This window comes from Ambystoma mexicanum, chromosome 7q (genome assembly GCF_040938575.1).
Source record: "Ambystoma mexicanum isolate Mex_15411 chromosome 7q, UKY_AmexF1_1, whole genome shotgun sequence".
NCBI classification, from domain to species: domain Eukaryota; kingdom Metazoa; phylum Chordata; class Amphibia; order Caudata; family Ambystomatidae; genus Ambystoma; species Ambystoma mexicanum.
Genome location: NC_090941.1, coordinates 983,566,475 through 984,690,273, shown reverse-complemented (window position 1 = coordinate 984,690,273; position 1,123,799 = coordinate 983,566,475). Strand labels below are relative to the sequence as shown.

General features: G+C 45.4%; 1 protein-coding gene across 5 annotated transcripts; it reads right to left on the bottom strand.

The window, feature by feature from the left end:
* Nucleotides 1-383,500: 383,500 nt before the first annotated feature.
* Nucleotides 383,501-897,842, bottom strand: P2RY6 (pyrimidinergic receptor P2Y6). 5 transcript variants are annotated; one of them, XM_069640103.1, is made up of 4 exons: nucleotides 897,318-897,806; nucleotides 808,173-808,306; nucleotides 585,493-585,580; nucleotides 383,501-387,036 (listed from the first exon to the last, which is right to left on the bottom strand). In XM_069640103.1, exon 4 carries the CDS (start codon nucleotides 386,979-386,981, stop codon nucleotides 385,974-385,976), a length of 1,008 nt encoding a protein of 335 aa, XP_069496204.1. In that variant the 5' UTR covers nucleotides 386,982-387,036; nucleotides 585,493-585,580; nucleotides 808,173-808,306; nucleotides 897,318-897,806; the 3' UTR covers nucleotides 383,501-385,973. The 5 variants fall into 5 exon arrangements, 4 of the variants coding, with proteins under 4 accessions (XP_069496204.1, XP_069496205.1, XP_069496208.1 ...); XM_069640104.1 differs by lacking the exon at nucleotides 808,173-808,306; XM_069640107.1 differs by lacking the exons at nucleotides 808,173-808,306; nucleotides 897,318-897,806 and adding an exon at nucleotides 800,348-800,504.
* Between the last annotated feature and the right edge of the window lie 225,957 nt (nucleotides 897,843-1,123,799).

Here is a 1,123,799-nt window from a genome sequence, read left to right as displayed (position 1 = left end):
CTTATTAACCACCCCCAAAACGCGAGTAACAAGCCAAGAGCAATTTAAAGGAAACAGATGTATTACACGATGCATTTTTCTGAGACTGAGCTAAAATGTTGGTAGTATTGTAATCTGGAGCTACACCCCGAAATAAACTACAGGGGATGAGGCATTGGAGAACACCGCCTTTATTTCCCCTCTGTCTTTTCAAAAGTGAAAGTAGACAACATGATCCCTCCCTCTCCTGTGAGTGACGTGATTCTTTCTCCTGCTCCTAATCCCTCCACTACCGATGACTATGACGATTGAGGTCACATCCGTCCCACGCCTTAATGGCAAGCATTGCCAATGCCAACAGTTTGGACTTTTGTGTAGACATGGCAAAGGCACTTGCCAGGACTTGCTGTAGTGGAACTACCTGGTCATGGCTGGTAGCAGGTGCAACATGGTGCGAGTAGCTGGGCATCTAGTAGCACTGCCTGGCAAATGCACACAACATATGCACAGGCCAAAACTGTTGGCTTCGCCAATGCTTGTTTTAACAGGACTTCAGTGAAGGACACACATAGTACTTATACATGGAGTGGCTAGAGGCAGACCCGGTCGAGGTATTTTTATTAAACCAGTAGCCGGTTTATAACTCCAATTAAGTAATTATTTATTTATTTATTTATTCATTTATTTATATTGAATGTGATTTAGTATAAAAATGTACACATAATAGAAATGTAATAACAGCATTACGTCATGATCACGTATAAAATCTTTAAAATGCAATTCATCATAAAGATGCATTTCCCTTCACCTAATTAAGATGTATCTTTCCCATGTCAATTATAAGAGCTAGTATTGCTGTCACGTCCATGTGTCAAAAACATGATAAGAATCATAAACATCAAAGTCATGATCTCTCAGAAGATCGCTTTGAAAAAACACTGTCAGGTACTTTCAGTGCACAGCTTGATGGTAAGACTTGAATAAAGTGATTTTAGAGAGTTTCCATGAGGCTGTGTTTTGGGCGGGGAGGGGCAGGAACTGGGTGGGAATGGTCATGGGAATTAGCATGGCAATGGGCAGTCAATGGGTGGGAAATAGACAAACAACACCTACACGCATAGTGTCCCTCCTCGCATGCCATTTCTCCCTATCTGTACTCTAATGCAATACTTTCAGCTTATAGGGGGGGCAAGGGCGCCACATAATTGGTCAAACTAAAAAACGACCATTATTCTACTCCTCAATCCATTTTACTGGTCGTCTAATCTCGTGAGCTGCTCCAGCATATCAATAACCCATATCTTTGTACACAATCTGATAGTCACCTAAGCATTTGCTGCAGATACCTGGTCCTTGCCATCCCCTGACTTGTCCCCCAGCCCCCTCGATGTCTTTCAGCTGGGATACGGATGGTAAGCAGAGGCTGTAGGCCTTTTCATCTGTATTACACTATATGAGATCTTTTAGCCAGCTATCTATAGTTGGGACTGATTCTCTACCCCAATGTATTGCAACCATATGTTTGGCTATCACCGAGGCAATACTTCAGAACTGTAATTCTTTTTACATTTCTTTTTGGGCTGGCTAGTTCACACCTTCCACATGAATAGGATATAAACAATGTTAAAATTACAATCACATTCATCCAAATGACATCAACAAATAAATAATTATTTCATCAATTTCCCTACAATAAAATAAACATCTACAAATCATCAGTATTTAAAATCAACCAATTCTAATTTTACTAAAATAGTATAAGTGCCATAGTTAGTTAGACGTTGCTCCGCCTATACAAACTGCGCCAAAGTTCATCATCATTTAATAATGCACCAAGGTTCACCGTACCCAATACACATTCAGATCTTAGTTAGGCAGGTTAATGGGGGACAGCCTATCACAATGTGCTTTATAGTTTCCACGAATTGAGAAAGCTCACAAAAGCGACAACACTGTCAACAAGCTGGCAAACCGGTCCTTATGGCCAAGATTTCTTTAGTAAGTATTAGGTTTAGCCTACATCTCAAAAAGGGCTCCTATAACGCATGTGTGGAAAGACATATAGATATTTTGAAAGTGTGCTGAAAGGTTTCTTTTCGTTCAGCATAGAATTATACAATTTATATTTTTACCTACCATCACAGGTTTTACACCATTCAAATTCATATAATTTTATTTTTACACTCCAAAGCCTCAGGCTTCAAATTTAACATTTCTAATGTGAAATAGATCTTACTTTACCCATCTGTTGTTTGAAATCATAGTAAAGGATATTGATTGAAGATGCCTTAATTTGTTTAAATCGACACAGGACTTTCCAGGTATATTATGATATGCTGCAAGCCCAGATATTTGATTGCTTGTACCACCTCGCGACGCTTGGTTCCCGATTTCCAAGTGAAACCGTATCTTCTCTTCTTTCCAGAGAATCTAATCAATGAATTAACTGTAGTTTAATTGTACATTTTATAGAAAATATGTTATTTTATTTTATTTGGTATTGATATAGCGTCTACTGCCATTGTTATGGCTTCGAAGCACCGTGGGCGGAAAGCCCTTCGGAAGACCGCAGTCTGTGCAACCATGGAAATAAAAGAGCATTACATTGCATGCAAATAGTAATTAGAATTAGATGACTATTACACTACTAGTAGAAATTACTAGTTTAAAACATTATAAATATCATGCAGAACATTGTATTCAGGCGCTGTTATGTCATTGACCATGTGACAGCTGGATTGTATGTTTTGTGTGACTCAGCTTTAGTCTATCGGTTGCAGTGCAAGAGAGGGACTGGATATTATAAATAGTCTATCAACCCCTAGGGCAACTGTCTACAGTTGAGAGGGCTCTGCTATACTTTACATGCAGAACACATGCACACTGAATAACATGTAGTCAAGGTAAAACAACCGGCAACCCTGCACTCCCACCAATGGCTTCTTGCATACAGGTCCCATTTCACTAGCTCACACTGCCCCTGTGTTCTCTATGTCATGCTCGCTCTCTCTTTCTTTTCTCTCTGTCACTCTCTCAATGTTGTACACTGGGCCTCATTACAAGTTTGGTGGTATTTCAGCAGTAAACAGATTTACCGTTACCACCACTTGGTCCTTCAGAATTATTGCTGGATTACAAGTGGCTGCAGACAGTGTTAGTCCCCATTTAATGGAGTTCATAAGACTCCATAGGGATTTTGGTGGAATTACTGAGTTTGGATACTCCAGTCAATTACCATAAGCAACAGCTAAGGGTTATGGGAGGCTTGAACCCTTGGTTCAGAGAAAGGTCTACCTGAAATGTGGGGCTATATTCACCCATTTTGCTGTGCTTAGCATGCTGGTTGTAGGCTGAGAGATACCTCAAAGCTCCTTCTAGCATGCTCAGGAGCTATCCTCAGTGGCCTGCTGGGGATTCTGCCCGTTAGGGTCGGGTCCGTCTCGGGCAGTACAATAAAAGCATTTGTCAGGCATTGGTCGGGCAGGGACTTTGAATCCCTGGTAATTTCACCCAGGGGTCTATTTTGCTGTCTTACTCACGCCATAAACTCTTCTCAGACAGACCGCAGTGAAAATCCCCCCTCCACCGCCACCAACAGACACAAACTCACCAGGTTGTGATATGGCCATATCCCTAACAACTACCATTGTGGCACAAGTGGAATCTCTAAAACTGTTATATCCATTACCCTGTTACAAACATGAACGCACATTTCCTGTATCTTTGGGCAGCTCCATGATAAATGTAGGCAGTCCACTGGGGTTACACCTCACTTTTGAAATTTGTCTGTAGATTAGGTAGGTCGGAGTGCAGTGTATTAGGAGTATCCTATATCGGTTGCAAACCCCTGTAGTGTTTTAATGTATGTGGATAATTCAGTGACATTTCTTTTCTTTTGATCACAGGCTATGTTCTATTCTTCTTAAGAGAGGGTAGTATTCAATTATGTTTCATATCTGGCCCTAGCTATTGATATCAGATGTGTTCCCAATATCATACCTTTGACATATGCTCTGGAGATTAATTGTTTAGATGTAGGGAGAGAAATGATGTATTCAAATATCTTGCAAACAGGATGTTCAGACTGAAAATCTGGAAAAAAACTGTGTTAAAACTTGTTGTGGTTGAAAACATAGTAAAATCCCCAAGGAATTGATCACCCTTTCTCATGTAGATGATTTAGAGTCATAAAAATGCCACCTTCATAGAGCCCTCATAATGTTTTTACATTATTCTGCAGAAAATGTATATGAAATTGTTTCTCAAAGTTTATTTGGAGACCAGCCCTATTCTCTAAGGGTAATTTAGGTGAATAGACAATCAGATAAGTCTGCACCCTATCTTTCATTTGTATCGCAAACCAAGTTGTTAGACAAGACTGTAGTTCCTGGTATTATTTTACTCTCCCCACTTGACAAAGTTTGTAGAGACATTGGAGCTCTGGAGGCCTTTTGCTGAAAATTCTAGATGCTAACACACTGCAAATTGTGCCTGTGCTACATTATAGTATACTCACAATTACAGCACGGGAGCATACAGTGGTATCCAGTGCAACATATTGTTGCTACTAGGGTCAGATCGTTTTACAAGTCATTGTGTAGGGTGCTTAAAATAAGTATCAAGTGGTATATCAAGTGGTATAACTGCAAGGATTGGGAAAACATATAGCAATTTGGGAGCAAGTACCATCTTTATCAATTACATTCTTCCCTAAATGGATTTTTGCAATTGTGTCTCTTTGTTAACTGTTTTTTTTTCTAAACTCTCTAGTCTATATATATATAAAATGCTCAGGTATGTTTCCGTACTCAGCTGAAGCAATTTAACAGTATTAGATTGCCCTCTGCTCTCCAAATGGCAAAGTGCACCTCTCTGTGCCATTACAATTCAACAACAGCTATCATTTTAACAAACCGAATGAGCACGGTTCTACATGATCACCTTCACCTTTCACTATCACAAACACTCGGAATAATTTCAAGTTACTTCTTTCCAGCCCCACATCTATTCACACAGGGGACGGCGCTTCCAGTGCCAATGAAAAATTAATTACCCGCTCAACGTTTCAGTCTCTAGAGAGCGAAATGCTGTAGGACGAATGTCTCCTCACAAGCTAAAACTGAAAGTAGGTGCAGTAATTATGCTATGACACAATCTTATGCCATCACGGGTACTCCACAATGGAACACGGTTGACAATTACGTGCCTACAAAGACACATCATAGAGGCATGTGTAATTGAAGCAACTTAGATATTGTTCTTATACAACACATACCTCTGATTCCATCTGATACAAATATGCCTTTCAAATTCCAAAGAAGACAGTTACCTATAGGTTTAGCCTTTTTAATGACCCTTAATTAGTCACAGGGACCTACGCCCCCTTCCTGGAAGTGATTGGTGGTAATTCCAATATTTAAGAAGGGGGACAGACGAGACCCTATGGATTACCAACCAATATTGACCTTTAACATATGCTAAAATGCTCTATGCTACTCCGGGAATGGCTAGTTTTATATAATGTTCCAAGAATAATCTGTCAGTATGGAAAACAATTTCAATTTCTAAGTATTTTATAGTCTCTGGCTATAATCTGAACCCCAGGTCTTAACTACATCTACTCGTGCAATTGGTATGAGGAAGTACTTCAGACTTATTCTACATAATTGTTAAAGCTGCCAATGCACCATAATTATTCATATCTGTTTCAGAATGTTTGCGATATAACAAGAGACTGTCTACATAGAGAGGTACAATCTAATATATAAAGCTGTATGTATGTGTGTGTGTATGTTTGTTCGGCTATACACATCCACACAGTTGAACCCACATCTACCAAATTTTGCATGGATTCCTCTTTTGTCTGGGCCAAGATCATAGTCTATGTTTGGATGCAAAAATATTATTTGCAAAAAAGATTTTGGATGTGTGTGTGTATTTTTGTCCGGCTATACAATTCAACACCGTTGAACTCACTGCTACCAAATTTTGCATGGATTCCACATTTGTCTGGGGCATTTGTAGTCTATGTTTGGATGCAAAAAATTCACACCGTAGACACCGTCATTTACTGATGCTCACCCCGATTCACTACAGTAGGTACTAGAAGCAGGCAACATTTGGAAAAGAGACTGAAGCTAAATGTTCGATGTGTTGGTTATTCCTTTGAAATGTATTACTACTGTATACAGTTCTAAAGTGTAATTTAAAAAAAAAGGTGCACGCCACTCCAAATATGGGTAATGGCAAAGTTACAGTTTACTTAAGGTCATTCACGAGAAGAGAGCACAATCAATCAATCTTTCTTGGACATTTTCTCAAATGTGCTGAAGCCATTGAGGGACTGAAACATGCAGCACAAAAAACTAATATCACTTGGAAAAGCTCCATCTGATGCAAAGCGAAAATCAATATCAAGAGCTTCTGAAACACGACAAACAGCGGCACGACTTGCCGACCAGAGGACAAGAGCAACTTTCTCCAGGACAAATGAGATACCATAGCAAACTGAAGCAAGACTTGCTGACATGAGGACAAGAGCAACATCCTCCAGGGCACATGAGACACCACTCAATCAGGACACGGGCAACGCCAGGTACCCAAGCTAGCATTGCACAGAAATAAAATGTGTCCACCTAACAGTAGACACCTTATCAAAAACCCACCCCTTATAATAAGTATATTTAGATGTTCTCCTTGAACGTATCACAATCCCCCGTAGGTTTTTTCTTATTTGCCACGTAGTATGACATCACTTATGACGAATATATAGTATAAAGATGTGATTTTTTTAAAAATGTGGCTAGAGACTCAAGCGAACGTCCGTTGATGTCCGTTGCAACTCCCTGTTTTAAACAATTGATAATAAAACAGCAATCTTCCTGAGTTGGTTTGATTATTTGATGACAGAGTTATTCTGCATCCCATCCACTGCATGCGTGCTATCGAAAGGGCTCTAAGCTCATTGGTATAATTTAAATTTGTTAAGAACACTTCATGTTACTAATTTCATTAGGATGTTTTGTACTGAAGAAGAACTGAGAGTTCAAAACATGTGTTGGCTAATGAATATATATAATTGAAAGAAGGATTTATATTGTGCTGCAGAAACAAAATAAAACAATCAATTGAAATGTAATTTGGTATGTTCTCTTTTTATTTATGGATGGAGTGCATGATACAATATTGTATTTCAAGTACATCTGAATCCCTTATTTGCATGTTTCTGCCTTAGAGGACAGGCTAGTGGTTCAAATGTTAAGGTGAACAATAACCGGGAAAGAAGACACCCCTGTCTCACGCAACTCCTCAGTGTGAACAGAAAAAAACAGTAGCACCATTGGTGATCACTATTGCTATTGGGAAGGTGTAGTGTAATTCAATCATCTTAGCACATCATGAACCTAAACCTGATCTCCAGAGGATGTCAAAAATGCAAGGCCACTCAAGCGAATCAAAATTACTTAGCAAGTTATGCTGGAATCTCTGGATTAATGACATGCATCGGTGTAAATAGACGATGTACATTGACCTGAGTGGCTCTACCTGGTTTGAAGCTGGATTGATCCGATATTGTAAGGAATAACATATGGTGATGCGAGCAAGAAGCCCAAAGTTTTGCGGTACTTTATTGTCTTTGTTAATCAATATCACCTTTCAGGAAGAATAATCTTGGGGGACATATTAGGCTTAAACTAGACAGTGATTAATGCTGTTCTAGTGGTCTCGGGGAAAGAACCATATGTCATTTAAAGCTCTTTCACTGTTATGGGCATAACAGGTCAATGCCATGTCGGAATAGAAACAATATTATGCCTCCTATTGTAACAATTGTATGTGTATTGGCCTACGCCAAGTTGTCTAAACATCATGTGCGAACAAACTCCACGGCAAGGTCTTGACCTTAGAGAAACCAATGTAAGTCGCCATCTTGGATTGAGCCGCCATTTTAGGTTCTCTTTTTATGTAGAAGTCACCCTGAACATCAAAATGGAGGCCAATGACATTCTGAGTAAGATTCTGGCCGTTGTGACCTCCGTACAACTGAATAATTAATATGCCTGCAGTCCACTTGTCGGGGTCGCGAACAGAGACCTTGTCCTACTGTTGACCTATATGTAAATGTACTACTTATATCAACGAAACTAATCGAAATGCATATATTAAAGGATTGACCTGGCAAGGAACCCTAAAACCAGAATTAAATATTTCGCAGAATGGTTAACCCGCAAGAGGGTTGGCCAAGGGCTGGAAAAATTGTATAAAAGGCCTGGGTATTCCAATATGCGATCTCTCACTAACACATCGAACCCTCGTTGAAGTTCGTTATGTTATACTGAGAGCCGAATAGCTATCCGTTTGTCAATTGACTTGGTAACTGTTGTAGCTTTAAATAAAGCACTTGTATGTTTCTTTGTAACCTGTGTTGGTGTGTTTCTTTTTGGGCTTCCCGGCCTCATATTACTTTCCTGTTTTCACAGTTGGCGCCCGAATAGGGTCCCTCAAGATTGATGCCGGATCCTTGAAGGATTGACGCAGACTATCGAACCGGGATCGGACGGTGTGATACTGCAGGCCCGACCGAACGAGACGCGATACCTCGGCAGCGCTGCACGATCCGATCCTTGGACGATAGTCTTGTGGTCTGACACGGCATCTTGATGAGGGTCCATTTTTGAGGCAGGCAGATTTGTCGAAACCACCAAACACAAGGTAAAATTTGTTAGGTAAGTTTTTTGGTAAACCGTACGGTCCTCCTTAGGTTTGGTCAGGTGTAGTCATGACCCGACTCTTAATTTAACCCTGACAATTTGAATTTGGCGTATTGTATCTGCAGACACAATTATTGACCAGGTAACACCAATTTTTTGTGAAATGCCTGGGAAATTGTCTAGCTGCTTTAGGGCTCTGTTCCGCAGCGATCGACAATCTTTGGAATTTAGCCACCCGGCACCACAGGAGGGGTCGCTGGCGTGTACTATGTACTGTAAGCATGGCATTGGAAGTATAGTATTTAATGATATTTGGCACAGACAAACCAGACATGCCTCCGAATTTCAGTGGCCAATCAATGGTAGTTTCGAGATCCCCCGTATTGAATACCTAGAATCGGTCTTGCTAAAGAAGAAGGCCAGACCTGCAGCATTTGATGTTTTGCAGAATTGGAAAAAAGAAGCGTTGCAGCAGCTTAAAAGTAGGGATAAACATGCACGCCGTCATAAAACGAATGCCGAAAAGGCGTGGTTATATGATAAGGAAAAACATTCAGAGTCAGTCAAGAATATGGATAGGGCTTTCTCACTCGGTATCCAGAAAATCTATCCCTCTAAAGATTTTCATGTTTCCGAAGAATTTATTGATAAATTGTTAAACGAACGCAGGCCTGGTGCCTCTGCGCCACCTCCGTATGATCCTCTCCCTGGTGCTCTGCCCATTCTTGCTGTTATTCCTGCTGTTATTCCTGCTGTTAGTCCTGTTCCCTCTGTACAACCTATTGTTCCTATTCCTCTAGTTGTTGTTCCTCCACCTATTCTACCACCCCTTCCTCTTGCGCTGATAGTCGCACCTCCATTGAATTTGCCCGCACCTCCGCTCCAGAGTGGTTCTGTACTGACTGAAGTTGATCAGGGTGCGGGGTCAAAGATTGTTACTCGAAATACTGTCTCTGCAGAAAAGAAACGGGAATTATTTGCATGGGCTAAGCATTGTATGGAGAGAGGTGATCAAGCTGACGTTTTCTCCACATTATCAAATATGGTAATTTTCCAGAGAAAAATGTTTTTATTGAAGGTTTGGGGACTCATTTATGTGTAATGTTGGGTAGATTACATAATACGGATCTACCACAAGGGTTGAGGGATCTAAATACTTTAGCGCTTTCGAGGGACACTGAGGAGAAAGTACATGGTCATGTTGAGAGGTTATTTGAGTATAGGAGGGACTTAGAAAGATTACGGGATGAGGATGGTGAAGACGACAGTATGTATGTACAGAAACGATTCCTTCCGTGTCGTAAATCGGCATCTGAGGAAGTACGAATTTGTACCAAAGATGCGATTCGATGGATCTCGGATTCATCGATACCGCCGGATGAAGTATATGACACGTATAGTCAGTATACAGTAGAAATGCAGAGGAAGGTGATTCAGGTAATGATACAGTACATGCAGGATGAATGTGTAAGGAAGAAGGTTAGTTGTCCCATAGAGTTATTGGGTATTTGTAGGAGGGCTTTTTCGCCAGACACTTCTTCGGCTACCTTGGCGCTCGACCTGGCTCTGTTACTTAGTAAGCGATCAGAATTACCTATATCTCAGTTGCCAATGAGAGAGGTTCCTCCGACATTTGTCCCAAAGGTTGAGATTCCCGCTAACGTTGGGACAGGTGCACCCGCTGTGGACATCCCTGCACATTATGTATCGCAATTTGTTCACGTTCTGTTTTCGCGACAGGAAGTGAACACTATTAGACAATCAATTCCCGATATTAGGAAATATCCGACAGGATTCTACAAAGAGATAGAGTCCGTTTTACAATCTTCTGTGTTCACCCTAAGTGATATTGACTTGCTATTCCCTGTACTCCTGCCCGTAGATTTATGGAAGCAGGTTCGAACAATAAACGATGTGCCAGGGTTGGGAGATACGTGGGCTAACATAACTAGGTTTGATGGGGAAAGACCAGCTGGCGAGAAACCACCTCAGGTAATACTCACTTTGCCTGATAGAATTGTCGCAAAATTGAAAACCATAATTCCTGAGAAAAGAATTATTTGGGACAAGCTTACGACCTGTGTTCAAGGAAAAACTGAAGGTGCCACCAAATTCTTTAATAGATTCGAACAGGTATTCTCTGACTTCAGTGGACAGGACTTGGGCACAGAGTCTGGGAAAAGGTTGTTTGTGGACACATTTGTACGTGGATTGCTGCCCGACATCCAGTCACAGATTATGTCCTCTGAGAGCGCTTGGCAGGCGAAATCCCAATCTGAAGTTTTGCACATGGCTCAGTATTATGAGAACCGTGTTAATAATGAAAAAGAGAGAATAGAGAAGAGGAAAGGAGATTTGAAGACTAAAGTATTGTTACAGCAAATTGTTAGAAATCCCAGAGGAGGTAATTCACAGACCAGAGGTCAGTATGTTCCGAAAGGGAACTTTCCCTTGGGTCCTGTGAATATTAATCAATGTGCCTATTGCCGCCAGGAAGGTCATTGGCATGCACAGTGCCCCGTCCTTTGACAGAGGTCAAACAACACATTTGGGAGTATGGGTAGACGACCTAGAGGTCGCCCCGGAGTGGGGGGCCCTGATAGAGGTCAGTTCTCGCAAGATCCTCAGCAACCTTTTTCACGGGATAATCAGACTTCGAGTGTGGACACGAGAAACATATTTGATCACCCTTCTGCTGCCTACCTTTCTGAAGAGCTTCCTTCCGACGACATTTTATTTCGTTAGGATTGCCCGAAACAGGGTTTTGAACCTTCACCTATTCCCGTTAGTCAAAAAAGTCCCTACGTTGAATTGTTAGTGGGGAATAGGAAACATCAGTTTTTGATAGACACTGGAGCACAGAAGTGCTCCATTGATCATTCTCGGGTTCCAAACATTCCACTGTCAGGGCAAACTAATGTTTCTGTAGGGTTTTCTGGTATACCAGTTGCTTGTCCGGTTTCTTCGCCGGTGCCTGTTTCTTTGGGTCCCTTCACGGACCACTGTCCATTACTCTTGACTTCAAACTGTGGAGAGAATTTGCTGGGGTTAAATCTGTTGAAGAAACTAAATGCAGTAATTCATTGTTCCTCTGACGGAGTGCGACTGACAGTTTCACCACAGCAACTTCCCAGTTCCCAGTTTTTGACTCGACCACTGCCTCCTGAGTTTAGCGTTGTCCCGGAATGTTTGTGGGCGGTTGACGACAATGATGTCGGGGTACTACAGGTTGAACCCGTTAAAATAATTTTGAAACATGGAGTTAAACTACCACGCATTCCGCAATATAAAATATCAGTTGAGGGCGAGCGTGCTTTGAAGTGCATTGTCTCCGATTTTGTGCATCGAGGAGTGATTGAAGAGATTGCAGGTAGTTTATGTAACAGCCCGATTTTACCCGTGTATAAGAAAGGCGACAATGCAATCCCATTCCGTTTCATAATTGATCTACGCGCTATTAATAAAGTTGTCGCCCCACAATTTCCAATTGTGCCTGATGTGACAACGATACCAACAATGATCCCTGCTACAGCTACTCACTTTAGTGTTGTGGATCTGAAGAATGCTTTCTTCAGTATTCCTATACACAAGGATAGTAGATATTTGTTCGCGTTCACCTTGGGGGGACGTTCGTTCACATTTACTCGTGCACCTCAAGGTTATACTGAAAGTCCGAGCATTTATAGTAGGGCTTTGAAAGAGCAGCTTGACACCCTTGAATTGCCATCTACTTGTACACTGCTTCAGTATGTCGATGACTTGCTTTTAGCTGCAGATTTTGAAAGTGCTTGTAAAGAAGGCTTGCTTATTCATTTGGCTGAACATGGTCATAAAGCTTCGCTTAAGAAATTTCAATATTGTTGTCAGGAGGTCGCCTATTTAGGCTATCTCCTGTCAAAGGAGGGGAGAAGATTGACACCTGAAAGAATAAAACACATTTCTGGCATGTCTGCTCCAAATACACAGAAGGCAGTCAGAGCCTTAATAGGTATGGCTTCTTACTTTAGGCTGTGGATCCCGAACTTCTCACTAGTGATAAAACTGATGTTGGCCTTGAGGAAGAAGGGCATTTCTTTGCCGCTGCCATGGAAGTCGGAACATCAATGATCATTTGAGCTTCTCAAAGCCGCGTTATGCTCTGCACCGGTTCTGGGTACTCCAAATTACAATAAGGCCTTTGTGTTGTTTGTGCATGAATGTGATGGATGTGCTTTGGCTGTGTTAACACAGGAACACGGAGGGAAGAATAGACCGTGCGGCTACTACTCTTCCGCCCTTGATCCTGTCGCATGCGCTTTGCCAAGATGTTTGCGAGCTGTCGCTGCTGCTGCCGCGTCTGTAAGACAGAGTGAGGGAATGGTCCTAGGCCATGATTTAATCCTGATGGTACCTCACTCTGTAGATGTCCTATTGAATAAAACCCAAACACAGAACCTCACCTCTGCATGGCTGACGAGGTATGAATTAACTTTGTTTGCCCCTCACATTCAAATTAAGAGGTGTTGTGTTCTTAATCCGGCTGAACTTCTACCTTTCCCGCAAAACACTGTTTGCGGTGACGAAGAATCACATAACTGCCTGTATACAACTGAACAGGAAACGAAGGGCAGGATAGACCTTATAGATACTCCTTTGGGCAATGCGGAAGGGGAGCTGTTCTGTGATGGCCCCTGCTTCAAACTCCCGGATGGTACATTTACAGCTGCCTATGCCGTTACTACATTGAGTACGGTTGTTGAAACTAAGAGAATTCCGCATAACTCCGCGCAGGCCGCAGAGATTATATCGTTGACCAGAGCTTGTGAACTCTCCAAAGGGCATACAGTAAACATATATACTGATAGCCAGTATGCCTTTGGGGTGGCTCACAACTTTGGGAGGCTCTGGTCGGAAAGAGGGTTCCTAACCTCACATGGGACCAAGATTCAGCATGGCCCCCTGATAGTGCAATTGCTCTCGGCACTCGCGCTCCCTAGTCAGTTAGCGATCATGAAATGTGCAGCGCATCGTAAGGTCATAGATGATGTGGGAAAAGGGAACGCTTTTGCTGACCAGATAGCCAGGCAAATGGCCACAGACCTTAGCGCAGACATGTATGCTCTAAGAGAAATAAAAGATGCCTACGTAATTAATGAGGGTATTGGGTCTGTACGAGATATCCAAGCTGATGCCACGATAGGAGAGTCTAAGAAGTGGGCTGAAGGGATGGGGAAACTAGATGAAGATGGGTGTTGGGTGGATACATCTGAAGGGAAATGGTTGCTCCCTGATTCATATGTGCTGGCGATGGTTACGATGGCACACGGTCCTACGCATGTGTGTGCTCAGCAGATCACGAAAATGTTAGAACAAGTCTGGGTAAATGATCGCGCAGCACCATGTCCAAAATTGCATGATATGCTTACAGCGCAATGTGGGGAAGGGGACAGTAACTCCAAGGGGTAGTTTTGGGCCTCCTTTTGTTCCCTTCGAGGTCATCCACTTTAATTTTATTGAGATGGAACGGTGTAACAATCTAAAATATGTCCTTGTGATCATTTGTGCTTTTAGTATATGGGTTGAGGCTTTCCCTGTTAAGGATGCTACTGCCATGACCACTGCGAAGACTATGGTAAAGGAATTCTTTCCACGATTTGGGCTGCCAAGAGTAATTTGGTCGGACAACGGTCCCCATTTTGTTGCAGCAGTAATTTTGCAGATATGCACAGCGTTACACATTGAAAAGCGATTTCACTCTGCTAGACATCCTCAAAGTGCTGGGTTGGTAAAGAGACATAACGGTATCCTAAAGAATAAGCTTGCTAAAACATGCGCCGGCACCAAACTGAAATGGCCGGACGCCTTACCTATTGTATTGTTAGCCATGCATGCCACACCTCAAACTAAGACTGGGCTCTCTCCATTTGAGGTAGTGATGGGGAGACCTGCTAATATTTGGGGTCTTCCGAAGCCTAAAGCACTCAGGGAGGTTGAAAATGTATTGCTTGTAGACTACTTTAACCAGTTGACTAAAAATCTGTATCTCATTTATCATCAGGTTCAATCAGCTTTACCTGTACGGTTTACGGGCCCAGGACACAATATTGAGCCTGGAAGTTGGGTCCTGGTGAAGGCCTACGAAAGGTCTTCCTGCCTCGCGCCTCGCTGGCGGGGACCCTACCAGGTGCTGTTGGTCACCCAGACAGCAGTGCGGGTGGCTGGAAAGAAGCATTGGATCCACACGAAGCATGTCAAGAAACTTCCTCACCCGACGCCACACGTTACAGAAGAAGCAGAACCCCTCGCTGATGCTACAATCTCAGATCCTGGAGTAGCAAATAGCGCTGTGAGTGTGTCAGAGAATCTCTCTGAGCCCGTGGAGCTTAGGGAACAGTCCATTTTGTCTCCACACTCTTTGGAAAGGTCACTTCCGGAAAACGTTGTTTCAAGTTCTGCGACTTCCGTCGCCTCTGATACGTTGCTTCCCTCAGGAAGTGACGTTACCTTATTTCCGGATCAAACAGTACCGGGAATCACCAGGTACGACCTTCGACGAAGAAAATAGAACTATGGCACGGGTTTTTTCTGTGCATCTGGAGAAGAAAAAGAGTCATTGAGAGTTTTGTTCTTGCAAGGAAAGTTTTTGAAAGAAAGGGGATTCTGCTGGCTAGGGTTGGGGAAGGACTAAGAAGTCGAGCGACCGTAGTGTCGCCAGCAACGAACATTGGGGTCGTCGACTGAGAAACTACGATGCCTGCCACCTCCACCGCTGCTGCTCGCATTGGACTTGTAAATAAGGGGGTGACCAACTCGGACAATGAACAATGTGCCTGGGCCCTGAAAACGTATTGCTGTGTTGTGATAATAGTAATTGGAATTTGTATAGTTACTGCCATGGGACTCTGGTACTTGGAAGAAATGTATCCTCTAGAGCCTCTTCTGCCAATTGAAATTGTACCTACTGCTTGACTCCCTCTGTACACCTTGATACTTTGTCACCTAGGGACTCCCAGCATAGACGAAAGTATCATAATAACACTTTAATGATATTAATGAATTCAACGCATGCCATTTTTAATAAGAGTAATTGCTGGATTTGCACCCATTTACCGCAACATGGGAACAAGGGGCTAGGATGGTATATTCACCCTTTACCTTTAACGACTGCTTGCTATGCCTCTCTTAGAGCACTATTCTTTGGCCGTTGGAATGACAGCATCTCAGGGAACTTTGATAGCACTAATTTAAATAATTTTGAGAAACGTGAATTGACTCCCCTGGGATGCTCGCTTTTTGCAAATAAAAGTAAGCCTAATGTTGCTTCTATTAGGCCATCTGATAAACTGTCTCTTCCTTTCCAAACTCTAATTTCCTTTAAAATGGCTCCGATAGGCAATAAGGATGCTGTGCTTCCTTCCTACTCCATTAACCATAGCCCCGATTCAGTCCCCTTCTGTGTACAAAGAAATGGCACTCGGTCAATCAGAGATTTTGAAGGTTGTGTGAACATTGTAAATTTGACCGGAGAGAACAGGCCTCTGTATGTAGGGGGGCCTGTCTATTCCGTTTGCGGTAGTACAGCATTTCCCTGGTTGCCCAAGGATTGGCAGGGAACCTGTTATTTAGCAATCCTGTTACCTGAGTTATTCATAGCTAGCACATTGGAAGTTTCTAAGGCTCGCCCACGGCGGGACGAAAATGGAGATACCCCAGGGCAAATATTGGGAGATATAACAAAATCAGTTGTGCCATTTTGGGGACAGATAGCAAATTCTGAAAATATTAGGGGGCTAGCAAGAGTACTGGAGAGAACCATCAACCGGACCACGGATATACTCTACAATATGACACTGGAACAGAAAGCAATAAGATTGGTAGCGCTCCAAAACCGGATGGCATTAGATGTCATTCTGGCAGAAAGTGGTGGAGTATGTAAATTAGTGGGGTCCGCTTGTTGTGTTTTCGTACCAGATTCCTCACTAACAATTTTCAAAGCAATACAGCACTTGCACGTCCTTAGTTCAGAAGTGCATGTTCCTGTGGGAGATTGGAGTATTAGTGCTTGGTTCTGGGATTCTCTACGATCCTGGGGTTGGAAGGTGCTTTCTGTCATACTGGTTATTTTAGGAATCCTGCTATTCCCTTGTTGCTGTATCCAATGTCTACCGAGTATATGTGCAATGCTAGGGGGATGTTGCGCTCAGGCAGTGAGCACGATAGGGCACAAAATGTATGCCCCAGATACAGCATCTAAAGAGTTTGTGTTGCAAGAGGTTCTGGTGAACGACCTAATGGCTATAGATATTACAGATAGCGATTCAGGATGTATGGACGACAATGCATGGAGTTATTTACAAAGACATTAGAAATGGTATTAGCACTTGACATAGGCCAAAAGGAGGGTTTGTCGGAATAGAAACAATATTATGCCTCCTATTGTAACAATTGTATGTGTATTGGCCTACGCCAAGTTGTCTAAACATCATGTGGGAACAAACTCCACGGCAAGGTCTTGACCTTAGAGAAACCAATGTAAGTCGCCATCTTGGATTGAGCCGCCATTTTAGGTTCTCTTGTTATGTAGAAGTCACCCTGAACATCAAAATGGAGGCCAAATGACATTCTGAGTAAGATTCTGGCCGTTGTGACCTCCGTACAACTGAATAATTAATATGCCTGCAGGCCACTTGTCGGGGTCGCGAACAGAGACCTTGTCCTACCGTTGACCTATATGTAAATGTACTACTTATAGCAGTGAAACTAATCGAAATCCATATATTAAAGGATTGACCTGGCAAGGAACCCTAAAACCAGAATTAAATATTTTGCAGAATGGTTAACCCGCAAGAGAGTTGGCCAAGGGCTGGACAAATTGTATAAAAGGCCCGGGTATTCCAATATGCGGTCTCTCACTAACACATCGAACCCTCGTAGAAGTTCGTTATGTTATACTGAGAGCCGAATAGCTATCCGTTTGTCAATTGACTTGGTAACTGTTGTAGCTTTAAATAAAGCACTTGTATGTTTCTTTGTAACCTGTGTTGGTGTGTTTCTTTTTGGGCTTCCCGGCCTCATATTACTTTCCTGTTTTCACAGCCATTGCATCCTCTGCAGCCTATCATTCTAAACTGATCGGTGCAGTTAGGCCATTTCTCTCCCAACAGAAGGCATCACCATCGCTAGGGCCATCATTGGCTCTAGGTTGGACTACTGCAATGCCCTCCTTGTTGGGTCCTCCCAAAAGAATCTGGCTAAACTCCAGATAGCTCAGAATAATGCCTTAAGGGCCGCAACAGGCATCTCACACAGGGATCACATTTCTGGGGTCAGGAGACAGGTGCACTGGCTACCCGTTAAGGAAAGGATTGTCTTCAAAACACTTGCCCTTACACATAAATGTCTTCATGGCTTGGCAGCCCTGTACCTAGCACAAAGGATCACCAAACAGACCGCATCCAGACTCTCTAAGTCTGCATATGCTAATCGTATTACTGTTTCTCACACACGCAGAGTGCGTGCTGGAGGTTCCAGTTTCCCAACCATGGCCGCGACCTTCTGGAACACCCTCCCTGCTCAGATCAAGATGATCGACTCTCATGCAGCCTTCCGCAAGGCCATAAAAACTAGGCTGTTTGTCTGAAAGGCCCGTCCCATCACGCTATTTATGATATGTGTAACCATCCATTCGCCCTGCTACTGTATTATGAATGGGCCTGTCACACTATGCTATGCAATGTATATGTTACCATTCATTTGCCCATCCACGGTATTATGCAATGTAACCTCTGAGCATGTAACCGACCCAACTGTAACCAAGCACACTGTATTAAGCACCTGTCCATGGGCCACTTCCTGTAACCCTCAAGCAAGCTCTCGTAAATATCCTTATAGCGCCTCGATTCCTGTGGGCTGTAGTGCGCGCTACAAATCCAAAATAAATAAATGAATATATTCTCCCAGTTCTTGTTGCAACTATCCCAATAGAATATTGCCCAGAAATTGTAGTCTATTCTCATCACGACTGGGAAACTTAGAGGTGTACACATGCTTATAATGAGTCACAAATTATGTATTCATTTTTTTCCCTATGATATGCCTATTACCCTCACCATCTTCCAATGTCCATACAATAGCAGTATCCCTCTCTTGTTTGATAACCCATGCAAGCAGCCCCCCTAGCCTATTATGTTTTGTTTGTTTGTTTAGTTTATTTGTAGAGCGCTCCGGACCCGTGGGTAGAAGGGCGCTTAAGAACACGGTTACAGGCAAAAGATATGCATTTACATTTACAAGTACATCAATTTACAAAAAATTTACATAGTACAACAATTTACATATAGTGTAGGTATGGTTGCGGCTGTTAGATATTCGGGATGATGGTGGATGCTACTCTTTGTTCAGTAACCAGCCAATAACAAGTTTCCTAAAGATCGGGAAGGACTCAGTGGTTTTAATTTTAAGTGGTAAGGTGTTCCAGAGTTGGGAGGCTAGTACAGTGAAACTCACGCCTCCTGCTCTTTTTAAGGCATATCTGGGCACTAGCAGGCATAGGGAGTTGGATGATCTAGTGGTTTTGGATGTGGATTTTAGAGTAAGTTTGTTGGAGAGGTATGGTGGGGCTAGGTTGTTTAAGGCCTTGTAGGTGAGGCAGATAGTTTTGAGGTCAATTCTTTGCTGTATGGAGAGCCATTTGCACGCTTTCCTGGTTGTGGAAATGTGCTCGCGCCTTGGGATGTTGAGTGCTGCGCGTAGAGCATTGTTCTGGAGAACCTGGAGTTTGTTAGTTACAGATTGGTTGGCTCCTAGGTACAGGCGGTTGCAATAGTCTAGTTTGGATTGAATGAGTGCTCTGGCCAGAGTGAGGCAGCTGTCGGGGGATAGGAAGGGTCTGCTTGCCCTGATTAGCTTACCCGTATAGGCAGTGGCTGAAGCGGTTGAATTGAGTTGTTTGGAGAGGTTGGAGTTGGCATCAAGGTCCAATTTGTCGAATAGGGGCTTCCTAAATATATTATACAAGGTGGGGGATACACAGGAGCCTTGTGGGACTCTGCAGGTGATGGGGTGGGGTCAGCAGCAGCTGTAGTGGAGAAGACTCGCATGGTTCTATTCGCCAGGAAGGATTGTATCCATGCGGAGGCAGAGGAGGAGAAGTGCGCTGCGATGGAGAGGTGGTTGCATAAGATTTCGTGGTCGACTAAGTCGAAGGCCGCTGAGAGGTCTAAGAGAAGGAGGATGGCTGCATTTCCTTGGTCTTTGATTTCATCAATTTGGCTTTTGAGGTCAACCAGGGCAGTTTCAGTTCCGTGTTGAGTTCTGAAGCCAGATTGCCGAATACCTAGCAGTTGGTTGGATTCCAGGTACTCCTGAATCTGGATGTAGGCGACTCTGTCCACGATTTTTAACAGAAAAGGGACAGTAGTGATGGGTCTATAATTTGTTGGTATGGCTGGGTCCAGGGATTGTTTTTTTTAGGAGAGGGAGCACCCAGGATTGTTTTAGGTTGTTGGGGACAGAATTGCTGGCAAATGAGAGGTTAATTAACTTAGTGATGAAGGGGGAGAGGTCTCTGGCAGCGTCTTTTATTATTTGGGCAGGGCAGCTGTCGCCTTTGCAATTAGAGGGTTTTAGGGAAGTGATGATTTTTTCGACTTCTAGGATGGTCACTTTCGTAAAGGTGAAGCCTAAATTGGCTTTGTTGGGTGTTGGTGGGTTTAAGCTAGGGTTGGCGGTTTTGTTGCTGGGGAGTTGTTGACATTTGTTCTCGATTTTGGTCTGGAGTCCTGTGATTTTATTGTTGAGGGCATTCTGGATGCTGGTGCACCAGGGTTTATCTTTTGAGCAGTTGTCTGGAGGGGGATTGGGGTTTTCTAGCTCCTTTCGAATTTTAAATAATTCTTTGGTGGAAGAACCTGCCTGGTCAATCCTGGCGTTATAGGTATCTTTTTTGGTGCAAATTATCTCACTTTTGTATAGCGCAGAGATGTTTTTAAGATTGGATTTGTTTTCAGGAGATGGGTAAGTTTTCCATAAAAGTTCTAGTTTGGCTTTCTTTTTCCTGAGTAGTTTGAGTTCTGGAGTGTACCACAAATTGAGGTGGTTTATTGGTTTACTTTTACGTAGTTTCAAAGGGGCAATGGTATCAATGGCGGTAGCCATGGAGTTGTTGAAGGAGTCGACTAGTAGGTTAAGGTCAGCATTGTCCGGTAGAGCGTTGAGGGTGGGTAGGACCAGAGGTAGTAGGGCTTCGGCCGTGATGTTGCGCTTGTTTCTGGTTGGGCAGGCTGGTGCCAAGGGGCGTTTCTTGCGCGTGGCCTGGTTGGTATGAATTTCGAGTGGGATAAGGTAGTGATCTGTCCATGTAAGAGGTTGGGGGTCCTTGCAGGTGGTGTTGCAGTTAAGAGTTGCTACCCAGTCGAGAATTCTGCCTTCTGCCTACCTTATCCATCATGCCTGCCTGGGGTCTCATGCTCCAGGTATTTGACTTCTCTATCCACTGTTTCCTTAAAGCATTTCCGCTTGTCCATAATTTCACCCATTAGGGATCTATTTTGCAGTTGTTGCATATGGTGTTTCTGTGTGCCTTAAATCGATTTTGAACTTTCCAAATTCATCTGCAATACTCCTAAATGCACCAATCTCATGACGGACGCAATACCCCCTAACAAAAGACTTGAATGCTTCCCAGAATTTCCTTTAATCCTCCAGTGTTCCCACGTTTGTTTCAAAGAATAACCCCTTTATCGCCCGCAAATCCTTTTTCTTGTATACAGAATCTCACACTTCTTTATGCTTAAAGTGTCATCAGAATGATTTAGGGGAGAGTGTACTACCAAACCACTGGTGAATGATTGGATAGTGTTCTGGGTTTTACCTTGATAGGCATTGGTTAACACTGCTATAGAGATAATTATATAAGTGATGCATTATAGCGCATCACATTGTGTACTGATGAATGCAGTATATATTCTCTGGCACCAGGATACAAGTTGTGCCAGACATCTCTAAGGGAAACCATTTGCACAATTTGTTAGACAGAACATAGAGTTAACCGCTGAGTGGTCATGGATCCGTCTCACTGCAGGTCCATAGTGAGCAGGGTTCAAAATTGAGGGCGGCTGGATGCTAATTAGCTCCTGCGTGTGTACCCTGTTAGAGCCTGGTTAGCCTGACTGCTACCAGGAACTCCTCTTGACTCCCAAGACAAACTGAAGCCAAACAAACATTGTATGTGACACTAACTCTGTGCGTTTGGTACAATCTACAGATAAGCATTAGGATACATCTACATGGCACTCAAAGCATAAGGGGCCATATTAAAATAGCCACATGTAATTTTTCATTTTATGTGGGAGTTAAATTTGCAGACCGCTATGTACAAGCTCCTTGTCCCACCATGGTAGCTCCTGGTCACTGGTTAATGGTGAAAAGGAGCTATTTTTAGCTACCGCTTTCCCTATCTTAATTTCGAGCAATTCATGTTCCAATATTATCCCCAAATAAGCGCATAGTCAAGATATTGGTACATCTCTCAAGCTTCCCTGTAAAACATCTATGAGTTATCCAAATTGTGAGCATGTCTGCTATATTGGTAGGTTTAAATCCTACATCTCTCCAGAGACCCGGGCTATTTTCATGTTCTGCCATATATAACTGAATTCCAGTGATTTATACATCACCATTGACACCCCTCTAGAGAATATGAAGAATAAGGATTATGCTCAATGCAGCAAGGTGTGATTTTGTAGTTCTGGTTCAACTGCCTGTTGATGGCCGATCCAAAAAAAGGCTGCCTTGGAGCAGCCTCCAACGGGCAGCTTTACATCAAGGGAGATGAACCCTGCTTGGAGCTGCTCCCCCACGCACCCCATCCTTAGCAAACACACTTCCTGCCCCCATGATCACCTGCTCTTGGCCTGGCAGGATTTTCTTTCCACTGTGTGGTTTTACCGACGAGCTCTTCTTCGGGACGCACCCTCTCCCCCACCCTTAGCTGCCACAAACATTGTGCTCCCCCAGAGACAGACACAGGCAAACACACACACGCATTCTCACACACACACACACACACGCGGACACACACAAACACGCGGACACACGCACGCGCGCGCGTACACACTTACTTGCGGGAATGCCCTCTGCCAGGCTGCTATGCGGAGACGGGCAGCTCTGATTAGCAGAGGGCACGGAAAGGGCCTGTCAGCCCGTGTGCGCACTTGTGTGTGTCATGGCGCTCCAGAATGGCTTTCAGGGGAAATGTCCTTGAAGCAGTCTTTCTACGTTCTAGACTAGAGAATGGGCGAGAGTGCTTTTGAAATTGGTATTTATTGCGTGCAATCAACAGACCGCGGCAAAAGACTATTCCAATCATGACTACGTGTCTCCTGTAACATTATGATGTTTTCCTTCTGTCTTCTGGAGTATTCTGCAATCTGCCTGACTGTTCGTGAGTCCTTAGCTCCTTTAATAGCAAACAATGATGACTTCACGTTGACAAAAGAATATTAACTTCTGAGTAGCAACCATCCATGGTCTCATTACCTCCCCCACCCCCCGATAGTATCACTCTAGTGCCCTACCTAACGCCATAGCATAACCTGCGTGCTTCAAGCATCACCTTCTGTTATTATTCAGAGTGTCCTCCTTGAGACAGCAGAATTTTGTAAACAATTCTGATGGCACTATTGGGAGCACTGCAAGATAAAAGGCCAAATGTTTGTCATTTTCATGGCGCAGTACAAATTGTGCAGGGTTAAGGCTGCCTTTTGCCCTACACCTTTGCACTCCTCCGTGCAATTGAATAAACGTTGCCAGGCAGCATTTACTTTTAATTAATTGTCCTCAGTGCCTGCCTTGCTCGCATTGCAGGCAGCGTGTGCAAGTAAAATGAAACGCTACCCAACATGCTTGCATGTCGGGCAGCATTTAATTTCACATGTGATTACTGCTTGCCATGCGCGCACAGTAAGCAGCATTCACAGTTACAAGTAAATGCTGACCAATATGCGAGCATGTTGGGCAGCATTTAATTGTAATTGTACACGCAGCCTACCATGCAAGCAAACATGGCAGGTAACCTGTACAATGGATCCCTAAGAGAGTGTTTGAAGACGCTCTTACCAGCTATATACAAGTGGCTGAATAGTGGTCCGGTAGCCTGAATTGTGGGTTCCAAGATTTCGGAGCGTTTTGCGCGAATGTCTGAACCATCTAGACAGCGAAACGATAACCATCGGAGTTTTTGAAGTATGGATGAAATAAGTAGGCGTCTTGTTACCACCATAAAGTGGTGTGGTGTGGGCAATCCTTGGATGCCCTATCGTAATTGACTTTCAGTCCGACTCTAAAGGAGTATGAATGTATCTACACATTAAAAAGAATACCAAACACAGGAAACAGCTTGTGGAGTGGTTGTTACGTTGTGGAGACCAGCAGACCCACCCGTCAATCATTTTAGAAGTTGCGGCTTAGCCCTTGAAGATGTCCCAATAAGTATGTGAGAGGAATGAAACATGTCGGGCAGTTTATATAAAAACTTATTTTGGTCTAGTATAGAAGTGGATTCGGGCCTACTTGTGTTTTGATGATTTTTTGTGCATTATTGTAAATGTATTTCTATCTATTGGAAATGGTTGCAATATATGTCTTTAGGTGTAGTGAGGTTTTTGTGATGTGACATTTTCTGTAACCTCTGTTTTCTATATGAATTTTATAATTAAAAAACAATGAATTTGCTTTACCATGTTAACTAGTAGGGGCTGGGATGGAAGTCATTGGGCCTCATTGCAAGTTTGGCGGCAGCCTTGCCGGTAAAACCGGCAGGCTGCCGCCAAACTTGTGAATTTTACCGGCACCCGGGAATGGGCAATTACTGGGTTATTACGGCCACGCCGGACCCAGTAAATTGCCCATTACCTCCACGTCCACTCTTCCTCGTCCCAGTACTTACCTCATGAGGCCCCTGCCTCAGGCACAGGACCTTCTTTTATTTCTATGATTCCTATAACTCCTCCCCCACACCCACGTTACTCAGTTTAATTTTTCCTGCCTCTGGCAGGTTAGACTTGTTTTTCCCGGCGCTGGGCGCTGGAGAGCGATGTTTGCTGGCCCCCTGGTGGGGCTGTGTGGTGGGGCCTTTGGCTCCCTCAGGTGCGGTGATACTCCTGGGTTCCCTGTGGGGCTCGGGACCCGTTAGAGTGGGTTACCTCGCCTGGCTTCGGGAGGGCTATGGCCAGTTCAGGGCATTACGGCCTGGGTCCTGGTGAACGGGCCCGGGTGCAGGTAAGGAGAGGGGACTCTGGGATGGTGCAGGAGTCTGCTGGCTCCTCTATGGGGTCTCTGGAGTGGAGCAGGCATCTGGTGGCTCCTCTGTCAGGCATAAGCCATTGTGGGCATGTTTTCTCCTAACGCTGTTCTGCTCTTCACGTCCTGGTGAGCGGCTTTACACGTGTTGGTCTCTCTCTACATTGCTCCTAAGGCAGGGCTCCGCCTCTGGTGCTGTGAGTGGGGTTGCCATAGGGATTTCTGTATTGTTCCTATTGGTTGGTTTGCTTTTCCCTGGGATATAACGGCTGGTTGGCGTTTAGTTTGCATGAAGAGGACTGGGCATTTCTTTTGGTCTCCAGCGTTCTGAGAACACTATGGGTAAACATTCCTCGAAGAGCAGGCATCTGGTCCTGTGTTCTTCATCGTCGTCTTCCTCTTCTCCTGAGGTTTCCAGAAAGAGAAAGAAGAAGGCTAAGCATTTTCCCTGTCCAGGCAGGAGTTGAAGAGGCTGCTTAAAAATCATGGAAGGAGGTGTGCTCATGCACATGGACACAAGCGCAGGTGTCTGGCTTCCTTATCTTCTTCGTCTTCTGGCACTGAGTCTTCCTCCTCTTCTTGTTCCTCTTCGGCTGATGCGGAAGGGAATTACCTGGACAGAGAGCGAGTGGAGGAGGTGCTTGCTCAAGTTGGGGAATGCATGGTGCTTTCAGAACCTCTGGTGCCGGTAGAGGGTGCCGACCCTTCTATTTGCCAGTATAGGCATACCCCTAGGTTGGGATTGCCATTGGTGTCTGATATCCGGGACAAAATCCTTCGGGAATGGCATGACCCAGAGAAGATTGCAATGTCCCGCTTTATGTCCAAACTTTACCCACTGAGGGGTGAGACTTTGCTGTCTGATCTGGTTGAAGTAGAAGGTATCCCCGCCAGCCTGGTGGGTCGCTCCTCAATGTCGGCCGAGGAGGCGGCTGTCCAGGATCCGGTGGACCGCAGGGTTAATTCCAGCCTTAAGAAAGTTCATGCAGGGGCGCATCTGGCCCTTAGGGCGAATGTTTATGGTTCCTACGCGGCTGAAACAGTGCTTAATGGTTTCAAGAAATTGAAGAAGGCCGTCGATGGAGGTTCTGATTGTGCCCCTTTGCTATTGGACATGCAGAGACAGGTTGAACTTTTGTCAGATCTGGCTTTTGATGGAGTGCGTGGTTCAGCCATGGCCATGGGGGCTGGCGTGTCTGCCCGGAGACATGTGCACCCGAGGGACTGGAAAACTGATTGATCTCATAAGGCTGCTGCCCTGATACTTCCTTTCAATGGGTCCAGACGCTTTGGGGATTCTCTTGAAGATAAGGTGCACATAGTTTTTAGGGCGGACAAACATTCTGACAAACTTTGATGCAAGCCTCGTTTGACGACCATGAAGTCTTCCTTTAGTGCTAGTGCAGTGACTGGCAGGTCTTTCCCTGGCTCCTCGTCACAATCTTTTCAGAGAGCAAGGGGGGGTCGGGGTCCTCCACACTCTTCACATCCTGGGCTGGCACCTAAGTCCTGACGGTTTGGTCATGCCGGTTGGCGGGCGGCTCTGGCAGTTTTTTCCGGTATGGGAGAGGTGGTGTTCCAACTCCTGGGTTCTGGACACGGTTCGGAGAGGTTATCAGGTGCATTTCCTGTATCCTCCAGTCCAGAATTGCATGGTTCGGACTGTGGTTCCCAGGTCACGGATCAAGAGGTTGGCCATGGACACATTCAGGGTTTCTACTCACGGCCGTTCCTGATCCCCAAACCTTTGGGGAAGTTTCGCCTGATTGTGGACCTCAAAGCCCTGAACTGCTTTGTCTAGAAGGAACACTTAAAAATGGAAACTTTACAGAACATTCTTCCAATGTTATTCAAGGGGGATTGGATGGCATCTCTGGATCTCCAGGATGCTTATTACCACATGGCTCTCCGTCCCTGGCTCATGAAGTTCTTCTGCTTTACGGTGGGATCCCGGCATTTTCATTTCAGAGTGCTCCCGTTCGGACTGCGATCGGCCCCCAGAGTTCGCCAAGCTGGTGGCTCCCCTGGTGGCGCATTTACATCTGCGGGGCATTCAGATTTTTCCCTACCTGGACGATTGGTTGATCAAAGCATCCTTCCGGCAGACTGTCATGTCCCATATCCGATTGGTCTGCCAGGCATTGCAGGACTGGGGTTTCCTGGTGAACTGACAGAAGTCGCACTTGGAACCTTCTCAGGATCTAGTTTTCGTTGGAGCACATACCGGCAAGTTGATCAGGGCCGTAGACCCTTATTATCACCCACCAGCTGCCTCACATTGGTGAGAGCTCTCCTACAATCCAAACTGGATTATTGCAACAGCCTATACCTAGGTGCCAATAAAGCCATTATAAATAAATTGCAGATTATGCAAAACAATGCGCTTAGAGCGGCTTTAAACATCTCCAGAAGAGAGTACTTATCAGTAACTAGAAAGCAACACAAGTGGCTCTCTACACATGAAAAATGTGACCTAAAACCTATCTGCCTCACTCACAAGGCACTCAACCAGCAAGCCCCTCCTTATTTCACAGACAAACTCACATGAAAATTGCCTCTGTGGAACTGATCCTGTCGGCCCAGATCTTTGAGGAGATCTGTGTCAGGTTCAGGACCCCTGTTCTGGACCTGTTTACACCTCCGGCCTCTGTGAAAGTTCCCCTCTTCTGCTCTCATTTTCAGGCCGAGGGTGCTTGGGGGGTGGACGTCCTCTCTGTGCAGTGGCTTTGGGGTCTCCTTTATGCTTTTCCACCTATTCCCCTTCTGCCCTGGGTGGTTCAGTGCATCAAAGTGTCCAGGGTCACTGTGTTGTTGGCTCCGTTCTGGCCCCGCCGGAGTTGGTTCCCCTCTCTGTTGGAGCTTCAGTCCCAGGAACCTTGGATGGCTCCGAAGTGGCCTTGTCCCCTTCAAGGGGATCTGTGGTTGGGAGTCCTCCGGATGCAATGGGCAGTGTGGCTAAAGCGCGGGCTAGGCTGATATCTCAGGGGTTCTCTGGTCCTGTGGTAGAGTCCATAATGAATGCTCTTCGGCCCTCTACTCTGGAGGCTTACGGTAGGCATTGGAGCCATTTCCGGGACTGATGTGGGAGGTCTGGGATTCCTCCCCTAAATTCTGGCCTCCCCGCTATCCTTCAATTCCTCCGGGACGGGTTTGAAAAGGGTGTGGCAGGTTCCATGCTTCAATCTCAGTGGGCCTCCATTAAATTCCTTTGGCTAGGCCTGCCCCTTTCCGCCACTCCGATGGTCTTCTGATTACTTTTAGGTCGGCTGGTGCTGGGCATAAGGCATCAGTGGTTTCCATTAGCCGGTGGATCTGTGTTGTGGTCTCCATGGCCTATGTGGCCTCTGGCCTGCTTGTGCCTGCGCACGGTCAGGGGCGGTCCACCAGAGGTTTGGCGGCTTCCTGGGCCAATGCACGGGTGGCTTTTCTGCAGGAGATTTGTAGGGCTGCCACCTGGGCTGATCAAAGTACTTTCATCAAACACTATAGGTTGAATGTCTCCCACTCGGCGGTTGGTTCCTTCGGGGTTGGAGTTTTGTCTGTGGGGATGTGAATTTGTAGTTATTAAAGGTGTGTGTTTTTGCTGCACTGTTTTTGGCTGTGTCTAATTGGGACCTTTTTCTCCGTTGCTGCTTTGGTGTACCTCATGAGGTAAGTACTGGGATGAGGAAGAGTGGATGTGGAGGTAATGCTTTGATTACTTAACAGTAATCTTCATTACTCCTAGTCCTACTCTTCCTTGTCACAGTACTGATGACTCTCCTCACCCTCCCTGCGGGGAAGGTCCCATGATACTGCTTGGTAATATGAAACTGAGTAACGTGGGTGTGGGGGAGGAGTTATAGGAATAACAGAAATAAAAGAAGGTCCTGTGCCAGAGACAGGGGCCTCATGAGGTAAGTACTGTGATGAGGAAGAGTAGGGGTAGGAGTAATGAAGATTACTGGTAAGTAATCAGAGCATTCTTGGGCAGCGATAGAAAATGCTCCCCATTCCCATTGAGCCCCAATAGGGCTCAATGGGAATGGGGAGGCCGGATACACTGTCACTATTCAGAATGGTGCCGGTGCATCTGACATGCTCTGCTCGCGGGTGCAGGTCCGCCCGCCAGGTCAGACCTGGCAGGCAAAAAGGCACTCACTAGCAGAACTCGTAGTTTGTCGGTCCGGTAACTACAGTACCGACAAGCTTACCGGTACCATAGTTACCGAACCGGCAAACTTGTAATGTGGCCCATTAGCATTTATTGCTTGCAAATGAAGTTTTTTCTTTCTTTGTCATATACTCATTATATTGTTATCTAGACAGTAGAGAGGAAGGTTCTGCAGCTTTTTTAGGCCATGTGCAAACCTGGGTTTTTGACCTGTTTATACATGATCCCTAAGGGATCCGTCTTCTTTATGCTGGTGCATAAATAAGGTGGACTCCATAGGGATCACCACTATTTGTGTTGGCATGAAAATCCATGCCAGCGCAAATGCTGGAGCATTTGATTGGCAGAGAGGAAGGAAGTTGCGTTCCGCCCCTCCTCTCTACTGTACAAATGATTGAATATGTGGTTGGCGTGAATGGAATGAGTTAAAGCCTTACTCAATGCTTTTACACCTTTCATTCACGTTATGCCGCATATGAACATAAGGGTCCGTAAAAATGTACGATTATTCATCTGTTCTGATTTTGAGATTGGCCGGAAACATCTTAGCATATTTTAAATTTGTATGACGGGGATTCTGTTTGACTCGTGGAAAAGATTTGTGTGCATCCTGCACTGGAGGACAGATATCTGGGAACAAGGAGAGGGTGGAGTTAATACATCTTAGCATGTCTTTATGTCTCACAGCAGCAAATAAAGCATTGCAGCCGGCGTAATGTAATAGCCTAATAACAATTGGTCGAGCTGGAATGCCCAGGGGGGGGTTTATTAGCCAAAGATCTATGTGCCCATTCCGCCATAGGCTGCTGTGATACCGATGGATTTTCAAGAACATTTAGAAGAAGTCCACAAGTGTCTCCATTTTGGCAATTATTTGTGTTGACTCTGGAAACCCAATTGAAGCAAGGTTTGACCCTTTTTGATCTTCCTACTAAATCTTCATTCTTGGACACCACCTTTTTCATTCTGCCTTAAGCTTTGTCAGGTTTTCGTCAAGTCGTGTCGAGTGATCGCCGCCGCTGGTGAGTCCCTTTTCTGCTTTTGTCTCTCAGTCAGACATTTTTTCCAGTGGGACTGAAGAAAAATCCACTTTTTGTTTTAATGAGTCAGTCAATGTACTGACCCATAACATCAATATGGGATTTGAGTACCTGCCGAACCTTCTCTACATCTCGTGTGTGCAAGGAACAGGGTGGTGCTATAACTCCTGCTGGGAGGTCAATGTTTCATTGTTGTCTACTTTGTATATTTGTATTTGCATTTGTATTTATTTTTTATATAGCTTTATTTATTTGTTTATTTATTTTTATTTTATTTTTTTATTTAGTTGATTATATTTGTTTTATAAATCCATCAATTTTCTCTTGCTTTCTATAGTTTCCCATATTTTGTGGACCCTAACAGAGCAGTCACACTGCAAAGGAATGTCCTAATACTAGCATGCGAGATGTCTCTCACTCTGCAAGCAAAATTCAACCAGTAAGTCCTTTAACAGGCCCCCACTAATACCATCTTACCCTCAAATTGATCGTTCTCAAATCAGTTGCTATTGTACCAGCGGGCTTTACGTGTGTTTCTACGAAAAATCAGTTAGCATCGGTAAGGATTCAGGGTGACAGGGTTTTCCAACTCCGGGCCTCGAAGGCCGTAATCCTGAGGAGTTTTTAAGATACCCCTCATTAATGATCATGAGGGAAAATGTGCATACATTTAGAATCATTGCATGAAAATGTATTTCATGAATATTAACAAGGGGTATCCTGAAAACCTGGCATGGATCCGGCATTCGAGACCTGGAGTTGGACAATCTATATGGCTATTGACTGCACCTTCACTGCATGCCTTTGAGCACAGTCTTAGGAATGCATCTGAAAACGTTTATGCATGACTATGCCTTCCCATAGGCCCCACGAGCATGTGGCTCCACCTGTGCACAGCAAAGTCCTCTTCAACATCACAACTACCACCAAACTCCAGGGGCCACGGCAGGTCGGCTTGCTCCTCCACAGCCAGACGACACATGCATTCACTCACACTGCAGGAATCAAAATGGAGATTGGATTAGCTGGAGCTGAAAGCGGCTTCTAGGTATCCAGCATGAACACGCGACCAAGAGCGACCACAGCGGGACACAACGCTAGTATGTAGTGTTCAGCAAATCTAACTTTCAAATAAGATGCAAAATATCCTTTTTTCCATTATTTATGATCCCTTATGCTTTAAATGTTTCATCGATGTTTCCTAATGGTTGTCTAAGTGTGTTTGTTCTGCATTGGAATAGGGAGCCAAAAGTAACTGCTGGTTAATGTTGGTGTCAAGCTACCCAGGCTCTTCTAGGCTACAAGCAGGAGCTAAATAGCTCCCAGCTCCCTACATTTCTCACCCTGCACTGGTGCGTGCATCCTCCATCTCTGTGGATCACAACAAACTTAGGTGGGAAGGCTGTCCACAGACAGGAGAGAGCCTACATTTATTTGGTGGTCTTTTTACTCCGCCTGAGTCTCCACCGCACAGAGTCCACCACGCTGTCCCCAGCGCTGTGCTCCCATCCATCTGTGAGAATATGCACAGTCTCAGAGATCCTCTGAACTCAGGGGGGCCTTCTTCCATCAAACTCCTTTTGAGCTATGGGACAGATCAGCATTAAATTATCCAAACAAGATATCTGGCCCGGCTCCAAAAACTGGAATATTTTGTGCAAATCTGTGCTACGGTTCAAAAGAAATAAAGGTTAAAAAAAAGTTGCATAGCCCAAACTGCTGGATGAATTTTTGCCAAATTAGAAACTAGTTGGGCACACAGCATTCAAAGAAAATCCTTTGTTGGTTTGGCATGTAACTGCCCAGTAATTGTTTTTCAATTTTGCAGCGAGCAGGGTGCCCCTGTACCCCAAAAGTTAGTCATATCCAGTGGTCGAAGTGAGCGGGAGCGGTCGGGAGCGGTGCTCCTCTACTTTTTTAAATCACGTTTTACAGCTCGTATACTTTTATTTTAAAAAGAAACCGTTCCGGAATTGTTTCGTTTTAAAATAAAAGTGTAGGAAGACTTTACAGCTTGCACTTACAGTGCACTGCACTGAACATTCCCTTGAACAGGAGGTGCAAGTGTTTTGGGGTTTGTAGTGTGTGTGGGAGAGGGCGTGCCAATGGGGTTTGTGGGGAGTGGGTGCAGGCCAGCAGGGAACATAGTTCCACTACTTCTTTTCGTACACTTTGACCACTGGTCATATCTCCCATGATGCATTGCAGGACCCAATCATTTTCATTTCTGAAAATCCACCATTATGCAGCTGAATATTCAGATCTAGATTAATTTTTTGGAAACTGCTCTGAAATGATATACAGGGTGTGACGAGAAGGGTAGTTTTCATGTTGATGAGTTTATCGGTAGGGTAGAGAAGAAGATTTGAGAAGTTTAGGGTCTGGCGATAGTATAGATTTCATTTTTTCCCCCCAAGGGTTTTTCCGAGATCTCGATCTTAATCTCTTTTTGTTTCAAGTGGGAAAAGAGTAAATACTTTGCAAATATAATATATTTAGATGTGGCAATCACAGTAACTAGCTAGTTAGGAGAAGAAGAGCATTTTAAGTTAATTTAGGAAGCAATCTCTGTTTTTATTATAATTCTTTTTACAGGGATTGCTTCCTAAATTCACCTAAAATGTGTGGGAGGGGGCAATAGAATGCTATTACTGTTTGGGGGCGTTGGCTTTGCTTTAAAAGCTTTTATTCGGATCATGACTTTAAATACAAAGTGTGTCACAGATGGTCGAGTAGTGCCGATGGAAGTGGTAGCCTTTGTTATGTTTGGAAAATCTTTTCATTTGACTTAACAGTGAATGCATGTTGCAGTGAAGATCTCTCCAAAATCCCTCCTCCCCCTACCCCAATAGTAAGTCGTTGCATACCCCACCTCCCTCTTCCTTGTCTCAGTACCCAAATAGCAATCCGATGGAAATCCTCACCTCCTTCTTCCTAGTCCATGTACCCTGTTTCTAATCCTACCTTTACCGCCACCTCCCTCTTCATTGTTCCAGTACCCTAATAGTAATCCACAGCATTACTCACACCTCCCTCTTCCTCATCCCAGTATTCAATTAGTAATCCTACCTTTACGGTCACTGCCTTCTTCTGTGTCCCAGTATCCCTACCCAGTATCCCTACAGTAATCCATGTTATTACCCCCACATCCCTCTTCCTCGTTCCAGTACCGCAATAATGATCCATGCCATTGCTCCCACATCCCTCGTCCTTGTCACAGTACCCCAATAGTAATATTAGTCATTACCCACACATCCCTTTTCCTCATCCCAGTACCATAACAATGATCCATTCCATTGCTCCCACATCCCTCTGCCTTGTTGCAGTACCCCAATATTAATCCATGGCATTACCCACTTTCCCCTTCTCATCCCAGTAGCCTAATAGGGATCCATGTCATTACCCACATATCCCTCTTCCTCTTCGCAGTACCGCAATAATAATCCATGCCATTGCTCCCACATCCCTCTTCCTTGTCACAGTATCCCAATATTATTCTCTTACATTACCCCCACATTCCTCTTCCTTGTCACAATACCCCAATATTATTCTGTTCAATAACCCACACCTCCCTCTTCCTTGTACCAGTACCACATTAGCAATCTTATCTTTACCACCACGTTCCCCTGCCTTATCCCAGTACCCTATTAGCAATCCATTACATTACCCCCACTTGCCTCTTTCTCATCCAATTAATCCATTACTCCCACCTCTCTCTTCATCATCCCAGTACCGCATAGTAATCGATGTAATTACCCCCACATCCCTCTTCCTCGTCCCAGTACCCCAATAGTAATCCATTTTATTACCTTCCACATCCCTCTTCCTCTCCCTGTACCCCAATAGCAATAAATATTATTATACGCTGTGACAAATCGAGGGAATTTGACTCTTCTCCCCAGGGGGTAGCCTCCCCCTTTGAGGCTATTGAGGTGAACCCAACCTGCAAGACCCTCTTTAGGGGTCCAGCAAGTGATACATCACTGGGAGAGACTCCCCCATAGGGGGACAAGGACTCCCATTCCGCCAAAGAACTCCCTAAGCCTTTCCCCGTTATAGCATACATGGGATTATCTGATAGGCAAAGCACAACCACTTTCAAACATTGCCTGAATATGATAATAAAGTATGTCCTTTTCATCAAGAGAAAGGCTATGTCACTTTAAGAAAAAGCCTACAGTTAAATGCAACGAGGAGATTGAAGAGAGAGGACATGCCACGTGAGGGGGAACGAGAGGAACGCATATGCCAGCAGGGGAGGCCCCCCTTTAGCATAAGATCTGACGGAGGCAGAGCCGTGGAACCCGCAAAGTGCAGATCGACTCTGAACGTGAGAGACAGATGCTGGAAAACCAGCATGTGCAGGCGGAGAGAAGTTGAGAGAAGGAAAACCCAGGTATGGTGGTGGCGTGACCACAGAGACGGCTTATAGTCATAAAATCGAAAACAAAAAAGTCAAAAGTCAAAAAATCAAAAAAAAAATGTCGAAAAAAAAGTCACATTTCTTTTTTATTATGTTTTTTATTCGAAATGGGGGGTTTCCCCCAAACCCCCTTTTTTAAATTTTTGTGTAGCTTTTTTTTTACCTTTTTTTTTTACATGCGAGAGCCAAAAAAGAAATATAAATAAAAAAATAAATCATTCGACTTTTTTTTCGGCATTATGTTTTCGATTTTTTTTTGACTTTCGACATTTTATTTTCGATTTTATGACTGCACACCCACGGAGACTCCATGGTGTGCAGGCTGCCTGATCAACAATGAAAATACCACCCAGTTGACAGTGCAGCAACCTGTTCCGGTGGCAAAAGGAATACTGAGACATCAAGCAAAATGAGAAAAGGACACCGGGGAGAGCGAGCAGGCAAAGAAATGGAAAGAGGAGACTGGTCCTGACCAACTGCAGGCCCCTGAGACGTTCCCCCGTAAGGATAGAGGTAATGGGTAGTTCAGGTGGACCGGGAGGCCACAGAGGACTCGTTATGGATGGAAAGAAACTTGTCCCAGTGAGGTTGACAACACACTGAATATAAAATTGATGACCTTGAACTATAATAATCTGAGTAGGAGAAACCCAATTACACCAGAGAATAAGTACATTAACTCTGGGGTAACACTACCAGTGGAAGAGAGAAAGTACCACTAAGTGAAGGGGTTGTACCTTACTTTCTTCTGTTCATTACAGTGTCAAGAGCTCTTGTGATGACGTGTGAGACTGTGGTGTTCCTGAACGCTCTGCTGCAACGGGTAAGTGTAGAATGTGGCAGGCCCCACATTTTAGGGTTCTGTTTTTGTACATGAGTGCAGGCCAGGGGCTGTTTGCATCTTAATGGATTGGGATTCCATGAACTGTGTAGCACCCAGTGGATAGGGGAGTACGGAGCAAGTAACGATTCAGGCTGGGCGGCAGGAGGTCCATTGCTGTGCCCGGAATGGCACACAAAGATGTAGGCAGAACTGCAATTGTCAGTCCAGCAGTTGGAGGAGCTTTTATGCTGGATGTGCACACAATGACATATGAGGAGGTAGGCAGAACTGTAATTGTCATTCTAGCAGTTGAAGGAACATTTATGCTGGACAAGCATCGGAGCGCATTACGGGAGGTATTCTTGTGCCGTTATGGCTTGGAGTTGTAAAACGTATGTTTTTTTTTCTGTGGAGTTCCAATGTTATGGTAGAACTGATTTCATCACGGGGGGGACTAGGCACGGAATGTTCTTGAGGTGATGTGAGGCCGGTTGGAATGGTGATATGTGCGCGTGCATTGGATGCATGTCGTGGCCTCTGTGTAGGTTATTTAAAACAACAAAAGATATTTTTAAGCATTGCCCTATTGCTTAGGGATATGTTTTTAACAATGGTTGGTAACAATGTTCTCTCCACATGGACAATAAACTTTTGCAGACGTTAGAGATAGGGCATGGATTTGTTAAATGCTGAGTAAAGGCCTACATTTTCTCTTTTTAAAAAAACCTTTTTTTACTTACAAAACGAAAAAAATATAAATAAATAAATAAAAAAGCATTCAACCCTTTTTTTTCGATCCTTTTGGATTCCAAAAAAAGGTCATTTGATCCTTTTATCGTTCGATACTTTGACTGGACACCCTCAATGTCTACATTTTGCATGTTGAGCTGGCGGAGATACTAATATGTCTGGTGTAAACAAATGCAATGCAAGCAGGAATGTTTTTGCAGAAGATGTGTTGGACACCTAGGTGATGTTTGGGGCATTTTTGTGCAGGAGAGGTGCGGGGTACCTATTACCACCAGCTGAAGAGGTGTTGGACACCTAGGTGGTGTAAGAGCTTTATGAAGAAGAGGTGTTAGATACCTAGGTGGAGTGTATGGTCGGTATTTGGAGCAGAGGTGTTGGGAGTCAGGAGAGTTGTTGGATACCTAGTTATTGGCTTATTGTGGTGTGGGATACCATGTTGGTTACTGGTTCGTGGAAGAGGTGTTGGACACCTTGGTGCTGTTTTTTTTGTGGAGATGGACACCATGTTTGCTAAGTGGTGGGGACGACACTGGTTGTGTCGCAGTGGAATTGGACTTCGCACAGTGGATGTGTGTTGTGTTGGTTGCCTGGAAGGTATTTTGGGGTTCTATACTGTAAAAGGAGATGTGTGGCTGATTCATGTGCGTGAGATTCATGTTTGTACTTCTGCGGTGCCTAGAGGGTGCCCACTCAGAGTAGTTACTTGGCAGTAAGCCTTAAAATAGTTCTAGTTGGAGTCTAAGGTGGTTTTAGGGTGCAGTGCCGAGTGGAGTTTACTCTTAGTGTACATGGTGGAAATTGAATGGAAGGTTGTGAGGAATGTACAATGTTGATGCTGCTTTATTTGTTTGTATGTCTCTTTTGGGTATGTTCATTTCACATAAGGGGAGATGTGTTGTGCCTTACGTTCTTCCCTATCTACTCTGCTCAGTATGCGCGTGATGTCATGCGTGCCTGGAAGTAGAATGCTGTGTGAGTGTTCTCTGCCAAGTGTTCCTTGAATGACAGCTGATGAGAGGCGGGCTTAGAGAGAGGGTGTCCTGGGGATGTGTCCTAATGCACCTGAGTCCTGTAACCTGTGCCCTTATCTACTTCAAGCTTCCACAGTGATATGCTCAATTCTCTAGTTAACATCTGCGCCTGAATGCAGTGTTCTGCCTGGTGCGCATAAGAAATGACACAAGTTCAAATTCAAATTCTTATCTGCACTGTAACCTAGTAAAAAAGGTTCCTTTTGCACATGGGATTCCGAGTGATCTATGAACCAAGCTACCTTTCACCAGAAAGCAAGAGAAGCTTAGGAGATAAAAGGTACACAGGCGATACCACAGCTCAGAAGGAGGGAACATTAGTTATCATGAAGAGCTGCTGCATCTGAGAGAGTATAACTTAAACAAATACCTGAGGCACAAAATCCTAGATTAAAGGAGCAAAGAAAGTTCAAGAAAGGACTTGTGGAGGGCAGTCCACAAATATTGGGGAAAAAGCCAAAACCCTTGTGAGAGAGTTAAACAGAGTTGGTACAGAAGGTGACCGGAGACCAGCTGAAAATTGGATATTGAGAGGAACGCTATAAAGAAGAGAGGTGCACCATCAGGAGAAGGGAGTCATTCGCCTGCCATTGGTTTGATAGTTTAGTGGTAGGGCCAGTTAGGGTTGGAGTTTTGTACAGTAGACTTTTTCATTTAGTGATTTCCTTACGACTGACAAGCACCTTAGTTATTCATATAGGTAAAGAACACCCCATAGTATTAGGGAAAGACAGGCCCCATTCCTATTATTTAATAAACACATATTCGAAATGTCAACACAGTGTGCGCGCCCTTTGTCTGACCCGCCACACCACACATCCCTCTTCCTCGTCCCAGTATTGTATTGTATTCATTATTTATATAGTGCTCATATAGTGCCCTTTCCCCATTTGTATGGCCTCATTGCACTTTGTGGTTGGAACGGCCTTGGGGACCGAAGTCCATGTGTGGGAGATTCTAAGAATTCATTTTTAAGATGCGTGTGTGCATTTTGCCAAGTTAGTACTTAGGAGCAATCCGGAGGTCAGGCACATGGGCGGGTGCTGTTGGTGGATTAGGATACAGTGCTGGAAACTAGATGTGTGCCCAGCTATACTGAAACCTTTGAGCGTAAGGCCCTTTGGATAGGGTGCATGCAATTGATGGGGATGCAGAATAACTCTGACACCAAATAATCGAACCAACGCAGGAAGATGGCAAAGTTTACTGTTTAAATATCGATTGTCTAAAACATGGAGTTACAATGGACATCAACAGACGTTCAATCGAGCTCTCAGTGAAATGATCATAAAAACATATTTATATAATAAAAATTTGTCAGAGGTGACGTCATACTATGTGGCAAATGAGAAAAGCCTACGAGGGGTTGTGATAGGCTCATGGGGAACATCTAAGTATACTTTCTATAAGGGGTTGGATTGTGATTGGATATCTACTGTCAGGTGGGTAATTTATGCCTAACTCTAAAACATTTAATCTTCAACACTAATAAGTACACAGTATATTATTGGCTCTCAAACTATAAAGCCCTTCATTATACTGCCCTCTATAATTGGTTGCCATGCTCGTGCCATGTCTGGAACATTCGGTTCACTTAGCAGCACGTAAGCTCAAACCCAGGTGCCAGGAGTGGACGTGAATTAACCTCCCCACCCAATTAGCCTAACGTCTCTCATCACCCTGCCACGAAGATTGTCTTTGAACTTGGCCTTGCAGAGTTTTCTTCTCTCTGGGAATATATGGAAGTGTGAGCATGCACTATCGTTCTTCTAGGACTACATGCTCAACTCTACTTCCATCCTAGGCTCACGTGACAGGCGACCTCGATTTGGTCCATTTTGCAGCATTTAAATTTCTTAAATGAATAAAACTTGGCATGCTTGGTGTTCTTTCTTTGCAACTTAACAAGGGATGATTCAGCTTCTCATGTTCACCGTCTTTGAGAATAGATAACTGACCTTGACTGCTTTCAGCTTTGACATCAGACCAAACAGCCTCGCCATTCATTTTCACGATCTCAGCTTTATTCTTGCTGCAACACAGTTCTTGGCCTTTCCTCTCCATTGGTCCGGGCTTACTAAATTCATGACACTGATGTCCAGTTTCTATACAATGGCAGCTCCGCCTGCAGTCTATTTACTACCTATAGCCAGCTTCTATGATCACTTAGTCTACTTGCGTTACAGAATCTGTCAGTTATTGAACGGCTTGCATTTTCTGCAGTGCGTCACACACATGCAATCCTCTTTTTGCATATGAAGGTTTACTTGATTCTTAACTTCGTCATCAGTTTCTATAAGGTACATGCATTCTCTTCAGCCAATATTCTGAGGGCATCACGCTCATCTTTTGTGATGTCACCAGCTCCTCTTTTGCTCTTTTTCACATTCCGTCAGGGAGTTCCTCCCTCAGATTGTCATCTCTTCTGGGATACATTTGATAGGGCTTTCTCATAGGGTACCTTCTTTAGAATATTCGCCGGGATATGGTCACAACTGCTGGTGTCAAGCATGGCATAATCTCAGACTTCCAACATACAGGAGGTCGGGGCAGGACTTCTTGCAGAGGCATTCAGCTGCTTCTCTGCACCTTTTCGTAAGGCGTTGCTGTATACTAATTGCAGAGGTGTTGAGGTACGTCGGGGGTTTCAGTGTGGATGGCTATTCGAACTGCTACCCCGGAAATGTATAGCCATAGCCGCATTCTATAGTGCATGGGTGGGGGTCGTGCCTGTGACCTGTGTCCACAGAACGTGTTGCAAGGTATACATACCTTAAACTCGGATAGAGTTTGTCTTCGATGTCTGTTTCTAGGTCCAACGCGACTGACTGATCTCGAAAGTTGTGGTCTCCCTAGACTGAGTCTGAGCAGTGGGAGAGGAGCTTGGAGGGATAGAGGTGTGATGTCCGGCCATCTGGAGGTGAGGGGCGAATGTATCACTTTGTGCTGCTGCGAATGCTGCAGGCATCTGTGGAGATAGAATCATATAGATTTGAAATAGCATGGTAGCGGCAAAGACATCTAAAAGGGGCACCCAACAGAAAATGCAGTCACACCTAGATTTGTGATACCTGGATTGAGGGAGGAACATCTAAAAGGGGGGCACAGCAGAAAATGCAGCAACACCTAGATTTGGGATACCTGGATAGAGGGAGAAATGCCTAAAGTGGGGGTACAACAGTAAATGTAGAATCACAGTAAATGCAGAAACACAGCGATTTGAGACACCTGGATGGAGGGAGAAACGGCTAAAATGGGGCACAACAGTAAATGTAGAAACATCTAGGTTTGAGAGACCTGGATGGAGGGATCTGTTAGAGTAGATCTCTCCTTTTTGTGTGAAATCTGCTCCACCTGTGAACCCCCAGCACCTTTTGCTGGACTACTGTATTTTTGTCTAGTTCTCTTGAGTGAGTGGGAACCTTTTTCCACACTCACCCACTCTGTTACTCTGGTTTTTGGCACCCCTTTTATCTCTTTTTGGTATTTCGTATTGGAGTTAGCTTTACTCCAACTTTTCTGGCATCTACATTTTACTAAAGCTGCACACATCACTTTCTGTGCAGTGTTGCTGGGAGCTTCTAGAGCTTCCACTTCAGTATCTTTTATTTTCCCTTGGTTAATTCTCAGTTACCAAGGCATGGGGATACTTTTTATCCTACCTATATTTTCTTTTGCAAGATCAGCACACCCCACCTTATGTGGAGTGCTCAGCTGATCCATTGTATCCCCTTTCTAGGCTCTACAGTATATTTTTGGTTACTGTGACAAGGTCTCTATTCAGGCTTGTGGCAGTGTACCTTTTTGCACAAACGTTTGTGGACATTTGTCAAAGGCTGTCTTTACACGTGGCGTAAGGGACACAAGGAACACCATTTACCCAGAATAGTGGCTGTACTTTTCTAAGCCGTGAACAAGATGACTTGTCCTTTCTGATGTCTTTTTCTACCTTTCAGGGTAAGGGTGGATCCTCTGGCCCCTTTGTCTTCACAGGGCTTTACAAGGAAAGCCTGCAAAGGGTCTTCTAAGTGACTGGTTGGACAGGAATTGGTGAACGTGACTGAAACTTCCCCGATTCTTTTTCTTTGTCTTGCAGTGTGGCTGACCGAAACCCATTCAGACTGGGATGCTAGGTGTCCCCATTGGACAACCACCCCCCCCCAAGTTTGAATGGTGCCTGGGTCATGATTGGTAGATTCAGCCGGTGTTTCTGGATAAATTCTGAGGTCCTGGAGCTGAAACTCAGAGTTGAACAATGGAACAGAAGAGCCCAAAGAAGGACGCCACCAGCAACCTAAAGCGACCGCCAGAGCCTGCTGACTAACCGATGCTGCCCCGACCTCAACTTCTAAGTGACAGGGAAGATCCAAACACAACTTCCTCCCTTGGACTGGTGGGCCTAATCAGTCCCAAGACAAACTACAATTTGTGCCATCCCTGGAACAGCTACGTCCCCCATCGCCTGCAATTCACCAATACAGAGGACTTGTGCTGCAATGCTCTATAGCATTGCCTGAAGTGCTGTTTCACCTGGAACATTGTGAGCATCCTTCTAAGCCTGCAGTAGCTCAAGCCAGCTCCCCAAAGTCGCCTCACCAGAGACCCTTATTGAGAAAAGGAGAAGTATCCTGCTGCAACAGGCATCCTTCATCGAAGCTTGAAAAAGGCACGAACAAGCCAGAACCGCGAAAAAATCCTTTGCTGGACATCCGTCTGCATGAGAGCCATCACCAGATGCATTGAGGTCCTTTTCTCCTGTTGCCAAGACCGAGAAACCAGTGGACGGGGCCTGCTGTTACCTCACCGCTGGAACCATCCTGCAGAAAACCGTGTTCTTCACTTGAAGGTACTGTCCTACTCCTGGTAAACGTGCCTGGAGTATGCTTGTTTGATCCAATGATCCTAGGGGGTTTTAGCCTGTATCCTGCTCCCTTCCAGGTCTCCATAGAGTTACATTGGGGTGGACAACCCATTGTACTGTAATCCTGCCTTAGGACATTGTTCCTGGGGAATCGCTTCAAGGAAACCTCTTTACTTCGTTTAAGTATTTATTTATTTTTGCATTTATTTCAGCACACATAGCCCCGAGGCAACTAGGCACTAGTTACAGAAAGTGCATAGTACAGTTCATAAAGTGCAGGAAAAACCTATGGATTACAGAGTAATGGTGGGTTTTAGAAGCACGCTATGTCAAGCCTCGCCTCATGTTACGTGGGGCAACTACAGGCATGCAATCAAACTTATGGGACAAAATAGGTGTGAGAACACAGACGGACAAAGCCTCACTTCATGTTACGGGGGCTACTACAGGCATGCAATCAAACATTTGAGACAAAATAAGTGAGAGAATACAGACTGGAAAAGTGTCACCTCATGTAAAAAGGGGGCTGCTACAAGCGTGCAATCAAGCATATGAGACAAAATAGGTGAGAGAATACAGACTGGCAAAATCTTACCTCATGGTGCGAGGGCCTACTACAAGCGTGCAATCAAGCATATGCGACAATGTAAGTGTGTATTCATAGTCTAGGCAGGTGTTGCTTCAAGCTGAGGGAGGTGGAGTAGATGTTGTAAATGCAGGTTAACATATAGCATAGGCCAAAGACCAGCACAAGGAAGGTAATCTGACTGTGGTGTAGATAGAGATCGGGGTTAAGTTCTCAGGTGTGACAATATAAAATTGCAAGCCCGCCTACTGGGTCCAAGTTGATACAGCTAGGAAAGGGGACAGTGGGTCCGTGGACCGTTCTACACAACCGGAAGAGCCTCACCCTGAGAGGAAGGGAACTACATCAGTAGCAACGGCTGTGACGGTATGGTCCAGGGAAGTCAAGTGAGTACAGGAAAGACAGAAGTGAAGTGCTTACTGTGCGGTACAGTGGAGTGGCAGACACGGAACAGTTCCCGATAAGAGGTGGATGGTGTGGGGGAGAGTCAGATAGTTAGACCAGTAGGCAAATGACAGGCGAGTCGGAGGTAAGATCCTCCTTACCTTGCTTCATCGAGGTAGGAACGGCAAACAGTGTTGCATTAGAGAGCAATCTCATGTAGATGCATGGTGAATTGACAATGAAAATGGGGTATAGCAATGAGGGTTTGTGCCGAGGCATTGCACGTGCCCAGACAGGGGTTTGGTGAGACTTTTGAAGGGAGCACTTTGAGGGGGCTGGCTTCGCTTGCTGGCTCCCTGGGCAGGAAGCAGTTATTCAAGGCCACAGTCAATCTGCTGTCTGCTGAGGTGGGCTTTTCAGAAGGGAGGGCCTCTGGAGTGTTGCTGAAAATGTGACAGCCATCATAGAATGAACAGACTGCTCGGTAAATGTAATGTAGAGCCCAGCAAGGGCTTACCTGCAGCAGCAGCAACGTGGTCATGATCTTCATTTGTGCGTAGATGTTGTTGCACGGGCCCAGACATGAGTTTGGTGAGACCCTTGAAGGGGGCCCTTTGAGCGTTGTGAAACCTACCTTTTAATTACCTGCAAAGACAAGGAGAGATCCTGTTGGATTCTTCCATTCTGAACCTTTAACTATGTTTACCAGCCTTTCCTGCCCAACCCCTGGTCACTTGTGGCCCAGTGTCACCTCTGAACATTGTGAGACTCTCATGTGATAGGCTTGGAAGACATTTGGAACAAAGTTACGAAAACTTACAAGAGTTTGGAAAAGTTTACATATATGTTTCAGATGGTTTACTCTGTGATTTGTTTACTGAAAAAGCTATTCTAGTGTGACTACAACTGTGATTTATTCTGCAAAGAATATTGCACATGTTTTACTGTGGCAATAAGCCACGAGACGGCAGGCCAATACCGCCCCAGGTAATGCCCCTGGGGCCTTAACGAAGCCCCGGGGGCATTACCGTGGGCGGTATTGGCCCACCGTCGAGGGGCTTATTGCCATTAGTCCCCCGGCCCATTAGACCGGGGTACTAATTGCTTTTTTTTCTAATCCGAAACACGGAACAGAAAAAAAAAAGTCATAAAAAATGGCCGCTGGGAAAGGGAAAACATATTCCGTTTTCCCTTTCCACGGCAACCATTGGGAGCGGGCGCGATGGGAACACTGTTCCCAGAACGTCCGCTCCCGAGAAAATAAGAAAAAAGAAGGTAAGTGGGGTTGGGAGGGAGGGGAGGAGATAGTTTGCAGGGGAGGGGGGTGGAGGAAAAAAATAACTTACCTGAGTCCCCGGCGGGGGACGAAGACAGCCTCCAGCCATGGGGAGGCTCGGAGCGGGGATTGCCCCGTTTTGAGCCTCCTCATTGGCTAAGGGGCGGCCACGCTCCCCGCCTGGAACCAAAGGCATGTACAGCGTGTAAGGGATTCCCGGCCGGGTAATGCCCCGGCGAGGGCCAATCGGAATGCATGTTGCATTCTGGTTGACCCTTGCTGGGTAGTAATGTGTTATAGTTCTTACTTGACTTGAAAGTTACAACAGTAACTTTTTTGTATATAACTTCTGAGTGTATCAGTGTTTTCTTGGACTAAGTGTATGCTCTGAGTTGTTTGTACCTTACTATAGCCCTCCTCCTTCCTTATACTAACCCTGGCTGTTCACCATTCTATCAACCCCTTGTGTGGTTCAGGCTAAACGTAAGTAGTGTAATCCTGTTCACTCAAGGTGGGCTTTCCTAAGTGCTGTCTCAGCCAGTACATTTGTAAAACCCCCTAACAGTAGCCATGTGCAGTAAATACAAAAATGCATGAGAAAAATATCACAAATTCAGTGAACAATCACACAGCTGGCACCAGCTTGCCTTAGGTACTTTGTCAAAATAACCAAAAGGCCATTAGGTAAAAACGTGACAAGGATAAAGTATCCTAACTGCACTTCACTGTGATGTGTGCTATTGCAAAAATACAAGAATTCCAAAAGACAGACAAAGGGCCTCACTACAAGTTTGACTGTCTGGTAACAACGGTGCTGGTAAGCTACCAGCACCGTTGTTACCGGACCAGCAAACTACGGGTTCTGCGAGTGGGTCATGAATGGTGCCGGTGCATCCGTCCTCCTCATTCCCATTGAGTCCTATGGGACTCAAATGGGAATGGGGAGTAATTTTTAGAGGCACCCGGCAATGGGGAATTATCGGGACCGCCAGGGCTGTAATGGGCCGGTAATTCCCCATTACTGGGTGCCGGTAAACAAATGACTCCGACGGCAGCCATGCTTTTTACCAGCACAGCTACCACCAGGGTCATAATAAGGCCAAAAATGTCTCTCAGTACTGGCAGTCTTAGGGGCTAGTCCGTTTCCACATAAGAATGAACAAATCGGGCAAGGAAGTAAAGCAAAAGGTTTCACTGACTTTCAAAAGTCAGGATAAGGTTAAAAAATATGCAAAAGATTGGAGGTTGCATAGGAATCTAAATAGCGAAAAGCGCAAAAAGAAAATCTTTCCTAACACTTTCCAACTCCTCTTCTTTTTCCCTCCACCACCTCTCCACTTCAGATCACTGAAATCCTGCAAACTGTCTAACTGCTAATTGTGGCTAATGCCTGATATTCCATTACTCCTCCTGTCTGGCACTTTGTGCATGACACAGTCAGATTGTTTTAAGAAAAATGTATTTGTCTATTGCTGCAAACACCTTTAACCAATAGGTTACTTCTGCATATAAAAAATATGATCTAAAAAAGATACAAAACCACACATGTTCTGTGTTTGCACTGCAATATCCCACATGCTTACAACTTCACTTTTATCACATGGATGAATTACCTAGAGCTGGAATGCACTGATATTTAGCACAAAAGAAACACATGTGCATAGTTCCCATCATCTGACAGGCACTTGTTGAAGCTACGTGGTGCACTCAGTGGCACACGTTAAGTGAAAAATGGAGCACACTTATACAATCTCAAAGCTATCTGGAGTGGTGACAATGAAATACCCTCCTGGGCAGAGATTCTCACAGGCATTGCAGAGCATCAGGTCAGCCTGGTCGCAAGTCTCAAAGGAATAGTGATACACACACAGACAACTGCAGATGTCAAAGCGCATTTTCCGATTGCTGTATTTGTCAGCCAGGAGCTGTACAACAATAATGATCCATGTAACCCAATAGTGGTCGATGTTGTTACCCATACATCCCTGTAATCATCCCAGTACCCCTATAGTAATACATTTCATTACCCCCACATCCCTCGTCCTCGTCCCAGTACCCCAATAGTTATCCACGTCATTACCCGCACATCCCTTTTCCTCGTCCCAGTATCCCAATATTAATCCATGTCATTATCCCCCACATCCCTCTTCCTCATTTTCTTTCTGCTTGCATGTTGGGTGATGCCTTAATGCTTGGATCCCCCTCTTCTTGGCACAGATCCCTAGAAAGTTCCTCAATGAAATCAGGACCTCCGATAGCTATGTTTTCAAGGGCATGTGGCTCAAAATAATAAGCAAAAGTTCAAAGTTCCTTTCTGTTTGCATGTAATCCACGAGTGGTGGTTGCTCACCCGTTGGATCTCCCTCGTTTGGGTTCAGACCCCTTTGCTATTCAGAAATCTTCAGGGAATAACTGTTCACCCCTTGTATCTCCCTTGTTTGAGCTCAGACCATTCTGGCATTCACAAATCTTAGGGTGATGACGTTTCACCCCTTGGATCTCCTCAGGCTCAGAACCCTCTCGGCTGTTCACCTTCTTCGTTCGAGTGCACTATGGCGTTCTTCACAAGTCTTTATATCTTTTTGTACAGTTCACTGTGGACATCTCTCATTCGGGTACACTCTTGACAACACACTGTATTTCGAGACTTTAGACTTCGCCCCTCTTTACCGCATCCCTCATTCGGATTCATTCTTCCCAATCTAGCCTTTTCCATTCAACTCTTACGATGCAGGATTCACTTCCCTTGGCTTCACAATCATCTGTCGGTCAAAGACTTTCGACTGTACAGAGTATTTTACAAGACCCCTGTATGACCACTTTGACCCCTCTTCTCGCCTTTCCCAGGGCCTTCTGGTTACGGTAGTTTCAATACTTGGGTAATTGCCCAGAGTTTCCTGAGTAAGCACCCCCTCGGTGTCGGAATCCTCTGTTGCTGGTTTTTTCTCCTTTTACAACAATTGTTCTTTTTGCTTTCTTATCGACTCTCCCCTCGACTTACCGGCTGTGATAAACTGCTTGGCTTTCTTACTCCTCGGAGTCAAGGTTGGTACCACGGAGACAAGTATCTATCCACGGCTTGGTTATCAGTGGAGGTGGCTCTTGTGTACCATAGACATCTGCTGCAACACACTCTGGCTATTGTACGTGGTCTTACAATTCCTTCTGCAGAGGTCTCAAAGGCCTTGGTCGGAAAGGGCAAGGTCGCTTCTCTCCTTGTCACTGTCTCAGTATGCGCCGTCTTTCTCCTCCTCTTTAAATGCCCTGCTGATTTTGGTGTCAATTGCCTGACCCTTGGTTTGGGACATGTCAGGTAAACAGTTTTATTAGTCTGTTGTCTGTTATGGTGTGGAAAAATGTTTGTGTCGGAAAAGGGGGTTTTATGGAACAAATGGGAATGACCAGGATTATTGTCGGAAAATAAACGGGGGGATTGTGATTGATCCAAATAGACTGGGAGTGTGAGAAAACATAATCAGAGGGATGTGGAGAAGAATGACTGGGAGCTTTCAGATAGGAAACAGAAACACAAGGATTATTGGAGTGTTGTTTTTGAATGTTACAGGGTTTGGGTTCCTGGGGCATTTGCTGGATATGGAAGGATCATTAGATTGGGGAATAATGGAAAAAGGAGGATTCTCTGAGTTGGGGTGTTTGACATTTGTAATCCTAGTGTCTTGGCTATACACAGAGGGGTCATTGTATCTCTGCCAGAAGGATTCACTGGGAGGAAGGGAGCTAGATGTCATATAGCCTATAAAAGCGTCAGAAGTCTTGTTTTCCTCTCCCTCTTCTTCTGTATAATACTGCACCTCAACTGTGGTCTTTCCTTGAGCACAACCTCAGAGTCCCCTCTTCAGGTGACTCTCTCTCTTCCATCCAGCTCTGGGCTTGGAGTCTGAGAGCATTGGCCCTTCTCAAGCCACCTGAATAAGGGATTCTCTGGGCTGGCTAGGGAGAATACCCTTAGGTTTCTCCCACTGGGCAGAATCCCAGAAAAAGTATTGCATGATTTACTACAATCATTTGGACTTGTAGAAATGTTAGAAATTACTGGATTAAGACATTCATCTTTAATCTCCTGAAAGTGTTCATAACATCTTGCACTGAGAGATATTACTATACTTATGCACACAATGAAACAATAAAATATTTGTGTGTTTACAATGGATACAATGGAACAAAACAGTAATCTGTGATTTTCATGAAGGAGCAAATGGGATAACACTGATAAACATAGATTCTGAACATTGGAACCCCCCCCCCCCCGAGAGAAAGAAAAATAACCCTCTAAAATAGGAAACCCTAGTAATAATCCAAAATGGGTCCAAAAAGAGAGCAATATATTCCTTATACTTCTTGTTGTTATCAATTCGACTGTCTCTCCATCCACCATTGAGTGAGTAAATGGGTCTGTCAGTCCCTCCCTTAGTGAGTGTGTGTGTAGAATCTTATATAAAACAGTTACCACATCTTTGTGAGGTGTTTATACTTTCCCCAATCTAATTGGTCAATGTATTTAATAGGCTTTTGTTCCAAAAGTCACATCACAGTGGACATTCACATATGTAGTCATTGAGCATAATAATCAAGAGGGCAGTCTGATGGGAGCAACTTCTAAACCCAGTTTCCCTCTCATTTAATGTGATGTAATTGCAGGGATTTCTTGTATTAAATATTGCCACATTCCAAATGTGTAAGTTTCACACGTATGACAGCTTTGCTAATTTGCTCACCAGAGTCCTCTCTCTAAAGCGAATCAAGCACTGCAATTCTCATAATAATAGCATGACTGTGTACTGAATTATAGAATTTTCTATTTAACTCACTTTCACAATTATATTCATATTCTTTTCTCATCTCAAAGTGACAAGCTTGTCCCTGCGGATGCTATGACAGATGAAACACTAGCATGCGCCAATTCTTTGCGAAAAAATGCAGATGCTCCATATTCGCATACTGAAAATGACTTGACACAAATTCTGTTTTTCTACCACCTAATCAAGCATTTCTAGCTGAACATAGCAAAAGAAAAATGTACTTTCTATGAGTTTCTGTTCAAGAATTTTGGGTGAAATAGTGAATCCCAATATAAAAAAAGAATACATTTTTTCAAATCAAAATATTAAATAGCATCTGCGTTTATCCAACTGCAGATGCTATTTAATCTTTTGCATTGGAAAAATGCATATGGAGTCTTCAACTCTTTAGTTGTTAGTTCAGAGCTAATATTTATGACCCAGAGCCCTGACATTGAAAAAGTCTTTGAAGTTCAAAGTCATTAGTTACCTTTGTTTTTCCAGGTATGTTCCTTTTCTGCCTTCATTAGGGCCTGGAGGATTGAAAGATCAGATTAGGCACCACAAATCTGCTGAACCCCCATTAGTTCATAATCCCAAACCCATACACAGATGCAACCCATAAAAACGCGGCTTAAGATTTATATCAGGTTCATCCTCTGTGTGACTAAGTTGCAGGCCAGTTGTTATTTTCATGGCTGAGCCTACACCATTTCATCTCGGTGAGACAGTATGGGATCTGTTTTCACCTCTCATTCTGAGGGAGGTGGCATGGGCAGAATACCTATGTCAAAGCTCAAACCTATAGATGATGCTTGATTCAGGTTTCTTTTTCCCCATTGCCACTTTTAAAGTACATTGTTCTGTGCCCTGTACTGATTGCCATAGACTTTTATTTAAGATCAAAATAAAGAAAGAATCTACTCCTCAACTAAAAGTGCTAATGGATCTGTCAGGATGTTGTTGCAACTAAAATGAGTCCACTGTCCTGTGTCATACGTCACTATCTCTGTCCCTTACACTTATAACTAAACTAAAGTTTTACCAATTTTCTTGGTCCAAGAGAATGACTCCCTCCTACTGGACTGGATGGTACAATTATGTTTCTAAGTCTCTCACCAGGGGGAATCCCTTCCCCTGCAAAGCAAAGGATTGCTGGTTTTGCATCAACCAGTTTGTTATTTCTTCCCTCCAGGGGGAATAACTCCTTTCCTCTGGATAACTGGTTTGATCCCCCTTGTAAACTCAATTACCAGGGGAAGGACTGATGTCTGTCTCTCAGTGTTTTCCCCACACTAAGCCTTCCCCTGGCCTTCCTTGGCATTGCTCTCACACTCTCTTGGCTTTTGCTTTCACAGTTCACAACACCAGGGGAAATGACTCTCTTGCCCTGGACTTTCTTGGTGTTAGTCTTACAGTTCACAACACCAGAGGGAATGACTCAATGCTCCATGTCTTTCTCAGGCTTTTTATCACAGTTCACAATGCCACGTGGAATGTCTCCCTTCCCCTGGTCTCAAATACACACTTGTTGGTGCAGATCCGAGACCCGGGTTTCTTTAGGGATTCATCTGGGCAGACCTGGTTCACTCGCCTGCCAGGTACTGCGATGAAGAAAATGGCTATTGAGGATCTCTTCCTCAGGTTGCAGGTCCTCAATCCTGTTTTCTACTCTGTATTTTGTTCCTGATATACCTGATTCACTCTCCTGCCAGGTGCTATCATATAGCCAATTGCTTAAGATATTGCACTTGGGTATATCTGATTCCCAGACCCTCGGTTTGAGGTTTCTTTTGCCCCTTTTCTCGTTCTCCTCCATTGGTCGTATGCTTCTCCAACATCTTGTTTGGCTTCTCGGTTCTTGCACTGCTTCTCGCATTCTTACGCTGCTTCCGTGTTGTCTGCAGCAGCTCTGCAGTGCTTTTCTCTGGGCGGGTTGCACATCTTGCCACACCCACACGGTCTGGTTACTACTTCCACCCAGACCTCCACTCTTCCAGTTCCTTGGTCTGCCCAGACACGGCAGACCGGATAGGGATGTCTTGGCTTCTTTGCACCGGTCCCGGTCAGTAGCAGCCTCTCTCTTCCACGCTAGACGCCCTCCAGACTGGCAGATTCTTCTGGGACGGTCTGACACAAAGGCAATTCCTTCTTCCATCTTCATGTTGAATAAGTGATGACAGCTTGAATGCTCATTTAAGTCCTCAGACGGACTCTTCACTGTTCTGCACCTATTCCTCGTCTCAGTACCTGTTAAGGAGATCTTCATTAGGTCATCCCTACTCTTCCTCATTTCAGTAACTGTAGAATATACAGTCTCACATATATACATGGAAGTGTGTGGTATGGCAGTGAGGGATGAGAAGGTGGGCCTCAGGGACTGAGCGGAGGTAAAGAAAGTGGCTGGAGGGTGAGGGGTGTTGTACCGCGTTCCCCTGAGGTGTCCTCCCTGATACCCAGAGCACCACCTACTGTTGAGCACCACCACCAGAGAGACTATCAGGCAGCGGCCTCATGGGAAGGGGCTCCCAGTCGAGGAGAAGTGACAACATGTAATGATTCGTCACAGCCCTTAGATGTTACATTTTCATTGTTATATATTCCAATGAATGCATTTTATCCATTTTGATAATTGGAGGAAACTTTCTGATTTTTGTACATCTTCATCTTAGGCCTAGCCAATTATAGTTTTATTTTACTGACTGCAAAACATTGCACATGTTTTTTCACGTGTGCTTTCCAAACGCTGTGTGCTGGCCCCAGCTAACGTGTTGTTTTCAAATGACGCCTTGCTCTGCATCTTTTCCCATGATGTACACTTCCCTGCAAACCCACCCTCTTGCTCTGACCCCTTGCGGCAGCAAAAGGGGGAGGACAAGGGAGTTGATCCAAATGTTTTTTTTCATTTCAGGTTCATCTTGGATTCGTTTGTTATGGTGCCTTCACCTTCCGCTCGAGGAACGACAGTAGTCTTCTTTTCCAACTGGATCTTCTCCACTCTCTGTTGTTTTCTTTTCCTTGTTGGGATTCCTTTTCCTGGTCCACAGGTCCTAGAAAGAATTCTTCATTAGTTGTCTACAGAGAGTGGTAGAAATGCTGATTTAGTGATACATAGGGACACATATTTTTATGAACACAATACCTCTCATCATGGAATGTTTATATGACTTATTAATGAATACTAATGTTTTAAACCATTCGTTCTCTCACACTCTAAGTTGATTACTTACCTATTACTAGTGTCAGATGGCTCCTCACTCAATCATTCTGAAAGCAGGTCGAGGATGATAGCTTTTCAATTGATTAATATGGACACATTTTTCCTCAATCAGATCTCTCTTTGGAATTCTGATCTTAGAGGTGGTCGGAGAAATGTTATAGATAATTGCAAAATCCCATCACCGAGCAGGTAAAAGCTGCTTCTCCTTGGCTTGGCGTCTCTGAAAATGATATAGATATTTTGTATTTGTATTTATTTCATTTATAGTGCACACCTTTCCCCGGGGCATCTGGGCACATGTTTTGCAGGCAGTTACAGGTTACGGCAATAGATACATAATTACAGGTTCTAGCAAAAGATACATTTTAAAAATTTTAAACATATTTACAAGCAAAACACATAACATAGCGAAGAGGCGAGTGGCCTGAGTATACAGAATGAGGAGTCTATAGACATTGCCAGCCAGTTCGTAGGTGGAGGAATGGCAACAGTGTGGCTTATGGCAAGAGGGCTGGGGCCTCCAGTTCACGAAGCCACAGTTTGGTTTTCGTTTTAAAGGAGTGGATGTGAGGGACATTTCTGAGAACATTGGGTAGGGTGTTCCAAAGCTTAGCTGTAAGGAATGGGAAGCTCGAGCCTCTGGCTGTCTGCAGCTTGAAACTAGGAATAGTCAGTGTTTGAACCTGAGCAGATCTCAGTGGTCTGATTGCTGTGTGTTGTGTAAAGCATGTGGATAAGTAGGCAGGGGCTGCATTGGTCTGGGCCTTGTGAGTTAGAACAAGTGCTTTGAGGGAAATGCGCTGAGTGACGGGAAGCCAATGCAGGTTGCGTCTGGCGTTAGAGATGTGAGAATGCCTGGGTATGTTGAGGGCTGCCCTTATGGCATTTTTCTGGGTGACCTGGATTTTATCAAGGTTACTTTGACTGGTCCCAAGGTAGAGGGCATTGCAATAGTCGATTTTGGACATGATGAGGGTTCTGGCGAGGATCAGGCAGTTGCCCGAAGTCAGGAAGGGGCGGCACGCTGTGATCAGTTTGCCGATAATAAAGGATTTGTATTTGAGGTCAAGTTTAGTGAGTTTGGCGTGAAAACCTAGGATGAGTAACTCCGTTTTTTCAACATTGAGGCAGAGCCCATGATGTGCCATCCAGGCCTGGATAATTGTGTAAACTGCATTGAGTGCTTTGGCATCGGTTACATAGTCGCCCGTGATAGGGATGAGTATCTGGGTGTCGTCCGCATAATTGGTGTATGAGACACCCAGATAGTCAAGTATGTCGAAGAGCGGTTTAGTAAACACGTTGTAAAGTGTGGGAGATACACAAGATCCTTGTGGGACTCTGCACGGGATGTGTGCTGGATCAGTGTGGCTAAGGAAGAGAAGACCCTCATGGTTCTTTCGCCAGGAAAGAGCTGATCCAGGATGTGGCTGCGTCGGAGAAGAGAGCAGCAATCTTGAGATGGTGGCAGAGGATTTGGTGATCCACCAGATCGAAGGCAGCCGAAAGATCAAGGAGGAGCAGGAGCGCCTGTTTGCCCTTGTCTTTCAGGTCCTCGATTTGGGTTTTCAAATCAATTAAGGCTGTCTCGGTGCCGTGTCTGGGACGGAAACTGGATTGTCTAAGCCCTAATAGATTATTGGTTTCGAGGTAGTCCTGGGTTTGAAGATATGCTGCACGGTCCAACATTTTGAGAAGGTATGGCACCGTGGTAATGGGCCTGTACTTGGCGGTGTTGCTGGGATCAAGATTTGTTTTTTTGATCAAAGGGATGACCCAGGCATCCTTGAAGTTGTCAGGTACAGTGCCCGATTTGAAAGAGGAATTAATGAATGATGTAATGAATGGGGCAAGATCATGTGCGGCTTCCTGTATGACCGGTGCCGGGCAGGCGTCACCTTGGCAATTGGAAGGCTTAAGCTTCATGATAATATTTTCAACTTCCTTAACGGTAAGGGGTGTGAAGCTAAAAGGTTTGAAGGAGTGAGTTGGTGAGGGGGTTTTGTAGGATGGGGGTTACCTGTTGCATCAGAGAGGTGGCTTTTTTTAGTATTCATTTTGGCTTGGAGCAGGGCAATTTTGTCTAGTAGTGCCTTTTAAATGTTGGAGCACCACTCAGTGTCTTGGGTGCATGTAACAAGCGGGCAACAGGAGACTCTAGTTCCTTGAGGATCTTGAAGAGTTCCTTGGTATTTGATTGGGCTTGTATGATCCTTTTGTTGTACACTTCCTTTTTGGCCGCTAGGATGGCATCTTTGTAGGTAAGGGAGCGGCTAAGGTGAGGTTATTTTTATTAACTAGGGACGGTAAGCTTTTCCAAAGAGCTTCAGCTTTTCTTTTAACTTTACGTAGGTCGCGTAAGAGAGGGGTTAACCAGGAGTTGAGGTGGTTGCAAGGTTTTTGTTTGCGCAGTTTGAGAGGAGCAATGGTGTTGAGAGCTTTTAGCATAGCACGGTTGTAGATATCAACTAGAACTGTGGGATCCGCACAGGTGGAGGACGCCATGTTGAGTAGAGGGAGGATAAGTGGGAGTAATTTCTCAGCCGTAATATCCTTCTTGTTGCGTGTGTAAGTGGGGGGTGCAAGGTTAGGTTTATCTGAAGGTGGACTAGAGTTAATAGAGAATAGTATTTTGTGGTGATCAGACCAGGCGCATGGAGACACAGAGGTTACGTTAAGCGCACAATTCGTGCATGCAACCCAGTCAAGAGTGCGACCCTTGATGTGGGTAGGCTCACTAATATGTTTGGTGAGGCCAAAGTCGGCCAGAACACTCGCTAAGTCAATGGCTTTGGCATCATTTGGGTCTAGGTAACCTAAATTGAGGTCGCCCAGTATGATGATTTGCGAGTTGGGCTTGGTACTCCTAGCAAGGATAGATGAGATGTCCTCTACGAATAAAGAGGTAGGGCCAGTTGGCCTGTAGATGAGATGTACTGTGGCAGTGTGATTAGGTGATATTGGCAGTTTGATGGAGAGTAGTTGACAGGTCTGAGGTTAAGCGAGCTCTTAAATATGAAGGCTAATCCTCCCCCCTTCTTTTGATTGGTGTCCCTGTCACACCTGATAATGGAGTACTTGTCAGGAATGGCCTGGGTCAAGGCAGGGCCAGAGGCCGCATGCAACCAAGTTTCCGTAATAGCGAGAAAGTCAAAGTTTTCTGTGACAATGAGGTCTGCAATATCTAGGGCATGTGCGAGGACGGAACGTGCGTTGATGAGCACCCCTTTGAGCTTGGGCACTCCGTCGCCCAGCAACGCTCTCCTCATTTGATTCGCCGACATTGATTACTTTTCCTGCATGTTACCGCCGGAAGGCGTGAGCCGGCTCCACTTTCAAGGCACCATATTAAGGCACGTAGCCTGGCCTGTGTCTGTCCAGTGATTCCAGTGCCCAGGGCCAGAAACCCTGGCTGATTCAACCGCACCACCAAGTATCCAGTAAGCTGTCCAGTAATAACCTTCCCACCTTTGACACTCCACCTGACTCCTTGTACCCTTTTGAGACCCTTTTCGGCGATCTTGGTCGGCCAATTACTCCTTTTACCCGAACACTGCCCGTGACCTCATAGATGACGGACAACGCGCTTAAACATTGTCTGCACCAGCCACGGCACACACCCTCAGGATTGTCATTACTTGCTGCTTGGAATCCACCGTTGTAAATATTGTAACACCATTGAATGCTTCCTTAAAAGCCCTGCCTTCCACTGTTCACCTTGCCCGCACTCTCACGTCAACACCTGCGTGTACCCATTGATTGCATGTATATGTACCTCAACACGAGACTGTACTGAAGGGGTCATTTTGATAGTTGCATCTGACCTATGTGCAATCCTCCATCTGATTGCCGCCATTTGTTAGTGCTTTACCCATTTGCAGCTCGTCTCATTACCGCCACTGGAATGTTGCATCTAACCTATGTGTAATCCTCCATCTGATTGCCGCCATTTATTAGTGCTTTACCCATGTGCAGCTCATTTCATTACCGCCATTGGATTGTTGCATCTAACCTATGTGTAATCCTCCATCTGATTGCCGCCATTTGGTAGTGCTTTATCCATGTGCAGTTCATTTAATTACCGCCATTGGATTGTTGCATCTAACCTATTTGTGATCCTCCATCTGATTGCCGTCATTTGTTAGTGCTTTACCACATGTGCAGCTCATTTCATTGCAGCCATTTGATAGTTGCACCTGTAATTGTAGTACATCCTGCATAGCCTATGTACTGTGCCTCTTTAGGCTTCCCTTTTTTAATAGGCTCCATTTGTTAGTACTTTACCCTTGTGTAGCCCACCATTTCATTACCGCCATTTGATTGTTGCACCTGTAATTGTGTGCATCCTGCATAGCCTATGCACCGGGCCTTTTTAGGCTGCCCTTTCTTGCCTATAGTGGCACCTTCCATGCCATACTATCATGTATCTTACTGCACTCACCTGGTCACCATACTGATCCCTGATTAGGTTGATTGCTCCTAGTCTAGGACTGCTTCTAGTCTATTCCCACTTCACTCCACCACAGACTTAGCCTCTAAAATGCATTATACTTCCGGTAGCTACCCTCACTACTCCTCCTCATGTGTTTGTACATTAAAGCACGCACACCTGTCTATTCTATTCTCCGCCACCTACTTACTACTCACCATTCAGGCCCTAACCTGGTTTCCGCTCCTCCAGATCACTGACCGGCACCACGTCTCACCCTCTCCCACAACTTGCACAACATCACCACATGATCTATCTCTCGCCTTCCTCATGACAGGCCCCAATCCTTATCTAAACATGCCGGCTCTGTGGTTACTTCACTTTGCCACCAAACCTACCCCTAATCAACCATGCCCCACCCTCATTAGAAACTCCAGGCTCGCCTCGCGCCTGCGCCACCAGCCACCCTGCCATTCTACTACATTCAACAACATAGCTACGCCAGACAGACACTATACTGTGCCCACTGCTTCAAGCTCCCGCTCGTCTCTATCTCAGGCACACGCCACTGCTGCTAGTCCCCCACTGCCGCATTGCACCATACCTACATCACCAAACCTATCTAGTCAACCTTGCATCACCACAGTTAGAAACCAAAGATTAGCCTCCAGATGCCATCATTGGTCCTACCACCTGTACAACCCCACTATTGACAGAATTTCCAAGGCTAGCAATAACAAAACCCCTGCCCTTCCAGCACCTAAAATTGACACTGCCCTTCTTGAATGACCCACGCGGTCATGAGCCGTGTAAAAGCAGAAAATGCACAACTAAAGCATTGGAAACAAAGATTGCTTTTAGTCTGGGTGCACGTACCCGGAAGCCTCTGCCTCTTTGAGGCAGGACTCCAGTCATTTCAATGGACGGTGTAGCGTAGTAATCAGCTGGGCCTCGTCGGCTCGATCAGCTGAGTTGCGGCATGCAGGGGATGGGCTCCTGCCCATCCGACGATCAGCTGCACACTCGGGAATAAACCTGTTCACCTACCTCATTCTCCGTTTTTGTTGTTTTGAGGTCATAGTACGTCCTCGTTCCTTCAGCAGATTTCGCCAGATTGTGCTGTGCATATTCAAAAGCATGCTGTAGGAGCTTCCTCAAGTGCTCAAAGCATTCTTAATGTATTAATTAAAATGAAGACATATTGGCAGCAGAAGAAGGGGTAGATCGAATGGGCATCAGGACGAGCAGCAAATGGATGTCCGAAATTGGTCCAGAATCAACCACAAACTTCATGAAGATACTCACAATTGTTTTGTTGAATCTCTCCACACCCCCTCCTGATCCTAGTCGGTAGGTGGTGTGGAGTTTTTTTTTCACATCTAAAAAGTCCCAAATCCTTATCAGCACCTTTGGGTGGCATGCGAACGATAATCAAGGTATGATAAAAAATAAAAAAACATTTTGTCGTATCTTCAGGGCGGGGCTTGGTGAGCGCATGAGCGCAGGCATCAGTTGAGCCTTCGAGACGGGGAGTTGCAGAAGGACGGTCTGCGCAGCACACCTGTGGTATTGATTGAGAGCTGGAGAGGCTGAAGTTACGTTTTGTGACTTTGAGAACTATTTGTTATTTGGTAATACTGTCACGATACACAACCAAATAGGGAAGAGCGGTCGACACTCTCCCCCGAACCACAGAAGCCGAATGAAGTCGACCCTCCCACCGTGGTTGGCACAGGTGCCTGGTATAGTGAACAGGACACCACGTGGCAGCCAGTGGGGAAAGAGGGTTAGGAAGAGGTTGTGGACAGGGTGGGGGATATAGGGAAACCGGGAAAAGGTTGAAGGAAACCCTAGTGTGGATAGGTTGAGGGAAGCAACAGGAAAAAACGCTACACTACTAACTCTGCATAGTTCCTGAACATGACATACTTGTAGCTTCCTTGAGAACACCACAGCACATCTTAATACATGTACCACAATGCACATTGACATAAAACACTACCTAAAGCAAGCAGGATAGAACATACACTGGAGAAACTTACTCTCCTCATGAAGGACAGAACACATGGCCCAACTTGGGCTAGGACATAGCAATAGTGATCAACAAGATATGACATGAAAACACATGTGCACAATAGTACTGACTTCGAGTACTTGGTTCCTTATACCAGGCATACCAGGACGTAGTCCCTAACAATGTTCATATACAATGCAGCTGTAATTCAGACTCAGTACCAGACCAGTGGAGTACATGGCCGCCCCCTCCGCCGCCTCCCAACCTTTCAATAACCAAATGTTTGTGGTACAAAGAACTCAAAAACGTGGAGAAATCCTCATGAGGCACTTATCTGAAGTTCGGGAGGCTCGGAAGCCGTCCAAGACGCTGGATGAAACAGCACTTCACAGCGCCAGCCTTGCTTGCAACTCGAACCGCCTGGTCACCGCCCGCCGCCGTCTCCGTGGAAATTCACTCCGACATGGAGCTCCGCACACACCCACAATAAGCCACACCTGCCGTACGCCGTGTGGTCTTAATAAACCGTTCCTAATCAAACTCAGCTGGCCACACACGCGCAAAGCTGTGAACTACCAGTTTCCACAAGTTCTCATGGGATTTGTAGTATTTGCCCTATTTGTTCAGTTTCTGGCGTCTCTTCAGTCCCGAACAACCCCTAATCCTGACAAATACGTTGAAAGAAAGTGAATATATTTGGTAAAGGTGCAAGTGTCGAAATCCGGATTTGGGGTCAAGTAAGTATTGACATAATTAACTCAAGTAAAGCAAAATTATGAGGGACACACCCCTACAACACATGTATATATATTCCTTCCACGCTATAAGGACAAGATCTGTAAATGTAATGCGGTTCGGACATATGGCACAGAGGGTAAATTGCCAAAGCCGTGGCCAAAAGAGGGAAGTTTCTCTAAATGTGTGCAGTAACAATTACACGTGTATAAACACAAGGCTTACAAGGGGAAGAAGGTGAGCAAATAAATGGACATATTTGAATTATGGAAGATTTTTTAGGAGGACTAAGGGAACCTGGCATGACAACACTGGCTGCTGAGATAGCGAGAGGCGGAGTGCGAATTTCCCTCAGCCCCTCCTCCTCCTCCTCATCGTCATCATCCTCCTCCTGAAACCGAAAGCAAAGAAGCAGCAGCGGGGACCCAGGGATTATACCCAGTGAGGAAATTAAGAGAAGCGGCCAGTTATAACAATCCCATATTTGCACCTCTAGCATATAGCAAATGGGAGGGGTAAGATGACACTGAACAGGTGACTAAGAGAGCGCAGAGCGCAGCGAGCGAAAGCAAGGAGCATAGTGAGATTCAGGCAAGGTTGAAAGAAAATGACTTGAGGAAAGGGGCCTTGAGGGACAGCAGCCCATAGTCCCGAATGAATGGGTAGGCGGGCAGATATTGCTTAAATCAGATGGGAAGATAGCAGGAGGGAGGGGAGGCACAAACAGGAAGTTGGGGGTAACAAAGACACAGATGAAGCGAGAGAATGGGCAGCGATAAGGGAAGAGTTAGAAAGATGGGAAAGGGAAGAGAGGGAAGAGAATGAAAGGATGCGTAGAGAGTAACAGCAAGTCAAAGAAAGAGAGTGAGAGAGCTGGAAGCAAGTAGGCAGAGAGAGCTTGAGAACATAGCAAAGAGAAAAGCAGAAGAAGAGAGGTAAAGGCAAATGCAAATAAAGAAGGACAAGAGAAAGTGTGAGGTAGAGCGACTCCTTAGGGAGCGGAGATGCAGAGATGAGGACAGGCACACTTTAAGGGAAGTCCAAGTAAAGATGGGTTTAGCACGTTTCAGCAACGATGAGGAAAGGGAGACTATAATGAACTCATGGTGGCAAAAGTAAAGACAGACACTAGTGATCAAAGTTCAAGGGTGTTTATTGAACTTTATAATGGGTGAGCAAAACACCTAAACTAAACCTAAAGCTAAGATGGGAGCAAGCTACGACCATCAAATAATAATAAGGTAGTCCTAGTAGTGTCTTGTCAAATAAAAAAGGGCCTATACTAAAATAATCTATTGCCAATTCTTACTACTAAGTTACAAAAAACAGTGTGGGATAATGTTCACCAGAAAAGAAAGAAGTGTTCACAAAAAGATAAGTCAGTTTGGTATGACTGGGTCTCCCTGCCCCACGGTTTTAGCATGGGACAAGGCGGAACTTCTGAGCACAGCACACTCCTGGGCCTCGCCAGCACAAGGCTCACAATTTCAGTTCAACGAGACCAGAACCTTCAGGGGTCATAGACTCTTCTCTGCAAAGTCTCTTGCCTTAGAGGGCCTGATGAATCAAAACAACAAACAAAAGTTTCTTCGGTAACCTTGTACCCTTGGGTGATTGCTCTTCTCCCCAAGGACCTCCATCCTCCAGGCTCGGATCCTCTTTGCAAAATGGGCCTCCCTCCATCGGGTTCACTACAGCCTCTCACATATAGCTCGGAACCTTCAGGAGCTTTAATGTCCGTTCAAGCATACAACTCTGTGGACAACCCTCAAACGGGTTCACTTGGGTCGCCACACTGTTCCTGGGTGTATTATTCTAAAGCCCTCCTCCTTAACAACAAATAAACCAAAGGTATCTTGGGCAATTGCTCTTCGCCCCTTGGATCTCCCTCCGCCGGGCTCAGATCCTTTTTGCAATTTGGGCCTCCCTCCGTCAGGTTCACTAAGGCCTTTCAAATGCAGCTTGCAATAGTCAAGGGTCATAATGTCCTTTTTTTAAAGAACTTCCCACTGCGGACAACCCTCGACCGGGCTCACGCTTGTCTACACAATCTACACAATCTACACAATCTTCACGGCTGTATTACTTTTACCCCAGGCGGGTCCCTCACTAGTTAAAAGCAATGTCATCAACGCACTGACGTGGATTCACTGTCAAAGACGGCTTTGCCGTGAGTGCGAGCGCACTGCCTCCTTTAAGCCATAGTGCATTTTCTATATAGTCCAAAAACATCTGGACTCGTTATGCCAACACATCTCTGAGGTCCAAATCAAATTATTGTGTGCTTTTCAAAGAAATAATAACAGCTATTGCCAAGCTCGATGTAAATGTTGCTCTGTGTTAGTCATAGGGTCATTCTCCACATAAGAAATCTCATGAAAAGATGACTAAGCTGTGAACACTGGTGCACTGGCTACCAGAGGCCATAACTAAGGCTCATACTGTTGAACACACCATAGGAGGATCTGTTCAATCTGTAACCCCCAGTGTGGGAATAATTCCTGCATTACCAAGAATTCTAACTGAAAGATTAAAGATGAAAAACAATGGGTCACCCTTCATACTATCCCTATAGTACTCACAACAAGTATTTTTTGCAGAAAAATGAGATATCAAAGCAGTTAGCACACATAAAAACACATATTAAAGTTTGAGGAAGGATGGGAGGAAGGATAGCTCAGGGGCAACGCGTTTGTCTTGGAAGCAAGCCATCGCAGCGCAACACAGGTTCGAATCTTGATCCCCCGCTTAGAAACCCCTCATTGGTATTAAGCACATTATAAAAGAACTATTATAATTATACTGATATTGTCATAACCATCCCTTCATGGAAATAATCCCATGTGTGATTGTATTTCTATGTATCGCTCAAATGTGGAACATAGAATACATGACTCTGGGCAAGCTCAACAGTAAAGTGGTCCTACCTGGACTTAAATCTCCTAGTCTAGTAAATTGGCCATACATATGACTATGGGTGGTATTGTCACGATTTATTAGGCAGTCTCTCTCAACTCAGGGAATACTTCCCCCCCCCAAACGAGGTGGCATTTGGATTAATCTACTTGAAGGGTAGGCCTTGGTTCTGGGGCATCCAGGAAAATATCAGGGCTCCTCTGAGGACAGCACAGAAAGGCTTCGGTCAAGGGTAGTCACCAGCACACAGGCATCCTCTGGCTCCTCAAATGGCAAGCCCAGCTAGCTTCTACATTTCCCAATCTCCGTCTCCCATGCAATGTTTACGTTCTTGGTAGCTCTCTCCCTGTCTCTCTGCTAGTTGTTCCTAGCAAGAATCCAGAAGTAGACTACCTCCATCAAAAGAGTGGAAAAGTCAAGGCAAAAAGTCAAAAAGTCCAAGGAAGTTTACTCAGATCAAAAACTTAGCTCTTATAGGGCCAGTGACACTCCATTATTATCATAATTCCCACGCTACGGATTAGCCAGCTCCCTCCCTCCCCAAAACGCCCACTGCCTGCTGATAGGACAAGGAGTTGGGAGGTGTGGATGATGGAGGCTGAGGGAGGAGAAAGATTCATCATCCCAAAATGACAAGTAGGTTTAACTTTTTCCAGTGTCCTTAAAACGTACAACATGGCAACTACCTTACCCTTTCAGATAACTGCAGCCACATATATATATATTTGAGTTCCACATTTTATAGTGAGTCGTTAAATACTAATCATATCTTGGCAAGCCCTTCCTGGGAGGAGCTACCGTTTTTATCGATTTACTCCTGAGCCAAAATAGTCACACATCTGACCCCTCAAGTTTCAAACCTTATTTCCATACCCTGTCATCACACCAACTTTCAATTCCCTCAGAATAATGAGAAGGCCGGAACCATAATTGTCTTCATAACTCAACTTGTATACATCACATAAGATTCATATTTTCATTGTACCAGCGGGCTTCTTATCCACTTTAATTGAGTCCAGGATATGCTCACTGGGACACACAATTATCTTATAATTAAAGTAAAGGTGGCCCAATGTTAATCATATGGCAAGGCATCACATGTGCCCCTCAGCTACACAATAGCCCCAACCTTTTTTCAGTAGGGCCTGTTTCGTACATAATGTTTGAAGATTTGTGGCTCTGAAGCCATTTCTTGAGGTCGAGTCAGCCCTGAAAATGTCATTTCCGTTGGCCACTAATGCACAATTAAAGGGGAAAGGGGAGACCAGACCTTAAAGATCATTTTTGCTGGCTGCGTTTTCTGCAACTCCCACAATTTTGATTTAATTATCTGTTATTTCTTTGTATTTTTAACTGAACCAGGCCTGCTTTCACTGGGGGCGCAGGCCACATGTGTTGAGTTCAAAGTTTCAAATGCACAGACCTTTCAGTTCAGTGGGGAAAACACCGGCTGCATCCATACTTCAGAAAATACAGCTGTAAATCAGCAAGATGTGCCTACATGTAACATTATATCTGTGCATGTTGTTTATAATTCAATCTTTCTTTACATACGGTTTGGACAGATATAAATTCACTTTTGGTAATATTCACACATAGGCCAGAGTTACATAACACATTATTGTTCACTTCTCCAACAAGTTAGCTTTTCCATTTAAATGTCAGTTTATTTGTCAAAAATAAGTGTCTTTCTCCGAAATATTGTCACTTGGCTTCACTTTTTAAATGTAAGGCACAAATCCTCCTTGGTATTTTCCACATGCCTGGCATTTCAATGTATCTTTTCACATGTGTCCTGTTGCTGTTTTGAATCTGTCAAAAAGTGCCTTTTCCCAGTTCATACGATGTCAGCATCTGCAGCACCACATGTCTTTTCCCAATCATTGGGCATATCCAGCAGTTTTAAGCTCTCACGTAGATTCCCTTTTACTTGCACGCTTGTCCATTTTAGTATAATTGCACTAGCTCATTTCTTTTAATTTCACTAAGCCTTATGTCAGAAATCACTGCTTTGTACTGGCTTTTATATTTCTTTTTTTGAAACTTTCTTTATTGGGTTTCAATTAACAAACAATCAACAGTTCCCACGTTTGACCCCTTATAACCACCTCCCTGCCCCACCCCCTCACACGACTCGCATTATAACAGGTAATTGAGAAACATTCCTCAGGCCCAGGCTACATGATAAGTCTGCTAGTTCCGTACTACATCACTTGCAGGCAGATTTTCTCTCCGGGAAGAACCTATGAAGTTTAAGGGGGAGTAGTAGACTTGATGTATACATTTATAATAAATCAGTCTGTATCGACAATTTAGAGAAAGGGGATGGGTTTGCATACAGACGAGTTTCCATTGACCCTCACTCAGAGGGCCATCTAGAGAGCCCTCCCAAACATTTTGATATGCTTGTCTCTTCGCCCCTCTCCCACTTCTAATCAGTTTATAAATGGTCGAGACCAATTTTTCGGTGGATAGAGGCTTGAACACATATTCTTGAGCCGGATGAGGGACTGGGGCCCGCAGAGAGCCGGGCTATTTGGTCCTCAGTACCCCCCTGAGCCTATAATAATGGAGCAAAGTCACAGCATTGTGGACTCCCCTGGATTGCAGTTCTTCCCATGCACAAACCGACCGTCCCATACCAGCTCTCCCAGTGTCTGTACCCCAGTGTTTGGAAGTGTTCTCTGAAGGATATTTTGTGTGGGAGTGGGATCCTGACAATATTGTATATCGGTAAGTCAGGGAGGTGGAAGGGGACGGCTCTAGTAGTTGGTTTACTCGCTCCCATACTTTGCACATCACAGCTATAGGCTGAATCTTGCCCCTTGGGACTCTACCTCTATTGCCCCAGATCATACCCTTCAGGTCATTTGGGCCTGCGATTGCTTTAGCCAATAGGGAGTGTGGGGAGTCAGGGCCTTGGGGATTCCATCCCGCTATATATTGAACTTGAGCTACCAGGTAGTATAAGTGTACATTGGGGAATTCCAGGCCACCATGTTCGTATGGGCCTGCAAGAGTGTTGTATGCTATCCTGGGCTGTCTACCAGCCCACACCAGTTTTATCATCAATTTCATAATGCGGGTCCATTATTTGGCGGGGGGCCATATTGGGACATTATTAAAGATGAATAGTAATTTAGGCAGTATAACCATTTTAGCAAGGGCAATACGGGCTGCTTGGGAAACAGGGAGCAATATCCAGGACTCTACCTTCTGTTCTAAGGCCTCTAGCACTTTAATATATTTATTCTTATATAACTCATCCACTTTTGTGGAGACCATAATACCCAGGTAGCGTAGCCCTTGGGGGCACCAGCAGAAGTCAACGCCCACATCCGTATGTTGCACTCCGAGGGTCAAGGGGAGTACTTCATATTTGTTCCAGTTAATTCAGAGTCTGGATAGTTCACCAAATCTGATAACTTCTTGAGTCATGGGGGTTAAGTTCTGCCTGGGGTGTTTAACATAAAGAAGGATATCGTCAGCCTACAAGGATATGGTAGTAATGTATGAGTGTACATGAATCACTCGATGTGCATGCAGTTCCTGGATGTGTCAGGTTAAGGGCTCCAAAGCTGGGGAAAATATGATCAAGGAGCAGGGGCAGCCCTGGCGGGTGCTGCACGTAGGGTAGATGTGCTCGGAGATCATGCCATTCTTGTATATTGCTGCTCTGGGGGCTGTATACAATAATCGAACCCAGCGAATATATGTTAGGCCGAACCTGAATAGCCAAAGTACCTCGAAGAGAAAGGGCCACTCGACAGAGTCAAAGGCCTTCTCGGCGTCGAGGGCTGCTATCACCATCGGCACCTCCGGGTTCACATTATGAATTAAGGTCAATAGCCTCTCAGGTTATTCTGGGTGGAATGGCCGGGGATGAAACCAGCCTGATCTTTAAGGACCAGTGCTGACATATGCGGGAGTAGGCGATCTGTTAGTATCTTGGCCAAAATTTTGTTGTCTGCATTGATCAGCGATAATGGCCTGTATGACAATAACTTTTAGGGGTCCTTTCCGGGCTTTAGGAGTACAGTCACTAACGCCCACCTGGTCGACTCCGGGAGGGTTCCTCCTGACATTACTCCCTCATACATACATAGGAGGTGAGGGATCAGCAAGTCCACATACGCCTTGTAGAACTCTGCTGTTATTCCGTCCATCCTGGGGGCCTTGCCACTGGGGAAGGTTTTTATTGCTTTGCAGATCTCTTCCTCAGTTATCTGGGCGTTTAGAGAGCCACCATGGTCCTGGTCTAGTCAACTCAATGCTATTTCATCTAGGTATTGTGTCAGTACATTGTGTCCGGAGTTGGGTCGAGATGCATATAACCGGGTGTAATACTCCGAAATCCGTTATTGATCACTTGTAGGTCCTTCATAAGGACCCCATTCTGGTCTACGACTTCAGCTATGGCAGTGGTATGTTGTTCCTGTCTAATGGCCCAATCCAGAGTTCTACTTGGGCGGTCTCCCTCCCCATATCTTGCTGCTAGTATCGGGTCGCCCAGAAACCTCTCCTCCCTGGATGCCAGCTGAAGGAGCTCTTCTCTATGTGCATTCAGATTTGGGTGAAACTTGGGGGTAACTAAGGTACCCTGATTGTTCTCCAGTTCCCGAATAGTGTCTTCCGGTACCCCCATGGACCTGCGTAGGCTTTCAGTACCCCCCTTTTGAGATGCAGCACCCCCTGATATATACTTTGAAGGCTTCCCATATCGTGCCTTGGTTGGGTATTGACCCTTCGTTTGCCTGACAGTAGGTCCATATGTCTTGGTTTATTTCATCACGGAATGCCACGTCCTCAAGGGCTGTGGCTTTGAACCGCCATCTGAGCTGTCCAGGGGGTTCATGAGGTCCGAGATACGGACCAGTACAGGTGAGTGGTCAGAGACGGTCCTGGGGAGAATGATGGCTTCTACCAGTTTCCTGACAGTGGGGGTGGAGGCCATAATATAATCAATACTGGATGAGATATCGTGTACCCCGGAGAAGAAAGTATATTCTCTAACATCCGGGTGCTCGCCTCGCCACACGTCGTGAAGGTTGTGATATGCAGAGACAGTGGCCCATGCCCCGGCTGCTTGTGGCAGGGTCTGTTGTGAGGTCAAGGATCTGTACAGTTCAAGCGTTAGGGCCAGGTCAAATTCGCCTACCCATATAATCTTGGAGCCGAGAACCTATGAATATGTTTGTCGCATTTGCGAAAAAAACTCTGGGGAGTCAGCGTTGGGAGCGCATATGTTTATAACTAAGAACCTTTTGCCGGATAGCTCCCCCGCTAGGATTATGTACAATCGCTCCTCATCTTTAATCTGCTTGTGTAATCTGTATTGCAGGGTGCTGTGCATGTAGGTAGCAATCCCTCTGGAGTGTGAGGAGTAGGATGAGTCATATCGAGGGGCGCCTCGAGACAAGTGTGTCTCTTGTAGAAATAATATATTTACTCTGTGGTTTTTACTATAGTTTGCAATCAGATGGGATTTTTTCTGGTTGGTAAATCCCCTCGAGTTCCAAGATATTATTGAGAGAACCCACCTCCATCTTCCCCCCTACTGTGGTTGTAGTCAGGTTACTAGTGGTGTGGTGTTGGTTGGTGTCATGGTTTGGGTAGTGTGCACAAGTATTGTGATGTCAGTTCTGGCCTAGCCGGCTAGCCTTTTGTGGTTCGTGTGAGTCATTAACCTAATTCTAATACCCCAAAAAACAATTGCCCTTGGACCTAACAACCAGAGCCATGTCTTCCCCCCTCCCTGTGCCCACCCACGCCAGAAACAATAATCTACCGGCGCCCGGTCCCTCTCCCCACCCCTAACTTCCCTCATGAATACAATGTAACAACTGTGCAGTGTCTGTGGGTAGTGGAGCACTATGGGCGGCTAGTATGCTCCCAATGACTAAGGCAACTTTTTGTTGTCACTGGGCCCCATCCCTGGTCCCCGGAGCCATCACTGTACCTTAGTCGGGGCATGTAGCATCAATCGTTTTCGTATTATGATCGTTCAAGGGTGATGTGGAGAGCGGATTAGGGGAGCCCCCAGGATCCGGGATGTTCGTAGCAAAGCGCTCTGCATCTTACGGAGAGGTGAAGAACACAGTATTACCATTGTGTTGAACACATAGTTTAGCTGGGTATAGCATTGCGTATTGAATACCCTTTCTACACAGGGTGATCTTGGCAGTTTGAAACATTTTACGCTGGTCCTGCCCCGTAGGGTTGCAGTCTGGAAACAAATGGATAGTGGAGGATTCCCATCAAAGTTCCCCCTTCTCTTTGGCGGAGGATGATGTTGTGGTCCCTGTAGCTGAAGATCTTGGCTATGATCGGGCATTTAGGGATGCCTGGAGGTGGCTTTGCAGTTGGCGATCGGTGTGCCCGTTCCACCATAAACATTGAGGTAAGTCCGGGATTGCCTAAGATTTCCACCAGTAAAGACTCTGTGAACTTTTCCATATTGTCGATTGGGGTTGATTCCGGAACGCAAAAGATCGAATGTTGTTCCGTCTGGATCACCCCTCCAAGTCCTCGTTTTTGGCAATTACTTTTTTAACGGCTTGTTGTAGTTCAGCCATTTCTCGTTACAGGGTGGTCACTTTGTCTTCGCCATCCCCAATCCGTTGCTCAGCCTCCGACATGCATCCGCATAATTTGTCGATTTGTATAGCTGATATGTCTACCTTGCATGTCAGGGCATCAATCTTTGCCTTAAGATTGTCTGTGCGGCTCTTCAGCGCCAGCAGCATTTGGTTCAGGGCCACAACATCTATCTGGCATGGAAGTTGGCTTGGGACCGGAGATGGCGACTAATGGGGCTGGTCGGATCTTGCAAATTGGTCCATCCTGGCCTGTTTCTTGGGCTTAACCATAATAGAGCTGTCTGCAGTGTGACCTGTCTCAGCGGTGTCGCCGATCAAGCCAGGGGACTCCCAGTACAGCAGTATTGTTCTATGGCAATGCGGTGTGTTTCACCGGTCGTTTACTCTTCTGCTATGGGTCCAGGTCTGTTTTTATTTTCTGTTTGTCCATTGCTGTACGATTGCCCAGCGTATCGCTTTCCCCGGTCGTGTTTACTTTGAAGCTTCTGTGTCTCGTCACCCGTCGCAGGTTCGCAATCAGCCAACAATGTCTGCCTGTTGTAGCGAGATTATTCTGCTAGTTGCATAATCTGAACTGGACAGGGGCTAGACCCTTACCCCCTGCATTGTTGCATAGCGCCATCCTCCTCGTTTTCTCTCTGGATGATATACGGTTTCAGTATGGTGATGGGATAGGATGTGGGATCCCCCGATCCGGATGTGGCCAGCAGCCTACCTGCCGGCCAGCTGGGGCGTCCCCATTGCTTATGATTCCTCAGTTGCTACTTCACCTGTTACAATATCCCATTTGGGGGAGTCGTATAGCAGTTCCAAAGGGGGGCGCAATGAGGATCGTCCCTTCTGGGTATGTCGCAGTCCCACACGCACTTAGTCCGCCGTCTCACAAGGAGGCAGCCTCACCGGATCAATTTTACATTGTCCTTTGATTCCGTCAGGGCTCGTTCCAATTGGTGGGGAGATCCGGGGAGCAGTGATTAATTTGCAGGGGTCACTAGGATCTGGTCGCCTCGTTATCTGGCGCTTCTTCCAGCCTGTATGATATAGCGCAGATGGAGCAGTTGTGTACAACCAGGGTGTAGCATCAAAAGGGATCACCCCTCTCACTTTTAGTACCAGGCTGGGTATCTCAACTTGTCCCGGGGTATCATGGATTATAAGCAGGTGTTACCCACCTGGTATATAGGGTTGACCACGTCTCTGCCTGTCGCTGTAATGTGATACCTCTCCCATCTGACCCCGGCTCTGGGGTATTTAACGGTCGTGGCTCCCTTTAAAGCACGGCGGGCAGTGCGGCAGGTTGTTTTAGGGGCCAGTGGCCCAGGACTTGTATGCCTCTGCTCAGGCGGTTCACGGCAATCGGTGCAACTAGCTATGTGCGGGAATGCTCGGGCACTAGTTGCAGAGTGGATGTGCCCAGAGGTTATGACCTCATAGTAGGAGGGTGTTTGACTGCACTTGATCAATACAATGCAGTCCACAGCGGGGGGAAGCAGGGAGGGTGCCCAGACACTGATAGGATACTCCGTTCCCCAAGGTTCTCTGTGTCCACGATCCGTGGGGTGCCAACTGCTTAGCGTGGAGCACCTAGTTTGGGCACTTTTGCTGGTGTGGCTTTGGGTGGGGCACAGGAGGGGGCTCCGCTCATGTTCCCACCATAGGAGAACGTTGTCGGGACCCCGGGGAGACCGCGTGTCTTTAGGTGCAGCTTAGAGGGCCCGGGTTTGGCAGGGTTCCGTAACCAAACCATCTGCTGCACTAGCGGGGCACTCTCCTCCACTGGGCGCTCTCTGGCCGTCGCCTACTTCGGTGTGTTTGGTGGGTATATTTCCTCCACTGGCTGTGTTGGGATGTGTACAGTCTAACCTCAGGTTCTGGTGATGTAAGGGTAGTACGTTGCTGTTCCGTCGGTGTCCGCTTCACTGTGCGGAGGGCTCCCTGCAAGCCAGCACGAAATCCAAACGTAGTGTGGTTGTGTTCTGTGTTACAGTGCTTTGAGATGGCTTGCCGCAGCGGGAAGACAATGAATTGTCACATACTCTTGCTGGGTGGATGATTTGTTCCGCATAGACCACGGGGGCTACATGTTGTGTTGCGCCCACAGCTAGGACTCGCTCCGGTGTACAGAGCGCCTTGTGTGAAGCATGCAGAGTGAATCTGCTCTGGATGAGGCCCGAGTACTTCTGCCCGTGTTCAGTGCCGCGGTGCGGCCGCCGGGGCTCCAACGGGGGTAGTAGTGCCTCACGGAGCAGCCCAGAGGCGTTGCTTCTTAGGTCTCTGATTTTTCCATGGGGATCAGGCTTCCGCTGGAGTCGGCAGCAGACAATGTGGGGCTCAGCTGTAAATAACAGCGTGCACCCAAGGGCGGCGGGTTCATCCATCCCCGTCACGTCTTCAAGGGCTGCGATGAGGCCGTGTTGGGGCAGTGCTCTGAACTGCTCACCGGGTGCTCTGTTGGGGGTTTAAAAGACTCGTTCGATGCTCCAGGTTTTCACACTTGTGTATACAGGCTCCTGGTGGTGAACAGGGCTGCCGAACGCAGGATTTTCTTGTAGGATTACAGTGCCGTCACCTGAGCCTTTCAGGCAGTGCCCATTTTACAAGCTGCACAACAGCGCCCCCTGGCTTTTATATTTCAATAGGACTCCACATTAGCTAGTTTCACTCTCACAATAGGGGCCTAGCATGGCCTCTCCATTTCAGTCACTCTGGGCTATATTTTCACCCCACAGGCCCCCTCCTCTTGGGTCTTTGACTCAGATGACCCATAGAATAGAGCAAGGGAGAGCGGGTTTTTTATTTTATCTTTGTTTTGGCTCATTCCATTAATTTCCTCATTGGAGAACATCAGCTCTTTTCCTGTCCTGAGGAAGTGGTGTCTTGTCTGCAATCCACGCTTTTTTGATTTTGGGGTTTGGTCCTCGGACCCCTCCCTTTTTGGAACCTCCTACCCCCAGGCTGTGATTGTAAGGAGTTTTTGAGTCTGCAGAGAGTAAAAGAGATGTTAGGTATATTATGAAGTACTTCTTTCCCTGGTAAATAGGAATACAACTTAAAACACAAAACAACACCACATACAAATTGACATTTATTTATCTTACACATCTTATTTTTTTTCATCCTGATTTGTATACATTCTTTGTGAGTATACATTCCTTTACTCCCTGTAAATGTGCAATATTCTTCATCCGGGTTTCCATCCTTTCCTTTCAGTCTTCAGATGCTTTCTGGGCTGTACCCTCACTGGGCTCTTCAATCAGTTGTAAAGTCTGTCTGGGGTGACAGCTCTTCAACTGATTGATATGAACCCATTTCTCTTCCATTTGTTCACTTTTAGGGATGCAGAACTTATAGGCGACAGGTGAGATTTTATCGACAATTTCAAAGGCACTGTGCCAGGAGGGGAGGAACTTCCGCTCTTTGGTCCGGTTCATTTGGAAATTGTACAGGTAGACCCTGTCTCCTACTTTGTAATCCTTCTTGGTAGTTTTTAAGTCATAGTGGGCTTAAGTTCCTACTGCCGACTTTTCTAAATTGCGCAGAGCATAAGCAAAAGTATGCTGATGGTGTTTCTGTAAATTTTTTATGAACTCATGGGTAGTGGACGAGTTGATCAGGGTCTGCTCTTGAGTTCTCTAAAGTAGATACTGAGGTAGCACCATTTTTCGTCCAGTCATGAGCTCAAATGGAAACATTTTGGTTGCAGAAGACAGCATGGACCTAATGGCCATTGGGACAAGCAGTAATCGGATGACCCAATTTGGTCTGGAGTCCACTACGAAATTCTTCAAGATGCTCACAATTGTTTCATTTTACCTCTCAACTCCCCCACCCGAGGCTGGGTGGTAGGCAATGTGGAGTTTTCCTTTTTATCCCAGGTATCTTCCACATCTTGGTCATCTCCTCACTGGTAAAATGACTTTGTCGGTCTGAATCAATCCTTTGGGAAAGGCCAAAAAGAGAGAAGATGTGGTTGATCATTATTGTGGTAGTCGTCTACACCTTACAATTCAGGGCCGGAAGACATTCTACCCACTTAATAGCATTTTATGGTCAACATGTACCTGTTTCTTCTAGAGGAGCGAATCACTGGTCCAATGAAATCGACTTGCAAATCCAAACAAGTAGGTGTCATGCCCCTTTTCTGTAGGGGAGCTCTGTGTGAGAGAGATCTTTACTGAAACTGAGCACACACATGACACCCATTTATGTAGATGTTGTGTTCCTAGCCCATGTGGGGCGCAAGATTTCAAATGTTGTATTGAACCCCCTATGACCACACACAGCAGTGGCCGCGTCATAGGCGTGAATTAACATCAGGCTTTGGAATGAGATAGGTAGCACCCACTGGTCACATCCAGATATGGATCTCCGTACCAAAAAACATTTTGGAAAACTTCTTCAACACCCGAAGATCCTCCTTCCCCGTATAATCAGTTTTTGTCAGAGGAAAATTCACGGGGTCTTCAATAAGGTGATAAAATGTAGCAATGATTAGGTCCTCTTTTTGTGCAGTAATCAAATCTGCATCTGGGGTTTCTTTACTCCACTGGGTAGTTGAGAGTTAATTATTGGCATGGGTTTGGGATCTGGTGACAGCAGTGACCTGGATTTTCCCCAATGGGGATTTGGTTTCTATGAGATCTTAGTGAATGGTTGATGGTTTTGGCCAACTGGTATGCCAAGTCATTTCCAGTTTTGTCTGGTCCCTCCATTTTGGAGTGACCTCTGATCTTTTCCAATAGATGGCCATCTCATTAGAGGTTACCAGATTATCAATTGATTTAATTAATTTCCCATGCTTTAGCAGGTTTTTGTTTGGACACAGCATGCATGCCTCGATTTTTTCCAGTTAATTAGGTGTTCCATGAACCCATTACTGACATATTCAGAGTCAGTAATTATGAACAATTGTTTGAATTGGTGGTGTGCTGCAGTGAAGATGGCTGGATGTACCGCCATCAACTCTGCCACCTGCCTACTTCGAGGACCTATTTTCTACAAAGCACAGGCTTCCGGGGCATCATTCACCTAGGCATTCCCAATGCCAGCCACTAGTTCTTTTTCCCTGTGATTGTCAACATGGTAGGAGCACCCATCCACATAAACTGTGGGTATCCCCTGGCACGTGTCTTCCTCATAGACTTTTTGCGGGGAAATAAGGTGTGCCTCCATATTGTCATTGGTCCTTAAACTTTCCTCCTCGAGGCAGTTTTCCTGAGCACAGTCATGCAAGTCAGTCAATCCTTGCTCTAGAGGACTCTTCTTGTTTTGGCCATATCTGACCTCCACAGGAAAGACTTGCATGGACAGAATACAGGAAGTAATTCTGGAATTACTCACATTCCCTGTTCAGAGTCCTTCACTTTGGCGATATTGCAAAGGTTGGTGAGGAGTCTCAACAATGATCTGCTCCCGGTGGATGAATGGGCAGTAATTCTTCAATGCCCATACCGTTGCCAGGAGTACCTTTTCACAATCGTTGAATTTTTCCTCCCCAGAGGACAAAGTTTTGCGCACGTACAACATTACATTGTTGACCTGTAGTGCTTTTGGAACAATACCGCTGTTAAGCAAGTATCTAACAGTATCTAATAGCGCTGTCTCCAAGAAGAATTCTGGATTCCTTATGGGGCAAGGCAGACAAGGGGCTTGGGAAAGGATTCTCTTTAGTTGTTTTACTGCATCAGATTGTTCCAGACGCCACTCCCACTTTACCAAAGCCTTTAATAAAAGGACCAAGAGCCGAGTGACCTCTGCGTACAAGAGTAGTAGGGTCTTTCAATTTCAATAATGCTTCCACCTTTTTCACCTCGGACTGAGACACTCAGGGGTGATTTCGTGCCCTAAGAAGTTCACACGGGTCTCAGACCACTGTGCCTTTCGAAAGGACAGTTTTGCTCTGGCTTTCTGCAAATGGGTCAGAATGTAGCGTGTTTCTGCTATATGTTCCTCCACAGTTGAGCTCTTGATTAAGACATCATCTACTTAGGACAGGTTTCCCCTTCGCCCAAATCAGGATTACTTTATGTAGGAAGATGTTACATTGCATTGGCAGGGTTTATGTATCCAAAGGGGGTTCAGGGCCACATGTATGGCTGCCCCCCAAAGGTAAAGGCAAGCTTATACTGGTCTTCCCTACTCACGGTTACTGTCCAGTAACCATTGGTCACGTCAGTGTCGGTATCCAACTTTGGGCCAGTCCATGATTGATGTAGGGAAGGGGCCATATTGACATTTGGACCCTAACTCCCTTAGATGTGCACACATTCTCCATTGGCCATTGGGTGTGAGTATCCCAGTAACAGGTTGTTAAAGGTGCTGTGCCCCTCTGCAAGGAAGAACATGGCATTATATCCTATTCTGTGGGGACATACCCACTCAGAGTCCACAGCCACATGTATTAGTTCACTGTACCTTTCACAAAGGAGGACTATCCATCTACATATCAGTATTTGTCCCGCCCACTAGATCAGTCCAGCACAGAATTGCTAAACTATCGTCCTTTGAACAAGAGTACCAACAGCAACCCCCGACATTTGTTTCGGCCAAGTCGGGCTTCATCAGTGAGGTGTCCACGTCTGGATGACCCTAGGCAACTTAGGGTGACCAACCCCAAGTTCCTTTTACATTCAGAAAGAGGTCAGGGTGCCCATCTGCAAGAAAGAACATGGCATGGTAACCTTTTCTGTGGGAATATACCCTCTCAGAATCCACAGCCACATGTTTTAGCTCACTGTACCTTTCACAAAGGAGGAATACCCATTTGCATATCAGTCTTTGTCCCACCCAAATGAGCAATCAAGCACCAAAATGCTAGGCAATCTTCCTTTGAACAAGAGTACCAACAGCAACCCCAGACACGTGTCTCAGCCTAGTCGGGCCTTATAATATGTCTGTGAATATTTCACAGAAGTTGTAAAATGGTTATAAGCAACCAATAGAAAAGGAATGTTTCAAATCGCTTTATATGGCAGACATATGTTTGTATGTATATATGTTTGTATGTATGTATGTATGTGAGCTTAAGGCCCTTGGAACGTGCATCTGTTAATGGATGGGATTACACAAAAATAATTTGGCGGAGGATGCCAGATCGTCCGAAACTCTGAAGTCAAACTAATTTGGATGTGGAACCATCCAGACTGCTACCACGTGAGCTTAAGGCCCTTGGCACATGACTCTGTTAATGGATGGGATTACACCAGAATAATTCTGAGTCGAAATAACCAGACAAAGTCATGAAGATGGCAAATTACTGTTTTATTAACAATGATCTAAAACAGGGAGGTTACAATGAACATCAATAGACGTGCGCTCAGTCTCGCAATGATTTCCACAAAAAATACACTTGATTGGGTAAGGGAAACATCAAGATATACAATCATATAGGAGCTAGGCTTGTTATTGGATGTCCTTTATCAGGTGGACACCTTATGCCTACCTATTCAAACATGTAATTTAAGAAAAAATAGTTACACTGTGTTTCATTGGTCTTCTAAGCTATAAGGTCCTTTATTATATGGACTAATACAATTGATTGGCACACTTGTGCCATGTCTAGAACATTTGGTTCATTTAGCAGCACATAAGCCAAGAACCAGGTGCATGGTGATAGGACATGAAGCTACCTTACCACCCAATTAGCCCAACATCTCTCATCACCCATGCCTTCTGCCATGAAATTGTCTTTGTACTTGGCCTTGCAGAGTATTCTCATCCTGGTAATACACAGGAGTAAGGGCACTCGCTATCGTGTCTGGAACTCCAAGTTTGAACTCTATTTCTATCCTTGGCTCACATGACAAGAGACCACGATTTGGTCCGTTATGCAGCTTTTAAATGCTTTAAATGAATTAAAACTTGGCATCCTTTGTGTTCTTTCTTGCACTTTAACGTGAGAGGAATTGTCATCCGCACACTGGTTCTTCTTCAGCGTAGATAGCTGACCTCGATTTCTAGGACCTGTTTTGTTGCCTGGATCCATTTACTCCATCACATCAGAGGAGCAGGAGCTCCCCCGACCTGGTGTTTGACCAGGATCCGCCCCTGCAGGAGCAGCGGGCACCCTGCATGAAGACAACCTTACCAATGGCAGAATTAAGGTAACCGCTGAAATTGTAGCGCTTCCCTCCAAAAATCCCCTTCTTAATTATCTTGTCTGCAATATATGTGGAATCTCTATCACTGAAGGACGACTAGGCTGCCATGCAGTCTGATTACAGCTGAAACGCTGTTGCCGCTTCACTAATGCCATTGAGACACACAAGGCTCCTTAAACGTTCCAAAATGGCCACCCGCTTTCTGATGCCCGACTTCAGTGCCTGACCAGGCCCCAGCAATCTCCACTGAGCCCCGATAGGCTGCCCTGCCAATTTACCTTCCCATTGGCTGCCGGCAGGCGAAGCCGGCCCACCTCACTCAAGGCCCACAGCACCTGTTTTGTTGACAATGCTTTAATAATGTCTAAGGTGGACTATTGCAACACACTATATGCAGGTACTAACAAAACCATCATAAACAAAATGCAAATATTGCAGAACAATGCTCTTAGAGCAGCCTTGGACATACCCCATAGAGAGCATATATCTGATATCAGGAAAGACCACCACTGGTGAAAAATTAGTGACAGAATTCTCCTCAAGACGGTATCTCTCACCTATGAAGGACTGAACAATACTGCGCCTCCATATGTTTCCGCTACATTGACCAGAAAATCCTCCAGTCACCACAACAGAGCCTCTAACCACCTCTTACTAGAAACTCCCAGATTTAGAAACACTAAAGCGGGTGGAGTTAGCTTCCCTGTCAGAGCTGCTCGCGCATGGAATGCACTTCCCACTGCATTGAGAGCTGATCAGCCCTACTCTAGATTGAGATGCAACGTGAAAAGCTGGCTCTGGACCAATGACGCCCATTAAACTGTTCCCCCGCACTTGATCTTGGATTTCTGTTTGTAACTATCATGATTCTCCTAAACTTGCTCTTCAGACATCTCTCCTCTTTCTTTGTGATGTGATGTACCCATATCTCATATATATGTACTGCAAATATTGTAATTATCATGTACTGTAACTAATGTATGTAACCAAGCTTAAATATGCTTGTTTCCACTGTGCCCAGGTTTGGAGCGCATTATCAAATAATAAACTAAACTAAACTAGGATCTTAACTTCGGGCTAGACAACATCACCACGCAGCTTTACCAACCCATTACTCTACTGCGACGCAGCTTTTCATTCCTGCTTCATGGTTACTGGCTTGTTTATATCATGATACCAATGTCCAGTTTCTATACAATGGCGGCTTTGCCTGCATTGTATTCACTACTCATAGCTAGCCTATACGATGACTTGATCTACCTTGCATTTCAGCGACTGTACATTCATTGAACCTCTGTTTTCTGCAGCACCTTGTTAACATGTAATCTTCTTCTTTTCCACTTTGATAGTCTACTCGATTCTTTACTTCGTCATTTGTCCTCTAGGATCCATACATCATCTTCATTCAGTATCTCGGGAAGTTGTGCACACTTTCTTATGACATCATAAGTTCATTTTATTTGCTCTTTTTCATATTCCTTCAGGGAGTTCCTCCTGTACGTTGTCATCAACTCGAGGGTACATTCGATAGGGTTGTCTCAATGGATATCTCCTTCGAAATACTGGTGCAGTATTGGTACGATAGCTGGTGTCAGGCAAGGCACAGTCTCATGTCTCCAATACAAAGGGGTTAGGGGGCGGGGTCTCCTGCAGATGTATACATCTGCTCCTCTACATTTGTATTGGATGTATAAAGAGTAAGGCTAGATGGGAATCAACAGAGGGCTGTACATGGGACAATGCACCCATGGAGTTACAAGTAAGGAACAGAGGTGACAGTGAAGCTGGGATGGGTGAAGGGAGCAGGAGAGGGTGTGATTTCCAGAGGAGGAGCAGTAGGGATTAGTGGAGCAATAGATGATTAGCAACGTTCTTTGAAGGGTAGAGCCCTCAGGTCCTCCTGAAATGTAGGATGGATGGGGTCAGTCTTACCTGCATTGGTCACTTGTTCCAGAGACAGGGTGGTGTCTAGCAGGAAACACGCTGCATCCATATTTTCCCCTTTTGCAATTCTTTCTTTCCAGTCTTGCATGTGGCTTCTGGTAGAGCACTCCCCTCCGGTAATGGTAAGTTTCTTGGCCGTAACCTTATTTATATCTGCCTATTAAATAGTCAGACAGTATTTAACCTGCTCAATTTAAGTCTCTAGTTTGGGATCATATTATTAACAGGCCTTGAAATTGTCACAGAGCTGAGCACACAAGCAGGCTTATGGAAATCAAGACAAATCAGACTGTGACCACTACCAGCGTAAAGCACTGCACTTATCTGTAGGGACCCAGATCTGTCTTGGAGTGCTTCCTGAAAAAAGAAAAACAGACCCTTATTTACATTTCCTCACAGATAACATCTACTCATGCACCTGCACAAATATGTACGTAATGGACAAGAGACATGGTGAGCCTGATACCATTCAAGACGATGGCATGAATCTAGCAATGCCTCTAACTGAAATGGATCCATTTGGCTGGCAGCTCATCATTCAATATCTCCCCTGAGCTGGCCCTATATAGGTAAAGTACCATTTATACACAGCAAAGTACATACGTCACCCCATGCCAGTATTTTTCGCAACCGACAAACCTGTTGTAGCTAACTATTGGGGGGTGTGGTAAATTGCATGTCTGTATTTTTTTATTTTAATTTGAATTGGTTATTTGTAACGGGTTTATTACCCAGAGGCTTCTAAGCGCGGACCCGGGGATCAAACCTGTGTTGCTCTGTGTTGTCTTGCTTCAAAGGCGAGCGCGTTGCCCCTGAGCTATCCTCCTGATGTCTGAAATGTTTACATGGTGTACCTATTGCATTTCACAATACGGCTACATGTACATTTTCTACCCACTGATTGACACAAAATGTTTAATAACATACAGTACGTTTGACACGGAGAGCCTGGACAATGATTTTAAGCAAAGAATTGATGAACAAACATATATTCTGCATTTCTATTGTAAACGTAAGGCCTGTAACTATAGTTGTAAAGAAAGCACAGACCATTATTAAAATTATGCAGAGTAGAGTTGACATGTTGCTACTTTCTGGAAGCTAGTGACCAGTGGGAGACTGTTCCACTACTTTTTTTTTCTGTTTACCATTCCTCTATTTCTTACAACCATATTCACCTTTCTATATATAGTAATTGTCCATTCATGTCCCTGCGCAAGTGGAAAGTTGTAATAGGAGCCTTAGTTACTAATCACTTAGACTATTGCAATGCCCCGGCCGCAACACCTTGTTACATGTTGGTCTATGCTTCTGCCTACTCTCTCCCTTGCCGAGACCACAGTTCCACTATTTTTTTTCTGTACAGTTCTACCACTGCCAGTGACAATTTAGGAGCAGAAGTGAATAGTGTGACAAGGCAGCTAAGAGGGATTCACAAAAGAGGCTGATGCAAGGGTAGGTTTCAGTAACAGAAGAGGGTTTATTTTGGTCACTACCATAACAAAGGAATTGCAAAATAATATAATTGTTAGAAAACATGAAGAATTTCTCTTACAACAGTTCCAGCAACGGAGTCCATCCACCCCTGCTTGAGAGTCCGGTTCATATCCCTGATCTTACTCATGAGTCTTCAGGAGTGCCAGGTTCCCAAATCATTATTGGTTGAGTATGAATGTATGCGTTTGGCGGCCTTTCAGCTCCCATCTTGGACAAGAAGGCAGGTCTACTCCGGGGGGCAAGACCCGGGCAAGCCCCAGGACTGATCTACTCTCCCAGTTGACTACCTGCCTGCTGTAGGGTCCTGTTCCCACTGCCACCTCCTTGCTAACCCCACTACATGAGCTCCCTGGACCTCAGTGAAATTGCACCATCCCATGACCTCTATTTTCTGCTCTGCACCAACCTGGTCCACTGGAACCTCCCTGCACCCACCTGTTCTACTGCCCATCCCATGGTGCATCAGTGGTATCTCCTGCTCTAGTTCTTTTCACTCCATCACTAATGTTAAAGTCTTCCATCTCTTTCCTCCTCAGGATAGTGGGTCTACTGATAGTATTTTTCCTCCATCTAGATGGCATCAATTCTCCTCCAACCTCTTCCTAATTGTCTCTCCTCTTATGATAGTCCACCTCCTCCTCTCCACAATAACTCTCCTCCGCCTGCTGGCAACTCTCACTTCATCCAGCCTCCTCCCAACTCCCTCTCCTCCTTTGATGGTCCGCCTCCTCCACTCCCCAACAACTATCCTCACACCAATGACACTTCTCTCTTCCTCCAAACACCTCTAGACTTTCTCTCTAACCCCACCTCACTCCCTCTGCTCTCCTCACTTTACTCCTGTCCCCCCACCACTCCCTACTAAACTCCTCCCTCAAACTCCTACTTAGCTACCCATCCCGTCAGAGTGATCTAGATGATTTTTATAGTGTTATCATTTCATTGGGTAGTGTTTTCATGATATTGAGTACACTTTTGCACTAAGAGTTGTGTTTTTTGTGATGGGGCCCTGGGTTGTGGGTCGTGTGGCCTGATGGGGGCTGGCCAGAGGTTAATTGAAAAACTGCTGCCATCTTGGATTACGGAAGGCCCATAGGCAGCAATGAAGTCTCCCTCTCATCCCCGGAAGTGCTGGCTGCTGTACTTTCCCTCTTTACTGTGGGACCCTCTGCTCTGTTAATCTTAAATTACAGTTAGGAAATCCTCCTGTAAGCGTAGGATTTGGCCTGTTACATTTAAGCTGCCTTCATTGTAGGCCATTTGCAAGTTTTTAATCCCTGCAGTACTGAGAGAATTGGGTTTGTTTTTCTCAGGCTCGCACAATCCATTCAGATCACTTCCTCATTGTTCGAGCAGGGCTTCTGCGGTCTGCAGCAATATGAGTCACAATGGGAAATATGTCCTGCTGCTTTCGTGCCAAAGAGAAAATGTATTTCCTCACTCATTGGGGATTTTGAAATCTTGGATCAGTTCTCCCTTAAAGAGAGAAGCTTTCTTTCCTTCACTAGATGTGTGGATATGGGTAGGGAGCTTAAATGGCTCTGTAGGTGTGTTCACCTACTGGGAGAGAGCCCCTCCCTGTGTCTGTCACTGGCAGGGTCAGGTAAGGATCCCTGTGGCTACCCCCTATGCGGTCTTGCATGTTATCACAAGCAGTAGGGTTATGACTGCCTCTGTGACTATCCCTTTGGAGGGCCTGCATATAGGTAGGGAGCCTTCCCGTGCTGTCTTCTGCTTTAAGATGGGAACCAATGAGAGGGTTCTGGGCATCCCCATCATGTCTCCTCCAGGCCCAAAATCCACAAGCATGGTTGACGCTTGGCCACGCTGACAACCCTACTGCGGGTTCTGAAGGCCAGGTAGAGGGCTGTGTTACAAAATATATACTCACAAACTTCATTTCTATAGCTTTGTAAACATGTGCATATGTTCCTGCCTGATTTACCCTCGGAGACGAGCCAGCAGCGGCCTGCTTCTATCTTGTGTCTATATGTTTGGTTCATGCCCTTTTCATTTATTTATTTATTTATTTATTTATTTATTGATTTAGAATTGAGGACAGACAAAATGATATTTGCTATCAAAAGATTTATTAGAGACCTTGCACAAATTGTAGCTAAAATAACAAATTGTGGTTGGTGTGTTCGGAGGTAAACTCAGCTCTTGGGGAAAGTATAATAACAGTAGTCCTCATTAGCAAGTCGGCGGTGCAGGAGAAAAAGTGGCAGTAATTCCATTGCTGCCACTTTTCCTGCACCGACAAATAATATTTTTGCCTGCAGTATAAACACATGGTAAATCCGCAGATTTTTATATGAAAGGTGGAGGAAAATCGCCCGTTTACCTCCAAAAATCAGCGGATTTACTGCACAGTAAATTTTCCAAAAATCCCCAACCAGTCCGATGGACTCCAAAAATGTGGAATTACCACCACTCCACAGGACCAAGTGGTGGTATTTATTTATTTTTTATTGCTTATACATTTTAAATGGTTTTCAAACAAACCTATAAAATATGGCAGAACACAAAACACAACTTAAGCCAATCCATCCCCACACTTCTCACTCATTACGCCTCCACCCAGGCTTTGCGATTAATGTTTCCTTTGCTCTATAATGAGTCCAATTTCAGCAGACATTCGATCTCAGATAGCAGAAACATTAGAGGAATTAGCAATTTCATGTCCGTGCCATTAAACATTTTCTGCCACCATTCGTCAGCACACAGAGAAGGATGTTTTAAGATCCAAGGTCCCAAATGAATTGTTCTCACAGACCGAAGTTTACAGCAAACCAACACCAGATGTTTAAGGGTCTCCTTTTCCTTTGCACAAAATCTACAAGTTGCATTTAGGTTTGCGTTACTCGACCATACACAAAGACGCTCTTTTCTCTTGAAGGCATTCAAGCGAAAAAGCATGAACAATCTCCTTGCGTTCAAGTCCGGAAACAATTCAACATATCGTTGAAGATTATTAAAACCCCTGGCTTCTGCCGTGTGTCGACCATCATCTTGGTTGCAGCTCTCTGTGAGCTAGTCAGTTTCCAGTCAGCCAGCCAGATTTTTATCTTAGCTGCGTTTGGGTTTTCATGTAGCGTTTCCAACTTGATGTCGAACTCTACCAGAAAACTTTAACCTCGTCTAATCCACATCGACGTGATGTCGTTTCTGTTCGATAAAGCACTGTGGAGAATTTCAAATTATGGAATTTGCTCTAAGGGTCTTGTTTTCCGAAATAAGGACAGCAGATTCCAACAAATTCTGGCGTGTATAGATATCAATGTTAACTCATATCTTATGCAAGCCGTTTACATGCCTTTTGGTAGACCCAATACTTTCAACCAATAGATGTTTTCAAAAGTGGACCATAGGGCATGTGGACAACCCAACGTGTTTTCAGCTCCATATGTCAAAACCGGGATTACCTTTTGTTGGTAAAAATTCAACACCGGTTTTAAAGAGAACTTTCTGAATTTTTTATTCAAAGAAAACACTTGGCTGGCAAGTTGTCTACACTTTCTCTTGGTCTTTATGATCCATGGGCCATCGTGTATGCTTGCGATTATCAGCATGCCCAAGTATTTTACACTGCTTGATATGCACAATGGTTCCTGCCGCAACTTCCAAGGCTACTTTTCTTGCCAGAGTCACCTCTTGCTATTTTAAGATTTTTAAAGAGCAGGATCTCACATTTGTTTGTACTGTTCTTCAAGTGGTTCAAGTTCACGTACTCTTTGACGGCGTCAAGCTTTCTCTGCAGACCGATAGGTGTTACATCCAGCAGGATCAAGTCGTCTGCATATAGTAGCCAACTAAGATGTGAATTGTGTAACTTAGGAGGCAAAGATTTCACCGCATCTATCACAGCACCAATGTCTGATATGAATAGACTGAATATAGCCACAGCCAAGGGGCAGCCTTGTTTCACTCCCTTAAAGGTTTTGATCTCTGCAGACAAAATACCAGACTGATCTAGACGAATTCTGATCGAGGTCTCTGTATGTAACTCTCTAATCACTGCCATCAATCCGTCCAGGCAACCCCAAGCTCGCAATTCTTTCCATAGAATCTCGCGGTCAATGGTATCAAAGGCATTCGAAAAGTCAATAAATGCAAGGTAAACTTTCTTGTTTGTTCGCAGAGCCTCCATTTTGACCAAGTTCAGAAGCAAGCATCCTATGTTTTTTAACAAAGCCCACTTGTCTCACATCTACGCGGTTAGATTTTATAGCCCACTCAACCAATTCATGTTGTAACAAGGTTGTCTATATTTTACCAAGTACATCCAGTAATGCTAATGGGCGGTAGTTTTTGGTGCATGCTCTATTATCTTTTTTGAAAATAGGAGCGATTACCGCCGATTTCCAGGACTTCAGCGTCTGACATTGCACATTTATCCTTTTGAATAATGCCAAACACACTTCGGCCCAGATTTCTGGATGTTGTTTGATCGTAAAGTTTGTGAGCCCGTCCGGGTCGGGGTCTCTGGAACTTTTTGCCTTTCTTGTTACCCTTGAGATGTCTTCTTTTGAAAAGGTTAGAGCCCATGTCGTGTTATTTGCTTCAGGTGATACTTTCGTGACTTTGTTTTTCTTATATAAGTCCGCAAAATGTGAGATCCACTCAGCCTCAGTCACCAATCAAGTTTGCAAAGCCCTTTGTGGTGCCTGTGTGTTGTTAATGAGACGCCAAAAGTCTCTAGTGTTTTTATTTCTTAGGCTCTCCAGCATCTGTTCAGTATTGTTTCACAGCATTAGATGTTTATGCGCTTTTAACCAATTTTTACATTTTTGTTTTGCCGCACAATTTCTGCGTTTTCTTACTTGTATATCTAATTCTTGATTCTTGCAAGACTCACATCTCATCTGGCGCTTTTGTCTCAAAACTTCCAGATCAAAGCAATGTTTCCTTCAAAGTTCAGGTGTCTAAGTCCTATGTTTTTTTATTTGAATTGTGTTAACAGAAATCCGTATTCCACTGACGAACTCCCCATACAAAATTGTTTTGAGAACTGAGAGACTTCAGATTCATCCAACCTCAGTCTTACTCTATTAGCTTCTACTGTAACTTTGTGGGACCAATTTGCACTTGATTGAATCTCTGAGGTTGAAAGCTCCATTTGTAACATATCATGATAGCTGTTGCTCATTTGAGTAACCTTCAAAGATTTCACTCTCGGGTGAAGGGCGTCTGATATGAACATGTAGTCAAAAGTTGACGTATGTTCGGCTCAACGCCATGTTGTTGCTGGTGGTATATCACAGAGGGTGCATCCATTTAACATCTGTATGTTTCATGCGTCCATTTCCTCACGCCATTCGTTTGCTAATTTCATTTTCTCAGGGTGCGAATTCTTAAAATAATCAATATTCAGGTCTCCACAGATAATTATGCTTGCCCGGTTTACCGTTTCTAGCAGGTCGTCTAATATTGACGATACTTGATCAACGTACAGGTAATTTCCTGCTCTTTTGTGTTTCCAGTAGAGATTTACTAATGTTACTTGGTCAGTGAAATTTTTCAATAGATCAGGCTTTCCTATCACAGACACTTGGATAAAGGGCGAGTGGTTTATAATATTTATAATGCGGTAACCAGAAGTTCGCTTGACTAGAGTTATTAGACCAGCCATGCGCCGCCCCTTATCTGTCTTTATGGCTGGATTAAATGCAAGCTCAAACTCTGCCACAACCGGTACCTGACAAATCCAAGTTTCTTGTAGACATACAATCTGTAGCCCTTCCAGCCAATTTGAGTTAAACAAATTTGTGAAGCCCCTTCGTATTCCAGGAGGCAACTAGACACACATGCACATTTTTCTCCTTCTGGCATTACGTTAGGCTTTTACTATTCAAAGACTTTGCCAGCCATTGCCACTCGATATTTTGCTCTCTTTTGTTAAGGCTTTTATCAGCTTTTCCATTTGTGACGTCAACACCATTGGACCCTTTTATGGTTATTCTGATTTTATCCTTTGAGTTATCTTTTGGCTCAGGATCAACTCCAACAAACTTGACTTTGTGAGTCGCTTCTCCAGTTTTCTATTCGACTTTTGATCGTGTCTTTCTAGGTTGTTAGTTTCTGTACTGAATTTATGGACTGTCCAAGGCAATTCATGTAACTGAAGACATCTGTGGGTCCTTAATCGTTGTCATCATGGTGGCACTTTCAACGTTCTCATCGAGTCTCGCTGTAAGCGCTACCTCGTCGAGTTTATATACATCAAAACCCAATGACAACAGGGCGTCAGTTGCTTCTAAAATGGTTGCTGCAATTATGTTTGATACTAAGTACAACACCACTTTGTCGTCCCGCCCTTCATCAGGAAACTCTACAATTTTTATGTCATTTGAGTTTATTGCACATAGGCCTGGAACATGATGAAATAGTTTTATCACGTTACATCGATTTAGAATCAGCCTATCACTGAAATCCACTCGCTCTATCGCGATCTTATACACAGGATACCTTTCGTCACTTCTTCTTGATTCATTCCCTTTGAGCATAACAGAGCCATTGCTTGTTGGTTTCTTTAGTAATCTCTCCTTTTTAATTTTTACTCGATTTTCTTTTGTTGAGACCTGTAGTGGTTTGTGACCACCGTCTTCAGCAGAGAGTGCAATATTCGCTGAATTGTGGTTTGTCTTCAGAATGCTAGTAGATTGCATTAGCATTAGCATTTCTCTCTTTTCTCGTGTAGCGTGACAAACACTGGACTTGGGGGAGCCAGATTCTTTAGCGACAGGTCGTCAGGCCTTGCAATGATAACACACGTTCTTCTAACATTGGGTTTAACCACAAAACCCACTGAGCCTGCAGCACTTTGGCACATGCTCTTCTTTGCCTCAACTAGAGCCTGACCAATTAAACCCTCATGTAACTCATTTGTCTTGCCGTCACCATGAGACTCAGGAGTGTTCTGATTGTCAGTTTTATTATTTGGCCCAGTTAGTATGGCGGATCCTTCGAGCTCAACGCTTTCTGCATCATCGTAAGTTGACATGTTTAGGGGATCGACATGGAATATCGTGTAAGAGATTGTCAATACACAGCACCTCACCCTCTTGTGATTTATTTAACAGATCTTCTTTGCTTTTCTGATTTTTAGCATTCTGCAAGTTTGAACGCAAAGTCATGTTGTCATCCTTCGCCAACACATGTACCACTTTTATGTTGCGCAAACATTTTCTTGCCCCTGTTAATTGTGTATTTTTTCTCCCTGGCAGGTTATTGGATTTCTTGAGTGGGGGCTCGACTCGTTGTTTTGCTTTTACGCCTTTCTTGGGAATATGAGTGCCACCGTTGAAAATTGCGACGACCCCCGCTGAATTGACTGGGGGATCAAGTGCTAGTTTGTCTTCGCTACAATTGTCCAAGCCATGATTTTGATTGCGTGAAGACCTGGCTGCTTGTTCATTTAAGTGTGCCAGGTTGTCTTGACTTGTTCAAAAGTTGTGTTAAAAGAAATCTCAGCAATGTTATAAGTTGGTGAGTTATCAGGTACAGTTCCATCATTACAGGTGATTGGCTGGTGTTCTTCAGTTGACTTCCTCATTTCTACAGTACGCACAGAGCCGTCTACCAAGGTCGCAATGCTCAGCTCCTGCAAATTGTTACCCAGATTGATACTTTGAGCAGCCATGTTTGTGCCTGAGCTATTTCTTTTAGCTTCCTCAGCACAAATGTTATTAGCTGCAATGTTGACCCTTGCATTGTGACTCACAGTTGAGACATTTGTTGACACTCTTCTGTCAGTTGATTGTTGGATTTGTACATTCATTCTTGCCTCTGTCTTTTCCTGTTTGAATAAAGCCAAGGCCTCTTTGGCTACTTCCGCGAACAATTTTTTTATCTATAGTATCGTTTCGCTTCTGTTCACTTAAAAGTTTGAGTGATGACTGTATCCTTTCAATCCCTTCATCTTGTTTGTTGTTAGACCGGCCAAATAGCACTTCTAAATGTAAGAGTTTGGAATTCATGAATGCCACAAAGGTCGTCAAGTCCTTAGTGTTTTCATTTATGTTCTCATATAATTTTGTAAAAGGCACGAGTGAAATAGCCATTGAGGAAATTAAGACAGATTGCAACTCATTTATAGGCACATGATCGCAAACAACCGGACACAAACCTGTGCCAGTATTTTGTTCTTTAATTATACGAGCGCTCCTTACGGTGTCAGCCTTAACCCTCCTGTTTTTGGGGAAGGGACGTTCCATGAATGATGAGTCTGAGGTTGAAATGTCATCCAAATCTGAATCATCACTGGTATGCTGTTGCAGCCTTTTTTTTTATCAGTTGACAAGTTTGCTTCTGAACTCCTTTTATCGCTTGTTCTTTTTTGAGAATTTGGCAGAGTGCAGGAGACATCTTGCGCTGAGTCACCTTTGCAGGTCCCTTCTGCCATTCCCATTTGTTTATATTTCACACTCGCCCAAATGTCCTCATTTGTGTCCAGTAGTTGTTTGTTGTTTCTCTTTAGGTTCCCTTTTTCCTGGGTCTCGACTTCTGCAGTAATCTCTTGCAGATGCTTTGTAGCATGTGCTTCGTTGATCTGAACCATGTTTTGCAGTACTTTATTCACCACTTCTAGTGAATTTCTCCTGTCAAATCTCACGCCTTTCGTCATTGAAGTCCCAGGTGACCTACTGCTGCCTGGTGCGGCCGCAGGCTAGCTAGTCAAATAGGGAACATCCACTGCGGCCTTAGCAACTGGCAACCGTGCGCCGAAGACATCATTGTTTACCTCTGTATCAGTAAATGTGTTTATCACATAAGCCACGGGACTAAGTCTGGGTATGATTGGTGTTTTAGATTGGCTGCCACCAGTTTTAACAACCCCCACCTGGCAGATGGACTCCGAATTGCTTCCTAACAAGTTGTCATCAATTAGGTTGTTTTGAGAGTCAGACTGAGTGAAGTCGTTATCAGGAGCAACTGACCACTCCACTCGATCTATACCAAGTTCAGTTTGTGATGCTTCTGGGTGCAGCTCCACGGCGTGCTTCAACCTTCCCATGTCAGTATTCGTGTCCTTATTGCTTAAACCGTTACTAGTGTAGGTCGAGATGCCTGCACGCCACGCCAAAACGAACAAGGAAGGAGGCTGCGTTCGACCAACCCCACCAACAGTGCAGGGGGCAAAAGGAGCACAAGCAGTGCCACCTGACAACCTCAGGAGGGTCTCTGCTAGCATCCATGCACTGTGTGTCTCTAACAATGTCTCTCTAGACGCAGAAATTGGGACTGGCTTCCGGCCCCGACTACATTGTTCAGAGTCAGAGCCCAGGCGCCCGGTGGCCACATCATTGTTATCAATAGTATCTGAAGTGAGTGCAGCCTCAGCTAGCTTTGAGGTCATCGGCAACGGCGAAGTAACAACATTCCCCACTGCACCAGCAGTTACTTTGTTTAAGGGTGATGAACTGCATGGTGCGATCAGAATCCATATTTTGACTCAGACACGCAAGAGAAGTAACAACTTACTTGAGTCTGTCGGGACCGCTGTCCAGCCACTGGATCTTCATTTAGTATGTCGCGCTTTCTCTGTACTCCCGTCTTTAGAGGAACAGTAGTAGCGAGCTCCCGCTCATGTAGAACGCCGGGCATCTTTCGCAGGTTCTGCGTTAAGCAGGTGTGTAGCGTGCAGAGTGGTGGATAGAAGTGACAGTTTTGTCGTGTACGTCCACTCGCCACAGCCAAACAGTGCAGCCTCACCCTTTCTACTCAGGACTTATGCAGCAAGGGCGTTGGAGGCGGTCTTTTATGCACAGCTGACCGGCACACGGCACACGACACTCTGGTACAATTCCTTTAAAGTGACAGTCTCCTTCAATGCTATGGCAATCTCTGCTCCTCTCAGCGCTCACTCGCCAGAGCCAAACAGTGCAGCCTCGCCCTTGCTTCTCAGGGCTTACGCCGCAAGTGCATTGGAGGTGGTCTTTTAGGCACAGCTGACCAGCAAACGGCACTCTGGTACAGTTCCTTAAAGTGACAGTCTCCTTCAATGCTACAGCAATCTCCGCTCCTCTCAGCGCTCGCTCGCCACAGCCAAATAGTGCAGCCTCGCCCTTTCTCCCCAGGGCTTGCGCTGCAAGGGCATTGGAGGCGGTCTTTTATGCACAGCTGACTGGCACACAGCACTCTGGTACAGTTCCTTAAAGTGACAGTCTCCTTCAATGCTACAGCAATCTCCGCTCCTCTCAGCACTTGCTCGCCACAGCCAAACACTGCAGCCTCACCCTTTCTCCTCAGGGCTTACGCCGCAAGGGAGTTGGAGGCGGTCTTTTATGCACAGCTCACCGGCACACAGAACTCTGTTACAGTTCCTTAAAGTGATAGTCTCCTTCAATGCTACGGCAATCTCTGCTCCTCTCAGCGCTCACTCGCCACAGTCAAACAGTGCAGCCTCGCCCTTTCTCCTCAGGGCTTATGCCGCAAGGGCGTTGGAGGCGGTCTTTTATGCACAGCTGACCAGCACACAGCAAGTTGGTACAGTTCCTTAAAGTGACAGTCTCCTTCAATGCTACATCAATCTCCGCTCCTCTCAGCGCTCGCTCGCCACAGCCAAACAGTGTAGCCTCGCCCTTTCGCCTCAGGGCTTAGTGGTGGTATTTCAACAGATTTACTGCCAAACTCGTAATGAGACCCAGTGTCTCTCAGGAGAGTGCAAAAAGTGCTTAACCAAAAAAACTCTCTGTTTTCGTTAAGTTGGTGACGTTGTCTTTCCCTGCAGCTTAATACCTCAAGAAGCACCCTCACAGACTTAGGTTTAAGCGGTTACCATAAACTCCTTACTGCTTTCTCCGGGACCCCTACCAGCAAACTCACAGTCTGAGCTTCATGGGGATTCTGCACTCATCTTCCTTCTTCCTCTGGGTACCTCCCAGTGCCTAATGATTATTTTGGCCTTGCCCAGGCTCAAAGCCACAGGAAGACTAGGGACCACCATACACTGGTGCTCTTGCAGCTACCCTCCTTCAAGGCTTTGGGTCCCTCCTTTCCAATCCCCAATGCCTCTGCTTCTTGCCATCTTGCCTCAAGTCCATACCCAAGCATCTTTTCCATATTGTCTCTGGCTCCTGGCGTACCTTCTTCAACTCTGCCCGATTCTCGATCCTCCACCCACCATCTCAATCAAAAGTAAACCTCCTCTCCCTTAATGCTAATACTCTCCTTTGTCTCATCAGTCTCTTCCTCCATCACCATTACTTCTTTGATGTAACTCTACTTCTCTTCTTCACTTCTCTCTATCACCACCTCCACTCCCTTCTGGCTCTAGCTCTGCCTATCGCACTAATTCTTCTACCAACTTATTTTCCCTTTCCAATTTCTCCCTCTCCTTCTAACTGCACCTCTTCTCACTGTTTGTCTGCTCATCGCCAAGCAACTCTTCCTCCTCTCTGCATTCTCCTGCTGAGTCTTTCCTTTCAGAGACATCTGAGTTCCCCTCTTCCCAGCCATGTGGACCCATTTGATCCCAGCCCTCTGTGTCACTGTCTTTCCTGTATTCTGGGATAGTCTAGCCGCAGCTGTCTTAGCCCTTCTCTTTCCTCCAGCTCTTTATATTCTCCTTACCCCACTTCCTGGGACTCTTTCTGCCCCTCATCCATGGTCTTTCTCTTGTCAGGCTGTTGAGTCTCTCCTTTGCCAATATCCTGTAATTACTTTTACCCCTTTCTCCTGTGTCTACTTTCCCCAATGCACTGTATTTCTTCCCCATCCTCCAATGTCTTCCTTACCCCATCCCTCCTGGCCCAGCCTCTTAGGGCCCCTCTCTGGCCTGCTGTCCCCCGATGCAGCTCCAGGTACTCCTGATTATCTCTCCAGCTCTCCCCAAATGACCTAATCTGGACTCCCACAGCCTTCTCTCACAGTCCCTTTTATACAGTACTGGAACCACCTTCCAGCCGCTCTCTGGCGCAAAGAAACTCAGGCCTGTGTCTTTAAATAGCAAGGGTAGCGGTTGGATGATGGGACTGACCTCTGTGGATGGCTTGCAGTCCTGACGTGGGACTTGAGGTTGGCTAGTCCATTCCCTTCTGTGCTTCTCTCTCTGATGGTCACGTCCTGGCCCTGCCATGAGGGGGGACTTCCTTAACTTATCTGGTCTTAACTGGTTGAGCAATGTGCAGTGATTGGCTGGCTGTCACTGAAATATCCCATCATAGTTCATGTGTCAATCTTTCTCGTGATAGGTTTATAGGTGATTTCTTTACTTGGGCAAGGGAAGCTGAGCCTGAAGGCACAGCTGTCTCAGTGGGACCACTGCTCCTTAAAAAGCTACGAGCAACTAAGGGGGCAATGTGACATGCCCATGTTCGCCAAGTGTGACATGGTGTGGGTAGCCATGGGATCCTCCTCATGCCAACGCCCGGGAGTAGCGTCATATGACTTGTGGTGGCACCTGTCCCCGTTGGTAACCCCATAATTGACCAGCAAGTTCAGGCAGCTGACTTCTTCACAGGAGCAGGGGTGAACACAGTCACATTGTGGTGCAACCACAAAAAAGGTGGGTGGAAACAACAACTACAACATCAATGACTCTCACAGCGTTGCAGCCTTCCGGTCAGATCAGTGCAAGGGGGCTGTGAAATAGGTAAATACAAAGGGCACATATTGGAAACCAGAATAACAAGGTACTGTGAGATACAGCAGAGTCCCATTAGTGCAATGGAAAAGGACCAAGATGCAGCAGGAAAACACAGTAAAATAGATAGGGCCCACGTGGTATCTGGTCATTTCATCTAAAGCATTACAATCGAATGCCATTCCATCCACAAAATTACCATCGAAAAAATATGCATCGAATGCATGTTTTTTCAAGGTAAAGGGGCTAGTGTTATTTATAATGGGGTTTAAAGGGTAAAAAACAGGGGGTTGGGGGATGACCCCCATTTAAAAAAAAGGAAAACACATGCATTCGATGGTAATTTATTTGATGATTTTTTTTAGATGGAATGGTCATTCAATGGTAAAAATCCGATGGAATGACCATAAACCGGGCCACGGGCATGCCTGGGCCACAGTGCAGGAAGTACCAGTAGCAATTCCACGTACGAGGTTTGGGGTGGGGTGCAAACAGCTAAACTGAGCCCCAAAGTAGCAACACAGTGCAACTCTCACTTCCTCCAACCTCCTCCCAACACAGAAAGGGGCGACTTCCTAGTTCTAGTTCTATTTCATTGACTTACAGTGTGAAGATCCACAGGTAAGGGGCTCCTGGGCTATAAGGAGAATCATGCAGCAAACTGCTAAAAAAGCAAGAGGGAGATACAAGATAACAACCAAAAGCTTAAAGGAAAAACCAGAATTCAAGTTAATGTTGAAAAGTATTTTGGGGGGGTTGGGAGGGACAGATGTGAAGCTCAGTAGGCAGAGAGTTCCATAGGGAAAGAGCTATGACAGAATGTGAAGGCCACCTCTGTCTAGTAAACATATCTTGGGACCCCCCAGGTGATCCCATTTAACCGAGGGTAGATTACTTAACAGGTGGTAGAGAAATATCCTCTTAAGATCTAAGGAGCAGAGCCGACAAGACAGTGGAAGTCGCTGCAGAGAATTTTGAATTTCACCCACTGCGTTGGTGGAGAGATGGCAATGTAAGAAGAACGTCTTTAGCCAAAAACGAGGTGGGAGGCCGAATTCTGGATACTCTGAAGATTTGCTCCTCTAAGAAATTACACGTTGTTGATGCTGTCTCTTCATCAGCTTTCCAAGATAGGTGCCACATACCCTGCCACAGTACAGGACTTGAAGGGTCCACTCTCTGCCCCAGGAGGATGGCTGCACAATGTGGCACTTCTGTGGCCTGGGACTCTCTGCACATATGTAGTGCCGCCTGCCAGGCGGGTGGGCAAAGAATATCAACCTTGGCTGTACCTGGGCTCATTGAATGGTGCATCCAGAGGAGAGGATATGTCAGCCAGAGGTCAAAGTGGGTAGGAACTAAAGGTTACGAGCAACGAGCCACTGGTACATGCCACTATGCTATCTTGGAGGTGTTGATTTCACTCGGTTTATTTGACGAGAGTGATATTCCCAAGGCGCCAAAAAGCTCAGCTCAGCAACGATCTGTCTGTGAATTGCTGTAGGGCAGGGGATGTTGCAGTTAATGGAGGCGGGTGTCTCTATAGTCCTGGGTAAGAGGAGCAAATGGGTTGGTGAATGGTAAAGGGAGACTGCATGCCGTGTGGGCAATGGTGGTCAGTTAAAAGCATTTTCTTTTCTTCATCCTTGATAGTACAATTGTAGAGCATAGCATTGTGGAGTGGAGTAAAGGAAGGGCTCAGGTACATGGCTTGAATTGGGTGGGTGAGGGAGAGTATGGGGTGTTGAGAGGGGTCCGGTGCAGAGGGAACATTGTTCCCTTACTTTTCTTTTATACTGCAATACAACCCGGAGTCTCTCCCGACATTTACGGAGATTAAGACCCAGAAGGAGGAGAGGCAGCTACAGCTATTTTGGACGTTCAGGCAGCCATGCTGACGCTGCCTCACATATCAGGACCTAGTGTAAATATATTTTACATAAAGTGTACTGTTTAGAGTTTCAACATTATTTAAGGGTTATTTTTCTATTTTGAATGCAGCTGCTTAGAAGGGTATCGTTGTAAAAGTTGGAATAGTTAGGTGTTAATATTTTAATCATTTTTTAACCTCTTTTTATAATACAAACCTCAGAAACTGCTGGTGTGCCAGAGAGGCTCTGTCCCTTGATCCCATGAGCAAAGCTGAAGCCTGTATATGTACCATATTGCTACTAGCAAATATAAAAGGATTGTTGAGGAAAGAAACACAGATTTCAGTTGTTTTTGATCCCACAGGTTTAAATCTAAGAATGTAATTTACTTATGTCATCTGATGCAACAAGTTTGTTTTCTGCTGGATTTTAAGTCAAGAAACTTATCCTGGTTGGGCTTGCCAGAAGTTGAAAAACAGGTTTTTCCACCAAAGGGGACGGCCTTCCTCTCAGCAGATACTCACTGGCATATGATAATTTTGGGGTCGGACAGACTTTTATCTGCAGCAAGAGACTGAACAATGGCAGATCCTCCAGGCCAGGAAATGGATGTATGAAGAGGTTGTAAATTTGGCTTGCAGAAGGTTCCCAAAGGTGGGGGCTGCTCTTTGAGCTCCAGGGAGAGACAAAAGGCGGACCATTTGCTGCTAAGAACATATAATGAACAATTTTTAGAGACTCATAACTTCTTATCAGGAATGGTGAAAAATATAAAAAGGGCAGATTCGTTAGTCTCGTTTTTGGCGCTACATTTCAAGATGTGATGGAGCTGTGTAGCATATTTGGAACAGGAATGGCAACATATGTGGTTTTATGGGAACTGTATTTGTGCTAGAATTGTTAAACTTTGCACACACATTCCTATGGTAAACACACATAATTGTAGAAATTTGGAGAAAATTTGGAAAATGTTTTCATGGTGAAATGTACAAAATGCTGCAGAAAGGCGAAACAAGATCTCACAGCAGCGGGATTTTGATGAACTGATACTCCATAAAATACGGAATCCTTGGGTGTAATTTGCATAGAGGTTACAAATGTAGAAATATGTATTTAGGACAAAGTTCGATTTTGTTACTAGTGGCTAGGGGAGGTTTCTAAGGATTGTAAAAACCATACCATAAATTTGACATCATCTGTCCTTGAACCAATCACTCAGATGCAAGGTGGAGATGAGGCTCTTATCCAATCCCAGTTCACAGGGGCAGGCTTAGTTAAGCCGGCCCATGCACCCATTTTTGTGATGTCATTTGAAAGGATAAATAGAGACAGCTGACAAAACATAGGGACTCACTCTTCTGATTCTAGCGAAGCACTCTGGTCCAGCATTCAACATCCAGCATTTAACATCCTTCCAGATCCAGATGCCAAGGACCAGGCCAAGCAATAGCTGAACCATTTTCAGCAAGGCCTCAATCCTCAAACTTATCTTCACAACCCAGTGTAGCACCAGTCCCGCACCTGATGTGCTGTCTTTCCTTGATAGACCCAATCCATTGACCAGAACCGTGACTGTCTAAATCCCAGTGGATTGTGAGTATTAATAGGACGCTAGAGAACTATTGGATACCTTGCATTAGCTTGTTCCTCTCTAATTTCTAAAAGTATCCTACTTTCACAACCATTAACAGTGTCAAAATCTTTAGTGCTATTTTATTCTGTCTAGTCGCTAAAGCACCATTTGCATAGTCATCTCTATTTGTGTAACTCTGATCCATAAATCCCACTTTGAGTCTTTGGACTGGTGCCACCGGGGAAGGTGATGGGGATCTGTTACTGAAGTCATGAATCAGTCTCAGAGATTACTTTGTCCCGACTTGGTTGCCTAGCCTGAATGCTCTAGCCTTGAGTAAAAGCATAAGCCATTTTTCTGATGCTAAACTGAAGTCCTTGTCCAAATTTGTGTCTTTATTTTCGAAAAACACCTCTCACTACAAACTCCATAACTCCCTCGGTTTTTAAGATAGAAGCAAAATTACAACTTCCACTTGTACCTAACATCCTCAGCTACATTCACAACTCATACTCGCAGTGCGAAACAGTGCTGTTGACCCGTTACATCAAATATTGTATAATTAAAAGTTTGCCATGAATTTACCGTTAGCAAAAGTTTTACACGTGTGAATAGCTTTAAATTATTTTCTGCTTTGACTTAGAGATTCCAATTGTTTTCTTTTGATTAAATCATTGCTTTTGCTTGCCTGCAGCTGTTCAAAGCTGTTGAAATCACTTACGTCTGTATTCAAGCTTCACATATTCTGTAACTGTTGCACCGTGATATCCCAAGGTCTGGAGCGCATTATAAATGATTAAACAAACAAACAAACATTAAACATCTACGAACAATAAACCATGTATATTGATTCTGATAGCTAGATATCAGCCCCCCATTTAAACAACACTCCCCCTAACATTAAAATGATGTCGCCTTTGTACCATATATTTTGATTCGGACAGCCTCATGATTTGAATGTAGGGATATAATGGCTGTGACATCAGTCACCCCATTTGGGTCTGTGAGGCACCAGGAACGAGACACGGACACGGAGGACCCATAGTGATTGGCATAAACTTTTATTAAATAATAAAGGGGGTTGTAAAATGCCTCTGTGTCCCTAATTTAGGAGGTATTTCCATACCTCAACCTGAGCTAAGGGTCTGTCCTGTATGAAGACGTCCAAAGCAAAAATATCCTGTGTGCGAAATCCTATCCTAGACCTCTCATTCTGAAAGTAGCTGTAAGCTGTTAAGGATATTGTCTTTGGCTTGGAAAGTGCCCAAATGTTCAAGTTCAACAAAAGGTAGAAATTCAGCAAATGCTTCAAATGGATAATGTTCACAGTTCCAGGGAATGATTTCCTTCCACAGGGTTCTCTTCACCAAAACAAAAGTTCAAAATGAACACCAAGTTCTTTGTAGCCCAAGAGGATGACACCCTCCTCTTGGTGTTGCAACCCACTCCAGGGGAAATGACTCCCTTCCCCAGGTCCTTTACAAATTCACTGCAATTCAGAATTCCAAGGGCATGAATCTTTCTTGGGATTTGCTTTTCAAAATGCCACAAATACAATTAAAAATCCTAAGGGCATGAGTCTTCCTTGGGATTCTCTTTTCAAGATACCTCAAATTGGGTGCAGAACTCTCAAAACACCTGCTATACTCCCCTGCCAGGTTCTCTCCTTTACACAATTTGGGTGTGGGTCCCAGACTTGAAAAACACCTGGTATACTCTCCTGTCAGGTTTTCTCATATAGTTCCTTTATTTTCAAGATCTGAGGGCATATGATTCTTCCTCAAGTTCCTCTTATCACTGGTGTATTTTTATCTCCCAAATACTCAAGGTAAAGTTGGCTATGCACATGCTCAGTTCCCAATACACAAACATTGTAAGAGAATTATATATATATATATATATATATAATATATATATATATATATATACATATATATATATATATATATATATATATATATATATATATCATAGGGTCACAGTCATCTCCCTATAGTTAAGGTGATACCTGTAGCCATGGGAAATCTGAAAAAGTTGGCATGCTCCTCCCCAGCCCAGATATTTTGGGAATGGTTCCTTAAAAAATGAAAACGTTATTAAGTATGCAAAAGAAATACTGTTTTTGGGCTTCTTACATTCATTTTCCCCATAGAGAAAAAGTCAAATGTTGCGAAAGATGAAGCGCACGAACTGTTGGGTGTATTTGGACCAAATGAGAAACAACTTGGGCCCATATCATTGACTCGATTTCTGGGACCGGTTTGGGGTAAATGCATCCAGAACTTTTCAGAATATTTGAAAGGGAAGTGGGTGCACCCAAAAAAATAGCTAAATCTTCCATGGTGCTTTGCAGCTGAGAGGTTTTTCAGAAATGAAAATATGTCATTTTTACCCAAAATGCTATTGCAAATAATTTTTTACTTGCTGGATGGATCTGGATGGCATTTACCAAATGAAAAGTTTGTCTAGGCCGCCCCCCCACACAAACCGGAAACCTTGGGAACAATATGTTAAAACGTGAAAAAGACATTGAGAAAACAAAAAACACATTTTGTTTTCAACCTACTCCCATAGAGAAAAAGTGCAGTTTTTCAACAGCTGTAGCGCAAAAACCACTAGGTTTGGACCCAATAAGAAACAACTTCGGCACAAATCATTTGCTTAATTACCTGGACTGGTTTGTGGTAAATCCATCCAGTAGTCTTTAAAATAGTCAACAGAGAAGGAGGTGCCTCCTGCTCCTTTAAACCTGTATACCCGCCTTGGTGCTTTGCAGCAGAGATGCTGAGAAAGGTTAATAACATTTGACTTGTTGGATGGATTTGGATAACATGTCCCGAGTAGAATGTTCGTCAAGGGGCTCCCCAAATAGGAAGCTTTGGGAACAATATTTTAAAAAATGAAAAAGTTATTAAGAAAATAAAACATGTTTTACAGTCTGCTCTCATTCAATTTCCCACAGAGGAAAAGTGCAGTTTTTTAACTGCTTTAGCACAGAAAACATTGGGCAGATTTGGATATTTAGGTCAAATAAGAAACAACTTAGGCGCAAAGCATTGACCTAATTTCCTTGACTGGTTTGAGGTAAATCATCCAGTAGTTTTTAAAATATTCGACAGAGAAAGGAAGGCGCTACTGCTTCTTAAAACTTTATATATATCAGCCTTGTTGCTTTGCAGCAGAGAGGCTTTTCAGAAATGAAATCTGCCATTTTGTTTTGCTCGCTGCAAGCGATTCCTGCGACAATACTGGGAGAAGGCGAAAATGAATGAACTCAAAATGCCATTTGGAGGTGGAAAAAGGATGCCATCAGGCTTTGGAATCAAGCTTAGAGAGTCTAATAACCTTTTCAACTTCAGAAAGAGACACAAATCTCTTCTGTTCATGTAGTCACTCCTAGGGGAACACTGGTTGTTTTGAACTACACCGCTTAGATTGTCTGGCCATAGGCACTATAGAAATAGCAATAGCAATCACATCAAGCTAGAGGTTGGGAGTGGGAAAGAAGACACCATGTGAAGTTGGGTATTTGGAGGTGGGTTGGGGAGACAGTTATGGGTAGAAAATGTTCGGTTTAACTGGGGAAGACCATGGGAATTTCACAAGATTGCAGTGGCAATGCTGCAGGACGTGCTCAGAAAGCTGCAAAATTGTTTTGCCTCACACAAAGCGATGAGTGATCGGGGGTAATCGGGGAGGGTTAGGGAAGGAAAAGGCAATTTAGTGGAGTGAGGGGATATGGAAAAAGAAGGAGACACATATTGAGTGCCTGTGAGAACGTGGAAGACTTAATTCCAGGCATTTTCTCCTGTTATCACAGGAATCAGTGAATCGCCACTCTACAGCAGAAATTTCTGTTATTGGAAAGGATTACTGTGAAATTATCGTAGGAATAAGGAGTTGGAAAAAATGGGTTAACATGTGCAGTGCCTACATCTACTGGGCAGGGGGCAATGGGTGCTTGGTAATGGTGTGATATGGACAGTGGCCATGGCTATCTGGCCCGAAAGATAGCTATTGGTGCAACATGTACAGAAGCTACGGCCAAAGCCCATAGCTAGTACATTGGCCATTGGCCATGGCTAATGGGCCCAAAAGAAAATATTTGGTGCACCATGTACAGTGGCCAATGTTGGAAAGGACAGAGGGTCTTCCCACCTCCCAGGTGATACTGAACAAGAACTAGATGCTAATAGAGCACATCCAGGGAGTATGGGGGAGCACATATATGGGTGTGCACAATCACCTTAATGCATGCATTATAAGCTATATGGTAGTGAATGCCATTTTAGCAGCCATCTTTGAAGTTAGGCGCCAGCACAGCGAACAGTATTTCGTGCATTAGTATTAGGCCCCTTGCATGCGCGTGAATGCCACCCCCATCCTGGCCAGGTATGAGAGATTTACAATCTCCCCCATTTTTCAGGAAAGTTACAGGCCCTCGCACCTTGGGAAGAATGTGGCCTGTAAGGTCATGAGAAGGGAGCCGAGCACCTCTTTGGCGCTACATTTCAAGATGTGATGGAGCTGTGTAGCATATTTGGAACAGGAATGGCAACATATGTGGTTTTATGGGAACTGTATTTATGCTAGAATTGTTAAACTTTGCACACACATTCCTATGGTAAACACACATAATTGTAGAAATTTGGAGAAAATTTGGAAAATGTTTTCATGGTGAAATGTACAAAATGCTGCAGAAAGGCGAAACAAGATCTCACAGCAGCGGGATTTTGATGAACTGATACTCCATAAAATATGGAATCCTTGGGTGTAATTTGCATAGAGGTTACAAATGTAGAAATATGTATTTAGGACAAAGTTCGATTTTGTTACTAGTGGCTAGGGGAGGTTTCTAAGGATTGTAAAAACCATACCATAAATTTGACATCATCTGTCCTTGAACCAATCACTCAGATGCAAGGTGGAGATGAGGCTCTTATCCAATCCCAGTTCACAGGGGCAGGCTTAGTTAAGCCGGCCCATGCACCCATTTTTGTGATGTCATTTGAAAGGATAAATAGAGACAGCTGACAAAACATAGGGACTCACTCTTCTGATTCTAGCGAAGCACTCTGGTCCAGCATTCAACATCCAGCATTTAACATCCTTCCAGATCCAGATGCCAAGGACCAGGCCAAGCAATAGCTGAACCATTTTCAGCAAGGCCTCAATCCTCAAACTTATCTTCACAACCCAGTGTAGCGCTGTGGTGTGGAGAGCATCCTGAAACTAGTATCCTGAAACTATCTGGCTTGCTACCATAAATGCTTGCTTGATGAAATGCAATCCCACTGAATTGAAATATCCAGAAACAAGAAGGGCAGATCCTGTGCAGTTCCGATAACCGGCCTAGCTGATCCAGTCCCGCACCTGATGTGCTGTCTTTCCTTGATAGACCCAATCCATTGACCAGAACCGTGACTGTCTAAATCCCAGTGGATTGTGAGTATTAATAGGACGCTAGAGAACTATTGGATACCTTGCATTAGCTTGTTCCTCTCTAATTTCTAAAAGTATCCTACTTTCACAACCATTAACAGTGTCAAAATCTTTAGTGCTATTTTATTCTGTCTAGTCGCTAAAGCACCATTTGCATAGTCATCTCTATTTGTGTAACTCTGATCCATAAATCCCACTTTGAGTCTTTGGACTGGTGCCACCGGGGAAGGTGATGGGGATCTGTTACTGAAGTCATGAATCAGTCTCAGAGATTACTTTGTCCCGACTTGGTTGCCTAGCCTGAATGCTCTAGCCTTGAGTAAAAGCATAAGCCATTTTTCTGATGCTAAACTGAAGTCCTTGTCCAAATTTGTGTCTTTATTTTCGAAAAACACCTCTCACTACAAACTCCATAACTCCCTCGGTTTTTAAGATAGAAGCAAAATTACAACTTCCACTTGTACCTAACATCCTCAGCTACATTCACAACTCATACTCGCAGTGCGAAACAGTGCTGTTGACCCGTTACATCAAATATTGTATAATTAAAAGTTTGCCATGAATTTACCGTTAGCAAAAGTTTTACACGTGTGAATAGCTTTAAATTATTTTCTGCTTTGACTTAGAGATTCCAATTGTTTTCTTTTGATTAAATCATTGCTTTTGCTTGCCTGCAGCTGTTCAAAGCTGTTGAAATCACTTACGTCTGTATTCAAGCTTCACATATTCTGTAACTGTTGCACCGTGATATCCCAAGGTCTGGAGCGCATTATAAATGATTAAACAAACAAACAAACATTAAACATCTAGGAACAATAAACCATGTATATTTATTCTGATAGCTAGATATCAGCCCCCCATTTAAACAACACTCCCCCTAACATTAAAATGATGTCGCCTTTGTACCATATATTTTGATTCGGACAGCCTCATGATTTGAATGTAGGGATATAATGGCTGTGACATCAGTCACCCCATTTGGGTCTGTGAGGCACCAGGAACGAGACACGGACACGGAGGACCCATAGTGATTGGTATAAACTTTTATTAAATAATAAAGGGGGTTGTAAAATGCCTCTGTGTCCCTAATTTAGGAGGTATTTCCATACCTCAACCTGAGCTAAGGGTCTGTCCTGTATGAAGACGTCCAAAGCAAAAATATCCTGTGTGCGAAATCCTATCCTAGACCTCTCATTCTGAAAGTAGCTGTAAGCTGTTAAGGATATTGTCTTTGGCTTGGAAAGTGCCCAAATGTTCAAGTTCAACAAAAGGTAGAAATTCAGCAAATGCTTCAAATGGATAATGTTCACAGTTCCAGGGAATGATTTCCTTCCACAGGGTTCTCTTCACCAAAACAAAAGTTCAAAATGAACACCAAGTTCTTTGTAGCCCAAGAGGATGACACCCTCCTCTTGGTGTTGCAACCCACTCCAGGGGAAATGACTCCCTTCCCCAGGTCCTTTACAAATTCACTGCAATTCAGAATTCCAAGGGCATGAATCTTTCTTGGGATTTGCTTTTCAAAATGCCACAAATACAATTAAAAATCCTAAGGGCATGAGTCTTCCTTGGGATTCTCTTTTCAAGATACCTCAAATTGGGTGCAGAACTCTCAAAACACCTGCTATACTCCCCTGCCAGGTTCTCTCCTTTACACAATTTGGGTGTGGGTCCCAGACTTGAAAAACACCTGGTATACTCTCCTGTCAGGTTTTCTCATATAGTTCCTTTATTTTCAAGATCTGAGGGCATATGATTCTTCCTCAAGTTCCTCTTATCACTGGTGTATTTTTATCTCCCAAATACTCAAGGTAAAGTTGGCTATGCACATGCTCAGTTCCCAATACACAAACATTGTAAGAGAATTATATATATATATATATATATATAATATATATATATATATATATACATATATATATATATATATATATATATATATATATATCATAGGGTCACAGTCATCTCCCTATAGTTAAGGTGATACCTGTAGCCATGGGAAATCTGAAAAAGTTGGCATGCTCCTCCCCAGCCCAGATATTTTGGGAATGGTTCCTTAAAAAATGAAAACGTTATTAAGTATGCAAAAGAAATACTGTTTTTGGGCTTCTTACATTCATTTTCCCCATAGAGAAAAAGTCAAATGTTGCGAAAGATGAAGCGCACGAACTGTTGGGTGTATTTGGACCAAATGAGAAACAACTTGGGCCCATATCATTGACTCGATTTCTGGGACCGGTTTGGGGTAAATGCATCCAGCACTTTTCAGAATATTTGAAAGGGAAGTGGTGCACCCAAAAAAATAGCTAAATCTTCCATGGTGCTTTGTAGCTGAGAGGTTTTTCAGAAATGAAAATATGTCATTTTTACCCAAAATGCTATTGCAAATAACTTTTTACTTGCTGGATGGATCTGGATGGCATTTACCAAATGAAAAGTTTGTCTAGGCCGCCCCCCCACACAAACCGGAAACCTTGGGAACAATATGTTAAAACGTGAAAAAGACATTGAGAAAACAAAAAACACATTTTGTTTTCAACCTACTCCCATAGAGAAAAAGTGCAGTTTTTCAACAGCTGTAGCGCAAAAACCACTAGGTTTGGACCCAATAAGAAACAACTTCGGCACAAATCATTTGCTTAATTACCTGGACTGGTTTGTGGTAAATCCATCCAGTAGTCTTTAAAATAGTCAACAGAGAAGGAGGTGCCTCCTGCTCCTTTAAACCTGTATACCCGCCTTGGTGCTTTGCAGCAGAGATGCTGAGAAAGGTTAATAACATTTGACTTGTTGGATGGATTTGGATAACATGTCCCGAGTAGAATGTTCGTCAAGGGGCTCCCCAAATAGGAAGCTTTGGGAACAATATTTTAAAAAATGAAAAAGTTATTAAGAAAATAAAACATGTTTTACAGTCTGCTCTCATTCAATTTCCCACAGAGGAAAAGTGCAGTTTTTTAACTGCTTTAGCACAAAAAACATTGGGTAGATTTGGAGATTTAGTTCAAATAAGAAACAACTTAGGCGCAAAGCATTGACCTAATTTCCTTGAGTGGTTTGAGGTAAATCATCCAGTAGTTTTTAAAATATTCGACAGAGAAATGAAGGCGCTACTGCTTCTTAAAACTTTATATATATCAGCCTTGTTGCTTTACAGCAGAGAGGCTTTTCAGAAATGAAATCTGCCATTTTGTTTTGCTCGCTGCAAGCGATTCCTGCGACAATACTGGGAGAAGGCGAAAATGAATGAACTCAAAATGCCATTTGGAGGTGGAAAAAGGATGCCATCAGGCTTTGGAATCAAGCTTAGAGAGTCTAATAACCTTTTCAACTTCAGAAAGAGACACAAATCTCTTCTGTTCATGTAGTCACTCCTAGGGGAACACTGGTTGTTTTGAACTACACCGCTTAGATTGTCTGGCCATAGGCACTATAGAATTAGCAATAGCCAAGCTAGAGGTTGGGAGTGGGAAAGAAGACACCATGTGAAGTTGGGTATTTGGAGGTGGGTTGGGGAGACAGTTATGGGTAGAAAATGTTCGGTTTAACTGGGGAAGACCATGGGAATTTCACAAGATTGCAGTGGCAATGCTGCAGGACGTGCTCAGAAAGCTGCAAAATTGTTTTGCCTCACACAAAGCGATGAGTGATAGGGGGTAATCGGGGAGGGTTAGGGAAGGAAAAGGCAATTTAGTGGAGTGAGGGGATATGGAAAAAGAAGGAGACACATATTGAGTGCCTGTGAGAACGTGGAAGACTTAATTCCAGGCATTTTCTCCTGTCATCACAGGAATCAGTGTATCTCCACTCTACAGCAGAAATCTCTGTTATTGGAAAGGATTACTGTGAAATTATCGTAGGAATAAGGAGTTGGAAAAAATGGGTTAACATGTGCAGTGCCTACATCTACTGGGCAGGGGGCAATGGGTGCTTGGTAATGGTGTGATATGGACAGTGGCCATGGCTATCTGGCCCGAAAGATAGCTATTGGTGCAACATGTACAGAAGCTACGGCCAAAGCCCATAGCTAGTACATTGGCCATTGGCCATGGCTAATGGGCCCAAAAGAAAATATTTGGTGCACCATGTACAGTGGCCAATGTTGGAAAGGACAGAGGGTCTTCCCACCTCCCAGGTGATACTGAACAAGAACTAGATGCTAATAGAGCACATCCAGGGAGTATGGGGGAGCACATATATGGGTGTGCACAATCACCTTAATGCATGCATTATAAGCTATATGGTAGTGAATGCCATTTTAGCAGCCATCTTTGAAGTTAGGCCCCAGCACAGCGAACAGTATTTCGTGCATTAGTATTAGGCCCCTTGCATGCGCGTGAATGCCACACCCACCCTGGCCAGGTATGAGAGATTTACAATCTCCCCCATTTTTCAGGAAAGTTACAGGCCCTCGCACCTTGGGAAGAATGTGGCCTGTAAGGTCATGAGAAGGGAGCCGAGCACCTCTTGGCAGTACCATCCCGCGGAACAGAGATCAAGGCCCTCCTGCCCCCAACAATCCCTACACAAGAAATACAGCTTTGCCATGCTCTCATCCTATGACCCCCGCATGTCATGACACCATCCAAACCAAGACCACCGATCATAAAACTTGTATACCCCTCGATCAATCACTAGGATCGGAAGGGAAGGCTATTGCGCCTTCAGGAATGGGCCACGTGATTTGTGCAGCGAGGTGCAGGGTTGCATCAGAATTATAGCCGGAAACTAAGGTGGTGGACCTGGGGGTTGCTGATCTGTCTGGGAGCGAGTGAAGTGTGGATGAGTTAGTGTGTACTCGGTGCTCCCCGGAGCCCATCTCTGCATCAGCTTGGTGCAGTGTTACCAGCAGAGGAATAGCATTGTGTGCTAGAGTAGCTAATTAATTGTTAGGTCAGCTCACCATGGATGACGAGCGCAACAGCACCCACATGAACAAAGATGGACAGATGAAGATGGACCAATGGCCTGGCATCCCATATGCAGAAGGCCCTAGAGCTATAGGCCTCTGCCAATCCGTATTGTAGAATTGTACCATATATTTGACGTCACTTGTGAAGCTGTTTGTGCTTATAATGTACCACCCATGCCAACGGACCTCAGAGCGTTCCATTGCAACAGAGTGGTTTGCTGGTGCATTGTTATTTGTGTAGAAATAAATGCTTGTTATCCTTGCAAGAGTGTCTTGAGCCTTTTTCCCTAGTGGGTTGTCTTTTTTCTGGTGTGAACTTGCAGCGGTGTGTCTTCACCACAGCCAAATGCCATAGCTAGTGGCCCCTGATAAAACTATATTTTAACGAATCCCTTGGAATTCTGTGAAAAGACATTAGTTAAGAGTGAGTTAAGGTGTTCAGATTTAACGGAACAAAACCCCTAAAATTCAGCACTCGCATTTCTTGCAAGTTCACTTTAACTATGCGTCCCTTGTTGCACAGCATATGACAACAATGATGACAGCACTAATTACATCACACTTGACATCACTGATGACATACGGATGGTGTGACTAATGACATCATACAAGACATCACTGATGAGATTAATAATTACAACATATATGACATTGATTATATAAGTTGGAATATCTTTGTTTACCTCTTTTGATACATATTTTATTTTATTACACTTCATAATAATAACAAAATAACATGGAACAATGGACTGGTACAGAGGTATCATATGATTACGTGTGGAACATTAATTTGTAGTACTTATAAACTTATACAATTTAAATAAAAATATGTAACATTCACAAATGGTTTCAATTTAATATATTAATAGGCAATGACAATGGTTTTGCAGGGAAAGTACTTGATTCAGGTAATCTATTTCAATTATTTCAAGCATAACATATGTAGCAGTAAGAAAAATAAGAATAGATAGTTTAGACATGTTCAAAGTAAATGTTAAATGTTAAAGGTACTTATACCGCAAACCATCACCAACAGAGTTGGTCCCCAGGCGCTCTGGCAGATCTGCATACAGAAAAGGCAGGATGGGTTAGTAAGTTGAAGAGGGAGTAGGATAGTGAGAGGGGTGGTCTTCTGTTGGCAGCTTCAGCTCGGTATACACCGCGTGCTGAGCTATGGTGCAAGTCTCGGATCGATGTCAGTCCTTGTGTGCTGTCAGTGCGGTGTGGTGTGGTGAAGTGCATGTGGTTTGCGGTGCGAGAGGTGGTTGTGTGAAGTCTTGAGTGAGTTAAGTATGCAGAAAGTTTGAGCTTTTTGGTTAGTTGGTTAAATGATTTGCAACTAATCTTCACAGTATGCCTAAATGCCTTGCTTTCGGGAATCCTTCATGGGTGGGAAAGGTCCTAGTCCCTCTGTTTCAGCATACAATTGACAACTGTGTATACCATGCCTAGATCTGAGTGCCCTGCAAAGTCGTGAAGAGGTCTGGACTTCACAATAAGCAACGTCTCACCGTACGGCATGCAAAGACGGAGGCTTTCCCCAGATATGAGAGTTTTGCACAGTTGGAGAAAGGTCCGGATCCACCGTAGGTGGGCCTCAATATACAACGGACAGAGATGGGGGCAGCATCCATATGCAACGCAGTCCAGCAGCCACAACTCCATCCCAGTGTGGCATCCGATAACATTCACCACTCTAACCAATGCTGCATAAGAATTATGAAAATAGTAAATGTACACATTTAAATTTAAAATTCTCCTTATTGTACTAACATTACACAACCACATTATTTTCGAAATTACATGCTTATAAACTAATAATCACGTATAATAGAAAGTATGAGCCTGTGTGGATTGCAATAGTAAAGAATCTATAATTCAAGTTTCATTAATATTCAAAAGAAACCAGATACTACATAATTACTTTTATAGAGATGAAATTAAGTTTAGAAAGTTAATATTTAATTATAGACATGGCATTTGTAGTATTAATATTTTTAGTCATTTAAAAAAATATATATGATTTTGTTATTCCAATAAAACAGATTACCTTCCAAAGTACATAATACCTATATACTACTCTTCATTCTAATAATCTCTGTATGCACTTACAATTGTGCACTTTAAACTACATTTAAAGAAACACGTGCAGAATGCAATGTACTATGTAAGTATTAAATATGTACATATATCTTATGCAACATATTTCTAAAAGTAATTAATCAAACCAGTGATGTCATTAGTGATGCCATCAGTGATGCCATCAATGATGTCGCCAGTGATGTAATGTGTGAAGTAATTAGTGACCATGTAAAGTGGGCCCCAAAGAAACTATTGGTGCAATATGATGTACATTGGCCAAGGCCGAAGCCCAATGCTAGTGGTTGCTAAAGAAAACTATTCTTGTAACATGTACAGTGGCCAAGACCGACGGCCGAGGTCACTGGTCATGATCGAAGGCCAAGGCTAGTGGCCCCCAAAGAAACCTAATGGTGCAATGTGTACAGTGGCAATGGCTGAAGGCCATGGATAGTGGGCCCCAGAAAAACCTATTGGTGCAACATGTGCAGTCACCACAGCTGAAAACCATTGCCAGTGGCCCCAAAGAAAACTATTGGTGTAACATGTACAGTGGCCAAGACTGATGGCCGTGGCCACTGGTCATGGCCAAAGGCCACAGCTAATGGGCCCCAAAGAAAGCTATTGGTGCAATATGGACAGTGGCCAAGGCCAAAGGCTGTGGCCAATGGTCATGGCCAAAGGCTATGGCTAGTGGGCCCCAAAGAAACCTATTGATGCAACATGTACAGTGGACACGGCTGAAGGTCGTGGCTAGTGGGCCCAAAAGGAAACTATTGATGCAATGTGTACAGTGGCCTAGGCCGATGGACGTCACCACTGGACATGGCCAAAACCCATGGCTAATAGACCCCAAAGTAAATTATTGGTGCAACATGTGCAGTGGCCACAGCCGAAGGCCATAACTAGTTTGTCACAAATATACTTCTTGGTGCAACATGTAAAGCGAACATGGACATAGGCTATAGGCCATGGCCACTTGTCGTGAAGGAAGGCCATGGCTAGTGGGCCCTAAAGAAACCTATTGGTGCAACATGTACAGTGGCCAAGCCTGAAGACCATGGCTAGTGGTGCCCAAAGAAACTATAGTATAACAGAACCCTTGAAATTCAGTGAAAAAACTTTAGTGAGTGTTAAGTTGATCCGATTTAATGTGAAAAATACATAGCAACAAAACCTTTGAAATTCACTGAAAAACCTTTTAGTTTGAAAACAGTTAAGATGAACAATACATTGCAACAAACCCTTTCATATTCAGTGAAAAAACCTAAAGAGACGTTAAGGGGAAGATTTAATGCAACAAAACCCTTGAAATTCGGCATACATTTCAGGCAAAACCTATGGATGCGTAGAGTCTGACAACCATTATGATATTTGAGTCTAGGAAACCTATTAGAGCAATATGTAGAGTGGCCACAGCCAAAGGCCATGACTAATGGGACTGGAAGAAAGCTATTAGGGCAAGATGTAATGGGGCCACGGTGGAAGGACGTGGTCAATGGTCATGATCGAAGGCCATGGCTAGTGAGTAAGAAAGAAAGGTAGTGTTTTAAAAGATACAGTGGGCATGGCCGAAAACCCTGGCTAGTGCCCCCGAAAGACATGTAGAGTGGACCCGTGCTAGATAGTGGGTCCAAAAGAAACATACTGTGGAACACGTACAGTGGACACGGCCAAAGGCCATGGCTAGTGGTCTGCAAAATAACTACGGTATAATAAACCCTGGAAATTCATTGAAAATACCTTAGTTTAAGGTGCTGTTAAGTTTTGTAGATTTAACGCAACAAAACCCTTGAAATTCAGCAGAAATGGGAAGTCATGGCCAGCTAAGCTGCAAAGCCCATGAGAACATGCATATTATAAGAGAAAGGATTCACAATGACATACAAAATGGCATTATGGGGGACACATCATTATGGGGGACATCAATGGGAGCGTTCCGAGTTAATCTGGCCATGACTTCTCACATCCGATGAATTTCAAGGGTTTTGTTGAGATAAATCTGCACAAATTAACTGCACCTCAACAAAGGTTTTTTTCAGTGAAAAAAATAAAATATATATGTATGATGCCGATTTATTTATTCTTCATGCACGTTTCTCTCTGAGCCAATGTCCTCGTCCTGTGGCCAGATTGGGACTTTAGTAAGGAGAGTTCTGGGACTTTCTCTCTACTAGCCTATATCCCAGGTTTGAGTCACAACCAGATTCTTTAGCTCACCATCTTTCACAGAAGAGAAATGTCCACTACATATTAGCCTTTGTCCTGCCCAAGGGCAGTCCAGTACTGAAATGCGAAGCAATTCTCTTCTGAACAAGAATACCGACAGCAACTCCTGCACGTGTTTCAGCCTGTTTGGGCCTCGTCAGTGAGGTGGAGCTGTGCCTCTCTAAGAACAGTGAGCAAGGGTTCCACGTCTGGAATACCCTAGTAACTTAGGGTCAAAACCCAAAGCTACTTAGTATGCATAAGTAAGGGGGGTTCTGGGAGTTTCTCCTTACCGGTGCTGGACAGCTCTGGATCAGGACAAAGACTAATATGTAGTGAAAAGTTCTCTACTGTGAAAGGATGGTGAGCTAAAGACTGCGGTTGAGACCCGGGATATAGGCCGGTAGAGAGACACTCCCAGGAACCCCCTTGTTTGTGCATATTAAGTATCTTTGGGTTTTCACCCTGAATTACTAGGGTAATCTAGACGTGCTCACTGCTCTTAGAGAGGCACAGCTCCAGCCTCACTGACCAGGCCGAAACATGTGTCTGGGATTGCTCTTGGTACTCTTGTTCCGAAGAGAATTGCTTGCCATTTTGGTGCTGGACTGCTCCTGGGCAGGACAAATACTGATATGTAGTGCAAAGTTCTCTTCTGTGAAAGGATGCTAAGCTAAAGACTCTGGTTGAGACTCTAACCTGGGGTGCAGGCCGGAAGAGAGACACTCCCAGGACCCCCCCCTCCATTTGTTTGTGCAGATTGGGACTTTTCCAGAATCTTGTTACTTTGTCTTTGAAAAACCTGTAGACAGGAGAATTCCTCGTGCCTTTGTGACCTAACAATAGACTTACATGTTTGTGTCACATAGGTCCCTTACTCCCAGAACTCTAAACATGGAAGTATTTTCAGTTGCAAAAAACCTGGAATGACTTTTAAATGTGTAGGCTTGGAATTGTATGGCTTCCGCCACCGAAAAGTGAACTGATGCCTGAGTACAGCTCAAAGAATATGTTTTCCCCATCCTCTATCGACATCGAGGTAAGCTTTGTGTTTTTTCTTATTTCTAGCTGATGTAAGCTATTCCTATGTCTTGCCTCCTTCTTGTGTAGTGTAAGAGTCTCCTTGCTTATCCACCCCTATGAAATACCATGGTGGATGCACAATGCAGTGAAACCAAGCTATGCATGTGGCAAGCGTTTATACATCTATGGCTCGGGGATGCAGACTACGCTTTTATACAAGGAACTCAGGTCATCAAACCTTGTTAGCAAAGAAGGATCATGTGAGCCCACACCTGTTGGGATGTGAAGCAAATTAGAAAGGAACTATTCGGAAGTGGACACAATGCCTCCACAACCAATCTAAAGACATTGGGCCTCATTAAGAGTTTGCTGGTGTGGTAAAAAGGTGGTGGTAACTCCGTTGCTGACACTTTTTTGCGGTAACGGAAAAATCATTTTCATTGAACCACCAAATTCCTAGTGTGGCACTGAAGTGGAGGATTTACCTCCTGCATGATACTGGAGGTAAATTCTCCACTTTAAAGCCAAAAATTGGGCGAATTACCATGGCAGAATTACCGCTCGCAGTAATTCCACCAAACACCCCCATGGAGTTCTATGGACTCCAAAAATGTGGACTAACAAACACCTCCTTATCACCACTTGTAATCCCATGGTAAACCAATGGGATAAAGTGGCAGTAACAGTAATTGATTTTTTGGATGGTAATTCAGCGGAATTACCGCCAAACTCCAAATGGGGGCCAGTGGGCCTTGTTTTTTTAAAGTTTTTTTAAATATGTTAATTCATTTTACATTATAACAATACCAAACAGCACAATAATGTATATGATCATATTGCAGTCTCTATTCCAAATATTCCCCCATAAACTTCCCAACTCCCCCCTGAACCCACCTGTGCCTAGTGTCTTTAGCCAAGTAGTATGTCCTAATTCTTGCCTTTGTTAGTAGTGGTAAACTGGCAGTAATGGAAATACCACAATTTTTACTATTTTAACCACTACACCATCCACAACCCAACACACACAGATGCCAGTTTCCCCTGGTTTTGGACCTATCCTATCCCTCTACCCTCACTATCCAAAGCAGTCCTCTTTCTTGCAGATTTATCACCAAAACAAGTCATGGGACCTCATTACAACTCCGGCGGTAGCCATGCCGGCAAAACCGGCAGTTGCATTTTTACTGGCACCCACGAATGGGCAAAAAACGAATCATGCCGAGTTCGGTGGACACGGTAATTGCCCTTTTGCAGGTGCCGGCAATAAGGGACTCCCCATTTGACCCCATAGGGCTGAATGGGAATGGGATGTCAGAATGGTGCCTGTGCATCTGACGTGCTGTGCTCGCGGGTGCCGCTCTGCCTCCAGGTCAGACCTGGCACCCGCGAGCACAGCTCGTAGTATGGCAGTCCGGGAACTACGGTACCGGCATGCTTACCGGTACCGTAGTTCCCGGACCGCCAGGATCGTAATGAGGCCCATGGTCAGGGCCGTCATGAGGTGGGTTACAGGGGGGGCAGACAGCCCTGGGCCTTGCGCTTGCTGGGGGCCTCGTGGCCCCCTCTCCTAAGTGGAAGGCAGCACAGTCTCCCGTGTCCTTTATTCACACGGGGGACTGTTCTGCCCCTGCAATGATTTTGCTGTTTCTTGTGAAGCCGTTTGGCTCTGCAACAAACAGCAAAATAATAGGAGACAGCAGTGCTCAGAAGTGGGCTCTGCTGCCTCCCGTCATTCTGCTGAAAACGTGGACATGCTGAATGACAAGAGAGGACTCCTCTCCTGTCAATCAGTGTGTTCATGTTGTCAGCGTGATCACACTGACTGATGGGAAAGGACTCCTCTCCTGTCAGTGAGTGTGTTCATGTTGTCATCGTGATCACGCTGACTGACGGGAGAGGAGTTCTCTCTTGTCAGTCAGTGTGTTCACGTTGCTCAGCGTGACCACGCTGACTGATGGGAGAGGACTCCTCTCCTGTCAGTCAGTGTGTTCATGTTGTCGGCGTGACCACGCTGACTGATGGGAGAGGAGTTCTCTCGTCAGTCAGTGTGTCATGTTGCTCAGCATGACCACGCTGACTGACAGGAGAGGAGTTCTCTCTTGTCAGTCAGTGTGTTCACGTTGCTCAGCGTGACCACGCTGACTGATGAGAGAGGAGTTCTCTCTTGTCAGTGTGTTCACGTTGCTCCGCGTGACCACGCTGACTGATGGGAGAGGAGTTCTCTCTTGTCAGTCAGTGTGTTCACGTTGTCGGCGTGACCACGCTGACTGATGGGAGAGGAGTTCTCTCGTCAGTCAGTGTGTCATGTTGCTCAGCATGACCACGCTGACTGACAGGAGAGGGCTCCTCTCCTGTCAGTCAGTGTGTTCACGTTGCTCAGCGTGACCACACTGACTGATGGGAGAGGAGTTCTCTATTGTCAGTCAGTGACTGATGGGAGAGGACTCCTCTCCAGTCAGCCAGTGTGTTCATGTTGTCAGTGTGATCATGCTGACTGATGGGAGAGGAGTTCTCTCTTGTCAGGCAGCATGTCTACGTGTCGGCTGTGTGGATGCTTTTTAAGGATGCATGGAGGTAAGGTAAGTGTTTTTTATTTTAAATTAAAAGTGTATATGTGCATTTAAATCAGTATGTATAGGTGTATGTATGAATGCATGCGTGCATGTTGGTGTTTGTGTCAATGCTGTGTTTTTTTTTATGTATACATGCATGTATGGAGTTGTGTAACTGGTGGATGAATGCATGGGTGAAAGTGCTTTTTGTGAGTGTGTGTTCAGCACCACCCCTAAATGTAGCCGCCCTGGGGCCACTTCATTAAGGGGTGGGTTCATGGCATCAGAGGTGCACATAGGCTAAAATGTAAGCGGGAAAGGGGACTAACACTTCAAATGTTGGGAGAGGCGCTAACGTCAGAGGGGCAAACTTCCTTGTATGGGGGCACCTAACATCTTTCCACATTTCCAATGAGACTATTCTGGTGAAGCTTCAATGTTACAAGCAGCTACCTCTTGCCTTCATTTCTGAAACGTCACACTAAGGACTGCTGTGAGAATGAGATATCTCATGTCACCACTTCCCTTCTAATCACTCCCCTAGCATGCAAGTGCTAACCCCACATCACGATTTCAATTACCTAAAAATGTATGGAAATGAATGCAGATGCTAACAGTGAAATGACTTCTCATGGCCATGCTAATCCCTATGGCAATTCTCACCCAGTTCCTGCCTCCCCCCCAAAATGCCTTCTCACTGGAACTCGAGCTAGCTTTAAACAGTGTTTCCTCAAAGGAGTCTTCTGAGAATTCATGACTTCATTTGAGTTGTAAGCACGTAACTGGTGTAATAAAAATGTCTTAATCAGGTCTGCCTTTGGCCACTCAATTTAAAAACACCCTGCGTGTCTTTCACTGAAGTTCTTTTAAAAATAAGCATTGGCAAAGCCAGCAGTTTTGGCTTGTGTATAAGTATTAGGCATTTACCAGACACTGCTATTAGCTGCTCAGGTACTCAAACCATTTTGCACTGGCACTATCAATGGCAGAAGTGACTTTCCCATGCCTACACGACTGCCCAAACTGTTAGCATTGCCAGTGCTCTTTTTGCTTTACCCTTGATGCACAGGACTATGCATCAAGGTTAAAGCAAACATACTACTTGGCTAAATTGGCCCACATTGAATGTAGCCCAATCTAGCCAGTAATAACACTTATGGTATACTTTCTGTGGCATGGCATTTTACGGGCTCGGAGTCCGTACATGGTAATAATGGCATATATTGATGCAGCCTGCATGGACATAATTAGAACAACCAGCATGAATATATTTTTATACTAGCATATCTTGCGTGGAAAGGCGGCATGAAATGTATTGGAAAATGTTTCTATGCACAATTTGTGATTTGCAACTATTGGGAATTTCCATGTGCTTCCATACAAAACCAATTGCAAACTGTATGGATTTCTACCCAATTTTGCAAAGAAAGTGCTGTAAAATGCATACTTTTAACCCAATGTTTCAAACATTTTCTTGGGAATGAGAACCCCCCTCAAGCAACCCTTGTTTGGTTTGGGCTCCCTCACTGTGCTCTGTTGATCCTGCCTAATTGGCACAAACATTTAAGCCTCTTAAGTTCAGAAATGTACCAGCCTCCACTGTACATCATTTGTCACTGTGTATGATGTGTGTTTTAATGCGCACACAGGGGCAGGGTGCTCCTTAATGATATGATATGGCATTTATAACGTGCTTGTACACAAGTGTTTCTAGGCGCGACAAGGCAGGAGGGAGAAACAAAAGAGTAGGACAAAACACAGATCTTACTAGGCCTTGTGTCATTCAGATCGCGCAAGAGCAGGGAAGGGGGGAGTGGAGAAGTGCCGAGGGTGGGGTAGGATGCAGAAGTGCAGGAACAAAGGAGAACCAAGAGTGCAGCCAACGGGTGGCAAGTGTGCGTACTCATAAGTGCAGCCAACGGGTGGAGAATAAGAGCAAGAGCATGGACTGTGGGGTTACAGATACAGACCACAAGTGCAGGGGAGCCAAGAGGCAGTGCGGGATTGCAACAGGACATGCAGGAACCTGGGCCCGAATTCAGAGCTTGACCAAGTGACCAGTGCATGGATCAGGCAGGTGATCAGCAAGGGAGCGGAAGAGAGAAAGCCAAATCAAAGAGATAGGTCTTGAGTTGCTTCCGGAACCAGAGATGGTTCTCCTCAAGTTTCAGCGAGGCAGGGATGATGTTTCCAGAGGGAGGCCTGAGCCGAAGAAAGAGATCTGCACTCAACTCTTTGCTTGGAAAGGTGACTGACGCTCAGAGAATTGGAGGTGGTGCAGTGGAGAGCTCATGCCATCCTATATATATTTATTCATATGATAAAAAAGTTAGTCTGGCATGAACCTTTCTTCAGTAGAGAAATCTAACTTTGCTGTAGTTGATTTGGAGTTGTATTAATAAACCATATTTGGGATCGTGCACACAAAATCAAGGGTAGATTTCTCGAGTCTCCTGTTTGCGGATGTGCCGCCGCTGGCTGAGTGCAAAAAATTGTAAGGGGGCCTCACCAAATGTTTTGCTCCGGGCCTCACCACATCTTCTGACAGCCCTGCCCATGGTAACTGTAAACAGGTTTGACGGAATTACCACAGGTAATTCCGCCAAACTCGTAATGAGGCTCAACCGATCTTTTCTTTTTTTTAATTTTGCACACTCTGAGGTTGAGCATACGTGTGATTAAAGCATACTTGCGACATTAAGCTCCATGTCAAAGTGCAATTTTGTGTGCGTTTCTTTGAGCCAAAAAAATAATAATTCCTGGAAAGAAAATGTTATTAATCTTGATATTCATGTTACCTCCAGCAAAGTTTATGTAAACAGCACATAATATACAGAACGAGCTTGTCAGTTTCACTTCACAGAGAATGTTCCTACAATTTGTAATATTACCTCAATCATTTTCACTGCACTCCCCCTCTTTCCAAAACCTAATCTCCCAACGTTGCCCTCCCCCAGGCCTCCAGGCCTCCGAAAGAGCACAGACCATATTACCATTTGAAAGCTCCATCTTCATAGATACCAGCACGGGACAGCCCGCCATTCTGATGAAAACCAAGTCAACAAGAAGACTGACAGCCACAAATAGCAGAGAACTCGGGCAGGCCAAAGCAAACAGATCGGAAGGACACACTGGGCACGATTCACCAACATCTGCAATGGAGCAGATCAGGACCTTTCTGTTAGCATCTCTTGTTTCTGGGACATACCTTAGACACGATTCACAAAACTTAAAACGTGAGCAAATTTGGGGAACTTTGAGACGCGCAAGTGAAAATATGATTCAGAAGAATTTGCTGCAGGGCACTTCTTAGCCGACTCCATTGTTAAGTTTGTGAAGCCGCTGTACGGTTGCGGGTGCATCTCCTGATTTGCTGCAATTCCATTCTTTGGGAATCAGGCCGCGTGCACAGATGATGATCCTAACAATGGGCGCAGTTCACAAAGACCATCACTTGTGAGCGCAAAGTGCGACAGGCGCAAGAAGTGTCTGCGATCACCCGCAACTTTTGTGGATGCTCGGCGAGTCACAAAGCGTGGCACATGTATCATGCACGATTTGCTTACACCCCGCTTTGCACCCACAAATATACCAGATACACTTCTTTGTACTTATTTTATTGTTGAAGCAGGCACTGGAACAGGAAAGTAATCTGTAGAGGTAAAAAGTGAAAACAAATCTTCTACCCTTTGACTTAGTGTGAAACTTTGAGGAAGGGGGGGCTACTTTCGTAGAAAATGTTAAAGGAAGAAAGCCTAATCCAGTGGATTTGTACTTGTGCCAAATCTGATTTATACTAGGTAACAAGGGGAACACTGCTACAAAAGAGTGCGTATTTGTGTATGTGAATCAGGTTAATCCATGTTCATGTGTGGTCGCTGTGCGGTCGCTGTTGTGTTAATGAAGTAAATTACTTTGCGGTAATTTACTTTGTTACAACTACTTCCAATTACTTTGAATTCGAGCTCTAAGAGCAGAACCATCATTCACTCAATTCAGGGCTATGCTATAAATTGGCTCCTTTCTCAGGAGACAGTTAACCTATAATCTATTCCTGACTGTATATAACGCTACTGTATCATTTCTGTGTTTACTGTGATCTGCCAATGTAACCTTGTACAAATGTAGCCAAAGTAATGCGCCCAGATACCCGAGGGTTAGGTGCGCTATACAAATCAACAATACAATACAATTTTGTACATGTATTTGAGCGTTAAGGGACACAAAGGGGATTGGAGAAACTCCCCATAAACCCCCATATAAAAATGGATGTAATTGCAATGAAGTAAATTACCGTAGAGTCATTTACTACTTAGGTAGAATCAGATGTGTAGGCGTGGCCCTCTTTTAAATGGTCCTATGAAACAAGGCGTTACAAAAAGCAACTACATCAAACCCAATCATAAAACTGTTCATTTGTTTGATCAGGCTGGTTCTCGTGGTTTGGGTCCCTGCAAGGTTTTTATTTTCTCCCAGGGCTAGGTGGCAGGCTGCTCCTCTGCTTTTTAGTACTCCCGGGCAACTCTTCTAGCTAGTCTTTTCCCACTGAGAGGGGTCAGGCTGCCCATCACTTTTGTGGTCAGTTTGTTTCTCCTTGTGAGAGAGGGTATGCCCAGACGTGGGTCCCTTGCTCGCTGCGCCACAGGGAACCAGGCTGCACCTCACTGAGGAGGTCCAACAAGGCCGAAACATGTCTGGGGTTGCTTGGTTTTCTGTGCAGAGGGGACCTGGCCTAGCAGTTTGGGCTGGGCTGCTACCTTCGGTGGCGGCAGCTGCTGACTGATTTCACATGGCTGGTCCCCTTTTGCAATGGCACAGATGGGCTAAAAAACATTGGTGTGGAAGGTTGCCCAGAGCAATTGCCAGTGGTTTAGATTCATTCAAAACCTTCCACCCATCACTTTTGTGGTCAGTTTGCCCCCCTGACCTTGTCATCTGCCTGGGTAAATTCCCAGGCCATTAGTCTGGCTGGTCTTCCAGCTAACCAGCACGTTGGTGGTCTGTCGCTTCGCTGTGATCGTCACTACAGCGTGTCCTTCTACCTTCGTCTTAGACCAGGATTCAGCGTTCCCCTCCTCACCTACACTTCGGCCACTGCTCGACACTATTTGTCTTTGCTATTTTTGCTTCTCCTTGAATCAGAGGTTTTTGCAGTTCATTTTGGCCACAATATCCTTTGGTCGTATTCTCTACCCTTCTTCCCCAGGGTTTGATTTCACCATCCTCTTCTCAGGGCCCATTCACTGTCTCCAATTCTCCCTCGTAATTCTTTTTCCAGCCCTTACACATGCACGGTCTTCCCTTTACCTTTTCCTTTACTCCTTTCCCTCTCGGCCAGGTTTTGTCTTTCGCCTGAGGATTGCTGTAATTGAATACCTTTTCTGCAGCTTCTTTGCCTCTTTTTCTCCTTTCTTCCTCGTTTTGGTCTTGTGGTGCTCCTCTCTGTTGGGATTGGAAGTGTCCCTTCGTTGCCCTCTTCTTTTACTCCCCAATGTGACTGGCTTCTCTTTTTCCCCTTGCTGTGGGAATTTCCTCCTTTCCTTTCTCCCCTTTGGCTTTCTCTTTCCTCCCCCTCTGGAAGCTTGTCTTGCACTTCAATGTCCGGTATAACCACTGGTGTCTATCATCTCCTCAGCCTTCTCAACAGGTGGCCAACCTCTTTGCACCTCTTTTTTCTTTCGGCCCAGCCTATCACCACTCCATCCCTTTCATTTTCACCACATCACCACTTTTCAGTGGGTCTTCTTTCTTTTCTCAACTTCTTTCCTCTTTCCTTGTCAGTGATTTTTCTTCTCTTTTCTTTCTTTTCAATTGGTTATTATTTCTTTTATTTCCATCCTCCACTCTTTTGTTGCTTAGCGCTTTTCCGTATCCTTGTGGGGCATACAAGGCACTCCTGCTGCCTTTCCATTCCCTTACCAGATCTTAGCTCTGTCTTGGGTCCCTGCTTTCCCCTGCCATTTGCTGCTGTTTACCAGGTATGCTACAGCTGTCTTCTTGGCTCTCCTTCCTCTCCCTCTTGTTCATTCAAAGCAGCCTTCGGCCCAAACAACTGACCAAACCTGTCTCTGGATCTTTCTTCCCACTTCTCCCATATTTCTCTGTAAGGTTCTGCTTGGTCATCGCATTCTTCGGGTCAATTTTTGGCTTTCCTGCCTCATCTCCGGGTCCCTTTTCACTCCTGCCATTATCCGTCTCTTCTAGGGTTCTGCTCTTCCACTCCTTCAACCCTCACCTTCTGGATTTCCTACTAGCACTAGTTCTTAGACAAACCCATTTAATCGTGTACAGGTGGCTAGATGGAGCCACATCCTTCACCCCAAACGGGCCCATGCCAAGCCAGCATCACAGGATTGGCTACTCCGTCCCAGTTCTCCCTGTCTATATGAACTGGGTGATTACATTGTCCTCCTCCTCAAGCAGCTCGTCCATCAGAACCACCCCATTGGAGTCAGGTGGGTCTGCTCGGGTGACTTAGGTTAGGCTTCTCCCCTGAAAAGGATTTTAGGCGGACATAGGGGGCCATGCTTGGATGGTGTGGCAATGGCCTTGTCTAACAAGTCTTTGAAAGCATCTGCCATGAAGGAAGAGATCAGTCTGGCGCCTCTAATCTCTGGTGTAGAACATGTGCTTGGGCACTAGCCCAGGTGGACTGGAGTGCTTACTGGCTCAGCCAAGATGGCACCTACAGTGGGCACTGCTGGATAACAGGGCAAGGCAGGGCTTGGGCTAGGAATAGGTTGTATGGATTGTAGGCTAGCCTGTAACCCCATCCATGTGTTTAATGCCCAAAGAGGATAGGACACTATTGTGTCTCAACCGTGGATGTTACGGCACAATGGGAATCATTACGACCTTGGCGGTAAGGGGTTAAAGGCACCGGTAATGGTGCCGGAGCGGTCAACCCCTTACTGCCCCATTACTGCCCCATTACGAGTCTGTTCGCGGGACCCGCAAAGGGCACCTGGTAAAACCAGGTGCCCTCAGCGGGTCTCGCTATCAGACCAGGGAGCTAACAACGGGCCCGTTATTAACTATCTGGGGCAGTATTGGTTTCTACTGATTGGGGTATTACTAAAGCAAAACAACCCGAGTCTGGTAATGCCCTGGGTGGTTTAACATAATCCCTGGGGCATTACCAGACTGGTATTGCCCACCCTTCAAAGATTTTGTTACTATTAGTACCCCGGCACGTTGTACTTGGGTATTAATAGCATTTTTTCACGAGTTGGGAAACGGCGAGGAAACTGTTACGCAACTCGAGAAAAAATGTAAAATCAAAATGCCCCCCGTGGATCAGGGAGAAGGGACAACACAGAGTCCCTTCTCCCTTTTCATGGCGGCCATGAAAAAGATATTTCAAAAAATTAAACAATGAAAATGGCCGCCATGGAACAGCGCAACGGAACTATATGTAGTCCCTTCTCCCTTTCCATGGCGGCCAGTTGGAGAAAGCGAAGGAACTTCCAGGGAGACGATGCAGGAACGGGAGCAGGTAAGTCTTTGTCGGGTTGGTAATGACCCAGCGAGTTCCTATAAGATCGATTGTTACAATCTGATTGTCCCTCATCGGGTACTTATGGCTCCTATGATCTTGGGTTGGGCAATATTATTCAATAGTATCTTGGAAAATATGGTTCATTATTGTCTGGGCCCACAATGCTACCATCTGTCACAAAACTGCATGCAACCGCTGGCACAATACTGTTCTTGATGAATATTGTCGATTTCTATCAGATGGATATGTCTGTGGCACTACTGCTGCTCTTCTACTACCGGGGGCATTACTTTTTACTTCAACCTGGGCATTACTGTTAACTAATATCTGGGGCATGACTGCAGACTAGCATTGCTGGTACCACTTTGGTTCAGACGCTGGATGGGTCTCACGCGTTGGGAGCCTTTGCTGCTCTATTCTCCATGACCACGGCTTCTCTGGTCTCCCAGCTTCCTCACATGCCCCGGTCTCTCGCCTTCCTGCATGCCAGCTACAATGAACACTCTCCGAGCCCAAGCAACGGCTTGGGAGAGTGCAATTTTTCCTGCTCCTTCCACTACTACACCAACCCCTTCTACACACCTGAATCTCATCTTCATGTTTAAAAGTCCCACTCAGGTGACTTATATTACAACAACTAGACCACAGGTTTCTTTAAATGGCATTTTCAATCCTCATTGAATCCTGAGTCTTCTTCCTCGTCCCAGTACTACACGCATTATGGATCCTGAAGTCCAGAAATGGCTTAAATCTTTTATGCACATGTATTTCTTTGTAATTGTCGAATTAGATGTTATCAGATGTATAAAATGTTCCAGGGCCAATGTGAGACTTAACATTAGGTTAGAAACGTCCATCTAAAACATAATTTATAAGTTCTTAAAGGACATCACATTAGTTTTAGGAACTCCCAAAGTGTATAACCTATTATGTCTAAATGACTTTCACAGATGGCTCTTTGGGTTTCCTTGTGGGAGGGACTTGTACAATAACAACAGGCCATCAGATATTCGAGGATCATTGAACATTCATCCTCACAAGAAGACGAATACTGCCACTTCCTCCTGGTAGCCGTCTCCTCCCACGTGATCCTCCCGCTGATACCACCCCCAGGGTTAGGATCGGGCAGTGGCGGCCTTCCCCGGGCCACATGGCAGGAGATCTTAGGCTGGGGTTGTAGTGATGATTCTGCATGATTCATCACACTCTGCAGTGTAAGTTCCTTTGCCATCTTAGACCCAGTGGTTGGGTGATTGGAGGCTTGTGCTTATGTAATGTGAAATATCATCCCTAATGCACCCATGCAAAATAGGATCAGTAAAACTGAAAAGTGATGTGATACAGTGTGAAATGTGCACCTGCCCTAATTCAGCACTAAACAAACTAACCCAAAAATAATGATATCCAGTAATTTTACCCAAAAGAATTCAGAGTGGTAAGTTTTACCGAAGTAAAAAATAAAGAAAAAATACTAAACATTTTAAATAAATATATATATGGTTGTGGGGTATGGGGTCAAAATGGGTGGGCATGGGGTTGACAGGGTAGGAAAACGGGGGAGCCTACGGGGGAACCCCCCAAATAAAGAAAATAAAAAATGTGGTATTCTTTCGGTATTTTTTACCTTGGTAAAGCTTACCACTCTGAATTTTACTTTGTTAAAATCACATATAACCAAAATTACACCAACTAAAATAGAAGATTTCTGTAGCGCAGAGGAATGCCCTGACCTATTATTTCAGGGCAGTACAGAGGACAGGGATTAGTCCGTGGGAGTATTCCTATCCCATACAGAAGAGGACCCTGCTTCAGTGGTGATGATGTCAGAAGGGCTTAAGCAAGACGGGAGCAAAGTGATGGGTGACAATGGCCAAATGAGCGTGGGAGAGGGAAGAAGAATGGTTTCTACCTCAAACTCCAGGACAAGAGCAACACTTGATGCTGCTACTACACACGCCCCCCAGCTCTTCTTTACCCACAGGCCCTTATCAAATGGAAACCAACCACACCTTAGGCATTGCATTTTCAATTTTCTGTTACTTTAAATCTCAAACCATTTCCCTTTGTTAGGTCAACATTTACATCTCATTATTATTACATTTATATCATAATAATGTATATGAGCGGGAGCGGCAGAACGCTGGTGCAGCATTGTGGCCGAGAGAGGAAGGCCGAAGCTGCACAGCATCGTGACCGAGAGCTGATGAACACCGTAATTCCCCCAAATTTGCTTGTACAGTACATCTAAAAGCTATCGCATATTTGGTTGTTATTTTACTGTGCAGTATTTCAGTGTATTGGAGCGGAGTGTGGTTGGCAGTGGAGGCACAAGCATTTGAAACTTGCTAAAGTGTCTTTTCAGTTCAGTTTCTTTCCCTGTGAGGAGGAGTTTCAAAGCAGCCTGCAATGTACAAAACCACCACCTAAGCGCGGGGCGCGGCGCAGGGTGTGGAAGCTGAGTGTGGAAGCCGGGCTTGGTCAGCAGTGGAGGCACAAGGATTTACAACTTGCTACAGTGTCTTTTCAGTTTCGTTCCCTGTGAAGAGGAGTTTCAAAGGAGCCTGCAATCTAGAAATCCACCGCCTAAGCGTGCAGCGGGGCGCAGACTGTGGAAGCCGAGTGTGATCGTCAGTGGAGGCACAAGGATTTGCAACTTGCTACAGTGTCTTTTCAGTTTATTTCCCTGTGAGGAGGAGGTTCAAAGCAGCTTGCAATCTACAAAACCACCACCTAAGCGCAGCGCAGAGTGTGGGAACTGAGTGTGGTCGGCAGTGGAGGCACTAGCATGTGCAACTTACTACAGTGTCTTTTCAGTTTCTTTCTCTGTGAGGATATTGATATTTTATTTGTATCGCTCTCATACACAAGTTTTTCAGAGTGTGACAAGGCAATGGAGGGGAACAAGGGAGAACAAAAACGATATTACTAGGCCCAGTGACATTGAGATTGCGCAAGTACATGGGAGAGGGAAAGGGCAATAGTGCATCGAAGGGTGGAGAAGTGGAAAGTGCTGAGCAAAGAAAAACAGATAAATAATAAATAAATATATAATAAAAAGCAACAAACAGTGGTAGTGCAGCCAGCAAGTGGCAAGTGCTGGGTTTAAGGCAACAGACAGGGTGTTCCTGGTAAGTGCAGAAAAGGGGAGGGGGGGCTGTATGGTTACAGATACTGACCCCAGTGCAAGAGATTGCCAGGCGTCAGTGCGGATGGGTGGCAGGGTGAGCAGGTACATGGGCCCGGAAGTCAGAGGGTAGGGCAGGTGCACAGCGCAGAGAGAGAGCAGGTCAGCAGGGGAGCGGAAGGACGAAGGCAGAAACAAAGAGGAAGGTCTTGAGGTTCTTCCGGAGATGTTTCTCCTCAAGTTTCAGAGTGGCAGCGAGGCTGTTTCAGAGGGAGGCCCCAGCCAAAGACAGGGATCTACCCCCAGCTTGTCTCTTTGAAAAACGACTGACCCTTAGGGAGTGAGAGGCAGAGGAGGAGTTTCAGAGCAGCTTGCAATCTACAAAACCACCATCTGAGTGTTGCTGAGAGAGGGGTGCAATGAAAAATCGTCTAACAGTGGCCTTTCTCCCGCGAGACATAATACTCCTGCTCTGCCCCAGAAATAGCATAGAGTCAGTTTAGGAGCGGAAATGCCTAAGGTTTATTACATTCGGAGTGGTGCATTAATGTACGATCTGAATGCCCCCGAGTCGGATCATATATTTGAGCACGGGGGAAGGTCTTACCGATCCGGATGGAATGGTAGGCAAGGCACGCTTGACCGCGGTAATACCAGCCCAGGTGTACATCATGGATACACCCGATTGCGAGTCTTCCTCAGACACTATCATTCGGTCTCCCCGTCATACACCACTGAGCAACGCAATTGTATTCAAGGCATCGTTACTGGGTGTCCTTGAATATACATTGACAACGACTAACATCCAGAAAGAAAAAATACTGCTTTAAAGTGAGGAAGTACTGGATATCGGGGGACATTAACTTATTAGAGCACGCTGTGGATATCTCGGTTTTGCAAAATGCATCAAGGTACGGGGTCCCCTTGATAATACACCTCTGGGTGTCACTAGGTGTATGCAAAATACCCCATCTCACCCAACCTAAGAAATTGCTCATGTTCCAGGGTTCCCGCGGCACAAGTCCAGAAGTCCCTGCAGGAAGTATGTTCATAATTTACTATATAGCACTTTTGCCATAGCAGTGTTCTTAGAACATTTTTACATACAGTTACTATTACCCAACTGATGTCAGTACACATTTATCAATATCGTGAGAATGAAGGGCTGAGATGGCTTTGCTAGGATTCGATCCTGCAACCTGCAGATCGCAGATATCTCTCACACACACACCCCTCAGCAGCACGCGCTCAACACGCTGAGCTATCTTACCGGCTAGTAATATGACTAGAGTTCACCTGACCTTTCCTGGCATTCAAAACAAGGAAGATAACTAATTGATGAGGTAAAGTTTATCGTGTCCTGTAGGAATCAGCATATATATATATATATATATATAAATGGTCTTTCATCGTCTAAACTGTTCAAAATGAGAATGGACAGTGAACAACACCTGTATTTATGATTGGGTTGAAATATCTATAAAGATTAATGCAATAGTGATAAAAAGCTACGATATCACTGAAAAATTAGAAAAGAGTTTTTGCCAATTTGGACACTATGGGAACATATGTGTGACTGAGAGAGAAACGTGTGCATGAGTTATATTCGGGCTGTGAGTTGATGAATACTGTCAATGGTTATTAGAAATTGGTTAAATGAATTATGAGAATTGTTTTAAACAGAGATTTTTTGTACTATATCAAATAAAAAATATTTTTAGAATACAATTAAAGAGATTTTCTTGTCATCCTGTACACTCTGGTTCAAAAACCCTTCATATATGTTGCTTAAATAGGGGATAGAACAGGGAACAGTGCTTTAAAATCATGTTTTGTTTCCCTTTTGCTTGGTACATTGACATTTTTCACTTGTGCATTCATGACTTCCTTCACTGTCCGTATTCTTCCCCTGAACGCCGTCTTGATCACCATTTTTTGTATACCCCTCACTGACCAGATTCTTTTCCGGTGCTAGTACCTATTTACCAATCCTTGGACGGGCCTGCATTTGCATTAATCATGTGCAGTGTGGCCGAAGGTCAGTGCCTTAACATGCCAGTAAGGCAGACAGGAAGGGGAGCCTAAAGTTTTGGCGCAGAGTCTTGAACGTTTGTCTGGTTGATGCTCCTGTCTTTTCTGCTTGTTGTCTGAGAAAAGTAAGTGAATCTGTGGAAATCCGACTGCCCGGCAAACCAACAATTAAGAATGTGAAAACTCACACAAGCAGCATTTGCTGCGCTCTTGAGAGTAGTGATGCTGGTAAAGATCTGAGACCACCACTGCCTCTGACGGAGCAGGTAACAGGTACTCAAAAGCAGTGTAGGAAATGGGCCGGAACAAGATGGAGCAGAGCTGCAGCAAAGTGTGTCTTGCCGGAGCGCTGGCTGATCTCTGTGCTGTTCCGAGGTCTAGGGGCTTGCCCAGGAAACTCCCATATCTCCTCCCAAGCCGCGCTCTGACGCACGAGCAACGTGTGCTTGCCACAGGAGACTGCACGCAGAAACAGCCAAAGCCTCACAAACTGTTCAGAGGCTCTCCAAATTGGGATATATGTCCTGCAATTTACAGCATATTTTTGTTAGGGTGAGTATTGTGACCAATGAAAAGAGCAGAATTCACCTTCCATTACTCGCACACAAAGGTTTCCTACTCAATCACTATCACAGTCGTGTTTCACATTTAGAACCGTGAGCATTCTTATGCTCCCAAAATGCTCTTTGGTTTTATGCAAGTTTGCCAGGCTTGGGTTCCATCAAGACAAGTGACCTGGCTGTGAAGTGGTCACGTTCCGGCCGCGTGCTGGAACGGCTGTGCCACTTAATAAAAGACACACACACTCAATGCTGGGTCGTAGGCACTAACCCCGTTTTGGCAGCCAGTGCTCTTCTTTACTCCCCCACGTCATGACGCGCTCCGTTATGACGCCTCCTCTACACCACTTCCCTCCCCAACTTGCATTAAAAAAACCACAATAATCACTTGCACAGTGAAACACATAACACAATTGGAAGGACATTCAGCTCACTATTCGTTGATAGATGCCATGCAGGACAAAACCCTTTGAATCAACAAAAAAAGGGCCACGCTGTAGTGGCGTTGGTCTGCCCATGGGGAAACTTAACAGTCTGGGGCACGTGTATATTATTATATCAAAACAAGAAGGTGCTGTTACGTAGAGGATTGGTCACTTAGGTTAAATTATTCAGACAAAGATTCCTAGTCCAATCCGTTTTTCAAAGAGATTATGTATACATTCAATCACAAGGAAAACAACACCATATCAGCCGCAAGTGTGAAAAAAAGGTAACATATTATTTTGGACAACAAATAATGTTAAGGTGTTCAATATGACAAACTAACAATCACAAAGAAAAAATGGAAAACAGCAGATGAGGCCCAGCTCGTAGAAGCACATTAAATTGTAATGCCATCTACATCAACATATGCATATTCTTGATCATGTGTATAAAATATATACAATTAACACAAATAAGAATGAGTAAAAGAGCCATTCATTGAAAAAAGCCTAATTACAAAAATACTTGGACATAGTTAACACAAAACACAGTGAATCAAAAACCGGCTCAAGTTGACCGTTAAGTGGAAGAAAAAAAAACACACACATAGCCTGTGATATATACACGTTAGGTCTATTTGCCTTCCGATTAATGAAAAAGCTGTCTCAAAACCAGACACTGTTATTGGTTCAAGAAACTGGTTTAAGATGAAGGAAGGAAATAGATCCTTCTTAGTGTCCCAGGGTAAAAAAAAATGTGTCTTATCTGGGATCGGGTCTGTCAATGCAGAAGGGGGAGCCAGGAAGAAACCAGAGAGCGTTCCTTCAGTTGATGGACCTGTTGTGATTCAGGGTCCAAGCTTGTGATGCAGTCTGTAGAAGACCTTCAATCCCCTCTTATAAGTGCGTTTTCGGCGGTGTAAACATATAAGTTACATTTTTGTAAGAGAAAGATCCGCCTTCGTCATGGCAGTGGGTAACAGGACCCTGTGTTTCAAGAAGGAAAAAGGAAAAGGAAAGACAGTGATGAGAAGATATTTTTTTTTTTGTTTAAAAACAATTTATTAAATTCCACACAGAACACATAGATCAGCAAATTAACAATGTCTCACATTAATCAAAATAGAACAAAATCAACACTGTAACATAAGCATTATAAAGAGTTCATACCAACAAATGACCAATTCAATATTCTAAAGACAACACAAACACAAGTGACAGCAAATGATACCACAAACGTGTAGGGAATGTAAAATTACTCAGTTTAATAAATACATCTACATTTTCATTTCTTTGACAACTCCAAACGATATGTTTGTTCCCATCCCTAGCGAAATTCTAACTCCAGGAAAGAAGTATCACTGGGGGAAAAGACGGTTCTAGTTATAAGCCCCCTTCTGTGGACTGCACATGGATCCCAAGTTAAACGGCCTAGATGCTACCCTCATGGTGGTAGCAACGGAGATGCTCATTGTGAAAGGGTGCAAAGAAACAGGGGGGATATTATCTCACCTAAAAACGTTGAGGTCAGAACACGAGGCCTTAGAAACATGTCTCTGACTTCGGTCGAGGTCTGTGAATGCTGTAGGTTGGAGAGGCCATTAGTGTCTGGCATCCATAAGCAATAGGTCAAGTGCGGTGCACCTGTAAGTAAACAAAAGGGAGAAAGGAAAAGGGGCGGGAAACAAAATATTGTTCAATCGGGTGCATGAAGCTGCATGTGCACTCATGCTCATGCACCCCCCCTATGCTGTGCGTATAAATCTAGGAGCACTGTAGTAAATGATGTGCTTGTATGAAAAAGTACCTGTTTTTCAAAAAAAGGTGGGTTACAGCTGTTCGCAGTCTGGTAAGGCGCGTAGCTGTGTCGCCTCTTAGGGAACAAATCTCGTCGTAGGCGGGACTGGGAAAGCATGGAGAAAAAAAACAGTCTCCTATGTGGAAGTCTGTCCGGAATGAAAGAAGCCCTTTTTCAACCAGTGGGGGGGGGGGGGTCATCTGGGACGGAGAGACATATGTCAACGCCGTTAGTGAGACATACCCCTCTACTTGAAATGCTGCTGCACACAAATGAAGCCATAGATCAAAGAAGTATGTGTGCGCGCGAGCGGCGGAGGGGGGGGCACATACCTGGAGGTTTGAGAATTGCTCCCGGAGCCTGAGTGCTGCCGAACGCCGGTGTTCCAAAGAATGCGGAAGAAAACAAGGAGTTGCCATAGATACAGAGGCCCGATGCCTGGGCACGTCTCCTCTTTGTGCCATGCTCCCCCAGACCATTTGCAAGACTGTTGTGTCCATGGCGGGCGCATTGGCAGGGTGGGTGTTCTCCCACGTGGGCACCCTTACGCTTTGACTGCTGCAATGTTGGCCGTTGGCTGGTTCATGTCAATCGGCAGTTGGCTCATGGCTGCTTCCATAGCCGTCACTTGGGAGCCCGTTCTTTCTCTCTGACGTCCCATCTCCAGAATTCAGATTTCTGCAAAGGATGGCAAACCCTGGGCTCCTTCCTGCGCCTTAATTGCTTTCAGTGGCTACTGCCCCCCCCCCCCCCCATGTGTTAGTGGGCAGGGGTCTTGCTGGGGGTCTACACAGCATACGCGTGTTCCTTTTCCACAAATATAATGCTTCCGTAGGACCCACCTTCAGGTTAATTATGTTCTATGCACTGGTCAGGGTGTGCGTTGTGGTATATATATTGGGTGCTACCCTTTCCCCTTCACACGCTCACCTGTTGATACTGGCAGTGTCTTGCTGCGCTGCCTCCTGTGATCTCACTGTTCCCCTCCAGGGGCATATCGCAGTGCCGAGCACCTTTCTGACGTGGTGCGCCTGAGGGGAAGTGCTGCCGGTATTATTATGAGCCTTATTCCTGCCCCGGAGACAACATGTGGTGCCCAACGGGGTAAGCACTTTACTGCGCAGGATGCAAAGCGAGCGCGCTCGGCAGGGCAGCAAGGAGCAGGGCGGGAGCCTGCAGCTCGATGTACGATTCACCAACGCTCGGGCCGCAGCTCCGTTCTTGTAGAGACGGGGAGCCCTTGCTGGGTGCTGTGCGCAAGTGAAGGCAGGCGTTGGTATGGACCCACCTTGTCATCAGTGGGAAGTGGTCACGACTGCCAGGCCGTGTGCTGGACCGGCCGTGCAACTTAATAAAAGACACACACACACTCGATGCAGGGATGTCATTTCACCAAAATGCCAGGGGTAGTGGAAGTGACATCACACGACTCTTGGCCTCTGATGACCTCACAGGAAGTGATGTCATTTGACCCCACCCTGCAGTGACATCATGGGAAGTAATGGAACACAACCTTTCACCCATTAACAAAACAGGAAGTGGCATCACATAGCATTTTTCCTAAGTACACTACGATAAATATGGTTACGATATCACTGTAATGTGCTGTACATTTCATACTCGAATGAATCACCATATGTATCTTTAATGTCAGTGTGTATAGGTCCATGTTTCCAAATTACTTTGAATGTAAGCAGACATCCAAGGCCAAACGATAACGATTGATTGATATTTTATTTCTATCGCGCTCGTACACAAGTGTTTCAGAGCGCCACAAGGCAAGGGAGGGGAACAGGGGAGAACAAAACAGAGATCTTACTAGGCCCAGTGACATTGAGTGCATGGGAGAGGGGGAGGGGAAAAGTGCATGGAATGAGGAAGAAGTGGAAAGTGCGAAGCAGAGGAGAAACGGATAAATAACAATAAATAAATGATAAAGGCAACAAACAGTTTTAGTGCAGCCAGTAATTTGCAAGTGCTAGGTTTAAGGCAGCAGACAGGGTAGGTCTGATAAGTGCAGGAAGAAGGCTGTGCGGAAGGGTGACAAGGTGAGAAGGTACCTGGGCCCGGAGGACAGAGGGTGGCCAGTTGCACGGTGCCAAGAGAGAACAGATCAGCTGGGGCTATTTTGTGCTATTTTATAGCACTTTCGCTTAAGCACTTTATATTGAACAAATATGCATACAATATCACCCAAACTATGTTGGAACACATTTATAGACCCCAGAAGAACGAAATGCTGAGTTGGCCTTGCGGGAATTCGAACCTGCACATCACACACACATATCGCAGCAGCAAGCTCTCAACCCACTGAGCTATGTTACCAGCTATAGCTATCTTATCGGCTATAGTAAAATTAGCAATTACATGTCTGAATGTTCTCAAAGTCAGAAAGCAAATTACACTCTGTAGTGGATACCAATAAACTGGTACAGCAGGCCAGTTCATCTGCAGGTCTGGTGCAAAGTTGGCCACATGTCAAGTATGCATGGATCTACTTTTCAGGCTTCAGAGGTTGGAAAAATACATACCATTGGGAGGGTTCATAACCGTGAATTAAAGAATTTAGAGTAGCGCAGGGAAAGCAGCGCACTCACACGGCATCTCGTCCTCTGGGCACTCGTTACCTCGTACATGCAAACATCCTGAACAGCATGGCATGGAGATAGGAAAGATAGACACATGACAACAAAGCATTAATTGTGGCACAATGAAATGAAGGGCCACTTATTGTGCTATGGTCAAACATTTCCACACTGTACACAAGCTTTTAGGCACAAGGATTGTCTTGTGATGATCGTAATAGAGACAACAGCAGAAATAAACATTTTATAACTGCAACTTGCAAAAGGCAAAATACATATCGTTTTTGTCTGCATTGTGAATTTGAGGTTTCAAGAATAGACTAAATCAGACTAAGGGCCTCATTCCGAGTCGGGCGTTAGGGGATACCGAGCACCGGTAAGGAGACCGGTGCCGGTAATCCCCTACTGCCTGATTCCGAGGTCCCCTAACGGGACCCGTAATGGACGTTTGGTCAGACCAAACGTACCTTACGGGTCCCGTTAGGGGACCAGGGCGCAAATAACGGGCTTGCCATTAGCGAGGCTGTTATTTGCGCCCTCCCCATTCCCATTGAGCCCTATAGGGGCTCAATGGGAATGGGGAATGGTTTGGTCAATGGGGACTTACTGGTCCCTCCAGGGTCAGAATGGACCGGTAAGTCCCCATTGTACCAAACCGGAGTTGGTACTGGTATGGGAGGCAGCCATGGAGCTAATTACTCCATGGCTACCACCATACTCGGAATGACCCCCTAAAACAGTGACTCGCCCCTTGAAGTGTGCCTAAAATTAACCTTTAATGAGTCTAGCAATCATTATATAGAATTCCAGAAAGACTATTTTTTATTCCTGTTCATTCTTATTTAGGGTCACTGCTCAAAGTGTTAGACTTGTGGAACCCCTTGTATTTTTAAGAGGCCTGAACAAGAAAGACAGCCACTCCAGAAAAAAAGAGCCACAAGGAATTGGTCACAGCCCAGGAGCTTCCATTAAAAGCCCATTTAGGTGGGCAGTGCTCTCCTTTTATTTACTCCCCCAAGTCATGTCGTGCTCCGTCATGATGTTTCCTCCATCTTTTCTCTACACTACACTGGCCTGGGGCAGCACCCCCAGTCCCCCTCCTCACCCGAGCTCTGTCCCCAAGGAGTAGAGGGAGTGATACTACTACACAAAGCTGTAACGGACCCTTTTATCGCCTTGAGCGAGACATCCTGTGATTTTACCCAATGAGCTCAAAACACTTCTGCAACCCCCAGTGAAGCTCCAATGACCTGGGTCCTCTGACTGCCTGGAGCTGGAGGCAGGGAGCACGGCTTTGCCTGGCTGCCACTTTTCAGTTTTCTCTTAATTGGGTACCTCCAATCTAAAGGAGAGTAACTGTACTCAAGCATAACGCACGTGGGAAAATGGAAACCTTTTAAACAATTTGTGCTCGCTCTCGCTTCTCTCGCTAGCAACCTTCAGTGTCGGATACCTCCATGCCTCCTTTCAGCTCACCCTTCATGAAGCAGAAGCTCTGGGTGCCCTCTTAACATCATTAGGGCGCCAGGAAACACCGGCATGGGCGTTATATGGCCATGAAACAGGAGCTCCCCTGCTCGGACTTCCTGCCACCCCCTTTCCCCGGTTTATGGTCATAATACCGAATCTAAAAATCTCGAAAAAATAAATCTCGAAACAAAAAGGCCGAAAAAAAAGGTCGAATTTTTTTTTATGACGTTTTTATTCGAAATGGGGCGGTTCCCCCCGAACCCCCCTTTTTTTTTTAACCATTTTTTTTTTAATCCCGGACCCCAAAATAAATACATAATTTAAAAAAAAAAAATCGACTTTTTTTTTCCAGTCTTTTTTTTTCGACCTTATTGTTATTCGAGATTATTTTTTCGAGATTTTAACTGACCACCCCTTTCCCCTTCTCACCTATTATTTTTATATGGCACTCTCACTCCCTATGATTGATAACCTTCTATCACAAAAACTGGAAATAGCTCAGCTGCAGCCCAATTTAAGAGATCTTTCACCTATAGACTGGGGCAAGTTCTTTGTAAAAGTACTCATTGTTTTCTTACCGGACCCATTATAAACAACCATAAACAAATACAATAAACAGGTTTGTGGTTTGCTTTCACTACTTTTGTAAGTCTGGATGCATTTTGATCACCTGTTTTTTGTAAGGCCCTGCCACTAATATGTTCGCCATATGACTCATGTTCTTAATCCTCCTCTAGCAGTGAATCATCAAAGGATTTGCTGATTTTCCATCACACGAATTCCATGCACTTTTAGGTGAGTTTATCCCCTACTGTAAACACATGTTGTCCTAAAAAGTTGTGGGAATTTTTTCAATCATACATGGTTGACCCTGGGTAGGCTTTTTTTGGTCTTTCAGAATGTGTTAATTTGCTTAATGTTCAAACAAGCTGATTCACGGTGTATTTGGTAATCAGACACATTCTCTCTCTCTCTCTCTCTCTCTCTCTCTCTCTTTCTCCTTCTCTCTCTGTTGTTGTGTTTGTGATTGAACACATGCTTCATTTTTAAACCTAGATAGCTAGGATTGTTAGCCTAGAGGTTAATGTACCTCATTTACTCAGACGTACAAGTAGTGCATATTTTACGCAATTATTATAGTGCCTAAACTTGAGCTCACTACCGACCGCACACTTTGTTTTCATAATGAATTGTGATCAGGATGGAGTTTGCCAGAGGCTACCAGTCAGCTGCGTCCTCTACAATGCCCTGATTTCTTACCAGTAATCTTCATTGCTCCTCGTCCTGTTCTTCCTCGTCCCAGTACTTCAATTACTCCACGAGGAATCCCCATCTTCCCGACAAACGTATCCCACCAAAAATCCCAAGTTTGATGTGTAACAGAAGTACAAGGACGTGAAAGAGGGACGTGGCGGTATTGCTGGGCAACATGTGATCTGCTAAGGGCGTTGTGATGGCAAACCTCTTGAGACCCATTTAGTGGTATTGTCAGGCTGCATTACATTCTGTGTGTTTGGTGTATTCCATGGAGGCTGTATGAACATCCTACCGCCTCCAGCGTGCTGCACCCTAACTTCCCCCTGGGCAGCTTTTCTGGACGTTCCTCTGCCAGCGCTTAGCTTTTATAATGTCCAGGGTGTCCTTTAACCATTTATGCCCAGGGGCTCTGGCTGGTCAACAGCCACACTTCAGGTGCCTATTCTGTGCCTCTTTTTATTCTCTCCCTGGGTGGTGGGATGGTATCTGTTGGAGGACAGTGGCCCCCTCCCCTTTCTCTTTCAAACTGTTTCTTCCTCCTGCACTCTCCCCACCCCCCCCGCAGCAGTCTCATCTCTCCTCTCTCACACACACAGGTACCTGACAGTTCTCTTTATTCTTGATCTGGGTCCTCACCAAACAGTCGCCAATTGTGGCTACCAGTATCTCCGCCCAGCTTCCCTACATCATCTTTCACGACATCAACAGATGACAATCATTGTTGCCTGTTATGGCCCAATGCTGTCATTACGTATCATTGTTCTGCATTTTGCAATGTTCATATAAAGCACAGGCTCTGGCTGTAACCCACTGAATTTCCAATGCCCTGTGCTCTCTGAGTGTATGGAGGGTGTAGGGCTTTGCCTTTGCCTGAGATAGAGGCCTCTTGCAACACTGTTGTAACCCCAGTGAAGCATCAATGCCCTGGACCATCTTAGTGCCTGCTGAGTGCCTGGAGGTATATATAAAATTGTTTTTTTATAACACGCTTAATAACGAAGAGATTTCTAAGCGCAGACCCAAGATTTCAACCTGTGTTGCACTGCATTGTCTTGCTTTCAAGAACAAAATGTTGCCACTGAGCTATACTGCTGTGCTGCAGCACCTTGAAGCATTTTCTGCTCTAGATGGAATTACCATGCAAAATACTTCGGACCCAATAACCGGACAGACTCAAAGGAGTTGGTAAAATACTGCTTTAATCTCAAGAAGTAAAGCAGGGCGAATCTAGACTCATCAACTCGACTCATGCAGGATCACACTGCCTTATCATTCATTTTTAGCTTATATAAAACTAGATGCATCATCTATGATGTCATCCTACATGGAAAACAGCAAAAACCTATCGAGTCGTGGGATTGGATTAGGGGATCATCTCTATCCATAGAAAATGTGCATGTTAGCCTCTCATTTGTGGTTTCTTATCTGTGAGACACACCCTGAGCTATTTCTAAATACGTGGTGTACGGCACTCGTCATAGCAGAAAATGTAGCAACAGAATAATACTTTGCAACATTGTATGTAAAAGTGCATGGCAGGCTATTCTAATTGGTTGGCAACCCAAATCCAACCTTGGACATTCATCTTGCTAGAAGCACGCAGTGGCGCCGCCAGGAATCAAATTTAGGAGGGGCACAGAGGGGGCCAAAGACAAAAGTAGGGCGGCACAGACAAAAGTAGTGGGAGAACATGGTCACTGCTCGTCTTAGGTGGGGGGGCACAAGGGGGCGCACAGGGTTTCACAGGGGGGCCCTGGGCCCCCCAAGGACCCCTCCTAGCGACGCCACTGGAAGCACGTACATAGAAATGAAACCCAGGTAGTTGGATCTACGTCAGTTCTTTCTTTGTTTCCCAATTAGGCCATCCTCTTTCATCGGTAGGCCTCATGCCAGTGTCTTCTATTTGAAGGTTGGCCTTGCTAGTCTGTACAGCTTCAGGACATCTGAGGGAGTGTAGGTACACCGCTATCTTAGCTTCAGGCCTAATGAATAGCCCTTGTCCAAATCAACAGTGTTTTTATCCTTATTTGATTCCATTTTTGCTGGGTGCAGTACTTCTTTTGTCCTTTAGAGCCTTCCTCACTCTATCCCATATTGATTTTGTGCCTTTTAACCACCCAATATTTGGCATCAGTGAATGTTTGTGTTCTTCCTAATCTTTAGAAAATATGTCCTTGCATATTGTCTGCTCGCAACCTCCCTTTGTGATTTTCTTCATCTCTCGAAATAGCATCCTTGGTTCAAAGGCAATGTACTCTCCGATTTTGCAAGAAAAACAGCTTCTTTATCATTTTTCCATATTAAACCCTGTGCTCGTATTTTGAGGTAACTGGGTTGATTTGCATGAGCCGTTGTCCATCTTGTTCTGATGTTATTCCTAAACGTTGAATATATACCTCTTATAAGCAAGCTTCTATGCATTCTTTCTCTCTTGTATTTACAGTTTTTGACCAAGGGGTCACTTAATTCTTCTTTGTATTTGTAACTACTGCATAATAAGGTATATGGTTCTATCACTACTTCAGTTACATCATCATTCTTAAGTATTGTCATATTTCAGCAAAGGGTCATATATCTTCTGTCAGACATTCTTTTGTTGTTATAAGACTTTGTATAATGTATATTTATATCACGCATCATTTTATTAATGGCGGCTTTTCAACAACTCAGCAAGGAACATCCCTCTTGGTAAGTTTTTCTATTGTTTCCACGTGAGGGTATCTTCTGAATGGCTGCCTGAGTGCATATCTTTTTTCATACAGTCGACGTGCTAGGGACATGTCACATAAACCTGTACATGGGTTCCCAATTCTAGCTCCTCGTCTGTTACTCTAATAGGGTGGTGGCGAGTGGGTGTTGGCTAGGGAGAATGCCTTCACTTGCTCCTCTACCTTACCCGTGCCAGGTAGTAAGGCTTCACCTGATGTAGTGCTGTCACACCAGTGAAGCTCACGTGCCCTGGACCCTCTGAGTGCCTAGAGGAAACAAGACTTTGCCTGATGTAGTGGCCTAGTAAACCGCCAATGCCCTGGGCCCTGTGAGTGGCTGGAGGGAGCAAGGATTTGCCTGACCTAGCAGCCTCTTAAGAAACTTCTGTAACCTCAATGAAGCCTGCATGCCCTGGGCCCTCTGAGTGGCTGGAGGGAGCAAGGATTTGCCTGACCTAGCAGCCTCTTAAGAAACTTCTGTAACCCCAGTGAAGCCTGCATGCCCTGGGCCCTCTGAGTGGCTGGAGGGTGCAAGGCTATGTCTGACCTAGCAACCTCTTCGGAAACTTCTGTAACCTCAGTGAAGCCCGCATGCCCTGGGCTCTCTGAGTGGCTGGATGGAACAACACTGCTGAAAACCCAGTGAAGTGGAATTTCCTTAGGCCAGGGGTCTGCATCTGTGTCTCTCCAGATGTTTTGGACGACAACTCCCATAATAACCCACCATTGACTATGCTGAGAAGGCATAATGGGAGTTGTACACCAAAATAAATCGAGAATCAAAGGTTGAAGACCCCAGCCCTGGGCCCTCTGAGTGCCTGGGGGGAGTAAGGCTTTGCCTTATGTAGCAGCCTCTTGCAACACTGCTGTAATCCCAATGAAGCACCACTGCCCAGGGCCCCCTGTGTGCCTGGAGGGAGCAAGGCTTCACCTGATGTAGTGGCCTCTTACAACACTGCTGTAATCCCACTGAAGCATCAATGCCTGGGGCTCCTGAGTGCCTGAAGGGACTAAGGCTTCACCTGATGTAGTGGCCTCTTACAACACTGCTGTAATCCCACTGAAGCCCCCATGCAATGGGCCCCCTGAGTGCCTGGAGGGAGTAAGGCTTCATCTGATGTAGTGACCTCTTACAACACTGCTGTAATCCCACTGAAGCACCAATGCTTGGGGCCCCTGAGTGCCTGGAGGGAGTATGGTTTAACCTGATGTAGTGGCCTCTTACAACACTGCTGTAATCCCACTGAAGCACCAATGTCAGGGGCCCCTAGGTGACTGGAAGGAGTAAGGCTTCACCTAATGTAGTGACCTCTTACAACACTGCTGTAATCCCATTGAAGCACCAATGCTTGGAGCCCTCTGAGTGCCTGGAGGAAGTAAGGCTTTGCCTAATGAAGCCCCCTCTCACCCTTCCTTCGCTCACTGTGCAGGTTGTGCGCACCATGCTTCCTAAGGCTGTAAGAAATTAGTGGTTCTTCCCTTCTCCCCATTGCCTATAGTGTGATGCACACGCTATACCTCCCCTTGTCCTTCTGTTCCTTCCTTCCTATCTGCCCATATCGCCATAGCTACCAATTGTAACAGGGTGCAAAGTGTGTAGGCCAAAAGCAAAAGTTTAGAGGTACCTAAACTCTGTGTATTCCTACTATGGGTAAAAGCAAAACAGTGGTGTCCCCCTGTTCTGGTAGACCACTTAGGAAACAAGCAAAGGCAAAGCCATTAGGGCTGGCTTTCTAAGTGTAGAGGAAGACACTATTGCCCTGTCAGGGACTTTACAGAAAAGATTTTACCCTCAACATTTACAAAGCCATCCCTACTGGTTTTGCCTATGCGTGATTGTCCTTCTTTGTTATCCCATTCTCCGCCATTTCTCTGTTTTTCACTTTGGCTTACCACTGTCAAGGGGTGGCTCGGCCAGGGGTGTTGCTAGGTGTGAAAAGATCTGGGGCTCCGATAATGTCGGGACCCCAGCTAGCTATCCTTTTGGTTGTAGCCCAGAGCTTCTATCCGGGGTTGCAACCAAAAGACCCAGGGCTATAGCCTCCCCAGTGCTCCCTAGCGACCCCTCTGGGACTGGCCCATAGGGAACTCTGGAGATTCCCTGCTAGGCCTCTGCACCCTGGCCACTTTTGTGGTAATCCATGTTATTTCCAAATATTGTCATAGGAAAAGGGTTGCACTTGTTGAAACTGTGTAATATGGGGCCTCTTTTGGTCCCCAGTCTACCCATGCCCTTGTCCCATTATCCCTAACGACACCTTCTTTTCCTAATACCCCCATTACTGCTCCTTGCATGGCCTGCTATGTGTTTTTCGACTAGCCATTATTGTCCTTTTCTATTTTGTTTTTTAGGCACCATTAGGCATAGAGGTAAGTATACATAATATCAGGGGTGGACTGGCCTATAGGGAACTCTGGAGATTTCCTGGTGGGCCTCTGCACCCTGGGCCTCTTTTCTGTGGTATTTCCAAATTTTCTCATAGGAAAAGCATTGGGCTTGCTGAAAATGTGTCATTTGGGGCCACTTTGAACTTTATTTCCAGGGCCTCTTTTGGTCCCCAGTAATTATTTCCAGGGCCTCTTTTAGTTCCCAGTCCAGCCCTGCATAATATCAGTATCCCAGTCTCTGCTGATGCCACCTGCTCCGAAGCCCCAGAGCTCTTCACTGAATGCATTATGATCATGTTTAATGTTACCCACCATGCCCTCGTCTGCCCTGGCATTCCGACCCGCCATTTTGAAATGGGATGTATGGTTTACACTTGACACACATTGCTTCACACTGCCAAAGAATACTGCACAAAAAGTAAATACTGAACGAAAAGAATACACAGGCTGGAAGACAAGTAACATTAAAAGCGGGTCTGTTTACAGTCTACACACAATCAAAGGAACATGGCCCCTTCTTGGCTGACCTTGATGGATCTTCGAATTTACTTTATTGAGTCTGTCTCCTTGAAGGGTCCTTGGGAGATACACAAATCGAGAGAAAGTCACTGGAGCGTGCCTTGTGTTGGAGCGATGCGAGAGGGCCTGGGGTGGAGGACCCCCTCCCCAGTCAAAGCAGATTGGACACGAGCACGCGGAAATCACTCCACAGACAGGGAGTGAAACACTTGTCCTACCAGGATGATGCATGGGACTGTGCTCACAGAGGGCCGCCTATCTAGAAAAGGACCCTGGGTCCGGAGGCATGATCCAGGTTAAAGCACTGAGCTCCCACTGTTGTCATTCCACCTATCAACAGAGGTCGGGCTACTGTGCCACCAAGAGCAGAAAGCGAGTAAACCCTTTTTTCTTTTAGCTATTAAGTGGTGCTAAAGCGCCACCTATCGGCTGAAGCCGTTGCATTAGAGTACAGCTAGGGAGAAAGGGCATGTGACGAGGGACACAACGCTGGTAGGTGTTGTTTGGTTACTTACCCACCCATTGGTTTGTGTAAAAGCATTAGGCATTTGCCAGGCACTGTTCTTATATGCCCAGGTACTCGTGCCATTTTGCTGCTGCTTCCATTGATTGCCAGTTAATACCACTGTGGCAATGTCTGGCACGGCATTTCCTATGCTACATAAAAACCAAACCTGTTGATATTCACAATGCTTGTTAATAGGGTGTCAGGCATTTCCCTCGCTTATCCCCCCCCCCAAGGTATTTTGGACCGAATGTTTTCCCAAATGTATTGGTTAGAACCTCCAGGGCCAGATTCACCAACCACCTCAAATATCAGTGTTGTATGAAGTTCTATTTCCGACGAATTATAGTGTAACTTACACAAAGAAAGAGAATTCTCCAAGACCAGCACTCGGTGCAGGAGTAACATACACTGGGCGCAACTTTCTGTGTATAATTTCTTTTTCCTGTTTGAAAAGTACGTAATTTCACATTTCTTTAATTGATGTTGTGATTCAACACATTACTGAAGGTGACATCTACTGGCAAAGAGACATTTGGTGAGGGAGGTCAACTCAGAGAGCCCTAGCAGAGCCCTGGCTCAAGGGCATTATTTGGAGTCCGCCAGGGGTGAGCCCTGGCCCACTGAAAGCCCTGAGCACATAGCTCTACAGTGGTAGGATAACAATCACATTACTTTTTGTTCAGAGGGTGACAAACGTAACAAATCAAAGGCATTCTGTGAACAGCTCCAATCAATTGGATATCTCCGTAAACACCCAGGACCCATGCACAGAAATGGCCTTGTGACTTTTGCTCTGTACCTGTGAGTCCCCTTCGAATAATTAAATGCTGCTATATTAGCATAATGTATTCAACACTATAAGTTGCACAGCAGTGCCTACACTAAGGCTACCCAGGCCTAACACGTCTGCACCTTGCACGCAATGCAGTGTACACGATGGCTTTTGCTATGCTTGCTCTAAAATCATGAGCCTACTATTAATTGCGGAGATACACATTGATGTCCTCACCAATCGCTGTGGCTTCAAAGTGCAACCAACCAGATGCTAATTTACACACAGCACTGAACATAGATGTGTCATGGAGAATGTGCAACTCGAACACATGTGTCAGTGTGTTACTGATTGCCCCCATCTCCTTTATCCGGGCCTGAGAATTCGTGGCTATGGATACATATCATGGAAGTCCTAGGTGGCACCCTGTTCTGTTCTCTGGATCTGCCCATTGCTGTGCACGCAGTAGAGCACACATGAAGATGTGAAAGTCATGAATTGAACCTGCAAAATTGGCAAACACATTTGTAACCAGACCCCTACCATCACATACCAGCTGAGTATTGAAGGAGTGCCAGGGGTGTCCATTGTACTACCCATGGTCCATCTCTTGTGGTTTTCAGATGGCTGTGTGTGTGCAGTTCACCACACCCAGCACCCAGGGAAACCTTCCATAGAAGTCCTGTGCAACATGTCACATTTCAGCCACAGATTGTGGCATGGAAACGTACAAGGGAGCATTTGAGGCGATACATCATATGGTCTGGTATACACACCGGACTGTGAAATGGCAGCTGCATAGCCAACAGCCTGCTGAATAACCCAGTGCCAAGAAAAGAGGGCTGCCAGCAATGGTAGAGGTGTCCTTGCAGCATGTCCTTGTAGCATGTGATCGACCAGCAGTGAGATCTAGGTCAGTCTTCTAACCTGCAGCGTGTCTACATTATTTAATTATATAAAATTGTAATTGTTTTTTATAATACGCTTAATAGTGAAGAGGTTTCTAAGCATGGACCCGGGATTCAACCCTGTGTTGTTCTGCGTCGTCGTGCTTCCAAGACAAGCGCATTGTCACTGAGCTATAATACCTTTGCGTGGGGGAAGGCATCCCAAGCTGTGCGTAACAGTGGTGGAATTTGCTCTGTCAGTATTGCCTGTTCTGCAGGGGCACTGCCAACACTGCATCCAGCTGCATCTTATCTAATTGCAAAAGCGCTGACTCACACAGGTGCATGTGGTAGGGTTGTTGTGGCCTCCTTTTATGTGGTCAGGATGTTGTGCCAGCAGGTCTGATAAGAGCATTTTAAATGCAGCTTTGTGGGTGTAAGCATCGCCCTGCAAATGTGGCAATTTGAGTCAGCATTTGTACGGCACTGATTTCAGGTAAAAGTGTCTTTGGGTGCTGATGAGGTATATACTAATGGAGATCTCTGCACAGAGACTGGCAAAGTGTCAGGTTAAGATATCTGTCAAAACATAAGTCAAGTGAAAATATGTAGTAATTATTAATATACATTATAGGAGTCGTTTTCTAATATGAAATGTCTTATCTTATGTTAATGATAATGATGTGTTATTTATATAGCGCCTTAATCCAGGGACAAGAATCCTTTGGATGTTATCTTATCTATACTTGTAAAGTACATCGTTCGCCCGAGGGCATCATGGCGCTACAATTGTAGAGGAGAGAGCCATCCAGGGGGAATCAAGAGTACTAAAAAAGATAGGTTTTGAGAGTCCAATGGAAATATCAAAGCAAAAACTTGTATTCATGTTACCACGTTTCGAGAGTGTCTCCTCTCTTCATCAGGGGAGTTTTCTTTCGTTATCTCTACAAATAATTTAAAAACTTTGTAAGTTGGAATAATGATCCCAATTTCTGATGTATTAATATTGTTGTCTTGATCATTTGATACTGATATCATAGTAAATACTTTCAATGTTGTAGTGCGTTCTGCAAGGACCAGTTAATCTCGCTTTTTACATGGTGACTTTTTTTAATGCCCTATTGATCAAAAACAGTTTTTAGTGACTAGACTGCTTCTAATGTACTCATATTTCAAATAATACTGGTCATTTTGTGTTATTGTCTCACCTGCCTGTAACTCAGGCATTGGTCTCCTAGTCCCATATACTTGTGTCTAACTGTTTCCTGTGGTTCTGTAAAAAAAGGAGAACTCATAAACCTAATCTTGTACAACAACTGTTTTAGATATGAGGGCAAATTCTACCTGGGCATTTCTTGGACCTCAATGGGCTCTTCGGTAGCCCATACTTACGCTAAGATTTTCATGTTTCACTTCGAAAAATTGCATGTACTGCACAAGGAACCTTTGTGTTCAAAGATATTATTCTGGAGAAGATATATATCGATTATGTTATTGCCATTTGGAGAGGAACACGCCTTGAACGCCTATGTTTTTTTGAATACATCAATCAATGTCACTAACACATTAAATTTACAATTAAAAATGGTGAATTCAATTGGCATTTCTTTGACGAATGGATCACGTACACAGAAGGAACATTGACGACAAGCATCCATAGAAAACCCACGGATCTTAACAATACACTTCACTATAAGAGTTTTCATCCGAAACATCTAAAAGAAAGTCTGCCCTACAGGCAATTTCTTAGGCTTAAACAAATAGTTTTAACTACAGAGGCACTACAAAGAGAATATGACCTGATGACAAAAAGAATCCAGGAGTGGGGTAACCCATTATAGATCTTGAATACAGCAGTAGCCAGAACGGAGGCACACCAAAAACAGGACTTATGGAAACCTAATCCAAAAGAAGAGACTAACAAATTGATACACACACTGAAATACTCTGCTCAAAGTTACCAAGTAGCAAAGACGATGAAATAAATTTGGAATTTGATTAGAATGGACCCCATTCTGAACAAACTATTCCCGGACCCACTCAAGATGGCCTATAAAAGAGTGGAAGGAACATCAGAGATTCTTTGATTAAAGCAGAAAGACCAAACAAACCAACTCAGACACTCTTGCATAAGCTTAAAGCAGGGACTTGTCCCTGCTTGAACTACCAACATTGCCCCAATATCCTCAAAGGGGACCGCATCAGGCATCCCAATTCGTGTACAAATATTCTGCTTAAAGATTTTACAACATGCGATAGAAAGAAATGTTATTTATGCCCTTAAATGTCCCTGGGTAAATACTACATGGGCTGCCCCCGGAGAAAGACATCTACCCCCACTCTTTGCTTGGAGAATCATCTGATCTGCAGAGATTTGGAGCTAGAGGACCAGAGGACTCTAGCAGTGAGGTATTTAGGGAGAGAGTTGGGCATAACGAGATCCCTGGCCCCAGAACGTCTTGTGGATGTTGCAGAGGGTCTTGAATTTGATCCTTGCAACCACCAGGAGACAGTGGAGAGATTTTAGTGCTGGAGAGATGCGGCCCCTGGGCTTGAGGCCAAGGATAAGTCTTGCAGTCCTATTCTGGATCAGTTTAACAGGGTGGAGAGAGGAAAGAGGAAGGTTAAGGAAGGGGCCATTGCAATAATCCAGCCTGGAGAAAACCAGAGCTCTGGGGCCATCGGTTTCTGGGGGAAGGGGACAATGCCTCTGAGGAGGTCAAGCTGAAAGTGGGCCTTCTTAGCAAGGCCAGCGATGTGGGGTGAGAAGGAGAAAGTCCAAGATGACACCCAGGTTTATTGCCTCACAGAGAGAGTAGGAGGGATGGAGGGGGCCGGAGTCCCAATGAGAAGGATGTCAGTCTTACTGGCAGTAAGACAGAGATCATTACTAGCACACCACGCCTGGATAGCAGTCAGACAGACAGTGAGAGAGGAAGGAGAGGAGGAAGAGGAGGAAAGCTTGACTGAAAGCTGTGTGTCGTGAGCGTGGAAATGAGGAGAGAAGGTGGAGATCAGAGGGGCGAGAGAGGCAAGGTAAATATTGAAAAGTCACAGCAAGAGCCCTGAAGGACTCTGCAAGTAGAGAGTGAGAGTGAGATAGAGGACAGAAAAGGGCCCAGTTGTACTTGGGCGGGCCGATTAGAGTGGAAAGAGGTCAATGCTGCATCATAACCAGTCCATTGCCTGGCCCGTAATGCCCAGAGTATCATGGAGCCGATTTATGATGGTGAGGTGATTGACCATGTCAAAGGCAGAAGACAGATCAAGGAGGATGAAAACAGAAGGAAAGTTGGAGCCGAGGTTTGAAACCAAGTCATCGCGGGTGTTTAGAAGAGCAGTTTCCATGCCTCTGGCTGCTCTGAAGCCAGGTTGGTGGTCATGGAGGCAGGCAACAGGTACAGTGTGCTGGTCGTGGAGACAACCAACAGATACAGTGGGATGGACTGGTTGGGGGATGACCAACTTCTCCAAGAGTTTGCCCAAAAAGGGAGTAGTGGAGATAGGGCAGTAGTTAGTCAGGCAGGAAGGGTCCGCAGATGGATTTGTAAGGAGGGGGTGCACAAGGGAGTGATTGAGGGGTGATTGGAAGGAGCCAGTGCAAAAGAGTGGTTACAGAATTCAGCCAAGGAGGGAGCAAGAGAGTCAATATTGTTCTGATAGTTCTAGAGCAGGGAGGCACCTGTTTGGTGGAGACTTTCATAGAGCAGACTGTCTTGGTGACCTCATCAGGTGATACAGGTGAGAAGGAGGAAAGTAGGGAAGAGGGCTAAAGGGGGGCCAAGGTAGGCCTGTGTGCAGAGGTAGGAGGGAAGGGAGTAGAGGAGAGAGAGGACAGGATGTCCTGAGTTTTGATAGTGAAATGGGAGGCCAATGCTGTGCAGGGGCCTGGGAAGGAAGAGAAGAGGTTGAGACTGCAGTAGGATTTGCAAGTTCCTTACAGATTTTGAAAAGTTCGGCCGTGTTGTTAGTGGCCCCAGAGATGCGGGCTTGTATATGGGCCTGCTTCTTGGAGTGGATGGAAAGACTGTATTGTCCTTGGAGTAGACGACAGGCCAGTTTGTCAGAGGATGTGCTGGAAGCCAGCCACTTCCGTTCCGCAGCTTTGCACTGGCTGTAAATGTTTAGGGTGGTACTTCAAAAAGAGCATATAGCCAGTGATTACAGGTCCAACGCATAGTCAACCATGAAGATGCATGCAGACAGGAATTCAGTAGGAATTCCCTAGGATGACTAGGATGACTAACAGATTTTCGGAGAGAGATTATTCCGACGAAGAATAAGAGGCAGCAAAAACAAAGTGGAATCAATATAATTAATTAACAGCAAGAAAGAAGACACCACATCCGCACCAATGTTCTTTGTAAGTAAATATTGCACCCAATCACCGAACACCAAAAAAAGCATATTCAAACATTAGAATATGTTGCGACAACAAACTTCACATCTTTTTAAGGATAAACCAATGTTTGCATTCCAAAGAAGTAGTCATCAACTGTTCTAGGAAGCACTATGAGTTTGAAGTAACTGTGATCTTTATGGGTAATAGCAGTGTTCTAAAATAGACTCATGGGCTTGAACAGTGAGGGGTGACACGTATCATCACCAGCTTCCATGAATGACGTTTGCGTCTCAACAGATCACAGCACTAGACTACCCATGCCTGAAGTCCACTGGACACATTTCCCCTTCAGAGCATATAGGAGTGCCCTTGTATTTTCATACATTTGTAGATTTGTGCGATTGATATCTTACATGTGTTCAGCATTAAACATGTCACCTATTCTTGACCTGTGCAATATATCACATAAGGCACTGCACTAACACTAACAGATTCCTTATAGTCTTCATGTATTTCAGACTGTATTTTAATGGCATGAGTCCTTATTGTATATCTCGACAAGAACAACATGTTGAAGCGTGTCTGTATTGTAACATGATGGCACCTGGAACGGTCACCTTGATTACTACTATGACAAAATTATAGCATGCTTGCCAACATTCTGTGACCAAAAAGATGTAGTATTTTTCAAGTTTCAAAAATAATAATTCCCATAAAAATGACATCACAGGAAAATACAAAACATACATTGTTGGCACCATTGAAGCATTCCAAAATACACCCCCCGTCCCAGACCGAGTACGGACATCTGAATCAACGTGATGACATCATCGCGTTCCGATGACCTCACACGTTTGACTCACTTTTTCACCCGCACGTCTTTTTGTAAATACCAGAACGTTTTAGCAAGGCGGTCGCTCGCCATTGAAGTAAAGGCTGATCCTCTATAGGCTACATTTTTTTTTACTGCTGCTTCCCATACCACCAGTCTCTGTTCTGAGGTTTTATGAGTAAGATCTCACTAACCTGCCAATCTCGGGCATTAATATAAGTCCTTACCTTACCGACTCAATTTTGGTATATCAGTTATTTGTTATTGTCTGGCCTTTTAAATCTCTAGCTCAATTTTTTTAATCTGGCTTCTGATTGTTCTTATATCAGAGTCAGAGCCATCTGTAGCAGTGGCTTGTTGAAGCTGAAGAGGCTAAAGAAAGTCCTGCCCTTCATTCCCGCTGGGTTTCATGCACAAATTGTTGCAGTGGTTACAGGGGGACCAGATTTAATAAGTAAAAAACGGGGACAGGGCAACTAACATAAAAGTCGGACTAACGCTTCAAAGTGACTGTCAAGGCACTACACTTGAGTACAGTTTGGGGGAAAAGGGGGTTTAATTGTTACTGTTCAAATAAACACATATTATAAACAATTTATCAGCAACGAACACTATCTAAGTTGTAAAATGCAGCATTTCTTCTGTGTGAGATTGTGCACTCCTGCCTGCCAGCTATAAAGCCCGACTACCAAAAACCGGGGCCACTGCAACTTCCAATGGAAACATAATCTTGAGAAAGGGGGACAGAGCACCAAATTGCGCTTGCTACCGGTTGTGTCACCCGTCCACTTCAAATCCTTTTGCCTTATCCATCGGGCCCAGAAGGGTCAGGGTTGCAAAGCTCTCCAGGAGAAACTCAAACCATCCTGTCCTTGTAGGTACGTACGATCGGCCTCTTTTACCCAGCTGGTAGTTCCGCGTTATCGCTGGGAACGCTGCGGGGGGTGGGCATTTTCTGTGGCAGGGACAAAGCTGGGGAATTCCTTGCTCGTAGCACTTCATCAGATTCAGTATTTTACCAAATGTAGGCAACATTTGAATAGCTATCAGTTTAATTGAATGCTGTTGGTCTCTCCCAAGTTTCTTTTTCTTCAGCGCACCGATGCCCTAATTGAATTTTGCGCCTTATAAGAACCTGATTGATTGATACCAGCTGAATGGCATGGGAGTTATATGACACTAGAATTAGACAATTGTCTTGTTGTTTGACTTTTCTATAAATAGATTTTTAATCACTGGTGACATTAGTGCCCGGAGAGACAGGTACACCCCATTGGCAAGAAAAATGTATGCTAAGCTGTAACCTTAGTAGAACATGATTGTAAAAATGTATATCTTCTTGCATTATCTCTAAAGCTAGCCCTGATGGTGGACTTCAAGTCTGAAATGCATCGGCCACGGATTCTGCAGCTTCAGTACTAAGGATGCTGCAACATGCACAATTTAAGAGTGTCACTAAGAACATTCAAAGAAATGATTGCAGGATTTTCTTAGAAGGTTGATTGTGAATGCAGTAGTCTTTCCTACAGAGGGTGGTTTCAAGATCTAGCGATACATATAATCAGTTTAGCCTTACAGTTTCATTAGCCAGAAAGAGTGCATTTTCGGGTCACTAGTAGACCGCATATACCATTGACATTTTATTGAATTTGTTTTCAGAAGTGTTGCCCACTCTCATTTTGTATTAAACTTCAAAAATAACCCTTCCATAATGGTGAAAATGGTTGCAAAATAGTGGATCTCTTAAATATAAAAGTAGTGGTACTCCATTCCCCATAGCTCCTGCTCACTTCGACCACTGGCTATAGCAGAAACAAAGTTAATGTGAGACAGCCATGCTTTGGTAGTTTTGGTGTGTTGTGCATAACAGTTATTTACCAAATCATGCTAGTTAGAATCACATTTGAAACAGTTTTAATCTCACTCGCTAGTTTAAGACCTCATGGATTGCAGCGATTTCTGCAGTCGGTGCATTAGCCTTCTGAGCCATTTCAGTACTATAAAAGACAATCATTAAAATCATTGTGCTAGATTGTAATCCAGAATTAATCTGTTGTGTTAGAGGTATTTGTGTACATATATATATGTTCTTTTTATTGTGTTTCAGCCAAAATTCCATTCAGCTTTCCACAAAAGTACAAAAGGATGAAAATATACAATAAATAACAATTCCATTTCCGTATTTACATTTAAACAGATTACATAAACAAATCTATTAATGGTAGTACAGAAATGAAAAACGGAACAATCAAAATTAGAATTTGAGCAGAGCGAGAAGTGCACTTTTTTAATTCTTTTCATTTTTGGAGCACTACGTTGTGCATTCATGATTTTACTTCTGCAGTCAAAAGGCTTTCATGATTTGAACGTAAGCGATCCCAAAAATCTTGTGTCTCTAGCCACCCCTCCTTATCCAGAAATCTCTTGTACTTAGTCACCCTCTGCATGAAAGTACCTGGACAATCTATCAGGATATGTCTTAGTGGCTCAGCGTGCCCGAGATCACGCCGTTGGCATTTATTCTCACTACACATATCTTTGCATCTAGAATAAAGGATTTCCCTCGTTGGTAATAGATTAAGCCTAAGTCTCAGAAAGTCCTTACCTCTAGCATTTCGAAAATGGGTTAGGTAGCCAGGGAGAAAGCCCTGTGGCTTGTCATATGCTAAAGAGGAATTGGACAGTTTTTTTGAACTCGTATTATCAATCGTTTTTATCCAGTCTTTTCTTTGTAAGTGCTTTTTTACGAGAATAGGATTATTAATGATGTCACTACATTCACTTTCAGAAAAGGTCAGAATTTCTGAGGCGTAATTCGCCAGACCGGATAGGAAGGGGTTATAATTTTTTGCTTGTTCTTTTTTCAGATCTTCCTACAATGTATTAGCTTGTGGTTCCCAGATTAATAAAAAAAACGACAGTATTCTCCACTCAATATGTGAGCGGAAAGATAACAAACCCAATTCGTATCTCAGGGTAGAGACAGGGCGGGACTGGGGTAGGAATAGGACATTTTTCCACAGTAAGTCCTCAAGCCTGTCCCAATTTATTGTGTTGATTGCAGGATTAACATCTATTCCATAGGTCAGGATTGGAATCGCTTTACTGAAATAGTATTTCATCATAGGTGAGAGCGAGAATTTACAGTACTTGGGAGTTCTGTTTTTTCATTTGGCTCCCTAGTTGAGAAAGCTTACCCTCCATGATACCCTCTACATATCCCTTAGAAGGAAAGGATAGGATATTAAATCCAAGTGTACTACTTCCTTTACAATTTCTACCGCTTGACCAGACATTCTCCAGATACAATTCAGCTCCTTTGTCAATGTTTAAAGATGACGATTTTAGATTTTGAAGGATTGATCCTTAAGTTGTTAATTGTGGCAAACTGTCCCAAGGCATCTAGGAGGCGCTGGAGCCCTACGGGGGTGTAGTCCAGTAGCACAATGTCATCAGCGTAGGCTACCCAATTTAGTATTTCCAGACCAATGACGGGACTAGCACGTCCCTGCCCCTGCATATCTCTGGCTAAGTCTGCCAAATAAAAATTAAAGAGACAAGGGGCTACCACGCAGCCCTGTCTCACTCCCTTGAAAGTTGGAATTTTGGGCCGATAAATTACCTCTAGTATCCAATCTTATTCTCAGAAAAGATTTCCTGTGAAGTTCTATGATTATAGCCAGCAGAGGTTCAGGGATCTCCCATTGTCTCAACTCCTGCCATCACCGACTGCGATTGACTGTGTCGAAGGCATGTGAGAGATCAACCCAGGCTGCGAAAAGCCTTGGGCCTCCCTTCTGGAATGATTTTGGACAATGTTGTGCTTAGAATCGGACCATTCACGGTGGTAGATAGGCCTCTACTGAACCCTATTTGACTCTTTGTGAGGATTTCCTGTTTCTTTATCCAGCTTTCCAGGTCCCTCGGCACCAATTCTGCGAATATTTTGCTATCTGCATCGAGGAGGGAGATCGGACGATAGTTTAACGGATCTTCCCGATCGCCTTTATTATAGATCGGTATCACAATGGCTTCTCTCCAGGAATCCGGCATGGTTCCTGCGCTGATTATCTCGCAAAACAGGTTGTATAGAATCATGGACCAGAGAGGAATGTCAGATTTAAAGATTTGATTTGTTAGTCCAATGGGCCCTGATGCTCTCGATCCTGACGACCTCTTTATTGCGTCCTTTGCTAGATCTAAAGTGAGATTTAAGTCCCATTTACAATTATCCAGTACCAAAGCCGGCAAGTCCTCTGATGGTCTGTATAGAGCCGTGAAGTGCTTCACCCAGACCTGCTCCTCTATGACGTTACTAGTGCGTTAGCTTGCCTTTCCTCTTTCCCATTTACTATAGCCCAGAAATTTCGAGTGTTATGTTTTCCCAGTGCCCTCAACATCTGTTTGCCGTCGTTCGCTAGAAGAATATGCCTCTGTGATTTCGACCAGTGCCTCTATTTAAGGCGGAGTCTGTTTTGTTCAATGTTTCAATCTTCTAAGCTTAGATGTTTCCACTTAAGCCAACAAAGTTCTTTCCTTAATTCTCTTTTTTTTTATTAAGGTTTCTTCATTGAAACTGTGCTCACCCGCTAGTTTAAGACCTCATGGATTGCAGCGATTTCTGCAGTCGGTGCATTAGGCTTCTCAGCCATTGCAGTACTATAAAAGAAAATCATTGTGCTATGTTTTATTTCATAATTAATCTGTTGTGTAGGCAGAGGTCGAAGTGGGTGGGAGCAGTTGTGTGCTCCCATACTTTTTATTTTTAAGTTTCACTGTTGCTGTACTTTTATTTTAAAAAGAAACCGTTCTGGAATGGTTTTGTTTTCAAATAAAAGTGTAGGAAGAAATTGAAGCGTGCACTTCAGTGCAACGTACTGAGCATTCCTATAAATAGCAGGTGTGTTTGGGGGTTTGAATTGTGTGTCGGAGGGGGCGTGGCAATGGGGATTGAGGGGAGGGGGGGCAAGCCAGCAGGGAACATAGTTCCACTACTTCTTTTCGTACACTTCGACAACTGTGTGTAGGAGGTATTTGTGTATTTATATTTCTAATAGTTAATGCACCTGCAGCAGGGCTAATCGACCCACAGAGAGAGAATAAGAACTGAAGATGACCTGTGTGTGCGTTTCATTGTTCTATCTACAGAGTCACGTGGATGTGTCGTTTAACGTTGATTGCAGGAGAAAGTTCAAATATGCACCTCTTACTCGCGAGCCCAGCGCTGCAGATGAAAACTAGAGAAAGCCGGGGCCCAGGGAATCTATTTTCCATATAAAAGGTAATAGGAAACATGCTGATTTCTGGCCACGCGCCCGGAAGTTCCACGAACGTGTCTGTATACAATCACCCTGGGCGAAGCGTGACTCCTGGATCGCAGAATGTAAACAAACTGGCTGGAGAAGCAGCAAGGCAGTCAAGCGAAAAATGAACACACTTCCTGTTTCAATATGTTTAATGTAAAAGTTGGCTCGCGCCTGGGCCAGGTCATTATTGTCTGCGCCTGGGGTTTTTATTGTCTGCGCTATCAAGACATAACAACAACGAATAAGAACTTTGCTTCATTGAGTTGTTGGTCATTAAGGAGTTGTGCAGCTATTATTCCTCTACACAACACTATGCAAGGACCTGGAACATAAGCCGATGAACTGGGCTCTTAGCTTGGTTTCAATTGATAGTGTCAGGAGGAATGAAAACAAGCATTGGCAAAGCCAACAGCTTTGGGTTTTGTGTAGGCAGTGGGCAGGCATTTGCCATGCACTGCCATCATGGTACTAGATAGCCATGAGATGAGAACAGCTGGAAAGGGTGTGATTACCTTGGCGTACAAAAGCAGTGCCTATACACAAGCCAAAACTATTGGCTTTGTCAGTGCTTGTTTTAAAATGACATCAGTGTAAGGAAAACATATAAATCAAGTTGCTGAAGGAACACCAGGCTAGGACATTTTTATTACACCAGTAGCGTATGTACAGCTGTAATTAGGCAATTAACTCTCAGACGGCTCCTAAGAAATAACACTGGTCGGCCAAAGTTTGATGTTACTTTTTGTTAGAGCTGGCTCAAAGAGCTCCTAGGAGGATGTGTTTTCGGTGAAGAGGGGAAGGTATTGTGTTGGAGTGGCCATAGGGTTTAGCATAGCCATGAAAAGTAGCTCACTCTATTTAATATCTATAATTTGAATGCAGTCTCACCAACACCCAAATGTGTGTTGATGCACTGTAGAATGAGAGCAGCAAAAAACAAAGTTCAACATTTAAATCGACGATATAAGGTATGCGCATATTCAGGGAGAAACCACCTTGAAGAGCATTGTGGTTCATTTGTCAAATATCCTAAATTCCACTGGAGGGGACACTTGCACACTTCCACATAAGCACAAAAGCCCCTTCTGTGCAATTTTGGTCATTTCAAAACAGAGTGGAAATGCAAATAGCGAAACACAGGCACATTTCCCTTCACTCTGCAGCTTGCTTCTGTTTTGCAAAAAGTGACTCCTGCAATTCCAGGTGGTAATTGCAGGACGATTCAATAGGATTCTATAGCATTACAACATCTTGTAAACCTCACGCACGTGATAATGCTGGCAGGTTGGCAAGGCAGATCAGTGAGGCTAGTGGACGTTGAATTCTCCTCCTCCTTAACTATCCTGCACGGATATCCACCAATATGCTCCGTCGTAACTATCTAGCATGGATATCCATCATTAGTACCCGGCACGCGCGGCACAACGGGAATACAGCGCAGTGATTGGCTCATTTGCGAGCCATACCACACGGTATTCCCTTTTACGCCGTGCGTGCCGGCTATTCTGTTCCCGGCGAGGGGCGTGGCAGCCCCTCAGCCAATGAGGAGGCTCGAAACGGGGCAATCTTAACTATCCATCATGTATATCCACCAATATGCTCCGCCTTAACTATCCAGCATGCATATCCACCAATATCCCCTGAACCATTACTACACATTTCTTGCCACATATTACTCATTTTGGGGTTGTATGTCAAACAGCCTAGAACAATTTGAAGGTTTGTTTGGATTTTAATTCAGGCAAAGTGTATTTAGCCATTAAGGTAAGATGAAACATTATTGGGCAGAATAGACGGGTTGATGAAATGAAGCAGTATCATTCAGCTCATTAACAGATCCAATGGGTTTGTAAATAATGATGAAAAGATCCCTGGAGACCTTTGTAGGACATAAGGACCAACTCAAACCTGACTCACCGCAGGGAGAGAAGATATAATATGTTTGAAGGGAGAACATCTATTCAGCAGCCCGGCACCTTGTAGCACGTCTCATGGCAGAACTAAGAAAGCATGACCGTTTCACTCCCATTCTCAAGTAGCTGCTTTGAGTACCTCTGAGCAGGCATCATGCTCAAGAAAGCCTGCAATCTGGCTGAGAAATGTACCACCTCTGGAGACCAATGCACCACCAGAAGACATCACATCCCCAAACTGCAAGCAAAGAACTGCAAGAGGCAAAGAAACAAAGAAAGCTGGCATTTCCAGCTACTCAACGTATCTCTGAAAGAAGTTACCAATGTAGGCAAGATTGTCCCTCTGCATCCTACACTTCAGGAAGGACCAGAATACCCCAATCTCCAAAGAGCGTCTCTCCAATTCCTGAGCGTTCAGCTCAAGCCTATTTCTTTTCTCCTGCCCTGGAGCTTCCCCCACTCCCAGCAGCCTCTATCCATCCCAGCCTCCACCTTTACTCTTTGTACTCTATCTGTTACCCCGTGGGAGTGTCCCCTTTATACTGCACGCTGTTGTTCCTCAGTTAGGTGAACACGTCATAAGTCCTATATATACTCATGGGGCTGCACACTAGGTTCTATGTGATTTCGTCAGATTCAATTTCGTCAAATATTTTTTTCTTTTACTCCATTTGGCTGCAGTTATATGTGGGGGACGGACCCCAGCAGGCCCATCCCCAACTTCCCCTCACTTTAATTATTACCTTGACCCACCACCCCACATATATTTGCGGCCAAATTCTGCTTAAAAAATTAGACAAATTCAAATTGGAATTTGACAAATTCTACTGCAATGAAACCTCCCTATCCCGCACATTGCCCCGCCACGGGATCCAATTCAAACATGTAGGAAATCATGCATAGAGGCTGTTCTGATAGTCTATTCCACCTCCAGCCAGAGAGAAGCACTCTGAATCCCCTCAACAATCATAGATAGTACATGAACACATACATGCTACAGGCCTGGGTTGTCCACCTCCAGGTCTAGAGGGCCGGATCCATGACGGATTTTCAGGATAGCCCTCATTAATATTCATGAGATGCATTTGCATACAACTATTCTAAATTTATGTACAGTTTTCCTCATGAATACTAATGAGGGATATCCTGAAAACCCATCATGCTTTGAGCCCTGAGGACCAGGGTTGGGCAACCCTGCTCTAGGGTTTCAATCAGGACTGTTGCTAGGCCAAGGTGCAGTAAGTCCAGCACTCAATCATGAGCTCTCTCCTACAAGCAGCAAAGGTCTCCCCTGTGTCACGGGGTGTTGCACAAGGTAGAAGGAGGTGGGGCAGGTCCAAATTTGAGTCCGCCTAGGGCAGCAAATATTCGTGCAACTGCCCTGCGTTTATGTTAAGGTGATGGTCAAAGAACAATCCTGGTTTCTGGACCTTTGTCACAGGGGCCCTTTAATTAAATTCCAGAAGACATCCACCCTGTCCCAATCTACCTCTTGACTTGGTGCCCATTACCATCGCCTCAGTCTTATGTGACCCAGTCCTAGCCACCTGTATGAGAGCACGTGCATGTCATAGAAAGCTTTGTGGGCATGGTACTTTTTTCCTGGTATGTGGATGGATGCTTAATGATACCAGTAGCATGCGTATGGCATATTGTGTAATTGTCTATGTTTTCTGAATCCTTGTCACATCAAGGTGATTTATAACAGCAAATTTTGACTGAAAAGACAGTGGGTTCGTTGCATCCATTATGCTGCTTGTTATCTAAATTCATGGCATGTCTAGGTGGTTTAGAATAGCCCATTCTTCCTGGATAAACATCGTTTTTTAAAGATCTGCGATAATTGTAGCTATTAACCTCCTGCTGGTGTAATAAAAGTTCTTAACTATGAACATCAGCCATTGATTTCTAAGCAACAAAGTATCACAATAGACAGCACTGAATTAAACAGCTTGGTTTGTCTCACTTCTTTTTGCCTACCATGGCCATGAGAAAGGCTGTCCGACATGCACCTATGCCCACTTGCTTTATGTTCTTAATAATAAATGGTTGTGACCAGAGACGCCAGTCGACAGAGTCGTACCTGAATAAATAACCGCTAAACGGATACAATCGCGCACACGGGACAAGTAGAACCTCGTCTGTCTAAATGCTCGCCTCTGCAGGCATGAATCGAAAGTCTAAGACAGGATTTTTTTTCTTTTTTCCTTATTGAACACATACAGCAGGCAGCATCCATAGTCCTAAAGACTTATACAAATAGGACCCAACAAGTTGAGAAATTAATCAAAAGTCTCTAATGAAATGAAAACAAGATGATCTTTAAGGTCAAGTAACAAGACCAATCAAGGGTTCAGATAAAGTCAATAAGTCTGAAGGCTACTGCTCAGGTCAATACTTTATATAATCTGGGGTGCCAAGAAAAGCAACACACTCACGGGGTTGGTGTGAAATACTGCCATGATGCAAATAAATCTCCTGTCCTGAAGAAGGCCCAGAAAATCGCAGGCGATAGGCCTTAGGGATAACGCCCATATATCTTAAAGGGCCGAAACATATGTCTCACTACCCATAAATCCATATCTAAGTGCCTTTTCTGTTTAGAGGCTATACCATTAACAAAAAACCTCACACTATTGTCATCTTTTTCGACTGCGTTTATGTTTATGTCAACTATTAGTGAAACATTTTGCTGAAGAAAGCAATATTTTGTGCTCTCCTGTCCATCAGTAATATTGAACAGGACTATGTAAACAGCACACGTCATTTACTAACCCATCACGAAAATGTTTTGTGGCAAAAGTGAACAGTATCCAGTATATGTTTTTGTTGTCTGATGTCACAACTTTTTTCATTTTTTTCATTGATATATGAATTGTTTTTAACACTATTTGACTTTCAATAAAATTATTTTGGAATGCAGAAATGTGTTTGGGCAAAGCACAATGTGGAAAATAAAAAAAAAACACATATTGTAGGTAAATGTTGGTGCGCTATAATTGCGTAGACCTAATAGAGGGGTAACCAGCTAACTATTTTGCTATACTTAAAAATATAAATAGAAATGCCAGCACCCCCCCCCCCTAAAATTGTAAAGCACTCCGTTGCTTCCCAAAGCTAGGTCTGCGCTCAATAAATATCCTAATGATAATAATAATAGCACCATATTATCTAGCTTACAGAGATCTAGCAGAAACCTGTTCCACATTCTGTCCCCCAAATGTAAGTTCTAATCTCGTATATTAGGTATATATAAGTAGACTACATGAACGCGTTACTCCATCCCATGCCTACTTGGCACACATTTATGTCACTCCTCTATACTGTACCTGATGTCATACATTGTTTTTCCCTAGTCTCCTCCCCCCGCTGCCCTGTTCAGTTGCTGCATTATAACATTTCAAATAATATAAAAATAAATACAATTTAAAAAATGGTTTTAAAAATTAGTAGGTAGTACTGAAAGGAAGTTGCAGTGCACACCTGAAGAAGAGATTGATTTCCCTGAAACATGTTATGCACTTGAAAGCCTAGGCACTGACTACTGGCATCATATTTGAAGAATAGCTGAAATTGACTAGACACATTTGCAATATACGTGAACGACGAGCACACACTTTCTTTTCAATTCACCAGTACGGTATATGGCAGTGCATGGAATAGAAGTATCCACCTGAGTCAGTTTACATAGCCCCATCTTTTTTTCTTGATAAATACCCTTTACATTGAGGGTGAGGAACCACACCACACTGAGCTGAAGGAAGGAGTGCACAGTCAAATTAATAGTATGGGTCTGCCACCTTTGACTCTAAAGATGTTTTGGACTACACCTTGCATGAACTTTAGTCAACATAGTCAATGGTTTGGAATCATGGGAGTCACAGCCAAAAACACCTAGCAAGCTACAGGTTGCAGACCACAGGAGCATAGAATATAGAAGGGCCGTGTGAACATAACAAGGATAGTGAATGCATCTCCGTGTTTCAGAAATAATGGCATACTGAAAGTAGCGGACAATGAAGGATGTAAACACATCATGGTAATGCAAGGCATGAAATTAGGCACATCAGTATTGATGGACCTCTACTGGGCCTCTGGTAACAGAGCCCATAGGCAACTCCCGACAATTAGGGGGAGGGGTACATGCTCACTAGCAGTGTTCCATGCACCAGCACTGGTGGTGCCCCAAAGCGATGTGGTGCAAATAGGAAACTACCCTATGCTAAATAGTGACTAGAAAGAGAAAAGATATGAAAGACTAAATCATACAAAAAGAGAGAAATATTTCTCTAAGGAATCTAATGACACACTAGATGCTATCCCACCTGAACACAGGCTGTTTAGCAAGGCATCTATGTTCTTTTCATGGCTTCTGTCGCTGGCATGCAAACGACAGTATATGCCAAATGGTTGCAGATACCTAGATGGGAGTTACTGCAGGGCATAAATGCCACTGAAAAAGGGATCAATGCGATTAAAGAAGAGCTGAGAGCTAAAAGATATTTGACTCTCCAAAACAGGTATGTCCTTGAAGTGCTTGCTGCCATGGAAGGAGGCATATGTGCAAAGATCGTCTCAAGTAGCTGTACATTTACACCAACACACGATGAGCAGAATGGGAGCTTGATGGAAGCAATATCTTCCCTGCAAAACCTGCACACAAAGATGGTCCGGGAAACTGCAGCAGAAGATGTGTACTGGTTTGAGGCACTGTTCTCATGGGTGCCTGCATGGTTAGGTAACACATTTAAAATAATAATAGCAGTGTCTTGCGAATAATACTGGCACAGTGCAGAAAAATGGGGAAAAGGTTTTAAAGAAGCAGATAATGACAGTAATATTGGGCAATGACAATGTTGTACACGTCCACTCTCAGCAGATGAAACAGCTCAGATTAATGTCATCAGAAGATCTTTTGGACCCCCTGGTAGCAGGCGCAACCCCCCTTTCGACCCTGATAATTGCACACAACACTTGCACAATTGTGAAGGGAATGGGACCTGTAGCTTAATGACGTGTGGACAAGAGGAGTACTTAGACAATGAGGTAGCTTGAGGAGTGTGTGTACAGTATGGGTACCTAAGCATGGGTATGACAGAATGAATGAGAATAGAGTTGTGTTCAATAAATTGATCAGAGGGGGTCGTGTGATGGTGCAAATGAGAGTTGCACTGGGTCTGAAGCAAAAAACCTTTCTGGTGAGACTGTCACCAGACCGGATGACCGGGTCTGGCAGAGCCTCACCTGTTGCCGCGCACTAACGAAAGTAAAAGCTGAGAAACGTTCAGTAAAACATTAATGGTCATGCAGCAGCCATGAAGAATAGAATAGGTTGTGTGACACAAGTAGAGTGAAAAGTAGTGTGCATTCATAAAAGCAAATGGGTAGCACAGCGGCAATGTGCTGATCTTGGAAGCAAGACTGTGCAAAGCAACAGAGGTTTGAATCCCGGATCCGCGCTTAGAAATCAAACTCGAGCATTAAGCGCATTATAAAAAAAAACAATAAAATACATTTTAAAGAAATAAGTAGGGAAAGGTAGCAGAATACCCAGATAGGGTTACTCAAGTAGGATAGAGATGGGCTTTGCAGGTAGAGGTAGCAGCATACACAAGCAGGGAATAATGACTTGTGGCATGCAAAACACAAAGAACACTAAAATGGCAGAGAAAGAGCAGAAGTACTGCAACTACTCAAACCAACCCCTGCAAGGTCACAATTCTGAAATATGCAGTTTAACACAAAAGTTCCAGGCCTCACAATGTTCAGACGGCAGCAAAAGCACCAAGATCAGTGTGCAAAAGGGAGTTCTGCCTTAGAGTTGAAACCACACCTGATAATGTTTCCCAGGGCACAGTGTGCAATTATTAAGTTAATTAGTTTCTATTGGTAGCAGCGAGAAAGCAGACTTATCTTTACATGCCGAAAAGGTCTGGCAGCCCCTCTACCAAGAGTGAACACGGCCAAATAACCTGGTCTATGGGAAGGTGCCGACTCGGAAGTGTGTACAACTACCTTTTAGCTCACAGAGGTGAAATAACCATTTGCATATCAGTCTGGTCCCACTCACTTGGGCAGTCCAGCACTGAAATGCTAGGCAAATACTAGGCAGGTTCAAGTCGTGCTGCTGTTGTTGTGTTTCAGAAGTTCTTGATATTGATTTTTGCTTTGCATCAGATGGAGTTTCTCCAAGTGGTGTTTGTTATTTGTGCGGCATGTTTCAGTCACTTAATGGCTTCAGCACATTGAGAAAGATTGATTGATTGTGCTCTCTTCTCATGAATGAACTTCAGTAAACTCTAACCTTTTCATTTCCCATATTTGGAGAGGTGTGATAAAAAGTAAAATAAAAATTCTTTTTTTAAATTCCCTTTAAAACTGCTTTAAAGGATAGTTCCGGGACTTTTTTTTATTGTCCCTACGGGTCGGCCATGTGTTTGTAAGCATAAATCGGTAGATCGTAGGAAACTTTCCTATGGACCTTACCCGACTTTTCGCCCATTATCGCACTCGAAATCAGCCTCCATTTTGTGATAATCCTATCATTCCGCCGCATCGACCTGGCTCACCTGCCTTTGCGGCACTAAATCAAATCCCCCGCCCCTGAGCCTGACATCAGCAGACGCGTACTGCCCATTTCAAGCACGTCTCGTGTCAACAATCGCTGCGCCTCAGCTATTGACGTGTTGCCATGGAAATGGCAGGACGCCTCTTTCCCCAATAAGTATAAACAGACCGTTTCACAACACACAGCAGCAGATTTTCGATTCCATTCCTCTCTCTGTGTTACTTTGAGTATTCTGTGACTCGTTTCAGTGCTCTGGTCAGCTACCTTCGCCGCTTGTAGCCCGTGTGAACACCTGTACCATCTCTGTAAATTATTTTACTATCTTTACCGCACAATGGCCACAATAATGCCGTATATGTACGAGCCCGAGTACACCGAGGAAGAACTACTGGAAAGTCAAGCACGCGAAAACGATGGGGATTCGGACGGCAGTTGGGAGGACCAGTCAACGGATGAAGAGCCTGGACCATGTCGCATGGACGGCGTCTCCACCTGGTGCACGTGCAATCGGTGCGAGCTAATGCCAACTGAGGAGGAGAACTGCTGCTGCCGTGAAAATTCCGGGTGCTTGGCCTACATTTCGGAAAGCGAGCAAAGTCTGCAGGAAGGCGAGCAAAGTCCGCAATGCATCACCGAGCTGCCAGAGTTCAGGGAAGCCTGCCTCTCACGGACCGTGTTGAGGATGATGATGGTGCTTATGCACGAACTTCGCGGCACTGTTCGTCCGCGTAATCCGAGTAACGAGTAAGTATACTCTGTTTGTGATGTCAGTGATGCCACCACTATTTCATGGTCGTCTCCCACATATAAAATTACATTTACATATCATTCGAACGCATGTAAATTTGTTCCATATAGTGCATTTTCTAGATATAATTTTTTTCTAAGAAAAATGACATGTGTTACCTGAATCGACATTGATAAGAAAGTTTGGTCAGTTTAATACAGTTTGCATCTTTTTTTTTCACAGGTGGTACAGGCTGGTGGCCTATCGTTGCTTCACTTGGTGGCTTCACGGGAGGCTCGGACACCGCGTTCGGAGAGTAATACCTGCCTGTGCGGTACTTGCCATTAGACAACATTTCCCCAGTGACAGTGGACAATACCGCGGATTTTCCCTCGATGTGCTGCAACCTCAACTTTACAATGTGTAATGTTTATTATTTATGTTTAATTAAAATCTAAAATAAAGCCCAACATATATTTTAACAATGGTTGTTTTGATTTTTTAAATGAATCTAGTGTATATTCTCCTGGGAGGGTGAGGTATTTATAAACTCACCCCCCTGCATTCCATGTAGTAGATCCTGCAGCCATCCTCTTACATTCAGTTAGATGGCCTCTCCTTGGTGAGGCCCTGCGGCAAACGGGTCTTGTCTGCACGACCACCGCCCCGATCCACCCCCCGCCCTATCAAAGGCAGTTCGCACCGGGGTACTTGTGCTGGCAAGTGGAGCTGTCAGGGAGCGATAAAGGCCAAGAGGTGCCAAAGACCATGTACACTTCAAAGTGGTCTATAGAGCATGGGTTGTTGTTCCCATGTCTACCTCCAGACCCCGTGTCTCCTGCCAAGCATCCCCCCTCACGCTGGACGGCCCCCTGCAATCCACATAAGTGTGTCTCCATTCACGAGTCTTCCTGTGTCTTGTCTGCACGACCACCGCCTCGATCCACCCCCCCGCCCTATCAAAGGCAGTTCGCACCGGGGTACTTGTGCTGGCAAGTGGAGCTGTCAGGGAGCGATAAAGGCCAAGAGGTGCCAAAGACCATGTACACTTCAAAGTGGTCTATAGAGCATGGGTTGTTGTTCCCATGTCTACCTCCAGACCCCGTGTCTCCTGCCAAGCATCCCCCCTCACGCTGGACGGCCCCCTGCAATCCACATAAGTGTGTCTCCATTCACGAGTCTTCCTGTGTCTTGTCTGCACGACCACCGCCCCGATCCACCCCCCGCCCTATCAAAGGCAGTTCGCACCGGGGTACTTGTGCTGGCAAGTGGAGCTGTCAGGGAGCGATAAAGGCCAAGAGGTGCCAAAGACCATGTACACTTCAAAGTGGTCTATAGAGCATGGGTTGTTGTTCCCATGTCTACCTCCAGACCCCGTGTCTCCTGCCAAGCATCCCCCCTCATGCTGGACGGCCCCCTGCAATCCACATAAGTGTGTCTCCATTCACGAGTCTTCCTGTGTCTTGTCTGCACGACCACCGCCCCGATCCACCCCCCCGCCCTATCAAAGGCAGTTCGCACCGGGGTACTTGTGCTGGCAAGTGGAGCTGTCAGGGAGCGATAAAGGCCAAGAGGTGCCAAAGACCATGTACACTTCAAAGTGGTCTATAGAGCATGGGTTGTTGTTCCCATGTCTACCTCCAGACCCCGTGTCTCCTGCCAAGCATCCCCCCTCACGCTGGACGGCCCCCTGCAGACCGCATAATGCCACGACATATACACGTCATTCATTCACAAACACACCCCTGTTTCGAATTCTTTATAACCCACTTCATATTTCTAATGAGAACTTCTTTGCGCTTTGCTAGTCAACCCGTGAAGGTGCTGGTTATCTGCTCTTCGTCTCTGTGAACTTCCGTGACCACTTTGAGCAAACTCGTCAGTTTGCAACCTGTGAACTGCTCCCTGTTCTACGACAAGAAACTACTCTGATCCCTGCATCTAACTGTTTGTTCGTCAAGGTAAGTCCATGTACCATAATCATTTTGCGTCCAATTTTTTAATTTATATCTATTTGCTAGTAGTCATCGAATTGCATCCATGTTTTCTTTTCGTTCACGACAGTACATGCAAGGAACTAGTCACATGTTCTGAGTTTAGTCAAATTACTTTTTCTATTTTTTGAAAGTTATTGAAATACTTATCCGCATGTGAATAACATGTATAGTTCCAAGAACCAAAACGGACCTTGCATTGAACCTTTTATGTGTCATTTAATGTTTTAACACATTGGTATTCATAGAGAATTGTTGATCTTTACTTTTCAGAACTTTCCATAATGCCTGCCTGTTCCATTGGCGGTTGCCCTTCGAAGACCCATAACAAATCTGAAGGTACTATAATGCATGTTTTCCCTAAGACAATAGATCAGATAAGAGAATGGGTCCGATATTGCGGATATCCAGCCTCTGAGATAGAAAGTAGAGTCCTAGAAGTCTTTGCGGACAAGAGGGGTGATCGATACCGCATCTGCAGCAGGCACTTTAGCCCAGACATGTACTCCACATCATTGCTAATAAGGACGAAAACACCGCGAGCGAGGCGAAAATTGCTCTCAACCGCTATTCCCACTCTATTCGTCCACATCCCTCCACTGGTGAGTCAAGTTTACGTATTTATCTCTCGGCATTGCGGTAGTGTGTAGCATTAGCTAACAATAATTTCCCCATTTATGTATCCACTCAATATGAAGGCTGAAGATTCTCCATCCGTGTCGTTATTGCAGTCATCAGCCACTTCAAGCGCCTATCGGGTAATCTTACTTAGCTATTCTGACACTGACTTGTTTTAGGCATGTAAATCAATAGTTTTAATTGATCGTGTAATTATTTTACCTAATGGTACACCACAGTAATCGTCCTCTAGTCTTTGTTTTCAGTTATAATTATTGTTATCCAAAATAATGCAAGTACTGTCTTTCAGGGAGATGCTGAGGAGTCCAACGCATTGACGACAACCGTAGATGTCACTCAGATGCTCGAGGTACGTTTCCGGACAGTTCCATCGATGGAGATCATCAGATCTTGCATTCTTGTAGCGTGATTGTTACACACAATGTTTCTTTCGTTTTTAGCCATTGGTATGTCCTTCTGTCGTCGCCCTCCTATGTGTCTTCTTTTTTCAATATTGTGTTCATTACTAATGAAAGTCCTATGTTTCAGGGAGTCGATGGAGCATTAGTCCAAGAGGAAGGGGGAGCGTGCAGTTACGGGTCGGCGCAACAGCTTGCAGAAGTGTGCACCGCAGTTACAGCGTCCCTTGATGTTCTTATGCATTTCGAGGTATGGATACTGACAGATCAATCATGCGAGATCAAATGACGTGATTACATCCGCTATACTTCCTTCTTTATTAACGCAAGTACTATGTTTCAGGGAGCTGACGGAGCTTCTTCAACAAGAACATCACCCCTAGTAGTTGATGCAGATCTCTGGGTGGTGACACTTCCAACGATGGAGCAAATCGAATCATATTTGGATATCCATTATTTATTTTAGACAACTGATCATTTGTGCAGGTCTATTTAGATGAGCCGTTGACGCCTGCAGAAAGTTTATGTTCTTTTAAACAAAATAGAAAACCATACTAATGCAATTACTGTGTTTCAGGGAGTTGCTGAAGCGTCATCTTCAATAATATCATCAATGGAAGTCTATGCGGAGCCCGAGGTATGGATCTTGACAGTTCAATCTAACTAGATCAACAATGCGTGAACTATTGTCGTTTGAATGTTCTACACAATGCGTTCATTCGTGTTTTGCTATTGAGATGTACGTATGGGTATTGGTCCCCAAGTACATTTTGTGTTTTCAATATTATTATACATACTAATGAAAGTTCTATGTTTCAGCGAGTCGATGGAGCCTCAGTGAGTGATGGATGTGCTTATCATGAAAGTATAGTCGTTGCAGCGCGAGAGGAAGTGGAGACATGCACACACGAGTCGGAGCAACAGCGTCCAGATGTTGAAGTTCGAGGAAAGAAAGTTTCAAAGAAAAGAAAGCAAAAGAAGGTTAGTGTCCTGTTCACTATATTATGTTGTCTTTCACTGTCAATAGTTCAATACTGTAAGTTGTGTTTAAACTGAACATCCCTTTTCTAATCTGTCCTCTAGTTGCGAGTGGGTGTAAGAACTAGATCTACACAGACAGTGAAGCGAACGAGAGATGTTGCTTGTCAAACCTTTTGGCAGGGACTTGAGACTGGAGATGCATCGTGCCAATGGGAAGAATATGAAGTGATTGACAACGGAGCTATACCACCACCAGCCATTGATAGTGAATGTCCTCCTGGTAGTTTGGATGCAGTCGTAGATCAATTCACAGAATCCACACCCGCAAAAAATAAGAGCACGCGAAAGTTGAAGACATTGTTTTTTTCTCCCATCTCCGGACAAGGAACAGATGTTGCAATGGAAGAGAATGAAGTGGACGACAATGAAACACCATCAATATCACTCAGCATAGCGGAAGACGATATCAGAGATTGTACCTTTCATGCGAGTGACATGTCCTCAACGTTACAGGCCGAACCAGCTGGGATGCAGAGTGACAGTATAAGGAAAGAGGCCAAATTCATTGTATTCGATAGCTGTTTGATGGATATTATTATGATGATGAAATGTGGGCATTGGGTTGGTGGGGAAGTATGTGGGGAGCCATTGATTAATGTGACTCGTGCAATTCGAGGCACTAACCTTAAAATACATGCCACCTGTACACAATATCATCCGTTCGCATGGTCTGCACAACCCATGCTGGGGCAACTGCCAGCAGGCAATCTACTTTGTGCAGCGGCCGCACTTTTTAGTGGTTCAAGTTTTAAAAAGTTACAGTATTTCTTTCAGTTTGTGGGAATCCATTTCATTGCGAAAAGTCAGTTCTACAAATACCAAACCGATTATCTATTTCCAGCCATCAGCGAAGCTTGGAGAATGGAAAAAATGTCAATGGAAAGTACATTCGCGGGCAAACGCTTCAGGCTAGCCGGTGATGGACAATGCGACAGTCCAGGATTTTCAGCCAAGTACTGCACCTACCACTTTCAGGACATGGAAAGTAAGAAAATTGTGAGTTCGGTGGTCGTGCAGGTGTCACAAAGTACATCCTCAGTGGCCATGGAGAAAGTTGGCTTTGTAGCATCATTGCAAGAACTACAATCGCGGGGAATGGTGATCGACCTGATAGCCACGGACAGACACGTTTCAATTGCCAAGACAATGAGAGAACAGTACAAAAATATAAATCACCAATTTGACGTTTGGCATCTTGCAAAATCAATCAATAAAAAATTGTCGACTGCAGGAAAAAAAAAAGATATGCAAGGTATTTCACAGTGGTCCAAGTCAATCAGCAACCATCTTTGGTGGAGCTCAAAAACATGTGAAGGGTCGTTGGAAATTCTACTGGAAAAATGGCGGTCAGTAATGTTGCACTGTAGCAACGTACATCGATGGTCGACAAATGAGCATTTCCACAAATGTGAACATGGCCATTTGTCCACAGAGGAGGCACGGAAGAAGAAGTGGTTGATTCCTTCATCACCCACTCACAAGGCCATTGAAAAGATTGTATTTGATAAAACTATAACAAGAGATTTGAGGGGACTCACGGAATTCTGCCACACAGGAGATTTGGAGGTGTTCCACAATATGTGCCTAAAGTACAGGCCCAAAAGATTGCATTTTGGCATGGAAGGCATGATAAATCGGACTCTTCTAGCGGTCTTGGCACATAACCATAATGTTGGCCGTCAACAAAGTAGGACGACCGGAACTTTAGGGACGCTTCGCTACAATAAGGCCTTCACTAAAAGAAGTAAACAATGGGTGATCAAACCAGTGTTTGAGGATATGCAATATGAGTTTATTGAGAGACTTATCGTAGATGTCCTCGATAGGCACATACATGGAGTGGTGAACGAACCTATGCAGGGGACAACTGCATTGCCACCCAACATTGCCTCTGTTCCATGTCCACCTAAAGCAGAGCTCATTGAGAAATACACATCACGGTTTAAATGATTGTAATTCGATTGTCTGTTCTCTCGAGTCTCCTCATGTTGCAGGCCCATTGCAATTAAACCAAACAGTAATATAAATCATTTTTACAAAAATTATAGAATGTTTCCGTATTACAAACACATGGCCGACCCATAGGGACAATAAAAAAAAAGGCACGCAGACAAGATGCCCTTACACTAACTGGAGCTAACTAGAAATGTGTGCTCGCTCAAAGTGAAGGTCAGCTGCTTTGATGTTTTGCTCGGGTGGCGGAAAGGCCCACGACCCAATATAAGGTTCTATTGTGATTTGACCTTGACAGGCCGGGACCATCCTGAAAGACTAAGAAAAGATAATGAATAAAATTTCAGAAACGAAACGATGAGCCACGTTCATTAGAAGAAGTAACGTCGGCAAAGAAGGAGTGGTGTTTCGGGTCTGCCCTACACAGAGACACAATGGAAAATGCAAATATAATGTAAGTAACTTTTGATGAGTTTATACTGCAATTTCATTACTATACAGTGGCTTTAAAGACGGGTTCAGTTGTACTTGTTCGTTCTATGTGGCATAGTGTTTTCTACCGCGCACTATCTGGAGGAGAATCATCTTCTTTTACTGAAGCACCTCAAAACCTTCCTCTTTGCTTCTGCTTTCTCTCTCCCTCTCCCCTGCTACAACTGGTCCACTGTCTGCGACCTCGGTCCTGGGCCCTTCCACTCTCCACCTGCACTGCCTCCCTGTCAACCCCTGCACTGGGGGACTGTCTCAGTATCCTACAGCCCCCCCTTCCCAGCACTTGTTCTGCACTTACCTTGCACTTGCCACCAGCTGGCCCTATTTATTTATTATTTTATGCTACTTACCTTGTACTCCACTCCCCCCCCTCCATGCCTCGCCACGCCTTTAAACACTTGTGTACACCCAGTAGCGCTGTCCTCGCTATGAAATGAATAATTTTAATAAGGATCTGATGGTGAGACTAATTTCATTTTTTATGTTTTTAGGTACATCATTCACTACTGTCTGTGTCACGAGTACCAGACACCGGCGGACGGTTCTACAGCCGCCAGTTGCTTCTCCGCGTGAACAACGTTACCACCCTGACCATTTTATGGGACGATCGCCAAGTACAAGTATGCCCTTACGCGGTACTAACGGTTAGATGCAACATACCTACCGTTGTGGTGGCCTAGTGCCTCGTTGTTGGAACAGCCATGCGATTATCAGTGCGACAGAAGAGCTTATTTTTATCGTAAACCAACACCCTGTGTACTGCACACGAACATCGCTTCCCTCAAGACGAACTAATTTGGATCGAGAGCAAAGAAAAATGCAAATCGCTGAATATTCTCTAAACATTTGATGTCCAATAAACGTACTTTGCCAAATGTACAATCTTGCCGTTTGCTTTTAAACCACGGTTTCACATTCCGAATTGTGGTGCTGTATTGTGAGATGCTCTAAGACCCTGTGTACAGCAAAGGACCATCGCGTTCCTCAATACGAACTTTTTGGAACATGAGCAAATAAAAATGCAAATCGCTGAATATTCTCTAAACATTTGATGTCCAATAAACGTACTTTGCCAAATGTACAATCTTGCCGTTTGCTTTTAAACCACGGTTTCACATTCCGAATTGTGGTGCTGTATTGTGAGATGCTCTAAGACCCTGTGTACAGCAAAGGACCATCGCGTTCCTCAATACAAACTTTTTGGAACATGAGCAAATAAAAATGCAAATCGCTGAATATTCTCTAAACATTTGATGTCAAATAAATGTACTTTACCACATTTACAATCTTGCGGTTTGATTTCAAAGTACAGTTTCATATTCCGAATTGTGGTGCGCTGTATTGTGAGCTGATCTGTGTTGATTTCCGGGGTCTGTGTGGAGTCGCGTAGAAGACGCCTGGGCGCGTTTGCCTACGCAGCACAGTCACGTCACGGATAGAGGCGGGGAATATGAATGTTTTGATAAAGTCTGTTTCAGGGGCGGGGGATTTGATTTAGTGCCGCAAAGGCAGGTGAGCCAGGTCGATGCGGCGGAATGATAGGATTATCACAAAATGGAGGCTGATTTCGAGTGCGATAATGGGCGAAAAGTCGGGTAAGGTCCATAGGAAAGTTTCCTACGATCTACCGATTTATGCTTACAAACACATGGCCGACCCGTAGGGACAATAAAAAAAAAGTCCCGGAACTATCCTTTAATAAACAGTTTCGAAATGTATACAGTAGCAATACATTTTAACGGAAAAACCAACACATCGAACATTTTGCTTCAGACACTTTTACAAATGTTGCCTCCTTTTGGCACCTACTGTAGTTAATCGGGGTGAGCATTAGTAAATGAGGGCATCTACACAGTAGACTTTTTGCATCCAAGCATAGCCTCCAATCCTGCCCCAGGCAAATGAGGAATGCATTCAAATTTTGGTAGCAGTGGGTTCAACAGTGTGGATTTGTTTAGCCTGTCAAACATACACACATACATACATACATTCAGCTTTATAAATAAAAAAGATGTGCGTGAGTCACAGAACAGGGGCATAGAGGGGTTGTCATTAACATGAGGATGTGATAATTCTGCACAAGTATGAACTAAAGAGACATGTAAAAGCCTGCAAGGAAAAGTGAGACAAAGTTCCAAAAACAACAACCCAGTAAAGTGCCCCTCTGCTGCAAAGTCGATTATTGGACTGTGTACACTCATTTTCTTCCGCTTCTAACAGTAGACTATTTCATGGGCCATCACAATGAACTTTTGAGCAGGAGAAAAGCATAACAGACTATTGCACACATTGCATCAGCAGTCGAGTGAGCAGCGGAAAACTGTAAGGGACTGTGGCACACACTCCTTTCCATAGTTGAGATTGATGCATGCATTGAGTTCTGAGAAACCATCGGGCTCACTACTGACCAGATAGTTGATGTCTATGTTCTTGACACATGTCAACTGGTAATGATGACAATCCGCTGTAATTCCATCTTGGCAAGCAGTTAGTGTGGTAATTTCTGCTTATTTAATTGGTCATGCAACCCCTAACCTCCCCTTGGCTGGTTTCCATTGTAAATGGGTGTTTAGCATGGCTAGGGCTATTGTCTCAGATGACAGGAGATGGCTCATGGATGCACACGGGAAAGGGCTTACTTTCATAAAAATGAACAAGCCTCTTATCTCTGAATACTACGGCAGGAGGCCACACCGGAACCAGTACAACAAAACACCAACAACAAAATAATCAGATGAAGTAAATCGGAGTTCCTTAAGTGAAAGTTTACTTTTTCCTTCCTTTAAAATGTATCTCCTCCACAAGGTAAAAATTAGTTATGTTTAGTTTCTCCTTGCTTTATTGTTTAGTTAAAGTTGAGTTTTCCTTAAGTTGAAGTTCACTTACGTTTAGATTGTCCACCTAATTCATGGTTCCATCTTTATTTAGCCGAGTTAAAGGTGACATTGAACCCAGTAAAATGTTTGCCTCAATTAATGGCCAGCCCCCACCAAGACTTCTGTGGTAAAATTCACCACAAAACTCCAGGATTCATCCCAACCCAAATATGCTATGTCCCTGGTGGTTCTGCTTTAACCTATTTCACTTTACCTAGCACTAGTGCCCAACTGCAAGTTTCTTTATTCAGCCAAGTTAACACCAAAATTAAACTAGATGCAGGTTCGGCCTTAATCAAGGGTCAGCCCCCCACCAAGAATCTTGTGATCAACTTCACTGCAAAATTCCAGGGCTCAGCCCAACCCCTTCTATATTCCTAGTTGCTCTGTCTCAGTCTATTTGGCCTTGCCTAACAGTGGCACCCAATTCCAGGCTTTTTCATTCAGCCTGGTTAACTGATATTGTATTGATGCTGCCATTTTTCTGGACTCCGCCACTTTTTTCTGGACTCTGCGAAATACCTGGGGGTATCTCACATAGCCAACCTCAAGAAATCCTTATTCAGGTGGCCAACGAGGGGCTGATCCGCTCAGATCCCAACTCTAGGGGTGAAAGAGCAAGAAAGACTCACCAGGATTGGGAAGCCCAGGGTTGTAATGGGGGAACAACCCAAAGGAGATGCGGTATGGTACCGGAGAGGACGGAGAGGAGGGTGAGTTCCCTGACACCTTCATTGGCTCTATTGCATCCGTCTCCATTCCTCCCATTAGATCTCTCCTGTCTCAACCGCAAGTCCATTCTATATCTAAATACCATAGAAGTACGAACCCCAGTAGACCCATAAACCCACATCTCCAAGAAACACTGCTTTCCCACCTTCTACCCGAATACTCCCAACCATTCTTCTTCCCATCCCTCTGATTGTTATTTTCCATACTCCCAACCTGCTCAAATAAAACAGTACCGTTCCCACAATCCCCCCTGTTGATCTCACGATCCTAGCTATTCAAGTTTGCCTCACAAACCCTCCTACTAATTTCAAAACCCCTCTAATATGAGGGTTGTAATCCCATATAGCACTGTTTCCCCATTTTACCCCATAGAACAATCTAATAATCCACCCCACCTTTCCGACCTGAACACCTTTTTGCCCCATTAAAGACAACAGACGCATAGAGCCGTTTACCTGACATGTCCCGACACAAGAGTCGGACAGAGTCAGGCAATTAACCAGAATCACACACACCTCACGTCCCTGTCCCTTCCACACAGGGATAAAGGGTGGAGCACAAGAGTGCATGACGAGCAAGGCAGACCGCACAACGTGAAGGCTAATTCAGCTCAGCAGTTCAAGAGAAGGCACAAGACGGCGAATACGGTGACAAGGAGGGATGTGACCTTGTCCTTTCCGGTCCAGGCCAGTGAAACCTCTGTAAATGGAAACATAAAACCACGAACAAAGGCCAACATGCGTTGCAGATGATGTCTACTGTATGCAAGAACCTCCTCCGCTGATAACCAAGCCTGGGAGAGACGCTTGTCTCAGTGGTACCAACCTTGACTCAAAAGCCAAGCGGTTTGTCACAGCCAGTGAGTCAAGGGGAGTGTCGATAAGAAACCAAAGTGTGTTAAACGAAATTAGCCAAAGGCTAATTAGAACTTTTAAAGATACGATTGAGAAATAAGGGGGAAAGCCAGCAACAGAGGAGACCGGCACCATGTGCGTGCTCAAGCAGGAAATTCTGAGCGATTAACCGATGGTAGAAGGACTACCATAACTAGAAGAGCATAGGAAGAGGCGAAGATAGGTCAAAGTGGTCATACAGGGGTCTTGTCAAACCCTTTGTCCCGTCGAAAGTCTTTGACAAACAAATGATTGAGAAAATTAGGGAATCCTGCATGATGAGCATTAATGCATGAACTGTATTCCGTAAAGATTGGCAAGAGTGAACCCAGTAGAGGGATGCTGATGAAAAGGGGCAAAGTATAAAGTCCTGGGAAACACTGTGTTGACAAAAATAAACCCTGCAGAGGAATGTCCACTAGAATTGTAAGAAAAGGCATTGAGACTGCTGAAAGATAAAAAGCTGAACTGTCTTTGTGCAAAGCCATAGTGAACCCGGAAGAGGGAGGCTGAGAACCGAGACAAATATTGAAAGGGGTCTTCACCCAGAAGAGGGGGAACCAGGGGTGATGAATCCTCACCTCAAGTGCAAAAAACAAGAAGTGTTGCAGGACAAGGGGAAGGGAAGTGTCCCCCTTGTCATTTGCGATCTAAGCCTGGCTGAGGGAGATCCAGGGGTTGAAAGTTATCACCGAAAGGTCACTGAAAAGGGAACTGTCTTGTGCATTTGTTGAATACGATAGTGTGAAGGGTCTGCGCCCAGAAGAGGGGGACCCAGGGGTTAAGCCATCACCCAAAGTCTACGTGAAGCAGAACTTATTGTTTGTTTGTTGAGTACACCAGGCCTCGAAGCAAAGAGCCTTTTATTGAAAGGAGATTTTATCCTCGAAGAACCTGATAGCTGGAACAGAACTGTCAACTCGTGCTGAGAAAGCTTGAACGTGTGGTGTGCTCCAAAGCCCCACCTTGTCCCGTGCTAAAAACGCGGGGAAGGGAGACCTCAAGGCAATCACATGCTGACTTATTATTTGAACACTATTTCCTTTATTTTGATACCCTATCCCACACTCTTTCAGTATTTAGTTGTAAGGAATTGGCAATCTTTTTTTTTTTAGCATAGGCACTTTTATTTGGACACAAAGCCACTAGGGCTGCCTTATTTTTCATTTGATGGTCGACGCTTGCTGCCATCTTAGATTTAGGTTTAGCTTAGGTGTTTTTCCACCCTGCATTAATTGTTCAATTAACACCCTTGCACCGTGATCACTTGTGTGTCTTTACGGTTGCCACCATGAGTTCCTTACAACTCTCAGTGCAATGTGTCTCCTCTTTTCTACCTTCTTGCATGAAACCTGCAAAAGAATTCAGTGGGAATGGAGCATGTGCCTCAACATGGCATCCTTTCTTGCTCTATTGTCCATCTCTCCCAACTTACAGATGTGCTGCAATACATGCTGTATATGTCTGCACGTCTCATCGTTCTCCTACCCTGCCCAAAAAGCACCACACCTGAATTCCATCAACAGGAGGCCACACTGCTAGTGGTTGTAAAGTCATGCCATTGCTTGTTGATTGTGCCACTAGGTCAGGCTGTACTGGGCTAGACACTGAAGGTTGGGAGGTCATTTGTGTGGGCTGAGAGCCAGGGAGAATGGGGTCCCTTTTTGCATGACTGCCAACAGGATACAGTGTCATTGAACACTCCTTTGTCACTGCCTGAGGGGTGTGCTGCACTGGTTGGGTCTGTGCAATGTGATGTGATATGATTGTTCATTAAGGAGGTGTCCAAGGCGCCGGCCCTTGGGACACCCCAATGTCTTCTTGCAGAGGTTACAGGTTGCAGTGCCTGCCTCCCCTTGACAATCACTTCGAAGAACGAACGCACCGATGATCAGATGTCATGAGTGGGGATGACTTCTGACCCACCCTCGACCTCTTAAGGGAAATCTGAGCTTGATTTGCCCCCTTCTCCAGAACTGCCAAATGAGCAGCAACTTCAGTCTCCTTCTCCTGAGCCTACTGCTGGGGGACTGCCTCTCACTCTGGGGCTCTTCAGTCTTCTGCAGCACCACCACCACCTCCTCCTGCTCTCCCTTCGGCCCACCCATTCCGTGCACCACTGTGGCTACCGTTCCCTGCTTCTGCTGGGTTGCAGCCACTGTTGTTTCGACCACAGCCAATTTCACCTTCCCCTCAACTACTGTCTCCATTTTATGAGGAACCAGGAATGAGATGCGGACACAAAGGACTCATGGTATTGGTTATATACTTTTATTTAATAATAAAGGGTTTGGAAAATGCCTCACTGACCCTAATATAGGAGGCTTTTCCCTACCTCAACCAAAACTAAGAGTCTGTCCTGTGCCAAGATGTCCAAAGCAAAAATGTCCTGTTTCTGAAATCCTATACCAGCCCTCGCATTCTAAAACAAACTCTAAGGTGTTAAGGGTATTGCCTCTGGTTTGAAAAGTGCACAAACATTCAAGTCCAACAAAAAAGTATAATCCAACACAAGTTCCAAATGGATAATGTTCACAGTTCCTGGGAATGGCTCCCTTCCCCAGGTTTCTCTCCACCAAAACAGAAGTTCCAAAGAATAACCAAGTTCTTTAAATCCTAAGAGGAATGACTCCCTTCCTCAGGTCTTTTCCACATTCAATGTAATTCAAAATCTTAAAGCATGAATCTTCCTTGGGATTCTTCTTTCAAAACAACAGAACTCACAACACATCTGGTTTACTCCCATGCTAGGTTCTCTGTTATAGTTCTTTCACACTGCTTGACTGCCTGGTATACTCTCCTGGGCATTCCGAGACAATCTCAGAAAAATAATGCTGAATGCGCGTTTACTGCACATTTACAAAAATACTGAAAGTGATTTTACTGAAAAAGGGGAGCGGGGATGCAGGAGTGTCCCCCGCCCCCCATGTTGAGTAAAATGGGATTGGAGGTTGCAGCGGTATCCCCAGCTTGCATTAAAATACATGGATGGTGGGGGACAATAAAGTTCCCAAAAAACAAGAAAAGCACCCTGCAGCGCCAGTTCTGACCCACGTTGGGAAGAGGCAAATGACATTGCAGGGGGAGGGAGTAGTCACGGCATGGGAAAGAACTGTGATGTGGAAAGTAAGTAGGGATAAAGGGCCAGTGGATAAGGGGGTTGCAAGAAAAGGTGATTCATTTTCAATTCGAGATTTTCATCATCAAAATGTCATGCTGCGCAGTGATCGCATAGATCCTTCTCCTGCCAGGGCCTTTTATGCAATTCGCTTCACACACTTGGCTTTGAATGGTATACTCTCCTATCAGGACTTTCAATTCAAACACATGGTGCACCTGATATACTCTCTTCTCAGGACTTCTACATGCAGTTTATTTACACAGTGTGTGTCTGCATGCATATCTCTCTCTCTCTCTCTCTCTCTCTACCTCTCTCTACCTCTCTCTCCCTCTCTCTACCTCTCTCTCCCTCTCTCTACCTCTGTCTCTCCCTCTGTCCCTCTGTCCCTCTGTCCCTCTCTCCCTCTCTCCCTCTTTCCCTCTCTCTTTCTCTTCCTCTCTTCCTCTCTCCCTCCCTCCCTCCTCCCCCCTGTGGAGCTTTTAAATGTCCACTCACCACTCGATCTCTTCCCACGACTAGACCACATGTTATGCTTTTCAGTGGTTGTAATCCTCACTGCTCAGATACTCCTCCTCATCCCAGTATCCCTTTTGGGGTTTGTGGGTGGATATTTATATTCACAAAAGGAGGTTCGATATTACAGTATGTTATACAATTTGGGGGTGGTGATGGGTACGTTTTTTATTTTTTAAACAGTTGGATCATGGAAAATTACAGCAAATGAAATAAACACAGAAAACCTGTACAGCATGTCTAATGTCAAATGCCTAGACCAGGTTTGAGGGTCCTCCCCCCCTTTACCTCCCGCATCAAATACCCACGCCAGAATGACGAATCCCATTAGGAGATTCCAGTCTGCAAATAAAGTCTAGCCAATCTATGCTTAAATGTTAAGGCCGGATAGCTCTGTAAGGGGGGCCCATATGTTCAGGAATTGGTGAAGGCTGCCTTCCTTTGCAGCTGTGACCTTTTCTGCCACCAGAACGTCCCACACTTCAATCCACCATAAAGAGAGAGATGGACCCTCTTGGGATTTCCAGTTGAGTGCAATCGTGATACGCGCCGCCAGCAATAATTGAGTAATTAGTTTCGGCAGCTCCCCAACTTTCAGATATACCCCTTCACAGGGGGCCTCCAAAAGTAATGTTTCAGGACACAACAGAAGCCTGATGCCAGTGATGGATTAGATGACAGTGACAATGGCATCTCAGAAGGCGTGATTAAGTGGACAGTCCCACCACATGTGAAAGTATGAGCCTTAAGCCCTGCATTGTCACCAACCATTGGGAGCATCTGAAGACTGAAAATGATGAAGTTGGGTGGTGGAGTAATATCACCGAAATAGGAGTTTTAAAGCACATTCATTGTTGGTCACACTGTGAGAGACGGGCCTCAACGACCGGTGGGGGGTGTCTGTACTTCCGCTCCCTATATGGTGGAGGAGAGGCACAGGAGACCCCAGCCAAGATTCTCTATTCGGTAGCAATGGTCGAGCAATCAAGGCCTAGCTTCTCAGGAGGTGATGCAGGCTGGTTCCTAAGTACAGTGTATCCCCAAGCCCCCACAAAGGAATATCCACACTCTGTATTGGTTAGGAACACAGTCTTTATATAATCAAAAGTTAAGGTTATGTACATTCATCATGATAACTCACTTTGTACTCCGGCAAAATCTACAATGACAAATATTTACAATCCTAAAGTGGTACCACCCTAGATCACATTGAAGTGCATGAACAATACTGTACAATGTCACACAGACCAATAGAGTGAAACCAGCAATAGAGAGAGGAGAGAAAACAAGATGGTTGAGCAATAGGCAGAATACTGGCCCCTACCACTGGGCACAGTTCTGTGTGGAGATCCCCCCACCTGGGTAACCTGTAAAGAAAGATATAGCACCAGCCCAGTCCATATATTGCTCTGTAAGTCTTATTCTCTCCTATAATGTTTTTACCCCCCCAATGTACCTGGTGGAGTCAAGCTCCTCGAAGAGGCGTCGACAAACGTCGAGGGACTCGCTGTTCGGCGACGGGGAATCGACGGCCCTTCTTGAATGCCTTCCCTTTCAAGCGGGAGGCACGGGGCGTCGAACGTCCGTCGACGAACGAGGTAGAACGATGTCGAAGAGGCGTCAGCTTCGTCCGAGCGGTGCTCGTCGGCGTCGGGGCGTCGGCGTCCTGCAAGGCGGAGGTGTGCGGGGCACTTCGATGACAATAGTTCTGGACCGCAAAGATTGTAGAGACGGGAGCCCGGCAAGGGCGTCGAGTCGTCCGAGTCTTTGAGGTCGTCGGGTGGCGGGAAACCCACCGGCAGGTTTCTCCTCGGCGCGTTGGTCGTCCTCGACTTTCTCCGGCAGGATAAGAGGTCGATGAAGCGGTCGAGAGAGTCCTTCGATTGAATGTTCTTAGGCAAAGGAGCGGACGGCTCCGGTCGTCGGCGGCACGGCGTCAAGTGGTTCCCACGGCTGGGCAACACAACTTCGACGGGCCTCCAGCGGTTCCACAAACCTGCGAACCCTGGTCGACGGCAATGGACTTCGACGGCGTCGATGTCCAGGTGCTTCACTTCGATCTCCTTGGCGGTCCCGTCTCGGGTCGACAGCCTTTCGAGGGTTTGTCTTCCAGGGCGCTTCGGCGAAGATGGAGCGGTGCTCGATGGTCCCTCGGAGCACGGGAAGAGGGCGCCTTACCAGGTCCTCTCTCGGGTCAGCCCTCGACGAATTCGTCAGCCTTCGGATCGGTCGAAGCAAATGCCACAGCAAGTCTTCTTCTTCCAGCTGGACGTCGAGGATCAGCAGTTCCAGTTACTCGTAGAGTGGAGACTCAGCTCCCTGGCTGCTTTAAGAGCACAATGGTCGCTTCTCAACCAATGGTCCCTTCTGAACACTTTGGTCGCTTTTGAGCCAATGGTCCCTTCTGAACACTTTTCCAGTGGTGAGAGGTCCCCAGATATACTATCCTCTCTCTCATCCACGCTGCTGGCACACACTCAGCAGCCAATCATACTGCAGGGCATTCATGCAGTCAGTCAGCCAATCAGGTACACAGTGCATTCAGGCCACACTCCTCCCTTCCAGACACTCACAACAAGAAATGTGGATTGGGACAAGTACCCAGCCATTCAACACTACACACTGCATTCAGGTCAGTTTCGGGCAGGGCTGTCTCAGTCTTTGTCTCTCATGCCAGAAACCAGACAACCACAACAAGAAGTGTATATTGGTCACACACTCCATTCACCCAGGTCCCACCCACAGGAGGTACCCACAACATACAGTCACTGGGAAGGCTCCAGTCAGTCTAGCTGGGCCTTCACAACAATACCATACATGGAACTTCCACCCAACAGCCAGTCAGGGGGAAGGGACAGAGACAGGGCTTCCCAGGACTTTGGGAAAACAAGATAACAGACAATAGAAAGCAAGAGACCACAGGGGCCATCTTGTTTTCTATTAGGAATCAACAGATCCCAATGGCAGGGCCTGGGTATCCCAAAATGGAGGACACTCGGAGCACCTGTCAATTTCAGCATGGAGCTGCCACCAGCCCATACCCTGCTCTGGGGCCACCCACAGGTGCCCAAAAACATACACTAGGGGCACAGGGTTGTACCCCTACCCATGGGTGCCATAAGGGTATCCCATGGGTCTGTTCACCAAACCAAAAGAGAGAGCTGCACTGCCAGGAGTCCCACATGGACTCCGGGGCAGAAAACATAACAGAACCCACGGTAAAAACAGAAAAAGGACAAGGATTCAGAGGCCCTGTCCCTCAGATGCATTTCCAGCATCACAGTCGCCCCCCCCAGACTGAGGTGGTGGGTGTCTAATCTCCCACGGGATAGACACCCTCATCCAGACGGTCAACATACCTTCTGGAAAGGCCATCTGCGTTATCGTGACTCTTCCCTGGTCTGTGCTCTATGGTGAAGTCTAGCCCTTGCAGGCTAATGGACCACCTGAGCAATTTCGGGTTCTCACCCTTCATCTGCATAAGCCACTTCAGGGGCTTATGATCTGTTTGGACCTTGAAGGTAGACCCCGTAAGGTAGGGCCTAAAACGCCTAAGGCTCCAAACTATACTAAAACACTCCTTTTCAACAGTAGCCCACCTAAGTTCTCTACCCTTGAGTTGTCTACTGATGAATATGATAGGGTGTTCTCTCCCTTTGTCATCTAACTGGGACAAGACAGCTCCAATTCCGGTGTCGCAGGCATCCGTCTGGACGATAAAGGGTCGGCTGTAGTCAGGCGCACTCAACACAGGTGCCCTACACAGACTTTCTTTCAAGCCATCAAAGGCCCTCTGACAGTCTTCGGTCCAATTAACCTTCCTAGGCTGCTTGGGTGACGTTAGAGCTGTAAGAGGTGCAGCTATGGTCCCATAGTCTGCCATGAAATTGCGATAGTACCCGGTGAGACCCAAAAAGGCCCTCACCTGGGTTTGAGTAGTGGGAGTCTCCCAGTTCTGTACATCCTGTACTTTACTGGAGAGAGGTTGGATTTGACCCCTTCCTACCTCATGACCAAGATAGGTAACTTTCCCCTGAGCTATCTGGCACTTGGTAGGCTTGATAGTGAGGTTAGCCCTTTTCAAGGCCTGCAACACCCTATCCAGATGTGTCAAATGCTCTTCCCAGGTGGAACTGTAGACGGCAATGTCGTCTAAGTAAGCCACACAAAAGGCTTCCAGCCCACTGAGCGCATGATTGACCAACAAAGGTGGCAGGGGCATTCTTCAACCCAAAAGGCATGACCCTAAACTGGTAGAGTCCCTCAGGTGTTGAGAAGGCCGTCTTTTCCTTGGCATGGTCCGTCAGAGCTATTTGCCAATAGCCTGAAGTGAGGTCAAAGGTGCTCACAAACTTGGCAGCACCTATGGTGTCCATGAGCTCATCAGCCCTGGGCAATGGGTGTGCGTCAGTCTTGGTGACGGCATTGACTCCTCGGTAGTCCACACAGAACCTCCAATCCTTGGTACCCGCCTGGGAACTTGCCTTGGGGACAAGGACCACTGGAATGGACCAGGGACTGGTTGAGGGTTCAATAACACCCAGATCCAACATCTTGGCGACCTCAGCCTGGATGTGGTTCTTGACGGTATCTGACATACGGTAGCACCTGCTTTTGACAGGTACACTGTCACCAGTGTCAATTTCGTGCTTACACCACGGTGTAAGGCCTGGCTTCAGTGAAAACAGAGAGGCATACTGTTGGAGCAAAGCCCTACAGGCCCTCTGTTGCTCTGTTGTCAAATCTGGAGAGAGATGTACTCCCTCCACTGAGCCATCCTGAGGGTTGCTATGCAGCAAATCAGGAAGGGGCTCACTCTCATCCTCTTCTTGCCCAGAAGCTAGCAAGAGACATGAGACTTCCGCTCGCCTGTGGAAAGGCTTGAGCCTGTTGACATGGAATAGCTGAGGAGCTACCCCAGGGGCTCCCATGTCAACCAGATAGTTGACTTCGCCCATCTTGGAGATGATCTTGAAGGGTCCAGTCCACTTGTCTGCCAAAGCCCTAGGCTTGGTAGGCTCCATCACAAGGATTTCCTGTCCCGGAGTCCAATCCACTTGCGAGGCTTTAAGGTCATGCCAGTACTTATTCAATTCCTGGCTGGCCTTGAGATTTGCTGTTGCCTGACCCATCATCTGTGTCATCCTCCGTATGAGGCCTAACACATAGTCCCCCACTTGCTTGGTGGGACCCGGAGGGGTGGCTTCCAAGCCTTCTCTGATCAAGGCGAGGGGCCCCCTTACGGGATGTCCAAAGAGTAACTCAAAGGGGCTGAAACCAACACCCTCTTGAGGTACCTCCCTGTAAGCAAACAGCAGGCATGGCAGGAGGAGATCCCATTTCCTCCTTAGGGGTTCTTCCAAAGCCCCTAGCATGCCCTTGAGAGTTTTATTAAATCTCTCCACCAGACCATTGGTCTGGGGGTGGTAAGAGGTGGAGAACTTGTAGGTTACCCCGCACTCTTTCCACATGGCTTTCATGTAACTCGACATGAAGTTGGATCCTCTGTCAGAGACAACCTCCTTGTGGAATCCAACACGGGTGAAAATGCCCAGGAGAGCCCGGGCAACCACCTTGGCCGTAACCGTCCGAAGGGGTATCGCCTCAGGGTACCTGGTGGCATGATCTACCAAGACCAGGATGAACCGATGTCCACCTGAAGTGGGAGGGTCAAGGGGACCGACGATGTCGATGCCCACCCTCTCAAATGGGGTGCCAACCACTGGCAACGGCTACAGTGGGGCAATGACACTGCCTCCAGTCTTGCCAGACAACTGACAAGTTGCGCAGGTCCTGCAGTGGGACTCCACCTCTACTCCCATCCGTGGCCAGTAGAAATGGGCAGAGAGCCTCTGCTTAGTCTTCTTGGTCCCAAGATGACCAGCCAAGGGCACCTCATGCGCCAACTGCAGTAGGAAGGGCATGTAAACCTGGGGTACCAGCAACCTCTTGCGGGCACCAGGTTCAGGCTTAGTGGGCTCACTAACAAGGAGCTCACCCTCCCAATAAATCCGGAAATTCCTAGGCACCTCTCCTTGTGCCTGGGCCAGGGCCTGTTTCCTCAGTCCCTCGAGAGAGTGGCACTCTCTCTGTCCCTTACAGAAGTCTGCCCGGGAGGGTCCCCCTTCAGCTAACAAGCATTGAAGGTCGGGATGATCCTCCGGGTTGAGAACCTCTCCCACAGGAGAGTCTTCTGCCTCTTCTCCCAAAGGAGTTGAGTTGGGGTTTTCCACTGGACCCAGCCCGTCCGGAGCATGGATCCCAATGGGTGCAGCAGGAAGAGAAGGTGCTCCCTCCACAGAGGTGGCCTTCTTGGTCTTCCTCCTTCGTGCCTTAGGCCTCGCCTTTGGCTCGGGTACCTGACCCACAGCCAGACCCGGTGTCACCTGTGATCTAGTGACGGCAGCAGCAGTCATGGGAAGACCATCCGAGATCAACCCCAACTCTACTAGATCGTTTCCTAACAAAATGTTAGCAGGGACATTGTCCTGAACCAGGACAGGAAGCTTCGCTGTCTTGTCGCCAATCATGAGTGTGACTAAGGCTACAGGTGATAATTTGGGAGGCCCACCAGCTAACCTGGTGGTTTGCAGAGGAGCACCTTCATAGTCCTCTGGCCTGAGCAGGGTCCTGTCCACCACTGTCATGCTTGCCCCAGTGTCTCTCAAACCAGTAGAAGGCTGGCCATTCAAGAGGACACTTCTCAAAAATCTACGGGTGTTCTGTGGGATAGTCGCCAGTACTTCCGCGAACTGGTCCCATGCCCCAAGGGACACTAAGGAAATCTCCACCGGAGCACCAAATGTGATTCTGGCAGAGGAGGGGAGGACAGTGGCCTCCACCTCAGACACAGGGTAAGGGTAGGTCAGGCTGACAGCCTGTACTCCAAGTGCCTTACCTTTACACTTGGGGTCACCCCTTTTGTGATCCAGAGCCCCACAGTCCCAACAAGCGCCAGGAGTGCGGGGTACGGTACTGGAACCACTGGGAGCCTGCTTTGCAGCAGGTGAACCACTACTCTTATTCCCACCCCCAGATGACTTATCCCCACTAGATTTTTGGGTCTTAGGAGAGGAAGGTTTTGGTTTACCCGACTGTGACTGCTTGGGGGACTCCTCAGCTTTCTGAGAGGCCCCCTTCTCTTTATCCTTGTCCTTCCCACTGGAGTCCTTAGGGGACACCCGGTGGGAGACCCACTTGTCAGCCAACCTAGCCAGCTTAAAGGGGTCCAAAATGTTCTGGTCAGCCACATACTGACGCAGCTGTGGTGAACAGGCTTCAGAGAAATGCTCAAAAAACAAGAGGTGGGACAATTCAACAAAAGTCTTAACCTTGTATCCATCGATCCACCCCATCATGTTCATGTGCGCAGCACTCACCCAGTCAACCCAAGACATATTCTCCTTTTTCTTAAAATCCCTGAACCTTCTAAGGTATTGGGTAGGTGTCTTGCCGAACTTGGCAATCAAAGCAGACTTCATACACTCGTACTGACCCCTTTCTTCCACACTCAGCTTCAGAATACAGTGATACCCGGTTTGAGGCACTCTGCTTAACAAACACTTCGCCCAATCTCTTTTATCCACATCATGAATCTCACAAGCCATTTCAAACGCTTCAATCCATTGGAGGATATCCGAACCCTCCACAAATACACCAACCAAATCTTTCTTAAACTTGGTGGCTGGGGACCTGACACTCTCACTGGATCTAGCTGAAGTCTCCACTCTAGCTTTCTCTAGCTGGATCCTCTGACATTCAGTGTCCTGGCTCTTGAGTTCAAGGTCCTTATTTTTGAGTTCAAGATCCCTATTCTTGAGCTCCACTTGTTGAGCCAATTCCTCTTTCTTAAGCTCAGCATCTATTTCCAACTTGCGGTATTCAAAGGCCAATTTCATCCTTAATAACTCAAGTTCTAAGGAATTGCTGGAGTTTGGAACAGAGGCAGCAGGAATGGCGGCATTCCCAGAAACAGATTCAGCTGAAACCCCAGGGGCAGAGTCCTCATTGGTTGCATTCCCCCCCTCATCAAGAGTTTCACTATCAGTCTGGTAGTCCACCAGGGCAGCTATCAGCTCAGCCCTAGACTTATCCACAAAGTCTAACTCCCTAGCTTCACAAGCACTCTGGAGAGCCTCCAAGCTCATCCGAGTTAATTTGCCATTCGCAATAGACTCCATTGTTTGTAATGCAGTTACCTTGTACACAACTAAACCTTAATTCAATAAAGGGCAAATATCCTTTGTAAGTGGCACGGTTATACACTGATTCTTAAAACCATAAGCATCCCACCGCTTGACACCAGTGTGAGAGACGGGCCTCAACGACCGGTGGGGGGTGTCTGTACTTCCGCTCCCTATATGGTGGAGGAGAGGCACAGAGACCCCAGCCAAGATTCTCTATTCGGTAGCAATGGTCGAGCAATCAAGGCCTAGCTTCTCAGGAGGTGATGCAGGCTGGTTCTTAAGTACAGCGTATCCCCAAGCCCCCACAAAGGAATATCCACACTCTGTATTGGTTAGGAACACAGTCTTTATATAATCAAAAGTTAAGGTTATGTACATTCATCATGATAACTCACTTTGTACTCCGGCAAAATCTACAATGACAAATATTTACAATCCTAAAGTGGTACCACCCTACATCTCATTGAAGTGCATGAACAATACTGTACAATGTCACACAGACCAATAGAGTGAAACCAGCAATAGAGAGAGGAGAGAAAACAAGATGGTTGAGCAATAGGCAGAATACTGGCCCCTACCACTGGGCACAGTTCTGTATGGAGATCCCCCCACCTGGGCAACCTGTAAAGAAAGATATAGCACCAGCCCAGTCCATATATTGCTCTGTAAGTCTTATTCTCTCCTATAATGTTTTTACCCCCCCAATGTACCTGGTGGAGTCGAGCTCCTCGAAGAGGCGTCGACAAACGTCGAGGGACTCGCTGTTCGGCGACGGGGAATCGACGGCCCTTCTTGAATGCCTTCCCTTTCAAGCGGGAGGCACGGGGCGTCGAACGTCCGTCGACGAACGAGGTAGAACGATGTCGAAGAGGCGGCAGCTTGGTCCGAGCGGTGCTCGTCGGCGTCGGGGCGTCGGCGTCCTGCAAGGCGGAGGTGTGCGGGGCACTTCGATGACAATAGTTCTGGACCGCAAAGATTGTAGAGACGGGAGCCCGGCAAGGGCGTCGAGTCGTCTGAGTCTTTGAGGTCGTCGGGTGGGGGGAAACCCACCGGCAGGTTTCTCCTCGGCGCGTTGGTCGTCCTCGACTTTCTCCGGCAGGATAAGAGGTCGACGAAGCGGTCGAGAGAGTCCTTCGATTGAATGTTCTTAGGCAAAGGAGCGGACGGCTCCGGTTGTCGGCGGCACGGCGTCAAGTGGTTCCCACGGCTGGGCAACACAACTTCGACGGGCCTCCAGCGGTTCCACAAACCTGCGAACCCTGGTCGACGGCAATGGACTTCGACGGCGTCGATGTCCGGGTGCTTCACTTCGATCTCCTCGGCGGTCCCGTCTCGGGTCACAGCCTTTCGAGGGTCTGTCTTCCAGGGCGCTTCGGCGAAGATGGAGCGGTGCTCGATGGTCCCTCGGAGCACGGGAAGAGGGCGCCTTACCAGGTCCTCTCTCGGGTCAGCCCTCGACGAATTCGTCAGCCTTCGGATCGGTCGAAGCAAATGCCACAGCAAGTCTTCTTCTTCCAGCTGGACGTCGAGGATCAGCAGTTCCAGTTACTCGTAGAGTGGAGACTCAGCTCCCTGGCTGCTTTAGGAGCACAATGGTCGCTTCTCAACCAATGGTCCCTTCTGAACACTTTGGTCGCTTTTGAGCCAATGGTCCCTTCTGAACACTTTTCCAGTGGTGAGAGGTCCCCAGATATACTATCCTCTCTCTCATCCACGCTGCTGGCACACACTCAGCAGCCAATCATACTGCAGGGCATTCATGCAGTCAGTCAGCCAATCAGGTACACAGTGCATTCAGGCCACACTCCTCCGTTCCAGACACTCACAACAAGAAATGTGGATTGGGACAAGTACCCAGCCATTCAACACTACACACTGCATTCAGGTCAGTTTCGGGCAGGGCTGTCTCAGTCTTTGTCTCTCATGCCAGAAACCAGACAACCACAACAAGAAGTGTATATTGGTCACACACTCCATTCACCCAGGTCCCACCCACAGGAGGTACCCACAACATACAGTCACTGGGAAGGCTCCAGTCAGTCTAGCTGGGCCTTCACAACAATACCATACATGGAACTTCCACCCAACAGCCAGTCAGGGGGAAGGGACAGAGACAGGGCTTCCCAGGACTTTGGGAAAACAAGATAACAGGCAATAGAAAGCAAGAGACCACAGGGGCCATCTTGTTTTCTATTAGGAATCAACAGATCCCAATGGCAGGGCCTGGGTATCCCAAAATGGAGGACACTCGGAGCACCTGTCAATTTCAGCACGGAGCTGCCACCAGCCCATACCCTGCTCTGGGGCCACCCACAGGTGCCCAAAAACATACACTAGGGGCACAGGGTTGTACCCCTACCCATGGGTGCCATAAGGGTATCCCATGGGTCTGTTCACCAAACCAAAAGAGAGAGCTGCACTGCCAGGAGTCCCACATGGACTCCGGGGCAGAAAACATAACAGAACACACGGTAAAAACAGAAAAAGGACAAGGATTCAGAGGCCCTGTCCCTCAGATGCATTTCCAGCATCACACACACATCTGGAGGAAAAGTGGTCTAAATGTCTAACCATACTTGATCATCCAGTGGGTGGCCTTAGTCTGTCTCTGAATGGCTCATGTAAGATGGGCGCACACTTAGCACATCGTCTCTCAAGAGTTTATAAAGTTTGGAAACCCCTGCAGGCCCCGGTTACTCCAAGACAGTTAGTTCTATTGGGCTCAAGGCTTGTGTTGCATTCCGTCTTGTCTCTGGATGTTTGATCCAGTGTCGAAGCTGAGCATATGAAAACCTATCCGACTCCAAGAGTTGGAATGTCACTTTACAGTCTTCGAATGAGCATGGGCGATTCCCCTCGAACAGGTCAGCCAAAGACCACCCCAACTCCAATTTCTGAATGCTTCTGGATGCAAACCTGGGGAGAAGGCATGGTTATGAATAACCAGGGAGAGAGGACCTAGGCCTCTGGGAGTCTTTTACTGTTTCAGGGCCCCATCCCATAACTTCAAGGTGACTTTCATCGAGGAGAGCAAATTCTGCCAACATTTTCGTAGCAAATGGGAAACATAAGGCAGGAAATGGAGGGAAAGCAGGAGTTTAGACTGTTCAATCACGGCCCATTTTGGAAGAGGGAGAGGGGGCATCCATGTCAGGAGGTGTGAAAATTGGGAGGCTTCCACATATTATGCAGGTTTGGAACCCTCAACCCACTTAATCGTCATCATCACCCTCCCAGGGATCCTAAACCTTTTGCCTCACCAAATAAATTTCAAAATCCTACGCTAAAGACAGTCTAATGAGTTTTTCAGGATTTCCACCAGTAGAGACGAGCGCATATGGTGTAAATTAATTTTAGCTGCCGTAACACGGCCCATCAAGGAAATCTCCTGATTCTCCCACTTTTCCAAATCCATTTCTAGCATCTTAAAGAGGGGGGGAATTAGCCGCAAATAACCCTTTAGGTGAGGCCGTGATCCCAATCCCCAGATATTCAATGGATGTGGTATCCCACCGGATTGGACAGAGAGATTGAGAAGAGTTAATGTCCTGTTGAGATAGACCTGCCCCCAATGCCACTGATTTCCCATAATGTATTTCCAATCCTGCTGCTTGGCCAAAGGACCGAAGTTCTTGAAGGGCCGTCTGAAGAGATGGTTGAATGTTAGTTATCGAGAGTAACACATTGTCTGCGTAAAGAGAGACCTTGTGTGGAGAGCCACGAATCATGACCCGTTGAATTGTTGAATTACTGTCTGTGTGCCGAGCCAGAGTCTCCATAATCAGAGCAAACAAGAGGGGGCAAAGGGTGCATTCCTGCCACGTCGCACACGGGAGAGGAATTGGGGATGTTTGATCCCAGTTTACCCGGAGCAATGTATTCTGGGAGATGTAGTTAGCTGACACCATTTTGCAAAAATAGGGCCCAAAATGAAACTCTTCCAGGGTCGAATGCATAAAGGTCCAATCCACCTTATCAAATGCCTTAGTGGGATCTAAAGCTAGGAGGACCAATTTACCTTGGTTCATAGTAGTAGTCTCTATCAAATTCAGCGCTCGCCTGATGTTATCACCAGTTTTCCTCCCCAGGACGAACCCTGTCTGATCCGAGTCGATCAAAGCTGGAAGAAGCAGAGCCAGACGATTAGCCCTATATGAGGCACATTCCTTAGGATCTTTCCCAGGCTTCAGAAGCAAAACTGTGGTCGAAGTTTACATAGAGGGGTTAATAGTACCCGAGTCTCTAAAAGAGTTAAAGAGGGCCATTAGAGGGGGCAAAAACTGGCCTCTAAAATGTTTATAAAATGTAACTGAAAACCCATCGGGCCTGGAGCTCTCGCCATTCAAGGATTTAATGATCGCATCCACCTCTTCCAGCTGGATCGGGGCTCCCAAGGCTGCTATGTCTACCCTGGTAAGGTGTGGTGACCGGGCCGCTGCTGTCATTGTTTTCAACAAATGAACCCTAGCTAGCTGCATTTTTCCTTGTTCACCATATTGTACCACCCCCTGCTGATCCTTAAGGCCTATGATGGTGTTGCATTTTTTAGCTTGGTCTAATTTCCTCACCAAGAGACAGTTGGCTTTGTTATTTTTGGCATAGTAGGCTTGTTTTGTCAATAGCAGGGACTGGGCCGTCTCCTCAGCATAAAGCGCCTCCAGCTTTTTTCGGGCAATTCGGAGAGCTAAGTGAAGTTTAGGGGATCAACCCTGCTTAAATCTACCTTCAATCTCAGAAATGTCTTGTTCTAACTGGATTCAGGTCTACTATTTCTGTTTATGATAGGCCGCTGTGTGAGCTATTAAGACCCCCCTAATTATTGCCTTCATGGCATCCCATGTTGTAGCCAGGGACGTGAGATCTGTGGGGTTTTCCCGGAAGTAGTCCTGTATCACATTTTCTACCCTATCGCTTAGGGCCAGATCATTTAAAATTGGGTCATATAATCGCCATTGAGGACTGAAGGGGGGCACGGTGCCAAATCCTAACCTTAAGGAGGACCAGGGCATGATCAGATAGAATCCCCGGAGCAATAGAGACCCTATCAATGATTGGCATAATTGGGGAGATACCAAGATTAGGGGCCTCATTACATGGAAGGCGGTAATGGTTAACGGCCACCGTTAATGGTAACGGTGACCGTTAACCATTACCGACTTACTACGAGGTCCCTTAGCGGTTTGGTGCTTTAACGCCTGCTTTTTGCAGGCATTAAAAACCAACCCGCTAAGGGACCTCAGAGCTAATTACGGCACCGCAAAATTGCGGTGCCGTAATTAGCGCCTTCCCCATTCCCATAGAGCCCTATGGGGCAGAAATGGGAATGGGGAAGGGCAATGGCGGAAGGGGGATTTACCGCCCCACCAACCTTGGAATGGGGCGGTAAATCCCCTTTCCGCCAAGGCGGTGCCGGTATTTTACCAGCATGAGCCATGGCGCTAATAGCGCCATGGCTCACCGCCTTCCGTGTAATGAGGCCCTAGGTCTTTACGTGACGAAGACCGGTGGACATGGGAAAAGAAAGTAAAGTTTTGCTCCTCTGGATGCAACACTCTCCAAGAGTCCACCAACCCCAGGGATTTAAAAAAATGGAGGGTACTCAAGGCATTTTTAAAAACCTTAGTTTAGGGGTCATGTGTTTTGTCCTTGATGGGGTCCGGGACCCAGTTAAAGTCACCCCTAAGTATAATCTGGCCCTCCAAAAAGGGGAGGAACGTGGCCTCTAGTTCTTCAAAGAATCAGATCTGTCCTTAGTTGGGAGCATAAATGGAGAGTAGGGAGTACAACTTCCCCAACATATCCTTTACTGCTATATATCGGCCTCCTGGGTCTCGTATAATGTTCAGGTCCTCAAATCGATATCTTTCGCCAGCAGGATCGCCGTTCCCCCCCGCTTTAGTGCCACCAGAGGTTTGCAATTGTTTAGGGAAGTCTCTGCTCCGCAAGTGAGTATAGTCCGCAGGAAGAAGATAAGTCTTTTGCAGTAAGATTACTGATCCTTCTAGATCCTTCCGCCTATGCATGATAGACTTTCGTTTCTCTGGGGAGTTCAAGCCTTTCACGTTCAGTGACACAAAGCCCAAGTTCTGATGAAATAATGAGGAGTCACTTGTGATATCTTCACCATAGTCGGACAGGGGGTGTGGGTTAGATGGCATTCAGTCACCATCCTGAATCAAAGCTTGTACGCAACCATTTTCCAACCAGGGTTGCAACTGAACAAATCGATTGAAACAAAAATTGAACCATACCCAAAAAGCTCAAAACAAAAGGGCAAATCGCTCCAACGATCCTCAGGTGATCTGTCACTTGAGGTTGGGCAAGTGTCTCATGTTGCCCGTTGCCAATGCAAATTGACATGGCGCATCTAAAATATTAGGAACACGTTCGTCTCTCGTGTTGGGAAGCTTCCTGAGAGTGGAGGCCTTTGTTCTAGTCAGCAGCAGGAGTTTTACTGTGCTGCTACTTTTATGGACCTTCGACCAAGCGGACTGCTGCATTTTTGGTTTGTTGCTCTCACCATCTTCCGGGGTTTCAGGCAAAGAGCCCTCCTCTCTATCCGGTGGAGCAGAACTCAGAATTCCTTCTGCATCTTCCAAGCAACAGATGGTACGAAGAGACCCTTTAAGCCTAAACTGTAAAGCAGTAGGGAACAGCCCACAATATTTTATGTTCCGATCCCATAAAAATAGAATTACTGGCCACAGAATTCTTTGTATTTGTATTGTGGTAGCAGCATGGTCTTGAAAAATCTGTAGAGGGGACCCTTGGAACATTAGTTAATCTCAGATGCGGGCCACTGCCATAATTTCTTCCTTAGTTGTGCAGAAATTGACCCTCGTGATGAGATCGGGGATGGCATCTGCGAGTGCGCACTCTATGGGTGCGATCAAGTAGGAACATAGATTTGTCGAGATGCAGCAATAGGGTGTGAAAAGAATCACTCACATATTCCCCCATAACTTGGTCCGAGACCAATGAATGCACTCCACGAATCCGCAGGTTGTTCCTACAGGCCTGGTTTTCAATATCCTCCTGCTCATGCTCTAGCAGGTCACTTCTCCTTTCTAAGCTCTGAGTCTTTTGCTGCGTGTCCGTCAGTGTGGTTAAATGCTCCAGGATCTGGTCCTCTGTCTCCCCCACTCTTTGTTCCACCTCCACAACTCTCTGATCTAACCACTCCAGTTTGGTGGATATCTCGGACATACAAATCCGGAACTCAGATTTGATATCTAGCATGAAGGCTTGAATATGTTTTTCGTTGGCTAGCTGGTCAGTAAGATGCTCGCGGGAATGAGATGGAGATTTCCCTGGGTCTACTTTCTTCCCTTTGTCCGGATGTACTAGCATCGTGGAGATGTCTGTGTTCTTTTGCGATTTGATTGCTTGGACATTGTAGCTCCCACCACAAAAACAGGGGGAGGGTTCCCCGCCTGGCAGATGTCAAATCCAAATTAACATGTGCAGGCCACAATAGATTACAACCAGCCAGCTATCACCCAGGAGAGCTCTCAGATTAGCAGACTGTAGGGTCTAGCGATATAATGGCAGAGGCTGAATGTGGAACCCCGGGAAGAATGCCCCCAGCAGGGGAATATGCATTGGTCAGCAGCTCCCCCTAGGTCTTCCCCAGTATGAAGGCAGTAGAATCCACTGTTGGTGGTATAGGGGGAGGGTGTGGGTATGAAGAAGTCCTTACTTCAACTCAACAACCTTAGCCCAAGGAGCACTTTCAACAGCAGCGAGCTTCGCAGCAATCAGGTTTCCCCCATCTCGGACCAAGGCCAAGTCCAGCAGACTGTAGGGTCTACCAATATAATGGAAGAGGCGGAAAGTGGAACCCCAGGAAGAATGCCACCAGCAGGGGAATATGTGTTTGTCAGAAGATCCCCTAGGTCTTCCCCAGTATAAAGGCAGCAGAATCTGCTGTTGGTGGTATGGGGGAGGGCGTGGGGGAAGAACAAAGTCCTTAATTCAACTCAGCAACTGTTGCCCAAGGAGCACTTTCAACAGCTGCGAGCTTTGCAGCAATCTGGTTTCCCCCATCTCAGGCCCAAGGCAGTGTGTGAGCTCTGCTATTCCAGCTGGTCAGTCGGGCAGAGGGCGAGCCGGCACTTGGTCCGGGCGCCGTCTGCTTTCCCCGATGCTGTCAGGGATGGCACTCTAATAAGAGTGGCACAAGACACCCAGAAGAGTTTGGGTGCTGAAATAAAGTGGACAGATAGGAACACACACAGCGGAAAGGAAAGGGAGTGAAGAGTAGGGAAGAGTAGCAAGGGAAAAGGTACAGAGTGAATACCCTCTTGGGGTGTATGCAGAATAGGAAAAGAGTATTCCACGAACCTTGGAAATACTCTAGCCTTCTGCACAGTTTGCTATAACAGAGTCCCACGCTGTTTGCTCATAACTTGGAACAGCAGCTATGGGTGTCTGTGATATAGAAACGAGACAAGGGAAGGGGCAGAGGTTGACTGATGGGAACCAGCAGACAAGCTCTGTACAAAGGGTCTACAAACAGTACAAGAGAAGATACAACAGACAAATCCAGGAAAGGAGATGATAGCAAACTAGCAGAAGGATAGGAAGGGAAAGTCGAGTAACAGGATATGATAACAGAGGACAGAAAGGTAGGTGGAGAGCTCAGAGGAGCAGGAAGGCAATGAGTAAGCCCACAAGAGTGGGACGGTAAGGTAGAAATATCAGAGGAAAAGGGCTTAGGGCAACAGAGTAAAGCAGACTGCACGGCAAGGATCCCAGAAGGGCCGGGCAGTAAGGAGTGAACCCTGAGGGGCAGGGCCGCCGAATGTAGAAGGTTGCAGAGGGCTGTAGAGGGCTGCTAGGCCGTGGACGCAGCGGGGAAAAAGGTAGGGGGTAGGCAGCGGAGCGTGATAAGCTGCAAGTAGGAAGCCCAGAGGACAAGGGCTGTTGGCAGCCGGAGAAAGGTAGGCTGTAGAGCAGGGAGCCCAGAGGACAGGGGCTACGGCAGCCGGAGTGAGGAAGGCTGCAGAGCAGGGAGCCCAGAGGACAAGGGCAAAGGCAGCCGGAGAGAGGCAGGCTGCAGAGCAGGGAGCCCAGAGGACAAGGGCAAAGGCAGCCGGAGAGAGGCAGGCTGCAGAGCAGAGAGCCCTGAGGACAAGGGCTAAGGCAGCCGGTGTGAGATAGGCTGCAAAGCAGGGAGCCCAGAGGACAAGGGCAAAGGCAGCCGGAGAGAGGCAGGCTGCAGAGCAGGGAGCCCGGAGGACAAGGGCTAAGGCTGGAAAGCAGCAGAGCGTGATACGCTGCAATGTGGAGAGCCCGGCAGGGCAAGGGCGGAGACTGGAAGGCAGCAGAGCGTGATCCGCTGCAATGTGGAGAGCCCAGAGGAGCAGGGCTGAGAGGCAGGGAGCCTGGAAGGCTATGACTGGAGGCAGCAGGGTGGAGCAAGCAACAAGGCAGGGAGCCCAAAAGGCTAGGGCTGTAGGCAGCAGGGTGTAACAAGCTGCAAGGCAGGGTCCAAGCAGGAGTGAGGGTAAACAGCATACAAGGATCCGAAGACACTCGCGAAAGGTGGAGGAAGGACTCTCAATGCAAGAGGCTGAGCCACTGCAGACAGCAGCCTTATATACTGCCTAGCCCAGCACAGAGGCAGGCCAATTGGTTTCACCTGGCGAATCACACCTGCAGGCAATCGGCCACCTCCCTTTCTGTTCCTGGGCTGGTGGAAGCAGGACCAGACTCTAAGGCTTCTGGGGGGTGTAGTTCCATAGAAATCCAATAGGAACGGCCAGGAAACAATGCTTGCGGCCAGGTGCATTATGGTATGCGTAGTTAGTTGACAATAATCATTAAGTAGCAAAGTCCAAATGGAGCAAAAATGGATGTGCCCATGGCGCAGGCATGACAGTATGCCCCTCTCCAGGCCCCTCTCCAGGCTCCCTGAAGACCGACCTGTAGGAAGAGTGTCTGTTCCACAGTACAAGAGTCTTACTCCAAAAAGACACATCATGAGGCACCAGAAACGAGTTGTAAGGTGAGAGACTTGAATGACGGAGCCGGTACCAATGTTCTGAACCTTGGATGTAGAATTCAGAAAGGATGAAGTCTTTGGAACACAGACCCCAACTGTGTGTGCATGAAGAGAGGAACTGCGAAAAACTGCTGCAGGCTCCAAGATAGATTTTTCCTTGATGGGCAACAGTATGATGCTGGAAAGTGGAGCCATAGGTACAGCAGAGTTGGTATCTTTAGGAAGGTTTTCCAAGACATCCGAAGTAGTAATGACAACATTAGGGTTTGCCATAGAGAGTTCAGAGGATACAGCAACGGTGAGATCTTGGATGGCTGTAGGGGGTATCGAGGCTGTAACAACTAGGTGTGAGGGAGCCATGAGAGAGCCAGCGGGCTGGAAAACACCTGAGACTGGTAGAGTAAAGTCTGGCAGTCTTAGTGCTATAGATATACCAGCAGGAGCAACTGGAGTAGTAGTTTCAGGATTCATAATAGCTATAGCGACCTCAAGATCTGTAGTAGGGACTTCAGGAGTCTCAAAAGTGTCCGGGGGTTTAGGAACCACAGCAGTAGGCAGATCATGAATAGCAGTTGGAAGTTCGAGTGCTATAGCAGCTACAGACAAATCAGGTGTTGCAACTACTGGTAGATCGGGTACCACAACCACTGGCGATTCAGGGGGTATCGAAGAAACAGAAGATGTTAATTGCTCGAGAGTGATGTCTGATAGCACAGCCACACTTTGGCAAGCCCCGCTTGTCACTTCCGCATGCTCGGTGTGAACTGTGCCAGTCTCTTCAGCTGCTATTGTCATTGCAGAGGAGGTTGTAGGTGTGGGTACTGGATGATAGGCAAGGGTGAGGGCAGAATCATCCTTTGACTCAGAAGGATTTTCAATCAGTGGACCACCCTTGTCTTGCGGTGTAATGACTGTGTGCGTGATATGACCCACCGGAGGAGTTAATTCTTTTCTATCAGTACAACAACCTGAGCTTCTGCGGCTGGAAGGTGAAAGAGCTGTGTCAATCTCTAGAAGGGATACATATGATATATTTAGGTCTTCCATCTGCTTGGTAAATGTCTGTATACTTTTCTGTATGGCAACTCCAGGCCTTATCATGTCGATCTCTAAAGATAAGATGTCAGGTGTTGGACATAGTGTCAAAAGGTCTGGTGACTTGTGTTCCTTCATAAGATTCTTGTGATACAAATAAACAAAGTCATCATAAAGGTCTTCGGTCTTTCTTTTAAGTCGTAGGAGTTGTTTGTGTAGCAGGTAAGTATCATTAGTTTGATCTACAGCTTCAGAAGCGGGTGTGGCAGAAAATGTGGTTGTAGCAATGGGAAGACTGACCTTAGGGTTATTGTGGTTACTAGATACTGTGGAAGTATTAAGACAACCGATGGTTAGTATAGGTCTTTTGTACCCGGAACCAGATGCACAAACCTCAGGATAATAACTGCCTTGTCCTGTCGAATAAGGTTTTCCAGCATTCTGGGGAGCTTGCCAAGCTGATCTTGCGCATATTACACTGGCAACAGCGTATTCTGGTTTAGATTCTCTCACAATGAGTGATATGTCCTTAGCTGTTGCGGTGTTAGAAGGCTTGTCAGAAGACGCAGGAGAGTTTTCCACTGTTTGGTCTAATAAGATCTGTAAGAATTCATTTTCTTGCTGTAGCTCTGCAACAGATAAGGACTGCGGATCATAGTCGCAAATGTCATAATAATTGTACATGGAAGAAGGGTCAGCTAACCAGTGGGTATAGTACCGTGCTTGTAAATCTTTGTTTTCTAAGGCGAGACTGTCCTTTAGACTAAGTTTCTTGTTTGCTGTCCTTAGGGAAACCATAGGTTTATGCAAAGGTTTCTTAACTCGAAAGGGAAGCATCTTTGGTCTGTGTGTGCCCTTCCGGCCAATGGAATAAGACATTTTTGGCTCTTGCATTCTGTCAGGGATGGCACTCTAATAAGAGTGGCACAAGACACCCAGAAGAGTTTGGGTGCTGAAATAAAGTGGACAGATAGGAACACACACAGCGGAAAGGAAAGGGAGTGAAGAGTAGGGAAGAGTAGCAAGGGAAAAGGTACAGAGTGAATACCCTCTTGGGGTGTATGCAGAATAGGAAAAGAGTATTCCACGAACCTTGGAAATACTCTAGCCTTCTGCACAGTTTGCTATAACAGAGTCCCACGCTGTTTGCTCATAACTTGGAACAGCAGCTATGGGTGTCTGTGATATAGAAACGAGACAAGGGAAGGGGCAGAGGTTGACTGATGGGAACCAGCAGACAAGCTCTGTACAAAGGGTCTACAAACAGTACAAGAGAAGATACAACAGACAAATCCAGGAAAGGAGATGATAGCAAACTAGCAGAAGGATAGGAAGGGAAAGTCGAGTAACAGGATATGATAACAGAGGACAGAAAGGTAGGTGGAGAGCTCAGAGGAGCAGGAAGGCAATGAGTAAGCCCACAAGAGTGGGACGGTAAGGTAGAAATATCAGAGGAAAAGGGCTTAGGGCAACAGAGTAAAGCAGACTGCACGGCAAGGATCCCAGAAGGGCCGGGCAGTAAGGAGTGAACCCTGAGGGGCAGGGCCGCCGAATGTAGAAGGTTGCAGAGGGCTGTAGAGGGCTGCTAGGCCGTGGACGCAGCGGGGAAAAAGGTAGGGGGTAGGCAGCGGAGCGTGATAAGCTGCAAGTAGGAAGCCCAGAGGACAAGGGCTGTTGGCAGCCGGAGAAAGGTAGGCTGTAGAGCAGGGAGCCCAGAGGACAGGGGCTACGGCAGCCGGAGTGAGGAAGGCTGCAGAGCAGGGAGCCCAGAGGACAAGGGCAAAGGCAGCCGGAGAGAGGCAGGCTGCAGAGCAGGGAGCCCAGAGGACAAGGGCAAAGGCAGCCGGAGAGAGGCAGGCTGCAGAGCAGAGAGCCCTGAGGACAAGGGCTAAGGCAGCCGGTGTGAGATAGGCTGCAAAGCAGGGAGCCCAGAGGACAAGGGCAAAGGCAGCCGGAGAGAGGCAGGCTGCAGAGCAGGGAGCCCGGAGGACAAGGGCTAAGGCTGGAAAGCAGCAGAGCGTGATACGCTGCAATGTGGAGAGCCCGGCAGGGCAAGGGCGGAGACTGGAAGGCAGCAGAGCGTGATCCGCTGCAATGTGGAGAGCCCAGAGGAGCAGGGCTGAGAGGCAGGGAGCCTGGAAGGCTATGACTGGAGGCAGCAGGGTGGAGCAAGCAGCAAGGCAGGGAGCCCAAAAGGCTAGGGCTGTAGGCAGCAGGGTGTAACAAGCTGCAAGGCAGGGTCCAAGCAGGAGTGAGGGTAAACAGCATACAAGGATCCGAAGACACTCGCGAAAGGTGGAGGAAGGACTCTCAATGCAAGAGGCTGGGCCACTGCAGACAGCAGCCTTATATACTGCCTAGCCCAGCACAGAGGCAGGCCAATTGGTTTCACCTGGCGAATCACACCTGCAGGCAATCGGCCACCTCCCTTTCTGTTCCTGGGCTGGTGGAAGCAGGACCAGACTCTAAGGCTTCTGGGGGGTGTAGTTCCATAGAAATCCAATAGGAACGGCCAGGAAACAATGCTTGCGGCCAGGTGCATTATGGTATGCGTAGTTAGTTGACAATAATCATTAAGTAGCAAAGTCCAAATGGAGCAAAAATGGATGTGCCCATGGCGCAGGCATGACAGATGCAGAGCACAGCCCCTTATAGTCCCGCCGAGGTGAGGCCCCTACCGGGGGAGGGAAGGGAGCCTGAGGTAGAGAAGAGAGGAGCGGGCTTACTGCTCACTGAGGTCCTCACCCCATCGCCTGTGGAGCAGGCTCCAAATGCTGTTTTATGTGGCCAGTTGCAGCAGCAGGATGCCGCGGCTAGCCGGAGCACATCGGTGCATTTTTTGGATCACTTTTCACCGTGGCCCAGGCCCCTGCGCCGCTCCGGCACCCACACCCCACTCGCTGCGACTGAGGTATCAGAGTTGCTCCTGCCGTCCCTCAGGCTCTCCCCTGCATCATTCTGGCCAGAGGAGTGAGATTGCGGGTGAGAAGCACCACAGGATTGATGTCAATACGGGTTGTAGGTGGAAGCCATCAGCAGAGCGTCCTCATCGACGGTGCCGCTGGCCACGCCGTGATGGGTAATTTTTATTGTTGGATATATAAGAGGGAAGGTACCATGTCTCACCCGATGATGTTGTGTTATCCCCCTGAGAGTCACCTCCCTCCATATAGTCCTCCCTCACATAGCCACACCCAGGGCCAGGATCAGGTAGTGACTGCCATCCCCTGGCCACATGCGGAGAGGCTACCTCTGGGTAAGGAGTGATGACATCATCAGATTCATCACACACCCTTCCCCTAATGTTGCTGGACTCTTTGTCCTTCAGGATAAAGTGGCATAGGAGAGCTAATTACCCTGGGTCCTCACTCTTTTTTTTCTATCGGGAAAATAAAGAAAGGTCAAGAGACCAGCACATTATCCTGCTGAATTCTCCCTCTATATAGGAAGATGGGACTCTTGTGGCTCCATAACCAATGTTTTGGTCATAGTCGCGGAACCACACTTTTGGGCTCTTATTTTATCCCTATTTGGGCCACCTGCCAGACCCAGGGCTCGAACTGGGGTATGCTACTCCCATTAACTATCTCGGCTAGTAGGTGGGGGATTACTGCCATCATAAACCGCAGTTCTTTTCCTAAAATGGTTAAGAGGACTTGGGTATAGGGGTGTCTTTTGATATGACCATGGACACAACCTAGCCTTTCTCTTCCTATCCTCCTCCATCCCCAGGGAAGCAGTTCTGATCTTACGGTACACCCCTTACTCCCACTTACTCTAAGTGGGCCCAGGCAGCCTTTCTTTCTAGGATGACTGGAACCTTATAGGTCCTGTTTTTTCCTGTGTACAAGAATATAGCAGTAGATTTATTTTTATTTTTCTTCCCCTTCTCTGACGCTTTCCAGATTTTTCTTTCTCAAAAGCTATTATTTCTTCAGACTGGGCATATATGATGTTCGCATAGAAAAAAAACTGTGTTTCGTTTCTCCAGTTCTCCCTTTTGTTTGATTTTCTGCTCTGATGGTGTGCTGGAGCTCCTAAGTATATTGGAGTGTCAATGTTCTGCGGGGTGTCCAAGACCTCTACAGGAGTAACACTCATGGTCTAAGGTAGGAACTGGGGTTATAATGGATGGTATATCTCCCTTTTCACCCCCTATCACTATAGCTTCTGAACCTGGTCCACTACCTTTAGTCTATCAGGTGTCTCTGATCCCTGTAACTCATTGAGGAATGTTCCTGGGGTGGATAGCTTGCACCCTTCCTGTTCTAAAGGACTATAACCCAAGGGGAATCCACATTCTTCCCACAAGGAATATGGTTCATCTCCATCTTCTCCTCCTACTATGAGGGTGTCCGTGTATGTTTCCCCATCGCTGAACCTTGCGCTGTCTCTAATTCAAAGGAACTAGGAGAGGATTTTAATAGGGCAAATGTTTCTCTCTTCTCATCCTGTACCAATGGGTGGTTATGTGAGATTCTAGACTGGGGTATTTTGAGGCCCCTTTTTTGGGGAGAGCAGATAACTCTAATAGGTTTTAAGGTGAACATGATCTCTCTGAAATGGGATTATTGCCCCAGGAGGACGGTAGGATGACTGCGTCATCGTAAATCTCACAGTCTTCTGTCTTTAACATGCAGGAGATTTCCTGAGAGTTGGGGAGTCTGGAAGGTTGTTATTTTCCCTCACTGTATTGCGTAAAGGTTTTCGAGTAAAAGGCATGGCTGACAAAGTATGGATTAGGCTTCTGTTGTTTTCTCCGGTAGTAATTAGAATAAGGGTGTCCTTTCTGTGAGGAGTAGACTGGGGTTTCACCAGGGCCTTATCTTGGGATGATGACAGAGGGACTGTTATCTCAGGTACATCACCATTTTCCAATTTTTAATGGGAGGGGAAACTCGACTGACTTTGGGGTATTTGGAGACCTCGCCCTTTCCCATGATAGTTTTGGCATGGAGTAATCGTACCTAGAGTCCAAATGTAAGTCTGTGTCACGCTTTGACTTACAAAAAATAAATCTTGGTCCCACCTCGCATTGGGTTGTTTCACTGGATTCCTATATCTCATTTTCTAGAGTTTGGCCAGAACAAAGGCTTCAATACAGTTCCATAAACCAAGAGTCTTAGCAGCTCACCCCTCTTAATTGGTATCAGACTGTACAAAACATATAAGAGGGCAATTTTACCTCCTCTACTCTGGCTAGGAGAGGCAGCACTCTTATTCTTCCCTTCCACCTATTTTCACCTGGGGGCATGAGATAAATAACTTAGTTGGTAGGGATCTCTACCCTAAGTTCTAGGGAGACAATAATTGTGTCCCTACTGGGAATGTTGTACTCGTGGGTGAAAGAAAAGATTATAAATAGTATGCTCCACATTTTCCCTAGTGGGCAAAAATGGCTTGTGAGGTTGGGGGGAAATCTGACTCCTACTCTTTGGCCCAGATGGTGAGTGGGCTCTTGCGATCTCTCTAAAGGACCCAGCCCACTATAAAAAAATATGATCAGTGCAGACCCTTTTCTGGATTTATGAATTGTGGGGCTTGGATTAGTCATGGTGCATTTGAACATTCTTGGGGTCCCCCAGTTTGTATCAGCAGAGCCGGATTCCCCTGCTGACACCATATTTGAGGACCCAGGAATGAGACGCGGACACAGAGGCCTCATGGTATTGGTTATAGACTTCTATTAAATAATGAAGTGGTTGGAAAATGCCTCGCTGTCCCTAATCTAGGAGGTATTTCCCTACCTGAACCAAAACTAAGGGTATGTCCTGTGTCAAGATGTCCAAAGCAAAAATGTCCTGTGTCTGAAATTCGATCCCATCCCTCGCATTCTAAAACAAACACTAAGTTATTACGAGTATTGTCTCTGGTTTGAAAAGTGCACAATTGTTCAAGTTCAACAAAAAGGTATAATCCAACACAAGTTCCAAATGGATAATGTTTGCAGTTCCTGGGAATGGCTCCCTTCCTCAGGTTTCTCTCCATCAAAACAAAAGTTCCAAAGAATAACCAAATTCTTTAAAGCCTAAGAGAATGACGCACTCAAGGGGAAAAACTCTCTTCCCCAAGTCTTTTCCAGAATCAAACTCATGTTAAGTCCGGATAGCTCTGTAAGGGGGCCCATATGTTCAGGAATTAGTGAAGTCTGCCTTCCTTTGCAGCTGTGACCTTTTCTGCCACCAGAACGTCCCACACTTCAATCCACCACAAAGAGAGAGATGGACCCTCTTGGGATTTCCAGTGGAGTGCATTGTGATAGGCGCCGCCAGCAATCATTGAGTAATTAGTTTCGGCAGCTCCCCAGCTTTCAGATATACCGCTTCACAGGGGGCCCCCAAAAGTAATGTTTCAGGACACAACAGAAGCCTGATGCCAGTGATGGATTAGATGACAGTGATAATGGCATCTCAGAAGGCGTGAATAAGTGGACAGTCCCACCACATGTGAAAGTATGGGCCTTAAGCCCTGCATTGTCACCAACCATTGGGAGCATCTGAAGACTGAAAATGATGAAGTTGGGTGGCAGAGTAATACTAACGAAATAGGAGTTTTAAAGCACATTCATTGTTGGTCACACATCTGGAGGAAGAGTGGTCTAAATGTCTAACCATACTTGATCATCCAGTGGGTGGCCTAAGTCTGTCTCTGAACGGCTCATGTAAGATGGGCGCACACCTAGCATATCGTCTCTCAAGAGTTTATAAAGTTTGCAAACCCCCGCAGGCCCCGGTCACTCCAAGACAGTTAGCTCTATTGGGCTCAAGGCTTGTGTTGCATTCCGTCTTGTCTCTGGATGTGTGTTCCAGTGTCGAAGCTGAGCATATGAAAACCTATCCGACTCCAAGAGTTGGAATGTCACTTTACAGTCTTCGAATGAGCATGGGCGATTCCCCTCGAACAGGTGAGCCAACGACCACCCCAACTCCAATTTCTGAATGCTTCTGGATGCAAACCTGGGGAGAAGGCAGGGTTATGAATAACCAGGGAGAGAGGACCTAGGCATCTGGGAGTCTTTTACTGTTTCAGGGCCCCATCCCATAACTTCAAGGTGACTTTCATCGAGGAGAGCAAATTCTGCCAACATTTTCGTAGCGAATGGGAAACATAAGGCAGGAAACAGTGGGAAAGCAGGAGTTTAGACTGTTCAATCACAGCCCATTTTGCAAGAGGGAGAGGGGGCATCCATGTCAGGAGGTGTGAAAATTGGGAGGCTTCCACATATTATGCACGTTTGGAACCCTCAACCCACTTAATCGTCATCATCACCCTCCCAGGGATCCTAGACCTTTTGCCTCACCAAATAAATTTCAAAATCCTACGCTAAAGACAGTCTAATGAGTTTTTCAGGATTTCCACCGGTAGAGACGAGCGCATATAAAGAAAGCAGTGGTGTAAATTAATTATAACTGCCGTAACACGTCCCATCAAGGAAATCTCCTGATTCTCCCACTTTTCCAAATCCATTTCTAGCATCTTAAAGAGGGGGGAATTAGCCGCAAATAACCCTTTAGGTGAGGCTGTGATTCCCAATCCCCAGATATTCAATGGATATGGTATCCCACCGGATTGGACAGAGAGATTGAGAAGAGTTAATGTCCTGTTGAGATAGACCTGCCCCTAATGCCACTGATTTCCCATAATTTATTTCCAATCCTGCTGCTTGGCCAAAGGACCGAAGTTCTTGAAGGGCCGTCTGAAGAGAGGGTTGAATGTTAGTTATCGAGAGTAACACATCGTCTGCGTAAAGAGAGACCTTGTGTGGAGAGCCACGAATCATGACCCGTTGAATTGCTGAATTACTGTCTATGTGCCGAGCCAGAGTCTCCATAATCAGAGCAAACAAGAGGGGGCAAAGGGTGCATTCCTGCCGCGTCGCACACGGGAGAGGAATTGGGGATGTTTGATCCCAGTTTACCCGGAGCAATGTATTCGGGGAGATGTAGTTCGCTGACACCATTTTGCAAAAATAGGGCCCAAAATGAAACTCTTCCAGGGTCGAATGCATAGAGGTCCAATCCACCTTATCAAATGCCTTAGTGGGATCTAAAGATAGGAGGACCAATTTACCTTGGTTCATAGTAGTAGTCTCTATCAAATTCAGCGCTCGCCTGATGTTATCACCAGTTTTCCTCCCCAGGACGAACCCTGTCTGATCCGAGTCGATCAAAGCTGGAAGAAGCAGAGCCAGACGATTAGCCCTATATGAGGCACATTCCTTAGGATCTTTCCCAGGCTTCAGAAGCAAAACTGTGGTCGAAGTTTACATAGAGGGGTTAATAGTACCCAAGTCTCTAAAAGAGTTAAAGAGGGCCATTAGAGGGGGCAAAAACTGGCCTCTAAAATGTTTATAAAATGTAACTGAAAACCCATCGGGCCTGGAGCTCTCGCCATTCAAGGATTTAATGATCGCATCCACCTCTTCCAGCTGGATCGGGGCTCCCAAGGCTGCTATGTCTACCCTGGTAAGGTGTGGCGACCGGGCCGCTGCTGTCATTGTTTTCAACAAATGAACCCTAGCTAGCTGCATTTTTCCTTGTTCACCATATTGTACCACCCCCTGCTGATCCTTAAGGCCTATGATGGTGTTGCATTTTTTAGCTTGGTCTAATTTCCTCACCAAGAGACAGTTGGCTTTGTTATTTTTGGCATAGTAGGCTTGTTTTGTCAATAGCAGGGACTGGGCCGTCTCCTCAGCATAAAGCGCCTCCAGCTTTTTTCGGGCAATTCGGAGAGCTAAGTGAAGTTTAGGGGATCAACCCTGCTTAAATCTACCTTCAATCTCAGAAATGTCTTGTTCTAACTGGATTCAGGTCTACTATTTCTGTTTATGATAGGCCGCTGTGTGAGCTATTAAGACCCCCCTAATTATTGCCTTCATGGCATCCCATGTTGTAGCCAGGGACGTGAGCAATAGAGAACCTATCAATGAATGGCATAAGTTGGGGAGATACCAAGATTAGGGGCCTCATTACACGGATGGCTGTAAGGGTTTACCGGTACCGGTATTTTACCGGTACCGGTAAATCCTTATCGCCTTACTACGAGGTCCCTTTGCGGGTTGGGGAATTTAACGCCTGCTTTTTGCAGGCGTTAAAAACCAACCCGCAAAGGGACCAGGGAGCTAATTACGGTACCGCAGTTTGCGGTACCGTAATTAGCCCCTTCCCCATTCCCATAGAGCCCTATGGGGCAAAAATGGGAATGGGGAAGGGCAATGCTGGAAGGGGGAATTACCGCCCCGCCAACCTTGGCATAGGGCAGTAATTCCCCTTTCCACCAAGGCGGTGCCGGTATTTTACCGGCATGAACCATAGCGCTTATAGCGCCATGGTTCACCGCCATCCTTGTAATGAGGCCCTAGGTCTTTACGTGACGAAGACCGGTGGACATGGGAAAAGAAAGTAAAGTTTTGCTCCTCTGGATGCAACACTCTCCAAGAGTCCACCAACCCCAGGGATTTAAAAAAATGGAGGGTACTCAAGGCATTTTTAAAAACCTTAGTTTAGGGGTCATGTGTTTTGTCCTTGATGGGGTCCGGGACCCAGTTAAAGTCACCCCTAAGTATAATCTGGCCCTCCAAAAAGGGGAGGAACGTGGCCTCTAGTTCTTCAAAGAATCAGATCTGTCCTTAGTTGGGAGCATAAATGGAGAGTAGGGAGTACAACTTCCCCAACATATCCTTTACTGCTATATATCGGCCACCTGGGTCTTGTATAATGTTCAGGTCCTCACATTGGATATCTTTCGCCAGCAGGATCGCCGTTCCCCCCGCTTTAGTGCCACCAGAGGTTTGCAATTGTTTAGGGAAGTCTCTACTCCGCAAGTGAGTATAGTCCGCAGGAAGAAGATAAAGTCTTTTGCAGTAAGATTACTGATCCTTCTAGATCCTTCCGCCTATGCATGATAGACTTTCGTTTCTCTGGGGAGTTCAAGCCTTTCACGTTCAGTGACACAAAGCCCAAGTTCTGATGAAATAATGAGGAGTCACTTGTGATATCTTCACCATAGTCGGACAGGGGGTGTGGGTTAGATGGCATTCAGTCACCATGCTGAATCAAAGCTTGTACGCGACCATTTTCCAACCAGGGTTGCAACTGAACAAATCGATTGAAACAAAAATTGAACCATACCAAAAAAGCTCAAAACAAAAGGGCAAATCGCTCCAATGATCCTCAGGTGATTTGTCACTTGAGGTTGGGCAAGTATCTCATGTTGCTCGTTGCCAATGCAAATTGACATGGCGCATCTAAAATATTAGGAACACGTTCGTCTCTCGTGTTGGGAAGCTTCCTGAGAGTGGAGGCCTTTGTTCTAGTCAGCAGCAGGAGTTTTGCTGTGCTGCTACTTTTATGGATCTTCGACCAAGCGGACTGCTGCATTTTTGGTTTGTTGCTCTCACCATCTTCCGGGGTTTCAGGCAAGGAGCCCTCCTCTCTATCCGGTGGAGCAGAACTCAGAATTCCTTCTGCATCTTGCAAGCAAGAGATGGTACGAAGAGACCCTTTAAACCGAAACTGTAAGCGGTAGGAAACAGTCCACAATATTTTATGTTCCAATCCCATAAAAATAGAATTACTGGCCACAGAATTCTTCGTATTTGTATTGTGGTAGTAGCATGGTCTTGAAAAATCTGTAGAGGGGACCCTTGGAACATTAGTTAATCTCAGATGCGGCCCACTGCCATAATTTCTTCCTTAGTTGTGCAGAAATTGACCCTCGTGATGAGATCGGGGATGGCATCTGCGTGTGCGCACTCTATGGGTGCGATCAAGTAGGAACAAAGATTTGTCGAGATGCAGCAATAGGGTGTGAAAAGAATCACTCACATATTCCCCCATAGCTTGGTCCGAGACCAATGAATGCACTCCACAAATGCGCAGGTTGTTCCTACAGGCCTGGTTTTCAATATCCTCCTGCTCATGCTCTACTAGGTCACTTCTCCTTTCTAAGCTCTGAGTCTTTTGCTGCATGTCCGTCAGTGTGGTTAAATGCTCCAGGACCTAGTCCTCTGTCTCCCCCACTCTTTGTTCCACCTCCACAACTCTCTGATCTAACCACTCCAGTTTGGTGGATATCTCGGACATACAAATCCGGAACTCAGATTTGATATCCAGCATGAAGGCTTGAATATGTTTTTCGTTGGCTAGCTGGTCAGTAAGATGCTCGCGGGACTGAGATGGAGATTTCCCTGGGTCTACTTTCTTCCCTTTGTCGGAGGTACTAGCATCGTGGAGATGTCTGTGCTCTTTTGCGATTTGAGTGCTTGGACATTGTAGCTCCCACCACAAAAACAGGGGGAGGGTTCCCCGCCTGGCAGATGTCAAATCCAAATTAACGTGTGCAGGCCACAATAGATTACAACCAGCCAGCTATCACCCAAGAGAGCTCTCAGATTAGCAGACTGTAGGGTCTAGCGATATAATGGCAGAGGCTGAATGTGGAACCCCGGGAAGAATGCCCCCAGCAGGGGAATATGCGTTTGTCAGCAGCTCCCCCTAGGTCTTCCCCAGTATGAAGGCAGTGGAATCCACTCTTGGTGGTATGGGGGGAGGGTGTGGGTAGAGGAATGAAGAAGTCCTTACTTCAACTCAACAACCTTAGCCCAAGGAGCACTTCAACAGCAGCAAGCTTCGTAGCAATCAGGTTTCCCCCATCTCGGACCAAGGCAAAGTCTAGCAGACTGTAGGGTCTACCAATATAATGGCAGAGGGGGAAAGTGGAACACCAGGAAGAATGCCACCAGCAGGGGATTATGTGTTTGTCAGCAGCTCCCCCTAGGTCTTCCCCAGTATAAAGGCAGCAGAATCCACTGTTGGTGGTATCGGGGAGGGCGTGGGGGAAGAACAAAGTCCTTAATTCAACTCTGCAACTGTTGCCCAAGGAGCACTTTCAATGGCTGCGAGCTTCGCAGCAATCAGGTTTCCCCCATCTCAGGCCCAAGGCAGTGTGTGAGCACTGCTATTCCAGCTGGTCAGTCGGGCAAAGGACAAGCCAGCACTTGGTCCAGGCGCCGTCTGCTTTCCCCGATGCAGAGCACAGCCCCTTATAGTCCCGCAGAGGTGAGGCCTCTACGGGGGGAGGGAAAGGAGCCTGAGGCAGAGAAGAGAGGAGCAGGTTTACTGCTCACCGAGGTCCTAACCCCATCGCCTTTGGAGCAGGCTCCAAATTCTGTTTTATGTGGCCAGTTGCAGCTGCAGGATGCCGCGGCTAGCCGGGGAGCATCGGTGCATTTTTTGGATCACTTTTCACCATGGCCCAGGCCCCTGCGCCGCTCCGGCGCCCACACTCCACTCTCTGCGACTGCAGTATCACCGTTGCTCCAGCGGTCCCTCAGGCTCTACACTGCATCATTCTGGCCGGAGGAGTGAGATCGGGGGGGGAGAAGCACCACAGGATCGATGTCAATACGGGCTGTAGGTGGGAGCCATCATCAGAGCGTCCTCATCGACGGTGCCGCTGGCCATGCCGCGATGGGTAATTTTTATTGTTGGATATATAAGAGGGAACGTACCATGTCTCACCCGATGATGTTGTGTCATCCCCCTGAGGGTCACCTCCCTCCATATAGTCCTCCCTCACACAGCCACACCCATGGCCAGGATCAGGTAGTGACTGGCATCCCCTGGCCACATGCGGAGAGGCTACCCCTGGGTAAGGAGTGATGACATCATCAGATTCATCACACACCCTTCCCCTAATGTTGCTGGACTCTTTGTCCTTCAGGGTAAAGTGGCATAGGAGAGCTAATTTCCCTGGGTCCTCACTCTTTTTTTTCTATTGGGAAAATAATGAAAGGTCAAGAGACCAGCACATTATCCTTCTGAATTCTCCCTCTATATAGGAAGATGGGACTCTCGTGGCTCCATAACCAATGTTTTGGTCATAGTGGCGGAACCACACTTTTGGGCTCTTATTTTATCCCTATTTGGGCCACCTGCCAGACCCACTGCTCAAACTGGGGTATGCTACTCCCATTAACTATCTCGGCTGGTAGGTGGGGGATTACTTCCATCATAAACCGCAGTTCTTTTCCTAAAAGGGTTAAGTGGACTTTGGTATAGGGGTGTTTTTTCGATATGACCATGGACACAACCTAGCCTTTCTCTTCCTATCCTCCTCCATCCCCAGGGAAGCAGTTCTAATCTTACGGTACACCCCTTACTCCCACTTACTCTAAGTGGGCCCAGGCAGCCTTTCCTTCTAGGATGACTGGAACCTTATAGATCCTGTTTTTTCCTGTGTACAAGAATATAGCAGTAGATTTATTTTTATTTTTCTTCCCCTTCTCTGACGCTTTCCAGATTTTTCTTTCTGAAAAGCTATTATTTCTCCAGACTGGGCATATATGATGTTCGCATAGAAAAACAACTGTGTTTCGTTTCTCCAGTTCTCCCTTTTGTTTGATATTCTACTCTGATGGTGTGCTGGAGCTCCTAAGTATATTGGAGGGTCAATGTTCTGTTGGGTGTCCAAGACCTCTACAGGAGTAACACTCATGGTCTAAGGTAGGAACTGGGGTTATAATGGATGGTAGATCTCCCTTTTCACCCCCTATCACTATAGCTTCTGAACCTGGTCCACTACCTTTAGTCTATCAGGTGTCTCTGATCCCTATAACTCATTGAGGAATGTTCCTGGGGTGGATAGTTTTGGCATGGATTAATCATACCTAGAGTCCAAATGTAAGTCTGTGTCACGCTTTGACTTACAAAAAATAAATCTTGGTCCCACCTCGCATTGGGTTGTTTCACTGGATTCCTATATCTCATTTTCTAGAGTTTGGCGAGAACAAAGGCTTCAATACAGTTCCATAAACCAAGAGTCTTAGCAGCTCACCCCTCTTAATTGGTATCAGACTGTACAAAACATATAAGAGGGCAATTTTACCTCCTCTACTCTGGCTAGGAGAGGCAGCACTCTTATTCTTCCCTTCCACCTATTTTCACCCGGGGGCATGAGATAAATAACTTAGTTGGTAGGGATCTCTACCCTAAGTTCTAGGGAGATGATAATTGTGTCCCTACTGGGAATGTTGTACTCGTGGGTGAAAGAAAAGATTATAAATATTATGTTCCACATTTTTCCTAGTGGGCAAAAATGGCTTGTGAGGTTGGGGGGAAATCTGACTCCTACTCTTTGGCCCAGATGGTGAGTGGGCTCTTGCGATCTCTCTATAGGACCCAGCCCACTAGAAGAAAATATGATCAGTGCAGACCCTTTTCTGGGTTTATGAATTGTGGGGCTGGAATAAGTCATGGTGCATTTGAAAATTCTTTGGGTCCCCCAGTTTGTATCAGCAGAGCCGGATTCCCCTGCTGACACCATATTTGAGGACCCAGGAATGAGAAGCGGACACAGAGGCCTCATGGTATTGGTTATAGACTTCTATTAAATAATGAAGTGGTTGGAAAATGCCTCTCTGTCCCTAATCTAGGAGGTATTTACCTACCTGAACCAAAACTAAGGGTATGTCCTGTGTCAAGATGTCCAAAGCAAAAATGTCCTGTGTCTGAATTTTGATCCCATCCCTCGCATTCTAAAACAAACACTAAGTTATTACGAGTATTGTCTCTGGTTTGAAAAGTGCACAATTGTTCAAGTTCAACAAAAAGGTATAATCCAACACAGGTTCCAAATGGATAATGTTTGCAGTTCCTGGGAATGGCTCCCTTCCTCAGGTTTCTCTCCATCAAAACAAAAGTTCCAAAGAATAAGCAAATTCTTTAAAGCCTAAGAGAATGACGCACTCAAGGGGGAAAAACTCTCTTCCCCAAGTCTTTTCCACAATCAATGTAATTCAAAATCCTAAGGGCGTGAATCATCCTTGGGATTCTTCTTTCAAAACAACACAACTTGATTGTGGGTCCCAGACTCGCATAACACCTGGTATACTCCCCTACAAGGTTCACTGTTACTCTTTTATCACACCACTTGGCTTTGCCTTTTGTACTCTCCTGCGAAGCGCTTTTTTGCAATTTGCTTCACACACTCGGCTTTGCACGGTATACTCTTCTGTCAGGCTCCTTCATGCAGTTCATTTCACACACTTGGCTTTGCCTGGTAAACTCTCCTGTCAGAACTTTCAATTAAAACTCATCGTGCACATGATATACTCTCTTCTCAGGACTTATAACATGCACTTTCTTTACAAAGTGTGTGTCTGGTTCTCTTTACATGTTTATTTGCCTTGATACACAAAACATCTGATATATTCTCCAGGTCTTAACATACAATGTTCCTTTGGTTCACCCTTCTTGGTCATCACCAGGTTCATACTGTGGGTCCAGGGCCCAATTCCCACTGTCTATGGCCTCCAATACTCTGCCTGACAGTGCTTTAGTGTCCTCACCCTTTTACTGGGCTCACTGGTTCTTTTCCTACACTCTCTATGTATTACGAACTCCGTATCAGGTGCTTCTCACAGCTCTTTCTGTCCTTGCAGGCACCTCTGGCAAGCGTCGGTCCTCACTCTGCATCGCAGTTCCCTCGGCTGTCAGCAAGTACCACTTGCTCCCACTTGCTCCCTCCTGCTTCACAAAAAGAGCCACTGTGGAGCTCATGGGCTGCTTTCTTGCTCTGTTTTCTAGCTCTGTCCTCAGTGCTGCTGCTGGTCACCACACTCGCTGCCTCTTCCTCTGTTTCTCAGCATTCTGCTAGTCACAATACCAGCGCAGTTATCCTCCAGCTTGTCTGCCTTCCCCGACGATGTCTCCTGCAGCCTTTTCTGGTCAGGCAGTAGTTTTCCTGTGTTCCGTTCTCTGATCACACCAGAGGTAACTGATCTCTCCCGAGGGTCTCTCTGACTGCAGTCTCTCTCTCTCTACCAGTATTGAGAGACAGATGAGCATGTCATCTATTGTTTCTGCCCCCTCCTGCGGCCCAATACAGCGCAGGTGAGAAGCGTTACTCACTAAGATACCCGGACCGTCCATATCCCAGGCAGGTACAACAGAAAATGAACACACTGTGAGCTGAAGTTGACACGAGTAAAACCAAGTTAACGTTTCAACATTACTTGTGCATGCATTAGAAACAAAGCAAATATGCACTCACCATGAAGAATCCACAGGCTAGGGCAAATATGCATTGATACGGGAAGAATACTAACATGTCATCCATAAAACATGAAGAATACTAACATAAGCAGTGCATAAGCTGAATCCAACATGAACGGCACACGTATATAACTCACTAACATAGAAACGCAGCAGTAATGGGCAGCAATCTTTTCCGAAATGGAAGTCGCAGCATGATTCTAAGTTAATGAAAGACCTGAAGACTTCACAAGAACTCAAAATGTTGGATTTACGGAAATACAAATCCATGCAAAGGCAGTAGCTGGTAAACAGAGCAAAGATTACTGAGAAATTAAGGCAGTCCAAATGTCTCAGCGAGAGCACGAGATAACAATTCTTAAGATGCAAGCCAAATATTCTTAAGATTAATTAGAAGACCAACCAGCCTTTATAGGCCAGGTGCACAAGTATTAAAAGCCTGAAGACTCCATGGAGAATGGATCAAGAGTGTCCCCTGTGTTAAAAGGAACCATAACACTCACACTAATAATAGCTAAAATCCCAATAAATGCAGGGTGAAATAATTCCAAACGCGGTCTTATTACACGTGACCCTTAATTGAAGAACACTGTCTATTCATTAGCAACAAACACAGAAAGGATACCTGCCTCACTTCTCGCGCATATCCCGAGACACGAGACGCTGTACTAGGCCAACTACAAAGAGCTCACCCTGGCTCATGGCCTAGGTACAAGGGATTTTATCTTCTTTAATTGAAAGGAAAGCAGTCCGTGGACCTCTCTCCCCTTATTCCCGTCTGACTCATGTCTTGTGACCTGTCAGTTGTTCAAGGTTGGTCAGTAGAAAGCCAACCAATCGAAACCTCCAATGTTAAACTGCCCAGTATGCATTAGACTAACCAATAATATATTGTAGAAGCAATGTCTTTTATTGCTATTTAGAGGTGCTCTAAGGAGGAGCCATCAGCTTGTTGTTACCCAATCAGAAGATGAACCCTTACAGAATGTGTATGTAGTTGTCCCTATTAATCAATCCCTTCAGTGTGATGCTAATTATGATGAAGAATCGACTTAAAAGTGACTGTTTTTTATAAGAATGCTGAGAGTATCGAGATGTCTATGCGTGTATGCTGTCCCCGCTTTTTTGGATGTTAATAAAGCTGGGATTCACCTTTCATTTTGTCTATTTTCATTATTGAGTCCTGTTTCTCTACCTCTTTATCCTCTGGGTAATTTTGGGGTTTTACGAGGCTGCCTTTACACTATAGCCAGCTGTGGTGCTTTTAAAGGTCCCACTACCACTCAATCTCGTCAAACGACTAGACCGCATGGTGTTGTTTTTTGGTGGTTTTAATCCTCAGTGCTCTGATACTCCTCCTCGTCCCAGTACTCCAATTGGGGTTGGTAGGTGGATGTTTACTATTCACAAAAGGAGGTTCAATATTACAATATGTTATACAATTTGGAGACGGGTCATTTTTATTATTAGATATATAAGAGGGAACATGCCATATCTCACCTGATGATGTTGTGTCGTCCCCCGGAGAGTCACCTCCCCCATGTGGTCCTCCCTTGCATAGCCAACCCTAGGGTCAGGATCAGGTAGCGACTGCCATCCCCTGGCCACATAAGGAGAGGCTCCCTCCAGGAAAGGAGTTATGACATCATCAGATTCATCACATTCTCCTCACACTTCACATTCCCTTCTGTTTGTTGCTGACTACCTCCTCTGATGCAGACGTTGAGGAGTAGCCCAGCTTCTCCTCTTATCCCCCAGCCCTCCTCCACACAATCCCTCTGCAGGAAATGACATGTTGCAGTGCTTGGCAAAAGTGTCCATATGCAATGGAAACCCCTGCTCAAAGACAAGCAAATGTATGAATGCACAATTCACACAAATAGAAACGGTTGTCACAAAACCAATACACGAAGGATAAGGAAGGTGACGGGGCACAGTGAGACTTATTGGTTATATCCAAAACAAACACAGAAAATTAAAGATGTTAGGATTTGGTTTTGCATCTTTAACAGTGACACAAAGGGGTGAGGGGAAAGGAAATAGAAAAAGTTCAATATGATTTTTTTGGGCTTTTACAAATTTTACATAAGGGAACATGGGTAAAAAAGGGAATTTGAGAGAACACACACACACACACACATGCGCGCTCGTGCGAGATCAAACCAGGATCAGGAAATACCAAATAACTGCAAACAACTCACAAACGCCAATAAAATTACTCCAGAACTCTCCGGACGTCACCAAAAGCATTCCAAAACTCTTCCAAAAGGCCACCAAATTTTGTATCTGCTCCGTACCCCTCTCTCCAGAGCCAAACAAAAGCCAACAAAGTAAATTGGACTGCAGCAGGACCTAAAATCTTTTCTAGATGGCTCAAGTCCTCTGATTACCTGGTCGAACTTCTTTTACAATGCCGAAGCACCAGACTAGTCCACAGGTCTCTAAGGTCAAGATATGTAAGAAATGCTGCGTGGGAAACTTACTCATAAAAGCTCAAGCTTATCACGGGCCAGATTTTGGGAAGTAGGAGCACCCTTACTTTCTTTGCAACTGGGGCTTTCTTCCTCCCACTTGTATGCGGGTCACGAATGCAAGTCTTGAGGCTTCTTGGGTCCTGATATGAGCAGCAGACATGTTTTCGGATTGAGAGACTCTGTTGGCTAGTTGTGAGTCAGATTCAATCTAACCTTAACTTTGTAAAGTTGACAGATGTTTATGAATTGGAACCCGACTTCCTAGAGTCGTGGGGTGTTTTTTGATAGGGTTAAGAGGTTAAAGGGAAGTATGGGAGTTTTTGAAGTACATTGGGCCTCATTATGAGCATGGAGGTGCAGTAGAAAAGGGGTAGTAATCAAATTTCACCACATTTACTGCAATGCCATTTTTCAAGGATTGAGGGGAGTGTCTCCACAAAAGGAGGATTTACTGTGGGCAGGGTAAGTCCAACAGAACACCAAAATGTCCACTAAAACTGCCAACCTTGCATATGCAATGTGGCTGATTTTCCACCACAGTTAATGGCGGTAAAAGCAAATGATTATGGCGATATTTCCTCTATGTTTGCCATCATCATTCTGCCACTTTGGTTGCGCATGGATTTGCACTCACAGCAAGAAGGCTTGTACAGGACAACCTCTGGGGGCTGCCAGGCTTCATAGATGGCAAGTGGCCCCATGCCTCGTGTGACGACCAGTACGCGCAGTGGGTTCTGAAGTTAATTTGTGCTTCAATGAAAGTATGCCCCTAGAAGCCCCAGCATGAATGTTGGCACTCCAGGCTGGGCTTCCTGCATGATCCCGGCAACTTGGAAGCTTTTGGGTTGGAAAGAATGGTCAAGTTTTAAAGCTTCATTTTCATGGTTAGTCTATTTGTTTGTGATCACAATTATGACCCACAGCCATCAGCCTAGAGTCAGAAGACCTCTCATCTGGGTGAGCCAGGATTAGGACCTGCTTGGAGCACCCGTTAATATGGGTGAGACCCGGTTACAGCCCAGGTTCCAAACTGTCCAATTTAACCACTATGGGTAGGACCAAGCCTGATTTGCATATGTTCTTTCCCCTTTTGTAATGGCTTGGCAGGCGAAGAAGGATGGTTTGGAGGGTTACCCAGAGCAATGCCAGAGGTTAAGACTAATTCTAAGCCGTCCAGCCATCCCCTCTTTTGTTTTGCAAGTTAACCACCGCTGCACTCCTGTTGAGAGCACCAAATGTCTAACACTTCCTGTTCTTCACTTTCTGCTCCCCCAATGAAACCAATTTAGCATTATAATTTTAAACACAGAGATTGAATTTCCAGATGTGTGCACCACCAAAAAGGAGAAACGTGATTGCTTCTTTCATTCCTTTGAAGGGGAATGCCCGCAAGCAGCAGCCCTGGCTGTGAGCCATCCAAAGTTGCTGAGGTGGCTACGCACGCAAACGCCAGGCGCACAAACCTCCCCAGCTCGCCCTGCGCGGAGCAAGTCTGCTTTTTATTTCCAGCCATGGGTCCGAACTGATGAATGCGCGTGAGCCTGGCACTGCTGGGAGCGAGCTTAACGAATAGCCATGTCCGATGGATTTCCTGATTACTCATAACTCGAGGCTGTCTTTAGAGCTCACAACGAGACCCAGATGTCTTTAGAAGTGTGGCCTGAGTAAGATTACACGACACACCTGCTCATGACTGCACGCTTGTGCTATGCCGGAGATTAGTGATTTTTCCAGCTCATGGTAAACATTTGCCAGAAAGAGCAGGAACCACAAACCTCATTCCCTTTTCACTTAAATCCAATTTAAAAAGAATCTTACGACATATAAAAAGCGATAATTGCAACTTTATGTCGTACAGAGGTACTCTGGTGTGTTGTGTATTTAACAAATAAACAAAGTAGGACAGACATGGCATAGGGCTGGATAACGCGTTGCAGTGGGACGGTTGTGAAAGACCTGGGCTTGATTAAATAAGAAAACAAAACATGCACTCTGTGCATGCACGGCTAAATGCACGTAAGCAAATACCTTGCCAAGTATAGTTTTATCTGCAACTTGCCAAATTTTTCCCAGTACTGTAGTCCTGTTCCAGATCAAAAGCACCAGTGTTACTTTGTTGTTTGATTACTGCTTGCTGCTAAACTAGAACCTTTAAAATTGATTTGCTGCTTCACATCAGTTCCTGAATCAGTTTTACCTTAGCTCCTACCTTGATTTCTATCTGTTTGATCTACTGCGCTTAACCTTGCGTGCCCTAACCATGTGGAAGTGACTCCTTTTGCTCCTTCTTGCTTTAAAATGGGGCTCCTAAATACCTGCTCTTTAGTCAAACACGCAGAGGAGGTTTTTGACCTAATGAGCAAATTTGATATTTTATGCTTCACTGAAAGTTAGCTCTCTGATGTAACCAGTCATGCCGCTGCCTCAGCCCTTCTCGATGGTTATCAGATCTTTTGAAATGACCGGCACTCCTGTCGGGGCAGCGGCACTGCAGTGATTATAAGAGACTCCTTGGCATCGCATATTTGTAACGCCTCACCTATTGGTAACTACCAATATAATCTGAACAAAATTGCCATCGACTCTAACACCACCATCTGTCTTATCACCATATATCGTCCACCTGTAAAAATGCGAAGAACAGTTGTTTATGCTTCTTGGTGACTTTATTAAACCCACAAGCTATGTCATCTTCCTAGGTGACTTTTATTAGTGGGCATATATTGCCCAGGACTCTGAAGCTACCAATCCCATGCTCTCATTACAGGTCTATGGCCTACATCAAGAAATGAAATTGCCCCCCACTCTTAAAGATGGACATACTCTGGATTGGGTACTATCTCATTGCTTATTTTTGACTAATTTGGAAATTATGACCTGACCTTGGTCTGATCACTGTCATATTTCCTTTTCACTGAATCGTACGTCTAAAATTGTTAGGTGGAACTCCAACCCTTGTGTCAAACACACATTTAGGAATATTCACATAATTTCCCTCACTGCGTTCAGTGAACTTTGCCAACCTATGCTGACAAACCTGCTACCTTCATGCTGTACCACTACCCTAGTAACCAATACAAAGACATTGGGCCTCATTACAAGTTTGCTGGTCTGGTAACAATATTGGCGGTAAACTACCAGCACTGTTGATACTGGACCGGCAAACTACGAGTTCTGATCGTGGGTGCCCTTCCGCCCGCCCGGTCTGACCTGGCGGGCGGAACGGCACCCGCAAGCAGACCTCGACGGATACACCGGCACCATTCATGAATGGTGCCGGTGCATCGGCCTCCCCATTCCCATTGAGTCCAATGGGACTCAAATGGGAATGGGGATTAATAATTACTGGTACACAGCAATGGGGATTTACCGGGTCCGCCGGGGCTAGAATGCCCCGGTAAGTCCCCATTGCCGGGTGCCGGTAAATTCATGACTCTGGCGGACTCATAATGAGGCCCTTTTGTCTCCTCTGTCACAGACACTCTTGCCCCCCCTCAACTAAAATTGTCAATGACGGAAACACTGGGCCAATCTTGGTTCTGTGACAAAGTCCTTGACCTAAGGAAAAGGGAACAGGCCTGGCGGAAGAACCCTTCTGAGGCTAATCTTATTGTATCGCAAAGTCGCCACTCACTACAAAACCGCTATCCTGTTTGCTAAACATGATCACATCACTAATGCCATGTCATCTTAAAAAATAACTCTGCCATTTTAAATGATTTTGAGGGCAAAGCTAACTCCTATTCTGCCATCACTAAAAGTAATCAGTGGTGTCTTGATATTCAATAAGGCCTTAATGCCAAAATCAATCTTCATTGCAAAAAAATTGCCTCGCTACATGCTAAACTATTCAATCCTCATAGGTCCATCACTAGTGAGGCCCTTGTACCTAACCTATCTGACACCTGTATCCCTGTGTTCAATTTTAAAGAGATCTCGGAATCTGAGCTATTCAATATTGTCTAACACCTTAAGCCATCCCCCTGCCCTGACGACATGTTTTCCTCCTGCTAAGATTAAGGACGTTTTCAATTGTTTAGCCCCTCTGGTCACTAGACTGGTTAATTCTTCGTTTACCAATTCTACTATGCCTGCTTCTCTCAAGGATGTCTGGATCTCCCTGATTCTAAAAAAGGCTACTTTTGATCCTGCCTTTGCGGACAGCTATCGCCCTATTACTAATGTTACCTTTTTGTTAAATATTTTGGACAAAGTCGCATACAGTCAACTACAGCAACACATTGAAAATAATAATCTACTGAGCTCATTACAGTCCGGTTTTCACGCATCACATGACACTGAATCGACATGAGTTATACACACTTCGCTGATGATACTCAGTTGGTGATGAAACTGGCTGGCAATTATGAGTTGGACCTCATTAAAATTACTTCTATCTATGCTACCATTGAGGACTGGGTAAACAAAAATCCTCTTACCGTTAATAGCAATAAAACTGAGATCATGCTTGTTGGTACTCCGTCTTGCCAAACTGGATTCCAGATATTTGACCTTTAACATCTCCTGAACTACAATTCAGACCTGACCCTGGGTCAAGACCCTTGGCGTTTATTTAGATGCCAATCTCAACATGAACAAACATGTCAGCCAGCTGAAGGCCTCCTGCGCCTATACAACATGCCTTATAAGACAAATCAGACCTTTCTTATCTACCATCAACACTGCAGCCCGTGTTGTGACCTGGTCAACTCCAGCCTTGACTATAGCATCTGCCTCTCGGCTGGTACATCGTGGTCCAATCTAGTTTCCATACAGGTGGTTCAGAATAATGCTGTTCATGCAGTAAGTGGTATCTCCAGAAGGAGTCATGTCACTGAAGCCCGTAACTCCCTACAGTGGCTTCCTGTTAAGCACTGCATTGCCTATAAGGTACTTTCCCTCACTCATAACTTACCTTACAGACAATGCCCCATCTTACTTTAAAGAAAGGATTAAGGTTTCTCAGTCATCTCGCGTTCTACGATCCAACAACTCCAATAACCTTATGCAACCTCGTTACAAGTTTGCCCGCTTTTGCGGAACTAGCTTTGACTCTGTTGCGCCACATTTCTGGAACTCTCTCTCTGTTATTCTGCGCTCCTGCCCTGAGCTTTCTTCCTTTAAGAAATCTCTTAAAACATTTATTTGTAATTCTTATGACTAGTGCCTATCAACCCCTGCATCTCCCTTTGCTTCTCTCTACTGAGTTCTCTTACTAGCTGTTCACTGGGGTCTATGGGCGAGTTGGGCCTTATAAGAAATAATTAACATTAACATTAGGAGTAGAGGTCTGGTGTGAATTTGACGATGGTGGGGCGCAGGCCTTCGGGAATGACACACTTTGTGGTCTGAAGATCCTGTGGGTGGTAAGAGTGGTAAAAATGGTGCAGCGCCCTTCAGACATTACATCTTTGGGCAGCACCAGGTGCCGGGCTGGTGCTTGCACAAAGGCCTTGGTGACCACTGTGGTAGCTCAGGTAATTGCTCTGTGGACTGCAATGCTTGACATGCTAAGAGGCTAGACTATATCCAGTGATGCTTCCAGGTAAACAGGCAACACAGCAGCTTGATGAACTTCCAGATCCCCCGTCACCTGGAGACTATTCCACTGTAGCTAGGGGAGGGTGCGGCTGAGTGCAAAGTAAGCCTGCTAAACATTGGAGTCCCAAATTAGCTCATACCCTCTTCCCGGCGCACGTGGATACAGAATAGGCTTTTTGAATTTTCATAAAGCATCTGTCGATCCTCCTGAGTGTGGGGTCTGTCAGCAGTGAGCAGGGTCTCATCATGAATGCAGATCCACCACAGGTAGGGTGTGTGCCTCTGCCGAACTTCAGCAAATTCCCCAGTCCAAATGAAAGACCTTTTTTAAGCATTGACTAAGTAGGCAAACTGTTTACAGAATGCCTAATTTAAACATTTACTATAGCCATATAGACCGAGGGAGGGGTCATTATTCTGGGATAATCACCTGCCACTGCATACGTTGGAGAAGGGTCATTATCCCAAGCAACCCTCAACTCTCACTGTGCCGTCAAACATGCTTCTGATATCTGTCTCCTTCTCGAAGACTTTGACCTTGATGCTCTCGCCCTCACCAAGACTTGGTTCACTGCCAGCTCTGTCATTGCATTTGGCATACTTCTACCTGAGCATTACAAGATCCTCTCCAAGCCCAGGCCTAACCGGTCTGGAGGAGGAGTGGCCTTGATGTTCCCTAACTGGATCCTTGTCGCTATCATTCCCAATCAGTCCTACTGCTTGGAATTCCACGTCTGCATGCTCAGCGCCTCTCCAACCCATTCACTGACTCTTGCCACCATCTACAAGACCCATGGTCCGGTTGCCCTCTTCCTCTCTGAGTGGTCTGACTTCACCTCTTCCCTTCTTGCCTCTACCTCCAAACCTCTCCTTCTCAGTGACTTCAATATTCACCTGGACTCTTCTGAGGTGGTCCCTTGACTCTTCTGCAACCTCTGCAACGTTCTTTCCTTCACCATTCATTCTTCAGTCACTCGCACTCTGCCAGACATACCTTGGATGCCCTCATCTCCTCTGACATTACTATCTCCAACCTTCTCTCTACGCCTTTCTCCTGGTCTGACCATTCCCACTTGTCTTCTCATCTGGATCTCTTAGGTCCCCCTGCCAAGCCTCTGCCTGCACTGCCTGTCTCCTTCTCTGGCATTAGATCGATGAAGAGAGTGTCAATTGCTGCCTTTGCTGCCACCTCCTTTCCCCCTCCCACTCCTGCCACGGATGCCCACACTGACTCTTCCCTTGCAAATCTTCAACTTTCCATCACCAACACCCTGGTTATCCTTGTCCCCGTCATGAGGATCTTAATGAAACCTGGCTCCAGGTGTAACACCTGGTATGATTCCGACCTAACCTCTCTGAAACGCAAGTGTAGAGTGGCTGAGCAGAAGTGGCGGGCATCAGACGCACCCTCTGACAAACTGGCTTGTAGTCTGCTCCAAAGGCAATACAGACTCTCCATTCACTCGAAGAAGAGGGCTCACATCCAAGCCTGTATATCCGGGGCCACTAAGAACTCTGGCGAACTGTTTAAAATCTGCAAGGAACTCGCCAATCCTTCTGCAGTCTCCACATCTCCCCTACCATCCCTGACCCGTTGTACCTCTCTGGACGCCCTCTTCCTTTCCAAAACCCAGGACTTTCTGTCCTCACTCTCCTCTACCCTACTCCCTCCTCCCTCCCTAGCTGTCATGCCTACCTTGACTCCCCTATCCCCTTCCCTACTTCTCTCCTCCTTCTCTCCTATAGCACCAGTTGAGGTCTCTAGAATAGTCCTCGCTATGAAAGTCTCCTCCAAACAGGTGCTCCCTGGCTCCTCTAGAACTACCAAGGACAACATTACCCCCTTGCGCCTTCCCTGGCTGATTTCTGTAGTCACTCCTTTGCCACCGGCTCCTTCCCTCAACCCCGTGTGCATCCTCTCCTTAAAAAGCCCTCTTCTGACCGCTCCTGCCTTGCTAACTATAACCCTATCTTCATTACTGCCTTCCTGGGCAAATTCCTGGAGAAGCTTGCCATCTCCATGACCACCAGTCTGCGTCAGAGTTGCCAGAGACATGGAAACTGCTCTAATGAACACCCGTGACGACTTGCTCTCCAATCATGACTCTAACTCTATCTTATCTTCCTGGATCTTTCCTCCGCCTTCGACATGGTCAATCATACTACCATGATAAATCGGCTCTGTGACACCGTTGGCATCGCAGGCCTGGCACTGTTATGGTTGACCGCCTTCTTCTCCAAACAATCGACCCAGGCCCTTTTCTTTCCCCTATTGCACTGTCCACTTGCGGCGTCCCTCAAGGCTCTATCCTCTCACTGTTGCTCTACAACATCTACCTTGCTACCTTGGCCCACTTGATCCCTTCTTTCTCTCCTCACTTCCAGTGTTATGCAGATGACACATAGCTCTCCTTCAAGCTTCCCTCCCCTTGCTCCTCATCCTCCTCTCTCATCCCCGACTGTCTGACTGCCATTCAGTCATTGTGCGCTGCCAATGATCTCTGCCTTAATGCCAGTTAGACTGAGATCCCATCTTGCCTCCCTTTGGCTGCCCTCTATGGGTCCCCTCCCCTCACCCTCTTGTGAGGCAAAAAACCTTGGTGTCATATTTAATTCCTCTCTCGCCTTCTTTCCTCACATCGCAGACCTTGCCAAGAAGGCCCACTATCGGGTGCACCTCCTCAGAGGTATTCTCCCTTTCCCCACCTTCCCCCAGAACACAATTGGGGTCATTACGACCCAGGCGGTAAGTACACCAACTTTACCACCATGTAAACTATGGTGGATGGCGGATTTACCGCCCCATTCCAAGGTGAGTGGGGCGGTAAATCCCCATTTCCCATTTACCCTTCCCCGTTCCCATTTTTGCCCCATAGGGCATAATGGGAGTGGGGAAGCCGCTAATTACGGCACTGTAAATTACGGTGCCGTAATTAGCACCAAGGTGGTTTAGCGCCATGGATTTTAACGCCTGCTGAAAGCAGCCGTTAAAATTGGAATCAGGCGTTAAGGGTTAACGACGGCGTTAACCCTTAACGCCTGAGTTGTAATGAGGCCCAATGTCTTCAGAGCTCTGGTCCTCTCTAGGCTTGACTACTGTAACAGCCTCTTCCTTCATCCTCCCTTCGTCCCCTTGAACTAATCTAGAATAGGACTGCATGATGTATTCTTGGCCTCAAGCCCAGGGACTGCATCTCTCTAGCCCTAATTTCTCTCCACTGGCTCCCAGTGGCTTCTAGGATCAAATTCAAGATCCTCTGTATCATTCACAAGGCTTTCTGGGGCCCTGCTTCATCCAACTCTCTCTCCGTAAATACCTCCCTGCTAGTGCCCTTTGGTCTGCTAGTTCCAACTCTGCGAATCAGATGCTTCTCTAAGCGAAGAGTGGGGGGTAGATGTCTCTCCTCCGCAGGAGCCTCCCTCTTGAATGGTCTCCCTGCCCCTCTCAGGCTTGAACCGATCTCCTTAACTCCAGAAGCTCCTCAAGACTCACCTTTTCTCCTCCTCCTTCACTCTCTCCCTCCCCTGCTAACACCTTCTTCTGCCTCAGTAACTGGCTGCCTGGCTCCCTCTAAGTACTACAGGGCCCCAGGCCCCCACCCAGTCCACCCCCCCTTCCGCTCACTTACCTGCATTCCCTGGCACTTGCCCTCTGGCCTCCAATTGTACTTTGGCCTGACACCCTTTTCACTTTTCACCTTAGCACTTTGTTTTTGTGCAGACTGGCACTTCCCCCGCCACTCTTGCACTTCTTGTTATGCATTTGCACAATCCGAATGTCACAAGGCCTAGTAGGACCGTTATTGTATCTTGCTCCCCCCCACCTTTTTTGTCTTGTGGGGTCTTGATACACCACTTGTTGTATAGGCGCCTTACAAATAGCCGATAAATTAAATAAAGATAATTAGCCCTCCCGGGGTTTATAAGGCTATTAGGATATTGTGATGGTAGCAATGCATGCTTTGATGTTTTGGTGGTAAAGTAAAATAGCATTGGCAATGCTAACAGTTTGGGCTTTTGTGTAGGCATGGGAAATACATTTGGCAGGCACTGCTGTAGTGGTATCAATTGGCCATCAATGTTAGTAGCTGCAAAACGGTGAGAGTACCAGGGCATATAATAGAAGTGCCTGTTAAATGCCTAATACTTATACAGAAGCCAAAACTGTCGGCTTTGCCAATGCTTGTTTTTAACAGGAGTTCAGTGAAGGACACGCATAAAGTTTATAAATTGAGTGGCTGAAGGCAGACCTGGTTAAGACATTTCTGTCACACCAGTAGAGTGTTTACATCTCCAATTAAGTCATTACCTTTCAGAAGACCTTTTGAAAAAACACTGGCAGGTACTTTGAGCACAACGTTTGATGGTAAGGATTGCTAACGTTTCTCAAAGAGATCCCAGGAGGATGTGTTTTGAGCCGAGATGGACAGGAAGTGGGTGGGAATGGCCATAGGATTAGCATAGCCACAGGCAGTCAATGGACGGGATTATGATCAAACAAAACTTACATGCGTTGTGTCCCTCCTCAACTGCATTTCTCCCTAGATGTACTCTAATGCATTCGTTGTGGCTTATAGGTGGTGCTAAAGCACCACCTAATAACCAAAATGAAACATTTTGCATCGAAAGTGATTTATTTATTTATTTATTAATTTGTATTACGCCAGTAGCTCGCAAACTTCGGGGCGCAGAGACAAGAACACAGTGAGAAAGGTGTTAGAACATAAAGGCACAAGACAGTAGACGACGGGTGGACAGGCAGTGAGTCAGAATATGACTTTTAGTTGATGATGTGGGTTTTCAATAATTTGCGAAAACGCAAGTAGTTTGTTTCCATTCTTAAATGAGCAGGGAGATTGTTCCAGAGGCCAGCCACTGTAACAGGGAAGGACTTTCCTGCTTCATTTTTGTGCTTGTGGGTGGCCACTGCAATCATGACTTGATCGGCCGATTTCAGCTTTCTGTTGGGCACATATAGTGTGAGTTTGGATGTAAGGTATGCTGGGGCTTTTCCATCGATGCATCTGTGCACTAATGTCAAAGACTTAAATTGGACTCTTTCTTCAACTTTTAACCAGTGTAGTTCTTTCCTTGCTTCACTAATATGCTGGGTTCTAGTTTTCTGTTTGATGATTCTTACTGCACTGTTTTGTATAACTTGGTAGCTATGAAGGCATTGTGGATTGGATCCTAAAATGAGGGCGTTGCCGTAGTCAAGGTGCGACAAAATGGTAGCTCTTGCAATGGTAGCACAATTATCCTCTGATAAATATAGTCTAATGGCTTTCAGCAGTCTCAAATGGTATGAACATGTTTATTTATATATTGGGTTTGGGCTTCAGACCCGAGTGATGCGTCCAGCATCATGCCAAGGGTTTGACCTTACCCAGGACTTGAATTTGGGTGTCCTTTATCACGAAAGCCATATAGGATGCATGGATCTTCGTTCTGGCTGAGTGTGATCCAAAGACCATTAACTCTTTTTTTTGTTGCCATTAAGGCACATCCAATTCGTGCCCATCCACTGTTCTACAGCTCATTGTCTTTCTGGTAGTCTCCGCTTAGTTCAGTCACCAGCTGAGTATCATCAGCATAGTTGGTAAAAAATGTGTTTATGTTGTCCAGAACTGTGCAAAGATATCTCAGGTACAGATTGAATAGGAGAGGGGACATACTAGCTCCCTGTGTCACCCCGCAGGTGATTTCTTTTTCTAGGGAGAACATGTCTCCCCAGTGGACGCTGGACGTCCTATTTTGAAGAAAGGACATTATCCATCCTGTAGCTGCATCAGAGCAGTTTGCCGTTTTCTTCAGGGCTGTCTTCAGTAAGTTATGGTCTAGCAGATCGAACGCAGCGCTTAGATCCAGAAGAATGAGAAGAATGAGAAGGCCGGCTTTCCCCTTATCTATGATCTTAAGCATTTTGGTCTGCAGGTCTAACATAGTGGTCTCTGTGCTATGGACGGGGTGGAAACCCGATTGTTGGTAGTGTAGGGAGTCCAAAGCTTCTACATGGGCTTATCCATGATTTTAAGAATGAAATTACAATTGGAAATGGGTCTTAGGTTGTTAGGGTCCCTTTGATCCAGGTTCGGTTTCTTAACCAATGGTGTTACAGTGAACCGTTTTATGCTTTCGGGCACTGTTTGGTCTCTGAAAGAGGAATGTATCACTTTTGTCAAAACTGGTGCGATGGTGCTGATTACAGTAAATAGATAGAATGAGTGCGTAAATTTAAATATGGTTTTGTTTTGGAGTATTTAAAGAGCAAGATTGTCTTAATAATTTAAGCAATTTAGTTGCAAAGTTAGTAAAACTGGATCATTCATTCGCTGTCATGTAATGGTAACGGTTTCTTTATTTGAAAGTGAAAGCATTTTCCCAAAGTTTAGCTTTGTCTTTGGTGTGTTCAGTAGGATTCTGCAGCAAACAAAAAGGTACTGTTGAACAAGGAAGTGTCTTATTGAAAGAAACATTGCCTGAAAATTGTATTGTTGTTTCCTTGTATGCTTTTGAAGACACAGGGCCTCATCACAACCTCGGCGGTAGCCATGCCGCTATTGGCGGCCTGGCTGCCGCCGAAATCGCGTCCGGGTCCCGGTCCTCAGAATGAGGAATAACCGGGCCATTCCGAGTTCGGAAGGCCCGGTAATTCCTCCCTCCAAGGACCCGGACCCGGTCCTTCCCCATTCCCATTTCAGCCCCTAGAGGGTTGAATGGGAATGGGAGAGGGAGCAAACAATGGGCCATTACGAGTTGGCCCGTTGTTTGCTCCCTCTTTCCCTCGCGGGACCTGGTAAGCATGCCTGGTTTGACCAGGCGTTGCTTCCTGGGTCCCGTGAGGGGACCTTGTAATGAGGCGGTACAGGGTAAACGGCGCCGGCACCTTTTACGGCACCATTTACCCCATACCGCCAGGGTCGTAATGAGGCCCACAGTGTTCAGAATGCAGTCAATACCAGTAGTTATTGACTGCATTCTAAACATTCTGATTGGCTGAGAGGAGGTCAATATCAATCGCCATGCACTAATAAGCCTTACATTGGCATGTGTAGGGAATGACATATTTAAATTTGATAATGTGCGAATGCTGATTTGAAAATGTCAAGCAAATCTTCATAGCTGCTTTTTTAGAAAGTGCTATGTAAATAAACATTAAGACCATATGCTTTTTGAAATTAATAACAGATTTTTAAGCTGTTCAATTAATGCTAATCAATAAACAGTCAGTGAACAGTTTATAAACAGGTTATTCAATGCTTAAAGAATATTTGAGCAGCTCATTGGAGAGAGGTGCATATCATTGCTTGGAAACGGATGATAAGGGTATGCTACATGCTGAACAAGCATTTCTCTTTGCCTAGGGCCATCTCCCCTTGCACAGTACACACTATGTTAGTATGCTAAGGCTTTTGAATAATGCTGCACAGTTCATTCACATGTAAAACATTGCAAAAAGTGAAATGTGCTTGAGGGTATGATATGATAAATCATTTATAACCTGCCTGTACACAAGTGTTTTTAAGCCCGACAAGACAAGGAAGGGGAGACAAAGGGAGGACAAGCAAATTATCTTACTATGCCTTGTGTCATTCAGAAGGGAGAAGAGAAGTTCCAGGGGGACGGAGAGGGTAGAGTGCAATAGGAAAGCTCAAGTAAGTGCTGCTGGGGTGGACAGCACAAGTAATTGCAAGGAGGCAGGGGACTGTAGGGTTGAAGATACAGTCTTTAAGTACATAGGAGGCCCGGAGGCAATGCAAAGGGCTATTGGTTGTGAAGGAGCCTGGTGCCTGTTAAGGTTCAGAGAGTGACACAGGTAACCAGTTAGCACAGCAGATAGGTACATCAGCTGGGGAGAGAGAGAGAGAGAGAGAGAGAAACCAGAAGCGAAAAGGAAGGTCTTGAGTTGCTTCCGGAACCTTAGGTGGTCCTGCTCAAGTTTGAGGGAGGCAGAGAGGCTATTCCAGAGGGAGGCCGCAGCCAAGGACAAAGACTTACCCCCCACTCTCTACCTGGAGAAGCGTCTGACCCGTAGAGAGTTGGAGGTGGATGAGTGGAGGGCTCGAGAAGGAAACGGCTTAGGAAGAGAGAGTTGGATATAGTGTGGTCCTCGGCCCCAGAATGCCTTGTGGACAATACAGAGGGTCTTGAACTTGATCCTTGCAGCCACCGGGAGCCAGTGGAGAGATTTCAGGGTTGGAGAAAAACAATCCCTGGGCTTGAGGCCAAGGACACATCCTGCAGTCCTTTTCTGCATTAGTTGCAAAGGGCAAAAAGTAGAGGCTGGTAGATTTAGAAAGAGGCTCTTGCAGTAGTCCAACGTATAGAGAACCAGGGCTCTAGAGACAGTGAGCTTCTGGGCGAAAGTGAGAAAAGGAAGAATAACTCTGAGGAGGTGAAGCTGGTAGGGGGACTTCTAAGAGATGTCCGTGATGTGAGGAGAGAAGGAGAGGGTGGAGTCAAAGATGACACCATGGTTTTTTTGCCTAGCAAAAAGGTGCAGGTAGAGGGCCCATGGAGGGCGGCCAGAGTGATAGAGGGAAAGCGAGAGCAGGGGTCCCATTGAGAAGGTTCGCAGTCTTACTGGCATTAAGTCAGAGATCGTTGGAGGCACACCATTCCTGAATTGTGGCTAGACAGTCAGGAATGAGCTAGAGAGGAGAGGAGGCTGAGGAGAGTCTGAAGGAGAGCTGAGTGTCATCTGCATAACACTGAAAGTTAGGAGAGAAGGTAAAGATGAGGTGGGCCAGAGGTGCCAAGTAAAGGTTGAAGGGCCAGGGTGAGAGGTTAGAACCCTGGGGAGCACCAAATGGACCTGCAAGGGTCGATCGGAGAGGAAGGAGGTCAACCAGGATAGGACTTGACCCGTAATGCCCAGGTTGTCACTGAGACGATTGATCGGGATGGCATGGTTGACCATGTTGAAAGCAGAGGATAGATCAAGGATGATGAGGACAGAAGGAAGGCTAGAGTCGAGATTCAAGAGAAAGTCTTCACAGGTATTCAGGAGAGAGCATGTTCCGTGCTTCTGGCTGCTCTAAAGCCGGACTGGCGGTCATGGAGACAACCTACAGATTCAGTATGGAGAGCAAGCTGGGAGATGGCTAGCTTTTCCAGGAGTTTGCCCAGGAAAGGAATAATAGAGATCGGGCGATAGTTTATCAGAGAGCAAGGATCGGCAGAGGGCTTCTTAAGGAGGGGGTGCACAAGGGAGCACTTTAGGGGGAGTGGAAAGTTCTAGTGGCAAAAGAGTGATTGCAGAAATCTGCCAAGGCTGGAGCGAGGGTATCGATGCGGTCCTTGATAGTTCTGGAGGAGCAGGGGAGCACCTGCTTGGATGAGACTTTCATAGATCGGACTTGTCTTGAAACATTGTCGGGAGAGAACACGAGGACAGAGGAGAAAGAATGAGGAGAGACAGCTGGAGATGGGCTGAGTGAGACAGAGGAAGAGGAGAGAAAAGACAGGATATTCTGAGTTTTAGCGGTGACATGAGAAGCCAGTGCTGTGCTAAGGGCCTGAGAGGGAACAGGAGAGGTGGAGACTGCAGCAGGATTGGCCAGCTCATTGCAGATTTTAAGAGTTTGGCTGTATTGTTAGAGGCTGCAAATATGCAAGCTTGGATGTACACTCTCTTCTTGGACATGACACAGAGTCTGTATTGCCTTTGGAGGCGGCGCCAGGCAGTTCATCAGAGTATGCGCCTGATGCCCTCCTCTTCCACTCAGCCACCCTCCATGTGTGTTTAAAGGTGGCTAGGTCAGAGTCATACCAAGAGGTGCACTTGGATGTGGGCTTCAAACGGATCCTCATGACAGGGGCAGGAGTGTGTGCCAGCCGCAGGCATAGGAGGAGAGAAAGTATCGACGAAAGCCACCACTGACGCATGCTTCATTGGCCGGATGATCGAGAAGGTGGGTGGCAGCGCTGGGGTCAGCTATAACTGGGGGACTAAGAGCGACAGGTGGGAGGAAAGAAGAAAGTGGTCCATCCAAGCCAGAGGAGTGGTGAGAGGGTTTGAGAGGGGGATTTCTGAAGACATGAGAACATCCAGGGTGTGCCCAGCGGATTATGTCGGGCCAGGGGGTAGAATAGAAAGAGAGAGAGAGAGTCGCAGAGCTTGCAAAAGAGGCCTGGGGAGGGGTTAGAAGCATCCAGGTAGGTTTTGAGGTCTCTGAGGAAGAGAAGTTGAGAGGTAGAGCAAGGAGAGAGGAGGAGAGGTCAGCCCACTCAGAGAAGAAGAGGGCGACCTGGCCGGTGGCCTGTAGATGTTGGCCACAGTAAGAGAGAGGCCAGTAGGCATAGAGAGCCTGCAGACCAGGCATTCAAAGGAGGAGTAGGCCTGCGTAGGAATGGCACAAGCAAGGACCCACTCCAGGAATATCAAGGTTACTCAACCTTCTGGATGGTTGGTTCTGGGAGGCGAATGTCAAAACTCACGACAGAGTTGGCCGTGAACCATGTCTCGTGAAACCGAGCACATCCAGATCAAGTTCTTCGAGGAGTTGGCAGATGGAGGAGTGTTTGACAGCAGAGCGAGAGTTAAGAGTAACGACATGGGGCAGATTGACACATTTTGAAAGGCTTCCATGGAGGGGTACAGGCATGAGGTATGTGCTGCGGAGGTGGGTGAGGGGCCCGCAAGTGGGCAGAGGAGGAAGAAGGAGATGGCAGAGTAGTCAGAAGGATGAGGAGGATGGCAGAGAGGTAACAGAGGAAAGAGGCGGCAGAGCAGCCAGAGAAGATGAGGAGGGTGCCAGAGAGGTGGCAGAAGATGGAGGTGATGGAGGATCCAGATAGGTGTAGGTAGGAGTAGCGGGAGAAGGAAGGACGTTGATAAGATGCGGGAAACATCTATCTAAAAGGAGGAGATCGGGCTGAGGGCCCTGAACCAAGACGGTGCCATTCAGATAGTCATTAATGATGGTCTTGGAGCAGTGAAAGGGGGCCAAGAGGACCTCCGACCAAGAGCCACCATTAATGGGAGAGGAGGAAAAAGGGGAGAGAACAGAGACCTCGAGAGGGAACGACAAAGAGGATGTTGGTAAGGGTTTGTCTGGAGGAAGCACTGGTGTAGGTATCAGCGATAGGGAGGCCTGGGTTGGAGACCAGGGTGTCCCTTTTGAACTTCTTCCTACCAGACTTAGTGAGAGGGATAAGATAGGAGATAGAGTGGCAGTTAGATGAGATAGGGGAGACAGAGAATACCATAGAGCGGTGTGTGGAGGAGCAGGAAGAGAAGGAAGCCCAAGCAGGAGGGTCGGGGTCACACAATAGGGGCACACAAAGGGGGAGATCACAAGAGGAGGATGGGTACAGTAAATGCAGAATACAGTTTCAACAGTAATCACATTTAGAGGCGACCTAAAGAGAGGGAGAGGGAGACAGTTCAGTAATACAATAGAAACCACTGGACAGGGAACAAGAGAAGTGAGAGGAGAAATACAAACAATACAATACAAAATATGCAATACAATAGTGACCCCTGGGGGATCTAGAGTAGTAAGAAGAGAAATGCACCCAATGCAACAAAAAATATACAACACAATAGCAACAACTGGGGGGACCTGGACAGGTAGGAGGAGAAGAGAGAAGTGGAGCCTGGGGTGACAGGGGAACAGCGCACGTGAGTCGGCGGAAAGGGGAAGGATGCGCAAGGGCAGGAGAAGTGGAGCCTAAATTGCAAGGGGAACAGCACATGTGGAGTCAGGCGGAAAGGGGAAAGACGCGCATATCACAGAGAAGAGGAGCCTAAGTTGCTAGGGGAACAGCACACGTGGAGTCAGGCGGAAGCGGACGGATGCACAAGGCCGGGAGAAGTGGAGCTTGAGTTGCGAGGGGAACGGCGCACGTGGAGTCGGCGGAAAGATGTGCAAGGTCAGGGAGTTTCCTGGAGCGCAGTAGTGGCTACTCTCCCTACCAGCACCTTCTTACCTTTTGAATGCAGATGGACGGCAATTTCATCAAGCACTCGCGCGCTCGCGCGCTCGCACGCTCGGACTCAGCGCCGCTAGCCCTTTGTCGCCAAACACCTGCATCGCACAACACCACGGCCTCGTCATGCGAGGGCTTGAAGCCTCAAGCGTTAATATAGAGGAAGAAGGCAAAATACTACGAGTGGTGGGCAGGTATAATATACAGCACAGACGTACAAAAAGGAAGGACAGAAACCACGGTATCCATCCTTTCATAGATCAGATGTTTATTAAATAAAAGTCTCTCTGTGGTGTCAGAGAGGGCTGTGTCAAGAAGTTTGGGGTGCCAACAGATTGCCGAACAGGAACTCAAAAATGTCTGATTAAATGCATCACAACAGAGCTAAGGCAATTTCATCTGCCCAACATTTCCGCCACTAGTCCTTTCGATGTATACTATGTGGGAGAATTGGCTTGGTTTTGCGAGACTTCGCCTCCGAGATTGTGGGGTGATGAGTGTGACTGATCGCTATGTTGTATTGCGTCTTCTAACTTGTGATAGGTCATAGACATCTATGGGCTCCAGTCAATATAGTCTCTCTCTTGCCACATACTTTCCCCATAAAGGCCCTCACCCCTTCCAATTTACCCTGCCAAGATCAGCTACAATGGAGGGAGAGTCTCCGTTATTGCTGGCTGTGAGGTGACTTGTTTTGGTGAGTAAAGCCCTGGAGCCTGCTTATTCTTATTTATTTCCAATGCTCCTCCTTGCTGTGTGCCAAGGACCTCTGCATCACTTTACCAGAGCAGCCTTAGGAGCCATGGACTAAAGAAGAGGCTCTTAATCAGCAAGTTTAGGAAAAAGAAGCTTAGTTTTCAGTCTATCAGCTTTGGTGGAGCCATTCTGAGTTACAACTACTTCTGTGAATTAAACCTAAAGAACATCTCTAAAAAATTTAAGAAGAGGCTCTGGGCTTACCTTTTAACTAGTTTACCCTACTACCTGATGGGGGTTGGCCATTTTTATTCTGACCTCGGATAGGTGTTGTGATGGCCTTCACATCTTGTATTTGTTGGAATTTCAATAGCGCTTTTGCCAAAACGCTTTGCATGCAAAGTAACGGTACAAAACAAAAGTATGATGGCAGTACAATATTACAAGTCATGGTCTTAAGGACCAGTTAGACAGGATAGAAGATGAGCTTTGAGACTAGTTTGTTAAATATCGGAGGTAGAGGATGAGCAGATGGAGAGACAGAGAGAATTCCAGTGATGAGGCAAGTGAGGAAAACGAGAGGACGACCAAGGAGGTTTCGGCACAAGACGAAAAGTTGACTCTGAGCAAAGAGTGATCATGCAGATCTCTCAGATAACAAAATAGACATCACCTTTTTTTTAATGTGTTTTTTTAAATATGGTTCTTTAAATATTGTTTATGTTGATGCTTTGTGAATTATTAAGTGTTATTAAATGTAGCTTTTATGTATTGTTTCTAGATCTGAAGATCTATTACTGGGGAAAGGAATTGATTTTCTTGATCATATTGCTTTTTCCTGAAAATGGCCCAATACTCATACTAAGTGACAGCCCTTGAGAGGGAGCAGTACACAGAAAGAAGGGCCGAAACATATGTCGACCTATTAGTGAACTTATAATGTTGTTTCCCCTACTCTCTATTACATAACCAAATGATTGTTGTGGTATCCAAGTAAGACAAAACAAGCAACCCCATTTGAAAAATGAAAATGTTTGTATGCAAGTGATAAATGTCAATTAACTACCAAATGATGAGAAGTGTTTTACATGTTTTAAAAAAAGGAAAATAAAGAAAATTGTTTGATACAAAAATGTTGTTGTTATAGAGCAATGTTAAAGGTGACCATAGGTGATTTGATCTACCAACTAATGTAGTAGTTCTCGATCTTCCTGCCAGTTGTACCAAAGGGACTCCAAGAGAGGGATAGTCGATCTGTCATTTTTTGGGTTTCTCTGAGCAATGAGGACAAGAGGGGGAGTGGAGGGAGACTAGCAGGGAAAGATAAGAAGGGGCAAGACCATATAGGCGTTTAAAAACGCTGGAAAGACAATGGAACAGGAGACGTGGCTCGAATGGTAAAATAGAGGCAGAAAGTAGTATAGAAGAGATCGATGCACGAGGGGGAAGGCAGGAGAAGAGATGAATAGCAGAGTTATAGATAAAGCAAAGGGGAGTGAGTCAGTACGCAGTAGGCCAATCAAGAGAGCAGAACAGAAATCATGCCTATAGAAGGTGGTTAAAGCAGAAATAAGGATTTTAGAAGCATGAAAAAATAGAAAGGGATGAGCACGGCAGAGATTGAAAAGAAGGAAATTGGGGTGCTGTTGTCCGTGCATGAAGATGGCTGCCTGAACGAGCCACTCTGCAGCCTATTGTCCCACACTGCAGAATGTATATCCTTATCTGGCACGTTTTGGAATTTGAATGGCCGCCGCGACATTCTGAACTTTGTGGCTCAGCGTTGGCCAGTTTTGGAGGCTATCGATACAGTTTGACCCTGGTTAGTGGACTCGTCCTGTCCTATGGAGTACTGAAGCCCCTGCTCTCCTGCCCGACTGTCTTGAGGACCTACAGAGTTACTGCTGCTAACTGTCTGCCCACACGAGAGAGAACTGCCGGCTGCTTTAACCACCAGCGGCCCCCACGGAGACAGTAATCCCACCCCAGCTGGAGACCGTCATCTAGTTCTATCCTTATTGAGGTTGTGAAGACTGCATGGTGCGGCCTTGTAAACCCCAGGCCCCTGCGGGTTGCTGTGCTGCCTCTCCTCTGCTACGCACTGTACCTGTGGTATATCCTGCCTCGGCAGCAGACCTCCTCCTGGACATCCCTATTTTGCCACGACCCTACGATCCGTGCTATGAGAGCCGCGGGACACGCGGCCGGAGCCTGCAGGTCCTGTTGGGACCAATCTACCCTACACCTGCAATTGGGTTGCTGTGGGGTGTGGGTGGTGCCGGAGGAGCTTGACTGACCCTGAGCGATCCCTACACCAGTGGGGTCAGGCCTCCGTTCCTTGCCGACGTTCCTCTGCAGCACTGGGTCCACGGCTGCTGCGCTACCAGCCTGCCTCCGATCCTGCTCCTGGGCGCGCTGCGCCACTGGCTAGTGTTTGAACCTCTTCATTGTGGTGCCCCACACACTTCGACTCTGGTTATTCTGATGGGCCTGTGTATGCCACATCTGGCGGGCCTGAACCCCCTGGGTGTATCCTGAATCCAGGGCTTGCTGTGGATGGCTCTGGGACTGTGGCCAATCACCCGGATACGTGCCTCCTCTCATGCTGATACCATCCTGGGTGTTGTACAGGTGACCTCCTTGCGCTGAGGTGAATGGCCGTGAACCACACTTGTCACCAACAGCCCGGACCACCACATCACTTCAGCTGTTTGTGCATCTTGGGAACATTGGAATTGCGCATCATAGTCCTGCTGCGGGGCTCCTTCTGGACTCCAGGTTGGTGTGTTGTGTGCCTCCCTGCATTGCTTTCCCCGGCTTGCTCAGTACCCGACTAGCCCCCTCTCATTCATGCCAGCTGAGCCTCAGCTGCATCGCCTGGTCCTATAATACATGCAGAGTGTCTCCTTTGGGCTCTGGGCTCCTGAGTGGTCCTGTACTTGACTTCTCCTCTACCCATACAGATTTATAAACCTTGTAACCTCTCTACTGCGTTGTCCTGCTGTTCTCTTGAAGTGATAACTCTATGGAATCCTGCTGCTAGCTCTATGTTTCTTCGGTCGTCTGTCCTGGTGTATGTCAGAGGTGGTGCTGAGAATTGGCACCCTCTGCCCCCTGATCCCTCACTCTCCTTCTGGTAATACCATCCCTGGTGTACTTCACTTAACACTCTCTTCCTCATCTGGTGGGAGGTTCCGCCATGACTAAGGGAGGAGGTAAGAGGCAGTGCTCTATGAACATGTTTGCCAAGGCCACACCCAGCGACCCAGCGGACCCCGGTGGGGCAGTGTCGGCCCCACCCTCCATGGGCGATGGAGAGCCCTCCGAGATGCAGAAGATGATGGACTTCATGCGGGAAGGATTCACAACTCTCAACACCAAATTGGAGGATATGAGCTGCACAATCAGTTCCATAAAGGCCCACATGGAGGAAATCAATGCCTGTGTCACTGAGGTCGAGTCCAGAGTTGGTGTGTCCAAGGATGATATCACCTCTCTGTGTTCTGACCTAACCGTGCTTACTAAGCAGGTGCGGGAGATTGGGAGGAAGAATGATGACTTGGGATCCAGGTCTAGGCGCAATAACATACCTATTATAGGGATCCCCGAAGACAACAAAACTGGCTCCATGGAGGACTTTGTGGAGCGCACTCTTCTTTCCTTACTGGAGGGTCCTAAATTGTCGCCTCAGGTTGCAGTGGAGTGGGCCTATCGCACTCAGATGATGAACCCTAAACCCAGGGGCCCCCGCCCTATTATCGCCAGAGTGTTAAATTATCGTGATAGAGATGCACTGCTGCGGGCCACCAGGGCCAAGGGGGAGCTACTTCTCGGATCAAATAAAATTAATCTATATCCTGACTTCTCTGTGGCAGTACAACAAGAACGCAAATCCTTCCTGGCGGTGAACAGGAGGCTCCAGGACCTGGGGGTCTGCTAATCCATTATGTTTTCTGCCAGACTCCATGTTGAACACTCCGATAAGGTCTTTTTCTTCACAATCCCAAAGGAGGCGATGAAGTTTATTAACCAACATTTTCCTGGGTGACACTGCTTGTTCTATTGTCTGTTTCCTTCAGGTTCCCTTATCTAGTTTGGAGGCTCTGCTCATTACGATGGTCTCATATTGTTCCTCAGTGGCCTCCAGTTACATGTACATTGTTGCATTGTTGCATAATTCTTCTATCTATGTGCCTAATCACTTGTTATATTGCTCTCCATTGTGGTGTGTGAGGGGCTGCAAGGCGGTATCAGCCCCCCATGCTAAGTTGCAAAGGTTTGGGTATTGTTGTGGGGTTTTCACCCTCCTGGTTGGGTGGGAGGTGGGCGTGGGAGGTGATAACGGGGGTACTTGGTTATAGAAAAAGCTTGCAGTGGTTGGCAGTGCTCTTTGACATAGGCAACATGGTTCAATGTCCTTATGTGATGCAGTACAGCAGCTCACTCATGGGCTGCACCATTTCTGTTAACTCTGGGTTGGATGGCGGTTGACAGTTTGAAATGTATGAGCTAGAATGTTAGAGGGCTGGGCGGCTACCCCAAGATGCACAGGCTGCAGCTATACGTAGAGCAGCAAAAAGCCAAGGTCATTTTCTTACAGGAAATACACTTGCAGGCTGTTGGATGTGAAAGGTTTGCTAGGGGCTGTGGCCCGCAGCGCTATTATAGTCAATACTCCACTCAGATTAGAGGGGTGATGACGCTGATCCACAAGTCGTTACTATATAGTCCTAAGAACACTCATATAGATCCCTTGCTGCGATATGTGCTTCTACACAGTGTACTGGTGGGCTTGGAGTTGGTTCTACTTAACATATACGGGCACAACATAGACGATCCAGAATTTTACAAGCAGGTAATGGATATACTTGGTCGATATCCCCTGATTCCGATCCTTTGGGCAGGCAATTTTAACACTGTCCTGGACTTGCAATTGGACAGGTCTGGGAGCAGAGCCTGCCTCCTATTGCTGCATGCACTGTCCTTGATGGACAACCCAAACTTGGCTGGGTAATTGCCTAGAAACTTCTAAATCCTCAGTCCCGAGGTTATACCTTCTATTCTTCTGTACATGATTCGCATTCCAGAAGTGACCTGTGGCTAGTAACAGGGAAACTAATTAATCATGTATCTAGTGTCGACATACTCCCTAGGACATATTCAGACCATTCCCCGATCATCTTGACTCTAACCTGTGACGAACGGCAGACTCACAGGCGACCCTGCAGGCTCAAACCACAAGCAATGTTAGATCCAGTATTCAGGTCGGAACTGGGGGAATGTGTCAAGGACTACTTTGATATCAATGTGGGTACGGTGGGTTCCTTAGCTGTTCTTTGGGATGCGTTCAAGGCATACATTCGGGGTATGGCTCTAGATTAAGAATCCAGCATCCTCAGGGCGATACGTAGAGACCTCTGGTGGTGGGAGGACACTCTTAGGCAGTAAGAGGGAATATATGCCCGAACCCTATGACCGTGACACTGGGCTCAATCAGGAAGGCTCTCGAGGGGTTCAGGGAGGCTGCTGAGAGGAAGCTAAAGTTCCTGGATAGCACTATAGCCGCTAGGGAATATGGGGAGGGCGAACGGCCGTGCAGACTGTTGGCCAGGTTGGCACGCCAGGACTCCCGGGGGCGGCATATTCCTTTTGTTGAGGACCCTAGTGGGTCAATGATCCATACAGAGAGCGACGTAAATAAGGTGTTCCGCTCATTTTATGCTTCACTGCATACCAACTGTGACAAGGCCTCGGAGGCCACAATAAATACATTCCTATATGGGATACCACTGTCAGTACTATCTGATGAAACTCGGGATACCCTTGGCCGCCCTATGGAATCGGGGAGATTTCTCGTGCCATTGACGCACTTCCTTCCAATAAGGTCCCTGACCCAGATGGTCTTACTATCGACTTCTATAAGAGTTATAAATCCCTCCTTGCCCCTGCCTGATTGTCCTTTGCGATGAGTCGTGCAACAGAGGGTACTTCCTAAGCCTGGTATGCCCGACACACAATGTGGTCCATATCGCCCCCTGTCCCTGATTAATTGTGACATGAAGATTTTGCTAAGGTGCTCCACCTTGCTCCACCTTGCCACAGATATGTTACATCTAATCCACTCAGACCAATCCAGCGTTGTCCCTGGCCACTCAACATTCGATGATTATTCAATGTCCTGTCCCAGATGGCACCTGAGGCCCTGGCCGTGGCCGCTGTGCTTTATGTTCAGAAGGCCTTAAATTCTGACTCTTAGCGCTTCCTCTGGGCGGCTTCGGAGAGGTGCAACATTGGTGCTGCTTCGTTTGCTGGATTTGGCTGTTATATTCCAACCCCATTGCCAGCGTATGTACTAATGGCCGCCTTTCTCAGCCATTTGACATCTGCAGGGGACCAGGCAGGGATGCCCCTTCTCTCCACTTATTTTTGCCATAGTTATGGAACAATTGGCCGATTTGCTAAGGCAGAAACATGCACACAGGGGGGTGCGGCTGTCTGGACCGCCTGAGATTGTTTCTCTTTATGCAGACGATGCATTGCTTTTCATCAGAGACCCCGAACGGAACCTTGAGCCGGTTCTGAGGGATGTCACCCGCTTCGGCTTGTTATCTGGCCTTAAGGTTAATTGGGCTAAATCTGAGCTCTTTCCTTTGACTGACTCGACTCGAAACCCATACAGTCCCTGCTGACTGTATGGGTTTTGCTGTTCTGAAATAAAGTATCTCAGAGTATACGATTGCTAGGCGCCAGGACACACTATATGAGCAGAACTTTGGGACCCATTTGCATTGGCTCAGGCCTAAACTGCGCTCTTGGACTACGCTTCCCATCACCCTATTTGGCAAGGTGGCTCTTCTTAAAATGGTTGCGTTGCCCCAACTATTATACCACCTCCTGAATGTCCCCCTCTGGCCGGGGGCAGCGCTATTTGCAGAGCTTAATAGCATTATAAATAGCTTCTCATGGCACTCTGGCACAGTGAGTTTAAAGTGGTCCACTCTTGCTTGATCTCATCGTCAAGGTGGCCTTGCGGCTGCAGACTTCGAGATATATTGGCTTGCGGCACGAGCTCATTATGCAGCTTATTGGTCTGCTAATGGTCCGCCACCCCCCCATGTGAAGATTGAGCACCTCACCTCCAGGCCCAGAGAACTCTGCTCGTTGTTCCTCCCGCCCCTGTGGAGGGACACGGGAGTGCCTAGTCCAGCAGCCACTACAGCTCTAGCTTGGGACAAAATATGGAAGTGGACGGGGGCTCCCCGTCCATTTCACAGGGACCTGCCAATGTGGAACTACATCCTGGGTTCCCCACGATAAGTAAGGCTGCGGTGGCCAAATGGGTTGCTGCTGGCTACTCTTCCTTCAGAGACATGTACGCACAGAGGACATGTGCGAACTGGCCTGACATTCATGGGAATCTGTATGGGCTGTCCACCGGATGACTACAATATGCTGGGTTACGAGGAGCTGTTAGAGATGCATGGCCTGGTTTTCCCACACAGCCCCCCCAGACAAACCGCTAGTTACACTGGTGACTGGGTCAACAGTACTTGTTGGAGCTGTTTCCATGATGTATAGGCAGCTCCAAGACCGAAATAGTAAGCTCCTGACCAGGCTCTGTGAGACTTGGGGTAGGGATCTGGGCACCGATATATCTGAAGAAAGGTGGGAGGTCGTGCCCATGAAGTGTCCCTGGATGCAAGATATCACCTAATTCAATTTAAGGTATTACATAGGTTTCATTAAACCCCTGCCAGACTCCACACCATGTCCCGGGATTACTCCCCCTGCTGCCCAAGGTGCCATACTGACGAGGCAGGTTATTTTCACATGGTCTGGACTTGCTCTAAAATTTCAGATTATTGGGGGGGGGGTCTATACGGCTGTGCCTGTGATGCTTGATCGAACTATCGCTCCTGAACTGTGAACTGTTTACTACATGAGTTCCTTACGCTCTGTGGGTGGGGGGTGCAGTCTGGCTAGTCGCTGTATGCTACTTGCTATACAACACATTTTTCTCCTGTGGCTCCGACCAGCTGTCCCCACCTCGGAGCAATGGCTTCGGGATGTCACCTGGGCATCAGACACTGAGGAGGGTTGGATCTCCTTGCAGCCCTCCGGCTGCGTGCCTGGGGATATATGGCCTCCCTTTCATGCATATTTGCAATTGTTATCAGATACTAGATATGTGCACTCAGTTTATCCTGGGTCTTCGGGCCCCTTGAACTCCTCAATGATTGCTGGGATCAGTCTGTACCCTCCGGACTGAGACTGCATCTAACCACGACCACCTCAAGGTGTTATGTTTCTAATACTACTACTGTATTTTTTTGTATCAGTATGCTTTTTTTCTCTGTTATGATTGTTCCCTGTTTTCTTGTCAAGCAATAATAAATAAAGGTTTTAAAAAAAAGATAAGAAGGAAACAACAATTGCATGCGGTAAGAGAAATTTGAGAGGAGGAGGAGAGTGAAGAGTTGACTTGAACACCACGATTATGAGCAGAAGAAGAGAAAGAGCGATGAAATGTTGGAAAGGAGAGAGAAGAGAGAGAATGAAAAGGGGGAGGGAAAGAGGGGGAAAGAAGGATACCTCCATTAGATGGAGTAAGGTGGAGGAAATGAGACGACATCCAGTATTGGATGGAAGAAAGACAAGCTGAGACTTGGGAATGAACGGTATCAGTGAACTCAGAAAAGGAAAAGAAAACTTGAGAGTTATCAGCGTAAGAAAGGTACAGGAAAGATTGACAGATGAAATAACTGAGGAAAGAGAGGGATAAGCAGAGGGCGCTGATAACTGAGCCTCGGGGAACCCCATATAGAAGGGGTCCTGGAGCGAAAGGCGGGCAGCTAAGGACACTGAGTAGGAATGACCAGAGAGATAGGATTTCAACCAGGAGAGAACAGAGCGGGAAATGCCCAGGGAAGAAAGAGAGGAGAGTACAGTAGGGTGATCAACACGGTGGAAGGTCGAAGATAGATTGAGAAGAACACGAATAGAAGAAGTGAATGTGAGATGTGTAAGAGGGCTGTCTCAAAGTAGTGCACTAGTCGGAAGCGTGACTGAAGTGGGGGAGAAGCAAATAGGATGATACCTAGGAGTAGACTTCCTCCCTTCCTCTCTGGTATGCTACATTGACTCCGGCACTCGTCCTGCACTTACAACCTTCTACTGGATCACATTGCTGGCCACCTTTAGGGAAGTGCAGTTATCCTAGTGTTGAATGCTCTACTCTAAAGCTTCAATGTTATTGAGATGCTACAAACTCCCCTTTGATACATGAGGGGACCATGAATAACTGACTGATATTACATTATTAATCGGGTTGGTTTGTGGCAGTGGTTACTTTAGTCTCCAAGACATGATTTTGGGATTCAAAAATAGCTTTTTTAGTGAAGTCCCAAGGACTGATTCCGGGGGTCTAATCTGTATCGGCTTCTGACCTACTTCATCTAGTTTTCCAGACACAGACTATTACATTTGAGCAGTTCGGGAAACAGTCCCAATTGAAAATATATGAGTTCATGTTCCATTCAAGGGTTTCTGTTCGTATATTTGCCCTGTATGCATCTTTTGGTGCTTTTTCCATAATGTCTTCCAAGGTCCTCCTGCTTCCAAGGTCATTGTAAAATAACTTCAAAGAAAGATGCCCAGTCATTTACAGCAATTTTCTTTTCTTTTCAGGCCTGTTCGGTTCCCAAGCTTTGGGCCACACATCTACAGAAAATTTTGGAATCACTCTTTATTGCTGATTCTTCAAGCAAAGTTCAGCATGAGTACACTGAGACCTGATCCATTTAGATGATTCTTTCTTAATATAAGATCATTTGGAGTCAGGGCATGGTTGGTGGAATACAGGCTGACAAGTTGCCCAGCAAGGTACATGGTCCATGTGGTGTGTTTCACCACAATGAGGTGTATTACTGCCTGACAGTGTCTCATGTAATGTTCCAATGCTTACAATGCTTTGTTTGCGGATAGGATACGAGATAGATGCAAGGGACGATTCGTAACAGGAAACCCGCCTCCATTAGGAAATTATAAAAGAGCCAGCCAGTGTTGCCAAGGAACACTGCCAATCTGCTAATATTTACAAGACTGAATGTTTTCCAAACAGGACAGTATCCTATCCGCAAACCAAGCATTGTAAGAATTGGAACATTACATGAGACCATTAGGGTTAACTCAAGATACCACTCAACTCAACTCAAGATACCAGCATTGCCTTGACAAAGACCAAGTGTCGAAACACGTGTTGGCTGAAGTGTTTTATCAAGCATGCAAGGTTAAACTTTTCCTTGCGTTGACTAAACATGTGATCAATTTATTTACAATTTTGTAAGGCTAAAAATAGAACCAAGCTGCCATTTCTCCATAAATACTATACTTCCAGCACTAGATCAACAGCAACAATACCAGATGTTCTACAGTGGGCAGAACAATGAATGACTGCATGTAATATGTGTAAAGTGAGAAAAACAATGGGCCTCATTATAAGTTTGCCGGTCGGGCAGTAACAGCACCGGTCAACTACCAGTGCCATTACTACCTGATCAGAAAACTGTGAGTTGTGCTCGCGGGTGCCTTTCTGCCTGCTAGGTGTGACATGGTGGTCAGAGCGGCACCCACGAGCACAACTCGACGGATGCACCGGCACTATTTGTGAATGTTGCCGGTGCATCCAACCTCCCCATTCCCTCTCACAGGGAATGTCATAGTGATTGTGTGAAGTGTTCAATTTGAAAGTGTCTATTAAATGTACCAAAACATATTTTTTCTAATGTGATTGTTAATTATGCAAATTATGTGAATTTGCATTTTGTCGCACAAAAACAGAGCATGCCAGAGATCCACATGTCTGGATCCACTTAGCCTTTGCAGTGAGGAGCCTGTTACTTTTAGATGGGAATAAAATGTGTATAAAAATGTAGTGCGTTAAATGGAAAAACCTGTAAGTCATTAACCAATTATGCTATCATGATGAACATTCTGTTGTTTGATTTGTGCCAGAGAGAGAAATCTGAGTCAATTAATAAAGTGGTCATATTTGTGGAATTTACTATTTCAGAATATTACAATGGGAAGGAAACTGGGTGTGGAAGTTAGTCCTATCAGACTGCCCCCTTCAGTTATATGCCCAATGACCACAAAGGGGTATATTTACTGTGATGTCACTGTTGGGACACGGTCCAATCACACACATTGACCAATTAGAAATTATACACACCTCAAAAAGGTGGGGTTTCTGGTCTGTAAATGATTCAACACACAGTCACTAGTTGACTCGCTCACTCACTGATGCAGAGGAAGAAGAATTGATTGCAGTAGGAAGAAGAAATAGATTGATCTCCTTTTGGACCCATTTTGGATTATGATATAATATGATATGATGTGACATTTATTGCCATAGCCCTGTAAGTGAGGCCTAGTATGAGATAAAGTTCCAGGCCTTTTTTTACAGGGAGAGACAGCAGACATACTGTGGACGAAAACTGATGCTCACCTGTTCCTAGAGGGAAGAATTAAGCCAGTCTATAAGAGGGTTCCAACCTGTTTGTGAGACAGACAAAAATTCATATGTGAGTATAATGTAAAGGGAATAGAATCCTGAGGGGAACGATTCTATAAAGGCACTTAGATTCAATTGGGTAAGTACTGAGGGTTGGGCGTATATAAATTGACTGTGCATCCTGGGAAATAAGTAAATATTTCATAAACATACGTGCTTCTGAATTATAGATTTGATTAAGTAGATCCTATGGTGTTCATACGGGGAGATCCCTTCATTCCTATTCTGTGCAATGTATAAGTAGGACATCTCAGTGTGTGCAAACCTAGGCAAGTAAATTAATTGAAGTCACTTCCTGGATATGCCATCAAGCAGAATACTTTTATTAAGGTTATTAATACTGGTTTTAGGAGGATAGCTCAGGGGCAACGCACTTGCCTTGGAAGCAAGAGGACGTGGAGCAACACAGTTTGAATCTCAGGTCTGCGCTTAGAAACCTCTGGGTATTAAGCGCATTATAAATAACCAATTATACCAATAATATTATACCATTAATGCTGAGTTGCTCAAGATTGAAGGGAGAGGGTAATTATTCGCTGCCCATGTTTCTAGTATTTAAGTTGCCCATTGAAAGGGAGGGAGGTACACTTTTACACTGTAATTGAATAGAATCAATAATGAAGGGAATCTAGCCTACATACATGTTGAACCTACATTTTCCGTTCTACGGGCCATTTACATACAGAAAGGCCCAGTAGTTTGTTGTAATTGAGGTTTACAGAATGCTGGTGAAATTCTGGCATGTCTATTGAGTAAGGGGTGGTATCTATTTGCAATAAAGGAAACATAGAGAGAATGGGATAGGTAGGGATGTTTTGTTCAAACAAAATCCTGCCCCTACAAGCCCTGCAGGTCACTTGGTTCTCAATCTCTGAAAACTATTCAGCCTCCTAGGGCCAGACTTGCTCGGGTCGGTGGTCGTAGCAAAAGTCTTGAATTCTCTTCCTCGCTTCCTCGCTACATGCTACATGCCATTGAGGCTCACTTGCGATTTCACCAGGCCCTGAAAACTTTTCTCTTCTAGCACTCTTGGACCCCTTGGTTGGCTTTTACCTCTGCAGCTGTTAGCGCCATAATGCCTCTGGGCGAACGCTGTGCTTTATAAGTTTGGATGAGATAAGATAAGTGTAAGTTTTATCTTGGCCCCTCATGCATTGTGATCAATGCTGCATGAGTTCTGCCGAGGGTAAACAAAACAAATGTGGTGATGTGTGTGTTACAAAAGTCTTAACTTCTATGACTGTAGCGTTGACCACTGAGTTGTACAGTGTATCGGATGTTTTACATCTTTGGCTTTTCATGGACGCATAACTTATTTAATTATTTTTATTTGGTTAATGGATATACCTTCTGTGCAACCATATGTGTTTCCTGTCTCGAAACAGGAGGGAGTCTGTAAGGAGTCAATTCTGTTAAATTGGGGGTCCCACATTCATAAAAATTACTTTATTTAATAAAGAAACATTGTGTGCACATGGTTTGGGTTGGGTGGAAAGCACCCCTAAATGAGATGTCATCCAATTAAAACATCCTGCAGGGAGGAATAGTTGAAGGAAAAAAACAGATTTCAAATATTCATTTTTTTGAGGATTAATTAAGCAAAGTACCCTACAAAAATGTTCTAAATGCTGATTGAAAATGTATATCCTATTTTCAATTGGAACTCTTGTTTATTTGTTTAAAAGTACTGAATCCCATCCTGAGGTATGGATTCCCCTTAAGGTATTTGATTATCTTAGAAATAGTTGCCAGTCTAAAGCTGGAATCCTGTTTACCCACAGTGCTGGACTCCCCAAGGAGGCTGATAGATATAACTATTTCATTAATGGGGACCCCATGTCAGTTTTCCTGGCCTTTGAAAAGCAGGCTGTCCTCTTTACTTTACTTTACTTTATTATATTTCTATAGTGCAGCCTTGGACCCTTAGGCATTAGGGCGCGTAACAAGAAACACAGAGGGGGGAATAAGGTGAGGTCAGAGTACAAAACTAGTCAGATGGGAGGGAGGGAGGGATGGAGGGGACGTGTCCAATCAAGTTACATAAACAGCCACATTTTCAGCTTTTTTCTGAAAGGATTAAGGGAGGAAAGACGGCGTAGCTCGGAAGGGAGCTCAGAGGTCCGGCCCTGGTAAGAGGATATAAGATGTGGGAGGGAATTCCGAAATAGGCACTGTTGATGAAGACTGGGAAGATGGTCACTCAATTGATTGTAGAAATTACAGTAGACAAGGCTGGGCCAATCCCAAGCTTTCGTAAAATGGTGGGTTACTGAGTTACCGAAGCAGGAATTTGCATAGTAGGATAAGCACTTAACTCTGCGAGCCAAAGTGGGTTTAATTTGTGAAAGGCTAGCTAATAAGACTTCCTAAGCAAGAAAAATACCTACAGAAAACCATCTCAGTATTTTGTGCTTCCTGGATGATGCCGGCAGGGCAAATCCCATTGAAGCTTTAAACCAGATGCTCCTGAAGGCACATCTCTGCACGCTCACACGAAAAACATACAACCAACTAGGGCTAAAGTCCCAAGTACCTGCTTGAAAGGATAACAAGTATTTATTTCTACAAAATAGAAGTGCATTAGCAAAGATCTCTGCTGCTGCCGAACGTTCTGCCAAATTGGGACTGTGCAGCCAGCTAAAAGGATGCCTGTCATCATTGGTGTCGTCAATACATACAGTAAAATCCTGTTCGACTGGTTGGAGAGACCCTATATATGTGCAGCCCACTCAATAGGGGATGCTAGGCCATTAGTCCCAGCCTTGTTGTCCATCTCCATCCACGTGGGTGCTGCTTGGCTCGTTATCTGCGATAATACAGGGCCTAACAAGCAATTACTTATTTCAAAAAATCAATGCTACTCTATCACTGTAATGCTGTACCTGGCAGAACTCAGAGATGGGCCCAGGGGGAGAGCCAAGGTCATACCAACTTGCATACCTCACTCATTCCCGAATGCACCAGCAGCCTCCCAAGGTCTTCCATCCTCGCTTTGAGCTATAATATCATCCCTCCCTGACACTTTGCAGCACAAATCAAGTGACCCAAGCGTGAAGGCAAGATAGCCTTGCTTTCTGATCTTTGTGATTGATCGAGGGTCTAACAGTTTTATGGTCGGTAGTCTGGGCCTGACTGGTATCATGGTATGTGGGGGTCTTGGGATCAAAGCATAGGAGCGCTGGAACTCTAATGCATGGGGTGTTGGGCTGAGGGGCCATACTATCTATATCGTGGATGGTAACTGCCGAGAGGCATTCTGTTCCCTTCTCATGGCCTTGCAGAGAACCTTCATTCTGGAGCACAAAGGTCTACAGTCTCTGGGACAGTGGCAGGCTTGTAACTCGCCGAAGTTCACTCATGGTGGGGGTTATGCCTGTTTTGGCAATGCAGATCTACTAATTCCACATTTGGTCCTTTTTGTCGCGCTTGGGCCTACCTTCCAAAAAAGGGCTGCCAACAACTAAAATGGCATTACAATCGGCCCTACTACATAGCTCCTAATGCATGCACTATGCGATCATACATTCTCGAGTGTGTACAACCCCTCCCCCTTGATGTGCAGTTTACAGTTTGTTTCTCATTCAGAATCGCTTAGGGGGGTGGCAAGACCCTCTCTCCTTCCCAACAATCCCCAATTTATTAAAGTGATGCAGGGGCAGCAATTGGTGCAGAACAATTTTTTGGCACAAGTGACGAGATGCCCCAACATCGGCCTGTATATCTCATCCCTCAGTGCTCAGAAATCCTTGAACGTTGCATCTTAAATATGATGTTCTCCTACTTGGGCAATAGGAGCATCTAGGACCCTCATCAATCTGCATTTTGTGGCTGATATTCTACTAAAACAACCCTCACCTGCTTCTCTAACTGTCTGACATCTGTTCACCACTATAAAATGTCCTATATCTTAATCCTAATGGATCTATCAGCCACCTTTAATATGCTGGATCACTCCACCCTTCTCTCTCCCCTCACTGACCTTGGAATCCTGGAAATGGACATTGAACGGGTTTCCTCCTACCTTTCCTATTGTTCTTCCTCCATCTTCCAATTCCCCTCCCTGTTGACATCCCAGAAGGCCCAGTGCTTGTTCCCTTACACTTCACCCTCTACACATTCTCCCACGACAAACTAATCGACTCCTTTGGGTTCTCGTCTCTCTTCTTTGCAGATGACACACACATCTTCTTCTCCTTTCTTATCTTTATTCCTGACCATGCTGCCTGCTTATCTGCCTGTCTCTCTGTGATCCACCACTGGATGGCACTTCAATGTCTGATGCTTAACTCCTCCAAGACTGATGTAATGTACCTTCCTACCTCCATTGCCCCTCTTTTCACCCCTCACCCGTCTAATTTTCTCCTGACTGTCATGTATCAGGAGCCCTCAGGAGAAGGAACTCAGATGACTAACCCACTGTCACCCCATGAACTTCTTCGAGTCAGGCCCATACTCCAAAAGCAGGGTTACTCAAAGGAAGCCCTTGGAAGTCATGGAAACAAAACAAGTAATAGAAGGATTCTAGTTTCTTTAAATTGTCCCCGAAAGGAGAAATCATTCTCTTACATAAGTATGAATATATGGTCTGGTGACATCTAAAGCTAGTTTCTAGAGGTACCCAACTAGGAGAGGATAAAATGCTCAGCGCCCTCCCCCCCCTGGCAACCACCTACATTCCGCCAGGCTCCTCGTGATGTACAGGGAGGTGGAAGGCAAGGAAATAACATCACTTTGGGTGAGGAAAACCCTGCTTCAAACACACAAGATACCATGGTGTACCACCACCTTGAGATAATCAGACCATGGATGTCAACAAGCAGAGGAAGCACAATCCTTAATGAAGATAGCAATGGACACACCCACCAACTGGAAATACCCATGATGGGGGTGATGCATGCTCATAGTAAGTACAGGCATGAGGAAGCATGAGGTGCAGAGAGGGAACAGCACTGAACAGGGAAGACTAGCAGTATCACCCGTGTGCACATCTGAAAGGGGATAAGGAAGTGTAGGAAGTGATATAATGGCAAAAGGAGGAAAGCTTCCAGGGGAGTGAGGAACCAATGTAAGAGAACCCAAGCAAAATCAGTGGGAAATCTTTAGATAGCAAGGGAAAGAAAGACAGATAACACAGAGACAACCAAATGGTCAGTCTCTCAAAGGCTTTACATGCAGAACATGGTCCAAAAGGAAGAATCAGGCTTAGCAAGAAGGAAAGAACAGTCAGCTCATCAAAGCGATAGCATGAAGTTGGCATGCATAATTCCTACCACTGTTTCTGTGTTTAGACTCTCGGTCAATCTAGACCAGGGTGGAGGTCTAAGGCACTTCCTAGTCCTGGTTGTACATGCCGGTGGGCATCCAAGTGGAGTAATATTATTTGCAATGTAGCACCACCCTCATATGTTTCCATTTCGGCTTTATCTTCCAGGATCCCATCAACCCAATCTTCCTCTTTTCCCATATTCTAGTTCCCAGATCCTGACACTGACTTACCTCCCCCCGCCCCTAAGGCATGCAGGCTTGGGGTCCCATTTATAGTGATGTTAACCTCCACCACTTCATTACTTCTACCTCAGCTGCAGCCAGGATTAACTTCCTCAATAGTTAGACAATTCACGCCATCTTCACCCACGAATCTATCAACATCCCCATTGAGACCCTGGGCTAAACTGGACTCCTTCTTGGCCTTCCCTTCTACTCTTCTTCAAGTGTGTCACTCCGACCATCTACAAGATTCCTGCTCTTCTCCCACCTCCAAATAATGCCTCCATGCCGGGTGGATTTCCATGTAAAATTGGTTTCACTTTACATTTCTAGTACTTGTTTTCATATCCCTACTTGCGCTTGTTTCTCCCTTCTTAACTTACACTATCACCCTCTATAATTAAAAAAGATTAAAAATTAAAATTAAAAGACATAAGAACCTTTACGATTACCAGATCCACGAGAAGTAAATGCTGCTGAAGGCGGATATAAATAAAATTAAAAAAGACTTACATATCCAAAATCCAGTAAAACTACTAGTTATTAGAATTTTATGCACAAAATATAAAAACTGGCTCAGGGCACATAAGAACTTTATACAAAATGCTAACTGGAGAATGATCCTGTCCCTATGTCGAACCCATGATTCAAAAAGAAATTGGTATTTATATAGACAGTATTTCACTGAGGAAGCTGATTCTGATGTTAATATTATTTCCTTAGCCACATGGACGAAGTATATCACCAATCTTTACTTCATAAAAAATCTGCCTGATGTCATGCAGGAACTAGGGTCAGCTGAAGAGGACAGGATCTTTCCCTTCGGACTAAATAATATTTTAGATATTATAAGCAATATGAAAGCGTCAAGGGCTCGGGGTCCGGATAAACTAGCAAACATTGTCATTAAAGGAAACCCATTGAAATGGGCAAAACTACTGTTAGAGCTCTAGACACAAATTTGGAAAAGTGGAAAAATCCCACAGAGTTGGTGAAAAGCAATATTAATTCCTATTTACAAAAAAGGAGATTGAAGTTGTCCAAATAATTATCGATTACTGGCTATGGCCGAATCTAGTTGTAAGATTTCTTGCTCACTCCTACTCCGTTTTATTAACACATGGATTAACGATAACAGGCTTATCTCTCCTTTTCAAACAGGTTTCAGAGAGGGTTTCAGTACCCTTGATAACATGGTAGCTCTTAACTGTATTATTGGGGAGACGCCGAAAAATAAGGACTCTAGGCTCTATGTATGTTTCGTAGACTTTTCTAGAGCCTTTGATTGCGTTATACGTGACAAGCTATGGAGTAAGTTAGCAAACTGGAAGATGAACCCGCTGGTATTGCATCTCCTGAGAGATATGTATAGAGATACAACCGTTACCATTTGCCTTAATAAAGAATCACTAGATCACTACCCATATTAACTAATTTGGGCCTTAAACAAGGATGTGCCACCTCTCCTGTGCTATATAAATTGTATGTAGTGGATATGGGGGAAAGATTTGTTAACTCAAAAAATGTCCCACCTAAGATTGGTGACACATTAGTTGGCTGTCTTATGCAGACGATACTGTGTTGATGGATAAGACCCCGGTTGGCCTACAGAGGTCATTAGATGAACTACAATGGTACGCTGCAGAAAACAACCTGAATATTAATGCTGGGAAAACTAAAGTTATGATTTTTGGGGGAGGAAATGGGAAGAGTAATAAGCAAAAGTTCCAATGGAAAATTGATCTACAAGTGATTGAAATAGTGGCAGTATACCCATTTTTAGATATGCCAATGTGCGAAAATCTGTCTCTCAAACATCATTATGAGATGATCGAAAATAAAGTTTCCAGAAAATGGAATGTGATTAGGGCATATATAGCATCTAAGGGAGGACATACAGTGGAAGGCCGGTTGGAAATTTATAAGAGTTGTTTAGTCCCTGGCGCTCTGTATACTTTGGAATAACTAACATCTAGATTGTTGGTGGACTTGGGAAAATTTTAAGGGAAATTATGGAGACCTGAATTGAGATTGCCCAGATCTACCAGATGTGAACTAGGACTTACTTCACTCACCACATTATGGAAAACAAATTGTTGCAAGTTGTACATTAATATTTTAGTTCAGAATCATGGTGACGATAGCCTGCTGAAACTGGTTGGAAACTGCATGTTCAAGAAAGATAATAAAAATTCTTTCTTGAAAGACTTATTGAATACCTCGCACAGCTTTCTAAAAGAAATACATTTAAAATGACCCCTTGAATTTGCTGAAATAGGATATCTACTTAAAACTCTTAAAAGAAAAGCTATTCAGTAGGACATGAGAAAAAATTTAGAATCACTTGGAAATAAGAAACGATTTATAGAATACTGCTTACAAAGAATAGAAGTCTCCAAATCCTGCAGCTACCTTATAAAGGTAGCCAATGGAGAGCTGTCTAGGTTTATTATGCTTTTGAGATTTAAACTGTTGTCCTGCTATGAGTATGTGGGAGGCTGCATAGGAATTCCCAGAGAGAAAAGAGTTTGGAGATTGTGTCACAAAGAGGTGGAAATGATTAGGCACTTACTAACGAATGATGACAAATTATCTGAGTCATAGTACAGAGCTATAATGACTTGACAAGCGACATGAAGGTGACCGCAACAGATCCATTTTGGTCAAGTATCTACATGGCAACCCCTCTTATGTATGTGAGTGCTGCTTACTATATATGGAAACAGCTTGTGAAAAAGTGGGTGGAAGCACCAGGAATATTAGAGCAAAGAATTCCTTGCATTAAATAAATGGATGGTATTATAAACTGATTATTATTTGAGATAAGCCTGTTTAGTTCAGTCGCATCGGATATGGAAATAATTCTTTCAGGGAAAACATGTGTTAAAAGTTTATTTATAAATTGTGAGATATTTTGTGATATTTTATATTTTCTACTCTATATTAGATAAATGATGAATATGAGAATAATGGTTTTAATGTAATCTTAATGTGAATTTGTAATTGGAATTTTGTGGAGTTTTGAAATTTAATATTTGTGTTTGTAATTGAAATGGAAATTGTACTGAAACTGAAATTATATTGAGATTTTCTATTCCTTCTGTAATTAATTGCTATGCAAATTGACATGTTTCTGTTGAGCTAATTTGGAATTGTGTATAAGACTGATTTATTTTACTTTTGATGCATTTTGTATAAGCTTCATTTTAAATATGTGATGAATTTGTATAAGTGTAAAAGGTTTTAATTACCAATAACACTATGAATAAATAAAATAAAAAAAGATACCCCTTCTAGCCACTCATTGCCCCACCACTTGAAACCCACCCTCTTCATGTCATAGATACCTCTTCTAGACACTCATTGCCCCCACCACTGGAACTCCCAGCCTCTTCATGTCATAGACACCTCTTTGGCCACTCATCCCCCCACCAATGGAACTTCCACCCTCTACATGTCATAGACACCACATCCAGCCACTCATTGCCCCACCACTGGAACCCACAGCCTCTTAATGTCATAGACACCCCTTTGGCCACTCATTCCCCCCCACCACTGGTACTTCCACCCTCTGCATATCATAGACACCTCTTCAAGCCACTCATTGCCCCACCACAGGAACTCCCAGCCTCTTCACGTCATAGACACCTCTTTGGCCACTCATCCCCCCACCACTGGAACTTCCACCCTCTGCATGTCATAGACACCTCTTCTAAACACTGATTGCACCCACCATTGGAACTCCCAGCCTCTTCATGTCATAGACACCCCCTTGGCCACTCATCCCCCCACCACTGGAACTTCCACCCTCTGCATGTCATAGACACCTCTTCTAAACACTGATTGCACCCACCACTGGAACTCCCAGCCTCTTCATGTCATAGACACCTCTTTGGCCACTCATCCCCCCACCATTGGAACATCCACCCTCTGCATGCCATAGACACCTCTTCCAGCCACTCATTGCCCCCACCACTGGAAACCCACCCTCTTCATGTCATTGATACCTCTTCTAAACACTAATTGCCCCCACCACTGGAACTCCCAGCCTCTTCATGTCATGGACACCTCCTTGGCCACTCATTCCCCCACCACTGGAACTCCCACCCTCTGCATGTCATAGACACCTCTTCCAGCCACTCATTGCCCCCACCACTGGAAACCCACCCTCTTCATGTCATTGATACCTCTTCTAAACACTAATTGCCCCCACCACTGGAACTCCGAGCCTCTTCATGTCATGGACACCTCCTTGGCCACTCATTCCCCCACCACTGGAACTCCCACCCTCTGCATGTCATAGACACCTCTTCTAGCCACTCATGCCCCCACCACTGGCACTCCAGCCTCTTCATGTCATAGACACCTCTTTGGCCACTCATTTCCCTCCACCACTGGAACTCCCATCCTCTGCATGTCAGAGATACCTCTTCTAAACACTCATTGCCCTCACCACTGGAATTCCCAGCCTGTTCATGTCATAGACACCTCTTTGGCCACTCATCCCCCCACCACTGGAACTCCCAGCCTCTTCATGTCATAGGCACCTCTTTGGCCACTCATTCCCCCCCCCCCCGCATCCCACCACCACTGGAACTTCCAGCAGCTTCATGTGAAGAATACCCATTCTAGCCACTCATTTAAATCTGACTGAAGCTCAACCTTCTAAACCTGGAGGGTGCACCCTCCGCTTACTCCCATATTTCTCCTCATCGCTGATTGGGGAGTAATAGATCAGGGGCAACATGTTTGTCTTGGAAGTAAGATAACACAGTGCAACAAAGATTCTAACCCCGATCCGTACTTAGAAACCACTTGTTGGTATACAGTGAACTATAAAAGAGCAATTATAATTACCTTCCGACCTAACTCCACTCTACATTGTTCCTTCTATGTGTTCATTCCCCACAGGCCAATGTAATATGTCTGTTGTACTGGAATATTAATAAAAAACACAATATTATGAGACAGAGTTCCGTGCTTCAAACGAAGTTCCCTTTTATTGCATTTCAGCCTAGAGGATTTGCTTTACCATGTGGTTAACAGAAATGACTCAAGGTAGTCAAAGATAGAAGAGCAGCGCTTATATACAGAAAAAAGAGGGCTGGTTAGTAATTCATTACAATGGAGTGCACATAGACAGAAGCAACTTTACAATGGTTTATGATCAGTAAAGACTTACAGAACAATGGTAGGTACACTTTTCCATTTACATGTCCTTGCCAGGAAGGACCTCCCTTGAAATAGTAACTAAACCAAACACAGGTGAGCACACACAACCTGGACCTTAAGTCAACTTTCCCCAACCCATAAACATTAACCTGATCCTCTATACAAAATGGATGTCAGCATTAGAACAGACACTAGACAAAAATCAAAATGGCACCCATTTAACCAAGATGGCTGATGGCCACTAAGATACATTGTCACAAACAGAAATGTTGTCGCCTTATTTCAGATTTCTCCCTTGTTTGTCCTGGCTTCTGTTCCATATACCACTTGATAACTGCCTCTCCCACATATGCACGTTGCCTGTCTCAGGATTGCCTCATTGACTATTGTTGTCTTTTGTACGTGTTTCTGGTGGAAGCATGCTCTACACTCAAGAAGTAAAAATGCAAGAAATAAATACAAGCTTTGCAGATCACCAGAGATTTAAAATGTGTGCCTGACTATGGAAAAATTTAGTAAAACGTGGATACGTGTAGGCTTACTTCCCGATCTGAACTCAAGAGGTGGACCTGTTTAATGTTGGGGATGCTTGGCACTAACAGTCCTTTTGACCATCATGGTTGGTGGGTGTTTTTGGTGCAATTACTATAAAGCTTAAATAATTGTAGTTCTGGGTGTTAAGATTGGGTAAGTAACTTTTCCTCTCATCCGAATCTGTACTTTTCCCCATATTGCGTGTTATTGTTTGTTTAACGTTTTATATTTGTCCACCTGATGGGGATGCTTTTTTTCCTCCTCAAAGGTCACACAATGGTTGAGATCCTGATCCCATTTGCAGTAGTAAGATGGCAGACCTGTGCAAATGTACTTCAGTGAGTGGAGCCCCCAGGCCTGAAGCCTCCTGGCCCTGTACCGAGGATTCTGAGGCAGGGCCTGGCACAGACTGGACTGCAGTCCTGACTGCATGGAAAGGAGCGTGCACTAGGACCCAGCTAATGGGCTCAGGACAGTCTGGATAAGGTGGCCCAAGGCATGGAGCAGACATGCTGCCCTGTCACATTCCGGCACTTTTTGGAACTAGCCTGTATACTAGCCTACCAGGAGACATGTATTTGATACTTTTCATGTGTCAGTACAGTGGGACTGCGATAGCTCTATCGCGACAAACGTTAAATTGTGATTACCAATGCTGTTCCTCTTATAATAGGCATGTACTATTGATAGAGTAGTGAGTGTGGTCTTAACTAAATGACTAATACAGTACAGGGCTCTGGCCACCATAGTGGGTGAATACGGTGGTGGGACGTGGCATCCGCTCAAACATTATATTTAATGCCTGATATATATCCTTGGCTGTCATGGTTGTATAGGGCGATTGCAAGGGGGTGGGTATCGCAGAGTGTCAAAGATATTAAGCTGTGCGGAGAGGTGAATTGTTTGGTTTTCTAGGTCAGTCAACATTAGGGAATTCTTGGGAAAAGATTTATCGGGGGTAAGGACCTTTAGCAGTCATCCACATGTCAGTATTGTGGATGCCAGAGAAGGTATTAGGCCATGGGGTTTCTAGTAATACCAGCATGAGTTCCCTTCAAATGTTCACCATAGGCTTATCTGGGTGGCCCTATTGCATATTTGTTTGTTTTTTTTGGGCATGTTCTGACCTTTTAGGTGAATGTCTGTGAGCTTTGTTTTTGAGGCAGTAGAAAGGGGAGTGTAGGCGGTCAAAGTGGGCCTGCAGATGATTTCTTTTCAATGGTTTGAGGTTTCTTGCATCAATTTTCTACATTAAATGTATGTAGTGTGTACTGCTTATAAGTAGTTGGGTTTATTAGGACCTCTTTCTTGTCAAAACACTAGAAAGGATCACAGCTACACAACTCAAGTCGCAGTGTGAAACCCACAAGCTGACAGAAGGACTGAAACTTGACACCATTGTATGAGAGAAGGCAATCCTTGGCTCCCTGGGCAAGAGCCAAATGGTGGCTTTAAGAATTTTCAACGACCTTTGATACTGTCAAACACTCCCAACACGTTCATAGACTCCATACCACATTTGGCCTCAATGACCTTGCTCTCAGAAGGTGGAGATTTTCTGGGTAGGTTTGATATGCCCTGCAGTTTTCCCATTGCATTTCAATTGGTCACATGGTCTCACAGTTTGGATTAAGCTGCAAGTTGCAGGTTGCAAGGCTGGAGATTCAAAGGTGGGTTTGACTAGGACATCTGAGGTCTGAGCCATTCTAAAACAGGTTTGAGGGCCTTCAAAATGCCCTGTTTGCTTCCTGCTTCCTTTGGGGTTATGTTTGGCCGTCAAGTAAGGAGTCAATAGTACAGGTTCAGCAATTGGTGCCCGTGGCAGCATTTTGGCTTTCGGTGAGTACGGAAGAGTTTAGGAGTGTTTTGGAGGGCTTTGTTCGTTGCTAGTGGTGTTTTTCCTGTTTCTTGATCCCAGTTTTAACCACTTTTCTCTGTTTGTGTATGTTCCTTTGGCTCATTCTCTAGTTTCCCTTCTAAGATTTATTCTTTTTTTATTTTTATTCTAGCACTGATTCTTTCCTGTGTCTGTAGAGCATACTTTGTGTGGCTTCCTGTGTTTTCAATCTCTGTCTCTATTTTCCCACTTATCGAGAACACTTTGCCAGCATTTGAGTTTTGTGAGAATCCCTTTATTTGTCGCTGTCGCTTATTTTACGTTTTGTACATTGAAACCTTAGGCAAGTTAGGCACCTTAAGCACATTCGTGTTTTGCTCATTAGGACGTTGGGCAACATGTTCTTTTATTTGGAGGCAGTGGTGCTGGGGGAGAAGTTGCAGTGCTGCACTACTCTTTAACCTGTGTGTCAGAGGGGCGACGACTCTCAAGGGGGAGTGGTAGGGAGAGGTTGTGACTTAAACTGAGATTGGGTGATCCTCTCCCACCTGCTTCCTCCTCTAGTTGCTTGTAGACCACATGCTGCAAATGGCCTGCCGAACCACCCCCATGGTTCTCTCACTACTCCCTTGTATCTCTTCGTCGCGCACCATGTCCCTCCTGGCGGCTTGTAAAGTGCTCTCTTGCTACCCGAAGATAGGACCACGCTCTATAAATTCCCAATAATAATGATAGTAATAATAAAAGCGGGATGTGGGGAGACAGTGGTTGAGGGGGGAAACAGTGGTAGAGGAGGGAGAGATGGAGCATAAGGATGGGGAGATAGGGCATGAAGAGGATGTGACAATCAATGTGGAGGAGCTTGTGGTAGATGCATGAGCCACCTGACGAATACCTGCAGAAGGTGAGTGAGACCCACGTGTACTATATGGGCTTCTCCAGAACAAAATACCTGCTGCTGCAGGTGACAAAATGCCCAACAGATACATTCTTCCCCGGACCCTTGCCCATCCCCTACCCCGTTTGCGTCCTGCAGTAGATTCAGTCATGATAATTTAATTCACCTTTCCTGTCAATAAATGCATCTGGGTTTCCCAGTGCTTTGGCATTCTCCTAGACCAAGTAAATGCAGATGAGGTACTGAGTGCTTTGGTCTTCCTCTACACATGGCAAATGCATATGGGATTCTAATGCTTTGGCTTCTCCTCCACCTATAAATGGACTTCGGCTTCTCATTGCTTTGGTCTTCTCAGGTGCATGCAAAATGTATATGGGCATCTGATTGCTTTGGCTTTCTCCCATCCGTAGTAAGTGCATATGTGGTTACCAGTGTGTTGCCTTTTCTTCTGCCTACAACATTCACATAGGGTTCTTTGTGCCTGGGCCTTCTTCTCCAAATACAAAATGAATTTCAGATTCTCTGTGCTTTGGCGACCTCCGCCTACAAAACACATGTGGGGTTCACTGCCTTGACCTTCTACTCTGACTTGCTCCCTAGATTGTAATGCTGTCTATTAGCAGGCATAATCTGCTGGAGTGCCACCGGAATTCAGAGGTAAAGATGGTTTGCCTCACCTCCAGCATCCATCTACTCGCTCACCTGTCCTTCCACTGCCTTTCCACTCTCTCTATTTCCTTCAGCCTCACTCAACTCGTCTTGACTCCTCAGTTTCCTTCCCTCTTCGGCACGCTTACCTCCATCTGGCTCAGGACCCCACTCCAATTACTGGTTATATCTAGGTTTGGACTCGTTTCTGACCCAATGCGGGCTTGGTGAATTCTACCCAGCCAACCAAACAATGACCTGCGCTGCAAACCTCCTGCTCCCTTTCTAATGTATTTTATTCCTCAAATCACACCTTGACTTGGCCATTGGCAGGTGCTGAGTGCAACAATGACTTTTTCAGCAATCTGTACTGTCCGGGTAACATGGCATTCAAGCATGGCATTATTGCCAATTTACATTTTTATCTTGCAATTAGGCAACTTTGCCTCCCGTCTCATGGTGAGGGAGGCTGGCCCTGTCTTGCCTTACTTGGGCCTTGCCCTGAGTATTGTGATTCTTTATTCTAATCCCATGGTGTTCTTTTCCGACTGTGAATATGCCTCTGAGTATTGCGATCATTGTGAAACATGCCTTCTGACCCCTTTTCTTGTTCCCTAGCGCAGCGGTCTGCAACCTTTGGCTCTCCAGATGTATTGGACTACAACTCCCATCAGACCTAGGCATCATGTGAGTCAATGTTTAAGACACTTGGGCAGCTTCGCGTTACAGACCCGGTCCTAGCACTTTAACCCAGTCCTCCCTTCCCCACGCATAAAAGCAGTTTGTACTGTAATGTTGCATGCCATAAAACATTCAAACAAACAACTAAATATATACAGAAATTAACAATGTGTTGCCTTTAGTCTTAGCTGGCTTTCATATTTACATCTAAGTCTTTAAGGTCTTGTATTGAGGAACCAGATGCCTCAGTATCCTGCCTTGGAAAGGGTTACTATCGTTGTTGTGAGAGGTCGAGGGATAATGTCCTGCTTTAGCGTCACCAACTTTCATTTGCACTCAGTAACCCTTTTTTTAATTTAGGGCTAACTTTCTCATAGGCCTCATATAATCACTTTTCCAATTTTTCTTTGAAGGGCAATGTCGTTCTGACACGCTGGGCAGTGTGCACGAATACCTTACAAGTATGTAGCAGCGGCGCTTCTACATTTCTGCTCCGTCTGCGGCCCAAGCCCAGAGGCGTAGCCAGCATTTTCTAACAAGTGGGGCCTGAAGCTAATGTAGTTGAGCACACCGCAGTGACATTAACGTCTGTAAATGCCCACTCAGCAGCGCCAGCTCAGGCCCTACCCTGTCTACGCCAAGCTTCGGTCTGCTCTGCGATATATATCGTGTCCCATTATCCCATTACGCATGGGCTGGTGGCAAAAAGAGGTGGGGGGTCGTGGCTAAAAGGAATTGTTGTAAAACAAAATGTTGACGCCCTTTCCTGGACCTAGTCACCTGTCTCCGCCCATCACGTGAGACCTTTGAGGCACTGTTGGGATTCTGGAGGTTAGTAAGGTACACAGTTGCTTGGACACCGTGGCCAGCCATCGTTCCTCAAAGCCTACACAGATAGCGGGGCACACGACTGGTTGAACAAGGCTGCTTGTGTACTATTCATTTAGTGAAGCGTTCTGCTTCTTAGCTTTCCTTTTCATTTGAAGGTAATTTAGGTATTGCGTTTATGCTTTTCCATTCTTTGGGGTGTCTTCTGGCGGTCACATCCTTGAAGGGCACTGTGCACTAGGTATTTCCTGGCAACTACTTTCTGTTTTTTTTAAAGGTAGATATTGTTTTGTTTGGAATGGATATGTTTATCAATCATGATGGCAGCCAATGCCCCTACACCATTGGATTGGATTATCAGCTTGACCTCTTCCATAAGCATTTGTTTGTTTGTATCTGCCTTACTGATGGTTGTTAGTTTGTGTCATTACCAGCTGATTCTTTAAAGACCTCCCGTTTATCTATTTTTTGTGTAGCTGTTCCTCTCATTCTTTTTGTTAACATGTTCTTCTAATGTCATAAGTTCCTTGGTTGTCTGTCTCTCTCTCTCTTGCTGTTGCCTCATCCGCCATTTTCTTTCTTGTTGGTCATTTGCTGCTGCGGCTCATCTGAGGTGATATTCATTTCATTGCAAAGTGATTGGACTTCATAATTTGATGCAGATTTCAAGCATCTGCTACAGGGTGATTGATACTCTCACTCAATCACTGCTCTTCCGTTGTAATTTATGTCAATTTCATTTTGCCTAATTTGACGAATCCAAAGAATGTGTCACTTATTTCCAAGCGGGAGCCATACCCTTTGGGACTAGGAAGGAGAGCCCGCTATGCAACCTGATCCCTAGGGACCATCCCAAGTGGGATCCCACTGCGGGTGACCCCCTCCCGGGCACAATAAATGCTCAATGAAGGACAACACCTTCCCTTCAAGTATGACATGTCCATTGGGTATATGGGAAGTGAACAATGCAATTATGTACACGGGCCCTTTAATGTGGAAGGCTTGGATTCTGAACTGTACTTTCCTTCCCCATCTTGTTGTAACCAGCACCAGTCCAGTTTATTCTTCCATTCCAGGGAGGAACTTAAAGATCAACATACAAGCAGTGAAGCAGAGAGCAACAGCCAGAGAGCAAGTAATGCAGGCTTGTGGAGTGGGGCAGAGGAGGATCCGAGTATGCAACAGATGCCATGGTGGGTGGAACCAGCAGAAAGCATGGAGAACGCTGCTGCTTCGACCAAGGCAGAACCTCGATTCAGCGAGGGGTCGCTCTGGTAGGAACCACCACCACCCCTGAAAGAGAGAGATACCAGAGTCCTGCAGCGAGACTGTTTGGAGCAGTGACATCGAAGGGGCCAGTGGAGCCCCAGAAGGGCCAACCGAGAGCATACCCCACTAAGGGGTGTACGAAGTCAAAGAAACAAAGGGGTCAAAGGAGTACGTAGCCTGAGAAGGGACAACCGAGAGCATACCCCAGGAAGGGGTGAACAAAACTGAGCAAGCCCAGGGGACAGCAGAGCCCGTAAACTGAGAAGGGCTGACCAAGAGCATATTGCACTAAGGGGTGAAGGACAGCAAACAAACAGAGGGTCCAGAGAAGCCCAAAAACCTGCAAGGGGCTTACCGAGAGCAAACCCTGGGACGGGGCAACCGAAACAGCCAAACCAAGGGGCTAGAGAAGCATGCATTCTGCAAGGGACAAACCCTAAGCCTACTTAGGATGGGGTGAACAAAACAGCAGCAGAAGGGCCGTAGAAGCCCATAGCCTGCGAGGGCCAAACCGAGATCATAGCCGTGGATGTGCTGACCAAAACCAAACAGCCAACCAGGCCAGAACTGCCCAGTGCCCACTTGGGGCTAAGAACAGGATAAACGCATGGGAAGATGAATATGAAGAAATAGGGAACCAGATTGCGGAAGCCTACTATCTATCCAGAAACATCAGGTGTGATAGGCCAGGAAGGCCCTGGAACGAACACTGTTGGACTAGGAGGGAACAGACACTTGCAGCGATACAACCCGATGGATGCGTGAGGACATTGTTTTTTAACACCACAGGAACTATGACACACATATTTTAACTTGAGACATTCTTTGATTTTGCGACTCAAACCTCTTTTGAACTCTGGGGGTGAATGTCAGAAACCAGCCACCACTACTTTCTGGTGTGAGGCCATTCCTAATAAAGCCACTGCTTCTTTCAGGGCTGACTTGTTGTTACTTTTTTAGCATATGGACCTCATCATAGAAGCAGGAACTGGAACAGGTTTTCTTTATTTTCTTTAATAAAATAGTGTTGAATTATGGCTCTGTGTCCGCCTCTACTGTCAGACCTACCTCACCACCTTCTTAACACTTCCATGCAGGAGCTATTGTGTATGTTTATTTGGTTGTGAAACCTTACTTTTGTGCTCTCTTGATTTAACTGATCACAAATTGGTGGTTCCGGCATACCTATATATTAGCTATACTTCTATGTATTAGTCAGTGGGAGCAGCGGTGTCACTAAGATTGTCCGCCATTGTCTGAATGATTTCCTGAATAGTGACACTCTTCTGCTATCAAGAATACATGTGACAGGCATCTGTGGCATCATTATTCAATTAGTGCCATAGTAACTTTTAGGACATATACATTTGCTGATCATAACTGAATCACACAATTTCTGATGAATGAGTGTGCATTGCAGCACACCATTCTCTCAGCTTCTAGGCACTGTGGAGATCAGAGTTGGATCAATATTATATTACAACAGGCACTATGGAGAGTTTTATATTTTCCATTTGAATGTATTATGGCACTATCTTTTTACTATTTCATTGATTCATGATGTGAGGAGAACAGCATGGTTGGGTATTTATTCTCCTAATTGTGTTTGACCCTTTTACATTCCAAGCATCTAGCTTGATATTGGCCAGCTTGAAGGATAACATACATAGCAAAGAGTCGTTATCATTCAAAATAAAAATCTCAGTCTTGATGCTATCGATTACATTGGCCTTCTGGGGTGAAGGCTTGCAATTTGGTTCAGTTATTGTGGCAGCCTCTCACTTCTTTCGATGATAGTACAGACAGGATTAAGCTTTAAGTCTTTAAACAAATCTAAGACTTTTTATTGGTAAGAGAATTCTCTGAAGATACACCGTCAACATCTTCCATTACAATTACCACCTAATTGTGTTGACTTTAGTAGGAATTTTGTTTAGCACGGCGTGCTTAATAAATGAGTGTCTATCTTTAATATTATGGACAGGTATATGCAGGCCTGGGTGTAGGATGGTATCTGTTTACAATAAATGAGTGTGTTCCATTGTTCATTAACATTTGCCAGGGCTTCTCAGAAGGCTACAAATCAAGCTCATGGCATCAAGAGGCTGCTTCTCCTTCTCCCACTCACGGTAAGGAGAGGAGAACCATCTTCGGTTCCAGAAGCCCCTCAAGACGTTCCTCTTAGCCTTCCCTTTCCCTCTCCCCTGCTAATCTGTCTGCTTTGGCGCCAGGTACCTGGTTACCCTCTGATTTCGGGCCAAAATCCCTGCCCTCCCAGCCACACACAGTGCATTCTGGCAACCCCTGCACTTGGGTCTGTATCTGCAACCCTACATTCCCTCTACCTGCACTTATCAGACACCCGTTGACTACACCTTATTTTTGCACATACCACCTGCTGGTTGCACTACCTGTAGGTCTATCACATGTTCAGCACTTTCCCCCTTCCCTCTCGCCTGCACTTGAACGTTCTCAATGTTACTGGGCCTAGTAAGATGGTTGTTTTGTCCTCCCGTGTTTCCCATCCCTTGCCCCGTCGCGCTCTGAAACACTTGTGTATGGGCGCAATACAAATAAAATATATCATAAGGTGAAGCCGGCAGATTTGGATTCCGCTACCATTGTTTCCCTTGATGAGGACGCTGATGCTACAAGATTAATTACAGAAAGTATACATTCAGTTATCTTCATACTGAAAGCTGAATTCCCTAATCTCAATGTGCACTTCAATGATTCTAAATTAAAGTTACTGATTGTAGAAACGATATTGAAGGATTAAAGCCTTTCAATCTTCCAGAAGAAAAATTAGTCGAAGTTTGAGGAGCCTTTGTTGAAATATTTTACATCATCTGCTAAAATTGAAAGTCTTCTCAGAATTTTAAGTAGATAAACCACATAGAATCCAACACCGTTTCAAGTAATGTTTGCACCACTGAGACACAATCACCTGACTCAAAAAAGGAGGTCACTTAAAGATTTTGCAAAATGTGTGGTAGGTGGTGCCAACATTTTTATTCATCAAGACTTTGCAAAAGAGGTTGTTGCCAAATATTAAAAGAAACCTCTAAGTTTAAGAGCTAAAATGAAGGACAGTGATTTGAAATAACGCTTGTACGATCCTATAGCCATGAGAAACTGTGTCAGGAAAGCTTGGAGATTATGTCCTGTTCCTGACTTGCTTCTACAATTCTTTGATGTCAGACTTCCAGAGGCTACGTGTCTTCCAACTTCAGATTGAATTATTGACACTGCTTATTAAGATACAGCAAAGTTCATATTTTAACATAGCCTTGTTGGTATGCCGACTACCATGTTAATTAAACAATGTGATATCTAGCATAGCTTTTGTCTTTACAGTATTTTCTATGCTAACGCTGGAGGTTGTTTCCTTGGCCATGCTGGCTCAGTGTGTGTCACTCGGATAATGTTAATCCATTTGGGGTATTATTTTATGTTGAATGTTTTTGAGTTTATATCTGTCATGACTTCATTACTTGCTAATATGGATGGTGCCACTATAAGTCATTTTGTGATTGTACTTTCTATACTTTTGTCTGAAACATTCATAGACTTGAGGTTTTACAATGATCTCTAATAATATGAAGTTACTATCTATGCATTTTAATTGCATAAACAGAGGACATATTTTAAATATATTATAAAATAAAATCTTGGAAATGTTTTCCATCACATAACACATGCAGACAAAAAATATATTTGGAGAATGAAAAACAATGTTATTACTAAACATGTCTTTTCACCATCAGTTGGTAGAAAAGATGGCAAAGCCATTCATTTTAAAAATCTGTTGAATATAAGCAATATTTGATACCTGGGACACATATATGCATGCTCAAATATTTTATCTTCTTGGTTTATTATCACTTCCCATTACCGTATCCTTTTTTAAACAAATATATACATTATTGTCAACTTTTCTATGGAATAATAAACCTTCGATATCAGTTTTGAACCAGTTAAAAAATTCAAGAAATATTGATGGCTTGTAGTATTGGATTTCAGATTTTATCATCTAGCTTTTTTTTTATCAGACAAGGAATGGCACCAAATTTGTGATTTTCCCTAACCGCTGATTAGGTCACATATTGAGAAACACATGTTTACCTTATAATCCCAGTGATATATTATCTGCCCATTTATTTCCCAGATAAACACATTCTCTGTATTTAAAGAGTTGTTCAAAATGTTGCTAGAATTTGATCAACTCATTTTTGGGAAATATCTCTTTTTCTGCTGATACCAAATATTAAAATTAAAAGTAGATTCAAAATATTGATTTCATGTTACATTTTAACAATGAAGGATATATTTTACTTTTATTAATTCTTTTTAGCTGTTGATATGCAATGTAATGTAATTTAAAGGAGTCTTATATAGGTGCTTATTGTGGTGACAGGTAGTCAGTCTTCCATTTTTATCATGGCTCTCGCCATTGCGTTTCACTTTCCGTTTTCCCTTCGCATCATTTATGTGTCGGAGGGATCTCCCGCGAGGAAGCTAGTGGTGAGACGGCACTGAGAGCAGTCCTGCTTGCCTTATTGTTATTTCTAAAACTATTTTAAAGTTGAAATAACTCTGCATTTACAAAGTGAATTTGGGTTAATTTACTGTGTGTGGGGAATTTATTGAACTTGTGGGGTGATTCTATCAGGCTAGTTCTTCAGTCTGTTTTATATTTATTGTGGTGACAGGTAGTCTGTCTACCATTTTACCAGGGCATGCTTCTTTGCACGTCACTCCCTGCTTTCCTTTCGCAGCATTTATGTGCCGGAGGGACAGCGCGTGCAGTGGATGGGTGCAGCAGACACATCAGCAGCATGCCGAAGGCGTGCTTGACTGTATGTGTCCTGGGCACGGCCCGTATGTCCCAAAATCTTCACAAGGATGGATGAATTACCTACTCCAGAAATGTTCTTTGTAACCTGGGTACTGCTTCACTGTAGTGGCTTGCGGATTGGAAGAAAGACTTACCACCCCTGATACCAACTCCCGTTCATGGTAGGTCGCCTTTAGTCTGACTCTTATGCAACTCGACTCTTCAACCCCAGAAACTGCATCATGCTATACCCGCACCATTTGACATTTTTAGGGATTTATTTGTTTATTTATATATTTATTTTTTTCTTGTTAGGCGCTTATACAATAAGAATATACTGTTTCAAAGTGCCCACGAGGCAGGGAGAGTACATTACAACACAATATTAAGAGCTAAGGGGAAAAGGAAGAGGGACAAATCTGCTAGGCCTTGTGAGTATTCAGAACGTGCAAGTGCAGAAAGGAAGAGGGAAGAGGGGGTAAGTGCCGGGGAGTTCGAGCTTGTGGGAGAGCCATGGAGGAAGTGCTATGATGATAGTTGATAGAGACTCAGATTATCCAGGTGGTTGAGTGGCTTTTGTGTTCAAACGCAATCTTGAATGCACAGTTGTCTCAGCCGCTCACACCATAAAAATTGAATCCTTACTGGTCTCTCTTATTCTCCCACTATGACTGTCTATGTTTTTTTAATCATCTACTGACCACCATCCTATGGTTCTTCTCTCTCAGTAGCTTTTGCAGATTTTGTAGCTAACTTGCAGGTGAAATATCCTTGCTTATTTATTGTAGGAGATTTCAATCTTTGGAGGGATGATCCCACTCACATTTTAGCAGCTAATCTGCTTAGTACCATGCCCAACCTTCAGTTAGAGCAATTTTCCTCTGGCTCTACTCACCTACAAGGACATACTCTGGACATTGTTTTTGATGAGACCAGAAGCATGAGGACGCACTCTGTTATTCCAGTGGAGTGGTCCAACCACCATATTGTTCTGTTCACCTGTCTCATTCCTACGGTTTATACTAGCTATAAGCCTTTGCTTTATTTATTTTGTGCATGGAACCGTGTGCAGTCTAGTACTCTGGCAGCCTTTATCTGTGCTCATTACAATCAAACGCTATCTGCATTTGGTGCAGACCCTCTTTTTGCCTTGCAGGAGACCTTTAGCATGGCTGTTAACGAGTGGCGCTGGAAAAATTACCAAAGAAACTTGTTTGATGATCGACTCTGTGGTTCACTTCCCATTTGAGTACTCTTAAATTGCAGCATAAGCAGACAGAGCATCAGTGGTGTCAGTGGCAGCTAGAATGTATTTACAAGCTATCCCTTTTACCTATCATAAGAGGCTATCAAGGAAGCACTACTTTTCAACTCACATTCTATCAGCAAAAATCAGTTCAGAGAGAGAGCTCTTTGCAGTACTCATGAATTGTCGACACAAGCATCTGTGGTGTTAACCATTTCAGCATCCCAGGCCTTATGTGATGCTCTTTCTGATTCTTTTACTGATAAAATAGTAAACATTCAAGGAAATATTTCTGGAATTACACAGAATCCACCTTGTTCTCCTAACATTTCAGGAACCATGTCTAACAAGGTGAAGGTGCAATATTTGACCTTCCATCCGGTTAATGAAAACCAAATTCCAAAAATCACTGCACAACAAGTCCTCCCATATTGACCCTATACCCTTAGAAAAGATCCAGGAGTTAGGTGCTGATATTGTTCCAATGCTGACTGCTGCTCTGAACCACTCCCTGGCACACAAGTCCATCCTTTCAGATTAGAAGAGTGCTATAGTTTCCCCTGTTTTGTAGAAGCCGACACTGGATCCAAAACCTCTGACGTTTTTAGGCCAATTTCCCTTCTTAATGTTTTTAATGAAGGCACTGAAGGCGGTTATTATGCCCAGCTTTGAGATTTTCAATCCAGTGAGGGTTCCGTCCCGGAATGGATACAGAATCTGTGCTTGTCTCCGTTATCAATGACCTAACTATGGTCGTGGATCAGGGAGGAGTAGGTCTGCTCATTTTGTTCAACTTATCCGCAACATTCGACACAATTGTCCACCTTATTTTGTGTCACCACCTGGAAGAAATTGGCATTGGCTGTCCAGATCTTGGGAGGTTTCAATCATTCCTTACCAATTGGACACAGATATTTTCTTTCCCCCTTTTTCCTTATGCTCATTCTTCTCGTAACTGTGGGGTTCCTCAGGATTCAGCTATCTCTCCATTACTTTTTAACATTTATGTTTTGCCACTTGCTATGTGAAAACACATTTGCTAAATTGCAATTCTATTGGCCTAAGTACAATCGCATTGCACTACAGTAGCGCTGCCATTTTGTTCCAGCATCTTGCCTTAGTTGCCATTTTGACTGTTCTTCCCTGTTCCACTCATTTTGCTCTTTTCACTCTGAATGCGGTAACACAGACCGCTGCATGACCTTCAACACACCTAGACAGGAATGCATATTCTGCTGAGCGTGTTGTTTGTCTAATGTTGTAGAACCTTGAATTCTCCCTGAAACACCACTAATCAGTGAAGTCGGTGCCATCCTGTCCCGGTAGTATTCTCCCCCATTTGGCTGTTAATTATAATAATGTGCTGTTGATCGTGCCTTGGTAAAGAAAATTGTATTATTCAAGCTATAGAACACAAACTGACCTTAGGCTCTAGGAGCAACACAGATAAGCTGTGTAAAGAATGTTATCTTGTACCAAAGAACACAATATGCCCCAAACACGCATTTGCCATGTTCCCAGACAGTAAACTGTCTGAAGGAAGACAGCAAGGTATGCAGTAACAACCGCATGGTAATGCCATCTATGTGTATAGGTCACAAACCCTAGCAGGCCCCTTTACGTGAGGGGGCTGAACAAAACCATTGTATGCAATTCTGGAAAAATGTATATAATAACCGATTGTCACTTGCTCTCTTTCTCTCCCCTCACGGTGTCCGTTTGTACACATCGCGGGGTGCTGAGATCTAGGGTGCATCCTGTAAAATAAATGATTGTTACTTTAACCTCGTGACTGGCATAGTTCAATTATTTGGTGGTAAGCTTCTTGTTTTGGTCTTTCAGATGGTGCCCGAATAGGGACCCTCCCATTGATGTCACATTGGTTCTGCGAAGACAGGGCTGTCAGACCGAGATTAGGAAGTAACGGGGCCCCTGGAAATGAACTCGCAGTCCTGCTACACCTGATCTCTAGGCGACGTGCAGCGTTTAGAGGTCATCACGACAAGGGTTCCAGAATCGAGGCTTGTTTATTTGGGGAAATCGCCAGCCACGATGATTGACCGTGAAACTTGTTTGGAATCAGGTGAGTCGTATTAAAGACCATAAATGTCCTGATGTTTTGTTCATTGTATTTGTGCACAAATATTTTGGCCAGGTAAGACGTAATGATTTATGAATATGCCTGGTAGATTGTCCTGCTTTGCGATGTTTTGTTGCCGAGGGAAATGTACTTGAAATATGGTCTAGGAGATATTGTATTCAATACCATTTGGCATTGACAAACCAGACATGCACCAGAACTTCCGTGGCCAGACTTGGATTGTTTTGAATAGGATATAATAGAATATTTGGAATCTGCATTGTTGCGCAAGAAAGCGAGACCTGCTGCGTTCAATGCCGTTAGAGATTGGAAAAAGGAAGCTATGCAGCACCTTAAACGTAGAGAGAAGCATGCGTGTAGACATATGACTAATGCCGAAAAATCCTCAATGTATGATCAGCAGAAGCAAACTGAAGGTTTTAGGAGTGTGGAGAGGGCTTTCCAACTAGGTGTGCAAAATATATACCCATCTAAAGATTTGTATGCATCAGACGAGTTAATAAATAAGCTGTTAAACGAGCGGAGAACTGACTTAGGTACTGACCCAACTGCACTGCCCCCTTATATGCCTCCTCCTGCCCTTATGCCTCCGCCGACACCAGCTCCCTTGCCAACACTAGCAGCTGCCATTTCTGTTGCGCCGACTGCATCGACAGTGACATTTGCTCTGCTACCTAGTGCGCAGGAATTGTTTACACTTTCATTACCGACTAGTTTCGCCCCATTGCATGATGTGGTGGATTCTGATTCCAGGATAGTGACTCTCAGTACAATAACTATGGAGAGATAGAAGGAACTGCGTGAATGGGTTGAGACATATATGGAGGGAGGTGGTGAAGCGGCTGCTTTAAGCGCAATGTTCGACCATGGTGTTATTCCAGAACAAAGGTATTGATAGAAGAAATGGGGATGTATCTTGCTAATATATGGGGTGATTTGACAGACATGGCTCTTCCACAGGGGTTGCACGATTTAAATGTCCTTTCTCGTACAAGAGATAGTGTGACAAAAATACGCGAGCATGTTGCGAAAAGCAACAGACGTCATATGTACAGAAGCTATTTTTGCCTGCATTGAAACATATTAGTGAGGAAATGCGTATTTGAACGAGAGGTTCCCTTAGATGGATTTCAGATGCTTTGATTCGCCTATTGAAGTGCATGACACATTCAGTCAGTATACGCCGGCTATGTAAAGGAAAGTGTTACAGGTGATGATTGAGTATTTACAAGATGAATGCATGAAGAGAAACTTGTGTTGTCCAGCTGATATGATGGTCATTTATAAGAGAGCATTTTCACCTGATACGGCATTGACCTCTTTGTCTCTGGATTTGGCTTTGTTACTTAACAAACGCTCAGAGTTGCCCACTGTACAGTTGCCAATGAGGGAAGTTCCTCCCACTCTTGTCCCGAAAGTAGAGATTCCCGCTGTAGGACAGGTACCAGCCTCCACTATTGCAGCACATTATATCTCACAATTTGTTCATGTCCCGTTTTCTAGACAAGAAGTGAATACCATCAAGCAATTGATTCTAGATATCAGGAAGAATCCCACAGGGTTCTACAAGGAAACAGAATCAGTTTTGAATTTGTTGTTTTTCACCTTGGGTGACATCGACTTATTGTTCCCCATGATCCTCCATGCAGACTTGTGGAAGCAGATAAGGACAACAGATGATCATGCAGGGATGGCCGATACTTGGGATGCTTTAGCACAAGTTGATGGGGCTAGGAACGTGGGTGAGAAACCTCCACAGGTTATACTGATGTTGCCAAATAACATAGTAGCTAAACTAAAAACATTGGTACCGGAGAAGAGAATTATTTGGGATAAGCTGTAAGCATTCATGCAAGGGTAAACCGAGGGTGCGACTGAATATTTTAACAGATTTGAAAAAGTGTTTTCGGACTTTAGTGGGTAAGATTTGAGTACGGAACCAGGAAAGAGGTTGTTCATTGATAAGTTTGTAAGAGGATTGTTTCCTGACATTCAATCACAGATTATGAGATCTGAGAGTGCATGGCAAGCGAAATCGCATTCTGAAGTGTTGCATATGGCTCAGTATTATTAAAAAGAAAGAGTAGAAGAAAGGAAAGGTGATTTGAAAACCAGGGTATTATTGCAACAGATTGCGAGAGGCCAAAGAGGTGGGAACATGCAGTCCAGGGGACAATTCACGCCACAGATGGGTGCACGGCATGGTCCTGTACATATGAATCAATGTGCCTACTGTAGACAGGAAGGCATTGGAGAGCACAGTGTCTGTCTCTCCAGCCAAGATCGAATGGTACATATGGTACGATGAGTAGACGATCAAGGGGCCATCCGGGTATGATGGGTGGTCCTGGTAGAAATCAATTCACACACAATCAACAGGCACAGACACAGGAGGGTAGCAGGAATATTCGAGGAGCACAGCAACCCAATATGGAGAATGGGAATGTTTTTGACAATCCATCTAATGTTTATATCTCTTAGGACTTTAAATCAGATGATGTACTGTTCCGCTATGACAGCCCGAAGCAGTTGCTGGAACCAATACCTATTCCTGTTGATCAAAAAGGGCCCTACGTTGAAATGAAAGTGGGGAACAGGGAGCATACCTTTCTGGTAGATACAGGAGCACAGAAGTGCTCGATTGACCATCATCAGGTTCCAGAGTTACCACTGTCAAGGCAGAGTAACGTTTCTGTAGGGTTCTCTGGTACGCCAGTGGTTTGTCCGGTCTCCCGGACCGTACTAATTGATGACTGATTCCTGTCCATTTTTGTTAAAGATGAATTGTGGTGAAAATTTACTGGGGTTAAATTTACTAAAAAAGTAATGCATGCTGTGATTTATTGTTCTCCGGATGGAGTGTATTTGATGATCTCGCCTCATTGAAATACCGCTTCACAATTTCTGTCTATGCTGTTGCCAGAGGAGTTGAGTAAAGTTCCTGCATGTTTGTGGGAGGTAAATGACAATGATGTGGGGATCTTGAAGGTAGAGCCGGTTAAGATTGTTTTGAAGTCTGGTATTGCGCTGCCACGTATTCCGCAATACAAGATCTCCGCTGAGGGAGAACGTGCTTTGAAGAGCATTGTTTCGGATTTCATACACGAGGTGTGATTGAGGAGATTCCGGGAAGTGTGTGTAACAGCCTGATCTTGCCCATGTACAAGAAAGGGGATAATGCATTGCCTTTTTGTTTTATTATTGATTTGCGTGCAATAACCGAAATCGTAGCACCACAGTTCCCGATCGTGACCGATGTCACCACAATTTTGACTATGATCCTGGCTACAGCGACGCATTTTAGCGTTATTGATTTGAAGAATGCCTTCTTTAGCATTCCTGTACACGTTGACAGCAGATATTTGTTTGTGTTCTGCTTAGGGGGACGCTCTTTCACATTTACACACATCCCACAAGGATACACAGAGAGTATGAATATTTACAGCAGGACATTGAAAGAACAGCTTGACATGCTTGAGTTGCCTTCTAATTGTACATTATTGCAATATATTGATGACCTCCTTGTTTCAGCCGACTTTGAGGATGCCTGCAAGGAGGGTACGGTGGCATTGCTTATTCATTTAGTGACCCAGGGACACAAGGCTTCATTAAAGAAATGTCAGTATTCTCGACAGGAAGTCGCCTATTTGGGCTATCTCCTGTCGAAGTAGGACATGCGTCTGACCCCTGAACGTGTGCAAAGCATCTCTGATATGTCTGTTCAAAATCTGCAGAAAGAGGTCAGGGCTTTAAATGGCATGGCTTCATATTGTAGACAATGGATTCCGAATGTTTCACTTTTGATTAAACCCATGTTGGCATTGACAAAGAAGGATGTTCCTTTGCCTTTGCCATGGGACATGGGTTGCCAGAAAGCTTTTGATTTGCTCAAGACTGTGCTGTGTTCAGAGCCAGTATTAGGCACACCAAATTATGAAAAGAGTTTTGTGTTGTATGTGCATGAGAGAGAGGGGTGTGCTTTGGCTGTATTGACACAGGTACATGGGGGAAAAAGCAGACCGTGTGGTTACTTTTCCTCCATGTTAGACCCTGTCGCATGCGCTTTGCCGAAATGTTTGAGAGCTGCTGCATCGGTGAACCTCTTTAACCGTGATGGTGCCCCACTCTGTAGATGTTCTACTTAATAGAACACAGACTCAGCATATTGCATCTGCTCGACTAACAAGGTACGTACTAATTCTATTTGCTCCATATATCCAAATTAAAAGATGCTGCTCTTTGAATCGGGCTGAACTTTTTCTGTCTCCACAAGAGGTAGACCGCACTAATGACATGTCACATGATTGTCTATATGTTACGGACCAGGAGACGAAGGGTAGAATTGATCTGAGTGACACGATTAAAATCTCCATATTGGGAATTATTATGTGATGGTTCCTGCTTCAAATGACCTAATGGCACTTCTACTGCTACATATCTAATCACTACACTGAACACTATTGTCGAGAGCAAAAGAGTACCGTATAACTCCACCCAGGCTGCGGAAATCATTGCATTAACCAGAACTTATGAGATTTCGGAAGGGCTTAGTGTAAACATCTATTTTATGGGCTGAGCGGGGATTCCTAACCTCACATGGTACAAAGATCCAACATGTAGCATTAATAGTCCAATTGTTATCGGCACTTACGCTTCCAACAGAACTAGCAATAATGAAGTGCGCCGCACACCAGAAGGTGACGGATTACGTAGGGAAAGGAAATGCTTTTGCTGACAAAATTTCCAAACAGACTGCAACTGATCCACATGTAGGCATGTATGTGCTAGACTCAGCTAGGTGGGTTACTGATACGTGTATGATGGAGGAAGGAGTTAGCAGCGTGAAAGAGTTTCAGGCTGAAGCCACTCCGGAGGAAATCAAACAATGGGGTGAGGGTCCTGCAAGCTTAAATGAGGAGGGTTGTTGGGTGGACAATGAGAAACAGAGATGGATGCTGCCCAATGTTTATGTTAACACTATTGTGACCATTGCTCATGGGCCAGCACATATAGGTGCAAGAAAGATTTGTCAACATTTAGATCCAGTGTGGCATAATACCAATATACCACATTGGGAACTCCAACACCAAAGGGAAGATTTGGTCAACCTTCCTTGCCATTTGAAGTAATTCATTTTGCCTTCATAGAGATGGAACGTTGTCAGAACTATAAATACGCTCTGGTAATAATCTGTGCATTTAGTAAATGAGTTGAGGATTTCCCTCTAAATGATAATACAGCAATATCGACAGCCAAAACCTTGCTGAGGGAATATTTTCCTAGGATCAGCCTGCCGAGAGTAATTTGGTCTGACAATGGATCGCACTTCATCGCTAAAGTCATACTGCAGATATGTGGCCACTCAGACTGCTGTACGAGTGAGAGGAAAATGGCACTGGATCCATGCGACGCATGTGAAATGTGTTCCTCTGCCTTTTCCCTATGACAAATGGAATAGGAAAGAAAGCGATGATCCAGATGTTCATTGGTACAAGTTCTGACTGGCACCAAGACTACTACGAAACAGCTTCCTGAGCCCGTGTGGCCTGGGGAGACAGTTTTGACTTCTTCCTCATCTTCTTCAGCTGGTTTGGCCTCTCCAGAGAGCAATGACATTCTGTTCATTGATCATTCTGTACCTGGAGCATTAAGGTACAACCTTCTTCCACGATATCGGATCTAGCTTAGGGATTGACATTATGTTTTGTAATAGAATAGGAAAGTGCAAAGTATATCTGCACCCACAAGAAACCAACACTGAGCCATTCCCTCGCCATTTCCTTCTCAATGAAACAAGAGGCAGGGAGCGGCAAAGAAACCTTCAAGCAAGATTGGCCACGTGGTCAGGTGCCACCCACGGATGAACTTATAAAGCCTAGCAGTGAGGATTTTTAACGGACGCTGTAAGCACTATGCCCATGTTTGAGGGCGTTCGTACTAACATTGACAATGAAGGTCCTGTACATAGAGGGCCATGGTCCCCAAGGGACAAATGGAAAATAATTTTGGTGATAACCTGTGTTATTATCACTTTAATCCCTGTACTATGGTATCTGTAGAGTTTGTATCCACTGGACACACTGTTGCCAACTATGAATGTATCCACTATGTCTCCATTACATGTGCACCCATACACTCTTCGTCCATTAGATCTCAGTCATAGAAAAGGATATCATAATAATACCCTTATAATGATCATGAATGCTACACATGCCATTTTGAATAAAACCAATTGCAGGGTCTGCTCACACCTGCCACAGCACGGGGACAAGGGGTTGGGCTGGTATATTCATCCTCTTCCCCTGACCACTGCCTGCTATGCATCACTCAGGGGATTGTTTTTTGGTTGGCCGTTGGAACAACAGCGTCACTGGGAACTTAGATGGTACAAATCTTAACGAATTTGAAAGATTGGCACTATTGCCCCTAGGGTGTTCAGTATTTTTAAACAGGAGCATACTCAATACCGCCGCTACTAGACCTTCTGATAGACTCTCCCAGCCCTACCAGTCAATGATCACTTTTTCAATGATCACTTTAAAAATGGCCCCCGTAGGAAATAAGGAGGCCATACTCTGTCATACACCATCAATCATGGTCCAAAACATCGCCAGATGTGGTTCTGGCCACCTCAAATTAAAAACATTGAGAAGGGTGATCCAGTTTATCACAACCCACCTCAGTAGTATAGTGCTTCTGCAACCATTTCAGGGCCGCTGGATTATTGCAATTCCACTCTACTGGCTCAGACAAAATTCTTGATCAAGCGCCTGCAAGTGTTGCAGAACTCTGCTGTGCGCCTGGCAGTGGACCTGCCCAGCTTTGCCCATGAATCCTCAGTGCTATGGAGCCTACATTGGCTCCTAAGAGAGGCACAGATTACCTTTAAATCTTTTTGTATTGATCACAGAGCTATCACTGAACTGGCACATTTATCTGCATGACAAACTGTTCAAGTATGTTCCATCGAGACAGCTTTGTTCTGCTAATAAGCTGCTGTTATCTATACCCCATTTTCTCACTGTGGGGGGAGGGCCTTTTCCATGGCTTCTCCTACCCAGTGGAATTCTTTACTGTATTCTTTGGTTATATCTCTGACCATCTTGCATTCACAACAGCAGTCAAGACGTTTCTTTTCCTGTAGGTGGGTGATAGCCCTTTATGTTTTTTCCCCAGGGAGTTCCTGAATTGTGCCTCTCACCGTCTATCCTCCATAGCACGAAGATACCCTCGGGTCTAAGCCTTGCTCTCTAAATTCCAAATTCGTTCATTCATAGAGCCAATAATGTTGGCCTCACTGCGCATGGCTATGTGAGAAAGAAAGGCAGGGTGTGTTAGTCATACAGTGAAGAAGGAAGATGCAGAAACCTGTGGTCTTGATGGTTGCAGGCAGGACGTACCTGTTATCTGTGTGCCGATATGACAATCTCTATGTTGTTTATGGTTGGTACAGACCAGGCATGTTAGCCGTTTGGGTAGCCAACACATTGTGAAGTACAGCAATGTACAGAATGTTTGTTGATAGAAGATGGAAACGGTCAGTCTATTAAGTGCACTAGACCTAGCCGGTAGCCTGAAAGAGTGTTGGTATAGTAAGGATGCAAGATTTTAGTAGTGAGGAGTTAGTCAAGGGATTAGAGAAGGAGAGGAGTGGGGGGGGAGGTAGGGGTTTGCTTCCCATCTCTTAGTTGTAGATTTCACTGGGATAGGTGCGGACCAGTGTTGCGCAACTAAGTACGCATCAATCAAATTGGTTTCCTACAGATGGTAGTGTGAAGGGTTTCACAATTACTTATTGTAAAGTAGCTTTTGTTTCTGGTTTCTATTATCTTTCATTTCTTTGAAAGTGGTTGGTCGAAAAGCCAAGTCTTGAGCTGTTTCCTAAAGGTCAGGTGGTTTACTTCCAGGCGGAGAGGTTTGGTTAAGGTATTTCACAATTTCATGGCCTGAACTGAATAAGAGGATTCTCCTTGCTGTTTCTTATTGGGGACTAGTATTAGTGCATCATTTGATGGATGTAAGTGTTCTGGAGGGATCAAAGTGTTGAAACTTACTTCTGAAGGAGGAAGGGCTGCCTCTGTGCCATGAACAATGGACAATGTACAAGGTTTTGAAATGAAACCTTTTTTTGATGGGTAGCCAGTGGAGAATATGCAATGCCGGTGTGATATGTTCAAATTGCTTCATTCTGAGAAGTAGTCTTGCCTCTGCATTTTGAACTCTTTGAAATTTCCTCATTAAGTAGTCTGGTTGTCCAAGGCAGAGACTGTTGGCAAAGTCTAGTTTGGATAGTGTTAGAGAAATTATGGCCATAGCCTTGGGGATGAATGCTAAGTAGAGTAATTTCCAGCGCAGCGTGCGCAGCTAGGGGAATCAGTTTGTGATGATGGCTTTGACCTGTGGATCAAGAGTGAGGGTGTTGTCCATTGTAGTTCCAAGATTCCTTACTATGGTCCATGGGAATGGGCAAGTGTCCATCTCGTCAGCCCAAGGGATTGTGATGGAGTTACAACCTGTTGGACCAACCTGTTGGACTGCAGAACATCAATTCTGTCTTGCTAGAGTTGAGTGTTAGTCTGTTTGTCAAAAACATTGTAAAAATCTGGGGCAATATTTCCAGTGATACACAGGAATCCCCTTATCTCCGGAATTTGACAGAAACAATGTCTATCAAAGTGAAAGATCAATTTTTGATATTTTACTTGGCTACACAAGACAAAGTTCGGACAATTATTGTGCAACTTAGGTTCCCTTCCCCTCTTGATCCTATTCCTTTGAAAAAGATTAAGGAACTGTGTGTTGATATTGTTCCAACACTGACGGCAGCCCTGAACCATTCCCTGGCCATCAGGGTCATACCCCTTAATTTGAAGCATGCCATAATTTCTCCCATCTTCAAGAAGCCTACATTGGACCCAGAGGTGCTTGCCAACTCTAGGCCCATCTCTCTTCTTTTTTGATGAAGACCCTGGAAGAAGTCGTTGTGCCTCAGCTCTGTAACTTCCTAGAAGGCTCCAGCATTCTGGATGCTTTCCAGTCAGGGTTTCATCCCAGAATGGGAAAAGAGTCAGTGCTTGTTTCTCCCATAGATGATCTTGCAATAATGGTGTACCAAGGTGGGGTGGGCCTGCTTATCTTGTTAGACCTGTCTGCTGCATTCAACACTATTAATCATCTTATTTTGTGTCGATGACTGGAAGAAATTGGTGGTATAACGCTTGGGTGGTTTGGATCTTTTTCCCCGATCAGTCTCAGGTCCCCCCCCCATTTACTTCTGCTTCATCTACTCTTACTGGTGGGGTTCGCTTGGGCTCGGCTATTTTCCCTCTGCTCTTCAATGTCTATATGTCTATGTCCTGCACCTTGCCAGACTATTTCACTCCCTCAGGTGCCTTTACCACGCTTATGCGGATGACGTACAACCCATACTGTGGATTGATCGCGAACATGACTCTGTGGCATCTCACCTTAGGATCTGTCTATCCGAAGTAGGCCATTGGATGAATGCCAACTGGCTTAAACCTAATGCAGAAAAGACTGAGGCCATGGTGGTGGGTCATTCTCCAGACATACATACTTTGTGGAAGTCTAACTTTTGCCCTCTCCTGTTTCTCTGGTCAAGAACCTAGGAATTAAGATTGTTATGCCCCTTTCTGCTAATCCTTAAGTGGATGCCAGATGTGCCCCCTGTCACCTTAAACTGAGAGCACTTTGAAGGGTGATCCAGTTCATCCCCACATACTTATAGGGTGTTGTGGTGTCTGCTACCATTTGGGGACACTGGATTACTGTAACTCCACGCTCTTTGCCCAGCCTAAATCTCTGATCCAGCACCTGCAGGTGCTGCAGAATTCTGCTGCACGATAGGCAGGGCGTCTCCCCAAGTTTGCTCATATCTCTTTTACGCTTTGGAGTCTCCAATGGCTCCCTGTAGAGTTACAGGCTCTTTTTAAATCCGTGTGCGTTGTTCATAGAGCCTTTTACGGAACAGGACTCCTATACCTACTCAACAAACTGATCAAATATGTACCATCCAAGCAGTTTCGCTCAAGTTTTGCTCTTAACTTTTCCTCGTTTTGCTTGGACCACTGTTGGGGGAAGGGCCTTCTCAGTGGCGACTCCTACCAGATGGAATTCTCTACCTTATTCTCTGCGTACCCTCACAGATCATCTTGCGTTTATGAAAGCTCCGAAGATGTTCTTATTCCAGTAGATGAGAGTTCCAACTTCTTTTCATCTCTCACTGTTGGCTGTCTCTAGCGCCAAGATACCCTTGGGTCTAAATTGCGCTTTACAAGTTCCCATTCATTCATTCATTCGTTCATTCATTTGCTGTCATCTACATGTCCACCTCTGCAAAGCAGTTTGTAATGTCTGGAGCATTTGGGGGTGGATGAATGTGCTTAAACTTGGCCATGAACTTAACAGTGATGTATTATTGAATTATATACATCTTAAGAGAGATATTGGGCCTCATTCCGAGTTTGGGCATAGTCATGGTGCTATTTGCGCCATGACTGCCTCCAATAAGGGGTCCGGCAATGGTGTTGTTCAATGGGCACTTACCGGTGTAGTCCGACCCTGGAGGGACCAGTAAGTCCCCATTGAACAAACCATTCCCCATTCCCATTTGAGCCCAAAAAGGGCTCAATGGGAATGGGGAGGGCCCTAATAACGTGCGCGTGAATGGCAAGCCCGTTATTAGCACCCTGGTCCCTTAGCAGGACCCGTAAGGGACGTGTGGTCAGACCACACGTTCCTTACGGTTCCCTCCAAGGTACCTTGAAATAGGGCGTTAGGGTATTACCGGCACCGGTCTCCTTACCAGTGCCCGGTATCCCTTACCGCCCTACTCGTAATGACCCCCATTATATTTTTTGAACAAGAGGTATATATCCCACCCAATTTCTCCCAAATTAAAATGTACTCTATGGCGATAAGTTCCTTTTAGTCACATTGCATTTCAAATGTATAGAATATCCCACGAAAAATCTTTTTTTAACCACTTCACTCTTTACAACTCTAGGAGAAATAGTTGATGGGACATATGTGTCTACTGTTAATGCAATTAAGATTTGGAACAATAAACATTTATTGTTTTGGCATACTGCATTGTCTCATGCTAATTTATCCTTATTGCATAGGATGTTGGCCTCGTGCCAACCTGCATTCTATGGAATGCACTGTCCCTGCCATATGTTGGCATTGGAAGAAGAATAAAGGAAAGCTGCTACATGTGAGTCCTTTACTGTCGTGTCATCCGTGAATTTTGGATTGAATTGTTGAAGATTGTTACTAAGTCTATACCTATTGTGGCTATTTATTTTTTTATGGAATGTAGCCATTTTTAAATCTGCAACTGCTAAAGGTCATCTTTCCTATGCTCAGGAAACTAGTATGTAATGTATGAATGCCTGTTGCTATCAAGTTCTGATTGGAAGCCAGTTTATCTACTCGCTGTTCATACATGGTGGGACTGGATGCATTTTACTAACCTACATTGAAAAGCAGTGAAGCCATATAGACTGAATGCTGATTTGGAACCTCTAGATAATTATATATCAAAATAATCCCCGTTTTTTTTTTTACCTTTTCAGCTTTAATTGTTTTCACTGTACTTAATATATTTTTCATATGTTGTCATTTATAATTTTAATCACACATATGTGTTAACATATTTTATTATAAGCTATTCTGCTAAAGTATTGTATACTTTCATTAGCAAACAATTGTTATTTATTATAATAACAACTATGACCTATGTAATTTTGATAATTTATTTTTTGTGTCATGACAGGATTTGGTCAGAGTTTCTTATGTTATCCTTCTCATTTTGATTTGTATTGTGATTCTACTTTATTCTGTTAGAATGTGTGTTTTTTCTCGTTTAATCCCCTTCTCATTTGTTTGTTGGCCTTTCTCTTCTCCTACATCGTAAAATGTTCTATACATAAGTACATATTTTTTATTTTCTTGGTTTGTGGTTTTTTAATAACTATAATAAAGATATGGTTTGGAAAGAAAAAGATCACAATGATCCTATATCTACCTAGTATACAAATACCTAAACATCTGCACTGTCCTCCCCTTACCATCACTTGAAGCTGTCAAATAGTAGAAAATCCAGAGCTAGGAGTTGTTTTGTCTTATTAGGTCTGACAAATAGAGGTTAATGGTTAACTTTGGGGCATGACTATGACAAGTGTTATTTTGTGTAGGCATTACTCTAGTTGTCTTACAGCTCACCTTACATTAACACTTTTAAAAATGAAAATGGGCTCTTCTAATTCCAATTTAGGAAACCAGAATATGTTTGCACTTTGCTTTTTCAAAGGTCATTGTTCTTATTTATAAATATAGATGGTTCTAGCATTTGTTAAGCCTCTACCAATTTAAATGGGCTAATTTTAAACATAGGGAATCAGCCTCTTTGCTTTGCCTTCACAGCACAGTGCTCTATTCTTAAGTTTAAATGATTGATATGATATGATATGATAGTTTATTTATATAGCGCCTATACACAATGTGTTTCAAAGCGCTTCGAAGCAAGGAAGGGAACAAGGGAAAATACAACGACATTCTTACAGGCCATGAACAGTAAGGATGTGAAATTAACTATCATACTCGGCCTGACGACATTTCAGATAGTGCAAGAGCTAAGACATAGATAAGGAAGGGAGGGGGAGAGTGGGAAGGAAATGGAAACAGACAGGCGACTACCGTACTAGGCCTGACGACATTTCTGGTAGAGCCGGAGGAGAACAAAAGGTGAGGGAGAGGGGTGCAGAAAGGGAGGGGAGGAACAAAACAAGTGACTATCGTACTGGGCCTGACAACGTTTCAGATAGTGCTGGAGGGAGGGGGGCAACAGTAAGGGGATAGGGGAGCGACAGACGAGGTTGTTATCATAGTAGGTCCAGGGACAATTCTGATAGAGTAACTGCATAGAAGAAAGTAAGGGGAGGAGGGGAGGAGATGGGAAAAGGGAGAAGGGAGGGGAGGGGAGGAGATAACAGAGAGTAAGCAGTCAAAAATAGTGGAGAAGCAAGAGAGGAGAGCGAATACAATTGCAGAAGTCAGTAGTAACACATAATGTTGCAAGCCAGGATACAATATGAAGATGGAACAGCATGATTCAGGGCCACCATGAGTACAAGATGCAAAGGAGGTCCAGCATGAGAGTTGAGAAAGGGTGACGCACCGTGAATCAATGAAGTCCATAAAAGTAAAATCCAGCATTGGCCACAAGACGGTGATTGCTTTATTTTGGGCTAATTTCAAACATAGGAAATCTGAATCTTTGTAATACAAAATAGAAGCTAAAACGATTCCAATTGGGCTTCACGTGACTTAGGGCATTTGTAGATGAGACAGGAGTTCACCTTGGAGTGGCTAGCGCAGTCATCGCCAATGATGTCATCCTCTGCATCTCAGCTGCTCTTCAAAAGGACCTCTTTGCCTGCACGAGCATCGTGGAATTCATCGTAGTTTCCGTTTGCATCCTTATCAGGGTGTACTTTGTGACTTAAATATTTTAAATAGCTATACTATCTTATCAGGGTGGATGTGTTTTGGACTCTTTCTAGTCCTTATCATGATTTATGTTTGGATTCAAAGCTTATTTATTCTGAACAGTATTTATTTAAAACAAATTGCAAATCTGCATTAGTTTTATTTGTGATATGCTATCATTGTGTACAGGTTGAATCCTTGGTTTAAAATATCTCTCCTTAATTGCCGTTTATGCATTTTTATTCTAAAATTCTTACGTTCATGCAAATCAACCTCATGGCTTTTGCCTTTCTCGCTTTATTAAAATCTTCGATCTTACTGCTTGAAGCCTGTACAGTGTTGTTTACATAAAACTGTGAGTTTGTTTGTAGTTACGCTGTGTCCTTCAATTCTCTGAGCCGGGATGAGATACCAAATGAATGCTAGATGCCCCATTTTCCAGAGTACCGGCTTTATATTTGCATGTATATTTCTCTTACCACTAAGGACTATGAAAAGTGCTAATTATATTAACCCTATGTTTCCCAATGGGCCTTATGTATCCAATGAGTCTTGCTAAATCATTCATTCATGAACATGTGTACAAGATCACACATAAATGCTTTATTCAGTCACCACCCAGACACTTGCTCTACCACTTTGCTTTGTCAAAGGCAGTATGTTGGGGTATGAATGGCTTGTCATCATCACAAGAATAGACTCATTCAGACAACCTTAAGGCTGAATAACGTGGACAAAAGAGGAGAAAGATGCATGCGTGTTGCAATTGCTACTTGATCACAGGTGGAAATGGGGAGCTGGTGTTGCTTGTTGGCTCATTATGTGTAGTCACTGCAATCAGCAATTGCAGAAATTATAACATGGCTTTGTATATGCTTGCTACTAGCTAAGAGGTGGCTGACAAGTACACTTAAATACTTCTGCTGGACTTATAAATTATATATTCTTTAAAAGTATGAATCCCAAAATCCAATAGAGTGCCCTGATGTTCCTTGTGCACATAGTAGAGACTCTTAATATTTCTGGAAGTTACTGGATCGAAAAACCATGAAGTAACATCAAGATCTGATAAACCTCCCCTGACCAATCTAAGGAATCTTCGCTGACCTTAAATGACTTGATACCTCAGATACGATGGCTCTGTAGAACTTTGCTTGAAGTTTTGTTGAGACAAAGCCTGAGTGAACTTGTTTAGCCAACAACCCGAATCAATGGCAATTTGGGGAAACGCAAATATTTCTGAAATTTCATCGGGGTTCAGGCTAAGTAGTTTAGGCTATTTCACCATCAAACTTGATAAATAATAATAACTATTATTGGGGTATTTATTGAGCAGGGACCTAGCTTCGAGAGCAGTATCAGAGGTCATTCAGACCCAACCTCAACAGCTGGAACCAGGTGCGACCGACCATTCAGAAGAAACTATGACATAGAAATGTCATATGCAGGAAATTCTTCTACCTCTAGCTCATAACCATTAACCATCTCTGAACCCACATGGTCTTTGTGCTTGTGGAACACCAGAGGAAATTTGCATCTCTTCAGTAACCCCTCACACGTATTTGACAACCACCAAATAATCATATGTTTACAAGAAACGTGGCTCAGTGCAACACCCGCCTGTGAGAGATTTCTCACTTTCTTGAATCCAGCAATAATAAAAAAACCAAGGGAGACCGGCATCTGGCCTTCTTACTCTGATCAAGATCAATCCTCACTGGACTGTATTAAGCACTGAAAATATCAACCCTTGGATACAAATCACAACAATAATGACCACAGGAATACATATAACGACTCAAACGAATCAACCTCCCAAAAGAGATGGAAATGTAATCGCAATACTGAACCTTTACTGGAACCCAGTGGCCATCGCGAATGAAACTTTCATTGATGGGGTATTCTTATCAATAGACATACTCGCCACCAACTATCAGTCAATTTAAGTCATAATCTGCAAAGATCTAAATATCCACATATACGATCAAGAAGGCATCCCCTTAAAACAGAAGAAACTATCTACACAAGTCAGAAGATGGATGAAAGAAATTACCACTCGCAATCTCATCCTACTCGACCACGCAACTGACAAGTCAAACCAATTAATTCTAACATGGTCCAGAGGCAATTCGAGCGCGATAATTGACTACATATTCAAGTCAGAACACCTACATGGTTTAGTATCAAAAGTACAAATGGTGCTCTCTGACAAAAGTGATCACAATCAACTGATCATACATGGCTGCGGCTTACCACGACAACCCAAACCCTTTCCACAATGTGCTGTCGAACTGACCAGTACATCAACAACATTATGCATTTCACAACAAGCGATATCTATACTAACAACTGCCTTTCAGAATGCTACTCTGAAAGCCGAAAACAAACTTAACTATCAATGGATATTATTACCCTTCCAACAACTGGGCCAGCCTCGATCGCTGAAACACCATCAGCATGCACTTAACCAAGAAACAATGGAAAGGAAAAAACTGCTAGTGAAATCACTTCGTCAACTGAACAAAAACAAAACCGAAGAGAACATGGCAACAGCAAAACAACTTAAACAAAAATACTCGAACTGGAAAAAATCCCATAAGAAAATCCAACAACAACTAGATGCGGAGCTCATCCTGCAGACCTACAAGTCCCACAATATGAGAGAGTTATGGAATCTACTCAACAACAACTCTCAGAATCAACTTAAATTAACAGCCAACGTCTCTCAAGAAACCTGGACCCTTCACTTCTCAAACATTTACAAAGCCCGACCAACACAAGAACCGGCAGAACTACTCCTAATAAAACAAAATGGCAAGTAAACGCACACTACGACGACTTCCTTCTGATGATCAAAAATCTTAACGCCTCAAGGGCACCAGGACCAGATGGCACTTCCAACGCCATCATTAAAGAAGATCTCCCCGCATGGGCGAAGCCAATTTGCAAACTCATAACCTTGATCAATGACCTCAACCAAATTCCAAACTCATGGAGGACTGCCACTATTGTTCCAATACACAAGCAAGGAGCACGGGACAACCCAGCGAATTTTCGCCCAATCGCCCTCTTCGCTCCTCTTGGGAAATTATTTGCGTCTATCCTTCTAAAACAACTAACTACCTGGGCAATAGAGACTGGCAGATTCTGTGCCAGACAAACTGGCTTTACTAAGAACGTCGGAACCAACATCAACCTCATATTGAGAAACCTAATCAAATATGAGGCCATCAAAAATCCCACCACCGTACATACCGCCTTCATAGATCTACACTTGGCTTTTGACGCCATATCCAGAGATAAACTTTGGTCAAAATTGAAAACATGGAAATGCCCAACAAACATTTTGGAGCCAATCAAACTCCTATACTCCAAAACATCGATCAAGATCAGACTATCGAAAGAAGGCGCAACCACAAATTCCATCATCACAGAAAACGGCCTAAAACAAGGATGCCCACTTGCCGCAACCTTATACAACCTCTTCACTGCCGACATTGAAAAGCACATAATGAGCAACCAGGCGAATCCACCAAAGATAAATTCCATCCCAGTTCCGATTATGTTATATGCCGATGATATCATCCTCCTTGATAAAACCGCATCAGGACTGCAAACGGCGTTGACATCACTGAGCAGATACATGACCACAAATGAACTCGCCATTAACACCGCAAAAACCAAGACAATGGGCCTCATTACGAGTCACCCGGTATGGAAATAACAGTGGCGGTAAACCCGCCGCCACCGTTGTTTCCATACCAGGTGATCTCGAGTCCTGCAGGCGGAGGTTTCATTCCAGCCAGGTCTGACCTGGCGGGTTTAACACCACCCGCCTGCAGGTGGACGTGGAAACACCAGCACCATCATGAGATGGTGCCGGTGTTTCCACTTCTTCATTCCCATTGAGTCCTATGGACTCAATGGGAATGGGGATTTACCGAATTCCGCCTCCAGGAATCACGGAGGCGGAATGGTAATACGAGTCAGGCGGTAACCTGGCGGAATTTCAGGCACGGTTACCGCCAGACTCGTAATGAGGCCAAATGACGCTAGCCAAGATTCCATTCAAGAAACATAAACAAGCCACATTCATCCTCGATGGGATCCAACTAGAATATGTTACTATTTTCAAATACCTTGGTGTTCAGATAAACCAGTCCAAATCAGAAGAACAATGGCTAGACAAAATTGAACAGAAATCTCAATCACTAGCACGACAAGGCTGTCTGATACACCACAAATATGGAAGATTTTGTTTCAAGCCAATCATAGCATACTACAGGCAAAAATATATCCCTATTGTAATTTATGGCACAGAAGCTATGCTCAACGCAAAGTCAATAAATTGGATGAAGTACGAGGCAATCTTCTGGCGCAAAATTCTACATCTACCACAGTCATTCCCGATGCCAAGAATAAGATATGAGATGGCAACTCAATCACTCACCTCTATTGTACTGTGGAAGCAACTGGACATTTTTCGTAAAATGCTCACTGACAAGAAAACACCAGCTATACAAATCCTGAGGCACCACCCAAACACCTTTAGCAACACAGTCCTCCAACAATGGAAACAGAACCTCCAACAAGAGATGGCCAATGAGGACATATCAGAAGAACTCTTAACGTTGCGCCCTCAACATGCCAACATTAAACTCTTACGCAACAACTGGATAAAAACCACACAAATCAAAAACACTTACCAACAGAACCTCCACTGTACGTCAGACATACGAAAAATGCACAAGCTACCCAAATACCTAGTGATGTTCCCAGACCTGTCTATCAGAACAACCTTCCTCAGAATACGTCTGACCACGCTACCTACAAGAACAAATCTAGCCACTGCTAGACAGATACCCTTCAAGGACCAACATTGCCAATTTTGCAATGTCCAAACAACACCTGAAACTTTATTCCACCTTGTAATGGAATGCCCGCTGCTTGCTCCTCAACCAAAACAATTTGGTGCCTTCTTTGAGCTCTCAGTGCAGCAAATGGACACAGAGAAAATATGGTGTGCCTTCCTTAGTGGTCAAAACAACAAATACACCTACACAATAACCTTATTTCTTCTAACCATCTTGGAACTTAACAAAAGAATTGACTGAGACTTTTTAGCTTTAATCTCTCTCTCAAGCATTCTTTTGCATAATGAAAAAGTTTATAAATAAACTACATTTATATATTTTAAAAAAAGAAGCAATGGAACAATTTGTAATCACGGGGGAACAACATGATGAGTGCAGCAGAGAAACAAGGGAATGGGGATCTAAGAACAGGAAAGGGGGAAGGTGGGCAATGTGTCAGCAAGGGATCTGCAAGCAACCAGGGGAGGAAACAGTGGTGATCAGATCATCCAGTCTCAGGAAGCGTGGAGAGTCAAGGGCGTTTGGACTTAGGTGGTCGGAAGGAGCCATCCCTTGAAGAGGGGGGGGGTCTGTACAAGTCAAAGAGTGAGTAGGATGTTAATGGGGTCTTCTGGATCTTTCCTTCCTGCACCGGCAGAGTTCAGGCCCGCACAAGTCCTTACTTCTGGTGGATCGTAGGCCTCTAAAGATGCTGGGTTTCTCAGTGAGGTAGCTTGGCGACTTTAGAGTGACAGCCTTGTAGATGATGCAGCAGGATTTGAAGATGATACCGGCTTGAAGCGAGAGCCAGTGTAGTTTGGTTAGGGCCAGGGTGATGTGGTCAAATTCACTGAGTTCTTTGATGAGTCGTGCTGCAGCATGCAGGACACATCTCAGAGGTGCCACGGTAGTCACCGGAAGGGCTTCCAAGAAGACATTGCCATCATCCTGTTGGGGAAGGACCAAGGCTTGGACAGCAGATCTGAAGTTTTTTTCTGTGATGAAGGCCTTGATTTTCCACAGGAGAGAACGTTGGTACCAAGCTGTTTGTGTCTTCCTTGCTATGTGCTGTTTGAAGAAGAGGTGTCCCAAGGAATCTGGCACAGGTGGCCAGCTGCGGAGTGAAGTCCTCGAGGTGCATAGCATAGAGCCAGGTCTGGATGCCAGGGTCTTTGGTGTTGTTGGTCAGGACTAGGAGTTCAGTCTTTGTGGAGTGGAGCTTCAGGTAAGCACTTGACATCTATAACTGGATCAATGAGATGCATGCCTTGAGTCAGTGGATGTCTTGAGGTAGAGCTGCATATCATTTATGTATAGTTGGATATGAATGTTGTCTGGAGCGAGAAGGGTTCCAAGTTGTTCCATGTAAAGATGGGCAAAGTTGGTGTTGGTGATCTGGAGGAATCCATTTGTACAAACTGGTGACAATTAGCAATGTATGATTTGAACCAGCTGAGGATGATCTCGCTGATCCTCATGTGGAGAAGTAGTTTGTCGGTGAGTGTCTGGTGATCTACTGTGTCAAGTGCTGCTGAGAGGTCAAGGAGAACCCGAAGCAAGGATGGCCATCATCGAGGATTTTAAAGGTATCTTTGATACCGTTGATGGTAGCCATTTCTGTGCTGCATCTGGGCCTGAAACCAGATTGGTAGGAGTGAAGGAGGTGGTTGGCTTATATGTGTTGGAGGAGTTTTGTGGCTACTGCTTTCTCAATGATCTTACCTAGGAAGGGAAGATGGGTGATTGAATGGTACTTGCTGAGGTTGTAAGGGTTCAGTGTTGGTTTCTTGAGAAGCGGGAGGATTTGTGCAGTCTTGAGGTTCGAGGGGAACGTGCATTGAGTTAGGGACGTGTGGATGAATGCCAGGGAAGGGAGGAGTGCTTCAGTAGGTAGGCCCTTGAGTAAGTTGGCAGGGAGGATGCTGTCCATGTACGATGTGGCCTTGGGAGATGCTAGGCTGACCGTAATATCTTCCATAGTGAGTGTCTTGAAAATTGTCCAGGAAGTTGTGGTTTTGCGAGATGGGATGTGTAGTTTACTATTAATACAATATAGGTGACACTCAGATATTCCCTGATACAGGTCTATTGCAAAACCTTACTGACTCCACTGTCCAAGGAAAAGACAATATGCAGTATTTATAATTGAGGAGATCAGCACTCATGTATTTTTAAAGAATGGTGATAATGGGCCTCATTAAGAGTATGGAGGCAGCCATGGAGCAATTAGCTCCATGGCTGCCTCCATACCGGGCTCAATTACCGGGTTCCTGCAATGGGGACTTACCGGGTTACTCTGACATATGAGGACCCGGTAAATCCTCCTTGCAGAAACCCATCCCCATTAAATGTTGGCCTTGTTGTGTGTAAAGTGTTTGTTTAATGCTGTCTGTTAACTGTGCAAATTGTGGTTAGAGAGTGTCCTTGTTCTCTTACCTGGATATAGGGTTCAAATTATTTAAAAAAGCAAACAAGCAATGCAAAAACTCTTTTTATGATATTGTATTACATTTTCTAGTGTATAGTTTATACAGAACATATTGTTTTGCGCTTGTTTGTGAGAAAGAACATATTATCACCATTCTTTAAAAATACATGAGATGTGTAGTGTACAGTCAGCTGTAGCATTGGTGTGTTTGTGCTTTGGCGGCTCATGCTGATCTTGTTGATGAAGAAAGGTGGTGAATTCTTTCAATGGAGTGTGGTACGGGAAGGTGGACAGAGGATTTATGCAGTGCTTGATGCCTTTGAAGAGGGCTCTGCTTTCATTGTTGGCCTTGCCTATGGTGTTTTGGTAGGAGTTGGCCGTGGATATGGTGATCAGTCGTCTGCATGTAGCAAAGAGTTCCTTGAGAAGGGTGATTTTAGATGCACTGCAGGTTTTCACAAAGTCTTTTCTTGTTTTAGTATGGTTCATTTGCTGAGGTTGAGTTCTTGAGTGTACCAGGGTGCAGATGATTTAGGCTTGAGGGTTTGTTGTTTCATTGGGGCATGGCAGTTGCTGTTCATTGCGAGGGAGGGTGTGGAGTTGTTAGGGAAGAGAGTCATAGTCCTGGTTCATCAGAGGTAGATCAGCCCACGTAAAGTGGAGTTTGGTGAGGTTGTCTGTGAGAGCCTCCACTGGGAAGTTCTTGAATGATCTGAAGGCTTGTTTGCTGGGTTTCTGGTGGGTTTGCTTGACTGGTGTGACTAGTGTCAAAGGGGATTGCTAGATGGTCTGACCAGTCCAGCAGTACTGGCGAGCTGTGATGGAAGGTGGGCAGGGGGATGATGGTGTGGTTGAGTATATTACCTTGCCTGTTAATTGGGTCTTTCATGTGCTTTGTGAGGGTCAGAGTGTTGAGTAGGTAGTGGAGCTCTGTCTGCATTGATTTGGTTGCTGGGTTGCCAGGTATGTTGAAGTCACCAAGGAAATACTTCTTGACATGTGTGAGAAGACATGGTGGTGACCAAGTCAGAAAAGAATCCTATGAAGGAGGTGTTAGGGGTGGGTGGTCTATAGATTAGGTGAAAATTAACTGTGTTGGGGAGAGTGGGAAGTGGTATGAAAGGTTTTCAAAATGGTAAATGGTGGTGACGTCCAGCTGGCTGCATTGCCAGGATGCCCTGTGAATGATGGCGGGGCCTCCGCTGATCTTGTTTGGACAGTCTAGATGTTGACGGTGAGCAACATGGCTGGCGATGAGTAATGATCATAGGGATGAGCCGTTAGGAGAGACGGGTGAAACAAATATTCAAGGGAGCTTACCCAATGCTAGAGTAGCAGGGGTTGTGGTCCTGGTCCTCCCGGTCCGAATAGGTGAGGGGTTTAAGTGGGCTTTGGTTAGCCACTGCCCAGCCCTGGCAGTTTCAAAATATTGCCCTTGAGACAGGACTCTCCAACCTGAATTTTACAACCAGATCTCTTCTGCAGTAATGTAAATACAAAGCTGAATGCCAATACCCCTCCTAGATGTCACTACCAATCCTGTTTTTAATTACAATATCAGTTAGACATTTTGAATGAGGTTGTTTTCAAACAGGTTTGATTATTGAAGCACATTATATTAAAGTATTGCCATTACAATGACTTCTATTAGTGCAGAAGAATCACAGATTTCTTTCAAAGGATGTATGGGATTGCATGGTGCAGTGACGTATTTTGATATTCATTTCTATTTTATCAATTTATATGTTTATTTTATTCAACATTTTAAGCACCTTTATTAAACTTAATATACATTTTAAAGTAGAATTTACTCCCTTTCATTGCACGTATGAAAACTCAATTGGGTCTGTTAGGTCACTCTTAATTACATAGGCCCCACCTCTTTCAAAAGCTTTGGGATTTAAGGGTGCGTTAGACCTCTTTTAGGCCTCATGGCATGCTAGAACCCCCCTCAATTTCATATCCCACTTAAAGCTCTGGAATAGGTCTAAACAAGAATTACACTTTTCTTCGTCTGCCCTTCACTTCGGACGAGAGAGATCTAAGAGTTAAGAAAGTAAAAGTAGGAGCCAGGCTAACCAGGTGTGTAGGGCTCACGTCATGTGACCAAAATCCACTTTCACCTGCTCATCAACTGTAAAGTAAAAGATGTTGCTTGAAGGTGCAAAAAGTGTTGGTGGGGGGGAGCAGCTGAATGGCAGGGCCTGGTCATGTCACCAGCAGCCTCCTCAGTTCTGTCTGCCTGTAGCTGGCCTGGAGTCGATAAGTAGCTGTCTGGAAGGTACCAAAACTGGTGGTGCGCGTAACAAGTGAGTGGCAGGGCGGTCCACGTGACCAGCGCCCTCCTCAATACTGTCTGCCTAGAGCTGGCCTGGCACAGATGCTCTTATAGCAGCTGGAGAGGAGGTACAAAACTGAAATTGGAATAAGCTTACGAGGGATAGACAAGAAAAATAGGTTCTAAGTGATCTGACCGGTGGCAGATCTTGCCACAGCTGGATCGTTCGCATGAGAAAGGTGTGAACTACCAAATGTTTGCACCTTTCCCATGCAAACTCACGTATATACTATGGGGGCTGCAGGGGTGACCCTTGCAATCCCCGATCCCTATACTGTGAAGTATAGTGAGCGGGGTGTTACAGGGGACACCCCCGCAGCCCGTTTTTTTGTTTTTTTCTTATTGTATTTTTTCTGGGTGTGCTGCGGGGGTGTCCCCCGCAACACCCTGCTCACTATACCACAGTTTTTTTTACTTACCTACAATGTTACCACCAAAAGTTCAAACTTTTGGTGTTCGAACCTTTGGTGGTAGCAGTTTTAGAACTTTTGCTCATTGCGACCATTTATAGTCGTGCAAAAAGTACAATTCCGAAAAATAGGATTTAGGCGAGGGATAGATAGGACCGGCAGCACTGACACTGCAACAGCAGCCTTGGAATTTTCTTTCTGTTTTTCAGGGGCAGGTTGCAATAGAGAAATCCTCATGCACTACAATTTAAACGTGAGGGGGACTTGGGAAGAGAGAAGATGCCATGCGTCAATGTGGGCCGGGGCCCCACTCCTCTACTCATTGATGCAGCGGGTGGTAATGTTATAATAGCAAAAACGGGAGGGTCTTTTTTGGCCAGATAATTCAATGGTGGAGACACAGCAATGCAGTGGCGTAACACAAGATGTGAGGGACCCCCTGCGAGCCATGCTGAGGGGGGCCTGCCAACTCAGCAACAAATCAAGGGTCGCGCCACACTCTGGGCCGGCCTAGATTATCACACTTGCGCAATACGCACAAACGTGCTGCTGAACGGATATGCCGCACACTGCACTAGGAGAATGATATAAATATGTGTTTTAATATAACATACAGCACACTGTCTGAGAAAAATTGGATAAAAAGCCAGAGCGTTTGCAATTGTTTTGTAGGGTAACACCAATCCAATAGATGCAAGTCACCAACAGTGCACAGGAACATTAATGCTTTGCTATTAAAAATGCAATGCCACAATAAAAACATGCCCAACTGGCTGCACAATGTAGACCAGTGTAGACATGTAATAACAATATAATAAAGCTTGCCAGGCCACATTTAGACATTTCTAGACTGGTTGCACCAAAATGGTAGTCAAAGCAATAACACTCATCAAGTATAGAACACACATTCAAGCATGTGTCTATGTGGCCTCTAACAACACGGTCAAACTCTTTAAAATCTGAAAAGATCTGGTCAATCCTGTTGCGGTCTTGCCCTCTGTATGGCTCTGTCATCTCACTTCTACGCTAAAACTCAGGACATCCTATCCTCCATCTCCTCTTCCTCTCCCTCTTCTTCTCTCAGCCCCCCTTTGGCCATCTCTACCTCTCTGTCATGATGCCTACCTCTAAGGAGCCAGGCCGGGCCCAGCAACCCCAGAGGCAGACATCATTTTCCCCAGGGAAGTCTCAGCGGGCCCAAGTCGGGGCCCTTTGGACTCAGTCCTGGCGCCTTAGGCGCCAGGCTCATAGCGGACCCCAGTCCTGTCGCCTTAAGCACCAGGCTCATAGAAGAGGATATGTGTTTAAGTGCTTGGGTGCACACTTACCTGATGCAGACCATGCTGCTTCATCCAGGCCCTCTTGAGGCCTGAATGGGACTACTTTACCTGTGGGACTACTTCACCACCTGGGTGTGGTCGGGGAAGGATACATACCTGATTGGTGGAAGGATACATACCAGGAACATCTTCCAAGGCTATTTAAACCACACCCGATCAGCCACACGTGCTTCGCGTTGTTCTGCACCTAGCAGCTGGACGCTCACTGTGTCAGCTCCTGCATCCTGACTTCAGCCACGCCTGCCAGCAACCTGGAACACCTGCAAGGGGAGAAAGGAAGAGAATAGGAGAAGAAAAGCCCTTACCTGCTAAATCTGCATCCCGGAGTCATTTCTCCAACGGCCCTGAAAAGGAAGACATCATTTTAAAGGCATTTCGTTTCGATCGCTGCAGCGCTGCATTTTACTCCCCTTTGCAAGGCGCTTCCATCTTCAGCAGCGATCTTCCGGATTCAGCTACGCCCCGGCGCCTAGAGGAAAAAAGACAAGAACAAAGGTGAGAGGGAGAAAAGGAATAAGGAAAGCTCAGTTTCATTTTAAGTCTTACCTGTTGGATTATTCCCACTGCATTTCGGGTCCTGCCGCTTCCTGGCATCTCCGGACCCCGGCCCCTATGGGGAAAAAAGACAAAGACATTGAATGAGTGAATGCAAAGACATTACCTGAGCGCTCATCCAGAACTGTTTCACTTCGGGTCGGCGCCATATCTCCGGCATTCCGAACCCCGGCCCCTAAGGGGAAAAAGACATAAGCATTAGCGCTTGCTGCAATTAGACAACAAACATTATTATTAAGCTTGAACTTTTGAACAGAACTTTTACAGCGCCTTACCTGAACAGTCAAGCTTACCTGAACTCCCATCAATCCTCAATCCAGTGAAGTAACTGGGTTTCAACGCGCCCCTGCATCAGAAGCAGGATGGAGAGCTCATCCTTCCAAACCCTAAGGTGAGGCTTCACGGGAAATCGTGGAGGAGGTATCGTGGAGGGTTGGAAGGGAGTGGGAGGCTTGAGCATTGTTCCACAGTTGGTAATACTCCCTTTTCACGCACAGGAGGGTATCCAACGAGCCAGGGAAGCCAGAATAGAGGGGCCCTTCCTGTCCATCTTCAGAGTTCTGCGCCTTCGACGCCGCGCCTCCGTGGGAACCAGGTGAGCGTTACACTCTCTTCCTCCTTTCTTCTCTTTCTCTCTGACAACACCTGACGAGGTTTCTAGACAAGTCCGATCTATGAAAGTGTCATCCAAACAGATGTTCTCCTGCTCCACCAGAACCATCAAGAACAATATTGACACCCTCGCTCCAGCCTTGACCGATTTCTGTAATCATTCTTTTCCCCTCTCCCGTTAAGCACTCTCTTATGCACCCACCCCTCAAGAAGCGTTCTGCCGATCCTGCCTGCTCGGAAAACTATCGCCCAATCTCCATCACCCCTTTCTTGGGCAAACTTTTGGAAAAGCTGGCCATCTCCCAGCTTACTCTCCACACAGAATCCGTTGGTTGTCTCCATGACCATCAGTCTGGCTTCAGAGCTGCCAGAGACACGGAAACTGCTGTCCTGAACACCTGTGAAGTTCTGCTCTCTAACCTTGGTTCCAGCATTCCTTCTGTCCTCATCCTCCTTGATCTTTCCTGTGCTTTCGACACGGTCAACCATGTCATCCTGTTTAATCCTGATCAATCGACTCCATGAGAACCTGGGCATCACTGATCAGGCCCTTGAGTGGCTGACCTCCTTCCTCTTGGACTGCCCCTCCCAGGTCCAACTTGGTCCCTTTCTCCCCGCTCCATCCTCTCACTCTGGTTTTTCAACCTCTATGTGGCCCCTTTGACCCACCTGATCTCTACATTCTCCTCTAACTTTCAGTGTAATGCGGATGACACTCTGCTTTCCTTCAGGCTCCCCTCACACTCCTATCATCTCTCGCTCATTCCCGACTGTCTATCCGCAATTCAGGATTGGTGTGCCTCCAACGATCACTGCCTTAATGTCAGTAAGATGGAGATCCTTCCCATTTGGGCTCCTGCCCCTGCTTTCCCTCTCTCACTCTGGCCGCCTTCCTGTGAGGCAAACAACACTGGTGTCATCTTTGACTCCACTCTCTATTTCTCTCCTCACATCTCAGATGTTGCCAAGAAGTCCCACTACCAGCTGCTCCTCCTCAAAGGAACTCTTCCCTTTCTAACTTTCCCCCAGAAGCTCACTGTCTGCAGAGCCCTGGTTCTCTCTAGGCTGGACTACTGCAACAGCCTATTTCGCAATCTGCCTTCCTCTACTATCCACCCCCTGCAACTAATCCATAACAGGACTGTGAGACTTATCCTTGGCCTCAAGAAACAGGGATTGTATCTCTCCGGCCCTGAAATCTCTCTACTGGCTCCCAGTTGCTGCAAGTATCAAGTTCAAGACCCTTTGCATTGTCCACAAGGCTTTCTGGGCCTGGGGCCCGCACTACATCCAACGCTCTCTTCCAAAATATCTTCCTTCTCGAGCCCTTCGCTCAGCTACCTACAACTCTCTAAGGGTTTGACGCTTCACCAGGAAGAGAGTGGGGGTAGATTTCTCTCCTCTGCAGGTGCCTCCCTCTGTAATAGCCCCCCTGCCCCTCTCAAGCTTTAGCGGACCACCTGAAGTTCTGGAAGCAGCTCAAAACTTTCCTCTTCCTCCTCTCTCTCCCTCCCCTGCTGACCTACCTGTCTGCTGTACCGACTGGTTGCTTGGCTACCCTCAGAGTCTCACTGAGTCGAGACTCTTTCTTGATTAGTCACCCTTGCACTGCCTCTGGTCCTACCATGCACTTAGGGGATGTAACTGTAACCTTACAGTCCCTTGTTCTTCTTGCACTACCCAGAGCTGTGCTGCCCTGACAGCACTTACTCAGAGCATTGCTGCCCTATTTTGCCCCTCCCCTCTCCCTTGCACTTCCCCCCTCCTTTTCCCCTTGCGCTTCTGGTTCTCGCACAATCTGAATGACACAAGGCCTAGTAAGATCGTTTGTCTTGTCCTCCCTCTATCTTCCATCCCTTGTCTTGTCGCGCTTAGAAACACTTGTGTGCAGGTGCGTCATAAATGACTTATATCATATCATTTGATCACAGATGCCCAGAAAAATATACAATGCCGCAGTAAGAAACGGTTAGACTGGCAGCACCCAAATGGCAGTCTAGCCATGTAATTCACTTAGCAGGACTGCTTTATCATAAATGCCCCATTAAAAAAAAGGTCATACCAAACTGAGGAATGCCTAGACTGGCTGCACCAAAATGTCTCTCCTGCCACGAATACCACATATCATGCCTGCTTAGCCTGGAAATGTACAGCCATTATAATTTGTCGTACAATCCTGCCCACCTCACACATCCCCTCTCCCTCCCACCCCAACCTCCAAAATCAGCTCCTTGGCCCAGAATTACCTCCACGTCCCTCTTCCTTGACCCAGATCTTACGGTTGAGGCTCCTTGCCGCATAGGTAAGTACTGGGATGAGGAAGAGTGGGACTAGCAGTAATGAAGATTACAGTTAGCTAAATCAAGCATTACCTCCAGTTACCTCTACCTCATCACAGTACTTGTGTATGAGGCAGATTGCCTTATACACAAGTACTGTCTCATGCACACTGGGACGATGAAGAATAGGGCTAGGAGTAATGAAGATTTCCAATAAGTAATCCAGGCATTAAACACAATTATTGGTGCAACACCATTGAGTTGACTGGGATTCAGCACTCCCCCATCCCCCTGAAATGTTGGGCTATGTTGACTAGACCTGGCTGACCTTCAGAGCAGTTGCCAGACAGAAAAGGACACAGATGTAAACGGCACCTGGGTTTCTCTGTTAACAAGAACCCACCAATTACTAACATAAAGGAATTCACTGTTAGTACCTGCATTCAAATACCACATTTTTTAGGCAATTGAAATCGTGATGTGGGTTTAATACTTGCATGCCAAGTGAAGTGATTGGAAGGGTAGAGAGGGAACAGGAGACCAAACATTCTCACAGCAGTCCATAAGTGGGTGCTTTAAACCTTAAAGGAGTGAGTTAACTGCTTGTGACATTGAAGCTGCACTGGAATAGTCTCATAAAAATGCATAAAGAAATTAGATGACCCAAACAAATAAGTTTGCTCCTGCCCCACCGCCCATGAAGTTGGCACCCCTCCCAACGTTTGAAGGGTTAGCCCCCGAAATGTAGGTTTTGTTGCGCCCCTGAATGCAAGCACACACACCATTCACCATATACACACACGTACACCCAGCCATCCATACATTTAAGTGTGCATTCTTTCACCATACTGACACACCAAGGCAGCCATCCATACATTTAAGTTTGCACCCTTTCACCATACAGCACACCCAGGGAGCCACCCATACATTTAAGTGTGCACCCTTTCACCATACACTCGCACAGGCAGCCACCTATACATTTAAGTGTGCACCCTTTCAACATACACTCACACATGCACACATCATGGGGTTGAGGGGAGCCCTAACACTTAAAAAAGAAATTGGGCCTCATTACAACTATGCTGGACTGTAAACAACGGTGCTGGTAAGCTCACCGGCACTGTTGTTTCCGGGCCGGCATATTACAGCTCTGCGGGCGGTTGCTGTCCTGCCCAGCAGGTCAGACCTGCCTGGCAGAAAGGCACCCACACGCATAGTTTTCCCATTCCCATAGAGCCCTAGAGGACTTTATGGAAATGGGGATTTACCATTTGCCAAGACCTGAATTTCCAGACCGCTGGGGTTGTAATCCCCCGGTGTTACCGGGACGTTGGGCACCGGTAAATCATTACCGGTCTGGCGGCAACCTGCTGGTAGCAATGGCACGGTTTCCGCCAAACCCGTAATGAGGCCCATCGTTTCTTTTTGAAGTCACTCTGACTTCATAAAGAAATTATTTCTGTTACAGAAATAATTTCTTTATAAATGCAAAGTGAATTCAAAAAGAAAAAAAAAATGTGGCCCAAAAAAATGTTTCTTTTTTTTTTTTTACAAGTGGGGGCCCGTCCCAGGACATGTTCTGGTGGGGGCCCCCGCACGGCAGGGGCTGCGGGGCCCCTGTTACGCCAGTGAAGCTATGTCGACGTAAGCATGCCCACATGCAGAACTTGTGCATGGGCAGAAATGCCACCAGGATTCCAACGACCCAGAAGGAACAGCATTGCGGGTGGCCGGTACACGGACCTTTGAATGGTAAGTATGTGGCTGGGAGGGTGAGCGAAAAAGAACAGGAAGACGCAGTGGTTTGGGGTGGGTTTAGAGAAAGGGTTGTGGACAGAAAAGAAGGAATCACGCTAAAAAGGGAAATAAGCAACCCACCTGCATCCCCTAGCATTAACTATGAGGGCTCGCTGCTACGCGTCTTGCCTGCTCCCAAAGGCGTTGCTAGGGGGCACCCCAGGGGGGATATAGCCCTGGGTCTTTTGGCCCCGGATAGAAGTTCAGCAGCTACAATCAAAAGGCTAGGTAGCCCCGATCCCGACAGTCGCTACATTAGCGTAGCCCTGGATCTTTTCCAGACCTAGCAAAACCCCTGCCTGCAACCCGTTCCTTCTTCTTTTTGTTAGTCTTTTTTGGCGCGCCTTGCATCACGCATGTCAATGTGCGCCCTCTGTCGGTTGAGTCCTTTATTGCAATCTGTCATTGTTTTCCTGTATTTTTTAATCTTCTGCGTCCCTTGGTAACTTTTTTAAGTCCCAGTTCCGTCAGTGATTGCATTACTACCTTGCTTTGCAGTCTATATGGACCACATTCAGGAAGGTATTGGGGTACCATTTCCTCCTTAAACTATGGCCCTTCCCCACCCTCATGGCATCTGATTTATTTCTCTATTCTGTTGAGTCCTGCGTGGCCTGTTCATAATCTCTTGACGACGAAAGCCTTCTTTCTGTGCAGCTTTCCATTACACCCGGCCCTGTCTGAAAGCACAGGCTGTATTCTTTAAAAATGTCTCTGCTAAGTGGTAAAGCTTGTATCCATCATTACTCTTTGCGTCCCCGCCTTTGCTGCTTAATCTTCCTGTTCATGACCTTCACTCCAGTGGCTGGCTCAAGCCTTTCCTTACTGCATTTATCAGTCCATTGACTGTCGCTGCCGCCATTTTGTATTGACTGTAATGCACTCAGTAGAATCAGAATGTATTATGTTTTTCTTTTTATTTCAAATGTTTTAATGTCAAGAATATTGCCAACATTTCTGATGTATAAATGAATGAATCATGCAAAATACATGCCATTTAACATATGTTTATTAGAGGTACATAAAAGAACTTCCTGTCCCTCCCCCCTTCGTCTCCCCCAGCCTGTGCTGAGTCATAAGGGGCGGGACAGACAGAAAGTTAGACAGACAACTCCAGACTACATACAGGCATATATGTATATATTGTTTTACTCTGGCAGTAGCGAGAGAAAGCACAGCCCAAGAAAACACATGGCAGTTCATATGCTTTGAAGCTGTTTTGTCTTTTTGAAAAGCACTTACAAGGTTCCAAAACTGGAAATTGAAAAACGACCATAAGTTACTAGAATACATGGTGAGTGTTTGTGGCATTGATGTAAGTTAACAATGGGTAACACAATCTTGCTTTCTTCTCCTTTGGGGTTTGGAGCCATGGAGGGCGTCTGAAGTGGAAGAGTTGGATAGCAGCCAGTGAACATTCTGCAGGCATGTTTGATGGAACACGGATCTTTAGTCTCCTTCCTTTTCTGTTCCCTTAGTTATGCTGCCTATGCCTCACCCCAAATACATGTTATTTCATGACGGCGTGGGAAACCCTTTCCCCGCATTTCTACTGCCCTGTTTAAAACTCTGTATATAGGTTCATTTGAACATTTAGAGGCCCAGTCCAGACTATTCTGCCTAAACCCTAAAGTGAAACAAATACGAAGATTTTGTTTACAGATAAGCGCTTTACGATTCAAACAACTAATTTGTCAAGTATACAATGTAATTGCCTGCTTTTTATACGAGGACATGTCCTGATGCTCCGAATTGGTCCACTAGATGGTAGTGTTTCACTAGTTATTGTTGGCCATTCAGCTGATGCCACTCATAAAAGTAACGTTCCTGCGCAGAGACTTATCCGCGCCAGGATATTACTGTGTGCTTAAATGTATTATTTTCGTGGTATAAAAAGCAGGCGGCTAAATTGTAAAATCTTGAAAAAACAGTTGTCTGCATTGCCAGTGCTATCCCGGAGCGGACAACCCCCTGCGCCCGAAACGGCCGGCGCCAAATCGCCTGCGCCGGCATGTCCTCCTTCGCTAGTGCAAGGTTCTTTCTAAGCCAGGCAGGTTTCAATGTCTCAGTGTTTAATCTGTAGCAGTCAAAGATTTAGTTGCCATACGCTTCTCCAAACTTATGGGGGCCATCCTTCACCCAAAAACAGGGATGCAAGATGCTGGCAAACTGCTAATTTACAACTACAGTAAAGTAAAGTTTGCAAATGACCACAGTTCGTGTGACAACTTCAGAAAGTGGAGTCTTTTTAGCCAAACTCACTTCGATTACCTGGACATGTATACTTTCTTGATAGAGACCAAGTCGACTAACCAGTGATAACTGCCCCGCATGAGGTAACGGCGACTAAATTCAATGTCATTGGATCCACCGGATTCCCCCACTCCAGATGCTGTGCACACTTCAGAGCAGCAGCAGCAGCAGCAGCAGCAGCAGCAGCAGAGCAGCAGCAGCAGCAGCAGAGCAGCAGCAGCAGCAGCAGCAGCAGCAGAGCAGCAGCAGCAGCAGCAGCAGCAGCCTGACCCAGGAGGGATGTCTGCGTGGCTCCCAGGGCTGCCGTTTCAGGTCATCCGCAAAGAGTCCACCAAGATACTCGAATATGCGTACGTTCGAAAGCTCCACAGTTTACTTCGGATATACACAGCCATAAAAACATACAACATAAAGCACATGTCCAGGCATCTCAAATCTAGGTGCTCTAATTACTGCCTGACAGTCTCTGAACCCTAGGCCTTTCTCCCCTTACCCATATTGGAATGTGAAACCTAGGTCTCTCTCCTAATATACCGCACTCTCAAATCTAGGTGTGCTACCCATATCTGCCTACTGTATTTGTCTATATGCCTAGTATGCGTCTCGGGAGGATAGCTCAGGGGCAACGTGCTCACCTTGGAAGCAAGACGACATGGAGCAACACAGGTTCGATCCCTGGTTCCACGCTTAGAAACCTCTGGGTATTAAGCACGTTATAAATGACCTATCATATCAAGTCATATCATATATTGCGAAACCTAATGTATTGTGAAATTTAGCCCATATCTGCCTATTATAATGTGTTACCTACTGTATTGTGAAACCTAGGTCTGTATCCCACTATACAGGACTCCCAGCTCTAGGTGCGTTTCCCCGTACCCAAATTGTACTGTGAAACCTAGGCCCCTCTCCCAAAAAATAGGACTCTCAGGTCTAGGTGTGTTCCCCATATCTGCCTACTATACTGTGAAACCTACTGTATGGTGAAACCTAAGCCATAGCTCCATATCTGCCTATTACATCTGCCTTGTCCGCACTGGATAAAGATCGCTGCAGGCGAACAACATTGAAGCCTACGGTACGTATACATTACACCACATCTGTGGACACAGGCTGCAGGCACGGCCAAACATCCATGCACCATAGGATGTAGCTGTGGCTGTGCTCATAAGGTCTAGTAGCGTATATAGCCGTTCAAACTGAAACACCTGACGTACCTCAACACCTCTGCCACTAGCATACAGCGATCCAGCCTAAGTCTTAGACCGGCGATAAATGGACACATGCATCACCTAATCGAAAACTCTTAGAACCTCCAGCACATTGACTATGGTCACCAAGGGCATTCCAACTACAAAGCGCATTGAGGCCATACAAATGGGGAAGGAGCGCTATATAAATAACCAAATACAATACATGTAAACATTACACAAGCATACAGTTGTGTGGTGTAATAAACCATAACTAGCAACAGTGGTAAAGGACATTGGGTGCCGAAGTCCAAACCACCTGCGTAGTTAATTAGTGAACTTCAGCAATCTGGTCCTACATGAATCAGACTTTGCCACATTTGCCGTAAAACAGTATAACTGTGATTGGTTGCGTAAAGTCAATAAAAAGATGACAGCTTCTTCAAAATGTGACCGCATGCCCCACCCAACAACAGAAACTAGCTAGCACTTCCTTACAGCCATGTACAAAAGACGCAATGTCTTCAACCATCCCTTGTGTTGTAAAACAAGTGTGCATGTGGCATCTGGCTTCCCCCTGTGCATCTGCTCCTCAGTGAGTGTGATGTCAGAGTGTGTGTGATGTCATGATGGCACGTGTCTCCCGGAGAGTGCTGCCCAGTTTCCTGAAGATCAGTCACCCGGGTGGTGAACACCGGTGGGTTAATGTGCACAGTTCATCGTCCATGAACTGTAGTCACACCTATTAAAGGAACTTACCTGAGACTTCCTGAGGATGCGCATACGACAGTTTATTTGCGCATGTTGCCTTTTACATTTACTTTGTTTTGATCTCAGTCGAATGATTTCTTTCCTGTACAAGTGCTCAGGGATCAGGTTCCTATATTTGAGAGGCCCTCCCACTTCCGCTATTTCAATGTTCCCACTTCCGGTATTTCCATGTTCCCACTTCCGGTATTTCCATGTACCTCTTTCCGAAAGCCCTGTGACCTGCCTCACACTGTCAGGCTTCCCACAGCCCAGGGCAAAGCAGTTGATCTTAAACTCGGCTTTGCAGCTGCTGGGATGCTGCTGGAAAGCTTTTTTTCTTTATTAATTTGTATTTGGTAAATTCAAACCTTTACAAAAGACATAAAGCCAATAACAAACCGAAAACCACATAAAATACAGAGAAAAAAATCAACGACAACTGTTTCATAACACAGATAAAAGAAGGAAATACCACCATAATAAAAGAAAGCTCGCCAGAGAACAAAAAAAAAAAACGTTTTACATTTAAAAAATAACAATTCTTTGATCTGGCGGTACAACCAATCAAACTATTCTCTAAAATCAAAGCTCTGTAGTCCAGAGTTTCCAAAAAAAAAGGAATCATAGAGCAAACTGGTATTAAAAGGCTTAGTGATAACAAAATATGACATGTCCCAATACTTCTGATAGGATCCTTCCAGCCTATATGTACAAAGATTTAATGAACCCAGCTAAGGCCAGCCAGCCCTTCACAAATGTTGTAATTGTGAAGGCAATGTTTCCATATTAAGTCTTCATCGTGGAGATAAGGACACATTACCAGTTGCTTTAGGAAATTAGTTTGAAGGCCCTGTAAGGAGGTGCATTCAAGGACCAGGTGCCTAAGAGTTTCCAATTTACCCCGGCAGAACCTACAGGAGGCATTCTCCGGAGCGATAAGGGACCTCTTGAGTTGGATTTCTCTAGTGGGGAGCAGGTTCCATCTTACCCTCAGGAGAATACCTCAATAGAATCTATTAGGGAATTGTATCAGAATCCTAGATAAAGTACCTCATCTTCTATGCTCATGTGTCAGATGACTCATTGATGGGTAAGAGTGGAATTGATCGGTGTTCACTGCCCAATCAAAGTCAAATAGAGCCCGCTCACTGGGTTGTTAGTTAAGGTTTCTACAGTCATCCCAATGTCAGCCAGGATTAAGTCTGCTCGTAGTCTTAGGGCCTTTAGAACCTGAGAATTATCAATATTTCGCCACATTAGCTGGTAAAGAGAGTCAGGTGTGGGTGAAATAATTTTAGAATAAAGAACCAGTAGAGCCCATTTACCCGAGCCCATAATGAGACTAGTCCAAACTCAAAACGAATAGCTGTAATTGGCACTGCGTTCGGGACTCCCAGGATGTGCCTCCAGATTTTCCCCTCAATTTTGTTCAACACATTACAGAGGTTCTCAGATCTTAACTCTAGTCCATAAATCATCTTAGGGACTATGTTTGCTTCATAGAACATCCTCAATGGTTTCAAAGAAAATCTACCAAACTTGTGATCAATTCGGAAAACCTGGGACTGCAGAATATTTGCCTGATGTAACAAGATATCATTCTCAAATTTAATTCATCTAGAGGCAAAGACCTGGAAGCCCAGGTACCGGATCGATTCAACCAGCCTCAGTGGCATAGCTCCTACTGAACACACAAAACCTTTAGTTGAACCTTTCTTTTTTTTTTTAAATGCAAGGATCTTTGTTTTCGTCAGATTGATAACTAGCCCATTGTCATTAGCAAAAGTTTTGAATTTCTTCAGCGATCTTTGTAGCCCTATCTTAGTGCAGTCAAAGATCAAAATATCGTCTACATAGATTAGGCAAACAATTTTCTCCTTGCCAATTTTTTGTTGCAACTAGGCCCTCAATAGCCAGGAATATAGTTACTTCCAAGAAATACTGATTGAAGAGCCAGGGTGCTAAAACACAGCCTTGTCTCACCCCCCGGAAAGAACATATTATTCTCGATAGATCCCCTTTCTGATTCAATCGGACCTGAATACCACAGTCTTCATAGACCCCCGCAATTAGTCTTAGCAGCCCCTCTGGCAACCCCCACTTAATTTGGCCCAAAGCCTTCCTCGATCGATGGAGTCGAATGCGGCAGTTAAATCAATTGATGCCATAAACATGCAACCCCTCGGTAGATTCCAGGCCTCCTCTTGAATACATTTCAGGGCCAATCCATTGATGTTAGTTGAGTGACTCTTTCTAAAACCAGTCTGGAATTGGTTTAGCGGGTGGTGGATAGATGACCTTTTTTCCAAGTGTGAGAGCAGGAATGCCAAGAGGATTTTACAGTCAGCATCGATCAGTGAGATTGGACGATAGTTGCTAGGATCTGTCCTGCCCCCACACTTGAAAATCGGGATCACGTGTGCCATATTCCATGAAGTAGGAGTAGTTCCCGTGCAGATGATGTCCTTAAATTCCAAAAACAGGAGATTGGATCAGAGGTTACGGTCACTCTTAAAGGGGACATTAGGCCATTAGGGCCGGGAGCCTGGGAATACTTTGATCTGGTTATTAGACCATGGATAATGGCCAGATCTAAATAAGGGTCCCAGCTGTCGTTTTTCTTAGCTGAGGGTACAGTTAGGATATCACTAGTTGACATAGGGGGCCCAAATATATCTTCAAAGAACTTGACCCACGCACATTCAGAAATGCAGTTGAGCTGGGATACGGCGTAGTTAGGTTCTTGGCCATTCACAAGGTACCAAAACGCACTCACATCAGCTTTCATCAGTATACCAAGCATCAATTCTGCATCCTGTTTTAAAACGATGTGCTTGCAGGATTTACAACGGTTCATGTAAGCCTGTATCACCTTTCTAATTAGGTCATTACATATAGCTTGCTCAGGGTGGTTGATCCTTATCATACGGATCTCTCTCCTCATATATTTTTTTTCCTCAGCAGTTACTGAGCTGAAGACCTGAGTATGTCTAATCATTGATTTACATCTGCTCCCCTGGGCAGCCCCAATATCATGGACTATACCCTCCACAAAGTTTTGGAACTCTGTAGAGTTAAAACATCCCATCTTCCATTCATAGGAGGACTGGTCAAGGCCACTCCTTACCATTGAATTGAGCTGGAGTATATTCTGATTAGACCACTTGACTGCATTCCCAGCCACTTTACATGTTACAAAGGGCTGGGTCATGGAGACCCCAGTGGTTTGAAAGCAGTTAAATGAGGCCATCAGAATAGACTTCACCTCAAAGGAGTGACAGTGATTCATAAGGAAGGAATCTACAAAGATATAGTCTATCATAGAGCTGCTGGGGCCTCTATGCCATGTATTCCAATCCACTGTGGCGTTTTGGTTGGAATTGATTCCCACAAGAGGATGGAGACCCCACCCCTACAGCCCCAATCTCCATTTGCTGCCACATGATCTTTTTGCTGACACCCCCTTAATTATGTCATCCCCATTCCATAGGGGTTCATGTTGGTCTCAGTCGGCATTAAGATCACCAAGCACCCTCATTCTTCCATTAAGATTTCTCTTACGGGTACAATACACTTATGCCAATAAATGTTGATAGGAGAAGCTTACTCCTATTGTTACCAGTACATAGTTCAATTCCCAGGGCCCCGAATGGCACATTTTCAATGATAGCTCCCGTCAACCCCCAAGAATTATCAATGGCTATCAGCAGTCCCCCCCGACGGTCTAGGTCCTTGTTTCCCAGGTTGAGTGAAAATAGTGAAACCATCTAGAATAGGGGCAGAGATAAGTCAAGTCTCCTGTAGGCACACACAGTTGGCTGATCTTAGTTCTTTAACGCAATCCTGATCAGAGAAGAGGTGAGAATTACCTCGGGAATTCCAAGATTTAACCAAAAAATGTTTGTCTTCCCTCATGTTTATTGCACCCAGGAACTGATCATGGGACCGATTTCTGCCACAGAGAGGAGATTATCGTTGCCTAATGCACATCATTCATTACTCCCGTGCCCCCCCCTATTCTGTAGACCTGGTTTACCCGGGGAGGCAAAGGTAAAATTTTCCACTTGGTGACCAATAGACTTCTTCTCCTCTTCCACCCTATGAATATCAATGCCCATCTCCAAAAAAGCCTCCCTCTGAGTTAGGATGAGTTCCCCCACCAGTGGAGATGTCAGATCGATGATACTCACACACATTTGGCTCTTCACTGGGAATGAGACTCTTTGGATATCCTTAGATACCACCAAGGCAAGTAGAGCTATTTCAGCAAAGATGGTCAAAATATTGGCCCGATTCAGACAGATGTTGATAGTTGTGTCCATAGTGCTATTAAGTTGGATTCGGTAAGGGATGCCTTTCTTCCCTCCATTAGAGGGCTCTCTGTTCATGAGAAGATTGACCACATTACCCAATTTTACCTTTTGTGGCAGAGGCTCATATTTAAGGGGAAGATAGAGTCGTTGTAGAATATCCCTTACCCCAGCCGAAATTTGGGGGTGTGTACTAATGTCCGGGATATCAACCTCAGGCTGCAAGAACCTTGATTTATCGCCCCCACAACCCATACTCAGTTTGTGACCCTCACCCAGTACCCCGGCCGTATCGGGTAAGAATGGTTCCTTCTCAGTCTCCTTACACAGAGGAGGGCCAGCTAAGGTTTTGCTCCTTTGGTTGGACTGTATCTCGCCTGAGGTAGAAGCCCTCCGACAGGGTCCCCAAACTAACTCAATTTGTTCAGTGATTCCCCGAGGGGGGTATTGTTCCCACCTTGCAGAGGTAGAAATTAAGATGGGAATTAAAGGTGGAGGCAATACAGTCAGGTTTTTAAGAGCAGAGGCTTTAGGAGCCACCTTTGTTGTAGTACCTTCACATGGGGCCTCACCAGAATCAGGAGCCTTCAGAACCTCAGAAGCCCCAAATCTGTTGACCTCCCCAGCAGCCCCTCCATCAGGGCGACTTTCCCATCTAAAATCTGTTTGATTCATAGAATCCACTTTCTTTGCTACTAATGGAGAGGCCAGGGTTGGAGAGTCGTTTTCCACCACGGAAGACAGTCCAGGTCGAAATAGAGAAGTATGAGCAGCTCTTATAGATAAGAGCTGATTTTTACGAAAACTCTGCTTACCTCTTGCCTGTCTCCCCTTTGGCACATTCATTCTTTTATTATATTGGTGTTTTGCCTTTGGTATTTCAATAGTCACAACATCCTTTTCACATGATTCCTCAAGGGTGGAATATGGCATTAGAGTGACCCACCATCGCAGGGAATACTAGAGCACTGTATGGCAGATTCTGGACCAAATGCCCATCCGGGGGTGAATTAATAGGGGATTCAATTATAATAGTGTCATCTGAGATTTCGACAATAGTCGATTGAGGAGCACCAAGGGGGTTCGGCATACAGATCACCTGCTCGACTCCATGCAGTAAGTGGTCATGAGGTCGTGGGTTTCTGATTTCCATGCCACCCATCCCCACAAGCCCCACTGCAACCCTACCCAGGAAAACCTCTGCTCTCAATTCCTCTAATTTAAACATAATCTCAGAAAGGATCACATTAGTTGACTTCAGTTCGGCCCACACATTATCGTACAAAGAAACAAAAGAGCTCAAAAAAACATTTAAGGCCGATACTGTGGGATGTGTCAAACAAATCCATTCATCAACTTCCCTCAGGGTGTGATGGAGCGTCGATGAATCAAGTGACCCCTCCTGCCCCCCCACTGGTGGTATTTGTGGATGGTTAAATTGATCAGAGTCGGGAGATATTCCAGAGAGAATCTCCACCAGGGGGGTTGGGGAGTCCAGTATCGCAGCCTCCTCATCGTAGCCAGTTACGGGCCGAAGCAAAAAAAGGTGAGTCAGACTTTAGATTTGCCTCAGCTTGTTCCGCCACCTCAATAATGCTAATATCTGTGAGGTCCTTCATGCCGGAAAAGTTAGGCTGAGACAACATGGCTGAATGATCTAGCATAGCTTTGCATTTAATTGCCGGCTGAGCTTTGAGTTCAGTGCTAGTGGTGATAGATTTAGGAAAATAGTTGGCCATGACACGTTGGCCGGATATAGGCATTGGACTTGATGTACACCATGTGATGAGGCATTGCTGAACGACATATGCTGCGAGGACTCATTCATCCGCAGGGAGGGAGCCAAAGGATGGAAAATATTGCATTGACCAGCTAGTAAATTCGTCCCCAAATCCTGGTTATTCAAGCTAGGCGGTGTCACATGGATAGTGACTCAGGGGGTAGTCTGATTAGATGTAGATACATGCAGGCATTGTTTGGTCGGAGCAGTTGAAAGTGATCGCCCCAGCCTAAGCTCCAACTCGCACATTTCAGTTACCACCGTGGCACTCGAGTCTGGGTCACCCCCACTGCGTAAGCCAGAACGCATGATATATGCGGATAGCTGTTGTTTTCAACAAATAGTCAATCCCTAGGTCAAAGGGGAGTGCCAATAGAAGTGGCAAACCCCCACAGTCCCCGGGAACACCCAAACAGGATCCACTGGATAGTTCGAGATTTGGCAGCTAAACTGGTGGCAGAGCGGTAGCCAAATAGATACTAGATGAGTCTCAAGGTATAGGGCCAACAAACAGCACAGATAGATCAGAGCCAGTGGTAATACAAGAAGCGTGGTTCAAAGGACCAAGTCCTGCAGTCACCACAGCTTCAGGGCCACCATGCACAGCGGCTATGTGAGATGCGGCCGCCAAATGACTCAATAAGTTATAGGCAAGCACTGAAGAGAGGCCATGCTAAGCCAGCAGTAAATCCCGAAACAGCTCAGCCAGTATTGTTTTACTGCATTCAGGCTCTCAGGCAAAGTACAGACAAATACTGCTTCAGATGCCGCTCGGTTGGTAAGTGCTTAAAGTTTCGTAGAAACAGTTCCACACGGGGATAGGGCCAGCCAAGTAGACAAACAGGCTCACAGGATAACAGGGCAACTTACCCCTTCAGGGAAGGCCGTCGCGTGCAGTCTGATCCACCGGTGTCACTGGAGGTCACTGGCGCCTAATATTTAATTTAATTCACAGCTCTTCAGCCCAGATGGAGGATAGTAGACTACCATCAGCATCCAGCGCACAGCACATCCAAACAGTAGTCTGAACACGCCCTTAGCTAGCGCAGGCTTCATGCCGCAAGGGCGTCTATGCTGTGGTTGAATCCCCTTCACTTCCTGGGTGGGTGGAACTACGCGGGCCGTAGCTCTTAAGGCAACAGTGCCTTATTTCCTTTGAAGTTTGAAGTTCCTTTGAAGTTCCGTATCAACAATAGCAACAGTAGCAGGTCCAAAAAAAAAACATGCTCCACTCGTGCTTCGAGTAAACACACAGAAGGCTCTTAGCAGGAAGCACAGAAGACAGCAGGTAAGGACAACAGCACAGCCAAACAGTAGTCTGATCGCACCCTTAGCTAGCGCGCTACCGCTTTGTGAATCAAGGGCTTCATTCACAGAGCGTTTTCGAACGGGATTGCGCCATTATATAACGCTTCTGTGAATCAGGCCCCAAGTCTCCTTTCCTTATTTGCACAGGGCCTTCTTCCACAAGGTGTGAAGGCCCTGCTGACCTCCAGACTGTTATTTTATTGTACCCATGCAATTGCACCCCTTAAGAGCAACTTATCCGAAATCTAGTTGACACGAGTCTGTCTGTGTTCAATGACGCTGGTCGTGGAGCTCATTGTAATGTTTTTACTTGTACCTGCGTATATTTCATGTGAGGAGTAACAGAAAGCTCCTCTCCTTAGGTGTGCGGTACAACACGCAAGTGGCATGCGCCTTACACCCCAAACACATCAGATGGTATTGGCTGGAATCAATCATTAGTCCAAGACCTCTTGTGTAGTTTGTTGTCATGTATGCAGAGTACATAGGAAGTGATTATGTGTACACATCAAACAACAGGGGTACTCTGCTCAAACACACCCTTATTTCACAGCCCTATCATTTGGAAAGGTTCTGGTCCAACCCTCTGACCAACAAAACCTAATAATATTAATCAATCATTTGTGTGTTTTTTAGGGTTTACGCCGGTAGCTTGCTGTGTGAAAACAGAAAAAGAATATCGAGGCTGAGTACCCCAAAAGGAAATACACCGAACACGAGTTACAAAGGAACATACAAAGTATTTTATTTTATACTGAACCCAGTTACAAAAAACAGAGCAAAATCAGATAGCTATCGGCCCTCAGTACAACGCAACGAACTCCAGCCTGGTTCAGTGTGTTCAGTGAGAGACGCTGTACATTAGAATGCATTCGCTTTTTATAAATTTAGTGGGCGCAATGTCCAGCCCCACTTCGGGTTAATATTTCTTTTAATACATCACCGATCAAGGGTTCGTGCCAAGTCTCAAATAACCGCATATAATTGGTTTGCCTTTAATACATGTATCAACAAGCGGATGCAATAAATGTGTATTCTAAAGTTTTCCATGCAGGCCTTCTTAAACATCAATACAATGTAGTTAAACAGATGTTCTTCGTTCAGTATTTGAATACATTGTCTCAACATATGCTCATGGATTAGTTTTCATTGTACGAGTAATCCTTCTAGACATAGGTCAATGAAGGACAAGGTCTCAGTTCATGACCTCAACAAGTGGCCTGCAGGCAAATTACACATTAGCTATGTACAGAGGTCAAGACGGCCATGTTGTATTCTGGAATGACATCGTCCACCATTTTAGCTCACAGGGTGACTTTTACACAACAAATCCTAAAATGGCGGTTTGACCTAAAATGGCGGCTTACATGGATTTAAGGTTAAGACCTTGCAACACAGATTTCTTTCGCAAGCGACTTTTGAGCAGCTTGGTGTAGGCCAATATTAAATATATTTATTACAATAGGAGGCACAGTATACTTTCTATTTGGACAGCTGCGTCTAAGCACTGTAATAAATGACGTTATCACAATTTACACACTCCTGGCTTGATTCATGGATTTTTTTGGATGTTCAAAGTGACTTTGCACTGCAAAAATACACTTTGCATAGTTCCATGAATCAGGGTTTGTGTCTTCACTTTGAACCGGGCCCTAAGTGTCACAGTCTCAGAAGGTGGAAAGGCTGAGTTGCGCCATTAGCGGTGGATTTCAAATTTGTGAAGTGCAGCTGTCCGAATTCCAAGGTGAACGCTTAACCCATGACCTCGTCAACTGGACATGTAGATGTTCCCTGGTGCATCGGTATCCCCGAGGCAAGGAATAAGGGTGAGACCCTCCAACTGCTGTCATTAGTTCATAACAAATCAAAAACAAGTGGAAACAAAGGAAAACATGTGCAAAAACATCTGGGAGCCCCTCTGCCGAAAACAAACATGGCCAAATGACATGTTCTACGGGAAGATGCCCACTCGCGAGGGTTTACAAACACGGTATAGCTCATTGTACCTTTCAGAGAGGAAAAATATCTATTTGCATAGCAGTCTGGTCCCACCCACCTAGGCAGTACAGCACCGAAATGCTAGGTAATTCTCTACTGAACAAGATTACCAACAGCTGCCCCAGACACATGTTTCGGCGCAGTCGGGCATCCTCAGTGAGGTGAAGCTGTACCTGTCTAAGCACAGTGAGCAATGGGTCCACGTCTGGATTATCCCGGGTAATTTAGTGTCAAACCCCAAGTTCCTAAAAATACACAAAACGGCCTGGAAGCCCCTCTACTGAGAGCAAACAATGGCAAATAACCTGTTCTATGGGAAGGTGCCCACACAGGAGGGTCTCCAACCACGTTTTAGCTCACTGTACCTTTCAGAGAGGGTAAATATCAATTTGCATATCAGTCTCGTCCCACCCACTTAGGCAGTACAGCACGGAAATGCTAGGCACATCTCCACTGAAAAAGAATACCAACAAGGGGTGTTGCTAGGTCTGGAAAAGATTTGGGGCTATGCTAATGTTGGAACTGTCGGGACTCAGGGCTCGCTAGCCTTTTGGTTGTAGCCCCTGAGCTTCTATCCGGGGCTACAACCGAAAGATAGCTCTACCCCTCACCCCCAGCAATGCCTCTGGTACCAATTGCAACCAAAGACATGAGTTAATCCTAGTTGGGAATTTGTGAAATTTTGGGGTTCACCCTAAATAACCCAGGGTAATCCAAACATTGAGCCCTTGCTCACAGTGCCTTACAGAGGCTTGGCTTCACCTCACTGATGGGGCCTAACAAAGTTGAAACACATGTTCAGAGGAGAATTGCCAGGCATTTCGGTGCTTGACTGCCCTTGTGGGTGGAACCAGACTGATATTCAAATGAATATTTCTCCTCCGTGAATGGTGCAGTGAGCTAAAATGTGGTTCTAGAACCTCCTGAGTGGAGAAATTCCATAGAACAGGGTATTCTTTTTGCCTGTTCCAATTTGGGCGCAACTAACTTTGCCTTGCCTGGAGAGTTTAAAATCATTGCACAGTGCATGAGTGCATCTGTGGAAAAGTGCATTGGTAAAGTGGTCTGCAGTTTGGGTCCCCAGTTGTAGATCGGAGTCAACATTATCTGGGTGCTTGGAAGATCTTGTATTGCTTTTTTTTTGCCTATTGGAACCTGTGTCCAACTAACTTTGCTTTGAATCGAGTGATTAAAATCATTGCACACCACGTGGGCGCGTGTGGAAAAGTGCGTTGGTAAAGTGTGCTGCAATTTGGCAGTTTGGCGATGTGGCGCTTTCCTAATTAGAAAACTTGGAAATGATCCCCAACTGCGAAACGGACTCTCTGATCAACAACAATGCATAATTTGGCACCGTCTGAGCTAAGTGGCTTCCTAAGCAAACAGGAACTGATTATTTTGAATTGTGTGTAGAATTTGGAGCTCTCTCCGAAATACTTTGAAATTGATATTCGATTTCTAGAGCTTACGTTCGGATGATAGGCAAGTGTAAATACCTGCTGCACAGACACTCGATGCCCATGGGTGGAGACTTTAGGAAGAGATGGCTCTGAATTTCAGTCAAGGCTCTGAATTTTAACCAAGGGTCAGCATTTCAACAAAGTTGAAAACTGATCCTACTTTTCAGCAAGGGTGTGAGACTCAGGTGAGACACTGGACTGAATTTGGTGTGCGTCCGTATTGTGGGTACATTTCAAACATAAATTATATGTATGGTAAAAAGGGGGGGTTGAATTCGCTATCATAAAAGCTGGTATTTTCATTCAAACACTAAACCACTGTTCACTCTGAACTGAGTTCCAATGAACTATAAACTAACAATGTACTTACTAACATATCACAATTACTAATATATTTCCGCACACTAATGTTAAAGGCAACTCAGTTCGTAGTCCTGTGATGCAAAATACTGATGACAAGCCAGCTTATTTCAAAAGACAATAAAAGATGCAGAATAAAAGTTGCTTTGCAGGGAGGAATGCAAGTTGGGCATGTAGAGCCTGTTTCACTCAAAGTGAGCTTATTATCTAAAATGTTTGGCACAGGAAAATAGCACTAAGAAATGTAAAAATGTGCATCCGTTGCTTTCCTGAATCCTGGCAACTGACTGGGATGCTGGCTTTGCTGTACGGGGGCATCCCCAATCAAACATTATTCTTAGGGAGTTTCTAGTAAAATCGGGGAGCGAGGTGTATGAATGATTTTTGCCAGGATATTTCCCAGGCAATTGCAGACTGAGTAATTTTGAGTTTCATTAACACATGTGGCTAGTTATCTCATGTGTTTTTCACTGTTAAGTAGCAAGCTGTAAATATAACCGAAGGTAGTGAGCTACACAGAATATGTTCTATCTTTCAAGGTCTGTGATAACCATGTTTATAAGTGCAACACTAGAAGTGTATTTCCAGCTTATTTTATCACAGGAAAAGCAACTGCAGATACGTTGTATTTGTGAATGTTTCATTTTCATTTTTGAATCACAGAAAATGTTATGGGAGAACGCTGTGCATTGCATGTCATGTTTTGATTTAGCATGATTCTAATCTTCTATAAAGAACTAAAGAGAAAGATGAATTAACCTCATAGTACTTATTAGGTGTTCAGGTTTCTTGGGTTGGCATACAGGTTGATGCAGAACAGGTTATAACCTCACTTTACTGCAGGCAGTAATTTTTATCACATGTGGTAAAATACTAAACAAAACTGGTCACTGTGCATTGGGCTCTTGGCAGGGGCTACATCTATGAAATGTCAGTTTTCAGATTACCTGGTAAGTGTGTTCTGAGATACAGCCAAAAGGGCATACCGTGGTATTGTAAATGAAATACCACAGGAAAATGAATTTATGAGTTAGAGCATAGCAGGTCCGATTTTGACTTACTGTCTATGTGTAATAAACTGCAACACCGTATTAGGTATGTGGGGGCTTTATTTTACGGCCCCCGGAGGCTGAGGCAGTCAAGGAGGGAATGGCCGTTGTGTTCCGTGGTGGAACGAGGAAACAAAACATTCTCCGTTCTGGGTGGAACGGATTGCAAGGGAACATAGACATATATAACATCTCCTTACCTATGGGAAAAAAAAGAAAACGGGTAAGAGGGAATGGGGGGCAGGGGGGAAGAGAGCAGGGTGGGCGGGGTGAACAGTTGCTGATCAATAATAAACAAAATCATTCCTGAAATTCCAGATGATGGTGCGATTCCTTCTCGACAGACTTCTGGCGGAGGATTCCTCATCGTTGGGACGGTGTTCGCTGTGCCAGTTTGTACCAATGTGTGAGTCTGTGGAAGTGCTGGGTCTGTAGGTGTCGGTGGTCGTTCTCTTCACATCTTCTCTTGACCGGGTACCAATGTGGTTGTTTTTAGAAGTGCTCAGTCTGTAGTTGTCATTCGTTATTTTCACGAGATCGTCGTGGGACCATCTCTTTCCATCCTCTAAAGTGACGGACTTTCCGTGGCAGCGTGTGACTTTTTGTGGGGATCTAAATTTCGATTCACCCTTGAGTATCTTCTTGGGTTCTCTGACAGAAACCCAGTCACCTTCCTGTAGTGTCAATTGTCTTGTTCCATTCTTCTGGTCATAGTAATTTTTGTACTTCTTTTGTTTCTCTTTTATATTTCTATGGATTTGTTCCATGTCCACCCTCCGTTCTGTGTTTATTCTTGCTTCGCCAGTATCTAAGAAAATCCATGCTGGTCTCAATTGGTTGGTTGCTATTCTTCCACGCATCAAGGTGAAGGGTTCTGAGTTGGTGGTAGAATGCGGCGTTGTTCTATATGCGAGCAGGGCCTCCTTGAGGGTTTCTCTCCATGGCATACTGTGGTTAGCTGGATGACACTTTTTCTTAGTCTGTTCATTCTTTCCACCAATCCGTTGGACATTGGGTGGTAGAGTGATGTGGTGATGTGGTTGATGGATTTCTTTGCAAGGAACTCACGAAATTCCAACGAGGTGAACTGGGACCCGTTGTCTGACACTATGTCTCTGGGGTCACTTTCCCTGTTGAATATTTCTGTTAGGAAGTCAATGATTTTTTTCGTGGTTGCGCTGGTTTCTACCACACCCCATTCGGTCCATTTGGAAGTGTAGTCCACGGTTACGATGATGAATATTTTTTCTGCTTCCAGATTTTCAAAAGGGCCCATGATGTCTATGGCTAGCTTTGACCATACGTGTTTGGGGGTTTCTACCGGCTGAAGTGGTGTTTTTCTTAAGATTTTCGATTTGTCACTGGAAGCGCAGGCACTGCAGTTTTTTACTGTTTCTTCCGCTTCTTTCCACATGTTGGGCCACCAGTAGTTGCTCCTTACCCTGTTCTTTCTCAGACTCCTTCCTAGGTGTCCTTCATGGGCTAGTTCAAGTAGTTTTTTTCTGAGTGCCACAGCTGGAATTATTCTGCTACCTCTCAAGATATGATTGTCGTTAATGGATATTTCATCTTTGAATGGAGTGAAATTTGCCAACTCTTGTCCGACATCTTCCCAGTCATTCATTACGGCTCTTCTGATTTCTTGCTGCTCCGTGTCAGCTTTGGTGATGCGTGTCCACTCATCGGAGGGAATAGTAGAATGAATGGTGGCTATGATGTCTTCGTCTTGAACTTCATTTTCAATGTCTGGTTTGTCTTGAATGGTGGTTAGTCTGGAGAGACAATCTGCTACTTGGTTTAGTGAGCCCGGATTGTAGAGAACCTGAAGATTATATTGCATCACATCCAGGAACCAGGGTCTTATTCTAGGGGATATTAGGTGTGGCGTTTTGGACTGTAGGATGTTGACAAGGGGTTTGTGATCAGTCTTTAATAGAATGGGTTGACCCCAAATTAGATATCTGAAGTTTTGTAGAGCCCACTTGACAGCCAAGGCTTCTCTCTCAATGGTGGAATAATTCAACTCAGCATCCCTGAGTACTCTCGATGCAAATGCGATGGTCACGATGTTGCCCTTCTGTTGTTGTTGTAGTACTGCACCAAGGCCGATCTTACTGGCATCCGCTAACACTATTGTCCTAGCCTTGTAATCAAACATGCTTACGGCTGGAGCTTGATTGATGTCAGACTTGAGGCTCTCGAACTCGTTTTTGCAACCTATGGACCATTGAAATCTGCTACTTTTCTTCAGGAGTTTCCTCATGTTTTCTGTCTTATTGGCCTAGTTACTCACAGATTTGGAGTAGTACTCCATCATTCCTAAAAAACCTTTCAACTGGTCTTTGTTGGTGGGTTCAGCCAAACTCAATATTGTGTCCAGTAGTTTTTTCTTGGGACGGATGCCTCTGGCATCGATGGAGTGGCCAAGATAGGAGACTTGATTGCACTTTATGTTGCATTTCTCTAATTTGAGGGTGAGTCCACTTCTTTGGATTATCCGTAGCACGCCCAGAAGTTTGGCATCGTGATCTTCCTCGGTTCTGGCTGATATAAGAATATCGTCTTGGAAGCATCGTACTCCATCAAGACCTCCAAAGAGATGTGACATGAGTCTCTGGAACACTGCCGCGGCCGAAGCAAGCCCGAACGGCATTCTGTTGAACATGTAAGCTCCCAAGGGTGTGACAAAAGAAGTGAGGGCCTTCAAATTGTCATCTAAGGCAATTTGGTGGTATGCCGATGAGAGATCTAAAGTGCTAAAAAAACTTGCCGGTTCCATGGTTGAAAGAAGTTCTGTTATATTGGGAAGTGGATGTCTATCGATCCATATGTTTTTGTTTAGGTCTCTTAGGTCAACGCACATGCATATGGAATTGTCAGGTTTCTTTACAAGGACGATGGGGGCAAGCCATTCAGAACTCTCTATGGGTTGTATAATGTTCTCATTGCATAGACGTGTGAGTTCGTCCTTGACTGCCGCCTTGGTCCCAAAGGGCACACCACGCACTCGATGGACCACAGGAACAGTATCTCTTTTCAATATTATTCTGTGCTGGAAGCCCTTGAGCAATCCGATCTTATCACAGAACACCTTGGGAAATTGTTCAGCCAAGTTAGCTTTGATGTTGGTATCATTTTTGAGCACACTCAGTATGGGGATATCTTCTCCAGGATGGATTCTCACTTGGAGGGCCGCCTGTTCTTCCCATCCTACTACAGAGGACCCGTTCTTGGCTACAAACAACTTGCAGTATGTTTGTCTGTCCCGAAATTTGAGCTTGACCCAGGTGTATCCCATGATGTCAAGGGGTGTTTTTCCATACCCAGTGGCTCTTACTGAGGAGCTCCGTAAGTCATGGATTTTGCCAGAAAGTACCTTTACAAAGGTTTCAACGTCCACCATGGTATATGGGGATCCGGTGCCTACCATCACTCTCAAGGGTATGTCATTGACGTACATGTTAACCCATGGACCATATGCCTCTTGGAAGGAAGTGACTTTGAGAATCTGTACCTGTGGGTGTGTCTGATTGACATATAGCATACTGTCTGACATTTGCTCATAGTCCACTGTTTTCACGGACCCATATCTGTTGATGGGTCGTCTGCTGCTGTTGCCAGGTCCACGTGGTCTCCCACGGGTTTTTCGGCAGAATTTAGCAAAGTGGCCAAACTGGCCACACTTATAGCACTCAACATTATTGGCCAGGCATATCCTCCCGGCAACATGGCGTTTATACCATCCGCACTTCTGACAACTCGTGGGGTCTTGATTATCGTAAACTGATGTTCTCCCCCTTCTAGAACTTCTCCTGGTACTTTGGGGGGCATTTTCTATAGCCGCTACTAATGCCCCATCTTGGTCGTAGTCGGAACTGCCTTCCACATACTTCACTTCCACTCTAGCGCCCTCCTTCAGAACCTGCCTCTCTTTCATACAACGGTCCCCGAATTCCATGCTCCTCACTATCTCAGTGGCTTGGTCCAGCGAGGGATTCTTTGTTTGCCATAGTTTTTGCTGTATGCGAGGGTCTGCTACATTGAGGACAAGCTGGTCTCTTAAGTACTCGTCACTGACACCTGTGAATTCGCACGTGGACATGAGTACTCTGAGGGAGGCTAAATATGCGTCGACAGGGTCACCTTTTGTTTGTTTCCGAGAAAAGAATTTGTATCTTTCTAGCACTACGTTTATCTTGCTGCCGAAGTGCTTGGTGAGCTTTGTTAATGCAGTGTCAAACTTTCGGGTGCCACCTCCACTTGTGCTGTCTGGCTCAGGGAGCGCCCTGAATATCCTGAGGCCCTCGGTTCCTAAGCAGTTCAGAAGGGTCGCTTCCTTAAGGTCGTCGCTAAATTTACTTCCGCCAATGGCCCTGAGGTATATTTGGAAGCTGTCCAGCCATTGCGCCCAGGGGCAGGTTGGAGTTCCAGGGCAAGGAAGAAATTTGGTGGGGTGCGGTATGTTCTGCATGGTTGAGGAGGATGAGGCTGGTCAAATTCCTGGACAGGCTGATAGTGGCGTATGCACTGGGACCGTGGATGGTTGGCACAACTTGTAATCTCAAAGTTTTCTTTTTTTTTTTGTGTTGAGCTGAGGGGAGCTTGTGTCGTTGAGTTCACTGCTTTTTGAAGTTTAGGGGGCGTTGAGGTGCGTGGCCTTGTTGTGGTCGCCGGGAACGGCTTATGTGCTTTTTCAAAAACAAAATAAAATGTTTTTTTAAAAAAATTTTTTTTTTGTCCAGAGTTCTCTGCCTCTTGCACCTGTGTGGGCGCTGTGTGACGCGGCCTTGAGGCGGCGGCTGAAAACAACTGATGTTTCAGCGTTGTTTTGTTCGGCGGCTGAAAACAGCTGATGTTTCAGAGTTGTTTTGTTCTTTGCCCCCTGCGACCTGCGGGGGCGCTGTGGTGCGCGGCCTTGTGGTGGTCGCTGGGGACAGCTGATGGGATACAGCTGTGATCGAATAACGAAGGCTGGCCCAGACAAAATGGCCGCACGCAGGGCACGTTACGAGGTCCTTTCCTCGAACGGCCGTTGGATAGTGCTCAAAAAATGCACTACAACGCTGGTGGCACACAATGATTTATAAAATAGTAAATATGAAATGGTACCTCTTTATATCGATCTGGTACCTGGTGTCTGCCGGGTGGCCTGTCGGACGGCCCTCTCTCCACAGATGGCAAGACTGGGGGGGCGGTAGAGACGGCGGCAAGAGGGGAAAAAAGGCCGCCGGGCCGTCGCTGTCGCCGGAGGAAGGATGTAGCACCGGAAGTGGAGCTCCGGGGGCCGGGTGTCAGGGGAAGAGGAACCTCGTCGCCAATTGTAATAAACTGCGACACCGTATTAGGTATGTGGGAGATTTATTTTACGGCCCCCGGAGGCTGGGGCAGTCAAGGAGGGAATGGCCGTTGCGTTCCGTGGTGGAACGAGGAAACAAAACATTCTCCGTTCTGGGTGGAACTGATTGCAAGGGAACATAGACATATTTAACACTATGGTCCCGGTATAAGAACAATATCAGGCAGCCTTGTGTATTTGGGGCTCACCACTATAGCATGAAATACCCCCTACAAACACAAATACTGCAAAATACCTCCAACAAGATAAAGGAGTTGGGCACAGAGGGGCCGCAGAAGCAGGCATTCAGACCCAATCAACTGGGGGCTGCGCCTATTAAAAATAGATATAGGGGAAAAAAAGACTGGGACACATTTAAAAATCTGGAGACTTTGAACATGACCCCAGTAGCAGGTCAAAAGATTACAGACTGTTTCCCCCCATCTGGATCCAGTACGAAAATACGACCATAAGCCATGCTGTGCTCTGGTTATCTCGGAACACTCAAATATTAATGATCAGAGTATACTTGAAGCAACTGAAGGGATTGCCTGTTTAGCCCCCATTTCCGATACTATTGAAGTGGTGGGTGCAATTGAAAACAGTATGGATGGGTCTGAAAATCATCCACATTAGAAATTTCATTCAGGGACCCCCTCAATGTTAACGCAATTGCTTTCCTCCAATTGCGATGATCAATTTTTCCAGGGAAGTAAGAGGGACAGTACCCCTCTTTATCATACCGTGAGAGACGCAGATGAAAGAATCAAACTGACAGCCCCTACCATATCTGCATTAAACTCAGTCCTGAGTGCATTTGTGCAGCTATATGACATATACGGGATGAGGTCAGAGCACACACACCAGTACTCACTGAGATTAATCTGAAAGTGGAGCTATTGGAGAATACTATTGGGGAATACTATGCAACCAGTGCTACCTAATACATTGCCTGTTGTTACACAGGCATTGTCTACAACGTTTGATAAAAGAACAGCAGCTAAAGGACATAGCGATGAGGTGGAATGTGTCAGTGGAGTAGACGTGATCAATAAGAATAAGGCCAATATGGTGGCACACTGTCCAGTTATAGAAAAATCGACTAACACTACTAATCAAGGTCAAGTGTCCAAAAGTAAGAAAAACTTCTAAAGCAAAAAAACACCTAAAAACAAACAACATTCTTGACCATTCCTCTGTTCCTTGCATACCTCGGAGGCAGCAGCCGCAGAAAAAGCCCTAATTAAAGTGGTGGAGTCTGGTATTAATGAAGGACAAACTAATGTATCTTCTTCCTTGCAGAAGTCTATGGCTGGGAGTAATGGTACTTATATGAAAAATGTATTAATCTTAGCGGGGCCAAATTCAAGACCGATTGGCATCTTAAGTTGAAATCAAGGGACTCAGATCAGTACTCCATTGAATGAGAATGGAAGGCACCAGTAAAAGTTGGCTGAAAACCTATGTGGAATGCACCTAGCATTACCTATAGTAGCCAATACAAACTAAAAACTGATGCCTCAATGCAATGTGAAGGGCTACACTCTGCCAGTGCAACTACCAGTCCTGTACCTTTTGGCAATAAGGATACAAATACCCTAAGAATGGACAAAAAGAGTTTAGACCTGGATCGTTTCATCTTTCTATAATTCGGTGTCTGGTTTCTACTAAGCAACAAGCAGATTCTGCACTGCCATCTTGTTCTGGTCTGGCACCTCAATCTAAGAGGCATGCGAGTTTAAAGTGTGGAGGAGAGTGTGGTGCTTGGAAGAGAAGCTTAGATAGTGAGGTGGAAAGTGATTCTTGCCCCAGGGCTGATGGTCGTGCAGTCTCAGTCAGAATTAATAGGATTTGCCAGACTTCAGCCTATCCTCTAGTCTATATGATGGAAAGTGGTTTACCTTCCATTGACAGATGTGGTCAAGGTCCTCCTCAATATGACGAGGTCTGTAGAAGTAGTTGGCAAACCTTGGCTCCATCGTTGACTAATGTGGAGGATGTACAGTCGCGATTTAATGGGGGCCGCGGGGCATGTGATCAATGCTCACACTAAATTATCAACTCATCATTTCTTATTTTGGAATTTGTGTTGGGCACATGCATAATAAACTACTCTTCAATTGTTCTAATATCTTGGTACTGTTCAGCGAACTTCCACGACTCAGATTGATCTTGACAAAGGATATAAAGGTTTAATGAACCAAGAACTGACATTGATGCCATAAAGGTACCCTTGTGGCTGTGTAGGCTATGTTACTGGAAGAAGCGGAGTCCCTGAGAACTATGGGTTATGACCTGAGGCCCAGTACTGTGAATTCGGGACGCCTCTTCCCCGAATGAAGAGATCTGCTGCTAATAATGGAATTGTCAACCATTTTTCATTGGGGGATGACTTAAAAAGGTCATGTTTGACAGGGGATAAAAACAGGAAGGTTTGTTTCCATAATCTTCAGAGGCAGGTCCCTAGAATGATAGAAGACAGATCCTAGCCAGCAGCCGCATTGTCCACAAATAATGACGTGACTGTAGGAGGCAGACACTGGGCCTCATTACGAGTCCGGCAGTAGCCGTGCCCGAAAAACCGGCAGGCTGCCGCCTGACCCGAAATACCATTCCGCCTCCGTGATTGCTGGAATCACCGGGGCATTACAACCCCAGTGACCTGGTAATTCTGGAGGGGAATTCCATAAATCCCCATTCCCATGGTGTCCAATAGGACTCCATGGGGATGGGGACAATGGAAACACTGGTTCCGTCTATGACGAAGCCAGTGTTTCCATTTCTGCCTGCAGGCAGGGGGCGTTACTCCTGCCAGGTCAGACCTGGCAGGAGTGACACCTCCAGCCTGCAGAACTCGGAATCAGCCGGTCAGGAAACAACGGTGGCGGCGGATTTACCGCCACCGTTGTTTCCGGACCAGCAGGGTCGTAATGAGGCCCACGTGCATGTCAGTGCCAGTGCAACTAAAAGTGATCCAATGACTTTCTTATCATGGAAGGTGCAGGGTTTTGATAAATTAATATGGGATAACAGGTTGACCTTTCAAATGAGTACTTATTCTCTTATAGTATTGCAGTAAACATGTGCTTTAAACCAAATTGTGTGGAACAGGTACCATATTTTCCAACAACCTGCCTCCAACCTAAATCGTGTTAGGCCTTCTGGTGACCTGATTATAGCGGTGGATAGCAGGTTGGGGAAGGAGGGTAAATGTGTTAAAGGATGTAATGATTTCATTTATTGATTGGAAATTAATTTGCAATTGCCTCTTAATTAATGTATATTGGCACCCACTCTTTCTGTGGTACAGGATTTCTGTGTCTCAATCCAAAGTATTTGGGAGAATTTCAAGATTGGTGCCGCTGAGGGGGAGGCCATACCAGCAGGGGACTGGAATTCTGTGTGCATTTTCCAGAGAAATATAGGGAACTTCCTCAAAGGTGGGGATCAGAGTATTTAAAGAGACAGAAAGAGAATGGTAGGCATTGGTGCGACTTATGTAATGATTAGGGCCTCTGGATGTTAAATGGTCATGTGGTGGAAGATATGCCTAGTAGGCCCACATAGCATAGAAATGATAACATCTCTTGGATTGACCATGTTTATTGCTCTCAGAATCTCTTCCATAAATGTGAACAATTTGTAATTGCGGAGAGTGATGATAGTGATCGTAGCATGCTGATTGCCTCTATTAGATGGAATGTCACTGCACCCGTAATTACCGTTTGTAGAAATCTAGAGGTGGTTTGGAAAAAAACACAAGTAATATGGAGCCCTTCAGTCTTGTATCAATTTAATATTGAGACGAAAAGGTTTTGGTATACAACTAGACTCTCAAACAAATTGATAATATTCTCTTTGAGTTCTTTTCTCACTTTTAAAACTCAGATTTACAGTCCCTCTTCTCAACCGTATCAAGTAGATGTTCTGGTCCAAGATCGGAAAAAAAGTTGACTAAAGTATTAGGGCCATCCAAGAAAGTTTGGTTACCCCAGATGTGAGCAAGAAATCAAACTGTAATATTAAAATTGGATTAAGGCCCATCGAAATGTATTGCTACATCATCAGAGAGAACTTATCCTGGAAGAAGTTTTTAGGAATAATATGGCCTGTGCAATAGGGTGTTCAGAATCATGGCAGAGATGTGGGCCTTGATTCTTTTCTTACTTCAAAAAATATTTTAGATACTAGAATAATTCCAGAAACTTGAAGGACTTTGATTATAGTTCTGATTTTAAAGAATGGGATCGTACATGCTAAGGCAGCTATCAACCCATTGTCCTCCGGGATACCGATAGGAAGATTTTCTCTGCATTACTTTTGAAGGACATTGAAGCATGGATGATAAGGACCAAAGGTCTGTCCAGATTCCAAACGGGGTTCAGGAGGGGTACGGGGACAGAGGACAATGGGCTTGTGATCAATGCATTAATTGTGATGGCAGGGGAGACTGAGGCTGACCCATCATATGTAGCATGTGTAGATCTGACACAGGCCTTTGACATGGTTGATAGGTCTCGGCTCTGGAATAAATTAAGCAAGTGGAATTTTCCTGAGCATCTTTTTACAATCGTTATACATTTACATTCTGATAACAGACTTGGAGTCAGATAAGACATGAAAGGTTTGGTTTCCAAAGCAATTCCTACTGCGCAGGGTTTAAGACAGGGGTGAGTTTTGGCCCCTATCGTTTTCATTTCTACATATCCGAACTGGGTGATTATTAAGAACCCATTGCTTTACATGCCCTAAGATCGCTACTGATCGAATCTCCTTGCCCAGCCATGCTGATGACGTGCTTCTATTGGACCGAACCCAGGTGGACTGCAGTGTCTTTTAACTTGTTTTTATAAATATACTTATTTGAATAACTTAAGAGTTAATTCATAGCAGACCAGCGTGATGTGCTTTAGTGTGCTCATAGTAAGACCCCTCTTCCCCCCCAGTACATCTGAAAACTGGTCGAGTGTGCCTTGATGGTTGTCCAGAATATAAAATATCTGGGTTTTACTTTGTTGCTACCCTCTCACCGTGTAGTTTGGCGAGATAAATTAATGGAAAGGGGATCTAAATGTGGATCACAGATGCTTCTGATTGCATGTAAATATTGTCAATTTCCACTGATGTTATATTATGTTGTCTTATACCGTGCAACATTACCACTGGGGCGGTCTCAAAGCGCTGCCGTGGCTCTCCAAGAAAGAGGGCAGGGTGGGTTAATGAGGTAGAATGATAGGATAGGTTCAGACCAGGAGAAACTGGCATCTGTGTGTGTTGGCTTGCATGTGAGTTGGTTGTGTGCACTGGCTTGTTGTATCTGTAAGGGCCAGACTCAATGCCTTGGTTGTTTGTTCAGTACTAATGTTATGTTGGGTGTGTGTTTGTGTGTTTCATGTGCGGTTTGGCTGGTAGTTTAATCATGTGCACTGGCTTATATCATGTGCACTGGCTTGTATCATCAGTAAGGGAAGCTCTGCGCCGTGGCTGCTTGTTGTATGCAGGACAGTGTCATGGTTGGTGTGTGTTTCCGTGTGTTGCACGTGTAGTATGACTGGTGTGTGTGGTTGTATGCACTGTCTTGTGTCTGTAAGGATACAGTCCAGTGTCTGGGATTGCTTGTTGTGTGCTGACGTTATTTATGTTTGGTGTGTGCTTGTGTAGCCCATAGGAGTGTATAGTACTAGTGAAGTATGTTGGAGAGGAGCAGGAGCAGGGTGTCTAGTACCTTGGTTACTCACAACATTCTTCTGAGCACGTCCTCACAGCTCTTCCAGCTGCAACTCAATGATAACCTCCACGTTTTCCGGCAGCGGTACACCTGCCGCCCCCGGCACCCTTCTGAGCTTTGAGCACTAGCTACTCCCACATGTTCCAACGCAGTGCATACTCCCATTAGTCCCTATTTGCGCAGCAAGAATTATGATTCCACTTTTAAAATTGTATACATTGAAAGTTCTTGCTGCTATTTTATATGGTCTCGAAATTAGCTCATTTTCTGAGGAATATATTTATGGAAAACTGCAAGGAAGAGTTTGGCGCAAAGCCTTGAATGTGCCCAATGGTGTATCTATTATATTTATGAGATATGAGATGGGGTGGACATCAATATATTCAGTTGTTAGCTGGACAGATGTTTCCCTATATATAAAACAATATTATGGGGCTTGAATCCACCTTGTATCAAGTCCTTTGATGACAATTCAAGAAGAGTAATCCGGGATGCCCGACTAAATCCAATTGTGTCTTAACATATTAGTGAAAATTGATGCAAGTGAGAAATCCCTGATAGTAAACCCAGCAGGCGTGAACATGAAAATGTGTAATCAGGACTGGATTCAAACATGTGATAAACAGGGTACTAATAAGCTGTTTGAGGGCATGGGTCTAGAAAATAAATGTCTTGGGATTGTGGCATCGTATATACCCTCGTGCCCGGATCAGCGAATATTAATTTTTCCTGAGGCTGAAGCTCAATTTATAACATACTTGGGAGATACTCCGGAGATATTATATGTTGGGGGTCTCAGCGTAGACAATAATTGTAGATTCTGACATGTGGCAATAGAGACATTGAAAGATAGTTGTATTGCCTGCTCTGTAGTCCAGCCTCAGAGAGAACAATTCTTTATAAAGTTTGTACATGGTGCCACCTTTTTAAATGAACCGCCTTTTTGGCACATGGTTTTTAATGGCCATTCGACAGCTCTTTTATTTGCTACTGTCTCCTTTTTTAAACTTTGAAATTGATTGAGGAATTTCAACGGAATATTGTTTTGTTTATTCTTCTGGATTTTTAGCCAGTTATTCCCTTTATGGAAATGCATTCTGATGATTTGTATATTGTTCTTTCTTTTATGTTGTGCATTACTTGTATAGGTTTTTTGTAAGTAAAACAATACAATAACATAAAATAAAAATTCAACTTCACTGCTTAAATGAGTGCACAATTTGGCACCACGCAGCAATGTACCAGATTGATGTAAATACATTATTCTGCTGCCTTCGGGATATGGTCATTCCCAAGTCTGGATTGGTTCTAATGAATGAGAGGAAACTGTCATCCTGGCGAGAGCAATGGAGATAAACCTGTTCCATATATTAGCTGGCTTGCACCACAGTAAGATCACAACGCTATGTTTTGATATGTGTCTTTAAGGTCCCATGTTAGTGCTTAGTGGATGTTACACTTTGCACAGTAACGGGGTGCATACATAGGTGTCTGCGCTAAAGTGGATTATTGACGTGGAGGGTACCTGGACCTGTCTAATGAGGATTAAGTTCCATAGCAAGTCCATGAGGTAAATATTGTGGATTTGACTTTTAAAGTCTAATTTGTCAGTGAGCTCTTTGGCATGTGCTGGAACTGATTGTACTTTTTGTTTAACGCTTCAATCAGCATTCCATGGTCTGTGCTTGGTGGACTTTACACCTTGCACACTAGAGGTATGCATACAGCTCTATAGGTCTGGTGAATACTCCAGCTACCGTGGCACGGACTCTAGGTGTTTTAGTTGCATTGACAGCGTGAAAGCACAGTTATCATCCTTCCTCCAAGTCTGTTTATGAGGGATTACATCCATAATCAGCAGGATTAGCACCTACATGTAAATTGGGTAAGCATTTTTTTCTATCAGGCTTTGGTTTCGTGAAAGCAGACTTAGACCATTTCACTTAAACTGATTACCTCTAATATTCTTTGTAGAGTACACTTTGATCCAATTGAACGCGAGCCACTTTTGAACAGGCACAATTCATAGAACTCTCCCTGGTGGGTGTCTTTGTACACCTTGAATTTATAACCTTTGTGCTGTCTTAACATTCTGCTAAACAGATTCTCCATATCGTGTTGAGCACGTCCTTTTTACAGGTACATTACAGGGATGGATAATTTCATTGTTTCACTTTTAGTTTTACTTCTTGGAGTCACACCATATGTAAACCAGGCCATACGAGGTAGGAAGAGACAGAACACTAAAGTAACAACTAGATACTTGTATAGCTCCGTGATTTCTCTGAAGTTTGTCTATTGATACTACTTGCATTGATTTCTTTAAGTGCATTCAATTTATGTTGAAACATGGGTTGATGGATTTTCTTGTACATGTGTGATTACAGATTACTTTGCTCCTGAAGAAGGGGTGTTTCCCCGAAACGCGTAGAGCTTGAAATTTCATCTCATCACAAGAACATTGTTCCTTTTCTTTTTTTCATGATGGCCGCATTTAAAGTCTGTTATTATATGTTTACATTCAATTGTTAACCAGAAGTTACTGGATGCATTTATTCTTTGTTGTATTGCTCAAATTTGATTACATATTTGTGAAAGTCCAAATAGTGTATTGACTGATTTTTTTATCAGCTTGAATGGTGTGCAGGGGACGGGAGTGTCTTTAGAATTAGACACTTTTTTCTTTGTTCATGTATTGCACAAGCTCCGTGTCAGGGCTTGTATTCTTCCCCAGCACCCGGATTATATATAAGAGTTTGAAATAGCACACTGTAGTACCATTAGATTAGGTGTGCTCCTATTGAACGACATTGTGTTTGCAATTTGACACTTGCCAACTTTGTGCACACAAGGGTTTCAGGGTTTCAGCCACTGATGGGCTGGCATCCAGGAGAATGTAGGGGAGGTGTCAGGACAGTTGCGAAGGCTTTGGAGTTTACATTTCATTTTGTTGCAACAGGCAATTGAGATAATGGGCCTCATTACACGGTAGGCGGAGAACCATGGCGCAATTAGCGCCATGGTTCATGTCGGTAGAATACCGGCAACGCCTTGGTGGAAAGGGGAATTACCGCCCCATTCCAAGGTTGGAGGGGCGGTAGTTCCCCCTTCCATCATTGCCCTTCCCCATTCCCATTTTTGCCCCATAGGGCATAATGGGAATGGGGAAGGCGCTAATTACGGCACTGCAAATTGCGGTACTGTAATTAGCTCCCTGGGTCCCTTTGCGGGTTGTTTTTTTTCGGCTGCAAAAAGCAGGCGTTAAAATCCCCAACCCGCATAGGGACCTCTTAGTAAGGCGGTAATGATTTACCGGTAACTGTAAAATACCGGTACCGGTAAACCCTTACCGCCTACCGTGTAATGAGGCCCAATGTCCTTGCCGCCCTGCAAATTAGCAAGAGAAAGAACAAGCCCTGCATTGTGCATGTCCTTCATCTCGCGGTTACACATTTTATCAGCAAGTATGAGCCTGCCAAGGAAGTCGTCACTGTGGCCCAGCATATCAGCTAAGAAACCAAGGGCAGTATTCAAATATTTACTTTTACATTTATAATCAGATAATATAAACAATCATGAGTTCAAATGCATTTTTGATGGGCATCACAGTTTAATCCATTAGTTCGAGGTTAGAAATGTATACAAATGTGATTTATATTGAGATTACTTCAATTACAATTAATCTTAGTTTGGGTCAAAATTGAGAGTTGCCAAGAAGAAAATGAATGTAACAAGGGAATGCATAAATACAAACGATTCATAGACAATATCTAAAAATTAATCTCCAAGAAAACAATCAAATGAATGTTGGTAATCATATTTGTACCATCTTTCATTTAACACAGAATTCATCCACGTGTGATGTCCTGCAATATTTAACTTTCAATGTGTTCCACGAAAACCCTACATCAAGAAAATAGGCGCCTCCCTTCTTTAGGTGTGTACTAAAATTGTATAGTAATGAATTACTCTAAGGTCTAGTATTGAATGTCCCACAAATCGACATTTAGAGAAAAAAATATTTAAAATGCTAACCGGTTTACAAACGGTGCAATTATACGGTGTACAAACTGTTATAGGGCGCTCCATTCGGCTTATAGTATCCAGACATGCTCGCACAGGCAACAGCCTTCAAATCTGAACAGATATTCAACCCCAACCACACAGCCTTTTCTTTCACACTACATTCCAAGATCTAGATACTTTTCTTGCCTTGAGGAGGAACCTTAAGGTTTGAAACACGTGTGGGCTGACCACTTTCTAGACTATCAGTCTACCTTTTTGCATATTAAAAAACATTATCTCAGACACTGCATCTAGTGTGTAAATTCTTGTAATCACAAAACTCTATGAAAACAAATCGCAGCAAGGTAACCAGGACTTTCTACCTTCTCATTATGAAAGGTGTTGGGTTCACCTTTCCACACCTGTGACCTTGCATGGAATAATTAGTGACAACCAGAAAACAAATAGAGCTCAGCACAGGAGTGTTATATCCTAGAGCCCATTGTTTCCTCATCTACAAACTGTTATAAAAATCAATTTGCCAAGGGCAAAGTCACAGAGGGCCTGATTCACAGAGTGTTTTCCTATCGGATTGCGCCATTAAAAAACGTTTCTGTGAATCAGGTCCATAATGTTTGGTAACATCAACAGCCTTGGATGGCCAAGCACTTACAAGATTGTTTTCTAAAACAAAAACAAAAACAAAAGGTGTTATCAAAATCAAAACTTAATGTCAATGATTAAATAATCCAGTCAAGTGGCCAATTTTAATCATATCTCCATGTAGGCAAAAACGTGTATGTCAGCTCCAGAGATCTGATTAAATAAATCATAGGGGTTTTCTCGTTGGAGAAAAATTAATTGTTTACTTTGATGCAATTATTTGTTACAGTCATTTTCAAGTTCTTCTTGCGAAATATGAATTTTGACATGAATTATAATTAACTAGAATTGATGGATGTGATCTCATTATAAATCACCTTGCACTGTCTTTCCTTATCACCCATTTCACAAACACACACACTACAGACCCACTGATTCTCAGAAGTCAATTCCTCACCTGATACAAAGCACTTCTCCACAATCCAGTGCTTCCTCCTTCCTACTGCTGGTCTCTTGGTTGCCATCTACCGGCTTCTCTGACCCTCACCCGATTCACCCACATTTCATGTTTCTTTCCCTAACTTATATATCCCTCTCTTTGCGATGGTGGGTCAACTGTCCCTCCCCAATCCACTGTCTTTCTTTCCCTCCAAGGCTGTGTATGTGCGAGAAAAGTTTTAAAGTGGGTTTTAGCCCCACCCACTTTCTCTGCACAGGCTTGTAATCCGGCATTGCTGAAATATGGAGTCCAATATTTTACGGCTGCATCATCGAGGACCCTGTGGTTAAGTCTGAGGACGCTCCCCTTTCTAAGTCCATGGTGGTCTTTGGATATCTGTAAGCAAATACTCGGACCCAATATAGGCTAAATCTTGTTGCCTCCAAGAAGGAGTTTTATAATATCAAAATCTCCAATACGCAAAATACCACCAAAGAACACTTTAGTCTTCTGCGCACCCTTGAGAAAGGCCATTTTATATCCACCAACCCCCCCTGACTCGCTCATGTGGTGCAATTAACTTATGTCATTTTTCAACAATAAAATAGCTACGATTAGAGCCAACATGTCAGCTAAACTATCCTCTAGATGGGAATCAGATGACCCCTCTCATCATTCAGGACCCTCATTAGGGCTACGGATAAAATCATTCCACAGTTTACATCATTTTCTCAGGTTTCCACAGAAGAAGTTCTTAAAATTACTCAGGAGCTCAAAGCCACTAACTGTGCAAACGATGTTTGCCATGATAAAGTCATAAAGGACGGTGCCCCTTACTTCGTGCAAGCCATTACTGCAATAGTCAATGAGACCTTTTCTACTGGCACTAAACCTGACTCTTTGAAGACGACCTGCATTCCTCCTATCATAAAAAGGGCTTCATTGGATCCTTTTGACCCTTGTAATGATCAGCCTATCATCAAAGTCAGCTTCCTCCTCAAAGGTTTGGCCAATATTGCACACCTAGAGTTTCAGCGCTGTTATTTCACATAATTTACTGGGCACTGACCAGTCAGGTTTTCCACCAGCTCACATTACAGAAACATTTGGACATTCAGTGGGGTGGGATATTTGATATTCAGGATGAGGGCAAAGCTGGTCTATAGATGTACCTGGACCTCTACACTGCGTTTGATGGGCTTGATCATGACATTCTTTTGTCATGCCTTACATAGGATCTCAACATTGACCACCTTACTGCTAGTTGATCAGCTCCTTTTTGCGATGAAAGTCCGCCTCAGTGTTGCTGGGCCAGCATTCATCCCATTCTCACCCGATCAAACAGGGAGTCCCTCAGGGAGCGTGCATGTCCCCTCTTCTTTTCAATTTTTATATAAACCCCTTCACGATCTTTTGATCAACAATGAGGACTGATTTTACAAACTACGCTGATGATACTTAGCTGTTGTTTATGCAATCTGGTGACCTTGTCAGAGACACTTATCATATCAATAACATCTTTAACGTCATTAGCTCATGGATGAGTGATAATTGTCTCTGTCTAAATGACCAAAAGACTGAGCTACTCTTATTGGCTGCCCCTAATACCATCAAGAAACTCTGACATGTTTATTAATTTAGGTCTATAAACACACATTCAATTCCTATACTGAGGAAAGCTAAATCCTTGGGTATTCATCTCAACACAGAGATAAATATGGGTGCCCAAGTCTCAGCCACAGTTAGCCCTGGCCACTATTATCTACACTTGCTTCCCAAAATAGGACCTTTCATCTCTGATCCTAATGCTGCTGCAATAGATAGGGCACTCATATGGGCCAAACTTGATTATGGCAATGCATTGCTTGCTGGAGCACCGGCATATGAGATCGCAAGGTTTCAAGTTATAAAAATGGCTGCCACTCGGATTGTGGCTAATATTCTCAGATCTCACATCACCCCTACGCTGAAAAATATGCACTGGCTTCCAGTTGCCCAGAGAATAAAATTTACAACCATGAATATCTCCCACAAATGCATGTATGGTGATACTCCACTAAATCTAAAGGCCCAATTGCGATGTCTCGAACCGCTTCACTCTCTTCGCTCTAGCACACAACCATTTTTAACTTGTAAGCACTATAGGCGTAGTCGTGCTGGTGGTAGACCACTTCAGACAATAGCTTCAGATTGGTGGAATACACAACCACGCAGAGCGCGCTCAGACTTTAATTTTATTTCTTCCAAGAAACAGTTGAAAACACATCTTTTCACAGATCACTTCACATAAAGGGCCTGATTCACAGAGCGTTTTCCAATGGAATTACGACATTATAAAACGCTTCTGTGAATCAGGCCTGATGTTTGTGTTCCCACATTGGCTTGATTTTTTGATGCCCGGCCTGTACTTCCTTGTTGGTTCTAGATGAGTTTTCAATGTCTTGTCCTTGTTGAATGTTGAACACGCTTTGACGCCCACGCGCTCAAGCGCTGCATAAATACAAAATAAATAAATAAAATAAAAACAGGCGATCTCTCCCGGTCCTGTTTGATTGGCAGCCTCTCAGGGCTGCTGCGCGGCTGCACTCAGGTTCTGTGAGGCTGCTGTATGTCTCAGCGTGGTTGGAGCTGGCTTTCCTCTTTCTCTTGCTGACCACCACAGTCATTGGGTCTCTGCAGCGCGGTCGTCTCTGTCTTGCAGGAAGCCATTTCTGAACTTTGCTCTTCGGTTTACGGTGTTTCACCGGCTACTCTTCTCTTTCCTTGACCTCTTAGGCTGAAATGGAAAAGAAAGGTGCGCTTACCTACTAAGAGGCAAGGCTGGAGATATGATTCTGCATAGAAACAAATGGGTACAAGGGCAGAAGGGAGAGGAATTGGGTCCCTCCCTGCTGCCACTGTCCACCTCAGGGGTGGGACTGGCTTTGGCAACAACCCTGGTCGGGCTCCCATCAAGATTCGAGAGGGGTCCCTGCCCACCTCTTTTTTTTTTTTTACCAATTATTGGCTTTGCCACACAGTACAGATATGCTACCAGCTGGAGTACCAAAGGTAAACGTGATCCATTGCCAATGTTGGCCATGAAAGAGTTATGGCTCTGTGACACAATTATCTAGTTGTACAAACACCAGGATCGGAAAACTGCAAGGCCCTTGCCCGCTTAAGTACAATTTATGAACAAGATAAAAGTCAAGTTCTGCCCCTTTATTAGCAAACACCACAGGATGGGTGCTGGAAGCACTAAGCCCAGTCAGAATAGACAACTAGTGGAAATGGATATAACGTAAACCTGAATAGGAACCGGTGCTCCAGACAAGATTTTGAGGTGGGAGAATTTTACTACCTAGTTTTAAACTTTGAGAGTACATGTGATTTCAAGAGAGTAAAAATGTGTTTTCTCCTTTGCAAGAGAGTCAAATGTATGTGACATCGAGCCGACGTGTGCAAAAACTGTCTGGAAATCATTACTATGCGGCCGCTTTCTGCATTGTCACAGAATATATCTTTCGTTATTTATCTAAGGTCTGGCCATTTGATATCTCCTGTATATATTTAAATGTGGAAAACACAAAAACCTAGCCAATTACATAGTAAAAGCATGAATTCTATTGTGTGTTTTGATTTCCATTGCAGACTTGTCTTTTAATGTTTAATGAAGGTCCTCATTTCCTGGAGCTATTTCTACCTAATGGAATGCCAATGTTATGATACAACATTGCAGAGAGGGAAGAACTCCATGCTACATCCTAAACCTAATTTTATGGTCAAATTGTTATCTATATAGTGCTTTTGGCAAAGCGCTGTACATAGAACATATGTATCGCAATTATCATGAAGCGAAGTTGGTACTCTTTTATCGACCTCAAAAGGATGAAAGGCTGAGTTGGCCTGGTCGGGATTCAAACCTGCAACCTACAGATCACACACAGATCACTGCAATGAGCGCTCAACTAACTGAGCTATCTAATTGGCTAACGTCCTTCAGAGGTCGGTAAACTGACTATCGACTGAGGTATAGTAATCACAGTGCCTGGATGTTGGACACACCATGCATGAAGCGCTACATAAAGTTAAATGCCGATCTGGACTGTCACAGGGACAGGTTTTGCTGAGTTTCTATTTCAATTACAAATGTAACTTTCATTTGGTTTTGAACAGGGCCTGCACCTCTTGGAGAGTCAGGTTTTGGATGTTTTAATTGTAGTCTTGAAGATTTGAGAGGCTATAACACCTATGATTCATGTAATGACAATCATTCACCCTTGAGCAACAACTTTACGGCCACTGACCATTTATAGTAATGATGCAAGTTTAAATGGATGTAAATTAGACTGTGCATACTCAGTTTACACACTGGGCCTGATCACGACTTTGGCGGTATTAGCCCTACCGCCGAACTCCCCGGTGCTAATAGCAAAGGATCACGAGTTCGTCGGTAATGTAATTCCCTATTCCCCATTGAGCCCATTCAGGAATGCCAAGAACTGGGGGGAAATTCGCGGAAGTCCTGATTTGTCGGACCCTTAAATCCGGCGGTAATAGCGCGACCGCCGATTTAAGGGTTACCGCCAAAGTCGTGATGAGGCCCACTGTTTTTATAATTGGGGTGTACATTCAATTATAAGTAAAAATGATCTGACTCCACATGATTATGCACACAGCACAGGAACTCTGAAAAATACAATTGTGCAATACGGCTCTCTCTGGAAAAAAGCATAATTTGTTACAAAAGATTCATTCACAATTGCAACTTAGTTTTCCATCTTATTAATTATACAATCCTAAAATAATAGGAAAATAAATATGCATACTGATTCCTTTTGCTCCTTGAGCATGTACACACAACACAGCAGAAGCTTAACGGAAAGAAGCTATTCCTTTTATCACAGTGTACGGTTTCTTTTTTGAACAGCTTCAGAGAAAATAATTCTGTTTCAGAGGGTTTTCACCATGGCTTGCAATTACATGCATGTAGGTAAAATTCAAAAGAAGCGTTCTGGTTTCTGTCAAGTAACCGGACCTTTGCACTGCCCTCTGCTCTAAACCTGTGCATAAATGTACACAGGAAAATAATAAAGCTGTCGTATTTACAAGATTTGCATGCATAAAAAGGCCGGGTACGCACCTTATCTGGTGGCTTGGTAGGAACCACTGTTCTGTTTAGGAATCTGTGGTCTAATAGACCGTCTTCAGGATTAAGCACCGTTTCACTTCTTGGACGAACACCGACAGTTTCAGGGTTATATACCCAGCCCAATCGTCTTCTCAGGCCCAATTTAGCAGATGAGGGGACTGCCATGCAAGGACATATGTGAGTGGATAGAGATGTGCCAGACATACAAGCAGACACTGTGCTGACACCATGCAATATGACCCTTGAAATGGGTAAGCAATGCATGCTTTACCTTCAGGGCACCTTGATACACCTCTTACATGTCTCACCTGGATGCCGCTCTTCCCTGGGTTCAGGAAAAGCTGCAGGTGCTGTTGCCCAGTATGAGAGGAGAGTAGGAAGGCTGGTGATCATTAAAACAACGGGGTTAGCCCCAAATCCCCTAGACAGAAAGGAAGACGTGTTCTAACAGCAAACATAAAACACTACACAAGCATTATCTGTTGGTGGTGTGAAAAAGATGCTATTATCTCAACACCAGACATTTAGAGTGCTCAGCTACCACATTTAAGGGGTGTTGACATATAAAGGCCCAATCCAGAGCATCCTGTCCTAGCTCATGAATAAAAACATGTAAATGTCTAGGTAGAGGACTGCAGGTTCCTGAAGCCAATGTGCCTCTCCCCTGTGGTGCGATATATGATCCCTTTTGCTTATGCCTAGGGCTGATCTCATTGCTTTGTTCTGGAGTAGCTGCATTTTGTTGATGTTTATTTTTAGGTGCCTAGAAGGAGTATGTTACAGTGGTACATACCATAACACAACACAAATGCCATAACACATAATGCACATGAAGCCACAGAGCACAACACACAATGAACATAACACATTACGTTGTTAACACAACACAGTGTGCAGGATACAACCCAATGCCTGCACCTGGAAATAACACACGTATCATGACACAAAACACACAAATTACAAAATAGACAGACAAAAACACATAATGCTCATGACACACAAACTCCAGATCCCACAGTGGAAATATCACACAATACAGGTTCATAACATACAATGCACATACAACAACACAGAGTGTACTTATCCCACAATGTGCGTACCATAGTACAACTAAACACACGCAACACAATGCATACTGCACATACCATCACACACAATGCTCAGATTACACGTCACAACAGAAACCCACACAGTCCCGTGATAGTTACTCACACACACATCACATAGTGCACACTCCCACACAACATGATACAGTTCCACAGAGGGACGCCCTTGAACAGTACAATCACCATCACTCCCACCACATTCGCATTACAGTCATCAACCCCCCCACATTCATTCCAGCATGAATACCAATATCACTACATTCACATTGCAATCAGCAGTGCCACATTCACATTATAGCTCCTACCACTACCACTTCACAGTCACCACTACCCCTACTCACATCACATAGACTACACTCACATTACAATCAGCACTGCCACATTCACATTATAGCGCCCACCACTACCACTTCACAGTCACCACTACCCCTACTCACATCACATACACTACACTCACATTACAATCAGCACTGACACATTCACATTATAGCTCCTACCACTATCATTTTAAAATCAAAGCCACCACATGTGCACTACTGTTCACGTACTGCTACCTCAAAAAACATTTTCATCGCCACCATTACAAATGTATACACATTCATATTGCCAGCAGGTTGCTCGCACATTTCTCTTGCCCCACCCTGCGTACAGAGCCAAGCAGAGCCATGTCTGAGCTCTGCCATCAGCAGCAATCCGGGCCCACTACCCCATCACCTGTGCAAGGCACGGCCTCGGGCACCAGAGGCATTCCACGGCTGTTTTCCCATAGCCTCGCTGCATTCACAACACCTGCAAAGGGGTTACACCTGATGACATCCCGAGGGCATTGGCTGGTGAGCTCACCAAGACATCTCATGGTGCCACTTCTGCTGTGGCTTCCTTTTTGTTTTTGTGAATGCCTGAACAGATGAAAATGGATTCGCCACACCAAATTAAAGCCAGGTGGAGGACCAAGAGTCATGCCAGTACTGGGACCCATACAATGCACTGAAACACGGCCTTTGTGTGGGAGATCGGTAGCATAGAAATCAAGCTACACTTTTGTGCTGTGTCATTTGTTTTTGCCTTGTTATGTTATCAAATATCCTGCCATTCACAACTCTTTCAATGTCTGACTTAATTCTGTGACTAACTCACAACACATGCCCTCTAACTGACACCCAATTGACTTTACGCTCAAACTTACCGCCCCCCTCTTGGCACTCAACTCCATCCATCAAAAACCCTAACCTGATCTTCTCCTTGCCCTTCACACTCGTCCCGGGAGGATAGCTCAAGCGGCAACGTGCTCGCCTTGGTAATAAGAGAACATGAAGCATCACAGGGTCGATCCCGGGGTCATCGCTTAGAAACCTTTGGGTATTAAGTGCATTATAAATACGCAACTAAGACATTTTCCTGTAACAGCGCCTCGATGCCCCCAGGATGTGGGAGCGCTTTAAAATAAAAAAAAAGCAAAGCACAATACTGAAGGATCAGTACAGACTGCTAAATGGGATATCATATTGTGCCTCCTTTATTGTATATATTGGCCTAAGCCCAGTCGCTCTGCAAAGAAATCCGTGCTGCAAAGTTCCCATCTTAAATCGACTTAGCCACCATTTTAGGTCCATCTGCCATTTTTATTTCTACTCCAAAGTAATTCTGTGTTCTAAAATGGTGGACAGTGTTTCCTGCTTGTAACTGAGCCGTCCTGACCTTTGTATGGAAGTTAATGTTCAAACTGTCCGTTGGCCGAATGTTTGGGTCGAGTAAAGAGACCTTGTCCCATGTCTGACTTATAGACAGAGGATTATCTGCGCCAACAAGTCAGATCCGCGGACATACATCAACTACAATGCTGTCTAAATACTGAACGTGGACACTTGCTGAACTACATTGTATAGGACATTTGTTAAGGCTTAATGTTAAATCCGAGAATACACTGTTGCCATTGTGACTTGTTTTCGTACAAACTGAAGATGATCCACATGCATATAGTTGGCAAACTAGAAGTGAACCCTAGACCGAGTATCATTAACCGGTAGAGGGGCTGGACATTATGATTGGAAATGTATAAAATGCACAACTGTTTAGACGTCCAGTACCTCTCACTTCTCACACCGAAAGGGCTGGTATTTGCTGTACTGAGGGCCAGATAGCTATCTGATACTTTGTTTCCTTGTAAATTGTACAGTTATAGAATAAAGATCTGTGAATCTGCACAAGCCCGTGTTTGGTGTATTTCCTGTTGGGGTACTCAGCCTCGATATTTCCTTTTGCTTTTGCAGATGGCGCCCGAATAGGGACCCTCAAGATTGATGCCATCTCGTTGAAGGTTGACGCGGCTATCGGACCGGGATCGGACGGTGTAAAAGGGGGCCCCTTTCTTGGATGAGACGCGACACCTCAGCAGCGCTGCACAACCCAATACCTGGACAGTGAGCCTGCGGTCCGAGACGGCATCTTGACGAGGGTCCATATATATCGAGGCGGGCATATTTGCCGAAATCACCAACCACGTGGGACCTTTGTTAGTACTTTGAAACCTAATCGGACCTCCTTAGGATTTGATCAGGTGAGTCGTGACCCGATTCTTAAGTATCCTGATAATTTGTTTTGGCGTATTACACTCGCGAGTGCAATTATTGACCAGGGAACACCAGTATTCTGATATGCCTGGGAAATTGTCTGCCGGCTTCAGCGCGTTATTCTGCAGTGACAGACAATATTTGGAATTTGGCCGACCGGCGCCAACGGAGGGGTCGCCGGCATGTACTATGTACTGTATGCATGGCATTGATAGTATAGTATTTAATGATATTTGGCACAGACAAACTAGACATGCTTCCGAACTTCAGTGGCCAATCAATGGTAGTTTTGAAATCCCTCATATTGAATACTTAGAATCTATATTATTAAAGGAAAAGGCTAGACCTGCAGCATTTGATGTATTACACAATTGGAAGAAAGAAGCTATGCAGCAACTTAAGAGTAGAGAAAAACATGCGCGCCGTTATATGACGAACGCCGAAAAAGCGTTGTTATATGACCAGAATAAACAGTCTGAGTCAGTTAGGAATATGGATAGGGCTTTTCACTTGGTATCCAGAAAATGTACCCTTCTAAAGACTTTCATGTATCTGATGAGCTGATTGACAAACTTTTGAATGAACGAAGGCCAGGTGCCACTGCGCCACCTCCGTATGTTCCTCTTCCTGCTGTTATTCCTCCTCCTGTAGCTCCTCCTGCTCCTCCTATTGCTCCTGTTAATGTTCCTCTTCCTCCAGCTGTTGTTCCTCCTCTTGTTGTCGCTCCTCCACCTGCTTCTCCACCTTTGCCTGCTGTTACGAGTCTGGTGGGTTTGCCTGCTGCACCAGTGGTAAGCACCTCTGTTTCCGAATGTACAAAATGCACCTACTCTCCCTCTTCCAAGTGGTTCTACACCACTTGTAGTTGATCGGGGAGCGGGATCGAGGGTTGTAACTCATAATACTGTGTCTTCAGAGAGAAAGCATGGATTGACTGCATGGGCTAGACATTGCATGGAGAGGGGTGAACAAGCTGATGTTTTTGCCACACTCTATAATTTAGACAATTTTCCTGAGAAAAACTTTTTTATTGAAGGATTAGGAATTCATTTATGTATAATGTGGAACAGGCTAAATGATATAGATCTCCCACAAGGGTTATGGGATCTGAATACTTTAGCATTTTCCAGAGATACTGCAGAGAAAGTACATGAGCATGTCGAGAGGGTTTTTGAGTATAGAAGGGAGTTGGAAAGGTTACGGAATGAAGATGTAGATGGTGATAGTTTGGACGCTATGTTAGTACAGAAACGGTTCTTTCCTTGTCGTAAGTCGATAAATGAGGAAACACAAATGTGTACAAAAGATGCGATTAGGTGGATTTCAGACACTTCGATAACTCCCGTTGAAGTATATGACACGTATAGTCAGTATACACCAGAAATGCAGAGGAAAGTGATGCAGGTAATGGTAGAGTACCTGCAGGATGATTGTATAAAAAGAAAGATTTGTTGTCCTGCAGAATTACTGAATATTTATAAGAGGGCTTTTTTATTTGACACTTCTTCAGCTGCTTTAGTGCTCGATCTAGCTCTGTTGCTTAGTAAGCGTTCGGAGTTGCCTACTTCTCAGTTGCCTATGAGAGAGGTTCCTCCGACATTTGTCCCAAGAGTTGAGATTCCAGCTAATGCGGGAACAGGTGCAGCTGCCTATGACATCCCTGCACATTATGTGTCGCAGTTCGTTCACGTCCCGGTTTCGAGTCAGGAAGTGAACACCATTAAACAATCTATTCCCGATATTAGGAAGAATCCGACAGGGTTCTACAAAGAAATAGTCAGTTTTGCAATCATTAGTGTTTACCTTAAGTGATATTGATCTGTTGTTTCCTGTACTCCTGCCTGTTGACTTGTGGAAGCAGATTAGGACTGTGGATGATGTACCAGGGTTAGGAGATTCATGGGATAATATGATTATGGAATCGTGGTTGGCTCTAGATCTGGAAAAACCTTTGCTGAGCTCTGTTGGTTACCAAGTTTAATAGTATAGTTCAATTGTTGCAAGATCACAGGAGCTGTAGGGGTTTAGCCAGTACCCCAATTGTTTAAGTAAAAGGAAAGAGTTGTCCCCTGGTTATCTTGCTTTAGGTAGTTCAAAGAATGGTTCTGACACAATGGTCATTGCAATACAGTTCTCACTTTTATTTGTACTGGTGCTTGGTTGTTTTATCATTCAGTTGGTTATGCATTCGGTACATATTAGGGATAAATGTGCCCCTGGCTGACAAGCCGGTACCTATTACTTTGGGTCCATTTACGGACTACTATCCATTCCTCTTGGCTACGAATTGCAGAGAGAATTTGTTGGGGGTTGAATCTGTTGAAGGAATTAAATGAGGTAATTCATTGTTCTTCTGATGGAGTGCGTTTGACGATTTCACCACAGCAACTTTCGGTCTCTCAATTCTTAACCAGACCTTTGCCGCCGGAATTCAATGATGTTCTGGAGTGTTTGTGGGCAATTGATGACAATGATGTCGGTGTTTTGCAAATTGAGCCTGTTAAGAATATTTTGAAACATGGAGTGAAGTTGCCACGTATTCCCCAGTATAAGATCTCGGTCGATGGTGAGCAAGCTTTGAAATGCATAGTCTCCAATTTTGTGCATTGAGGGGTAATTGAGTAAATTGCAGGTAGTTTTTGCAATAGTCCGATTTTGCCTGTGTATGAAAAAGGTGATAATGCAATTCCCTTCCGTTTCATTATTGATTTACGTGCCATCAATACGATCGTTGCTCCACAATTTCCCATTGTGCCTGATGTGGCAACGATGTTATACATGATTCCGGCTTCAGCTACTCACTTTAGTGTTGTGGATCGAAAGAACACCTTCTTTAGTATTACTATACAAAAAGACAGTAGATACTTGTTTGCGTTCACCTTAGGGGGACACTTGTTTACCTTTACCTGTGCACTGCAAGGTTACACGGAAAGTCCAAGCATCTAGAGTAGGGCTTTGAAAAAGCAGCTCGACACACTCAAGTTGCCCACTACTTGTACACTGCTTCAGTATGTCGACAATCTACTGTTAGCTGCTGACTCAGAGAGCGCTTGTAAGGAGGACACCGTGTTTTTTTGCCTATCCATCTAGCACAACATGGACATAAATCTTCACTTAAAAAATGTCAGTATTGTCGACAGGAGGTTGCCTATTTAAGCTATCTCCCGTCAAAGGAGGGAAGAAGGTTGACGCCTGAACGGATAAAAATAATTTCTAGCATGTCTGTCCCAAATACACAGAAGGAAGTTAGAGCCTTGATAGAAACGGCTTCTTACTGTAGGCAGTGGATCCCGAACTTCTCCTTAGTGATTAAACCAATGTTGGCTTTGACGAAGAAGGGTATTTCTTCGCCATTGCCGTGGAACTTGGAATACCAGCGAGCATTTGATCTGCTCAAGACTGCATTGTGCTCGGCACCAATTTTGGGCACACCAAACTATGAAAAGGCCTTTGTATTATATGTGCATGAATGTGATGGATGTGCTTTGGCTGTATTAACGCAGGAACACGGAGGGAAGAATAGGCCGTGCGGCTAGTTTTCTTCTGCCATTGATCCTGTTGCCTGCGCTTTGCCAAGATGTTTGAGAGCTGTCGCTGCTCCTGCTGCGTCCGTAAGACAGATCGAGGGAATGGTCCTAGGCCATGCTTTAACCCTGATGGTACCTCACTCCGTAGATGTTCTATTAAACAGAACACAAACGCAACACCTCACTTCTGCACGATTAACGAGATACGAATTGATCTTGTTTGCCCCGCATATCCAAATAAAGAGGTGTTGTGTCCTTAATCCAGCTGAACTTTTACCTTTCCCTCAAGGTACTGCTTGCAGTGACGAAGAGTCACATGACTGCCTTTATATTAGAGAGCAAGAGACAAAAGGCAGAATCGATCTAAAATATACTCCTTTGAATAACCCACAAGGGGAGCTGTTTTGTGATGGCTCCTGCTTAAAACTCCCGGATGGTACATCCACAGCTGCTTATGCAATCACCACATTGAGCACGGTCGTGGAGACCAAAAGAATCACGCATAACTCTGCGCAGGCCGCAGAGATTATAGCATTGACCCGAGCTTGTGAACTTTCCGAAAGGCTTACCGTAAATATATATATACTGACAGTCAGTATGCCTTTGGAGTGGTTCACAACTTTGGCAGACTTTGGGCAGAACAAGGTTTCTTGACCTCACATGGCACTAAAATCCAGCATGGCTCCTTGATAGTACGGTTACTCCCAGCGCTTACACTCCCTACTCAGCTAGCAATCATGAAATGCGCAGCACATCAGAAGATTATGGATAATGTAGGAAAAGGGAATGCTTTCGCTGACCAGATAGCCAAACAGACTGCCACTGATTTCTCTTCAGAAATGTATACTTCAAGGGAAGCCACAAATGCCTGTACTTTGGATGAGGGTATTGAATCTGTAAAAAAACATTCAGGCTGATGCCACGTTAGAGGAATCTAAAAAATGGGCTGAGGGTTTGTCAAAATTGGATGATGATGGGTGCTGGGTGGACAAAGTAGAAGGGAAATGGTTACTGCCTGACGCGTATATTACAGTGATGGTTGTTATGGCTTCTAGTCCCACCCACATCTGTCCACAAAATGTGTGGGTAAATGATGAAATCCCTAAGGTAGCCGAGCGCTTTGTCCAAGGGTGTATGATTTGTTTGCAGCATAATGTGGGAAAGGGCACATCGACTCCTAGGGATAATCCACCTTCTGTCCTCTTTGAGGTCATCCACTTTGATTTCATTGAAATGGAGCCTTGTAATAACTATAAATATGTACTAGTTGTTATCTGCGACTTTAGCAAATGGGTTGAAGCTTTTCCCATCAAAGATGCCACAGCAATGACCACAGCGAAGACTATGCTGAAGGAATATTTTCCTAGATTTGGTCTGCCAAGAGTCATCTGGTCAGACAATGGTCCACATTTTATCGCTGCTGTAATTCTGAAGATATGCGTGGGATTACAGATCGGTAAACGGTTCCATTCGGCTAGACACGCACAGAGTGATGGATTAGTAGAAAGGCACAACTGCATCATCAAGAACAAGCTCGCTAAAACGTGTGCTGGCACCAAACTGAAATGGCCAGACACCTTACCGATCGTGTTATTATCTATGAGGGTGATCCCTCAAACTAAGACTGGGCTCTCTCCATTTCAGGTGGTCATGGGTAGGCCAGCTAACATTTGGAACCTACCGAAGCCCCGCTCTCTGCGCGAGGTTGAAAATGTACTTCTTTCTGACTATTGTAGACAGTTGACAAAAAATCTGTATTTGATTTATCACCAGGTGCGAGAGGTTCTACCTGTTAAATTTGAGGGCCCAGGTCACAGCATACGTCCGGGGGATTGGGTCCTGGCCAAGTCGTTTGAATGATCTTCTTGTCTCGCACCTCATTGGCGGGGCCCCCATCAAGTCCTCCTGGTCACGCAGACCGCTGTGCGAGTGGAAGACAAGAGGCATTGGATCCACGCGTCTCACATCAAGAGGATTCCTTACCCTTTGCCACACGCTACAGAAGACACAGAACCCCTCATCAATACCGTAACCAATGATCACGAAGCATCAGACAGCATTGCGAGGGCGTCGTAGACTCTCCCTCAGCCCGTGGGGCCTGGGGAAACAGCCACTTCATCTCCATACTCTCCAATAGTTCCGTCTTCAGAATTTGTTCTGAATCTTGTGTCCAATCTTGCTTTGAATTCGCCGCTTCCATCAGGAAGTGATGACACATTGTTCACAGATCACTCAGTACCAGGAGTCACAAGGTACGATCTGTGTCCGAGGAAATAGACTTACTGCACGGTTCGGCTGTGCCATCAAGGAAAATCATCAAAGGGCTTGTCTCTTTGGCCCGATCTTTTTGTACATAAGGGGATTCTGTTGGCTAGGGTTTGTGAAAGGACTGAGAAGACGCTCGATCAGGAGATCGCCAGCAAACTGACTGTGGTGTAATCGTTTGAAGAAACAATGCCTGCAACGGCTCCCACTCGTACGGAACAGATAAAAAACTGTGTGACCGGCCGTGAAAATGAACAATCGAATGCATGACCCCCGAAAACGTATTGTTGTCTTGTGATAATGTAAACAGGTTTTACAATACTCATTGCCTTAGGATTTTGGTATCTGGAAGAAGTACATCCGCTTGAAAATGTGTTACCCACTGAAGATGTACCCACTGTTTCTACGCCTTTTGTGCATCTGCACACTCTATCTCCTAGAGACTCTCAGCACAGACAGAGTTACCATAACAATACTCTATTACTCATTATGAATGCTACACATGCCATTTTCAATAAGTCTAATTGTTGGTTCTGTTCACATTTACTGCAACACAGGGATAAATGGCTGGGTTGGTATATTCACCCTTTGCCTTATACAACTGCCTGCTATGCTTCTCTAAGGGCACTATTCTTTGGCCGATGGAACAATAGCATCTCAGGGAACTTTGATGGAACTAACTTGAACGATTTTGAGAAACGTGTTCTAACGCCCCTGGGATGCTCACACTTTGCGAATAGGAGCAAGCCTAACATTGCTTCTATTAGGCCTTCTGATAGACTGTCCCGTACAATCTCTGATCTCTTTCAAGATGGCTCCTATAGGCAATAGGGATGCCACGCCACCTTCTAAAAACTGTCAACCACAGCCCTGATTCAGTTTCTTTCTGCATACAGAGGAATGGTACTCAGTAAATGGGTGATTTCAAGGGTTGCGCCAACGTTGCAAATTCGACTAGTGAGGACAGACCTTTGTATGTAGGCGAACCTGTCTACTTTCTTTGCGGTAATGTAGAATTTCCATGATTACCCAGGGATTGGCAGGGAACCTGTTATTTAGGGATTCTGTTACCCGGGGTATTCATTGCTAGCACTATAGAAATTTCAAAGGCTTGTCCACGGCGGGACGAGAATGGCGATACTTCAGCACAAGTTCTGGGTGATGTAGCTAAATCCTTTGTGACATTTTGAGGGCAAATACTGAACTCGAAAGATATCAGCAGACTAGCGAGAGTACTGGAGAGGACCATCAACCGGACCACTGACATGCTCTATAATATGACTTTAGAACAAAAAGCAATAAGGTTAGTGGCACTTCAGAACCGGATGGCATTAGATGTCATCCTGGCTGAGCGTGGTGGGGTATGTACATTAGTGGGGTCCGCTTGCTGTGTTTTCGTGCCAGATTCCTCCCCAACTATCTTTAGGGCGATTCAAAATCTGAATATTTGTAGTTCAGAAGTGCATGTTCCCGACGGAAACTGGGATCTTAGCGCTTGGTTCTGGGACCTCCTGCAATCTTGGGGATGGAAGCTACTTTTGGTCTTGCTGATCATTTTAGGTATTCTGTTGTTCTTTTGCTGTTGTATACAATGTCTTCCTGGTATGTGTTTGATGCTAGGAGGATGTTGTGCACAAGCGATGGGTACATTAGGAAACAAGGTATACGCCCCAGAGAAAATATCTAATGAATTTGTGCTTAAGGAAATCTCAGTATCTGACCTTATGGCAATCGATATCTCTGATAGTGATTCAGGATGTATGGACATTGAGACGTGGAGTTACTCGTAAAGTGACTAGAAGTAGTTTAGCGCTTGGCTTAGGCCAAAAAAGGGTTTGTTAAACGGGATATTGCCTCTTTTAATGTATATATTGGCCTAAGCCCTGTCGCTCTGTGAAGAAATCTGTGTTGCAAAGTTCTGATCTTAGATCGGTTTAGCCGCCATTTTAGGTCCATCCGCCATTTTGATTTCTACTCCAAAGTAATTCTGTGTTCTAAAATGGTGGACAGTGTTTCCCGCTTGTAACTGAGCCGTCCTGACCTTTGTATGGAAGTTAATGTTCAAACTGTCCATTGGCTGAATGTTTGGGTTGAGTAAAGAGACCTTGTCCCATGCCTGACTTATAGACAGAGGATTATCTGCACCAACAAGTCCGATCTGCGGACATACATCAACTACAATGCTGTTTAAATACTGAACGTGGACACTTGCTGAACTACATTGTATAGGACATTTGTTAAGGCTTAATGTTAAATCTGAGAATACACTGTTGCCATTGTGACTTGTTTTCGTACAAACTGAAGATGATCCACATCCATATAGTTGGACAAACTAGAAGTGAACTCGGCATGAACCCTAGACCGAGTATCATTAACCTGTAGAGGGGCTGGATATTATGATTGGAAATGTATAACATGCACAACTGTTTAAACGTCCAGTACCTCTCACTTCTCACACCGAAAGGGCTGGTATTCGCTGTGATGTACTGAGGGCCAGATAGTGTCAGGGTTCCATTGTATGCCCCGTCGGATAATCAGAGGAGGAGTTCACGTAATAACAAACTGTCTACTAAACCCAGGGGATCTAACGTTTTTGGGTCCAAATTTGGAGGGTCTGCTATGACTCAGACCCTTTCTCCTTTGTTTCTTGCACGCCCTTTTGCAGAATGCTACGGGTTACCCTGGAAACGCTGGCTGCCATGGTATTCGCATAGATGCTCAGGTCTACGGCGCGGTCCCGTGCGTAAGGTCAGGTGACCTGTATTTAAGCCACCCTTCTGCGCACGGCATCGCTTCTGAAGTTGTCTAATTTCATAAACTCCTTACCTCGTATCTTGTTTTCTTGACTTCTTGTATCTCCGGCCCGCCTTTTTACTTGTATTCCTTCCTCCTTGTCATTGCTACCAAGTCTTACCTGCTTATACTCGACCCGGAATGGCAACGGACTGCACTTGTCTGAATCCTCAAGTCTTACCTGCTCTTACCAGACCTGTAACGGCCACAGACTGCACTTGTCTAAATCCTCAAGTCTTACCTACTCATACTCGACCTGGAACGGCCACGGACTGCATTTGTCTAAACCCTCAAGTCTTACCTGCTCATACTCGACCCGGAACGTCCACGGATTACAACCTCTTCATCCCACAAGTCTAACCTGTGTCAAATCTTCTTTCTGGAACTATTACAACCTCTTCATCCCACAAGTCTAACCTGTGTCAAATCTTCTTTCTGGAACTATCAAAAGACTTTTTGGACATTCAGGGTTACCGCGCACCGGCGCAAGGACCAAAGGACATTGGCGCATCGGCACAGGATTTAAAGAACAGCAGCGCAACGGCACCAGGATCAATTAACCTTTTAGGCGCCCTCGTGCCGGCAGGTATAGGAAAACCAAAAACATTGTGTTTCCCAGACTGCCAACTCATTTCCCACATTTCTGCAGCGACCATCCAGGGCACTCATTTGGTAAGCACACGACTATTAGTTGTTCCTTCCTTGTTATTCTTGTACTCCTGGTAATAGTTCCTTTTTGCTTTCAGGGTACTCATTGATCTCACTTGTAACATTCGGTCCCAGTCTGATTTTCTTGTTTGTGAATATCAGTTCAGTATCGTGCTTTGGATTTCCCATTGCATTTAGCTTCATGTTAATGCCTGATTAATTTTCTTGCAGCCAGCTGTTGAAGTACCAGGGTGTACCTTATTTCGGGCAGTACTCACCTCAAACTGTCCTTATGTACACTTGAGGGGTATATTGTCGGAAAGCCTATATTGCATCACAACCTGTCAAGCCACCACTACTATCTTGCGCTCCTGGATCCTGACATATTCAGAAGCCTATACAAATGGATGAGGCCGTTGATCATTTGGCGGCTCTATCCAAAGTGGTGGAAGACCTTAGGGCTGACATGACAGCCGCTCATGATGCTACCCAACCTTGTATTAACAAATTACATGCTGGGCTGCAGTCAGGGACTGGAGCAACGAGTCCAGGAGTGAGTTCAACTCCAGGAAGAGCTCAGTCAGGAAACGAGTCAAGTCCAGTCTATATGACTACATAGTTTCCTCTAGCCCCACCAGAAAGGTTCTTATGGGACCCTAAGACCTTTCGAACATTCATTAATCAGTGTTGTTTACATTTCTTGTGTAGACCTGCATCTTTTCCGGATGCAACTACTAAGACAGCGTTTGTTCTGTCTAACCTTGGGGGTACTGCTGCAGTGTGGGCCAATCCCCTGCTGGAACAGAGTAGCCCATTACTTTACGATTGTGAAGCCCTTATTACGGCTATGGCCCGTGTGTTTGATACCAGATACAAGTCACAGGCAATGGATTTGGAATTGCTTTCTCTTCAACAGAAAGACAAATCCTTGTTGGTGTATTTGGCAAAATGTATCCAGTCGGTTGCTGAAACTGATTGGCCCGATGAAAAGCAAGCTGCACTGTTTTACAAGGGTCTTTCGGAGGGCTTAAAGGATGTTTTGGCAACAGTACTGGTGTTACAAATCGATGCCCATGCCAGGAGGAACGTAAAGGAGAACAAAGATCCAGCCTAACTGTTCCTATGCCAGCGACTCCTGTTTCAACCTCAGAATCGATGCAAATTGGTGCAATTCGAGGTCCGCTTACTCCCTCAGGAAGGGAGCTTCGAAGGCTCAATCATTTATGCTTCTATTGTGGTTCATCAGGTAATTTCCTGAAACTTTGTCCTAAGAAACCTAAGAAGGCGGGAAACAGCAAAGCCCGACAATAGAAGGGGTCCCTTTGTCGAGTCAAGCTGTCATGGACCCCAGATCCTCGGTTCCTTTCTCGGTGTTGGCTACTTTGTCTTGTACTCCTGAGAAAACCTGGTCTGTTGAACCTATGATTGATTCAGGTGCAACTGGAACTATGTGGATACACAATTTGTACGTGACCATTCCATTCCTCTACTTCCCAAGAAAACAACAGAATTAGTGAATGCAGTAGATGGTACCTCACTGATTTCTGGGCTGGTGACAGAACAAACCATCAACCTTGTCTTATAGATTGGTGACAGTCATTCGGAGAACATTCAGTTCGATGTCGTTTCAGCTCCTCAACTTAAACTGATTTTGGGGTTACCATGGCTAGTTAAACACAACCCTTCCATTGATTGGAGGTCACGTGCGGTCAAGTTTACCTCAGACCAATGTCAGGAGTTTTGGCACACAGATGTGGTGGAGTCAGGAAGCCCTGGTGCTAGACTCCTAGATTCAGCCTTAATTATTGGGGCAGTTACCACAATGCTTCTTCCACAAGAATATGATTCTTTTAAGGACATGTTTGATAAGAAGGATGCGTAAAAACTACCTCCACATTGCCCTTATGACTGTCCAATAGAATTAATGGCTGATGCCCGTATTCCTTCTGGAAGAATCTATTCGCTTACACAAAAGGAGGATGTGAAACTAAAAGAGTATTTAGATCAAGCACTGCGGACGCGGTTCATCCGCCCCTCCAGGTCTCCAGCAGCATCACCGCTTTTCTTTGTACCTAAGAAAGAGGGAGACTTACACCCATGCATTGATTATAGAGAATTGAATGCTGCGACTGTACAGAATCAGTATCTGCTTCCCTTAATATCTGTTCTGTTGGATCAACTAAGTTCTTCCAAGTATTTTACCAAGCCTGATCTAAGGGGGGCATATAATCTAGTGAGAATCAGAGAAGGCGACGAATGGAAGACAGCTTTCAAAACCAAGTATGGGCTGTTCGAGTACCTGGTTATGCCATTCAGCCTTTGTAATGCCCCAGCCACCTTCCAGTATTTCATCAACGATGTCTTCAAGGATTTACTGGATCGGTTCATGGTTGTTTATCTTGATGACATTCTCATTTATTCTTCTACCTATAAGGAACATGTCAAACATGTATCCAATGTTTTACAGAGATTGCATGAAAACAACCTGTATGCTAAATTGGAAAAGTGTGTCTTTCATGTTGACCAGGTGGAATTCTTAGGCTACGATATTACCAGTGAGGGGGTGAAGATGAGCAAGAATAAAGTAAAAGCCATCTTGGACTGGCCTGTCCCAAAGGATGTTAAGTCCCTTCAGTCTTTTCTAGGGTTTGCAAACTTCTACAGGCGGTTCATACACTTTTTTCAGCCATCGCAGCACCCTTGACTGCATTAACCAGTGCTAAGAAACACTTTGTATGGTCTGATCAAGCCCAAACAGCCTTGGAAACACTAAAGTCCATGTTCACCTCTGCCCCAGTCCTACAACACCCAGATCAAAAGCGCCTGTTTATTGTTGAGGCTGATGCCTCGGATTTGGTTGTAGGAGTGGTGCTGTCCCAAAGATATGAAGACACCGGTCTTGTACTTCCTGTGGCATACCATTCCACAAGGCTCACTAAGTACGAGATGAACTATACAATCACAGAACATGAACTCTTGGCTATACGCGATGTGTTCCTGGTATGGAGACATCATCTATTGGGTACTATTACTCCCGTACAAGTCTTCACTGATAATCGTAATCTTCTTGCTCTTAAGTCTGTACGGTGTACCACCGCTCGCCATGCAAGGTGGCATGAGTTCTTTTCCATGTATAATTTCCAGATCACGTATCGTCCTGGCAAGATGCATTCTAAGGCTGATGCATTATCAAGATTGAATGAAGGCGATCTGACGCCTCACCAGGAAAGCACTGTGTTACAACCATCGTTTGTCATTTGTTCTTGTACCATCGACTCATCCCTGAAGGGTATGATTACATCCTGGATGGAGACGATCCCTCCTGAACCTCATGATCCTGACATACATATCGTCAATTCCATGCCTTACGTACAAGTACGGTTGAATCTCCCTACCTCAGAAACACGTATCTTGGCCCTGCAATGGTATCATGATGCCTTGATGGGCGCACATCCAGGGAGACACAAAACGCTCAAATTGTTAAAACGTTGGGCGTTCTGGCCTTCTATGGTTAATGATGTTTCGGATTACATCAAGAAATGCTCAGTTTGTGCTCAGTGCAAAGGTACTGTGTCTAAACCTATGTGTTTAATTCAGCCTATCCCTGTTCCTAAAAAAACCCTGGCTGATGATCTCTATGGATTTTGTGGTGAAACTACCTCATGTTCAAGGTTATGATACCATATGGGTGGTGGTTCACTACTTTTCCAAGATGCCTTGTTTGTACCATACCAGGGTATACCTACTGCTCCGGTTCTAGCAGATATGTTCTTGCACAATGTGTTCCGTCGTTTTGGACTCCCTGAGATCATCAGTACCGATCGTGGCTCACAGTTTACCTCCCGTTTCTGGTGCCACCTGGTTACTGCAGTGGGCATTGATGCTTGCTACTCTACGGCTTATCATCCTGAAACGGATGGGCAAACCGAAAGAGCTAATGCCATTATGGAACAATTGTTACGTTGTTTGATTACCCAGCATCAGGAATCATGGTTAAAGGTGCTGGGGGCGGCAGAATTTGCATACAACCACTCAGTACATTCGTCTACTGGTACTTCTCCGTTCTTTGCCCTTTACGGTCTCCATCCTAAGTCATTTCCTGAGGATCTAATACCTACCACTGAAAATCCGGCAGCCCAGGCTTGCATTTGTGATTTCATCTCAATAGGGAAATGGTTTTGATCATTTAAAGCCTGCTCAACAGCAAGCCAAACTTTACGCCGACAAACACCGGAGGCCGGCGCCTGATTATCAAACTGGAATGTTGGTCTGGTTATCCTCCAAGAACCTCCATTTGCCTGGTCGTACATGTTTGGTGCCTCGTTTCATGGGACCTTTTCCTATTAAGGAAGTGATCCATCCTTTGATGGTCTGTTTAGATCTACCTTCCCAATGGAAGATCCATCCGGTATTTCATGTATCTCTGCTAAAGCCATGTCCTGCAAGTACCCATCTCCCCTGTCATCCAGCTCCGGTGAAAGGAGTAAATGAGTTGGGGGTTAAGGCCATTCTGGATACTAAGTTGGTGCAGGGAGTTCGTCATTTCCTTATTGACTGGGAGGGTTATGGTCCGGAGAAGCGTACCTGGGAACTTGAGTCTAATGTTCATGCTCCTCGTCTCTTATCTGACTTCATGGCTGCCCGCTCCGGGGATGCATCTTTGGGTGAGGAAACTGTCAGGGTTCCACTGTATGCCCCGTCGGATAATCAGAGGAGGAGTTCATGTAATAACAAACTGTCTACTGAACCCAGGGGAACTAACGTTTTTGGGTCCAAATTGAGAGGGTCTGCTATGACTATGGGTTACCCTGGATACACTGGCGGCCATGGTATTCGCGTAGACGCTCAGGTCTACGACGCCGTCCCGTGCGTAAGGTCAGGTGACCTGTATTTAAGCCGCCAGGATCAATTAACTTTTTAGGCATCCTCGTGCCGGCGGGTATAGGAAAACCAAAGACATTGTGTTTCCTGGACTGCCAACTCATTTCCCACATTTCTGCAGCGACCATCCAGGACACTCATTTTGTAAGCACAAGACTATTACTTGTTCCTTCCTTGTACTCTTGGTAATAGTTCCTTTTTGCTTTCAGGGTACTCATTGATCTCACTTGGAACATTCGGTCCCAGTCTGATTTTCTTGTTTGTGAGCATCAGTTCAGTATCTTGCTTTGGAGTTCCCATTGCATTTAGCGTCATGTTAATGGCTGATTAATTTTCTTGCAGCCAGCTGTTGAAGTACCAGGGTGTACGTTATTTCGGGCAGTACTCACCTCAAACTGTCCTTATTTACACTTGAGGGGTATATTGTCAGAAAGCCTAAATTGCATCATGATGTGTCAAGCCACCACTACTATCTTTCGCTCGTGGATCCTGACAGATAGCTATCTGATACTTTGTTTCTTTGTAAACTGTACAGTTATAGAATAAAGATCTGTGAATCTTTATAAGCCCGTGTTTGGTGTATTCCCTTTTGGTGTACTCAGCCTCGATATTTCCTTTTGCTTTTACCAGACTACCGATGCTTACACCTGGGATGCAGGATTGGATGATAGCATCAAATGCCTACCAGAATCTTACTACTCGATCACCAGGGTACATCACCCTGCAGTTTCCTCACATCAGCCTCTCATTACTCAATTTACAATCCCCCCAATCCCCTTTCACGGTTGCTATATCACACCTTGCCTCACTTACCATACCTTACCTGATTACTGGCACCTATACCTACATTGGCGCCAGACTCAAAGAGGTTGGAACAGGCGCGGGTATCTGCCATGGAGAAGAGCGTGGCTAGGAGCAAACCACTGAGTCGGCACAGCCATGACACCCTCATGCGCCACCTTCGGGGACTTCGGTGGAACTGCAGTCATGTGCAGTTGAGCGCATGCAACAATCAGTGACTCTTGCTCTAGATGGGACCTGAAATCCCATATGAGCTGAAAACAAGGAGAGCATATTGTGTCTCAATACCTTCTGCTTACTCAGAGCCCTAATGCTATGTTTTTCCTACTTCTTGCTTCTGCTTTTTGCTTTTCCTCACTGGTTCGTTGACCCCCTGTTAGGAGCTGATAACACCCCAAAGGACAGTGTTTACTTCAATGACCTGGGTTGTGACTGGCTTCTTACATTCTACCTGTTGCTTGAAATGACATCACAGAGGATCCACAAACATGTCAAAGTGTCACGAATGTGCCACTGGAGTACCAATTGGCACCCATTGTTCACTACTTTGGACTCATTACCATAATCCTCCCCGGACAATACCTATTAATAATTTTGTATTTCCTTTCGGTTTGCAAGACTTTGGTACTTCCTTTTTGAATTTGACAAACTACATCTCCCATAATGTGCCATGTGACAGTTCTCATTCCCTGGCTATTCATATCCAGCAGTCTTAGAACTACAATCCTCAGAAGCCTTAGAGATCATTGTTGCTTTCACTTTCCCAGGACCAGAGCTTCAAATGTGGTGCCTCAGGTGCTGCTAATGAACACGATTCAGCACAGGGCAGGTCAGAATTTAATAACCTGTTCTTGTTCCAGTGCCCTGTGCTCCCTGACCTGCAGGCCTTCTACTCTGCCTTCACTTCCCTGTCTTCTGCCCTGCACCATCCTGCACCTTCCTGCACTTCAGCCCTTCTGGCAGTCTGCTGTTACCTGTCTGCAGCTATTTGCTCTCTACCACCAATTATCTTGTTCCCTGCCTACAGTTCCTTGTTCTGTGCCCATAGACCGTGTTACCTGGCTTTACCTTCCTAGATTCTAGTCCTGAGTTTCCTTGTTATCTGTCTGCATTCCTGCCCCTGTTATGCCAGTCCATAGTTACAGTTCCTTGTTATCATTCTGCAGTTCAGTGCTTGCTATCCTACTCCTGAGTGTTCTTGTGTCATGATGCCCGCTCCCGGGGAGCCGGTTCAAGCCCGGCGTCCCCAAAAGCGGACATCCAGTCCCCAAGGAAGGACCCAGCAACCCCATATAGGGGCCTTTTGGACAGTGTCCTGGCGCCCGTGGCGCCAGGCTCATAAAAGACATCAGTCCTGGCGCCAGGCTCATTATGGGAATGCTTGGGTGCACTTACCTGATGCAGACCATGCTGCAGGATCCCGACCTCCTTGAGGCCTGAAAGGAACTACTTTACCTGTGGGACTATTTTACCATCCGGGCGTGGTCGGGGAAGGATACATACCTGGAACTTCTTCCAAGGCTATTTAAACCCCACCCGAACAGCCACACGTGCTTCGCGTTGTTCTGCATCTAGCAGCTGGACGCTCACCGTGTCTGCTCCTGCATCCTGACTTCTGCCACGCTTGCCAGCATCCTGGATCACCTGCAAAGGAAGAGAAGAAGAGAACAGAAGAAGGAAAAGTCCTTACCTGCTAAATTCCGCATCCCGGAGACATCTCGCCAACAATCCTGAAAAGGAAGACTTTAATTTAAAAGCTCATCGCGTCGATCGCTGCAGCACCGCATTCCACTCACCTTTACAGGGCGCCTCCATGTTCAGCAGCGATCATCCGGATTTGCAGTCACGCCCCAGCGCCTAGGGAGAAAAAGACCAGAACAAAAGGTGAGAGAGAAGAGAATAAGGAAAGCTAAATCTCCATGTTAAGACTTACCTGTTGATTCATTCCCTCTTCATTTCGGGTCCGCGCTGCATCCTGGCATTTCCGGACCCCGGCCCCTAAGGGGAAAAAGAGACATCAGCGTTAATGAGCGAATGAAAAGACATTACCAAAAAACGCTCATTAAAGACTTACCTGATTTCTACAAGGATTTCACCTCTCATCTCGGGTCGGTGCCTGTTCCCCGGCATTCCGTACCCCGGCCCCTATGGGGAAAAAGACACTTGCATTAGTACATTAATGCATGGACACAAGGGGAACAGTGAAGTAACTGGATACCGACGAGCCCCTGCATCAGAAGCAGGATGGAGAGCTCGTCCTTCCAGACCCTAAGGTGAGACGCTACGAGAAATCACAGAAGGGTTTCAAGAAGGGTGAGAGGGGAAAGTGGGAGGCCGATTGCATTACCCTGCAGACAGTTAATCCCCTATTTTCGCCTACAGAAGGATACTTCTGCGAGCCAGACAAGCCAGATTTGGGGGCCTGGTCCAGTCCGTCTTCCGAACCATGCGCATCACCTTAGAAGAGGTCACAGCAGCGCGAACCAGGCCAGTGCCTCCGTGGGAGTCAGGTGAGGGTAACAGAACGCGAAGCCTTCCTACAAATTCCCACCCAGGCGCTATGGAAAGTTCTGAGACTGATCAGTTGGCCCAATTACTGGGGGAATTACGGGCCGAAGTACATGCTGCTTGTCAAGAGACTAATGCCCTCAGGAGGGAATTAATAATATCAAAGGAAAGAACTGATGACCTGGCCAGACAGCTTTTGCAAGGTCAAGCTGGGCAAACTACTCTACCCGGTTCCGGAGGGAACCCCGCTCCTGTGGTTTCCAGTAACCCTGTGCAGATTAATCTACCTGGAAACATGCCGCTGGCCCCACCCGAACGCTTTGCTGGGGACCCCAAACGATTCGCCGTATTCATGAATCAGTGTCGTTTGCACTTCCTATGCAGACCTGGGGCCTTCCCTAATGATCAGACCAAGGTAGCCTTTGTATTGTCATATCTCAGCGGCTGCGCTGCCGATTGGTCAGTTCCACTGGTTACTCAAGATGACCCGATTCTCCGTGATTTTCAAAAGTTTCAAGAAAGCATGGAAAGGTTATTTGCTCGACACTCTCAGGGGCAGGCTCTGGATGACGAACTTCTATCCCTGCGACAGGGCAATCAGGACCTCCTATCCTATATTGCAACCTTTAATAGACTAATTGTGGAAACGGGATGGCCAGAGGATAAAAGAGTCACGTTGTTTTATCGAGGCCTTCGCAGAGAACTTAAAGATGTCTTGGCCCAAGTTGTAAATCCGCCCCAAGAATGCACAGAGTATATAGACTTAGTGGTCCAATTGGATCACAGACTTCAAAACAGAAAGGCAGATTGGTCCAGGTTTGAGACCCGGGTGTTGGTCAAGACCCATGCTAATCCCAAGGGAGTTACTGTCTCTGAGCCTATGCAATTTGGAGGGGTTAAAGGACCCTTAACTCAAAAGGAACGTGAAAGGAGGCGGCAGTTAAAATTATGTCTTTATTGTGGGAATTCTGGACACTTTCTACGAGATTGCCCGGCAAAACCGCCCCGAAAGGCGGTAGGAGGCGCTGATAAAAACCATGAAGACTCTGTTTCGGGAAACGACTCCGCCCGACAAGTGTAGGGGTCCGCTTGCCAAGCTTGAAAACTAACTCTCAGACCTCGCATTTCATTGTGCCAATGGTTCTCGTAGATCCAGAACAGCCTAAGCGGTTGCATGCAATAAAGGCATACATCGATAGTGGGGCTATTGGAAACTATGTGGATCGTGAATTGGTCTCTAGGATTAACCTCCCTCTCCGTCCTAAAACCAGCAAAGATGTCATCACTACAGTCGATGGAACTGAAATTGCCTCTGGACCGGTAATACATTCCACTACTGAGGTGACTCTTATTGGTCCCGACGGCCATCGGGAGGGTGTTGTGTTTGATGTAATCAAGGCTCCACAGTTTCAGGTTATTCTTGGAATCCCTTGGTTAGAGACACATAATCCTTGAATTGATTGGCGAGCTAAGAGAATAACCTTCCCGGATTGTACACAAACCTGCTACCCAGAAAACCTGAAGATTAATCTAGCATCTGTAACCTCTGCCTCCATGCAACTACCTCCGGAATACCAAGACTTTCAGGACGTCTTCCAAAAGGAACAGGCCAACACGTTACCTCCTCACAGATCGTACGATTGCCAAATCGATCTGGTACCCGGTGCACAACCCCCTTGTAGCAGGATTTATGCCCTTACCGAACCTGAGAATCTGCATTTGAGACAATATTTGGATCAATACCTAGCTAATGGTTTTATTCGCCCGTCAAAGTCCCCGGCATCCTCGGCTTTGTTCTTCGTGCCCAAAAAAGAAGGCAACCTTAGAACTTGTATCGATTACCGCGCATTGAACCAGATAACGGTTAAAAACCGTTATCCTCTGCCTCTGATCCCTGAACTCCTTGACCAGGTGAAGGACGCTTGCATATACACCAAGTTAGATCTCCGGGGGGCTTATCATCTGGTACGAGTTAAAGAAGGCGACGAATGGAAAACTGCCTTCCGTACTAAATACGGATTATTCGAGTACCAGGTGATGCCTTTCGGATTGTGTAACGCGCCGGCTGCCTTCCAATACTTTATGAATGATGTCCTTCGGGAACTCATCGATGTTTGTGTTGTCGTATATATATCGATGACATTCTGGTGTACTCCTCTTCGGAATCTGATCACAGAAAACACATCAGAGCAGTACTTGAAAAACTGCGCCAACACAAACTATTTGCTAAATTGGAGAAATGTGTTTTCCATACCACAGAAGTCGAGTTTCTAGGTTTCATCCTGACCCCCAAAGGAGTCCGAATGGACTCAAGAAAAGTGGATGCCGTCCTCAAATGGCCATCACCTAGCTCTGTAAAAGGGGTTCAAAGCATGCTCGGCTTTGCCAATTTCTATCGCAGGTTTATCCCGGAATTTTCACGCGTGGTACAACCCATTACTGCACTCTTGAGGAAAAATAAACGTTTTGAATGGTCTGAAGAAGCCGAGCAGGCCTTTCAGGATTTAAAAGCTAAGTTTACCTCTGCACCTATATTGAAACACCCGCGTCCAGATCTCCCTTATGTCGTCGAGACTGACGCATCCAGCCTAGCCATGGGAGCATCCAGCCTAGCCATGGGAGCTGTCCTGTCCCAAAAGAGATCCCGAAACCAACCAACTGCATCCCGTAGCATTTTGGTCCAGAACATTCTCGGCACCCGAGGTTAATTATGCAATCACGGACAAAGAACTGTTAGCTATTAAGTCCGCTTTTAAAGCCTGGCGGCATTATCTGCTTGGCGCTCGATATACCATCACAGTGATCACCGGAATTTACAGTATTTGAAAACCGCCAAGGCTCAGTCATCTCGGCAGCTCCGATGGGCTTTGTTTTTCGCTGAATTTGATTTCGTGATTACCTATCGACCTGGCTTTAAGAATGGCAAAGCAGACACCTTATCCCGAATTGGAATGGGAGAATATGATACAAACTCAGAACCAGTACCAATAATTCCCGAACAGAGAATTCTAGGCATGACTTCGTTACAGACGCTTGAAGACATTCAAGCCAGAGTGAAACAACTCCTGGACCCTACAACCTTACAGGAATGGATACAAAAGGGATCAGACTTTACCATAGATAATGGTTTACCTTATTTCCAAGGACGCTTATTCCTGCCACATAAGGAATTACACGAACTAGTTATTTCCGGTTATCATGATACATTAATAGAAGGACACCCCGGTATTGCGAAGACAGAGGAAAAGGTGAAACAACAATTTTGGTGGCCCTCTTGGCGAAAAGATGTTAAATCTTTTGTGATGTCCTGTGGTGTTTGTGCCCAAAATAAAAGTCAAAAGAAAAGACCAGCCGGTCTCCTTCAACCTCTAGACATACCACCAGCACCCTGGCACACCCTATCAATGGATTTTATTACGGACCTGCCTCCTTGTTCGGGGTACAATACTATTCTGGTAATTGTGGATTTGTTTTCCAAAATGGCCCACTTTATTCCTTTGAAAGGTTTACCTTCAGCTTCTGTCCTAGCCAAAGAATTCCTCGAAAATATTGTTCGGCTACATGGATTCCCATCTATACTAATCTCTGACCGGGGCAGCCAATTCATTTCCCACTTCTGGTGCAAATGTTGTCAAATGGCGCAGATCGACGTAAGATTATCGACCAGTCACCACCCTCAGACCGATGGTCAGACCGAGAGGACAAATCAGACCCTTGAACAGTACTTACGGTGTATGTTACAGCAATCTGAAAGCAACTGGAAAGACATTCTTTGGATAGCCGAATACGCATATAATAATTCGGTACACTCTGGAACTGGCCACAGTCCTTTTCATACTTTGTTTGGGCATCACCCTCGAACCTCAAACCTTGACTCACCTCAGAACCTCGGAATGCCTGCAGTAGAACATCTGCATTCTACAATTACCCAAGCCTTCAAAGAGGCAACTACGCATTTACAACAAGCCAAGAGAAAATACAAGGAGAATGCTGATCTACATCGGAGTGAAGCACCTCTGTATCAGATTGGGGATCAAATGTGGTTAGCTACCAGACATTTACCAATCAAAGGGCCTCGAACTTTTAACCCAAAATATCTGGGACCTTATTCTATTACGGCAATAATTAACCCAGTGGCTGTTAAACTTGATTTACCAGCTAGTATGCGAATTCACCCTGTTTTTCATGTGTCACTTCTGAAACCATTGGTACCCGGAACCCGACTACTCAAACCTCCAGGACCTATTCTAATAGATGGGGAGCCCGAACTCGAAGTGAAGAACATTTTAGACTCAAAAATGTTTAGGTCAAAACTGTTCTACCTAATTGATTGGAAGGGGTACGGACCTCAGGAGAGGTCGTGGGAACCCAGCGACCATGTGCATGCACCTCCATTAGTCAGGAAATTCCACTGACTCTTCCCAGACAAACCAAAACCCCCGGAGGGAACAACCTTGGGAGGGGCCTTGGGGGGGGAGTGCTGTCATGATGCCCACTCCCGGGGAGCCGGTTCAAGCCCGGCGTCCCCGAAAGCGGACATCCAGTCCCCAAGGAAGGACCCAGCAACCCCATATAGGGGCCCTTTGGACAGTGTCCTGGCGCTTATGGCGCCAGGCTCATAAAAGACATCAGTCCTGGTGCCAGGCTCATTATGGGAATGCTTGGGTGCACTTACCTGATGCAGACCATGCTGCAGGATCCCGGCCTCCTTGAAGCCTGAAAGGAACTACTTTACCTGTGGGACTATTTTACCATCCGGGCGTGGTCGGGGAAGGATACATACCTGATTGGAGGAAGGATACATACCTGGAACTTCTTCCAAGGCTATTTAAAACCCACCCGAACAGCCACACGTGCTTCGCGTTGTTCTGCATCTAGCAGCTGGACGCTCACCGTGTCTGCTCCTGCATCCTGACTTCTGCCACGCTTGCCAGCATCCTGGATCATCTGCAAAGGAAGAGAAGAAGAGAACAGAAGAAGGAAAAGTCCTTACCCGCTAAAACCGCATCCCGGAGACATCTCGCCGACAATCCTGAAAAGGAAGACTTTAATTTAAAAGCTCATCGCGTCGATCGCTGCAGCGCCGCATTCCACTCACCTTTACAGGGCGCCTACATGTTCAGCAGCGATCATCCAGATTCGCAGTCACGCCCCAGCGCCTAGGAAGAAAAAGACCAGAACAAAAGGTGAGAGAGAGAAGGGAATAAGGAAAGCTAAATCTCCATGTTAAGACTTACCTGTTGATTCATTCCCTCTTCATTTCGGGTCTGCGCCGCATCCTGGCATTTCCGTACCCCGGCCCCTATGGGGAAAAAGACACTAGCATTAGTACATTAATGCATGGACACAAGGGGAACCTCTTATCAAAAATACTTACCTAGAAGCCAAGCAAGTTTGGTTCTCACCAATCCGAAAATCCAGTGAAGTAACTGGATACCGACGCGCCCCTGCATCAGAAGCAGGATGGAGAGCTCGTCCTTCCAGACCCTAAGGTGAGACGCTACGAGAAATCACAGAAGGGTTTCGAGGAGGGTGAGAGGGGAAAGTGGGAGGCCGATTGCATTACCCCGCAGACAGTTAATCCCCTATTATCGCCTACAGAAGGATACTTCTGCGAGCCAGACAAGCCAGATTTGGGGGCCCGGTCCAGTCCGTCTTCCGAACCCTGCGCATCACCTTAGAAGAGGTCACAGCAGCGCGAACCAGGCCAGCACCTCCATGGGAGTCAGGTGAGCGTAACATCTTGTTCCAGGTATACAGGTAGTACAGTCTGCTGTTCCTTCATTTCGGTCCTTCATTTAGTCTTCGGTTCCAGTCTCCTGGACCCTTGCACTTAGATTCTTGTCTTGCTTTTCTCCTCTCAGCTATGTGGGCACATCTCTGTTCTCAAGCCCCTGACACAAAGGACACAACTCTCAGGTAGCGTTGGCAGGCCACCTTGACTATAAGACAATTTCAAGAACATAAGTGACCAATTTGACCTATACCATAACATACAGGCTGGATTTTGGAAATGCCACAAGCTTCCCACCCCCCAGCAAGAACGCCCACTGACACACACCAACACACTATTTCTAGGAAATCGGATTGTCCTTCATGCTGACACCACACAGATACACACAAACACACAGACACACCGTTGCCTGAACCAACAAAGTCTGATAGGTGAACAGGAGGGGACTAAAGGCTTTGAATCCCCTGTCAGGACCACCTCCACACAAACCTGAACTAAGGATGATTGGGAGAGCTGTTATTTGTTTGACCTCTTGCCAGGACTTTCTGAGACATACACAAGGTCTACGGCCCCTATTTGGCTCTACAGATTACTCACCATGCAGTCCACCACGCAGTTCTTCACCACAGAAAAAAGGAAGGACCTGGGAAGCCACACTGGTTACGGAACCCCTACTACCAATCATTAAAACCCTCTTACCTGTAGGGGGTTTTGTCATAGGGCTATTACCTAACTTGGGTGATATTTTATCTTTGTGGTAAATTGGTGGTCATTTAGTATGGTGGTGTAACAGTGGTGAGCATATTCATAGTACAGCACTATATGATGAGACAAATGCTCCCCCTTTTGTATTTGTATTCTGTTTTAGGGTTGACTAAGTACAATTTACTGAACCTTACACATTTAGCAGGAACAAAATATTACCATATGTTGTGCTGATGACTTATATATGACATCAGCCTACCGTGTTGAATGGTTCTGTTCAGCTCCCAGCATGCATAGCTGAACACACTCACACACAGGTTTCCAGCTAGCTTTTTTTATGGCTCTCTAATTTTATTTTTTTATCCTTCCACTGGCAGTAAATATTTTACCACTGTGGTATATGCTCTAAGGCACTTCCTAATTACCTTCCCACATCTAGAGAATAATTACCAGAGACACAATGAAACAATCCCACCACTTTTGTTTTCTTTATGCAATTATTTTCTTTATGCATTTATCATTTTAAAATAGATGCTGCAATACATTTGTTACACAATCAACACCTTTGTAGAAAATACATAAACCAGCTCATATAAACCAGCTCATATACAGTGAGAACATACTATTTTTTTCTTACCAAAACTTGGAGCATGATGAGATTACAAAACATGCTTTCTAAGAGAAGAGACACCAACATGCATGGCACAAGCTTTTTTTCATTTTCCGTTAAATCAGTGTGCGAAAGAAAACAAAACAATGATTCAATTGAAACTAATGATCTATTTCTGCTATCTGACCGCAAAGATAATTCTCTCTCTCTGTACTCTCCTCAATGTACAGCTACTCTCCCTAAACTGTGAAACTACTGTGCTTTTATCAGGAAAATCCCTCTGTCTCTGTCATGGGTTACCAGCAGAGGAGTGTTACAAACTCTGCACTCCTTTTCGTGCCGCCGAAGATCGGAGTCCTAGAAGCATCCAAGGCTGGGTCAGCTCTGTGCTTCCCTCTGCCCTTTCTCTAGAAAGCCAGCATCAAGACAAACCCACTCTGTTTTCTGCTCCCTGTATTTATGCCTGATGCCTGTCATTCAAAACTAAACCTGCCTTCTTTCTGATGTTTTCCCATCACCTCAGCAACTTCTAGAATTCTGAGCTCTCTGCCCAATCAACCACGAGAGCATATGTATCAACGTATTTCCTGCAAGAACCATGAACTCTATGAATATAAAAGACAGCCCATCAATTTCTGCAGCACGTTTACTTCCACAAAATGAAACAGCAGAATGTTCCATATGTGCTCACTTGCATTTCAATGTTAACAGGAGGACTAATCATTGAATGGGATATTATTTATTAGGGACGGTCAGTTAATTAATCTAAGTTTGTTTCATCAATGCAAGAATACACACAGATGGTGAATTCAACTCTAACATGAATTATTTTTACATGTGCTCAGTGCATCTTAAATCTGCTTTATTTTGCATCCATTTTGCTGACACCTTTGAAAGCCTAGTTCCATGTCTCCATAAACCAAATGTATTATTTTTAACATGCACTTGTACTTCATAATTCCCTGTCTTTTTGCATTCATCAATAAAAACCACACTGAAAGTAATGTCATGTAATCACTGCCATAGGATCTTACATTCCCTCCCTTTCCGACAGCTGTGACCGATCGTGACATCATAGCGGGAGGAATAGTAATCAATCAATTTCTCTGGAAGAACGCAACATTCTCCACCCTCCTTTTCCATAAACAACATAAACAAATTGAAAGCATTAACACAGTAATAGAATAAAATATGTGTATCTTCCACTTAAGTGCCCATATTTGAACGTCCATACGTAAAGTAAAAGAAAAATAAATAAAATAAAATGTGGTCATTAGTCCACATATGCATGTCCACATGTAACAAGATAAAATAAAATGTACACTCCTGACTGAAGTGTCCACATTTAAATGTCCATATGTAACCAAAAGAATATCAGCCATGCATTCTTGACTGAAGTGTTAATATTTGGATGTCCATACGTAAATGGAAAGAACAAGAAATAAAATGAAATGTGTACTCCAAACTGAAGTCCACATCTGATTAATGAAGAAATGGAAAGTCCATATAAAATAAACACACATGCATGCATTCCATGGAATAAGCAGTCTTTCCCATGGAATATAATATCAGTATGTATGTACAACATTTTTTTTTTAAATAAACAACATCTTTTGTCCACAGCCCAACTCCATTTTTGTGGAACACAGCACCGTAATCAATAAATGGAAATTGAACAAAAGTGAAGATGAACAAAACAAAATGAAGATTATATAATTTCAGTTCCTGCTATCCGGAATACACAGGAACATGCCTCTGGGATGTTCTGGCAATCAGTCTCTGTGCAACTACTTCACGCATTGTTGTCAACAGTAGAACTCCTTCATTCCGGCACTTCATAGAACCTCCTCCACAGATGTCATCTTTTTGGCATCTCGGGTTCTTTATCTTCATCCCTTTCTTCGGTCCGGGGGCTTTCCCGGAGCCTCCTCCCATGCCACCCTCCAAGGGTGCAGCGCGCCAAGGATCCGGCCCTGCTGGGGTAATTAGTCATCTCTAGAGTGAATAGAAAAGAAAGCGATTAAATACCTTGTATTGAATCATTTTCTATCCCTCCTCTGCTACAAGGCCTGAAAATAAAATTGGAATTATGATTAAAATACAGTGGCTCCCTGCATTTGCCATACTGGAACACCTGAAATCAAATTTATTGTTATACAAAATAAAACAATATTTCACACCATGCACACAAAATAATTTTTAAAAACACACCCCTCCATAATATTTCAAAGGTTTTTAACATCCTTTACCATTTCCCATTAATTGCTTGAAATCCATACAAAAAAAAACAACTACACAATATTAGGATACCTCATAACCACAAATTGCTCTATCACCATTTCACCTTCCTTCTTGATAATTTTATACACTACAGTGGATACTTTGTCTATAATTTGAAACAGCACTTGCCATGCGGTGGGAAATTTAGGGGTTTTATATTTGTTTTTCCCAAAGTGATATTTTTACACCTGATCACCTATCTTGTATTCTTTTACAGATGTCTTTCTATCATAATAGGTCTTTGCACTTTCAGCAGCTCTCTCCAGATTCCGCCGTACAAATGAAAATGCATGTTGCAACTGCTTCCTCAATTCCTCCACATATTTGTGAACTGTGGAGGCACTCACAAGTGTTTGCTCGTGTGTCCTGTACAATAAGTGTTGTGGCAGTACCATTTTTCTTCCTGTCAATATCTCATGAGGGCTGATGCCTGTTGCTTTAGCGGGAATCGATCTAATGGCCATTAATACTAAGGACAACCGAAGATCCCAACTGGAGCCTGCCGCAGCTACACATTTCTTGAGTATATCTACTATAGATCTATTGCATCTCTCAACCGCCCCCCTGATGAAGATGGTCTATAATATATGTGCAGTTTCCTCTTTACACCCAATATCTGCCACGCCTTGCTCATAAAGGAAGGCACTAGTGAAATGACTCCCCCCGGGCTGATTCTTTCCTTTGGGGTAAACCAAACCTTGAAAATATGTGATTCACCAACAATGTGGCTGCTGTTTGTACACTGCAATCCGGTGTGGGAATACATTCCACCCATTTGACCATCAGACATACCACAGTCAATAAATATTTATTGCCCCTAGCTGATCTTTTTACAAGCCCAACATAGTCGATTTGCAAATTTGACCATGGAAGGGTCAACTCTCTTTTCATTAATGGAGCCCTAGGCATAGGTGACGGGCTGAAATTGTGCACATACCAGACACCCTCTGGTGTACAGTTCAACATCTTGGGACATACGTGGCAAGTATGCATAGTCTTTCAGTATCTCGAAAGTTTTTGTGTGAACCCCTGTGTCCTGAAGTTATTGCGTCATGAGCATGTTTGTAACATCAATCCTACCACCAATTGTATTTGACCTGTTACAGACTCCCCAATCATCTAACCAACTTGTAGTCTAATTCTCTTTTTGCACTTAAACAGTACCCTCAGTTCTTCTTTTCCTTTGCAATCATTTTCAGACAGAGGATTTTGTTCTGCATCTACCAAATGATTATAAAATAGGGCTAACACTGGGTGTTCTTTTTGCGCTTTAATTAAATCCTCATATGGGGTATCATAACTCCATTGCATTACAGGCTGTTTGATTTCTTTTGGAGATTTGGAGCGTGTGATCGCATCTACCTGTATTTCACCAAGTAAGTGTTCAATGGGAAATAACTCTCCCATGACTGCACCAATATTGGCCAATTGATCTGCTTTGTCATTTCCCTCCTTGCCCTCCGCTGGTGCTTTTAAATGGCCCCATATTTTCCTCTGGTGTATTATTAAATCATTTTCTGACACTAATTTGTCTAAAGATTGGATAATTTTCCCATGTTTAAGTTTTTTTTGATGTTATATGTGAGCATACCTTTCGCCTTCCAGCTAGGCAAATACTCCACGAAACTGTTTTGCGCATAATCAGTATCAGTCACTAAAACTATCTCTTTGAATGCATTTTTAATGGCAGTAGCAATCACTTTATAAATGGCAGCCAGCTCTGCTATTTGGCTACTTGTAGCTCCAATTCTCAGGCTCGCTCTTGGAATACTGTCACATTTGAACCAAATATTTCCTATTCCTGCCACAAGTTGTTTTTCTTCATTTTTTTCCACATGATATGCGCATCCATTCACATACACTGTTGCTAAATATTTGCAAACCTCTTCATTAAAAGCTTTGCGTGGAGATTGTTCACATTCATTCAAATTGGGTTCCATTTCTGTTTCATCAGATGTACATTCATCCTGCAGATCCGCTATCCCTTGAGCAACTGGACTCCTTTTATTCTGTCCCTACCTTACCTCTACAGGGAATCCTTGTACTGCCGATGTCCAGGAAGTAATTCTGGACTGTGCCAAATTACCAGATCTAATTCTTTTACTTTGCAAAAACTGCAAGGGTTGGTGATTTGTTTCAATAATTACTTTTTCTCCCTGAATGATGGGACAGAAATGCTGCAACACCGACACAGTGGTCAGAAAAGGCTTTTCATATTCAATAAGTTTAGTTTCAACCTGAGATAAACCTTGCTCGCATAGGCGATAGTTTTGTGATTTAGATCATACCTCTGAGATAATACAGCTGACATACACTGATTTGTGAATCCTATTTCCTCAGAGAAATCCTGGTTTTAATGGGATAGGCCAAACATGGCGCCTTCATGAGGCATTCTTTAAATTTAGCTACTGCTTCAGATTGCTATTTTTCCCCATTTCCATGGTACACTCTGCTTCAGTAATTTAGTTAAGGGTTGAGTAATATCGGCGTAATTCTCAATAAACCTCCTGTTATAGCCTGACATCCCTAGTAAACTTTTCAATCCTTTTAGGTTAGTAGGATTTTTCAGTTTCTGTATTGCTTCCACCTTTTTCTTTTGTGGATTTAAGCCATGCTCAGTCACTTCATGGCCTAAGAAATTCACTTTCTTTTTGCACCATTCTGCTTTCTGTAAAGATACTTTGGCTCCCACCTTCTGTAAATGGCCAAGCACATGTCTAATCTCATTAAAGTGACTCTTCAGATTTTCAATTTGAATTAGAACTTCATCCACGTAAACTATTGTTCCCCTTTCTGCTGCTTCCGGGAGCGCTTTTCAAAAAAATATTCTGAATTCACTCCCACTATTGACATACCCAAATGGTGTTCTGGACCATGTGAATTGAGTTTTATCAAACGAATATGCGAACAAATTTTGTATGCCTTCAGCCAGTGGCTCGCAGTAGTACCCAACTGTAAGATCTAACGTGGTAAACACTTTTGAGCCATGAACCTGTGCGAGACCTTGATCAATAAATGGGAGTGGCCACCTTGAAACAGGCAGCCTTTTATTTAACGCTTCCAAGTCTGCACACAAACGCCATTGACAATTTGGTTTCAACACACCCAAAATGGGAGTGTTTGAGGTACTATGAATTCCTATGGATTCTAAATGTTTAATTATCTCAGCTAATGACTCCAAACATGCCAATGGCAACCGATATTGGAGCACAAATACCGGATCTCTACCATAACCCTCTGGTAATGTTCCAACATGCAAATTGGTTAGGCCACAATCATAAGCATCCTTGGCAAAAACTTCTTTAAATTCCATGAACATCTTCTGAACTCATTCCTATCCTCTTCATTAGTACAGGAATCTGCAGTCTGAACCTGTTCCTCTACCATTTTTGAAAACTCTGGAAAATCCTCCAATGGAGGAACCCCCGTGCTCTCCTCTAACCGTGTGGCTGTATCTCTCTGTAGAGTTGCCATCTTTAAATATTTTGGAATATCACTCTCCATTTCAATGTGCTGTTTTTCTGTTTCATTTTCATTTAAATCAAATAATATAAAATTCTCTTTGTAACAGCGCACGACTCACTGGAATCATAAGGATACACAGACTGAATTTTGAATATCCATTTAGGTTGAGAATCCAGAGACTCTGGCAACTCACCCTGTACATTCACATATTTCTCAGGGATGTTCGCAATCACTGTATTACTGAAATCTGCAATATAATGTGATTTTTGTATTGCCTTCCCTAATGCTGAACTCTCTTCTAAATAAATATTCTGACATCCTTTATTCTCTACCATAATTTTGATGGGCCCATCCCCAATCTCCACCAGTGGTGTATATTCACACTCTATACCTTGCTGCCTCATGGATTCATTTATGCACACAAATGCATCAGCATCCTTCATCTCCTGTCCATTTCTGTGTTTTAGTGTTATATTGACTTGTCTGGTGAATGCTGGAATGATAACATAATTCTTCACCTATAGCTCAATTGCAAATGGCACCAATTGCACACAATGATAAGCCTGTCTCTTGTCTTCATAATCAGGTGCAGGTCCCCCTAACCTGGACCACACATTTTGATTAAGGAAGTCCAACACCATACACATTCTGTGCAGAATGTCATTTCCCAAATAAAAATCATTGTGTCCCACTCACTATCCACAAATTGTGACAGACAGTTTTTGGGCCAATGATAATCTTTAGCATGCATCTTCCTACAACTCTGTTCCCTGAGTGCGGCTCATCTAACCCGAAAACGTGTTGATTTTTAATTCTTAATTTTGGGATTTCCTCCCTTTCCATTATTCGCGTATTTTTTCATTAATGAATCCATGGCTGCCCATCTCCCATGTGTATATCAGAAAGTGTTGTAATAGGCTTTTCTGTGGTTACCTCAGGGTCAACATTCTGTTTGCACTTATCTTCTTTTAAGTAAAAGCGCAATGTATTTTCATCTATTTCTGTTTGAGACTTATTAGGATCCAAATAAGTCTCAGAGGATTGCTTCTCTTTTTCACTTTGCATTTCACTCTTACACATCAAGATGACAGTGGCACTAGACACACAGCCATTTTGAAGATACACATCCACTACATCATCTGATTTAGCCACAGTATGGCATTCTCCCATATATCTAGGGCTAATGTAACTTTCTCTATTGCTCGGATCATGTGACTGGAACATGGGTGTTTGCAATGACATTCTCTGTGGCGCGCCTCTTTGATCAGATGTCATATTATTCCCGACCTGGGTTTGGGCTGATTCAAGTTGCATTTTTGCAGATCTTATTTCCATTACCGTTGCTGTGGAGTCTTTAGATTTTGCTTCTTTAACTCTAACACCTTCTTCACTGTGACAATATGCGACCTCATATAGTTTAGTTCCTTGTTCTACAATCCACTCTAGCAATTTCTCACGATCAAATTCGCGAATTAAATGTGATATAATGGGCCTCACTACGAGGTGGGCGGAATGGGTTTAACGGCGCCGGTAAACCCATTCCACTCTATTAGGAGGTTCCCTTGAGGGACCTGCTCTGAATGTCTGGTCAGACCAGACGTCCTTTGCATGTCCCGCAAGGGGACCAGGGAGCTAATAACGGGCCCGTTATTAGCTCCCTCCCTATTCCCATTGAGCCCTATGGGGGCTCAAATGGAAATGGGGATTGGTTTTTTGAATGAGGAATTACCGGGTCCTCCAAGGTTGGAATGGCCCGGTAATTCCTCATTCAAGAAACCCAGACCCGGACCAGAGTTTGGAGGCGTAATGAGGCCCAATGTCTTTTTGTAAACCATAAAAATAGGCAGTTTTAAACTCAGCTGAGTTAGGACTGAAAGATACATCAAAGCTGGAGAGTGCTCTTTTAATTCTTGGAGAAACTGGAGAGGTGACATATTTGGCTTCGCTGTCATGTTATACGCTGCCTTTTTTGCATCCTGCAACGACTGGCATGGTGAGAAGTGATGTTTAACCTCTTTTTCAAATTCTGCCCCTGACATATTTTGTTGCTCATTTAGGCCCCTTATAATGCAAGCGGTAGCAGAGTCAAGAGTTGGGTGAAAATATGGTCTATACTGTTCCCTAGGTATTTGAAGATCTTTAAATATACCATGCACTGTTTCCAATTGATCCTCTATGCAACAATCGCCTCCCTTTTTGAACATTTTAATCAAAGTTTTGATTGATTTCATTATTATGATAGGACTACTTGCTGCTATATTTTGAGTTGCATTATTCTGTTGTTCATTCCTTTTCTCAGGTGTATAGGACTGATGGCAACCACCAGTGGTTGAGTCAAATCCCCCAATGCGTTACAACCAGGCCTAGCCACCAGTATAGCCACTGGTACATTGTTCCCACATGCAAAAGTGGGGCTAACCTCAATCCCATTGAATGTGGTACCTTGTTGCTTTTCCTGAGATTTGAAGTTACATATTTGCTGCTCCAAATCTTTGCACTTTTTATGTAGTCGGTCTGCTTCCTGACAAAGGTAAGAATTCTCATCACCCATCTTATTAATCACATCCTGCATTTCACATATTTGCATTTTGCACTGATTAAATTCCCTGTCCTTTTTGTAATTTTCCCGTAACATTCTGGCCATTTCTTGTTCAATATTCTGAAATTCACTTTCCATTTCCATGTTATCCTTTTGGAACATTTGCATCTCCAAAATTGTGTCCTCTTTATCTTGTCTGATGGCACTTACCACCCCTTTTAGTTGTTTCAGCTCCTGCTCATTCTCCTCAAACTGTTTCCTTCTCTGAGACAGCTGCATTTCTAATTCACTGCATTTGGATTGCATTTCTTTATGGCATGACTAATTCCGATTTTAGATTTTTCTTCTGCTCATCTGCATCATCCAAATCGATCTGTAATCCAGCATCATTTTCCTGCAGTCTTAAAGACCGATTTAAAAGAAACCAGGTCTTGGCACAAAGCCTTATTAAGCAGTCTTTTTCAGCATTTTTGTCTGCAGCTCTTAACAATCTCAAGAGGCAGACTTGGATTATGCGGCCTTCTTCAAACATATTATTTAATGGTTCTTTCTGCACTTCTCCACAAATGCGGTCACGCCAAAGGACAGCATTGTCTAATGACCACACCCCATGCGCAAATAACTTTGCCTCCAGGTATTTCACCAGTTCAGAAATTGTGGCCTCTATTTGGGACTTATTGGTACAGTGCTACACTACTTTCACAGAATTAGTTCCCTTTAAATGCACCAATGGCCGTGTGGAACACACTTGCCATGCCCAGTAACTGCTTTACAGTCTGTTCCCATAGGGCCAATGCACCAAATAATGTAGCGGGTTTTGTCATAGGGCTATTACATAACTTGGGTGATATTTTATCTCCTTGGTAAATTGGGGGTAAATTGGTGGTAATTTAGTATGGTGGTATAACAGTGGTGAGCATATTTATAGTACTGCACTATATGATGAGACAAACTCTCCCTCTTTTGAATTAGTATTCTGTTTTAGGGTTGACTGTAAGTACAATTTACTGAACCTTAAACATTTAGCAGGAACAAAATATTACCATATGTTGTGCTGATGACTTATAAACTACATCAGCCTACCCTGTTGAAAGGTTCTGTTCAGCTACCAGCATGCATAGCTGAACACACACAGGTTCCCAGCTAGCTTGCTTTTATGGTTCTCTAATTTTTTTTACCCTAACACTGCAGTAAATATTTTACCACTGTGGTATATGCTCTAAGGCGCTTAGATCTACTGTCTTTGCATCCATTTTGCTGACACCTTTGAAAGCCTAGTTCCCTGTCCCCATAAACCCAATGTATTATTTTCAACCTGCACTTGTACTACAGAATTTGCTGTCTCTTTTTGCATTCATCTATTCTAACCCCACTAAAAGTAATGTCATGTAATCACTGCCATATCATCATACATACCACACTCAAACACCCTATCCTAATTATATGAGGGATTGAGAGAGGGTCCTAGAGGAATCACATCAGATCCCACAGACATGAATTGCACAGGCACAGTCGCATCACCCCAACACAACAGATCCAGACTGGTGTGAGACAGAGAGGACCCCCTAGAGATTCAGACCACCCTGCAGGACTGCCTCCTCAAAAGTCCACACTGGAAGGTGGTAGGACACCCCTGCAAAGATTATCCTCCCTGCTACATCTCATATGCAGACCATGACTTTCTATTCCAGTTCAGCAATCCCACACAAAGGCCATCTGCACCTCACGTTTGTGAACATGGCAGTGATGCACTGCACAAGAATCCACACTCAGACTTAAGTACACGAGTCTTATATTTATTCACTTAGATGTAAAACAACTGTACAGTAATATATTATCCTCTTCATAAAACATATATCTACATGAAAACATCGATTAAACAACTCCAAACAGCTAATGCACAACGTGTGTCAGAGAGAAGCATGGAGATGTGAATGGGTGATGTATATGGACTGGCCTCTAAATGAGGTACACCCCCTTTTTGAGTAACTCCCAATTGTGTGGCACTCAGCCTTACCTTACCAGCTGCAAAATACCCCACAAACAAGTTGAGAAATTCCGAAATGTGTTGGAGGTTTCTGTGCAAACCAGCAGAGTGCTACTTCCGGTGTTCACAGTTTAATATCTTGGGCGCATGCAAACATTCGAAGCAAAAGTGCAAATAAAAAAATAATTGGATATCCTTCAGTTGTGCACCTTTCCATCTTATCGTCATCAAGTAAGTTCAGTGATGTGGTCAAATATCTCAAGGGATGAGTTTTAGGAGAACCTGCCTAAAATATGCCAAACATTGTTCAGCCGATTTAGGCCCAAGCAGTGGTATGAAGGTAGGAGCAGTATTGGCCCCTTGCAAAATAATAAGGTGAAACCATCTCTAAAATTGAGGGTGATGAAAAAGCGACTTCGGGAAGTAAGAGATGTATCTTCTATAAATGCTTAACTTCTACTGAAAAATTGGTCTAGGCCAGGGGTTGCATATCAGCAATATTAAACACTCAATAATAAATGAAATGGGTAACTAAAGGCAGATTTGCCTAACCCCCTACTGGGGCAGTGGAGTAGCTTCTCTGAAAATGTTGAGGGAGACATGACATCTGAAGAAAAGGTGCCCCAGCCAAATGAATGGGGACAAAATGGTGTGCCATAAAAGTTGGGGGGACAAACACCGCTGTCTGCCCCCTTAAAATTGGGGTGACATTGGTAAAATGGGCAAAAGTGGATCAAGCTGCAACATTTTACATGTGTGACTGCCAAATACTGGATACCCCATTGCATTTGCTTTTCTTTTGCCTGATCTACAGCAACCTTATGAACCTTTATTTTGGTCCCAGCCATGAAAAAGTTTAATTTTAGACAGTGCAGGTTAAACCTGAATTTGATTTTGGAAGTGCCTGTTCCAAATTTGACTAGGGGAAAAACTCTTTGAGGAACCAGTTTTTTTTTCCGAATGGAATATTTAGCATTTTTTATGAGATTTTGAATACAATATTAATTAATTGTGATTGTTATTGTGAAGTTTGGTGTTTAAAAAAAATAAAATAATACACTTTCATAGATTGATTGATTTATCTACAGTAGAAGAAGGGGAGGGTCAGAATGAGAAAGGCGCAGAGGAAGCCATGGAGCTGGCAGCGTGCCACAGACGAGCGATTCAACTTTTTGCTGTCCAGTGACTAGGCAGGGTCTGCAACCTTTGGCTCTCCAGATGTTTTCGACTACAACTCTCATCAGCCCTAGCCAGCATAGTCATCGATGAGGTGGGTCCTGCTGCATTTTGAACAAGCTGAAGTTTAAATGAAAAGTGGGATAGCGGGTGTCTAGCACAAGAAGTGAGGGTCTATTGTCTAGGAATATGGACATGAAGGCATGCCCACAAACAGATGGTAGCTGCGAGAATAGAAAAAAGCTAACACAAAGAACTAATGACAGGACATTGACATATAGTACAGGTGAGGGGGAATAACAGATTGCCAGCGAATGTGGAAAAATACCATGAAAAGGGGGAAGCCGGGGTTGATATGGAGAAATCAGCACAAGTCAATTGAAAGTGGAACAACTACTCTGCTGATATGGAGAAATCAGCACAAGCTAGGGACGTCATTTAGGGGTCGCCAGAGGTCGCAAGTGCGACCTCTGAGGTCTCGCCTGCGACCTCTACAAAAAAAACAAAAAAATCTAAGTATTTATTTTTTATTTTTCTGTAATGCAAGCTCCTGGGATGTGGCCAGCACCAGGTGGCTCTTTACTTCTGGAGTGGCTGGTGTTCTAGGTCAGGCTCCTTAAAAAAATAAGAACAGAACAGGAGTGCCACAAGTCTAAAACTTTCAGCACTGACCCTAAATAATAAAGAATAGGAATACCAAATAATGTGTCTTTCTGGAATTTTATACAATAATTGCTAGACTCAGTAAAGGTTTATTTCAGGCACACTTCAGGGGGTGAGTCACTGATTTAGTCTGTTCTTAAACGCCTCAACTCAGCCTTTCATCCTTCAGAGGTCGATAAATGAGTACCAACACAGGTTGGGTGATATTGGGTGTATATTTTTTCTATATAAAGCGCTTAAGCGTAAGTGCTATGTAATAACACATCATTATCATTTGGTCATGGACGTATGCTTGCATTCACAGTAATTTGGTAATATGGGCCTATACACACTGATCTTAACGATACATATGGCGATCCATTCTTGTATGAAATGTACATCACATTACAGTGATATCGTAAGCATAGTTTTCGTAGTGTACAATGCTATGTGATGCCACTTCCTGTTTTGTCAATGGGTGAAAGGTCGTATTCCATCACTTTCCGCAATATCACTTCGGGGTGGGGTCAAATGGCATCACTTCCTGTGATGTCATCAGGGGGTCAAGGGTTGTATGATGTCACTTCCGCTACCCCTGGCATTTTGGTGAAATGACGTCCCCGGCACAAGCCAATAGAAACTGGAACAACTACTCTGCATGCCCCCATAGCATTATACTGTGAATGTAGCCGGTCACAGGGGCTCAGTGGCCTGGCTTCATCGCAGCATGCTGGGGTGGAAAACAAGGGAGGTCGGTGAAGTCGACATCTAAATGACTGCGCACTCCCATTGACAGAACAAGGAGCCGAATAATGGAATATTTTGGCATAGAAATGCTAAATTCTGGCACAATAGTTGTACATATTGGTAGAGTAATAGCACATACAGGCACAAAAATGGTATTTCCGGCAATGGTTCCGTCACAGCAGTGGTATATATTTTAACCTGGTGTGGGTCCAGTCAGTGGCTATTCTGGCACAACACTGATATATTTTGGCAGATTTGATGGTATATTGTAGCTTGGTGGTGGCTTAATGATGTGATTTTATGACACAGTGGTGGCACATTCTGGCACACGTTTGGCACATATGATGGTATGTTTTGTCCTGTCTCTGGTAAAGAAATGAGTTACTCAAGCAAAGCAGTGGTGTATTCTGGCACAATATGTGCAACAAGACAAGTATATTTTAGTCTGATACTGGCACAGTCTTGGGATATTCTGGCACAATCTTGGTGTATTGTGGCTCAGGGCTGGCATGCATGATGGTATATTTGAGCTTGATAATGGAACAACAGACTATTCTGGCGCTATAATTACATATTCCGGCACAGCTCTGGCAAATGTAGCAGTTTATTTTCACCTGATCTAGGTAGAATGATGGGTTATTATGGCACAATAGTGCTATATTATGGCACCGGTATGGTACGCATGGCATATTTAAGACTGGTGCAGTCATGGGATGGTCTGAAACACAGTGATATATTTTGAAAGGTCTCTGGTACAATGATGGGATAATTACAATAGCCTCACATTCAAAAGAATCCTGAGAAGGACTTAATTCAAACAAACGGGTAATTTAGGATTGCGCCACATTTTGTCCAATAAGGTTGGAGCGGAGGCAACCTCACTGCACTACCCTGCCCGTGCGCCCTATCTTGCCACCCTACCCTGAACCAATGCATCTCAGGGGCCCATTGCTTCTGCTGCGTTGCATACATTTCTAGCACCATCTTGGGTTCCTTCATTATGGCATCAAAGTGCCACCAATGTCCCAAACATACATGGCCTCAGGTGGCACTAAAGCGCTATCTTTCAGCCACACTAAGGCTTGCACTAAGATACCAGGCCTCCAGCACTACACCAAGAGGTCACCTAAGAGCCAAAACTATGCAGGCTCTCAGGGTGGGACTAAAATGTCACCTCTGAGCCCGAGCACAAAATTACTTGATCACCTTCTTAGGGGTTAACATATATATATATATATATATATATATATATATATATATATATATATAAATATATATATATATATAATTATATAGCTTACACAAACAGTTAATCTGACTGATGTGTCATAAGTACTTTGAAAATGGGCCTAATTGCAAGTTCGGTTTTGTGGGAAAAAAGTGGACGTAATTCCGTTACCTCCATTTTTCCCACATCGTCAAATTCAAAGTTTTGGCAGAAATACCACTGGTGGAATGACCAGCCTCATTACGAGTTAGGCAGTAAGTGGTAAAATTGGCAGTAGCCGAGTTACTGCCAACTTTACCACTATGCCAAATTATGAGTTTTGGTTTGGAGTAGAGGATTTACCTCCAGCAAAACCCTAGAGGTAAATCTTCCCACTCAACACTGAAAAATCGGCAGAATCAGTGGAATTCCCGCAGTGGTAATTCCGCAATTACACCGCCACCACCACTTGTAGTCAGGTGGAAATTCTGCATGACCAAGTGCTAGTAACGATAATCCCTTAGGGCTAATGTCTGGAGGGTTTACCTTTGATTTTCCGCCTAATTCATGAGGGCCTATGAGTGGTAATTCAGCAGATTTTTGGAGGAAAAATGGAGGATGCTCCGCCAGCAGTAATTCCACCAAAAATCCCCAATGGTGTCCTGTGGACTCCAGAAAATGGGGAATTACACCGCCTACCACCACTTGTAATCCTGTGGTAAATCCACAGGATCAAGTGGTGGTGACTGTAAATCCATGTGGTAGTATCTCCGAGGATTTACCGCCAAAATACCTCCAAGCTCGTAAAGAGGCTCATCTATACAGGCCTCATTCCAAGGCTGCCAGTATCCTAGCGGTAGAGCCATCACAGTACGAGTAATCCAATGCAGAAACTGGCTGCCAAGAAACTTAGAAATGACCTTAGATGATGGCAAAGCAAGGCAGTGATTGACTTGAAGTTGGGAGCCCATAAATGAAGTGCAGCAAAGGCGCCACTGGCAGTTTTCCAGGCAACAGATTTCCTGTTTCATTGGTCAAGCACAATGTGGTAACTTCTATGTAGATAACCAGGGTGGAGCACATAGTACTAATAGCTTGACATAACAGAATAATAGACCCCTACGTCACTGACCTCTCCTGCATTATGGGGTGGGACTAGGTCGTCCAACTTGAGGCCTCGAGGGCCTGATCCAGGTCGCAATTTCAGGATACCCTTCATTAATATTTATGAGATACATTTGCATACAATGATTCTAAATGTATGCACATTTTTGTCTCTCGTATATTCATGAGGGATATCTTGAAAACCCATCAGGCTTCCGGCCCTCGAGGCCTGAAGTTGGACAACGCTAAATGGATTTTAAACAGAGTTTTCTATGAATAGGGCCTGCATTCCATACAGAGCTTTCTATGCAATGGGCCTGCATTCCATGCAGAGCTTTCTATGCAATGGGCCTGCATTCCATAAAGAGCTTTCTATGCAATGGGCCTGCATTCCGTGCAGAGCTTTCTATGCAATGGGCCTGCATTCCATGCAGAGCTTTCTATGTAATGGGCCTGCATTCCATGTAGAGCTTTCTATGTAATGGGCCTGCATTCCATACAGAGATTTCTATGTAATGGGGCTTCATTTCATACATAGCTTTCTATGTAATGGGCCTGTATTCCATGCAGAGCTTTCTATGCAATGGGCCTGCATTCCATGCAGAGCTTTCTATGCAATGGGCCTGCATTCCATGCAGAGCTTTCTATGCAATGGGCCTGCATTCCATGCAGAGCTTTCTATGCAATGGGCCTGCATTCCATGCAGAGCTTTCTATGCAATGGGCCTGCATTCCATACAGAGATTTCTATGTAATGGGCCTGCATTCCATGCAGGGCTTTCTATGTAATGGGCCTGCATTCCATGCAGGGCTTTCTATTTAATGGCCCACAGTGGGTCTGGCACCACGAAAGCACAAGTGGGTCCTGTGGGACAGATAACTGTGTGAGATATATGCATAGATGATACACTGAAGAACCCTGGGAGGACGTACATGGACTAACTGGCGGATAATATGCTCCTTTGTCAGGGGGCGGTAGGATTTATACAGATCATTGGAGGTCTGCCCTTGTCACCGGTCACGCTCATCATACTGACCACCAATTATTAAGTTCAACAGGTATACTACGCACATGTTAACCCCATGATAGACCCTGGGGTCTACAGACATGTGAGATGGGGTAGGGCCATTGCTTCTGGAGTAAAATGTATACAATAGCGGTTGATGAAACCGCTTTTTGATGGGTACATGGTGGGTTAAGTGCATATTGGCCCAGTAGAGAGGGCCATCACAAATTGAACAAACTTTCACATATTAACACTACACAGAAACAGAGCACGGTTGTTGGTAGAATGAGCACACACACTTACAAAACAAACAGAAGCCAGGGTTGGAGCAGCTGCAAAGCACATTTTTGATTACTTAATAAAACGATACAACACAATATAAGGCACGTGTTAGCAATTCTTCATGAAGACCACTTGAATCCAGTGGCAGCTGCAGTAAGATGTGCTGTGCCATCAGATGATGACACTTTGCAATGTGTATCATTCACACCGTAGCCACAAATGGTTATGGGTGAGAGTCAACGACACAAGCCCGAAGAGAGCAGAGTCTTGGTTTCCACCTCTTTTCTGGACCATGTTTACTGCTAGATAAATGGACAACATTATATTCCTAATAGGACTAGGCGTCACCTGCTCTCCATTGAAAATCAATTACAGTGCCTCCCAGTAATAATGCCTTCATTACATTTTATAATTCAGTTTTGTACATACAGTTATGTTATGTTGATTTATACCGCACACCGCTACCACCCAGGGGCTGTCTCCAGGCGCTCAGTTAGAGGAGCCCACATCACATTTCTTGCAATAGGACATCTCTTCTGTAATGTACGATTGTTAAAGAAATAAACAAGAAGGTGCCATGACATCAGCCTACCATTCCCAAAAATAAGGCTCTCAGGCTGTGTGTATAACCAGTATTTCACTCTATGTCCTCAGCTGGGATCCAGACAGCTTCTCGGACGCTGCTCAGACTTATAGGATATGATATGGTGTGGCAATTATAACACACCTGTACACAAGTGTTTCTAGGTGCAACAAGACGAGGAGGGGGAAACAAGAGAGGATAAAATAACAATCTTACTGGGCCTTGTGTCATTCAGATGGCGCAAGTGTGGGGAAGAGGGAATGGGAGAAGTGCCAGGGGGAAGTAAAGTTAACTTACAAGTGCAGCCAGTGGGCGACTCATAAGTGCAGAGAGAAGGGACTGTAGGGTTGCAGATACAGACCCTTAAGTGCTGGGGAGCCTGGAGGCAGTGCAAGGGCAACTGGACATGCAGGAGCCTGGACCCGAGTTCAGAGGATGACCGGGTGACCATGTGACCAGTGCGCGGAGCAGTCGGGTGCATCAGCAGGGGAGAGGAAGAGAGAAAGCGGAAGCAAAAAAGAAAGGTCTTGAGTTGCTTCCGGAACTAGAGGTGGATCTGCTCAAGTTTGAAAGAGGCAGGGAGGCTGTTCCAGAGGGAGACACCAGCTGAGGAGATAGATCTGCCCCCAACTCTCTGCTTGGAGAAGACCCTCAGAGTTTGAGGTGGATGAGTTAAAGTGGTGATGACAGTCATGGTTGGGGGTAGGCTCCCATATCTCCACTGGTTGTCATAAGTAATGCAAAGAACCATACCAATGCCCCGAGCAGGTGGGTAATGGAACTCTATTTGTTATTGCCCATTGTCCACAGTGTTTATTTTAGGTGAAACAATGTAAATTAAAATAACACCTAATTTTGCGAACTGTAAATAAAGGATTGAATAGAATTGCAGTTTTAAAAAGGTGCAGTTAAATCCAGCCCCAGCAGCAGTCTCTTACATTCATCTCTACTGCAAAGGCTGGTTAGAACCTAGTCTCCCGGTGGCCTCAGAAAGGGGGCAGTGGGCAGGAAATCACAGAGAGGGCTTTGACATGGGTGTTCAAGCAGGAAGTGTATGTCTGGATGTAAACAAAGCCAGGAAACAGGGTTATACTCCGAGATCCCCAAGGAATCTCCTCACTTCAGAGGCTTTAGTAAGGGTAAAAGAGAGATGCCTTTAATACTGTTTTGTTTCATACCACCTCATATGTTCCTCAAACATTTTCCGTTATCTAAAAAAAGTCTAAATATTTTGAAATCAACAATTAAAACACACAATATAAATGGCAATTGTGCAAGAGAAGAAAGGGCTCCACTGAAGTTGCAGGGTAAGGCTAATGAATAGAGAAAGGGACGAAAGGGCTTTAACAAGCTTGTGATTCCCTAAATAAATAATTTATTAATAAAGGTGAACAGTTCCAAAGATTACTCAATAGACCTATCTGTTCTTCAGCACTATTAATTCACAGTGTTAATAGTGAAATCAAGTGCTTTTACCAAACTTCCTCGGTAGAGCCAGTGCTAGGCAGTTTGGACTACCTCATGTGAGGATCCATTTTGGTGCCCTCCTAGGGTTGATAAATTAGTGGCCCCTGGTGACTTGCTGCTGATGGACTCTTGGGCCGCAGTCTTGAATTTCCTTATGGTACAACTGACCCCGAGTGTGAGGTTTCTCAAGCAGCAGACTATGCATTTTTGCTTTGTTCTTTTTTGCATATTAATAAACACAACAATATCTGATTACGCCCCATGCTACCACAATAGAAAATCACAGTCACAGAGGTCACCATAGCAGAATTTATCTTCAGATAGCTTGTCCAAATCATCACAAGTTATTCCACATCCTTCCCCGATGAAGTCAACAGGTAAAACCTCCTGTGAACTTTGTTTGGTGATGATAAAAGCACAGATTACTATGTCACTGCTGTGCAACTAGATCCATATTTTTCACATCTGAGTAAGCAGAAAACACATTTATTTGTAGCAAGGTATCCACATAATGTGAATTTCCCTAAATGACTTTCCTTATGGCATATGGACCAAGAGATTGAGAATCAATGTAACAACTATATTGCAGTCTCATGGTGCACTCTCAGCAGAACAGACTGATTTCTCATTTAGGAATGAGCCTGTGATCGGTGTAGATCAGGGGGATACTTCATTTTCTGCTTCAGTTGGGTGTTGGCGCACCATGATGGCTCATGTACATTAATGTCATTGCATTAGTACCATTTAGATGATGGCACACTTAATCCAATGGTTCCACCAACAGCTATGGTCTAATATCTGGCACAAGCCTTCACGTCTCATTCCTTGGCACCGTCACTGTTTTTTGGACACAGTGCTCCCTTTGAAATTTGGTGCTCATACGCTCCAAGATATTTCTGGTGCTCTGTCTGAACTTCTGCTGTGTGAAATAAAAAAGAATGGGGTCGATGACACTGTTCATGCTGGCAAATGGCCGGGTACACTTGTACACAATAGCAAATGTCTGTAGGACCAAGCACGGCACACCGTTCAGCGAGCGCACGATCAGGTAGATTGTCTTTGTTAGGTGGAATGGGAAGAAGCTGATGGCAAACACGATCACCACAATGATGATCATGCGGATGGCCTTGTCTTTCTTCTTGCGCACGGCCGGTCCTATCATTTCGTCCTTCTGGCACAAGATCTTGGTCATACTGCAGTAACACACCAGTATGACAACGAATGGGATTAGGAATCCTGTGATAGTTAGTGTGATCCCATAGGGGAAATAGCGGGTGGAGCTATCTGGTGGGCTTAGGTCGTAACAAACAGTGCGGTTTCGCTGAATGCCAGTAGATGCGAACACAAACGTGGGCAGACACTGTGCAATCACAATGAACCACACTACACCACACACAATCCAGGTGAATTTCTTGCCCCTCTTCTTATGCCAGGTGGATAAAGGATGGCAGATTCCCAGGTAACGCTGGAAACTCATGCAGGTCAGGAACATGATGCTACCATGCAGGTTGCTGTAGAACTGGAATCGGACAAACTTACAGGTGAAGTCCCCAAAAGGCCAGTAGTCGTGGTTAGAGTAGTTGTAGATGAGGAGAGGAAGAGAGCAGACATACAGGAGATCCGCCGTGGCAAGGTTCAGCATGTAGATTGTTGTGCGCGTCAACACTTTCCGAGATAGCCAGATTTGAAGTATGACGGTCAGGTTAAGGGAAAGGCCAATGACGAAGACGATCGAGTAGACAAGAGGTAGCAGGATCTGCTTGAAGTCTTCATTGAACGTGCAGTTCTTCCCCACAGCAGAATTGTTGACGTTCTCCATAATTTAGCACAGGAGTGCAATCAAGGGATTACCAACTGCATTGCTACGTCAGGACCTGAGGATGGAAATGAAAAACAGTTCAGTAGTGTACAGGACGCAGTGCTTCAAACAATGAGCAAGTGAACATTGTCTCCAGGTACGGTGGCCTTCAAGAGTGTGAAGATGGACATAAAATGTAGGGCAGTCTATGACTTTTTTCTGACCACAACCTAGTGTAGCTGCGACAATGGCCATTAGCACATGCATTAGTTTTCACATTTTAGAGCCTGTTTTAGCCTTCGATAATGGGCCACAAATAAGTCAGTCTATCCTGGATTTCAAAGTGAGAATTAAATCTAAGGAATTCTGGGTATTTCTGCTCAAAACAATGAGTGTTCTAGAGGTTATATTAGTCTTAGCTGATGGGTCAGAAATTATAAATCTATCCTTGATGCCAAAATGGAAATCAAATCTTGCGTGTTCTGATAGGTTCCGTGTGTCAGAGCCAGTGTCAGTGTCAGAAGGTGAGTCAAAAATACATCAGTCTGTTGTGAAATTCAAGGAGGATAAGAAACGTAATGCTTAGTGTTCGTTGTTGTGCACCAAGGTCTGTTTCAGTGTTAACAAAAAACATTCACACATCTGCTGATCCATTTTGGATTTCAAGGGACTGGAAAGCGGATGCCTTTAATGAACCTTTGCACACCACAGTCAGTGCTTTTTGTCAGTGAAGCGGATCACAATTAGTCATGGCAGGACATGGTTTGCAAAACACAAACTCCTGGAACTTCCACAGGCTTCAGTAGGAAGAACTTTCTGGGGTTTTCCAGAGGTTCAAGATAGGATGTTCTACAGGGTTCAACCTCATATCTTTATAAAAAAATAGAGGTGAATAGAAATCCAGACAAGTCAGTGGTTGGTGATCGAAAAGGAAGGAGCGGAACTGGCCAGTTATGGAATGGAATTGTAACTAGGGTTTGTTTAGGATTAGTAATAGTGTAGGTTAGAGTAGACCTAAATTGATAAAAAGGGCCTAGACAGAGTTTGGAGATTGAGGTAGACATTTGGGGGGAGTTGGAGGTCACATGATTTGTGGGTGGGGGGCGGTACACCAAAGCAGTGTGAGTAAAAGCAGTGTTACTTGCACATTTGTACGAGTAGAATACCTAGGCACAGTGCACCTCCCATGCATTTAGAAGTTGGAGAAGAAGGCCAAAACACCAAGAACCCTGTGTGCATTTTGCAGGCAAAGGAGAAAGCAGTGTTAAGTGCATTTACATTTTGTAGGTGGAGGAGAATGCTAAATCTCTGATCAGCGACATGCACTTTTTAGGAAGAGGAGAAGGTCAAAGCATTGAGAACCCAACATGCATTTTGTAAGTGAGGAGAATGCTAAAGCACTGAGAATCCATGTGCATATAGTAAGCACAGGAGAAGGCCACACCATGGACAACACCATGTGTATTATGTAGGCATGGCAGAAGGACACACTGTAGGCATTACTGAAAGAGAAATATTCAAATATCGTCTGAATGCTTGCTGCCATCTAACTACCTCTTTATTGATCAAATAGCATAACATGGTAATCATGCTACAAAAGACAGTCAGAGAACTTCATTCAGTTGAAAATGACATTTCCCACAGTGTAGATCCTATTCCCACTTTTATCCATATTCGTTATGTTCTTCTTATTATTGTTGGTCAGGATAGTGTTTCACAATATGTGCTTCCAAAAACAAGAATAAATGCAGAAACAGAACCATGGTACCATGAAGCCTCAAATATGAAACCAGCCGAGAGCCATCAATCACATAAGGCAGAATAAACAGATGCACACCTTAGCCATGTAACTTAGAGTGTGACCAGATTGCATAGAAACTACCCAACGGTTTACAGACAGAGTGTGTAATTTTTCCATCGTCAACAGATTCCATATTCTCGTCAGCCACAAAAGTTTGGTAGGTGTTTTAGGCTTCCGCCACAATGAGGAAATGCCCCATATTTCTGCTAAAGGAAGCTTAGAGATCAGTGCATTGTCCAATATTTGTTCTTCACTTTTTGCTTGGGTAATATACCCTTACAATATCCTGGGAGGCTCCAACTAGTGATCTCATCTTCACTAGATCGAATCTCCAGCCAGGTCAAAGATCATGAAGCAATCCCAGTGGGATTGGTGACATGTCCCCCTCTTTGTGCCCAATCGCCAACACAAGTTTGATTGCTGTGGATATTTATTTATTTATTTATTTATTTATTGCATTTGTTACTCGCCCAAACCCTTAGGTACCACGGCGATGTTACAGACAGCTTAGTTAAAACATTTCTTGGAAATTGCCAGTCGGGCGCAGTGCATGTGAATACAAAATAATCATACATGAAAACTTTAAATGCAGGGCTTAAATACAGTGATATTTCCTGAAGCATGGAAGAGGCTTTTAGTCTTGGTTAAATAGCCACGTTTTCAGAGATTTCTTGAAGCCTGCGAACGTTTGCTCATTTTTGATGGGGAGGGGAAGAGTGTTCCAATATGTGGGTGCGAGATATTGGAAACTACTGCCTCCTGCCTTGGTAGTCTTGTATCGGGGGATGGCTAGGAGTAGTTGACTGTTAGATCTGAGGGTTCTCTTTGATACTTTTTTGGTGATGGCGTGGTTGAGGTAGATGGGGACACATGAGTGGATGCATTTGTATGTGACGCACAGGGCTTTGAATGTGACCCTGGCTTTGATGGGGAGCCAGTGATGGTTTCTTCTAATATTTGAGATATGATCTGACTTCCTTATTCCAAGGGCCGCCCGAAGGGCTTTATTCTGAATAAGCTGTAGTTTGTTTAGATTGGCTTTTGAGGTGCCCAGGTAGAGTACGTTGCAGTAGTCGAGTCTGGATAAGATTAAAGCTCTTGCCAGCGTGATACAGTTAGTGGGTGTCAAAAATTGGCGACTGAGAGCAATAAGTTTAGCGGTGTAGGAAGTAGAGGAGGAAAGGGCGTTAATGTGCTTGGTCATGGTGAGGTTGGCATCAAGGTAGACACCTAGTGTTTTGACTTGTTTGAGTACTGATATGTTTGTGCCATCAATGTTGATGGATGAGTAATCAGGGTGTAAGGCTTCTATTTTGGATTGGGAGCCCACAATGAGAACCTCAGTCTTCTCATCATTGAGGCAGAGGCTGTTTAGTGCCATCCAATTTTGGATTATGGCATATATTTTATTGATAGTGTCGGTGTCTTCAGTGTAATCTCCCGATAAAGGGATGAGGATCTGGGTGTCATCTGCAAAGTTGGTGTAGATGACACCCATGTCGTCTAGCGCTGAGAAGAGGAGTTTAGTGTATGCATTGTATAATGTTGGTGAGAGACAGGACCCTTGGGGGACACCAATGGGTACTATGATTGGGTTGGCGGCTTCTTTACCTATGGCGACCCTGGAGGTGCGGTCAGCAAGAAAAGATTTGATCCAGGTAGTAGCTTCGGTGGAGAAGTTAAAGTCTTTCGCTAGTGTGGCACACAGTTTATTATGGTCTACTAAATCAAACGCTGCGGAGAGATCGAGTAGGAGGAGGATGCAGAGTTTTCCTGAGTCTCTGATGGTATCCATCTGGATTTTTAAGTCAAGGAGCGCCGTTTCTGTGCTATGGTTGGGGCGGAAACCTGATTGCCTCGTGCCAAGGAGGTGGTTTTGTTCGAGGTGAGTTTGGACTTGGTTGTATGCTAGTTTGTCCAATATTTTGAGGAGAAATGGGACAGTTGTTATTGGCCTGTAATTAGTGGGCACCGTAGGGTCTAGGGTAGGTTTTTTCAGGAGAGGGGTGACCCAGGCTTCTTTGATGCTAGCTGGTACTAGGTTGGCATTGAAGGAAGCGTTCACGAAGTTGGTGATAATAGGGGTGAGGGTGTGGGCACAGGATTTGACTACTGATGCGGGGACAGAATCGCCTCTGCAATTGGAGGCTTTGAGTTTGGCGATGGTGTCAAACACTACGTTTTGGGATACTGGTGTGAACTGGAATGGGGAGCTGGTGAATTCCTGGTGTGGTCGATTTAGATTAAGGAGGGCAGGTTTATCGGCTAGTGATTGTTTTTTAGATGTGATTTTTATTTGGAGTAGTTCAATTTTGGCTGTTAGTGCGTCTTGAATAGTGGTGCACCATTCCTTGCTGGGGATGGTTGGGTTTATGGCTGGGGTGGGGTTTTCCAATTCTTTTAAAATGGCAAATAATTCCTTGGTGTCTGAGGTGGCATTGTTGATCCTATTGTTGTACGCATTAGATTTATAAGTAATAGTAGCTGTTTTATAGGTTTTGTTTATTTCTTGGTAGGCTTTTTCTGCCTCTGCAGTAGGATGCTTTCTGTAGGTATGTTCACGCGCGCGTTTGGTTCTTCTGAGGGCGATAAGATCCTCATTGAACCAGAAGCTAGATCGCTTGTCTGAGCGTTTTGCCTTGGTGGTGAGCGGTGCTATGGCATTAATGGTTTCAGTGAGGCAGTTGTGATATATGTCAGCTAGGAGACAGGGGTTGTCACTAGTGATCGAGGTGGAATCTAGGATTTTTGAAAGAGGAGGCGTGAGGTTTTCTGGCGTGAGTTTGCGGGCGTTTCTAGTTTCATAGGTAATCATGGTTTTAGGTTTATTTTGTATGGGTTCGGAGGGATTGATAGTAAATACAATATTATGGTGATCGGACCAAGTGAGAGGGGAGATGGCGTCAATGATTATGGGTGTATTAAGGGAGAGGATCCAGTCAAGGGTCCTGCCTTTGATATGTGTGGGTGCATTAACTAGTTGGCTGAAACCCATGTCCTTCAGGGCGGAATGAAGTGATTCTGCTTTGGCATCTTGGCTATCATTGAAACCTAGGTTGAGGTCACCCAGGATGATGTATTTCGAGCTAGGTTTTATTAGTGGAGCTAATAGCAACGGAATTTCAGTCTCTGGGTGGTTGTTAGGGCTAGGTGCTCTATAAATTACTATTAAGTTAATAGTAGTTTTAGCATTTATGGGAAATTTTACGAGTAGTGTTTCATACCCTTCTATACTTTCGATGGGACATGATCTAAGCTGTAATTTAGTCTTGGCTATAATAGCGACACCTCCTCCTTGTGAGTGGGTCCTATCTGTTCTAAATATGGTGTAGTCGGGTGGGATTGCCAGAGTTAGTAGGGGACCTGATGCTTGATGGAGCCAGGACTCTGTGATTACTAGTATGTCGAGCTGTGATTCCATAATGAGGTCGTGCACTTCTATAGCATGTGCCCCTAAGGAGCGGGCATTGATGAGCGCTCCTTTGAAGGAGGATTGCATATTCATTAGGTGCAGAGCTCGATACCACCTACAGAGAAGCTTATATTGGGGGTGTAGGCCATGGGCTGATATTGTGGTCTTGTGAAAGCCCATCCAAATGACCATCGATGTGTAATCATCAAATTCTTTGGACAAGTCTTTATGCCAGGCCATCATATGCTTGTGCAGCCGGTTTCCAGCTAGTATTTATTTTCAAAAAAGGTTTAGCATTGTAGAGCCTCCTGGTCTAATTCCATGATGTGTAGTCCAATGGCTAATCTGACAGTATTACATCCTATCTTTTTTGATAACCCTGTAGCGAGTCTTATATTTCTCCATTTTGAAAAATGGCCCCTAATTGGTTACTCCCACCCCATTTCCATCTTTGAAATATGCTACCGTATGCTCCACGTGTATAGGATAGGATTGCTAAGGATAGGTGTAGAAGGGGATGGAAATGACATAGGCGCTTGCTTTGCAACCATCTCATCCCAATCAGACAACATGGACCTGGCGATGGGGTTAGTCTAGAGACATTTAGATCTTTATTGTATCTTCAACCAGTGGTGTTCCCAAATGTGCGATCCCACTAGCATCTATTCCATGAGCATCCAGTGCTTGGATGACGTGGGCACATCTAGACAGAAAGCCAGAAAGCACCCAAAGCTGGTTCGCTTTAAAAGTAGCTTGCTTCCTCCAGACACCCCAACCCACCTCTCTTCATTGGCCTAACAAGAAACATCCTGCTAATGCGGGGTTTCTTGACCTTCCAAATTAAATTAGAGAATTCTTTCTGCCTGGATACCAAATCACAGTTAAACATAATTATTGGGAGGGTTTGGAAAAGATCTAACAATCTGAACAAGACATTAATTTTCAAGAGGGCAATCATCTCAACCCAAAACTTTGCTACCCTCTTCCACCTATTCAAATCCCGACGTATTTGCTACATAACACATTGAAAATTGGGTCAGTATATTCCTGATATGTAGCTCGTTAAATATACTCCCATATTCTGTAGGGACTTATTGGCCCATTAGGAGGGCCACTTTCATCATTGTAATCTCTTAGTATGAAAGTATCAGGTGAAGTAGCTCTGCTTTAACGATATTAACTTTGAATCCGGATACTTTAGCAAATCTTTCTTTGGCAGTGATAACTGCTGATAGCAACTTTTTGAACCTACACAACTTCAAAAACATCTCATCTGCAAACATGCAGATATTGTGTTCCTCACTGCCCCATTTAATTCCTTGAATATTAAGCTCAACTCTAACGTGTATCGCCCAGGGCTCCACTATCAGAGGAAACAGGAGTGAAGAGTGGCCATCCCTGATTAATTCCTCTATATAGTGAAACTAAGTGCAAGAACGCCCTATTGACCCCAACTGAGCTCCTAATCACTGTGATCAGGTTTTCTCCAAAACCATGTTTAGAAGCACCTTGCTCATACATGTCCAATCTACCCTGTCAAAGTCATGTTATGCATCCTATGCGACAAGCACCAATCTGATTTCAGATCGCCCCCACTTTGTCAATTATGTTTAAGACCCGTCTGGTGTTATCTTCTGCATTCCTCCATGGGGTACATCCAGTTTGATATGGTACCACCAGTTCTGCCAGAACTGTGGCAATCAGAGTAGCTAGGACCCTTGTATATATTTTAGCATCAGGATTCATTAAAGCTATAGGTCAGGAAGAAGAGAAGAACACTGGGCTGTTGCCTGATCTTCGTATGATCGTAATGTGTTAGTCTTATATAGTAGCTGTCATTCTACCTGTCTCGCCAAACAGTTGAAAAGAAGGGAAGATGGTGGATCAGAGAGGGGATACATCTATTATGAAAAGGAGTTTGAAATTGGTGAGGTCCTGGGCTTTAATTAGTTTAAGTGATTCATTATACAGCTTTTAGCACCTCCTCTTTCAAGATTGGGCCAGCCAATAGGACATTTCCAAAATGGAGGAGGTAAAATCTTCACTCAGATACTGCTCCTGAGCCTCCTATCTAGACCTTCGACTGTACAAAGCTGAATATAACCTTGCAAATTAGCCCCTTTGCCCCCTCTGACACCATCAGCAACCCTTCCTCTCACTTAATTTTTGTAATAAATGTCCTTTTATTCCTAGCTTGCGATTGCTTAGCCAATACTTTTCTGCACCTAGACCCCTGTTAAAAAAAGAACACTCTCCACCTTTTGATTGAGAGGGAGTTTAATTGAGGTTGAACTTCAACTTTATTTCAGTGGAAGAGATTGGGTCGCTTTAAACGTGGCCCCCACATTTACTGAGTGGTTTCCTAATCAAACATTAAGGTGTTCTAGCAACAGCTATAACTTAATCTCTTATGTGATTTGTAATAGACATTCTGCCTGTCATTTCCTAACAGAACACTAGGATTCAAGTGGCAAAGTTCATCATATTGTCATTCACATGGCTGGCTTGGCAATACTCTTGAGAAGAGACCTTAAATTTACAGTTGAGGAATTAACTATTCCCTCGGCTCCGATTTTGGTTCCTATGGTTTTGTCCTTGGTGGCAGAGGGAGTAGAGAGCTGGCTGCGTTGAGCTGCTGCCAGAGGTAGGGAGCATTGCACGGCTGCTTTTATAGCTATGTAGCCACTTAAATACTAGGTCTGCCCTCTACTGGGTCTCGGACTATGGTGTTGGAACGCTGACAGCAAGGGATGTTGGAGAGTTGCTTTCATGTATTCGAGGCCCGACCTCTGCAGACATGATGCGGGCCACGTGGCTCTGGAGGGATGCTCACTCTGTGGTTGTGCTCGCTTTGGTTCTGATCACATATGTTGGTATTAGAAAGATTAACAAGTATGTGGCAAGTATTTTGTTAATAAGGCATAGTGTGAGAAAGGGGTGCTGCATAACAGCATGCTGGCACAAGGGGGGTTGGAACTGGGGCCCTCCCAACTGCTGCCACCCTCCTCAGGGGGAAGGACTAGCTCTGGATTGCTCCCGGATAGGTCTCCCCGTACTCAATATTGTGGGTAATTTCCCATGCACTGCTACTTAAGGGCACCTTTAATTCATTGATTTATTATTTTGAAAAAGAAATATGATTAAAACCACCTGTTCCTAGTCCCAGATTGTGGGCTGGGATGGTTGTGGTGGGGGTCTTAGACCAGGGACAGTTCTCTATAGTCAAAGAACCAATTCTACATGTAAATATGCATTTCTTAGACACTTTTCATTACATCCTTAGTTACATTTCAGTACAAAACCACTGGGAACTGCACATACAATGTGTAGGTAAAGGATAATACCAAAACATGAGAAACCCGTGTGTCTTTTGTAGGTGGGGGAGAATGTCAAAGCACTGAGAACCCTGTGTGAAGCTTGTAGGCAGAGGAGAAGGTCAAAACACTGAAAAACAGGCATGCAGTTTGTTGCTGCAGTAGAAGCCCAAAGCAGTGAAAGGCACCGTTATTACAAGATGGAAATGTCTAAAGCAGCAATTAGCCCACTTAGATTTTGTAGGCAGAGAAGGCATATACAATCAAAACACCCATGCATTTTGTAGGTAGAGGAGAATGTCAAAGCACTGAGAACCCCAGGTGCATTTAGAAGGTCATGGAGAAAGCCGAAACACTGAGAACACTATGTGCATTTAATATGCATAGGAGAAGATCAAAGCACTGAGAACCTCATATGCATTTACTAGCTGGAAGAGAAGGCCAACAAACTGAACTCCACATGCTGTTTGTAGGCTAAAGAGAAGGTCAAGGCAAAGAGAACCCCAAGTGCAATGAGTAGGTCGAGGGGAAGGCCAAATCACAGAGAACCTCAAAATACATTTTGTAGGTGGAGGGAAAGGCCAATGCACTGAGAACCCCTTGTTTATTTAGTAAATGGAGGAGAAGGCCAAAGTACTCAGAATCCTGCATCCATTTAGTAGGTGGAAGATATGGCCAACACACTGAGAACCTTAGCAGACATTTTATAGGCTGGAGAAAAGGCCAAAGCACTGAGAGCCCCACATGCATTCAACAGGAGGAGGCCGAAGCACTGAGAGCCCCACATGCATTCAACAGGAGGAGGCCAAAGCACTGAGAACCCCACATGCATTCAACAGGAGGAGCAAAAGGCAAAAGCAGTATTAGGAACACTAATTTACTGGGCAGAGGAAAGGCCAACAAATTAGGAATATCACATGCATTTAGTAGGTGGTGAATAGTAAAGCAGAGTTAGGGAGTCTGCTTTGAAGGGCGGCATGGGTGATTAAAGTTAGCATGTCCGAATCTGCTACAGTGACAATGTGTGTTGGGAGGTGGTAGGAACGTATTTGTTCGGTGGCTTTCATCAACAGCTGTATTCGTTGGCAATTACCAGCCCATGGGCATGTGTGTCGGCCACAATAATCAGTGAGTAGCCACAGATGGTTAACCATTTAGAAGGGTCAGCACCCAGAACAGGGGGACCCAGGGGTAAACCCATCACCCAGCGAACATTGGAACCAGAATTAATTTGTTTGTTAAATGAACTTTACTGCCTTACCGCTAATGGCACCGGACTGAGTAGCGGTAATGCTATTTGCATTGGCGGTATCCCGGTGAAATTACCGCTGGGATACCGCCAACCTCGCGATGAGGCCCACAGTGTTGTTGATCCTTAGGAGATTGAAGCCGCACTGTCGATAATTGGGAGATATTAGCCAAAGTGCTGTTGATACATTCAAACCACAGTGTTGTTGATACTTGGGAGATTCAAGCGAAAGTGCTGTTGATACTTGGGTGATTCAAGCCACAGTGTTGTTGATACTTGGGTGATTCAAGCCACAGTGTTGTTGATACTTGGGTGATTCAAGCCACAGTGTAGTTGATACTTGGGTGATTCAAGCCACAGTGATGTTGATACTTGGGTGATTCAAGACACAGTGCTGTTGATAGTTTAGAGATTCAACCCTCAGTGTTTTTCATACTTGAGAGATTCAAGCCACAGTGTAGTTGATACTTGGGTGATTCAAGCCACAGTGCTGTTGATACTTGGGTGATTCAAGCCACAGTGATGTTGATACTTGGGTGATTCAAGACACAGTGCTGTTGATAGTTGGGAGATTCAAGCCACAGTGTTGTTAATACTTGGGTGATTCAAGCCACAGTGCTGTTGATAGTTGGGAGATTCAAGCCACAGTGTTGTTGATACAATGTTTCAACATTGACCTTCAATGCAAGGAAACACATTCAGAGTTCGAGTAGAACTATGTGCTTCCCTTATTATAAATCCCAGGCTTGAAACATTGTGACAGCAGAATCATGGCCAGAATCTGACAGGTAAACACAGCGAGGGATTGACTGTAAAATGCCTGTCCACTGGGGCAAATTCTATCTTTAGGGTTTGAGACAAATTACGAACTTTATTAAAGTCTGCTGCTGTTATCACATTACTGACCTTTTAAATGTTCACTACCAATTAATATTCCTTACCTAATGTTTGCCGGAGTCTAGATCAGAAGAAGCAAGCAACCTCATGTAGGTAAGAAGGACCTCAACTATCTTAAACCTGTTTTCAATACTTGAGAGAGATTTTGTAATTTTAGCCATTTCTTTTATTCATGATTATCATAATATTTAGTTTTGGTGTTTGGGTGGTGCATTTGCGCCATCTGTAAACCAAAACTATTGCATTGGAGTACAGATAGGGAGAACTGGTATATCAGGTGAGAGACAAAGCTTGTAGGTGTTTGGGCGTTTGCCCTCCCGCAGCATGAGAACTGAGGTGATCACAATGTGTGCGAGGATCCAGGGGGTCAAGGAGTGGATGGTTCAGGGACCGCCTCTTCCTCCTTTGGCCTTTGCAGCACGACACCCAGACAAGTCTGTCTTTCCTTAAGAAAAACAGCCTCTGGGGGGGTCATGCACAGACGGTGCCTGCCATTCGTGCAGAGGCCGCAACCAAGCAGCAGGCACAAGTGCATGCTTGCATTCATGCTAGGTTTTGTGCTTTATAAACACTTGCTTTTATTGTTCATCATTTGAATGATGATTGCCATCCACTGAATTTTTGTGGTTGCATAGACTTCTTCTCTGCCTCATGACTTCTAAAAAACCTCAAACGCTATTTACCTTGTGAAGTATAAAGTCCCGCTGGTTTAACGAGTGCTGCTTGCTTTTGACTACACTTCCCAGCAGCCCTGGGTATTTATTTCCTGATCTGGGCGCGTGCAAGCCGGTTTACGCTTGAACTACGCCCAAAATTTGCAAATCCTATGGTACAATCTCCTCTTTTGATCTGATAGGCACGAGTGCATGCACGCTAGGTTTCATGACTTAAAAACACTTGTTTTTATTGTTTATCATTTGAAGAATGATTTTCACCTACTGTGTTTTTGTGGTTGGATAGACTTGTTCTCTGGCTCGTGACTTCTAAAAAATCTCAAACGCTACTTACTTCGTGTTGTCTAAAGCACTGCTACTTTCAGGAGTGCTCTTTACTTTGGACTGCACTTCCCAGTGCTGATTATTTATTTCCCGATCAAGGCATGTCTGCGCTCGCGCGTCCATCCCGGTTTGCGCCAGTTTGCGTAAGGATCATTGGGTCGCAGGCTTCCCTCCCCATTGTAAGGTTTGTCCAACTTCTGTTCAGTTGCTGTACTCTGTTACCGTAATTTTGTCGAACAACTGATACGCCCCGTGTTTCACATTTCACGCCGCTGTGTGGCCCTTTGAACGCAGCGCTCCCCCGGCTGTATGTTCTGCAGGGAAATGGACCTGTGTGTTGAGTTACTGACTTCACCCAAAAGAGCATTTTCTCTTTCCCTCAAAGCAGGGCTGGTTGAGACCCCCACAGACTCCAGATATTGACAGCCCTTCAGCTGATGTTAGGGGCAGTTGCACACTGCTTTCCCAAAGCCAGATTCGGCTGAAGGGGACTCCATGCTCCACCTTAACGACGAGTCCTCCATAGAAAGGTGAGGTCCTCAAACGTGACAATGTCTCCCCTTTGTTGCCCGAGATCCTCACCCTTCAAGCTAATGTCAGGGATTGCTCCCACCCTCTGACTCAAAGCCCGATCCCCCCCACAATCTTACTCTGAGGAATTCTGAATTAGCTACCTTGCGGTTTGGTCTAGTGAACACCCACTCCCTTGTAAAGCATGCGGTTGAACTTCATGATTACATCACCGACTGCAACTTCGATCTCTTCACAGTCAGCGAAACATGGCTTTACGATGCAGCCGCCCATGCCGTCACCCTGACTACCCCAGAGGTCTACAACCTACTTAGGACTGACTGGGTTGGTGGTAAGGGGATTGGTCCCTGTTCTTTAAAAACACACTTATGTTCACATCTCCAAGACACCACCCATTGATAATTGTGAGATTCTTCTTGCCAAACCTGGCCTTGACTGTCATACATCTATAAGTCTCCTGTTCCTGTATAGGCTCCCATCTAAAATGTCAAATTTTGAGGAGCGACTACTAGCTTTCTGCAATGAGCTAGTAAAAGCCTCAGGCCATCTCATAAACATGGGTGACTTTAAACTCTGGGCTTGTACCGACCAAGATTCTGACGCCTTATCCCTTACTCCCTCCCTCCCTCCAAGTGTTAGCCCTCAACCAACATGTGATGACTGCCACTCATCAGGGCGGTAATATCCTTGATTGGATTTTGACATTCGAAACCAAAATCTCCTCACCAATGGTCCATACTTGCCCATGGTCCGACCATCTTACAATCTCTTTTGATTTAAAGTCACCTATTTGCTTGTCCTACACACCCAAGCTGCCTAAAAGAACTAAGCTAGTCTGTAATCTCAGGAATATAACTCCTGACACCTTGACAGATACCATTAATTACCCCCCCCTACATTGACAAGTTGTTTCCCCTTGTGGATACTGACTATCTCGTAGCCTCTTTCCAAAAGGCAATTGGGAAGGCGGTAGGCACGCTAGCCCCGCTACGGGAAAACCCCATTAAAAGATAAAACAGAAGAAACATCGTGTTCTATACAGAAATCATTAAAGCTAGAAGACACAAACGAGCTAGTGAAAGGATGTGACATAACACTTGTTCCAATACTCTGTCAAAATACAAGGAATCGGTATTCCAATATAAGCAATTTATTCTGACAGCCAAACAGCCAGCTATAATGATAGAATCTGTCAAGCCAAGTTCAGCTCAAGGGAGCTTTTTACCATCGTTCGAGAGGTGGAAGGAAAGGATACGAGATCCATAATTACCAAAAGTGACTCCTGGTGCCAAGCAATCCAGGATTAACAGATAAAAAAGGTGTCAGGCCATCAGCAGTTCATCAAAGCATGCCAACTGACCCCAGAGTGTCTTCTTGCCCCACAAGCTAAACCACCCACCCAACAGCTGAAAGACCAGCCTCTGTTTTATCTCCCTGTGATCTCCCAGAGCGAGGCTCAGATGGTCTTAGCCAACGTGAAGCCAACCTCATTTCTGGGTGACATCTGTCCAGCCTCTGATCAGAGAGTCTATCTCACTAACATCATGGATCACTACGATAATAAATGTCTTCTGCAGAATCTCACGTTCCAGCTACATTGAAGGACACTCGGATCAGTCCACTCTTAAAAAAGTACAAGCTCGACCATGCAACTGCCTAACTATAGGCCCATTACTATTGTCCCCTTTCTTCTCAAGATCTTGGAAAAAATTGCCTATTTGGCAGTTGCAAGAGTTCTTAGAAACACACCACTTTTTGGGTTCTCTGCAATCAGGTTTTTGTTTCAGGCACAGAATAGAGACGGCACTGCTCAATCTTAATTCCAACATATTGAGTATAATCGATGGCGGGTGAGTCACACTTTTAATGCTCCTCGACCTGTCCACTGCATTTGATCTCATGGAATACTTTTGATCATCAAAAGGTTGATCGAGTTTGGCCACTTTTCTGAAAGTGCTGCCTTCTGGATGGAGTCCTTTCTCTCCTCCCATGTGACCAGGGTTGACGTCAAAGGTTTCCAAGCCTCCCCTGTCCATCAGACCTGCGGTGTCCCACAGGGAGCATGTCTCTCCCCAATTCTATGGACATTATAGGTGTTTGATATGCAAACTAGGTGGACGACACCCAGGTTTTGATAGAACTCTCAGGAGACCATATCAAGGATACCGAGATGGTCATTGAAATCTTTGCCACAATCCAAGCCTAAATGATAACAAATTCACTGGCACTGAATCACAATAAGACACAGCTGCTGATTCTCAGCCCGGGTCCTAGGCTAAAGAAGCTGGACACCTCTTACAACTGCTTCTGTGTTGCTTTCTGTGTTGCTGGCTGTCCAATTCAAGTAGCTCCCCATTTTAAAACCGTGGGCGTATTTTTTGACCATCAGCTCACTTTGACAAACACACTGCACATCTGCGATCCTCTAGTGCCAACCTGAACTCTCTTCTCAGGCAAATTTGCCCACATCCTTCTGCAGGGAATAGAGCTGTGATTGCCTCTGCACCAGTTAACTCCAATCTAGACTATTGTAACAGCCTCTTGTCTGGTATGTCTGCTGCTAACCTCAACAAACTATAGACTTCCCAGAATGGTGCTGTTGGGGCAGTTTGTGGGCTAAGCAAGTTTCATCACATCTACGAGTTGCGATGAGACCTACACTGGCATCCAGAGAAGAACAGGATACTCTACAAATCGCTAACCATAACCCACAAATGCCTTAATGGTGCCGCAGCTAAATACCTAGCAGCTCGCATTGTAAAGGCACCGGTCAAGAGTCCTGCATTCCATCAATACTCACCTCTTATCCCTCCCACGCTACAAACTCCAGCAATATGGGGGCTCCAGCTTCGACTTCTGGGCCTCTCAGTCATGAAATTAACTCCCTCTGACCTTAAGATCTATTCCACGCCTGGCCCATTTGAAAAAAGTGTTAGAAATGAACCTCTTTGACAAAGGAGTAGACTAGCCCCTCATATGAGTACGACTATGAGCATCCTTCCTGGGTGGCCGGACTTCCTTACCCTTGATTTATGTGTGTCCTTGTTTTGTCCTGACATTTGTGCATGCAGCGCGATATAAGGTGATATAAGAAATAAAGTAAAGGACAGTTGACTGGCCATGACCATGCTAATCCTATGGCCATTCCCACCTACTTCCTGCCCTTCCCCACCCAAAAAACATCCTCCTGGGATACCTTTCAGCTAACTTTATCAACACTTACCATCAAACATTGTGCTCAAAGTGCCTGCCACTATTTCTCCAAAGCAGTATTCTGAGAGATAATTACTTAATTGGAGCGGTAATGTGCTACTGGTGAAATAAAAATGTCTTAATCAGGTTTACCTTCAGCCACTCGATTTATAAGCACTATGGCCTTCATTAAAAGTGAGCCGGTCCGGCGGTCTCACTCCGTGTTTGCTGCTAGGGGCTGTGACCTACCGGCAAATAAATCACTGAAGCACGGGCACTGCTAGCAACAGTGCCAGTGCTTCAGTGTTCCCATTACCGGGATATCGGGTGGCAGAAACGGTAAGCCAAGGTTGCCAGTAACCGGCAACCTCGTAATGAGGCACTATGTGAGTCATTCACTGAAGTCCTGTTAAAAACAAGCATTCTCAAATCCAACAGTTTTGGCTTGTGTATAAATATTAAGCATTTGCCAGGCACTGCAATTATATGTCCAGATCCTCGCGCCATTTTATAGCTGCTGCCATCAATGGCCAGTGGATACCACTATGACAGTGTCTGGCAAATGCATTTCCCATGCCTGCATAAAACCAAAAACTGTTGGCATTGCCAATGCTTGTTAGTTTTGCAGCAATGTCCTTCTGTGTTTTTTGCTGCACATCTCTAATGGTACATGTTTGGACATTTCGTGAGCTTGTTTTATTTCGGGCCGTGGTTCCTTCAATTATGTTTGCCTGCAAAATGACAAGGTGTCAGATTAATTTTGGGTGGATTTACAGTGTCATGGACATTTATGCTCTCTATAATTATGGAAGCAGACACATCCGAAAGGACTTTGAATGTCAAAGAAATCCTGAATTTAAGGTCGCAGAGATAGGACTGACATTTGTAATGGTGACATTTACCGTAGCCGGCATTCAAGGCGAGGTCAGACAACACCAAGAGCAAGCAAGCAGAGACGTTTTGATGGGAGGGCAAAAGGGGCACTTGCCTAGGGCCCCCACCTTGGAGGGGGCACCACAAGTCTGACTGATCTACAGAAGTAAGATTACATTGTTCACCAGACTTAAATAGCACGTGTCAAGATATTGTATGGCATGTTGCCGAGGTTCTAAGCCCATTGCCGGTCTGTTTTGACAAGTACATTCTGCCTTGATCAATTCTGCATGTTATGCCTTCTGTGTTCACTGTGGTATACATAATTTGTGTGTTCCTAACGGCATAACTCTGTGGCATTCTTTCCTTACTGTGGGACATATGTTTATCATGTGCAAAAGCTAAAGTTGAAATGCATATTGATAAATTGAATGGCACACTCATTTAGAAATTAGCTCAGTGTGTCAAGCACTCATTGCAGAGATGTGTTCAAATGGAAGATTAGAATAGCACATTCCAGCAAAGCTGGCTGAGCATTTCCTATATTTGAAGTTATAAATCTACCTGCATATGTACTTTGTTTTATAGCACAACAGGTGCTATTATCAGCAATGTACCTGCACCAGATAGGGGTTGCTATAAAAATGAACATTTCATCTGAATGGTGAAAGTCTAGACATTGGTTTGTTCAGATGGGTGTTGTAAAACCTAGGCAATCACCTCCAACGATGAGAATAACTGTTAGTCCAATAGGTGAAGAAGTATCCAAATTCAAGACAGTGGAACAAAAGCATGCATGCTTCTATCCTTGCTTTGTCGGCAGACGAAACAGTAATCCTGGTCAAATCATCTAATATCTTTTAGGTTTTATGTGAGGTTTGCCTTCTTGCAGGCAGCGGTATGGTTCTTTCTTCCCATGTAGGCCTTTTGACTGCAAGGGGTGGTAAACTGAAGAGAACAGATTAGATGTTGCAGGGCTTGGGCAAGCATATTTTAAGGTCTGCTCGCTTGACACACAAAAAACGGGTTGCTGTTTTGTAAAAGTCAAAGGTTTTTATGCACGTTTATAAATGACAATGTCACAAGCCATTGTTTTGGAAGTATTTAAAGGGATGGTCTAGTAAACATTTTTATTTAATAAATAGGCCACATAAAAAAGAAAATACTAGCATCCTCCATTTTAAAACTTCCTATGTAAAAATTTGAGCTATTCAAGCTCAAAATTCGAAAAAGCAAGCACAGGGGCGCAGCCATTTTGTGAAATGGAGGCCCTCCTGTGTTGGCTTTTGCTTTTGCGGCACTAATGAAGGAAAAGCCAGCCAGCTGTAGTAAACAAAGTCTACCGCTGGGTGGCTTTCCCTTCATTAGTGCCGGGACTCGGAGGACGCGGACCGGAGACCAGAGCAGGAAAGCTGCAGCTGAATCTCGGTAAGTGCTATTTATTTTTTTTACAAAAAATAAGCACTAGCTGCGGTTTTTTTTCTAAGTTTTCCGGGCTGGAGGAGCTCGGAAAACTTAGAAATAAAACCGCAGCTTTAAAAACGTATTTATGTTTGCGGTCGCTTTTGAAGCGACCGCAAACATAAATACAACACAACCGCGTGTGTTTCTGCCTGCTGTGGCTATCACTTTGGGTCTCCGATGCTCCCAGGGGAGCACCGGAGACCCAAAGTGAAAGCCACAGCAGGCAGAAACACACGCGGTTATGTTTACATGCCGCGTAGTGTTTCTACCTGCAGCTGATTTCCCATTTGGGGCTCTCGGGCTCCCCATGGGGAGCCCGAGAGCCCCAAATGGGAAAGCAGATTCAGGCAGACACAACGCGGTTGTTTTCCGCAATGCCGCGTTGTGTCTGCCTGAATCTGTGTCTGCCTGAATCTGCTTTACCATTTGGGGCTCTCGGGCTCCCCGTGGGGAGCCCGAGAGCCCCAAATGGGGGAGCCCGAGAGCCCCAAATGGTAAAGCACATTCAGGCAGACACAACGCGGTTGTGTTGGAAAACGCTGCGGTTTTTCTTATCAAGTTTCTCAGACTCCTCCGAGCCGGAGGAGCCTGAGAAACTTGGAAAGAAAAACCGCCGCGTTTTCCACACAATAACGTTGTATTTATGTTTGCGGTCGCTTCAAAAGCGACCGCAAACATAAATACGTTTTTAAAGCTGCGGTTTTATTTCTAAGTTTTCCGGGCTCTTCCAGCCCGGAAAACTTAGAAAAAAAACCGCAGCTAGTGCTTATTTTTTGTAAAAAAAATAAATAGCACTTACCGAGATTCAGCTGCAGCTTTCCTGCTCTGGTCTCCGGTCCGCGTCCTCAGAGTCCCGGCACTAATGAAGGGAAAGCCACCCAGCGGTAGACTTTGTTTACTACAGCTGGCTGGCTTTTCCTTCATTAGTGCCGCAAAAGCAAAAGCCAGCACAGGAGGGCCTCCATTTCACAAAATGGCTGCGCCCCTGTGCTTGCTTTTTCGAATTTTGAGCTTGAATAGCTCAAAATTTTACATAGGAAGTTTTAAAACGGAGGATGCTAGTATTTTTTTTTTATGTGGCCTATCTATTTTTTAAATAAACATTTTTACTAGACCATCCCTTTAAAGCTTTAAAATACAAAAGAAAAAAACAGATTTAATGGATTAGATAAATCACACCCATTGGTATGCTGGTATTTATATACTTACCTTGATGATGGAGAGAATGAAGCTAGAATCATTCCCATTTTGTGTAATACCCTTCTATAATATTTTGTTTTTATGAATGGTCATGTTTGGTAAAGTGATTTGTGTACTTTCCAAGTCAGTTTAGTTCATGAAAAGAACCTGAAAAGAAAGTGTTCAAGTGCAGAAATTGCAGAAACAAATCCACTCCTTAACCAATGTGGGATCTTGGACATCTCATTTAATCTTGTATTGCCTAACCTCTCAAAATTGCCAGCCCCTAAACCTTTCACAATTGTCAGCCCTTCAGAGTGATTTCCTTCGCATGGTATGATCTGCATAAAAGCCTCACTCATAGGTTCACTGGCTATAATGTTGCTTCCACTATAATAGTGAGCATTATTATATTGACACCACAGCACTTGTTCCTTTGATCTCTAATGCCAACACTATTTGAAAACCATATTCCAATTCTTATCTCAGTCTGTCTGGATACAGACACCTTCCTGGTAGCTTATCTGCATCCACTATCCATGCAATGGTATGTGTATATTTCTCCTTCCTTCCAATTGGTCTCCTCTCTCCATGCTTGAGCACTTTTGCATTCTGTGAGGCAGCCAATGTGAGTTCTCTTTCTATTTGGGGTTACATGTACATTTTACATATGGTCCTGCATTAATACTACAGGCTGCATACCTCCCTGGATGCTATTGATAACAGGTATCCTGTATCTATACTAAAACTGAAGTATCCACTTCATAGACTGCTAATGTTGACCTTCAAATGCTACTAGTTCATTATTCTGATTAGAGCAAGAATGAAGAGGATAAGGGGACTTAAAGGGAGTAAACATGCTTATTTTGAATGCTGCAAGACAGCATATCAACCTATAGGTTGTGATCAGGATGAGGGGATGGGTGGTGCGACCAGATATTCTTGATCACTTAATTCCTTTGGTTTGGTGGAGGGGGCCCCAAAGATGTCCGTGCCCAGTGCCACAAAAATGGTTAAGATGATAGTGCGAGCAAGTGTCTCAAAATCCTGCGTTTGTCATACGAGAAGAGCTCAAGTGCCTCTCAGCACACAACTCAAAGTGAGCTCTTGGATACAAGATATTTTGTGAAGTGGTAAACAAGAAATCAGTAATTACAAGCAGGGATGGGCTAGGAACCAAAGGAGGCCCTGGAAATCATTTTCAAAGTGGCCCTATGTTACACATTTTCAGCAAGCCCAACCGTTTTCCTATGAGAACATTTGGAAATAATGTAGGTTACCACACAAAAGAGGCAGAGGCCTACTGGGAAAGCTCCAGAGTTCCTTATAGGTCAGTCCAGCCCTGATTAAAAGACCACAACATGGATATAGGCAAAGTAAGCAGGAACGCGATTGGTTCTTATCGAGTGACTGCATTGGCTACGTGTTGGCCCTTTGCGTGTGATGTGTGCAGTGCGCACTAGATGTCACTGCCCTTTCCTGCTTCCTGACATTCCATTTACCTTTTTCCCCTTTTCTTCTACTAGCGGAAGGAAGAACAGAAGGTGGGAAGGTGGCATTCTGATAGCTTGAGTTTCTGGACTGTGGTTTTTAGGCAGTGACTATGAATGGGATTTTAGTATTCGAGTTTTATGATGCAGGTAGAAAGGTGAGTAACAGAAAAGGGGGTGACAGGAAGCACAACCGGTTTAGGAGCAGGTATATTATGTTTGTTCTAAATTTGTGCCGGTGTTTGCCGGTGTTCAGCCCCGGCACTTAATTTATAGATGGGGCGGAGCACCGGCACTCCTGAAGTTTGCACCACATGACCTCCGCAGTATACACAGATCGGAAAGCTTTGCTGTCTGCCTGTGTCCTGCCGACGCCCACCCATGCCCCCCTCTTCCACCCCCTACCCCTGTTATTGGAATCTGCAAATGGATTTTTGAGGGAAAGAGGGTCGGCAGAGCTGCTTGCAGGGACTTTGCTGGCAGTGTTGCCCTCTTGACCCGGATGAGCTCTGACAACTTCCTCCCCCCTTCACTATTAGTTCTCTGCAGGTTGACAGCTAAACAAATCTTCTGGATGTCTGTAGAATCAGCTTCTGAAACGGATTAGAACGGGCCCTGGGGCAGAACCAGCCCCAAGATCTGGAGGGGGTGCATCACCCCAGCTTCAGCAGGTGGAACAACCATGTCAGGTGGACAGGGGAGCACTGTAAGCACAGTAAGGGGAGATAAGTGCAGTGCTGATACAGACATGCGAGGGGTGGACCTATATCTCACTGATATTACAGTTTTGGAGCCTGAAATGATAACAGAAACAAAATTCTACACGTTTACATATGGTGTCACTGGCAGTGGTGTGCTTCAAGAACATCGGTTCAAAGGTAGATAAAGTGCTTTGCATAGGTCGTTTTATAATACCTTTTTGTAAACATATTCCATGTGACCACGTGTGCTATGTTGCGGTCAATAGGAACAGGCCAGTTAATGTGCAACTCTTGTCTACATGTCAATCCTCCATGGCTCATCACTCAATGATGTAACTGATATAACTTAGCAGTCTGCGAGCACACATTGGACAGTATAATGATGGGGGGCAGAGAGTGGCAGAGGACCCCTGTGCATGACGGGAGCACGACAGAGGCCCCTGCTGTGGATATTTTATGTGAGTGAGCAGGCACTGCCAAGCCCAATATTGTGAATGTCATGTGTGGTAGTCTGGGAGCACGACAATGATGTGGTGAGTTTGCAGAACACCTGGCTGCATGAAGGGAGGACTGTAGAGGCCCATGCTGTGACTATTCTATGTGATGAGCAGGCACTAACAAGGCCCATACTGTGACTGTTATATGTGGTGGTCCGGGAGCACGATATGATATAGGGTGTTGGTGTAACGCTGTGTGCCATTTGTTATGCATCAGCATTGTTTTTATGATGATGAAAGCTTGAACTGTTAAACCCCATGCTGTGCCGTTTCGACATGCAGAGTGAATGTATTTTGTATTTGTATTTTGTTTATTTATATTGCGCAACCTGCCCAAGGGCATCACGGCGCATGTTTGGCAATGTAGTTACAAGTAAGTGTTACATAGGAGGATGCAAGTTACATATATATATATATATATATATATATATATATATTCATAAATTTACACTTAGAATGGAACATGAGGCAGAACAATACACACAGTGTCCGAGCGGCTAGCCGATACAGTATATACAGTGAGTAGCCGGATAGCAAGTAGGAGCAGCAAGAGTTACATAGAGGAGGCCACAATGTACTGGTCAGCCACATTCTGTGGCTGTTAAATTAGAGGGAAAGGTGCACTCTGGAGGCCCATACTATGCCTGTCCTATACGAGCGAGCTTGCACTGCCACGGCTCACACCACTGTGTCTGTTCTATGTGAGTAGAGCATGAACTGCAAAGGCCCAAGCTGTATGCGTGCTACGTGAGGGGAACAGGCACTACCAAGGCCCATACTGTGACAACTATATTTGGGGTGAGAATTGACTGCAGAGGCCCATACTGTGCCCGCTTTCCTTGTGGGGAGTTTGCACTAGATAGGGACACGCTACGCCAGTTGTGCATAGGGGCTCTTGCACTACTGAGGCATTCCTATGGCTTGTTCTTTGTGAGTGGCATTTGAACTGCCCAGGCCACTGTTATTAATATTGTTTGTGAGCCACTCTTGCACTGCTAAGGACCATGCAGTACCTATTCATTATGATGGAATGGAAGCTTACACTGATTCAGCTCATGCTTTCCAGGTCTGCGTTGAGGGAAGGTAACCTTCCTACCTCCAACACTACGGCAGGAAGAGAATTACTTATGCTTCAGAAAACTTCTGAAAACTCATCTTTTCCAGTGAAAAGCTTGCATCTTCCATGCATGCCGACCAAAGAATGAAACACTCTTGCACAATGGATTAACCTGGACCTTTCCCCGCACCCTGATGCCCGCGGGCTACCGGCGCGTTATAAACCTCGATACAATACAATACAAAATACAACCTTGCACCAGTGCAGCCAGAGAGCCTATTTCTGTTTGAAGAAAGGTTTCAGTGCCAAGGCCGACTTCTGTGCGAGAGAAACCTTCAGTCCATGATGACTTGTTTATGAGGGAACATTCACTTCTTTTGCCCATGTTGATCAGCTCTATTTGGACAAACCTACACTGCTGTGGCCTATTCTGTTACAACACAGAACAGACAATGAACCCTTGTCCATTCTGTGTTGTAATGTGATTGGGCATTGGAAGGCACCCGGCAGCTCATTCCTGGATTCCTTTGTGGTCAAATAAAGAAAATAAAACCATGGCCTATTTATTCTGTACCTTATCTGTTTGAAGAAATACCATTCTACTGAGGCCTATTGTGACGTACTCTGTCAGGGAAGTTGTGCTGTTAATGTTGTCCTGTTCTGTGTTTGTGTGTGTGTGGAAAACTGAAATGCTGTAGTAGTTGCTCTGCATATGCAATGCTAACATTATTGTGGCATTCTGTATCCTCTACTAACATCACCCCAGCTTCAGCAGGTGGAACAACCATGTCAGGTGGACAGGGGAGCACTGTAAGCACAGTAAGGGGAGATAAGTGCAGTGCTGATACAGACATGCGAGGGGTGGACCTATATCTCACTGATATTGCTCTAGAGTCTAACAATATGTGGTACAAGCACATGACCAACGTAGGTAAAGTAACCACTGTGGAGAGCTGCTTTATCTGCTCACTAATTCCCTATGCCATGACTGAAATACCAGCAGCAAGAGCACAATGCCTTATGTACCAATCCCTGGTTACAACCCAAGGAAGATTCCAAGGGAAAACAGCGACATCGAGATGGATGTCTCAGGCAACGTTCCCCTAGGAGGACAGTTATGTAAAGACTCTGGACATGATGAACAATTACTGGCAATTAGATCAGCCAATACAATACGTAACTGATGGCCAACAGAAAGGAGAGACAAAAACAATAACATTGAAAGAATTACCCTGCCCGAAGAGCGGGTGGTCAAGGAAATAGGAGGCGAACCAGGATTTTGGGAAAAACCACAGATGCTTGTGTATGACCAGGCATACACAGAAAGATGGAAAGCAGGAGTAGTAGGAAGTAAAGCACACACCCTAGTACAAGCACCAGTGAACACAGTATAAGGAGTAAACAACAAGTGCCTGAAAGAATGGGATGTGAGCACAAAGTTGCTCAACTGTGTAGACAATGAAGCTGGACCGGTGCCCATTAAACCACTGAAGAAACTAGCATTATGTTACCAGATTGAAGGTGCAGTTAGGGTTGGAGATACCACAGAGTGTAGGTGCGCAGAGAAGCACTCTGCAATGAAAGTTGGCACAGCAGTGTTAATTGACCACTATTGGGCATGTGGGTCCAAGGCATACGAGAAGCTGCCACCCAACTGGGGAGGAGTTTGCTTGTTGGTGCACATCAATATGCCATCACTGGTAGTGCCACAGAAGGATGTGAAGATAGACGGCTTTCCTAAAATGGATACGAAGAGAAAGAAGAGATTGATAGAAGAAAATGGAAGAAAGAACCGGTTTGTAGAAGTGTGTAGAGTGAAAAGAGAAACTATTCCTCATCAGAATCAGAAGCATCACTAGCCGATGTACCACATGAGCATCGGTTGTTCAGCAGGACAGAGATGTTTTCGCGTCAGTAGTTCCAGCTGTCCGGACATATACAAATGCAAAATGGTTGCAGATAACCAGGTGGGAGCTGATGCAGATGATAAACTCTACAGTAAATGGCTTCAATAGAATAAAAGAAGAGCTCCCAGCAGTAGGGTCCATGACACTCCAGAACAGATATGTTCTACACCTCCTCACAGCACTGGAAGGAGGAGTTTGCACCAAAATGGGGGGTTCATGTTGTACGTTCGTACTGCAAATAATGGAGAGAATGGCACACTGACAGAAGCAGTGACCAGACTATCAAAGACGCACACCAAGATGGAGGAAGAAGTCAAAGGGACAGGAAAAGGCCAACGTTGGTTTTCATACATATGGCCCTGGATGCCATCACAGTTAGCAGATGGACTGATGGTATTACTAGGAGCCCAAATACTAGTATTAGTAGGACTATGTGTGATTAAGATCTGCATTACGCAATGTCAGAAAACTACTGAGAAGACAATAGGGATGAAAGTGTTAGTGGATGTGAACATGGAAGAAGAAAAGGACAAAATAGTAGAAGAAAGAAATAACCTAAGAGCCAGGATAAAGGAGTGTCTACTGTTCCCACCTGAGATGATTACATTCAACAATCCATTCAACAGTAACAGATACTGGGAGAAATGGGTATGGTGCAACCCAGAAGGGGACTGTAGCTGTATGACGTGGAGTTTCGATGACCATGCCAATTACTATGGACATCTTGGAGGAGTAATGAAGATATAGCTACCAAAAGCCAGAGTGGCAATGTGTGGAGGTTTGGTTGGCATGTCGAACAAAGGGACGACTGAAGAGATGGTCCCAGTAATGCACCCCGCATGCCCATGAACATGACGACCCGAAGAATCAAGAACGCACAAAGTCACTCACTATTCGGAAAGCCCCCAGGAGCACCAGTGATTGAGATTATGCAGAAAGGTATTCTCTCAGACAGTCATTTAAACCTTATCCAGTTAATGTCTTTATGGATAGAGGTGCTTCAACAGTAGTCATAGACCAAAATACCTCGATGGATGACATTGACTAAATGCCAAGAAACCACTGTGCTGATGTTATTGGTGACACTATGACATAGCCACGTTAGTCATGAAGCACACTTACAACCATGCACAATGACACACAAACACACTCATGTACACAAAGAACATGCTTACACAGTCCTCTAGATAGAGGACATGTACATATATCTACTGTCAAAAGCTTTATTATTTTTCTCATTAGCCAAATGTAGAAACGCTGAATGCACGGCAACAAAGCAATGCGGAGCAAGCTTGCAGATGCTTATGGCAACTAACCCTATGGAACTGCAAGATCACATAAGGAGCCTGGCGGGACCACATACAGCTAACCTATAGGAATTACAGCTGTGCAGAAATCATAGTATACGTATAACAAAGATCACATAAGGCCTCAAACTACAGCATGACAAGAGAAAAGCAGACCCCAGCTGCACAGAACAGGAAGGCCAGCGCTCACAGCTAAGGTCAGAGACAAACAGCGCATTCCAAACCTAAAAAGACATGGGGCCACCAGCAGAAAAACGGAATAAACCCACATAATTGCAGACCAGAAGAGCTTGATTTCATGGTCCTCAACCACGGATGCAGCCAAGCCAGACAAAGGATATTCACCCCCAGTGGGAAGACTAACAGTTCTCAGCAACACAGACGTGAAGTGAAACAGGAACAAGTTAACAACATTGCAACATGATGATTAACGTAATAGATCGTTTCTTGGTAAAGGGGCAGGCTAGCCAGCAGACAAAAAAGGGCCAATTGAGTAAGATCTATATGGGCAATACATTCTGCATCAAAAAGGGTTCACAAGGGTTTGGGAATGGTGGTTCTGGAGATTGTTGAATGCCCTGTATGATCCCCATTGGTTTTTGTAATAAATGGCAGGTCTAACTGCTTTGGCTGAGCCCTCCGTTTGTTCTGGGGGCAGGGTTGTTGGGCCCTTGGAGCTGAATGGGTGAGCTCGTAGTAACCCCCAGACCTCTGGCATAACAGACCTCACCAATAGTGCTTTATATAGAAGGATCGTAGTGGTGAATGACAGAACACTGGGGATACAGGAATGGGTTCCAATAGTATTGCTGGGATTAGATGGACAGAATACTGAGAGCACACTTAGAATGCCATGGTGAGGGGGGGAAAAGTTCAGGGGAAACATGCTCGTCTTGGAAGCAAGACAATCTGGAGCAACAAAGTTTCGATCCCGGGTCCACACTTGGAAACCTCTGGGTGTTAAGCGTGTTATAAATAACCCATTGCAATTACATTACAGGCTGAGGGAGGACAGCTGGATCCAGTCTTGATTAATTTGTCGATGGAACAAGGACGTTCTTCATTTGCAACATTCGAATCCAGATGACTTTTCTTCAGAGCATATCATGAGCATTTCAAAATGTTGGCTTATTTGCGTTCACCATATACCTAGAGCAAATTACCTATTTGAGCACTTTAAAAGGAGGCGTTGACCCCAACACATTGTAAGTCACATTATAGAACAAATACGAGTGGTAAAATGCCACACCGTTGGGATTAGCGATCTGGTGGCAATAGTTTTGGTGGTATTGTAGTAACATGTTAACATAAACGAGGCAGTGGAACATTGTTTTCTAGGAGGTACATAAATACCACAAGGGTTAATTACCATGAGTAGTAGAAATACAGACAGACATATATTTAAATGGTTGGGGCTGGCCTGCGACCAATAGCACAAACTACTTTGCCATCCTCACATGTGCGTTTACTGTTCACACAAGACGCATTTGTCATACGGCAGCCGATATGTATGGATGCAACTTAAATTTTAAGACCAGCTAAAACCAGGTATTATTTCGGGGGCAGTAAATACAGCGAATGCTTGGGTGCATTTTCTTCTATTATGTGAATTATTGGGGATAATCCAATTTTGCTGCCTATAATTGTACCAAAGGTGTTAATTGTGCGTAGTAGTACTTAACCGCTGGCAGAGTGGATTGTACCACGGTTGTAATATTCTTACCACCCTTTCGGTTATTATGCCCTTCGTGTTTATTTTTGGGAGAAGGTCTTCGACTTATTGAAATTGCTATACTTTTATTAAAAGGTCCTTTCCAGTGTCCACAATTCCCTTCAATACAGGGAATCCCTTCTTACAAGGGGCCATTTTAAGGGATGAGAAATGCCCACTCACTCACCCCTTAACCCAGGTAATGCATAAAAGGATAGGATTTTACTCTTGCGTACGTTAAAGGAATATACACCAATCATATTTACCTCTATTGTACACTATCCATTTCTTATCAACCAGTACACACACACTAGTATAGTTGGAATACATACCGACAGCAAAATCAGTGTAAGACTGAACTGGGTGGATTTTCAGGAAGAACACCGACAGTAGTGCTAATTACCTCCAGCAGCATTCCTGATGAAAAATCCATCCATGCATTCCTCAGCCTGAAGTCTTCCTCCTCTGCTAAAGGTCAATACATGGGCCCACGCAATACATTAGAGGACATGGCCCCCATTACAAGTTTGCCAGTCCGGAAACAACGGTGCTGGCAAACTACGAGTCTGCGGGTGGGTGCGGTTCCGCCCGCCAGTGTCAGACCTGCCGGCTGGAATGACACACGCCCGCAGACTTTCACGGAAGCACCGGAAATGGTGCCGGTGCTTCCGTGATCACCATTCCTGGACTCAAATGGGAATTGGGATTAACATTTACCCGCACCAACTACGTGGAATGCCAGGGTTGTAATCAGGCGGTGGTAAATCCCGGACCCATAATGAGGGCCACAATACAAACACACAATCATGCATTAATAGAATCCTCTCGACACATGGTGGGTCATTTGGAGTAAAGTAGTCTGGAATAAAGGGCAGTAAAATGGCCAGTACTACCAGCTCCGTCATTCTTTCCAGACCGGGTAACTCCGAGTCTGCTAGTAGGGGTAGTGAACTACCAGCAGGTCCGACCTTCCGGGAGTTCACACCCCTAACAGCATAGTAATCACTGAAACACCGGCACCGTTAACATCTTACCACCCTTGGAGGCACGCAGACATTTCTCGGTAACACTGGGCGGCGGGTTACCAGTAGACTCGTAATGGGGTCCATGGTTTTGTAAAACGTTCCACATTTGAAGGGGAGAGGAGTGCACCTTCTGGGTCATGTGGTTACAGAGATAGTGGGGTACGGTAGATGGCTGTAATAATGAAAGCGACTAGCCTCAGGACATCTTAATTGGCCCATCACGAACCCATATTCCCTGGAGAGCAAGCTCATTGTATGCATAGAACAATAGTGAAATGAATCGCTTTCAAAGACACCTGAACGAGAACAATGAAAAATAAATAAAGTGTTACCCAATGCCATCCAACATCTGACACTTAGCAAACTTTGTAGCCTATAAAGCAAACTTTGCTAGATCTTCAGCCAGGCGAGATCAGGATACTGGGTCATTTTTCAAATACACCAGAAAGAAGATAAGGAAGTGACTTAAACCCTGGATGAGACATTTATTTTTTAGAATTTGGCTTTTTAAAGAATAATGTGTTAAAAAAAAACTTCCATATCTCAAAATGTTTCACAGTAACATTGAAAACGTCAAGAACATCAGAAAATAAAGCAATCGAGGCCTGAGGCCAGGTCAGAAAAAACACAAATCCTGTACTTCATGAACCTAAGAGAGCTCACAGTACATTGGTCAATAGAATTACAAGATATCTGAAAACTGGCAAGATGCTTCTCCATACCTTCTGCACCGGACTGGACGGAGACCCACACTGGATGGATTTTTCTGAGGGAGTGAATGCATAATGTTTTCTTAGAGAGGCTGTGGTTTGAGCCAGACACTCCGCATGCGTCTGCTCTTACGGCACAGAGGATGGTCCAGCTGGATCCCAAGCTCCGGTCTAAACAGCATCACAAACAGTATTACGCAAAAATCCAGACGTCGCAACAGACGCAGCGGACAGGACGGGCCAGCCAATGGAGCTGGCTCTTTAGAAAGCACCTAATGAGTAGTTGGGTGAGTAAGACATTTCTGCTCTTGCTGTGTATACATGACCTGTAGGGTTATAAGCATGGCAATGCAAATAGAGAATTTGATGCTCGATAAAGGAAACCAGACCCATTCCGACAGGCTATTTTTGGCACACAACCCTTAAAGAGACTCCACTACAAAGTCTCTTCACTGGTGTGATGCAATATTGCATAGCATTTGCATCAAAGGCAAACATGGACAATAGGCTTCTGGTAGTCCTGTAGGGGGTCATTGAGCTTGGAAAGCCAGGAGGTGGCAACGGTTCAGTGCTTTATGCACCAGGCAAAGGGATTTCAATTCAACTTTCTACTTGACAGGCTACCAGTAGAATAGCCTCAGTGCAGGGAAACACAATCTGTCCTTTTACGTCCACGGATGAGTCTTACAGTCAAATTCTGGGACTTCTGGAATTTGCCGAAGGTTTATCTTGTACTCTACTATAAACTCTGTTGCAATAGTCTATGTGAAAAAGAGAATCACTGCTCTGAAGCTGGTGATCCCGTGGGGCGAGGATATACGGGGAAGGACCTAGCACACGCAACGATGATGGAACTAAAAACATTCTTAATGGTGGCATTGACTTGAGCATTGAACGAGAAATCAGAATCAAAGAGGAACTGCTGGTTGCCTCTACATGTTCACGTGGGCAGTTAGATGGAAGCCATGAGAAGCCGTTGCATCTTGGTAACACAGACTCAGCTGTGGAGCCGGTGAGGTGCATATAGTTCAGCTGAAGCCAATGTTAAACTGCAGTGCAAGGACTGCTTGAGGTCGGCCACCCTGCACAGGTGCCAGGAACCAAACAGGAGGGGATCCTAAAAGAAGGGAAAATCAAGGGTGATGCTTCCTCCTCCTCTGTGAGGACTGAGCAGCGAGGCCCCCAGTCTTTGCTCCTTTTCAGATGGTGTGCACTCAACAATGCCACCCTGAACACTGTGGCTACTCCCAGCAGGCTCCGGAGGAGGAACTTGTGGTCCTGCCATCTCATTGTAAAAGATTGGGCCCACTTCCAGAATACTGGAGCAAGAAATAGGACATTTTGTTTCTTACAATATGACATGTCAAAGCACGACATTTTATTTTGTTGTTGCATTTTTGCAGAACATTTTAATTGGGTTGAGTGCGCAAGGGAGTGCTGGCATGCAGGAGAGAGCGCTGGGGTGGGGGGGGGGGAGTGGGATCAGGAGGCAGACAATGCAGGCTGAGTGGTTTCCAGCCCCCTGGTATCACTCCCAGTGGCGCTTGGCTGGGAAGAGGAGCTCTTGCTCCCCTGCCATGCCTCTGCACATCATTGTCCGGTCCATATTGTTTATATACTAGTTATAATATGCAAACGTGTTTACTTGGATTTGCTATTGCATTTCACAATTTTGTTCAACAACGTGGACTGATATTTTCCATGAAAGTTGCCTGTGTGTTCTTGGCAGGTCCTGTAACATGTGCTGCCCGTGTGTTGCAGTCACAGAAACTTGGTTGCATGGGGCCTCTGGCCCTACTCTAACACTGGCCATCCCAGACAACTACTCCCTAATAAGGTGTGACAGGGATACTAACCAAACTAAAGGTAGTGGCCTAGCCGGCATATTCAAGAGCTTGCTTAATATTAGAATGACTAATAGCCTTCTGCTACCTTCAGCGGAATAACTATCTCTCAAACTGCCTTCGTCTCCCAATCACACAGCCACAATCCATCTCATCTACAGGCCTCCTGGCCCAACTTCTTCTTTCGTTGAAGACATTTCATCCACTCTAGCAACCAACTCTAAGCCCAACTCTCAAATCATTATTCTGGGGGACCTCAACCTGGGCTATCATGCCAAGAACGACGTCAAAGCCGCTGACCTAGCTAATGTACTGATGGACTTTGGCCTCACACAACATATCAATGAGCCCACCCATATCAAGGGTCGCACTCTTGACTGGGTCTCTGACATGAATTGTGATCTCAGCGATTTCACTATAATCCCTTGCGCCTGGTCTGACCACCATATAATCTCATTCTCCATTAACTCTAGCCCACCAGAAGACAAACCTAGCCTCGCCCCTCCCACTTACACACGGAACAAAAAAGACATCACAGCAGAGAAACTCCTACCTCGCATACTCCCTTTACTGAACTCGGCATCTGAGACTTGCTCTGACCCCACAGCGTTAGTAGATACCTACAACCGCATCATGATAAAAGCTCTCAACACCATTGCACCAATCAAATTGCGCAAACAAAAACCACGGACCCATCTGAATGCATGGTTCACGCCGCAACTACGCAACATGCGCAAACAAAAGAGAAAAGCTGATGCTCTTTGGAAAAGCGCGCCTTCCCTAGTAAATAAAAACTACCTACCTCAGCTTCACTCACCTACAAGGAAGCCATCTTCATTGCAAAAAAAGAAGTATCCAATAATAGAATTACCCAACCCCAATCTAACACCAAAGAACTATTCAAGATACTCAAGTCTCCTATTGCTCCTCTTGATGCGTGCACGCCAGACACTGCTTGGTGCGCTAATATTCAAAAAGCCTTGTTGGACAAAATTGCCATGCTCCAAGCCAAAATTAACGCAAAAAAAAAAAAAAGCTACCTCTCTGACTCAACTAGAGTCACCCAGATTCATAGAATCCCCACTCCTAAACACAATTTTAAACCATTCAGCTTCTCACCCCTTACTATCAAGGATGTTGAAAGCATTATAACCAAGCTCAAACCCTCCAACTGCCAAGCTGATGCCTGCCCGGCAGCCATCATAAAGGAGGCTGCACCTGAGCTCTCCCCATTCATCACAGCATGCATTAATGCCTCCTTTGAATCGGGCACTGTGCCCGACAACCTAAAGGATGCATGGGTTATACCCCTAATTAAAAAACCTAATCTTGACCCCAGTAATCCCTCCAACTACAGGCCCATCACTGCGGTGCCCTATTTGCTTAAAATCCTTGATCGCGCGGCTTACCTCCAAATCAAGGAGTATCTCGAACTCAACAATCTACTCGGGTTTAGACAATCCGGGTTCCGCCCCAGGCATGGCACAGAGACAGCCTTACTAGATCTAAAAACCCAAATCGAGGACCTGAAAGACAAGGGCAAACTGGTGCTCCTGCTCCTTCTTGATCTTTCAGCAGCCTTTGATTTGGTCGATCATCAAATCTTTTGTCACCATCTCAAAACTGCCGCCTACTTCTCCGACGCAGCAACCTCTTGGATCAGCTCATTCCTCGCCAACAGAACCATGAGGGTCTTCTCTCCTCTAGCTGCAGCCAATCCAGCCCACGTCCCTTGTGGAGTCCCTCAAGGATCCTGTGCATCTCCCACTCTTTATAACGTTTTCACGAAACCATATCCTTGACTATCTGGGTGTCTCCTAAACTAATTATGTGGATGACAACCAGATACTCATCCCTATCACTGGTGATTACGTAACGGATTCCAATTCTCTTAACACCATCTACACCGTTATCCAGGCCTGGATGACTAATCATGGGCTCTGTCTCAACGATGATAAGACTGAGTTAATCATCCTTGGCACGCAAACTAAACTCACTAAACTTGACCCCAACTATAAATCCTTCTCCATTGACGGTAATGATAATAAAGAGGCCAATGTAACCAAAACACTAGGTATATACCTGGATTCCACACTATCCCTCAATCGACAAATTAACGCAGTTGTATCTGCATCATCCTACACTTGCAAATTGATTACGGCCTGCCGGCCTTTCCTGACAACAGACAACTGTCTGACACTCGCCAGAACCCTCATTATGTCGAAAATCGACTATTGCAATGCCATATACTTAGGGACGAGCCAAAGAAACATTGACAAACTCCAGATCACGCAAAACAACGCCATAAGGGCAGCACTCAACATACCTAGACAAAGTCACATATCCAACACCAGACGCAACCTACAGTGGTTACCCACCGCATCTCACTCAAAGCACTCGTACTTGCTCATAAGGCTCAGAATAATACAGCTCCTGCCTACCTAGCATCTCGCTTCACGCAACACACAGCCTGAAGACCGCTAAGATCCTCCCAGGCATACACGCTGGATATCCCCAGCTTCAAGCTCCGCTCGGCCGGAGGGTCAAGCTTCCCCGTCCTGGCCGCCAAGCTTTGGAACTCCCTGCCCAACGCCTTAAGGTACATTCCACTTTGCCACTCATTTAAAGCAAACACTAAACTTTGGCTACGCGAACAGGATGCTTCAGTAGCAACCCTGGCACCTCTCAGCTGCTAGACCCGTGGTGAGATTCCGACCGCTCTCAGCTGTCCCTTCACATGTCTATATTTTATCTCAGATGTGCACTATCTGCACAGGTGCTTCTCCCTACCTACCTCGAGGTAAATATAGCCTGAAAATGGCAGCTGTAGTGCTTCTTTGTATATTTTTCCCGTAACTGTACATATACTTTGCTTTTCATCATTATTATTAACTGTTATCCATTGATCTTGATGTATTTATAACCTGCAATTGTATATTGTTCCTTATTGCCTGCAACTTGTAACTTCCATAAACATGCGCCCGTAAGCCTTTGGGCAAGGTGCGCAATACAACTAAATAAATACAAATTAAACCATGAGTGTGGCTTTTTTTTAAATAGTTTATACTGTGAACTGAATGCCTTCTAGATGCACCTGATTTTGGCAGGTAAGGGACAGTGTGATAAAATGATTTGCCCAGGGTCACACACTTTGGTTAAGTGGTAAAGCCAGGATTTGAGCGTAGCTTGAAATTTAGATACTTGACCATGCAGGGTCAGGTTGGTACAAATATGTGTTGAAGTTTGGTTTTAAATACCTAAAATAATACTCAATGGTTTACAATTATTTTAAAAAGCCACATGATAAACAAACCTGACAATGTATTCCTCATTATGGAAATGTGCTCATTAACACAGTAAGGGAGTCATTTAGTTTTGAATCCTAAATTGCACAGAGGGGACCACTCCTGTTTTCAGTTTTTATAAAAGGGCCCCTCCATGCAATTTTCATTGTTTCTACAAAGTTCTGGTAAAGTGAAGCATAAGGCACTGGTAAATACCGCCTCTGATCTTCACTTTTCCACTACGTGTCTGGAAGAGTTTAAATCCCTCCCACAATGAACGATTGTGGGATCCATCCATAATGGTTTCTTTTTTAATCTGCCTGCTTTTACCAGGGTATAAAAGGTCAGGCGGATTACATAGGAACATATTGGTTTTCTACCAACATGAAAATACATGCTGGTGGAAAACCAATCGGATTCGGCTGGGGGACCTGTAACAGCAGGCAAACTTTTTAAATCCAATCTGCTCTCCAACTTTGCCCGCCAAATCATATAAAATACTGCAGTGCATAAAAAGTGCCAATAAATGCTTTTAGCGCCACTATTTCCACACCGCTTGACTTGGAAAATGACCCCCTACGATTGCAGCTTTATTTTCCTTATCCTGAGTGGAATCCTACAAGCTCCAGAATAGAAAATAATGAGAGCTTACAAAAGATATCATAACAGACAAAGTGAAATGAAATGCATGACAAGGTAATTGTTTCACACAGCTTGTTCTGCATCCCCTTAATTTTTAATCACCCAACAATCACACCATATACTATTTTGAGAAAGAAGTGCCACAGCAATGGTAACTTCCTGGTACCTTTTTTCATCTCTAATCACTTCCTGTTGTAAATAATCTGCCTCTGAGACAGAAAGATAAGACCTCACTAGGAGGGACTGTGCATCTCTGGCTGTGTTTGGGGGGAGTAGGGAAGATCAGGGGGCAAGGAGCATGGGTATTTGCCACTTGTCCAAATGTTAAATCCCCCCCCGATTGCACTATTTAGGAATTATTAAAATATTGGTTTTCAGTTTAAAAGATGTACACCTTTTAACTTTGCCTGCAACATTAATGAAAACACTCCTCTCTTGTGTTATTTTCCATGTGTTCATGATTAATCTTCTAAGAGGCAAATGTTTATTGTGGGGGCGGGCTATCGTCCCAACCTACATCACTGGTGGGGTCCCACAGCAAATAGCAAATAATTAGCATCTCCGGCACTGCCTACATACCCAGCACCCAGGATTTACATTCTGTTTGCATGCAAACCCTGTTACTCAAACAGTATGAGGTTACCAATTCAGTTCTTATCAGTTTGAATCATGAAAGGTTCTGGCAGTTCAGGTGAGGCTTCCATACAAACAAAGATACATTCTATTTAGGTCGGAACTCGACTGGCAAGTACTCATGAGAAGATGATTTGAAACTGGTCCATACTTGCCATCCTTGCCGTGTCATTTTCAGGTGGGGTCTTGTTCGACCAACTCAGTGAGGTGCAGCTTAATTCCCTAGGCATAGCAAATGAAGAACCCACATCTGGGCATATACACTTTCACATAGGGAGCCAAACTGAAACCAACATTCATTGGCAAAGCCAACAACTTTGGCTTTTGATTAGACATGGATAGGCTTTTGCCAGACACTGCCACAAGGCCAACACCTGGCCATAAAATGGAAACAGTGCGTGTACCTGGGCATATGAGGTCACTGCCTGGCAGATGTCTATCTGACAACTATACACAAGCTGAAACTGCTGGCTTTGTGATTGCTTGTTTTACACAGGACTCTCGGGGAAGGAACAGAGGCACTGACACAGATATTGCTTATAAAATGAATTGGCTGAAGATGTACACAAATTTTTTAATCACACCAGGAGCTCATTTACAGAGGCAATTAAGTTATTAAACACTCAAAGAAATCCTTAGTTATAACATTGCCAGGTCCTATACAGCACAGGGATTGATGTTACTTTGTGTTAGAGCTTGCTCAACGAGTTTCCAAAGGGTATGTTTTGGCAGTGAGGGGCCGGTAGATGATAGTAATGCCAAAGGCCTTCACCTAGCCATGGCTAGTAATTGGGTGGGTAAATGACGAAATCGCCCGTAGGATGTGTGTTGCCCTCACATCCGGTCTCCATCCTATCTGTGCTCCACTGCAAGAGTTCTGGCGTACACCTAGTAGGCAAAACAAAAAAAAAGGATGGCTGTAAGTCTCATAGTCAATCATAAAAACTGGCATTGCTCTGGTCAGCCTTCCATACCATTGTCTGCAAGTCAACCGTGGCCCTGCCACTAAAGTGAGCAGCCTTGCCTAAACTGCTAGACTACAAGGCCTTAATAGGCCTGTGGTTGCTTGTGTTCCAGTGCAGAGGGTACATGGCCCAGCCTTCGAGACTGAACTGCACCTTTTGGTGGCAGAACGAAGAGTCATTTGCTAATGGCTTGTCCCCTTCTGTAATGGCACAGACATAGTAAAGCAGGATGAAATGGAATGCTGTGCAACGTAATGCTAGTGGTAATGTTTAATTGAAAGCCTTGCATTCAATTTTTGATTTTACTAATCTTCCCTTCAGAATTACATTGTTGTTACGTCCAACCTTATTCTCTTCACTTATACTTCAGTTGTCAATGCAGAAGAATATATATTTTCAATGTTATTTGTAAGGGCCCTGTGACGAATCTTTGAATAACGTCAATTCTCCACATGGAAAAGCCCTTCCCTGTAAAGCTAGGGAGCTGTGACCGCTAACCAATATTCCCCCTTGGGGTAGTAACATGCGGAAGGTCCTTCCAGGGAAGGGCTCCCCTCTTGGGGATGAGGAAGTATATTCTGGGCTACAACCACCTTATTTCCAAAATAACAAAAGGTGAGGAACCTTTCAGGGTGGGTATTCCTTAGGTTGGATCTCTGTGCCCTTTTGAATTAGTTTTTCGTTGTTTCCTTGTGTCCGGTTGCATGGAGGGGTAACCTCGGAGTATCTGGTTCCTCAACTCCGTTGATTAGTAAGTGATTCCAGATGGTTACTAAAACATATTACCCATGCGCCCATATACCTTTGAGAAAAAAAAGACAGCCGTTTTCTCAATTTTTCAATGTAAATGGATTTAATTGTTCTTTTCTTCAAATAAGAGTCCCCTCTGTGATTACACGTGTTTCGATAATCAGATGCTTTATTGAAACTTGTAAGGGCCAGTAGTAATAGAATGAGGAAGTCCTGAGGAGGCATAGAGATCAACTCAGTAAAACAGACAAAAGACTCTTGCCATTCTCCAAAGAGGAAAACTCCCAAAAAAATGGAGGAACGACTTACCCTGTTGTCAAACCCAACCGGGAGAGGCAACAGGTGCAGAAACCAGTGGGAGTTTCAAACACTGTGGGCAGACCAGAGTCCAGGGAAGTCATTTCACCAAAATGCCACGGGTGGCGGAAGTGACAAACGATCATTGTCCTCTGGTGAGATCACAGGAAGTGAAGTCATTTGAACCCACCCCGAAGTGACATCACAAGAAGCGATGGAACACAACCGTTTACCCCTTGACAAAGCAGGAAGTGGCATCACATAGCAGTATTCCTAAGTACACTATGAAAAATATGGTGTCAATATCCCTGTAACGTGATATACATTTCATACAAGAATGGATCACCATATGTATCGGCTGAAAAAAACATGCTATAAATGCAACTGGCGAGAAGCAAAATACATAGTCCGAAATTGATGCTTATTCTACTGGAAATGCTTTTTCGAATATTTTGTCTGCATTGTGAATTTGAGGTGTTTTACAAACAAACTAACTCAGTGATTCACACCCTGTGATCTGTCTGAAATAAACCTTTAATGAGTCTAGCAGTTATTTCATAGAATTCCAGAAAGACAATTAATTTGTTATTCCTATTCTTTCTCATTTAGGGTCACTGCTCAAAGTGTTACACTTGTGGAACCCCCTGTTTTTGTTTAAGAAGCCTGAACAAGAAAGCCAGACACTCTAGAAACAAAGAGCCACATGGCATTGGCCACAGCCCAGGAGCTTCAATTAGTAAAAAAGAAAACTTTTAGTGGTAGCAAGGGAGCCACACGGGTAGCAAGTGAGACCTCAGGGGTCGCAAATGTGACCGCTGGCAACCCCTAAGTGACGTCCCTGCCAGAGTCAGAAGAGCAGAGAAGTTCTCCATGGGTCCAACTGTTGTAGATCCAAACGCGAACCAGGAGAGAAGAGCCAAGCAGCATTCCAGAGAGTGGAGCTTCTGCTGTGCTGTGAGAAAACCAGAGAGAGAAGCCTGGTGCATTTGAGAGAAGAACCTCCAGTCGCAGTGGCATGCTGAAATCCCTCCGATGGTAACTGGAGGTGCGAGAGACCCGGAGGTGATACGGGGTGGAAGATAGACTGGTCGGGACCCTAACACTTGTATACCCAGCATCGCTTCCTCATTGCAGTGGTGACCATAAACCCACTAACCACCAAAGATGGGTCTATGACCCCAGCCAGTACAAAACCAAGCATCAGAGGGAAGCTTCCTCATCCTACTGACCACCAGAGATCGGTCAGAGACCACAACAATTGTAAAATAAGAATCCAAGGACAGCTTCCTTGTCGCAGTGGTGGCTATAAGCCCACTGACCACCAGAGACGGGTCGGAAAACCTAACTGTTGGAAACCAAGCATCCAAGGAGAGCTTCCTTGTTGCAATGACGGTAATAAGCCCACTGACCCCCCAGAGAAGGGTCTGGGACCCCAAGAAAAGGGAACCGAGAAAGCAAGGAGAACTTCCTTGACGCAGTGGTAGCACGAAGGCGAGTGATCAACAAAGAAGGATTTGGGACTTGCTAACACCAAAGCAAAGTGTACATCAAGCTGAAGATTGTGAGAAAGAACTTTTTTAACACCAGGAAAATGTAGTCAAGCTCCAGTGGAAAGGGATAAAGGTCTTGGGACAAACTCTAAAGTCGCCAGGGGAAAGGAGTCATTCCATGTGGCCTTGTTGTGAACTGTGCCAAGAAATACCAGGAGAAGGGAATCATTCTCCTGGTCCCGAACTGGGAGTTGTGCTAGAGACACCAGGGCAAGGGAGTCATTCCCACTGGCTTTATCGGACTCTTTATAGACCTATACCAGCAGAAGGGAGCCATTCTCCTGGACATGGAAATTATATAAAGGCTGTGTAAAACCCGCAAGTCAGGGGAAGGGAGTCATTCACCCTGGCATTCTTGTTACAAGAGAACATTCTTTTAAAACACTATCCGAGCATCAGGAGAAGGGAGACTTTCTCCTGGAGTAGGAACTTTGTTATATTATCCGTTAGTTGCAGTGTGAGGGATAGAAATAGGTTGTGACACAGGGCGGTGGAGCTTGATTTGACAGGCATTCTGTCAGACCCTTTAGTATTCGTGTTGAGGCAGGGAAACCCCTCATAGAAGATAGGGATAATGTGGGCCTTTTTATGCACAAATTAAAGTTTATAACCACCACCATTCCACCTTTGTGCAAGCTTCCTTCTTCCATACCCTTACAGACCCCAGTCGATGCACCTTCTGCAGAAATCTGTGTACAGGCAACATCGTGTCATTTATTGTTTGATATAGTTAAGCCTTTTATTAAGCATGATGTGAAAAAACGCTATATTCCCACAAAAAATTTAATACTTTCAATTACAGGAGCCAACTTTGTGATTTTAGGTTTGAGGAAATAGTTGTAGGCAACCTGCTTGAGTAAGTGTGCTACCTCACTTAGAGGTGTAAACAGCCCTTCATCTCTCTGGTCATTTGTTTTTCCATGGCTGGGCGGCATAGATCATTGTCCAGTGCAAGCAAACAAATCCTGGCCGGGCCTCCTGCAGTGCAGCCTCCCACAATGCTAATCTCTCTGAGGTTGCTGCCACACATTTAGGGTGAAATGCCCACTCCCCCGGGTCCCACATTCAAGGCCTCCTTTCTGGGGGAATTGGGGATGGCCTTGCGGGGCCTGGCCCGCTGGCCACCCTGCGGAGCCGGGCCTGAACATCATACCGCTGTCTTAGGGTGAGAGCACATTACTGGTACACGATAGCAGCACACCCCTAGCAAATGCTTTTAGGTTATGTTATTTAGCATTTGTACATCGCCTCGATGCGATTGTGACATGGCTTTGGATTATGGTGAGTCATAGTCGGATACCAGGAAAAAACGGTATAGCACGTTTACACAACTTTCTATCAGCAGAGATAACCGACCTTGAACACTAGCCATCACTGTGTGCTGTGCTAGGATGTGCTGCATATTTGTCTATTCTATTTGACCGTGTTGAGTGAGTTTTCGAAATGGTTAATGAGTAGCAGTGGTGACTGGTGAATTTCTGAACTGGATGGGTGTAAGTGTGTGTGTATAGTATGCGGGAGCGACAAAGCACAGTGAGGGAGCCCAAACCAAACAAGGGCGATAATTTATTTTAAATAATGGGTTAAGATGGTGCTTTTTATAACACTTTCTGTTAAATAATGGGTAAAAAGGGTTTATAGTCATTCCATCGAATTCTTACCATCAACCAACCATTCCATCAAATGAAATGCATGGAAAGAAAATGCATCAAATGCATTTTTTATTTTAAAAAAATGTTTAATGGGGGGGTCCCAACCCCTCTTTTTTTACCCTTTAAAACCCATTACCTTAAAAAAAAAACATGCATTCAATGCTTTTTTTTTTTTTTTAATGCAATTTTTTAGATGGAAAGGCAGTCGATGGTATTACACTGGATGAAATGACCAGATACCGGTAAAATGCCACACAATTGACAATCAATTTTGAATGGAAGTACATGAAAAAACCCAACAGATGCAATTCACCAACAGTGCGGAGGACCATTTCACAATGCATTTTCATGATGACTTTGCCCACAGCATATGCCAGTATATAAAAAGTGTATATGCATGCCCCACATCCCCTCTCCTCTTTTCCTCTCTTCCGTAGTGTAAATAGCACTTAATGGGCAAGGTGGAACCTTCCCTCGCTCCAGGACACACCCTGGAGCGAACATCTCACACCTTGTGCATATGCACAGCATATCCCTGGAACGACATCCCTTAGAGTCTGGACAAATCTGCCCTGCTCCAATCATTTTAGCTGGCCGACAAGTAAGGAAATGGCCCCTGTCTGTTACTGCCAACACACTCTTCACCACCCTGGAGCTGCCGCACCTCTCTTCTCCCTTTTTTTACACCAGGGTGCTGCACATTTTTGAGGAATCCACACCCCACCTCCATTGTTTCGGCTCTGTGTTTCATCATGGTTGCAGCATCGCTGATACTGAAGGCCTGGTGCACTGCAATCCCGAAGGCCTGGTGCACCGTCAAAACCTGCTGAGTTTGTGTCTGTGGTGATGGTGAAGTTTCACTGTGCACTGTGTGAGAAGAGCTTGGGTGAAATAATATAGGATTCTAGACCCTGCCCAGACCGGTGGCCGACGAACGCCAGACAAACGCCAACGCAGAATTCCCAGCAGGCCACTGAGCACAATAAATGAGCATGGTAGAGTGAGCTTGAAGCATCTCTCAGCCTGCCAAACAGCATGCTAAGCAAGGTACAATTGGTGTCTGCACCCCCAAATTTCATGTAGCCCTTTCACTGAACAAAAGGTTCTTGCCTCCCATAACCCTTAGTTGTTGCTTATGGTAATTTAATGGAGTTTGTAGACTGGCTAACCCTTCCCCTCATATACCAACTCACAGATGCTTGCTTTGCTGCACATAGGTTTCAATGTATCCATGAGAGAGAGGTGGAGAGAGATGGGGTGGGGGAGGGGGACAGGGAGAGAAAGAGCGAAAGAGCGAGAGAGAGAGAGCGGAAAGTGTAGTGTGAGCTATTGAAATGGGATCTGTATGCAATAGGCCAGTGGTGGGAGTGCAGGGTTGCAGGCTGTTTTGGCTTGTCTGCATGTTATTGAGTGTGTATGTCTTCTACACGTGAAGTATAGCAGCGCCCTAAACTATAGACAGTTGCCCTAGGGATTGATCGACTACTTGTAATACCCATTCATCCTCTTGAACTGCAACCCATAGAAAACAGCTGAGTCACAAAATATTCCATGCTTGCACAGACTGTGGTCTTCCAAAGGCAATTTCATCCCACAGTGCTTCGAAGCCATAATAATAAGTTATTTATAACGCACTTAATAATCAGAGGTTTCTAGGCGCGGACCCAGGGATCGAACCTGTGTTGCTCTGCGTCGTCTTGCTTCCAAGGCAAGCGTGTTGCCCCCAAGCTATCCTCCTGAGACAAATGCTGTACAATAGACAGTATAGTGTATACACAATTCCACAATAACAGCTTCCTCCCTTCACACTCTGGGTCAGTGCTAGGCATCCTCCTGACACGATCACATTCACCTATTTACCATAAATTTAGGTTGGAAAACATGGATTTTAAAAAAAATATACATATTTTAATGTTCATAAAATACACATCATATACTAATGCTTAAAACTAATATTTTAGTGATTTACTTGCATGAGTCCTTTTTCTAAAAATCAATCAAAACTATCTATACTAATCTGTTTGCATAACAACATAAGGAAATCAAGTTATCATTTTCACCTTTGCTCATTTTTTGAAAACAAAGCATATTATGTATTTTCAGACTGTGCCTTCATCAGTATCTCTTTTCAGGGAGAAGCAGTGTGCCAACACTATAAATGTGTTTCTAGGACCAATATTAATACAAATACCATCAACTTAATGTTAATCACATTTCTCATTGGCGCTGACTTCAGGGCACTTAATTGTTTTCATCACGTAGTGATGTTCAACCTGTTGCAAAACAGACCCATTCCATATTCCAATAAATCTACAAACAAAACAAAACATAAAACATTTGTTATTTCCATGTGCAATTTTTTGCCGTGTCAGATATCGTGGATACACTACTACACTTGACCTATCATTATTCTGAGCGAAAGGGCGGTCATCAATACCAGTATAAACAATCAGGGTCATCAATCCACTGAACACACTGAAAATGCACCTCTATTAACTAAGTGAAAAGGGGGGCCATCACCCACTCCTATGTTTAATAATTACGGCCTCAAGGGTCTTGCATTGGGCCTTTGCGATCATTCAAAGGCCTTCCTCTCACATATATACAACTTATTCTGCCATATGTGAAAATTAAAAGTTATGAAATTACCACTCTATCTTGTGAAGGAAATCATACTTTCATGGGCATAAACGATTGAGTTCTCCTCAGTAGGCCATAGTCCTTGGCGGTGTCTGTCACCGCTTTCTTTCTTGCTAAAGTTAGACAAGGGAACACAAAGGCCAAAATTGGTGTCTCATTTCCCTTCATACGTGTACATCTACAGTTGTAAACATTGTTTGGCTTACCCGCCGGTGTGTGCACGTAATATCTTACGCGGCGTGGAATCCCCTGCATCTGTGCGCTAGACGAATTTCCAGTCTCTTAAAGTAGAAATTATGCCTCCGTTAGCCCAAAACTAAAAGGGTGAAAGAGACAGACACACGATCAGCCCCTGTATTGTGGTGGAGGACCTGAATAAAGTCCAGAGTGACTTAGCTCGCTTACCTATAGGAAGGCAATGATGTCCCTTATCCGCGTCTTTAAAGATGCCGGTCTGCAGAGGCTGTAGTCTCTCGCATCGGCGTGTGTAAAGGTTCCGGTATTTGCTCCGCTCACGTGATCCCTATATGTGACGCATACGCGATGCCGTCTATTTTTATTGGTTGCACAACCACCTATCCATGTGTGGATCGCTAGTGTGTTTATGCTCCTTGGGTTGGAGAGCGCCATGTTGGAAAAGAGCTATTCTCGTGGCCGCACATACCCATCAATGATACTTTCCAGCTTTTTACTGAAAATAGATTTTCAAGACTATGGGCCTCATTCCGAGGTTGGCGGTAAGGGGTTAACGGCACCGGTAAGGGTGCCGGTGCCGTTAACTCCTTACCGCCGCATTACGAGGTCCTTTAGCGGGTCCAGTTAAGGGCGCCTGGTTTTACCAGGCACCCTTATTGGGTGCCGCTGAAGGACCAGGGAGCTACCAACGGGCCCGTTGTTAGCTCCCTCCCCATTCCCATTGAGCCCTATGGGGCCTCAAATGGGGATGGGTTCCCTGAATGGGGAAATACCGGGTCCTCCAAGGTTGGAATGGCCCGATATTTCGCCATTCAGGGAACCCGGTATGCGGTATGGGGGTAGCCATGGTGCTAGCACCATGGCTACCTCCATACTCGTAATGACCCCCTATGCCTTTTCAAATAAAGGACCAGTTGCTCCAAACCGCATATGTATCATGCAGAAACTACCTATATACACACAATTCTCAAGGGGCCCATTACCCAGACCTTTGAGGCAAACTGCTGCTTGAAGCAAGAAAAAGGGATTGTGGTGCACCTAAATCAATTATGGTGCTGATTAAACAGATCCAACTCAAATATGTCCTATTTTTTCGCTCTCCCTTCCACACAGCTTATTTTGACCAACGATTATCCAAAAGCTTGATACACCTTTAAATGGATGAACAACCCCCATTCAATGGCGATGTTGAGGCCCTCTTTTACTGTTTCGAGATCATATATCCATCTCTGCTCGGTCTTTCTCAGGTTTAGGTCTCTATCGCCTCCTCTAGGATGGGGTGCGATAGTTTCAATAATGAACCACTTGATGTCCTCGGGGTTATGATTGGCAGACTTGAAATGCGCCACAAGTGGTTTATCCACTATACCATTTTTAACACAGGACCTGTGTTCACAGATCCTTTGGCGTAGGGGTCTCTTAGTTTTTCCAATATATAAGAGACCGCATGGGCACTTGATGGCATATATGGCCCATTTTGTTTTGCAGTTTGTAAAATCTTTCGACACCCAATTGCGGCCTTTGAGGTCTACTTCCTTAATGTTTGATGTTAAATGACACACCGAACATTTGCCACACTTAAAATGACCTGTCACTGGAGGTAGATTACATCCCAGGTAAGCGCATCCCCCATAGAGACCCTCCCTGGGCCTCGAGCAGCCCAATCCACCTCCTCTGCTGGTCCCAGTCCCCCGTGTTGCTCTGTAGCCCCATCCCTCGCTTCCTAGCTCCTGCTCAGCCCGCCCCCCTGCATCCCTGATTGGCCATCTGAGGCCCACAACACCGGCCCTGATTGGCTGGGACCTCACCAGCTGGGCCTAGAGACCCGCGCTGCAGGCGCCTCTCCCACTGCTCACCGGGATTCCCATGTAAGTGCATCCCCCATAGAGACCCACCCTGGGCCTCGAGCAGCCAAATCCACGTCCTCTGCTGCCCCAGTCCCCCGTGTTGCTCCGTAGCCCCAACCCTCCCTCGCTTCCCAGCTCCTGCTCAGCCCGCCCCCCTGCATCCCTGATTGGCCATCTGAGGCCCAGAACTCCGGCCCTGAATGGCTGGGACCTCACCAGCTGGGCCTAGAGACCCGCGCTGCAGGCGCCTCTCCCACTGCTCACCGGGACTCCCAGGTAAGCGCATCCCCATAGAGACCCTCCCTGGGCCTCGAGCAACCCAATCCACCTCCTCTGCTGGCCCCAGTCCCCCGTGTTGCTCCATAGCCCCAACCCTCCCTCGCTTCCCAGCTCCTGCTCAGCCCGCCCTCCTGCATCCTTGATTGGCCAGAGGCCTGTTGCTGTTGGAGTAGCGGCAGAGCGAGACCCACCAGCTCCATTTCCACCTGAGCACGGTGAGTCCTGCCCCTGCGTGCTGCTGCTGCCTATGCCTTTTTGTGTATTTACAAGCCCCGAGCCCCCCCCGCATGCCTCTCCTTGCCTCCCATCCCGCCCATAGCCCCTGATTGGCTGCCCGTGCAGCCCTGCGGCTAAGGGCCCTAAGGCCAAGGGCGGCTCCAACAGACGTGTCAACCGTTGTCTGCAGTGGAAGCGGTGGCCGGCCATCAACCATCATCTACAAGGACCAGTAAGGTAGGAGTGGCCTGGGTCAGGAGTAGAGCAACCACTCTGCCCCAGACCCCGAGCCACTTACCGAACCAAAAGTAAAGAAGATGATTGCATTGTATGATGTCTAGATTGCATTGATAGGCCTCTCTCCCACTACACAAGTCTCTCAAATGTAGTTGGGGTTCTGTCCCCAAATTGCATTGTATGATGTTCTAAACTGCATTAATAGGCCTCTCTGCCACTATACAGGTCTCCCAAATTTAGAGGGGGTTCTGCCCCCAAGTTGCATTTTATGATGTCTAGATTGCATTGATAGGCCTCTCAAATCTAGCTGGGGTTCTGTCCCCAAATTGCATGGTACGATGTTCTAGATTGCATTGGTAGGCCTCTCTCCTACTATACAGGTCTCTCAAATTTGGCTGGGGTTCTGTCCCCGGATTGCATTTTGTGGTGTCTGGACGGCATTGATGGGCCTCTCTCCCACTATACAGGTCTCTCAAATGGAGAGGGGGTTCTGCCCCAAGTTGCATTTTATGATGTCTAGATTGCATTGATAGGCCTCTCAAAATTTTGCTGGTGTTCTGTCCCCAAATTGCATTGTATGATGTTCTGGACTGCATTGATAGGCCTCTCTCCCACTATACAGGTCTCTCAAATTTTTAGCAGGGGCCCTATCTCCAAATTACTTTGTATGATATCTAGATTGCACTGATAGGCCTCTCTCCCACTATACAGGTCTCTCAAATCTAGCAGGGGTTCTGTCTCCAAACTGCACTGTGTGACGTTTAAATTGCACTAATAGGATTCCCTCCCACTATACAAGTCTCTCAAATAATCTAACTGCGCTTAGCTCAGTACTCTATCAATCCCGGAAACCCACCACAACCTAACTCAATTAAGTCCCATCCCAGCAGACCGTTAACACTCTAACCCACCCGGCCCCTCGACAGTGCACCCTTAGGAAACACACCGTACCCACCGACAGGAAAGCAACACTGAGCCACAGAACACCCAGCGTATCCAGAGAAGGAAAAACCGCGGGCACTGCGACTGCACAACGTAGCATAGAGGACCAACTACCTTACCACGCCTGCATTTAAACTGGAAAATGGCCCGGCCCAGAAAAGGACACCGCGAAAGAGAACAAGACCGTGCAACAAGAGACACGAACACACAACGACGACAGAACCCACAAGAAGCAGCTCCACTGGAAGGAAACACGTCCAAAACACAGCCATAACCGGAACCAAATCCACAAGAGAAAAATCCTTATACCTCACACCTTACCTCGCAACAACCACGGTACACCAACACCCCAACACGGAAACCTCGAAACATGCAAATAATTTCCTGAAACACGCGGAAAAACGGTGGGAGCACTCAAAGAGTGTGGGAGGGCTCTGACCCCATCACACCTTACATCACAAGAACAGAGAGACAACATCGATTTCCACTACATTCAGCACAATACGGCGAAGCACCGACAACCAGCAATGCTACCTCCCACCCAACAATCAGACTCAATGAAGAAAACACTGCTGATCTCCATCCGAATAGCATCACAGCAGAAACACCAAGAATAATCAGCCCTGTTACCAACTTACTGGACCGCTTCAATGAAGAAGCAGCCATCGCCGTTCTTCATCCTACCGACATCAATGCGGAAACACCACGAACAGACAACTACAAACTTGAACAACAAATAACCTCAAAACAAAATCTCACCCAGAGAATCCACTATAATCTAATAAACGCAAGGCCAATGTCCAAACACTCAACTGAAATATACAACCTCCTATCAGAAGTAGGCATAGACATCCTATTTATAACCGAAACATGGCTAGACGACAACTACAAGATCACCCTCAACAACTGCCTGCCTGAAGACTTCAAATGCATCCAAACAAACAGAAAATCCAAAAGAGGGGGGGGGGGACTAGCGATCATCCACAAGGAACAACTGGCCATCAAAATGGAAGATCCTCTAAACATCGAGAAATGTGAATCCTTAAAACTACGACTTTCAGTAAACCCCAAAACTAACCTGAAATTCAGACTGATATACAGACCACCAACCTACGATGCGACTTTCATAGACGCTTTCACTGAAGCAATCACCACCCTAGCCATCAAGTACAATCATCTGATCATCCTCAGAGATTTCAACATCTGGTTCGACGAAGAAACCACAACCACACAAAAATCTTTAACTGCCCAACTAGAAGCCATGAACCTACAACAACTAGTCAAAGGAGCAACCCACTCAGCAGGGCACACTCGTGACGCAATCGTCGCCAACAAGGATCTCATCACCACGGCTCCCCCAATCCAAATACTCTGGAGTGACCACCTCATCATTCCATTCATAATCACAATGACCGCTCCAACAAAAAAGCAACAAGAAAAACGACCCATCATGATGAAAAGAAATTGGAGAACCATAAAAAACTCCAACCTAACCAAACTCCTAGAATTCAGCAAACCACAAGCATCAACCATGGAAGAAGCCGATCTAGACAAAAAAGTTGCCCTACTTCATACCTGGATCGCAACAACCCTAGACGACATCGCCAAAAAAAAGCCCTTCACCCCATCACGTAAGAAAACCACAGCAAAGTGGTTCACCCCCACTACTCAACGCCATGAAAAGAAAAAAACGAAAACTAGAATCTGAATGGAGGACCAACAACACCTCTGCAAACAAATTGAAATTCCTACAACAGATCCGCTCATATAAAAAGGAAATACAAAAAGCGAAGAGGAAACATTACGACAACCGAATTTTCAGAGAACCAAACGCTCAGAAAGAACTATTCAAAATCATATACGAAATAAAAAACCCACCGGGCTGCAACAACACGCCAACTCCATCGTTGAAATTCTGCGAGGACCTCGGAGACCACTTCAAAAACAAAATAACCTCCATCCAACACACCATTCAAAACAGACAAGCGATCACAGCACAAACCCCACCGACACCGACGAGGAACACGCATACAAGCTACAAAACTTCCCAGAAATATCAGTTGAGACTTTCGTCAAACTGGTAAACCAAAGAAACAAATCAGGCTCTCCTGAAGACCCCTGCCCCCCGGACATATACAAAACAATTCTCAAACAAGGAACCCCCAATGGAATACCACAAGAACCTCCTCAACCTCTCAATCTCAACAGGTAAAGTACCACAGGCCTTCAAATCTGCCTACATCAAGCCTCTACTCAAAGACACAACAGGAAACGTAGAGGACTTATCTAACTATAGACCCATCTCCAACATACCGTACATAGCCAAACTGCTAGAAATGTACGTCTACCAAACAACCCAAGAATTCATAGAAGAGCATTGCCTACTAGACCAGGCACAAGTTGGTTTCAGACCTATGAGAGGAACAGAATCAGCTCTCCTCTCGATATGGGATGACCTAAAAACAAACGTAGACTCGGACAACAGTACCGCCCTGATCCTCCTCGATCTGTCTACAGTTTGACACTGTCAACCACACCATCCTCATAAAGAGATTAGAAGGACTAGGGATAACAGACACTGCCCTACTATGGATCAAATCCTTCCTAACAAACAGAACAGAAACAGTATGGATGAAACCTTTTAAATCAAAACCCAGAGACTCCACGTGCGGAGTACCACAAGGTTCATCCTTCTCCCCGCTGCTATTCAACATCTACATGTACCTACTAATCAAACTCATCAAAAAACATGGCCTGACATGCTACAACTACGCCGACGATACTAAAATAATCTTCAACATACAAGATACCCAAGAAGAAAACACCACACTAGAGAATTGCCTTTGTGACATATTCAACTGGATGAACCTCAACCATCTCAAAATCAACCCAGGCAAAACAGAGATAATGATTGTATCAAAAAAGGGAGGAGGCATAAACTACATCCCCTGGCCTAGAGAGCTCGGCACCACACCAGAACCATCAACTGTAAAAACCCTAGGGGTCCTGATGGATAACAATCTCACTCTAGAGCCACAAGTAAACTCTGTAATCAAGAAATGTTTCTTCCTCCTGCGAGCAGCAAAAAGGATTCTACCATTCCTGTCGTTCGCCAACAAAACACTTACCATCATCGCTCTGATCATGTCCAGAGTAGACTATGCCAACAGCCTATACCTGGGCGTGCCCGACCGACTTCTAAAAAAACTGCAACGCATACAAAATGCAGCAGCCATACACCTCCTCAAGCTACCCCGAAGAGAACACATCACACCTGTGCTAAAAATACTACACTTGCTACCACTAAAACAGCAAATAAAGTTCAAGTCCATGTGCATCACGCACAGAGCAATACACAAACAAGGTGCAGAATTCCAAAGCGACAAACTACGCCTACATCAACCGACAAGAACACTAAGATCAAGCACCGACATACGCCTGGAACCAAAACCCTACAACAGAAAAAAACTCGGAGGATTGTCTTTTTCCCACCAGGCACCCAAAACCTGGAATGACCTACCTAAGAATATACGGAATACAACAAACCACCTAGCATTCAGGAAACTCCTCAAATCATGGCTCTTCACAGGGTAACCACAACGGAGATGCACCAGAATACACAGACATTAAAACAACGATGAAAATAACTCCAATCCCGGCCCCTCTCAATCTGGACAAACACTCAAACCAAAGAACTAACCACTCAACAGAACATAAGATACCATGGAAAATAACCACAAAAGGAAGACTCCAGAGACTGATCACATACTTAGACCCAGACGAAAGCCCTCAAGTGACTCACCTACTTGCACGTACCGGAAGCACCATATCCAGACCGGCAGACGCATTTAGATAGAATTGAGAATATTAGCATAGCTACACTTGATGGAATTATGGACATTGGCCTGCGTCGCATCTAGAGGGGTCTTTGAATGCTAGCATGCCCGCCCTCAGATAGAATTATGAATATTAGCATGCCTACATTTAGATAGAATTGAGAATATTAGCCTGCATCACATCTAGATAGGACCATGAATGTTTGCATGCTCGCACCTAGGTGAAACCTGAATGCCAACATGCCCACACCTAGATAGATTTCTGAATATTAGCCTGCGTCGCATCTAGATAGGACTTCGAACGTTAGCATGCCCGCACCTATGCGAAACCTGAAGACTAGCACAAGCCACACCTAGAGTTGTGGACATTGGCCTGCGTCGCATCTAGATGAGATTGATTGAAGGATAGCAAGCCCACGCCCAGATGAAACTTGAATGTTGGCGTGTGCCACACTTGGAATTGTGAACACCAGCCTGCATAGCATCCAAATAGGGTTGCTAGTGATAGCATGCCCACACCTGGACAGATTTCTGGACGCTAGCTTGCGCCGCATCTGGATGGGACTGTGAATGCTGGCTTGCCCACACCCAGATAGAATTCTAAACATTGCCCCGCACCGCATCCAGATAGAGTTTTGGGGGTCAACGGGTGCCACACTGGGACAGAACTGCAAATGCCAACATGCCAAAGGTCAGGTAACCCACTAACCAATATAAGCTCAAACTCTGCATACGTATCTCACTCAAAAACTCACACAACCATCTCTCGCACAACAAGCCGCATGCACTTCACAACACAGCAACAAAACATAAGCCGGACCAACAGCACACGCGGCCTGTCACCGATCCAATACCCGCACCAAAGCTCAGCCTCTGGTGTATGCCAAGTTGAAGCTGCCAACAGAACACCACCCCTCTCACTATCCTACTCCCTCTTCACCTTACTAACCCACCCCACCTTACCTTACCTTATCATTTGGAGATCCGCCAGCGCGCCTGGGGACCAATTCCGTTGGTGACGGTGCACGGTACAAATACCTTTATCATTTAACATAAGGTGGACTGACTCAAATTAGTTTTGGGGTCTGATGTTCTATAAGTGTGGACAAGTTTGTTCTGTAAATTGGGCATGTGTTTAAACGCAAAACGTGGTTTCTTGATGGTAAAGTCTTCAATGTTGATCATACCCCAGTTCTCATCCACATCTTATCTTCCTTCACTCTTTGTTGTTTCATTAAACAAACTTGTCTGTTGGCATTCCTAGCTCTTTTCAAAGACCTAGGGTGGATAGCCTCGAGCTTTTAGTCTGACGGAAAGGTCTTTGCTGTTCTTGTCAAAATCTTCTTTCAGACTACAGTTTCTCCTAATCTGTAAAAATTGCCTGAATGGTAAGTTTTTCACGTGAACTGGCCGGATGGACACTATTGAACAGAAGTAGTCAATTTTTTTTCCGTTGATTTTCTAAAGAGCGTAGTTCCCATCATGTTCTTCTCACCTTTGTAGATTTCAAGGTCTAAAAAGGGGATTTTATCGTTCTTGGAACTCATCGTGAAGTTGATACATGTTTCCTGGTCATTTAGCCAAATGAGAAACGGCTCCAAATCCTGCTGGTTGCCTGCCCAAAGCATGAAGACATCGTTGATGTATCCATGCCACATTTTCATCTGTTGTCTGAATGGATTGTTTTCTGCATATACCGACCAGTTCTCAAGGTCATCCATAAAAAGATTTGCCAAATCTGGGCCAAATGTGGAGCCCATACTTTTCCCTTGTCCCATGTTGTTGGAGATAAAAAGGTGCCTTCTTCGATGAAGAAGTTGTTGGTTAAGGCCAATTTGAGACAAAAACACTCTTGTCTCACTTTAGCAAGAAAGAAAGCTGTGACAGACACCGCCAAGGACTATGGCCTACTGAGGAGAACTCAATCGTTTATGCCCATGAAACTATGATTTCCTTCACAAGATAGAGGGGTAATTTCATACCTTTTAATTTTCACATATGGCAGAATAAGTTGTATATATGTGAGAGGAAGTCCTTTGAATGATCGCAAAGGCCCAATGCAAGACCCTTGAGGCCGTAATTATTAAACATAGGAGGAGGTGATGGCCCCCCTTTTCACTTAGTTAATAGAGGTGCATTTTCAGTGTGTTCAGTGGATTGATGACCCCGATTGTTTATACTGGTATTGATGACCGCCCTTTCGCTCAGAATAATGATAGGTCAAGTGTAGTAGTGTATCCACGATATCTGACACGGCAAAAAATAGCACATGGAAATAACAAATGTTTTATTTTGTTTGTAGATTTATTGGAATATGGAATGGGTCTGTTGTGCAACAGGTTGAACATCACTACTTGATGAAAACAATTAAGTGCCCTGAAGTCAGCGCCAATGAGAAATGTGATTTAATATTAATTTGATGGCATTTGTATTAATATTGGTCCTAGAAACACATTTATAGTGTTGGCACACTGCTTCTCCCTGAAAAGAGATACTGATGAAGGCACAGTCTGAAAATACATAATATGCTTTGTTTTCAAAAAATGAGCAAAGGTGAAAGTGATACATTGTTTTCCTTATATTATATTACATAGGTAGTTTTGATTGGTTTTTAGAAAAAGGACTCGTGCAAGTGAATCACTAAATATTTGTTTTAAGCGTTTGTATACGAGGTGTATTTTATGAACATTAAAATATGTATATTTCTTTGAAAATCCATGTGTTCCAACCTACATTTATGGTAAATAGGTGGCATGGTGTCAGGACGATGCCTAGCACTGACCCAGAGTGTGAAGGGAGGACGCTGTTATTGTGTACACACTGTATTGGTCAGTCCTCATCCACACAGCCCCTAAAAAGAAGACATTACAGCTCTTTTAAGCTGACAATAGACAGTTGCTATACAAATGTCAAATGATATAACATGACATGCTGCACCAATATATGCTAGTATTAACATGTATTCGCAGCCAGTAAAAAATGTTATGCCACAGAAAGAATGTATATGCAGACTGGCTATACCAAAATCGGTCAGTGTACCAAGTAATCATACCTACGTTTGCTTTTACTCTTGATGCAAAGTACAAAAATGCCATGGTACACAAAAAAATATATCACTAGACTAGAACCACCAAAGTAAGCCAGTCGAGCCACGTAATAACACTCAACATGTTTGCTTTACCCTTGATGTCAGATAAAAAGTAAAACTTGTCATGCCACAGTATGAAAGTCAATGCACACCAACACTATAGGCCAAGTTAGCACATAACACTTAAAAGGTTTGCTTTTACCTTGATGCCAAATACAAAATTCCATGCCACATTAAGAAAGCATATGCCGACTGACACTCGTAGTGCCAGTCTTCATCTACTTTCTTAATGTGGTATAGCATTTTTTACTTGGGATCAGCGGTAAATTAAACATGATGTTATGTGGCTAAACTGACCACCATTCTAGCCAGGTAACAACACTTATGTTTTCATCACCCTTGCTGCCAGTAATAATGCCATGACACAATAAGAAAGTATATGCAGAATGACACCGATAATGTAGGACAGTCTAGCCATATAATACCACAGTATGATTAAGTTGGGTAACAATAAACATCTGTTATTAGCATCAAGGTGCCCTTTAGTAGCGTCAAGATGCCCCTTCGGGGGTGAACGTGCGCTTTACAAATACGCCTGCTATGTTATGTTATCATGTTTGCTTTACCCTTGATGCACCATAAGTGTGCATCAAGGGCAAAGCAAACATAAGTCCTATTACCTGGCTAGACTGGCCTACAACAAATGAAGGCCAGTGACAACACTTATCAGGTTTGCGTTACTCTTGAAACACAGGGATCTTCTCCAGTGAGTCAGCATGTTCATGTTGCGGGTCTCTACATCACTGCAATGTGAACACGTTGACAGAGGGGACTGGATTTCTCTCCTGTCAGTCAGCTTGTCTATCTATGCGGATAGCGCAACAATGAGAGGTGGCAGGGCCAGTCTTCCATCCCCCTGCTGTCTTCCATTATTAAGTGTCACGTTTGTTTTGGAGCAGAAATGTCACTGCATCAAATAATAAATAAGGTGTAGCGGAGGACATGTCCCTGCTCAGAGGCAGCCAGCCCAGTCGTCCATGCCAAAAAAGCACACATGGGACTGTACTGCCTGCTGTCACAGAAGGGGTGGCCTGCCACTCAGGTGTGGGGGGTACCCCCCAACCTCTGCTCATTCTGGCAGGCCCCCACGGTTAAGTAGTTCAATGATGGAGCATTTACGAGTCAAATGTCTGGTTTCAGTTCTCATTGCATCATATTTGCAATTGGTTGCATTCTGGGGCTGAGAGAAGTTATACGTCATTGCAAGGTGACAGTGTATTGCATTGCACATGCCAGGTCACAAAAGGTATTTTGTAGAACACAACAAAATGATGTACCACAGCAAATATTAACTGCTTATATACTCCTCTACTACGCACTACATTTCTCCCGTCTAATATCTTCTGTTCCTACTGTTAAGATTGAAATAACCAAAATGTCTGTAACTATTATTGCTAAGATTGTAATCACCAAGCTGCCTGTAACTACGCTGCGATACCTCAGGGTCTGGGCGTATAACAAATGTAATAAATAAGTAAATAAAAGAAATAAAGGCAGAGACAGTGAAGGCTTTACCATGAGTTTAACAGCATTTTAGAAGTTCTGAGTTACGGCACGTCATATGGCAGAGGTAGGTGGCCTGGAGAGGGTGGAGGTAGAGACAGGGGAGTGGGAATCGAGGCTTAGTGACGTGAGTGAACGGGAGGGGAGGTAGAATGACAGCAAGGATATGGGCCAGGGCAACCCCGGACAGTCTCCAAACACTGCCCAGGGTCTGTGCGCTCTCAGTCCCTCATGAATAAACACCCAGCACCATTTTACCTGAGCAGGAGTCAGAAGCCGCACACAGGGGATTCACAAAAAAGCTGTCGGAGGAATATGTGCAGGTAGATCAGAAGCCATTTTCCATTCTAGCAGGACAGCCAACGTCTCATGCTTAAAGGACAAGGCTGTCCAAATGAGTATATATGACTGCTGGTTTGCAAACCTTTTACCGTTTGCCTGTTACCACAAATGAAACGAGCAGCACAGCCAGTGTGAAGTGTGTGTTCAGAAGGGTTGCAGGCTTGAATCACTGCCGTAGACATATGTGTCCAATATAAAAGAAATCGTGCCCAGTCTCATGCTCCCAAAATGCTCCTTTAGTTTATGCAGAGCAGAAAGTATCTTTCATTTGTCTTTACTTTACTTTTACTTTATTACATTTGTATGGCGCACCATAAACCCATAGGTGTGAGGGCGCAGACAAAAACACTGAAAAAGGGGAGATAGAGAGGCCGAACGATCTAATGGAAAGAGTAACTGCAAACCAGGGGCAACTATTTGAAGAGGACGGTTTTAAGGCCAGCTAAGGGGCAGCTGAAGGAGAGTGGAATTCCATTTCAGAAAGATGTCTGGTGCCTTCTCCCTTTCCTTCCCCTCACCCCTCTAAGGCAGCTGTGTTGCGTATGGATTCAAATGGAGATGCTTCCTAGAGCAAACTACCATGCGTTATTTGCTGGGTTTTATCATCGACAACGCATACAATGAGCCCCACCTCAAACTTCATTATTCCCTAGACATATTCCCTGACCCACACCAAAGAGCTGAAAGCAGAGTGAAACATGTCAGTGCTAAGTTACCACCCCAGGTCTGCCTTTGGTAGAAAATGCACATTTAAAATGACTTCAATCTTCCAAGTCTGATTCTAGGGAGAACCTATAACGACTGCATCTTCCATTCGTGATTGTGTGTGGACACAGGACAGCTTGCATATCCCCATTCTGCTTCTACACACACTCATATCCAGTCAGATTTCTCCCCCATGAGTTACTCGGGCCTTACAACAAGTTCAATCTTCCATTCATGATTCTATGGGTATTCAATCCAGCTTCACCTTTCCATTTAGGATTGAAGGAGGATCCTGCAGCCTCTATGGTCATAACTTCATCACAGGGTCATGACACAGCCATCGATCATAACCATTTGACTCAGCACATTTGAATAGGGACTCTTTTCTGGTACTTGTCACATTTACAGGTAACTGACCAGTGCTTTACACAGTTCCTGAATCCCACGATTCTTCATTGAAGGAGCTTCTTGCTCTTCAAAGATGTCCACACTACTTCAAGGTTCCCACGGTCTACAGGATGAACAAAGCTTTCAGATGCAGCATACCATTTGTGTGGGTGTTTCAGGACAAGAGAGTTTTCCACCGTCACAGAATCCCGTCACAGAATCCCCAAAGACACAAGCACTTTAGAAGGACAGGCCACTCCCCAGCATTCCAACACTTCACATGGGCAGAGTGCTCCCCAAGATTCCAGCAGCTCACAGGGTCATAGTGCTCCGCAGGATTCCAGCACATCACAGGGTCAGAGTGCTCCCCAGGCGTCCAGACGTATACCACAACTACAACAGGCAACACACCTCTTCTAGCGCCTGCAAACAACCTATATTCCTACTTTCCACATGCATAGTAAGCATGACCAATATCCACATGTATATAGACTGGCCCGCTTCAGTCGTTAGCTGCCCATGGCGTGTGCACCAGATCCCGACATGTTTCTGGACTCTGCTACCAAATTCCACTTGGTAGTAAAGTATGTCACAGGAAAATCAAGGAGGGAACAGATTACTGGTGATAAACAATCTCTCCACTGGCTAGCCATGGAAGACCCCTCCTATCTAAAAAAAAAAACAATTTACCCCCTATGAACCAAGCCGTGCTCTTATACCAGGGCCCAAGGACTAGTGAATGTCAGCTATTCAACAAAAAAAAACAAAGGACTATGCAGCCACCAAATGGAACGAGCAGCAGAGTCACTTAAGACTAGACCCCAACTACCTACAGTTCAGAAACAAGAAACTGAAAACCTTGCTATTTAAATAGACAACTACCTTAAGCATCAAGATGAAAGCCAATCCCTCATAAAAGGCACTGAAACTCGACTGTAATGATACCATGTTGTCCTGTCTTTTCATGTTTTGTCCTCGTCTAATTGCAATGCGCCCCGATGCCTGTGGTTTGCTGCGCAATAGCAATAAATAAATAACGATGGTTAGGGATGATGCTGGAGTTGCTGGGATAAAAAAGAAACAACCTTACTGGATGGGCAGAGACTAAAAGCCTGAGGGAGACTAACGGGGAGGGGTCTAGCCAACTCTCATTGTAGGTAAGCGCAGGCACCAGCCTCATGCAGTCTGGCCAGTACTAAACTTCTGCTGAGGGAACATTTCACTAATTAACCTGAGGCCAGCATCAGGAAACCTCAATGTACTCGTTTTCTTTGTACAAGCACGTATCCCACCAAACAGTAGTCATTTAATAAGGCAGGACTGAAGTTCAACTAATGGTCTGGTGCCCTCTGCAGCCTCCCCCTTCGCACCATGCAGAGGGTGATGCCAGACCCATCACAACTGTCTTTTGATATTTTCCTGCCAGGAAAAGGTGAAAGCGGCATCAACTCAAGTCAGTCCCATTTGGTGGATGGGAGGCGGGCGGGAATTCCTACAGTGCCTGTACTGGGTTGCCATCCCAGCAGCCAATGGGAGGCCAGGTAGTGGCAATGCACAGCAAACTATGCAAAAGGCACTCAACTTGCTAGCAGGATTGGCTACCGTCAAAGTGCCAACCCATCTTTGGGGGCAAGAGGGGGGCCACCATCCAAGCATCTGCCAATGCCCGCAACCCTTGTACTACCTGTGTACCAAGGACAGGGAGAACTAAGCATTTAGTCATGTCCCCTAGGGGCCACAGAAATGACTTTGCCCAAATAGGGGCCCTTTGCGAGTGCTTAGAACCTCTACCATGCAAGGGGCATGACATTCTGTGCATTATTTGCAGACCTCTTCTTGAGTAACACCGGAAGTGGATACAAATTAACTCTTGCATTACCACCTTCTTGAGCAAATAGCCACTGTAAACGATCCCCGTAACCCCAAACCCCACTCGAGTAACCTTTCCTACAATATACTTCCACTAATGACATCAACCAAACCAGTATTAAACATGTTTAACCCTGTAAACTGTAAGGATGCCCCATTGGGCAGTGCAACACTGCTTCAGAGCAAGTGTGGCGACGGCGTGAATCGGTGGACGGTGGGGCTGTATACTGCGTCATGTCTGGTGTCAGGAAGTTATACAAATTGTTAGATTTGTAAAGACTAAATCTGACATCTGTTCTCCATAAGAATGCATTTGACTCATTTTATTGGAGTGAATTTCATGAGAAATGAAAATGAACAACAGAGATGAAATAACTGAGGAGCTGGATGGGCCGAGCACAGCTGAGCTGGGTAAAGTATCACTGCAGAAACATGGAGACTATTTAAAGATTATTTTTGCCTCCTGAGGCCAGGAGTTTGTAAATAAAATGATTCCTCCATAGAATGAGGTATAATCACAAAACATGACAAGATTATGAATTTTGACAATAATTTGTAATTTGGACTATTGTAACAGCCTCTTTCTAAATCTACCTGCCTCTACTCTCCGCCCTCTGCAACTAATCCAGAACAGGACTGCGAGACTTGTCCTTGGCCTCAATCCCTGGGATCGTATCTCTCCATCTCTGAAATCTCTCCACTGGCTCCCAGTGGATGCAAGGATTACATTCAAAACCCTCTGCATTGTCCACAAGGCTTTCTGGGGCCTGGGTCCAAAATACCTTCAGCTATCCCTCCGCAAATACCTCCCCTCTCGAGCTCTTCGCTCCTCCTCTCACTCAGGGTCAGTCGTTTTTCTAAGAAACGAGCTAGGGGTAGATCTCGGTCTTCGGCTGGAGCCTCCCTCTGGAACAGCCTCCCTGCCACTCTAAAACTTGAGGAGAACCATCTCCGGTTCCGGAAGCACCTCAAGATCTTCCTCTTTTCTTCTGCCTTCGCTCCCCCTCTCCCCTGCTGATCTGTTCTCTCTTGGCACCGTGCACCTGGCCACCCTCTGTCTTTTGGGCCCAGGTACCTGCTCATCCTGCCACCCTCCCGCACTGCCTCCGGGCCACCCCTTGCACTGGGGTCTGCATCTACCCATACAGCACCCCCTTTTTCTTCCTGCACTTATCAGACCTACCCTGCCTGCTGCCTTAAACCTAGCACTTGCAAATTGCTGGCTGCATTACCACTGTGTTGCCTTTATTATTTATTTATTGTTATTTCTCTGTTTTTCCTCTGCTTCGCACTTTCCACCTCTCCCCTCTTCAATGCACTTTTCCCCTCCCCCCTCTCCCATGCACTTGCGCGTTCTTAATGTCACTGGGCCTAGTAAGATCGCCATTTTGTTCTCCCCTGTTCCCCTCCCTTGCCTCGTCGCGCTCCCAAACACTTGTGTACGAGCGCGATAGAAATAAAATATCAATTTACTTATTTACAAAATATCACATCAAAATAGCTCTCCTCTTCAACATCTTTCTATCGGTTTTATTGCACACACTTGTATATACATAATGATTCCTGGAACATTTATGAATATAAGAAACCTATGCATGTGTCGGGGGTGTGAACAGTAATAAAAAAAAAACATTATAGTGTTCTCCTCGTTTCCTAAGACCCGCCTCATATGCACTTATTACATAACATCATTATTATATCATTGCAGCTGTGATATGCCAAAAAACCAACATGTTTCGGTCCTGTTTCCCAAACTAGAGTCTCGACAGGACAGGCATTTCTTTCCTCCCTAACCCTAATTAAGGGTCACAATTAATAAATGACTCTACTTAAAAGCATTGGAATCAGTTTCAGGCAGTACTAATGTAAAAACCTAATTTCTCTACTGTAGTTACTTCTACAGGTTAATAAAAAAACACTTATAAAAGGATCAGGTGCATAGGGTTCCACTAAAAACACTTATCGCAATCAGGACAGGTCGTGTTTTCCTTGGGAAAACTAGAGAAAGGACTATGAGGAATTGCAGGTCTGGGAGCCACTTTTAAAAACCAGTGGGACTAAGACTAGCCCGCACGGCAATGGCAGCATTCCCAAGATGCAGTGTTTGAAGTGTGTGCACTCAGAACCATGAGGATGTGCAAAGAAGGTAAGGAAGCAGGAGCCTATAATCCATAACCCCCCCTTGCTTTGGACACCCGCTTACCACATGAAGGTGGCAGCTGGAGAACAGACCCACACAGGAACGCATATTCCCACACGGACCTTACCCAGAGTGGACAGACCTTCATTCTTAAAACCATTTTCTCCACAATGCAGATTGCATCCACAGATAGAGAAACACACCTCCTAAAGGAAAACAGCCTGGAGTCTGGGTGGTTCTCTCCTTATTGGGTTGGAGGTCCTCGTCCTCAGAAACCTCACCCTTTGTCCCAATGTCTTTTCTGTGGATGTGGGTGCATTGTCCTCCCTACCCTTAGAAAAAGGTTACCCAGCCTGTACAGTTCAAGAGGGGCATTTGCACCCCTTTTGGCATTGCAGGCTCTAGGCAGACACAAACTCTCCTTCCTCTTGGTTGAAACTAGTTGTGGGCTCTCCATGCCCCCCTAGATCAATTCTCAGCCAATTATACTGTCTTCTGAGCAGGTGGGTCAGTGGACACAGCTAGTAAGTGGCCGCATGTGGCTCCCCACTAGTTTATCTTTCCTCACCCCTCAAATCTCACAGTAATCTCCAAAACCCCAGCTCCGACATCCTCCCAGCATCTGGTCCGGTCTACAGCCAACCAGACCCACCAGTTCCTACTATCTAAAACACCCCACCAAAGTGTCTCAGTGTGGGTTGTAGGAGGCACGTTGGAGAAGGCCTCTCTCTCCCCAAGCCCCTTTTAATTTTCACTACCTGCTTTTCCTGGTCCGAGTTTCCTTTCACCCCTTGATGTTACCCTCTCACTCTCCTCTGAACCCCCTTTAGTACTTCTACTACCTCCTCCTTGGGATACTCCATCTTTGGCTTCTCTAGGATTTGCCTCCCAGCCACTGATGTTACTTTATCCATTTCACCATCATTCCCTGATTTTGCTACCTCCGAGTTGTTCTGGGTTCTCACCGCCTTTTCCTGCATCCCATCTTATTCAACCTCCTCTTGACATCTGCTCTCGTGTAATTATCTTCTCTTGTCATCACCGCCTCCTCTTGTCCTCCCTTTATTGGTAACACATCCTCGCTGGCTACCACCACCTCATGTCCCACCTCACCCTTTGATGTCCCCACCTACTCCTATACCTTTGCAATTCTAGCTACATCCATCTGCTCACTATCACCCCTGATGGTATCACTTCCTCATCCCCTTTCTCACTTACAACCAACTCCTTCTGCTAACTCTCACCCTGATGCCGACCGCCTCTCTTTGACCCTTTTAGCTTTTACAACCGTGTCCTGCTCTCACCGCTGACAACTCTCCATTCTCCCCCAGCCCTCCAGTGACTGCTTCTTACACTGCTCATGCAGTCTCCAACCTCTCCACACATGTGCCTCTTACAGCCCACACTGGGAAACTGTGGTTGGGTGTTTTTATATTGTGCACCCTTCTCCCCCTGTGTGGTACTTTCAGTGGGGGTTTGCACATGTAACCTGTCATTGGGTGAGGTCTGTGTTTGGTTGTTCTCTCTAAGGGCATACTGATCTGCTTTGGGCTCAGAAGGTTAGACCAAGCCAATAAGAGGCCTATCTTCCAATGTGGGGTGTTACTTCGAATGTATTTTTTTTAATGTTAAAGGCTTTATTTTAATCTGTATAGTAAAATAAGTGTATTTACAAAAAAAAAAAAACTTGTCTCAGAACTTTTGTCATTCGAAAATGTGACTGTCGAAACAGTCACTATGAACCGTTACTTTTCCTTGGTTACCCACCCTGGGGCGGTTTGTGCTGAGCTAAAGAAGTTAGTGTTTCCAGCGTCTGACTTTTGAAACTGGAAACAAACTGGGCATGATTTCTAATACCTACATGTTATAAAGTCCATTTGTATTCATACAAGCTGGCACCGCACACAGACCTGCTTTGGAGTCTCAGGTTGATCCAGGAAAGCTTTATTGTACAGTATTTACAGTATATACACAATCCAGTTACTCTTGTGGTATATACAATGATGTGTAGGACAAGACCGGAACAAGGGTAGGCATTTGACACTACAACATAAGAGGACAAACCCACCGGCCATACCATCAACCCAGCTCAGGCCCCCAACTGACACTCAGAACGTTCACTCAAAGATCCACTCAACATTCTTCTGAGCTACATTCATGCATCAACATTCTGACAGCAAGCACTCCTGCCCAGTGACAGCACATAACAAGACTACATCACAACAGTACATTTCATATATTACAGCGGGTGTTCAGGGAAAATGAAACAGTGTCTAAACACTGAAAAATGAGGCAGAATCTCTTGCCGAGGAGCAATGATTTGCTAACTTTCTTTCCCACACTGAACTGCTGGGTTGGCAGGAATCCAGAGTTCCCTGTGCACATAGCTAACCACTTGAATATGCTCTGCTAGGCGAAGTGCAATGGTAACAATACACACTCTACCATCTTCGAGTGGAAACAAAACCTTTCCCTAAGGCTTAAAGGGAAAGATGCCTTTTTCATCAGTAGAGGTTTGGGTTTGCCTTCAGGAATCTTTAGCCTCCCTCCCTAGGGGTAAGGGCACACCAAAGTTACCATTTTGAGACTTTCAAGGGACCTGGACAGGATTTACCCTTCTAGGGCTAGTCTGCCCCACTGGGCTGGTGAAGGGGAGGTGGTCATGGTAATTTTGATTGTCACCTGCGACATGACAGGGATCACGGTGGGTTGTCCAGGTGTTCCTCCCATAGCACTACATCCAATGGCTTGTGGGTCACCACCTTGCTGATCCCCAGAACCAGACAGGGCAGTTTATCACAGGGGCAAAGGCAGAAGTACTGGTGGATGATGTTCTGAGCGAATGGCATTGGATCACTGAGGTCATCATTTAGGCCTACATCAAGGACTGTCACGATACAATGCCGCAGCCCCAGGCTGACCACTTGGTCTCTATGGAGACGCTGGCGACTCTTCCCATTCCATCATGGAGGGTTATTCTGTGTCTTCACATTACGCCATGCTGAGACAATCCTTCGGAAACCCGGAAGGATTCGGAGCTTTATCAGAGCGGCTGTGCTGGTAAGCTTTGTGTTGCAACAGCTCCTGTATTGCCTATATGCGGTATGCTTTCCTTGTATTTTCCCCCCTTCTTGCTTCTTCACCCCTGCCTCTCCCCTGGTTGCCTTCCCTCCTTTTCTGAGGTTCTCCCCACGTTCCATGCCTGTGTTCCACCGTCACAGAGCCTGCCCTTACTGCTTCCCGCTTCAAGCTGCTGCTGCTGCTCCTTGCTCTGTACATTCTAAATCTACAGAGTGTCCTCCAGCAAAACACCTAGGGCATCATTACTAGTTTGGAGGCAGCCATGGCCTTAATAAGGGCAAGGCTGCCACCAAACTCGGGTCCGGGTTCCCTGAATGGGGAAATACCAGGCCAGTCCGACCTTGGAGGGCCCTGTATTTCTCCATCCAGGGAACCCGGACATGGACCATCCCCATTTGAGCCCCCATAGGGCTCAATGGGAATGGGGAGCATGCTAACAGGCCCGTTAATGACGGGCCTGTTAGCATGCTGGGCCGCTCGCGGGACCCGCTAAGGACGTCTGCTAAAACCAGCCGTCCAGAGCGGGTCCCGCGAGAGGACCTCGTAATGGGGCGGTAAGGGATTAATGGCTCTGGCACCTACACCGGCACCGCTAACCCCTTACAGCTCTTCTTGTAATGAGGCCCCTAGTGTTTTTCCCCCTTACTGGGGTTTTTCCATACTTAGGCTCTTATTCCTGCCCAGGGGACACAGCCAATTTCAAACTCTGGGTTGCGGTGACTGCCCTGGAGACTGGAAGAATTATACGTCATAAGACCACTACTTCCACCACAAAGGTAAGGCGAGATCTTGACAAGGGCCCACAAAGCTGAACTCTTGTTCTTGCAAGTGACAAGAATGGTGTCAGTTGCTCATGTAACTACATAGAGGGGCCTTCGTTCTTAGTTCCCAGGAAGGGGCACGGTGTGTGCTGTATGCAACTACAAATCAGGTAAGTGAGGGGCTCATTAAGTACTCCTTCATTCCAGGGTTTCTGATGTGTCTTCGCTTTGTATTTCGCCCAGAGGAACACCCTGCCATATTGTCGTAATATGTACGCTTAGCGAACATACTAAATTACTTCGATCTCAGCCGCTTAAAATAATGATGACTAGTGATTATCGTCACTGAAAGCCCCGGCATTATAAATTAAGAAATGAGGGAGGGGTTGACACTTACGAAGTGTGTTGATTTGCATTCAAAAGTGTTGTGACACCACTAAATACAGCGAGGGAAGGAGGATAAGTTGTCACGCCTACTGGGTTCAAGCTACAAATCACTCCGTATCAGTTTTCAAGTAAATATGCTGCTCTGAAGAACATCCTTTTATTAACTCAACTCAGGACTGAAACATGCCGATCTATTGCTATATTACAGTTCTTATGAAATAGTAATGATAGCATGTGATAGGTTCATGAGGGCACTACAAACCAGGTTTCAGTGAAAAAGAAAAGCATGATACTTTTTTTAATCTAAAAGTTTATTTTTGAGAGACACAGGGGCATAACAAACTTCCTGGAATGAATCGTGAATATATAAGTGTGTTCAGTAAACTCAACAGTAAGATATAAATGAGGAGACCCTTTTTAATTTGCATAATGTTTGTGTTGTGGTGTTGAGTATGTAAATTAACTATGGAGTTAAGTCATATGCAATGGTCAGCTTATCACACACACTGGTAATACCACCATCTCTGGCGGAAAAACATGTATGTGCACAAACGATACCACTTGAATCATGAGACCATTTAATGTACATAATTCTCTAAGGGTGCTTATGCATTAGTAAATAAGTATGTTCAGAGCAACCCTTCCCCCGAGACGTGGCACATAGAATTACATTTTCAATGGGTGAGTGTTGTGAAAAATGAAATCAGCACCAAGCCCAGTGGGCAATGTGTACTTAGCAATCCAAGCACACAACAACCCTTTTATTGCAAACACATTTCTCGACTAAAAAGCTCCAAGGTCACTCTTTTGCTCCCAAAATGCTCTTTGGTGTTATTCAAAGAGGTTTGGAACCCTCACTGCTGTTCTCTGCCCTCTTGCCCTTTCTCATTTGGGTATTTTGAAAGACTGCACGAGTAATGCACCCGACTCTCCATCTTGAAATTGTAGCCTTCAATCGGGCGTTTGTTTATATGGTTATTCTAGCTTTCAAAAATAGGTTTTGCTCAGTAAGATAGAGAGAGAGAGAGAGAGAGAGAGAGAGAGAGAGAGGATCGGCCCTATGATACACCGGATGCAGCTAGCTCGCTCACTGGCACAATGTGGTGGGTCGCTGGCAGCCTGCACAGCTGGCTGCAACCACGATGGAGCACTGTTACTTGAATCTTATTTTGTAAGAGGACAGAAAAGGCATTATTGCACAATGTTGATGTAATTCAAAAAATATGCCATTGCACTGGCCTAAATATTTACAGCAGGAATAAGCAAGCACGTGCTGCTGTATTGTGCAGACATTTTGCAAGCAGCAGCGCGTGCCATCAGTAAATGAGGAACACGTGAAGGATGAGAAGGCTCATGTCCGAGCCCCACACAGAGCAGTTCCCCGTGGATCAAGCTCCTGATCTTGGCATCTATAGGCTGAGTAGTGTGGGTTCCCCTTCGCTCAGATCCCCTAAACCTGGTCGCCAAGAAACAGTAGTAATAAAACAGACAGAGTTTCTTGTTGTTGGAAAAATTATGGCTGTAGGCTTGTTTTATTTTCTACAAAACAATAGTACCAATAATATCATGACAAGTAATAAATGACACCACTCGTTTTTTGGGCCCATCGTGTCCCGGATGTGCAGATGCCCCTCCCATATCTTGGCTAGTCTTTTTCCCCGGGGCATCCGATCCTGGACACGTGCCGCCACACCTGAGTGGGTGACGCCTTGGCCGCTCAGGTCCCCCCCAAAAAGCATCCCTACTTACAACCCCGTTCCGCTAAGGCTCTAAAAATGTTATCCGTAAAAATTCCCATTCCTTTGTTGGATAAATGTATCCCATCCTGGTGGAAAAGGTCTGGGTTGTTCTGCGAAAGCCCATGTTTTATGAACTGTAGCCCCATGCTTTTGCAGTACTTTTCTACAGCTTTTTTGAGCTTTTTCCTTGCTACTTCGATTGCATGCCTCCTGTGCGCACCATACCAAATTCTGCGTGTGATAATCTCTGACATGAAAATTTCAGTTTTCCACCAGCAATGCGCTATCGCCCTTAGGGACTCACATATATGGCGCAGCAGTTCCCCTTTATTTGTTTTGACCAAATCATTCCTGCCCAGGTGGATTACCAGGTATTCGGGTGGATCCCTGAAACCGATCAAATCTGACAACCGGTCGTGGACGTCCTCCCAATGCATCCCGGGAAGGCCCCACCAGGAAGTTATTGTCTTTCTGAAATGTAGACCCTCTCTGAAATCTTCGATCCACCTGCCCGCCCGGGATACGAATGAATGGCCGACTATCCATGCCGACTTGTATGGGCTCGTATCTGCGTGGGGTTGGATAGGAAAGAAATCATATCAAATGTTCTCTTATATATCTTTTAAAGCATTGAGACCTCCACCCCCCCGATTTTTTTCCACTCCCTTCTCCCCCAAACCTCCTGCCCATGCTGATGTGGCTGCCCCTATTCTAAAGGAATGGGTCCCAAATTCCGCCGCATCCCATCCTGCTTTGGCTATGGTTTTCTTTAGTACTGCCTGGAATTGGTATCTGCTGAGAGCCCTGCCGTCCCTATGGATTAGTAGTTGGCCACCTACATCGGGCCGTACCTTGATGAATTCTTGTGTTATGCACCTGGGGCAGTGTCCCGTATCCTTAATACAATTCAGATCTATTGTTCTACCCTTTCCCATTTGGTCTGTTTTTGATTTCCTAAGTAGAATTGACATGCCCTTGGACCCCATACTGATGTCTCCCATTGCCAGGTCATCCCCTACCACCGTGTTGCGTGCTACTAGTTCCCCAATCCTGAACGCCCCGTAATATGCTAGCGCAAATGCTGCCCTGAACAGCTTTGTCTCGTAACTATCGCTGCACGTGCTCTCTAACAGCTGTAAGAGTTTTATCATTTTGTAAAAATTAAGGGGTCTCCTCCCATCCGGCTTCTTTCCTTCCAATTTTGCCCAGCCCTTCATTGCATATTTTATTCAAGGGCTGCAAGTTGGGTCTGCCACCCCTGCCACCTTAGCTGTGTATGCGACGGTGGCCAAATGAGCTGCCGCCCAGCTTTTTCTTTTCCCTTGCGCAAATGCTTTCTCCAGGAATGTACACATTTTGGAGATTGTGATCTCCCCCACTTTTTGTAAACCAGTTTCTTTTAACACATTATTTACATTTTTCTTGTATTGCTTACCAGTCTTGTATGTTATGGCGTTCCTGGCCAATCTTTCTATCACCTGGCCTTGTACCTCCTCTTCTGAGTCAACCTGGTAGCTGACCGTTCTTTCGCCATTGCCTCTAAAGGGACCCATGCCTTTAGCGGCGTGGGTGTTTTTTCCTTGATTGCGTCCGGCCGTAGCTCCTGGAATTTGCCCCACTGGAAACGAGATAAGGCGTCAGCGACCACATTTGCTTCCCCGGCGATATGCCTCGCTTTTAGTGCCACATTATTATTCAGACATTGTAGTGTAATTGCCATCATCAATTCCAATACTAGCGGGCATGATGCGCTTCCATTGTTTACCACATGCACTACCGCCATATTGTCTGACCACACATTCAGTTCCTTGCTATTCAACTCTGCCTCCCAAGCACATAGAGCTACCCAGATAGGGAACAACTCCAATAATGTGATATTACTCGTCCACGATACCTCCCGCCATGCATTTGGCCATTCCTCTGCGCACCAGTTTGTGCCCAAGATCGCCCCAAAACCAAAACCCCCGGCTGCATCTGTAAATAGTACCCTATTGCTTTCTTCGTTTAGTGGTGAGCGCCAGATTACCGCTCCGTTGAATGCTTTCAGAAATGCGCCCCACACTTCCAAATCTTTCTTGATACCTCCTCCAATTCTGACTCTGTGGTGGCCTTCTTTTGCCCCTCTTGTTCGCTGTTCTATCCTTCTCTGAAATATCCTGCCCTGTGGTATAACCCGTCCAGCAAAGTTTAGTTTTCCTGCCAGTGATTGTAGTTCCTTAACCTTGGCCTTGTTTTTTCCCCTTAGGCTTCTGATTTTACCCAAGAGGTCTGTTACTTTTTCCTCCGGGATCCTGCACACTCCCTTTCGTGAATCTATTTCTACACCCAGAAATTGTATTCTCTGTGTGGGGCCCATTGTTTTTTCTTCTGCCAGCGGAAAACCCCACTCCTCCATTAATGACATGAATTTATTTAAAGTTGCCCCACATAACTCGGGACCCTGTGGCCCCACGAATAGAAAATCATCTAAGTAGTGGACCACTTGTGCCTCCTCTATCTCTTTTGTGAGTGACCATTGTAAGAACAAACTCACTTTCTCAAAGTATGCACACGAAATAGCACAACCCATTGGTAGGCATTTATCAACGTAATATTCGCCCTCCCAGTGCATGCATAGCCACCTTTGGGAATCCCCGTTGACCGGTAGCAAGTGAAAAGCTGACTTTATATCTACCTTCGCCATCAATGCCCCTCTCCCTGCTTTCCTGACCACCTGCACTGCATCCTGAAAATCTGCGTATGTCACAGATGCTGCTTCTTGTGCTATGCCATCGTTTACCGATGCCCCAGGGGGTTATGATAGGTGATGTATTAGCCTGAACTCCCCCGGTTCTTTCTTTGGGACCAGACCCAATGGTGAGCATATATATACTTCAAATGGAGGAGACCTGTACGGTCCCCCTATCCTTCCCAGTTCTACCTCTTTCATGATCTTTCGGCCCACCAACGCCCTGTTTTCTAATGCAGATTTCAGGTTTTTTGGGATATCCTGGGACCCCGACCCTCAAAAGGTATCTTAAAGCCCTCCTGGTAGCCTCTTCTGATTGTCTCTGCGATTTCATTGTCTGGGAATACCCTTAGCCACTTTTCCATTCTTTCAATTTTTACGGGTGTGGCCCCCTTTTCCATGCTTTTTTCAATTCCGTTTCTCCAGAGCCCTGTGTGTGCTAGCTGATGTTCTGGTACATTTTGCCGTGCTGTGTTCGCCCTTACAATTCTCGCATCTGTGGCTAAACTTGCATTTTTTTGCTCCAGCTGCATGGTACCCAGTTTTCAAAATTTCTGCATTGTGCTGCCTCTGTTCTAGTTGATCCATTGGCACTTCTTCCTTCCCCTTGTGCTGTTGGCAATATATTGTTCTGCCAACTCCTTTGTGTGTTGTATTGCCTGCTCCGAAAGCTGAGCTCTCTCGACCTGTCATAATTATTCTCGTATCTTCTGTTCCCATATCTATAATCGCTTCTGGAATCGTACTGCCAATATTGCTTCCTTTGAAAGCCCCCCGAGCCGCTCTGTTCCCTAGCGTCCCATTTTTCTTTTAGCACATTGAATATGTATAGGTTGAAGTTCTCTTCGTCCCAACCTATGTCTGGGAAGCAATCCATTTCCTTTCTATATTCATGATAATATTCTTTCCATGCCTCCCCCCCAAATGCTTTGTAGACCTTTAACACCCTCTGCTGGTATGTTACTAGTGATAAACCATCTTCTGGATATTTCTGCAGTATGATGGTGGACATAATTTGGAAAGCTGCTGTCCAATTATCGAAATTCCTAGCTACTGTTGCCCTTTTCAGTAAACCCTTCTCATCCTCTTTTATGTCTTCTAGTGCTACATTTTGGCCTCTCTTCTGTACCTCTAGCAATGAAAATATATCTGTGAATTCTTTCCTCCATATCTTCTCCTTCACTTTCTCGTTAATGTACCATGCTTGGGCCTTCATTGAACGTCCCTGTACGTCCTTCCCCACTGTGGCCCTGCCATATTTCGTCATTACCGTGGCAGGCTCTTGTACTGTTATGGTTGTGAGCCCGGTGCCACCCGTATGCCTGTGTTCGCCCCTTGAGGGGTAGTACCTGGTAGTCCCCCTTGTCCATCCCCCTGCGTGATGGGTACCTCGCTGTCTGTTGTGCCTAGACCATCAGTTCCCTGACCACCTCCTGCCCCATCTGCCCTGTTCTTCTTCTGCCTATCCTTGCGTATCACCCCCTTCCATCTCACCCAAGCCTTTAAATGCTCTCTTTCCTCATCCTTGCTACTCCCCTCCGCTTCGGATGTTACTGCTGTTTGCTCAGACCTGTGGTTTTTTCGCTTTTTCTCTTTACCCTCTTGAGCTCTGGGCGACTTACCCTGAACCGTTATGCATTCTTTCAACATTTGGACAATTTTTTCCCCCAATATTATTATCAATCTTTTCTTTACCTTTTTTGTTGGTCTTCTTTTGCTTCTTCCTGGGCTCCTCCGGCTGTTCCTGTGTTCCCTCTGCTACCTCCCTTGCCCTTTTCTGGCCTTGAGGTATTATTGCTTCATCTTCGCTGCTGCTGGACTCCTCCAGTAGCAAAGGCGACATTGCCCTTGCCTTCTCCTCTTTCTGCATTAGCTCCAGTACCCATTGCGCTCCATATTCCTTTTCCGCCTTTTTTGCCCATGCGCTAAATTCCTGCGCTCTTTTTGCCCTTGCTTCACACTTGGCTCTTGAATCTTGTTGTCACAAAACCTTTTCCACTAGCATGTGATTTGAGCTCGAAATCTTCTGGTCTGTAGTTAGCCTCGGACTGCCAATCCTGTAGCACTCTTATGAAAAAATTGTTGCCTCTGTTAACAATGTTTTGTTTTCAGTTATCTCATCTAATCACGGCCCCTTGCTGGGTTCGAACCGTAATCCTTCCCCTTAGCGGCCACGGGAATTAGCTGATTGCGCCACGGCGCCTGCGACCTTCCCCTTCCGCTGTTAGCCGTGTGTGTCCTCCCTGAGCCGGAGAAAAATTAAAAACTTTGCGCCCAAATAAATTCTTGCGCCCTCTCCGGGGCTCGAACCTATGTCCTTATACGTACGAGACTGACGCGCTGCCTGCTGTGCTATGGAGGCTCTGCTTTTGCAGCCCCGCTCACTCCCTGTGTTGTGCTTGAGGACCCGCCTTCTTTGAGCTCTGCGAGCTCCGTGTGTAGCCGCTCACTGCCGTGCCGACCTCCTCGGGCTCTTGATGTGCGAGGTCCGTGTGCAGCCGATTGCTGCAGGCTTCCTCAGGCTCCTTGGTCCTGCCTTCCTTGCGTCCTCGTACAGGCTGCTCCGTGGGTGCCGCTTGCAACTCCCACCTTCCAGACCCTCCGCCCGACGCTACGTGCGTCCCTGCAGTCCTCTCCGCTGTCGGCAAGCCAAGGGAAAAGACCCGCAACGCCCGCCGCTCCAGCTTCCAGACCCTCCGACCGTTTCTCTCCACGTCGCTGCCGTCCTCTCAGCTGTGGGGAGAAAGGGGAAAAAACACGAAAAGCCAGCAGAGGCAAAACGATCTTCTCTCCCCTTAATCCAGGTCCTGGGAGCCTACCCGTGTTAGGTGAGCTCCCTACCTGAGTGTGGCTCTCCTTCTTCTTCTGGGGTATTTATTCCCCATTGGCCTGTTGTTGCTAGCTGGGGGCAGGACTTCCTCCTGCCCCCATGCTGCTAATTCTCACACCTTTACCCTCTCAGATCCTGGGTCGCCTGGGCTACGCTGCGGGTGGGGGCGCCGCCTGGCTGCCCCTCCCGTTCTTAATTGCGCCGTCTGTGTTCCCCCCACCCTGCGCCTAACCCCCCCAGGCCCTTTATCGTGCCGCACTTCGTGCCACACAGGGCCTGGGGCATTCTCCTGCCACCGTCCATAGGAGCACCAGTGTGGCGTCCACCGGGAAGAAACGCAAGAGGGCGCTGCAGGGCCAGCTTCTTTCTGCTCTGAAACTGTATGCCCTTCTGAAAGATTTGAAAGTCATCTTTCCTATAGAAAAATGTTTCATTACATTTTATGAATACATAATTTGATTGTCTCACAGAATTGATCAATCACATTCGAAATGAACGTCATCTTTGATCATAAAATATGCAGGATAGTCCAAACCACACACACACACACATACCTCTTGACCACTAATGTTGCATGCCCGCAAGTCTACTATCGCAACGCCTGTTCATGTGTTTCTACTTCTGTAAGTATGTATCTGTACCTAGGCCTATGCCCAACCGTGGCCCCATGTAACTGGTAAAAGCGCCTTGATGCCTGTGGGTTTTGTGAGCGCTCTACAAATTAAAAAATAAACCAAATAAACACATGATGCATCAATTTACAGTAAAATGTTCTACTCGCAGATTTATGGGCGGGACAACTAGTCACCAATCAGATAATCTAACTCTACCCAGATTCTGCCACCTCCACTTGTTATACAGAAGTCAACTACCTATCGAAATGACAGACTAGCAGAATGTAAGAAGCTGGAGCACGTGCCCATGCCGCATTTTGTATGGTGGCTTGCAGAGGACAAAATGCTTTGGTTCCGTCATATGGCGTGATTTGATGGGTCAAGTAGGATTCGAACAATCATGATTTCAAAAGTACCCTGATTCATGGAATCAAATGCCTGATTGAGGAAGGGTTTTGCGGGCAGATTGGCACTCAAATCCCCCTTTTACACGCAAATAATGAAATGAATCAGGTAGTCATGGAATTTTTTGCACGGTTCAAAGTGACTTTGCGCTGCTGAAAAGTGGCTTTGCCCTACCGACACAAACCCAGATTCATGGAACTATGCAAAGTGCATTTTTGCAGTGCAAAGTCCGTGCAAAGTCATTTTGTATTGCAAAAAGGACTATGCACTGTCTTTGCATGGACTTTGCACTGCAAAAATACACTTTGCACAGTTCCATGAATCAAAGTTTGTGTCGGTAGTGCAAAGCCACTTTGAACCGTGCAAATGATATTCCAGGAATTGGGCCTTCCATCTATTTATTTTGTATTTTTCAGGGAAATATAAAAACTATTAAACCCTCAGGAGTATAGCAGCGCTGCACTGTACGCACGGGACACGATTGCCCGATAGGTGGTGCAAATTCACAAATACTACTGTAGCCCGAGTTGACAAGCGTAACATTCGGTGTGTGTTGCAGCATAATTAAGATATAAGGGGGCTATATTTCCATTAGGTGCTTGTGTGCACCCGGATTGCCTAGGTAATGACACATACAGATGTATGAATTTGTGCTATACACCGTTTAGGGTAAATCTGCGTTTACATTTATTGTAAGTGAAGGTTTTTCCTCACTTGTTCTTTTTTGCCGGGTTCTCTTTTTGACAATTAAGGTACAAGTACGTGGGGCATGGAATTAGTGGACGCTGTGAATCAGGAGCAAACAGCACCCTGCCCCTATTTTAGGGTGTCATCTAATTGACTCCTCAGTTTTTCATCTTTTTAGATGGTGTGTGAGCATAAACTAATACATTTTTTCATATACTAGTCTGATAACACTTTTTAGTGTGGCATTATGTGCCCGTTCCACGTGAAACACCGGGGGTAACGGCCCATGGCTCCAGTTAACGGCCCGAGCGAAGCCGCCAATGATCTTTGTCTGAATGCCAGCAAGATGGAGTTCCTCCTCATCGGCACACCTTCACCATCCTTTCCTCTCACTCACTCACTCTGTGGCCGGTTTCCCTTGGCCCTCCTCCTACCCCCGCCTGCGAGGCTAAGAACCTTGGGGTCATCTTTGACTCCACCCTTTCCTTCTCTGCCTACATCTCTGAGGTCTCTAAAAAGTCAAACTTCCTACTGCACCTCCTCAGAGGTACTCTGCCTTTCCTCTCCTTGCCCCAGAAGCTCATGGTATCCCAGGCTCTGGTTCTCTCTAGGTTGGACTATAGTAACAGCCTCTTTCTAAATCTACCTGACTCTTCTCTCCGCCCTCTGCAACCAATCCAGAACAGGACTGCAAGACTTGTCCTCGGCCTCAAGCCCTGGGATCGTATCTCTCCAGCTCTGAAATCTCTCCATTGGCTCCCAGTGGATGCAGGGATTAAATTCAAAACCCTCTGCATGGTCCACAAGGCTTTCTGGGGCCTGGATCCAAAATACCTTCAGCTATCCCTCTGCAAATACCTCCCCTCTCGAGCTCTTCGCTCCTCTACCTCAACTCCCTCAGGGTCAGTCGTTTTTCAAAGAAACAAGCTGGGGGTAGATCTCGGTATTCGGCTGGGGCCTCCCTCTGGAACAGCCTCCCTGCCACTCTAAAACTTGAGGAGAACCATCTCCGGTTCCGGAAGCACCTCAAGACCTTCCTCTTTTCTTCTGCCTTCGCTCCCCCTCTCCCCAGCTGATCTGTTCTCTCTTGGCACCGTGCACCTGGCCATCCTCTGTCCTCCGAGCCCAGGTACCTGCTCACCCCGCCACCCTCCCGCACTGCCTCCGGGCCACCCCTTGCACTGGGATCTGTATCTGTACCCATACAGCCCCCCCCCTTTTCTTCCTGCACTTATCAGACCTACCCTGTCTGCTGCCTTTACCCTAGCACTTGCAAATTGCTGGCTGCGCTACCATTGTTTGTTGCCTTTATTATTTATTGTTATTTATCTGTTTCTCCTCTGCTTCGCACTTTTCACTTCTCCCCCTTCCATGCACTTTTCCCCTCCCCCTCTCCCATGCACTTGCGCGTTCTCAATATCACTGGGCCTGTAAGATCGCTGTTTTGTTCTCACCTGTTCCCTTCCCTTGCCTTGTCGCGCTCTGAAACACTTGTGTACGAGCGCGATAGAAAGATCAATAAAGTGGAGGGGTAGGTGGGGTGGTGGGAAAATAGAGGGGGAAAAAATGGGGACGGGGTGAGGGGGGGAGGGAAGATGGCGGCGGGAGGAACCGGGCATCAGGCGGCTTGGAACGCAAGCTTACACCCCCGATACAAGCCTGCGTTCCTAGCCACCTGATTAGCTGGCTCCCACGCCGAGGCTGCTAATGGTCTTTTGTGTAACCTTTGATTTAATTAGTTTAGAGAGGGCGAGTCTTCCATCCTTCACCTGGACAGGCGGTTCATCACCGCTCACTTGGGTCAGCATACCAACTACCAGGGATACTCAGAATCTTTGTGGGGGCATGTATCCAGGCAATCCAGACTTACACATAATGTGACCTTTTCTCTCGCTTTAGTGTTCTCATGATACGGAATTGGGCGTTTGAGAGAAAGTACATGTTGCGCAATAGGCCTCAAGTGGTAGTATTGGCCCGTGTATACCCCCCACACTGGGGTGCCCTGGGATACCACGAAGACCAGCGGGTTATACCTATAACATACACAACATTCTTAGTTAATATTATTTGCTCAATTTTAATTGTTTAATCAGAACAAAAAAGTTCACTTGGTGGTGTAACATCCCAATATTGTGTGTCTATATTAGATGTATAATCTTTGGACATACAAACCTAGTCGATCATCCACACCACAACAGTATGACTTCATTACATCATTACTTTAAACATACATGAAAAGACTTCATGTTCTATATACAGATTTACATATGATTAACATAAAATCCAATAGCCAAAACAGAAAAGAATTATGAGCAGAGATAATAAAAAGACGACATTTCTTTTACAGTCAAATGTAGGATTTCTCACAGAATGCTGGGCCTTTAGTGTCTCAATTTGAATTGGCCTAATGGCACAAACATACTGAAAGTGCAAAGTGGCAAAAGTCTTTCAACTGGAATGAAAGCGCCAAAGTGCCCGTGCCAAAATGCAGTAAGCAGAAATAATGCTGCAGTGCTAAACTGCTGAAGTGCTACATGCGCCAATATACAGTTTGTTCATGTCCGCAAGCAAATTCCTGCATGCAAACAAGTCCGTGCTATTGGCTAATGGCTGCAGAAGGCCCTTTGCAAAGCATGCATGCATGCATGTGTAAAGGTATGAAGCAAGACATGCACTTCAGAAACAGATCAAGGTCTGCATGCCAGCGGAATGACACTGGCAATCCCAGATGCTGGCAACATGCTGCCGGTGCCCTCTACGCCTGTACCCAGATCTGTCATTATGGTCCAACTGTTTTGGGGGTTGTCCCCATAGTTCTCCTTTTTTCCCGTACCACTCCCCGGCCCTTCCCAACTGTCCCTCGACCCCATGCCCACCTGAATTCCTCTCCTCCCATGACCCAATGATCTGTGCCCAGGGTGCTGGCCATCTGCAAACTTTAGAATTCCTGTTTGGCAGCGATTATGCAACTTTTTCTTGAGTGCACCATTATGTTTGCTGATGACCACCCTCTGAGCGCTGGCATGTGACAGCCAGCTGGCAGATGTAGTCTGGCAGAAATGCTTCGGTAACTTGACTGCTAGATCCCCAAGTTATCGGATACCCTCTGTCGGGCATTCCAATGTATCAGCCACACGCAGGGGTGGATGGCATATAGGGAACTCTGGAGATTTCCCGGTGGGCTTCTGCACCCTGGTCCTCTTGTGTGGTAACCTATTTTATTTCCCCATTTTCCCATGGGAAAAGGTTTGGGCATGCGGAAAATATGTAATATGGGACCACTTTGAGAATTAATTCCAGGGCCTCTTTTGGTTCCCAGTCCACTGCTACTCACACGAATAGTACATCTAGCTTATGTTGGCGGAACCCCAACGCCATCTTGTTTATTAGCTAGATTGTCTATCCATAACACAGAATTCGCAATAGCTGGATCATAGATTGTGGGAACGTAACATAACTGCTCTATAACTAATCTTGGGGTACCCAATGCTCACCCACCTGCTCACTGGCAGGCTCAGCTATTCACTAAAACAGAAGCCTCTTTTTCCATATACTCTTACATGAGTAACGTTTCTATCTTCCTAACTGCCAATCACAGTTTTCCTGACTACGTCACAGAGGCGTTTATCCCGTCGGATAAGCATTTCCGGTGCAGAGAATGAGACACGTTTTCAGCCAGCAATTTCCAAAGACGTTGAATGTTCCCTACGATTATTTTGTTACTCAAAAGCCATATACGGAAGCTCACTTGGAGCCAGGTTTTGACCAGATGGCCCTGTGCAGCAAGACAGCATTGCAAACATTACTCTGACTCAGTCACTGTAGATGGTATCTCATGGGAGGAGTGTTTCTCTGCAGCACCTACGTCATCAGATTATGTTCCTGGACACCGTTCTATTCAGTGACGTAATGGCCTTGAGCCATCGGCCTGAGTGTAGTCATCTTTGCAGGCATCACCCTGCCAGCAGCCAGAATCTGACACGTGTTTTAATTGCAGCGCAAGGAAGGGTGGGCAACGTTATATGATATGATGTGTGGGGTGACCAGACATCCCGGTTTTCACGGGACTGTCCCGGAATTGGGCCCACTGTCCCCTGGTCCCGAGAGTCTTTAATTAAAAATCCCTGTCCCGGTTTTGGGAAGTGAGGTGGGGGGGTAGTCACGGTTTTGTGGCAAGATAGGGTGACCACTTAATTTAATAGGAACTAATAAACAGTATTACACTTTGGCTACACTGCAACTTGCCAAATCGGGAACAGGGAACATTGCCATTGCAGGATGGACTCAAGCTGCCAGCCTATCAGATACCAGCCCCATGCATTAGATGGCTGTGCCACAAAGACCAGCTGGAAAGCACTAAACAGGAAGTCCTGTAAGATCAATCAGACCAAAAGCTCGTCTTCTATCAACTTTATCCACAATCAAAACTGCACCATTTTTAAAATGTGATTTGTATTGATATGAAATGATTATATGGCGTTTATAACGCACCTATACACAAGTGTTTCATGTTGTGATATGGTTACTAAATAACCTTTAACAAATGTTCAATCCATCAAAATTTCACGTAAAAACAAACAAGTAAAAGGAAATGATATTACAAAAAAATTGTATAAACAGAGTTAAAAAAAAAAAAACAATACACTTTCATTATGATTAAAATAAAAACAAAAGTGGATTAAAATTCTGATACCGTAATACATCAAAATACAATCAATAAAAGAGAAGAAATCTGGTTATATCTAACCATTCATGAAAGATAAAGTGACTAAAGTGCATTATGCTTGTGTTGAGTCTAACAGAGAATCTATGTAGTTAGTCACCACAATCACAATGGCAGTAGTTCTACCCGAAATACAGAGCTGCCAGACAAACTCATGATCACACAAGGCAAATAAATTGACACATCTAGTAAAATAGACGAGTCTTTTGGCTGCCAGTGCAGGGCAAGATGTAATTAAATGCCTCAGTGTTTCGATTTCATTCCCCTCCTTACCAAACCTACACACACTTAACTCGGGTGTAACTGCCCATGACGAATTAAAACCTCCCTAGTTGCTAATAAACTCCAGCGAAAGCGCAGAAAATGATCTCGCATTCTTATGTGAGGATACATTGATAACTATGGAGCAAGAATGCCGGCTTATTTGTAATCTCCACTTAAGTGACTGAAGGAAGTGTATGCATGCATCTCATCCAGGGTAAGAACTCAGTCATGGCGAAATAACTAATTCAACTTTCCCCCGGATTTATGGCCAATTCACTAATGGATGACCCAATTTGTTCAAGAAGATTGCTGCAGAAATTTAAAAAATGATTAGCAAAGCGATCCCTTTTCATATCTAAAATGAGCCGTAAATCTACATAAGAGGGAATCCTTGGACAGATTTAAAATGTTATAATAAATATGGCCCTAGCTTTAGGAGAATGGTTCCCCAGCTCATAACGAATCAGAGCAAGAGGCGTACAATTTGGTAGCCGCAGCAGCTTTTTCTGAATACAACTTTCCAGAGTCCGTAGGAACTCCAACACACAAATGGCCTGAATGTACAGCCTGTATAAAATTTTGGGGACAATTTTCCCGTCATAAAATGTCATAGCATGGATCAGGAAAAGCGTACTGTACCTAGCATCAATTCTAATCAATTGGTTTAACAGTTTGGTCATCCGCGTCTTTAGCCAAACTTTAATATATTCTTTGTGGTTTGGCCATTTATAGGCAGAAGTAGTGCTGGAAAATACTGTGGGATGGGGAGATGGGTGATGGGTTGGGGAGGATAATACGTGGGGGTTGGGGTTAGGGGGCATAGTCTTTTTTGTGTCATTGGGCGTCTGGCTTTTCATATTGAAAATCTGGTACCCTCATGATGTGGCATTTATAAGACACCTGTACACAAGTGTTTCAAGGCGCGACAAGACAAGGTGGGGGGGGGACAAAATAATGATCTTACTAAGCCTTGTGTCATTCAGATAGTTTAAGTGCTGGGAAGAGGGAAGGGGAGAAGTGCCAGGGGGGAGGGGAAGAGAGAAGTGCAGTTAACTCACAAGTGCAGCCAGAGGGTGCCTCATATGTACAGAGAGAAGGGACTGTAGGGTCGCAGTTACAGACCCTTAAGTGCTGGGGAGGCCGGAGGCAGTGCAAGGGCAACTGGACATGGAGGAGCTTGGGACTGAGTTCAGAGTATGACCGGGTGACCAGTGCGCGGAGCCGTCAGGTGCAACAGCACGGGAGAGGAAGAGAGAAAGCAGAAGTGAAAAGGAACGTCTTGAGTTGCTTCTGGAACTGGAGGTGGCTCTGCTCAAGTTTGATAGAGGCAGGGAGGCTGGTCTAGAGGGTGGTCCAATCCGAGGAGATAGATCTGCCACAACTCTCTCTGCTTGGAGAAGCGTCTGACCCTCAGAGTTGGAGGTGGATGAGCGGAAAGCTCGAGAAGGAACATGTTTTGGAAGAGAAAGTTGGAGGTACAGCAGTCCCAGGCCCCAGAAAGCCTTGGTGACAATGCAGGGGGTCTTGTTGCTGATCCTTGCAGCCACAGGGAGCCAGTGAAGAGCTGCAGAGATACAAACCCTGGGCTTTAGGCCAAGGACAAGTCTTGCAGTCCTGTTCTAAATTAGTTGTAAAGGGCAAAGATTAGAGGCAGGAAGATTTAGAAAGAGGCTGTTGCAATAGTCTAGCCTAGAGAGGGCCCAAGCTCTCGGGACAGCAAGCTTCTGTGGGAAAGTAAGAAAGGAAGAATACCTCTGAGGCAGTGCACTTGATAGTTGGAATTCTTAGAGACATCAGAGATATGAGGAGAGAAGGAGACGGTGGAGCCGAAGATGACACCAAGTCTCTTAGCCTCACAGGAAGGAGCAGGAAGAGGGCCCAGAGTGGACAGCCAGAGAGTGAGGAAAGGAGTGAGCGGGTGTCCCAATGGAGGAGGATCGCAATCTTACTGGCATTAAGGCAGAGATCATTGGTAGCACACCATTCCTGAATGGCACCAGACAGTCTGGTATGAGAGAAGAAGCAGAGGTGGCTGAGGGGAGCCTGAAAGAGATCAGAGTGTCATCCGCATAACAGAAACTTGGAGCAGAAAGTAGCGATGCAGTGGGCAAGAGGTGCCAGGCCGTAGTTGAAGAGCCAGGGAGAGAGGTTATAGCCCTGGGGAACACCACAAGTAGAGAGAGAGAGAGAGAGAAAGAGAGAAAGAGAGAGGAAGAGAAAAAGAGAGAGAGGGAGAGAAAAAAAAGAGAAAACGAGAGAGAGAAAAAGGAAAAAAAGAAAAACGAGAGAGAGGAAGAGACAAGAGAAAAAGAGAGAGGAGGAGAAAAAAGAGGAGGAGAAAAAAGAGAAAGAGTGGAAGAGAAAAGGAGAATAAAGAGAAAGAGAAAAAGAAAAATGAGAAAGAGAGAGAAAGAGAGAAAGAGAGAAACAGAGAGAAACAGAGAGAGAGAAACAAGTTGAAAGACCCCAGTTGGACCTGAGAGAGTCGGTCGGTGAGAACGGAGGTCAACCAGGCCAGGGCCTGATCAGTAATACCAAGGTTGTTGTAGAGGCGATTGAGCAGGATGGCAGGGTTGACTGTCGGGAGGAGAGGATGGATCAAGGAGAATGAGGACAGGACGGAGATTAGAGTCAAGATTGAAGAGAAAGTATTCACGGGTGGGGAGAGCAGATTTCGTGCTTCTGGCAGCTCTGAAGCTAGACTGGTGTTCATGGAGGCAACAAACAGATTCAGAATGTAGATTATTCTGGGAAGTGGCCATCTTTTCCAAGAGTCTGCCCAGGAAAGGAGTGATGGTGATCGACTGATAGTTAGCTGGAGAGGAACGGGGTGCAAAGGAGAGTGCTTAAAAGGGAGGGGAAAGTTCCAGTGGCAAAGGAGTGATTGCAGAAAATCGCCCAAGGCTGGAGCAAGGGTGCCTATGTGGTCCTTGATGGTTCTGGATGAGCAAGTGAGAATCTGCTTTGACAAGATTTTCATAGATCGGACTTGTCTAGAAACATTGTCAGGGGTGAACAGGGGAACGGAGAAGGAGAAACAGCCTCAGACGGGTCAGGATTGGTAGAGGAGGAGGTGGACAGGATGTTCTGAGTTTTAGTAGTGAAATGAGAGGCCAAGGTACTTCAGAGGGCCTGGGAGGAAAAGGAGAGGTAGAGACTGCAGCAAGATTGGCCAGCTGCTTGTAGATTTTGAAAAGTTCGGCCGAGTTGTTTGATGCCGCAGAGATGCAGGCTTGGATGTAGGCTCTCTTCTTAGATAGGACAGAGAGTCTGTACTGCCTTTGGAGCAGGCAGCAGGCCAGGTTGTCAGGGGTGCACCCAATGCCCTCCACTTCCTCTCTGCCGCCCTATGCTTGCGGTTAAGGGCGCCAAGGTCGAATCGTACCAAGAGTTGCACTTGGATTTGGGCTTCAAGCGGATCCTCATGACAGGGGCAAGAGCATCCAGAGTGTTAGAGATAGAGCGATTAAGGCCAGTAGATAGTGGTCCCAGTGAGAGAGGGGCCAGGAGAGATAAAGAGCCTGCAGACCAGGCATTCAAAGGAGGAGTAGTGCTGCATTGGAATGATAGAAGCAGGGATCCACTCCAGAATAATCAAGGCTACACCCCCACCGGGACAGTTGGTTCTGGGTTCGGAGAGGATCTTGTAGCCATCGGGAAGGAGAGTGTCAAAACTCGTGACAGAGCTGGCCGTGAACCAAGTCTCGGTGAGACCGAGTATATCCAAAACAAGCTCTTCCAGGAGATGTCAGAGGAGTGTTTGACAGCTGAACGAGAGTTGAGAGTAGCGATGTGGAGCAGGTTGCCACATTTGAAGGACTTCTGGGGTGGGGTGCAGACCAGACCAGAGGTACACCATGCAGAGTGTTGGAGGTGCCCGAGGATGGGCAGAGGAAGGAAGCCAAGGCAGGGTAGTCAGAGAGGGAGAAGAGAGTGCCAGAGGTGTGGCAGAGGAGGGAGGCAACAGAGTAGCCAGAGAATCAGTACAGCAGGGGGTGCCGAAGAGGTGGTAGGGGAAGGAGGTGGCAGAGGAGCCACAGAGGGGTATGAAGGGATAGCAGGAGAGGAAAGACAGTTGATAAAGTGCAGGAAGCGTCTATCAAAGAGGAGGAGATTGGCCTGAGGGCCCTGGCCCAAGACAGTGCCATTTAAGTAGACATTAATGATGGTTTTAGAGGATGGGAGGGGGCCAGGAGGGCCTCACACTGGGTGCCACCATTAATGGGAGAAGAGGAACAAGGAGAGAGAAGAGAGACCATATGGGGGGTCCATAGGCCTGGAGAGGGAAACGACAAAGCGTAGGTCAGTAAGAGTCTGTCTGGACGAAGCACTGGTAGAGGTAACAGCGATAGGCAGATCTGGGCTGGAGACCAGGAAGTCCTTTTTGAGCTTCTTCCTGCCAGACATAGTGAGAGGGATAGGATAGTCGACAGAAAAGCAGTTCAAAAAGATAGGTGAGACAGAGAGCACCATAAGGGGTGCAGAGAGGAAAGAGGGGGAGGGAGATTAGATCCCAGGCAGGGGATGGGGGAGAGGAGGTGATGTGGGGGGCAAGCAGGAGGGAGGCACAAGGGGGACATGAAAGGGAGGGGGGCACAACAAAGAACAAGAACAAACCTACAAATCAGATGCAGTACAGAACCATCAGAAAGAAAAGAGCACAAAGGGGAACCTAGAAGTAGAGAATGTAGATGTTGTACAGAACCAAGGAAAAACAACGGTCGGCAGGGAACCTAGAAGTGAAGAATGAAGGCAATTGCAATGCGATTCCACAAACTGTGGATAGCACCACAATATCAACATCCATAGAGAGCAAACACTAAGTCAATACAGTCAACAAGGCATAGAACACAACAGGAACCTAGACGAAGAATGCAGGCAATGCAAAGTAATGCCAGAAAAACAGTGGTGCATGAGACACCATCAGAATAGTACACAATAGATCCAAGAGGGAAGGGCTGAAATGCAAGCGGAAGGAAGGGAAACGCAGGGTGGGCAAAATAGGATACAGGGATCTACGATGTGAGGGAGCGCACATGGCTAGAGAAGCAAGGAGGTGCATACAGCCAAATTGTGCGTGTCAAGTTGTGGGCTAAGTATTTGAGTACAGCACAATACAACACACCCAGATTCAACTTTTGTAGAAGGGGTAAAAGGCTAGGTTTTCGAGCACAGCACAACACACAGATTCGCCTTTCCCAAAAAGGGGGGAAAAGGCTACATTTTTTAGCAAAGCACAATACAACACACCTAGATTCGACTTAACTGACCAGTTGCAGCACGTTTGTGTTCATGAAGTGGGTTAACAAAAGCACATTGTTTAATTGTGTTTAGCACCATAAGATAATGTTTCACATGCTAATATAGATGTGACAGTAACCCTGCTGTGTAGATGAGGCGCCCCAGTGCCGTATTGACTATATGGGTCTCCCGACACATGCAACCTGCTGGGTCTATTTTCAAACAGAGAACATGCAGACGATGGTGTTATTGAGGGCCAGGAGTAATGTGGCCAGCACCCTTGCTCCTTACAGGAACGGTGGGGATAACTAAACCGAAGTAAGCACACTTGCATTCCAGAGAATTATTAGACAAGATTGAATAAAAGTGGTTGTATTTTTACCTGAATACTCAAATCAAGCAAGAGACGTATACTTTAATTTATACGTCCCCATTTGAGAAAGGATCATTTTCAAGACACTTTCCATCACTCACAAATGCCTGTCTGACACAGCACCAGCCTACCTGGATCAGAATGTTGTTAGAGCCAAAACATTCAAACCAGTGAGTTCAATGCGCGCAAATCCCCTGGTGACACCTACATTTAACAAGTAGAGGAGGAGGCTAAAGATTTCCTGGATTAGCAGCCAAGCCCTGGAACTGCCTCCCCCGAACATACACGCTGAGAAATCCTACTGGGCCTTCGGCAAAGCCCTCCAAACCATGCTGTTCACCTAAACGTCTGACTTGGCTACACCTGACCCTATTGGCTGTAATGGTATAATGTGACTGCCTAAGTTGTATGCTCGTTTTTTCCTGAAATGTCTTACCCTGTGTAACTGGGTGTAACAGCGCCTTGATGGCCCTGGGCTTAGGCGCTTTACAAATATAAAAATAAAATAAGTAAATATCAGCATTCAAACCATAACAATTGGATCATTAAACCTAACTGAGTGAGAGGGGTGACAACATTCACCATATCCAGGCCCATAAGCTCTGGGAAACTTGTACATTCTATATATTGTAATTTGGCAAACTAGCTATTACAAATTGTACTAAGATAAGCCCAGCCTTGATAAAGACCTAAAAGGAAGGTCGAAACAAGCATTGGTGCAAGGGCATCGTTAGGTTCTTAGGTTACTATAATTATTATTATTATTATTATTATTATTAGGTGTTATAATCAGGTACTTTGTGATTAGACTAATAGATAATATGGTTCCATGTTTTTTCATCGCGGGATGTTTTTTCGCAGGGTTTTTTACCGCAGATAATTTTTTTAAATCATCAAATTTTTTATTTTTTTATTTTTGGGGGGGTTACCCCCCAAACCCCTATCCCCTTTATTTTTTTTATATCCCCGTACACCCAAACCCAATTCATATAATTTAACCCCCCCCAAAAAACATTAAATGATTTTTTTCTTAAACAAAATCTGCAGTAAAAAACCCTGCGAAAAAACATCCGGCGATGAAATGACATCATACCAGATAATATGACAGGAGTTTGTGCACTACTGAAATTGTGACAGAGCACTGTGAGCAATGGGACCCAAACATGGGTATTTTTTGCTATTGTGTAACTGTATGATGTCTAAAACAGAGAAGTCATTGAATCAGTGATTGCTATATGATAATCCCATATTGTGATCACAACAATGAAGGGAGAAGTTTGTGATTAAAATCGCATTAGTAACCGTGTTACTAGTACTTTTTATTTTTCTGGTCTTATTAAGCTCATCGCAATGCTAGAATATAATTGTTAATGATGTACAATGTTTAAGAAATTGCGCATGGTGAATGGTTAAATATTGATAAGTATTTTCAAACCTGTTTCGAGTTGCTTAATGCACGCTTCCTTCACCACTCCCCGACTCCCACAAGCCCCATGACTAGAGACGACTCCCCTGGCTTTGCAATAGCACAAGTATCAAGCAAACCTTGAGGGATGGATTACAGAAACTTTGCACCAGTGCAAGGGCCCTTTTGCAAGGTGCTCTCACTGCAGTATCAATTGCCCATATGCAGATAGGTATTCTTCCAACACATTCTACTCTCAAACCAGGGAACTTCCTTAGAAAAGAGTGTATCCTGTATCCAATCCAGAGCCTTACACACAAGGCCCCTACTTCCGGGATGTAATCATGCCGAGTTCCACCATATCAGATGCAGCGTTAAAAAGGTCCAAGAAGACCACAGCTCCTGTTCCAGTTGAGTGGACCCCCTTTGTGAGAACTTCAGAGCTGTAGTAACAGCGGATCTTGTTGTGTGCATGGGACGGAAGACGGCTTGCCGATTCAACATCAGTGACCCTCTTTCCACATAGGATTGGCGCCGGTTTGTCACTGTTTAGGCTAAAGGTTTGGCTCCATAAATACTGGTGGAAACTTGTCTAGAATTGTCCAGAACCCCTGGATCGGCTTATTTCCTTTTGACATAAGAAGTGTTATAGAGGCCATTTTAAAGGCATCAGGGACCTGACCCGAGTGCAATGATATGTTGAATAATTCTCCCACAGCCACCATCGGTTGTATGTGTTAATATCCCCGCAAAAATATCGCGATACAAAAATATTGCAATATTTTTCCAGCAATATTGAGCCATGGATCCTGCGGGGGACACCGCCGCATCCCCTGGATTATGTTAAAATGTGCGGGGTACACCCCCCGCAAACCCCGCTCCCACATATTATCCCCTCCAAAAATATCGCCTATGGCGAGACAAACGACCATATGTACGGCGATATTTTTGGTGGGGATAGTATGTGGGGATACTCCACCATCACTGGAATAAGGCTAGCTAACGCTATAGAAGCTGGGTGGGGGCTGATGTCAACACTGGACCCAGACCGCTTGTTCCCTGTCAACAGGCAGCACTCTATCCAGGCTGACGGATGGAGGCGTGGTCTGAAAATGTCAAAGCACTCTGTATATTTCATTAAGGTGAGAAGCACTGAGTGGGGCCCCTCGTTAATGTTCATGAAGTGTGCGGGGTGGGGCCGCGAAGTGGCAGAACGTCAGATGTGGCTGTGTGGCCGGTGCCTTCTCCCCAGCTGCTATTTAAATCCTATGCTCTTTGTATAGCAATTCGTGGTCAGCATCATTGTGTATCGCAGGAACACCACGAACAAGAGGACTAGTTCCAACACGTACTTATTGCATAATAGACTTGGCTGTTCTTCAAGCTGCGTGTCTGCAGGATACACGTGCAGGGTTTAGATTTGATGATGGCTTCACTCTCGCTCTTTTGATGACCATTACGGAGTCCTATCGTATCGCTTTACAAGCACTGGTGATAAGGCACATATATGTTATAGTTTTCTGTGGGGGGGGGGTGACTGTATCCGAGAGATAGCTATAATTATTGGTGTTCTTGTTTCACAGTTATTTTCTAAACCCCATAGTTTAGAAATTAAAGTGTAAAAGAAAGGCACTTATTCTGTATGATTTACTTTAATAATCCGGAGGGATTTTGGTGTCGTTTGAAGGGGGAATGGGTGCACGGAACGGAATATAGATTTCTGTGTTGCTCTACTCCTCTGTCATCAAAGACCACCATTATTTCCACCAGTGTATTTGTAGGCTGAAAATGGAAAAATCCCTATGGAATCTGTCTGACTGTTGCACCTGCTAAATGCAGGCGGATTCCATTCGAATCCATTGTAAATGTTTCTGGCAAAGCGTTAATTTCAGGCGGCAAGTCCGGGTAAAGTCATTTTGTACTGCAAAAATGACTATGCGCCGACTTTGCACTGCAAAAATACCCTTTGCAAGGTTCCATGAATCGGAGTTTGTGTCGGCAGTGCAAAGTCACTTTTCACCAGTGCAAATTCAGTTTGAACCGGGCAAATAATCTGTGAATCAGGCACTATGTGCTTTTGTTAACCTACTTAATGGACGCAAACGTTGCCCACCCTTGCGCTGTAGTAGGTCATGTCAGATTCTGGCTTGCGGCAGATATGACTGCACTCAGGCAATTACGTCACTGAATGGAAGGGTATCTAGGAACAGAATCTGATGACGTAGGTGCTGCGCAGAAACGCTCCTCCCGTGAGATAACATCTACTTCTACAATGTCTGAGTAATGTTTGCAATGCTGTCTTGCTGCACAGGGCCATCTGGTAAAAACCTGGCTCCAAGTGAGCTTCCGTTTATGGCTTTTGAGTAACTCTAACCAAACATAACCACAACCCTAAAGCACAACAAACCGCACAAACTTCACTACATTACAACAAAACAAACCACACAGCTTCTCACAACAGCACACGGTGGCTACCGACTGGAAAGCTCCCCCAAGTTCAGCGAATGGTGTTAACCAAACTGAAGCTACCAACAGCACATCCCTGCTCTCTTGCACTTTTCCCTCTCGTTTCCACTAACTCAACCCCCACCCCCTTTCCTTTTCAGATCGGCCAGAGCGCCAGGGGACCACTCCGGTGGTGATAATGTTAAAGGATATTTGTACTGTGCACTAACATTAACAAGATAGACGTAGTGAAAATTCAACATCTTTGGAAATTGCTGGCTGAGAACGCATCTCATTCTCTGCACCGGAAATGCTTATCCGAAGGGATAAATGCCTCTGTGACTTAGTTAAGAAAACTAATTGGCTGTAATGAGGATAGAAACTTTACTCATAAAAGTATATGGAAAAAGAGGCTTGTGTTGTGTTTTAGTGAACGCTGCTGATTTATTTAATTAGGTTTCTTGTGCGTACCCGTGAAATCAGATGCTTTTATTAATTTGCTATTTTTCAACACATGGCTCCTATACAGGACACACAATACTTTAGTGTAAAAACTAGGACTAGGTTGAGGGTTTTCGATTAAGGTTTGAAAATGCTTTATTTAGAAAGAGACGTGGGGTGACGAGGTAATCAGTGCCGTTTACCTCTTTAAGCATCATGTGGTTTTGAAATTTAACAGTTGGTAACAACCTGTGCATTTAGTCCATAGTGACTAGCCCGGAAAATCTAGGTTTTAAATCTAAGGGCCCCCGGACAGGGGTGTTGCTAGATCTGGAAAAGATCCGGGGCTACGCTAATGTCGGAGCTGCTGGGACTCAGGGATAGTTAGCCTTTTGGTTGTAGCCCCTGATACTATCCGGGGCTACAACCAAAACACCTGTGGCTACAGCCCTGAAAGTCCCCCCCTAGCAATGCCTCTGCCCCATGGAAATCCCAGCTGACCCTCTTATAGTTTCGACCTGAATGCTTTGCAATATCAAACCCATGGAGCTCCCCTTCGTACGCTCTGTGATACTCTCCTCAGACATGACTCCATCGTGTTCAGTTAAGCCTTCCTGATGATTTCAACTATACCTCCCATGATGCCTCATCATAAGACGGATAGGGCTGATGGGAGTTGAAGTCCAAAACATCTGGAGAGCCAAATGTGGCAGAGCCGTGAGTTAAGATCAGGGAGGTGCCATCTGGTGAAGGTAAGAGGGTAATATTTTATAATGTCAATTTGTTAAATGCATGAGTCACAAAAAACCCAGCCCACGACCTTCATGAGTGTGAGGACAACACTGCCAGAAGTACAGATACAATCCGTGTGATCCTAGCAGAATGGAGAAAAAAACAGTTATAGAGTGATCTATGACCCCAGAGCACCCAAGTTCTTACTTTTTGCGCCGAACATTTATGCTCCACAAAAAAAGAGGAAGGGAAAGCGGCTGTTGAGCTGCAGACAGTATATCTTAGTGTTACAGCTAGAATCAGAAGGCAGAAGCTTGTGTTTATAGCACTCAGCAAGTGCCCGATAAAGATTTGTAAAGGTAATAGCCAAAAATATAGTTAAAAAAAACATTGCCATTCCAAGATGGCCGCCGGCAGTGGAGGTCGCGTCTAGATCGCGCTCCCGCAGGGCCTAAACATAAAAGCACTTCAAACGAGCTTTTCCGACGGTTCCCGCACTGGAATCAGAGCCGCAACACCCAAGAGACAGTGGACACAGTGGCGATCGGAGACAGCCCCGGCAACACAGCCCCCGGCGATCGTGCCGCTAAAAGAAGCAACCGCCCCTCCCCCACCGAGGGCGTCCTCGGCGGCCTAGCGGAGGAGGCCATGCAGCGGCGGACCCGTGAAAGAACAGAGTCCCGGGGAGAGGGCCGCCTACTATCCCGACACAAAGAAAAGAGGAACGGGACCCGGCACGGCACCAAGAAGAATCCCCGCATCACCGCCGGGTGCGGTAGGTGGCACGGCGCAGACGGGGGGAGAAGAGCACGAGCAGCCGGATCGGCAGCAGCGAGGCACACAGGCACACAGGGATCGACACTCAGGCGGCGAAGAACGAGAGGAGGAGGAGGTACCATCCGGGCACTCACGGACACGGCACGGCGGGCATTGCTGGCATGAGAGAGGAGATCGAGAGGTGAGCGTGCCTGCACAAGCGCCCCCCCCTCCTTACACTATCCCCGGCACATAAGGCCACGATCAGGCGGGGGCACATACACAAGACGCCGGCCTCAGGGCACCCCCGCACTCAAGGAGGACGTAGGGGAGGCGGCAACAACCCCCCCGGTAAGAAAACTCCGGCAGCCCTGTGTGGGACCACACCACCACCAGTCACCCCCCCCCCTTACAATCAAGGAGGATGTCACGAGCAAAGGGGAAAGGGGCCCCCTCTCAACCCACATCGCAATCTCACAAACAGGACACAAGTCTGCTACAAATGTGGTCCTCAGAAGCCCAAGCAGTCCCAAGAGACAGGTCAGGAGAAGAACTCCCTTCCGACACGTATCTCCCAAACCAGAGCGCTCTCCCCCTGACAAAGGATGATATGAAGGCCTGGTTTGGGAGCTCCAGGACAAGTTTATGTCCACAGTCCAGGACCAATTCCCCTCCATGAAAAACGAGATGAAGCAGGCGGTACAGGACTTGAAAATAGATGTGGCCAAGCTGGAGGAAAGGACAGACACAGTAGAGAGAATCGTACAAAATATAGAAGAGGAAACGAAACAGAACAGCGAAACACAAGAGCACCTGATCCGCCTAACCCATAACCTGGAAATCCAGTGTGAAGATCTGGAGAACCGTTCCCGCAGATCCAACATCCGTATAAAGAATGTGCCCGAATCAGTGACGGACAAAGACCTTAAAACAGCGATACAAGAGGTGTTCAGAGATATAATCGAAGAACAAGAATCAGAGAACATTGGGATAGACAGAGTCCACAGGGTGGGTCCGAGAAGAACTGGCGCCCCAGGGGAGAGACCCAGGGACGTATTAGCAGCACTCGCTTCTTACCCACAAAAGGAACTGATCCTAAGGAAAGCGAGGCACCTTGACCACATTAGGATGAATGGAGTGGAAATACAGTTGTACCAAGATCTCGCCTCAGCAACACTCCTAAAAAGAAGGGAAATGGCCCCATTGGTGAAGGAATTGGTGGCGAAAGAAATCAGATACAAATGGACGTTCCCATTCGGCCTAGTATTCGAGTGGGAGGGCAAGCAGAGAAGGGTGACTACTTGCGAGGAGGGGCTTAATATAATGGATAAGCAGATGGAAGAGACGGACACAGGGGATAGCAGGACGAAAAGGGAGACCCACAAAAGGTTGAGAGGATGGGAGGTAGCGAGACAAAAGAAGAAACCAAATGGCTGGGGGAAAACAGGGAAACCAGCAGGAGACCACTAGAGATGATCAACAGGGCCACCGGCCCGTCCCCCCTTGAAGGGAGAGGGCGGAAGAAGATTAACTAGAAAACCTCGGATTACCAAGTAGAAGAGGCCCGGCGGGGAATGGGAGGGAAGTACCCTAGGTAGAGGATGAAGCGGGGTTTAGGACCCCCCGCATAGTTAATCCCGAGCTATGAGAGGGCAGGGAACGATAGGCGCAACGCCCTAGCAACCTTATGTCGGGGGGGAAATTCTGCCGGGGTCGGCCGGGCCGTCCGCAGACCTCCTGGCAGGGAGGCCCCAACTCCTCCCGTATATCCCAGATGAGATAGGGTATGAGACACACGCAAGAAGCAAGGTGACTCTGCTGTTTATTAGACAAAAACGGCAGGGATGGGTCAAGGATCGTACGCGTCCGTCCTGACACACACACACTCGTGGGGCTCGCAGGCCCTTTTTACCTTAGTATGACGCGCTACTTGCGTCACCTTGGAAAGTTAGCAAAAAACCTATCGCCACTCTTAATTGGTTGCTCGAGTGGTAGGGTTAGTATAGCATACGTATAGAGAACAATATTAGTGGACAAGGGTTAGTCAGGTGATATATCTGGGTTGTCCCTACAATTAGATACATGAGAATTGTTACATGAAGACCCCTGATGATTGGTTAATGTTAATGGCGTCAGTGATAAGAGCCCCATGTTCTGATTGGTGCGCCCGCGAGCTTCCCAGCTTGGGATCATCGCTGTTCCCAGCTCGCGGTGTACCTGTCATTTGCAACAATGTTTCACTATGAGTACGTGCAGACAATGTGAGGACTTATTCATGAGCTGGAAGGCCGACTACTCCCACTGTCGCAGATGTCCATTCAGCCTTTTAAGTGTATCTGCCTGTGTCTTGTAACGAGGGATCCAGACGCCTTCTTCCTCCTTCGCTTGGCATCCTGTCAGGTTCGGCTTGGTCACGTGAGGTAGGACCGTGTTTGAGGAAGAATTCTGCACAATTAATATTATTTTTCTACTGTGTGCCTGGTTTAATTTGCAGGTGTGATTTTAACGTTGGTGCGCGGCGTGCGAGGTTGCAACATCGTGCCCTTGATGGTCTGCTTTCGGAATGTGGGTTTGCAACATTGCGACCTTGGCTGTTTGCTTTCGCCAGCCTCCTTCTGCAGGATCAGCAGCCCGACTCTTGTTCTTTTAACATCCATGGGAGCTCTTGCTTGCGGCCTACTTAGGCCTGGTGTATAGGGGGAACCGTTTGGTGCACAGGCGCTTTAGGTTATAGTATCATATTGTCTTATGACCAGTATCGTGTCTTCGTTATATTTCTCATTATGGCACCTGGGTTTAGGAGAAGCGTAAGCAAGCTCTTTAGATGAGTTCATGATAAGTCTTGCGTTTCTGCATTTTGAGAGCCTATGTGGAAAATAATAAAGATGCACGTCCGTGAGTATGTCTGTCGCCTACGTCATAGCACTGAGTATATTCTTCGTGTAGATTGGTGCGGGAGTGTCCAGTGTGTATATTTGCACAGGTGTGCTGACCGTTGACTAGGTCGTCATGGCATCTCTAACAACGTGTAGGTTTTAGTCTAGTTGATCCGTGCCGCAGGTGTCGGCATGGGCAGGGCGTGCTGCTGGGCAGGCAGATGGACACATCCGTATGTTCCTGTACCAGGGTATTTGGTCGTCTGGTAGATGGGCAAACTCTTCTCGTGGCGGGTGCCTGGGCCGTGATCCTTTAGGCCAGGCGCGAGAGGGGAAGGACGGGAGCCTGTTTTTCCATTCTCCCACTTCAGTCCCCCCTCTGGTCGACTTGTCGACCACAAACATATCCTTTTCGTTATCTCCTCTTACTCTCCATATCTTAGTTATTCCTCCTAAATGTCCATAGTGGTTAACATGATCCACAAATGACCAATACATATATTCACACGTTCCTCCAGGAGTACAGTATACCCATTTCCCTATGTAACTCCTGGGGTTTCTTGGGTTCTCGATCTTCACCGATGGTGGGTCCAGGTGATTGGTGATGATCTGGTTGCGCAATTTCTCTCTCTCTTGTATTATTATGCCTGTGTGTTGGCCGTCATCTGCTGGCATCAAGGGGTGCATACCGACCATTTCAAGCAACTCGTCCGTGGTGCGTGCCTTCCGGGCCTTCCAAAATCTTATTATGATCAGTGTAGCTCCAGCCAAAATAGTACAACCAACTATAATTTTCAGTCCATCTGACAGTCAAGATGGCATCCATGACCATAATAGCGAAAACCAGCTCTCATCCTTTTTCACACCTTTACTTTCATCCATCATTTTGGAGTGCATCTGGGCCAATTGTGAAACTGCTTCTGTCAGTGTACCGTTGTCAGCATCATTGGCAGGAATGAACGTGCAGCATGATTGTCCTATCTTTGCGCCGACTCCTCCTTCCATGGCTGTGAGGAGGTCCAATACATATCTGTTCTGAAGTGCTACCATCCTTATAGCTCGCAGCTCCTCTTTTATTGCGTTGAATCCATTTACTGTAGAATTGATGGTCATCATTAGTTCCCATCTAGTTATCTGGAGCCATTTAGCGTTTGCGTAAGCCTGCAGTCCCGGATGTATTATTGAGGAGAAGGACATTGCTGCTCTGCTGAATAGTCTGTGCTCTGGCGGAATTGAGGTGAGTGCCGTTTCCGACCTTCCCCATAGGTAATTTCCTGTCAGAGGTTCTCCTTGTCTTTTCCTTCTATTTAGGACAGTATTATTGCCATTGGTCCTATTCCCTGGCTCCTCCTGAGGTGGTGCAGATCTCTTCTTTCTCTTGTCCCCTTCATCCATTTTGGGAAAGTTCGCCACATTCACATGCTTCTGGGGTACCACTAGTGATGGTACATTGACGTGCACCATCGTGCATACACCATTCCACAGAGGGGGCAGTGTGTGGTATGCCTTTTCTCCACAGGCCCAGTAATGGTCCATTATCACTGCTGTTCCTGCTCCCCCCTCAGGTAACTCCATCACGCTTGCACAGTTGGTGTTGTATCCTACGTCCACCTCTCCTTTATGTTGGTAGCATACCTTAGGCGCAGTCAGCGGCAGTATTGTTATTGGGTCTTCATCCGTCTCTATCAACGTGAGCATGGGTACGTACTTGATCCAAGTCGTCCAACATCTGTGGTTGTGTGCATCGATAGTTGAAATAGTTTCTTTTGTTACCATGTTGCTGCCAACCACTCCTATCTCCCATTTGTTGTCCAAGTACACCTTCCCTGTTATCGTCACCAATGGCCTCTCCCAACATCCTGGTTTACCAGGAACTTCAGTGGCGTATCAATCACATGGTAAATACTGCAGTGTTACTTTCTTTGTTTCCCCTTTTGCAGGACCACTTGTTATGTATCTGAATGCTTCAGCATGTAAACTGCTCTTGTGGTAACTCAAATAAGTCTTGAGGAAGTTGTTTTCGTATGGGTATGAGTCTCGTGTTTTCCACACCATATGCACCACTGTGCCTTGAAATCTTCCTTTCGTTTGGAACAGTGCCAAGTATAATATGCATCGTGCTGTCTTTTCATCTATTTCTGTGGCAACAAATGTTCGAGAAGCGCTCATGGCGTATGGTATTAATGAGCAAACGTAGCAGCTGTCTTCTGTTGTCTGCTTACCAATGCGGGTCATGTGTTGATACCATATGTTGTTTGAGACGTGTGCTGAATCTTGTATATAATTGTCAATACCTTTATTATCTGAGTATGTGCTGCGTTGAACTCTATTTTGCTTGTGCGCAATTTTACTAGTATCACCTGACGTAACACCTGTTGCAGCTGGGGATGGGGGTGGATTAGGTTTGGGTACAGCAATAATATTGATAGCATAGCTGTACTGCCATACAGAGGCAGCCAAGAACCCGGTGATCATCAAAATCCCTATTATTTTTATTACACATGCTAATTTCACCGGCATTTTGCTCTTACCTTGCTGCAGTCCGGCAGCGTATTCTTGTGACGTTAGAGTTGCCCGCCTGAAAATTCTCAATATGCTGGTTATTAAATGTTAGTTGTTGTTTTTTAAGCTCTCCCTATCAAATAGTCATTCAGTGCCCAGGCGAAGAGCTGTTCCCACGCTAATCTAAGCGATCTATCTCTTAGGACAGGCAAGTACGGGTGGAGGTGGGGCATTGAATATTCTATGGCCAAGAGGAATGCTGTGTAGTAGACACGTACCCTTATTCTTTTCAGGTACGTTGGCCTTTTTATTTCATATACAAATTGGTGTGACAATTCTTCTGGGTAGTTATCGTCTGAGGGTACCATTTACTCCTGGGCAGTGAATTTGTTAGTTATCTATTTTCTTAGCAGTACAATAATACGCAGTTCCTGCATGTGCGAGAGAAAAGAAAAGAGAGCATTCACATGTTTACATGTGTACGTGTGCAAGATAATGTCCTTCAGTTCAGTTATTACTGCAGTGGGGGTAGGGGTCAATGGGCAGGGGGTTTGGGGCTCAACTGGCGGAAGTATCTTTACTCTTTGAGCGTGTGACCATGGGGTGGGCAGTATGGGGATCACCCCTTTCTTCTTCAATTATTGTCTCTGGGGAGTCTGGGGAGTGACAGGGTATGGGAACACTTGGGCCGTTGGCTGTGGTAGAACTTTCTTCCTCCGTTGGTGATGTTGTTGCTGTTCTCCCAATGGACCTGTCGGTGGCGCTGGGGCAGGTCTGGAGTTTGTAGATCTTTACATCGTGTAGGTGGTTCCAGGCACGCTTGTCCTGTAGCTTTACTGCTCTCGTTGATACCTCCTCTACCAGATGGGGGCCAGTGAATCGTGGACTATTCCATTTCCTGTTGAAATTGCGAAGTAGTACGTGGTCACCTTTAGCAATTTTACACAGTTTTTCCTTTTCCAATTCTTTATCCGCGTCTTCTTGTTGATTGCTGTTAGACCCGCCCCGTGTGCGCTCGAGCTGTTGAGACACAAACACTACACTAGTAATCAAAGAAGACACATATTGGTACATTTCATCACCAAGAACACTCGCTGTACTTTCGTGGTCAGTAAATGCTCTTGATGTTGGCTTTAGGGGAAGGTGCTTTTCACGTCCGGTAACCACCTCGTGAGGGGTGAGGTGGTGGTCGGACCCTGGTCTATTCCTTAGCTCAAATAGGGCTAATGGAAGGCAATATAAACAACTCTTCTTTGTTGTTTGCTGTATCTTTGCAATTGCCTCTTTTAATAGGCCATTCAGGCGTTCACATACACCGTTGGCCTGTGGGTAGTATGCACATGCAAATTTATGCTTGATGTTCAGCAAGGATGTGATGTGCTGGAACATTTCGTTTGCGAAATGTGGGCCATTGTCTGACCTTAACACCTCGCACACTCCCCACCTGGGGAAGACCTCCCTCACTAGGAAGTTAGCTGCTCTAAATGCATCTGGGTGTGAACAGGGCCCTGCCTCAATCCACCTAGAGAATGGGCATACTACTACAAGCATATACCTATTTCCTTGACATATGTTGATCATATCAACATAGTCAATATGGAGATGCCGGAAAGGTCCCTCTGGCCGGGGTATAGTACCTCTTATCACCTTTAGAGTATGGCCGGCCGTAAACTGTTGACATGTGAGACAATTACTGATAAAGTTTGACACATGAGAATTTAACTCGGGGCAGAACCAGTCTTCCCTAATTCGTGCTGCAATTACTTCCTTGCCTATGTGGGCTGGATGATGTAGTTGGCTCAGGGCGGTGTTCAAAAGTGCCAATGGTATTACAACCTTTCCAGTGCCACCCTGGCGCCATAGTGCGTCGGTTGGTGACATTGTGCATCCTCTTTTTACCCATATTTCTTTTTCGGCCATTGGTGCAGCCGCTTGTAGCTCCATAATCTGTGTGGCTGGGAGATGGGTGTACCCTTCTGTTATCAACATCTCCTTAGCCATTCCCCTCCCTCTCCCTCTTCCTCTCTGTGACTCTGGGGGGTTCCATATCTCACCAAAGTATGCAGCATACTTCGCATGTGCGTCTGCTGCTGCATTCCCCTTCGAGACGTGGTCTTCACCATTGGTGTGTGCGGTGCATTTTACTAAAGCTAATTCTTGGGGGTCATTTATTACTTCAATTAGTTCAGCCAATAAGAGAGCATGTTGCACTGGAGTGCCATCAGCTCTCCTAAACCCTCTTCTTCTCCATTTCGACAACCCTGAGTGGACGGTGGATGTAACATATGCGCTGTCGGAGTATATGGTCACCCGTTTGTCAAAGCTTTCCTTCAACGCCAAGATCAATGCAACTAATTCCGCTGCTTGGGCGGAGTAATGCTGTGGTAATTGTACACATTTCATTGCCACACACACCGGTACCTCCATCATTTTTACCACTGCTGCCCCAGTCCTCCTTATCCCATCCCTTTGATCGATAGTTGATGACCCATCAATAAACAAGAGCTCACCTCCCTCTAGTGCGTTTTCTTCAACCTTTCTAGTACATGAGTACATTTCAGTTATTTGCGTACAGTCATGGGCATAATCTCCCTCCTCAATTACTTCTGCTAGGAACCTTGCAGGGTTGACCGTGCTACATCTAACAATTGATAGTTCAGCTCTGGATAAAATGATCTCATAACCTGATGCTCTTTGCGTGGTTAGGGTGGATTTAGGTTTATTCAATATCGCAAATAGTGCGTGTTCCACAAACAGTGTAGTTGGGCACCCATGGTGATTGCTGATGCTTTTTCCACCGCGAAAGCAGCTGCGGCGAGACCTTGTTCGCAAGGGAAGTGACCTAACATCACAGGATCTAAGTGGCCGCTGTAAAATGCTACTGGTTTGTAGCCCATGCTTGTTTTTTGAGCCAACACTACTTTCATTATTGCTGAGTCGCAATGTGAAAATATAAAAAAATGTCGCTCATAGTCTGGGGATGCCAGTACCGGAGCAGTTGATATCGCATCTTTCAATTCATCAAAAGCCTCTTTCATTTCCATCGTCCACCCCAGCTTTTTCTCCCCTTTATTAGCTTCCCTTAACGCCTCAAGCAGGGGTCCTATGTACGAACTGTAATCAAATACCCATGCTCTACAGTAGTTGCACAGCCCCAGGAACTGCTGCAGTTCCCTCACAGTTTGTGGCATTGGAGTGTTTGAAATGGCCTGTGCTCTTTGTGGTGCAATCTTTCTTCCATGTTGGGATATAAGCTGACCAATGTAAAGTACCTGTTCTTGACAGTACTCTATCTTTTCCATGTCTACCTTGTAACCTTTTTCAGCCAATATTGTCAACATCTTTAAGGAGTCCTCTCTGCATGTTCTTTCTTTTGTACTGCAAATTATTATGTCATCCACATACTGCAACACTGTGCTTTCCACTTCAATGTTACCCAAATCCATCTGTATTACTCTATTGAAAATGGAGGGTGATTCGCAATACCCTTGTGGCAATCTAGTGTGCTTCCACTTTGTGTTTCTGTAAGTGAAGCTCGTCAGATCTTGTGAGTCTGGGTGTAATGGTATTGAGAAAAAAGCATTTTTAAGGTCGGTCACTGTAAATCGTGATGCTTCTGCTGGAATGCCACACAATATTGTGGCCGGGGTTGCTGCTACGGGATATTCTGCTTCTACTATGTTGTTCAATGGCCTGAGATCCTGTATGAAGCGCCAAGACCCCCCTTTAGCCTTGCGCACTGGGTACACAGCCGTGTTACATGGCGATTCTGAGGGGACCAATATGCCATTATTTATAAGGGCCGTTATGGTTTCATATATGCCCTCATCTGCCTCTTTTGATAGTGGGTACTGTTTTACTCTGGGGAGTATTGCACCTTTTTTCAATTTTATCCTTACTCCCCCTATACTTTTTATGCACCCCACGTCATAGGGGCCAGTAGTCCACAATGATTTGGGTACCTTTGACATATCCTCTTTAAAGAAGGGGACTGGGGTGCATGCGGGTGCCTCAAGTGCCATTGCAATTTTCTGTGCTACTTGTTTGTAAGCCACTCTTAGCCATATTTCCACACTCATCATAAACACCATTTCACCTTCCTCCTTTTCATCCGAGAACAGCTCCTCATCTGACACCTGGGTGAGCCTACATCCTTCTGCTAATGCTATCACGGCCCTCCATGCTCTTCCTTCTCTGTCTTGGGCATGTACAGCAATGTAATCAGCTGTTGCAATAATGCTCACAATGTCCATTAGAACCACCTTTCCTTCTGGTTCATTAACAGGTGTTTCTGGTCTGAACAGATAGGCTGCTGGCCTCCTCCACATTTTCCCTTCTATCCCTGGCATCCATGCAATTGCCATATCTGTTCCATACTGGAATAGTTCGCCATCTACTGGCTCCGCCCTAATCGCTGTCTGTCCACAGTATGCTTGCATAATCTGTCGTGCTGTGAGCATGTTAATCCCTGGAGTAGAGCAAATTATGCCGTTCTCAGTAAAGGAGATCGTCATATTCAACCTGTTCATTATGTCTCTCCCCAGTATATTTACTGGTGAGGCACTATAATATAGAAGTGGAACTGACAGATCATAATCTCCAATAGATAAGGGAATGTTATCAGTAAAGTGAACCAACCCTCTAGCCCCAGAAAATCCTTGGGTGTTCATGGCTTCGCCTGACATCTTAAATTTACCTTCCCTTATGCAAGACCGGGTCGCCCCGGTGTCAACAAGGAATGATATTTTTTTGTCACCTATCGTTACCTCTATGCATGGTTCCTCCGCACTATTAGGTGTTACTGACAGGATGGGACACACCAAGGCCGTCTGTGGGCTGTCCTATTGAGGGTACAACGACTGGCCATTTCCTGTGTAAGGGTTGTGTCCCAAAACCGTCACCCTACCCAGTTGTGTTTGTTGTGCTTGGGGTTGTTGTGTCATCGCTACCTGTTGTTGTGGCAGTGAATATGTTTGTGGCTGTTGTTGTGTTATTTGTTGTTGTTGTTCATTTCCCTGTTGCAACGTCTGCTGTTGTTGTAGGCCCTGCTGTTCCTGTGAGGGCCTTGGTTGTCCCTGTTCACTCCATGATGGTGTTCCTGGTCTAACTCTACACGTGGTGACATGTGCCCTAATAGTCCACAACTCCACACACCGGTGGTTCCCTACTCTGCCATGGAAAGCTCCCTGTGTTGTCCTGGTATACTGGTTGCCCTGTGGGGTAGGAATTTCTAAGTCCTCTCACCTGCTGTTGGGTGTTATATCCGTATCCTCTCCCTCTCATAATTCCTCCTCTCCCCCTGTTATAATTAGAATACCCAGCTCCTGCCATTGGATGTCCTCCTCCCATGTTATTCGTGTATGGTTGGATTGGCGGCGCCTGTTGTGTTATAGTCTGTGAAGGTGGTATTTGGGAGGAATCCTGTGGAGCCACTATTTGTGTGGGGCTTTGGGTCATTGTTGTAGGCGTAGTTATTAGTGCCCCATCCATTGTGTATTTAGTAAGCTTTTTCTGTACTAGTTTAGCCTCTTCCGCTTTCCTGTCCTCTTCCTTTCGTTTCATTTTCCCTTGCCATGTCCTGCAATGATGTACTATAGTCAGTTGTATTTCTGGCCATGGTTTTGCTTCCATTCCCACTACTTTCTTTAGTTGTTTCTGAACTCCTTCTGGGAGCCCTTGTACTAGTATATGGTAAAATATTGCTGGTGTTTTATCCCATTGTTCTCTAGTTTCCATGCGCCACTTCTCTTGGATTTCCTGGATATAATCAACAGGATCTTCGTTCTCACGCATCTTGCGGGAGGTAATTGCTCCTATGTCTGATGTGTCTGGGTACTTTACCCTCAGTGCCTGCCATAGTGCATGTCTGCAGTTTGCGAATGGTGCCCCATCATGCGATGTGTTTGTTATTGTTACCCCATGGAATCCCGCTCTCTTCCAAATGTCATCCGCTCTATCCCCTAATATTGATATTAAAAGGCCCTTTACATCTCCTACTGCCAGTTTCTGTCCTGCGGTGTGTTTTTCCATTTCATATATCCACTTACCCGCACCTCCACTTAATGATGGGAGGCTGCATTTTATATTTTCTTTATCGGTATGCTTCCAAGGGACATACTGTGGTCTAACCCCTCCTCTCTCCAAAAGTGGCATTAAGTTATGTCTCATTTCACCCTTTGTGTTCCATAATATCGAGTCCTCACACCCTTCCTCCTCTTCCCTTTCTTCTACATTTTCAATTTCGTCCGTATTTCCCCTGCTCGTAACTCTTTCTTCTCCATCTTTTCCCCTTCTTCCAGCATTTCCTGTATTTAATGTGGGCATGTGTATTCGTCTTTCCTGCCTGCGACTAGGGAGGTCTCTAAGCCGACATGCATAGGGTGTCAGTTCGTCTGTGAAGGGTGCGAGTTTTATTTTGCGTAACGAGTGTGAGGTGGTTGAGCATGTAGGGTGCGATGGGGGAGGGCGTGATGGGGATGGTGCGGCCTCATGTGTCTGTCTTTTCCGCTATTCCTTGCTCTCCCTCCTCACTTCTCTCCAGCTCATCCTTTCTCCTACTGATCCATGGTGAGTCTGTGTTGGCCCGGGTGATGTATAGTTTATCTAAGCTTTCCCTTTCACTGTTTCTTCCTTCCTTCTCCACTCCTTCTTCTTCCTCCTCACTACAAAAGTCAGTCATAAACGGCACCCCCCACTCGGGCTTTTTCCCCTTGATCGTTACTGTTTGTAAGTCTATTAGGTCCAGTTCTCCTTTTTCTCCTTTATCAACCGCTCCCCTTTGTGCTGATGTTGTTGCTACTTCTGTGTTTCTATATACATCCCCCCATGCTCCACTCTCCCTTCTCCTATCTTCTCTTTCTCCTTCATTTCTCTCCTCCATCTCCCTACTATTTTCCTCCCTTTTCCTTTTTAATTCCTCCATCACTTCACTGCTCATCTGTTCCAATATTCTTTCATCCTCTTTCTTCCTTTCCCATTTCACCCTTTCTCTTTCTACTATACTCTCTATCACCCTCCCTTCTTCGTATTTCTTAGTTGTTTCTGATAGTAGCCTCCTCTTCCACATTGCCATTTCTTTTTCTTCTTCTTCCCTTTTCTTTTCTCGCATCACTACTCTTGATACCCTTTCTGCTGCTGCTTTTACCCTTTCAGCTTCTCTCCTTTGCTCCTCAGTTCGTTCCCTTATTTTTTCCAATTTGATCTTACCTTCTTTCCTTTTCCTCGCTCTCTCTCTCTCCTCCCTCTCGAGCTGCTTGATCAATTCATTCTGCTCATCCCTTAATTTTGCTAGTCGTTCCTCCAAAATCTCTTCCTTTTGTCGTAACAGCTCTTCCCCCCTCATTTCACTCTCCCTGGCATTATCCTCGTCTGTTTTCTTTACTACCTCCTTCTCTTCTCCTGTTAATGAACCTCGTAATTTTAATAATATCTGTGCAGCTACCCACTCATCATTTCCTATTTCCACAGTCTGGTCTTCTCCAGCCCTCCCCTCCCCTGCTGGCATCTTCCTATGAGCCACATATGGTGGAGGGCTGTATGCCGGATTCGAGTATCCCTCAGCCGCCCTTAACTGTCCTCTTTCTATTTCTCCTAGTTCTCTTAAAGGGTACAACCCCCTCCCTCTGTTTTCACTCCCTTTGCTAGGGGTATATCGTTGCTCGGTTCCTTTTTTATTTCATCTGATGTATTCTTCTTTTCTCCTCCCTCTCCTCTGTTCCCCGTGTTCTTTGGGTCCTCACTCCCCTTTTTCCCATCCTCTCCTTCCTCCTTAATCTCTTTTTCTTCCGGTATTTCCCCCATAGTGAACATTCCATTTGGTCCTGGTCGGGACCCTTGGAACATCCTCCATAAGTTAAACACCTCCACGTGGTTCGCCAACTTCTTCCCTTTATATGTATTGTGCAGATGGTTTAATAGTGAATGTTGGGCATATGGATCGAAGCTACCATTAGGCGGCCACGGTGTTAGCATTTTGTTATCCGTCCCCTGGGTCCATTCTATACTGTACTTAATCAGTTTCTCCCTATGGGGTGGCAGTGTTGTGCATATGTGTTGTAGTGAGGGTGTTCCCCCACCCTCCCGATCCTGTCCCGTATGGCATAGTAGCGCTCCACTTGTTACCCTTCCCCTATCTGGTAGCAGTTTATCTCACTAGCAGTTTACAATATACAGCCTTATATCGTTACCTGGCCCCGTAAGTTTGGGGACTTACGATAGTCCGCTAAGAAAAATTATAAAAAAATATAATATTTTTACATTTGTATATTTTCTTCTCTCTTTCTTTCTTTATACAACACCCTTACGGCCCCCTGCGGCCGAGGCGCACGTAGCCCCCTGCGGCTGCGTACCCCTTATGACGTTCTTATACAGTCGTCCTATTTTCACGTGCTCCTCCCCCTTCTACACTTGCCGTGGCCGGCGTTCTCCGTGCGCAGCCACGTTCCCCGTTTCGCCTTTCCCCGATCAACTCATTTACCGTTTATCTCCGTTTCCACTCCCTTACCACACTTCTCTTTCCCACCACTCTCAGAACTAAGATGCCTTGTGCTCGCGATATCCTATGAAAGCCCTACTGGTGACGTCACCGATCTCTTCGAGCTACTGGTAAGTTCTTCATATATTCTTTAAGTTCAAAATACACTTGCAATCTACCCCCGTTAACCTTACAGCTGTCTTCCTGTCACTCCTGGAACAAGGTAATCAAATCAACAATATAAATCGTACTGCGCACGCTGCGTCGCCTCGCGTGTGATACGCCCCTCAACAGGAGGGCTTAACCAGCCAATTATCTTCCGTATTGGGCAACTAACTAGCTACCGCCTACAGGGAAACGTCATCTATCTATCGAGTGTCTTGCCCGAACAATAGGGATCCTCATCTACTCATTGATCAATAAATGCCAAATCGTAGGAAACCACACACGCCCACCCTTGCACGTAGTCGCGACCTAGGCTAATCAGTTTCTACGAGCGGCCGCACGTGATGTTTTCGTGCTCCGCCCACCTCTCTCGCGTCACGTAGCCGACTGCTCTCGCACTTGTTCCGCTACCATTCATTCTATTTCCAACACTAAATTGTCAAACCTTCGCCGCGCACCTGTGCAACACCTCCCACCTCCCGTATTTAATTCCTCCCCCCTCCCTCACAATTTCACATTGCTTGTTGTGCGTGGCATGCTCACCAAGTTCTCTTGATGCGGGGCCGCTCGACTGCGTGCACCCCTCCAAGCGGCTCGTCACCTCCCCTCGTCTGGACCACGTCTGGACACTCGCCAACCGCGGGCGGGATACTTCTCAACCGGCTCCCGAGGGCCAATATCCGGATTGCGCTGTCCGGTCTTCTCGCAGCTCCGTGATGGTCCTGTAGTCCTCAGAAGGGGGCAACGGCAGAGGGGGCCGCGCTGCCGGGCCTCCTCGCAACGGGAGTGCCTGGAAAAAGTAAAAATAAAAAGGTGGATCTTAAACAGATCTCAGCAGTGCCTCCAACTTGTCGGGGGGGAAATTCTGCCGGGGTCGGCCGGGCCGTCCGCAGACCTCCGGGCAGGGAGGCCCCAACTCCTCCCGTATATCCCAGATGAGATAGAGTATGAGACACACGCAAGAAGCAAGGTGACTCTGCTGTTTATTAGACAAAAACGGCAGGGATGGGTCAAGGATCGTACGCGTCCGTCCTGACACACACACACTCGTGGGGCTCGCAGGCCCTTTTTACCTTAATATGACGCGCTACTTGCGTCACCTTGGAAAGTTAGCAAAAAACCTATTGCCACTCTTAATTGGTTGCTCGAGTGGTAGGGTTAGTATAGCATACGTATAGAGAACAATATTAGTGGACAAGGGTTAGTCAGGTGATATATCTGGGTTGCCCCTACAATTAGATACATGAGAATTGTTACATGAAGACCCCTGATGATTGGTTAATGTTAATGGCGTCAGTGATAAGAGCCCCATGTTCTGATTGGTGCGCCCGCGAGCTTCCCAGCTTGGGATCATCGCTGTTCCCATCTCGCGGTGTACCTGTCATTTGCAACAATGTTTCACTATGAGTACGTGCAGACAATGTGAGGACTTATTCATGAGCTGGAAGGCCGACTACTCCCACTGTCGCAGATGTCCATTGAGCCTTTTAAGTGTATCTGCCTGTGTCTTGTAACGAGGGATCCAGACGCCTTCTTCCTCCTGGGCTTGGCATCCTGTCAGGTTCGGCTTGGTCACGTGAGGTAGGACCGTGTTTGAGGCAGAATTCTGCACAATTAATATTATTTTTCTACTGTGTGCCTGGTTTAATTTGCAGGTGTGATTTTAACGTTGGTGCGCGGCGTGCGAGGTTGCAACATCGTGCCCTTGATGGTCTGCTTTCGGAATGTGGGTTTGCAACATTGCGACCTTGGCTGTTTGCTTTCGCCAGCCTCCTTCTGCAGGATCAGCAGCCCGACTCTTGTTCTTTTAACGTCCATGGGAGCTCTTGCTTGCGGCCTACTTAGGCCTGGTGTATAGCGGGAACCGTTTGGTGCACAGGCGCTTTAGGTTATAGTATCATATTGTCTTATGACCAGTATCGTGTCTTCGTTATATTTCTCATTATGGCACCTGGGTTTAGGAGAAGCGTAAGCAAGCTCTTTAGATGAGTTTATGATACGTCTTGCGTTTCTGCATTTTGAGAGCCTATGTGGAAAATAATAAAGATGCACGTCCGTGAGTATGTCTGTCACCTACGTCATAGCACTGAGTATATTCTTCGTGTAGATTGGTGCGGGAGTGTCCAGTGTGTATATTTGCACAGGTGTGCTGACCGTTGACTAGGTCGTCATGGCATCTCTAACGACGTGTAGGCTTTAGTCTAGTTGATCCGTGCCGCAGGTGCCGGCATGGGCAGGGCGTGCTGCTGGGCAGGCAGATGGACACATCCGTATGTTCCTGTACCAGGGTATTTGGTCGTCTGGTAGATGGGCAAACTCTTCTCGTGGCGGGTGCCTGGGCCGTGATCCTTTAGGACAGGCGCGAGAGGGGAAGGACGGGAGCCTGTTTTTCCATTCTCCCACTTCACTTAGGTGCCTGGGCCCTCCTCGGGATCGAAGTTGAATTCATGTTAATAGTTGGGGGGGAGTTGGGAAGTTGGGGGGGGGGGAGCAGGGTGGGGGACAATCCGGAAGAGGGAAGGGATCACAGTATAAGGGAACTATCATTGTACAAGCAGAGTAGAAGAGATGGGGAAGCTCAGAATTTTTTCACAAAATATAAGGGGGCTGAACTCACCGGTGAAAAGGAAAAAAAAATGGAGGCCCTGCTGAGAAGGGAAAAGGCGGACATTTTGCTCCACTTATATGGGGAGGAAGCCCGGTATACCGTTGACTATAGAGAGTTAACAACGTATACTCTATCTAGGTCCGGGAGGACAGTAATCCATTATTTACAAAGGAGACAGAGCTAGTTAATATAGATGCCACATGTACACAGAACTCATAATATTGGAGTATCTCAACAAGGACCCGTCATAATTAAAAATGATTAATATCAGATTTAATGAATCACAGATTTTTAAAAACAAATTAAATCATACGGTCCACAATATGTACATACATTTTGAAAATCTACACCACAAACAAAGGACATGGACAACAGTTACGTGACAAGCTTTCAATAGCTAGTTGCCCGTGTGTCAAGAGTAAACACACCGAACACCAAGCGGTACGTTTTATATACAGTTTTACGCACCCAAAGTTAATTAGGGTTAAATGTGTCAGCAAATTGGTCACTCTGGTATCAATCCAGAGTGTTGGCTCGACATGTTTCAGTTCCTAAACTAGGTATGGAACATTCATCAGGAGAAACATAAATGACAACGTAACCAAATAATTCTAATCAACAGACAAATATTAATATCAGAATATTTCTTGGCATCTCTAGTGATGCCTGTGGGTGCTCTCTACTGAGTGGTAGTAGGAAGTAGGAGTCCGGAATCCGGTCCAACCTGAGAGGTAGAGGTTCCCTTCGTGGAATAAAGGGGAAACATACAATGAATCCCTAGGAGAAATCAGCGTGTCAGCGCTAGTGCTGAAGAGACTGCGGCAAAGCTCCGTGTAAATCAGGTCTCATGAAGAGACTGCGGCAAAGCTCCGTGTAAATCAGGTTAAGTATTGGCCAGGCATCATACGCTGCCCTGTCCTGAGACCTGATTTACACGGAGCTTTGCCGCAGTCTCTTCAGCACTAGCGCTGACACGCTGATTTCTCCTAGGGATTCATTGTATGTTTCCCCTTTATTCCACGAAGGGAACCTCTACCTCTCAGGTTGGACCGGATTCCGGACTCCTACTTCCTACTACCACTCAGTAGAGAGCACCCACAGGCATCACTAGAGATGCCAAGAAATATTCTGATATTAATATTTGTCTGTTGATTAGAATTATTTGGTTACGTTGTCATTTATGTTTCTCCTGATGAATGTTCCATACCTAGTTTAGGAACTGAAACATGTCGAGCCAACACTCTGGATTGATACCAGAGTGACCAATTTGCTGACACATTTAACCCTAATTAACTTTGGGTGCGTAAAACTGTATATAAAACGTACCGCTTGGTGTTCGGTGTGTTTACTCTTGACACACGGGCAACTAGCTATTGAAAGCTTGTCACGTAACTGTTGTCCATGTCCTTTGTTTGTGGTGTAGATTTTCAAAATGTATGTACATATTGTGGACCGTATGATTTAATTTGTTTTTAAAAATCTGTGATTCATTAAATCTGATATTAATCATTTTTAATTATGACGGGTCCTTGTTGAGATACTCCAATATTATGAGTTCTGTGTACATGTGGCATCTATATTAACTAGCTCCGTCTCCTTTGTAAATAATGGACATTTTGCTCCTCCAGGAGACACACATTAAGGCACAAGACAAAAAGAAAGTACACCTCAGAGGATATACGATCTGGGCGCAGGCGAATGCTGGGGAAAAAAGAGCAGGAGTACTGATTGCTCCGAAAGGGGGTCTGACGGCAAACCTCATAGACACTCGAGTAGACAGGGAAGGGAGGTTTGCATTTGTTAATATCTCCTTAGAAGGCTATAGCCTCACCCTAGCGGCAATATACTTGCCGAACACTGGGCAGGATGGATTTCTCCGGGATACTCTGGGGAAACTGGAGGAATTTGCGAAGGGAGAGATAATCCTGGGAGGAGACTTGAACTTGGCCTGGCAACCTCACATAGATAGGAGCACGGGGGAACGCAGCCACATGGGAACCCTTCCAAACGATTAAAGCAAAGGATGGAACAGATGGCACTACGAGACGCATGGAGGGAAATAAGGGGACAAGATGCAGGATTCACCTACTACTCGCACGTGCACAACACGATGTCGAGGATTGACTATTTCTGGGTGTCGGTGGGACTGATGGGTAGGATCCAGGATATCGAAAAGGGAGCGATAGCATTGTCAGATAACGTCCCGCTATGGCTCGATGTACAGGCCCCCGGAAGGGGAAGAGGTCTCTGGAGATGGAGAATGCCGTCCGACATTCTAACGGACCAGGTGCAGGGAGAGGATCTAAGGGACAAAATCAGGGAATACTTTGACCTAAACGACAATGGAGAAGTTCCACTGGGTACAGTATGGGAAGCCTTTAAGGCAGTAACCCGGGGACATGTCATAGCACAAAAGGCAGCCAAAGACAAACAACATCAAGAATGGGAAAGAACGCTCGAAAAGAAACTAACAGACATACAGGAGGAGCTAACACTCCATCCAACTAGAACTCTCAAGAAAGCAATGAAACACGTGCATGGTCAACTAGAGATGCTCCGCAACAAAAAAGCAGAGAGTTCCCTACTATATTTAAAACAGCGACACTACATCTAGCAAGACAACTTAGAGAAAAACAGAAAGCAATGACGATCTTGAACATCAAGGATGCGCAAGGCATACCTCATACAAACTCAAAGGACATGGGGGGGCCTTTAAGGCATTCTACCAAGATCTATATGCAACGGAACACCCGGATGAAAAGAAACAAGACAAGTTCCTGCAATCTATTCCCATTCAGACAATACCAGAAGAAGACAAACAGGCTTTAGATTCAAGGATTACAGAGGAAGAGGTCCACAGGGCAATAGCGGGCCTCCCCATGTCAAAGGCACCAGGCACGGATGGCTTCACGGCCCAATTTTACAAAAAATATGCGGACACTCTAGTTCCATTCCTGACGAGGCTGCTAAACACATTCAAGGACAGTGGGAACGTCACTTTCTCCATGAATGAGGCAAAAGTCCTTGTGTTCCACAAAAAAGGTAAAGATCCCACTCTCCCGGTCTCATACCGCCCGATAGCCTTAATAAACCTAGACGCCAAAATCTACACTAGAGTACTGGCTGCCAGACTATCACCACTCCTCCCGACCCTAATAAACACAGATCAATCAGGCTTCATCCCAGGTAGGCAAACACACGACAATCTAAGAAGAGCCATCCACCTTATAGAAAAAATAGGCATCACCCACACACCAGCAATCCTACTTTCACTAGACGCTGAGAAGGCCTTTGACCGGGTTGAATGGTCCTTCCTCCTTAAAACGTTGAAGCATATGGGGTTCGGAGAGCAGTTTATAAATATGGGTAAGGCCAACTACAACTCCCCATCGATAAGAATAGCAATAAACGGAGAGGTCACTGGGAGGGTGGAGCTCACGAGGGGTACGAAACAGGGATACCCCCTATCACCTCTGCTATATGCCATATTTTTGGAGCCTCTCCTAATCAAGATAAGGGAAACGGTGGGGGTAAGAGGGATTGAGATGGCGGGCAGGCAACAAAGTTATTGCATATGCAGACGACATGCTATTGGCCCTGGAAGACCCTGTGAACTCCCTGACAAGATCCATAGAAATATTGGAGGAATTTGGGGTGATCTCAGGCCAGAAGATTAACCAGAATAAATCAGAGATTATGCTCCTTGCCGGAGACAAGGAGACAACAGAAACAGTTGCAGGCATGCTAAGTCTAAAAATAGTGGAAGAGGGTATCAAATACCTGGGGGTGACGCTAACACACAGAGTAGACCTGATTTATAAGAACAACTACATGCATCTCCTGGCTAAAGTCAGACAGGATCTAGAAAGATGGTCCCCGCTTAGGATTTCGTGTTGGGGCAGAATCCAAGCAGTAAAAATGAATATACTCCCCAGGGTGCTATACCACTTCCATGCCCTCCCAGTGACAGTCCCTAACTCCTTCTTCAAAGCACTCTCCAAAGCCATATCCCAATACGTGTGGAATAGGAAACCACCGAGGATCTCCAGAGCCATTCTCACGGCACCTACCAAGGAAGGCGGTATGTCCCTCCCCCACTTCAAAAAATATTATCAGGCAGCCCAACTCTGAATCCTCAAGGAATGGTTGGGAGGGGACCAACAGATGATCTAGGCAACACAAGACAGGGCAGTGGCCAGGACCCCCCTAGAGGACCTACTATGGAAACAAAAACACAGACACCAGAACTTCAGAGTTAGTGAGGTCATGAAAGCCACCCTCAACGCATGGGACGACCAAACCAGGAAGGGAATCATGACCACCCCACTGGCCCCCTTCACGGCAATCTGCCGAAACCCTCAGTTCCCCCCGGGACAGAATTCGGCGCCTTTGAGAAATGGGAAACAGCTGGATGCAGGAAAATAGGCGAAATGATCCAGGATTGTTCGAGGAATGCAAAAACATGTGGAAACTAACAGAGACCGACCGCTATAGATACGAGAAATTAAAACACTGGCCAAGTATAAAAGAGATCTTCCAGGCGGCCTCAAGGGACCTTACACCATTTGAACAGTACATCATTTCCAACCCAGGAGACAAAAAACTGTTGTCAACCCTATATACCCACATTAACAGACAAGGAGAGGAAATAAAATGGGCATACATGAGGAGATGGGAAGCCACGCTGGGGGAAGAAATAACCAGGCAGCAATGGGAAGAACTCTGGGCGGCCATCCCAAAACTCACCAGGGCAGTCCAAACCAGAGAAATGTGGTTGAAAATAACCACACAATGGCACTACACCCCAGAGAGGCTCAAATCAATGTACCCGGCAACGTCGGATCGCTGCTGGAGAGGGTGCCCGGACGCAGGAACTTGGAGGCACATCTGGTGGGACTGCCAGGGGGTACAGGGCTTCTGGAAGGAAGGGCGACTGGAAATCCAGAAAATGTTCCCAGAGGCAGACCAAATGGGGGAAAAGAGTGTGGTTGTGTGGATTTAAAGACCCACAGGCCAAGAGACTCCACAAAGCACAATGGAGGAGCTTCATGGGTTTAGTCATTGCAGCCTGGGCAACGATAGCCCAAAGTTGAAAGAAACGAGACCCGCCGCTGGCATTCACCTGGCTGCAAAAGGTGTGGTCCCAAATGACCATGGAAAAGATTATGCACCATCTCCAGGACCAAAAAAACACGTTCATGAAGGAATGGGGACAAGTCCTAGAATATTTGAAATCAGACTACATGGACCAATGGTGTCCACATAACATTAAAATATCGTACATGTTCAGTACGTAAATGTTCCAGAACTGAAAACTGATGAGGACCCACTCTTCCGGGGAGGGAAGTTGGGAGAAATAATTGTGTTAATGTTTATTTTTGCATCAGAAAACAATAAAAATATGTTTTTTAAAAAAAAAAACATTGCCGCGCCAATTGACAGTTGGCCTCTGTACACATAAGTCTGTTTATCACAGCATGTCCGTAAGTTCATTATGATTTTATTTGTGAGTAACAGAGAACAGATTGAAACTGATGGTGGGCACATGTTTCGCACTCAGAGAGGGCTTTGTCAAGTGTTACATTTCTGCTGGTGCCTGCCTACCCAAGGAGACATGTGACACATGGATACACATTCTTGTGGGAGCTTTACTGCCGGACTAGACAAACCCCTCTTTAGAGACCTGTACCACGCTGCGCTTTGCATATTTGTGAAGAGGGATGGGGAAGCCTAACCCTCATCCTCTCCTATGAAATAGATGACACGGAAGAAGACCAGGAAACATGGCAATCGCTCATTCTATTTCAGACAAATTCCCAACGGACGGATGGTTGACAAATATGTCAGCAGAGACGTTTTATCGGAGGGCAAAAGGGGCACTTGCCCAGGGCCCCCACCTTGGAGGGGGTCCCACAGGGCTGCCTGATCTGAAGAAGTAAGATTCCATTGTTCACCAGTCTTAAATAGCACACGCCAGGATATTTAATGGGGCTCTAAACCCATTGCCTTTCTGTTTTGACAAGTACATTCTGCTTTGATCAATTCATCATGTATTGCTTTCTCTGTTCACTGTGGTATACATAGTTTGTGCGTTCCTTATAGCACAACTCTGTAGCATTATTTCCTTCCTGTGGGAATTATGTTGATCAAGTGCAATAGGCAACGGTGAAATGCATATTGATAAATTGAGTGCCACAATGGTTCAGAAGGTAGCTCAGTGTTTGAAGCACCCATTGCAGAGATATGTGTTCATATGCAAAATTAGAATATCACATTCCAGCAAGGCTGGCTGAGCCTTTCCTGTGTCTGAAGTTTATAAACCTGCCTGCATATGTAATTGGTTTTGCAGAACAATGTCTGTTATTATCTGCAATGCACCTGCACCAGATAGAGGTTGCTAGAAAAACTAACATATCATCCGTGTGGTGAAAGTCTAGAAATTAGTTTGTTCAGACAGTGTTGTAAAACCTAGACAATCGCCTCCAACGATGGCATAAACTGTTAGTCCAAGAGGTGAATAAGTATCCACATTCAAGACTATGGATCTAAAGCATTCATGCTTGTAGCCTGGATATGCCAGCCGACGATACAGTGATCCTGGTCAAATCATCTAATATCTCTTTCATTACTGTGTTGTCTTCTGTGAGGTTTGCCTTCTTGCATGCTGCTGGAATCGTTTAGGCCATTACTGGATCTTTCTTCTTATGTAGGCCATTTGGGTGGAAGGGCTGGTAGACGGAAGAGAGCGGACCAGATGTTGCAGGCCTCGGTCAAGCATAATGTATGGTCTGCTCGTGTGACACAAGAAACAGTTTGCTTTTTGGTAAAAGTCATGCACGTTTTATAAATGAAAATTTCACAAGCCATTGTTTTGGAAGTATTTAAAGCTTTAAAATACAAAAGACAAACCCGGATTAAATGTGTTAAATCACATCCATTGGTATGCTGATATTCCCTTGATGATGGAGAGAATGATGCTAGAATCATTCCCATTTTGCATAACACCCATCTATAATATTTTGTTTAAAAATGGTCATGTTTGGTAATGTATTGGTCTTCAAATGCTATATGTTTATCATTCTGATTAGAGCAAGAATGAAGAGGGTAAGGGTACCTTAAGTGAGTAAACGTGCTTATTATGCTGTAAGACAGCATATCAACATATGGGTTGTGAGCGCGATGGGTGGGAGGTGCAACCAATATTCTTGATCCCTTAATTATTTTGGTTTGGTGGAGGGGGGCCCCAAAAGTGCTTAAGATGGCCCTGGTCGAGAGGTACCCCCTCAGCCAGCCCTACAGGCCAGGTGCAGTACACATTTACCCCAGAGTGGACCAGGAGCCCCAGGCTGCAACTAAAGACACCTCAATTGACAGTATCGATTAAAGCGACAAGAAGTCATGTTGCTGGCATCGTTGGAGACACCACGACTTAGAAGCGGTAGAGATGAAGCACACATGCCATCAGCACTTCGGGACACAACCACGCACTTGAATACATGATGAACACAAGTGTACAGTTCTATAGACAGAGGACAGATACACATAGATACTGTCATTGCTTTATTATTTTGCCATTAGGTAAACGCAGCAACGCAGAAACCGCAAGAAGCAAAGATTGCAGATGCTTACATGCGAATAACCTTATGGAACTGCAGGAGCACCAATGGGACCCGACAGTAACCTATGGAAATGTAGACTAGCACGGACAATGTAGATGCTGCATTATGGTTTAGGACACCTACAGCAGGCCACAGGCCTCTCAGCAAGAGCTGAGATGATTTCAGGCTGAACAGAGGCCAAGGCCACAAGATACGGATGACATTCCATTCCTTGAACGGCAGTAGCACCAGCTGCAATAAATGTGAATAATTCCTCATAATTTGGAGCTGCAGAAGCTCCAAATCATGGTCTCCGAACACGTGACCCGGCCAACACAACGGACAGTGGCCGGCATTGCGGAAAGAGAGCCGATCTCACGCTACCAGACAGAGGACCGCAACTAAGATGTTACAATGTGAGACAAGTGTTGCACGGAGTGAAAGCACTCTCATAGCCTAAGGTGGTACACACAAGTTACAATGCAGACACAGTCATTCTTATTACCTTGAAAAAAAGTACACCAAGAGCAGATCCAATGTCTGGGGACGTCAGCTCTAGCCAATCACAGTTTAGTACCCTAGGGGTGGGTAGCAACGGGCAAGACCCAATGGCACAACCCTCACACTGCAACATTGTTGTAGATAGTGACTTGGGGATGGACCAAGCCAGGCACCTGACATGAGAGAGCCAGTACAAGAACACATATAGGCGACCATATAGGTTATTGGGCTCCCTACGGCCAATCCAGTGGTCCGATAGGTTTTCTGGAGAAGGGCCCAGGTTGTAATGTCACTCTAACATCATGAGGGTACAAAACTGGCCTGCGAGCCAGGCGACGTTGAGATGTCCATGTATTTCTTTTGTCCCTGTACTGATCCCTGTTGTTTTTTGCTGTAATAAACTGCAGTTTGAACTTGCTGTTTGTCCTGTGGAAGTTTTTGGGCCTTCCGAGAATCTGCAAACTCCCAGTGGCCCTCTGGCATACCTGGGAATTTGTTCCAACATTTGCACATGCGATTGAAGGAATGCTAGAAGCGTGTTGGAGTCCTGCTCCACCTGTGAGATGTGGGTGACAAATCACAGTGAGGCCAACGACATACTCCACACACTGTGTATACTTGAGGCAAAAGCTGGCACCTGGAGCGTTGAGGTTATTCCTGCCTCCGACTATGGTAGGGCACGTACCCGTCTTCAGGGCCACTCCACCTAAAGCATGCTGCAATTTGCAGTCAACGTATGGTTGGAAGGGACGGCCGATGTTAGCACTTACGCGCTCTTGATCCCCTCCATCTTCACCTGCAAAATGGAATGCAAAAACAGGTGAAATTGCCTTTAGGCCTTGTTTTGCATTCCGTTTTACAAAAAGTGTGACTGCTTCATGCCATTTAAGCATGACAGACAGTTCATGCAATGGATTTAAACAGAATCCGCCTACTTTTAGCAGGTGTAAAAAAATTTAAAAAAAATTTAAAATAAATAAAAATCGGCGGATTCCGCGTGTGATATTACGCCAGCATGGAAAACTGTTGCGAGTGTAAAAACCAGGAGCCATTTGAAGAAGGAGGACTGCACGGCGGATACGTTAGTTCTGTTCTGCCGCCTTACCCAGTCTCCAAATACCGTCAAAATACCCAGATGTATAAAAAGTAATGTGCAAGGGGCTTAATACTTGCATTTATGCTTTACTTTTGGACTCCAGGGGTGACAAAATTACTCCCAAAACTATTTAGGAGAGGTGTTATTTTATACAACTTTGCTTAGAAACATTTCATTGGACTTTCCTGTTAGTCTTGCAGGTCTCATCAAGTTTGTCTACCCCTTTCTGTTAACACATGAGGAGTCATTTTCCAAGTCCCGGGAGCATACATGAAGGGGCTAAAGACAGGCGGAAAGGTGTTACACTCCTCCCACCTCTATTCACATTCAACGCCTTTTTGTCACTTTTAAAGGTCTGGCCGGTGGCTGCGGAATGGGAGTTAGGTGTCTCCATCCTTTTTTTCCCCTCCACCTCGGAAAGCCACTTAGTGTTGCACCAAGCATGAGATTTTGAAGCTGCTGCAAAACTAGTGGCTTCCTAGGGAATCCACACACCAGCAAAAAGCAGGCGGATTCCATGGGAATTATTGCAAACGCTGCTTTCATGCCTAAATGGCAGGTGGTGTTTACTCAATTTGCACCGAGTACAAACGAAGGTGTAAAGGCACTTCCATCACCATTGTACACTTCCCTTTTGCACTAAGCAGTACAAGTGACAAAACTGCCCGAAGGCAATGACCTGCAAGTGGTCCCCATCACGCAATTTATTTAGTAAAAATGAGCCCCATTGTCAGATCAGTCATCCCTTGTGTTCATCTGCATTTACATTTCTGTGTTGCAATGTACTGGTATAATTTGTGTTTATCATTTTTTAAAATAAATTCATATAATTAGACTTTTACTACTGTAGTGCTTGAGTAAACTATTCTGAATATACTTCCAATAAATCTGCTGGGGCAACATATGCTTGCTAAAAACAGAAACCAAAAACTGGGCGTATTAGTCGAGAAACCAATGCATTTACTTGGGTAACTATTAATTATTGAAATTTGACAAATGATGACCTTATTCGATGCTGTAGTTCATGTCACATCTATTTATAGTTTTCAGCCTTCGAAAAGTATGTACTGTCAACTTTCGGCATCTTGGCGCCAATATCGCACCCTGTCCTGGCGTTTAAACACCATCATGAAACAAGCATTGGTAATGCCAACAGTTTGGGTTTCTGTGTACGCATGGGAAAACCACTTGCCAAGCACTGCCACAGTGGTATTAACTGGCATTGGTTGTAGCAGGTGCAGCACTGTGCTAGTGTCTGGGCTTCTAATGGCAGTGCCTGGCAAATTCCTAAATCATACACTAGCCAAAACAGTTGACTTTGTCAATGCTTGTTTTTAAGTGGACTTCGGTGAAAGACACACATAGTGCTTATAAGCCAGACTTGGTTTAAGAGATTTTTATTCCATAAGTAAAGTGTTTACAATTCCAATTAAGAAAAAACACTAACAGGCACTTTGAGTGCAACGTTTGATGGTGAGGCTTGAATAAAGCGAGTTCAAAGAGTTCCCATGAGGAGTTGTTTGGGGTGGGGAGGGACAGGAACTGGCTGGGAATGGCAATGGGCAGTCAATGGGTGGGCAAATAACCAAACAACACCTTTAAACCTTGTGGCCCTCCTCTCATATGCTATAGTGTCGGCTTGTAGGTGGTGCTTAATAGCGCAAAATAAAGAGAATTTACAATAGTGAGTTTTAGACTATGGAATAGGCTCACTACACATACAAACACACACACCTTTCTTTGTTGTATATATTTCATTCGTGCCTAGAAACACTTGTGTACAGGCGCGTCATAAATGACTGATCATATCATATCGTGATCTAGGTTGAATCATAAAAAAATGTTTAGCAACACGTGTTGGAACAATTCGTCGGTTCGACAACTGTAAGCATTTTTTTTGTTCGTGTTTACGGTTCATCTTTGGTTAAATGCCTTTTGAAATCCTTCACTGTGAGCAGTAGGATTCATCGATTTGTGTTATTCTCAATGTAAAGAATCAAGTAAACTGTTGGAACGACATCTGATCGATTCCATGTCGATGAGCTCCCGTGTGTAAATATTGACTAATGGCCGTGGAATGATTCCAAGCATGTTTTAAGAATGTTTTGTCTTTTCAAAACGTTAAACGGAATTGTTAAGCCATCATTGTTTATATAAATCAATGTTTCTACAAATCAATCATAAATAAGTGAAGACTGAAAACACGTTGCCCTGATAAGTAGAATTCCAACTCTTAACACCGTCTTAGTTTCGCCGCTAGGGGGCGCTCGATATCCGTGATGTATGTGTCCAGTGCCCCTACTCACAACAAGTCGAGCGCAAGTATTTGTGAATATTCAGACGCGAAGCCATCCTTCCTTCTCCCATTTCGTATCTGCAAGTCATTTTGAAGGTTGGGAGTAATATCTGGGTAACAGGCAGCTAATCTACAGTAAACAAACGCGCTGTTTTTTTTTTAAATCACAGTTAAGCATCTTCATTTCTTTCGAAAGCACAGTGCCAATGAATGCCAGTCACAACCTTTTCTGCTTTCCTGGAATGTAGAGCTTTGAAGGGGGAACAAGGCTTTTGGAACGTTGACGGGCACCGTCACCGTTTCTATGGGCACGCTGGCAGCAATTGGTGAAGTGTACAGCACATATGAAGCACCACTGGCACAGCCCCATTACCCATCTAACTACTTGCCAGGAAAGTGGTTTAAATAGAAAGTGCAGGTTCTCTCCAGTCTAGGCTTCAAGTGCGCCAAGGGCCATATCCGGTAAGGACTGAAGATTGATCTTGTGACAACACCCTGCCAGGTCACCTCGATCAATTTCTATCTAATGTACCCTGTCTCCCCATTTCTCTCATCTTCCGTCTGTCTCACTCTTTGTGTCTCAATATCTATTTGCCTCACTTTCTGTCTGTGTCTCACTCTTTGTGTCTCAATATCTATTTGCCTCACTTTCTGTCTGTGTCTCACTCTTTGTGTCTCAATATCTACTTGCCTCACTTTGTCTGTGTCTCACTCTTTGTGTCTCAATATCTACTTGCCTCACTTTCTGTCCGTGTCTCACTCTTTGCGTCTCAATAGCCATTTGCAGCACTTTTTGTTTCTCTCCCTGCTTCTTACTTCATCCTACTTTTACCCTATTTCACTCTGTGTAAGCTCCTTTTTTTATTGCCAAGTAAAAAATGCGCTTTAATAAAAAGCAAATTTTGAAAAGACCGATTTTGAAAGACGGCTCCGAGACTGCTCTGTCTTTCTAAATCAAACTGTCATGCCCCCGTCGCACACGACAGAGCGCTGGGGCTAACGGGCAAGGCTGGGCAAGAGGAGAGATGCGTGTTTTGGGATTCTGTTAGTGTGGGTGTCTGACTGTGGGGGGAGGGGCCCGTTTGTGGCATAGAAGGGAGGGGGCGAGTAAACGTGCGAGTGTGTTTGCATGTATGTGTGTGTGAATCAGTGCGTCTGTGGTGGGGGCTACTGGGGAATGTTTTGCGAGGAAGGGAGGTGGGATTGAGAAAAAGGGAGCATGGCGGGTGAAACCTCCCAATTGCAAAGAAATTCGTCAAGCACAGAGAGGGTGGGGGTGTGGTGGGTGGCGAACAGATTCACCAGGGGGTTAGGGAGGGCTTAAACCTCTCCTGAGATAATATTTCTGCATTTAAAGGCAAACATCATTCAAACACATCTGCAGCCTTTACAAAAACCTTTTAAGCTCTGCAAAGTACAATTGTTTAGGTTTTGGCTTTTAAAAAGTACAATCTTATAGAGTTGAATTGCAAAGTAAACAAATCACATAGTACAGCCTTCTGGCAATATTTAGCTGATTCATGGAATTTTTGCGCCGAAAAACAGGGATTTGTGCGCCATTCTGGCTGCAAATCCCTGTTTAACAAATGATTTGGGGCCAGAATGGCACACAAATCTCAATTTTTCGGCGCAAATAATTCCATGAATCAGCCCCTTAATCCTTAGAGAAACACGTTAAGCAAAAAGCCCATCATTGTAGCTTTATTTTCCACAAAGACTGCAAGTACAAGCCTGTAAACTAATGCAACCCCCAAAAATCCTCTTTCTGCACTTAAAGGCACATAATAAAAGAAGCTTTGTGAAAAAGTCACCTGCCAAGTGTATTTCGCACTAAATCTTTTTTTTAATTGTGTAGTCTTAAAGAATCGTGAATAGCCACAGAGCTGCGAGCCCATTCTTTCTTGCAAGTCCAACTAACACATATTACAGATATCAATCAAGCCTAAGAGGGTGTTTTATTTTGTGCTTACGTCCTTTGTCTTGAAGGAAGGCACACGTTTTAAAAAGGTAAGTGGAGCTGTGTGTGGGCTTTCAGTTTAAAATGCCCTATCACAGTTCCAATCACCTACACATGTGTGCATTGGAAATGGCCCTGCAGAGGAAAAATGAATGGGTTTAAAAGTAAATGCAATGCTCTCACGATCACACCTTAGGTTGTTCTAAAGAGTGTTGACATGATGACTGGAGAATGTGTGTGGGAGAGAGAGAGAGGAGGGACCAGGCACAGATCTCCCTGCAGAGACTGCAGGAACATATTTAATTTGCTTCCGGTCCAGTGTGTCAAACTTAACTAAATGGTTTTGCAAGACACTTTAGATACGGTGGCGCATCAGAACCAGTTATGGTGGGCGAGTTTCGGTATGGCATAATTTGTACCCCAACCTTCATACACTTTCATGGTAACATTTATTTATAGATTCATAAAGCACGCAAAAGCTCTTGTGCATCAAGGCGCTGTTACAACCAGTTACATACAATTGAGAATCCAGTAGGACAGTAAGGTTGAGTTGGAGGGTCTTAGTTAAATAGGCAGCTTTTCAATGGTTTCTTGAAGGCCCGGTATGAATGTTCGGCTCTCAGGCAAGGTGGCAGAGTGTTCCATCATCTGGCTGCCAGCGTGGGGAAGCTTGTGCTGCCCCCTTGCACTCGGTGGAACATTGGTTCGACGAGTCGATGAATGTACACCCATCTTACTGGCCTGGATGATTTGGTGAATTTCTGTGAGGGGTATGGGGGTGCGGAGTTGGACCGGTACCCGGGTGCAATAGATTCTTTCTGGGATTGGCAGCCGGTGGGCATCACGTCTGGCTCCTGAGATATGTTCTTGTTTTGGGATGTTGAGAGCGGCGCAAAGGGCATTGTTTTGGATCGTCTGCAGTGTGTAGATGTGCATCGAGGTTCCTGCAAATAGTGCGTTGCAATAATCGAGCTTTGATCCAATGAGAGCTCTGGCAATAAGGGAGTTTTTCTCCAATAAGAAGGGTCTGGAAGCGTTGAAGAGCTTGGTGGTGTAGGCTGTGGAGGAGGCGATGGCGATGACCTGTCGAGTCATGGACAGCGTGACGTTGAGGTAGACGCCCAGTTAGCTTGAGCCCTGCACGAAAACATAGAATTGGCTGACTAGGCCAGTCCTCACTCACTTCCCATGTCTCTGCTTAGTCTGGTCACTGTGCCCCCAAGAGGAAAGCATGCTGTCCCATGCCATGGCCCAGACGTAGAAAGTATTGGGATAAAATAAGGCAGCATTCATGCAGATGAGAACAAATGGTCTCATTTCAGACACTTGCAAGCTTGTGCCATCGCCCTCGCCACTGGTGAACCGGAACATCCCTGTTGTGGCGCCTAGCACGTTGTTCTGGTCAGTTTTGTCTTTTTTTTTTAAGAGTTTACATTTTTTTGGTTGGATTTACTAATAGAAAACACGCAGTCCAATAAAGTCGACAAATTAAACCAAGTAAGAGCATTGACTATGTAAAGAAAGACTATTGTCATAACCTACTGAAAGAATGTCTGCTTCCTTTTTTTTTTGTAAAATACGTCAGACACTTAAGCTGCCCAATGAAAATTCCAATTCTCGATTATTTAAAAAAAAGGCAAACACCAGAAAAGGGCCCAATGATAGTAATTTCCAGTTATTTTTTTTCTTGTGTTAAATATATTAGGTCGCACAGAAGCATCCAGTTGTTGCATCCTAAGGCCATCGAGCAGCCTGACTACAGCAACCGCTGCTGCTCGGCCTAGATTTCTCCCCAGCCTTCGCTAATGATCATTGGACTGATCTAAGGGGAATAGATATCAGAGCTCTGATAGTCTAAGCCTGAGATCAAAGGTGCAACACCTGAGTAACCTTCTCCACAATGTAACCGAAGAGACACTATTCACGCCACCACTGAGATTTCCCAGAAGCTTTCAAAAATAAGCACTTGAAGGTCAATGGGTTTTGACTGTCATATGTAATGTTATGAAATAGGAATGTATACTGTGCCCGCCCACGTGGCCTACTTCGCGGTGTTGTAGCAAGTCCTTTTGATGGCGATTTAGGATGGGGGCGCAACCGCGCCTCGACACATTTGAGTTGGTGGGGCTGGCTTCCATCTTCAAAAAGGCAGTGGCTCTGAAGCCGAGGAAGCAGCCGCATGGGTGTGTAGACTGTGCGGTGGGGAGGCGCGGTCTAGGTGTAGCACTGAGCGGCCCTGACTGCCAGCATCGTGGGTGGTGCCCACCGGCGCAGGGGCTGGTATTAGGGAGGCCAAGATTATTGGGCCCTGGAACTTATTTTTGTACAAATTAAGCAATAGCGTAACCTAAGAGACATCTTTGTGGTGTTTAGTGCATTAATGGTTACTGTTATTGATATGAAACAACTCTGCACATCGAATCACTTCAATGGACTTCCAATGTTGGCAGATAAGGTACAGTGAGATTAAATGATTTGCCCAGTAACACAATTTCCTTAAGAGGTGAAACCAGCATTTTTGCCAGTCACTGATTTAAGAACACAGACATACAACTTCCCCGCTATAGTTACTATAGTTATTTGTCAAGGTTTGCGTTTCAAGAGATTAAACAATAATAATTTGATATTTATATAGCGCTTTTATCCAATGCGCTTTACATAGCACATGTTTACATACATTACTATTATTATTATTACCCTATCGAAATTGGTACTCACTTTATCGACCTCGGAAAGATGAAAGGCAGAGCCGACCATTCCCAGATTTAATCCTGCGACCTGCAGATCAAACACAGATTACAGCGACGAGCGCTTAACCTGCTAATCCATTTTACGGGCTATAGCAATGATTTGATAGCAATGCATTTTAAAGAAATTTGTCTTAGAAAATGTCGTGCGAAAATATGATTATCGCTTTATTTTACCCATCCCGACTAGAATATCACAGTAAAACTGAAAATGGGTTTAAAACTGTATTTGCAGTGAAAGAAAATGCAACACAAAGTACTGCTATCTGCTACAGCAGGGGTCTGGAACCTTTGGCTCGCCAAATGTTTTGCACTACAACTCCCATCAGCCCTAATTTAGCACAGACAATGGTGAGGGATCATGGGAGTCATAGTCCAAAACATCGCTAGAAAATGTGCGAGAGTCTTTATTTCACACAGCATGCAGCATTATGCTCCCCCCCATTTATTACCACCATCATACAGATATCTTGATGAAGAATAGGCCTTCCCTTTGCCCGCACCATCGACCGCTAATATCGATTATTGTTATGGTTTGTTGGGACAAAATATCTAAACCTAAGAGGGAGCAGAGGTGCCTCCCTACTCTTTGAAGTTTCACAGCACAAACTGGCTGGTAAGGCTGCACATTTGGGGCGGTTGGCAGTCTATTGCGTACCGGTACTCTCCTCAAGCCTGGAGCAGTCGCAGCTCTCAACAGGTTTCAAAATTGCTGGGAGCTCCTGCTTTGAGCCTAGGAGAGCCCGGTTAGCTTGAAACCAGCAGCTACTTTTGGCCCCTAGGGCCACCTGGTGCCTTACAAACATGTATAAGTGACATTAACTTTGAGGATTTGAGAATGTTAATGAAGAAGAAAATGGGACACATCTCCTGCTGGGTGATGCCCGACACCCAGGAGCTGGTTTTAGCTGCTGCTCATTATAACTGAATTTCAAGCCCTACCTCGATACTGCCAAATATTAGAAGTGCAGGGACTCAGGCCACTTTAAAGCACTGTGCCAGGCACAGGCTGGCCCCTAGGTCGCTAGGGCAATATCCGAAGGGCTAGACTGACAGGCCAGTTGTGTAGGCAAATGTGGGGCAGAAGTTCACTTACTGCACTGTGCAGCTGGTACTTTGGACCGATTTTGACTTTCAAATGCAGCTTTTGATAGAGATTGTGCACCCCCAGAGACTACTCGGTTTGTTGCAAAATGTCACATAAGTATTGGTGTTTGCAGAAGTGATCCACGCTCATTTTCCACCCAAGTCTGACACAGCAGCTCGCCACTGTACTGGCACCAGACCCTTCAAGTTATCATCCCAAGCAAGAGCCCAGTTCACTGGCTGCCAGTATAATCTCTAAAACACCCCAGATCCATCAAAAAGCAACTTACCTTAAACAACCCGCCAAACTGAAAGATGTGCTGTAAAGTACTAGGAGGGCATGGTTCCTAAGATGGTTCTATGTTCTTTCATCGTCAGGCTTTATGCCACCCGGACTTGTATATTTGTTACTCGTTGTCTGTATCTTGTAGTGCCCTCACGCCCTCGGGTTCATGGCTGCGCTATATAAATGTATTAAAGTAAAGTAAAGTTTATAATGTGTGACTTTTAAATGAAGAGAAAAATCATAAAAATGTAAATTGAATGTTTTTTTTATGGGGGGTCCCCCAAATACCTCCTCCACCACCTATTTTAACTGTTCTCAAACCCCCCCCAACCCCTTACCGGTCCTATTCCACACCTCCCAAAGTAAATTGATTGACTTTTTTGTAATGTTCTCCTCGTTTAAAAGGCAGACGTTCTAAAGCCTGGCGATGAAAGGACGTTATACACCCTAAAATAGAACACAACCCATCCTTAGACAAGATCAAGACTGGTCCAGCCATTCACCAGAAATGCCCCATGCATCGACTGCCTGATCCACGGAACAGCCAAAGTCACCCGTCCACCGGCCATTCAGCTTCGACTCGTAGCTTTATGTCATGGAATTTGTACATTAAAATGTACATTTGGGGTCAATACAGTGAAACAGGGCAGAAGGTGGTGCGGGGGTGTACCCTGCATCCTTGTGCACTATAATGTCAGCGGGGGTTGCAGAAGGGTCCCCCGCAACTGTCGGAATAAAGTTTAAAAAATAAATAAAAAGAAAAGAGGACCCTGCAGCGCTGGTTCCCATCCATGCAAGTTAAGGAAACCAGCATCGGAAAGGGCTGCAGGAGAAGGCGACACACAAGGTGGTGTGCCGACCCATAGGTAAGTAAGGGGATGAGGAGCAAGGGGATAGTCCGAAATATCCAGAGGAGAGAAAACCAAAACATTTCTCGGTAATCCTTACGTCACAACCGACCAACATGCAATACTCCGCGTTCCGCCCATCTCACTCATGCGTCACTTCTCCACAGTTCCAATCTAAGATAATCCATTATCTGAAATTAAATGACCACCTTAACGCTGCCTTCCAGGTTTGATAATGGGGCATAATGTGCCGCAGACCATCATCATGATCAGTGACAAAGAAAACTTTGAAATGGAACCAAATTAACAACATAAGCAACCCATTCTCCCATGGGATGAAGCAGTTTACATCAGTAGACATCAAAAGGTGAGAGATGTAAAGCTTTGAGTTAATCATGACCACTGGCATTGCCCTGTATGGCTTTCATTGCACTGTCCTTTGGCTTTACAGAAGTGGTCTAGCCGGTACAACGTCCTTTCGTCGCGGGATGTCGGGATGTTTTTTCGCGGGGTTTTTTACCCCGCATTTCTTTTCGAAAAAACCCATTGAATTGTTTAGAAAATGGAGGGGGGGGGGGGTTCGGGGAGGAACCCACACCCCCAAAAAAAAAAAAAATTAGATGGGTTTTTTCGAAGAAAAAATAAATCGCGTTAAAAATACCCGCGAAAAAACATCCCGCGATGAAATGACATGGAACCGTCTAGCCATACGCAAATTCTTCTTGGTTCTGCCACCATTGGGAGCAGACCAGCCCGAAGTGCAAGGTACTAAGCCAAACAAAGCCTTCCATTTATCATTGCCTTAATGATCCCAAAACAGATGTTGGCACTGCGCAGCACAGCGGATGAGGCGTTGCCAGTGGTTAAGATTAATTCTAAACCTTCCAGCCATCACCTCTTTGTTTTTGCTATGTCACCCCGAGTGGGACGGGTATGCCCAGACGTGGGTCCCGTGCCTGCTGGGCCTAGAGACCCAAGCTACTCCTCACTGATGAGCCCCAACAAGGGCGAAACATGTTTGGGGATGCTTGTGGTCTCGTGCAGAAGGGATGTGGCCTAGCGGTTCGGGCTGGACTGCCCCTTTTGGGGTGGGGCCAAGCCTGATTTGCATATGGTCTTTCCCTTCTGTAATGGCTTGGCAGGCGAAGAACGGTGGTCTGGAGGGTTGCCCAGAGCATTGCCAGTGGTTAAGATTAATTCTAAACATTCCAGCCATCACCTCTTTGTTTTTGCGTTGCCAGTCATCAGCACCAATAACTCTTTGAAAAGCAACAATCTCAACAGGCAACCTCAAGAAGAGAAAGTGGAAGAAAAGTGGATGCCATCTGTGACTTAAAGTGATGTCCAACAGCACACCAATAAAGACAGTGGTCCAGGGAGCCAGTTTCCAAATAGATACCCGTGCCCCCAAAAGATTGTAACTTTCCTACAAACTACTTACCAAGATAAACTTTAAGATAGCTGGCAAGGTCATCGTGAACTATTACTAATTGGGATGGGCAAAATGGCCCAAATGAGCTCAGTGGAGAAATTGGTGAATTCTGGGCAAAATCCAGCCACTTTTCCAATTTTGCCCACAGAGCATAATTGGCACTTTCGGGTGATTTTGCACCCAAGTCTTCGTTTTTTGGGTAGGTTTGCCAACATTTGGGCAAATTAGTGGGCAGTAAAAATTTGCAGCCACCGAACTCGCTAAAGTTATGACCAAAACCCCCCCCAAAAAATCCTAAGGGAAAATGCCATTCACCATCAGCTCTGCCAATTGAAGGAAAATTTCGCTTACTGTCTTCACCAATGGTAATTTCACCAATCCCGAACTAAAACGTGGTTAACATCGGTCTCCAAAATAAATCTAGAGAAGAATCAATAAGTTCCTAAGGCAGTGGCCAGATCAGGAAATAACCTGTCAGTTTAACCAATTACATGACCCAGCTTAGAATCACTCCACTGGCTCCCAGAGGAGATCACCATCAGTAGCAATTCCCCTGCAGCACGAAGAAGGCAGAATGTTGCCTTTGCATCTACAGGTGTTTTGGACTACAACTTCCATTAGCTCTATCCAGCCTAGTCAGTGTGGAGGGATCATTTGAGTTGTAGTCCAAAACATCTAGAGAGCCGCAGGTGGCAGAGCCTTACGAAGGGGCATGGGATAATTGCTTAACGAGGCCCCACACTGTGAAATATTTAGCAACGTCTGCCTAATGCAGCTCAAGTAGCAAAGGGGCAAAGACAGACCCCTGGGAGCCGAGGCTCAAGAGCAGGAGGAGGGAAACTGCCACCCTCCAGAGTTTTTGGCCTACAATTCCAACTCTCGCCCATCATTAAGAAAACGAAAGGCTAACACATACATTGAGCACCCGTATGCAGCCAGCAATCGAATATGGAGACATGGGCCTACGTCACTTGAGGTCTCTATGAACCCTTGTCCATGGCCCCATCGCAATGAAGCCTTCTCCTCCGAGCTGTAGTCAGTTACCCTCATGCATAGACCTAAACATAATAACTAAGTGCGTCACCAAGGCCAACAAGGAGATCTCATTGTTTTTTCCAGTTCAATTCGTTAGCACCAAAGAAAAAAGTTTGCCTGTTTGCTAGAGAGACTTACATTCCAGAGTACTCTACTCTTTTCTGCCTATCCGTGCTAAGAGTCACTACTCGGGGTGTACGCAGCACTACTTTTGCGCCCCAAACATAAACAAGGATTGTATGCACTGCCACCGTATGGGTGTATTTCTATATCAGGTGTGCATAATCCCAGTGCATAGTACCCGCCCTACGAGGTTGCCCCTTCACCGTGCCAAGACGCTAAGTGATCATCAGCCTTACCCCCCCTCCGCACCTCCCCCCGTTGAGGCCGCCATTTTAGGGAGGACGTTTGATGTGATCACGTACGTGAAGAGAATTTGTGCATAACAATTCAGGGCGCGTTTATGTTTCGAATAACGCAGCACTTCCTAGCCCTCAGAATAATATGTAAACTCAGTTCGCCGTCACCAACATATTGTACCATGTCGCAAAACGGCCAGACCAAAGGCCAAGGTCCTATGGACTCTTCAAGGCCGCAGGTCATTAATAATGCCCGTCTTCTGCAGCCAGCAGTAACTCAGGCCTTGGTCTGCGGCCACCTCAAGCCACGATTCCCTCTGCAGTCAACAAGGGCTTTCAATTCTTACGCACAGGTCGTGATGAGGCGGTCGTGATGAGGCGCATGCGAAATGTTGGCATGGATGCGATGCTGACGCTCCCCAATCATCTGCCCTTTTCGAATATGTAAACAGCAAAGCGGAAGAGCACAGCAAATTGACCCAAGGCACGCCAAAGGTCAAATGGAGGTCGCTTCCGGCCTCGGTGGCCGCTACCCTAAATAGATTTGAGGTTATTGTTGCTGACTAGAACTTACCGCAGCATTGCCAGGTGCAACTGAGCGAGAACCTCGTGGGAAATAACGCAGGCAAACGTGCGCCTAACTCTCTGGCATTAGCAGGAGCATGGTTACTCATTATGGGGCTCTCCAGGTGTGTTGTGCTACAACGCCCATGATCCTTCCCAATTGAATCTGCTTGCTAGGGATCATGGGAGTTGAAGTCCTAAACATCTAGGGGGGCAATAATGAGTAACCATGATCTAAAGCTTCTGAACCCGGGCGATCATCATGTGAGGGACGGAGGATTGAGGGCGACAGGCACCTTCCTGCACATTAGACCCGCCACATATGTTGCAAACAGTGGGATATATTACCATAGGTTGTGTTCCATGAACTCGCAATACAGACATGCCTTAATTCACAACTCTGTAGAAATCATGCAGTCTATATTAGTGAGCACCCGAATACATGGTCATCTCAAGTATTATCTTGCCTCCAAGGGCTCATCTTCCATGCCTAGCATTGGGCTTTTAATTGACGCTTAGTGTTACATGCCATGTTAGAAAGCAAATGCAATTAAATACATGACATCACATGGTTCGTAATTCACCAATGCAAGGGAGAATTTAGGAGGAAAATAATAAAGAAGAGAAATTGGAAGTTGAGAGCATGAGGCTGAGGGATGTGTAGGGGAGATGGTAAAAGAAAAGGCTTATAATTCGGAATAAACCCTTCATTTGCTTCCAAATTGGTTAGTGCCTTGTAAAAAAAAAAAGCTATGGTCTGCCTCCAGTGGATGTGGGAGACCAAAAGCCGGGCTTTACAGTTAATAATAGCCTGTTGTAAAAGGCCTCCTCTTTGCACACAGCAAACTGCCCTGATCATTCCCAATCGCCTTTGCACCCGACGCCTCCGTGGTCTGGCATCATTGTACAGACAACTGGGGTCTCCAACTACACCAGCAAATCCACTCCGGGTTTTCGGGATATCTACACGAAATAGATTTGAACAAAGAGAATCAAATGGGAGGTATTTATATAGTCAGTGGCTATCCTGAAAACATGGTTAGGAGGTGGCTCTCAAGGAGCGGACTTGGAGATCTAGGGCGTATGTGACATTGACCACGGTTGTCATAAGAGATAACTGGGGCAACGCTTAAACCCCTGGTTACATCCAAACAAAGACCGTGGGACACACTCATTGTAACTCATGGCAATAGGAGAAGAACCTGCCAACAGGAAAGAAATGACTGACCTCCTGTTCTGGAAATGGACAGGAGAGCTTCGTGCAGAAATAGAACACAATTCCTGCTCTCCCTGGCTCCCCACCAACACTGCCTGCCATTATGAAAAGGAAGGAAGTTATTCCTAGTTCACAAATATAGTTACACGGTGGATACAGTGAAGTCATCGGTGCCTTCCAAGGGCCAGGAGGCACAAGCCGTGTTGTGTGTGTCAGTATGGATAAACACATGCCAAGTTGTGGGAAGCAGAGGATTTGTAAAGCGTTTAAATTGTATAGTATTGCACTGAGATCAATGTGTATATACACATCTGTTAACTGCAAATATCTCGCTGTGAATGTATACAACTATGAACGTGCCGAGGCTACACTTGGAGAGGAAGGACACAGGGCATGCGGTTATAAACGATGGCGTATGTTGCAATGGTGCTGCAGGCCAGTACCTTTAATTAAGACCGCTGCAGGTCCTGGCGGCTTCTGGCACAAAGTGAGGAAAGGATTGATACAAAACACGAGGATTCCATCATCCCATGCCATATGAAACTGACAATCACTTACCTTCAGGTTATGGATCCAGGACCAGCCAGTGTGGCAAGAGGGGGGTGAACGTATTTCACTTCACCCTTGGCTGGTGACTACTTACCTGTGACTACTTACCTGAAACCTATGCCACAAAAGCGTCAAACTGGCTTCCCTGGTGCCACTGTGAGGGGAGGGACCAACAATTGAAAGAAAACCCCAAACCCAGCGCTTCCCATTCAGAAAGTTCTGCAGAAAGGCAGTGGATGCCATAATTTGGAGAGATGCTGCTGTGCTATAGTTGTCTACGGTATTTGCAGGGACAGACCAACCCATTGGGTTGTGCACATGGCTGCCTAGTCCACTTCCAGCAGGTGGCTATGTCAAAAGCAGAGGACCTTTCTTGCTGTGCTTTGGGCATAGCTGCGGAGGGTCAACAGAAAACCTTCAAGAAACCTGAAGTAGCCTCTCTTTTCTAGAATGACGCAATTCATCACTTCAGCACTTCTTCACCTCCATGTCTACGCCGGCCAAACTCAACTTGCAGAACATCTATAAAATCTGTCTCCACCTAAACATTCACTCCACCAAAGCATGCATCCCCACCCTGGCCCTTAGCAGGCTGGATTTCTGCTCCAGCCTCCTAAGGGGACTCACCTCTGCTCCTCTACTCCACTCAACAAGGCACATAACTTCTCTGCACAGAGCAACAACAACTTTCGATGATCCTTGTCCCATCTTCGTGAAGCACCAAATCACTCTTTGCACTCTGGTCCACAATCGTCTGATTTACAGCTCCAGCCTCCTCATGGGTCTCCACTTTACTCCACTCAACAAGGCACGTAACTTAGCTTCACAGATCCACAACAACTTCTGATGATCCTTGTCCTACCTTCACCTTTGTTAAGCACCAAATCACTCTTCGCTACTCTGGTCCTCAATGGACTGGTTTACAGCTCCAGCCTCCTCATGGGCCTCCCCTTTACTCCACTCAACAAGGCATTGCACTTTGCTGCTTAAACCTACAAGCATCCGTGATCCTGATCCGACCTTTGTGAAGCACCAAATCACACATCACTGCCCTGGTCCTCAATCGACTGGTTTACAGCTCCAGCCTCCTCATGGGTCTCCACTTTACTCCACTCAACAAGGCATTGAACTACTGCTGAAACCCACAAGCACCCTGGACCCCGACCTTCGTGAAGCACGTTCACAAGGGTGACTATCCATGCAAAATAATCCCATATTCAAATGCCTTTTACTTTCGTTCAAATCCATCGATGGGCTATCCTTTCAACACTCCCGGTTGAACCTTTCCTAATACTCACCCACTTATACTTTAAATGCACAAGCGCTTACTCAACCTAATCGTCCAAGGTGTTGGAGGGGCATTTAAATTAACTGAGCAGCTTAATTTTATTTTAAATATGGTTTCAAATATCACTGGATCTTTATTCTCATTCAAGATGTTTCTATTCTAATTCCAGCCATGTCTTTGTAGACAAAGTCTTGTCTTATGCTTTCTTTAATTCGGTTGTCAACGCCAGACATCATCCTCCTTCCATTCCCCTGGTTTTTGGTTCATCTCTGTTACTTCACATTTAAAGATCATCTTTATTCTTTTCTCTGTATCCCAGAGTTGTGTCACAACGCCGAGCTGACTCCACAAAGAATTATTAAGGGATTATTGAGATATTAACATTCATGAACAAGGGCAATTTACCAAAACCCAGGTTGGACTCAGGATAGATTTGTGAATTTAAAATATCTCTCGACCAAGGTATCTTGAATGGTGTCCCATAAAGGCTCACTCCCATCTTCACTGCCATTCTCTTGTCTGCAGCACTCTTTGTGCATTTAGGCTGGGTATTCTGCAGCTCGCAAATACTGGGAGAAACCACCTCCCACTGCCTCAAGTCCCGCACAGAAATGAGCCGGGTCTTCACGCAGAGCCAGACTTTTACAAAGGACCAGAGCTTTCATTCAACACACTAGGGACCGCCATGCTTCTTCACTGGCAGTCTTCTATGGTTCCTAACACCTACCCGCCGTAGGGTCATGGGACTACTACCCACATGCCCACTTACCTCCCACCTCGATGCCTCACTACGTGCTCGTACATAGAGAATACTATTCTCTCTCCTCTCTCCCTTTTTCCTTCACCCACAGCTGCTCTATGCTCTGCCATTTGCTTGTTACTCCAGCCCTCCCAGGCTCAGCCGCAGTAGATCCCCTTTTCCCCTCTACCCGCCTCCTCAGTCTTCTCGGGAACTGACATAACCTTCTCTAAAACCTCTTCTCCTTCCACAATATCCCCCTTCAACGGCTCATTGTATCGCTCCACCTTCCAGCTGCCTGAAAAAACAGGAAACAAGCATTCTCTATCTATACCACCAGACTGTGGAACCCGATAGCGCGAACATGGACTCAAACCTATCCTCATGCAATTCAGAAAGGAGCTCAAGACCCTCCTACTCAAGCATCGTCTTCTTCAAACACGGTAGAGACCCCAGATCCCACCCGCTGGCTGAGCCCCACCTCGCCCCTAATTATTGCTCCTGTTGCTTAATTGTAATGTATTACTGCCCTGCTGTACCTTGCTCTTCCTTGCCTGTATTCCCATTAACCCATTTTTGTAAAGTGCTCTTTTGCATCTCGAAGCCAGGTGAGCACACAACAAAACCCCCAAATATATAATAAAATCAATGTCACTTTCACATTCCTTCTTCAGCCTCATGTTCCACATTTTCTCCTCTCCCCTCTTCCTATCCCCTTCCTCCAGCTTCCCCCTTCTCTTTCCATTTATCTCCCCTCCTGTTACTCACCTCCAACCTTCTTCTGATGTTCTCCCCTCCCGTCACTCTCCTTCAAACCGTTCCCTTTCTCTTCCCTACCGCCACTAACCTCCAACCTCATGCTTGCCTCTCACTTTACTGCCTCCAGCAATCTCCAAACACCAACGCTGCCCCTCTGCTTGCGTCAGTCTGTATAGGGTTTTGATCCCTCCCCCAATTAGGATCAAAAACGATGCAAGACCGCATGTCAGTGTTTATTTTGTATCTTTATTCAGGAATTGCTTAGAGTATTATCTCTCGAGTGTCTTTAAGGTCCTTACCCTCAGAACTCCTCCACCCTCCACCCCCGCTCTTCACAGGTGCAGACAAATGGCCTTCCTGACTTCAGAAACAAGTGTCCCGGTTCATACAGTTGAATCAGGATCTCCTCATCCCTCCGGCACTGCAGTGTGTACGGCGGGCACAACCCTTCACCTTCTTGATCTGAGCTTGTTGTGGGCTTTCCAGGGTGCCGTAGCCCATGACTCACATGCCGTAACCTTGTGGGGAGGCGGGCCAAGGCACGAATCTAGAGGAGAGAGTTGGAGAGGGGTCTCTGGAGTCTGCATAGCCGTTCTCCTGGTTTCTCTTTCCTCACGTCTCTAAACCTGCAGTAATCTCCATGACTCCACCTTGTACCTCCTTCCACCATCTGGTTCTGCCTGGGTCTAACCATGCCTGCTGGAACCTTCATGTTCTTACTAGGTAGGTGTGGGGTCTCTTCCTGCTGCTCCTTTTCCCCACCACTTGCAGTTCCGGTCTCAGCTTCCTTTTCTCCTTCAGATGTTAATCGCTCAACTCCCCCCTACCAACTTGACTACCACCTCCCCCTTGTGATGCACGATTCTCCTCCGAGGTTGTTGCTTCCTCCATATCACTGCCAATTTAGGATGTTCCTACTTCCTTCTGCTCGGTGGGTGCCACCACCTCCTCCTGTCCCCCGAATCTAACCACCTTTTCCTGCCTCCCAGATTTTACCACCTTCTCCTGCACCTGGATCCGACCACCTCCTCCTGCCTCCCAGATCCTACCACCTTCTCCTGCACCTGGATCCGACCACCTCCTCCTGCCTCCCAGATCCTACCACCTTCTCCTGCCACCCAGATCCTACCTCCAGCCTCCCCCCAGATCCTACGAATTTCTCCTGACTTCCAATCCCTTGCCCTGATCTTATCAGCACTTCCTCTACTCCCTTAATTCTCTCTATCTTCTCCTTCTCTCGTTATCCCTTTGTTGCCCCCACCTCGTTTCTGGGTACCACCTCTACCTCCCCACTCTGTCACTAGCTCCGCTTTCCCCTTCTTCACTTCCACCGCCTCCTTCTGTCCACTCCCCCCCTCTGATGTCATCACCTCCTCCCAGTGCCTTAAGTGGCACTACAAAATGAGCCGGGGCTCATTGAGGGGGCGTGGCCTAACGGCGGGGGTCCTGCTGGCCCATTAGGCCACGCCCACCGACGAGCCCCAGGTCAATGGGCTACTGGCACCCCTGCCAGGCAGTCTTTTGTGGAGATCACCATCCGCTCCCCATTTGGGAGAGGGTGCTGATCTTGCCTTTATTTTCTAAAGGCTTTCCTGGCAGGGGACAGCGTCTCGCCTATTCAGCCTTAATGGTGGCGTCGCCCCTTGCCAGCTGGGTAGGGGCATTAAGGCTGAAAAAGTGAGGCCGCTGGAAGCAGAGAACCTGTTCCTTAAGACTGAAAATCCCGCGAATCCGCGGGAGCTTCAGTATTTAGAAAGCAAGGCCTCTGCTTCCATCGGCCTCATCTCTTGCTTAAAGGGATGCCTCACAGGTGCGGAGCCACCATTATGGGTGAAAGTAATTTTTTTCTGAAGCCTGAAGCTCTCGCACACGAGCGAGAGCTTCAGGCTATAGAAAAAAAAAAATGCCTTTCGTGTAGTGGCCGGGGCTGCCAGGGGAGATTAGTGGGCCCCAGCAGGGCCCCGCCTCAAAACGGGATTTCGGAGCCTGCCGGAGCCCAGCCCCGGCAGGTCCCGGCCCACTTAAAGCCCTGCCTCCTCCTTGAGCTTCACATCTCTCACCAGCTCTTCCTGCTCTCTGCTGCTTCCATGTCACCACTCTCCTCCGTCTCCCCTGCCTCCTCCACCGCGCTCCATTCCCCAGCCTCCTCCAAACACAAGAAAACCTACTATAGTGGAGGTTGTGGCCAAGTAGTGGCTGGAGTCGGGCTTCTCAGAGACTCTGAATCTTGACCAGACAATGAGAAGTTGCAGTGTAGACTTTGACCTGTGCAGTAAACATCCAGACATACTGTGTAACAAAATAAAGTTTCTCTTTGTATGCGCACCGCCTTTATTTACGACACACGTTCCTTCTCCTTCCCGCCAATTCATCACAGGCGATTATTTCACAAAGCTCCAAATGGGCTTGGCTGTGCAACGCATGGTGTGCAAAATGTATCCTATTTTCAAGAACGCTGGGCTGAATTACAGAAACTTTGCACTGTTGCAAGTGCAATTAGCACTAGGGCATGCATTGCTCAAGAACACACAAACTGTATTCAATGCATTGTTGCACCAGGACACAGGACTAGGGCAACTCCTGGCCTGCTTCAAAATGCATTGCAGAATTGACTGTGCAATAAGAAAATTGAGCCATATTGCTAATTGCAATAACCGTGCAGAGTTATTGTGATGTCGCTAATGCGTATAAAGTGAGAAGGATTTATAACGATAGGTGATAGGTGATTTATAACGCGCTTGATACCCAGAGGTTTTTAAGCACGGACCCAGGAATCGAACTTGTTGTGCTCCATGACGTCTTGCTTCCAAGGCGAGCACGTTGCCCCAGAGCTATCCTCCCGAGAAGTGCTTAGAATGCAACATTTGGCTTTCTTTTATTTATTTATTTACTTGTACTGCGCCGGTAGCCCGCAGGGATAATTTTAAGACCAATTATGACTTTTGGAGGCACTTTCAAATACATATCTAAGTAAAGCGCTTGGTTATGCATCTATATTGTATATCTCTGAAAAGCGCTCCATTGCTTCTCGAAGCTAGGTGCGGGCTCAATAAACACCATTATAATAAATAAAAATAATAATAATCTCCATCACTTTTTACATAGTTTTTCTTATTTCCTGAACTGCAGATGTGACACCCAGAATCCCCCAATACATGTATGTTTTAGAATTCGTGTAGATCGAATAGAAATGAATAAAGTTGAAAGAAATGTAGAATATTATTTCACCATTTACCTTTAAAATAGTCTCTGCATAAAACTGTTAAATAATCAAGAATATGCATTTAAAAGAGAATTAATAGATCCTTTTGTGAGAAAATCCTAGATTGGAAGTGCTTTAAAAAAGGCACTAATTTATTCTGAGAATTATTGGCACTCCAATTCTAAATCACCACTCTGCTCTTCTTTGCAACTGATGGTATAAAATGTCTTCTTTTTTGTACAATTGATTGTGCAGTGTTTGAAACACAAAATGTGCATGCACGTTATTTTCTGGGATCTCTCCATGCTCTTTTCCGCCCTAAATCCTTGGGGCGCAGTGGAGGGGGATAGAGGGGTGCTATGCAACAGGGGCTGAGGACAAAGCAGGTACCAGGTCCTACACGGAGGAGCAAAATTTCACTTTACCTAGATTGGCAAACATTCTTGCGCCTGATCAACTAATTTGCCAGCAATTTAAAAATATTACAGAGGTTAATGGCAGCATATTTTAGGTGTCAAGCCTGAATTGGCTTTCTATTGTTCCCAGTGCGAAACCAAAGCCGCAAAGAGATACTGTTATTTACCACTGCCCTCTGGCATAACTACTCATGTTAATAGCCATACAAGCACCTGTGTTGCTTATATAAGAAGGATACAACCGAGAGGACAGTCTCCAATGTCTTCAACCAGGAACCCCCACAAATGCATGTCCCCAAAGACAACCCATAACTTCAGTCTGCAACATAGATGTTTTGGACTACAACACCCATGATCCCTCATCAGTGACTAGGTGGGTGAGTGCTGATGAGATTTGCAGATCAAAACATCTGAACAAATAGCGATTGCAGCCCTGTGGGTCCATATCAATGCGAATGATACAAATTTGACAGACTTTATAATAATTGTGAGCTTTCTACGTGTTATGTGATTCGAAGCATTGATGGTTTTGTGTACAGAGGAAACATTGTCCACTTGTAGGTATGTATGGGCTGGGACTGTGATGTGTTAGTTGGATAGAAGAGGTGTAGAATTCACTTGTTTCATGTGAGGGGATCTGTCTATAAAAAGCTATGTGCAATTGGTTAGTTTAGGTTTGCACGTGATGAGTTTGGTATTAAGTTTGAGTATTAGTAAGCAGTGTTACTGGAACATCCTGCATTCCTTCGTTAAATTCTTTGTGCTACGGTTTCGATTGCAATAACAGAAGCATTTCGCATAAAAAAATTTCATTTACAAAAAAAAAAAAAAAACAAAAAAAAAAAAATAGGAGAAAAGGGGGGGAGAACAGACAATCAATTAACTCTATCAAGACAATCTATAATAAAATATAGGTTGCCATACATCATCATTCCCCTAAATGTACGTACACATTTGAGAGAAATGTGGTTAAATCCATAATGAATGGCTTCCATTAAACGATTCCACAGCGGAATTGCAAGTACTGCAGAGGTATTATGTACGAAGAACAGGATTCTCAATTCTCTGGTTTCACCACAATACAAAACCAGCCGTCTGACTCAAAGTTATTTCTAGAACATAGAACATAATCTACATGTACGATTGTCAAGTATCATATTCTTACTAGGACCCAAACCTTCATCGTTGGTACGAGATTGAACCTAAATCTCATGTAGAGCATTCTGCTCCTGGGGCCCGGATATTTTACCAGCTAAGGAGGCAGTGCATTGCTGCCTTGAGCCCATTTGCATATTCCATAAAGAGCAAATACCCTCTTATCCTATCCGCATCTGCCCCAGTTCATATCAAACCTTTCTTTACTGCATTAGGGGTGCTTATCAAATCTTTAAAAGATACTTTAAGTAATGTGTTATTTCTAGCCATAAAATCAAATAGGGAGTAGATAAAAAAAAAAGATTTAAGATTGCAAAATAGAAAATGTGGGGTCCAACAATTTAGCATATAAAGAGAGCTTATTCCATTGAATATAATCCCTCAAATGAAGTCAAGCCATGTTCGTATCGCAATAAACACATTCATAAGGATTATCGAAGGAGTAACACTGCCATCCAAATTAGACCTCCTACGACCTAAAAACATTTCCAACTATATATGTACTGAATTCCAGTCTGTACGTCAGATTTGGTACCACGTTTGATTGGTAATATCTAATTAGAGGGACAAAGGTACATTTGGGATATTTAGCCTTGATGATTTTTAGTTGAGCTATTCAAGGATTCAATCTCCCCCTGATCCTGCTCTCAAGAGTGCATTCAAAATAGAAAATTGGCAGGAAATAAGCCAAATATATCAATCTCAATTCATTAGACCCCTCAATAGTTTCATTGCCAATAAAACAGCGAGATTTGTTTGGATTTCTCAAATTGGTGAAAACAAGAATTTTAGATATGGCAGAGTTAATAGATAGGAGTCGCGTCAGAGAGGACAAGCTAGCCAATTCAAGTTAAAGTGCCCTATTCTCCGATGTGCTTGTACTGTGTCCCATATTTCAGATATATCTCAGATGTATAAGTTAAAGTGAAATAGCGCTATCACACAGCCCTCTGAAAGACCCCTTAATGTACAGATAGGTTTAGAAAGATCCCCCTCTGCATTAACCCTGATCTGCACCGAGCTATTGGCATGCATAAATATCAGAAATGTTAGGCGCCCATCAGGAATCTTCCATCTCTGTTGCCGATTCCGCAGGTTTGCACTCTCCACCATATCGAAAGCAGATGCTATCAAGTTGGATTTCGAGATCCAAGAGTGCCGCTTCCATGCTGTGTTTGGGTCTGAATCCAGATTGTCTGGAGCCAAGGAGCTGGTACTGTTCTGGATGGATCTGGGAGCACGCAACCTGGTCTAGGATTTTTAGGAGGAAGAGTATTGTGGTGATAGGATGGTAGTTATTGGGGAGAGGGGGAGCAAGGGACGGTTTCCTGATGAGGGGTGTGACCCATGCTGTTTTGAGGCAATTTGAGACGTTATTTGGTGGTGAAGGAAGCATTAACAAAGTCAGCTATGGCTGGTGCTAATGTAGATGTGCAGAGTTTAATAACGTTGTCAGGACAATCATCACCTCTTCAATAAGATGGATTGAGGTGTTGGATCGTGGTAGCAATGTCGACAATGGAAACATGGGCGAAGAGGAACAGGGGTGGCCGGTGTCAGGGCCGGATGTTTGGCTAGGAGTTGTGTTTCTTGGAGAGGATTTTGTCCGTTTTGCTTGAGAGGGCTGCTTGGATGGTAGAACACCAAGCTTTGTCAATGTGGACAAGAGAGGATTTAGGGGAGGTGTTTCAAGTTCTTTAAGGATGGTGAAGAGTTCCTCGGTTCTTAAGCTAGCTTCAGCAATCCTGGGAGGTACGAGAAATTAGCTTTAGTTAGTATAAGGGTGTTTTTGAATGTTTGGGATGCTTTGTCGAAACCATCCAGGTCGGAGGGTGTGGGGGATTTCCTCCAGGTGCGTTCCAGGGGACATTTGTGACAGCACAGGCTGATGAGTTCACCAGAGAACCAACTGTTTGCTCTTCTACCTGGTTTAGGGTTTTTAGGTTTCAGAGGGGCGTGTTGGTCAATGGCGCATGGAAGGGCAGAAAGGATCAGAGAAGCGTGAGCTTGCGAGTCATCCGGTGGGGTATGTGTCTAGTGAGGTGTTCAATCGGAGTGGGGGATAGGCAGGCTTCAATGACACTGTGCGTGTTGTGGGAGAGGGTCGGCAGAAGTATGGTGGCTACGTTGCATGCCGGTTGGGAGTGGGACAGGCGGAACTGTATGAGGGAGTGACTGGACTTGGGCGCAGGCATGATTGATGTGATAGTGACTGAGGTGCTCAGTGTTATGATCCAATCCAGGGTGCATACTTTAGAGTGGGTGGGTGATTGGACAGGTTGGGCGAAGTTCATCTCTGTGAATGATTTGGTGAGGTCATTGGCTCTAATGTTTGCTATATTATTGAAGCCTAGGTTGAAACTTTATTGGTTTCCTATATTCATCCAATTAAAAAAATGTAATCACATCAGCAAAGTACAGCAACAATGTAATTTTTGTTTCCAACTTTCTTTTTTGTGGCTACAAAATGACACTACTTACTACTAGCGACATACTAGTATGTGTGGAGAGGTACATGGTCCTTATAAGCGATCCATTTCGTTGGAATGAAATCCCAACATTCTTTTATTGTATTATTAACACTTTCGACACTAAATAGAAGGTCTAATATTTGATTTAGATGATTACGTGCTTTAAGCATCATGGTTTGTGATTTTTTTCAATATCCCTGGGTGCCCAGAAAGCTTCCTCAATGGGACCGCCCACGCCAATTACTGAATGCCTTCGAAGGACCACATGGGTAGATGCGGTGTTCTTAGTTGAAAGGTCACAAAGCCGGTATTTCTTGCATTGTGGTAGGAGGTGTTGGGCAGTTTTCATTCATCTTCACAGGCGAGCTTTCCTGCTGGTGGATGAGTGTTGTGGGGAGCCGGTGAGGCGTTCCCTTGGTGTTTTTTCCTCTATCATGTAGGCTTTGTCAGTGTTATGTCTGTGGTGGCTTTGCTTGTTGTTCTTTGGGCTCTTGTCGGTAGTTCTCAGTGTGTCAAATAGTGGTTTTCAGTGAGCACCGGGCGCTGTTGTGCTACATGTGGTGATTGTTTTCCCTTATTTAGCATTGGCTGAAAAGAGCATTATAGAAAGCGCCATTCCTGTTCATTGATTCCAGTTGTATGTGTCAAAGTTTGCTAAAAGGAATTACAAAAATATAAAAAGCAACAGAAAAACATGTATTCCTTTATAATACATCATGCAACCACATTCAAGTCTCCCCCCCCCCCTCCCGTATGCCCTCCCCCACCACCCAGAAGAAAAAAGAAATCTGATTGGAATCCATCATATAACTCCCCCTCCCAATGCACCCCAGCTCCTCTTTGAAGCAATCTGGGGGTGTAAATTGGTTGCTGGTATCCGGCAAGCATTACCGCCAGGATACCAGCAACCTGTAACACCATTACCGGCACTGGTCTGGCGGAATTACTGCACTAATTCCCTATTCCATGGAGTCTGCTGGTGGGGTGGTGGAATTACCCTCAGCTTTTGGCTGGAGGTAATTCTGTACGGTGCGGTATCGTGCCAGTAAACGGCATTACTGGCGCATTATTACTGCACCGGCAAACTCCTAATGAGGTGTGGCATAATTTCAAAGAGTTAATCCAGCCACTTTGTCCTACACAACCTTTTCAAACTCACGTTTACTCAGTCTCATGCAATCTAAACGTAAAGCGCATTCTTGTCTTGATTCCAAAACGTTACTTAACACCCAGCTAGATCACTTTACACCGCACCTAAATCCCTTACTTGCTTCACCACATTTCACACCTGAATACACAATTGAATCCGCAGACACGCTCAGCAAATATTTACAGGTCACATGTGCAGTTCCCGTACCTTGATAGCTGAATAAAGGTATATCGAATGGCCTCTTCTCTTATGGTTCAGAAACATTTTGGTTGCATTTATTCTTTTTTTGTACAGGCCCAGTAAATAGCATGCAGAACGATTCATCATTTCATTCTGTTGTCATCTATGAACATGTTGCTCCAGTTCTCTGCGTGAGTGGAAACAAAATGGCAGCTTGCCGTTTCTTATGCTCAGCAACCCTGACCAGCTAACCAACATCAACGACCGACTGCTGGGGAATGATCAACTATGCAACAATATGAAGAAACCAATTGTGAGTTGTCCCTGCAAGAGACCTTGGGGCTCTTTACAAGTCCGCTGGGCGATTACTGTACCGTCACCAGGCCCGATATCCCAGTATTACCAGGATATTGCAGGTAAATCTCCATTCCCCTGGAGTCCCATAGGATGCAGCAATCATCTGCACCGGTAAAACCAGTGCATCACAGCCCCTACCGGCAGACTTGGAGTTTGCTGGTCCGGAAAGGTGCTGGTACAAGCCATTACCGGCACCTTATTTGCAGACCGGCAAACTCATAATGAGCCTTCTTGTTTCCAACAATCATATAGCCCAGGAATATTGGCTAATCACATGAAAAAGCCAATAGTGTTGTGCATATTCCAGGGATTGGACTCATATGACCTGGTACCCAACTATTGAGATCGCATGCCCAGCAACTACCATGAATTATCAGCAGCGGACATGTTCTGTATCTCACATCACATGACAGATATTGCCATCAAATCTTCTCTCTGGTGCTTCTGAAAACAGCGTTAGTAATCAGTTTGCACATGTATTATACTGTCGGCACCATTATAATGAAGAAGGCTAGTATAGCTGTGGGAACCTGCACGCAAACAACCCATGGTCCAGGTGCTAAACTTGTATCAGCGATGGAGGAGAATTACTGATGCTGATTTTACTGATTTGCGGGTGAAATGGCCTTTGATATGATATGTAGTAGTTTATTTATACAGCGACCTATACACAATGTGTTTCAAAGCGCTTCAAGGCAAGGGAGGGAACAAGGGAAAATACAATGACATTCTTACAGGCCATGAACAGTAAGGATGTGAAATTAACTATTGTACTCGGCCTGACGACATTTAGAGTGGGAAGGAAATGAAAACAGATAGGCGACTACTGTACTAGGCCTGACGACATTTCTGCTAGAGCTGGAGAAAAACAAAAATGTGAGGGAGAGGGGTGCAGAAAGGGAGGAGAGAAACAAAACAAGCAACTATCGTACTAGGCCTGACGACATTTCAGATAGTGCTGGAGGGGGGGGGGGACAAGTAAGGGGGAGTAGGAGACAGATGAAGTTGCTATCATACTAGGTCCAGGGACAATTCTGATAGAGTAAGTGCATAGAAGAAAGAAAGGGGAGGAGATAGGAAAAGGAGAAGGGAGAAGGGGAAAGGAGGAGAGGAGGAGAGAACAGAGTAAGCAGTCAAAAAGAGTGGAGAAGCAAGAGGGGAGAGCAAATACAATTGCAGAAGTCAGTAGTAACACATAATGTTTCAAGCCTGGATACAAAATGAAGATGGGACCATCATGATTCAGGGACACCAGGAGTACAAGATGCAAAGGAAGTCCAGCATGAGAGTTGAGAAAGGGTGACGCACCGTGAATCAATGAAGTCCATAAAAGTAAAATCCTGCATTGGCCACGAGACAGTGATGGTGAAACCAGAATGCATCAGGACAGACTCCTGCAGAAGTAGGCTGTGGGGTGGGGGCGATAGCAGGAAAGAAGAATAAAGCAAAACAGGCAACACAAGGGAACAACACATGTTGGTGCGTGCTTACCTGATGTCTGAGCAGGGGGTCGGGCCCTGGGTCCTCCTGGTCCGAACAAGTCCAAACAGGAATTGCCCTTTTCTTCGTTAGCCCTTTGCTCCGGACGCCCGGACGAGAGTCACCCTTGATACGAGAGTTAAGAGCAGGAAGCAAGAGGCAGGGCTAAGAAGGTGGGCAGGGCTTAGGCCAGGTGACTTAGATCCACTTGCTCCTCATCTGCAAAGGAAAGGAAAGGAGCCTCGACGGCTCCTTAAGTAGAAAAAAAAGAGCAGCAACCAAGAAGGCATCAGGTGGGCGGGCCTTAGTCTAGTTGACCTAGATCCACTTGCACCTGCTCCCCATCTGCTAAGGAAAGAAGGCTGGATGGCTCCTTAAGTTGGGAAAAAGAGCGGCAACCAGGTAGGCACCAGGTGGGCGGGGCTTGCTGAGTGGGGAAAAAAGAGCAGTGACGTGGAAGGCACCAGGTGGGGGTGCTTGCTAAGTGGGGAAAAAAGAACGGCAACCTGGAAGTCGCCAGGTGGGCAGGGCTTGCCGACAATTGACGGATTTGTGGGTGAAATGGCTTTGCCGTTTCCATACAGCACAACACTTTTTTTCGAGATAACCTTCAGAACGTCTAGCGACATTCTTTATTAAAGATGCCCGAGACTGTGGAGGAAGACACCAGTCAAGCTTTGATGGCTAAAAGAGAGACTTTGCAGATCTCATAAAAATCGTTTAAAATGTAAAAGGCATTTTTCTTAAAGCACCTCAGACCTGCAATTCACAGGCGAGACGGCAGCCATGGCACGAAGATCCGTGTAGCCTGCAGGACAACTTGTGCAGATCACATACGTTCTGTTATTGACATGCCGCCCCGAGTCTAAACGTTTATGTACACACCCGACTTGCTCGGACTACAAATCCCAGAATTCCAAGCAATGAAACAGGGATCGGTGGCTTTCTCAGGCATGGAACTGCGAATCGTAAGAGCTCCGCGGACCGCGGATATTCGAACATTGTCACTGCTCTACATTTGAGCCACACTGCCTCCTCCAGCAGCCACAATACACAGCATGCCTCACACGAGGCACCAAAGGCGCGCAGAGCAATAAGACTTCGCCCAGCACTCCTGAGTCACACAACCCAACAAACAGTGCAAGCCTCGCCAGTCATCTGCCGGCGGGGGCACCTGTACATTCAGAGCTATCAGCCCACAGTTTACAGTGCATGTTACACGTGTTACCTCCAATAACTGTTCGCCTGAGCAGACTCCGCCCCGCCCGTGCAGGCAAGGCGGTTGTCATGTCAACCCTCTCCACCTCTGGGAGGAGGGATGGAGAGAAAGGGGTAAGGGGCGATTTAAAGAAGGCGCCGCGACGGAGTTACGTCACTCCGCCGCGTGTGCCTGTTAAAGGGACGTCACGCGCTAATCCTTTGATCGGTCAGTTGTAGCTGCCCTCACACTTCACGCCATTTTTTTAAAACCTAAAATCACAGGTGCATTGACCCAAGCAGGCCATTTGACGCCCTGTTAGCTCTGGCTCCATAGGCTAGGGAGTGTTTGTGCTAATTGGAGATGGAAGTAGCCTCCTGCCCCCCACTCCTCCCATCGCCCACTCTGACAGAGGAATCTTCTGTATGGCAGGACAGCACTGAGCTAGGAGAGCAGAGCTGGGCGTTAAGGGATCTTTTCTGCCCTTAGGTGCTGCAGCCATGCCATCAGAGACAAACAACCGTGCCAGTTGCAAGATGAAAGACTAAGCCAGAAGACATGTGGCCGATTGAGATAAACAAATAAGACCTGGCATGCTGGGAATATTGCCAGATTACAATCCCCTCCCAGTGATGACAGGTAGGCACTTAGAGTCATCGACTCTAATGCAAACCATTTACTGGGTGGACTGTCCCCTCTTTGGAGGGGTGGGGTTGTGGGAAGGAGGAGTATTCATGAAATCAGGGTGCTTCTGACCCGGTCATGTAAGGGTCCCGCAAAAAGCTGATTGGATGAATGCTCTACATGAAGGAAACAGCAAACTGAGCCACTGCTGTATCCTGAAAGCTCACACTATACAGGAATATTTCGGTCACAGCTTATCCAACTTTCAGCCAAAACTAAAAAGAGATATATATGGAATGGCAAAAGGGAGGTGTATTGACTTCAAAACTACAGGAAGTTCCCTTCATGGGGTATGAACCCATAACATGGCATACACTAAAGGGTCTGGTAATTTTGAACCGGCTGAGTGAGAGGGAAGTTCTGGCCTAGGAGTAAGCATAGTACACCCTGTTCCGGCCGGGACCACTGGCAGATCGGTGAGCACCGTGAAGGTGAGACGTGTCCTCTGGGTTGGAAACATTGTAAACTCTAATCCTATAGTTCGTCCTGGAATTGCTGGTCCTGGAATTGCTGGGTCCATGAAGAGTTCTGAGGAAGGGATAAATGGGAGGTGATGCTCTGAGCTGGTAAAGGAGTCTCCCACGCAGAGCCTTGTGGGCTAGGGCTTCCCGGTGGAAGAAGAGCCATGCATATGGGACAGTGTGTTAGGGCGAATTCTCAGAAATGTGCTAATCGATCTCTACCTTAGAGACCCCCAGCAGCTATACTGGATTTTGAGGACTTGAATTCTTAACCTGGAGAGAATGAGACCCTTTTTCCCATTCTCTCATATATTTTAATGTGATTTTGAACACTGTGTTTCTTTTGGTTGTGGAGTCTGACAAACTCCATATGCATCATTGTGTACATTGTGTCACACAGCACCTTCAGTGCAGTGACACAGGGAAGTCTTTCAGATTTCCCCAGGTTTAAATCCCTGCTCTTGGAAACAGTAGTTTATCCAAGAGAAGGTAAGTGAAATTGACTTTACTTACACTTGTAACTTTCTAGACCTTGTAACTTTCTAGACTTGGCACACACTATCTTACAATATGGTGCTGGAGGGGTTACTTAGTATCCCCTTTGTCTAGCTTCTCATGTAACAATTTTATGTTACCATTTCCTCAATTAATGACTGGTGGCAGTGGTTTACTTTTAACTACTGTGGTGTGCAAAATGGCTCGGGTCTTCTTTTTTTGCCATTTCTTTGTGGAATGGTCCTTCCTGAGATTTACTCTGTGCGCAAACCAGATTTGGTCCCTTTGTTCATTTTGTCTTTGGCGGGATTCACGAGTGAAGCCCACCTCTAGCTCCAGGGTGTCTGGCGGGGGCAGGAAGCGAGGGATGTGCCCAAAACTCCCTGTGCTTAGTCTCCTACGAGACAGGAATGCACTCTTAGGTGATTGGCAGGCTGGCTGTCCGGCAAGGACAGCCACCCTGCTGGGTGACTGACAGCTGGGCTGGAAAAATGGGAGAAAACTGCATAAAAGGCGAGGCTTTTTGGCTTGGAGGGCAGTCCACCACTGGATGAAGGAATCCGAAGAAGGACTTGAAGAGGACGCCTGCTGCAAATCCTGGACTGTTGGTTTGCCCAGTGAAGCCCTGCTGCTTTGCTGAAACTCCAATTTCGTTTCGACTAGAGAAGCCCTGCAAGGACGAATTCTCCCCTTGAGTTGGTGGGACCAATCAACTCCAAAGTAAGCCACCTGGACAACCACTTGGAGCTGGTTGAAATTCCACTGCAATTGATGCTGGAACCAAAAAGCCAGGTAGAGGAACACCAGATTGTGTGTGTTGCTTTTAAGCTGGCCAAGAGCTCCAGGAAGATCCTATGGACTCCCAGGAAGCAAGAATGACTGAGCCTGAGCCACCTTAACAGAGTGCTGGACCCCAAATGCAAGCAAAGCTCATCTTGACAGCTAGGAACCACGGTGTTGCTATTTGCGGTAGACGCGAGGAGCTGAAACACCGAAGATTGCCGGTTGCGATTGGTGACCATCTCATTGCAGTGCAGGAATACCCAGAAGTCCTCACTCTTGTCCCCACTACTGAGGCCCAGGAACACCAGGATCTGCAGAGCTGCACAGGAACAGAAGCCATCTGCTGTATTTTTTCTTCAACCTAAAGGTACTGTACAGTCTAAGAGAACTTGCCTCTTGTTGTGTAACCTCACTTGTCCTCGTTGGAGACTTGTCTTGTTTGTATCTGTAGAGTTGCTAACAGCTTCTTTACCTCACAAGCCTAATCAGCTTGTGGCCGTACTTTGATTTCTTCTTATTCTAGAAAGACTTCTAAAACATTGTGCAAGACTTTTACTTACCTGCAAGAAGTGCTTCAGTTCACCTTGACTTTTGCTAATGTAACATTGGCTGGTCTGGCTCCCTGAATGACCCTTCTCTCCTCTGCTTAGGTATTGTGTCTTCCTTCCAGGAAGGGGTTAACTGACTTTGCATTGGGGGGTTAGTTTGAAAGTACTGACCTGCTTGAGAATAATTGTGTGAATACTTGTCTTATTCAGAAACCTCTTTTCTTTGACACTCTGCTGTAGAGTTTTCTAAATGCAACAGTGATATATTAATGTCCCCAGAACCCTGACTATTGAAGTCACCCGAGGGTGTAGGTAGTGTCTGTGGCCCATCCCAAAAGGGTACTTACTGATTTAGAAATATTAAGAGTGTGTATTTTGGAGTGTATTTGTGTGTTACTATTATATTGCCCCCTTCTGAAGAAGGCTTACTCTGACTGTTAAATAAATTAATAATTGTTTCATCAAGAAACCTGGAGTGCACGTGTTTATTTGGATACTTGTCACTGTGAATCTCTGTGTAACTCGCCTACAGGTCACATTTACCCCCTTTTGAGATAATCCACACTACCAACCTGTGTAGGAGACTTATACCAAAGGTTGCATTCCTATTGCCAGGAGGTCAGGGTTGTTGTAGTGCACCCAAAGGGTACTGCATATAATCTTGCCTAACACAGTGCAAGCCAAAGATACAAGGATGGACTACGTGAGCTTGAAACCGAGCAGGCCACCAAGAGCTTTGCAGCAGTGGATTCTTGGTCACAAGCAGAGCCGTGCACAAAGGTGGGAGTTGTAGAATCCTGGAGTCTTGTAAAAATGATGGGGAAACTATCAGAAATGGACTCATTTGGAACACAGACATATTTTCATTAGCACTTGTTGCAACTTCACCCAGGTGTTGTGGTGCCTTAAAACACTGTCTTGTTGTATAAGCGCCTTATACATTCCCAATAAATAAATAAAGGGTTGAGCAGGGCGGGGGATCCTATTAACAGCTGAAAAATAGGACCTTTAATGCTTTGCCAGCACCAGAGGGCAGATCAATTTAACCGGACAATAGTAAAAGGGGGAGCGCTTGGTTTTTAATGGTGGGAGGGAGGGTGACTGTCTTGTGAAATGGAAGCATTTTGCAGTTTTGCCATTTCCAGGCAGGACCCGCCCCACTTGAGGGCCTGATGACCTGTGGTCCATATTGACTCTGACTCCAGGACTTAAAGTCCCCAAGAACGTGTCATGTTATGCAATACGTGCAGGCGTGGATCTGCTCGCAAGGCTACCTGTTTGCTTTAAGGCCTGTTTAATGTGTGGGCTTGCCAATGCAACAAACAGCGCAATCGCTTTGCACAATTCCCGACGCCTCGCCTGGGTAAACACGCCGCCCACTCGGGCTACTTGAAAGAAGGCAGTTCTCGTCAGCTGCTGGCGTCTGGCCGCTGTGGCTCTTGGGCGCATTACATTGGCACCGGCCCAAGCTGCCATCTCTTTTTTTGCAAATGAAACTGTTCTCTTCCCAGGCTCGGAGGCTGGGGGAAGAGGGCTGGTTTGCTTTGTCGAGAGTTCTGAATAGAGTTTATTCAGCGCATGAAATATTAACAGGCTTATATCAGACAGGTGTGCCAGGAGAGAAGCGCATTAGCTGCTCAGTTATATCTCAGATGCGGCATTCCACTAAGTGCAGCAGTCTCCATATTGACCAGCCCTGGTGCCTGGAAATAATTGATACTCGCTGATTGATGGCTGGGCAGCAGAGAAGGTTGAGTGCTGTTGATGAGGTGCCCTGCGCCCAGTATCCAGGAGCAGGAAGCACAGCATACTCTCATTCTTTCAGCAACAGCCCCCCTCACCTCTCATCGGTATAGAAGGAGTTGCCTTTCCAAAGTAATGTTTCAATTCATCAAGACTCAGAAATCAAACAACCACCATTGGCAAAGCCAGCAGGTCTAGGCTGTCATATGGTAGTTGCAGCCTCAAATAACCCAATAGTGTATCGTCTCGGCAGCATAGCTCATGGGCAACGTGCTCGCCTTGGAAACAAGACGACATGAGCAACACAGGTTCGACCCCCGGGTCTGCGTTTAGAAACCTCTGGGTATTAAGCGCGTTATAACATGATATGATAGGTTATTTATATGTGCCAGTTGTAGTCACCCTATGATAAAACACTACCTAACACGTGCAGGTGCTTTCATCACATGTTAATCACAGCGTTGGACTCTCCAATCACGCCTACGCTCCTGAGTGCTGCTCAATGCCGTCACGCATGCGCAACATACTCAATGCCGTCACGTATGCGCAACATAGTTGACGTAACGTAATAGCATGACCACAGTAGCAACTGCGTCCTTGAAAGTTCTGCTGGCCAATAAGGGAAGCTCTCGTCCCTTCTCTTGATTACACTGTCTTCTCGTCAAAACACCAAAAACTGTACATACATCCCAACGATCACTATCACTCACCCTTATGTGTGGATTTCCCTGTGTGTTGTGAGTTACGTCTGTGTGCGTTGTCTCCCTGACCTTTTACCCTTTTCCGCTTTCCTTGACGCACTATTCACTTCACAGACCACAGTCTGGCTGCGACCCTGGGTGGCGCACATTTCGCCTCCACACAGACATGGCTTAGTGGTCTAAGGCCGCGATGGTGGTGATATACACAGTATCAGCCCTACGTATAAGGCGTGTATCGGCTACATTTACTCCATCAAAATTGGAAAATCCTTCCAGAAAAGAACAAAGAGGGAGTACAAATACTCCCAACAAAAAAAAGGAAATTGACTCATAGAAGCGTGCCACACTGCTTTCACCCACACAGCTCCATGGATATGTTTGGAACAGTAGCATGCATAGTGCCACGGGAAGAGCCCGCTCTGATTAGCGCCTGATCCGAAGAAGTAAACTTGTATCTCTGAATATGCATGAATACTTAGGTCTAAAGAAATATTTATTACAAACAAATTTCTGTTTTATAGTTGCATCATATTTTGATTGCTTATAAAATACTCCCATTTGGAATGTTACTTACGTTTTTACTCCCTAAAAATAATTTTACAGCCAGCTTTAAAAAATAGGGAGTAGATTTGAGATTGCAGTGAGGCAGTTAGAATGGTTGCACTTCGTATTTCTGTCAAATTGAAAAAGTTAAAAACGGAAAGTGCAATTGTTCTGGTACTGTAAATTTCTAATGAACGTTGTGTGCATAAAGCAGCAACTGTTTGCAGCCTTATTTACTCCACGCGGCTTGTTTCAGTTACTTTGCCCGCATTGTTAAACGCTAACAGGGCGGGAAAACTACATTTCCCACCCGACCGCACGTGTACATATCCTGAGACCATGTGCACCAGCGCCGACGCGACAGCAACAAGCCGGTCTTTGCTGGTCCATGCCGGAACTCGACGACCTCGGCGTTACCCTACCCGGAGCACTAGGTAAACTTCATACGTCTTAGTGTCCAGTAGAAATTCTACTCGGACACTTCAGTATACTTCTTTCCTTGATTATCACGAAAATCGTACTAAGTTGAAGCGACCTATGACACTTCCAGTAGCACTGGCAACACGCGGTACATGATCTCAGAGTTACCAGTGTCAAAGGATCCACTCCATTTAAGACCCTATTGTTCAGCTTGAGAGCGAGACTGTCAACAACATGGGTTATACAGACAGTCTGAATACTTGCAGCACAAAAGGCCAATCGCTTGGCAATTGCAAACAAATGCATACATTTAAAATTGAATGACTCACCAGATCTCTTCCTGGAACTGGGAAACTACAATCGTTCCCAGATCCCCTCTAAAATATTTGGCACAACCCGTGCCATGGGTTGAACCATCTGAAGGAAACCCTGTTTTTTTGACACCTAACCTTAGTGTGCTTTAAGTCTCAGATATCGTACCCATCAGCTTAGCTCCTCCAACCCTCTTTGAACCTACCAAAGAGACTATCTCTATTGTATCCCGTGCCCAGGTCCGGGTCCAGGAATTTCCATATGGGTGGGCCAGGTTTGTGATCAGGAGGGCCCAATTTCCATTGGGTGATGGGTAGGAGTCCCCTAAGCAAAGTGCTGGCATTAATCCAGATTTCCCATATCCGTGATCCAGCAAAACCGTTCTTTCCAGAACCGGTAAAATACATTTGCACCACTCAATAAAAAGAAAATAGTACTGAGCAAAAGAGAAACAAGGAAAAGAGTGTTGCAACATCAATCTACCTATCATCCCTTGCCATCTGCTCCTCCCCCTCCTATTCATATCCACTTCTTCACCTTTCACCCCATGTCACCTTCCATCAACCCGCCCTAACTCCCATGTGCACATACCACCACTGCAACCTACCCCCAAAAGCCCTCACCATGTCTTTCTTGTCCTGTCTGGGGAGAATTGAGGGCGATGCTTCCTCCTCCTCGGCGAGGGCTGAGCAGCAAGGTCCCCAGGCTTTGTTTCATCTCCGATGGTGTGTGCTCAACAATGCCACCCTGAACAGTGTGGCTACTCGCACAGGCTTGTGGCCCCACCATCTTGGTGTGAAAGACAGCCCACTTACAAAATGACATTTTGAAGCACAACTTTTTATTTTTTATTGCATTTTTGCAGAACATTTTAATTGAATTGAGTGCATGGGAGAGCGCTAGCTTGCAGAAGAGAGAGCCAGGGTGGGGTGAGTGGGACCAGAACGTAGACAGTGCAGGTTGAGGGGTTTCTGGCTTTTTGGTTTCTCTCCCAGTGTGGCTTGACAGGGAGAAGGCACCCTTGCTCTCCTGCCATGCCCCTGTACAAAATGGTCTGGTAAATACCGATTGTATACTGGTTATAATATGCAATTGTCCATGATGGCTTTTTGTTTGATGTGTTCACTTTGATTTAATACTGAATTTCCCAATTTTGATCAGTAAATGTGGCCTGATATTTTCAAAGAAAGGTGTGTGTGTGTGTTCTGACACATGTGCTGCCCATCTATTAACCTATAAGTGAGGCTTTTTTTAAAATAGCTTATACTGTGAACTGAATCACTTCTAGGGGCACCTAATTGTGGCAGGTAAGTGACAGTGTGATTACATGATTTACCCAGGATCACACACTTTGATTAAGTGGTAAAGCCAGCATTTCAGCCTAGCCTGAAATTTAGATACTTGACCGCACATCTTCCAATCTCAAGCTGGTACAAATATCTCTTGAAGTTTGGTTTTGAATACCTAAAATAATACTCAATTGTATAGAATTACTTTTACCATCACCCCTATGGTGAACAAGGCAGGTCTGAACCCCAAAGATGTAAATAATTTAAGGCCCATTACCAACACAAACTTTTTGCAGAAAATCCGAGATAAGGTGGCTGCAAAACAACTTCAAGCATACTTTGAGTCAGCATCTATATTTCATAATAAGTTATCTGGGTTTAGAACAGACCGTAGTACGGAGGCAGCCCTCCTTGATTTACAGACCAATATGCTGGAACTGGTGTACCAAGGAAAGAATGGGCTCCTGGTCCTTCTTAACTTGTCCGCAGCTTTTGATCTGCTGGATCATGACCCCCTTAATCGACCCACTACCTGACACAGGGAACTGTGTCCCACAAGCCATGAGTTGGAGCAAATCCTTCCTGCATGGCAGACAACCTTCGGTCTCTTGGGAAAGGGCCCCCTCCCATTCAGCCCCCATCTTTTGTGGAGCCCCATAGGGAGCCTAGATTTCACCAACACTTTTCAACCTGTATATTAGACCTCTTTGCAGCCTGTTAGAATCGTATGGGTTCACGTTTAGAAACTATGCAGATGACACGTAGCTGATTCTGGAAATCAGTGGGGATTATGAGACTGACACCAGGAACCTGATTATAATCTACAGGGTTATAGAGCAATGGATGAACCTGATTATAATCTACAATGTTATAGAGCAATGGATGACAGAAAACTGGCTCTACCTAAATACAGCAAAAACCAAACTGTTATTGTTCGGTAGCCCTGGGGCAAGAGCAAAGCTAGGGAATGAATAGAGACACTTCCGCATTAAAGACTGTCCCATACCAGTAGTCGAAAAGGTCAAGACCCTGGGGGTGTTCTTTACTACCTCCCTCAGCACCAAGACACAGACCAGTTCCATTAAAAAATGTTTTAACTATTACTTGAAACTTTCTAGGAACGTTAAACTTTTCATCTCAGAGGTGAATTGTGCCTCTATTGGCCGAGCCATTGTACTTTTACGACTCGACTACTGTAACTCCCTATTCATTGGGGCCAGGAGAAAATGCATATATCACCTGCAAACGTTCCAAAATGATGCAGTTTGGATCATCAAGGGCATCCCTAGACAGGAACACATTTTGTCCGCGGGGGAATCCCTACACTTGCTGCCCATATCTGCCTAGCTACCCTAGGGCACAAGTGCTTATATGGAAAGGCCCCTGTGTATCTGAAGTCCCACACCTTTCTTTACAGCCCTAAATGCGCTCTCAGGTCGGTCAATATGGGAACAATTAGGTCCCTCCGGTTCAAAAAGGCTGGTGAAGCCATCCCCACGAGGGCAGCGCAAGTGTGGAACTCGCTTCCAAGCTCGCTACATCTGGGAAAAAATGTTAACATCTTTCATACCCAATTGAAAACCCTGCTCTTCAAATTAACTCGTAGGTTCGAACCACGAAGGAAGCAGCGGAAGGGTTTGAACCTGATGTGGATGTCCTGCTTTGTCGCATGACCTATCGTGTTTGTGTTGGCGCCCTGATGCTTGCGGGTGTCTGGCGTGGTATAAATAAATAAATAAAATACAAATGACGGGTGTCATCCAAAATGGTTTCTTTTGGCATTTGCCTGCTTTTACCAGGGTGAAAAAGTCAGACGGATTCCATAGGAATCCGTTGGTTCTCTATCAACATAAAAATACATGCTGGTGGAAAACCAAGTGGATTCGGCGGGGGGACCTGCAAGAGCAGGCAAACTTGTTAAGTCTGATCTCCTCTCCAACTTTGCAGCGCACATAAAGTGGTGAAAAATGCTTTTAGCGCCACTTTTACCATTCCACTCGACTTGGAAAATGACCCTCTGTGATTGTGGTTTTATTGTCCCCATCATGAATGGCAGCCTACAATCTCCAGCATAGAAATTAATGAGAATATTTAAAAAATCTCATAAAACACAAAGTTAAATGAAATTAATGACAAGGTAATTGTTTCACACAGCGTGTTCTGCATACGTTCATTTCTAATCACCCAAAAATCACACCTAATATCATTTAAAGAAAAAAGTGTCACAGCAGTGGTCACTGCCAGATACTTTTTCACACCTCTAATCACTTACTGTTGTAAATAATCTGCCTCTGAAATACATTAAAAAGATAAGACCTCACTGGGAGGGCCTGTGCAGCCTTGGTGGTTTGTGTTGAGGGGAGCGAAATAGAGCAGGGGGAGAGGGTGTAGGCATTTTTCACTTGTCCAATATTTGAATCCACCTCTGATTGCAATCTTCAGGAAATATTTAAATGCATTTTTTTTTGTTTTAAAAGATGTACCTATTATACTTGGCACACAACATTAAAGAAAACGCTCTTAATTTATGTTGTTTTCCAGGCGTTCATGATTAATATTCTGAGAGGTAAATCTATAGTGGGGCGGGGGGACAGTCCTCCCATTCCGCTCCCCTACCCATCACTGGTGGGGTCTGTTAAATACCTGAGGATATCTCACATAGCGAACCTGGAGAAACCCCTATTCAGGTGGCCAACGAAAGGCAGATCCGGCCAGATCCCAGTTCTAGGGGTGAAGTAGCACAAACAGCTTACTGGAATGGGGAAAACCAGGGTTATACTCAGGGGAATACCCCAGGTGAGACCCGGTATGGCACAAGCCAGGCAGGAGGAGAGGAGGGCGAACTCCCTAAGACCTTCCAGGTTATAATACATATGCCTCGCTTCCTCCCATTAAAACTCACCTGCCCTGATCTCTCCGTACATAACCAATCCTCTAAGGCCCCATACCTGGTTGCAGCCAAAAAGTATATATCCCAAAATCCCTGTTTCCCTGTTTCTTATCCAAATAATTCCAGTTATTCTGCTCCTTATGATTTTCCGAACCCCCAATCTGCCCAGATAAAACACTACCGTTGCCACAATCCCCCTTGTTTATTCCACGATCCCAGCTATTCCTGTTTGTCCCACAAACCCTACCAATCCTGTTCCTCTGATAGTCACTTTCTGAATTCTCAGTTGAATAGGGCTAACAATTATAGTCCCTATAATACCTCTTCCCCATCCTGTCACGCAGCATACTTAGGACCGCACCATTTCCCCTTTTCCAACACAAATACTTTCTCCCACCACAACAGACAACAGACTAACCTTAGAGATGTTTACTTGACATATCCAGACACAAGGTTCAGGCAGAGTCGGGCAATTAATCAGAATCGCACTTACCTGACGGCCCTTTCTTTTGCCCACAGGGATAAAAGGTGGAGCAAGAGAGCACAGTACGAGCAAGGCAAACCGCACGACAACACAGCTATCCAGACCCGGCAGTTCAAGAGGAGGAGAAAGGCGGCAAATATCCAGAGGCTGACAAGGAGGGACATGACCTTGCCCTTTTCGACACAGACCCGCAATGTCTCTGCAGAGGGAATCATAAGACCGAGCACAATAGACCAAGTGTGCTGCAACAGATGTCAACGGTACATGGAGCATGTCGACGCTGATAACCGGGAGTGAGGGAAACTCCTGCTACCGTGGTACTAGCCTTGACTCCAGTCGAGGAAAGCCTAGCGGTTCATCAAAGCGGGTAAGTTGAGGGGAGAGCCAATAAGAACCGGGCTGTGGTGAATGAATGATGTGAAGAGGCAACTTGAACCAATCTCAAAGAACTGTGAAAGTGTTAAAGGGGAGACCAGCTGCACAGGGAACCAGCACCACGTGGGTGTTAACTCGAGAGACTCTGGTCAATCCCCGTCTGAGTGACACTACAGATACCAGAAGGCCAAAGGAGAGTGGCCAAATTAGGTCAAAGTGGTCATACAGGAAGTCAAGCAAAATCCCTGTACAGCCGAAAGCCTTTGACCTAAGAACTGTAGAGAAAGCAAAGGAAGTGAATTCCGTAAACATTGAGAGCAAAAGCAAATGTAATGGTGAAGTTGGCAAGAGTGAACCCAGAAGAGGGATGCTGATGAGAAGGGGGCAAACTCTAAAGTACAAAAAAACAGTGTGTTGGCAAAGGTGAACTGAACCGAGGGATGTCCAGTGGAACTGTTTAAAAAGGCATTAAGATTTGTAAGTGAATGCATGAAAAGCCATAGTGAACCCAGTGGAGCGAGGCTGAAAGCCGAAAGGGGTCTGCGCTCGGAAGAGGGGGGCCAGGGTTGAGCCAGTAGCACCCTGATCAAGTGAACCCAGAAAAGGGAAGTTCACAGCAAACTGATGAAAGACTGTGTGCAAGAACGAAAGAGGAAGATTTGTTGAAAGCCAATCGAACCTGGTGGAGGGAGGCCAACAGTCGAGATGGATCCAAGCCCGAATGAGGGAGATCCAGGGTTCAAGCCATTATCCTGAGTCCAGTAAGTGAAAGAACTGTTATTTGATTTACGGTATACGGTTTATGAAGGGTCAAGCCCCTGGAATAGGGGGAACCAGTGGTAAAGAATCCTCACCCTTAGTGAAACCAGGAGACAAACTTTCATTTTGTTGAAGGAACTTTTGTATTTGGTTATTTGAATACATCAGGCCCTCGATGGCAAGAGACTTTCAAGAGAAACGAGACTTGGCCATCAACTAACCTGATAGCTGCAAGTGGAACTGCCGTCTTGCGGTGGGCAAGCTCGAGACTGTACTGTGCTCCAAGATCCCACCTTACCCCATGCTCAAAACATGGGGAAGGAAACATGGGGAAGGGAGACCCAAGCCACCGCATCCTGACATATTATTTGTGAACACGTCTTTCTTTTCTTGAAAACCATCCCACACCACTTTTCCCACTTTTCGTAGTAGCTGTAAGGTTTGGCAATTGGTTTCTTAGCATAGGCCCTTTTTCATTTGACACAACGCCACTAGGACTGTCTTATTTTCCATTTGATGGCCAACGCTTGCTCCCATCTTACATTTAGGTTTAGATTAGGCGTTTTTCCAACCAGCATGCAGTTTAATAAACACCCTTCAACTGTGATCACTTGTGGTTGCCTTTACTGTTGCCACCATGAGTTCCTTACAGGCCCCACAGCAAAGAATTTGCATTTTTGGTACTGCCTAAACACCCAGCACCCAGGATTTACATCATACTTACCAAACAAGACCCACAATACACATGCTGCATTCTGTTTGCATGCAAAGTGTGTTAAATTATTTAAACAGTATGAGATTTTCTGTTCAGTACTTAGTTTGAATCATGAGAAGTTCAGGCTAGACTTCCACACAGTCAAAGATGCATTCTATTTAGGTCTGAACTCGACTGGCAAGTACACATGAGAAGACGATCTGAAACTGTTCCATACTTGCCATCCTTGCCTTGCCATTTTCATGTAGTGCCGTGTTGGACCAACTCAGTGAGGCGCATCTTCATTCCCTAGGCATAGCAAACAAAGCAACCACATCTGGGCATATACACTTTCACCTAGGACAAACTTAATCCAACAAGCACTGGCAAAGTCCAACAGCTTGTGCCTTTGATCAGTCATGAATAGGCATTTGCCAGGCAATGCCATAAGGGTACCACCTGGCCATAAGATGGGAACAGCTGGGAAACTGAGCAAGTACCTAGGCATGATGTCAGTGCCTGGGAAATGTCTGCCTAATACCTATACAGAAGTCAAAACTGCTGGCTTTGTGGTTCCTTATTTTCGACACAACTTCAGTGCAAGGAACAGATTCATTGACACAGATTTTGCTTATATAATTGTCTGGCTGAAGACACATATTAAGAGATTTGTATCACACCAGGAGCTCGTTTACAGAGGCAATTAAGTAATTAAACACTCAAAAGAGTGCTTAGAAATAACACTGGCAGGTTATATACAGCACAAAGATTGGTGTTATATTGTGATAGAGCTTGCTCAAAGATTTCCCAGAGGGTATGTATTGGTGGTGAGGGACAGATAGTTGGTAGCAATGCCATAGGCATTCACATAGCTATGGCTAGTGATTGGGTAGTTAAATGGCCAAACACACCCATAAGATGTGTGTTTCTCCTCACATCCTGTCTCCATTCTATCTGTGTTCCAAGAGTTCTGGCCTACACCTAATAAGCAAAACTAAAACAGGATGGGTGTAAGTCTCTGAATCAAACATAACCACTTGCATTGCTCTGATCATCCTTCCATACCATTGTCTGAAAATCAGCCTTGGCCCTAGCACTAATGTGAGCAGCCCTGTCTAAACTGCTAGCCACAAGGGCTAAAAATGCCTGTGTTTGCTTGTGTTCTTGTGCAGAGAGTACATGGCCTAGCAGTTGAGACTGAACTGCACCCATTGGTGGCAGCACCAAGAGTTATTTGCCAATGGCTTGTCCCTTTCTGTAATAGCACAGACATACTAAAGAATGATGGCATGGAATGTTGTGCAGAGCAATGATAGTGGTAATATTTAATTGAATGCCTTGCATCTATCACTTTTTGATTTTACTACGCTCCCTCCCAAAATTACATTTTTGTTACTACCAACCTTATGTTTTCACATATACTTAAGTTGTTAATGCAGATTTGTAAGTGCCCCCAGAAAGAAATCTGTGTGAAAGCAACGTCATTGTTCATTTATTGTTTGATATAGTTAGGCATTTGTAATGAATCAGGAGTAAACCCTGGATACAAAGGCATTGTGATGATTGCTACAGACTTTTATTATAGTAAATATAGGGGTTGAGAAAGACCTATCTTGCCCTAGCACTCTAGGCAGGGGTTTCCTTGCCTCAACGAAACTAAAGGATGTCCGTGTCAGAATGTCCAATCCTGACCCTTACAAGCTAAACTAAAAGAAATATGCAAGAAGGCAAAGTCTTTCACTTGGCCATCTGTAGGCCTTCTGATGTTCCAACACAAAGTTGAAAAAGTGCTGAAATAAATAAATAAGCAAAGGTCCACACGGTTTCACAATCCTCAGGAGGGGGCATTCCCTTCTCCTGAGTCTCTCAGCTTCATATACATCCAAGAGGATCCTTTACCTTTTCCTCTCCTGGAACCTCTTACTTGTATACCTCTTATTTGAAATTGGGTGCCGGTCTCTTTCCCTTTGGATATGGGTCTCCTGACTCACAGTCACATTGCATGGTACACTCTCTTGTCAGGGCTTTCTTAATGTTCTCTTTCTCTTTGGGTGCGGGTCTCCTGACTTGCAGTCACATTACTCGGTATACTCTCCTGGCGTGGCTTATTCACTTTGTACTTTGGGTGCAAGTCCCAGACTCGCAACCAGCCGCCTGGTTTCCAAACCTTCCAGCCATCACCTCGTCTGTAATGGCTGGCAGGCAAAGAACGATGGTCTGGAGGGCTGCCAAAGCAATGCCAGAGGTTAGGATTATTAATTCCAAACCTTCCAGCCATCACCTCTTTTGTTTTGCGATAGTCACCCTGACTGGGACGGGTATGCCCATACGTGGGTCCCGTGCCTGCTGGACCTAGCGACCCAAACTACTCCTCACTGACGAGGCCAACGAGGCTGAAACTTGTTTGGGAATGCTTGTGGTCTCGTCCAGAAGGGATTTGACCAAGCAGTTCGGGCTAGACAGCCCCTTTAGGGGTCGGACCAAGCCAGATTTGCATATCATCTTTCTCCTTCTGTAATGGCTTGGCAGGCAAATAACGATGATTTGGAGGGTTCCCCAGAGCAATGCCAGTGGTTAAGATTAATTCTAAACCTTCAAACCATCACCTCTTTGTTTTGCAATGGTTTACTGTCCTGTCAGGACTTCTTCCATATGTTACAATTCAGTTCCTTTCAGATACTGGGTCATTGACCCCCTTTCATTTGTCTCCTTTCTAAATGTACTCTGTGTCCCAGCTCCCTCACCTGGCTTCACCCTGTGAGTGTCTCTGCCTTCCTTCGGTGTGCACTATACACCTTGAAGCGGCCAGGTGTCCCACTTCTCGCCTCTGGGCTCACAGGTGTTCACTGGCGGCTTCAGCGTTCTCTGAGGCTCTATGCTTCTCGGGCAGGACACCTCCTCCTTCTGATGGTGTCCTGCTTGTCCTCCGGTGTTTACTGTGGCTGGGCCTCCTCACATTAGCCTCACATGCTGCTGGTCTACGTGTGGGAAATTATACTCTGGACTACCTGTGTCGGCGCCAATGTGAGCCCTTTTGCTCCATGCTGTAGCTGGTCTGCTTCCTGCTTCCTGTCCCGCGTCGGGTACCATGGATCTCCTTCTTCCTTGTGGTGCCTGGATTTTAAATGTCCTGTCACCGATCAGATGCTTCCAACCACTAGAGCTCATCTCTAGTTCCAAGGCTTTTGCGCTCTGCATTACTCTCTTTATCGTCCTTGTCTCAGTATTTTGGCAGAGGTTGTCAAAAGGAGCCCTGTCCTCATTACAGATGGGTTGGACTGTATCTGTACTACAATAGGCCATAGGTGAACTTAGGAGGATGTCGTACCCTGAGCGGAGAGGGGGATACCATGTTTCTACCGGCGAGTCTCCTTCAGTCCCACTAGGGTCCCCTCCCCCCCATATGGTCCTTTCTCAGGCATCCACCCTCAGGGTCGGGACCAGGTAGCAGCTTCCTTTCCCTGACCACATGGGAAGAGAGTTTCCCCATAGAGGAAGTGATGACATCACTAGATTCATCGCACATTTCATTAAGCATGAGGTGAAAAAAACGCTATATTCCCACAAAAAATAAACCTACTTTAAATTACAAAAAACAACTTTGTGATTTTAGGTTTGAGAAAATAGTTGTGAGCAGCCTGCTTGAGTAAGTGCTACCTCACTTAGAGGTGTAAACAGCCCTTCATATCCCTGGTCATTTGTTTTTTCATGGCTGTGCGGCATAGATCATTGTCCAGGGCAAGCAAACAAATCCTGGCCGGGCCTCCTGCAGTGCAGCCTCCCACAATGCTAATCTCTCTGAGGTTGCTGACGCACCTTTAGAGCAAAATGCCGCCCCACACCCCAATGCCTGAAGCCCCACATTCAAGGCCTCCTTTCTAGGGGGGAAGAGGGGGTGGCCTGGTGGGGGTGCCTGCCCCCCCTGGCCTCCGTGCTGGAGCTGGGCCTGGTTCAGGGTGGCATTGTTGAGCGCACACCATCTGAGATGGAACAAAGCCTGGGGACCTTGCTGCTCAGCCCTCGCCGAGGAGGAGGAAGCATCACCCTCAATTCTCGCCAGACCAAGAAAGACATGGTGGGGGCTTCGGGGGTAGGTGGGAGTGGAGGTATATGCGAATGGTAGTTAGGGGGAGTTGATGGAAGGTGACTGGGGGTGAAAGGGGAAAGAGAAGTGGATAGAATAGAAGGGGGAGGAGCAGATGGCAAGGGAAGATACGGAGATTGATGTTGCAATGCTAGTTTCCTTGTTTCTCTTTTGCTCTGTACTGTTTTTCTTTTTATAGATTGGTGCAAATGTATTTGACCAGATATGGAAAGAAAGGTTTTGCTGGATCACGGATCTGGGAAATCTGGATTAATGCCAGCACTTTGCTTAGGGTACTCATGCCCAACATCCAATCAAAGATGCCCCACTCCCCGCCCCCAATTCCAAACCTGGCCCACCCAGATGGAAATTCCTGGAGCCGGGCCTGGGATGGCAGCTGTAGAATGATCTAAGTGTCAGTGAAGGGACTGAGAGCGCCCGGGTCATGACCTAGTTTGGAGATCTTTCCTTGCAGCTGTTGTGTCGCTTTGTGATAACAGCGCTCTGTGGACCGTTGCCAGCAGGGTGATTAGAAACCCATTCTTATCTCTGGTGCCTGGGCCCTGACCGACACATTATGGCCTCAGTCACGCCCTTTGTAGGTTCACTCTGGGTTTGGGTAGGGAGTTGCAGTGGTGGAAGTGTACCAGAAAAGTAGCAGAACTGTGACTCCGGCAGGGGGCAGAGTAGGAAGGAAGGGAGACACTTAAGAAACATTTTTCAAGGGTGGCAGTCATGCTGGTTGACAGCCAATTGAGCTGAAACAGATTTCTGTTTAGCCGTTACTGACATCCGGTGTTAAACTGGAAAGGTGTGCTTCAACGAACAATTCCGGAATAGTGAAAATGGTTGCAAAAGGTGGTGGAGCTATAAAAAATAAAAGTAGTGGAGCACGTCTCCCGACCGTTCCCGCTCACTTCGACCACATAGCCTGTGGCTTTATGCTGCTACAGATCTATGGGGATTCAAATGTATTCATATATACTGCTAGTCACAGAGAAACCCTCCTCTTACTACAGGTCCAAACATAGCTACCCAGCCATTAGAGGAACACGAGAGAAAAGGTTCAAGGTCAGTTTAGAGGGTTTTTCCTCTGTCACAAGAAGTTCAAAAATCCCCACTGAATCGGTCCTATGCTAAGGGCTAGGGGCCCTGCACCTGAAGAAGCACAGCCATTATAGCACAGTCACATGCTGCTATATTGCCTTTTATTTTGTACAGCGCTATGAGGTGAGGACAGGGATGAACCAATCCATTTATCCAATCAATCCATCCATCCTTTAGGATTTTCTGCACCATAGATATTACATGCAATAAATACCATTACTACATGAAGTATTTTGGGCAATCCAAGTAATTATGTGAATACGATGGGGGTGGCTATAAAGGATGTGAATTTACTGAAATACTGCATGCTGTATATTTGGAAGTCTTCATGCACTATTATTTATTTATTTTAATAACAATTCCCTACTCATTATGAGGACAGAAATGGCTTGCTATCTAAAAAGAATGTTAATAAGTCATTGCTTGATATATGATATGATAGGTTATTCATAACGCGCTTAATACCCAGAGGTTCCTAAGCGCGGACCTGGGGATCGAACATGTGTTGCTCCGTGTCGTCTTGCTCCCAAGGGGAGCATGTTGCCGCTGAGCTATCCTCCCAAGATAATGCAGTAGATGATTCAGTGAAAAGTTTAAGAGGATCTGATTGACTGGCAAAATCAAAACTGCCCATAAGACTATACGACTATGACATTAGTCTCTGCCTGTGTCATGTGCCATTGGCACACCCGTTGACCTATAAAGACAGGGTTTTCTGGTCTGAAGTCCAGAACGGTGAACATATGGTTACTAAACACCAGATCAAGTCCTGTTGTGTAATAGCTGGGTCTGCTGAAGGTGGAGAGTATGTCACATGGGTAGGCTGAGCATAATTGTACAGGTCTCGAATGGTGCTGTAAGGTAATGGCCGTCGGGGCCAGAGGATATTCTGTTATGACGCTTATTGTTAATGTAAGCTACTAAATGTATGCCACTGACTTTTCTGAATGAACCCCCTTTTTAAAGCCTTGTGAAAACCCTGAGGTTTCTGGGAAGACACATTTTTGGTACCGGGTGTTAGGAACTGCCATCTGGGATAGGTGTAGAAGCACAATTTTCTTTAAATTTCTTTTTTATTTAATTAATAAATTAAAAGTTTCTCACCATAGTGACTATCATACTCCTAGTCCACAGTCCCCTTTCTTCCATACTGTGTGGGTGTCCCTCCTTAGGGATGGACCGGAACCCTTTTTTCCTCCCAAAAATAGCATTTCCCCTTTATATTTACAGGTGGGTGTAGGTGCGGCTATGGGCGTGCCCATGCCCTCCATACCGCCACCCTCCCTGACCTAATTACACTGGGCGAGGACAGAGGGTCGTATGGAGGAAAGGGGACTATGGACTAGGAGTACATTAGTCACTACGGGGATTAACGTTTAATTACTCCTCCTCTCCTTTCCTCCATACTGTATGGGCAATTACAACCAATCAAGCCCTTAGAGAGGAGTGACATTGATCACTTAGCAAACAAGTTCTTGAGGACCGCTTGTCCAAACTGGTCATCAACAAGCATCTAGACAGTAGTGCTGACAAAAAGCCGATAGTGAGGTCCATGTGGCTGCCTTATTACTTATGACATGCTAGGGCACCTGTATCTGGAATGCTACAGCTGCTGCTTTAGCCCTTACCGCGTGAGCATGCATATTTTGAGGGCATGGCATTTTCTGCAATTTATAAGACTCAGTGATGGCCTCAAACATCCACCTTGCTATGGAGACATTGGAAGCTTGCCTTCCTGGAGCAGACCCACCAAATGTGACTCAAAGGGTGTCTGACTCCCTGAACTGCTTCATCCTGCCTAGGTAGAACTTGAAAGTCCTCCTGACATCTAGGCAGTGCAAAGCCTTCTCCGCCTCGGATGTGGGGTCTGGAAAGGAGGTTGGGATGACGATCTCTGATGTGAAATGATGAAACTACTTTCGGTAGGAATTTTGGGTGAATCCACATGACCACCTTGTCTTTTTGGAAGACTGTATAAGGCTCTGACGCCACCAGCGCCTGGATCCCACTAATACGCCTAGACAACAATTGACCAACTAACAGAGCCATGATGTTGGTGGAAGAAATGGGGTCGAACGGCTTGTGCGCTTATGCAGCGAGCACCACATTGAGGTCCCACACAGGGTGTGGTCTCATCACTGGAGGGTAAAGTCTGGTTAACCGCTGCAGATGTCTCTTCACCACAGGGTTGGCAGAGGAGAAAGACTGTTCTTCTGTATCCCTGTATGCCCCAATAGCTGCCAGATATGCGCGACATGTATCTCCCTGAACACCAGTGCTGGCTAGGTAAGCTGAAAAAGACAGAACATGGTTGAGGGAGTAGGACACGTGATCTATTGCCTCGTCCTGGCCCAGTAACAAACTCTGGTCCACTTGCTTTTGTGCTATAGTCTAGTGGGCACCTTTCTCACCATTTGGATGATAACGACATTGTACTGTGAAAGCGCTAGTCTCTGCAATTTAGTGGCTCATGTACCAGGCTGAGAGGGCTAGGGAATCAGGCTGCAGGTGACCAACTGCCCCCACTGCTGGTAGAGCAGCAACATTCCGATTGAGTTTAGGGGAAGTGATCGCTGGGCCACTAATCTCACCAGGCCCAAGTACCAGATTCTTTCTGGCCAGTCTGGTACCACTACAGTCATCCAACACTGAGTTGCATCCTGAAACCCTTGCAACACCCTCTCCATCAATGGCATGGGAGGCAAAGTCTAACAGCACAGGCTGTTCCGGGAGAGGAGACCTGAAGTGCATCCTCTAGTGGCAGCCTGCTCTTCCCAATCCATTAAGGGAACCGTATGCATTTAGTATTGTTCTCTGATGCGAAGAGGTCTACCTCTGGGTGACCGAAATCCCCGAACAGAGAAAAGAGGACCTGCGGGCCTAGCTCCCATACGTAGTTGTCCGTCTGGAACATGCTCAGTCTTTCGTCCTCTGCGTGGCTCTCTCCCGGTAAGTGGACAGCACTGAGATGTATGCCCTGCTGCAGGGCCCCCTCCCAGACCTGTTCAGTTAAATTGCAGAAATGGCAACCTCGTACCTCCATGCTTGCTGAGGTAAAACATTGAGGTAGTATTGTCTGTCCTGATGAGATCCTCATTATTCTTGATGAACGGTAGACAGGCCCTTAAGGTCATGTGAATTTCTTTAAATTCCAGTACGTTTATGTGTTCTGTTGCGGAGACCACCGGCCATGGATCATAAAGCTGTCTAGATTAGCCCCCATCCCTCCAATGATTAGTCTGTCATAATGACTGCCGCCGGCATCGGCTGTTGGAAGAGGGCCCCTTCATAATGCTTTCCTGTTGCCTCCGCCAGATTAGATCTGGCCTGACCTGTGGCGGTATAGGGACCTTACTCAATGGGAACCCTTCTCCAAGTCCTAGCTTGCCGCCAGATGCAACTGCAGCCTCATCTTTAACTTGCCGTGGGGTACCACCAGGATGCATGCTGCCATGAGGCCCAGTACTGGTTGATACCACCAAGCCGACATAACCTGCATGCCTAGAAAATGCTGTGGCCCACTCCTGCGTAGGAAAAGTCCTCTATCTCCTCGTGTCCCATGCTAGCCCCAGGAAAATTACGGACTGTGTCAGGACGAACTCCGACTTGGTTTGGTGCACTGAGAACCCCAGCTGGTAAAGAAGCTCCATGAGGCCCTTCATAATGCTGTGGGCCGCCTCCTGCGGACTGCCCCAGTGTCATCTAGGTAAGGGTAGACATGTTGACCCCTTGCTGTCATAAGTGCAGCCACAGTATTCATTAGCCTAGTGAAAACTTGTGGCGCCGAGTTGAGGCTGAACTGCAGCATATCCAATCTCCCTGGAAGAGACTTTGCACGATCTGCGCAGGCATTATCATATTGAAATCTTGGAGTCGGAGGAAGAGGTAAAGAAAAGAAAGGTTATGAACCAGGTATCCGGTCATTTTTAGTGATTTTTTATTTTTATTTTTATTTTTTATTTTTTTTTAATTTTTATTGATTTATTTTTTTTATTTTTTTTTAAATGCAATTATTTCGAAAACGTTTTGCCTATTTTTTTCGAATTTCTTTTTTTTTTAGTTTATAGTTTTTTAGTTTGTTTCGTAAGTAAAAAAAGGGTTGAAAAAAGGGGGTTGGGGGACCCCCATTAAAAAGAAATAAAAAAAAAAAAGACATTAGAAACATTTTTTTTTAGGCAAAATGTTTTTGACATAATGGCATTCGAAAAAATGTAATTCGAAAAAATCACTATAAACCCATGAACACCCTCAGACCAGCCTGGCTTTTCTTGGTATGCAGTGATTTTAACTAATTAAATTACAGAGAATGCTGTAATAATGAAAACATTTGTATGGTAAAATATCGACATTTTGTTTAAAATGTATATGGGTGGTTTAAGGGGTTAAAATGAGTGGGGAGGAGGTTGGGAACATTTCATTATTACAGCATTCTCTGTAATTTCATTTGTTAAAATCACATGTAAGCGTTTTTCTTGGGGTGGCAAACGTTCTGGAATAGCAACCAGAGCCCTTTTTATTCAGGGGTACCTGCTCGACAGCTTGGATCTGGAGAAGGGAAAGAAATTCTGACAAGAGGGTCAGAGACCCTATTTGCTGTAGGGGAGGGAAGACTGAGTGTGGGGATGTCACCGGGAAGCGATAACCTCCCTAAAACACTGGAAGAACCAAGGGATCTTTTACCAAGGATCGCCATTGTATTTTGTGGAGTGCCAGCCTTCCCCAAACAGGAGATGGGGGGACCTGGACACCACCCTCATTGTTTCTTGGGGTCAGAGGATGAGGTAGAGGAGGGGGACTGGTAAAACCCCTTATGCATCGTCTGCTGGGGTTTATGCCTTTGCAGAGTCCGCGATCTGTCTGGTTATCTGTCCCGGCAATCCTGGAAACTTTGGGAGCCAGCGAAAGACCTGTTTCACTGGTCTGACCTACCCTGAGGGCTAAATGGCCTTGAAGCTGGCTACTTGAGAATTGCCAGGGACTTTGCGGTCTGAGAGATGGCCTTTTTCTTATTTAGCTCCTCATTGGTTGAGGAGTGGAATAGCGCTGCAAAATGTGAGGTCTCCTTTGGTGTTGCATCACGCCCAGATGCCATTTTGTGACTAGACATCATCTACAGCTGCTGTGACAACTAAGCCACTGTAGTCCGGAGGCTGCATTTGAATCTGCACCCCTGTCTGAAAAACACATCATTGTGAGAGTTGCTAACCTGATGCCAGTTATAAACTTTAAATATAAGCCATACCTCTGTTTAGGGTCTGGTGGTAGTAGTTCTCATAATTATTACAGCCACAACTGATTGGTATCACACACGTGTCCACACCATGAACCCAGACTAGCTGTAGACAGGCTGTCTGTATTCCCACCAGTCTGTCTGTCTCTGCTGCACCCAGGAGGACTGCAGCTCTGGGGGCTGCCTCTCTTTGATCCTTTGTGAGGTCTTCAGCAAGACTGCCTCTCAGAAGGAAATTTCCTGAGAAACGGGAATCAAAGGGCACGCTCTACACAAAAGGGCTAGCCTCACACCAGGGTGTTTCATGCCAAAGGAACACGACAATGTGGGCAAGGGAAGGGGGTAGGCTTAGTGTAGGCAGAGGTTTCTCTCTGTATATCTCTTTCCTTCTCCAGCATGGGGTCTGGCATGGATTCAAATGCTCATGAATATTCCCCGTCGTCAGGCTGGAAATCCTTGGTAAAGAAAAAATCAGTATCAGTTTCGTTTCTGATCTCTTTCTTAGTAGTAACCAATCACTGATCACTGGGTCATACTGCCCACAACCAATGACTGCCCTCTCCCTAAGTCCCGCCTCTGGCAGCCATCCTCAGATCTTTACCGCACACTCAAGTGTTAGGAGTCCTCGTGTTTAGCTCTCGAGTTTTTTACTGCATTTTCGTGCTTTTTCAGGAGAATTTCTAATTTTTTCGGTTTAATCGAGCCTCAAACTCCACCGTTTCTACTGCCGATAACGGGGATCCGTTTCCGAATTCTTCTACGCCCCTCAAGGGTGAAGTTTTCGTCGAGTTTACACTTCTTGGAGGATTCCGGAAGATCTGCTGCCTACCTCAACGGACATGGCCCAGGACAAGGGGAGCTCGACGCCCGGACCCAAGCTGTTCAGGAACTGCCCTGGATGCGGATTATATAACGTTTTCAAGGAGGACGAGCATTTGCGATGCCTCTACTGCCTCCATGGGGATAAGACGCACGTGGAGAAGGACTGTGCGTTCTGCAAGAACCTTTCGGAATGGACCAAACAAGATCGTCGTTCCCGCCTCGCCACTGGCTGGAGAAGGGCACAGCAAATGAGAAGGTGAAGAAGTAGTCTGAGCGGGCTTCTAAGTCCTTTGAGGGCGCCCCGGCGACGGGGTCCCAACAGAAGGCCAAGCACCGCGAGTCCGCGGGCTCCAGGAGCGCCGAAAGGTCAGGCTCTTCGGTTGCCAAGCAGGGCGCTACTTCCCCGGCACGTTCGACCACGAGCCAGCACTCTTGTTCGGGGAAGAGGAAGTCCGAGAACCCGGGTAGGCCGCTGGAGCAGACCCAGTCGATCTCGAAGGGGGAGCGAGGCGCTGACCCTGCCCCCAAGGCGAAGGCCCAGGACGCACCTAAGGTGGTGAGGGCTCTGATCCACCCGGCTAAGGCCTCTACCGAAGTGGTCGCTGCGACCCTGGCAGAGCCGGCTGAGACTACGCCAATGGAAACAGTCTCTGGCCATAGCGGTGGCGACGGACATCGCCAATACCGGATTTCGCCAACTGGGCAACGGAGTTTGCCTCCGACGACGGGGATGGCTCAAGGCGACAGACTTTCGCCAGGACGTCCAGACCAGAGTGTTGGACATGTCGTTCGACGGCAACAAACTCTTTGGTAAGGCGGTGGATGAGTCTCTACAGGCCATCAAGACCGACTCGGAGATGGCCCGGGCCCTTGGGGTGCTTCAGCAGCGACGGCCCTTTCGGAGCCCCGGAGGCAGACAGGGTGCCTCCAAAGGATCCAGGGGTGGCTCCTCCGCTTACCGCCAGGTGGCCCGCTCCTCTTCCCAGGAGGCCTACAGAGGTCGCGGCAAGCAAGGGGGATCCCGCCGTTATCGTCAAGGAGGCCAAGGCGGCAAGGCCTCCTCCAAACAAGACTGACCCGGCCGTGCCGTCGGGTCCCCACCGAAGCACCCCGGTGGGAGGCCGGCTGACAAAGTTCATCAGCTTGTGGGAGTCCATCTCCAACGACCTTTGGCTGCTGGACACCCTGGCCAACGGGCACTCGCTGGAATTCCAAAGTGCCCTCGCATTCCTCCTGTGGCCAGGAAGGAGAATCAAGTCCCGCAACTGCTGTTGGAAGTAAAGACGATGCTCAAGAAAGGTGCCATCGAGCTCATCGCCAGGAGGCTCCGGGGCACCGGAGTATACTGAAGGTACTTCTTCGTCACAAAGAAGACAGGCGGTTGGCACCCCATCCTGGACCTGCGTCGGTTAAACAAATACATCAAGGCGCAGAAATTCAGGATGGTCACCCTCAAGCACGTGCTGGGACAGCTGGAGGAAGGCGACTTCCTATCGTTGTTGGACCTGGAGGATGCTTACTTTCACATCCCCATTCTAAAAAGGCACAGGAAGTTCCTCAGGTTCGTCGTTCAGGTAAGCCACTACCAATTCAGAGCCCTACCGTTCGGATTAAAGTCGGCACCCAAGGTTTTCACCAAGTGCCTGGCACCCGTGGCGGCGTGGCTGCGCTTGCATGGGATCCACATCTACCCCTACCTGGACGACTGGCTAATCTGGGCAAGGTCAAGGGAACTCGCCGTCGATCATACGACGAGAACCATCCGGTTGCTCACGGAGCTGGGGTTCGCCATCAACTACCCCAAATCCCACCTGGTTCCATCGCAAGTAGCACTGTTTTTGGGACGAAGCTCGATACAGTGGAGCAATTGGTCTCCCCTTCATAGGAGAGGACCAAGACCATCCTGGGCAAGGTGTGGCGCCTGTTAGCCACGGACGTGGCCAGGGTGAGGTCCATCAAGTCCCTTCTCGGGATGATGTCCTCATGCATCTACCTTGTGCCCCTGTGCAGACTTCAGAATGCGTCCGCTACAGGAGTTCCTCGATGCCTGCTGATTTCAGGCGAGGGACTGCTTCGAGGACAGGATCCCCCTCGACGTGGAGTTCCATCAGGCGATCCTATGGTGGGGCACCCGGGCTCACCTCACAACGGGCACGGACCTTCAAACCCCGGCGTTTCAAGAGACGGTGACTACGGACGCCTCTCTGGAGGGTTGGGGGGGCCCACACCGGAGATCTCCACACAGGAGGCCTTTGGCTCCCGGAGGAGAGGTCTCTTCACATTAACATCTTGGAGCTCTGAGCAGTGTTCTGGGCGCTCAAGTCGTTCCTCCCGTCCCTCAAGGATAAAGTGGTGAGGATCTTCACAGACAACACCAACACAATGTTCTACACACGGAAGCAGGGGGGCACCAGATCCCCAGCCCTATCCAAGGAGGCCCAGGATCTGTGGCACTGGTCCGTCGCCCAGGGGATGTTTCTGGTTCCCTTCCACCTGGCAGGAATAAATAACACCATTGCCGACTCACTCAGCAGGGCGCTGCGCTCGTGCCATGAGTGGGAACTGCGCCAGGATCAAGTGGATCGACTCTTCCAACGATGGGGCAAACCCCAGATCGACCTGTTTGCGACGGTGACGAACTCCAAGTGCCAGAGGTTTGCCAGCAGGTTCCCAAAGCCGAGGAGCATGGGCAATGCTTTCTCGTTCCCTTGGGATGACCGGTTTCTATACGCGTTCCCTCCATTGCCGTTGCTGCTCCGCCTCATCAACCAGCTCAAGAAGTCCAGGTGCAGGATGATCCTCGTCGCACCGGCGTCGCCGAGGCAGGTCTGGTTCCCGGACCTTCTGGACTTGTCAACGTCCCCGCCAGTCAGGCTGCCGGCGGATGCGGATCTTCTCTCCAGAGAAGGAGGCGCCATTCTCCACCACGAACAACAGTCGCTGAACTTGCAGGCCTGGCTCCTGCAGCACTAGAGTTTGGAGGGTAAGATACCCCGGCTGATTGCAGAGAGGTTCTTGCAAAGGCCAGGGCGTCCTCAACTCTCAAGTGTTACAGTCCTAAATGGAAGAGGTTCTCTGTCTGGTGCTGGGCACAGAAGATTAACCCTCTGCGAATTACGGACCCTCAAGTGCTGCCGTACCTGTTGTCGCTTGCCAAGGCTGGACTGGCTCACGTCTCCATAAAAATAAATCTGGCTGCCATATCCCGATATACCAGGACGATGGGACGGGCGTCCTTGTGGTCTCATCGCCTGGTGAAGGAATTTAGGAAGGGACTATTCCGATCATTCCCGCCGGTGACGGCTCCTGCCCCGGCGTGGGAGATTAATGTGGTGCTGACCAGGCTCATGGGGGCCCCATTTGAGCCTATGCATTCTGCGCCTTTGAAGTTCCTGTCATGGAAGACAGCGTTCCTCGTGGCCATCACCTCTGCACGACGAGTGGGAGAGATTCAGGCCCTATCTTGCAAGCCTCCATACTTGACTTTTCATGACCAAGGTGCCATCGGACTTCCACCTCAACGAGCCCTTGGTGTCACCAGTTTTCTTTCCGTCGCCGTCGACGCTGGCCAAGAGGACTTTGCACTCGCTGGATGTAGCTAGAGCGCTGAAGTTCTACGTGGACCGCACTAATAGTTTTCGGAAGACGTCACAACTGTTTGTGAACTTTGGGTCTGTGAATCAAGGGAAGGCTCTCTCGAAGACCTCCATTTCCAGATGGCTCTCCGGCTGCATCATGTATTGTCACCGGTTGGCAAACCGACCGCTGCCCGGCCGTCCGAGAGCCCATTCGACCAGAGCGATCGCTGCTACCACAGCGTTCCTGTCTGGTGTGCCCCTGCTGGACATCTGCAGGGCTGCTACGTGGAGGTCGACGCACACCTTCACAAGATTCTAATGCATCGATCGGGACTCCAGGGAGGAGTCCAGGGTCGGCCAAGCAGTGCTGCGCAACCTGTTGCTTAAGGTGAGCCTGGTGAGGAGGTAAGAGATGCTTAATGTTGAGTTTTTGTATTGCTTAATGTTGAGCCTGTTGCCACCTCCCATGGTTGTGCATGTGTATACTGCTATGTATTCTTTTATTCATGAGCATATGAATCCATGCCAGACCCCATGCTGGAGAAGGAACAAGTTACTTACTTGTAACTGTTGTTCTCCAGCATGGGTCTGGCATGGATTCACATGCGAACCCTCCCTCCTTCCCCTCTGCGTCTCTTCACTTGGTCATACTGCCACTTGGTGTGCTACCAAATCTGAGGATGGCTGCCAGAGGCGGGGCTTAGGGAGAGGGCAGTCATTGGCTGTGGGCAGTATGACCCAGAGATCAGTGATTGGTTACTACTAAGAAAGACAGATCAGAAACGAAACTGATACTGATTTTTTCTTTACCGAGGATTCCCAGCCTGACGACGGGGAATATTCATGAGCATGTGAATCCATGCCAGACCCATGCTGGAGAACAACAGTTACAGGTAAGCAACTTGTTCCTTCCTGTCCACTCACTTCCTTTTGCACAAAGCACTTTGGGTATAATGTCAGAAGGCAAATACCCCTTGTTTCAAAGACTGAGATTGAACCCCATGAAGCAAGCTTGTTTTTTCCCAATCACCAGAGGACATGTGCCTATAAAGGGGGGCCTCCCACTCCTTTGTTGATTCACTTTTGGACAAAAACTAAGGAAGATTTAATGGGACCTCTGTTGGACCTCTGTTGGGAGAGTTGACTTTCCAAAGTCCTCCGCCAGTATGGTGAAGACTGAGTGTCCAAGTATGAGGCAAGGTCTGCTTCCTATCCATCTCCAGGGCACATTAGCGGTGACCTGCTGCTGAAAGAACTGCTTCATGGCCATCCACACCAGTTCCTAGAACCCCATTGGAGGTAAGGGACCCCTGCAGGTGTTTGCCAGACTTCCCCGTGGAATGAGCACAAGAACAAGGACATATCCACTCGCTGCTTGGACCTAAATGACTCACGGAACCGAAACTGTGTTCAACCTGCTTGCACAGCACCCACAAGCCTGTGTTGAACTGCCAAGAATTAAGAGAAGGTACTATTGACTAACACATGCCCCCCTAGTCCATCTTTGGGTACTAGAGACTTTTTAGGTCACTTTGATTCCTTTTCTCACACAAAACATATCCTTTGCAAACACTTTGGTTATTGATTGCTTTGAGTCCCGATTCATTATTGTGAGTGGTGCATCTTTCTATCTTTTGGATATTCTGTGTTCTCTCTACAGGGGTTGGCTTTTATACTGTTTTTAAAGGTTATTTGTACATTGGTGTGTTTAATTAAAGTATGTATATTTTTATATAACCTTGATTGAACATTCCGTTATTTTGGACTGTTGTACTTTGCTGTTTGGGCTAGTGCTGCATCACATTCGCCCCTCTTTCTGATAGGGAAATGCTTCCCTTTGCTTCAGGGAAAAACATCGAAAACACTTCTATTGGATGGAAGTAAAAATTCAAGATATTTTTGTGGTATTTGAAATGCTTAAGTAAATAATATTTAGTGCATGCAGCATTCCCATTAATACCACATGTGGTAAATACCCGACACCTCAAATCAGTGCTAAAACAGGCAGAATGTGTAGATACTGCCAGTTTCACAGTTAATTCCTAACTCTAAACGCGGTCTTCAATGCATGCTCCCAATAGCATCCTATTTTAAAAGCAAAAGAATGTGTCTCCTCAGTAACATATGCTGTATAAATGCTTTGTCACCATGCAGCTTGTCCAGACATGTATACAACAATCTTTGCAAAAGGAAACTATATAACAGCAAAAAACACAATCGCAATACAAAATAAAATACAAAAAAGGCAGTTTTACCTCTAATAGAGGGACCAAAATGTTGCGATACTAATACTAGGGCTCTTCTTCCAGTGAGAGAACAAACAACCCTGATCTTATATCAAAGTCAAACACGCGTACATTTTGGGAGTGTCGAACACCAGCCTCGACAAGACAGGGATGAGAGCATTGCTGCTGTTGGTCACAGATAAGTTACATATGTATGTACATATTATAGGGTGGAGGTCGCCGGCCTATAGTTAAGGTGAGTCGGAGTTCCATAGGAAATCCAACAAATGAATTGCTAATAATTTGTGCAATGGATTTGGCTGAAGGTTTGCAGACAATTTTGTATTCCCGGGCCCGCAACTAGATTGGAAAGTTTGGGGAAAATCTGTAAAAAAATTAAAAGGTTATTTAGAAAACCAAAAAAAGCACTTTCGGCCTACTCCCCAGTAATTTTCCAATAGACAAAAGAGGTACATTTTTGCTCAACCGCAAAGTCAAAAGCGCTGGACAGATTTGGACCGGGTTTGAAACAACTTGGGCACGAAGCATCGACTCGCGATCCTTTGGGGTTATTCGGTGCAGTACTTTTCAAAATATGTGATGGAGAAGGAACAGCCTCCCGTTCCCCCCAAAAAATAGCTATATTTCCGATGGTGCCCTGCAACAGAGAGGCTGAGAGGCATTTCAGAAATGAAAAAGCAGCAATTTTCACCCAGAATCCTATTGCTAATAACCTTTGGATTTGGACGAAATTTTCAAAACCAAATATTTTCAAGGGCTCCCCTAACTGCACATTTTGGGAACAAACCGTTATAACATGAAAAAGTTATTAAGAAAATAAAACCCCACAGTTTACAGCCCATTACTTTTTCCATAGAGAAAAAGTGCAGTTTTTGAAAAGCCGTAGTGTGAAAACATCTGGACAGATTTGGACCAAATTAGAAACAAATTGGGAACAATGTGTGTACTTATATCGATCCTGTAGTTTTTAATCATAAAAAGGTTTTTTGGAATTTTTTCTTTTGAATTTATTTGGGAGAAATGGGTGCATTAGCATAATTTAGTGTAACTATCAAAATCAACTAAATTAGAAACGAATCGGGCACAGTGTGTATACTTATATCGATCCTGTAGTTTTTAAAATATTCGACAGAGAAGGGGGTACCTCCAACCCCTTAAAACCTTTAAATGGGCCTTGGTGCTTTTTACAGCAGAAATGCTGAATGCGGCAAAATACTTTTGACTTCCTGGATGGATTTGTATAAATTGTTCCAAAAAAAAAGATTGCCTGATCCCCACTAAATTGGAGATTCTGGGAACAATTCGTTAGGGAATGAAAAAGTTATTAAGAAAATATAAAAACGCTGTTTTCAGCCTCCTTGCTTTGATTTTCCCATAGAAAAAATATGCAGTTTTTGAATAAGAAACAATTGATTGGGGCACAACTCATTGACATCATTTCCTCAACTGGTTTGGGGTAAATCCATCCAGTAGTTTGAACCAATAGGCCCTTTAAGCGAGGTAGCGCTTTGTGGGATGGATGGTGATGCCGATTCTTTACTCTTACACCAATAATAAGACCGACTCAAGAAGTTGGCAAAAACATAACTGTTTTATTTGCAATTGTTTAAAACAGAGAGTACAACTGACATCAACGGACGTTCGCTCAAGTCTCTCTCAATAACCCTCAAAGCATTTCATAAAAAATCTAGGTATACTTTCCATGGGGGACAGAATTGTGATTGGATCTCTAAGGTCAGGTGGACAGCTATGCCCACCCCTAGTGCAAGTCATCTTCGCTGTCATGAAATACATGACGTTTCACTGGCTTTCAAGCTTTAGGGCTCTTCACTCTGTGACCCTCTATGATTGGGTGGCATGCTTGTACCCTTCTGGAATATTCCACTTGCTGGTACCCCAGGTGCTGGAGGGTTGGACTTCACCATACCTCCCCACCCAATTAGTCCAACATCACTCTTGCTGTCTGCCATTCGAATGAGTCTTTGAACTCGGTCTTGCAAAGTATCACTGCGCCTGAGAATAGAAGGGAGTGTGAGCATGGTCTTATCTTTAAGTCTTGGTGTAGCTTGCCCAAAGTCTATTTTCATCTTGACCATGTGACAGGGACTGTGTTTTGAGCTCCTTCTTTGCATTTAACACTATTAAATTAATAAAACCTGGTACTTCTAGTGTTTTTCCATTACACCCCAACAGGAGCATGCCTCGCTTCTCATTTTCATTGTATCTTCTCGAATAGATTACCAGTTTTTTGGCTACCCCAACTCTTGCCACTGGGCCAGACAACCTTTGTTGAATCTTCCCTCGTCATCAGCTGTTGTCTTCTACTGCGCCACACTTTCAGCCCTTCTGTTCATGGGGTCCTAGTTTGCTAAAATACGTTGTGGAACATCCAGCTTCTATATATATATATTGGCGTCACCACCTGTGGTCTATTCACTACGTATAGCAAGTCTCATGATTACTTAGTAAAACCCTCCCTAGACCCTAACATCCCCACAAATTACCGCCCCATCACCACTGTCCCATTCTTGCAAAAAATTCTCGATAAAGCTACTTACATTAAAATTCAGAATCACCTCAAAACTCACAACCTCCTAGGACCTAGGCCTTCGTCAGTCAGTCTTCATACCCAGACACGGCACCGTGACTGCCCTTCTAGATCAGTAGATACAGATGGATGAGGCTAAAGACAAAGGCCACCCCTCCCTCCTCCTTCTCCTTGATCTCTCGGCGGCCTTCGACCTAGTGGACCACAGCATCCTATCTTCACACCTTACTTCCTCAGCCGCCTTCTCACCCAATGCGGCCAAATGGTCCAATCCTTCCTTCCTATGAGGGTCTTCTCAGACACTGCCTCAGCAAACCCATCGTCCATTTAGTGTGGAGTCCCCCAAGGATCCTGCGTATCCCCCACCTTATATAACATCTTCAGCAAGTTGCTATTTGACCTCCTTGATGACATGAAAGTCCCATATACCAACTATGCAGACGATACGCAAATTCTCATCACAATTTCAGGCTCGTAGAAGAACGACTCCTCCCACCTCAATAAAATCTATAGTAAAATTCAAGACTGGATGGCCAAGCACAGGCTTTGTCTAAACAAACACAAAACCGAGCTCCTACTCATTGGCTCCACACAACGCCTCAACAAACTTGACCCTCAATACAACTCATTTAATATAGGTAGAAACATCATCAATGTTTCGAAACACGCCAAAACATTAGGGGTCTACCTCGACTCCACTCTGTCACTCTCAAAACAGGTTAATGCCACAGCCTCCTCCTCGGCCTATACCACTAAGTTAATAATGGCCTGCAGACCTTTCTCATCTACACAAAGCTGTATTACACTAGAAAGAGCTCTGATATTATCTAAACTTGACTACTGTAACTCCCTTTATATAGGTACCAGTAAGCAAAACATCCACAAGCTACAAATCATATAAAATAACGCTCTCAGAGCTGCTCTCAACATATCACGCTTTGACCACATATCCCAAGCCAGACAGACTGCCAAATGGCTTCCTATAGAGGACAGAATCACTTTCAGAACTCTCATGATCACCCACAAATGCCTCAACAACACCACCCCAAAAGACCTGCCGACAAATTCTGCGCCAAGACCACCTCCAGACCCACTAGAACCGACTATGCCCATTGCCTGAACATCCCCAAATACAGACTCCAAAGACCAGGTGGAACCGGCTTCCCGGTCTTAGCAGCTAAAACCTGGAACTCCTTGCCCCCAGCCTTACGAGATGAACACTCATTCCCAATGTTCCGCTTCAAAGTCAAAACCTGGCTCTTTGCTACCACATCTCTCTCCTAAGGTACATACTAGAACCACACACAGATTATTGTTTTCTTGGTAAATGTCCGCTACAACTCTGCATCCAACATGTAAATTCTTGTATATTCATGTAAATACCTATATTACTGCACAGCTTTCTTCTATGTAAACTCCTCCCAGCTGTACACAGTAACGCCCTATACTCCTGTATTATTTCCCCCATTTATGTACAATGTAATTTCCTATATGCCTGTATCTTATTTATACCATGTATGTAACCAGCTACACAATGCCTATCTACCCCAGGGTTTAGCACGCTATATAAGCAAATAAAACAAAATGAACAAAACAAACAAACAAATAAAACGGCTTGCATTTTCTTCAGTGCTCTCCGCACGTGCAATCTTCATTTTGCTCATGAAATGTTGCTCAATTCTTTGCTTCGCCATAAGATTTTGTAATGTTTACATACTCTCTTTACTAGTATCTCTTCTGGGTGTGACATTTCTGCTTCATGTGACGTCACCAGTCTTCTCTTTCATTCATCTTCACACTTCTTCCGGAACCTCCTTTAAAAGAATGCAATTCCTCTGCATGTACATCATATAAAGTTTTCTCAATGGATACCTTGTTTTGAGGATTCTTCGCAGTATAGGGACTATTATTGGCGTTGTGCATGTTGCAATTTCCGGTTTCCAACATATAGGAAGAATGGGGGCGGGACTTCTGGTATACGTATTTGGCTTCTCCTCTACAAATTGTTAAAATATTTGACAGAGAATGGGCTGCTCCATGTGCCTTAAAACCTTTATATCAGTCTTTGTGCTTTGCAGCAGAGCGGTTGAGAGAGGCTAAATACTTTTGACTTGCTGGATAGATTTGGTGGACATTTTTCAAACCAAGGTTTTGCCAAGAGCCCCTCAAAAGTGGACATTTTGGGAACAATTCGAAACAAAAGGAAAAGGCTATTAAGAAAACATAAAAACAAGGTTTTCAGCCTACTCGCATTAATTTTCCCATAGAGGAAAAAGTGAAGTTTTTTAAAAGCCGTAGCGCAAAAACCACTGGACAGATTTGGACCAAATAAGAAACAATTTGGGCACAAAGAATTGACTCAATTTCCTTGACTGGTTCTGTGGAATTCCATCCAGTAGTTTTTAAAATATTCGAAAGAGACATACATACATGCCAACCCTCCCGATTTAGGCAGGAGACTCCCGATTCTTCCTTGAAAAATATTTTTATTTTTCACATCCTCCTGCCGAAAATAAATCTTTGCCCAATGCATTCCTATGGCAACATTTTTATCTCTCGATGTTTTGGACGAAATCTCCCTCCCAGGTGGGTCGGAATGTTGGCATGTATGGACATGGGGTGCTCCCCTGTTGTTAAAACCGTTTATATATATCAGCCTTCCAATTCGGAGAACAAAATTGCATCACACGAACCTTGAGCTACTGCCGTCAAGCCGCAGTCGCTGAAGGAACTCAAGATGTCCAGACAAGTGCTTCAGAACCGCCACTTAGCACTGAGACAATTACTCCTGACCCCGAGTCGCTGTGACGGCCATTCGCCAAGCTTTGCTCACCGAACCGTCTTGCCACCTAATCCTGCCGCTGTCTCCCGTCTCAAACTCTTTCATGGAAACTTGAGAAGCACCCTGAAGCTGACTCGACACTGTCGAGCACCAAGAACTACAGCAAGAGGTACATTGTGGTTCTGTCCCCGTGGTCCTTCCCAGAAGGCTCCTAGGGACATTTTAAAACCCTTTCCCCCTTTTCTGCTGAAGCCAAGAAGCCTTTTAAAAAACTATTGTGGCTTTTAACCATACCAACTATCCTTCTGTCATAATCCAGAGTGCATCCCTTTTCCTTCTTAGAAACTGTCAGTTCTCTGCATTTGTTTACAGGGTGCATTGTATTTAGTGGTGTTATTTGATTGTCTGTTGTGATAATAATGAAGTAGATGTTCTTATACAACCTTGACTCGGGACTCCCTTTATAATTGGGTAATAATTGTATTTCTGCTGTGTTGCAAATAACCAACGATCCACAACCTTTAGATGAGATAAGCCGGCCATTCCATCCACGTTACCAAAATTGGACAAGGAGGTTTATAATTTTATTTGTATGCCTGTTTTATCCAATTTGTTTGGATCGATTCTGGTGTATTAGAGGGGTGGGGCTGATTGATGGTTTAGAAACCGATATGCACCCCTGGACCACTCGTACCTCGGAATTTGATTCATCACAGGTTTAGAGATTTGCTGCAGAAGGAGAGCTTAACCACCTTGGACTGTCAACAACTGTGGTAGAGGCGGTCGCCAGGGCCAGAGGGTTCGATGACCCAGGTGTGGAAATGACTAAAACAAGCCCACACCCCTTGGGTCAAGCAGGAGGAGTGGACCACCTAGAGTACTCAGCATTCTGGCTATCACGAAAACAGCAGAGAAAGGTAACCAATACAAGAAAAAGGAGCAGTTAGCAGTAAAACAAACAGTGACTGAGACACTTTCGTTTGACCATCAGGATAAAGAGCACCAAGGCAGCAAAGGATGGACTCAAGGACTAGAACCAAAGAAGATGGGTTTGGGGTGGGGGTTCTCGCAGCAGGAACATTTGTAATATAATGTGGTAAAATGGTGCATTTTACAGCACTTTCTGTGAAAAACTGGATAGAAAGTCACAGTTCGCAATCAATTTGGTATGGTAGCACATGAAACAATAGATGCAAGTTATCAACAGTGCACAGGACAATTTATTATTGCATTTTCATGATGCCTTTGTCCACAACATATGCCAGTATATAAAACATGTTGGTACTGGCAGTGCCCATACATGTCCATTCATTCTGCACAAGTATATGCCAGTATTACCATATAAGTACTCCCAGCCAGTATAACATTCCATGCCACAGAAAGAGAACTATATCTAGACTGGTTAGTCAAAGATAGGCCAGTCTACCAAATAATCACACTTATGTTTGCTTTTACCCTTGATGCAAAGTAAAACAATGCCATGAAACACAAAGCAAATATGCCTACAGTGGAGCCACCATTGCAAGCTAGTTTAGCCATGTAATAACATTAATCATGTTTACTTTACCTTTGAAGCACAGTAACTGCATCATGGGTAATGCAAAGATAGGTGTCAGTAAGTGGCTAGACTTGCCTACATTCAAAGGGGGCAGAACAAAGTAGGGAACATGCCCCACAGGAAATTTCAGACTGAAGAGTTTAAATACATACATTTTTAAGTCAGTGTTTAGAAAGGACACATTAAAAACCCGGCACACACAAACTCAATTAAAAGATGGCAGACTATGTGCATTATAAATCTAAGAGAACAATGGCTCGGCAAGTTAACCCGTCAACCAAGGTATCTATGCTTAGCCAGCAGTACAGAGGTTTGAATCCTAAAAGGCAAAACAAAAAGTTGATAGCTGGAAGGTTTTGAATGGACCATGAACTCTGGGAATCCTTCCAGATCATTGTTTTTCAAGCTGCTATTCAATTCCAAACTGCTAGGACCCACATATCCTTTTACATGAAACCACAAGCAACCCCAGAGATGTTTCTGGCCCAATGGCCAATGATCTCTGCCTTAATGCCAGTAAGACTGAGATCCTTCTCATTGGGACTCCTATTGCCTCCTACACTGTGACCTGTCTCCTTGCCCCCCCTAACCTTCTTGTGAGACTAGAAACCTGGGTGTCATCTTTGACTCCTCTCTCTCCTTCTCACCTCAGATTGTGGACCTAGCCAGGAAGGCCCACTAACAGCCTCAGAGGCATTCTCCCTTTCCTTACCTTCCCCCAGAAACACAATGTCTCCAGAGCCTCTGCTCCCTTATGTGTCTTACTAGGGTCAGGCCTTCCCCCAACCAGTCTCCCAGCACTCCTTCCTAGGAGCACTTGCACTGGGGCACCCTTCCCTGACTAGCCTTCTGAGGCTGGTCCAGCCCCTCCTCTCCTGGCACTTAACCCCCAACAAAATGGAATGTTCTGTGCTACTGTCACAGCGCTATTGAGTAGATCACTTAGGCAAACCTCAATGCTCTATCATACTCGCAAAACATACTTGTGTAGACTGTCAAGGCAAACTGGAAGGTCATATGCTAGTTGTACAATGTGGAACTCGAACATCAGATGCACATTGAAATTCCTGACCACACACATGCAGCAAACCCCACTAATAGACAGACACTACATGTTTTTACCACCCGATCTCCATCACTCATTTCCTGGGCAAACCCCTGGAAAAGCTGGCCATCTCCCAGCTTACTTTCCATACCAAATCTGTTGGTTGTCTCCATGACCATCAGTCTGGCTTTAAAGCAGCCAGAAGCTCGGAAACTGCTCTCCTGAACATTTGTGAAGACCTGCTCTCAAATTTTGAATCTAGCCTTCCTTCTGTCCTCATCCTCTGTGTGCTTTCCTCTGCTTTTGACATGGTCAACCACACCATCCTGATCAATCGTCTCTGTGACAACCTGGGCGTCATGGATCAGGTCCTAGTCTGGTTGACCTCCTTCCTCTCCCATCGACCCTCCCAGTCTCAACTGGGGTCCTTTCTCTCCACCACCTCTCTCTCCACATGTGGTGTTCCCCAGGGCTCTAGCCTCCCACCCTGGCTCTTCAACCTTTACTTGGCGCCTCTGGCCCGGCTCATCCCTACCTTCTCTCCTAACTTTCAGTGTTCTGTGGATGACACTCAGCTCTCCTTTATGCTCCCCTCGGCCTCTTTTCTTCTCTATCTGCAATTCAGGAATAGTGTGCCTCTAACGATCTCTGCCTGAATGCCAATAAGACTGAGATCCTTCTCATTGGGACCCCAGTTCCCACTTTTACTCTGGCCACCCTCCTTGGTCCCTCTACCTGCACCTTCCTGCGAGGCAAAAACCTTGATGTCATTTTCGACTCCACCCTCGCCGTCTCTCCTCACTTCAAGGATGTCTCTAAGAAGTTCCACTACAAGCTTCACCTCCTCAGAGGTACTCTTCCTTTTCTCATTTTGCCCCAGAAGCTCACTGTCTCCAGAACCCTTGTTCCCTCCAGGCTGGACTACTGTAACAGCCTCTTTCTAAATCTGCCTGCCTCTACTCTTCGCACTCTGCTAACTAATCCAGAACAGGCCTGCAAGACTTGTCCTTGGCCTCAAGCCCAAGGACTGTATCTCTGCAGTCCTGAAATCTCTGCACTGGCTCCCTGTGGCTGCAAGGATCAAATTCAAGACCCTCTGCATTGTCCACAAGGCTTTCTTGGGCCGTGGGCCACATTACATCCAACTCTCTCTTCCTAAGCACTTTCCTTCTCGAGCCCTCTGCTCATCCACTTCCAACTCTCTTAGTGTCCGACGCTTCTCCAGGCTGAGAGTGGGGTGTAGATCTCTCTCCTCAGCTGGTGTATCCCTCTGGAACAGCCTCCCTGCCTCTCTCAAACTTGAGCAGGACCACCTCAGGTTCCGGAAGCAACTCAGTACCTTCCTTTTTGCTACTGCTTTCTCTTTCTCTCTCTCCTGCTGATGTTCTTGTCTGATGAACTAACTGCTTACCTGGCCTCCCTCTGAACCTTATGGGGACCAGGCTCCTTCATGACCAGTAGCCCCATGCACTGCCACCGGGCCTACCACGCACTAGGGACTGTATATGCAACCCTACAGTCCCCTGCCTCCTTGCACTTACTTAGAACCGGCCACATCCACAGCACTTACTTCAGCTATGCTTATTGCACTCTCCCTTTCCCTCCCCCTGGCACTTCTCCTCTCCCTTCTCTCTGCACTTGCACGATCTGAGTGACACAAGGCCTAGTAAGATTGTTTATTTTGTTGCCCTTTGTCTTCCCCTTCCTTGTCTTGTCATGCCTAGAAACACTTGTGTACAGGCACGTTATAAATGACATATCATATCCTAACATTGCAGGAGTAAAGCGCTCCTGCAGAGAACCAGCACACAATTCAAGGATGCTTTTGGTGGTTTGTACACCAGCATCAAAACAAAGAGAAGATGGCTGGAAGGTTTAGAAATAATCTTAACCTCTGGCATTGCTCTGGGCAACCCTCCAGACCATCGTTCTTTTCCTGCCAAGACATTACAAAAGGTAAAAGGCCATATGCAAACCAGGCTCGGTCCCACCCAAAGAGGAACAGTCCAGCATGAACTGTTTGGTCACATCCCTTCTGCACAAGACCATCAGCAATCTCAGACATGTTTCGGCTTCACTTGGCATCACCCGGGAGGTGTAGCTTGCGTCTCTAGGCCAGGCAGGCATGGGACCCACGCTGGGGCATTCAAATGTTCGGGTGACTTCAGCAGAACAAAACAGCTGATGGACGGAACGTTTAGTGGTCTGTATGGATCTGCATCAAATTCACAGACTGGGAGACTGAATTTCAAAAAGAGGGTACACACGATTGAAAGCTTGGTCCAGCCTTTAAAATATGTATCACATACAGGTGAAGCAGCAAGAAAGTGCCAATCACAGGCCCTACTTCAAATCACATCCACAGGTGCAGACACTCTCAGTTTAGGCTAACTTAGAGGGAGGGGTTTAATGGTTATACAAGTTGCTGAACCAATCAGGCATGTGAGAGGAGCAGGAGGGAAACTGAAGTGCATTCTCAGTCAGACATTGCAAGGAGCAGGAGCTGGTGCCTACAATGGTTCTGCAGCTCAAGCACAATACAAGGATTAAAAGCTGGGGGAGTGTCTCAGCTGACTGGCATACACTGGATATCAAAGACTGGGGTAGAGGAGAATTTTTAAAAAAGTGGCAAGTAGGTTGAGAGGAAAACAGAGGGAGAATATCAGGTGGTGGAGAACTGTGATCATTTGGAGGTGCAGAGTGTTGAACATGATACTGTGCTCAAAGATCAGGGGGTGAACAGGGGTTCAGTACACATACAATACTGAACAGAAGTTCAGTATTGTATGTGTATTTGTTACCATAGGTTTGTCAAACAAATCACATAAGCACTTCTTTAAACTCAATTTACAATACAATCAAATACAATAGAAGAGTGATCCCAAACTCTACACAGCTATGCAGTGGATACTGAAGGAGGTATAAAGACAGTTTCCCAGCAACACCAGGCCCTGCACACAAATAGACTCACTGCACATTAAACTATCTCATCATACGAACACCTGCACAATTGACCATTGATGTCTTAACAATTGACAGAATGGTCATAAAAGTAATACATGAATAGGAGACTCCACCAGATGCAACTCGAACAGATTATATTACGTACAATGGCTTTTTTTTTCCACTTCTTCCCCATTGAAAAAACTGGGAGGGTCTGCAATCGAAGTTTCAAATGTAAAGTCTGGAACAAATAGGAAAATATGCAATCCATTTGAAGCTCTTGATTAAAATGAATGAATTGATAACTTATATTATGAGTGCTGCGCTTTCATCCACTTGTCCAAAGGAACAACGTTATAAAAATTGCAGAAAGCAAGTTTTTCGTTTTCTGTTTTCGCTATGGCACCAGAGATCTGATAAACCTAACCACAGTAAGATTAACTTCACATGACACAGTCATTGTGGTTTCATTGCAGCATCACTGGCAATTGCCTCCTGTAAAAGTAGCATATACCTATTCTTCGCTAGTCTCGCCCAAGTCAGAAATCAGTGGGCAACAGACCTAACAGTCAATTGGGCGTCAATACCTTGAACACCTAATTCCAAATATACGTGGATTCTAGACAGTTTAGATTGTGGGACTGCAAGCAGCTGCTTTAGAAATCTATTTTCAGACGTCAACAGGCGTACAAGATAGTCATATCCCCATAATTGTGCGCCCACAAGCTTGTTCAGACAGGGCGTTACTTTCATATATCAAAGAGCAGGATTGATGGAACGTTCTGCTTTTGGAAACTTACAATTGGTCTTGAAGTATTTGAAAGGAAAGTGGCCCGCTTTATTTGGGGAACCAAGAGCTGTTGGAGGAAAATCACACACTCAGATAGTCAAACGTATTACCAATCTCAGTGGACGGCGCTCCCCCATCTCAAACCTCTGCCTTCTGGGACTTCTGCCATACAATATTAGTACTTTTGTGTTTGTGGTATTGACAATCAGTTCAGGTTTTGAACACAACGGGCCTCATTACAAGTCTGCCGGTCCGGATATAAGGGTGCCAGTAGCAACGTACTGGCACACTTTCCGGACCGGCAGACTACAACTCTGCTTTCCGCGGGCCTAAGTCTTTCTGACTTAAAGACTACCAGGAAAGAGTATGAATTAGGAGACAGGGTCTACCTGTACAATTTCCAATGGAACCAGACCAAAATAGCAGAAGTTCCTCCCATCTTAACACAGCACTTTTGAAATTGTTGATAAAATCTCACCTGTTGCCTAGAAGATCTGCATCCCCAAAGGAGAACAGATGGAAGAGACATGGGGCCATATCAATCAGTTGAAAAGCAGTCATCACAGACAGCCTTTGCGACTGATTGAAGAACCCAGTGAGGGTAGAGCCCAGGAACCATCTGAAGAACAGAAGTAAAGAAATGAAACCCAGATGGAGAAAATCACACATTTACAGGGAAGTGGAATGACTTATACTTATCAGGAATGCACCAAAAGTAATGATCATGTTCCGAATTGTATATGTTAAGTGAAAAGTAATGTGTAACTTGTTGTTTGTTGTCAATTGGTACGTCATTCATACCAGGGAAATTAGGACTGTATGAAATACTTAACCTCTCTTTTATTCTCGGCAGATTAAATAACTACTTGCTTCTACAGGCCGGAGGTGGAGCTACCGGAGAGGGAGGGGTCCAGGACCAAAACCCAACATCCGAAAGGAGAGGAGTGCAGACCAGAGCACCATTCCCTCAGGACAGGGAAAACAGCGACATGCACAAGGAAATGCCTGGAGAGAACCAAGGCCAAAAGCAAATAGATACCCCACTCTTTCCTTGCTCTTCTCCCTGTATCACTGGAATCAAAGAGTCAGGAGGAGGGGCATGTGGGGTAAAAAATAGCCCCTGATTCCAGAAATAGAGGCCAGAGTGATTTGAAGGAAGCTGGCTAAAGTGGAGTCCCATTGAAGATTAAAGCCAGCACAGAAATGGTGATGTCCGACATGAGGCCTACTGAACTAAAGACAGGCCTCAATCTCAAATAAAGGAGACATATGCTGGGAAGTTCAAAAGTGCAAAGATATGCACAATGCATTTGAGCAAGGAAAGAGAAAGACATGGCTGAAAATGCTGTTTTACTAAATCCATGGAAAGCTACACTTTTTACTTAAATAGACAGATAGCAGTGTGTACATTATCTTCAATGTAATACCAGGTTGTGATCCAGAAATTTCAAGTGAAGCCAAGCTTATTGCAATTATAAGAAATAAAAGAACTTCCTTTTTCCTCATCCAAATGACTGTATGCAAAGAGAATTGGCCACTTTTATTCAAGGTGAACATGGTGTTCTTGTATAACGGCCCTGTGTATGGACAATCCAGAAGTGATACTCATGTCTTTGACAACTGTGAGATTAAAGGAAAGACATAACACATGGATATAAGGATGCCTTGTAAAATGCTTCATGTAAAATATAGTGTGTGTGAGTTTTAATGCCTTTTCTTGTAGAAGTGTAAATGCAGCTGGGCATTTCTACTGAAATGACACTTTAACCTCAAAGATCTTTCCTTTGCTTGTCCTGGAGAGGGAGGTCTGATTGTCAACAATAAAGCAGGTCCATTGCTTAAAAATACAAAGACATACACTGCCATTGATGCAAACCACTGTGGCAATAGCTAAAGACCTGGCAGTTTTTTCAGCACTAGTGACCTTGAGCTCACAACTCCCGTACAATGTGCATTAAAGCTATAGCCAGAAACATTGGGAGGCCAAAGAGGGATAGGCTAAGATATACATGAGCCAGCATCTGGCTGGTCACATGTTTAAGGATAAATGAAACTTTGAGTAACAAAGGTGGGGGCTAGAGTGAGCGACGCCTGTGAAGCTGGGGTTTGGTTAATAGAAAAATAAATGTTATTGCATAAAAAGGGCAGCGTATATGCCACAACGCTCATTCCAGACTTTTATTAAAGGTGACAGTAATCCCCTTTGTAACCATGCCAACACGATTTTTGTGTGATAAACAGAACAGTCATTATTAAGGAAAATTTGATTTGGGCCTTCCCTTCATTCTGAGAGATTTGAAAGCTGGTGTGAGGGTGAAGGAAAAAATTAACATGGGAAGTATGAAGTGTCATATTTTTCACTAATGCGGCTCCTGAGTAAATGAATAAAAATTGTATCTCTGAACAGGAAGGGTGTGCCGACTTCGGATTAGTATCATCTGATGTGCCTTAAAATGTAGTTCTTAAAAATGTATCCATACATGTATAGATTTGAAAAATTAGGGTACTTGCCATGTTGATAGATTTTCAGAGTTTAAACATGCCAAACCCACATGCCAGTGTCACATGTCAGTTTGGGATGACAAAAGCTCCTCCCCCAGTTTTCCTAACTCACACCCCTCAACTCCTTGTCCTATTTGCACACAGGTGGGAGGTGGTGAGAGAACTAACCAATCCCTTCCGTGGGAATCATGACAAGTTTGTGATGTCATTTGCCCTATAAGTAGACCAGTTTGCATCAGAACTGGGCTTTTTCACTTATTCCAGAAGGTAACCTGCTGCTGAACTCTTGCGAGAAACACCCAACCAGAGAGGCCCCAAATCTTGCATTGGCGACAGGGACCAGGAGACAGAAAAGCTGACTGGGAGCCCTTGGAGGAGCCAGAGGGGACTATCCTTGACTGGCACCCTTGCTGTCCCAGAGGTGCCCTGCTGATCCATGAAGTCCACTACAAGGCATCTCCTGTAAGTAAAACTATCCGAAAGCCATAGACTGGGTGGGCCCTGCATTTTCAAGTATTGTTTTAGTTATTTCCCCATAGAAAAAATACCCTGTTTGTCTGTGTAGATCCTTAGCATATTTAATTAAAGTAAATCAATTAATTCCCCTATAGAAATCACAAGATGTGTTTTGTTAGCATTCGAAACTAGCAAGCACCTCCCAGTGTGTTTCGAGACTGTAAAGACATATTTGATTGAATATTTGTAAGAAAACCCCTGACCTCTGTACAGAAAGCGGGCTCCTGAATCCAAAAGAATGAATCCCCAAAACCCTGTTTGCAAGTGAGTGTGCAGTGTGCAAAACGAAATTCCCCAATGATCCCCTTCATTTCAAAACAGAAGTGTGAAGCCTGGTATTTCCTTTGGATGTGTGGTGGAAAAAACGAAATTGCCCCTTTGTTCCCAGGTTTATAGTGATAATATCGAAAACCAAAATCTCGAAAACCAAAATCTCGAATACAAAAGGCCGAAAAATAAAATATCGAATTTTTTTTTCAATGTGTTTTTTTTTTAAATGGGGGGGTTCCCCCCCCAACCCCCCTTTTTTTCATTTTTTTTTTATTTTACCCCTTTTTTTTACTTACCTGACCCCAAAAACATATATAAATAAATAAATAAAAAATTCGATATTTTTTTTTTCGATATTTTTTTTTTCGGTCTTTTTGTATTCGATATTTTGGTTTCGAGATTTTGACTGACTACCTTGTTCCCATTGTGCTCTGACGCAAACCACAAAGCCCAGCCTGTTCTTTTTAGATGTGGCCAAATGAATGTTCCCCTTGTTTTAATTTCCCTTATATTGCCTCTGTAGCAATAAGTGCAAAACAATTTCTCCCCTTGGATCTCTGTTCCAAAGAATGCATTTTTCTATCAGAACCCAAAACGATGTTGCCATTGTGTTCCCACTCTCTCTCACTCTCTGACACTTGCTTTCAATTCAGAGGAGTGAAGCCTAATTGATGTTTGGAGGGTGGTGTTCCTGGAAGAAATAGTTGTATAACCAAATCAGCAATCACTGTGTGCCTTGAATTGTTCTTTTTCTGTATTGGTGGGTGATTTGAAAAGAAAGCTGTGGGAAATTGTGACTGCATATCTTAATATTATCCCTGTGTTAGTGCTATTACGGAAGTCATTTTTGTTCTTGTGTTGTCACAGCATTGGTGGTTGATGTTAGTCTGTCAAATTTGGTTTAAATAAATTATTAAATCTATATTCATAGTACACACTGACTTGGTTCCTAGTCCATTGTGGCACTGGGTATTTGTTGGGAATGGGTGCGAGATGGGTTGGAGGCCTTACCAAATTGAATCTTAACAAAATAATAGTGCTTTGTTGTGTGCCACTTTGATTGGGGGAAAGGAACTCCCTGAGTTGAGTGTGACCACGTAATAAACCACGACACAGAATTGATGAGCTCAATGAGAAATTAGGATCTGCAAAATATATTTCTACGATTGGCTTGACAAAAGGGTATTGTCAGGTGCCCTTAAATCCGGCCGACAATTAAACGCTACTGACAAACTCAGTCGGCCAGTGTTTATTTGTAATTGTGAACACTGCTTATCATGCGTGCATGGCAAGCCGTGCACACAATTAAAATTAAAAGCCGACTGGCATGCGAGTATGCTAGACAATGTGTCGTCATTTTGCATGGCGGAGTGCAAAAGAGTAGGGCAAAAGGCGGCGTACACATATGTACACCGCCTTTTGCCCTGTACCTTTGCACATCCCCCATGCAAATGATGATAATTTGGTGGTGGGGAGCCGCCTATATGTATGTCAACACGTAACTTCTCCCCACCGACAAATTACTCCTTGAAGCAAAATGAGCTCCCCACTGTTTATGGGAGAAGTTCTCTGATAAGGATTTGGTTTTAAAATGTTTCATTAAAACCAGGACATTTTATTTCTTTACAGAAGCAGGTTGGAACATGAGGACATGTGAAAAACTGGAACTGTCCACCCCCAAAACCGGGAAGTCTGGTCACACTATTTAAGCACCAAATGCCATAATTCCTTATTTACCAACCAAATGTATTGAGGTGACAATTCGTCCATTGACGTTTTCTTTGGCAGCACTGGTCTTGCTCGAAATAGTTAAGTCGGACAGGAAATAATAGCAGATTATTTGCCCTAATGGGTCAAAGGTCATCCATCGCCCAGTCCTAGGCAGCCTTTTTCATGATCAGCCCTCATCACTGCCACCCAATCCAAGAATGGATCAGTCTTGGCAATCATACTGTGTGGGGACCTATTCCCCAGAGGGACTGACAAAATCACCTATAAGCCCCTCGTCACCAGCACAGGGGGCAATCCCTGATTTGGGCTACACCCGTACTGCACAAATGGGCACTGCAAAATAGCTGCACAACGAAAGGTAAGCACTTCAGAAAGCAATTAAATACATAAGTGTACAGAAATAAAATAAACTGAAATTCAAGACTTTATTTTCTAGGTCAATCATAATGCTTTTGAGGTTTGTGATACTTCTGCCTGTCGTATGGACTGTGTGTGTTCCCGCTATCACTTTCACCTCCCCATATGTCTTGAACTGAAAAACTCCAAAGCCCTCGTCAGTATATCGAATAATGGAGGATAGCACAGGAGCAACGGGCTGCTTCTGGACGCAAGATCAATCAGAGTAACTGAGGTCCGAATCCCAGATCTGCACTTAGAAACCAAACTCAGGTATTTAAAAAACAATACCGAGGGTGATTGGGGTTGTAGTCCAAAATATCTGGAGAGCCACAGGTTGTAGACCCATACCCTATAAGAAAAGAGATGGGACTCAAATATTTATTTTATCTTGTGACACCCCACTGCACCCTCCTTTACATGTGTGCGCTAACACCAAAAATGTTTACCTTTAATCAGCTGCAATGTGATTACTGCACAGCTGGCATATGGCGATCTCACCAATGACTCGCCTTGTCGATTTAACGAGCCCTGTTAGGTACCACTCTGCAATAAATGGATTTATTCATGGTCATTAGGGAAATTAAACAATTTCCTGATGTGAAGGCGATGGGATGCTTGAAACCACGCACAGATGCCAAGCACTGGCAGTGTTCCAGCATCTGAGCAGCCGCTGATTTTCCGTTTCACAGAGAGTACGTGGGTAGGCCTCTCGTGTCTGAATTTAGTCCATTAGTCCTTATTACCGTTGGCTCCTGGCCTCTGCTTTACCAATGGAAAATATAGGGACTTATTTTGCCTGCGGTTAAGACCTATGAAATGTCACAGCTACTGACGCACTGCCCTGACCCCACTTTACCTATTTTTGACTCCTTCAAACCAATCTCCAGGGAAGAGTTCCTTAACCTACTATCAGCCAGCGAACCCTCTGGGTTGCCCCTCGACCCCTGTCACACCTCTGTCCTGCAAGAAATATTCTCCTCTACCTGCGTCTGAGAACATGTAAGAGCCATACGAAATGACTCCCTCACCTCTTGCATCTTCTCTGAAGCCTTCAAAATAGCGCATGTCAAGCCACTTCTAAAAAAGGCATCCCTTGACCCCAAGAATTACAGACCGATCTCCAACACCAGATTTCGTACGAAACTCGTTGACCAGACTGCATACTCCCAGCTCAACTCCTTTGTAGAATCCAAAAATCTCCTCAACCCTGCACAATCAGGCTTCAGACCGTGACATGGAACAGAAACCACTCTGATCTCGATCTGGAATGATTTCAAGGTCACTGCAGACTCTGAGGGCTGTGCAGTACTGATTCTCCTCGATCCCTCTGCAGCCTTTGACACAGTTAACCATGCAATCCTCTTGACCGCCTCCACTCCCTAGGAATCTGTGGCACTGCTCTCAAATGGATTGACTCCTTCCTCTGCAATAGGAAACAAATATCTTTCCTCTCCCCTTTGTCTCAACTGCTCGCTCAGTGAACACTGGAGTACCCCAAGGCGCATGCCTATCTGCTCTCCTGTTCAACCTCTATCTGACCGCTCTAGCAGGAATCATCTGTACGCACAACCTCTCCTGTTACAACTATGCTGATGATACACAAATTATCCTACGAATCCCCAAGACAAGCACCAACCCTCATCCCGACCTTGAAGTTTGTCTCCATGATATTGACTGATGGATGACTAAAAACCACCTCCTTTTGAACCCTGATAAAACCGAAATCATGGTGTGCGGCAATACTGCCCTTCTCCCACATCTGCTCCCATGGCCCCACTCCCTCGGCCCACCTTCCCGCCCCTCCGATATAGTCAAAAACCTAGGCTGCACTATGGACTCAGGCCTAACCATCTCCCATCAGATCAGCAATGTGTAAAAATGCTGTCACTACCACCTCAAACTTCTCAGACATAATTTTCCCCACCTCTCCTACCCCAACAGACTGGACGCAGTTATGTCTATGGGGCTGTCAAGACTGGATTATGCCAACTCCCTATAACTGGGAGCACCGGCAGACAAACTCAACAAACTCCAAAGAGCCCAAAACGCTGCCGCAAAACTGCTCCTCGCCCTGGGACACAGAGACCACATCTCACCCACTCTCCAAACCCTCCACTGGCTCCCAGTCGGACGAAGGGCCACCTTCAAGAGCCTATGCATCACTCACTGAGCAGTGCACAAGACCGTCCCAACGTACCTACAACAGAAGATAAAACCCTACCTCCCATCTCACACCCTAAGATCAAGCACTGCCCTCTTTCTAGTGATTCCAACCTCTGTCAGGATTGGAGAATCCGCCTTCTCAACCTTGGCCCCAACTTTGTGGAACACACTCCCCCAAATATTCAACACACCAAAGATTATATGACCTTCCGTAAAGCTCTAAAATGTGGCTCTTTCCGTAATGCCGACTATGCCCATCTGAGGCGCCTAAAACCTGCAACCCGATGACAAATGCTCAATTTGATCCCAAGCAATGACGCCACTAAATACGCTTATTAAGTCACTATTAAGCAAACGTACCCTTGAAATCCGGAATCGCGAGCTCCTTTGATTATACCTCCATTCAAACACTCACCTCCCATACAACTATGCTTACTCTCTACTCTACACCAACACTCAATTAGAGTGCAGCTACACCCCTCAATCAATTTTGTCCTAGCTGCTCACATAAGCGTGCTACACAGGCCTAACACAGCCAGAACACAGTCTTCCTGTTTATCCTCCAGACTGCACACATTCAACTGATATCAATTACCACCACACCTAATGCTAGACTGCAGCTACCATTGGGCAATTGCATCGGCTGCCCACACAATTGGTGCACTCAAGCACCCTATGTCACCTTATTCTCTCAACTGACCTGGTCTATGGTCCCTGAGGGCGTTCCACCTACCAGCACTTTGAGGTCATACCAATGATGTATAGAGCGCTATATAAATGCCAAATAACATAACATAACTGCAGGTTAGGTTAAGAAATCTTTCATAGCGCCGCCTGCCATTTGATATAGCGTTGAAGCGCTGTAGGTAGCAGGGCACCTCCAAAGAGACCGTAGTCCAGTGCTGGCGATTGGCCGGCTCTCATCAGATCCGAGATCCGGCACCAGATGTGTAGCCGGATCTCGGGATCAAGCCAGAGTCAGCCGTCTCAAACCCATGCTCTGTACTAGGGGGCGAGGGGGATGGAGGGGAAGGTGGGAAGAAAGCACCCATGATGGAATGGAGTAGGGGGGCGGAGCAGCACACTGCTGCCATGACCAGCCCCTCCAATCAGAATGTAGGCATTCTGATGGGAGGGGAGGTGCAGTGGGTTGTGGGTAGTTGGCGTGCATTGTAGGCAGCTTTGTCTCTCGGCAGGCATGCTTATGTCGCTTTTGACATAAGACTACTTTGATACATGTCACAGCTGCAGGAAAGGCAAACTGTAACTTTCTCTGGTGACCCCGTGCAAGGGGTCACACGAGGAAGTTACAGTCCTCAGCCACGGCCCGGTTTATTTATTTATTTATGCAATGTTTGTCGGATACATGGACCCGGATTAAATATTTATGCAATGTTTGTCAACCTGTATCCGACATTCATTGCATAAATAAATAAATAAATATACAGGTATCCGACAAACATTGCATGAATAAATAAATAAATACCCCTATTAACATTGAAACTATCACACAGAATAAAGTTACCCAACGGCTTTCAGAGGGGAGCTGCAGGAGTGTGGTTCAAGTAAAAGAAAACGTTGCTTATGGCAAACAGAAATCCCTCTGTTTGAATAGTACCCAAGTGGGAGGTTTTTTAAAATAAATAAAATATGATGCAAATTGTGCATTTTAAAGAATATTTACTAAGCAACATTGATCAAAACTATTATCCGCATAGTGAAGTAACTCATCACCAGTGCCATGGAAGTTGGTTTAAAATGGAATTCATATATAGTTTGGAAAAGAAGCAGCATGAAAGAAATAGCGCCATTTTAACCTATTATTTTAGACATTTCCTTTGATCGGAGGTCAACTGTCAGCTCCGCCCCCCATAAACCCTGCCTCCTCAGGCCCCACCCCCCAATCCGCCCCCACCTGAGCCCTTGTGGGATCCCCCACCAATTTTTTCCATTTCCACCACTGCCGTAGTCTGAGAAGAGAGAGAAAGGGGCATAGCAGTGCATGCAGCAGTGTTTGTAGTTTAAGGAACTGTTCAGAACTGTTCAGGAAAAGCAGAGATGTCTTGTGTAGAGGTCGCATGAGAGCTCGATGGAGAGTATTAGCATTGCAGACCCTCAGATCAGCTCAGGGTGAGTAAAGTATATTTCCATGTGACAGCTTGCGTGTTGGTCTTCGCAGAGTACACTGTAAAATCACAGCTAAATAATCACACAACTGGCAGTCCTGTTGTTCCCAGCACAAAGAGAGATTGGGCACGTATATAATGTAGCCAATGTTTGAGGAAGAGAGGAAGTGACATCACAAGCCATGTGACATCCTTTATGAAACCATAGGAAGTGACACTACATAACCATTCCCCTAATGAACTCAAATACATTGAATTAAAAAATGACACAATAATTGGAAGATAAGGTACAAAGTATTTCAGGAGTTTACAAAGACCTCTAAATGACTGTGCCACAGTATAGTGGTCATCGGGTGTTTGCTGGTTCTTGTGGGAAGAGAGTGGCACATAAATGCACCCTTATCTGGGCTTGTGTGTTCGATTTCCTACTCTATGGTTCTTGCGTAATCTGTTATTTCAAGAGAAAAGCAAACAATAGGCAGCTTAAAGACCTCTTTTCTCTTGCATACCTTCTGGGGAGATATGGTCCCCCCTCTGGGACCTGCTATGCCAATGCATAGTGTCCTATTGTGCCCTGGGCGGCATTCCCTAGACTGGCCTGGCAAATTCCATCTTATGCCCCAAGGACAGCTCTGATGGGGGTCACAGCGTAGGTTCAAGCAATAAAAGCAAAGGTTGTGATGGCTGGACTGCCATTGGTGCTCCCAGCTGCGGTACAAGTGCAGATAATGCGACACACAACAAGACCAAGTGCACGCACACTCCATTGTACATAGCTCAAAATTCTATTGGAACAGTGGTAGGACTCGTAATGTCTTATATGGAAATCAATGTTTACATTTAAATTGTCTTGTGGATTACTTGGTGTATCATAAATAAACGAATTACAAAGTAACAGATCAGATACATAATTGCAAGTCCTGAGGAAGCACTGTTCTGGACACGAAACCCAAGTTCACTTATATGATAATGATGTGTTATTTATATAGCGCCTTAATCCAAAGCGATTTACAGAGCGCATATTTACATACAATGTCACACGACCGAAATATGTACTCATTTATCGACCTCGGATGGATGAAAGGCTGAGTTGGCCTTGCAGGGATTCGAGTCTGCAACCTGCAGATCACGCTCAGATCGCAAGCAACGAGCGCTCAACCTGCTGAGCTATCTTACCGGCATCATCATGGGACGATAATTGGAATGTGCAACACAAGATGACTACTCTGCCTTTTACACGGACAGCAAGCAGCACATGTGTATTTCTTTACCCGAGAAACACAGCCATTTAAAAAAAAAATAGCTTCCTTCAATCTAGCAATGCATTGCTTTTTTCCAACCAGATCATATTCAAAGTTCACCTTTTACCTCTAAAACATTATTGGGTTCATACCCGCCAAACACCACTAAACAAGAGCCTCTTTTCATGGAGACTAAGGCTCACACAAGCACAACCATTGTTGAAAACACACTGCATATTTAAAAGGTGGTACCTTGCATCCTTGAAGGACATCTCTGTGCACTGCAGCCAATGGCAATCGAGATGCTCCCCTGAAGTGAGTATGATCTGAAAGGGCATTCCTGTAAAAGTAGAAGAGGCACAAACAACATTAATATGAAAATCATATGCTTCCTGCAAACAGGACCTACACATGTGGTACCGTAAAATACAAGAAGCAAGATACGTCAATATCAAAAGGAATCCAAACACAGGGCTCGATCGGCACCATCCGCACTAGGTGTTGTATCATACTTTAGAAAGGCAGCATCTGCAGTCTACAAATATAAGAAGAAAGTGCAACAAATGCAGGAATTCAGCAGTGATCCTGAGAAAGAGAACGATTCATCTTGGTGACTCTGAAATATGCATTGATTAAACTCGTTTATTTATTTATTTACATTTTCATAACACGCCACACGCCATGGGACTTTATGGTGATGCACGTTCTAAAATGCTTTTTGCTTCATATTATCAAGCAATCGGGTCTGGAGCGCGCGGGGAAAGGTTTGGGCGAGGCGATATGAGTTGGGGAGATGGTGGAGGTGGATAGGCGTGTAGTAGGGTGTGCCAGACTCCTCACCCCCCACAGATACTGGAGCACTGAAAAGATTTACAAATGGTGGTATAGAAGCACATGGAACCTTGCCACTTGGCTTAATGTTAGAACATGATTGGATTCAAAGATACATTGAATACAAATGAGGACAAGAGAAAAGACAATGTATAACAGCATAGCTGTACCACTTTGTGAAAATAAATAAACAATACAAAAATGCATACTCAACTGTATGTATGGCTTATGAAAAAATAATTACATCGAAAAGGGGGTGAGTTCCGATGGGTGAACCCTGGGAAAGCAGAGCACACCAACAATAAAGAGAAATAATTCATAATAAAAATAAAGTGGCAAGATACTAAAAAGAAAGTAAAATCCATGATTATAGAGATTAGAAATAATCGTTTTTTCCTCCAAAATGACATTCATGATACTGTGTTTGCGTTCAGTTTCCATCCAATGAAAATACAATAATTGCCTACATACATTTGTTATAATTAATTTGTCCAAAAACGTGTCAAAGTGGAATTATTTTTATTTACAGATATCCACTGACTTGGTGGTGAACAGATTATAGAAATACTTGATTTTACCCTTTGCTCAAGAAAGCTTTACTGTTCCTGTAGGTTCTCTTCAGCTACTGGCCTGCTCCCATGTCTGAAACCATATCCAGTCTCAAATAATACACCAACAAGTCTGCGTTTGTCCCTTCATTTTAATAGAATTTAATAATCACAACGGTAAAACCAAGTCCTTGCCCTATCCAACACATGTTTCGACCAATTATGGCCTTTCTCAAGGCTGTAAAGTGGCAGGTAGATTCTTGTTACAAGGTCTTCCCTTGAGTCAACAAATCAAAATTCCAACAAATGAAATCCTGACACACAGCTACAGCTCCGGTCCATAATTAATTCACTGACTTTCAAATCAGTTATTTGTAGATGAATAGCTCATGTCTCTAATAAATGGTTTATACTTTTAGTGAACGCATACAACTATGTGCAACAACCTCCTCAAGCAACTGACTTGAAATTTCGACCATAATTGGTCGAAACACGAGTTGGTTAGGGCAAAGACTTGGTCTTACTGTGTGTGTGATTATTAAACTCTTTAAAAATGAAGGGACAAGCATAGCCTTGTGGGTGTATTATTTGAGACTGGAGTATGTTGTATAAGGTTAGGGCACAGTCTTTATACACCTGGGCACGCAGCAGTCCATAATCTAATGTCTAGTAGTAGGATATCAAATAATTTGAGCCTAGGCGCACTTTGCACCTCGTCTGCTCATTCGTTTTCATTTCATGTCTGAAAACATCAGAACTCTGGAGGTATCAGCAGGAATTTTAGAAGTTACTGTCTTTGTTAGGGGCCTGCAAAATAACTCTAGATGTTTTGGACTATGCCTCCCATGACCCGTCACCATTGACTATGCTAACTAGGGTTTATGGGAATTGTAGTCCAATGCCTGGAGAGCCAAAGATTGCATGCTCTTGTACTAGTGAAGCAGACAGTGAGTGGTAAGAGGAAAGATGTCCCTTGGGCAATTCTGCATTAATCTGCTTGAGAATGATTTGAACCTCTGTGGGCCTTAATGCAAGATACTGTATACACTGACAGTAAATCTTTCAGGATACTGTCTATAAATACCTGCATGGGGTTGACAACTGGCAGCTGTGTGACCTTGGTCAATGACAAACTGACTGCAAGGTACTGTGGATGCATTTCCAATGGCCAGTCTCTGATTAAAAGGCCAGGTTGGATTTAGGAGTCCGCGAGAGAATTAAAAACCTTTGCGTAACAATGTTTGAATTTGTTGACAGATCTATACATGTTTGTATTTTCTTGATCCAAAGAGCGAGTTTTGGACTCTGCAGTTTAGTCGGTAATACGGGAGGCACTTGATAGGACAAGCAGCTAAGAGTGATGTCTAAAGTAAGGGTTAATCAATATTCATAATGAAGGGGGGACATTGTTTTGGAACATGGATTTTGGAGGTCTGTAATTAGTCATGTTCATGGTGATTTCTCAGCATCCGAGCGTATTAATTTCCGCTGTATAGTGCGTTCACAAATGATGACCTGTCTCGCAGAAATTGGAAGTTCGCTGGGCCAAAATTGAAATCTCATGACTGGATCCAAACTTTGGAAACTGCTAACAATTACCATTCAGTAGCACATTTACCATCTGAGGGCCGTAAATCGAATATGGCCTGCGCTTACTTGACACAATTTCCGGATAAAAGGATTTGAGATCAATTCATGAGAGCTCGGTTGAATCTCTATCCAAAAACGAGATCCAGGCAATAAGGGGGACGTCAAAAGAAAATGATTGCGGATATTGTAAAGTTCTATCTGAAGCCGAATCGCTAACTCATCTGGTCACGGCGTGCCTAGCCTTGAACGATCTTCGTACAACATATTTCAGACCACTCTTTTCAGACTTTGTCATTTCTGACTCTTCATTGTGGTGGAATCTGATAATCCAGGGCCACAGACCAAAAAACATAATAGCACTAGTCCTTTTTCCTGCAGAGGTTTGTGTGGAGACAGGATCCGTTGTAGGAACTTGACTTCTCTTCTTAAGGATGAATTGTAGGACTACTTTTTCTTCCTCTTTTCTTTGTTTTAAAAAAAAAACATGTTATGTAGACGAGGAAGCTTCTTGGCTTTGTGTTGTTGTATCATTGCTTTTTTCCTCTTTGCTAAAAAAATGTTGATCAATTTTAATGCAATAAACACATTAAAAAAAAATAGTACCTCTCGCGTGATCAAGTGATAGATGGCCATTGGCCGTTAAGCCAACCAACACATATTTATTATTTTTCACGTGTGCACGTCGTTCCAGGGTGATGAACCCCCTTTAATGTGGACATTGCGGGCACATTCCGGATCTTTCGGGTGTGAGTGTCACTTTCGTTCATCTCTTTGAGCTTGCCTAGCACACGTGTGCCAAATAGTTCCAAACACAGCGTCTCTCTTGAGCACATTCCATGAGAGCCATGTCTGCCCTAGGTGCGCTTTGACCTCTGACCCGCCGGCTCGTTTTCACATCTAATGAAGGACAGCACACTGGCATCCCGCGCCCGTTCTGTTTGTCAGCCAGCATGGGCATTTTAGCATAGAGGGTGTTCCTGGGTGCCATGCTACCATGATCCCAACCTTTCATTAGCATGGGGCGAGGGCAAGGAACGTTTCTTCCCCTAGCATTGGGTCCACAGTTGCTGCTTCTAAGGGCAATCTCTGCAACATGTTCCACCTGCTATTAAGCCCTGCGGGCAGCGCCTTTCTGCTGTTAGTCATTTGAATTGGCCGCCATTAGCCATTCAAAAGGATAGCCGGGATGACAGCCACCATCGAGGCTGTTTTTTACTTGCAGTTGACGTTCAAGGTAGTAAGCGGTAGAGACTCTGCCAACTGGTCCTGTGGCACGAGGGTTACCGTCGCCAAGTCCTTCTGTTGTTGATGACCAGCAACAAACAAACTGCAATTCCCAGAGTCCAATGCACAGTTGGTTGAAAGGCCCTGAGCGGCGGAAGACGCTCCTTGTGCCATGGAACAAGTTGACAGATATGTAGCATTTTTTATTTTTTTATTTAAGCATGTGGTTATATAAACACACTTTTTACCAATTTAATACATCACTGAAGAACAATACAGCAATTAACAGACTTGATTGTACAGAGAAAGAGCAGTGCAAACAAATACATATGCAACCATTTCAAATTTCCCATATAATTTAAAACAATAAATAATGAAACAGCTGCAATGAGTGCACAAAAGTAGCAGAGAATAGTGGACAAAGAACCTAGGCGAAAATGAAGGCTAGAGATCAGAGGGTTACACATGGTGGCGCGTGTGATCTTGCAAACCCCGACTGAGTGCATGACTGGTAAGGCATTGCACCCTATTCAGTCCTATTCCGTCTCTGAAAGATTGCCTAATCAGTGCAGCTCAATTATCGCTGCCAGTTGATCAGATATCAGCCGCATATCCCAAAAATACTTTTCGCACAACCACAATTGTCCCTGTTTTAAGGGCGGTTTGTCCTGTCTTATTTTTCAGGAAGGAGCAGCCCAAACATTCCTGTGCAGGAAACATCTGTGGGCAACTTGCCCACTTATCTACTTTTCTGGAACTGCTTGTATGTCCTAAACGACAACTGAAGGATGCAAGTGTTTGAATTAATCACAACCACTGGCATTGCACTGGGGAGCGTTCCTTGCCATCCTTGTTCAGTCTGCCTAAGGGAACCACACACTAGCAAATCAGCCTTAGTCCTGCAAAAGGCACCCATCTGGGCATACTCACTCTAACGAATACATGTTTTACAACAATGTTTATGTTCCACTTGGCATTGTCTCTGGAGGATAGCTCAGCGGCAACGTGCACAGCTTAGAAGCAAGACAACACAAAGCAACACAGGTTCGATCCCCGGGCCGCGCTTAGAAACCTCTAGGATTTTAAGCGCGTTATAAATACGCAACTAAGACAAATACTGTGTCAGTGCTTTAAAAAAATAAAAATACATTGTTGGGCCTCGTACAGGGTTGCCTATGGCACAGTATCCCCTCTCTCACTCATGGAGACAGACTAATATCAAAAAGTGGTGCATGGGGAAATTTAAAGTAATCAGAGGCATTGGTCATAGCCAATGATGGCGCAACATGCCTGGGATTGCATGTGCAGAATGGAGGTGACCTAGCAGGTGAGGTTGGAATGCTGCTTATTCTGTGAAACTAAGCCTGTTTTTGCACAGTTGTTTCCCATTTTGCAATGGTGCAGCTGACTGATAAATAATCGAATTGCAGGCTGGTCAGAGCAAATGTCAGTGGTTATGCTAAATCTAAAGCATATGTTATGTTATCCAATACTTATACTACGCCCATCAGCGCCCTAGTACTGTGCTATCATATGCTTCAGGGTCAGATACAGGGTTTGTCAGAATTTGGGACAAAATAAAAATGAGAACCGAGATTAGAATGCTGCATCTCAGCCAATCAGAATCCCTAAATTGTGGGCCATAACTGCTGTTATGTGTCAGCAATTTCTAGGATCCTTTCTGCTCACACACTCTTTATTGATTCCGTCCTCGCACCTGGCCCTGTCCCTTTCGTTGCTCTGCCATGTTTACTGCTGCCACGTGGTCCTGAAAGTGCAACCCTCTCACCGGTCGCCGTGGGAAGGGCAGGTCTCCTCAGCAACCACCAATCAGCCGGGTGATTCCTCCACCCAAAGATATTTGATGTAGACAAAGGAGAACAAGGTCGGTGGAGATGGGGAACCTGGCGGTCAAGCACTTTCAGGAGTGTCATCACTATGCAGGGAATCAGAAACTCCGGATTGGCCACCCTCCAGGCCTATCATCTAAATTAGACCAACTTTACATAGGATTGTTTCCACTTGGGGGTGATATGGGTTAAGGAAAGTTGAACAAATATCACAGAAATGTGTGGCTGGGATAATCCATTGATCCCAAAGAGCATGGAACATTCCCTTCCTGCATGCAGTTCATCCTCTCCGCCTGGAAAACATTGCGGGTGCTATGTGCTGCGTGCAAGGGATTTGGGCATTTTCTCAAAGAGATGCACTACACATGTGTCTCTTTCCCTCTACCTTACCCACCCTGGTTGTCACAATGTGCAGGGTATGGTTATCCAACTCTAGGCCTCGAGGGCCAGATCCATGCCAGGTTTTCAGGATATCCCTCAATATTCATGAGACACATTTGCATACAATGATTCTAAATGTATGCATATTTTTCCTCATGAATATTAATGAGCGATATCCTGAAAACCCGGCAGGATTCCGGCCCTTGAGGCCCGGAGCTGGACAACCCTGGTGTAGGGGAGAGCACAGTGCAGAGGCAGGTGATTCCAGAGGTGCTTGGAATTGCATGCACAGCATGGCCATTTCTACGCCCTTTTACATTCGCACCCCTCAAATACTAGTGGAATAAAAAAAAACACATCTGCAGAGGCGAACACCCTTAAGGCTGTCAACTAGCAAACTGCATACATCACCAATGTTGGGGATGTGGGGGGTTGCATTTCAGGGGAGCAGTGTCTGTCCTTAAACATCCATGTGGGTACCGGTGGCCATTGCATATGCGGGTGTTGGGCTCGCAGCCGGGTACACTACCTGCTTTCAGCTCCCGTTTGAGAATAAGGGAACTCACAGAACGTGCTGGGCTAGGATGTGGCAAGCATGGTGCTTATCAATTTCAGCATTTTATGTGAAGTGGCCTGAAGAGTCTGGTATCACCCCGTTTCCCCAGAGCCATATCACTGCATTTTAGATTAAGATGGGGAGCAGGTATATGGTTAACAAGGGAGTGTGGCCGGTTGGGGGTAAGGGCAGAGGGAGGCCGCCAGAGCCAGGTGTATGAGGCGGCTTGTCCCTCATGAAAAGGCTGCTGTAAAAGTACTCCCTGCTGTGAGTTGTCATAGGACCTAGGGTCCTTCATGTCATGTCCTGCAGTGCGTTGCCATAGAATCAAGGGCACTTCGCGTCATGTCCTGCAGTGAGTTGCCATGGGTACTTCGGGTAATGTCCTGCAATGAGTTGCCATAGAACCAAGGGTACTTCTCATCATGTCCTGCAGTGAGTTGCCATGGGTACTTCGGGTAATGTCCTGCAATGAGTTGCCATAGAACCAAGGGTACTTCTCGTCATGTCCTGCAGTGAGTTGTCATCGAGCCAAGGGTACTTCACGTTATGTCCAGCAGTGAGTTACCATAGAACCACGGGTATTTCGCATCATGTACGGCAGTGAGTTGCCATAGAACCAAGGGTACTTCGGTCCATGTCCTGCAGTGAGATGCCACAGAACCAAGGGTACATCGCGGCATGTGCTGCAGTGAGTTACCATAGAACCAATGGTAGTTTGTGTCATGTCCTGAAGTGAGTTGCCATACAACCAAGGGTACTTCTCGTCATGTCCTGCAGTGAGTTGCCCTGGGCACTTCGGGTAATGTCCTGCAGTTAATTGCCACAGAACCAAGGGTACCTCGGTTCATGTCCTGCAGTGAGTTACCATAAAACCAAGGGTATTTTGCATCATGTATGGCAGTGAGTTGCCATCGAACCAAGGGTACATAGTGGCATGTGCTGCAGTGAGTTACCATAGAACTAATGTTACTTTTGCGTCATGGCCTGAAGTGAGTTGCCATAGAAGCAAGAGTACTTCGCGTCATGTCCTGCAGTGAGTTGCCATGGGTACTTCGGGTAATGTCCTGCAATGAGTTGCCATAGAACCAAGGGTACTTCTCGTCATGTCCTGCAGTGTGTTGCCATGGGTAGTTCGGGTAATGTCCTGCAATGAGTTGCCATAGAACCAAGGGTACTTCTCGTCATGTCCTGCAGTGAGTTGCCATGGGTGCTTCGGGTAATGTCCTGCAATGAGTTGCCATAGAACCAAGGGTACTTCTCGTCATGTCCTGCAGTGAGTTGTCATCGAGCCAAGGGTACTTCACGTTATGTCCAGCAGTGAGTTACCATAGAACCACGGGTATTTCGCATCATGTACGGCAGTGAGTTGCCATAGAACCAAGGGTACTTCGGTTCATGTCCTGCAGTGAGATGCCACAGAACCAAGGGTACATAGCGGCATGTGCTGCAGTGAGTTACCATAGAACCAATGGTAGTTTGTGTCATGTCCTGAAGTGAGTTGGCATAGAACCAACAGTACTTCTCGTCATGTCCTGCAGTGAGTTGCCCTGGGCACTTTGGGTAATGTCCTGCAGTTAATTGCCACAGAACCAAGGGTACCTCGGTTCATGTCCTGCAGTGAGTTACCATAGAACCAAGGGTACTTCACGTCATGTCCTGCAGTGAGTTGCCATAGAACCAATGGTACTCCGTGTCATGTCCTGAAGTGAGTTGCCATAGAACCAAGGGTACTTCGCGTCATGTCCTGAAGTGAGTTGCCATAGAACCAATGGTACTCCGTGCCATGTCTTGAAGTGAGTTGCCATAGAACCAAGAGCACTTCGCGTCATGTACTGAAGTAAGTTGCCATAGAACCAAGGGTACTTCATGCCATGTGCTGCAGTGAGTTGCCATAAAAACAAGGGCCCTTTGCTTCATGTCCTGCAATGCGTATCCATAGAACCAAGGGTACTTCGCGCCATGTCCTGCAGTGAGTTGCCATAGAACTAAGGGTACTCCGCGTCCTGTCCTGCAATGAGTATCCATAGAACCAAGGGTACTTCACGTCATGTCCTGCAGTGAGTTGTCATAGAACCAATGGTACTCCGTGTCATGTCCTGAAGTGAGTTGCCATAGAACCAAGGGTACTTCGGTTCATGTCCTGCAGTGAGTTGCTACAGAACCAAGGGTACATTGCGGCATGTGCTGCAGTGAATTACCATAGAACCAAGGGTACTTCACGTCGTGTCCTGCAGTGAGTTACCATAGAACCAAGGGTACATAGTGGCATGTGCTGCAGTGAATTACCATAGAACTAATGGTACTTCGCGTCATGTCCTGAAGTGAGTTGCCATAGAACCAAGAGTTCTTCGCGTCATGTCCTGTAGTGAGTTGCCATAGAACCAAGGGTACTTCACGCCATGTGCTGCAGTGAGTTGCCATAGAAACAAGGGCCCTTTGCTTTATGTCCTGCAATGAGTATCCATAGAACCAAGGGTACTTCGTGTCATGTCCTTCAGTGAATTACAATAGAACCAAGGGTACTCCGCGTCCTGTCCTGCAGTGAGTATCCATAGAACCAAGAGTACTTCACGTCATGTCTTGAAGTGAGTTGCCATAGAACCAAGGGTACTTTGCTTCATGTCCTGCAATGAGTATCCATAGAACCAAGGGTACTTCGCGCCATGTCCTGCAGTGAGTTGCCATAGAACCAAGGGTACTTCGCGCCAGGTCCTGCAGTGAATTGCCATAGAACCAAGGGTACTCCGCGTCCTGTCCTGCAGTGAGTTGCCATAGAACGAAGCGTCCTTCGTGTCACGTCCTGCACTTCGGGGTGATGGTGGGACACTGCCAGAAGAGGCGGCGCCCAAACAAGGAGCAGTGCCCACACAACCCCGAAAGACACACACTATACGCGATGCAATGGTACATAGCAACATAGAAAAACAAAACAATACCTAAACTATTGGGCACTTGGACAACTCATTGACACATATTTGTGGTGATTATGCAAGAGGGCGCCTTTTCACCTCAATTGACGTTTAGCAGATCATGTTTGTTACCAGAGAGCATTTCTAAGTAAAATGTCAAATGAACAAAAGGCCACCCTCCTAAAAATGTACTCAACACAGCACAGTTGGAGGCTTGTTTTCTGAATGGCTTGTTTTGTGAAGGCAAGAGCCAAGGGGGCAGTTGGACATAAGCAGTGTTCCTGGCAGCCCACTTCCTTGTCTTTAGAGCAATTACGAGGCTGTGATGGGTGATCAGGCGTGAGACAGGCTCTATGCAAGTGCAGTCATCTGGAGGTGCTGCTGTCTGTGCTGGCAGACCAGTGCATTGGGAGATGGGCCAGGTACCGCGTTGATAGAATAGGAAGGATTTCAAAACCATCCCTAATGGGGCGAAGATTGGCAGAAGAAGCAGGTCCCACCGTTCCAACATTGTAACCTTCCCCTGTTTCTGCATTAGTCGCCTACCCCACCCCACCTCTTGAAGATCCTGAAAACCCAATAAACTATGACAATGTTCGACTGTTTACTATACAAAATTTAATAACATAGCATAATGAGGCATTGAAGTTTTTTTCACTCATTCTCCTGTGGGGCCATAATATGGACGGGCCACAGCATTTTGGTGACTGACAGCAATACAGGAGGACATATTTGTTGGCTCTGCTGAGGTCAGTCCTCTATACATGAAGAGATTACATTATCTGCGTAGGATCACACAATTTGTTCAAACAGTAAAACTGGGATGTTAACCTAATCTACAGTTTAGTTATTTGAACACATAACTTTCATGATTGCTAGAAATATGTACATTTTGGATTTGGATTTGAAAGCCTACAATAACACTGCCTGATAGAGCAGAGTGCTCATGTTTTCCATGGTCATGCGTGAGAAGCGGACCCCTTCCTGTTTATGCTTGTAATTGTGAGGCGTGTAGTTTTCCTAAATTTCGAATGGGATAGAAACAAATAAAAGACCTGAATCCAGAGGGAGAAAAACAGGTCTGGATGGCTTTCTCATGCCTGACCACTGGAAACATGGGAGTTCTGATACTTGCAAAATACTCACATCTCAAATTAAAGTAACCATACAATATGTAAATCCTTAGTGAAATATGTTGAGCCAAAAAAATAAAATGTTGAGCCAAAAGAATATTGTTGTAGTTTTATTTTCCACATCTTGAAAGGAAAAATAGAAGTTGCAGAATGCAAAATAATACAAGCCGGAAAAAAGCCTTCCTATACTTTTCTCACTTTAAGAATCAATACAAAAAGTTTTGTAGTAAAGTCAGTAGGATAGAAATTACATATGTCACAAACTTTCAGCTTGTTGTGCAGCATTTTAAGAACATTTAACTATCCCCATAAAGCAATTCGATTCTTCCATGTTAAGGTAGTAGACTTAATTACTAACTTTGAAAAAGTTATCTTTCTTGTGTAACTTTAAATATCTTGTAAGTGTGCACCCACATGCTAGGTAAGCTAGATGTTAGGAGTCTCTCAGATGGAATACAGAACCTATCAGATAAGACAAAGGAGTAACTGAAGGCCAGGAAGGTCACGGTAAACGGCAGGGCTGTGTGGAGGCCAGGAGACAATGGGCTTTGCTGCAAAGTCAACAAGCCCACTTCAAGCTGACTTGGCAACACTCCCAGGGCAGGTCTTCACCTGTCCCTGGGGCGGGAGGCACAAAGAGGGGCACAACCAGTGGGCGAAGTGAGCGGGAGCGGTCGGGAGCAGTGCTGCTCTATTTTTTTAAATTATGTTTTACAGTTCCTATACTTTTATTTTAAAAAGAAATGGTTTTGTTTTAAAATAAAAGTGTACGAAGATGTTGCAGCTTGCACTTTCAGTGCAGTGCACTGAACATTCCATTAAACGGCAGGTGCAAGTGTTTGGGGATTTGGATTGTGTGTGGGAGGGCGCGTGGTGATGTGGTTTGTGGGGAGTGGGTGCAGGCCAGCAGGGAACATAGCTCCACTACTTCTTTTTGTACACGTCGACCACTGGGCACAACATTTTGCAGGGGAGGCCAGTGCCCCACTGGCCCTACCCTAGCGACACCACTGACAGAGAGGGTAAAAGCTGCTGTCATATGCACCAATAGGTTGCTTTCTTTTATTTCTATACTAGCAGAAAGTATCCATACACTGCACAGGTTCTGTCGACAGACATGATAACCCTCTCATCAATTGTTGAAAATGAATGATCCTGTAGGTCGCCAAGCCGCTTATAGCTGGATGTGCTTTGCATTGTGAAGTAAACTGCACTGAGAATGGGTATGTGTGGTTGGCAGACATACCCTGGAGCAGACATGGAGGGGAGGTAAGAGTTGGGGTGCTGCAGCATATTGGGACCTTCTGTGTGCTCCCCCCACCTAGGCATGGTGCAGGGCATTGCAGTGCAAATATCTAGTGCATCCTAGCGCCTTGAAACGTGGCTCTCCAGGGACATTTGAGTTGTGCGCCTCGTGTTGAGATGCTTGAAATGAGCACTGTCCGGTCCATCTACGGCCACATTGATGTTTTGCCATTTTCGGGCAACACTCTTATGTGTGAAGGGGCTGAAATCCAGGGAAAAGGGTGGGGTGACCAAATGTCATCTAGCCAGTAATGTCCGGACAGGTAACTATGCAACATTTGGTGCAGATTGGTGGAACAGTGTAGATTTGTATGAGGAACAAACTAACAGATGAAATGTTACATAATTCAGTATTGTAATCACTATTGGTACATATCATAATCTGTGTCAGCAAAAAAATCCTACTTCATGAATAAAGTTGGCTGCTATATTACATCCATATGTTGTGGTGAGGTTGAAAGGGCAGAGCAAAATATTGTAGATCATTTAGCAAGTAGGCGCCAAGTCATTATCCTTGTCTCTAAGGTTGCCACCAATGCCATTTTGGGGTTTTGGCACGTAGGTGGCAGAAGCTACTATGACAAATCCTTAGATGTTGTCCCTTCTCCCTAAGGGGGAGCCCCTTCACATGAGGCCAGGGAGGTGAGGCCGCTACCCGCTAGTCCCCCTCGGGTGGTACACAGTGGGAGGATCTCATGGGGAGAGACCAGGACAAGGACAACCATCTAGGGAGAATGCTGTACTACATCCCTCACCCAACACCCTATACACCCTCCTACCCCATGAAACACACCTCTATATCACACACCTCTATGCATACCCGTATGACTAAAATCCCAGCCTTCACTGAGATGAGGAAGAGTAGGGAGGATCTAACAAAGACTTGTACTGCGATGAGAAGGAGGTGCAGAGCACTGAAGAGCACCTGGAAGAATGGGAATGAGCATTCTAGTTGTCAGTGGCCCTTACAAATAAAGAAGCAGGACAGAATTACCCACCTGGCAATACCACCCTGGAGAAACCAAAAAGGAGACAGCGATTCAGTGCAGGAAGAAGAGGCCATTGACCAGGATGCAGAGAGAGAGGCATCCACACACAATCCTACCTTAGCAGACCATGCGAGAAGCTGACACAGCAGAGGTCCAGGAAAGTGTAGGAGTTTGAAAGAACGGTCGAAGGAAGACGTGCCTCCTGCAAAGGACCAACAACTGCAGAGCCGTCGCAATATGCCAGAGACTCATAGAATCAGTGCAAGACCCCAACACAGAGAAACGATCCTGAGACCGACCAGGAGACGCTGGGTCCAACCCTGAAGGTACATGGGTTACCGGAAGGGTTGATGGAAGTGCAAAAGTGTTGCAGAGGCAACAAGAGGGGAACGAAAGAGAAGTTTCCCAATACAGGGGAAAGAGGGAAGGTCCCCTTAATATACCAAAGAACACTAATAATCACAAAGAGAGAAGCATAGAGATCAGGGACTGGGACCCACAACCAAAAGGGAAGATCATTGCCAATCAGCTTCCGCGTGGCAGTACTTGGCAAAGGAGTGAGGCAAGTCTGTCAGAAGAAAAGCACAAACCAGAGGAAAACTTGGGTCTGGGGCTCACAACTCCTAAGAGAGAATTAATAGTACAAGACCTGTTTCTTTGTGGAACCAGGTCGGTCAAGCCAAATATGCGAAGAGGGGGCAGGAGAAGGGAGCCATTCCTCCTGTTGTTGCGAACTGTGAAACCAAGTGTATCAAAAGCCATGGGAAGGGAGTCATTCCCCCTGGCGTTGTGTACTCTGATAAAAAGTTTAAGAAAGGCCAGGGGAAGGGAGACAATTCCCCCTGGCATTGTGAACTGTGAGATAAAGATTGAGAACGGCTAGGGGAAGGGAGCCATTCCCCCTGGCATTGTGAACTGTGAGATAAAGATTGAGAACGGCTAGGGGAAGGGAGCCATTCCCCCTGGCATTGTGAACTGTGAGATAAAGATTGAGAACGGCTAGGGGAAGGGAGCCATTCCCCCTGGCGTTGTGAACTGTGAGATAAAGATTGAGAACGGCTGGGGGAAGGGAGCCATTCCCCCTGGCGTTGTGAACTGTGAGGTAAAGATTGAGAACAGCCAGGGGAATGAAGCCATTCCCCCTGGCATTGTGAACTGTGAGATAAAGATTGAGAACGGCTAGGGGAATGGAGCCATTCCCCCTGGCGTTGTGAACTGTGAGATAACGATTGAGAACGGCTAGGGGAAGCGAGGCATTCCCCCTGGTGTTGTGAACTGTGAACAAAGCCTAAGGATGGCCAGTGGAAGGAAGTCATTCCTCCAGTGTTGCGAACCGTGAAACAAAGTGTTATGTACTGTGAAACTAAGACTGAGAAAGACCAGGGGATGGGAGTCATAGTGACTGGTGAAAACTAAGTCAAGGAAGCCAGGAGAAGGGAGTCTTTCTTCTGGTAGTACAAACTAGTACAGAGGATCAAACTAGTGATCCAGGGGGAAGGCAGTCATTCCACCCTGGAGGATAGAAATAGTGAACATTATATACAAAGTATTAGGAGATCAGCAATCCATTGTTTGTAAAGTACTAAGACCAGGGGAAGGGAGTCATTCCCCCTGGCAAAGAACTTGCAACTAGAACTTTACCCTCCAGGTCAGGAGGAGTACATTTTTCTCCTGGCCCAAGAACATTGGTGCAAACCTGTTAGTTTAATTTTAAGTGTAAGGGACAGAAGTAGGCTTTTTGACACATGACAGTGGACTATGGATTTACACCGACATCCTGCCCGAAACCCAGAGGTCAAAGTGGGCAGGAACTAGGGTACAATGTAATCCATGATTGTTACCTTAATTTATGTAACCTAAATTACCACTGGAGAAGCAACTTCATTTGTTGTTGTAAACCTTTCTCCTACTGGGGATTTGAACCTGAGCCCCGCCTCTAAGAAGCCAGTGTAACATGTCACTGCGCTATCTTGCATGATGGATTGGTGGTGTTTATTTTAAAAGACTACTTGGCACATAAGCATTCCCAAACAACCAAAAAGCCCAGCTGTAGGAGCAGCAGTGTTTGCAGGCAATCGGAGGGGTGTGTGTGGCTATAGACATGGACATGTCCCTTAAGAGGTGGGAATGGTGGGTGATGGGAAGGTGAGCCTGCATAAAGTCACAGCTGTGGGGAACAATGACACACTAATGGTGGTCCTTTAAATGCCTTTTCTTCAGTCTTGCTAGAATTGTTGTAAAACTCAGCGTTGCTGGTTGGAGAGGAGGAAAGGAAGGTTCTGGTTTGGGGTTTGATTTGGGGGCTAGGGAGTGGGCATAAAAGGGTGTGGGGCAAAGGGAAGATAGTTCCACTACCTTCTTTTTTACACTTCGACACACTGCCGAGACCTTACTATTTTATTTCAGGCAGGGAAACCCCTCTTAGAGTTAAGCAAAGGTAGGTTTTCTCTTTATTGTCAGTGCTAATAAAAGTTTATATCAACAACTATGCCACCTGTGTGTCAGTCTCCTCCTTCTGCACCATTACACTACCTAATGAGCAAAAATAACAGGTATTTTATTTCAGGGAGAAACATAAATGGACTGGAGGGCAGGAGCTGGCACAGGGAGGTGAACTTGCATACTTTTAATTCCCTCCCACACACTTCACACCTATAGGCAAGGCAGTGCCTATGGGGTGGCTCGGACAATACTCACTCATGTCCACTCAAAACACCTGCCCCAAGGTCCATTTGACTTCAGTAACCCAGTACTTTCTGATCTCTGTCTACCTGATTGCCAAGAAGCTGGGGCCACAATATGTGCCGTTTGCAGCCTGTGTGCCTCCCTCGTATGGTGGGATGGGCTTGGAATGCCGCTCAGCTTCCTCTTAGGCTGAACCTGTTGCTAAGGGTAGCCGCCACCGCGAAGAGGTTCCCGGATGCCACCCGCACTTCAGAGCCAAGGCAATTCTGAGGAGCACTGTGCCAGCCTCATCATGTATTCTGGTACACCTCATCCCCTCTATCGGTCACCAGAAGCCTCATCATGTATTCTGGTACACCTCATCCCCTCTATCGGTCACCAGAAGCCTCAGAGACAAAGAGCTTCTTCCGTGGACCCCTGCAGCTCTCAGCTCTGAACAGAACTCTTCTTTTTAGTTCGTCTGTTATTGATTTTGTGCACCTTAAAGCGCTAAGGTGCAGGCATTTATTGAACATTACATGAAATACTTGCTAGCAAGCACCATTTATTCAGTGAGCTCATCCTTTTGACTGTAAAATGCAATTAACAATTGCAATTCACCAAACAATTGGCTTGTGATTTGGCAGTTGGTACTTGTAGAGGATCTGGGGCTAAAAAAGTCCATAAAAAATGTAACATTGACTTGCTGAATTACAATGGCTATGGGCACACCACATTGGAACACAATTCTCTAAGGATTCTGCACTCAGCAGCTGGTGGCAGCAGGCACAGATAGCTTCACTAATCTCCAGAGGGACCTGCTCATTGGCACTATTGGTTTCTGATGACAGTTGATGTAAGTTTTTGTTCTATACTGCAGACAGCAAACCACCCGAGGCCTAACAGTTAATGCTTCTGTTGCAGACTATTTCTTTTGATCTCCATGCAGGCATTTAGCTCATGGCCCTACTTGTGTTTATTTAATATATTTCAATAAAGAAAATTGGTAAGGCGTTGAAGTGTCCTGGAATGGCCGTGTATTGTGAACTGAGTTCTTTGGAATTATTTTGTGGTCGTTGTGCCTTGGTTCCTGTAATTGTGTTGGTATTATTATTTTTTATTTCATTTATTTAAATGTATAAAGCACACAACGGCCCTTGGGCCTCGTGGCGCTGTTACAGTATGCTTACTTACTTAGTTCAGAAGGCTACAGTTAGATGACAGTGCAGCCAATAATGATTACAGGAAAGAGGACAATACATGCTCCTTGGTTGCAGTGGAACAAAATAACAAGACAGATCCAGGGTTACAGTGGAGCCGGGACAAGTAACAGGCAGTTATTCGAGATAAGTTATAATCATTACATAGGAGCGCCAGGGCTGTTCAACAAGGTATTGTACAAAAGGACTGAAAAAAAGGTCCGACTATACAAAAAGTCTGAAAAATGCATACCACCAAAGGTTCGAACACCAAAAGTGCGAAACTTTAGTGGCATGCATTTTAGGTAAGTAAAAAAAAAAAAGACTGCAGGGGCTGCAGGGTGTCCTCTGCAACACCCCGCTCACTATACTTTACAGTATAGTTAACGGGGGTTGCGGGGGAAACCCCTGCCGCTGCCTGTAAAAAAAAAAAGAAAAAAAAAGAAAAGGACCATGCAGCGCTGGTTCCCGATCACAGAAGTGAAAGGGAACTGGCGTCGCAGGGACACAGCATGAAGAAAAGGTAAGTAGGGTTTGGTTATGTTGGGGGTATGCATGGGGGTGTGTTGGGGGTGTGTTGTGGGTGTGGGTGTGTCATGGGTGTGTTGTGGGTGTTGGTGGGGGTATGGCTATGGAGTGGTTTGTAGTGTATGTTCGCATGGGAAATATACGAACCTTTTGAGTTGCATACATTTCTCATGCAAACCTTTCCGTCACAGACTTTTCCGTGACAGAAAAATAACGCAGATCCTTTAACAATACAGTTTCAGTACTTTACGGAAGACTGTATAGGATGTTTCATTTCTGAGTGCTGTGGGAAGGGCATTCCAGTTTTTGACTGCAAGATGTTGGAAGCTAGCACCTCCAGCTTTGGTTCTTTTGAAGGCGGGGACGTAGATCTCGTTAGAGTGGTGTGTTCTAATGGGTCTAAATGATGTGATAGGAATGACCTTTTCAGATAGATAGGGGGACAGTGAGGGAGAGGCACTTGTGTGTGATGGCCATGGTTTTGAATAGGATGCACTCTTTGACTGGCAGCCAGTGCACATCTCTTCTAGCCTGATAGATGTGTTCCCTTTTAGGGATCCTAAGTGCTGCTCTGAGGGTGTTGTTTTGTGTGACTTGTAGCTTATTAAGGTTTTTGGATGAGGTACCCAGGAAAAGGGCATTACACTTTGCATTACATCATGCAGTTATTATGACGCTCCTGACTACTGCTTGCCCATGTCTGTCTTATATGTTGTAGGTTTTCAAGCATTAACTGTATTGACAGTATGTCGTGGTGTATTTTGCAAAGCAATGCCTCAAAACATGAAATCAGTTGTACAGGAAGACAAAATTGATGGACTATGCAAATACTCACAATGTTGCAACGATTAAGTAGTTATTCAATCCCCCACCGCCTTCTCTCCCCACTCACTCTCACACACTTACACTAGTAGAAATGCCATCGGGTGTAGTACGCTAGTTATTATTTGTTAGATCATTGTTAAACCTCAAGCCCTAAGAATGACTACTGTATTCCCTTGTTCCCTTCCCGCCCTGAAGCGCTTTGAAGCACTTGTGTATAAGCGCTTTACAAATAAACAATTACATTTACATTACAATAAAATAGACCACAGCATGCTTTGCTAATGTATTAAAGTATCTGGTAATTCTTCAAGGATACGCAAACTGGTAATGACTGCCCCGTAAACCAAGACGCAATAGGGGACGGATGTCTGATTGCCGTAAAATAGGAGAAACCTATTCAAATAGTCACCCTTATTGTTATCTTGGACAAGCGCTATGATTTATATCCTGACTACACTAAGGATACTGAAAGCGATACATGGATGCAATGTTCGAAACAGTGCAACTCAATGTCTATATACCTCACGGAAAGACCGAGCAAACCACTGTGATCCAGAAGAGGATTTAAAACAATGGCTACAGAAGCTCGTAAGTCAACATTCTTTATATTCCTGGGATCTGGAAAATGATCTTTGGGTAATCCCAGGCACTAAATACTTGCCACCTTTCCCTGAACAGCAGATTATTTGTATGAGGTGGAAACCAATTTTAGATGCAGTGGTTACAATTAGTATTCTGTATTTGTTCTTAGATCCATGCAAACAAAAATTGAGCTTATCTGTGAACTGTATCCCACCCTGATTGCGGTCTGAGCATACAATTAAATTGGCAACAGCAATTTCTGTGATATTCTATGATGTCGGCAATGACAAACAGTGCGTTAAATGTTGTAATGTTGACGTAAGTCATCATTAGTGATAGACACATTGGTTATTCGTGTACACTGGTTCGGGTTGATTCAGAACAGTGTTGTTGGTATGAATTTGGGTAGGCTTGTATTTTTGTTAATAGTAACTTGTTTTTCTGTATTCTAAGATGTCTTTGTGAGAAATGTTCTGTTTGGAATCTGATTTTTGTACCCCGGTATCCATATTTTTCAATTGGCTGGTGATGGTGAAACAAACTGCATTTTCACACTTTGGTGTCTTTTAAAAAAAAAAAAAGAGTATTTCTACCTAACAATAAGCCTAATTTTCAAAAAATGTTCTTCATGCTAACATTGCTATTTTGATTAGTTGATGTTTTTAGTTGTTTTAACTCTAGAGATGATGAAACTCACTTGCTTTTCTTTTTAAATCCCCCTAGTTCCTTGAACAAGAATTGGAGAAAGGGGTATCGCCCCTTTCCCTTATATTGTAGTTAAATTAAGCCCCTGGCTGTGAGGGTTTGTGAAATGTATTTCAATCATTTTGAAACATTCTACAGCCTACACATCAGCGATAGTGCATCAGAGAATCTGGTTTTCCTTCCCTAAATGTGGGAATATGTCTGAACAAGACAACTTAGGGGTCATTACAAGTTTGGAGGTAGCCATGCCACCACTAGCGGCATGGCTACCCACTTACCGGGTACCGGGTCCGGGTTCCTCGAATGAGGAATTACCAGGCCATTCCGACCGTGGAGCGCCCGGTAATTCATCATTCGAGGAACCCTTGCCCATTCCCATTCAAGCCCCCATAGGGCTCAATGGGAATGGGGAGGGTGCTAACAACGTGCGCCCGTTAATAACGTGCCCGTTGTTAGCACCCTGGTCTGCTCGCGGGACCCGCTAAGGGTGCCTGGTAAAACCAGGCGTCCTTAGCGGGTTCCTGCGAGCAGACTCGTAATGAGGCGGTAAAGGGTTGCCGGCTCCGGCACCTTTACCGGCGCCATTAACCCCTTACCGCCTCATTTGTAATGACCCCGATTATGTTTTACGCGGGTGCAAAAACAGCAGGCCATTAGTTGCCCCTTCATTTTTGACAATCTGCTCGAGAGCACCACTGTCACCACGAAATTTACTAGTGCCACATTACTTAAATTAAAAATGAAATATTTGAGAACCAAATTACACGGTCTCTTGTTGAGGAACAATTAAAAGCGAGCATTGTACCTTTGGGCCTACAAATACAGCCAAATAGCCACTGAGTGCAGTAGACATCTAATAATAAATACATTTAACACCAAAGGTAAAGATAGGAAATGCTGAGCAAAAGAATATGGAGAACTCTTTAATTAGGATGTGAAATCTAAAATTGAAGCTATTAATAAAGAAGTGGATGAATTCAAAGTTTTAACCTACAGAAGAAATTTGGTAAATTTAAGAAAGCTGTAACGCTTCTTGAGAAATTGAGTCCATCTATATTTATTAGCAGTTTATGCAAATAGGATCAGTTCTATCAACCAATGTAAAACGTGAGATCAGACACAAAAAAGCAGTTCTTCAGCAGAGGAGAATAATAATCAAAAACCTAATCCTCCTCAGAAAATAGAACATTCTTATGGAGAGGACAACCGAGAGCACGGAGACAATTCCAAGAGCTGACTTATCTGAATCAAGGGTCTCAAGGAATATTTCAGACACAATGGAGGGTATCAGGTAAAAATGTCCCCATGAAAAAAGTCATCAGGTTGGCGACTTTAAAAAAAATGCATTAATGATGCACCCTCCAGGCTATCAAACACTTCCCCCAAATATTGTAGGACTGGAGAAAATAAAATATAATTATACCCCTCCTAGAATATTTGTGGAAAGAATTTTGATAACCAGTAAAAAGTCACCAGAACCTGACGACTTTTTCACAGGAACATTATTACTTGGAACCACAATGGAGCGCATACACAAGCTGAACATAACCATTTTTAATTTGTCTCTATATCATTAACAGCAGAACAAATCCAGGTCCTATCGAAAGGCTACTATTAAACCTGGAATTGAATTTAGGAAGTTTTTCTGTTCGGTTAGACTTTTTCAGTGAAAAGGATTTTAATGCACAATACTCAGCAACCAAGTTTCAGAACAGCTTCTCCTTTCGAATCCTTAAATCAAGACACGCCACCTACCTGAAATGTGAATGTAGGAACAGATTATTGTAATAAGGAACGTCCAAATGCTCAATCTATTGTCAATGCACCATGACAAAAGACCATTCTGCCCCTTAGTCACTTAAAAACAATGACAGGATTATTTTTAAACCAGCTGTTAAGGTAGGATGAATACTGGGCATGGATATAGACAAAAAGCTAGACATGGTGTTACGGTTCCTTAACAACACCACTCATTATTTAAAATTGAAAACCCAACAGAAAGTGAGCATGAAGCAATGTGTGCGCCACCGGAGCCTGGATCTGATACTGCAGGTCCTCTCCTCCTTGCTTTCTTCCTTGTGCAGTAACGAATATGGGAAATGTAGCTTGGTCTTCAAGAATGTAATGCATTGAATATTTCAGGGCCTAATCGAGTGCACGTTTCACAGACAATATTTCCAACAGTGCTAAAAATCCACTCCCTGTAAACTCTGGTTGGCGGGTAGCTCACCATCCTGGATGCCAGTCTAGAAAGTCCAGGCCAGACCTGCCTTTCTCTCCAATATTGAAATGGATCAGTGCCAAAGGTGTTGAGGCCTTCCCAAAGATAGCTGTCAACAGGACACCCTCTGTCCTCCGGGCCAAGGTACCTGCTCACCCTGCCACCCCTTGCACTGGGGTCTGTAGCTGTACCCATACAGTAGTCCCCCCCCCCCTTTTTCTTCCTGCACTTATCAGACCGACCCTGTCTGCGGCCTTAAACCCAGCACTTGCCAATTGCTGGCTGCACTCCGACTGTTTGTTGCCTTTATTATTATTTTTTATTATTTATCTGTTTCGCCGTTGCTCTGCATTTTCCCCTTCCCCCTCTCCCATGCACTTGTGCGTTCTCAATATCACGGGGCCTAGTAAGATCGTTGTTTTGTTCGCACCTGTTCCCCTCTCTTGCGTTGTCGCGCTCTGAAACACTTGTGTACGAGCGCGATAGAAATATAATATCAATATCAAAATATCAATATCTTGTACAGAAGCTCACCAGATTAAACTACAGTGTCATCAGGGGACGTGGGTAGCTGGTTGCAAAGGTTAATAGGTGTTGCTCTTGCTGTGGAGTACCTCTTACCATGCATGCTGAATCTAACCTAGTATGCTTAAGAGTTGACTGCTGATGATGGATGGAAATGAAGAACTGGCCGCCACAGGGCTGGACATCACACGTGCCCTGCACCAAGTTATCCTTACCTCGAGTAGTGCAGACACAAGCAGATTTGTGTAAGAGGCATCTTCCCCTCCTTTGATAGATGTGCCAATTTAAATCGAGGGTTAAGGAGGGTCGCATGCTGCCAACATCGGTTTTGTGCTCGAGTAAATAAAATGATGAGCGTGAACGTGACACACTGAAAAAACATTCCCGAAAGGGACGTCACTGTGCACAATCTGTAGTGTATTAGATCTTCCTCGCCATGGAATTTTCATTGTGGGCACTGAAGTCTGAATGCAGTGTTTCAGAAAAAGAGCTTCTTTGTTTGCAAACGGAAATGGCTTTGGTGTAACACTTGTCACACTCTAGGAAGGAAGTCAGGCATGAAAGACGAGCACTGCCAGGCTTTTCACGTTGCTGACCAGGCCTTAATTTATTATAACAACTGTCTACAAGGCTATGAGCGAGTCCAGGTTGTAGCCTCTGAGCTTCTATCTGGGACTACAACCAAAAGACCCGGGCTGTAGCCCCCTCAGCCCGCCCCCTCCCCGCCCAAGCGACGCCTCTGTGAGAGACTAAGATAGAATCAAGGATGATTTAACAGTTCAACTCATTTCATCTCATGACTTCCCCAAGAGCTGACCTCAGAGTACCAAGTTCTTCTTTTTCGGGCCAGCATTAAAGTGACAGTACTCTCGTAAACCAGTCGCCCACAGTCAAGAGCCAAGTTACTTAAGTATGCAATCTGTTAAAAAAAAGGTGTAGATCTTTAAAGGCCCTGACAAGGGATATCATAGCTCTGTTACACACGAGCAGCACACGCAACACAAGTCAACTGAGGATAGCACCGGGGCAACGCGCTGGTCTTGGAAACAAGATCATGCAGAACAACAGAGACTCGAATCCCACTTCCGTGTGGTATTAGGCGTTACAAAAAAAAACATTAGATCAACAAATAAACCGACAATTGCATCATTCAAAGCAGTGAACCGAATGCCAAGTGTACATATAAAACAAAAACCAACATATCCAAATACTCAATGTCATTAACATAAGCTCAACGTGTTTCTGTTCTTATATCATTAGTTCTCCCTAATGTTGGAATGATATATCCTGAATTGTCCGGTTGATCTGAGTTTTATGCGATGCTTGGTCAGATGACTTTGTGTACTCCACTGGGAAATGACTTTTACACTTGGTGTGTTTTTTCAGATTTCATTGCATCAAATTCCCTTTGTGGTAAAAAATAAATTATATTTTTAAACATATTTGAATTGGAATTTTGACATGGGTGGGTGATAACTATGCATGAATACCAACCAGACAGGCCTGTCTACGTGTTGTGCTGTCAGTGCAGTGCCCTTGCAGGCTTCGTTGTAAGGTTACCAGGTGACTCCCTGACATCGGGAACACTGTGCCCTAATCCTGGGCTTTCATTTTCCAATCAATTATACTCTGGGAGTTGTAGTTCTGGGTCAGCTCAACTGCATTTGATGGACTTAGTGGCGCAAACACACGCCCTGGGGCCAGATTACAGAAACTTTGCACTGGTGTAAGTGCAATGTTTGCACGCTATTGCCCTATTTATAAAAACTGTTGCACCTTGCTAAGTGCAGTTTGGCATATTAAAAGCACCAGGGCTAAAATTGCCCTACTTCTAAAAGGATACATTTTTGATGCAATTTTGCATCTGGGCAAAATGTGCCCCACGGCTAATACCATTCCGTATTAGCACTAGTAGTGCAAAATTTTAGTGAAAAAGCATCTTTTTTGCACTAGGGCCATTTTTGCCCTGGTGCTTTTAATAATGCCAAACTGCACTTGTTGAGGTGCAATGGTTTTTTAATGTGTTGCAGTGTTTTTAAAATAGGGCTTCCTTTTCCCTGATGCTAACACGGTGCAAACATTGCACTTGCACTGGTGCAAAGTTTCTGTAATCTGGCCCCTCGAGTGTTTTGACCCAGATGGAAGCTCCTTCACCCCTTCATCAGTGCTCTTCATTTAGCTAAGCTACTGAGAAAGGGGCATGCTTCACAGAGCAGCGATCCTCTTCAATAGACCTCTATCATACACTGGGGCGCACCCAGCTTTTCGCCACCCTCTGACTTCTGTACGCTTGTTTCTCTTGGGCATTACCCAGGTCTACCTACTAATGCACGGATACCAGAATCAGCTTCCTCATTCTCATTAGTGGTAAGAATAGCCAGCACTGCAATAAGGCACAGATACTTCTCATCAGGTCTCATGTGCCAACTCTGCACCTATAAGTAAAATAAGACCGATATGGAACATTTCAAACATTCAAATTCAAATATGGGGCAGGAATGCATAATGGCTTGATGCAACACCATTACTTCTCACAGGTGGTATAGGTATTGTATATCTATTTCAAGGAAGAATCTTAGAGGTGCCATTACCGAAAGGTTACTCAGACCTCAGAGAACCATGACGAACTGTTGAATAGCCAAAAAATGGAACACTTGGCTACTGATCAAACAAAAAGCTTGCTATGCCTCCTATGAAGAGAAGAAGGCCAGGGGTTTCTCTATACCTTCAACTCTCTCTCCCTAAATATCTTCCTTCTCGAGCTCTTCGGTCATCTGCCTCCAACTCCCTCAGGGTCAGTCGCTTCTCCAAACAAAAAGTTGGTGGTAGATCTCTTTCTTCGGCTGGGGACTCCCGCTGGAACAGCCTCCCTGCCTCCTTGAAACTTGAGAAGAATCATCTCCGGAAGCAACTGAAAACCTTTCTCTTTGCTTCTGCTATTTCTCCTCCTCTCCCCTGCTGACTTCGTGGCTGACACTGCACTGGCTACCTGGCCACCGTCTGATCTCGGGCCCAGGTCCCCTCCCCTGCCAGTGGCACACCTGCACTGCCTTCCTGACAACCCTTGCACTTGGGGACTGTTCTGTACCCCTACAGTCCCACTACCAGCACTTGCCACCTGATGTCTGCACTTTCCCTTGCACTTGCCACCAGCTGGCCGCACTTTACTTATTATTTATTTGTTTATCCCATGTACTATACTTTCCCCCTCCCCATTCCCATGCACTTGTGCGCTGCGCGATCTGTATGACACCTGGTCTAGTAGGATCGCTGTCTGTCTTCCCTCTGTTCTCCTCCCTTGCCTCGTTGCGCCTTGAAACACTTGTGTATGGGCGCATTATAAATGCCATATTATATCATATCATATATAAACGGAAGGCTGTTTCAAAGTTATCAAGGAGAATACATGCTTTTTGGTATCGACTCCATTTTTGACTGCACACCACAATTGTGTGGGTGCAGCTACTGCAGTTACTTCAACCTTGGCTTGTCCAAAGTTACTCAGGGGTTTCAGTCCACTACCTGCACTCTCCATGCCGAGCTGGAAACCTACTGTACCACATTTCTTAATTCCCCCTCACCAGGTACACGATAGAGACACATGCATTTCATTTTATTGGTCAACATCAGCTCATGTCTTCTCCCAATGTGCAGTGTCAGCCAGGGTCTGCCCTTCTTAAACACAGAATGCAAAATACTACACCACCTGGAAAGATATGAAACCGACATTTTCGGAAGTGGAACCAAAATGTCTCGTAATAGTCCCAGCTGTAATATTTGCAGGTATATTTTGGACTGAATCAGGCTGCAGGGAAATGAGTTTTCAGACAGCTACTGTACTGCTATGAAGATACTATCATTTGATTCTTGAACATGCCTAATGGGTACTATAGGTTTCAGGTGATATTTCTATATGGCGATGAGAAGGCAGCTCGTTTTTACCTGGACATACATCTCCAGTGTCCAAAAATCAATGTAATTCAACTGGATCCAGTAGTTCCTTTGGGCAACTGGGAGCTAGTCTTTCATTCTATCCTTAAAGGCCCTCCTGCATTAACCACTCACTCTCTCCAGTCGCCCGTACTCCTTGTGGAATCATAAGCCCCTGCATTTTTAGCTGCCATCTTAGCTGTGGTGATTGTCTGAAAAAGTGCCGGCTAAGCGAGCATAAAATGGATACATTACCACAAGTCCTTATCGTATCTCCACGCTCCCTAGCCTGATTATTGAAAATCCCTAAGGGGAATCATATATGTTATGGGTAGCCTTGCCAAACCGCCGCACAATGGGGCCATATTTAGGGGTTTCTGGCCCAAACCAGCCAGCATGGCACAGAATGGCCAAGAGTGCCTTATGAAAGCACCAGCCTAACATGCATGTGGCAGTGAGGGTCTAGGTCCTGCTGTAGGACAGTCTGCTACCACATCAAGGTAGGCCACAATGTGTGTGTGTGTCACTCTCCCCATATCCATCCCATCATTACTCTCTACTGCTCACATCAGCACTGAAAACCTCCTATACACTACCATACATGAAACGCACTCTTCTCAATCTCCCATCAATTACATTACATCTCACGCATGCTTATGAACACTTGCTCCACACAAATTCCTCAGAATTACTTGACACGAAACATTGATAAACTTTTCTACAAAGATATAGGGTTTACCCCACCTGGTACATCATCTCAATTACACTCACCCCAAGTGGTTACACTATCATACATCAGATCGCCCCACACTAAACTGGAGGTGCCTCACGCACATGCACACACCCACTGCATTCACCTTCTCACCGCCACACCCTCACACTCTAACCCACATTTACTTTCCATATATTATACTAACACCCCACATTCACAGGCTACTGTCTTCTACATTAATAATAGCAATCCTGGGTACTTCCCACTGCCTACAGAACCTGTGTCTTCTACTGTTATGTTCAGCATTAATAATAGCAATCCAGTGTTAAGAATGATGGCAAGGCGTGCCCTGAATTAACCCGAAACACCTGAAAAGGAAATCTAACTAGACACGCCTGAAAAGGAAAAGAAACACAGCCTCCCTAATGATTGATGGAGTCAAGAAAACGTTTGGAGAAGACAATCTGTTGCTATAACAGGAAAACTTGACTGGGAACCAGAGTGTGCACCTTGCCATCATTCATAACACCATAATAGCAATCCAGGCTACTTCCTCCTACCTACAGGACCTGTGGCCTCTGCTACTATCTTCAGCATTAATAATAGCAATCTTGGGTACGGCCGCTCCCTACAGAAATGTTCAGCATTCATATTAGCAGTCTCTGCTACTTCCTCCTACCTACAGTACCTGTGCCCTCTGCTACGATATATAGCATTAATAGTAGCAATCTTGGGTACTTCACCTCCCTAAAGAACATCTGTCTTCTACTACTATCTTCAGCATTAATAATAGCAGTCTTGGGAACGTCCTCTAATCTACCGGACCTGTGGCCTCTACTACTATCGTCAGCATTAATAATAGCAATCTTAGGTACTTCCTCCTCCCTACCAAACCTGTGGCCTCTGCTACTATTGTCAGCATTAATATTAGAAATCTTGGGTACTTCACCTCCCTCCAAAACCTGTGTCTTCGACTACTATCGTCAGCATTAATAATAGCAATCTTAGGTACTTCCTCCTCCCTACCGAACCTGTGGTCTCTGCTACTATTGTCAGCATTAATATTAGAAATCTTGGGTAGTTCACCTCCCTCCAAAACCTGTGTCTTCTACTACTATCGTCAGCATTAATAATAGCAATCTTATGTACTTCCTCCTACCTACAGGACCTGTGGCCTCTGCTACTATCTTCAGCATTAATAATAGCAATCTTGGGTACTCCCCCCTCCCTACAGAAACTGTGTTTTATACTACTATGTTCAACATTCATATTAGCAATCTCTGCTACTTCCTCCTACCTAGGATACCTGTGCTCTCTGCCACTATTGTCAGCATTAATATTAGCAATCTTGGGTACTTCGCCCTCCCTACAGAACCTTTGTCTTCTACTATTATTTTCAGCATTAATAATAGCAATCTTGGATACTTCCTCCTATCAACAGAACCTGTGTCTTCTAGTGCTTTCTTCAGCATTAATAATAGCAATCATGTGCACGTTCTCCTCCCTAGAGAACCTCTGGCCTCTGCTACTATTGACAGCATCAATATTAGCAAGATTGGGTACTTCTCCTCCCTCCAGAACATGTGCCATCAACTACTAGCTTCAGCATTAATAATAGCAATCTTGGGTACTTTCTCCTCCCCACACAACCTGTACCCCCTGCTACCATACTCAGTATTATTAATAGAAATGTTGGGTAGTTCATCCTCCCCACATAATATTGGCCCTCTTCTACTATCTTCTGCATTCATACTAGCAAGTTCTTTTCCCATATTGTTATTCGGGTAATAAAAGAAAAATTAACCTTAAAAAAATGTATTGACATGAACAATTAAAGATGAAAAAAGCAAAAAGACACAAAAAAAACAGGCAAGGAGAAACAAGCAGTCCATAGAGAAAAGAGAAACCTTACAAACCATTTCATAAAATCTTAGTCTCACAAAAATTCAGAAAAAACAAACATACATTATTATCATAAAACATCCAGCTAATTAGGTTACGATAGAACCGCATCAAAATTGAATATCCCATCACTTACCAGTTCAAGTTTCAAGAATTTTTACAAAAAACAGTTACTGGTGATGTAGTATGTCCAGCCAGGTAACACTTCCAGACCAAGTCCTCATCACCCATAGCGAACAACCCTGAGAACATTTTTAACATATAGCGTTTTAAACCCTGAACCGCAGAGCAGGAGTTTCACATTGGCCAATCCCATCACAAAATCTGCATATACCCTCTTCCGCAGTCAGTCTACCATATCTAACCAATATCTGTTTGGTCAAAATAAGGATCCCACGAAAATGAAGGAACAGACACCAGGTAGTCCGATCAGGCTAAATTGCTAAGAAGGGTGCTAAAGTCCTCAACCTTTTAGGGTCCTCTGATAGGTGGTTCAAAGATGCGTACCTATGCATATTCTCAACAATATGAATCCAATCTTGCATGAATAAGGATGTTTTTACTTTGCTCGGGATCCATATAAGTTCTTTCATAGAACTTCCAGATTTTAAGATGAGAAGACAGTATAATTCATAGACATCATGTAGTAAAACACAACCTTTCTCCTCCAAGATCTGCTTTAGATCTACAAACAGAGAACCTACGGTTGGATACAAGATCTTCCTTAATAGCGATAGATTTTTCAAGTGTGCTCTAGCCAACAAAGAAACAATACCCAACTCATATATAATGGCATCCAAAGGAACAGAACCTGGGAGACGCAAGGACCTCCTCCATATCAGGGCCTCAAGGGGTGGGCAAATTGTCTAGAACGGTTGTTATAGAAATCCATCCCGTGCAATATCTTCAGAATCATTTTCCCCTCATAATACTGAACACTTGGCCATAATGAAAATGCGCTACAGCGAGTGTCCATCCTACTAAATTGCTTTGCTAGGGCCAAGGCACGGCTCTTAAACCACCCTTGTAGCGTAAGCTTGCCTTGTTTTGATGAAATCACGAAAGCCAGATGAACAAAACTATCAACCTTCTCCACAGGGTCTACCGATTCGCCAGCGATAGGTAGTGCCTTTCTTACTCCATCACCGCTGCATAGTTTTAGTCTTAGCTGGATTCATTTTTAAGGAATGTTTGTCCACAAAGACAGAGAATCCATCAATCAGGTGCTGCAGACCCACCGGAGTAGTCAAAAACTAAAATATTGTCGGCCTAACCCATCCAGAGTGGTCTCATGTTTTACAATTTGGGCGTTATGAAGGCAACTGGATTCAGGTAGTCTCCAATGTCTGCCATATAAAAATTAACCAGGCAGGGTGCTAAGACGCAACCCTGCCTGACCCCCCCTGAAAGGTCAAAATGCGTCTAGACAATAGGCCAGAATTATTGAGCTGAAATTGAATGTTAGCATGTTCATATAGAGCAATTATCAACCTTAAAATGTGACCACAAAAGGTTACGTTCCACAGCATCGAAAGCGGCAGTAAGGTCGATAGATGCAAAAAACACTGAATCATATTAGCCTCCCCATGCAAGTTGTATGCACTTCAACATGAGACTGTTCACTGATGTGCTCATTTGTCGCTGAAACCCAATCTGCCACTTATCGATCCTGCTCGTTTTGGATAACCCTTAGCTCAAGATGCGTTTGTAATATGGTATCAAAAACTTTGCTGTCACCATCCAAAATTGTACTGGGTCTATAGTTGTTGGATTGTATATAGCACCCCTTTTTTATATATGGGCACAATGTGCAACGATGACCAAGAGTCAGGAGAGGATTCAGTTCTCACTACATGCTTGAAAAGAAGGGATAAAACCATTGCCCAAACTGATGCATTTGACTTAACCAAAAAGCTTGATAGCTTTTTGGCCGGGAGCATGGTAAGCACTGATCTTATTAATTACTTCCAGTACATTTTCAACCTCTAAATCACGTGAGCTGCAACTAGCTTTAGCATGCGGTTTTATGTGGTCACTAGAGACCTTCCCCATTGGTGGCAAATACAGGTTATTTAAGTGAGACACCCAATCCCTATCAGAGACTGCGTGAATTTGTTTGAAAGGCTGAGCTGTATCTAGATCATTGATCAGTTTCCAAAATGTGTGTGATTTTTTCTTATGCAGAATCTGCAGCATTGCATCAGCGTCTTCCTGGATCCTTCTAGCTTGACTGCTAAGTGAGGAATTCCTGTAGGCCTGCCTAATCCCCCTGATCTTGGCCTCCTTGATCAAAAAGAGGATACAACGATGTTCCTTATCTGTCTGAGTGACCTCCTCCTATCACGTTCCCTTAGTGCAACCTCCTCGCTATAGACCCAGGAGTACTTTTAGTTGTTACTCTCCCACCATGTTTCCCGGCTATCAAAGTTTGCCCCAGAAGATAATTTGCAAATCCCCCAAATGTTTCAATTGAGAAGGTGCTATATTTCCAGTGAGTAAACAACAAAGTCAGGAGATTAGCAAGAAGATCATCACTCAGGAGGTGGTACTAAAATTCCAAGATATCCGATTACCTGCTGTGTTCGTCATTAGATCCCTAAGACCAAACTCCTCAATATTCCAATTAAGAGGGCCAGTAGCAAATTGAACCACACGCATAGAGTGATCACAAAAACGTGAAGAATAAATATTCAGTAAGGCACATCTCTCAAACATACACCCTGCCACAAAAATATAGTCGATGGTAGAAGCCACTATACCATTAGACCAGGTCTGTTGATTGGGAATGTCGTCAAAGACAGTACGATTCTCTGGGACCAAACTAAGGCATCCCAATCCCTTAACCCACTATGTACCATTACGTTGTTTATTAGGGAAGTGGGCATCAGGTTGATCTCCCTCATCCCAGGGATGGAATTAACACATTTGGAGTTTAAATCTCTTACTGGGATGACATGGCCACCCACAAATACCTCACTCCATTTGTTTATGCAAAGGGTAATTTGATCGAGGAAATCCTCCAAATCACAAATACCTGTATGCCAATACATGTCGAGAATTAGTATGTGCAAGTGGTCCTTCACCAATATCTTAACATGTGTTGCCTGTACACCAAAGCAAATGTCAATACTCCCCATGACTACTATATCTTTGTTGGATTTTATGTGAGTAAGCAGGCTGTCATAAGGGCGACAACCGTTTTCCCCTTTTTAGCGTTTTATACTAGCAATCTTGGGTACTTCATCCTCCCTCTAGAACCAGTGTCTTCCGATACTATCTTCCAACATTATTAATAGCAATCTTTGGTACCTCCTCCTTCCTAAAGAAACTGTGTCCTCTCCTACTGTCTTCAGCATTATAATTAGCATTCCTGGGTACTTCATCCTCCCTGAAGAACCTACGTCCTCTCCTACTTATCTTCAGCATTAACAATACCAATCTTGGCTACTCCATCCTCCCTACAGATATCTGATACTTCGTTGTCCCTGGCATCCCATTGAAAGACTCATTAATTGTAATGATCACCTCACTCCAATCCTACATAACTGCACTCGCTTCTGCACTCACTACTTTCAAGGGAAACACATCTCAGCTACACTGACACGTATGTCTACAGTTACCCTACTAGACTGAACAGACCATCACACTATCCCACTCAACAAAATACCCCACGTACAAAAAGGCAAGCCTATTATAACGCAAATCACCACGCGATCCATCAGAAACTCCATCACTGACACACTAAACAAGCCCTTGCCTCGCTCCTTTGCACCCCAGAAAACTGCACCAACACTCCACTGTTCATGCTCAATTAACATCTACACACTTCAGAACTTCATAGCCCATCAGCACATAAATACCACAGACCATTTGATTTACATCTTGATACACACAAGAACGCACAACAACACAACCACAAAAATCATACAGAACACAACAGCCCAAAATTCGGGCAAAATGAGAAAACCTACTGGAAAATCAGACTACTAGCAAGAGTAGATCCCTCCTCAATCAGTGAAAGACTGTAACACCCTCTTTGCTCGCGCTCTCCCAAGTCCACACCAAATATTCGTTCACTGGCCTGAGCCATTATTTTCCAAACAAAATGAAGACAGTCCGACAATATTGAGCAGACACACATACACACGCTCACGCGTTTGTGTGTGTATGTGTGTGTGTGCATGCGTGCGCGCGCGTGTATCTGTATATCTATTTTGCAAGAGGAACAGTTGTCTGCCGCTGTAAATTACATTTGTGCCAGTGAAAAAGCCCTATCTTTCTTTTTTTAAATTAAACAAAACTCATAAAGCTGGGTATTAAAGCATGCCTGAATCCCTGGGGCTGTCTTTGCTGGAGGACCCTTCTCCAGCATTTCCCAGGTAAGTAGCATTGTGCTATTGGGACATGACTGTGGATAGTTTTCTGTTCTAGGTATGGTTCTCCTTTCAGCTCCGAAGCTCAGCTGCAACCAATGAGCGCGTAGGTCGCTGGGCCAGCAACGATAAAGTGACGGCTATATGAGAAGTCAATGATGTGTTGTCAGCTAAAAGCAAAGGCTGAGTGAGCCTTGGGACCTGGGCCATGGCAGTTATCCAAGAATATTCCTGTACCTTCCTGGCTTCCCAAACACCAGGCAACTTGACTATCAACAGCAGGAAAACCCTCATTATAGACAATTCCCGCTCCAGTAAAGTCAGAAGACCACTCAACCCACAAATCACAACAGTACGTGACTTTCAAATGTGACCATGAGGACTCTCTTGTTTAAATTAAAAATAAAACTATGTCGCAAGGAACCGGGGCTGCTAAGGGCTTTTAGCCTTTGTTCTCTTCTGAACCATAAATAGAGCGAATATTTCCCACACATAAACAAGGCGCATCTTTTCAAAGGGTGCAAACGCATCTCAGGTCTCTGCGCACCTTTGATGCTCGTGGTACTTGTGCTTCAATCATTCATTTAATGTACACAGCGATCGATATTGTTTCTTTGCCAGGAGGAAGCAATGGCAAAGTCAATAGATTTGTATTGGTAAATGTAGAGGTCATGGCTTTTTCTGTAAGGCCCTGAAGGAAAGAATACATTTAACCTCTACATGTGGATATCCAGGGCTATTGGGTTTTCCAATGCTTAGCATGGTAGATTCATGCTTAAAAAGAATTGCCAACGCTTCCTTCCATTTCTTGCTGTTTGCCAGCTGGGCAGCCTACTTGATTGCTCTGAGGTTCTATGTGGTTTCATCGGGTTTATTTCATCAAATCCTTTTTTATAGGACATTTTACCGCAAATGTATGCTGGGGAGACACCCCCGCAGTCTCCCCAAAGCCCCCTTACCTTTATTATTCCCCTAACCCGCCCCTACATACATTTGCGGTAACATGCAGTTGGAAAAGTTTGACAAATTCTCCCTCAATGGAATAGCCAGCGATGGAATCTTCATATCCCAACCTTATTTCTATTTCCATGTCTCTGGCCAGCACCTCTCCTGCCAGCTCCAGAGGATCAGCCAGGTCTCATTTGCATACCCTTGAATCCATGCGGTTTGAGTTAGGCACTGCTGCTTCTTTGCTGTACATCATATTAAATTTGCAGATAAAATGGATTACCAAGGGTTGAGTGGGGATTGATGAGTGGATGGACAGCGTGGTAAACATACACTTTCATCCAAAGTTTGAACATTGTTGGAAATAGTGGCGTGCATACATATCTATTTTTGGAACTTTCAAAGCGTATGCAGTACAGTCGATACATATCATAAACTTCTTTTACAAAAGGGATTCACACTTCTTCCTTCACCCTTCCAGCAGCTTGCAAAATGCCATGAAACTAGTCAAACAAGCACTGCAAAAGTGCTTTCACTCGAGAGCCCAATGTTCCTAATGATCCTTTTTGGGAGGTCTAGTGGGTCGTTTGACCTGAATCATATTTTTTTAAAGCATAATTTAAGATGCATTTGGAGGTGTGCCTATTAACTTTGTTGCTGTTTTTATTACTTGTATTACTTTTCTATGATCAACAGCAGTTAATGCTATTGACATGCTATCAACACGCTATTGACATGACTGCGTGCCTACAATTTACCCATTACAAGTAGCTATCTGCAGGTTCCAAATCAGCTTTTGTCAGTTTCCATAAAGTGGAAAGGTTGCAACAGGGCCATCTTAAGCACGTTTGGGGCCCTGGGCACGGACATCTTTGGGGTCCCCCTCTACCAAACCAAAGGAATTAAGGGATCAAGAATACTGGTCGCGCACCCCACACCCCACCCGCCGCGCTCACAACCTCTAGGTTGATATGCTGTCTCGCAGCATAATAAGTAGGTTTACTCCCTTAAAGTCCCCTTGCACTCTTCATTCTTGCTCTAATCAGAATGATAAACAAGTAGCATTTGAAGGCCAACATAAGCAGTCTACAAATGGGTTACTGTTCTAGTACTTACAGGATACTTTTTATCAATAACATCCAGGAAGGTAGATGTAGTATTAATGCAGGACTGTATGTAAAAGGTACATGTAACCCATAATAGACAGAGAACTCACATTAGCTGCCTCACAGAATGCAAAAGTGCTCATGCATGGATAGAGACCACCAATTGGAAGGAATGAGAACGCTACACATACCGTAGCATGGATAGTGGAGGCAAATTAGAAGCTACCAGGAAGGTGTCTTTATCCAGACAGACTGAGATTGCAAGTGGGATATGGTTTTCAAAAGTGTTGCCATTAGATATCAAAGGAACAAATGCCTGTGGTGTGCGATATAAATATGCTCACTATTAACACAGTGAAACCATGAATAAGGCTTTTGTGAAGATAATACCATGAGAAGGAAATTACTCGGATGGGCTGACAATTTTGAAAGGTTTAGGGATTGGCAATATTGAGAGGTTAGGCAATACAAGATTAAGTGAGCTGCCCACGATCACACATTGGTGAAGGGGTGAAGCTGGGGTTTGTGCCAACTCTGCAATTTCTACATTTGCACACTTTCGTTTCCAGTTCTTAGCATGAACTAAAACAATCTCATTTTATTAAAAAACAGACTTGGAAAGTACACAAATCATATTACCAAAAATGAACATTTTTAAACAAAATATTATAGAAGGGTGTTGTGCAAAATGGCAATGATTCTAGCTTCAATCTCTCCATCATCAAGGGAAGTATATAAGAACCAACATACCAATCGATGTGATTTGTCACATTTTATCTGGGTTTGTCTTTTCTATTTTAAAGCTTGAAATACTTCCAAAACAATGGTTTGTGACATTTTCATTTATAAATGTGCCTAAAAACCATTGACTTTACCAAAAAGCAGACCGTTTTTTTGTGTCAAACAAGCAGACCTTACAATATGCCTGCCTGAGGCCTACAACATATGGTTCGCTCTCTTCTGTCTACCAACCCTTCCACCCAAATGGCCTACATAAGAAGAAAGATCAAGTAATCAGCTAAACGATACCAGTAGCATGCAAGAAGACAAACCTCACAGAAGGCAGCACGGTAATGTAAGATATATTAGATGATTTGACCAGGATCACTGTATCGTCTGTTGGCAAATCCAGGATACAAACATAAACGCTGTTGTTCCATAGTCTTGAATTTGGATACTTATTCATCTCTTGGAAAAACAGTTTATGCCATCGTTAGAAGTGATTGCCTGGGTTTCACAAAACCCCATCTAAACAAACCAATTTGTAGACCTTCACCATACGGATGGTATGTTAGTTTTTATAGCAACCGATGTTGTTCTGCAAAACCAAGTACATATGCAGGCAGATTTATAAACTTCAGACATAGGAAAGGCTCAGCCAGCCTTGCTGGAATGTGCTATTCTAATTTTGCATATGAGCACATATCTCTGCAATGGGTGCTTTACACAATGAGCTAACTTCTGAATCATTGTGGCACACAATTTATCAATATGCATTTCATCATTGCCTATTGCACATGATCAACCTAATTCCCACAGGAAGGAAAGAATGCTACAGAGCCATAAGGAACACACAAACTATGTTTACCACAGTGAACATAGAAAGCAATACATGATGAATTGATCAAGGTCGAACGCACTTGCCAAAACAGAAAGGCAATGGGTTTAGAGCCTCAGCAGCACCCCATAAAATATCCTAACGTGTGCTATTTAAGACGGATGAACAATGGAATCTTACTTCTTCAGATCAGCTACCCTTGTGGGGCCACCACCAAGGTGGGCGACCTGGGCAAGTGCCCCTTTTGTCCTCCCATTAAAAAGTCTCTGGGTTGCAAGTACAATTAGGGGTGCAGTGGCTTTTTTTAAATTACCAACAGAGGAGCGAGCAGGGGACGGTTAGGTGACAGCAACCTGGCACCACCCAGCGTCTAAAGACTGGAGTATTAAGGCTGACTTCCGGCCTTAACTTCTTCGGGGCCTGAGGGATGGTAGCAGAAACTGGACCCCATTTGCAGGCTGGGTCATTTGAAATGATGGATAATGTTGAGGAGGAACCTGCACACAGAAAGAAAGTCTAGAACAGCGTTGTGTGTCATCGTTCACAATGGAGAATGAAAGCTAAGACTATATTGTTTGCCAAAGATTACAAAGCTGCTTTGCACTAACACGTCCACTTCCAGTGCTCATTGCCTAATTCCTACCTTTTTTTTGCAACAACGAGTTTCGGGGAGTACAGTTTGTCCAAGGTCACAATGCTGCACTGTGATGAATACCCTCCAACCACACTACTGACTTCTGTACTGGTTGCTTTCTTCCCCATGGTTGGAACGCAAAAGCTCAAGATATGCTATTTGCTGAAGATCACAAGGGTGACTGCATTGAATCTTTCACCTCCTTGTGCTGATTCCTTTTCTTTCATTCCCATCGAAATGACGACCTTACTATATGCTGCTTGACAATGATCATAAGTCTGAACTGTAAAATAATCCCACATCTCTGGGCCAATGACTTTTCTTTCATCCCTTTGGATCACAAGAGCTCACAATATACTCCTTTGCATTGATCACAAGTACTCACTGTTATCCCAGTGCTGTTTTTTGTTTCTTTTTCCTCTTCTGGCACAGCTAGGTTTCTATGGTGCTTGTGCGGGGATTGCAAGGCTTCATTGCAATGAATCCTCCCATTTCCAAATGATCACAAGAACTATGAAAACATGGGAACGACGTCCTATCATCGACACCCGTTTCTTCGACGGGAGTTTTTTCGAACTGTTTTTCCCGAAAAACACATCAACATTTTTGGGGGGGGGTCGGTAATGGCATATAAATGGTTGGGGGTTGGGAAAAGTTAAAAATAAATGGAGCGGGAGCAGCTTGGCGGAAACCCACCATGTTTTTTTTAAAGATGTTCGGAAAAACACCTGTTGAAAAAACGGGTTTTCGATGATATGACATAGAATGGAAAAAACATTTGACCAGATCATGAGGCAGGTTGTACAACAGTTGAGACAACCCTCCCTCTCCAACACCATTCTATGCTAATGCCCGTCATACGACACTTTAAATGGAATACCAGTTGGTTTAAAAAAAAATCTATTGAGAGATCCAAACACTGTGCCCTGTGTAATTCTTCTATTACAATACCTTTTTAGTGGTTTTATGAATCAAAATTACATTACTCCGAAATTTAACGTAATCAATACCATATTTCATGTCAACCTTCTGTGATTCAGTTTCATAACTACAAAAACAAAACTATTTACTAATGTGTTCAATTATTTTCATTTATAGGGAAGTGGTTGGTGTCCCTGAAAGCCCCATATCTGTAGTGCTGCCTCTTTTGTGTGACACAATTCAAGTTCTGCTACTTTTAAAGAATTTTTTTTTCATGATTTGTTTCCTCTTCAATGTCTGAATATAATTAGAGGATGAAGATGTGTCAACCTATTTATGATATGGTAGGTTATTTATAACGCGCTTAATACCGAGAGATTTCTAAGCGCGGACCCGGGGATGAAACCTGTGTTACTCCATGTCGTCTTGCTTCCGGTGGCCTGACTTTGTCCCAGTGCATGTACAGCTCTTTACCATGCCGTACTTGCAGCACAGAAAAGAACCGCGCAGCAGAGAGAGCTGTCCATGTTTACGCTGGGAGGAGGGTGGGGAGTGATTTGGCAGGGGGTGTTGGGGTGGGAAGGCAAAGGGACGGTCTGGGAGTGGAAGTGGGGGAGGCCGACCCATTGTGGGAGAGACAGGTAAGTGTGGTGCGGCGGTTGGAGGTTGAGAATGGGTTAACTTGATAGGGCGGTGGAACTCCCCTCTTTGTGGGTGCTAGAGGCAGAGGGTGCGGGTGAAGTTGAAGAGATGCTCTGAATTGCTTTGAAATCAACCCGTTTTTTGCACTTTATTTAAGAAGGCAGATTCCATAGGAATCATTGGAAATGCCTTCCGACCATATGTCCATGTCCTATTTCTGTGTTACAGCTACATCTTCTGGAAGTATTGGCCAAGATGACATGGAGGCGACTGTGTGCATGGAAGTGCACACATGTGTGGTCCCCTCTGTGCAATGAAGAGTGATCTTGAAAATGAGGTCGAACGTGCAGCTGAAAGTGTTCACAGGCAGGGAAAACTCACATTGAATAGAAACATGATCACAAAGCTAACACAAACAAGTGGCACTTGCATTGCTAGGTGTGTCCAACCAGTGGCAGATGGAGCGTGTGAAAAGACTGCTTTTGTGAAGAACCAATGTCCCAGTGGCACCTGGCAGTTCTGGATTCGGTCTGTGTGTTATATTGTTTATCGGAACGCTAAAACGTACACAATGTGGAAAGCCCAACAATGTATCAAGCAGCCTGGAAAAAGAAGAAGCGGCTACAAACAACATCCGTCTGTTCTCTGCCCAACTTCCATAGTGCCACTATTTTATACAAATAATTACCCACGTCACAGCTGAACCTTTGCCAAGATGCCCTCCTTATGAATCAAGTAGCATCTCAGTGACACCATGGCCCCCTCTACAGATTGCTGCAAGAGCTCGGGCAGAGAGTTAAAGCTCTCTATAGGCAAACCTAAAAAGGATTTGATGCACTCAGTGTATGAATCCCCATCTTATGGCCACACCAGACCATCTCCAATAGATGATGAAACATGAGAATACTCCAGAGAAGTGTGTTGAGTCTGAACATAAATTCCATCTTTCATTGTCTAACTCAAATATAAAATCCACACCTAGCTAAACTAAAATCGATTAGTTAATGAAATGTGACATGTGAGTGCGTGAAGTTTGGGTGTCCATCTGCGGTTCTTATTATGTATTCATGTTCCCATTGGTCTGGATATTTAAATTTCAAAAGGCTTGAAAAAAATGTTTTTTTTAATTTTTATTTTATATGGTTTATTACAAACCTTTAAAATATGGTTACATTCAACCAGTTTGATCAGCATACAGTTAGATTTCCATTCAGAAATGTGTCACATTACTACTCATTAGCTTCAGGCTCCTTTATCTTTACGAGTTCATTTTCGCAGTTATTTATTTCACTAGATTGAAATTGTACAATCAGACCATTAGTTTATGCAGATGGTGTTCACTTTACTGTATTTGATATGTAAGCTGGCTCCTCACATACTCACACCAAAACATTGGGCCTCATTATATGTTTGCCTGTCCGGAAACAATGGTACCGGTAAGCTTGCCGGTACCGTTGTTTCCAGACCGGCAAACTACGAGCGGGTGACTTTCAGCCCACCAGGTCTGACCTGGCCGCCGGCACAGACCCCACGCGCAGAACTTGACGGATGCACGGGCATCATTCATGAATGGTGCTGGTGCATCCGGCCTCCTCATTCCCATTGAGTCCAACAGGACTCAAGTGGGAATGGGGAGTAATATTTTCCAGCGCCCGGGAATGGGCAATTACCAGGTCCGGCAGGGCTGTTATGCCCCGGTAATTGCCCATTCATGGGTGCTGGAAAATTCATGACTCCGGCGGCATCCGTGCCGGTATTTACCGGCACCGCTACCGCCCCGGGTCATAATGACCCCCATTTAATTGAAACCATGCAGACGCCCACGATCATGAACATGTTTGGTGTTGGCCTGTTCTTGAACATTTAGCAAACCCATTTTGCGGTCTCAACGTTGGCCTGGCTTGAGAGGTCCAGGCCATGCTCTTGGCACATGATAGGAACTCTGTGCCCCATTGGTTTGCAGATGGTTCCCCTCAGTCAGGGTGGCTTTTGCTTCTCTTTGATTTGGAAGGGCTGGGACAGATTCTAGATTGACTATGTGAATCTCCAAATACTTGCACAGATCTTTTGCAGATGTGGAGAACATGGCTCATATGTATTGCAAGCGAGGACCTTCCGTATAATGCCTACGTAGCTATAATACAGATCTCTCCTGGTTTCCTCATTAATTGTAACGCTCACCTGGTTCCCACGGGGGCGCTGGTCTAGTCTGGATTGCTGTGGCCTCTTCTAGCGTGATGCGCAGGACCCGGAACACCGATTGGACAGGACCTCCAAATCGTGCTTGCCTGGCCCGTAGGAATATCCTTCTGCAGATGAGAAAGGGGATTAACAGTCTGCAGAATAGTGTGCTAGCTCCCCCCTTTCCCCCTTCGTTCCTCTCTAACTTCCTCCAAACCCCGGTTTAAGCTCACCTTATGGTTTGGAAGGATGAACTCTCCATCCTGCTTCTGGTGCAGGGGCGCGTGTTCGTCCAGTTACTTCACTGGTTTTCAGAATGGCGCTGGCAAAATCCACTTGACTTTCCTGAGCGATGCGCCGTAAGTATGAAAGTTCAAAGTTCAAGTGAGGCCCCCTTTATGTTGTCTTTCTAACCTGTGATCTGTCCTTTATTTCAGGTGCAGAATGAAGGCGATGTGTCGAGGGTTAAACTGCTGAGGTGAGTAGTGATGAGGGCGATCCCTCTAAATGTCCTTATCATTCCCCAGAAATGTCTCTTGTCCTTTCCCCATAGGGGCCGGGGTACGGTACCTGCCAACGGGGCGGCGCCGACCCGAAATGTGGAAGAAAAGCCGGTAAGTATCATGGCTGTTAATCAGGCTTTCCTTCTGTGTTCCTTCTGCTCACCTTTTGTTTCTTCCTCTCTCTCCTAGGTGCAGAGATGTGGCGTCCGATGCTGACAGCCGCGATGGAGCAGGGAGATGTCTCGAGGACAGGTGAGTGAAGCGTGGCGCTGCAGCGAGCAACGCGATGCTTTTAAATGGAAGTCTTTCTTCAGGGATGCTGGCCAGAAGATTCCGGATGCAGGTAAGAAGTTTGAAATAGTCCTTGGTTTTCACCTTTCTCTTCTCTTCCTTCCTTGCAGGTCTTCCAGGTTCGAGGCGGGCGTGGCTGGAGTCCAGGAGCAGGAGCAGACACGATGAGTGTTAAGCTGCAGGAAGCAGAACAACGCGAAGCATGAGCTGCTGTCTGGGCGTGGCTTAAATAGCCTCCAAAGAAGTCCCAGGTATGTATCCTTCCCCAACTAGGTATGTATCCTTCCCTGGCCACGCCCGAGTGAAAAAATAGTCCCTATGAAAAAATAGTCCCTTTCAGGTCTCAGGGAGGCCTGAAGCGTGCAGCATGGTCTGCATCAGGTAAGTGCACAAAACACCTCCCTTTATGAGCCTGGCGCCTATGGCGCCAGGACTGATGTCCAACATGAGCCTGGCACCAAAGGCGCCAGAACTGAGTCCAAAGAGCCCCTATAAGGGGCCGCTGGGCTTTTACCCGAGGACATGATGCCTGCTTCCGGGGGTGCTTGGCCTGGTCTGGTGCTCCGGGGGTAGGCATCATGACATTAATAAATTCAAGATTGGATTACTGTAACAGTTTAATGATTGGGGCATCTCAAGGGACTCTGAAACAGCTACAAACTGTTCAGAATGGAGCCGTAAGGGTGGTCTTTGGTTTGGCCAGCTGGACCATGTCACTGCCTTTAGGAAGAAACTTCACTGTCTTCTGGTGAGACACAGAAGTAGCCACACAAGTCTTTCTCTCACCTGTAAATGCCAGAATGCCAAGGCACCACTCTATCTGTCAAATAGACTGGTGAAGAAAACATCATGCAGAGTGTTACGTTTACCTGATACTATCCAGCCAAGAACTCACCAAAGAAATGTTGGTGATTGCAGTTTTGAACTTAATGCTCCAGTTGAATGGAACAACTTGCCTATGAATATCAAAACATCTTAATCAATTTCTGTCTTTAAGAAACATGTGAAGACTTTGTTCTTCAATCTACCCGAATAGATTTTTCTACGGTATCTCTCTCATTCTTCTCTTGGAGCGCTCTGAGGCCTACAGGCATGCAGTGTCTTATAAGAATTTAAAAAAAATAATAATAATTGAGGGAAGAGGGACCAAGTGCATTAATTGGGGTGATATGTAAACCATTTGCTGGATTTGCACCAAGAGGCACAAGCAAAGAAGCACAATCATTGGCACAACAGCAGCATTGCTCCAACCCCATGGCAGAAAGACATAATTCACTCTGCTATTGCCAACCAATGAAAAAGGAGAAGTGTCCCTTGCCAATGATAACTCAAACAATCATTGTCAATGCCAACAGTTTGGGCTTTTGTGTAAGCATAGGAAAGGCACTTGCCAGGCACTGCCATAGTGGTGTTATCTAGCCGTTGATGTTAGCAGATGAGAAAATGGCAGAAGCACCTGGGCATATAATAGCAGTGCCTGGCAAATGCCTAATAATTGCACACAAGCCAAAGCTGTTGGCTTTGCCACTGCTTGTTTTTAACAGAACTTCAGCAAAGGCCACACATAGAGCTTATAAATAGAATGGCTGAAGGCAGGCCTGGTTAAGACATTTTTTATTACACCATTAGCGCGTTGACAGCCCCAATTAAGTCATTAAATCTCGGAACACTGCTTTGAAAAAAAAAACACTGGCAGGCAATTTGAGCGCAAAGTTTGATGATAAAGCTTGATTAAAGCAAGCTCAAAGAGTTGCCGTGCGGCTTTGTTTTGGGCCGGTAGGGGCAGGAGCTTGTTGACAATGGCCATAGGGATTAGCATGGCCAGTCAATGGGTGTTCAAATAACCAAACAACGCCTGGAAGCTTTATGTCCCTCCTAATATGCAATGTTTCATTATCTCTACTCTAATGCAATAGTTTTGGCTTCTAGGTGGCACACACACCACCAAATAGCCCAAACTAAAAATGAGTAGAAAGGCAAGAAGGGTAGTTGGAGTAGTGACATATGAATCATAGGGATTACCTCCTCCCCTAATGCGGTTGAGAAGTAGAGGAAGTAGCAGGAAAACAGAAAGGGCAAGTGTGGAGTAGCTTTGAGGGCGATCTACTGTGGCGTGCAAGCATGCTCCATGGAAAACACAAGAAGCATTCTGAAGTGGAGCTCACAATAAGCAGGAAACATAATGTGTCCCCACTCCAATACTTTTTCATATCCAGACGAAGTAGCCAAATTCAGGTTGAGAGAGTTAAGCATTAGTTAGCAAGCAATATCTCACCGCGGAGTAAGGGGTAACAAAGCGTGAAAGGGGAACTGTCATCAACTCTTTTATTTAATAGATTGAAGTATTCAATAATGGCACCTTGAAGGACACCAACGAAGTTGTAAAAAAATATTCAACAGACCACAAATTAGACCTTGATTTGACTCCTAGAGGCAGCCATCTTTTCCCACTCCCTTGGATGCAACCATGGCTGCTGTTACACGTGATCAGTAATATACTTGGCAGATCATTGCAGAACTTATTTGGCAAGTCTCACAAGCAGCGTATCCTGTTGCAAAGTAAAAATAAAATGTTTAACTCTAAAGGGTAGCAATACAATTCTGAAAAATGGATTCACAAATATTGCAAATTTAGTGCTATTTGGAAATGTTATTTCGGCCCTGCTTCCATCTCTTTCCTCATATCTAACCTGCCTTGCACTTTTCCTTCTTCTTTCTCTTTCCTGTTTGCCTTCTTTTTTAATTTCTTCTTATTTGCTATTTTTGTTTTCTTCTCCTCCTTCCCTTTTGGCTTTCCAACACTGATCTGTTCTTTTTATTTATACTTTTACCTTTCCCTTCTTTGTACATTCCTTCTTTACATCTCTTAGGATCTCCTTCTATAGTTCTTTCTTTTATTCCATCTCAGTATTTTTCTTTCCTTACTTCCATCTTCTTCCATCTTTCGTTCCTTTTTTCTCTCACTCTCTTTTGTATCTGCCTTTTATTCAATCTATCCATTTAATTCTGCTTTCCCATTTCTGCCTTCCTTCTGTTTGTCTTTTTTGCTAGCTAATTTCTTCAGTCTTATTCTCTTTCCTTCGTTCTTTGATATTCACATTCTTTCTTTCCTTCCATCTTCCTTTCCTTCTCTCTTTCCAACCTTCTATTCAATTTTGAACTGATAAACAACAGTTACTCCACCACATATATCAGCCGTTGCCATCTTTGCAACTATCTGTTGGATGATGCAGTAGAAAATCTGACAAATCAAACGTAAACGATTTACAAACTTGTCTCAAACAAGAAGAACGACCCGACTTCCTGTTCCTAAAGATTCTGGTCAGAGCAATCACGGTAGCATAGTCTTCTGGAATCTTCTTGAAGGTGAATCCAGCCAGAAGAAAAATCTTCTAGCTGAATATAGATTCAAGGAATCATGTTCCACATTCACAAAGTCATATACTGCCACTGTGCACAAGCATGCAAATTTGCACAGTTCCACATTTGCATAGATGACACTGGCTTGTCTTGGAATCAAGACAATGCAGAGCAGCATGGGCTGGAATACCGGACCCACACTTAGAGTCTGGACTCCGGCATGAAGCCAATTTGATATATTTCTTTTTATTTAAAAGATTTTGCTCTTATTAAGAAAATTCTGCTGCCAAATTCCGGTCTATTCAATATCTCCCACCCAATTAAAAACGTATGAATCATATATGTTCAACACACGTGTCAATTGTAAATTACACTGAGGCAACATGCTTTATGCAGATATCCCTGTTTAACAAGATAATTGTAGGCAAAAGCACCAGAGCCCAAGCAGCCATTTCATCTTTGGCCAAAAAAAAACACAACCCACTCTGCAAACATATGAGAAGCCACCACTGGCTCCCCTTGTTGGCCTGAATCAAGTAAGTTCAAGTTGATATGACTCACTTTCAAAACTTTTATTTAAACAAGGATGGGAGACAAACATTAACCTTGATATATGGCAGACAGTGTGATTCTCAAGATTCCTGAGACCCACATGCAGTTCAGCCACTTATGCTCCCATCCGACAATGCATTGCCCTCTGGTGATAACTGATTCCCATCGCTTGTGTTACTACAAAAGAAGAGCTTGCCTGTAAAGATGGGTTATGAGTTAGGGAAGGAAAGGTCTGGTAATAGCCCGACGTACAGGTATCTAGGCAATTATTAATGCATGTTGTAATGCATTAATCCACCACTGTGCCAGGACTGGCCCTGATGTGAACGTTGCGCTATACAAGTACTTTTACCTACATTTTACTTATCCGGTGGAGCCTTCCAAAATCGGGCAATAGTTATTCTGGCTGCTAATAATAATTGTGTTACCAATTGTGCCCTGCAATTTAAGAGGTCACAGAAGGTCCAGAGGCAAGTCCACTCCGGTGATCTCCCTAATGTGGGACAATATAGGAACCCAGAAAGTGTGAATCACCGGACAGGACCACCACATGTGGAAGTAGCTTCCCCGGAGCCCACAATCCCTCCAACAAGCCGGGTCTAAGTTCGGTTCATCTTGTGTAGGTTCAGCGGTGGTAGATATCATCTATAACATCGCTTGTACATGCATTCTATGTTAGTCACACATCTAGATGATATGTGATTTCTAGCCCAAATCTCTTCCCATGTGTCGCCCTCTATAGGGTGCCCCAAATCAGCTTCCCAGTTGGTGATCTAGGAGGGATAACTTGTCAGTAAGTTACCTCCCAACAGTTTATAAAAACATGAGATCCTACCCCAGTCTACCCCGTCTATTAGGCTACATTCCAGACCCATCCTTTCATGGGTCGCTCGACTCCTCATAAAGTGTTGGGAGGTCCAATACCGAATCTGAGCATATCTAAATTCTTCAGTCTCGGGCCAGAGAGAATCGAGCCTTACATTCCATTCAGGAGAGAGGAGATACGTACTGATACAAGTGATAGAGACTGTGGAGGCACCCATTACGCCAGTGTGAGAAGCTAGTCCCCGAGAATCCTGCAGAGAGCTCCCGGGTTGCTGAAAACTGGAGAACAAGGGCCCAAGCTCAGGTCAACCCCTGCTTTCTAAGATCCTTGTGCCAATAAAACAGTGAACCTTTGTCGAGACCAGGATCACGTCAGATCAAGGGAGCCTAGAATGGTCGATAAAGGGCAGCAAAGATAACATGCAAGGTGAGTTGGCCTGCTAATGGGTTATCCATCTATGAAGGGGGGCAGGAGTCATCCAGGGCAGGATCCGCGAAACTTGAACAGCCACGTAATACCTTAAAGGTTCTGGAGCACCCATCCCTCCCCTCGTGCCATCGCTTAAGATCACACATTTCAGAATGTAGGCTTTTTGCCCACCCAAATAAAGTGTAGGACCCTGCGCTGCAGTGCTATCAAGTCATTTATGGGTATCTTAACTGGAAGGGCTTGGCAGAGATACAGAAATCTAGGTAAAAGATTCATCTTCAAATCAGAAATTCTTCCCATTAGCGATATTTCCTGCCTACTCCATTGTTTGAGATCATCAGCTAGTACCTTGAATAGCCCCAAAAAGTTAGCCCGATACACCTCTGGTGGGTAAGCAGGAATCCTTAACCCAGATGCTCTCTAGAGCCAGACCCCCATGAGACTGGGCAAACAGCGCTCAAGGCAGCAATTTTTGGTAATTAACAGAAAATCCATAGGCCACCTAAAATCTCCCCAGCTCTGACATGACAGCTTCGAGGGAGGCTGTAATATTGGTTAACGTAAGCATGATGTCATCAGCATAGAGAGAAATGTTGTGTTGCCCCCCAGCTACCTCTATACTCCCATAATCTCTGGTCTATCCCTGATTCTTTGGACAAATGGCTCCATCTCAAGAGTGAAAATCAGCAGAGACAGTGGGCAACCTTGCCTACTGCAGTGAGCAATAGGTGTAGTGAAATTTGGATTCACCCTTATTTGAGTAGAGTGGATTGATAGTTAGCCAGGATCATATGCTGAAATGACAGGCCAAATCCAAAAGCATGCAAGACCTCATGGATGTAGGACCAGTGCACTCTATCAAAAGTCTTGGTCGCGTCCAGTGCTAACACCCCTAGGGCGAGACCATCTCTCCTAGCTATGTCAATTACATCCAAGACTTGCATGCTGGTATCATGTGTACTTCTTTCTAGAATAAACCGAGCTTGATCCCGATTGATCAAATGGGGCAACACTGCTGCCAGTTGCGTAGCCAACACCTTGGAGTACAGCTTAACATCCAGGTTCAACAATGAGATTGGGCTGTACAAGTGACAATCCTGTGGGGGTTCAGCTGGCTTCAGTATTAGAACAATAGTCTACTCCTGCATAAAGGGAGTAACCCTCCCCAACTCCAGGAATGAGTTCAATAGGTTCAGTGAGGGTCTAATGAGTTGTGGTTGAAAAATCTTATAGAAAGATGCAGTGAAGCCAAATGGGCCAGGGACCCTATGTTTAATGGAGGCCATGGCCACTACAACCTCTTCAGTTATAGGGGTGTAGAGGAGGTCCCAGCTATGACCTGCACTCCAGCCACCCATTTTGAAATACCAGGAACATACTCGCTGAGATATGTGACATATGAGGAGCAAATAAACCTACAGAGAGCACGACCAGGGCTCTGCCCAGTGCCCATCAGAAGGGCAATACCTGTTGAAGTACCGATAACCAGATAACCATGGGCAGCACAGTACCCATTGAGACAACCGTAGCAGCAGCTGACATGAAATTAAGACTTCTTACAAACTGTTGCCGAAGAGACGCAAAGGGCCTTAATTGAAGGCGAATGATGATGACTCAAGGGCCCAGACAATCATACAGATGAACGAAACGACAATCAAAAGATGACACACAAAGACGGAATATAAGGAATAATGATGTAATGGACTTAAAAGAAGAAACGATGTTGCAACACAAAGAAACATAACCATGAAAGTAAGATGAAAATATGCAACTAGCTAACGCCTGTAAATAGGCTTGGAATGCAAGAAGCTAAGAGAACAGTACGGCTTGCTAAGCTTAGTAGAAGAATAGAGGGGCATGCGCCAATTATATATCTACCTCAATGAAGCACATTATACAAGTGCAACTCCATTTTACAAAAAGCAGAATTAAGCCCAGGGTGCTAGGGTTCAAACAGGCCAAGATTCATATTCCAGCTAAAGCTAGAAGGAACAGCGGAATCGAAACTTAGCAAGAAGCAGCTCATGCCTGGGAATTCGAAGTCAACCTAGGGAAGGGAGGAGAGCGGCAACTTCGAAGAATCAAAACTTAACAGCATAGCAGCCAGCCAGTGAAGGTCGAGATAAGGAGGCCCAGGCAGGTGGCAAGGCGAAGGGAGAATCAAATACGCCAATAGAGGGAAAATGAAGCAGATTCACGGTGTACTAACACGTGACCAGCCAGGCGCAAAGAGGTACCAATGTCTGATGTCACCCAGAACCCGAGGATGCCATAACTTTTCCTGATAAGAAGCTACAGTTTCGAGGCCAACCTCAGCCAACTAATTGACACATAGCCCTAAAGTACTGATTGATGGAAGGGAGGCAGGGTGAATCGTGCGGCACACTGCATCTGGGTGAACATTCTGCATGCTGCTAATTAAAGTGGAGATTTATGCCTAGGGGTGTAACCTACCCAATCACAATGGACCAAATAATCTAGGGTCCTATAGCTAGTAGAACCAATGAGACGTCGTACTTAGGGTGATGTATGCATGAGTAATGTAGAGGGATGGGTGTAGACGCCCACCCAATAAAAATTATCCAACCCTCACACTCTGTTACCATATACATATATAGCACCTATACTTAAGTTATCTTTTTAACCAATAGAAATGCATGACAAACCTTTGGGTGTTACACGTCAATGATGATGAGAATTTGCTATAACTATTGCTGTCTGAATGAAGATTTTGGGAGTTGAAGCGAGACGGGCGATCGCATCACTGTTGATTTCCATTGTTTCCCTGTTTTTTGTACTTGTCATTAAACAGACTTCCCTTTGCCAAACCATTGAGTTGTCCTTATTGATTAGTGTTGGAGTAAGAGAATCCCGCACCCCATCCACCTCAAGGTGCAGCTATCTCGTCTTAAAGTACTCAAGGGTGAGCTCTGATCCCATGGGCTCAACAGAGGTCGCTCCGCCCTCTTGTAGAGGGATATCTAAGGTATCCCGATCAGCGGGCAAGAGCTTGAGGAGAAGCGGGAGTTAGGCATAAACTGATGGGGAGTGGCAAGAGAGGCACGTTGCCATTTCTGTCGAGGACTATCTTTCAATAATCTCTACCTTCCCCGATTCCCTCTATTGGATAGTCTGCAAGCCCCATGATGGTGTTTCCTATATGCATGGCCTTCAGTTTGCGGACCAGAAATTTGTTTGCCTTATTGCCCTTGGAGTAGTAAGATTTTTTAGTGCAGATGATTGCCTAGTTTGTTTCGCACCACCTGCAAGTGCCCCCTAGTAGTCACAGAGCTTGATCGCTTATGGAATGCTTTGGCAGCCAACACCTCCCCCTCCAGTGCCCCCCTTGGAATCCCATTACTGCTGGTGTCTGGAGCAGTGTGAGCAATCAGTTTCCCCCTAATCACTGCTTTCACGGCATCCCATACCGTGGAGACTGGTACAACGCATCACCGTTTTCCCTGAAGTAGTCAGCTATGGCCTTAGCTATGGCATCTCTTAGAGACATGTCCAAGAGAGCATGGTCAAACAGCTTCCATGGGGGTCTACAAGCAGGAGAAAGCTTGTCCACAAAAAGCATACATTTGATTGATGCATGATCCGATAGGACACGAGTAGCAATGAGTACTTCCGATACCAAGGGAACCAGGGAGGTAAATCCTAGAGAACGTCCTACATACATGTGAAAAATGTGTGTAATCACGCTCTCCCTCATGCAATAGCCTCCACAGATCAACCAGGTTCATTAACCTAAAAACTCTCGTTAGGGATAGGGCCAGTTTGAGGCCTGTAGAGGAGGGGCACAAGATTAAAGCCCCCCCCCCTAAGGATCAGCTGTCCCTCCGTAAAAGTGACAATTTCCGACAGAGTGTCCACCAGGAATCAATCCTGTTTCTCATTTGGAGCATAAAGGGATGTAACATTGAGTAGATGACCAGCTAACAGGCCCTTTGAACCTTATAAACATGACCCCAGGGTCACTATTAACTTCCAGCTGAACAGGGGCGTCCCGGGAGAACAGGATCCCGTTCCGCATTTCTTAGTGCCATCAGAGGACAGGTATTGCTTAGGAAAGTATTTGTTTCGCAGTCTAAGGAAATCCGAGGGGCACAGGTGGGTCTCCTGCAGGGGAGCTATCAAAAAGCAGCATCCCTAAGTCTTTGCAGTACAGTCCTGCGCTTGCAAGGAGAGGTCAGTTCCTGCACATTAAGAGTGAGTACCTTAACCCCCAACGGGGAATCCACTATTGTAACCTGAGAACCCAGTGTAAATAAGAAGCAAGCCCAGCCTTAGCCTCTGCCAGCTCACTTCAATCATTAGACACAACACAGTCCTTCCTGTCTTACATCCAATTTCACCCCAACATTTGCAAAACCCCCTCAGAAATCCCCCCGCCCACCCAACCCCACAAGAAAAGACATTAAGAAGAAAGTTAGAACAAAAACTACTAAAAAAAAGAGCTATTATCGTCATAGCTCTGAACTGATGCCGGAGCTCGCCGGACCAATACACAGGTGCAAGTCATTGAATGAGGTATTCACGCCACCACCTGGTCCGTCGATTCACAGATGCAAAGTAGCCAGAGCAATTGAGGTCGGGTCCTGTAGTGATAAATCGGAGAAGGGAGGCCAAGAGTACCCTGTTGCCACAGCGCAAATCCTCTTCACTTAACCCCTGAAGGGCCACAGGCTTTTGCGCCTTACCCACTCTTGACCACGGTTTCCTCTGTGGTTTAGGGGCATTTCGCTTTGACGGGGAGGGAGGGGCAGAAGGTCCAGCAGCCAGCATGTTGAACGACCAGGATAACAGCCTCCAGAGGCGATGTTAATGTCCATTGCTTTCCCTCCATAGTAAAGAATAAGGTGGTAGGAAAGCCCCATCTGTAGCGGATACCCTCCTCTATGAGCCGCACAGTGAGCGGACAAAGCAACCTGCATCATTGAATCGCGGTCTTGGACTATCTGAAGATCAGCCCTGCGGAATGTGAAAGTCGGTCTGGGACCTGCCGCATACATCATTCAGTGCTTAAGAAAGAAAAAGTGGACTCTGCTGAGAACATCTGGCAGCTGGGCTGAACCATCCTGAGGGGTCCCGCGAAGGTGATGGGTACGATCCAATTCCACTCCCACGTCAGCAGGCAAACCCAAGAGGGATTTAAAGAGGGCATGGATGTAGTCTGGCAAATCTGCCTCACTGACTGATGCAGAATGCCACGCAGCCTGACGTGTTGTGATGCAAGCACTTCTCAATATCCTCCTGTTTACATTCCAGGGCTTAGCACCTCTTTTCCAACTTCAAATGAAGAGGCATCAGAAGACTCTGGGTCTTCTCACATAGAGATTCTTCAAAGTCCCCAATACGCTGTTCCACCTACACCACCCGCTTGTCGAGCGGTACAACTTTTTAAGAACGATCCGCAACACTGTTTTGGAGTTCTAGCTACAGTTCCCCTCGCAGATTAGCCAAGTCCAGTTTAGTCGCAGGTAGGCCCAAGTCCTCACCCTTCTCCTGGGGACAATGCACCATTGACACAGCAGTGGCATTCTTTCTGGGACCATCACAGAGTGCAACAGGGATGCAATATCTCTGCCCTTTGGTGTCTTTCCTTTCCTTGCGTTGCCATTGCCACTCCAATATTTTAAATCCAGGGGCTTGGGGTGGCCCCTTCAGTTCCAGTACCAGGAAAAGTCAGAGAGCAGACAACATGTGCACAGAAACTCCAGTGATTACAGCAGGGACACCCATAGTTACAGCGCATCAAGGCAGTGGTGGTCCCTGAGGAAACTCCCCGCAGGTAGGTCAAGAACCCATAGATGGAAAGCTGGATTGTCAAGATCCCAAAGGAAGGCCCCCCTAAGCCGGGAGATTTGTCCAGCGAGGAGAGGAGAGGTCCGTGGTGCACAGCTGACAATGAAGGAGGGCCAGGTGGGGCTGCAGAGAACAGGTGGCAGGCGGTCTGACAAGGAAGACCGGGTGAAGCGTCGAGCAGCAGGCGATAATCCTGGGCCCATGCTCGCCCCTATTCCATGAGGGGAGGAGGGCTAATTGCTATGCTCAGAATGCTTGGGGGGTTAGCGTCATCTCTGCAGAGCCGATTCAAAGTCCCGCAGCACGGTAAACCGGTGACAGCGGTCACTGAAACCGAGCCCTGGCACCTCTAAGTGCTTCACTCAACTAGAACTAGGGTTTTAGGCTCCGGTGGGACCATCAGGTGACAGCGTGATCTCTGCAGACCCAGCGAAGTCTGGAGACCGTAAAAGAGGCATCCCGATATGATGAACTTGCAAGAGCACTCATGGTTTGGGTCCCTGATAGCTCCAGGTCAAAATGCAGCCATCTTTGCACTCCAATGTATTACAGTGCCTGTGTCCCGCTGCAATAATAGAGGAGACAGACTGTTGTCTATCTTCAGCCCTCATCTATAGAGCTCCTTGCACCCCCAATGCATGAGCGCCATCAAGACCCACGTGCATTTCAGGAAGTGATCCAGACCTTTCTCGTCTAACCTTCTCCTGCTCTTCTGCCCCAGGCATTCTATGGCTGCAGACAGTCTATTACTCTCCGCCACTATCCCGTTCCCTTCCCTTGCGCCATCACCTTGCCCTGATCTGAGACTCGTCTCCTGCCTCCCAACCGGAGATCTCTGTCCTCTTAATCCTTTGGTTGTCAGCATCAAAAGGCAGTTTCGTTTGTGGTCCGAGCTATACACAGGAACATACACGTAAACATGAATTTATTGAAATGATAGGATGTACGAATATTGACAATGTCAGGTTTGTTAAATCACGTTTATGATTTAATTATTATTAACACGATTTTTAATGCAATAACTCTAAAGCGAGTAAATATTACATTAATAATAATTTGGTATTTATATAGAGCTACGAACCCTCAGGTATCTGAGCGCTGCTTATTATTATTGTGGGGTGCTCATTTATCGACCTCGGAAAGATGAAAGGCTGAGTTTGGCCCCGCCGGGCTTCGAACCTGCGTTAACAGGCTCTACATGGATGTCAAAGCGGGCGCTCTACTCGCTGTGCCACTTGCTCTACATGGATGTCAAAGCGGGCGCTCTACTCGCTGTGCCACTTGACGAGCTAGAGGACTTTGAATGCAATAAGCAGACCTGTTGCATTAAATATACTTATACGTTTCAGTTGAATGTTTTGCAAAGAAGGTTGGGTGGCTTCACACAAATCCCAGCAAAATATTGCATTACATTCATCAATTTAAAAAAGCGCCATTCTTAGTCTACAATGCCCTCAATAATGCATATAAAACACAGTTTTCGCATGTGATTTACTCGTACCCTCACATGAACCTGGCTAATGAAAAGGGCATCATTGCCATGTCAGTCTCACCGTGAGCACGGATACCTTACATGATGAAGTCAACTCTTCTGGTGCCCACGCATGGATTTAGCACTGGCCAATGTGATTAACACTAACACTGCCACTGGGTAGGTGGGTGGATGCAACAATGCTCAGTGGTGTTCAAGACATTCTTTGAATGGAGTGTTCACTATGTAGGAGAAATAAAGACCCGAATACTTGGAGTGCTTGCCTCATCACTCCATTGAGAAGTTGACGGTATAAGAGGCCCATGGTGAGGCGATCTCTTCTGTAATGCCCCTCCTCATGCGGAGCAAAGAGACCACCTGCGGCGGACCCACTAGAAAGGTATACTTTGAATGTGATGTACAGTAGGATAGCTATAGGGCAGTATTTTACACATATGTTTTCAGTGAACAACTATCCCTCTAATATAGAAACTGATGAAACCCCTGAATCAGTGCGTGACCCGACTCTCAGATTCCACACATTCGAGAAGGGGAGACCACACATGTGTATTTCTGCTTTTTAGTGCAGCCACAAAGCAATCATTTCCATTGTAAGAATCCCCTATAATTTTGCTCACCACATTTGAAGCTTGGCTGCTTCTCCTTTTCCCTTCAGTTACAAGCCATAGAATCTAAACCGTCCGCTACCAACATGTGTGCAGTTAACCTTCTGCCGCCGGAGTGGCGAGGATATCCTTCCACAGGTCCAGCAGAGTGAGTAACCAGCCAGCGGGGACATCTTCTTAGCATCTCCATCCAGTTCTTTGGACCCTGGTGCATGTTAACCCTTACTAAACATTTTTCAAGAGTGTATTCCCTGAAAGTTCTATGAATTCTTATCCCAGATGTCCCTCCATCATTCTGACAACATATCGCAACCCAGTCTTCTTTCATAGTTGTACGGTATTTACATTTTTGTTCCAAATGATGTTGGTCAAGTGCTTGGTTGAGCTCCAAGACAGTTTATTTTCTATTTAGTAATGTAATCACCCACTAAAAGGGTGTGGCTTATTCCCCAATTTTTTTTTCTGAGTCCAATAACAAATGCTTTCACTATGTGCAGTGGAACTGCCATGCATCCCTGTGTCAGTGTGAAAACGTTTGCTTTCTCTATTTGTATTACTAAAACGATACAGCCTAATAGGTTTTTGAGGTCTTATTATCAGAGACACCCTTTAATAATCGTCTAGGCCAAAATTCTAGTTCATCGTTGTGGTTTTGCTGAGACCATTTCTTGACATCACAATCACCAAACCTGCAATGGCAACAGGGCAGGTCCAAAGGTTACATGTTCATTACTGACATCTGTTGGAACACAAAGTTTCAAAAGGCATGGGTGGATTTTTAATCATCTACACCGCTGACTCAGGCTGGCTGGCTTGTGTATCCTAGCCAGCCTGGAGGCAGTTAAAAGGTAAATTATAAGCCATGCCTGCTTATGGTGCCCACTAAGGCCACACAAATGTACAGGCACAGCAATTCAATATCACACTAGTATCACCTTGGTAGGTGGTGTTCATCTATGGAAGGGATGTGTATTAACTGTCTGGCTAGGTGTCTCCAAAGCAGCCATGATGTGGACAAGGCCTATGTAACTGAAACTCTGTTACCCAGAAACCTGTGGCAGAACTCAGCAATCATTCTCTCCACTGACGAACAGCACTGAATCATCGGACCAGGCAATGCCGATCCACGACTCTTCAGCAGCCCCACACCAAAAGCACACCAACTCCTGGTTCAACGCCAAAATTCCAGGTTTAATTCTTTTGAGCCTCAAAGACAAGATACAATAAGCATTGGAAAAGCCAATCATTTCAGCGGGTACTGTTGTTCTTTGCATTTTGCATGTATAGGCACCAGGGTGCACGGAGGAGAGTGCAATGTGTCAATGGAGGACATGATAAAGGGCATGGGTGTGTAAGAGAATGAGAAGGAAGCAGGATAGAGCAAGGGAGGAAACAATTGAGAGAGGGTGTCATCAATGATGAGCAAGAGAAAATATGAGAGAGAAAGTTTGAGAGGAAGGATGAGAGGGGCTAGAGAGTGTGGGTGGTAGAGAGAATGGGGGATGGTGGGTGGGTAGCGGTAGAGAGAGTGGGGGTAGGGTAGGTAGGTGGGGTTAGTGAGAGTAGGGTAGGGTATGGTGGGTGGGGTTTAGAGAGAGTGGGATAGGGTGGGTCAGGGTAGAGAGAGTAGAGGTAAGGTGAGTGGCCATAGAGAGAGTGGAGGTAGGCTGTGTGGTGTGAGAAACCTGAAGGTGTCTCCCTAGCTAGTCCCCGGGGTTCTGTTATCCAGGTGGCCAGGACACGTCCATCGCTATTGGATTCAGTTCCTGGGGGTGGACCAGTGAGCGAGGATCACCTGGATTGGGGTCCCTCGGAGAGTGGGAGTGGGACAACACATTGACATTACCTCCCTTCTGTCTTATGTTACTCTCTGCATCCCATATGGCTGGAAAACCATCAGGATTACCAATACCAGATTTAAAGAGAATGGTATTTACTAATCCTCTTTTCGAAGCCCGAAATGCCAGCCATACCACTTTGCTGTCACTGATTGCCATAGATCTTCTCCGTTGACTATGGTATACCTCTTCCTAATGGTTTCCTTGTCACCTCTATTCGAACATAATCCTTAAAATGTCATTTCTATGAGGATGAAATCCATTTCTTTGACTTCGGTCTAGCCACAATATTTATTAAGAGTTGCAGTTGTTATGCTTGTTGGAAATTAAGTTACAGATGCTTTCCGCAGAGTGCGTAGCGGGTCTGGATTGAAAACCAAAAGTGGCCCTGGAAATGTTTGCCAAAGTTGCCCCCTATAGATATTGCAAGCAAGCCCTACATCTATAAGTAGGGCTTGGCTGGATTCTCTCATAAGAACATTTGAAAATATTGGTTCAAATAGTGCATTTTAAAGGACATTTGACCCAGAACAGCTATTAAAAATTAATTAGTCAATCGATTAACCAAAAGAGACCTCCTGGTACTGCGTGCCCACCGTAAGGTCATAGACCTTTAATCTATAATTAGAGTGCCGCAAGGATCCTCACTATCACCACTGTACTTCAACATCTACATAGACTCCGGTTATCAGAATATTCAAAAAGTACATTACATCCTACAACTACGCAGATGATACCCAAATCATTTACAAAATCAAAGACACCCAAGCCGATCATGCAACCCTAATCGAGTGTCTAAAAAAAGTCTTCAACTGGATGACTGCCAACAACCTGAAAATCAACCCAGGAAAGACAGAAATCATGATCATATCCAAAGACCAAGAGAAGGAAACCGCCATCCCAATGCCAACGGAAATGGGAACCGCACCATCACCATCTAAGGTAGTAAAAATCTGGGAGTCCTGATGGACAACACCCTAACCTTAGAACCACAAGTAAATGCAACAGTCAAATGTTTTTTCCTCTTCCACACGGCAAGAAGAATCCTACCTTTCCTCTCCTTCACGCACAAAACACTCACTATCGTCGCCCTCATGTCAAGAATCGACTATGCAAACAGCCTCTACCTCGGAATACCAGAATACCTCCTGAAAAAACTACAACGGATCCAAAATGCAGCAGCCAGACTACTCCTCAAACTATCAAGAAGAGAACACATTACTCCTGCCCTAAAAACAATACACTGGCTCCCAGTAATACATTGCATTACTGGGAGCCAAAACAATGTGCATAACGCACAGAGCAATCAATGGACAAGGAGCAGAATTCCTACGAAAGAAAGTAACAATCTACAAGCCAACAAGACTCCTCAGGTCAAGCAATGAAATCCGCCTGGAATCAAAAACATACCTCAAGAAGAAACTTGGAGGCACCTCCTTTTACCACTTAGCCGCAAAAACCTGGAACATCTCAAAAGAAATAAAACACCAAAAATCACCTAAAATTTAGGAAATTACTAAAAACTTGGCTCTTCAACACCACATACTCAAACTGAAAACAGAAACAGAAAGGGAAAAGGATGACTAAACTGGAGTGGACACGGACAACTCCTAGTACCGACTGTGGACAACTCCCTATGTGAAGAAGCTCCCACGGCACCTGGACGAAGGACGCTGGTTAGAGTGGAACACAGGCGACACCCACGGAAACAGAGTAAACATCGCACCCTAATCCCACCCAACACCCCTTAGTTGCCACCAGGTACCACAGTGTGGTGGAATTATCGGGATATTGGAATTCACCACATTATCTGAACTGTGGACATTGGCAGGTGCACGAACCTTATGAGTGGGAAGGGAAGACAGGTAGCGCTGCGAGGGAGGCTGGGGGAGGGGGCCAGATGTGAATGGGCCTTGAAGGCCGGACGGACCCAGATCAGGACAGAGGCACAGGGGTGCTCCCGAACCCCACCTGGGGAGATTACAGAAGCCCAGCACCTCAATTCAGGTTAAAGATGCCAACTAACCAATTGCACTAACAATTTCCCCCTCTGCATACACTTCTCAAACTCCAATCCAAACACAACCACAAACGTACAGCACAACAAACCGCACAAACTTCACTACATTGCAACAACCACCTCTAACCACCCCCCCTTCCTCTTTCAGAGCCGCCAGAGCGCCAGGGGACCACTCCGGTGGTGATAGTGCACGGTACAAATGTCCTTTAACATTAACATTAACATTAACATATATTACATATCATATTTATAGTGAGTTATATTGGCAGATTAGTTCTTGTAGACAATAATCTGGTGATTTAATCTTATTAATATGCACACAAAAAATGTGTGCAAAATGAGGAAACCCTTTCCATAAGAAACGTAATCAGGCCAATGCATCTCGGCAAAAGGTCTGTCATCAGCGCCAAATCTGCAAAAATATATGTCTTTTCTCGAAGATTACATTGAATTATCATGCTACTTGTGATACAGCAAACATTATTTTTGCGGCTAGATGCCCATGTGGCATTTACTACATTGGACAATCAACAAGACCACAAAAATATAGGTGGAATGAACATCGCTCGAATATACGGACTAAGAATCAAAATTCGGTAGTGGCTCTGCACTTTGAAGCATTCAATTGATATTGATATTGATATTTTATTTCTATCGCGCTCGTAAACATGCGTTTCAGAGCGCGGCAAGGGAGGGGAACATGGGAGAACAAAACAGCGATCTTACTCGGCCCAGTGACATTGAGAACGCACAAGTGCATGGGAGAGGGGGAGGTGAAAAGTGCATGGAAGAGGGGAGAAGTGGAAAGTGCGAAGCAGAGGAGATACAGATAAATAACAATAAATAAATAATAAGGCAACAAACAGTAGTAGTGCAGCCAGCAATTTGCAAGTGCTAGGTTTAAGGCAGCAGACAGGGTACGTCTGATAAGTGCAGGAAGAAAAAGGGGGGATGTATGGGTACATATACAGACCACAGTGCAAGGGGTGGCCTGGAGGCAGTGCGGGAGGGTGGCAGGGTGAGCAGGTACCTGGGCCCGGAGGACATAGGGTGGCCAGGTGCACGGTGCCTAGAGAGAACAGATCAGCAGGGGAGAGGGGGAGCAAAGGCAGAAGAAAAGAGGAAGGTCTTGAGGTGCTTCCGGAACCGGAGATGGTTCTCCTCAAGTTTTAGAGTGGCAGGGAGGCTGTTCAAGAGGGAGGCCCCAGCCGAAGCAGAGATCTACCCCCAGCTCGTTTCTTTGAAAAACGACTGACCCTGAGGGAGTTGGAGGTAGAGGAGCGAAGAGCTCGAGAGGGGAGGTATTTGTGGAGGGATAGCTGAAGGCATTTTGGACCCAGGCCCAGGAAAGCCTTGTGGACAATGCAGAGGGTTTTGAAGTTAATCCTTGCATCCACTGGGAGCCAATGGAAAGATTTCAGAGCTGGAGAGATGCGATCCCAGGGCTTGAGGCCAAGGACAAATCTTGCAGTCCTGTTCTGGATTAGTTGCAGAGGGCGGAGAGTAGAGGCAGGTAGATTTAGAAAGAGGTTGTTACAATAGTCCAAGCTAGAGAGAACCCATTCAAGCATCAGTTTTCCTAAATCAAGTTTCAGATTGTTGAAATTGTCACCACAAGGACGCATGGTGACACAAAGAAGTGTTTGGACCACAGAGAATCCTTCTGGGATATGAGGAATTCAGCCTGTCTTGTTTTTTTGTAAATAGTTGTTTTTGAGTGGATTTAAATAACATTGAGACTGCAATAGCCGACCTGGCTCTCCAAAAATGTGAGACTGGAATAACCTACATGGTTTCCAAAGAATTTGGTGTTGCAGTACTTTCCACTTGTAGACTTCTTCACATCCATCCAACATGTATGGTCTAACTTACATTTATGTCACTCGGACAGTTCCTTTATTTATTGATTTTTTCTATGGTACTAACTATGTGATATACCAGGTTTTACTTTGCATACAGTCTTATGTTCCATGACACGAAATGCATATCTGACATAATATGGGTTTCAGGCATGTTACCAGTCCACCCTTTATAGTATATGAACTTCTTTAGCTTTGGTTACTAGTAAAGATATATAAATATCTTTCGGTTCATGAAAGCATAATTTTCCACGCTATTTGCTTTTCCCTCAGATTCTCAAGCCCCCGTCATGACGTTCACGTCATGGCGTTATGGTGTGACGTCACCACGTGGTGCACAACATGCCTGTTTTTACTATTTATACTCAGATGTATTGTGGCTTTGCAATGGTTAGCCCATCACGGAGAAGACCCTGTGACAAGTCCACACAGACCATGAAGAACCCTAACCCACGATTACATACTCAAGATGGAGTAATGAGGCTCAAGCCTCGCTATCACAAAATCACAGCGGATGGATAAAATCTATCATCAAGAAGAAGACAGACTAGCTTAACAATGGGCTACATGCCATGTTCTGCTGCTCCCACAGGACTACATCCAGTTGGTAAGGAAACGTATAATACTTCTTCTTTATTTAGACCATTATGCTATATTGTTGGTATTTGAATAATGGTTCCTTTTTTCTTGCATTTTGCTTCCTTTTTTCTCATTTTTTTGACTTTTCCCAGCCTGGTTGGGTACAGTACACTGAAGAACCAGCTAGCATACACTAGCATCCAGGTATCACTCTATTTTGTACCGTAGAGTATTTACAGATTTTTCATATGCCATCATTGAATTATGTTTCTGCCATTTTTATGTTACAGGTTATTGGTCCCTTTTCATTGACACATTTTTCTAATTGGTGATTTAAATTCAAGTGCTATTGGATACAGGTAGACATTTTATTTTTCATTATTAGACAGAATACACAAACTGGTTACCATTGAATTGTTTTCTGATTGTATTAGTGATTTTTAATGTTTTTCCCTTTTGTACATATGTTTACAGATTTGGCCCTGGTGATGGGCGTTTTGTTCAAAATGCAAAGGCCTTAGTACGTTTCTCGTGGAATCGGTTTCCTCATTTTGTACTAATTTCTTGCATATTAAAAAGATTAAATCACCAGATTGTTGTCTACCAGAACTAATCTGACAACATAGCTCATTATAAATATGATATATGATATAGATTAAAGGCTTTTGACGTTAGGGTGAGCATACAGTACCAGGAGGTCTGTCTTGGTTTATCAATTGTCTTAAGCTTTTCTGTCCCTATGCCTTAGATGGATTCTTACTGCGATGCCCCATACAGAACAATTACGCATTCTTAAACTTAATGAGTTACATTTATTATCAAGTGGTGCCTGCCTTAAATTCCCTATTAAAAAGTAGTTAAACAAATGATTTACTTCAAAGGGCTTTGGTGAATGAGAAGATATGCAAAAGGACCAAGGGTGAGAGTAGCAGAAATTCAGGAAATCAGCACTAAAAAGGTCCTATGATGGAGAGGCCCAACGGATAATCTTCAGAGTTCCCAATAGGCCAGTCCACCTCTGGAGGCTATATTGTTTTGGAATAGAGGTTGGTAAGGTATGCAACAGGAATGTTAAGCCAATCAGAAGATTGCTTTTTCCAAAAGGATCACTTTCAAACCATGTTATCATCCATTACTGCCTGAGGTATCCCCTATGGAATTGAATGGAATTTCCCTCTAGTCAGTTATGTCAGATCAATGGGAGCATTGACGCCCTGTTCATTTACGCGACTCTTATCCAAACCAAAGTCAAACCTTGCTCTAAGATGTGACATTTTTACTTCTGTTGTTGGAATATTTAGTACTTTGTTCTTTTGTGGTTCCCCATTGATCTAGGAATCCCTCAGAAACCTGCTATCGCTCTCACTCACTTTGCGAGAGTGCTCCTGAAGCTGGCCATCATAAAAATTATATAGACAGTAATTATTGCTGAACAGGACTCCAATATGCTCAGGTTTTGTCTAACTGCTTTCACTGAATGTTTCATGGCTAGAGCGAAGGTTAATAGAAAGAGGTGTCATTCCAACCTAGGTGGATAGCCTAAGTAGCTGTGAACCCCATCTCAGAAAATGGGATCCAAATCTAATTTACTCCCAATTATCTTCAATATTCATCTACATGCACTTCCCCCTGTGAATAATACATATTAATATCCATAATAGCAAGTCTTTATATAGTGCTTCTTGCCTCATTGTTCTGCCTTCTATGCACTTTCATAGGAGTCATTGGTAACCAATTTAATGGCACTAACTTTATCAACCTCAGAAGTACTAATGCTCAGTTGGTTCTACCGTATTTCAAATTGGGAAGTGTAGGCTGGCCTCCCATTAAAGGCGGCGTGCCCATCACTGAGCCATCAACTGGATCATTAAGTGCCCTCTATTAATAAAACCCATTGGTTTGTGATTTGTCAGTTGGGGAAAGAGGTTCTCTGGCTTAAGCTGCTGCAAAACACGCCCCGCACTTCAGAGGATCTTTCTGGGATGTTGGGCTCTGTCATGGATATTATTACCATGCCTAATTAAAGGGAAGGAGTTGGACAGGTTAGCGCGAGTGGCAACTAGCAAACCCAAGTACATAGTAAAGAATAATGCCAGAAACACAACTGGTGTTTGCACCTTATTGTATATCCCCTTTCCATCCGCCGGCCTACTGCCCGGTTCCAACTCCTCTGTCTCCTCTTCCCTTAGTCTACTTAGCCACACTCCACTTAATCTTGCGCTATTTGAATTAGAATATCTGCGTTATAAATGGGGGAATACATTTAATTCAATGGGTTCTACATTCTTAGATCGCAAGTTGTTTGCCAAAAATCTTCGGCTGAAAAAAAGGATTGAAAATGTTATTTTGTTTGGGGGGGTCCCAGGGTCCCACCCAAAACCCGCCTTCCCTATTATCTAGTCCCTATTCGCCACACACCCCTACCCCTTTTATCCCCTTACTCACCTCCCCCCCACCGCCCCATATTTTTCATTGAGTTTTTTTTCGGTGGAAAATGTCAGCAAAAATGTCAGCAGGAAAAAGCCTGGCGATCTAACAACGTTGTACCTGTTCAATGCTTACAGTTTTTCTCGTGCTGCCTGAACAGTATTTCCACACACAAGCCTTACGAAAAACGTAGTTCTGCTATTGGTTGACCCTTTTTGCGGTTCAACAGTCATCTTTTTGCGGTTCAATAGTCATTAACCTCGTTCTTCATTTTTCGTGCTATAATATTGAAACAAGCCTGGAGGTGCACACATCAGAGATCCTCCGGCCCAGACTGGTGATGTTGCCTAGTGTACACCCCGATTGCAAGACAAATGCAGCCTTTCTGTGACTCATTATAACTTTGCTACATAGATTCAGCCTTTCAGCTCTCAGATGGGGGAAATGGTAATGAGACTCGTGCTCACCGCCCGTTTCACGCAGGGAAATGGCGATGGAGATACCATTGGATAACAGTGAGATGTACAAAATATTTGGAAAATGTTTTGAAAGTGAAGGAAGGATAGCTCAGGGGCAATGCATTTGTCTTCGAAGCAAGACAACGTGGCACAACACAGGCTTAATCTCAATCCCGCGCTTAGAAACCACTCGCTGGTATTAAGCGCTTTATTAATGAACAATTAAATAAATAAATACATTTTTAAGAGGGTACACTATTAATGTTATGTTATGTTATTACAATTTATAGAGCGCACGGTCGCCCAAAGGCATATTGGCGCTAAGAAGGAGAACTGCTTGGTCGAAGAGAGACCAAAGGAGGAGCCGAAGGTTAGAATAGGTTAGTTTTCAAAGCTCTTCTAAAACTAAGGTGGTCCGCGGTGGCTTTAAGTAGCGGGGGGAGGGTGTTCTAAAGTTTGGGCACGGCAGTGGAAAACGCTCTGCCGCCAAGCCTTTCCCAGTTAGCTCTAGGAACAATAAGACGGTTAGAAGTAGTGGAACGGAGATCCAGAACATATCCAACGAATTAAGACTGTAAGAATTTGGCTCCCTGACTGTGAATTGCCCGGTGGACAATGCACAATGACTTGAAATGAATTCACTGCTTCACCGGAAGCCAATGAAGTTGGCGTAACACTGGCGTGATGTGGGACCCATAGGGAGAGCCAGTGGCTAACCTGGCTGCAAGATTCTGCATACGCTGAAGACGGTGGATAAGACTGATCGGTTGTGCCAGGTACAGTGAATTACAATAGTCCAACCGTGAGAGGACTAGTGCAGCCACCACAGAAGGGCGAAGGGCTTCGGGGATCATAGGCATGACCCTCTTGAGAGCCCGGATCTGATGATGGGTGGACTGACACACGGCCGTAACCTGGTTAGGCATAGACAAAGAGGCGGAGAGGATAACCCCTACATTCTTTACTTTACTGACTGGACCAGGTAGAGGGCCTTGGGAAAGAGGCCAAAAAGCAGGAGTCCACAGTAGAGGGTTGCGGGGGCATCATACCAACAGTACCTCTGTTTTATCACCATTTAACTTTAGCCAATTCTGGTCCATCCATATCCCGACTGCCTTTAGACAATCGGGCTCATCATGGTTACCCAAGCAGGGACAGTTGGCTTTGAAAACAAAACAACATTACTACACACAACTTGACAAAATTTTCACCCTCAAAGATGACCTACTCACAGTGAGGAACAAAGTGCTGGCTCATCGACAACAAGGTGGAGACTTAAAGAAATCGAGACAGGCAAAACTAAAAATCAGAGGAGGAGTAGATCTGTCAACAGTGTACCTCGGAGACCTTCGGGTCTCACCGAAAACTAAACCCACTGTGTTATCCATTGATCACAAGGCAGGAAGCAAAACATTAGTTTGTGCAACACTTATACACTTATGCCACCTATTAATGGCATGAGGAGGGGGCGGTATGTGACGTTAAGCACCCATTCCAAGGGCTGGAACAGGTTGTAACAGATAGGCAGCCCGAGTTATAGGCCTGAGCGGAGCAAGGACCTATAACAAGGGCCCCGGGACGTTACGACCCGTTGCAGCCCGTGGAACGGGTGCTTAATGCCATTAGCACCCACTAATTGAAAGTATTTTTCTTCCATGAACAGGACTTATGGAATGAAAAGACTGTTCAAAGATGGCTGCCATGTAAATCCCCTCCTTTCCTTTCCATGACGGCCGTCGGGAGCAGAGAGGAAGGAGCGGCTGTGGTGGCGGCACTCGATGCTGCCGAAATTAGGTAAGACAGAAAACAGGAGACGGAGGGTGGGGTTAATATGGCAGCTGGTGGAACCAGCCGCCAGGCGGCTTGGAATACGTGCTGAGATCGCTGGTTTCAGTCAGTGTTCCTAGCCACCTGATTGGCTTGCTCCCCCCATCAGGGTGCTAATTGCTATTAGAACATTCCACCCAATGAAGGTAGAATGTTCAAGTTAACACTAAGAGAGACACAGGAGAGACTCATATCCTGGTGTTTAAAAATAAAGTGGGAAGCAACTTGTTTCTTTCTGTATCTGTATTACAGAGAGCGCTACTCATCATGTACAATTTACGCAGGTGAATGCCACATTTTGTCAATATTGTGTAGGTATGTGTAAAGCTCAAGTTTCGTTCCAGATTGTACATCAGACAACCACAAAAATAGACCCAGGATCAGCAAGAAGCTGGAAAGAAGCTGGAAAAATATGAAGAAATTATACTTCGTGCATGCAAAATATTTGAAATGTTTCCAAATCTTCCTTTACATCGTACATGGAAACAACCCCTGGAGGCATATAACATGCTTCGAGTGGCTCGCGCCCTCCACTTCATCTCCATCGAATCCTCTTTCTTGGAGCCTTCAACGCATAACACTGTCAGCACAAGGCTTTTCTCCTGTGAGTTATTTCTGTTTTCTTACCCGATGCTTCAGCCTCGACCCAGGGACCCTCCAGATGTGTTTCTCCTTCGTGGCCTGGACGGGAGAAAGCGCCTCTTTGTTCATCCGCGAGCAGGCGCTTCACTCCATTAGCACCCGAGTCCATGACCCACCGAGCTTCCTGCCGCTTTCAGGGGAGTTTTCCCATCTGCCAGTCCATTACCCGCCCTGCCCTTGGTACGGTTCCCACGGTGGTGGCGCTTATTTCACACTTCGGGATCCTCTCATTCTGTGCCCATCCGCGGTTCCTTTCATGACATAGGTGCAGGAGGGCACGCTGACCTTTTATCGGGTGCAGTAGCAGGTGCACTGCGTATTGCGGTTTTCCAGAGCGGGCAACAGAGCGTGGGCCAGACCAGACACCAGTGGCGTGTTATCAGGGTGACCTCGAGGGGAGAGGAAGTGATTCATGGGAAAGAAGGCTGTTTTCAGCTGTACACATCTACCCATTGTTTCACCGAGGCAAGATCCGCAGGAGCCGAGCTGTTTATTTAGCGCTGGTGCAGGATTCCAGTAATGGAGGGTAGCACCCGGCATCGACCCCCGTCTCGCGCCCATGACGGGAAGAGCAACACAAACAGAGTCCTCCAGACGGACTGCATGCTGTCCAGGGACCCTTACCTCGCAGCGTGCCGTGCAGGGCCAGGGGGGCAAGCTGCCCCCAGCAGTAGGGTGACCAGATTTAAAACGTAAAAAACCGGGACAGGGAAACTAACATAAAAGTAGGACTAACTCTTGAAAGTGGCTGTCAAGGCACTACTACACTTTAGAATCGTTTGGAGGAGAAGGCGTTTTAAGTGTTACTGTTCAAAGAAATACATGTTATAATTAATTTAACACAAACTAACACTATCTTAAATTGTCAATGTCAGCATTTATTCTGTGCGAGATTGTGCATTCCTGCCTGCCAGCTATGAAGACGGATTACCAAAAACCGGGACCACTGCAGTTTCCAATTGAACATAATCTTGAGAAAGGGGGACATAGCACCAAATACTGGGACGGTCCCGGCAAAACCGCCCAGCTGCTGGGGCGTCAGGAGAGCGCTGTGACTGGGAGAACGTTTCCTGGCCCTTCATCCGTCTGCAGTCCAGGGCTGCTAAGTTTTTGCAAGCGTCTTTAACAATGCCGTTATTGGGCAGCTGCAGGGCTTTTAGTGGGCCCCGGCAGTCTCCAGAAAGGGTTCCTGAGCCGGGGCCCTGTCGGGGTCCACCCCGACTAGCCCCAGCTATGCCAACACCTCGGGCAGCCGTGTAGCTGAGCGCTGCACAGTTAAACGGACTGCCTGCAGGTGTCAGTACTTCAGAAGTACTAACATCTGCAGACAACCAGTGTAACCGCTGCTTCGGCTGCACGGCTGCCAGATGACCCTGAACTCCGAAACAGGAGGAGTGCTGGATGGCCAGTTTCTCCTTTGGTTTCTGAGTAAAGAGGCATCAAGCAGCATGAAGCCTTTTGAACGAGGCTTCATGATGCGTGATGACTCTTTACTCGAGGTGCAAGGGGGCTGGGGAGCCTAGAAGTTAATAACGACAGTGCCCACCAGCTTACCTAACTTCAACAACCCCGAAATGCAACTGGTGATGGGGGGCTCTTGTTAAAGGGTGTAGCCTAAGTACACACACACTTATGCAATGTCCCCTAATGAGAGCCCCCCCCCCTCGATTAAGCATCCCACCTAATCCACTGGGCAGCAGTTTAATTAAATTGCTGCAAGCCCCTCTATATTGAATGGACCGGCTCACCTTCAGGGCTGCCATAAACAGGACAAAATGCGGATGAGAAAAGGCACCTGAGGGCCGAGAAAAGAGGTGTCACGGGATTGGGGCTGAGAAATGGGGTGCTAAAGAAAGGAGTTGGAGGGATCTGGGGTCTAGAAAAGAGGTGTGTGGGGTCTTTGAAAAGAGGCGCAAGGGGATTAGTGTCCTAGAAAAGAGGTGCGAGTGGGCTGAGGGCTGCAAAAAGAGGTGCAAGGGTCTGGGGGCAGAGAAAAGAGGTGCAAGGGGGCTGGGGGGCCTAGAAAAGTAGAGCGAGAGGGCTGGGCTGAGAAAAGAGGTTCAAGGGGCTGGGTGCTGAGTAATGGGGGTGAAGGGGGCTGGGGACCAAGGAAAGGAGGGAGAGTGGCCTGGGGGCAGAGAAAAGGAGTAGGAGGGGGCTGGGGCCCAAGAAAAGAGGTATAAGGGGGCTGAGGTCCTAGAAAAGAGGTGCTAGGGGCCTGGGGTCCTAGAAAAGAGAGGCAAGGGGGCTGGGGTTCTAGGAAAAAGGTGCACAGGGGCCTAGAAAAGAGGGGCGGGGGGCTGGAGGCCAAGAAATGGGGTATTAGGGGGCTGAGAAATGTGGTGTGAGAGGGCTGGAGGCTGAGAAAAGGGGTAAGAGGGGGCAGGGGGCTGATAAAAGTGGCACAAAGGGCCTGTGGTCTGAGAAAAGAGGTGCACGGGTCCCAGGAAAGAGGTTTGAGGGGGTTTGGGACTGAGAAAAGGACTGAGAGGGGGCTAGGGTCCTAGAAAAGAGGTGTGGGGGGGTCTGGAGGCTGAGAAATGGGGTGCGAGGGGACTGAGGGCCGAGAAAAGGAGTGAGAGTGGGCTGAGGGCCGAGAAAAGTGGTACAAGGGGCAAAATAAATGCATTTACCTTTTCATTCGTCACTGTGTCACTGCATAACAGTAGCACGCTCACCAGACTTCGTGTCCGTTCTGGCTGCCTGACTTCCTGTTGTCTAGTCCCAGCCAATCAATGAGTGGCTGGGGTGAGAGGAAGTCAGGCGGCCGGGACAGGCTGCAAGTCAGGCCAACACACTCCTGTTGTGCGGTTGGCACTTCAGGAGTGTGTTTCCTTTTTTTAAAGGAGGTTGCAGGCAGCTGGAGGGGCTTGTGGCCGGCCTCTGCTTTGGGCAGGCACTGTCCCGAGATGAGGGGCTGGCCTGAGCCTCTCGGGCTTGCCCACCTCTAAGGCCAGGGCTGAGGTAGGCTGGGTCTGTGATCTGGGGAGGCGTCTGATGCCGGATCTCGGGCCCGGCAAGAGCCGGCCCATTTGCCAGCGGTGGTGGGGCCCCTTGCAGGTGACATAACAAACAATGCAGGGGTAGACCTCTCCTCTCAAAAATCTCATATCTCCTTAACTCAGTGTTCATTAGGCTGTGGGGCGCGGCCTCTGATTGAGCAAGGCGCCATACCAGGGGGTACGAGACCCACAGCTTGAATACCAATAAGCCGCTCTGCGGTGTCGGCATATGTCCACCTTTCAAAGAAAAAACACAGCATGAAAGAAATTGCAGGCTGTGTTTATTTCCTTTGTCAGCAGGGATGAAGGAGGGCACCGTGTTATCTGCTACTCCCGACCAAGCGAGCAGAAGAAAGCGGGGACAGGAGAAAGTACAGCTGGCCATCCAGAGGGAGGGAGAATGGCACAGAATGGAAAGGGGGCAAGGGGAAGAAAATGAGTACAAAACAGGAATGGACACTCACAGGATACGCAAGTGAGAGAGGAAGAGTGGGAGCCACAGTAGAAAAGGCAGAACGGGAGGAAAAAAGGAGGATGCAAGAGACCAGTGGGGAGTGACGCGGAATTCGGTTTAGATAGGAGAAGAGCAGGTGTGAACAAATATTACAAGACAAAGGAAGGCATGACAGTGAGAGTGACAAGAATAGATGGCTGCCTGGGCCAGCTGACTAGCCTCATCCTTAGGGTGCCTTACGTTCTGTTTTGTAGCCTTAAGTCTCGCAATGAGACAGAATCAGAAAGGCATTTAGCTATTAACAGATCTAAATGCTCGGCTGCATTTTTAAGGCAGTCCGATGTAAGTTTTAAGGACTGATCAATATTACCCACACTAAGGACTGATCAATCTTACCCACACTTTCGATTAAATATCATCAAATGGCTTAAAGAAAACAATCAGTAACTCCAGCATGACCAGCTACTCCTTGTACTTTCCCTGTAACTTAGATCTGACGGACTTCAGCTGTGGTTACATACTTGTAACTGAATATGTATTATATGTTGTATTGTTGTACTGACCTGTTGCTCTGCTCCGTGACTATGTAACCTTGTAACTCGTATGTAAGCTTAAAGTATTCTTGTGTTCGCGCCCTGATACCTTCAGGTCTGGTGAGTGCTACAAGTAAACAAACAAACAAGGAGGCAAGATTCAAGTTTTTCTACCACAGAGAGAAACTGAATGGCATCGCCCCATCACCTTGTTGCTCAAGGGGGAATGGGACACACTGAGGGGCAGGATTTCAAAAGTGATCAGGTAGTGGTCACTCCAGGTAAGAGGAAGGGAGAGACGTGACAGGAGCTGAGAGACATGTGAACGACATGGCAAGAACTGAGAGACATGACAGGAGGGAGAGACATGATAAGGAAGAGGACTGTCAGAATAGTAGGGGACAGACTAAGAGGGAGAGAAATATTTAGACTAGGAGGGAAACAGAGACAGAGTATGCAAAGGAGAGACAGACAAGTAGGCAGTGACCGGATAGGGCAGAATAAGAGGGAGATACAAAACAGGAGGGTGAGACAGACTAGGTGGGAGAGACTGAATGTGAAGGACAGACTTGGGCAAAAAAAGAGGGAGACACAAAATGGAGGGAAACACAGACTAGGTGGGGGGTACATACTAGAAGGGAGACACAGACCAGAATGGAGCGACAGAATGGAAAGGACAGACTAGGACAGCAGAAAAGCTGGGAGCGAAAAAAAGGAAGAAGATACAGAATAGGACAGAAAGGAAACAGGAAGTCGAGACAATGAAAGAGGGATTAGGTGGGAGACAGAATAGGCGGGAGAGACAGAATAGGTGGGAGAGACAGAAAAGGTGGGAAAGACAGGGAGAGAATTAAATGGAGGCACAAAACAAGAGGCTGCACACACGCAAACATCTCACCCTGCTTTTGATAGTATTATTGTTATTGGACTAATAGCACTTACAAAAGAAATGCCCCGTTTTGAATTCATGGGACCATCCCCATTTCACTCTCTGTGGAGACTTGGGATTGATATATAGGTGCATGGATGCTCTACCACTTGGCATGCTACCTGCTCACAGCTACCTCCCTCTAACCATGGGTGGAGCTGGGTTCTGTAAAACTGTGTCCGTAGCGACCTCACTTATCAGGTCAACCAAATTCCAAAAATATTTTGCAAATGGGAGCTTTGCATAAAATATTTTGAAGACCACTGCCCTAACTGACACAGATGATTGTTTGATGTGCAAATGTTCTATTTGCGATGCATACCGTTGTCAAATAATGACTACAAGTAGATGGGATTATCACATAGACCCTTCTTGGGTGTGCCTCATTATAAGTTTGCAGGTCCGGTATCAATGGTACCAGTAAGCTTGCCGGTACTGCTGTTACTGGACCGGCAAACTACGAGTTCTGCTCGCAGGTGCCTTCCCGCCCACCAGGACTGGCCTGGTGGGTGTACCAGCACCCACAAGCAGAGCAAGTCGGATGCACTGGCACCATTCTGCATTTTGCCGGTGCATCCGATCTCCCCATTCCTCCAATCGGGAGCATTTTTTTCCCGGCACCCGTGAATGGGCAATTACCGCGTCCGGTGGGGCCGTAATGGCCCAGTAATTGCCAATTTGCGGGTGCCAGAATAAAATGGCAAGTTTGGCGGCAGGTGTTTTACCGGCAAGGCTACAGTCAAACTTGTCTTGAACTTGAGGTGCGTATGGCAGTTTAAAGAGATCTCAAGTTGGCCAATGTCTGTTGTGAAATAATTAACCAATCCTGACTTTTAGGCTCATAACAAAGAAAAAATATATGTTTTAAAATGTGTTTGCATGTGTGGTTGCTTAAATGTGTTTGTGTGTAAAGACATGTATGTGTTTGGGTGCCCAGTTTGTGGCAACTGAGAACAGCATGACACACAACTGGGGACAGCAAAAACAAATTGTGCCAGGCTGCAGGGTTTGATTTGGGCCCTAGCACCACACAAGGTGGGCAGCTCCGGCATGTATTGTTGACACAGGCCTTTTTAGGCACTGGCAGATGAAGATATGTATTATGGGGTGTGCTGACATGAGGAATGCCTCATTACTTTCTTTGGAAACACAAATCATGAAAGGGGTACAGATCTCATGATCTGGCTTGGCAAAATCTGCATGAAAGTGGGGCAATGCTGGCATATATTGTTGAGAGACCTCCCATTTTATTTCACAGGCAGCATCAACACTGGCCTCAATGTTCATGTGTACTGTCTGTGACCTGGTATCTATTGGAGTGTTTCACGTCCTGTCCTGCTGAACGGAGTGAACGTTCTACTTTGTTATCCAATTCTTCTGAGATTGGGGCGCTCACTCAGTTAAATTCAGGGCAAACATTTAAACCCCTCCACTTTACAAATGCACCAGCTGCAAGAGCTCTACGCTGTAGTGGTGTTATCGGAGTGGGGCGTAGAATCCCATTAAAGTAGTTAGTTAGGTCTTGCTACCTTCTTTGACAAAATATTGGAAGAAAGCAATTTCCCTGATAAATAACCCCCCAAAACACAACTTTTTCCATAGTTCCCCACTCCAGTCCTGCCACACTGGTTACTCCCCTGCCCTTGCCAGTATGCCCCGTCCCGCATTATGCATGTCATCTATAATGTATTAAAATGATGGCAAAGCCTTAGGCTTCCGCACTGCAATCTAATTCACCAAACCAGAAGATACTAAGTTACTGCAGCAGAAATTAAACATGAGACTATTTTCTGCAACCATAATTCTAGAAAATGAACAGAAATCTGTGTTTAACAAATTGTGACCGTTTTTTTGGCACTAAATTAGAGAGCGGTAGTGCCACCCCAACAGCACTTTTAATCATGTCATGCTTTGGCCAACTGTGGCCTCTTCAAACAACACTACACTGCAGTAGAGGCAACACCGTCATAGACCCTGGTACGCCACCATTTCCCCCCTTTTGGTTTTGAAACTTTAAAACCAGGCCCTACCATGATATGCCATGTGCTGCGATGGTATGCCTGGGTACTAATGTGATACGGCACACACAAAATACAGCTCCTGACCTCATTGGCAGTTCAAGTACGGATCATTGGCAAGTATTGCCATTGAAAGTCAACGTCTTGCGTCCTGTGAATTGGAGTGGGTCAGAAAGTGTGTATGTGCCTGGCAATGCAAACTTAGTGCTTTAGAATGACTGCATGACCATGTTATGCAGGGTGGGCCTTCAATCAGATTAGTCATTAATAGCTTCACTTGATCCACCAGCACCAGATGCTTAAAGACACGGCAAGGGTTACAACTAAGTCATCAGTAGTTAAAGTGGGAGGTAGGGCCTTCTTGGGAGCATCGAGAATAATCTCTACAATTTTCTACCACAAATGGGCATCTAATAATTTGCAGAAACCTTGCAGCATACCGTAAACCGCTGACTTTATAGCTTAATGAGAAGCTGACAAATGCCCAGGTGGCCCTTAGAAGCAGGCTCGGACTGGCCTACAGGGTAATAGACCCAACGCTGAACCAAAAATGAAAAATGCAAGTGTGGGCCAGCTTTCTGGTCAGAGTGGGCCACTTTTATGGCCATTGTGGGCCAGTTTGATATGTTACTTGACTATGTGGCTAGTAGCTTTGACCATTGTTGCTGAATAAATATTCTTTAAATTGCAGAATTGGCATCATATTTGACCAAAAAACGACCTCATGGGTATTATTGAAACAGCCTGTCATGAAAGGAATGAATAGCCTTTTTCATTGGTGCCCGAGACAACTTCATGCTCCAGTCCGACCCTGCTTAGAAGTTGCAGTTTACAGTGACTAGCGTCTCTCTCAGCCTGATCAATGATGCCGCATAGGACTGCACCAAGGGGCCGCTTTGGTGGTGTCCTGTGGAGGCAGAATCCCTTTTTATTGCTATAGGCCACTTGTACAGATGGTAAATGTAATATTCAGGGAGAGAATTAGCCACTAATCCTCAGTGGCAATCCGAGGTGATATATCTCAAGTTTACGAAAATTATTCCCTAGGGAATATTTTACATTTTGTTTTTTTTTTCAAATACATTCATCAACATATTAATGTGCTGGTACATGGACCATCTAGGCTAAACCAATTATCAAACACTAATGCACTAACAAGGATTGTCCGTAAAACAGTTACTTTTATAAATTACAAAATATGTTACTTTCAATATCAAAAATACAGTTTCTCAAAAAGTGCACAAATCATTGCAATTTACACAAAACCAAAAGCGTAGATAAATTCAATAACCATTCATTCAAATATTTACAAATCATAAACTAATACATTGGATCGCATACCTAGATTTATGACACACATCAATAAATCATAATGTGCAGCATATAACATACAATAATTATGATTGTTTGGATTAATTCACACTTCGTAATGAATTACATTTAGTGGGACATATTTAGGAAGTACACACTAATATGGCTCTTCTGACAACTACTTTGAGCAACATGGTATCTTCAAATTATGTACCCAGCCTTCCTCAAGCCAGAAATTAATTTGAATATTCCTGATGAGATTTTGAATATTATCAAGTGTATGAAAAAAGGTAGACATCCTACATTTTTTCTAAAGCATTTTATCTCCCAATGCTCCTTTGAACACTAGGTTATGCTTTGTTCAGTAAAGTAAATTATACTTATCATTTCTTCTCAACCGTATTAAATATAATCTGCAAAAAACATGTTGTGAGCTAATCAATTTCACACATTTGACTGTTATTCCCAAGAAAGGCAGATACCATGAAACTGAAGGCATATCCCATTCCATTCTTGGATGCTAACGATCATAACTTAGGAGAGCATTTCGGTCTGCACTTTTGCGATAGTGGTTTGTATATAAATGGTCTTGGCCATCACAGATTGAAAGATCCAAGAAGGGAGCCGGTTTCTGATGATCGCCAGTTCATGGTGAACGCTACATTTGCAGCTGCCGCAGGCAGATGTTATTGGAAAAGGGGCTGTTGTGATACATTTCTAGATCTGCCGTACAGAGATTAGCTAGCGCGGTGCAAATGCTCCACCACTTTCCTTTCTTTTACAGATAGGTTTAATGTACCATTGTAGAGACATAGCTCTTCACTACCGTATCTGTAAGGTTGTTAATAAACTAAGAAGTTAACTGATGAGGTTTAGGCCATTCATATAAGGCAGTTTCTACTACTCTTACTGACTTCTCTTGTGCAATACCCATAGAATGAGTGATAACAGTGTTCCTGGAAGATCAGGAACAGGGTCCATCTCCAGATGCTCAACTAAATTGACGATGATCAGGTTACTAGCAGGGTCTATCCATCACCATGTCATTAAGGCAAGATATAGAAGGCTGGGTGATGGGGATCTTTGCATTCAAAAATAGAAATGTCTTTCGTAGAGACAACACATTCTTCTAAGCCTTCTGTTTTAGGATTCCAAAGCCAGTCTCTATGATAGTATCTCCATTGAAAAATTCTTACTGATCTTTGCAGTTACTAATTTGGTAAATCTCACCATGTTTCCCTATAGAGAGTAGAGAAATACTGCCCTGGGTCCATTGGTTTCACAGCAAGACTAGGAGTCTCTTCCAATTAAGTTGATGTGCTTTTCTCATTCTTAGTTAGATTATTAGGTTGATCAACTAAATTACTGTATGTTTTCCCTAGACCCTGTATGATCTTCCTATCTCTCCTCCCTATATGTGAAACAAGCCATATCCCTCAGAGCCATGGGGAGCAAGACATAAAAAAATTGTATTCAATCACACGGCCGACTATTTAATTGTGATATACGGAGTTAAATACTTGTGGATATTGCCCTGAGGAAATTATTATAAATTGTCGGGAGATATGGCGATACCCCTTACCAAGTTGACAATAGATGATCATTTAAGAGCTACGTAGCTTTACCATTTACATCAATGTTTACCCTTTCCATACAGTAAGTTATGTCCACCTCGCCCCAGGGCTTGAGGGTTATGTTAGTTGTGTTTTTGAAGAAATGTGAAGATCTAAGACTGCTATTAAATGTAGCTAAAACGAAATCTATTGACTTCAAGCCCAAATTTGCAAAACACCAAACTTTAGAGGTCTGAGTATGGGATAATAGGTTAAATCAGGTTTCCTTTCATGAGTATCTATGGATCAGGCTCCACGAGACTGGTCGGTGGACTGCTCAACTAAATAAACCCTGTCTTACACTGGAAAAGTATAGTGGGGCCATGAAGGCCTTCTCCAATAGGCACATAAGGGGTGCCATTTCCCCTGCCCTCGAATTATATAAAAAACAAGCATGCACTTATACATTGTTTGGGGCTGAGAAATGGGGCTGCTCATGCACCAAAATAATTTCGGTGGTTGAAAACAATTTTCTTAAAAACCTCCTTATGTTACCACAGGGTACCATAAGCACCTTACTACAGTTGGAGCCTGACATACCTCCCATTGCTGATGCATCAAAGTTTCGTTCCCAGCTGTATTGGTTGCACCTCCATAATAATGAAGGCCTCGTGAAATATAGGGAAGCTCTTTACCAAGTCCAGAGCTTTACCGGGGGTCGAGCATCCCCTGGGTGAAGCACATTAAGGACACGCTTTTTGTGCTTAACAAATCTGCATTGTGGATTTATCCCGAGTGTGTGAGCAGAATTGCTATTGCTACAGTAAAAAAGGGCCATGGTTTGCTACACAAGGACTAAAATGGTGGAGGAGAGTTGTGCATTGAAATTGGGACCTTGTTATTTGGCCATTGGATATGAAAGTGTCCTTGATAAAGTCAGCTCGCCTTTTGCACAAGCCCTTTATTTGGGCTTTAGGTTAGGAGCTCTGAGGGTCGCTACATAAACAAAATCTCGGGTTGTGGGAGACTCATGCATTTGCCCTTTATGCCATTTTGGGGAGCAAACCACTGCCCATTTTATGTTTCTGTGCCCCATTCTTTCTGCTCTGTGATTTCAGCATATAATGCCCCTTTTAAGAGTAGCAGGGCCACACAATATAGCCCTGCCACAAGTATTGTTTTTTTTGTAAAAACTCCACCAATCCGGCCACTCTCCCAGTCGTGGCGAAGTACATTCATCAGGGCATGGCTTGCAAGACTGAATTTGCTATCAGGCCATGTACATTGACATGGGCTGCCAATTATATGCAATTTTGTTATACCACCTTTGTCTAATGCTTTATGCCTTAACTTTGCACTACAACCTCTTATAAAGTGGCCTCCTAAGATATTTCCATTTAGTGAATTTGGAAAGCCACACATTTAAAATACAGCGCTTAATTTTGGATACCTCACACTTCACAGCGTGGATGCTATTACCGAATTATCACTGGCATTTGATACCGTAAATAGAAACATTCTTTGGGCAAAGTTAAAAAAGTTGGGATATCCATTTCCATCTTCTAAATATTGTGGGATGTATTTACCCATGCATCCGAGCCCTACCTCAAAACTGTGCAGCACTGACATGGAAAACATCATGATGGCCAGAGCTTCCCAGAAAATGCACAGGGAAATGCATGAAGAATAGGCTGCCACTCATTTTTGCCGATGTTATGGGCACAGAAGGACACTGCCTAAAATCACCATTGGACTACCCATACAGTAGTCTGAAACCATTGGGAATGGCAATGCTGATTGCCAAAAGCAAACCCATAACTGTTGGGAATTCATTTTCTTAAATCCCAAAAAGGGGTGCAGTACCAGTACTCACCACTATCCAAAAGCCAGCGTTTTAAAACCACCAGATTTTGTAGAAAACTGAATAAATGAACCCAAAGCAAGCCAAAGAAAGACTTACTGAGAGGTGGATCCAATGTAAAGTTATATTCTGAAGTGACTTGAAGGTTTATAGCAAGACTGGCTGAGCTGTGGATTTCAGCAGTTTAAGTAAATTTGGACTGAAAGACACTACAAATCTAAATGTTTAAAAGAAATGAGTGACCTACTTTGAGTGTCACATAGGTTGCAATTGTTTAAATGTCATAGTTTTAAACTTAGAATCAGCATCCCAGCTGCATATGTAAAAAAATGTCTTGACTTAAACTGGGGAACAGAAATGACATGTAGCTAAAAACTGGCTTAAAGAGATTCCAATTTTGCCTGGCAACTACCCCCATCAGGAGTGAAACTTGAGTCACAGCTGTGTTCCCAGGCCTATCTGCCTTTTGCTGGCCACACTAAGGATATGCCATCTCTCTGATAATTGAATTAAGGGGAGCCCCCACAGAATACAGGAGCTCTGAACAAAGCCCTGTCCTGACCCAGGCAGATGGTTTATTGCAGATGTCGTAAATGTAGCTTCCTCCTGGAAGGACAAAGGAGGGGCACTGCCTGTGAGAGCAAGCTGGCTTGGCAGAACTGGAAAAACCAGAAATTCAACCTTGTGCTGGGGGAAAACCACACCCCTTTGGGGCCAGAACATAACTCTAAAAAGATGGATAACTCATAGTACGGACATGTGAAAATTTTATAAATGACACCATAATTCTTGTGATTTTTCTGTCCACATTTTAAGAGGTTTTTAGAACCGGTGGCATGTTCAGGGGGGTTTTAGCGGAAAAGAGGATATTACTCAAAATGTGTGCATGTGAAAAATCTGACACTTCATCAACTAATGTCCATACTCCTTGCGCACATGTGTGTAAATTTGGGGTAATGTCCGGTATTGCTAACCAGTTAAAAAGTGCAAAATATTGCCATTTCTGAATGCAAGCCCCCAGGAAGAGCAGAGTTGGAACAGGGGATACCTCCTGTGATATGTGATGGGTGCATGTAATTTCAAACCACTGTGTAGCTATGAAATATGTATTTGGTTCAAATCTAGATTTGTGTGCAAGTTGACAGGAGGAGTGGACTTTCTGCAGGCTGTAAAATGACATCACTCTGACACAACTTAGCTCCCCCAATCAGGGGAGAAATGAAAGCTTGGCCAATGATAAGTGGAGAGGGGCTGGCTAGTGATGCTGCTCACACACACCCATTTTAAAAACACATAAAAGCAGAGAGACAGGACAGATAGGGAGCTTCAAATCCATTTGCAGCTGGAAGCTCTGCCGGGAAAATCCATACTTTACCTCCATCAACCTTCAGAGACCCAGACCAGACCAGCAGAGTAGAGCTGACCTGTTAGCAGAACCAGAGAGAGCTGACCCAGATCACTGTGAAGTGCAGAGACCAGAGTCCAGTCTAAAACCTGACCAGATCCGTGGCGAGGCCCATTTCACTCAAGAATATAGTGTGAGTACCTAGAAAACTGTGCAGAACCAATCTCTTAGTTAAAATAATATAATTCAATCCTATTTTAATCTAAGTAGAACTGTCTCCTAACTGTCACCTGTCATTTGTAAAGCTGTCACTTGTCATTTTCTAGTTGCAAGCTGCACTTGTCTTTTTGAACTTTAAAATTTCAAATCCGAAAAACGACCTTTATTTAATTGCTCATATCTCCGTAACCGTTTGTGCTAGAGACTTGCAGTAACTTTCCTCAGAAAGCTTAGAATCGTGGCTTTTCAACGGACCTAGAACCGATTCCCTATAGTTTTGCCGTAATCGTGAAAAACGCATTCGCGAATTTTGCCGCGATTTGAAAATTTCTCCACTTGCAAAAAGATAGCTGCTTTTGCTTTCCTCTGAAAAAATCGTTTGCCTCATAAAAACTATCCCTGCATCACTGCTAGAGTGAGCCTGGACTAATATTAACTAGATACCACTCACCCTAAACCTCTAGAGGGAATTAAAAGCATTTTAGCATATTTTTTTCTTCATTGCCAGCTCATTTAAAAGCATTTGGGCCTGTGTTTTCAACTTCTGTAGTCTAAGTTGCTGGGTGAACTGAATTACATTTGAATTGCATTTCTGAGAATTGTGTGCCTTCCTTCCATTTCCTTGCATTGCATAAAAGGGGGGGTGAATTGTCCAAGAAAGTGATTACATTGTCTTTGCTGAAATCCTATCAAGTTATTTTCTGTACTGCATTTCATTCCACATTGCATCCATTTGAAACCATAAAAGTATTGTTGCTATCTTATCCATTTCATGTCAACTCCTTAGTGATTATCAAGAAGTGTGCTAGTGCCAGATTCTCCGTTGTTAATCTTTATCATATCAGATTAAGTGTGCTATTCAATTATTAATTTATTCTAAAGTGTGATATATATACCTATTGTTTAAACTATCAATTAAACCTTTTAACTTGCAAAACAGAACTACTTATTGGCTCAGTGGGGTCAGGAGGATTCCAAGAGAGGGGTGTTATATAGGGGTAGTCATCCAGAACGCATGAACTGGACATTAAGATATATCAATAAGGGTTTTCATTCAGTATTATAGACTAGGCGTTGACTTAGCTGTAGTGTTGAATTGAATCCTCTTACAATATCCCAATTTTTTTTACAGACTGATACTAATCTCCAAGTCAGACTAAATCTCCAGGGAACTATTTCAGCCCATTGCCACCTTTAGCGGGTTACAGCAAGGTTGCATCCTTGAGCCACACCTTTTCAATCTTTACACGGCTGACATGGGCAAGGGACTTGAGCAAGCAATCTTTGTTTCCCCTAAGGTTAACCAGGTAAAAATGCATTGTAAGATGTATGCAGACGATGCCATCTTGCTCGACTGTATACTTCTTTGTCAACAACGCCTTTTGGTCGCTTTTCAGAATTCCACTCACTGCAAAAAACGATTTAGTTATAAAATATCAATGAATCCAAAATCATTCACCTATGGAGAAACAAAGCTAGAAACATGGGTGCACATGGATTGTTGGTTGATAAGAAAAATTTGGAATGTACTGATGAATTAAAATATCTAGTCAGATAGCACAGTGAGTAGAGCGCTCGCTTTGACATCCGTGCAGATCCTTCCAATGCAGGTTCGGAATCTGGCAGGGCCAAACTCAGCCTTTCATCCTTCCGAGGTCGATAAATGAGCACCACACACTGTGGGTAATAATAAGCAGTGCTCAGATGCATGAGGGTTCGTATCGCTATATAAATGCTAAATTATTATTACAATTATTATTATTATCTAGGCATAACCATCACATCATTCTCCTTACGATTAAGGCTCCTGACTATTTTGAAGAAAAAGATAACTCATCTTAGAGCGCAAATTACTTATATAACCTATCGATAATGGACATTTTCAATCATTCTTGTAATTTAATTTTATTAGAGGAAGGTGATTTTAGCACTCCTTTATGGATGTGAGAATCATCAACTCTTGGACCATTATGATCTTTCCAAGCTAGAAGGTTTACTCTGGATGAAAGTATTAGGGTTACCTTCGTTCATACCTTCAGTAATAATTTGCTTTGTAATAATTTGCTTTGAGTCGGGCTCAAGCCATTGAACTTCCACCTTTTGTGGAAGAAATTAATGCTTTGTACGAACGTACTGTTCCCCACAGACAACAACTTGTATGAGTGGATTGGCAAGAGTTTGTTCGGGGTGCGCCATACCTCCTTTTGTAAACAATTTTGCAGCCTATCTGCTTGAAAGAGGCATGACGCTTTCGCCCTTATTTGAAAATATTGGTCATGCAAAATATCTTTTGATAAGGCACGATTGGTGTGACACCTGTAATACTGTTATTACTTTCAAACGTTATGCTTTTTTGCAAAATGAATGCAAGAAAATTGGTGAAAGGAATATGTACTTATGTAAATCCCCTTCTCCAACTTTGAGGAGGATGATAATGAAAATTTGTTTTAATTCATTGAATACAGGACTACTTCAATGTGCCACGATTAAAGCACCCCTCTCCCCAGAAGAGGCGCTTTGTAGATTTTGTGTTTTGGAATTTCTTAGACACTTAATAATGTTCTGCAATGCGTTGGTAAATGCTTCATTCTGATGTTTTGGGAGAAAATCTATTGTGGGGGTGTTCCCAAACTACGAATTTTGCCCTTGTCTGGTTTTTGGAAAAAAAGGAATCGGTTGATGGATACATTGGGCCTCATTACGACCCAGGCGGTAAGTTACCGCCTGGGTCGTACCTTTACCACCATGGTAAACTACGTTTACGCCATGGTGGTTGGCGGATTTACCGCCCCATTCCGAGGTTGGCGGGGCGGTAAGTCCCCAATCCCCATTTACCCTTCCCCATTTCCATTTTTGCCCCATAGGGCATAATGGGAGTGGGGAAGGCGTTAATTACGCCACCGTAAATTACGGTGGCGTAATTAACAACAAGGTCCCTTAGCGCCATGGATTTTAACACCTGCTAAAAGCAGGTGTTAAATCCTCCATGGCGCTAAGGGACCTCGGAATCAGGCGGTAAGGGTCGGCGCTGTTTACGCCGCCGTAAACCCCTTACCGCCTGGGTCCTAATGAGGCCCATTGTAATCTTGGTTTTTGAGAGGGAATGTTATTTGCCTGCAGGACTATACAATTGACTTCTTGCTCTTCATTTTCAACAATGGATTACATTTTTTGTATAACAATGAATTTTAATGTGAATTTAAATATGTGTGATATGCATGCATTGTTTCATCTTTTTATGTTTAAGGTATATATAAAATCATATGCACAGAAAATAACATTTTTTAAAAGTACCAAAATATTAACGATACAAGAAAGGAGTGTCATTGTTAACATACTGCAAATTAACAAATAGAGGATACGAATTTTAAATAAAAATGTACAAGTAACAATTACAATGGAAATATTTTATTCTTTCCATAAATGCATGTAGACTGTATATATATGTGTGTTTTATTTTGACAAATGTATTTAAAGTGCATATACAAAATCGATTTCCAGCTAAATCTTTTATGGTGTTTCTACATGTTTTGATGTCTTACTTCGCCACAGCAAGTCTAATGTGTAGGTATCGCGATGGTCAGCTGGTAATGAGCCTAACACGAGTGGCCGGCAGATCCCGCTCCATTGCCATAAGGGCATCATTCACCTAAGTCTGGGCCCCCTTCAGCTCAATGACGTGCCTTCAAAACCTCTTCCCAAACGATATCCCAGCTAGCCTGGACTCCAAATAATATCTCTGTTATTGAACATGTTGTTTCACAGCCTTCCCACCTAGAAATTGGCCACTGCTTTATTCAGTTTTCGCCTAGATATTTCCATGGCTTTGTTGCACTCTGCCCCATCCCACCTAGGAATTGCTACTCTGTGAATTTGGGAGGATACTGGCTCAGAAATATAGCTCTCATTTTAATCCTTAACAGTATTTCATGTTTGGTTATGAAAAATGAGTAGGTTGTTATAACTTATAAATCTTGGTGATTAAATGTATTTTCTAAACGGGACGAAAAAAACAAAAACACTAAAATAAATATCTGTGTAATAGCTCATTTTTATTTAATTCACAATAAAAAAAAAACAACGAAAACAGTTACAATCAACTTTTTAACCATCAGAAAAACAGCATTTTTCGGGGGGCCTCCCGCATTAGATGGCGGGATCTATCATGGGAAGAGCTTCAAACAAATCTTTCAGAAGGCAAAGATTGTTGTTGTTATCGCGATGCTTCCTGCCGCACAACATGGAGATCTCCACCAGTGCTGCACTTTCCTCATCAGGCGTTGTGAGCGCAGCATGCTGTCATTTACTGCATCTAATGTGTTGCACATATGTTTCCCCCAACATTTTTTTTTACCGCAGAAGCGATCAGTCACAGACAAAACGAGATGGTTGGGATTTCACCAGAACCAGAGAGGAAAAGCGGTCGAGGCCTGTGGGTAATAATGTCAATCCGAGACCGGAAGTGGGGATTGAAGAATGCACAGAAGGAGCTGAGGAAAGAGCATACAGTGTCTGTGCGGGTCTGCGCGTGCACAGCACGACCGAGACAGGCACCTTTTCAAATAATTTCCGCTCAACCGTTTCGCCTTCACAAAATATAAAATAAAAAGCAAGCCAGAAATACGAAGTTTAGTTCATTTCCACCTGGCTTTATAATCCGATTGTGAGCACCAGGTCTTTAATGGACAGAGACTAGTGTTTGTTAGCTCCCAGATTCCTGACTGCAGGCCCCTGCATGCAAAATACGGCATTTCACCAGAATCTACAATTTACACCAAAAGCAGGGTGCAATTCGGGTGCATAGTGCTGGAAAACACAGAACTGGGTGTAAGTGCTTAAGTGTCGGTGCCCAGCTATCATTGACTACCACAGTTAAGGAACCTGCAACCGATGTTGAACCACCCTCAGGGCATCCACCCTTCTTACAGGAATAAAATGTATCTTTTCTGAGTTGCTTATGCACCGTCTCCTGCATCCACCAGTTGGGATTCATGCACAGAGCTGTACCATGTAGATTGGCCACGCATTCATTCACCTAACCTCTAATGTACCTAATAATGAGCACCTTAATAATAGTGTACAACTCTTCTGGGCCTAACCATCATAAGCAAACAACAATGCCACGCACGTCAGTAGGCCCTGTAAGAAGATTAAATTCAACACTGCAGCTAAGTCAATGCCTAGTCTGGGATACTGAATGGAAACCCTTATTGATATATCTTTATGTCCAGTTCATGAGTTCTGGATGACTACCCCTATATAACACCCCTCTCTTAGAATCCCCCTGACCCCACTGAGCCAAGAAGTAGTTCTGTTTTGCAAGTTTAAAAGGTTTATTTGAGAAATAAGACAAAATATAGATACCACACTTTTATAATAAATTAATAATCGATATCGCCCTTATAAATATAATGTTAATCAACAATGGGTAATCTGACACTAGCACACTTCTTTATAATCAATGAGGAGTTAGTATAGGATGGATCAAGTAGCAAAAATACTTTTATGATTTCAAGGGAAAAGCAATGAGGAATAAAATGCAGTACAGAAATACTTGAGATGATTTTAGCAAAAGATAATATAATCACTTTTTCTCTGGTAATTCACCCCCCTCCCCTATGCAATGTAAGACATGGAAGTAGATGGAAAGAGGAGCACACAGTTCTCAGGAATGCAATCAAACACAATACGAAATTTAGTACCCCCCAGCAATCTTAGAGAAAACCGGTATGAGTTTTAAAACACAGGCCCAAGTGCTTTGAATGTGGTGGCAATGAAGTGAGAAATATGCTGAAAATGCTTTTAATTCCCTTTAGGAGGTTCAGGGTGAGTGAGAGATACTTGGGATGAGTTCAGGTTCACTTTAGCAATGATTCAGAGATGGTGATTAAGAGGCAAACGAATTTTTAGCAAGGAAAGAAATGACTGCTGATGGTTACACGTGGCTGGATTTTTAACCAAATCGCAAATCGCGGTAAAATTCGCGAGTGCGTGAATCATGATTACGGCAAAAGTATAAGGAGTAGCAAGTCGGTTCTAGGTTCGTTGCAAGGCTGAGATTCTAAGCTTTCAGAGGAATTTTCGTTCCTATCCCAAACGGTTCCAGAGATACGGACAATTAAATAAAGGTAGTTTTTCGGATTTAAAGTAAACTCAAAATGACAGGTGACAGCTTGCAGCTTCAGAATTGACAGGTGACAGTTGTGCAGCTTTACAAATGACAGATGACACGATTTCTAGGAGGCTGTTCTACTTAGGTTAAAATAGTTTGGATTAGATTATTTTAACTAAGAGGTTGGTTCTGCACAGTTCTGCTAGGTACTCACAATGTAAATTTGAAATAGGCCTCGCCACGGATCTGGTCAGGTTTTGGACTGGACTCCGGTTCTGGTCTCAGCACTTCACAGTGATCTGGGTCAGCTCTCTGGTTCTGCTCACAGTGGTCTGGGTCACTCTGGATCTCTGGTCTGGTCTGTCCGGATACAGCGGTCTCTGCACGGCTCCTGGATCTCTGCACTGGTCCTGGCAAAAGTTCTTGGCAAGGGATTCAAGCAGCTCGCCCGGCTGTGAGTAGCTTGCAATGATTTGAGGCCTGCTGCAGAGAACTCAGCTTGTGGTTTTAGGCCTCTGATTCAGGTTCTAAAGTATAAGTTCTAGGTTCTGAAGTATGTAGCTGGAGTCAGTCTGGAACTGGTATCGTCTGGATGTTGTGTGGTCCGGCAAAACGCTCCGCAGCAACTGGATTTGAATGTCTCTACCTGTCCCAGCAGTCTCTTTTTATGTGTTTTGAAAATGGGTGTGTGCCTGGGCCTAGCGAAGTCTGCCCCTCTCTACTTGTCATTGGACCAATTCTTCCCTCTCCCATGATTGGGGGAATGAAATGTGAGTCAGAGTGATGCTGTAGGTTTTATGGGTCAGAGGATCCTCCCCTGGTCAGTTTGCCCACAAATCTATATTTGATTCAAATGCATCCTTCCCAGATATACAATTTGTTGAAATTACATGTGCACATTATATATTCCTTATGGTCCATGCTTGTCCGCCTCTGATCTTCCTGGGGGCTTGCATTCAAAAATGACAACATTTTGCGCTTTTTAACTGGTTTTGCAAAATCGGACATTTACCCAAATTTACACACATGTGCGCAAGGAGTATGGACATTAATTGATGAAGTGTCAGATTTTTAACATGCAGACATTTGGAGTGAGACCCTATTTTCTGATAGCAACCCCCCAGAATACACCACAGGGTCCTAACGCATCTCAAAAAGTTCACAGAAAAATCACAAAAATAATGGTATTACTTATATAATTCTGACAAGTCCGCACTTTGAGTTATCTATCTTTTTAAAATTATGCCCTGGTCAAAAAGGGGTGTGGCTTCCCACATCACATGGTGAAATAACTGGTTTATCCACTTCCCTCAAGCTCAGCTGCTAGCAGAGGCACTGCCCCTCCCAGTTTCCCCTAAGAGGAAGCCACTTTACGCCCCCCGAATATAACATTTTCCTGAGTCCAGGACAGGCCTTTGTTCAACTCCCTGTAGTCCCCAGCTGCTCCACCCCTAATCTAATCAACAGGGTCATGTGACCTCAGGATGCAGCCAGGCCTGGCAGCCAGGCCTGGGAACACAGCTGTTGATCCAGTATCAACTCCTGTCGGGGGTAGTTGTCAGGCAGAATTCAGTTTCATTAAGCCAGGTTTCAGCTAAATGTCACTTTTTGTTCCCAGTTTTCTACATTCAAATCAAACTGACAATTTTTACATATACATTAAATAATTACTTCCTTCAAGTCATTTCAGAATATAGTTTTACATTGTATCCACCTCTTAGCAAGTCTTTCCTTGGTCTGGTTTTGTTTCATTTGTTCAGTTTTACACAAAAGTCTGGTGGTTTTAAAACGCCGGCTTTCTGATAGTGGTGAGTACTGGTAATGCAACCATTTTTGGGATTAAGAAAATGAATTCCCCACAAGAAGGTTGTATCTTTGGAGTGGTCCCGTGCCAACTGCGCAGTTCTCCTATTCTGTCGTGAATGTGGGCGGCGATAGCTCATCCCCACATCCACCCAGTCTATTGATTTAGTTTGTTCTGGGATAGAATAATGGGCGGCGACAGCTCATTCCCACATCTACCCAGTCTATTGATTCAACATGGGTCAAAACCCATGACAGCCCCCAATAAGCACCTATCACAATCAATGCCTTCCCCTTAGGTACCTGACCTCCAGCACGTACCAGAAATACCCACCTGTCAGTTACTAGGTTATAGGCGCCAACAATTAGAACTCACCAATTAGTGATCCATTGCCACTGAGTTAGAGTGGTGCCTGATAGTGTGCCATGGATGCAAGCAATCACATGGAAAAAAGCATCAGCACAGCCAATTGTTTTTGCTTTGGTATAGGCATTGAAAAGATGGTCTGCAAAAAGTGAATCTATGATGTTTCCCCGCAGGCCGATTCATCGAAGCCCGTGCCCGGTCTTGGTGCTGTGGGGAAACATCATTCCCTTTCCACTCCACATTCCCCTTTGTTTCCCATGTGGGGGCACCCTCGCAAACCCTGTTCCCTCCCCTATGCCCAGTCGACACCCCCCCGTTCCATGACCTGCTCATGACATACACACACAGGTACCCCAAACACACTGTGACAAATCCCAAAGTATTGACATGGCTCCTAAGGGGGGGGGAGCACCTTCCCATGAGGCCAGGAAGGTGAGGCGGCAACCCAATAGTCTCCCTGGGGGTGGTACTCAGCAGGAGGATCTCATTGGAAGGGAAAACCCCTATGCAACCAGCAACAACTATTATGAGAGAATGCAGTATTTCCACCCTCCACAGCTACCTCCCTTATACTCCGACTATACACCGACCTCTGCACATCCCAATACCTATATGTATTGCTGTAAAATAGGCGATCTCATCCTTGTAAGAAATACTGAGATGAGGAAGAGTAGGGATTACCTAGATAAAGTACATTAAAAAACTGAGATAGATGAAGAAGAACACATCTAACCCAGCGGAAATTATTCCTGACAACACTAGGAAGAAGATCTGCAGAGGAAAAAGGAGCACACTGCGTTACCAAGGTACGCGCTCCGTTCAATGTGAACAATTTAAACAAAATACGTCTGATCCTCCCAAGAGGAGCCGCGAGAGCCAGCACGAGCCAGAAGAGAAGAAAGCAGAGCGGGATACCAAGAAGGAAGCGAGAAGCTAGAGGGCCAGTCTGGCATGGGAGAACCACTCGACAGTCCCACCAGAGAAGCTCCAAGAGAATTCCACACAACCATCAATCTCAAACTCGCTTACTCTCTGGGAAAAGTTAATTTCTTTGACACATCCATAACAATAAAAGATGATCAGCATCAAACCACCGTATATCACAAACCAAATATTCAGCAAAGCATTAAGATACAATTGAATATTCTCAGACACAGGGGACTGAGATAAAAACATAATGGCTACAACCACAACATTGTGGACAGCCAGATTCACAGAGCAACACGTATCGCAGAAGCAACTTCTTAAATATACATCAAAATTGGAAACCCGGTGTCACTGGTAGTCACATACAATCCAGAGATGGAAGCTCTCTGCAACACTACTAAGTAAATACAACCCATTCTGCAACAAGATAATCAACAGATAGGTTTCCTGAGATGCCCCTCCTTGCTTTCAGAGAACAAGTCAATAGGAAGGGGATGATGTTAAGAAGCAAACTACATGCACATAGCACAGAAAATGCAACAGCTTCACGCAGAAACAACAGATGTCTAATGTGCCCCACATATGAACATTTTGCATACAATCAAGACACCAAACACGGGACAGGACTACAAAATCATGGGGCATTTTACATGTGTATCCAACAACATTGTGTACTTGATTATGTGCGTGAAATAGCCCAGGTGGGGCCACTGTGTAGGGGAAACTGGTCAACCTCTACATAAAAGCATCAACCCCCAATGTCAGAGTGTCAGGCGATGCACAAAAGATAGCCCAGTTGGTGAGCTTTTTTTGGATGCTAATCATACCCTTGATGACCTCAAAATGTCTGTATTCCAGAGTAATTGCATGACTGAAAAAGCCAGAAATACCTGTGAATTTAAATGCATGCACATGTTCTATAGACTGACAAGGGGCTTGAACAGACTTTACGGTTTCATGAGCCACTATCCCAACTAACAGACTCTCACTTGTTCCACTCCTACTGATGCAGGGATCACAACAGTCACCTGACTTTCCATATATTTTTCCAAAGCCGTTCATGCCATCCAACTGACACTTCACCAGCCCCACCAGCCTCTCTAAGGCAATGGCTCATTGCCAGACTCTCTCCAACACAGTCCCATCAGCCCAAAAGCATCACAAAGACTTGTGAGGTCGCTTGTCTCAAGTCAAACGTCACCCTTTTCTCATGATTGTGATGTAGCAAAATCCTGAAATTGTATTTACAACAAATGTACCTCACTAGACTCCACAAGTCAAAGGCCCAACACATGCATGGCTGTACCTCCTTTCTTTTGGCCTTCTAGAAGCACAAGCCTGAAGTGTGGATGATTGTGCCAGCACTGATCTTGCAAAAGGACCAGCCTGACATAGAGAGTTTCAACTGGACTTCACCCACCAGGACTGGCACTACTACTACATCAAACATTCCACAGTCTTAAAAGTGTGGCATACGAATAAAACATTGCTTATAGTCCTTACAATGTATTTTGTTGCATTACACTACAGTACTAAAATGTGCACAATTGAGTTGGATTATTCTGCTATTAGTACTAAGGCCTGGGTGAATGTTCACTTTACAAGTGAAAGTTTTCTTAATTAATAAATTGCCCCTTTATCTTTATTACAAAAGCCTTCAATGACAAGTCTGGCCACTTATTATTTCATGTGAACACACTGGATACACCTAAACCTACAGCATAAGCACAATTAGTAATTGGTTTCAGTGCCTCAAGTTACAAGCAGCATCGCAAATAAACACTGCCAAGAACTTGCTACACATTCAGCACTGGCCCACAATGTATCACATTAAATGACAGACTCACTAAAACCATCAAAATGGGAATAAAGAGAAGCATATAAAAGGTAGTGCTGCATGCTGCTCGAGTCCTCTCATGATGTGGGCCACCACTGACTACAAGGCATACACATGGAGAGAGTGAGGGCATGGCCAAAGTAGAGGCACATATGTACCCATGACAAATGCACCATTCCCTTCTTCACATAGCATTGCTTTTTTTTGCCAGACTTGGTTTCGCTAAAGCAACATCTATGGACCAATGCCTTAAAAGAAAGGGCTGTGTTGGGAAGGGCAGGTGAATGGCATCAGGCACTAACTGTGGGGTCAGGTTACAGAACACAAAGGTCAGTACTAGAGGATGGCAACCCCGGTGGAAAGATGAGGGATGGCACATATTGTGTGGGTATCAAAAGGCCGGATAGATTAGTGGCTGAATGGACAGTGTACACAAGTTGTTAGAGGGAGTATTACAGAAGGGACAATGTCCCTCCGCTCATGTATAACGATGAGCAGAAACCATGAACTAAGAAATGAGGTGGACTGCTACACCATGAATGAGGGGAGCATGTAAAAACACAAAAAAGAAAGGTTGGGGATGACAACGAAAATGGAAGAGGGAAAAGTGAAGAAGATAAAATAAACCCATCTAAAAAAAGAATAAGTAGTTTCAACATGAAAGAACATTGGAGAACACATTTTGGTAGAACGCACAGATAAGGTTACATGAGAAATTCTTGTAAAATAAAATGATCTTCTCTGGTGGGACTGACAATTAATGACCATTCCACTTGTCTTGATCAAATGATCATGTTATGTATATTGGAAAGCAAGTCCCTAATCAGTTCAAGACATTGAACTGTTATTCACAGGAAATACATATCCAGCATCACTTAGTCTGCTGACCACGAACCGTGGAATGGAAGGGAGGCCCTGTGGATATCCCTGAGGGAAACACAAACGTGTGAACTAATGGCCAATAATCAATAGTGTATTTCAGAGGCAGGTCTGAACATGGTAGGAAGCTGAGAAATGGTTTAGTTGCAAGAAGCAGCACATGAAACAATACGTTTGCCTCTCCAATCACCACCAGTGATCTCCCCAACATCCTTCCCAAATTCCCCAGCAGCGTTGTGTGCTGAATTGCAGGAAAAGGGCAATCACAACCATGCTGAGCCCCAGAGTCTAGAGCCATCCAACGCCATTTCCCCTTCAATCATCACTTGGAGATGAGTGGGGCATCAACAAGATGTGACACGCCATACATACGTCTGACCATGTGGTGCTAGATCAGATGTAACCTCTGGCACCATCACAACCCGTCTCCAGTTCTGACCTGATACTTTAGGTGGCCGCCCAAATGCTATGAGACTCCTCCACACATTACATTTCACATGTAAAAGTAAATAGCGGAATGCCTAAACAACCAGAGTAGGCCCTAGGTAAATAAATTAAATATAAATCTTAATGAAGATGCACCCAATTTAAATTGAGCTATCCGCTACATTAGAAGGTGTGTTGGCTGTTACACATCTTAACTTGTACAGTTCTGTTATCACACCTGTTTGTGTCACCATCAACATTGCCCCCACTGTTAATGGTGTCCATATTAATCTGACCAATGCCAACATGTTCAGACACCAGGACCCATGCTATACCAACTAGCAGGAAGGGGGATAAGAATGCATACATCCCCTTGAAGCCCCTACATATCCATCCTAGCACGTCATTTCCCTTTCCTGCTAGGCATCACCCTTCACCCCCTTACTAAATGATATCCCCCTTGAGCAACCAAATGCCTACAGGGAGATAACCCACCACAACATGGAGACACAGTCCTACTCTTGCAGACAAAGATGCTTCCCTCCCACAAACCCAAAGGTATATTAAACCAGTCTTCCCACCTCCCTCATTTGACCAGAAACACACAGTTTATAGCTATAGTGGTCTTGTTCAATTAAAAGCAAGACGAGAGTATTCAAAAGCTAGTTCGACTTAAGATGATGCGATTTCGAAAACCATCAGAAAGTGGGGGTACAATTCGCATTGACATACACACAAGAGAATAGTCCAATTAATTATTTTTCAACTTGCGCTGAAATGTTCCTGCAGTCCCCTATGCTTAGAGTAAACAGCGATGGAGGCTGATACGAGAGCTACAGAACACAAACATTTGATTTGGAACAGGTGATAAATTGTAGGCGGTGAAACATGTTTTAGAAGTGAGACAAACTTTATTACAGCTGAAATTGTAAATTCTTGAGATGTTCCCAAGATTGACAAGAGCTGGGGAGAGGGATACATATCTCTGCAGAAGAGAGATGTGTTGAATGAAAATATCTGGGAACCTTGTTCCCTAGATGGAGTTATTAATACTTGGACCATACCTGCTTTCTAAAGATTGTAAAACCACTGGTTAAAGGGAAGAGAGACTCAATGTTAAACTTGGAGGGGAGTGTAATGGGGTTTAATATGGCTTCCAGTAAGGTAATGATAGGGAGAAGAATATTTGTAAAAGATTCCTTTTGGGATATCATGGCCTGCATCTGAGGACTGATGGGTAAATTGGTGCAGAGCACTGTAGAAAATGCTAGAATTTATAAAAGCTCAAATACTGTCAGAACTGCATTCTGAATGGGACAACAAAGCATTTACAAAAAATGTTCATGACAACGAGTCAAACTCCCTGATTGGAATACGAAAAGGATTTTGTATTCCAATTACAAACCTGCCCCCTGAAACATGCATGGGTGATATTAGTACGGGTTAACAAGTGTAAGGCCAAGGATGCGGATATGGGTGTGGGCACTGCATCAATGGAAATTGGAGGGTCAAAAATGAAAAAAAGCAAATCCTAAAAAGTACACTTCCAAATATCTTCATAGATCCTTCAAATCACGGATTAATAGAATTCTGCTTTACTGGATCAAAAAGATTTATTTCCAAAAGTTGTAGGGCAATGTGTATAGGATACCAATTACTATGTACATGATTTTTGGGCATGGTTCCTAGTTAGAATCAAATTCCCCAAATCATCTATACAATAATTGTTATCTTATAAAACTTTGTATAATATGTAACCTATACAACTTTCTATTATACTCTATATATCCTATACAACTTCAAAATGTTGCTTTTCAGTAAGGAAAACCTATAACTAGAGACCCATGACTTGTGAGAAATAGGAAGGTAAAGGAACACAGAGAAAAGACTGGCATGAAACCAGCATTAGTAAGTTATAGGACAAAGAACCATCTTGTGGAGAACTGGAGCACCTAAGGATGTAGCGGACGTCCCTGAAATATGTTGCACCATGAGGAAGATCTACAAAGATCTGAGCACATTAAATCCATGCACAAAGATAAGAGGTAACTGACTGAAATTGACCAGGAGCGGTACATCCATGGATATTGGCATGCAGGAGTTAACTGGTGGCAATATCCATACGATAGTTGCAATTCTCAGACTGTGTCTCCTGCTGAGGGTCTGTGTTTTCCTGTGATTTTGATTAGTTAAGCGTCGCTTTGTTCTTTCACTCGCATTTTCCCTACTTTTCATGGATTTATTCAATATAAACTCTAGACTTGGTTGCTCTAATTTTTGTTTAGAGATATTTCCAGGAGGAAGTACAAAAAAAATTGAAAACGAACATGATTTCGAAAGCTTGTTGAACAGGTAGGCTTTGATACAAATAACCAAATTCACCTGCGGCATAAACCTCTGTGCCTATGCATACCTTATTTCTTAGCAACTGAAACACAGTTTACAGTGTGCAAGTGCTCGTGCAGAGATGATTAGCAGTTTATTACTCGTACCTTGATAAAATAAATTCATAAATCTGAATTTATTGTCTTTACAAAGCTTGAAAAACGTTCACTGGAGCTTCTTACACCATCACACGTACAGCCAGTCAGTCTGATGACCGTCCAGCATCTTCCTTCCCCATCCATGGTATTGTAACGGCAACGCCATCTGCGCGTTTGCCATTGCCACTGGGTTCTTTACTTTAATACCTCCAGCATCGTTCAGAGTTTCTCCCCTCTCTGTGTGCCATTCTCCGTCACGTTCTCCGCTGGCACATTACATTCCTTGGCCCAGTTCTTATGGTTATTCATGCCACTGCTTGAAACTGCTCCAAGGTTCTTTGCTTCAGTCGCCAACGTTATTATTCCGGCTTCGGAATGGTGATTTCCAACCACTGTACCACAAATAAACAAGTCCTCTCGGTCTGCAGAATGATGCGTCACCTCCGCCATAGGTAGGTCCAAAATGTTTTTTGCCCACAACAGTTTCAGCTTTTTTCTTTTCTTTTACTCCACTCGCAGTGTTCCTGCATGCCTTACTGCCTCACACAGTGCCCTGGCTGACACCACCAGGCATGACTTGATTCCGTTTTATTGATGCTTCATTTATAACACCTCACTATGATTTCTGATCCACATATTTTTGCAGAGGTCCGGACGGAGGATTTCAGTAACTTTCTTCAATTTGGCGCACCCCTTGTGGAATACTGAACACAGTATTGCTATGCGGTAATGAAAAAAACAGCTGTGAGACAGCACACAACAGACCACATAATACAATTGCTAGAAATAAAAAATAACAGCCAATCAAGCAAGATGCACAGTGGTCGGACCTAGGTTATCACTGCAATTGGGTTCTTTTTCCTGCATCCCTAGAAGCCTTGCCTCACATATTCTAGGACGGCTATTATTTACTATTCTACCTCCAGGCCTAGAAAAGTTAGAGGAAATGCTTGATTTTCTAGGGAGTACAAATTTGGGTAAATGTTGCACCCTGGCAATCTTTTTCCTGGTGACTTTATCAATGGGCACCTACAATTGTATATTGGAAGTGGCCTCATCATGAAACAGAATTTTAATTAACTTGGCAATAACACTTGTTTGATGTATTAGAGCCCTGATGAAGAGTAAAGCTTGAAACATGTGTATGCTCAGAGTAAGTAAACAAACGTGATACATATGTGAAAGTTCAATGTTAATAAATATCAAATTTTGCAAAGAAAAATAAATATTTGGCTTAAGTGAAAAGACTGTTTTCGACCTATCTCACCTAATATACTTTTCAAACATAATGGTTTGTGTTGAATGAATGCGACAACTTGATTTTTACAAATCGCTAGACATATTTATGCAGGGGAGGTACACATATTACCCAAGAAACTATTATCTCACTATCAAAATACTTAGGAACATAAGTAATCTGACATGAAATTCTATACAAAGAAGTGATATTATTAGATTTTTATTACTACAGCTAGTAAACGTTACTTGCTCTATGCGGCAAAATAGTCAATAATCACAGACACAATAGGCTGCCCTGAAGTATGTGATCTATATAGATGGATGTGCTCCAAAACTCAACCCAGTGCTGCATCTGAGCCACCGCATATGCATGCAAGTCTGAAAAGATCCAGATGCCCCATTATTGCTGACATTCTCATAACCTAGTCAGCCATAATATTTACAACAGCTTTATAGAAATATGGCTAGCCCTACTACATTTTAAAGAGGGATGGGGAACTAGGTACACCAAGTGGTCGAAGTCTGTGGGAACTATCATGAACAGGGTTCCATTGCATTTATTCTTTACTCTTAAGAGTTACACTACTTGTTACAAGCATTTCCACAGTTCTGTGTCATTGTATTTTATTCAATAGATTTCTCTTGGTTTCTTGCTGGGTCAGTAAGCAGTAAATAATGTACATGACTACGTTAAGTTCTTATTTCCAGCTCGTTTGTTTGTGTTTAGTGAGTAGCAGGTTGAGCTTTCAATGTATGTAGGTACATTTGTGGAAGTATTCCAAGCAAGCAGAGAAGCACATATTCACCTCATTACGCATTGTTTGTGTCCTTCTTACAATACCTGGCTTCACCTTGATAGTCAAAACGAATGCCACATTTCTTGGATCTATGTATACCTTTGGTATTAATGTTTGCCCTTTCTATTTGTAGAAGCATGTGCATACTCATCGTTCAAATGAACACAACTACTCCTTGTCCACTTTGTTGTCATTATCAGCATCTCAGACACCACTTCCCATAACCTGGGCACAGAAAGAGGGGCAATGTTGACACAATATTGTGTTTTGTTTAAAAAGTCAGGACTTTCTCTCCTCCCCTGGAATTTAGTTATTTGGAAAGAATAAAGGTCAACATACCTACCACTAGTTGGATTTCCAATTATATTGTATTGAAACCATTATAGTTTTGAACGAATGTGGTACTGTTATGTAATATAAAAATCCTACAACAAGATAACAAACAAAAAATATGAATGGACAACTTCCTGCACTGTTTCTAGAATGTATGAGATTTGCAGATGTATTCCCTCCCATCCCAACATGGCCGACATAGCAGTTTATAGCTAAACTGGAATTCAGATCACTCTCCATATTCCACAGGGCCAGGGGAGGGTCATGTAAAGGTCTTAGACTGAAGCTGCCGAAAGCTTGCTCAACTCCTATGTAGGAGTGCAGGTAGAGTCAGAAACAGAGTCCTCGGCAATCCTTTAATAACATCAGCCATCTTCACACCAACATCTCAAACGCCATAGGTATTGGACGAGGCAAACAAGGAAAGAATAGAAAATCTGCTACAGCAATAACTGGGCATCTTAAAGAGAGTTTATCAATACGAATCGCTAGTGATGTTATAAACACACAATTGACTAGAAACGGAGACATCACATCCAAGTATCTGATTCTGGAAAATAGATAGACTGGGATTTCTGGATGAGTGCTCAGGTTTAATTTACAATAGCCCTCACTCTATTATTATTAATCAGGTGTTTATGGAGCATGGGCTTAGCTTCAGTAAGAAATGGAGCACTTTAGAAGTCATGGGGGGGGATACACAGTGAGAAAGGGAGAGATATAAGGAAGGGGGAGCTAACAACAGGAAAGGGGATGGGTGGGCAATTTGGCAGCAAGGGATCTACAAGCACCCAGGGGAGGAAACAGGGTGAAGCAGATCGTCCAGTCTCAGGCTAGTTGGGGGTGTAGGGGTGGACCTAGGTGTTAGGGAGGGTGCAAGCATGCAAGGGGAGGGGTTCAGTGTTGCCTCTTCCCCACACATGGACTCACCATTGTGCAGAAAGGACATGGGCAATGAGGATGGACTAACCAGGAATGTGGCCAGTACTCCTTTACTTTGAGCTCTAGTTAACATTTGCTATGTGTTTTTTGGTAGGTATTTTGGAAAGTTGGTGACCCCCCCTTAACATCGGCCCCCATTACATTCCTGCACGGTCTAATGCAATGCTGGGTTTGGTACAGTTGAGTTTTTGAGCTAAATAAAGGCTGAAGAATTGTTGACTAGCACGTCTATACGTTTCTTTATCAAGCAAACATATCTACCATGCACAGTATAGTTATTTGATTGTCTGTGTTTCGATCAGAGGATATTGTGCAGGCAACGTCGCTCAGTGGGTTAATGCATCCACTGTAGGGATCTGTGTAACCTGCACCTCCCAGCTTTGAAACCTTAATTTTTTTTTTTTTTTTTTTTATTACTTGTGTATAATCAAAGGAAAAATGATTTTTACAAGAAGTTGATAGTTACAGTAGATGAAAATCAAAAGAAAATCAAAAGAAAGGTTCGCCAAGTTAAAACCCAGCGACTCAACTTCACAAAAGTTTTCAAAGGTTGCACAGAAACATCAGTTAAACAGCCATGTTCGGCAGGTCACTGGCTAAGCCGCCGATTTTAATAAAGGCTGCTTCTAATATTTTGGCCGTGACTACCGCCCATCGAGACTTCTCGCCAGATATTAAGCGGCACCACCACGTGTGCTCCTCGATCAAGACCGAGTCATGCCAAAGCGGAGTCAAAAATGGGGCGCGAATGTCGTTCAAAGCCGGGCAGTTTAGGAGCAGATGGCGGATGTTCTCCACAGAGCCAGGGTCTTCACACAATCTGCATGTAATTGAACTGGCCTGCAATCTTCTTCCTAAGATTTCACGGGTATGGAGCAGATTTAAGCGAGCCCTTAAAAATGTTGAGCGCAGTTTTTTATCTGGAAATTGCAGACAGTACGTCATGAGAAGTTTCAATTTATTGTAGGTTGGAGGTAGATGGTTTAAGCACTTGGTGGAAGCTGCTTTGTCCACGGTGGTGATCCAGTCCTGCAGTTTTAGTTTTTCACTCTTTGTGGGTTCGTTATCAGGTCATTGAGTGAGCATTGCAGGCCTTCCAGTTTGGTTTTTTGAAGATAGACCCACTTTTGGACCGACTTGGTAGTGGTTGATTCAAGTTCCTGCCCAATTATTTTGAAGATTGGCAGACTGTCTTTAATTAATGTTTTCCTGAATAGGGCCAGTGCAGCCCCACTAACGGTGGCGCTTAGGGACAAAAGGCCCAGCTCTCGTCTGATTGCTTCTATGGGAATAGCATTCGGCAGACCTAAAAGGGACTTCCATATGTAGGCCTCTAGTTTCCGCCATAGTTGGGGAGGTACGGTGAACATGGCATCCATGCCGTAGGTCAGAGAGGGTACCACTTTACCCTTATAGAAATTGATGGCCGGCATTAGTGAAAATTTGCCAAACTTCCTGTCGAGTGCTCGTAATTGGGAAGTCAATTGTTTTGTTTTGGTCCAGAGGTGTTGCTGCATTTTGATTTCATGTAACGACCCGTCTAGGAGCACACCTAGATATTTAAATTGATGGACCACTTCAATTCTGGTTTCGCATACTGACCAAGACCCGGTGGGTTTCGGCGGGTGGCGTGAAGAGGACAAGATCATAATTTTGGTTTTGGTCTGGTTTATTTGTAAATTATTGGTGGTCATATAGATTGCCAAATTGTCCAGCTGCCTTTGGAGGCCGATCGGCGTTTGATCAAACAAAATCATATCATCGGCGTATAGGAGGCGGGACAGGGGAAGATTGCCAAACTTCGGGGGGAAGCATCGCACCAACGCTTCTGAATCTTTGAAGTCCCCCAAAAAAGCCACGAAAAGTGCCGGAGCCAGAGGACAGCCTTGTTTAACACCTCTATGCGCCTGAATGTTTCTGGACAGGGCCCCCTGTTTATTTAGACGGACGTTAAGAGAGGTATTGGTATGCAGGGCTATTATAGGGTGTAGTATCGCCAGAGGACACTTCCAGTTTTCCAGCTTTCTCCATAGTCTAGGTCGGTCCACTTTGTCGAACGCCTGAGAAAGGTCGATAAAAGCCGCATACACCGCAGGGGCTCCCTGCTTTATTTTGGCTTTTAGAATTGAAAGTATGAAGATGCTCAATGTGGTGCTACCGTTTTTCTTGAAGCCTAGTTGGTAGGGATCGCTGCAGGGAGCTGCTTTCTCCCAACGGTGGAAGTGATCCAAAAGAAGGGTGGCAAATAATTTTCCCATTATGTCCAATAAGGCAATCGGGCGATAGTTTTCCGGTACTTCTCTGCTTCCATGTTTGAAGATAGGTATGATGATTGCTTTACACCATGATGACGGGATCTGTCTGGTAGATCTGCAGTGGTCAAACAGAATGCTCATAAAGGCGGCCCATTCCACATGGTGCTTCTTTAGATCTATGTTCGACAGGCCGTCCGGGCCTGGGGCTCTGGATGATTTTAACTTTTGGATGGCTGTACTTATGCCTGATATTAGGGAAAGGTCGATCCAGGGTGCTCCGGTGGTGTCAAAGGACGGGATCATATCCTGGGTTGGGCTGGCAAATAGCTCAGTGAAGAACGTGACCCAAACTTGTTCCGGAACAGAGTTGCTCATGTTGTAGGTTGTGGATCCTTGCGTAGCATTTACCAAGTCCCAGAAATCTGCCGTTTTTTTTGCATTTAGGACTTTCATCATTGATTCTGCGTCCTGTTGGTATAAAACAGCACGACGTGCCCTGATCCATGATTTGTAGGCTTTTTTTTCAGTTCTCCAGCGATCCCATGCCTCTACGGTATTGGTGGCCTTTGCACGTCTTCTCAGATTTCTCAAGCTGTTTTTCCTCCTCGCAGTTTCCATGTCATACTGGTGGTTGCAAGGTTTGGGGATAGCTAGGCCCACTGCCGGATGATGTCTATACTTTAGGAGCATGGGAAGGTCGTCCGGCCTGGACGATGGCATGGAAGGTTGATCAATCCCAAATTCGGCCACGTACTGATCGGTGATAGCTCTAATGTTGGCCAGGGTCAGTCGCAAGCGTGATTGTTGGGGATTTGTTTCAATCGATGGTAAATAATAAGTTGAATGCCTTGCTGAAGAGCTCCAAGAAGTGGTGAGCAAGTTGTGGTCGCTGGCGGCCGTTTTAACCACCTTGAAGTCTTGAATTGCAGCACACAGAGCTTGAGACGCAAAAATATAGTCCAATGTGGCTGTCGACCGGCCCCTCTCCCAGGTCGGGAGAAGCGTCTGCCCTTCACGGATCCAGGCAACGTTGTGTAGGTTCCGGGATGCCATGAGGGTCATCCATGCTTGTCCTCTGTGCTCTGCTTCTGTTGCCTCGGTTGATTTTTTAGGGACTGTCTTCTGCTGGCTGCACTTCGCATTGAGATCACCGCATACCAGTATGAAGGGAGTGTTCCATTCAATAAGGATCTCATCAATGACCTCTGCCATAGTTTGGCAGAAGAGTTGCGTTGTAGTTCTTTGCGGGTTCCAGTATGTGGTGATCAAAGCGAGTGGTGGAGATGAAGGTTGCATTGACCGGCGATTTAGAGGTACCGAAGCAGGGTTCCATTCAATTAGGACTGCCAATACCCCATATGAACTGGCTATCGTCCTGAGCATTTTTAGATTTTGATCTGACCGTACACCAATGAGCAGACCTGCTGAAGGACGGCCTAACAGCCCTTTTGTCGCCGGCGAGATCACAATGTCGTACCCGTCCATAGAGGGTGTATCCTGGAGCCAAGTTTCTTGCAAACAGAAGATGTCAAAGTGGCCCAGGTCAAAGGTATTGGGGTCAGTCAGATGAGCATGACCTCTGGTGTTCCAGGAGGCCAGTGACAAGAGTTTATCGCTTAGTTGGGCGTCAGCTTCTTTGGGTAATTGCTATCTGAGGCGGTGGGATGATAGAGCCCCTTTTATCCAGTCCCAAGGGCCAGTTTGAGGAGCAGATTTTTTCGGAACTGGCGACGGTGGTAGTTTGGGTTGCCCACCCGATCTGTGAGGTGCATGATCTCTTCGTGGAGATTGATCTCTCCAGCTTAGCTTTCTTTGCGCCATGCGAGGTCGCTGGTATGGGGAATGCCGTAGACGTTGTCTGGCTTGGTCTTGAGTGTCAATAGACCGCTTAGAGAATTGAGATGGCCGTGGGGGTGGATCCAGAGAGTCCCCGGCGGGTCTTATGGGGCGTTCAGGTGAATCTTGCCTCGGCTTCCGGGTTCTTGATGGATAGAAAAAGTGTGCCTTCAATGTGTCTCTTCGATCGTTATGCCGTTGGGACGGACTATGGACACCAGGTCTTCCTTTTGTAGAATGTTGGTCCTGTGTATTATTCTTAAGGGCCGGGGTCTTTAGTTCTGACAGTAAGAGGCCTTGCGCTTTAAGTTCGTCGCAAGCTCGGGGGCCTATATCTTGAGTTGCAGACGAATAGATGTGCAGGTAGGCTTTAGCTTTATTGTCTCTGTGATAAGGCTCCACCCTTTTGAAATCATCCGAATTTAGTTTGCATAGCGAGGGTGTAGTCGATGTAATTTTTAGCACAGTTTTTCTGTTCAAGATGATGTACTTATCTTTGCTGGAAAGTTGCTCTATTTTAAAGAGGCGGGTAGAATTACCCCTTGTGCGGAGGGTGTATTTATCTGTTGCGCTTCTGGATGTCTGCATCTCCTGCGATGACGACCTGGCTGAGTGAGTTCTCGTCCTGGGTCTACTTTGAGAATCCGTTGAGTATCTTGATGGAGCTTCAGTATGTCGGATCTTCGTCGATTTGTTCAGCTCAGGGGCCTCCCTCCGGCTGGAGTGAGGAGGCGCTCTGGGATTCAAGTTAGTCTCGCAAGGAATAGGGACGTTCGCAGGAGCGGAATACCCCTTGCCAGGCAGCGTTGGTGATTGTATACCTGAGGTCAAACAGACTGCTATCGGTCTAGGGGACTGGGTGAGGTCCATCACGGAGCCTGAGCGTGTGACATTTTCAGCCGTACTTCCAGAATCTCTAGGATTGAAAGGCAAGTCCTCTCGTGGTGGGCTACGATCATTTAGATTGTCGGCTAATGGGAGTGGTTGATCGATCCCGGTTAATTTCAGGATTTTCTTTCCTTTAGACAGGGGTTGGATCGAGCCCGGGCAAGTTCCCAAGGCCAGATTTAAAGTAGGTGTAGACAGGTTGGATGTTTGGGACACTTTTGCTTTGTGTAGGAACACTGGAGCAATTTCGTTTGGATATTTTGACTGAGTCGTCTGTGTAGATTTGTGCTTTATCAGTGGTGGTAAAGGGCCTTGTGTTGGTGACGAGGCCACAGACCGCTCCACAGCTGAGGCTACCGCCTCTTTTGTTGAGGGCGGGGATTCGTACTTTAAGTCGATAGCTGTTATATAGCCTTCTAAGAAGGTTAACTTCGACTGTATACTTGCTAAGATGGCCGTGTTGTCTTTGGAAACGTCACTTAGCGTTTCATACAGCTTGCAGAACGGGGCCAAAGAGATGGTAATTGCCGACATTATTGTTGTGAGATCTTTTCTGGTGTTAAGTGAGTCTTTCTGAGGTAATGAGGAGAAATCAGTTCTTCCGCTTGCTGTCGAGTCCCTTGGGCCTGGAGCCGCCGAGTTCGCTAGTGAGTGCCTGCGCCTGGTATTGCACTCTCCAGAGTCAGACGTGCTAAAGGACCTCAGATTTAGGTCCCTTGTTTGAGGTAACTGAGTCCGGGCGTCTTGGTGCCTGGCAGCAGGCAACGTAGTTATCAGGTGGTTCTCTGTCCAGGGTTGAGGCGACATTTCTCTTTGTGACCCGCCTTTGGGGTGCAGCAAGTCAAAGATTTCTGAAAGGGGCTGGTATGAGACCCTTTTGTTGCTTAATGGACTGATCGTTGTAGTGACCGCCGGCCTTGGAAGCGGTAGTGATGGAACCTTCGCCTGACCAAGGTCTGATGGACTTGAAGCTGAGACCTGCCGTCTTGGCGTGGCTAGCGATGGTGCAATCAGTTGAACAGCTTCGGATGCGGTTGGGGTCGAGATGTCCAGATGGACGAGTCCTAAATCAGACCGCGGGGAGGAGTTTGCTAGTGGACCGAGGGGCGGTATAGTTGGAGCCGGGACTTGCCCGGGAAACGAGCTCTGGGAATTGACGAGAGTAGAGATTTTCCTAGATTTAGACGCCTGAGGCGTCTCATCCAGGGCTTCAAGGATTTCCGCATCCGAAAGTTCTGAGTCATTGGACAGTTTCCTTTTGCCTTGCGTCTGAAAGAAATTCAGCAGAGCATTTGACAAAAGTGGAATAGGTAAAGTAGCTTGTGTGTGGGTCTTCTTCTTCTGGCCTTGTTGCAAAACAGCCTTTTTAGGCTGTCTGGAGGCGGCTATAGGTTTGACTGTAAACAGTGATTCTATGGACTTGGATGCCGAGTTGCCTTTTTTTTTGAAAATCGGTCTTTTTTTCTTTTGGTGGGTTGTCAATTTACGGCTGCTCTTGTCTGAGGTTACAGAACAGGGGTCAGAGTCTGCCTCACTAAGCTCCTCCAGGGGGGGATTCGAGGAAGTTGGAAGATTATGCAGGTCTGGGGGTAGGATGACAGACGGCCTTGAGTCCCCGGTGTCAGGGATGTTGCCGGGAGGGGCTGGCGGCACACCCATCCCTGGTGGTGTAAAAGCGTCCGGTGCGGGGTGCTGGACTGTCTTGGCAGAGGCCATTGGGTTCTCTGGACACCCTTCACCGCCGCGGTAGGAAGAGCCCCGGCTACCCGGCACAGCAGAGTGAATCAAGGCCGTAGTGGTCTGGGCATCCGGGGTAACATGTGAAATGGGGAGCGGGGCCTGAACGGGAAGGTTGGTGATCAGGTGGAGTGACCGCTGGGCGTCTTGTGGCTGTTGAGACAGGTCGGAGACACTTGAACTTTCTTGGAAGTTGGTTGCCGGACGAGCAGGCGGATTTAGAGGAAGTTGAGTGTCGCGTAACGCTTCACTTGCAGCTGGGCCCACCCCCAGACCCCCTGACAGGGGCCCTCCGGTCCCCGCACAGGGGTGGTCACTCGCCGAGGCGGTACGGGGGTGGGCCATGAAGGGTTCAGTGTCCAAAGACTGCCGCTGGCCCAGTCGGCCTCCAAGTGCTCTGTCTTTAGGGGCCTGTAGAGACAGAGAGGTCCGTGGTTCCATGGGCGGGCAGAAAGTAGATAGTACAGGTACATTGCTTAGGCCCACCAGGTGGAGGGGTGGGTTCTGACCGTGATCGTTGTCTCTACCAGTCAGAGAGGGTTCTTTGGTGGACCCAGGGTGAGCGTGATCCAGGTTTGTGTCAGGTTGACCCAGGTTTTCTCGAGAAAGCGGATTGCTGGCCGCTAACACTCTCGCCGGATGCAGAAACGGGACGGAGCCTGCGGCGCTGCTGGGCACCGACAGAGGCGCCGTCATTAGAGTTTTCTTTGTGCGGCTCCTTAGGAGACGCTGGTCCAGGTCTTCCTCCATCGCAGGTAGGACAGGGGAAAGAGGAGAGATGGAGGGGGGGGGAAGAGGGGGACGGGAGGGAAGAGGAGGGAGAGAAGCGGCAGTGGGGAAAGGCAGAAGAGGGAAGGGAAGAGGAGGGGAGGAGGCGGGGAAGAAAAGGCTTGCAGGAAATGGGAGAGGGATAAGGACAGAGAGAGAGCAAGGGACGGGACAAAGGGCAAGAAAGGAAGGGAAGAGGGAAGGAAGAAAATGAGTGGGGGGGATGGGGGATGGGGGGGGTGAGGGGGGAGAGAGGAACCAAGTCAGTAGCTTTCCGCCAATTATAAGCCGACGGTAGCGGGAAATCCTGGGGACAGCAGGGAGCACAGAGCGCTGAGAAAAAACTGCCTATGGTTCGTGAGGTCACCACCAGCGCCAGCAGACACAGGAAAACAGGAGGAATCCTACCTCTAGGTCCTTGTAGCACTTCAGTCCCTCAGACCGCGAGTCCTTGGTGGAGCCGCCAGCCCCCAGCCCTCTGCTCCCGGAGCGGACTGGGGCAGACTGGAACTCAGCTCGGAACTCCGTGCGCGCTCCGCGCGGCCACGGGCTTTTTGAAGGTCGGTTGGGCTTTTTTTTCTTAAAGGTGAAACGCAATGAAACGCAGTGAAAGTGGAGCACTGCTGCAGAAACACGTCCTCTCACAACAGAGTTCTGGGGCAGACTGGAACTCAGCTCGGAACTCCGCGCGCGCTCCGCGCGGCCACGGGCTTTTTGAAGGTCGGTTGGGCTTTTTTTTCTTAAAGGTGAAACGCAATGAAACGCAGTGAAAGTGGAGCACTGCTGCAGAAACACGTCCTCTCACAACAGAGTTCTGGGGCAGACTGGAACTCAGCTCGGAACTCCGCGCGCGCTCCGCGCGGCCACGGGCTTTTTGAAGGTCGGTTGGGCTTTTTTTTCTTAAAGGTGAAACGCAATGAAACGCAGTGAAAGTGGAGCACTGCTGCAGAAACACGTCCTCTCACAACAGAGTTCTGGGGCAGACTGGAACTCAGCTCGGAAAACCTTAATTGCTGACTCAGCATTTTGTCTAGGTACGGGCAATCAGATCTGTTATTTTATGCTATGTTATGTTATGTTATGTTACTTGGCATTTATATAGGGCTCTACATATCATTGGTATGACCTCAAAGCGCTGGTAGGTTGAACGCCCTCAGGAACCGTAGTTCTGGTCAGTAGAGAGAGAGATGGTGTCGTAGGGTGCGTGGGTGCACCGGATATGTGTGCAGCTGATGTAATTGCCGGATGTTAGCTGCATCCTAGTGTTAGGTGTGGTGCTGAAGATATCAGTTGGATGTGTGCAGTCAGGTGGGTGGACACCCAGACTGGGCTCTGGCTGCGTTAGGACTGAAGGATGCATATGTGAGCAACTAGGCCGGAAGGTGCTCCGTTCGCTGCGTTTTATTAGGGTGATGAGGTGTTCATGGGTCGTATTCGTATGTGAACAGTGAGGCCGAATTAATCAGGGTTATAGCTGTGTTCTAGTTGAATGATGGTGTATAGTAGAGAGTAAGCGTAGTGCTGTTATATGAGGGTTACCTTCGAAGCGCCCGAGACCAGGCACGTGAACAGGATGGCTGGGAACAAAGCAACACACGGACACATAGAGACAGGAGGCTGGGCTTACAGCAACGGGGGATACAGATATACAGCAACAGTATGGGGAACAGGAAGGCAGGGTACACTGTGATACATGTGTAGGGTATGTCAGCATTTACATTTGAGTTTCTATCCAGATGCGATTCAGGCTAATGTTCACAGCTCCACGCAAGTGTGGGACTTGCTAACATTTGCATTTATAACTAGAAGCAACTCATGCTAACGTTCACAATCATGTTAGGTCTGGCGCAGGCAAATGTTCACAATTCTAACTGAGACTTCCATGAATTTCATCCATTTCCATCCATTTCGTCTGCTCCGTCCTTTTCTTCCATTTCGTCCACTCCACCCATTCCATCCATTCTATCCACTCCGCCCATTCCATCCATTCCATCCACTCAGTCCATTCCATCCCTCCACACCATCCATCGATTTCGTCCATCCATTCCACCCACCCACTCCATCTATTCTATCCATCTGGTAGCTTGAACGCCCTCGGAACCGGAACCGTAGTTCTGTTCAGTAGAGAGAGATGGTGTCGTAGGGTGCGTGGGTGTACCACTGGCCAATATTAACACCTTATATTTACTGTAATATCTACAATTTTAAATATATACTTCTATTAAGCAGCCCGCCTGTAACAGAAAATATTATACTGAGACAAAGAGCCACAGCGATAGAAACATGACTTCAAATCTGCACTGTGAAGTCGGGGTTTCTTTGAATGACTGTGCATTACAGCTCGTTTTTTTTCGAAGCTGCTTATATCACGAGGATCACAGCTGTCTATATTTGTGTTGGCTGCATTTCCCAAACGCTGCCACGACGTTTTTCTACGTGTATTTTCCTTTGCCCCTTTCCGCTCTTCTGATGAAGGAACCATTGTGGTGGCGAGCCTGCCTCAAACCAATTGTTAGCCTAGCAAACATCTAATCTTTCCTCCAAAACATTGTGCTGCTTTCTAACACAGAAACACATTCCTCTTTGATCCTGCTAAGCCTCTGCTCTCGCGATGGGCCATTCAAGGCTTACAAAATACATGTTTATTTTCTTTCATAATAATCAGTTTTGGTAAAACCACCAGAGTCGTAAAAAAAGGATGAAGTGTTAGAAAACAAACAAAGGAAGAACTCACAACTGCTTCAAAGGCGAAGAGTACAATGTCCTTACTGGCAGGGTCATCATGCAGACCTTGCCAAGTGGTAGAAAGGTGGGGTGCATGTAGGGGGCATGACCGGGCAATAGGTGGCATCGACTGGTAGACAGCCCCCTTACGTATAGGTAACAGAACACCTGTTAGTAGTGCTTCAAAAACACAGAAATCTGCCCCAGAAAGCACTATGTAAAAAAGCAAATGAATGTATTTTTATTTATTTATTTGCATTTATATAGCGCGCTTGCAGCCCAAAGGCATGGAGGCGTTGTATGATTACCACAGTCACATTACGGGGCAGGCAGCCAACAAAGGAAGTGTCTTGCTGAATACAGAGCACAGTTATATTGCAATGTGTTTGCCTGAAACCTTTTTTTAATAGAAACTATCACCAGAGCTAGCTCGGGAGAAGGAAAAAGACGTGTTGGTGCAGCACTCTCAGGAGAGACAGATGCTCATCTATGTAAAGATGTGTGTGTAAATTGTCATCAAATGACCTCACCAACACATTTGGGTACAGGGACAGCATAAAGGGTTCTGACAAATTCATGTAGTTTTTTTAATTTTTTTATTATATGGCACCGTTACCGCTAGTGCTGGAGAAATCTGTCCATCACCGAGCTAGTGAGCCAAGCCGAACTCTATGTTGGGGATACGAGTTTGTCCAGTTGACATGAGTTTAGTGGGCCACAGTGGCTCCCCCAGACATTTTTCATAGGGACGGCCTGATGAGGTCACTGGGGTGGCACACCAATTTGACTCTAAGAGGCAGGCGTGCCGGTGGGGGGGCAAGCGTTTTTATAAAGGTGTCCGTGGCCCCCCTTGGTGGCACCACTGGTGGCCCAATCAGAGCAGCCCAATCACTCAGGGTAATTTGGGAGACCAATCGTAGCCCTAGAATCTCTCAGCAGGTCCATTGGTCACATCTGGTGGACTGGCCTATAGGGAACTCTGGAGTTTTCCTGGTAGGCCTATGCACACTGGCCCTCTTTTGTGTGGTAACCTATTTTAGTTCCACATGTTCTCAAAGGAAAAGGGTTGGGCTTGCAGAAAATGTGTAATTTGTAGCCACTTTGAACATTATTGCCAGGGCCTCTTTTCGCACCCAGTCCACCCCTGCCAGTCACATTAGATGCCCAGCTCACTCCTGTTTCCCTTTGAGATCTTCATGGCTGTTAGACGGAGGCGCATGGCTGACCCGCATTAGGAGAGCAGAACTGGTTGGATTTAATCATTTGTGTCTTTTTTGTGTCTTTTTTTACATTTGATTCCCTTACCATGCCCGAAATGTGAACTCCCTTTGAGGAAATCCTTTAACACAACTGTTTGTGAAATCATTTGAGACATTCTATGAAACTATTTTGAGACCCTTACTCTTTCTCCCCTCAAATTCCCCAAAAATAAACTTTTGTAAACCCCTTTTAGAAAATATTTATGACACCCTTTGTTGTTTGAATTAATTTCCCACAACACCTCTCATGCAAGAAAAACACGGAAACAATCCCTTCTTGAAATCCTTTCAGAAAAAACCTTTCTCAAAGTTTCTGTAACTTGTGTGGAACTCTTTTCTCTTACTCATATTAGAACCTCTCATTTCTTACCATGGAAGCTTTGCGAATTTTAACTCATGTTGGTCTTTTAAAAGGATTATAATGTCTGAGTTTATATGTTATGTATTGTATTAATTCTGTTATTTATGAATGGTGAAATAAGGATGACTTGTTATATATGTGCATATTTCTATTTTTAATATATATGTGAAAAGTCAACATTTGACTGTATCGCAATATAATTAAAAAATTAGAGCCCCTCCATTAAAATAAAAAAATGTGAAATTAAACCGTTGTGTAGCCCTTTGTCAAACCCTTTTTCTTAGACCCACCATTTAAAGAAAAACACAACCCCTCCCCCGCAATTTACTTTAACTATTCACCCCTTGCCTGATGTGATTTTTACCAGAGTTTCTCTAGAGATGGATTGACGAGGGGTCATTCTGTGTCTCTTCAGGAGCCTTCCACCTTCAGACGAGGAGGAGGAGGAATTGGGGAGCGATGTGGTTGGAGTGTTGGATCGGCCCATAGATGCTGAGCCTGAAACCTTATCTCAGGATCCAGATGTGATAGGCTTGGTAGGGGATAATTAACAGTGTTGGGGGGGTAATACTATTTTGGAGCCTGATGGAGAAATGTCATGCAATGTGCAGCAACAGGCTAAGGAGGAGTGGGAAAGGACGATAATGGGAGGTTTTGCTGCAGCATATTTGTTCGAAGGAGAATTTGTCAAATTTGTTTAGATGAATTTCTTCGCAAATATATGTAGGGGTGTGGGTTTTGGTAATACAAATGGTCGCGGGTAGGAGGGTTCTCCCACTCGCATATATTTGTGATGAAATGTGCCAATCAAAAATAAATTATTCTATGAAATCTCCCTAGATCAAATAACTTCGACTAAATCACATAGAACTGGAAAGGAGACAGCATGTGTGTTACATCCAGTTACAATTGCTGAATGTGATCTATCCCAACTACCTCCTGGACTTTTTTTTTTTGCCTTAATAATGACTGAGACCAAATGTCCAGTGCATATTTTCCATGCAAGGTGGTCAATGGAATTCTCTCATCCCTAGTCACAAAAAGAAGACACATGCAGTTGCATCAACTGAATGCAATCTCCTGAAAACATGTGTTCACTGGAAGTATGTCGTCCGAAGTTGTCAAAAAAGATGGGACCTGTGGTGCAGACTCAATTTCCACCACTGGATATAGTCTTTGCCTCTAGCCAATCTTGAGATGTTCTCCTTGCCACTAGCACCTGTGGAAGAGATGCCAACCAATCAGGACACCAGTCACATTGGATGAATCAAGCAGTCATGCCCACAATCCATGCCTACTCTTTGGCGTCTCCCATGTGGTGTGCCATCTTTCTCTTGAACCAAAGTCCTAATAGGGGCTTTTTCACCACCTCCTCTTTGCCTCCAGCTCCTCCAATCACCCCATCCAGCCCCCATGCATCCATTCTCCACTTACCTGGACCCTACAGTCCTTCACTGTTTCAACACGCCATCCCCGGCCCAGGGCCATCTCGATGACAACCATGGAAATGGAAAATAAAACTCACGGCTGAGTTCCCTTTCACATTTTCAGAAGAAGTCATCTTTGTAGTTTTTTAGGGAGACAATCAGGCATGAGGCCAATTCCTTAGCTATAACTCAGCTATTTGCACCCTAGATGTTTGCTTGGGGTGCTAATCGCGCTAATCCACAGGTTCAGTGGTGGACATGACCAGTCACAACATTGATCCTTGACAAGGCCCTCACTCTGCTCTTGACAGCCAGGCTTGGGCTGGTGGGCCATTACCGACTGTGTCCACCATGAACATCAGGGATTACTCTATAGTAGTCACTGAAAACAAATACCATGTGCTCATTTCATGCATGTTGGTCACTGACATTTTCTCCTCCCTAGTAGTCACAATATACAATAGAATATGATAAATGTGTTGAACATGCAGGAACTAAACGCCACTTAATTGAATATTCTGCCCAACTCTGGGATTGTCTCCTCTGTCGTATTCTTTCCTCACTAGTGGTCTCAATAAGATGGCACACTCGGTTACAGCCACTGAAAAGTCACTGAATAGTAATCTCCTGCTTCACACTAACTCTGAGATTTTATTAATGTAACCACACTCTACACTAATTATGGTTTTCCTCCTCTCCTCCAACTCCATTAATTTAACTCTAATTAAATGTTCCTACCAATCTAACTCTAGTATGCAGTACCAGTAACTTCCTGCTTCTTCCTGCAATATTGATCACAAACTCCAACTGAAGAGGAATATATTCTCCCCCTCTTTGGTAATAGACAGGTGAAATTGTCATTCAAGGCCATGTGTCCTGTCCAACATTGTAAAAGTCAGAAGCATTGTTCATTGAGGCAGCCAGGCTGCCCTTGTTATAGGCATGCACATTAGAAAATATGTGACACTACACCCATTGATTTAGGGGAAAACATAAAACATAACTACATGCTTACATTGTGCACAAAATAATTAACACAGAATATAGATTTCTGATATAGAATATAGGTCAGCAAAAGGCAGCCATTGCATTACATATGGCTACAGGCCTCAAAGCCCCATGAAGGTTTAGCAGTGTTGAGCAAATAGAAAAATATAGGGCCTCATTATGAGAATTGCAGAATGGGTTAACGGGTGCCGCTAATGGTGGCGGACCCGTTAAACCCATTCCGCAATATTACGAGGTTCCCTCGCGGGACCCAATGTGGACGTCTGGTTTTACCAGATGCCCTTACTGGGTCCCGCGAGGGGACCAGGGAGCTAACAACGGGCCAGTCGCGATCGGCCCGTTGTTAGCTCCCACGCCCATTCCCATTGAGCCCAATGGGGGCTCAAATGGGAATGGGGAAGGTCCGGGCCCGGGTTCCCTGAGGGAGGAATTACCGGGCCCTCCAAACCCGGAATGGCACGGTAATTCCCCATTCAGGGAACCCCGACCCGGACACAGGTTTGGAGGCAGCCATGCCCTTACTAAGGGCATGGCTGCCTCCAAAGTCGTAATGAGGCCCATAGTGTTGTGTGCAATAAAAGTGAGTTCATTGGGCAGAAGCCAATATGCAGTGATTCAGCAGTTTAAATGGTAGGAATATACATTTTCTAATGGTGGTGTTCAAAGGTTTTTTATAAATACAATTTGGCAGTGGGCTGAACCAGATAAGCAAGCCGTGAAGACCTTGCACATAATGTGCTAGAAGTCTGGAATGTGCATCATTTCCTAAACCTGCTTTTTCCAGTTTTATGGTTGTGAAATATATCTTGTGGTTTAGTGAAATTTGGAAAACACGTAGTGATGATGATTAGCATGAATTAGGTAATTGTGACAGAAAATGATCATGTGTTTCAGGAAGTGTTTACGTCCAATGGAAGTTACGTGATGTATTTGACCTTTAAGTAAATTGCCCTATCAAAAAAGAAGGTTCATATTAGCATAGAATTAGTGTGTAATTTTGACACACTGTAAATGTTATCTAAAAGGTAAGAAAAGCTGAGATATTCTTTTGTCAGCCTGTAAGATGTGTGATTGAAAGAACACACTACAGGCTAGTCGTTATTTGTGTCTGTCTTTTGCACATCGTGGTTCCCTCCCACGGATGCTGGCAATAGGAGATTATCCTAAGAAATTGACTCTTTAACACAACCATGTGTGCCTTATACAACGTGTGGAAATTTATATAGTTCAGTTTACACAAGTACGTTCAACATGAAAAGAAAACATTTGATTAGGGGATGGGTTTTGATAGAATTATTATTATTAAATACTTATTACAAAATTTAAAAGGACACTGATCATAAAATAAACTTAAACATAATTTACCTTTTCTTTACTGTTTACAGCTAACATACTGAAAACATTCTCTAAATTAGTCAAGTTGACTACTGAAAATAGTCTTCAGTTCATAAACAGTTAATTTGATATGCTAAATTAGGCTTTAAACAGTCAGCTACTGATGTAAAAAAGCGAATTGGATTGCGGCTCTGTGTTTTACGTTTTGAACAAAAGTGGAGTATTGTTGAAAACTGTTGCAGAACGGTTTTGAAGGGTTTTGTGATGTAATGTTGTTGCTAGATTTGTCCAGTATTTTCCTGTTTAAAGATATTATGGTAGTTTGTTTAGTACAGTGATTTCTTGCAATGAGTATAGATGAGGTCATAATTTGTGCTTCTAATAATGTCATTTGTTCAGTTAATGCTTCTACTTCATTTATATTTTCTTTGTTTATTTTTCTTTCTTTATTGGTATTATTTGTACCGTTTCCATTGTTTGTTATTATGTAGTTTATTATTAAGATTGGGATATTTTTGCTGGGAGTTACAGAACACACATTTGTTTTAATACAATGTATGTGTACTCATTCATAAAGAGGCTTTCATATGTAACAAGACATTGCCTACTCTGAGCGTTGCTTGTCTGAAGTCACTGCAATACAAACTGAGTGAATTAGAAATGCAGGCTAAATGTTAGGTTTCTCACTATGAGACCTGAAGACCAGCATTCCAAACCAATATTCCAATGCTCACGTTCTCCCTCTGGTTCACAAGTTACAAATAAAAAATAAACAGAAACAAGTAATATACAATCATCATTAATTTTTAACCGTAGAGGTACAGTTCAGGCGAGACTCCAAATCAGAAGCATAGAAGCTCAAATTGTGTCTGTGCTAAAGTGCATAAAGTGATGGAAATGGTCCACCACCCCCTTTAGTCTGGGTGCATTCTATGCATTTACACCAAACAATCTGAAGCGGAGGGGCAAAGCTGTGTTGCCACATCCTGTACTAACCTGCCCAAATCCACACCTCTCCTTCCTTGCAATGGAGCCTTGGGCATTTGGGAAGGGGTCAGAAAGCTGACTCCGTGGTTCACGGTTATGGATGTCTTCGCCTACTGAAAATGCATGTGCTTTTGCTCATTGACTGGGCCCAATCAGGTGGTGGCACTAAGCCCCTAGTTTTTCCTTGCTGGGACCCGTCCTTCGGTTTTCCAGCGTGCAAATGCAGTTCTTAATTTGTGGGGGTGTTTGTCAGGGCTCAGCCTGGCACTTATTTTCGCAGGCTCAGATTGATTATGAAGTAATGATAGCCAGAGCATCCATCAACTCCAATGAACAGGTGCCAGCTGTAGTTTAACCCATATATGTGACACTGTGGGGAGCAGCTGTAGGTGGTGCCAGGAATGGTGGGGAACTGCTCGCCCTCAGTGTCACAAGCGTGCTAGAAAATATTAGGGCCATGGCACTTATTTTCTTACAAATTAAGCACGTTGTACATGTATAAGTGTGTGGACACAAGGCCAAGGTGCACCAACGCATTTAGGGAAGTTGTGCTTATGTTTATCAGCAACCCATCCTCACTACCAGGCTGCACTATCTCTTGGGGGCACTCCAAGTAGGCACACATGCTTAGGGGTTGGTTATTGCTTGCACACCATAAATACTTTGATTCACTAAATGAACTTGCTCCTTCACATGCACCTGTGCATACGATTGCACAATGGCATAGGGGCAGTCACATCAACAGAGGGTTTTGTTCTTTTTTGAATACCCAGCATTTAACTCAATTCTTTATCATTGTTCGTATGTTATTCATCGAGGCTTGGCAGAGAAAGTAATCCATTAAGTCCATGCTCTGTTGTGTCAATTGGGCGCCTTTGGAGTCTTATCCTATTACAGCTCTCCTGTTACGCACCACAGGCGCTTAACCAGTCAATAGGTATAGTTTACACACCGACAGCCAACATTGACTATTGATGACAGATTCTGCCTTCAACTCCATGGCTTCGCTATTAGTAGCTGTGTTGACACACAATGCCGAGATCCAAAATGCTAGAAAAATATTTGTTTTGTCATTTTGCTGAAGCAATCCTAAATATCCATGGTATAATGAGACACACAGCCAAATTAAATATTTTTTATTACAAGTGAGAATCAGTATCATTCATAACATAACCTACCGCCAACTCAATGTCATGTTCATTCAGTGCAGACAGGACTTTTGTGTACAGAGAGTTAATAAGAACAAAACATATTTTGTCAAATATCCATTTGGATATATTTTGGGGGAAATAGAGGAATCAGTCATTTTTCTGACTCATCCAGATGCTTTTAAGCCAGGAGAGGAAATGCATTAACAAAAAGGGACCTGTCTGCATATTAGGATGACTTTAAATACATCTTTGATTCGGTGGGCTATTGCTTTTTGTATGAGAAGTCGATGAAGCTGGGCTCCCAAAATTGATTATCTTTCTAATTCAAGAATTATTAGAAAACCTGGGATTGAATGCAGTGCAGGGGGCATAATCTGAGAGGGGTGAACTATCTACAACAGGTCAAGACTAAGGAGCATGCTAGCCATGCTGCTGTTTCAACTATAGATGGTGGACAACACATAATATATCATGTGTCTGCTGCTTCTCTCCGAGTGCTGATGCAGTTCCAGTACCGCCGTGCCTTACTTATGTGGATGATGCAGTCGTAATAGACGTGCCTAACATTGCTCCGAAAAGGTATCTCTATGTATTGAGAGATGCCTGCAAAATAAATAAATATTGTCAGCTATGGAGCAGGGCAAGCACATGTTGTTCAGTCGTTTTGCCAACAGACAGTCAGAAAAGGTCACCGACTACTGTCATATACTTTGCCCTCTCTCTATCAGGGATGACATTTTTAATGGGTCACACATAGGGACCAAATGAGATCTTCAACCTTCAAAAGATCTGATGCAATCTATGGTGGTGTGTCCATTGCTCTATCCTGATGGCTCCCGTAGGATAATGCAATCTAAAAGGGGTAGAAAGGTTCGCGTTGGATGAATTGGGAGGCTACTGTTGGCATTTTGATCCCAGTCCTCCAATCTTAGCTAAATTAATGGAATTTGGTCTTATTTCTTTAGGCATTAAATAGAAAGCTGATGGTGTCAGATTTCTCGATATACTGCTTTCTACATCTAGCGACTCTTTGGCCTAGTGACGCATCATGACATGCATATGGACAGTTCTATGTAATCTGGTCGAATTCATTTCATCGAATTCCATTAAATCGAATGTTTATTTTTTGGGGTAGATTTTGCAACAAATGTATGCGGGGAGACCACCCGCAGTCCCTCAATAAGTCCCCCACATTATTTATTTCCCTAAACCCACCCCCACATATATTTGCAGCAAAATTAGTTGGAAAAATATTCGATGAATTTCTTCCGTGCAGTAATCAACCTATTCCCATGTGGACCACAATGTCCAACTTGGATGTAAGCTTTTAGTGTACAAATCTGGAGAATCTTCTATCCAGTTATATCTTAAATATCTTAGATTTAACAGAGTATAAGTGGGATAATCAAAAAGAGAAATTGCTCAAATAGCAATAACGTTGAAAGCAGATATCATAAAATCATATCTAAAAGATCCATGACAATATATGGCTATGTTTTTACCGATGCCAGGTTGTCAACACTATTTTGATTTTCTCCATCCTCATGCACTTAGTGGCACCTTTTGTAAAGCTCACCTGGGACAGTTTCAAGTTAATTAGAAGTTTCCCAAATCCGTCCTGTGGTCAAGGACCTGCCATTTAAGCTGGAAGAACCCATCTCTCCATGCCAAGGATCAATCAGTTTTCATGTTCTGATTGATTCTATAGGACCGGTCATCAACAGCTGTGATATTGGTTAACACACATGCTCACTTTGCCTCAATACAAGAGCTGTTGTTTGATCTAGTGACCTCTGTTTCATTTATTTCATTTGTCTTGTTACCGGTATGTCTAAAGGAAAAGTATCTAAACCTCTCTCTCCACTCTCTCCATGGTGTGGTGCAAAACAGAAATCATGCTGTCCTTGCCCAAAGCTTTGCTCATGTCATTTTTGGGGTTGTACGCAGGGGGCAAAAGGGCGGTTCACTGGTGAAACCTCCAGATGAAAACTGAATCTCGCCAGCGTAGGAAAAAGGTGGGGTTGGGAGAGGGGTGGTGGAGTGCTCCAATGGGGAGTTGGGGATATAACTCCCGAAATGGGCATTTCAAACCCGTTGAAGGCCACTCCAAATCAGCGTAAAAAAGCAGCCATTTCTGGATGCGGCGTTCAACGGGTTGGACTCAGACATAAAACCTTTTTTTAATTCCAGAACTACATCATAAGAGAAAACAAACTTTTTCAAAATGCGCCCTACAACTCCCAGCTATATAATGAGTGATGGAAATGGGTTGCAAGGCGAACAATCAATTCTCCACATTTTATGCCATAATTTGAACCCCCTTGCCACCCAATGCAGTCTTTGGCTTTGGTCAACAATGTCCATAAGACTCTGTCCGACTGATCAAGAGTGTCTGCGAGAGTCAGCCTGATCATGGGGCCCCTACATCAAGGATTCAAGGAAAGCCTGAAAAGGAAGATCTCCATCCATTTCCCGAGGCCTTTTTCATTAGCCTCTGGCACACTAGCCTGGCCTATCCAAGAACATCGATCTGTGGGTAACCGTGAGGCCAGGAACGTGCTGCTTAGATTCCCCCTCTTTGCTTTTCCCCTACTCATTCTCCCCTTGTCTTATTTCCTCCCACTTGGTGCCCACTACATGGAGTTCATTCCCTTGTAGAGGGGATCACCTGAAATGAGGCATTGGAGAAAGTGGGCACCGAGTACTGCTGTGCAAATCCCATGCCTTTCTTGCATTTTGCTTGGGTAATGTTAGGAGAGCGGCACTGTATAGGGCAGCTGGAGAGCTACCCACTGGTAGCTGCTGTGCTACCCGTGGCTCCTGAGCTTCCCGTTGAAAGCAGCTGCTTTAGGAGTTTGTCAAATCAAAGTCTTTTGAATGGACGGCCATTCTTCTCCATGACATTTAAAGGAAGGGGGGGCGGAGATGAGGGATGAGTTGTCAGCTGTAGAGCAAAAGAATGGATTTCCGTTGCGTACTGGATCCCAGCTTGGGATCCTGGGAGAATCACTTTATGGAATCTTGCATAGCATCTGGAGGCTGGCATCCCATCAATGGGGAGGGTGAAGGCGGGATGTGTGGGGACAGGCAATGAAATACTTTAACTTTTTTCTGCCTCTGCATTATTGCTTTTTGTATGAACAGCTGCTCCCCTTCAGTTCCCTTATCTCCCAAAAGTAAGGGTTGAAAAACAGGCTGGCAAAGACGTATTAACATCTAACATAACACACATTGGGCCTCATTACGACCCTGGCGGAAGACCATGGTGCAATTAGCACCATGGTCCATGCCGGTTAGTTAACGACTCTGCCATGGAGAAAGGGGGAATTACCACCCCATTACAAGGTTGGCGGGGCGGTAATTCCCCCTTCCTCCATGGCCCTTCCCCATTCCCATTTTTGCCCCATAGGGCTCAATGGGAATGGGGAAGGCGCTAAGTACGGTGCCGCAAATTGCGGCACCGTAATTACCACCAGGGTCCCTTTGCGGGTCCCAACTTTAACGGCTGGTTTACGCCAGCCATTAAGGTCGGGTCCCGCAAAGGGACCTCGTAATTAGGCGCTAATAGTTTAACAGCACCACAGCCTTTTACGGTGCCGTTAACCCATTAGCGCCTGGGTCGTAATGAGGCCCATAGTGTATAAATATTCTGCAATAAAAAACAAAATAGAGGTTTACTTCAATGTGGCGCTTTCTTTGTTACCACGAGTATTGCTTACTGCATACCTCCATTTCCCTCCAGATTTGAGAGGAAGAGAGAGATAGTAAGACAGAGGGTGACACAGAGACAGCATTTTGAAACAGAAACAGTAATTTAAAAGAAATCGACAATTGCATGCATTGAACCACCAATGTTAACACTTAAGTGCTGTGGGTCCTCTCGCATGCACAAGAGTTAAATAGGGGCAGACTTACTTTTACTCTTTTTTTTCACTCCATCTTGGGAGATGTAAACTCTGCCTCTAAATATACTTTAAAAGCAGTGTTTACTAAAGGATTCCTATAGAATCGACCTGGTCTTGGCCAGGTGCAGAACCAAGGCTGATTCCATAGCAATCCATTTTCAGTTTGGGCCATTAGGGGTCGCTTGCAACACCTATAAGCCGGAACTATTGCATTGGAGTACAGATAGAAAGGAATGGCATATGCAGAGGGACAAAGCATCTGTAGGTGTTGTTTGGTTATGTGCCGACCCATTGCCTGCCCGTGGCCATACTAATCCCAATGGCCATTCCCACCCATTGCTGCCTCTGCCCTCACAAAACACCTCCTTATGGGAACTCTTTGAGCTTGATTTAATCAAGCCTTGCCATTAGATCTTGTTTTGCTTTGTCACCCTGAGTGGGAAGGGTATGCCCAGACGTGGGTTCCGTGTCTGCAGGGCCTAGAAACCCGAGCTGCTCCTCACTTATGAGGCCCACCAAGGCTGAAAGACCACTGGGGATGCTTGTGGTCTCGTGCAGAAGAGATGTGAACAAGCAGTTTGGGCTTGACTACCCTTTTTGGGGTGGGACCAAGACTGATTTCCATATGGTCTTTCCCAATTTGTAATGGCTTGAGAGGCAAAGAAGGTGGCATGAAGGGTAGACCAGAGCAATGCCAGAGGTTAAGATTAATTCAAAACCTTCCAGCCATCACCTGTTTTGTTTTTTTTTTTGCATTAAAAGTGCCTGGCAGTGTTTGTTCAAAGCGGTCTTCGGAGAATTAATGACTTAATTGGAATTGTAAACAAGCTACTGGTGTAATAAACATTTCTTACTGGGCCTGCCTTTAGCCACTCGATTTATAAGCTCTATGAGTGGCCTTCACTGTAGTCCTTTGAAAAAGAACCATTGGCAAAGCCACTTAAGTCCTGTTTAAAACAAGCATTGGCAAAGCCAACATTTTTGGTTTGTGTATACGTTTTAAGCTTTTGACGGGCACTGCTACTAGATGCCCAGGTACTCGCACCAGTTTGCACCTGCTACAAACAATGGGTAGCTAATACCACTATGGCTGTGCTTCTCAAGAGCTTTTCCCATGCCTACTCAAGAGCCAAAACTGTTGACATTGCCAAAGTTTGTTTGTATGGCTGCATGCAACAAGGCACACTCACAAGACAGAGGAGGACTGCACAGTGGAGATCTTATGTCTGCTCCATGCCTCTCCTCCATCTTGTGCGCACGTATTTAAAATGAGGGGGCACGTTAAATGGAGGAGTAAAATAATTATGCCTCGCTTTTACACCTCCATTTAGTGTAACACCTTGTTCATAATGAGGCTGAAAGAGGGACAGAGAGAGAGAGAGAGAGAGAGAGAGAGGAAGAAAGATGAAAAGAGAGGGAGGGAGAAAGTAAGAAATAAGGATTGGTAGTGGAAGAAGGAGAGCAGGAGTTACGGCATGAGAGTGAGTGAGCGAGAAATCAGCTTCATAACATAAGATCAAGTTGATTGATAATTGAAATTGTTTTCTGTTCTTGCCTCAAGGTACTGCTTGAAAAGGCTAATGCTATTTCACTGATTGCATCAGACCCATTTGTAATAACTATGGGCAACCTACTGAGCTGGGCTCATAGCACTGAAGCCCAGCCCGGAAATATAAGTGGTCATCATATTTGGGAATGGAAGCAAGAATTCTGAGGCACGTGCATTGCAGACTGTTCTGATTAAACATTCTGACTGCCATCTGCTCTTGAAGTCATGCTTCCCTCAGATAACCTAGACTTATTTGTAAGGCTGGCATATATGCCCTTCCTAAGCATTATGGGGTTATGATGCTATGTTTCCTTCATTTATCTTTTAATTCCATATTGTTTTTCAATGCTCTTTAGTTTTATCTTCCCAATAGTTTTTATTTTCATCTTCTACTTTTATGCTGGTTTTACTTTTGCTTGTTGCTATACAATGTGCCCAGTCAACCAATATGGTGTCAGGGCACATTTTAGATGGTTTTAATATAGAAGTAAAAATAGGACTATCTTCAAAAATGTACCCCCCTAACGTTAAATAAATGAATTTTTAAGTGATTTATTTCTACAGCTTTGAAAGCAAAAGAACGAATGCATGAATCTACTGACCATTTAGGAGCACAATGCCTCTTCTTAGTGTTAATAATATTTACATCCGTGCTTTCCCTAGCATAGCTTTTCAAATGTCAATTTTGCACATTTCACACATACAAAGAGGTGTCACCTGCTTCTCTGTCAAATGCACAATGCCATTGTTCTAAGTTTAAAATATTAGTGGTATGCATGTGGGCAGGGTGACAATTCTCAGTTGATTTCATACTGGAAAATAATGTAATAGTGAAGGCCCAGGAACAGTAAGTTGACACATGTATGTTAAAAATGTCAGTAGCACGTTTAATGAAGGTGCACCCCATGAACCTCTTGAACTCTATGTCAGAGTGCATACGTTGTACCCTTCAGTCAGCCCTTTAAAGCTATCTTTTACTTGCCCTCTACTGGTGGGGGTTTTCTTTGTTTTAATTCCAAAACAGTACCGAAGCCAGGATCGATGATCGAAGATAAGAACAATTTAGTCTTTCATGTAGTTGACCTTACCTCTTCTGTGCTAGGCCATCTCTCCTTCTACAGGCCTCTAAATGTAAATGTGCACAAGAGCACAAGAGCAGATGCAGCATGAGCGTGGCATCACACAAATGTAGCCCATTCCAAATTTGCACGCATTAGCAGCAACAAGGTTGATGGCACATTGCAGAACAGGACATATGACAACCAGGACACCAGAACCACTGCAACCATGCATCAGTATGGGAGCCGATTCTATGAATTCTAGCAGGGGTACACGGGCACACCATAGCCAACACACGAACAGAATCCATACCGCATTGCATTCCATCATATATGACACCTTGACATCTACAATATAGAGCAGTCTATACTCTAGCATCTATTTATTATTTATTTATTTTTCCATTTATGTCAGCGCACAAAGTCCTGGGGCATCTAGGCGCTAGTTTGAGGAAATGCATGGTATATTGGTGAAGGGCAAGAATAGGCGTATGGTTACAGACATAAATTAGTGTGTGTACACAGCTTGGCAATGCCTCTCCTCATGGTGCGGGGGCTATATCAGGCAGCATATGAGACAAATTGGTATGATTACACAGACTGGCAAAGCGTCACCTCGTGGTACGGGTGCTACATCAGGGCGCATAAGAGACAAATAAGTGTGATTACACAGACCAGCAAAGCCTCACCTCATGATACGGGGACAACATCAAGCAGCATAAGAGAGAAAAAAGTGTGATTACACAGACTGGCAAAGCCTCACCTATGTGGGCTACATCAGGCAGAATAAGAGACAAATAAGTGTCATTAAACAGCCTGGCAAAGCGTCACCTCATGGTATGGGGGCTACATCAGGCAGCATAAGAGACAAATAAGTGTGATTACACAGACTGGTAAAGCCTAACCTCATGGTACAGGGGGCTACATCAGGCATCATAAGAAACAAGTGTGATTACACAGACTGGCAAAGCCTCACCTCATGGTACAAGCGGCTACATCAGGTAGCATAAGAGACAAATAAGTGTGATTACACAGACTGGTAAAGCCTAACCTTATGGCACAGGGGCTACATCATGTAGCATAAGAGACAAATAAGTGTTATTTCACAGACTGGTAAAGCCTAACCTCATGGTACAGCGGGCTACATCAGGCATCATAAGAGACAAATAAGTGTGATTACACAGACTGGCAAAGCCTCATCTCATTGTGCGAGGGATAGTAACAGGCAGCATGTGAGACAAATAGGTATGATTGCACGGATTGGCAAAGCCTCATCTCATGGTGCGATGGGCTACATCAGGCAGCATATGAGGAAAATCGGTATGATTACACAAACTGACAATACCAAGGATATTTTGTGAACCATTTATGTCCAAGCAGTTTTCAATCTACAGTTTGAAAGTACATTGAATGATGTCTAATGAAATATGCGAAGAGCTAACAGTTTAAATTGGTTCTGTTAAATTAAACAGAAACTTTGAGAGTAATATTTTACCCTGTTAAGATAGTATATTTGTAAACGGTACTACAAAAATGGCATTTAAATCATGCAGGGCCCAATTCATAAATCAGGTGATACCTTGACCATCTCGACCCTCTCAAGATCTGCTCCTGCCACTATATACCTGATCAAATACACAAGAGAGAGGGTGCCAGTGCACATCGAACGTATATACAATAGTTATCAAAGGGTCAAGCTTGGGTAAGGAAAGCTTGGGTGCAGGGGAGGTAACGCAACCCTGACACAAGGTTGGAAAATACAAATGATACGATAACGTATCCAATGGTATCAGATACTCCCATCCCCTGCACACTTTAGTGCTGAAAGATCAGCCGAAATGAGTATTAAATTGTTTCACATATATATTGCAATAATTATGAATCACAACAATTCCAAGAAATGTCCGTGATAAATCCACTTCAACAGTAGATCACTTGTCAAATGTCCTTTTTTATGATTCATCATCAGCACATCATTTAAAATCCCTTCGTCAGGTGCAATTCAAAATCTACAATATAACATAACAATACGTCAGATTAAATTGCATAAAATAAATATTTAGAAAATTAAATATATGTATTCAAACCAGAAAACTCAATCTAGATATTGTGAATTCAAATCAAGTTGTTCCAGGAATATAGAGGAGCTGTGATATCATCCATTTAATCTCATGATTAAAAAGGCACCAACATAGAACAACATATATGCAACGTGCATCCCACACCAGTGCACATGCATCTCAGAAGAGATAGATTAAGGCAAGTCCATAAACCATATACTGGATTCACAAACCTAAAAACGGCAGCAAGAATGGAGCTTCTGGGAGCATCTTTGAAATGGTCATGTGCAAATTCGATTCTCAAATATTTGCTCAAGGGCATTTCTGAGGTGTTGCAGGCCACCCCAGATTTGCTCTATTTCTAGGCCTTGTGAATCAGGTATGAGGTAGCAGGAGTGAATCTGAAATACTGCTCAGGGCATCTCCTGATTTGCTCTGTGCAAATCTTTGTCAATTTGGCCAATAGTGCACATCTACTTTATACACATGCATGTACAATGTTCAGCACACAAACATTAACGACTGTTTCAAAAATGAGACATATATTTTCAATTTATGTTTGTGTACAAGCCAAACACACAGCCCCCATCATCTACATTTGTGGAAAACATTTTTAATGTTTGCTTATGGGGTGAGCACATTTGTACATTGCATTACAGATATGGAAGTCAAAAGTCATTTTGATTCAAGATGTTTGTCAGGAAACTAATTGACAGTTTTAAACAGCTGAGGAATACATTGCAAACAACATTACTTGCATGCTTGCAGTGTCAAGTTTCTTTTATGCAAATATAATGCATTGAACAAAAACATCACTTTTCTTCCCAATAAAGTTAATCTCAGAAAACAAAACATTTCCAAGCAAATGTTCTATGCAAAACATTGTTCCTTTTTGCAACCATGTTAAACAAATGGTTCTAGGACTCGATTTTCTTTATATTATTGAACCAGTCCTGAAAGATATTGGGAAGGATGTTTTGTGCCTTAAAAACCAATATAATATAATATGTGAGGGAAAATGGCAAGTAACTATATTGTATTATACACATTGAATTTAATTTGCTGATAAGACATACATGATAAAGTATTTGTAAGTGAAAAGTAGACTAGCATTCCTTTTTGCATGTATGTCTCTTTAAATGCATATATGGCATGTGTTTTTTCAAGCTCAATTCTAATTGCAGAAGATCTGGAGGTCATATGTGTGGTAAAACAGACAGACCAATAATCTGCAACTAATCAATTACCTAAGCTGAACAGATATAGCTGTGCTTATTGAAAGCATGTGGTACATTTAATAAATACAAGAAATCTATGTCTTTGTATCCATGAAGCCCCAATTGTGTCAAGCTTCACAGTTTATGGGAGACATCAGGTCAAAGGTACTGAATCTGCTCCTTTTGTGAAACAATGCTTTAAAAGACCAAATTTCACTGCAGTACTGGCACAGAGACAGATCAATAAACCATTCGCTATTGTGGGTCTGCTTCATACCTGGGATGTCTGAGGTCTTAATTCAGCATAGTATTGGGTATAACCTTTGAACACTTTGCTTTATTTTAAAAATTGAAAACAAAGTCCTAAGCATCCACACTTACAAAAATGATTTACAAATATGTCTGAATTACTGCTACATTTTCATATTTGAATACCTTTATCCTATTACCAGTGATTGAAACAGGAATGATGTCTACAAGTGCATCCTGTTCTTGTGATTCGGGATACAAAGGCCTCAAATATGGTATGGGCCCATCGTAGACATTATGAAAGAAAAATAGATTTCAGTTCAATTTGATCATAACTCTGGATGGGAGGATTGATACCCCTCCTATTGTCACATGGCAAAATCAGGGCTCAAGTCAAGGGACCATCCGGTGGACGGTGTCCGCCACTTTTTTGACAGGGTGGACACCGTCCACCTGTGTTTTTAAGAATAAAAAAAACATTTTCTTCACATGCTTCAAGTGTGCTGCTGCGCAGCCGGGACTCAAACCTGGGTCACACAGTTGAAAGGCAACATGTTTGGCCACAAGACCAGATGAAATCTGTACTAAGATACCATTAAATGTCTCCTATGTTCCCTTCCTGTGACATCTGTGCCCAATGCATGTGTCACAGTCCCGTCACTTTTTTTTTAGGACTTGAGCACTATGAAAAAAACATAGGGCCAATAAAGCGGAATAATTGGGAGTGCCAGAATCTGAGGGGAACCTTTCATAGACCCTGTCCAATGAGAAAATGTTGCATCAAACAATGCTGCCTGGGTGGAGAATATCAAGGAATAAACCAAATCAAAAGGAGGACTATTTTTAGGGTAATACACCTGTGTGTTGCCCAGTTTCGTTTTCACACTAATAATAACAACACAGTCCTAACGATTGTAGAGGGTTTGACAAAGAAAAGCCAATATGCCTAATTGCGCTTTCCGAATAGTCTCTTGACGCACTAGTGTTGTGCTAAAAGACACATGCTCCACCACTTTGGCTTTGGCATGTGTTGGCTGCCCCCCAGATGAAGATAAACATTAATTTTATTAGATTTTCTCTGGGTAGGCAGGTGCAGATACAAGTTGGTTAAAATTGTGAAGAGTTTTCTTCAACGACAGTCTCTCTTGAGGTAGGTCACCTCGGATTGAGAAGGGGTCCCTGAATGCTTTTAGCAGGGTAGCCTCAGATTGAACGAACTAGACCTGCGCGATACGTGTTATGCACTAGGTTAGAGTCGTTCTCTTAGCCGACCGGTTTCTGTGGTGCAAATAAGTGGGCCACATTCATCAGGGCTTGTGCAGGGCATCTGCATGTGTGCCTGCTGTTAGTCTCATAGGGCAGCACTGTCTGCGTGTCTTATCGTCCTCTCCCTGTAGGGGTGACAGGAGGGGAGGGGGAGAGAGAGAAAGGGAGAGCAGCGGTGAATATCACATGCTGTCAATTCAAGCTATTAGAAGACACTGCACTGGTGTGTCAGGAGGGGGAAAAGAAAGACTTACCCGCTCCGTATGATCTGGTGGCTTAGTCAAGAACGGTGAGACGGCCCGCTACCTGGGGGCCAAAGGACAACAATTATTAATGTCTACTATGATGTCTGAGTACATCGGATCGGAAAAAAGTCAGTACAAAAAGTTACTAATTCTTCTAACCAAATTGAGTAGTTTTCCTGTCTAGTGCGACACGCACTCGGCGTTGTCGCTACACATTTAGCAAACATATTTCTAACAAGCTTCGGTACATCCCGGATGCCCACGAAGGCGTGACATCAGTGGGAGAGGGAGTGGCTAAACCAGGTGGGCCACAAGGGGCTTACCTCTGGGCAGAGTTCAGTCCGTTTCACGAGCCGTGCGCGAGAGGGTTGAGTCTTCGCGGGCCGTGTGACTACACTATTTATGTTGCCATGGGTTGGCGCGTGGTCACGTGATCACGCGTGCCTGACTCTGGGATGGCCGTCCACAGAGGGAGACTGCGGCCATCACCAGGTCAGGCACCGCGGACCGCGGGTCCCCAGGAATTTCACATCAAATGTTATGAGTGGGAAAATCCCCGATTTTCATCATGAATCTTGCTGCTGGTGCCTGCATGTACCATCCTGTGCAGCCATTTATACATACAGCACTCATCACGGGCACAGTCAGGAGCACCAGTCCAGAGTACATCAAAAACAATCAGTCACAATGAAAGTTAAATTAAACAAAACAAAACAGTTTGGCACTATGGATTCATAACGTGGCCAGAGTTTGCCAACTAGTTGCTTCATTCAGTCCGTCTTTATCTGTTTTGAGACGGAAGATCCAGAGTTGTTCACGTTTGAACAGTAGATTCTGTAGGTTCCCGCCTCTTGTGGGGATAGACACTTTTTCAATTATTGTCCATGTGAAGTCTGCCGAGGTGTGTTTAGCAGCTAGAAAGTGTTCTACCATGGGTGCCGTGATCTTCTTAGTGCGGATACAGGAACTATGTTCTGCAAGGCGTATTTTTATAGGGCGTGTTGTCATGCCTATGTAGCGTTTTTCACATGGGCATGTGATCATGTAAATCACGTTGCTACTGTTGCAGTTAGTCAGTGTTTTCTGGATCCACGGGTAATGCCACCCTATGTTAATGGAGGTGGTTCTCTTGGTACTTGAGCAGGCATTACATGTGCCACAGGGAGTGTGGCCCGTCGCTGGGTTCTGCCCCCACAGTGTATTCAATCTGTGTTCTTTTTCTCTATATGAATGTACCAGGGCGTCACGTAGATTCTTCCTTCTTTTGAGTGCAAACCTTGGGGTATCGATACTATGCTGGCCCACATTCAAAATTGGCCATAGTTTCACGATCTCTTTTTTGATTTTGTTGGCAATAGGGGAGAAGCTCATTACTGCAGTTATAGTGTTCTCAACTTCATTGGACTTAACATGATGTTCCAAAGTGACTTCTCGTGGGATGTTACTGGCTCGTTTTCGTGCCTGTTTGATAATTCGCTTAGGATATCCCCTGTTTCGGAGTTTAGCTGCGAGACTTGCTGATTGTCGGATGTAATCTGTTCGTGTGGAGCAGTTTCTCCGGTACCTAAGGAATTGTCCAAATGGTAGATTTCTTCTGAGACTGGTGGGATGGAAACTTCCATATGTAAGAAGTGAGTTTCTATCCGTAGGTTTATTGAATACTGTGCTGAAGATGGTTGCATTCCGTATCTCCAAAGTGAGGTCTAGGAAATGTACAGATTCCGTGCTATGTGTCTCTGAGAATTTGAGAAAAGGATTCTGTCCGTTGAGCCATATCATGAACGTTGCAAGTTCTAGTTCAGTACCTTTAAAGATTAGTAACACATCGTCAATGTATCTGGCCCAAAGGTCCAAATTGGGTAGCCACGGATTGGTTGGATTGTAGATGATTGCCTCTTCAAAGTTTGCTACATAGAGGTTCGCAAGACTCGGGGCAAAGGTGGCTCCCATTGCTGTCCCGGAGATTTGTTCATAGAACGAATTCTCGTAGATGAAGAAGTTTTTTGTTAGGGCAATTTCTGCCAGTTGCATCACCAGGGAGACTGGGGTCGTCATCGGAGGGTCTCTTTCCCGTAATATTTTGTCAATGACTCTGAGTGTGGCCATTTGTGGAATCTTCGTGTAGAGTGATTCGATATCAAGTGTTACCAAAATGTTCAGTGTGGGATCAAACGGTCGGTCCTTAATGAGTTCTAACACAGCTGTAGTATCCTTCAGATATGAACGCATCTTAGTGACTTCAGGTTTCAGAAAGTAGTCTACAAATTGTGACAGAGGTTCAAGGATTGAGCCTATCCCAGATACTATGGGTCTGCCGGGTGGTGGATTCCTTCCTTTATGCACTTTGGGGAGGGCATAGAAGGCCGGTTTTTTGGGGTATTTCGGATTGAGGAATTCATATTCTTTGGTGCTAATGAGTTCTTCAGCATGTGCTTCTTCAAGAATTGGTACTATCAGCTGTCTGATAGCTTCAGTGGGATCCGTACCAAGTTGTCTATAGCTCACATGGTCTTGAAGGAGCTCCATCACCATGTGGTGGTATGCCGTGGTGTCCATTATTACCGTGGCGCCCCCTTTGTCGGCTGGTTTTATGGTAATGGCAACATTGTTGGATAAAGATTGGAGTGCCTGTCTATTTTTCTTGGAGAAGTTCTTGAATCCTGGCATGATCTCTCGTTCCAGTTCCTCCAGTTTTTTAAGGAGCGCTTTCTCAAACGTGATGGATTCTGGTGTAATAGCATTGGGTGGAGGGTAGAACGTGGATTTCCCTCTCAGGGTGGTGGCCTTCTTTTCTTCCGAGGGTGTCATTTGCCCAAAATATTGCTTCAATCTAATTTTTCTGATAAGTTGTGCAATTTCAATCCTGGTTTGGAATGGGTCATGTTCGGCCGTGGGTACAAATGAAAGTCCTTTCTCAAGTAGAGCTTCTTCTTCAGGAGAGAGGTTATATTGAGAGAGGTTCATCACTAGGCTTTCTGTTCGAGTTGTGTTGTCCTGTGACCATCTAGGGAGTTGGTGGTTTATTCGTTCAGTGCTAGTGTTTGTCCTTGGCCGCGTCCTTTGCTGCGGGTGACTCGAGTGGAAGGGTTCTGCCATTGCACTTGCGGTTGCCAATTGCCTCTCCCTCTGTTTTTTGCTTTTCCTTGCCCTCTTGGAAAAAAAGGTCTCGATGGACCATTATTGTTTGGGGCTGTTCCCCCCAGTGAGCTATTCGATCCTGAGGTGTTAGAACCACTCGCTGAGCTTCCACTTGAGAATGTCCATTGGTTTTGTCTTGCTCGGTTGTTTTGAATTCTTTTTCTGTTATGTTGGTTTACTTGTTGGCCCGGCGTAGAGGTATTGTTAGCACTCTGATCTTCGTAGTGTGCGTCTGTGATATAAGGATAAATTTTCTCCTGTGTGTAGGCTGCCAGATCTTTCTTAAGTTTGGTGACTTTCTTGTTGAGATTGAAGTCTCTAAATTCTTTCATTGTGGCCTCTAGGTCCTCCAAGCTTTTCTTATATTGGGTAAGGACATTCGATGATTTAAGGCTCTCTTGTTTTTCTTCTATCTCCTTCATTAGTTTTTCGGACACTGATTTGGCTGTGCTGATGATTAGTATCAGCCAGTCCCTGGTGCATTTATTGGAGATGTAACTCCAGTCCTTCCTGAACTCTAAGTGTTCCAGGAAGATTCTGGGTTCTATCCGTATGATCAATCCTAAGGGAGCTGCATGGGCTCGTAGGTACTCAGTCATTATTGCCCCGTGCAATTCGGTTCTGATCAGCTGTTTTTTCAGGACCTCCAGCTCATTCCATTCATTATTTGCCATCCCTGGTATGGGAAGGGATATTTCATCTCCCAGGATTGAAGGAGTTGCCAGTATAGTGTCTACCAGTTCTTCGGCGAAAGCTAGGCATCTTGCTTCAGCCATCGTTGTGCTGCGGTGAGGTGTGGGTCAGGTGTCTTGGTATGTTTGCTAAACAAAAAACAGGCAAAATGGTGTGGGTGCTTGAATCCTTCAAGCTCTAGTCCACAGCCCGTGGCTGTAAGAAGGAATAAACCAAATCAAAAGGAGGACTATTTTTAGGGTAATACACCTGTGTGTTGCCCAGTTTCGTTTTCACACTAATAATAACAACACAGTCCTAACGATTGTAGAGGGTTTGACAAAGAAAAGCCAATATGCCTAATTGCGCTTTCCGAATAGTCTCTTGACGCACTAGTGTTGTGCTAAAAGACACATGCTCCACCACTTTGGCTTTGGCATGTGTTGGCTGCCCCCCAGATGAAGATAAACATTAATTTTATTAGATTTTCTCTGGGTAGGCAGGTGCAGATACAAGTTGGTTAAAATTGTGAAGAGTTTTCTTCAACGACAGTCTCTCTTGAGGTAGGTCACCTCGGATTGAGAAGGGGTCCCTGAATGCTTTTAGCAGGGTAGCCTCAGATTGAACGAACTAGACCTGCGCGATACGTGTTATGCACTAGGTTAGAGTCGTTCTCTTAGCCGACCGGTTTCTGTGGTGCAAATAAGTGGGCCACATTCATCAGGGCTTGTGCAGGGCATCTGCATGTGTGCCTGCTGTTAGTCTCATAGGGCAGCACTGTCTGCGTGTCTTATCGTCCTCTCCCTGTAGGGGTGACAGGAGGGGAGGGGGAGAGAGAGAAAGGGAGAGCAGCGGTGAATATCACATGCTGTCAATTCAAGCTATTAGAAGACACTGCACTGGTGTGTCAGGAGGGGGAAAAGAAAGACTTACCCGCTCCGTATGATCTGGTGGCTTAGTCAAGAACGGTGAGACGGCCCGCTACCTGGGGGCCAAAGGACAACAATTATTAATGTCTACTATGATGTCTGAGTACATCGGATCGGAAAAAAGTCAGTACAAAAAGTTACTAATTCTTCTAACCAAATTGAGTAGTTTTCCTGTCTAGTGCGACACGCACTCGGCGTTGTCGCTACACATTTAGCAAACATATTTCTAACAAGCTTCGGTACATCCCGGATGCCCACGAAGGCGTGACATCAGTGGGAGAGGGAGTGGCTAAACCAGGTGGGCCACAAGGGGCTTACCTCTGGGCAGAGTTCAGTCCGTTTCACGAGCCGTGCGCGAGAGGGTTGAGTCTTCGCGGGCCGTGTGACTACACTATTTATGTTGCCATGGGTTGGCGCGTGGTCACGTGATCACGCGTGCCTGACTCTGGGATGGCCGTCCACAGAGGGAGACTGCGGCCATCACCAGGTCAGGCACCGCGGACCGCGGGTCCCCAGGAATTTCACATCAAATGTTATGAGTGGGAAAATCCCCGATTTTCATCATGAATCTTGCTGCTGGTGCCTGCATGTACCATCCTGTGCAGCCATTTATACATACAGCACTCATCACGGGCACAGTCAGGAGCACCAGTCCAGAGTACATCAAAAACAATCAGTCACAATGAAAGTTAAATTAAACAAAACAAAACAGTTTGGCACTATGGATTCATAACGTGGCCAGAGTTTGCCAACTAGTTGCTTCATTCAGTCCGTCTTTATCTGTTTTGAGACGGAAGATCCAGAGTTGTTCACGTTTGAACAGTAGATTCTGTAGGTTCCCGCCTCTTGTGGGGATAGACACTTTTTCAATTATTGTCCATGTGAAGTCTGCCGAGGTGTGTTTAGCAGCTAGAAAGTGTTCTACCATGGGTGCCGTGATCTTCTTAGTGCGGATACAGGAACTATGTTCTGCAAGGCGTATTTTTATAGGGCGTGTTGTCATGCCTATGTAGCGTTTTTCACATGGGCATGTGATCATGTAAATCACGTTGCTACTGTTGCAGTTAGTCAGTGTTTTCTGGATCCACGGGTAATGCCACCCTATGTTAATGGAGGTGGTTCTCTTGGTACTTGAGCAGGCATTACATGTGCCACAGGGAGTGTGGCCCGTCGCTGGGTTCTGCCCCCACAGTGTATTCAATCTGTGTTCTTTTTCTCTATATGAATGTACCAGGGCGTCACGTAGATTCTTCCTTCTTTTGAGTGCAAACCTTGGGGTATCGATACTATGCTGGCCCACATTCAAAATTGGCCATAGTTTCACGATCTCTTTTTTGATTTTGTTGGCAATAGGGGAGAAGCTCATTACTGCAGTTATAGTGTTCTCAACTTCATTGGACTTAACATGATGTTCCAAAGTGACTTCTCGTGGGATGTTACTGGCTCGTTTTCGTGCCTGTTTGATAATTCGCTTAGGATATCCCCTGTTTCGGAGTTTAGCTGCGAGACTTGCTGATTGTCGGATGTAATCTGTTCGTGTGGAGCAGTTTCTCCGGTACCTAAGGAATTGTCCAAATGGTAGATTTCTTCTGAGACTGGTGGGATGGAAACTTCCATATGTAAGAAGTGAGTTTCTATCCGTAGGTTTATTGAATACTGTGCTGAAGATGGTTGCATTCCGTATCTCCAAAGTGAGGTCTAGGAAATGTACAGATTCCGTGCTATGTGTCTCTGAGAATTTGAGAAAAGGATTCTGTCCGTTGAGCCATATCATGAACGTTGCAAGTTCTAGTTCAGTACCTTTAAAGATTAGTAACACATCGTCAATGTATCTGGCCCAAAGGTCCAAATTGGGTAGCCACGGATTGGTTGGATTGTAGATGATTGCCTCTTCAAAGTTTGCTACATAGAGGTTCGCAAGACTCGGGGCAAAGGTGGCTCCCATTGCTGTCCCGGAGATTTGTTCATAGAACGAATTCTCGTAGATGAAGAAGTTTTTTGTTAGGGCAATTTCTGCCAGTTGCATCACCAGGGAGACTGGGGTCGTCATCGGAGGGTCTCTTTCCCGTAATATTTTGTCAATGACTCTGAGTGTGGCCATTTGTGGAATCTTCGTGTAGAGTGATTCGATATCAAGTGTTACCAAAATGTTCAGTGTGGGATCAAACGGTCGGTCCTTAATGAGTTCTAACACAGCTGTAGTATCCTTCAGATATGAACGCATCTTAGTGACTTCAGGTTTCAGAAAGTAGTCTACAAATTGTGACAGAGGTTCAAGGATTGAGCCTATCCCAGATACTATGGGTCTGCCGGGTGGTGGATTCCTTCCTTTATGCACTTTGGGGAGGGCATAGAAGGCCGGTTTTTTGGGGTATTTCGGATTGAGGAATTCATATTCTTTGGTGCTAATGAGTTCTTCAGCATGTGCTTCTTCAAGAATTGGTACTATCAGCTGTCTGATAGCTTCAGTGGGATCCGTACCAAGTTGTCTATAGCTCACATGGTCTTGAAGGAGCTCCATCACCATGTGGTGGTATGCCGTGGTGTCCATTATTACCGTGGCGCCCCCTTTGTCGGCTGGTTTTATGGTAATGGCAACATTGTTGGATAAAGATTGGAGTGCCTGTCTATTTTTCTTGGAGAAGTTCTTGAATCCTGGCATGATCTCTCGTTCCAGTTCCTCCAGTTTTTTAAGGAGCGCTTTCTCAAACGTGATGGATTCTGGTGTAATAGCATTGGGTGGAGGGTAGAACGTGGATTTCCCTCTCAGGGTGGTGGCCTTCTTTTCTTCCGAGGGTGTCATTTGCCCAAAATATTGCTTCAATCTAATTTTTCTGATAAGTTGTGCAATTTCAATCCTGGTTTGGAATGGGTCATGTTCGGCCGTGGGTACAAATGAAAGTCCTTTCTCAAGTAGAGCTTCTTCTTCAGGAGAGAGGTTATATTGAGAGAGGTTCATCACTAGGCTTTCTGTTCGAGTTGTGTTGTCCTGTGACCATCTAGGGAGTTGGTGGTTTATTCGTTCAGTGCTAGTGTTTGTCCTTGGCCGCGTCCTTTGCTGCGGGTGACTCGAGTGGAAGGGTTCTGCCATTGCACTTGCGGTTGCCAATTGCCTCTCCCTCTGTTTTTTGCTTTTCCTTGCCCTCTTGGAAAAAAAGGTCTCGATGGACCATTATTGTTTGGGGCTGTTCCCCCCAGTGAGCTATTCGATCCTGAGGTGTTAGAACCACTCGCTGAGCTTCCACTTGAGAATGTCCATTGGTTTTGTCTTGCTCGGTTGTTTTGAATTCTTTTTCTGTTATGTTGGTTTACTTGTTGGCCCGGCGTAGAGGTATTGTTAGCACTCTGATCTTCGTAGTGTGCGTCTGTGATATAAGGATAAATTTTCTCCTGTGTGTAGGCTGCCAGATCTTTCTTAAGTTTGGTGACTTTCTTGTTGAGATTGAAGTCTCTAAATTCTTTCATTGTGGCCTCTAGGTCCTCCAAGCTTTTCTTATATTGGGTAAGGACATTCGATGATTTAAGGCTCTCTTGTTTTTCTTCTATCTCCTTCATTAGTTTTTCGGACACTGATTTGGCTGTGCTGATGATTAGTATCAGCCAGTCCCTGGTGCATTTATTGGAGATGTAACTCCAGTCCTTCCTGAACTCTAAGTGTTCCAGGAAGATTCTGGGTTCTATCCGTATGATCAATCCTAAGGGAGCTGCATGGGCTCGTAGGTACTCAGTCATTATTGCCCCGTGCAATTCGGTTCTGATCAGCTGTTTTTTCAGGACCTCCAGCTCATTCCATTCATTATTTGCCATCCCTGGTATGGGAAGGGATATTTCATCTCCCAGGATTGAAGGAGTTGCCAGTATAGTGTCTACCAGTTCTTCGGCGAAAGCTAGGCATCTTGCTTCAGCCATCGTTGTGCTGCGGTGAGGTGTGGGTCAGGTGTCTTGGTATGTTTGCTAAACAAAAAACAGGCAAAATGGTGTGGGTGCTTGAATCCTTCAAGCTCTAGTCCACAGCCCGTGGCTGTAAGAAGGAATAAACCAAATCAAAAGGAGGACTATTTTTAGGGTAATACACCTGTGTGTTGCCCAGTTTCGTTTTCACACTAATAATAACAACACAGTCCTAACGATTGTAGAGGGTTTGACAAAGAAAAGCCAATATGCCTAATTGCGCTTTCCGAATAGTCTCTTGACGCACTAGTGTTGTGCTAAAAGACACATGCTCCACCACTTTGGCTTTGGCATGTGTTGGCTGCCCCCCAGATGAAGATAAACATTAATTTTATTAGATTTTCTCTGGGTAGGCAGGTGCAGATACAAGTTGGTTAAAATTGTGAAGAGTTTTCTTCAACGACAGTCTCTCTTGAGGTAGGTCACCTCGGATTGAGAAGGGGTCCCTGAATGCTTTTAGCAGGGTAGCCTCAGATTGAACGAACTAGACCTGCGCGATACGTGTTATGCACTAGGTTAGAGTCGTTCTCTTAGCCGACCGGTTTCTGTGGTGCAAATAAGTGGGCCACATTCATCAGGGCTTGTGCAGGGCATCTGCATGTGTGCCTGCTGTTAGTCTCATAGGGCAGCACTGTCTGCGTGTCTTATCGTCCTCTCCCTGTAGGGGTGACAGGAGGGGAGGGGGAGAGAGAGAAAGGGAGAGCAGCGGTGAATATCACATGCTGTCAATTCAAGCTATTAGAAGACACTGCACTGGTGTGTCAGGAGGGGGAAAAGAAAGACTTACCCGCTCCGTATGATCTGGTGGCTTAGTCAAGAACGGTGAGACGGCCCGCTACCTGGGGGCCAAAGGACAACAATTATTAATGTCTACTATGATGTCTGAGTACATCGGATCGGAAAAAAGTCAGTACAAAAAGTTACTAATTCTTCTAACCAAATTGAGTAGTTTTCCTGTCTAGTGCGACACGCACTCGGCGTTGTCGCTACACATTTAGCAAACATATTTCTAACAAGCTTCGGTACATCCCGGATGCCCACGAAGGCGTGACATCAGTGGGAGAGGGAGTGGCTAAACCAGGTGGGCCACAAGGGGCTTACCTCTGGGCAGAGTTCAGTCCGTTTCACGAGCCGTGCGCGAGAGGGTTGAGTCTTCGCGGGCCGTGTGACTACACTATTTATGTTGCCATGGGTTGGCGCGTGGTCACGTGATCACGCGTGCCTGACTCTGGGATGGCCGTCCACAGAGGGAGACTGCGGCCATCACCAGGTCAGGCACCGCGGACCGCGGGTCCCCAGGAATTTCACATCAAATGTTATGAGTGGGAAAATCCCCGATTTTCATCATGAATCTTGCTGCTGGTGCCTGCATGTACCATCCTGTGCAGCCATTTATACATACAGCACTCATCACGGGCACAGTCAGGAGCACCAGTCCAGAGTACATCAAAAACAATCAGTCACAATGAAAGTTAAATTAAACAAAACAAAACAGTTTGGCACTATGGATTCATAACGTGGCCAGAGTTTGCCAACTAGTTGCTTCATTCAGTCCGTCTTTATCTGTTTTGAGACGGAAGATCCAGAGTTGTTCACGTTTGAACAGTAGATTCTGTAGGTTCCCGCCTCTTGTGGGGATAGACACTTTTTCAATTATTGTCCATGTGAAGTCTGCCGAGGTGTGTTTAGCAGCTAGAAGATGCGTTCATATCTGAAGGATACTACAGCTGTGTTAGAACTCATTAAGGACCGACCGTTTGATCCCACACTGAACATTTTGGTAACACTTGATATCGAATCACTCTACACGAAGATTCCACAAATGGCCACACTCAGAGTCATTGACAAAATATTACGGGAAAGAGACCCTCCGATGACGACCCCAGTCTCCCTGGTGATGCAACTGGCAGAAATTGCCCTAACAAAAAACTTCTTCATCTACGAGAATTCGTTCTATGAACAAATCTCCGGGACAGCAATGGGAGCCACCTTTGCCCCGAGTCTTGCGAACCTCTATGTAGCAAACTTTGAAGAGGCAATCATCTACAATCCAACCAATCCGTGGCTACCCAATTTGGACCTTTGGGCCAGATACATTGACGATGTGTTACTAATCTTTAAAGGTACTGAACTAGAACTTGCAACGTTCATGATATGGCTCAACGGACAGAATCCTTTTCTCAAATTCTCAGAGACACATAGCACGGAATCTGTACATTTCCTAGACCTCACTTTGGAGATACGGAATGCAACCATCTTCAGCACAGTATTCAATAAACCTACGGATAGAAACTCACTTCTTACATATGGAAGTTTCCATCCCACCAGTCTCAGAAGAAATCTACCATTTGGACAATTCCTTAGGTACCGGAGAAACTGCTCCACACGAACAGATTACATCCGACAATCAGCAAGTCTCGCAGCTAAACTCCGAAACAGGGGATATCCTAAGCGAATTATCAAACAGGCACGAAAACGAGCCAGTAACATCCCACGAGAAGTCACTTTGGAACATCATGTTAAGTCCAATGAAGTTGAGAACACTATAACTGCAGTAATGAGCTTCTCCCCTATTGCCAACAAAATCAAAAAAGAGATCGTGAAACTATGGCCAATTTTGAATGTGGGCCAGCATAGTATCGATACCCCAAGGTTTGCACTCAAAAGAAGGAAGAATCTACGTGACGCCCTGGTACATTCATATAGAGAAAAAGAACACAGATTGAATACACTGTGGGGGCAGAACCCAGCGACGGGCCACACTCCCTGTGGCACATGTAATGCCTGCTCAAGTACCAAGAGAACCACCTCCATTAACATAGGGTGGCATTACCCGTGGATCCAGAAAACACTGACTAACTGCAACAGTAGCAACGTGATTTACATGATCACATGCCCATGTGAAAAACGCTACATAGGCATGACAACACGCCCTATAAAAATACGCCTTGCAGAACATAGATCCTGTATCCGCACTAAGAAGATCACGGCACCCATGGTAGAACACTTTCTAGCTGCTAAACACACCTCGGCAGACTTCACATGGACAATAATTGAAAAAGTGTCTATCCCCACAAGAGGCGGGAACCTACAGAATCTACTGTTCAAACGTGAACAACTCTGGATCTTCCGTCTCAAAACAGATAAAGACGGACTGAATGAAGCAACTAGTTGGCAAACTCTGGCCACGTTATGAATCCATAGTGCCAAACTGTTTTGTTTTGTTTAATTTAACTTTCATTGTGACTGATTGTTTTTGATGTACTCTGGACTGGTGCTCCTGACTGTGCCCGTGATGAGTGCTGTATGTATAAATGGCTGCACAGGATGGTACATGCAGGCACCAGCAGCAAGATTCATGATGAAAATCGGGGATTTTCCCACTCATAACATTTGATGTGAAATTCCTGGGGACCCGCGGTCCGCGGTGCCTGACCTGGTGATGGCCGCAGTCTCCCTCTGTGGACGGCCATCCCAGAGTCAGGCACGCGTGATCACGTGACCACGCGCCAACCCATGGCAACATAAATAGTGTAGTCACACGGCCCGCGAAGACTCAACCCTCTCGCGCACGGCTCGTGAAACGGACTGAACTCTGCCCAGAGGTAAGCCCCTTGTGGCCCACCTGGTTTAGCCACTCCCTCTCCCACTGATGTCACGCCTTCGTGGGCATCCGGGATGTACCGAAGCTTGTTAGAAATATGTTTGCTAAATGTGTAGCGACAACGCCGAGTGCGTGTCGCACTAGACAGGAAAACTACTCAATTTGGTTAGAAGAATTAGTAACTTTTTGTACTGACTTTTTTCCGATCCGATGTACTCAGACATCATAGTAGACATTAATAATTGTTGTCCTTTGGCCCCCAGGTAGCGGGCCGTCTCACCGTTCTTGACTAAGCCACCAGATCATACGGAGCGGGTAAGTCTTTCTTTTCCCCCTCCTGACACACCAGTGCAGTGTCTTCTAATAGCTTGAATTGACAGCATGTGATATTCACCGCTGCTCTCCCTTTCTCTCTCTCCCCCTCCCCTCCTGTCACCCCTACAGGGAGAGGACGATAAGACACGCAGACAGTGCTGCCCTATGAGACTAACAGCAGGCACACATGCAGATGCCCTGCACAAGCCCTGATGAATGTGGCCCACTTATTTGCACCACAGAAACCGGTCGGCTAAGAGAACGACTCTAACCTAGTGCATAACACGTATCGCGCAGGTCTAGTTCGTTCAATCTGAGGCTACCCTGCTAAAAGCATTCAGGGACCCCTTCTCAATCCGAGGTGACCTACCTCAAGAGAGACTGTCGTTGAAGAAAACTCTTCACAATTTTAACCAACTTGTATCTGCACCTGCCTACCCAGAGAAAATCTAATAAAATTAATGTTTATCTTCATCTGGGGGGCAGCCAACACATGCCAAAGCCAAAGTGGTGGAGCATGTGTCTTTTAGCACAACACTAGTGCGTCAAGAGACTATTCGGAAAGCGCAATTAGGCATATTGGCTTTTCTTTGTCAAACCCTCTACAATCGTTAGGACTGTGTTGTTATTATTAGTGTGAAAATGGAGAATATCAAGGCCAAAACCCCAGGAAATAGGGAGTGCCCTTGGGAAATCTGAAGATGAAGGGAGCCTGTCTGACAACAGAATCGCTGACAGAGGTTCCTCAAGTACGTAGCTTATGGAAATCCCCTTAATAAGACCTTTTCAAGAGAAAGCATGAAACAGGAGCTTTGCAGAACCAGATTTTCTGAGAGGGATTTTGAAAGCAGGGAAGAGACTGGTGTCAGATTTTACTTGGCAGAGCTGCTTGCAGCTGTTGGTTTTCCTACCTGTCCTGGGCCTTTAAAAGGCAAACCAAAAGTTAATACAATAACCCTAGTGCCGAGAATTAGTTAAACCCCTGATAGCCATTTCAAGTCCTTTAGGGGAGTCTTTTATAATCTAGGCCAGTAAATGGGGACTGGGCTGTTAGGGAAACTTAGTAGTATATAAATTCCTACATTTTCAATGTACAATGTGTTTCACAGATTTGCTGCAATTGTTAGATTTCTTGACATGTGAAAACCATAGTTTGTATAAAAAAGAGAAATCAAGAATTGAGTTATATCACTTAAAGTGGTATAGGAAGGGAATTAATGTGTCCACTTTATTCCCAGGAAATTAGTGTCAATTTAAATGACCAACATCCTTTTTCTAAATAACATTGTACAAAAAAGAAAAGACCCCACTTTAAGCGTACTCCTTAATGAATTGTTCATTCCTTTGCTATCTCATATTTAAGCTCTCATCTTTGTACAACCCTTCCAATGAACCTAGATTTTGTGCTCTCCAAAAATAAAAGTTTCTCTCCTAAACCCAAGCCTTTAAACAAAGTTGCCAAACACACCATACCAAGTATTGTATATGCATGTCTAAATTAGAAACCAACAATGCCTTATATCTAGAGTAGAATCACTCTTACAATAAAAAAGTTATAAATGAATTACATATTTTTCTCTGATACCAACACATGTCGATGGTGTTAGAGGATATTAAGTGAAATATATTTATTTATTTATTTAACATTTGTAGTGCCCACCAAACCCAGAGTCATCAGGGTATTATATATTATAACATTTTTAACTGATGCCAACACGTGTTGTTAAAGAAAACAAATTGAAATATAGATTGAAAGTTTCTGATGTGAACATTTGATGGTTTTCTTCGAAATGTGATGCCGACAAGTAGTGATCATTTGAATTTTCATCTGAAGAAGATTACATGTTTTTGTCTAGAATACTTATTTTAATTATTTAGCATTGTTTCTATACAAATGGATGTTTGCATGCAATAAGTATGTAAAATATTAGTGCAACAATATCAGGCAGGTTGTGTTTGTTTTCTGCAGACAAACTGCCCATATCTGCATATCATATTATAGGTGACTTCCCCAGCCCAGCATTCAAAGTTACTTTAATTATTTATTATTTTAAATACAACAGCATATTAGGATTGAAGACAGCCTGTCTCTTGTCCCATAATTTGAGGGTGGGGTTGGGGGGGATGGGAGGGGTTATATGATCAGGGGAAGTTTCTTGGAAAAACACATTTTCAAAAATGTGATATATTCTATAGGGTACAATGTTGTTTCAACGCCAGCCTTTTTTTTACGGAGTTGTTTGGCAAAACAAAATGTGGCAGTAAAAAGTCATTGAGGGGCTAAGAGGATATTATAAGGGTATAAGGTGTAGGGGGTGTGGGAAATAGGGACTGGATAATAGGGAAGAGAGGGTTTGAGGGTCGAACCCCGCCCAAATAAAAATAAAAGAATTTCAATGTGTTTTTTCTGTCGGAAATATTTGACCAAAAACTCGGCGAAAAAAGAAAAAGAAATTGGCAATCGATGAACAAAGAACCATTCTAGGTATCACTAGAGCAGGAAGAGGCCTCCTTTTATTGATCTTCAGAAAACCTGTCTTCCTAAATGCAGTCAAGCAGAGCAAGAGCAAAGAATTAACATTATCAGTGCCACAAGCGCATCTATTTTTGAAACGTGTAATATCTTAAAGCTATGCTTTCAACGTATTAATGGAGGCGTGCAGATCAAGACCTAGGGTTTTGAGAACCTCCTGACTGAAACCAAATGCAGTGCTTTCACATTGCCTTGCAAATCAATAATTGCTACAATGGGCTTCATTACAAGTGTGCTGGTCCAGTAACAACTTTGCCGGTAACCCTACTGGCACAGTTGTTACCGGACAGGCACACTACGAGTCTGCGGGCGGGTGCCGTCCCACACGCAAGGGTCAGAGCTGGCGGGCGGAATGGCATCCGCCCATGACTTTCACAGAAGCACTGGCACTGTTGCACGCGGTGCGGTACTGCCGTGATCCCCATTCCCATGAAGTCATGGGAATGAGGACTTGCTAAATTACTGGTGCCTGACTTCCCTGCCACCGGAGTTGTAACACCCTGGTGTTACCGGGAAGTGAGGCGCCAGTATTTTTTTTGAGTCTTTTGGCAAGCTGCCGGTATCACCGGCAGGCTTACCGCCAGACTCACAATGAGGCCCAATGTATTAGCCTAGTAATCACATTGTGTGTCCATGATCAACACCAAAACACCTACTGTGAACAGAGGAGATAGTGAGGTGGATAGAAATCCCCTCATTCGTTTTAAGGATTGAACGAGCATTCCAACCCAAGTGAGGCTGTGAAGATAACCAAAATACCATTCTATGTTAAGAAGGGTAACGTAGATGTAGTCCCCTTGCACTCCTTATTGTTTACGTTTTTAAAGCGCTCACACAGCCCGCAGGCATCGAGGCGCTGTTACAGGAATTGTTTGTTTTTGGAGTTGCGTAATTGTTTTTCTCTTAGTTGCGTATTTATAACGCGCTTAAACACCCAGAGGTTTCTAAGCGCGGACCCGGGGATCGAACCTGTGTTGCTTCGTGTCGTCTTGCTTCCAAGGCGCGCACGTTGCCGCTGACCTATCCTCCCGGGACTCCATTGCAAAAGAGACATCCAGCGCCACAGCCACACCTCTCTAGCCATGCCTACCAAAGTGGAAGCACATGCCTGGGATGCTGGTCTGCACATGTTCAGATGAGGTAGGGGTCTGCAACCTTTGGCTCCTCAGATGGTTTGGACTACAAATCCCATCATCCCTAACCAGCATAGTTAATAGCCACATATCATCCAGACTAATCGCTGAACAGATATGTCTTTCCGGTAAGGTATGGTAAGCTACGATGGGGAGGGCTTCCCTTACGGAGCGGGCACCATCCCAGGAAGAAAGGCCATTTGGCTACTTTCATTCGCGGCTGAGGGGGGAGCCCATATTTTTGCCAAATTTTTTAATTGAACAGAGCCTGAACACACAAATACTCATTGAGTAGGATAGGCATGGCCACAAGGCACAAAGACTGGAAAATAACCAGTTGTTTTCAAACGAATAGAAATAGTACCAAGCTGAATTCATGCGAGTTTTTAAAGTTTAAAGGAGTAAACAGCTTGGACTGATGCCTTCAGCATGCATTGCGGTATTAAAACCGAGACCTCGTGAATCTTGGCCCTTGTTTTAAAATGCTTTCAGTAGGTCGCTACCCCTGTCATTATGCATTTCCCAGAATTCAGAGTCGCCTTGCCTACAAGCGGTAAAGTGAAACACATTGTAATGACCTTTGCATGCATTAAAAATGCTGCAAATGAATCTTGTCACGGTACATCAAGATATTGATTTTAAAAAAGTAACATGTGATCTCATGAATCAATGGGTTGGTCCAAAAGAAGACACACCATATCACGTGACATCACACGTGGAACCGGGTGCTGTTTAATATATATGTAACACCAATCAGTTATCTCAGGTCCGAAATAAAGAATTTGGAAAGTGGTTCAGATACAATATGAGGTTAAACATAGTGGCTAGTATACATTAGAACAACTTTAAACATACACACAGGATCCACAGACAAGGGAGACCAAACGGAGAAGAGAGATTGACTCACCAGATTCCGAGGCGCAGCGAACAAGAGGGGCAAGCAGTGGCCAGATCATTCCCTTGAGAAGGGCAGGAAAGTCCAGCAGGGAAAAGATTCTACCAGGATACTACAAGCCTGCTCCGAGTTGCTTGCAGCCAGCCACATCCTCATTACATCAGAACACCTTTCCAATAAAGCCACGCATGCATTCCACATTTAGAAGCATTCCAACACCCAATGACTCATTTAATTTCCTAGTCAGTCCCTTGCATGTCGGCATACCTGAATATGGTACCTCAGTACGCGCCACAGCAGAAGCAGAAGGGACATGTGGGTTCAAACGCCTGCCGCTCTTCCAAGAACCTTCAGGTGAAAGTAAATTAAAGCAAAAAAATACTGCTATATACATCTCTTTTGGAAGGGTCGGTGATTAAGCCAACAGCAGGATTTTCCATTTGGAAAAGTGAATAGTACAGCTAAACCTTACAGTCTTAGTAATGGGCTTCAAAAGCCCATTATTTCATACGCTGGTTTATGTAACTTCACCACTACTTTATGCTTTTATTAATAAAGCAATAGAACCAAAGGGGGGTGGGGCATTACTGGTCGGGTAATGTCCCCGGGGCGACAGTTACAAAACGAGCGAAGCAATAGTTTTAATATAGCCCAGGGGCATTATCGACTGGTAATGCCCCGCCTCCGAGGGTTCTATTGCTATTAGTATCCCCTGGCATTTTCCTGGGATACTAGATAGCATTAGAACCAAAAAGGAGTTCCCTACCTTGTTTGGCGACTGGAGACTACCATAGCGCCGAAAGGAAATGGCCGCCAGCTGTCTCGCATCGGAATAGAATGATGAGACTAGACTTGTCATTTTGTTCCTTGCACAGATGGCTGGCGGCCATGTTGGGTGTACATTTTATGACACAAACTACATCTGCATACATTTTATATTACGCTACATCTGCATAGATTTGATATTTCTTAATGATATAGAGATTGTTAGTTAGTATAAAATGTATTCAGATGTAGAACGAAATCCAATCTGTCACACGCTTTTATTGTTGTGACGTCAGGGTCACAAAATAGATACCGGCGAGTTGGCAGCAGAACGTGGCTGAGTCTGCTGCCAGAAGGGCTTTGTCATGCTGGTAACAACTCGGTGAGAGCCAATGGCAGCACTTGGTACATGCTCATTGTCCCTCTCTGGGTACTAATGTCTTCAATTACAGTGCATTGCCGATTTAGACAAATATCTATGTTTGCGTGTATGTGTGATGGGATTTATAAAGCACAACCTAGCTGAGAAACAACCAAGGGCTGTACATAGGGGTGGCGCTGAGGGGGCTACAAATACAGATGGGAGGGGGATGGCAGAGGAGCTGGGATAGATGGGCAGGGCAAGGGAGGGAGCAGGTCCAAGGGGTAAATTTGGGTTTCAGTGGAGATATTAGCTGTAGGCGAGAGGTTCTTTAAAGAGTAAGGTCTTCCAAGTCCTTCCTGATGGAAAGGCACCGTCTTCTCAGCATTGGCAACTAGTTGCAGAGACAAGGTGCACTATTAGCAGAATTAGAATGACAAATAAAATTTCTGGGCCGAAAAGCATATAGTCTTTAGATTTCAATGTACGAGATACACAGAATGTTAATAGGTATATGTATGCAGCATGGTTGCTTAAGCAGATTTCTTAATTACCCACCGATGCAAAGATATGTAGATTGTTTTTTCAGGACAGTGTTCTGATCATAGCCTGCAATACTTAATGCATCACGGATAATGTTCATTTATTTTTCTTAATAATGGTTTATGTAATCTCTGAACGATATTTTAAATGCAAGGGTGTGCATGTACTATAAAGACTGATCTTTAAATTGATGGGTTCTAATTATATCTCTAAACCAGATTTACATGTAAGCAGTTTATTTTTAGTTTTTGTTTTCATTGTTGCATGAAGACTTCTCATGGTGGAGCATTCCTCGGGCTCTGGATTGGGATCATGTGTCTCGGTGCTACTGGCAGTCTGTATATGCTGATGTCATTTTTATATCATTTAAGAAATAAACCTTACAATTAAAAAATTAGGCAATATAACCCGAGGAGGGGGTGCATTACTGGTGGGGTAATGCCTCCGGGGTCATAGTTAGAAGCCCGAGCAAAGTAATATTCTAACAGTATGACCTCCTCTGAGGGTTATACTGCTATTAGGACCCCAGCACGAATCTCGACTTTAGAAAAAAAGGAAAATAAATGGCCACCAGGAATCGGGGAGAAGGGACTACATGTAGTCCCTTGTCCCTTTCTATGGCATCCATTAAAACGAATGTAAAAAAAAAAAGTAAACAAACATAATGGCAGTCATGGAAGGGGTGAACCTTTCCATGGCAGCCACTCACAGAAAGAACTCCGGAACACTGCAGAACCGGAGCCTTGTCGTGCAGGCAATGCCCCGGCAAGGGCCAATGAACTTGCTTTTTACGGGCTTATTGACCCTCGCCAGGTACTAATAACTGTTATAATTTCTCTGCATGTGGGGTGAAACCCTAGTGCCTGAAACTGTTAAACTGGGATAGTCATGCTTCATTAAAATAAATTAATTAAATTAGGTATGTAAATAATTACAATTTAGTTTCAAGACTCTTCAATGAGGTGAGTTGCAAAAATGCTCTCAGTGGGTGTCACCAGGTTAAAATATTCTACATTACCATCCATCTAGATTACAGTCGTTTGCAGCCTACTGCTCCCCAGATGTTTTGCACAATGACTCCCATAGTGTCTCAGTGTTCAATATGCTGGTTGGGCTGGTGGGAGTTGTAGTCCAATCATCAGGGGAGCCAAAGATTGCATATCTGCGGTCTTCTGGAACCAGGGATGGTATAGTGAGAAATTACCAGACATAACACACTACATGGTCATAGCAATATCTGATTTATATAATTTTAACAAAGTCAGCTTCTGACTGTATCCTAGGGCTCAGCAGGAACTATGCAGCCTAGGATATCCAATCTAGAAGGGTGCTGCCAGAGCTGTGAGTTAACTGAAGGAGGCAAATATCACTCCTAGACTTAGATGATTAGACCTTGAAATCAGAAACTCAGATTACAGGACCAAAACTAACTTTTTGTGGAAAGCTTGCTCCCTAGAGTGTGTACGAGAGTACAAGGAGAGGCGTCCCATGTAGGGACATGACAGAGGTTGGAAACATTGGTTGCTTGTTGGGAACCTCAAGTCAAAGATAAAAAGAGGACCAAGAGAGTCTGACCAAAGTTTTCCAAAAAGTACAGATGGGGCAGGCATCCTGTGGCACTGTGTATGTTGAGAGGGCAATCCCAGTTGCAAGGACAAATCAGAACACACTGTGAGAACAGAACATAAAACATTGTTAACACTTGAACTTGAGGGTCTCTGCTTGCATGTTTGGATCCCAGTAAGTCATTCCCCAGAACATACTTGCAGGAAGCAAGAGAGTGGTGCTGTGGATAGAGATGAGCCCAGTTAGCCGGGCCTGAAGAATGCAGCGCATCGGCATCAGGGTGGACCATTCAGCTGACATCAAAATGCTGCAGTTCTGTTTAGAAGTTCGGGGCACCATGGATCCACAGGAGCATTGTCAGATGAGGGATGGAAGACAATTAGTCAGCCTAAAGAATTCCAACATTCACCGACTTCCTAACGGAATGAAACCAGTGGATGTGCACCAATGGCCTTAAACTCAACCCAGAAAAACAGAATTCAAGATCACACCCTACAACCCGTTGAACAACCACTGCATCCCATGGACCACTGAGCTGGCACAGTCGCCAAAACCATCCAAAGTGGTAAAAAATCTCAGAATCCTAATACACAGTGAACTAACATTAGAGCCCCAGGTTAACACAGTAGCTAAGAGATGTTTCTTCCACGTACACATAATCAAGAGGATACTCCTCTTCTCAACCTTCCCACATACAACACTCACCGCCATCACCCTTGTGATGTCAAGATTAGACTACGCCAACAGCTAATACCTCGGAATGCCAGACTACATATGAGAAAATTACAAAGGATACAGTATGCAGCAGCAAGACTACTCCTTAGACTCATTAAGAGAGAACACTTCACACCAGCATTGAGAATGCTACATTGGCTACCAGTCAAAATACAAATTTTCTTCAGAATGCTCTGCATAACACACAGAGTGATCCATGGACAAGGAGCAGAATTCATACAGGGAAAATCTTCATCTACAAACCAACGCGAACAGTAAGGTACAGCAATGACATTCGCCGAGAATTGAAACAGTAAGCAAAAGATAAACTCAGGGGATCAGCATTCTCCTGCATATCAGTAAGACTCTGGAACTCGCTTCAAAAGGAATTACGAACAACAGATCACTCACCAAATTAAAGAGGGAACACCAGCAAAAGAGTAAATACCAACCTAACACAATAAAAAACTGCGAAAACGGACCACCCAAAGAAAAAAGCAAATTCAACCCCAATTTCAATAGAATAAGAGTAACACAACAGAGAAAAAGATCAAGGTTCCCCCGGCTAACCCTACTAAAATCTCTCTATCATTCTGCACACCCTCTACACAACACTGAAGGACCAATACATGCTATAAACAAAAACACTGCAAACCTAAATCACTCTTCTGACTCTTCCCAACACCCAAGACGCCAACAACACAACCACATACAACCAACTACCAAAGCCTACACAGATGTCAATCAACTACAACACAGAGACCGTTTTTTCTGAACTGAAGCCACCAACAGTACATCAAAGTTCTCTTGCGCTTTTCCCTCTCAATCCCACTACCTAAGCCATCCCAACACCCACCCTTCCTTTTCCGATACGCCTGGAGACCATAAAAATGGCAGTAGTGTGCAGTACAAATCACAATGACATAACATAGACAATATATTGAAAGTAAAACAATCCACTGAAGTGAGACAGGAGAATATGGAGGCAAGGTTTATAATAAATAACTGGGACACTTCAACCCCGTATCGATAAGGAGTGGGGCATGCACTATCCAACTGTTGGATTACCAATAGCAAACTAGGCGTTATATCCGTGTGATGAGGCCGTGTGATAATGAGGCAGCTGGGCACTATTATGTCCATGCGACTATGCTGGTCTTAAAGACTTTGGAAATTGTCCATATCCCCAGAAGAAAAAGAGCAGTGAGACTCTATTCTTAGTCTGTTTCTGACACCTTTTTATTTAGGATAATCCCAGAGGGAACCTCTTTGTTATTTGTAGAATTAAAAGCTCTAAATCCGGTGGTCGAAGTGCACGAAAAGAAGTAGAACTATGTTCCCTGCTGGCCTGTCCTGCTCTTCACAAACCCCATCACCATTCCCCCTCCTACACACAATACAACCCCCAAACACTTGCACCTGCTGTTTAAGGAAGCGTTCAGTGTAGTGCACAGAATGTGCAAGTTTCAACTTCTTCCTACATTTTTATTTTAAAACGAAACCGCTCTGGAACGTTTCTTTTTAAAATAAAAGTATAGGAACAGTAAAACTTAATTTAAAATAGTAGAGGAGCGCCGCTCCCGCTCACTTCGACCACTGTCTAAATCCCATAGATTCTTTAACAAAACACCTTTCCTTTTCTTTGTTTGGGAGAGCGAACTGCAGAGTCTTGGTTAAGGCACCTCTAAAGAAGAGAGACACCACCTCAGTTGAAGAAAGGAACTGCAGATTCATTTTGTCGAGAATCCTGACAATTATTTGACCCTCCCTGACACTATTCCACTATATTATTCGCAGAAATGAATTCCCAAATGCTGCATTGTTAATCTCGTAAAACCTGTAGGCGTTCGTACCAACCAACCCCTGTGTTTGAATAAAAACGTATGACGCCTTAAATTCTTGCATCGAGTGGTTTGCCGATCCACCACCCTGTACAAGTGCCAATAACACAACACCAAGGTCTTAATGCTTCTGAGGTCGCACACTGAGGGTGCAGTGCAACAGATGCCTAAAACACCTCTATCCGGTTGCCTTACAAATTCACTGCTGGTAAATAAGCCAAGTTAGTTTCATTCACAGAACTCTATCACCATATCAAACTCAATCCGTGCATGGTGAGAAGGTCAACAGACAATGCCAAGGCTCTCCATGGGTGGCAGTGGTCGAAGTGTACGAAAAGAAGTAGTGGATCGATATTCCCTGCTGGCCTGCTCCCGCACCCCACAAATCCACTTGCCACGCCTCCTCCCATGCACGCATTAAACACCCAAACAAACAGACCTGCTGTTTAAGGGAATGTTCAGTGCAGTGCACTTCAGTTTCAACTTCTTCCTACACTTTTATTTTAAAAATAAACCCTTTCGGAACGGTTTCCTTTTAATATAAAAGTTTAGGAACAGTAAAACTTTTTTAAAAAATAAAGAGTAGAGGAGCACCGCTCCCGACCGCTCCTGCCCACTTCGACCACTGATGGGTGGTAATAAAACAATGGCTGTTCTGAGCAATGAAATTTACGCTCATAGATATGCTGTCTTTCATGGCCAAGTTGTCGGCATGCAGTAGCACACCATCTGCTGGTTTGTTGAGCGTACACTCTGTTATCACAGTGCGTTTTTATTGTTTCCTCCTACACCTTCAATCAATGTACTCCTTCGTATGGCGCATTTATGACACAAACAGGAAATTACAACGTCAATTACACGATAGTGTAGTGTCACCATAATAGACCTATGAGAGGGTGGGAGGAGTTATCACAAATGACCAAAAACCTCCTGCTTTGAATTACAAGCTGGCAGGGTGGAGCATCTGGATAGGCACAATGTTGCAATAGTAATGGTTTGAGTGTGGCGATGAACAGCATATATTTGGAAATACAGAACAATGTTATTGGACTACGGTCAAGGGCACCCAGGCACACCCAGTGTATACACATCTATCAGCTCTTTCCACACTGGACATAGATCGCTTCTATAATGACCCTTCTTCAGTAACACTGGTCCTTGCTTCTGTATGAGTTCCTTCGTAAAGTGATCTGAGGATTTATTTTCTACCACTTTTGCTTGGAGATTAAGGTGCTGGATCGCGGGCCCTCTCAGGTTTACTCTCCTATACAAGGACAAGGGACTTTAGTAAGTTTGTCCAGCCGAAGCAGCGTTCCTCAAAGTACTGTACTTACTTTAAAGAGCAACCAACATCTATTTAACAAAAAGAACGAGAGCCAACATATGTGATATATCTGATCAAATTACCTGTATCTTTATAAGGAGTTACATATTATTAGCCACTGCTTTCTGTTCCTCGTTTACGCCTAAAAACACCACCAGTAAAGAAGCAGCTGCTGCTTGGGATTACCAAGTCTTGAAGACCCATAACTAGGGGATCCAGCGCTGTTCTGACTTGGTCCACATCAAGCCCTAGGAAATCTGTCAAGAATAAGTGGGTCGGGCGGATGTGATCTGAGTGCCTCTGAATGCACACTATGACGGCTGGTGGGGCACTTGGCTCTCCCTGTCAATGGACCTTAGATGTAGTCTCAGCATAATGCCCAGTGGTGGGGAGGAGGAATGTGTGTGTCTGCACCTTTAGGCACACTTGCAAAATGGCCAGGTATAGAGAGGCACCCAAAGTACTAGGTTGCTAGTCTCCGAAGCCTCCCAGAGTAAGGACTAGGGTGGGTCTCTAGACATCTTCAGAAAAAAGAATGGCAGAACTGTTGATTGTGTTGGACCCGAGAAACTCAGACTCAGCAGTGGTATCCAAATGGTGTTATGCAGAGCCCCACCCTGATTAAGTACAAATATTGTCGGCATGCTGCCCAAAGACAGAAGCGCTAACATTTTCTATTAAAAGCAGCCACTGAACTCCCCTTTCAAAGAGACCCCAGCCTCCCTGGACATCCTACCGATGCCCTGGGGGCTGGGGAGGCAGCCCCCCATTTGAAGACCATTGTTCAACTGACTGGAAGTGTGATGGTGTTCTGACTCATTGGTATCTGTAAAAGGGGGCTCATCCCATCCAGCAGTGGTATCCAGACTCGGACTGGCCTATAGGACAATCGGCCAATGGCCGAACCAAAAGCACAAAATGCTGGTGTGGGCCCATTTTTTGGGTCAAATGGGCCCCTTTTTTGGCAGATTTTGGGCTAGTTTGATGGGTTAATTCACTCTGCGGCTAGTAGTTTTGACCAGTGTTGCTGCATAAAATGCACGATTTGCATCACATTTTTTTTTTTAAAAAACTCCCCCTTGGGTACTAATCAAACAGTACCACAAAAGGGATGAATAGCCAATTGCAACTGTGGGCCACCTTTTCATTGGTGTCCGAGACAATTTTATGGCCCAGTCCGACCCTGGTGGTATCTATATATCAGTGTTGTCTCAGCCTTGGCATTAATGGAGATCCTGTCTAAAATCACGGTAGAGCTTATGCCCTGCAACCGAAGTGTACTTAAGAAATGAGCAATGTAAAAGAGGCAGGACATATGTGCTTCCTGTACATTGGGTGGTTGGAGGAAGTACGATAGGAGACGTGTTACCATTTATCTTCAATGGTGGGTTACTCATTATGCCTTGAGTACATGATGCGGCAGTGACTGAGGGCTTGCATGTAAGGGAAAGAGAATAGCATGTCGGGGATCAAGATGACTTCATGGTGGTGGGAATTTCATTTACAATGGGTCTTTCACCTCATGTTGTCATAGACACGTGCCATCTGGTTGAAGGGCTATGCCCTTGAAGGTTTTAATTCATGACTCACTGTGGGTTTGTTGGAGTGTGTTTATAAGGGGAATTGGTTTTGAGGAAGAGCATAGTTGTACCATAAGCTGAAATGTCAAAACACAGCATTGGATGTGGACAGTTCTTGAAGCCTCTTGTCCACAAAATTACTTTTAACATTCACTTCACTGTAAAGTGCTCAACTCCACTAAGAAAAAGGCCAGGCTCCTTACAAGGAAGGCAGCTGAGTTAGTATTTTATTTATTCATTTATCTATTTATGTATTTATTTATTGGAGTTTTATAAGGCAAAAGCATGAGCAAATTCGCTTTGCAGGACCCCCAGCACAAATAGGGGGAAGTGCAAGGCTTTCAAACATCCACATCAGTTAATTGCAAAAGAAGGAAAAAGTGCTGACCTAATTCCACTTGGACCCACCCCCCCAGGTCGAACTTGGGTCCTTCATCTCCATCACCACTCTCTCTACATGTGGTGTCCCCCAGGGCTCTATCCTCTCACCCTGCCTCTTCAATGTCTATCTGGGACCTTTGGTCCACCTGACCTCCACCTTCTCCTCCAACATTAGTGTTATGCTCTCCTTCAGGCTTCCCTCAGCCACCTCTCCTGCCTCGTTCATTCCTGAATGCCTATCCGTGATTCAGGATTGGTTATTCTTCAATGATCTTGGCCTTAATGTAACTAAGACTGAGATCCTTCTCATTGGGAACCCTGCTCCCACTTTCCCTTTCTCACTCTGTCCGCCTTCCTTGGGCCCTCTACCTTCACCTTCCTGTGAGGCAAAAAACCATGGTGTCATCTTCGATTCCACTCTCTCCTCTCCTCACATCACAGACCTTGCCAAGAAGGCCAACTTCCACCTGCGACTGCTCAGAGGTATTCTTCCTGTTTTCACTTTCCCCCAGAAGCTCACAATCTCCAGAGATCTGGCTCTCTCCACGCTTGACTACTGTAACAGCCTCTTTCTCAATGAGCCTGCCTCTACTGCAACTAATCCAGAACAGGACTGTGAGACTTATTTTGGCATCAAGCCCAGGGACGGTACCTCTCAAGCCGTGGCCCCCGGTCGCTGCAAGGATCAAGTTAAAGACCCTCTTTATCATCCACAAGGCTTCCTGGGGCCAGGGCCCACCCTACGTTTAACTCTCTCATGCTGAGAGTCTCACTGGATATCAGGCTCCTCCTTGACCAGTCCTCCTTGCACTGCCGCCTGGCCTTTTGCACACTTAGGGGCTGCAATCTATAACCTCTACAACCCCCTGCCGACTTGCAGTTACCCAGAGCCACGCTGCCCTGGCTGCCCTTACCCCGAGCCTTACTGGCCCTGAACGCACTTCCCCTTACCCTCTCCCTTACACTTCCCCCACTCCCTTCCCATTGCATCTCTCGGTGTTGCACTTGCATGATCCGAATGTCACAAGGCCTAGTAAGTTTGTTTGTCTTGTCTTCCCTGTGTCCCCCCTACCTTGTTTTGTGGCACCTAGAAACACTTGTGTACAGGCATGTTATAAATGCAATATCACTATCACTAACTGAACGCCAGTGCAGAGAGAGAAGAGCTGTTGGGCTAGAGATTTAAGGCCAAGAATTACCCTAGCTGCATTGTTCTATATAACATGGATCTGATGTGTAGGATTTCTAGGCAGTCACAACATTAGGATGTAATAATAGTCAAGGTGAGACAGGACCACTGCAGATGTGACTTTGTTGAAGGACATACACCTGCTTATGGATGACCCTCAACAGGTTGGTATTTCTTATCAGCAGGCAAACAAATATGCAGTGAGACGATAGTGCTGGTGAAGAATGTTCTTTTTCCTTCCGAAGGAGTAATAATGTAATAGGCCGCTGTTGTGGTACCCAATTAAAAAATGCTTCAATGTAAGCTTGAAATGCTTTCAGCATGTTTTCCACAAAATTTACAAGTCTTCCAGGCGGGGGGAAATGTAAGTGATTTCAACCTGACACTCCACCTAAGTCAATGCCTAGCATGTGATGCACAACTGGAACCCTTAATTATATATTTTTGTCTATAAGTTCTTTTATTTCTGAATGATGTACCCTTATATCATGCCCCTCACTTTGAATCCCCCCCCCCCGGTCGCATTGTACCAGGAAGCAGGCTGTTTTGCGAAGTTAAATATATTTATTTTATGGATTTGAACTATATATATATCACACTATTTAATATTATACAAGGATCACCAATGCGGTGATGTCACAACGACTCTCTTTAATCATATGGAGTAATAATAGGGAAAATAATGCAGCATAGAATAATACTTTGTGTGGGTTCAATGAAATGCAATGTGATTACTCTTTCCCCCTGCACACTACTCAATCCCCCAATATGCAATATAGAGATGGAAGGGGAGAAAACAGGTTTCAGGAATACACACTAAACAAATACAGTCTCAATCCCAATTTCCCCAGCAACACAGAGAAAATAGGAATGATTGCAACTTGTCAAAATGGTTTTCAATGTGGCTTTGAATGAATGGTTAAAAAACATTGAAAAATTGATTTAATTCACTAAATTGGTTTCAATACTAGGGGTAGCTGCTTTGTATAGTTTCAGATAAACACTAGCAATGATTATTGAGTAACTAGCAGGTTGAAAACTTCTTTTTGAGATCGGATGCAAAGAACAGGTGTTTCACACGTGAGAGATTTGAGCAAAACGAAAAATTTGCGGCAAACTTTTCCGCGTGCGGAAAGCGCGATTGCGGAATAACTAGAAGGAGTTGGAATGCGGTTTTGGATTTGTAGGAAAGCTGAGGATGTTAGCTTCAATTTGACATTCGTTTCTAGCATACACGGTGAAGAAGTTATGAAGGTTTTTGTAGAGGTCGTTTATTTTCAGAAAGAGACAAAATTTGCAAAAGAAAGATGCGCTTTTGAAAATTACAAACAATATTTCTTTACACTAGGAAGACTATGAAGCCACAAGCTACACAACAGCACACCCACCAACATAGCGACATTTCTGGGTGGTTTTTGCCCGCCGAGACGCTTGCCTTTCTTCAGAAATTATATTAGCGCAAAGATGATTTTAACACTACTATTACCAAAGGACTATAGGGATGAGAGAAAGATTCAGGTACGACAAAAGATTTTCTACAATGCAGTTCTGGATATAATAGAATGGGTTGGATAGGCTTACTTATGGACAAGATATTTGCTAGGGACCATCCTATGCTATGGATACTCACTACCACTGTTTGGAATGGACCCGTCAGGGATCTGGTCAAGGATTTCTGGACTGGAATTCTACTAGCACACTGGACTGGACTCAAGGCGCTCTAGTTCTGCACTCAGCATGGCACTCTGGACACTACACGGCGGAATAGAACTGGATCTGACGGGTTGGTTTTGGTTCGCAGCTATCTGGTCACAACTCTGCTCTACTGGGTTGGATCTCTGGATTCTGGCAAGAATTCTTAGCTAGAGAGCCGAAACAGCACAGCCAGGCTGCTCTTTTTGTTTGTTTTTCCCCTTGAAAGTCTGGGGTAAAATCTGGTTTCAGGGTTTTAACAGGCCATATGGATTACTCGTGCAAAGTGCTCTGCAAAGTGCTCTGCCAGCAATCAGTTGATGGGTGAATGTGTGTCTTTCTAGATCCTAAACTGTCTCTATTTATGTATTTCCTAAAGGGGTGGGTAGACTGAATTATACTAGGCACACCCTCTAGGGATTCTATTGGTTAGGGTATTTCCTCTCCCCTGATTTGAGAAGAAAACATGGTGTCATGATGACGCTGTATTTTAGGATCCAGGGAGAACCTCCCCTTTGTTTCTGCACAATAAATCTATTTTTCATACAAGGCATATTTACAAGGGTACCACTTTGCTAGCAATAGCATATTTACATCACAGATTTAGTGGAGCAAGTATTTAGTGGAGCAAGTATTCATCTGAGTCCCATCTCGGTGAGAGCTTTGGTTCAGATTTGACAGTTTTTCTCACTTTTGGTCTGGTACCCAATGTCAGACTTGTCCACATTTTAACACATATGTGCGCATGAGATCTGGGCATAATCATGTGAAGTTTCATGTTTCTGGCATCACCACAATTTCTACAAATCCACAAATTCTGTAGTCATGTCCCTGAACATAGCACAGAGTTCTGAATAGTTTAAAAACATGACCAGCATTTTCATGTTAACAACACTATATTTTACACATTTCTACAATTTTGCACAGTCCTCTGTCAGTCCTTTTCAAAAATATACTTCCTTGTGCTGTAAGGATGCACATAACTGTTTGTGCCACGCCCAAAGTTTTGGTGGGTCAAGAGCAATCTCCGCCTCTCTTCCTTCTGGCAGGAGTTTCTGTTGACACTTGCATTTGCATATTTTTTTTCAGCCAAGGAAACCCTTTGTCTCTCTCAGGGGCAGCAGAGCAAAATCCCCTCCCCTTTTCATTAACATCTGACGGAGAGTTCCTGGGGCAGAGGGAAGGTGTGTTTCCCAGAAGGGGAAGCTTCTTTGAAGTTTTGCTGAATCAGGTTACTTTAAAGTAAATTGTTACATTGTTCTTTGTTGAAATTTAAGTTACAATTTTTAAAACAGGCAAACATATCTCCAATTCCAGTCTTTTCAAACATAGAAATTAAATAGTGGCAACCTATATTGCTTTTGATAGCAAGTCACTTCATTTCAACAATTTGATTTTAATGCACAAGATTAACTTCTAATGCACTTAACTGACAGCTGTCATGCAGGCAGCTGGCGGTACTGCGCCCATTTCTGACAGATTTTTCACAGCCAAGCACACTTTTTAATGTGGATATTCTATGATGGATTCTGCTTTTCCTGACATTGTGTGCTTATGTGGATTCCTTAAATAAGGTGATGGTTAACGCCCAGCAAGGATGTTGGATCTTTTCTGATGTTTTGTACCATGATTTTGCAATTTCAGCAGCCAAGGAAAAAAAAGGATTTCAGAGCACCTTTGGTTTCCTTGCAATGAAGTACTGCCTTCCAGGTAGTTTCCATTTCACACGGTGGGCAGACCAATGACAGGTTTTATCAGTGTGGTCTCTTGTTCCACCACTAAGACAGGCAAAGTAGATTGGCAGCCGACTTTTCCAGTTTCACTGTGCAATTCTCAGAGGTTTTAGCACACATAGGGCTTTTTGTGGCCATTTTGTTGGTTCTGGTGAAAGCAGCACACAGTGATGTCGCAGGGCAGAGCCTAGTGGATCAATGCATCCCACAAGCCCCCTCGCGATTTGGCTTTGACTGTCCGTCAAGAGAAGTCGCGAGACTGGGATGATCAGTTTCTTTTCTTTCTGGATCAAATGGCAACATTCATCAGCTTCTCCCATCAGTGGTTGATCGACCGGTTCTCCTCGCCGATTCCTGATGAGAGTATGGAGTGATACCCCGGGCCCCTTGGATCTTTCCTTCCGGTCCCTGGGTGGTCCTCCTTGGTTTTAGTCTCCATGGTTTCCAATTCTAGGATGACAAAGCAAAAACATATTTGTAGACATTTCCCCACCACTATTTATGTAGTGAGGCAGAAACATACATTTGGCATATCAGGAAACATTTTTGTATTGGCAATTTATGGATTAGATGGAATATTTTTATGGTTGGAATTCTAGGGAGCTGGAGTGACCCCCTCTGGGGTTCCAGAAGACTCCTCTAGTTGCTGCAGAGTGTGCTTAGGATGGCAACACTTCAGTTGGTTGATATGGACCCACTTATCTTCCCCCTCTGCCAAACTGTCTTTGGGGATGCAGATTTTGTAGGCGACTGGTGAGATTTTGGGCCTCATTACACGGATGGCGGTAAGGATTTACCGGTACCGGTATTTTACCGGTACCGTTAAATCCTTACCGTCTTACTACGAGGTCCCTTTGCGGGTTGGGGAATTTAACGCCTGCTTTTTGCAGGCGTTAGAAACCAACCCGCAAAGGGACCCAGGGAGCTAATTACGGTACCGCAATTTGCGGTACCGTAATTAGCGCCTTCCCCATTCCCATTATGCCCTATGGGGCAAAAATGGGAATGGGGAAGGGCAATGGTGGAAGGGGGAATTACCGCCCCTCCGACCTTGGAATGGGGCGGTAATTCCCCTTTCCACCAAGGCGGTGCTGGTATTTTACCGGCATGAACCATGGCGCTAATAGCGCCATGGTTCTCCGCCATCCGTGTAATGAGGCCCTTTGTCTACAATTTCAAAATGACCCCTCCAGCTAGGCAAAAATGTGCACTGTTTGGCCTGGTTTCTTTGGAAATTGTATAAGTAGACCCGGTCTACTACATGATATTCTTTTCTAGTAGTCTTTAAGTCATAGTGGATCTTCATGCTGTCTGCAGATCTTTCTAGATTTCGCTGAGCATAAGCAAAAGCATTTTGAAGGTGTTTTCTCAGATTTTCAACATACTCATGAGTTGTGGAGGCATTGATCGATGTCTGTTCTTGGGTTCTGTAGAGCAGATGCTGGGGAAGCACCATCCTCCATCCAGTCATCAGCTCAAACAGTGACATTTTAGTTGCAGATGAAGGGGTAGATCTGATGGCCATCAGGACAAGAGGTAATCGAATATCCCAACTTGGCCCAGAATCTGCCACAAACTTTTTTAATATGCTCACAATTGTCTTGTTGTATCTTTCCACTGCACCACTAGAGGCTTGCCGTTAGGCAATGTGTTATTTCCTTTTTACCCCAAGTGTCTCCCACATCTTTGTTATTACTTCGCTAGTGAAGTGGCTACCTCGGTCTGACTCGATAATTTGGCGTAGTCCAAAACGCGAGAAGATGTGGTTGATCATCAGGGCAGCTCCTGTTTCTGCCTTGCAATTTGGGGCTGGGAGACATTCCACCCATTTAGTAAACAAGCATGTCATGGACAACATGTACTTGTTCCCCTTAGAGGAGCGAATCACAGGCCCGATAAAATCGACTTGCAAATCTGACCATGGCAGTGTCATCCCCCTCTTTTGGAGAGGGGCACGGTGTGTGAGGGATGTTGACTGAAATTGTGCATACACAAGACACCCCTTCAAGTATTGGTCGAGGTCCTGTCCCATGTGTGGCCAGTATGCAACCTCTCTTAAGATTTGAAGTGTTGTATGAAACCCCCTATGACCGGCTGTGGCCGCATCATGGGCGTGACTTAACATCAGGCTACGGAATGAGGTAGGGACCACCCACTGATCATGGCCAGCTAGGGATCTCGTTACCAACAAACCGCCTTGGATTTGGAACATTTTTGGACATTTCATCAACACTCTGAGGTCCTCTTTCCCTATGTAATCGGTATCCATTAGGGGAAGGTTCTCAGGGTCCTCAATGTGTTGATAAAACTTACCAATTATTGGATCCCCTTTTTGAGCCTTAATGAAATTAGCATCTGGGGTCTCCTTAGTCCATTGTGCAGTTGAGAGTTCATTGTGAGCATTTGTCTGGGACCTAGTGATAGCAGCGACCTGGATTTCCCCCAACCTGGACTCAATCTCAATTAGATCCACTTGGATGGCTCCGGTTTTGGCCAGCTGCTCAGCTAGGTCATTTACAGTTTTGTCTGGTCCCTCTACTTTAGAATGACCCTTGATCTTTGTCGAGTAGATGGTCATCCCATTCGAGGTGACCAGATCATCAATATTTTGGATTAATTTCCCACATTTCAATGGTTTATTATTAGCACATAGCATGCCTCTGGTTTTCCAGTTAACCAGGTGCTCCACAAACCCATTCCGTGCATAATCCGAATCAGTGATTATGACCAGTTTGTGGAGTTGATGTTGGACAGCAGTGAGGATGGCTTGATGCAAAGCCATCAACTCTGCCACTTGACTACTTTGGGGACTAATCTTGTACACAGCAGAAGGTTCTGGGGCGTCATTCACCCATGCATTCCCTACGCCGGCTGCAAATTATTTTTCCCCGTTGTTGCCAACATGGTAAGAGCAGCCATCCACATAGACATTGGGCATTCCCTCACACTTGTCTTCTTCAAAGACTTTGTGTGGGGAATTAAGGTAGTTTTTTCTGGAACAATCATGCAAGTCAGCCAGACCTTGCGCGAGGGGACTCTTCTTGTTTTGGCCATATCTGACCTCCACCGGAAAGCCTTGTATTGACAGAATCCAGGAAGTAATTAATGAATTACTCACATTTCCGGCCCGGATTCTGTCACTTTGGAGATATTGCAGAAGCTGGTGTGGAGTCTCCACTATGATGTGTTCCCCCTGGATAAACGGTCAGTAATTCTTCAATGCCCACACCGTTGCCAGGAGTACCTTCTCACAATCGTTGAATTTTTCCTCTACATAGGATAAAGTTTTACTCGCATAGGAGATTACTTTATTGACCTCGTCATGCTTTTGGTACAATACTGCAGTCAATTATGTATTTCAGAACCTTGTGTCCAAGAAGAACCCCTTGTTTTTGACAGGGTAAGCTAGGCAAGGCGCTTGTGAGAGGCTTCTTTTGAGTTGTCTTACTGCCTCTGCTTATTCTGGACCCCACTCCCACTTGGCCTACCCCTTCAAAGATGGATCAGGGGTCTTGTGTTCTCTCTGTAGTCCTCAATGAACTTTCTGCTGTAATTAGTCAGTCCAAGGAGGCTCCTTAGTTCCCGCAGAGCTGTGGGATCTTTCAATTTCTGGAGTGCTTCCACTTTCTTTTCCTGGGGACAGAGACCCTGCGGAGTAATCTCATGCCCCAAGAAATTGACATGGGTTCTGCACCACTGTGCCTTTTGAAAGGAGGGTTTTGCTCCGGTAACCCTCAACTGTGTCTGAACGTAACGGATCTCCGATATGTGTTCCTCCACAGTTGAGCTTTTGATTAAAACATCATCTACATAGGCCAGGTTACCCCTTTTACCCAGGAAGGGCATGGCCTTATGTAGAAAAATGTTAAATTCATTGCCAGAGTTGATGTATCTGAAGGGAGTCCGGGTACATGTGTACTGCTGCCCCCCGAAGGTGAAGGCCAGCTTGTATTGGTCCTCCCTACTGACAGGTACAGTCTAGTATCCATTGGTCAGGTCTATTGCAGTGAATACCTGTGATCGTTGGATCTGGGCCAGCCCTTGGTCACTGTAGGGAAGAGGCCATCAGGAAGTATGGGCCCATTTGTTGAGCTCCCTAAGGTCGGCACAGAGTCTCCACTGGCTGTTTGGCTTCAAAATCCCCAGCACCGGATTATTGAAGGTGCTGTGGACTGGACGGATTATCCCACGGGACTCAAGGTTCTTAATTATTTCAGTACGGGACTCCATTGATGCGAGAGGCAAGCAATATTGCTTCACAAACACTGGAGTCATGCAAGGTCCGTGGGAATTGTTGTTGTGTGGATGTCGGTGCGACCACAGTCATATGAGTCCACCGCAAAGAGATCTTGAAAATCCAAGAAAACTTGTTTCAATTATTGCCTCTGCTTCAGAGTCTAACAGGCATCAGCTAGGTTGACTCTCTCTTCAACCATCTGCCTGAAGCCTGGAAAGACTTATGGTTTTGCTATCTCAGCGGCCTCCTCCAGCTGGATGGAGAAGTCCCTGGTCAAAGTACTGATTTGGACTGGTGGCTTCAGGTGGGGAAGGCAGTTCTCGCGGACTTGGAAAATCACCTCATCCCTCCTGTAGTCACAAGTCACATCTTCCTTACCATAAGAGCAGGATGTGTACACTAGGAAATTCCCGCCATGCTGGGTAAAGATCCCGTCTGGTGTTGTGTTGTCATCACTATCACTGTCAAAACAGTCCTTGGGGATTGGTCCTAACAGTTCATTGCCTAAATCTATGGAAAAATGTCGGTCATCAACCGCCATTCCAATAATGGTGCCTGCGGCTAGAGTGATACTTTTTAAGTCGCTGTTATCCACCTCTATTGGAATGGTGTCATGTTCTATATTGACTAGTGGTGTTGGGTTCACCCCCAACCCTTGCTGTTGGAAATAAGCATTAAGATGAATATAGGCGTCAGGGTTTTTCAATTTCTGTCCTCTTTTAACTTTCACTTCCAGTGAGAATTGTCGTGTCCTGTCTGGGATGGTGACTTTCTCTCCAATCTAAATTTCAACTGCATAAGGCAGCAGTTGAGCTGACCTAAATGCTTTCTCTGGGTCATCGAAGCCCATGGGATTATCCGCTAATCAGGACCAAGCTTTGAGTTTTATTAGGTCCAAACTAATGGCAAAGCGATTGAGAATGTCACTGCTTAAGTAAAAGGCAGCAGTGACGTCTTGCACGACCCAACAATTATGGTCTATGCTCTTGTTGCCTATGGAGATTCTGGCATACACCTGCTTGGCAGGGGATGTTTGGAATTGGGTGTTTCCAGATCCATTTCCCATTTGTCTTTCATTTTAAATGTGGGAATGGCTGGATCTTTTGGGAGTTGGCGGAACATGGCTTCGCTGATGAAGCTCTTACTGTTGTTCACATACACTCGGGCGAGAACAGAGTCCTTACCTTCATTTAACTGAATAGGGATGAACAACTGCTCTCCAATTTGCTGAATATCAGCCAGGCTTTGAGCTGATTTCTCATCTTTCTGGACTATAGGAGTGGGATTTTCCGACTGTGAATTTATAAAGAATTTCAGAGTATTTCCTTCCCGTGTGGAATGCCACCTTAGAGTGGAAGGAAGGTTGATTTTCAGAAATAGATAGGACACCCCCATCACCAGTTTGTTGTCCTACTGCTATTACTGTCACGTCTGGGATTTGGTTGTTCTCGAAGTGAAATTCTACTTGGTCAGATTTTTGTTCATCCATGTGGCAGGTGCTGTTTAAACTAACATGGTTGACACTCTGTTTTAATTTTATCAGTTGGCTAGTCTGGGTCCAGAGGACCTTGTTTACACAATCTAGTAGGGGTGACAACCTTCACAGGAGGTCATTCCCTAGTAAACAAGGGGTGCCTTCTGGAGTTACAACTATGACCGGGTGCTTCACCTTGTGTCGCCCAATTTTAATGTCCAAATCTGCAGTCCCCTTGACGGGAATTTCCTTCCCGTCGAAGTTCTGAAGTTGCCCAGGAAGAGGGGTGAGAGGAATTTGGTAATTCTCCCCCCTTCTCGAATTCTGGTTGTCAAAGGCCCTTTTTGACAGAAGGGTAGCTTGGGATCTAGTGTCCACCAGTGCCAAAATTGTACACTGCCCCTGTATCTGGACCGGGGCATAGAATCTTCCCTCCTTCTTCTCAAGGGGGCACAGATAATGTACATTTCTGGACAACTGGTGGGTTAGAAGAGATTTGGGCAGGATTCTGTTTGGTGTCTAGGGAATCTAAAAAGAAAAGGTGGCAGCTAGATATGGGAGAGGTTTTGGGTTCCCCTGGTTCTGGTTCTGGGCTGCCCCCCTTTTTGGAGGCAGTCGGCAGGCTGGGTTTGAACCAGGGGATTTTCCTGCTGATTATTCTGGGGTTGGATGATGGGCGGCGCTAGCTCAGTCCCCACATCTACCAAGTCTGGATTTGAATCCCTTGGGACCCATTTTTCTTTGGGAGGAGTTCCCCCATCTCTGAAGGAGAAGATCCTTTTCCCAGAATCCTCTGAGGACCCCTCTCCATCAAATTGGAAGACTTGTACCTCCTCCTCAAAATGGGTCTGTTTGGGCTCTTTGTTTCTCCTACCCCCCTCTGCTCCTTGGGTGGCAGACTTTCAGGGGCAGCAGATTTTGGTTCCGGTTCCTGGGTTTCCCGGGGCTTTTTACAAGTGGGGAAGGAAGCTTCCTCCAAGGCTTTACACCCCCCTTCCCCTTGTGCCTCCTCCCTGGGAACCGGTGGATTGTCAGGGTTCTTCCCCCATTATTGCTTTCGAGCACCAGGTCCTGGGTTTGAGGCATTCTGCACCGGCATGCTCATCTGAGGGTTCTGTTGAGCCCTCAGCATGCGACCCAGATCCTGTGCTATGTTTTGGACCTGGCGCTCTAGTTGTGACACCCGCTCAGGATGATACAGGGTTCTGTTGTCTCCCCTGGGCTGATCCCAGGAAAGGGAGCTATCCCTTCTCTGAAAATACCCCTGGTTTGGAGACTTTGGGTACCCCTCCATCCTTGGCCTCCCCTCTCCTGGATTGGGTTGTCTGGGCCCAGGAAAGTGGGGAAAGAAGGATGGATTGTTTTGGGGTTGCAAGTTTTGTGGGTACCTGGGGAGGAAGTTCTGTCCGGTATTTGGGGAATTACTGCGCTCCTGTGGGAAGTGAGGAGGGAAGTTCCCTGGGTTAGCTGCTGTTTGGTTGGATCCCCCCCTTGGGCTGGAGGAGTCCACACATAACCCAGGATGGGTCTCTTCCCCTTGTAGCGGGGACTGATGTAGTCAGGGGAGTGAGGGGTCCCATTTGTGGGACTACCTCCTTGGCTCCCTGTTTGTGACTGGCCCGACGGCCTTCTGGGCTTGGAATTGCTTTGATTCTGTGCAGGCAGGTTTTTAGGCCCCCTCATCTCTAAATCTAAAATGGGGGCAACCTTCACCTCGCCACCATAGCAGCAGCAGGGGTGTTGGTTGATTTGGGGCTTTTTGGAGTATTTTTGTTTTCTATGGGCTTTTGCACCTCATAAATTTGTGTGGCATGTTCAATGACCCAGTCTAGTGATTTTTTCTCGTGAAAGTCTCTCACTAGCTGGGTCATGATGTACTTGGGGAGAGCGTGGAAAAAGGTATTCACAAACTCTTTGCTGTCAGTGCGTACCCTTCTGGTGGTCTGCGCAAAGGCACGCTTTAATTCCTGAACAAATTCTTGTGGGGCCTGATCTTCCCCACATTGCAAGTTGTAGGCTGCCTTGCGAGCCTCCTGAGGATTTCTGTGCACAGACAAATGCTTCAAGATGGCCGCCCTGTAGGTGGACCATCTAGAATGATTTTGGTCCTCCAGCCCTGCAAAGAAGCTGGAGTATTCTGGAGAGAAGGTCCATTTCACATATTGAATACAGCTTTGGCTGTCCTTCAAATGGAAAGTTTCAATCATCTGTTCAAAGAGCTCTAGGTGCTCTCAAACAGAATATTTTGCGTTCTTATGATAGGCTGTGATGACACTCCTTATCGCTTTGATTTGTTTTAGGGGATCCTTGATCAAGGCCCTTTTTACCTTATTGGCCTTTTTGGTTGGGGTGACCCTGGTCCACTCCTCCTCTGACTCAGAGGCACTGCTCCCAGAGGTGCCCGTCTGGTCTTCTAGGCTCTCCCGGATTCCCGGATTCTGTGAGCCTGGGAATGGCTGGCAGAATGCGAGGGCCTAGTTTCCTGGGGAGCTCAGAGGAGTCTTCTGATTCCTCCTTACTCCCAGGATTTGATGAGTACCCCCCCACTGTCCTAGCTGGGCAGAGGTTTTCAGGATACCCTTAGTGGGCCTACTCTCATGGAGTCCCCCAATAAATTTGACAGTACTTGGGAACCCATACCCAGATGCCCGCCCATCTGAGAGGTGCTGGTCTATGAGCCCCATATTCCTCACTGGATTGAAGTCTACCATCCCTGTGTCCCTTGGTTCATGTGCGCCCATGGACATTGGGGTGGCTGAGTCCAGGGATTGGAAGAGAGGAAGGCGTCTGGTACTAGGGTTCCTGAGGTTATGCTCAGTTATTTCCCTTTTTTCCAGTGAACCTCATTCTCTCAGCCCCTGCTCCCTGTTTCCATGCAAGAATCTGAGCTTTCTGTTCCTCTATCAAAGCCTTGCTGGTTTCTATCAATTGCTCTTGCATGGCTACCTGTCTGTGGAGCATGTCATTGTTCTCACAGAGAGCCTCATTTTCTCTCTGTGCTTCCTGTGTTGTTTTAGAGTACTGGGCCAGTCTTGCTGCAGGAGGGTTACCTCCTGAGTCCTGTCCTGACTGGCCTGGTCCTTCTTTGCTAGAGCCTCTTCCACCCTCCTGGTGTGGTCTAGCAATTTTTCATGGTCTTTTTGGAGGTCACCCAGTCCCTGAAGGGCCAGGTGATTTTCTTCTATCTTTTATTTTAAATAACAGACTTCCTGGCCTAAGGTATCCCTTTCCTGAGCAAGAGCATGCCTCTGTGCAGCCAGGTCGTCCCTCTGTCTTTGGAGCGCACCAGCTTTCTGGCGCTCTCCATCAAATTCTGCCTGTGTGTCTAGGTCTTTCTGGATTAATGTATTACTCTCTTCTTTTTCTCTGTCTAGGTGGCTTTGCAGGATGACTACCTGCTCTGCGCATGCCCTTTTAAAATGTATTTGTTGTTCCAGCTTTTTCTGGCTCTGCAGTAGAGAGTCCAAACTTTCTTGGTACTCATTCTGCAGGGCCAGAATTCTGGTATCCTGTTCTACCTTCTCCTGCTGCAGGATCCCCATATCCTCTTTTATTTTGGTTAGGTACTGCCTACTTTCATTTTCTGATTCCTGACACCTCTGTAACATTTGCTCTACAGAGTCCAGATCAGTTTGGGCCTTTTCTAATGTTTGCAGTTGCTTGTTTGCCAGATCTTGGCCCTCAGCATATTGGTCTTGTATTGCTCCAACGTGGAGGTACAGATATGCCGCTATTTTCACAATCTTGCTTTGCTCTTCCTTTGCCTTAGGGGCCATATATAGTTCACTCAGGGCCACGTGCAATGGACCCTGTCCTGCCATATGTTTAACCCTGTTGCAGTGGTCTGTTCTGTGATTGCCTGCAACCACACATTCTGATCCTGCTCTGTCCATTTACCTCTTACAAATAATGTATGCAGTAGGTGTTCTTTAGCCATATTCATTTCTACCAAGGTCGCCATTCTGGAAATATTAATTTCCTTCCTGACTTACAGAGGTTTATTTTATTTTTGCAAAACAGGCCTTTTCCTTAGAGCGTTTCTATTGAGGGGTGCTTTTCACAGTGTAACACAGCGTGGTAGCCCACCAGGGTTTATGTACCCCGTTAGTTAGCACACTGTATTAACCTGTCCTAAGTGGTATGTCTAATTCATAAATCCCGTGACGAGCCCCCAACCTTGTAAGTGATTTCAACTCGGCACTCCACCTAAGTCAATGCCTAGCGTGTGATGCACAGCTGGAACCCTTAATTATATATTTTTGTTTATAAGTTCTTTTATTTCTGAATGATGTACCCTTATATCACACCCCTCTCTTTGAATCCCCCGGTCGCACTGTACCAGGAAGCAGACTGTTTTGCGAAGTTACAAATATTTATTTTATGGATTTGAACAATATATATATTTCAAACTATTTAATATTTATACAAGGATCACCAATGGGGTAATGTCACAACAATTCTCTTTAATCATATGGAGTAATAATAGGGAAAATAATGCAGCATAGAATAATACTTTGTGTGGGTTCAATCAAAATGCAATGTGATTACTCTTCCCCCTGCATACTACTCAATCCCCCAATATGCAATAGAGAGATGGAAGAAGAGAAAACAGGTTTCAGGAATACACACTCAACAAATACAGTCTCAATCCCAATTTCCCCAGCAACACAGAGAAAACGGAATGTTTGCAACTTGTCAACATGGTTTTGAATGTGGCTTTGAATGAATGGTTAAAAAACACTGAAAATGGATTTAATTCACTAAATTGGTTTCAATACTAGGGGGAGCTGCTTTGTATAGTTTCAGATAAACACCAGCAATTATTATTGAGTAACTAGCAGGTTGAACACTTCTTTCTGAGGCCAGATGCAAGGAACAGCTGTTTCACACGTGAGAGATTTGAGCCAAATGAAAAATTTGCGGCAAACGTTTCTGCGCGTGGTAAGCGCGATTGCGGAATTACTGGAAGGAGTTGGAATGCAGTTATGAAGGTTTTTGTAGAGGTCGGTTTTTTTCAGAAAGAGTCAAAATTTGCAAAAGAAAGATGCGCTTTTGAAAATTACAAACAATGTTTCTTTAAACTAGGAAGACTATGAAGCCACAAGCTAGACGACAGCGCAGCCACCAACACAGCGACGTTTCTGGATGTTTTTTGTCCGCCGAGACACTTGCCTTTCTTCCGAAACTATATTAGCGCAAAGATGATTTTAACACTACTATTACCAAGGACTATAGGGATGAGAGAAAGATTCAGGTAAGACAAAAGATTTTCTACAATGCAGTTCTGGATATAATAGAATGGGTTGAATAGGCTTACTTATGGACAAGGTATTTGCTAGGGACCATCCTATGCTATGGATACTCACTACCGCTGTTTGGAATGGCCCCGTCAGGGATCTGGTCAAGGAATTCTGGACTGGAATTCTGCTAGCACACCGGACTGGACTCAAGGCACTCTGGTTCTGCACTCAGCACAGCACTCTGGACACTACACGGCGGAATAGAACTGGATCTGACGGGTTGGTTTTGTTTCGCAGCTATCTGGTCACAACTCTGCTCTTCTGGGTTGGATCTCTGGATTCTGGCAAGAATTCTTAGCAAGAAAGCCGAAACAGCACAGCCAGGCTGTTCTTTTTGTTTGTTTTTCCCCTTGGAGGTCTGGGGTAAAATCTGCTTTCAGGATTTTAACAGGCCAAGCTGAGAAGGGTTCAGCTTTGGAAATGGGCCTTTCTGCTTTCAAAGTTGTGGAGTCTTGGATATGGATTTCTCTTGCAAAGTGCTCTGCCAGCAATCAGTTGAAGGGTGAATGTGTGTCTTTCTTTGTCCTAAGCTGTCTCTATTTATGTATTTCCTAAAGGGGTGGGTAGACTGAATTATACTAGGCACACCCTCTAGGGATTCTATTGGTTAGGGTATTTCCTCTACCCTGATTTGAGAACAAAACATGGTGTCATGATGACGCTGTATTTTAGGATCCAGAGAGAACCTCCCTTTTGTTTCTGCACAGTAAATCTATTTTTCATACAAGGCATATTTACAATTTTACCACTGTGCTAGCAATAGCATATTTACATCACAGATTTAGTGGAGCAAGTATTCATCCGAGTCCCATCTCGATGAGAGCTTTGGTTCAGATTTGACCGTTTTTCACATATGTGCGCATGACATCTGGGCATAATCATGTGAATTTTCATGTTTCTGGCATCACCACAATTGCTACAAAACCACAAATTCTGTAGTCATGTCCCTGAACATAGCACAGAGTTCTGAGTAGTTTCAAAACATGACCAGCATTTTCATGTTAACAACACTATATTTACACTTTTGCACAGTCCTCTGTCAGTCCTTTTCAAAAATCTACTTCCTTGTGCTGTAAGGATACACATAACTGTATATCCCGCCCCCAAGGTTTTGGTGGGTCAAGAGCAATCCCCGCCCCTTTCTTCTAGCAGCAGTTTCTGTTGACACTCGCATCTGCATCTTCTTTTCAGCCAAGGAAACCCTTTGTCTCTCTCAGGGGCAGCAGAGAAAAATCCCCTCCCCTTTTCATTAACATCTGACTGAGAGTTCCTGGGGCAGAGAGCAGAAGGAATGTGTGTTTCCCAGTGGGGGAAGCTTCTTTGAAGTTTTGCTGAATCAGGTTACTTTAAAGTAAATTGTTACATTGTTCTTTGTTGAAATTAAAGTTACAATTTTTAAAACAGGCAAACATATCTCTAATTCCAGTCTTTTCAAAAATAGAAATTAAATAGTGGCAACCTATATTGCTTTTGATAGCAAGTCACTTCATTTCAACAATTTGATTTTAATGCACAAGTTTAACTTCTAATGCACTTAACTGACAGCTGTCATGCAGGCAGCTGGCGGTACTGCCCCCATTTCTGACAGATTTTTCACAGCCAAGCACACTTTTTAATGTGGATATTCTATGATGGATTCTGCTTTTCCTGACATTGTGTGCTTATGGGGATTCCTTAAATAAGGTGATGGTTAACGCCCCAGCAAGGATGTTGGATCTTTTCTGATGTTTTGAACCATGATTTTGCAATTTCAGTAGCCAAGGGAAAAAAAAGGATTTCAGAGCACCTTTGGTTTCCTTACAATGAAGCACTGCCTTTCAGGTAGTTTCCATTTCACTCTGTGGGCAGCCCAATGACAGGTTTTAAAAGTGTGGTTTCCTGTTCCACCACTGCCACAGGCAAAGTAGATTGGCAGCCGACTTTTCTGGTTTCACTGTGCAATTCTCAGAGGTTTTTGCGCGCATAGGGGTTTTTGCGGCCATTTTGTTGTTTCTGGTGAAAGCAGCACACAGTGATGTCGCAGGGCAGAGCCTAGTGGGTCAATCCATCCCACAGCTACTATGTGGCGGGGACCTTAATCTTCTCATGACAGCAGGCATTGATAATTCACATTTCAACAAAACTGGTCAAAATGCATCTAATCATTTTGAATAGCAATTGCTTGGCGCAAGTAATGCATTTGTTCAACTGGCAGTCGTTTTTTTCTGGTAGGTTACAATTAGGGAGCACATTAGAAAACAGGCGGCTGATATAGCCCGCTATAATGGTGCTACTTCATGGGCAATGTCGTTTAAACATAAACAGCCCACTCTTCCCATCTTGTGTATTTATCAAGCAAAATCTACAGCAGTAACCTTATTGGCTCAGACGGTTAGAAGGCAGGAAGCGTATCATAAGGTAGAATTAGTTGTGTAAGGTTGCTTTGTATCGCAGGGTGTACCCAGATATTATCACATAATAAACGTAATCTTCGCTGTATTTCAGGTCTATGAAATATCAAACCCATTCATTTATGGTTACCATTACATATGGGATAAAGTATCCCGCACCGTACGCTATAAGGATATTGGAAGTCATCGAGGAGTTTTGTGACCAAATAAAGGAAAGAGGCCAAAAGCCGAGTTCATTCATAAGACCACGGAACTCCAAGGTGATTTGCAGTATCTGTTTTATTTATTTATTTATTTATTTATTCATTCATATTTGTAGAGCGCGCAACAGCCCGAAGGCATCGTGGCACTTGTTACAGTGAGAGAACAGATCTTAGTTACATGTATAAAACAGGCATCCTTCTTGTACATTTTTAATAGGCTTATGTATGGTGAGGAGGGGTATTTTATTTCTTATAATACATGGTCATTCACAAGCTGTCATTCCTTTTACCACCTGGCCTCTGGCATATTATAATTTAAGAAATCTTCCATATAATCAATATAGAGTGTGTTTGGATTAAACAAAAAACAAAGTGCAGCTCCTAATACGCTGCAGAAGAATAGTTCAAGTAGTTTAATAAAGGGTATCGAAATAAAAGTTTTCATTTTGTGCTTTAAAAAACAACATGCAGATTCTAGCTCACATGTGTTCAGCGCCAACAGTAGACAAACTAAACTTTGTACTATAAACTGTTCCTTATCAATTAATAGCTGTAAAGTGACACAGAAAAACTATTCTGCAAGCAAGGAGTCTGAGAAGCTTTTGTACGTCTTTAATTAAGTGCTGCAGTGACAGCTGGAATTCTCTCTGCTGGCTCAAGCAGCAGGCATTGTGAGGTCACAGGTGTGTAATAGCTGATTACAGAGTGGTTGTGAGGTCATTTTCTGATTACAGGTCAGTTGTGATGTCAGAACTAGCCTGTAATAGGAACATTATTTCTAAGCTGTCACGCACAGAATACTCATCATGCCTCTTTGATGGGATGTCTTGCATTGTTTGTTACCAATGATCCCTGGTTGAGGTACAGTCATATGTCGCACGACGCTGCGGGCGGTTCCTAGTAATGATTACCACAAGGGAGAGGTCTAGGATTGGTGCATTACTTTTAGAAAGATGTAATCTTGTTAGGGAAGATGTTGAATTAAGGAAGAAATCCAGCACCCCAATATTATCTTGCTAGCAGCCCTAAAGGATTAGAGGGGTATTAAGACTGGATTCCGGGGTGGGGGTGAGGGGTAACTCATGGCCACCATGATTGCCTTGGAAGCAAGACCCCATTGAGCAGCATGGCTTTCATACCCGGTCCGAGTTTAGAAGCATGAAGATCGATATAAAAGCCCAATTTGTTTCTTTTTCCACTGAATCTAGAGAGTACAGATTACTTATTAGTTTTCAGAAGGACGCCTTGCCAATCAGGATACATTTTGGTCACTGGCACAGATTTGGTAGTCAATACGCCCTCCGACGCATTTTGCAAAGGGGCGGTGGAGACAATCAACCAGTTTCATAATTTTTTTGTGGTAAATGCGAAGGTACTTGCAAAAGAATCCGACTTTCCTCGCTGAAAACTGGAGCTTTTTAGACAATGTTGCCCCACGCTATTGCACTTGACAATGAGTCCCAATGTGGCACTTGCATAAGCACTAAAACAAGCGCTTTGAAACACATTGTGTACAGGCGCTATATGAATAAACTATCATATCATATCCTAACAATGTTTGGACATTGATTTATAGAAGCAGAATACAAGTCGATCTGCCAAAAAATAATGTAAGATTTTACTTGTTGTGTTCATGTAGGAAGCTATCTATTTTTAGATTGTACAAACACATTTGTTAGTTATTATGCACGCACTGATATTTTATGATATTGATGTTATTATATATGAATACATTAGCATCTATTTGATGTCATACTGTGCATCCTCCTTTCCCTCAATAAAAGTCTGGAATCCGTCATCTTCTGCAAATTTTCCAACTACACAAGGAGGGCCACATTACGTTTTCCTAAATAACTTGGGTTCTGTAGGTCACACAAAAATCGTTTTTAAATGGTGAGAAGTGGTTACCTTGGAGCTGTGTGCACCCCGAATACCTTCTGTTCTCCCTTCACCTATCCTCGCTTTACTGTTCCTGATTTCACACCACCACTCCTTGTACAATGTCTCTTTGCTGTTGCCATGAAAGGTGCTACGATGCAGCTATAATTTGAGTTATAGAAAAGAAATGGGAAGGAATTCAGTGAGAAAACTCTCCCAATTGATGTGTTGCCCCAAGGCTATCGGCACATATAATGAGGATAGGATCCTGCTGATTCATGATGTGGGCAGCACTACCCCCTGGCATTAGACTGTCCCCAATCGCAACTCAATCTAATGGTGTGTGGTGATAGAGCACTAAATGCCCTTAAACCATGGCATCCCCTGTGTAGGAGGGCATCATCTGCTTAGTCAAGGCCAGGGAGTCCAACTAGAAATGCTCTTAGCTTTGCATAAGAGATTGCACCTTGGCCTTCTGTAACAAGAGTGCTAGATGTCTTGCACAGGTGTACCCGATCAGTCATACGGAGGGGTCCCTCACTGTCCTCTCCTCCCCACCTGTGTGTTTGGAGAGAGTGGCAGATAAGAAACATCTTGGTCTTATATATACAGCACCGATGATAATACTATGTTCCTTTGTAAAGTCTGCGCCAGGCAACACATGAATATCAGACACCTTCAGATTATTTAAAGAGAGGTCACCAAGCTTGCTGCAAGTAATGTACAGGGTAGGATGAAGACTTCGACTGATGCCCATGGCTCCCCTGCATCCCAACAATGCACATGACCAAGCTTCTGCTGGAGCACCCCGGCGAGTGTGTCCTTCATTAAACTCCCGGCTGCCATAAGCCTTCGTCCTTCGGGACATGAGTGAAGTTACCAGGCAGCCAACCTGCTTTCGTTCCAAAGCTTTCATTACCAGATTCTTCTCTGCATGGTTCCAAAGGTATCTTTTAGGATCCATACGAAATGTTTGTATCTATTTGCACGTGCCCGATTTGGCTGGATTTTTTTTGTGGCCGTTTTGAACGCAAATATATGCAGGGGAAACCCTGCGCACCCCTCCCCCCAATCCCTATGTATTATTTATTACCCCAAACCCACCCCCCACATTTATTTGCAGTCAAAATGGATGGCCAATTCGGTCGCGGGCAAATCGCACCCGGTCAACTTGGGTTATACCATCTTTTAGAGGGAACGAGAGACAGAAGACTAGAGGGAGAGAAGAAGAGAACGCAAGAGCAAGAGAAATGGAAAGAGAGTGATAGACAGAGACAGGTGAATAGCGAAGCAGAGTAGACACTGCTAGAGCAATAGAGGTTTTGAGGAACCCAGAGACAGACTGGATAAGAAGGAAGCCAGAGGAAGAGGGTAATGAGGTGGACTAGGACAGTGAGAGGAGAAGAGAACTGGTGAGCAAAATCGCCTTGTTCCACTGGGCAGGATCGATAACACTCACTCCTATTCTTTAACCAAAAATGTTGCATCTTCAAAAATATATTCTCACTCTATATTCTGCAATGTTTACTTCACTCCTGGATCACACACTATGGTCTAATGTTGTCCTTTTAAAGGTCCATACCAAGGGAAGATTCATTCTGTAATGCGGTTATTGCAAGTGTCAGGGGCAGACCCAAGGTAACACAGACAAAACATGTAAACAGTACTAAGGGAGGTAAATATGTGTGTGCCTTGCACCATAGACCATGTAAAAGTAGTATGCACACAGTAAAATCAAGTAGAAGAAAGATGCTGCCCTACAGAAGACTGCTTTGTCCTCTCTGTAGGTGAAAGGCTCATCAGGACCACATTGCCCAGCATGCTTTGCACATGGGCAACCAATCAGGAGACGGACTGGGCGTGGCGTGCATCAGCGTGCATGTGCGAAGGCTTCAGCACGGGGCTTGTGCTCGAGAACTCCGAGGAGGAGGATGTGCCTCGAAGAGCTCCAGCGAAAAACAAGTGCGAGGGGGCCCGCCCCACCAGATTGAGAATCCGGCCTCTCGCCAGCTTACAGATAAATTGGGACGCGCTGCAAGGGGAGTGGGAAGGCGCAACGCAGACATTCAAGGAAGCCCACAGAGGGAGCTGGGGGGACGCGCAGGGGGCACAATTCAGCCCATACCGGTCGCCCCTGCGCCGGCTCCACTAGATAAGTAGCAGCGCTGTGCTGTTGTACTAATTCCTGTGATAGCCTCCACGCTCCGGAGGGCATTAGGCCAGGGGGAAAACACGCGTATTAACGCATGTAACACGTATTAAAGGAACGCAACGCTGGTATTGCAGAAACAAGGAATAGCCTAATGCAGCAAGCCATGCACGGCGAAATCCGGGCTGGCATTAGTGAACAACTTGTTTGCTAGAGTACTATGTGTAACACAGTTCGTGGGAAGCCACCTTGTTAACCTTGGAGGGGGTATGAGTGAGTGAGTGAATGCGACATGGAGAGCGAATGACCGTATGAGTGCATAACAAAGAATAACACAGTATTCTTTCTTTGTAGCGTGAACCCAACCTGCACAACCTTCGGGACGCAGCACAAACTGACAGCTTCCGACTGGTAACACCAAGGACCACGTTACCGGACAGGACAATGAACAGAGCAAAGTGTTGCATGCATGACTAACCTGTGTCAGTGGTCGCCCAGTGCCATATTGTATTTTCAAGGTTGTATAAGGTGTTAGATCTATGTCTATGTGATTTGTAACATAGTGTATTGTTTCTTGGAGGGAGCTACAAGGAGACAATTTGCCAGTCTGCAAGCAGTGCAGGAACTATTATATCTGGATTGTGATGAAGGTGCAAAGCAGTTGAACCTCTCCCAATCTCCCCATACCTGCCCACAACCTCTACCTAACCCTTTTCCCGGTTTCCCTAACTACCCCAACCCATCCAACCAACGAGACCCTAACCCTTTTTCCCCGTTCTGGTCGCGAATGCCTGCGTAAACTTTGACTTGCAGGTATCAAGACCAGTGTGGGGTGGTTGTTAAATTCACTCCTGCGCCAGGGATCAGTGTGCCCTTGACAACAAGAAATTAGCCCAACATAATGTTCCTTTCCTCCCTCACTTTTTTCTTCATCAATTCCATGCCTCTTCCATCTCCTGCTCCACTATATTTCGTTGAAGTTTTCTTGGGGCACAATTACCAGTATACAAGCAACAGCATGGTGTAACATCATATTCCCTTCTGTTCTCTCCTCTATACCCCTTTCATTTATAATGTTGCCTCTCTGCATTCTTGTCCTCCTCAGCATCCCTTTTAACCGAGCTCTGGAAGCACTAGACTAGAAACCAATCACTTGCGACCCGAGGTCTCTTCACAGCATGACATCACGTCTACCTGAGGCCATCAGAGCCCCCCGCAATCTATGTATTTACCCATCAACTGGGGATATGATTAGGTTCGAGCATTAAGGGGAAACGTGATTCAAATTCTGGTAGGTCCAGAGTGGAAAGAGTCCAGTGATGGCTCAGTTTTTCTGGTTATTATTTGCTCTTCCCCAATGCTGCCATCTTTTGGAGACATGTTAATGTCCAGCAGCCCCGCCACCCCATTCATCCCAAGATTTCTGCAACAACCTGATAAAAATATCAATTGAAAAAGGATTCAAAATATCCAGGCTAATACACCCGTATCTGCAAAATGAGGAAGCTTGAGATCCCTACTGATCCTCGCTCATAATACTATGTCAACATTTACTGAAGACCGTCACCTGGACATTCCACCCACCATATTCCCCAGAGGCCCTGGCCCTTACCTGGCTTCTCATACAGTTCCGATGGCAACCACCACATTAAACTCTGCTTTCCAAGAAGTTTCCATGCTGCCATTTTGGACATTGTCACTCCCCCTGAAAAAAACTAAGTGGAACCCCACTATTCTGGCCAATTACAGGAACATTACTAATTTACAAAGCATCTCAAAACTAAAGGTAAAAACGGTAGCAATACATTTCCAGAACATTTGACATGCATCATTGCGACTCTCTGCTGCAGTCAATCCTCGGTCCAGTAGCAACTGGTAAATAATAGGTCAAGCGTCTGATGCAGGAGCCAGAGTTTAGTGTAAAGAGAGGCATTGAGGGAGTTCTGCATTCTTAAAGTTGCAATGCTGGTATTGGGGCAATACTTGTATTTTTAGGGTGCATTCATCATGGGTGTCCTCTCACAGTGGCAATAACAGCATATATTCACACAACAAGCACAAACAAGAATTCTTACAGTAGTAATAGTGGCGTTCTAAGTGATTTCAAAGACTTTCATTTGAAAGTCTGCAGTTTGTTTGTGCACTTTTGGTTAACCTGAATTCAACAAGATTTTTTTGGGACCCCCACAATTTCATCCGCCCTACCCCATGCTTCACCCTTGCACCACCCATTCCACCCCCTTCTACTTTAGCCCTACATACACATATACATATATGTGTTATGTATATGCAATTGGTCAATTCAACATAAACTGCACAGACAGAATACAGACTTTCCAAAGAAAGTCTTATAAAACACATTACACAATAATGGTAATATTGGGAACAGCCAATGCAACTGTGTTCTTACAGTAGCAATGTTGGCATACAATGCGGATGTCTTTCTAAATGGCGTAGATACCGACATTATCACATTTTGCAAAAACGAATGTAGCTTCACTTAGTTCCGTCATTCCACACCTTATGTTTTAGAACTTGGTCCCAAACACCCAGGTAAAAACCCACAGACAGGGTTCAAGAACCCTAAATGAGTGTGATGTTGATCAACTGCTTCCACCAACTCTGAAACCTTAATAACATGATGCCACTAATATCAAAGGTCATGGGTATCGGGCACTTCAGCTGACACAACTGATACACTGATACAAATAAATCCTGTGAAAAGAGTACATGAAATAACTGGACCAGATCCCAGGAGTGAATCTGATCCACTTCAAATGAGTCTGCTTTGCACAGAAGCGCCAAGCAGAGCTGGCATCCTAATACATCTCAGGCAGAATCCTTCAAATTTGGCCGAATTGCACTCTAAAAAGCACCACTAAGAATACTCTTGGGACTCGACTGAATAAGTTTGTTTCCAAAGAAGGCAGACACATTATTGTGCAGGTTCTACCAGTTTGGATCTACCAGCCCGTAAAGCTTGGAGCCAACTCATCTCTACCATCAAGAACTCTGTGTCCCTCCAGCTTGGAAACAACTCATTTCTACCATCAAGAACCCTGTGCCCCTGAAGCCTGGAAGCCACTCACCTCTACCATCAAGAGCTCTGTGCCCTTCAAGTATGGAACCAACTTATCTCTATTATCAAAACTCCATTCCCCTCAAGCTTGGAACCAACTCATCTGTAACATGAAGAACTTCGTGCCCCTCAAGTTTGGAACCAACTCATCTGTAACATGAAGAACCTCGTGCCCCTCAAGCTTGGAACCAACTCATCTCTACCATCAAGAACCATGTGCCTCTCAAGCCTGAAAGCCACTCACCTCTACCATCAAGAGCACTGTGCCCCTCAAGCATGGAACCAACTCACCTCTATTATCAAAGCTCCATTCCCCTCAAGCTTGGAACCAACTCATCTCAACTATCAAGAACACCATGCCCCTCAAGCTTGGAACCAACTCATCTGTAACATGAATAACTTCGTGCCCCTCAACCTTGGAACCAACTCATCTCTACCATCAAGAACCCTGTGCCCCTCAAGCCTGAAAGCCACTCACCTCTACCATCAAGAACTCTGTGCCCCTCAAGCATGGAACCAGCTCACCTCTATTATCAAAAACTCCATTGCCCTTAAGCTTGTAACCAACTCATCTCTACAATCAAGAACACCATGCCCCTCAAGCTGGCAACCAACTCATCTCTACCATAAAGAACTCACTGGCCCTCAAGCTTGCAACCAACTCATCTCTACCATAAATAACTCTGTGTCCCTCAAGTTTGCAACCAACTAATCTCTACCATAAATAACTATGTGTCCCTCAAGTTTGCAACCAACTCATCTCTACCATCAACAGACAACACTGCTCTTCCAAGTGTGTCCTCGGGTGCTCCTCACCGAGAGACCTACTCATGGTAGTAAACATTAAAGAAAAGCAGCCATTCAATCGAGCAGCTCATTTTGGAAATCATTTCCTGTACTGGGGGATACATGTCAGCATTCCAATGCCGCTGGTAAACACGCTGCTGCTGAGTTGCCTGAGCACCTCCATTATCAATAGTGGGAGGGCATTAGGTGGGTAGAAGGAGGGGTAAGTGAAGTACGGGAGGTGCTCCACTGTGGGCAAATTAATGGTAAAGCAGCATTTCAGCACCAGCATTCAGATATAGAACCCACTTTCCTACAGGACCTTCATTGAGTTACAAAATTGACTCTGCAGTTTCTAAATATAGTTTTTAAGCCTGCAGCCTTGATCAGATGCTGGGCACTCAGCAGCACCTTAAACCTCCTGCTTTGCTTTGCCACACACACTGGAAAGTCAACAGGAATGGGAGGTTTGGTCGCAGTAGAATTCTTCGAATTTGTTTGGCCGAATTTGGCCGCAAATATATGTGGGAAAGGGGATATCGTGATTATAAAGATAGGGGTTAGTGGTGGCGGCTGCGCGGGGTGAGGGGGGAGGGAGTTTGGGGATAGAGGGGATCTCCCCTCTCATATATTTGCGGCCAAATTGAAAAAAATCTAAAACATCAACAAATTCCAATACCATGAAGAAAAAAAATACTCGACCACATGATATAGAACCGAGTGAACAGATAGATGCCTGGTCCCAGTATGTGCCAGTGCAGCTGTCACAGAGCCTCTCGCCCCCTCTGCATCCCCCCAGTACTGCACACCCACTCTGAGAGGTCCCATCCTCATCAATTGCTGTGTATCTTCATGAAGTGGCCCCGCGTTATCAGCCCAGTGCTGTTATCAGCGCGCCGCACCTTGCGCAGGTGTCTCCACCTCGTTCTCATCCATCCGCCGGAATAAATCTTTTTGAGAGTGTTCGGTTATCAGCGGCAGCGTCTGGCTCGAGCTCGCACAGGTGCATACATCAGGGCTCTCTATGGGGTGACGCTGTGAAGGCCTGGCACGCACAGCTGCATCCACTGCAGGGGCGTGGGCTTATCATTAAAATAAGAGTGTCAGTGTTCGAAGGTAAAAGAAGGCGTTTTAGTGATAAGAAAGTTTTTTATGATTTGCATGATGAAATCCTAGGAGGAGCACGCTAGCCAGTCAGTGAGGTCCGGTCACCCCGGTAGGCCTAAATAAGTGACTACAATATAGATGTATTACTCCTGCCAGATAAGGTGGGGGAGGGGGTTGGCTCGACTGACTATCCATAAAGGAAATTGAGGAATTTCATTTTATTTTCAAGGCTTGATCCCCTGCCTTTTGAGAAGGAGTGATCAACTTCCCCCAAAGGAACCTGGGAAATGTCACCAGTCGCTAATTCATAGGTTTGTGAACCACCCCACCCCCCCGCCCCCACCTACATTTCCCCCCATGGCTCCAGCATCCACCCCGAGCACCAAGAATGGGTTTTTCAGCAGAAGAGCACTGGAAATAGAACTACAGTTTGTCATGTGGGGGATTGCCAGGCTCCAGTAGGGCAGTGAGCATGTTACGGGGTCCGGTGGGGAATGGCAGTAGCCTGCCCGCCTTCGCAGGGGGCTCATCTTGCACCCTGTGTGAGCTCAGACGGATCCTAACAAATATCTCTCACATTCTGAAAAGTCCATGGGACTGGGCCACCCAAAATTCAGGTGGTTCGACTTTTGCCAAAGCTAGTTCACCCAGCCCTAATCCTCAGATGTAGAGGATTTAGTGCTATCTCGCTTTCGTCACAATACAATAAGACGTTAACCTGAACTTTGCAGATCCTGGCACATGTCATCACAGACTGGCATCCAAGGAAGTAGTGCCTGCTCAGGGATCAGCTTCCTAGGATGGTTAAGCCCAGTTCATAACTTCATAACCAGGATTGTACTGGGATGCCAGCAGTAGCCGGGGCCTTATCATAGTGGAAGCCCCCCAGTTCACAGCCTGAACTATGCAGTGATGAAGCCCTGAAGGATCAGGGTTCCAAGCATGGGGGGTTGGGGGGCAGGGGGGTTTTGGAGCTGGCCAGCCAGGCATTTGCCTTATAAGGTATTATTATTATTATTTATTATTATTATAAGGTCAGTGGCCAGACTGGCCCTGGTCATCACCATTTTCCTCTCAATGGCCCTCATTACGACCCTGGCGGAAATCGTGGTGCAAAATGCACCATGGAGCACGGCGGAAAGCTGCCGATAGCGCCATGGGGGTTGGCGGATTTACCGCCCCATTCCGACCTTGGCGGGGCGGTAAATCCCCATTCCCCATTTTACCCTTCCCCATTCCCATTTTTGCCCCATAGGGTATAATGGGAGTGGGGAAGGCGTTAATTACGCCACCGTAAAATACGGTGGCGTAATTAACAACAAGGTCCCGTAGCGCCATGGATTTCTCCGCCCGGAAAAACCAGGCGGAAAGCGCTCCATGGCGCTACGGGAACTCGTAGTAGGGCGGACGGGTCCGCCGCGAATACCGCTGGCGTAGACCCACTCCGCCAGGGTCGTAATGAGGGCCAATGACACAGCACAGAATGGAACTTTGCTGTCAAAACAGCACCACAATATGCACATTTCCTTTTATAATTGGAAAAGAAATTAGGTGGCAAATAATTGTCTAATTATGGTGACTCATTGATTATGTATGGGTGAATTGTAATGAATGGGTGGCATGCTGTTTGCGCTCTTTTTATATCCACGCCATAATTTCGACTCCACGCCCAGGGATTGCTTTAATTAAAATATTCGGTGACATAATGAGTCATTTAGCCTGAACAATTGCGAGGACGGAAAGTCTATAAACCTCGTTACATTTTTCCCGGTGCAGTGTTAATGTGCCGGTAATACTGTTTACTGGTACATTACCGTTCTAGCAAACTACACGTTTGGTGGTGGGGTAGCTGAATTTGCCTGCAGCTCCGAACTGTCGGTAATTCCGGCAGCAGACCACCAAAAAATGCTGGTATAACCGGCACCGTTATAAACGTTGCTGGTAATATCGGCAAATCCCCCCATGGAACAGGGATTAACGCCACTTAGTGCCCCGGCGAGAGACAATCAGAATGAAACAAGCATTCTGATTGGCTCTCGCCAGGTCCATACCCGGCCTGGAATCCCTCCGTTGGGATTCCACGGCCTTTTTCCCCGGCGAGGGGCGTGGCAACCCCTCAGCCTATGGGAAGGCTCGAAGCAGGGCCTCCCCGCGGCTGAGAGGCTCCCTTCGCCCCCCGCCGGGGACTCGGGTAAGTATTCTTTTTTTCTCCCTTCGCTCTCCTCCCTCCCACCCGCCCCCCCAACTTACCCTCTTGTTTCTGCATCCCCGGCGGGGGACGAGGGAAGTCTCCAGCCGTGTGGAGACTCGGTGCGGGGCCATCCCTGCTTCGCGCCTCCACACGGCTGGGGGCTTTCCTCGCAGGTACGTTTTTTTTTTTTCCTCCCAACCCCACTTACCTTTTTCTTGATCCTTTTTTGGGAGCGGACGCGCTGGGAACACATGTCCCGATGACCGCTATGGAAAGGGAAAACGGACCCCGTTTTCCCTTTCCATGGCGGCGGCCATGTTCTTGACCGTTTCTTTTTAGTACCCCGGTCACGCAAATATTGCGGGCTGGGATACTAATAGCAATATGACCCTCGCGGCGGGGGCATTACTGACTCTGGTAATGCCCCGGGGCCTTCGTTAAGGCCCTCGCTTCGCTCGGGCCTATAACTCTGGGCCCCGGGGCATTACCTGAGTCGGTAATGCCCCTGCCGCTCGGGTCATATTGCTTAATTACTGCCACTTGTATTCTGCCGGTCATTCTGGCAGAGCAAGTGGCAGTAACAGCAATTCCGTTTGGCGGTATCCTGGTGGATTTACCACCGGGATACCACCATACATGTGATGAGGCCCTATGTCTTTGCAATTCTAAAATAGAATCCTATCATACATGCAGTTCTCTGCCACTTCCCTAGTAGAGAACAGGTATTTTGATAATACTAATGATTTGTCATGACCCTCCTCAGCTTCCTGTCCTATCACTTTTTTTTTACAATTCATTTACCCTATCACACACCCCACCTGCTCGCTCAAAGCCCCTCATGCACTCTGAAGCCCTCAAGCAATGGCATGCACAATGTACTTGCCAGAAATAATGTGTTCAGAAAAGCTGAAACATTTCCCAATGCTGGCAGCATGTGGGCCAAATATTCGAGTGAGAAAGCGGGGCCAACAGGTATCGTATGTTTAACCCCTGGTGCCGCTTGCACATACATTTTTTCCATCCTGGACCTCAGTGGTTCTCTGAACAAGGGGTGAAAGAAATTCCTTTTTCCACTTCCGCAGATTTCTTTCCGTGGTTGGTACACTTTTACCGCCTTATGTATGTATACCACCTTCTGGCGGATAGAATTTTATTTGTCGCTTGAAAGTAGATTTTTGACACCCAAAAAAGGAGGAGGAGAAGGGCAGGAGAACACTTGAGCAGGCCCTACCTTTGAAAAAAGAAAAATATGCCCACTCACTCTCCTCCACCAGCCCCACTCTCTGTCCGCTACCCCCACTGCCCTGTTCTGAGAGTGGGCATGCAATGACTGACCACACTGTTGTTTGTTTGTTTATTTATTTGTAAGGCGCACCACACACGAAGGTATCTGGGCACAGCAGTTACAAGCATACCGTAGGCATGAGTTACATCAAGGTATACACGACATTATACAGGTAAACACACACACACACACATATATATATATATATGCAATGGATTAATAATGTGCAGGCAAAAACAGTAATTATATACATGTGCAGTTATGTACATCATGAGGTAGTACCACATGGTATAGGAGGGTCAGGCAATAAGATGGGTCAGTGATCATTGGCTATAAGCCAATTGAGGGTGTTTTACCTACATTTTTGGAAGGTTTGGTCCGCTCTTAATGATGGAGGGAGGGCGTTCCATTGCTGTGCCGCCAAAACAGGGAGGCTGATTCCCCAGGCTTTTTTTAGTCTAAAACTGGAAACTACCAGGCAGGAGGAATGAGCTGTCCTGGTGGGACGTTCTGAGACTTTTCTTGTAATTGCTGCTTGTACTAGAAGACAGGTATTGCGTTGCAGTTGTGGCAGATCTGCTGTCACTGGCTTGCCTACAGAGCAGTGCCACCATGTGTTTTGCCATGCTGAGGTGCTGTAGTACAGTCGATGATGGCAGGCCGATGTTCCTCTCCGTGTGGTAGCGTTGAAGGCTACAGCTGTGACGCAGGGTTTCGTGGCAGTCTGCCGGACGCGCTGGTCGTCCCATAGCGTTTGTTATGAATGTGAGTAGAGGGACTAGCATTTTGCCAGGACTCCCATCACCCGGCGTGTTGAGCAGCAGGTCCAGGAGACCTTTCTGCGTTGCAACGCTGGTAGCTCTTGCTCCAGCTGAAGCTCCCTGTCCTACTCTTCCTTTATCTCCATTCTCCTGGCCCTTGTCGGTTCTCCTGCTGTTCTTGGTCCGGTTCTTTCCAAAGCCACCTGGTTTCCCTCGGTGTGCCTTCTCACCTTCCTACTCCTCAGACTTTTGATGGCTTCTTCCTCATCCCAGTTGATCCCTACCCTCCTACTTGCTGGAACCTGCTCTTTTCCTCAACGGAACCCGCCTTCTGGATTCCTATCTACTTGGACTCCTGCTTCATCAGAGTGTTTTCCTTAACTTGCAGTAGGTTTTTTTCCCTGTAATTGCTGGCCCCTTGGTGGTTACTAGCTCTCACTTGTTGTCGCTTGAAGAGTAGCACAATGGCTACTGACAGAGGTCGCCCTGACCACTACACTACTCGCTGGACCCAACAGAACAAGGTATGGTCACCTCGTGACAAGAAGGACCTCAAGCATATACAGGATCGTGTTCCCCCAGGTGACCACATCTACCTTGATTAGGTGGCATGGCATGTAGGTCTTTTCTTGGTAGTCGCCCATGGTATTCTTTGCGCTGTAGGAGTGGCTAATGTGGGCACATATTCGCCACACTTACAGAAGGCTACTACCCTTTGCAGAAGTGAGTAACAACCAAGTTTAGCAAATGGGCCACACAAGGGATGTTTCTTATTCCCACCTGCTTAATGGCCGCCACGACTTTGCTTCCATTTTCTGCTGGGACAAAGCCAACTTTAAGAGCTCTGGAACAAAGCCAGTCTTTGATGATGCCTTTGAGTTGTATGCACACATCTGCATATTTGTGTGTGATTTGGTCGAAGCTCTGTACGCAGGGTGTCACCTGCCAACATGGTGAGCTGTGTCGTTTTACAAATGACTCCTAGGCGCTGACACTGTCATGTTGTCTGCAGGGTCGGACTGGGACAAGAAATAGGCCTGGTCACCCAAAAAAAAGTGGCCACCTCTCGCCTCAAAAAAGTGGCCCATCCCTCACCTCACGAACCTTAACCTCTGATGACATCACCGGAAGTGATGTCATTCGACCCCACCCCAAAGTGACTACCCGGGAAATGATCAAACATGACCTTTCACCCCCTTAACAAAAAAGGAAGTGGCATCAGATAGCATTGTTCCTAAGTACACTAAATTACTGTGAATCCAAGCAGACGTCCAAGGCCAAATGATAATATGTTATTGTATAGCACTTACGCTTAAGCTCTTTTTTATAGAACAAATATGCATACAAAATCACCCAACCTGTGTTGGTACTCATTTATCAGCCTAAGAAGGATGAAAGGCTTTTTGGAAAAAAAAAGTTTCGAAAAAGAAAATTGAAAAATTATTCTTTTTTTTCTCTCCTTTTTTCTTTCTTCTAAACCGGCCCAGGCATGGGCAGAAACCGGCCCCCACTCCCTAGGGACGATTTCGGCCCGGCCACGGGCCGAAAGGCCAAGGTGCCAATCCGACCCTGGTTGTCTGTCCCTTACAGCCTTGTCCACATGTCCATAGTGAGGTGATTCTCTCAGTCTCAGATTCCCCACGCATGCCGTGAAGCTGATCTATGTATGACCTGGTAGTACTGCTCAGGGACAGCTGTGTGAGAGAAGTAATGATGACTTGGGATCTTCCATCTTGGTGCATCAATCACATGCTATGAGTGCACAAAAGCCAGGAGTTTCCATAAATGACAAAAGACGGCAGGTCCTGATCCAGCATTTGGACTGCCACAGTCTTGAGCTGTTGATCGTTAGGATATTTAAAATGTGTAATAATCCAAGGCCGCCATCAGAATCGTCTTGCACGCAGCTCTTTGTGATAATTCATGCTGGAGTTGACCAGGGGTTGTATTTTTGCCAGTGCCTGAACCCCACTTAGATTGGTGATGGATCCGCATATGGGTGGTCTACTCTAATGTACCTAAATAGGAGCCCACCTTGCCTCTGCTGACCTCCTTCTTGCAAATGGCACATACCACAATGCTGTTCTTGGTTGCACGGATGGGAAAGTAGGTGCAGACAGCAGGGTTTTGTGGGCAGGCGGTTACTGGATGCTGGCTGTGAGGGCTCGGCTCGGGCAGCAGTGATGGAAATGTGTGTTTGCGGAACATTCCTGGCAAGGAAGCCATAAAGGTCAACCAGAATGTAACACACATTCTGATTGGCCCTCGCCGGGGCATTACCGGGCCGGGAATCCCTCGGCCGCGATTCCACTCCTTTGAGCCCGGCTGGGGGGCGTGGCATCCCCTCAGCCAATGAGGCGGCTCAAAGCAGGGCCATCCCCGCTCTGAGCCTCCACACAGCTGGAGGCCTTGATCGTCCCCCGCCGGGGATTCAGGTATTGTTTTTTGTTTTTCCCCCCTCCCACCCTCCCAACCCCACTTACCTTCTGATTTCTCCCTTTTTGGGAGCAAACGTGCTGGCAACAGTTCTGTTCCGAGCGCGTTCGCTCCCGATGGCCACCATGAAAAGGGAAAACAGACTCTGTTTTCCCTTTCCTGGCGGCCATTAACTTGGAAATTTGTTATTTCTTTTCTGCGTTTTGGAACAGAAATGAATGTTATTAGTACACCGGTCTTGCGGGACAGGATACTAATAACAATATGCTCCTTGCCGTGGGGGCATTACAGAGGAAGGTAATGCCCCAGGGCTTTCGTTAAGGCACTCGCTCTGGCCTATAACTATGGGCCTGTGGCATTACCTGACTCGGTAATGTCCCTGTTGCTCGGGGCATATTGCTTAATTAGGTCTCTGCTGGGCGGGCTGACGGATGGTCGGTGGGGCCATGCACTGGGATAGTGATACTCACCTTTCCCTAATGCTCTTCTATAGGCCCCTCACACCAATAATTGCCCAAAGAGGCACTGTTATCATTGCTGAAGACCTGCATTGGCTCCGATGGCTGTTGCTGAATGTTGCTGGGTGTTAGTGTTAGCAGTGCATGGCAGTGGCATGAGTTATGGTTGGCACATTTCTTGGGTTTTTCAGTTTTACTTGTAAACATAACATCCTGTTAACAAAGTTTTTTGCCTGAATTTGATAGGTTTTTATTAGAGCATCTTAACCATAACGTCCCTTTAACAAGGTTTTTTCTGTGTGTATATATATCCTAAGGATGCGAATCAAACAGCTATGCCATAATGATGTGGAAGGGACGCCCACAGCTGCACGCCGCACGCGCAGCACAGCGAGGGCATGGCCGCTCCCAGAATGCATCTCCTGTTCAGAGATCAGAACTCAACCGATAGAAAAGCATTCGAGAAATGTAGTGCAAGGCCATCACTGCCATTATTGCAAACAGCATGAAATTGGAAAGATGACATTTCAGAATGCCCTGGAAAATGACCTTTCCAAAGGGAAAAAATCCCTTCCATCCCAATTAGGTCCTTTCAGTTTCATGCATGGTGCCTGCCCACGGGCAGAATGGGGAGGGTGGGTGGAGAGGCAAGGGAGGGGTTAATAAATGTTTGGGCTACGAAACATCATCATTCAGCAGTATAGTGTAGCTATTGCCTCCTGGTAACTGAGTAGCGCACAAAGTATTAATCACTGCTAGAAAGCTTCGCTCTGGTATATTTATTTATCCCTATTTATTTGTCTAATATTTGCCAGTAATTTTAAGGAGTATTTCTATGTTCAGTAACAGCGTAAATAGAGAGGGCGGGAATTTGTCAGTATTCAACATGTAGCAGCAAGCTGAAGACCAAAGAAACGTAGGGTTCGAAAGCAGACAGAAAGCGGAAGTCGCAAGAACTATCAATATCAGTGTCAGACATCCGGCGCAAGAATAGCAAAACATTTAAACAAAGGCACAATTCGTGTCATTACCATTAACTTCTCGGCGGATGCACTCTCCCCGCTTCCCCCAATAGAAGGGTCTCGCAATCAGCACTGTCGCCCACCTCTGTTTATTGATTCTTGCTGATTACTTGGCACCCGGCCAAGATCTGAATGATATGATATGTTATTTATAACGCGCTTAATACCCAGAGGTTTCTAAGTGTGGACCCGGGGATCGAACCTGTGTTGCTCCGCCTCGTCTTGCTTCCAAGGTGAGCACATTGCCCCTGACCGATCCTCCCGAGACTGGTGCTATGTGATTTAGCCGAAAACATTTTATTGCAGTAGATTTCATCTAATTTGTTTTTTAAATGTTGATTTTGCCCGACATATATGCAGGGGAGCCCCCTGCAGCCTCCCCCTTTAACACCCATATGTTAATCATTAGCCTAAACTGCACCCCATATATATTTGCGGCAACATCCAATAAAATAAATTCGACTAAATCTACTTCAATGGAATCTGCTGAGGCCAAAACCCCTGTTACCAATCAAAATGACTATTTTGCTGTGTAAATAGCACAGACATCTTCAGCCAGTATTGCTATTGCTCTGGCTAATATTATGTGTGCATCACACAAGTGAACTACTGTATCCATTTTTCCTTCTCTGACTTTATTACCATTCACTCAGAGAAAGAATACATATTTTTGTACTGTGACAACACCATTTGCCATAAAGAACTGGAAAAGGAACAAAAGACGATATTGGGTGAATTAACCTTATTATTAAAAGCGACAATAAAAAAAAAATGTTTTAGAAAGACTGCTCTGAGACACGTCTTTCTAAAGCGACCTGTCACGCCCCTGGGCACACAGGAGTGCGTACAGAGGCGGCAGGCTTGGCAATGGCCGGGAAGACAGAAGAAGGTAAGTGTTGTGTTGTGTGTATGTGTGGGGGCACAGGGGAAATGTTTGTGACAGGAATGGGAAGGAAGAGGCAGGGAATCAGCGTGTGATTGTCTTGGCGTGTGTTCGTGTAAATGTGGAGAGGGTTGAAGGGGACGATTTAAGGTGGGCAAGGGAGGCAGCATGGGAGCAAAACAGGGCTGGGGGTCAACCCCCCAGCGGGAGAGTGTGGAGGCAGGGGTGGGCTGGGGTCAGCTTCACATGGGATATTGGGGGCGGGGACGAGCACCCCCAGAGAACATGATAATTCCCGGATGTGGAACCCAAAAGATGATAACCCTTTCTGGCCTCTAAAATTCATGCAAGAGAAGTGTGTAGAAGACATGTCTGCATCACATGAATATTAATGAACATGGCCCCCTGGGGCAAATAATTGCTATTGCTAAACATTATAAGGTTGCTGCAGTTCTAGCCTTCACTAGACCCCTCTGCTGATCAAGTGAGCATGGACGACCACTGCAGGTTGACAGGGGATACAGCGGAGATGTAATTTCACCATAATGCCAGGGTAGCGGAAGTGACATCACACAACCCTTGACCTCTGATGACATCACCTTAAGTGATGTCATTTGACCCCAACCCGACGTGACATCACTGGAAGCGATGGAACACCACCATCACCCCTTGACAAAACAAGAAGTGGCAGCACATAGCATTGTTCCTAAGTACACTACGAAAAATATGGTTATATCATTGTAATGTGATATACATTTCATACAAGAATGGATCACCCTATGTATCATTAACATCAGTGTGTATAGGCCCATATTACCAAATTACTGTGAATGCAAGCAGACGTCCAAGGCCAAATGATAATGATGTGTTATTATATAGCACTTACACTTAAGCGCTTTATATGGGACAAATATACATACAATATCACGCAACTTATGTTGGTACTCATTTATCAACCTCAGAAGGATAAAAGGCTGAGTTGGACTTGCCGGGATTTGAACCTGCAAATCACACACACACATATCGCAACAGCGAGCGTGCAACCCACTGAGCTATCTTACCAGCTATAGCTATCTTACCGGCTGTAGTAAAATGAGCAATGTTTGAATGTTCTCGAAGTCAGAAAGCAAATTACCCTCTGTAGTGGCTACCATTAAACTGGTAACTGAGATTTAACAGCAGGCCAGTTCATCTGCAGGTCTGGTGCAAAGTCAAGCACATGTCAAGCCTGTGTGGATCTACTTTTCAGGCTTCAGAGGTTGGCAAAATACATACCATTGGGAGGGTTCATAACTGTTTATTCAAGAATTTAGAGTAGCGCAGGGAAAGCAGCGTACACACATGGCATTCCGTAGTCTGGGCACTTTTTACCTCATACATGTAAACAAACATCCTGAACAGCATGCCAGGGCGATGGGAAAGATAGACACATTACAACTAAGGATTCATTGTGGTACAATGACATGAAGGGCAACATTATGTGCTATGGTCAAACATTTCGACACTGTACACAAGCTTTTAGGCACAAGGATTTTGCCAAGTGACCGAGGACACCAAGATGGAATGTCTTGTGATGATCGTAACAGAGACAACGGCAGAAATAAACATGCTGTAACTGCAACTATAAAAGCAAAATACATAGTCCGAGATGGATGCTTATTCTACTCTAGATGCGTCTTGGAAGTTTTCGTCTGCATTGTGAATTTGAGGTGTTTAAGAACAGACTCAATCAGTGACTGACCACCTGAAGTGTGCCTGAAATAAACCTTTAATGAGTCTAGCAATTATTGTACAGAATTCCAGAAAGACATTATATGTGTTATTCCTGTTCTTTCTTATTTAGGGTCATTGCTCAAAGTGTTACACTTGTGAAACCCCCTGTTTTTTTTTAAAGAGGCCTGAACAAGAAAGCCAGCCACTCCAGAAACAAAGAGCCACATGGCACTGGCCACAGCCCAGGAGCTTCCATTTATAAAAAAAAAAAGAAGAAAAACTATATTTCTTTTAGGGGTAGCAAGCAAGTTCTCTGGGGTAGCAAGGGAGACCCAGGGTTCACAGCTGCAACCCCTGGTAACCCCCAAATGATGTCCCTGCGATGCAGGTGTTCTCCTTGACAATGCACCTGGGACCCCTGGCACTGTCTCTATTACGCTTGGCCAATGAGGCAGTGCCAGTGGAGAGTGACTCAGCCACTCAGCATTGCTAAAAGGGGATTTATTCAGAGTTATGTCTATTTTGGTCTGATAAACACTGTGTGGATTTGAAATACATTGTTTTGATTTTGAAACTCTGAATTCTTTCCCATTCCTTCTTTCTAAAATGTACAAAGTGGGAGCCTCCAACAGAAGAAGCGTTAGCAATGACGACAGTTTTGGCTTTCGCTGTGGCATGGGATAGGCATTTGCCAGGCAATGCAATACCAGCAACGCCTGGCAAAATAATGGTTGGAAAATGGAGCGAGTCCTGTGGTATATGATGGCAGTGCCTGGCAAATGCCTTTATAATGCCTATACACAAGCTAAAACGGTTGGCTTTGCCAGTGTTTGTTTTTAATAGGTTTCCAGTGGAAGGACACATGTACTGCTTATAAATCATATGGCTGAGGGCACGCTGGGTTAAGAGATGTTTTTGCACCAGTAATGCATTTACAACTGCAATTAAGTCATTAACTCTCAATAGACTGCTTATAAAGAACAATGGCAGGCCCATGCCTGATGTAACTGCTTGATAAAGCTAGCACAAAGAGATCCTAGGAGGATGTGTTTTGGGTGGACAGGGGCTGGCAATGGTTGGAAATGGCCATAGGGATTAGCATGGCCACGGGCAATCAACGGGTGGGTAATTCATCAAAGAACACTCACAACACGTGTGTCCCTCCTCATATGCATCTCACTCCTAGCTGTCTGCCAACACTATTGTGTCAGCTCATAGGTGGCTCTCTGGCGCCACCTAATAGCCAAAACTAAAAGTTATTTTCGAAATAAAGCTTGGCCTTACATCGTCAGCATTATAATGCTCTAATTACCTTTGTGTCAATCTACGTGTGTGTGTGTGTGCACATGGGTGTGGCATATTTCTTTGTTACATTTTACTTTATCTTTCTTCATGACTTATGTGTGACACCTTTCTACCAACTGTGCAACACACACACATCTGTGTTTTTTAGCCATTTTCAGAAATTACCTTCTTTTAATGCAGTATACAGAATAAACATTGCCCATCAAGAGAAATTCTTGCTGCTTGTAAATGTATATTGTTTCTACAGCTTGAATTTCTTCATGGCTAACATGGACTTCCACTCAGTCAATGTTGATAAGTTTGAGTTCCATTACATTGGATAATAGTAGAAATATGTTATTTACTGCGCCATTATTTAAATGGCAGCAAGCACTATATACAAACAAGAGGGTGCATCATTGTGTTTCACCCAATGTGTTTCTTTAAAAATGTCTTTTACGCTGTCAAGGTGATTTAGCATGTGGTTTGGTGCTTTTCAATTCAGTGTTTTTAAAACCAGACATATGGTTGTGCGCTGAACAGGGGACAATGAAAGAACAGTGTATTTTGGGGCACGACTAAAGATTGGGGTTGGGAGGACATGTGATCTACTGTGTGAACTGGAGGTTGTGAAACCAGGGCACCTGGGCTTATATCCAAGCTGTTACACTTGGCCAAATTGTGTGATCTTGTTCAGACCAATTTACCTCAAATTACCTAATCTTCCTTGTTAAAAACAGATTATCTATAAATGAATTCTGTCCTGTTTATAGCATTTAAAAAAACAAGCGTAAACATTTAACATTAAAAAACACTACTGTAACAACCAATGGCCACCAACAATCCACATCCCCTTTCCCTGCGCCACCTCTATATGCTGTCCAATGCAAGCCATTTCCGAAATACGAATGCGCAAGGGCCTTTGCCATTTGACACTGCTGGTGAGGCCTGCCATGTCCAGTGGCATCATGTCACACTTAGCTGCACTTGCCTTACTAAGACACATACACATGAGGCTGTACCTCACATAGGATGACTATACTTGACATATCAGGCTTTACCTGGCATAGGACGGTGATTGAGGCTTTGCTTTGCAGATCATGGATAAACATTGCATGTGAGACTTCACCAGGTAATACATGGCCCTAACTTGGTATATGGGGCTACACTTAGCATATTATGGCAATGCACGGGCAGGTGAAGCTGTGTTTACCATGCTATACTATTCCTCGCATGTGAGGCTTTAACTGGCTATAGCTGTGGCTACCGTGGCCTACAAAGACAGTTCCCCTTATCGGTGATAGGTCTGCTGAGTGTGCATATCAAGGGTTTAGTACTCTTTGGTACTTTTTTCATCTTACACATAGTGTCAGTGGTTTAACAAGCGTGATGTCACATCTGGGGGATGTCATCAGGAGTGGAGGGAAAAGGTCAAAGGTCATGTCATGTCATTTCCTGTGATGTCATCCGATACATGATGTCACTTCCGCTATCTCTGGAAAACTGGTGAATTGACATCCCTACATTTGAGGGGCCACATTTGTGTGTGAGAGGAAAGTAAACATGTTAAGATTTTCCAGGTTTGATCATTGGTACTTTGTCTATGACGGTAAATTTGCATTTTGCTGTGACGAATTTCTTCACATGAGAAAACACTGGTATATGTTACTGCGAATTGTAGAAAAATTACTACTTTCACCAAAGGAACTGCAATAAAAGATGGCATGCACAACATCTACAAGTATACTAGTACAACAACATACCAGAATACAGTGAGAAAGTCACAAAAGCAAAAGGTCACCAACTGAAAGTTGTGATTGCGTTAAAAGAAGAAAACAAATCACAGATTGAAGGAAATAGAAACATTTAGAAAAGGCCGCAAATGTGATGTGGAAATTACCCAGAGAAAACATTGAAATGCCCCCTAATTACTGTCCAAGACAGCCCGCATAAGGTACTCCTTGCGCTGCGAAGGCTTCTCCCTAGACCTTGAGACCTGCTGGGAGGGGGCTGATTACCCAAGGAGCGCCACCTTGAGAGCGGAACGCAATGCCCCTGCACTCTCACCCGCCACCCCGTCCCAGCGCCTGTCTGTGTGGACTGCCTCTTTCATGCTCACAAGGCCTAGTAGGTCCGCCTCGAAGTTTCATTATTGTATTTGCTTCTTTCCCATGTTCCTTCCCTGTTGCCCTGTGCGTGCTATGAAACACAATTTACTTGATATATGAGCGCCTTACAGATGCACAATAAATAAACATCCCTGACCACTGTCACAATATCCGTACCTCCCTTTGTTTGACACTAAAATGGCTCCAAGCATCTACAACTAATGGTGCTGCCAAACACCGCCTGTGACTATGCAGCCATACTAGGGAGCCTAAAACGGTGGCTTTTTAGCGTCACGTGTGAGTCAAAACTAAGCAGCCTCAATTTGCAACGCTTAAGGACTATCTGAAGCCCTACAGCCACTGTTACTCCTAATCATTAGGCAAATACTCCCTACTAACATAAACAGGGAGTTAACATTCCCTCAGCACAAATGTGTCGTCCCTGCTTCCATAGCACGGTGAGATCAGTGGTACCAGCAGGGAGGTGCCACAGGTAGTAGCCCTGACTACATATGATGCAGAATTAATGTTGGGTCTAAAGCAACACGCGAGCCAAAGCTAAGGTTCAGAAGGCACACCCAGGGACTTTTTCTGCCTTCACAATACCACCCATCTCTTTATGTACTCTCTGCTGCAGGCCAAGATTCATGCCTCATTAAGTTGATAACTCATTCATGCCTCATTAAGTTGATTACTCACTGCCTATAAGAGAAAACTAAACATGCACACTTCAAATCCAAGCGTGTATAGTGCTCTTGCCAAAAACGGTGTTCCTAGCATTGGCACTTCTGAGTGCCGCTGGAGCAGGCGTGGAAGTGTGGGTTTGAAAGAGGTGTGTCCGACCCCAAAGTGTGCCCTGTTCAATGCCATCTCTTCCTCCACCCCAAGGAACATTTATTGACATTCTGAAACAGGCAAAACAGGTTTTGCTTTACGATCTAACGCCAGCCTCTCCCTGAAAGATCTGCACCAATTTCAGAGCGGATGTGCTTCTTTTGTTAACCTTTTCATGTTGGGCGTTTACCGGCGTTGTATGAACATTGACAACTGGCATGTAATCTGAGGGCAGCTGGTGGGTAGCAGAAGCTACCTCCGGCTGTGCAAGGGCAACACGGTCTTGCTTTGGCCTTACAAACCCTCGCTGTGTGAGGGGCAGAAGACAGGGCTCTCATGTACTGTGTAAGCATGAGGCTGTGTAAGGAGACAATCCCTCCTCCCAGTTTCACCCTAGTCCACAAAAGCTCAGAAGTGAAGCATCACTGCATGGCATGCACACACTTCTGAAGGTGTCCACTGAGTGCTGCCCAGGCCTTCTCCTTATCAGATCTGACACATCCTGATGGGTTTTTAAAATCCTGCATTTGTCCCACTGCTGCTGCTCATACACATTTCAGGCACATTTAGAGATTGACTTCTTTCTTGATTTTCATTGTGACAGAAACCACTCCATTTCATTTCAAATAAAAGCTGCTCCAAACATCTATAGCAAACGTCATGCATGAGATTAACTGTAAACTAAAGTATGCATCCTTTGATGATCTATGTATATTTGGATGATAGCAAAATAATTACACAGAATGTGGTATTTTGGTGATATATAAGAGTGGGACCTTTGAGGCTGACCTTGGCACTTGATGATAGTAGTTGTGCATTTGAGGCTGACCTTTGCACATGGTGATAGCAGTTGGGCATTTGAGGTTGACCTTGACACATGATGATAGCAGTTGTGCATTTGAGGTTGCCCTTGACACATGATGATAGCGGTTAGGCATTTGAGGTTGACCTTCACACATGATGATAACAGTTGTGCATTTGAGGTTGAGCTTGGCACTTGATGATAGCAGTTGTGCATTTGAGGCTGACCTTGGCACATGGTGATAGCAGTTGGGCATTTGAGGTTGACCTTCACACATGATGTTAACAGTTGTGCATTTGAGGCTGACCTTGGCACATGATGATAGCAGTTGGGCATTTGAGGTTGACCTTGATACATGATTATAGCAGTTGTGCATTTGATGTTGACTTTGACACATGATGACAGCAGTTGGGCATTTGAGGTTGACCTTGACACATGATGACAGCATTTGTGCATTTGAGGCTGACCTTATGTCTGAAAGCTGAACACTGCATGTCACTATTTTACACCGTGATTGTATCAAGCTCATATTTCTCGTTTTACACAATCTTGTTTTTGCCAGTTGCCCCTGCTTCACAGGTTAAAATACTTTTGGTAATTAATGCTGTGACTTTCTGCTTCTGCTCTAGCCCCTTCCAAAACAGTACACCACTCCCTCGCTTAATTATGAGAGTGCGCAAGGCAAACATATCACTCTTCTCAGTTCTGTTCATTGGCTTCCTATCCAGCCTCTCTCTCTCTCTCTCGCACGTGGAAGTGGGCGGACCCTATAATGATTCCTTATGGGAATTCAGGACCAACATACTCGCCATTAGCACTTAAAGGGTTAAGATTTACTCCATTCCTTATAAGGCATCGGTCAACCATCCTAACAGATAAGTCGTGCATTTCCTGGGATTCTGGGAAGACCAGGAATGCCGATATATTACGCTTGGACATTCCTTGCTTTTGGCATGATCACTATTCAGTTCAAGATCTTTCTTCAGCGCCCCCCCACCCCCGACCCTGGAAATTCCTTCCCCAACCTGTTCACCTTCTCCACCCTATTACTTGAAATTAGATAGGTGCTTAAAACCTATTTATTTCAAAATGCGTCCTCTAATAGACCTTGACTTGTTTACTTTCGATCAAGCTGCCTTAGTCTGTTTTTATTATTAAGTTGGTGTTATTCTTTTCATTTTACATCTGTTTCATTTGTTCAGCGCCCGGTTGCCCTCGGGCCAGGGTTGAGCTCTATAACTTTGTAAAATAAAATAAATACAAAATAAATGCCTAGATTATGAAAATGGCTATCAATGAATATGGGACCAGTGTATTTGTTGGAAAATAATGACATCTGTACCATTTTGTATCTCAAGTGATGGGTCAACATTCCTAATTTTCTTATGGATCTCAGTGGCCTCCATTTTTAATACGGGATGAGTTGAAAATGTGCTTGACCCACCGACCAATGGATGACCACGGACTCCCATATTGGAGCCCTCTTTTCTTTACCATATAATAGGTACTGACTTGGATGTGCAGGTGTTACCAGGATATGCCAAGCACAACCTACATAATTCATCTGAAAGGTCATCTAATGTTGGTTAATGTCTGGCATTGTTATCATACGTGATGGCACAAACTCACATGTGCAGTTGCTGAAAGCATATGCCAAGTAATGCCTCAATTTCCCTTGTAATGCAATGCAAAGTCAGATATTTCTACATCATATCAGGATTTATATACAGAGAGACATGGTACTGCTTGCTAAAAATATCTGAGGATTGACGTCAGAAATGTTCTCCCTAATACTTGAAATGATTCACTGTAAAGGTCAAGTGTATCACACACAATTTTAATTAGTTGCATGCGTAGGTATGACATAAGTGTTTTGTGAGTGGCAGTTCAGTCAACCAACCCGAGAAGAGGAAAGGGCTTGTCTTTGAGTGCCTAAACCTATGAGAGTTAACTGCATCATAAATAGGGAGCTGAGCCAATTGAAAAGCATATATAAGGGGGCAAAATGAATAGCTTGTTGGAGATCTGTTGGAGTCTTGATGTGAGATCTATGCTATATCCTGCCTTGCTGTACCCCAGGAATAAAGATGTCTTTGAAAATTCAGCCTGAGTTTTTTTGCCTGCTTCCATACTTGGTTCTCAGAATGCCTTCCCAGATGCGGAGATGACAAGACCCTAGGGAGGGTGCTGGGTCCTCCAGAACAGCGTGAAGACGCAATGACATCATATGTGAACAGAGTGTCATATTGGCTGACTTGACGACTAAGTATGGAGCGCATCAAGATCCACATTGTTGGTGTCAAGTGTATATCAGGTAAAAAGAGACCTTGAACTTGGTGTGCCCAACAAAGTTATGGAGAAAGATGTAATTTCGGAAGTCCCTAAACTAAATTCAGTTAATTAAGTGCACGCTGGACACATGTTAGAGACAAATGGTTTCCTCCTTCAGCTGTCCAAATGTGAAGTGCATGTTGGACCCATGTTACTGACAACTGGTTTCCTCCTTCAGCTGTCCACATGAGACGTGATTGCTGTACCCATGTTTCTGACAACAGAAGATCATAAGCGATATGTATTCTTAAAAACTAAGAAGTGCTTAATAATCTTAAAACAAACATGCATCAATAAGTGTTAAAAAGTCCCCTCTCTTAATTGCACTGTAGATCAAAACACATCCTGTAACACAATCATCACAATGTCAGCCTTCAATGCAATCACGACAGTCCACATGAGCAAATAAAATGTATAAAGTTGCCCATGTGAAATTCTAGCAGAGGTGGCAATAAAATAAAATCCATAAAAGGTATATAGGAATATAACATGTACAAGCAATTTCATCATAGTATAAACTAAACAAAAAAAGTAAAAATAAAATAATTATACCTCCTTAAGATTGTCCAGACCATTTGAAACCTTTTCAATCTAAAAATACAAAGCAAGTGCTACATGTTTGTTCGGTACCAAGTAGAGATCATATTTTGGCATCCCCAAGTCCTCTGATTGTAGCCTCCTCTTTTGGTGGAATTATCTAACAGATGGACTTAAAGCAGGGCTGTCCAACTCCAGGCCTCGTGGGCCGGATCCAGGTAGGATTTTCAGAATACCCCACATTAATATTCATGATATACATTTGCATATAATGATTATAAAGGTATGCACATTTCTTCTCATGAATAATAATGACGGATATCCTGAAAACCCATCAGTTTTCTGGCCCTCGAGGCCTGTAGTTCGTCAACCCTGCTCTAAATTGTATTTTGTTTGCACATTGCTCGCAATAAGTGCCACTGCAAAATGTAGCAAGTGAAAGAACACTGCGACAATACAGGCATTTAAACTGTTGCACAGTGGTCGAAGTGTACAAAAAGAAGTAGTGGAACTATGTTCCTTGCTGGCCTGCCCCGCTCTCCTCAAACCCCATCGCCACGCCCCCTCCCACGCGCAAAACAAGCCCAAAACAAATGTGCTTGCTATTTAAGGGAATCTTGAGCGCAGTGCACTGAAGAGCAAGTTTCCACTTCTTCCTACACTTTTATTTTTAAGGTAAAATATTCCAGAATCGTTTCTTTTTAAAATAAAAGTATAGGTACAGTAAAACATGCCCACTGCCCACTTCGACCACTGCTGATGCACAAAAAGCACGTCCTTTCTAGAGAACTGTAAGAGGATTCAATTCAACACTACAGCTAAGTCAATGCCTAGTCTGGGATACTGAATGGAAACCCTTATTGATATATCTTTATGTCCAGTTCATGAGTTCTGGATGACTACCCCTATATAACACCCCTCTCTTAGAATCCCCCTGATCCCACTGAGCCAAGAAGTAGTTCTGTTTTGCAAGTTTAAAAGGTTTATTTGAAAAAAAAAATTAACAGTATATATATATATCACACTTTTATAATGAATTAATAATTAATATCACACCTAAAACATGAGCAGTGATCAACAGTGAATAATGTCCTACTAGTAAACTGATTTGGTTACCCAGGAGTAGTATAAGGATGAGGTAGCACACTTGTGAATAGGAACAGAAGAATAAGGTGTTAGAGAATGCTTTATATAAGTTCAGATGGATGCAATGTTGAATGAAAATGCAATACAGAAAATACTCAATATGATTTCAACAAAACAATGTAATCACTTTTCTCTGGCAATCCACTCCCCCCCCTTATGCAATGTAAGGAAATGAAGAGTAGCACACAGTTCTCAGACATGCAATCAAAGGTAATTCAGTTCACCCCAGCAAGCTTAGACTACGGATAGAAGTTGAAACACAGGCCTAAAATGCTTTTATATGTGCTGGCAATGAAGTGAGGAATATGCTGAAAATGGTTTTAATTCCCTTTAGGAGGTTCAGGGTGAGTGAAAGATACTTGGGATGAGCTCAGGCTCCCTTTAACAATGCTCTAGGAGTAACCAGCAGGTTAAACACATTTTTGGCAAAGGAAAGCAAGGAAGCTGCTGTTTTCACACGTGGCTGGATTTTTAACCAAATCGCGAATCACGGCAAAATTCGCGAATGCGTGAATCATGATTACGGCAAAAGTATAAGGAGTAGCAAGTCGGTTCTAGGTTTGTTGAAAAGCTAAGATTCTAAGCTTTCAGAGGAAAGTTAAACCAAGTTTACCAAGCCCAAACGGTTCCAAAGATATCAACGATTTTGTAAAGGTCATTTTTCGAATTTAAAGTACCTCAAATTGACAGGTGACAGCTTTTAAAAATGACAGGTGACAGCTATGCGGCTGCAGAATTGACAAGTGACAGTTAGGAGGCAGTTCTACTTAGATTAATTAGATTGAATTATATCACTGGAAACTAAGAGATTTGGTTTCACACCGTCCTAGCTTTACTCACAATGTATTTGGAAGGTCTAGGTCTCACGGATCGGGTCAAGATGGCTTCGGTTCTGGTTTCGCCCCAGACGGTCTCTGCGCACAGCGTCTGGTCTCTGCTCTGCTGGTCTGGTCTGACACTGCTCCTGGCCCGGCTCCTGGATCTCTGGGTACAGCATCTGTGCACAGCTCCTGGATCTTTCTGGCGCAGGGTTTTAGGCCAGAATCAACAGCTGAGCTCGGCTGTGAATAGTCTGCAAATGATTTTTTGGCCTGCTGACAAATACTTTTGCTTGCAGTGGGCCTTCTTGGTTCAAAGTTCTGTAGTCTCTGTTTAGCTTGGAAGTCTAAGTGTAGGATCTCTGGATGTGAAGTCGTCGGTCAGCATGCTTCGCAGCAAATGGAATTGAATGTCTCTACCTTTCATAGCAGTCTCTTTTTATGTGTTTTGAAAGTGGGTGTGTGCCTAGGCCTAGCTAAGCCTGCCCCTCTCTACTTGTCATTGGCCCAATTCTCCCCTCTCCCATGATTGGGGGAAGGAAATGTGAGACAGAGTGATGCTGTAGGTTTTATGGTTCAGAGGATCCTCCCCTGGTCAGTTTGCCCACAAATCTATATTGATTCAAATACATATTGCACAGTTGTTTAAAATTACATGCACCCATCACATATCACATGAGGTATACTCTGTTCAAACTCTGCTCTTCCTGGGGGCTTGCATTCATTAATGGCAACATTTCACGCTTTTTAACTGGTTTTGCAATACCGGACATTAACCCAAATTTACACACATGAGCGCAAGGAGTATGGACATTAATTGATGAAGTGTCAGATTTTTAACATGCAAACATTTGGAGTGAGACCCTATTTTCCGCTAGCAACCCCCCAGATCATACCACCAGGTCCTAAAACCTCTTAAAATGTGGGCAGAAAAATCACAAGAATTATGGTATCATTTAGATAATTTTGACAAGTCCGCACCATGAGTTATACATCTTTATTAAAATCATATTCTGGCCAACAGGGGTGTGTCTTCCCAGGTCACATGGTGTAGAAACCAGTTTATCCAGTTTCTGCCAAGCTCAGAGACCCTGCCCTTCCCAGCTTCTGCCAAGAGGAAGAAGAAGGCCCTTCACTGGCATCATTCCTCCCCATTCCTCCACCCTAATCCCTAACCCCATTTATTGCAAACATTTGCAAATATCTGCAAAATGGATACATGCATTTTCAGGGACGTCATTTCACTGAAATGCCAGGGGTAGCGTAAGTAGCTGAAGTGACATCACACAACCTTTGACCTCTGATGACATCACAGGAAGAGATGTAATTTGACGCAGCCCCCAAGAGACATCACAGGAAGTGACGGCACACAACCTTTCACCCTCTGATAAAACAGGCAGTGGCGTCAAATAGCATTGTTCCTCAGTACACTATGAAAAATATGTTTACGATATCACTGTAATATGATATACATTTTACCATATGTAGCATTAATATTAGTTTGTAGCCCATATTAACAAGATCTTTTTGTTGTGTGACCACCAAATGGGATGGTACCATGTTTCCCTGCCTAATGGACCTTGACAAATACCTAGTGGCTACTGGTTGCAACCAGAAAAAAAACATTTCTTTTTGGCCAGGGGTAGCAAGGGAGACAGCAGTGGTAGCAAGAGAGACTGCAGGGGTCGCAGCTGTGAGCTGTATCATGTACATTCTTCACCTCATACTTTTTTTTGTAAATAATCCTGCTATGGAAGTTCCCGCTCAGTGCTACTAACTTCATGACCAATCATTTTGATTGACACGCTTGCCTGGTAAAAACAATAAATATAAAACAGAAATTGGTAGTGCTTAGGCTGTGCATTGGGGTCTGGGAGAGGGACATGGAATTGCTTGACCAGTTTGGGGGTCATTTTAAACAAAATGCAAATTGCATGTAGGGGGCTGCCAGCGTTAGTACTTACGTGTGTTGGGTACCATGGATGCAATTTTCATCACTCCCAAAGCACAGTGTAATTGTGAGGAGTAAATCAAGGCAAAATCGGCTTTATTCTTCCCTTTCACTCTCCATTTTGTGAGTAAATATAACGCTCCCTGCATATTACTCTTTGCAGGGGGAGTTTTATAATCGATTCCTGTGAAATCAGTCCAATATTCAGCAGGTGTTAAACCAAAACGTATTCCATAGGAATCCCTTGGTTTTAGGCCTGCATACACATCTCATGCAGGCGTAAAAATGGGTGCTCTTCTGAGATGGAGGAGGAAAGCAAAGTGGAGATGAAAACTGTTTTGCTGCACTCTTAAAGGCAAAAATGAGCTGGAGTGGAAAATGCAAATGTAAAAGCAATACGCCTTGCTTTTACGTTTTCATTTTCCACACCAGTGATTAGTAAATAACCCCCTCATTGGATTAGGAATAGAACTGCCTCACTGCTGCTAGAGGTGGGTGGGCTCAGAGAAGAACTTGCTTAGAACTGACTCAGACAGTGTTTCATCCATTGGTTGTTACTGGGGAGTAAAGGCAGACTTGAGACCAGGTATTCTTTTTTCCTTAAAACTGTCTCTATAGCAGGCCACTTACCCATGTAAATTCACTTGGCAAAGCCAAAACTTAACCTATCACATAGGGATGCCATTTCAACAAAATGCCCGGGGTAGCGGAAGTGACATCACACAACCCTTGACCTCACAGAAAGATATGTTATTTGACCCCTCCCCCAAGTGCCATCACAGGAAGTGATGACACACAACCTTCCACCCCTTGACAAAACAGGAAGTGGCATCACATAGCATTGTTCCTCAGTACACTAAGCAAAATATGGTTACAATATCACTGTAATATGGTATACATTTCATAAAATAATGGATCACCAGATGTAGCGTTAATATCAGTGTTTATAGGCTCATATTACCAAATGACTGTGAATGTAAGCAGACGTCCAACACAATAACTTGGATCATTGTACATCACTCGGGCTAAACTGTAAACAGACAGAGAATCTCGAAGAGGCCTTAACCCCACAGCACAGACATCCAGTGCCTGCCAAGTGTCTGGCCACAGACTGGAAACAGCAACTGACCAACACAAGTTCAACCAGAAGAAACTATGGTCTGGAGGGTTGCCCATAGCTTTGCCAGTGGTTATGAATGATTTGAAACCTTCCAGCCATCACCTTTCTGTTTTGCTTATCTGGTAAGTAACCCACTGTATTTTGTTAGATGGGAGCTAGAGGGGAAAGAAGTGTTGCAGGTCACACTAATTGCAGGTTTTTTTTAATTTTAAAATGTAAACAGCAGCAACAGGTCCATGACATAACCCTTAGAAAAGGTTGATTTTATTATTTTCATTGGTCATTTATATCTTGCTTAATGCCAGCCTCCTCCAGCTTCTAAGCACTGGAATAGGAACTGAACCCACGTTGCACTGCATCCTCTTGTTCCCAAAAAAAAAGTGTATTACTCCTGAGCTATCCTTTCAAATATATATTTTTTTGCTTGAGGAAGCAACAGGTGGTGTACTTCAAAGGTGGAGGGCAGCTTTGTGTACATTAATTATCTCATCCTGCGTCTATCTACAGTGTGCCTGTGATGCAGGTATGGCACATCTGGACGAGGTCACACAGTGCCCAAGCAGGATTTTTGGTAGAAGCCAATGGGGCATAACCCTCTCACCACAGGCCGAGTGGCTCACTGGATGTGCAAAGCAGACAACAAGAAACACTGATGAGATTTGCATTCATGCTGTGCTCTCACTGAGTACTGCAGGCTGCCCTTACCCATTTCCAACTAGCTAAACCTAGCCTCCAGGACCTTCCTGTACTCAGGGACGTCATTTCACCAAAATGCCTGCGGTGGCGGAAGTGACATCATATGACCCTTGACACCGGGTGACATCACAGGACGTGATGTAATTTGACCCCGCCCCCAAGTCACATCACAGGAAGTGATCGCAAACGACCTTTAGATTTTTTAGATGCATCTGGCACCCGGGTTTCCAGCTGCTCTCATTTCAGCCATATATAGGAACAGAGTCAAAGAGGGAGGCATAATTTGTCCACGATTACACATTTTGGGAATGCCATTTTCCAGATTCGACATGGGGTCCATATGTAAAACTTACATAATGCAGTATTTCTACCAGGCTAACCGAAATCTGTAATGCAGGCTACAGCTAGTGTATGAAACATCTATAGATCAATGGACACAGAAGTACGTGTTATCTGTGGTGTTGCTGTGTTAAACAAGCCAAAAAAGCACTGATCTGGTGAGGCATGCGCTGCTGTTTAACCAGGAGAAAAATGCTGCAGAAGCAAGGCCTGAAAATAAATCATTGACCAGGATTTAGTATCAACAACATTCCCTGGTTATAAATGTATATATGATTCAGCTACCACTACGATAGAAGAAACCTATTAGACTGGTCTGCGTGCACAGAGGGGAGTGCACCTGATAACATTATCTTTGCTGGAGTATAATACCTGGGAAACTTTATTTCAATATACCCAAGAACACCCCATAGTTTTTATTATTTAAGCGCAATACTGGGTGCCAGAGGACTTTAAAAAAAACACCATTTGATGTAATATCATTGCTGCACACATAAATTCATAGCACCACACAGTTATTTAAAATTGAAAACACCCATGATTTGGTTCTCACCCGGGGACTCACTGGCAGACTTCAAGGCGTGCACTGCACACTGCCCCTTTGTCAGACCCAGTGGTGCCCACTGGCGTAGCACAAAATGTAGCAGCTCCCCTGTGAGCCATGCTGCGGGACCCCCTGCACCCACAGGCTCCTTAACAAAGCCAAGGGCACGCCACACCCCGGTCCGTTCCAGACCACCATGTGTATGGAATGTAAATGATGATTATGCCGCTGCAGGGGCATGCACTACTGCAAGTGAAAGAAGTAAATATGTTTTTAAATCAAAGTTTAAATCTTTAACGTAATATAGAGATAAGGGGGCAATGCCTGGTCCACAAATATACCAGCCACCACAGGTGGCTGGCGAGTTGTTTTTTCGGAGGGTGTAAATATATGCCACAAGTATGTGATTGCAACTGAGCATAGCGAGGAAGACCGAACTAACGAAAATGGGTTGTGGGGTACTCAGGGGGATTCTTCCCTGTCCAAGAGTAAATGTTTTGAATAATGGGTTAAAATGGTGCATTACAAAGCACACTTTCTGGGACAATTTGGGTAAAAGGCGAACAATGTGGTTAAAAGGCCAACAATTGGTTGTGTAGGGTAAAGTAGGGAAAAAAGTACAATAGATGCAAGTCACCAAAAGTGTACAGGGCATTTCCCAATGCATTATCATGCGGGTCCCTGCAATATATACCAGCATATAAAACATGTGTATGCTGACTGTGCCGATTCATTTCCATGCTGGCTTCACCAACATATGCCAGCATTCCCATATAAGACCATACATACGTTTGCTTTAAGATGGTTTTCTATAGTAGCATTACTGGCACTGGGCACAAAACTGGCTCTGCCAATATATGCCAGCACTCCTATGTAAGCACATACTTCTGTTTGTTTGGCCATTAAAGGTGGCATGTCACAATAGGAAAACCAGTCCAAACTGGTTCCAATGTGAGCCAGTCCATACCCATAAGAACACTTATCTTGCTTGATACATCATAGATGCTCAGTTAATAAAATGTCATGCTACAGTGAAGTATATACAGGCCGCTACACCAAAACGTCACTATAGAGAGGTAACACTACTTTTCATGCTTGCTTTTTTAAAGATACTGACTAATAAATGTCATGCCACAGTAAGCAATGGCTAAACTGACTGCACCAAAATGCCACACATGAACTTGCCTGTGCCCAGAAATACCAGTAAAACATATAAAGTCAAATAAGGATGTGGCAAAAATGCTGCAGTGATCCCCAGTCTCCCAGGGCATTACACACACATGCATCCCCTTTCACCCAATGGTCACTCACCCATACATCTCTTGCACTGTTCACACTGGATTCACCACCCAGGCACGCACCAAACCCCACCCGGAACATTCAAACACACACTACCACATGTATGCTCATTCACCCACCAGTCACTCACTCACACCTTCTCTTACATGTACTAATTGAATTCTCTACATAGGCACACACCCATCCACCCAGAACATTTAAACACACCACCCCATTCATACTCGTTCACCCACCAGTCACTCAATCATACACCTTCTCTTACCACCACCCATTGCTTTTTTACACAGGCGCCGCACACATTCACCCGCCCATCCAGAACATTCAAAAACACACATCACATCACATCACTGCTCATTCACCCACCAGTCACTCACTCACTCACATCTACTCTTACATGCACTCATTGCATTCTCTACACAGGCACACACCCACCCAGAACATTCAAAAACATGCCACCACATTCATACTCATTCACCCAAACGTTCTCTTGCATCCACTCATTACATTCTCCACACAGGCACACACCCACCCACCTAGAACATTCAAAAACACACATTTTGTCACTTCTCATTCACCCACCAGTCACTCACACCTTCTCATCCATCCACTCATTGCATTCTCTACACAGGCACAAACCCACCCAACCAGAACGTTCAAAAACACACATCACATCTCATTCACCCACCCATTGCATTCTCTACAAAGGCACACACCCATCCACCCAGAACATTCAAAAACACACATCACATCACATATCATTCACCCACCAGTCACTCACACATTCTCTTACATCCACTCATTTCATTCTCTACACAGGCACACACCACCCAGAACATTCAAAAACACACATCACATCATTTCTCATTTACCCACCAATCACTCACACTTTCTCTTACATCCGCTCATTACATTCTCTGCGCACTTGAACACACCCACCCACCCAGAACATTCAGAAACACACATCACATCACTTCTCATTCCCCCACCATTCACATACATACATCTGACACACAAGTCACACATGCAAAACACACACCATATTCTTTTAAAAAGCCTTCTTACCTTTTTCTTACAGCTTCGGTTGGTCCTTCCAGTCCCCCTCGGCTCCTCCATCCTCTCTGAGAGCTTCCTGGTTCCTGCAGCTCACATACAGGAACCAGGAAGCTCTCAGAGAGTATGTGTGCTCTGAGAGCTTCCTGGTTCCTGTATGTGAGCTGCAAGGAAGCCGAGGGAGAAGGGGCTGGAGCTGAACGTGGCATGTTACATGTGCCACATGTCACGGTCAGCTCCAACCCCTACTGAGTGCCTGATGGGCGAGGATTGTGCCGGGACCCACCCAACCTGGTGTTGCGGGTCCCCCTGCACCAGACCTGCTTTGGACGGCCCGCTACACCAGGTGCACCTGTTATTTTGGGGGGGATAGGAGGAGAAAGAATTTTATTATTTTTAAAAAAAAATCATTTTAAATTTGGGGTCACAAGGGAGTCCAAGGGGTTGAAACTGTGGCCTACAGGGGATGCAGTTGCGACCCCTGGCAATCCCCAAATGACGTCCCTGCTTGTGCTGGGTATGAGCTGTACAGACAGCCCTGCCTCTGAACCCAACCGCTCAGGCATTCTTCACTAATGGACTACAAACCTGTAAGTGATGGGGCTTCATGGTTTTTCCTGCATCCCTGTTATTTCTTCAGCTATCATCTACATTCCAGGTGAAAAAAGCTGTAGCATGTGCAACTGCATTTGCAACCACCTTTTTTAGGTGCAACACAGACATCTGCTCTTGGCACTGCCTCTTTGTCCAGTGGCCCAGGGGTAGCAAGGACAGGTCTAGAGGTAGAAGAGGGGGATCCAGGAGTAGCAGTTGCTACCCTTGGCTAACCCCAAATGATGTCCCTGATATCACAGCATAGAAATAGCCACCTACCACCACAATCATTTAGGTGAAAAGAAAACATTTCTATGCAATATTGGTGGGGAATGTGGTATAAAAATAATTAGCATCTGAGGAACATGCTGCAACCAATTGTTTTCTGGGCACCAAGGGCATTATTTATTTATCTAAGCGTGCATTTCAAGCTGCCAGCTGCTGCATCCCTCATAAAACACTGCTTGGATACCTGCACCACTTCTCCCCTGCCTCTTTGCACCCCACCTCCTTCCCGCATTAACTTGCCACCCCTTTCTCTTGAACATGATTCTCTGGCCTCTTCACCTCTCCCGCATGGCAGCTCCCAGTTTGCTGGGATATAGAAATGGTCGGAGGGTTGCCACAGCTCTTATTTTTAACTTTCCAATGCCCTTAGAAACTTTGGGCTTTGCACCACAGTGCTAATAGTACAAATTACCCTCTCTTCAGGCCATTACCTTAGGCTTTGTTCAGGCCTATTAACTTGGGCCATGGGTTGATGCCACCCATAATGGCCTTCGGAGAGTGACATTATTGCTCAGGTGTGGTGTGCTAAGTATTTTGTTATATTTTAATATTGGCTCACACAAATGTGACATACCAATGCCATGCTCCCTTCTATACAATCCCACAACCACGCTTCAGGGCAGAGAACTGACAATAAGGAATAAAAATATCAAAATGTATCTAAAAGAAAGGTTCAATGTCGAACAACTAGGTTTCCAGCCCTTAACCTGGAGATCACTACAATCTGTATATATTCTAAAGAAAAACTTAAATAAATGACATTTTACCTGCCTACATGAATCTCACCATGCATTCACTTTCAATAAAAAAGTCTTCGTCTAAATATTATGATAATCTAAAAAAACACTAGACATTCTAAGATGTCTGTTTCGCATTGACTACTAGAACATTTTACATAATGCAAGTATGGTTATACATTTAATTTTCTCCCACATTAGAATCTACAAGTCAATGTGAACATTTTGAGATGTTTGTTGATTGAATTCTGATAATTTTTGATGATTTTACCCATTTTCACAATTTACGTGCAATTTAAAACATGCCGACATATCATTCTTATCAAGTTTCTGATAGAGGTTACCCTTCTCTATAAACTGTCCAAGTAGGGTGCAATCACATTTTTCATTGCAATGCACTGCTTAATTTTGGTTTTACAAATGTAAAGTATGTTTCTTCTTCATTTTCAATGCATGTATTTGTTTGGTGTGCAATATAGGTTGTTCTCCACCAGAAGGCAGAGACTATGCATTAGCTAAATATTTCCTTTGCAGGTTACAACTATTCACAGTAAATGGACTTGGTGTTCACGTTTTCAATGACCTTTTGCTTGACTAATCTAAGGCAGCTGTCTGGTGCCAGGCATCTGAATGTCAGTCACAATCTCTGGTGACCTCTCATGGCTAATTCATTTTTATGACTTCCTTTGAAGTAAATCATGTGACGGGTCTGCTTTGAAGTTGAAACCATGTGTCAATTAGTGAATGCATGGAGTAAATGTAGAAAGCCTATCTGCTTTGAAACCTGTCTTAAATACAATGAAGGAGCATTTCAAGGTGGTCTAAAGCCATCTGACTTGACCATAACATTTAATTATTTTCTAACAGGTTCCAAATGGATGGTAGACCTGTGCTCATCAGCATGCCTTTCAATGGGAATTGAACTAACAATATTGACTATTCTTTTTCATTTTTGCCCCTTTATGTTACCATTTAATCTATTTAACTTTGTTTGGTGTAATTGCACAATAGCAGGCCTTCCATATTCTTACCAAAGTGTGTTTCACTCAAGTAAAGACTCACTTAAAACAAAATGCATTTGTATCTGCTTATAGCTGAACTGCAAATGTATAATATCATGTGCTTGATATTTTGAGCTCAGAGATGTGCTTTGCCAATATTGGTCTGTGTACTCCACAACACATATTAAAGGTGGGCATTGATGGAAATACATTTCTGATACACTTTCTGTGGATTATTGTATTCCTTGGCAAATGAAGGTGCTCTAAAAAAAATGGACAATGCTCTTGTTGAACTACCAGTTCCATCCTTTGAGTTTCTTACAATGGGAGAAGGGAAATATGTGACTGTACATTTGTATCATGAAGCTTGGCTTCCTTTTAAATGTGACAGTTAGCGGCAGGCAGAAATCCACAATAATTGTCAACATTGGTACATATTATTTCTCTTGCTCTTGCCAGAAAGGCTTGTTTGATTGTATTTGTTCTTGGCCTCATTTGTATTATAAAATGCCTGACAAAGGCACAATACCTCCTGGCTATGCATGAGCGTTAAGGCGTTCAATATGGCGAAGAACCTGGTTCCCACTAAAAGCAGTAATAAGAATAACATCATTTGTATCCGGTCTTTATGCTAGAGTTCTATCGATTTCACGATGTGTAATAAAATATGTAATTATATATCTAATTGGTATTAAATATATATATATATATATATATATATAAATATATGAATATAAATATATATATATATATATATATATATATATATATATATATATATATATATATATACCCAATTAAATGGTACTCCATTGATTATCCTCGGAAGGGTGTCTGACTTCCCAGGATTCTATCCTGTGTCCTTCAAGCTCAACACTGGTGTGTAAAACTAGCACTTGACACATCAAGCTATCTTACCGGGTGTAAAACAATGGACAATGTCTCCACTACCTCTGCCACTCACTGCACAGCTGTCTGTCGGCAGTTTCCGTGCTCCCTGAGTTAACGGCCCGAGCGGAGCGCTAGAGAGGGTGTTAAGGCCTTTAGCACCCTGGGTTACCAAAGTGTGCGTTCCGTTGAATGAAGGAAATTACTTTACCAAGATGGCCACCATGGTTATAGAAGGCGGGGCTCCATACAGAGTCTCTCTTCAATGACTATGGCAGCTGGAAAAGGGAAGCTGCGGCAGGTGGCACCGCTGCGCAAACAGTCATGGAAAGTGGGGAGGGAGGTTAGGATTATTTTTCAAAACAAAAAAGTTACGGGAGGGTGGGAAGGAAGGTGGGGGAAATATGGCAGCTTGCGGCGGGGGAAGCATTCTGAGATTTGCAGGCCTTGACTCGGTGCACATGAGTTTATGTCCATTTCTATTGGGCAGCAAACAGCAGCCCCTTAGACTAGGACAGCTGTTGTGGACCTGCTTCTCACGGACCAGTGACTGTATTCAACAAGTCGTCATTGCAATATTATTCCAATTTAATGAGGAATAAATGCCCTGGTGATAATGTATTTGATTCTAGTATGCCTCATATCCGAGTAGACGGTGTAGGAATGCAACACCAAGCTTTCACAGTAAACTCTGACTGTGTAAACAACTCCTGTTTAGATGCTCAATCTTCCCACGAGTTCTATTTCAATAGCTTGAAAACAAGAAGTGAATTTGACTCTTGAGGAACTGGACTTGAGGACCCTGTAGTTGATGTCATGCTCTTAGTTTAATTTCTCATCTTCATTGCACTAAATAACAACTGAATGGGTTATATAACAACTCCTAAAATCACATGTTGGGGTGCGTTTACAGAAATTGTGCACTACTGTAAGTGAAAATTTGCAGTTTTACCAACAGGGCAAAAATTGCCCTAGTGCAAAACACATTTTAAAAACATTTTTTACCAGCGAAATGTTTGCTCTAGTGCTCATATGGAATGGTATAGGCACGTTGGCAAACTCTGCACTGGGGCAAAAGTGCCCTGAAACAGGGCTTGCTTCACAAAGCACTTTTCAATTAGTGCATGCCATTGAAAAATACTTTGTGGATCATTCCGAATATGTTTTTTAATGTTTGCCTTAGAGCTTATACATTGCAAAATTGGACTTGTACAGTGCAAAGTGTATGCAGCACAGTCCCTGATTGGCAGCTTCAGCACAGAGGAAAGCAGCCAACAGCCCCCTGACATGCCAGCAGCAGTCTGTCGAGGCAGGTTTTGAGGTTGTTTGGGGAAGGAGTTCCCAGCACTTTCCTCCGTTGATCTGTGGGGGGCATCCCTGTCCAGTCCCAAACTTCTAAAGATGTTTTTGTTGTTGTAATTTTGTTTTTTTCATTGTTACATGGGTTTAAAAAACCTGTAACAATACAGTTCACTTTAATCAATTCAAATACAAAATTATATACAATAAAACACGTTTGCATATATAATTCACAATAAAATTAACATTTCACAATTCATTCTATATGTAGAGATTTAAAAAAAAAAATGTAACTGCTAATACCACTGAGGTAGTTGTACCTGTCAAACAAAATTTCATGAAAGAATCACTCTGCAGTGTAGATAAAATTGTTAAAAAACGTCTAAAATATGTCTCGCGTTTACCCGTTAAGGCAGAACAGGCTGTTATAAAATGTTCGATTGTTTCTCCACAGAACCTACATTCCCCCGATCAACCGCTAGCATCTTATACTGTGTTAAGATTACTTTTGTTTGAATTTTATTAATGCGAAATCTCTGAAACAATCGCCTCACTGTCTTGTGTGGATACACAGTTTAATAAGGGTCAATTACTCCAACACATTTGGAATCTGATCTTATGTGGATAAGCGATTCATAAGAGAGTACCAAGTCCATCGTACTTGCCCAATCCCTCCTATACAGACGTTTTTTCACTCTTACTCCATAAGATCAGTCGCTGTGAGTCCCAAGTCTGTGAATAGTAAAAGATTTTTAATAGAAGCCTACAGACGCCTGGCAGATCGGAGGACATCTGGTGGGGCTGGTTTACAGAACAATAAATACTCATTGTAAAAGAACTGCAGTGTTTTATTACTGTAGTCTCTGATGAAAGCCTAAGACCAAAAGCTGTGCGTATTTGCACTGCAGTTTTCCCAAAAAACAAACCTTGTTGTACAGCTTCCCAAGAACTTAAAGGCAATGAACTCCAACACACATGGTCTTTGAATGACCTTAGTGTGTGCAGGAAGTGCCACTTGGGGCTACTGTAGGCTGTCAATAGTGCAGTGTGCTGCTGTGGTGCTTCTAGACGAGTCAGTGAGCCAGTCTCTTATCTCGAACAGCCTTGAGTGGCCATCTGCCAAATGCTTAAGCACGAACCCTATTGCCAATTCCAAACACCCAATGGGACCACCTAGCCACACCCAGCAGACCAGCCCGCCAATCGCTCCATGTCACACGTAACCCTTTTCAGCTAATCCTTGCCTTTTAGCCCACAGCACTGTGCACTTTGGGACGTGTAGGCCTATATTTATTTTAGGAGCAAGAATTTACAAATCCCAGAACGCCAAGTTTGTTGGCTGAAGGTGTCACACATAATATAGGACCACATGTCTGCCAGGCCTAGTCATTGTAGATGACCATATGCGGAATCACTACAGTGCCAAATTTCCGTGGCATCGCAGTTGCGCAAAATGGCTGCCAAAATGGCAGGAGTTGCACTATACAAGGGCCTCTTTGCATTACAGCACAGTTGTATTTCCAACACCTCAAAAATATCTTTAACAAAGTGCAGACACTTTCAACATCTATAGGTTAGATCCTACCTTAGGGTGGCACTAGGCGGGCGCCCGCTCAGCAATAACCAAGGGGGAGCTTCTCGGATTCCAGCACGGCCTGTCTACTCTTGGTGGGGTCCAAGGGAGGGCCACTGGTTCAAGAATCACACAACACATACGCCACTGTGCTCTGCTCTGCGAGTTTAGGCACGGGTATGTGCGCGCCGCACGGGTAAGCCGCGCAGAGTTCCTACCACACCTCTACTCATGACATCGCACTATATTCTGCCTTTATAAACAACTGTCGAAATAAGTCAATACAGAAATCCAAGCGATGGTCGATTGCAAGACAATGTCCAGCAGTGAGGTCACCTTTACAGAGCCTTCCAACTCAAACAGAGGTGTCTGTCTGTGTAAACACGTGATGGCGCTGCTTACGGTAAACAGACCTTCCCCAACCCCATTCAGCCCTTTGGAATGCGGCTGCTTGATTGCGTCCCTGCCACCTATTCAACGGGGCCTGCCGGATTTATCTGCCTTTGCACAGTCTCTGCTCTGAATAGGACACAGCCGAACAATGCGTGTCCCACGCTCTGCGCCAGAGAACGGGCTACGCGTCCTTGCGTCCCAAGCGCAAGGGGTCAACTCGCACCCACTTGATCTGCCTTAACAGGGAGGGGGAAAATATGCTGACTCTTCCGCGTTGCTTCCCGCCAAGCAATGCCTGCTCTTCGCTGCACCTCGTCAATCGGCTGAAATGCCTGCCCGAAAGGGCCCAGCAAAGATGCCCCTTGCAGTTTATGCCCATTAAGGTCTCTTTTCTGTGTTAACAACACATTGGCTGTGGAGGTTCAATACTGCAGGGGGCAATTAAATGCAAACCGCCCCCAGTGCACCAGCAAGCAGCCTGTATCAAAAGACTACACGCCAGGATCCACGCGGAAGCACAAGACGCGCCTTTGTATTTAGCTCCAGTAATGCCAAGATTAGGGTGGCCAACTTTTTGAGATCCTTTTAGGGGACACTTGCACACAAGGCGATGATGATGTCACATCGTCATACGCGTTTGGCCCGCCCCATTTGTAATTTAAACAATTTGTTAATGGCTCTTAACACCTGGCTTTATTGCAATGGAAATGGTTTGTTCTTGGGAGGTGATGGTCACCTATTTTAACTGGAAACATGACCATCAGGACCCCAGGAACAAAGTTTTAGCATTGGAAAGAAGCAGGTCTCTGAACGTCAGCAGCAAGACAAAAGGAGCCAGGGCTGTGGAGCCACTCAGAGAAAGAAAACTGCAGGCAGCAGCAGGCGGCAGTGCCGTGGTGTGTAGACGGCCACTTCAGTTTGCAGAGTAGCTGTGATGGATGCAGGTTGGCCCAACTTGCTGTCTCTGGTCACACTCCAGGAAAGAAAGCAAGTCGGGACAACCTGCGTCCTGCACAGCCACTCTGCAAACTGCGGGACAGAGTCCCCAAATACAGCACGGTCCCGCAAAATACGGGACAGTTGGCCACCCTAGCCAAGATATAGCTCAGAATAATGCACTCCAATTGCAGGGACACTCTAAATGTGGTTTTGACTGCTAAAGCAAGGCAAACCAATATCAAAGACGTTCCACAACCATAGTCACAATTCACATTGTTCTAGTCAATGGGCCTTATTACGAGTATGGCGGTGGCTGCCGGCGGTATTGATTTTTAACCGGCATCCAGAAAATGGCAATAACTGGATCATTTCGACCTTGGTGGACCCGGTAATTGCCCTTTTCTGGGCGCTGGTAAAAATGAATTCTCATTCCCATTTGAGCCCATTAGTGCTCAATGGGAATGGGGAGGGTGGTAGCAAGGATACCGTTATTACCAGTACCCTTGCTACCATCAAGTTCTGCTTGCGGGTACCGGTACGGCCACCCTGGTAAAACCTGGTGGCTGTAAGGGCACTCGCGAGCATAACTCATAGTATGGTGGTACAGTAACAAGGGTGCCGGTAGCGATACCGGCGCTGTTGTTGCCTTACCACCATACTCGTAATGAGGCCCAATGTGTACCCACACTGTCGGCATGTGCCTCACGGTTTCTACCGGAGTTCATTTGAGATGTCTCCACACATATGAAAGCAACTCGCCACGTCTGCATTTTTAGGTTGCTCTTTTGGGTACAAAACTATTGCACTGGAGTACAGTAGAAGGGAGATGATATGTCAGGAGAGACACACAGCTTGCGGTTGTTTTTTGTTTTGTACCCACCCATTGACTGCCCCTGGCCATTCTATTCCCTATGGCTGTTACCACCCACTACCTGCCCCTCCCTGCAAAATGCACCCCCCTGGGAGGTCGCCCTATCAAGCTGTGACATCTAAGTCAGTGTGATTTCTAAGCAGTCTGCTGTTAGTTAATGGCTTAATTGCAGTTGCAAGTGGCTATTATTAGAATAAAAATGTATAAGTGTGCCTTTAGCCACTTGATTTATACCTCTTCCATGCACTGAAGTCCAGTTAAAACAAGCATTTACAAAGCCAACAGTTTTGGCTTGAGGCATTACCTTGAGGCATTGGGCAGATACTGCCATCATATACCCAGGTAAAGAATAGTGTTTCCAGCTGTTGCCATTTTATGGCCAGCTAATAGCATTATATCAGTGCCTAGCAAAGGCCTCTCCCATAGCTACACAAAAGCCAGACTGTTGGTTTTGCCAATGCATACTTTTTTCTTTAATTATTGTATATTTTTATTTTAAATGGCACATCCATCGCTGTGTGCTCCGGCCTCCCTCTCGCTGCAAAACTTCCTGGTTCCCCCCACACCTCCCACCTCCCGTCCCACCCCTGATTAGCGGAAAAAAATCAACAACAAAAAATAGTAAGGCCAATGGAGAACTAGCTCCCACAATCATCACCTACTCTCCATTGCCATCCCGGCGCGGCAGGCGAGTTCATAATACCCCAAAAGCCATAGCAAGCCTGTGGGCTTAACCTGAGGCTTTTAATTTTTAAAAGCACATCCAGCGCTGTGTGCTCTGGCCTCCCTCTCGCAGCAAAACTTCCTGGTTTCCCCCACCTCCTCCCACCTGCGCTGATTGGTGGAAAAAAATCCCCCCAAAAAAAGAAAGGCCAACGGAGAGCTAGCTCCCGCGACCATTGCCTACTCGCCGTTGCTATCCCGGCGTTGCTGGTGAGTGCATAATGCCCCCAAAGCCATAGCAAGCATGTGGGCCTAACCTGAGTTTTTTATCTTAAAATGCTCATCCAGCGCTGTGTGCTCCGGACTTCCTCTTGCGGCAAAACGTCCTGGTTTCTCCCCACTCCTCCTGCCTCCCATCCCTCCCACCTCCCCTGATTGGTGGAAAAAAATCAACAACAAAAAAAAAGGTCATCGGAGACCTAGCTCCCACGACCCTCGCCTGCTCGCCATTGCCATCCCGGCGCTGCAAGTGAGTGCATAATGCCCCAAAAGCCATAGTAAACCTGTGGGCCTAACCTGAGGCTTTCTTTATTTTAAAAAGCGCATCCAGCGCTGCGTGCTCCAGCTTCCCTCTCGCAGCAAAACGTCCTAGTTTCCCCCACCCCTCTCACCTTCCATCCCTCCCACCTCTGCTGATTGGTGAAAAAAAAAAAGAAAGGCCAACGGACACCTAGCTCCCACAACCCTTGCCATTGCCATCCCGGCACTGCAGGTGAATGCATAATGCCCCCAAAGCCATTGCAAGGTAGTGTGGGCCTCACCTGAGGATTTTTTTATTTTAAAAAGCTCATCCAGTGCTGTCTGCTCCGGCCTCCCTCTCGTGGCAAAACGTCCTGGTGTCCCTCCCACTCCTCCAGCCTCCCATCCCTCCCACCTCCCCTGATTGGGGGAAATAAATCTATAACAAAAAAAAGGAAGGCTAACAGAGACCTTGCTCTCGTGACCCTTGCCTACTCACCATTGCCATTCTGGTGCTGCATGTGAGAGCATAATGCCCCAAAAGACTCCCTCTCACGGCAAAACTTCCTGGTTTCCCCTCACTCTCCCACCTCCCAATTCTCCCACCTCTCCTGATTGGTGGAAATAAACCCCTTTTAAGCAACAATTCAGGTCAGCCCCTTGCCCGTGCAGCCCCTGCGGCTAAGGACCCCAATGCAAAGGACAATTGCTCCCGAAGCATCACATCTAGACATGATTGTAAAGATTAGCCTCTGTCACATCTAGACAGAATTGTGAAGATTAGCTGGCATCACAACTAGAGAGAATTGGGAATGTCAGCTTGCACGACAACTAGACAGGATTGTGAAGATTGGCCTCCGTCACATCTAGACAGCATTTTGGAGATTAGCATGCATCTCATCTAGATATAATTTTGTAGCTTAGCATGTGTCACATCTAGATAGAACTGTGAAGATATCCTAACGTCACATCTAGATAGAATTGTGAAGATAACCTAGAGTCACATCTAGATAGAATTGTGAAGATAACCTTGCATCACATCTAGATAAAATTGTGGAGACTAGCATGCCTCGCATCTAGATAGAATTTTGGAAATTAGCATGCGTTACACCTAGATAGAACTATGAAGAAAATCTTGTGTCACATCTCGATAGAATTGTGAAGATTAGCATGTGTCACATCTAGATAGAATTGTGAAGAATACCTTGCGTCACATCTAGATAAAATTGTGGAAATTGACATAAGTCACAGATAGACAGAATTGTGGAAATCAGCATGAGTCACATCTAGACAGAATTTTGGACATTAGCATGCGTCTCATCTAGAGTACATTTTGTAGATTAGCATGTGTCACATCTAGATAGAACTGTGAAGATAACCTTGCATCACATTTATATAGAATAGTGACGATAACCTTGCATCACATCTAGATAGAATTGTGAAGATTAGCATGATTCAAATCTAGATAGAATTTTGGAGATTAGCGTGCTTTACACCTAGATAGAGCTATGAAGATTAGCATGCATCACATTTAGATAGAATTGTGAAGAGTAGCATGACTCACATCTAGATAGAGTTTTTGAAATTAGCATGTGTCACACCTAGATAGTGATGCCATTACCCAACCCTACTAAAAATCTCACCCCTCTGCATACACCTCTCATACTCAAACCAAACACAACCGTTCCTCCAAGCACAACAAACCGCACGCACTTCACTACATCGCAACAACAAAACAAACCATACATCATCTTGCACAACAGCACATGAAGGCAACCAACCAAAAAAGCACACTTAAGCTTAGCGAGCAGTGTTAACTGAACTGATGCTGCCAACAGCACATCACAGCTCTCTTGCTCTTATCCCTCGCAGCCCTACTAATCCACACCACCATCTTTCCCTTTCAGATCTGCCAGAGCACCAGGAGACCACTGCGGTGGTGATAGATAGTGCACGGTATAAATATCCTTTAACGTAACATATATATCCCAGCATTACTCTCAATATGCTCTCCACTGGATCACACGTACAAAGCCAACATAGGTCAATGTGCACCTGAGATTAGAGAACTCCGTTAAGAGGCCTTTGCCTGACTGACAAAATTAAAAGTCCAGGCGGTGGTAGGAAGACCTTTGAGGCGCTGGAGCATAACAGAGCGGGCAAAGTGGAAACAGAATAAAGAGGATAGGCACCACCCACTACCCATTAAAATGCAAGTGCAAAGCAAGCAGAAGTTTGGCAGTGCACCAAATTCCTTGACTCCCCTGGAAATCTGTAAGACCCTGTATTGGCTATGGTCAGAAGATACTAGCATGTTCATGGGCCAATTCAGGGAGAGCTCAAGGGCGCAACGCAGTTGGGCAATGGCTGCTCAGTCAATATTCCATCCTTGGCTATGGCTCTGAAGCAAGCCCACTGTGACGGCTTGTTAATCTACGCAATAATGTTATGTTATGTAATATTAATTTCTAAAGTGCAATGTACGCCACAAGGCATCTTGGTGCTAAATAAACCCTAGCATGAAAACAGCTGAAATTAAAAGAATCCTAGTTTCTCCCAGGGAGTTCATTTCACCAAAATGCCTGGGGTAGCAGAAGTGAAATCACATGACCCTTGACCACTGATGACATCACAGGAAGTGATGTCATTTGATCCCACCCTGAAGTGACATCACGGGAAGTGATGGAACACAACCTTTGACCCCTTGACAAAACAGGAAATGGCATCACATAGCATTTTTACTCAGTAGACTATGAAAAATAGGTTACAATATCACTGTAACGTGATAAGCATTTTTACAAGAATGGATCACCATATGTATTGGCAGAAAAAAACATGCTATACCTGCAAATTGCGAAAAGCAAAATAAATAATCCTAAATGGATGCTTATTCTTCTCTAAATGCTTTTTGGAGTATTTTGACTGCATTGTGATTTTGAGGTGTTTAAGAGCAGACTAAATCAGTGACACCCCTTGAAGTGTACTTGAAATAAACCTTTAATGAGTCTAGCAATGATTGTATAGAATTCCAGAAAGACAAATTATTTGTTATTCCTATTCTTTCTTATTTAGGGTCACTACTCAAAGTGTTACACATGGGAAACCCCTGTTTTTTTAAGAAGCCTGACCAAAAAAGCGCGCCACACTAGAAACAAAGAGTCACATGGCATCGGACACAGCCCAGGAGCTTTAATGTGTAAAAAAATAAGAAAAAACATTTTAAAACATTTTTTTAGGGGTTGCAAGAGAGAGCACACGGGTAGCAAGGGAGACCTCAGGGGTCACAATTGCGACCCCTGGTCACCCCTAAATGACATCCCTGGCTTCTCCTAAAAAAGGAGAGTTTTCAGAGAGCGCCTCAAGAGAAGATGAGTGAGTGTGGGCGTTGATTAGCTGCAGCCACAGAGAATGCATGACCCCAATCCCAGAATATTTAAAACGTGGAACCCGTGCAAGAGCAGCATCCTCTGAGCGGAGGACTCTGGGAGGAATGTAGGGGCAACAATGTAGATATTCAGCACCAACGTCATACAAGTCTCCATGCACTATACAATGAGATTTAAAACGGATCCGCTTAGAAATAGGGAGCCAGTGAAGTGATCGCAAAATAGGGGAAATGTGGACTCTGTAAGCAGATTGAGTAGCCCCACTCTAGCGGGCAACTTTTGTAAAACTTGAAGTCTCTGAATTAAATAAGCATGTTGTGCTAGAAAAAGAGAAGTACAATAATCTATACTGCCCAATAGCAAAGAAGCAACAACAGGAGCCTTAGGTCAGGTGACAAATAAGGGAGCACTTTTCAGAGTACCTTCAGTGGAACATGACCAGATTGGCAGACCACACTAACCTGAGCTCCCACAGATAGAGGAGCTGAGATTTAAAAACGCAAATCCTTACCACTGGCACCATTAGAGGAAACGGACCGAGAGAGGGGGCCACAAAGCAGGCATGCAGAAAAATAAACAACCAAAGGGGGCCGGGGGCAACCACCAGTACCTCCGTCAAATTACAGGAAGACGTGCAGTACAAATGATACGCCACAGCTGTCGAAAGAGTTAATGCAGAAACAGCGGTGCAATAGGTCCAATAGAAGGAGCCTTCCGCAAACGTTGATATGATGTTGATCACATACAGGGCACGCTGCTGCGTGATGAAGGTATATTAAATGATGACGGGACAGCTCTCTGCAAATACACTCTAAGGGAACGGCAGCAAGATCAGTGCACCGCAAGTGTCTGCAATAATATACATTCAAAATAAATAAACGAACAAATAAATAAATAAAAACTGCTATTGCTTTACAGAAAGAGCTGGCAGGTCTAACTCATTGCAATACTTCACTAAACCCGTTAGCTGCCTCAGCGTGATGCGAATATTCTAATTTCATGGTGCCTTGCTAAGAAGCTTATACTGGGGTTAACGCGCCTCACTTCACTCGGTGAAAGTGTATACCTGCTTGAGAAAATTGGCAGTCACGGCACACATTTGACTGCGTTCTTCCACTGGGTCTGTCTTCAAGCATTCAATTAATTGAGATTCATCAACAGCATCACCTGCTTCGACAGGCTTACTTCAAATAAATAAACCTACAAATGAATGAGTAAGTAAATAAGTACATGTATTTTATGTGTGTTACAGTTCAAAAGCTGGACTTTTCACACAGTTCGCAGTACAAAAACATTTCCTTAACAGAATTGATAAAAGAACAAACAGTGAATTGCAAAAAAAGATAAACATTTCAAACACATTTTTCAAAAAGTCGAAAACTCTTACTAATTTAAACACGTCAATAACATAAATAAGTAATAATTAAACGCATAAGTAAGGACCGGAAAATAATGGAAAGGTGAAACAAAGAACTAAGACGCAGAGCAAAGACTCAGCAATTGTAAACATGAGATGTGGGGGTGTATGTTGGTGTGAATGCGTAAATGTATACATATTAGTCAATAGCGGGTTATGCTCAGGGACAGCACGTTTCGCAATAATGCAGCACATGCTAAGCATAGCATCGAAGTGCCAACAGCCTGATTATTCAGCCATTGCGGCTGGTGTTGACTCTTTCCTTTGGTGCTGGAGTTGCTCCTGGAGGTTGAAGGACTGGAGTTAAGAGGCCGTCGCACGAGTTTGGATTGGCCAGATTGTTTTTGTTTGCGTGTGCCTGTTGACTTGATATGATATGGCATTCATAACGCGCCTGTACACAAGTGTTTCAAGGCGCCATGAGGCAAGGGAGGGGGAACAGAAGGAAGACAAAGACAATGGGCCTCATTACACGGTAGGCGGAGGACCATGGTGCTATTAGCACCTTGGTCCATGCCGGTAAAATACCTGCACCGCCTTGGAGGAAAGGGGAATTACCGCCCTATTCCAAAGTTGGTGGGGCAGTAATTCTCCCTTCCCCCATTGCCCTTCCCCATTCCCATTTTTGCCCCATAGGGCTCTATGGGAATGGGGAAGGCGCTAATTACGGTGCCGCAAATTGCGGTACCGTAATTAGCACCCTGGTGCCTTTGCGGGTTGGTACTTTAACACCTGCTGTTTAGCTGTTTAGCAGGCGTTAAAGTACCAACCCGCAAAGGGACCTTGTAGTAAGGCGGTAAGGGTTTACCGGTACCGGTGCCCTTACCGGTACCGGTAAACCCTTACCGCCGTCCGTGTAATGAGGCCCAATGATCTTTCTATTATTACATTACATTGTTAACGGTGGCGGTGCTACCATCTTCCCCATTACCATTGAGTCCTATGGCACTCAAATGGGAATGGGGACTAACTTTTTCCCACACCTGACTTCAGGGACGACCGGGGCTGTAATGCGCCGGTGATTCCCCATTGCCAGGTGCCGGAAGAAATACACAACTCTGGTGGCAGCCTGCCGTTTTCACCAGTGGTAGCGCGTGTGTTTGTATGTGTGATGTTTGGGTGGCCGGGCACGCTTGTGCAGTGATCGAAGTGTAGAAAAAGAAGTAGTGGAACTATGTTCCCTACTGGCCTTCCCCTACTCCCCACAAACCCCATTACAGGCCCCCTCCCACACGCAATACAAGCCCCCAAACACATGCATGTGCTGTTTAAGGAAACATGCAGTGCGTTGCAGTGAAAGTGCAAGTTTAAACTTCTTCCTACACTTTTATTTTAAAACGAAACCATTCCGGAACGGTTTCTTTTTAAATAAAAGTATAGGAACGGTAAACCTTGATTTAAAAAAGTAGAGGAGCACCGCTCCCACCCGTTACCGCTCACTTCGACCACTGCGCTTGTGTGAGTGAATGGTGAATGAGTGCATGTGTAAATGAGCAGGTGGTGTGTCAATCTGTGTGCTTGTGTTAAATACCTGGATTACTTACCAGTAATCTTTATTACTCCTAGTCCCACTCTTCCTCATCCCAGTACTTGCCTATGAAGCACTTTGCCTCATCCTGAGTTGTGGAAGAGAGATGTTGAGGTAATACTGGGTCGAGGAGTTACATCTGGGGGTTGCAGGAGGAGAGTGGGAGGGAGATGGAACATGAAGGAAGGGTGAGGCAGGAGGGGGGGTACTAATACATAAAGGTCATCAATGATAAAGCAGGCGTGATATATATTATTGGCTAGACTGGCATTATAGTAGAGCCAGTCTAGTCATTTCTTACTGTGGCATGACATTTTTGCTGGGCATTTATAATAAAGTAAGTATGATAAGTGTTATGACCTTTCTTAGCCTGACATTTGGGTGCAGACAGTATAGCCTTTTCATCCTGTGTCATAGCATATTTTCTGGGCATATAGAATGAAGCATCATAACTATTATTACGTTGCTCGATTTGCATTTTGGTGCAGCTAAAGCAATCATGATGGGTGTTAATACGTTTTTAGATTGGCATGTTGGTGCAAACCATCTAGGTATGTCTTACTGTGGCATGGCATTTTATATTGTGCATCATCAACATATCTACAGCAAACATGATAAGTGTTATTTGTAAGAGGATTCAATTCAGCACTACAGCCAAGTCAACGCCTAGTCTAGAATACTGAATGAAAACCCTTATTGATATATCTTTATGTCCAGTTCATGCGTTCTGGATGACTACCCCTATATAACACCCCTCTCTTGGAATCCTCCTGACCCCACTGAGCCAAGAAGTAGTTCTGTTTTGCAAGTTAAAAGGTTTAATTGATAATTTAAACAATATATATTATATCACGCTTTATAATAAATTAATAATTGGATATCACACTTAATCTGGTATGATAAAGATTAACAACGGAGAATCTGGCACTAGCACACTCTTGATAATCACTAAGGAGTTGACATGAAATGGATAAGATAGCAACACTACTTTTCTGGTTTCAAATGGATGCAATGTGGAATGAAATGCAGTACAGAAAATACTCAATATGATTTCAACAAAACAATGTAATCACCTTCTTGGACAATTCACCCCCCCCCTTTATGCAATGCAAGGAAATGGAAGGAAGGCACACAGTTCTCAGAAATGCAATCAAATGTGATTCAGTTCACCCCAGCAGCTTAGACTACAGACGTTGAAAACACAGGCCCAAGTGCTTTTAAATGTGCTGGAAATGAAGAAAAAAATATGCTAAAATGCTTTTAATTCCCTCTAGAGGTTCAGGGTGAGTGGTATCTAGTTAACATTAGTCCAGGCTCACTTTAGCAAGGATCTAGGGTGTAACTAGCAGGTTAAACGAATTTTTGGCAACTGAAAGGCAAGCAGCAGCAGATTTTTACACGTGAAGAAATTTGCAAATCGCGGTAAAATGTCAAATCGCGGCTAAATTTGCGAATGCGCCGAGCGCGATTACAGAGGAACTACAAGGACTATCACTATCCTTTTGGGGTCCTAGGAAAGCCTAGGATCTCAGCTTCCAGATGAAAGTTACTGCAAGTCTCTACGGTCACGGAGATATGAGTGATTAAATAAAGGTCGTTTTTCAGATTCGAAATTTTAAAGTTCAAAAAGATAAGTGCAGCTTGCACTAGAAAATGACAGGTGACAGCTTTACAAATGACAGGTGACAGTTAGGAGGCAGTTCTACTTAGATTAAAATAGCTTGGATTATATTATTTTAACTAAGAGATTGGTTCTGCACAGTTTTCTAGGTACTCACACTATATTCTTGAGTTAAATGGGCCTCGCCATGGATCTGGTCAGGTTTTAGACTGGACTCTGGTCTCTGCACTTCACAGTGATCTGGGTCAGCTCTCTCTGGTTCTGCTAACAGTGGTCTGGGTCAGCTCTGCTCTGCCTCTGGTCTGGTCTGGGTCTCTGAAGGTGGATAGATTGAAGTCTCTAGGTTGGCTCTCTGAAGGTTGATGGAGGTAAAGTATGGATTTTTCCGGCAGAGCTTCCAGCTGCAAATGGATTTGAAGGTCCCTATCTGTCCTGTCTGTCTGCTTTTATGTGTTTTGAATGTGGGTGTGTTCTAGCATCACTGACCCTACCTCTCTCTCAGCTTCTAATTGGTCAAACTTCCATTTCTCACTTGATTGGGGAAGGAACTGTGAGTCAGAGCGATGTCATTTTTACAGCCTGCAGAAAGTCCACTCCTCCTGTCAACTTACACACAAATCTAGATTTGAACCAAATACATATTTGCAGAGGTACATATTGTTTTAAAATTACACGCACCAATCACATATCACAGGAGGTATACCCTGTCCAAATCTGCTCTTCCTGGGGGCTTGCATTCAGAAATGGCAATATTTTGCACTTTTTAACTGGTTTGCGATACCGGACATTACCCCAAATTTACACACATGTGCGCAAGGAGTATGGACATTAATTGATGAAGTGTCAGATTTTTCACATGCACACATTTTGAGTAATATCCTCTTTTCCGCTAAAACCCCCCTGAACATGCCACCGGTTCTAAAAACCTCTTAAAATGTGGGCAGAAAAATTACAAGAATTATGGTGTCATTTAAATAATTTTCACAAGTCCGTACTACGAGTTATTCATCTTTTTAGAGTTATGTTCTGGCCCCAAAGGGGTGTGGTTTTCCTCCAGCACAAGGTTGAATTTCTGGTTTTTCCAGTTCTGCCAAGCCAGCTTGCTCTCACAGGCAGTGCCCCTCCCCTTTGCTTCAGGAGGAAGCTACTTTTACGACATCTGCAATAAACCATCTGCCTGAGTCAGGAGAGGGCTTTGTTCAGAGCTCCTGTATTCTGTGGGGGCTCCCCTTAATTCAATTATCAGAGAGATGGCATATCCTTAGTGTGGCCAGCAAAAGGCAGATAGGCCTGGGAACACAGCTGTGACTCAAGTTTCATTCGTGATGGGGGGTAGTTGCCAGGCAGAATTCAGTTCCTTAAGCCAGGTTTCAGATAAAATGTCACTTTTTGTTACCCAGTTTAAATCAAGACAATGTTTACATATGCAGCTAAAATGCTGATTCTAAGTTTAAAACTATGACATTTAAACAATTGCAACCTATGTGACACTCAAAGTAGGTCACTCAGTCAATTTAAACACTTAGATTTTTTAGTGTCTTTCAGTCCACATTTCCTTAAACTGCTGAAATCCACAGCTCAGCCAGTCTTGTTATAAACCTTCAAGTCACTTCAGAATATAACTTTACATTGTATCCACCTCTCAGTAAGTCTTTCTTTGGCTTGCCTTGGGTTCATTTATTCAGTTTACACAAAAAAGTAAAATCTGGTGGTTTTAAAACGCCGGCTTTTGGATAGTGGTGAGTACTGGTACTGCACCCCTTTTTGGGATTTAAGAAAATTAATTCCCAACAGTTATGGGTTTGCTTTTGGCAATCAGCATTGCCATTCCCAATGGTTTCAGACTACTGTGTGGGTAGTCCAATGGTGGTTTTAGGCAGTGTCCTTCTGTGCCCATAACATCAGCAAAAATGGGTGGCCGCCTATTCTTCATGCACTTCCCTGGGCATTTTCTGGGAAGCTCTGGCCATCATGTTGTTTTCATGTCAGTACTGCACAGTTTTGAGATAGGGCTCGGATGCATGGGTAAATACATCCCACAAGCCCCCCTTCTTGCGGTGGCCATCTGATCCTTCACTGGTGGGACCCGCAAGATCTGGGATGTTGTTCTCATCTTCTTCCGGTAGATGGCACAGTTCAGCATTTTTTCCTCCATCCGGTACTGATCGATCGGTTCTCCTCGCCGGTCCTGATAGGAATATTGGGCGGTACGCTGGGCCCATTGGATCTTCGTTCCCGTCTCCGGATCATCCTCCTTGGCCCGTCTCCAGGTTTTCTTTCTCCTAGGACGACAAAGGAAGAGCGGCAATACCTACTCATAGACGTTTTTCCACCACTGTTGAGATAGTGGGGCAGCATGTGCATTTCATCATAACGAAACATTACATTCTTATTTTGAAAAAAAAAAACAGTATAACTAAGAGACAGTTTCATGCAAATCACAATATGTTAGAGACTAGATGTGGTATGTTTTATGATTGGAACTGAATTAGTCTGAGACAGTACCGGCTAGGATTCCAGAGGATTCCTCCAGTTGTTGCAGAGTGTGCCTGGGATGGCAACATTTCAATTGGTTTATGTGGACCCACTTGTCTTCCCCCGCTGCCAAAGGACCTTTGGGGATGTGGATTTTGTAGGCCACAGGGGAGATCGTGTCGATGATCTCAAAGGGTCCCTTCCATGTAGGCAAAAATTTGCGCTGCTTGGCCTGGTTCCTTTGGAAGTTGTATAGATAGACCCGGTCTCCCACCTGATATTCCTTCCTGGAAGTTTTCAGGTCATAATGGGTCTTCATGCTATCAGCCGATCTTTCTAGATTCCGCTGAGCATAAGCAAAAGCATGTTGAAGGTTTTTCCTTAAATTCTCCACATACTCATGAGTTGTGGAGGCATTTATTAGTGTCTGCTCTTGGGTCCTATAGAGCAAATGCTGCGGAAGCACCATTTTGCGTCCAGTCATCAACTCAAATGGTGACATTTTGGTTGCAGATGAAGGGGTAGATCTGATGGCCATTAGGACCAGAGGTAATCGGATATCCCAACTTGGCCCAGAATCTGCCACAAACTTTTTTAAGATGCTCACAATTGTCCGGTTATATCTCTCTACTGCCCCAGAAGAAGCTGGCCTGTAAGCAATATGCAACTTCCTTTTGACCCCCAGTATCTCCCACATCTTTTTCATTACTTCACTGGTGAAGTGGCTACCTCTATCTGACTCAATCCTTTGAGGTAGACCAAAACGGGAAAAGATATGGTTAATCATCAGGGCAGCTGCGGTTTCTGCCTTGCAATTTGGGGCTGGGAGACATTCCACCCACTTGGTAAACAAGCATGTCACAGTCAACATGTACTTATTCCCCCTAGCAGAGCGAATCACGGGGCCTACAAAGTCGATTTGTAAATCTGACCATGGCAGTGTCATCCCCCGCTTTTGGAGAGGCGCACGGTGCGTGAGGGATGATGGCTGAAATTGTGCACACACAAGACACCCCTTCAAGTATTGGTCGAGGTCCTGCCCCATGTGTGGCCAGTATGCAACCTCTCTTAAGATTTCCAATGTTGTGTGAAACCCCCTATGACCGGCGGTGGCCGCATCATGGGCGTGACTTAACATCAGGCTTCGGAATGAGTTAGGAACCACCCACTGATCGTGGCCAGCTTTGGATTTCCTTACCAGCAAACCGTCTTGGATTCGGAACATTTTTGGACATTTCATCAACACTCTTAGGTCCTCTTTCCCAATGTAATCGGTATCCGTCAGGGGAAAGTTCTCAGGGTCCTCAAGGTGTTGGTAAAATTTACCAATTATTGGATCCCCCTTCTAAGCGGTAATCAAATCAGCATCAGGGGTCTCCTTACTCCATTGTGCAATTGGAAGGTCGTTGTGAGCATTTGTCTGGGACCTAGTGATAGCAGTGACCTGGATTTCCCCCAACAGGGACTCAATCTCAATTAGATCCCCTTGGATGGCCCCGGTTTTGGCCAGCTGATCAGCTAAGTCATTTCCAGTTTTGTCTGGTCCCTCTACTTTGGAATGACCCTTGATCTTTTTCCAATAGATGGTCATCTCATTCGAGGTGACCAGATCATCAATGTTTTGGATCAACTTCCCATGTTTCAAGGGTTTTTTATTAGCACATAACATGCCTCTGGTTTTCCAATTAACCAGGTGCTCCACGAACCCGTTCCGTACATAATCCGAATCTGTGATTATGACCAGTTCGTGGAGTTGATGCTGGACAGCAGTGAGGATGGCCTGATGCACAATCATCAATTCTGCCACCTGACTACTTCAGGGACCAATTTTGTATCCAGCGGAGGGTTCTGGGGACTCATTCACCCATGCATTCCCTACGCCGGCCACCAGTTCTTTCTCCCCGTTGTTGTCAACATGGTACGAGCATCCATCCACATAGACAGTGGGCATTCCCTCACACTTGTCCTCTTCAAAGACTTTGTGGGGGGAATTAAGGTATGCCTCCATGTTGTCCTTGATTTTTAGACTTTCGTCCTCAAGACAGTTTTCTCTGGCACAATCATGCAAGTCAGCCAGACCTTGCGCGAGGGGACTCTTCTTGTTTTGGCCATATCTGACCTCCACAGGAAAGCCTTGCATTGACAGAATCCAGGAAGTAATTCGGGAATTACTCACATTTCCGGCCCGGATTCTATAACTTTGGAGATATTGCAGAGGCTGGTGTGGAGTCTCCACTATGATGTGTTCCCCCTGGATAAACGGGCGGTAATTCTTCAATGCCCACACCGTTGCCAGGAGTGCCTTCTCACAATCGTTGAATTTTTCCTCCACAGAGGATAAAGTTTTGCTCGCATAGGAGATTACTTTATTGACCTTGTCATGCTTTTGGTATAATACTGCCGTCAAGCACGTATTAGAGAACCCCGTCTCCAGGAAGAACTCCTTGTTTCTGACAGGGTAAGCTAGGCAAGGCGCTTGTGAGAGGCTTCTCTTGAGTTGTCTTACTGCCTCGGCTTGTTCTGGACCCCATTCCCACTTGACCCCCCCCTTCAGGAGATGAATCAGGGGTCTGGTGATCTCTGCGTAGCCCTCAATGAACTTTCTGCTGTAATTAGTCAGTCCAAGGACGCTCCTTAGTTCCCGCAGAGTTGTGGGGTCTTTCAGTTTTTGGAGTGCTTCCACTTTCTTTTCCTGGGGACAGAGACCCTGAGGAGTAATCTCATGCCCTAAGAAATTAACACGGGTTCTACACCACTGTGCTTTCTGAAAGGAAAGTTTTGCTCCGGCGGCCCTCAACTGGGTCAGAACATAACGGATCTCCGATATGTGTTCCTCCACAGATGAACTTTTGATGAGGACATCATCTACATAAGCCAGGTTACCCCTCGCACCCAGGTCGGGCATGGCCTTATTTAGGAAAATGTTGAATTCATTGCCGGAGTTGAGGTATCCGAAGGGAGTCCGGGTCCATGTGTACTGCTGGCCCCCAAAGGTAAAAGCCAGCTTGTATTGGTCCTCCCTACTGACCGGCACGGTCCAGTATCCATTGGTCAGGTCTATTGCAGTGAATACCTGTGACCCCTGGATCTGGGCCAGCCCTTGGTCAATATAGGGCAGAGGCCATCGGGAAGTATGGACCCGTTTGTTGAGCTCCCTGAGGTCGGCACAGAGTCTCCACTGGCCGTTTGGCTTCAATATTCCCAGCACCGGATTATTGAAGGTGCTGTGGACTGGACGGATTATTCCCCGGGACTCAAGGTTCTTAATTATTTCAGTAAGGGACTCCATCGATGCGAGAGGCAAGCGATATTGCTTCACAAACACAGGAGTCATGCCAGGGTCCGTGGGGATTGTTGTTGTGCGGATGTCAGTGCGACCACAGTCATATGAGTCTACCGCAAAGAGATCTTGGAAATCCAAGAAAACTTGTTTCAACTTTTGCTTTTGTTCCAGAGTCACACAGGCATCAGCTAGGTTGACTCTCTCTTCCACCATCTGCCTGAAGCCTGGAAAGACTTCTGGTTTGGCTATCTCCGCGGCCTCCTCCAGCTGGGTGGAGAAGTCCCTGGTCAGAGTGCTGATTTGGACCGGAGGCTTCAGGTGGGAAAGGCAGCCCTCATGGACCTGGAAAATCACCTCATCCCTCCTGAAGTCACAAGTCACATCTTCCTTACCATAAGGGCAAGAAGTGTACACCAGGAAGTTCCCCCCATGCCGGGTAAAAATCCTGTCTGGTGTTGTATTGTCATCACTGTCACTGTCAAAGCAGTCCTTGGGGATTGGCCCTAACAGTTCATTACCTAAATCTATGGAAAAATGTCGGTCATCAACCGCCATTCCAATAATGGTGCCTGCGGCTAGAGTAATACTCTTTAAGTCGCTGTTATCCACCTCTATTGGAATGGTGTCATGTTCTATGTTGACTAGTGGAGTTGGGTTTACCCCCAACCCTTGCTGTTGGAGAGAAGCATTTAGATGTATGTAAGCATCAGGGTTTTTCAAATGTTGTACTCTTTTAACTTTCACTTCCAGGGAGAATTGTCGGGTCCTTTCTGGGATGGTGACTTCCTCTTTAACCTGAATTTCAACTGCATAAGGTAGCAATTGAGCTGACCTAAATGCTTTTTCTGGATCATCAAAGCCCATGGGATTATCCGCTAATCGGGACCATCTTTGAAGTTTATTAGGTCCAAACTAATGGCAAAGCGATTGAGAATGTCACTGCCTAAGTAAAAGGCGGCCGTGACCTCTCGCACGACCCAACAATTATGGACTATGCTCTTGTTGCCAATGGAGATTTTGAGCATACACCTGCTTGGCAGGAGATGTTTGGAATTAGGTGCTTCCAGGTCCATTTCCCATTTGTCTATCAGTTTGAATGTGGGAATGGCTGGATCATTTGGGAGTTGGCGAAACATGGCTTCGCTGATGAAGCTCTTACCATTGTTCATGCACACTCGAGCGAGAACAGAGTCCTTCCCATCATTTAACTGAACAGGGATGAACAACTGCTCTCCAATTTGCTGAATATCAGCCAGGATCTGAGCTGATTTCACATCTTTCTGGACTATAGGAGTGGTAATATCTGATTGTGGATTTGTAAAGAATTTCAGAGTGTTTCCTTCCAGCGTGGAGTACCACTTTAGACTGGAAGGAAGGTTGATTTTCAGAAATAGAGAGGACCCCCCATCACCAGTCTGTTGTCCTACTGCTATTACTGTCACGTCTGGAATTTGGTTGTTCTGGAAGTGAAATTCTACTTGGTCAGATTTTTGTTCAACCATGTGGCAGGTGCCGTTTAAACTAACATGGTTGACACTCTGTTTTAATTTTATTGGTCGGCTAGTCTGGGTCCAGAGGACCTTGTTTACACAATCTATTAGGGGTGACAACCTTCTCAGGAGGTCATTCCCCAGTAAACAAGGGGTGCCCTCCGGAGTCACAACTATGACTGGGTGTTTCAACTTGTGTCGCCCAATTTTAATGTCCAAATCTGCCGTCCCCTCGACGGGAATTTCCTTCCCGTCAAAGTTCTGCAGTTGTCCAGGAAGAGAGGTGAGAGGAATTTGGTAATTCTCTCCCCTTCCTGCATTCAGTTCATCAAAGGCCCTTCTGGACAGAAGGGTAGCTTGAGATCCCGTGTCCACCAGCGCTGAAATCGTACCCTGCCCCTGTACTTGTACCGGGGCATAGTATCTTCCCTCCTTCTCCTCAAGGGGGCACAGATAATGCATATTTTTGGACAACTGGTGGGCTAACTTTCTGGTTTTGGACATCGCTAGCGAAGAGATTTGGGCAGAATTCTGTGGAGAGCCTTGGGAATCTGAAAGAAAAAGTTGGCAACTGGAGATCAGAGCCATGGTGGGTTCCCCGGGTTCCGGTTCCGGGCCGCCCCCCCCTTTTTGGAGGCAGTCCCCAGGATGGGTTTGAACCAGGGGATTTTCTTGCTGTTGGTTCTGGGATGAGATGGTGGGCGGCGGTAGCTCAGTCTCCACATCTCCCCAGTCTGGATTTGCATCCCTAGGGACCCATTTTTCTTTGGGAGGAGTTCCCCCCTCTCTGAAGGAGAAGATCCTTTTCCCAGGATCCTCTGAGGATCCCTCTCCCTCAAATTGGAAGATCTGTACCTCCTCCTCAAACTGAGTCTGTTTGGGTCTTTTGTTTCTCCTACCCCCCCTCTGCTCCTTAGGAGGCAGACTTTCAGGGGCAAGAGATTTTGTTTCCGGTTCCTGGGTTTCCAGGGGCTGTTTACAAGTGAGGAAGGAAGCTTCCTCCAAGGCTTTACACCCCCCTTCCCCTTGTGCCTCCTCCCTGGGAACCGGTGTGTTATCGGGGTGCTGCCCCCGTCATTGTTCTGGAGCACCAGGTCCAGAGTTGGGTGCGTTCTGCGCCGGCACGCCCATCTGAGGGTTCTGCTGAGCCCTCAGTATGTGACCCAGATCCCGCGCCATGTTTTGAACCTGGCGCTCTAACTGGGAAACCCGCTCAGGCTGATACGGGGCCCTGTTTTCTCCCCTGGGCTGATCCCGGGAAGGGTAGCTATCCCTTCTCTGGTAGTACCCCGGGTTTGGAAGATTTGGGTACCCCTCCACCCTTGGCCTCCCCTCTCCCGGATTAGGTTGTCTGGGCTCAGGGAATTGGGGAAAGAAGGATGGATTATTTTGGGGTTGGAAGTTGGGTGGATACCTGGGGAAAAAGTTCTGCCCAGGATTTGGAGAGTTTCTGCCCTCCGGTGGGAAGTTAGGAGGGAAGTTCCCTGGGTTAGGTGCTTGGCTGGATCCCCCCCCTTGGGCTGGAGGAGTCCACACATAACCCAGGATGGGTCTGTTTCCCTTGTAACGGGGACTTACATAATCAGGAGAGCGAGGGACCCCATTTGTGGGGCTGCCTCCCTGGCTCCCTGTCTGTGACTGGCCCGAGGACCTTCTGGGCCTAGCATTATTAGGTGCAGGTAGGTTTTTAGGCCCCCCCATCTCCAAATCTAAAACGGGGGTGACCTTTACCTCTGCCACCTTGGCAGCAGCAGGGGTGCTGTTGGCTTTGGGGTTTTTCTGGGCATTACTTTTGCTATCTACCGGTTTCTGCACCTCATAGATCCGGGTAGCCTGTTCAATGACCCAGTCTAAAGATCTTTTCTCGTGAAAATCCCTCACGAGCTGGGTCATTATATATTTGGGCAAGGCATGAAAAAATGTATTAATGAATTCTCTACTGTCTGTGCGCACCCTTCTGGTGGTCTGCGCAAAAGCACGTTTCAGTTCTTGCACAAATTCTTGTGGGGCCTGATCCTCCCCACATTGCAAATTGTAGGCAGCCTTGCGAGCCTCTTGAGGATTTCTATGAATGGAAAAATGTTTCAAGATGGCCGCCTTATAGGTGGACCATCTTAAATGATTTTGGTCCTCCAGCCCCGCAAAGAAACTGGAGTATTCCGGGGAGAAGGTCCACTTTACATATTGAATACAGCTTTGGCTGTCCTTCAAATGGAAAGTCTCCATCATTTGCTCAAACAACTCTAAGTGCTCCCAAACAGAATACTTAGCGTTCTTATGGTAAGGCGTGATGACGCTCCTGATCGCCTTAATCTGCTTTAAGGGGTCCTTAAGCAAGGCCCTTTTTGCCTTATTGGCCTTTTTGGTTAGGGTAACCCTTGTCCATTCATCCTCTGACTCAGAGGCACTGCTCCCAGAGGTTCCTGTCTGTTCTTCCAGGTTTTCCCGGATTCTGCGAGCCTGGGAATGGCTGGCAGAATGTGGGGACCTGGTCTCCTGTTTCCTGTGGTGCTCAGAGGAGTCTTCAGATCCCTCCTTGCTGCCAGGATTTGCTGGGTACCCCCCCCACTGACCTAACTGGGCAGAGGTTTTCAGGATGCCCTTAAGGGGCCTACTCTCCTGGGGTTCCCCACTGAACTGTACTGTACTTGGGTGCCCATACCCGGATGCCCACCCCTCCATTCCTGGGTGGTACTGGCCTATGAGCCCCATGCTTCTGGCTGGATAGTAATCTGCCATCCCTGTGGCCCTGTGCTCATGTGCGCCAGGGGACATGGGGGTGGCAGAGTCCAGGGACTGAAAGGTATGAGGGCCTCTGGTACTAGGGCTCCTGAGGTTATGCTCCGGAGTTTCCATTTCCCAGCGAACCTCATCTCTATCCGCCCCTGCTCCCTGTTGCAATGCAAGAGCCTGCATTTGTGCCTTCAGTTCCTCAGTTAAGGCCTTACTAGACTCTATCAGTCTCTCCTGCATCGCTACCTGTTGTTGGAGCCTATCATTGTGTTGACAGAGGGCCTCATTTTCCCTCTGTGCTTCCTGATTGGTCCTGGAGCACTGGGCCAGTCTTTGCTGCAGGAGGGTTACCTCCTGATTCCCATCCCTACTGGCCTGCTCCTTTCTTGCCAGAGCATCTTCCACCCTTCTGGTGTGCTCTAACAAGTTTGCATGCTCTTTTTGGAGATCACCCAGCCCCTGGAGGGCCAAGTGATTTTCTTCCGTTTTTCTTTTTAACTGGCAGACTTCCTGGCCTAAGGTGTCCCTTTCCTGACTAAGAGTCTGCATCTGTGCCGCCAGGTCATCCCTCTGCCTTTGAAAGGCACCAGCTTTCCGGCGCTCTTCATCAAACTCTGCCTGGGTATCCAGGTCTTTCAGAATCAGTTTATTGCTTTCTGCCTTTTCCCTATCTAGGTGGCCTTGCAGGGTGACTACCTGCTCAGCACATACCCTGTTGAAGTCCAGTTGTTGCTCCAGCTTTTTCTGGCTTTGCAGTAGGGAGTCCAAACCTTCTTGGTGTTCCTTCTGCAAGGCCAGAAATCTGGTATCCTGTTCTGACTTTTCCTTTTGCAGCACATCCATATCCTCCTTTATTTTAGTGATGTACTGTCTGGTCTCATTTTCTGACTCCTGGCTTCTGTGCAGCCTTTGCTCAGAAGAGTCCAGATCAGATTGGGCCTTCTCTAACGCCATCTGTTGCCTTTTTGCCAGATCATGGCCTTCAGCACGTTTATTCTGTATGGCTCCCATATATAAATATAAATATGCCGCTATCCTAACAATCTTGTCGTGTTCATCTTTGGCTTTAGGAGCCATATATAGTTCACTCAGGGCCACATGTAATGGACCCTGATCTCTCCATAGGTCTGACCCTGTTTCAGTGACCTGTCGCGTGATGGCCTGCAACCAGGCATCCTGGCCCTGTTCAGTCCATTCACCTCTCACAAATAGTTTATGTAAGAGGTGCTCTCTGGCTATTTTCATGTCTACTAAGGTCGTCATTCTAGAGATTGGTCTCTGTCCTGACTTACAGAAGTTTGTATTTTATTTTTGCAAAACAGACCTTTTCCTAAGAGCGTTCCTATGAGGAGTGCTTTACAGCGTAACACAGCGTGGTGATCCGACCGGATATGTGTATCTGGTCAGCTGGCACGCTGTATTAATCTGCACAAATGGTAGATCTAACCCAAATGTCCGGCACGAGCCCCCAATTTGTAAGAGGATTCAATTCAGCACTACAGCCAAGTCAACGCCTAGTCTAGAATACTGAATGAAAACCCTTATTGATATATCTTTATGTCCAGTTCATGCGTTCTGGATGACTACCCCTATATAACACCCCTCTCTTGGAATCCTCCTGACCCCACTGAGCCAAGAAGTAGTTCTGTTTTGCAAGTTAAAAGGTTTAATTGATAATTTAAACAATATATATTATATCACGCTTTATAATATATTAATAATTGGATATCACACTTAATCTGGTATGATAAAGATTAACAACGGAGAATCTGGCACTAGCACACTTCTTGATAATCACTAAGGAGTTGACATGAAATGGATAAGATAGCAACAATACTTTTCTGGTTTCAAATGGATGCAATGTGGAATGAAATGCAGTACAGAAAATACTCAATATGATTTCAACAAAACAATGTAATCACCTTCTTGGACAATTCACCCCCCCCCCTTTATGCAATGCAAGGAAATGGAAGGGAGGCACACAGTTCTCAGAAATGCAATCAAATGTGATTCAGTTCACCCCAGCAGCTTAGACTACAGACGTTGAAAACACAGGCGCAAATGCTTTTAAATGTGCTGGAAATGAAGAAAAAAATATGCTAAAATGCTTTTAATTCCCTCTAGAGGTTCAGGGTGAGTGGTATCTAGTTAATATTAGTCCAGGCTCACTTTAGCAAGGATCTAGGGTGTAACTAGCAGGTTAAACGAATTTTTGGCAACTGAAAGGCAAGCAGCAGCAGATTTTAACACGTGAAGAAATTTGCAAATCGCGGTAAAATGTCAAATCGCGGCTAAATTTGCGAATGCGCCGAGCGCGATTACAGAGGAACTTCAAGGACTATCACTATCGTTTTGGGGTCCTAGGAAAGCCTAGGATCTCAGCTTCCAGATGAAAGTTACTGCAAGTCTCTAGCACAGACGGTCACAGAGATATGAGTGATTAAATAAAGGTCATTTTTCAGATTCGAAATTTTAAAGTTCAAAAAGACAAGTGCAGCTTGCACTAGAAAATGACAGGTGACAGCTTTACAAATGACAGGTGACAGTTAGGAGGCAGTTCTACTTAGATTAAAATAGCTTGGATTATATTATTTTAACTAAGAGATTGGTTCTGCACAGTTTTCTAGGTACTCACACTATATTCTTGAGTTAAATGGGCCTCGCCACGGATCTGGTCAGGTTTTAGACTGGACTCTGGTCTCTGCACTTCACAGTGATCTGGGTCAGCTCTCTCTGGTTCTGCTAACAGTGGTCTGGGTCAGCTCTGCTCTGCCTCTGGTCTGGTCTGGGTCTCTGAAGGTGGATAGATTGAAGTCTCTAGGTTGGCTCTCTGAAGGTTGATGGAGGTAAAGTATGGATTTTCCCGGCAGAGCTTCCAGCTGCAAATGGATTTGAAGGTCCCTATCTGTCCTGTCTGTCTGCTTTTATGTGTTTTGAATGTGGGTGTGTTCTAGCATCACTGACCCTACCTCTCTCTCAGCTTCTAATTGGTCAAACTTCCATTTCTCACTTGATTGGGGAAGGAATTGTGAGTCAGAGCGATGTCATTTTTACAGCCTGCAGAAAGTCCACTCCTCCTGTCAACTTACACACAAATCTAGATTTGAACCAAATACATATTTGCAGAGGTACATATTGTTTTAAAATTACACGCACCCATCACATATCACAGGAGGTATACCCTGTCCAAATCTGCTCTTCCTGGGGGCTTGCATTCAGAAATGGCAACATTTTGCACTTTTTAACTGGTTTGCGATACCGGACATTACCCCAAATTTACACACATGTGCGCAAGGAGTATGGACATTAATTGATGAAGTGTCAGATTTTTCACATGCACACATTTTGAGTAATATCCTCTTTTCCGCTAAAACCCCCCTGAACATGCCACCGGTTCTAAAAACCTCTTAAAATGTGGGCAGAAAAATCACAAGAATTATGGTGTCATTTAAATAATTTTCACAAGTCCGTACTACGAGTTATTCATCTTTTTAGAGTTATGTTCTGGCCCCAAAGGGGTGTGGTTTTCCTCCAGCACAAGGTTGAATTTCTGGTTTTTCCAGTTCTGCCAAGCCAGCTTGCTCTCACAGGCAGTGCCCCTCCCCTTTGCTTCAGGAGGAAGCTACTTTTACGACATCTGCAATAAACCATCTGCCTGAGTCAGGAGAGGGCTTTGTTCAGAGCTCCTGTATTCTGTGGGGGCTCCCCTTAATTCAATTATCAGAGAGATGGCATATCCTTAGTGTGGCCAGCAAAAGGCAGATAGACCTGGGAACACAGCTGTGACTCAAGTTTCACTCCTGATGGGGGGTAGTTGCCAGGCAGAATTCAGTTCCTTAAGCCAGGTTTCAGATAAAATGTCACTTTTTGTTACCCAGTTTAAATCAAGACAATGTTTACATATGCAGCTAAAATGCTGATTCTAAGTTTAAAACTATGACATTTAAACAATTGCAACCTATGTGACACTCAAAGTAGGTCACTCAGTCAATTTAAACACTTAGATTTCTTAGTGTCTTTCAGTCCACATTTACTTAAACTGCTGAAATCCACAGCTCAGCCAGTCTTGTTATAAACCTTCAAGTCACTTCAGAATATAACTTTACATTGTATCCACCTCTCAGTAAGTCTTTCTTTGGCTTGCCTTGGGTTCATTTATTCAGTTTTCCACAAAAAAGTAAAATCTGGTGGTTTTAAAACGCCGGCTTTTGGATAGTGGTGAGTACTGGTACTGCACCCCTTTTTGGGATTTAAGAAAATGAATTCCCAACAGTTATGGGTTTGCTTTTGGCAATCAGCATTGCCATTCCCAATGGTTTCAGACTACTGTGTGGGTAGTCCAATGGTGGTTTTAGGCAGTGTCCTTCTGTGCCCATAACCTCGGCAAAAATGGGTGGCCGCCTATTCTTCATGCACTTCCCTGGGCATTTTCTGGGAAGCTCTGGCCATCATGATGTTTTCATGTCAGTACTGCACAGTTTTGAGGTAGGGCTCGGATGCATGGGTAAGTACATCCCACATATTGCGGGTCTAGCCTTCGTTGTGCTGCGCGTTTTGACATGTTTTCTTATAGTGGCATTGCATTTTCAATAGTAAAGCAGTAAGATAGCTCAGCGAGTTGAGCGCTTGCTGCTACGACTTGTGTGTGATCTGCAGTTTGCAGGTTCAAATCCCGGCACGGCCAACTGAACCTTTCTTTCTTCAGAGATTGAAAAATGCGTACCAACGTATTCAAATATGTGCTATGTATAGTGCTTTGGCAAAAGGGATATATAAATAACAAGTCATTATAATGAATCAAAGCATTAATGTGCATTGTTGGGGACTTGTATTTTTTGGATATAATATCGCAGCAACTGGCTCTACTTATCATATAATGACAATACCTGACATGCAGCTATAACTGGCATGAAATGGAAGTGACTGGCGATACAATGCTGAAGTGGCATAGCTATGGCAGTGCCTCGACGTATATTGATTCTATTGTGTCTAACCCAATGATATCATGACCCCATCCATTGCATATGAAGACAGCACCTTTGCTAAAATGTGTTTGGTATCTCAAATATTCTTGTCTGCTTTAGTACCTATTTGGTATTTTGAAATGTTTACATTTTTGCACTTTTTTTATGTCCGCCAGCCGCTTCGGGTGATGTCACCAGGGTTAAAGAGGACCTTATGTCATCCATGTCAAAGGTCATATGACATCACTTCCTGTGATGCCATCAGGTGTGTAATGTCGCATCCGCTACCCCAGGCATTTTGGTGAATAAACGTCCCTGGACACGATTGTCCTGGGCGCGTGTATTTCAAAGGTGCGCGAGAAGTTCCACACGTGATCGGGCCTGGGGGAGCGTGTGCGTGTATTTCAGAGGTGCGCGAGAAGTTCCACACGCGATTGGCCTGGGCGCGTGTATTTCAGGGGTGCGCGAGAAGTTTCACACGCGATCGGGCTTGGGGGAGCGGGGTACGTGTATTTCAGGGGCTCGCGGGTGTTTTTACACGCGATCGGGCCTGGGGGAGCGGGGTACGTGTATTTCAGGGGCTCGCGGGTGGTTTTACACACGATCGGGCCTGGGGGAGCAGGGTACCACTCACCGTCTGCCTTGCGTGTAGAAGAACGCGTAGCCAACACCCACCCGCTGTGAAGTAATAGCGTGTGAACCCCAACACCTGCAAAACACACGCACCGCACCCACCCCACGAAAAGCAACGCCCGTGCGCGATACGTCACAGACGCGCATACACGCTAAGGGCCTTTGGTCCAATGGAATCGCGTATGCGTGCTGACGCGCTTACGCGCTAAGGGCCTTTCCTCGATTTACACGCTGACGTGCAGAATTTTCATGTGCCAAATCACTCCGTATCAAGCTGGCCACGCGTAAGCACACGGAAGACCACGCTCCTGCCCAAAAGGCCAAATTACTGCCCCCAGAGCCCCGAGCAGCCTACCACGAGCCATCTGCTGCTGCCTGCCTTTCTGCTGCCACCGTGCCCTGCCATTTGGTGCCTGCACATCAGCCATCTGCAGGGGTCTAGTTGCTGTGTCCACCCCTGCTGGAACAGAACACTCCCGACTGGGATACCATCGCTCCACAGCCCAGCCCAGGACCCAGTTGCCCACCCACGCCTGCCTCGGGGGTCGCCATGTCGGGGCAAACACCACCCGAGACCACTGGCGACCCCCAGCCAGAGGGGCAGAGGGCCACCAGCTTCAGTCAGAAGGAAGTTGGTGTCCTGGTGGAGCTTGTCCTGGGGCATTATGATGCCCTCTTCGGATCACCACGCGCCGACAAGGAAGGACGGGACAGGATCTGGGACGACTTTGTGGTTGCCATCAACGCGGAGGGGGTGGCAACCCGCAACATCAAGCAAGTCAAGAAGCGCTGGGAGGACTTCAGGTCCAGGACCCTCATAAAGGCCCGGCGCCTCGTGGAGATGGGCCGGGGCAGCATGAGTACCATCCAGGTGAGGGTCCTGGAACGCGTACGCCCAGCGCTCCATGCCCAGATCCTTGAGAGGCAGACCCGTCTGGAGTCGAGCGGTAAGTGGCCAAGCATTGCTGTGTGAGACAGGGCATGTTGCAGTGTGCTGGTTGTCTGATACTTGCCTGTATGTGTGACATAGGCCATGTACACGTGTGTGTGTGCAGGGACATCATGGTCATGCATGTGAGACCAGTAATGTGTGAAGCACACGGTTGGTGTATGTGTTTAAATGCAACATGGGGAGCCCTATGCGGAATGGACACATGAGAGCTTGCCAGTCTCTGTTCCTGGACATGGGTGGGGGTGAGGGATGGGTGCTGATGCCATGTACATGTATGGTGTCCATGTCTTTGTTTCTGACCTGCGTGTCTGTGACTTGTGAATGCCATGGATGCATGGCACATGTCTGTGACAATGTTCAGAATCACTGATGCAGCCTAGTTATCCTTGCATCCACTGTGTCTGGGGTGTACGAGTCCAGATGGATGAAAGTACGTTGAAGTGTGTGCATGTGATAGGCATGACCCATGATGCATGTGAGTGCAAAAACAACATTGTATGCTTCAAGATTCCCTTGGACATGTTTGCTTATGTCCATAGCATGCGCCATGCCTGTTAATGCATGTGTTTTGCCTGCACTGACCCATGTGTTGTGGAGGGACATGATGGAAGTCATCTTTGACAGTGCCACTCATCTGCTATTGCTTCCTGTCTAGGGGACCATTGTACAGTACCCTGATGCTTGTGTACTATGTCTCCCTCTACACAGCGCAAAGTGAAGAAGAGGGCGGAGACGGCGCTGTGGAGCTAAGCGGCAGGGATGCCCCCACGGCTGCAGCGGAAGGGGTGGGTGAGCCCCCACAGGGGCTTGCAACGGCGGAAGACGGTGTGGAGCCATCCAGGTTGGTGGTTTCCACAGAGGAGGAGGAGGCCGCTACTGAGCCGCACATGGGGCCTGGTGGGGGCATCCCTGCTGGTGCAAGTGGTGCAGTCCAGGGGCAGGGGCAGGAGGCAGCACAGGTCGCCGTGGAGGTGCCTGTGCATGTCACTGTCCCTGACACTGTGACTGCACCACCATGCACCAGCAGGGATGCCCCATCCCAGGCCCGTCCGCAGGTAGGGGGGATGTCCATGTCATCTGATTCCCCTCCACCTGCGGACGAGGGGACCCCTGGCCGTATGGAGAAGGTCCTGATTGGTGTCGCGTTGCGCACGGCTGTCATTCATGATGAGGTGCGTGCTTCCCGGGGGGAGCACGCACGTCATCATGAAGAGCACCGTGGCAACGTGGCCCAGTTGGAAGCGGTCATGGTCGGGGGTCTCGTACATGTGTCGGGCACTCTGGCGACCCTCTCCTCCTCTGTGGAGGCTATGCGCCAGTCGTACTCCATGCCGTCTTCCGGCCCAGATGCCACCAGGGCCCCCTGTGGACCTGCCCCGACCAATGCAGCCACCTCGGTGGGGATCCCATCCCTGCCACAGTCGGGAGTCGGAGGTCCAGCAGGGGTGGACACACCAGCAACTGGACCCCAGCAGATGGAGGATGTGACGGCATCATCGGGCAGGGCACGGGCACGACGGCAAAAGTGGATTCCATCAGCCTGGATGCCGTCGTGCTGGCACAGGCAGTTGCGTCGGAGGCAGCGGCAGGCTCGACGTGGAAGGCATCATGGCTCGGGGCCATCAACATCAGGGTTGCAGGCATCGGCCGGAGGGCAGGAGAACCCTGGAATGGGAGTGGCTTCCGTGTGGGAGCAGTTGGGCCAGCAGATAGGTGCGGAGCGGCAGCGGGCAGAGGAGGAACGGCTCACAATGGTCAGGGCGGAGAACTCCAAGCGGAGGGCGCTGAGGCGTGCTGAGTGCCTCGAGGGTCTTCGCAGGGAGTTGGAGCTGGACACTGCATTATCCCTGCGGGACCTCTGGGCCAGGGAACATGCCCGCCTCCAAGCCATTGAACAGGAGTTCGATGATGCCCTGGCCCATGACAACAACCAGTGAGCCGTCGGACTAGCCCGCTGCCCTTGTAAATAGTTATGTAGTTAGTGTTAGGTTTCCTTTGCTTTTTTATTTATTTTGGACCTTTTGGACAATGGGCCACATTTTTGTATATAGTTTTTTTTTATTAAGTAGTGTTGTTAGATAGGTTTCATTTCTTTTGTTGGGATCATGGACCCTGGCTTGTTCATCTGTACATAGTTCACTGTTGGATTTTCTTTTTATTTTACAATTTACCCATGGAGCAATGGCTTTCGATTATTATTTTCCATAGGATTTTCTTTTGTGGACTGTGACTTTGGACACCATTCCTTTGGATTATGATTTTTGGTTTTTCATTTTTTCATGGCCATGCTTCTTTTTATTTTTTTACATTCCCATTTCTGTTTGTTTATTTTTGATTCAATTTATGTTTCCTTTAATACATATTTCTTGATTAAACTTCAATGTGTAGTATCATCTCATTGGTTTCATGCATATCATGATATGGGTTTTGAGATTCACTGACACCCATTGGGTGTATGTGAGGGACAAGTGTTCGTTTCCAAACTTGCAATTGGTGTTCTATCATGTTATTGCCATTTCTAGGTGGGTGGATGCAATACTCAAGTGGGTGTTTTGCATTTGGAGGCTGACCATAGGGACCAGGGATCTAGATTGTGATGACATGTTGGCTGGGGAACATGAGTTGGGGCCTGCTGGCAGGTGCCCCACAGTGCTGGGGGGTGGGGGTGCAGGGGAACATGAGTTGGGGCCTGGTGGAGGGTGCACCACAGTGCTGGGGGGTGGGGGTGATGGGAGACATGAGTTGGACATGAGTGGGGGCCTGCTGGCAGGTGCCCCACAGTGCTGGGGGGTGGGGGTGCAGGGGAACATGACTTGGGGCCTGGTGGAGGGTGCCCCACAGTGCTGGGGGGTGGGGGTGCAGGGGAACATGAGTTGGGGCCTGGTGGAGGGTGCCCCACAGTGCTGGGGTGTGGGGGTGCAGGGGAACATGAGTTGGGGCCTGGTGGAGGGTGCCCCACAGTGCTGGGGGTGGGGGTGCAGGGGAACATGAGTTGGGGCCTGGTGGAGGGTGCCCCACAGTGCTGGGGGGTGGGGGTGCAGGGGGACGAGTGGGGGTGCAGGCTAGTCCCCTGTGGTGTGGGCTGCCTGCAGGGGCCGTGGAGGTTGTGGAACGAACACCTGGGAGGACCCACACGGCCAATTCATGTGTAGTACTCCACGGAACCCCTGAAATACACGTACCCTGCTGATGTCGCGTGTGAAACTTCACGCGCACCCCAAGATACACGTAGCCAGGACATTCGCGTGTGGAACTTCCAGCGCACCCCTGGAATACACGTACCCTGCTGATATCGCGTGTGAAACTTCACGCGCACCCCGAAATACACGTACCCAGCCCAATCGCATGTGAAACTTCTCGCCCACCCCTGAAATACCCGCCCGCAGCCCATTTGCGTGTGAAACTTCCTGCGCACCCCTGAAATACCCGCACCCAGCCCAATCGCGTGTGGAACTTCACGCGCACCCCCGAAATACATGCGCCCAGCACGATCGCGTGTAGAACTTAACGCGCACCCCCGAAATACACGCGCCCAGCACGATCACGTGTAGAACTTCTCGCGCACCCCTGAAATACACGCGCCCAGCACGATCACGTGTAGAACTTCTCGCGCACCCCTAAAATACACGCGCCCAGGCCAATCGCGTGTGGAACTTCTCGCGCAACCCTGACATACACGCACCCAGGCCATTCGCGTGTAAAACTTCTCACGCACCCCTGAAATACACGCGTCCAGGCCAATCGCGTTTGGAACTTCTCGCGCACCCCTGAAATACATGCGCCCAGGCCAATCGCGTGTGGGACTTCTCGCGCACCTCTTAAATACACGCACACGCTCCCCCAGGCCCGATCGCGTGTGGAACTTCTCGCGCCCCTCTGAAATACACGCACATGCTCCCCCAGGCCCGATCGTGTGTCGAACTTCTCGCGCACCCCTGAAATACACGTGCCCGGGCCAATCGCGTGTGGAACTTCTCGCGCACCACTGAAATACACGCGCACAGGCCAATCGCGTGTGAAACTTCTCGCGCACCTCTGAAATACACGCGCCCAAGCCAATCGCGTGTGGAACTTCTCGCACACCCCTGAAATACACGCGCCCAGGCCAATCGCGTGTGGAACTTCTCGCGCACCTCTGAAATACACGCACACGCTCCGCCAAGCCCGATAGCGTGTGGAACTTCTCGCGCACCTCTGAAATACACGCACACGCTCCCCCAGGCCCGATCGCGTGTGGAACTTCTCGCGCACCCCTGAAATCCACACGCCCAGGCCAATCGCGTGTGGAACTTCTCGCGCACCTCTGAAATACACGCACACGCTCCCCCAGGCCCGATCATGTGTGGAACTTCTCGCGCACCCCTGAAATACACGCACACGCTCCCCCAGGCCCGATCGCGTGTGAAACTTCTTGCGCACCTCTGAAATACACGCGCCCAGGCCAATCGCGTGTGAAACTTCTCGCGCACCTCTGAAATACACGCACACGCTCCCCCAGGCTCGATCGCGTGTGGAACTTCTTGCGCACCCCTGAAATACACGCACACGCTCCCCCAGGCCCGATCGCGTGTGGAACTTCTCGCGCGTGTAGAACTTTGGCACACATTTTTTGCCTGCGCAGGGACGCTACAGCCTGCTTTCGTGTGGCGGACATGTATGGGCCTGTGCGCGTCTTTGGCCGTGCGCTGTTTTTCCCTATTCCATTCCATGAATACGTGTTGCAGGCGAGCGTGTGGGCGTTCCGCGCACTTGCCTCCTGTACTTCCCCCGTGACGCCCACATTTTCACGAGTTGTTCCCCATTCTGCGTGTAACGCCCCATGTTACGCCTACTTTTGTTATGTGCGCCGCGCTATGTGCGAATTCGCTGTGGCCTTATCGCATGGCGTTCGATGACCTGTGCGCCAGCGTGCGCCTGCGTGCGCCACGCACTCTTTCTGCGCACATCCCACATTTTGTGCGTGCACGGACTTCCATGAATAGATGTGCGCTGTTTTCTGTGCGATAATCGCACTTGCACTGCGATTTTCGCTCTTTCACTGTGAATCGCACGTTTTCGCACGGCCTGATTCATGGAATTAATAGCGCAGTGCAAAGTGGCTTTGCAATGCTAACAAACACCCTGATTCACAGAGCGGTGCAAAGCATATTTTTACAGTGTAAAGCCACTTTTCACTGCTAAAATACTCTTCGCAGCATGAATTAGGCCCATTTAGCGCATTGCAGAGTACTTTTGCAGTGCAAAGTCAAAATACACTTTGCACCGCTCAGTGAATCAGGGTGTTTGTGTGCTAAACATTTTATGAATCAGGCCCCAAGAGTACACACAAGTGCCGAGAGTCCTCGTACCATGTTTAGACAGGGGACTCAGTCCCCCCTCGGGCCGGCTGAAGAAGAAGGGGCAACGTGGCCCATTTTGGCATGAACCGGTTAAACCGAGTACCCCCAGCAGGATCTGATGCTGGGCTGCAATGACTTCTTATCATCCAGTCACTGTTCGCTGTGAGACTCCATTGCTATTTGCACTCCTGAATCTCAAATCCAAAATTTAGCACAACCTGAACTGGCTGCTCTATGCTTTCCTAAATTCAAGAAAATACAAACGACATACAAATAATAGTACGCTTTTCAAAGCAATCTATTCCTTTTCCAAGTGACTTTGTTTTTGACATATAAAAACCTTTATGTGCTGTTGTAGTCAGTTGTCTTAGCACTGTCCATAAAATGCAGGTCACGTGTTAGAATCCCTGTAAGGAAAATTTGCTTCTGTCATTTTGATGTGTATAAAAACAGTGGTGTTGAGCAGGAGAGCAAGAACACCTGCTACTTAAAAAACTAAAAAACAAAAACAAAATTCAGATGATTCAAACGATTGCTAACCATTTGTGACAGTTCGTTTTGATTCGTCAAACAAGAATTTGCGGACAGAATGGCACGCAAATCCACGTTTTACATGCAAATTATTCCATGAATCGAGGGAAAGGTCTGCCATCATTTAGTTATTTTTGGGAAGGTTTTGTTCAAGTCAAACATTTTCCCAAAGTGCTGGACGATAGACTGTTTTCTCACCCCTTCATATGCATAGTAAATAAGTCAAAAGCACCCCTCTGGGGAATCGGTTTCCTCCATTCGTTATTTAGTAATTCTTTGCAATGGTAAACACAGGAACAACTGCTTATGTATACAAGAGCCCAGGGTGTCCTTCCAATCGGTGCATCAAACATACCCCGATTCATGGAATTATTTAACTGGGATTTTAGTGCCATTCTGCCTGCAAATCCCTGTTTGACGAATGGGGATGTGTGGGCAGAATGGCACGCAAATCCCCATTTTACACGCAAATAATTCCATGAATCAGAGCAGTCACAGCCCAGCTTCTTCTGGGCATACGTCCGTTGGGCTGTAACCAGAACTACTCATGACCTCTCCTGCTTGGCAGAGTAGCAATCCTTGGCAGTGTAGCCAAGGAGTGCACGGGAAGCATTTCTGACCCCTCCAAGCAGACACAGAAGAGTAGCATAGTGCTCCCTGGGAAGCATGTCTGCCCTCTCCCGGGCACGGCAGAGTAACCGAGGGTTGAATGTCTCGGGAGGATAGCTCAGGGGCAACGCGCTCGCCTTGGTAGAAAGATGATGCGGAGCAACACAGGTTCAATCCCCGGGTCGGCGCTTAGAACCCTCTGGGAATTAAGAGCTTTATAAATAAACAGTTACAATTGCAATGGGAAGCATTTCTGACCTGTCCTGGTCCCGGAGCTCTCACCAGAGTATCCCATGTTTGAATGGGAAGCATTTATGACTTCTCCTGGCAGAGTAGCTATGTGTTTTAATGGGATTTTTTTCTGGCTTAGCTAGACACATAATGATTCTCCTGCTCTCGCCTACTCTCCACACTACCTCTTAGCACCCACTACTGCACACGCCATAAGAATGCAGCTATTCCCCATGATATATTTAGGTCTAGCTGCACACATAACTGTTTTCTCGTGCTCTTGCATACTCTCCAGACTACCTCGCAGCACCCACCATTACATGCACCACCCTAAGACACATTGCACAACCCACCTGCCATTAGAATGCAGCTATCCCCCACAATGGAAATTCAGTCTAACTGCACACATGATGTCTCTCCTGCTCTCACATACTTCCCAGACTAATACTCAGCACCCATCCACATCCCATCTCGACATGGGTGGCTAGCAGGGACTTGGCCACCCCACCTACCTTCATATTGGCTAAAATGCACACACGCTTTCTAAACTTCACTGGCGACTTTCCCATACTTGGACTTCTGTCCCCAGAGGGCGTTCAACCTACAGCGTGTTGGTACCATACCAATGGTGAAAGGCGGAATATAAATGACAATCGCATTACATTAACTATCCTGGCGGCCTCACCAGAGTAGCCAATGGTGCACTCAGAAGCTTTTCTGACCTCTCCTGTCAGTCCCAGCAGAGTAGTCAAGGAATGACTGGCATACATTTCTGAACAAGCTTCAATCACTGTCTCAATGGACAATGTCAATTCTTACATGCATGATATGATATGATAGTTTATTTATATTGCGCTCATACACAAGTGTTTCAGAGCGCAACAAGGCAAGGGAGGGGAACAAGGAAGGACAGAACAACAATCTTACCAGGCCCAGTGACACTGAGAACGTGCAAGTGTAGTAGAGAGCAGAGGGGGAGAGTGCAAAGGGCAGGGGAGGAATGGAAAGTGCTGAACACGAGATCAAACAACAACAGGTAGTGCAGCCAGCAGGTGGTAAGTGCAACAATAAGGCGCAGACAATGGGTGTCAAATAAGTGCAGGAAGGGGACTGTAGGGTTGCAGATACAGACCCAAGTGCAAGGGTTGCCAAGAGGCAGTGCAGGTATGTGGCTGGGTGGGCAAGGATTGTTGGAATTGAAATAATATTATGCCTCCTGTCGCAGTAATTGAATGTGTATTGGCCTACGCCAAGTTGTCTAAAATATCATGTAAATAGACTCCGCGGCAAGGTGTTGACCTTAACGAAAAGTAATGTAAGTCGCCATCTTGGATTTAGCCGCCATTTTAGGTTCTCTTGTAATGTGGAAGTCACCCTGAACATCAAAATGGAGGCTGAATGACATTCTGAGTGAGATTCTGGCTGATGTGACCTCCGCACACACGAATAATTAATATGCCTGCAGGCCACTTGTCGGGGTCGCGAACTGAGACCTTGTCCTATTACTGACCTCTGTGTAAATGAACAACTGTATCAGCGAAACTGATCAAAATGCATACATTATAGGATTTACCTGGCAAGGAACCCTAGGCTTGATCCCAAGAATGGTTAACCCGCGAGGGGGTTGGCCAAGGGCTGGATAAAGGATATAAAAGCCCAAGTATTCCAATGTACAGTCTCTCTACTAATGCATCGAACCTTCGTTGAAGTTCGTTACGTTACTCTGAGAGCCGAATAGCTATCCGTTTGTCAATTGACTTTTGTAACTGTTGTAGCTTTTAAATAAAGCACTTGTATGTCCTTTGTAACCTGTGTTGGTGTGTTTCTTTTGGGCTTCCCAGCCTCATGTCAATTTTTATGTTTTCACAGTTGGCGCCCGAATAGGGACCCTCAAGATTGATGCCGGATCATTGAAGGTTGACGCAGACTATCGAACCGGGATGGGACGGTGTGATTCTGCGGGCCTGACCGAACGAGACGCGATACCTCGGCAGCGCTGCACGATCCGATCTTTGGACGATAGTTGTGTGGTCTGACACGGCATCTTGACGAGGGTCCATTTTTTGAGGTGGGCAGATTTGTCGAAACCACCAAACACAAGGTAAAATTCGTTAGGTAAGTTCTTTGATAAACCGTACGGTCCTCCTTAGGTTTGGCCAGGTGCAGTCGTGACCCGGCTCTTAATTTAACCCTGACAATTTGAATTTGGCGTATTGTATCTGCAGACACAATTATTGACCAGGTAACACCAATTTTTTGGGAAATGCCTGGGAAATTGTCTAGCTGCTTTAGGGCTCTGTTCTGCAGCGATCGACAATCTTTGGAATTTAGCCGCCCGGCACCACAGGAGGGGTCGCCGGCATGTACTATGTACTGTAAGTATGGCATTGGTAGTATAGTATTTAATGATATTTGGCACAGACAGACCAGACATGCCTCCGAATTTCAGTGGCCAATCAATGGCAGTTTTGAGATCCCATCGTATTGAATATCTATAATCGGTCTTGCTAAAAAAGAAGGCTAGACCTGCAGCCTTTGATGTTTTACAGAATTGGAAGAAAGAAGCGTTACAGCAGCTTAAAAGTAGGGATAAACATGCACGCCGTCATAAAACAAATGCCGAAAAAGCGTTGTTATATGATAAAGAAAAACATTCAGAATCAGTTAAAAATATGGATAGGGCTTTTTCACTTGGAATCCAGAAAATTTACCCCTCTAAAGATTTTCATGTTTCTGAAGAATTTATTGAAAAATTGTTAAACGAACGCAGGCCTGGTGCCTCTGCGCCACCTCCGTATGATCCTTTCTTGGGTGCTCTGCCCATTCCTGCTGTTGTTCCTGCTGTTATTCCTGTTCCCCCTGTACAACCTATTGTTCCTATCCCTCTAGTTGTTGTTCCTCCACCTATCGCACCGCCCCTTCCTCCTGCGCCGATAGTTGCACCTTTATTAAATTTACCTGCACCTCCGCTCCCGAGTGGTCCCGTATTGACTGAAGTTGATCAAGGTGCAGGATCAAAGATCATCACTCGTAATACTGTTTCTACAGATAGGAAACAGGAATTGTTTGCATGGGCTAAGCACTGTATGGAGAAAGGTGATCAAGTTGATGTTTTTTCCACATTATCTAATTTGAACAGTTTTCCCGAGAAAAATGTTTTTATCGAAGATTTGGGGACTCATTTATGTGTGATGTGGGGTAGATTACAAAATTCGGATCTTCCACAAGGAGTAAGAGATCTAAATGCTTTTATGACTTTCGAGGGACACAGAGCAGAAAGTATATGGTCATGTTGAAAAATTGTTTGAGTATAGGAAGGACTTTGAAAAGTCACGAGATGAGGATGACGAAGACGATAGTATGTATGTACAGAAACGGTTCCTTCCGTGTCGTAGATCGGCACCTGAGGAAGTACGAATTTGTACCAAAGATGCGATTCGATGGATCTCGGATTCATCGATTCCGCCAGATGAAGTATATGACACGTATAGTCAGTATACAGTAGAAATGCAAAGAAAGGTAATTCAGGTAATGGTACAGTACCTGCAAGGAGAATGTGTAAGAAAGAAGGTTAGTTGCCCCACAGAGTTATTGGGGATTTGTAAAAGGGCTTTTTCGCCCGACACTTCTTCGGCTGCCTTAGCGCTCGACCTGGCTCTGTTGCTTAGTAAGTGGCCGGAGGTACCTATATCTCAGTTACCTATGAGAGAGGTTCCTCCGACCTTTGTCCCAAAGGTTGAGATTCCCGCTTACGCTGGGACTGGTGCACCCGCTGTGGATATCCCTGCGCATTATGTATCACAATTCGTTCACGTCCCGTTTTCACGACAGGAAGTGAACACTATTAGACAATCAGTTCCCGATATCAGGAAAAACCCGACAGGGTTTTACAAAAAGATAGAGTCCGTCTTGCAGTCCTCTGTGTTCACCTTAAGTGATATTGACTTGCTATCCCTGTACTCCTACCCGTAGATGTATGGAAGCCGGTTCGGACAATAGACGATGTGCCAGGGTTGGGAGATACGTGGGCTAATATGGTTAGGGTTGATGGGGAAAGACCAGCAGGTGAGAAACCACCTCAGGTAATACTTACTTTGCCTGATAGAATTGTCGCAAAAATAAAAACTATAATTACAGAGAAAAGAATTATTTGGGACAAGCTTACGGCCTGTGTTCAAGGGAAAACTGAAGGTGCCACCGAATTCTTTAATAGATTCGAGCAGGTATTCTCTGACTTCAGTGGGCAGGACTTGGGTACAGAGTCTGGGAAAAGGTTGTTTGTGGACAAATTTGTACGAGGATTGTTGCCCGACATCCAGTCACAGATTATGTCCTCTGAGAGCGCTTGGCAGGCAAAATCTCAATCTGAGGTTTTGCACATGGCTCAGTATTATGAGAACTGTGTTAATAATGAGAAGGAGAACATAGAAAAGAGGAAAGGAGATTTGAAAACCAAAGTATTATTTCAAAAAATTGTTAGAAACCCCAGAGGAGGAATCACACAGACCAGAGGTCAGTATCTCCCAAAAGGAAATGCTCCTTTGAGTTCTGTGAATATTAATCAATGTGCTTATTGCCGCCAGGAAGGTCATTGGCGAGCACAGTGCCCCGTCCTTCGACAAAGGTCAAACAGTGCATTTGGGAGTATGGGTAGACAACCTAGGGGCCGCCCTGGAGCAGGGGGCCCTGATAGAGGTCAGTTTTTGCAAGATCCTCAGCAACCTTTTTCACGGGAAAATCAGACCTCGAGTGTGGACTCGAGGAACATATTTGATCACCCTTCTGCTGCCTACCTTTCTGAAGAGCTTCCTTCCGACGATACTCTATTTCATTAGGACTGCCCGAAGCAGGGTTTGGAACCTTCACCTATTCCTGTTAATCAGAGAGGCCCCTACGTTGAATTATTAGTAGGGAATAGGAAACACCAGTTTTTGATAGACACTGGAGCACAGAAGTGCTCCATTGATCATTCTCGGGTTCCAAACATTCCACTGTCAGGGCAAACAAATGTTTCCGTAGGGTTTTCTGGTATACCAATTGTCTGTCCGGTTTCTTCACCGGTGTCTGTTTCTTTGGGTCCCTTTACAAACCATTGCCATTTTCTTTTGACTTCGAACTGTGGAGAGAATTTGCTGGGGTTAAATTTGTTAAAGAAATTGAATGCAGTAATTCATTGTTCCTCTGATGGAGTACGGCTGACGGTTTCACCACAGCAACTTCCTAATTCTTAGTTTCTGATTAGACCTTTGCCTCCTGAGTTTAGCATTGTCCCGGAATGTTTCTGGGCGATTGACGACAATGATGTCGGGGTACTACAGATTGAGCCCGTTAAAATAGTTTTGAAACATGGAGTTAAACTACCACGCATTCCGCAGTATAAAATATCAGTTGAGGGCGAGCGTGCTTTGAAATGCATTGTCTCCGATTTTGTGCATCGTGGGGTGATCGAGGAGATTACAGGTAGCTTGTGTAACAGTCCGATCTTGCCTGTATATAAGAAAGGTGACAATGCAATCCCATACCGATTCATAATTGATCTTCGTGCTATTAACAGAGTTGTCGCTCCACAATTTCCAATCGTGCCTGATGTAACGACGATATTGACAATGATCCCTGCTACGGCTACGCACTTCAGCGTTGTGGATTTAAAAAATGCTTTCTTTAGCATTCCTATACATAAGGAAAGTAGATATTTGTTTGCGTTGACCTTGGGGGGATGCTCATTTACATTTACTAGGGCACCTCAAGGGTATACTGAAAGTCCAAGCATTTATAGTAGAGCTTTGAAAGAGCAGCTCGACACCCTTGAATTGCCACCTACTTGTACACTGCTTCAATATGTTGATGATTTGCTTTTGGCTGCAGACTCTGAAAGTGCTTGTAAAGAAGGCACTGTACTGTTGCTTGTTCATCTAGCTAAAAATGGTCATAAAGCTTTGCTCAAAAAATGTCGATATTGTTGTCAGGAGGTCGCCTATTTAGGCTACCTCCTGTCAAAGGAGGGGAGAAGATTGACACTTGAAAGAATAAAACACATTTCTGGCATGTCTGTTCCAAATACACAGAAGGAAGTCAGAGACTTAATAGGTATGGCTTCTTACTGTAGGTTGTGGATCCCAAACTTTTCGCTAGTGATAAAACCGATGTTGGCTTTGACGAAGAAGGGCATTTCTCTGCCACTGCCATGGAAATCGGAACATCAACGATCATTTGAGCTTCTCAAAACGCGTTATGCTCTGCACCGGTTCTGGGTACTCCAAATTATGACAAGGCCTTTGTGTTGTTTGTGCATGAATGTGATGGATGTGCTTTGGCTGTGTTAACACAGGAACACGGAGGGAAGAATAGGCCGTGCGGCTACTACTCCTCCGCCCTTGATCCTGTCGCATGCGCTTTGCCAAGATGTTTGCGAGCTGTCGCTGCTGCTGCTGCGTCTGTAAAACAGAGTGAGGGAATGGTCCTAGGCCATGATTTGATTTTGATGGTACCTCACTCTGTAGATATCCTGTTCAACAAAACCCAAACGCAACACCTCACCTCTGCACGCTTAACAAGGTATGAATTAATTCTGTTTGCCTCTCACATTCAAATTAAGAGGTGTTGTGTTCTTAATCCGGCTGAACTCTTACCTTTCCCGCAAAACACTGTTTGCGGTGACGAAGAATTACATGACTGCCCGTATACAACTGAACAAGAAACGAAGGGCAGGATAGATCTTATAGATATTCCTTTGGACAATGCAGAAGGGGAGCTGTTTTGTGATGGCTCCTGCTTCAAACTTTCAGATGGTACATCTACAGCTGCTTACGCAGTTACTACATTGAGTAAAGTTGTTGAAACTAAAAGAATTTCGTATAACTCCGCGCAGGCCGCAGAGATTATAGCATTGACCCGAGCTTGTGAACTCTCTGAAGGGCGTATAGTCAATATCTATACTGATAGCCAGTACGCCTTTGGGGTGGCTCACAACTTTGGGAGGCTCTGGTCGGAAAGAGGGTTCCTGACCTCACATGGGACCAAGATTCAGCATGGCCCCTTGATAGTGCAATTGCTCTCTGCACTCTCGCTCCCTAGGCAGTTAGCGATCATGAAATGTGCAGCACATCGTAAGGTCATAGATGATGTGGGAAAAGGGAACACCTTTGCGGACCTGATGGCCAGGCAAACGGCCACAGACCTTAGCACAGACATGTATGCGCTAAGAGAAACAAAAGATGCCTATGTAATGGATGAAGGTATTGGGTCTGTGCGGGATATTCAAACTGATGCTACAGTAGAGGAATCTAAAAGGTGGGCCGAAGGAATGGGGAAACTAGATGATGATGGGTGTTGGGTGGATACATCTGAAGGAAAATGGTTGCTCCCTGATTCATATGTACTGGCAATGGTTACGATGGCACACGGTCCTACACATGTGTGTGCTCAGCAGATCACGAAAATGTTAGAACAAGTTTGGGTGAATAACAAGATTCTGGAGACTGCAAGACGTCATGTCCGGAATTGTATGATCTGCTTACAGCACAATGTGGGTAAGGGGACAGTAACTCCAAGGGGAAGCTTTGGGCCCCCTTCTGTTCCCTTCGAGGTCATTCACTTTGATTTTATTGAGATGGAACGGTGTAACAATCTGAAATATGTTCTTGTAATTATTTGTGCCTTTAGTAAATGGGTCGAGGCTTTCCCCGTTAAAGATGCTACCGCCATGACCACTGCAAAGATTATGGTAAAAGAATGCTTTCCTCGATTTGGGCTCCCAATGGTAATTTGGTCGGACAATGGTCCTCATTTTGTTGCAGCAGTAATTTTGCAGATATGCACAGCATTACATATTGAGAAACGATTTCACTCAGCTAGACATTCTCAAAGTGCTGGGGTGGTGGAAAGACATAATGGTATCTTAAAGAATAAGCTTGCAAAAACATGTGCCGATACCAAACTGAAATGGCCAGATGCCTTACCTATTGTATTATTGGCTATGCGTACCACACCTCAAACTAAGACTGGGCTTTCTCCATTTGAGGTAGTGATGGGGAGACCTGCTAACATTTGGGGTCTCCCAAAACCTAAAGCCCTGAGAGAGGTGGAAAATGTATTGCTTGTAGACTACTGTAACCAGTTAACTAAAAACCTGTATTTCATTTATCACCAGGTATATTCAGCTTTACCTGTACGGTTCACGGGCCCAGGACACGATATACAGCCTGGAAGTTGGTTCCTAGTGAAGGCCTACGAAAGGTCTTCCTGTCTCGCTCCTCGTTGGAAGGGACCCTACCAGGTGCTGGGAAGAAACATTGGATCCACGCGACGCATGTCAAGAAACTTCCTCACCCGACGCCACACGTTACAGAAGAAGCAGATCCCCTCGCTGATGCTACAGTCCCTGATCTTGGAGTAGCAAACAGCGCTGTGAGTGCGTCAGAGAATTTCTCTGAGCCCGTGGAGCTTGGGGAACAGTCCATTTCGTCTCTGCACTCTTTTGAAAAATCACTTCCGGAAAACACTGTTTCAAGTTCTGCGACTTCCGTCGCCTCCGATACGTCGCTCCCCTCAGGAAGTGACGACACCTTATTTTCGGATCAAACAGTCTTGGTTACCACCAGGTACAACCTTCAACGAAGAAAATAGAACTACGGCACGGGTCTTTCCGTGCATTTGGGAAAGAGAAGTGATTGAAAGTTTTCTTTTGTATAAGAAAGTTTCTGTTGAACAACAGGAAGAAAAAGGGATTCTGCTGGCTAGGGTTGGGAAGGACTAAGAAATCGCGCGACCGTAGCGTTGCCAGCAACGAGCATTGGGGTCGTCGATTGAGGAACTACAATGCCTGCCACCTCCACTGCTGCTCCCCGCACTGGACTTGTGAATAAGGGGGTGACCAACTTGGACAATGAACAATGTGCCTGGGCCCCGAAAACGTATTGCTGTGTTTTGATAATGATAATTGGTATTTTTGCAATTACTGCTGTAGGACTTTGGTACTTTGAAGAAATCTATCCTCTAAAACCTCTACTACCGACTAAGATTGTACCAACTGCTTTGACTCCCTCTGTACACCTTCACACTCTGTCCCCTAGAGACTCCCAACATAGACGAAAGTATCATAATAACACTTTAATGATAGTAATGAATGCAACGCATTCCATTTTTAATAAGAGTAATTGTTGGATTTGCACTCATTTACCGCAACATGGGAACAAGGGGCTAGGATGGTATATTCACCCTTTACCTTTAACGACTGCTTGCTATGCCTCTCTTAGAGCACTATTCTTTGGCCGTGGAATTATAGCATCTCAGGGAACTTTGATGGAACTAATTTGAATGATTTCGAGAAACGTGAATTAACTCCCCTGGGATGCTCGCTTTTTGCAAATAGAAGTAAACCTAATGTTGCTTATATTAGGCCGTCTGATAAACTGTCTCTTCCTTTTCAAACTCTAATTTCTTTTAAAATGGCTCCGATAGGCAATAAGGACGCCGTGCCTCCTTCTTACTCTATAAATCATAGCCCTGATTCGGTCCCCTTTTGTGTACAAAGAAATGGCACTCGGCCAATGGGAGATTTTGAAGGTTGTGTGAACATTGCAAATTTGACTGGAGAATACAGGCCTCTGTATGTAGGGGGGCCTGTTTATTTTGTTTGTGGTAGTTTAGCATGTCCCTGGTTGCCCAAGGATTGGCAGGGAACCTGTTATTTAGGAATCCTGTTACCTGGGGTATTTGTAGCTAGTACATTGGAGGTTTCTAAGGCTCGCCCACGGCGGGACAAGAACGGAGATACCCCTGGGCAAGTATTGGGAGATATAGCAAAATCAGTTGTGCCCTTTTGGGGACAAATAACAAACTCTGAGAACTTTAGGGGATTAGCAAGGGTACTGGAGAGAACGATCAACTGGACCACGGACATACTCTACAATATGACACTAGAACAAAAAGCAATAAGATTGGTAGCACTCCAAAATCGGATGGCGTTAGATGTCATTCTGGCAGAACGAGGTGGAGTATGCAAATTGGTGGGGTCCGCTTGCTGTGTTTTCGTACCAGATTCCTCGCCGACAATTTTTAAAGCAATACAGAACTTGCATATCCTTAGTTCTGAAGTACATATCCCAGTAGGAGATTGGAATCTTAGCACCTGGTTCTGGGATTCTTTACGATCTTGGGGTTGGAAGGTGCTTTCTGTTATTCTGGTTATTTTGGGGATCCTGCTATTCCTTTGTTGCTGTTTTCAATGTCTTCCGAGTATATGTGGAATGCTAGGGGGATGTTGTGCCCAAGCAGTGAGCACAATAGGGCATAGAATATATGCCCCAGATACAGCATCCAAAGAGTTTGTGTTACAAGAGGTTCTGATGAACGACCTAATGGCTATAGATATTACAAACAATGATTCGGGATGTATGGATGACAATGCATGGAGTTATTTGCAAAAGTATTAGAAATGATATTAGCACTTGGCATAGGCCAAAAGGAGGGTCTGTTGGAATTGAAATAATATTATGCCTCCTGTCGCAGTAATTGAATGTGTATTGGCCTACGCCAAGTTGTCTAAAATATCATGTAAATAGACTCCGCTGCAAGGTCTTGACCTTAACGAAAAGTAATGTAAGCCGCCATCTTGGATTTAGCCGCCATTTTAGGTTCTCTTGTAATGTGGAAGTCACCCTGAACATCAAAATGGAGGCTGAATGACATTCTGAGTGAGATTCTGGCCGATGTGACCTCCGCACGCACAAATAATTAATATGCCTGCAGGCCACTTGTCGGGGTCGCGAACTGAGACCTTGTCCTATTACTGACCTATGTGTAAATGAACAACTGTATCAGCGAAACTGATCAAAATGCATACATTATAGGATTGACCTGGCAAGGAACCCTAGGCTTAGTCCCAAGAATGGTTAACCCGCGAGGGGGTTGGCCAAGGGCTGGATAAAGGATATAAAAGCCCAAGTATTCCAATGTACGGTCTCTCTACTAATGCATCGAACCTTCGTTGAAGTTCGTTACGTTACTCTGAGAGCCGAATAGCTATCCGTTTGTCAATTGACTTTGGTAACTGTTGTAGCTTTTAAATAAAGCACTTGTATGTCCTTTGTAACCTGTGTTGGTGTGTTTCTTTTGGGCTTCCCAGCCTCATGTCAATTTTTATGTTTTCACAGGATCTGGGCCCAAAATCAGAGTGTAACCAGGTGCCCAGTGTTGAAGCAGACAGAGATCAGCACGGGAGAAGAAGAGCGAAGGCAGAAGCAAAGAGGAAGATCTTGAGGTGCTTCCGGAACCGAATATCGTTCTCCTCAAGTTTCAGAGAGGCAGGGAGGCTGTTGCAGAGGGAGGCCCCAGCTGAAGAAAGAGATCTACCCCCAATTTGTTTCTTGGAGAAGTGATTGACCCTGAGGGATTTGGAGTTGGAAGAGCGAAGAGCTCGAGTAGGAAGGTGCTTCCGAAGGGAGAGTTGAAGGTATTGCGGACTCAGGCCCCAAAAGGACATGTGGACAATGCAAAGGGTCTTGAATTTAATCCTTGCAATCACTGGAAGCCAATGAAGAGATTTCGGGGCTGGAGCGATACGACCCTGGGCGTGAGGCCAAGAACAAGTCTCACAGTCCTGTCCTGGATGAGCTGGATGAGCTGCAGAGGGCGGAGAGTAGTTGCAGGCAGTATTAGAAGGAGGCTGTTGCAATAGTCCAGCGTAGAGAGAACCAGATCTCTAGAGACAGTGAGCTTCTGGGGGAAAGAGAAGAAAGGAAGAATACCTCTGAGGAGGTACAGTTGGTAGTTTGACTTCTTAGAGATGTCAGAGATGTGTGGAGAAAAGGAAAGCGTGGAGTTGAAGATGACCCCATGGTTTTTAGCCTCACAGGTGGGAGCAGGGAGGCGGCCAAGGGAGGCCGGCCAGAGAGTGACAGGAAAGGAAGGTGCAGGTGAGCCTATGAGGAGGATCTCTTTCTTACTGGCATTAAGGCAGTGGTCATTGGTGGCACACCACTCCTGGATTACAGACAGACAGTCCGAGATGAGAGAGGGAGAAGAGGTGGCAGAGGGGAGCCTGAAAACGAGGCGAGTATCATCTGCATAGCACTGGAAATTAGAGAAGAGAGTGGCAATGCAGTGGGCGAGGGGTGCCAGGTATTGGTTGAAAAGCCAGGGAGAGAGGTAAACCCCTGGGGAACACCACAAGTAGAGAGTGAGATAGACGAAAGGAAGGACCCAAGTTGGACCTGGGAGGGTCGGTTGGAGAGAAAGGAGGTCAGCCAGGGAATGATCAGTGATACCCAGGTTATCATGGAGGCTGTTGAGCAGGATGTCATGGTTGACCATGTCAAAGGCAGAAGAAAGATCGAGTAGGATATGGACAGGTGGGATATTAGAATCAAGGTTGGAAAGCAGGTCTTCACGGATGTTCAGGAGAGCAGTTTCCGTGCTTCTGGCTGGTCTGAAGCTAGACTGATGGTCGTGGAGACAACCAGCAGAGTCGGTGTGAACTTTAAGCTGGGAGATGGCCAGCTTTTCCAGGAGTTTGCCCAGGAAAGGAGTGATAGAGATTGGGCAATAGTTAGCCGGGCAGGAGGGGGCAGTCTTGGGTTTCTTGAGAAGAGGGCGCACTAGCGAGTGCTTCAGAACAGAGGGGAAGGCTCCAAAGGCAAAGGAGTGGTTGCAGATGTCAGCCAGTGCAGGAGCCAGGGTGTCAGTATGGTCCTTGATGGTTTTGGACGAGCAGGGAAGAACCTGTTGAAGTGGGAGAATGGAAAACCAGGCTCCCGTCCTTCACCTCTCGCGCTTGGCCTAGAGGATCACGACCCAAACACCCGCCACGAGAAGAGTTTGCCCATTTACCAGACGACCAGATACCCTGGTACAGGAACATACGGATGTGTCCATCTGCTTGCCCAGCAGCCCGCACTGGTCATGCCGACACCTGCGGCGCGGATCAACTAGACTAAAATCTACACGTCGTTAGAGATGCCATGACGACCTAGACAACGGGAAGCACATCTGTACAAATATACACACTGGACATTCCTACACCAACCTACACGAAGAATATACTCAGTGCTATGACGTAGGCGACAGGCATATTCACGGACGTGCATCTTTATTATTTTTATATAGGCTTTCAGAATGCAGAAACGCAAGACGCGTCATGAACTTTTTACTAGCTTGCTCACGCTTCTCTTTGAAACCAGTTACCACCATGAGAAATATAATAAAGACAATACTGATTATGGAATTATATGCTCCTATAACCTAAAGCACCTGTGCACCAAACGGACAACTTATGCACCGGGCCAAAGTAGGCCTCAAACAAGAGCTCCCGTGGACATCAACAAGACAAGAGTCAGTTGCTGATCCTGCAGAATGAGCTTGGCGAAGCAACCAGCCAAGGTCGCAATGTTGCAAACCCACGTTCCAAGAGCAAATCATCAAAGGCACGATGTTGCAACCTCGCACTCCGCGCACCAACGTTAAAGTCAAACCGACAAATTAAACCAGACGCACAGTAGAAAAACAATATTAATTGTGCAGAATTATGCCTCTTTCACGGTCCCTCCCCACGTGATCCAGCCGAACCTGACGAGATGCCAAACCCGGGAGAACAGAGGCGTCTGGATCCCTCGCTACGAGACACTGGCAGATACACTTGAAAGGCTCAATGGACATCTGCAACAGTGGGAACGGTACCCCGTCTAGCTATGAATAAGTCCTCACATTGTCTGCATGTACCCATAAGTGAAACATTGTTGCAACTTACAGGTACACCGAGAGCTGGGAACGACGGTGGTCCCAGGCTGGGAAGCTCACGGGCGCACCAATCAGAACATGGGGCTCTTATCACTGACGCCAGCACATTTATCCAATCCTCAGGAGCCTTCATGTAACAATTTTCATGTATCTAATTGTAGGGACAACCCAGATATACCACCTGACTACACCTTGTCCACTAATATCTTTCTCTATATGTGTGCTATACTAACCCTACCACTCGAACACCCAATTAAGAGTGGCGATAGGTTTTTTGTTAACTTTCTGAAGTGACGCAAGTAGCGCGTCATAATACAGTAAAAAGGGCCTGCGAGCCCCACGATTGAGTGTGTGTCAGGACGAACGCGTGCGCTCCTTGACCCATCCCTGCCGTTTTGTCTAATAAACAGCAGAGTCACCTTGCTCCTTGTGTGCGTCTCATACTCTATCTCATCTTATCTGGGATACACACGGGAGGAGTTGGGGCCTCCCTGCCTGGAGGTCTGCGGACGGTCCGGCCGACCCCGGCAGAATTTCCCCCCCGACAAGTTGGAGGCACTGCTGAGATCTGTTTAAGATCGACTTTTATTTTTACTTTTTCCAGGCACTCCCGTTGCGAGGAGGCCCGGCGGCGCGGCCCCCTCTGCCGTTGCCCCCTTCTGAGGACTACAGGACCATCGCGGAGCTGCGAGAAGACCGGACAGCGCAATCCGGATATTGGCCCTCGGGAGCCGGTTGAGAAGTATCCCGCCCGCGGTTGGCGAGTGTCCAGACGTGGTCCAGACGAGGGGAGGTGGCGAGCCGCTTGGAGGGGTGCACGCAGTCGAGCGGCCCTGCATCGAGAGAACTTGGTGAGCATGACACACACAACGAGCAATGCGAAATTGTGAGGGAGGGGGGAGGAATTAAATAAGGGAGGAGGGAGGTGTTGCACAGGTGCGCGGCGAAGGTTTGACAATATAGTGTTGGCAATGGAATGAAAGGGAGTGAAAAGAGTGCGAGAGCAGTCACGCGAAAGAGGGGGGCGGAGCACGAAACATCACGTGTGGCCGCTCGTAGACACTGATTGGCCTAAATCGCGACTAACGTGTAGGGGTGGGCGTGTGTGGTTTCCTACGATTTGGCATTTATTGATCAATGAGTAGATGAGGTTCCCTATTGTTCGAGCAAGAAACTCGATAGGTAGATGAGGTTTCCTATTGTTCGAGCAAGAAACTCGATAGGTAGATGAGGTTTCCTATTGGTCGAGCAAGAAACTCGATAGGTAGATGACGTTTCCCTGTAGGGGGTAGCTAGTTGCATAGTTGCCAAATACGGAAGATAATTGGCTGGTTAAGCCCTCCTGTTGAGGGGCGTATCACACGCGAGGCGACGCAGCGTGTGCAGTCCGATTATATTATTGATGAGATTACCTTGTTCCAGGAGAGACAGGAAGACAGCTGTAGGGTTAGCGGGGGTAAATTGCAAGTGTATTTTGAAATTAATAATGAGAATGTACTAGTAGCGTAAAGACATCGGTGACGTCACCAGTAGGGATTTTATAGGATATCACGAGCACAAGGAACATTGAGTTTTGAAAGTGGTGGGGAAGAGAAAAATGATGAGGGAGCGGATACGAAGATAAACAATAAACGAGTGGATTGGAAGAGGAGAAGGGGAGAGGGGCGTGGCTGAGCACGGAGAACGCCGGCCACGGCAAATGTAAAAGGGGGAGGAGAACGAGGAATAAGGACGACTGTATAAGATCGTCGTAAGGGGTACGCAGTCACAGGGGGCTGCGTGCGCTTCGGCCGCAGGGGGCCGTAGGGGAAGGAATATACAATACAAAATTATACATATATATATTTGTGTTTTACTATTTTTTGTTTTTTTTAAATTATTATTATTGCATACTTTGTAAAGGATTGTCGTAAGTCCCCACACTTACGGGGCCAGGTAAACAATATAAGGTTGTAAATTGCAAACTGATAGCGAAGGGAGGAGTAACAAGTGGGGCACAACTATGTCATATGGGAGAGGGTCGGGAGGGTGGGGGAACACCCTCACTACCCCACTACAACACATATGCACCACACTGCCACCCCATAGGGAGAAATTAATTAAGTACAGCATAGAGTGGACCCAGGGGACGGATAACAAAATGTTAACACCATGGCCGCCTAATGGTAGTTTCGATCCATATGCCCAACATTCATTGCTAAACCATCTGCACAATACATACAAGGGGAAGAAGTTGGCGAGCCATATGGAGGTGTTTAACTTATGGAGGATGTTCCAGGGATCCCGACCAGGACCAAATGGAATGTTTTCTATGGGAGAAACACCGGAAGTAAAGGAGATTATGAAAGAGGGAACGGATGGGGAAAAGGGGTGTGAAAGGAAAAAGAATGCGGAGAATGAAGGAGAGGGAAGAGAAAAGATTGATAAATTAGAAGACATAAAAAAGGAACCGAGCAACGAGATACCCATAACACCGGGAGTGAAAACAGAGGGAGAAGGGTTGTACCCTTTAAGAGAATTAGGAGAAATAGAAGGACAGTTAAGGGCGGCTGAAGGATACTCGAACCCGGCATACAGCCCTCCACCATATGTGGCTCACAGGAAGATAGTGGGGGAGGGGAGGATTGGAGAAGAGCAGATTGTAGAGATAGGACCTGATGAGTGGGTAGCTGCACAGATATTATTAAAATTACGGGGTTCACTAACGGGAGAAGAAAGGGAGGCAGTAAAGAGAACAGGCGAGGATAGTACAAGGGAGAGTGAGATGAAGGGGGAGGAGCTACTACGACAAAGAGAAGAGATTTTGGAGGAAAAATTGGCAAAGCTAAGGGTTGAGCAGAATGAATTACTAACACAGCTTGAGAAGGGGGAAAAAGAGAGAGTGAGGAAAAGGAAAGAGGGTAAAAACGAATTGGACAAATTAAGGGAACGAAATGAGGAGCAAAGGATAGAAGATGGAAGGGTAAGAGCAGCAGCAGAAAGGGTGTCAAGAGTAGTGTTGAGAGAAGAAAAGAAGGAAGAAGAGGACAAGGAAAGGGAATTGGAAATATGGAGGAGGAGGGTAGTATCAGAGGCAGCTAAGAAATATGAAGAAGGGAAAGCAATAGAAAGAGAAAGGGTGAAATGGGAAAGAAAGAAAGAAGATGAAAGAATATTGGAACAGATGAGCAACGAAGTGATGGAGGAATTAAAAAGGAAAAGGGAGGAAAATAGTAGGGAAATGGAGGATAGGAGTGAAGGGGAAAGAGGAGGGAGAAATAAGGAGAGTGAAAAATGGGGGGATGTATATAGAAGTAGAGAAGTAGCAACAACATCAACAACAGGGGGAACAGTTGGTAACAAAGGAAGAGGAGAAATGGAGCTAATAGACTTAGAAACAGTAACAGTAAAAGGGAAAAAAACAGAGTGGGGGATACCATCTATGACTGATTTTTGCAGTGAGGAGGAAGAAGGAGTAGAGAGGGTAGGAAGAAAGAGTGAAAGGGAAAGCTTAGATAAGCTGTACCTCACTAGAACAAACATAGACTCGCCATGGAGCCGTAAGAGAAGGGAGGAGCTGGAACAAAGTGAGGAGAGGGTGCAACAACTAGTGGAAAAACAAACCCATGAAGCCACACCATCGCCATCTCCATCACGCCCTCCCCCATCGCACCCTACATGCTCAACCACCACACGCACGCTGCGCACAATAAAGCTTGCGCCCTTCATGGACGAAGTGACTCCCTATGCATGCCGGCTTAGAGACCTCCCTAGCCGCAGGCAAGACAGACAGATAAACATACCCATATTAAACACAGGAGATGACGAAACAAGGGGAAGGGACGGAGAGGTAGGTAGGAGGAGGGGTAGTAAGGAAGAATTTGAAGTGGTAAAGGAAACAGGGGAGGAGGAGGGGTGTGAGGACTCAATATTATGGAACATAAAGGGTGACACAAGACACAACTTAATGCCACTGTTGGAGAGAGGAGGGGTTAGACCGCAGTATGTACCATGGAAGCATACGGATAAAGAAAATATAAAATGTAGGCTCCCATCACTAAGTGGAGGTGCGGGTAAGTGGATATATGAAATGGAAAAACACACCGCAGGGCAGAAACTAGCAGTAGGAGATGTGAAAGGCCTGTTAATATCAATATTAGGGGATAGAGCGGACGACATCTGGAAGAGAGCGGGATTCCATGGGATAACAATAACGAACACATCGCATGATGGGGCGCCATTTGCAAACTGCAGACATGCGCTATGGCAGGCACTGAGAGTACAGTACCCAGACACATCAGACATAGGAGCAATTACTTCCCGTAAGATGCGTGAGAATGAGGATCCTGTTGATTATATACAGGATATTCAAGAGAAGTGGCGCATGGAAACTAGAGAACAATGGGATAAAACACCAGCCATATTTTATCATATACTAGTACAAGGGCTCCCAGAAGGAGTTCAGAAACAACTAAAGAAAGTAGTGGGAATGGAAGTAAAACCATGGCCTGAAATACAGCTGACAATAGTACATCACTGCAGGATATGGCAAGGAAAAATGAAACAAAAGGAAGAGGACAGGAAAACAGAAGAGGCCAAACTAGTACAGAAAAAACTAACTAAATACACAATGGAAGGGGCACTAATAACTGCGCCCACAACAATGGCCCAAAGCCCCACACAAGTAGTGGCTGCACAAGATCCAGCTCTAATAGCACCTCCACAAAGTATAATACAGCAAATGCCGCCACTACAATTACACGCACCAAACGTGGGAGGAGGGTACCCAATGCAAGGAGCTGGGTATTATGGTTATAACAGGGGGAGAGGAGGATTTATGAGAGGGAGAGGATACGGATATAATACCCAACAGCAGGTGGGGGGAGTTGGAAGTTCCTACCCCACAGGGCAACCGGTATACCAGGACAACACAGGGAGCTTCCCATGGCAAAACAGAGAACCACCCGTGTGTTGGAGTTGTGGACTACTAGGACACATGTCACGCACGTGTAGGGTCAGGCCAGGAACACCAGCATGGAATGAGCAGGCACAACCTAGGCCACCACAAGAACAGCAGGGCATACAACAACAGCAATTAACACAACAACAGCCACTGCAGCAACAGCAATTAACACAACAACAGCCACTGCAGCAACAGCAATTAACACAACAACAGCCACTGCCACAACAACAAGTAGTGATAACACAACAACCCCAAACTGAACAAACGCAATTGGGTAGGGTGACGATATTGGGACACAACCCTTACACAGGAAATGGCCAATCATTGTACCCCCAATAGGACAGCCCACAGACGGCCTTGGTGTGTCCCATCCTGTCAGTAACACCTAATAGTGCGGAGGAGCCACGCATAGAGGTAACGATAGGTGACAAAAAGTTATCATTCCTTGTTGACACCGGGGCAACCCGGTCTTGCATAAGGGAAGGTAAATTTAAGATGTCAGGCGAAGCCATGAACACCCAAGGATTTTCTGGGGCTAAAGGATTGGTTCCTTTTACTGATAACGTTCCCTTATCTATCGGAGATTACGATCTGTCAGTTCCACTCTTGTATTATAGTGCCTCACCAGTAAATATACTGGGGAGGGACATAATGAATAGGTTAAATATGACAATCTCCTTTACAGAGGATGGTATAATTTGCTCTACTCCAGGGATTAACATGCTAGCAGCACGACAGATTATGCAAGCATACTGTGGGCAGACAGCAATTAGGGCGGAACCAGTAGATGGCGAGATATTCCAGTATGGAACAGACATGGCATTTGCATGGATGCCAGGGATAGAAGGGAAAATATGGAGGAGGCCAGCAGCTTATCTGTTCCGACCAGAAACACCTGTTAATGAACAAGAAGGAAAGGTGTTTGCAATAGACATTGAAAGCATTATTACAACAGCTGAGTATATTGCTGTGCACGCCCAAGACAAAGAAGGAAGAGCATGGAGGGCAGTGATAGCACTAGCAGAAGGATGTAGGTTGACCCAGGTGTCAGATGAGGAACTGTTTTCAGAAGAAAAGGAGGAGGGGGAAATGGTGTTCATGATGAGTGTAGAAATATGGTTACGAGTGGCTCACAAACAAATAGCGCAGAAAATTGCTATGGCACTTGAGGCACCTGCATGCACCCCAGTCCCTTTCTTTAAGGAGGATATGTCAAAGGTGCCCAAATCATTATGGGCCATTAGCCCTTATGACGTAGGATGCATTAAAAGCATAGGGGGTGTACGGATAAAATTGAAAAAAGGTGCAATACTACCAAGAGTAAAACAGTACCCATTGTCAAAAGAGGCAGATGAGGGCATATATGAAACTATAACGGCCCTTATAAACAATGGCATATTGGTCCCCTCAGAATCACCATGTAACACGGCTGTGTACCCAGTGCGCAAGGCTAAAGGGGGGTCTTGGCGCTTCATACAGGACCTAAGGCCCTTGAACAACATAGTGGAAGCAGAATATCCAGTAACAGCAAACCCGGCCACATTATTGTGTGGCATTCCAGCAGAGGCATCACGATTTACAGTAATAGATCTTAAAAATGCATTTTTCTCAATACCATTACACCCCGACTCACAAGATTTAACAAGTTTCACTTACCGAAATACTAAATGGAAACATACCAGGCTACCACAAGGGTATTGTGAATCACCCTCAATTTTCAATAGAGTAATACAGATGGATTTGGGTAACGTTGAGGTGGAAAGCACAGTGTTACAATATGTGGATGACATAATAATTTGCAGTATAAACGAAAGTAAATGCAGAGAGGACTCGTTAAAAATGTTGACTATATTGGCTGAAAAGGGGTATAAGGTAGACATGGAAAAAATACAATACTGTCAGGAACAGGTACTCCACATTGGCCAACTGATATCCCAACATGGAAGAAAGATTGCACCACAAAGAGCACAGGCCATCTCAAGCACTCCCATGCCACAGACTGTGAGAGAACTGCAGCAATTTCTGGGGTTATGCAACTACTGTAGAGCATGGGTATTTGATTACAGCTCATACATAGGCCCCCTGCTTGAGGGTTTGAAGGAAGCAAATAAAGGGGAGAAAAGGTTGGGGTGGACTATGGAAATGAGGGAGGCATTTGACGAATTGAAGGACGCAATATCAACAGCTCCAGTACTGGCATCCCCAGACTATGAGCGACGGTTTTTTATATTTTCACATTGCGACTCAGCAGTAATGAAAGCAGTATTGGCCCAAAAAACAAGCATGGGCTATAAACCAGTAGCATTTTATAGCGGTCACTTAGACCCCGTGATGTTAGGCCACTTCCCTTGCGAACAAGGCCTCGCTGCAGCTGCTTTTGCAGTAGAAAAGGCATCAGCAATAACCATGGGGTGTCCAACTACACTGTTTGTGGAACATGCATTATTTGCAATATTGAATAAACCCAAGTCCACACTAACGACACAAAGGGCATCAGGTTATGAGATCATTTTGTCTAGGGCTGAACTAGCGATTGTTAGATGTAGCACTGTTAACCCTGCAAGATTTCTAGCAGAAATAATTGAGGAGGGAGATTACGCCCACGACTGCACCCAACTAAATGAAATATATTCATGTACTAGAAAAGTTGAAGAGAATGCACTAGAGGGAGGTGAGCTTTTGTTTATTGATGGGTCATCAACTATTGATCAAGGAGATGGGATACGGAGAACTGGGGCAGCAGTGGTAAAAATGATGGAGGCTCCAGGGTGTGTGGCTATGAAATGTGTACAGTTACCACAGCATTACTCTGCTCAAGCCGCTGAACTAGTTGCACTGATATTGGCATTGAAAGAAAGTTTTAACAAACGTGTAACAATATATTCCGACAGTGCATATGTTACATCCACTGTCCACTCAGGGCTAACAAAATGGAGGAGAAGAGGGTTTAGGAGAGCTGACGGCACTCCAGTGCAACATGCCCTCTTGTTGGCTGAATTAATTGAAGTAATAAACGACCCCCAAGAGCTAGCCCTAGTAAAATGCACCGCACACACCAATGGTGAAGACCAAGTCTCAAAAGGGAATGCAGCAGCAGACGCACATGCGAAATATGCTGCATACTTTGGTGAGATATGGGACCCCACAGACTCACAGAGAGGGAGAGGGAGGGGAATGGCTAGGGAGATGTTAATAAGAGAAGGGTATACCCATCTCCCAGCCACACAGATTATGGAATTACAAGCAGCAGCACCAATGGCCGAAAAGGAAATATGGGTAAAAAGAGGATGTACAATGTCACCAACCGACGCACTATGGCGCCAGAGTGGTACTGGGAAAGTTGTAATACCGTTGGCACTTTTAAATACCGCCCTGAGCCAATTACATCACCCAGCCCATACAGGCAAGGAAATAATTGCAGCACGAATTAGAGATGATTGGTTCTGTCCCGAGTTAAATTCTCATGTGTCAAATTTTATCAGCAATTGTCTCACATGCCAACAGTTTACGGCCGGTCATACCCTAAAAGTGATAAGAGGTACCATACCCCGGCCAGAAGGACCTTTTCGGCACCTCCACATTGACTATGTTGATATGATCAACATATGTCAAGGTAATAGATACATGATTGTAGTAGTATGCCCATTTTCTAGGTGGATTGAAGCAGGGCCCTGTTCACACCCAGATGCATTTAGAGCAGCCAAATTCATAGTAAGGGAGGTCTTCCCCAGGTGGGGAGTGTGCGAAGTATTAAGATCAGACAATGGCCCACATTTCGCAAACGAAATGTTCCAACATATCACAGCCCTGCTGAGCATAAAGCACAAATTTGCATGTGCATATCACCCACAGGCTAACGGTGTATGTGAACGCCTAAATGGCTTATTGAAGGAGGCAATTGCAAAGATACAACAAACAACAAAGAAAAGTTGGTTGTATTGCCTTCCGTTAGCCTTGTTCGAACTGAGGAACAGGCCAGGGTCCGACCACCACCTCACCTCACACGAGGTGGTTACTGGACGTCAAATGCGCCTTCCCCTAACGCCAACGTCAAGGGCATTCACTGACCACGAAAGTTCAGCGAGTGTACTAGGTGATGAAATGTATCAATATGTGTCGTCTTTGATGACTAGTGTTGTGTTTGTGTCTCAACAGCTCGAGCGCACGCGGGGCGGGTCCACCAGAGATAAAGAAGAAGGCGCCAGTACAGAATTAGAAAAAGAGAACTTGTGCAAACTAGCCAAAGGTGACCACGTGCTACTTCGCAATTTCAATAGAAGGTGGAACGACAAAAGGTTCACCAGTCCACATCTGGTAGAAGACGTATCAACAAGAGCAGTAAAACTAAAGGATAAGCGTGCTTGGAACCATCTACATGATGTAAAGATATACAAACTGCAGACCCGCCCCAGCGCCAACGACAGGTCCATTGGAACAACAGCAACAACATCCCTGACAGCGGAAGGAAGTTCTACCACAGACAACGACCCAATTGTTCCCTTACCTTCTCACTACCCAGACACCCCAGAGACAACAACTGACGAAGAAAGGGGTGATCACTACACTGCCCACCCCATGGTCACACGTTCAAAGAGTAAAAATAATTACGCCATCTCCCCCCCCGCCCATTGACTGCAAAGGACAGTTGTAACTTAAACTGAAAGACATTGGCCGCACAAATACACATGTAAACACGTGAATGTTCTCTTTTTTTCTCTCGCACATACAGGAACTGCGTATTATTGTATTATTAAGTAGAAAGCTAACTAACAAAGTCCACTGTCCTGGCGTAGATGGTACTCCCAGACGATAACTACCCAGAAGAATTGTCACACCAATTTGTATACGAAATAAAAAGGCCAACATACCTAAAAAGAAGAAGGGTACGTGTTTACTACACAGCCTTCCTCCTGGCCATAGAATATTACATGCCCCACCTCCGCCCATACTTGCCGGTCTTAAGAGACCAATCACTTAGAGTAGCGTGGGAGCAGCTCTTCGCCTGGGCACTGAATGACTATTTGATAGGGAGAGCTTAAACAAAACAAAACTAACATTTAAAAACGAGCATTTCTGAGAATTTTTAGGCGGGCAACTTTAACGTCGCAAGAATAAGCTGCCAGGACTGCAGCAAGGTAAGAGCAAAATGCCGGTGAGATTAGCAATTGTAATAAAAATAATAGGGATTTTGATGATCACCGGATTTTTGGCTGCTTCTGTATGGCAGTATAGCTGTGCTATCAATTTTGTTGCTGCACCCAAACCTAATATACCCCCGTTCCTTGCTGCAACAGGTGTTACGTCAGGTGGTAGTAGTAACATTGCACCAAAGAAAAATAGAGTTAAACGCAGCACATACTCAGACAATAAAGGTATTGATAATTATGTACAAGATTCAGCACACGTCACAAACAACATATGGTACCAACACATGACCCGCATTGGTAAGCAGACAACTGAGGATAGCTGCTACGTCTGCTCATTAATACCATACGCCATGAGTGCTTCACGAACATTTGTTGCCACAGAAATAAATGAGAAGATAGCGCAGTGCATAATATACTTGGCACTGTTCCAGACGAAAGGAAGATTCCAAGGAACTGTAGTGCACATGACATGGAAAACACGAGACTCATACCCATATGAAAACAACTTCCTCAAGACCTACTTGAGTTATCACAAGACCAGTTTACATGCTGAAGCATTCAAATATATAACAAGTGGCCCTGCAAAAGGAGAAACACAGAAAGTAACATTGCAGTATCTACCATGTGATTGGTACGCCACTGAAGTTCCGGGTAAACAAGGATGCTGGGAGAGGCCGCTACTGACGATAACAGGAAAGGTGTATCTGGATAACAGCTGGGAGATAGGAGTGATTGGCAGCAACATGGTAACAAAAGAAACTATCTCAACCATCGAGACACACAATCACCGATGTTGGACGACGTGGATCAAGTATGTACCAATGCTCACGTGGGTAGAAGAAGATGAAGACCCAATAACGATACTACCATTGACTGCGCCCAAGGTATGTTACCAGCATAAAGGAGAGGTGGACGTAGGATATAACACCAATTGCGCAAGTGTGACAGAGTTACCTGAGGGGGGAGCGGGAACAGCAGTAATAATGGACCATTATTGGGCCTGTGGAGAAAAGGCATACCATACACTGCCTCCCCTATGGAATGGTGTGTGCACAATGGTACACGTCAATGTACCATCACTAGTGGTACCTAAGAAGCACGTCGATGTGGCGAAATTTCCTAGAATGAATGAAGGGGATAAGAGAAGAAAGAGATCTGCACCACTCCAGGAGGAGCAAGGGAACAGGACCAACAGCAATGACACTGTCCTAAATAGAAGAAAAAGACAAGGAGAGCCGCTGACAGGAAATTACCTGTGGGGAAGGTCGGAAACGGCACTAACATCAATACCGCCAGAACACAGACTATTCAGCAGAGCAGCAATGTTCTTCTCCTCAATAATACACCCGGGATTACAGGCTTACGCAAACGCAAAATGGCTCCAAATAACTAGATGGGAACTAATGATGACCATCAATTCTACAGTAAATGGGTTCAACGCAATAAAAGAGGAGCTGCGAGCTGTAAGGATGGTAGCACTACAGAACAGATATGTATTGGACCTTCTCACAGCAATGGAAGGAGGAGTTTGTGCAAAGATAGGACAATCATGCTGCACGTTCATACCTGCCAATGATGCTGACAATGGTACACTGACAGAAGCAGTTTCGCAATTAGCTCAGATGCACTCCAAAATGACGGATGAAAGCAATGGTGTGAACAAGGATGAGAGCTGGTTTTCACTATTATGGTCGTGGATGCCATCCTGGCTGTCAGATGGACTGAAAATAATAGTGGGCTGTACTATATTGGCTGGAGCTACCCTGATCATAATTAGATTTTGGAAGGCACGAAAGGCACGCACTACTGACGAGTTGCTGGAAATGGTGGGAATGCACCCCTTGATGCCAGCAGATGACGGCCAGCATACAGGTGTAATAATACAGGAAAGGGAGAAGCTGCGCACCCAAATAATTACCAACCATCTAGACCCACCATCAGTAAAGACCGAGAACCCAAGAAACCCCAGGAGCTACATAGGAAGATGGGTATACTGTACTCCTGGGGGTACCTGTGAATATATGTATTGGTCCTTTGAAGATCATGTAAACCACTATGGACATCTCGGAGGAATAACTAAGATATGGCGAGTAAGAGGAGATAACGAGAAGGATATGTTTGTGGTCGACAAGTCGACCAGAGGGGGGACTGAAGTGGGAGAATGGAAAACCAGGCTCCCGTCCTTCACCTCTCGTGCTTGGCCTAGAGGGTCACGACCCAAACACCCGCCACGAGAAGAGTTTGCCCATTTACCAGACGACCAGATACCCTGGTACAGGAACATACGGATGTGTCCATCTGCTTGCCCAGCAGCCCGCACTGGTCATGCCGACACCTGCGGCGCGGATCAACTAGACTAAAATCTACACGTCGTTAGAGATGCCATGACGACCTAGACAACGGGAAGCACATCTGTACAAATATACACACTGGACATTCCCACACCAACCTACACGAAGAATATACTCAGTGCTATGACGTAGGCGACAGGCATATTCACGGACGTGCATCTTTATTATTTTTATATAGGCTTTCAGAATGCAGAAACGCAAGACGCGTCATGAACTTTTTACTAGCTTGCTCACGCTTCTCTTTGAAACCAGTTACCACCATGAGAAATATAATAAAGACAATACTGATTATGGAATTATATGCTCCTATAACCTAAAGCACCTGTGCACCAAACGGACAACTTATGCACCGGGCCAAAGTAGGCCTCAAACAAGAGCTCCCGTGGACATCAACAAGACAAGAGTCAGTTGCTGATCCTGCAGAATGAGCTTGGCGAAGCAACCAGCCAAGGTCGCAATGTTGCAAACCCACGTTCCAAGAGCAAATCATCAAAGGCACGATGTTGCAACCTCGCACTCCGCGCACCAACGTTAAAGTCAAACCGACAAATTAAACCAGACGCACAGTAGAAAAACAATATTAATTGTGCAGAATTATGCCTCTTTCACGGTCCCTCCCCACGTGATCCAGCCGAACCTGACGAGATGCCAAACCCGGGAGAACAGAGGCGTCTGGATCCCTCGCTACGAGACACTGGCAGATACACTTGAAAGGCTCAATGGACATCTGCAACAGTGGGAACGGTACCCCGTCTAGCTATGAATAAGTCCTCACATTGTCTGCATGTACCCATAAGTGAAACATTGTTGCAACTTACAGGTACACCGAGAGCTGGGAACGACGGTGGTCCCAGGCTGGGAAGCTCACGGGCGCACCAATCAGAACATGGGGCTCTTATCACTGACGCCAGCACATTTATCCAATCCTCAGGAGCCTTCATGTAACAATTTTCATGTATCTAATTGTAGGGACAACCCAGATATACCACCTGACTACACCTTGTCCACTAATATCTTTCTCTATATGTGTGCTATACTAACCCTACCACTCGAACACCCAATTAAGAGTGGCGATAGGTTTTTTGTTAACTTTCTGAAGTGACGCAAGTAGCGCGTCATAATACAGTAAAAAGGGCCTGCGAGCCCCACGATTGAGTGTGTGTCAGGACGAACGCGTGCGCTCCTTGACCCATCCCTGCCGTTTTGTCTAATAAACAGCAGAGTCACCTTGCTCCTTGTGTGCGTCTCATACTCTATCTCATCTTATCTGGGATACACACGGGAGGAGTTGGGGCCTCCCTGCCTGGAGGTCTGCGGACGGTCCGGCCGACCCCGGCAGAATTTCCCCCCCGACACTGTTTTGATGAGACTTTCATAGATTGGACTTGTCTGGAAATCTCGTTGGGAGGAGAACTGAGGAAAGAAAGAGAAAGAGGGAGGAGAGGCAGCAGCAGGGGGGAGCAGAGGTAGTGGAGAGAGAAGAGGGAAGAGGAGAGGAGGACGAGAAGTTGGGCAGGATGTCCTGGGTTTTAGAGATGAAATGTGAGTCCAGGGCTGTGCAGAGGGCCTGGGAGAGGAGGGGTAGAGACTGCAGCAGGATTGACTAGCTCTTTGTAGATTTTAAAGAGTTCAGCTGAGTTGTTAGATGCTGCAGAGACGCGGGCTTGGATATGGGCTCTCTTCTTAGCGTGGACAGAGAGACGATATTGCCTTTGGAGCAGGCGGCAGGCCAGTTTGTCAGAGGATGCACAAGAAGCCCGCCATTTCCTCTCAGCCACCCTACACTTGCGTTTAAGGGTAACTAGGTCACAGTCGAACCAGGAATTGCACTTGGCTTTGGGCTTCGAGCGGATCCTCATGACAGGGGCAAGAAACATCAAGGGTATCAGAGACAGCAGAATGGAACTTGGAAAGGGATGTGTCAGGATGAGCGTCAGCCAGAGGTGGAAGAGGGGGATAGAAAGTGGCAGTGAAAGCCTCAACTGACACACGCTTCATTGGCCGGATGACCGAGAAGGTAGGTGGCAGTGTTGGAGTAGGCTTGGCGTGAGGGGTAGAGTGGCAGAGATGGGAGGAGAGGAGAAAATGATCGCTCCAAGAGAGTGGAATGGTGAGAGGGGTTAGAGAGGGGGGAGGTCAGAGGAGATGAGAACATCCAATGTGCGCTCTGCAGAGTGAATCGTGCCAGAGGGAAGACTAGAGAGTGAAAGAGAGAGAGAGGGAGAGAGAGAGAGAGAAATAGTCATAGAGGTTGTGCAAGAGGAGGGACAGGAAGCATTCAGGTGGATATTGAGATCTCCAAGGAGGAGGAGTTGATTGGTCGAGGACAGGAGGGAAGAGGAGAGGTCAGCCCACTAAGAGAGGAAAGAGGAAGTCGGACTAGGTGGCCGATAGATAGTAGCAACGGAGAGAGAGTGGCCGGGAGAGAGAGAAAGCCTATAGAGAAGGCATTGAAAGGAGGAGTAGGAATTGGTTAGTTGTTTAGTAGGTTTTTGTTTGACTATCTAAATAAGTTCATTCATCAATACATTTGGGGTGTAGCAGGGCCTGTGGGTGGTCGCCCAATTTCTGGGTTAAAGTATGCGTGGGTTCAGCTTTCTGATAATAAAATGTATTAACCAGGCTGTATCAAACCACCAAGACATTGCAGCCATCCACAGTACCTGAAACAATCCCTATCCAGGGGCAGTTATAACTGGAGCATTACGGAGGTGAAATTATTAACCTATAACAATGCAAACTGAGTGGATAAAGGTTTGACTTTCAAGGTGTGTTGGGGAATCGATTATTTGTTGTGTCGGACTATGTTTTTTTGAAAGCAGTGGTAATCGGAGTTGATAAGGGAAGTTGAACCCTGGGGATGAGTTTGGTTCTGAAAGGCAAAGTATATGTTACGTGCTTATAGGCGACTGGGATAAGTGCAGGGGGGGGCTGCTGGGGTCCAGAGGTGTGCAGTGAAGCTAGGTTCTGTAAAATAATGCATAACGTTTGATACTTTAAATGTAAACTAAAACTAGGAGATTATGTAGTCTTCATTTCTGCTGTCTTTTTAAAATGTCTGTGGTTAACATTTTCGGCTTGAACCATGCAGTTGTATAAAGAACAGGTAGTTTCTCACATATAATGCCAGACATGAGTAGGTTTACAGATGTAAACACCGAACTGTACAGCTGGCGCTATGAAACATGAGTTTAAAGTAACTCCAGAATCCACAATGCACCATAATAAAATATTCAGAAAAATGTGGTTAAAAAAAAAGCCAGAAGCTTTATTCTGGACTGTACTCTTGGGTTGTTCCCCATCACCCGCACCACTCACTCATGCTCTCATTAGGAGTGTGGTGGGAACGAGAAGAGCTTTCAGCATTTTAAATCCTGTATATTTTTAAAATATCACCTAATAATAAGATGAGATAGCTTGGGATATTAACGGTTTGGGCTATACATAACAGTGTATGATAGCATTGTATGGGGTTAACACCAGGGCTCTGAGTGGACCGGCGCCAGCCGTCCCCGGCAGGCTCCAAAATCTCGTTTTGAGGTGGGCCCTGCCAGGGCTCACTAGTCTCCCCTGGCAGTCCCAGCCACTACATGACAAGGATTATTTTGTAAAGTCTGAAGTGCTCGCTCGTGTGCGATAGCTTCAGGCTTCAGAAAAAAATGCCTGTCATCCATAATGGTGGCGAACTAGTCTCCCCTGGCAGCCACAGCCACTACATGACAAGGATTATTTTGTAAAGTCTGAAGTGCTCGCTCGTGTGCGAGAGTTTCAGGCTTCAGAAAAAAATGCCTGTCATCCATAATGGTGGCGAACTAGTCTCCCCTGGCAGCCCCAGCCACTACATGACAAGGATTATTTTGTAAAGTCTGAAGTGCTCGCTCGTGTGCGAGAGCTTCAGGCTTCAGAAAAAAATGCCTGTCATCCATAATGGTGGCAAACTAGTCTCCCCTGGCAGCCCCAGCCACTACATGACAAGGATTATTTTGTAAAGTCTGAAGTGCTCGCTCGTGTGCGAGAGCTTCAGGCTTCAGAAAAAAATGCCTGTCATCCATAATGGTGGCGAATTAGTCTCCCCTGGCAGCCCCAGCCACTACATGACAAGGATTATTTTGTAAAGTCTGAAGTGCTCGCTCGTGTGCGAGAGTTTCAGGCTTCAGAAAAAAATGCCTGTCATCCATAATGGTGGCGCCGCTCCTGCGAGGCATCCCTTCAAGCAAGAGATGCCTGTGGGCCGGCGCCACCGTTATGGAGAGAAACTTGAGACCACTGGAAACAGAGGCCTTGTTTTTCTAAATCCTGAAGCTCAGTCTTTGGGAGAAAGGCCTCTGCTTCCAGTGGCCTCACCCTTTCAGTCTCACTGGTGATGTTGCCCCTCCCCAGCCTCCATTAAGGCTGAATAGGTGAGGCGCTGTCCCCTGCCAGGCAAGCCCATAGAAAATAAATGCAGAGATCATCACCGGCTAACCCATGGGGAAAGAGTGTTGATCTCTACAAAGGGCTGACTGGTGGGGATGCCAGTAGCCCATTGAGCTGGTGCTCATCAAGGGGGCGTAGCCTAACAAGCCAACAGGTGACGCCTGCCGTCAGCCCACGCCCCCTTGATGAGCCCTGGCTCATTTAGCAGTGCCACTTAAGGCATGGTTAACACCTATGCAGTAAATATCCCACGTGAGCTCAACTCATAATTATTAAATATTTCAAAAATAGGAGTGCTTTTCCCATTACTGCCACACTCCCAACGAGCCCCTGAGAGACAGCCAATCAGCTCTGGGTAACTGGAGTACGGCTTCTCCACCACACTCTGCAGGCTTTATAGAAGGTGAACAGAGGTGGAGGGGAACATGTCAAAAGAGCAAACATTACTCGCCAAGTTGGCAGAGTAGTAATGAATTCCACATATACAATACACACCACAATCATAGTTCAGTCTGTGTGCTTCATTTGTAAAAGAAATAAGTGCCAGGGCCCATATATTTTCTAGTACTCCTGTGACACTGCGGGTGGGCAGCTCCCCACCACTGCTGCCACCACCCACAGCTGCTCCCCACAGTGTCGACATATTTGGGCTTACACTACAGCACGCACCTGTTTACTGTGGTTGACGAATGCAGGAGTAAAGCTACACTACTCCACTTTTACACTTAATGTGCCTCCACAGGCCTTGCTGGAGAGGATGTTACATTCTGGAGTAATTGCAGTTTTCCTTCAAGACATGAAGCGGGAGTGCAAAGGTTTTCTCTCTCTGACACTTGGTGTCCCCCTACTTGCCCTTGAGTAGTTCAGGGAGGTTGGTTACTTGCTACTTGCAGAGAGCTGCAGACATAGCTGTTTCAGCCCCCATTGGTACCCCACCCCCTTCCATCGGGGGGGGGGGGGTACCAGTAGCAGACCCTAGACCATACCCTTACTACCCAAATAATAAACCGACATTAGTTATACATTTGAAAACAAAAGGTCACATTTATTGGACAACTTCCTCTAATTTAAGTATGTAATGCTGCACTGGTCAGCAATCACCTGCAGCGTCCTATCCGCTCTGAACTAGCCAAGAAGGGTGGGGGGGGGACTGGAAAGAGACTGAGCTCCAGTCCCCCCGTCTTATATGCAGTCCCCACGGCGTGCTGGGTGCTCCCGCCCTGGAGATGCCACTTCCTCTTGGAGGAGGGGTGGGAGACTCTGACGAGGGGAGGGGGCGGCCAGAGGGGCGTCCCGCTATGTGGGATGTCCCCCTAGTGGCCCCTTCGGGGGCTTGGACATCCCCTGGGCGTGAACAAGTCCTTGCTTTGTCTGCCCAGCCCAGGGGCGTCTGTCAGCAGAGAAGCAAGCAAGGGTAGTATATAAACACACATACCAATGGGATGTAAGAGTAAGCACAAAGTATGAGATATCTCCTGTGTCAGGACTGTACGAAGATCACTTTACATCGGTTAGGGTCAGCGTGAAAACACATTAGAATTGCCCACTAAAAAGAGCACAAAAACTTAACTCCTCCGTGAAATCAGCGACGGACTTATATCTTTGCCTAACTTTCTAAGGGGTGTGCCGCAGCCTCCACTCTGACAACATCGTTTCCCACAGACGGTCTTCCTTCAACTGTTTATGGCGCAGCTTACTGACACTTGACATCGGAAGAGCTTCTCAAAATGGCGAGGAGTCCGCTTCCTCTCCGGCTGAGAACGATGTCATGTGTTTTGAGGAAGTCTGGAGTGCATCATGCCTGAATGGGGGTGTTTGTCGTGCTCAGAACAGCAGCAGGGTTCCAGTGTGTTCCCCCAACAGCCTGATGTGCCCGCTCTTTGAGAGGTCTCAAAGTGTGTGGGGTGTACTCTCTGTATGTTTTAGAGGCATTCCACTCTGGAAGCCTGGGGTTCACTCAAGAGGGGTTGCCCAACACAGGGATTGTCCATGCAAATGACGGGCATGACTAGTGAAGAGCAGGGAGATGATGGCTTGTTCTTGCTGCTTGCTGATTGTTTTTGCCCCCTTACCTAGATTGTTCCTGCGATTGTCTAGGTAAGGGACCCAGCACAACCATTGACTGAGGGGGATTTCATATACAGGACAGGGGCCCCCTGGGACACCTTCCTGCCAGGCGAAGAGGGTACCCTGCACTATGCTATCACCCACACCTTTACAGAGCATGGCACTGCCTGTCCTTGAGAGCCACCCGAGAGAAAGAAACAGGGGCATAGCCCTGGTATGTGCCAAGGGAAGAAATCTGCCACTTAGAGGGGGTAGTTGACAAATGACTTGACTAACAACTATGTGCTAGGCCCCGAGTTTAAAGGTACAAACGCCACTTGAGAGAAGTGACTGGTCGCCACTTTTTCCGGTCAGATAGCACAGTGAGCTAAGCGCTCACCCTTGATATCTGTGTGTAGCCTGCTGTGGCAGGTTCGAGTCCTGGCAGGGTCAACTCATCCTTCAGTGGTTGATAAATTGAGTAACATTTTGGTACTCAATTTAATACAGGATAATACTGTCTTCTGTTATTTCTAGCTTTCTGAGACCAATGAGTGTGTAGTGCTATATAAGAAATGCATAATTATTATCCAGGATTGTTTAGAGGGGGAGTGGTAGAATGGGAAGCTGCTGCCTTCAAGGGTCCTGGAGCCAGAGCAAAACCTAGCAGCTGTGGAAGAGTCAGCAATCTTGGGAAACGAGGGCTGCTGTGCTCACTCATAAAGAAGCATCAACTAATTTTTAAAAAATGCCCTCAGTTTATGTGAGTTCAAAAACAATGAACCAGGCAACAGAAGGGGGAAGATTTGTATCCAAACCAACAGACCGGAAGGGCCCACTGAAAATAATGACCTGCCAGCCTTCATAACAAAACCTTTACACTGAAAATGGGCCTATTAAGGCAGACTGCAGGGTTTTTGCAAGTAACATAAGGAAGGGCCATGTCAAGATGCCCTTCCTGTCATTACAAAAGAAAACACAGTATATTAAATCACAAGTGGCAGAAGAAATTCAAAGGTCCCTTTCACAGGAAAAACAGGAGTTTCACACATTGACACCAAAACGACTTTGCATGTGTGTTTGCAGTTTAAAGCAAGACATGAGAAAATGCTTCCCCTGCTAACATTAAGAAATCAGGGAAAAGATATAGGTACTTCCCACTTTTTTGTTATCAGGGGACCTGTTTCATCAGGGGAAGATAGGCATCACAGAATACACATAAGGAAACAGGTTACCCCTTGCTTTGACACTGAGAAAACGTTGTGTTACACTTTATCCAGGCTGAGGTCATCACACACATTAGCACCTGTAGCAGAGCAGTAGTTGTATAAACATATTTTAATTTATCATTTTTTCATACAAATTATTCATATAACAAAACAAGACATAGAGCACTAATTGATGAACTTGATTAGCATCTTGAGACATAGATTTAAACATGACAGGAGAAAAAACAGTGTTTGTGTCCGGGGGTTAGTACACCACTGTGTATTTGTGTGTTTTTAAAAGTCAACAAGTCAAGAGATGTATCACATGATTTGCTATGATATCTACGGCAGGTTTCACACCTTATACAATCAGCGATAAAATTAATGTGGTATTTAATCTTGTTCAGTCCTTCTCATGATCTTACAGATATTTTACAGTATAAAGGTGTGTTACTTTGTTGTAAAGGAGGGTTTATTCTCCTTTATAGGAGATGGACTAGTCAACCAATGAAGTCTAGTCTGGTTGTAAATAGACACCTTGTGTTTTGGCCCTTATATATTATAGGTTTATCCAAGACGTTCTAACATAGTTTTTTGATGGGCCTGCATCAGCAAGATGGATGTCCTTCAAGCTATGAGAGTTAATCTGGTGAACCTCCATTTTTTGAGACAAGAGAGTTTAGACTCATCATGAAATGTGTAGGCAGTCATTTCGAGTTTTTCTTCTCTAATTAATACAGGACGCTGCAGTGTTCCACTTAATGTAGAAAGGCACAATGATGCCCTATTACTAGGCTTGTTCATGTTGGCCAGTTTCCGTAGATATTTTGTTTTTTTAAAGCCTATATTTTGGGACTAAATCTACCTCATACAATTCATGAATGAAATATTTTCGATGAGCAAAAGATACCTAGTTTTCAAATAAGATCGTAGGCTGCTTCTGCCAGGCGATCACAAAGACACAAGAAACCCAATAGACTGCAAGCTAGATCTTTCTTGATCACTCATGTTCCAGTTACATCAAGGATTTGAATTATTCTGCTTCGTATCGCAAGCACAACTCAGGATGCTTTACCCAAAATAAAAATGTACAGAATCTCTCAATGCTAGTTCAACCATCGGGCAAATAAGAGACCAGTTGCCTGTCTACTGCCGAGTTGTGTTTCCAACCTGCAAGCTACATGTTCCAATCCTGGCAGGACAGAGCTCAGCATTATAAAGTTTATAAAGTAAGTAGCATTGAGTTATTATTTGAAAATTATTGAGTGCATTATACAGGAAACAATGTGGTCTCTTGGTACTAGCAGAAGGAGCCAGAAAGGAATAGCAAGATAATATTAGGAAGAGGTAGGTCTTGACCGCCTTTTTAGAAAGTCAGATGGTCATTGATTTGTGGTATACAACCTGCCAACATTCGGTGCAAAGAGGCCTTTTGCTTTTTTAGAAGGGCTCCATAACTGGATAAATCAATTAGTTGAGTACATCAATATTATTTTCTTATAGAGCATTGGGCATGATGTATATGCCCCGCCTGGTCACTATGCAACTGATGACAGGTTTGCTGAGGGTTTGAATGCGTCCAATGATACCAGACTCTATTAAAAACTAAAAACATCGAGCTGGGGGAAATGTACCAAAATGTCACCCCCAGAATTCTGACTCCTGAAAATTCTGACATTCTTTTTTTCCCGACCCCCTCTTACACCACATATATATGTGTGGGGGTATATGGGATATAATAGTAGTATGGGTGGGCTGCAGGGGGTCTCCCCCCATATGTATGTGGTGTAAGGGGGGTGTGAAACATTTTTTTTAAATAAAAGGTTGCCATTTCAGCCATCTGACTTCTGGGGGTCGCAGTGATCACATAGATCCGAGCTGGGTACACCGAAGCATCATGATCCGGCAAACCCAGGTTAACTGGGTATGATGCCGGGTGGACAGATGCTGATTTATGTGCTGAGCTCTGACACATAGCCAGCATGCACATTTCAAGCTCAAATGGCAGACAGGGACGACTCAGGCCTTCAAGGTCCATAAGCTGATTACCATTCAATTGGATAATAACAACAGCTGCATTTAAAGCAATTAGAAGTATGAGGAATCTGGCATCAGGCACTGTATGAAAACTCATTTTAATTTGATGTGTTTCAACCCAAGTCAGGGACCAGCACTCAAATCTATTGATGGGGCAAAAGACAGAGGAGAGTCACATTTCACTATTGTCAATGTAAAGATATCTTATATGCAAACATGGGTTCATTTCGATTGGCTCAGGAACTGGAATTATTCCAAATTATAATATATTATGTCACAAGCTTCCAAGAATCTGTTGAATATCATTTCATACAGTAAGCTGAGTTGTATCTTTGGTTTATCAAAAAAGCCCCGAATATCTTGATGCCAGAATTTATATGAATTACCTGACAATTCATGTCAACACATGTTTCCAAAAGTGGCTGCACCAGGAATGTATTTGATATGAAATGCATTTTTTTTCTTATGATTTGTCGCTTCCTTAGTATTTTCTAATGTTTGCGGGTGAGTTGTAACACACTGTATGTATACAGAGGGTACTATTAGGGAGGGGTCTATTTTAGGAAACTGTGGGATGTATTTACCCATGCATCCGAGCCCTAACTCAAAACTGTGCAGTATTGACATGGAAAACATCATGATGGCCAGAGCTTCCCAGAAAATGCACAGGGAAATGCATGAAGAATAGGCTGCCACCCATTTTTGCCGATGTTATGGGCACAGAAGGACGCTGCCTAAAACCACCATTGGACTACCCACACAGTAGTCTGAAACCATTGGGAGTGGCAATGCTGATTGCCAAAAGCAAACCCATAACTGTTGGGAATTCATTTTCTTAAATCCCAAAAAGGGGTGCAGTACCAGTACTCACCACTATCCAAAAGCCGGCGTTTTAAAACCACACCAGATTTTACTTTTTGCAGAAAACTGAATAAATGAACCCAAAGCAAGCCAAAGAAAGACTTACTGAGAGGTGGATCCAATGTAAAGTTATATTCTGAAGTGACTTGAAGGTTTATAACAAGACTGGCTGAGCTGTGGATTTCAGCAGTTTAAGTAAATTTGGACTGAAAGACACTAAAAAAATCTAAATGTTTAAAAGAAATGAGTGACCTACTTTGAGTGTCACATAGGTTGCAATTGTTTAAATGTCATAGTTTTAAACTTAGAATCAGCATCCTAGCTGCATATGTAAAAAAATGTCTTGACTTAAACTGGGGAACAGAAGTGACATTTTATCTGAAACCTGGCTTAAGGAACTGAATTCTGCCTGGCAACTACCCCCATCAGGAGTGAAACTTGAGTCACAGCTGTGTTCCCAGGTCTATCTGCCTTTTGCTGGCCACACTAAGGATATGCCATCTCTCTGATAATTGAATTAAGGGGAGCCCCCACAGAATACAGGAGCTCTGAACAAAGCCCTGTCCTGACTCAGGCAAATGTTTTATTGGCGGGAGTCGTAAATGGAGCTTCCTCCTGGCAGAAGCTGGGAGGGGCAGGGTCTCTGAGCTTGGCAGAAACTGGAAAGACTGGTTTCTGTACCATGTGACATGAAAAGACACACCTCTATAGCCAGAACATGGTTTTAGAAAAAGATGAATAACTCATAGAGCGGACTTGTGAAAATTATTTAAATGACACCATAATTCTTGTGATTTTTCTGCCCACATTTTAAGAGGTTTTTAGAACCGGTGGCATGTTCAGGGGGGTTTTAGCGGAAAAGAGGATATTACTCAAAATGTGTGCATGTGAAAAATCTGACACTTCATCAACTAATGTCCATACTCCTTGCGCACATGTGTGTAAATTTGGGGTAATGTCCGGGATTGCAAACCAGTTAAAAAGTGCAAAATATCGCCATTTCTGAATGCAAGCCCCCAGGAAGAGCAGCGTTGGAACAGGGGATACCTCCTGTGATATGTGATGGGTGCATGTAATTTCAAACCACTGTGTAGCTATGAAATATGTATTTGGTTCAAATCTAGATTTGTGTGCAAGTTGACAGGAGGAGTGGACTTTCTGCAGGCTGTAAAATGACATCACTCTGACACAACCTAGCTCCCCCAATCAGGGGAGAAATGAAAGCTTGGCCAATGATAAGTGGAGAGGGGCTGGCTAGTGATGCTGCTCACACACACCCATTTTAAAAACACATAAAAGCAGAGAGACAGGACAGATAGGGACCTTCAAATCCATTTGCAGCTGGAAGCTCTGCCGGGAAAATCCATACTTTACCTCCATCAACCTTCAGAGACCCAGACCAGCAGAGTAGAGCTGACCTGTTAGCAGAACCAGAGAGAGCTGACCCAGATCACTGTGAAGTGCAGAGACCAGAGTCCAGTCTAAAACCTGACCAGATCCGTGGCGAGGCCCATTTAATTCAAGAATGTAGTGTGAGTACATAGCAAAACTGTGCAGAACCCAATCTCTTAGTTAAAATAAAATAATCAAAGCTATATTAATCTAAGTAGAACTGCCTCCTAACTGTCACCTGTCATTTGTAAAGCTGTCACCTGTGATTTGCTAGTTGCAAGCTGCACTTGTCTTTGTGAACTTTAAAATTTCAATCTGAAAAACGACCTTTATTCAATCGCTCATATCTCCACGACCGTTTGTGCTAGAGACTTGCAGTAACTTTCATCTGGAAGCTGAGATCCCAGGCTTTCATAGGATAGTGATAGTCCTTGTAGTTCCTCTGTAATCGCGCTCGGCGCATTCGCAAATTTTGCCGCGATTTGCAAATTTCTCAACGTGTAAAAATCTGCTGCTGCTTGCCTTTCATTTGCCAAGAATTCGTTTAACCTACCAATTACTCCTAGATCCTTGCTAAAGTGAGCCTGGACTAATATTAACTTGATGATTTCACTCACCCTGAACCTCCTAGAGGGAATTAAAAGCATTTTAACATATTTTCACTCCATTGCCAGCACATATCAAAGCATTTTGCCTGTGTTTTCCACGTCTGTAGTCTAAGTTGCTGGGTGAACTGAATTACATTTGAATTGCATTTCTGAGAATTGTGTGCCTTCCTTCCATTTCCTTGCATTGCATAAAAGGGGGGGGGGTGAATTGTCCAAGAAAGTGATTACATTGTCTTTTGCTGAAATCCTATCAAGTTATTTTCTGTACTGCATTTCATTCCACATTGCATCCATTTGAAACCATAAAAGTATTGTTGCTATCTTATCCATTTCATGTCAACTCCTTAGTGATTATAAAGAAGTGTGCTAGTGCCAGATTCTCCGTTGTTAATCTTTATCATATCCGATTATGTGTGCTATTCAATTATTAATTTATTATAAAGCGTGATATATATATATATATATATTGTTTAAATTATCAAATAAACCTTTAACTTGCAAAACAGAACTACTTCTTGGCTCAGTGGGGTCAGGAGTATTCCAAGAGAGGTGTGTTATATAGCGGTAGTCATCCAGAACGCATGAACTGGACATAAAGATATATCAATAAGGGTTTTCATTCAGTATTCTAGACTAGGCGTTGACTTGGCTGTAGTGCTGAACTGAATCCTCTTACAAATTGGGGGCTCGTGCCGGACGTTTGGATTAGATCTATCACTTGTGCAGATTAATACAGCGTGCCAGCTGACCAGATACACATATCCGGTCGGAGCACACGCTGTGTTACGCTGTAAAGCACTTCTCAAAGGAACGCTCTAAGAAAAAGGTCTGTTTTGCAAAAATAAAATACAAACTTCTGTAAATCAGGACAGAGACCAATCTCTAGAATGACGACCTTAGTAGACATGAAAATAGCCAGAGAGCACTTCTTACATAAGTTATTTGTGAGAGGTGAGTGGACTCACCAGGACCAAACAGGCTGGTTGCAGGCCATCACACCCCAAATCACGGAAACAGGGTCAGATATATGGAGAGACCAGGGTCCCTTACATGTGGCCCTGAGTGAACTATATATGTCCTCTAAGGCCAAGGATGAGCACAACAAGATTGCCAGGGTAGCGGCATATTTATATTTACATATGGGAGCCATGCAGGACAGATGTGCTGAAGGCCAAGATTTGGCGAGTAGGCAACTGCTGGCATTACAGAAGGCCCAATCTGAGCTGGACTCTTCTGAGCAGAGGCTGCAGAGGAGCCAGGAGTCAGAAAATGATAGTAGGCAGTATATCATTAAAATAAAAGAGGACATGGATATACTGCAACAGGAAAAGGCTGACCAGGATACTAGATTTCTGGCCCTGCAGAAGGAGCACCAAGACAGTTTGGACTCCTTAATGCAGAGCCAGAAAAAGCTGGAGCAACAATTAGACTTTAACAGGGCATGCACGGAGCAGGTAGCCACCCTGCAAAGTCATCTAGATAGAGTGAAGGTAGAGAGCAACAAGCTGATTTTGAAAGACCTGGATACCCAGGCAGAGTTTGATGAAGAACGCCAGAAAGCTGGTGCCTTTCAAAGGCAGAGGGACGACCTGGCGGCACAAATGCAGGCTCTTAGTCAGGAAAGAGACGCCTTAGGCCAGGAAGTCTGCCATTTAAAAAGGAAAATGGAAGAAAATCACCTGGCCCACCAGGGACTGGGTGACCTCCAAAAAGAACACCAGAACTTGTTAGAGCACACCAGGAGGGTGGAGGATGCTCTAGCAAGAAAGGAGCAGGCCAATAGGGACACAGCTCAGGAGGTAACCCTCCTGCAGCAAAGACTGGCCCAGTGCTCCAGGACCAATCAGGAAACACAGAGAGAGAATGAGGCTCTCTGTCAACACAATGATAGGCTCCAACAACAGGTAGCGATGCAGGAGAGACTGATAGAGTCTAGTAAGGCCTTAACTGAGGAACTGAAGGCACAAATGCAGGCTCTTGCATTGCAACAGGGAGCAGGGGCGGATAGAGATGAGGTTCGCTGGGAAATGGAAACTCCAGAGCATAACCTCAGGAGCCCTAGTACCAGAGGCCCTCATACCTCTCAGTCCCTGGACTCTGCCACCCCCATGTCCCCTGGCGCACGTGAGCACAGGGCCACAGGGATGGCAGATTACTATCCAGCCAGAAGCATGGGGCTCATAAGCCAGTACCACCCAGGAATGGAGGGGCGGGCATCCGGGTATGGGCACCCAAGCACAGTGGAACTTAATGGGGAACCCCAGGAGAGTAGGCCCATTAAGGGCATCCTGAAAACCTCTGCCCAGTTAGGTCAGTGGAGGGGGTACCCATCAAATCCTGGCAGCAAGGAGGAATCTGAAGACTCCTCTGAACTGCGCAGGACACAGGAGACCAGGTCCCCACATTCGGCCAGCCATTCCCAGGCTCGCAGAATCCGGGAAAACCTGGAAGAGCAGACAGGAACCTCTGGGAGCAGTGCCTCTGAGTCAGAGGATGAATGGACAAGGGTTACCCGAACCAAAAAGGCCAATAAGGCAAAAAGGGCCTTGCTTAAGGACCCCTTAAAGCAGATTAAGGCGATCAGGAGCGTCATCACGCCTTACCATAAGAACGCTAAGTATTCTGTTTGGGAGCACTTAGAGTTGTTTGAGCAAATGATGGAGACTTTCCATTTGAAGGACAGCCAAAGCTGTATTCAATATGTAAAGTGGACCTTCTCCCCGGAATACTCCAGTTTCTTTGCGGGGCTGGAGGACCAAAATCATTTAAGATGGTCCACCTATAAGGCGGCCATCTTGAAACATTTTTCCATTCATAGAAATCCTCAAGAGGCTCGCAAGGCAGCCTACAATTTGCAATGTGGGGAGGATCAGGCCCCACAAGAATTTGTGCAAGAACTGAAACGTGCTTTTGCGCAGACCACCAGAAGGGTGCGCACAGACAGTAGAGAATTCATTAATACATTTTTTCATGCCTTGCCCAAATACATAATGACCCAGCTCGTGAGGGATTTTCACGAGAAAAGATCTTTAGACTGGGTCATTGAACAGGCTACCCGGATCTATGAGGTGCAGAAACCGGTAGATAGCAAAAGTAATGCCCAGAAAAACCCAAAATCCAACAGCACCCCTGCTGCTGCCAAGGTGGCAGAGGTAAAGGTCACCCCCGTTTTGGATTTGGAGATGGGGGGGCCTAAAATCCTACCTGCACCTAATAATGCTAGGCCCAGGAGGTCCTCGGGTCAGTCACAGACAGGGAGCCAAGGAGGCAGCCCCACAAATGGGGTCCCTCGCTCTCCTGATTATGTAAGTCCCCGCTACAAGGGAAATCGACCCATCCTGGGTTATGTGTGGACTCCCCCAGCCCAAGGGGGGGGATCCAACCAAGCACCGAACCCAGGGAACTTCCCTCCAAACTTTCCACAGGAGGGCAGAAATTTACCAAACCCTGGGCAGAACTTTTTCCCCAGATATCCACCCGACTTTCAGCCCCAAAACCATCCATCCTTCTTTCCCCAATTCCCTGAGCCCAGACCACTGAATCCGGGAGAGAGGAGGCCAAGGGTGGAGGGGTACCCAAATCTTCCCAACCCGGGGTATTACCAGAGGAGGGACAGCTACCCTTCCCGGGATCAGCCCAGGGGAGAAAACAGGGCCCCGTATCAGCCTGAGCGGGTTTCCCAGTTAGAGCGCCAGGTTCAAAACATGGCGCGGGATCTGGGTCACATACTGAGGGCTCAGCAGAACCCTCAGATGGGCGTGCCGGCGCAGAACGCACCCAACTCTGGACCTGGTGCTCCAGAACAATGACGGGGGCAGCACCCCGATAACTCACCGGTTCCCAGGGAGGAGGTAAAAGGGGAAGGGGGGTGTAAAGCCTTGGAGGAAGCTTCCTTCCTCACTTGTAAACAGCCCCTGGAAACCCAGGAACTGGAAACTCTTGCCCCTGAAAGTCTGCCTCCTAAGGAGCAGAGGGGGGGTAGGAGAAACAAAAGACCCAAACAGACACAGTTTGAGGAGGAGGTACAGATCTTCCAATTTGAGGGAGAGGGATCCTCAGAGGATCCTGGGAAAAGGATCTTCTCCTTCAGAGAGGGGGGAACTCCTCCCAAAGAAAAATGGGTACCTAGGGATGCAAATCCAGACTGGGGAGATGTGGAGACTGAGCTACCGCCGCCCACCATCTCATCCCAGAACCAACAGCAAGAAAATCCCCTGGTTCAAACCCATCCTGATGACTGCCTCCAAAAAGGGGGGGGCGGCCCGGAACCGGAGCCAGGGGAACCCACAATGGCTCTGATCTCCAGTTGCCAACTTTTTCTTTCAGATTCCCAAGGCTCTCCACAGAATTCTGCCCAAATCTCTTCGCTAGCGATGTCCAAAACCAGAAAGTTAGCCCACCAGTTGTCCAAAAATGTGCATTATCTGTGCCCCCTTGAGGAGAAGGAGGGAAGATGCTATGCCCCGGTACAAGTACAGGGGCAGGGTACAATTTTAGCGCTGGTGGACACAGGATCTCAAGCTACCCTTCTGTCCAGAAGGGCCTTTGATGAACTGAATGCAGGAAGGGGAGAGAATTACCAAATTCCTCTCACCTCTCTTCCTGGACAACTGCAGAACTTTGACGGGAAGGAGATTCCCGTCGAGGGGACGGCAGACTTGGACATTAAAATTGGGCGACAAAAGTTGAAACACCCAGTCATAGTTGTGACTCCAGAGGGCACCCCTTGTTTACTGGGGAATGACCTCCTGAGAAGGTTGTCACCCCTAATAGATTGTGTAAACAAGGTCCTCTGGACCCAGACTAGCCGACCAATAAAATTAAAACAGAGTGTCAACCATGTTAGTTTAAACGGCACCTGCCACATGGTTGAACAAAAATCTGACCAAGTAGAATTTCACTTCCAGAATAGCCAAATTCCAGACGTGACAGTAATAGCAGTAGGACAACAGACTGGTGATGGAGGGTCCTCTCTATTTCTGAAAATCAACCTTCCTTCCAGCCTAAAGTGGTACTCCACGCTGGAAGGAAACACTCTGAAATTCTATACTAATCCACAATCAGAAACTCCCACTCCTATAGTCCAGAAAGATGTGAAATCAGCTCAGAGCCTGGCTGATATTCAGCAAATTGGAGAGCAGTTGTTCATCCCTGTTCAGTTAAATGATGGGAAGGACTCTGTTCTCGCTCGAGTGTGTGTGAACAACGGTAAAAGCTTCATCAGCGAAGCCATGTTCCGCCAACTTCCAAAAGATCCAGCCATTCCCACATTCAAACTGATAGACAAATGGGAAATGGACCTGGAAGCACCCAATTCCAAACATCTCCTGCCAAGCAGGTGTATGCTCAAAATCTCCATTGGCAACAAGAGCATAGTCCATAATTGTTGGGTCGTGCGAGACGTCACTGCCGCCTTTTACTTAGGCAGTGACATTCTCAATCGCTTTGCCATTAGTTTGGACCTAATAAACTTCAAAGCTTGGTCCCGATTAGCGGATAATCCCATGGGCTTTGATGATCCAGAAAAAGCATTTAGGTCAGCTCAATTGCTACCTTATGCAGTTGAAATTCAGATCAAAGAGGAAGTCACCATCCCAGAAAGGACCCGACAATTCTCCCTGGAAGTGAAAGCTAAAAGGGGACAAGAGTTGAAAAACCCTGATGCTTACATACATCTAAACGCTTCTCTCCAACAGCAAGGGTTGGGGGTAAACCCAACTCCATTAGTCAACATAGAACATGACACCATTCCAATAGAGGTGGATAACAGCAACTTAAAGAGTATTACTCTAGCCGCAGGCACCTATATTGGAATGGTGGTTGATGACCGACATTTTTCCATCGACTTAGTAAATGAACTGTTAGGGCCAATCCCCAAGGACTGCTTTGACAGTGACAGTGACGACAATACAACACCAGACAGGATTTTTACCCGGCATGGGGGGAACTTCCTGGTGTACACTTCTTGCCCTTATGGTAAGGAAGATGTGACTTGTGACTTCAGGAGGGATGAGGTGATTTTCCAGGTCCATGAGGGCTGCCTTTCCCACCTGAAGCCTCCGGTCCAAATCAGCACTCTGACCAGGGACTTCTCCACCCAGCTGGAGGAGGCCGCGGAGATAGCCAAACCAGAAGTCTTTCCAGGCTTCAGGCAGATGGTGGAAGAGAGAGTCAACCTAGCTGATGCCTGTGTGACTCTGGAACAAAAGCAAAAGTTGAAACAAGTTTTCTTGGATTTCCAAGATCTCTTTGCGGTAGACTCATACGACTGTGGTCGCACTGACATCCACACAACAACAATCCCCACGGACCCTGGCATGACTCCTGTGTTTGTGAAGCAATATCGCTTGCCTCTCGCATCAATGGAGTCCCTTACTGAAATAATTAAGAACCTTGAGTCCAGGGGAATAATCCGTCCCATCCACAGCACCTTCAATAATCCGGTGCTGGGAATATTAAAGCCAAACGGCCAGTGGAGACTCTGCGCCGACCTCAGGGAGCTCAACAAACGGGTCCATACTTCCCGATGGCCTCTGCCCTACATTGACCAAGGGCTGGCCCAGATTCAGGGGTCACAGGTATTCACTGCAATAGACCTGACCAATGGATACTGGACTGTGCCTGTCAGTAGGGAGGACCAATACAAACTGTCTTTTACCTTTGGGAGCTAGCAGTATACATGGACCCGGACTCCCTTCGGATACCTCAACTCCGGCAATGAATTCAACATTTTCCTACATAAGGCCATGCCCGACCTGGGTGCGAGGGGTAACCTGGCTTATGTAGATGATGTCCTCATCAAAAGTTCATCTGTGGAGGAACACATAGCGGAGATCCGTTATGTTCTGACACAGTTGAGGGCCGCCGGAGCAAAACTTTCCTTTCAGAAAGCACAGTGGTGTAGAACCCGTGTTAATTTCTTGGGGCATGAGATTACTCCTCAGGGTCTCTGTCCCCAGGAAAAGAAAGTGGAAGCACTTCAGAAACTGAAAGACCCCACAACTCTGCGGGAACTAAGGAGCCTCCTTGGACTGACTAATTACAGCAGAAAGTTCATTGAGGGCTACGCAGAGATCACCAGACCCCTGATTTATCTCCTGAAGGGGGGGGGTCAAGTGGGAATGGGGTCCAGAACAAGCCGAGGCAGTAAGACAACTCAAGAGAAGCCTCTCGCAAGCGCCTTGCCTATCTTACCCCGTCAGAAACAAGGAGTTCTTCCTGGAGACGGGGTTCTCTAATACGTGCTTGACGGCAGTATTATACCAAAAGCATGACAAGGTCAATAAAGTAATCTCCTATGCGAGCAAAACTTTATCCTCTGTGGAGGAAAAGTTCAACGATTGTGAGAAGGCACTCCTGGCAACGGTGTGGGCATTGAAGAATTACCGCCCGTTTATCCAGGGGGAACACATCATAGTGGAGACTCCACACCAGCCTCTGCAATATCTCCAAAGTGACAGAATCCGGGCCGGAAATGTGAGTAATTCCCGAATTACTTCCTGGATTCTGTCAATGCAAGGCTTTCCTGTGGAGGTCAGATATGGCCAAAACAAGAAGAGTCCCCTCGCGCAAGGTCTGGCTGACTTGCATGATTGTGCCAGAGAAAACTGTCTCGAGGACGAAAGTCTAAAAATCAAGGACAACATGGAGGCATACCTTAATTCCCCACACAAAGTCTTTGAAGAGGACAAGTGTGAGGGAATGCCCACTGTCTATGTGGATGGATGCTCGTACCATGTTGACAACAACGGGGAGAAAGAACTGGTGGCCGGCGTAGGGAATGCATGGGTGAATGAGTCCCCAGAACCCTCCGCTGGATACAAAATTGGTCCCCGAAGTAGTCAGGTGGCAGAATTGATGGCTGTGCATCAGGCCATCCTCACTGCTGTCCAGCATCAACTCCACGAACTGGTCATAATCACAGATTCGGATTATGTACGGAACGGGTTCGTGGAGCACCTGGTTAATTGGAAAACCAGAGGCATGTTATGTGCTAACAACAAACCCTTGAAACATGGGAAGTTGATCCAAAACATTGATGATCTGGTCACCTCGAATGAGATGACAATCTATTGGAAAAAGATCAAGGGTCATTCCAAAGTAGAGGGACCAGACAAAACTGGAAATGACATAGCTGATCAGCTGGCCAAAACCGGGGCCATCCAAGGGGATCTAATTGAGATTGAGTCCCTGTTGGGGGAAATCCAGGTCACTGCTATCACTAGGTCCCAGACAAATGCTCACAACGACCTTTCAATTGCACAATGGAGTAAGGAGACCCCTGATGCTGATTTGATTACAGCTCAGAAGGGGGATCCAGTAATTGGTAAATTTTACCAGCACCTTGAGGAGAACTTTCCCCTGACGGATACCGATTACATTGGGAAAGAGGACCTAAGAGTGTTGATGAAATGTCCAAAAATGTTCCGAATCCAAGACGGTTTGCTGGTAAGGAAATCCAAAGCTGGCCACGATCAGTGGGTGGTTCCTACCTCATTCCGAAGCCTGATGTTAAGTCACGCCCATGATGCGGCCACCGCCGGTCATAGGGGGTTTCACACAACATTGGAAATCTTAAGAGAGGTTGCATACTGGCCACACATGGGGCAGGACCTCGACCAATACTTGAAGGGGTGTCTTGTGTGTGCACAATTTCAGCCATCATCCCTCTCACACCGTGCGCCTCTCCAAAAGCGGGGGATGACACTGCCATGGTCAGATTTACAAATCGACTTTGTAGGCCCCGTGATTCGCTCTGCTAGGGGGAATAAGTACATGTTGACTGTGACATGCTTGTTTACCAAGTGGTTGGAATGTCTCGCAGCCCCAAACTGCAAGGCAGAAACGGCAGCTGCCTTGATGATTAACCACATCTTTTCCCGTTTTGGTCTACCTCAAAGGATTGAGTCAGACAGGGGTAGCCACTTCACCAGTGAAGTAATGACAAAGATGTGGGAGATACTGGGGGTCAAAAGGAAGTTGCATATTGCTTATAGACCAGCTTTTTCTGGGGCAGTAGAGAGATATAACCGAACCATTGTGACCATATTAAAGAAGTTTGTGGCAGATTCTGGGCCAAGTTGGGACATCCGATTACCTCTGGTCCTAATGGCCATCAGATCTACCCCTTCATCTGCAACCAAAATGTCACCATTTGAGTTGATGACTGGACGCAAGATGGTGCTTCCGCAGCATTTGCTCTACAGGACCCAAGAGCAGACACTGATAAATGCCTCCACTACTCATGAGTATGTGGAGAATTTAAGGAAACACCTTCAACATGCTTTTGCTTATGCTCAGCGGAATCTAGAAAGATCGGCTGATAGCATGAAGACCCATTATGACCTGAAAACTTCCAGGAAGGAATATCAGGTGGGAGACCGGGTCTATCTATACAACTTCCAAAGGAACCAGGCCAAGCAGCGCAAATTTTTGCCTACATGGAAGGGACCCTTTGAGATCATCGACAAGATTTCCCCTGTGGCCTACAAAATCCACATCCCCAAAGGTCCTGTGGCAGCGGGGGAAGACAAGTGGGTCCACATAAACCAGTTGAAATGTTGCCATCCCAGGCACACTCTGCAACAACTGGAGGAATCCACTGGAATCCTAGCGGGTACTGTCTCAGACTAATTCAGTTCCAACCATAAAACATACCACATCTAGTCTCTAAAATATTGTGATTTGCATGAAACTGTCTCTTAGTTATACTGTTTTTTTTCAAAATAAGAATGTAATGTTTCGTTATGATGAAATGCATATGCTGCCCCACTATCTCAACAGTGGTGGAAATGTCCATGAATAGGTATTGCTGCTCTTCCTTTGTCGTCCTAGGAGAAAGAAAACCTGGAGACGGGACAAGGAGGACGATCCGGAGACTGGGAGGATGACACAAGGGGGCCCGGGGTACCGCCCAATTTTCCCATCAGGACCGGCGAGGAGAACCGATCGATCAGTACCGGATGGAGGAAAAGATGCTGAACTGTGCCATCTATTGGAAGAAGATGAGGAAACATCCCAGGTCTTGCGAGTCCCATTCGTGAAATAGAATGGCCATCGCAAGAGGGGGGCTTGTGGGATGTATTTACCCATCATCCGAGCCCTAACTCAAAACTGTGCAGTATTGACATGGAAAACATCATGATGGCCAGAGCTTCCCAGAAAATGCACAGGGAAATGCATGAAGAATAGGCTGCCACCCATTTTTGCCGATGTTATGGGCACAGAAGGACGCTGCCTAAAACCACCATTGGACTACCCACACAGTAGTCTGAAACCATTGGGAGTGGCAATGCTGATTGCCAAAAGCAAACCCATAACTGTTGGGAATTCATTTTCTTAAATCCCAAAAAGGGGTGCAGTACCAGTACTCACCACTATCCAAAAGCCGGCGGTTTAAAACCACACCAGATTTTACTTTTTGTAGAAAACTGAGTAAATGAACCCAAAGCAAGCCAAAGAAAGACTTACTGAGAGGTGGATCCAATGTAAAGTTATATTCTGAAGTGACTTGAAGGTTTATAACAAGACTGGCTGAGCTGTGGATTTCAGCAGTTTAAGTAAATTTGGACTGAAAGACACTAAAAAAATCTAAATGTTTAAAAGAAATGAGTGACCTACTTTGAGTGTCACATAGGTTGCAATTGTTAAATGTCATAGTTTTAAACTTAGAATCAGCATCCTAGCTGCATATGTAAAAAAATGTCTTGACTTAAACTGGGGAACAGAAGTGACATTTTATCTGAAACCTGGCTTAAGGAACTGAATTCTGCCTGGCAACTACCCCCATCAGGAGTGAAACTTGAGTCACAGCTGTGTTCCCAGGCCTATCTGCCTTTTGCTGGCCACACTAAGGATATGCCATCTCTCTGATAATTGAATTAAGGGGAGCCCCCACAGAATACAGGAGCTCTGAACAAAGCCCTGTCCTGACTCAGGCAAATGTTTTATTGGCGGGAGTCGTAAATGGAGCTTCCTCCTGGCAGAACCTGGGAGGGGCAGGGTCTCTGAGCTTGGCAGAAACTGGAAAGACTGGTTTCTGTACCATGTGACATGAAAAGACACACCTCTATAGCCAGAATATGGTTTTAGAAAAAGATGAATAACTCATAGAGCGGACTTGTGAAAATTATTTAAATGACACCATAATTCTTGTGATTTTTCTGCCCACATTTTAAGAGGTTTTTAGAACCGGTGGCATGTTCAGGGGGGTTTTAGCGGAAAAGAGGATATTACTCAAAATGTGTGCATGTGAAAAATCTGACACTTCATCAACTAATGTCCATACTCCTTGCGCACATGTGTGTAAATTTGGGGTAATGTCCAGGATTGCAAACCAGTTAAAAAGTGCAAAATATCGCCATTTCTGAATGCAAGCCCCCAGGAAGAGCAGCGTTGGAACAGGGGATACCTCCTGTGATATGTGATGGGTGCATGTAATTTCAAACCACTGTGTAGCTATGAAATATGTATTTGGTTCAAATCTAGATTTGTGTGCAAGTTGACAGGAGGAGTGGACTTTCCGCAGGCTGTAAAATGACATCACTCTGACACAACCTAGCTCCCCCAATCAGGGGAGAAATGAAAGCTTGGCCAATGATAAGTGGAGAGGGGCTGGCTAGTGATGCTGCTCACACACACCCATTTTAAAAACACATAAAAGCAGAGAGACAGGACAGATAGGGACCTTCATATCCATTTGCAGCTGGAAGCTCTGCCGGGAAAATCCATACTTTACCTCCATCAACCTTCAGAGACCCAGACCAGCAGAGTAGAGCTGACCTGTTAGCAGAACCAGAGAGAGCTGACCCAGATCACTGTGAAGTGCAGAGACCAGAGTCCAGTCTAAAACCTGACCAGATCCGTGGCGAGGCCCATTTAATTCAAGAATATAGTGTGAGTACATAGCAAAACTGTGCAGAACCCAATCTCTTAGTTAAAATAATATAATCAAAGCTATTTTAATCTAAGTAGAACTGCCTCCTAACTGTCACCTGTCATTTGTAAAGCTGTCACCTGTGATTTGCTAGTTGCAAGCTGCACTTGTCTTTGTGAACTTTAAAATTTCAATCTGAAAAACGACCTTTATTCAATCGCTCATATCTCCGCGACCGTTTGTGCTAGACTTGCAGTAACTTTCATCTGGAAGCTGAGATCCTAGGCTTTCATAGGACCCCAAAACGATAGTGATAGTCCTTGTAGTTCCTCTGTAATCGCGCTCGGCGCATTCGCAAATTTTGCCGCGATTTGCAAATTTCTCCACGTGTAAAAATCTGCTGCTGCTTGCCTTTCATTTGCCAAGAATTCATTTAACCTACCAATTACTCCTAGATCCTTGCTAAAGTGAGCCTGGACTAATATTAACTTGATTTCACTCACCCTGAACCTCCTAGAGGGAATTAAAAGCATTTTAACATATTTTCACTCCATTGCCAGCACATATCAAAGCATTTTGCCTGTGTTTTCCACGTCTGTAGTCTAAGTTGCTGGGTGAACTGAATTACATTTGAATTGCATTTCTGAGAATTGTGTGCCTTCCTTCCATTTCCTTGCATTGCATAAAAGGGGGGGGGGGTGAATTGTCCAAGAAAGTGATTACATTGTCTTTTGCTGAAATCCTATCAAGTTATTTTCTGTACTGCATTTCATTCCACATTGCATCCATTTGAAACCATAAAAGTATTGTTGCTATCTTATCCATTTCATGTCAACTCCTTAGTGATTATAAAGAAGTGTGCTAGTGCCAGATTCTCCGTTGTTAATCTTTATCATATCCGATTAAGTGTGCTATTCAATTATTAATTTATTATAAAGCGTGATATATATATATATATATATATTGTTTAAATTATCAAATAAACCTTTAACTTGCAAAACAGAACTACTTCTTGGCTCAGTGGGGTCAGGAGGATTCCAAGAGAGGGGTGTTATATAGGGGTAGTCATCCAGAACGCATGAACTGGACATAAAGATATGTCAATAAGGGTTTTCATTCAGTATTCTAGACTAGGCGTTGACTTGGCTGTAGTGCTGAATTGAATCCTCTTACAAAACCCTGTCTGGAGGAGACTTCTAGATACCCATGGTGCATTACACCTCGCCCTAACCCATTGGTAAACACTAAGCAAGCAGCATATACAAAGACAGCAGGGCACATTTTAATATCAATGATGGTCCTGGTGAAGCAACATTGCGAAACACATGTTGATATGAATTGATAGTCAATGGATAGAACTGTGCCATTCATTTATATGAGACTAATTTCAGATAAACCAAAGCTACAGCAATGCTCACTGCATAGAATAATATTCAACAGATTTTGGTAAGTTTACCAAATAATGATTTTCAATTCCTATTAAAAAACACAGCTTTATAAATTAACTCAAGAGAACCTGTATTATCAAATATGAACCTGTATTATCAAATAGGGCAGCTTTAAAATAAACATATTGAAATATTGCACTCTGGGGCACATTGTGGAATACAGCACTGCTTGGGCAGTTTTGGATTCCCAGCTGTGTGGCAGCCGCCTGCAGAGCCTGCATTTTGAGAATAGCCATGTCTTTGCCGGCAATAAATGCGTCTCGCCTCATTGCTGCTGCAGCGCTGATGCACTTGGATCAAAGAGAACAATAGCATGCTTTATTCACCCCCAGCAGTGTGGGATATTGGGCTGGATTATCAGCCTGCAGGCAATGGGATTGTGTTTGTTGGGTTGTGACGGGAGGCTGCAGGAGCCATATTATAGAAACATGGCATCAATGCAAGTGCGGTTACCGCTAGGGCAAAGACTGGCCCACTGGAAAAAAATGTATTCTTTCAATGCATTTTTGCACCAGGGCGAAGGACCAGGACGAAGGCAAACATTGCAAACACGCAATCATGCAGTGAAAGAACATGTATGTTGCATCAGAGCAAGATTTGCACTTGTGCTAACGGCACTTGCACCAGCGCAAAACTTCCATAATCGTGCCCAGATCTTGCCCACCACTAAATAGTTTGCTATAGCGTGCACAGCGCCTGGTTGGTTGCATTCAGAACGGCCAGAGAAAGCTGAGCACCACTCACGCAATGCCTCACATGCTCTGCCCAGGTGCCCTAGCCCTGCCAAGAGCAATATGCTCAATTTTCAGCGCTTCAACTAAATGAAAATCAGGCCCGGTCTAGCCTTTTATTTGATTAACACGGGTCATAAATTGAGTCAAGGACACAGTGCTGACTTGGTTTGCAACACACCAGGACCATAATACAGAAAATTGGCATGGGTACAAGTACAATTAACACTAGGGCAAACAGTGGCCTAGTGCAAAAAGCTATTCTTTCAATGCATTGTGGCACCAAAGCAAAGGACTAGTAACAGGGCAAACATTGCCCTGCTGCAAAAATACATTGAACTTTTTTTTTACTGCGTCAGTTTTTTAACTTGTGCTAATTACAGGGACGGCATAAGGGCTTTTCTATCACTTCAGTTGAAAGGGACCTTGAACCTCAGGGGGGCCCCCAGCATCTGCCCCCATGTTGCCACACAGTAGTTTCCTAACACAGCAATATGTTCCTTTCTATATTACTTGTGTTCTGGGGCTTTAAATGTGCACTATGCAACACTCGCCTTATAAGCTACGTTTGCTGGCCCTTCCTGCTGTCGCTTTCCACAGAGTATACAGAAGTGTTGTCACCTCGTTGCCTTTTGACTCTGGTTCCTCCACATCAGCCACTTCTTGATTAAGAAGGATTGATAGGTTTTCAGTGTGAATTTAGTGTTGCAGCTCCCTGCTGGCTGTCCGTCTAGTGATAATCGGCAGTTATTAACACCTGGTTGTATTTATTTGTCTCCAATATGGTGTGTGTACCCCAAGGGGGCCCGCTGGCTGTTTTCCATTCTGAGTAAGGGGGTCCAACCATCATGTTGCGTAATTACGCCAGGCCTGCGTAATTGCACTTACACTAGTGCAAGGTTTCTGTAATAGCGCCCACCTGCGTTTCGTTGCAACCACAAAAGCGACCCTCAATCTTCTTCATTTGATAGACTAGGGGCCTCATTACACAGACGGAGGTGGACCAAGGTGCTATTAGCACCTTGGTCCATGCCGATGAAATACCGGCACCGCCTTGGAGGAAAGGGGAATTACCACCCTGTTCCAAGGTTGGTGTGGCGGTAATTCCCCCTTCCCCCATTGCCTTTCCCCATTCCCATCTTTGCCCCATAGGGCATAATGGAAATGGGGAAGGTGCTAATTACGGCACCGAAAATTGCAGTACCGTAATTAGCTCTCTGATCCCTTTGCTGGTTGTTTTTTAACGCCTGCAAAAAGCAGGCGTTAAAGTCTCCAACCCGTAAAGGGGACTCGTAGTAAGGCGGTAAGGGTTAACGGTCACCGGTACCATTAACGGTGACCGTTAACCTTACCGCCGTCCGTGTTAGGTCTGAATCGGAATTAATATCCAAACTAAATGCAGGTTAGAATCCACAAAGGTGAATCCATGGTTTAAATTCCCAGTCACCGTGCATCAAAGGGTGCGTGCAGCTTTTTATAAGCAGCGGTCCAGCAGTCAGTGCCAAACTGAGGCCCAGCCAGCAGGAGTGTTGCGAGGTCTGGAAAAGATCTAGGGCTAAGCTAATTTCAGGACTGTCAGGATTTGGGGCTAGCTAGCCTTTTGGTTGTAGCCTCTGAGCTTCTATCCGGGGCTACAACCAAAAGACCGCCCCCCTAACAACTCATCTGCCCCCCAGGATGATTCCGTGCTTGATTTCATGTTCAGAAAGTATTACAGAAGCATTTGTGAAGAAGCTTGAAAAAACTGCCCCCAGGGGTCATCATGCCCGAGGCCGGTCAGATAGCTCAGTGAGTCAAGTCGCCATGAAAACATCTGTAAATGACCTTAGTCAAACAAAGCAGTCGGGCGGGGTCACTTTCCATCCTTCTGAAATTGATAAGCACTTACTTAAAGGGTCTCAAGAACTAAGCAAGCGCTCTCCAAGAAACAATAATTACTTAATTGGGGGTTACTCCTTTAACAACCTCGGATGGATGAAAGTCTCCGATCGCCCTTAAGAAAGTAGAACCTGTGACCTGCGGGCTATAACCTTTTCCTTGCAACAGTCACTTAATCCGCTGATCAACCGTCGCAGAGATAGACTAAAGCGAAGACATTCACAATGAGCAGAAACAGGTTTTCACGTTGGTAGTAAATGTGACTCGCTCAGATGTCTACATCCACGCCCTCTCTGGGCTTTCCCCGCGAGATATCTGGGCGGAACCCGAACCGTTCACCACGACACACAGACATCTCTCTCCACCAGCTGCCACTGTCTTTGGAAGACTGAGGATAAAACGAGCGTGGGCAGGGACATTATCTCATCCAGGCACAATTACAGCATTGCCCCGTATCTGCTCTTAACGGAGAGGAAACCCGCAAATGCGTTAATCAAGAAACGCGTGGACTCTCGCGCGACAACGCAGATCTTACGTGTAATGTACGGGGAGGTGGCTCGGTGGGTTGCGCGCCGGCTGTGGCGCACTGGGCACAACGTGCAGGTCAAAGGCTTGAGGTCCAGCAAATGACAACTCCGTTATCTTGCTGAGTTCGACAGCATAAGTTACTGAGATGCGTAATGTATCTTGCTACCTAAGAGACAACTCAACGCGTGGTCGTGTTTTTGACATATGGCCGGGATACCTTCATGTTAGAAAGAGCACCTGATTTAGAGATGTTTTTGCTAATTTGTTGTTGCCACTCAATATATCAAAAACGCAGGCGATCGGGCCTGATTTGCAGAATTTTTTGCGTGGTGCAAAGTGACTTTGTACTGGTGCAAAGTGACTTTGCACTGTCAACAAACACCTTGCAGTGCAAAGTGACTTTGCAATGTTCTGTAAATCACTTTTCAGTGAAAAGGTACTCCTTGCCCTGTGCTAAACGGGCCCAATTCACGGTGCAAAGAATACTTTATCACTACAAAGTGTTCTGTAAATCAGGGTGTTTGTTGGCAGTACAAATAAAGTCACTTTGCACCACGCTAAAAATTCTGCAAATCAGGTCCGATCACGTGTGATTGTAACATATTGCGTAATTAGCTTTCTGCACAGGGGGCGGTGGGGGGGGGCGTTCCTTTCAAGGCTGTGCTGCGCGTAACATAATAATAACAGAAAAAAACAACAACAAAAAAAAACGGAAATTCAACCCCGTGCATTTGGGACTATATTGAACATTTTCACAGAGCTGATTACACATCCCTCTTTCTACTCTTAAAGGAGCTGTCTAGCGAGTGATGCCACAATATGTCTCAAAACCCAGCAAACAGACTGTCCAGAGTCGGTAATCTTCTTGGTTGCTGATTATGTCATTGCGGGTGAAGTGAACTGCAGGGTCTCAGTGCTTTTAAAAGCCCCAGTAAAGGCGCTTTCTAGTAAACAATGATATGATTGGTTATTTATAATGCGCTTAATACCCCGAGGTTTCTAAGCGCGGACCCGGTGTTCGAACCTGTGTTGCTCCGTGTCGTCTTGCTTTTAGGGCGAGCACGTTGGCCATGAGCTATCCTCCCAATACCACTGCCGCAATATGCCTGAAAACCCAACCCGAAATCATCATGTCTGGGGTAGTCCAGGGTCCTTGCTGTTCTTGACTGTTGGTGATTTAATGACCGGTGAAGTGCATTGGAACAGTCTCTGTTCTTTAGACAGCCTCTAGTAATACATATCTTCATATGCCTTAAAACGCAACCAAAAATCCCCAAAGGTGCAGCCTGGAACCCTCATTGGTGCCGATTGTTGATGCGGCAATGAAGAGCAAAGTGGTTTGCATGTAGTGAACTTCACACACATGGCATTGTGGCATAACATGAGAGTTCTGTGCGTGCCACCCTGTGCCACCGTACACTGCAGACAATCTGAAACTGCACATACCCGGGTGGCATTTTATGGTAAGCAAAAAGCGGTATTTCTAAAAGAACATCGCTTAGGCCGCCTTGTTTATCATTTCAATGTCCTTAGGGTTGAGCCCAGAGGCTTGCTAAAGAGGGGGGCGGGGGGGGGGGGGGCTATAACACCGGGTCTTTTGCTTGTAGCTCCGGATAGAAGCTCAGGGGCTAAAACCAAAAGGCTAGCTAGCCCCGAGTCCCCCCAGTCCCGACATTAGCTAAGCCCCTGATCTTTTCCAGACCAGCTACACCCCTGGTGAGGCTCCTGCAGAATAAACACCCCCAGGACAGCAGCTCTTCATTTGAACGCCGCTGACTAATCTTTCACGCATCTGCTCGGTTGACATGAAACACCTCGCGCTCACTATTTTGGCGGGATTTCCCATTTCAAGTCGCGCATGACAAGCAGCTGAGTGCCCCTGTCAAACAATGATAGAGGCCTGCGGTGGTCTGTGTGTTTGCAATTTGAAAGCATTAGACACTGATAATCAACCAGTCCTGTTGTCCAGACTCTCACAGTGCATTCTGGGACTTATAGTTCTGACTTTAAAAATGTAAAAATGCGACAGCCTCAGTTCTAAATCAAACTGTCATGCCCCTGCCGCACGCGAGTGCGCACACAGGGGCTGTGAGGCACGGACAGGAGAGGGAAGGCGCGGGGAGCAAGCTGTTAGTGTGCGTGTGCGTATTTTGTCAGTAAGTGTGCGTCTGTGGGGGAGAGGAGAGGGAATGGTTGTGGTGTGGAAGGGAGGAGGCCGGAGGTGGGAGGTGTGTTTGCATGAGTGCGAGAGGAGGGGGAATGTGTTGGGCTGGGAAAGGGGGAGTTGTGATAGATGAAAAGGGGTGTTTGGGGGAGAAGGGGTTAAACCCCCGATTTACTGGAAATCCATTGGGAGAGGGTGGGCGGAGGAGTGGGTTCAGTATGTGAAATTTCAACCTTTTAAGGCCTCTCAAAATCAGCGAATAAAACTCAGTCTTTTTTGTGTTCCGCCTTTAAAGTATGGAAATATCACATACAACATACAGGAAAGCAACATGACATACACTAAAGAAAGCAGGTTTTAAAGCACAGGTATATGCAGCAGTGCAGCATGGCACACACTAAAGAAAGCAGGTCTTGCGGCACAGGGATATGCAGGAGTGCAGCATGGCACACACTAAAGAAAGCAGGTCTTGCGGCACAGGGATATGCAGGAGTGCAGCATGGCACGCACAAAAGAAAGCAGGTCTTGCGGCACAGGGATATACAGGAGTGCAGCATGGCACACACTAAAGAAAGCCGTTCTTGCGGCACAGGGATATGCAGGAGTGCAGCATGGCACACACTAAAGAAAGCAGGTCTTGCGGCACAGGGATATGCAGGAGTGCAGCATGGCACACACTAAAGAAAGCAGGTCTTGCGGCACAGGGATATGCAGGAGTGCAGCATGGCACACACTAAAGAAAGCAGTTCTTGCGGCACAGGGATATGCAGGAGTGCAACATGGCACACACTAAAGAAAGGAGGTCTTGCGGCACATGGATATGCAGGAGTGCAGCATGGCACACACTAAAGAAAGGAGATCTTGCGACACAGGGATATGCAGCAGTGCAGCATGGCACACACTAACGAAAGCAGGTCTTGCGGCACAGGGATATGCAGGAGTGCAGCATGGCACACACTAAAGAAAGCAGGTCTTGAGGCACAGGGATATGCAGGAGTGGAGCATGGCACACACTAAAGTAAGCAGGTCTTGTGGCACAGGGTGCAGCATGGCACACACTAAAGAAAGCAGGTCTTGCGGCACAGGGATATGCAGGAGTGCAGCATGGCACACACTAAAGAAATCAGGTCTTGCGGCACAGGGATATGCAGGAGTGCAGCATGGCACACACTAAAGAAAGCAGGTCTTGCAGCACAGGGATATGCAGGAGTGCAGCATGGCACACACTAAAGAAAGCAGGTCTTGCGGCACAGGGTGCAGCATGGCACACACCAAAGAAAGCAGGTCTTGCGGCACAGGGATATGCAGGAGTGCAGCATGGCACACACTAAAGAAAGCAGGTCTTGCGACACAGGGATATCCAGCAGTGCAGCATGGCACGCACTAAAGAAAGCAGGTCTTGCGGCACAGGGATATGCAGGAGTGCAGCATGGCACGCACTAAAGAAGGCAGGTCTTGCGGCACAAGGATATGCAGGAGTGTAGCATGGCACGCACTAAAGAAGGCAGGTCTTGCGGCACAGGGATATGCAGGAGTGCAGCATGGCACGCACTAAAGAAAGCAGGTCTTGCGGCACAGGGATATGCAGGAGTGCAGCATGGCACGCACTAAAGAACGCAGGTCTTGCGGCACAGGGATATGCAGGAGTGCAACATGGTACACACTAAATAAAGCAGGTCTTGCGGCACAGGGATATGCAGGAGTGCAGCATGGCACACACTAAAGAAAGCAGATCTTGCGGCTCAGGGATATGCAGAAGTGCAGCATGGCACACACTAAAGTAAGCAGATCTTGCGGCACAGGGATATGCAGCAGTGCAGCATGGCACACACCAAAGAAAGCAGGTCTTGCGGCACAGGGATATGCAGGAGTGCAGCATGGCACGCACTAAAGAAGGCAGGTCTTGCGGCACAGGGATATGCAGGAGTGCAGCATGGCACGCACTAAAGAAAGCAGGTCTTGCGGCACAGGGATATGCAGGAGTGCAGCATGGCACGCACTAAAGAAAGCAGGTCTTGCGGCACAGGGATATGCAGGAGTGCAGCATGGCACACACTAAAGAAAGCAGATCTTGCGGCACAGGGATATGCAGGAGTGCAGCATGGCACACACTAAAGAAAGCAGGTCTTGCGGCACAGGGATATGCAGGAGTGCAGCATGGCACACACTAAAGAAAGCAGGTCTTGCGGCACAGGGATATGCAGGAGTGCAGCATGGCACACACTAAAGAAAGCAGGTCTTGCGGCACAGGGATATGTAGGAGTGCAGCAGCATGGCACACACTAAAGAAAGCAGGTCTTGCAGGAGTGCAACATGGCCTGCGAAAAAGAAGACATGCCTCACTGCGCCCCACTTAACCGCTCTTTCCGACATCTCTTTGAGAACTAAGAGTGTGACTGAAACAGTTACGTTCCATGTTATGCTGGTCTGCATTAGTAATGTTTGAAAAGGCTGAAGTGAAGACCCTTTGGCTCCTCATCTTTCGTCGTTTCTTGCTTAACGAGACTGGGTGCGAGACCCCGGGAACTGACTACTACTCAAGCCGCCGCCATTGTTGTGGAGCCAGCAATAGACCCCCATCTCCCCCCCTACCGTCCCCGTGGCGTGCTGCTGCTCTCAACCACACAGGTGCAGTGAGAGGGGAGAGGCGGGGGATTTGCAAAGAATCTCAAAGAAAGGAATCCAGAAAATAAAGAAGGACGCATATTCTAAAGGCCAAACATTTAATAAGAAAGAAGCAGGAATGTTGGGGACATAGCACTGGAATTTCAAGAATATGGCTGCTGTAATGGACTTTACAGTCTCCTTGGTTTCGGATATAAGTCAGTGGTGCTGTGCAAAATGAATGTTAGAGACAATGAAGGAGCGTGTTTTAAAAAAGGATGGGAACAAGTACCACTTGGACCGGGACACAGAGCCTGCTCATCTGAAATCTTTGGCTTTCAAAACTGGAAAATATTTCACCCTGATGATTTTCCTTGGGCTCTCGAATTGGTCAATGTCAGTCTTGGATTTACTTTGCATTCTGGTACTTGTAGGATCACTACATGTCCAATGCTGAAGCAGCTTTGGCTGCAGGATGGGTTTTAGTTTTGTGGTATTGCATTCCAAATACTCTACATTTTGCTACTTCCTATTAGACTTTACAACAAGTCACACAGATTGCACTGTATTCAAGAAGCTTTGAAATCCAGATGATTTAGTCAGACTCCTTTTGAAATCCTAGTTTATGAATTTGAGCTTTTATGAACGGGAACTACCACACAATGGGACAAGTCCCAACCATTTCGGTACGTGCTTGTCCATCAATTCATTTGTTTGCATCCTTGGGGTATGATGGACAATCCAACAATACAAGTGCCAATCTAGAAAGCTGAAAAGCTCAATGTTACCCGAGCCCTGGTTCTCTCTACGCTCGACTGCACCCCCAACAATCTCTACCTCAACGCCTGTAAAACTGAGATCCTTTGCATTGGGACCCCTGCTCCCTCCTTTTTCCCCTCACTCTGGCCTTCCTCCTTGGGCTCTCCCCCTGCTCCTTCTTCTGAAGCCAAAAACCTTGGAGTCATCTTTAACTCCTCTCTCTCCTACCTCCCTTACACTCAGGACATTGCCAAGAAGTCCCACTTTCAGCTCTTCCTTCTAAAAGGAATTCTCCCTTTTCTCACTTTCCCCCCAGAAGCTCATTTTCAACCCGGCCTCTGGTTCTCTCTAGGCTTGACTATTTCAATAGCCTCCTCCTGAATCTACCATCTTCCACTTTGCAACCTCGCCACCTGATCCAGACTAGGGCAGCAAGACCTATGCTTGGCCTTAAGCCCAGGGACCGCATCTCTCCTGCCCTAAAAAGTTTTCACTGGCTCCCGGCTGCTGCAATTAAATTCAAAACCCTCTGCAGCATCCATAAAGCTGTCTGGGCCCGGGGACCACACTATCTTCAACTTTATTTTACTACATACTCTCCCTCTAGATCACTATGTTCCTCTGGCACCAACTCTTTGTGTGTAAAGCGTTTTGCTAAACAGGGGCTAGGTGGTTGTTCTCTTTCCTCAGCTGGTTCCCTTCTGTGAAACAGCCCCCCCTTCTGCGCCTTGAGCAGGACATTCATAAATTCTGGAAGCTCCTTAAGACTTTCCTTTTTACCTCCTCCTTCCCTTCTTCTCTCCTCTCTACTAATCCCACAGTTGCGCTGTGATTGGTGTATGGGGCCCCTATGCATCCTCAGGGCCCCTGACCTCCCACACCCAATTGGCCCGGCTCCTGCCTACCCTCAACACTTTTCCTCAACAATCCTAGCACTTCATCTGTGGCTCACCCATGAGCTCAGACTCCCCAGCACATACCCCCTCTGCCGTCTTCCTTGCTGCACTTGCACGTTCTGAATACTTACAAGGCGTAGTAGGCTTGTCCTTTTTCCTCCTACTGCTCTTAAATATTGTGTTTTGTCAAGTGTTTCACTTCCCTTGTCCCCCCTCTCCCACTTCCCCCTGTGGGTGCTTTGAAAACGTATTTTCGTTGATGTAAATGCAAGCAAACAGTACAAGCAAATAGTAAATAAATAAACATATAGGATTGATAAATACCTCTAGAATGAAGGGGCGTGCTGGGGTGTATAGAATCCGTAGGACTCGTGGAAAAATAGGGGCTTATTCTGGCCACGAACAAACATGAACTGAAAACACCAGACTCTATCGATCACCAGAAAATAACAATCAATGTGATTAGAACACAGTTCCGGCATGCAGCCAGAACACGAAAGCGTCCCATGGGCGCATCCTATTTGCAGAGGCACTGGGCCCGGTGGCCCATGACCTCTGACCACCAGGACACCACCTGCCAGTCCCCCATACGAATACATTCTTGCAAGTGTAGCGCTTGGTAACTTGGGGGAGCATCCTGCACATGTGCGCATGAGCCCACGGGTTGGAAAAGGGAGAACTAGGCAGTGGACGAGTGGCGTCCCTGTGACATGGACCCCCTCCGGGTCACGCACCCTCCAGTTCTCCAGTTCCACATGTGTAACATGCACCCGGGCTTACCTGAGCTTATTCGCTCGGAGATGAGGTGCGAGTGTCGGCGTAGAAGGGTGCAGCCCTGCCCGTCAGATCCCGGTGGGAGTGCAAGCCCCCTGGCTCCGTGCCCCGTGCATTCCCAGGTCACACACAGTCGGACTCCACCGGCAGAAGGCGGGAACACAACACTGGAGCCCCCGGCGGCGGCGCTAGCGGCAGCTCTCACTCTCCTTCCCCTGGCTGGACCCCCCTCAGGGCTGGCACCGTTGCCTAGAACCTGATTGGCAGGAGGCCCCCCGCACCCCTCCCTGAGTCCGGCCGGCTGCCAGCAGGAGCGCGACGCCAAGTTCACTTTCCAGCAGCAGCAGGCTCGCCCGGCTTCCTTCTGCTCCCCTGCTCCAGTGGCCGGGGCTTGCAGCAGGCGCTTCTGCAGAGTGATTCACACTGCTCTGTCTCCGCGATCCAGTGAAGCAATGTGTGCCTCTGCTGTGCCTCGCAGACACTGTCTGCATTGCAAGCACCGCTGAAGTGAAACGTCACCCCGGGCATGGCTCTGCAGGGCGTGCAGAAGTCCATCCTCCAATGAGATGGAATTTAGGGACAATTCTGGCACAGACTTCCAACTGTCAGCCGGTGGTTTCTTTATCAACTATTAAAAAGGAACAGTCGGGCGTGTATATTATAAATCTATCCAATCATGTATCTATTTCCCATCATAGCGAATGGATCTATATATCGATATCTATGTTTTACACAGGAAGTAGATTTTAGCTATCCATCCACCTGTCTATCTATCATGTAACTAACCTATCTCAATTTCTCTCTCTCTCTTTCTCTCTCTCTCTCTCTCTCTCTCTCTCTCCATCTATCTAGCTAGCTGTCTGTCTGTGTATCTATGTAACTAATCTATCTATCTCTATCTATCTATCTATCTATCTATTATCTATTATCTATCTATCTATCTCTATCTATCTGTCTATCTCTATCTATCTGTCTATCTCTATCTATCTGTCTATCTCGATCTGTCTATCTATCTCTATCTATCTCTATCTATCTCTATCTATCTCTCTCTCTCTCTCTCTGTGTCTGTCTATCTATCTATCTATCTATCTATCTATCTATCTATCTATCTATCGATTTATCCTATCATATCTATCTTATCTTTATCTATGTTTTTATACAGGAAGTGGACTTGAACTGTCTATCTATCCATCCATCTGTCTATCTATCTATGTAACTAACCTAACTATCTATCTATCGATCTATCTATCATTCTATCTATCTCTATTTTAGCTGTCTGTTTATCTATGTAACTTATCTATCTCTATCTATCTATCGATTTATCCTATCTATATCTATCTATCTATCTATCTATCTATCTATCTATCTATCTATCTATCTATCTCCATCTATGTTTTACACAGGAAGTGGACTTTAGCTATCTATCCATCTGTCTGTCTATCCATGCCACCTATCTATCTATCTATCTATCTATCTATCTATCTATCTATCTATCTATCTATCTATCTCTATGCCCGTCTGTCTATGTAACTAACCTATCTATTTATCAACAGGAAGTGGACTTTATCTAGCTATCCATCCATCTGTCTGTGTAACTAACCCATCGTACCTCTATATCATATCTGTTTGTCTACCCTATCTATCATATCTATCCTATCTTTATCTATGTTTTTATACAGGAAGTGGACTTTAGCTATCTGTCTATCTATGTAACTAGAATAAAAAAATAGGGCTCCTGGTGTGGAACCTATTCTACCCAGGAGGGTTAACTAGGAAAACAAAAGATACAAATGAATAGGTCCAAGGATGCTAGGCTCAGAACAACACCTCCACATGTATTATCAAACTCTGCATTGCTAAGGAAGGAATCACTCTCCAATAGTATGTTGTAGAGATAAATCTCATTTTTTTATATTAGAGTTGTGTGCTAAAACAGAACAATCAGACAAAAAAACAGAAAGATATTTACAACACACAGTGCCAAAAAAACATTTTTTGGGACAATCTCCAAATTGTGTGTGTGCAATAAACCCGACTCCTATTAGGATTTGCCAAGAAATTCACATATTACAGTGTACATATTCAAGTCAACATTTGTGGAAAACACATAGAACAATGGTGGGTACACAAAATTATTTTTCTTGCGTAAACAGCATTAACGTGCTGTAGTTTTGGGGGGAGTAGTGCGTCTACACCAGGTGTTTCAGCCGTTTCTAGGTGGGCTAGGTTTTGGGGGGAGTAGTGCGTCTACACCAGGTCACGTGATTCACTCAAACTAAATAATTTTGGCTCAGACACCCCCCTGACTGTAGTCTCCTTCCCCTGCAGCACAGACGTCAATCTACACAGAACTCCGTCCTGATGAAGGCCGTGTTAAAGATGAGGCACACCTAGCCCACCTAGAAACGGCTGAAACACATGGGGCCTCATTACGACCCTGGCGGAAATCGAAAAACGATGGCGGAAATGCAATACCGCCATCGAATAGCGCTCGGTGCGATCATGACCCGTCACCGCAAAGTACGATGCCATTAGCGACACCGTAGTGAACGCCAACGCTAACTGCACCAAGTACGCGCGCGCGCGCCATGCCAAACCGTAATTAGCACCATGGCGCAACGGTACGCGAATTCCGACCCTAGCGGACATGCACCTAACGCCATCAAGCACGGCGGAAAGTACCATTCCGCCATGGTGAGAAGTACGGCATCGCAAACCAACCGTAAACGGCCCTACTGAGTGCTTGTACACCGCTCCCTGGCCACATTGTACAACCCCCCGTAGGTGCAATGAAGTCACACAATGCAACCAGTGAAATGTACTAGTCATCCATGCCTGCCAACGAACAAATGAATCTCAAGAGGGCCCAATGGGAGCTGCAGGGCACAGATGGCACGAATACAGAAGCCATACAAATGGACATGACCTCAGTCTCCCACCAAGAAACGCACGCAAACACAGGCACCTGTGACCAGCAATATTCCGATAATCACATCATTCCACCTATCCAACTGGCTGACCGGCATCTGTTACACAAAAGCTAATCCCCCGCCCCTGAGCATGACATCATCAAAACAGTCATAATGGCAGCCCTCATCCCTGACCTCACTGGGCTTCGTAGGCAAACGCGCCCAGCACAGTACCACGCAACTATACCCCGAAGCTGGAACCCAATGCAGATCTCCTCACAATACATCGCTCCCCAAATAGTAATATGCCACATCACTTGCAAAGAAGAACGCTACACGGTTCATATCAGAATAGAAATTTAATGCACAACAAATTCTCCAAGCCCATACAGCCATTAGGCCATGAACTCCAAAATATATTTCATTATTGTGGGCTGCATCCGCAATAAATGACCAGCTACTTCTTGTGTGACGCCCTGTTCCTTCATGGTACACAGGGGCTACATTCCCGTACGAAAAGGCAACATGGAAGCGCCTAGAACCGCAGGGCCATCCCAATAGGGAGGCACTAGTCCAGCTGAAAGGCCGAAATGTTGCTCCTAGCCACTAGTACTGCGTAAGGGCATGTGGCCCATTGGCGATCGTCCCATAAGATCGTAATGCTGCTCCACTGATTAACACGAAGCAGCAGGTGTCGGGAGTAAAATCCATCTGCAGGAGTGGCATACAGATGGCAGTGGCAAAAGGGGAGGAGATACCTGTCAACCAAATGAAATGAAAAAGAATAGTATGGCCATCAGAACTACATTTGAATTACTCACTTCAATGATCACACCAAATCCACAGCCATATGCATGCTAGCCCACTCCAAAGGATCATCACCACCCAAAAACCACTTGCGAATCATAACTATCTATATCGAGGTGAAAACACTATCACAAACGAGTGTACCTGTGCATGCGTCTGTTAAAACAGAATCCATCTGATGGGATTGGTAACGTGCATAGACACAAGTGTCTGAAGGCGCGTCGAGACAGGGAGGGCTCAACAAGGCCAGATAGACGATGGTCCCACTATGGCAGCCCTGCATCACATAGCGCAGGGGAGGCGGATAGATTCCAAGAAGCCCTGTACATGGCAAACTCTGTATCAAATCATCTGTCCATGCATCCATACATCATTCCCTCATCCCGTAATGAAAACGCCTGTTTCCATACTCACATAACATGTGAAATTTCCATTGAGTCTGTGCGTTATGCAGCCTGCAAAATCCACTGTGCCCCAGCCCGTAATTCCAGTGTTGTGAAGTAACATGTATTTGGGAACGTCCGGCCTCATCGCCCACGTCGCTATTGCGCATCCCAAACTATTCATATCAATCATTGCATCCTCGCCATGGCCCCTGTCCCAAGGACATTGAACAATAGAACGTTATATTTGCAGTCAGACCTGTGGGCATCTCCTCGCCGCTAGCTGAAAACCGAAAGCGCCGCCCTTCGAATTCCTCATTTGCAACATCACGTCGAAAAGGCATCTGTGGCCGCTTGAAATCACAAATTAATCCATCTAGTGCGGCTGTGTGTGAAAATGGCAACTGCCTTCACTCACAAATGGGACGCCCCGCCCGTCGGTGAACCTCGGTACAGTGTTGCATGAGGGTCCACCGTTACTCGAGTACTACGTTCCACTGACCCTTCACAAGTCTGTTCGCGACTGCAAAGATAGTATGTGAAACAATGGGACCATAGCCGAATGAACATATCAACCAATGTTACACTGCCATCGGGTACAAATACATGATTGCAATAGCAAGATGCCATTCGTCGAATTGCAGCGTTGTGTGCGGGACGTGCTCGCCCAAAGGGGAGTGCAGCTTGCACAGGTGGAATGAATCACCACAGGTGGAGGCCATACAGCCTGAAAACACATAAATTGCACACCCAGTCTCCTCCCACAACCACACCCACTCCGAAATGCTACCGGCAGGACTAGCTATGTTGGCCCTGGAGGACCTGATAGCACTGCAAGTACTCCAACTTCAAGAAGAAGACGAACACCAACTACAACCGGCCGCACGGCGGAGACGCAGGAGGAGGAGGAGGGCAAGGCAGGGCCAGCAAGGGCCGCCAGCACAGCCACTACCACCACGCAGGCAGCCCGCAATCCCACGCCTCCGAGCACATCCGTTCAACCTCACTGATGAGCAGATCCACACCCTCTACCGTTTGGACCGGGACACCATAACCGCCATTGTGGACATGACACAGGCTGACCTTGTCAGCATGATAGATAGCCCAACCGCCATCCCACCCCTACTGAAGGTGGTGTCTGTACTCCACTTCCTGGCCACAGGCACCTACCAGCACACAGTCGGACAGTTGCATGGCATATCACAGCCACTGTTCTCACGGACACTATTGCAAGTGCTCGATGCCCTCCTGAAGCACGCAGACGACTACATCTCTCTACCACGCTCGGAGCAGGAAATTACCAACACAAAAGTGGGATTCCATGCACTTGCCGGCATACCGGGTTGCACTGGTGCCATCGACTGCACCCATGTGGAATTGGTCATCCCACATGCCATGGAGGCCCAGTACCGCAACCGAAAACAATTTCATTCTCTGAATGTACAAATGGTGTGTGACTCCAACAGGATCATTACACATTGTTGTGCCCGATTTCCTGGATCAACCCATGATTCTATGGTCTTGAGGAACTCTACTATACCACGCTACATGGAGCGACACGCAGGGAACAGATCCTGGCTACTCGGTGAGTCTCATTTCATGCATGATGATGTGGGATATGTGATGCGGCAATGACCTGGCAGGAAGGGGGGGGGTGCGTACGTAGCAATGGCATTCCTCAAAATTCCTTTCTTGTCCACATACAGGTGATGCCGGGTATCCACTGAAGAGATGGCTCCTCACACCAGTCCGGAACCCACGGGACCAGCATGAGGAGGACTACAACCATGCCCACTCACGTACCCGTGTAGTCATAGAACAGGCATTCGGCCTACTGAAGACTCATTTCCGCTGCCTCAGCAGGTCTGGCGGGGCACTCCTGTACCGCCATGTGAAGGTTGCAAAGATGGTCATGGCATGTGTCATGCTCCACAACATGTGCGTACGTAGAAATGTGCCCATGCCCCCTGACGCAGAACTGCAAGCACCTGATGATGGTCATGATGAGGGTGGGGATGTGGCAGCACCTCAAGGAGTCTGCGAGGCACAGGAGGGCCGTGACATTCGTCAGCATCTCATAGATGCATGCTTCTAGCACTCACGCCTGGTGGCTGATACATGGACACGGGACTCGTGGCACTGTGTGTGTCTGGAACATGCACAATATGGACTGTACGCCTATAATGGCCTCGTACACAAAGATCAATGTCCACACATCTCATTGCATGATCGTGCATTGTTTATGGCATATGTGATATCATGTTAAACACCCTATCGACCCGCCACCCAAGTGAGCCCAACACACCCCCTCCACCCTCCTACCTCCCCCCCGAACACCAGTGTCCAAAGATGCTCATTGTCAGTGGGCTGTCGCTATTGCAAGCCCCCTCTGCGGGTATCAGGGGCACCCCTGCCTGTGGAGCGCAGGTTCCTCCCAGATCTACGTTGGGGGCTGCCCTGGACGAAACTTGCAACGGATGATGTCTCTGCCTGCTCACGTCCATGCATGTCCCTAAGGGTTTGTGAGAGCTCAGTGAGCACACGGCGCACTGCGGCAAGTTCGGCACATACGTCTTTGGACGTCGCATGCAGTTCCCCCCTCAGGCTCTCGGTGCTTCTCTCCATTTGTACTCTCAGGCTCTCGGTGCTTCTCTCCATTTGTACTCTCAGGCTCTCGGTGCTACTCTCCATTTGTGCCCTTAGTGTCTCTGTACTTCTCACCATTTCTGCCCTAAGTGTCTCAGTTGATGTTTCTATGTCTGCCTTAGTGCCCCCACATTCATCGGCATGGTCCTTGAGGAGCGTGGCCAGTTGCTGCTGTTGCACGATTACCTGGTCGAGGGACTGTTGCCTCTGCTGGGCCATGGCCATTTGCGGTGGTGTCACAGAGGGGCTGATCACCTCATGTTGCCTTGCCACAGGGCTTGTGGGGGATGGCCAGTCGTCGTCTTGTGGGTGCCCCTGCGTGGTATCCTCATGGTGTATGGGATGGAACAGACAGGGGGATTGAGACAGGTCATGGATGGATCTAACTTCGACATCCCCGTTTTCTGTGTCGGAGCATGCTGCCATTAATGCAGTATCACCTATGGTGCTGCTGCCACCAGAAGCAGTGCCTACTGTGGCATCCATTGGGGGGACCTGTGGTGGTGGTGTTGTGGGCATGCTGGCTGCTGGGGTGCCTGTTGGAGTTCCCTCCTGTGTGCTGTCACTTGATTTGTGCTGCTGCCGTGTCTTGATGCGTGCAGCTGAGGTGGAGGGTCTTTGGCCGTTGGTCTTGGCCCTCTTTGCAGGTGTGCTGGTAGGGGTGTCCTGGAGCTCGTCGTTTGGATCGGACCCTGTGGTGGAGTAAAGGAGGGCGAGCGTTATTAATGGGTATGTGGGAATTGGAATGGCAATGTATCACATGCATTGGGGTGGTACCTGAGGGTGATTTGGGTCGGGGCCTTGGAGGTGGTTTCATTTGTGTGTGGAGTGAGGGTGCAGTTGTTTGGCAGCCTGCAGTTAGGGTGTGCCTGCTGCACGTGTAGAGGGTGTTTTTAGGATTTTTAATTATTTATGTATTTGATGTGAGTTTTAAAGTGTGCTATCAGGCCTATGTATGTGGACGTTCTCCTGGACATGTGTTCCTGTTGCACTATGTGGGCACGTGGTACTTCACATGATTGGACATTGTGGTTTTGGCATTGTTTTATTTGGGACACCTACCTGAATCTTCGGATGTCTGCACTCCTTTCTCCATCCCTCCGACTCCCTCTATGCTCTCCATTCCAATGGTGGAGGCACAGATTTCTTCCCAGGGGGTCAACTTGATGGGTGATTCCGATCCTCCCCCGGTAGCTGTGGCAATGTTGCGGTTGGCAGAAAGTATGCTACGGATGCGTATCCGCAGGTCGTCCCATCGCTTTCTGCATTGCTGTGGGTTGCGGGGTGCGGTCCCCACCGCACTTACCCGCTGTGCCACCAGGGCCCATATGGCCTTCTTGTTCGCAAGTGCCGTCCTGGTCATTTGCCTGGAGAAGACGGCGGCAGCATTCTCCTGGAGGGTCTCCGTGAGCACGGTGAGTTCCTCACGGGAGAAGTGGACCTGCCGCTTGCGGTCGCACGCTTTCTTCGCTACTTTTCCCATTTTTCTAGGTTTCACTAGGGTGGATGACGGGTTGGGATGTGTCTCAGGGTAGTATTTTTAATGGTTGTGTGGAATTTGTGGTTTTATAGGTGTACGGCGGGATGTTTCCCGTTCCGGGACCATGCTTTTACTTCCGTTTCCGTATATTTACGGTCACCGTACTTTCCGGTTGGCGCTCACTGCGGTGTCCGCTGAGATGGGTGGCGGTATTGCACCTAGGGCGCTGTACGGCGGCGGTGTGGGCCGTTTTGGGGTCATTTCCGCCATCGCGGACTTTGCACTTCCGCCATGGCGTGGTGCTCGTGCCCGATGGGTCGGAATGAGCCGCACTTTGCTCCATCGTGCAATGGCGGAAACGCTATTTACGCTATGGCGGTCCGGTCGGTTGATTTCCGCAAGGGTCGTAATGAGGGCCATGGTGTAGACGTACTACTCCCCCCAAAACTACAGCGCATTAATGCTGTTTACGCAAGAAAAATATTTTTGTGTACCCACCATTGTTCTATGTGTTTTCCACAAATGTTGACTTGAATATGTACACTGTAATATGTGAATTTCTTGGCAAATCCTAATAGGAGTCGGGTTTGTTGCACACACACAATTTGGAGATTGTCCCAAAAAATGTTTTTTTGGCACTGTGTGTGTTGTAAATATCTTTCTGTTTTTTTGTCTGATTGTTCTGTTTTAGCAAACCATTTTGATGTCTTAATTTCTCTAAATGTTGGATTTATGTCTTTTTGCACACAACTCTAATATAAAAAAATGAGATTTATCTCTACAACATACTATTGAAGAGTGATTCCTTCCTTAGCAATGCAGAGTTTGATAATACATGTGGAGGTGTTGTTCTGAGCCTAGCATCCTTTGACCTATTCATTTGTATCTTTTGTTTATCTATGTAACTAACCTAACTATCTATCTATCTATCGATCTATCTGTAACCCTACATGTAATTCTTGGTTTGGCAAAGACTAGGGGCATTGTATATGTAATATGCACAATAGAGCGAATAAAATGAAATAATGCAAGGAAAATTAAAATAAGGCTGGCGTATTTGTAACGATGCTGTGAAATTTGCGGGGTGGTATAGGTGTGTATTTGTTTTATTTTATTGTTGCTAGGACATCGGCAAATTCGTTTTATGTATGTGTATGTCCGTATTTCTGTGTGTATTTCCTTTTCTGAGGAAAAATAATAATTGCACCGTTTCCATCCATTTTGTGGCGCTATTGGGGTTTCACATTTCCTGTGGGTCGAAATGGGGGATAGTGGTGCCTCCTTTTGACAGGGGAATGAGGTCATCTCTGTGGAGATTTTCTGTCACCTGACAGCAGATCCCCCTCTGGAAACCGCACCCGTGGTCTGTTCCAGTAAGAAGGGAAGCCCGCGCTTTCCGAGCGAGGAGAGAGAGCCCCGGGGAGTGAGAGAGCGAGCACTCTGACCAGGCGTTTGCGGTCGGGGTAGAGACTAGGCCCTGGTCTGGGGGACCACCTGGCCCCATAACATCCTGTGTCGGTCAACCAGGACTGGCCATGGCATATGCCCCTCACCTTCACAGTTCACTCCCCACCCCCTGCTTTGGGGATGTGATCATCCTACTCCTGACAGTGGAGTAGAGGTGCAGAGAAAAGGCGAGCCTGCTGACATAGGTACTCGGGCCAGATGTTTCTGTCATATGTTGTAACTAATCTATCTATCTATCTATCTATCTATCTATCTATCTATCTATCTATCTATCTATGTACCTAACCTATTTTCTATCTGAATTTGTCTATGTTTTTAAACAGGAAGTGGACTTCAGCTATCTATTAATCTGTCTATGTAAATATGTCTATTCTGTCTATCCGTGTAACTAACCTATCTATCTATCTATCTATCTATCTATCTATCTATCTATCTATCTATCTATCTATCTATCTATCTATCTATGTAACTAACCTATTTTCTATCTGAATCTGTCTATGTTTTTAAACAGGAAGTGGACTTTAGCTATCTATTAATCAGTCTATGTAAATATGTCTATTCTGTCTATCCATCTAACTAACCTATCTATCTATCTATCTATCTGAATCTGTCTATGTTTTTAAACAGGAAGTGGACTTTAGCTATCTATTAAACTGTCTATGTAAATATGTCTCTTCTGTCTATCCATGTCACTAACCTATCTATCTATCTATCTATCTATCTAGCTATCTATCTATCTATCTATCTATCTATCTATCTATCTATCTATCTGTCTGTCTGTCTGTCTGTCTGTCTGTCTGTCTATCTATCTATCTATCTATCTATCTATCTATCTATCTATCTATCTATGTTTTTACACAGGTAAAGTGGACTTTAGCTATCTATCCATCCATCCATCCATCTGCCTGTCTATCTATGTAACTAACCTATCTATCCATCTGTTTATCTATCTATCTATGTAACTAATCTATCCTATCTGTCTATCTATATCTATTTATGTCCGCCTGTCTATGTAACTAACCCATCTATCTATCTGTCCATCTATATCTATGTTTTTAAACAGGAAGTGGACTTTAGCTATCCATCCACCTATCTATCTATGTAACTAACCTATCTATCTCTGTCCATCTATATATCCTATCTGATATAGACCTATCTATCTGTCTATCTATCTACTTATCTATGTTTTTACACAGGAGGTGTGCTTTAGCTATCTATCTATCTATCTATCTATCTATCTATCTATCTATCTATCTATCTATCTATCTATCTATCTATCTATCTATCTATCTATCTTTCCATCTATCTACATATCTATCTGGCTATCTATCTATGTGACTAAAAAATCTGCCTGTCTATCTGTCTAACCTATCTATCTATCCATCTAATGCTGTTTGCCCATAGTAAGTGGACTCTATCTATCTATCTATCTATCTATCTATCTATCTATCTATCTATCTATCTATCTATCTATCTATCTATCTATCTATCTATCTAAATCATTATCTATCTATATCTTCCCAATCCTGTTTTCCTTCACTGTGGTGTCCCCCAAGGTTCAGTCCTGGGCCCGCTCCTTTTTTCTCTGTACACCGCCCCACATGCTCACACCCCATGGCACTTTTTTTCTTCCCTTGATAAGTGCTTACGGCTGACGTCAGCCTTTTACACTAAACCATTTTTTCTCTCTTATCACTTCACTTCTATGCAGATGACACCCAGATGTTTCTCTCTTTTCCCACCTTTTCTGACGCTGTCCATAATTACATCTCAGTCTATTATCTGTTCAATCTTGGATGCATTCACTGGTTCTACACCTCGATCCGTCTAAAACAGAAATTCAGTCCTGCCCACCTTCTGCTATTTGTTCTTCTCCCCCTCCTTCCTCTATCTCCTTTTCCCAATCTTACATCTCTTTATCTACTTTGCTCGTAATTTAGGAGCCATATTTGATTCTAATCTTTCTTTTGCTTTCCATATCTCTGCCACTGCCCGTTCTTGCCACTTTCAGCTTTTTAACATGTGAAAATGCACTCCCTTCGAACGTTTCACGCTACCAAACTTCTCATCTGTTCACTAATTCTTTCCAGACTTGATTACTGCTCTGCACTTCTCACTGGTCTCCCTTGCTTCATTACGTTATATCTGTAACTCGACTATTGTCACGATATATTATGCAGCACAAGCAAATCAGGGACCTTTTTCCCCTGCAATGAGTGTGCGCACAATAAAATAGCTTTTTATGCTTACACTCCAAATTCTTTTTAAGGAGGCCACCAACCCGTCTCACATCCAACCTCCACAAGCACCCCGTGTGAAAGTAGACCAGGAACCAGGCCGGTGAACTATCAATGCATATTCATTTGTGATTTTAATAGAAAAAATGAATGAACAGTTACAAGAACCACCAAGGTGTGGTAATACAGACGTCAGAGTATCCTTGGTCAATTAGCACATCAAGACAGCTCAAACATGCAACACCAGGTTAAATTATATGATTTTCAGAAATACTATAAGGCCAGCAATGAACGGGACAATTTGTTTTCTACACCAGGTAAAATGGGTTTTCACTTTATTTAGACAACTGCTATGGAGTAACACACAAAGATTCTTCGTGCTGCTTCGACAAGAAACAAATAGGGCTTCAGAACAGACTAGCAAGCACACCATAGGAAATTTGATTTTAATACAGGCAACACATTAAAATAAAATAAAAGGGAATGCAATTCAAAATCCGTGATCAGGTTGCAGTAGGGGAAGAGATATAGACTATGAAAAACGGGCTTAAACAGGTGAATTGAAATTTTTAGAAAAACGAAAATGGAAATCACACTCATTTTGCTAGGGCTGGAAAAGACAGGCAAGTGGTAAACAATGAAAAATGGAAGGAATGGAATTCAAAATCTGCATTCTGAATATGATAGGGGAAGAGGAATAGACTAGGAAAAAAGATTTTTCAAAGGTTAAGCGAAATGTTTAGAAAAACGAAAATGCAAATCACACTCGTTTTGCTGAGGCTGCAAATGACAGACACGCTTTACCAAAGGGGAAGGCACATAGGGAAAACGGTTTTCAGTTAGTATGACAGAGGCACATAACAGGTAGACTTTGGGCAAAGGGATTACTCACAATAACAAAATCGTTTTGGGACAGATGCAGATAGAACTTCAATTTGTGAAACACCTTTTGAACGCACGGACACATTTGTTTTTCTCTTGCAGTAACTTGAATTCTTTGGTGATTACTTCATACTTATAACGGCTTGCAAGACACTGGGAATTAATAGTTAGTTTTGAATGCCAACTATTCCACTCCCGTGAAATAATGTGGAAATTATTTGATTTAATGAGACAGACTATACTAGGGATTTACACAAGCACTGGGATTCTTCCAATGGGAAATGACAGCAATGCACAGGCAAACACAGATTTCAAATGGAAACAATTACTATAATTCTCAGACAAGTGAATTTATTTTCAATGGGAAAATGACGGAATTACACAAACACAAATGAAGGATTTTCAACGGAACACTTACTACCATGCACAGATGAGTGGAATACTTTTCAATGGGAAAAGGACTGAATTACACTGGCAATTGGGATTTTAAATGGGGAAATATTGAAAGCACTGCTACAAAAATGAAGGGCTTATGTAATTTAGGGCTGGGGTTACTGCTACTTACATAGCAAGCCTTTGTTTAAGAATCAGGAAAGTCAGCTGCCTCTCCGGACACTCTGGAAAGATAGGGCAGGGGTTTGGTCACTGCACTCTCAAAGATGCTAAGTTTCAGCAGCCTTCTGTCCATCCTCCCTTTTCTGTCTACCCCAGTTGTTGTGTGTCTTAGTATAGTCCCCCTTATATAGTAGAAATGACATCACAAATTTTACAATCTAGAGGAAGTACCCTGCAATAATCCCTGCCGCTAAGATAGGACAGTTACCCTCTCTCTCCGCCACCAGTCAGGATGGGTTTATGGGTTGGGAGCACCATCTGTCTTTTTTACACTTGTCATCATCCTTTGTTCTCCCTACAACTTTTTGGCAAAACAAATTATATATCACAACCTCATAATTGTACTAGCAACTGCCATACGAAACATATATTCTGTTATAGCTGATCATAGGGAATTAGATAAGCCGACGCCAAATCCATACAATGTAGCATGGCCATGTGTCACATTTTTGTTGTTTTCAAAGCATATTCCTAATTTCATTTTCCACCTTTTCACCCATTCTCACATTTGTAACATGTTCAGAACAGCCAGAAACCTAATCTAACTGGCCATTACAGTTCCCAGAGTCACAGGTAAATGCATTTTACCCCCCCAAAACCGCCTGGAAATTACATGAAAAATGGCATAAAAATAAAAGTAATACTCAGTCTGGTTGCTGTGCAAAATACCTAAAAATGAAACAGTCTTTTATATTAAAGATGAGTGTTTCTGTCAGCAAATGGGATGGCCACTTCATCCCCCACAGCCATCTGTTCCCCTGGGTCAGCCTGTGACCAGAGATTTTTATGAGTCTCTTTGAAGTTAGTGTTGGCTTCCTTGAAGTGGGTGCAACAAGGATTCACACCTTTTACTCATGCTTCAGCCAAGGATGGCCTTCTCTTGAAGTCCCTGCTTTCCTGCCAGTAAGTCTGTAGAATAGTGAATTTTGACGCCTTCAGCAGCATCACATTTTATTGCGGGGTTATTAGATGGGAGGTGTGACATCCAGCTGGAGTCGGGCTTTCATTGTGTTTTTGTGCCCACCCAGAACAGGTTTTTCCTGAAGTAAGTGTTTCTTCAACTGCCACTGGAGTTTCATTGGTGAAACATAATATACATTGCTTTGGTCAACCCACATATCATGTTATGCTTACTGACATTTTTCTGTGAGCACTGATATCTTTTTACATTGTGGCTTTTTAAAGTCGTTTTTATTTGCAAACACATGTGCAGGCCGTTTTTGCTTCCAGTGTTTAAAAATCCTGTTTTGCATGTCACAGGATTCTTTGATTCCTCCTTCTTTTGTGAATTAAACTGCTGCTTGTCCATTGATAATGATAGGGAGGCCCCTTTCCCCATGGTTTTTGTTGCAGTGTTTAAATTCCTGACATTCACATGACAGGGAAAGAAAAAGCCAGGCCATTTTTGGTTGCAGTGTTTAAATGGTTCTATTCATGTGGAAGGGACTTCTGTTTGGGGCCTTTAAATGCACCCCACACTATTCACACTCTTTTCAGCCTCCCCACTGGCACCTCTATTTCAAATGCTTTACTCTCTATTTCCTTGTCATATTTCTATCCCTGCCTATTAATACATTTCCTGCACATTGTTTTTAAATGTACGCATGGGTTGGCTCCTCCTTATCTCTGCTATTTTGTTTCCTCTGACACTCCTGCTCGTCCTCTTTGCTCCCAATCTCTCCTTCTTCTCAATACCCTCAAATCTTCCTGTTCACCGTTCCCATTTGTTCCTTTTCTTTACTGACATCTAAACATTGGAATTCTTTGCCCCTCTCTATAACTTCGTCTTCTTCCTTGTATTCTTCCTGCTTCTATCGTAAAGGTCATCTCCTGACGTCATCTTAATCTGACTATGTAATTACACTATTGCATTTTGTTTGTACCATCTTTTCAATTTGTTCGGGCTTTGGCGTAATTGCTATATAAATTCAATAGATGACATGAAATTAATGTATCTGTTTTCACACAGCATCTATCTATCTATCTATCTATCTATCTATCTATCTATCTATCTATCTATCTATCTATCTATCTATCTATCTATCTATCTATCAATCTCCCAACATAGCAAGTGGATTGTTTTCTTGTTTATTTGTATGGTGCATAACGAGCATAAGGTATCAAGGTGCTGAAATACCACAGTAAAGGTAAACTCATGGGCAACAGAACACACCAACACCCAAAGCTTCACATGCATAGCCAAAAAGGGAAAACCTAAACACAGTGAAGTCAAAACGTTTGATGCAAAGCAGTAGGTGAGTCCCATTAAATTGACCAGATTATTAACAAAAGACTAGAATGGAACTGAAGCAGTCTTTATCTTAGATAGACTAGACTGCAGAGTTCTGTTTTTGCTGGTAGATTGCACTACCCACAGGGCATGGATCTGTCTCAGCAACTAGAGGAATTCACGTGAAATAGTTGAGCCACCAGATTTCCCACCACGCCAGGCTAGGGGCTTGCTCCGAGGGGCCCCCTAAGGTTCAGGTTTGGAATGCTGAGGTACGCTGCTGATAAGAAGGAAACTCCGATTTTGATGCTGTTAGCTAAGCCGGCATCCACTAGTTTGGGCACCTTCACTTAGGTACAAGTGGTAATATACCATAGACCCTTGAGATTCTCCTTTCCTCAACTTTTCTTCGACTACGTTCCAACAGGGATTGTACTATCTTCTTGCTTCTCAAAAGTATGACGGAAGCAAAGTCCGCTATATTCAGGAGGGTTATAGAGGTTGCTTCCATCTCCAAAATCATTGTTTGTGTCAGATGCCTTGCTTGTATTCTCTCGCCTGACTTGTTTGCACTCTCTGTAAATGAATACTAACAAAATGTAATTGGTGCAGCCAGACATTAGATTCACTTAGAGCCCATGGGATGAGCACATACTATTAAAGTTCGATTTTCTCCCTACCGTAATGGATCATGACCGAATTATAACGACACTTTACAATTTTAATTGTAAATGGAAAAACTCTCCATAACAAATTTACAATTTACCGTCTGTTTTTCCTGCCGGCCAAATTATAAATTTGCAGTATTTCAGGAGGAAACACCGCCAGCACATGCATCAGCTATTTCCTCTTAGAAATAGAGGGGTTAGAGTTTGTGGAATGACTTGTTGATATGATAATGTTGCAGATTTACTCTAAAAAGGGCTAGCAGTACGGGTACCTGAGTTTGACAATATTTGCAATGATACCGCCACCAAACTCGCAAGGCAGCCCATAGCAAACACCACCTGATCATTATGTGTGATATTAGGGAATAACAAGTGGATATATGACATCAAGTCCAAATGTCTTTGTTTAATTCAACGGTTTGTTGTACAAGTCCAGAAAGGTGACAGCCCCTAGTTGCCAATTGGACCCCTGTCATCCAAGTCAACTTTATCCACTCCTGTCTTGTAATGCTTATGTTTATGCATTTGTAAAGCAAAGTACAGCACAGGAATGCAGGTTTAACTGCATTTAGACAGAGAAGTCATTGGAGTATGAATTTTATGTAGGAAATGTTTTTATGTAGGAAATGGTTATGCTACAACAATCAATGCAGGGAATTCTTTCCCTCCCCAGTCAAGAGCGCCACACCAATAACTCAATTTATTGGATCTTTCACTAGCCCTGCCCAGGACCCTTTTCACACCACTACCAGCCCTCACCTCTGTGCAATAAATAAGCCAATAATCAGGCCATGTGCAGACAGAATATAGATTTATTTATAAATAGAACAATTAATATTTGCACAAATCAAAAAGCATGCCACCTGGCTCTGTACCCCAAATGCTTTTCTCTCCTGACAATTACTTTTCACACAAATTGAAAACATCAGTTGGTTTATGATAACACAGATCACAAACTCTTTAACCCCACAACCAGTACAGTTTCCCTTCTCTGGTTAATTCCACCCTGGTTACAAGGAAACACAGGTCTCTAGAATACTTCAGATTGCTGGGTCATTCACAAAATACTAATTGTACAGAATTGTACTGCACCCTGGACATGACGGAACTATTTAACTTCACAATGTACTTTACACAGGGATTACTTTATAACATGTAGCACCTTCAATCCTGACCGAGCATACACTTGGCAATACACTTTACATGAAGTTTAATTTAAATAACACGCAGCACCTTTCTATTGGCAAAAGCAATTTCACACATGCATTATTTTTAATCTCCCCGCGCACATGGCAATGTGAACAATGTTAGAGCACAACAGACTTTTAAAAACAAAACACTTTTTATATATATAATATATATATATATATTATATATATATATATATATATATATATATATATATATATATATATATATATATATATATATATATATATATATATATATATATGGAACCCTTATTCCTTTAGCACAATGCAATGAAGAATCTCCCTTCTATCAGTAGTAACCTTCTCACTCCCAGTAGAGGGTATGCTTTTGATCAGTGACTTCGCTCTATTTAATTTGGCAAGGCAATGTTCTGCCCCAACCCCCCGCACAAACCCAGATATACTATGTACATTTAACACCCCAATGCTTTAGGGCAGGGTCTGAGGAATGGTGAACAGATAGAATTTTAATTTTTTATAAGTACAACACTACCCTTTTGGGGATTTTCGAGTTGTCCCCAATAAGGTAAGGGATACAGACTTATTTTAAATGACTATACCTTTTATCAGCAATAGGGGAGAGATCAGAGATTCCGAACTCCCTGAGCTCACCCCAGGTTCTTTGACCATATGAGAGTTAATTAAATTATTATTTTAGTGAAAATGCTAAAGATCTACTTCGTTTACCCACCCAATAAATAAGGGGAATATATTAATTTAAACAGATCCACACAAGACTTGGTTAGGTTGGACAAGTTTACTAACATAGAATATTTCTGGGTTTTGTGGTCAGGGAAAAACATCAAGGCTTCTGAATACTCATGTGAAACATAGGGACTTGGTTAGATGGCCTCTGCAGTTTCAGTTATGGAGACCTCCAGAATTCATCCCTTTATCTGCCTCTCCAGGTTCCCTCCAGTTTTTAGTCTGCCTCCTGGTCTAATTTATCTCCCTGGCAATGTTGGTTATCCTGGTATTTTTTCCAACAGTTCCCATTCAGAAAATTTCAGACAGCCAGCTCTGTTCCCATTGTGTGTCTCATTATAAATCTTTAACCACTCCCCCAAAATATCCATAATTAAGAGGGATCGGATCATTGGCTATTAGGTCAGAGTGGCCATATATTTTCCTCCCCTTAAACAAGGCCTAGCCTCTTCTCTTTGGATTGGTTCCATTAGTTATAAACCTCATTCTTGGGAATGTATTACTGCATACCCTTGAATTATCTTTCTGAACAATTTTACAGTTGCAGAAAAATCTGCAACATGGCAAATTCATTTAATTTACAAATAAGCATAACAAAAAGATATATGTATATTTGTCTGACCATGCCAGACTTAATTAAATGTGTCTGGCGTTGACACGATGTTGCAGGTTTGAATGGTAGATTTTAATAATTTATTCAACAAAAACCATTCCCCATTCCCCTTTGAGCCCCCATAGGGCTCAATGGGAATGGGGAAGTAGCTAATAACGGTACCGCAATTTGCGGTACCATTATTGGCTCTGATTTACCTTAACGGGTCCCGTCCATAACGCCTGGTCAGACCAGGCGTTAAAGGAGGGACCCGCTAAGGGAACTCGTAGTAGGGCGGTAAGGGATTACCAGCACTGGTCTCCTTACTGGTACCCGGTATCCCTTACCGCCCTACTCGTAATGAGGCCCTGTGTATTATGACAGATTGAGTTAAATTTGTTGGTAGGCCTACATTTTTAAAATTGTTATTACCAGCAAAGGTTGCACAAACAGAACACATCTTCCTTTTTATGTGTAAACTTCAAATGGACAACTTAGTTTGAGCTCAACTTAAACCTAAATTGTGTGTTTATTCTAAGGTGTCGTGAGACCAGAAATGCAAGTGACATCTAACTGTAAAACAGCCCCCATTATAAATGACTGTGATTAAGCAATTAGAATAGATATATAGACACTGAAATGTGTACACAGGATAAAGATCATGTATTTAAATACCAGTAAGAAAGAACTAAATGTGGCCATTCTTCATTTCAAAGATAATGGCCCTCATTCCGAGTATGGAGGTAGTCATGGCGCTATTTGCGCCATGACTACCTCCCATACCAGTACCGACTTTGGCTTGGTTCAATGGGGATTTACCGGTGTAGTCCGACCTTTGCGGGACCGGTAAGTCCGACCTTTGCGGGACCGGTAAGTCCCCATTGAAAAATCCATTCCCCATTCCCATTTGAGCCCCCATAGGGCTCAATGGGAATGGGGAAGTTGTTATTTGCGGTATCGTTATTAGCTCTGAAGTCCCTTAACGGGTCCCGTCCATAACGCCTGGTCAGACCAGACGTTAAAGGAAGGACCCGCTAAGGGACCTCGGAATAGGGCACAAAGAATTTACCAGCACCGCTGTCCTTACTCGGAATGAGGCCCAATGTCAATTTAAATAACCAACATCATTTTACCTAATTAAGTTGTGCAGAAATGTAAGGATTCTTCCTTCAGTAGACCCTACAGCCAATTAAAGCTAACTTGCCGATTCCTTCTCATGTTTGTGAGACACTTCAATGAATCAGGATACTTTGCTTTTCAAAATAAAAATGTCTAAACTTAACTTGAACATTTAGACTAGGTGTAACCATGTCAAGCCTATCAGAAAATATTGCATCTATGTCCAAGCTAGAAATCAATGGTGTCAATCATTTTCGAGTTGAATCAGCCCTAGAAAAGGAATGTCAATATTTCTCTCTGATGTCAACACTTGCCAATGGCTTCAGAGAAAATTATGTGAAATGTATTGTTTTCAAATGTATTCTCAGAATGGTTTGTCTTTTTGGAATGCAACAAGCAATGCCAATTTGTATGTTCATATTAGAAAGGATTTTACAATTTTGTCTAAAGTAGCCATTTATAGTTGCTTTTATCTCTGAGAATGTGCGTGTTTATTATGAATATAAATGTTAGTAGGATACTAGAATGCAGGTTGTCACTGATGCCAACACTTACACTCATTGTGTAGCAAAGGTTATGCCCAAGATCATAGACATGCGGGAAGTTGCATTGTTGTGCAGAATTGGATGGTCCCTGCTAGATACTCTCATAACATATATCAGTAATAGTTATTTTAATAGGACAGATATAGCTGAAATGAGAATTGTGTTATGATTTTGTGGAGCTAATGCATGATAAAACATTGATATTTGGAAGTGAGATATGAAATTCAGGTAGTTTGTTTATTTGATCATAAATTGTCGATCTGTACTATTGATTGTGATTTGTGATCAAGAGCCACTCGAACAATGTTCAAGGACTTAGTTATTGATTTATAAGTGGTCCATGATCATGTGTTACCTAGATATTTCCAGCATGTTTAATGGATGACTCTGGATCTTGAGTCCTGGTGGACAGAATGTGGGAAATAGTGGCGAAAGTAGGAGCAAACATTTGGGAAGGACAGAGTCCATTAGACCAGTCATTGTGGAAGTTGTACATGACTTCCACTAACAAAGAAGAGAGAATTATGCTTGTGAACCAGTCAGCTAATTTCCTGCTGAAAGGGAAGCTTGGAGTAAAACAATCACAGAAATTTCCCAAAAGACATCAGCAGAATGAACATTCATTCAACAAGTTAGTGATCAGCGAGAACAAGAAATAAGACAATTGAAAGAGGCCATGGAAAAACAACTAAGCATCAATAGACAAGAAACACAGGGCCTGATTCATAGAGCATTTTCCTATGGGATTGCACCATTACAAAACACTTCTGTGAATCAAGCCCACAGTCTCTTTGAGTCAATACAAAATTAATTGAACATTTTTACAGAAGCCAAACAGTACTTGGAAATATAAATGCTTAATATTAAGAACACTTATAGTCAATGATCAAAGGCACGAGACAAATTAATGATTAAATTAAGTGATTATACTATTCATACCAATAGTCTACTAGATAATGGTGTGACTAGAAAAAATTAACTGAAAGTAATCCAAGAAACAGCTTCAAAACCATCCTACATTTGATAATTTACAACAAAATCTCAATATTGTAAAACAACAGAGAATTCAGTTAGCCCAAGAAAAAGACAGCGATATCCAAGAAATATACCAACTCAACTCAAGTACAGGTATTAGGTGATCGGATCAAGGTGTCTTGAAAAGACCTAGTGTGAAGAATAGAAGAATGTGACATTGAGAGAGCAGTAAAAAAAGTAAGGATGATGCTTGATAGCATAGTGTTGCAATTTTGAACAATTGAAGAAAGTGTTACTTATCTGGCAGTCTATAAACCAAGAGACAGTACATTAAATACAACCTTGACAGCAGGAAAACTATTCCTTACAAAAGGAGTTACAAAGTAAACATTACTCTCCTTCAGATCTAAAGCATTTGAGTCTAGAGAGTCAAATCTGAGTGAATGTAAGGAAGAACTAGTAAATGCTAACTACACATATTACTGAAAGGGATAATAAAGCTAAAATAAGACAAGACTTTAAATGAAATACATTGAGTTCTGAAAAAGTAGCTACATTTCAGAAACATATACATTTCAAGCTATCATTTACTGAGCTGACCAAAATACAGAATGTAAAAATGCAGATATTCGAGGGGATCATTCACCGCAATTATGTGTGGGGGGATTTAGGGTTATAACAAATGTAAGGGGAATATGGGGGATGCTGCGGGGGGGTCTCCACCCACATATAATAGCAGGGAAATGTTTTTTGTGTTCAACATTTCTTTTTCTCAGTAATCACACAGATCCCATTTCATGGAAGAAAGGAAACTATCTCCTATTCCTGGGACTAACACTCGACTGCACAGATTATCCCTGAGATATCATAGTGGTTCTAGTAAATCTGTTCATAGCCGCGATTTAGGGGTTGACATATACCAATTTCCCCATCCCAAATGTACCCATAGAGACATGAAGAGCTGGGTTCCCTGCCACATATAGAGGAATATCTAGAGCTTTCATTTAGAAGAGTGGGGATAGGACTACTTAGTATGACTGTCGTGGCCAGGAGAGGAAATAAGAGTACTTCCAAACACGGAATTACTGAAAAAATACAACCCAGAAAGGGCATAGAAAAAACCCTATCTACAGCAGAGCTTATACAAGCAACCTAGAACCACTAGGTAGACACGGAAACATTGATTTTCATAACAACAGGAAGAAGCGCAACAATTTCCAACCACTCTTAAAAGGTACAGGACCCATAACCCAGAATAGCAATGTAGAAAAAAAAAGATGGGATCCTCTTTACCATACACATAGGTGCACTTCCTACAGTCATTATGATTGGGAGAGTAGACCTGTAAGTAGGGAGGGGCTTCAAGTAGTAGCTCTGACACTGATGAGGGAAACCGTACTTGAGTAAGAAGACATTCAAAAAGAAAACCACAATAACACTTTGTGGAACCGAATCAAACAGATACAGGCCATAAAAAGCTTGATGGCCCCATTTCACAAAAATGTGAAATATTCTGTTTAGGAACATTTATAACTGTATGCACAGATGATGCATCATTTGGAATGAAAAATGACTAAAACAATATTGAAGATACACTTTTTCCGCAGGGTTTTCAATTTTTTGGGGAAAATTCGGTTTTATTGAAACATTTTTGGTTATGACATTAATGAAACAACAGTGTAACCATAGGAGAAGATATATATTCAATCACAACCTTTCCCCCGCACACTACCCCCACTCCTCCCCCCTCCCTACTCCCCACCCTGGACACTGGGATAACAATTGCAGCAGAGGTCCAACATGGTATATTGTGATACATTGCAACCAAAGGGTAGTTTGCATACAAAGGCTCAAAACGTAAGGCACGGCATTCAGAAATTGATTGTTCAAGTCCAGTGATCTAACCGAAGTGTTCTGGATCCCTCAAACCGCTCTCCCATATTTGTCAAAGAAGGGGAGCCATAGGCCCACAATATTAGATTTGGATTCATCAATCAAGTGGGTCAGGAATTCCATGTCATATATGGTGCGTAGTTTGGTGACCCAATCCCTTTCCCCTCGGAGGTCGGGCTGCCCGCCATTTTTGGGCCTAACAACATCTGGCAACGACTAACAAGACCTGTAGCATGGGATCATGTGCCACTTTCGAGCCTCCCTCTACTTCGATGCCAGACAACATTAACCACGGGGATAGGGTTCTTTCAATTCCATCCACCTCCTTTATCCAGGACAGGACCTCACTCCAATAGGTTTGCACCACGTGACATTTCCACCACATATGCATATAGTCCCCCCTTTCAGTGTGACATTTCCAGCAGTGTGGGTCATACCCGTTTCTCATTCTGGCTATCCTCTGTGGGGGGTAATGCCATCTGTGGATCCGTTTCAGGGCCTGGTGGTGGTATTGGGGCGCAGCTGTGGAGCGGCTGGCTTGTCTGCAGATCTTGGTCCATCTCCTGTCGATAATGGGGGTGTCTAGGTATTTTTCCCACTGCACCTGGGTGGGTAGGGGATCCCGCGGAGCGGAGAGCAACAAAAGGCATAAAGTCTCGATATCACACCTTTGGTCCCCTTATAAGTAATTAGAAATTTCTCAAAGTCTGTTAGGTCCCTCCTAAGAGTGTCCCCCCATCTGTTTTCTGTAAGGGCCCCCTTCAGTTGCAGATATCGGAAAGGGGAGAGGTTGTTGAGACCCAGCGCCTCCTTCAGGTCTCCCAGGGATATAAATGTTCTGTCCACCCAGAGCTGCCCCGCCCTGCTGAGGCCCGCTTCATACCATTGCTGGAAGGCTAGTAGTTCATCAAGACCCTCCCAAAGTGGGGGGGGGCAGATACAGCTTAAGGATGAGGGCTATGTTGTGAGCCATCTGAGGTAACCCCCTCTTTCCATATGGACCACAGTACCCCCATGACAGGATGATTCAGAATTCTCCTCGGGATGCACGCCTTGGTGACCCACAACCGTTCGTCCAGTGTAACCGGGGCGAAGAGCACGTTGTCCAATGCTACCCACTTTTTCTTTGGGCCCATCACGAAATGATCAACCAGAATTTGCAGTTGTGATGCCTTATAATATGTGTCTAAGTCTGGGAAGTTCATTCCACCCTCGTCTTTTGGTCTTGTCAATGTATCATAGGCGATTCTATGGGACTTTCCAGCCCAGAGCTAGTGCAGGAGGGCCCTTCTAACCTCTAGGAGGAACGGCTTCGGTATCTGGGTCGGCAACATTTGGAATAGGTACAAGAACTTAGGGAGAGTAACCGTTTTAATTGAATTGAGGCGTGCCATCCATGAGAGGCCAGATTTAGCCCACCGCTCCAAGTCCTGCTTAACCTCTGACCGCAAGGGCGGGTAGATAGCACTGAAGAGATCGGCAAAATCCGACGGTATCTGGATCCCCAGGTTAAAAAATCCCCAGCTTGTTTACAGAAGGGAAGGTCCTCAATATGCCTCTCCACCTCATTGAGCTGTCCCGCCATAAATGCGACTGACTTCCCTAGGTTAACTTTATAGCCCACAAGGGCCCCATATCATTCCAGGCTGTTCAGTACCTCGGGGACAGAGTGGGATGGGTTGGTGAGATATAGCAACACATCGTCAGCGAATCAGCTCACCTTACAGTTAGTGTCCCCTATCTTGATACCTGTAATATTATTGTTTCCCCTAATCACTATGGCCCAGGGTTCCATCACTAATGCATATATGAGGGGGGATAAAGGGCACCCCTGCCTAGTACCCCTCCCCAGTGGAAAGGTTATTGATTCACCACCGTTTACCACCACCCTTGCTGAGGGGTTAGAATAAAGGCTGGTTATCCATCCTCGCCACTTTGGCCCCATCCCAAAGGATGACAGAACCACCTTCATAAAAGCCCAACTCACCCTGTCGAATGCCTTCTCCGCGTCCAAGGATAGAAGAAGAGCACCCTCTGTTCTGACTACTTTTGAGCTTAATATGTGGATAGTTTTGCGCATGTTATCGGCCCCCTGCCCGTTTAGCACAAAACCTACTTGGTCTGGATGAATCAGTCGGGGGAGGGACCTTTCCAGGCGTGTTGCCAGAATCCTGGCAAATATCTTTGCATCAGTGTTCAATAGAGAGATGGGCCTATAAGAACCACAATCCGCCAAGTCCTTGCCAGGCTTTGGTATCAACTTAATCATGGCCTGTAGGAATGTCTGTGGGATGGTCTCTGGGGTCTTAATTTGGTTGAATAGCTTGGTTAGCGGTTGTATCAGCACTGATTGATATTGTTTAAAGAAGTCAGCTGTATATACATCCCCTCCCGGAGTCTTACCCACCTTCAGCCGTTTAATAGCCCCCTCTACTTATTCCTCCGATATTCCCCTTTCCAGGGCCTCCCTCTCTGGTTCTGTGAGCTTGGGTAGAGGGTGATCTTTGAGGTATCTTCGGATCTCATCTGGGGATTCACCTTCCTGTTTAGTGTACAGTTCTTTATAGAACCCCGCAAATAAATCAGCTATATGTTCAGTTTTTGTTTGAACCTTGCCCACCCCATCCCTGATACCCTCGACCCATCTGTCTGCTCTATTTCCCCTCAGCCTGTGTGTCAAAAGGGTCCCAACCCTGTCCCCCTTCTCGTAGTATCTCTGCTTAGTGTATCCCATTTTTTTGACCACCTCTCCAATTAAGACTGTGTGTAGGGCTTGTCTTTTTTCTCTCATTTCACCCAGGAGGTTTTCACGATCTGCATCCCCCTTAATGAGCTGGGCCCTCATGACCCGTAGGTCCTCACAGAGTTGGGTCTCTATTAGTGTCCTTTCCTGTTTCCTCCTTGAGCCCTCCGCAATAAGGAGACCCCGGAAGGTGGCCTTAGCCGCCTCCCAAACTGTGGCCATTGGCATCTCCCCTGTGTCGTTTGTTACAAAGTAGGCTTCTATTTCTTTCCTTAAGAATTCTTTGAACACCTGATCCCTCATGAGGGTATCGTTACAGCGCTAACTGTATGACTTCGGGGCACCTTGCAGTCGCCAGTCCATGATGAGAAGCTCATGGTCCGACCAAGTTACTGACTCAACTGCCGGGTTTCCAATCTCCCCTCCTCCTTCCTCTGATACCAATAATAAGTCAATCCTAGTATATGTTTGGTGTGGGGGGAAAGGAACGTGTATCCCCCCGGAGTTTGCCAAGATTTGCGCCATACATCTACCCAGTAATATTCTTGTAGGAGATCCCTCATGGCGAGGTTATCCTTCGTGGGTTCCTTTGGCCCTACACCTTTAGCAGACCACCAGTTTAGTTGGGGGTCTGTGATGAGGTTAAAATCTCCGCCTAGGATCATCGCTGCCTCCGCCCATTCGTCCATGACCTTAAACACCCTACGGATGAATTTGACCTGACCAGCATTGGGTGCATACAGAGTGGCCAGTGTGACCCGCGTACCCTGAAATAGCCCCTTGATCCCCAGAAATCTGCCTCTGAAACCGCTTTTTTTCTCAACCTTGGTAAGATGCATCAATTTTCCAAGGATGATACCCACTCCCTCCTTCTTAGAGGATTTGTGTGAGGCCCAGGAGTTCCTTCCTATTTCCTTCCCTTTTATCAACGACTCTGCCCCCCTCATGTAGTGTGTTTCTTGTAAAAAGAGGACTAGCAGTTTTTGTCTGCGGAACATGTTACTTGTGAGAGAGCGCTTCTTCTGTGAATTTAGGCCCTTGACTTTGAGCGTGCCAATCCGTCCCTCAACCATGATTGTCGCTACCCTTGTCCTGTAGATTTCCCGTGTCGTCCCCTTGCACCATCTCTTCGCTTAGCCCACAGCTCCCTGGTTTGGTGTCTCCATTACCCTTGTCCCTCCCCACCCCTTGATCCCTATCTCCCTCACCCATTTTGTAAGGCGTTCATCTCTGTCACCCAACACGCGTCGGGGTAAGTCAACGAACCACCAGGGTTGCTACCCTGGCCCCGGGAAATTCAGTGGTGTGAAACGTTACCTCTCATCCTCTGCTCAGGAACGTTTCCCGATTTCAGTTAACCTCGGAGCCTCTGTCCCCCGACCATGTTCCCCTCCATATGCCCATAACATGCAAATTTCCCCCCCAACTGTGGGCTCCCCAGCACATTAACACTTGGTGTGGGTCGAAGAGCCTCCCTCCAAACATAACAAGGTACATAACTTTTCGGACCTCTCATCAGGGGACCGCCCGTCTGTGCATAGTGCCCCTTGAACAAAAACTCGCCAACTGTGGCAACACCTCAGGGCAACATGTGTTTCCCCCACTTGGGGGGATCCTCAGGGGATCATTTAAGCAACTTCAATACAGAGATTAGCCTCGTAACATTTCCATTGCGTTCATGAGGGTCCTCCGCGGCCCGCCGAAGGGTGCCTAGTTTTCTGGAACGTCCGAGTGCCTTTCACCCTGAGCTTGCCCAGGGTTAATTCAGGGCACTGTGGGGTTCGGCTGAGGTCCCTGTCAGTTCCACCCTGATCTCTGAATGCTCCTGGAGGATCTAGAACCAAATCGTCAATGGCTCTTTGGATGTCTTCTTTCGTTACGAGCTGGTATCTCTCACCTTGCCACTCAAAGGCTAAGTGGAATGGGTGCCCCCAGCGGTATCAGACCCCCTTCTCCTGCAGCCGTCTGGTGATGGCCACACATTCTTTCCTCATCTGCAGAGTGAGGGCGGACAGATCCTGGTAGATTGCCACCCCTGGAGTTGCCGTATTGTATGTCTCTCAGAGTCCTCACCCTTTCCAGAATCCTTACTTTATCTCTATAGTAATGGAGTCTCGCTAGCACTGAACGCGGGCCCCTTCCACCTCCACCCGCCCGATGAACTCTGTCTATCAGGACTGTCTCTCCAGAATCTGTTCCTAGGACAATCCTGATGATATCTTGTACCTTGCCCTCTAGGCCCAGCTGGGTCTCCCCCTACGCCTCCGCCAAGCTGAAGATCCGCAGGTTGCTTCTCCATTCACGGTTTTCCATGTCATCAACCCTGAGGCGGAGTTCCTCCTCCCGGCGCCGCATCTCTCTGAACCTCGCCTCCATCTGCATCTCCAGGAGGTCGGTAGACACTTGCTTATTTTCCACCCCTTCCATTTGGTCCTCCAAGGTGGAGACCTTAGCTGTGAGTCTGCCAACTTGGTACCCATGTCTGTTCTCACCCCCCTTATTTCGTCGTGAATCACCTGAATGTTGTTCTGCATGGTGTTCATGTCTGGAGACGGGGTGGAGGGGGATTCAGTCTGCATTTCTAGCTCTCCAGGTTTTGAATTGGTATTTTGCTAGGGTCTCTTTCCAACTCCTGGGGTGCCTCTCCCCTTATACTTCTGTGGGTTCTTGGTGCGTCCGGTGGTGTCTCCCCAGGACCAAAGCCCACCCCCTCGCCGTTGCTTCAGTTCGTATGATCTATTTCATGATGGGCAAGTCCTTGGGGTTTGTTTCACAACTTCAGGATTCCCACAGACCACTAGACTCGACCTCACAACCGCCTTTGCGCTGCGCTCCCGCAGACTTCCACGCCTGGCCACCAGTGGTTCCTTGAATTCGGGTATGCACCCGGGGGATACTCTGATTTCTTATTTGCTCTCCAGGGTCCAAAGTCCGGTGTCTCCCTTTATTTTGAGGCCCCCTCCGTATGCTCCCAATGCTCCGGTGTCGGCCCGGGCAGGTCGAGTAATCCACTGGTGGGGGCGAGGAGACCAAGGCAGCGCCGCAGGAGCCCGTGAGCTGCGGGGGCCCAGGAGCGTCTCTGGCTGCACAGTGTCTCGGTCTGCCCCCCTTCTAAATGCCACGTAGGCTCCCCTGGAGACAGGAGCGGATTGGTCTCTCCGCGTAGTATCCTACGTGTGGTGTCCTCAGAAGGGCTTGGGTTCACTGTAGGGTATCCAGGCGGGAAAGTCGTCAGCTGGGCGGGCAAGCTAGATGAGGCGCTGAGCTCCTCCGCTGCGTAGTGGAAGGTTGCCTCGCGGTCCCTGGTTCTTGGGTGTTGTAGGGCCGGGTGGGGGAGGGGAAGCACCAGACTTCTCTGTCGCGTATCTCTGGGCCAGGGGCACCTCCAAATTTCGTTCAAGTATCCATGGATTCCTTACACCCTCCGAAGTCCGATTCTCGTGGTTTTGAGGAGGATACGTTCCTTTTTATCACATCTCTTCGCATTTATCCCGGGGCCCTAAAGGGAGCTTGTGGATCAGGCTGCCATCTTGCCTGCGCCCCCTGGTGGCCTACGGAGTTTTCTAATTCTCTGTCGGACTGGAAGTTCAAAATTACAAAAAAATGTCTCATTACAAGGCAACCATTTAAAAATATTTTTCAACACATAGAAAAGAGCAATAATATCACAAGGCATCATATAATGTAATCTGTACTGAGGATCAATCTCATTTGGAGTTTGCTTAATACCTTGAGCTTGCATTTGCCCACATTTCTTGATATGTCTATACTGAAAGTCAGAATTCAAAACAAATTTCTTCCATACCATTCCAAAATATATAGTGTCTTGGTCCGTGATTTGATGACTTGAAAACACTGGAATGGATTATCCCTGACTTAAATGATTTATTTGGTATAGAACCCGAGAGTTCCCAACAAAGAGAGAAAAGAACTCCAAAAGGATACCTGTGCCAGCCACCAAGTTGCTGAGGTGAAGCATTCTCCTCTATTAGCCTTAGAGAGAGGAGTGCCGAAGATGTACACCTCAACTGTTAAAGATATTAACAGGCATAGAAGGCACTCTGTTCAAAATCAACCCACTAGTCCTCCAACTGGAATACAAAATGCGGATTCGAAGAAACCGGAGTATACTCCTCCACTATAGGAGATAATCAGACTCCACAATCAGGTTCACATGGAATCCAAACCAGATTTTTTTGGGGGGGGGAAAACAATAAACATCTCAGAAGCAACAGCCACAATAACTTTCTCCGTCCTACTCTTAGGTCGCAGCAGAATAGATCCAAGTGCAAGAATGAGGTGAGAGCAAGGAATACACACAACAATAGTTATCACAATTACCCGAAATATTCCCTTAGAAGAGATAATTACATTCCAAGGAGGAATAGTGATGTGATCAAAGACCACCCCACATTCAAAAAGGTGGAGAAAAGATTTCTCAATTGGAGCGGTAGTTAAACAATTGAGGGAGGTTAAGGTTAAAAGATGAGATCTCAATAGGAAAATCCCAAATCTGGTGCCCCTAGAAACACTATCCAAACTGAATCAACAGGACAAAGTGGACAATGGCAGGATGAAAATAATCCAAAATAAAAATGCCTGAGAAAAAGGGGATACAGTAGGCGTGTTATGCCAAGTCTTAGAAGAAACTTATTTAATGTCCTGTGAGAATACCCCTGTGGTTGCTGAAAAATTTGTGAAGGCCATAGACCTTTTTTCATTGCTTGAGGTAAATTCAGATAAAATCAAGAAAGTGAATTTTAGTGAAGAGAAAAATATGATAATGACTTTTGAGAAAGAAGTGAACTTGGTGAATGATGGACTGCCATCCCTAATCTTAAAAGAGACATGTAGAATACTAACATAAGCAATTTATAAACTGAATGCAACATGAATGAAACGCAAAAATAGCTTACTAACATAGAAACACAAGTGTAATGGACAGCCATCTCGTGGAAAATGGAAGCTGCAGCATGCTTTCAAACAGACAAAGGCCCCAAGGCTTTGAGAGAACACACAAAGCTCAAACCGCAGAAATACAGATCTGTGCAGAGCTCAGGCAGGGTCAGAATGTTGTAGTGAAAGCACAAAATAGCAATTCCCAGGACACAAGAAGGATACTCCCAGATTAATTAAAGTTTCATAAGAGTACAACTGACCTTTGTAAGCCAGGTGCAGGGCAACCGTAAGCCAAAAGACTCCATGAAAAATAACTGAATAGTGTCCCTAGTGGCAAGAAAAAACATAACACCTGCATCAATATTAACTAAATTCCCAATAAATGCAGGGTGAAATAATTCCAAACATGGTTCCATCACACGTGACCCATAATTGAAGAAATCTGTGTATTCCTAACAATGAACACAGATAGGACACCTGCCTTACTCATTACACATATCCCCAGACACGAGACCCCACACAGGCTAAATATAAAGAGATCACCCTGGCTCATGGCCTAGAAAGGAGGGATGATATATTTTTTAATTGAAAGGAAAGCAGGCCATGGACCTCTCTTCCCCTACTCCTGTCTGGCTCATGTCTTCACGACCTGTAAATTGTCCAAGTTTTGTTAGCAAGAAGCCAACCGAAGAAAATCCCCAATGTTGCACCACCCATAAAGTAAGACTATTACATATTGCAGAAATTATGTCTTTTTACCTTTATCAATCTGGAGGTGGTCCCAGGAGGAGCCATCAGATAAGCGTTACCCAAAAAAGAATGTATATGTAATCACCACCACTAACCAATTCCCATTCCCAGTAGGTTTTAGCAACTAAGTTTACAGTATGACCTCAGTTATGACAAATGTTGATTATATGAACCATTGTTTTTTATGTAAACAGTGACAGCACCAATAATTCCATACTTGCATGCCATCCCTGCTTTATTTTGATAATAATAAAGCTGGTTTTACCTTGCACTTTGTCTACTTCCGTTATTTAGTTTGGTTTTGACTGACTCCATATCCTCTGGGTAACCCAGGACTTTCCTGAGCCGTCTTAACACTGTGTTTGCCTCTGTCCTAATAGTGACTATTCTATTTTTCTTTTCTTGGAATTTTACTCTTTTTCTCTGTTCTTTTGGTTCTAGTTCCCACTGGAAAGAGTCGTTGCTGCTATTTTCATGTACTTCTTCATTTAATTTAGGGGATTTTCTATGGTCCAGAAAGGAGGCTTCCTCTATGGCTTGACAAATCCTTTCCTCCCTAATCCCTGTTTCTTCTTCCACTTGGGCACCACTACTTGGATTGTTCACCTATTGTCATTGTCCCTTCTGGGGCATCTGACCTGGATTTTAGGGCATCTTGGGAAACACTGGTAGTCAGAGGGTTATGTTGGGCCCCTCAATATGTGTCCAATGTTCTTGGTCAATTGCTTGACCTGTCGCTCCAGTTGAGAGATCTTTTCTCCTTCCAGGAACCGTAGGGAGGTTTTGGGTCATACCTTTCTTGCTCCCTGGAAGGGTATCTATCCCTCCTAGCAAAGTAACTGGGGTATGATTGAAAGTTACTTCTGTAGTCTTCATTTCTGGGTCCCCACTCCCCTTGATTTTGAGCTATATTGTCACAGAAGCTAGGTGGAGGAGGATTATTATTGTGAATATTTTGATTTGGAGGGAATGTTGGATTCCTTTCCTGTGAGAAATTCTGATTTGGATTGGCCTGGGGGAACTGCTACTCAAATACCTCAGGGAGAATAGAGGTAATCTTTAGGTGGACCACTTTAGAACAGCCCTGTTCAAAGTAGTAATACTCACAATATAATTTGTTCAAAGGGTCACTTGCTTCGCCATACCCACTCGTGGTTGCCACACTAGTATGTCTCTATTTGTTTTAAATTCCAACATACAACTTCTTTCTTTTGTATCAAAAAATATCAATTTATTCCATATTCTATAAAACACAGTAAAAAAATATATCACATTTTACATATCATGTAATTCAACAATATTCTAACAACCATTTTGTGATTTGTACACAAGCCGTGCAACACATCAAGAGCAATTTGTCTGGTACTCAAATTCATTGGTTAATGTTTCGTACATGGAAAAAATTCTCATCAAAGATCTATTGTATCACTCCATCTCTAATCATGGTGTTTTACACAAGTCTCCATACCTTCTCACATTTCATGCATCTGTCACTCATTCACTCCTTTCATTCAACATTCATCATACACCCAACATGTTTCTTTCCTTATATCTTTAAACATTTGTATAGAAAATTCATCAGGGGTGAGTACCACACCAATTTGTAATGTGCACACTAGTCTTGTCTTTTCAACTTCTTAAGGGGATGGTCAACTGTTCCAAACCCTTTCTTCTTTTTGATAGGCAAAAAAACACTGAATAGGTGTCTGTGGGAAGCAAGTATACGAGAAGGTGGTTTTATTATTTGACCACTCTCTGTTGTAATATCATTAATACAACAAGCTATGTATCTCATCACAGCGGAAGGGAACCATTAACTTAAAAATCCTTCCTGCCAATATACCTTAGACTCATTTTCTCCTGGGGAGAACACTCTAGGCGTAAATTATAACACCATACCAAGCGCATTTATCTGAATGTTGTCCACATTGTTAGGACCGCTAAACATTACTCTTTACTTTACATATCATAATCATCCTGCTATATCTAGACGACAGGAAGCATGCAGCTTATTGTGAGGGGGTCCAAGGGCTAGGGATTACCTTGCGTATAGGTGTGTAAGCTCACAAGTGGATCAGAGGTATTTGTTTTCTTACATCTGTCTGTCAGTCCACCGATAATATCTAACGATATCTCTTCGTCTACTCGACCAGATCTCGTAATCTATGCAGCTGTTAAATATATATGGTACTTGATTACTATAGTTTTTAAGTATTATGCTGTAGCATACCATGGCGGTAAACACAGTATCTTACCCTGATGTTATATGATTGGTGATCAGGCTATCCAGAGCCTATTCCTTCTCTACACCTCAGGTTATCTGTCGGTTTTAAACCACAGCAGGTGATGAACCTCTCCTTGCGTCTTAGAGTCACACTATCTGCAATATCTTAGGCACTCTATGGCTGGAAGAAATATATAAAGGAGCAATTTAGTGGTCTGACTCAGATTGCTCATGTCTTAGAAATACACATGAAATCACTTTCAGCACTCTCTAATTGAGGAGAATATCAATGGAAATTAATGTTCTAACTCAAATCGGAATCACCATCTAGGAGACAGAGGATTACTTTTGGCGCTACTGCAGCTGAAGACAATGCTGTATCGAAATACTAGTCTAGATCTAGTAACAATTGCCATTAAAACAACCCCAATCGTGTCACTTGACACTCTACAACTCAATGTGGTAGGTGGACAACATAACAATCTAGGTCATATGTTTACTACCATCAAGGGCATCGAATCATTTTTATTAAAATATAGGTGTTGTACCCTATCAGCAGATGATGTCCTAATCATTTACCTGGGTGCTCTGTAAATACAGAGTCATTGCAGCTCCTCGCGGCTGTGCTTTCTTCCACCAGACTCCTACAATGGCGAGTGCTTTCTGATCTGTCCGTACGTCGACTGGTTACTGCGGTCCAATTGGGTGGCTCTTTTTGATGGCTCTTTTTAAAAAAAAAATCCATGTCACGTGATCGTGTAGTCACGTGATCGTATGATATTGCAGGGTCCCTTACTCTAACAGTGAAGTGAATCGGATTAGGTCTCATTAAATCTCATAAAAATCCATGTCACGTGATTGCGTAGTCACGTGATCGTATGGTATTGTAGGGTCCCTTACTCTAACAGTGAGATGAATCGAATCGGGTCTCATTAATGTCAATTTCGACAAAGATGTTATATAGTGAGCATACAATCTCACTGCTGTAGATTAAAATTACTACAGACACTCTGCACTTATTCAGACCCGTACGTCGACTGGCTACTGAGGTCCAATTGGATGGCTCTTTTAAAAAAAATCCATATCACGTGATCGCATAGTCACGTGATCGTATGGTATTGCAGGGTTAATGTCAATTTCAACAGGGATGTTATAAAGTGAGCATACAATCTCACTGCTGTAGGTTAAAATTACTGCAGACAATCTGCATTTATTCAGACCCGTAAGTAATTTTTACATCAAAAAATGCTTTGGGTACTAAACGTCATTTAACACCTCCCAGTGACATTAAGATCTTTATCTTTATTGGGCTTATTTTTGATTATCTTAAAGAGGTAATCCCTATTAAGGTAATTAGCCCAGATGGCGTATGTTATGACCATCACTATCAACAGATCTCCAGGAGATTGTTAGGTATAAACAACATAACTCTATGGATTCACATGACTGGTATATTTTCAGGTTAGGTGGCATTACTTTCATTCGAGATGTAACTCGTATCTAAAACTTGTATTATGTTAAACCACTTACTGTTAGAGGAAGATATGTGTGACAGTCATTTTGTTAAGACATGTATCTGGTATTCACGACCATATTTGAAACATCATGGCTTATTCTGTTCTTTCATTCAGTCCTATTTCAGCACTTTTAGTCAAGAATGTCAGCTCTTTTTCTTTCAATATCAGTCTTTTTCTGTCCAAATTGATATCATTACTAGTTTGGACCTGATAGACAATCGACCACCTAAGGTCCTCTGCTTTGTGTATTTGCTCTATAAAGTGTCCTACCAAGGGAGCTGAATGAACTCATTCTTTATGCAACTTTTATGTTCCGTGATCTGGATTTTCACTTTTCTTTCGGTCTTCCCTACATAGATTTTATTACAGGGGCTCCAGATGACATATACTACGAATTTGGAATTACAATTAGTCAGCTTTCTTTGCTTCCATTTGTTCTCTATGCCTAGCTCTATTTCAGTAGACTTCCACATTTGTTGACATCATGAGCAGCAACCACATGGGTAATGACCCTGCGGGGCCCGGATTCTCCATGTCTCTGTTATGGTTGGTTGTGTCTGTATTTGTTTGGTGGTACCATTACGCATTATCTGGTCTTTCACTGACCTACTTCTTCGGAATGCAACAAAGTTCTTTCCATAGGGGTCTTCCCTTTCCCTAGGATCTTCCAGTTTTGATGTATAATTTTATGGATCCTATTTGAGAGGTTACTATACGTTTTCACAAAAACCAGGTCTCGTTGTTTCTTCTCTTTGGGTATTTGTTTTTCAAGAATGGCTTCTCGATGATTGTCATCTGCTCTTTTCATTGCCCTTTTCGTCAGATCAGTTGGATAACCTCTCTTATGGAGGGTCACTCTCAGTTTCTTGGCTTCTTCGATGTAATCCGTCCTCTTTGTACTGTTCTTTTTAAGCCATAGGAACTGACCGAATGGTAGGTTATCACATGTATGGGTCGGGTGGAAGCTCGTATAATGCAATAATGCATTCCGATTGGTTGGTTTTTTATATGGTTTCATGTAGAGTTCTCCCTTTTCCATGTCTACTCTGATGGTTATATCCAAATAGTTCACTTCTTCCTTGCTGTGATTCTCAGTGAATTTCAGATGTCGATCTTGTCCATTTACACATTCGAAAAACTGGATAATTTCATTTTCGTCTCCTTTCCAAAGAACCAAGATGTCATCTATGTACCTCTTCCATTGTTGGATGTTCTTTTAGTAGGGGTTCTGGTCCAAGTAGATGACATTTTTCTCAAACGCCTCCATCTACAGGTTTGCAATGCTATGTGCCAGAGTGGCCCCCATAGCCGTACCCTGTACTTGCTTGTAATAGTATCCATTAAAATGAAAGTAGTTCTCCTTAAGTGCCATTTCTGCGCACCACATAATGAAGGAGGCTGGGGTTTTAGTATTTGTGTTTTCGATGAGTAATCTCTCTTTAGTGTGTCAAGTGAGGACCTCTATGGTATACTAGTATACAGAGCTACCACGTCTAAACACATCAGAATCTCGTTTGTTCTATCAAAAGGTCTGCCCTCTACCTCTCTTATTATTTGAGTTGTATCTTTGACATAAGAGGCCATTTGTCTCACCATTGGTTGCATATAGTGATCCGCAAACTTTGATAGGGGCTCAAGGACCGAATCACACCCAGATATGATAGGTCTCCTTGGTGGTCTAGTGAGGGATTTGTGTATTTTTGGCAAGATGTAAAACTGAGGAATCAACAGATTATCAACTTTGAGGAAGTCTGCCTCTTTTTTGGTGATCCATTGTCTCTCTTCTGCTTTCAATACTTTATGCAGGATAGTACTGGGGGAACTGCCCCTTTATTTTGATTAGCCCCATGTTTTGGATTAGTGTATCTGTAGCCCACGATAGGCCTACCCATATACCATGCAATTATGTACGTAGGAGTGTGAGAAGGGTCAGTATTCTGGAACACTGGTTGAGTGCCACTTGATTGGGATTAGACAGTTGGCCTCCTATGTCAGTCATTCTGTTTGGTGGTAGGATGAGCATTCTTTGAACCCCCCTGACTCCAGAACCAAAGGAGGGGCACTCTTCACCTCCACCACTTTTGCAGTGGAAGGTGTTGAAGATGGTTTGGGAGTTTTGGGGGATGTTTTTGTTTTCTGTAGGCATTTGGACCGTGTATATCCTAGTAGCTTGTGAAATCGTCCTTTCAAGACTTGGAAATTCATCAAAGTCCCTCACTAAGTGGGTGACCATGTATTTTGGTAGTGTATGGAAAAATGTTGTCAACTCCCTACTGTTGGTATTTACCCACCGAAAAGTCTTTGAGAAGGCATGCTTCAACTCTTTGCAAATTCGCTCAGAGATTAGTCCTGGCAAAACACCATATTGTATGCAGCTTTACAGGCTTATTGTTGGTTTTTCGGTGTGTCGAGAAATGTTTTAAAATGGATGCCTTATAAGTAGACCATTTATGGTGATGTTGGTCCTTCAGTCCTGTAAAGAAGCTGGGCAACTCAGGGGGAGAGTGTCCAATTGGCAAACTCTATATTATTAAAATCATTCCTTATTCCAAATGAGGACATCATTTTCTCATACAACTCCAGATATTCCCACATAGAATATTTGTTATTTTTATGATACAGGATCATAAAACCTTTAATAGCTTCGATTTTTTTGATCAGGTCTTTGATGAAATTCTTTTGGTATCTGCTTTCTTGTGTTTCTGAACCTGCGTCCACTCTCCCTCAGAGTCAGAGCTACTGCTGGAACGCATTCCCTATTGTCATCTGGGCCCTCCTTACTGTTTTGATTCTGGGAATACCTTCTAGATGCACAGGACACAGGCTCCTCCCTTTGTTCTTTTCTCTGGGATTTGAGGGATATTTTTCCAGGATCCCTTTTACGAGGAAGGGTAATATTGGGGTTCTTTCTCTGATGGATAGTCAACGAACACTGTCTCTTTCGTGGATGGCCTAGAAGTATCCTCCCAGTCTCCCTGATGGGACGAGACATTTAAATTGCCCTTTCTGGGCTGAAGATTTTGTCTTTCTACTCTATAGGCATGTTATAAATGCCATATCATATCATATCATATCATATCATATCATATCATACTTCAGCCAAGTGGGCCAGATGATTTCTCTCCAGGATCACGTTCTGCAGTTCCAGATCTCTCAATCCTTCTTTATATTTTTCCTCTGACCCCTATGTATCTTCATTTGTACTCCTACCCCAATAACTCCAATAACCCGAGCAGAGAACTCCAAAAAATCATTGCTGAATTAAAGTCTCTGAGCTGCTTAGCTCCTCCCTCACTACACTCCAAATCTTTCTGCAACACACTATGTAACCACTTTCACAACATCACTATTGATAGACACCGCTCCTTCATCTCCAAACTAGCTTTGGTCATCCCCCCTTCTTCCCGCCTTTTACCCTTTCATCAATCTCGTAGCACTAAGGCGGCCCTCGGGCTCACCTGGAGATCCCTGTCCCACTTCACTTCCCAAAACATCCTAACTACAACCTGTGCAGGTAATGCTGCTCGGTCGATATTTCACAATTCTCTCTTGGGTGGTATCTTCCTTGAGGCTTTCAAAACCTGTCAAACCCCTTCTAAAACAAAAACCTTCTCTCCCCCTATTTCCTTCTAACTACAGCCATATCGCTTACACCTGTTTCATTGCCAAACTCCTTAATTGCACTGCTTACAAGCAGCTCAGCCTCTTCACGGAAGCCAACAGACTCCTCGACCTAGCGCAATCAGGTTTCAGACAACTTTAAGGAACCAAATCCTTTCTTGTATCCATCTGGGATGATCTAAAAAGAACAGCAGACTCGGAAGGAAGCTCTGCACTCATCCTCCTCAACCTATTTGCTGCTTTTGACACCATTGACCATGCAATGCTCATGGACATGCTCTACACACTAGGCATCAAAGACTCTGCTCTAAAATGGATCTCGTAATTCCTTTCTAATCAATCGGAAATCATGTTCCTACCGCCTTTCTCCTCTGACCCTTGACCTGTCCCGAAAAGGGTCCCACAAGGAGCATCCCTGTCACCCCTTTGCTTCAATCTCTACCTTATCCCACTGGAAGAACTCATCCGTTCTCAAACCTTTCATGCTATTTGTATTTTGTATTTATTTTATTTATAAAGCGCAGCCAGGCCCAGGGGCATACGGGCGCATAAGTTAGATCTGGTTACAGTTGCAATTGAAGGCAGTCAATAAGAGTTACGTTACATTGTAGTTACAGGTGGGTACAAACTTAGTCATGCAAATGCATATATACATAGTCTAGTATAAGTACATTAATTACAAAAGTGTGCCAGTGACAGTCGATCATGCTGGGATCAGGCGGTTAGGGTGTCTAAGAGTCCATGTTGTGAAGCCAACACTTCGTGTTATGTTTAAATAGGTTAAATGAAGGTTCTGCACGCAAAGGTGCAGGTATTGTGTTCCATAATTTAGAGGCTTGTACAGGGAAGCTAGCACCACCCGAGTTATGAAGTTTAAATCTCGGTATGGACATAGTGTTAGCTTGTGCTGCTCTAAGTGGTCTTGAAGAGGTGTGAGGTGTAAGTTGGTTGGTGAGGTAGGCTGGTGCAAGGTTGGCCCTGGCTTTATGTGTAAGGGCCAGAGTTTTAAGGGATATTCTGTGCTTGACTGGAAGCCAACATAGTTTGCGTCTGGTCTCCGAGATGTGCATCTTTTTGGGGATGTTGAGGGCAGCTCTGATGGCATTATTTTGAATTACTTGCAGTTTATTGATATTTTTGTGGCTGGTGCCTAAGTAAAGGGCATTACAATAGTCTATCTTGGATAGGACTAATGCTCTAGCAAGAGTAATGCAATTGGGTGAGGAGATGAACGGCCTACATGCAGTGATCAGCTTGCAGGTGTAAGCGGCTGATGATGCTACTGCATTAGTTTGTTTGGAGAAGGATAAGGTGGCATCGATGTAAACCCCAAGGGTTTTGGTGTTATTTGACACGGGGATGAGATTGCCATCTATGGTGAAGGATTTAAATGCGGGATTGAGATTTTTGAGTTTGGCGTGAGTGCCAAGGATGATCAACTCAGTTTTTTCGTCATTGAGACAAAGTCCATGATGTGCCATCCATGCTTGAGTTATTGAGTAGATTTCATTAAGGGTTTTGCTGTCTGTTTCATAGTTCCCCGAGATAGGAATGAGTATCTGGGTGTCGTCCGCGTAATTGGTATATGTGACACCCAGATAGTCAAGGATATCAAAGAGGGGTTTTGTGAATATATTATAGAGTGTCGGGGACACGCAGGAGCCTTGCGGGACTCCACAGGGTACTGGTGAAGGTTCAGCAGAATCAGTGGGAGAGAAGACCCTCATGGTTCTGTTTGCCAAGAAGGAACTGATCCAGGCTGTGGCTGCGTCTGAGAAGTGTGCTGCAGTTTTCAAATGGTGACATAGTGTTTGATGGTTGACCAGGTCAAAAGCTGCTGACAGATCAAGCAATAAGAGGAGTGCAAGTTTACCATTGTCTTTCAGGATTTGGATCTGGGTAGTGAGATCTATTAATGCAGTTTCCGTACCGTGTCTCGGTCGGAAACCTGACTGCCTAAGTCCTAGGAGATTGTTTGATTCTAAGTAGGCCTGTATTTGTAAGTAGGCTGCTCTGTCCAGTATTTTTAATAAGAAAGGTACAGTTGTTATCGGTCTATAGTTAGAAGGGTTGGCTGGATCAAGAGTAGGTTTTTTAAGGAGTGGGATGACCCACGCATCTTTTAGGTTATCAGGCACTACTCCAGTTTTGAAGGAGGCATTGATGAGGTTAGTTATAAATGGTGCCAGGTCGTGCGCAGCAGCTTTGATGATCGGGGCAGGGCAGGCATCACCTTGGCAATTTGAAGGTTTAAGTTTCCTGATGATGTTTTCTACTTCCCAGATTGAAAGGGGTGAGAAGCTGAAAGGTTTACAGGTTGACATAAAGGTAGGTGATTTGTTAGGTAATTGTTTGTAGTCCGGGTCAGCAAGTAGCAGGGATTTTTTTACGTTGATTTTAGATTGTAGGCGAGCTATTTTATCTAATAAGGCCTTCTGAATATTACTACACCATAGTGCATCTGTAACAAATTTGTCTATGGGGGCAATGGGGGATTCTAGTTCTTTCAAAATCCTAAAGAGTTCCTTTGTGTTGGATTCCGCTTGTGTAATCCTTTTGTTATATGTGTCCTTTTTAGCAATAAAGATGGCTTCTTTGTAACTAGAGGAGGCTAGGGTTAGCTCAGTCTTATTGGATGCTGTGGGATGTTTTTTCCAATGTGACTCTGCGGTTCTCTTAGCTTTGCGTAATTCTCTTAGCTGCGGCGTGAACCAAGTGTTAAGGTGACGCTGTGGTTTGGATTTCCGCAATTTTAGGGGGGCAATGGTGTTCAGTGCTTTAAGTATGGCCTGGTTGTAGATATCCACTGAGACTGTGGGGTCAGCCTCTGGGTCGGTATTGTTCAGGATGGGGAGTAGTATGGGTACGAGTTTGTCAGGTGTAATATCTTTCTTATTTCTCGTACTGGTAGCTGGGGCGATGATAGGCGCCAGGTGAGGTGTAGTGGCTTTGATAGAGAAGGTTATTATGTGATGATCCGACCAAATGCATGGGTCATTGGATAGAAGGTCAATAGAGCAATTGAGGTGTGTGATCCAGTCCAGTGTTCTGCCTTTGATATGAGTGGGCTTGTGAATAATGTGCGTGTGACCCAAATCCGATAAGGTATTAGCTAGGTCATGGGCGTTAGAGTTCTTAGGGTCGTTAAAACCAAGATTAAAGTCCCCAAGTAAGATCGTTTGAGAGCTGGGTTTGGTATCTGTAGTTATGAGTGATGCAATGTCCTCTATAAAGGAGGAAATGGGACCTGGTGGTCGGTAAATAAGGTGCAAAGATGCCGTGTGGTTAGGTGATAGAGGAAGCTTAATAGACAAGGATTCAGCAGAGGGGATTTGAGAGTCATGGATGACTTTGATGTCGAATGTATTTCTGAATATGATGGCGAGTCCACCTCCCTTCGTTTGAGTGGTGTTTCTGTCGCATCTAATAATAGCATAATCATTAGGTATAGCAAGGGCCAGAGATGGACCGGACGCAGCATTAAGCCAAGTTTCCGTGACTGCGAGGAGATCGAGCTTTTCGTGAGATATAAGGTCAGCGATGTCGAGAGCATGGGCAGGAAGAGACCTAGCATTCACCAGAGCTGCTTTAATAAGTTTGTCTTTCTGGGAAGATTTTTCAGGTGGTACAGGTAGGTCGTGCAAATGGGTATGGGCTAACTTGACTGAGTCAGTGGTCGAATTGGCAGGGTTGTGGTCAGTATGCAGATGTTTCCTGCTGCGGTCTCTTAATCTAAAGTTTCTGGTTAAAATGCTAGGGTGGTGGGAGCATGGAAAGGTAGGTGGGCTAGTTCTAGAATTCAATCTAGTGTTTCTAATGGCCGTAGTACAAGGTTGGTTAGGTGTTGGTCTGGTAGCAAAGTGGCGTATCCAGAGATGGCGTATACCTATTCAGATGACAAACAGATCATTTTCAAGATCCCCAAGATGGCAGACTCCCCCGACCCAACCTCTCTGGCCTCTCTGCAATTGTACCACTGAATGATGGACAACCACCTTCTCCTCAACACTGGCAAAACTGAAATCCTGATATGCAGCAAATTTGCTCTCATTTCCTAACTGGTGCCCTGGCCACACTCCCTACGAGATCAACCTGCAGCTTCCACTTCTGTAAAAAAAATCTTGGATGCACACAGCACTCAGACCTATCACTCTCCCAACACAACAACTCTGTTTCAAAAACATGCCACTTCTACTTACGCATCCAAAGGCGTATCTTCCCTTATCTCTCCTACACAAAAAGAGTCTCTGCAATGCTTGCCATCATCCTTTTCCGCTACGACTATGCCAACTCACTCTATCAAAGTGTCCCAGCACAGCATCTCAGGAAACTCCAGCAAATTCAAAACTCTGCGGCCAGACTCCTCCACACCCTCTCACCCAGAGATCATATCACCCTGCCCTTAGAGTACTACACGGGCGACCTTTAAAGCCATGCACATCACATACTGTGCCCTCTATTATACTGGTACAGTTCCTCCAGGACATGATCACTCGATACCAACCCACCAGAAACCTCTCATCAGGCGCAGAACCCCTCCTCATAATCCCCTCGCACCACTACACCAGAATAGGAGGGTCCATCTTCTCTATCCCCTCAATCTGGAACTCCCTTCCACTACACATCCTCCTCAACAAAGACTACCTCTCCTTCTGAAAGTACCTCAAAACTTTCGGCAATATCACAAGTCTTTCGCCATTTGGCCAAGTAGACTGTGAAGCTTCCCGCGGACAATGATAGCTTAAACTTGTCCAATAAAATGCAGTGGTTTTGAAGGGACCCATTTTTACAAACATAAATCCTTCCATTCCTATGGGCAGTGGATCAGGCGAAAGACTAAAAGAGGCGGTAACGGAGGTGGTGATCCCGAGGATCCAGAGAGGAACCATGCGAGCGTTGAGTGAAACAAAAGTTGATGCTTTGGCAAATGTCTTTAGGCAATAGAACAAGTAAGGGAAAAGGTAACGGAGGGAGGTGGAGAAAAACAAAATAGTCAGAAGTAGAGAAGACTATATATATATATATATATTCAGGGAAAAAACTTTGTTAAAGGGACGTTATGGTAAAGTTGCGCTACTAAAAACCTATGAAATTCAGTGAAAAAACTTTGTCAAAGGAACGTTATGGTTCCAAGTAAAACCGAAAAACCCTTGAAATTCGCCAGTTATGGTAAGCTAAGCAACCATAACTCACGCCACCACCGTGCACTGCTAAGACTAACACCCAGGACATCAAAGATGACATCACAAATGTCATTGATGACATCACTGATGACATCACATGTGTATGTACTTTTCATGAAATATGTGTACAAGGGATTCTTATTATAATGTTGCGAAACAAGTGTCAAGGATCATTGCAATAAATATCATACCCTAATTAGTGCATTGAACGATGCATTGATATAAATAGCATTCTATTATGGAGTTCTATCTAGTATACTAAGCTACTGATACAGAAACATAACATGGTGTGCAGTGTACAAGATGAAGGTATAATATTCGTAATGTTAATATGTTGAATAATGAAATGATAATTGTTTTCTTAATAGATTTTTGTGTATTGTGAAATATGTAATACGTAGCTAATAAAACATTACTATAGACAAAACACAAAGACACAAGAACACATACCAATATGGGTATATACAGGGAAAGTGAAGTTAGCAAAAAAGCACAAGTAGTAGCAGAAACAATTCATAACTTAACTGATTATTTTCATGCAAATAAATGATTGCTCTGTTTCAAAGCTGCTATTCACCCTATGTATATGTATCACTTGATGTGATTGGACCCACAGGGAAAGTACAACCATAAAAAAAAACAACAGAACTATCAGAAAGTTCTCATAAGTCTATTTATTATCTTTATGCACAAAAAGGATTGCTGTCTTTCAAGCTTGTGTCTTCCCGTATGTATATGTTTCATATGATGTGACTGGACTCTAACAGAATTACTGTAAGAACCTACTTGAAGGATACATCTACAAAAAAAATAAAATGTTTAGTTTCTGACTGTTACTGAAGAAAACCATGTGGCCTAGATATGTCAGCAAAAGAAAAAAGAGTGAGCCAGACATGTGATGTCATCAGTGATGTCATCAATGACATTTGTGATGTCATCTTTGATGTCCTGGGTGTTAGTCATAGCAGTGCACTGTGGGGGCGCGAGTTATGGTTGCTTAGCTTACCATAACTGGCGAATTCCAAGGGTTTTTCGGTTTTACCTGGAACCATAATGTTCCTTTGACAAAGTTTTTTCACTGAATTTCATAGGTTTTTAGTAGCGCAACTTTACCATAACGTCCCTTTAACAAAGTTTTTTCCCTCAATTTCATAGGTTTTTAGTAGCGCAACTTAACCATAACGTCCCTTTAACAAAGGTTTTTCATTGAATTTCATAGGTTTTTATTAGTGCAACTTAACGATAACGTCCCTGTAACATTTTTTTTTTACTAAATTTTAAAGGTTTTTATTAATACAACGTGACCATAACATCCTTTTCAATAGATGAAGACCAGTAACATCTTATGTCCTCAAAGTGGGAATGCCGGGTGGTAAAAAAAACAAAAAGATTTTCCTTCCTACACCGGGACGCCTGCGGCGTCTCGGTGTAGGAAGGAAAATCTTTTACCAAGATGGCCACCATGGAAAGGGAAGGCGGGGTGTATAAAGAACACAACGGCACATGGGCGGGGTTGGGGGGGCACAGGGGAGACACATGGGCATGAGCGGGGGGTGAGAGGGAACAGGGTACAAACGGGGCATGAGCAGGGGGTGGGGGGGAAAAGGAAGGAAACACAGGGCATGAGCGGTGGTGGGGGGAACACGAGAGAGACACGGGGCATGAGCAGCGGGTGGGGAGGAACATGAGGGAGACACGGGGTATGAGCAGGGGGTGGGGAGGAACACGAGGGAGACACAGGGCATGAGCGGGGGGTACAGGGCACATACGGGACATGAGCGGGGGTGGGGAGGAAAGGAGAGAGACAAGGGGCATGAGCAGGGGGTGGGGGGAACACGAGGGAGACACGGAGCATGAGCGGGGGGTAACACGAGGGAAACACGGGGCATGAGCAGGGGTGGGGGGAACACAAGGGAGACACGGGGCATGAGCAGGGGGTGGGGGGTAACAGGAGACAGACACGGGGCATGAGCAGGGGGTGGGGGGCAACAGGAGACAGACACGGGGCATGGGAGGGAGCAAGAGGAGACAGACACGGGGCATGAGCGGGAGGTGGGGGGAACAGGAGACAGACACGGGGCATGAGCGGGGGTGGGGGGTACAGAAGACAGACACGGGGCATGAGCGGGGTAGTGGGGGCAACAGGAGAGAGACATGGGGCATTAGCGGGGGGTGGGGGGGTACAGGAGACAGACACGGGGCATGAGCGGGGGGTGGGGGGCAACAGGAGAGAGACACAGGACATGAGCGGGGGGTGGGGGGGTACAGGAGACAGACACGGGGCATGAGCGGGTGGGGGGACAGGAGACAGACACGGGGCATGAGCAGGGGGGGCAACAGGAGACAGACATGGGGCATGAGCGGGGGGTGGGGGGTACAGGAGACAGACACGAGCATGAGCGGGGGTGGGGGGGTACAGGAGACAGACACGGGGCATGAGCAGGGGGTGGGGGGCAACAGGAGAGAGACACGGGGCATGAGCGGGGGTGGGAGGAACAGGAGACAGACACAGGGCATGAGCGGGGGGTGGGAGGAACAAAAGAGACAGACACGGGGCATGAGCGGGGGGTGGGGGGCAACAGGAGACAGACACGGGGCAGGAGCGGGGGGTGGGGGGCAACAGGAGACAGACATGGGGCATGAGCGGGGGGTGAGGGCAACAGGAGACAGACACGGGGCATGAGCAGGGGGTGGGGGGAACAGGAGACAGACACGGAGCATGAGCGGGGGGTGGGGAGAACAGGAGACAGACACGGGGCATGAGAGGGGGGTGGGGGGCAACAGGAGACATACACTGGACATGAGCGGGGGGTGGGGGGCAACAGGAGAGAGACATGGGACATGAGCGGGTGGGGGGAACCGGAGACAGACACGGGGCATGAGCGGGCGGTAGGGGGTACAGGAGACAGACATGGGGCATGAGCGGGGGGTGGGCGGCAACAGGAGAGAGACACGGGGCATGAGCGGGGGGTGGGGGGAACAGGAGACAGACACGTGTCATGAGCGGGGGTGGGGGGAACAGGAGACAGACACGGGGCATGAGCGGGGGGTGGGGGGAACAACAGAGACAGACACGGGGCAGGAGCGGGGGGTGGAGGGCAACAGGAGACAGACACGGGGCATGAGCGGGGGGTGGGGGGCAACAGGAGACAGACACGGGGCATGAGCGGGGGGTGAGGGGCAACAGGAGACAGACACGGGGCATGAGCGGGGGGTGGGGGGCAACAGGAGACAGACATGGGGCATGAGCGGGGGGTGGGGGGCAGCAGGAGACAGACACGGGGCATGAGCGGGGGTGGGGGCAACAGGAGAGACACCGGGCATGAGCGGGGGGTGAGGGGCAACAGGAGACAGACACGGGGCATGAGCGGGGGGTGGGGGGCAACAGGAGACAGACACGGGGCATGAGCGGGGGTGGGGGGCAGCAGGAGACAGTCACGGGGCATGAGCGGGGGGTGGGACAACAGGAGAGACACGGGGCATGAGCGGGGGGTGAGGGGCAACAGGAGACAGACACAGGGCATGAGCGGGGGGTGGGGGGAACAGGAGACAGACACGGGGCATGAGCGAGGGGTGGGGGAACAGGAGACAGACATGGGGCATGAGCGGGGGGTGGGGAGAACAGACACGGGGCATGAGCGGGGGGTGGGAGGAACAGGAAAAAGACACGGGGCATGAGCGTGTGGGGGGAACAGGAGACAGACACGGGGCATGAGCGGCTGGGGGGCAACAGGAGACAGACATGGGGCATGAGCGGGGGGTGGGGGGCAACAGGAGACAGACATGGGGCATGAGCGGGGGGTGGGGGGCAGCAGGAGACAGACACGGGGCATGAGCGGGGGTGGGGGCAACAGGAGAGACACCGGGCATGAGCGGGGGGTGAGGGGCAACAGGAGACAGACACGGGGCATGAGCGGGGGGTGGGGGGCAACAGGAGACAGACACGGGGCATGAGCGGGGGTGGGGGGCAGCAGGAGACAGTCACGGGGCATGAGCGGGGGGTGGGACAACAGGAGAGACACGGGGCATGAGCGGGGGGTGAGGGGCAACAGGAGACAGACACAGGGCATGAGCGGGGGGTGGGGGGAACAGGAGACAGACACGGGGCATGAGCGAGGGGTGGGGGAACAGGAGACAGACATGGGGCATGAGCGGGGGGTGGGGAGAACAGACACGGGGCATGAGCGGGGGGTGGGAGGAACAGGAAAAAGACACGGGGCATGAGCGTGTGGGGGGAACAGGAGACAGACACGGGGCATGAGCGGCTGGGGGGCAACAGGAGATAGACACGGGGCATGAGCGGGGGGTGGGGGGGAACAGGACACAGACACGGGGCATGAGCGGGGTGTGGAGGGGAACAGGAGACAGACACGGGGCATGAGCGGGGGGTGGGGGAAGGGGAGAGACACACGGGGCATGAGCGGGGGTGGGGGAAGGGAGAGAGACACACGGGGGGTGGGTGGGAGGGAGAGAGACACACGGGGCATGAGCGGTGGGCGGGAGGGAGAGAGACACACGGGGCATGAGCGGTGGGTGGGAGGGGGAGAGACACAAGGGTCAAGAGCGGGGGTGGGCGGGAGGGGGTAAGACACAAGGGGCAAGAGCGGGGGTGGGCGGGAGGGGGGAAGACACGGGGCAAGAGCGGAGGTGGGCGGGAGGGGGCAAGAGACACGGGGCCAAGAGCGGGGGTGGGTGGGAGGGGGCAAGAGACATGGGGCCAAGAGCGGGGGTGGGCGGGAGGGGGCAAGAGACAAGGGGCCAAGAGCGGGGGTGGGCAGGAGGGGGCAAGAGACACGGGGCCGAGAGCGGGGGTGGGCGGGAGGGGGCAAGAGACACGGGGCCAAGAGCGGGGGTGGGCGGGAGGGGGCAAGAGACACGGGGCCAAGAGCGGGGGTGGCGGGAGGGGGCAAGAGACACACGGGCAAAGAGCGGGGGTGGGCAGGAGGGGGAAAGACACACGGGCCAAGAGCGGAGGTGGGCGAGAGGGGGAAAGACACACGGGCCAAGAGCGGGGGTGGGCGGGAGGGGGAAAGACACACAGGGCAAGAGCGGGGGTGGGCGGGAGGGGGAAAGACACACGGGGCAAGAGCGGGGGTGGGCGGTAGGGAGACAGACACACGGGGCAAGAGCGGGGTGGGCGGGAGGGAGACAGACACACGGGCAAGAGCCGGGGTGGGAGGGAGGGAGACAGACACACAGGGCAAGAGCGGGGGTGGGCGGGAGGGAGACACACACACGGGGCAAGAGCGGGGGTGGGCGGGAGGGAGACAGACACACGGGGCAAGAGCGGGGGTGGACGGGAGGGAGACAGACACACGGGGCAAGAGCGGGGGTGGGCGGGAGGGAGACAGACACACGGGGCAAGAGCGGGGGTGGGCGGGAGGGAGACAGACACACGGGGCAAGAGCGGGGGTGGGCGGGAGGGAGACAGACACACGGGGCAAGAGCGGGGGTGGGGGGGTACAGGAGACAGACACAGGGCATGAGCGGGGGTGGGGGGCAATAGGAGAGAGACATGGGGCATGAGCGGGGGGTGGGGGGCAACAGGAGAGAGACACGGGGCATGAGCGGGGGGTGGGGGCAACAGGAGACAGACAAGGGGCATGAGCGGGGTTGGGGGGAACAACAGAGACAGACACGGGGCATGAGCAGGGGGTGGGGGGCAACAGGAGACCGACACAGGGCATGAGCGGGGGGTGGGGGGCAACAGGAGACAGACACGGGGCATGAGCGGGGGGTGGGGGGCAACAGGAGACAGACACGGGGCATGAGCGGGGGGTGGGGGCAACAGGAGACAGACACGGGGCATGAGCGGGGGGTGGGGGGGAACAGGAGACAGACACAGAGCATGAGCGGGGGGTGGGGAGAACAGGAGACAGACACGGGGCATGAGCGGGGGGTGGGGGGCAACAAGAGACAGACACAGGGCATGAGCAGGGGTGGGAGCAACAGGAGACAGACACGGGGCATGAGCGGGGGGTGGGGAGAACAGGAGACAGACACGGGGCATGAGCGAGGGGGTAGGGGGCAACAGGAGACAGACACGGGGCATGAGCGGGGGTGTGGGGGGCAGCAGGAGACAGACACGGGCATGAGCGTGGAGCGGGGGGGTACAGGAGACAGACACGGGGCATGGGTGGGAGCAAGAGGAGACAGACATGGGGCATGAGCGGGGTGGGGGGAACAGGAGACAGACACGGGGCATGAGCGGGGGGTGGGGGGTACAGAAGACAGACACGGGGCATGAGCGGGGTAGTGGGGGGCAACAGGAGAGAGACATGGGGCATGAGCGGGCGGTGGGAGAGGGTACAGGAGACAGACACGGAGCATGAGCAGGGGGTGGGGGGCAACAGAAGAGAGACACGTGGCATGAGCTGGGTGGTGGGGGGGTACAGGAGACAGACACGGGGCATGAGCGGGGGGTGGGGGGGTACAGGAGACAGACACGGGGCATGAGCGGGGGGTGGGGGGTACAGGAGACAGACACAGGGCATGAGCAGGGGGGGCAACAGGAGACAGACACGGGGCATGAGCGGGGAGGTGGGGGGGTACAGGAGATAGACACGAGCATGTGCGGGGGGGTACAGGAGAGATACACGGGGCATGAGCAGGGGGTGGGGGGAACAAAAGAGACAGACACGGGGCAGGAGCGGGGGGTGGGGGGCAACAGGAGACAGACACGGGGCATGAGCGGGGGGTGAGGGCAACAGGAGACAGACACGGGGCATGAGCGGGGGGTGGGGAGAACAGGAGACAGACACGGGGCATGAGAGGGGGGTGGGGGGCAACAGGAGACAGACACGGGGCATGAGCGGGCGGTGGGGGGCAACAGGAGAGAGATACGGGGCATGAGCAGGGGGTGGGGGGAACAACAGAGAGACACGGGGCAGGAGCGGGGGTGGAGGGCAACAGGAGACTGACACGGGGCATGAGCGGGCGGTGGGGGGTACAGGAGACAGACACGGGGCATGAGCAGGGGGGGGCAACAGGAGACAGACACGGGGCATGAGCGGGGGGTGGGGGGCAACAGGAGAGAGACACGGGGCATGAGCAGGGGGTGGGGGGAACAACAGAGAGACACGGGGCAGGAGCGGGGGGTGCAGGGCAACAGGAGACAGACACGGGGCATGAGCGGGCGGTGGGGGGTACAGGAGACAGACACGGGGCATGAGCAGGGGGTGTGGGGAACAGGAGACAGACACGGGGCATGAGTGGGGGGTGGGGGGCAACAGGAGACAGACACGGGGCAGGAGCGGGGGGTGGGGGGAACAACAGAGAGACACAGGGCAGGAGCGGGGGGTGGAGGGCAACAGGAGACAGACACGGGGCATGAGCAGGGGGTGGGGGGCAACAGGAGACAGACACGGGGCATGAGCAGGCGGTGGGGGGCAACAGGAGAGAGACACGGGGCAGGAGCGGGGGGTGGGGGGCAACAGGAGACAGACACGGGGCATGAGCGGGCGGTGGGGTGCAACAGGAGAGAGACACGGGGCAGGAGCGGGGGGTGGGGGCCAACAGGAGACAGACACGGGGCATGAGCGGGGGTGGGCAGGAGGGGGAAAGACACACGGGGCAAGAGCGGGGGGTGGGCGGGAGGGGGAAAGACACACGGGGCAAGAGCGGGGGGTGGGAGGGATGGGGAAAGACACATGGGGCAAGAGCGGGGGGTGGGCGGGAGGGGGAAAGACACACGGGGCAAGAGCGGGGGGTGGGCGGGAGGGGGAAAGACACACGGGGTAAGAGCGGGGGTGGGCGGGAGGGGGAAAGACACACGGGGCAAGAGCGGGGGTGGGCGGGAGGGGGAAAGACACATGGGGCAATAGCGGGGGTGGGCGGGAGGGGGAAAGACACACGGGGCAAGAGCGGGGGTGGGCGTGAGGGTGAAAGACACACGGGGCGTGAGCATGGGTGGGCGGGAGGGGGAAAGACACACGGGGCAAGAGCGGGGGTGGGCGGGAGGGGGAAAGACACACGGGGCAAGAGCAGGGGTGGGCTGGAGGGGGAAGACACACGGGGCAAGAGCGGGGGTGGGCGGTCGGGCGAAGACACACGGGGCAAGAGCGGGGGTGGGCGGGAGGAGGAAAGACACACGGGGCAAGAGCGGGGGTGGGCGGGAGGGGGAAAGACACACGGGGCAAGAGTGGGGGGAGGGGGAAAGACACGGGGCAAGAGCGGGGTGGGCGGGAGGGGAAAGACACACGGGGCAAGAGCGGGGGTGGGCGGGAGGGGGAAGACACACGGGGCAAGAGCGGGGGTGGGCGGTCGGGCGAAGACACACGGGGCAAGAGCGGGGGTGGGCGGGAGGGGGAAAGACACACGGGGCAAGAGCGGGGGTGGGCGGGGGTGGGTGGGAGGGGAAAGACACACGGGGCAAGAGCGGGGGTGGGCGGGAGGGGGAAAGACACACGGGGCAAGAGCGGGGGTGGGCGGGAGGGGGAAAGACACACGGGGCAAGAGCGGGGGTGGGCGGGAGGGGGAAAGACACACGGGGCAAGAGCGGGGGTGGGCAGGAGGGGGAAACACACACGGGGCAAGAGCGGGGGTGGGCGGGAGAGGGAAAGACACACGGGTCAAGAGCGGGGGTGGGCGGGAGGGGGAAAGACACACGGGGCAAGAGCGGCCGTGGGCGGGAGGGGGAAAGACACACGGGGCAAGAGCGGGGGTGGGCGGGAGGGGGAAAGACACACGGGGCAAGAGCGGGGGTGGGCGGGAGGGGGAAAGACACACAGGGCAAGAGCGGGGGTGGGCGGGAGGGGGAAAGACACACGGGGCAAGAGCGGGGGTGGGCGGGAGGGGGAAAGACACACGGGGCAAGAGCGGGGGGGGCGGGAGGGGGAAAGACACACGGGGCAAGAGCGGGGGTGGGCGGGAGGGGGAAAGACACATGGGGCAAGAGCGGGGGTGGGCGGGAGGGGGGAAAGACACACGGGGCAAGAGCGGGGGTGGGCGGGAGGGGGAAAGACACACGAGGCAAGAGCGGGGGTGGGCGGGAGGGGGAAAGACACACGGGGCAAGAGCGGGGGTGGGCGGGAGGGGGAAAGACACACAGGGCAAGAGCGGGGGTGGGCGGGAGGGGGAAAGACACACGGGGCAAGAGCAGGGGTGGGCGGGAGGGGGAAAGACACACGGGGCAAGAGCGGGGGTGGGGGGATGGAGACAGACACACGGGGCAAGAGCGGGGGTGGGGGGGAGGGAGACAGACACACGGAGCAAGAGCGGGGGTGGGGGGGAGGGAGACAGACACACGAGGCATGAGCGGGGGGTGGGTGGGAGGGGGCAAGAGCGGGGGTGGGCGGGAGGGGGAAAGACACACGGGGCAAGAGTGGGGGTGGGGGGGAGGGGGAAAGACACACGGGGCAAGAGCGGGGGTGGGGGGGAGGTAGACAGACACACGGGGCAAGAGCTGGGGTGGGGGGGAGGGAGACAGACACACGGGGCAAGAGCGGGGGTGGGGGGAGGGAGACAGACACACGAGGCATGAGCGGGGGGTGGGCGGGAGGGGGAGAGACACACGAGGCATAAGCGGGGGGTGGGCGGGAGGGGGAGAGACACACGGGGCATGAGCGGGGGGTGGGCGGGAGGGGGAGAGACATACGGACATGAGCAGGGGTGGGCGGCGGGTGGGGAGAGACAACACGGACATGAGCGGGCGGCGGGCGGCGGGTGGGGAGAGACAACACGGACATGAGCGGGCGGCGGGTGGGGAGAGACAACACGGACATGAGCGGGCGGCGGGTGGGGAGAGACAACACGGACATGAGCGGGCGGCGGGTGGGGAGAGACAACACGGACATGAGCAGGCGGCGGGTGGGGAGAGACAACACGGGCATGAGCATGGGGTGGGCGTAAGGGAGAAAGACACACGGGGCAAGAGGTGGGAGGAACAGGAGACAGACACGGGCATGAGCGGGGGTGGGGGACTTACTGTGCAGGCCGGATACAAAGCCTCTCATACGAGGAACAAAGATGGCGGGCGTCTCTGAAGCCAGACGCACTGCACGCTTCCACGCATCCAATGAGAGAGCACGTCAGATGTCCGCGGACATCACGCAAGCTGCTGGCCCAATCACCGTCCTGTCCACGGAGCGAACAGGGAAGTGTGTCCGCGAAGCGAACAAAGATATCACTAATTTTTTCCCTTACATTTTTGTCATTTTTTTTAAAAACTACTGGACGGATTTACACCAAATAAAGCAAAGCACGCTTTCGGGACCAAGCCGCCGCTCCTGCCGCTAATTTGGTGTAAATCCGTCCAGCGGTTTGGGCTGTAGGCGTGAGCAAAGTTTTTTCCCATTATGTCTATGGGAAAAAAAAAATGTGGGACCCCCCCTATAACTTTGCCCCCCCTGGTCGAATCCTCACCAAACTTTGCAAGAACATTCAGAGTGACCCAACTACTTTTTTGGGAAAGTTTGGTGAGGATCAGAAAGACAGAGGATACCGGGGTGGACACCTGAGATAAAGTGAGAGGATTCGCCTTGTTCCTGCGCTTTAATATAGCGGTCAGAAGAAATGTGAACTCATAGTCCCACATAATAGGGAACGACTAGGCTACTACGAAGGTTAAAGACGTCATAAAAGGAGTTTGTTTAGACTCTATGTCGGGGTATTGATTAGAAGGCAGAGTAATCTGTGTCCAGCTGGTGTCTGTCTAGTCTGTTTAATGTTTGTCATATATGTTCTGTTGATGTGTCACACGTAAGGAAATTTGTCTCCTTGTTTGAAATTGATTGGGGGTTTTACGCGATTCTGAATAAAGTGGTGAAACAAAGGTTTTGGTGGAAAAAGATTGGATTGGAGCTTGCGATATTTGGTGCTCGGTCATATGGTTGGGAGTGGTGAAGTTAGATGAAAGTATTGTTAGAAACAGATTTAAGCATGGAAGACATTACTCCATTAGCACACTTATGTAAACAACTGCCTAAACATGCACCCAAGCTTAAGAAATACAGTACCGAGTGGGTTAAGGGTACCGCCCACAAGCTGTTTATGCCGTGGCCACAGAATGGGTCCTTATCTAAAGCCGTTTTACAACATATGACATCATATTTGCATGCCACATATACAGGCAAGAAGCTAGAAAAACGCCTTGCAGTTCTAGAACTTTGGAAGATGTATGAACAGACAAAGGAGGAAGAGCCACCAGCAGTTTGGATACTAAATGTATGCACAGAGTGGGGTGTGATGCCTACTGCCATCGGGGTACAGCAACCCCGCACATGAGTCACCTACGTACAGTAGTGACAACAATAAGGGGAAGGATCAGGATAAGAATCTTACCTAAGCAGTCCCGAGGGACAAGGAGAGACGCAATGATGAGAGGAAGGATCAGGCACAGACAAGTGCACCTCTCGATAAAGAGGGAGAGGGAAAGAAATGGAAAGGAAGTGAAGACAGAACTGATGAGATAGCATTCGCAAAAGACGAATGGTTGGGAGGACAGATATTGTTGAAACTCGATGGAAAAGGGAGTGATGATGTGAGGCAGAGATAGAAGTCTGATGAGGCACGGAGAAGGGAGAAGGAGAAGGAAAAGGAGGTAAGGCGCGAAAGGATAAGAAGGAAAGATAGGCTAAGGCGAGAACAGCTATATCGCAAGGAGCAAGAAAAGCAGCTCGATCGCAAACAGAAAGCAGCCTATGACCAATACAGATAGAATCAGCAAAGGTTGGAAGAAGAGCAAAGAGTATGTGAAAAAAGGATAAAGAGACGAGAAGGTGAGGAAGTTCGAAGGGCAAATGAACATAGAAATGAAAGGAGAAGGGAAGAAGATAAGGTCAGAGAAGAGGCGAGGAAGCGCAAAGAATTCGATGATGATATTGAATGTAAGCATAGAGAGAGGACGCGCGATCTCGAATATCTGGAGCTGGAAGTTAGAAAACCTGATCCTGTTGTAGAATGGGAAGACATTGAATAATTCTTTCCTGCGTACGATTCAGTACCAGGCACAAGTGGGGCAAATATTGAAGATGACTTCGACACCAGAAGCATCAGGGAAATGATCGATAAAATATATGATGAAATGGGGCTAGAACCAATATCCCAAGAAGAGGAAGACAAGTGCTTGGAAAGCACTCAGCTGTATGACACTGAGGACGTCATCCGACGTAGTGTGACCTGGAGACTGTCCCTGGATAGGCTAAAAATCAGTAAGAACGACGATGGCGCAAGGAGTGGTGTGAATTGGGAACAATCAATGTCCGACTCTGGAGAGTAGACAGAGAGCAAGACAAATGAAGAAGGGAGACAGCACGAAAAGCGGCTCCCAAGGGACAAAGGGGTACAATGGTCAGATGCAAGCGAGTCTGCACCGAGGGCATCAGAGTCTGCCGTGCAGTCTGACCGACATGAAGGAACACCCCATGGTCAGAGGGGGGTGTCAGCACCCGCCTATGTAGACTGGTTGACGACATTGCCAGGCAGATGGCGATGCGGGAATGTTACCCCAGCGATAGACAGAAGAGCTATGGGGAAAGAGAAAGAAGGCTGTTCATTCCAATTTCCGTTGTTAGAAAAGTGGGAAACAAGACTGCAATATATTCCATAGCCACACATGGATCGGGAAAACCTGAAAAACAAGCTTCCAATGCTGACATCGGGAGCCGGGAAGTGAATACATGAGTTAGAAAAAATGACAGGGGGTGTCACGTTAGCTATAGGGGACATTAAAGATCTCCTGATGCCATACTTGGTGAGAAAGCAGACGATGTGTGGAAACGGGCAGGTTACCCTGGTGTAACCATAATTAGCACTACACACGACGGAGCGCCATTTAATAATTGCAGAACAGCAGTATGGAAAGTGCTACGAGTGCTTTACCCAGACACTTCTGATATGGGAGCTATAATGACTCAAAAAATGAAGGAGTCAGAATATCCGTTGATTTATATCCAGAATTTCCAAGACGTGTGGGTGCTCGAAACGCATGAATCTTGGACGAAATCTATACCTGTATTTTATCACATATTGTGCCCGGGGTTACCAGAGCCAGTACAAAAACAGCTTAAGAAATTGGTATGAGTGGAGGCTAAACCTTGGGCAGAAATACAGTTGACTATTGCACATCACTGTAGATTCTTGCAAAAAAAGAATTGAAAAAAGGAGGCAACTCGAAAGGGTGAGGAAGAAAAGCTGGTGCAAAAGAAATTATCAAAGTATGCTCTTGAAGGAGCCATGCTGACTAGCCCAGCTGAACAGAACATACAACAGGTGGCTAACCCACAGCAGAATAACCAGAGTAATGTAGGATTTTACCCGAGGGGAAGGGGATTTAGAGGAAGAGGATGGCAGAATAATCAGGGAGGTTTCCAAAGTAATCAAGGAGGCTTTCAAAACATGCGAATGGGCAATTGGGATATGTCAAATGGACAAATAGTCCGACCACCGCCAGTGTGTTGGCTGTGTGGAATGACAGGGCATCTGGCGCGCTCGTGCAGAAGCCAAGGCGTGTGACAAAATGGCCCAGGAATGGGAGCAGGCACGGTGAATCCGCCTGCAAACTCACAACAGGGTGGTGCACAGAATCACACAGTGCAGCAGCAAGCACCAGGCATGTAGCAAGGTGCGCAACAAGGGGTTCGACCCCCGAACATGGGGAACTTGCTGCAAGGGGAATTCCAACAGGCACCACCGCAAACTTCTCAGGGCACAAACTCTGGAAGGGGACGCAACCCTGGGAATGGAGAGAATGCACAAGTGTACAGTGGACCAAATTTATATATGAACTAGGACAGCTCACTGGGAAGCCTGATGTGCTCTATCCTATCAGTGACACCAGACCCTAACAGGGAACCAAGGGTGAATGTTGTCATAGGGGGTAAAGAATATTCCTTCTTAGTTTACACGGGTGCAACACACTCGTGCATATGAGAAGGCAAGTTTTCCTTGTCCGGCGAGGCCATAGATACTCAGAGTTTTACAGGGGCTCACAGTCGAGTTCCTTTTAAAGACGCACTCCCAGTCTCTGTAGGAGAGTGCGAAATGAATGTACGTTTGTTGTATTCAAGTCAGACCCCAGTAACCATTTTGGGTCGAGACTTAATGACAAAATTGAATATGACAATCTCGTTCACGGAGGAGGGCATAGTATGCTCCACTCCAGGAATGTATTATTCAAACGTGTGCGAAATAATCAGGACATACTCAGGACACATAGCCATGAGGGCCGTGTCTCTAGTGTCAGAGGCCTTTGCGTATGGCATGCATGTGCTTATGGCAGGATTGCCAGGGCTCACAGATAGAACTATGAGAACCCCTGATGAGGTTCTATTCAGACCAAGAATACCTATGCATGAAGAGGAGGGACAAGTATTTCCCTTGATGATACATGCTGCAGCAGTATGAGGCAAAGTAGCATTGGTCGAAGGATACGATGATGAAGGCAGACAATGGTGTGCGATTATCGCCATTGAAGAATGGTATCGAGTGTCTGACGTCACCCATGATGATCTGTTAGAAGAACAACCAGACTCAGAAGAGACGAGGGTGGAAGTGAGTCTCATATTTTGGGTAAAAATGATTAAAAGAGAAGTGCCTCAGAGAATGATGTTGGCACTGGAACGTCCGGAATACTTTGATGATGACATGACCCAAGTGCCTGTCTCATTATGGACTACAGGACCATAGGACGTAGGCCTCCTGAAGGGGGTGGAAGAAGTGAAAATTAAACTGAAACCAGGAGCAATTTTAACAAGCGCACAACAATATCCCATGTCCAGAGAGGCAGATGAAGGGATCGCGAAGACAATTTCCGCCATGATGGATCAGGGCATCCTAGTGATGTCAGAGTCACCCTGTAATACAGTGATCTATCCCGTCAAGAAATCAAAAGGAGGGTCTTGGCGTTTAATCCAAGATTTAAGAGCATTAAACGTTATTGTTGAAGCCGAGTTCCCTCTAGTCCCTAATCCATCTACAATCCTATGTAACATACCCATTGAGGCAAAATATTTCACGATGATTGACTTGAAGAATGCCTTTTTCTCAATCCCATTGCACTGTGACTCTCAAGATTTGATGTCATTTACATTCAGACAAATGCGTCTGAAAAGCACGAGGTTGCCACAGGGGTACTGTGAGTCCCAGTCCATATTTAACAGAGTCCATCAGATGGACCTAAGCAATATTGCATTAGATAGTGTCGTCTTACAGTATGTGGATGACATCCTAATCTGTTGCACCACTGAAGAGCAATGCAGGCACAATTCTGTTAAGTTACTGACTATACTAGCTGAGAAAGGATATAAGGTTGACAAGGAAAAGCTACAGTATTGTCAACAGGAAGTGCTGTACATAGGCCAACTCATCTCGCATGAGGGAAAAAAGGTGACCCCAGAAAGGGCTGAAGCTATCATGAACACGGCAAAGCCATTCACGATAAAGCAAATGCAGAGCTTTTTAGGCCTGTGCAATTATGTCAGAGCATGAGTCTTCGATTACAGCTCATATACCAAGCCCTTGCTCCAGGCTTTAAAGAAGGTCCAGGTGATAAAGGAAAAGATTGACTGGACCGAGGCAATGGAAAGGGGGTTTACAGAACTCAAGAGAGCGATTTGTACGGGTCCAGTTCTCGGGATTCCTAATTATGCAGAGGAATTCTACCTATTCTCACACACAGATGGCAGTGTTATGACAGCAGTGCCCGCTCAAAGAACCTCGTTGGGGTACAAGGCCCTGGCGTATTACAGTGGGAGCCTGGACCCAGTCATGAAAGGCCTCTTCCCATGCGAACAAAGCTTAGCTGCCGCAGCATTCGACATATTGAAGGCAACAACCATTGTAATGGGATGTTCCATGATGTTATACGTCGAGCACTCATTATTTGCCATTTTAGAGAAACCAAATGGTACGTTGACATCTCAAAGAGCTTCTGCCTAGGAAGTGATCATATCTAATCCATCGATCAAAATAGTTTGATGTAAAACAGTAAACCCAGCTACGTTCATAGCTGAGCCAGTCACTGAAGGAGAGCCGATACATGACTGTGCAAACTATGAAGAATTCTATGATGAAATCCCCAGGGTGAAAGAAAATGCCCTGGCGGGAGGTGAGATCGTTTTTATTGATGGTTCTTCGAGAATTGACCAAGAAGACGGACAAAGATATACAGGCGTTGCCGTAATGAAACACATAGCAAACTGAGAATTTCAAGTACTCGTCAGTGCACGAATACAATCTCATTATTCGGCACAGGCTGCAGAATTATTGGAGATGATACTCGCCATTTAGAATCACACAGACCAGGAAGTTACAGTGTACAGTGACTCTGCCTATGTGACGTCTACAGTGCATGCAGGCCTAGCACACTGGAAAAGGAGGGCTACCTCCAGGCGGACGGCATGCCAGTGCAACATGCAGCCTTATTGGACAGGCTGATCAAGGCACTTCAGCTCCCAGTGGGCATAGCGGTCGTGAAATGTGCTGCCCACACCAAAGGGACAGATTTCGTGTCACGCAGAAACCATGCAGCAGACACGGAAGCCAAGCGTATGGCATCCAAAAGTGAGACGATCATGGAAGTAGAAGTGACATGTACCTATGAGAGAATTATGGTGTCACAAACCACACCCGAAGCCTATAGCAATATGGGGCAGATGCAACTAATGGAGCTTCAAGAAGAGGCACTGCAGGACGAAAAGAACCCGTGGAAACGTCGAGGGTGTTCTTTAAGCCCCTCTGACGGCCAGTGGCGGTAAGACCGCACTGGTAAACGAGTTATGCCTGTAGCCCTACTAAAAATAGCATTGGAGCAATTGCATTACTCATTTCACATGTCAAAAGAGAAACTAGCAGCAACGCTTGCTGAAGACTGGTTTATACCTAATTTAGCAGAGCATGTTGCATTCTTTATGGTGAACTGCATAATCTGCCAGCAATTCACTGCTCGGCACCATTAAAAGTAGTGAGAGGAGTCCTCCCCCGGCCAAATGGGCCTTTTCAGCACTTACATATCGACAATGTCGACATGGTTCAAGTGTGTAACGGGTGCAGGTACTTAATTGTAGTAGTGTGTCCATTCTCTAGATGGATAGAAGCAGGTCCAGGTACCCACCCAGACTCTACCTGTGTGGCCAAATTCCTGGTGAGGGAAGTGTTCCCTAGATGGGGGGTGTGTGAGGTGATGAGATTGGACAATGGGGCTCATTTTGTAAATACATTCTTTGAACAGATTAGCTTGCTGCTTGGTATAAAGCACAAGTTCTCGTTGGCGTATCTTCCAGAAGGTAATGGTATTTGTGAGAGGCTCAACGGCTCGTTAAAAGAAAGGATAGCCAAGTTGAAGCTTACTCTAAAGAGGGGATGGTTGCACTGCCTTCCACTGGCATTGTATGCTCTTCGGAACCAACCAGGCTCCGACCATCATCTTACGTCGCACGCGATAGTCACAGGAAGGAGAATGAATGCCCCCCTTATTCCCCTAGACAGAGCTAGATGTGATGCCCAGTCAACCCGAGAGGTCCTGGGAACCGAGGTGCAAGAATATCTGAACTGCATGACATCCAGCCTTACTGTAATTTCAGACCAACTACAGCGATGACGAAAAGGGGGCAGCGCAGCACAGAACACAGCAGGAGACGCTGAAACAGAAGCAGTTCAAAGTCTACATGTTCCACTTATCTTCCCTGGAGATGCCGTGTTGGTGAAAAACCACACGAGGAAAAGGTGGGACGAGCCAAAATTCAATGGTCCTTACATCGTGGAGGATTGCACTCCTTCAGCTGTGAAACTGCAAGGCAAAGTGCATGGATTTATCTTAATGACATTAAGCCCTATATCGGAGAAAGCCCTCAAGCTGCACCCCACCGTGAAGAAATGACAGACAACGGGGAAGAACCTCAGCACGTGCATACAAGATCCATGACAAGGAAGAAGGACGCATGAGCAGCAAAGCCATGACAAAATAACCCATTTGTAAGTTGTGGCTTAAACTGGACATTTCCTCTAAGCAAAAAAGGGGATAAGGGCATAACGGACACTCTCTGCATCCTAGTTGCAGGGTGAAGAAGAAAATTGCGCATCTAAGCCACAACGTGTTTGTTGACACGAACTTGTAAATCAAATCACACTAAAACGTTGTTGAGAAACAGGACTCAAATAGACAGTGATCAAGGACTTTTGCCCTAAGGAGCACAACACAGCATCCTGAATCATCAAAGATCAAGACGTTGCTTTGCAGCATTTATGGTGTCTCCCAGCAGAAATATCACAAGGGATGTGCTAACCTACTTCCAGTTAGTACTAGTTTCATATCCGTCACTTGTAGGGAAAGTCACCAGTGTCACAGACTTTATCCAAGATCCTGCCAACACGAAAGTAATCCGGCAACTGCTTACTGTCATCGCAGAAACCTTCATTGTGTTACGAGAATACAGTGATAAGGACAAAAATGCTTCCACCACAGGTTATAGTAGGTGAACTCACCAATACGCTTTTCTTTCGCATCATAGAGGAGTGCTCAGCAATCATTGGGAGAACCACTGACACTCTCACTTTTATTAAAGATCCAGCAAACTCTGAACATTTGAGCCAGCTGTGAACTAAACTAAGTTACTTAGTCGCAATCCACACAGCAGGAAAGTGCAAGGACTGTTCACGCCAAGGGAAGGGCCTGTGACCCAGAAGCCAAAAAGGCAGGACAAATGTCCCTGTCACCCGAGGACAGCCGACTGGCACACAATGTGCTCTTTCGTCTAGTGACTGACTTCCCAGAAATGGTAGGGAGACCTATCGAGGTTGACGTCATCACCTTCATCAGAGATCCAGCTAATGTTGCTCATATGGGAACCCTCCTCCATGGAATCATGCTGCAAGTGGAGCTGTCCAACTTTCAGAGAGATAATATGAGGAGATTCCAATGAAACTTTCTGCCGAGGGACAGATTGAAGAGACAGATGCAAAATACTTCATCTTTCCACCGAGGGACAGATCGAGGGAACAGAGACAAGAACTTCACCTTTTCATCATTTTTGATTTTGATTAATTGCCATTTTTTCCATTTCTTCACATTTAACAGGTTCCAGCATGTCCTCAGGACTGAAGCAGAATCAGGGGGTGGACTGGGAACTCACCTATTTTTGATATACACAATGACTGTGACTCACCAAAGGTGTTATCCTAATCTATTTTCCATAGTCTAGCAAGGGAACTGTATCCCGTATCCAGAGACAATCGTCACCCGCAAGAGGGGGGAGAATTGCAAAGCACCAGACACTTTATGATACAAACTTTTTGAGAAACAATAATGGAGTGAGTGAAAAGAATAAAACATTGACATTTTGTTATGATTGAGATGGGGGCCCAGAACAGAAACCTGGTCCTCCCACATGCAGAGGGGCACCCCCGCTTCTCTCGAAGGAAGTGCTGCCGGTTGACCTACCGTACCATCATGTGGTTATGCGTTGTGTTTATCAGTATCTTGCTGCCTTTAATGATCAGAACTGCATTTTTTATTGGTGCATGAAGCGTTCCAATTTCAGTGCACCCACCGGATAATATGTACTCATAGGTCCCACAAAAGCACCCAGAACCTATATAGTTATTCCAGTCCCGAGAAAGTCTGATGGAAAGGTAAATGAACTAAAAATGAATGTAATTATCAGTGATACATACACACTTTAGGTAACGAATGAAGAGAAAAGCTGGAGACAGGGTCAGCACGGAATGAATGAAAACATAGCACTGACCACTACACGCACACACACACTGAATGCACACGAACCAGGGCAAGTGTCAATGGCCACAGAACCTCAAGCGAAGACGACAGAGAGCACAAGACTCCCTATCAAACAACCAGTCCCAGTAAATAAGGAAAGAGACCAAAAAGAATCCAGTGAAAGACCAACTAAAGCAGACATAGCAAAAGCCCTCAAGAAGACAGAAGCGGCTACGGGAGAATTCACTGCAAGGACACAACTGCTGATAGATCATTTATTCCTGTTTATAGCTAGAGCGAAGAAACTACATGAGGAACTGAAAAATAAACCTGCAGAGACTGTATTGACAAGCACACCAGTTCCAACACAGGGAACAAGTACCAAGCCCATGATGCATCCTTACGTTGGGCTGAGGACAGACAGGTGGTGGTTAAAGGCACTTATAGATGGCAGGAAAAGAATGCAAGAGGAGAGGAAGAGATTTGTAAAACCTCCACCTATCACATCGATGCAGATAAAGATACGTGCTCCACCGACCAGCATGCCGAGAGACCCCCAGCAAGGAAAAGTCACACAGACGCGTTTAGAGATGTAGTTATAGCTAACTACAGAAAGACACTAAGAATCAAGAGAAGCCCACATGACGATAACAATGAACTAAACAATTACCTGGACAGCACAGCACATCTAGGAAACAACATTTAGTACCAACACATGAAAGAAGTCGGGAGAAGGAAATCAGAAGGAGAATGCTTTGTTTGTACACTTCTACCATACAGCATGGGGAAATCCAAGATCTTCGTGGCTGTAGAAATTGATGTCCCAACAGCACACTGTCTGTCACACAAAGCAATGTGCAACACCAGAGGACAGTTTATGGGAAGGGTTGCCTCATTCATTACCCCGATGAAGATGGCTACGCCCAGTACATTAAGACGAGAAATAGAGCTCATATCAAGAATCACGTGATCAGGTACGAGAAGCCTGAAGTTAAAGGAGCAGGAACCAGATGGGAAATAAACCCGAGACTGAACGTCCAAGGAAAGACTCCAGAAGAGGCTCAAATTTGGAAGACCAGAGGCCAAATGCAGATTTGGGGAACAGTGGTTTCCCCAAAAGGATGGGAAGAAGGAGTGGTGAACTGCCGAGCATGGATGGTCCTTGGAGCCTGCCAAGAAGCAATAGAAAACTCACAGAGGTTGTGCAAACCACTATGGCCCAAGTTGGTAAAGTTACTAACATGGGTCGAAGACAGAGGAGGACCCTTGCAGATAGTGCCACTGGAAAGTCCAAAATTATGCTTCAGGAACAATGGCACGAGGATAATGGGAGAGCATCAAAACTGTGGGCGAATCTTTGAAGCTCCAGGAATGACTCACGAAACCGCAGTAATTATGGATCATTAATGGGCGTGTGGATCCAAGGCATACATAAGACTACCGAAAAACTGGGGAGGCATATGCACAGTAGTGAACGTCCACGTTCCTGCACTAGTGATACCGAAAAGTTACCTGAATGTTGACAGTTTTCCGAAAGCAGATGCGCACCTGAGGAAAAGGAGATCTGTGGAACTGGTATCCCGAATGAAGAGAGAAAATTACTTTTCTGCCAAATCGGAAGAAGCATTCCATGCAATCCCATATGAACAAAGGCTGTTCAGCCTTACCTCATCAGTGTTCACAACAATCATCATGCCAAGATTCCAGGTTGGAGCAAACACTAAATGGTTGCAAATAACCGGATGGGAATTATTACAGATCATCAACACCACCATAAAGGGATTCAACGCGATTAAAGAAGAACTAAGAGAAATCCGATTGATGACTATCCAGAACAGATATGTACTTGACATGATCACAGCGATGGATGGAGGTGTTTGCGCAAAAATCGGGGAATCATGTTGCACATTTATACCTTCGCATGATGAAGAAAATGGAACTTTAACAGAAGCCATATGTATGGTGACAAACCTACAGAACCAGATTATCGATGAAACCGATGAAGTGAATGATGACAGCTGGTTTGGAACACTATTCTCATGGGTCCCCCAATGGATGGCAGACATATTCAAGTTTCTGGGAGCCCTGCTAGTGATGATACTACTAGGATTTTGTGTTATCAAGATAATCATCACACAGTGCCAGAAAACTGCAAAGAAAGCCATAGGGATGAAGATCATGCTCAATGTCAAACCAGGATGGAAGCCCAGAGACCTGACTGGTGAAGAAATAAGAGACTTTGTGAAGGCCAGCGAATTTGCGCCAGAAGGAACAAAGTTTGTGTATCCCAGAAAATGAGGAAAGTATGAAGGAAAATGGATCTATTGCAGCCCAAATGGACAGTGCCAGCTTATGATCTGGAACAAAGACGACCATGTAAAAACAGCAGGAAGTCTGAAAGGAGTGATACAAATATGGACTCCAAAGACACAATCTTTCGCACCATCATGTACACACCCAGAAGACGATGAACAAGATACAGAAGAACCAAGTAAGATGGTTCCGAAGGAGGAAGCAGACGTGGTTAATGAACCGACCAGAGGGGGGAGTGTAGAGGAGGTCCCAGATATGGCCTGCACTTCAGCCACCCATTTTGAGACACCAGGAACATATCCACCAAGATATGTGACATATGAGGAGCAAATAAAACAACAGAGAGCAGCGCTAGGGCTCTGCCCAGTGCCCATCAGAAGAGCAATACCTGTTGACGTGCCTATAACCAGACAACCGTGGTCAGGGCGGTATCCATTGAGACAACCGTACCAGCAGCTGACACGAAATGAAGACTGTTTACAAAATGTCCCTGAAGAGACCCAAAGGGCCTTAATCGAAGGCAAATGGTGAACAATACAAGGACCCGGACAGACGTTCAGATGAACGAAACGTTGATCAAAAGATGTCACACAAAGACGAAATGGAAAGAATAAGGATGTAACGGACTTTAAAGAAGAGATGATGTTGAAATATAAAGAAACATAACCATAATGCAGGATGAAAATATGCAACTGGCTAAATGCCTGTAAATAGGCTTGGAACGCAAGAAGCTAAGAAAACAGTACTGCTGGCTATGCTTAGTAGAAGAATAGAGTGGCAAGCACCAACTATATATCTACCTCAAAATAAGCTCATTATACTAGTGTGACTCCATTTTACAAAAGCAGAATTAAACCCAGGATGGTCGAGGACAAACAGGCCAGGATTCATATACCAGCACAAAGCCAGAGGAACGAGCTGAATCGAAACTCAGCAAGAAGCAGCTCATGCCTAGGAATTCGAGGTCACCCAAGAAAGGGAGGAGAGCGGCAACTCCGAAGAAACTAAACTTAAGAGCATAGCAGCCAAGTCGAGATAAGGAGGCAGGTGGCAAAGCTAAAGGAAGAATCAAATACACAAATAGAGGGAAAATGAAGCAGTTTCACGGTGGATTTACACGTGACCAGCCAAGCACGAAGAGGTGCCCACATCTGATGTCATCCAAACTCAGAGGATGCCATAACTGTTCCTGATAAGAAGCTACAGTTCTGAGGCCATCCTCAGCCAACTAATTGAGACATAGCCCTAAGGTACTGATTGATGGAAGGGAGGCAGGGTCAATCTTGGGGCACACCGCATCTGGGTGTCCATTCTGCATGCTGCTAATTAAAGTGGAGATGAATGTCTAGGGGTGTTCCTACCCAATCACAATGGACCAAATAATCTAGGGTCCTATAGCTAGTAGAACCAATGATACGTCGTACTTGAAGGGACGTCTATCACAAGTGATGTAGAGAGATGGGCGTACACATCCTTCCGATAAGAGTTATCCAATCCTCAAACTCTGTTACCATATACAGATATAGCACCTATACTTAAGTTACCTTTTCCGACCAATAGAATTGCATGACAAACTTTGAGTGTAACACGTCAACGATGACGTAATTTCGCTATATCTATTGCTGTCTGAATGAAGATTTTGTGAGTTGAAGCGAGACGGGCGATCGCATCACTGTTGGTTTCCATTGTTTTCCCGTTTTTTGTACTTGTCATTAAACGGACTTCCGTTTGCCAAACCATTGAGTTGTCCTTATTGATTGGTGTTGGAGTAAGAGAATCCTGCACCCCATCCTCCTCAAGGTGCAGCTATCGCGTCTTAAAGTACTTGAGGGGCCCGTCAGAGGTTGCTCTGCCCTCTTGAACAGACGTATATAAGAACCCACTACTATCGCACTCACTCCTGACCTCAGCACCCTTCAGCATGCCCGACCTTCTAGGAGGCTTACTGTAGCTCGGCCAGCCCACATAACTGCTTATCTCGGCCTAAGTTCACACACATTCGAATCCTTAAGACATCCTCCTATTACTTTGACCCCAGTACAAGGATAGCCTGTCCTCCACACTTACTTCTATCATTACACCTAGAAGACCCATGATGTTAGCCTGGATATTGTGCTTTATGTATGAGGATTGCAAGTGGATTGCAGTTAAAGATATGTTTTTCAGGTCCGGTGCTTGCAGGTGAGTGAGTACTGGCCCCGCCCACCCGGGCCTTGCTGTTGATGTCCATTTTGTTGTTTCTAGTCCCCCCAAAAACCCCTTTGTGCACCGTGTGTCCTTGCTTCATCCCCGCACCTGCTCCCGCCTCCCCGCCTGCCCCCTGATAGGCCGTCAGAATAGTCCCGATGGCCTGGTGTGTTTGCCAGCACCTGCGCGCAACTTTAGGTCCCTGCGCTTGCAGGTGAGTGAATCTTGCCCCGGCCCCCTGACCTTGCTGTTGATGTCCATTTTGTTGTTTTTAGTCCCTCCCAGCCCCCTTATGCACCGTGTGTCCTCGCTTCCTCCCCTCACCCAGCTCCAGCCTCCCCACCCACCCCATCCCCTGAAAGGCCACCAGAATAGTCCCAATGGCCTGGTGCGTTTTGCCAGCACCTGCGTGTCACTTTAGGTCCCGGCACTTGCAGGTGAGTGAGTCGTGGCCCCGGCCCCCTGGCCGTGCAGTTGATGTCCATTTTGTTGGTTTTAGTCCCCCCCAACCTCTTTGTGCACCGTGTGTCCTCGCTTCCTCCCCACACCCATCTCCTGCCTCCTCGTTCCCGTCCCCTAATAGGCCGCCAGAATATTCCCGATGGCCTGGTGTGTTTTGCCAGCAATTGCGCGCCACTTTAGGTCCTGGCACTTGCAGGTGAGTGAGTCCTGGCCCCCTCCCCCTGGCCTTGCTGTTGATGTCCATTTTGTTGTTTTTTGTCCACCCCAGCCCCTTCGTGCACTGTGTGTCCTTGCTTCCTCCCCGCACCCAGCTCCCACCTCCCCACCCACCCCGCCCCTGATAGGCCGTCAGAATAGTCCCGATGGCCTGGTGTGTTTTGCCAGCACCTGCGCACCACTTTGGGTCCTGGCGCTTGCAGGTGAGTGAGTCGTGGCCCCAGCACCCTGGCCTTGCTGTTGATGTCCATTTTGTTGTTTTTAGCCCCCCCCCCTTTGTTCACCGTGTGTCCTCGCTTCCTCCCCACACCCAGCTCCCGCCACCCCGCCTGCCCCGTCCCCTGATAGACTAGATCACCAGTCATAACTAGCCTTCCCTAGGGCAGCCCTCTGCGACTAAGGGACCCAAGGCAAAGGGCGGCTCCTACATTGGCAGCTCCAAGGCGTGTCTGCAGGTGTCTGCAGGGGAAGCCAATGAAGCCAGCAGTTAACAGACACCAATAAAAACTGTAAGTGTGGCATGGGTGGTGTGTAGAGCAATTACTCTACTCCAGAAAGCCCCTGACACTCTACCTTACCTTTCCAGAACGTAGACTGCCATAGCCATAACCCATGCATACTTAAAGAGATTTGTAACCACCAGCCTAAATCTATTTATGGCTGGTCTACAAATGCTACCATGCATTACATATTAACATATTTGAATTGTGAATGGTAGCACGCGCCACACACTTTGATGGAATTCTTAACTTTAGCCCGCGTCACATCTAGATAGAATTGTGAATGTTAGCATGCGCCACACACTTCGATGGAATTCTTAACTTTTGCAAGCGTCACATCTAGATAGAGTTGTGAATGTTAGCATGTGCCACCCACTTTGATGGCATTCTTAACTTTAGCCTGCCTCACATCTAGATGTTTAATGTTAGCCTCACTTAGACAAAATTCTTAACTTTGCTTGCACCACATGTAGACAGAATTGTGAATGATAGCATGTGCCACACTTAGATTAAATTGTGAACGTTGGCCTGCGTCGCCTCTAGATAGAAATGTGAATGATAGCATGTCCCACACATAGATGGAATTGTGAACTTTAGCCTGCACCACAGTTAGATGAAATTGTGAACTTTAGCCTGCGCCGCATCTAGATAGAAATGTGAATGATAGCATGTGCCACACTTGGATGAAACTGCAAATGTTAGCTTGCGCCACACTTAGATGGAATCATGAACACTAGCCTGTGCCACATCTCGATAGAATTGTGAATGTTAGCATGTGCCTCACTTAGATGGAATCAAAATCATTAGCTTGCGTCGCATTGAAATAGAAATGTGACTGATGACATGTGCCACACTTAGATGAAATTATGAACATTGACATGCGCCACTCTTAGATGAAATTTGTGAATGTTAGCCAGTACTGAATCTAGATAGAAATGCAAAGATATTCACACGCCACATCTAGAAAGAACGTAGACATTTAGCACATCACTTCTAAACAGCGATGCCAATATCCAACCCACTAAAAATGTCACCCCTCTGCATACACCTCTCAAACATTCGAGACACGGGTTCAGTCCTGTCTCGGCTTTGTGGGATTTGTAGTCCTGGGTTTATAATGGAGGAGATCTGGAATTGCAGGTCCCGGAGCGCAGGGTTGAAACCAGGCCTGGTTAACGGTCTCCCACATGGAATGGATAATGCTTGCATTTATGTGTACTGTGAGAATGGCACCTTTTCCAGCACAGCAGGCCCCTGTCTATATGTGTGCATTTTGCTTTACAGAGCTTGCTCCCTGCACCCACCTCACTTAGTTTCTCCCAACCACTCCAATCCCATGTTCACCTTGCAGTGACCTCTCAGCTCGGTAAGGCTAAGCCCTGCTCCAGTTCTGTCTCACCCTGGCCTCTCTGTGAGTTAAGTCATGAGTGCTAAGGGTTAATAAAAAAGCTAGGCCAATCACCGCAGGCAGCACGTCGCACAGTTTCGCATTCCGCTATATAGTTGTATCCCCATATATATCTGTATCAACCCCTGTCCATATATATCTGTATCTCGCTATGTATGTCCCCACCGTCCTGTTCGCATGCCTGGTCTCAGGCACCTTATAGATAACCACCTTATCACAGCACTACGCTTACTCTCTACTATACACCATCACTCAACTAGAACACAGCTATACCCCTGATTAATTTGGCCTAGCTGTTCACATATGAATACAACCCATGTACACCTCATCACCCTTATAAAACGCAGCTAACTGAGCACATTCCGGTCTAGCTGCTCACATAGCCGTTCCTCAGGCCTAACGCAGCCAGAACTCAGTCTGGTTGTCAACCCACCAGACTGCACACATCCAACTGATATCTTCAGCACCACACCTATCGCTAGGAAGCAGCTATCATCTGACAACTACACCAGCTGCACCCATATCCGGTGCACCCACGCACCATATGACACTATATCTCTCTACTGACCTGAGCTACGGTTCCCGAGGCCATTCAACCTACCAGCGCTTTGATGTCGTACCAATGATATATAAAGCGCTATATAAATGCCAAGTAACATAACATAACATAGTCTCAATATTGCACCTAGAAGACAGTAGGACAACCAATCTATTATGCTTAGAAGATGCATTATGATAGCTTAGAAGACCTATTATGGCAACCCGGCTAGTGTGCTTAGAGTACTCTCTCACACAGACAACCTGATCAAACAATGGCATACACAACAAAGCTCCATGCAAGCCTCAAGGTATGTATAAATGCACCACTTCAGTGGACATCTTCCGCTGGCATGGCTACCCACCTGCACGCATCGGAATGCAGCGCCGACCTATGACCAATTCAGACAAGCTGTGCACATAACGTTCACCTCCATCACACCAGAGTAAAGAGTCTCTTGCACTTGCACGCTCTCCTGACCTCCCTTAACACCCTTCCACATGGCTGATCTCCTGGGTTGCTTACTGGAGCCCGGTCAGCTCATCTAATTCCTTATCTTGGCCAAATGCACACACGCATTGTAAGCCTTTTCTGAGAATGTGCCCATATTCTGGACTGCAATCCCAGAGGGCGTTACCACCACAAGCACTTTAAGAGCATATTAATGGAAAAAGGTGCTTTACAAATGACAACGACTACATATACTTCTACTACAGTGAGCTGTACTCTTCTGAGTCCCACACTAATGGTTACCAAACATTTGAGAAACATGAATCCCTTCTTCAGCAACCATATCCCATCCCACTCATCCCAATTGATTTTCCTCTCTGATTTTGGGCATTCAATTCTCTGGTTTCTCTTTCCTATTACCTCCTCCCTAAACCTCCCTTTCCTTTCCACAAGCAAAGGCAAGGCGACACCCTGGCAGGGTTAAAATATGCAACTTTTTTGGACAAGGCCAGGCACTGTAATACCACTATCGTGTTGATGGGCACAGTATAAATATTGGATAACTTAACATACCAGAGGACTAGGGAGGGTAGACAGTGGTGTGGACTGGAACCACATGTGGATCCCCAATACAGGGGTGATGGATGCTTATGGGGAGAAAACCCCCATGTGTATATGCAGGGTAGGGATATAAAGACTGCCGACTGAGTACGTTGCACAACATGGGGGGAGGGGTGCATAATAGTGTTGGTGACTGAAGAGTTATGTAGAAAATGTACATGAAAGTCTCAGTGTATCGTTTTGTCTCCTATGTTATGTTATTTCACATTTGTATAGTGCCTACTGCCATTGTTATGGCTTCGAAGCATTGTGAGGTGGAATGCCCTTCAGAAGTCCGTAGTCAATTAGGTGACTATTCATTTACTATCAGAGATTATTCGTTTTCGTGGGACTCCACTGTATTCTCTGGGTTACAGTGCAAGAGGGGGTATGAGTATAATAAATAGACTATCAACCCCTAGGGCAATGGTCTACAGACTAATCTAAGGATCTAAGGATCTCAGCCAAAATGATAGGATCAGGGCAAAGAAAGCCATGCTTTATTCATGCAGATTCTAACGGCTGTCCTTCCAAGGGTAGGAAGGAGCTGTCAGGAGCTGGCATATGCACAAGGTGTGTGCTATTCCCCAAAGGGGGTCTTATAGAGCGTGGGAAGGTTCTGCCTCACCCATAAATGCCTATTTACACTTCAGAGGAGAGGGAAAAAAGGTAGGGCTGTCACCCTGCAGTACTTGGGATGTTGGGTGAATTCAGCTCTTAAATATACAACTTTTGCATAGGTTGGTAAGATGTCTTGGGGAAATGTCAGAGAAGGTAGCAGAAGTACCCCCACAATTATTATTATTATTATGCTATTTACAGAGTGTGGTCCTAGCTTCGAGAAGCAACAGAGGTATGCAACAGTACAGATGCATAACGGAGGGGTGATGTGATGGCCCAGGCGATGAGGCAGAGAGATTCCTTGAAGAGGTGGGTCTTGAGTTCTTTTCTAAATTGTAGGAGGGAGGGGGCGAGTATGATGCTGATGGGTAGGAGGTTCCATAATCTTGGGGTGTAGGCAGCGAAGGTTTGTTTTCTGGTCCTTTCCTTTTTGCAGTGGCAGATTTCAAGTCTGCATGTGTCCTGGCTTCTGTTGGTGTGCTGTCTGCCAGAAATGCTGAGTTTCTCTGCAAGGTATCTGGGTGACTTGAGGGTGTCTGCCTTATAGATGATGCAGCAAGTCTTGAAGGTGATTTGTGCATGCAGTGGGAGCCAGTGAAGGTTGATGAGGGAGGGCCGGGGTGATGTGGTCATATCTGAGTAGACCTTTGATGATGCGTGCGGCCATGTGTAGGACACTTATCAGGGGCACAAGGGAGGACGACGGGAGACCTTTGAGGAGTGCATGGCCATACAGGTGGGATAGGACCAGTGCTTGAACGGTGGATCTAAAGTTGTCCGGAGGGAGGAAGGACTTGACTTTCTGCAGGAGGGAGAGCTAATACCAAGCTGTCTGAGTTTTCTTTGCTGTGTGTGTCTTGAAGGTGAGGTGTTTGTCGATGTGGAACCTGAGGGACTTTGCGCAGGAGGTGAGCGCAGGTGTGAAGCCCTCAGAGTTCATGGTTGATAACCAGTTCTGCATGTCTGGGTGGTAGTTATAGGTGAGGAGTAGGAATTTAGTCTTGGAGGGGTTGAGCTTCAAGTATGCACTGGATATCCAAGACTGGATCAGCGAGAGACAGGTTTTGAGACTATGGATGTCCTTGATGGAGTCAATCTTGAGGTATATCTGTGTGTCATTGGTGTATTGGTGGATGTGGATATTGTGTGCGGCTGGGAGGGCTCCCAGCCACTCCATATATAGATTGAAGATCACTGGGAAGGGGATGGTACCCTGCAGGACTCCACAGGTGACGGGTAGCATTGGCTATCTAGCAGTGTCCATCTGAACAAACTTCTGGTGGTTGGCGAGGTAGGACTTGAACCAGAGTAGGACAAGGTTGCTAATCCCCATGCGCCGATATAGGGTGTCCGTAAGCATCTGGTAGTCTACTGTGCCGAAAGCGGCAGAGAGGTCCAGTAGAACCAGGAGGCATGGGTGGCCATCATCAAGGATGTTGAGGATGTTGTCGACCACCTGTATGGTTGCTATCTCCATGCTGCATCTGGGTCTGAACCCGAATTGGTAGGCTTCGAAGATATTGTTGGTGTTGATGTGTTGCTGCAATTGTGCGGCTACTGCTTTCTCAATGATCTTACCTAGAAGGGGAAGATGGGTGATGGGGCTATAGTTACCTAGGTTGTTGGGATCCAGAGGGGTTTCTTAAGTAGAGGGAGGATTTGTCCAGTTTTTAGGGTTGATGGGAAGGTGCCAAGAGTTAGGGAGCTGTTGATGATCTCCAGGTAGGCAAGGAGACCTTCTGCAGGGAGGGTCTTGAGGATGGAGGCCGGTAGGATGTCCTCTGAATACAATGTGGCTTTGAGGGCAGCCAGTGTTTCTACCAGGTCCTCTTTCAAGAGTGTCTTGAATATTGTCCAGGGTGTGGAGATTTCACGAGGAGGACGTGAGGTGGGTCTGTGGATGTAGAGCTGGTGTCTATGTGCTAGTGAATCTTGCTGATTTTGTTGATGAAGAATGTGTTGATGGCAAGGGATTTTTTGATGGAGTGTGGTATGATAGGGGTGGATAGCGGGTCGACGCTTGACCACTTTGAAGAGGGCTATGCTTTTGTTGTCAGATTCTGCTATGGTGTTCTGATAGTAGGAGACCTTGGCTGTGTTGATAAGTTGTCGGCAGGTTACTCAGAGTTCTTTGAGGAGCGCCAGGTTGGATGCGGTCCTGTAGCGGTGCCATGTTTTCTCTTCTTTCTTGATGATTTTTTTGCTGAGGTTGAGTTCTTGCTTGTACCCGGGTGCTGGTTTCGGTTTGCAGGTGTGTTGTTTCAGAGGTGTGCGTCATTCGATGGAGGCTGAAAGGGTTGTGCTGAGTGCTTCCAGTAGAGAGCCGCAGTTTGGTTGTGGCTGTTCAGTCCATGTAATGTGGAGCTTGGTTCGGTCTTCAGTGGGGGCCGCCACCAAGATGTTCTTGAGGACCTCAAGGTTTGTCTAATGGGTTTCTGCTGGGAGTGCTTGACTGGGGTGGTGTGCAGGATGTTGAAATGCATGGCTAGGTGGTCAGACGACCAGTCAAACTGAAGAGGAGAGCTATAGTGTAGGGAAGACACTACAGTGATGATTAGTTTGAGGATGTTACTGCTCTCATGTCATGGGTCTTCATATGCTGTGCGAGGCTGAGGGCGTCAAGAAGACTGCAGAGAGCATACTTCATTGGTTTAGTGGCCTTGTTTCATGGGAGGTTGAAGTCCCATAGGAAGATGTTGGCGTGCGTGAGGGACATGGTGGTGACCAGGTCAGTGAAGTCTCAGATGAAGGCGGTGTTGGGTTTGGGGGGTCTGTAGATGAAATGGAAGGATACTGTCTTCGTTGGGGAGAGCGGGAAGTGGAAGGAGACTACTTCAAAGAAGCCAATGTTGTCAACATCTAGTCTGATGCTGGGTCACAACGTCTTGAGGAGGACTGCAAGGTCTCTGCCTGTCTTGATCAGTCGGTCTCTGTATTGGATGCTTTAGCTGTTGGGGACAAGGACGTCTAGGGTGTGGGTGGAGGTGGGTGTCAGTCAGGTCTCGGTGATGAAGATGGCATCAAGGTCGTGTGTGGTGATGAGGTCAGTGATGTCTGTGGCATGGGAGAGAGCTGAGCGGACGTTGGCGAGCATCACCTTCTATATTGTGGACGGTGAAGTTGTGCTGATGGACTTGGAGCTGATGTGGTGAGGTTGCTGCATTGCAGAGTCAATGCCTTTAGAGGGTGGCAATGTTGTTGCTGTTGGCATTTCCTGATGATGGTGGGGATAGCATGTGGGGATGGAGGGAGAAAACAGATGTTGGCACATGCTTAACTTTTGTCTGAGCAAGGGTTCAGTCCCTGGGTCCTCCCGGTCCGCACAGGTCCAAACAGGAATTGCCCTTTTCTTCGTCTGCCCTTCACTTTGATGCCCGGATGAGAGACGCCCTTGATTTAAGAGTTAAGACCCGAAAGGAAGAGGCAGGGCTAACAAGGTGGGTGGGGCTTAGGCCAGGTGACCTAGACCCATTTGCACCTGTTCATCAACTGCAAAGGAAAAGAGGCTGGAGGGCTGCTTAAGTAGGAAAAAAATGCAGAAAACCAGGAAGCCACCAACAGTTTAAATTAGTTCACAGGTGGGAGGGGCCTAGGCCATGTGACCTAGATCCACTTGCACCTATTCACCAACTTCTCAGAATCCTCCCAAACTGGGCAGGTGCTATGTGTGCCCTCTGTGACCACAAAAGGAATGGGTCCTTCTACCACTACCTGCCTCCTACTCCCAGTGATTGGTCAGTAACTGTGGTCACGACACCAGAAAGAACTGTAGGCCCGGAGATGGTTTTTCTCTTTTGCGGCCAGTGTAACGTTTGTTTAAATTGTTTGTTTCCTGCATTCCCTCCACCCATGCCCGCTTCCCACTCCCTCTGATTGGTCCGTGACCATGGCCACATGATCAGAAAGACGCCTCATCACTGGACCTCCCATGGCTGCCATGCCCGGGCAGCTGGCTAAGGACCACGGCAAATGGCAACTCCCCTCTGGGCAGCGCCCATCCCTGTTTGCCCATGGACGCCTGACATAAAACTCTACTGCAGCAACTAAGGTTAGGTGGCATGTGCTTTGAGCACAGCCATTACTGTGCTCAATTAAAACCCTGCCACTTCTTCATTACTTCCTTCAAATCAGAACATTGTGTAGATTACCTGCTGCACTCCTTAGATAGCCTGATAGATATATTTCAGAAGGCAGATGCTGTGTTGCACTTAGATGCATTTTGGGGGTGGGCAGTTGGTCACAATTACATTTATTTGAGGGACAGGCAATGTATTGCACTTAGATGTTTTTTGGGTAGGCAAAGTATTGCACTCAGATGGGTCTTGGGGTGGCCAAAGTATTGCACTTAGATTGATTTTGGGGGTAGGCAATGTATTGTACTTAGATGGATTTTGAAGGTGGGCAATGTATCGCATTTAGATGTATTTTGGGGGTTGGAAGTGTATTGCACTTAGATGGATTTTGGGGGCAGGCAACATATTGCACTGAGAGGGCTTTTGGGGATGGGCAATGTATGGGAGTAGGCAATGTTTTGCACTTAGATCTATTTTCGGGTGGGCAATGTATTGCACCGGAGGCATTTCTGAGGGTGGCCAGCGTGTTGAACCACATCATTGGAAAAGTGGCCATTGCCTCTGCTCTTAGATGATTATAAATGTAGCCAAGGTTTTTTGCACTGTGAAAATCCATTAGGGTAGCCCGCATGATACACCTAGAAGATGTGTGCGGTTTGCCATTGTGCTACACTTGGACTAATTCCGGAGGGCGACCTGGGTGTACCTCTCAGAGAATGTTGTGAGGATAACCATTGTATTGCACAGATTGTAGCCTTTGCACCAGAGGATCTCTTGTGATAGCCATTGTAATGCACCTGGAAACATTGTGCAGTTGACCAGGGTGCTGCACTTAGTCCAATCCTTGAGGGCGACCATGTTATAGATTGTGGGAAATTGTAGAATGTGTTCCAATACAGGGAATGCGGGTGTTGGCAGAATGCTGCATTTACGGTTCAGTGGCATCTTGAATATAACTACTTAATGATAGCTGGAAGCATGCAGAATACATCCACCATAATTTATTAAACCAGATCTTTTAGAATGTTGCAGAATGTACCAATTCCAGGCTTTCATTTGATTATAACCAATGCATTTTTCCTCTCGCACTTCATGCTTTTGGAATCAGCCAAAGGTACAACACACTCCCGCATACATCCGCTTTCACATACAACTCGAGTAACACTTTTTACAACACTTCGGCCATAAGAGTGTAGCTACCTTTCATGGCAACCAAAATGTGAAATGTAGCAATGCACATAACTGACGTGATGATCCTCCTACACACCCCCTCCAGCTTATTACCCTAGTGTACATCTCTCCACCCAAACACATGCCAATTAGACATGGGTGGCTATCAGGGACTCCTCCAAGCCCACATAATCTTTAATGGCCATTATGCACACATGCATACTAGGACCTCCTAACTTTCCCATACTTTGGACTCCAGTCCCTCTGAGGGCTTTCAACCGACAACACGTTAGGACCATATCCATGGTGAAAGGCTCTATACAAATGAAGAAATTAAATTAAATGAAAATGAAATATATTCCGACTTGTAAGCCATGCCTAACCTCATAGAAAGAGGGAACTTTGGCAAATCTAGATGACCTACTAATTTAAGATAAAACTGTGGAAAAACACTTTATGGAGATCTGCGGAATGCTGACATAATGAATGAATGCAGGCAAAATCTATGTCTTCAGAAACCACAGTCGTCCAGAACCAAAGTAAACTTTCTAGGCAATGAAATTCCAGCAGAGGGCCTTAATCCTCAGAAAAAGAAGTTTGAGGAGTCACTGAAGTAGAAAACCCCCACAAATCTACGTGAAATATTAAGTGTCATAGCTGTAAGTTCATTGAGATTCACAGAGAGATCCCACAGCCCTTAGTCCATCTACTGAAGGCAGGGGTGAAGTGGAAGTGGGGGACATCTTAAACAGAGGCAGTGAAACAACTGAAAAGAAGTATTTGCCAAGCTCCTTGCTTATTTTGTCTCATTTAAAACAAAGAGTTTTTCCTGTAAACAGGATTTTCTAACACTTATTTCATGGTGGTTTTGTACAAGAGGCATGACCAGGTTAATTATGTGATTTTATATGTGTGGCCCACTTTCAAGCCCTATCAAATGGGGGAGGGAGCATGCCCCACCCCAACACTGTAACTGGTGGCCGAGTGCGGGCCCTCCCCTCCCTACCTTACCTGTGATGATAGCTGCATCCCTGAGGAAAGCCGAAGGACTCTGCCGCCAGCAGCATGGAGCAGGAGGAAGACGTTTCAGTAATGGAGCAGTGGTCCACGCAAAACCCCAGGAAGGCAAAAACGCGACCGCATGAGTCAAAGGAGGGCCATGGCGCGGCAGTGTTTCTATACCTAGGGATGTGTCAGCCAGGATAACAGGTTCACACGCTAGAACACTGTACAGAAACCCCACTTGTTCACCAGGGAGTCCCAATGTCAAAGGGGGAGTCTACTAGTCCACCAGGGAGGCTGTTTCAATTCAACAATGGCCCCACTGAGGCCTCACAAAACCCTCAAAGCCACCAACAATATTTTGGGATACAATTTGGTTTGCAAGGAGGCCTGGACCCCATCAGGGTCCAGTTTAGAAATACAGCAACTACATGGTGCAAGGAGGGGGCGGGGCTTAAAAGCCCTTTGGTGATTCACCAGAGTAAGTAACCAATCTTGGAAGGGTGGGGTATTTGAATAAATGTGTGTGAGTATGTGTTAGTTGGGTGAGGACAGGAGTTGATAGAGGATGTCTGAGAGACCTGAGGAGGCGCAAGTGACCGGAGTGTGCTAGCTATTGGTGAGAGGGGGTTCTGTGGAGTATTTGTGTGTGAGTGGAAAGGGTGAGGCATAGTGGCAGAGTAGAATTAGCAGGCTGCAGATGGTAGAGTGGTGGTGGGAGTAGGAGGTGGTATATGGTAGTAGTGGACGTTAGTACGTCTTAGTGAGTGGTAGTCACAGTGGAGAGGGAGTAGTGGAGGTGAGATATAGTAGTGGTAGCAGAGCATTGGTAGTATCAACAGGGAGTGGGCAAACAGAATTAGTAGCTGGAGTAGCGGTAGGAAAGCAGAGATGATAGTAGTAGTGGGCGAAGATAGGAGGCATCATAAGAGGGAGGAATGTATCAATGGAGTGGTAGTTTGAGGTCAGTTTGATAGTATGAGCAGAAGTAAGAAGGGAAGTAAGATCAAAGGGTGGATATTGAAAGGCAGAGTGAGATATTGGAGGGATAGCAATGTGGTGGGAGGAGAACATGTGGGACCCACTGTAGTGAAGGTTCAGGTAACAACGTGTGTGAAAGGATGAAGTGGCACTGTGTGAAAGAAGGCACCATCCCTAACATCTCCCTTAGGACACTAAGCAGGATAGATCAGAGAAAGAGAGATGGCCCATAGGGAGTCAGATGTGCTTCATTTTAGGGCAACCACAAGTAGTATAAGGAAGAGAGAAACCGATAGGTGCTTCCTTGCGGTAGAACTAACATCCTATTAAGGACGCTTGGGCTATGGATGGGGTATACTGTCAGGAAAGAGAGAGCGAGATACGGTCCTAGCACCATCCATCCAAAAGAACCAGGTAGGTCCTAAAACCGGTAATGTGAACTCTATCGCCAATCATCTGTCAAATAATCAATGAAGACCCTTGGACTTGCTATCTGAGACAGCGTGGTTATTGGTGGTGGTCTATCCCATTATTTGTGGTGTCAGAAGTGGAATCCCTGACCCTGAGAAAGAGGTCAAAACCCACAACCTAAGAATGCATTCATCCCGAGCCAGTAGAGGAGTAACCTGCAAACAACTCGACCATTGAATCCAGGTCGGGGAAGATTCGGAAGAAGGACTAGCTGCGTTATGGTTGGGTCTGGAACCCCAAACCAGGATAACAACCACACCAAATCCTGAGAAGGGGAGACAGCAGAACATTAGCAAAGTCCCGACTTTCTTGAATAATTAAAAGCAATACCCACACTGGAAGGGCCTGCATAAACCGCCCTTTTTGGAGCCCGGCAAAAGGGTACAAGGAGGTGTGGAAAAACTGACTGCGACCAGAGGGAGGAGATAACAGCCCAAAAAGAATCACATATGGGTGCAGCACGTAATGCTCAGCTCACCCAGTAGAGACATATAGGATCCGGGGGATGAGGAAGGAGAGTTTCTTTTACCTCAGGACTTGGTAAAAGGGCAACTGCACATCAGCAGGCACCATGAGGAAAGCCTGGCTGCCCTACAAACGGATATGACCTAAAGACCGGAGCAACCAGCCACTCCCCCTAACATCCTCCAGACACTGAGAATGAGTGAGGTTCCAGACGCCTTCTCTGTCAACTTTGAGAGGGTCGCTGACACTGTTGAATGGCATCAAGACCTTTGGACCCGCTATGATGCTCCATTAGTGACCAGAGAAGCCCAGTAAGCTTTCCAAGCCTTAAGTCCAGATGGACAACCCCTTACAAAGATCTTAAAAGGAGGGTCCTAGAACGTATGGGACAAGATCGGTAGCATTACCAAATGTGCTTACGTCATCTGCACCTAAGACAAGCAGAGACCCCGGGTCAAATGTCATACCATGTGCGCAATCTGATAAATATGTGCTTGCCAATGAAAGCCGAGAAGAAGTGAAAGAGATGCTTATCTTCAAACAGTTTCTCAACTCCCTTCCGCCATATTGTCAGAAAGTCGTATGTCAGTTACTTGAGCCCATCTTGGAAGAGTCCACACAAACAGCAAATGCCCATTAATGAGCTTTGTCCTTAAGAGGCCTGGGAACGTCTCGTAAGAAATCGATTGAACCCTTCCACCTAAAAAAGATAATCCTTTCCTGCAGAAATTGGTCCCAGTCTTCTCAGGCTTACCCAGGGCCCGGCCCAAAGTACCAACAGCCATAGATACCCATCCTAAAAGAGCTTCTACCACAGATGTATGGCCAGTGGCTTCCCCAGTGAGACCAGAACCTATCCAGTGCTACACCTGTGGAAGAATTTAGTTTCTGCAGAAGCGCTAGAACCGGACTATCTTTCCCGGATAATTTGTGTCCATGGGGATGCAGACTTATACCCTCAGGCTAGAATCAAGATCCATATTTTAGGATCCCTTACAGTCCCCGTGATAGTTATGCTGCAACTTCAAGAGAGGCAAAACCTTAGGGATCAACGGATAAGAGCCGAAAGAACTAGACACAGTGGACAAACCACGCTACAAAGAAAGAAAAGTGGCACGTTTGCTTGCCTCCACTGCAACAACTGCAATAATATCATGAAGGGCAGCTATGTCAGACACTCAAGAACAGGGTCTAAGATGAAGCTCAGGGACTTTGCTACATTCAACACAATGTCAGTGATCTACACAATTTGGCTGTCCATGTGGGATCTTTTATGTAGGACAAACAGTGAAAAGGTGAAGGATAGATGCAATGAACATAAGAGTAACATAAGGACCGGAAACATACGCTCCCCTGTGGCCAGACATTTTGCGTAAAATAGACAAACAGTGGCCCAACTTAAATTTATAGTTCTTAAAATAGTCCATAAATCCTCTAGGGGAGGAGATCACACAAAGAGGTGAACCAAAGGGAACTCTTTTGGATTGACAGACTTGATAGCCTGAGTCCAAATGGGATGAATGTGGACTTCCACATGGGTGTCTTCTTATAAGACTCCCGTGATAGACTTTGATGCTACCTCGGGACACCTGGTCTATGCGTATAATATTCAGCACACCTAGTAATTTAAGATGTGTTGCCATTCTTTGTATATACCCTTGTGTTGTTTGTTTGTTACCTTGTACTTATTGGTACCCATGAATGTACTCCTAGGGGGCATCCCCATCAGACTGTGAGCATGTGTACCACTCTGTGAGACTCACGTGGTAAGAATTTGGATGCCAATAATTATTATAAGTCATTAGGGATTTCCCTCTATCCTGTACCCTGCCCCTATGGGCTATTTTTAGTACACCAACGATACAGGGAGGGCGGTCACCCCCTGTATTGACGTTGTAATTTGATACATTGCCACAAGTCCGTCCCCCATTACGGCATTGTTACAACCCCCTTCAGAGAGGTCATTCGCCTCCGCTCACACGGGCATCACAATGTCCACCACCACTGAAAATGTGACCCCCAGTGTAAAATCTGTGATTAACAATTCTTCTACCACCATTTTGAATGCTAGTGTGCCAAATGCTATACCACATGTGTCCACCACCACTGAAAATGTGACCCCCAGTGTAAAATCTGTGATTAACAATTCTTCTACCACCATTTTGAATACTAGTGTGCCAAATGCTATACCACATGTGTCCACCACCACTGAAAATGTGACCCCCAGTGTAAAATCTGTGATTAGCAATTCTTCTACCACCACTTTGAATGCTAGTGTGCCAAATGCTATACCACATGTGTCCACCACCACTGCTATACCACATGTGTCCACCACCACTGAAAATGTGACCCCCAGTGTAAAATCTGTGATTAACAATTCTTCTACCACCATTTTGAATGCTAGTGTGCCAAATGCTATACCACATGTGTCCACCACCACTGAAAATGTGACCCCCAGTGTAAAATCTGTGATTAACAATTCTTCTACCACCATTTTGAATGCTAGTGTGCCAAATGCTATACCACATGTGTCCACCACCACTGCTATACCACATGTGTCCACCACCACTGAAAATGTGACCCCCAGTGTAAAATCTGTGATTAACAATTCTTCTACCACCATTTTGAATGCTAGTGTGCCAAATGCTATACCACATGTGTCCACCACCACTGAAAATGTGACCCCCAGTGTAAAATCTGTGATTAGCAATTCTTCTACCACCACTTTGAATGCTAGTGTGCCAAATGCTATACCACATATGTCCACCACCACTGAAAATGTGACCCCCAGTGTAAAATCTGTGATTAACAATTCTTCTACCACCACTTTGAATGCTAGTGTGCCAAATGCTATACCACATGTGTCCACCACCACTGAAAATGTGACCCCCAGTGTAAAATCTGTGATTTGCATCTCCCCTAACACCCAGAGCTCAACCCCCCCCTCCACCAAACCCTCTCTCATCATGAACCCCCTCTCAGGCACCACTGAACCCCACATGAAATGCGCCATGATTAACGCCAGGTCCATCAATGCCCACGCCCTAGACATACATGACCTCCTAACCTCCCACAACCTAGATCTACTCATGATCTCAGAAACATGGCTACATGATGCCTCCGGCCCGGCACTATCCCTCGCCCTACCCCCTGGCTATTCCATAACTAGACAAGACCGCCTCTCCAAAGGTGGAGGTGTAGCAATTATTGCCAGAGACTCGCTCTCTATCAGAAAGATAGAGAAATCCCTGACCAACAACAACTGCGACTACCTCCAAGTTAAAATAACCCTCTCTCCCCATTGCACCATTACTGTGCACACCATTTACCGCCCCCCAGGCCCAACAGGAGACTTCCAAGCCTCTCTCATCCACCTCCTCTCTGACAACCTCAAAAAACAGTCTAAAGCCATTTTCCTAGGGGACGTCAATCTAGGGCTCCGGGATAGTAAGGACGTAGCAGCCAAATCCCTTGACTCTGCCCTCAATGCTCTAGGCTACAAGAACACCATCCTTAGCCCTACTCACACTCAAGGCAGAACGCTTGACTGGATAGCACAGCATAACTGCCCACTCATCATTACAGGTAACAATCCCACCCCGTGGTCCGACCACCACATCATCACCTTTAGCATCCTCACCACTAGCTCCCCTGCTGCCCCCTTGCCCCAACCGCTCCCTCCTTGCCTCACCAGAAGCTCCCGCCAGCTCACCAAGGAAAGGCTACTGCCCTCCTCCAAGGCCCAGCCTTCAGACCACCTTTTTCATCAGACCCAGAAACACTCGCAACAACCTATGATACTGCCATTAAAGCAGCTATCAACTCCATTGCCCCTCTCAAACCACGCAAATCCAAACCCACTACCCATTCCAACTCTTGGTTCACACCTGAGCTCCTCACACTCCGCAACGAGAAAAAAGCTGCACTCACACAGTGGCAAACGTCCCACTCTGAAAAAGACAAGATGTTCTTTAAAGCCCTATCCACCAAATACAAAAAGGCAATCACCCAAGCAAAGGCCAAATCCTTTGAATCCAGAATCTCGGAAGCCCAATCTAGCACCAAAGAAATCTTCGCCATTTTCAGAGAGCTCGAGACACCCACTCCCGCCCCCCAGAATCTCACCAAAGACAAAGACTGGTGTGACAAAATACAAACGGCCATGCAAATCAAATTAAGCCTCCTCAAAAGCAAAATACTAGCCACTAAACAAGCCCTACTCAGTAGCCATATCCCTATCCCGTCACACGCCACGGATCCCCCCCTACCCTTCTCCTTCAAACCCATCCAAGAAAAAGACATCATCAACATTATGAGGAACATCAAGCCCTCTAACTGCAAAGGTGATGCATGCCCAGCCTCCATTATCAAAGACTGCACGGAAGCGCTAGCACCCTTCCTAACAGCCTTCGTTAATGCCTCCTTTACCACAGGGAAAGTCCCCGCCTCCCTCAAGGAAGCTTGGGTCCGACCTCTCTTGAAAAAACCAACTCTCGATCCCACCTCCCCCAACAACTACAGACCTATCACCACTGTCCCATTCCTCCTCAAAATATTGGACAAAGCAGCCTACTTGCAGGTCCAGCATTTCATTGAAGAGAACAAACTCCTTGGACTCCGCCAATCTGGCTTCCGCCCTAGACACGGGACCGAAACCGCCCTACTTGACTTGAAGAACCAAATGGACGATGCTAGAGACATGGGTAAACCAGCACTTCTCCTACTCCTTGACCTATCCGCGGCATTTGACCTCGTGGATCATGGCGTCCTTTGCCACCACCTTTCCTCCACCGCCAAATTCTCCCCAGAGGCCACATCTTGGATCACCTCCTTCTTACAAGACAGAACTATGCAAGTATTCTCTGACCTAGCCGCCGCATCCCCAACTACTATACTTTGTGGTGTACCCCAAGGCTCCTGTCTCTCCCCCACCCTATACAACATCTTCACACGACCCCTCTTCCTCATCCTCAACGCTATGGGCATCTCATACACCAACTACGCCGACGACACCCAGATCCTCCTCACTCTCACAGGTATCTATGACACCGACTCCCTGACCCTCAACAACCTCTACAACACCATCCAAGCCTGGATGGCCGACAACGGACTATGCCTCAACTCTGACAAGACGGAACTCCTCCTGGTAGGTTCCCCCGACACGCTAAAAAACCTAGATGTCCAATTTAGCCACTTCACCATTGACTCCATTAAAATCCCGGTCTCCGATTCTGTCAAAACTCTGGGAGTCTACCTGGACTCCAGCCTATCCATGGATAGACAAGTCAACGCAATAGCATCCGCAGCTGCATATCATGCTAAACTTATCAACGCAATCAGGCCCTTTCTATCCAAAGAGAACTGCACCAACATAGCCAGAGCCATCACAGGCTCCAGGCTAGACTACTGCAATGTACTCTTTCTTGGAACCTCCAACAAAAACTTAGCGAGACTACAAGTAATACAGAACAATGCTCTCCGGGCAGCCCAAGGCATTGCTAAAAGAGAACACATCTCTGAAGCCAGGAAACTAGCCCACTGGCTCCCAATAAAGGAAAGGATCTTATTCAAAGCCCTGACACTGACCCACAAGTGCATTCACTTCACTGCTCCTGCCTACCTTTCTCAAAGGATCCACCCTGTCTCCACCACCAGGCCAACCAGATCCCCGTACACCAACATGCTCTCTGTGCCACTAGTGAAAAGAGTAAAAGCGGGTGGGTCCAGCTTCCCCTACCTCGCGCCCACCCTCTGGAATGCCCTACCTCCCACCATCCGTGGCGAGGACTCCCTCACCACCTTCCGCAAAACACTGAAAACTACCCTCTTCACATAAGGACCGACACATCAGCACAAATACTTATCATTTAGGTTTTTAATTATAGCCCAAATGCTATATTTGTAACAACAGTATGATTTCCTGTACTACTCATAATGTGTCAACAATCGCTATCATATGTACCATGTAACTAAGTTATTGCAAGTAACAGCGCCTCAATGCCCCTGGGCTGCTTGCGCGCTATATAAATTTAAATAAATAAATAAATAAATAAATACATAATGTAATTTCTTTACATGTGATGTCATTGCGCTGTCACACACCACCACGCGATTGCCAAAACCTACCAGTGAGCACCACGGGGTCCTTCTGGGAGGATGCAGGCGTGCTTCAAGACGGACCTTACCACCACGACATGACTGGAAAGTAAGCTTTTCGTACATTTTTTCTTTAATATACTTGAGTACTAGGGATTTTCAGACCCAGTAACATGATTATGCACTTGTCTTTTCAGAGGTGTTATCAACTCAGGCATCTATACAGAGGAGGTAGCGCACTTGCGCAGTGCAATATAGGACAAGATCTTAATACGGACCGTACGTTTGCCCCACAGGCCATCGGTGAGGTAAATGCCTGTATATCATGTAACTCTCTAGAGATTCTCTGTGAACACAAGCAACACGTCTAAACTCCCATTAATTTATCATCTTCTTCCAGAAAACAGGTTCATTTCCCAGCGCCCCTACCTTGAGGGAAAAATTGCCTAATTGCTTTCTTGTTCCCCACACCATATGAAGCCAGGTAACATGGCTTCCCATATGCAGAATTCCTGATTGCTTTACAATTTGAGAGAGATAATAACACACCCGTAATTGACTTTTTAGGTTCCTTCCATCACTATTTGAACTGAATCCTTCCTTTTCCCACAATCCACCAGGAATTCTTACCAGGTGACTATCCAAGTAGTTGCATGAGAGCCATGATGAACATGCAAATAAGATGCTGAGTGACCCTTAAATCATCACAACGACCAATACATCCCCCCTTTACGTTACATTATAGATGGCTGTAAATTGTTGATTTGAGAAGGACATTGAAAATTGAGCTCCTGATGAAGGGACTTTAGTCCCGCAATGTGTTGGTCATTTATTTGTACATGAAAATGTATATGTATTGGATGAAATTTTATGAATTTATTGTAATATGCATTAACCACACATGGAACTTACTCTATGTCAGGTTTACACTTATAAAACCATTCTGTTTTTCACTATCAAAATTCTAGTATTGAATTCTTTCTTCTAAACGGTATATGATGTATTGTTCAGAAAGTCTGTTTTTCATACAGCCCGGGTGTGCAGGTGACGCTAGTGCTCCACAGCTTGTGGACACCGGTTGCTTTCTCCTAGTTATGCTGTGACTACCAGAGCAGACCTTGAGCAGGGCAGACTTCCCATTTCTTCTGAGTATATGTGTCAGAAAGAAAAAAATATTTTTTCAGAAGACTAACACCTTCCATACTACAGCAAGGTAGATGACAAGCAGGGGCAAGTAACACCTGACACAAACTACAAAAACAAGGTTGGAGGTATGTGACAGGAGGAAACCCAAAGGACGAATCAGCCAGCTGCATGGAGCAGGAGGAAGGTAGAGCAGCGGTCTGCACACAACACCAGGAATCCACTAACGCGACCTCACCAGTCAAGGAGGGCCGCAATGCAGCAGTGATTCTACCTATGGATGCGGCGGACAGGATAACAGGTTGTTGCGCTAGAAAACTGTGTAGAAACCCCACTAGCCGGCCAGGGAATACCATTGTGGAAGGGGGAGTCCACTAGACCACCAGGGAGGCTGTTTGTATTAAACAAAGGCCCCACTGAGGCCTCAAAAAACCCACTAAGCCACCAGGGATATTCTGGAGCAAAATTGGGTGTGCAATAGGGCCTGTGCCCCATCAGGGTCCAGGTTAGAAATGCAGCAGCAGCATGGTGCAAGGAGGGGGCGGGGTTTTAGGTGGTTTGAATATCAATCGCTGATGTTTAGAGGAGATAGGTACATGGATGGAAGAAAACTGACTGCAATTGAACCCAAAGAAAACTGAGGTGATTTTGTTTGGCCCTAAACATCTTCTTGACGGAGGAAAATGTCCCCCTTCTCCGCAGTTTCTGGGAGCTAGCCTCAAATATTCCACCAAGGTAAAGAATTTGGGCTGTATTTGACAGAGTGATTTCCGATGCAATGCCCAGGTCTCAGCCAAGGCTAAGTCTGTATTCTATAACATTCGCCTTTTGCGCCAAGCTCTACCCTATGTGCCCCGAGCAGATCGGGCGGCAGTGGTGGGGGCGTTGGTCAATTCAAATCTTGACTACTGCAACGGACTTCTGGCTGGAGCACCGAGTAATCACATCCATCATCCTCAGAAAGCACAAAATGCTGGAGTGAGATTTGTTTTTGATGCAGCCAAAAACACTCACACATCTAGTCTCCACCGATCATTACATTGGCTGACGGTGGAAGATCGGATTAAATTTAAGACTGGTTGCCTGGCCTATAGATCTTTGCATGGGATGGCACCAGTATATCAGAAAAATAAATTGAAACAATACCAACCCACCCGCTCCCTTAGGTCGGAGGATCAACTCCTCCTTGTAATTCCTAGGATGAAGTGTAGATCTAGAGGAGACTGCAGCTTTTCAGTGACCGGACCCAGATTGTGGAATAGTCTCCCGTTACACCTGTGACAAGCTAACTCCCTAATGAGTTTTAGAGCGGGCCTCAAAACCTATCTTTTCAAATAAACCTTAGATCTTGAATTACTCCTCAGTTTGTGTAGTTTTCAACATGATCCAGTTGGTCCTCTCTGCCCTTTGTTCACTGTTTTTCGTTCCATCTGTGCCAGGATACGATTTGGTTAGTTGTGCACGCGTTTACAAATGCTTCAAAATTCAAAATTCAAATTCATCGCAATGCAGCATTGTGTACTCTCTGAATCCGTTTAATTCGTGCATCAGGAATACTGGGAAGGGTGCCATTTCCATAGTACAATTTGGAGTTAACCAATGCTCCTATGACAATTGCATGATCTTTCTTAGGGACAAATGGAATGGCGTGTCGCAGCAAACGGAGTGAGTAGAATGCCAAATGAACCTTGAGCTTTATTTACAGCTCATACCCAAGAGTGGACTGCCATAGGCACCCTAGACCTCTGACCCTGGAACGAAGGTCATAGAGGAGCCAATCATACATGGTGGGTGTGGATGATTAGCACAGTCTGCCAAAAGCTGTTTTGGCCCAAGCAGAATGAATTCCGTTTTGTTGGGGTTAAGCTGGAGCTTGTGGGAGATCTTCCAGCAGCCCACTTTTTGGATGCATTCAAACATGTTGTGCAAGGACTCCACTGTCTTATTCAATCTTACATACATCTGGGTGTCATCTGCATAAGAGTGATACGCCAGATTACATTTCCTGAAAATAGACATTAATGACTGCAGGTATAAATGAAATAATAAATGTGACAGAGAGGAACCCAGAGGGACTCTGCAATCCAGTTGAATTAGATCTGATGGGTAAATACCAAGCTTAACTCACTGATATCAGTTGGCTGGAAATGAGCTAAACCAGCCCAGTGCATGGTCCAAGACTCGGCCAGCCTAGATAGCAGAATCTTATGATTCACGGTGTCAAATGCTGCCAAAAGGTCGAGCATTACCAACAGGATTAGATCCCCTTGTCAGCGGTTTTAAGGATATCATCCCAGACTGCCACCAGTAGTAAGTCTTAGTGTGTGGTAGTCGCCGTAGAGAGGGAGTAGTAGAGGCAAGAGATAGTGGTAGCGGAGCTGTAGTAGCAGCAACAGGGAGTGTGAGAACAGGAGTAGTGGTAGGAGTAGCATTAGGAAGAGAGAGGCAGTAGAAGGAGTAGCAGAGAGAGCCAGGAGATATCATAGGAGGGAGGAAAAAATCAGCAAAGTGGTAGTTGGAGGTCAGATTGATAGTAAGAGCAGGAGTAAGAAGAGGAGTAAGATCAACGGCTGGAGGTGGAAAGCTGGAGTGAGAGACTGGAGGGATAGCAACATGGTGAGAGGAGAACATCTGGAACCCAGTGTAGTGAAAGGTCAGGTAAGCATGTGCGTGAGAGGATAAAGTGGCCCTGTGTGGAAGGAGGCACCATCCCTAAAAACTCCCTTAGGACACTAAGTGGGGTGGGTCAGGGAAAGAGAGAATGCCCCTGCGTAGTCAGTTAGTCATCATTTCAGGGCAACCACATGTAGTACAAGGAAGAGAGAGACAGACAGGTGTTTCCTTGCAGTAGTGTTAACATCCCATTAAGAACGCCTGGGCTAGGGAGGGGGTAAACTAGTGGAAATAGAAAGCATGGGACGACCCTAGCGCCAAACATCCATGAGAACCTGGGAGGCACTCAGACTTCTAACAGGAACTTTATTGCTTAGTCCTGTCAAATCATTAATAAAGACCCTTGCACTTGCTATCTGAGCCAGAGTGATTATTGGTGGTGGGGTACTGCAATATCTTCCCACACCAATTTGTTCAAAGCGAAGGTCTATTTAAGAACAGGGATTAAACCCACCGGTCACATCAGGAACAGCTACATAACTGATCTTCTCAATTGCGTCATTCTTCCATCCCCTTCATTCCAGCATCCTCCCATCCTACAACATTCCATGTTCCATCTCTATAGCTATCTGCACATACGATATAGCTATCTGCACAAGATAAAAGACTTTACAGTGTTAGGCCAGGAATACAAACACAGTGCTTAACTGGGTGTTTAGGTCTGAGTAAAATGATTTCTGTTTTAGCAGGATTCAATTGTAGGTAATTGAATAACATCCAAGTATTGATCTTGTCAAGGCAGTTTGATGAACGAGAGAGGTCATCATTCGGTCCAAGGTTTTAAGATAAACATGTCTGCCAACTGCATAAGAATGGTATTGGAGCCCAGGTATTTAAATAAGAAAATAAAAATGTTAGACAGCAGAGGTACATAGGTAATCCCTAGGGGGGAACTCCATAGCTCATGTCGCCAACCCTGGTAAGGAACAAACACAATTTGACTGCATGCGATCTCTCTAGTAAGAAAGAGTAGGACCAGTCATGGCCTGTTACCAACCAACGACCTGAGACACCACAAAAGAATCTCATGATCGACTGTATCCAATGTGGAAAACATAAGCATTTGTAAGGAAGTCATTTAAACCTGCAGGGCAGTCTCGGACCCATCGTTGGGACGAAACCCACACTGTAAACATTCAAAAAAATGAGATTTTGCTACATGGTTCATTAACCGACAGCGAGAATTTTCTCCAGGCGCTTGGTCGGTCAGGACAGACCCACAATAGCGTGGTATTGTTGCAAAATAGATATATCAAGTGTGTGTGTTTTGCTCAGAAGAGTGTGTGATAATGTCTTTTTTTTAGAGGGTGGGAAAAAAATCCTTGTAATGATAGACTAATAAAATTGACAACTGGAGCTGCTGAAGCTTTAGTGTTAAGAGTGGCCACCAAGGTTGTAAATTGTTTTTCAGGGATGAGCCAAGAGATGTAGTGTCATATTTGTAGTTTTAATGTTTCCCAGAATGCAAAGCGATGTTGGCTAAACAGAATGGGACTGCAAAAACAGTGCATCTGGGTGCAAGCTGACAACAATAGTAGTATCCCCATTGTGCTTCCCCAAGAAAACTTCACCTACACTTACTGAGTCTACCTTCACTTTGCCAGACGTTTATTTTGTCCTACGTCTCCATGCCGCTACTTAAAGGGTAGCGACGGTCAGGGGAGTTGAATATGGGGCAAAAAGAATGTATGTATTTATTTATTTGTAGATTTATATAGCGCACCAAGCCCTGAGGCATCTAGGTGCTTGAACCTAAGAATATGGTTACATGTTCGTTTGCTGTGCACGTGCGTTACATTCGTACCACAGAGCTTGATAATAATTGGGTTACATATGGTTTGACATGGACTGAGTACATTGATAGTATGATTAGTTGTATATACAGTTACATATTCGTTTGCTGTGGACGTAGGTTACAGTCATACTACAGAGCTTGCATAAGAGTTAGGTTACAAACAGTTTGGCATGGAATAGGTACGTTGATTGCATGATTGATTGCGTATCCGGTTTAGCGGTGGTAGCAGGTTGATCATGGGGAGAAGTGATGCTTTTTGGGCGAGGGTGGTAATAACAAAGTTAATGCTAGTGTAAGAGAAAGACAGGAGAAGTAAAGGTACGGAGAAGTAAATGTGACTCAGTGAAAGCAGGGCAATGTGAATGCAGGGGAAGTAAAGACATACATCTACAAAAACAGATTCCAATGTGTACGGAGAACCAATAATCAATTACTGTAGGTGCACAAAAGTGGCCAAACAATACCCGTATGCCATTTCACAGCGAGGTGGGAGAGTCAACGAAATCTCGAGTCAATGCTCTAGTTCCTGTATGAAGAGCCTAACCAGAGCTGAGCCACGCATGCAGGTGCAGGGTCCTGCCCGTCTTCCCTACTCCTGGTTAGTGTTATGCTGATTGCTCAGTCAACACACAATGCAACTCTTCTGGATGGTTCTCAGTGGCACTTTTGTGTTGAATGTCTTCTTAACATTGTCCTCAGGTGACATGCATTGGAGGCTCAGGTCAGCATTTTACCTCATTTTAGATGGGCGATGGACATGTTCCAGCAGTGAGCCTACACAAGAGTCCTCCACCCAAGTGTCCGGGACTGGGAACCTTTACATTTCGCTGCACAGGTGGATTGTCAGGGTGAGGGTCTTTTTTTTGATGGGCACAGCTTAAACACAACAAGAAGTGACACATTATATAACACATGCCAAACAATAGTTACTAGCTTTGCACAATATGCTTTTGTATTACATGTATATGACTTATTGTCATACATGGTTCTCATGATAGAAGGTATCCATGCATATCACGAGGAAATGACGAACTAGAAGCACACATCCAATCCTTTTCTGATGTATCTGGGAGAAGTGTTGGTGACCCGGAAACGAAATGTCTCTGCCCCGGAGAGCTGGAAAGAATGTAGTTACACCAGTTTTGTAGCTGACGACAAAAAGACGACCCCAAAGCAAAATGGAGGAGGCAGCCTTGTAACCGCTGCGGGGTCATGCCCAACAACCTCTGACCCTTCCCCTGGGAAAGGGCGGGCAAGGGGCGGAACAGCGCCAGGGCGCCAAACAATACGAAAAAGCCCGCGAAGGGCTGACAAAGGAGAGGGGCGGGGTGAGCACCATATAAGCGGCAGGGCCAGCCTGCAGAAGACATCTCGCTCCTGCAGTGGGTCCCCGCCGACTCGCCGGACCAGAAGGATTTCGTTTTCCACCCACCCACCCACGAAAGGGCAGGGAAGGAGGGTGATACCTGGACGTCGCTGTCGCAGGACGGTCAGGACTAGTGAGGACAGTGTTGACGGTGTTTGGGTAACCAAGCACAAATGATAGACTCCGGACGAGCCAGAAGGAAACGGAATGGGTCTTCGCTCTTCCGGACCAGCGCCACTTGGGGGCCTTAACGGCGGGAGCGTCTGATGGCAACGAACAAGGCTCAGCTTCCCCCAAAACAAACAGCACTCTCCCCACCCACGGACACCTGCACGGGCAGGATTGGCTCAGGTACAAAGGGTCGGGGGAGTTGGGGGCCTACTATACAAAGTATAGCGGGAAGCAAGGGAAAGCCGGAAAGCAAGCGCCACACTTGCAGACTGAAGGTCACAAATGTGTACAATATGCATGTTGTCATGCAAATAAAACTGCGGCCAAGTTTGCCGTTTGAAATACTGTGTCATGCCAAATGATTATGGGAGAATAACAAAGCGCAGCAGGGTGCATGCGCAAAGGGGTAATTGGCAGGAAAAGGCAAATGGGCAAATGCAGTGGTTATGCCTCTTTCTGTTTCTCCGATAAAGAAAGTGTCATTTACCTGTAGAAAGCCTGCTGGCTCCTGACTATAGCATGAGTATGCCATCATGCCAACTAAAAATGGTCTCCTGTGGAGCCAACGCCCATCCTCATTAAAACAAAAACACTCAGAGTGGACTGTAGCTTGGCAAGAGCACGAGGCAAGGAGGGCAGGAATCCACAGACACATTAAATGGCACCGGAGGTTAAGAGTCAGAAGAGCGGCAAGGCAACGTTATCCCACCCCCGGCGGCGTATATATAAAGTGCTCTCCCAAAGACGAGAATGAGGTGTGCAGCAAAAGCCCAGCCATGATAGAACAGGCAAGCACCAACCACACCCACCAATTTGCCCTTCAGAGAACCGTAACATATGAAAAGGACCGCAGACAATCTGATATATAGGGCCTGATTAACAAACAAGTGATTGCGCTATTGTAACACACTTTTATAAATCAGGCCCGTAAAGCCCTCTTTCTACTCTGAGAAGCGCACATTTAAATGCTACTGTCGATTTAAGAAAGACACATTTAAATGTGTTCAACAGTCAAAGACATCTCCCTATTGGACGGTTTTTTTTTGTGTGCTGCAGTTGACACTAACGACTAGGTAAAGGGATATTATACACTATACAATTTCAATATAAAACAATTTGGGCAAGCAAACATAGGACGGGGAGCCAACATGCAGTGGTCGATTCTAAAATATCTGTGTAATCAGAGACAAGTCAGCTGCCTAAGTGCAAAGGGGAATGTCTGGACATTTGAAAAAAAAATGAACAGGCTTTCTGACCTTTATATATAAAATGAATACATACATTTTGAAATTGTTTGAATTGACATTACAGTGAAAGCGAGCACCGGCTTAACTGTGCACTCCGTGTGTGCCAGCCTGCTGTGAAAATGACGATGTAACGCATTTTCGGTTAAATCCATTATATATCATAATGACACTCGATAGAACATCTTGTGTCGCGCCACTTCTGTGATTTACAAAATATTAAATTGCATAATTTGCATATAGATTTTTTTATGGCTTGGCTCGTGATTTGGTTCTGAGTGCCAAGTCAAACACATGACTTGGCTTGGCTCTCCCTGTGACTTGCAGAGTTTGCCCACCCCAACCTACAGCAAGGAGCAGGATGTACACATTTTCTGCTTTGTGTTGTAAAACTCTGAAATGGTGCCTTGAAGCCAGCTTGTAGAATTGGGGATGTCCGGCGAGTACATGGTCAATATGGGACCACAGTCCAGTTCAACAACGTTTAGAGTAATCTCCTCCATGCACCACTTCGATGCTCAGCAGCACTGCCATGACAACGTTTCTAAACCCAGTGCTAGCATAGTTGGGTCACCGTATAATGAAGTGAAGTTCTCCCTCAAACACCTGGCCCTGAACGAGCTGATAAGTGAGTTTTATACAGTGCTTTTTCCCTGTTTCACAGCACTGGTGTTAATACACATTAGTACCCAGAATGGAAACTGATTAGGTCTTTCCTGGGCTTTAACGTTGTATTTATAGTGTCAGCACAGATCTCACCAGTAAGCACCTAACACAGTGAGCTATCTGTCCTGCAGGTCAACATGGGTGTAGTTGTGGCTGACTAGTGACGAATCCAATGCTTACACTGTTGACTGTAGGAGGGAGGTGCTGCAGAAAGTCTCACAGACCCTTTAATTATTCTAATGTGTGATTTCAATCATGGTGTCCCTATCGAAGGAGCCCATGGCTTGAGAGTTAAAGAGGGGTGGGAGTGAGCAGCTTCAGGCAGGCAGCCCTAAACCATGTAGGGACCAGTCCTGTGCCGCTGAACCACCGTGCAAACACCCAAAATGTTTAATGACCAGACCACCCCTGGGTATAGGACTCAACAGGCTTTCCTTCTGTAGGATAACGTTGCGAAACGTAAATGTAATAAGTGTCTCTGGTGTCAGTCCTTCATAGTGGAGGACAGATGATGGTGCCAAAGGTCTCCTTTGAGAAGGACTCCAAGCAAGGTTGACCATTGTTGAAAAAGGAAACAGGAATCAAAGTTATCTACACACTTACATGGGGGTTCAGGGTACTCCATCTGTGTTGGTCTTGCACCCTCAGAGTTGTTTGCTTGAGGCCAGAGAACAATTGATTTTTGAATGCCAGCACACAATTCATAGAATTCAGCGCACAAGAGGTGCACGCGGCTGGCGCACAGTGAGCGCGCGCGGCAGTCTGCATGAGCCGCGTGCGCCAAAATCCATTTCTCCGCACAGCGTATTCATGGATTTTAACATCCATAACCAGCCGTGGCGCAGAGTGGCGCAGCGACCCTGCAGCAGCACCAGTTACGCCCCCAACCCCTCCCTGTGCGCCATGAACAGCGCACAAATCCTGTTCATGGCGTACAGGCCAGTGGACCAGCATACAGCCCCCCAACCACGAAAACGTCCGTAAAAATCCCCACGCACCCCTCCGAATACACGTACCCTGCTGCGTGGGAAGTGTTACACGCGATTGCCCCTGTGCGAGTGGGGTACGTGTATTTCAGGGGTGCGTGGGAATTTCTACACGCGATTGGCCTTGGGCAAGCGGGGTATGTGTATTTCTGGGGTGCGCGGGAACTTTGCGAGCGGGGTACGTGTATTTCTGGGGTGCGTGGGAAGTTTCACATGCGATTGGCCCTGTGCGAGTGGAGTACATGTATTTCAGGGGTGCGCGGGAAGTTTCACACACGATTGGCCCTGTGCGAGTGGGTACGTGTATTCAGATGGGTGCGCGGGGAGTTTCACACGCTATAGGCCTTGGGCGAGCGGGGTACGTGTATTAGTGGGGTGCGCGGGAAGTTCTACACGCGATTGGCCCTGTGCAAGCGGGGTACGTGTATTTCTGGGGTGCGCAGGAACTTTGCGAGCGGGGTACGTGTATTTCTGGGGTGCGCAGGAAGTGTGCGAGCGGGGTAAGTGTATTTCGTGGGTGCACGGGAAGTTTCACACGTGATTGGCCCTGTGCGAGCGGGGCATTTATATTTCGGGGGTGCACGGGAAGTTTTAAACGCAATTGGCCCTGTGCGAGCGGGGTACATGTCTTTCAGGGGGTGCGCGGGAAGTTTTACATGCAATTGGTCCTGTGCAAGCGGGGTACGTGTATTTCAGGGGTGCGCGGGAAATTCTACACACGATTGGCCTTGGGCGAGCGGGTACGTGTATTTCTGGGGTGCGCGGGAACTTTGCGAGCGGGGGAAAATGTATTTCAGGGGTGTGCAGGAACTTTCACACGCGATTTCGCTGTCTGAGCGGGGTACGTGTATTCTAATGGGTGCACGGGAACTTTCACACGTGAATTCGCTTGCAGTGCACAGGAACTTTCACACGTGAATTCGCTTGCAGAGTGGGGTACGTGTATTCAGTGGGGTGCGCGGGGTGTAACACACGTGAATTGCCAGTGTGGGTCATCCCAGGTGTGCCCTCGACCCCCAGCCCGTGCAGGCACCCACACCACAGGGGACTACCATGCACCCCTGGTCATGTCCCGCAGGCAGCCCATCCACCATGGGCATGCCCCCCAGCCAGCCCACATGTCACCTTGCACTAGTGATCACCGACTCATGTGCCTCAGCACCCCCACCCACCCAGCATTGAGGGGCATCTGCCAGCAGGCCCCGACTCATGTCCCTCAGCACCCCCACCCACCCAGCATTGAGGGGCACCTTCCAGCAGGCCCCGACTCATGTCCCTCAGCACCCCCACCCACCCAGCATTGAGGGGCACCTGCCAGCAGGCCCCGACTCATGTCCCTCAGCACCCCCACCTACCCAGCATTGAGGGGCACCTGCCGGCAGGCCCCGACTCATGTCCCCCCCACCACGTCATAAAGATGCACAATCATGGGCCTCATGTGCATCAAAATCCCACAGCACGCCATCCCAGTCTTGAGAGGCAATGAAGTCCCCAATCCACCCCACACTGAAATGGCTATTCCATGGCACAAACTGAAAGTCAACTATGGAGATCAAAACATGTCCCTCACACACACACACTGGGTGCAAGTGATTGTCTAAATCTACTTTTTCACATGCAGTAACCCAATGAGCGAATACCACACATGGAAGTAAGAAACAAACATGTGTCCAATCTCACGGTCCACCAAATGAAATCCAAAGGAAACGTAAATTGAAAAATCCATTGATCCATGGTGATAAAATAAAATAAAATCCTCACATGATCCACTGTTCAACTATGTACACGAGTTCATCCAGGGTCCATGAGCCCAACGAAAGAAATGAAACTACCTAAGAAAATAACTATATACAAATGTGTGGGGCATAGTCCAAACACCCCAAATCAAAGGAAAATGAAACCTACACTAAAAGCTATGTACAATGGCGGCGGGCTAGTCCGACGGCTCACTTTCCGATTTCCGATTTCCCGGGCCAGGGCATCATCGAACTCCTGCTCAATGTCCTGGAGGCGGTCCTCTTCCATGGCCCCGAGGATTCGCAGGGACGATGCCATGTTGACCTCCAACTTCCTGCGAATTGCCTTGAGGCACTCTGCCCGCCTCAGTGCCCTCCGCATGGAGTTCTCCGCCCTGACCATTGTGAGCTGTGCCTCTTCCGCCCGCCGCCGCTCCGCATCTATGGTCTGGCCCAACTGCTGCCACACGGAAGACAGTTCCAATCCTGGGTCCTCCTTCCCTCTGGCCGATGCATGCCCCTCGGATGTTGAAGGTCCTGAGCCATCATGGCTCTGTCCCTTGTTGCTGCTGCTTCTGTGCCTGTGCCTTGGCTCTTGCTGCCTGCATGTCCTCCTCCGGCTGGGGTGCAGTTGTTGTGGTGGCCACCCCTGCTGGACGTCCGACTCCCGACTGTGGCAGGGATGTGTCCTCCACCAGCCTGGCCGCAGGATCAGAGGCAGCTCCACAGGGTACCCAGGTGATACATGGGTGGGAAGATGGCATAGAGGATGACTGGCACATAGGGGGTTCAGGTGAGGAGGGGGTCGGAAGAAGGTCCAGCATACGGCGGAATCCAGCCCTGGTGACCCGTCCCAGTCCCGTCTTCACGAAAACACTGCATGTCACCTTGCATGCCCCGTTGACGCAACACTATCCCAGCCAGGACAGGCTCAACCCGGTCCTGGATTGCCACGTCCGCAGGGAGAGGAAGGCCAGTTGTTGTGCGCTCATCCCCTCTCTGAAAACGGGTCTGGACGTAGGCATCCCTGCTGGTGCGGAATGATGCAGTCACGGGATCAGGGACAGGATTACACACAGGCACCTCGGTGGCGGCCTGTGCTGCCTCCTGTCCCTGCCCCTGCACTGCACCACTAGCACCAGTGGAATCCCCACCTCCAGACCCTGTGTGTGTCCCTTCCACGGTCTCCTCCTCCACCAAACCACCGACCAACCTGGATGACTGCGTGCCATCTTCCTCCGTCGGACCCTGTGGGATCTCAGCTGCCCCTTCTGCTGCCGAGGAGTCCACCTTCGACCTCTGCCTCTTGGACCTACCCTCGGCAGCTGTGGCCTGGTACGCGGCACCAGACTCCTCACTCCCTGACGAGATGACAACCTGGGAGGGGAGCCGGGCCTTGCGTCTCTGGCTGGCGGTGCGATCCCTGCCGCCTTGCTCCACAGCACCCTCTCCGCCCTCTTCATCAGTTGATGCTGCAGACAGGGAGAGATAGGACACGGGCATCAAGGCACTGTACAATGGACTGATACACACATGACAGTTGTACATGAGTGGCAGTGTGAAACTTCAGACAAGGCATCACACTCCCCAACACACATGTCATTTCAACTCACACACATGAGCAAATCAACAGGAATATCGCACCAGGCAGCACCATCCATACACACACAACAGCACGAGCAGCCGAAGGTGAGCCTGACGTCACATGCAACAAGGGGAGTGCATAACACATGTACACATGCCACCAGACTAACATGCATCTGTACATCTCCACCACTGCAGTGACAATGTCACCATCCATGTCACATCTGGCAATCAGCCTTCTACATGTCAGTGTCACATGCATCCATGTTGCATCACAGTTGCACACTTGTCAAATACACCCACATGCACATGTGCATAGTGCAGATACATGCAGCATGAACCAGCATCCATGTGTGACACCACAACCATGCCACAGTACATACTCATAATTCATTACATGTGTGCACCCACACATACATTTGCACAGCATGCTTACCAACACATACACCATTGATGTGTCTCACACTTGATAAGAATCACATGGCGCAGGTTCACGTCCCTGTACATACGCAGCCATACATGTCCCTACAAAGACATATGTGCAACTTGCACACTCCTGGCACACCACAACACGCACACCGTCCGATCAGTGTGCATGTACACTTACTGCTCGACTCCAGACAGGTCTGCCCTTCAAGGACCTGGACGTGGAGCGCTGGGCGTATGCATTCCAGGACCCTCATCTGGTTGTTGGTCAGGTGGACCCGGCACCCCTTGGCATCAGCTGCCTTCGAGAGGCACCGGGCCTTGTTGAGGGTCCTGGACCTGAAGTCCTCCCAGCGCTTCCGGACATGTTTGATCTCGCGGACTGCCACCCCTTCCTCGTTGATGGCAGTCACGATGTCCATCCAGATCCTATTCCGTCCTTCATTTTCGGCACGCAAACTTCCAAAGAGGGCATCATACTGCCCCAGGACTTGCTCCACCAGGACACCAACTTCACTGGCACTGAAGCTGGTGGCCCTCTGCCTCTCTGCCTGGGGGTTGCCAGTGGTGCCAGATGGTGTAGTGTCCGACATGGCAACCCCAGAGGCAGGTGTGGGTGGGCAACTGGGTCCTGGGGCTGGGCTGTGGAGCGATGGTATCCCAGTTGGGAGTCTTCAGTTCCAGCAGGGGTGGTCACAGCAACTGCACCCCTGGCTGATGTGCAGGCACCAAATAGCAGGGCACGTGGGCAGCAGTCAGGCAGGCAGCAGCAGATGGCAGGTGGGAGCGTGCTCGGTGCTCTGGGGGGCAGGAATATGGCCTTCTGGGCAGGAGCGTGGTCTTCCGTGTGTTTTTGCGTGGCCAGCTTGATATGGAGTGATTTGGCACGTGAAAAAAGTGCACGTCAGCGTGAAATCCGAGGAAAGGCCCATAGCGCATAAGCTACACAACACGGGTGCATAGTGAGACAGCACGTGAGACAACTGCACGTCACCGTGCTATTGGAGGAAAGGGCCTTAGCGTGTAAGCACGTAAGTGACGTTGCACGTGTGGGCTGGCTTAAAAGGTACGATTATGATGCGATTTTCTTGTACGTGATTTTTGTGGAGAGCGAGCGGGTGATTCTTGTACTTCTTGTCAGTTCACACGCGATTACTTCACAACGTTTCCAGTTCGTACTCCCTGTTTTCTCAGAGGGCGTTATTTTCTTCTTTTGGCGGGGTTGTTGCCAACGCGCTCATGCGCATCTTTTTCACGTTCTTTTTCAAGGCAGACAGTGAGTCGCACACATATTTTCCAACTCTGGTTGCCCTGTGTGTCGCATACCCCTTCAGAGGTCATTGTAGGATGAGTGTAACACGCGTACGCTTATTTTTGTGTTTCTGGGTGCCACAGCATAGTGCGGGTTCATTTTTACACGCAAGTGGTCTACCAGGGGTTGTGTGCACGTATCATTTTGTTTTTGGGGTGCCTGTGCATTGCGTGACCCGTCATCTTCCCCCAGGGGTCACAGACAGCCTTGCTAGAGCACTAGGGTACGAATTCCATCTAGTACCCTACCCCTTTCGCCCCAATTGCCCAGGACAATTGTTTACTGCAACTCCCATACGCACAACAACATCAGTGCCATGGTTGGGAGGCGACCAAGCAGTAAGGGAGGCAAAGGTGGCTGATCTCAAAGAGGTGGGCGTGGTGGGTGCAGTAGGGGACGTGGCCAGGATTTGCAGGGTGCCCCTAGAGCCCAATGTGTGGAGGACCAATCGGGGCCACCTATGCCCCCACCAATGGTTGTGGGAAACCTAGCTGACACCATCCCAGCTCAGCCCTTGTTGGACTAGCCCATTTTGTCAACTGAACCAGCACAGGATGACTCCAAGGCTGACTTCCAGGTCACCAAGTCTAAGCCACGTGTGGCGGTGAAAATTGCTGTCACCAGACCACGTGGATCTGGCAAAGCAATGTCATCTGCTGCCCCAAGTAGCCAGGGTGGGGAGGCTGCAGGGGCAGCTGCAGCTCAATCCACCCCGAGTCTCCCAGCCAGGACAGTGTCGGTCCAGGTCCATCACACTGACGTTGGCCCTGCCACCATCACCCTGCAGCCAATGCCTGCACCAAGACCTTTGGTCAGTGTGCCTTTACAGGCTTCAAGTACCCAGTCCACCTGCGCTTCTGCCCCTACTGACCAGAGTGGCTTAAGCCACTCTGGATCCGCACCACCTTACAAGAAGAAGAAGAAGGGTGCTCTTGCACTACAGGCTGAGACCCCAGACACGGCTACACACTCCGGCACGTCAAGGAAGCCTAGCTCCAATGACGCCGAGCTTGATGCACTTGTGGCCTATGTGTTGGCACATAGCCGTGAAATGGTGGTGACTGCAGGCTGCAAGACTACACCTGCTCAACGTAGGGCCCACTGGCAGACCATCGCGGACCACATTAGTGCCCTTGAATTTGTGAGGCGCACCGCTGATGATTGCTACAAGCGGTGGAATGACCTGAAACGCAGAGCAAAGAACAAGCTGGCTTCCAATCAAGCCTATACTCTGGTGACTGGTGGTGGGTCTCCACCAGAGGACGACCAAATCACTGAACATGAGTCTGTTGCTGGAACCTTCGTCACAGAGGAACAGATCCAAGGCGTGGGAGACCTACCAGATTATGAAGCATTGTCCGGTGAGTGCTTATGCATGTGTGTGTAATCCATGTGTATGTTGCTTGGGTGATGTGTTATGATTGAGTGTCAGGTGAGGGTGTGTACTCATGAGTGGTATGGGTCACCCATGTGCTTCCTCCAAACCAGTCACCGGCCTTGCATTTGGGTATGACAGTATCCCTTCTGACCACAGTGGCCAATTAGCACCACATTACTGCAGAGGCTCTTGAAATGTCATCTTGCAACAACAATGTTCGGAATTTTCAGTGTTCATGCAGCCTGATTGTTTCAATAATCCCATTTTTGCAACACATTTTTCTGCCCTAATGCCACATTTGTGACATGCTTCTGTCAAAGATCACACCCCACAATGTCCCACATTTATTACGATGTTATGGGAATGATTTGACCATTCAGGCTGATTTATTAAGTGCCTGCTCACATCAAGTTTTGTGGCCTGTTGAATTTGGAACATGATTGTTGTTTCCTGTCATGTTGAAGTGACCAACCATTGATGTATCCATCTGCCTGCCATCACTGTATAATTTTACACTGGATGTGTTGCACACTATTTTGCATTTTTCATCTCATGTCCATCTCACATGGATGGGTGACAGTACTCTTTGACTAACATATGGCTGTACCTGTCAAATGTACCAGGGCTATGCTACGTGCCATCTGTGTGCTGGCATGTGTCAGTGTCTGCTTTTTGCCTCCCTTTCCAACTCATTGACAGTGCATGCATGCCAGGGTTATAGTCATGTGTAAATCGTGTAATTCATGTACTGGATCTCTGGCTTGTCAGGCCTATGTGTGTGCTATGGTGCTCATGCCTGTTTCCATTTGTTGTCTTTCATGTTTTTGCAGGTGATGACACACTTGATGCTGTTGTGGTGGAGGAGATGGTGCAGACCCAGGAGGAATCTCAGCCACAACCAGGCACCAGTGGAGGACGTGGGGTGGTGGTGGGTGAAAACCCAATCCTCCTGCAGACCATACTGTCCACGGGTGTCTCTGGGTGCACCTCCCCAGACCTCTATGATTCAGGTGCTGAATCGGAGAGTGAGACATATGTGGCATCGCAGGTGAGTGTTACTGGGAGGGATGCTGTTCTGACCAACCCACCTGCACCAGTGGGAGACCCCTCTATGGGGATGTCATTGTTGGTAACTCCGCCTTTGGCGGTTACGGATGCAGGGTCACGCTCAACAACATCTGATCCTGTGCCTGTGCCAGCAGATCAGAGGGGGAATGCAGTCCTACAGCCTCAGGCAGTGCCAGCACAGCAAGTTGCAGATCGCCTTGCCCCAAACAGGTGTGGTGCCCGCCGACGCGGTGGCCGTACGCCTCCAGGCAATACTGTATGGGAAAACTGCATGTACAGTATAGCAGCACAACAGGGATCATCGGTTGAAATGATGGCTCAGGCAATGGATAGGGTGGCCACTTCCATTCTCCCCCCTGAAATGCAGATGGAGCAACAACAGCAAGCAACAGACTCCATTTGCCAATCACACAGGGAAGACATGTTGGCGTCCAACAGGGACCGACGTGCGGCACTGGAGACTCTGCGCAAAGACATATCTGTAGAGTCACAGGGCCACAGGGAAGCCCTGAGGTTAGGACTCCATTTCCTCAGGGAGACTCTGCGTGAAATTGAGGCTTCCTGAAATTTTAGGTCACAACAGCAGCTGGAGCAGCTCACATGTTCACTCTCAGCAGAGCTCCAGGCAACACGTGTGGAGATCCGGGCATCACGCGAGGCCATGCGGGTAGAAATGCAGGCTACCCGTGAGGTGCTGCATGGGGATCTCCGCACCATCATCCTCCAGAACGAAACCTTCCACGCCTTCATGCTTGCTGCCATGGAGGACCATACCAGGGCTTTACGTGGGCTGCCTCCCATAGCACAGCCACCTCCTGATGTAGCAGCATAGGGTGAAGAGAGCGACAGCAGTTCTCTCACAATAGCGTAGCCGTGCAGGCCATGAGGTATTTTTTTTTTCGCAACATCCACGCATGTGGGTGTCTGTGTGCACCCTGTCCTCAAACCTCCTGGGTGGCTTAGAAACCCCCCCCCCGTCCACACATGGCAATTTTTGACACACACACCCCTCCTGCTTCCCCTTTCCATGGGCTTGCAAAGGGTGTGACCATGTCACAGTAACTTACACAGTGACATTGGGCTCCCATGAGCTGTGTGGGCAGTCTGTAGTCAAAACTGTGTGTACATCCCTAGTGGGGATTGTTGTTGGATTGAACACTGCATGGTGTATTGATATGTGCTTGTGCATCCATGACTTTCTCCATATTCACATGTACCTTCTTCATGTCTTCACAAGGCCGTCTCCTTTGCAGATGCAGTTCATGTTGTATGCAGTACACCGACACATTTGCCTGACAGCAACACTGTGCAGTTGGAAGGGGTCGATGTGCTGCCTTAGTCAGGTTGTGAGACTTGCACTACTTTGATTTTGTACTGTCGTATTTTGACACTGTTTCATCCTGTGTTGCTGTTCTGTGTTGCTGGTAAGAATTTGTTCATGTGTGCTGTTTCTTATTGATTACTGGGAGCATATTGTATGTGGCCTGTTTACATTTGGAACAGTGCACTTCGTGACACTGGTGTCATGTGTTTTGCATTCATTTTGTTGCTTTCACATTGCAAGTCATGCCATGGTGTGTTGGGTAGCTGAGATGGGGAGGGGTTGGGTGACATGGCAATATTTTCATGTTGTATTTTTCAAGGGGGTAGTCATTCATGCAGCATGAATGTGTTTTTTTTTTTTTTTGTCACACAGCATTGGCTGTCTTTAAGTAGGTAGGGATGCACACAATGTAACACTTCCAGGTGACCAATCTCTGGCTGGTATGGTTGTGACAGTTGACTGTCCCTTATGTCATCATCATTGATTGTCAGCTGGCATGTGCGAGGGGTGTGTGCACTCCACAATGGTAGGATTTTAGTAATTAGCCACCAGCTGGGTACAGGCTGCCTCACAACGTGCCCTTTCACCTCCCATGCGCAGCGGGCGTGCATGTGGTTGGGGAGGTGGGGGCACCACCATGTCCACCGGCAGGCCCCGGCGGGTTGCAACATTGTGCAGGACACATGCTGCCACTATGATCCTGCACACTACTGGGGGCGCTTATAGCAGCTGCCCATCAGAGCGGTCAAGGGAGCGAAAGCGTGACTTGAGCACTATGTGCGCTCCACTATGCCCCGGGTTGCAATATGGGCTGTGTTGAATCTTACCTCAGGTGGTGTGGTAGGGTTCCGAATTGGCGTCATCATGTGGGTGCTCAGAGGGTAGGCACTGTCCCCTGGGGAGGTGATGATGGGTATCATTAGTGGGGTTGTGACATTACTCAGTATCTAACACGCATGCATGTGCAGATGCATTTATACTCACCAAGCAGCCATGCATCTCCATGCCGCCCAGCTTCTAGCTCCCGGTTTAGGGGTGAAATTCTGAAAATAAAACTATCATGGGTGGACCCTGGATAGTTGGCATATACTGAGGTGATGGTTCCCTTGGCATCACATTCTACCTGCACGTTGATGGAATGCCAGTGCTTGCGGTTTCTATAGATGTGCTCAGATGCCCTGGGTGGATGTAGAGCCACATGGGTGCAATCAATGGCACCAAGCACTTTGGGGAAGTGTGCCACCCCGTAAAAGTCCTGGATGGCAGCCTGCCTTTCTGCAGGTGTTCTGGACATGTATATGTTGTTAAGTGACTTCAATTCAGCACTCCAACTAAGTCAATGCCTAGTCTGGGATGCCCAAGGGAAGCCCTTATTTATATATTCTTATGACAAGTTCATAGATCTGGATGATACACCCTTGTATAAAGTCCCTCTCTTTGAATCCCCCTGACTTCACTGAGCCAAGAAGTAGGTTTGTTTTGCAAATTAAAAGATTTATTTGAAAAAGTAAACAATAGATATATATATCACACTTTTATGAATAAATTAATATTTGATAGCACACTTATGAATATGACAGTGATCAACAATGGATAATATTACACTAGCACACTTTTTTAATTACTTAGGAGTTGGTAGAGAAAGGATAAGGTAGCTGAGAATACTTTTATGGTTTCAAGGAAATGCAATGATGGAAAAGAATGCAGCACAGAAATAAACTGATATGGTTTCAACAAGAGATAATATGATCACTTTTTCCCTTGTGGCAATTCACTCCCCCCTATGCAATATAAAGAGCCGGAAGGAGAGCACACAGTTTTCAGGAAGACAATCACAATACAATACAAATTCTAGTTCCCCCCTAGCAAGCTTGGAGCAACCGGTATGCTTTTAAAACATGCAGAAATACTTTTAATGTGATTTACAATTAAGTGAAAATATGCTAACAATGATTTTAATTCCCTATAGGAGATTCAGGGTAGGTGACAGCTACTTTGAATGAGTTCAGGTCAACACTAGCAATTAATTAGGATTGATTATCAGATTGAAAACGAATTTCAGCAGTTGCAAGCAAAAGACAGCGATTTTTTATGTGTGGTAAAACTGAGCCAAATTGCAATTTGCGGCACTTTTTGTGAGTGCGTCGATCGCAATTACGGAAAAAGTATAAGGAGTAGAAAGTCGGTTTGGTTTCGAGCTTGTTTGAAAGCTGAGGATCTTAGCTTTAAAACGAAAGTTAAATCTCGTTCCTAGCACGTGCGGTTCCAAAGATACGGACGATTTAGTGGAGGTAGATTTTCAGAAATAAAGTAAGATTCAAATGGCAAATGACACTTTCACAGGTTTGAAATCACAGAATGGACACACAATTTCTATGCAGTTCTAAATAGGTGGAAATGCTTTGAATTACATCACAGATCTGGTCAACAGGTTTAGCTGCGGTTCTCTCTGCTCTGCGGGTCTGGATCTCTGGTTCTGGCAAAAGTTCTGGCACTGCACAGCGGTCTGGTCTGGGTCTGGTCTGCGGTTAGGATATAGCTCTGCTTTCTGGGTCTGGTACTGGCACCGTGGTCTGTTCTGGGTCTCTGGTTCCGGCAAAAGTTCTAGCCATAAGCGAACAGCACAGCCCGGCTGTTGAATAGTTTGGTTATGTTGCTGGATTCGGAGGCCTCTGAAGGATTCAGCTTGTGGACTAGGCCTCTCTGCTACAAGTTCTGAAGTCTGGATTCTAAGTTCTGGTCTCTGGATCTGTCTGATTTGAAGTCTGGAGTCTCCCTTCAAAGTGCTTCGCAAGAAAGTGGAAAGTGAATGTCTACCTGGGTCTCAGTGGCTCTTTTTATATCTTTTGAAAATGGGTGGGAAGGCTGACTTTCTAAGCCCAACCCTCTGAGGATCCTGATAGGCTATAGGATTCTCTGTCACCTGACTGGGGAACTAAATTGTGAGTCATCCGGCATCCTTTGAATGGCATACAGAAAGAACACTCCCCTTGTCACTTTGCACACAAATCTATTTTTGACTTAAATGCATATTTATCTATGTACAATTCTTCTGATATTATATATGCAGTTAACATATTTTCTGTAGCGCCAAACCATCCGATCCCTGTCTTTGTAAGATGCTGTGTTCACATCTGACAGAATTCTGCCCTTTTCATCAAGAACACAACATCTAAACCTTTCCAGAATTCACACAAATGTGCGCAAGGAATATGGGCATCAGATGATGAAGTGTCAGATTTTTAACAAACATACATTTGGAGTAATACCCTATTTTCCGCTGATATTATTGATATAATTTTGACAATTATGTACCATGAATTATCCATCTTTCTAAAATTATGCTCTGGCCCAGAGGGGTGTGGTTTCCCAAAGCACATGGGAAATTTCTGGTTTGTCCACTTCCTCCAAGCTCAGCTGGCTCACAGAGGCAGTGCCCCTCCCATTTCCTTCCAAGAGGAAGCCATTTACGACCCCCTGATTTACAAATTGCTTGGAGCAAAGGGAAGTTGATTGTTCTGTTTCCCTGCTCCCAGGTACTCCTCCCCAGATTCAATCAGAGAGGTGTAATCTCCTTTTGGTGGTGCAGCAGAAGGCAGGCCAGGCCTGTGAATGCAGTTGCTGGGCAAGTTTCAACTCCTATCGGGGATAGTTGCCGTGCAGAATTCAGTCCCTTTAAGCCAGGCTTCAGCCAAAGGTCACTTTTGTTCCCATTTTTCTTCATTCAAATCAAACTTACAATTTTGACACATGCAGCTAGAACGCTGATTCTAAGTTCAAAACTATGACATTTAAACAGTTGCAACCTATGTGACACTCAAAAGTAGGTCACTCATTTATTTTAAACATTTCGATTTTAGTGGTTTTAAATCCCATATCACTTAAGCTGCTGACATCCACAGCTCAGCCAGTTTTGTTATGAACATTATTTTAGGCTCTTCATCTTTCCAGATTTGGTATGCACACAAGACTTCATTCTACCAGACGTCTGCTGGTGTTCAGTAAGATTTTTGAATATCTTGCAATGTTTGAAATAGGCATTTTGAGCGTGCATTTCAGAGAAACAAAGGTGATTTCAAAGTGCTTTTTGAGCTAACAGGCACTGCTGTTTTTCCTTTGGCACCACGTTTCACTCATGGCGCTTCTGGCCCATCAAACTCGCACTGGTGGGTGGCAGGTCAGGCGACCATTTTGGTGTGCGCAAAAACTGCACGGTTTTCCTGGATTCTGGCGCAATTGTGGGCTTTTCGGCCATCTTGGATTTTCTAAGCCCACAGCACCAAATGTTGCAGCATAATAACTTGAACGTGGGTCGATACACCTGACAAGCCCCCCCACCCAACTACACTTTGATTTCGAGTCGAGGGGGAGTCGGGTGCAAGGGATGTTTTGATCCACGCGCTGGGATGTCCGCATCATCTTCTTCTGATTCTGCAGATGGCACAGTTCAGCATCTTTTCCTCCATCAGGGTGGATCGATCGGTTCCCCTCGCCGGTCCGGATGGAAGTATTGGGCGGTACGTCGGGCCCCTCGGATCTTTGCTCCCGGTCCCCGGGTCGTCCTCCTTGGTCAATCACCATGGTTTATCTCTCCTAGGATGACAAAGCAAATGCGGCAGAAACATATTCGTAGACATTTGCCCACCCCTATTAATGGTGGGTCGAACATATACATTTTATACATCAGGAGACATTTGCATTCAAGAATCATAGAATTTTATAGGCTATATGTGGAATATTTTAGGGTTGGAAATGTATTACTCTGGAGCGGCCCCCTCTGGGATTGCAGAGGACTCCTCCAGTTGCTCCAGTTGCTACAGAGTGTGCCTAGGATGGCAACACTTTAGCTGATTTATATGGACCCACTTGTCTTCCCCCTCCACCAAACTGCCTTTGGGGATGCGGATCTTGTAGGCGACTCGGGAGATCTTGTCTACAATTTCAAAAGGTCCCTTCCATGTAGGCAGAAATTTCCGCTGTTTGGCCTGGTTCCTTTGGAAATTGCATAGATAGACCCGGTCTCCCACATTGTATTATTTCCTAGTAGTCTTCAGATCATAATGAGTCTTCATACTCTCTGCTAATCTTTCTAGATTTCGCTGAGCATAGGCAAAAGCATTTTGAGGTGTTTCCTTAAATTTTCAACATACTCATGAGTTGTGGAAGCATTGATCAATGTCTGCTCTTGGGTCCTGTAGAGCAAATACTGGGGAAGCACCATCTTGCGTCCAGTCATCAGCTCAAATGGTGACATTTTAGTTGCAGATGAAGGGGTAGATCTAATGCCCATTAGGACAAGAGGTAATCGGATATCCCAACTTGGCCCAGAATCTGCCACAAACTTTTTTAAGATGCTCACAATGGTTTGGTTGTAACGTTCTACTGCACCAGAAGAGGCCGGCCGGTAAGCAGTATGTAGCTTCCTTTTAACCCCCAGTATCTCCCATATCTTAGTCATTACTTCGCTGGTAAAATGGCTAACTCTGTCTGACTCAATCCTTTGGGGTAGACCAAAATGCGAAAAGATGTGGTTGATCATCAGGGCAGCTCCTGTTTCTGCCTTGCAGTTTGGGGCCGGGAGAAATTCCACCCATTTAGTAAATAAGCATGTCACCGTCAACATGTACTTATTCCCCCTAGAGGAGCGAATCAAGGGCCCTATGTAGTCGACTTGCAAATCTGACCATGGCAGTGTCATCCCCCTCTTTTGGAGAGCTGCACGGTGTGTGAGGGATGTTGGCGGAAATTGTGCACACACAAGACACCCCTTCAAGTACTGGTCAAGGTCCTGCCCTATGTGTGGCCAGTATGCAACCTCTCTTAAGATCTCAATTGTTGTGTGAAACCCCCTATGACCGGCTGTGGCCGCATCATGGGCGTTACTTAACATCAGGCTTTGGAATGAGGTAGGAACCACCCACTGATCATGGCCAGCTTGGGATTTCCTTACCAACAAACCGTCGGTACATTTTTGGACATTTCATCAACACTCTAAGGTCCTCTTTCCCATTATAATCGCTATCCATCAGGGGAAAGTTCTCAGGGTCCTCAATGTGTTGGTAAAACTTACCAATTATTGGACCCCCCTTCTGAGCCGTAATCAAATCAGCATCTGGTGTCTCCTTACTCCATTGTGCAGTTGAAAGATCATTGTGAGCATTTGTCTGGGACCTAGTGATAGCAGTGACCTGGATTTCCCCCAACAGGGACTCAATCTCTATTAGATTCCCTTGGATGGCCCCGGTTTTGGCCAGCTGATCAGCTAAGTAATTTCCAGTTTTGTCTGGTCCCTTTGGAATGACCCTTGATCAGTAGATGGTCATCCCATTCGAGGTGACCAGATTATCACTATTTTGAATTAACTTCCCATGTTTCAAGGGTTTGTTATTAGCACATAACATGCCTCTGGTTTTCAATTAACGAGGTGCTCCACGAACCCGTTCCGTACATAATCTGAATCTGAGATTATGACCAGTTCGTGGAGTTGATGTTGCACAGCAGTGAGGATGGCTTGATGCACAGCCATCAACTCTCACGCTTTGTCCAAGTGTGGAAATTCGGACACTATATTTGTGCTTTCGTCTAGACTTATTACATACGAAAGCTAGAACCAAGCATTGGTTTAGCAACACTGACGATTCATATGATATCACCTTCAGATTCTGCAACAATGTTGCAAGTATATAAACTTTAAAACATCTCTTTCTGTCATGTCCATTTTTGAAGTAGAAAGATTAAAAGCTATCAATTCTTTTAACTCGACACACACTGAATATGGGAGGGAATTAATTTGGGCAAGATGCATGTGGGGTTCATGTAATTCCATAATCATTGGGACAGTTTGTTTAGTGAAAATCATTGGGACAGCTCTATCTATGTAATTAGAGCTTTTGCTGTTAGAATAATTTAATCTGTTATGTTTTGCTTCCATTTGCTTTGATGAAAGTATTACTATTCCTTCTGTTATGGAATTGTTTGTAAGTGACGTATTCTTATTTCTTTTGTTGGAAGGAAAATGTTTACAATCATTGTAATTTTATTTCATTTGTATGTATGTCGTATGTATATATTTTAATTTGAAAATCTCTGTAAATATGATGTAACGATGGAATTTGGATTTGCCATATCATTTTGTAAAGATGCGTAAGCATCAAAAACAAAATCAATCAATACACATTTCTTTTTAAAAAGGTGCTCCACGAAGCCGTTCCGTACATAAATCTGAATCTGTGATTATGACCAGTTCATGGAGTTGATGTTTGACAGCAGTGAGGATGGCTTGATACACAGCCATCAACCCTGCCACCTGACTACTTCAGGGACCAATCTTGTATCCAGCAGAGGGTTCTGAGGACTCATTCACCCATGCATTCCCTACGCCGGCCACAAGTTCTTTTTCCCTGTTGTTGCCAACATGGTAAGAGCATCCATCCACATAGACAGTGGGCATTCCCTCACACTTGTCTTCTTCAAAGACTTTGTGTGGGGAACTAAGGTATGCCTCCATGTTGTCCTTGATTTTTAGACTTTCGTCCTCGAGACAGTTATCTCTGGCACAGTCATGCAAGTCAGCCAGACCTTGCGCGAGGGTACTCTTCTTGTTTTGGCCATATCTGACCTCCACAGGAAAGCCTTGCATTGACAGAATCCAGGAAGTAATTCGGGAATTACTCACATTTTCGGCCCGGATTCTGTCACTTTGGAGATATTGCAGAGGCTGGTGTGGAGTCTCCACTATGATGTGTTCCCCATGGATAAACGGGTGGTAATTCTTCAATGCCCATACCGTTGCCAGGAGTGCCTTCTCACAATCGTTGAATTTTTCCTCCACAGAGGATAAAGTTTTGCTCGCATAGGAGTTTACTTTATTGACCTTGCCATGCTTTTGATATAATACTGCAGTCAAGCATGTATTAGAGAACCCTGTCTTCAAGAAAAACACCTTGTTTCTGACAGGGTAAGCTAGGCAAGGCGCTTGTGAGAGGCTTCTTTTGAGCTGTCTTACTGCCTCGGATTGTTCTGGACCCCATTCCCACTTGACCCCCCCTTCAAGAGATGAATCAGGGGTCTGGTGATCTCTGCGTAGCCCTCAATGAACTTTCTGCTGTAATTAGTCAGTCCAAGGAGGCTCCTTAGTTCCCACAGAGTTGTGGGGTCTTTCAGTTTCTGGAGTGCTTCCACTTTCTTCTCCTGGGGACAGAGACCATGAGGAGTAATCTCATGCCCCAAGAAATTAACACGGGTTCTACACCACTGTGCTTTTTGAAAGGAAAGTTTTGCTCCGGCGGCCCTCAACTGTGTCAGAACATAACGGATCTCTGCTATGTGTTCCTCCACAGATGAACTTTTGATGAGGACATCATCTACATAAGCCAGGTTACCCCTCGCACCCAGGTCGGGCATGGCCTTATGTAGGAAAATGTTGAATTCATTGCCGGAGTTGAGGTATCCGAATGGAGTCCGGGTACATGAGTACTGCTGGCCCCCAAAGGTAAAAGCCAGTTTGTATTGGTCCTTCATACTGACAGGCATGGTCCAGTATCCATTGGTCAGATCTATTGCAGTGAATACCTGTGACCCCTGGAGCTGGGCCAGCCCTTGGTCAATGTTGGGAAGAGGCCATCGGGAAGTATGGACCCGTTTGTTGAGCTCCCTAAGGTCGGCGCAGAGTCTCCACTGGCCGTTTGGCTTCAATATTCCCAGCACCGGATTATTGAAGGTGCTGTGTACTGGACGGATTATTCCCCGGGACTCAAGGTTCTAAATTATTTCAGTAAGGGACTCCACAGATGCGAGAGGCAAGCGATATTGCTTCACAAACACTGGAGTCATGCCAGGGTCCGTGGGAATTGTTGTTGTGTGGATGTCGGTGCAACCACAGTCATATGAGTCTACCGCAAAGAGATCTTGGAAATCCAAGAAAACTTGTTTCAACTTTTGCTTCTGCTCCAGAGTCACACAGGCATCAGCTAGGTTGACTCTCTCTTCAACCATCTGCCTGAAGCCTGGAAAGACTTCTGGTTTTGCTATCTCAGCGGCCTCCTCCAGCTGGTTGGAGAAGTCCCTGGTCAGGGTTCTGATTTGGACTGGAGGCTTCAGGTGGGAAAGGCAGCCCTCATGGACCTGGAAAATCACCTCATCCCTTCTGAAGTCACAAGTCACATCTTCCTTACCATAAGGGCAGGAAGTGTACACCAGGAAGTTCCCCCATGCAGTGTAAAGATCCTGTCTGGTGTTTTATTGTCATCACTGTCACTGTCAAAACAGTTCTTGGGGATTGGTTCTAACAGTTCGTTTCCTAAATCAATGGCGAAATGTCAGTCATCAACCGCCATTCCAATAATGGTGCCTGCGACTAGAGTAATACTCTTTAAGTCGCTGTTATCCACCTCTATTGGAATGGTGTCATGTTCTATGTTGACTAATGGTGTTGGGTTTACCCCTAACCCTTGCTGTTGGAGAAAATCATTTAGATGAATATAAGCATCAGGGTTTTTCAATTTTTGTCCATTTTTAACTTTCACTTCCAGGGAGAATTGTCGGGTCCTTTCTGGGATGGTGACTTCCTCTTTAATCTGAATTTCAACTGCATAAGGTAGCAATTGAGCTGACCTAAATGCTTTTTCTGGATCATCAAAGCCCATGGGATTATCCGCTAATCGGGACCAAGCTTTGAAGTTTATTAGGTCCAAACTAATGGCAAAGCGATTGAGAATGTCACTGCCTAAGTAAAAGGCGGCAGTGACGTCTCGCACGACCCAACAATTATGGACTATGCTCTTGTTGCCAATGGAGATTTTGAGCATACACCTGCTTGGCAGGAGATGTTTGGAATTGGGTATTTTCAGATCCATTTCCCATTTTTCTATCAGTTTGAATGTGGGAATGGCTGGATCATTTGGGAGTTGGCGGAACATGGCCTCGCTGATGAAGCTCTTACCGTTGTTCACACACACTCGTGCGAGAACAGAGTCCTTCCCATCATTTAACTGAACAGGGATGAACAACTGCTCTCCACTTTGCTGAATGTCAGCCAGGCTCTGAGCTGATTTCACATCTTTCTGGACTATTGCAGTGGGAATGTCTGATTGTGGATTAGTAAAGAATTTCAGAGTGCTTCCTTCCAGTGTGGAATACCACCTTAAACTGGAAGGAAGGTTGATTTTCAGAAATAGAGAGGACCCCCTATCACCGGTCTGTTGTCCTACTGCTATTTCTGTCACGTCTGGAATTTGGTTGTTCTGGAAGTGAAATTCTACTTGATCAGATTTTTGTTCAAACATGTGGCATGTGCCGTTTAAACTAACATGGTTGACACTCTGTTTTAATTTTATTGGTCGGCTAGTCTGGGTCCAGAGGACCTTGTTTACGCAATCTATTAGGGGTGACAACCTTCTCAGGAGGTCATTCTCTAGTAAACAAGGGGTGCCCTCTGGAGTGACTACTATTGTGTTGCCCAATTTTAATGTCCAAATCCGCAATCCACTCGACGTCAAAGATCTGAAGTTGTCCAGGAAGAGAGGTGAGAGGAATACGGTAATTCTCCCCCCTTCCTGCATTTAGTTCATCAAAGGTTCTTTTGGACAGAAGGGTAGCTTGGGATCGAGTGTCCACTAGTGCCAAAATTGTACCCTGCCCCTGTACTTGTACCGGGGCGTAGTATCTTCCCTCCTTCTCCTCAAGGGGGCACAGATAATGCACATTTTTGGACAACTGGTGGGCTAACTTTTTAGTTTTGGACATTGCGAGAGAAGAGATTTGGGCCGAATTCTGTGGAGAGTCATGGGAATCTGCAAGAAAAAGTTGGCAACTGGAAATCAGAGCTGTTGTGGGTTCCCCTGGTTCTGGTTCAGGGCCGCCCTCCCCTTTTTGGAGGCAGTCACCAGGATGGGTTTGAACCAGGGGATTTTGATGCGGTTGGTTCTGGGATGAGATGATGGGCGGTGCTAGCTCAGTCCCCACATCTCCCCAGTCGGGATGTGAATCCCTTGGGACCCATCTTTCTTTGGAAGGAGTTCCCCCATCTCTGAAGGAGAAGATCCTTTTCCCAGGATCCTCTGAGGATCCCTCTCCCTCAAATTGGAAGATTTGTACTTCCTCCACAAACTGGGTCTGTTTGGGTCCTTTGTTTCTCCTAACTCCTCTCTGCTCCTTGGTGGCAGACTTTCAGGGGTAGGAGATTTTGTTTCCGGTTCCTGGGTTTCCAGGGGCTGTTTACAAGTGGGGAAAGAAGCTTCCTCCAAGGCTTTACACCCCCCTTCCCCTTGTGCCTCCTCCGTGGGAACCGGTGGGTTATCGGGGTGCTGCCCCTGTCATTGTTCTGGAGCACCAATTCCAGAGTTTGGGGCATTCTGCGCTGGCATGCTCATCTGAGGGTTCTGTTGCGCCCTCAGCATGTGACCCAGATCCCGTGCCATACTTTGGACCTGGCGTTCTAACTGTGAAACCCACTCAGGCTGATACAGGGTTCTATTTTCTTCCCTGGGCTGATCCTGGGAAGGGTAGCTATCCCTTCTCTGGTAGTACCCCGGGTTGGGAAGATTTGGGTACCCCTCCACCCTTGGCCTCCCCTCTCCCGGATTAAGTGGTCTGGGCACAGGGAATTGGGGAAAGAAGGATGGATGATTTTGGGGTTGGAAATTGGGTGGATACCTGGGAAAAAAGTTCTGCCCAGTATTTGGGGAATTTCTGCCCTCCTGTGGTAATTTAGGAGGGGAGTTCCCTGGGTTAGATGCTTGGCTGGATCCCCCTGAAGGAGTCCACCCATAACCCAGGATGGGTTGGTTTCCCTTGTAACGGGGACTTACATAATCAGGGGAATGAGGGATCCCATTTGTGGGACTACCTCCCTGACTCCCTGTTTGTGACTGGCCCAAGGGCCTTCTGGGCTTAGAGTTATTCTGCGCAGGCAGGTTTTTAGGCCCCCCCATCTCCAAATCTAAAATGGGGGCAACCTTTACCTCTGCCACCTTGGCAGCAGCAGGGGTGCTGGTCGGTTTGGGACTTTTCTGGGCGTTGTTTTTATTTTCTATGGGCTTCTGCACCTCATAGATCCGGGTGGCCTGTTCAATGACCCAGTCTAGTGACCTTTTCTCATGAAAATCTCTCAATATCTGGGTCATTATGTATTTGGGCAAGGCATGGAAAAACGTATTTACAAACTCTTGACTGTCCGTGTGCACCCTTCTGGTAGTCTGCGCAAATGCACGATTCAATTCCTGCACAAATTCTTGTTTGGCCTTGATCCTCCCAACATTGGAAATTGTAGGCTATATATGGACCATCTTGAATGGTTTTGGTCCTCCAGCCCCGCAAAGAAACTGGAGTATTCTGGGGAGAATGTCCATTTTACATACTGGATGCAGCTACTGCTGTCCTTCAAATGGAAAGTCTCCATCATTTGCTCGTAAAGCTCCAAGTGTTCCCAAACAGAATACTTGGCGTTCTTGTGATAAGCGGTGATGACACTCCTTATTGCCTTAATCTGTTTTAAGTGGTCCTTAAGCAAGGCCCTTTTTGCCTTATTGGCCTTTTTGGTTCGGGTAACCCTGGTCCATTCATCCTCTGACTCAGAGGCACTGCTCCCAGAGGTGCCCGTCTGATCTTCCAGGTTTTCCCGGATTCTGCGAGCCTGGGAATGGCTGGCAGAATGTGGGGACCTGGTCTCCTGTGTCCTGCGACACTCAGAGGAGTCTTCAGATCCCTCCTTGCTGCCAGGATTTGATGGGTACTGTAACGCTCACCTGATTCCCACGGGGGCGTCGATCGGAACTGGACTGCTAAGGTCTCCACCAGCGTTATTCGTAGTGCATAGACAGCTGACTGGACCAGCCTTCCTAGCTTCGTCTGCTTGATTCGTAAAAGTAGTTTCCTAAAAGCAGGAGGAGGGGAATTAGCCACCCAGTGGATGCAAGAAAACGCTTGTTTAATTTGTTCCCTGTAAGCACCCCGATATTCCCCTTTTGTTGTCTCACCTTATTGTTTGTAATGATGAGCTCTCCATCCTACACCAAGCACAGGGGCGCGTAGAATCCCAGTTGCTTCACTGGTTTGAAGATTTTGGGCGAGTTCCAGACGTGTTGGATTCCGTGGTAAATGGCAAGGAGCCGTAAGTATAATGTCTATAGAGTTCAATTGTCTGTTATTCACTCGTTTTTATCCCTTTTGTATTGCAGCTTAATACGAGAAGAGTTCACCTGAAGTGGTGCAGGTTGTGTTTGGGTAAGAGTCTGTATTACCCAGCGTTGTCCAGTAAAAGCGAAATAAATGTCTTTAACAAGTGTTCTTTCCTCCCACAGGTGCGGTGTTAAAGAGGTGGAACGCTGATGAAAGATGCCTAGGGGAGCGGTAACTCTGGTGAGTATAATATGGTTGCTTTGATTGTCTTTGTTAGCACCCGGCTCACCTTGTTCTCTTTGTCCCTTCCAGGTTCCACGGATGCCGTGATGAAATGATGGCTGCATCGCTGAACCGGGGAGATGCAGACTGGTAAGTATGGCGCGGCGTGCCAACTAGCGATGCAATGCTTTTATTTCCGACGTGTCTTTTCCAATTCTGAAGTGCAGCGAATTCGGGAACGGATGAAGATTAAAAGGTAAGTTCTTGTTCTTATTTCTCTTTCTTCTAGGATGGTGTCCAGGTTCGAGGCGGGCGTGGCAGAGGACTGGATGCTTCAGGCACGGTGAGCGTCACGCTGCTGAAGTGCAGAATAACGCGAAGCATGGGCTGCTGTTTGGGCGTGGTTTAAATAGCCTGCAAAGTAGTCCCAGGTAAGAAGTTCACCAGAACCACACCCGAGTAAAAAATAGTCCCTGTAATAAAATAGTCCCATCCAGGCCTCACGTGGGCGTTGATTCATTTGCAGCATGGTCTGCAGGAGGTAAGTAATGTCTATGAGCCTGGGGCCTACGGCGCCAGGACTGATGTCTATTATGAGCCTGGTGCCTAAGCGCCAGGACTGAACCCAGATAACCCCCAGCCGGGGCTGCTGGGGTCTCAATAAATGTCTAGATGCCTGCTCCCGAGTCTGCTGCGCTGGGGCCTGGATGCCCGGGGGTAGGCATCATGACAGCACTCCCCCCCCAGGCCCCTCCTAAAGTTGTTCTTCCCCCTGGTCCTGGTTTGTCTGGGAAGTTACGATGGAATTTCTTCACTAATCGAGGCGCATGAACGTGTTCACTAGGCTCCCATGACCTTTCTTGTGGTCCGTAGCCCTTCCAGTCGATTAAATAAAAAAGCTTTGATTTAACCATCTTAGAGTCCAGGATGTTTTTAACTTCGAATTCAGGTTCTCCATCTATGAGGACGGTGTCAGGTGGTTTGGCTAATCTAGTCCCAGCTTGAACTGGTTTTAGAAGTGAGACATGAAAGACAGGGTGAATCTGCATGTTAGAGGGTAATTCCAATTTGACGTCACCGGGTTGATAATGGCCTTGATGGTATGAAGTCCCAAATATCGAGGATTAAAAGTTCGAGTTCCTTTCAGAGGTATGTGTTTTGTAGCCAGCTAAACTTGATCCCCAATCTGGTATGGTGGAGTGTCACTTCTATGTTGATCAGCATTTTCCTTGTATTTTTCTTTTGCTTGTTTCAAATGTTTTGATGCCTCTTTAAAGGCTTGTGTAATAGTAGAGTGCAGGTGAGTTACTGCAGGCATTTCTAAGCGTTGAGGCGAGTCGAGTTCTGAGGTTCGAGGATGATGCCCAAAGATAGTATAAAAGGGGCTCTGTCCGGTTCCTGAATGTACTGAGTTATTGTATGTGTATTCAGCAATCCATAAAATATCCTTCCAGTTGCTTTCGGTTTGGTGTACCATGCAACGTAGGTATTGTTCGAGAGTCTGGTTGGTCCTCTCCATTTGACCATCGGTCTGGGGATGGTGACTGGTTGATAACCTTACGCCGATTTGCGCCAATTGACAACATTTCTTCCAAAATTGCAAAATGAATTGACTACCTCGGTCAGCGACCAATATGGAAGGAAATCCATGGATTCGCACAATGTTTTCGAGAAATTCCTTCACCAAAATTGAAGCGGAAGGTAATCCTTGTAAAGGAATAAAGTGGGCCATCTTGGAAAAAAGATCCACGATAACTAGAATGGTGTTGAATCCATTGCATGGAGGCAAATCGGTAATAAAGTCTAAGGACAAAGTGTGCCATGGTGTAGCTGGAATATCCAACGGTTGTAAAAGGCCAGCTGGTTTTTTCTTCTGACTTTTGTTTTGGGCGCAGATACCACAACACAGCACGAATGACTTTACGTCTTTTTGCCAGGTGGGCCACCAGAATTGTCTTTTAATTTTAGCCTCGGTTTTTGTGATACCAGGGTATCCTTCCATCAGAGCATCATGATAATTGGAGATGAGTAGTTCTTGTAGTTCCTTGTGAGGTAGAAATAAACGCCCTTGATAGTAAGGTAGATCATTGATGACAGAATAGTCTTGGCCTTTCATTACCCAGTCCTGCAGGGCTGCTGGATCGAAAAGTTGTTGGATTTTGAAATGAATGTCTTCTAAAGTCTAGCGTAGTTATGCCGAGGATTCTTTGTTCTGAAATTATAGGCACAGGTTGGAATATGTTTCTCCCATTCCTATTCGGGATAATGCATCTGCCTTGCCGTTTTTACAACCTGGTCGATAGGTGATCACGAAATCGAATTCGGCAAAGAATAATGCTCATCGAAGTTGACGCGACGATTGGGCCTTTGCTGTTTGTAAATACTGCAGATTCCGGTGATCTGTGATTACAGTAATGGAATGCCTGGCACCGAGAAGATAATGCCGCTAAGCCTTAAAGGCTGATTTGATGGCTAACAATTCTTTATCGGTGATCGCATAGTTCAACTCGGGTGCCGAGAACTTTCTAGACCAAAATGCTACTGGATGAAGTTCACCGGTTTCTGGATCCTTTTGGGATACGACAGCTCCCATGGCTAAACTGGATGCATCGGTTTCCACTATATTTGGAAGTTCGGGCGTGGATGCTTTAAGACAGGCGCAGATGTGACTTTCAATTTCAATTCTTGGAGGCTCTTTCAGCCTCTTCAGTCCACAACAAGCGTTTGTTCTTTCGCAAAAGTGCTGTGATGGGGTGTACCACATGTGAGAAGTGCGGAATGAATCTGCGGTAGAAATTAGCAAATCCAAGCATGCTTTGTACCCCTTTAACTGAATTGGGTGATGGCCACTTGAGAATTGCGTCCACCTTTCGAGAGTCCATTCGGACCCCTTTCGGAGTCAGGATGGATCCAAGCAATTCGACTTCTGTAGTATGAAAAACACATTTTTCCAATTTTGCATATAATTTATGCTGGCGTAGTTTCTCAAGGACTGCACGAACGTGCTTAACATGGTCTGATTCTGAGGAGGAGTACACTAGAATATCATCTATGTATACAACAATACAGACATCAATGAGTTCACGAAGGACATCATTCATAAAATACTGGAAGGCTGCTGGTGCATTGCACAACCCGAAGGGCATCACCTGATATTCGAATAATCCGTACTTGGTGCGAAAGGCAGTCTTCTATTCATCGCCCTTCTTTACACATACCAGATGATATGCCCCTCGGAGATCTAACTTGGTATAGATGCAAGCGTCCTTTTCTTGGTCTAATAATTCGGGGATCAGAGGCAAGGGGTATCGGTTTTTTACCGTAATCTGATTTAACGCGCGGTAGTCTATACACGTTCTAAAGTCACCTTCCTTTTTAGGCACGAAGATTAAAGCTGAGGATGCCGGGGACCTGGATGGCCGAATGAAGCCATTAGCAAGGTATTGATCCAAGTATTGTCGTAGGTGAAGATTTTCGGGCTCAGTAAGGGCGTAGATCCTACTGCAAGGAGGTTGTGCACCTGGTAAGAGGTCGATTTGACAATCGTAGGGTCTGTGAGGCGGTAATGTGTTTGCCTGTTCTTTTTGAAAAATATCTTGAAAGTCTTGATATTCCTGATGTAACTGCGCGACTGGGGTAGTAACTGTGGTCAGGCCTTTGTTCAAAGGTTCTTTTGGGTAACAGGTACGTGCACAATCCGGGAAGGTCACTTTCTTCTCTCGCCAATCAATACAAGGGTTATGTGTTTCTAACCAATGCATTCCCAGAATGATTTGGAATTGCGGGGCCTTGAGTAAGTCAAACACAATAGCTCTCGATGCCCGTCTTGACCCAACAGTGTCATCTCTGTAGTGGAATGAGTTCCGGGCCTTGAGGCTATTTCAGTTCCATCGACTGTGCTGATGACATCCGAAGTGGTCTTCTTGCAAAGAGGTAGATTCATCCTTGAAGCCAAATCATGGTCCATGTAAATTCCTACGGCCCCACTGTCAATATATGCCCTTACTGCGTGCATACATGATGGCTGCTTTGGATCAACAAGGACCATTGGTATGATGAGGTGCGAGGTCTGAGTGTCCTTCTTCAAGCTCGGCAAGTGGACCTCTGCGCTTGTCGGGCATGGTCGTTTCCCGAATCAGGTTCTCTTTGGCCTTTATCAGCAACTCTTACCACCTTCTTGGTTGCTTTTGCAGGGAAATCCCATAGAAAATGTCCTGAGGTTCCGCAGTACAGACACAATTGCATCTGGTGTCTCCTTTCTCTTTCCTTTTGCGTTAAGGGACCTCTAACACCCCCGATCTGCATAGGTTCAGATACATCAGTCCCTTTGGAGGCAACGTTGGGCTTAACTAATACCCGATTCTCGAACTTGGCTCGGTCAGCCTTTCTATTCTGGAGTCGATGGTCTAGCTGGACCACTAAGTCTATATACTCTGCGCAATCCTGAGGTGGGTTCACAACTTGAGCCAAGATGTCTTTGAGTTCTCCCCGAAGTCCACGGTGAAATAATGTAACTCGCTTTTCGTCAGGCCATCCGGTTTCCACCACCAACCTATTGAAAGTTACGATATAGGTTAACAGATCCTGGTTACCCTGTCGTAAGGATAAGAATTCATTATCCAGGGCCTGTCCCTGTGAATGTCTGGCAAATAGTTTTTCCATGCTCATTTGAAAACCTTGAAAATTCTGGAGAAGGGGTCATCCTGGTTGACTAGTGGAAGGGACCAATCTGCTGCACTGCCACTAAGATATGATAATACAAAGGCTACTTTGGCTTGGTCATTCGGAAAGGCTCCAGGTCTGCATAAAAAGTGCAAGCGGCATTGATTCATAAACACTGCAAACCTTTTTGGGTCCCCAGCAAAGCGTTCAGGTGGAGCTAAAGGGATAGTTCCTAGTAAAATCACTTGCACAGGATTGCTTGATGAAACAGGGGTGGGATTCCCCCCAAGTCCAGGTAGGGGTGTTTGCCCAGCTTGGTTTTGCAGCAATTGCCTAGCAAGATCATCAGTGCGCTCCTTTGACACAATCAGTTCTCTCCTGAGGGCATTAGTCTCTTGACGGGCGGAGTGCACTTCCGCTCTAAGTTTCCCTAATAATTGGGCCAGTTGGTCAGTTTGCCCGGGTGGGGATTTGTAGATGGGCTTCGCGTTCTGTAACACTCACCTGATTCCCACGGGGGCGTCAATCGGAACTGGACTGCTAAGGTCTCTACCAGCGTTATTCGTAGTGCAGAGACGGCTGACTGGACCGGCCTTCCCAGCTTCGTCTGCTTGATTCATAAAAGTAGTTTCCTAAAAGCAGGAGGAGGGGAATTAGCCACCCAGTGGATGCAAGGAAACACTTGTCTCATTCGTTCCCTCTAAGCACCACGATATTCCCCTTTTGTTGTCTCACCTTATTGTTTGTAATGATGAGCTCTACATCCTGCACCGAGCGCAGGGGCGCATAGAATCCCAGTTGCTTCACTGGTTTGAAGTTTTTGGGCGAGTTACAGAGGTGTTGGACTCTGTGGCAAATGGCAAGGAGCCGTAAGTATAATGTCTATAGAGTTCAATTGTCTGTTATTCACTCGTTTTTATCCCTTTTGTATTGCAGCTTAATCCGAGAAGAGTTCGCCTGAAGTGCTGCAGGTTGCGCATGGGTAAGAGTCTGTATTACCCAGCGTTGTCCGGTAAAAGCGAAATAAATGTCTTTAACAAGTGTTCTTTCCTCCCACAGGTGCGGCGTTAAAGAGGTGGAACGCCGATGAAAGATGCCTATGGGAGCGGTAACTCTGGTGAGTATAATATGGTTGCTTTGATTGTCTTTGTTAGCACCCGGCTCACTTTGTTCTCTTTGTCCCTTCCAGGTTCCATGGATGCCGTGATGAAATGATGGCTGCAGCGCTGAACCGGGGAGATGCATACTGGTAAGTATGGCGCGGCGCGCCTGCTAGCGATGCAATGCTTTTATTTCCGACGTGTCTTTTCCAATTCTGAAGTGCACCGAATTCGGGAACAGATGAAGGTTAAAAGGTAAGTTCTTGTTCTTATTTCTCTTTCTTCTAGGATGGTGTCCAGGTTCGAGGCGGGCGTGGCAGAGGACTGGATGATGCAGGCACGGTGAGCGTCACGCTGCTGAAGTGCAGAATAACGCGAAGCATGGGCTGCTGTACGGGTATGGTTTAAATACCCTGCAAAGTAGTCCCAGGTAAGAAGTTCCCCAGAACCACACCCGAGTAAAAAATAGTCCCTGTAATAAAATAGTCCCATCCAGGCCTCACGTGGGCTTTGATTCATTTGCAGCATGGTCTGCAGGAGGTAAGTAATGTCTATGAGCCTGGCGCCTATGGCGCCAGGACTGATGTCTATTATGAGCCTGGTGCCTAAGGCGTCAGGACAGAACCCAGATAGCCCCCAGCCAGGGCTGCTGGGATCTCAATAAATGTCTGGATGCCTGCTCCCGAGGCTGCTGGGCTGGGTCCGGATGCCCGGGGGTAGGCATCATGACAGGTACCCCCCTCACTGACCTAACTGAGCAGATGTTTTCAGGATGCCCTTAGTGGGCCTTCTCTCCTGGGGTTCCCCACTAAATTGCACTGTACTTAGGTGCCCATACCCGGATGCCCGCCCATCCATTCCTGGGTGGTACTGGCCTATGAGCCCCATACTTTTGGCTGGATAGTAATCTGCCATCCCTGTGGCCCTGTGCTCATGTATGCCAGGGGACATGGGGGTGGCAGAGTCCAGGGACTGGGAGAGGTGAAGGCCTCTGGTACTAGGGCTGCTGAGGTTATGCTCAGGTGTTTCCCTTTCCCAGCAAACCTCATCTCTATCAGCCCCTGCTCCCTGTTGCCATGCAAGAGCCTTTGCTTTCAGTTCCTCAACCAAGGCCTTACTAGACTCAATCAGTCTCTCCTGCATGGCCACCTGTTGCTGGAGCCTATCATTGTACTGGCAGAGAGCCTCATTCTCTCGCTGTGCTTCCTGGTTTGTCCTGGAATACTGGGCCAGTCTTTGCTGCAGGAGGGTTACCTCCTGAGTCCCATCCTTACTGGCCTGCTCCTTTCTTGCCAGAGCATCTTCCACCTTCCTGGTGTGTTCTAACAAGTTCTGATGCTCATTTTGAAGGTCACCCAGTCCCTGGAGGGCCAGGTGATTTTCTTCCATTTTTCTTTTTAAGTGGCAGACTTCCTGGCCTAAGGTGTCCCTTTCCTGACTATGAGCCTGCATCTGTGCCACCCGGTCATCCCTCTGCCTTAGAAAGCCACCAGTTTTCATGCGCTCCTCCTCAAATTCTGTCTGGGTGACCAGGTCTTTCAGAATCAGTTTTTTGCTCTCTGCCTTGTCCCTATCTAGGTGGCTTTGCAGGGTGACTACCTGCTCTGCGCATGCCCTATTGAAGTCCAGTTGTTGCTCCAGCTTTTTTTGGCTCTGCAGTAGGGCGTCCAAACCTTCTTGGTACTCCCTCTGCAAGGCCAGAAATCTGGTATCCTGGTCAGACTTTTCCTGTTGCAGGATACCCATATCCTCTTTGATTTTAATGAGATACTGTCTACTCTCATGTTCTGACTCCTGGCTCCTGTGCAGCTTCTGCTCAGAAGAGACCAGGTCGGATTGGGCCTTTTCTAATGCCATCTGTTGCCTATTTGCCAGATCTTGACCTTCAGCACATTTGTCCTGTATGGCTCCCATATATAAATATAAATATGCTGCTATCCTGACAATCTTGTCATGCTTATCTTTGGCTTTAGGGGCCATATACAGTTCACTCAGGGCCACATGTAATGGACCCTGATCTCTCCATGTGTCTGACCCTGTTGCAGTGATCTGGGGTGCGATTGCCTGCAACCACACCGTCTGGTCCTGTTCCGTCCATTCGCCTCTCACAAATAGCTTATGTAAGATGTGTTCTCTGGCTATTTTGATATCTACCAAGGTCGTCATTCTGGAAATTGATTTCCTTCCTGACTTACAGAAGTTAGTATTTTATTTTGCAAAACAGACCGTCTCCTTAGAGCGTCCTTCTTTTGAGGGGTGCTTTTACAGTGTAACACAGCGTGGTGATCCAACAGGATTTATGTATCCTGTCAGTTAGCACACTGTATTAAGCTGCACAAGTGGTAGATCTAATCCAGACGTCCCGGACGAGAATCCTCTCTGTTAAGTGACTTCAATTCAGCACTCCAACTAAGTCAATGCCTAGTCTGGGATTCCCAAGGGAAGCCCTTATTATATATTTTTATGACAAGTTCATAGATCTGGATGATAAACCCTTGTATAACGCCCCTCTCTTTGAATCCCCCTGACCTCACTGAGCCAAGAAGTAGGTTTGTTTTGCAAATTAAAAGATTTATTTGAAAAATTAAACAATATATATATATATATCACACTTTTAGGAATAAATTAATATTTGATAGCACACTTATGAATATGACAGTGATCAACAATGGATAATATTACACTAGCACACTTTTTTAATTATTTAGGAGTTGGTAGAGAAAGGATAAGGTAGCTGAGAACACTTTTATGGTTTCAAGGAAATGCAACGATGGAAAAGATTGCAGCACAGAAATAAACTGATATGGTTTCAACAAGAGATAATATGATCACTTTTTCCCTTGTGGCAATTCACTCCCCCCCCCTATGCAATATAAAGAGCCGGAAGGAGAGCACACAGTTTTCAGGAAGACAATCACAATATAATACAAATTCTAGTTCCCCCCTAGCAAGCTTGGAGCAACCGGTATGCTTTTAAAACATGCAGAAACACTTTTAATGTGATTTACAATGAAGTGAAAATATGCTAACAATGATTTTAATTCCCTATAGGAGATTCAGGGTAGGTGACAGCTACTTTGAATGAGTGGTTTGGAAAGCTGAGGATCTTAGCTTTAAAATGAAAGTTAAATCTCGTTCCTAGCACGTGTGGTTCCAAAGATACGGACGATTTAGTGGAGGTAGATTTTCAGAAATAAAGTAAGATTCAAATGGCAAATGACACTTTCACAGGTTTGAAATCACAGAATGGACATATGATTTCTATGCAGTTCTAAATAGGTGGAAATGGTTTGAATTAGATTATTTTAAACTAAGAGATTGGTTTTGCGCAGCTCTGGCTGGATACTCACTCCTAATTTTGGAAGGAATGGGCCTCGTCACAGATCTGGTCAACACATTTAGCTGCGGTTCTCTCTGCTCTGCGGGTCTGGATCTCTGGTTCTGGCAAAAGTTCTGGCACTGCACAGTTGTCTGGTCTGGGTCTGGTCTGCGGTTGGGATACAGCTCTGCTTTCTGGGTCTGGTACTGGCACCGCGGTCTGGTCTGGGTCTCTGGTTCCGGCAAAAGTTCTAGCCAGAAGCGAACAGCACAGCACTGGATTCTGAGGCCTCTGAAGGATTCAGCTTGTGGGCTAGGCCTCTCTGCTACAAGTTCTGAAGTCTGGATTCTACGTTCTGGTCTCTGGATCTGTCTGGATTTGAAGTCTGGAGTCTCCCGTCAAAGTGCTTTGCAAGAAAGTGGAAAGTGAATGTCTACCTGGGTCTCAGTGGCTCTTTTTATATCTTTTGAAAATGGGTGGGAAGGCTAACTTTCTATGCCCAACCCTCTGAGGATCCTGATAGGCTATAGGATTCTCTGTCGCCTGACTGGGGAACTGAATTGTGAGTCATCCGGCATCCTTTTTATGGCATACAGAAAGAACACTCCCCTTGTCACTTTGCACACAAATCTATTTTTGACTTAAATGCATATTTATCTATGTACAATTTTTCTGATATTATATATTGTGATGCTGGAAATGCATCTGAGGGACAGGGCCTCTGAATCCTTGTCCTTTTACTGCTTTTTACCGTGTGTTCTGTTATGTTTTCTGCCCCGGAGTCCGTGTGGGACTCCTGGCAGTGCAGCTCTCTCTTTTGGTTTGGTGAACAGACCCATGGGATACCCTTATGGCACCCATGGGTAGGGGTACAACCCTGTGCCCCTAGTGTATGTTTTTGGGCACCTGTGGGTGGCCCCAGAGCAGGGTATGGGCTGGTGGCAGCTCCGTGCTGAAATTGACAGGTGCTCCGGGTGTCCTCCATTTTGGGATACCCAGGCCCTGCCATTGGGATCTGTTGATTCCTGATAGGAAACAAGATGGCCCCTGTGGCCTCTTGCTTTCTATTGCCTGTTAACTTGTTTTCCCAAAGTCCTGGGAAGCCCTGTCTCTGTCCCTTCCCCCTGACTGGCTGTTGGGTGGAAGTTCCATATAGGGTATTGTTGTGAAGGCCCAGCTAGACTAGTTGGAGCCTTCCCAGTGTCTGTATGTTGTGGGTACCTCCTGTGGGTGGGACCTGGGTGAATGGAGTGTGTGACCAATATACACTTCTTGTTGTGGTTGTCTGGTTTCTGGCATGAGAGACAAAGACTGAGACAGCCCTGCCCGAAACTGGCCTGAATGCAGTGTGTAGTGTTGAATGGCTGGGTACTTGTCCCAATCCACATTTCTTGTTGTGAGTGTCTGGAAGGGAGGAGTGTGGCCTGAATGCACTGTGTGCCTGATTGGCTGACTGACTGCATGAATGCCCTGCGGTATGATTGGCTGCTGAGTGTGTGCCAGCAGTGTGGATGAGAGACAGGATAGTATATCTGGGGACCTCTCACCACTGGAAAAGTGTTCAGAAGGAACCATTGGTTGAGAAGCGACCATTGTGTTCAGCAGCGTTCTGGAGCTGAGTCTCCACTCTAAGAGTAACTGGAACTGCTGATCCTCGACGTCCAGCTGGAAGAAGAAGACTTGCTGTGGCATTTGCTTCGACCGATCTGAAGGCTGACGAGATCGTCGAGGGCTGACCCGAGAGAGGACCTGGTAAAGCGCCCTCTTCCCGTGCTCCGAGGGACCATCGAGCACCGCTCCATCTTCGCCAAAGCGCCCTGGAAGACAGACCCTCGAAAGGCTGTCGACCCGAGACGGGACCGCCGAGGAGATCGAAGTGAAGCACCCGGACATCGACGCCATCGAAGTCCATTGCCGTCGACCAGGGTTCGCAGGTTTGTGTAACCGCTGGAGGCCCGTCGAAGTCGGGTTGCCCAGCCGTGGGAACCACTTGACGCTCTGCCGCCGACGACCGGAGCCGTCCGCTCCTTTGCCTAAGAACATTCAATTGAAGACTCTCTCGACCGCACCGTCGACCGCTTATCCTGCCGGAGAAAGTCGAGGACGACCAACGCGCCGAGGAGAAACCTGCCGGTGGGTTTCCCGCCACCCGAAGACCCCAAAGACTCGAACGACTCGACGCCCTTGCTGGGCCTCCGTCTCTACAATCTTTGCGGTCCAGAACTATTGTCACCGAGGTACCCCGCACACCTCTGTCTTTCAGGACGCCGACGCTCCGACGCCGACGAGCACCGCTCGGACGAAGCTGCCGCCTCATCGACATCGTTCTACCTCGTTTGTCGACGGACGTTCGACGCCCCGTGCCTCCCACTTGAAAGGGAAGGCATTCAAGAAGGGCCGTCGATTCCCCGTCGCCGAACAACGAGTTCCTCGACGTTTGTCGACGCCTCTTCAAGGAGCTCGACTCCACCAGGTACATTGGGGGGGTAAAAACATTATAGGAGAGAATAAGACTTGCAGAGCAATATATGGACTGGGCGTGCGCTACATCTTTGTTTTACAGGTTGCCCAGGTGGGGGGATCTCCACACCGAACTGTGCCTAGTGGTAGGGGCCAGCATTCTGCCTATTGCTCAATCATCTCACTTTCTCTCCTCTCTCTATTGTTGGTTTCACTCTATTGGTCTGTGTGACATTGTACAGGATTGTTCATGCACTTTAATGAGATCTAATACAAAGGGTGGTACCACTGTAGAGTTGTATCTATTTGCCATTGTTGATTTTCCCGGAGTACAAAGTGAGTTATTATGATAAATGTACATAACCTTGAATATTGATTATATAAAGACTGTGTTCTAACCAATACAGAGCGTGGATATTCCTTTGTGGGGGCTTGGGGACTACACTGTACTTAAGAACCAGCCTACATCACCTCCTGAGAAGCTAGGCCTTGATTGCTCGACCATTGCTACCGTAATAGAGAATCTTGGCTGGGGTCTCCTGTGCCTCTCCTCCACCATATAGGGAGCGGAAGTACAGACACCCCCCACCGGTCGTTGAGGCCCTTCTCTCACACTGGTGGCAAGCGGTGGGATGCTTATGGTTTTAAGAATCAGTGTATAACCGTGCCACTTACAAAGGATATTTGCCCTTTATTAAATTAAGGTTTAGTTGTGTACAAGATAACTGCATTACAAACAATGGAGTCTATTGCAAATGGCAAATTAACTCGGATGAGCTTGGAGGCTCTCCAGAGTGCTTGTGAAGCCAGGGAGTTAGACGTTTTGGATAAGTCTAGGGCCGAGCTTATAGCTGCCCTGGTGGACTACCAGACTGATAGTGAAACTCTTGATGAGGGGGGGAATGCAACCAATGAGGACTCTGCCCCTGGGGTTTCTGCTGAATCTGTTTCTGGGAATGCCGCCATTCCTGCTGCCTCTGTTCCAAACTCCAGCAATTCCTTGGAGCTTGAGTTATTAAGGATGAAATTGGCCTTTGAATACCGCAAGTTGGAAATAGATGCTGAGCTTAAGAAAGAGGAGTTGGCTCAACAAGTGGAGCTCAAGAATAGGGATCTTGAACTCAGAAATAAGGACCTTGAACTCAAGAGCCAGGACACTGAATGTCAGAGGATCCAGCTAGAGAAAGCTAGAGTGGAGACTTCAGCTAAAACCAGTGAGAGTGTCAGGTCCCCAGCCACCAAGTTTATGAAAGATTTGGTTGGTGTATTTGTGGAGGGTTCGGATATCCTCCAATGGATCGAAGCCTTTCGAAATGGCATGTGCGATTCATGATGTTGATAAAAGAGATTGGGTGAAGTGTTTGTTAAGCAGAGTGCCTCAAACCGGGTATGACTGTATTCTGAAGCTGAGTGTGGAAGAAAGGGGTCAGTACGAGTGTATGAAGTCTGCTTTGATTGCCAAGTTCGGCAAGACACCTACCCAATACCTTAGAAGGTTCAGGGATTTTAAGAAAAAGGAGAATATGTCTTGGGTTGACTGGGTGAGTGCTGCGCACATGAACATGATGGGGTGGATCGATGGATACAAGGTTAAGACTTTTGTTGAATTGTCCCACCTCTTGTTTTTTGAGCATTTCTCTGAAGCCTGTTCACCAGAGCTGCGTCAGTATGTGGCTGACCAGAACATTTTGGACCCCTTTAAGCTGGCTAGGTTGGCTGACAAGTGGGTCTCCCACCGGGTGTCCCCTAAGGACTCCAGTGGGAAGGACAAGGACAAAGAGAAGGGGGCCTCTCAGAAAGCTGAGGAGTCCCCCAAGCAGTCACAGTCGGGTAAACCAAAACCTTCCTCTCCTAATACCCAAAAATCTAGTGGGGATAAGTCATCTGGGGGTGGGAATAAGAGTAGTGGTCCACCTGCTGCAAAGCAGGCTCCCAGTGGTTCCAGTACCGTACCCCGCACTCCTGGCGCTTGTTGGGACTGTGGGGCTCTGGATCACAAAAGGGGTGACCCCAAGTGTAAAGGTAAGGCACTTGGAGTAAAGGCTGTCAGCCTGACCTACCCTTACCCCGTGTCTGAGGTGGAGGCCACTGTCCTCCCCTCCTCTGCCGGGATCACATTTGGTGCTCCGGTGGAGATTTCCTTAGTGTCCCTTGGGGCCTGGGACCAGTATGCAGAAGTACTGGCGACTATCCCACAGAACACCCGTAGGTTTTTGAGAAGTGTCCTCTTGAATGGCCAGCCTTCTACTGGTTTGAGAGACACTGGGGCAAGCATGACAGTGGTGGACAGGACCCTGCTCAAGCCAGAGGACTATGAAGGTGCTCCTCTGCAAACCACCAGGTTAGCTGGTGGGCCTCCCAAATTATCACCTGTAGCCTTAGTCACACTCATGATTGGAGACAAGACAGCAAAGCTTCCTGTCCTGGTTCAGGACAATGTCCCTGCTAACATTTTGTTAGGAAACGATCTAGTAGAGTTGGGGTTGATCTCGGATGGTCTTCCCATGACTGCTGCTGCAGTCACTAGGTCACGGGTGACACCGGGTCTGGCTGTGGGTCAGGTACCCGAGCCGAAGGCGAGGCCTAAGGCAAGAAGAAGGAAGACCAAGAAGGCCACCTCTGTGGAGGGAGCATCTTCTCTTCCTGCTGTTCCGACAGCACCCATTGGGGTCCATGCTCCGGACGGGCTGGGTCCAGTGGAAAACCCAAACTCAACTCCTGTGGGAGAAGAGACAGAAGACTCTCCTGTGGGAGAGGTTCTCAACCCGGAGGATCATCCTGACCTTCAATGCTTGTTAGCTGAAGGGTGACCCTCCCGGGCGGACTTCTGTAAGGGACAGAGAGAGTGCCACTCTCTCGAGGGACTGAGGAAACAGGCCCTGGCCCAGGCACAAGGAGAAGTGCCTAGGACATTCCGGATTTATTGGGAGGGTGAGCTCCTTGTTAGTGAGCCCACTAAGCCTGAACCTGGTGCCCGCAAGAGGTTGGTGGTACCCCAGGTTTATAGGCCCTTCCTACTGCAGTTGGCGCATGAGGTGCCCTTGGCTGGTCATCTTGGGACCAAGAAGACTAAGCAGAGGCTCTCTGCCCATTTCTACTGGCCACGGATGGGAGTAGAGGTGGAGTCCCACTGCAGGACCTGCCCAACTTGTCAGTTGTCTGGCAAGACTGGAGGCAGTGTCATTGCCCCACTGCAGCCATTGCCAGTGGTTGGCACACCATTTGAGAGGGTGGGCATGGACATCGTCGGTCCCCTTGACCCTCCCACTTCAGGTGGACATCGGTTCATCCTGGTCTTGGTAGATCATGCCACCAGGTACCCTGATGCGATACCCCTTCGGACTGTTACTGCCAAGGTGGTTGCCAGGGCTCTCCTGGGCATTTTCACCCGTGTTGGATTCCCCAAGGAGGTTGTCTCTGACAGAGGATCCAACTTCATGTCTAGTTACATGAAAACCATGTGGAAAGAGTGCGGGGTAACCTACAAGTTCTCCACCTCTTACCACCCCCAGACCAATGGTCTGGTTGAGAGATTTAATAAAACTCTCAAGGGCATGCTAGGGGCTTTGGAAGAACCCCTAAGGAGGAAGTGGGATCTCCTCCTGCCATGCCTGCTGTTTGCTTACAGGGAGGTACCTCAAGAGGGTGTTGGTTTCAGCCCCTTTGAGTTACTCTTTGGACATCCCGTAAGGGGGCCCCTCGCCTTGATCAGAGAAGGCTTGGAAGCCACCCCTCCGGGTCCCGCCAAGCAAGTGGGGGACTATGTGTTAGGCCTCAGACGGAGGATGACACAGATGATGGGTCAGGCAACAGCAAATCTCAAGGCCAGCCAGGAATTGAATAAGTACTGGCATGACCTTAAAGCCTCACAAGTGGATTGGACTCCGGGACAGGAAATCCTTGTGATGGAGCCTACCAAGCCTAGAGCTTTGGCAGACAAGTGGACTGGACCCTTCAGGATCATCTCCAAGATGGGCGAAGTCAATTATCTGGTTGATATGGGAGCCGCTGGGGTAGCCCCTCAGATATTCCATGTCAACAGGCTCAAGCCTTTCCACCGACGAGCAGAAGTCTCATGTCTCTTGCTAGCTTCCGGGCAAGAAGAGGATGAGAGTGAGCCCCTTCCTGATTTGCTGCATAGCAACCCTCAGGATGGCTCAGTGGAGGGAGTACATCTCTCTCCAGATTTGACAACAGAGCAACAGAGGGCCTGTAGGGCTTTGCTCCAACAGTATGCCTCTCTGTTTTCACTGAAGCCAGGCCTTACACCGTGGTGTAAGCATGAAATTGACACTGGTGACAGTGTGCCTGTCAAAAGCAGGTGCTACCGTATGTCAGATACCGTCAAGAACCACATCCAGGCTGAGGTCGCCAAGATGTTGGATCTGGGTGTTATTGAACCCTCAACCAGTCCCTGGTCCAGTCCAGTGGTCCTTGTCCCCAAGGCAAGTTCCCAGGCGGGTACCAAGGATTGGAGGTTCTGTGTGGACTATCGAGGAGTCAATGCCGTCACCAAAACTGACGCGCACCCATTGCCCAGGGCTGATGAGCTCGTGGACACCATAGGTGCTGCCAAGTTTGTGAGCACCTTTGACCTTACCTCAGGCTATTGGCAAATAGCTCTGACGGACCAGGCCAAGGAAAAGACGGCCTTCTCAACACCTGAGGGACTCTACCAGTTTAGGGTCATGCCTTTTGGGTTGAAGAATGCCCCTGCCACCTTCCAGAGATTGGTCAACCATGCGCTCAGTGGGCTGGAAGCCTTTTGTGTGGCTTACTTAGACGACATTGCCGTCTACAGTTCCACCTGGGAAGAGCATTTGACACACCTGGATAAGGTGTTGCAGGCCTTGAAAAGGGCTAACCTCACTATCAAGGCCACCAAGTGCCAGATAGCTCAGGGGAAAGTTACCTATCTTGGTCATGAGGTAGGAGGGGGTCAAATCCAACCTCTCTCCAGTAAAGTACAGGATGTACAGAACTGGGAGACTCCCACTACTCAAACCCAGGTGAGGGCCTTTTTGGGCCTGACGGGGTACTATCGCAATTTCATGGCAGACTATGGGACCATAGCTGCACCTCTGACAGCCCTAACGTCACCCAAGCAGCCTAGGAAGGTTAATTGGACCGAAGACTGTCAGAGGGCCTTTGATGGCTTGAAAGAAAGTCTGTGCAGGGCACCTGTGTTGAGTGCGCCTGACTACAGCCGACCCTTTATCGTCCAGACGGATGCCTGCGACACCGGAATTGGAGCTGTCTTGTCCCAGTTAGATGACAAAGGGAGAGAACACCCTATCATATTCATCAGTAGACAACTCAAGGGTAGAGAACTTAGGTGGGCTACTGTTGAAAAGGAGTGTTTTAGCATAGTTTGGAGCCTTAGGCGTTTTAGGCCCTACCTTACGGGGTCTACCTTCAAGGTCCAAACAGATCATAAGCCCCTGAAGTGGCTTATGCAGATGAAGGGTGAGAACCCGAAATTGCTCAGGTGGTCCATTAGCCTGCAAGGCCTAGACTTCACCATAGAGCACAGACCAGGGAAGAGTCACGATAATGCAGATGGCCTTTCCAGAAGGTATGTTGACCGTCTGGATGAGGGTGTCTATCCCGTGGGAGATTAGACACCCTCCACCTCAGTCTGGGGGGGGGCGACTGTGATGCTGGAAATGCATCTGAGGGACAGGGCCTCTGAATCCTTGTCCTTTTACTGCTTTTTACCGTGTGTTCTGTTATGTTTTCTGCCCCGGAGTCCGTGTGGGACTCCTGGCAGTGCAGCTCTCTCTTTTGGTTTGGTGAACAGACCCATGGGATACCCTTATGGCACCCATGGGTAGGGGTACAACCCTGTGCCCCTAGTGTATGTTTTTAGGCACCTGTGGGTGGCCCCAGAGCAGGGTATGGGCTGGTGGCAGCTCCGTGCTGAAATTGACAGGTGCTCCGGGTGTCCTCCATTTTGGGATACCCAGGCCCTGCCATTGGGATCTGTTGATTCCTGATAGGAAACAAGATGGCCCCTGTGGCCTCTTGCTTTCTATTGCCTGTTAACTTGTTTTCCCAAAGTCCTGGGAAGCCCTGTCTCTGTCCCTTCCCCCTGACTGGCTGTTGGGTGGAAGTTCCATATAGGGTATTGTTGTGAAGGCCCAGCTAGACTAGTTGGAGCCTTCCCAGTGTCTGTATGTTGTGGGTACCTCCTGTGGGTGGGACCTGGGTGAATGGAGTGTGTGACCAATATACACTTCTTGTTGTGGTTGTCTGGTTTCTGGCATGAGAGACAAAGACTGAGACAGCCCTGCCCGAAACTGGCCTGAATGCAGTGTGTAGTGTTGAATGGCTGGGTACTTGTCCCAATCCACATTTCTTGTTGTGAGTGTCTGGAAGGGAGGAGTGTGGCCTGAATGCACTGTGTGCCTGATTGGCTGACTGACTGCATGAATGCCCTGCGGTATGATTGGCTGCTGAGTGTGTGCCAGCAGTGTGGATGAGAGACAGGATAGTATATCTGGGGACCTCTCACCACTGGAAAAGTGTTCAGAAGGAACCATTGGTTGAGAAGTGACCATTGTGTTCAGCAGCGTTCTGGAGCTGAGTCTCCACTCTAAGAGTAACTGGAACTGCTGATCCTCGACGTCCAGCTGGAAGAAGAAGACTTGCTGTGGCATTTGCTTCGACCGATCTGAAGGCTGACGAGATCGTCGAGGGCTGACCCGAGAGAGGACCTGGTAAGGCACCCTCTTCCCGTGCTCCGAGGGACCATCGAGCACCGCTCCATCTTCGCCAAAGTGCCCTGGAAGACAGACCCTCGAAAAGGCTGTCGACTCGAGACGGGACCGCCGAGGAGATCGAAGTGAAGCACCCGGACATCGACGCCATCGAAGTCCATTGCCGTCGACCAGGGTTCGCAGGTTTGTGTAACCGCTGGAGGCCCGTCGAAGTCGGGTTGCCCAGCCGTGGGAACCACTTGACGCTGTGCCGCCGACGACCGGAGCCGTCCGCTCCTTTGCCTAAGAACATTCAATCGAAGGACTCTCTCGACCGCACCGTCGACCGCTTATCCTGCCGGAGAAAGTCGAGGACGACCAACGTGCCGAGGAGAAACCTGCCGGTGGGTTTCCCGCCACCCGAAGACCCCAAAGACTCGAACGACTCGACGCCCTTGCTGGGCCTCCGTCTCTACAATCTTTGCGGTCCAGAACTATTGTCACCGAGGTGCCCCGCACGCCTCTGTCTTGCAGGACGCCGACGCTCCGACGCCGACGAGCACCGCTCGGACGAAGCTGCCGCCTCATCGACATCGTTCTACCTCGTTTGTCGACGGACGTTCGACGCCCCGTGCCTCCCGCTTGAAAGGGAAGGCATTCAAGAAGGGCCGTCGATTCCCCATCGCCGAACAACGAGTTCCTCGACGTTTGTCGACGCCTCTTCAAGGAGCTCGACTCCACCAGGTACATTGGGGGTGGAAAAACATTATAGGAGAGAATAAGACTTGCAGAGCAATATATGGACTGGGCGTGCGCTACATCTTTGTTTTACAGGTTGCCCAGGTGGGGGGATCTCCACACGGAACTGTGCCTAGTGGTAGGGGCCAGCATTTTGCCTATTGCTCAATCATCTCACTTTCTCTCCTCTCTCTATTGTTGGTTTCACTCTATTGGTCTGTGTGACATTGTACAGGATTGTTCATGCACTTTAATGAGATCTAATACAAAGGGTGGTACCACTGTAGAGTTGTATCTATTTGCCATTGTTGATTTTCCCGGAGTACAAAGTGAGTTATTATGATAAATGTACATAACCTTGAATATTGATTATATAAAGACTGTGTTCTAACCAATGCAGAGCGTGGATATTCCTTTGTGGGGGCTTGGGGACTACACTGTACTTAAGAACCAGCCTGCATCACCTCCTGAGAAGCTAGGCCTTGATTGCTCGACCATTGCTACCGTAATAGAGAATCTTGGCTGGGGTCTCCTGTGCCTCTCCTCCACCATATAGGGAGCGGAAGTACAGACACCCCCCACCGGTCGTTGAGGCCCTTCTCTCACATATATCCAGTTTAACATATTTTCTGTAGCGCCAAACCATCCTATCCCTGTCTTTGTAAGATGTTGTGTTCACTTCTGACAGAATTCTGCCCTTTTCTTCCAGAACACAACCTCTAAACTTTTCCAGAATTTACACAAATGTGTGCAAGGAATATGGGCATCAGATGATGAAGTGTCAGATTTTTAACATACATACATTTGGAGTAATACCCTATTTTCCGCTACTACCCCCAGACCATACCACAGAGTCCTAACACCTCTTAAAATGTGCACAGAAAAATCACAGGAATCATGATATTATTGATAACATTTTCACAATTATGTACTATGAATTATCCATCTTTCTTAAATTATGCTCTGGCCCAGAGGGGTGTGGTTTCCCAAAGCACATGGGGAATTTCTGGTTTGTCCACTTCCTCCAAGCTCCGCTGGCTCACAGAGGCAGTGCCCCTCCCATTTCCTTCCAAGAGGAAGCCATTTACGACCCCCTGATTTAGAAATTGCTTAGAGCAAAGGGAAGTTGATTGTTCTGTTTCCCTGCTCCCAGGTACTCCTTCCATGATTCAATCAGAGAGGTGTAATCCCCTTTTGGTGGTGCAGCAGAAGACAGGCCAGGCCTGTGAATGCAGTTGCTGGGCAAGTTTCAACTCCTGTCAGTGGTAGTTGCCGGGCAGAATTCAGTCCCTTTAAGCCAGGCTTCAGCCAAAGGTCACTTTTGTTCCCATTTTTCTTCATTCAAATCAAACTTACAATTTTGACACATGCAGCTAGAACGCTGATTCTAAGTTCAAAACTATGACATTTAAACAGTTGCAACCTATGTGACACTCAAAAGTAGGTCACTCATTTATTTTAAACATTTCGATTTTAGTAGCTTTAAATCCCATTTCACTTAAGCTGCTGACATCCACAGCTCAGCCAGTTTTTTTATGAACATTATTTTAGGCTCTTCATCTTTCCAGATTTGGTATGCACACAAGACTTCATTCTACCAGACGTCTGCTGGTGTTCAGTAAGATTTTTGAATATCTTGCAATATTTGAAATAGGCATTTTGAGCTTGCATTTCAGAGAAACAAAGGTGATTTCAAAGTGCTTTTTTTGAGCTAACAGGCACTGCTGGTTGTCCTTTGGCACCACGTTTCACTCATGGCGCTTCTGCCCCATCACGCTCGCACTGGTGGGTGGCAGGTCAGGCGACCATTTTGGTGTGCGCAAAAACTACGCGGTTTTCCTGGATTCTGGCGCAATTGTGGGCTTTTCAGCCATTTGGATTTTCTAAGCCCACAGCACCAAATGTTGCAGCATAATAATTTGAACGTGGCTCGATATACCTGACAATGTGCCTGCGGACTGAGGCGCATGCAGTCATGATGGCACCCCCCCCCACTATGGCACTTGTCCACTGAAATGAACCAGTGTCCAAGAAGTGCAGTACATTGAGCACCTTTTCCAAGGGGCTCAGTGCTTGGGAGCACAGGGTGGGTGATGTGAGGTCTTCCTCCCACTCACTCACCAGGTCGAGTATTATGTGTGGTGGAAACCTGTACTCCCATACACCTGGTCATCAGGCATCCCAAAAAGGCTGGTCCTGGGTGTAAAAATTCGGGGCATGGCTATCCTCCTCCTCCTCCTGCGGTGTCCCACGACCACTGCTGCGAGGAACGGTATATTCATTGTAGCGTCTGAGCTTGTTTGTTGTTTTCGCGCACTTTTATGCTGCGCCAGGCCGCGTACACCTGCTTCCTGCTGGCGTATGTGTTTCCGGATTAGCGCGTCTGTTTTGGCACACGCATTTCCCCTGTTTGATTCCATGAATACGTGTTGTAGGCGTGCGTGTGGGCGTTGCAAGCATTTACCTCCTGTACTTCCCCCGTAACGTCCACATTTTCACGCGTTGTTCCCCATTCCGCGTGTTCTGCCCACTTTTGTTGTGTTCGCTGCGCTATGTGCACTTTCGCTGTGCATGTAGCGCACGCCGTTTGATGACGTGTGCGCCCGCGTACGCCACCCATGATTTTAGCACACATCCCAGGATTTACACACGCATGGACTTCCATGAATCGATGTGCGCGGCTTTGGGACGCTTGCGCTGCAATTTTCACCCTAGCGCTGCAATTTTCACGCTGTGATTTTCACGCTTGCGCTGCGATTTTCCGCGCACATTAATTCCATGAATCGGCCTGAATATCACAGACTGACTCCTGATTTTTGAAGGAGGCAACTGTGACCAAAGTCCCAGGCTGGAGGCTAGGGAATGGAACTGGGGAGACCCTGGGCGCTGAGGGCGACCACCCGCTCTGTTATATAGCCCCCGGTAGGAGGCATCGGGAAGCTGCACCAATCCATCCATATCCTCGAATATTCGCTTCCACAGTAGCACAGGGATAAGTCACCTTATGGGAAATATAACAGGAGTTGGGTGAAGGGACATGTGGTTTACCAAGTTTCCATAGGGGGTGTCTGTGAACAACTCTACAAATAGAAGAAGGCAAAGGTTTTCGGGCACTGCTTGCCCAGCAGTCTGCAGGATTTGCAGACTTCCACCCATTTGGACCTGGATATGTCAGAAACCTGACCCTTTATGCAATCGTAAAATGCAGGACACTCATGCCCTCACAACCAACAGTAGCATCATCCACGTGTAGGATTAATACAAGATGGCGGACAATGTTTATCACATTGATTGGTTGATTGATTTGTTATGTATTTTGCACCTGTACCCAAGTGTATCAAGCTGCAACTAGGCAAGGAAGGGCGAACAAAGGGAGGACAAGACAAACGGTTTTACCAGACCTGGTGTCATTAGATTGTGCAAGTGCGGAACAAGAATTGCAGGCTAGAGGGTACAGGGGGAAGTGAAACCAGAGCAGCAGGGATCTGAGTTAAGCGCAAGAAATGCTGGGACTACAGGGAGAAATTCAGCCAGGTAGTGTAAGGTAAGCCAACCGACAGTGCAGGGTGGGCTAGGCGGCAAGTGCAGGGCAACTGGTCAGGAGGGTGTGGAGTGGACTGGTGCCCTGTAAGACTCAGAGGACACCAAGCAGTCAGTCAGTAGAGCCAGTAAACCTATGTAGTCTATCTTGTTTCTGCCTAGGTGGGTGTTTAATTGGGGCCTCCAGTGTCCAGCATACAGATGGGGAGAGGTAACACACACACATACAAAGCCACACTGCAACATAGAATGCCGGTAGCCTGGTAGTGAGTGGTAGTGAGTGAGTTAACTGGCTTTATTCATATTTCTTGCTTACAATGCTCATGCATGAGCATTGCACATTGTCATTGGTGGGACACCCTCTGTAACAGAGCTGCACAGCTCCCTTAACCATGTCCCTGTCAGTACATGGCATCACGCCCCTTCGGGCAAAACAAAAGTCACTCACAGTTCAGTGTTCTATATTTCTTCAATTAGACGCACCAGTCTTCTGATGCATCTTTTCAGCCATGCCGGGCATTCTGCAGGCGTTTCTTCAGCATCTTCCCTCAAGCTCTCTGTGTTATCTTCCTCACAACTTTCCTGATCCTCTTCTTTGTAGAGCTTGAAGTGAGATGCATTTCGAGTGACTACTCGCTTAGGGGAACACGCTGTTATCATTGTTCCTTTCATGTGTGATATCATCAGATGATCAGGGTCAAATCTTGACTCTGAGTTCTTGTCCTGCCGTCTGCATAGGTAGGAACGCTTAGCTCATCTTCAGCTGTCTGTGTATTCCTTCTTTTTCTGTTTCTTGCAGGCATTTATTTATCAAAGTTGTTTTGTGTCCTCACTGGGGTCACTTGCTTGGTGAGGAAGCCTTGTTCTTATTTTTCTGCCAAACAATAGTTCTGAAGGAACAAGGTCGTGCCATGTGGTGAGTTTCTGTAATCTCTGAGCTTGTGGTACACGGCTTGATTTAGTGACATAGACCGTATTTTGTTTTGCTGAAGGACTCTTTGTATTCTGCTCATACATCTTTCCACCATGTAAATTGCCTGAGGCCATGGTGGCGTGACCTTCCTATGGTAGATGCCAATGTATTGCATGAATTTTGCGAACTCCAGGCTGCTGAAAGGTGGACCATTGTCCGACTTCAGGACTGCAGGAATGCCCCATGCAGAGAAGATGTTGTCCAAAGCTGCTATGGCAATGTGTCAGATGCTTGTCCAATCTTGCGTGGAGGCAGCTCAAACACCTGCCTCCCTGTTGGGTCTTGGCACCTGGGAGTGTAAGTTACTGCAGGCGGCCACGACTTGTTGGGGAAAGAGGGTTAGGGTCAGCTGAGTGGATAGGTAGGAGGATGAGGGTAACCAGGAAGAGGGTTAGGTAGAGGTTGTGGATGGGTAAGGGGGTTTAGGGAAAACCATGCTCCTTGGCTCTGGTGTCCCCTTCTGGGGTTGATAATATCTGCCCGTTCAAACCATTCATACACACCAACGTGAGAGCCCCCAGGGCTTCCCAGCCTGAAACCTTTCTAAGTACAACACTTCAATATAGCCTAAAGAGTTACTATGAGTGCCTTCAACATTAGCATTACTTCATGCCAACTGGACAATTGCAAACCAACAGTTTAATACAATTCAGTATACAGGCAATAACTGACAGAGCATTTCCCCTTGTTCTAATGCAGAGTTTGTGGGAACAGCCTTGCATCACTTTTAACACAATGTATAAGTGATAAATTAAACACCACTTAGCTGTGAGTTGTTTTTGTCACTGCTCGCAACTGTTTGAGAGTCTGTTTCCAGCATGGGCAATTCCTCTAGAAAACAAATGCATCAATGAGAGTGCACAGCGGAAGCTGTCCCTAAAATCTCACGAGCGGAGGAGCTGCTTGGCACACGTTCATTCACTTGGCCGTTACACTGGCGGCCGTAATGGTCCCTTGTTAGTTATGCAGCCCTTAAAGGTTCCCTGGTTTGTAATTTGACCAAGAGTTTCCCTGGTCTATCATGTGGCTGTAATGTTTCCCTGCTTCTCAATGCGGCCGATATGCTTTCCCAAAGGGTCTGGTTGCTGAACATGTAGTAGCGTAGTGTAACTGTAGCGGAAGCACTGGAGTGTGTAATCAAGAAAACGTTCACTCATCTGTGGCTTGGAGCAAGCCTACAGCAGTTACAGGCGGGAACCGGCCCCGTGGTGGCTTGCCTGCAGGAGCTCCACTGAGACACTTCTGTTCAGCTTGAAAGGCTGTAGTGCGAGCAAGGTCTTGTGGGTGTCACACACGCATGCACGCGTTCCAAGGTGTTTCTCCGGCTGTGCTGGAGGGCTCGTGCTCACACTTGTAAGTGACTTCAATCCAGCACTCAAACTAAGTCAATGCCTAGTCTGGGATGCCCTTTATGTTAAAGTTCTTTAAATCTGGATGCCAAACCCTTATATAACAACCCTCTCTTTGGATCTCCCCGACCTCACTGAGCCAAAAAGTAGGTTTGTTTTGCAAATTAAAAGGTTTATTTGAAGAATTGAACAATATATATATATATCACAATTTTATCAGTAGAATAGCATCTGAATACCACACTTATGAATATGAACAGTGAGCAGCAATGGGTAATATTATAATATCAACAATCCCGTTGATCATTTAGGAGTAGGAATAGGAGAATAAAGTAGCAGAGAATACTTTGTATGGTTCAAGGAAATGCAATGATGGGAAAAATGCAACACAGAAATAAACTTGATATGGTTTCAATCAAAAGACAATATAATCACGTTTCCCCTGTGACTACTCACTCCCCCCACTATGCAATATAAAGAGATGGAAATGAGGGAACACTGGTTTCAGGATTACCATCAATAATGCAGTTCAATCCCAGTTCCCCCAGCAAGCTTAGAGAGAACAGGTATGATTTTAAAACAGGTCAAAAATGCTTTTGAATGTGATTGCAATGAATGGGAAAATATGCTAAAATGATTTTAATTCACTAAAGGAGATTCAGAATTAGTGAGAGTTACTTTGGATTTGTTCAGGTCAACACTAGTGATGATTATGAATGATTATCAGATTGAAAACGAAATTCAGCAGTTGAAAACAAGAAACAGCTATTTTGACATGTGGTGAAATGGAGCTAATTTGCAATTTGCTGCAATTTTTCCGCGTGCGGGAAATGCGATTATGGAAAAACTATAAGGAATTGGAATGTTGTTTTGGAATTGTTGGAAAGCTTAGGATCTTAGCTTTAAAATGACAGTTACATTTTTAGGACGTGCTTTTCAAAAGTTAAAGAGGTTTTAATCAAGGTAGATTTTTCAGAAACAAAGTCAAGATTTCAACAATGACAGATGCGCTTTAAAGATTAGAAACAAAGATTTCTTACCACTAAACAGTCTATGGAGCCGCAAACTACATGACAGCCCAGCCATCTATCAAGAGGTACCACCGGATGGTTTCTGTCTGAACGAGACGATTGCCTTTCTCCAGAAAATATATATTACCGCCAAGATGATTATCACTACAATTATCAAGGATTATGTGGAGGAGAGAAGAATTTAGGATAGACAACAGAGGTTCTGTAATGCAGTTCCGGACAGATTGAAATGGATGGAATAGTATTACTTTAAACTAAGAGATTGGTTATGAACAGTTCTAGACTGGATACTCACTCCTATGGCTTGGGAATGGAGTGGGCCCCATCAAAGATCTGGTCAAGGTTTTGGCTGGGATTCTCTCGCCACCAGACTGGTCTCAGTTCTGCTCTCAGCACTGCACTGTGGTCTGCGTGGCCTCTTGGACTGGATCTGACAAGTTCTGGATACAGCTCTGCTGTCTGGGTCTGGATCTTGGTTCTAGCACAGGGTTCTTGGCTAGAATAGCAAAACAGCACAGCCCGGCTGTTGAATGTGAGAGCCCCTTGGAAGTTTAGGGGTTAGAATCAGGTTGCAAAAGATTCTGAAGGCCTGCTGAGAAGGGTTCAGCTTTTGGGTTAGGCCTCTCTGCTTCAAAGTTCTAGAGTTGGTTCTAGAGTCTCTCTGGATATTGTCTGGATCTGGTCTGGATCTTCTGGCAGGGTGCTTCACCAAGAAATCAGTTGAGTAGTGGAATGTGTGTGTCTTGTCTGTCCTCAGCAGTCCCTATTTATGTATTTCCAAAGTGGGTGGGGAGGCTGATTCTCTATGCCCAACTCTCTAAGGATCTAATAGGTCAGGGAATTCCCTGTCCCCTGTTGGAGAAAGCATCAGCGTGTCATCCTGTGTCATCTTTATGGATTAGGGGAAAACCCTCCCCTTTGCCTCTGTACAGAGTATCTTATTTCTCATAAACACATATTTACAATATACACAACTTGTTAATATTACATAAATTACATGACAGATTAATTAAGGTACATTTCTCTTCAACTCTCATCTTCCTAAGAGCTTTGGTTCAGAAATAACCACTTTTCCGCGCTTTTGGTGGGTTTCTCAATATTATTTCTGCACCAATTTTTAGACATGCATGCACACCCCATCTAAGTAAAATTCTGTAATTTTTCTGATTCCTGGCATAAACACAGTAGCTACAATATGAATAATACCGGGGTTTGGTCTCAGAACATCGTCCAGCTTAGTCTTCGACTGTGAGAGAATTTTTCATTTTAACAATCTCAAGGTTTCACATTTTTGGCCGTTTGTTACAATATTTTATAAGCATTTCTCTAAAACATACATTTGCTGTGCCTTCTGAATCCACACAATGGTTTTTCTCCGTCTCCAAGGTCTGGGCTGACTCAGAGGTCACATGTCCTTCTTCCTGCCAGCAGTTTGTTGTCAGTCACACCCGAATTAGCATTTTCTATTCAGCCCAAGGATTCCTTTGTCTGCACTGAGAGCAACAGCCAGGGTGCCCCTCCTAGTTCCCTTTCAGAACAGCCTGTCAATCTCTTAGCCAAGGGCAGGGGGAAGTCTCCTTTGTCCAGGGAGAAGGTATGGAATTTGTTTGCACACAGTGTGGGAAACTTTAACTCTTAACGCAATGTCTAAAAATGGTCTTTTCTTATAATATAACTCACATTTTTAACACATACATTAAACAATTTCTTCCTTCAAGCCTTTTCAGAATATGGATTTAAATTGTATCCACCTCTTAGGCTTCTGATAGCAAGTCTTTCTTTGGCATAGTTTGAGTTCCATATTCAACTTTACCCAAAATTGTTTTAAAACGTCGGCTTCTTGTAGAGGTGAGTAACGGTATTACACCCATTTTTGACAGATTTCTTCCAGCAAGCAATCCTCAAAAGTATACTTTTTTCAGAGATAGATACACTTCTGTGGACCTTATATTTATGAAGATTCCGGAAGGAGAATGGTGTTGACCAGCCAACAAGGAGGTAGGATCTTTTTGGGTGGTTTGGAAGCCATGATTTCTACAAATTTGATACCAAATAAAAACAGATTTTTGAAACCATCTCTGTTTCTTTTGCAATGATTTTTCTCTGTGAGCAGCCAAATGATGGGTTTTGGCAGTGGTCTCCTGTGTTACCAATGACATAGGCAAAAGTAGATGGTGGACTATTTTTCAGGTTTTCACTGCGCACTTCCTGTTTATTTCTGGCGAGCAGCATGCTTTCTGGCAGCCATTATGATTTTTCTGCTGCCAGCAATGCACAGTGATGTTGCAGGGCTTGGATTAGTGGATTACGACATCCCACAAGCCCCCCTCTTGCGATGGCCATTGATCTTCCATCAATGGAAATTCGCAAGACTGGGATGTCAGCCTCTGTGGACCTTATATTTATGAAGATTCCGGAAGGAGAATGATGTTGACCAACCAACAAGGAGGTAGGATCTTTTTGGGTGGTTTGGAAGCCATGATTTCTACAAATTTGATACCAAATAAAAACAGATTTTTGAAACCATCTCTGTTTCTTTTGCAATGATTTTGCTCTGTGAGCAGCCAAATGATGGGTTTTGGCAGTGGTCTCCTGTGTTACCAATGACATAGGCAAAAGTAGATGGTGGACTATTTTTCAGGTTTTCACTGCGCACTTCCTGTTTATTTCTGGCGAGCAGCATGCTTTCTGGCAGCCATTATGATTTTTCTGCTGCCAGCAATGCACAGTGATGTTGCAGGGCTTGGATTAGTGGATTACGACATCCCACAAGCCCCCCTCTTGCGATGGCCATTGATCTTCCATCAATGGAAATTCGCAAGACTGGGATGTCAGCCTCATCCCTGCGGATTCCACAAATGACAAAGTTCAGCATCGTTCCCACCATCAGGGGTGGATCGATCGGTTCTCCTCGCCAGTCCTGAGCGATACTCCGAGCCCCTCCGATCTTTGCTCCCAGTCCCCGGGTCGTCCTCCGGTCAGTCTCCATGGTTTATCTCTCTCTCTTTCTCTCTCTCCCAGGATGACAAAGCAAAGCATATTTGTTGACATTTCCCCACCACTATTAATGTAGTGGGGCAGACAGATACATTTTATTAATCAGGACACATTTGCATTATTGTATTTTATAGACTATATGTGGAATATTTTAGGGTTGGAATTTTATGGATCTGGAGTGGCCACCTCTGGGGTTCGGTTCCAGAAGACTCCTCCAGTTGCTGCAGAGTGTGCCTAGGATGGCAACACTTCAGCTGATTAATATGGACCCACTTGTCTTCCCCTTCTGCCAAACTGCCTTTGGGGATGCAGATCTTGTAGGCGACTGGTGTGATCTTGTCTACAATTTCAAAGGGTCCCTTCCAGGTAGGCAGAAATGTCCACTGTTTGGCCTGGTTCCTTTGGAAATTGTATAGATAGACCCGGTCTCCTACATTGTATTCTTTCTTGGTCGTCTTTAAGTCATAGTGGGTCTTCATGCTGTCGGCTGATCTTTCTAAATTTCGCTGAGCATAGGCAAAAGTATGTTGAAGGTGTTTTCTTAAATTTTCAACATACTCATGAGTTGTGGAGGCATTGATCAATGTCTGCTCTTGGGTCCTTTAGAGCAGATGTGGGGAAGCACCATCCTGTGTCCAGTCATCAGCTCAAACGGCAACAATTTAGTTGCAGATGACGGTGTAGATCTGATGGCCATTAGGACAAGAGGTAATCGAAATGTCCCAACTTGGCCCAGAATCTGCCACAAACTTTTTTAATATGCTCACAATTGTTTTGTTCTATTGTTCTACTGCACCACTAGAGGCTGCCAGTAAGCAATATGTAGCTTCCTTTTAACCCCAGGTATTGCCCACATCTTTGTCATTACTTTGCTGGTGAAATGGCTACCTCTGTCTGACTCGATCCTTTGGGGTAGACCAAAACGCAAAAAGATGTGGTTGATCATCAGGGCAGCTGCTGTTTCTGCCTTGCAGTTTGGGACCGGGAGACATTCCACCCATTTAGTAAACAAGCATGTCACGGTCAACATGTACTTGTTCCCCCTAGAGGAGCGAATCACGGGCCCAATGGAATCTACTTGCAAATCTGACCATGGCAGTGGCATCCCCCTCTTTTGGAAAGGCGCATGGTGTGAGAGGGATGTTGGCTGAAATTGTGCACACACAAGACACCCCTTCAAGTATTGGTCGAGGTCCTGCCCCATGTGTGGCCATTATGCAACCTCTCTTAAGATTTCACGTGTTGTATGAAACCCCTATGACCGCCTGTGGCCGCATCATGGGCGTGACTTAACATCAGGCTTCGGAATGAGGTAGGTACCACCCACTGATCATGGCCAGCTAGGGATTTCCTTACCAACAAACCGTCTTGGATTCGGAACATTTTGGGACATTTCCTCAACACTCTGAGGTCCTCTTTCCCTATGTAATCGGTAGCCGTCAGGGGAAAGTTCTCAGGGTCCTCAATGTGTTGATTAAACTTACCAATTATCGGATCCCCCTTCTGAGCCGTAATCAAATCAGCATATGGGGTCTCCTTACTCCATTGTGCAGTTGAAAGATCATTGTGAGCATTTGTGTGGGACCTAGTGATAGCAGTGACCTGGATTTCCCCCAACAGGGACTCGATCTCTATTAGATCCCCTTGAATGGCCCCGGTTTTGGCCAGCTGATCAGCTAAGTCATTTCCAGTTTTGTCTGGTCCCTCTACTTTGGAATGACCCTTGATCGTTTTCTAGTAGATGGTCATCCCATTCGAGGTGACCAGATCATCAATCTTTTGAATTAACTTCCCATGTTTCAAGGGTTTGTTGTTAGCACATAACATGCCTCTGGGTTTCCAATTAACCAGGTGCTCCACGAACCCGTTCCGTATATAATCTGAATCAGTGATTATGACCAGTTCGTGGAGTTGATGTTTGACAGCAGTGAGGATGGCTTGATGCACAGCCATCAATTCTGCCACTTGACTACTTTGGGGACCAATCTTGTACCCAGCGGAGGGTTCCGGGGACTCATTCACTCATGCATTCCCTACGCCGGCCACAAGTTATTTTTCCCCGTTGTTGTCAACCTGGTAAGAGCATCCATCCACATAGACAGTGGGCATTCCCTCACACTTGTCTTCTTCAAAGACTTTATGTGGGGAATTGAGGTATGCCTCCATGTTGTCCTTGATTTTTAGACTTTCGTCCTCGAGACAGTTTTCTCTGGCACAATCATGCAAGTTAGCCAGAACTTGCGCGAGGGGACTCTTCTTGTTTTGGATATATCTGACCTCCACAGGAAAGCCTTGAATTGACAGCATCCAGGAAGTAATTCGGGAATTACTCACATTTCCGGCCCGGATTCTGTCACTTTGGAGATATTGCAGAGGCTGCTGTGGAGTCGCCACTATGATGTGTTCCCCCTGGATGAACGGGCGGTAATTCTTCAATGCCCACACCGTTGCCAGGAGTGCCTTCTCACAATCGTTGAATTTTTCCTTCACAGAGGATAAAGTTTTACTCGCATAGGAGATTACTTTATTGACCTTGTCATGCTTTTGGTATAATACTGCAGTCAAGCATGTATCAGAGACCCCTGTCTCCAAGAAGGACTCCTTGTTTCTGACAGGGTAAGCTAGGCAAGGCGCTTGAGAGAGGCTTCTTTTGAGTTGTCTTACTGCCTCGGCTTGTTCTGGACCCCATTCTCACCTGACCGCCTCCTTCAAAAGATGAATCAGGGGTCTGGTGATCTCTGCGTAGCCCTCAATGAACTTTCCACTGTAATTAGTCAGTCCAAGGAGGATCCTTAGTTCCCGCACAGTTGTGGGGTCCTTCAATTTCTGGAGTGCTTCCACTTTCTTTTTCTGGGGACAGAGACCCTGAGGAGTAATATCTTGCCCCAAGAAATTGACACGGGTTCTACACCACTGTGCTTTCTGAAAGGAATGTTTTGCTCCGGCGGCCCTCAACTGTGTCAGAACATAACGGATCTCCGCTATGTGTTCCTCCACAGTTGAGCTTTTGATGAGGACATCATCTACATAAGCCAGGTTACCCCTTTCACCCAGGTCGGGCATGGCCTTATGTAGAAAAATGTTGAACTCATTGCCGGAGTTGAGGTATCCGAAGGGCGTCCAGGTCCATGTGTACTGCTGGCCCCCAAAGGTAAAAGACAGCTTGTATTGGTCCTCCCTACTGACAGGTACAGTCCAGTATCCATTGGTCAGGTCTATTGCAGTGAATACCTCTGACCCCTGGATCTGGGCCAGCCCTTGGTCAATGTAGGGAAGAGGCCATCGAGAAGTATGGACCCATTTGTTGAGCTCCCTAAGGTCGGCGCAGAGTCTCCACTGGGCATTTGGCTTCAATATCCCCAGCACCAGATTATTGAAGGTGCTGTGGACTGGACGGATTATCCCACGGGACTCAAGGTTCTTAATGATTTCAGTAAGGGAATCCATTGATGTGAGAGGCAAGCGATATTGCTTCACAAACACTGGGGTCATACCAGGGTCCATGGGAATTGTTGTTGTGCGGATGTCGGTGCGACCACAGTCATATGAGTCCACCGCAAAGAGAACTTCAAAATCCAAGAAAACTTGTTTCAACTTTTGCTCCTGCTCCAGAGTCACACAGGCATCAGCTAGGTTGACTCTCTCTTCAACCATCTGCCTGAAGCCTCGAAAGACTTCTGGGTTTGCTATCTCAGCGGCCTCAGAGATAGATGTAGTGATAGACTGAAGGGATGGACAGATAAACGCAGAGAGAGATACAGGGATGGAGTGAGAGGTAAACACAGAGAGATAGATGTAGTGTAGATAAAGGGGTAGATGGACATAGTGACGGATGGATGAATGGATAGAAACCGTGGGAGCGAGATCCATAGGGAGATGGGCAGATGTGCATAGCGAGAAAGAAACAGATGTGCTAGGTCGATTGCTAGATAGATGTAGTGATAGACTGAAGGGATAGACAGATAAACGCAGAGAGAGATAGAGGGATGGATTGAGCGGTAGATAAACACATAGAGAGATAGATGTAGTTATGTGACCCTGCCAAAGATGTTGCAGCCCATGCAGGAGCTTTAAGAGGCTCAACCATGGTTAATGTGGCAGTGCTAGAAGGCCTAAGGTTACCAGATGCATTGGGAACTGTGCATGCAATGTCGAGGTGATATAGACTGAAAGGTGAGTAGATTTCCTGTGGGAGAACTGTGCATGTAATGTCACGGTGATAGGGGAATGAAAGGTGAGTAGATTGCTTGCAGGAGGGAGGGGAAGTTGGGAAGGCTAACCACATATCGGTTATTCATTTGTAGCTGGTGACAAACTTTATAGGTCGCCTTGCATTGAAATATTTGGTATATAGGCACAAACTCAGGGGTTTAATGGGTTCTATGAGCCGGATGGTTTGGGGAACATTTAAAATCAAGATATGAACATTGTTCAGCAGTCAGGAATGTGTTAGCAGGACTTTGTTGCCCCAGCTTTAGTAGAATTGAGAAAATATTGGGAGGAATATAAATGGCCACTTTTGAAGGCCTATTCATGAAGATAGTTTTCCTGTGACAGAGCTACAGTAAACACTGACATCATTAAGTGCAAATAATGAATGTTTTGGTTACACAGTTACTCCTGGCCCCCCCTAGTGCTTAAGACTGCTGGGGCTTCAGTTTAAACTAAATTGATTTGCAATGAGATCAGAGGTTTGGTCTTGCAAGTTAGAGATCAGAAGCTTAGTCTAACAATTTAGGAATCAGAAGCGTGGTCTTACAAGTTAGAGATCGGAGGTTTGGTTTTACAAGTTGTCTTGTAAGACTTGCCTCTCTGAATATTGTACAGTGCAATATGATTGAGCACTTTATTTTTAAATACCCCGATAGTATATTCAGAAGGTTTACTCTTTTGCGCAATTCCATAGCTATATTCCACAGAAAGTGAGAGCACCCAAGCACTGTTTACAACTCTTTCTGACCCGGATTAAGGTCCCTAAGGCGGTCAACCCACAGCACTTTGAGATCATACCAATAGTATGTAAGGTGCTATACAAATACACAATAATATAACAAATACAAGAAGCAATGGGTACTAGTTGCAGATGCATGATATATTCAATGAAAAAACTTTGTTAAGGGGACGTTATGGTTAAGTTGCACTAATAAAAACCTTTGAAATTCACTGAAAAAACTTTGTTGACGAGACGTTATGGTTATGTTGGACTAATAAAAAACTATGAAATTCAAAGAAAAAACTTTGCTAAAGGGACGTTATGGTTTCAAGTAAAATCGAAAAACCCCAGAAATTCACCACTCATGGTAAGCTAAACAACCATAACTCGAACCACTGCCGTGCACTGCTAAGACTAACACCCAGGACATCAAAGATGACATCACAAATGTCATTGATGACATCACTGATGACATCACATGTGAAATACATTTTGATGAAAAGTCCCTACAAGGAGATGTGTTTATACTGTTGGTAACAAGATGTCAGGGGTGATCGGGATACCTATCACAAACTACTTTGGAGTGTTGTCGTTAATACAGAAACCTAAACATATATAAACATAGGCAATGACTGCAGCATGCATCATAGAAGTACACTATTTATAATCTTGTAATTTTGGATAGTACAATAAGGAATGCTACCGTATCAGAGTTTAGAGTAATGTTAAACATGTAATAACTAGCTAACAATTCCAGACTTACAGCACTTGTGCTGGTACAAACAATATATACGAAGAACTACAATGCATACAAGTCAGAGGCACAGACAGGGAAACTAAAGTAAAGAAGAAAGAAACCGCATCATCACAAAATGTTAATGACATTAAAGTTTGTCTTCATGTATACAAATGAATTGTGTGTTTGAGGCCTGCTCATTTCCCCATGTATGTGCACCATGAGCTGAGACCAAACCCTAAGGAAAGTACTCAAAGAACATATGACAAGGTTAACGTCTAGGTATATTGCACCTTTTTCAATTTTATTATTCTGACTGCCATTGAACAAAACCACCTGGCCTATATACGTCAATAAACAAAAACAAGTGGCCCAGATATGTGATGTCATAATGACATTTGTGATGTCATCTTTGATGTCCTAGGTGTTAGTCTTATCAGTGCAAGGTGGTGGCACGAGTTATGGCTGTTTAGTTTAACATAACTGGTGAATTTCTGGGGTTTTTCGATTTTACTTGAAACCATAACGTCACTTTAACAAAGTTTATTCTTTGAATTTCATAGGTTTTTATTAGTCCAACATAACCATAATGTCCCTTTAACAAAGTTTTTTCAATGAATTTCAAAGGTTTTTATTAGTGCAACTTAACCATAACGTCCCCTTAACAACGTTTTTTCATAGGTTTTTATTGGTGCAACTTAACCATAATGTCCCTTTAGCAAAGTTTTTTCATTGAATTTCGTAGGTTTTTATTAGTCCAACTAAACCATAACGCCCCTTTAACAAAGTTTTTTCAGTGAATTGCATAGGATTTTACCAGTTCATGCTATTTTCCTCCAACTTACTAATATCATACTTACCCAATATAGCAATGGTTGTGTCCAATTTACAAAGTGTCACCTTAAAACTCTGCCATTTCCCACCTTCTGGAATCATTTTTAACACTTTCATGGACTTTTTGCAACTATTTAAACTAGTTTTGCATCCGTAGACATCTATGAACATCTGACTTTATGGCAGACCTTTCCGGACAGTGCCACATGACCATTCGCTGGCGCGCGGCATGATGACGTGTCCGAGAACCCGTCCGCACTTCACGATAAGATCTCTGCTTCACGGACAGTTCAGAACTGCATTTTCTATTGATCTAGGAACTTTCAACTTCAAAATTTCCCTTGCACAGCTCCAACAGCTATTCCTAATAATTATCCATTAACAATCTAGAACACAGTACATACTTTTAGCAAAACTGCTATTTATCTTAAAATGGCATCAACTAATGCCATCCCTGCTCGACCAAGAGCCACCACCACTGCTGTTATCAAGGAGCATGAGAAACACTGCCCCCTACCTTAGGAATAACACATGCACAACATTTTCCCTTGTTCACCTACCCCTCCATATTAGTGTTTGGTTCCTCTTCCCTCATTTCCCTCCCCACCTTTCGTTCTCAGCTCTCCTGCCAAAAAAAATACATCCAAAAACAACAAAAGACATATTCCTTTAGGAACCACCTTTCACAGTTAAAAAATAGAACTAAAAAAACATGTATAGACTCCAACTACTTTATATTTCTCAGTAAAGTACATGGGGCCTCATTACGAGAACGGCGGTAGCCATGGAGCTATTATCTCCATGGCTGCCACCGTTCCGACCTCCATTACCGGGTTCCTGCAATGGGGACTTACCGGGTTACTCCGACATAGGAGGACCCGCTAGGTCCTCCATGCAGGAACCCTTCCCCATTCCCATTTGAGCCCCATAGGGCTCAATGGGAATGGGGAGGGAGGTAATAACGGGCAGATTACATCTGGCACGTTATTGCCTCCCTCTTCCCCTCGCGGGACCTGGAAAGCACGCCTGGTTTCCATTTCCATTTCCATTTGCATTTTGTGTTATGCTAATGGGAATATTGTGGCATTCTTCCACCGTTTCAGGGACTGGAATGGTGGATACTGGCCCAGCAACCCAAGTTATCAGCCTTAGCAAAGCGAGGGTGGATAACGAGTTCTCTGCACCATTATCCCCCCATTCCAGCCCCTGAAATGGGGGATCAAGGCCATTAGCACCCTAGGTTCCCAAAGCGGAAACCTGCGGTGCTAAAAAAGAGGATTTTTCTTCCTACACCTAAGCGTTCCGGTGTATGAAGGAAAATCCTTTTCCAAGATGGCCACCATGGAAAGCGAAAGCGAGGGTTCCATACAGGGCTCCTCTTCGCTTTCCATGGAAGCCTACAGAAGGCAAAAAGAGAACCCTATGACCATATTACCCCAAGCATATTTTTCTTCTCTTTCAGATCTATCCTAATTTCGAATAACTTTACCACAAAACCAGTCCCAGGTGGACATGGCCACTTTAATCCTATGTTTTGTCCCTTGTGGTCATGGCAAGTAGCCAGATTGTCCGGATCATGACCTTATTCCATGACCCGGACAATCTGGCCACTGCCCATGTCCACAGGCTACCCCTCAGTCACTAAAGGTATGCCGCTTTTTTTTGTAGCTACATTATGACACTTGTCAAATAATAAAACACTGGTACATTTGCAAAACCATGCTTGTAGGTCCTTGCCAATGCTCCTTATGCAAGTTTACTGGAAATCCACCCATGATTTATTTTTTCAAAAGTGTCAAATGTATGCACATACAATCGTCATATAACCTAGCCCCCACTTAACAAAATCCATTCAGACTTTACGAAAACATCTATATCTAGATCTATAATCTTTTTGCAAAACTTTGTGTCGATTTGTCAAATGACACCACATTTAAAAGCCTTTACAATATTTTGGGATCCCCCCTCTAATTTTGCTACCTCTTGACAGAATCCCACCAAACTTCTCAAACACATGTATATCTAGATCTATTATCAGTTTGCCAAATGAAGTGTAGATTCATCAAATGGCACCTCATTTATAAGCCTTTATATTATTTTGGGACCCTCCACTCTAATTTTGCCCCCTCTTCACAAAATCCCACCACACTTCGTAAAAACATTCATATCTAAAAGTATTGTCGGTTTCCCAAATTAAGTGTAGATTCGTCAAAGGGCACCTTATTTATAAGCTTTTACATTATTTTGGGACCCCCCTCTAATTTTGCCCCCTCATGACAGAATCTCACCAAACCGTGAATACTCACTCAGAATCAGGTCAGAAATATACATGCACAATGTCATGCAGTTCCATTAAGTGGTGCCAAAGTTATAAGCCATTCAAGAACTGCAGTTCACCAACCCTGTAATGCTGAGGTGTCCGCAAACTTTTCAGGACTGTTCGCGAACATCCAAACTGTTCGCAGACTTTCGCGGCAAAAAACACCCGTTTTTTTTGCTTCTTGCAGCCATATCCCCATCTCATCCTCATCACCCCTCACCTCCACAGAGAATATTTGATAAGTTTGTGTCGTGATGCCTACCCCCGGGCATCCAGATCAAGCCCATCAGCCCCGGGAGCAGGCATCCAGATATTTATTAAAACTCCAGCAGCCCCGGCAGTCCATAGGCGCCAGGCTCTTAGACTTTACTTACCTCATGCAGACCATGCTGCAAATGAATCCAAGCCAACGTGAGGCCTGGATGGGACTATTTTACTACAAGAACTATTTTTTAATCGGGTGTGGTTCTGGGGAACTTCTTACCTGGAACTACTTTGGAGGCTATTTAAACCACGCCCGAACAGCCGCACATGCTTCGCGTTATTCTGCACTCAGCAGCGTAACGCTCACCGTGCCTGAAAGTCAGTATCCAGCCTTCTGCCACGCCCGCCTCGAATCCAGAGCTCCTAGAAAAAGGGGAAAGAAGGAGGAAAGGTTAGATCACTGACATTATTTTGATTCCTTACCTGATTCCGGATCCAGCACGTCTCCGAAGCTGGAAAGGACATTATTTTAATTTCTTACCTGATTCCGGATCCAGCACGTCTCAGAGCCTGGAAAGGACATTATTTCTGCACGCGTCACATCGCCAGCTGCAGCGCTGCGCCAAACTCACCAGTCCTCACAGCATCTTTCGGTTCGGCGCTGCCTCCATCATTTTCTTCGCTGAACTCCAGCACCTACGGAACAAAAGAAATCACAAGGTGAGCCGACAGAGCCAACAAATATAATCTCTTTTACCACCATAGACTTACCTGATTACCACCGGAGGCATTGTCCTTTAACACACCACATCTTCTTATGCCGCACCTGTAAAGAGAGAAAAAACAGCAAGTTAAACACATGCAACTTTTACCGGACAGTGTTGGGTAATACAGACTCTTACCTGAACGCCATCAGTTGCCTCAAGGCAATATTCTCTCGGACCCCTGCAATTCAAAAAGGGAAAAGGAACAAGAGTGAACATTGGACATATTGAACTCTTTGAACTTAATACTTACGGGTCCTCGTCAAGAACCTCAGAGTCAAAATTAATCCAGAATTCTTCCAACACCTTCAAACCAGTGTAGTAACTGGTATCTACGCGCCCCAGCATTCCACGCAGGATGGAGAGCTCATCATTTAAAAACATAAGGTGAGATTACTGTAAGGGGATATCGGAGGTGACTAGTGGGGAGAACAGTGGGGTGCATCACTAAATCCACAGGTGGCTAAATCCCTTTCTCCACTTGCAGGAGAATACTTCTACGGGTCAAGCAGACGAGATTAGGCGGGCCAGTCCAGTCTGTCATCTCTGCACTACGCATCACGTTGGTGGAGACCGCAGATGTCCGGGTCCTGTCGACGCCCCTGTGGGAGCCAGGTGAGCGTAACAGAACGCGAAGCCTATCGACAAATCCCCACCCAGGCGTTATGGAAACCTCAGAAACTGACCAACTAGCCCAATTGTTAGGGGAACTTATTGCAGAAGTGCACTCCGCGCGCCAAGAAACTAACGCCCATAGGAGAGAACTGATTGTGTCAAAGGAGCGCACTGATGATCTTGCTAGACAATTGCTGCAAAACCAAGCTGGGCAAACACCCCTACCTGGACTCGGGGGGGGAATCCAACTCCTGTTTCATCGAGCAATCCTGTGCAAGTGATTCTACCAGGGACTATTCCTTTAGCTCCACCCGAACGCTTTGCTGGGGACCCGAAAAGGTTTGCTGTGTTTATGAACCAATGCCTCTTGCACTTTTTATGCAAACCTGGAGCTTTCCCAAACGACCAAGCCAAAGTAGCCTTTGTACTATCATACCTTAGTGGCAGCGCAGCGGATTGGTCAATTCCACTAGTCAGTAAGAATGACCCCCTTCTTCGGGATTTTCAGGGTTTTCAAATGAGCTTGGAAAGACTATTCGCCAGACATTCACAGGGACAGGCCCTAGATAACAAACCTTTATCCCTACGACAGGGGCACCAAGACCTGCTGACATATATTGCCACCTTCAGTAGGTTGGTGGTGGAAACCGGATGGCCTGAGGCAAAACGAATTACATTATTTCATCGTGGACTTCGGGGATAACTCAAAGATGTTTTGGCCCAAGTTGTGAACCCACCTCAGGATTGCGCAGAATTTATACACTTAGTGGTCCAGTTAGACCACCGACTTCAGAATCGAAAGGCTGATCGAGATAAGTTTGAGAATCGGGTATTGGTTAAACCCAACGTTACCCCCAAAGGAACAGATGCATCTGAACCTATGCAGATCGGGGGGGGTTAAAGGACCCTTAACCCAAAAGGAAAGAGAAAAGAGACGGCATATGCAATTGTGCCTGTACTGTGGGGTCTCAGGACATTTTCTACGGGATTGACCTATAAAAACACCCAAGAAAATGGTCGGACTTGCTGACAGAAGCCAAACAGAGCCTGATTCGGGAAATGACCACGCCCGTCAAGCATAGAGACTGCTTGCCGAGCTCAAAAAAGGACACTCAGCCCTCGCACCTAATCATACCAATGGTCCTTATTGATCTAAGGCAGCCATCATGTATGCACGCAGTAAGGGCATACATTGATAGCGGGCCGTAGAAAACTATATGGACCACGAATTGGCTTCAAGGATGCAACTACCTCTTTGCAAAAGACCACTTTGGATGTCATCACCACAGTCGATAGAACTGAAATTGCCTCTGGGCCTGTAACTCATTCCACTACAGAGATGACACTGTCGGGTCAAGCTGGGCATCGAGAGACTATTGTGTTTGATCTAATGAAAGCCCCACAGTTCCAAATCATACTGGGAATGCCATGGTTGGAAACACATAATCCTTGTATTGAATGGCGAGAGAAGAGAATAACCTTCCCGGATTGTGCACACACCTGTTATCCGGAAAAAACCTTGAACATAGGCCTGGCCACAGTCACTAATCCAATCGTGCAGTTACCTCCAGAATATCAAGAATTTCAGGATGTTTTTCAAAAAGAACAGGCAAACACATTACCACCTCACAGATCATACGATTGTCAAATCGACCTCTTACCCGGTGCACAACCTCCATGCAATAGGATCTACTTATGGAACCCGAAAATCTTCACCTACGACAATACTTGGACCAATACCTTACTAATGGCTTCATTCGGCCATCCAAGTCTCCTGCATCCTTAGCTTTATTCTTCGTGCCTAAAAAGGAACTTGACCTTAGAACGTGCATAGATTACCACGCATTAAATCAGATTACGGTAAAAAACCGATACCCATTGCCTCTGATCCCTGAACTACTAGACCAAGTAAAGGATGCTTGCATCTACACTAAGTTAGACCTCTGAGGAGCATATCATCTGGTATGTGTAAAGAAAGGCGATGAATGGAAGACTGCCTTTTGCACCATGTACGGATTATTCGAATATCAGGTGATGCCCTTCAGGTTGTGCAATGCACCAGCAGCCTTCCAGTATATTATGAATGATGTCCTTTGAGAACTCATTGACGTCTGTGTTGTCGTACACATAGATGATATTCTAGTGTACTCCTCCTCAGAATCAGACTATGTTAAGCACGTTCGTGCAGTCCTTGAGAAACCACGCCAGCACAAGTTATATGCAAAATTTGAAAAATGTGTTTTTCATGCTACAGAAGTTGAATTCCTTGGATTTATCCTGACTCTGAAAGGAGTCCGAATGGACTCTCGAAAGGTGGACTCAATTCTCAAGTGGCCATCACCCAGTTCAGTAAAAGGGGTACAAAGCATGCTTGGATTTGCTAATTTCTACCGCAGATGTATTCCTGACTTCTCACATGTTGTACACCCCATCACAGCACTTTTGCGAAAAAACAAACGCTTCTTGTGGACCGAAGAGTCTGAAAAAGCCTTTCAAGAGCTGAAATTGAAATTCACGTCGGCAACTGTCTTAAAGCATCCACGCCCCGAGCTTCCATACATAGTTGAAACCGATGCATCCAGTTTAGCCATCGGGGCTGTCCTGTCCCAGAAGGATCCTGAAACCGGTCAACTTCATCCAGTAGCATTTTGGTCCAGAAAGTTCTCGGCACCCAAATTAAACTATGCGGTTACCGATAAAGAGTTGTTAGCCATCAAATCTGCCTTTAAGGCTTGGCGGCATTATCCTCTCGGTGCCAGGCATACCGTTACTGTAATCACCGATCACAGGAATTTGCAGTATTTAAAATCAGCCAAGGCCCAATCCTCGCGTCAACTTCGTTGGGCATTATTGTTTGCCGAATTCGATTTCGTGATCACTTATCGACAATGTTGTAAAAATGGCAAGGCAGATGCCTTATCCCGAATAGGGATGGGTGAAGCATATTCGAACCCGGAACCGGTGCCTATAATTCCAGAACAAAGAATTCTTGGCATAACTACTCTACAGTCTCTAGAAGATATTCATTTAAAAATCCAACAACTTTTCGATCCAGCAGCCCTGCAGGACTGGGTAAAGAAAGGGCAAGATTATTCAGTCATCAATGACCTACCTTACTATCAAGGACGTCTATTTCTACCACACAAGGAACTACAAGAACTAGTCATCTCCAATTACCATGACGCCCTTATGGAAGGACACCCATGTATCGCAAAAACTGAAGCTAAAATTAAAAGACAATTCTGGTGGCCCACCTGGCGAAAAGACGTAAAGTCATTTGTGATGTCGTGTGGTATCTGCGCCCAAAACAAAAGTCAGAAGAAAAAACCAGATGGCCTTTTAGAACCTTTGGATATTCCACCTACACCATGGCACACCTTGTCTTTAGACTTTATTACAGATCTACCGCCATGTAATGGATTTAACACCATCCTAGTTATTGTGGATCTTTTTTCCAAGATGGCCCACTTTATTCCTTTAAAAGGATTACCTTCTGCTTCAATTTTGGCCAAGGAATTTCTTGAAAACATTGTTCGAATACATGGATTTCCTTCCGTATTGGTCTCTGACCGAGTTAGTCAATTCATTTCACAATTTTGGAAGAAATGTTGTCAATTGGCGCAAATCGACGTAAGGTTATCAACCAGTCACCATCCCCAAACCGATGGTCAGATGGAGAGGACCATCCAGACTCTTGAACAATACCTACGTTGTATGCTACACCAAACCGAAAGCAATTGGAAGGATATTTTATGGATTTCAGAATATGCATACAATAACTCTGTACATTCAGGAACCGGACAAAGCCCCTTTTATCCCATGTATGGACATCATCCTCGAACCTCAGAACTCGATTCGCCTCAACACTTAGAAATGCCTGCAGTGACTCATCTTAAGGAGGCAACAGAACATTTGAAACAATCAAAAGAGAAATACAAGAAAAATGCTGATCAACATAGAAGTGAAACTCCACAATACCAGATCAAGAGATCAAGTTTGGCTGGCTACAAAACACATACCTCTAAAGGGAACTCGGACTTTCAATCCTAGATATTTAGGACCTTACACCATTAAGGCCATTATCAACCCGGTGGCCGTCAAATTGGAATTACCCTCTAATATGCGGATTCATCCTTTCATGTTTCACTTCTAAAACCAGTTCAACCCGGGACAAGATTAACCAAACCACCTGACCTCATCCTAATAGATGGAGAACCTGAATTCGAGGTAAAGAATATCCTGGACTCTAAGATGGTTAAATCAAGACTTTTTTATTTAATCGACTGGAAGGGTTACAGACCGCAAGAAAGGTCATGGGAGCCTTGTGACCACGTTCATGCACCTCGGTTGGTGAAGAAATTCCATCAGAACTTTCCAGACAAACCAGGACCAAGGGGAAGAACAACTTTAGGTGGGGCCTTGGGGGGAGTGCTGTCATGATGCCTACCCCTGGGCATCCAGATCAAGCCCATCAGCAGGCATCCAGATATTTATTAAAACTCCAGCAGCCCCAGCTGGGGGCTGTCTGGGTTCAGTCCTGGCGCCTTAGGCACCAGGCTCATAATAGGAATCAGTCCTGGCGCCATAGGCGCCAGGCTAATAGACTTTACTTACCTCATGCAGACCATGCTGCAAATGAATCCAAGCTAACGTGTGGCCTGGATGGGACTATTTTACTACAGGGACTATTTTTTACTCAGGTGTGGTTCTGGGGAACTTCTTACCTGGAACTACTTTGGAGGCTATTTAAACCACGCCCGAACAGCAGCACACGCTTCGTGTTGTTCTGCACTCAGCAGCGTAACGCTCACTGTGCCTGCAAGTCAGCATCCAGCCTTCTGTCACGCCCGCCTCGAACTCAGAGGTCCTAGAAAAAGGGGAAAGAAGGAGGAAAGGTTAGATCACTGACATTATTTTGATTCCTTACCTGATTCCGGATACAGCACGTCTCCGAACCTGGAAAGGTCATTATTTTAATTTCTTACCTGATTCCGGATCCAGCACGTCTCCGAGCCTGGAAAGGACATTATTTCTGCACGCGTCGCATCACCAGCGGCAGCGCCACACAATACTCACCAGTCCTCACAGCATCTTTCGGTTCTGCGCTGCCTCCATCATTTTCTTTGCCGAACTCCAGCACCTGGGGAACAAAAGAAATCACAAGGTGAGCCGACAGAGCCAACAAATATAATCTTTTTTACCACCATAGACTTACCTGATTACCACCGGAGGCATTGTCCTTTAACACGCCACATCTTCTTATGCCGCACCTGTAAAGAGAGAGAAAACAACAAGTTAAACATATGCCACTTTTACCGGACAGTGTTGGGTAATACAGACTCTTACCTGAACATCATCAGTTGCCGCAAGGCAATATTCTCTCGGACCCCTGCAATTCAAAAAGGGAAAAGGAACAAGAGTGAACATTGGATATATTGAACTCTTTGAACTTTATACTTACGGGTCCTCGCCAAGAACCTCGGAGTCAATATTCATCCAGAACTCTTCCAACACCTTCAAACCAGTGAAGTAACTGGTATCTACGCGCCCCTGCATTCCACGCAGGATGAAGAGCTCATCATTTAAAAACATAAGGTGAGATTACTGTAAGGGGATATCGGAGGTGACTAGTGTGGAGAACAGTGGGGTGCCATCACTAAATCCACGGGTGGCTAAATCCCTTTCTCCACTTGCAGGAGAATACTTCTATGGGTCATGCAGACGAGATTAGGCGGGCCAGTCCAGTCTGTCATCTCTTCACTACGGATCACGTTGGTGGAGACCGCAGCTGTCCGGGTCCGGTTGACGCCCTTGTGGGAGCCAGGTGAGCGTAACAGTTTGACAAGTGCAATGTTGTGTTTTAATATGTTTTTACTGCGATGTCTGCGGACACCGGCCACTGTCCACGATCCCACGATAGTGGGCATTTCCAAAAATCTGACACACTTCACGCTCTTCGCCATCCAATCAACGAACACGTTGCATGTCCGCGGACATGACGCAAGCCGATCAACCAATCAGTGTCCTGTCCACGGAGCGAACAGGGAGTGTGTCCACGCAGCGGACATAGATATCACACATTTTTTGTGACCTACCTTTTGGTCGTTTAAAAAAAAAAAAAACTACTGGACGGATTTTCACCACATTTACAAAAGCACGCTTTCGGGACCAAGCCGCTGCTCCTGCCACAAATTTGTTGAAAATCCGTCGTCCAGCGGTTTGGGCTGACCACCCCTGCTGCTCTACAAGGTGCAGAATACTAGGCCTACTAAGGCTAATGGCCAGTCCTCCGCTAGAACACTGCTTGTGTGTAATTATGGTTGGTTCTGTGGCTGACTGTTCCTTTGCCTCACAGGCGGTATTAGGAATCAGGTAGATAAACCAAGGGATGGTTATGAAGACAGTTATGTGGTTGGAGCACTGTGACAGCCAAGTAAAAATGGCACTTGGTACAAACAAATAAAAAAATTGCAAGATCTTGCAGAGATGACAGTTTACCTCATGTTTCTGGCTGCTAGCTTTCAGGGTCCCGTAGATTAAATCACATTTACACCTAACAGTGAAACAGAGAGAGTTTGGTCAAGATTCGCTACTTAGTGAAACAAGAATGAAATACAAACTCACTGGATAGACATCCTGAGGATAGATTCACCAGTCTTTCTTCACTTTTTGTCCTTTTTTGTGTTCAGACCATCATTCGGCATCCGTAGATATCCTGTTAAAGCAAATCGATGCACTGTTGTTGCCTTGTTGTCTGATTCTAAATCCGGATAATTTATCACAAATTACAAAGCACACTTGAATAACACGCACCTTTGCATTTCACAGCCCGCCTGAAAGATATTATTTTGGTCAATATGTATATTCAATGCGTAAAGTGGGAAAAGAAATCGAGAGAGGAGCCTAGTTATTCATAAACTAATATATTAGAATCAACATTAAATAATGAATCTTTAATTTATTTTTAAATTTGTTTATTGGTATTTTGTTATCGTTACAACTTTTGCATGTCATATAAGTGTGCTGTTCATTATGAAACTGTCAGCAACCTGTTATAAAACAATAACATTTCAAACAAAAGAACATTAACTGTCTCCATATTTTTTTCCATATAGGTTAACTCAAATAGTTTTCAGAGTGGGGGGGTGTCTGGGCGGCGGGGGTCAGGGACAGCATGGGGCCCATCTGGGTTCATGTGCATCTCTCCATAGATGATGCTGCGTTGGATATAGACCAGCCTTGTCTGGATGGACTTGTTCACGGAGGCTTATCATCTGAAGGATGAAACATATTCCTTGTGATTTCCTTCCATGCGTCAAGTGCCATACTTGAATCTTCGGCGGATCTAGTGACACTGTCTTCCTAGGCCTTTGTTTCGGCACCCACCGCTCCAGCTCTTTGTACCATGCATTGTACTGTGGGCAGGCTTTTTTCTGGCCATTGCGATAGTCCTTTTAGCCAATATGCATGTTATGTCCATGAGCCTTACTACATGTTTGAGTTTGGCCAGTCTGGGATACGTTCCTAGGAGGCATTCAGCAGGGGTAGACTTATACCTGGTCATGCCCGCTTTTTCACAGGCCTGTCTTATTCTGGCCCAGAGGGACTGTTCCTTTGTGCATTCCCACAACATGTGGAGTAGGTCTGCCTTGTCTGCCTTGCACCAAATGCAGTTTGGTTGTCTTTGTTTGTTAAATTTCGCTATTTTGCATGGTGTTAGGTATGTGCGCTATAGTACGTTCAGCTGTATCAGTCGGAATCTAGGGTTCCTAGACACTTCTTAGGAAATGTAATTGCCCTGTCCAATTCCCTGTCTGTCATCTCTTGTCCTATATCTGTCTCCCACCTGGTTTTCATTTCAGCGCTTCGGGGGTTGGGATGTCGCTCAGGTGACTGTATATTTGGGACACTGGTTTCCACCCCTCCCCTAGGCTGTATAACAATGTCATGAAGGGGTCTGTGTTGGGTTCCTCAGGCCAAGCTTCCCATTTGTTTCGTGCTATTTTAAGGATCCTATGGTACCATAAGAATTGGCCAGCATGGATGTCATCTTCTGCCTGTAGCGATGCAAACTCCCGGAAGATACCCTCAGCATATAAATCTCCCCAAGTGTAAACCCCTTTCTTTTCCTAGAGTCTGATGTTCTTCAGGTCAGTGCCAGTTTTACATAGGTCTGAGATCATTGGTACTTCTGGGGAGTATGGGTGTGTTAAGTGCATAAAAGTCTTAGTTCTTTGCCATATTTTTCTTCTCAGGGTAACTAAGAAGGGTGCATTACTCAGAAGATGTTGGGGTGCCCAAATAAGCTCCTTTAGTTGTATCGGGGAGATCATGGTTTGTAGTAGGGCAGTCTCAGATATGGTTTCGTCCGCTAGATACTTGGTCACAAAGCTACTATTTCTCTAGGTATGGAATTTGGATTCCATCCTGTTTGTTTGGTAGGACTAGTGTGGACAGTGCCACCCTATGCCTGCCCTTCCCCCATAGGAACTCTCGGATTATCGGCTCAAGTAGGCGAAAGAAGTGGATATTGATGTTGTAGTGTACGTTTTGGAACCCATATAGAAATCTGGGGAGAACGATCATTTTGAGTATTGAGGCTCTTCCCATCATTGATAGGGGAGGTTTCGCCCAAAAGCACATCGATTTGCGCAGTGTTGTGCTCATGCATTAATTCAGGGGCGTGCATTATCTTGACCCCAAGGTATCGGAATGAGGTAGTTAGCCATTGCATGCCCACCGAAGGGAGTTCCTCTAAGCTCTTGTCCTTCAGACCCGCTAGGGGGAATAAACAGGATTTCATCTTGCTAAATTGTATACTTGAAACCCTGGTGTAGTTGTCAAGAACTTCTAGCATAGTTGGCACATTGAGATGTGGGTCCCTGCCATATAGTAGAACATTGTCTGCATAGAGTGAAATGATGTGGTTTACCCCTCCTAGCTGTATTCCTGCATCAAAGAATTGTTTCCTAAAATAAATGGCGATGGGTTCCAGTCCCAGTATCTAAAGCATAGGGGATAACGGGCAACCTTGCCTGGTTCCCCTGCATATGTCCCATGCAGTTGACACATATTTCCCGGATTTCACCCGTGCTCTTGGTTTGGTATAAAGTATGCTGATCCATCTAATGAACCCCGGTCCCAAGCCAAATCCTTCAAGGACAGCCACCAGCCATTCCCAATATATGGAATCGAATGCCTTGATGGCATCCAAAGATAGTAGTGCGTACGATTCTCTGTTTGAGTCAGTCTGGGCTATAATTTGTTGGAGCCTGCATAAGTTCATAGTAGTCTTGCGGCCTGGCACAAATCCGCTCTGGTCTGTATGCACTATGTCGCCTATTCATCTGGATAGCCTCTTTGCTAGGATTGTGGTTCATATTTTCACATCATAATTAAGCATAGCAAGTGGGCGGTAAGAGTCGCACCTGTCTGCAGGTTTATTTGGCTTGAGCACTGGGATCACGAGGGTCTCTCTCATGCTTTCGTGTAAGCCCCCTTGTTCATATGCCTCCTGGAAGACCTTATGTAACAAGGGTGTCAGGGAAGACTCATATGCTTTGTAGAATTCTGAGGGTAGCCCATCGCTGCCAGGGGCCTTGCATGTGGCCAAGGATTTGATTGCTTCAGCTATATCCTCAGTTGTGATGTCTGTGCCTAGAGTTTCAGATTGTGTGGGAGACAGTCTGGGCAGTCCTATCTCATCTAATGTGTCTACTATCTGATCTTGGGGGACACGATCTTTGTGGGAGTATAGGTGTGCGTGGAGGAGTTTAAAGGTGTTGTTTATGCTCTGCTGGGTTTAGTGCATATTGCCGTTCTCGTTTTGCAGTGCAGTGGTTGTGTGCTTCCTTTTTGCAGAGCCAGGCCAGTAGTTGGCCGGGTCTGTCCGCTTCCGTGTGTGCTCTATTGGTTTTAGTGGCATGATCAAATTTGGCCAGCCTACTCCACGCTTCCGTGAATTTGTCTCTGAGCGTTCTAAGTTTATCTTCCCTTTGTTGGGTGCCTGGGGGGGTGGATTCCAGTTTCCCAATTTCTCGTTCCCTTTGATCCAATTCTGCTCTCAGTAGTTTCCTAATGCCTCCCACTTTTGCTATGATTTCTCCTCGTACTACTACTTTCAGGGTATCCCATGTTGTGCTCATGTGCTCTACGTTTCCCATGTTTACTTCAATGTAATTGTTGATGGAATCTTGTAGTTCGTCTCTGAATGCCGGGCCTTCCATGTCTTCCAGGATCCCTAGGATACAAATGTTATTACGACAGGCGCGTCCTTCCGCGTCTTCAGAGCGTGCCTCTAGTCTTGCCACTTTCATCTCTAGTTCTTGGACTCTTGCTTTCAAGTCCAGGGTGGTCTCAACATTGTCTTGCAGGTTAGCCTCTGTTGTGGTCACTCTTTCCGCCAAGTTGCGGGTGTCTTGGCGCATTAGCGGCATGCCTGACTTAACCTCTTCTATCTTATTATCAATAAATGTTCAGAGTGCTGCAATGGTTTGCAGAACTTGCACATCCTTAGGATCCGCATCCTGGACTGGTGGTTCTTCGGCAGCAGTGGCGTCCTGGTGTGGTTGCTGTTTAGGTTTGACCGTTGTGAAGGAGTCCATTGTCGGCGATTTCGATTTTTTTTTAGGGGGAGACATCTCTTTTCAGGTCTCCCAGGCTATTGTAATGAGTCGGGCGCGGGTGTCCTATTGCACGGTTGGTGGTATTGTGTCCAGTGGTGGGTGGTGTTTTCCTGGGAGGGAAACCGTGCCTGGGCCTCCTGACTATCAGGCAGTTGGCTATGCAGGTTCGGGTTGGTATCCCATGTTGTGCTCATGTGCTCTACGTTTCCCATGTTTACTTCAATGTAATTGTTGATGGAATCTTGTAGTTCGTCTCTGAATGCCTGGTCCCTCGGAGCCTCCACGGGCATTCTCCACATGGGGATAGGAGGTCTGGGACTGGTGCCATTCAATTCCACCAGCTGTGGCGAGTGGTCTGAAATGGACCTCCCCAGGTAATGTGCCCCTTCTATTTGGGGTAGGTGTTCTTTGCTTATAAAAATATAATCTAGTCTCGTGTAGAGACCATGTGGGGACGAAAAGCATGAATAGCATCGTACACCCCATGTGAAGAAGCCATTTCTATATTGCATGATTTTAGTGTACATTGAGTTCAAGTGGGCCGGGATGTTATTGTTGGGGAGATATGAGTTCACTATGCATACCTCCATTTGTTCAATGTGCCCCCATATAATCACGAATTTGCCCTCAGGGTCTTTCTCAGTCTTAGTTAGGTGGAATGGGAGTTGGAGATGAATGCAGGTGAACACACCTTTCGCATATCTGGAATAAGTGGTTCCGAATCCCTGTCCCCCCAAGTGTTCCTGGAGTTTGGCCATGGATTCTTCTGTACAGTGGGTCTCTTGTAGTAGTGCTATCCCTACCCCCTCCCTGTGTAAATAGGATTTAATTATGTTTCTGCGGAGGTAAGTGCCTAAACCTCGCACATTCCATGTCATTATCTTTATTCTTGCTGCCATGGTGGTTCAGGGGCTTGTTCCGGAGTCCCCGATCCCTCTACAGAGTTGCCTACGGTTGCTGTCAGGCAACATGAGTTTTCTATTGCCTTAAGTCTCAGTCCCAGCAGGCCCGCCCTTCCCCCCAGACCTCCCCCATGCTGCATTGCCACTCAGAGACTTACCAACGTTTACAACCTTCATTCTGGTGAATGAGAAAACCAAATCAAACAACGAAGAACTGCCCCCAGCAGTTGCTTCCAACTTGTAACGCTCGGGGGCTACCGAGCTTTCTGGGCCGTTCCAGGCCTTTCGGTGCAGATGGTGTGCAGGCGGTCGGCCTGCACAGGTTCTGGTGGGCTGGGTCGCTGTCATTCTCATGTGTGGACCTTTATGCTCCTGTCCAATGTCGTCATCTTTATGTTACAGCGTTACGTGAAGTCCAATGAACCATTCCGTGCATCAGTGCGGTGGCATCCGTTACCTCTTGCGGAGCTGGTCGTCTCTTCATCTTGTGTCCACTTTTGCTGTTTCCTCCCCATCATCGGCTAGGTTATTATGTTCGAGCCACAAGTTTGCTGCAGCTGGAGTCTCTAGAAATATTGCTTTTCCCTTATAGAGTACTTTGAGGCGTGATGGGTAGAGTGGCATGTACTTGAGGTTAAGTTTCCGCAACCTTGCGTTCACTGGTATGAAGGAGTTCCTTGCATGCTGCACTGTGGGAGTGTAGTCTGGGTACATGACTATTGTTGAATCTTTTCTCATGATCTCCCCGCCTTCCCTCAAGAATCGTAGTATTGTTTCTCTGCCACGAAAGTTTAGGATTTTCGCTATCATTGGGCATGGATATGATCCCGATGGGGGGCGTTTTTGTAGGGATCTGTGGGCCCGTTCTACAGAGAATCCCTGGGAGAGTTTTCCTACTCCGATTTCTTGTTACAACATTGTCTCTATAAATTCTGTTGGGTTCGGGCCTTCCATGTCTTCCGGGATCCCTAGGATACAAATGTTATTACGACGGGCACGTCCTTCCGCGTCTTCAGAGCGTGCCTCTAGTCTTGCCACTTTCATCTCTAGTTCTTGGACTCTTGCTTTCAAGTCCAGGGTGGTCTCAACATTGTCTTGCAGGTTAGCCTCTGTTGTGGTCACTCTTTCCGCCAAGTTGCGGGTGTCTTGGCGCATTAGCGGCATGTCTGACTTAACCTCTTCTATCTTATTGTCAATAAATGTTCAGAGTGCTGCAATGGCTTGCAGAACTTGCACATCCTTATAATATGCATCCTGGACTGGTGGATCTTCGGCAGTAGTGGCGTCCTGGTGTGGTTGCTGTTTAAGTTTGACCGTTGTGAAGGAGTCCATTGTCGCCGATTTCGATTTGTTTTTAGGGGGAGACATCTCTTTTTAGGTCTCCCAGGCTATTGTAATGAGTCGGGCGCGGGTGTCCTATTGCACGGTTGGTGGTATTGTGTCCAGTGATGGGTGGTCTTTTCCTGGGAGGGAAACCATGCCTGGGCCTCCTGACTATCAGGCAGTTGGCTATGCAGGTTCGGGTTGGTACTTCTCAGTTCCGCCTGCTTGTGTCGACTCTCAAGTTGGTGTGGGTATGGCCCTGTCTGTTGTGTTCACTGCTCCGGGTTTCACCCTGCTGCCCATTGTGTCGGCTTCATGTTGGTTTCCGCCCTGTTGTGCAGGGTTTGTAGCTTTTTCCAATTTATGATGGGTGGGCCAGAGGTTTGACCACAGGGGTATGGAGCTGGGAGGTCATATGCAGGTCAGGTAGTTACCGCGCAGCTTGTCCCAGATGTTTTGCACGCCTGTCTTGCTGTATCTGCTCAAAGTCACTCTGCTCCCATTGCCTCGTGTATTTTAATCACTGGGTGCAGCTCGGTTACTTATTTGGTTTTGGTTAGGCTTCAGTCAACTTTTATTACGCATTGGTATAGGTTTGGCTCAGTTCACTGTAGGGCCCAATGGTGTGCACAGCCTCGGGGTGTCGGTTGTGTAGGGTGGGGCGGATGCCTTCATCAATCGCTGGTTAGGGCTGTATTCAGCGCTCACTTTTGTGCGGGTTGTGGGAGAGGTTGTGGGAGCTCGCAACGGTGGCCAGACTTGGACATTCAGTCCCGAACTCTCCTCTCTTCGCTTCTTCTTGGTTCTTGCGCTGTTTGTTAGGCGCTGGGCTTACGTGCTTCAGCACCGCGCGTAGGTGGGCATTGATGTGTTCAGGTTATGACGGAGCTTCGTGTACGGCTCTGTGCTATATGCCTGCTTGCCACTATGTAAGCCCTGTGTGGGAATGTGTCCACTGCCTATGTGTAGCCGGCAGTGCTCCTCTGTGTTCACCGCCGTTCACTCTGGTTTATACCCAGTCCCTCTGCTCGGGTCTTCCTCCTCCCCCTCTGGCTAGATGGCTATGTAGCCTGTTGGTCCGGCCTTGTGCTAGTGTTCAGGGTGTTAGTGGGGGTGGGGGAGTCCAGCACGTTACATTTTCCTACTTACAGTCTGTTGTTGCAGTTGGATTATGGGTCGCAGTACTGCTCCTTTGGGTTGGGGCAGTACTCTGTTTCTGCGCGTTGTCCCGAGTGCCGTAATGTGGCCGGCACTCTTTCTTCTATCCCCCGTTCCTCGGCAGGCGTTTGCGGGTAGTGTCCCCCTCTCCTGTCACCTCTTGGTGTCACTCAATGTTCTTTGCGTGCCTGTTTACAGGTAGGGAGTAGGGCTCCCGCCCTCTTGGTGTCTCCTCGGGGATCCGGTGTCCTCTCCCCGCAGACGGCTCGGGACAGCAACTGGCTTTGACGCCCTGCCTCTGGCTTGCAGGGCACAGTGCTACGTGTGCGTTTGGGCCACCGTCACCGGTCCTAGTGGCATCGGGGGCTAGCCACTGTTGTATTTAGCAGTCCTCTCTTATGGTGCAGCAGGTTCCCTGTTCAGGCGTGTTGTTTCACTGCTGCGCCCGAATCTGCATTTAGCACCGCCATCTTGGGAGCCGCAGGGGTGCTTTTTTGCATGCTTCGTTTTCCCGTTTATTGGTTCCGATTTCTTCCGGCAATGGAGCCAGGCGTGGGAAAAGGGTTCCTCCGTTTGTGAATGTGGGTTTTGTTGCAGTTCTTAGTGTTTTAACGCTGTAGTTTGATCTGTTGTATGATCGCGGACAGGAGCTCTTCAGGTTTCCGTCCTCACACCATGGGCGCTGGCCACGCCCCTCTAATGAATCTTTAAAAGAGGTGTGGCCTGTGTAAAGAAAGGAGTAGCCTGACGGACACAGTCCACTCTCTGTACCTGGCAGGAAAGTGAGCACAGCCATTAATAAAGGTGTGTTAAATATTGTTAATTAACAGTCAAATAAAACTACTGAAATAAAAACATTAAAAAACACAATACAATCAAAATAGGTCAATGCTGATGCCAGTCCCTAAAGACAGCTTAGGGTGTTAAAGTGTCTGCAGCAGAGATATGCTTGTCCCCTGCTGGGCATTGATCATTGTGCAACATGCAGGCACAGCCCTGCCCTCTATTACACTAGGAGAACTGTGGTCCCACTCTAAGTTTTCCAGTGCATCCCGCACTCCTTCACTAAAAACTTTATGTTCCAATGTACTGCCCATGAAAGAAGGAAACAAAAAAAAACATTTGTAACATATTGTCATTGGAAGCTGCAATTATGTTTAAATTGTGTGCTAATTATCTAGCAGGCAAATTGGGATTTTGGGCCAGCAGATTATCTTGAATATTTGAGTCCATCGTAGGTGCATGCCCTGTTCATTAGGTTAGGGACGGGGACACTAAAACGTGCTGCTTGGAAAAATAGAGGGGACAGGGTTTGCCCTTTATGTGATGTGGGAGAAGAGACTATTGTGCTTTTTCGATTTATGTGTGAAACATTGAAATTGGTGAGAGCGCGGCTTCTTTCTGATACCATTACTGCAAAGCGAGGGTCTTTGTTCAGTTGTGGAGGCCTCAAAATGTCGGGAAAGCCCCCCCAAGCCCTATCTCTGGGATAACCATTGCATACTATATTCGTCGGGCAGGATTATGTAGACGGAAGCTTTGTTCTGATACTGAAACGGATGCTTGCATTATTTTGTAAAGCCAGCCTTTTACATGGAAACAATGTAATTGTTTCCCTTTTGGATGTGGGGCCGCGAGTTTACTCTCCTGTTTTAACATGTTGTAGCTTTAATCATTTTTATCAAAATTCTTGACCATTGTGGGAACAATTTTTAAAATGAAGTTACAATTGGTAATGTTGGCGCCTCTTTACATATTTCTAATGGTAATGGGAATGAACTATCAATGCCCCCCTGGCTTCTGGACAGCAGGCGCTGCACTTTACAGTCACTACCTCCTGTATGCCTACATGTTTATTTTTACTTTACTGTATGAACGTTTATGCTATGACATTTTCTCAGGTGGAAGAGCAGGTTTCTCCCCCCCCCCCTAAGTGATTGGTGGCATTGATGTCCTGGTGTGCCTGAGGGAGCTTTTGTGTGGGCAATGCACCCATGCATTGAAGCAGCCACCCCAGTGCCAGAGGTAGCAGTATATTATTTTATTTATTTAATTGTGTTTTTATAACGTGCCTGAGTTCGGTTTCTAAGCGCGGATCCTGGATTGGAACTTCTGTTGCTCTGCGTGGTCTTAGGACCAGCACGTTGTCCCTGTGCTATCCTCCGTTCACAATGGTGCTGATCAAGAGAGGACAGGTGTAATCTTTCATTGGCTAAGGGCCCTGCAGTTCCTCTTCTCTAAGCTGGATTTAGAACCCTACCGGAGCAGCCAGGGAGCCCCTGGCTCATTTAAAGTCAGTTGTACACTTGTATGGAATTAATTTATGGTGCAAAAAGTAGAGCGATTGAATAAGTATAACTTTGAACAAGATTGGGTTTTTTTTGTTTTTTTTAAACTCGAGCACCTAAACTACAAAAATAAGCCGCCACCAAAGTAGATAACATTTGCCAGCTCCAGGCAGCTTCATTCAATAGGTGCGTGAACTGGAGCGTTTGGCTGGGTTTGGATTGCAATGTATGGCTCCTGCAGCAGAGCGCTTCCTTTTGAAAGGGTTGCTGTAGATTTATGCCAACCTCGCCACTGCTTCTGAATGTGTTTTTCGGAATTAATACAAAAGATGTGTGGTACATTGCAGTGGGGCAGCATTCCCCTGTACTCTCTGAAATGAATGGTGCAGGAAAGCTGTGCTTCATCCACCGGCGCGTGATGAAATTGACGACCTATTTCACGCACAATTATTCTTCACCTTGAAAGTGAAGTGCTTGCTGCTTTCAGCTGAGTGCATTGCAGATCTGAATTCAGAATGCTGATTGATTTGCAGGTTTCCTACCGCCTGAAGCATGCACCACCTGCCGTGCAGCACCTCTGGTTCTCCTGTTGAAATGCGCTTATCTCTGATATGAATTTTTCACGCAGCGCTAATCAGGGAGATGACAAGTGCCTTAAGTGGCACTGGAAAATGTTCTGGGGCTCATCAATGGGCCGTGGCCTAACAGGGGGTCGCCTGCCAGATCTTTAGGCCAAGCCCCCTTGACGAGCCCCAGCTCAGTACGTTACAGGCACCCCCACCAGTCAGCCTTTTATAGAGATCAGCACCCTCTCCCCTTTGGGAGAGGGTGCTGATCTCTGCATTTATTTGCTAAAGGCTTGCCTGTCAGGAGACATGGCCTTGCCTTTTCAGCCTTAATGGTGGTGCTGACCATCGCCATGCTGCAGAGGGGCAGTGTCACCATTAAGGCTGAAAAGGTCAAACTGTTGGAAGACGAGGCTTTTTTTCCTAAAGCCTAAAACTCCCGCAAATGAGCGGGAGCGTCAGGCTTTAGAAAAAAAGGCCTTTGCTTCCAGTGATCTCACATTTCTTCCATAATGCTGGCGCCTGCCCACAGGCATCTCTCGCTTGAAGACATGCCTCGAAGGTGCGGCGCCACCATTATGAATTAAAGGCATTTTTTTCTGAAGCTTGAAGCTCGAGCACATACATGAGTGAGAGCTTCAGGCTTTAGAAAAAAACACCTTGTCCTGTAGTGGCCGGGTCTGCCAGAGGAGATGAGTGAGCTCCAGCAGGGCCCTGCCTCAAAACGAGATTACTGAGCCTGCTGAGGCTTGGCCCCTGGCTAGCCCCGGACCACTTAAAGCCCTACAAATGCTGTAACTAAAACAAAAAATACCATTCATTAGCTCCCGGCACAGGGGAACCAGCTGAGAAGCTCCCTCCAACATCAGGTGCGAATACACAGTCAAAGCCTGCTTTTGAAAGTAGCTGATGTCTCCCCACACCACAACTGCTATTTTCATGCACGGCCCCACCATTCCTGCCTGCTCCCTCATGTGGCACCTTCCCTACCTTCCCCCTTACTTACCTTCGTGTGCTAGCTTCCTCCTTCTTCCTCCGATCTCCCAGCTTCCAAAGAACGCGACAAGGGAGTCGCTTTGGAATTCCTCTCATCTCTATGGTGGCTATCTTTATTTAGGGAAAGCTTCCCTTCCATGAAGCGGCACATGAACGCTTGCGCCCCTTTACCAAGGGGACACACTTTTTAAATAAATCACCACGCTTTCAGAACCTTTGGCACAAGGCAAGGGTGCTAATAGCATTCAAACACTCCGAGGTTTGTGCGTGGTCATGGGCCTGGCTTCGCTCTGGACTACTTTGGCTCGTGTCGGCAGGCCGCTAAGGCCGATGACCACCCGAACGTGGGTGTGAACGTTAGATTGAAGATATCCACCAACTCACGGCCTGCCTCAACCTGACCCACACCTGGATGTCCAGCACCTACCTCAAAATGCACTCCACCAAGAAAGAATTCCAGAACTGCCTCAGCAACACCAAATACCCCCACATACACATACGACTGTGAGCCATGAACCTTGAGGCTTCACACTGAATATGCCACCAACCGGCATTTGGTCGCTTTCAAAATACACATAGTGAAGAAACCTCAGACAGCAAGTTATCACCTGTGCCAGGAAATCAAGGCTTGTATACCAGACGTCAGCCTCGGCTGCTCCGATACCAAATCACCTAGAAGGAGGAAAGACCCTGCTCACCTCGCCGAAGGATGCACTCTTGAAATGCGCCTATTACTTTATAGAGTACCTGTCGGTAACCCCATATACCAGCAACTGCAACCCATAGAAAATATTTGTAAATGGTTTTGCAGGATGCAGTGGCCGACAGATGGATTTATATGAATCACCACAAAAGACTGGGGATAAAAGCCTGAAGGGGTGATTTGGCCAAATTTTAGACGTTCCACTGAATTTATAGAACAGAAGTTCCAGTAGCAGGTTTACTGCATCAATTCAGTTTACACTGCTTATTATACTTAACATGACAAACCAAACATTGCTGAAACCTTATCTCACCCTTTTGTTTTAGATTGTTGTTTAGGTGTCGATATGTTGGTTGTGTTTTCTTGATGTAGCGATGTATGTGTGCTTGTTTATCCGTTATGCAGTCTTTATATCGAATATTTTATAAAGAATGAACATATATCGAATATTTTATAACAACATTTTTTATAGAGAATACAATTAGGGGTGGGGTAAAGGGTTGAATATTTTTGGGACATGGTTGGGGTGGTTTTTTACGGGTGATAAACAGAGGTTTTGGGGGGATCCTCCAAAAAAAAGTGGAATTTCTTACATTTTTTTGTTATAAAATATTCAATATATGTTCATTCTTTAAAATATTTCGGTATAAAGACATGTAACCATTTATCCTTCCTATGATAATGTGTGTTGTTTAGTGTGAAATGTGATATACAAATTGTACTAAAATAACAGTACCTGTTATTTGTAATACTGGCCAACACACGATGTACCCTTTCCCCGATGTACAACCGTTATCTCATGGAGTGCCCTCTGTTTGATTTATTACTTTTTCCCCCATCAGTAATATGCCTCAGGAGAAACTAACTGCACCTCTTGCCTCCTCTACAGGGTTGCACTAGATGGAAACTTGGCTGCCCATGCACAAGGTTTCCCGAGCCGAGCACACAATGATATGCTTGAGCTCATCCATGCTTCTGCTTGATGCAATTGTACAGTGGTGAATTGCCAAGTGGATGTGACTATGCCCTCCCAACGAGGAACAGGTGTCAGAGCTGGGTTGGAATGCCAACTCTGCCAGACCATTTTTGGTAACAGTGAGACATTTGGTTAAAATTGTATTTATTGCAGAGTTACAGAACTAAAATAAGCATAATGGTTTCCTAGGCAATATAGTATGCAACTAATTGTGCAGCTTGGAAGGTCGAGAGGCAAAAGCGAGTGAGTGCTAACAGTTTCCTCTGAACATTCTTTGCCATGCTTCAAACCTAATTACTATCCAATGCCAAATGTATTCAATTGTTATCATTTATTTGAATACCGTACCAAATTCAGTCTACTACATTTGCCTCCCATGGCCTATTTTATTGAATGTTTAACTTTATTTTCTGTATTTCAGTGTGTTGTTTTTGTTATATGTTTAAAGTCAATGCTTAATCCACAAAAAGTATAAATACAGATAGACATGTTCGAGAACAGCAATTTGCCCTTATAACAATAGCACAGTACAATGTTTCTTCTTTACCAAATGCTAATAATAATTTTACAGGACTAAAAAAATTAAATAAACAGACTGCTTTATTGCACTACAATTTCTAATAGTATAATGGTACAATAGGCAAAACACTGGTGGTCGATGAACGATGCACAGTTTGGTGCTCGCTCATGACCAATAACACTTATTTCATTTGATTCAAATATACACTTTAAAAGCAGTGGTACATATAGTTAGGGCTGAGTTTTAAAAATGTATTTAATTCTTTGATTCCCAAGGTGCATCTTTTTTCATCTTGCTCATTTCCTCATTTCAATTTTGGAGTTGGGTTGTGGGGGAGTAGGGATCTAAAATACGCAGGTGTTAACCACCTGCAGAGTATCCAGTATCATCTTTGTACACCTGCAAAGTGTTCACACATTTTCACATGAGCGATATCTGTCTGCTCGGAATGAAACATTTAAATAGGCCATGATTAAGGATTCAAGGATTGGTGCCTGTATTTAACATGGTACCTAACTCAAACAATTAAACTGCAGACATTGCCATGTCACTTTCTTGTCTCAAGCACCTGGTCTGCTCCACCCATCACTTTGAGTACCTACTCCCCCCGACTCTATTGGCTCCTGCCGGCTAACTTTCTGCAATGGACCCGTGACCACCTTTGGTACCATCTACAGCGGTCTGGCCAACCTGAGCCCGATTGCTCACACCCAGGTGCAGCAGCCCAACAGTGCTGCTCACTTCCTGCCTCAGGCACCTGATTTCCTCCAACCACTACCTCGAGTGCCTACTCCCTCTGACCCTATTGGTTCCTGCCGGTCATCCCTCAGCATTGGACCCGTGACCACCTCGCAACAATCCAAAATTGCCACCTCATTTTCCTGCCTCAAGCACCTGGACTCCTCCATCCACAGTCTTGAGAACCTGCACCCTCTGACTCTCTTGTTTCCTTCCGGCTTTCTCTCACCACTGACTCAAGTCCACCTTCGACGACATCCTCAGCTGGACTCCTTCAACTTGAATTCTGAGTGCCTGCTCCCTCTGACCCTATTGTTTCTACCTACCATATCTCCCCACACTTGATTCCACATTGTCCACTGCCTCCCCCTTTGTATATCTATCACACTGGTCTCTACCCCCTACATTCCCAATTCCTACAATTACTGCTCCTCTCTACCTGTCCTTCTCTAAGTCCTTGGTATGCGATCCTCCATACCTCCCTTCCACCTCACTCTCCCCCCGTCCCCAGCCTTCCACCTCCTCCTCTCCCTTCTGCTCTCCTCTTTCCTCCTTATGCCTAGTCCTCTTCACTATCCTCTCCCCCTCTCTCCCAGCCACCCTCCTTCCTTCTCTCACCGCCCTAACCTTCTTTACCCCCCCACTGCCAGCCACTCTGCCCTCATGAACACTGCTCTCTGGAACGCCAGATACATCTGTAACAAAACCGCTGCTACCCTTGATCTATTCTTTCTCCTTAACCTTCATTTCCTCTGCCTAACTGAAACCTGGATTCCCCCTCATAACACCTCTGTCCCCGCTTCCTTAACAAACTCTTCTTCCTCTTTCATCCATACCCCCCGCACCTCTGGCCGTGGTGGAGGCGTCGGTCTCCTGTACCACCCCAAATACATCTCCTCCTCTTCATCTCCATCTCTCCCCTCTTTCCCTCCCTTTGAATTCCTCTACAAGTCCTTCTCCTCTCCTCACCCTATTTCCTTCCTGGTCATCTTTCGGCCCCCTGACCCTCTCTCTTCCTTCTTTGAAGACCTGGATCACCTCCTCTCACTTATTTCTCCCCCTCCCTCTCCTCTAATTGTACTTGGCAACTTTAATATCCATCTTCCTTCTCCCCCCCCAATCTTCTCCCTTCCTCTCCATCCTTGATTCCTACCTCCTCTCCCTCCTTTCTTCACCGCCTACTCACTCCTCTGGTTACACTCTTGACCTCATCTTCAACTCCTCCTATCCCTCCTCCCCTGTCTCTTCTCTTCCTGTTTATCTCTCAGACCATGCCTTACTCTCATTCTCCCTTTCTCCTCTCTCACCCTCCACTAACACTAATACTAATCCCTCCCCTCCAATCTACTCACGTCGTGACCTGCATGACTGTGACGCTACCCTTTTCTATGACACTTGCTCTTCTTCTCTTCCATCTCACCAAGACTTTGCATTACTCTCTGCTGACGATGCTCTCTCTTCCCTTTCATCTTCTATTTCCACTGCCCTTGATCAACTTTACCCCCTTTCTCTCTTTCGCCCTACTCGGAAACCTTCTCAACCCTGGCTTACCTCCCATCTCCGCTCTACGCGGCGCCTTCTCAGGCGATTAGAGAGACTCTGGCTCAAAACTCCCTCGCTTTCTAATCAAACTTCTTACTTCTCTTACCACACACTTTACAACTCTTGTCTTGCAACGGCCAAGTCCTCCTACTACTCTAACCTTCTCCAGTCTCAAGCCTCTCATCCTCGTCGGATTTTTCAAACTCTTTCCCGCCTTCTCTCTCCTCCTACTCCTCCTGATCCCTCATCCAATTCCACACTTTCTCTCTCTGGCTTTGCCAACTTCTTTTCCTCCAAAATCATCACACTCTGCCAAAAAATTAACTCCCTCTCTGACTCCCTCTCTCCTCCTCCCCCCTCTCCTCCCTGTTCCACTATGTCTGTCTTCTCATCTGTTTCCCCTTCTGATGTCTCCTCCATTCTATCCAAAGCCCACCCCACGTCCGCCCCCTCTGACCCTCTCCCCTCTGTTCTCATCCCCAAGATCTACCCTCTTCTTACCTCTTACCTGATCACTTTCTTCAACTCCTGCCTCTCCTCATCTACCTTTCCCTCTGCTTTCAAACATGCAACGATTATTCCTATTCTAAAGAAACCCACTGCTGATCCACTTCACACTGCTAACTACAGACCTATCTCTCTTCTGCCTTTCCTTTCTAAACTCCTTGAGTGCCTTGCCTACTCTCAACTCTCTTCCTTTGTCTCTACTTCCTCGCTCCTTCCTCCCTTCCAATCTGGCTTCCGTCCCAAACACTCCACTGAAACTGCTCTCACCTCTATTTTCAACTCGCTCCTCTCTGCTCGGCATGCCAAGCAATCCTCTATCCTTATTCACCTTGATCTCTCTGCAGCTTTTGACACTGTTGATCACCCACTCCTGCTCCACACTCTCTCCTCCTTCGGGTTCAAAGGCCCTGTTCTAAAATGGCTATCTTCTTACCCATCCTCCCGTTCCTTTGCTGTTTCATGGGGAGGCCAGATCTCTCCTTCCTTCCCTATTATTTATGGTGTTTCTCAAGGCTCTGTACTTGGTCCATTCCTCTTCTCTCTTTACACCTCCCTCATTGCCCCTGTTATCTCCTCCTTTGGCATCTCCCATCATTTCTATGCGGACGATACTCAACTCTTTCTCTCTTAACAATGATAAAACCGAAGTCCTTTTCTTCCCCTCTAATACTCTTCCCCCTCCTTCTCCTCCCCCTTTCATCCACTTTCCTCCCTCCAATCTCCCTATCTCCTCCCATGCTCGTAATCTAGGCGGTTCTATTTGACTCCTCTCTCACCTTCTCACAACACATTTCACTCACCTCCCGCTCCTGCCGATACCACCTCTACAATATTCGCAAAATCCGTCCCTCCCTCACATTCCACGCCACCAAACTCCTAATTTCCTCTCTCATCTTTTCCTGCCTCTTCTACTGCTCCTCTCTAATCTTGGGACTTCCCGCATCTCAGCTTGCCCCTCTTAAATCCATATACCACTCTGCTGTTCGTACCCTTTGTCTCCTTACCTCCCGTGACTCCAACTCCTCCTCGCTCTCTCACCTTCGCTGGCTACCTTTCCACTTACAGCTAAAATTCTGCTTTCTCTGCCTTGTTTTCAAATCCCTCCATGGTCTTGCTCCTCCTTATGTCTCCTCCCTCCTCTCCTTTTACTCCCCCTCTCGCTCTCTGTCCCCCCTCACCACTCCTATTCCCACTCCACTTCCCCCCCTCAGTTAATTGCTCTTTGCACTGTTTTGTTGAATGATTCAAGATGTAATGTTTTACTCCAAATGTTATTTGTTGTTGTTACTCTGTAGTTTGTTGTTCCATTGTACAACGCCTTGGTGTAAGGCGCTCTATAAATCAATCAATCAATCAATCAATCAATCAATCAATCAATGCCTTGCAATCACCTCTTCCTGCCACTCTACCACATCTAAGGGACCTTGTTCTGTGGAAACCTTGCATTTATTCTTTGTGCTTTGCAATTTATGAGCTACTGCATCTGCTGTACCTGCACCTGAAAGGAAATGCATCAGCCAAGAGATGAGCATCGAGATGGGGGGGGGGGCATTATGTCATTGGATATCCCCTTACATAAACCCAGCAATGGCTCATTAATTTTGGGATATCCTCACATAGTCTGATAATATTATCAATGCAGTGGGAAAGTACTCCCAGAAAAGAGGATAATTAAGCATCATGATGGTTAATTGTTGCACAGATATGTTATTTCTCAATTTGATTGTGCTGTAGTAACACAACTGTGAATGTTCAATATATATTTATTTTTGTATATTGTATACTATCACATGTATCTGCCAGCAGCTGTTATTGTGTGAAATTAAAATTCTCTGAGAATGGCAACATATCCTGGAGGGTTGTCAACCTAGAATGATACTGTACAGCTATTTGTACAAAAAGGGGTATTGTGCAGAGAGGCATTAAACTAGGATATACTAAACAGACAATTTACAGAGCTCATGTTGAATTCCATGTGGTGGATATCCTTGTGTGGAGAGGGTGTTATAGATTTGCTCTGAGGTTGATCCCATTCAAGTGTATGGACATGTGTGGAAGGCTTGCTGGGAGGGCGAGAGATTGAAATTGTTCATTTAGATAGTTTGACCTCTATTCAGTGAAGATGATCTTGTTCAATCCATCTTCGTGTAATATGGGTAACTGAACGACCGTGCCACCAACTGGCCGGTGAAGCGAACACTGAAGGACCGAAGCGTAGTTTGCTGTCTTTATCCAGCATTTTTTTGGTGTGTCGGGAAGTGTATCAGAGTTCGCTGAGGTAGAGAACGTAAGGAGTCTAAGGTGTGAGGGGGTGAGGTGAGGGAATGAGACCAAGCAGCATCTTGCGGGTTCGGTTTTAGGGAAAGGGCATGTGGCATGGAGCTCCCCTCCCCGCTTGAGTGTAGATACAGGGGAGAATGTGGTGGGGCAGGAGGGAGATTGGAAGGTAAAACCTCTCAGAAAGGTCAGGGGTGTTGGGGTGGAGGATTAAAAACAACAGTCTTCGATGGATGGGGACTCAGAGGAAGGGTTTGAAGGAAGGGATCCATTGGGAGGGATTTTGAAGATCTGTGATTCGACCAATTGTATTTCTGTCCAATACCATAGATCCAAATCGATATGTTTGGACGATATTATGGCTATCCATTCAAAACCCTGGGATTTGTACTGGATTTGCTTTATGAGAAACATGGTAAACTTAGGCTACCGTACTGCATATTACCATTTCCGTTTTCTGTCTTTTGCTGTCATTTTATTTAGGATCTGTGAAGATGATAGAAAAACCACTGGAACAAGATGATGAGAGGACAGTTTGTCAGCTAAAGGCAATCTTGTTGCATGATCATTCCATCAGGTTCAGCTTGGGCATAATCTACTTTGCTCACTGGACTGTGGGTTGGAAATGAAAGACTTGAAATGAATTAGTCTATTTTTGCAATTACAATAAGCCTTGGATCCTCTATAGTCTGCATTTGACCAGAAAGATGTATACAGAATACCTGGGTGGTGAGAATTAAATGCAGAATTTAAGCGTCACCTAGTATACATGTTCACATTAATGGAATGGCAAGCGCCATTTTGAACAGTAGGACTAACATGCATAGCACTCATAGTGCTTAGATGCAGATTCAGATACATATTCACTGAAAAAAACGTTACTTACGGTGCAGTTAAGTTGAGCAGATTTAATGCAACAAAACCCTTGAAATTCAGTGGATGTGGGTAGTCATGACCAGCTTAAGGCACTCCCATTGATGTCCCCCATAATGCCATGTCCCCCATAATGCCATTTTGTATGTCATTGTGTATCCATGATATGTATGTGCTCATGGGCTTTGCAACAGGAGCGCACCGAGTTAAGCTTCTCACGCCTACCCACATATGCTGAATTTCAAGGTTTGTTTTGCATTAAATCTGCTAAATTTAACTAAAGTTTTTTCAGTTAATTTCATTTAATTTCAAGGGTTTTGTTACACCATAGATTTGTATTGTCCAGTAGGCATGGTCTTCGGCTAGTGCCCCTTGTCCCCCCTAAAATGGTTACTCACATTATTGCACCTCACTCACCCAAACTACTCACCCAACTCACGTTATGTAACCCTATGCACCCACGCTCCCTCGTCCACAAACCTCACCCTCCACACCTCACCCTACTCACTGACCCATCTAACACATTCAATGATCAACCTCTCCCCCTCACCCACTCTTTTTCACCCTACTCATCTACCTTGTCCCCCTACCTTTCTCACCCAACTCACCCACCATACATGGCCCCACTCTACCACCTGCCTCAACCCACCCACTGACTCTACTTCACCTCAGTTAGGCACTCTACTTCACCCTTTGCACTCATCTATCTCACCCTACCCACCTACAAAACATCACACCATTCACCCCCTACCACCTCTAACTCACCCCCTCTTCCACACTCTACCCACCCTCCTATGTAACCACACACACACTCTACCTCACCATCCTCAACCATTCTTACTGACCCTGCTCACTTACTGTACGTCTTCTCACTCAACCACCATACTCACCCAATTCACAAAATCTATCTCACCCTACTTACCCACCCTACCTAACCCCATTAACCTACTTTACCACACCCTACTCACCCACCAACCTTACCCACTCGCCCACATTTATTTACCCTCTTTATTCACCCACATACCCCTACTCACCCACCTACTCACCCATCATAACTCACCCCACTCTCCCACCTGCCTCAACCTATCCACTGGCTCTACCTCACAAACGTATTCACTATACCTCACCCCATACACCTATCTACTTCACCCCCACAGCCACAAAACCACCTTACCCTATTCACCCACATTCCACACATCTACTCTTCCTCATGCTACACACACACCTTTCTCAACCCACACACTGACTCTACCTCTCCCGACTTACCCACTAAGCCTCACCATACTCACCCACCCTACCTCAACAGACTTATCCACCCTACTCACCCAATTCACTCACTGTACCTCACTGTACTCATCCATCATATCACACCCTGAATACTAACTATATCTCACCCTGCTCACCCACACTATGCCACCTCACTCACCCACCCTACTCAATTCACTCACTCTACCTCATTCCACTCACACACTCTACCTCACAAAATTCACCCACCATAACTCCCCTAATCAACCAGACATATCACTCTACTCATGCACTCCACCTCACCTGAATCACCCATTCTACCTAACCCTATTTGTAGACTCCACATCACACTAACTTCAGGCAGCACCCATTCCTTACTCACCCATCTCAAATCAATCACTCAACCAATCTATTCCCCCCACTCCCTCATCCTATTCACATGTCCTATCCCACTCTACTCATCAACCTGCCTCACCCACTCACCCACTATACCTCACCCTACTCATTCACCTACCTCACCCTACAAATCCACATCACTTGCCTCACTCTAATCACCCACTCTCCACCTCCCAACCCACTCAACCAATCAATCACATCCGATTCACCCACCTACCTCACCCCATTCACCCACTGTACCTCACCCTACTCACCCGCCTAAACTCACTACCTCCACAAACTGCATCCCATCAGTCATTCAACTGCATCATACTCACCCACCACACTTCAATTACCCACACTACCACACCCCACTCACCCAATTTATCTCACCACCTCACCAAATCTACCCAACCCTACTTATAAATCTACCTCACCCCATTCAACAATGGACCTCACCTTACTCATCACTATATTCGCCCATCTCATGTCACCCTACTCACCAATGTACCTTACCGACTAACCCACTGTTCTTCACCCTACTCAACAATTTTACACAACCCATTAACCTACCCAACTTCACCCCAATGACCCAACTAACTCAATGCTCTCTCCCTTACCCTACTCCAATTTATCTCATCCCACTCACAGACTCTATGGGCCTCATTACGACCCAGGCACTAATGGGTTAACGGCGCCGTAAAAGGCTGCGGCGCCGTTAACCTATTAGCGCCTAATTACGAGGTCCCTTTGCGGGACCCGACCTTAACGGCTGGTTTTACCAGCCGTTAAAGTAGGGTGCCTCAAAGGGACCTTGGTGCTTATTACGGTGCCGCAATTTGCGGCACCGTACTTAGCGCCTTCCCCATTCCCATTGAGCCCTATGGGGCAAAAATGGGAATGGGGAAGGGCCCATGGTGAATGGGGAATTACCGCCCCGCCAACCTTGGAATGGGGCTGTAATTCCGCCATTCACCATGGCGGACCCCGGCATGGACCATGGTACTAATAGCACCATGGTTTAGCGCTGGGGTCGTAATGAGGCCCTATCTAAGTTGCGCAATCTAAATCAACTTACTCACCCATTGTGCCTCACTCTTTTCACCCACTTACCTCATCACACTCACACTCACACACTCTGTCTCACCTTTACACACACCTTACTCACTCTACGTCACCCTACTCAAACAATGTACCTCACCCTATTCATTCAATCTACCTCACTGTAATCACCATTTACGTGTTCTTCCTCACTCTATTAACCCACCATATCTCACACTCACCATCTCTAGCTCCCCCATTCACCAACTCTACCACACTCTACATCACCCTGTTCACTCACATTACCTTACCTTACTCATCCACTTACCTACCCCACTCACCACTCTAACATATCCAACTTACCCACGTTACCTCACCACACTCACCAACACTACCTCACCCTACTCACTCACTCTTCGTCTTCCCACTGACACACACTACCTCATTCTACACACTCTCCCTCCATAGCTCATCCACCCTACATCACCCTACTCATCTACCTTACACTACTCAAACACTCTACCCTATCCAACCTATATGCCTTAATTCACCCCACCCACCAACACTACCTCATCCCACTCACCCACTCTACATCACCCTACTCCTCCACATTTTCTCACCCATCTCAACGACTCTAACTCACCCTACTCACCCACCGACCTCACCCCCCCACTCACTCTGCCATACCCTACTCACTCACCATTCCTCATCCCACTCATCCACTCTCTCATGCACTACTCACGCACACTACCTCGCATAACTCCATTCCAGGACCCTTGATTAGTTTTGAGGGCACAGTGTAGCCAACCTTCCTCAAAGAGAACATAATTATGCTGGGGCTGTTGCCATATGTGAAGGGGGGGAAAGGGCTCACTTGAGGTCGTACTCCTCCAGAATCTCCTGCCCTAAATACTGTCAGGCAGGTCTGGGCACAACTGAAGGGGTACCTCATGCCTCTGCACAAGGCCACCAACAAGGTAGACGTCTTGTCAGGCATCTGAAAGTGTTGGGAGCAAATCTTGAACGTAGACCACTATGCAAGTGTGATAAACCATATTAGAATGATGCTCCCCATGGTCATGGACTGTAGTGGGGTTGCAATTAATATGTAAATGGACTTAATGGCATCATCTGATTGCTTGTATGCCTAAGTTATGTTAGGACACTAAGCACACCCAATAAATACCATACAATGAAGAAGCACATACTAGATATGTTGCAAAATGATACTGTGAGAGCAAGTACAACACACTCTGTAAGATGAACAAGTTGCCTACACAGTGTCACTGAAAGGAGGTGAAAGTGAATCGACAGACAGAACTGGCATGGAGGGGGATGAGGACTGCTAGTGGACTGGACACTGGTGTCAGGAACAAAGTGGAGGAGAGGCGGGTAGGGTGCGGGGGAAGGTTGCAGGCTGCCACTTGTGCAAGGGGCAAAGGAGAGAAGAGGAGATGCCAATGGGATGCAGGGGGAGATTGATGTCTGAACTTGTCTAGGGGGCCTAAAGGGTGAGGGTGTTGGTGAGATAGGAAGGGGGGAAAGGGAGGGCATGAGTTCCATTTTTGCATTTCCAACAATGTATTTCTTTTATCTTCAAAACAGGGAGTGACCACCCTCGAAAACTGCACACAAAAAAGCAAGAATGGTGGTCTTCAGCAGAACAGAAAGCCCTGCCTGATTGTCTGAGCCATCGACATTCACTAATTTGCACCACTTCTCATTCTACTCAAAATTGAACACACGTTTGCATAGTATGTAGGCTAACACACCCGAGCTGTGCCTGTGCCTACAGATACAAATCATCACTTCCTGGTTTTCAGGACATAATTGGGCCACACGGTCTTCTTCAGAGCAACGAGGCAGGGGTTATGCTCACGTGGGGAAATACATGGGAGAGAGAGGGTTGGACGTTTGTGGTGCCAAATGAAACACTGAGACAAGCATGGGTAAGGACTACCAGAATGGGGAGGAGGTGGGCGTGCAACAGTTGTGACAGGTGAGGAGAAGTTGGGAGTATGAGTATGGAGGTAAGTGAGGAGAAGGCGGGGTTCAATGTTGGGGTGGATGAGGAGAAGATGGGGTGCAAAGGTGCACAGGCGAGTAGAAGATGGGGGTGCAGGGTTTGGTGGGTGGTTAGTAGGTGGGGGTATAAGGCTGGGTGAGTGGACAGTTGGGGATACAGAGGTGGAGACCCCAGCATCACTGTCCAGATGCTTCTGTCAAATGTCAGTGTGTTTCTTCAAAAGTCCAGTTCAACTGTGGGAGCAGACACCTCCTTGCTCTCCCCCAGCATGTCCAAAAAGCTCTGCAGTCCAGGTGTTGTAAAGACTCTTGTGAACTGCCAACTTAAAGAACTATGGGGTTCATTACCCCCTTACCGGGTGCTGGGCCCAGGTTCCTTAAATAAGGAATTACCAGGCCATTCCAACCTTGGAGGACCCGGTAATTACTCATTCGAGGACACCGGACGCGGTACATCCCCATTCGAGCACTCATAGGGCTCAATGTGAATGGGTAGGGAGCAAAGAACGGGCCCGTTACTAACAGGCCTGTTGTTAGCTCCCCGGTCTGCTAGCAGGACCCGCTAAGGGCAACTGGTTTTACCAGGCGCCCTTTGCTGGTATCGCGAACAGACTTGTAATGGGGCGGTAAGGGGTTGACGGCTCCGGCACCATTACCGGGCCTGTTAACTCCTTACCACCTCACTCAGAATTACCCCCTATGCCTCAGACCGGATTTGTCATGTCAGAGTCTGGAGCAGCAGCTATGCTGCTTGTGTCCTCTAGGCAGTCTTTGCCTGTCTGTAAGGCTGTGACCAGCCTGGGGTGGGGGCTCTCTCACTTTATATTCAGCCCAGCCCCTCCTTCTCTGCCTTCATTTTGAACTGTAAAACCTCTTAAGGGTGTGGGGATCTCTTGTTAAGAGAAAATATTATTCTATTATATTGCAATGTTTCAACACATTATCCCATAGAAGAACAGAGCGCGAGAGGGAAACATAAAGAGAGGGAGAGCGAGAGAGAGAGAGAGAGAGAGAGAGAGAGATAAAGAGAGAGAGAGAGAGAGAGAGAGAGAGAGAGCTTGTGGGCTCTCTAGAATTATGTACCATCAAGTGGGGACACATGGAAGGGAGAATGTTGTCTGCTGCATGAGGTAGAGAGGGAGTTGCAGTTGGAGTATGGAGTGGACAAAAGCTGAATGTGTCTGGGGCCCCTGGTACCAGGTTGTAAGGTGCTCCCATGCTATGATGCAGACCAGTGCCTTCTTCTAGAACTGCAGGGCTTCTTGAAGGTTTCTGTTAACAAAGTATACATTTTACTATTATATTATATTATATTATATTATATTATATTATATTATTTCAGAACATCACCACCCAGAAGAGGAACAGAGCGAGGTAAAAAAAGAGAGAGAGAAAGAGAGCAGGATGACAAAGAGTACACCACACTGGTAGAGTGAGGAAGTGAGAAAGAGTCATAAAGACAGACAATAGAGAGAGTATGAGACAGAGTGAGTGAGAGAGAGCTAGAGAGAGAGAGTGTGTGTGAGACACACACACACACACACACACACACACACACACAGAGTGAGGAAGAGAGAGAAAGGGTGATGGAAGAAGAGTATAACTTGTATCGGCTTGTTGGGGCTGTTCATGCTTTGCTATGACCTATATTGTCTTATTATGCCTTTTCTGCCTTGTAATGCCTTTTCCATTCCTTGCAATGCTGTCTTAGGCCTTGGTATATGTGGCTAGAGTACTCTTTGAACTAAAGGTGGACGACTTCCGCTGCCATGAGAGCCTCTTGAAATCTATCCTACTTCAAGGACACATTATTGCAACACATAGCAAGGTTTAACCTACAGATAACTAGTAGTAGAAATATCATTTGGTAATACTTCCATGCTTAAAGTAATGGATTAAATCTCTCACCCACCTTTTTTCTAAAATTCTATTTCCTTAAAATGATTTTAACTTGGTAAGCTTAATGTATTGGTTTCACTTTACGGGGCTACGTGTTCACTATCTCTCAGGGTTCTATATAAACCACAAATATTTCTTTGCAGGGTGAATATCCGGTAATCGGGAATCGCTCACCAAAAGAAGCTTATTCTTGCTTAATTCAAGTTTGCCTCTTGTCGAACTCCACAGATTAGACAAGGTATTAGCTACTTTTTAGTCCAGGCTCGAGATATATGTTTCTCTTAGAGATATTAGCATTAATAGCCTCTCTCTTATGTTTTTATGTTTTCTTGTTGTTTTTCCAACGGTTACAACAATTTGAAACCACGCAATATACAGCGTGCACACTGCTAACAATCGGCCAGAGAAATTTTCGGCTCTATAGAATAAAATTATAGATTGTTGTTTTTTAATCTTGAATGAAGTGACAATTCTCCTGAAGAAAGTTCTATATACACAGAAAAAAGAACTGAAACATGTCCAGACAGTACAATGGTCAATAGTATAACCATTGATAGATCATTTAAGTCTAGATAACTACAGTATTAATCTAGAGACTATCAAATTGTGGTTCTCTAGGATATTAATGACTGGATCTTCATTGAATGTTATCCAACCTAACTGGTCATGTCTTGTGACATATTTTAAAACAGAGTTTTATTACTTGTATTCTGATGAATTTGTACGTTTTTTATGTCTTATGTAAATGCTTTATATGTCTAATAAAAATTGATGTTTTATGATAATTGTTGTGAAAAATATAGCTATCTATCTCCTGCTTAATTAGTTGAATAATTGCCCCTCACTATCCTGCTCAATATTCTACTTTGCTCGCATGTGTCCCACTGCAGTCCCGCTTCACATTCCCACCCTGTGATTCTGCATACCATACAGAGATTTGCTTCCATATGTGCCACTGTGAATTTTTACCCTTTGCTTTGCACAGTAATCTTTCCTCTTTGTGGTTCTGCTCCTCGACAGGCCACTGTAATTGTTCCCTCCTGGGGTTTCGCTTCTATGTGTCCCGCAGTAATGTTGCCTCACTGTGATTTTGATCCCACTTGTCCTACTGACATTGGGCCTCATTACGGGTCTGGGCGTAACCCTGCCAGTGATACCTTTGTTACCAGATCGGCACACTTATAATGAGGCCCATTTTCCCTTCTGTGATTTTACTGCAGCCGTTCTTATTCTAGGTGTGCCCAAAAGGGTTCTCCCTGGATCGACTTCACTCAGTCTTGACTTGGTACCCACTGATGCCTGCCCCATATGTCTTCCCCAAACGAGCTTTGGGAGCAAACCCTACAGACTGTCCACTGTTAGCATCACCAGCCCATCCTAGGGTGCCAGAGATGCACCGCTTTCAGGATATTGACACAACCAGGTGGCACGGTGTGTTTCTTGTGTACTTGCCGAATCTGAGCTGTTACACCAAGCCTGTTATTTTCTACTACCTGGTAAACTGTATCATTCATCCTATAAAACTGATTCAGGGCATGTACCATCAATCTAAATATTTTTTTTAAAGGAAAGCAAGCACAGCATATTTTTTCAATACTGCCTTCCCTCCCGCCTTCCTCTCGAGTCAAGGGCTGCCTCAACAGATTGAAAACCACACACGAGCATCTCCCTCCCTCCAACAGTCATCAGTGTAAGCAGATGTCTGGCCCCTCGCTGGCAATCTCGATATGATCTCTTGCAGGACAGATAGCTCACTGTGATAGTTGCCTGCTGCTGGGATCTGTGCTCACACTGAAGCAGATGAGGGTTCAAGTCTAAAGTTGATCAAATGTATACCATTAAAATGGCAAATAACAGTTTCTGTAAAGCAGATAAAGGAACATGCTATTATCCGTTCTGTTCATCTTTACCATGTCATGTGCACTCTGCTTGTATGCGCGTACTGATTCACGGGCAAAGTATTTGAAAGAAGACATCAGTCTATTAAACAGCAACAAAGCCAATTTAGCATTGGGTGCAAATGTCTTTTTTGTGCCAGTGCTTATGAGCACAGAGGAGTTTACAGTCGTGTGTTTGGATGGACATATTTTGAAATGTTCTCAACTGGGCTGTGGTTCCGTACTGCCCAGGCTGCTGTTGGCCTCCTAATCTGCCCATGTTTGTGCCCTGAACTGCAAAACGGATCTGACAGAGATATGGCAGAGTGGGCATGGCGATAAGAAAGAGGCGAAGTACCTCAGGGAGAGTTGGCAGACTGGTGGTGCAAAATGTTTCGATTTGTTCAGGGATTAGTCAGTGTGCCCTGCACTACTCGCTATGATTAGAGAATGGGGAGGCGCATTTACATATTTGGTAGTACTTTGGTGTATTTAAGCACTACCCTGGCAGTTCGCACATTATTAGCATCTGACATCTGACCGGGGAATTGGGCAACACTTGCATGGCTATTGGAGGTTTTGTTGCATGGGCTGGAAGCACTAAGAGAGCAAATTCTGATTTCTGAATAGTCATATGTATTATTACATCTCTGGTCGCATTGTGTGAGCCACGTTATTCCTACAAACATATGGTTTATGGAGGGTAGTGTCACATTGTATCAGCCCTTACCCCAGTGCTATGGCACGCATATGTATCCATTTAATGTGAGAAGGTTGAACACTTTTCTCATGGGCACACACATGGTTAGTTGCAGCAGAATGCATCTGTGTGTGCTGTTGGTGATCCGACATTTGCATTATTGGACTCTTTAAGTGGTTCCTCTCAGAGAACTGCTTATAAGTCGTCTAACCTTTATAACAACGTTTCTTGGAAATTGTGCTGGAATATGTCACACATTTAAAGAAGAATTGCGGTGGGAGAATTGTATTTATTTTTTATTATTTATATTGCACACCCCACCCTGAGGTATCTGGGCGCATTACAAGAATATGCATGTTCATGGTACAGAATACAAAATACACACAATAATTATACATAGGGGAAAGTGGCAAAAATAGGTAGTATACACAATAATTACAAGCAGAGGAGTGTGGCAAGAAAACAGTTGCACACTTTAAGCAAGGGGCGAGGTATATACATACAGAGGCAAAGTAGTACAGTAAAAGGCTATTAGTAGGAGATATATACATATGGGCACGGGAAGGAGGTAGTGTCTAAGCAGGTGTATCTTTGGAGATCAACAAACGTTTAGTGTCTTTTCTGAATTTGTAGAAGGATTGGTCTGTGCCTAATGTAGAGGGGAGGGAGTTCCATAGTTGGGCAAGCATCACTGGGAAGCTGCTACCCCCCAACTCTTTTAGCTTTGTATCTTGGCACCCTTAGGTGGCTGGTGCTAGTCATCCTGGTTGGTCTGGTGGGGTTGTTTTCGACACATTTTTCTGTCAAGTATTGAGGGGCAGCGTTATTAAGGCATTTGTAGGTAAGGGATGCTGTTTTGAGCTGGATGCCCCTGAACCCCCCTAGTTGAAGTCTGACACACTCGCTAGCATTTACCACATTGGAAACAACATTTACACCCCATCACTTTCAAAAGTCACTAGCCTCCACTGTTACTTCACCTCCTCTTAATGGCCTCCTATTTCCCCTTCTGTTCCCCTCTTTTTCATTTGTCTGTAATCTCAGTCTTATCTTTGACATCTTTGTTTCTTTTTCAATTTGTATCACTGACACTGCTCACCTTTCCCGTTTCTTTTTCTATAACCCTCATCCGGCCCACCATTGCTATCTTTCCACACCACTAAGTTTCGTATATCCTTCCTTATCGTTTCCCGTCTTGACTACAGCTCCACCCTCCTATTTGGTCTTCCCCCCTCTCATCTTACCTCTCTTTGTTCTGTCTACAACTCAGCAGTTCATCTCCTTTTTTTAATGACATCCTCGCTCCTGTAACAATGGGCAGTCATGGCGCTATTTGCGCCATGACTGCCACCAATAACTGGTCCGACACCGGTGTTGTTCAATGGGGACTTACCGGTGTAGTCCGACCCTGGTGGGACCGGTAAATCCCCATTGAACAAGCCGTTCCCCATTCCCATTCGAGCCCCCATAGGGCTCAATGGGAATGGGGAAGGCGCTATTTACGAGCCTGCGAATGGCAGGCCCATAATTAGCGGCCTGGTCCCCTAACGGGACCCATAAGGGACATGTGGTCGGACCACAAGTCCCTTGCGTTTCCCGTTGGGGGAACTCAGAAACAAGCGGTAGGGAATTACCGGCACTGGTCTCCTTACCGGTGCCCGGTATCCCTTAGCGCCCGACTCGTAACGACCCCCCCAATATATTGAGAGACCACCCTTGCCTGGTGACTTCTCTCCCCATCAAGGTGCCACACAATAAATCATGCATTTCTGTTTAGCTAGACCTGTCTATACCTCATATAGAGCCACATACACCTCTCCCATGTGCCACCAATGAGTCAAGAACCAGGACGGGGTATTGAAAGAATATATATTTATTGAAATGATAGGTTCCCTGAATATTCACACCAAATAGTTACACAAACCACCTTCTTTGTGGCACAAAACAAAGCTTCAGTACAAAACATACTTTTTCCTTTGTTGTCTCAGGTATAGGGAACAAAGGGCAAATAAGCAGGCCAAAACTCTTGTCCCATGAACCCCTTTGATATCAAAATCAACTAATACCTTGGAACATTACTAACTCCTAAGCATTCACATTTCTTGATATGGGTTTTGTTTTAAAACAAATGCACAGTGTTGGTTTTTAAAGCAATTTCACATGCAGTGCTTGGTACATTGAGTTTCCCTTTGCACTTAAAAATGCTAGCAGTTTTAAAATCTCACAGATCTTTGAGAATACTTTTGATTGATAGAATCCTTGCTCCTTCTTCACCCCAAAGCAACACAAAATCTTTCTTCTATCAGGGTCACTTTTTCTTTTCAGGAAAGAGAGTTACTCTTGATTTCACTTGACAAAGCACTTCTCTTCCAAGCCCCAAACACCTGGGCTTCATTTGTTATATACAGTTATGTACAGCACCCCTCTATTTAAAGGCAAGGTCTGGGAAGTGGTGATAGTTTGGAATTTCATTTTTAGACAAGGATTCCCCTTTTCTTTAGAGAAGTCTGGGGTTGACTGGAAAAATAGATATACCCAATTACTTTAAATGACTATAACTTAACTTCTCGCTAGGAAAGAGGTCAGAGGCTTTGAACTCTCCCGAGCTCCCCCTGCATCAATCCATGTGGGAGTTACCTAAATTATTATTCAGTAAAATATGCTAAGGGTCTACACAGTTGCCCTCCACCCACTATTAAGGGAACATATTAAGGCAGGACGATTCCCCAACACTCTTGGTTTCGTTTGGATTAATCTACTTACAATCACAACCTCTCTTTTTGGCACTCAGGAAAGACCCCAGCATTTCAGGACCCTCTTTTGGAGAAGCACAGAGATCTGGCCAGGGACTTCAGTCAAAGATAGTGACCAGCAGGCATCCCTCTGTTCTTTGCTGTCCTCCCAAAAAAAATCCCAGAATCCTTTGTCTTTCTCAATTGATGTCTTGCATGCAAGGTTTAATCTCAATTCTGCTTTCAATAGTTGCACCCAGATAATATTTAGGTAGCTGTGTCAGGATTCACCCAGATGGATTATAGGCACGTCCCCGTGCAGATCCTTAGGCAGCTGTCCCTTTCCCCTTAGGGTTTTATTTTAACCATATAAGCCACATCTCCAAATATCAAAATTAGGTGGTGCAAGTTTATTGGTTCTGACATTTTATTGGTGGTTTATCTCCTTTTACTCATCCAAGGTCCAATGCTGATAGGCCTTTGAGGTTCTATGATTGAAGTTAAGTTATGTGAAGAGGTACACGCCTACTATCATTTACATTTTTTACATGTTTGTTTTTGCACTAACTAAATCACTACATGACGAAAATTGTCAATTTACAAATAAACATCATAATACCTAGACATCTATGATCCTCTAATCATGATGGATCAATACAAATTATTTCTGTTTCAGCAGGGCATTGCATGTGCAAACAGTGGTTTTTTCACCCTTTACACACAAATTATAATAATTATTAACATGAAACCTTCTACTCAGATATCTAGATTAATAAGCCACCAACTCCCCAACTTTTGGATTCAGATTTTTGTTTTGGGGGAAGATAGAAACACATTTTTGCTTGCCACAGGACGTTCACAAATTGAATTCAGATACACATGACACCAAAATAATGTACTTGGGACTAGCTTTAAACTGACATGTGTCCCATTTATTTGAGTATCATGATTCAAGAATTACTGGGTAAAATGTAATTTCTAATGTAAGCCAATGTCCACATAATTGTACATAGATAGTTTTCAGTTTAATTTCTCAATTTACGTAGCAGGGAAGCTGCTCATTGTTGTCTTAAGCCTGGGGTAAAATCATTAGCCTGTGTTCTCTTATGGCTAATGGATACAGAAGTGATGTTATCTCTCTGATCAGATGGGTCTCTGACATCCTGTGACACTCTTAACAGCCAGCCATCACCCAGTCAGGGCAGGGGTAGTCCACACAATTCTTTGACATTTGAGATATTTTGCAAAGTTCGACTCACCTAATAGCAGCCTCTGTTTATACAGCAGCCTCTGTTTATACAGCACTAATACATTCCTGTCATGCAGGTGCCAAGCCCTTCTGCTTGAGCTTCAAAGCAATAGTCTTTCAGAGGGACGGCAGCGCATGTCATTGGGGAAGGTAGTTTTGAATCCATGTGTTGAAGTCAATTCCAATGACCAAAATTCTATATTTCGCATGTTGCAATTTCTTTCTTTAAACATGAGGCCTTCCTATTATTTTTTAACATGTTTGCACATCTCTGTTCATTTTAACATCATGATAGGTTAATTCTTAGCAACAATTTTCCCCACTGCGAAATGCAAATGCTTTTCCATTTAACCTGATATTAGTTTCTGTGTTGAAAAGTGGGCCTTAATCAAATGAACTGGAAGATACTAACATAGTTTTGATTTTCGCATGCTAGGCTCAGTTTGTGCTGTCGGCTCCCGCTTAGCCGCATGCTATTTTGGTGTTCATCTACTTGTGCTGGAAAATTGCTGAAGAAGCTGTGGAATATTGGTATTGGCCTGTGCAACAGAACTAATTCTTCACATTGGCTTTTATGATAACTCCCGCCTCTAGAGCAGAAAGTGCTATAAAAGTAGCCCCCCGCGTGCATGCACTTTGGTCGAGTGCGAGGCGAGTGCTGTCGGCTGTCTGCCCTTCTGAGAGGCAGTAAGGAGCTGGACTGGGGATTGTAAGTTTATTATTTTGGGCCTAAATTTAAGTTGAGGATGAAAACAGTGCCGAAACAGAGAACTGAGTCCAAATGATACAATTCTAGAGGAGGTAAGGTGAACACTGATATTACATTGACTGCAGAAACATCCACTATGGCTGCTATACCAGAGCTTGAGAAAACTGATCCCGCCGTAAGTATGAGTAAACAAAGGGGTAAAATTACATTATTTACCCAGTGATTGCCGAGGCATCCTGCTGAGGTGAATTTTATGTTAAGTAAATGTGTACAGTTTTGTATACTAAAACACATTATAATTAGAAAAGAAAGGATGTATGGCAGTTTAAATGAAAAATTCTGCTTTTATCTCTTAACCAAAAATGCAATGTGCCATTCCTGTATGCAATCTGATTGTGCTTTTCAGCATACTCCTTCTTTCAAGTGCAGAAGTACATGTATTTGAACTTGCCAGCACCATGGCTGATTTAAGGTTTTATGGCTGGCTTGACATTCTGCCAGTGTGTCTTTCCCACAGAAGAATATATTTTGCATTAAAGGCCTTTCTGTTCATAACATTCTGGGGCTGTCAATAAACCACACACTCCTCTATCACATCCTCTCTCCTACCTGTTTCACTCCTCAGTTTTGATTCCTGTCCATTTTCTTTGCATCATCTATAAATGTCTATTTTGCCTTGTCCCTCTCTACCTTCCTCCTTTGCTCTCATTCCACTCCTCGTCTCGCACCCACCATTCTCAATTGTTCTTTCTTCTCTCAGGCTGAAAACCTCTTGTGCTTTTTCCCGTTCCTGTTATTTCTCACCCTTAGAAACTGGAATGCCCGTTTCTCTGCCGATCCACTCTTCCCCCATGTACCCTATTTTTCACGTGCTTAAAAAGTTATCTTCTTTGATCCCTTATTGTCTCTTAAACTATCTGTTCTCTCTCAGTGTATTATTTATTACCATCTTTACTGATTTTTTTAATTGAGTTTTTGTAACAATTGTCCAGCGTTTTTGCAGTCTGATACATGCTACAGCAGGGCAACAAGCAAAGCAGGTTACTAAGGCCCTCATTAGGACCCTGGCGGTAAGGGGTTTACGCTAGCGTTAGCTGCGCCGACCCCTTACCGCCAATTCCGAGTTCCCAGAGCGCCATGGTCATTTTTCCGCCCGCTTTTTGCGGGCGTAAAAATCCATGGCGCTATGGGACCTTGGTGTTAATTACGCCACCGTAATTTACGGTGGCGTAATTAACTCCTTCCCCACTCCCATTATACCCTATGGGGCCGAAATGGGAATGAGGAAGGGTAAATGGGTCAATGGGGACTTACCGCCCCGCCGACCTCGGAATGGGGCGGTAAGTCCACCATCCGCCATGGCGTAAACGGACTTTACGCCATGGCGGAAAAGTCCGTCGATGGCGGAAAAAATCCGCCAGGGTCCTAATGAGGGCCTAAGTATTTATCCTTGAGATATACCACCACTGACATAATAAACCCACTCAAAGATGTTGAGTACTGCTGCAGTCCCCCACTGCTAATCCAGATAAACGAAAAAGTACTTAAGAAGCTTCAATCTGCATGCAGCACCATCAGAATCTGTGCTGGTAAAATCTGCACCACTGCTGATGATGTCATAGTGTTTTCATGTTGCTACTATAGTTTCCTTCTGTGGAAATACTAATTAATTTCGACCCGGCTTTGTTCCTGTTGTGATTGCTTAACAATGGCTCTCATACTGCCGGTATCTTTTTTATTTCCATCTTTTTTGCATTTGGTTTCATCAAACCTTTACAATTTTAGAAAATAAAAAAATACCACAAAGAAAATAGATCAATTCATAATAAAACTTCAAAGAAAAAAACAGAGAAAAAGAAAATCCAATTAAAAAATAACAATTCTTAATATTCTGAAACTTGATTTAGCAGAGTTTTTTAAAAGGAGAAGAGAAAACATTTTGTTATACCCAATAGTGAGAAAAAAATATAGATAACAAGGTGTAGAGGAGGTCCCAAATATAGCCTGCACTCCAGCCACCCATTTTGAGGTACCAGGAACGTTCACACCAAGATACGTAACATATGATGAGCAAATAGACCAGCAGAGAGCCGCATTAGGGCTATGCCCAGTGTCTATCAGAAGAGCAATATCTATTGAAGTACCAATAACGAGAGAACACTGGACAGTAAGGTATCCATTGAGAAACCCCTACAAGCAAATAACACAAAATGAAGATTGCTTTAACACTGTCCCAGAAGAGACTCAAGAGGCCTTAATTGAAGACGAATGGTGATGTCACGAGGGCCCGGACAGACTCACAGATGAAAGAAACAACAATCAAAAGATGACACACAGAACGAAACACCATGAATAAGGATATCATGAACTTAGAAGGTAAGACGATGTTGAAATATAAAGAAACTTAAACTGTAAAGCAGGATGAAGCTATTCAAACAGCTAACACCTGTACATATGCTTGTAACCACAAGAGGCTAAGAAAACAGTGTGGCTTGCTATGCTTAGTAGAAGAATAGAGCGGCAAGCACCACCTATATATCTACCTCAACAAAGCACACTATATAAGTGCAAGTCCACTTTATACAAAAGCAGAATTAACCCAGGTTACAAAGGGTCAAACAGGACAGGATTCGTAGTCCAGCTAAAACAAGAAAAGAGACGGCGGAATCGAAACTCAGCAAGAAGCAGCTCGTGCCTCGGAAATCGAGGTCACACCAAGAGAGGGAGGCTGACAATAGCTCCGGAGAATCGAAACTTAAGGCCCCGTGAAGGTCGAGATAAGGAGGCCCAGGCAGGTGGCAAGGCAAATAAGAATTAAATGCACAAATAGAAGGAAAACCAAGCAGATTCACGGTGTGCTAGCAAGTGACCAGCAGAGCGAGAAGAGGCCCCTACGCCTGGCTGTCTCCCAAACAGAAGATACCATAACTTTTCCTGACAAGAAGCTACAGTTTTGAGGCCAACCACAGCCAACTAATTGACACATAGCACTAAAGTACTGATTGATGGAAGGGAGGCTGGGTGAATCTTGGGGCATCCTGAACCTGGTTGACCATTCTGCGTGCTACTAATTAAAGTAGAGATTTATGCATGGGGTTGAAGCCAACCCAATCAGAGTGGTCCAAATAATCTAGGGTCCTATAGATAATAGAACCAATGGGACGTCATACTTTTAGTGACGTCCACCTTAGTCATTTTGGGGGAAGGGCTTGGATGCCCACCTAATGATGCTTATCCAATCCTCACACTTCGTTATCATATACAGATATAGCACCTATATTTAAGTTACCTTTTCCAACCAATAGAATTTCATGACAAACTTCTGAGTGTTACACGTCAATGATGTTGAATATTGAGTATAACTGGTCCTCAGTCCGAGGTTGAGGTAGTCATTAGCGCCATGACTACCTCCAATACCAGTACCGAGACCGCCCTCATTCAATGGGGACTTACCGGTCTATTCCGACCTTTGCGGGACCGGTAAGTCCCCATTGAAAAAGCCATTCCCCATTCCCATTTCAGCCCCCATAGGGCTCAATGGGAAGGGGGAATGCGCTAATAACGGTACCGCAAATTGCGGAACCGTTATTAGCTCTGAAGTCCCTTAACGGGCCCCATCCATAACGCCTGGTAAAACCAGGCGTTAAGGAAGGGACCCGCTAAGGGACCTCGGAATAGGGCGCAAAGGGATTACCGGCACCGATGTCCTTAACGGTGCCGGTATCCCTTTGCGCCCACCTCGTAATGAGGCCCACTGTTACTGATTGCATGAAGTCATTAGGAGTTGAAGCGAGACGGACTATCGCATCACTGTTGAGTTCCATGTTTCCCATTTTTTGTACTTGTCATTAAACAGCCTCCCCTTTGCCAAACCATTGAGTTGTCCATATTGCTTGGTGGTGGAGTAAAAACCTGCCCCCCATCCACCTCAAGGTGCAGCTATCTCGTCTTAAAGTACTTGTGAGCGAGCTCTGACTCCTTGGGCCGGTCAGGGGTCACTTTCTCTCCTGTACAAAGGAATAAATATAACCTTATACAATCCTCAATCAGTTCATCAAAATTAGGACTCTTCTAAATCATAGAAGGATTCTATAAAAAAAAACATTCATTAATAATTAAAATACAGTTCTTAGAATACAGTTTGGAATGTATACCAATAGAACTTTCAAACATTAGGAGATATCATATAATGAGATATCATTGGCATATCCTACTCTAACTTAATCCTCTTCAAAAAGCTAGCGAGGGACAATCCTTCCTGTACATTCTGGATAGATAATCAGTGTTTCCATGTAGTATCAGTAAAATAATGAGTGTAGTGATGCTCTAGAGTACCAGAATAGACATTCCTTAGATCCTTTAATTTCACACACTCGAGGACTAAATGCTTGGCAGTCCCATTACTAGCATTACAGAATCTGCAATTAGTATCACCCAGGAGTATTTGTTTCCTTCTCAGCATAATTTGCTTTGTTGGTAGGATGTTCCATCGGAACCTGAGCAGATTCCCCCGACAATGCCAATTTTATGAAATAAACCCTCCCCTTGAAACATTCTCCACCTGCAGACTTTATTCTGAAATAATGTCTCCCCGGGAGAATTTATGAATTAATTTCACAGGGAATGCAAATGTATTCCTCTATTTCAGAAAAAAAGTCTCCAGGGAAGAATTCTCGGTGGGAGAGTCCATGCAGGGGCAGATTCATTTTGCAATACCGGCCCTACAGATTACTATTATTATTAATATTATTATTAAGGTATTTATTGACTGTGCATCTAGCTTTTGCAAGCTGTGGAGTGCGTTACAAGTCATTTAATTGGGGTGAATTACACAGTGAGGGAAGCAGATAAGATGAGTACCATCCAATTTTACTCCCCTAAAACAGTTAAACACTTACCCCAAAAACATCATGTTTAAAAATGCTCTAACCAACAAACAGCTCCTCCCTGCTACCACCCACAAAGCTCTTTGGATGTGTTTGGCAGGTGTACCAGCACCAACCATCCAACGGGACAGTATAGCCCCATCTGTGAACTTCAACTTTTGCAAATGTGGGTGGCTCTGTTTGGTCGTTTCAATCTTTGTCTGACCATTCCACCATGAGGGCTGCTGCACTGTTTTCTAGCAGATCGGGATGTGTGTAGGTTGTACTGTATATTCATGCTCCCTTCCATAATCAGATGTTAGACTTTTTGTTCGGGGCAGCGGAATGTTGCTCTCTATGAATCCCATTGCTTCTTCTGGTGTTTCAAAAAAATGTGTCTTTCCGGAGTGTTGCAGGCGGAGCTTTGCAGGGAACAGCATAGCATATGGTATCGATCTCGATCTGAGTGCTCTTTTGACTTGATTGAAGGTACGACAGGCTGTCTGTACTCCACTAGAACAATCGGGGTATATATGGACCCTAGAAGAGACGTACATCAATGTCCCTGTTTTTCTGGATCGGCGGAATATCAAGTCTCTGGCCCTCATTACAACCCAGGCGTTAAGGGGTTAACGGCACCGTAAAAGGTGGCGGCGCGGTTAAACCCTTAACGCCTGATTACGAGGTCCCTTTGTGGGTTGGAGACTTTAACGCCTGCTTCTTGCAGGCGTTAAAAACCAACCAGCAAAGGGACCTTGGTGCTAAGTACGGTGCCGCAATTTGCGGCACCGTACTTAGCGCCTTCCCCATTCCCATTGAGCCCTATGGGGCAAAAATGGGAATGGGGAAGGGCCATGGCGGCATGGGGAATTACCGCCCCGCCAACCTCAGAATGGGGCGGTAATTCCCCATTCCGCCATGGCGGAGTCGGTAAGTTACCGGCATGGACCATGGTGCTATTAGCACCATGGTCCAACGCCAGGGTCGTAATGAGGGCCTCTATCTCGATAGTTAAGGTGGAGGGCAATAACTGTTTGTGGTGGTGCTCCCGGTTTAGGCTGTGGGCCAAGAGACCTGTGGGCATTCTCATTCAGGAATTGCTGGGAGAATTGTGCGTCGGGGAGTATAGTTTGAATCACTTCTTCCAGCAAGATTTCCATTGGGACATTGAGGGATTTATTCGCCAGGCCGACCACCCTTATGGTATTCCGACGTGATCTCGATTCTAGGTCATCACACTTGGACCTGCTTCAAGCTCTTCTTAATATCTTCTATATCTTTGCCCTGCTTGGTCGAGGTGCTTTCCATTTCCCATGTTCTGGTTTCGGCTTCTGAGACCCTAGTGTTCACGTGCTGCAGGTCTGCTTAAATAGAGGACATGGTGCTGCCGATGTCATCCAGTCTGCTATTTATCGCTCCAAATCCAGCTTGGAGTGCTGTCATATAGGGTTCCGTCATGTTGTTGGCGGTCGCTTGGGTGTTTGAGAAGCTCACCTGCGAAGCCCCCTCTCTCCTGTTTTCCATGGTGGGGTTGGTAAAAGTATCCATGGGACCTTTCCTGCTGCCTTTATTGCCCCTGGTCATATCCAGATGTGTTTTGCTGTAGGTATGTGAGCGGGTGCGGTAGTCAATATTGCGTTCAGGTGTATTATCCTTTCTTGATGCAGGCAGTTATATATGCTCTACCAAGGCTGTGTTTAAAAGTCTAGTGGACTGGGTTCCCGTTCTGAGTCACCAGCTTTTGTGCAAGACCTTATTTCCCTGTGTTGTGTGTGCAGGGTTTCACTACCGTATCTTCTTTTCAGCTGTGATGTTTTCTGCCTGTAGTGATTTGCCTTTCGGTGCGGTCTCGGAATCCTCCTTATTTCCTGTATTATCATGCAGTTATCTGCCTTTCTATTGCAAGTTCCTAACCTTGTGGGGTCTCCAGCGGTTCGGGTATGTCTTGTTATTGTGTTGCTATTAATGTGATTTTACGCCTCCGGTATTACGTGTGGTATGATCCCCACTTGGTGTTGGAAGTGTTCTTGTTCGTTCCAACATGACCGGGTAGTCAGGGAACTTGTCCCACATAGGCTTTTGTATCTCTCATAATCTGTGTGTTCCTCTCCCCCCAGTATGCTCTTTTTATGTCCGAATTTGTCTTTCAGATCTCCGATTGTTATTCCAGGTAATGCAGGTACCGTTTATTCGGGTTGCTGCATTGTTGGCTGTGTATGGCCTCCACCAAGTTTTATTGAGGAGAAGTATCGGGATCTAGATCGGCTCCTGCCCTTATGGGTCTCTCCACCTTCACGCATGCTCCTAAAAATATCTGCTTAAGGTAGGGGTTCCATGTGTTGCCGGTAAGTGCTTTGAACCGCTTGCTATGTTGGCCCCAGTCTTCTCAGGGTTTGTACTTGCTCCCCTATGTACCTTATCCGTTCTCTACTGGGTTTCGGATCAATGCTGGGCCTGCCTCGACCGCTGTGTAACACACCGCTCGCTCACAGCGCACACGTTGGCTCGCCAGGGAGGGGGAGCCCGCTTCAGCCTCTAGGTGGAGCTCCTGCCCCCGGACCATTACTCTGCTAATGGATGGGCCTCGTTCCTCCTACAGTGTGTTGTCCCGTGTGTTTTTATTCCAACGCGGTACACTGCCCGCTGTCCCCTGCAGTACCAGTGCCTTCACGTCAGGTGGCGAACGGATGATCCAGCTTCGTTTGGCCTGTGGCCGTACCACAGAGGGACAGTTTCGGAGTTTCGCTGCGGCTGGGGTAGGGGTGGCACGCCTCACTCTACTGCCTCTCCGACCCACCCGCAGTCCGCTGCACGTCGTCGCTCTCGGGAACGGGACGTCAGTCCTGGGCATCCGAGGCTCCCCTGGTGCTCTGCAGTGTCCACCACCGGATTCCGGGCAGCTTTCTTAACGTTGCTTTCTCAATCTGCATGATTTGTCAAACAGGATTTCTGTATTCAGCGCAGCTATGTGCTCAGACGGCCATATTAGCTGGTGTCCAACAGCGCCCCTCGACTTCTGTGTAACTCTAATGACTCTCAAAAAGCACCTTCAATTTCAGCTGCCACAGTGAACCACTCGCCCCTTCGCCAGCTGCTGCCAATGCAAACACAAAGCAAAAAGAAAGAGGTGATGGCTGGAAGGTTTAGAATGAATCATAACCACTGGCATTTCTCTGGGCAACCCTCCAGACCATGGTTCCTCGCCTGCCAACCCATTACAGAAGGGGAAAGACCATATGCAAATCATGCTTGTTCCCACCTCAAAGGGGCAGTCCAGCCTGAACTGCTAGGTCACATCCCTTCTGCACGAGACCACAAGCATCCTCAGACATGTTTCTGCCTTGTTGGGCCTCATCAGTGAGGAGTAGCTTGGGTCTCTAGGGCCAGCAGGCATGGGAACCATGTCTGGGCATACCGGTCCCACTCGGGGTAACAAAGCAAAAACAGAGAGGTGATGGCTGGAAGGTTTAGAATGAATCTTAACCACTGTCATTGCTCTGGGCAACCCTCCAGGCCATCATTCTTTAAGATTAATTCTAAACCTTCCAGCCATCTCCTCTTTGTTTTTGCCAATGCAAACACAACAGCTGCCACTGCCAACACAGCCAACACCCCTGCTGAGAAGCTGAAACAGGACCAGATCCGAAGTGTAACGTCTGCCTGCCGTTGATGCCCCTGGAGGCAATGCCACCTCCAATGACCATTGGCACTTCCTCTTCACTGCTGTTGCCAACCCTGTTAGTGATGTCGCTGGAGGCAATGACACAACCAATGACCTTTGGATCTTCCTCTTCACTGTTGCTGCCAACCCTGATAGTGATGTCCCTGGAGGCAATGACACCCTCCATTGACCTTTGGATCTTCCTCTTCACTGCCAACCCTCCCAGGGCTAAATGAACTTTGTCTTGCAATGCAATATGTTTGTCACAGGTGGCTGTGTTTGGCACTCTTCCACTTACTCATGCTTTGTTATATCATGTGTGAGATTTAGTATAATGTGTGCAAATGTTAGGTCTTCTTCCACTCCTGATACGTTTCTGGCACTCTGTAGGTATGGTAGTGTACTTTAGTGTCCGCCATGACTAACATAGCAGGCATAGAAAACAAGTAATGTTTTTTACAGATGTGCCATCATGATCACCTAGGGGATGAGGTCAGCTGAAGACGTGCCCCCAAAAGCATGAGGCATTCCACCTGTGTGCATTACTGTAAAACGGTAACAATGAATATTGCTGCCAAGAGCTAAATCCTGAGAATGAACCCTTGAGCTCTCAGTCTGCCAAAGAGGTTAGCTGTGACCAGCAAATCTCCATTGCTGTTCCAGGCAGGCCTGGGATCAGTACACTCTGTAATTGTCAGACCATGCCTGTTCATTGGCCTGCCTAAATTGTGCACGAGGTCCCTGATGAGTGCATTTTTAAGTGTGAAGTCAAGGGCATCACAGATCTGGCTAGAGAGAGAGTGCTCTTTGACGTTATAGGCTTACCACATTTTAAATAAGAAAACCGGGACAGGCCACCGACATAAGTGGGATTACCATCAATTAAACGAATCAGGAATGTCCGAAGTTGAAAAAACAAAGGTTATTTTACTGAAAATGACTTTCAGTTTTCTCTCTCCCAGACATTTCTGACAACCCGCTTCTACCAACCCCCTTAATTGCCCTTCGGTGGCACACTTCGCTCTGTGCTGCCGACTCCCTGTGTCCCTGCAACGCATGTTCCCTTCACTTCCGTTATCGGGAACTGGTGCTGGAAGGTCTTTTTCCCCCCTCATTTCTTTTTAACATCTTTCTTTTTTGGGAAGCGTGCGACACCCTGCAACAACCTGAAGCCATTACAACCCCACTCCCTTTGTTCACTGTAATGGCTCAGAATGGGAGACTTGATCAACATTTTTGGCTATGCAAAATTTCCGTATAGTCAAAATTCGATCAAATATCCTTTTCAGTTTAATAAATTCAAACAATTGTACGGATTCCACATAAGAGTAGGACTACAATTTGACAGTGACTGTCATTCATCTCAATTTAAACTGTGCAATTTGGCTTTAAGCTTGTTCAAAACAAAAGAACCTTTGCTCTGACTGCTATTTCGGGCCTTGCTTTGAAGCCATTTCTCAGATTGCTATTTCAGGCCTTACTATGAAGCTTTTTGTCAAGCAGTCTCTGTGTCACAATCAGTTAATGCATGTTATTTTATTAGGCATTTGTATACCACCTTTTACCATTGTTACGATTCCAAAGTGCTGTGGGTTGAACGCCCTCAGGGACTGCAGTCCAGGTCAGAGGAGAGTAATGTAAAACGTGCTTGGGTGCACTCGGTATGTGTGCAACCAGGGTGGATTAAGTGGTGTGTAGCTGCATTCTAGCGCTATGTGTGGTGCAGTGGTTGCGTGAGATCAGTGGAATGTGTGTAGCAATGCCAATTGAATTTGGGTAGATGCATTCTGGTGGCGGTGGAGTTTGTGGATGGGATTATGTTTGCAGCTAGGCCAATTTTCGTGGGGTATAGCTGCGTTTTAAAGACTGATGAGGTGATCATGTAGGTGTATAAGTATGTGTGCAGCTAGGCCAAATTAATCAAGGGGTACAGCTGCATTCTATTGTTTGTTGTTGCAGAGGAAAGAGTTAGCATATTGGTGTGTTTGAGTGGCTGTGCAGATTGGAAGGGGCCCTGTTCCCGATGAGCTTCCAGTTCCTGTCGAGGCGATGGTATCTCCCTTTGGGGTTCAGGGCTATTAGGCTAAGGTCCTCCGTGTCTCTTGTTGGGTCAATTGCTTCCTGGCATTGTCTGTTGGACGGAGACCGCCAGATCTGTCCCACATCATATTGTTACATTATAGGTGCTGAAGACACCCTGGGTTGGTAGTCCTGCTAAATACATTCCCAGATAGGTAGGATTAGCAAAATGTAAGTGCTAGTCAGCCCTTGGTATGTAGTTCTGCTCAAAGATTTCAAGGGGAGTAGGGCAAGCATGGGCATTTCCTGGACTGATAGCGTAGTGCATATTTACAGGGCAATGAACAAGCTCACACGTGCTATTAGTGCTTGGCTTACGAGTCTAGCACAGTCAATCCAGATAATTGGAGATAGATATCTCTAGGCGTAGTGTATGTCTGGAGGAGAAAGGGAATGATTCAGCTCTGTCATGGCATAGGCACATAAGTGCTTCTACGATTCGGATTTCAAGTCTAGGGCAAAGTCTCCAGATTCTGGAGGTAGATATTTCCAGGTCTGAGAGCCTATTAAAGTGCCCTAAGTCAATGGGCTACCACAAAATGTCTTGGACGTGGTGGTAAGTCGAGTGGTCAGGGTGGTCCTTTATGTGTTTTAGGGCAAGAGACAGGTTTTGAGTGCCTCTTGGAAAGCCATGTAATCTTGGCTGTGTCTAATACAGGGAGGCAGTGAGTTCAATAAAGTTGCCATCAGGGTTGAGTAGGCAGACTCTCCGATCCTGGCGGTATTGGAGGCCAGAACCACTAGGATGAGTGCCGTGCTTGGCCTTAGGGTGCGAGTTGGGTGGTAAGGCATAATCCTTTCTTGTAGGTATTTGGGGCCCGCTTTGTGCACCGCTCAGTAGGTAATACATAAGACTTTGAAGGTAGTCCCAGTGCGAGCAGCAGTCTAGCCGCCGAGTTTTGCACTCTGGAGTTTTAGCTGGTAGGCCAGTGCTCCCCTAAACAGAAAGAGCCACCTTCTTTCAGGGGGCCACACCATAGGTGTTCACACATCCTTTTATCTCTTACTTTCACTTTGTTTCTCAAACTTTCCTATGGCCTTTACTCACCTTCCACACTGTCAGCCAAACAAACTCGACATCAAAAAACCAAACACGTACACTTATTGAAAAACCATATCTATTGGCTTTGCTATTGCTTCTTTAAATATGCTCCATTATCTCTGCAAGATCTGTGTGCTTGCCTGCTGCGTTGGGACAAAACACACACACACACAGGCTGAGTGACTAGGAATAACACACACTTCCTCTTCTAATGTTGTGCTTTTGTAATTTGACATCTGTTTATAAGAAACTGAATTTACATCTGTTTTGGCTATGAAAGTGGTTGTGTATCCCCAGCAGGATTCCAGAGCCGTGCGCCAATAACCTGGGCAATCCATCCTGCTGACACTGGAGAGCATTTATTTACAAAACACCACAGTGCTCCCCTTAAGCTCAGTCAGTGAGTGCACTACTGAAGCTTGTATTCAATTCTGCACAGAACATTTGATGCCATATGGATAATCTTGCTTTTTAGAAATGATTCTTATGCTATTAGTCTGATGGTTTGACATTTATTCGATATAGATACATCAAAAGGTTTTAAGTCAGGAAAACTCTAGGCTAAATGTATGTCTGCATACAGTGTTATGTAATAAATGTCAGTGTGCCTTTGTGTAATGATGGATTTGGACTCAAGTCTATGTCAGACATACTCCAAAGGTGCAGCACAAAGGCCTGCACTGCTTGCATTTGTAGAATAATAATTCAAGGAAAAATCTTTAGTTGCAGGGACGTTAAGGTGAGAGCACTTAATGCAACATAACCCCTGACATTCAGCTAAGGTCACCTTAACTTCGTGCCCCGTGTTGCTCGGCCTATGACAAAACTGATGACATCACAGATCACATCACTGATGATATCACTAATTACCTTACAACAGCAACCGGCATTAAGGTTGGACTTCAGCCATGGTCAGTGTGCACAAGCAAATATATTTTAACACATGAATGGGTGCTAGTCATGGCTTCCAGTTATGGACAGTGGTCACTACCTTCACGCATGTGCACTGAATATGTTAGAACACTAACAGGCCACCAACCATAGATTTTGGCCTTTACCAGTGGTGCAGCTTTCAACCGTGTCCACTGTATATTATATACACTGATCAGGCACTAGCCATGGACTTTAGCACAATACTGGGACCTTCGAAGATGACTTTGTGGCCTTACTCTTGGACACCAAACCTACCTCACAAATATTGCTACTAGTGATTTCAACCTGGGCTACCAAGACCTCAACGACCATCAGGCTAATATACTATCTGACGCCTTAGTGGAGTTAGGCTTTACGCAAAGAATCAATCAACCCACTCATCAGAAAGGTAGAATATCAGACGGGGTTGCAGACCTTAATTCTGAGACCTCCATCTCATCTATTCAACCCTTATCATGGACTGAACACTACCTTAATACCTTTACTACACAGACCAAACGAATAGACACTAAAACTAAACAGTTAGCACCACCTACCCTCACGAGAAGCAAGCGAAACATAATGACGGACACGCTCATGCCTCTTCCCTTACCTACCTTAAATGCTATATCAGAATCATCTGAACCAGCAGAGATGGTTGAAGCGTACAACTCCAACTTGACTCGAGCTCTAGACACCATTGTGTCACTTAAAATGCGCAAAAACAAACCGAAAGCCCACCGTAACACCTGGTTACCCCCTCAGTTAAAAGCTATGGGGGCGGAAAAAAGAAAACGAGGATGCTTTGATCCTCACCTCTAAGCCTGTCCTCATTTGTGTTGTATGTCTTTTCGTTGTCTGCGCCTTTATGCCCTAAGGTCAATAGCGCGCATAACAAATGAAATGTAATGTAATGTAACTGGAAGTCCTATGGAGGAACCTCCCTTCCGAAGAAAATAAACTTAACCTTAGCGAAATATCTAGCAAATACAAAGCTGAAATCATACGAACCAAAAGAGAAACGTACAACGACAGGATCAACAAAGCCAGTTCCAGCGCCAAGGAGCTCTTTGTGATCCTAAGGGAACTGGAAGCCCCTATAGCCCCCGAAGATCCTTGCATCAAGGATAAAGCCTGGTGTACAGACATACGAAATGCTCTATCTAAAGAAATGGCTACTCTCCAAAATAAAAGTGCAGTCGAAAGACTTACTATCACTAAATTAGATTCACACCAGGAACCTGAAGCCTGCCATACAAACTGCCTCCCCTCCCCCAATTAAAATTCTCTCTACTACAGAGGTAGAAAAAATTATAACATCACTTAAGCCCTCAAAAAGCCAAGGCGATTCCTGCCATGCCCAAATAAGTAAAGAAGCCGCCAGAGACCTGCCCCATTTATTACCAAACATATAAATGCTTCTTTTTGCACTGTTAGAGTCCCAACTTATCTTAAGGATGCCTGGGTCCTACACCTTCTGAAAAAAGCATCTCTCGACCCGACCATTCATCTAATTACAGGCCTATTACAACGGTCCCATTCCTCCTCAAATACTTAGACAAGGCTGCATACTTTCACATCCAGCAATACCTCGAGACTAATAATATCCTAGGTCTAAGACAATCAGGCTTTAGACCACTCCATGGCACCGAGACAGCACTAATTGACCTGAAAATGCAAATTGACTCACTCAAGGACAAAAGACAATGTGCTCTACTTCTCCCACTAGACCTCTCGGCCGCCTTCGATTTGGTGGACCATAAAATCCTTTGTAAACATTTATCTTCTGCAGCTAACTTTTCTCAAGAAGCCACTGACTGAATTTAATCCTTCCTTAACAATAGGTCAATGAGGGTTTTCTCCCAGTCGGCAGCCGCTGATCCTTCACCAATTACATGTGGAGTCCCTCAGGGCTCATGCGTGTCCCCCACCATGTACAATATATTCACCAAGCTTTTATTTGACAAATTGGACCATCTGGGTATCATCTACACTTACTATGCAGATGATATCCATATACTCTTACCCCTATCTGGAGACTATGGCCTAGATCTAGCCCTCCTCAACAAAATGTATGAAGTCATTCAGGCATGGATGGTGGCCCAGGGCTTATGCCTAAATGACTATAATACAGAAATCCTAATCCTAGGTGTTCCAACCCATATCAACAAACTTGATGCGCAATATACTTCCTTCAATATTGATGGTACGGCTAAGTGGCTAAAGAAACCACCTAGACGCTGCTCTGAACATGGTTAAGAAAGTCAATGCCACATCCTCTGCAACTGCGTACACATACAAGCTGATTCACTCTTGCAAACCCTATCTATCTACTAAGAGCTGTACCTCTCTAGCAAGAGCCTTAATATTGTCGAAACTCAACTACTACAAAGCCCTATATGCAGGAGCCAGCAAACAGACCACTATCAAACTATAAACCCTACAAAATAAAGCTCTGAGAACCGCCAAAGAGAGAACACCTTTCTGAAGCTAGAAGAGACAGGATTCCACTCAAAATAGTTTACATTACCCACAAATGTCTAAATAACGCCGCCCCACATTACCACCAAGAGAAAATCATCAGAAAATCATCCTCTCGCCCCACTAGAGCTGCCCAATCCTGCTGCATCACAGTTCCTAAATTTAACTTGAAAAGAGCAGGCGGGAACAGCTTCCTAGTACAAACCGCCCAATACTGGAATTCCGTCCCTTTGCACCTCCGAACAGACCAGACCTTCCTAAGCCTCAGGAAAAACATGAAAACTTGGCTTTTCTTTAACGACATCTGATTGTAACCCTGTCGTTCTGCAAAACCACACATTGTGCTATTTTCTGTATTCTACCACACTTCCTGCATTGTAAATAAGAAGCTCTTACTTGTAAATTACCATTTACTGTAAATAAAAAGTTGCATATTCATGTTGCGCCCAGATACCTCCGGGTGAGGTGCGCCTTATAAAGAAATAAACAAACAGACAAACTGGCTAGTGGCCACACTCTTTGGCTGTGCCCACTATATATTCTGTCATATAAATTGGCCATTAGCCATGGCCTTTGACCTTGAGCAGTTTGTACGTCTTTTGGCCATGTCCATTGAATATTTAAAAAAAATAAAAAAGCAATAAGCGATGGCCTTTGGCTATGCCCACTGTGTATTATACAACACTAGCCAGCCACTAGCTATGTCCTTCTGCCTTGCTCACTGTATATTATATACACTAACCCGCCACTAGTCATGGTCTTCAACACAATACTAGCCAGTGGCCATGGCCTTTGGCTGTGCCGACTGTATATTCCAACATATTAATAGGCACTAGCTATGGACTTTAGCCATGGCCACTGACTACAGGTTTCAACGTTGCCCACTTTATATTTTAAAACAGTGATGTGCTACTAGAAATCGCTTTTAACCATGCACGTTGTTATTTTTAAACACTGAACAACCACTAGTTATGGCCTTTGTTGCTGGCCCAGTCTTTGTCATGGCCAAGTCCACGGCGTAAATTGTTATTAAGGTAATCAAAGTTTTCATGAGCTAACTTCTAAATTATGTTATGTCTAATTCCATTATTGCTGTAATCAGTTATATACAAAGTAATTAGTGTTGTCACCAGTGATTGCATCAGTGATGTGATTTGTAATCTCATCAGTGTTCTCGTACAACATGCAATTAGTGATGTAATCAGTGATGTGATCTGTGATCTGCAATGTCATCATTGTGGTTGTAGGCTGTGCAACAGGGGGTGCGAAGTTAAGGTGGCTTTAGCTGAATTTCAGGGGTTTTGTTGCGTTAAGTACTCACCTTACCGTCCCTGCAACTGAAGTGTTTTCCTTAAATTACAAAGATCTTTTTAGAATGTATTACTCACCTTGATGCCCCTGAAACTAAAGTGTTTTCCTTGAATTTCAAGGGTTTTGTTATTCCATACATAATTGACATTAATAGCACAGACAATTGGTGTAATGGAAATGGTGTATAATGTGCAGAAAGGGAAATTAAAAGAAATTGTGCAACCACATTTCTCCCAAATAAACCTGTTCCTAAAAAACTTGTTTATATTTATACATACTCTTGATGAATAGAAAGTTAATAAAGTGTTATAATAACTGTGTACAAAGACTACACTCAATGGAGGTCATTACAACCTTGGTGGTAAGGGGTTAACGGGCCAGAAGAGCTGCCGGCCTCGTTAACCCCCTACCGCCGCATTACGAGGTTTGCTCGCGGGACCCGCTAAGAACACTTGGTTTTACCAGGCGTCCTTAGCGGGTCCCGCGAGCAGACCAGAATGCTAACAACGGGCCCGTTGTTAACGGGCCCGTTGTTAGCATGCTCCCCATTCCCATTGAGCCCTATGGGGGCTCGAATGGGAATGGGGATGGGTTCCTGGAATGGGGAAATACCGGCCCTTCCAAGGTCGGAATGGCCCGGTATTTCCCCATTCCAGGAACCCAGACCCGGTACCTGGAATGGGAGTAGCTATGCCACAAATAGCACCATGGCTACCTCCAAGGTTGTAATGACCTCCAATGTATCCTAAAATAAATCATTACAAGACTACTGGCCACATATATATGTACATATGTTTTTTTTAAAAACTGTTTTATAGCCGCGGCTACCAAAGATACATGTGCGGCTAAATCTCGTAATGGCCCGTTATTGCTCCCTCTCCCATTCAGCCCTATGGGGGCTGAAATGGGAATGGGGAAGGATCGTGTCCGGGTCCTCGGAGGGAGGAATTACCGGGCCTTACGAAACTCGAAATGGCCCGGTAAGTCCTCATTCCGAGGACCCGGACCCCGACGCGATTTCGGTGGCAGCCATGCCGCCAATAGCGGCATGGTTACCGCCGAACTCGTAATGAGGGCCTATGTGTTTTTATTGTCTATTTTTATAACTGAAAATTTGGTCCTGAAAAGGACCGTTTTGGGGTTAAGGAAAAAAGAGATGGGACTTGGGAAGGGAAAACACTAGGATTCATACTTATAACAAAAGGTTAAAAAAAAGAAAATTTTATTTCTCATTTTATATTTTGTACATTTTTTTCTGTTTTCTTTTCTATAGAATGGGATAAAAATGGACACTTAAAAATATACCTAGCATTGACAATTGGCTGTATGTTCTGAAAGAGCCTTGTGCGAAGCGTCTAGGGTGCCACCTCCCACCTCGCTCAAGCTGTGACAGGTTTTGCACATCACGATAAAATTTGAAAGATCGGGTGCAGGCAGGATGGACTGAGGTTGGGTGTTAGTTTGTGGAAAATATCTGGTAATTGAATTGGAAGTCTGTGGCACAGATAATAAATACTGCTTTGCTGATCTTGCTCCATGTGCTTTGACCTTATGTTTCACATGAGCCTTCCTATATGATTCATCCAATTCAGCACAATGAACACGGACAAGAAGTTGAATTAACGTGGATGTTCCCAAGCTTTGCGATGGCTTGTGAGAAGGTCCCCTCTGCATAAACTTACCAAAGAAATTGCACATTACATCCTTGATCTCCTTTTTGATGTGTTGGTCCTTTGAACAGAAATATTTCCAACTTTCAGCAATGGTATTTTGAGTGTATTGCTTCTTCCATGGCATTAAAGCTGAAGCCTCCCACACCACCTCATCATCACTGCTGGTCGTAGTCATTTTGAAATGCAGGACCGTGGAGGAAAAATAAAAACTGTAAAAATACACAACACAAAAAGGACTTTTTCATTTAATATAAAAAAAATCTGTTAAAAGCAACAACAAGCTAAAATAACAAAAAATTGACAACACAAAGCACAAGACAAAGGACAAAGGTATAGGAAGAAGAAAGGTAAAAAAGGAATGGATAAATCAAGGTACTGTTTTTAAAATTTCCTGAAGGCTTACAAAGAAGTTCACCCACCAAGAGACAAAAAGCAAAGATAGAAAACAGGAAAGAGGTGCTTGGGAGAGGTGTATAACTGTGGTTACCGGATGCAGCGAACCAGAATGGGTTTTCCGTATGCACGGCTACGCCCAAGCGCAATGACATGTTTGCACCTAAATTATTGACCAATCGCCTAAATCAATGAGAAGAGGTGCCATGGACCAAGATTTGAGAGATTTTACAATTAAATGTTTTGGATTGCAGGGAATGCATTGGTTCCAAGTTCATCCAAAATTGTTCAGTCTGAGAAGTACAGAGCAGCCACACGTCATACTAATTCATTGTGTAGGCAATTATTTTGGAAATGTATGAGGTGTGTCCCTTACTTTAATGATGAAACAACCCATGGGAAAAATAATGGAACTTTTTCCTCACACCATTTTGATCTTTTCCAATCTAACTCAGAGGCAAAAAATGGAGATGCACCACCAGATGTAATGGTAAAATTGAAAAATCACAGAGAAATGTTAATAAAGTAGTTTCAGCATTGATGAGAGACCACAACCAAATATGGATTTCAAACAACAACATACAGTTCTACATGGACAATTTCTATAGACATGGTAGAGTACACCTAACCGATGGAGAAAATGTGGTCTTCCTTCATGACATCAAAACAGTACTACAAATGTCCTAAAATACTACACTCAATGTACCCCAAAACAGTCCTTGTCCACATATAAATACACAACTACAATAAACTAATGCTGAAAAACATTTGCTAGAGTTCATTGACTTTTTTTTATAGTTGCAGTAACAAATTGTTAGTTGAAGGGGGGGCTCACATTGGGGTTTATACATACATACATATGCATGTAATAGATAGTTCTTAAGAAGGCATCTTTCAGGTACAAAGAGTACCTTTTTGGCATATTGGCCCCTGATAGCCTTGGGTAAGACCTCCACTCATTGCTGCGATTACCTGCAACGCAAATGTTTGGCTTCACGTTGGACAATAGGGTAGCCGCAGTTATGGATCTATGTTTAAAACATAAAAATGAAACGCCATGTATATGTAAGTACAGAAGCTGTGAATAGATTCACTACATATAGAAAAGAGAACATACAAAACTATCCATCTATCTTTAAAAAAAGAAAACATTATTAGTCAGAGAACAACCACACTCTAAGACACACAATTAAATTCTCAAATTATGTGACCCTCATCTCTCCTATAACAACCTATAACAGTCAATAAACCCCAAACCAATCCTTTAAAAGACTACTTTGTAGAACATGTAGAAAGACGATTAAATGACAATTAAATGAAATCTACCTACCCCGGGTACACTGAGAGGACCCTTCCATAGCTGCAGATACATGCAAACGTTTCCATACATAGAAAAACACATTTGCAAAGGTTTCAAATTGAAATCTCACATGCTTTGAGGTGAGAACATCCAAACAGAAAGACATATATAATTCTGTGGTAAAACATCCATAGAATAATATGATCACTGCACCATAATTCAAACAGTTGTGGCCAAGGGTACGACAGACAGGCTCATACCCGTGGCTACACCAGGCCGCCAAAATGCTTGATGTCCAATTGGAGTGTTGATAGCCGCGGGTGTAGACAACCGCTTGTAGCCGCGGCTACCTGTAACATTTTTACATATTCAAAAAGACATGTTAATAAGGTTTAAAAATTCAAACAACACAAAGGTACAAATGAGGGCATAGAATCAGAAACACATGTAGAACTGTGTAGTGTAAAATCAATGAAATATCATGATCAATGAACAAGAATTGGTATAGCTATACCCGTGGCTAAGGCGATAGTTATAACCGCGGGTGTACCCACCAAAAATACACAACGTCACATTGGCTTAGTAGTACCCGTGGGTATAACCCCTCTGACAGGGCATGATGTTTCATTGGCTTCTGTCGTAACAGCGGCTATTAAAAAAAAAGGTATCAAAGGTATTTTCCTTTTCTTATATACTTAAAAAGTTCTCTTGGTGGTTCTTAAAAAAGCCTTGGGTTCTTTTACCAATATATATATATATATATTCAGTAAAAAAAACTTTGTTAAAGGGATGTTATGGTTAAGTTGCGCTACTAAAAACCTATGAAATTCAGTAAAAAAGCTTTGTTAAAGGGACGTTATGGTTCAAAGTAAAACCGAAAAGACCCTGAAATTCGCTAGTTATTGTAAGCTAAGCAACCATAACTGGCACCACCAAAGTGCATTGCTAAGACTAACACTCAGGACATCAAAGATGAGTTTTCTTACTGAATTTCATAGGTTTTTAGTAGCTTAACTTAACCATAACCTCCGTTTATCAAAGTTTTTTTTTACTGAATACACATATACATAGTGTGAATTTGATGTTTACTAGGATGCCCTTACTTTATATACATGTAACATAGAACATACCGAACCCCCTGCTAGTGATTTTGATGTCCGTGGACTGTGCGTATGTCCGCGGACGGACGTGGACAACAGCAACACTACCCAAAAACATAGGGGGTATCTTAGATTTTTCTATCATGTTTTATAAACACTGAAGAAGTTCAAAAAGCAGCATATAAACATATTATATGTAATATTAAATAAGAAGTGAAACCTATATATGTAACACATCAACCATCCATTTAAATACCATTTAAATACCACATGTACTAAAATGGAATATACCAAAACAAAAAAGATATGCTTCCAACATAATTACCTCACAGAAACAGCACAGCTAGGAACAACAGCAGACCTACACAACAGTAAGAACACAATTTACCAGAAACTAGTAAGTAAACTTAATTTTTCTTATATATTTCTAAACTTTCTGTATTAGGCACACTAAAAGTAATATTCTTTTTTTACACAGAAATGTCGAGTACTTTGGAATGGCTTGAGGAAAATTTCCCACCTGAGGAAAAATCTGAAGACAGTGATACTAATGGTAGACACTTCTCTTTAAAGCAAATTAATAATCATTACTTTATGTGCACGTAACATATATATTGTTTTTTAACAGACCATACAAACATTGAAAATAACACACCAAAAGAGACATTAGAAAATACTCTGCAGCACATGGAACAAAAAATGGACATGCTTATGGAAAATTTTAATCTTTTGAAACATTTTTTGGAGGACCACATAAAAGAAAAAATGTAATATCATTGCCCCACATGCACCTGTTCCCCCTCTCCATGTCCCAGTCAACTATCCCTAAAACCCCACCAAAAAAATGTTTTGATGAGACTTCCATCACTTCATCCCCTCCCATTAGTCCTCTCCAAACCCCTAATTCACCTATATTTGTGTCAGTTTCTGTTTCGCCCTCTCCTTCATAAATTTTGTATCTGTATATAATTAAAAAAAATATTATGTGTCTTTAATTCAGTCCTTTGTGTCTTATTGTTTGTTAAAAAGGCAGTTGGGATGTCCACGGACAGTGCGGGTGTCCGGGATGTCCATAATTAACCAAAATTGGAGTGTCCTAAGGTCCCTATACCTGTTTGTACCTTTCGCAAGCAAGATGGAACTGTTCTTAGAACACACCCGTTGTCTGGGATGTCCGTAAGTAAACAAAATGGAGGTGTCTTAAGGACACTATACCTGTCCGTACTGTACACAAGCAAAATGGAACTGTTCTTAGAATACACCCGGTGTCCGGGATGTCCGTAATTAAACAAAATGGAGGTGTCCTAAGGACACTATACCTGTCCGTACTGTACACAAGCAAAATGGAACCGTTCTTAGAACACGCGCGGTGTCCGGAATGTCCGTAATTAAACAAAATGGAGGTGTCCTAAGGACACAATACCTGTCCGTACTGTACGCAAGCAAAATGGAACTGTTCTTAGAACACACCCGGTGTCCAGAATGTTCACAATGAACCCAAATGAGGGTGTTCTAAGGACACTATACCTGTCCGTACAGTCTGTAGAACATCTACGCACATGCACACCACACCCATAAATCCTACGAACATCGCCCCTGTCCGTAACTGTCCGTCTCACTTGTGTCGCACTTTTAATTAGTTTGAGGACCCAAACACTGTCCGTTGAACAACTGCGCACATGCACAACCATTCCTGTGGATTTGGTGTCCTGCGGACACCCGTTCCCTTTGCGGCGTCATCATGTGACCGCAACCACGCTAACCGTGTGTCCTGATTTGCGGACTCTGTCCGGGTCCCCAAACATTTGAAAAGTACTTTTTCAGTGAATCCAAAGTATTTTACAGTACAAATTCACCATTGCACATGTCCCAGACAATGACCCTGGCTTTGTACATACTTTTTGGAACTTTTTGAGCCTTTTTGGGGTGTTCGATCTGTCCACGGACAACCCAGCTCTCCGTGGAGCGTACACCAGCTCCCATATAAAAGGCCACACCCCAGAGCCGATCTTCATTGTGCTTCTGGCTATTGCAGATTGACTTTTGCTGCCTTTGCTGCTCTTGCTGAGAATATCTCATCAACCCTGATGGCATCCATGGCTGCTGCTGCTCCAGCTGGTGCTACATCTGCCTCAGCACCACCCCTAACCCCTCCACCACCACCACCTCCCCAAGGGCCTGCAGAGGGGAACAGGTTTGAGGATGTAGAGGAGGAGGATGAAGAGGATGAAGAGAATGAGGTAGTGGAAGTCCCTACTACCAGCACTTGCCGTGAGTCTTGGGTGTGGCGGTTGTTTACCATTCATGGTGACGTACCAAAAGCACGTGCGAACAAGGTCACCTGCAACCAGTGCAAAATGGAACTGAGTGGTGGGAGGCATGGTCCGTACAGCTTTGGTACGACATCCATGAAGCGACACCTAAGGTTGTTCCACGGTGGGGCCATTCGCAAGGTTGTACCTTGTGATCAACGTAGTAGGTTGAGTTCCTCTACCACATCCTCCGTTTCCACTCCTCTCACCACAAGAGACATTCCTGTGGGAGAGCGCATCCCTCCAGCTGCCTCACAGGCCATTCACGATGCTGTTGACCCTTACCTTTCGAGGGTCACAATATTGTTTATGTACTGCGACGCAGTACTCTGCAGGGGGGAGAATCTTCAAGTGCTTTCCAGACTGCGGTCAAGGAGCACGAGAAGGTCTACCCACTACCTGAATAAGGCCCACCCTACATCTTCCTCTCTCCACCTGCCCTTTCTTATCCCCGTGGTTGGTGCCCCTTCCTTACCCTCCTTTCCCCTCCTCTCCTAGTGTGTTGTGTGTAAAAATAAACAAAAAATATAAAACATCAAAAATCCCCCAAAAAAGGCTCTTTTCAGAGCCGCCTTTCACAGTTTAAAAATAGAAGTGGCAAATAAAAGGTGCAGGGCCCTGTGCATTTTTTAGAAGCGCGCGGACATCTAAAATTTTAGGGTGATGCCAAATCAAAACCATTGCACTTTTCTCTGGGAGGAAGTGGTGGCTCGGAAAAGAGCATTTTGGTGGTGTTTTTCTGTGTTTGAAAAACTTGAAATGGTCAACATCTACTGCAAACTAGATGGCTGTAATTCCAAAAAAGGTTGCAATGCATTTTGTACATTTCTCAGAAAAATCTGATTGCCAGCATAAGTAAGATGGACTCCATAGCTGCGAAAAAATGTATGTGCTATGAAACATAATATTTTCATTGTGAAAAGAGGACATGCCAACATCTCTAAGAAAGGCACAAACAGCCTTATTGACATTGCGCCTCGCTTTCTCCATTTGTGGACCAAATAAAGGAGAACGCAGCCACATTTTTCTCTGCGCAATACGAGAAAAAATTCCTTGGGAATTTGGAAACATATCCATGACCTTCCCAAATCCTTCTTTCATTGCAAATTGCACAAGTCCTAAACTGTTCCCTCCACAATTAATTATAATTATGTCTTGATGATGGTCTGTCTCCAAAGTAGCACAGAGAGGTACCAAGTCCAGCCACTTCATTCCACGCACTCCATGCCAGTGCACTTCCACATGTGGGAATCCAAGATCGACAGCTACTCCACAACGTTCTGCATGCACCTCCAACCAATGTATCCATGAGTCTCCCAGAATCCAGATAATCTGTTTTCTGAAACACACAGACATAGCTATCTGATCTTCTCTCATGAAAAAGACTTTCTGACAAACTCTCTCCTAACACAACATACCCAGTAAACTTTATGGACCAATCCCTTGCTCTACTCATTCTCATTTGCATGCCACTCCACCCCAAAATCCCCGTATGAAATACGCGTTGTCCGCGGACTACCGCCATGTCCATGGACATATCAAAAATCTGAGCGTGGTGAATGTAAATTTAAATAGTGTGCCCCATTTCCCCTTTGAGATTGGCTCTGAAAAGAGCAATTTCTTTGGGTTTTTTTGCAGATGCTTGACAGACACCTGTTATTTTATATATTTTTTGGTTTTCTTTTTCTTCCTTTACTCCTAAAACCTTCACATAACCTTCTCCAAAGCAACCCTTACATTCCAAAACAGAATGGCATTTCCCATAAAAGATAAGGAAATTCCATCTTCTTTAAAATAAACAGCATTTTATTGGAATCAATATTCTCATTATTACAGAAGAACATACCAACTCTAAGCATGAAAGCACACATGCTTCGGTTGATTGCACACCTAGCAATGTTTTGCTTAGGACAAAAAACAGCACTATTGTCCTATATTGCCCTAGGTACTAATCCAGAAAAATGACTTTGGCATTTGGAAGGATGTTCATTACTGTTTGAATCAAGTGTTCCAAATCTGCCAACAAAGTAGGGGCACTGACATAGCCCAAATGGAAAGCACCATAGCGTAAAACTACCACATGGGGACTGTTTATCCTACCCATATCTTCACAAACGTGTACAATTCCCTGTACGTTGCAATCAGACACAGTGCTCCACACCACCTCCACTCCTTTAACATCAAAATTAAATTGTTTGCCACATGCCTGCATTGAGCATACTGCTGTAAACCATGCACAAACAAATCTCCAAGCACCAACAACCTGACTTTCTCCACCTATGCCATCTTCACTACACACACTCTCTTTCAACAGAAATCCACAACCTCAACATCTAATTGGCTGATCCCTACAGTCCCCTTTCCATACTGGATTTGCTGGAAAACCCTGGAGGTGGCACGCCCTGTCCGCGGACAGCCGCGTTGTCTGCAGAGCATGTAACTCTTAGGCAGCCCTTCTATCATTTCCACTTCATTCTCTGTGCCATTCCCTCATTGGATACAGCTAAGCAATCACACAACCATCCACCAATCACACCCAAGACATGTACATCTAACTCCATCATCAGAGTTCAGCACTTCAAATGTACTGTTGATCACTCTGAGTACAAGTCTTATATCACTGGAAAGCACTTACTACAAAAAAAACCTCTACAAGTCTCCAAGAGTTCTACTTGCAGCTGCATGCATATCCACGTGCATGAATACAAACTACAGGTATGCATATTTTCTGCACAGTACATGTACAACTCTTATGAATGCATATAAACAGAGTAACTGCCACTTAACCTGTATAACCTATAAAATGAACTTACTGTAATTTTTCCCATCTGCTATAATCAACGGTCACTTCCAAACCTGTCTGCTATCTAAATATTTTTTTACACACACAGCTATCTAAAACATTATATTATTAAAATATGGGAGAAATAACAGTATAATTGTAGAAACACACTTAGTAGTGTATTATAAAATTCCACACAGCCAGGATAAGGTCATGTATCTTCATACACTCACACGGATAGACACTATCATTGAAAATCTCCCAGCTGCAATAACACCACTGCCTGTAAATCACATCCTTCTGATTTATTACCCACACCTTCACAAATGCATACATTCCATGCTTTTCTATACAGTATCTGCCATTTACCTTATAAAAATTGCAAAATAAGTATATCATTATTTCCTCTTTCTCCAAACATTCAATAACACATCCTTAAAAAACCAAGTGAGTTTCATACACTTAGTATTCTACTCATTTGCAAAGCAGTGTTGAACTAACATATTGTAAGTAAAATATAAAGGCTGCGCATAGTCAAAGGAAACTGCATGCACACACTATGTTCAGATATCAAACAAGAATACTACTACAAAAACATAAAAATCAACGTCTAAATTAACATCAGTGCTATAAACACACAAAATTACTAACTTCTTTCTTTTACAATTGCAGTGAAGACCACTCTCCTGAAAAGCAGCAGCATCTGAAGTACAAACAACAACTCACAAGAAACCTGCTCATTCCAAACCAAAAAAGTAAGTACAATATTACCATAATATTCTTGCTGTTACTCAAACACACTGTGGGGTTGATTCATGGAATTTGTGCACCGAAAAATTGAGATTTGTGCACCATTCTGCCCACAAATCCCCATTTGTTAAACAGGGATTAGCAGGCAGAATGGCACACAAATCCCCGTTTTTCGGGAAACACAAAGGACATAACTCAGCCCCTAGAATATTAGTATTCTAGGGGCTGAGTTATGTCAGAACAAAGAACTGTTTTAATTCTATACCAGTAGATTTAGTATTAGTGCTTCTCCTCACCACTAGCTTACTTTCTACTGTCATCTGAACCCCAGTATAGTAACACACAAATAGAACAATAGCCTTCCCAACTAGTTGTACCTGCCCAGTGCACAATCACACACCACCACATACATTCTTACCATCATACTCAGAGACTCATGCACAGAGCACACATACATTGCAGAACAGCCCAACCCATACCTTCTTTTTTTTCCAACAAACCCCAAAGAATGCCTACCAAAAAGCAAGTCCATAGAAAACAACGCAGAAGTAGAGCAAATGAAAATAAAAGTGCTATCTCTAGCAGAATTTGTACAAAAAGTTAAAACAAAACAGATAATACAGTCATTAAACGAAACAAAACAAGCTTCCAGTACAGAAACTTTGCCTCCTCTATCAAAATGTAAAATGAATCAGAAAGTGATTAACAAGAATTCAGCTACCACTACTACTAACACTGCTCCTATAAATCTTGATGTAGTGGCAAGTAACCATACCAAAAAAAGTATTTTAGCAAAAGTGTTCCGCCACAGAGTCCTTCAGAATCTTATAAAAACAGCATACAAATCATGCACAACCCTTAAAACCTACCGTAGAAAATTAATCTTAGAAGCTTTGATAGACAGTGCAATCCTTCGCAAAAGAAAGTTATTTATTTTAGTGTTAAACAGAATGAAACCACTAACAAAACTAACTACTAAATTACAAACAAGAC

What these genes read in the sequence shown, in the direction of transcription:
- P2RY6 (XM_069640103.1), bottom strand. Translation starts at nt 386,981, where the DNA reads ATGGAGAACGTCAACAATTCTGCTGTGGGGAAGAACTGCACGTTCAAT.